The sequence below is a fragment of the Aquarana catesbeiana genome, linkage group LG02 (genome assembly GCF_042186555.1).
Source record: "Aquarana catesbeiana isolate 2022-GZ linkage group LG02, ASM4218655v1, whole genome shotgun sequence".
Taxonomy (NCBI): domain Eukaryota; kingdom Metazoa; phylum Chordata; class Amphibia; order Anura; family Ranidae; genus Aquarana; species Aquarana catesbeiana.
In genome coordinates this window covers 713,795,900-714,949,332 of record NC_133325.1, presented here as the reverse complement: position 1 = coordinate 714,949,332, position 1,153,433 = coordinate 713,795,900, and the positions used below count along the sequence as shown (strand labels likewise).

General features: G+C 41.3%; 1 protein-coding gene and 2 long non-coding RNA genes across 6 annotated transcripts; 2 read left to right on the top strand and 1 right to left on the bottom strand.

The window, feature by feature from the left end:
- The first annotated feature begins 193,303 nt into the window (after window positions 1-193,303).
- On the top strand, window positions 193,304-766,687 carry EPHA3 (EPH receptor A3). Of its 4 annotated transcripts, none has more exons than XM_073617000.1 (18): window positions 193,304-193,510; window positions 273,140-273,204; window positions 378,645-379,305; window positions 543,136-543,291; window positions 548,403-548,738; window positions 622,926-623,050; window positions 631,291-631,450; window positions 649,525-649,627; window positions 663,611-663,678; window positions 689,758-689,883; window positions 694,300-694,485; window positions 701,565-701,626; window positions 704,858-705,067; window positions 725,903-726,052; window positions 731,815-732,008; window positions 733,750-733,806; window positions 752,406-752,561; window positions 760,643-766,687. In XM_073617000.1, exons 1-18 carry the CDS (start codon window positions 193,423-193,425, stop codon window positions 760,746-760,748), a joined length of 3,009 nt encoding a protein of 1,002 aa, XP_073473101.1. In that variant the 5' UTR covers window positions 193,304-193,422; the 3' UTR covers window positions 760,749-766,687. The 4 variants fall into 4 exon arrangements, with proteins under 4 accessions (XP_073473101.1, XP_073473100.1, XP_073473102.1 ...); XM_073616999.1 differs by having other exon boundaries at window positions 631,288-631,450; XM_073617001.1 differs by lacking the exon at window positions 760,643-766,687 and adding an exon at window positions 758,320-758,431 and having other exon boundaries at window positions 631,288-631,450.
- LOC141129165 (uncharacterized) lies at window positions 713,375-715,422 on the bottom strand. The gene is made up of 3 exons (XR_012241777.1): window positions 714,274-715,422; window positions 713,997-714,141; window positions 713,375-713,729 (listed from the first exon to the last, which is right to left on the bottom strand). It is a non-coding gene; the product is annotated as an uncharacterized lncRNA (long non-coding RNA).
- LOC141129164 (uncharacterized) lies at window positions 716,442-718,722 on the top strand. The gene is made up of 3 exons (XR_012241776.1): window positions 716,442-717,590; window positions 717,723-717,867; window positions 718,135-718,722. It is a non-coding gene; the product is annotated as an uncharacterized lncRNA (long non-coding RNA).
- Window positions 766,688-1,153,433: the final 386,746 nt, after the last annotated feature.

The window sequence follows — 1,153,433 nt, the reverse complement described above, 5'->3', positions numbered from 1 at the left end:
AAGATGTCCATATCAGGACATTGTGAGCTGGTGGCAGGGCAAGGGACCAATGAAATTGACCAGAACAATAGCTGTAGTTTAAACAAGCTGCAGAGACCTTCTAAGACATAGACAAAGGCTCCGGGCTGAAAAAAACAGTCTGCTGAGGAATTCTCGGTTCCTATTATGCTTCCAAAACAATCCTCACTTACAGAATGGATTTGCATTTGTAATAGAGTTCAGGCTCTGTTTGTGAAAGGCTTTGGCTGGGCCTGACCTCTTCTCTCAAGATCACATTGATACTCAGTGCCTTGCCTCTACCCCGTCTTGAACTGCTCTGCGCAGTATCATGGGAAAATGCACCAACTTAAAAGGGAGCAAAGCAAGACAAGAGGACGGTGGAAAAAAAAAGTGGAGGCTGAAGGCAATTTTGGTAGGAATTAACAATGAATATTACTTTAGCAAATAATAGAACCTACTGCTGGTAATTACAGCTAACAAGCTTCTCCCAACCTAAATGTGACACCTCGATTGGTGTGAGAAAAGGAGCAATATAAGCCAAGCTTTTTTAACACCTTTAAAAGGCATGCCTTCAAAGGACAAAACTCCCTCCTAATCTATATAACTTTACAAGAGCTAAATGCCTTGTTGTGTATTTCTTAAGCATTTTTAAAAATTAAAGAACGTGAATATATTAGTCGTGGAAATGAATTGCCTTACTGTTAAAACAGATGATGAAAACATGGAAAAGATACACTTGACACATGGCACCAAAAAGTAAAAAAAAAAAGCCACACGGAGTGTTTGTTTTTTTTTTATGTCTGGGGGAACATGAAAACTATGCAATACACATATTGGTCATGTACATGAAAAGCTCTATATTTCTGATTTTGCAGCAACCATAACAATTCCATGTTCATCTATAGCTCCACCTGCTGGGGAAAAATTTTATAGAAGCGCATCCATAAAATACAGAGTGCAAGAACCATTTAAATCAGTGATTCCCATTTTTTTTATCACTTGAGTACCCCTTGGCAGCCAATTTCCATGAATTATACCCCTCGAAGGGGATAGGACAGAGAGTGGAATAGGGATGGGGCTAATAGCAGTGCACATAGTGTGCTGCACTGAATAATGAGTGTGAGCAAATTGCACTAACAATTTAAAGGGGCTTAAAGTGGAAGTAAGTAATGCCACTGTGTCCATGTCAGTAGAAGGAAGAAGTGGATTGAAGAAGGGAGCTGAAATGCTTGGGAACCTTTAAGGTGTACCATATTATAGTAGTGTATTCGGTGTTATCTTGGGGCCTGTTTGGGGTGCGTCCTATGACTGGATTCCCTAAATCCGGAGCTATTCTGGGGTTTTGGGGTTGCTATGGTTTGGAGAATTAGGCATCCCTCAATGATCAGTGTCTGAGCCATGGAGGATGTGGATAGAGCAAGGGTACTGTCTGGTGGTTCAGGTGTATGTTGAACTTCAGAAAGGGCCTCAGCAGCACTTTTAGTGCTCCATGGAGAGTGTAGTGAAGAAGATCGATGCTGCAGAGTGAAGCGGGTTTCATCTGATGAAGGCACCTTAGTGGACTGGTGGCCAGTGTGATCCTGAATAGTTACATAGTTTCATAGTTACACAGTAGGTAAGGTTGAAAAAAGACACAAGTCCATCAAGTCCAACCTATGTGGGTGATTATATGTCAGTATTACATTGTATATCTCTGTATGTTGCGGTCATTCAGGTGCTTATCTAATAGCTTTTTGAAACTATCAATGCTCCCCGCTGAGACCACCGCCTGTGGAATTCCACACCTTTGCCGCTTTAATAGTGAAGAACCCTCTACGTAGTTTAAGGTTAAACCTCTTTTCTTCTAATTTTAATGAGTGGCCACGTGTCTTGTTAAACTCCCTTCTGCGAAAAAGTTTTATTCCTATTGTGGGGTCACCATTACGGTATTTATAAATTGAAATCATATCCCCTCTCAAGCATCTCTTCTTAATCATAGCTGACAACCACAGAAATGAATTTCATATAAATACCTATGTCTTTTGACCATGTGACCAATTAAGTGATTGATTGGGTCCAATCAGCAGATTAGCAAATTCTGTGGACTCAATCAAAAACATGACTAACCTATGTGATTGAGTAAGGTGCTCATGAATGTATCTAAGTGTGAAAATAAATAAGTGAAAACAAAACCCAAAGAAGGGGTTTTTATAAGAAAAAAATTATATATACGATGACACTTATTAATTCCTGACAAATCCATGTATGTACGGAATAATATATAAATATATATATGTGTAAATACGTGAAAAATAAAAAAGCTAATGATAGTGATAATAGTTTTTAAGATTATTTGGTCACATGGTCTAACGACATAGGTATTTATATGAAATTCATTTCTGTGATTGTCAGCTATGATTAAGCACTGTTTGATAGTGTGAAACACGTCAGCTCTTCTGTCCGTTCTGCTGTGACATGTTTTTGTGATTACATTTTCTACGATTAAAGGCGAATTTTTGGAGTGCAGCTGTCCAGAATCTTTGTTCATCTTCATTGCTTTATGCATTGCCAGCACCTGTGGCTTCTAATTTAGAGAAGAGGTTAATTTCCATCTGACCCACCTGGAGCGGTGATATCCCTTCCCCTATACATCCTTTCTGAGGACTGGTGCCCAGAACTGGACAGCATACTCTAGGTGCGGCCATACCAAAGTTTTGTAGATCGGGTAAATTATCTTTTTTTCTCAGGAGTTGATCCCCTTTTTAATGCATGCCAATATTTTGTTTGGTGGGTGGGTTGGGCCAATTATGGTACCTTGAGTAATGGTGTTTGTATGGTTTTGCACACATCTCATTCTCAGGCTCCCATTGTGCGTTTACCATGTATGGCCACCCACTCCCTGCTGCTTTCTAGAACACAGTGCCCCTGTAGCCTGGCAACCACTCTACAGCCATGTTTGCAAACAGTTAGTTGGCCATGCCAATACCTAAAAGTCCTGGCACATACCCCCGTATCCCTGCAAGGATGTGTATCCCAGGCCAAACACTGAACCAATTGGTCTTATTTAAAGCCCAATTCTGGGCAAATATTTTTAAAAAAGATATGGGCTTCCAGCTAGTGTACAAAATAAAACAGCAGTTTGGGCTGCAATGCTCAGCCTAAATACAGAGTTGTCCCCCACGGCACTTCTTTTTCACCACAAGATGTCCTTATTTTTCTGAGTTGAATGGTGTCCAGTATCATTGAACCCCGACAAATAAAGGCATGCTATGAACGCAGAGTGTCAAGTCCCCATTACTTGAAGAGGGTGTTATTATGAAGCCATTCATTCATAATGTTTTAATGCAGACAGCTGCACTCACGTCATCATGTTAGTGCTGCTTTCTACATTTCTGAGGGCTTCCCACCACTGGAGAAGATCAGTAGAGGAAGAATACCCAGCATGCATGTCACATGCCCAGCCAGAAGACATCAGAAAAAGTTACAAAGTATAATAAAAGGAAAAGCATATTATATACACTGTAGAAGCCTGCATACGGTAAGAGGTTGTATCTATTACAGGGACCATGGAGCCCCCCCCCCCGGAGTTGGGCTTTAAAGTGGACCCGTACAAAGTATCAAGCTATGTTTAGTCTTGCTGGGATGGGTATATAATAAATTTGAATTTGATTATGTGATATCTGTTAAACAAGAAATCAAGGTTCAGCTTGGCTTATTCTTTCTTTCACTAGAGATTATGTGGTCAAAAGCCTAAGCTTTTGTTTGTGTGTACTGGTTAGCACAGGACGGATGATGGAACAGTTCTCTCTTCAGGAAAGAACATGCCAGCCCAACTACTTTTTTTAATTCACTGTTGAAAATACATTCACGTAGCACTATATTAACATTTCATTGTAGAACTGCTTTGGAAACCTGTGCTAAGAAAAATATGTAGAGTGGTAATGCTGGTTACCTGACTAGTATGCTAACCCAATGATTTAAGAAGCCAGGTCAGGAGGTGTGACTAAATTTGCTCTGTACATGTTCCAGGTCAGTAACAGAACAGAAACCACAGGCAGCCAAACAGCTAGCTAACAATTTTCTTCAGTAGAGCTTTTTAAACCTTTTTTTCCAGTACATGTATTTCCTTTTCTCCACAGAAAAAGGAACAACCCTCTAGCTACATGTGTAATGCTACAGAGTGTCAACTATTCTGGGGAAAAAGTCCATCCTAGTAATTTGTGTTTCAAACACCTGTTACCCATGCATCCTTTGTCTGGAGATATTTGCCACTAAAGCCACTTAAAAGCAGTCTTTCTCAACCTTTTCTACACAAAGTACTGTAACCCTTGAAATAATTTCCTGATTTCAGGAACCCCTGCTAAAAATTACTATGTCTTCAAGTCATGATGCATTTGTGTGATGGTGTCAATGGTGTCAGTGGGAACTTATCTGAGAGGCAGAAATCGCTCATTGCTCAAGAAACCCCTAGCAAGCTCTGAAGAAACCTTAAGGTTCAATGGAACCCTGGTTGAGAAACCCTGCTCTAAGGACTCACCAAAAGAGGACAGTTTTTTTTAGTTAGCTATTCAAGCTTTTATATTAAAGCTTCAATTGCATCAGTAAGTGGAAATGTCCTCCTAAAGCTCATTTAAATTAATGGCCAGTGGTCTGTTACATGCCCTAATAAAATAGCCCTGTTCACATTGGTGATCAATAGTTTATTCCACTCTGTAAAAAATGCTGTGTTTACATTGATGATCAGTAGTGGTTAGCCTCTTTTGGCAACTGATTAAAAGGTGAGTACCAGTGGGTAAAGGGGGTATAAAAAGAACAAGTTAATTTGCTATTTTTGGTGTCAGAAAGAAAAGGAAGTGAATGAAAATGTCCCCGATAAGAACATGAACAGCAAAATAAACTATTAATACAGAATCTCTGTCAGGCAATGATTTCTTTCTGTGTCTTCATTGGCGAGATATTCATCCCAACCAACTGCTAACTCATCTAGCTAACAAAATGATTGTGGTTAATCTAAATAAATTAGGAACCTTGATATCACATGGATGGATCCCTTTCATAATTGATTGTATGTTGCAATCCGTTAAGATCCTCACTACAAACTGATAGAAAGGCTTCTGTTCACCAGTTTATGAGATAATGAATGGCCAGTCTCTTAATCACATTAAGACTTATCTTGCACGTCTGGCATCCATTTTTTCTTTTGATGAAGACAATGATGATAGTTTTTGAAATTAAGCCATAAGTCTGTCTATAACGCTCCAGATACAAGTTATTTAGGCAGCCTTGTGAAACTTTAATTTGGGGTCATTAACAGTGCTGAGTTTATTCCTAGCTTTACAACCCAGCTGTTCCTCTCATCTACTGCCAGCAATGACTGAGGTAGCAATGTTTTCCATCATTTTCCCGCAGACTACCATGCTAGACATGATATGGTACATATGGAGGACAATAAACTGTTCTTTGTATCTTGTAGTGAGAACAGTCAACTTTGCTGCAGTACTCAATGATTACACAAACTTCATTGGCCTAAGGGCTTGCATGGAGACCACAGAAATTCAGACTAAGATGGCTAGAATAATTAGACATCGTAAAAAGCAAAGAACTTCCCATCTGTTATGAGATATATTTCTGAGGGTATGATTTACTGAAGGTGTGCCAGAGCAGAGGGCACGGGCCTGTTTGAAATATGAAGCCATAGAAAAAGGGTTTTTTTACTTATTTCTGCCCCGTTTGATGGAAGAGTCACCTCAACAGTCCCCACCAGTGTATAAATATGACTCTCAGGTTATTCTCCACTCAGATGATCTACTTGGTGTACTGTTTTCATTGTCCCCCAGCTCCCTTTGTCTGGGTGCCAGATTTTACCTGTAGACTTTTAGAGTATGTGTCCATAAATGTATTGTTTAAGCAAGGAGATCTGGACGCTGATGAGGATAAAAAATGCAGTATCTGTGGCCTTAGAGTGGTAGAACATAGACACTGAGGCTAATTTACTAAAGGAGTAGATACTATTCACTTTGCAAACTGAAGTTAATAAAGTGAAAGCTGTGCTTAGTGAAGCTGAAGCTAGAGCATCTTCTAGCAGAATTTCAGGTATTCAGCAATCCTTGAGGTCACACCAGGAAGGATGGGTGCATCATAATAGAAGCTAAGGCAAGACAAGTATATTTAGTAGCTTTCATTCATTTCATTTTTTTAAATTTTTTTTTAATTTGGGAAGGACCCTGAAAAAAGCCAGTTTTACTTTATAGTGCAAAGTCTGCTTTAAAGAGGAAGTAAACCCTGATGGGTTTTACTTCCTTTTTTGCTCCCTGCAAAGCCTGCAAATTAAAAGCATAATGGGCTAGTATGCATATTAGCCCATTATGTGATACTTACCTGCAAACAAATCCATCACTGTCCCCTGTGCAGGCTGCGTCCATCTTCACCCCTCTTCCTTCTGGAATAAATAAATAAACATAAATGGACCAGGCCATGTATTGTAAAATCTTGGATGAGAACCTTCTGCCCTCAGCCAGAACACTGAAAATGGGTCGTAGATGGGTCTTCCAGCATGACAATGACCAGACCCGGACTGGGACAAGAATTAGGCCCAGGCATTTTAAACTGGGCAGCCTAATCACTGCGGGTAGTAGTTCGGAGATGTGGGGCGGGCGTCCGCGGGGGTGGTTGGTGACCAGATATTCATCCCGAGAGACATCCCAATACAGCAAAGAGACATTCCCATATAGCAAAGAGGCATCCCCAAACCAGCAAAGAGACATCCCCAATCGGGCAAAGAGACATCCCCAGACCAGCAAAGAGACATCCCCAGACCAGTAAGGAGACATCCTCAGACCAGTAAAGAGATGGCCCCAGAACAGCGAAGAGATGGCCTCACACCAGCAAAGAGACGGCCCCAGACCAGCAAAGAGACATCCCCAGACCAGCAAAGAGACATCCCCAAACCAGTAAAGAGACAGCCCAAGGCCAGTAAAGAGACAGCCCCAGACCAGCAAAGAGACACCCCTGTCCAGCAAACAGACGGCCTCAGACCAGTAAAGAGACAGCCCCAGACCAGTAAAGAGACAGCCTCAGACCAGTAAATAGAGAGCCCCATACCAGTAAATAGAGTGCCCCATACCAGTAAATAGACAGCCCCATACCAGTAAATAGACAGCCCCAATCCACTCCCTTTCCCAGCCACTACAGAGCAGGACTTTGGATGTCACGCTGGACCATATTAGGGTTTTTTTCACTACACTCCCCCTCCTCCCTGTGCAGCCATCACAGTGTCCCAGCCGGTGTTAGGAGAGAGGTTGCTGTCTCCTTGAGTGTAGCTATACCTCCAGAGCAGCCAGCCCGCGAGGTGTCTGTCTCCTGCAGGCACTTCCTGCATGTCACAGGAGCCTTCTCTCCCACTTCCTTCTGCACCTGGTAAGTGTGCTGGCGCCGGCCCTGCTTTAGCGGGAGGTGAGCAGCGGCCGCAGTCTGTGTTAACCCTGTCCGGACCGCGGTTGCTGCTTACCTCTCGCTGTGCAGCCCAGTCATCAAGAGGCTGCTCTTCCTAAAACATGCAGCCTAGGGACCGCGGCCCACCGGGAAAACACCCAGGGTGCCCTATGGCCAGTCCGGGCCTGACAATGATCCAAAACATACCGCCAAGGCAACAAAGGAGTGGCCCAGGAAGAAGCAGATTAAGGCCATGGAGTGAACTAGCCAGTCTCCAGACCTTAATCCTATTGAAAATTTATGGAGCGAGCTGAAACTCCAAGTTGCCAAGCGACAAATAGAGAAACCTTAAGGATTTAGTGAAGATCTGCAAGGAAGAGTGGACCAAAATCCCACCTGAGATTCAAGGTTAATAGGCACAAAAAAAGGAGCACAATTAGCTGGGAACCACCATAGAGAACTTGTACCAATACAAAATAGAGTTTAGAAATTATCATTTAGTGGAGAGAGGGTCGTTTCATGCAGATTAAAGGGAAACAATAAAAATACACAAATCCTTTAAATAATACACTTGGGGATGCCCTAAAGCTGCTGTGTTACAGGACAGTATGATGTATTCCCTTTAAAAGTGACAGTACACATTCAAAAAAAATTAAGCTTAGTTTCTCCCTTAAAATTGTAACCCATATCCAGCCATGTAGCTTGAGTGGCCAGGCAAAGAAGGGCAGTGAGCATGTGTCTCCCCTCTTCCTTTACTAGACCAGGCCACATGCTCTGGAACGTTGGGAGGGTGCATACCAAAGAGGGATTGGAAAGCCTTGTAAATCACCTTGTCCCTATGTTGAGGGACATGGGCTTCTTCCCCACATTCAGGCCCCAAAAAGGTTGTGGGGGTTTTGGGGGGACTTATAATAAACTCTGTATGCATCTATATAATAATGAGGTCCCTAGATATTCATTCTCTCCCAGGGGAATGAGTACAGAGATATATTAGAACCCCTTTGCTCATTTCCACAGAGTTAAAAGTAAATAAACACAAACACCAATGCACCAGTGTATACCTGGGGCTAAATGACAGCTCTGGGGACCCAGGGTGACATAACTGACAAAATATGGTTATGATTATATTCAGTCAAAGCTGTCATCTGGAATCCCTTATCTAGGCCCCTCTCTCTGCACCATATCAGGCCACATGTCTTTCAACAAGGCACCTTGTTCCAAACTTGAGGGACCAGGACCACTTCCCAAAATCTGGTACCCCTAAAAATCTGTGGTGGTAATATAGGGGGTGCTTATATGGAACCCAGAAACCATTTTTATTTCTTTTATAATAGAGGGTCCCCCGATTGCCACTCTCTCCTAGAGGAATGAGTCCAGTGAGACATTAGTACCCCTTACCCATTTCCACAAAAGGTTAATAGTAAATAAATACACACACACATATACAAACCATAAAACCTTTAATAACATTGCAAGAAAAATACAGTAAGAAAAGTTACACAGGCCATATGCATATATGTGGAGGCAAGATGGTGGGCTTTATGCTGTGCCATCATATATATTCATATAGCTGACATCACTGTTTTCTGCTGTTCAATTGCACGCCACAAGAACTTTGACCAAGCTGTCACAGACAGTTCCTAGTTTCTGTTTACATCAAGAGCGGTATCGTGGGCATCCAATCATGTGGCCACTGTGACAGCCAATCACAGTGGTCACATGAGCTAGAAGCTCAGGAAACACTTGGGGTGGTCAGAAACCCTCAAAGGACTGGTGGGAGTCAGTCATTGGCTGGACGAGGATGATGTCACTCCTACGCATGCACGAGGGTCAGATTTGCCATTGCCAAATTTTTACAGCGAGCTGAGCATGAACGGATTACTGTACAAGAGCAAACAGGCAGGTAAGTATGTCTCTCCTTTAATAACATCCCTGTCTGTTCACCCATTTTTAATTTAGGCCTAAAGTTCCATTTGAAATCACCTTCACATGTATGCATTGTGGCAATTCTGCAGCGTAGTGAGTTGCAGTGCCATTCATTTTGAATGGCATCCCAATGCACTAAAGCATCATACCCACAATGTTGCATATTGCAATGCACTGTATTAGAAAAATGGGTGTGTTTTGAAGCATGTTAGGCTGTGCTGGCAGCCCATTCTTTTTAAATAGGCTGACTATATTGCAACACATAATAACACATGGTATAACACACTCAAATATATGTGAACTTTTACCTTGTAAAAAAACCCATTCAGTTTAAAGAAGTAATACAAAGCCAAATGTTTGTGTGTGTATATATATATATATATATATATATATATATATATATATATGTATATATTGGGGGCGGAAAGTATTCAGACCCCCTTACATTTTTCACTCTTTGTTATATTGCAGCCATTTGGTAAAATCATTTAAGTTCATTTTTTTTCCTCATTAATGTACACACAGCACCCCATATTGATAGAAAAACACAGAATTGTTGACATTTTTGCAGATTTATTAAAAAAGAAAAACTGAAATATCACATGGTCCTAAGTATTCAGACCCTTTGCTGTGATACTCATATATTTAACTCAGGTGCTGTCCATTTCTTCTGATCAACCTTGAGATGGTTCTACACCTTCATTTGAGTCCAGCTGTGTTTGATTATACTGATTGGACTTGATTAGGAAAGCCACACACCAGTCTATATAAGAGTCTTACACCTTACAGTGCATGTCAGAGCAAATGAGAATCATGAGGTCAAAGGAACTGCCTGAAAAGCTCAGAGACAGAATTGTGGCAAGGCACAGATCTGGCCAAGGTTACAAAAACATTTCTGCTGCACTTAAGGTTCATAAGAGCACAGTGGCCTCCATAATCCTTAAATGGAAGACATTTGGGATGACCAGAACCCTTCCTAGAGCTGGCCGTCCGGCCAAAATGTGCTATCGGGGGAGAAGGGCCTTGGTGAGAGAGGTAAAGAAGAACCCAAAGATCACTGTGGCTGAGCTCCAGAGATGCAGTCGGGAGATGGGAGAAAGTTGTAGAAAGTCAACCATCACTGCAGCCCTCCACCAGTCGGGGCTTTATGGCAGAGTGGCCTGACGGAAGCCTCTCCTCAGTGCAAGACACATGAAAGCCCGCATGGAGTTTGCTAAAAAACACCTGAAGGACTCCAAGATGGTGAGAAATAAGATACTTTGATCTGATGAGACCAAGATAGAACTTTTTGGCCTTAATTCTAAGCAGTATGTGTGGAGAAAACCAGGCACTGCTCATCACCTGTCCAATACAGTCCCAAAAGTGAAGCATGGTGGTGGCAACATCATGCTGTGGGGGTGTTTTTCAGCTGCAGGGACAGGACGACTGGTTGCAATCGAGGGAAAGATGAATGCGGCCAAGTACAGGGATATCCTGAACGAAAACCTTCTCCAGAGTGCTCAGGACCTCAGACTTGGCTGAAGGTTTACCTTCCAACAAGACAATGACGCTAAGCACACAGCTAAAATAACGAAGGAGTGGCTTCACAACAACTCTGTGACTGTTCTTGAATGGCCCAACCAGAACCCTGAATTAAACCCAATTGAGCATCTCTGGAGAGACCTAAAAATGGTTGTCCACCAATGTTTACCATCCAACCTGACAGAACTGGAGAGGATCTGCAAGGAGGAATGGCAGAGGATCCCCAAATCCAGGTGTGAAAAACTTGTTGCATCTTTCCCAAAAAGACTCATGGCTGTATTAGATCAAAAGGGTGCTTCTAATAAATACTGAGCAAAGGGTCTGAATACTTAGGACCATGTGATATTTCAGTTTTTCTTTTTTAATAAATCTGCAAAAATGTCAATAATTCTGTGTTTTTCTGTCAATATGGGGTGCTGTGTGTACATTAATGAGGAAAAAAATGAACTTAAATGATTTTAGCAAATGGCTGCAGTATAACAAAGCGTGAAAAATTTAAGGGGGTCTGAATACTTTCCGTCCGCACTGTGTATATATATATATATATATATATATATATATATATATATATATATATATATATATATAATATACAGTATCTCACAAGAGTGAGTACAACCCTCACATTTTTGTAAATATTTTATTATATCTTTTCATGTGACAACACTGAAGAAATTTTACATAACAATGTAAAAATGCTGTCCCCTCAAAATACCTCAACGCACAGCCATTAATGTCCAAACCGCTGGCAACAAAAGTGAGTACACTCCTAAGTGAAAATGTCCAAATTGGGCCCAATTAGCCATCATTATCCCTCCCCGGTGTCATGTGACTCATTAGTGTTACAAGGTCTCAGGTGTGAATGGGGAGCAGGTGTGTTAAATTTGGTGTTATCGCTCTCACTCTCTCATACTGGTCACCGGAAGTTCAACATGGCACCTCATGGCAAAGAACTCTCTAAGGATCTGAAAAAAAGAATTGCTGCTCTACATAAAAATGGCCTAGGCTATAAGAAGATTGCCAAGACCCTGAAACTGAGCTGCATCACGGTTGCCAAGACCATACAGCGGTTTAACAGGACAGGTTCCACCGAGAAAAGGCCTCGCCATGGTTGACCAAAGAAGTTGAGTGCACGTGCTCAGCGTCATATCCAGAGGTTGTCTTTGGGAAATAGACATATGAGTGCTGCCAGCATTGCTGCAGAGGTCGAAGTGGTGGGGGGTCAGCCTGTCAGTGCTCAGACCATATGCCGCACACTGCATCAAATTGGTCTGCATGGCTGTCATCCCAGAAGCAATCTTCTTCTAAAGATGATGCACAAAAAAGCCCGCAAACAGTTTGCTGAAGACAAGCAGACTAAGGACACGGATTACTGGAACCATGTCCTGTGGTCTGATGAGACCAAGATAAACTTTTTTGGTTCAGATGGTGTCAAGCGTGTGTGGCGGCAACCAGGTGAGGAGTACAAAGAGAAGTGTGTCTTGCCCACAGTCAAGCATGGTGGTGGGAGTGTCCTGGTCTGGGGCTGCATGAGTGCTGCCGGCACTGGGGAGCTACAGTTCATTGAGGGAACCATGAATGCCAACATGTACTGTGACATATGGAAGCAGAGCATGATCCCCTCCCTCTGGAGACTGGGCCGCAGGCCAGTATTCCAACATCACAACCCCAAACACACCTCCAAGATGACTACTGCCTTGCTAAAGAAGCTGAGGGTAAAGGCGATGGACTGGCCAAGCATGTCTCCAGACCTAAACCCTATTGAGCACCTGTGGGGCATCCTCAAATGGAAGGTTGAGGAGCGCAAGGTCTCTAACATCCACCAGCTCCGTGATGTTGTCATGGAGGAGTGGAAGAGGACTCCAATGGCAACCTGTGAAGCTCTGGTGAACTCCAGGCCCAAGAGGGTTAAGGCAGTGCTGGAAAATAATGGTGGCCACACAAAATATTGGCACTTTGGACCAAATTTGGACATTTTCACTTAGGGGTGTACTCACTTTAGTTGCCAGCGGTTTAGACATTGATAGCTCTGTTTGTTGAGTTATTCTGAGGGGACAGCATATTTACACTGTTATACAAGCTGTACACTCATTACTTTACATTGTAACAAAGTGTAATTTCTTCAGTGTTGTCACATGAAAAGATATAATAAAATATTCACAAAAATTTGAGATACTATATATATATATATATATATATATATATATATATACATTATATACACTGTGGGAAAAATTGTAATTTGATCCCCTGCAGATTTTGTAAGTTTGCCCACTTACAAAAAATATCAACCAAAAATCCAGAAAAAACACGATACAAATGTTAGAAATTGAGTTGCTGTTCCATGAGTAAAATAAGTATTTGATCCCCAAGCAAAACTTAGTACTTGGTGGAGAAACCCTTGTTGGCAAGCACAGCAGTAAGACGTTTCTTAGTAGTTGGTTACCAAGTTTGCACACATCTCAGGAGGAATTTTGGTCCACTCTTCTTTACAGATCTTCTCTAAATCCTTAGGGTTTTTTGGTTGTTGCTTGGCAACTTAAAGTTTCAGCTCTCTCCATAAATTTTCTATAGGATTAAGACCTAGAGACTGACTAGGCCACTCCATGACCTTAACCACTTGCCGCCCGCCCACTGTCAAATGACGGAGGGACGGTGCGGCTCTCGTTCTGGGTGAACGTCTAATGATGGCGCACTGGAACAGTGCGCAGCGCGGTGACCACAGTCGTGCCATAATGCTAGGACACAGCAAGAACCCAATCTCTGTAAAAAGTCACAGACGGGGCTCTTTAACCATGTGATTGGCTGTGTCCAATCACAGTCGGTCATATGTAAACGTGGAAGTGCTGGTAATCGGCTCTCATCGCCTCAGACTGAAAGAGTGTGTGGCAAAGAGAGCCAATCAGCGGCATCTCCTCGCAGGGGGGAACAGGGCAGGTAATCTGAGCACTGATCATCAGTGCCCTGATTACAGTAAAGCCCCAGCAGTGCCACCATTCAATGCCACCAATCAGTGCCCATGAGTGCCACCAATCAGTGCCCATGAGTGCCCATCAGTGACACAAATCTGTGTCCATCAGTGACACAAATCAGTGCCCATCAGTGACACAAATCAATGCCCATTACTGCTGCAGTCAGTGCTGCCTTTTAGTGCTCATCAGTGCTGCCCATCAATTACCATCAATGCTCATCAGTGCTGCCTATTCATGCTGCCTATCTGTGCCGCCAATCAGTGCCCACCAGTGCCACCTTTTATTGCTCATCAGTGCCTCATATCAGTGCCACCTATCAGTTCCCATCAGAGCGGCATAATAGTGCCTCTTCATCAGTGCCACCTAATCAGTGCCCATAAGTGCCACCTCATCAGTGCCCATCAGTGCAGCCTATCAGTGCCGCCTCATCAGCGCACATCAGTGAAGGAGAAAAATTACTTATTTACAAAATTTACCGACAGAAACTAAGAAAACCTTTTATTTTCAAAACTTTCCGTCTTTTTTTCTTTTCTTTTTTGTAAAAAAATAACAATCAGCAGTGAATTAATACCACCAAAAGAAAGCTCTATTTGTGTGAAGAAAATGATAAAAATTAAATTTGGGTGCAGTGTTGCATGACCGCGCAATTGTCATTCAAAGTGCAATTGTGCTGAAAGATGAAAAATGGCCTGGGCAGGAAGGGGGTGAAAGTTCCCTGTATTGAGGTGGTTAATGTGCTTCTTCTTGAGCCATTCTTTTGTTGCCTTCGTGGTATGTCATTGTCTTGCTGGAAGACCCATTCACGACCCATCTTCAGTGTTCTGGCTGAGGGAAGAGGGTTCTCATCCAGGATTTTACAATACATGGCACTGTCCATTGGCTCCTTAATGCAACAAAGTTGGCCAATACCTTTAGCAGAGAAACAGCCCCAAATCATAACGTTTCTTCCTCCATGCTTGATTGTAGGGATGGTGTTCTTAGGATCATAGTCAGCATTTTTCTTCCTCCAAACACGGCGAGTCGAGGTAATGCCAAAGAGCTAAATTTTGGTCTCATCTGACCACAGCACTTTCTCCCAATCCTTCTCTGAATCATTTAGATGTTCATTGGCAAACTTTAGATGGGCCTGTACATGTGTCTTCTTGAGGAGGGGGACCTTGCGGGCGCTGCAGGATTTCAGCGCATGGCGGCGTATTGTGTTACCAATGGTTTATTTGGTGACTGTGGTCCCAACTGCTTTGAGATCATTTACAAGCTCCTCCCGTGTAGTTCTGGGCTGATCCCTCACTTTCTCATGATCATCCTTACCCCATGAGGTGAAATCCTGTATGGTGCTCCAGACCGAGGGTGATTGATGGTTATATTGCATTTCTTCCATTTGTGAATAATTTTCTCCAACAGTTGTCTCCTTCTCACTAAGCTTCTTGCTAATGGTCTTGTAGCTCATTTCAGACTTGTGCAGGTCCACAATTTTGTCCCTGACATTCTTTGGCAGCTCTTTGGTCTTGCCCATGATGGTGAGGTTTGAATGGAAGAAAGAGATTCTGTGGACAAGTGTCTTTTATACACATAATGAGTTGATGATGGGAGCACCTTATTAAATTGACAGGGCTAATTTGTTTTGCCTTCAGAACTGCTTTAATTCTTTGTGGCATAAATTCAACAAGTCGTTGGAAACATTCCTCAGAGATTTTGGTCCATATTGATATTAAAGCATCACGCAGTTGCTGCAGATTTGTCAGCTGCTTATCCATGATGCAAATCCACCATTTCACCACATCCCAAAGGTGCTCTATTGGATTGAGATCTGGTGACTGTGAAGACCATTGGAGTACAGTGAACTCATTGTCATGTTCAAGAAACCAGTGGTGAGATGATTTGAGCTTTGTGACATGGTATATCATCCTGCTGGAAGTAGCCATCAGAAGATGGATACACTGTAGTCATAGAGGGATGGACATGGTCAGCAACAATACTCAGGTAGGCCGTGGCATTTAAACAATGCTTAGTTGGTACTTTCAATTCAGTTTTGCAGGAAATAAGTATTAGAGTAATGTTTGGCAATCTCTTCTCTTCCCAACACTGGTACAGTTGCTCTGCAGCAATGTCAACAGAACTGCAGCGGCCAGGGAAGTGCTGTACCAGCGGCATGGAGAAACATAGTTATATGGTTAGTTAGGTTAAAGAAAAACACAAGTCCATCTATTTAAACCAACACAGAAAACTTTATGAATCGATGTGATTACACATACAAATTCCCAGCAAGCTGCTGTACTGATGTAAATTGTAATGTAATAAGCCACCGATCACATTCATGTATGATTACAGATGACTTCCTAGGGCATTAGATAACTTTTTGGTACAGGTACAGCCTCTGAAATTGCTTGGGATTTAAAGGTTACTGAGCCAGCCAGATGCAAGTAGTTTTATTCTGATACATCCCTTACTACCGTGACAGTAAAAATGTTAAAACCCAATTAAACTTTTAGTTTAATCCAACTAAATACATTTCTGGTGCATCAAAACAAAAGATGTGCAAAGTCTTACAGCTCATATTCTTTGTAAATCAGCCACAGCCTGAATAGAAAAGTCTGTCCTAAATTAGCGTGCAATGAAAATGACCCATGTTCTTTGTGTAGAAGCAGTGGTCTCCTTGCAGAGGTCAAACACATCTCTATCTAAAATACTGGAATGCAGAAAATGGGACTTTTTAAGCATGTACAGATTAGTAAAACCATATTTTAATAGACTTATTGTCAATTTTATTGTACATAAGTTTACAGTAATTTAAAAGACAATGCCTATGCATAAAAAATCCTGGCTGATATCATTGTTATAATTTCAACCTATTCTCTCCACTACCCCATATTCCAACATACACACTGTCAGGGCTGGGCTCAGAACTTCCTTCTCAAAGCTGTCCGCTCAGCTGTCGGCTAATTGCCAACTCCTTTCTCTCCACAGTGACTCACCTGTTGATGATGTCCTGCTTGTCAGTCCTGCCTACTTAAGCCATCCAGTCCAGATGATCTCTGCCTTCTCCTTACTTGCTGTTCTACTACGCTCATCTCTGGCTCCCTGGCATTTTGGCTTGTCTGACTATCCATTCTGGTTCCTGAATTCTGAATAATGTCTAAGTTACGTGCCAATCGGTATGCAATTGCACTGCATGTTGGCCGATTGCATGCAGATTGTAAGCTAACAGATCTGCCAGACGGAGATCTGTGTGTGTGGTGGCTCAGCAGACCAGTCTGCGGACAAACTGTTGGGTGGTCTTTTATTGTGTGTCTGGTGTGTGAGTGTGGGGACAGTGGGAAGAGTGATTAATACCAGGGTTCAAGCTTGCAGGATAGCTGAAGGAACCCTAGAAGTGTGTAGTATTTGGTAGAGGCGCCCCAACCCTGAGAGTGCACCAGATTGTATGTAACACCTTTGTGTGGTCAGCCAGCTGGAGTAGACTGGAGTCTCCCTCTAGTGGTGGCCAAAGGTAGTGCAGGCTGTGAATCACAGCCAGTCTTTCTCATTATAAGTTCCCCCTTATTCCTCATATACCCCAGTCACGAAACCATGTCGCGGTTAGCTAGTCGCCGTGGGTGTGCGTATCTGTTACAGATGCATGCTGGTAAGGGGGTCACTGAAAGATTAAACCATATTACTACCATATAACAAGTGAATTCACTATTGATTATGCACAATATGTGATAAAAAGAGGCTGGAAAAAAATATATATTTATATAGTCCAGAGGTAGCTTAGCCCAAATAATGGGAGGTATTATATTCATCTACTGAGATGTATAGTTTTTAATTTCAAATGGGCCAAAAATCACAATAGGTGGGGCTCAATGTTATATAGAAATATGATTACAAAATTTTAGAACAACATGAGCAGATATGTCTTGATAGCAGGGCCTGAAGGTATTCAGGTAAAGAAAACATTTATTACTAATACCATACAGCTACATATTAAACCTAAAACCAGGAAATGCAATATAAGACAAATATAGTCATATAAAATTCATCCATTTGCTTATGTACAAGTCCCACATATATTCAAAAAGGGTGTTAAATGTTCAATAAAATAACAATCAACCTCATGAAGAGTTTACCTTTTGAGTATTCCAGAATCGAGTATCATAACAAGGATTGCCAAATATTTTATGAAAGGGATGGGAGTTTGTAGCCAGCCCAGTACCTCTTATATATTCATATGCTGATGAATCATATGCTTTGCTGAATGGAGTGCTCTAGCTCTGACTCGACAGGGCACCTCTGCTTATAGACCTCTCATTCTACACAGAGAGCAAGGGTCTGTTGGCAGGGGGCAGACTTTTCTAATGATACTTTAAACCCCATTTGTACCTGGAATGAAGTTGACTTAAAATGAAAGTTCAGCTTGGTTTTAAAGCAGATCCCCCCCCCCCTTTTCTCTTCAAAGTCTGCATACACTACTATGCACTCTGTCCAAATGTGCCTGTCTTCTCCTTCCCTCATCCCCTTGCTACCCGCTTCTATGCTGCCAATTCAAAAAATTGCATCATTGTAGGCTGACATCTTTTTCTGGGTTTGCTGGCCCACTGATGACTTACAAGCACAGGAAATGCCTCTTTTTGTTTTTACCAGAAATGACATGAATGGTATGAAGAAAAGGTATGAATGTTACATATGTAAAACAAAATTGATGGATGATTGTGGAACAGCATGCTTAATAGTATGTAATATAGGAATGTACACTATATTACCAAAAGTATTGTGACACCTGTCTTTACATGCACATGAACTTTAATGACATCCCATTCCTAGCCCATAGGGTTCAAAATTGAGTTGGCCCACCCTTTGCAGCTATAACAGCTTCAACTCTTCTTGGATGACTGTCCACAAGGTTTAGGAGTGTGTCTATGGGAATGTTTGACCATTATTCCAGAAGCTCATTTGTGAGGTCAGGCACTGATGTGGATGAGAAGGCCTGGCTCGCAGTCTCTGCTCGAATTCATTGGGTTGGGGTCAGGACTCTGTGGAGGCCAGTCAAGTTTCTCCACCCCAAACTCGCTCACCCATGTCTTTATGGACCTTGCTTTGTGCACTGATGAGCAGTCATGTTGGAACAAGAAGGGGCCATCCCCAAACCGTTCCCACAAAGTTGGGAGCATGAAATTATCCAAAATGTCTTAGTATGCTGACGCCTTAAGAGTTCCCCTAACTAGAACAAAGGGGCGAAGCTCAACCCCTGAAAAACAACCCCACACCATAATTCCCCTTCCACCAAATGATTTGGACCAGTGAAAAGCAAAGGTCCATAAAGAGATGGATGAGCGAGTTTGGGGTGAAGGAACTTGACTGGCCTGCACAGAGAATTAGAGCGGAGCCTGACCTCACAAATGTGCTTCTGGAAGAATTGTCAAATATTCCCATAGACACACTCCTAAACCTTGTGGACAGCCTTCCCAGAAGAGTTGAAGCTGTTATAGGGTGCAAAGGGTGGGCCAGCTCAATATTGAACCCTACAGACTAATGCCCCGTACACACGGTCGGATTTTCCGATGGAAAATGTCCGATCGGAGCGTGTTGTCGGAAATTCCGACCGTGTGTGGGCTCCATCGGACATTTTCCATCGGATTTTCCGACACACAAAGTTGGAGAGCAGGAGATAAAATTTTCCGACAACAAAATCCGCTGTCGGAAATTCCGATCGTGTGTACACAAATCCGACAGACAAAGTGCCACGCATGCTCAGAATAAATAAAGAGATGAAAGCTATTGGCCACTGCCCCGTTTATAGTCCCGACGTACATGTTTTACGTCACCGCGTTTAAAACGATTGGATTTTCCGACAACTTTGTGTGACCGTGTGTATGCAAGACAAGTTTGAGCCAACATCCGTTGGAAAAAATCCTAGGATTTTGTTGTCGGAATGTCCGAACAAAGTCCGACCGTGTGTACAGGGCATAAGACTGGGATGCCATTAAAGTTCATGTGCGTGTAAAGGCACGTGTCCCAATACTTTTGGTAATAGAGTGTATATTTGGTGGCAGGATATCCACTATAAGCATAGACTATATGCATCTTTCTCTGGAATATATATAAAACATACATAACAGAAGAGAGTTTTGGGGTCTGTTCTGTAAGTTTAACCTCGGTCATGAAAATCTGGACTTTTACTTTAAGCAACCAAGTTAGCTAATTTTACTAGAAATTCTATAAAATCTTTCGATAAGCCACCACTTTTCGGGCTTAATGAAAGTTTACATAATTTTAGAGTCTTTGTAAAATTACAGGATTTGAAAGGTTAGAATCTGCAAACGTGACCATTGTTTAACGCAAAATTAACTTTGTGTCACTCTCTGAAAGAAAGCATACACCGGAGTCAAACCTTGGTTTATTTCTTGCACTTAGGAATTTAATTATTTACAAATGTGTTTCTCTTTGGTCTTTTAAATGTTTGTGAGGTGTGCCAAATTTGCGCTAGATTTTCCAGGACTGAGTAAGTAATTATAAAGAAACAATTTCTACTTGAGAAGGCCTATTATTCTGATAGGCACATCTGCACAGAGCAACGAGCTTCGATAAAAGATTACTCACGTCTTGTCTGCACATTTTACGAAACGTAATAGAGATATGTCTGCGATATTCCTAATCTCTTTTAGGCCTAATAAAAATAGATTTTATATCAATTAGGTCAAGCTGGACATTTGTCTCAGCAGTTTAAAGTGTCAGCTTTGATACCCTATTAAATGCTACGCTTTCCTTCCTTTGCACCTGTCTTGCAGTTAAGTCTTTTAATTAAATATTCTAGACATTAACTCAGCCTGGTTAAAAGATGATGAATGGCATTCAATTTATCTTAATGCTATTATCAAAGCTCTTAACCTGACAAGTCCTACATTTACTGCAGAAGTGCTGTATAAAAGAATGATAAAGGGAACATGGCATAAAAGACAAGCTTTATGTGTGTGTGTGTTTTTCCCTTTGTTATTTACTTTTTCATCTATCCCTATCTTCATGTTCATTGCTGCATTACAGAATTTATTTAATAGTTACTTAGGTAGAAAATCAACTGAAATAACATTTTTAACATCTCCTACCGTGGAATCTATTAAACATAAAATTAGATCATTAATGTGCTAAAGGATAAGCTCTTTTGCTGTTTCTGCTTTATAATTTTGGATGTGATTGAGTAGAAGAGAACATATAACACGGTCTTCTAGGAGAAAACAGAGGCTATATCCATATACATTTTGCTCTTGAGTGTTGCCGACATTAATCAAGCCATTATGTACAATGCGATGTCAAAAAAAATATCTCATAGAGCTTTCATTTGATTTAAAAACACATAAAAGAGCTTGCTTTAAATAGAATTTCTCTATTATTTCAGTGCATTATGAAATCTGTCTTTAAGCATATCACACATTCTCAATCAATCAATATGTGGAGTTCATTTACATGAATCATCTCAACTTTAGTACAATGGAATCCCACATATTGGGATCAAATTTTGATCTCTATATTTGTTTAGATTTGCACTTACTGAAGCATGTTTTAGAACAATAAAACCACTTCTTCTGAGCAATCTGTAAATGAGTGGCAGAAAAGTGATCTCTAATACATACAGACATAAATTAGACATAGCATGGTTATGTATGTGATATGCACATTCTAATTACAAGAAACACCTTTGCTAATGCATCATTATATATTCATAATTGAATGTATAAATCCATACCATTAGGATGTGTTTGTGGAGGTCACCTCTGGAACAACATCAGAACAAATCATGGATAATGGCGTCGCTGGAAAAAGATAAGAGAAAACCTGATGAACCCTATTGAACTGATTTGCTATATCGAAATTCCGCTACTACACCTAACAGCATGCTTCATGAATCTAGTGCTCATTCTGCTTCTACCATATAGAGCAGAGTTGTCAAACTCAACTTCATCGTGGACTGCATTAGCATTTTAATTATCCTCAAACCATCTATCCCTGATCCCTGCTGGCGATGTTCGCGGGAGTCTGCCATATTTGGGGCACATTTCTGAAATATACCACATTTTATGATAAAATATTACACTTGTTTGATCGATTAGTGGGTGATAACATCCCAAATGAACCTCAGATCACAGTGCTATCCATGTTGCCAGGCTCCTATAAACAAATTAAAAGAAACTTAATTAGGCACTTTCTCACATTGGCACGTTCAGTGATAGCTAGGCGCTGGAGCCAGGCTGAGGCTCCATCAATGGCTGATTGGGCTTGTGAATTGGACAAGATCAAGCTAATGGAATGTATGGTCGCATGGGATGAGGATAAATCTGACACACAAAAACTTATGTGAACAGTATGGTCTCATTTTAGATATTCCTCGGACTTTGACTCCTTTATCTCTAACAACGTCTGAGGTTTAAATTTTACCTGGGACCTCCCCATGTTACCTCTACCGTCCCATCCCCCCCCTTCTTCCCCTCTTTCCCTCTTTCCCTTCTTGTTCTCTCCTTCTTTCTCCTGTCTTCTTCCTCTGTATCTTTTCCTCCTTTTCTTTACAATACAATATGCAACATTGCTTTTATATCAGTTCATTACAAACTAGCACCAGTGGGTTGCCTGCTAATCCAGATTTTGTGTCTCTGGCTAAGATGGATTCTACTATTAGGGTTCCCTAATAATTGCTGTTTTTTCACTATAGTCCAGTGGCTTATGTTAATCTGTAGGCACAAACCCTACTCTGGGCATCTGTTTCTTGTAACCAATGTTTAAAATTAAAAAAAAATTCTCTCATTTTATTATTCTGTTCTACATTGCTTGCAGCTTACCATAATATGGGTGTCCGAACCTGGACACATTTATTCAGTTACAACCTGTATTTGTATTGTAAACCTGTATTTTCTGCAAATATCTAATATAAGAGATTAAACATAATTGTCCTTGAAGGTCCAGTTGTATCTGTAAGACTTTATGCATTTATCTAGGGCTTTTTTCTCATGGAATAGGTGCAGGAACTCAACCATGCCACCGCAGAACTGCATCAAACAGTGGGTGTGGCCAAACTGCACCAACAGTGGGTGGATCTGAAAGGGACAATAAATACCAGGAGTGCGTTATGTGCAAAGTTCAGGAATGCACTATTTACAGAGCTCAGGGGTGCACTACGTACAGAGTGGAGGGTTGGGGAGTGCGCTATGTACAAAGTGCAAAGTTTAGGGGTGTGCTATGCACAGTGTTCAGCTCTCTTTAACAGGCAGTACACATCTTATTTCCACCCCTCCTTGGGTCTGACCTCTGCACCACTCTCCCCATCTACATCTGTCTTGTCCCTGCCATAAATGCAGGGCAGGCAGGGATATGTGAGAGCCACTGAGAGGAAATATGTCCTTATAAACACAGAAGACTTCTGTTTTTACAAGTAACACTGGTGAGCAGGGAGCCGAGGGTGAGAGCCGAAGGTGGCAGAACAGAGTTCCACTACATTACGACTAAAAGAAAGCCCTAGATTCGAGGGCCACATGAAATGGCCTGACAGGCCAGATTAGGCCAGCGAGCCTTTTGTTTGACACATGTGATATAGAGCATACATGTCAGTCAATACCCAAGAAACAGAAGAAATTGCTTGGATAAATACAAATTTGCACAAGAAAGGGGATGCAGCAAAAAAAAAATTAAAAATCCTTAAAATTACATTACAACAAAGTGAAAAAGAGGTAACAGTAATTATGTTCAAATAAGAGTGAGAGTAGAAATCTTTTCAGATCTTTTCACTAATACAATCAGGGTTATAACAATATGCACCTGACAATATCAACAAAAAAGAGATATATTAACAAAAAATTGGCCCATACTTAGGATGGATCCAGTTCATAAAAGTTTTGTAGATGTAACACCAAGGAGTATTTTTATAAACGTTTTCACACAAGAGTCACACAACTTTCACTCAAGATTCACACATTTTTCTAATTAGATTCTATTAGAAATGTGTAAATTCAGGCTAAAGATTTTGTGTGATTCTTGCATGAAAACATTTTTAAATAGACCGTCAAACACCACATTTATAAAAATGACATTCATTTAAAGCCACTCACCAGCAGCCAATATACAGAAGAAGAAGGAGGTACCTATGTAGCACTTTTAGTAGATATATCAATACAAATTTACATTCCAAAGTGTGAATTGTTCCACAATAGGGGATGTATATGTCATGTAATACCGCTGTGGCACAAAAAAACAAAAGGCCTGTAAGGGAGAGGGGAACTCCAATATAATGCCATTTTACCTTATACCACAATTACAATCCAGCATCAGGTGGACCACATCTTTAAGAGTAGTGGTGTGACATTGATAGATTGAATGAACAATGTTGATAGCTTATATTTACCTGAAATTCCGGTAAAAGTTAGAAGATTTAAGATAAATTTACTCATTTTGGAAAAATGCATTGGAATCAATGGGGAAGGCAAAAATAAGGTGATTTGGGTAATTGGGCAGTAGTAGCAATAGACTTTAAATGGGTTCTTAGAATTTCAGAAGCTGCTATCAACTACAGTATCCTGGACCTGTTCTTGTTCCCGAAAATGTATCCTTATTAACCTCAAAGAAAGTAAAAAAAAAAAAAAAAAAGCAAAAGAAAAAAGTGAAACACAAATACAAAGTACACTCATGGGACTATTTATAAGGTATTTACTGAGCAATGAGGGCAACACAGAATGTTTGCTGGACATTCATCCATCTGTACTTTACAACATTCAGCTATCATATAATTTTTTTAAAATATAGACCTCCATATGAAATAACAATAAGGGAGAAGAAAAGGGGGGAAGTGCCACCTAAGTGCAAAGATTAAAAAGCTTTATTAGCGCAGAAGCTGAATGACACTTACAGGATAAAAGGTAATTCTGGCTCATAAGTCTAAGGATGAAGGAGATGTCCAGCTGGTATAACGTCATTCTCAAGGCTCTGTGGATGGATGGAAGTTGTCCTCAGCATCCTGTGGCCACCAGGAAGCAGGAAACAGGAACCGACAACCAGTGTGGAACGTGGCCCAGGCAGCCGGAAGTGACTATGCAGTACTTGGTAAGTTTGGGAATCAGAAAGGAGTCTCAAAGCCTCTTTTACATAGATATCTTTGTTTTGGATTACTATACTCCTCCCTTGTCTGCAGGCTTAATGATAATATGTTCATTTTTAGTGAGGTTCTCCAAAGCTTTAAAATCATGTGGTGTAAGATTCAATTTCTTGGGATTATGTGAGGAGTTGGATTTACACATCTGCATCATGTCTGAATAAAAACCTGATAAAATTTTTGAAGATATGGGCCTTTTACTATATGTAGGATTAAAGCGTGATATTGGACTCAAGTTTGTGTGTATAATGGGGGGGAGGTAGGACAGTGCTGTGTAAGCCAATCTAAGTCATCATAAGAGTTATGCCCCGTACACACGGTCGGACTTTGTTCGGACATTCCGACAACGAAATCCTAGGATTTTTTCCGACGGATGTTGGCTCAAACTTGTCTTGCATACACACGGTCACACAAAGTTGTCGGAAAATCCGATCATTCTAAACGCGGTGACGTAAAACACGTACATCGGGACTATAAACGGGGCAGTGGCCAATAGCTTTCATCTCTTTATTTATTCTGAGCATGCTTGGCACTTTGTCCGTCGGATTTGTGTACACACGATCGGAATTTCCGACAACGGATTTTGTTGTCGGAAAATTTTATATCCTGCTCTCAAACTTTGTGTGTCGGAAAATCCGATGGAAAATGTGTGATGGAGCCTACACACGGTCGGAATTTCTGACAACAAGGTCCTATCACACATTTTCCGTCGGAAAATCCGACCGCGTGTACGGGGCATTAGGCTGTTATATTAAACTTAATTTTTTTGATTTACGTATGCATCATCATGTTTTTATTTTTATATACTTATTCAGATAACATGTATATTTCATATCTAAGTTCATGTATGTACTGTAATTTTCCATTTTTCTATTAATTTTATTTTATTTATTATTATTTTATTATTACAATTTTATTAATTTAATTTTTTATTATTATTTTTATTGTTATTACATTTTTATTTTATTGTATGTATTTATTATTTCTTTACTCATTTACATGTAATAATTCTGATAACTTTGCATAGTTATATTGTTACAGCCACCTCTGACCCTTTGAGTTGAAATCTGTTGTTGTCTTTTCTGATAATTGTCCCACTATGGTCAGGCTGGCACCCTTAGTTCTGCGGCTTCCGGTGACTTATAAATAGCCCTGGAGGTTCATTCCCCCCTTAGACCTGTAGAAGGAGCTGGTGCTCAGAGTGCGTAGCCTATTCTCTATCCCACTCTTTCCATCCAGCCCGACCGCATCTAGTTTTGGTGACGTCAATTTCGGCCGCTGGTTGTCGGTTCCTGTTTCCTGCTTCCTGGTGGCCACAGGATGCTGAGGACAACATCTATCCACCCACAGAGCCTGGAGAGTGACAGTATACCCCTATGGATGCCAAATAGGCTGGACATCTCCTTCATCCTTGGACTTATGAGACCGAATGACCTTTTATCCTTTAAGTGTCATTCAGCTTTTGCGCTCATAAAGCCTTTTATTTTCTCTTCACTTAGGTGGCGCTTCCCCCCTTTTCTTGTCCCTTCTTGTTCACACAGAGCAGGCTATACTCTGAGGATAGCTGCCACCTACCACTACCCCTGTTTAGATACACATCCATATGTGTCATCATGTCTGCCATACCCACAGATGTACTATGGACTTTTAAGTCAATGGATGTTAATGTGTGTTTTAACTTTTTTTTACTTTTTATTTATTGTGATTCTGGATTTTTTTGCGCCAGTATAAAGTGTATATTTTATGAAAAAACATTAACTACCCTAAATAAAACTCCTCTAAATAAACAAAACAAGATTTTTTAAAGAACCAAACTGTATCTGAGCACCACATCTGAAAATTACATCCATGTCTCCATGTTTTATTTTGTTGAGAAATCACTTTGAAAAACACCCCTTAGCATTTACAGCTGCAGCCATCTTGAGGGCAATAATTTTGAGGGAGCAGCCCCACCCTCTGCTCCCTCTTCACTGCCTGCACATCGCTGGATTAAGATCAGGCTCAGGGGGCATGCTCATTACATAGATGTTGTAGGAACTAAAGGAGACCAAAAAGTGCACGAGTGACAACACTCACTCACTTTACGGCATCTATGGAAGAGTAACATTGTCGCCCTGTAAAAGGAAGTGTGTTAGGACTTACAGAAGCTCCCTCTCGTCTCATCTCCATAAATATTTTCTTAATTCCCTGATGAAGTCACATGATCGTTACGCTATGCGTCGGAATAGACAGGCATCGGAAGTGATGTCAGGTTGCGAGCTCACTGTTCATGGTGTTTATCTTGTACCCTTGTTTTAATGCAAGTACCTTAATTAGATGTAATAAAATTACCTAGTTTTTACATACTACACGATTTGGGACCCCTTTTCTTTCTCCTTATTATATATGTATCTACTTGGGAGGATTTCCATCGTTGTCGATTTGCACAAAGGAGGTATATATATATATATATACCATTATAATGAAAACCACCTATCAGGATACAAGGTTCCCTAGATGATATCCATATCATGGCCATCTATAAGAAGCCCTTAGTGTGACTCACTACAGGACCCCGGATTCCTGGATTGCCATTAGCTACATTTATACGCTGTTACCTTACAGCGGTAAGGGGCCATTGTACACAGAGGTGTTATTGCACTGATGAGAGAAGTCACCTTTCACATTACTTCACTTGCACAGAGGGTTAGTTGGAGCACTTCACTATTCCACCTTGTTCATCATCATCTACTTATTTGTTTGAGAACATTTGTTTACTTGGACTTTGTATTATCCCTTTGTACTGTCACTTTTGGCACCAACACGTTATTTATACCCTTGTTTCATATTTACATGATTAAAGATATTTATCACCTGCATTATTTATTCTGGAGTTCATTTTTTGTTAGAATATTTATTTAAGCACCTAGCACTTCATATTGTTTACATATCAATTTATGTGCTATCATTTATAGCGCAGCACCATCTATTGATTTTATTTTATTTGGTAACCTGTAAAGGCTTTTAAAGGTTTTTAAAAATTTATGTAGTTTGTTGCCACTGCACGGTTGTGTGCAGTTTTAAAGCATGTTGTGTTTGGTATCTATGTACTCGGCATAAGATCATCTTTTATAATTTACCAAGCATTTGGGCAATATAGTGTGTTTTAATGCATTAAAATTCAAAAAGTATTTTTTTTTTTCCCAAAAAAATTGTATTTGAAAAATTGCTGTGTAAATACTGTGTATAAAAAAAAAATTGCCTTTGCTTTAAAAAAGATATATAATGTTTAGGGGTTCAAAGTAATTTTCTAGCAAAAAAAAAATGTATTTTCATGTAAACAAAAAGTGCCAGAAAGGGCTTTGTTTTGTTTTAAGTGGTTAGAATAGTGGGTGATGTGTGGCATACGCTACTAATGTTGTGCATAAAATGCCAGGACAGTTCAAAACCCCCCAAAATGACCCCTTTTTGGAAAGTAGACAACCCAAGTTATTTGCTAATAGGCATGTTGACTCCATGTCTGAGCCCCTAGCGTTTATGCGGGGCTCCATGGGACAGTACAGAGGGCGGTGGTATCTTCCAGGGTTCCCCCCCTCTCTGTTTTGTATTAGGTTGCCCCAGGAGATGGCAGAAAGTGGAGCGGGTAGCAACGGTCCCCGGATTGGCTGGATTGGGCGAATTGAGCCAGGCTGTGTCTATATATAGCTGGCGGCTTTCCCGCTCCGGTCACCGCCTGAGGGGACGTTGCTGAAGACAGAACCGCGCTGCTCCATGGCATACCTGAAGGATGGAAGAGCTGCTGCGCCGCCTTATCCAAAAGGCTGAGAGCCGTGGGGGGCGGAATGGTTAAGGCGGTGTCTAGATGAAGATGCAGTTCCGTCAGTGTCAGCCTCGGCTGATATGGAGCATGCCCAGTCAGTTCCTATGGAAGTCATTATGGATGACAGTCTCCCAGCTCCCCCTGCTGGTGTAAAGAGAGAGGTCGCAGAGGTAACAAGGGAAAGGGGTTGAGAAGTGACATTTCTCCCTCTCTCCCTGTGAGAGAACAATTAATACAAGAAAGGTCACGCTCCTCAGACAGAGCCAGAGTAGATTCACCTCAGGAGGCTTTTGCGGGCTTATCCTGTGAGGTGCCAGTTTCTGGGCAGCCTGTCAGCGTGGACCATTATTCTGGTGTGAAAAATGATTTACATTTAATAGAATTGGGTAAAGTAGTTGGTTCTTTAGCCAATGTACTTGCAAAGATGGGTGAACCTGTTAATATTGGTAATGTGTGGAGTGGCGGTGGCTCAGGAGGTTTAAATTTAGCTGATAATGCTGTACTTTCACAAGGTAACCCCGCCATTCCAATAAGTTTAATCACCTGAGTGAAAATAAATTACCTATAAAACATAATACCAATATAAATGTAAATCCTTCTGTGCCTGTTTCTGTTGCTAATTCTACATTTTCTTTACCTGTTAAAACTTTGGTTTCTGAATCTTGTTTTAAAGAAGCCCTCCCCTGTGAATTATCCCCTCTTGGTTATCACTTATCTAATACTGTTAAAGAAAAGATTTGGCGTGGAGAATTCATAGATATTTTATCATTACTCCCGTCATCTAAAGAATTTTTATTAAAATTCGATAAAAGAATAGATGATAGGTCTGAGGAGGATAGGAGGAGGGCAATTCCCCGCACTTTTCAAAATTGGCTTCAGGCATTTTGCATTTTTGCTTCTGTTGTAGGGGAACGTTTTCCAGATAAATGTTCAGGTTTATTTCAGCACCTGGATATAGTGGCGGAGGCATACCGCCATTTTGGCGCAATTGCATGGTTTAACTATGATGAGAGCTTTAGACAGAAGCTTTCTGTCCACCCATCTTTAAGATGGGGGGTTAAAGATGTAGGTTTATGGTTAAACCTGATGCTGCCACAAAGGCCGCAATACACACAGAGACCTCCAGTAACAAATGTACAATCGACTTTTCGTAAAGGAGTATGCTTTGCATATAACGATTCCCAATGCAGATTCCTTTCAAACTGCAGATATAAGCATGAATGCTCATTCTGCGCAGGTACGCACCCAGCAGCCCGGTGTTTCAAAAAATCAGCTAATACATCTCATTTAAGGGACTTTAATGCAAAGGGCATGGACGCCAGTGAGATTGTCAAAAATGCAGTTCTGGCTAGATCAGTATCCAGACCGCAGGATGGCGGACCTTCTTTATGAAGGTTTTAAATTTGGTTTCTCAATTCCGGGTTTTTCTGGACAAGGTTGTCTTTTAGTTAAAAATTTACGATCCGTTCTGGCATGTCCTGATATAGTTAGAGAGAAAATTTTTAAGGAATTAAAAGAAGGCAGAATCGCTGGACCTTTTTCCTCCCCTCCTTTTGAAAATTTCCGTTTATCTCCTTTAGGCCTGGTACCGAAAAAAGAGCCAGGCTCTTTTCGGTTGATCCATCATTTATCTTTTCCTTGTGGTAATTCATTAAATGATGAGATCACTGAATTTGAGTCAGCAGTATCATATGCTTCTTTTGAAGAAGCTCTTTGCTTATTAAAGCGTTTTGGGAAAGCATCTCTTATGGCAAAAGCAGATATAAAATCTGCATTTCGGCTTTTGCCAGTTAATCCCAGTGGCTTTAATTCCCTTGGTTTTTCCTTTGAAGAAAAATTTTATTTTGACAAATGCATGCCCATGGGTTTTTCCAAATCTTGCAGTTATTTTGAATCCTTTTTGACCTTTTTACAGTGGGTTTTGTCGCAAAATTCCCCTCAAGGTGGCGTTATACATTATCTAGATGATTTTTTATTTATTGGCCCAGCTGAATCGCATATTTGTTCGGAAATGTTAGGTTGTTTTTTCAGCATTTGCGATTCTTTTGGCATTCCCTTGGCCATTGAAAAAACTGTTGGTCCAACTTCGGTTATCGAATTTCTGGGCATAACAATCGATTCTGTAGCCATGGAATTCCGTTTGCCGATGGACAAGATTATAAAAATGAGGTTTTTGATAAAAAAATTTTTGTCTAAAAGAAGGGCTTTGTTGAGGGACGTTCAGTCCTTGTTGGGTCTTTTTGCTTTTGCATCCAGGGTCATCCCTGTGGCAAGAATTTTTTCTCGGAGATTTGCTTTAGCTATTGGGGGTTTTAAAAATACTTTTTCCCATATATCTATTACACGGCCCATTTAGGAGGATCTAAGAGCGTGGGATCAGTTTTTGATCAACTTTAATGGTCAAGCCGTATGGCAGAGCGAATTTGTTAAAGATTCTGAGATTCGCTTGTTTACAGATGCATCTGGTTCAGTAGGCTTTGGTGCCTTTTTGGATGGCCATTGGTGTGCTGAAAGATGGCCTGATTCTTGGAGGTCACCAGAGATTAGTCGTAATTTAGTTTTATTGGAATTATTTCCAGTGGTGGTGGCTATTACCATTTGGAGTAATTTCTTTGAGAATAAACGAGTTATGTTACATACAGATAATAAAGGAGTATTTTTTGCAGTAAACTTTTTGTCATCTAAGTCTGAGTTAGTGATAAAATTACTCCGTTTTTTGGTATTGCAATGCATGACCTTTAACATTTGTCTGAAAGCAAAGCATGTTCCGGGCATTACTAATGAGATTGCCGATTCCTTATCTCGTTTGCAGTTCTGGAGGTTTCGGGAACTTGTTCCGGAGGCGGACCAGGAAGGTTTCTCTTGCCCAGATTTTCTCTTGGGCCTGATATGGGAGTAATTGAAGAATATATAAGAAATTCCATTGCTCCTAAAACTTGGGAAGAATACTCACAAGCTTGGTTCAGATGGTGCAAATTTTGTGAAGAATATAATTTTGAGTATAATACAGTTACCGTGCAAATGTCGTTATGTTTTGTTTCTTTCTTAATCAAAGCTAAACTTGGCCCTGCTTCAATTAACAACATTTTAGTTGGGGTTTCATTCTTTTTGAAAATGGCTGGTCTTCCTGCCATTAATTCCTTTTTTCCAGTTAGACAAATGCTGAAGGGTTTTAGAAAATCCTCTCCGGTGTTAGATAACAGACGCCCTATTCCTCTAATTTATTGATTCAGCTTATGCTTACACTGGAGTTAGTTTTTGAAACGTTGCTGTTCAGAACGGCTTTTGTTCTGGCATTTTTTGGTGCTCTGAGATTAGGTGAATTTACTGCACCTAATAAATCCTCTCCTTCCATATTAGTTTTTTCAGACATCTCTGTTGTAGATGATTCAGTCAGAATCTTTATACGTAAATCCAAAATGGATAGGTTAGGCAAGGGATGTTGGTTGACACTTTATAGAGCCCCTTTTGACACCATATGCCCAGTTTTTAGAGTTTCTCAGTATCTGTCTGCTCGTCCCCCCTTTTTGGGTTCATTTTTTATTCATCTAAATTTATCCCCTTTAACCAGATATCAATTCTCATCTGTCCTGTCTTCTTGCTTAAAACAACTTAATCTTTCTGGTCTTCACTTCTCTTCTCATTCCTTTAGGATAGGGGCGGCTACGGAAGCCAGCTTGCTTGGGTTTTCCAATAATGGTTTAAAGCAGTTGGGTCGTTGGGATAGTGATAGATTTAAATTGTATATTCGTCCTGATTTGGTTATTGTTTAATTTCTCTTAGGTCCTTCCAAGAGCATCATTTGGATAGTTGGACATTCATTTATATTCTGGGCCAAAAGGAAAGCTTCCGTCAAGAATGGCACAATCAATATTGGCTTGGATGAAAGACGTTTTCAAGTATTATGGTGGGGCATAAGAGGGCTTAGATGGAGGAATGTAAAGGACCAATTAATTTACTTGTTAAGTCAGTGGCCTTCTCCCGAGGCTCTTATTGTTCTTGCCGGGGGCAATGACCTGGGCAGGATCAAAACTTGGGAGTTGATTTGTGAAATGAAAAGAGACCTATCTTCTTTTAAGTTGCTATTTCCTTCCACTGTAATAATTTTTTCAGAGATAGTGCCTAGACTCATTTGGTCAGAATTAAGTAATCTTCATTATATAGATAAGATTAGGAAGCGAGTTAATAGAACAATATGCAATTTGGTCATTTCCCAAGGTGGTTTTTCATATCGCCATGTCGAGCTGGAAGGTTTCCTGCCTGGTTTATATGGTTTGGATTTCGTCCACCTATCAGAAGTTGGTTTAGACATTTTTATTGTAGGATTGCAGAATATGATTGAGCAGGCCGTGGCATTTTGGGGGCTTCAGCCACTCAGTTCTTGAGTGGCTTTCAGCTGTTGGGGTTTGTCATCCAGTTCAGTTCTGGATGGACTACGTGATATCATTAATAAATTAAATATTTTATGGTATGGAATTTAAGTTAAAGATTTGGTTATAAATGATTATTGTTCATTGGGTAACCCCTTAATAAATGCTGTGGCCATTATTACCAACAAGAAGTTGTGTTGTGTCTATTTATTTATTTATATATATCTTTTAGTCCTTTGTGCTGTCCCATGTCTGAGCCCCTAGCATTTATGCGGGGCTCCATGGGACAGTACAGAGGGCGGTGGTATCTTCCAGGGTTCCCCCCCTCTCTCTGTTTTGTATTAGGTTGCCCCAGGAGATGGCAGAAAGTGGAGCGGGTAGCAACGGTCCCCGGATTGGCTGGATCGGACGGGATTGAGCCAGGCTGTGTCTATATATAGCTGGCGGCTTTCCCGCTCCGATCACCACCTGAGGGGACGTTGCTGAAGACAGAACCGCGCTGCTCCCACCCTCCCTCCCTAAATATAATAATATTTTGAATCCATCATGGCATTTTTTAGTGGGGTTTGTCATCCAGTTCAGTTCTGGATGGACTACGTGATATCATTAATAAATTAAATATTTTATGGTATGGAATTTAAGTTAAAGATTTGGTTATAAATGATTATTGTTCATTGGGTAACCCCTTAATAAATGCCGTGGCCATTATTACCAACAAGAAGTTGTGTTGTGTCTATTTATTTATTTATATATATCTTTTAGTCCTTTGTGCTGTCCCATGGAATATTTTATATTTTGCCACAAGTTTCGATAAAATGACATTTATTTTTTTAAATTTTTTTTACACAAAGTTGTCACTAAATTATATATTACTCACACATGGCATGAGTATATGTGGAATTACATCCCAAAATACATTTTTCTGCTTCTCCTGAGTACGGTAATACCACATGTGTGAGACTTTTTGGGAGCCTAGCCACGTACAGGATCCCAAAAACCAAGCACCGCCTTCAGGATTTCTAAAGGCGTAAAATGGTGATTTCACTTCCTCACTACCTATCATAGTTTTGGAGGCCCTGAAATGTCAAAATAGCACAAATGAGCCAATTTTGGAAAGCAGACGCCCCAAGGTATTTGCTAAGAGGCATGGTGAGTATTTTGCAGCTCTAATTTGTTTTTGAAAATGAAGAAAGAAAAGGAAATTTTTAAGTTTTTTATTTTTTTTTAATTTTCAAAAATTTGTGACAAAAAGCGAGATCTGCAAAATACTCAACATGCCTCTCAGCAAATAGCTTGGGGTGTCTATTTTCCAAATTGGGGTCATTTGGGGGGGGGGTTTGTGCTATCTTGCCACTTCATGGCCTCCAAAACTATGATAGGTAGTGAGGCGTGAAATCAAAAATTTACGCCCTTAGAAATCCTGAAGGCGGTGATTAGTTTTTGGGGCCCCGTACGCAGTTAGACTCCCCAAAAGTCTCACACATGAGGTATCCGCATACTCAGGAGAAGCAGTAGAATGTATTTTGGGGTATAATTCCACATATACCCATGGCATGTGTGAGCAATATATAATTTAGTGACAACTTTGTGTAAAAAAAAAAAAAAATATTCAATGTACTCAACATGCCTCTTAGCAATTTCTTTGGGGTATCTACTTTCCAAAATGGGGTCATTTGGGGGGGGGGGGGTTGTACTGCCCTCCCACTTTAGCACCTTAAGAAAAATGAGATAGGCAGTAATAAACTAAAAGCTACGTTTATAACAAAAAGTAGAAAATATCATTTGTTTTCAAATTTTTTTTTCGCTTATATCTCAAAAAATAAAAATCCCAGAGGTGATTAAATACCACCAAAACAAAGCTCTAGTTGTGGGGAAAAAAGGACGCAAATTTCGTTTGGGTACATCATTGCAATTACCAGTTAAAGCAGCGCAGTGCCAAATTGTAAAATGTGCTCTGGTCATTAGGGGCAAATCTATCCGGTCCTTAAGTGGTTAATGTATTCATGCCTCCAATAATCAGATACTGCAGATTCGGCCAGTTTCAGAAGCCAGTGGGAATCTGCTCTACAAATGCATTCCTTAGATCCACAGTGAGAGAATGCATGTATTTTAGCACATACATTTTCAATGTCTTCACAAGACTACAAGAAAATTCCTACAAACTGCTAACATAGTGGTATGCAACTCCAGTGAAGGTAAAAAAATGGTACCCGATGGCTTCTGATCTGTGCTGGAGATGTGGAGAGGCTAGAGGAGACATGCTGCATATTTGGTGGGATTCCCCTAAGATCCCTCCCTTTTGGAACAAGTCCGTGAACTGATTCTTTACATCACTCATACTAAAATTACCCAAATACTGGAAACTGTCAAAAATACTCTCAATCAGAGAATGGGCACGTACAGAAAGTTATATCTCTGAGATGGTAGAAACACTTGCTATAACTAATGAATCCTCCGACAAATTCCACAAAACATGGTCCGCCTGGTTTCAGTTCAAATATTCAGACGCATATGATAGTCTAACAACAGGGTGAGCGAGTTCATGAGCAATTGAGTGACTGATGTACTATTTAAGAACCCGATCGTTTTATCTCAATATTTCCTGCTTCACCGTCAGTAGACCTTGTATGTACTTGTGGCCCCTTCTTGGGGTAATATTGACCCTTTATATATTTTATATTATATTATATTTTATATTATTTTGTTTTATATGTTCTCTTTTGTTTGTTTCTCTGCTCATTTTCCTTCTTGACCTCATATTATTCCTTTAAAACCTTTCCCTTTATTGTCCTGGTTGATGTCCTTTACTCCCTTCGTATTTGTGGAAGTAGTGGATGTCATTCAATTTTACTAAAAATAGTACGTCCTTTACATTTGCAAAAGATTGTTTGTTTATGTTTGATAATCTTCAACTATACGTTTTACAGATACTGATCTTAAATTGTAACCAGCCTTACTAATGTAGATGTACTTTGCTAAGGATTTACTCACTTTATATGTTGTTTAACTATGCTTAATAAAACCTTTTATTGGTAAAAAAAAAAAATATATATATATATATATGCAAAACAACTTCACAGGTGTGCATTGTGGTAACACATGGTAGGATACATGTTACTACAATACACGGTAAAAAATCAGGGGTGTGGTGCAATGCAGTGCCATTAGTTCTGAATGGTACCCAAATGCACCTCAACTCATGTGTATTACAGTGCACCAAAATGCATGTTGTGTTGCAGTGCTTTTAAAAAAATGTTTGCTTGTCCAGCTTTACGTATGTCATAGTGCATTAGTTGATCATTCAAAGCAGGCTGCCTTAATGCAATGTGCATTAAGTAGTGGAAAGGGGTCAAAATGTATGTTACTGAAGGTTGATACACAGGATCCTAATTGCTACTGAGTGTTGGACCTGCACTTTCCTATTGGTGATTAAATGTGGAAAATACTGTACAATATTAAAATAGACTATACTATTAATGTGCTTTCAAAGTGATGCTGAGGTTGAAAGCCACCAGTTGTGCCCCTCCCTTCATAACAGAAAACAGCGTGAGGGCATTGAACAAGAAAGAGAAACAGCCTTTCAGAAAAGCTGATCTCTTCATTTAAATACACTTATTCCTGCCTCCTAGAATGGATGATGCACAGCTGACATTAATAAACATCACCCATACATTATACAATGATATCCACATGTTCATTCCTGCTATACAATTGAGCATGAAGAAAATACAACACAGAGCATGACTAACCTTATCTACTGCAGGCATTAATACAAGTATGAGCAGTCAATTTGTTACATGTACTGAACAGGTTCTGGCAGGAATGTCTAAGGAAGGAGAAATACATTGAGTTAAGACAGATATGCATGTATGACCCTGTTTTGCTAGCTTGTTTTACAGAACTATGGATTTTAATAATACTCAAAGGATCAGGATGTCTAACTGGAGTTTCTAAATGATTAAGACATAACTGTCTTCCTGTAAGCTGTTCCGGTACTTATCTGAGCTGGGCCAAGACTAAGGCAAGAAAATGCAGTGAACTCTGCAAAGTTTCCATAGCAATGAGTGGTTAAGTGATACGAAGAAATTAGAACATGTCTAAAACTGGCAAATTTCGATCATATTTTCAGTTGGTGAATTTTGTCCACAGCCTTTGACCATTGTCAACTGAGGAGAAAGCACAATCGCCAAACTAAGTGTAGCATATATGGATGTTTAATGAAGATAAGAAGACTTGTACTTACAAGAGTTAAAACATCATGGGCATTAAGTACTTAGTTACACTTATGACCCGTACACACGGTCGGACTTTGTTCGGACATTCCGACAACAAAATCCTAGGATTTTTTCTGACGGATGTTGGCTCAAACTTGTCTTGCATACACATGGTCACACAAAGTTGTCGGAAAATCTGACCGTTCTAAACGCGGTGACGTAAAACACGTACTTCGGGACTATAAACGGGGCAGTGGCCAATAGCTTTCATCTCTTTATTTATTCCGAGCATGCCTGGCACTTTGTCCGTCGGATTTGTGTATACACGATCGGAATTTCTGACAACGGATTTTGTTGTCGGAAAATTTTATATCCTGCTCTCAAACTTTGTGTGTCGGTAAATTCCGATGGAAAATGTGTGATGGAGCCTACACACGGTCGGAATTTCCGACAACAAGGTCCTATCACACATTTTCCGTCGGAAAATCCGACCGTGTGTACGGGGCATTAGTGTGGTGGAGCCCCTCACCCCTCCATTTTTAGGAATGTCTAAAAGTCATCCCTTAGCTGCATTTTTTTCTGGTTTTCAGGTTTTTTACTTTATTTTTGGCTTGCGGTGGGCAACAGTCACTTTTTACTTCTGACCTATCCATAGCAAAGCTGTTTTTCCTAGCAAAACTCTTATTTGAACCTTTTGTGACCAGAGTTTTTTATTTGAGAGCTTAAAAGCCCAAATGAAATGTAAAAGTCTTGGTATGCCTCAGTTTCGTAATTTTCTGCTACATGGTTATTTAGCATTCTCAAAGCAAGGAGGATTTTACAATTTGACTTATTAAGTCCCAATGCAGTCACAAAGAGGTTCTGAATAAAACAAACACAATGTATTGTGGATTTTTTGGCATTGGAATTTTAGTGGGTTTTATATTTTGGGGTATATTTGTTTTGAATTTTTGATGGGGCTTTTTTACGTTTGGAGTGATTGAAGTACAGCATTATCTATCCCACACCCACATAACAACTGTCCCCGAGCCACCCCCATCAAATCATTCTCTGCAGCTATTACCTTTTGTACCACCACCCCTCCCTTTAGAATGTAAGCTCTATGAGCAGGGCCCTCCTGTACCTTTTGTATTGAACTGTACTGTAATTGTGTTGTCTCCCTATACATTGTAAAGCGCTTACTTAAACTGTTGGCGCTATATAAATCGCGTATAATAATAATAATAATTATCTTCCTGCTGACCATTTGTTCTAAAAGCTACCTTTTGTTCTAAGCATGCAACTACATTGTGTCAAAAAGACAAAAATGTGCAAAAACAGTGTTCACCCAAAACACCTCACTCTATCATCCAAATGCCCTATCCCCATATTAAAATATGAATTAGGGATATACTTAAAAATAAACCCAAAATAGCAGGTAGGCCTAAAAATAATTAGTGGTGCTGGGTTTGGAAATAGTAGGGGGTGACTGGCTCCACAAACAGGTTTTGAACCAGATAACAGTGGTAGAGCTGGTCACAGCAAATGCAAGGCATATGTGCAATTTCCTTGGCCAGAGTGGCCATCTAATCTAGCCACAGTATGCAGAGAAGGTAATTTACTGGCTCATGAAGCGACATTGTCTCCCTTCTCTCAAGCACAGAACAGAAAGTATTGCACCAGCAATACTGATGTGCCCTCTTTCCCCTCTATTGCTAATCCCACTATATTCATGCAATTTTGTTAAGAAAAATCAGTGGAATTATTCAAACACTCAATTTCTGGCATGCTTTAGGAGGAGCTGCAAGCAAAGGAAGATTACAGCAATTTTTAAGTCTTCCCTTTGTCTCAGTTTGAGGACTGGCAGTGGCAAAAAAAGTAAGTGAGTTGATCAGAGAGGGAGAGAATGAGTCAATACTCCTGCCAGGGAACATCAGGCTTGCAGTAACAGCAACAGGCATTGAAATGCCAGCTCCAGTAAGGAAGCAGAGGTGGTATATTAGGTGGCCAACAGCACTTTGGTGCCATAGAGGGCAGAGGCAGAAGTAGTAGAGCAGCAATGTTCTAGATGAGAAAGAATGTTGTTGAAGAGCAGGGCTTTTTGTAGTGGACAGCAAGCAGCTGTCAAAAGCCAATGTGGACCGTTTTCAAAGTCTCTGCTGCTGACAATGCCCTAGTTATCTGCAGAATCTGTCTTGAGCAGATAAATCCCACTCAGAGCAGCAGTTAGTCACCACATGCAAATCACGTGAAGGTCCACCACAAAACTCAATGAGCAAAATACCTGGAAGAGAAAATACAGCTACAACAGTCCCTTTTCCTCTTCACATTCTTTTGGAAGATCTGCAAATACCTTTGCTACATCTGGTAAGAGGGAGGCAAAAATTGCTAAGGGAATGAGAGGTCAGGGGGACAGACAGAAGACTGTGAAGTAAAGGCTGCAAACTTATTCCACATCAACACCCTCCCAACTTTCTCCAGTAACAAATTTTACCTGCCAGTCTTATCTTCTGCAGTTGCCGAATCAAAAGAAAAAGGCTGGCCCGTAACCATCCCTAAACCCAGCATTTAGTGCTGCAACCCTTTCCATACTAGCTGGTGGAAACAACCCCCTTCTCTTGGACTATGTTGTGACTTGTATTACTTACTTTTGGCACATGATGGGAAAAATTTGATTTAATAAAAATGATAGTTGAAAAAACAGTCACATACAGGTGATACTTGAAAAATTAGCATATCGTGCAAAAGTTAATTTATTTCACTAATGCAACTTAAAAGGTGAAACTAATATATGATATAGACTCATTACATGCAAAGTAAGATAGTTCAAGCCGTGATTTGTCAGAATTGTGATGATTATGGCTTACAGCTCATGAAAACCCCAAATTCACAATCTCAAAAAATTTGAATATTGTGAAAAGGTGCAATATTCTAGACTCAAAGTGTCCCACTATAATCAGCTAATTAAGCCATAACATCTGCAAAGGGTTCCTGAGCCTTTAAATGGTCTCTCAGTCTGGTTCAGTAGGAATCACAATTATGGGAAAGACTGTTGACCTGACAGTTGTGCAGAAAACCATCATTGACACCCTCCACAAGGAAAAAGGTAATCTATTGACTATAGCGCTGCATTATTGCTTTACCAATGTGATATGATCACCTTAACCCCTTCCTGACCAGCCGCCGCAGTTGTACTGCGGCAGGTTGGCTCCCCTGGGTGAACCGATGTAACTGTACGTTGGTTCACCTTTAGACCACTAGGGGGGGCGCACGCACCGGCAAACGCTCCGCACAGAGACAGAACGGAGATCTGTCAATGTGAACAGACAGATCTCCGTGCTGTCAGGGGTGAGTAGAGCGATCTGTTGTTCATACTACGTATGAACAACGATCGGTCTCTTCACCCAGTCAGTCCCCTCCCCCCACCGTTAGAATCACTCCCTAGGACACACAGTTAACCCCTTGATCGCCCCCTAGTTTTAACCCCTTCCCTACCAGTGACATTTACACAGTAATCAGTGCATTTATATAGCCAATGGTCCCACAAATGTGTCAAAAGTGTCCAATCTGTCCACCATAATGTCGCAGTCCCGATAAAACATGCTAATTACCGCCATTACTAGTAACAAAAAAATAATAATAAAAATGCCATAAATCTTTCCCCTTTTTTGTAGATGCTATAACTTTTGCGCAAACCAATCAATATACGCTTATTGTGATTTTTATTACCAAAAATATGTAGAAGAATACATATCTGCCTAAACTGAGGAAAAAAATTTGCTTTTTTAAAAAAAACATTGGGGATATTTATTATAGCAAAAAGTACAAAATATTGAGTTTTTTTCAAAATTGTGGCTCTTCTTTTGTTTATTTTGTTAAAAATAAAAACAGCAGAGGTGATCAAATACCACTAAAAGAAAGCTCTATTTGTGGGAAAAAAAGGACGTCAATTATGTTTGGGTAAAACGTCGCATGACCGCGCAATTGTCAGTTAAAGCGACGCAGTACAGTATCACACAAAATGGCCTGGTCATTGAGCAGCCAAATCTTCCGGGGCTGAAGTGGTTAATAAACATTTGGATGTAATCTTGAAGATCTATGATGTGCTGGCAATATATGTTTTTTCTTAATTTCAACATCAGTAGGTGCATATTTTGTGTGTGATTAGATTTAATTTTAATTGTTACTGTAGGATGTTAATTCGTAGGGTTAGGTTAGCGGATTAAATGTAGAAGTGCTAAAAGTTAATTTTTAAACTCTAGTTTAGGGATTAAAGAATAATCATTAAGGCCATGCCATACAAGTAATGCTATCACTGGCAATAACTCACCAGTGACAAGATCTTCTTGTAATGTGTTACTACTGTGAACTCTTCAAAAGTGCAAAAATGTGACTCACGGCCCACTAAAAAGATATGTATAAAACCTTTTGTTTTACAAGGGGCTTACAGTTTTATTGATTTACTTTTTTGGGTAGAAACAGGGTCCCTTTTAGTAAAAAATGGAATGGAGTCTATTACACCTGGCTTCAATAAAGTTTGCTGAATTGAAAGGGAAATGGGAGTTCCATCCAATGGATCTTAGAACTGGAGCAGAAGTAAAGACTGTTAACTTAGAATAGTAAATGTTCACTTTGTAAAGTATATGTTCACTTAGCTTAGTAAATAAAGTGAACATGTTTTTACTTCAATCATGGGCCCATGAAAATCTTTCTTCTTTAATTTTACTTGCACAAGCATATTTAAAGTGAACTTAGGTTCCTTATTCACCAAACTTAGTGACGTTTACTTTGCAAAATGAACAGTCTCCACTTCTTTAATAAATCAACCCAAATGATTTTTTGCTGTTGAGCAAACTCAATCATTAAACAATTGGCAGCATCATAACACCCAATATTTATATAAGAAAATCTTTGTCTTCATATTGCTGCTTAAGGAAAAATAATTACTGCGAAATGAACCAAGAAAACATTAATTTCATCACCTTTAAAAGCTCAACAAAGTTTTAAATCTGTGAGCACATCCGTCTCTCTGCTCTGGGGAACACAATAGATAGTAAACACCAACTCAGTTTCTTGTGAATAATTAACTGCCAGAACAGGGATTCTAGAACCCACAGGAAACAAGTTTATTATTAGTTTTTTTTTTCAGAAGATTTTCTTTTGTTTATCCGTTATTTCTTTTATTGTTTTGTCTGTTTTATTGCTAAAGTTTTATAGTGTTCTGCCTTCTGTTTCTCAAAACCATGGCTAGTAAAATTATAGCACTGTCTATGCCAAAAACAATCCTTTGGGTCTCTTTTTCAATTTTTTTCATTACTTTATAAAACAAATCATTTGCTTCTTAGAGCCCATAGCAGTTCTCTGTTACGTATTAATTTTTTCAAAGGATACCTACACCAGATGTGTTCTGATATATTAAAGGAAAACTAGCTAGGTAGAAACTGTGTAGTAAATATAGATGTTTGTAACATTCAAATATACAAGCAAAAATGGTATCCACCTTGTCATAAGCTAGAGTTGCCACCTCATCCCTTTAAAACCGAACACATATTAATTACACAGGTTCTGAGGCTGATTGAATGCAGATAAGTTTAATTACTACCCTAATCTGCCTCAGAACCTGTGTAATTAATATCTGTTCGGTTTTAAAGGGATGAGGTGGCAACTCTATCATAAGCTGAATAAACTAAATTATATTCAAAGAAGGAAATACAAATGTGACACTTCCTGTTTATATGGATTTTTATGATGTATTTTGAGTTCAATGAAGGACACACTGTAATTAGAACACAAATTTTGTTTGTAAATAAGCTTAAATCAAACCACAGCAATTTAGCAACTGAAAGGATGAAAATATAGTAAATACACAAAATGTTTCCAAACCAACTAAATGAGAAAGGATCATTAAAGAACTCAAAATTCATTTTCTTGATGATTCACCAGATTCTACCCTTGAGGGGAAAAAATCCAGGACTTTTGATGTACTTTCTTATTTTGGGCATTTACAGGGTTATAATTTGTTTTTCTTGAATGGAAAATGCTTGCTATTTTGGTCCTACGTCTGCATAACCCTTCTCTGGCTTTCAAACACATCTATAATGTTGTCTTGGTGAAAGCATTATAAGAGAAAACATATTTTACTAAAATATTTTTTTGAACAGCAACAATGGTTAGACCTGCAAAATAGCAATTTTAAGTTCTAAGAAGAACTTTTCTTTTAGGGTCCATTCACGCGGGCATAGGAAGATCCTGCAGAAAATACCCATCTAAAGTACTTATGTTTAGATGCATTTAGACGCATTTTGCATTTGTGTGTAAAACCTGCAGATCTGTGTGGCACTGGATGCAGAGGTGTGCTACTTTTTCTGGGCTATGTGACAGAGCAAAACCCTGTCACTGTGAAAATGGAGGAGAATATGACACAGGATTTGCATTAGAGGTTAATGCTAGGTTCCTGACTATTGTTTCTGATTGGAGAAAGCTGTGGGCTGGGGCACCTCTGCCCCTTGGGTGAGACCTCCTGTCTCTTGGCTCCTAGCTGGGGCTCCTCTGATCCCTGAATGAGACGTCCTGCCTCTTGGCTCCTGCCTGGGGCTCCTCTGACCCCTGGGTAAGACTTTCTGTCTCCCATAGTGGGAGCTGTCTCCAAACCTGAGGATAGCTCAGGGCTCCCAGTTTGGAGAGCCCCAGTAAAAGCCATCTCAGTGAGGGCTACCACTGGCACTTATCACCACAAAGATAAAACAGCACACAGTCACCAGGATCTTGAGCTCAGATCGGTACTCACAATGCCACATGATAGCTAAACAATTCCAAGTTTCCACCAGACATCTCTATGTCACAGGACAACTGCACAGTTCATAGCTCCCTTCAGGCTCTCTTTGGCTGCAGGACAGCTACTCACTCCCAGCTTCCACTGGACACTCTTCAGTGAGGGAGAGGTTAACACTCACAATGCCACTGGACATCTATACACTTTTCAGCTTCCATTGGGCACTCTTCAGTGAGCTCTCAAGACCAGATCCTTAAGTGAAGTTCCCTAGCTGGCTCCAAAAACACTTTGGAATAGGCCCCCCAGCTATGCAAGAGCTGAGACCTTGATGAACATTAGCAAAACACCAGTAGAACTGCCTTGAAGGGGCCCTAGCCCCTGAGGTTGTGGAACTTCTCCAGCAACACAAGAACCCCAGCTGCTCCAGAAGCTCTTCTTCCCAGCCACCTACAAGGCTCACCTCCCCAGGGATTGGCTGAAGCACAATTAATATTCAAGCTGCCCATTTGACTTTTCCAGCCCTATATTCTAGAAACTTCCAGAAGGCAGGGGAAGCAGTCAAACTACCAACCTATGAGATCTAAAACAGCTCAAAGAAATCAATAGCTGTTCCAATGATTACAGAGGAGTCAAAAATAACAAATTTTACCTGACATCCTAGCAGCCTAACTGGGAGGGTGCTACATCTGTTGTTGACTAATACAGAGTAGAGAGATTTCGGTCCTGTTCATATCAGAACACGGTTTGGGAAACCTGTGTTCTGTGCACGTTTCCCGCACAGTGTTTAAAACGCACTGGGTGTATGATCTGCTGCGGGTGTTGATGTAAACCTAAAGACTCTCCAAATGCAGATAAAAAATGCAGGATGTTTACTTGCATCAGATCACATAGTACCACAGTACCATCTGATCCAGTTACAGTGCCTTTTTAAAAGTAGTGCACTACTTTTGGTGCAATCCAGTGCTATTTCAGCCCATTCAAAAGAATGGGCTTAAACATGCATTAAACCAAATCGCATAGGAATCGCACACAGAATGCATTCCACTGTGATCCGGTGTGAACCTGCACCTGAATCTTTGTTACCCAGCAATGATAACCTTTAAAAAATATTACTGGATAAAATATTATAGAAATAGAAAAATGGTATTAGCACCCTATCCAAAGTAGATACCTTAGTGCCTCACACAAAATGGGTAATACAGAACCAGATATAGTAGCCACTTTAAGGACTTCTGTAGGAAAACAGAGAGAACACTTTAGATGCATTATTGCACCTATGTTTTGGCAAGTGAACTTGACAAGGTGGGCTGTGACACACCAAAATGTTGGTGCAATAAAGCATTCAAACTGTTTTTGGATACCTACTTTGTCTGCTTCTAAATCAAGCACTGGCTATTCAATCGTTGAGTGAGTGAAATGTTTTAGGAATAATGTTTTTTTCACTAGTGCACATAATTCTCTATTTTTTGTTAAAATAAATTAGTGCAAATATATTACAGAATGAGGTAGAACGTATTTCCCAATGACAACAACAGTAATCATATATTTTTTTTATGACATTTTACTATACCAAGTGTATGGAGAGAGCTTGTGCATCTGACTGATTGTGAAACTGCAAGAAAAATATTTTTTCATTCTATAGCCTAATAAATGCAGGCTAGAATGTATTAGTGAAATCAAACTTAGGAAAAAGGTATTTTAACCACTTCAGCCCCGGAAGGATTTGCCCCCTTAATGACCAGGCCATTTTTTGCTATACGGCACTGCATCGATTTAACTGACAATTGCGCGGTCGTGCGACGTCCTTTTTTCCCCACAAATAGAGCTTTCTTTTGGTGTTTTTTGATCAACTCTGCGGTTTTTATTTTTTGCGGTATAAACAAAGAGTGACAATTTTGAAAAAAAAAAATTAAAAATGTTTTACTATTTGCTATAATACATATCCAAAAAAAAATATATGTATAAAAAAAATGTATTCATCAGTTTAGGCCGATATATATTTTTCTACTTATTTTTGGCGTATATTGATTGGTTTGCGCAAAAGTCATAGCGTCTACATAAGAGGAGATAGATTTATGGCATTTTTATTATTTATATATTTTTTTACTAGTAATGGCGGCGATCTGAGATTTTTAGCGGGACTGTGACATTGCCACGGACAGATTGGACACTTTTGACACTTTTTTGGGACCACTGACATTTATACAGCAATCAGAACTAAAAATAGCCACTAATTACTGTGTAAATGTCACTGACAGGGAATGGGTTAACACTAGGGGGTGATCAAGGGGTTAAATGTGTTCTCTAGGTGTGTTCTAACTGAAGGGGGGATGGGCTTACTGGAACATGACAGAGATCACTGGGAACAGTAGATCCCTGTCATGTCACCTGTCAGAACGGGGAATCGCCTTGTTTACAAAGGCAGTTACCCGTTCTGCCTCTGTAATAGGCGATCGCGGGTTGCCGGCAGACACTACATTTGCCCGACCCGCGGGCACCCTCCTGTTGTTGAGCCTGTGCGAGCTGCCGTACAGCCACAGCGATTCATGCAAGAGAGCTGACCTGCCGCCATTTAACAACGGTGGCTGGTCGGCAAGTGGTTAAATAGTTTATGTCCATGACAAATCAACAACATACATGTAAGTCAGATTTTGCAGAAAATGTTGGTAATTTGAGAAAAATGTTTTTCTGCAGCAAATCACTCATTTAGTGCTAAATCTGGTGAAATAGGACAAAATACTTCTTACCAATTGAAGCGGTAGTAAACCACTGAAAAAAAGAAAATACCTTTATACTAGCACATTATGAAATACTTACCTTAGAATGTGGCTCGTGGGAGTCCTTCGTTCCGGCAAGGTCTGGCACGAGCCGCCAGACATTTAGTGCTAATGCGCCGCTGACGTCAGCGGCTGCATGAAAGGTGAATTTCTCCTAAACCATTCAGGTTTAGGAGATATTTATTTTACATACAGGTAAGCTTTATTATAGGCTTACCTGTAGGTAAAAATGACCAAGCGGACAATACAATCACTTTAACATTCATGTTATAGACTGAGCAAGCAAAGCTTCCAAATAGGAAGCCCTTGCTTCACACCCCCCTGGCTTGACTTCAAGTCACTTGGAGAAATCCAGCAGAGGATTCCACTCTTAAAAAGACCCTGTTGCCAGACTTTTCATTTTAATAAAACATCTTTTCAAAAGACTATATTTAATGTATTTTATGCATGTTATTTACCTGTGAAAACCTCCCTTGTGTAGACATCCAAAAACTCTTTGACTGCTGCTGGAAAACGCCATATTAGATGTGATGGCAACAAGCCCACACAGCCGACAATCTTTAATATTTCCTTCACTCCTACACTGGCAGCTAAATAAAAGGTTATGTAAGAGAAATGCTGCATTAGCATGGAGATTAGATACTTCCAGTAGAGGAAAGGACTATGATGTGTAAAGAGAAAGTGACATAGTCTTTTTAAGAATATTATTGGTTGAAAATCCTCATCTGCCATAATATAATATGTCTAAAAGGTTGTATGGAAATACACTCTGCAATAGGTATTATTAAAACCCAGATATTTTCCTTATTAGTCAAATGATATCAAAAGGGGGTGTCACAATGTTGCCCACTTGCATGCTCTGCAGTTTAAATAGTAAGTTATTATTTGGGCCACTTTACGCCAGTTCACAATTTTGCCAGGATGATTTTATAGTAGGAATAGGCAATCGGCACAGTTGAATCTATTTGGGAGATCACCACTCTTTCCTTGGAGACAAGGCCAGCTTCATGTGTGTTTCCCCACTCTCCTCCATTACAATAATATACATTAAAATTTTTGAGAAATGAACATGTTTATAATACAATTGTTTTAAAATAACATTTGGCATTTGAATCAAACTAAAACACCTGGCTTTCATATGATGGCTATGGCTAGCTTTATTATCCTTGGTCCATCTATAGATCAGTTTTTAATAGGTTAATACTTTTTTATAAAATTATTTTTATTGAAATTTTTTCTTTTAAAGCAAACAGACATACAAGTTTACAAAAAGAGTGACCCTAGCACATTGCCAGATCACTCAATGACCAACCGGTCATACTTATAAACCTATCTAACATCAGCACCTAACTAAGTGCATGTCCCTCCCCTTTACCTCCTACTCCCTCCCCCCAACAACCTGTAACTCGGTTCACCCCCACCTTCGTACAGGACATTTCCCATTATATCTCAAAGGTACGACTCATGATACACACAGCGGATATAACCAATTGTTTTAAAGTATTATCCAGGTATTGCACAACTATTTACCCCTCAAATATTAATAATCCTAAAGGACATATTTACCAAAACATTGTCAACCCCCTTAACAGAAATGGAAGGTCATATATATTGTCAAGCAATACTACTCATTTTAGCGTTGGATTACATGGAACCCTACATTAAACAAATTTATCCAGCAGTAGTATCTGAATTAAACCACGCTTGCCACATTTTGTTAAACTTTTTCTCACACCCCCTGGAAAGGTATGTTGCTTTATAGTAAGGTAACATGGAATTGACTATTCCCTTCCAAAAGGGTATACCTGGAGGCGTAGAGGACCTCCATTTCAATAGTAATACGTTAATACTTAAGGTAATATTAACTGCTTGCCGACCAGCCGCAGCAGTTTTACTGTGGCAGAATGGCACGGCTGGCCGAAATTGCGTTACCTTACGTCACCCCGTCTTTTGGCCACTAGGGGTACACGCCTGCAGCGCGTGTCCAGAGTCGATGTGAGTGCCCGGTGGGTGTGATGACCGCCGGGCACCCACAATCGCTCGTGACAGAGCGAGAACCAGGATCTGTGTGTGTAAACACACAACTCCCGGTTCTTTCGGGGGAGTAGAGACAGATCGTGTGTTCATACTAAGTATGAACACCGATCTCTCTCTCCTCCTAGACAGTCCCATCCCCCTACAGTTAGAACACACCTAGGGAACACAGTTAACCCCTTGATCGCCCCCTAGTGTTAACCCCTTCCCTGCTAGTGACATTTATACAGTAATCAGTGCATTTTTAGAGCACTGCTTGCTGTATAATTGTCAATGGTCCCAACAATGTGTCAAAAGTGTCCGATCTGTTTGCCGCAATATCGCAGTCCCGATAAATAACTCAGATCGCCGCCATTACAAGTTAAAAAAATAAAAAAATAAAAATGCCATTAATCTATCCCCTATTTTGTAGACACTATAACTTTAGAGCAAACCAATCAACAGGGGCGTTGCTAGGTCTACAAAAGATCTGGGGCTAGAGCCCATAGCAGCGTAGTACAGAAAGTCATACACTTGGGTGGGCATACACATGTATATACAGTAATATGTGTGTATATATATATATATATCCCCAGAGAGCCCCCCTTACATCAGGGTCCCCAGAGAGCCTCCCTTACATCAGGGTCCCCAGAGAGCCCTCCCTTACATCATAGTCCCCAGAGAGCCTCCTCCTTACATCAGAGTCCCAAGAGAGCCTCCCCCTTGCATCAGAGTCCCCAGAGAGCCCCCACTTACATCAGGGTTCCCAGAGAGCCCCCGTTACATTAGGGTCCCCAGAGAGCCTCCCCCTTAAAATCAGGGTCCCCAGAAAGTCTCCCCCTTCAATCAGGGTCCCCAGAGAGCCCCCCACTTACATCAGGGTCCCCAGAGAGCCTTTCCTCCCCTCAGAGACCCCTGCAGAGACTCGAGGCTACGGGCCCCAGATTCAGGGCTATAGCCCAAAAAGCCACCCCCTAGCGATACCACTGCCAATCAATATATGGTTATTGCAATTTTTTTAACCAAAAATATGTAGAAGAATACATATTGGCCTAAACTGAGGAAAAAAATAGTTTTGTTGAAAAAAATGTGGGATATTTATTATAGCAAAAAGTAAAAGATATTGTGTTTTTTTTTAAATTGTCGCTCTCCTTTTGTTTATAGTGCAAAAAATAAAAATCTCAGATGTGATCAAATACCACCAAAAGAAAGCTCTTTTTGTGGAAAAAAAAGGACGCCAATTTTGTTTGAGTACAGCGTTGCACGACCGCGCAATTTTCAGTTAAAGCGAAGCAGTGTCGTATCGCAAAAAATAGCCCGGTCATTGAGCAGCCAAATCTTCCGGGGCTAAAGTGGTTACAACCTCATTTTTTTTTTTTTTGCATTAAAAAACAAACATGGTATACTTACCTGCTCTGTGCAATGGTATTGCACAGAGCAGCCCCAATCTCCTCTTCTTGGGTCCCCCGCCGGGACTCTTAGCTCCACATCTTCAGTAAGTGTCCCCATAGAAAGTCTATTCCTATGGGGGCACTCGTGCGGGCTCACTTCTGAGCAGCCCTGTCTGCGTCTATAGGCACTGATCCTTTTGCTGCCAACTTGTCTCATTGAGGTGCTGCTTCAACCAAACTCTAGGATGCAGAGTTATCTTTTTCCTCATACATGTGGTACCCGAGTGGCTTTTACTTTCACTATGGCTGATACGCTGCAGGTAGAGACTGAAGACCATAGCAGTGCTGTTAGCAGCAGATTCAATAATAAAGGAACACACTGCAGAGCCATGCCTATTAGCTGCCTATTCACGTGCTCGACTTGTGTCCAATTTATAACAAACACATACTTGAAGTCTAAATTTGAATATTTTGGGAATAATTAGAGATACAGGGATAGGAGGGGGCTTCGCGAAATAAAACATTGTGGTTATGAAGTATTTTTGTTCATCCTGTTTTTACAGTTGTTTAAACGTTTAACACAGAGAGGTGTAACACTGTGAAAAAAGAAGCTCACAAACTATACAATGGAACTGTTTTGCCAAGGTTGAGGGCTTTAGTTTTAGTTTTTTTTTTTTTTCAAGAGCAAACTTTCTTATAGATTTTAAGATGTTGTGGCTGCTTTTTCCACTGCTCAACTCCTATTACCACTGGAAAAATCAGGTGTTGCAGCCAAAGCTAAAGTACTACTTAAAGTAGTAGTTAGTCAGATTGGAGTGCTGCTGCTGCTGTACCTAAATCAAGCTAAATGTCAAAGTTTCTTAACACCATATGCAACTATAAGGCATCTCATAAGCAAGCAAAGATAGGTATTTTTCCCATGTCACCCTTTGAAACGTGGACCCTCTCCCTAATGTATGGCATTCTTTAATAAAAAAAAAAGTTGCATGGGTACCCTCATGCCAGTGTCCATCTCCTCATGTCCTTGGTTTGACAATTATTTGCCTATTAATCCTGAACTCAAGTTTCTCAATTGATTTTGATGGGGGTTTGGAATTTTTTGGACTTTACAATGGCTTTGACGAATGGCTCGCAGACTGAACACTGGCTGATCTTCTCATTCCTAAATTCTATGAGAGTGTTAGGTAAACAATTAAATAGAGCCATTTTTGAGCACCAAGTAAAAAATGAAAACAATAAAAGTGAGTTTCCTGCTCATAAAATATTATAAATTAGAGGGATAGGGAGGCAGAAACATAAGGTAAATGTACGAGTGTATATAAAGTGACAATGTGTGGTTTATCAGATTGTATAGGAAGACGTTGCCATGGATCAGAAACTGAGGAGAATATATCAGACCACATTACAGTTGCCTGATAATATGAGCTGTAGAGGTGAATTCAAGAGGCAACTGAATCAGATCAGGTGAACTTAGATCCAACCTAGATCAACCAGAGTTATGAATATAAGGTGGCTGTGCACCAGGCCATCTGCAAGCTAATCTGTCCTATCTAGTCTGCTCAGAAAATGCAATGCAGTACAATTTCTACCACCTATGCAAAAGTCTTCAATGTATTTTTATTGATGACTTCCTGTAAAAATAACACATGCACTGTTTAATTACACCCCTTTAGTTAACTGACATGGGTGAAATAAGGAATGGTTAAAGTGTATCTAAACCCAAGAACAAACATTTTATATATTCCTACCATTTCCTAGTTGTGATGGCTGCATTTGTTTTCATTTTATAGACATATTTTTATTTTTCTCTTACCTGCTGATCCATTTCCTGTACTCTTCTGTACGGAGCTTTTTTGTCACCCTAAAAAACAAGGAAAAGTGTTAGGACCAAGAAACACTTCTAAGGTATAATGTACAAGGCTGAAAAGTCTCCTTGAGATAATGCTACAGAGTCAACACATTACAAAATCTATGGATATCTGGCAGGATTAATGAATTTTTTTTTTTTTACTTATTGAACAGATATAACGTGGCACTTTCAATTCTATATGCAACAGACCAAAGGTTGTAAATAAGAGAAGATCATAATTATAGTTTACATACACTTTAAGAACCCTGTCAAGTTTTTACCTATCTGTAGTGGAGATTTCTGTTCACGTGTTCTCCCAGAAACACAAGAGATAAGAAGAAACCTTGGTGGGTTAATCCAATTTAAGACAGGTCTCCTCATTGGAAGATTTCCCCTCCCCTCCTGTTCCTGTAACAACTCCAAAATTTGTGATTTTTCATCTTCTTCTGTACCATAGACAGTAGTCACTAGAACAAATATATAGGGTGAATCTCCCCAGTGGGGACACAGAAAGCAGCAAAAATCTGAAATGCATAGAATGGGGCAATAAGTTGGAGGTCAAATATTCAGATATCATTTGTGATGCAGAGTTACATTCCACATCGTCAAATTTGACTTATTATTATTCAGGATTTATATAGAACCAACAGTTTGCGCACTGCTTTACAATATGAAGGTAGACAGTACAGTTACAATACAATAAAATACAAGATGGTTAAGAGGGCCCTGCTCATAAGAGCTTACAATCTAATGGGGTGGGGCAAGTGGTACAAAGGGTAATAACTGTGAGGGATTGGCTGATGGAAGAGTTAAAAGTTCAGTTGTTAGGTGGAGGTCCATCCCAGCTTAGTCTCTCTATAAATTTATGGCAGCTTATGGGGTGGCGCAGACAGGGGCAAGGCGCAGACATCATGGCTCTGTCCTGAGTGGCTCTGTCACGAGTGATGCGCAGTTTCACCGACGCAGTTTAACGAAAGCAGGATAACTAAAGCTGCATGAACAACAGGAACTCTGCTCCACTCTGCAAGACGACAAGCAAACCACCTTTGAAATTTATTTTATATTAGTTTAGTTTCCCACTCTCTATCCACTAACATGCTCCTTATTCTCTTCCTTCTCACATTGGTGTCTTCTATCCTCAAATTATCTTTACTCTACCCCTCCTCTCTTCCCTGCAGCATGCACATATCACCCTCACTCCTACCCTCTCCCTACTATGGCACCCATCATCTCCTGCAGTTGCTGCACCCACATGCTGACATAAACACCAGGGCCACTAGACATGTGCGCTCATGCACATCCCACTCCCACCTTGCCTTTCTCACCCTCCTCCTCCTCCTAGTCTCAGGTGACATTTCTCCTAATCCTGGTCCGCCATTTTCCAAATGCAAGCCACATATCCAATACCCCTCCCCCTCTGGCAACCACCGCAATCCACTCAGTTTAATTTCTATCCCCCTGCTTCCTCAAAGCAGCCCACCAATCTCATGTGCCCTTTGGAACGCCCGCTCCATCTGTAACAAGCTAACATCTGTACATGACCTCTTCATCTCTCATGGCTTGAACATACTCGCCATAACAGAAACCTGGCTTCAAAATTTTGACTCAGCTTCTCTTGCTGCCCTCTCCCATGGTGGTCTCCATTGGACTCACTCCCCCAGACCCAACAGACAGAAAGGAGGTGGAGTTGGCTTCCTTCTGTCCCCACAAAGCACCTTCCAAGTCCTACCTGTCCCTCCTTCTCTATCCCTCCCTTCTTTCGAGATGCACTGTATTCGTCTGTTTTCTCCCATTTCTCTGAGGATTGCAGCAATTTATAGGCCTCCAGGACCGGTATCGCGCTTTCTTGATGACTTTGCTGCCTGGCTACCCCACTTTCTCTCCTCTGAAATACCCACCATTATTCTTGGTGACTTTAACATTCCTGTCAATGTTAACAGCCCAACTACAGTTAAACTTCTCGATTTAACCTCATCTTTTGACCTAACCCAATGGACACATACTTCCACTCACTCCAGTGGTAATACCCTTGACCTTGTATTCTCCCATCTCTGCAACCCTGGCAACCTCACCAACACCCCCTTTCCTCTATCTGATCACAACCTCATTACTTTCACTGTATCCTTGCCTCCAACCACCCATCCCTCCAAGCAGCAAACAATTACTTGTAGAAACCTTCGCCACTTTAACCCTTCTCTTCTCTATTCTGCTACTGACCACCTATGTGACATAATCTCTCCCCTGTCCTGTCCTGACCTGGCCACTTCTGTCTACAACAGTTCACTCTCATCATCACTAGATGCACTTGCTCCTCTAACCACACGCAGGATTAGGCCCCGACCGTTACAACCCTGGCAAACTGACAACACTAGAAATCTCAAGAGACATTGCCGTGCTCTTGAACGACTGTGGCGTAAAACCAAATGCCTGCAAGACTTCACCCTATATAAATCTGCCCTTCTAAAATACAATTCATGCCTCCATGCTGCCAAACAAGCCTACTTTGTCTCTCTTATTAATTCCTTGTCATCCAGTCCCCGTCGGCTCTTCTCTACCTTTAACTCTCTGCTTCGTCCACCACCCCCTCTACCCACTAACTCACTCACTGCCCAAGAGATTGCCAATCACTTCAAAGACAAGATCGATGCAATTCGTGAGGACATCTCCACTGTGCGTACGTCTTCCCCACCCATCATACCTTGCCCAGCAGCACATTCAACACTCTCCTCTTTTGAATTGGCTACTACGGAAGAGGTTACAAAAATTTTCTCGGATGCCCACCTAACCAATTGTCCCTTGGATCCTGTTCCCTCACAACTACTACGGTCACCCTCTTCTTCTATCCTATGCTCCCTCACCCACATCTTCAATCTCTCCCTTTCTAGTGGCATTTTCCCCTCCCCTCTAAAACATGCACAGATCACTCCCATTCTTAAAAAGCCCTCACTGGACCCTACCGACCTGAACAACTTAAGACCCATTTCATTACTCCCATTCACCTCTAAACTTCTAGAACGCTTAGTCTACAACCGTCTTAGCTCCTACCTCAATGAAAATAACCTTCTTGACCCCTTACAGTCTGGCTTTCGCTCGCAGCACTCCACAGAAACTACCTTACTAAAACTCACTAACGATTTACTAACTGCTAAAACCAACAGCCAGTACTCTATACTCCTACTACTTGACCTCTCTGCGGCCTTTGATACTGTTGACCACCTGCTCCTTCTCAGAAAACTATATTCCCTTGGCCTCCGAGATTCTGCTCTATCCTGGTTCTCTGGCTATTTATCACAGCGCTCCTTCAGTGTCACCTACAACTCTGTCTCCTCCTCTCCATTGTCCCTTTCTGTGGGGGTCCCCCAAGGCTCGGTTCTTGGACCCCTTCTCCTCTCTATATACATCTCCTCCCTTGGTCACTTAATAACTGCCCACGGCTTCCAATACCACTTATACGCTGATGACACCCAAATCTATCTGTCTACTCCTCACCTCACTCCTTCAGTCTCCTCTCGCATTACTAACTTACTAACTGACATATCAGCATGGATGTCGCACCACTTCCTTAAATGAAATCTCTCTAAAACTGAGCTATTAATATTCCCCCCCGCCCGTGCCCCCCTCCATGACTTTTCCATCAAAATCAACAATGCAACCATCAGTTTCTCCCCTCACGCCAGGGTACTAGGTGTAATCCTAGACTCTGACTTGTCATTTCAGCCTCAAATCCAATCGCTGTCAAAAGTTTGTAGAATTCACCTCCGTAACATCTCTAAAATTCGCCCTTTTTTAACAAATGAAACCACCAAGCTCCTCATTCACTCCCTTGTTATCTCTCACCTTGACTATTGCAACTCCCTTCTCATTGGCCTACCTCTCCATAGGCTATCCCCTCTTCAGTCCATCATGAATGCTGCTGCCAGACTTATCCACCTTACCAATCGCTCAGTGTCTGCCAAACCTCTACTTCAGTCCCTACACTGGCTCCCAATCACCCAGCGAATTAAATTCAAAATTCTAACCACAACATACAAAGCCATTCACAACTCTGCCCCAAGCTACATCACTAATCTTGTCTCCAAATATCACCCAAATCGACCTCTCCGCTCTTCTCAAGACCTCCTGCTTTCAAGCTCTCTCATCTCCTCCTCCCATGCTCGTCTCCAGGATTTCTCCAGAGCCTCTCCCATCCTCTGGAACTCGCTACCTCCATCTATCCGGCTATCCCCTACTCTTGCTACCTTCAGGCAATCCCTGAAAACTCATCTCTTCAGGAAAGCCTATCACGTCTCCAACTAATCTCCTACCACTTCCACCAGCTCATTCCCCACAGTTACATCCTTTTGTACCACCTGCCCCACCCTATTAGATTGTAAGCTCTTCTGAGCAGGGCCCTCTTAAACCTATTGTATTGTATTATAACTGTATTGTCTCCCTTTTTATATTGTAAAGCGCTGCGTAAACTGTTGGCGCTATATAAATCCTGAATAATAATAATAATAATAATAATAATAGGCTTCCCTGAAGAGATGGGTTTTCAGGAATGGCCTAAAGGTGGCCAGAGTAAGAGATAGCCAGACAGATTGAGGTAGAGAGTTCCAGAGGATGTGAGAGGCTCCGGAGAAGTCCTGAAGATGAGCATGGGAGGAGCTGACAAGAGGTCTTGGGAGCAGATAAGAGGACAGTTTGGATGATAATTTGAGATAAGATTGGTGATATAGCTCAGGGCAGAGTTGTGAATGGCTCTGTATGTTGTTGTTAGTATTTTGAATTTATTTGGTAGGACAATTGGAAGCCAGTAGAGGAATTGGCAGAGAGGGATGGCAGACACTGAGAGGTTGTTAAGGTAGATGTGTCTGGTAGCAGCATTCATGATAGACTGAAGGGGGGATAGCCTGCGTATAGGTAGGACTAAGAGCAAGGAGTTGCAATAGTCACAGATAAGAAGCAAGTGAATGAGTAGCTTGGTGTTTTCATTAGTTAAAACAGAGCAAATTTTACAGATGTTACAGAGGTGAAGTGATTATATGGGGCTAAAAGGACAGGTCAGAGTCTAGGATTACACCTTGTACCCTGGGGTGAGGGGAGATACTGATTGTTGGATTATTGGTCTTTATGGAAAAGTCAGGGAGGAGGGCATGGGCAGAGGGAAATAGTACAAGCTTTGATTTTAGAAAGATATAGTTTGAAGAAGTGGTGTGACATCCATGTTAATATGTCAGTTAGTAAGTTAGTAATGCAATAGGAGACTTAAAGAGTGAGGTGAGGAGTAGAGGAATATATTTGGGTGTCATCAGCATAGAGATGGAAGAGGGATTGGAAGCTGCGGGGGGTTATCAAGTGACTAAGAGAGGAGGTGTAGAAGAGAAGAGAGGAGAAGAGAAGGGAAGAGAAAAAAGAAAAAGATCAGAGCCTTGGGGGACCCCTACAGAAAGAGGGTGTGGAGAGTAGGGGACAGACGTGTAAGTAACACTGATGGAGTGCTGTGATAGATAGGAGGAGGGCCAGAAAAGAGCAGAAAATTGGAGGCCAAGGGAGTGGAGTTTATTGAGAAGGAGTGAGTGGTAAACAGTTGAGTTTAGGAGCTTTTGGTGTTTTGGTGTTTTTTTGCCAAAGCTCCTAAACATAACTCCATAAAAGCCTATGTGTCAATTTACACATACTGTAGCTTTTAGCAGAGTTTAGGAGCTGATGGAGTTAGGTGAGGTTCAACCACCCTTTCCTGAATTTGGAAGAATCAATTTCAGGATCAGAACTTTTTGACCGCCAGTCACGGGAAAACGCTGCGATTTTGCCGCATTTTGCATTTTCCTGTGCTTGCGGCAAAAGATGGCCAGGTGTACAAAGACGGCCAAGTGTACGACCTAAGGGATCAAGAAAGTTGTTTTCAGTGAGATAGGAGCTTAGACAATTGTAGACTAAGCATTCTAAACGTTTAGAGGTAAATTGGAGTAAGGAGATACTGTAGGTCTTAAGTTGTTTAGGTTGGTGGGGCTTTTTGAATGTATTCACTTTGTTAACATTCTTTACTCATTTAATAAATCAGCCCATAGTCTAACCAAGTGACTTTGTTGTAAGTTTAGTTTCACTCTTGCACTCTATGCGCATAATAAAAAAATTCAATGGCCTCCAACAATAAATTATTCCATATTGTTTAAACTGATATTGATAGGTTTCTGTAAAACAAAGGAAACTGACCAAAATAGTTTGCCTACTGAAACAGCCAAAACATAAACAAGATTGAGTCTATCTGGGCTAAAAGAAGTTCTACTATTTTTTAATTGGCATTAGAATTTTTGTTCCACTGAATTGTATCTAACATGATGGAAAAAAGTCATTCTGTCACATTTAGCACAAGGCCATGGTGTTAAAAAGCGTAATGAAACATTGCTGAAATTGCTTTTAGCTTTTGAATTCATACTGTTATGGCCAAGTAGTTACAGCACTTCATCTGGGTTTTAAACTCCTGTTTAAATATTTGCTATATCAGACAGGTATAAAGGTTTGAAAACATTCAAGGGCACTGTGGATAGTTAGTTACTCACAATAGCTGCACTCAAAATTTTAACACTAAAGTTAATATAGAGTCTTTTAAAATATTTCTAGAAGTACACATAATATAGATCAGCTTGATATAAATCATTTTATAAATGAATAATCGTGTTAAAAAACCCTTTTTCCATGTGTAGCTTCCAAGTATCTGTAAACAAGGGCATGTGTAGCGCCGTTCTCTACTTAGACTGCTAGGTAAATTTAGATTTTTGGCTCTGCTGTAGTCAGTGGAGCAGTGATTGATTGTGATGGTATGTTTGGGTTTCCTAAGCTGAGAGTTTGATTACTCCCACCTGCCTCTGAAAAAAGCTTCCAGAGCATGGGGCAGGGAGATTCAAATAGTCAGTTACATATTTATCCTGCCCCAGCCAATCCCTGAAAAGGATTCAGTGGGCCGAACGAAAAAAAAAAAACTGAAGGGCTCAAGAGAACCCACTGTACTAACCATTCGATGCTAGTACAATGTTATCCCCCACTGAGCTATTGTGTTCTGACAGGGGGATGGCCAGAACACACCGGTCAGCAATCTCAGCCAATGGATGCCGACTGGCAGACCTTTTATTAATCATACCCCTTGGACAGAAGCGAGCCAAAAGGCCGACTTCTATTGGTCCAGCTGCCGTACACACAGTCTGAATGTTCTTCTGATGGTTAAAGACTCTCGGAGACACTCGGAAACACTCAGAGACACTCCGTTACCGAGTGTCTTCGAGCGTCTCTGAGTGGTCTCCAAGTGTCTCTGAGTGTTTCCGAGTGTCTCTGGTGCCCCCACACCTCTGGTCACATGCGGTACTGCATAGACAAACAGTGGCTGTGGAACGGATTATCTGAGTTTCCATTAATTCCTATTCGCTTTGATGTACGAGTGCTTTGGATTACATGCATTCTGCTGGAACAAATTATGCTCATAATCCAATGTATTACTGTACCTGTGCATGTTTTATGGGCTAAAATGTTCTGTAGATCTTGTTTTGATCTCCCTGCTCCTATGGAGCCCAACCACCTTCTCATATTGGGCTTCCTATTGCATGTACTGTATATGGAATAGGACTCATCCCCCATGGTCCGGGTAGGGATCATGCACCGAATACAGTAATATATGTGCTTTTGCTAACTGGGCAACTGTGAAAATCATGACCATTCCAAATGAAGTTGTAAGGAAACTTGCCTGCCTTCTTCATATCATTTTGTTTTACTCCAACACTCTATATGAGTCTTGACATGTATCTGGCTCAAAACAAATGTACCGTCTGTCTCAGTCTTTGGCCAGAAGTGTCTCAATCTTATTGCATTCCACAGTGCTTAATATAACTGTATGAAAATTTGTTCTGACTTAAAAATTAAATGAATATAAATTCATCTGGCAATGATTTTGTTGGAGGCTTGAGGAATTCAACAGGTGTAGACTGGAGACAAAGATACCGCAATGCAAATTACACATGCTCAATATTTCATCCTGACACATCCATTTATAATCCATCTCACCAGCAAAAGAAAGGGATCTGTGGCTAATCCGATCACAAAATGTAATCTTAAGGACATTTTTTGTACAAAAAAAGGATTGTCTTTCATGTTCAGCTCACACAATTGTATTGTATATGTGTGTCTGGCCTAATATAAAGGGCCTCATTTACTAAAAGGAATTATACAAAAGCAATCTTTAGGAAGATCACTGATACACACCCATAAACAACTTTTCTTAAAACTCATCTCCAGACATTTAAATTAAGCTAATCTCTGTTGCAACTCCATCTTCCTCTAGCTAATTGGCAGGAAAAAAACATCCCCAAGATATTGAGGTGTTGGATGAAGAAGCACTTTGGATATTAGTTGTCTGTTCATTTTGATCGATTTTAACTTTTGGTTCATTACTTTGACGCTATATACTGTGGTTATGGTAGCAGATAGCTGCCATAACCCCAGTATATTTTTATTCAGCAGTCGATCCTCTTTCAGAGGATCTTTCTTTCCCGGCAGCAGATTCGCCACAAGATCACTTTTATGGGCAGAAAGAGATGTGCCCCCCCCCCCCCAAATGATCCGATGTGCTGCAGGGATGGGCAGGAAGTCGAGTGAAGGCAAGATGTCTCCCACTCGACTCTAAGCTCCTGGAGGACCGGAGCGATGTCTGACATCACTTCCGCCTCTAAGCCTTAAAGTGTAAGTTCACGTTTACAGAAAAATCTGTAAGATGGACTTACACAGGACCCCCTCCTCACCCCCCCCGGTCCTGCTGACCTGGACTGCAGAAATCTCCCGTTCTGAGCCCCGATATATCCAAGTCAGGAATACAGGGCTTAGTAATCCCTCAGCTGAATGTCTAAAATGTACCTCGTCAGGAGGGACGTTACGGAGGATTCTAATTGGCCAGCGCCGTCACATGGGACATCAGAAGCTGCATAGCCCGTCCTGTCAGCTGGGAAGAAGAGGCGTGGATGCTGAGGGGATTTCTAAGCCCCGGACTCCTGACGCAGATATAACGGGCCTCAGAAAGGGAAATTGAGAAGGGGTCCTGTGTAAGTTCACCTTACAGATTTTTCTGTAAAGGTTAACTTACCCTTTAAAGGGCCTTTTTTTTGTTAATAAAAGTAAAATGACATTTTTTTTTTTTTTGCTTTTAAGTACATGATACTCCTGTTTGAGCATCTACTTTTCAGACATTTTTTGTATGTATTTGCGTGTATTTACTCGCATTTTCACACATATGTGTTCACGCAATTTTACGTACACTCTGGCGCAAAGTGCGTGTAAACTTATTCTTGTGTTCTCGTTCTGCACAATATGTAAATGGACATTTACACACATTTGTGCGCGTATTTGTGCGCATTTGCTCACATGAGGCGTAAATTACTGTCTGTTTTTTCTTTTTTTTATACTGAAGAATGCACGGCGCTTGTTTACGTGCCTTTGTGCATGGGCACATTACAATTAATGGGCTGTACTTTAGCTCAATAAAAAAAAAGCTGTACTGAGCTTTTTCAAGCTGCAGCGTGGTCTTTTTGAGCCCAGATCTCACAATAAAGAGGACCTGTCATGCTTATTCCTATTACAAGGGATGTTAACATTCCTTGTAATAGGAATAAAAGTGATCAAAACATTTTTTTTAAAGTTACAGTTTAAAGATAAATAATAAAAAGTAAAATAAATAAGAGAAAAGAAAAAAAAAAGTAAAGCGCCCCGTCCCTCCGAGCTCGCACACATGTTCAAATCACTCATGTGATCACCGTGATCGTTAGAGCGAGAGCAATAATTCTGCCAATAGACCTCCTCTGTAACTCTAATGCCCCATACACACGATCAGATTTTCCAACAACAAATATTGGATGTGAGCTTGTTGGCTGAAAGTCCGACCGTGTGTATGCTCCATCGAACATTTGTTGTCGGACAAATGTTGGCTAGCAGGTTCTCAAATTTTCCGCCCACAAAACTTTGTTGTTGGAATTTCCGATTGTGTATACACAAGTCCGACGCACAAAAGTTCATGCATGCTCAGAATCAAGCAGAAGGAGCCGCACTGGCTATTGAACTTCCTTTTTCTCGGCTCGTCGCACGTCTTGTACGTTCCCACTTTCTCACATTCGTAATTGTTGGCCAACATTTGTGTGACCGTGTGTATGCAAGACAAGTTGGAGCCAACATCCTTTGAACAAAAATCCACGGTTTTGTTGTCGGAAAGTCTGATCGTGTGTAAGGGGCATAAACAGGTAACCTGTTTAACTTGCATTGCCTATGAGGATTTTTAAGTACAGTAGTTTGTCGCCATTCCACAAGCATGCACAATTTTAAATCATGACATGTTAGGTATTTATTTTTCTCGGCCTAACATCATTTCACATTATACAAAAAAGTGGGGCTAACTTCACTGTTTTCTTATTTTTTTATTAAAAAAATTGTAATTTTTCCCAAAAAATTGCCTTTGTAAGACCGCTGCGCAAATACGGTGTTACATAAAGTATTGCAATGATCTCCATTTTATTCTCTAGGTTTATTCGATATATATATATATATATATATATATATATATATATATATATATATATATATATATATATATATATATATATATATATATATATATATATATTAATTAAAACATGACAGTCACAGAGCATGAATTTTACAAATTATGTTTTTTTTTTTTATGTTTTTGAAGCCATTGCAATGGCTTAAAGAAAATGTAGCTATCCAAGTTTTAGTGACCTGGCTTTGGGATGGGTGGGAGGTCTGGTATTTACAAGATTTCTCCTGTAATCATCTGCTTAGTGTTTGCAATTGCAAATAAAAATTGATTTGGGCCTGGAATATCACTCCTGTTTTGTAATCCTTGAAAGTGACAAACACCATAATTGCACACTAAGGTAAGGAAGACACACACACACCAAACAAAGGACATCTCCAAAAAACTGTACTCCATGTTTTTAGAGCAAATTAAAAAAAAGCAAGTAAGTATTTGTTACTACAGAACACATTCTCAGTGATGTACATGCCCTTACTATGGCCAAAACATGAAAATAGGCACACATGCACTATAATACCCCCTCAAATCATGTCCTTTATTTTCTTTCAGTAAGTTTTTTTTTCTTACGTTCACCTTTAGTGATATTCATAGGGCATTGTTCCTGATTATTATTGAAGCACTTTTTAATTAATCTTTTTCACTCTAAAGTCCAATAAAATGGAGTGAGAGGAGCTTGATAAATTAAAACAAAAAATCCACAGTAAATCTTCTGGTTTTATAGAAGGTCAAAAGTTCTAAAAGAAACAAAACTAATTGCAGGTCATTTTTTGTTGCTAGACCCTTGAGCTTGTCATTTGATATATGTTGTAGTCTTATTGAGGTTCCTGCAGCTGTTCTAAAGACCCATGGAAATGATGTTGACATTCCCAGGAATAGGACTTTTTAAATGAAGATATAATTTGAGAGAAATGTCTTTGGTGCTGCAGGTCACACAAAGAGAACCTTGGAACAAGAATGATATCTATACTGTTGTATAGAAACAGTAACTGGTCTAACATAAGATGGAGTTTAATCCATACACTGAACTCATAAATGTGAATATTGTAGTTGTCTACCAGGGTAAAAAATGATGTGTCAACCAGGTTGAACCCCTAACAACAGAAAAAGGCAAAACAAGCTCCAGTTGCAAATGTGGCCAGTTATGACTCACAAGGAAAAAATAATTCCTGACCGATAATTCCTGCTTGGATCAATTCTCCAGATATGAAACATTGTCATACTATGCATAAGTTGTCATAAAAGCAGATACCATTAGTTGTAAGAAAAAACATTCATTTCTTTTTCAAATTCCATTGTTGTTTTTGAATACTTTATGCACTGGAGCATAGCAAACCTAAGTCACTCTTATAACAAAGAGCCCCCTCATGTACTACTGATAAAGCATCTTAATTCTTCATGAGGTAGCTGCCTCACTTAGGGTTATAGCCTATTGACCAGGCTACATTGCTCTGCTGCACAGGAGTCTAAAGGACATCTTATTGGGTGTAGGGCCTGGATCAGAAGACTGGTTGAACCGATTTGCAAATCTGAATTGAAATAATATTGTTATAATAATGTATTTTTTAATCCTGATGTCTTACAGTGTGGTACCCAAACCTTTACTCTATATTTTTAATATGTGATTTCACAAGTATATATTTATAGATATACAGCATATGTATATATAGAGAGAGAGGCTGTGAATAGATTGTGAGTGGATGTGTTATTTGAATGGGCCAGCTTTAACATTAGGAAGCAAAATCATGATCCTCTACTAAGATGGCCACCTCCACACAGAGACACAGAGCAAGACATTTGAGAAAAAGATCAGTCTTTAGCCTTCTATATGCCTTTTATGAGCACTGATACCATTGCATGTGTGCTCATACTTCAGTGACCATGCTCCCTATTAGTTCACAACATCAGTGCTTCTGATGTATGCTCTTTAAAAAAAAAAATCAGATATGATGAAACACATCAAAACATGACTTGGTGGCAACCATAAGGGATGTGTGAGACTGGGCAGACTGGGTGAGAGAAAGCTGCTCTGAGTTCTAGGATTTTTTTTGGCTGAAACTGGTAATGATCACTTGTGGTTGGGAGCCTGGATATAGTATAATGTTACATGTTCACTATTTGTTTAACTTAGTGTAGTAACATAAAAAAACATATAAAGTGTTTTATATGTATATATATACAGTATCTCAAAAAAGTGAGTACACCCCTCACATTTTTGAAACAATGCAAAGTAGCGAGTGTACAGCTTGTATAACAGCGTAAATTTGCTGTCCCCTCAAAATAACTCAACACACAGCCATTAGGTCCCCCCCAAAGCACCTTGTCCCCATGTTGTCCCCTTGTACCCTCAGCTTATTTAGCAAGGCAGTGGTTATCTAGGAGGTGTTTTTGGGGTCGTTATCATGTTGGAATCATGCCCTGCGGCCCAGTCTCTGAAGGGAGGGGATCATGCTCTGCTTCAGTATGTCACAGTACATGTTGGCATTTATGGTTCCCTCAATGAACTGTAGCTCCCCAGTGCCAGCAGCACTCATGCAGCCCCAGACCATAACACTCCTACCACCATACTTGACTGTAGGCAAGACACACTTGTCTTTGTACTCCTCTCCTGGTTGCCACCACACATGTTTGACACTATCTGAACCAAATAAGTTTATCTTGGTCTCATCAGACCACAGGACATGGTTCCAGTAATCCATGTCCTTAGTCTGCTTGTCTTCAGCAAACTGTTTGCAGGCTTTCTTGTACATCATCTTTAGAAGAGGCTTCCTTCTGGGACGACAGCCATACAGACCAATTTGATGCAGTGTGCTGCTTATGGTTTGAGCACTGACAGGCTGAACCCCCACCCCTTCAACCTCTGCAGCAATGCTGGTAGCACTCATATGTCCATTTACCAAAGACAACCTCTGGATATGACTCGGAGCAAGTGCCCTCAACTTCTTTGGTTGACCATGGCGAGGCCTGTTCTGAGTGGAACCTGTCATGTTAAACCGCTGTATGGTCTTGGCCACCGTGCTGCAGCTCAGTTTCAGGATCTTGGCAATCTTCTTATAGCCTAGCCATCTTTATGAAGAGCAGCAACTCTTTTTTTCAGATCCTTAGAGAATTCTTTGCCATGAGGTGCCATGTTGAATATCCAGTGACCATTATGAGAGAGTGAGAGCGATAACACCAAATGTAACACACCTGCTCCCCATTCACACCTGAGACCTTGTAACACTAACGAGTCACATGACACTGGGAGGGAAAATGGCTAATTGGGCCCAATTTGCACATTTTCACTTAGGGGTGTACTCACTTTTGTTGCCAGCAGTTTAGACATTAATGGCTGTGTGTTGAGTTATTTTGAGAGGACAGCAAATTTACACTGTTATACAAGCTGTACACTCACTACTTTACATAAAAATGTGTAATTTCTTCAGTGTTGGAAAGATATCATAAAATATTTACAAAAATGTGAGGGGTTTACTCACTTTTGCGAGATATTGTGTGCCCTGGAGACACCTGTCTATGGATTTCATTGTGGAGTTACCCAACTCCCAGGGCAACACAGTTACCCTTATGGTGGTTGACCGGTTCTCGAAAATGTTATATTCCACTCAAGAAGTTGCCTACTTCTAAGGAACTGGCTTCTATTTTTGCTCGGGAGATCTTCCGCTTACATGGGCGACCCAAGGTGATTGTCTCAGACAGGGGTAGTCAGTTTGTGTCCCGGTTCTGGCGAGCCTTTTGTGCACAGTTGGATATTCAGCTTGCTTTTGCCTCTGCATATCACCCGCAGTCTAATGGGGCCACAGAACGAGCCAATCAGTCCTTGGAGCAATTCCTACGTTGCTATATTTCTGACCATCATAACAACTGGTCAGACCTCTTACTGTGGGCAGAGTTTGCTCACAATAGTGCCTTGAATTCAGCTTCCCGCTTGACCCCGTTTATGGCGAACTATGGTTACCAACCTTCCGTGTTGCCTGCCTCGTTTGTTCCGCAGAGTATTCCTGCGTTAGAGGAGCATTTCCATTGTCTTCGTTCCACTTGGGCACAAGTCCAGGAGGCTTTGCGACATGCTAACGATATATACAGACTCCATGCTGACCGCAAATGCCTGCCTGCGCCTTCCTACCATATTGGGGACAGAGTCTGGCTGTCATCTCACAACCTCCGACTTCGTGTTCCTTCTTTGAAGTTCGCACCTCGGTTTATTGGTCCTTTCCGTATCCTTCGTTGGACCTTCCTCCCAGTATGCGCATCTCTAATGTATTTCATGTCTCCTTATTGAAACCTTTGGTCTGCAATAGGGATGAGCTTCGTGTTCGAGTCGAACCCATGTTCGACTCGAACATCGGCTGTTCGGTCGTTCGCCGAATTGCGAACGATATGGGCCGTTCGCACCAAATTCGTGTGGCGCGTCACGGCCCATAATTCACTGCGGCATCGCAGTGCATTGCTTGCTGATGATTGGCCAAGCATGCACTATGACCCGCATGCTTGGCCAATCACAGCGCCGCCTTAACAGAGAGCCGTAATTGGCCAAAGCCAAGGAGGCTTTGGCCAATTATGGCTCAGGGGATTTAGTACACGCCCCACACTATATAAGGCCGCCTGCACGGCGGCCCTGTGCAGTGTGTTCCGGTGTGCTGAGAAATAGAGAGAGAGAGAGACAGTGTCATTTCATTTGAGTTAGCTAGATTAGGCAGGACAGTCAGTCAGTTAGCTGCACTTAAAGTGTATTGTGTATATATATGCATCCCAGGTGTTGCATATATATATATATATATATATATATATATATATATATATATATACACTGTATTCAGTTTAGCTAGATCCGTTCCTGTTATCTTCTAGACTATTTACATTTAGTGCAGTGCGTCCTGCTCACAGTGTTCAGCTAGATCCGTTCCTGTTATCTTCCTACTGACAGGCAGGCTTGTCTTGTTACAGTATTTTGAAGAAAATTACTGGTGTTCTTTTGATCCTATTAGTACCACAGTCAGGCAGCTAGACTATTTACATTTAGTGCAGTGCGTCCTGCTCACAGTGTTCAGCTAGATCCGTTCCTGTTATCTTCCTACTGACAGGCAGGCTTGTCTTGTTACAGTATATAAAGCTACCTGAAGAAAATTACTGGTGTTCTTTTGATCCTATTAGTACCACAGTCAGGCAGCTAGACTATTTACATTTAGTGCAGTGCGTCCTGCTCACAGTGTTCAGCTAGATCCGTTCCTGTTATCTTCCTACTGACAGGCAGGCTTGTCTTGTTACAGTATATAAAGCTACCTGAAGAAAATTACTGGTGTTCTTTTGATCCTATTAGTACCACAGTCAGGCAGCTAGACTATTTACATTTAGTGCAGTGCGTCCTGCTCACAGTGTTCAGCTAGATCCGTTCCTGTTATCTTCCTACTGACAGGCAGGCTTGTCTTGTTACAGTATATAAAGCTACCTGAAGAAAAATTACTGGTGTTCTTTTGATCCTATTAGTACCACAGTCAGGCAGCTAGACTATTTACATTTAGTGCAGTGTGTCCTGCTCACAGTGTTCAGCTAAACCTACAAGTTAGTGGGGTGCGTCCTGCTCACAGTGTTCAGCTAAACCTACAAGTTAGTGGGGTGTGTCCACCTCACAGTGTGCAGCTAAACCTACAAGCTAGTGGGGTGCGTCCTGCTCACAGTGTTCAGCTAGATCCGTTTCTGTTATCTTCTTACTGACAGGCAGGCTTGTCTTGTTACAGTAAATACAGCTACCTGAAGAAAATTGCTGGTGTTCTTTTGATCCTATTAGTACCACAGTCAGGCAGCTAGACTATTTACAGTTAGTGCAGTGCTTCCTGCTCACAGTGTTCTGCTAAACCTACAAGTTAGTGGGGTGCGTCCTGCTCACAGTGTTCAGCTAAACCTACAAGTTAGTGGAGTGCGTCCACCTCACAGTGTTCAGCTAAACCTACAAGCTAGTGGGGTGCGTCCTGCTCACAGTGTTCAGCTAGATCCGTTTCTGTTATCTTCTTACTGACAGGCAGGCTTGTCTTGTTACAGTAAATACAGCTACCTGAAGAAAATTGCTGGTGTTCTTTTGATCCTATTAGTACCACAGTCAGGCAGCTAGACTATTTACAGTTAGTGCAGTGCGTCCTGCTCACAGTGTTCAGCTAAACCTACAAGTTAGTGGGGTGCGTCCACCTCACAGTGTTCAGCTAAACCTACAAGCTAGTGGGGTGCGTCCTGCTCACAGTGTTCAGCTAGATCCGTTTCTGTTATCTTCTTACTGACAGGCAGGCTTGTCTTGTTACAGTAAATACAGCTACCTGAAGAAAATTGCTGGTGTTCTTTTGATCCTATTAGTACCACAGTCAGGCAGCTAGACTATTTACAGTTAGTGCAGTGCGTCCTGCTCACAGTGTTCTGCTAAACCTACAAGTTAGTGGGGTGCGTCCTGCTCACAGTGTTCAGCTAAACCTACAAGTTAGTGGGGTGCGTCCACCTCACAGTGTTCAGCTAAACCTACAAGCTAGTGGGGTGCGTCCTGCTCACAGTGTTCAGCTAGATCCGTTTCTGTTATCTTCTTACTGACAGGCAGGCTTGTCTTGTTACAGTAAATACAGCTACCTGAAGAAAATTGCTGGTGTTCTTTTGATCCTATTAGTACCACAGTCAGGCAGCTAGACTATTTACAGTTAGTGCAGTGCGTTCTGCTCACAGTGTTCAGCTAAACCTACAAGTTAGTGGGGTGCGTCCTGCTCACAGTGTTCAGCTAAACCTACAAGTTAGTGGGGTGCGTCCACCTCACAGTGTTCAGCTAAACCTACAAGCTAGTGGGGTGCGTCCTGCTCACAGTGTTCAGCTAGATCCGTTTCTGTTATCTTCTTACTGACAGGCAGGCTTGTCTTGTTACAGTAAATACAGCTACCTGAAGAAAATTGCTGGTGTTCTTTTGATCCTATTAGTACCACAGTCAGGCAGCTAGACTATTTACAGTTAGTACAGTGCGTCCTGCTCACAGTGTTCTGCTAAACCTACAAGTTAGTGGGGTGCGTCCTGCTCACAGTGTTCAGCTAAACCTACAAGTTAGTGGGGTGCGTCCACCTCACAGTGTTCAGCTAAACCTACAAGCTAGTGGGGTGCGTCTTGCTCACAGTGTTCAGCTAGATCCGTTTCTGTTATCTTCTTACTGACAGGCAGGCTTGTCTTGTTACAGTAAATACAGCTACCTGAAGAAAATTGCTGGTGTTCTTTTGATCCTATTAGTACCACAGTCAGGCAGCTAGACTATTTACAATTAGTGCAGTGCGTCCTGCTCACAGTGTTCAGCTAAACCTACAAGTTAGTGGGGTGCGTCCTGCTCACAGTGTTCAGCTAAACCTACAAGTTAGTGGGGTGCGTCCTGCTCACAGTGTTCAGCTAAACCTACAAGTTAGTGGGGTGCGTCCACCTCACAGTGTTCAGCTAAACCTACAAGCTAGTGGGGTGCGTCCTGCTCACAGTGTTCAGCTAGATCCGTTTCTGTTATCTTCTTACTGACAGGCAGGCTTGTCTTGTTACAGTAAATACAGCTACCTGAAGAAAATTGCTGGTGTTCTTTTGATCCTATTAGTACCACAGTCAGGCAGCTAGACTATTTACAGTTAGTGCAGTGCGTCCTGCTCACAGTGTTCAGCTAAACCTACAAGTTAGTGGGGTGCGTCCTGCTCACAGTGTTCAGCTAAAGCTACCTGTAGAAGGTTGGTGGTGTTCTCATACTACAGGCAGGCAGTTGATTTTGCTAGCTGCAGTATCAGTACATATATATATATATATATATATATATATATATCCCAGCTTAGTGCAGCTACAGGCCATTAGTATGTCTGGAAGGCCAAGAAGGAGAGGCAGACAGTCACAAGCCAATAGGAGAGGGCAAGCAGGCTCTGTGTCTAGTGCTGGTCGTGGAGACGGTGCATCCTCATCAGCACGTGGCCATGGGACACGCTTGGCCTTTTTTTCGGCAGCTGGCCATTTTGAGCCGCAACATGCGGAAGACTTGGTCGAGTGGATGACCAAGCCGTCCTCATCCTCCTCATCCTCTCTCACCCATGCCCAGGGTACTTTGTCTGGCAAAGCAGCGGCCTCTTCCCTCGGCTCAATGTCATCAGTGACTCCTTCCCTAGCCCCACCATGTCCTCCTGAGGAGTCCCTCGAACTGTTTGACCACAGTGTTGGGTACATGCTCCAGGAGGATGCCCAGCGTTTGGAAGGCTCTGATGATGATACTGAGCTCGATGAAGGCAGTAACATGAGCACGGACAGAGGGGGTGCCCAAGAAGGACAGCAATCTGGCAGTCATGCTGCAGCATACTGCCAGGTTTGCTCCAGTGATGAGGAGGGAGGGGATGAGGAGGTCACTGACTCAACGTGGGTGCCTGATAGGAGAGAGGAGGAGGAGGAGGAGGAGGTGGCACATCACCAACGAGGCAGGATGCCCTCCAGGGGCCAGCCTAAGGGCAGCACATTGACTGCATCACACCCCAAAGCTCCACATGTGCAGGGCGCTGCAGCCTCTGCGTGTTATTCAAAAAGTTCTTTGGTGTGGGCCTTTTTTGAGACGAGTGCATCAGATCGCACTGCTGCTATTTGCAACATATGTCTCAAGCGTATCTCACGTGGCCAAAACATCTCCCGCTTGGGTACCACATGCTTGACCAGACATATGTTGACCTGCCATGCAGTTCGTTGGCAAGCGTATCTAAAAGACCCGCACCAAAGAACAAAGAGGACCTCTCCTTGCTCCTCATCAGCTGAGATTTCCAACCCCACTAGACCTTCAGTCCTCTCTGAGACCTGCACTGAGAGGAATGAAGGTGTAGAATTAGGTGTGTCACAGCCAAGTACTTGTGGGCAATCTGCTTTTGGTACACCGACGTCAGATTGTACCAGGCAAATTTCCCTGCCCCAGCTGCTGCACCGCCGAAAGAAGTTTGCTCCCAGCCATCCACATGCCCAGCGGTTGAATGCTAGCTTGGCAAAATTGCTAGCACTTCAACTGCTGCCTTTTCAGTTGGTAGACTCTGCCCCTTCCGTGAGTTTGTGGAATGTGCGGTTCCTCAGTGGCAGGTAACCAAACGCCACTTTTTCTCACGGAAGGCGATTCCGGCTCTCTACCAGCATGTGGAAGGCAATGTCCATGCCTCGCTGGACAGGGCGGTCAGCGGTAAGGTGCATATTACCGCTGACTCATGGTCCAGCAGGCATGGACAGGGACGTTACCTAAGTTTCACGGCTCATTGGGTGACTCTGCTGGCAGCTGGGAAGGATGCAGGACAAGGTGCAGTAGTGTTGGAGGTTGTTCCGCCACCACGCCTCTATAATGCTAATGCTAATGATTGTGACACACCTCTCTCCTCCACCCCCTCCTCTTCTTCTTCCTCCATGGCCTCTTCCTCGGAACCAGTGGTGCTCCGTAGTCGTTCAAGGGGCTACGCAAGTACGCAGGCCAAAAGATGCCATGCGGTGCTTGAGCTGGTGTGCTTGGGGGACAGGAGCCACACTGGGGCAGAGGTTCTGTCAGCTCTGCAGGGGCAGGTTCAGAGGTGGTTGACGCCACGCCAACTTAAGGCAGGAATGGTGGTTTGCGACAATGGCACCAACCTCCTCTCTGCCCTCCGACAGGGACAAATGACCCATGTGCCCTGTTTGGCTCACGTCCTTAACTTGGTGGTGCAGCGGTTCTTGGGCAGGTACCCGGGCTTACAGGATGTCCTGAGGCAGGCCAGGAAAGTCTGTGTGCATTTCCGCCGCTCATATAATGCCAGTGCTCGGCTGACGGAGCTCCAAAAGGAGTTTAACCTGCCCAAGAACCGCCTAATCTGTGACATGCCCACCAGGTGGAACTCAACGTTGGCCATGCTGCAGCGCCTGCACATGCAGCAGAGGGCCATCAATGAGTACCTGTGCGACTATGGCACCAGGACAGGGTCAGGGGAGCTTGTTTTTTTTTCCCCACGCCAGTGGGCCATGATCAGGGATGCATGAACTGTCCTGTCACCATTTGAGGAGGCCACGAGGATGGTGAGCAGTGACAGTGCATGCATCAGTGACACTGTCCCCCTTGTCCACCTGTTGGAGCACACGCTGCGTGGAATAATGGACAGGGCACTTGAGGCAGAACAGAGGCAGGAAGAGGAGGACTTCCTTAGCTCTCAAGGCCCCCTTTATCCAGACAGTGTTCCTGCGTGCCCGCCGATCACACAGGAAGAGGACGAGGAGGAGGAGGAGGAGGAAGATTGTGTCAGTATGGAGGTGGAGCCTGGCACTCAGCATCAGCAGCAGTCTTTAAGGGATCAGTCCCAAGAAACACATGGACTTGTACGTGGCTGGGAGGAGGTGGCTGCGGACCATGTCGTCCTTAGTGACCCAGAGGACTCCGGACCGAATGCCTCAGCAAACCTACGCTGCATGGCTTCCCTGATCCTGCAAAGCCTGCGTAAGGATCCTCGTATTCGTGGTATCAAGGAGAAGGACCAATACTGGCTGGCAACCCTCCTTGATCCACGTTACAAGGGTAAGGTTGCGGACCTTATCTTGCCATCGCAGAGGGAGCAGAGGATGAAACATCTTTGGGAGGCCTTGCAGAAAGGTCTGTGCAACGCGTTCCCAGAGACTGGGAGGTTACAAACTCGTGTTTCTGGACAACGTGTTGCTGAGGCTTCAGTCAGTCAAAGAAGGAGCGGTGGAGAAGGTGGCCGTCTGACCGATGCGTTCAGACAATTTTTTGGTCCGCAGCCCCAAGGTATGATCGGTTCCAGCAACCATCGCCAGCGTCTGTTTTACATGGTGCAGGAATACCTAGGGGCAAGATCAGACTTGGACACCTTCCCCACCGAAAATCCTCTGGGTTACTGGGTCTTGAGGATGGATCACTGGCCAGAGCTTGCACAGTATGCAATTGAGCTACTGGCCTGTCCTGCATCCAGCGTTCTTTTGGAACGCACATTCAGTGCTGCTGGAGGCGTGGTAACCGATCACAGGGTGCGTTTGTCCACTGACTCGGTCGATCGACTGACCTTCATAAAAATGAATCAGTCTTGGATCACCACCAGCTACCAAGCACCTGATGCTGATGTAACGGAATAATTTTTTTTGAAATCTCAGATCCCTTCAAAGACTGCCTATGCTGATGCTGAGTGACTATCCCTGAGTAATTATCCTCTTCCTCCTCAATCATCACGCTGATAGCTTGTAAGAACATTTTTGGTTCTGGGCGCCACCACCAGTGCCTAAGGCACAATTTTTCAGCCCCTGTTTAACAGGGGCGTGTAATTACAATTTTTGATGTAATACTTTGCAGCAGGGCTCGTTCCTGCATTCCAACTAGAGTGTCTGTGAGGGGTTGCAGTGTTGTGGCACCAGCACCAGTGCCTAAGGCCCATTTTTTCTGCCCCTGTTTAACAGGGGCGTGTAATTACAATTTTTGATGCAATACTTTGCAGCAGGGCTCGTTCCTGCGTTCCAACTAGAGTGTCTGTGAGGGGTTGCAGTGTTGTGGCACCAGCACCAGTGCCTAAGGCCCATTTTTTCAGCCCCTGTTTAACAGGGGCGTGTAATTACAATTTTTGATGCAATACTTTGCAGCAGGGCTCGTTCCTGCGTTCCAACTAGAGTGTCTGTGAGGGGTTGCAGTGTTGTGGCACCAGCACCAGTGCCTAAGGCCCAATTTTTCAGCCCTTGTTTAACAGGGGCGTGTAATTACAATTTTTGATGCAATACTTTGCAGCAGGGCTCGTTCCTGCGTTCCAACTAGAGTGTCTGTGAGGGGTTGCAGTGTTGTGGCACCAGCACCAGTGCCTAAGGCCTAATTTTTCAGCTCCTGTTCAACAGGGGCATGTAATTACAATTCTTGATCTAATATTTCACAGCAGGGCCCTGTGAAGGCTTACAGTGTTGTGGCCACAGCAACACCTAAGGCCCAAATTTCTGCTGAGTATATAGGGCAGGACCCTACTTTCAAACAACTAACTTACAAACGACTCCTACTTGCAAACGGAAGGAGACAACAGGAAGTGAGATGAAATCTACCCCTAGGAAGGGAAATTCTCTCCTGTAAGAGTTAATATGGGAAAAACATTTCTCCTTTCCACTGATGCTTTCCAATCCTTGTTCCACAAAAAAACCCAAATTTTCAAAAAACATTTTTCATTGGGACAAAAAGTGAGGTGAAATCTTCTGAAGAGGAGGAAAGACAGCAAAACAAATGTCACAGGGGTGATAACCCTTCCCTATGTTTTCCAAAAAGCTTAAAAAAGATTTTTTGGCTGGAGCTAAACACGTTAAAAATGTACCCGTTCAAAATTACAAAGAGATTCTACTTAACAACAAACCTACAGTCCCTGTCTTGTTTGCACCGCCTGTATACTGCTGTTCAGAGTATATAGGGCCTGGTGGCCCCACACCTTTCCTTATTTTAATTTGGGTGTGGGGTTCCCCTTAATATCCATACAAGACCCAAAGGGTCACGCATCACTTTACAGGCATACTATAGACACCCCTCAGGTACGATATTTAAAGGAATATTTTACTTTTTTTTTTTTTTACTTTAAGCATCATTAAAATCACTGCTCCCGAAAAAACGTCCATTTTTAAAAGTTTTTTTTGCATTGATACATGTCCTCTGGGGTAGGACCCGGGTCCCCAAACCCTTTTTAGGACAATACCATGCAAATTAGCCTTTAAAATGAGCACTTTTGATTTCGAACGTTCGAGTCCCATAGACGTCAATGGGGTTCTAACGTTCGTGCGAACTTTCGGTCCATTCGCAGGTTCTGGTGCGAACCGAACCGGGGGGTGTTTGGCTCATCCCTAGTCTGCAACCGCTTTACCACCTCAGTGCCACATCCTCACCCTATAAAAGTTGAGAACCATGAGGAGTATGAAGTACAATCCATTGTTGACTCCCGTAGGTTCCCTGGCGCATACAGTACCTGGTGCATTGGAAGGGGTACGGTCTGGAGGAACACTCTTGGGTCTCATCCTCGGACGTACATGCCCCTGTCCTCCTCCGTGATTTCCATAGACGTTTACCCCTAAAGCCTGGTGGTCCTCTGAGGGGGAGGGGTCATTGAGAAGGGGGTCCCGTCAGGGCTGGCTCAGGCCTTCCTTCTCTGAGCTGGCCAATCAGCTGTCGGCTAATTGCCAGCTCTTTTCTCTCCACAGTGACTCAGCTGTTGATGATCTGCTCGTCAGTCCTGCCTACTTAAAGCCGTCCAGCACACTTCATCTCTGCCTTCGCCTTTGGTCACATCTCAGATCACATCTTTCTCCTGCGTTCCTGTTGAAGACTTGCTTGGCTGACGTCCCTTCTGGCTCCTGATCCTGCTTGCTGTACTACTACGTTGATCTCTGGCTCTCTGACATTGGCATTGGCTGACTACCCGATCTGGTTACTGAACTCTGGCTATGTATTGACTACGCTTACTCTGTTTACCTTTTTATTATTATTAAACAAGTGTGATTAACTGTACTTCTGTCTCTGTCTGATTCATGGTTTCTGACAGAGAGTCACTCTGAGATTGAATTGGGCACTTTTTAACATTTTTGTTTACATTTGTATATGATTATATGTGTTTCACTGACTGGGCACAGGGTGATTTTATTCATTTTTTGGACATTGTTAATTTGTTATATCAGAACGCTGCATATCAATTGCTAGTAAAAGGAAAAAAAGGCAAGCAGGTACCCCAGATGACATCACCTTTGACAAAACGAGTAGGGTGGAGCCAGAAAACACACTCCACTGCACATACGCCAACTAACTGTGGCCATCTTGCTTTTGAGAAGGACTTTAGCATCCATTGATCTACATGCATTGCATCAGGCAATTTGTAGGGCAATTCTTTTAATAAACTTCGATGTTTTTTAACATTTTACACTATGGAGATTGCCTCTCTCTTTTTATGAATATACTGGTATTTGGAGCTTACTTATTTGTGGGAGATCTATTGCTGTCTACATTGCCTTGCTACAAGTCACAGTGAAAGAACCTGATGTCCTATTGATCTAGCTTCTTCACATGCCTGTTTGACCTCCCTTCACTGAGGGTCATGATTTTTTGGTAAGCCTCCATTTTTTTTCACTGTGGTGATTCACTTGGAGTTTGAAGTTTGCTGTTCCTGGGACACACTTTAGGATTACACGATCACCAGTTACCTGGGTTTATTGTTTACAGGTAGGGATGAGCCGAACCCCCCCCCCGGGTTTGGTTTGCACCAGAACTTGTGAACAGGCAAACAATTAGTTCGAACACGCAAACACCATTAAAGTCTATGGGACACAAACGTGAAAAATCAAAAGTGCTCATTTTAAAGGCTTATATGCAAGTTATTGTCATAAAAAGTGTTTGGGGACCCGGGTCCTGCCCCAGGGGACATGTATCTATGCAAAAAACAGTTTTAAAAACGTCTGTTTTTTCGGTAGCAGTGATTTTAATAATGCTTAAAGTGAAACAATAAAAATTAAATATTCCTTTAAATATCGTGCCTGGGGGTGTCTATAGTATGCCTGTAAATTAGTGCAGTTTTCGTGTGTTCAGAACAATACCACAGCAAAATTACATTTCTAAAAGAAAAATCATTTAAAACTGCTTGCGGCTGTAATGTACTGTCGGGTACCGGCAATATAGATGAAAGTCATTGAAAAAAATGGCATGGGTTCCTGACCCAGTCCATTACCAGGCCCTTTGGGTCTGGTATGGATATTAAGGGGAACCCTGCACCCACATTTAAAAAAAAATGGCGTGGGGGTCCCCCAGGCCCCCCGGCATTATACACTCTAAACAGCAGTATATATACTATACGGCCTGCCCGATATACTCTGCAGAAAATTGGGCCTTAGGTGGTGGTGGTGCCACAACACTGTAAGCCCTCACAGTTACTCTTGGTGGGTGCGGGAACAGGCCCTGCTGTGAAATATTATATCAAGAATTGTAATTACATGCCCCTGTTAAACAAGGGCAGAAAAATTGTGCCTTTGGTCATGGTGCCACAACACTGTAACCACTAAAAGATACTATTGTTGGGCGCAGAAACGGGCCCTGCTGTGAAATATTATATCAAGAATTGTAATTACATGCCCCTGTTAAACAGGGGCAGAAAAATTGGGCCTTTGGTGGTGGTGGTGCCACAACACTGTAAACCCGCACAGACACTTGTTGAGTGCAGGACCGGCCCCTGCTGTGAAATATTAGATCAAAAATTGTAATTAGATACCCCTGTTAAACAGGGACAGAAAAATTGGGCCTTTGGTGGTGGTGGTGCCACAATACTGTAAACCCGCACAGACACTTGTTGAGTGCAGGATCGGCCCATGCTGTGAAATATTAGATCAAAAATTGTAATTACATGCCCCTGTTAAACAGGGACAGAAAAATTGGGCCTTAGGTGGCGGTGGTGGTGCCCTAAAGCAAAAATATTGTTGGAAGCCAGCATCATCAAGATTGAGGAGGAATAGGATAGTCACTCAGCATAGGCAGTCTTCAAGGAATCCCACATCCATAGAAAATTCAATCAGTTACATCATTATCAGGTGCTTGATAGCTGCTGATCCAAGACTGATTTATTTTTATGAATATAAGCTTATCAACGGAGTCTGTGGACAGGCGCACTTTATAATCCATTACAAACCCTCCAGCAACACTGAATGTGCTTTCAGAAAGAACGCTGGATGTAGGACAGGCCAGTAGCTCAATTGCATATTGAGCAAGTTCTGGCCAGTGGTCCATCTTCAAGACCCAGTAACCCAGTGGATGCTCTGTTTGAAAGGTCTCCAAGTTTGCTCTTGTCCCTAGATATTCCTGCACCATATAATGCAGACGCTGGTGATGGTTGCTTGAACCGATCAGACCTTGGTGCTGAGGACTGAAAAACTGTCTAAAGGCATCGGTCAGCTGACCACCTTCTTCAGGAAATTGTAACCTCCCAGGGTCTGGAAATGCATTGCACAAACCATTCTTCAAGGCCTCCTGAAGATGTTTCATCCTCTGCTCCCTCTGCGAAGGACAGATGAGTTCTGCAACCTTACCCTTGTAATGTGGATCAAGAAGGGTTGCCAGCCAGTAATGATCCCTCTCCTTGATACCACAAATCCTAGGGTCCTTTCGCAGGCTCAGCAGAATCAAGGAGGCCATGCAGCATAAGTTTGCAGAGGCATTCGATTCTGAGTCCCCTGGGTCACTAAGGATCACATGATCTGTAACAACCTCCTCCCAGCCACATACAACTCCTTGGGTTTCTGGGAACTGAAAACCATCCCTTGAAGACTGCTGCTGAGTGTTATCCTCCACGTCCATGCTGAAACAATCCTCCTCCTCTTCTTCCTGTGTATTTGGCGGGCCCGCAGGAATACTTTCTGGATAAAGGGGGCCTTGAGAGGTAAGGAAGTCCTACTCTTCCTCCCGCTGTTCTGCCTCAAGTGCCCTGTCCATTATTCCACGAAGCGTGTGCTCCAACAGGAAGACAAGAGGGACAGTGTCACTGATGCATGCATTGTCACTGCTCACCATCCTTGTGGCCTCCTCAAATGGTGACAGGACAGTGCATGCATCCTTGATCAGTATATAATTCAAGAAGTCGTGCTAAAAAAAAGAAAGTGACAACAACCTAGTGCCTATAGCATCACAAAGGTAAATTCAATACAAATGGTTAAAAAAGATTTATACTAGTGTCTATAAACACCACAGTGAAATGAGAATAAATGTTAGATATATAAAAAACAAATGATGTTTACTATGCAAGAAAAAATTAAATTAATGAATAAAAAATAAATTGAGTGGTTAAATGTGAACAGTAAAAATGTTTTCCAGAACACTAATGCCAAATGCAACAGTATATAGGAACTGTGCAAAGACAATAGACATATACCCTGTGAAAAACGTAAATTATGCAGTGTAAAATTGAGAACAAACTTGAGAACAAACCAAAAGTCCATATCCAAAGGAACAATGATTAATAAAGTTCATGCATGTTATAAGAGACGTATGGATGGATATCCCCCAGTGCTGAGTGAATGTGGAAACAAAACTTGCTGTAGTGACTAAAAGGTGCGTGGGCAGACCTCCACCGTTCAAAAATGCTGCCTCTTACCAGAAAAAGTTGGTCTCTGGAATAAAGAGACCTATAGGGCGGATGGCTGCAACCCCAGCCAGGGATCTGTACAGCAAACACTGGTTGTCATCCGAATCCCGGAACTCACTCCGTCAATCACATCAAAATGATTAGGTCCCCATAAAAAAGATAAAGGCTCCACATAGCATAAAATCCACGGCTTTTTATTGAATAAAAGAGTAAAGGTTACAAAGCACTTACAAAGTAGTTGTAAAAACAAGCATAACAGGAACGCCGGCCGGCTAGAGAACTCCCGTGTCTTCCGGGTGTACAGATCGCGGTGTCGTCGGGACGTAGCTCCTCCTGGGGGATATCCATCCATACGTCTCTTATAACATGCATGAACTTTATTAATCATTGTTCCTTTGGATATGGACTTTTGGTTGATTATACATGTTTGTTCTCAATTTTACACTGCATAATTTACGTTTTTCACAGGGTATATATCTATTGTCTTTGCACAGTTCCTATATACTGTTGCATTTGGCATTAGTGTTCTGGAAAACATTTTTACTGTTCACATTTAACCACTCAATTTATTTTTTATTCATTAATTTTATTTTTTCTTGCATAGTAAACATCATTTGTTTTTTATATATCTAACATTTATTCTCATTTCACTGTGGTGTTTATAGACACTAGTATAAATCTTTTTTAACCATTTGTATTGAATTTACCTTTGTGATGCTATAGGCACTAGGTTGTTGTCACTTTCATTTCTTTAGCGCGACTTCTTGAATTATATATGATTTACGGTTTACTACCTTTAGTCGCAGCTCATTTTATTGTGTTAGCGCAGTATTTATTTTTTTCACAATCCTTGATCAGTAGCCACTGGCATGGCGAAAAGAAGCCAAGCTCCCCTGACCCTATCCTAGTGCCATACTCACACAGGTGCTCATTGATGGCCCTCTGCTGCGTGTGCAGCCACAGCAGCATTGTCAACGTTGAGTTCCACCTGAGGGCATGTCACAAATGAGGCGGTGGGTGGGCAGGTTGCATTCCCTTTGAATGTCAGCCAGCCGAGCACTGGCATTGTATGACCAGTGGAAATTACCACTAACTTTTCTGGCCAGGTTCAGGAGATCCAGTAAGCCTGGGTACCTGCTCAAGAACTGCTGCACCACCAAATTCAGGACGTGTGCCAAACATGGAACATGGGTCAAGTGTCCCTGTCGGACGGTGGAGAGAAGGTTGGTGCCATTGTCACGTACAACCATTCCTGACTGAAGCTGGCATGGCATCAACCACCTCTGAGCCTGCCCCTGCAGAGCTGACAGAATCTCTGCCCCAGTGTGGCTCCTGTCCCCTAAGCAGACCAACTCAAGCATCGCATGGCATCTTTTTGCCTGACTGCTTGTGTAGCCCCTTGAATGCTTATGGAGCACCGCTGGTTCAGAGGACAAATCTGCAGAAGAGGCCATAGAGGAAGAAGAAGAGGAGGGAGTGGAGGAGAGAGCTGTGGCAGAATCACCACTAGCATTTTAGAGGCATGGTGGCGGAACAAGCTCCAACAATACTGAACCCTGTCCTGCATCCTTCCCAGCTGCCAGCAGACTTACCCAGTGTCCCGTGAAGGAAAGGTAACGTCCCTGCCCATGCCTGCTGGACCATGAGTCAACAGTAATATGCACCTTATTGCTGACCGCCCTGTCCAACAAGGCCAAAACATTGCCTTTCACATGCCGGTAGAGAGTCGGAATGGCCTTCTGTGAAAAGAAATGGTGTTTTGGAACCTGCCAGTGAGGTACAGCACATTCCAAAAATTCGCAAAAGGGGGCAGAGCCTACCAGCTGAAAAGGCAGCAGTTGCAGTGCTAGCAATTTGGCCAAGCTAGCATTCAGACGCTGAGCATGTGGATGGCTGGGACCAAATTTTTTTTTACGATTAAGCAACTGAGGTAGAGAAATTTGCCTGCTAAAATCAGACGGTGGTGTACTGCTAGAAGATTGGCTGCTAGTACTTGGGACACCTATTGCTATACCTTCATTCCTCTCAGTGCAGGTTTTTGAGAGGACTGGAGGTAATGTGGGGTTGGAGAGCCCAGATCAGGAGCAAGGAGAAGTCTGTCTTTTTCTTTGATGTCTTTCAAGTGCTGTTGCCAAGTGGCTGCTGTTCTGGCCATGCTTGATCCACTTCAGACATAGGTTGCAAACAGCAATGGTACGATCTGCTGCACACGTGTCGAAAAAGGCCCACACCAAGGAACTTTTCCAAGTCAGCGGAGAGTCAGCAGCGCCCTGCACCTGTGGAGCTCTGCGGTGTGATGCAATAGGGTGGCTGCCCTTAAGCTGTTTCCTAGAGAACATCCTGCCTCATTGGAGTCGTGCCTCCTCCTCCTCCTCTCTTCTATCAGGCACCCAAGTAGAGTCAGTGACCTCATCATCCCCTCCCTCCTCGTCACTAGAGCAAACTTAGCAGTATGCTGCAGCTGGGGGAACATGACTGCCAGTTTCTTGTCCTTCTTGGGCACCCCCTCTCTCTAGGCTCACAGTACTCCCTTCCTCAACCTGGGAACCAACATCACAGCCTTCAAATCGCTGCGCATCCTCCAGCAGCATGTACCCGACACTGTGGTCGAATAGTTCTGGGGACTCCTCCGTGCATGATGGTAGGGCTAAGGAAGGAGTGACTGTGGACAAGGAGTCGGTGGAATAGGCTGCTTTGGCAGCTGCATTGGAAGGCAAACTACTCTGAGCCTGGGTGACGGAGGATGAGGACGACTTTGTTATCCACTCCACCAACTCTTCTGCATGTTCTGGCTCAATAACACGGCCAGCAGCCACCTGTAGAGGATGCACCATGTCCACCACCAGCACTGTTGACTGTAGACACAGAGCCTGCTTGCCGTTTTTTAGTGGCCTGTGAGCATCTGCCTCTCCTTGGGGCCTTCCTGTACTGTGTACACCAGCAGAAAAAGTGGTAGCAACTATACTACGGCTGCACTGTATTGTGTACTGTGTACATCACCAGAAGTGTAGTAGCAACTGTACTACGGCTGCACTGTATTGTGTACTGTGTACACCACCAGAAAAGTAGTAGCAACTGTACTATGGTTGCACTGTATTGTGTACTGTGTACACCACCAGAAAAGTAGTAGCAACTATACTACGGCTGCACTGTATTGTGTACTGTGTACACCACCAGAAGTGTAGAAGCAACTGTACTACAGCTGCACTGTATTGTGTACTGTGTACACCACCAGAAAAGTAGTAGCAACTGTACTATGGTTGCACTGTATTGTGTACTGTGTACACCACCAGAAAAGTAGTAGCAACTATACTACGGCTGCACTGTATAGTGTACTGTGTACACCACCAGAAGTGTAGTAGCAACTGTACTACGGCTGCACTGTATTGTGTACTGTGTACACCACCAGAAGTGTAGTAGCAACTGTACTACGGCTACACTGTATTGTGTACTGTGTACACCACCAGAAGTGTAGTAGCAGCTGCACTACAGCTGCACTGTATTGTGTACTGTGTACATGACCAGAAAAGTAGTAGCAACTATACTACGGCTGCACTGTATTGTGTACTGTGTACACCAGCAGAAGTGTAGTAGCAACTGTATTACGGCTGCACTGTATTGTGTACTGTGTACACCACCAGAAAAGTAGTAGAAACAGTACACCACAGAATACACACACACAGAATAATACAATTACACATTTTTATACAATGTAAAGTAGTGAGTGTACAGCTTGTATAACAGTGTAAATTTGCTGTCCCCTCAAAATAACTCAACACATTAATGTCTAAAACCCTGGCAACAAACGTGAGTACACCCCTAAGTGATAATGTCCAAATTGGGCCCAAAGTGTCAATATTTTGTGTGACCAGCATTATTTTCCAGCACTGCCTTAACCCTCTTGGGCATGGAGTTCACCAGAGCTTCACAGGTTGCCACTGGAGTTCTCTTCCACTCCTCCACGAGGACATCACGGAGCTGGTGGATGTTAGAGACCTTGCGCTCCTCCACCTTCCATTTGAGGATGCCCCACAGATGCTCAATAGAGTTTAGGTCTGAAGACATGCTTGGCCAGTCCAATACTTTTAACCTCAGCTTCTTTAGCAAGGCAGTGGTCGTCTTGGAGTTGTGTTTGGGGTTGTTATCATGTTGGAATACTGCCCTGCGGCCCAGTCTCCGAAGGGAGGGGATCATGCTCTGCTTCAGTATGTCACAGGACATCTTGGCATTCATGGTTCCCTCAATGAACTGTAGCTCCCCAGTGTCAGCAGCACTCATGCAGCCTCATACCATGACACTCCCACCACCATGCTAGACTGTAGACAAGACACACTTGTCTTTGTACTCCTCACCTGGTTGCCGCCACACACGTTTGACACCATCTGAACCAAATAAATTTACAGGTATCTTGGTCTCATCAGACCACAGGACATGGTTCCAGTAATCCATGTCCTTAGTCTGCTTGTCTTTAGCAAACTGTTTGCGGGCTTTCTTGTGCATCATCTTTAGAAGAGGCTTCCTTTGAGACGACAGCCATGCAGACCAATTTGATGCAGTGTGCAGCATATGGTCTGAGCACTGACAGGCTAACCCCCCACCCCTTCAACCTCTGCAGCAATGCTGGCAGCACTCATATGTCTATTTACCAAAGACAACCTCTGGATATGACGCTGAGCATGTGCATTCAGCTTCTTTGGTTGACCATGGCGAGCCCTGTTCTGAGTGGAACCTGTTCTGTTAAACTGCTGCATGGTCTTGGCCACCATGCTGCAGCTCAGTTTCAGGGTCTTGGCAATCTTCTTATAGCCTAGGCCATCTTTATGTAGAGCAACATTTATTTTTTTCAGATCCTCAGAGAGTTCTTTGCCATGAGGTGCCATGTTGAACGTCCAGTGACCAGTATGAGAGAGTGAGAACGATGACACCAAATTTAACACACCTGCTCCCCATTCACACCTGAGACCTTGTAACACTAACGAGTCACATGACACCGGGGAGGGAAAATGGCTAATTGAGCTATGAGAGACTGAGCTATCTCTCAGTCTACACCAACAACACTACACAGGGCCGCTGTGTAGGCAGCCTTATATAGTGTGGGGCATGGACCCAGAGCCATGATTGGCCAAAGGCACCCTGCCTTTGGCCAATTATGGCTCTCTTAGCAGAGGACACTAGGATTAGCCAAAGCATACAGGTCAGGTGCAGTGCATCTAGCAGTGCATTATGGGGAGTTCCACGGCGCTCAAATTTCCTGTGAACGCCCCATAATGTTCGCTGTTCTGCGAATGGGCCAACACCTGATGTTCGAGCCGAACTTATGTTCGACCCGAACATCAAGCTCATCCCTATTTACAGGTATTAACACATTTATTTTGCAGCATTTTGTCATATTTTGTGTTGGGCACAGAGTATGGGCTAATTTATAGATTCCTAGCTTATAATAGTGCTCCATTTATCCTCTGATCAGAGAATGTCATGTTAGTAGAAAAATATCACCTTCAACATTTATAACTTTATTTTTCAATTTATCAATTCGGCTGTGTTTCTGTAACTTTTTCACTTATTTATATACATACATAACAGCTAATTTGACATTTTGGTTTACAGGTGTGGCTTATATTATTGTAAATCCCATTTGAAAGAATGCTATGGTATATAGTAAGTAAGCATGCTGGGCTGGTACAGTAGTATTTACCTGAAACTAATTTATGATGATGATTTTCACACTTTTTTGCTGTTGCATATTGTAATGTTTGCTTTGCATATGCAGATTTATAAATTCTTCACTCAGAGGTAATCTGCATATTAGAGAATATGATTAGAATCCCTGCTAAGTGAGGGAGAGTCAGCTGTTTTAAAATGGGTCAGACGTGACCCAGAGACTTGTATTTAAAGAGCAATAAAGCAGCCTTCCTTCAACCTCTGGTTGGTTGGACAGTAAAGAAGTAGCAGTAGCCTGATGAACTCTCCTCTCTGCTCTCTCCCCCCTCTGCTTTGTTTCTTGTCCCTCTCTCCTAATCTGGGTACTGCTGTATAGGAGAAAATTATTGGCCATAAAAAGTGTATGGGGTCCCGGGTACTGTCCTGAGGGACATGTATCAATGCAAAAAAAAGTTTTTAAAACAAGCGTTTTTAAAGGAGCAATGATTTTAGTGATGCTTAAAGTGAAACAATAAAAATGAAATATTCCTTTAAATATCATTATTATTTAACAAGGGGGCACCCAGATCCCGCCCCCCTATGTTAATGAGTATAGGGTACATCGTACCCTTACACATTCACCAAAAAAACAGTGTGGTGTGACAAAAGACAATAGCCAGTTTTTGACAAATCCTTTATTAAAAATGTCTTCTTCTTCCCCGGCTTCTTCTTCAGGTCTTCTCCTTCTTCCTTCGGTCTTCTCCTTTTTCCTCTGGTCTTCTCCTTTTTCCTCTGGTCTTCTCCTTCTTCCTCCGGTCTTCCTCTGGCTTCTTCTTCCCCCGCTTCGTCCTCCGGTATTCTTCACCTTCCTTCGACACCGCTCCCATCGAAATTTAAAAAAAGAACCTCCTCCCATGCTGCCATGGGGCAGATGGCGTCATTCAGATACCCCACCCCTTGTGACTTCACCACCGGGGCATGATGGGTCAGTGATGTCGAAAGAGGGCAGGGTCTAAGGATGAAGCCATCCGGTGGCCGTGCCTTATAGTTATATATAAAAAGCTCGCCATGGAAGCAGACAGCATCGGAGGAGGGTCGTTTTTTGTATCTTCAGTCTTCAGGGAGTCAGTGGAGGCAGCGACAGCGGAGGAAGACGAGGAAGAAGCTGGGGAAGAAGAAGCTGGAGGAAGACCAGAGAAAGAAGGAGAGGACAGAGGAAGAAGCGGGGGAAGAAGAAGCTGGAGGAAGACCGGAGAAGGAGAAAACTGAAGGAAGAAGTGGGGGGGGAAGAAGAAGATATTTTTAATAAAGTACTTGTCAAAAACTGTCTATTGTCTTTTGTCAAACTTTTTTTGGTGATTGGGTAGGAGTACAATGTACCCTATACTCATTCACATTGGTGGGGCGGGATCTGGGGGCACCCTTGTTAAAGGGGGCTTCCAGATTCTGATAAGCCCCCACCTGCAGACCCCGACAACCCCCCCATGTTGAGGGCATGTGGCCTGGTATGGTTCAGGAGGGGGGCCGCTCCCTCGTCCCCTCCCTTTTCTGACCTGCTGGGCTGCATGCTTGGATAAGGGTCTAGTCTGGATTTTGGGGGGACCCCACGCCATTTTTTTAATAATTTTGGCATGGGCTCCCCTAAAATCCAGACCAGACCTGAAGGGCCTGGTATGGACTGGGGGGGGGGTGCATGCCATTTTTGGATTCAGAGGGGAATCCCCCCATGCCAAAATCTATACCAGACCCTTATCTGAGCATACAGCCTGAAGGTCAGGAAAGGGAGGGGACCATACCAGGCCGCATGCCCTCAACATGGGGGGGTGGGTACTTTGGGGTGGGGGGGCTCTGTGCCTCCCCACCCCAAAGCACCTTGTCTTCATGTTAATGGGGACAAGGGCCTCTTCCCGACAACCCTGGGCTATGGTTGTCAGGGTCTGCAGGCACGGGACATATAAGAATCTGGAAGCCCCCTCTAACAAGGGCCCCTCAGATCCCACCCCCCACTTGAATGGGTATCGGGTACATTATACTCCTACCCATTCACCCCAAAAAGCAGTGAAACATAAAAAGAAAAAATGAGCCGGTTTTTGACAAGTCCTTTATTGCACAATAGCTCTGAGCTGTATTCTCCCCAAGCTGTCTTCTCCTTCCGCTGTCTCTCCTGATGCTATCTCTCCCACCGTCGTCTTCTCCCGCTGCCATGTTCTTCCTCGCCGCCAGTTACAGGCTATATACAAAAAAAGCCACTCTTCTTCTGTGGCTGTCTTCCTCCATTGTGTTGTCGCCCGCTGTCTGGAATCTCTTATCTAGCCATGGGGCGTGGCCATCCAATGATGTCACCCAGAGAGCCCGCCCCTTGTGGAGGTTTTTTAGCGCATAACTGGCAGCGAGGAAAAACACAGCAGCGGGAGAAGACGGTGGCAGAAGACGATGGCGGTTGGAGAGAAGGCATTGGGAAGACAGCGACAGGAGAAGATGGTGGCTGGAGAGATGGCTCAGGGAGAAGACAGCTCAGAGCTATAATACAATAAAGGACTTGTCAAAAAACGACTCTTTTTTTTTACATTTCGCTGCTTTTTGGGGCGAATGGGTAGGGGTACGATGTACCCGATACCCAGCCACATAGGGGGGCAGGATCTGTGGGCCCCCTTGTTAAAGGGGTCTTCCAGGCTCTGATAAGCCCCCCTCCCGCAGACCCCCGACAACCACTGGCCAGGGTTGTTGAGTAGAGCCCCTTGTCGCCATCAACATGGGAATAAGGTACCCAAAGCACCCCTCATTTTGAGAGCATGTAGCCTGGTACGTTTCAGGAGGGGGCACTCACTTGTCCCCCCGTCCTGTCCTCAAGGCTGCATGCTCGGATACGGGTCTGGTATGGATTTTGGGGGTGACCCCAAGCCAATTATTTTAAAATTTTGGCGTAAAGTTCCCCTTAAAATCCATACCAGACCCAAAGGGCCTGGAATTGATTTTGGGAGGACCCCACACCAAATTTTGTTTAAACTATTGTTTTTGTGGTATTTTTTTCTTAATTTGGTGCTTGCACATTTAGTTGACATATTTCATGGCACATTTAGTTGACATATTTCATGGCTTACCTAGTCCACAAAATAATTAGTAGAGCCCTGAAATTCAGCTTTGGAGCAGGGGTTTCTTTTTGGGGGGGTTTATTCCCCCTTCCCCATTACACTTTCGGATCAAGGGCAAGCATGTGTGCACAACCAAATACATTTGTATGCAACTAGATTTATTACAGATTTGAGAGCGGTATGAATAGTGTGCACTTATAAAATATGTATTTTGAGTCTGCAAAAGGCAAACATAAAGCAAAAAACAATCAACTTTTTAGTTCAACATTAGTATAAACATTTGTGTACTTGGGCCAAAAAATAAATAAAAGGCATGGAAATGATGCTCCAGCATTTAACAATATAGGTAGAAGGGCCCTGCTCAAAAGAGCTTACAATCTACAAGGGTAATGCCGCGTACACACGAGCGGACGTTCTGGCAGACTTGGTCCGGCGGACTGGACTCCGTCGGACAATTCGATTGTGTGTGGGCTCCAGCGGACTTTTTTCCCCCCAATAGTCAGACGGACCTAGAAAAAAAACATGTTTCAAATCTTTCCGACGGACTCGAGTCCAGTCGAAAAATCCGCTTGTCTGTATGCTAGTCAGACGGACTAAAACCCACGCTAGGGCAGCTATTGGCTACTGGCTATCAACTTCCTTATTTTAGTCCGGTCGTACGTCATCACGTACGAATCCGTCGGACTTTGTTGTGATCGCGTGTAGGCAAGTCCGTTGATTAGAAAGACCGTCGGAAAGTCCATTGGAAAGTCCGTCGGAAAGTCAGTCGGACCAGTCCGGTCGAAAAGTCCGCCCGTGTGTACGCGGCATAAGACACATTAAACAAATCACATTAAAAAAACAGAGATACAAATCAAGTTAATAACAACCATGACAAACCTTTGTGGTGATCAGAAGTCCTCGCCCCCAAACCCCTAAAAAGTTGAATGGCCGGATTATCATAAGCAAAAACAGACAAAATTAGTACAAAAGCCAAAAAGGCAGTGCACAAACTACATTGACACACACAGCAGGAATGAATTAACAAGAACCTTCCTTTTCATCTAAACCATTACAAAGCAATCATCAAACAACAGCCTTAGTGGGGTGTGGGTCAAGAATTATGCACACCCCCCCCCCAAAAAAAAAACACACAAAAAAATCTATTTGAAACCCAATATACACACTGCAAAGAAAGATTCAGGCCTGTTCCTAGGCCAAACACCCACCACAAATGCAAGCTTTTAAATAACTTAACTAGGATTGCTAGCACACCCACCTAGACCCACCCAGTAAAGGACACATCCAGCAGTGTAATTGATTCCGTCTTTTCATGTAGGCCTCAAGTGCTCCCACCTGTTAATCAGAAATACACACTCTTGACAAATGAAAAAATGCTTTAGCATAGATATCTATGCAGGGTAAACCACAAAATAACAAATGTCCATGGCTCTGGCCATGATCAGTGATCCCATAAATCTCCAAATCAAACTTGTACATTGTTGGGCATGTGGAGGGTCCAAAACAGGAAATGACAACTTTGTGAGGGCTGCTTCACACAAACTGGTGACAAAACGCATTTGTCATTCATCATAAGCATACAACATTAAAATATGTGTACAGGATCACACCAGACTTATACATCCATATCTGGGCCAAAACACCCCAGTTCTAGATTTGGTGCAATCCCACACTTGCTTGATTTATAATTTTGTTTCTTGAGGTTCCATTATGTGAAACCCATCAAAAATGTCATCACTGGTAAAAAAGAAACTTTACAGAACAACAGAGGAAGAACGTAGAAACCTCTAGCCAGGGAGCAGGATTGGGATTCAAACTAAGAACCTCAGTGCTGCTAGGCAGAAGCGCTAACTTGTTAGCCACTGTTCTGCCACATGTTTGTAGTCTGCATCTCTGTCGTGTCAAGGGGTCCTAAGTCCCGCGGTGGCAAGAATTTTATCAATGCAGATGTACTGTGGAAGGCCAAAGAGACACTGAACAACCTGTTTCTGGCATATGCAATCTGTTTTGAAGGCTGGTTATGGCTGATTACTGTCAGCAATGCTGAGAGATAAACAGCTGTCATTTTGTGGGTTTAGGCTTGGTAAGAGGCTGCAATTAGTGCTGGTGGGGAAATGTTAAGGCTGATTATAGTCCTTGCCCATGGAAAACATATAACATGATTTGCAATGATCGTGGAACCCTCCTACAGATACATAATACATTTAGACAAATTTATGTAAGGACCTGAGTCAGGAGTTATGTTTAACAGCATAGGGAGAACAGACAACTTCTCAACATGAAGTGGCATGTTTGGGATTCAAACCAAGAAGCTCAGTTCTGCTAGGCAGAAGTGTTAACCTGCTAGCTACTGTGCTGCCACATGTGAAACCCTCCTATACATAAATACACATAAATACTACATTTCTTTGGACATATGGGGGTGGATTTACATTAGTCAGGAGTTATTCTAGAGTTATTCTGTGATATTTGGTGGTTCTTGGTGTGTGAGTGTAGAATAGTGATGTTACCCTCTGATTTTTGGGAATGACATTTTGATTTCTGATGTTGGTACACAAATCACATTTTTTGGGCTCAAATTATGATAATTTGTAAATAATAAAAAACACACAAAATCGTGACTCATTTTAAATTTGCATCAGCAATGGTACAAGTGAGACAGACAGAGAAAAATATATTTTACCAAAACATGAAAACATTCCACATTCTAGCATTCTTAAAAACAAAATAGATGAAGAAGAAGCAACATTGTTGCAAGGACAATTTAGTGGAGAGAAAGATACATTTCATCTCAACATGAAAAGTATTTATTTGGGGAAGTTACAGTTGTACCATCAGAATCAATGGTTGAAACTTGCATTGGGCTACATAACTCTAATTTTCACTCTCAAAAAACGCTTTTTAACCCAGTGCTTATTTTGGTATTTATAACTCTCGGTAAAAAAAGGCATGGGAGTTAATATGAGAGTAGTTTGCATGTCTGAGCATGCTCAGTTGTGCTGGCACCTAGTTGTGAAGAGATGGGGAATTTATCTCTTCTCAGACTTTTAAAGATATTTCAGTGTATTTAACACTTTTTAACACAGTTCAAAATCAGATTATCTTTGCTGACCAGCCGCGGTCGTTATAAGGTGGTAGATTGGCACAGCTTTGCAAATCGCGGTAGGTGTATGTCAACCGCTTTAAGACCTGAGTGACGCCCGAGCCAATGCGTGTGGCCACCCGTGATCGCTCCACAGAGAGCCAGAATGGAGATCTGTCAATGTAAACAGACAGATCCTCATTCTGACAGGAAAGGAGAGAGAGATCTGCTGTTCCTAGTGATCAGGAACCGCGACCTCCCTCCTCCTCCAGTCAGTCCCATCCCCCCACAGTTAGAAACACCTCCCAGGGAACACATTTAATGCCCATAGTGTTAACCCTTTCCCTGCCAGTGACATTTACACAGTAATCTGTGCATTTTTATAGCTTGATCACTGTATAAATGTCAATGCTCCCAAAAAGTGTCAAAAGTGTCCGATCTGTCCGCAGCAATGTCGCAGTCCCGCTGAAAATCACTGATCACCGCCATTACTAGTATAAAAAAATGAATAAAAATGCCATAAATATATCTCCCATTTTGTAGATGCTATAACGTTTGCGTAAACCAATTAATATAAGCTTTTTGCAATTTTTTTACCAAAAAAATGTAGAAGAATACATACTGACCTAAACTGATGAAAACATTTTTTTTTTTTTCAAATTGCGATATTTATTATAGCAAAAAGTAATTAAAAAAGTAAAAGAAAGAAATTTTTTTTTTCAAAATTGTGTTTTTTTTTTGTTTATAGCGCAAAAAGTAAAAACCGCAGAGGTGAACAAATACCACCAAAAGAAAGCTCTATTTGTGGGGAAAAAAAGGACATATATTTTGTTTGTGTACAACATCGCATGACTGCACAATTGTCAGTTAAAGTGATGCAGTGCCGTATCGCAAAAACAATGGCCTGTCAGGAAGTGGGTAAACAATATACCACATATTTCAGTACCAGTTAGGCGATCATATCATGCTCTAAACATTATTTCCATGTGCAATTCTCCAGGTCCTAGCAAGAGTAAGGGTTTGGGCGCTATAGTAAATTCGGTTTTGGGTATTTTTGCCCCAGCGCTATTGTGAATTCCGTTTGGGCGTGAATTACCGCAATTGTGGTGATTTGAGTGCTAATTAGCACGCAGCGCTATAGTAAATGACCCCCTGTGTGTCTTAAAATAAGCAATGCCATCTCACAGCACAGCAGCAAAATGACTAAGCAAAAGTGTAAAGAACTGCCTCAGGTTCACCACCCACTAGCTGCAGGTGGTATATATTAAATATTCATATACATTATTTCAGATTATAGTCCCAAATATAAAAATATATACTACACATTATTCTATAGCTTTAAAGTTTCATCCCATGAAAGGAAAATAATACCTATATTATTTATGTACTTCTAAGATATGCTGAGAGTGACATTTTCTGAACAATGATTAATAGCCTCCAAGTCCTAGCACTGCTTTCATCTCTTATACTTATCTCTTATACTTATGTGCTTAGTTGTTTTTATGCAGATAAAAAAAAGCATTATTTAAAAAGAAATATGACTGGTGAAAAGTGTCACAGTAGTAACTAAACTTCTATATTTTCTTTCCCCTTACCTACATGAAAAGCAGAAGAAAGAATGCATTGTGGGTGTCACTGAGCATGGACACCCAGAATTTAATTACTGTAAGTAAATCGGCTTATCGCAGCAGGGAATAATCCTGGGATTCTGGAAATGTTATGTACACACAATTGTGCAAGGCTTTGAGCCTTAAAAGAAGCCATTTGCACTTCATTTGCTACAAAAGTAGCTCAAAGCATAATTCAAGGCCTGGATAATAACTTAGTGGTTGTTTGACAACTGAGGCTAATGTCCACTATTCATAGACTTCTCCAGTATTCTTACCATCCTTTTATATACTGTATTTAATGCAGGCCTTTAATTCCACATCAAAGACCATTCACTAAGCCATTTTTACAGGAGCACATTAGCCCCTCCATATGTGATTCCCTCTAACGCAACGCCTTTTAAGTAAAGTGACTAGTCAAAGGTCATATGGAGTTAAACCAGGATCAATAGAAAGTGTTGTTGTTGATTGTGTCAATACTACCCATTTATGTTTTTACTGACTTACAATGGCAACTTTCACTTTTTCCTAGTTTCATCCTTACTGCAGAGAACATTACATTGCACTGTAGTAAAACACTGGGGGGTTGATTTACTAAAGGGAAAAAGACTGTGCACTTTGCAAAGTGCAGTTGCCCTCTGCAAGAGCAGTTGCTCCAGAGCTTAGTAAATGAGCAGAAGCTCTGATGATTTCCATCATCAAATCATGTGCAAGCAAAAATGCAGTTTTTTTTAATTTTCCTTGCCCAGGATTGGGTACTCTTTGCAAAGTCAAGCCTTACTTCATTTACTAAGCTCTGGAGCAATTGCACTTGCAGAGGGCAAGTGCACTCTGCAAAGTGCACAGTCTATTTGGCTTTAGTAAATCAACCCCTGAGTCTCATGAGAGTAAGTGTGGTTAATTTACTAAAGGAAATTAGGCTGTTCATCTAGCAAAGTGAACGTTTAGTTTGGAAAGTCTATGTTCAATTTGTAAAGATAATGTTGGTACCCAATTATCTGCAAGGGAAATTAAAAATAAAAAGATGATTTTTTTAAAAATCTAACAGGTTATTGGGTATCTTCAGATGGTGGTACACTGGCATGGAGTTGTTTTACAGGTCAAACTTGTGGTACTGCACACTCCTTTGCTTTCCTCAAACATTTCAGAAAATCCTTGAACGCTTACCATCTGGTCGACTGCTGGAGGATACTCCACCCTGCTGATAAGGACTTAAGCTACTCATGCCATTTACACCCGAATAGACTTACTGCTGATGGATCAGTATTTCTTGGAGTGTCTCTCTGGTGCGTGAATCGGATCGCTAATCTTATCTGACCATGCCTTAGTCTCCATTTCCTTGCACCCATTGTCCTCTGACACAAAGTCGTGGACTTGGCAACTGAATGAGAACATCTTTGATGATGCAGTGACATTAAAATGGGTATTGGACTCGATATCTCTATATTTTGCAGAGAACTCCACAGATGATGTGGGGTTGGCTTCCATCTGGGAGGGTCATAAGGCAGTGATAAGTGGAGAGCTCATATTCCAGGGGTCTAGACTTAAAAAGGCACACGAAGGAGAACTGCAAACCCTAGTGACGAAAATTTGATCTGCGGAGCTTAGGCACAAATGCAACACAACCTCAGAATTGGCTGAAGAAGTCCGTTATTTACGCTCAGAATTGGCCAATTTATTAGATGCCCAGATCCGAGCTCGATTACACTATGTCTCCCACAGATTTTATGAGTATGGGAATAAATGGGGGAAGCTGCTTGCTAGGGCTCCTATATGCCAACGGGCTTCAGCGCACATTCATAAGATCCACGCAGCCTGGATCCCCAGTAGTCTATCCCTCTGAGATAGCTGCAGTCTTTCGGGACTATTATGCCCAGCTCTATCACCTCCCCAGCACATTCCCTGGCATTACAACAGACCAGAAGGCTGAACATATTCAGCAGTACCCAGAAGGGGCTCAATCCTTTCAACTCTCTACCCAAGTTAGCACCCAGTTAGATAGGCCAATTACTCTGACAGAACTGGCGGCAGTTATCAAGGACCTCCTAATAGGGAAAAGCCCCGGGACCTGACGGCTTTACAAATGCCTACTACCGCACATTCCACCCACTATTAACTAATCCAATGTGTGCCTACTTTGATGCTTCGGCATTGAGGACCGCAATACCTAGAGATGGACTACTTGCCCACATTTCAGTCATTCTCAAGGAAGGAAAAGATCACACTGTTCCCAGTGAGCTGAGTCAGTGTGCTAAAGATGAATGTGCTACCTCAGATTCTTTTCTACTTGCAAATGGTGTCCATCCCTTTACCCAGATCCTTCTTCTCAACCCTAAACAGTGAAGCCCACGTTTGGCTCTTTGCACCCTGCAATGCTCTAAGCGTATGGGTGTGCCTGTGATTCGCAAGTATTAAGAGGCGGTTGCCTTGCAGCAGATATTAGACTGGCATCATAATGTGTCAGCTAAGTTGTGGGCCCCTCTGGAAAAATTTCTGGCAGGTCTGAACTTAGCTTGTGCACCATGGTTGCCCAGAGAACAGCAAAGGGTTGCCCGAGCATGAGGTATACCCTGTCACTGCCCACACCCTGAAGGTGTGGGATGCTTTAAATTACTCGTGACGGCTTTCCCCCTCAGTCTCCCCCCTTGCCCCTTTGGGAGGCTTCCCTTGGTTTGCTCCAGGGGGAACACCTCTCCTTTTTTCACTCCTGGGCATTCGACAGGAAGACATGATGCGGCAGGTTCATTCAAGACCAGGGCTTATTATTCCTAGATGCTCTCAGGGACCAGTATGGACGATTGGCGTTATAGGCAGCCCCAACATTTTATTTTTAGTTGTTTGCCTCAGGCCATTTCGTTCGAGAAGCTATGTATGTCTACCTCTATGATTCCACATTCCATATCTGTATTATACAGGATGCTGCAGTCATTGGAACCTGGGGGAAAACCCCTATACATAAGGGAGTGGGAGAGAGGCCTGCAACACGAATTTACCTAACTACAACTTGACCATCTTTATCGTTTTACACATACCAGCTCTGTAGGTACGAAAATGCAAGAATGGGTTCAAATTACTTAATCGCTGGTATAGGGTCCCATTCAAACTTGTTAGAATTTATCCAACACTATCAGATGCTTGCTGGAGGGATTGCAGGTTACTAGGCACATTCCTACATGTTTGGTGGGAGTGCTTCAAGCTACGACCTTATTGGCAAGATATCAGGACCCAAATTAAAGCGATCTTCTATCTATCTGACTCCCCATTGGAGCTCCTGCTACATGTCCACCCCCCATCCCTGAATGAGCAAGAATGAGCGAGAACCGGGATCTGTGTGTGTAAACACACAAATCCCGGTTCTCTCAGGGGAGAGGAGACAGATCATGTGTTCCTACTAAGTAGGAACAACGATCTCTCTCCTCCTCTAGTCAGCCACATTCCCCCTACAGTTATAACACATCTAGGGAACACATTTAACCCCTTGATCGCCCCCTATTGTTAACCCCTTCCCCTTTGGGGTACTTACTGCAGTTTATACACTTGCTGAGGAGATTTGCCTTTAATTCTTGCTCTGTTCATACAAAATGAGGAAAATCTCTCCAATGGGGACATGGACAACAGTAAAAAATGAAAGAGGTTTTACAGTCTGCTAATTTTTGAAAATTCACATCCTGGTGACCCCAAAAGACATTTTGGAAAAAACTCCTATAATAGGGAGACAAACAACAATAAAAAATCTGGAAGAGGTTCTAACACCTCCTTGATCTACTATTCGCATTTTGATTTTTTAGATCAACAAACTTTACCGAGAGATGTATAGATTTTACATGACTGGTTACAGTTTGAATTGACAGCTTAGACCACACAGTTGTTGGCTATTGCATTAATCTAACACATCAAACGATGTTTGTTACAAAGTATCTAGATGCAAAACTAAAATATAAGGCCAATCTGTCGTGTCTTGAAACACGGCAGTAAAAACTGAAAGCAACTATGCGCACCCACATATATTCAACTGCCCCAGGAGCTCTAAAACCCAGAGTGCTCTACTATGGAAAGGTGGACTTCAGTGTAGGAAAACAAACTCTGGCCTATTGCTATCCACAGTTTATCGCTCACTTAGTGTGATGGGTGGCTTCACTAAGCAAGTGACTAGATTTTCCTAAGGCTGAACACTAGGCAGTTATAAAGGGCACCATTTAATGCAGCCCTGTATTCATTATTTCATCTTATAAAGTATTTCACATTGCAAGCAGTGCAAATCCCTTAATTTTACTTAGTATTCACCACTTGTAGCCCCTGTACAGCAAAACCAAGAGAGGGAAAATCAGCACAAGGTGCCAATCAAATACAGTGTTCATGTGCTAACAAAGAGCATGCTGATAAGTGAAGAGAGCAAAGTGAAAAAGGAATGACCTCATTGGTGTACTGCTTCTCCTTCCACTATCCAGTCACAAGTATAGAGGAAAAATACCCATGAGTGTTAGTGAACTGCAGAAGAAACTGACAAAGTCCTAGTCATTGAAAGGTAAAACAGCCCTCATACATGACTCTTATCTGTTTATTTAACTGTTCACCTTCAGTTCAGCTTTCATAGAGAATCCGAGTTTCAAGACTCTATTGACAGTCTAGCAATCTTTTCCCATAGGGCTGTAAGGTGTCACTCTTTCACAGTGACAGGCCTCACTTTGTAATCCTACTTTGTAACAATCTCAGAATGACAGAACTTGGAATTCTGATGGGAATATCTCACCACGGATAGCCCCAGGGAGGCAAAAAAAGGCATTGGCAGCAAGTGATTCAATTGACCAGCCACAGCTCCAGATTGAGTTATCAATTTTAGATGGAATTAAATTCTTGTGTGATCATTTTAAATAACTGTTATATATGGTATGGCTATATAAATACAGTTACATTAATGATGCAACTTTATGCTAAGCATAAGCATCATATTGATCAGCTGGGATGCAATGCAAGATTGCATGATCATGTGTGTTGCATCATGCTATCGACATATCACACCCTCTGCATTATATATGCAACTACATTACACTGCACATTTGTGATTGAGGGACATTGAACAGATCCAACATCCAGCTCCCACCTCATCTGGATACTGCTGCACAATGCACCATCAGGACTTCCTGCTGTTTTCCAGCCTTCTCCAGGACCACATCCTCCTTGCCTTAACTACAGCTCTGGTGTTGTCTTACCTCTACTCCCAACAATGTTTTTCCACATGTTAGCAGGAATATAACTTTGCGTATTGTGGTGCTATAACAAAACCATTAGGGGTCCCCTTCCTTTCTAATTTCCATCTCAAAGGCAGTTCTCCTAGTAATACAGAATACTGATCGCTTTCACAGCAGTCCTAAGGAGGTGCTCAAATTATATATGCACACATTTTATCCAAGATCATTTGCTGAGTGGCAATGCTACCTGCATTCAATACTATATGGACAAATAGCTGTTGGTCCTCTGTGCTTCTGGGTCCTAAGGCAGTTTAAGGGTATGCCTTGACATTAGTTATGCCCTAACATGTTAGCCCCTAACAATGTCAGCAGAAAATGCCTCTACTGTTTAAGGACTGTATACGCCAGCCTTTGTTCACATCAGAGCTGCTCTTCTCCCCATGAAATTTAGTATGCACGCAGAACCAGTTTGAAGAAACTTGACGCAGCTTAGAAGGTGATCAAGTGTAGGTCAGAAATAGGTATGAAGTAACTGTGAAGAAACAGCCCTACTCTGAACTAGACACAACCCGCAGGATTCATGTCTTGAAATATTCATGTCTTGAAATATGTGTACCGTTTATAATATTAATTGAACAGAACACATTGATTGAAAGGCTCAAACAGAGAAATCTCAGAATGACAACCAGTAACAGTAAGGCCTCTTGTATAGGGGGCCACCTAGGAGCAGTACTTCTCTCACAGTGTGCACCCGGAGGGAAAGAAACAGCATCCAGTCTGTCAAGCCTAATGGCAAGCTGCGGTTCTACACTGTACTATGTGGTACTCGTGTTATGGACCCTGTGCATTCTAAAATGCTAGGGAGATCCTAGATGCTCCTAGACAGCCCTGTGTAACAAGGGCCTTAGGGAGTCTGTTGCCAGCCAGCCATTCACCACCAGTCAGTGCCACTAATAGCCAGCTTATTAATATTGCAGTAGATGTTAGTCAGAGCACAGAGGCCATAGAGATACAACGACGCTGAGTTAGTATGGGGGCACACCACTATTCAGTAAAACTACTAGCTAACAGATTCTTGTTTTGCAGAGCTAAGACAGCACAGAGATGCCCCACAGACAATGAACTTCAGTCACTGTTCAGGAACACCTATTTCAATATCCACCAGTGTTATATATAAGAATTTGGGAAGTAAGCAGTATATTAGCATTGGCTATGTTATCTGAGCATAGACCAGAGATTAGACAGAGGCTGATGGTGAGGTGCACCCATTTTTATCCAGAAATGAATGCAGCTACCTTTACATTTAATTTCAGTGTGCTTTGTGTCCATCTCCATTGCGAGGTAGACATGGGCAAGGGATCCTTTGTTATTTTAGAGATGTTTAAATGACATTTTAGAATTACGGTCAAACTCTAAAATCACATACAGTATGAGATGTAGGCTTCCCACACCTTTAAGATCAGCCTCTATTTTTCTAAGTAACTTCTGTAAATATTTTATAATACCTGTTGTTTCTGTCAATAGAACCATGTTATAGGCACTTTCTTTGAAAATGTGGTATGTCACTTCCTTTTGTAGAGAAATCACTGCAGCATTGTCACTGTTGCTAGGTGCTTAGATTTTGGAACCCTTGATAGCCCTTTATATTCAAAGCACACTGTTCTTTCAGCATGAACTTATGTAAATTATGTAATACCGTTTTACCTTTGTTTTATTAGCAGTCACATACCTAAGACCTAAGGATTGGGAGCAGAGACACATTGTGACAACTGGGAGCTTGCCAATGTCAACATCAGATGTCTAAGGAGCAGCTGTTGAGTTCTCCTGCTGTAGGTGGGCATACATTGATGATTGACATCCCAGGACACTCCCTGCCTACACAATATGGCAAAGTGTGCCTCGCATCTGCTGTCCAGCAGCTCCCAAGTAAGTTGGGCAAAAGCAAACTGGCCACGACGGGATGGATCTGTTTCCATGCCAAGCATGGTCAAAAATCTATAGGGAGGGAGGCGAACTGGCAGGATCACTTGGTATTTCCTAGTAAAACAGGGTATAAAGATGTAAAAAGGAACCAGTCAGTTTATAGAAATACAATGCATTCCTTGATTACCAATTTTAAGGTTTAACCACACTTTGACTAAAACCTTTCACATAATCATATCAAAAAGTCTTTAAAAATTCCTGCCTTTAGAGGAAGGTTGAAAAGTAGAACAAATAATACAATTCCAAATATTTATTTTATGATGTTTGTCATATATCAGTAGGAGCTATTTAACTTTTAACTAAACCCTGACAGCCTATCAATGCGGGTGGAGCTGGCTTTATTGAAACATATTAAGAAGATTTCCTCAGCCCAGTCTTTGGTTTTATGTTCGTGTTCCCCACATTCCACTCTCTGTTCTCAACATTTGGCAAAATACACAGGCTCATTCTTAAAGAACACCTCATTAAATAATGGTGGACTTATTTCTTTTCACTATTGCCAGTGAACTTTATGTTGTCATAATTCACAGCAGAGAAATGCTAATGAGTAATTATTGAAGTTCCTGGGGGTTTCGCTAATTTCTTCGTTAGATTTATTCAGCTCTGCAGGGTGTTATACAGGCTCGCACTCTCTACTTTTGGATTTTTTTCCAGCACAAGCCTTGTCATTGTTGCTAGTACAAAGAGACTGAAATCCCCTTGATGCACCAAATTTTACTATACAGCTCCATTTTTCTACATTTTTTAAGTTGAACAAATTCCTTTCGGTGTCTTAGGTTAAATTTGTGTTGCGTAAGGACAAACATATTTTGCTGAGGCCTTAAGGATACAAAAGTGCATTTATTAACACATATATTTAAGCAAAACAGATCAGTGATTGCACATTATTTGAGATTTCATGTACAATTTTATTTTTATTAGTCAGGATTTTGGTGTATGTACTGTATTACAGCAGAAGAAAATTTTGCTAGCTGCGAGGTTGGGCTTTTGCCATAATGTGTATGTATACTCAGCATACTTGCACATTATGGTACATTTACTTTTGACAGTACCCTTGTACATCAATGACAACTCCAGGCCCCAGTCTTCTGTCTCTGTTATTTCCACCACTGCTTCCAGGCAACTCTGTTTTTCAGCCATTGCCCACCACTAAGAAAGTAGCTCAGCTGCTTTACAGGAATGATTTAGGGGCCTGTGTTGCGCATTGTACATAGAATTAAAAAAGAAACTTCTATCAGGCTGGCAAAAGAGTCTTTACATGTCTATTCTGCCAAGATTGATTTTACCTCCTAGCAATTATTTTTTCGTTTCATTGTTTTTTATTAAGATTTTCACATATACAACGATTCAGTACATCCATATACAAATACAGTTTTTAGTCCTTAACTTATTCTTTAAAGGCATCCAACAAGCAATGCTACATGTCACGGCGTACATTCTATAGATACATTTAAATGAGCTAATTATTTCAAACTATTTTCTTAGAATATCAAACTTAGGGTGGGTATTGGGGTTCCCCCCCCCCCCAGACACCCCATGCAATTATTTTTTAATTGAGGGACTTTAATTCTGTTTAAAAGACCTTCATTCTCAAAGGGTCCATAAACCTAAAACCTAATTTATGTTATGAAAAAACTACCACAGATATGAAAGCAAACTACCTACACAGAAACCTAAACACTTTTTTTTCTGTGTTTCCATGCACTTTAGGTAAAGGATGCCAACAAGAGAGTTGAAAGGTTTGGCAATTACAATGTATCTAAAGCCATATCATTGTAATGAGTTTTTTTTTTTTTGGGTGTGTTCCTGTTCTATAGGGGAGACTTTCCTTTACCTCCTGTGTTCTCTCCAAAGGAAAGGAAATCCCCTCTTAGACAGTCATCACTGGAACAACTGTGTCTGTTGGAATATTTCTCCTCTATTTCTGTTTTATCAAAATTCTGGATTTCAGGTTACTTTTCATCCACAAAACTACGCTCATTGGCTTCCAATAGTACTTTATTTACTGAAATTAGAAAATAAGTACAAACTGATCAGTTGGGGAGAGGAAATTCTTCCTTCTGTCTGCAGCAGAATAAAGACAGACTAAAGATTAAAGACAGACTAAGCTAACTCATTTGCATGGAGCTCAATGACTGTTCTTTCCATATAAAAGGTGCAGCTTTTTTAAAAAAAATTACACTGTTGCTGTGTATTGTGACATGTCAGGACTTAAATAGAGCTAGATTAGAGATTAGACTAGATTTTATCTGAACTGAGACATTAGCCATCATTGCTGGGCCAATGAGCTGCAAGCAGGATATTTCCCACAAAGCTGCAAAAGGGTGAGGATGCTCATGACATCATTGACCTAGTAAGGCCACATGACCATATTAGGTCAATGACAATTACTTAATATGGCCATGTGTCCATATTAGGTCAATGATGGGATGAGCATCACTGCTGCTTTGCCTACATCAGCTGCAGAGTGGAGGCTCTCCACCCGCAGATCATTGACCCAGCAATGACAGCTAATTTCCAGATTGAGATGAACTTGGGTTTGGACTGAAAATTCCACTTTAAAGTTGAACTTGGCAATGACAAATCTAGTTCCCACTGTCACTGTAAGAGTTAAATGCTCATTTAGTCTAGGAAGTAGGGAGTAAGCAGAAGTACCTACCATATTATTATTACTATTATACAGAATTTTTTATAACGTCAACAGTTTACGCAGTGCTTTACAATATAAAAGGGAGACAATACAGTTATAATACAATAAAATACAAGAGGATTAAAAGAGCCCTGCTCAGAAGAGCTTACAATCTAATAGGGTGGGGCAGGTGGTACAAAGGGTTGGAACTGTGGGGAATGAGCTGATGGAAGTGGCAAAAGATTAGTTGGATGTGTAATAGGCTTCCCTGAAGAGATGAGTTTTCAGGGATCGCCTGAAGGTAGCAAGAGTAGGGGATAGCCGGACAGGTTAAGGTAGCGAGTTCCAGTCCTTATTTTTTTCCCCAGCAACTAGGGCTTCCTTATGTTCTCCTTCAGCTGTTTGGCGGGGATGAAGTCTGCATACACAAAGGAATAAGGTAAGTTATATGCAAGTTATAACAATATATGCATATTGTTTACCCCCTAACTAAGGGAGCATTCAATTCTTGCTATGCACCAGGGGAATAACAATGTACTCATTTATTTTGCTAACTGGAGTTTGGCGATGCTCACAACCTCATTGACCTAATATGAGCACAAACTCATCTCTTTTTTGCTGACTGGAGTTCAGCTTTAAGGATGTTAAAAAGTCTCTAATTGTATGAATGTTTGCAGAAGAAGAATAGAAGCCATGACATTGTCTTCCAGCAAGTGTCTTCACCTGTAAAGGAGGAAGTAAAGCTAATTCATCAGCTTGTAGGCACAGGAGATCTGTTCATGATCTAGCTGCCTCCTTGGGGCCTGGTCACAGGTGCAACCTCTTCATTCTGTTGTTAACATGCTATCATAAACATAAAAAATGAGGAGATTTCAGATTTAAGTCAGCAGCCATGGTTCTTACACATTTTAATATATGCTTTTTAAATTTGGTGTTAAAATACATGTTTTATTTCTTAAGATTTGTATTTAGTTTTACTCACATTTTAAAATGATTTCATTACCTACAAAGCATCAGCCTGGGTTTTTAATATAGCCTTTAATGTTCCCTTTTGCATCAAATATTGAGTAAGGCTTGTTTGACTAGACCACACCAAAATTAAGTTGGTCATATGTTTACCCAGTTGTAATAAACTGTTCTCTCTAGACATGTTAATGGATTCATTAAATGACACATTTTTCATATGTATACACTGTATTTAGACTCCTGGAATTCTCCATAAAATACAATAAGGTTCAGTTATGAAATGAGTAGATACAATGCTTGTAAAATACAACATTTAATTAAAAGCTGTATCCGCCATAACATACTGGGCTGTGAGAAATCTACCGTGGAATTCAGAGTTACTTAAACTTTGAAAGTGAACCTATAACATTTTTTATGTGTCAGTTAAAATTACGTTGAATGCAATTGTTCTTATAAAATAATATATTTAAAGAGCAACTCCATATCAAGGTAATTAGTGGAGCAGGTGAATAAAAATTGTGAATAACCCTTCTTGCTGTCATTCTGCTTATCCTTTCATTTAAAGTCTATGTATAGTCAAAAATTTGTTTTGATAGTTTTGGAAACAGAAGGACCCTCTGTCAAGTTTTAGTTGCTTTCTGTGTCCCTGCTGAGTAGATTAACCCTCTCTGTTTTGTTCTGGAGCATATTGTCATTGAAACAAAAAGTGTGGGGAAAGCAGACAATTTATACTTGTCACCAGAATACAAGGAAGGGGGAAATCGTCCAATGGGGACACCTGTTTCTGTGTCTAATAGGAAAATTATCTACGTTTATACTAAAGCCGGGTACACATTACAGTCGAACACTGTCACCTCTGGTCGGAGCCACTGTACTAAAAATGCGAGGTTAGTCCAGCGATCTCCCCCCCTGAGCTGTTGTGTTCTGACAGGGGGCCCCCTGCCAGAACACTCCGATCAGTGCTCTCTGCCATTGGCTGAGAGCATCAAACGGGAGAACGGCCGGCTTCTTTTGGACAGACCGACATACAAATGGGTAGAATGTCGTCCCTTTTTTTTGAACCAGCAAATGTCTCTCAACATTCTACCTGTGTGTACGGGACTTACTTCTTGCTAAATCATTAGTATAGGAACTTTAGGGAAATCTCCCCAAGGAAACACAGACAGCAGCAAATACACAGGGGTCTAGCATGGATTTTAAGGGTGTACCACATAAAAAAAAAGCAAGAAAAAAAGTATGGGGTCTCCCCCAAAATTCATTTAGACCCCACTGCAGCTTGAAGCCTGGCTAGCCAGAAAGTGGAGGGACAAGGCTGTGCCCCCCTTTCCCCCGAACCATACCAGGCCACATGCCTGAATAATATGCTCTGGCAAAGCACCTTGTCCCCACGTTGATGACATAAAAAGAGCCTCTATGGGTGGGGACCTACGAGAATCTTTAAGCTTCCTTAGGAAAAAAAGGTGTAAATCCATTGTTAGTCAAGCTGTCTAGTGATGTAAATCCATGGCAATGATGATGAAGGATGCCCACCGACCGACCAAAACAAAAAAACAAGCTGACTACCACACACTGAAAGCTCTCTGAGCTGTCATTTTTAATGTAAAGGAGGGGTAAGGATAGTGGTTATGCCATTGCCCAAATATAGCCATGTGGTTATATTTGGCCTATGATAACAATTATCCCTGTCCTTTTGTTTATATGGCCAGGAATTCCCCAATAGCAAATTAATGGGGCCAGGTGACATCACTGGTTGCTAAGGATGGTTGTTCCTTAAAAACCATTTACAGGGGAAGAACGAAGCTGTCATATATAATCATGGTAGAAAAAAATACTACTGTATTTGATGTCTGTCTCCTGCCAAATGGGTTAATAGTTTGTTATTTGAACACAAACAAGTAAAGTTTGGCTCGCACCTGTATTCAGATTGAACTGGAAGCTTACCCCTATTTTGGCTATACCTTCACTTTAAGGTTCGGATTCTGGATTTCTCAAAAGCATGCCACAAGTGACTGCAGCTGTGTTATGCTGATGAAACATAACTTCACTTAAAGCCCAACTGCGAGAAACTTTTAAATTACTCCTTGCAGTGGGGCTGTGCTGGCACTGCAAGGATTAAAGTGGATGTAAATTTTTTTTTTTAATATCATACTGTAGAGTATAAGATTTCCTATCATTTGAGCCCAGTCTTGCCAAACAGAGTTAATCCATCTCTGAGCAATCCTCTTTTATTGTTCAGTGAGAAAAATCTTGACAAACTGAAAAAAACTTTGTCAAATCCTCTCCCTTGCTGTGAGTGACAGCCTAAGACACATGCATTATTTTTCAATTCCCTTCCCCACTCCTTTCTTCAGCAGCTCTGCAAGGATTGGCTGTTCCATACCTCAGCATAATTGGGCATGCTGAAGTCATGTGGTTACTTTCCTGTCTTTTCACTGGATGATAGAAATCATAGCAGAAGTTTAGTGTTAGAAATACACAGGAGAAAATGCATATTGACAAGGGGAGTGTAGAGGTGGGCGGGGAGTCTACTGACATCGTGACTCCACCCACCGAGCTCCAGACAACAGACCCACCCACAGAATATGCAGTTTTTTGGGTCTCATAACAGACAGAGGGGAGACATTTGACAGGTAAAGATACACGCAGGAGGCATGTATACCCTTATAAATAACCCCTATGGCAGTAGTTTAGAAAGGATGACATTGGGTTTACATCCACTTTAATTACTTATTTTTTCTAGGGGAGAAGAGAAACACTTTTACTTACCTAATCCTCTGCTCCCCCTGCAGATGGTGCTTCCCCATGCTCCGGTGGTGCACTGTCCCTCAGCAGCAACACATCCAATGCAGGACTATAGACCCTGCTTTGATCTTGATGACTTCAGGGTCTTAGACTGCTAGAACGTAGAGAAGAAGAGGATGCAGGGACTGGTCTAGCAGAGGGGAGGAGTGGAGGATTGGGTAAGTAACCCCCCTTTTTTTTGGCCACCTAGACCTAAATGAGCTATTTACATTTGCATTGGGGCTGCACCCACACTGCAAGGGATAATCTTTAGTTGCCCGGAGTTGGGTTTTAAAACTGATTCTATGGACAAATTTGGGTACCAGGGGTAACTTCAGGGGGGTGCATGAAATATTGAGACGTGACATATATGGTATCTGTTTACTTTTAAACAATCTCATCTTTTTTTATTTTGTAAAAAAAAAAAAAACTGAAAATTATATTGTGTTTGTGTGCACTACAATTATGTTGTGTATTTTTTTGATAAACAGTATTGCAAATATCATATGACATAAAAAATTGGAACTAGAACCATCTTATTGTGCTTTCAGAAAATATATAATTTCTTGGGGTTTAAAATGTTTTCATGTACAACACATGCATTTTAGTATGCTCGCAAAAAGTGAAAACATGGCCCTGATAGTGAAAGGGTTAAAAGACGATTTTCATTGATATCTTTGATATGATGTTATTAACATTCATTGTGTTTTCTATTTATACAGTTACCTTTTGAAAGTATTCATTCATTTTTGAACAGAAGTATTTATATTTAAAATGAAAGGGCCCCTATAACTAAACATATCATATTTTAGTAAATAAATGTAATTAATGCTTGCAATGATAATATTCACTATAACATTTTTTTCTTTTTATTTCCCCTGCCCGATTTATGTTTTCCCCACATGAACATGCAGATAAGGTTGCCCAGTAAATGTGTCAGTGGGAGGGATGGGACAAAATGTCAAACTGCCAGGTGTATTTAGCACAATCATGTTTTATTGAAACAGTACAAGTCTGAAAAAAATGCCGAAACTCCTCTGCACTCAACAGTGTACAGTAATAGTTTTTCCAAACACTTGCCACATTTTCTGCAAAACATAGCTTGCATATAAATGCAGCCATAAATACAAATAAACACATATTCTTGATACTGATCATTACAAGTATTACAAAGCAGTGAACATGATTTTCACCAAACATTCTCTAGTGAAAATCAGTCACTGTCATTTAAAACACATGTGCCCGGAAGATTCTCCTGCAAAAAAGTTTACTGAACGTCAGATTTGCTAATTTAAAAATATGCACATTAAAATAATACAGTTTTTGTTAATGGGCCTATATACAGTATATACCGATTGTGTATTGTGACAGTTTAACAGGGCAAGAGTTTATGTTTTTGTATGTATGTTTTATGTAGCTAATATCCAAAATTTCAGGATACTTAACAGAATACAGTTATGACTTTTAACGTTAATTGTAGTTTTTTCATATTTACAGTTTATGAAACTGGTATTTTATTCAAATTTTTAATCACATTTATAAAATAATTTTTTTACAATTGAATATTAAATACAGCATGCTTCCATAATACAGTACCTGCAGTATTTTAATAAAAAAAACAACTGCACTGCATGCTTGCTGACTTTTTTTCAAAACTAGGACTGCTGAGCTCTATAAACAAGAAAGTGTGTGTGACCCTCCTCTGAGTCATTCAACAGTGAATAAAGTGGAGAAAACCAGTGCTCTAACTTGGAATTTGCCATTTATTGGCTGCAGTTGCTATACAGGAACTCTTGTATGTTATATTTTATATTTACCTTCTATGAAGCTATTTTAACAATGTATATACTAAATGAATAATTAATGTATTTTAAAGATTCTTTTCACATTTTTTCTTGATCTTCTGCAGTGGAATTAGGCAGGGTATTGAGATTGTTTCTACACACTTTGGCCTCTTGCCAGTCATTTGGTGCATTGCAATCTTGCTCTTAGAACTGCACTTATCTAACCAGTTGCACAAAAGTTTATTTAGCATAAAATGTTTGAAATTGTTTACTTAACTGAGAAGAAAATACATTTTTACATCATATATTTTAGTTTTTTAGGAACTACACAACCCTTTAATCTCAAAATTGTAATACATATATATATATATATATATATATATATATATATATATATATATATATATGATTTACTAAAACTGTGGAATGCAAAATCTGGTGTAGCTCTTCATAGAAACCATAAAAAGTTTAGTAATGAATGACAAACAAAGGCAAAACAATTAACTATTTCAAGGCTCTCAAGGCAAAACAAAGAATGAACGTATATAAAGGTCATCTTTGGAGATACACTTTAGCAGTAAAATTCTGATTAGTTTTTCATCTACTGTCCTAAATTAATTTTTGTCAGTTCAATATTAATTTCAGTAAGTGATTGATTGCTGTATGAATGAAGTCCTAGTAAATAAATTATTGATATGCTACGAAGATGCATCTTCCAATTATTGTACATTATTTAAATGAAAGTAATAGAAACTGAATCAAAATATTAGGATCTTTAAAATTAGGTTTAAAATAATGTATTTGCAACATGATAATCTAGTAGTTTTACTGAATAGTTTTATAAAATTGATATTTATGTATGTCTGATTTCAGTGTTGACTCCTGACATATGAATAATAGAGCAGGAAAAAAAATCCCAACTCATAATGTTAACATTTTAAGTTTCTGATCTATTGCAATGCAAACAGTCAAACACTGGCAAATTTGGAGGGTTAAACTTTAGGTAAAGTAATTCCCACCTCCATCAGCCTCTGCAACACACAATAATGTTTTTATTTTAAAAATTTTGTAAAATTGCTATTCAGTTATTAATTGTAAGTAATTGTTTGACAAACAATTCTTTTTACAGTATATCAGATTGGCTCAATGTACAGTATATTTGCCAAAATAGCAACTGTAAGCTACTGCCGTATGGTGTTCATTGCTGTTATGTTTTTTTTTTTTTATGATAATCTATAATTAATAATTTGCATACTATGATTTATTCAAGTATTTGTGGGAAAAAATATAATTTAAAAAGTCAAGCTTTGGTTAAAGTATATTTACACAACCACAAAACACTGACTGGAAATTTAGCAGCATATAACATACAGAATTATAGCATTTGTTACTTTATAAATAAGACAAGATACATATATTGTTTTAAACTTTGATATTTAGACTTTTATATTCAAAGACAAACAAAGTGAAAAGATAACTGTAATAAAAATTATGAAAAAATGTAAATATGATTTTAAAAAGTTTGTAATTAATATTTAAATATTTTTTTTTCTTTGGTACTCACGTGGATATGTTCAGAATGATCACTGTAGACAGCAGTCAACTACTAACTGTTGAAAGGATTTTCATAACTTTACTTTTTATTGATACCTTTTGTTTATTTTCTTCTGGGTATAGACAAAAGATAGTTCCTTCACTCACTATCATACATGAATGGCCTTTATCAAGGTCACCAAAGGCATTTGTTTACTTCTTTAAGATTGTCACTAGTTACCAACATTGATAAGTGGCAATTATTCTCACACGCGATTGGCCTGATTAGTGTTTCATTCTGACCTTTCTAATGTCTAATCTTTTTTTGCTTTGTTTGGTAATGGCTGTTTATTACAGAAATGGAAGATAACCCATTGGAGCGCAATTGCATCCATGGCCAACTTAATGCTCCCTGCACATTTCATGATGTTGTGTCCCTTGTTGTTAATATAAAAATCTGTGTAATATCAATAACTTTCTATGATGCATGACAGCACCAAACTGCAGCAGAAGTTATATTACGCCAAGGACATCGCACTGTTGATATCTTGACAACAAGAAGGCCATATGCTAAGATTATTTGACATTGAAACAATTTATGAGAGTCACGGGTAATAATCACACATGTTGCCCATATTCAGTTACACAAAAGTCTCTTAAAGGGGTTAATCGTCTTGTGTGGATCGTGTTAATATCTATATAAAATAAAATCACTTTTTCCGCACAGAACTACCAAAATTCCCTCAAGAAATGTTTTTTTTTCCAGATGGACAATTGAATTAAAATGTGTTTCAGATTATAGGCCTCAAAAACAATACATCATACTTACATTTTTCCAGTTCTTTGTACTCTATTGTCAGATTAAGCTTGAAACATAAATTAAGAAATTCAGCCATAGTTTGATGTTACTTTACACAAAAAAGCATGAGGATTAACTTCAGAATACTGCAAAGTATTAAGATTTAAAAAGTAGCTTTAGATGATAGAAAAAAATTAGATTGAAATTCGGATGAAAATAATCCAAATGGCATTTTCTATTTGTTTGGCAAAATTATGGAATTCAGACATAATTTGATGTTATTTCACATCAAAATTTGAAGTTTATTCCAAAATCTGTTGATTGCAAATTAGACTTAGATGAGATAGAAAATATTTCATGAAACTTTTGAATAAAAAAAAAAAATCCAAATTTCCTTATCTAATTGTTGGCAACTGCTTAAAAATACTACCTAAACTTAGACATAGCTCAAAATAGTTATATATTCAGAAGTATTTAATTTCCCTTTATCTGTAGCTACATTTATCTGTCATTGCACAGATAGACAAGTGTATTTGTATTACTAAAATTCAATTTGGGGCATATAAAATTACTTGAAACATTACATTGAAAGCTGACCATAATTCTTTGCTCTTTGCAGTTTTCCTCCCTTTATTAAAGTGTGTGTATGTGTACAGTGAACTATACTCCACACTGGTTTGTCTATAGTATGTAATATTATATACATTCTTAAAATGCAAGGTTATTAGAGGTCATAGTTTCATAGAGTTGTTAAAGTCATTTAAAGGCATGAATGACTGTCACAGGTGATACTTGATATGATTTTTACTTTACAATGAGACATACATTTTTTTCTCTTTAATGATCAAGTTTCAGCCTCGGAACCACAAAGGTGTTTGTATGAGACAGGACCTCATTCCCACATGTTTTATAGTTATTCATTCTATCCTAAGATAGAATTGATATTTATGTGTTCTACATGCTGACATTACCACTGCATGCACAAATTATATACCAGTGCCGTGATAGCCATATGTCAGAACTTTTGGGACCCAGTGGGGCTGGGTAAAATACCAATGTTTTTGAGGGTAGGGTTCTATACAAGCCCGCAAAGTGGAAAAATGAACTAAAGTATTAAATGGGTAAATGTGGAAATATTACAGCAACACACTAGCAATTGCAACTAATATTGGTAAAACACTGGAAGTGATGAAAATATGTGGGCAGTAGAAATGTACAAAAATGTGGGCATCGAGCTGGCAACTGTGACTGTATTGGACAACAAGTTGGTACTTATTACAATATACTGTATGGACAACAAGCCTAACAATATATGTGCAACAAATAGACATTTCAGTTGTTATGTATGCATGTAACAGACAACAATTGTAATCCATGGCAACAAAAAATGTGAATTGTGACATATGGGTGAAAAACGAGCAACAGTGGGAATACTCAAGTAAAATAGGTATAGGCATGACAACATTTTGGCACAAACAGGAAATTGTGAAAATACGTGGGAAACAAATAGTAAATTCTAACAATGTGTGACAACAAATGGGCAGTTGTGTCAACATTGGTAACAAACAGGCAGTTGTGACAGTATGTGGGCAATAAACAGTCAAGCTTGACAATACATTTGCAACAAAAAAAGCAATTATGGGAGTTATAGAACAAAAAATGGACAATTCTGACAATATACAGTATGTGTATTCCTTTTCCCTTCTCTGTTCCATGCAGGCCCAAAGCTAGAGGGAGGGGCAGGGGGCATGTGCCCTAGGTGCCGTACTGAGAGGGGTGCCAATGACAGGAGTAGTAACAGCGCCAACGCCCCCCCCCAAAAAACGATCTGATGGCCCAGGGTACTGCACACATCTGTGTATGAAGGAGGGGGGCAGAAACTTCAGGGCAGTTTTGGGTTGCACACAGCAGCCCATGTTCACCCCGAACCTCGGCTGGCTGACGGAGATCCTGGCTACCGTTCATACGTCTCCACCTCTGGCTCGGGTGGACCCTTGATCGCTCCCTCCCTTGCAACTTTTGTTCTTTCCTTGAGAAACTGGCAAGCGCTTCATGCAGGATATGTGTAAATAGGATGAGGACTGACAGACTGTGACTTTGGCAGATCCAGTCTGAGGGCAGAGCTGAGAAAGGTTTCTGGTTGGCAGATGTGCCTTGCTGGAAAATGCCAACAGGGTGTAGATCGGCATGTAGCTGCAACAGATGTATGGATCTGCATGCACCAATTCTGTAATCTCTAGGAGTTATTGACTGCTAACTTGCTATGCTTCTGCTGTCTCTCTGCCATTCCAATCTCACTTAGCCTGCCATGCTAAACTGCCTAAGCTTATCCTCTACCCAAATAGCTACATACAGTCCATCGAGTTCATTATTGCCACTGGCTACCTGCATACTCACAGTGTTTAAAGTGTTACTAAACCCACAACAGTAAAATCAGTCTATATATGCAGTAAAGCATGCTTGGTATACTCACTGTGGAACCTAAGGGTTAATCCTCTGCATTGTGTAAACATGCTGTTGATCCTGTATGCACAGATCCTCCTCTTCTTGCTTTGTCCGCATTTCATGTCCGGATAAGACCGCGTTACTGGAGTCAGGCTGCACATGCTCAGTTTGGTGTGTGTTGCTAAAGAGTTTTTTTTTCTTCTTGCGAGAGTGCATGTGATCAGCACAGGGCCAATCAACACTGTCCAGACAGAGGGTCATGGGTCCTGCATCCTGATAGGACAGCCAGTGCAGTATGAAAACGCCTCTTACAAGCTTTAACCAGGCACTGATAGATATAGTGCTGATGAGAAAAGGTATTTAGCAGTTTATATTTACTAAAATAATTGCATTTCCATGTTCTGTGTACTGTGGGAGACCAGATATAGTGAACGCAGGGCCCTGGGTTTAGTGACACTTTAAATTGTCCTTTCAGGAAAAGTTGTATATAAAGTGGCTTAGCATTATCAGAAATTAAGGAAGAATGGACTTTAGTTACAAAACCACATGCTTTCTTCTAGCTAAGTAAACTTCTGCTGCCTGTTCACAGCTGAATTGTCATATTGTCCATCTACCCTTCATATTTCTTGCATTTGCTTTCAGTGTTGGCATGCTTCTTATTAAATCCAAAAACTAATTTTATGTGAAGCTTGTGAGCAACTAGTGAAATTCTGAAGAAATGTCATTATACCAAGTTAAAAAAATTTGGATTCAAAAAGTTATATGCTGTTGGAATTGTTACAGTGGTCACTCTTTGTGCTAATACCCAGATTATATTACAAGCTTCACGTTATCTACCATTTGTTTTAGCTCTATGTTTCTGACAGTGTGGAATTTCACTTTGAGACTTACTGAGACTTAGGCAGTTTATATTATACCAAAGACCCCCCAACAGGGCTGCTAAACAGATGTAAAAAAATAATACAAAATAATATTGACAAAAGATGAAAATAAAAATAAAAAACTACTGATGCCATTTCCTGACCTACTGACACCGTCCTCTTTGGGGGTGGGGCAAACTGAGTCTTTGCCCTGGGTGAAAGAATGTCTAGCTTCGCCACTGGCTCCAGGTACTGCAAAAATTATCTCCCTCTGGCCACTTATAGAGTAAAATCCGTTTTGCTGGTGTCCTTTTTGGTCATTGCTACCATTAGGTAGAATTCCTTTATATCTTATATCTGAAAGGAGGTCACCAAGACAGGGAAGTAGGGCAAATCTTCATAACATGGAACATGGATGGAACAAAAGTACTTTTCGCTAGGGCATGGATGGGTTATAGCCCTCTGTGATGCTTTTATCAATGTCTGTTAGTTTTCTAGAGTTTTTCCTGCTTCCTTTCTCAGAAACTTTACAGATATTCTATTTCTAGACAAGATTTAATGTTTTTAACTACTAACCACCTACAGGAACAGTGGATTCCAGGTGTGGGGGATATAGATCTTTCATGAGCAAAAAATCCGTAGACCTATTTTTCTTTCATTATGAACTGCTAGTAAAGCTGCTGCAGCTGGGCCAGCATATATCTGCACTCACTATCACATCATCAACAATTTTACCTCAGCCACACAGGATGTTATATTGTACGGGATTGTATAGCTCACTATACCACTCTGACATTTGTCATAGCAATTTACAGAGAAAAAAAGATCAGAAACCAGGAAAAGAACACTTGGATATGAGGCAGTTCACAAAGTAGACAAAGTAACATGATTTTATTAAGTCAGTTCAGAATACATTTACAATCATACATCAATTCCCATGCAGCAAGCAGCTTTTGCAGATTTCTGTTGTAGAGTAATGGATTTAAAGGTTAAATTGCCTTTTTTTTTCTAAATTCCAACTCCCCTATGTACAAATAAAGCATTAATGTACTTATTTTGCAAAAACAAAACAGCTTTCCATTTATTCTACACACGCCTACCTCACTGTCTTCATGCCTGTTTAAAAACACTGCTCCATTACTTCTGCCTTACTTCCTGGGCAGACTTTAGGTCATGACACAGGAAGGAGTTGACCAGCTGAGGGTAGATGATGTAGGGTGTGTGCTAATGAGGTCAGCTGGTTAACTCCTTCTTGTGTCATGAGCTAAAGTCTGTCCAAGAAGTAAGACAAAAGTAATGGAGCAGAGTTTTGCAATAACCATGAAGTCAGTGAGGTAAGTATGTGTAAAATAAATGGAAAGCTGTTTTATTTTTGCAAAATAAGTACATGCTATATTGGTACATAGAGGACCTGGAATTTAGAAAAAAAAAAGGCAATTTTAGCCTTTAAAGCCCAAATCAAATCACAGAAGTAGGTATTTGGTTGTGTAGACATTGTATTAAAAAAACTCTACTTTATTAGTTTTACCTCCACTTTACTGTTATAGCAGTTGCGTGGTGCATCTACAATTCAAGCACGATAGATTGACGATAATGCCCAATGCACTCTCTAGAGATACATCCTTCTCCTTTTTTGCACTACAAGTGTGCATGAGGAAGCTTGTGATGAGAGGTGTGGTACTCGTCTATGCCAGTATAGAACATTGCAGTGGTAGGAAGTGCAGGAAGTGAATTTTTATCAAGTGAAAATCAGTTAAAAATAATAGTAAAACTTTAATTTTGAGATACTCACATGAAGTGTTGTAGCCCTCATTCACATTGGATCGACTTGTCATGTGATTTGACAGGTCAAATTGCATGACAAATCACACCCTATTGCGGTAACCGCATTATTCAAATCGGTGTAACAGTGCCTTTGCGGTGCCACATCGATTTAAAAAAAATATTTCCTGCACTACATTTGGTGATTTCATGTGTGACCTGCATAGACATCTGTGTATAAAGATGTACAGATGTCTTTCAAGTCACACCCGAAGTCGCACTGATATGCAACTTTGAAATTGTGCGATTTCAGTTGAAGTGGCATGATTTCAAATCCGCAGTCAATGTGAATGAAGGCTTATGGTGCTCTGAAGCTCAAGATCCTTTTTTACATTTTGAACCTGACCTGAGAACACAATATTTCAAGAACAACTGAATGTTATGCTCTGGTCAGCCTACAAAAGCCTCAGGGCAGAAACTGTTGGATGTATTTACTAAAGACAAATAGACTGCGCACTTTGCAAGTGCAGTTGCTCCAGAGATTAGTAAATCATATGAAACATCATTTTGCAAACAATGCCCAATCACATGCAAGGAAAATAATACAAAAATAATTTGCTCCAGTCCTCAAGGCGCACCAACAGGTCATGTTTTCAGGATTTCCACTATTTTGCACAGGTGATTTGATCAGTTTCACCACCTTAGTAATGACCACAGTCGTTTCGTCTGAGGGAAATCCTGAAAACATGTTGGTGCGCCTTGAGGACTGGCGTTGAGAAACACTGTCATAGAGGACTGAAGGTATAGTGGGGTTGGAGATCCCAGCTGATGAGGAGCAAGGAGAGGTCCACTTTGTTTTTTGGTGTGGGTCTTTTAGGTACGCTTGCCAATGAACTGCATGGCATGTCGACATATGTCTGGTCAAGCATGTGGTGCCCAAGCGGGTGATGTTTTGGCCACAGGAGATACGCTTGAGACATATGTTGCAAATAGCAGCGGTGCGATCTTATGCACTCGCCTCAAAAAGGCCCACACCAAAGAACTTTTGGAATAACGTGCAGAGACAGCAGCGCCCTGCACATGTGGAGCTCTGCGGTGTGATGCAGTCGGTGTGCTGCTCTTAAGCTGGCCCCTGGAGGGCATCCTGCCTCGTTGAAGATGTGCCTCCTCCTCCTCCTATCTCCTATCAGGCACCCACGTGGAGTCAGTGACTTCCTCATCATCCCCTCCCTCCTCATTACTGGAGCAAACCTGGCAGTATGTTGCAGCTGGGGGAACATGACTGCCAGATTGCTGTCCTTCTTGGGCACCCCCTCTCTCTGGGCTCACATTACTGCCTTCCTCTATCTGGGTACCATCATCGGAGCCTTCAAAACTCTGGGCATCCTTTTTTTTAACAGAAAGTTTTTTTATTTTATAAAGCATGTGTAACAGAACAGAAATAATACAAAGGGAAGGGAAAAACAAACACCACAAAAAAAGAAAAAAGAGAGGGAGAAACTAAAATAATGTACATACAATACGCAGTGAAATCAAACACAGCAGATGTGGGTATTAATCATTAACCTTCTAGTAGTCAGATATTAATAACCAGAGTAGAAGCATCGAGTTGGGGATGGGGGAGGGGAGGGGAGGAAGAGGAGTTGGGAGCTCAATCCATAAAAACTCCTTCATCCTTTCCGAAAGGGGGGATAAGATGCCTATACCTGTGCAATATCAGTCTGTTCATTAATATGCAACAAACCGGTCTCCCTGATTTAGATGTCCTAAAGCTAAGATGTATAAGGGATCCCTTCATAAGGGCGTGACCTCACCTATTCAAACTGAACCGTCAAGAGCCTCAGAGGGTCCAGGGCGGGTGTCCTCGGGTCTCCATTCTTAGTCAAGGGTCAATTGTTCTTCACGCACCCAAGAACCCCATATTTTAGTAAATTTTTTTGGACAATTGCGGCCTAGGTATGTCAATTTGTATAGTGGAAGAGCATTGTTAATGAGCTTTTTCCACTGTTGTACCGTCGGTGGTTCAGTCCCCTTCCACCTAAGCAGGATTGCCTTTCTAGCATAAAAGACCATGTAAAACACAAATATCTTCTTGGATTGTGGGGCCGGTAGATTGTCCGCTATTCCCAGCAACAGTGGGATTGGATCACACGGTCACGATAACTTGCTGACAGAATTTATTATGACCACTACTCCTCTCCAAAAGGCCTGTATATATTGATATGACCAGAACAAATGAAAGAACGATCCTTCCTCTAAAGAGCATTTAGTACAAATCGGGCTGGTGTTCAGGTATATCCTAGCTAGACGTTGTGGTGAGAAGTATGCTCTATGCAAAAATTTAAGCTGAATAAATCGATCACGGGCGGATATCACCAGAGGGAGGTACTGCTGAATGCCCTCCAGTCATCATCCGCCAACGATGGTACATATCTCTACAACACCAGGAACAACTGTGAGACCTTGAATGTATCCAGTGGTCACCAGCACCGGCGGTGTGGAAAATTGGGAGCGATAGGCGTGTCGGAGCTGTAGGTATCTGAAAAACACACTGTTAGCTAAGCCCTTCTGGCGTTTCAACTCATCAAATGAAATCAAATCAGTTGGGGAAGTTATGTCGGCTAATACTGAAACGTCGTGACGGGCCCATAGTACCGAGTCAGGGATTGTCTGGAAGTGTGGTAACCGCGGGTTCCCCCATAACGGAGTCCTAGGGGACAAGCTGTTAGACCTCTGGGTCTTGGTTCCCATACTTTAAGTGTGGTTCTCATCGAAGGAGTAATGTTTGGGTTAGATTTGGGTCCCCGGTGAATTAGGTTTCTCAGCTCAGAGTAAGACCCCAACAGCGCCGCCTCCAAAGTTGAGGCAGGGTTGGCAGGGCTCTCTGACAGCCACCATCTCACTGTGACCAGAACTGCTGCCCAATAATACTTAAGAAAGCACAGCAGAGCCAGGCCTCCCAGAATTAGTGGCAACTGAAGGGTCAATGTAGCTATTCTAGGGACGCTGCCGTTCCACACAAATGATCATTTTGTCAAGCTTTTTGAAAAATGCCTGTGGGATATGTACCAGGGTTTGCCTAAAAATATATAAAAGTTTTGGGAGCATCGACATTTTAATAAGGTTGACCCTTCCAACCGGAGTAAGGGGCAGCGACTTCCAGACAGCGCATCTCTGAGTCAGGGCCGACATCGCTGGAGCCAGGTTAAGAGGGATGAACTGGGCCAGGTCTCTATGTATCTCAATTCCCAGGTATCTAAATTGCGAAACTTTCTGGAGGGGGGTGTTCGGTGGCACAGAAGCCTCCTCTGGGTGCAGTGGGAAGATCACAGATTTCCCCCAATTAATCTGGATACCAGAAAACCTCCCAAATGTGTCGATCAAGGCTAAAGCTGCCCCCAAGGAGTCCGTTTCATTCCGAAGATACAGCAGGGTATCATCAGCATATAAGGAGATTTTTTCCTGAACCGATCCCAGTGGTATATCCTTGACCAGGGGGGAGGAGCGCAGAAGAATAGCCATCGGCTCGATGGCAAGTGCAAAGAGGCCAGGGGATAATGGGCAGCCCTGCCTGGTACCCCGACACAGGCGGAAGGTTGGCGAAATAGTCAATCCCGTGCTCACCCTGACCCTGGGAGACTCGTACAGGGCCTGCACCCAGGAAATAAATTTAGTCCCAAAGCCAAATCGATGCAGGGCCTCCTATAGGTAACACCACTCTACCGAGTCAAATGCCTTTTCTGCATCCAGGGAGGCCACTGCGTCGAAACGGCCAAGGGCACCCCCGGCCCCCCAGGACAGTATACAGTCTACGGAGGTTAATATCCGTCCCCCTGCCCAGCATAAAGCCGGTCTGGTCCTCATGTATTAATGTAAGAATGACCTCTTTAAACGTCTAGCCATGACTTTGGTAAGAATCGTCGCATCTGCATTTAAGAGGGAAATGGGGCGATATGATGAACATAATTCGGGATCCTTGCCTTGTTTGGGAATAACAACTATAACCACCTCCGCCATAGAGTCGGGAAGGTCGGTTGTTTCTAAGGCCTTGGCCATCATCTCATGTAACCTGGGTAATAATTGCTCCCCATACTGCCTGTAAAATTCAGGCGGAAGGCCATCGACCCCGGGAGTCTTCCCCGCCTGGAGTTCACTCAATGCAAGTTTAACCTCCTAGAGTAATGGTACTATCTAGATGGGAACGGGCCTCGTCTGCAAGGGTTGGGAAGGTGATTTGATCCAGAAAGGAGTCTAGCTCTGGTCCGGAGTAGTCCGCTCTGGAGGAGTAAAGGGAGCTATAATAAGAGGCAAAGTGAGCATTGATAAGCACAGGATCTGTATTCACAGTACCATCCATTTGTCTCAAGCGGGCGATAGCGGTCATCGGCTGCTGTTCTTTAGCCAGCCAAGCCAGCAACCTGCCTGTCTTTTCCCCCTGCTCAAAGATGCACTGCATCTGTGTCAGTTGTTGTTTTTTGGCTCCAGCCACCCGGAGAAGCATTACCTCTCTGTAGGCAGCCTGCATATCTATGCGAGTAATCGGATTTTGAGTCATTATATAGTTAGATTCCAGTTCTAAAGCTTTAGCTTCTGCCTGCTCTAACGACAGCTTAGCCTTATTGCGGCCTGGTCGATAGTGGTTAAGTAACATCCCCGGACATAAGCTTTAAAGGCGTCCCACCTGAGAGGCATTGTAGTGGAATCAGCATTGGTCACCCAGTACTCAGAGATACAGCCCAAAATCTCCTCTTCTACCACCTCCTCAGAGATCCAGTAGCGCGAAAGGCGCCAGAGTCTCTCCGCTGGAGGGGTCTGAGTTTGCAGACACATGAGCATAGGGGCATGATCTGATATGCCCCTAGGGAGCATGGCCACCTCCTGTACCCTAGGAAGCATCCCCCCCACTGACATACATCAAATCTATCCTTGACAGCGAGCGGTGAGAGGCTGATTGGCAGGTGAAGGCCTTCTCATCAGGAAATCTCCATCGCCACACGTCTGTTAGACCGTAGAGGGAAGCCCATTTCTGTAAGGGAGAGTCAGTGCCCGTGCCTTGGGGAAGTCTGTCCATGGATGGATCGGGAGTCATATTAAAGTCCCCTGTTAAAATTAAATTGTCAGTGGAATAGAAGGCAAGGATAGGAGATTTAAGCAAGGCCACATTAGCTGGTGGAGGTAGATATAATCCCAGAATCAGCATTTCAGTATTATCAATTACAACATGCAACAGGACATATCTACCCTCTGGATCGGTCTTAATGTCGAGAAGGGTGTAGGATAGCATCTTATGTATCAAGACGCTTACCCCACGGGCATATCCCGAATAGGTGGAATGATAGTAGTGCCCCACCCAGGGTTTTTTAAGGGAGAGGATTCTACGGCCCACCAAATGCGTCTCTTGCACTATGCAAATATGTGGCGTGTATTTTTTCAAGTAGGTCATCACCAGGGAGCGTTTGATCTTATCTTTCAAACCCCGGACATTCCATGAAATGAGTCTTAGAGTGGTCATGTCAGCCCAGGGTGTAAATAATTGAAGGGAAACCAACCGTCTGACCGATCCAGAGGAAGCAGCACAATTACTAACAGGAAGGCATCCCATATTGAAATATTGGACAACCAGCCAGTATACCCAACAGGGTAAAACACTGCGTACAAACACAAATTTGAAAAAGGTCAACAGAAAAAAAGAAAAAAAAGGGGGGAAAAAACAATAAATCAAAAACGTGTAAAGGTTTTAACATATAAACCCAAGCCCCTCCCACCCCGCACAACCACTGTGGAACTCGGCGTGCATATACCCAAAACAAGACCCATTAAGGCCTAGGAAAGTCTCCTATGAGGCAGAGAAACAACCCCCGGACAACCACTAAACACAGAGGGGCGGTCAGAGTTCGGTGCAGTCCAAAGACATCCACCCGTATCCTGAGGATAAAAAAAACATAATAGGGATCCATGCAAGCTGTGAACTAAAAAAATAAAAATAAAAATAAAACACCTAGCTGCAGCTAGGGGCACATACTTTAGTCAGGCCAGTGATATACAACCCATTGACCTTTATATAAGGCCCAGGAGGGTATCGCCCTCCCCCATCGATCAACATTCCTCTTAATCAAAATGTATAGTGTGTCTGTTCTGTCATAGTGTCAAAGTACATGAAGAGGATAGAAGATAAAGCAGCCATGTAGATCCCAGCGGTGCTCCGGGGGATTAAAACAGGAGAGAACTGTCCACTGCCGCAGCTTCGCCATCTCCAACAGGCACATTCCAGTGAAACAGAGCAGAAAACAGGGGGGGGGGAGTGGCATTGAAGCTGTGGGAACATGGCGGCACATGAGAAAGAAAAAAAAAAAAGGGGGGGGGACATAAAATCTAAAAATAAAGAAAACGTACATCTCGGCAGGCGTTAATGATGACGGGCATCCATATTAGGAAGAATCATATCTAAGGCACTAGGGTGCATCACTGCTCAGTTGCACAAGCACTCCTGTAGATACTACTCCTGCCCACTCTGGGCCTGGGGCAAGGTATCCAGCCAGCGGGAGGCCTTCTCCGGCGAGGTGAAGTATCGAGAGGACTCTCCATCTATCACTCTAAGTTGAGCCGGAAACAAAATGTTGTACTTTAGGCCTTTCAGACAGAGCTGTGCCTTGACGTGGTTGAAGGTTCTCTGGAGCCGCTGGGTGTCGATGGAGTAGTCTGGAAACATCATAATCTTAGTATTTTCAAGATGAAGTTCCGGGATCTTCTGGGCCTCCCTGAGGGCCAAGTCTCTGTCACGGAAATTTAACAGCCGAAAGATGAAGGTACGCGGTGGGGCCCCAGGTGGGCCCCACACAGGCGGCATTCTGTGGGCTCGTTCCACTACAAAGTGCGGAGAGAATGGGGCTTGTGGAAGTAAGGTGCGAAGCAGGGTCTCCGTAAAAGCTGTAGGGTCCTGACCCTCAGAGCCCCCCGGCAGGCCCACCAGCTGTAAATTGTACCTACGGCTGCGATTCTCACTGTCCTCAGCCTGCGATCCGAGAATCTTTACCTTGGCTTGTAGGGTATGGATGGAGACCCGGTTGTCCCGAACGGCGTCCTCTGAGTCACCAACATGCCGATCCGCCTCGTTCATGCATCTTGTCCATATCCCTACGCATTAGCCCAAAGTCCATTTGCAGGGTGTCAATTTTGGCCGTTAAGGTGTTCTGACAGCCATAGATAGCCAGCATAATGGCTTGGAAGCGATCCTCTTCCAATCCCGGATCTGTGGTCTGAGATGCCATGTGCGTGCAGCTGGAAAGGCCTACTGGGGCTTGTGACCTCCGCTGTGAGGATGCTTTAGGGGTATGCCCACCTGTTTTCCCGGAACCGGACCTGCCTCTTCTCATGCCCAGATGCCCTCCACTGCTGGATGGGGTAAACTCAGCCGTTCAGACCTGCAGCCGGACACCACCCCCAAGGACAGGTACCTTAGTGTGGAGGTTGTGGCCAGTCCTGCAGGCCGCAAGATGGCTGCAGGCCGCGGGTGCGAGGAATCGGCCTCTGTGGTTCCTCCGATGCTCTTCCTTGCCCCCTCACAGTCTCACTTCTTCTCACGGACCGTGCGGCGGCTCTCCTCCCACGGATCGTGGCACCCGAGCTCGGGGATTGTGGATGCTCCGTAGGCCTCAAGATGGCGGCCGGCGTCCAAAGTGTAGAGCCAGCCGAGGGCCTCTGTGGTTCCTCCGGTGCTCCTTCATGTCCCCTCCGAGTCCCGCTTCCTCCCATGGACAGATAGCACTGACATGTAAAGTGCGGCGGCTCTCCTCCCGCGGATCGCGGCACCCGAGCTCGGGGATTGCAGAGGCTCTGTAGGCCTCAAGATGGTGGACCGCGTCTGGAGTGTGGAGCCAGCCGAGGGCCTGCAGAGGCTCTATCGGTCGGCCGGGCTCCACAATACCTACTGGGCCTGTTGCAGATGGTGCTTGGCAATAGTGAGGGAGCAGTTGGAGGCTCAATAGGTGTTTTTTATGGCAGGATGGCTACGGATTCATTCAGGATCGGCGGAGCTCCTCTGGAACACGTCCTGTTCCCACTACATCTGGATACGCCCCCCCTACAACTCTGGCCATCCTCCTGGAGCATGTACCCAACACTGTGGTCAAACAGTTCGGGGGACTCCTTAGGAGGACATGGTTTGGCTAGGGAAGGAGTGACTAATGCCATTGAGCTAAGGGAAGAGGCCGCGTTGGCAGCTGCTATGCCAGACAAAGTACCCTGAGCCTGGGTGATAGAGGATGAGGAGGATGAGGATGGCTTGGTCATCCACTCTACCAAGTCTTCGGCATGTTGTGGCTCAACACGGCCAGCTGCTGAAAAAAGGACAAGCGTGTCCCACGGCCACATGCTGATGGGGATGCACCGTGTCCACGACCAGCACTGTTGCCTCTAGACACAGAGCCTGCTTGCCCTCTTTTATTGGCTTGTGACTGTCTGCCTCTCCTTGTTGGCCTTCCAGACATACTAGTGGCCTGTTAGATGTAGCTGCACAAAGCTGGGATGTATATATATATACTGATTACACTGCAGCTAGCAGAATCAACTGCCTGCCTGTAGTATTATTAGTATGAGAACACCAGCAATTGTCTTCAGGTAGCTTTAGGTGCACACTGTGCAAAGGACACAGTACACTAACTGTAAATACTGCAGCTGCCTGCCTGTGGTATTAATAGGATCAGAACACCAGCAATTGTCTTCAGGTAGCTTTCGAAGAGCTGTCGAAGGACACCAGAAACAAAATTGTAGGCCGGCACCAGGCTGGGAAGACTGAATCAGCAATAGGCAAGCAGCTTGGTGTGAAGAAATGAACTGTGGGAGCAATAATTAGAAAATGGAAGACATACAAGACCACTGATAATCTCCCTCGATCTGGGGCTCCATGCAAGATCTCACCCAGTGGGATCAAAATGATCACAAGAACGTTGAAAATCCCAGAACCACATGGGGGGACCTAGTGAATGACCTGCTGGGACCATCGTAAAAAAGGCTACCATCAGTAACTACGCCGCCAGGGACTCAGATCCTGCAGTGCCAGACCTGTCCCCCTGCTTAAGCCAGTACATGTTCGGGCCCGTCTGAGGTTTGCTAGAGAGTATTTGAATGATCCAGAATAGGACTGGGAGAATGTCATATGGTCAGATGAAACCAAAGTAGAACTGTTTGGTAGAAACACAACTCGTCATGTTTGGAGGAGAGAGAATGCTGAGTTGCAACCAAAGAACACCATATCTACTGTGAAGCATTGGGGTGGCAACATCATGCTTTGGAGATGTTTCTCTGCAAAGGGAACAGGGCGACTGATCTGTGTGCATGAAAGAATGAATGGGGCCATGTATCGTGAGATTTTGAGTGCAAACCTCTTCCCATCAGCAAGGGCATTGAAGATGAAACGTGGCTGGGTCTTTCAGCAATGATCCCAAACACACCGCCCGGGCAACGAAGGAGTGGCTTTGTAAGAAGCATTTCGAGGTCCTGGAGTGGCCTTGCCAGTCTCCAGATCTCAACCCCATAGAAAACCTTTGGAGGGAGTTGAAAGTCCGTGTTGCCCAGCGACAGCCCCAAAACATCACTGCTCTAGAGGGGATCTGCATGGAGGAATGGGCCAACATACCAACAACAGTGTGTGACAACCTTGTGAAGACTTACAGAAAACGTTTGACCTCTGTCATTGCCAACAAAGGATATATAACAAAGTATTGAGATGAACTTTTGATATTGACCAAATACTTATTTTCCACCATAATTTGCAAATAAATTCTTTCAAAAATCAGACAATGTGATTGTCTGGATTTGTTTCCACATTTTGTCTCTCATAGTTGAGGTATACCTATGATGACAATTACAGGCCTCTCTCATCTTTTTAAGTGGGAGAACTTGCACAGTTGGTGGCTGACTAAATACTTTTTTGCCCCACTGTATATACAACACCTAGGATGCATATATATACACAATATACTGTAAGTGCAGCTAACTGGCTTGCCTGCCTACTCTATCTAACTTAAATCAAATGACACTGTCTCTCTGTCTATCTCTCTCCGCCGCCGCAACACACTACACAAGGCCGCCAAGCAGGTGGTCTTATATAGTGTGGGGCGTGTACTAAACCCCCTGAGCCATAATTGGCCAAAGCCACCCTGGCTTTGGCCAATTACGGCTCTCTGTACAGACGGCGCTGTGATTGACCAAGCATGCGGGTCATAGTGCATGCTTGGCCAATCATCAGCCAGCAATGCACTGCGATGCTGCAGTGAATTATGGGCTGTGATGCGCCACTTGAATTTGGCGTGAACGGCTCATAATGTTAGCAATTCGTCGAACAACCGAACAGGCGATGTTCGAGTCTAACATGGGTTCGACTCGAACTCGAAGCTCATCCCTACCAATCACCAATCACTAACCTGTTTGAACCAGGATATCTCTCATGTGTCATGTGTCATGTGCTTTCTGGATCTTTTGGGAGGCTAAGCTGTGGATAAAGTGCAGACAAGGTAAAAAGCAGATACCTTATACTGTAGTACCCTTTTGCATAGTTGAAACACCCACTCACACTGCAGAGCAGTAAAACATACATGCTTTGCTTTGAGGTGTGCTGCATAAGACCCATTTCACACCAGTGGACCGATCGGGTCCGCCTGTCCTTTTTTCAGGCAGACCCGATTGGACCACCTATTGTTCTCTATGGGGAGGCGGATGTAAAAGGACATGTGTCTGTTTACACCCGCCTGCATCCGTTCCGATCCAGGCCACCAAAAACAGATGGATGGGGATTCGTTCCCCATCCATCTAGCAGAGCGGATGACAGTCTAATGGTAACGGACAGGCTGTTTGTTTCCATCCAACCGCCCCACAGAGAACAGTGGGCTGTCATCCGCCTGCTCAGCGGAGATCACCAAACAGATCCCCCGCTGAGCAGGCGGATCTGCATGATGGTGTCCGCCCCATGTGAAAGAGGCCTAAGAAAAGGTGCAAGTCTAGCAACATGCGGAATACCACTTATAAAACCATGTCTGGTAATGCACAGCAAGAGATCATTATAGTGTTAAGGGGACCTAAAACCTTTACTGTTATTACTTACTCTCAGAGCTCTTTGGTGAAAGATCACAAAACCACCAGAACAAGCTAATTTATTACATATGTTAGTAAATATTGCAGTCCAATTAAACAAGAAAGTCATGCTGCACTAAGAGCCACCATATTCACGTGGTACAAGTCCTAATCAGAAATAAAGTTTTTTCATTTCATCATTAGTAAAATTGCAAACTTTGTTTAACAAAATTATTTACCATTCGTTACAAGTGCAAGGTGTAATTTTTATCTATGCAAGGCTGAAGCTGGACCTGTAGTTGCTTTGCAATTAGCCTGGGCATGCAGCCAAAGAAAAGTAATTATATCAGAGCATGCAGACATTCAAGCAGATACTGTATGAGACTAATGACTTTCACGTAATAAAAAGCTTCTATTCTTTAACATTATACTGTAAGTATTTACTAGAAGCTGATGTACACAACATCAGACTTCAAAATTACTTGGGACAATAAAATCACAAAATAAAATCATGGAATCATTTACTCAATTTACCTCAAAAACTTTCAATTTGTTTGGTAAAAATAGTAAATTACATTTTTACCGCAAAATTTTCAAGAAACAGTGCCAATATTAAACATGTGCCAATATTAAGAAGTAGGCACAAGGTTTGGGTTTGCTGTTTCAATGGGTTTATCCTATCCTGTGTGTTTGCTGTGCACCTGGCAAAATAATTCTGGAATTCTCCATAGCAAAAACCATAATGCACTGCCTGTTCATCTGGTTTAGCAGGATCAATACAATATATTGATATTGATATCATTTTTAATAAGCCAGCCCCTCACCAGAAGCCATTAGCTGTGATGTCCCTTCCATATCACAGCTAATGCTCGTTAGCTGGGATAGGGAAAACCTATGAAGTCCTGCTGATATAAGTGCATAGGAAGAGAATTGTGTAGGTTTGTAGACACTGGCAGGTCTCCTAAAGTAGATATAAATATCCAGTAGGTAGCAAAATGCTGTGTATCTTGGAGAATTTTGGGGAGCCAGGGGGATGGGTTTTTACTTTTTTATCATCCCTTGTTTCATCTTATTGCTGCTGTTATAGGGGAGGGGTTGCAGCACAAAGAGCTTTGACATACTGAGCCAATAGTGTAGTTTTCTTTTTGCATATCCATATGGCCCTTTTAGGCAGCACATTGGCAAGCCAGAAGCTCCATCACATACTGTGCAATCTCTGGCCAATGTTCTAGCCTGGACACCCAATAGTTTATAGAGTCCCCATTTCTGAGAGTGTTAACATGCAGCTCCGAACCCTATGTAGTCAGCAATCCTATGGTTCAAAACCTACCTGTAAGTGCTGCCTGTAGCCAAGCCTGGCCACTGACATTTTAAAAAGAAAATTCTTTTAGAGATACATTGGTAATCAGAGGAGATTTTGCCACCATCCAGAAATGCAGACCTTATGCAGTACCTCCTCATAGTGCCATATTTTGGTATTGTGGTAGTATATTGGTCATTTCTTCTATGTATCAGAGATCTAATAGGATGGGCACTAGTGATGAGCTAAACACCCAGGGTTTAAATTAAGAGTATGTTTGCAAACTTAACAATAGCTTGGGTGCCGAATGCAAACCCTGTTGATGTCAAGGGAAGCTGGATATAAAAGAAGAGTAATGGCCATTTTTAGGCTAATAGGCAAGGAATTGTCAAACAATCAGCATGGGTAGCTGGGCACTGCTGGGAACATGTATCAAAGCAAACGTTTAATAAAAAAAATCAGTTTTGTAGGGAGCAGAGATTTTAATAATGTTTAAAAGGGAACAATAAAAATGCAAAATTATTTTTAAGTAACATGCCCGGGGGATTCTTTAACCGGTCTGTAAAGTGGTACACCTGTTATATACAGCCTACTACAGCAAAATGAAAAAATGCTGTTTAAATTGTCTGTAAATGATAGCTCTCAGGGATTCATTTCATCCATACCAGACCCTTATCCCCATACTCCACAAAAAAAAAAAAAAAAAAGATAAAAGGGATGGAGTTCCAATTAAAAATACATACTATACCCTTATCCTTGATGAGGGCCAAAACTTGATGTCTAGGGGAACCTGTGAAGAAAAAACAATATGGGGTCTCCCCAAATTCCATACCAGACTCTTTGGGTCCTTTGGGTGTAGTATGGAATTTAAGGAGGAATGCCATGTAAAAAACATGAAAAAAAAGTTTGGGGGCTCCCTAAAATCCATACCAAACCCTTAACCTAGCATGTAGGCTGACTGGCCAGGCAAAGCAGAGCAAACATGAGCTATCCTGGATCTGTTTTTTTGGGGGCCTTACACATTTTTCTCCTTGATTTTTTTGCCAAACTGAAATCCATCCAGACTGAAAGGGTTTGATGAAGAATTTTGGGGGCTTTGCACTTTTTTTGTTTTTATTTTGCTGTGGGGGATCCCTTTTAAAATTCATACCAGACCTGAAGGGCCTGCTGTAGATTATGTTGACAACACATTTTTTTAAATCTACCCCTAGCTCCTATGCTTACATGGCTGGGGAATCACAATCATGTAAGTGAATGGGCCAGCAATGTTACTGGTTGTTAAGGACTCTGCAGTGTTTCCACTTCCCAGTGACCTTAACAACTATTGACAGTGGGAAGCTGTCATGTATTATAGCAGTGGTAATACCACTGCAGGTGAATTTTCGGGCGTTCATCTGAATGCACAAACAGCCGAGGTTCAGCCCGAAGTTGGGTTCAAACTGAACCTAAAGCTTACCCCTATTCATGACAGGTGTACATTATTTGCAGTCCAGAAAAAAAGGATACCATACCCATGAAGTGCAATTGCAGACAGAACTGAGGTTTTTTAGAGGCTAACATAGGTTGACCAGGCCAGGTGAGTGCTCCATATATTTTCTATGAATGGTCATATTTATCCAGGTCATGGTATAGCTAGTAGTAGTTTGTTACATTCAGTTGGACATTTTATACATTTTTTTTTGTAATAACATAGCATATAGAGTATTCAGCATCTAGATTCAGAAAAATACCCAACAGAAATTCACGTAACTCTAAAACTATAAACACCTGCCCCAGATGTTAGGACATTATGGTGGGTGAATGTATTATGTTAATTGGGAAAGGACTTTTCACACTTTTCATCTCCAATCATGTCCTTGGACAATTATCATCTGCCTTGAAACATTTCATGACACCATGGTGATTGGATTAAAATAACTGAGTTGCCCGTGTGGCTAATATCAGTGCTGGGGGATGTTGCTGACATTCATTAGAACTGAGAAAGCCACTTGGATGCATTATGAATGAATGCATATCTTCAATACTACAATACTGTTCAGTTGACAGTTGAATGTGACTAACCATTAATAGCTGCTTCATATATTAAGAAGAATGAAACATGATGCATCACCTGCCCTCTAGTGGATTGTGCTTTGTACTCTTGAGTAATAGCTGCAGATGTGAGAAGAAAACAGCAGTGCTTATGACATCACTTGATAGGGGCAGAACTTCAAGGTCCATCACCCCTTTCTTCCCATTCTACTGACCAATCCCACTGTCAGTCTGCAGAGGAGGGGCAGTGCTGTGACATTGGAGGCAGAGGTGCAGGCTTTCGGTGTTAGGTGTGGACATTGGTGTAATAAACTCAGCAGTGATCCTACAGTCGTGCTAGCGAGTGGAAAATAGGAAGCAGAGATAAGCAGTCATCAAGATTTAACCCTTTTCTCCCTGTCATGGCATCCCTTTTAAAAGTTCTGAATGCCGTGGGGGTGGGAGAGATTGGCCGATTACATGATCAGGAACCAGTCCTGCCAGCTACTGATCATTAGTGGGGACCAAAAGCTGTCTTTCCCAGCTTGGTCTCTGTGCTGGGAGTGCGCAATGAGTGCGCAATGAGTGCACTCTCAGCACAGAAACAACCACTGCCCAGCGACGCATTTGTGAAGTGTGTGGGTGTTAAACCCCACCCTTTTGCTGCTGCACATATGTGTTGCATGTGCAGCAGGAGGTTAAGAAAACATCTAATGATTTTTCTGAAGATTTATTTTAAATTATATTCTTTGGCCTACAGGTGTGAGCACATGGCCTGTTGCTGCCATATGTTTGTTGGAAGAAAAACCTCCAAGCGACGTGGAGTCTCCCCAGTTATCATCAAGGCTCTACATTGCTGTTTGTAAATGAACCGCTGAGAAATTAGAGTTGGACGCCAAGCAAGGTGGAAAGCTAGGATCTCTCAGAGCAAGATGGAAAGCCATGGACACTCCAAGCAAGATGGAAAGCCATGGACACTCCAAGCAAGATGACAAGCTATGCTCTCCAAGCAAGATGGGAAGCCATGAACACTCCAAACAAGATGGAATAATTTTTCTGTTCCTGCAGAATTAAAGGATGATGAATGAAATGAATAGACTTGATGTAAGAGTCCCTGAGAATAAAGAGTTGTTTCTTTCTTTTTTTTTCTTTTTAGATGTCTATGTAACAAATGTTTATAAATCAATTTTTCTAACAGTTATATCTCTATAATAATTTAATGAGCTATTAACGCTATGTATCGAAATGAACTGCTTTTATTTTTTAAATCTATGGTTAAATAGCTGATCGGCTCTTAATTGATTTCCTCATTTTTGACAACATCTAATGGACACACATGATAGGCTTTAATAAGTTGAGTGACTGATTGGTTGTTGTCAATGCCTTTTTTATTCATATGTATGTGTATATATACCTGCATATGTGTCCAATATTTTGAGCTATTATTAAGCACCAGTTTTAGGGGTGAAATGCGTCAGTTGATCTTTTTAGTTCACCACCATTGTTGTATGGTCTATGTTTTTATCTACCAATAAAATAGATTGCATTGGAGTGCGGCCATTCAGCCACTTTTTTCTTCCTATGTTCCTGTTTGCAGCAGGGCCTGCACCCATTTACGTGTAGAGGTCGCGGAGCACCAGGGCAGGTGATGTAGTCCTTTAGTGGTGTTTAAAGTTTGGCAAATTACTCATGTCTTAATTTCAATGAGTCTGCTCAACTGGATTAGTAGTGTTGGTGTGCCAGCAGTCTCATCAATTCACCTGATTTCTTTCACAATTCTGTTCTGTGATGTGCATCAAGCCAAATCTCCTTTCTGATCACTTGAAAGACTGTCCTCTACTATTGTTTATGATATGGAATCATTATACATAGCTAAAAAATAAATGTTGACCTGATTTTTTAACTTAAATTATGTTCAAAATATCAATGTATTAAAGCACGAGGACTTGAAAACATTTACGAATAACATTAATAATGGCACTGATGAATTAAAAAAAAAATAAGCAATATAAAAAGATAAAAAAATGAAGTAATAAAACAATACCAGATAGTAATAATGGACAAGCATTAGATTTCCAGCATTGAAAAATTTCTGAGACATTATGAAGATCCCCAAGAGGATGATATGATATCAACAAAATTTATATAGTGGAACATTTTGGCTAGGGTGAGAAGTATAATTTACTCAAATTTTCTTTTAGCAGATTTGCTTGTGACAGAGGCTCCACCCAGGAGATTAATGTTGATGGCATCAGGTTATAATCAGAAAAACTTAGATAAGCTTGTGTATTAGGAATGTTTAAAGACATTGCCAGATGTATATTATTGCCAAGGATCCAGATAGCTGTAAATTTGTCGCCTTTTCTTTGATGTATATAGAACATGAACACAGCATGATACTTTTTCTTAGGTTTAAATGTTGAGATTTTTATGTTACTGGAAGAGCAACTATCCATGATTCTATTTATGATGTGGTTGAAAATGCATTCATTCTGCCTGTAGCTTGCATAGAGGCTGCAGACACAACACAATGCAGTGTTAGTGAGAACATTCCATAGTCATCTGTAGACACATCCCTAGGGCAACCCACAAGATTTGAACATTCCAAGTTGACAATAATGAATAATATGTACAAAGTCTATCATTTTTCTTGCCCTTCCTTACCATATTACGCTTTTTTGAAGGGTCAATTGGTATCTTGAATTACGTTTTCTGGCATTTGCCACAAAATATCTAGAGACATTTTGAGACCCTTGTGAATGTAACTCCCTAAAACTGTACTAAAAACGCTGTGCTTTCCACAGCTACCAACAGGCGTCTAACATGTTGACATTTGCAGTCTGAAACTTGTGTTGATTTATTCAAGTTTTTTCACTTATCGAGGTGTATGTTCACATAGTGGAATTATTAAAGCGAACCTGTGTTAATTTTTAAACATCCAACCATGAGTAAACAAAATTTTTTTAACTGTAATCAGCCTCTACTCATTTAGAAATTCAGCCTCGTTGAATTTAAAAAGTAACTTTGGGCAACAATGACAATTTTTATTGAAGCAACTGCCACTGGCACCTTTCAGGGGGGAGCAGGTACATGTCAAAATTAGGTACCCGCTCCCACTTCTGCGTAAGATCACCACAATCGTTTGGCAGTCTACGCAATTTCTGGCCCCTCCTCCTTCCCCCCTCTGTCTTCTGGGAGACACACAGGTCCCAGAGGACAGCGGAACCATTCAGAAAGCGCAGCACAACTCATGCATACGCAGTAGGAAACAGGCTGTAAAGATGCCAGAACCTATACCTGGAGCCAATGGACACATCGGCTTGGGGTGCCGACATCGCGGGATTCCAGGACAGGTAAGTTTCCTTATATTAAAAGTCAGCAACTTTTAATTTTTCTTTCCCCCAGGCTGGAAATCCGCTTTAAACCCAAACACAGTGTGTTCAATTTGGTGAATAGTCAAACAAATTGCCCATGTTTGGCTAGTTTTCGCTGGCTGATGTCTGCAATTTAGATCATAGGCCAGCTGGTGTTTGCAAACAAATATTTGGTCAATTATGTCACCCAGGATCCCTAGTGTCGGGACATGCTGGCCATATTGCAGCCGAAGTACCTAAGTAAAGGCAGATACGCATGTGCATGCACAGCCCTGCAGGTGCCCGTCTTGTAGGGCATAGGCAAACAAGATATTTGGGGGCACACCCTAAAAGATGCATTACAGATGGTGCAGCCATAAGACCACACAGCAGAAGAAAATATTACGGCGCACACATGCAAACAAGACATTTACCTCCAGCAAGGCTAGTTTAAAACACCTAAACATTTTCAAAAAAACATGGGCTTAGTGGGCTTAGCACCATATAGCAATATGGTGTGGCCAAATCCCCATATTTTTTGATAATGTTTTTTTGAAAATGTTTAGGTGTTTTAAACTAGCCTTGCTGGAGGTAAATGTCTTTTTTGCATGTGTGCGCTGTAATATTTTCTTCTTTTGTAGGGCATAGGTTCACAAATATGCGCACCCGCTCAAATATCCGCACGCCTATGCACATGCGCGTGTGTCATAGCCATTAACACTGGCACCAAATGACCTATATAAGGGTAGCAGCTGCACTAGTCCATTGCCCTTGAGCTGGGGCTGTACGAGAGGTCTCCCAGTACAAGTCAGGCTCTGCCACAAGGCACGTGACACCTAGCCAGTTTGTGTACAACAATAGCCAGGACTCTGTCATTTTGCAGTGGGCACATGACAGCTGAACCTTTTGCAGTGGCTGGTCATCATGGCAGGAGGTCAACATCACCAGGCAGCAGGGCACCATAAATGACAAGGATCTATCTACATTACTGGAAGATGCGATTGATGTTGAATTTATTGTACATCAGGGACATTGTTTACCTCTTTTTATTGTGACTTTGTCATGGTGTAGATGTTTTTATTTGCTTTTAACTTTTTTGGGGGAATGAGTAATAAGGAGTACTATACTCATTCCTCTAGAGGGGCAGGATATCTGGGTCCATTATTATAAAGGGGGATGTCAGATTTCGATAAATCCCTTTCTGCAAACTACCACATCTTCTTGGAGACTGGATGTGGGGATACGCATTCGCTGCCCTCCCCTTCCAAGCCATCCAAGATTCATGCCTGGATAAGGAATGGATTGAATTTGAGGAGGAACCAGACACTGCTTTTGTCCCCTTTTTAAAAAACATTTACTGTTCCTTAAAAAAAGGCAGAGGGTGTACAATTAATTTCAGCATTTTATCCAGGTGTGCAGCTTGGGTGAGCAGGAAAGCAAGGGTATCTAGTGTGCAGCCCTTCTTTCTGTACTAGACCATGCCATATGCCTTCAGTTTGGGAGACTTCCTTGCACGGGGCTGATGGTTAAGCCTCCCTCCTTGCAAAGCACCTTGCCTCCATGTTGAGGGGGAAAGGCTATCATCCCTCATTCTGTTTCCCAAAAGGGATCGGGGGTTAATGGGGGGCTTATTGGAATCTGGATAATAATAAGGGAGCCTCCAGATAGCCTTTATCTCACAGAGAAATGTGTACAGAGTATGAGTACCCCTTTTTACTCATTCCCAAAAAGATAAATCAATAAAAACTTCAACACAGAGACAAAGTTCTTTATTAAAAAATAGACAATGCCCCAAATGTAAATCCAATGTTAATCATGTCATATCATCCTCATCAACCATTATGACCCTATTGTCAGACAACCAGTTGGCCAATGATATTCAGCTTGCAGATTCTGATAAGTCTCTCCTACACAAACCTCTACATCCTCTTGGGGACCAGGTGTAGGTATGAGGCCCCTGTCCCATCAACATGGAGACTAGGTGCCTTATATGGTAGCGATGATTTGCTGCCCCCTTGAAAGGTACTCTTGAATGCTTTTTGCACTAGAACGATGGTGGCTGTTTTATGTGATCACATTATGAATAATTAAAGTGATTTGGACACCATTTGGTTTGACACTCCCATTCTATGTTTCTATGCTTTGAGTCACTTTATGGGTGCCCAACAGAAAGGAGCCTTGATTCACATGTGCAGCTTTATCAGAAAAAGTCAGCCCCTTAAATAATTTTGGTGTGTCTGTTATCTTAAATGCATAGGATTAAAAGGCTCAGCAGCTCCTGGATAATGCATGTCTTTTTGGAATCTTCACATTCAACATCCTTCTGATTATCAAATAATTGAAATGCTCCACTGCAGATTCATAATTAAAATAACTAAAATACTTGAAAAAGACTACACTTTAAAAATAAAATCAACAATAAGGAAATACACAGCCCACATTATTATGCCTTGGTAAATAGGCATATATATCACCTCTATAGAACAAAAGGTAGTGCTGAATCCCCAAATGCAAAATAATAAATATTACAAATAATATGAATAGAAATTATATAAACTTATTCAAAATACACAAAAAGTTATATGAAGCAAGATATTACTGCACAATCCCCAAAACTGTCCAAAATATAGTCCATAAAAATCAGAAAACCCAGTGCCACATGTAAGGAAGATCTTTGAAGGACACAAAGAAGTGATAGGTGCCACCACTTCCTCAACTGTGAACCACATGCCCATATGAGAGAGCACTTACCAGATATCCATGACCCCCTGCAATCGGGGGGAATGTTTGTCCTTTTTGTTATTTTCTTTTTTTTTAGCAACTGAGTCATTTTAAGGACATGTTGATAAATTATGACAAAATCTCAATTTGTTTTTATGATGAGCAAACAAAAAGTTACTCCAAGTGAACATACTGTGCGTAAATAATAAGCATTGTGGAATTGTGAAATAGGTTAATAGTATCAAGTCAATGGACGTGATAGCTCTGCAAACCCCAGCAACATTAATGTCATATCAAGACACTTGATTGAAAGCATGTGTGAAAATAAGATGCTCACAAAATGCTGTAAATAATTACATTAGACTTAAATGGGCTAGTGTGATTTTAATCAAAACATGCTCATAAACATTCAATAAACTGGCAGGGAATTGTACACAGAAAAATAAGTACAGACATATGCTTTGCTAGAAGCATCTGCTTACAGATGAGTGCCATCCAGAAACTAATCACACCTCATTTTACTTTTTCCATTATTGGGTGGCATCTATTTTCTATAGCTTTCTGGAAGCCTTATTTATGGAATGCAAGGGTTGTTTATATTTTCCAATCTTTTAATACATTTCATACATTTTTTTTTTTTGCAGTGTCGAACAAACATCAGACTGTGTAGGACTTCTCTTGGGAACATAACTATCTATCTTCACCAATATCTCTACATATTAGTGTGCAGAAACACAAGAATAAAATATTAGGGTTTATTTACTTGAAGGAATAGAGACTGTTCAGTTAGCAAAGTGAATGTTCACTTAGATTAATACATAGGATGATGCTGAGCTCACTTCAATCAACCATTCACGTGAAAGAATAAATCCTGTGTTTTCCCATATACATGTTTGGACATTTAGGCCCGGTTCACAGTGGTGCGATGCGAGAACCCTGCGAATCCACTGTGGGTTCCCGCATCGCACCGACTCGCATGGCAGTTCACACTGCCATATGCGAACTGCTGGGGAGTGTCAATACATTGTTAACGACACCCCCAGTTCAGCTCACGTATCGCACTGCGAACTGACAGTTCGGACATGAATTGGATCGCATATGTGTGAACACACGTCCGATCCGATTCTGGTCCGAACAGAAAAAAGGGTCCTGTGCGTGTTTGGACCGAATGCGGTGCGATATCAGCCATACTATCTGTATGGCTGAAATCGCACCGCCCAGACATCGCATGTAATGTGAACAGCAGTGTGCTGCAAATTACTAGCGATGTCTGGCATCACACAAGTGTGAACCGCGCCTTAAAGTGAAAACACAAATTACTTTTTTTAGTATTAATATATTGAAAAGTACATTGACACCTTTTAAAGTGATCCTCCTTTTTAAGTAACCACCTTCCCCTCCACAGATCTATATGTATCTCAATCCAACAGCTGCAGCTCCACTATTTGTTTACTTCCAGCACTGGAAATCTTCACTGTCCTGGCCACACCTGCACATTACATATAGAGTTTTACGGGAGCGTATTCAAGAGCCTCTGGCCTCAATACACAGCCTTATGGAAATCCATTGAGTTGTAATGCACAGGTGCAGTTAATAAGACAGTGAAGATTTGCTTCAACAATCAGTGGCCACCAAGGCTGTTGGATTGAGGTATGCATGCATCTGTGGAGGGGGAGGGTGGGTTAGGATAGGCTAGGGGCAAAAAGGAAAGTGCGGTTTAGTTTATAAAGCACTTATCCTTCAATGTAAACGTAGCACCTCCCCAACTCCCCAGAGTCATGGTGTCACCTCCAGAGACAGGGGGCAGGCCAGCATTTAAACCCAGGGCTGAGTCCATGGTTAAAATGGGGTACTGAGAAAGAACATTGGGCACTAGGGATGAGCCGAACACCCCCCTGGTTCGGTTCACACCAGAACTTGCGAACAGGAAAAAAATTTGTGTGAACATGTGAACACCGTTAAAGCCTATGGGACACAAACATGAAAAATCAAAAGTGCTAATTTTAAAGGCTTAACTGCATGTTATTGCCATAAAAAGTGTATAGGGACCCGGGTCCTGCCCCAGGGGACATGTATCAATGCAATTTAAAAAAAAAAAAAACGGACGTTTTTTCAGGAGCAGTGATTTTAATAAAGCTGTGTGAAACAATACAAATGAAATATTCCTTTAAATATCATCTCTGGGGGGTCTTCTTAGTCTGCCTGTAAAGTAGCGCATCTTTCCCATGTTTAGAACAGTACCACAGCAAAATGACATTTCTAAAGGAAAAAATGTAATTCAAAACTGCTTGCGGCTGTAATATATTGTCAGATCCCAGTAATATAGATAAAAATCATTGAAAAAAAATGGCATGAGTTCCCCCCCAGTCCATTACCAGGCCCTTTGGATTTGGTATGAATTTAATATTCCCCGCACCAGAATGTAAAAAAAAATTGCATAGGGGTCCCCCCAAAAGCCATACCAGGCCCTTCAGGTCTGGTATGGATATTAAGGAGAACCCTAAGCCAAAGTGAAAAAATGGCACGGGGTCCCCCAAAATCCATACCAGGCCCTTCAGGTCTGGTAAGGATTTTAAGGGGAACCCCGCACCAATATTTGATAAAAAAATACCACATCCTTATCCGAGACCTACCAGACCATTATCCAAGCACACAACATGGCAGGCCGCAGAAAAAGGGGGGACAGCTCTTATATAGCTGAGGGTGGGGCCACCCTGTGATGTAAACGGGTGACCCTGCCCCTTCATGTGACGTCACGTAATGTCAGAGGGCGGGGTCACCCATTTACGTCACCGGGTGGCCCCACCCTCAGCTATATAACAGCTGTCATCGCAAAAAGGCTGCAGTCGGCGGGAAGCCTCCCATCAAGGCAGAGTTTTTCAGTTTTTTTTCTTGGGTCGGATGCTGTGATTGAAAAAGGATGGACATCGCGGGACATTTTTTATTTTTTAATAAAGGACTTGTCCCAAACTGTTTCCTGTCATTTTTTTACTTTTTTTGACACTTTTTTGGTTAATGTGTAGTGGTACAATGTACCTGATACCCATTCACATAGTGAGAGGACCCCAAAACACCCTTCCCATGTTGAGGGCATGTGGCCTGGTACGGTCCAGGAGGGGGGCGCTCTCTCGTTCCCCCCTTTTCCTGCGGCCTGCCAGGTTGCGTGCTCAGATAAGGTTTTGGTATGGATTTTGGGGGGCCCCCACGCCATTTTTTTTAAATTTTGGTGTGGGGTTCCCCTTAATATCCATGCCAGACCTGAAGGGCCTGGTATGAATTTTGGGGGTACCCCCATGAAATTTGTTTTTATTTTTTTATTTTATTTTGGCACAGGGTTCCTCTTAATATCCATACCAGACCCAAAGGGCCTAGTAACGGACTGGGGGGGGGAACTTATGCCATTTTTTTCATTGATTTTTATGTATATTGCCGGGATCCAATAATACATTACAGCCGCAAGCAATTTTAAATGACATTTTTTCCTTTAGAAATGTAATTTTGCTGCTCTCATTCAGAACACTATGTACGGCCGCTAATGTAAGCAGCCTTACATAGTGTGGGGCATGGACTCAGCCCCCTGAGCCATGATTGGCACTCTGCCTTTGGCCAATCATGGCTCTCACAGCAGAGTGTGCTATGATTGGCCAAAGCATGTAGGTCAGGTGCACGCTTTGGCCAATCAGCAGCCATCAATGCACTGCGATCTCGCAGTGCATTGACGGTCTCGCAGTGCATTATGGGGCGTTCCGTGGGCGCTCTAATTTTCTGCGAATGTCCCATAATGTTCTAAATTTGGTGAACGGGCGAACACCTGATGTTCGACTTACGTTCGACTCGAATATCGGGCTCATTCCTATTGGCCACCAGTCACTTTTGTATTTTTAAATATTTATTGCAGAACAGTCAAGGAGGTGATGGTTAGGGATCCAAGATACCATAGCTATACCACTTACAGACTCTCCAGATCCATGTCTAGCTTCACAGTGCCAGAACCTTTAAGTGACACTGTAGGCAGTAACTTAGCTGGTTCTCAGACTTTGCTCTCTCCATTTTTAGGCTCAGTTTTTACATATGATTATTGCTAGTGGCTTTTATAGCTGCTAACAGTAATCACTGTCTTCTCCTGGAGGGGATGGCTTCCCCTGCCCGTTTCGGGAGAAGACAATTGCTTGACAGGAGTCCCCTGTCAACACTGTCTGTGTTAATGGGGGAATCTAGTGAATTTATTTCTTGCAATCCCTGGTTGCAGGATAGAAATTTGCTCTGTCTATAGCCTGCCTAACTACCATCTAGCCAAAAATAAAATTTAGATAGTAGCCCAGTTTGGGACAAGGCAGTTGCAGAGTTTTGTGATTATAGCTGTATGTGGAGGCAGCCATATGCAGGATCTGCTTTTTTGGTGGTGCTTTGCGGAATTTTCAATCTCAATTAACTGCTGCCAACTAAAAAAATGACTATGGACTATGCATTGCAGTCTCTAATTATACCAAAACGCCAACAATGTTCCTGAGATTAAGAGAGTGTATGAGCTTAGTCTTTGTTATGGATAATACATCGAAGGTCAATGCAGCAATTTCTTTCATCAAAGTAAAGAAAAAGCTGCTCTTTGTAATAACAATGTGATTTATTATTGCCAGTATGTGCAGTACTAGTTTTTCTGAAGTTTACTTTTTTAGTGATAGGTCCACTTTAAGGTTAAAGATAATGGGGTTGATTTACTAAACCTGGAGAGTGCAAAATCTGGTGCAGCTCTGCATAGAAACCAATCAGCTTCCAGGTTTTATTGCCAAAGCTTAATTGAACATGCTGAAGTTGAAAGCTGATTGGCTACCATGCACAGCTGCACCATAATCTGAGTGCTCCAGTTTTAGTAAATCAACCCCAATGTTTCTTAAAACTGAACTCCAGACATATATACAACAAACTAGACATATGCAATTAGTTTAGTTCCGAATTAGTTTTTTTACAAATTTCGACAAATTAGTTAATTCTGAAATTTCCGAATTTTTGAATTTTCGGATTTCCGAAATTTTGAATTTCAGAATTTTCTAATTTAAAATTTTCGAATTTTAAAACTTTTTATTATTATTATTTATTCTTAATTTGTTACATTCCATTTGTTTAGATGCAGCATTCGTTATTTTTGTATTATTTGTAACTTCAGATAAATTTGTATTCGTTACGTTCACTAACAACCAAATTTTAAATAAAATTCCAATACCTATAATTTAATAGTTATTATTTGTTAGTTAGTTATTATTTAGAATTTTGGGATTTTCGTTCTTTTGAATTTTACAGATTTTCTTCCCAATTTCGAACTTTCGGATTTTCTAATTTTCAAATTTTGAATTTCCGAAAATTTCAAAAATTCATGGAATTCAGAATTCGAAAATTTGAAAATCCGAAGATTTGGAAATTCAAAAATGCGGAATTGGAAAAATTTGAAGATGCGAAAAAATTGGAAATTCAGAAATTAAAAAATTAAAAAATTGGGAAATTCAAAAATTTACGAATTTACAAATTCCAAATTTTCAAATTTATGAATTTTCGAATGTACAATTTTTTGAAATTTTCGAATTTTTGAATTTACGAAAAAAACAAAAATCTAATTAAATGAAAACGAACACATTTTTAGCAGTGCACATGTCTACAACACACACATTAATGCAGCACCGTATTCAGTGATACATAATCAATTTTTTTTTGTTTTTTTATTTCCTTTTAGCTAAATTTGCCCTGGCATCAGCATATTGCAGTCCCTGTACAGCAGAGTTCACAATGAGGGAAAGAGAAGCAGCACAGTAAGCCTAAAAGCTGTGCTGCAGTGCTCTTGTGATAATAAGGGACATGTCGATAAGAAGAATGACCAGAGTGACAGGGAGATGACCTCATCAGCCTACTGCTTCTTCTTTTACTGTCCAGTTAGGCTGTACTGTAACTGGAATGGATAGACTGAAATACAAATCCTTTTGTAGGTAAAACAGCTGTAATATAGGTATTCCATCTGTGCATGTAACTGTTTGCCTGGAGTTCAGCTTTTAAGTATGGGGCATGCCATTGCCAGTGTCCTTCTGAACATGCAACTTGCTTGGCTGTATCTGACTTCAATGCTTTTTGAATTACAGACTTGGAACAAGAATGATGTACGGTACATGAGTGTCAGAAAACTGTCAGGATTCCTTATCTTTATGATTGTTCCAGGTCATAGCTTTAATATGCCAACCAAGGTGCTAACATACAGTGTCTTGCAAAAGTATTCACCCCCCTTGGCATTTTTTTGTTGCCTCACAACCTGGAATTAACATGGATTGTTTGAGGATTTGCATCATTTAATTTACAGAACATGCTCACAACTTGTTTTTTTTTTTTTAAATTGTGAAGCAAACAACAAATAGGACAAAATAACAGAAAAAGTCAATGTGCATAACTATTCACCCCCCTAAAGTCAATACTTCGTAGAGCCACCTTTTGCGGCTATCACAGCTCCAAGTCACTTTGGATAAGTCTCTATGAGCTTGCCACATCTTACTACTGGGATTTTTGCCCATTCCTCCTTGCAAAACTGCTCCAGCTCCTTCAAGTTGGATGGTTTGCGCTTGTGAACAGCAATCTTTAAGTCTGACCACAGATTTTTTATTGGATTGAGGTCTTTGCTTTGATTAGGCCATTTCAACACATTTACATGTTTCCCTTTCAAACCACTCAAGTGTTGCTTTAGCAGTGTGTTTGGGGTCATTGTCCTGCTGGAAGATGAACCTCCGTCCTAGCCTCAAATCACGCACAGAGTACAGGCATACCCCACTTTTAAGTACACAATGGGGTTTATTTACTAAAGCTGGAAAGTGCAAAATCAGGCTCACTTCTGCATAGAAACCAATGAGCTTCCAGGTTTTATTACCAAAGCTTAATTGAACAAACTTGGGTTAGAAGCTCATTGGTTTCTATGCAGAAATGAGCCTCGTTTTACACTTTCCGGCTTTAGTAAATAAACCCCATTGTGTACTTAAAAGTGGGGTATGCCTGTATTACAGGTTTTGCTCAAGAATATCCCTGTATTTAGCACCATCCATCTTTCCCTCAACTCTGACCAGTTTCCCAGTCTCGACTGCTGAAAAACATCCCCACAGCATAATGCTGCCACCACCATGTTTCACTGTGGAGATGGTGTTCTTTGGGTGATATGATGTGTTGGGTTTGCAGCAGACATAGCATTTTCTTTGATGGCCAAAAAGTTTAATTTTAGTCTCATCAGACCAGAGCACCTTCCTCCATACATTTTGGGAGTCTCCCACATGGCTTTTCGCAAACTCAAAATGTGCCATTTTGTTTTTTGCTGAAAGTAATGGCTTTCTTCTGGCCACTCTGCCATAAAGCCCAACTCTATGGAGCGTACAGATTATTGTTGTCCTATGTACAGATACTCCAGTCTCTGCTGTGGAACTCTGCAGCTCCTCCAGGGTTACCTTAGGTCTCTGTGCTGCCTCTCTGAATAATGCCCTCCTTGCCTGGTCCATGAGTTTTGGTGTGCGGCTGTCTCTTGGCAGGTTTGCTGTTGTGCCATGTTCTTTCCATTTGTTTATGATAGATTTGATGGTGCTCCTAGGGATCATCAAAGATTTGGATATTTTTTAGAACCTAAACCCGACTTGTACTTCTCAGCAACATTGTCCCTTACTTGTATGGAGAGTTCCTTGGTCTTCATGGCAGTGTTTGGTTAGTGGTGCACACAGGTGGACATCATTTCACTAATTATGTGACTTCTGAAGGTAATTGGTTGCACCAGAGCTTTTTATGGGCTTCATAAGAAACAGGGTGAATACATACGCACATGCCAATTATCAGTTTTTTTATTTCTGAAAAATAGTTTTATGTATATATTTTTCTAATTTTACTTCACCAACTTAGACAATTGTGTTCTGATCCATCACATATAATTGAGATTAAAAAAAATTGAACTAAAGGCTGTAATGTAACAAAATTGGTAAAAAGCCAATGGGGGGTGAATACATTTGCAAGGCACTGTACAGGCCAACTATGGCATCTCCCATATTTCTATTCTGACATTAATTTTAATTGACTTATCTGACTTTGTAAAGTGAGAAGGTACAGCGGCTACTGCTGGATTGATTTTTGCTACTTATGCAGATGATTATCCCATAACATTGTGGCTCTATCAAGAAACCCTCTAAAAAAACCTGTAATCCAGCAGCAGCACACATTTATATATTTCTGCCAAGGCACACAAAAGGAACTAGGCTAGGATAGGCAGAGCAAACAGGATTACACTGTAGTTCCTGCTTGCTTTACTTGTCCTCATACCCAGCCGTACTTCCACCTAGTATCGTATCCTTTCCACAAACTTTCCTCCGCTGACAGATTCCCACTGAGGACAAGCAATTGTTTTGCTAGTGTGTAGATAAGAATTAATTAAACTAAACTATGCCCAATGATAAATGTGCACATTATAACTGATGCATTTAAAGCAATCAGACAAGTACACATTTAACTAAATATATCATCTCTGAATTCAGAACGCTGACGCCCACAGTTAATTCACATCATATAAATCATTCTTACAGTCCTATACTATGGTTTAGCAAAATGGAAATATGTTTTTTTTTTATGTATGTGCACCTGGCAAATTATCCCACATTTTCCTTTATTCCATTTTATTATCTATATTGAATATGAGAGGCAATTCATATATAGAAAATTACTTGTGATGTACACTTTGGTCTTTGTAATCATCTGCTTTATGAAGTGAAGGAAGAATCTGGTCATATTTAGACAGAATACATAGTCTTTGATGTACATATACCATGTGAATGCTGCAATCAGTTATAAATGAATAGGAGCCATTACAGATGAAGCACTGAATTCCAGGGATTTCATTGTAGCAATTTCATAGGTTTGGATAGAATGAAGGTCCGTTAATATACCTAAAGTAAATCTGATTGGTTGTTATGAAACAATGCTTCTCCCAAACCTTTAGGGCACGGTTTCTCAACCAGGGTTCTGTGGAACCCTAAGGTTTCTCCAGAGGCTGGTAGGGGTCCCTTAAGCAATGAGAAATGTCTCCCTCTCAGATAAGTTCCCACTTAAACCATTAATCCTTTTAGCTATCTGTAAGGGGGTAATTCTTCTCAATGACCACACATGTAAGGTGCATCCTTTCTACTGACCATCACACTAATGTATCATGAGTTGTAGATATATTCATTTTTAGCAGGATTTCCCTGAGACCGGAAAGTTATTTCAAGGGTTCCTCTGTGTAGAAAAGGTTGAGAAAGGCTGCTTTAGGGCTTGTGTACAGTAAGTGGAGATTTGTTTGTGTCAGAACTGCTTTTAGCACCATGCAAGTCAATGGGTCAGCAAACACCAATCAAACCAGCTGTAAGCAGCTCAGAAGGAGCTCAACGGAAGCTCAGAAGAACAAATGTCAGCTGAATTCTCAGAAAAGCATGCTGCACCAGCACTTATACATCAATACAGATAATGATATCTCATTTTTTGACTTTAGAGATGAGTGGTTTGATTTAAAAATCAGATGAATGAACAAATGTAACTTCTTTTGCTTTTCTTGAACATTTAAAGATGGATTTGCTTCACCTGCAGGGAATCACAAAATCATGAATGATTGCATTGTGTCATTACCAGCAGATCCACATCAGGGTTGACAACCATCCATAAATGTATAGGCAATTTGTAAATTTTGACTTATTTACAAGCTGTCGATAAAAATAGCTTTGGATTGACTTTGGAAATGTGCATGTGCCTTTCCGAAGCCAGACAAATACCAATCGGCGATCTTCGACGCACCTGCACAGTGGCATCGCATGACATCATGGAGAATGACAAGTTGGACGTGCATAAAAAGAAAGCCTGATGCAACATTTCCCTCCAACCACCATTTACATCGCAGGAGCCGGGAGGGAAAGACGCACCTCCTGGCCGGGCCGCTTCATCACGCACACTGCCCTGCCTCTATCACAGTCTCTGTTTTGCTGACTGACTCCTGGACCCTGACAGTGCCAGCACACCGTGCCCAAAAGGTGCCAAATTAATTTGGTATGTATGTATGTTACTATAAGGGGACCAGGGCAGGCCATCAATAATGAATTATGCAAATTCCAGAATGGTCAGACATGGATGGAGTAAGCACTACTGGGGGTAAAAAAATTGATATAACATGCATGACTGTATTCAGTAAATCAAATACTTGCAAATTGCTCACACTCTTGATTCAATTATCACTAGATATAAGAGCAGTGACTTGACTTTGCATCATAGAACTTTATTCCTCATTATTACAGGATCAGCAGACTTTATACTACGCAGAAGCCCACAGGAGAATGCCGTCGAGTATCAGTCTTGAATATTTGTTAACAAAATCTTTATTTGGGTAGATCCAATCCAGACCTAAATCAGTGTCTACAATAAACTTCTTTACCATATAGAAGATTGTAGAGGGGCAGCAGGCCATAAGTGGTATGAACCTTGGCTCATGCCACAACTAGTCCTGTGGAAAATATTTGACATAGCTTTCTTGGCAATATATTAACAAAATAGGTAAAATTTTAAAATGGAATAAAACAGTTTAAATGCAAACAATGTAAACAATTCATAGTTTTATGGGTGGCCTCACAACGAAATGTAAACCACGATTCTATGCACCTTGTGTCCAACACGTAGCCCATGGGCTCTATGCAGCTCACTGACTCTTTGTATGTGTCCTGCCATGTACAGAACTAGGGCAACAGACTGTTGGGAACCTGTGGACAATACTGCACCTGGCATTTAATGAAAACCTGTTGTACTGTCAGGTGGATAGATCCCTAGTCCTAGCAGGGGCAGATTTACACAACTGCTACTGACCAGCAATGGATGGTGGATGGGGGAGTTAACAGCACTGTCCCTTACTAGAAACGCAAGGTGTATGTGTGTGTGTGTGTGTGTGTGTGTGTGTGTGTGTGTGGGGGGGGGGTTAACAGAATTGCCCCTGACCAAAAGGGAAGGGAGAGTTTAATGTTAGCACCACTGATACCATTGCTGGGTTATAATTGCAGTCACTGACACCAAAGCTGAGGGGTTATTATTGTGAAATCTGACACTAGGATGCTGGGAGTTATTATTGCAATCACTGTCAAATGCTGAATGTTATTATTGTGGCACTGACATCAGTGCTGGGGGGTATTATTGCTGCCACTAACACTAATCCTGAGGGTTACTACTGTGGCCACTGACACCAATGTGGATTACTATTGCTGCCACTGACATCAATACAGGGGCTTCTACTGTGACCACTGACACCAATGCTGGGGGTAGTTATAGCTGCTACTGAGAACCATGATGGGGTTTATTATTGTGTTCACTATTGCTGCTACTAGCACCAAAGATAAGCCTTATTTTACTTCCACTTATTCTTCAGTGTGCATTGCAGTACATTGCAAAACATTTATGCATTTGAGGCCCTCTATTACTTTAAAATTAACCACCACTGTTCAATTCCTCACATCCTCATCACAACGTACCGTGGCCTAGTAGCTGCATGTTTGTAGATTGAGATAATTTCCCTTTATCAGTTCAGGCAATCCAGACAGAATGCTTTCCTTCATGGATGCCTTACAGTCCAACACTGAGCTAACATTTCTACTTTGGCAGGAAGAAAATACAAGTGAATAACAGCATGCACACTGCTATCCCAGTGAGGTGAGGCTGAAGCTTTATTATAATATAAATTTAGAAGTGAAGGTTCAGGTTCTTACAACTGTCCATTCCTTATTGGTCCTCTTAAAATTGTATCAAAACCGTCCAAAAAATGTGAAACCTTTTTCTTAAACATATTACTTTTTGCTGCTATCTTTTTTCATTGTGCAAGAATAGCAATTTATTCTTTTGATAAAATTCTTGCAGCTAAAGGGGTCAGGAATGGCTTGTTCTAAATCTCAATTAATACCTAAATACTTTAATATAAACATTGAACACAGCTGCGATCTGTGCAAGGAGGTCTGATGACATTCATCTGTAAGGATGCACCCTGACAAAGAGATGGAGATCCTCTATTTTATGTTTACCTTCAAATTGTAATGTTTAGATCCCTGCTCACTGCAGTTGCCCCATAGATATATTTTAGACATAGGTGTGCACAAAGGGTTTACTGGGTATGCCTGGGCACACCACAATCACCCTGTGCACCAGTGGTGTACCATAATGGATGCAAGTGTGTGTAAGGCACAATGTGCCCTGCCGCACACTGCACACATATACAATACATACTATTTTGACAGCAGCACTGGATAAATTCATTCTGCTATTTCCGGTCCCAGGAGCTGGGGGCTGTGAGCCGCAACATGCCACATTTGTGTTTACCACAGCAGCGGCTTGCACAGAACCCACCTTGCCCTGTACATATCTGTGGGAGCAGAGGAGGGGGCGGAGGATGTGCCCAGCCTCGGTAGTATGGTGTCAGCAGCCTGCACCCTCCACACAACATAAGTAGCTGCTCCTCTCTGTTGGTGGGAGTAAAAGGAGAGCTCTGTTAGGGGAAGTTTGAAGGAAAGCTCTGTCCTACTGATGTAGGTTGGGGGAGAGGAGAGAGATGCACTCTCCTGAACTCTACCGCCTGTACACAGGACACTCCTGAACTCTGCCCCTTTACACAGTGTACTCCTGAACTCCACCCCCTGTACAAAGCGCACTCATGAACTCTACCCCCTGTACACAGCCTACTCCTGAACTCTGCCCCCTGGACAGAGTGTACTCCTGAACTCTTTTTTTTACTGGAAAAAAACAACTTTATTTATATAAAATACATTTTACAAGCCATTTGGGTACACAAATGCAAAGAAGGTCAAGTACATATCATGACAGCAAAATTAAATAAGCAAAAGTTTTGTAGGATGTGTATTCTTATGTCCATAGGTGTAGTGAATCGATTAGTTCATTAATCCAACCTGTAAACAAAGTGTGCCCCGGATGCAGGGAAGCACCTCACCGGTTATGACCCAACTAAACACAAGTCTCCCCATCCTCCAACCATCTGTCCCATATCTTAGAATATTTTTGCGAAGATCCCCTGTGTGCATAGATCAGTTTCTTGAATGGTAGGGTATAATTTATTGCTTTTTCCCACATCTGCATCGTGGGGGGTACATTCTGCATCCATCTCTGAGCTATCACTTTACGCACCAAAAATAGAGTTTCAGAGATGAAGATTGTGTGATCCACCTCTACATCTGGCAGTAACCCCAATATACATAACTTAGGGTCTAGCACCACAGGGGACCCCATATTGTCATGGAGGAAACGGATAACCTGTGCCCAAAATGTCTGGACAGGAGGGCAGCTCCGTATGAGATGGTAAAATGAACCTGGGTCAGCTCTACACAAGCGACACGTCGGATCCGGCGTGTGCTGGAACTTCGCCAATCTTAATGGTGTCAGATAGGCTTTATGAACAATATATATTTGTGTCAGTCTATCTGACATCTTGGGAGATACTGTCTTGGTTCCTTCTAAGATCTCGTTCCAGTCAATGTCATCTATAGGTCCTATATCTTGTTCCCATAGCGTCTTAGCTTTGTGTGACACAACTGCTACTCCCCTTTGTCTAATTGTGTAGTACAGGAGTGATATCAGCTTTGAGGGGTCATCTCCTAGAATTATACCCAGCACAGGGAGAGGCTCCATTTCTAGATACAAACTCAGTAACTGGGTTTTAAGCGCGGGACTGAGCTGCAAGTATTTAAATGCTAGATGGTGTGGAAGGGAAATTGCTTAAGCCCGGATGTGGATATGACCTGATGGAGATATAGTATTCCGTACCTAGCCCAGACTATTGAATCTGGAATCGTTTCCAATTCCGGCATCATATTATTAAGCCACAATGGGGTGTGTGAATGAAATTTCCCCACATTTTGCTTTTTGAGAGAAATTTCCCATATTCTTTCTCCACGTAGGATAGCCTGAATTGGTGTAAACGTCGGGTGTTCCGGTTTGTCACAGACCAAAGATCTATATCGCTGCATTTCCGACATGTGAAAATGGTACATATGGGAAAGTTGTGAGGCTAGGTAATAATCCTGTAAATCCGGGAGGGCTACGCCCCCCATATCTGTGGGGTTCTGGTTTGCCAGGCTAGTTTGTGTCTACTTTGCCCCCAGACAAATGAGTTTAAAATAGCTTCCATCTGCTTGAAGATTTTTAAGGGGATGTATAGAGGGGCATGCCATACCAAATATAAAATCTTGGGCAGTATAATCATTTTAATTAAGTTTACACGGCCCATCACCCCCAAAGGCAATCTAGATCATGTCTGTGTTTTACTTTTCAGTAAATTAAACAAGGGAGCTACATTTAAAGGAGTGTAGTCCACCAGATCCCTAGTCACCTCCACCCGCAAGTATTTAATCTTGGATACCCTGGCAAGTGGTAATGGAGGGGATGTGAGGGGAGGAGGGAACACATCTATTGGAAGAATCTGGGACTTGTCCCAGTTTATACGCAGACCCGAGTATCCCCCCATTTGTTCAATAAGTTTTAACGCAGCTTGGAGTGATGGTCCCTGATCCGCAAGGTATAGTATGGTGTTGTCATCATACATTCCTATTTTATCGACTGTGGGGCCTCGGTGCAGACCCTGAATATCAGGGTGTGCTCTAATAGCAATGGCCAGCGGTTCAGCCGCCAGTGCATATAGTAAAGGTAAGAGGGGACATCCCTGTTGGGTACCCCTCTCTAGTGGAAACTGCTCCGAGAGCCAGCCATTCACAAAGATTCTTGCTTTGGGTGTCTGATATAGGAGCTGTACCCATTTAATGAAGCGTGACCCAAATCCGTAATTATGTAAACATTCCCACAAATATGCCCACTCAACAGAGTCAAAAGCCTTAGCTGTATCTAACGCCACCACCACCCTCGTTCCTGAGTTATTGTGGTGGGCTTGAATATTCATATAGAGTCGCCTGATATTCATGGCCATGTTTTTCCCTGGCATAAATCCCGTTTGGTCCATGTGAATTAATGTTAAGATAGCAGTGTTTAACCTAGAGGCCAGGATTTTAGCTAAGATTTTGATATCTACCTGCAGGAGTGATATCGGCCTGTAGGACTCAGGGAAGTGCGGGTCTTTTCCCGGTTTGGGGAGGACTATAATTTGGGCTTCCTGCATAGATTCGGGGAGTGAGTTCTGATCAAAAATGGACTGGTATAATTCTTTCAGCCTTGGGACCAAGATATCTATATATGTTACATAAAATTCCAGAGGTAGTCCGTCCATCCCCGGAGCTTTAGATTTGGCTACCTGCGCTATTGCTTCTGTAATGTCATGTTCAGTAATGGGTGAGTCCAGAAGCTCAACTTGCTCTTGGTGCAGCTGGGGGAACTGTATGGAAGATAAGTATGAATGGATCTCCCTTTGTGTGTATGTGCACTGAGACTTGTATAGATTGTCATAAAATTGTCTAAATCGGGCCGCCACCTGTCCCGGGTCTGTTATATTACATCCGTCTGGGTCAGCAAGCGACACCATGACTGGGGGCTTCTCGTCCATGTGGGCCAAGTACGCCAACAGTCTCCCAGCCCTCTCTCCCTGTTCGTAACCCTCTGTTTACAAAAAAAGACACGTTGTTTTGCCTTCTCTATGTGTAGTTGTGTGACTAGGCGTGTCTGCTGTTTCACTCTGTCCAAGTTTTCACAGGATGGGTTGGAACTGTAGGCCACCTCTAAGTCCTGTAGTTTGTCAGACGTGAGTTGGAGTATATTGTTAGACTCTCGTTTTAGCCTATTTATTCTGGAGGACAAAATCCTACGAGCATGATTTTTAAAATCGTCCCAGTGTGTGTTGAGGGCATAACGTCTCTGTGTCTTTTCGAAAAAGAAAAGCAGCTCCCTAGCAATAGAGTCATGGTCCGATAGAAGGGATAGCCAGTGAGGGTTTAGACGCCAAAGCCTATCAGGACGGGCTGACCTCAGAGATGCCGTGAGCCAACACGGAGAGTGGTCTGACAGGATCCTAGGAGCAAATCCTGAGCCTGTAACCTTGGGCAAAAGGGCCCTGGAAACAAGTATATAATCGATCCTGAACATAGTATTATGACTTACTGAGCGGCAGGTGTATACTCTGGTCATGGGATTTGCATGTCTCCGTACGTCAATAAGGGCAAAGTCCATCAGTGTACGGTATAGCCTAGTGTGCAGTGGTTAGCCCCAACTGGGTTCAGCCTGTGCTGGCCTGTCCAGGGATGGAGTCATTGTGTGATTGAAGTCCCCCAACCACACTGCTGGTATGGATGGGTATTGAGCTATAAATGCAAGACCTTCTGTAACCACATCCGACCTGTATGGAGGGGGGATATAACTAACCAATATCAGCAAGGGTTCTCCCTCCACAAGTGAATGCAGAAAGAGGTACCTACCCTGCCGATCCGACACCATGGAGACCAACTCAAAAGGTTTCGCTATCAGCACCGTTACCCCTCTAGACATATTTGTGTGGGTGCTGTGGTATGCCCACCCCACCCAAGGACGTTTTAGGGCCGCCTGTAAGTGACCTGTGACATGTGTTTCCACCAGTACAACAATATCTACTTTCTGACCTTTCAGACACCGCAGTACTGCTGTCCTTTTAATCTTGTCTTGCAAGCCCCGCACATTCCACAACATAAATTTAATGTCCGCCATGGTGTTTGTCTGCATATATATTACATTTGCATCAGCAGGGCAGCCCCCCTCTCAATACCCATGATATCACCATCATTTTGTGACCTATTAAACATACTGCATATGTATTAAGTTCTTGTTCAGAAACATTCCAAGTAAATAACAATTGCACAACGGTGCTAAGATTCCCAATGCGCAGATCAAGGTATGTGGCATTTTCCTTCCCTCCCAGCTTCTCACCTCCCCAACTTGGTGGAAGCATACATTCCCTTGCAACCTGTATATGATTCAGCTTCCAGCCATCAACATTAGCTGGAGGTACAGATCTTTGAATTTGCTGAGCTGTAAAAATCAGAACAAAAGGGAAAAAAAGGGGAAAAAAATAAAGGTTGCAAACATTTCGGGGGCGATTTTCCACTGTGTGAAGCATGGAAAGGACACGAGGCAAATCTGATGTGTCTCTTTTCCTGTCTGAGTGGTACTCACGCTGCAAGGATACATAGTCATCCTGGTAAAGTAATGTTGTGGGGCCTCAGCCCTATAAAAGTCTCTTGAACTGTGCCACGCTGTGGGGATATTATAGTATTCAGGGTAGTAAATTCTGTGGGCCTCATATCCAAAGTCTCGTATCCAGGGGTATCAACAAGCTGTACACCACCTCCCTCCCAAAGGGTTCAACCTAGGCAGTGGGTCTCCCGACTTCAAAATGGGGGAGAATTCAGAACTATCTCCCCACAGCGGAAGTTACAGATAAAGTAAAGATGGGGCCCACCATCCTCTGCCAATGTCAACAGTACTCACAGTACCTGGCCGAGTGCCCGATCATCCATCCGGACATCCACGTCGATCCAACCACCGTGCTGCCTCCCTGGGGTCTTCAAAAAATAGGACTTTACCATCATCCTCCACTCTCAGTCTGGCCGGAAACAGCATGGCATATTTAAGATGTACCACCCTAAGTCACCTCTTAACATCTTGGAAATGTGCACGCTTTCTTTGGACTTCATTAGAGAAGTCAGGAAACACTGCAACCTGATTGTTGCCCAGGGTGATATTGCCTTTCTCTCTGGTCAGCCGCAGGATTTTATCTCTGTCTTTAAAGTTAAGAAATTTGGCAATAAAGGTCCTGGGGGGCACCCACAGGTGGAGGTTTAGCTGGGATTCGGTGCGCCCTTTCCACTGCGTACATAACAGGAAAAGGCCTCTCTTCCAAAATGTTGAATCAGAAGTATTCTGCAGGATTGGTACCTTCCGCCTTTTCAGGTAAACCGATGAACCAGAGGTTACATCGCCGCAAACGATTCTGCATATCATCCTGGTGTGCGTGTAATTGATGAATATGGAGCTGTAGGTCCTCTGTAGTGTGGCTCAGGGGATGCAGGATGTCCTCTGCCGCTCCAATGCGCGTCTCAGCTTCGGTCACCCTATCCTTCACTTTGGATAAGTCTTGGCGCAGCAGGGAAATGTCAATCTTGACCTCAACTATTTTGGCATTGAGTGTTCCCTGCAGCGATGCAATGGCATCTAAGACCTTGGCTGTGTCCACGCTCTGTTGGACCACCACTAAGCACGTGCCGTCTCCATCTTTGGCCTGCAGATCTTGGTCCTGATGGCGGTATTTCACCAGCTTGTCCACCGCCTCAGTGGTCCTCTTCGGTGGTGACTGTTCCCCCACTGCTCCTGTATAACACTCACCAGGCCTACTGTAGACAAAGCAAGATGGCCGCTGTTCCGGATATTTGGGGTCGGAGCTGCGTTCCGTTCACAAGATGGCTACAGTCTATAGGTGTATCTTGTCAGCAAGGGCAGACTGCCAAAAGACCCATCTAAAATGGGTTCGGACTTGGGGTATACAGAAAAGCCAGGAAGACTCCCCAGGGAATCGCCGGGTGTAGCAAGATGACAGCCGGTCCGGATCACAGGCCAGCTCCGCGGTCCTTTCTGGGATAGATTTCGGCCTTGGGTGCACTATGAAAGCATCCTCATGCAGTCCGGAGGTGGTTCCAGGGCAGGGGCTAGTCTCTGGCCATCAGGGGTGCCCGAAAATCTCGTCCAGGCCGCCGCCGTGTGCAGAAAGATGGCCGCCGCTCCGGGGACTAGGCCGAAGCCGCGGCCTTTCCTAGGGCTAGTAGCAGTCCGGAATCCTCGGGCGGTGTTTTGGCTGGTCAGCAGGCTCCAAAAGTAGTACAGGAGGCAGGATTTATTCCCAGGGGTGATTCAGGGTGTTCGATGGTAAGAATGGCTACAGGATGCTAAAAATGGAGTTTGGGTCAGCGGAGCTCACACAGACTGTGACCTACTCCATTTCTCTCCAGGCCACGCCCCGTACTCCTGAACTCTACCCCCTGTACACAGCGCACTCCTGAACTCTACCCCCTGTACACAGTGTACTCCTGAACTCTGCCCCCTGTACACAGTGTACTCCTGAACTCTACCTGCTGTACACAGCGCACTCCTGGACTCTTCCCCCCATACACAGTGCACTTCTGAACTCTGCCCCCTGTACACATCATACTCCTGAACTCTGCCCCCTGTACACAGCGCACTCCTGGAATCCTCCCCCCGTACACAGTGCACTTCTGAACTCTGCCCCCTGTACACATCATACTCCTGAACTCTGCCCCCTGTACAAGGCACACTTCTGCACTCTGTCCCTTGTACGCAGTGTACTCCTGAACTCTTCCTCTTGTACACAGCGCACTCCTGAACTGCAAGCAAGTTAGGGTGTAGTATATTTGGATGCCCATAACGCTTCCCTCCCCTCCATTTCAGCACTGCAGCATCATTAAAGCCAACCCTGGGTATTTGAAAATCCTCATCCTTAACTGCTCATTTAGTCTAGGGGAGACTAAAAGCAATTTCATCTACCTGATCATCCTCTCCCCCAGCAGATGGAGCTTCCCTACTAGTGATGAGCTGCCCTTCTAAGTTTGGATGCCAAATCCAAAGCCCACAGAAATCAATAGATAGTGAATCTGTCAAATTAAATGCCAATTTTTGAGCTAATATGCAAGGGGGTGTCAAAAAATAGCAAGGGGGTGGCCACTGCCCTGGGGAACATGTACCAATAAAAAAACAAAAATATGAATTACAGCTACAAAAACTAAAAAAATGTTTTAGTAACTCTTAGTGATCCCTATTTAATTTTTTATTAACTCTTTAGTTTCCTTTTGTTAATCAAACGCATGTAATTTTTTAAATTTTGTGTTTGTTTGGCTTTGTACCAGAAACATGATTATAGCGTCTTTATTAACCACTTGCCGACCGCCTCACGCAGATATACTGCGGCAGAATGGCACGTGCAGGCAAAATCACGTACCTGGTACGTGATCTGCCTCCCGCGGGCGGGGGATCCGAGCGGGGGATCCGATCGGAACCCCCCGGTGCCAGAGGTGGCCAGCATTTGTTCCCGGGCGATCAGAGGTGAGGGGGAGGCCATCCATTCGTGGCCACCCCCTCGCGATCGCTCCCGGCGAATGAAATCCTTCCTCTGCCTCTGTTTTCGTTCCGGCACCGAGGAGAGAAGACATCAGTGTGAGTTTGCACAACACTACACCTACAGTAGAACACGCAGGCACACTTTTCACCCCCCAGTCACCCCCCAATCACCCCCGATCACCCCCCTGTACCCCCTGTCACAGTGACACCAATAGCAGTTTTTTTTTTTTTGCATTGGTGTCAGTTTGTGACAGTTATAAGTGTTAGGGCAGTTAGGGTTAGCCCCCTTTAGGTCTGGGGTACCCCCCTTTAGGTCTAGGGTACCCCCCTAACCCCCCCTAATAAAGGTTAACCCCTTGATCACCCCCCGTCGCCAGTGTCACTAAGCGATCGTTTTTCTGATCACTGTATTAGTGACACAGGTGACGCTAGTTAGGGAGGTAAGTATATAGGTTCGCCGTCAGCATTTTATAGCGACAGGGACCCCCATATACTAGCTACTAAAGGTTTTAACCCCCTGATTGCCCCCTTGTTAACTCTTTCGGCAGTGATCACCGTATAAGTGTTACGGGTGACGCTGGTTAGTTAGATTGTTTATTACAGTTTATTATAGTTCTAGGGCACCCGCCGTTTATTACCTTATAAGGGTTTAACCCCCTAATTGCCCGGCGGTGATATAAGTTACGTTTTTAGGGTCAGATAAGGTCTGCATCGCCCCAGCATACACCTCCCTTAGTGCTATAGTATCTGAACGGATCGATATCTGATCCGATCAGATCTATACTAGCGTCCCCAGCAGTTTAGGGTTCCCAAAAACGCAGTGTTAGCAGGATCAGCCCAGATACCTGCTAGCACCTGCGTTTTGCCCCTCGGCCCAGCCCTGCCCAGCCCACCCAAGTGCAGTATCGATCAATCACTGACACTTACAAAACACTAAGCACACATAACTGCAGCGTTCGCAGAGTCAGGCCTGATCCTTGCGATTGCTAACAGTTTTTTGGTAGCATTTTGAATCAGTCGCTAACAGTCAGGAGCTTTTTTGCCTGTGAGTCTCACTAAACCCCTAAATTTAGAGCCCAAAATGGCAAATCGAAGGTGCACTAGTGAAGAGGCCTACACATTTCTGAGCATGACAGATAGTGAAGAGGAAGTCACTCATCTGTCAGATTCAGGCTCAGAATATGATCCTGTAGACGACAGCGGCTCCATGACAGATAGGTCTGACGACGGAGTTGTGGTCCCTGCCAAGGTCAGGCATACCAGACCCCAATCTTCCTCTTCTGTCCTTGAAGTGCAAGAACCGCAGGGCTCTCGTATGGAGCAGAGCAGTACTAGCGCCGCTATTCCTTCTGGTGAACTGGCAAGCACCAGCGGCCTAGTACACCCTGGTCGTACATCCAGCACTGCAGTATCACGTGGTGACGTGGCGAGTCCCATAAGTGCAGTTCAAGCTGGCGTGGTGGCAAGCACAAGTAGTGTCCTGCTGCCACCAAGAAGACGAACACAGGCCCGTCGTGCCCATAGTGCCCTTCCTGCTGCATTCGCCAATCTGAATTGGGTACCCACCACTTCTGCAGCACCCGTACTTCCCCCATTCACTGGCCAACCCGGAATTCAGGTGCAAACAGTTGATTTTATGCCACTTGATTTTTATTCACTGTTTTTCACCGAAGATCTCTATAGATCTATTGTGGACCAAAGCAATTTATACGCTGGTCAACACATCGCCACTATTCCCCAGTCCTCCCTTGCCAGAGATTAGAGATCAATTACGGTCTCCGAATTTAAGATCTTTCTGGGCCTTTCCCTCAACATGGGCATAAATAAAAAGAGTGAGTTGAGGTCATATAAGTCCACTGACCCAATTTACCATATGCCCGTGTTCTCTGCCTCCATGACCAGGGCACGATACGAGCAGATTTTGCGGTTCATGCACTTCAACAACAATGAACTCCTCATGGAGACCCTGAATACGATTGGCTCTACAAAATTCGGCCCCTCGTAAACCACTTCAACCAACGTTTTGAAGACTTGTTTACTCCCCATCAAGTTGTCTGCGTTGATGAGTCCCTGATTAAATTTTCTGTCCGCTTGTCATTCAAACAGTACCTTCCCAGCAAGTGTGCCAGATACGGGGTCAAGATGTATAAGCTCTGTGACAGGGCCACAGGCTATACATGTAGATTTATGGTTTACGAGGGCAAAGATAGTCACGTAGAGCCGACAAACTGCCCTGACTACATAGGAAGTGCTGGCAAGATAGTGTGGGACTTGGTGTCACCCTTATTCGGAAAGGGGTACCACTTGTACGTAGACAATTATTACACGAGCGTGACACTTTTTAGTCACCTTTTTGATCATCAGATTGGAGCATGTGGCACCGTGCGACCTAATCACCGGGGGCTTTCCCCAGTGGTTTGTAGATTCCCGTCTTAGGCTGGGGGAGAGAGCCTGCTTGCAGTGTAATAATTTGCTCGCTATGAAGTGGAGGGACAATAAGAATGTTTCGTTCTTACCTCCCTTTATGCAGACACGACGGTCCAAATTACTACGGCGACTGGTGTTGTGGAGAAACCCCTCTGTGTCCACGAATATAACCAAAATATGGGAGGGGTGGACCTCAACGACCAGTTGTTGGCGCCGTACCTAGTTGCCCGTAAGGCCAGACGCTGGTACAAAAAAGTGTCTGTTTATTTATTTCAATTGGCTTTGCTGAACGCTTATGTGCTATACAGAGCTTCAGGACGGACTGGATCCTTCCTTAAATTCCAGGAAGAGATTGTCAGAGCCCTTCTGTTTCCAGACGGTGCTCCACCTCACCATCCCCAACCAAATGCAGTAAGCCGGCTGCATGAGAGGCATTTTCTTTATGTCCTCCTGAGTACCTCTACCCAACGAGCCCCCCAAAAAAGATGTTGTGTCTGCAGCAAGCGCGGATTTAGGCGTGACACCCAGTATTATTGTCCCTTCTGTCCTGACAATCCTGGTCTTTGCATTGGTGAATGTTTTGAACGCTACCATACACTAGTTGAGTATTAGCGTAGGGTACAGCACTGCACAGACTAGGATACACTTTCACAGGGTCTCCCAAGATGCCATTGCATTTTGAGAGACCCAAACCTGGTACCAGTTACGAAAGTTAAAGTTACAAAAAAAAGTAAACAAAAAACAAAAAAAGTAAAAAAAAAAAAACACAAAAAAAAAATAAAATAATAAAAACCAAAAATAGTTGTTGTTTTATTGTTCTCTCTCTCTCTATTCTCTCTCTATTGTTCTGCTCTTTTTTACTGTATTCTATTCTGCAATGTTTTACTGTTGTTATGTTTTTATCATGTTTGGTAACCATTTTTTTGTTTTCAGGTACGCCATTCAGCTGCAGAGCGGATTTATTTATCTTGAAAGCAACAGCGTTTGCTCCCACGATACATAAAGCCGTGACTCCAGCGCTGTCGGAGGTGATTTCACCACCACAGTTACATACTTCAGCATATATGCCGAAGCGTGGGGGCAGCAGTGGGTGGAGGAGCGATTTGCTCCTGCCTTTTGCGGGAGGATGCCCCCATGCTTCGGCATATATATATTTTAGGCACAGGTTGCGTTTAAATGTTTTATTTTTTGCTATTTTTTTGTATTTCCTTTGAAGGTATGGTAAGTCTTACTGTTATACTGTAATGTTACTTTGTTTTATTGTTAACCATCATTTGCTTAGCAGGTACGCCATTCAGCTGCAGAGCGGATTTATTCATCTTGACAGCAACAGCGTTTGCTCCCACGATACATAAAGCCGTGACTCCAGCGCTGTCGGAGGTGATTTTACCACCACAGTTACATACTTCAGCATATATGCCGAAGCGTGGGGGCAGCAGTGGGTGGAGGAGCAATTTGCTCCTACCTTTTGCGGGAAGATGCCCCCATGCTTCGACATATATAAACGGTGCATGTATGCCCATCATTAGAAGTGGGTGGATGAAGGGAGGTATTCTAATGGTGGGTATACCCACCGATCAATATCTTTTTTTCGTTCAGCCCACAGACTGCATGAAAAAAAGTTTACAATATATGCCCGACAAGGACCAGCAACGTACTGGTATGTTGCTGGACTTTGAGTGGTTATACCAGAATGATGCCTGCAGGTTTAGGTATCATCTTGGTATCATTCTTTTCAGCCAGCAGTTGGCTTTCATGTAAAAGCAATCCTAGCAGCTAATTAGCCTCTAGACTGCTTTTACAAGCAGTGGGAGGGAATGCCGCCCCCCACCGTCTTCCATGTTTTTCTCTGGCTCTCCTGTCCCAACAGGGAACCTGAGAATGCAGCCGGTGATTTGGCCAGCTGACCATAGAGCTGATCAGAGACCAGAATGGCTCCAATCATCTCTATGGCCTAAGAAACCAGAAGCTAAGAGCATTTCATGACTTAGATTTCGCCGGATGTAAACAGCGCCATTGGGAAATTGGGAAAGCATTTTATCACACCAATCATGGTGTGGTCAGATGCTTTGAGGGCAGAGGAGAGATCTAGGTTCTAATAGACCCCAATTTTTTAAAAAAAGAGTACCTGTCACTACCTATTGCTATCGTAGGGGATATTTACATTATAACAATAAAAATGATTAAAAAAATTAAAAAATGAACGGAACAGTTTAAAAATAAGATAAAAAAGCAAAAAAAAATAAAGAAAAAAAAAGCACCCCTGTCCCCCCCCTGCTTTCACGCAAAGGCGAACGCAAGCGTCGGTCTGGTGTCAAATGTAAACAGCAATTGCACCATGCATGTGAGGTATCACCGCGAAGGTCAGATCGAGGACAGTAATTTGTAAAGGCTTTTAAAGGCTTTTAAAAATGTATTTAGTTTGTCGCCACTGCACGTTTGTGCGCAATTTTAAAGCATGTCATGTTTGGTATCCATGTACTCGGCCTAAGATCATCTTTTTTATTCCATCAAACATTTGGGCAATATAGTGTGTTTTAGTGCATTAAAATTTTAAAAAGTGTGTTTTTTCCAAAAAAAATGTGTTTGAAAAATCGCTGCGCAAATACTGTGTGAAAAAAAAAAAATGAAACACCCACCATTTTAATCTTTAGGGCATTTGCTTTAAAAAATATATAATGTTTGGGGGTTCAAAGTAATTTTCTTGCAAGAAAAAATAATTTTTTCATGTAAACAAAAAGTGTCAGAAAGGGCTTTGTCTTCAAGTGGTTAGAAGAGTGGGTGATGTGTGACATAAGCTTCTAAATGTTGTGCATAAAATGCCAGGACAGTTCAACCCCCCCCAAATGACCCCATTTTGGAAAGTAGACACCCCAAGCTATTTGCTGAGAGGCATGTCGAGTCCATGGTATATTTTATATTGTGACACAAGTTGCGGGAAAAAGACAATTTTTTTTTTTTTTTGCACAAAGTTGTCACTAAATGATATATTGCTCAAACATGCCATGGGAATATGTGAAATTACACCCCAAAATACATTCTGTTGCTTCTCCTGAGTACGGGGATGCCACATGTGTGAGACTTTTGGGAGCCTAGCCATGTACGGGACCCCGAAAACCAAGCAGCGCCTTCAGGCTTTCTAAGGGTGTAAATTTTTGATTTCACTCTTCACTGCCTATCACAGTTTCGGTGGCCATGGAATGCCCAGGTGGCACAACCCCCCCCCCCCAAATGACCCTATTTTGGAAAGTAGACACCCCAAGCTATTTGCTGAGAGGTATAGTGAGTATTTTGCAGACCTCACTTTTTTTCACAAAGTTTTGAAAATTGAAAAAAGAAAAAAAAAAAACGTTCTTGTCTTTCTTCATTTTCAAAAACAAATGAGAGCTGCATAATACTCACCATGCCTCTCAGCAAATAGCTTGGGGTGTCCACTTTCCAAAATGGGGTCATTTGGTGGGGGGTTTGTGCTATCTTGGCATTTTATGGCCTTCGAAACTGTGATATGTAGTGAGGAGTGAATCAAAAATTTACGCCCTTAGAAATCCTGAAGGCAGTGATTGATTTTCGGGGCCCCGTACGCGGCTAGGCTCCCAAAAAGTCCCACACATGTGGTATCCCCGTACTCAGGAGAAGCAGCAGAATGTATTTTGGGGTGCAATTCCACATATGCCCATGGCCTGTGTGAGCAATATATCATTTAGTGACAACTTTTTATAATTTTTTTTTTTTTTTTGTCATTATTCAATCACTTGAGACAAAAAAAATGAATTTTCGATGGGCTCAACATGCATCTCAGCAATTTCCTTGGGGTGTCTACTTACCAAAATGTGGTCATTTGGGGGGGGGGGGGGGGGGTTGTACTGCCCTGCCATTTTAGCACCTCAAGAAATGAGATAGGCAGCCATAAACTAAAAGCTGTGTAAATTCCAGAAAATGTACCCTAGTTTGTAGACGCTATAACTTTTGCGCAAACCAATAAATATACATTTTTTTTACCAAAGACATGTGGCCGAATACATTGTGGCCTAAATGTATGACTAAAATTGAGTTTGTTGGATTTTTTTTTTATAACAAAAAGTAGAAAATATCATTTTTTTTCAAAATTTTCAGTCTTTCCGTTTATAGCGCAAAAAATAAAAACGGCAGAGGTGATCAAATACCATCAAAAGAAAGCTCTACTTGTGGGAAGAAAAGAACGCAAATTTTGTTTGGGTACAGCATTGTATGACTGTGCAATTAGCAGTTAAAGCGGCGCAGTGCCAAATTGTAAAAAGTGCTCTGGTCAGGAAGGGGGTATATCCTTCCGGGGCTGAAGTGGTTAAAAGGACAAATAGCTGAATAAACTTTGAGGTTAACCCTAATTAGTTTTTGTTAACCCTATTATTTTGAATTAAAATCTCATTTAACTATTCTTTTTATTTTTATTAACTCCTTCCTTCCCTCCCCTTAGCTTTTTTAAATTTGCTTTCACTCTATGTGTACCCCTGTCTTTTCAACAGAAGCCGGTCTTGCTAGAAAACCAGCATTCGATCAGTTCTTGTAATCAATGGCTGCAGAGAAAAAAAATAGCTAATTAAGAAAAAAATAATATAGAGTATACAATTGCTACACATATTGTCATATGTCATATTGTAATTGAATGTTATTAAAAATTACCCTACCTTTTCAATCTACATCCACTGTCATTTTCTGAGAATGCAATGCAATATGGCTACCTGGAGTTATTCTGTACACAGAATGTGTACTGACCACTCCCCAGAAACATCATTTCCTGCTTGGCTGTGATTGGCTCACCAATTTTCACGGAAGTCTGCCTAAGATACAAGTCAGATTTCAGGCATCCCCTGCAAAAAAAAGTCATTTTTGGTGAGATACCCCCTGTAGGAACATGTCTAAAGGGATGCAGGCCCACCATATTTCCTCATTAGTGCTGTGCAGGTGCACACCTGATAGATACTTATGAAACCACTCCAATAGAGCCACTCAGATCAGAGGCAGAGAGGAACATAGAGGGATTTCTTCAGAATAACAAAAGGTAGGAATCTGCCACAAAGGTTGTTATAATCCTTGCAATGTACAAAGATCACCCAGATGGTGTTTTTCTTCCCAACAAAAGTGGAGTTACACTTTAAGTGACATAGCAATGAAACTCACGTTAGAATATGATGTGATTACAAACATACAAACATATATTTTGTACAACATAAATGACAGAAAATGTACTTAACCGCTTGCCTACCAGCCACCGTCACTATACTGCGGCAGGTCGGCACGATCCTGCGAACCATCGTAGCTGTACATCGGTCCCCTTAAGCAGGATAGCAGGCGTGCGCACGCCACTGCACTGTGGGGGTGCAAATGCGCGATGACTGCTGGCCACGCGCGATCGCGGGCACGAGATTCAGAACAGGGACGTGTGTGTGTGTAAACACACAAATGCCTGTTCTGTGAGGAGAGGAGAGACAGATCGTGTGTTCCTACTAGCTAGGAACAATGATCTGTCATTTCCTCCAGTCACTCCCATCCCCCTACGGTTAGAACACACACATAGGGAACACATTTAACCCCTTCATCGCCCCCTAGTGTTAACCCCTTCCCTGCCAGTGACATTTACACAGTAATCAGTGCATTTTTATAGCACTGATAACTGTATAATTGTCAATGGTCCCAAAAATGTGTCAAAAATGTCCGATCTGTCCACCATAATGTTGCAGTTCTGATAAAAATCGCTGATCACCACTATTACTAGTAAAAAAAATAATAATAATAAAAATGCCATAAATCTTTCCCCTATTTTGTAGACACTATAACTTTTGCGCAAACCAATCAATATATGCTTATTGTGATTTTTATTACCAAAAATATGTAGAATAATACATATCGGCCTAAACTGAGGAAAAAATTTGCTTTTTTTTTAAATAAATTGGGGATATTTATTATAGCAAAAAGTACAAAATATTGTGTTTTTGTTCAAAATTGTCGCTCTTTTTTTGTTTATAGCACAAAAAATAAAAACCCCAGAGATGATCAAATACCAACAAAAGAAATCTCTATTTGTGGGAAAAAAAGGACGTCAATTTTGTTTGGGTACAGCGTCGCACGACTGCGCAATTGTCAGTTCAAGCGATGCAGTGCCGTATCGCAAAAAGTGGCCTATTCAATGAGCAGCCAAATCTTCCGGGGCTGAAGTAGTTAAACATATAAATGAAATTTTCCAAGTATATTTAGAATGGAATATGAGATTGCCATATTTACATTTATTAATAACGCATTTGAAGAACACATCTCTAATGCTGCACATTATTTAATAATTAGGAGAAAATATTATTATTATTTACATAGTGCCAACAGTTTGCACAGACTTTACAATATTCAATTTTATGATTCTAGGAAAACATTGCAAAGATTAATTTGTGTATGTATAGCCAATAATAATTTTTTTTTCCATTTCGGATAGAGTAGGGAAGGTTTAAATCCCTCTCCATTTATTATCTGCTCTCTGAGCCCTGTTGGGTCAGTTTCCCTTTACTTCCTCTTATGAAAGTGAAATAGGAAATAAGAAAATATCTCTCCAAAGAGAGGTAACTCTTAAACAGTTGTCACTGGAACAAGTGTTATAATTGGAAGATTTTCACTTGTATTCCTGTTATGGGAACAATGGTAACATTTTGGATTTCGCATTACTTTTCTCTTGGTCACAATGGTCACCAGAACAAATACAGTAGATGAATCTCCCCAGCGAGTACAAAAACAGAAGTGAAAACTTTGTTCTAATGTTCCTCTACTGTGTAGCCAAAACACACAAAAAATGTTGCTCCCAGTAACCAGAGGATTTGTCACCTAGAACATTAAACATGGGAAAACATGATCATTTTAACTGAGTTTGCATGTTCACAGTCCCAGGACAGACATATGTATGAACTTTGTGGGCACATAATGAATAGGCACACAATTGGGACCAATTTGAAGTGGATGTAAACCCAAATTTTTTATTTATTTTTTTTATGTCATAATGTAGAGTATAAGATTTCCTATCATTTGAGCCCAGTCTTGCCACAAAGAGTTAATCCAGCTCTGAGCAATTCTCTTTTATTGTTCAATGAGATAAAACTTGACAAACAGAGAAAAACTTTGTCAAATCCTCCCCCTTGCTGTGAGTGACAGGTGATTTACATCTTGTGCACTAGCCTAAGAGACAGGCATTCTTTTTTAATTCCCACCCCCACTCCTTTCTTCAGCAGCTCTGCAAGGATTGGCTGTTCCACACCTCAGCATGATTTGGCATGCTGAAGTCATGTGGTTACTTTCCTGTCTTTTCACTGGATGTTAGAGATCATAGCAGAAGTTTAGTGTTAGAAATACACAGGAGAAAATGCATATTGACAAGGAGAGTGTAGAGGTGGGCGGGGAGTCTACTGACATCACGACTCCACCCACCGAGCTCCAGACAACAGACCCGCCCACAGAATATGCAGTTTTTCAGGTCTCATAACAGACAGAGGGGAGACATTTGACAGGTAAAGATACATGCAGGAGGCATGTATATCCTTATAGATAACCCCTATGGCAGGAGTTTAGAAAGGATGACATTGGGTTTACATCCACTTTGATAAAAGGTAAAGGAAAAATAAAAGTAATAAAAGGGGTACTGTGCCTAATAACAACCAATCAGGGATTTCTTCAGAATAAAAAAAGGTAGGAATCTGAAACAAAGTTTGCTAAAATCCTTGTAATGTACATAGATCACCCCGGGGGGAATGTTTTTTTTATCAACAAAAGTGGAGTTACTCTTGAAGCTAAGCTTTAACTAAAAAAAAATATGATTTTCTAAAAGTTACATGCCCTTTATTTATTGTGTGAAGTTTACATTCCAATAATATGGCCATTGTAACACTATTACATGTTTATCTTGCTTGGGAGGGTGATTCATTTGCAGCCCATTTCCACTCCCCTAAAACATGTGATTTGATTTACTTAGACTGTAAAGACTAATGCAGCGGGGATTCTTAATTCAGATTTACCAAACATAAAAATGGAGGATGAAAAAAAATGGAGAAAAGAACATTTGTGATAGGGTACATTATCCTGTCCTGAGTGACCTATCAGAATTTATTTCTATTTTCTGTAAAATGAAAGGTAAAACCTGTGTGTTTGTCTGTGTCCATGTGGGAAAGTGAATTTAATGGGAGTGGTTTCATAATTATCAATTATCTGCCGCATCTGCAGGGCTCTAATGAGGAAAATTGCAGGGTCTGCTTCCCGTTAGAAGTGATTTCCTATTGAGTATCTTACCAAAAATTAACTTTGCGTTGCAGACATGCCTGAAACATGATTTTTATCTCCCAGACTTCTGGGAAAATCAGCGAGCCAATCACAGAAACAGGAAATTATGTTTCTGAGGGGCGTACAAATTCGGTGTCCAGAACACCTCCAGGTAGCCATATTGCATTGCATTTTTACAGAAAATTACAAAGCTGCAGATTGAAAGCAAAACATACCTTTTAAGAACATTCAATTACAATATGACTTAAGTTACAATTGTATATGCTATATATATATATATATATATTTTTATTTGCTTTTTTTTCTCACAAAAGTGGAGTTACGTTTTCAGTTAAAAAAAAAAGAAAGTTCCTTTTCCACTCCACCTGCCCTTTGCTAATTGCTAGTTTTTATTTACACAAAATTTACCTAAAGTCACCAGTTACCTATCCAAATATGTGGCTACGTTACAGGTTATGTCCCAATTCTCCTAGTCTATAGAATACTTCTTACAGTGTCGATGCATCAGTGTGCAGCCTATTGCATTAGGGGATACACCCCAAAGCTCAAACACACATGCCTTTCTCTGAAGCCTTAACTGCATGAGGCAGTGAATGAATGGGAAATGCTCTGTGCTGAGCGGCTTCCTGGTCATTCACAAACTGAAGCATAGCAAACACAGTTTACTATACTTCAGTTATGAATGAACACAGTGAGGGAGTGTTCACTGTGTTCATTTAGAAAAGGAAGGGGCTGGTAAATTAGATATTGAATTGCCCCCCCCTCTCCATCCTGAAACATCCTCTGTAGTAGCCAGGGGGAGAGGAGGGAAGCCAGCAGCACTGTAGGGCAACGATGGGGGGGGGGCTGGGAAGTAGGGGGAATCGGCAACGCACAAAGTGATTAGGGTGTGCCTAGGCACACCTGGCACACCTCCTGTGCACGCCTATGGTCTACTTCCTGCCTATGCAGATGCTCCCTATTGGGTACAAGAAGAGTCCATTACAGTGCCCTCACTGGGTCCTGAAGTTTTTCGGCAGTGACATCATGACTTCATAACACGAGGAACGGCAACAAAAATGATAAGCTGGCCTAGAGTGCAGCTTTGGGTCACATTTCTCAGTTACCAAAAGAGGAACAGTGAACCATTATTTGACAGTAGATTTATGTAAGTAAAAGAGGACATTGATTCTTAATAATGACTAGTAGTGCTAAGAGGACTCTTTACACATGGAGTTGGGCTTTAAGTGCTCACCGTGAATAAAAACATTGCTCTTTGGGAGATCCCTTTAATGACCTAAAGTTAGGGCAATCTGATACACATAGGAGTTGTTTTACTAAAGGCAAAGAGACTGTTCACTTTGCAAGGGAAGTTGCACTTTACAAGGGAATCTTCCCTGAGCTCAGTGAATGTAGTACAATTTCACTTTGGCAAAAATACCCAATCATGTGCAAGGATTTTTGTTTGCACATGATTGGATGATTGAAGTCTGAAAATCTTCACTTCGCTCACTAAGCTCTGGGGAAAATTCTCTTACAAACTGAACAGTCAACCCTACAGCCTCTGAATACCAGAAGTGTGAGTGTTTCAATAAATTGTGTGAATATTTACGTAAATTATCCAATCACGTGTCATGAAAAATTAGGCAGGAATTTTCTTTTCACATGATTGGATACCTAAAGCCAGGGGCGTACCTAGAGCATTTGGCACCCGGGGCGTATACTATATCTGGCACTCCTCCAACTTTAAAATGTAAAAACACCCAACTGTGCCCTCTACATACCTCTGCACCCCACAATATCTCTTTGTCACTACTGTGTACCCCCTCTCCACAAATGCACCTCTGGACCCCTTTACATTACACAGCCCCCCACAGCTCTGGACCCCTTTACACTGCACCCCCCCACCCAGGTCTGGACCCCTGCACATTACACATCCCCCCACCCCAGCTCTGAACCCCTGCACATTACAGAGCCCCCCAACCCCAGCTCTGAGCCGCTGCACATTACACAGCCCCCCCCCCCCCACAGCTTTGGACCCCTGCAAATTAAACAGCCTCCCCACCCCAGCTTTGGACCTCTGCACATTACACAGCTCCCCCACAGCTCTGTACCTCTGCACATTACACAGCCCCCCCACAGATCTGAACCCCTGCACATTACACAGCCCCCCACCCCAGCTTTGGACCCCTGCACATTACAAAGCCTCCCACAGCTCTGGACCCCTGCATATTACACAGTCCCCCACCCCAGCTTTAGACCCCTGCACATTACACAGCCCCCCCCCCACAGCTCTGGACCCCTGCACATTACACAGCCCACCCACCCCAGCTATGGACCCCTGCACATTACATGCCCCCCCACAGCTCTGGACTCCTGTACATTACACACCCTCCAGCTCTGGACCCCTGTACATTACACAGTCCCCCCCAGCTCTGGACCCCTGCACATTACACAGCCCCCCCACAGCTCTGGACCCCTGCACATTACACAGCCCACCCACCCCAGCTATGAACCCCTGCACATTACATGCCCCCCCACAGCTCTGGACTCCTGTACATTACACACCCCCCAGCTCTGGACCCCTGTACATTACACAGTCCCCCCAGATCTGGACCCCTGCATATTACACATCCCCGCAGCTTTGGACCCCTGCACATTACACAGCCCCCCCAGCTCTGGACCCCTGTACATTACACAGCCCCCCCAGCTCTGGACCCCTGCACATTACACATTGCCCCCACCAGCTCTGGACCCCTACACATTACACATTGCCCTCACCAGCTCTGGACCCCTGCACATTACACATTGCCCCCCAGCTCGGAACCCCTGCACATTACACATTGCCCCCCCAACTTGGGACCCCTGCACATTACACACAGGCGGGAACTGCTTAATTTTTCATATTAACAATGCTAATGATTGGTTGCTAGGACCACCTAGCAACCAATCACCTTCTGGTTACCTTGAAAAGTTAAGTCCAGCAGTTGCCGTCCTCTATTCAGCACTGCTCCCTGTCTCTCTCCCCTGCTGTGAGCGGCGCAGAGAGAGTCCGGTGGCCGGCCCTGGGTGTCAATCACCCAGGTAAGGTCTGCACACGGGCACCCCTGCATCCTGTCACATCTCACCTCTCCCTGCCCTGACTGTCACAGCGCTGCCACTGCTGCCTGTGCCCAGCGCTCCGCTGTCACTGCTTCACACGCAGAGGGCGGGGGGGTGCCGGGCTGACACCCTTCCAGTGTGTGGCACCTGGGACGGACTGCCCCCCTCGTTGGTATGCCACTGCCTAAAGTGAATCTTCACACAATTTATTGTGTGAACATTCTCAATCCCTTTAGCAAATCAGTCTTAATTTCGTTGTCAATGAGACTGACCCTGTCTGAAAGGAATCCTGTTGGATTACAAACCCAGAAGGGCACTACACTGTATAATACTTTTAACCACATGCCGACCAGCCACCGAAGTTGTACTGCGGCAGAATGGCACGGCTGGGCGAAACATCGTTATTCACCCTGTGACCACTAGGGGGCGCATGCCGAGCCGATGCAAGTGTCCGGCGGTCTCAATCACCGCTGGGCACCCGCGGTCACTCGGGGCACATGGAGAACCCGGAACAGTTTCTGGTTTTCTGAGTAGAGAACTGACAGATCATCTGTTCATACAGAGTATGAAAAGCGATATGTTAGTTTCCCTGCACAGTCCCCATCCCCCTTCAGTTAGAACACAAACTAGGACACACATTAACCCCTTCACTGCCCCCTAGTGTTAACCTCTTCACTGCCAGTGACATTTTTACAGTAATCAATGCATTTTTAATCGCACTGATCGATGTATTAATGCCAATGGTCCCAAAAATGTGTCAAAATTGTCCAACATGTCCGCCATAATGTCGCAGTCCTGATAAAAATCACTGATCACCGCCATTACTAGTAAAAAAATAATTATTAATAAAAATGCCATAAAACTATCCCCTATTTTGTAGACGCTATAACTTTTGCGCAAACCAACCAATATATGCTTATTGCGGCCTAAACTGAGGAAAAAAATGTTTTTTTTTTTATATATTTTTGGGGTATATTTATTACAGCAAAAAGTAAAAAATAATGCGTTTTTTTCAAAATTGTCGTTCTTTTTTTGTTTATGGCACAAAAAATAAAAACCACAGAGGTGATCAAATACCACCAAAAGAAAGCTCTATTTGTGGGAAAAAAAGGACGTCAATTTTGTTTGGGAGCCACGTCACATGACTGCGCAATTGTCAGTTAAAGCGACGCAGTGCCGAATCGCAAAAAGTGCTCTGGTCTTTGGCCAGCCAAATGGTTCGGGGCTGAAGCGGTTAAGCAGGAAGCAGTGCCTCATATGTAATGAGAAAAATACAGCTGTCCTTTATGTGCAGATAAGAAACACATTTTACACAGTAGCACAGAGTTCAGTACACCGTGATAAAATTAATATTAAAATTATTTCTTTCACATGTGTATAAAAAACTTAAAATGATTAGAACTTCCCCATACATGGATTATATTTAGGGGTTTTGATAAATTCAATACTTGCTTTTTAACCTGGAGCAGAGTTCTACTCTACAAAACGTAACCAATACTGAGTCCAAATTCTGCCTTTTTTTTTACGAATACACAGGGAAGGAGTAGCATTTTAGCATGTGCTTTTGCCTCCTGGAAGTGATAACTCTGTCCTGAACACTAAACAAGCAAAATAATGAAGATCTGCATATTTTCTGCAACCCTTAGTATGAGGCCAAATCACAAATTATATCCCTGGTTTCTGTACCTCACTAATTACTACCAGCATTATGCTGTGGTAACATACAGTTCTAGCCTAACAAGAAAATTTGTTTTTCATGACTAGCAAGGATTTTATTCCTTACTCTAATGCCGCGTACACACGATCGGAAATGCTGCCAGCAAAACTCCGATGAGAGGTTTTGGTCGGAAAATGCGATCGTGTGTATACTCCATCGGACTTTTGCTGGCGGAATTCCAGCCAGCAAAAGATTAAGAGCATGTTCTCTATTTTTGGTCGGAAAAAGTCCCTATCCGAAAACGCGTTCGTCTGTATGCAATTCGGACGCGAAAAAATTCACGCATGCTCGGAAACAATTCGACGCATGCTCAGAAGCATTGAACTTCATTTTCTCGGCTTGTCATAGTGTTGTACGTCACAGCGTTCTTGACGGTCGAAAGTTCAGAGAACTTTTGTGTGACCGTGTGTATGCAAGGCAAACTTGAGTGGAATCCCGTCGGAAATGCCGTCATATCTTTTTCCGACCAAAATTCCGGTATTGTGTATGCAGCATAAGAATTATGGGATCCTTCTCTCTCCTTAAAGAGAACCTCTGCAAGATAGGGTGTAGCATACTTGGATGCCCATAACACCTTTCTCCCATCCATTCCAGCACTGCAGCAACATTAAAGCTCAACTCTGATGCAACGTACACATGGGCGGACTTTTCGACCGGACTGGCCCGATGGACCGAGTCCGGCGGACAATCCGATCGTGTGTGGGCTTCATCGGACTTTCAGCGGACTTTTCCAGTCAAAAATCTGACGGACTTTAGACTTGGAACATGCTTCAAATCTTTACGTCGTAACTCCGCCGGACCCAGAAATCCACTCGTCTGTATGCTAGTCCAACGGACAAAATCCCATGCTAGGGCAGCTATTGGCTTCTGGCTATCAACTTCCTTATCTTAGTCTGGTGTACGTAATCATGTACGAATATGTCGGACTTTGGTGTGATCGTGTGTAGGCAAGTCCGTTTGTTAAAAAGTCTGTCGGAAGTCCGTCAAAAGTCCATTGAAAGTCCGTCAGAAAGTCCGTCGGAAAGTCCGTCGGACCAGTCTGGTCGAAAAGTCCGCCCGTGTGTGCGCGGCTTGAGTATTTGAAAATCCTCATCCTTAACTGCTCATTTAGTCTAGGGGAGAGTAAAAGCATTTCATTTTAACTTTGTATTTGACCAATGTCCAACTGTTTTTGAGAATAAAATTAATGATTTTTTAGGAACTTTTTTTGACTCATATTTGCTGCTAAAAAGTCCCATGGGAAATCTTCCACTTTTTTCAAGCAATTTCATTGACCTGATCACCCTCTTACCCAGCAGATGGAGCTTCCCTATTAGTGATGAGCTGAACTTCAAAGGAGTTTGGATGTCGGACCCAAAGGCTACTGAAATCAATGGATCCCTTAAAAAAAAAAATAGCACACAGAATCTCTATGCTCCTCAAGAGTCTTTTATGTATTTTGGGGGACCTTTGAAGGGCAACTTAAATGGTTTCATTATTTTCTTTATAAATGTCATTTTTTCTGTGGCACATACTACAACAAGAATGAAAAATAACTTTGCTGGTATGGATTTAAAAAAAATAATTGCAGCATGTCCCCCAGGAAATCAGGCCTAGTAAGGATTTTAAGAGGGACCCCATGCAAAAAAAATGCGGTCCCCTTAAAAATTCATACCAGTCTCTTAATCTGAGCATGCAGCTTGGCTGGCCAGGAAAGGGAAGACAAGCATGTGCCCCCCCCAAACCATACCAGACCACATTCCCTCAACATGGGGGGGGGTTGCACTGATGACCTTGGGCAGTGGTTGTGGGGTCTGTGGTGGTGGGCTTATCAGAATCTGGAAACCCCCTTTAATAATAAGGGGGCCCCCAGATACCAGCCCCCCCCCCATGTGGATGAGTATGGTTGTAGCCTAGAAATAAAAAATTGAAACATATATTTGACAAGTCTTTTTTTAAAACAATAAAAATACCAAAAAAGTCCTTCGTTGTAAATCCATATCGTCCAGTGACGTCCAGTGACGCAGATCCACATCAATCACGATGCCCAACTACTGACGACACACTGAAAGAAAATAACGCACCCCCTTCGAGACTTGGACTACCCTTGCGCTTATCGCCCGCTGAATGGATTACAGCTGGTTTGTACAAGGCGGCGGGATCTCCCAGTGAGTTTATTGACTGCATATGGTCAATAATATCACTGGGATCCCACCCCTTTGCTTGCATGGCCAGAGACTCCTGGCCATGTAAGTGAATGAGCCCAGTAACATTACTTGTTGTTAAGGACCCAGCAGTGCCTGCACCTGCCTACATCGTTAATAACCAATGACAGTGGGAAACTGTTGTGTATAATAATGGTAGTATTACCACTGTGCATGACATTCGGCTCCTGCCAAGCAGCCAAAGTTTGTTACGAATTTGTGTTCAGACAGAACCTATTTCCCACACCCTGGGGCGGTGGACTGTACCTCGGTGTCATCACATCCAATGCGGGGCTATGAACCCTAGGACGGGGGTATGCATGCACTGGAATAAGGCTTGTGTGAGCAGTCATGTAAACTCTACAGTGCATGTTAACAGGGTGACCCACCCCCCATGATACACACTTAAGTGGGATTTAACTATACAGAGGCTTAGCCCCTGCCTACAAGAGGAGTGGTGAAGCACCATCATTGTGCAGTTATTTTATGGAGAAAGCAGAGACTGAATATGCTATGAGCACATAACCTAAATAAAGTGCTACATCACAGAGTTCATATACAATCATTGCAAACATTCCAGCAAAACCTTAAAGTGCTTTGTGCTAAATTCTCAAATTACATACAGTATACAAATTCAGTGCAAATCCAGCAAAGATATTTTAAAAAGAGCTCAGTACAAAAAAGTGCAAAAAAATGCTCAGTGTCCAACAAACACAAATCATTATTTTCATATGGGGGTTTCCACCATTCCTCCAAAATAGTTCCACTTTGATCTTCTACTTTACTTTTGTGTGTGTTAGACACCTTCTTTCACCACGTGATGCCTCCACCTACACAATGCACTTACCAGATCTATAGACCCATTAATCATAAGAGTCTTAATGCACTTGTCATTTCCAGAGGGTTCCACCACTCCTCCACTTGGGGGGTTTCTATGCTCCTCTGCTCGGGGGGTGAAACAAGGCTGAAGCTGGGGATCTGGGATCAGCCCAGTCTACAATGCAGTTGTGTGTGGGTCCAGCCTCAGTTCCACTGGGCAAGATATGAGAGCTGGGAATGGTTCTAATTGGGAACGATAGATATGAGGAGATAACTAGAAAAACATTTTGCCTAATTTTAAAATTATATCCATACAGCTGTTGTGTCCTCGTAGATAGAGTAACATTGGCTGCCTGCCTGCAGCTAATGGCCCCATCCACATCGTAGGGGCCACAGCATCCATGTAAATACGTCTAAAATAGAGTGAAATAGAATGTTTGCAGTGTGTACACATTTGACTTTGTATCTGTTGGACATTGCCAAAACAAAGTCTTGCATGTTGTGCTTTGTGCTAAATGAGCCTAAACCCTGAGTACTGTGCATCATACACAATTCAAATTTTTGTGTAAAATACTTGCTTTTTTTCATCCTTTGTTCCATCTCAGTCTGCTGATCTCCTCTTTAACCTTTACAGCCACTTTCTGTCTAAATGTGTGGACTCCAGCAATGACTGAGCAGCATTTCTCAGGGAAGTTCTCCTAATGGAGACCACAGTAAAACATACTGTGTGTTGGCACATGTGCTTGTAGTCTACAGCAAGTGGTAGGGAAAAAAAATGGATGACAGAGATAGTGTTGTCACCCCAGGGCTTTTTTTCAGCGGGAACGCAGGGAAACGCAGTTCCGGCACTTCCAGCATAGAATGTATGTACAGGCAAAGGGGGCTGGGGTGTGTTGGAGGATTTATTGATGTTGAATGCTGGGGATCTATTGTAGATGGGGGGTGTATTGTTGTGGGGAGGTCTATCATTGCTGGATGGATCTACTGTTGTGGGGGGGATTTGCAGTTGTTGATAGGGGATCTTTTGCTCTGTGGTTCTTATGTTGTTGGGGGGGTCCACTGTTGAGGGGGGGAGGGTCCATTTATGTTGGCTGCTTAGGTGATCTGTTGTTGCCGACAGGGGTCTTTTGTTGCTGGGGCAGATCTATTGTTGCTGGCGGGGGATCAAATGTTGCTGGGGGTGTATTTTGTTCCTGTGGGAGGGTTTATTGATGCTGGGAAGGATCTATTGTTGCTGAGGGTCATTTATCATCACCAATTCTGTACAAATTACTTAACATCACAAAATGATACATGGCTCTGTATTCTCTAAAAGGAGTGGTACTAGGAAGTGGATAGGGGGAGGAGACAAGGGTGCTCAGCGATAGGTCAGGGTGGAGAGAGTACAGTACCTGTACCTATTCTTTGAGAAAAAAAAGCCCCTTGTCACCTTATACCTGCACAAAGACATTCATGGCAGCATTAGCAGGTATTGAAAACTGCAGATTTATAAATGTTGAAAATTGCTTCTGAATTGGTATTCAAATCTTAAAGCTTGCATGAGATTTCGGTCATTGAATTTAACAACTAAGGAAGGCAGCACAGTGAATTAGTGGTTGGCACTTCTACCTTACAGCACTGGGGTCCTTGGTTCAAATCATGGCCAGGACATTATCTGCATGGAGTTTGCATGTTCTTTCTGTGCTTATGTGGGTTTCCTCCCACATTCCAAAGACATGCTGGTAGGTATTGCCCTAGTATTTATGTACAGATTGGCTATGCACATATGTTCTCACACTCTGCATGCCAGTCCCAAGCCCAAGGGATTGGGGAGGGTTGATGAGAAAATCTGGTGACCTACCCTTGTCAATAAAATTCTATGGAAAGGTTCTCAAGTGTAGCACAAATAGTGTCTAGAGAACTGGTCCACTGAATTGATGAGAGTCGGATACAACTAAATGGATATATCCATATTACATATATATATATATATATATATCTATATATATATATATATATAGATATATATATATATATATATATATATATATATATCTATGTATATATATATATATATATATATATATATATATATATATATACACAGATATATATATATATATATATATATATATATATATATATATATATATATATCTATATAGATATATAGATATATATATATAGCTATATCAATAGCTATAGATAGATATAGCTATAGATATATCTATATAGATATATCTATATATATACAGTATCTCACAAAAGTGAGTATACCCCTCACATTTTTGTAAATATTTTATTATATCTTTTCATGTGAAAACACTGAAGAAATGACACTTTGCTACAATGTAAAGTAGTGAGTGTACAGCTTGTATAACAGTGTAAATTTGCTGTCCCCTCAAAATAACTCAACACACAGCCATTAAATTCTACACCGCTGGCAACAAAAATGAGTACACCCCTAAGTGAAAATTGGTAGATGTTAGAGACCTTCTGCTCCTCCACCTTCCATTTGAGCATGCCCCACAGATGCTCAATAGGGTTTAGGTCTGGAGACATGCTTCGCCAGTCCATTACCTTTAACCTCAGATTCTTTAGCAAGGCAGTGGTCATCTTGGAGGTGTGTTTGGGGTCGTTATCATGTTGGAATACTGCCCTGCGGCCCAGTGTCAGAAGGGAGGGGATCATGCTCTGCTTCAGTATGTCACAGTACATGTTGGCATTCATGGTTCCCTCAATGAACTGTAGCTCCCCAGTGCCGGCAGCACTCATGCAGCCCCAGACCATGACACTCCCACCACCACGCCTGACTGTAGGCAAGACACACTTGTCTTTATACTCCTCACCTGGTGGCCACCACACACACTTTACACCATCTGAACCAAATAAATGTATCTTGGTCTTATCAAACCACAGGACATGGTTCCAGTAATCCTGGAACCTTAGGCTGCTTGTTTGTAGCAAACTGTTTATGGGCTTTCTTGTGCATCATCTTTAGAAGAGGCTTCCTTCTGGGACAGCAGCCATGCAGACCAATTTGATGCAGTGTGCGGCGTATGGTCTGAGCACTGACAGGCTGATTACCCACCCCTTCAACCTCTGCAGCAATGCTGGCAGCACTCATACATCTATTTCCCAAAGACAACCTCTGGATATGACGCTGAGCACGTGCACTCAACTTCTTTGGTCGACCATGGCGAGGCCTGTTCTGAGTGGAGCATGTCCTGTTAAACCGCTGTATGGTCTTGGCCACCGTGCTGGTGGCTGCAGGGTCTTGGCAATCTTCTTATAGCCTAGGCCATCTTTATGAAGAGCAACAATTTTTTTTTTCAGATCCTCAGAGAGTTCTTTGCCATGAGGTGCCATGTTGAACTTCCAGTGACCAGTATGAGAGAGTGAGAGCAATAACCCCAAATTTAACACACCTGCTCCCCATTCACACCTTGTAACACTAACGAGTCACATGACACCGGGGAGGGAAAATGGATAATTGAGCCCAATTTGGACATTTAACTTAGGGGTGTACTCACATTTGTTGCCAGTGGTTTAGACATTAATGCCTGTGTGTTGAGTTATTTTGAGGGGACAGCAAATTTACACTGTTATACAAGCTGTACACTCACTACTTTACATTGTAGCAAAGTGTCATTTCTTCAGTGTTGTCACATGAAAAGATATTATTAAATATTTACAAAAATGTGAGGGGTGTACTCACTTTTGTGAGATACTGTCTATCTATCTATCTATCTATCTATCTATCTATCTATCTATCTATCTATCTATCTATCTATCTATCTATCTATCCATCCATCCATCCATCCATCCATCCATCCATCCATCCATCCATCCATCCATCCATCCATCCATCCATCCATCTATCTATCTATCTATCTATCTATCTATCTATCTATCTATCTATCTATCTATCTATCTATCTATCTATCTATCTATATATATATATAGAAAGGGGTTGATGACAACTTCAGGGTAGCTAATATTGCTGTGATCAGCCAACACTGAAAAGGCTAATGACAAGGTTAACTATCATACATAATGTATTACTATATAAAATAAGGTGTTTGCCCTATAGGGCAAATGTGAGATTCCTTTGGCTCAAAAGTTATTGCTTGCTGCTAAGTCGAACCGACTATCGTGTGTGTGTTGTGGATCAACTTTTGACCTCTGGGGGCACTGTTCCTTAACATTCCACAGCAGCTTTCAATGAAAAGCACACAGAGCAAACATACTCTCATACATAATATAGGCTACATAGAATGTAAATGTGCTGGACAAAAATGTATCAATTTCAATGGATATAAAATAAAAGAATAAATAAATTAGCATGTTAATTTTTGAATGACATGTGCAAATGTTGGCTTTAATATACTTTGGTCTTTGGCAGTATTACCTTTAAAGACTTTCACAGTCAGGATGACTATTAGGGAACGGATTTGGTGCATGATATAATTTATTGAGTTTTGTCTGTAGTTGTTTGTCTACTGTCTGTAGGTTAGAAACACTCTGACATGTTAATATTTTATCTCTATTCTCCCTTTTTATTACTGCTGAAATTGATAGATTCTTCAGTGATTTATTTATTAGGTTCATCTATAGCAATTATATTATTTATGAACATGACAGTCAAGGATTAACCAAACCTGAAGCAAGCTATAAAACTGCTTGACGGTCATCATGTCTTAAAACATATGGAGGACATTGCTATATTGCAGACTAGTTGTACTGGATATCTACCATAACTGACCCCCCAAAGAAACTCATTTAGAATCTTGTGTATGACATGCAACCTTAGTAATTTTTTTTGTGTACAGATGATCTTGAGATTTATTACATCGGTATACTCATGATGAGTTCAACATCTAACATATCAAATATGTAAGGAGATTATCAAAAACTTGGTTCCCATAAGAGTTTATGGCAGAAACAGGGGGTGCTTAGCAGTGAGGGCGAGTTATGAAGATTCTCTTCTGAGTTGGTTCATAATTTATAAATTAAAGGAAAGCTATGAAAAAAGAATCTATCCCCTGTTTGCTTGTAGTAGCATGGATGATATCTGAATTGCAATATAAAAAAAGTTTATTTTTAAAGGCATATTAGACCTTTTTTTTTGAAGCAAAGAAATACAACAATTCGGATAGGTAAAAGAAACATTAGTGCATCATCACAACAGGTCATGCACTATTCTTTACAAAAAGTGAAATGCATAACAATTAGAACATGGTTGGAAATACCAATGTTCTACAGATTTCACACATATAGTACTCTTTGTCTTTGAACATAGGTAAGCATACTAGAGAGACCGTATCTGATGATAGCCCAGAAAATTAGGTTATAGTTGTTGAGTATACAGTTGTGCTCATAAGTTTACATACCCTGGCAGAATTTATGATTTCTTGGCCATTTTTCAGAGAATATGTATGGTAACACAAAAACTTTTCTTTCACTCATGGTTATTGTTTGGCCGAAGCCATTTATTATCAATCAACTGTGTTTACTCTTTTTAAATCATAATGGCAACAGAAACTACCCAAATGACCCTGATCAAAAGTTTACATACCCTGGTGATTTTGGCCTGATAACATGCACATAAGTTGACACAAAGAGGTTTGCATGGCTATTAAAGTTAACCATCCTTACCTAGTGTGTGTGTATAAAAGGCCAATGCGTTTCTGGACTCCAGACAGACTCTTGCATCCTTCATCCAGTGCTGCACTGACGTTTCTGGATTCTGAGACATGGGGAAAGCAAAAGAAGGAGGCTGGACCTCCTCTTTAACTGGGAGTGAGGGTCACGCCACCAATCATATCTTTAAAACTAAATTCCCTCCCATGCTCTATACCCTAAAGGAAGATCTGCACAGGTTGCATAAGAACTCCTACTCCTGGATGGGGTGTAACATCATCCTAAAGATGAACTCTATGCCTAGACTTCTGGATCTTTTCCAGTCATTACCAGTCAATATCCCTCAGTTCTCTCTTAGATCCATCTGGTGTGCTTTCTCAGCTTTTTTGTGTGGGCCAAGACTCACGCCTGTCCCATACCTATTATTATTATTATAATACAGGATTTATATAGCGCTGACAGTTTACGCAACAATTTACAACATAAGGTCAGACAGTACAATTACAATACAGTTTAATACAGTTGGAATCAGAGAGTCCTGCTCATTAGAGCTTACAATCTAATTTGGCCATGCAAAAAATCCATGGGGACATGGCTTTCCCACACCCAACCCAGTATTTCTGGGCGGCCCACCTTGCCAGGGTGGTAGATTGGTGTTGCGATCATGATTCCAAGCTGTGGGTTCACATTAAACAATCCTGTATGAACATCCAGCTGCCATGCTTACCTTGGACTGAATTAAGCTTTTTGGGGCCTCTTAGAAGCCATCCCTTGATTGGAGCAGTGCCTAAAGTGCTCCACCAGCTGCTACCCTCATTCACGGCTGACTCAAATCTTTCTTGTCTACACCTGACCTTTCCCCCTGACCTTCTTGATACCAGGTTACAATCGCTCCTTAGAAGTGGTACCTTTAAATTTTGTGACTTTATATCAAGATTGTGCCTGCAAGACCTTTCTGATATTTCCATGATAAGTGAACTGGCCCTAGATACCTGGTGACTAAGACAACTGTCACATTTTCTTACTGGCCTGCTATGTTGGGGGATTTCTTCTAACCCTATTGCTCCACTTGAAAACTTATGTATGGAGTCACGGCCTTCAGCTCATTCTGTCTGTACAGCATACAAATTGTTACTTACCCCAGTCAAGTCCTTTGTTTCTCAGTTTCTACGGAAATGGGAGAGAAGCTTGGGTTCCTGTCCCCAGGACAGAGGGAACACATGCTGTATTTTACTCATTACTCCTCCGTGGCGTGTAAATACCAGGACATGCATCCCAATACCTTGAATATGTGCTGGCAATGTAAAGAGACCATCCTTCATATCTTCTGGACCTGTAAAAAACTAGATGGCTTCTATCCTCAGGTGCGGGACCACATTAAACAACTCACTGACTTTGATCTGGGTAGTAACCCAGCCAGGTACCTACTCCTTCTATCGAATCTTCCCAAAAAGCGCTTTAGACAATCTATGCTGATTCCGTTGCAGAATGCTGTTAGGGCATGTATCCTGTCTATCTGGAAGAAGGATTTCCCCCCTACACTCTCACAATGGTTCGCAAGATTTGCGGACATACATTCCATGGAAAGCCTCTCTACATTCTTACATGGTAAGAGGGAAAAATTCCACAGGAGGTGGTTCCACTGGACACTGTTCACATGCTCCTGGGAATTTGGCAGGGTTCTTGCTGGGGAGGACTGAGACTCCTTTCCCTCACCTACCCTCCCTCCAATCCCCACCCTCCCTTTTTTCTTTTCCCCCATTTATTCTTCCAGCCCTCTAACTTTTCTTTCTGGGTGGCCCTTATTAGTGAGGGCTGAATTCATGTTTTCCTTCTGTTTTTACAATAATAAAGGCAGGATGTGGGATGGTCACAGTTTTTTTGATGGTCCTAACATGTGAAACGAAATAGTGGATTCTTTCAATGCCATTGATGTTCAGGATCTTGCGTATTCTGATCTGATTGTGAATGCTGCTTAATTTACTGTACCTCCTTGCTTCTTTGTCTGTACCTCTTGAAAAATGTAAATACAGAAAGTAAAAATAAATAAATAAATATGTAATTCTGATCGGTTGTTATACATTTCTGCAAGGAAGACTTGGTATTTTACGTAGCTTGATCAACAATTACTTTGCTAAGGCACCGTGGGGTTGATTTACTAAAACTGGAGAGTGCAAAACCTGGTGCAGCTGTGAATGGTAGCCAATCAGCTTCTAATTTCAGCTTGTTCAATTAAGCTTTGACCAGAAAAAAAGTGGAAGATGACTGGTTTTTATGCAGAGCTGCACCACATGTCTCCAGTTGTAATAAATCAACCCCTGTATGTCATAAATCATTGCTCGTGGTTTTTTTTTCATAAAATATAATTTTCACCTTTTTTTATATTAATTTTGCATCTCAGTGTTGCTAATTTCCTGCAGCCTCTTTCAGGCACTGCATACACATGTGCATTTCCTTCAGCATTGGCTAAACATCATTGCTTTGGACTGGTTTTCTGATAGCAACAGCAGTGTACCATGCTTTGGTAGTTTGTGTCTGCTTGTAATCTCCACCAGAGGTGCATGTGACTGGATACTGATATGCCCTGCAGGGCACTGATAGCACTGTAGGTCAATGATGAGCACTGATAAGCACTCACTGATGGCACTGATGTGCACTGTAGAGCACTGATGGCACTGATAAGCACTCACTGATTCACACTGTAGGTCACTGATACATACTCACTGGTGTGCACTGTAGGGCACTGATGCCACTGATGTGCACTGATGAACACCTGTAGTGGCACTGATGGCACTAATGGGCACTGTAGTGGCACTGTTGGCACTGATAGTACTGTAGGGGCACTGATGGGCACTGCTGCCACTGATGCGGCACTAATGAGCACTGTTGGTACTCTAGGGGCACTGATCTGGCACTTATGAGCACTGTTGGCACTGGTGAGCACTGTTGGCACTGTAGGGGTATTGGTGTGGCACTGATGGCACTTAGGATTGTGCCAGATCGTGCTGCTGTGTTTCTCTCTCCTCTCCTCACACTGATACAGCATGTAAGGGGAGGAGAGAGAAACACCGCTGCAGCATGAGCTGAACTGGACATGATCCCAGTATGTTGATGAGTGATCGCTCCGTCATTGGACAAAACGATCACTCGGTAAAGGGCCGCTTTTTAACCTGATCTTTGATGCTCTGGGTCCCACGGACCCAGTCATCATGGACACTTCTGGATGCACGCCCCAGGGGGCGCACAAGAAGCACGAGCACTGGATGCCGTCATATAATGGCCTCCCAGAACTAGCCAGCCGTGCTGTAGCTGTCATGATCTCAATATAAATACAGCTGTTCTGTGAAGCCCTCAGAGGTTTGTTAGAGAACCTTAGTGAACAAACAGCATCAGGAATGCCAAGCAACACACCAGACAGGCCAGAGATAAAGTTGTGGAGAAGTTTAAAGCAGGGTTAGGTTATAAAAAAATATCGCAAGCTTTGAACATCTCACAGAGCACTGTTCAATCCATCATCCGAAAATGGAAAGAGTATGGCACAACTGCAAACCTACCAAGACATGGCCGTCCACCTAAACTGACAGGCTGGGCAAGGAGAGCATTAATCAGAGAAGCAGCAAAGAGGCCCATGGTAACTCTGAAGGAGCCGCAAAGATCCACACCTCAGGTGGGAGAATCTGTCCACAGGACAACTAATCGTCGTGCACTCCACAAATCTGGCCTTTATGGAAGAGTGGCAAACAGAAAGCCATTGTTGAAAGAAAGCCATAAGAAGTCCTGTTTGCAGTTTATGAGAAGTCATGTGGGGGACACAGCATCCATGTGGAAGAAGGTGCTCTGATCAAATGAGACCAAAATTGAACTTTTTGGCCTAAAAGCAAAATGCTATGTGTGGCGAAAAACTAACATTGCAGATCACCCTGAACACACCATGTCAGCAGGGACAGGGAAGCTGGTCAAAGTTGATGGGAAGATAGATGGAGCCAAATACAGGGCAATCTAAGAAGAAAACCTGTTAGAGTCTTCAAAAGACTTGAGACTGGGGTAGAGGTTCACCTTCCAGCAGGACAATGACCCTAAACATACAGCCAGAGCTACAATTAAATGGTTTAGATCTAACCATATTCATGTGTTAGAATGGCCCAGTCAAAGTCCAGACCTAAATCCAATTGAGAATCTGTGGCAAGACTTGAAAATTGCTGTTCACAGACACTCTCCATCCAATCTGACAAGGCTTGAGCTACTTTGCAAAGAAGAATGGGCAAAAATTTTACTCTCTAGATGTACAAAACTGGTAGAGACATACCCAAAAAGACTTGCAGCTGTAATTGCAGCAAAAGGTGGTTCTACAAATTACTGACTCCCGGGGGGGGGGGGGCTGAATACAAATGTACGCCACACTTTTCAGATATTTATTTGTAAAGAATTTTGAAAACATTTATAATTTTCCTTCCACTTCACAATCATGTGCCACTTTGTCTTGGTCTATCACATAAAATCCCAATTAAATACATTTACGTTTTTGGTTGTAACATGACAACATGTGGAAAATTTCAAGGGGTATGAATACTCGTTCAAGGCACTGTAAATCTCAAATACAAGTATAATATCCCAATGTTTCAACTGTAAGTGATGACTGTTCTAATACATATATACTGTATATATACAGTATATATATATATATATATATATATATATATATATATACACACACACACACACACACACGATCAGCCATAACATCATGACCATTGACAGGTAAAGCAAATAACTTTGATTATCTCATTACAATGGCACCTGAAAGGGGATGGGGTACGTTAGGGAGCAAGTGACCATGTTGTCCTGGAAGTTAAAGTGCTGAAAACAGAAAAAATTGGCAAGTATAAGGATTTGAGCAAGTTTGCCAAGGCCCAATTGTAATGGCTAGATGACTGGGTCAGAGCAACTTCAAAACTGCAACTCTTGTGGGATGTTCCCGGTTTGCAGTGGTCAGGATGTAGAAAAATAGTTCCAAGGAAGGAAAACTGGTGACAGGGTCATGGGCAGCCAAGGCTCACTGATACACGTGGGGAGTGAAGGCTGGCCCATGTAGTTTGATCCAAAAGAAAGGCTACTCTAGCTCAAATTGCTGAAAAGGTTAATGCTGTCTTCAATAGAAAGGTGTCAGAACACACAGTATATTGCAGTTTGTTGTGTTTGGAGCTGCAAAGATATAGACCGGCCAGGGCGATGAAGGTCAGGTCATAGAGGCTGACCTGTTTCCACAGCCAAAAGCACCAACAATGGGCATGTGAGCATTAGAACTAGACCATAGGAGCAATGAAAGAAGATGTGCTGGTCTGATGAGTTCAAGAATGGTTGGGATACAAAAAAATTAGTTTGAAGTGTTGCCCTGGCCTCCAAATTCTTTAGTTCTCAATCATTGGCACAGCTTTGCTTGGTAGCCAGTCAGCTTCTAACATCAGCTTATTCAGTTAAGCTTTGACAAAAAAAATAGAAGCTGATTGGTTACTATGCAGAGCTGCACCAGATTTTGCACACTCCAGTTTTAGTAAATCAACCCCACAGTGTGTATATATATATATATATATATATATATATATATATATATATATATATATATATATATATATTTACATATATATATGTAGCAATAACTCTCGGTGGAGCTGCTGGTTTAAAGCGGGCTGTTACCGTCACCTTCGTTACCTCTATTTCACCAGAACCGGGTCTAGGGTCCCGTTGAGTTTAATACCAGACAATGTAGGCACCGGACACTTGAGTATCTTTTCCAATGCTTTAATAAATGTAAATTGAAGGAAGTAGCAGGAAAGAGGTAGAAGGAGAGTTGCAGGGAAGTTCAAATACCTTTTCTTGGTGTAGTATTAGGAAATGAGAGCTTGTAGATGAATGTACTCTCTCTTTATAGTTGAATCTTTGCTTCTGGGCCCACCCACACGCTGCAGCGATGTGGGCCTCCCGGACAGAGGACCACAAGGTAGTACTCCTAGCACATACCTGTCGGTCAGGAGGGTCAGCAGGTGGAACGAAAACGAACCCTAAAACATGGCGTCTGTTCCATAAATACCCTCTCCCAGAATGCAACTCGGAGGACCACCTCCACCGAGTTATCCCCGGGACAGAGGAGCACTCATACGCTTCAACGTGTTGCCTTTCCAACACCGACCCATGGTGACAACGACACCCACAGGCACAGTGTGAAACTACATGCAACTCAGCCAAGCTGGAACATTCTTCCTATCAAATAAGAAAAAAGTGGGTAATAGTAGTTTACAGCAGGGGGCTTTCTATGAAAAACTATATAAAAAATGAATATGTTGAAAGCATTCATTAGAAAAATTAAATAACAATTGCAAAAAGTCCATTTTGTGAACAGATCCAAAATAAATATTTTCATTTTCTATATTAGACAGAGTATTGTTTTAGTAACTTGATATATTAACGGGACAAATTGGATTGCGCAAACAAATCAAATTAATTTATTATTAAATTCTTTTGGTACATAATTAATGTAAAGGTGCCCATTACGTTTATTTTAACAATGCAAATCCTTTTTAGCAGCACAAGTGACCCCATTTACTATTTTCACACAACTATAGTAAACTTTTCCACCAATTTGTCAAATAAATGCTTCCTAATGCTGACCAGTGTTGAAGCTTTTGGAGTTTACACATGCGCACTGCAGAGTATTACTGGGAACACTTGTAGTTTTGGACTTAAAATGTTAAGTTTACCGATTGCAAACAAATGTACTATACTATACTATGTCCATTAAATAGACAAAAATAATCTATACTATTTAAAAATGCAATATTTTTGTTCAATCGGCTGTCAAAATGTGAGTGGCATGGCTGTTGTTGGAGGGGTGGATGTGGCCGTTAGTACATGGATGGATGTAAAATGATGTGCATTCTGAAGATGGAGAATCCAATGGGCATTATTAGTCCATGACTGGGGGTTCCAGATAACCATCAATCCATGGGTATGGGGTAAGGTTTACAGTCAGCCCTGCAGTTTTGAATGACCATCAGTCCATTGGTATGAGGTAGAGATTATAATACTGTCAGCCCTGAAGTGGGGGGAGGGGTGTAAATAACCATCGAGGTATGGGTTTAGGGTGCGGTTCACGGTAAGTCCTGGTTGGGGGTTGCAGAAGGTTATATTATGCTACACAGTGTTATACTATGGCATGCAGTGCTGTTGGATACCCTTGTGTAATCCCCCGCCCCTTCCCACCATCCTCCAATTGCCTCAGTTCCAGAGACCTAACTGTCCTTTTCAAAACTCTTTTTGCTCTCTGTATCAGCAGCAAGCGTTTGCTTGCAGACTCTTTTTTGGATTTATTAATGTCTTCTCCAACTTTTTGGGTAGAAGATAGTGGGATAACTATGGAGGAAGAGGGTGGTTCAGTCACTCTAAAGGGAGGTGACCACAGCAGGGAGTATCAACTGACAGGAATATGCAGCAGCTGGAGCTCTGGCAAAGGCCTCTGTTACCACTAAGGCCAGTCCAGCCTCCTCTGTAGTGTAGTTCTTTTTGAATGTGTTCACTGTCAAAAACAGTGTTGTGACCTACAACCTCTCCAGGACGTGCATGTGTCACAGAAAGCCTAATATTACTGGTCCATGATGCACAAGTACATGAATTAGCAAAACAGAGGTTGGCGAGTGCACCTGACATAGACAAGGCAGACCCAGTATCTCAATATCAATTAAGCAGACCTTCTGGTGCCAGAACTGCTTTCATACAAACAAGTGGAAACAGCCCCCATCTGCCATCTCATGGACTGCTAGGGTGGCAGAAACCCAGCTGCCAATACTTTTCCCAGAAGGCCTGTCTTGCCCTCTACCTTAACTTGGAGGAAAATGTATATTTGTTATATTTGTTGCTGGATTTTTCTGTTGATGGCAGGGTACACATGAACACAGATACTTGGTCCAGTAAGCATGGGAAGCAGTGCTAAATATCGTCACATATATTACACTGAGATAACCTTATGGTGCCTGGGAATGAGATATATGCAGCAGGGGTCACAACACTGGACTTCCTGGTACAGCTCCATTGTTTTATGGGATCTTGTAGAAGCTCTATGAGCACTACCTCTTCCTCTTCAGTGGCCTTATTGTGCAAGTGCTCTTCAGCATCAGTGCCAGTGGGCCCTCCTCAATCTCCCCAGAGCCTATGCATTGTCCCAGGCAAAACTCTGCTATGCAACGCTGCAGGTTGTATACTGGACCTGGGGGAAGGAGACACACCAGGCAAGAGCTACTGTCATTTCCCCAGACCCAGAGTACGAAGTGACTTACCCCATGCCAGCTGAAAACTGACAAGGTCAAAGACTAATACAAATGCACCACTTTAAAGAAATGCTTCAACAGTGCTTATTTGCTGTATTTCCCGATAGAGTCAGGGATCCCTCTGCTGACCAATGTTCCACTGCTGCTAACATCCTTTTAGGGATTGGAAGTAGCAGCAGCCTCAGCATAGCTTTGTAAAGTTTTTTTCAAGTCACGGTGGCCAGACCCAACTACTGGTGCTAATCATAGGCTACAATTTTGAATGTAGGAAATCTCTTTCCACATGTCTCCAAAATTTGAGGCCAATTCAGGCTAATAGGGATGAGGATAAAGTTTACAGAGACAAAGGCAGGCCATACATGGTTCTAATTCTGAACAAATTTTCTTTCAAAAATCTTTTCAAAGAATTTTCGTTCGAATTTCGCACCATTAGTGGGACACAGCAATGGCTGATTTTCATGTGGCTATCGAATTTGAGTGATCGGACATGTTGGAAATTTTTTGAAAAACTAACGATTTTCTAATCAATGATGGGAGAATCGTGTGAGAAATATAATTGAAAAAGGAATGCACATGAGTGCAAGAAAAGAAAATTCTCGGAAAGAAAAGAAGATTCCCAGACACGAAAATTCTTTTCCGTAGCAACATGAGGTGAAATTGAAGGCTTGGTTCGTCGAGTTTCGAAAATCAATGGTGCCACCATCGGATCAGAAAAACGCACTAAATTTCTGATTTTGAAAAGAAAATTTGTTTGAAATTCGTCCATGTATGGGCTGCCAATGGGTTCACTGCAAGCTGTAACTTTTTCCCAATCACTGGACAGGTGAACTAAACAGTCTGTCTGCCCACCCACCCAAGTGAACCCCTAGTTGCTGCAGAAGTCATACATTTAGTAGCAATTTTTGGATTTTTTGTTCAAAGAATGTGTCCATGACTCAAACCCAAATAGATTCCCCCATCACTACAGGCTAAAAGTGTTTTGTCCTGCCCTTTTATTCTACTGTAACAGCGGCTATAGTAGAGTTTTTTTAATACTAATTAATGCATGTGTAAACATTCTCCTAAATGACTTAAAACCAGCAGCGCTCCTGAGCCATCTGAAGCATCCTGAGCTATCTCCTGTTAGCATGTTTTGAGTTTATCGGTTGATTGGAAGGGTACTGTTGGTAGCAAAGACATTAACAAAGGCCCATCTTTCCAAGCCATGTGGACTCAGAGGGGGTTATTTACTAAAGGCAAATCCACTTTGCACTACAAGTGCAAAGTGCACTTGAAATTGCACTGAAAGTGCACTTGGAAGTGCAGTCGCTGTAGATCCGAGGGGGGCATGCAAGGAAAATAAAAAACAGCATTTTAGCTTGCACATGATTTGATAATAAAATCAGCAGAGCTTCCCCTCGTTTCAGATCTACCCCTTAGAATTAAAGCGACTGCACTTCCAAGTGCACTAGAAGTGCAAACTGCAAAGTGCAAAGTGTATTTGCCTTTCATAAATAACCCCCAGTGTGTAGATTACATCATTAGTCCAGATATCGTATGACTGTGGGTATCTTGTTTATGGTAGGGGGGACACCCCAACCCCCAATTCTTGACCATGCACCAATGCCAGCTTTGCACATCTTCAGAAACCTACTCTGATTATCCTGTTTTTGTAACTAAGAAGTATTATTAGACTTCGCAGCTATATTCTTAAAGGTCAGATAATAGAGTCCAATATCATTTTAATTGTTGATAAAAAAATTCATATAAAAGCAGTAAATGCATTTTAGGGGCAACACCACTTTTGAAATGCATTGGATATTTTTATATGACTTTGCTATCAACAATCAAAATGATCTTGAACTCTGATCCGATTTGGTCTGGTGCTCCTTTCTGTATTTCTATGGTTTAAAGTGTTTGTTAACCCCCCCAAAAAACCACCGATCCTGTTCCTTTAAAGAATGTTACACAGCACAGTGCTTGTGCTGTGTAATTTGGCACCCTGTAACACCTGTAATACCTAGCTGATCCTGCCTGGCTATCCCCCCCTCTGTAGACCACGATAATCATGGCTGCTGGGCCCCTGACATCATGGTCCATTTGCGTGCTTCCGTCATCCGCAGCCTGCTCTTCGGAGTCAGTCTCCTCTGTCCCCCCTCCTCCCCCCTCCCCTCTCTACATGTCACTTAGTGACAGTGCCGCCCCATCCCCCTCCTGCTGCAGTAATAAAAAATATATCTGTATACTATCCGTTCTGTATGCTAATAGAGTGCCCCGCTGTCTCTGTGTTTCATTAAAATAATACCTCCTTTACCGTATCCCGGCGATCAAGTGACCAGCCGTGTCTCCTCTCTCCTCTCCTCTCGCTTCCCGCTGATGTCAGCGGGGAAACCTCGGCCCCACCTGCTGCTTCTGCAAGACGGGCAGAGAGGAGACACAGCTGGTTACATGAGCGCCAGGAGCCGCTGTGAGATAGGTGAAGGAGGTATTTTTTTAATGAAACACAGAGACAGGGGGCACTGTACTGTATTAGCATACAGAACGGATAGTATATATCACTGAAAGCGGGTTAACAACCACTTTAAGTCACTGTTGGGTGCCCATCGGTCAAAGCCCTGCTGTGTGGGAGCTGCCTTGCCAGTGCTATTGAGCTTGTTTGAAGCTTTCATTCATCTGACTACACTTGCAAATCTAAATGTTCCCAGTGCCTCCTTGAGTATGCTGCTCTGGAGTATATGGGATCATAGACAGAACATTCATACTAATGAAACATATTACTGCAGCCCCTGTGGTGTAATAGGCCATGGCCCTTTATTATAGGTATAATATATTTAAAATTATTATCAACATCTTTTACATCAATATTTACTTGACTTCAATATATTAAGTACAACTTAAAATATATTATATATATATATATTACTAAATATATAGCTCTGCTATATATAAACTCGAGCTATTATATAACTCAATAAAACAACATCCTTCAACACACCAGTTAACAAATTTCAAATGAACATCCCCTTTCAAAGAAAGGGACAAAACCACATAACTAGGGCCACGACAAAGGGGGGGGGACAAGTTATCTTCTGTCTTCTTCTCTCCTTCTGCCTGCTAGTGACGCATCTCTTTTCTTTATATAGATACTTGCTCGTGATAGCCAGTCTTTAATTGGTTAACTGTCAATCAACTGCCAATAAGGTAAGTTTTTTTTTTTAATTAAACTTTAATTTAATTTATTATTTGTCTTCCATGATCCCATAGGTGTTGGGATGAGGACATTCTGCCCCACCTTTCACCTTTATTCCTGAAGGTAACTTATAAAAGAGAAATACATACACTGCCATCCCAGACCTCCTTTTGGAAAGGCTCCAGTTTCCTGTCATGTTGATCCTCTGACTTCAATACCTTCAGAGTCACTGACTAAGAAGGAGTACATAGCAATTGAAGGCAAAACTCTTGCTTTGCATACTTGCTCTAGATCAGTGGCCCAAAGTACGGAAGCTAGAGGACTCCCATGACACCGGCAAGTAGCAATTTCAGGAGTCAATAACTGCAGTCTTTAAATGCCTTTTAAGCCAAATATCTTTACGTGACATATCAACTTTCCTATATGTCCAATATGTAAATTAATTCATGTATTTTATATTTTAAACATACAAAGTACTGAAAAAAAGGAATAAAGTTATTTATTTTAAATGTAGAATAATAACACAGGTTAATTATAAATAAATGCTGGACGCTGCTGTTTATTTTTGCTCTAGCTTATTTTAAAAACACATTCGTAAGTAATTCAATAATTTAAAATAATTAGGTGAAATTATCCCAGATTAAAATTACATTCAAACACTGTAAATATCATTTAATTCAGTTCCCTTCTACCCCTTGAAATAGGCTTTACAATGATCAGAATCTGAGTTTCACTCTAGAGAATTTGCGCACAAGTCCTATAGCCGTAATTTGTGGTGCGTGCGCAATTTACGCACCTGCAATTATTGCTTGCGCTTTTAGTAAACCAAGGTAAGGCTGGGCTGCCTCGCCTGAGGTCAACAGCCTGGCAAGCACGCTTACGACCTTAGTAAATCGGACCCATAATTTATATTGCACATACGCTGCCGTAAAGTTTCTTTGTGTTCATAAATGTTACAGCTGACTTATGAGAAAGTCCCCAGTATTGTTGTAGCTGTTGCTGCATTGTAGAAATGGGTCTGTGCCATTACAATTCAGCACAGTCATAAAAAGTTAATTTAATTTCCTCATTCCAGTGAACAGGTGAAGTAATCTCACTTCTTTTCATCACCCTGGCAATAGTTTTTACAAGCTGGCACCATGGAACAGGCTGTGTCTAGGACCCAGGGAAGATGAAGGCTGGAGCAGCAGGCTTAGCAGGCAGACTCCTCCTTATCTCCAGTGTCAAACTTGACATCAGCTTGCAAGGCGAGCATGGTAACTTGTCCAGCGATCAGAGCTGCAGTCAAATCAGTGGCACGCTTGCTGGAGATATGCGCCTTTCAGTACCCTGTATTCTCAAAGAATGGATTGTCACTTGTGCTGTGTGCTCTGCCTCCTGTCCTGTATCCTCCTCAGCTGCTCAGAAGTGATCCCTCATCCTTCTAACGAAGGTAAGAGACATTCTGTAGCATTTTCCAGGGTGCTGATACTCTGAGCCACTTTCTGCTTCTCTCCTCCAGGATGTCCAGCATCTGTCAGGTCTCATCACCCACCTATATCTATGATTGCTGAGTGTCCCTCATCAACTGGGATGTACTTTATTTTCTTTAAAAATCATTGCTCCATTTTTGCTCAACCATCATCTCCCAAATAATTAAAACCAGCCGCACCGGAGTCTGCAACAGAATCAGGCATGCTGATATTTTATATAGGTTTATTGTTTCTTTAATCAAGACCCATAGAACCCCACGACGGTCCATAAAGGCACTCCATCTTGGGGTACTAAACACTTCAGCCCCTCAGTAGTTAAATCCCTGCAATCTTTGATATCTGTTATACCATTTGTTCAGAATTTAAAAGCAAAGCAAAAAAGATCTATGAAGTTGGATATTGGCCTTTTTTTTTTCCTGCGAGGGATTTCAATAGCTATGCTATTGATAGAGAATTTCAACTAGTTCACTGCAGGCGGTCCTGTCACTTTGTTTCTTTCTTACTGTTGTCTTGGGTTTGTCATCTGTGCTATTACCAATGCAGAATTGAGCATCATAGAGTTCACGCAGCTACACAAATACTTGTGTCATCAAAGTTTGTGAACGTATCAATTCACAGAAAGGAAGTCCTTGGCTTATGCGTCATGGCTTCAGAGCAATCTTTTTTAAAACTGTTATAAGAAAGTCTGAGTAAGGAATTAGGTTGCAGCTATAATGCATCTACACTGCTATTATTGATTATTGATTATAATGTAGGAGTAGTAACTTGGTGATATCTGATATATATATATATATATATATATATATATATATATATATATATATATATATATATATATATATATATATATATATATATATATATATATATATATATATATATAATTTGAAGCATTTAATAAATGGCCATGTGAGTGTGTTACTATATGATTCAAGGTATTTGATATATGGCCATGTGAGCGTGTGTAGCATTACCAGGATAAATACTGATTATATATATATATATATATATATATAATATATAAAGCGAGAGTGAATTGGAGATCTATGTGGATAGATAGATAGATAGATAGATAGATAGATAGATAGATAGATAGATAGATGTACAATGGCACTCACAAGTTGTTGAGCATAAATAATCCAAGGCTTTATTTACCAACATTTTTGTTCACTTTTATCAAGGCACCTTGAATTATTTATGCTCTTTCGAATACTTGTGCGTGCCCTGAGCTTCATGTTTACTTGTTGGGTATCCCTTACAGTGTGTACCCAGGACTTTATTAAACTAAAGTGTACAAGAATCAACTATTGCTATATATAAATGTGTATGCCAAACTGTAACTTTTTTGTCCGATGGCCATTCAAATTAACTTTATGTATCCCACAAACCTCCGGTTTTTTAGATATATATAAAGGACAGACAGACAAGTGGAACTCTTAAAGAAGGCCCTTTTAACTTTTGTTTCATTGTTTGTTACTGTGTGTTATTTTTATATTTTGAATGCAGTGTTGCATATTATTTTGGTGCTATATAAATAAAAAGTAATAATGGTACTATAGATAGATAATAGATTGATAGATAGATAGATAGATAGATAGATAGATAGATAGATAGATAGATAGATAGATAGATAGATACTAGATGGATAGATAGATAGATGGATAGATAGATAGATAGATAGATAGATAGATAGATAGATAGATAGATAGATAGATAGACAAACTGATTTTTTACTTAATGCTGAAGTTGAGCTAGCATCCTATACTGAGGTCCGGTGTTGCCTATCCTCTGTTCCATTGAGTATCGTACTTATACACTCATAAACACCAGCACACTCTGCTGCAGTCATTCACCTGTGTAAACTACGCTAACAACTTTAAAAGCAATTTGGCCGGCACTGTAAGACGCCTCTGGAAAGCCAATTGCTTCAAAAATATGAAACCAACACGCGAGTAGAAAACAAATAGCACTGACAGCTCTCCATGTGTGAGCTTTTATCTGAAAGCAAGGGAATTTATGAGGCAAATACTGTGGCAGGAGTAAATCCTTTGTAATTAAGTTAAGCCATTATTCCTTTGTGAATTGTACTCTTCTGTGACACTATATGCAGCCCTGCTAACCAGTGATAAAAAAACTAAAGTCAAAATAAGTCAGAATGTCCAATGTTTGATTTTATTAGCTCCATGCTTTACGTTTTTCATATATGGTCCTGACGAATGGTCGGCGGAGAAATTATTCTACAGGAAATCCTAAACAGACTGTTCACCTTTCAACTTGCTTAGCTGCATGGTTCTTAGAAATGGGATCTTTTCTTTTTTTTTTTTTTCTATTTTCTGGAATGTTAATGGAAGTTTGCAGGTTTGGAGAGGATTCCCACTGTGTGCAGCAATATGCCAAAAAATTAGAGTAAAACGTGATAAATGTTTTGGTTTGTGTTGCTTTGCCTGGTACAAAGAATGTATGGCAAGGCCCTCCAGCAGTGGCAGAGTTAAAGTCATAATTTACCGCAATAAATCATCTCTCCTGTTTGTTCTACCATCATATAAATATGGTGCTGTGTGATTATATAAAGCTCCGTATTCCCTGTGAGTTTATAAACAACTATTATAGTGCATTATGGGATTACAGAGTGAACCCTTGTTACTGTGTATTATAAGGTGTGTTTATGTGTTCTTGGGTCTGCGTATCGCTTTACAATAAATATACATTAAAGGGTAAATTTTTGATGAATTCTGATTACCGTATTGACATGTCAGATATTACATATGTTGCCAATGCATCATATATTGCCACAAGGAGAGCCAGGAGCTTGTATAGTACTTATAACACACTTATTAAGAGTCCCTTTTAAATATATATGCGCAGTTTGTGTGTTTTATAAATATTATATTTATAATTATTATTATTATTTTTATAAAAATATATTTATATATGTGATATGTGTGTGTTTTTTTCTTTTTTTTTTACTGTTTTACTCACCATTCTAAAAATAATTCTCACTCATTAATCACCAAGGCTTGCCCAAACCATGAATTTCCCATCTCTGCCCTCCACACATCAGTCCTATCTTTCACAGCTGAACAAAGTAGGCAGAATTTAATCATGCCTGTTCCATTTACACTGAATTGGTAACTACAGGAGAATTGAAAGCAACACTCTAAGATGACTGCGGGCAAAGCATGCTCCCAATAAATTGCAATTGCTGTCAGAACAGATGGACCTCAGTGCTAGTTTCCAGGCTTAAAAAATACATGACACCCCTCCTATTCTCGAGGACTGTTTCCTGAATGACCACTTAATTAGGTATTAAACAGCCTTGTTATTCATTTTCCTCTGGCTGCTTAGTGTAATAAATCTGATTCTTATTAGATTTTTTGTTGTTGTTTAGGTGTAGTTTAGCTGGTGGGGCAGTTTATATTAGTCCTGTCTCTAGGCTCATATTAATGATGATACATATTAGTCATCAGACCTTTTTTTGCTGATGATGCGCATAGTGAAAGTTTTGTAAAAAGACATATTCAATAGGGCAGTACCGAGAGCACTGATGATATATAATGTGCAGTAACCCACAGCAACCAATTAAACATTAACTTATAACTGATCTGATCACAGTAATCCAAGATCTGATTGGCTGATCAGGTTTACGTGCTTTGCACATCTTCATTGCCCCTTGTACACCTTGATCAATAGGGTTAACAGACTTTAAACACGATTTTAAAGACCAAAAAAAAAAATCTGAATTTACACTTCAGTCAGGTGAAAATTATAGCCCTATTGATGTTTTTACCTTTCTATATTCTGTATCCTCAGGGCAGCTTAACTCTTTGAGTGTTAGTTGGGGCTTTAGCTGCTGCAGACCTACTTCTCTTAACTCTTTGTTCTTCTCTAAGAAGCATATGGCAGCCAAACCTCTGCAGCTGAAGCATTAAAAACCATGAGGCTTGGGTGATTTTAAGCTCTAAGATGTTTGTTAATTTGTGCCATTGTAGGAGATTTGGGGGCAATTGTGTGATTAATGTTAAGATTAATCTAAAAGAGGTAGTACAACACAAAGAACAGTTGCTGAACAATTTTATGAATGAGTTATTATGTTCATATCCCCTTCATGTTTATGGGGTTGATTAATGCTGAATGCTTTTGCACTGCCACTAAATCGCAAAACAGCATAGCTCTATGAGCTGGGAGATTAGAAATAGTCTATATTCTACGTGAATCAGCGTCAAGCATAGAAGAGTGTAATATTAACTATGGGCGCCTTTTCAGCCATTGCTCGTTAAGTTGTTTGTGCATTCATGCTTATTCAATGGGTAAGTGAAGTGCAAACTGCGCTAACCCAGAACAACCAATCAGCATTCATCTGTTACAAGTCTGCTTTTGGGAAAGTGAAAACTGGTTTCTATGGGTTATTGTCATCGATGTTTACACCGCCTTATTAATTAAGTTCATAAAAATGAATCCCGTTTGAAACCAAAGAAGTACAAAAAAATGAATTGTGAAAAAATGCTATTGATTTATATAGTTGCATAAACACCCTATGTCAAATCAAAGCTATAAACTAGAAGTAAAACACAAGTGTACTATAACAGATACATACAATACCTACATCAGCATAGCAGAATATTTTGCAAAATCAAGCTATAAAGGTGTTAGAAATGGTCAGGATACAATAATATATTTAATATCAATATTAATTATGATCTGTTCTAAACGACTTTACAGAAACTCAATTACCTAAAAGTGTATACACTGTACTCACAGCCCCTGCTGCCTAAAGGAGCTTGTAGCATAATGTCTACTTACACTTAGTTCAGCGTGTAGGGAAGATGATGAACCTATAGCAGATGCTTGCCTATGTATGGATAACAAAATATATCGCAAAGGCAAGCTGAAAAATGTGTACATTTCTGTATAAGATGACCACCTACAGGTTTAAGAGTTAGAAGAAGAGGTAAGGGACCATAATATGTATATAAAGCTAATATTAAATTATGATCTACTCTACTTTACTTTATGTTTTTTATATTGCCCCTTCAAAATTATTATGCAAAAGAGTATATAGACAACTCCCAGTCCCTGCTGCTACAGGAACCTTTAGTACAATGTCTGCTTACACTTAGGTCAGCTTGAGTAGAAGCTGATGAACCTAAGAAGTAAGAGCACCCAAAACAAAGCCATGCATACATAGGGAGAACACACCAACTCCGTGAACATAATGTCCCTGCTGGGAATTGAACCTACAGATGTCAAGCTATGATATTAACCACTTAGCCACTGAACTGACATACACAGGCAGGCTTCATAGGCTGTTTCTAACTGATCTGAAGCAAAAGTTAAACATCGGAGCAGTTATGTGAGAAATTCATTCGGACAAAAGCCCAGAAGGTAATTTTCTACACACAGATGTCGTTCTCATAGGATCCCTGTAAACGCCACTAAATATACATACATCTTGGTGTAGCTGCTTCATATAGAGTGCTTTAGGGCACAAAACTAAATTCCCTTGGTTTATAGTCTTTAACAGTTAACTTTTGACCCAGGTCATTAACAGGATTATTAGTGAATTTACTTAAGCTTTACTGACAGCTCTGATTGTTTGAATAATATTTTCATTTTCAGCCCAGAAAACAAAAAAATCACATCGACTCATTTTGCAAAAAGAATTACTAATTGTCATTAATAGTTTTTAACTATATGTTTTTACTTTAATTTTACTTTTGCAAACTGTTTGATTTCTACAATAATGGAAATTCCTATAGCAATAGATTTGTAAGATGAACGTTGTTGTCTTCTGGGCTAAAACTATCAACACAGAGTAGTGATATGTGGGTTGATTTACTAAGGGTGCAGAGCATGTTCACGTTGTAATGTGAATTTTCACTTTCAAAGAGGATTTTCACTTAGATGTGAATTTTCACTTTCAAAGAGGATTTTCTCTTAGCTCAGTGAATGTTGTAAAAATTTACTTAGCAAAGAGTACCCAATCATGTGCAAGGGAAATAGACAAACACTATTTTTTATAGCAAATGATTGGATGATGGAACTCACCAGAGTTTCACCTCATTCACTAAGCTAAAATTCCCTGTGGTAAGTGAACCCCACATTGCTTCCATAATTGCAGGGCCTCCGTCTAGTACACTTTGATATAAAAGAAAGTTAAGTACTTAAACTTTGATTGAAAGTGAAACTACAACGTGTATGATAGATACGTAGTGTATGAGAGCACAAGATAGATACTATTCTAAAGAGTTTCTGAAAGTATTTGTATGTGATTTTTACATTTTACTAGCTTTTTATGTTTTTTTTAAATATTTTTATACTCTCCCTCTAGGGATATTTATGCCACTGGGTAGATTAGGCTTAGACATTGAGCTAAGTCAATTGCAGGATAAGCAAAATATAGTTTTTTTGTTGTTGTTGCTCAGTAAGTATATTATTTATTTGAGTTGGTCCCTAAGCCTTGATTGAGATAAAATGAGCAGTAAACCTATTGCTTATTTGTTCAATTGATTTGGTAAAAATGTGAATTTTATATTACGTACATCATGTAGAAACTGGTTGTTGCTAGTACTACTGTCTGGTGTATACTTGATTTACATTCCCTGTGTAAATTATATTCTGGGGCTATCATATTTACCAGACTATATAAAAACCATTCTTGTTTTTATTTTTCCTTACTTCTTTTAGGCCGGGTTCACACTAGTTGCGGCCACGGCTCACAGCAAGGGGTCCAGTGCATCCCTGTTCTCTGTTTCAGGTGCGAATCAGGTCTGAATTTTTGCCTGATTTCAGACCTGAAACAGAGCCAAAGACGCACAGGACTCTTCTGCAATGCGCTCCGCGTCCGCCACAGAGGTGTGTGAACCGCCTCCATTGAGAGCCGGTCACACTCTCCTATCTTGCACATCCAATTTGCATCATTGTGAACCCAGCTTTAAAGAGGAGCTTCATTTATACAGACATCATTGGCGAATGGGGGAGCACAATGGCTGACATCTCATTGTGATCGGCTGCCCAGCAAGTCTGGGCTTCCTTATCAGTTTTGCCTGTCTCAAATCCATAGCAACCTGAAATGGAAGGGTTGGGCTCTTTACACTTAAATATAACAATGAATTAATTTTTTATACATTTTATTTGACAGTGTGCCAGGTCTGTTAAAAACAAGGAGGATGTGACTACCAAATTTGTGTAGTAATCAAATATAATTAAGAGTCCAGCCAAGTGTGGCACTTACTTAGATTGGAAGAGCATTGATCAACTCCTATTGATGCTACATATGAGGAGGTAAGCCAAAGTGTGGCATATCCCTCTATGGAGAGTTTATACAATATGTATAGTCTGGTAGGTATACACGCAGGAGAGAAGAACATAGAATTTTGCATCTCTTAATTCAAAGGATCCAAAACACTCATGTATAGGCACCATAAAACCATATAGCTGCTTGGCTATCCATGAAGTGACAAAGGAAGTAGCTGTTGTTAAGCAATACTTTTGCTTGGCAAAGAAACCATAAGGCTGTTCCAAGATATAATTATTCAAGGGCAAAAAATATATAAACTTTGGATTATAAATGATACTGAAAAAAAGAAAACTCAAGAAATATACTATTAATGGCATTCCCTTACGTTCTCATTTTAGTTTTGGAAGTCTGTTAGTTCTTATCACTTCCAAATGTTATAGAAAAGAGAATAATTATTGTACAAAGAGTACATTAAATAAATCCTGTCACCTTTTATTGATGCAATCAGCTGGATTTGCTTAGTGTGCTCTGGGATTTTACACTCCTCCAGACAGAGGGTTGCATGGAGAGACAGAACACTTAATTTCGAGTACACAGAACACTAGGTATGAGGTACACCATCGGTTGCTTAAAATCTGTCTGATTCTTTGTATTAGGGAGGGGGACTAGTCTGGAGACGTACAAATGTAAATGTCGGTTTAGTCGATTCTATAGACAGAAAGTAGGGGGAGTCATAGATAGTAATTTGTATGTTCAGGCCACAAAACAAATCCATACTAAAGATTAAGGACTTGAACTCTGACATGAATAAACACTTCTCAGGATGACTTTCTTCATTAACTCATCCCTTACAGTTAGATTGTAAGCTCCCAAGAGCAGAGCCCTTCTGATCCTCTTGTATTCAATTGTATTGTAACTCTACTGTCTCCCTGTATTTTTTAAACTGCTGCGCAAACTGTAGGAGCTATATAAATTCTGTATAATAATAATACAATTATTAACATAAAAAATAGACATAGTCCATTTATAACATTGAGGACATTCTTAATTGAGAGGGAATAAAGAACAATTCATGAATGGTTGAGTGGAAGCATATACATTTTACTGCTTCTTAAATCACATTTGAAAATGGTAATGTACAACATACAATTACTCTTTTTGTATAAATGACACGATAAAGACGTCTGTCTATTGGTATTTTATTTAGGCCAATGAAATGATTGGTTTTTAATCCTGTTGGGTTGTCAGAAATATTTGCTGTCCTGTACTAGAGATCAGTTTCAGGCAAATGCCATTCAATGCCTTTTTCAGTAAGATGCTGTATTTTATAACCTATATTTAGCGATGGTCTACAGGAGATAAGTGACAAGCATGCTTAAAAGACAGCATAGACTTAAATAAAAGTTGTAACCACCACACAGTCTAAAATAAGCCACCCAAATCATCAAGTATAACAGTTTTTTCTATTTCCTAAAACTATAAGTTGGTATTTACTAAATGTATCACTGCTAAAGTACTCATAAACATGATATTTTCATCCAAATCCAGTAATGGATATGCCTATGCAGACGCTGTCAGCTGACACTTCTCATGAGATTGAGTGATCAGACAGGTTAGATAACACCAAATGGCTAAATATACTATATAATTAATTGTGTTCAGTTAGCACTGCCAGACACCACAGCCAGGTCCTGCACAAAGATTTTTCTGCAGCTAATGCCCCATACACACGATCAGAAATTCCGCTAGCAAAAGTCGGATGTGAGCTTTTGGTTGGAAATTCCGACCGTGTGTATGCACCATCAGACTTTTGCTGGTGGAATTTCCACCAGCAAAAGATTGAGAGCAGGTTCTCTATTTTTCTGATGGAAAAAGTTCCTATCTGAAATTCCGATCGTCTGTAGCAATTAAGACGCGCAAAATTCCTACGCATGCTCAGAAACAATTCGACGCATGCTCGGAAGCATTGAACTTAATTTTCTCGGCTCATCGTAGTGTTGTACATCACCACGTTCTTGACGGTCGAAAGTTCAGAGAACTTTTATGTGACGGTGTGTATGTAAGGCAAGCTTAAACTGAATTCCGTCGGAAAAACCATCCAAGGTTTTTCCAGACAGAAATTCTGATCGTGTGTACGGGGCATTACACTACAGTCGAGCGATTCCAGCTTAGACAGTCTAGGACTCATCCCAGCTGGTTATTGTATAATAAAGGAGAAGCAGTGCTTTGATAGGATAGCCTAATTGCTGCTGTGCAGGAGATTACAGGAGGCTAAAATAAAGACAGATTACAGTTATTCCCATGCTTTTATTTTTATTTTTTAAATTAAATTATTAATTTATAACTGGATCAAAAGTGGTTTACTACTTTATAGAATAATCCTTACAAAAATTTCCATCTCCACCCAACTTCTGTGCGCTCTTCTAAATTGAGGGTCAAAACACACTTTACCACTGCGGTGTGTTAGCACGTTGCAGTGCCATTCATTTTGATTGGCATCTCAACACATTAAGGCAACACAGCTCCAACACACATACGTTGCAGCTCACCATAATGCACTATCATGCATTAAAGTGCACTGCATTGCAAAAACTGGTGCATATATGTTTTATGGACATTTTATTGCTTTGCCAGCCCTTTAATTTTAATGGGCTGCTTTAACACAGTGCTTATGGTGTATAAAAGTCATGTAAACACATGTTGGTTAACCCAGTGCACCAGGAAACCAAGGTCTGAATGGGCCCTATAGAATACACAAGAGATGACACATCTCCTGGGAGGGTTGGAGGAAACACTACTGGAAAATCTCACCATTGGAGTCTTTGGCATAAAAAGCTGATGGATAATTATACTCCCCAGGCCCACCCAAAACTGAAATAACAGTTTTGAATGGATCTTTCCTTGAAAATATGTTTACAGATCAATCTTTTCCTGGCATTTAAAAATGTTGTCCTATATTCAATTTGTTGACTTACAGCTGGTATATACAGTAGATTATTTTACAAACATTTTTTGCTTGGTCTGTTCTTACATAAGCTGTTAAGCAGAGTACTCTGAAATCTTACTTTAGTAATGAATTTTTTATTTTAAACACCACTGCACCGGCACTATTCTTAATTCTAAATGGAATACCTTAGTTAGAGGAGAATAAGAATGTTTGCTGTATGTAGACGAACAAAGCCTACCCATCTTAATCAGTTATTCCTTGTGTAAGTGTTTGATGAATTCTATAGATCTAAATGAGAAGAGTTTTCAGTAATTAGCAGATAGGGAGAACCTAAAAGATCAAGGTTATGCCAAGGTATAATTCTATAGTCTCTATACAAAAAATAATGAGATCGATTTTTTTCAGAATAGATCCTTTACATTATAACATGTAAGTAATAAGTAAAAAAAAAAATTACTGCTGCCTGCTTAGCGATTACTGGCCTACGTTTTAGTGCAAGTAAGGGGGGTTGATTTAGGATATAGAAGCTGTTCACTTAGCAGTAGTGAATGTTCAATTAGCTTAGTGAATAGAGTGAAAGTGGATTCCGCAGTGCGGCTACTGATGATATGTATGGTGGCAGCAGTGTGCCAAGTGCTGGAACACTCTCTACTTTCTAGCACCCAACACTGAAAGAAGCCGAAACTGTCAAGTGGAGTTATCACTGCCCAACAGTTGATCTATAGTCCTGGCTCAACTGGGGGAGAGAGTTTGGCACGGAGAACGTGTTTAGGCCACTTAACACCAAAGCTGGGAGGATGGGGGGGTTAATTTAACAGCCAATCACTGACCACCAATGTTAGGTGGGTTATACATACAGGCTCAAAACTGACCAGCACTGCTGAGGGGTTAACGTTACTACTACCCACCAACGAAGGGAGAAGGGTATCATTGCTCCCAATGATAGCAATGCTGGGGTTTACTACTACAGTGATTGAAGACATTGCTTGGGCTTATTTTACTGCCACATTACAAGCCATACACTATGAAGCAGCACCCCCTATATTGGCAATGCCTTTAGGTAGTTGGCAGGCAGAGCACTACATGCACTATATTTTTATTCCTGATACCTTCAAGCCACATAACTATTTTTAAATATTGGTAACAATGCAGAAAATAGCATCTCTGAACCCTTTTATGTCAGGCAAATTGAGATGCTATAGTCAGTATCTCTACATAAAGTTGCAACTGTACTTACAACTGCTACTTTCCATCCTCCAGCAGTGAATTTTACTCACGCCTTTGGCATGCATTGCATATATTTTTATGATTATTACAAAAAATTATTTTGATGTTGTTGCAGGGGTGTTAAAAAAATGATCTGACCAGGGTGCCAGATATGCTAGGTGCACCACTGTTATACAATCCCTTTAGTTGTACCTAATCAGACAGGCCCTTCTGCTTTATAGTTGTTGGTAGATCTAAAAGCAATTGTACAAGAAGATTGCAGCAGACCAGCTTTAGGAAGATGCCAGAGCTTAGCTTATGGCAAAAGATTATCTTCACATAATCAAATAAAAAAAATGGAATTCACACAGTAACGAACTATGAAAATAGCCTTCACAGAAATAAGAAGTTATACAAAAAAAGAGAATATTTATAAACATATAATGATTCATATTTATATATAAATACATTGAAATGTATAATAAAATCAATGGAAGAAAGAAATATTGGATTATATTACCATTAAAATTTACATTCACATGGAAAGTGGATGCAGAGGAGCATCTAATGCCTTCCTTCCAGCTTGCACTGCTGTCCCATGCTCCATTTGGGAGGCTCACTGGGAGAAGCAGTTGGAATTATTTGGACAGCATGGACTAAAAGCTGCATTTAACATACTGTATGGATAAGTGCAGCTTTATATCATTGCTCAGCCAGCATGAAGATGTGTACTGGGCCAGTCAGTTGACTACTGTTCAAACACATCAGTTAGCGAACATTGATAACATGCATGTTCAAACGAAGCCGGAGTGTTTTTCAAGGATCAAGGTACCCTTTAAAATTATTCACAATCTCAAGTTACCCAATTTAAAATTGTAAAAAACAAAACTAATAGTTTTACAAAACGCAGCAACATCCACACATTTGGGACACCCAACGTTAGAGGGGATTTATTCTTCAAAAACAAGTATACTTTTGCACACTGGTACTGATTAGTATTCCAGTGTTTCTCTTCTTCCTTAGTTTTTCTCCCTCATTCAGCTAATGTAATGTGATCCCAATGCTTATGGAGATGGGCAGGGGAGGGCAAAAACAAGGATGCTGTGCATGATCCCGCTGTCCTGCTTATCAACCAATGAGGTCATTGGATGTTAGGACATCGGCGGCTAGAATGTTGGAAAGGTGCACAATGAAAACCTGTGGCTTTGTGAAATTAAAAGGCAGGCTTGATCCACCCGCTGGCTTGTATACAATTTTTGGGCAATTTTTAGGCATTTTGTCAATGTTTAGCTGAAGAAACCTGAAGGCACCCTGATTGAAAAAGGCTGGCCTAAGGCTGGTCATACAAGGTTCGAATCTCAGCAGGTTCAGCAGGAACAGGCCGAGATTTGAATCGGTAATGGGCAGGCTGAATGTACCAAGTTGATTGATCGATCAACTTGGGTACAATCAGCCTGCCGGATCTCTTGCAATTATTGCTAGCGGCTGCTTTAGCCATTAGTGATAATGATTGTCTTCTCCCAGCGGGGACGGCTTCCCCCGCCCCCCGGACTAAGACATAAAATGCTTCCTGGTGGTAGATTTTGCTTGACAGTTTTCAGAGTAGCCAATCAGAGTAGCAATTCTTTAGGGAATTATTGTTGCTCTTTCTGAAAAATATCCCATTCTCACAGCCAAAGACCCAAGCTCAACCGTGTTAATGTAAGATTATATTTTTAAAATGTAGTTGATTTGTTTGTGGCATGGCTATATAATTTACAATTTGGTCTGCACATCTAACCTAAGCATAGGTGAATGAGGGCACTCTTTACAATAAATGAAAAGTTTATTTTCAGATGTGGCAACATTCTTTTAGATTGTATGACCAAAATACTCTTATGCCCTGTACACACGATTGGACATTCCGACAACAAAATCCTGGATTTATTTCCGACGCATGTTGGCTTAAACCTGTCTTGCATACACACGGTCACACAAATGTTGTCGGAAATTCCGAACATCAAGAACGCGGTGACATACAACACGTACGACGAACCGAGAAAAATGAAGTTCAATAGCCAGTGCAGCTCTTCTGCTTGATTCCGAGCATGCGTGGTATTTTGTGCATCGGAATAGTGTACACACGATCGGAATTTCCAACAACGGATTTTGTTGTCGGAAAATTTGAGATCCAGCTCTCAAATTTTTGTTGTCGGAAATTTCATGAGCAAATGTCTGATGGAGCCTACACAAGCTCACATCGAACATTTGTTGTCGGAAATTCCGACCGCGTATACGTGGCATTAGAGTGGGCAAATAAAATGTAGCAGTTCAATCTTTCTACAGTATTTATACTATAATAGTGCAGCATACAAAAAGCTAATAGAGCTAATGATCCTTGTTCAAGAAAACAGGACAAGTTGGCTTGCCATTACATTTGTTTTGATGGAGATGGGCAAGAGGAGAGATGACAAGCACTATTGCTTTAAGAACAATATCATTCGGAATAAGATGTCTAACTTGATCATCTCTTCCTAAAGATAGAGGCACTAGTCAGTAGGCTTTGCATTAGATATGAAATTGTTTCTCAGTCTAGCCTAAAATGGTCTTCTCCTGTCTATAGGTATAATTAGAGTTGCTTTTTATTTTAACATTTTACAAAGGCTGACAGGTTGACTTTAAGTTTAATTTAGTGACATCACTTCAGAGAAAAAAGTGTGCCTTTTGTATTTTAATATTGCCAACTGTGGCATCCTGCAGACATCCAGCTGTCCAGAAACTTAAAATCCCAGCAGGTTGTCCAAGTTGGCTTTAAACATACCACACTCCTTGAACCCCCAGCCAGTTCTCAGCAGTGACATGGCAAGGACAGTGATATTTAGTGTCAGATGACCCTAATAGAATTATTAGTTGCAGGAGTAGTAGGAGCTTTGGTAGCATTACTAGTAGAGAAAGTAGCATTGTTGTTATGATTTTATTTTTACCCGCCAAAGTTTATGTACAGCAGTGTACAAAAAGTAGTAAAGAAAGAGCTATGTAACAATTACAGTGCAATGTAAAGGGAATGTAAACCATAACAACAAACTATGCTTTTTTGGACCCTTTTGGTCTTCTAAATAAACAATTGAAAGTGTTTTTGTTATATATGTGTGCATTGACTACAGAGCCCTGCACCTCTATGGAAAAGAAGAGACAAGGACACTGATACAATAAGGGAAAGTGGGCTTTGTCACCATAGGACAGAAAGTATGTTTCTGGCAGTATTACCAGGTGAAAACGAAAGGAAAAAAAAGCCTGAAAAAAAAAAAACAAATACAGCCACCACATTTAAGAAATGTAAGCTGCAATATATTACATTTTTGTTTTTGAATTTAGATATGCTTTAATAGTAACAGCTAAGCTTAAAAAAGTGGCCCATACTTGTAGTAGTAACTCATTATCATTAGAACATAATTATAAAGTGCTTCAACAATTAATTTTTTGTTGGTATTTCAGAGATATATCATCAAACTAAAACATCTTCCTCTAAAACTGTATACAGTAAAGACATACAAGTCCCCTTTTCTTTCTTTTCTAAAATACAGATTAGTTATTGCACTGTTTCTGTTTGCCTTGTTAAAAGATCAAAAGAAACAGGATTTGGCTTCTTAATTTAATGAATAAATCCGTTAGAGATTAAATCACTTTCTTGCTGTCAAAGTTCCACAGATGCTGTAGTAGAGAACAAAACAAACGAGTTTACTGAAGCTGTGATGGGATCAGTTTTTGTGTAATTATGGAACATACTGGTGCTATTCTAAGATGAAAAGGCTCATTTGCTCAATTAAACTGCCAGTGAGGGTCACTGCAGAGCTGTAAGCAACACAAAGATCTGTCTACATCGAGCAAAGATGGATAAAAAGCAAGCAGATGAACATACAGAGCTGGAGTTCTGTAAAAGAATATCACATTTCTGGAAATTGGATCAAATAAGTTGACCGAAATGCTAACAAGGACGTCTTTTCTGATATGTTAATTCCTTTATGTAAGATGCTATTTTAATTCTCTTCTTCTTTAGTAGAAATGAAAGTGAATTTAAAATGCGTTATGCCTGTGGAGTTCTGCTATGGTTTTAAAAAGAAAACTAATGGAAAAAAGTAAAATCATTTTGGTATAATGCAAATGTTATATCATATTAAAGGCAGAAAATCCATACGATTAGCCTATAATTTAGGTTTTATATTATACATTGCAACCAGTGCCACTTTTTGGTTGTGAAATATTTTAGAAGACATATATAGTTTAAAAGACATGGCTTTTATTACTCACTCACTAGTGCCCTTATTGTACCTTGGAGAGGCAACAGAGGCTAGAAGATAACTTTTTGGCAAGAATCTTGCTTCCATTGCTGTGCAAGCATGGTTGTGTGGACAATCCCATAGAAAACAAAGGCCTCCAATTACATGTACAGTTTAATCACTTCAGCCCTGGATTTGCCCCCTTAATGGCCAGGCCATTTTTTGTGATATGGCACTGCGTTGTTTTAACTGACAATTGCGCGGTCGTGGGACGTTGTACCCAAACAAAACTGACATCCTTTTTTTCCCACATATAGCGCTTTTTTTTGGTGGTCACCTCTGCGGTTTTTATTTTTTGCACTATAAACAAACAAGGATTTTTATATTTTTTTTGCTATAATACATATCCACCCAAAAAATAGCAAAAAAAAAATGTATTCATCAGTTTAGGCCGATATATATTCTTCTATATATTTTTGGTAAAGCAATCGCAATAGGCGTATGTTGATTGGCTTGTGCAAGAGTTATCGCGTCTACAAACTACGGGATAGATTTAGGGACTATTATTGTTTTTTATTGTTTTTACTAGTAATGGCAGTGATCTGCAATTTTTAGCAGGACTGCCACATTGCGGCGGACAAATCTGACCCCAAATTATTTGGGGACCAGTGATATTATTACATTGACGAGTGCTATAAAAATGCACTGATCAATGTAAAAAAGACACTGTCAGGGAAGGGGTTATCACTAGGCTGCAAACAAGGGGTTAACTGTGTTCCCTCAGCATGTTCTAACTGTAGGGGGGGTGGGTTACCAAGGACATGACAGAGATCACTGTTCCTGATCATTGGGAACAGTAGATCTCTGACATGTCCAATGTCAGAACGGGGATCCGCCTTGTTTACAAAGGCAGTTCCCCGTTCTGCCTCTTTCATAGGCGATCGTGGGTCGCCAGCAGGCATCGAGTCTGCCTGACCCGCGGACTCAATGCAACTGCGTGAGCCACTGTACAGGTACGGCGATGTGCGCAGGAGCGCGACCTGCCACAATATATCTGCGTGAGCATGTCGGCCAGTGGTTAAACTGTAGAAAAGGCATCAAACCGAAAGGTTAGCACGTTACTTTTCTGCACTGGGGGCCCATTCATGTGTAGAGCTTTCAGTGCTTAAAACTCATAAAATATATTTATAAGTACTGAGGAACCCTACCTATCTCTAACACTTATTCTCACCCTAGCAGTTAATGCTATTGCCTCCAGACGTTAGCAAGTTTTTTACAGTGAGGAAGGGTTACATAGTTACATAGTTAGTCATGACATAGTGATGCTTAGATACAAGAAGCTGTACACAAGGGCAGAAAGTTGGTCGGTTCCTGCTCAACAGACCATTTTCGGACAATTTTTGGCCCATGTGTACCCAGCTTAAGAGCTGGCTTTGTTGTAAAAGTGGTTCACTTTTATGTTACAGAAGGTGCCCCCCCCCCTCCACAGCACCGCCACCATATGTCCTGGGCTAACCTTTCCCTTCTGGGATCCGGGAACCTCCATGATGAGTGTTAGGATGGAGATCATCTGGAGATCAGCAGATTTTCACTGGGTAGTATGAACCCAGAAGCACTCATCTCTGAGCACTTGGAAAGATGCCAGTCATGTACAGTCTGTGCTCAGGTAGCTACAGTAGAGTGGAATGGTGACATTAGGGGTCTAATAAACCCAAAATATCACCTTAAAGAAAACCTACCACCTGCACTATCCTATCACACAGGGGGCTTTTCTGCCCCCTTGCGATAGCAATAAATTTCATTAGAAAAAAAAAGTTTAAAAAATAAAGATTATTAAATAAATAAAAAAACACTATTTTAATTGCCCCCAACCCTAATTACACACACATAGGATCATAAATTTGAGCATTGCATACATGCAAAAACTACAATTGCTTCACACATTTTGGGTATCAATGTGCATGCTGGAGTGCGATAATGCCGTTGGAAACAAAAAAATATTATAGGAAAATGACATGCTAGTGGGAGAACCCCTGTGGACATCGAGGATGGAAAATGATCTGAGTGTTCTAGTTGTTGACAGACTCAGCAATAGCATGCAATGTCAAGATTATTAGCATGCATTAAAAAGGGGTAAACTCAAGAGATGATTCTATAATTCTACCCACTTTCCAAAACTCCGGTATGGCCAAATCTTGAGTATGCTGTCCAGTTCTGGTCATCAGCCCTTAAGAAGGATGTGCTGGAACTGGAGAAAGTCCAGCGAAGGGCAACAAAACTAATAAGGAGGCTGGAGAACCTCAGTTAATAGGACAAGCTACACACACTAAGCTTTTTTTTCCCTAGAGATGCTTAAGAGGGGATATGATAGCGATACACAAATATTTAATTGGTGATTCTAGCATATGGAGAAAACCGTTCAATCCCAGGTCGCTCAGTTGGACACGTTGCCACTTTATTAAATACTGCGTAAGGGGTTCTTTACTCTTAGAACAGTAAGGATGTGGAGCTCCCTTCCACAATCAGTGGTGACAGCAGAAACTGTTTAAAAAAAAAATCTTGGATAAGAATCTTAGCATAATCATTATAAAGGGATATGTGAAGTGCTAGAAACATAAATACATACACACACCCACACAGGTTCAACTGCATGGACTTATGTATTTATTCAACCTCACCAACTATGTAACCTACAGAAAATATTGGGCACCACAGTTTTTTTTGCCATTTCATGGGCTTTACATCTTTGGTATCTATTTACTAGACACAACCTCATAATTTATATTTAACCACAAACTGTGATACTATATAGTGTAAATGTGTATTAGAATAATTTATAATTTTAATAAACAGCAGCACAAATAGTGTGTAAAATTGAAACTGCCACTATATTATTCTACAGAGCCTCTGCTTTCAGATTATAAATAATGTTTTAGCGGTTTTACATATTCTTTATTATATAAAGTGGAACTTCAGCCAATAAAATGTTGTTATTGGACGATATTTCCCCAAATTTTTGAAAGTCTTTTTGACTGTCTTAGCGTTTCTTGCCTTTTTTTCTTGACTAGGTGAGAATGTAGTTGCTTCCCCTCTGCCTCCTGGGATGTCCACATCAGTGATCCCAGAAGCAGTTAGACCATTGGGCACAGGCACATCGTTGGATTCCATGAGTCCACAGATGTGCCACAGGTTTTCACATCTGCACATGTGTGGGTCCCCCCCCCCCAAACAACGCAGGTACTAAGACCATAGATACCAACAAACAATCCCAAATGTGTAGATGTGCTGCAGGTTTCTGCCAGGTCCCAAAGCACATCTGCACATGTGCCAGACACTCAAAGATGATGCCGTGGGGGAGATGGGGGCAATCATTTCAGGAGACTGAAGTTCCTCTTTAACATGTGTACTTTAACCACTCCCAGACCAGCCGCGGCAGTTATAGTGTGGTAGGTTGGCTCCCCTGCGTGAGCCGTCGCAGCTGTACATCGGCTCTTTAAGACGCCTCCGGCGGCGCGCGCCTGAAGCGTGTCCCCGCAGCGAGTGCCCGGCGGGCTCGATAACCGTCGGGTACCAGCGATTGTTCAGTACAGAACGAGAACGGGGATGTGTGTGTGTAAACACACACATCCCGTTTTCTCAGGGGAGAGGAGACAAATTGTGTGTTCATACTAAGTATGAACACTGATCTCTCTCTTCCCCTAATCAGTCCTATCCCCCCTACAGTTAGAACACACCTAGGGAACACAGTTAACCCCTTGATCGCCCCCAAGTGTTAACCCCTTCCCTGCCAGCGACATTTATACAGTAATCAGTGCATTTTTTTAACACTGATCGCTGTATAAGTGTCACTGGTCCCAAAAATGTGTCAAAAGTGTCCGATTTGTAGTCCCGATAAAAATCGCAGATCACCGGCATTAGTAGTAAAAAAAAAAAATAATAATAAAAATGCCATAAATCTATTCCCTATTTTGTAGACGCTATAAATTTTGCGCACACCAATCAATATACGCTTATTGCGATTTTTTTTTTTACCAAAAATATGTAGAAGACATATCGGCCTAAACTGAGAAAAAAATGTGTGTTTTTTTTTAAATTTGGATATTTAGAAAAGAAAAAGTTTCCACGCAAAGGAATGAAGTACTGACTCAAGGGTTGGAATTGGTTAATGGAACTGCTGTCTCTACCAATTACTACCACTAAGTGGAGTAAAATGAAAAGTGAAAGGAATTAAAAGTAGATATGGCGCTGTTCTATTGATAGCAGATATTTATTTGGAGGTTTAAAAAGAAATTATAGTAAACCCACTTCCCTTAGTGGAAAAAAAGATAGAATACAGCATTAGCTGTTGGTAAGTGCTGCTAGTAAACCTCAATTAGGTGTAAAACAAAAAATAAAAAAATATATATAATATGTTTGGGTAACTGACTCTCCCAATTTGGTCTTTTGCACTCAGTTGCAAAAAATGGTGTGTGGTTCTTTTGTGTAATATGAGAACTCAGTGTAAACAAAACCAAAAAATATAAATAAAATAAAAATAAACATAAATAAAATAAAAGCACAATTAAAAGTGAAATATAGTGTTTAAATATAGTTAAATACTATACAAAAATTACTGTACATGCTAAAACAATCTGAAGTGAATATTATATGGAAAATTATAGGCAGATTCCCTGCAGATACAATTTACAATATCATCTTGATAATACAAAAATATAAGATCAATAAAGTGCTAGTCGTGCCATTAGAAAAACTAATTAGAAAAACGAATTAATCTAAAAAAACAATGAAAATCAATAATGTGCTCTTGTGCCAGTGAAGGAATCCGTTTTCTAATCTAGTGGACTTTTCAGTGAGTGATCACACTGTGCGTGCCTTATTCGTGCTCCTATTACGGCTGCACTCACCAGATCCTTCTCCCCCTCCTGGGGTCTAAGACATCCACAGTATGTGCCACTGTGTAGCAATATAGGATCTGAAACCGTCCTTATTGTTGAATATGAGGAGATTCCATTATATATTGAACGTTTTGAAAGAGAGAGAGGGAGCCCTATAGCGTAATACTGTATCAAACTGTTTATTGTACAAACGCATAGAAAGGTACTCACATTCGGTAGGAATAACATAAGCATGTATTGCTGACACCAGCGCCTGTAGCCGGAAATGATGCAAGGACGTATGCTGACTCCGCGTTTCGTCACTCTGACGTCATCTGAAGCGTATTCTATCCTTCATTTTCCACTAAGGGAAGTGGGTTTACTATCATTTCTTTTTAAACCTCCAAATAAATATCTGCGATCAATAGAACAGCGCCATAACTACTTTTATTTCCTTTCAAATTTTTATATATTTTTTATATTTTTATTTTAATATTTTCTTATAGCAAAAAGTAAAAGATATTGTGTTTTTTTTTCAAAATTGTCGCTCTTCTTTTGTTTATGATGCAAAAAATAAAAACTGCAGAGATGATCAAATACCACCAAAAGAAAGCTATATTTGTGGGGAAAAAAAGGTTGTCAATTTTGTTTGGGTACAGCATCGTACGACCGCGCAATTGTCATTTAAAGCGACGCAGTGCCGTATTGCTAAAAGTGGCCTGGTTGTTGAGCAGCCAAATCTTCCGGGGCTGAAGTGGTTAACACATGTGCTAAAAATTTTAAAAATGTCTCCAGCGGTGGAAGGGCTAAGTAGCCACAAGCAAGAGAAATATATGGTATTTCTGAGTATGAGGAAGCAAGTGACTCCCTCCCATTCCTTCCACATGACAGTGCTGGTGCTTGGTTTAGAATTGTCTTGAGGATAAAGGAAGTGTCCTTAGCCTTGTATAAGCTCCATGTTGCAAATTGTATATGGGTATTTGCCTAACTTATACATATAAGCACAAGGGACACGTAAAGAATTTTAGTTGTTTCTTTTTGAAGTAGAATATGAAGTTTTACATTAAAGCTCCATTACTATAAATTAGTTTTTTGGCACCAGAGGTCTGCAGCCTATGGTCTAGAGTTTTATAGGTGAACTTGGAGGCTTGTTTTTTAATGCATGTATCTAATTAGAGCTATTGTTTTGCAGAACCAGCTCGGTCCGGGTTGTGCTGAAACATTTAGTGACTGAAAAATATACTGAGGCTCAATTCAGTCAATTAGTCTCCTTAGAGAAATATGTGCAGACAATTTGTGTGATATAACTTTACTGATGCAACAATATATTTCATTTTTATGCAATATTTTTTAATTAACTGAGTTACACGATGTGTGATTTTTATTACCTGACACACATTTAATCAGGACGCGAGTGATGTGCTAACCGAGTGCCAAGAGTGGAAGAGTGTGTCTGGCCAGATTATATTTAACATTTATGAAATTTTGCCCAATGTTTAACATTTATTATTTTCTGTTCTACGTGTTCAGCATTACTAATGTCTAAAAGGATAGCTAAAGACTTAGGCTAATATGACATCTAGTTAAAGCTGAACTCCAGGCAGATAAAAAGACACAAATTAATGAATACCTGCATTCACTCACAGATCAATAAAATAACTATTTAATGCAAGAAGTGTAAGTCCCTGAATCTGAATTGGTATCATCCTTTTGCAAACCCTGTACAGTAGAACTCAAACTGGGAGAGGAAGAAGCAGGACAAGTATCCAATCAGCTGTACTGCAGTGCTCATATGATAACAAGGGACATAATAAAGTGATACTAAAGGATCGTTTTTTTGTTTTTTTTTAAAAAACAAACATGTCATACTTAGCTCCGCTGTGCAGCTCGTTTTGCACAGAGTTGCCCTGAACTTCCATTTCTGGGGTCCCTTGGTGGCTCTTGTGACTCCTCCCCACATTAGATAACCTCCTTGTAGAAGCGTTCTCCCAAGGGGGTTACCTTGCGTGCGCACTCCCGAGTCCAGCATTCGGCGTCCATAGAGACTGAATGAAGGACTCGGTCCCGCCCCCCGCCGGTGCCCGCGTCGTTGGATTTGATTTACAGCAACGGGAGCCAATGGCTGCGCTGCTATCAATCTATCCAATCAATAGCCGGGAACCCGTGGAGAGATGGACGGCGGGGAGGTACCATCGTCGGCGTTGGATTGAATGTGCAGCCACTCAAGCTATCAGAGCCACTGACTGCAGGGGCTCCATTGGTGCATCCTTTGGTGCTATAGACCAGACACTACCGTTTGAGATACCCTCACTGTAGTCCGCAGAAGGGGTAATTCACCCTATATGCATTGACAGTGGATAATAATATTTTATAACAACCTACATCCTGAGTGTCACAATCTGGTGGATAGGACGCCCTTTGTGTCGTGTCCTGGCTTGTGGACGCATTCGGTCTTTTAGTGATAGCGATGGCTTACAGCTCTGACCCCCACTGGCAAACCATTCTGTCCCCTCTATTTTAAACTGGATGCCTTTTGATGCTGACCAAGGAACAACACGGTCTTTAGACAGACATTGTACCTCACAATCATTCCCTGAAGAAGAGGTCTCAACAATTGTAAAACCTCGAAACACGTCGGGCTTCACTGTACAGCTTTTTCTTGCTGAAACAGCTTTTGTGGGGTTAAGTGTATCTTTGATAATTGGTTATGTACAATTGTTGTATTGTCATCACTTGAAATTTTGGCATCTATTTTCTTGTTTTTTAATATTTGTCATGTCTTTTTAAACTTTTTGATGAATAAAAATTATTGTTTATACTTTCGATGTAATGTCTTGAGATTCCTGCTCTACAAAGTCCCACCAAGAGGAAAATTCCCCATTGTGTATCTATATAGGGATGTGGGGCAGGTTGTCTCTTTCCACAAAGTTTCCGTCACTATTATACATTGTGGTGACATAGTCCTTAGTCAGCCGAGTCAGTCCAAGGTTTTAAAGTAGAAGTTCAGTCAAATACTTACTATCCTTAAACCTGCTCTCTTCCCCATTCTAATGCCCCGTACACACGGTCGGACATTGATCAGACATTCCGACAACAAAATCCATGGATTTTTTCCGACGGATGTTGGGTCAAACTTGTCTTGCATACACACGGTCACACAAAGTTGTTGGAAAATCTGATCGTTGTGAACGCGGTGACGTAAAACACGTACGTCGGGACTATAAACGGGGCAGTGGCCAATAGCTTTCGTCTCTTAATTTATTCTGAGCATGCATGGCACTTTGTGCGTCGGATTTGTGTACACACGATCTGAATTTCCAGCAACGGATTTTGTTGTCGGAAAATTTTATAGCCTGCTCTCAAACTTTGTGTGTCGGAAATTCCTATGGAAAATGTGTGATGGAGCCTACACGCGGTCGGCATTTCCGACAACAAGGTCCTATCACACATTTTCCATCGGAAAATCCTATCGTGTGTACAGGGCATAAGACTATTATGATGTCTATACTTATCTATTCTGAGGGTGCTCTAGTCCGGTCACATGATCTCTCCTGCGCTGGTTTAAGTGAAGAGGAGAGACCACAGACAACGGCTACAGAGCCTAGATGTTGATGTCACCTATAGGCTTTCTATGGGGCATCCATTGTCGGCTGTCTCTCCTCTATGCTAAAGCCGGTGCTGGGAGCCGATCATATGACCAGATCGGAACACCCTCAGAGTAAAGAATAATGTCTAAACTTTTCTATTCTATTATTCTTTATAATGGGGGTGGGAGCAGTATTAAGTATTGTTATCATTTAACTGAACTTCCACTTTAATTGAGGTACTTTTGTTCATGAAAGAAGATTTCTGTGCTCATTGCTGTGCTCTTTAGCTACCCTCTGTCACGTAATGTATGATTTACTGCCATGTAATTTACATCAAATGTACTAATATATATACTGTATATATATATATATATATATATATATATATATATATATATATATATATATATATATATATATATATATAGTAAAACCTTGGTTTGAGAGCATTTTGCAAGACAAGCAACATTTTTAAATAAATTTTGACTTGATATACAAGCGATGTCTTGATGTACAAATAGCGTCATGTCACAACAAAGTATAAAAGAGAAGAGAGACGCCTCTAAGTGTAGCAATATGGTTACATTTAATGAAGGTACAACATTTAGCAACATATTGCTACACTTAGAGGCGCCTCTCTTTTCTTCTCTTTTATACTCTGTAGCTCCTGCTGGATTTTACTTCGAATCCCCTTGTGGAGGCTTTCATTTGTGGATGGACATTTTATGGTTACAAAACAGGGTAAATTTGCTTTGATATACAAGTGCTTTGGATTACAAGCATGTTTCTGGAACTAATTATGCTCTTAATCCAAGGTTTATATATATATATATATATATATATATATATATATACACATATACTGTATATTTACATATACAGTATATTTATATATTTATATATATATATATATATATATATATATATATATATATATATATATATTATCTACTCACTAACCCCACTGTTATATCTGCCAAAAATGTTGCACTAGGTAGTCAACAAGAAGCTGCAGTTGCACTCAGAGGTGCGATGGAAGACATAATTCATTTTATTATTAATTAAGGGCATTTATATACCATAATGAATTTATGCAGCATTTTTATTTATACACATCAGTCCCTGCCCTGGGGGAACTTACAGTCTAAGGTCCCTATCTCAAATGCACACACTTATTAGGGACAATTTTTTTTATTTTTTACAGGAGCCAATTAACCTCCCATCATGTCATGGGAGTGTAATGCCGCGTACACACGATCGGAATTTCGGCCTGCAAAAGACCGATGAGAGTTTTTCATCAGAAAATGTGACCGTGTGTAAGCTCCATCAGTCTTTTGCTGGCGGAATTCCAGACAGCAAAAGATTGAGAGCATGCTCTCAATTTTTCGGTTGGGAAAAGTTCCTATCCGAAAATGCGATCGTCTGTGGCAATTCCGACGCGCAAAATCCCTACGCATGCTCGGAAACAATTTGACGCATGCTCGGAAACAATTTGACGCATGCTCGGAGGCATTGAACTTCATTTTCTCGGCTCGTCGTAATGTTGTACGTCACCGCGTTCTTGGCGGTCATAATTTCAGCTAAATTTTGCGTGACCGTGTGTATGCAAGGCAAACTTGAGCGGAATCCCGTCAGAAAAGCCGTCATATCTTTTTCCGACGAGAAAAACAATTGTGTGTACGCGGCATAAGATGAATTCCACACAATGTATGAATGTAGGCACATTACAGCATGCTCTATTACAATTTGCATTGTAGTTTAACGCAGTCTGTCGGTTAACACTCTCATGACCAGGTTTGTATTTGTTTATTTATTTTTTTATGCTCAGACCAACCTTTGGTTAGCATTACTGTGGGCCAGTTAACTTGACAATGACTATGCCATGCATTTATTTTTTTGATTGACAACATGTCTAATAATTAAGAGCGCCCACAGTTGCACATATCTAGTTCTTTGTGGTTAACTCCATGCAGACAGTGTGCTGGTCAGGATTCAAACCGAGGCACCCACTGCTGCAAGGCAGGCATGCTAACCACTGAGAAATAACTCATAATGACTTTGGTCATATGAACAGTTTCCAACTTTATATGTAGCCACCCAAAAATACTTCCAGTAATGTACAATAGGTACATCATGATTCATTTTGCTGTGTCATTTAGTGCAAAGTTTCCGGTAACCCTTTTGTGACCAGAGTTTTTTTTAGAAGCTTAGATGCACAGACCACGTTTTTCATCATTGATATGTGTCAGTAAATTTGAGAATAACTCAATGACTAATTATTTTGATTGACAGCAAGTCTGAGAACTAGCGGTTGCACAGTCCTCATTCTCTGCTGCAAGGCTTATTAATGTTCTCACAGCAAGGGTCAGTGTACATTTGGACTTATAAAGTCATATTGCAGTCACAGTGGGGTTGATATTAGTCATTGTATCCTAAGCCTGAGGCCAAGAGGATACTAGCAAGGCAGATGGCAATGTGAAGGAATATATATACAAGACCAGTCACCTTGTACAAGGAGAGGGCAATGACTGTTATTTTTTATTACAGAAAGCTCCTACAGAAAGGAAGAGTTTTGCACTGGATTACTGTACAGATATGGAAAAAATGTACAAAGCATATCAAATATTCAAGTAAAATTGCTTGCTCCTCTTGAAATTAGACAATATTTCCTTCTCCCAGAGTTCAGCTTTAAGTTACATGGCTTCTACTAAGAGAATTAAACACTTGCTGCCAATCACTAATGTGCTTCCAAAGATTTTATTCCAATTAAGCGGTTAATCATTTAGTAGCAACATATTTGAATTGCTGAATAATTATGCAGGTTTCCAGTGCTGAGCTCTCCATCTGAAAAATACTATTTGTGTTTGTCATGCTGATCCAATGTTATCCAATAGCTTTGGTGATTTCTGAGTCACTGACCTGAAAGAGTATATAGATTAGCAGTTCTGACTTAATTTCTGATTTTCGTGCTTGTAGACACTACTTGTAGGCACTACTGTTTGCCTACTGTGTTTAGTCCAGCCAGTTTGTCTTCCCAAGCCAGGGCGGAGGAAGTTAGTGTTTTGTCACCTTTCCTGGGCAAGTTCGTGGGCGTTTTGGGGTGTGGCCTCCCTTCCCATGTATTATAAAAAGGTAGAGGCTTGGGTCCCAAAAGTGGGGCTATCAATGAAGGTTGCCAAGACCTGTGGTCCACCCCAGGAACAACGCCTCATCATGACCCCATAACTATGGACACCTCCATTCTGGATTCTTCAGTTATGGACTTCACCCACAAGGACTTTACCTATGCAGGTAGGCTGGGGCGGCCACAATCAGTGTTAGTTAGGAAAAGGACATTTCACCCTGTTGCATCTTACCTGAGAAGTCAACAGTAAAGTGGTTTCAACTGCTTTGAGCCTGATCTGAAGTTATTCAAGGGGTGCATGTTGGGTCTTGGCGTAGTCCTAAAGAACTTGAGTCTGTAATAACACTATGGGGTATGTGTAACACCACTACTTGTAAGGCAAAGAAGAGGTAGTTGCCATGGATAACCAAAAGGAAGAACAGCAAACAGTCATTTGGTACCTGGTTAGGTGACGGGTCCTCCGGTAGCAAGGGGGTCGGTGCTCTGACTAGCTGTCTGTCTCCTCCGGTCACCAGGCGCAGACTAATATTACGGAAATCTAAGGCCTGATTACCAGGTGTGGTCAGGAAAGCGTTAAAGAGGAGGTCCACCTAAAAAAAATAATTAAAAGCCAGCAGCTACAAATACTGCAGCTGCTGACTTTTAATAAATGTACACTTACCTGTCCCAGGGTCCAGCGATGTCGGCAGCCGAAGCTGATCGATCGCTCGGCTCTCGGCAGCTGCCACCACCATCCTCAGTGAGGGAATCAGGAAGTGAAGCATTGCGGCTTCATTTCCCAGTTCCCTACTGTGCATGTGCGAGTCGCGCTGCACGTCCTAACTGGTCCCCACTATCTCCTGGGACCCGTATGTGTGTCCCAGCAGACAGCGCATGGGGACGGGAAGAGACGTAGACTCCCCTGGGAGTCTATGCCTGGAAGTGGGTGCAGATACCTGTCTTAGACAGGTATCTGCACCCCCCTCCCCCCCTGAAAGGTGCCAAATGTGACACCGGAGGGGGGGAGGGTCCCGAAAAGCGGAGGTTCAATTTTTTTGTGAACCTCCGCTTTAATGAGCACTCATGGGGCCTGTTATGTGCTCGGCGGGACTCTATTCTGTTACTGGGAGTGAGGTAACTGAGGTACGCTGGGCTGGTGGAGTGGGTGAAGGCTTAGCACGTCCCTCCTAATGCAAAACATACATTACAAGTGTGTAGAGTGCCTCATCTCTGAGTCAGGGACTGTCTTAATGTTTCATTCTTCACATGGCCGCAGCCTCCGCCTGGTCCAGGGCATTGGTGAGCACGCCTTGAGCGAGGTGTTACCCCACGCGCACAGGCGCAGTAGATGCCACCCACATGCTTCTTTCAGGTCAGTGTATCATAAAGCTAGAGACAGACAGTCAACTAGCATTTTCATAAGTAGGTCAGCAATCACAATCTGAATATTTCTCTGTACGAGCTTTCTTAATAAATAAAACACATCTTGTCTGTGAACCTGATTGGATGTTTGGAAGAAGCACCAGTCTATTAATTTATGTCTAGCAAATGTTATTCATGTAAAGGATTGGTAAGAATAATTATAAAAATAAATATCCACTTGCTTACTGGACACTTAAACCCCCTTCCTGCCCAGGCCAATTTTCAGCTTTCAGCGCTTTCACTCTTTGAATGACAATTGCGCGAACATGCTACACTGTACCCAAATTCAATTTTTATCATTTTTTTCACACAAATAGAGCTTTCTTTTGGTGGTATTTAATCACTACTGGGGTTTTTATTTTTTCTAAACAAACAAAAAAAGACTGAAAAAAAAATTCTTCATAGTTTGTTATAAAATTTTCCAAACAGGTAATTTTTCTCCTTCACTGATGTGTGCAGATGAGGTTGCACAGATGGGCACTGATAAGGTGGCACTGATAGGCACTGATGGGCACCGATGAGGTAGCACTGGTGGGCACTGATCAGGAGGCACTGATGAGGCTGCACTGATAGGTGGCACTGATGGGCACTGACAGGTGGCACTGAAAGGCACTGATAGGTGGCACTGAAGGGCACTGATAGGCACTGGTAGGTGACACTGATAGGCAGCACTGATAGGTGGCACTGATGATGAGGCACTGATGGGCACTGATTGGCAGCACTGATAGGTGGCATTGGTGGGCATTGATAGGTGGCACCGGTGGGCAGTGGTAGGTGCACCAGTGGGCATTGATAGGTGGCACTGGTGGGCACTGGTAGGTGGCACTGGTGGGCACTGGTAGGCACTGCTTAGCAATAGTGGGTGTCGGGACCAATGTCCTGTTTAGACAAGTCAGTAATCAGATTTTTTTTTCACCTTACGCTCTTAGTGTGTTGGAAAGAAAAGCCAAATACCGGCTCCTGTTTACATCATGTGATCAGCTGTTATTAGCTGACAGCTGATCATGTAATAAAGGGCCGGGATAGGCCCCTTTCTCTGATCTGTGATCAGCCGAGTCTCATGGACACGCAGGGGTGCGCAAAGGCAGCACATGCACGAGAGGACATACATGAACCCCCTCCTGGCAATTTATGCCCACGCTGTAGCCGTCTTTTGGCTATAGCGTGGGTGTGAAGAGGTTATAACAGCTTAAAAAAGTGACATTGTACATTGCCCAAAGTGGTTAAATTATTTTTGTTTGATCTAAAGGATTATTTTTTGGGGCAACAACACAACTCTTATGCTTATGGAGAATGCAAGGAAACAGTTGGTTTGGATTTTGTGGCCAATCTATGTTTTTTCCCCAAGATTGCTGTCAAGGGTGTATGGCCACCCTCCTGCCTTCCTTGTCCATTGGCGATATGAATATGCGTGTTTAAGAGTTTACGTTCCCACTTCTTTCAGTGCTTCTGGTGATAAATCAAGATGTACTCTTGCTGACAAAGCACAAAAAAAGTCAGGAATCTAATTTCTGTTTACAACACATAAGATAGAAACCACCAATGTGGGGTACGAGAACTTTGCCCAGGACCTTTAGGTGTTGAGCAGCCCAGGAGCCTCATGAGATCCAACAGCCATCAGAGCCCAAAAAGTGTAGCTCTAATTTTTTTTCACATAAATCTGATCCTTTGCATAATCACAAAGATTGATCTAATGCATGGGTGCTCAAAATGTGGCCCTCCAGCTGTTGACTACAACTCCCATCATGCTTCTGCCTTTGGGAGTGATGCTTGTTTAATTGATAGCCTTGCAATGTCTCATTGGACATGTAGTTCCTCAATAGCTGGAGAGCCACAAATGGAGCACCCATGATCTAATGCCAGTGCTCAGTTCTAATCTCTAGGACTTTTCAGGATGGTTTGAAACTGAAAAAAGATCATGTGGAGCAATCACAGTTATTCAGATTACGAGGAGACATGGCAGAAATTGCTTGTACTTGAAATGCTGATAGTGTTGAGAAATTAGCAGTTTAAAGTCATTGGTTGCATGGCTTTTATTTAAATCTTTGGCCGTTTTCCAAAGAACAGTCTTTCAGTTTCAATGTGCAATTTGTGTGCCTGGACACTGCGGAAAATGAGTCCACTTGGTTGAACCTGGAGTTATCTTTTGTTACATTTATCCAGGTGATGATTTTTCTCACGGTGGCCATACATAAGCAGATATAGCAATGATAATGGTGTGAGGAGAGACATCTGTCAACCATTCAACTAGTCACGTGCAACAGGCACCTCTCAGTGTTAATGATAATCACATTGTACAATTTGATCCTTCTCCTCTACAAATCTGAATTCTCTTTGTTGATAACAAACATTTGCAACAATGGAAGAGTTGGAACATGGAAGAGTTTAACATATCTCTACATAACCTGTCTAGTGCAGCTGAGCTGAATTTGATCTCTCTTGAGAAGAGGTAAATAAGGGGCATGTAATCACCATGTATAAATATATAAGCGGTCCATAAAGTAAGCTTGCAGGATTATTGAAAAAGAACAAGGGGGCTCTCTTTACATATGAAGGACAAGAGACTTATGCTCCACATACGGAAAGGCTTTTTCACAGTAAGAGCTGTGAACATATGGAATAGACTCTATCAATAACTAGTTCTCACCAGCTCACTAGATTGTTGTTTTAAAATGGGATTCATGCATTCCTAAATGCACAAAATATAACTGAACATTAACATTTATAGATTATAATACCACCACATTTTCTCCAAGGAATATCCAATTGTATCCTGGGGGATCAGGAAGGGATTTTTTCCCCTGTTGGAGCAAATTGGACCATGTTTTTTTATAGGGGATTTTTCACCTTCCTCTGAATCAACTGTGGATATAGGGTTCTGTATGGGGGGTTTCTATTTACTTAATTTTTTTCAGTTGGTTGAACTAGTGTCTTTTTTCATCCTTACTAAATATGTATCTATGTATTAAACATATTAAGTAACCCTTAAAAAAAAATCATGTTATCGGGCTGTACAGGGCATCTCTAACTACTGCATGTTGAAGATGATGGCTTTTATTTAATTTAATTTTTGATTAATCGCTATGGCCAGATATTTGCAAAAGTTGCACAGCTGATATATCAGTTTGAAAACAGAAATTATCAGTAAAATGCATACGGATAAAATATATAATTTTGAAAATATTTAAAAGAAAAGTTTGACAGTTTAAAGGTTATTAATATCAAAAGTTATTACATTTTAAAATCTTGCTTGTCCCCTTGTAGTGTTTATCTTTAGAAGTGATTCTATATTATTGTATCCAATGCCACCCTTGGTTGTTCCTTTCTGGAATCATGTAAATGTTCTTTTGAAGATGAGACACCCAGCAGGGTATGCTCCAAATAGTAAATGCCAGTCTTGAATAAACAGTATTAAAGCCTATAATTAGGTTTAAGCTTGGAGACGGGGGAGAGATCATGTAGAAAAAAGTAATGGTAAAATGGTTACTAAATCATGTTTGTATTTTCTAGAGCGGAAGTTTTCAAGTGTACTAAATGAAACTTAAGTATTAACACTAACCTTGCAGAAAATTATTGTACAAATTTAAAAATGGCAGACCACTGTTGAGTATATTGGCAAGTTTCACCATAATAATACCATAAATTTAATTCAATTAAAAATTAGGAAAAATTCCCACATTAATGTCATTTGTATGCTTTGCAGTTAGCAGCTTTATTTAAAAGTACAAGAACATTACAACAGTATATATATATATATATATATATATATATATATATATATATATATATATATATATATATATATATATACAGAGAGAGAGAGAGAGGGAGAGAGAGAGAGAGAGAGAGAGAGAGAGAATTTATTTATTTTTAATTTACTATCAGAGTGTTTTGTTTGCTTCAGTATTGAAATCAAATATTATTTGGATGTTTAAAAGTATAATTACTGGACCAGCAATACTCTGCTTATAAACTAGAAAAATATTTTATGAAATACATTGCATTGTATAAACCCATTTATGTCTATATTTATTATCATCATTACTGCTCTAACAAGCAACAGGCAGTACAAAAGATCCAGGCTCTGTCACTGGAGGAAAGAATACAAGAGTTTGGCAATTGCTGTTTTCAAAGACGAAATCTAAACATTGCACTGAATGACATAAGCTAAAAGCTAAATATTTATGCTTGACTTTATCTTTTGGAAAAAAGTCTAGGTTTTAATCTGTATTCCATGTTTATTATGATAATTGGAAAGCAATAGAATCTGCTGTTTATACATTCACGAGTGTTTTATGTATAAGATTGAAATGTACACAATGTTTTTATAAAGCTTTATTAGAGGGGGAAAAATCATGCCTCGGGTCTTTGGATGAAAACACTTAATAATATGTTTAAATTTGGATGAATTTCCATCTAATAATTTTTTTTTTTTTTTTGCTAGTGAATTATAATATAGTGACTTAATGGGCCTAATTCATTTAATGATGTAAATGCCAACACTGTGGTGAAACAGATTGTTTGTAAGGAATTTAATATATAATAATTCAAAATGTTATTTGAACTTGATGCCGTTCCAGCAGAAATATGCTTTTACATAAGTTGCCTATTTGTGTCAAATGGATGTCTGTTCAGTTAGAACTTGTACAAATATCAGAATTGTAGTCGGGATTTATACGATTAACTAGAGAAGTTTTGATTATTATTAAAAAACAATATTGCAATCTAATGATATCTACATGTTGTGTTACATGGAGATTATTGGAGATTTGTTGTTATGATGTTACTTAATATTTTATTTGATCACCAGTTGAATCATATAGCGTTTACTGTGGAGGTTATTGTCCATATCTATTTAATTTTTAATTATTATGCCCAGTTTTTGTAACCTATGACTAGCTTTCTACTCTGGTGTTTCAAGTTTAAAGACACTTTTCCAATTAACTACAACTTTCTCTGCAAAAGCAGCATTATTGTGAAGATAAAATTGATCATTATGTTGCTTAATGAACACGGTGACCTAGCTCATAGCTTGAGCTCCAGTGTTGTAGCTCCAGCTCCGTATTGTCTGAGGATATCAGATCTAAGCACTGGATGTTTCTGCCACAAAGCTCCTGACACTAAAATACATAAATCCTGCAGGCCACTTATATGTTTGCATGTTTAAAAGTGCCCCTAACACTAAATCAGCCCTGAAAATTTAAAGTGATTGTAAACAATCACCTTGTAAAACAATACATTATAAATACATATTTTTCACTTTTTTTTTATATAAGTGATCACATTCCCTCTGTTCTCAGCTGCATAAAAGCTGGGTGAGGAGAAGCAGCAGCACACTGTCAGGACAAATCTGATCATTGGAGGAAAGCAGGCTGAGTTCCCAGCACAGCAAGAGAGCTGACCATGGTATGTTCTCCTACTTGGTGTGGACAGTTGTTTATAGGAAAGCAGAGGGACTAGTAGGAACACCAGGGATTTCATATAAAGGAAGCAATACAAAGAGAACAGGATGCTTTCTTATACAAGTATAGACAGTAATAAAGCTTGAAAGGTGTTGTAATCTCTCTCCTATCTAAAAGTTTTGCCTTCAGTTACACTGTTATTATATTGCATGTGCATTTACAGTTGTCTCCTGCAAAGTCCCACACATACCTCTTAAATGCCAATAAGTCCTCATACTGCAGCTTCCTGTGATGGTGTAGAAACAATGCTCCAATTCAGAGCAGAGTTGCCATTCTCATGTAGGTTGTGCCTGCTTGTACTTCAATGGGACACTCTAATGTAGATTGTGCCCCCTTGTACTTCAGTGAGACACTCTTATGTAGGCTGTGCCCCCTTGTACTTCAGTGGGAATCTTTCATGTAGGTTGTGCCTCCTTGCACTTAAGTGAGACACTCTCATGTAGGTTATGCCTCCTTGTACTTCAATGGGACACTCTTATGTAGGCTGTGCCTCCTTGTACTTCAGTGGGACACTCTCATGTAGGCTGTGCCTCCTTGCACTTAAGTGGGACACTCTCATGTAGGCTGTGCCTCCTTGTACTTCAGTGCAACACTCTTATGTAGGTTCTGCCTCCTTGTACTTCAGTGGGACACACTCATGTAGGTTGTGCCTCCTTGTACTTCAGTGCAACACTCTTATGTAGGTTCTGCCTCCTTGTACTTCAATGGGACACTCTCATGTAGGCTGTGCCTCCTTGTACTTCAGTGCAACACTCTTATGTAGGTTCTGCCTCCTTGTACTTCAGTGGGACACTATCATGTAGGTTGTGCCTGCTTGTACTTCAGTGGGACACTCTCATGTAGGTTGTGCCTCCTTGTAATTAAGTGAGACACTCGCATGTAGGTTGTGCCTCCTTGTACTTCAGTGGGACACTCTCATGTAGGTTGTGCCTCCTTGTAATTAAGTGGGACACTCTCATGTAGGTTGTGCCTCCTTGTACTTCAGTGGGACACTCTCATGTAGGCTGTGCCTCCTTGCACTTAAGTGGGACACTCTCATGTAGGCTGTGCCTCCTTGTACTTCAGTGGGAAACACTCATGTAGGTTGTGCCTCCTTGTACTTCAGTGGGACACTATCATGTAGGTTGTGCCTACTTGTACTTCAGTGGGACACTCTCATGTAGGTTGTGCCTCCTTGTATTTCAGTGGAACACTATCATGTAGGTTGTGCCTACTTGTACTTCAGTGGGACACTCTCATGTATGTTGTGCCTCCTTGTATTTCAGTGGGACACTCTCATGTAGGTTGTGCCTACTTGTACTTCACTGGGACTTTTTGATGTAAGTTGTGGTTGTTTATACTTCAGTGAGTGGAGAAGATGTTGTGGGGGACATGGCTATCAACATTGCTGATTCACAGCCTGTAGCTTTTCAATCACAATCTGGCCACACCTAGTCTTGCCCACTGCTTTCTGGACTGACAGCACTGCCTCTGTTGCTGTAACCTCCACATCTGCGATCCACATCTGAACCATTCATTTCAACCATCCCACCTAAAATGATTTCTTTTGAAAAAATGGTTCCTTCCTTTAAAAGTGTGCAGCGAAGTGCAAATTCTCCATAGGTTTCAATGAGTGTGCAGTGCTTTAGTGGCCTGGCCAGCAGGGATTTAGACTAGTGGTTGAGAGCTACACTGCATTTATTTTGCTGGATTGGGAACAGGGCAGGCGGCTGGGATGGCTGATCCAACACAAAATGTGTAACTGTAGGGGCAGTTACATTTTAAACCTTCCCCTCTTTCCGACACATTAAATGTAATAATTAGACTATGCTTTAAGAGTTGACCTTCAAACCTTAACCTGACTAACATGTAATGCTGACCCTAATCCTAACACTTTAACTTGTAAAGTGAGTATGTTACAGTTTACATGTATCACTTATCCTTTCTACCAAAACCCAACTATAACCTGAATTCTAAAACTTAACCAGAACCACCTGATCCCTGATTTTAAAAACAACACAACATAGTCCCTTAACATACCCCTAACATTAATCACTTGACCTTCGGAAGACTTACCGTCCTTCATGACCAGGCCGTTCTTTGGGATACGACACTGCGTTACTTTAACTGACAATTGAGTGGTCATGCAACGCTTTACCAAAATAAAATGTATGTAATTATTTTCCCACAAATAGAGCTTTCTTTTGGTGGTTTTTGATTACCACTGCTTTTTTATTTTTTGCACTATACAAAAGAATAACAATTGAAAAAGAAACCAAAACAATATTTTTTACTTTCTGCTTTTTTATACTAGCAATGGCGACTTATAGCGGGACTGCAATATTGCGTCAGACTATTGGATACTAACTGACACTTTTGCGGAAACCAGTGACACTAATGCAGTGATCAGTGTTAAAAATATGCACTGTCACTGTACTAATGACACTGACTGGGGTTAAACTTCAAGGGCGATCAAAGGGTTAACTGTTTGCCTAGCTAGTGTTTTTGTGTACACTGTGTGGTGCTTTCACTAGGGGAAGAGACCGAACCTAGTGTCTGGTTTGCAGAGACACAGGGTCATCCCCCCCCCCGTCAGAACTGGGATATGCCTTGTTTACATAGGCATATCTCAGTTGTACATGTTTTATGGCCCGCAGATCGGCTTGTGATGTAAATCATCACAGCAGAAGTGGCCCACTAGCAGCATGCGCGCCCCCTCCAAGCGGAAATGCAGATTCACGTATATATAAGTGATTCTGCCCACAGCTGCTGCCCTGTAGCAGTAAAAATAGGCGGTCAGCAAGTGGTTAAAATGAAATTAAAGGTACGCTTTTCCATTTTGGGAAGAGTATGGGAGCAATTATAACCCCTGTCAGTTTTATTTTTGTCATCTGTATCCCATTGGGGAGTTCTCCGTTCATTTCCTGTCCCACAGCCAAAACAGGAAGTGAGAAGAAATTCCTTCAAAGTGAGGGAATCCCTGATTGTCACCAGGGTCACCAGAACTAAGGTCTCCATTGGAAGATTTCCTCTTTATTCCTGTTCTGGTGAAACTCAAAATTTGGGATTTTCTTTCACTTTTACTTTCAGTAATAACAGTAAATAGTAGAAATAGAGAGGGCGAATCTCCCTAACAGGACCACAGACAGGAATAAATATCCTACAGTATTCTAATCCCTGTCCATTCCATCCAATTCTACCACATCTCAAACCACCATTAGTGGTAGGTAGGTTTAGAAAAGTATTTTAAGGTCAGAGATTGCCACGGCAGTGACAGCGGTTTCTAACATTAGAGTGTCAATAAACCCATATCATAAAAAAAAACTATCAAAAAATGCTGTATTAAATGCTGTTCATACTCGCTCAGTCACTATGGGATTTGTTTTCTGAATACCACAAAAATCCTGGTTGATCCTGCTGTTCTCTATCTCCACCTCCTGTTCATGTCCCCTATTCAGCTGGGGATTTTGCAGCTGTGGTGTCAACTCTACACATGCTCAGTTTTCAGTAAGTTTCTATGCTGAGAATTTCTTCCCTTTCACATCTGAGCAGCTCATGCAACTATAAAGTCACACATGTGGGTTTATACACAGCGGTAAATGACATCCCACTCCCTTCCTCCTCCTCCATGCCTACTAACCAGCTAAACACAATGGGGGCGAGATATTACATGTAGATTAATGGAGGCTTCACATCCCTGTTATTCTAAGACACAGGCTGAAGAGACATGACACAGCCTGTGACTGGCAGAAATCTGCCCAAACCACGTTATTTCCACAAAATAATAAAGATTTGATTTCAAATATAGATTTGTATGACCATTTAAAACAGTTTATTGATAATATTTATTTATTTTTACTCTGTATTCCAAAGGCTGTTTTTTTATTTTTTATTTTGAACATGTGACCAGCAATCCGAGGACTAGAAGCTCCTTCTGCTTATGTTTCCCTTAAGACAGGCTGGGAAAGATCTGAGTCGTGTGACAGCTGTATATTGATTAGGAAAAAGGTACTTAGATGGGGTTTTTTTTTTTGTTTTTTAATTAAGATAATTACAGTGCCATCATCCACATGCAGAAATAGAAGGAAGAATGTTCATTAAACAGTGTGTGTTTAGTATCAATTTAATTTCTTAAAGGAATATAGAGGGGGCTTTATTCATATTTTCTTTATTTATTATGGGCAGGACTACTAAAGGAACATATTTTAAATGATATATTTCTAAAGAATAAGTTCATTGCCCACCGCCTGTTAATGCAGCCTAAGTATGAGAAATACTTAGAAATACTTACCCTGCTTTCCATTCCAGTCTTGTTCACTGTACAGCCCTGCCTGGCACTGCACAGAGTTCTAGCAAAAATATTCCCCGTCAGCCAGTCTTCTCAATGTACATTTCAGCCAGCTTTATTCCTATGGGTAAGCTGTTTTCTAGCAGACAGCTGAATAGGGCTGGGGCCTACATGTGTAAGAATGGGCCATTTAGGGACATTTCCGTTAAATGACTGCAGCATCAGCACAATGAACATCGCTGGAATGGAGAACAAAGGTAAGTATGTAAGTATTTCTCACAACAAGCTGCACTAGGTGGGGTGGGCAATAACATTAAGCATGTGTCCAGTAAAAGTGGACTTGAACTCAAATGTTCTTGAAAAATAAAAGATTGCAGATATACAGTACAATCAATCAATCAATACAGACAGTACAATGTACAGTAAAAAAAAAAAAAACTATATATATATATATATATATATATATATATATATATAAAACCTTAAACATTAAATTACCTTTAGACATTTGGTACAGTGAAAATCACCAAATCAGTTATAATTTTTTTCGTCAAATCCTTGTTCAGCTGCCTAAAGGAGCTCATGGCTGCTGCATGGAATCAGAACATGTACAAAAAAATAACCAAAGAAATATAAAAAATAACAAAAAAATAAAGCTCACGGATCAGTTGGATATACAGTATGCTAACTTTTTGCCCAATTTTTTTGTTTTACAGTGTGCTAAATTCAGCAAATAAATAGCACTTGCATGTAAAAGTTACAGAAATGCCTCGTACACACGATCGGACTTTCCACCAACAAAACCGTGGAATTTTTCCGAAGGGTGTCTTGCATACACACAGTCACACAAATGTTGGCCAACAATTACAAACGTAGTGATGTACTAGACGTACCACGTGTTTTTTCAGCTCTTTAGCGCCACCCTTTTCCTGCTACTTTAGTGTTAGTAGAAGTTTGGTGAGTGTTGATTCGCCCTTTTCTTTTCGCGTTTTTCATTTAGCGCTTTTCAGTTTGCGCTTTTCATTTTGTGCTTTTCAGTTAGTTTCTGAACGGCCGTTCGTCAACCAGACATGTTGCGGAATCGGTGGAGATAACGTTATTTATTATTGGCCTTGGAGTTATTGCTTTGATATTTTTTTTTTGGTTGAATAATAATTTGATTTGGTATATTTTCTATATTTTTGGATGCATAGAATGCACTTTTTGGTTAAGTTCTATTGGCCGATAGCATGTCTAATTTTTTTTTTTTTTTTTAAATGCACAATAAAAAAATTGTGTAGAATAATGGACAAGGGACACCAAATAATTGTATCTTTGATCTTAAAAACTACTGGATAATAGTGTTGTGGTAACTTGCCCAAATAATAAAAAAAGCATAATAATATTATTCTTGATATCACTAGAAAAAAAAAGCCTTTGAAAATTAGTTTGCAATAACTCCATCAGTATCACCAGCAAAGCAGCTTCATTATTATCCCATTAAAGAAGAAGAGAATTGTGCGCTGCATTTGGAGATTTCATAATTTGCCACGTCTTGAATGTTAATTCTCCATTACAGATGCTAGTTTAAAAGACCAACCGCCTCTGCTTCCGAACATGCGTGTTTGTACTTTGGACTTTTGTCCGACGGACTTGTGTACACACGATCAGAAAATCTGACAACACACATTTGTTGGCGGAAAATTTGAAAATATGCTAGCCAACATTTGTTGGCGGAAAGTCCGACAACAATTGTGCGATGGAGCATACACACGGTCGGATTTTCCGCCAACAGCCTGTCATCGAACATCTCCCTTCGGAAAGTCTGATCACGTGTACGGGGCTAAAGACATCTTCTTTAAATCTGAACCTTAGGAAGTTGCAATAACTTTAATGAGAAGATCAACAAAATATGTCATTTGACCAGTGATGGCTAAACGTTTGAATATATTTATGTGCATATAGTTATTCGTAGCATAACCCAATAAACCATAATGTACAGTAAATTAATTGTTCTAATTGTCATTATTTAGTTTAACCTTGCAAACATTTATGTTACGGAGTACCTGTTTTTCTGAATGGAGTATTTAAAATTTGACATCACCCATAAATCGTTTCAAAAACAGCTTGTAAACCTGCAAGCAGTTATGTCCAGGGCTATCACCTAATCTCCTTTTGACTTTATAGACTTTTGGAGATGATTCTATGAAATTCTCTGCACACAAGACAGAAATAAGACCATGAGATGAGACTTTTTTTGTTTCTTTAGAAATAACAAACATATCTACAGAATGTAGCCGGACCCATTCCGCTTACTGGTGTTACATTTCTGGATATGCTGTGATGTGCTGTGTTATCAAAATTATTTAAACCACAGTACAGTAAAAAAAAGCAAGCCTTATAAAGGAGATGATTCTGATCCCTATAGTATGTTCTTCTTATCTTGTATAAAACACAGTAGACTGAAGTAAGCTTTTAAAGTCATAGGGGTTGATTTACTAAAGGAAAGACTGTTCACTTTTTAAAGCCGAAGTTAACGCTGTAAGGTGAAAATGTGATCACTTCGGATAGCCAATCACTTGCAAAAAACCCAAAAAAAACAACTTAGCCATATCCTCTGAGCTAATTAAAGGTTCACTTTGCAAAATGGGCATTTTCTACTATCGTCGCAAATCAGTCCCTGGGTTGCACTTATGTCTATGCCGACACACATTGTGCAGAAATGGTGCACCGTGCCACTACAGTATTGGGAAGTTGTTCTAGAGCAAAGGTGTACATCCAATGCTGTAGCATGTAAGCAGGAAGTGCTTGAAAAAAGGTTGGATCAGCAGCACTGAGATGTAAGTAAAAAAAGAATACAAAAAGTTGAAGACGTTATTTTATTTAAAAAAAAAAGCCAGAGCAAATGTTTAAATATTGTACAGTTAAAGTGATTGTAAAGTCTTTTTTTTTTACATAAAAAACATGTTATACTTACCTGCTCTGTGCAATGATATTGCACAGAATGGCCCGAAGCTCCTCTGCTTGGGTCCCCAGCCGGTGATCCTTCCTCTTCTGCGAGTGCCCCCATAGAAATCTCCATCACATGCCCCTGCGTCCAAAAACATATACAGGGCAGCTTAGGCCCGCCCCACTCCTTCATCACAGGATTTGATTGACAGCAGCAAGAGCCAATTGCTTCAAACCCTGTGAGACCAGGAGGTAAGAGGAGAGACCTGCTACAGATGAACTCAGCGCTGGATCGAGTGAGCAAGTAGAAGGAAAAGGAGGGGGGGTACGGGGGCAATACCGATACCAAAACTTTTTTTACCTTAACCACTTCCAGCCGGGATGGCATCATATGATGTTGCAGACTTTGAGTGGTGATATGTGAATGATGCCTGCAGTTACAGGCATCATTCAGATATCTTCTTTTACAGACAGCGATTCCCTGCACCGTAAAAACAATTATAGTACCTGTTTAGCCACTTAATCTTTCACATTATGCAAAACAATTGGGCTAAGTTTAGTGTTTTGTATTTTTTTAATGCATGAAAGGTTTTTTCCCCAAAAAATTATGCTGTGTGAGATAAAAAGTTGCAACAATCACCATTTTATTCCCTAGGGTCTCTGCTAAAAAAACATATATAATGTTTGGGGATCTGAGTAAGTTTCTAGGAAAAAAATATGATTTTTACATGTAGGAGAGAAATGTCAGAATTGGCCTAGATGGCAAGTGGTTAAAGCTCAACTCCATCTTTTGACATACTTTACATAGTTCCAAGTTGGCCCAAAGTAACTTTGTCCCTCACTAACATATAAGGTAGCTGGATGCATTGTAGCTACATACAGAATACTGCACTGTGTTCAGGGTTTGAGCCGAGACTTCCACTCTGGTTTCCTCCCACACTCCAAAGACATGCTGGTAGGTTAATTGGCTTCTGTCCAAAATTGGCCCTAGTATATGAATGTGAGTTGGGGACCTTGTATTGTGGGCTCTTTGAGCATAGGGTGCGAAGTATGTGTAAATTGATGGTGCTATATGGGTACCTTAAATAAATAATAATATAATAGATGAGAATCTTAATGAGACGCAAAGTACAGGGATAGGGACAATTGTAGACATGCACACTTACTCAGGATGGACTGGTGTCTTTATTCAACCTTAGTAACTATGTAACAGCAACCTCACATGTTACTGAGGGACATAGTATGTAAATATGTCAAAAGATGGAGTTCAGCTTTGATGCAGGGAATGCATTACTGTAAAAAATGTTTAAACTTAAGAACCACTGTATTCTTTTTTTTATACAGGTTTTATATAGCGCCAACAGTTTGCGCAGCGCTTTACAACATGAACTGTAAGGTACATTTAAACCTGGAACTAGGGCATTCCACCAAGGTACCATGGGAATTTTGTATGGGCTACAAACGTTAGGTGCAGTATGACACAAGAGACTCAGCAATGTTTGCTTGTGTGTAAACTATATCAGAGGCGAACCTACAGTACCCTGATATCTGTACTCTTGAATGAACTGATCATGTGCTTGTGCTTTCACTTTATTATCAGAACAACAATTTAGTCAATCATTGAAGACACTGGTTGTAGTGCCTGTTGGGTACATGAACCATATATATACCAGAAGAATATTAGGAGCTAACCAGTAAGGTCATCACAGCTAGGACTATGCGTACACTGGGTATATTGCTCATCGTGTACATAAATCCTATATTTACTAAAATACCATTTGGAGCTAACCAGTAAGGTCCTCTCAGCCACTTAGAGCCCTCTTCTTTTTTTTTTTTTTTGAAAAGCTAAATGATATCTTGTCTCGGTATATGTCCTAAATCAGGAGTGAACATTTTTGCACAGGTATGCTTTCAGTAAACACTAATGGGTTTCTGGTTCTGTTCTTGTTTGTACTGCACAGAAGCGTCTGATAACAAAGCATTGCTGAGTACACCAACCCATCTTTTGATTGTTTTTTTTTTTTGGCTATCCGTCATGCAGCATTTCTCAGCATAGATCTGGTCATACACTAGTAGAATTTTACTCAAAATAGTTCATTTTAAGAATGTTCATTCCATTTTCTAATAGATAGTGGGGTCAAATAGGTTAAGTTTAATTTGTTTTTTGAAGTAGCAGGATGGAAATTTTTCTTTGAATTAACAAATTTCTAATACCCTGTACACACGGTCAGATTTTCCCTCAAAAAATGCGTGATAAGACCTTGTTGTCAGAAATTCCGACCGTGTGTAGGCTCTATCACACATTTTCCATCGGAATTTCTGACACACAAAGTCTGAGAGCTTGTTATAAAATTTTCTGACAACAAAATCCGTTGTCGGAAATTCCGGTCGTGTGTACACAAATCCGACGCACAAAGTGCCACGTGTGCTCAGAATAAATTAAGAGATGAAAGCTATTGGCGTTTATAGTCCCAACGTACGTCTTTTACGTCACCGCGTTCAGAACGATCATATTTTCCGACAACTTTGTGTGACCGTGTGTATGCAAGACAAGTTTGAGCCAACATCCGTCAGAAAAAAATCCATGGATTTTGTTGTCGGAATGTCCGATCAATGTCCGACCGTGTGTACAGGGCATAACAGTGTATGTGGATTTCATTGAGGAACTGATATTCATTCCAAAATCAGATGTAAAAAACAAATAATAATTTGAAGCACTCTTGAGCGACATTCACCAAGTCAGCTAATGTACTGAGAATTTTCAAACAAATGTTCTCTTGAAAAACTGCTAGTGTTTGGCCGGCTTAAGGGAAAATACATTTTTACCTGTAAAGAGCAGGAATTAAGAGGATTAGGCAATCACTGATTGCCTCTTGGTCTTCATTTATCTGTGAAGGACTTGAGACAGTGCTGCCACAATTAATATTCAGTAGTTTTGTAGTGTTGGATGTAGGAACATGGGTCTGAGTAGCATCAAATAAAAGTGGAGATTGAAGGCATTTTAAAGAATTGGAGTGTTCCTTTCTCCTGCTGAAACCTCTGAATTCAAGAATGATGTTCAAAGATTCCTCATTTCCTGTGTGTATAAGCCTGGGTGCCATCCAGATTCATAGATCCTGTGGTAGGACACAATTATATCATCAGCTTGACATATTTAATGTGTCTAAAATGTGGTCTGTATTTCCCAAAGCAATCAGTCAGATCAAGTTTTTATTCCCTGTCATGGTTTAAATTCGATTGGTGACTAGGGCAGTATTAATGGCAGTTTTTGCTTGGAAATGATAGTAAGGCCATGTCTGGCTGGTACAGTTGAAAGCACTTCAAGTTTACTTGCACTAAAATAATACTAATCAACGTGATCAAACTTCTATGGCAGCCATTGAACCCTAGGTTTCCTCTATGAGTGGCTAGGGGTTCCTTGAGCTGTGGCTAACTGACATCCCATCAGATGGTTCCTGCATAGTTTCAGGTCCAACGCCACTTGGAAGAGTCAGCAGCATGACTGCAAGAGAGTCTTTCTGGCCGCCACTGTAAGGGGGCCGTTCTTTCCACCACCAATGTAGGAGGCATTTTCCCAAAGACTCCACAAGTCTAATCTCACCAAGGGTTCCCTGAGACCTGAAAAATTATTTCAAGGGTTCCTCTTGGGTAAAAAGTTTGGGAAAGGCTGCTCTATAGATTAGGCTGTCTTTTCGTACTCTGACATAGCTGCCTTCTACTCTAATATACACTGGAGCCTAGGTAACTAATTACAGACTTTAGGGTACAGGGAACATATTACACCCCACACACTCTACAATTGCCAATTTTCAGACCCCAGCACTGCCACATGGGAGGTGTGTGTATATAGCCCTGTGCAATATGCAATTTATATAGTTGGTATGTGCATATAATTTTGGGGGCTCCATTGAACAATAGCTGGCTCATGGTCCCTTCTATAGAGAATCTTTATGATTTTGACTTGCCTCATCTACAGGTTTACTAATTAATAGAAAAATGAAACAAAGAAAAATATAAAAAATATCACACAAGACAGAAATGGTTAAAATAGGCTTGGCTGAGATATAGCCTGGATTCCAAAACCAGGAGACACACTGTCAAGTTGGCTTGGCTCATCTTTTAATAATGGAGATCTCACTGCTTGTCATTTTCTCCTCTCCTTCCTGCTGCTCCCCCCACCCCCCGCCTTTTCTCCCAGCCCGTGTGCTGTTTCCATGCATCTACATTTCTGTGCTGATCTGTTGGTAATACTTGCTGATGTCTCACGCACATGCAATGCAGGCTTTATAACCGGGATTTGTTTAATGGTTACACTGACCATAACCCTGGAGCCTCCTATCTCCTAATAATTCCAGCTAAAAATCTTACAAGGCCCCAAACATCCATAAAAACCTTTATCTCAACCTCTAATCCTTTGCTGGATCCACAGTTGTATCAACTTCAGCTTTTATAGATCGCTGTTCCGTGGACTAGTATTAGGACAATGCTGCTTCTCAGTATTAATATTTAAAAGATCTCAAAATCAAAAACAAATGCTACAATATATAAATGAGCTAATGGTAACATTTACCACATTTGTGTGTGTATAAGTACTGACACCGGCCCAGAAAATAAGATATTTCCTATTTATACAACTCAGCCATGCAGTCCATTTCTCTGTGTCAGCTTTCATGCATGACGTAGCATCAAGAATAGTGTTAGTGGTTTTATTCTCTGGGAAAACTGATCAGAAAGTAAGCTGTCAGTGGAAAATATTGCCCCCTCCCAGCAATGTTGTTTAATTCTTAAATTTATTCAATGTGAATAATTACCCGAGTCCTTTATGTATTTTTAAATAAATCCTGTTAATGAAATGTGTAATTTATATTTACTGATCATATAAATAATATACTACATTCCTAATTAAATGTATTAACTATATTATACTGAGCCTGCCACAGAGCCCCCATACCATCCTTACCTTGGTGCAAGCCAATGGCGGCATTAAAGTAGATATTAAAGTGTATCTGAACTATAAAAAAAAAGTAGTTTTCTAGGCTAGGTTCACACTATTGCATTTTCCCTGCGTCTGAGTTTGCTCAGACACAGCAGTCAATGCATATGAATGGAATGCTGTACAGTGGCAGCCTGTCCATGCGCTGCCTGCACCCTAATCCATGCGCCCAACCCTTAATCTACATGCAGGGCGGCGGACGCATGGATTTCAATAAGGTTTTTTTTTTGGAAGCACATGTTTAGAGCCTGAGGCTCTAATTGGCTTCAAAAAAGGGTGGGCTCGGGGACACTACGCCCTGAGCCCACCCAGTTGTGTGACAATAGCAAACTTAAATTCGCTATTGTCTTTCCAATTCTCCTTCCGGCCAACCAGGAAGCGGGTCCTGAGACCCGATTGACCAGGGAGTCTCAACACCCACTCCCTGTTTGGCTGGGAGGAGAAGCCCCGGGTCTTCCCTCGGCTGGAGCGAGGAGCAGCAACCCTACCCCTCCTCATCTCCACTCGCGGTGGGTGGCGGCAGTGTCAGTGAAGGGGGGTGGCGGCGACGGGTGACTGCGGTGTGAGTGAGGGGGAGGTTAATTTGCCGACCCCCCCAAATATTGAGCATCAGTCACCCCTGCTGCTGTACCTATGGAAAACAAAGGGAAAAAGTTCCTTCTCCAAAACTGCAGTTGCAGAGAAACCTAGTGCTATGTGGTTTCCAGCGCGAGAAAATGCAGTTCCCAGTGCATGGGGATGCCATTAAGAATTATTGGCACCCCCTTGCGTCTGCTAACAGCAGCGCATTTTTGCTTTGGGTACGGGAAAACATATGATTTATATCCAGTCCTGCACCGACAGATTTGTGAACCTAGCCTTAGTCTTTTGATGTGGTGATTGCCTTAGTTTTCTTTTTTCATACAGGATTTTTCTCTTTTTATTTTCACCTGATGATCGTGCCAATTACATACTTCCTATCCTAGGGTGCACTGTATCTTTGGAGGAGCAACGCTATTACCCTAAAGCAGTGGTTCTCAACCTCGGTCCTCAAGTACCCCCAACGGGCAATGTTTTGTGAACTTCCCTTAGATATAATAGCTCTTATCAATACCATGTCATTGATATTGATTTAAAACAGCTGTGCAAAGGAAAACCTGAAAACATGGCCCATCGGGGGGTACTTGAGGTCCAAGGTTGAGAACCACTGCCCTAAAGGACCTGAATTGGACTACAAACACCTCTCATCTCTCTGTATAACTAAAGGGGGCATTTTGTAGTTCATAAAAAATAGCTAGGAAAGTTGATAACATTGTTTGAGAGATCTGTTCAGTGCTTGGAAAGTAAGCTAGAACACTGCTTTTTTGGCAAGATCAACAGGTATGTTTCTGTACTCATACACTAATATGCCCAAAAAAGAAAACAAATGCAGCTAAGTTTCAATACATTAACTTCTTGGCATCCGCGCTATGGCCGAATGACGGCCACAGCACGGACCTGAATTCCCGGGAGGCCGTCATATGACGGCCTCCCCTGTGCATGCGCTCTGCGCGTGCCCTGCACGGCACACGCTGAGCGCGCTGTGATCACCGAGTCACTGAGACTCGGGTGATCACCGATCTAAGGAAGGGACCGGTCCCGGCCCCTTACCATGTGATCAGCTGTCAGCCAATGACAGCTGATCACATGATGTAAACAAAAGATCGGTAATCGTTTTTTTTTTTCTACTCACGCTGACAGCGTGAGTAGAAAAAAAAGCCGATCACCGGCTCAGATGTGAGGGACATCTGTCCCAAAGTGGAAGAGGCACATCTGCCTCATCAGTGCCACCTAATAGTGCCACCTAACAGTGCCCACAGTGCCACCTAACAGTGCCCACAGTGCCACCTAACAGTGCCACCTAACAGTGCCCACAGTGCCACCTATCAATGCCCACAAGTGCCACCTATCAATGCCCACAAGTGCCACCTATCAATGCCCACCAGTAGTGCCAATCAGTGCCACCTAGCAGTGCTGCCTATCAGTGTAACTGATCAGTGCCCATCACTGCCACCTATCAGTGCCCATCACTGCCGCCTCATCAGCGTACATCAATGAAGGAGAAAAATTACCCGTTTTAAATTTTTTATAACAAAGTATAAAAAAAATTAAAATTAAAAAAAAAAAAAAAATTCATTTTTTTACTTTTTTTTAACAAAAAGTAAAAACTGCAGAGGTGATCAAATACCACCAAAAGAAAGCTCTATTTGTGGTGAAAAAATGATAAAAATTTCATTTGGGTACAGTGATGTATGACCGCGCAATTGTCATTCAAAGTGCGTCAGCGCTGAAAGCTGAAAATTGGTCTGGATAGGAGGGGGGTTTGAATGCCCTGTAAGCAATTGGTTAAAGTGATTGTAAAGGCTGACCCTTCTATGCTGCAGGATCCCCCCAGCCCCTGCCCCCATACTTACCTAAGCCTGATCTCCAGCTGCTCTCCCGGCTCTGTCCCTCCTAACTTCTCACTAGGCATTGGCCATTGGCTCCTGCTGCTGTCAATGAATCGCCGTCATGTGGAAGCAGGGGATGGGACCTAGCCACCCTGTCTGCCTCAATAGACACAGACAGGAAGTTTATTATCGCTTTAGAATTTTGTTCTTGGATTTAAATATCTTGCAAGCATAATCTACTGTAAATTGTGTATGTTTCAAAACAGGAAAACTTTTTTTAAATATTTATTGATCTATGTTTCCCAGTGATCATGTGACAGCTTCAGCGTCGGGGTTGTGCATGGGGAGAAGCCATTGATATCGCTGCACAGTCAGGAACTTTACTTCTCATGCTTATTTGCTGGGGTGTAAGGAATTCCTGTCCATCAAGCATTACACAGTGGTGTTGGAGGCCTAGGAGAGCCAATGGGCCGGCTCAATGCTGTGGTCTTGCTCGTGCACAGTAGGGTGACAAATGACAATGCTACTGCTGCATTGAAGGCAGTGGGTAGGAATCCAGCTCTAGGTAGGAATGAATTCATTATCCTTTAAGGGGTATAGATACCAGGCTAATACACACTGGGGGTTACTTATCCTTTAAGAGGTACAGATACCAGGGTTAATATACACTGCTGGCCCTGGGCTGACCTGGTGGTATGACAGAGTAGTCTACATCACCAAGGTACTGTTTTATATTTCATTTTTGGCTGTAGAATCCTGAAGTGGTTTAATATGTATATATATATATATATATATATATATATATATATATATATATATATATTTTTTTTTTTTTTTTAAGTATAGTTATTATCCCTATAGGGATATTACAAAGCTTCTTTACTCTCCAAAATATGATGCTATGTGTGCTTTTTGTTCCTTCCAGTTTCCTGTTTTATTTTATATCATTGTGCTTCCAAGAACTGTTTTTCAATTAATAATGTATTTCCTTTAAAAAAAAAACGTAATTTGTAACCACAGATGTATATGTACTGTATATGTGAGCGAGAGATCCAAGTAAACCTTAAGAGATTGCAGTAGAGTAGATTTTTATAGTTCTTCTCATGTTACAAGATGAAATGCACTAACAGTGTTTTTAGTGCAACAAATGAAACATGGCTTATATTATAGAATAGACTACACCACTATCATCGACACTGTTATTTTTTTTAACTTGCAGTGCATAGAAAATCTCTGGTAGGGCCCACCCAGCTGTCTGCATACATTGATATAGGATCTGGATTATGACTTTTAACACTACATGAAAAATGAAAGATCAAAGTATTTGCACAACCTCTGAAGTACAAACATGAGAAGATTGTAATACAACCCTCACTTTACGTACACTCGTGAGTACGGACTCATTGGCGTCTATGGGAAATCTTGGTCAGCTTGACATGGCACTGCTCCCGGTTTTTTTTTTTTTTTTTGAGTTTCAAAAAAACTTTATTAAAGAGCAGTACAGTACAGTTTAAATATACCATTATACATATAGACATTGCCTATACTAGCCAGGGTATAGCCAACTGATTACACAACAAAGTTATTCATAGCGACTTGTAAGTGAGACTCGAGCGACATGGAAAGAAGTAACTAAGAACCCTCAAACGAGTCGTCGATCCTGACACCCCTTATGGGATCACACTGAGTCAGGCACCAACCAGCTTGAGGGAGAGAGGATTTGCTCCCTGGGGACTGCTCCCGGTTTTTAACATTTAACGTTGGCGTCTATGGGAAAGCATGGTCAGCTTGACAGGGCACTGCTCCCGGTTTTTAACATTTAACGTTGGCGTCTATGGGAAAGCATGGTCAGCTTGACATGGCACTGCTCCCAGTTTTTAACATTTAACGTAGGCGTCTATGGGAATGCACGGTCAGCTTAACATGGCACTGCTCCCGGTTTTTAACATTTAACATTGGCGTCTATGGGAAAGCATATTCAGCTTGACATGGCACTGCTCCCAGTTTTTAACATTTAACGTTGGCGTCTATGGGAAAGCATGGTCAGCTTGACATGGCACTGCTCCCGGTTTTTAACATTTAATGTTGGTGTCTATGGGAAAGCATGGTCAGCTTGACATGGCACTGCTCCTGGTTTTTAACATTTAACATTGGCGTCTATGGGAAATCTTGGTCAGCTTGACATGGCACTGGTCCCGAACCATAAGTGACAGGGACACCAAACTTGGGGTGCATCGAGAGGGGACCCAGGACTACAACATATCCAATTTTGTGGTCAGCCAGCTTGCCTAGGTAATCAGTTATGCCTGTAAATGTCTATTGCAATGCAGTACATGCATTGAGAAGTGAAAAAAGGTATCAGGTAAGTGATTAACCCTTTAGAAATATCTCACCAAAAATTACATTTTTGCTGCAGAAGATGCCTAAAATCTGACTTGCATCTTAGCACAGCCACCCAAACATTTTGTGAAGGCATTCCATACACCAGCTGTCTACAGAACACCTCCAGGTTACAGTATTACAAAAATTTACAGCAACTGTAGATTGACAAGGGAAAGGTATTTTTTAATAACATTCAAGTACAATATGACTTGTGTAGTAATTTTCTATGCTATATATATATATTTTTTTTTTTAATTCCAATTTTTTCCCCACGGAAATATTTCCCCCGCGGGCCAGCGGCTCCTCTGCGCAAAATCACGTACAAGTACGTGATTTTGCACTTACGGGTCTGAGGCATGCACGCTTTCCGCCAGCAACCCGCTTTTGCTATGATAGGACACAGCAGGAGCCATTCAGCCAATGTCTGCCGGGACCTGCTGATCATTCCCGACAGAAGCAGAACGGCTGTCTGCCTATGTAAACAAGGCAGATTGTCATTTTATTTTGTTGTTTGTTAAAGAACCCCCCACACAGTTAGCAAGCACTCCCTAGGAACACATTTAACCCTTTGGTCGCCCCTGATGTTATCCCCTTTCCTGCCAGTGTCATTAGTACAGTGACAGTGCATATTTTTTAGCACTGATTACTGTATCGGTGTCACTGGTCCCCAAAAGTGATTTTTCCACTGCTATGTCTCAGTCTTGCTATTAGTTGCTGATCGCTGCCATTACTAGTAAAAAAATAAAAATTCCATAAAAATATCCTGTAGTTTGTAGACGCTATAACTTTTGTACAATATACACTTATTGGGATTTTTTAACCAAAAACATGTAGCAGAATACATATTGGCCTAAATTGATGAAGAAATTCGATTTTTTAAAAATTTTTTGCTTGATTTGTTTCATAACAGAAAGTAAAAGTAAAAAAATTTTTTTTTTTTTTTTTTTAAATTGTCGCTCTTTTTTTGTTTATAGCACAAAATAAAATCTGCGGAGGTGATCAAATACCACCAAAGGAAAGCTCTGTTTGTGGGGAAAAAAAGGACATACATTTTATTTGGGTACAGCGTCACATGACCGTGCAATTGTCAGTTAAAGCGACGCAGTGCCTTATCGCAAAAAATGGCCTGATCATGAAGGGGGGTAAACCTTCCGGTTTAATCAACTCCAATCGACTATCATATTATATTTTTTTAATTCTATATTTGTAGAGAATTGTACCATATTAGCTATTGATTAATGCAGAAAGTTTTGAGTTTAAAGGAAACCCTTTATTGGTCAACTTAACATATATCTAAAATGCTGATGGCAGTCAGGGATTCCCTCTCTTTGGAGGCATTTCTTCTTACTTTCTGTTTTGGCTATGCAACAGGAAGAGAAGGGAAATCTTCCCAATAATACAAAAATAGCAAAAAAAAAAAAAAAAAAAAAAAGGACAAGGGTTATATATTTCCTGTACTCTACTCTAAAACAAGTTTTGCCTTTTGTTCTACTTTAAATGCTTACAGATAGAAGCTTTTGGGATAAATGTCCCTGAAGAAGGGATATACGTTATCCCAGAGGTTTGCACTACTACATTTAGTTTGCCAATAAAGGGTATCACTTTGTGTATGATTTATAACATAAACGCCACATTCATGGGAAAAAATAGCAAATAAAAACATTTAAATATAGTGTATACAATTGCTATACAAGACATATTGTAACTGAATTTTATTCAAAATTACCTTTCCCTTTTTTAAATTTGCGGTGCTGTAATGTTCTGCAAAATGCAATACAATATGGCTACCTGGAGGTGTTCTTTACACAAATGGTGTACAGAATGCCCCCCCGTTATGTAGTTTCCTGTTTGTGTGATTGGCTTACTGATTTTCCCAGAATTCTGCACTAAGATACAAGTCAAACTTGGTAACTTGTAAAGGCCTTTAAAGTGTCGCCTATGGAGATTTCTAGTTATCTTGGTTTAACGCCGTTCCGTGTGCATACACAAATTTAAAGGATTGCATGGTTAGGTATCTATTTACGCGTCGTAACATGATCTTTATATTTTATGATCTCTATATTTTAACAAAAAAAGTAGGCATTATTTAGTGTTTGTGCGCAATACAATTCTTAAAGTGTGCAGCAATACTCTGCTGAGAATTGTAGTCCACCTGTCACCCCGCCCAGCCAGACACACAAATTCCCGTCACTCTTATGCCCTGTACACACGGTCGGACATTGATCGGACATTCCGACAACAAAATCCATGGATTTTTTCCAACGGATGTTGGCTCAAACTTGTCTTGCATACACACGGTCACACAAAGTTGTCGGGAAAACCGATCGTTCTAAACGCGGTGACGTAAAACACGTACGTCGGGACTATAAACAGGGCAGTAGCCAATAGCTTTCCTCTCTTAATTTATTCTGAGCATGTGTGGCACTTTGTGCGTCGGATTTGTGTACACACGATCGGAATTTCCGACAACGGATTTTGTTGTCGGAAAATTTTATAGCAAGCTCTCAAACTTTGTGTGTCGGAAATTCCGATGGAAAATGTGTAACGGAGCCTACACACGGTCGGAATGTCCGACAACAAGGTCCTATCACACATTTTCCGTCGGAAAATCTGACCGTGTGTACGGGGCATAAGACAGAAAAAAGTCCATGCACATTTTTTTGTATCTTTATTGAGGGGAATTAACTTGGATGGGGCAAGGGTATATGGGATGCCCACTTGATTGCAGAACATTTACATGGGACCAACTATATACACTCCCTGTATATACACTCCAGTCTTCACTCTAGCACAACACTTGCTTGCAGACTATTCCTCCTCGATACCTCCAGTACTTCACTTGCTTACACTTCAAGGACCAGCTAGCACTGATTTGTAGGCCGAAACAGACTCAATCAGGCCTAAGGTGAATGCCCATTGAAGGCAGGGACCGCGGGCCCCTTTAATGCAGTGACAAAAATATGGTAGTCCTTAGTGCTAGCTGTCCTCGTGGCTACTGAGCCCAGTACCACATCCTCAGTCCCTGCCAGCCCTCATGGCTGTAGCTGCCTCTCTCCACTGCCCATCTTTCCACAGTCCTCTCTTCTTGTTCTGCACCCATCTCAGACTGCAATCTTCCAGTCCTCTCAGGCATGCCTCTCCAGTCCTCTCAACTGTGCTTCACTCATCAGCCCTCCTGGGTGCGACCTGTTCCTCCCTAGAGACTTGCCTGGCAGTGCTCTCTCTCCCGCTGTCCCCTCCTTGCTCCTGTGCCGCCAGTCCAGGACACCTCTGTGTGTTGTAAAAGGGTCCCGTCCGCACCCAGGCCCAGGCCCAAGGTCACCCCCCCAGACTGGAGAGCACCGTCTGAGGCCACAACAGCCTAGTACTCCATCTCCAGCTTCCTCCTGAACATCTCCCTCCCTAGCTGGTCTGACCCCAGGTATTTAAGGAGGCCTGCCCTCTGCTAATCCAAGATGGGGATTGGTCAGGGCTCCCTAAAACACCCCAGACAGCTCCCTCTCTCTTCTCCTCCTTCCTTTCTAGAAGCCACTAGAATATTCTAGAAAGAAGTGGGAAGTCTCAGTGATGCTGCCTGTGAGTTACCAGCTCTACCCTGAGTCATTCCCAAACCAGATCAAAAGTAACAGGCCTAGCTACTAGCTAGGCCTGCCTAAATTTGCTACTCTGCCCAAAAACCTATTTACATCATCTGGCAATCAAGAGAGTGCTACAAGTGTATTTAAAAATAAAATGTGTTTCAAAAACCACTGCACAAATACTGTGTGACATAAAGAAATTGCAACACCCACCATTTTATTCTCTAGGGTCTCTACTAAGTAGATATATAATGTTTGGGGTGTTCTAAGTTATTTTCTAGCAAAAAAATACAGATTTTTTTACATGTAGGAAAGAAATGTCAGAATCGGCCTTGGTGGGAACTGGTTAAAGGAGGGAGAGAGTGAAAGAGAGAGAAAGCGAGTAGAGAAGTCTGAAAACACTGGACTGGTGTACTATCTAACTATTTTACTGTGTTTTAAAAAAATTTTTTTATAATAAAACATGGTTAACACACAAGGTATAAATGATGGCAAAACGTATTTTGCCCCAAATCACTCACTTTTGTGCTGAAGGCCTTTTAGGAATGCTTTATAAGTTTTTTATTTACTCAGAATATTTGTGTATTATTGTTTATTTTTCTCATATGACATCACATTTAGATACGCTTTTAAAGTGTTATTTTGGCATTTTTCCTCAGTAAAAAAATGCAGTGCGTTTCTTAACACTATCTGCCTCAAGGAAATTGTCGAGCTGTTGGAATGTTTTCATCGTACAAAATTATATTAACTTCTAATACAATCAGCAAGCGTAGAGAGCAGCGCACACTTCACGGCACTCTGTGCCTCAATTCAAACCATTTATCCCGGATTTATTTGTGAGCGCAGATTTATTCCTATGGCTTGGCACATACATGAACTGAAGCGACTAATTACATTTCTCTTTCACTGGCTGAAAAACCCCCACCAGTCCCGAGCATGAAGGAGTAACCCAAGAGGCAGAGAAGTTCATTTTAATAAACAGCACTGCCGGCACCGTGCCATGTGGCTCGTAGAGGAGCTGTACAAATCACTGCAAACAAGGCAGTTCTAGAATGGAAGGGGGATTGGTAGTGATTTGTTGCTCCATTTATACATAACTCCATTTACTGGCCTATTGTTCTTTTCTATTGCCAGGCAATAAAGCCACTCATTTTTAATGAACAACATCATATTCCGTAACTGTTCTTGAAATGTTACTATAAGAACACTTTCATTATTGTGTTTTAATGACTTTATGTTTGCATTATTAATTAGAATTGAATTAAAGAGATGCTTTGGTCAAATGGGGAAAAAAAAAAAAGTGTTTCAGGAAATTGTTGCTTTATTTGAAGGAGAACTCTAGACCAATATTTCTCAAGTATTTTTCACTTAAGGCACCTTTAAAACTCTGCACAATCTCAAGGCACCCCATTCTAAAATGTAAAAAAATAAACGAATAGTTTTACAAAGGGATACACAAAAATAGGACACCCAACGATAAAAAGGTGGTTGCAAACCTGAAAAATCAAAAATTAAATATGCAATTTACTTATTACAGTTAAGCAGCAGAAGCCATCTGTCCCCAGTCTTGCCAAGGAAGCATCATCCAGCACTCTAAAATCCTCTATGCGTTCCAGCAATGTTAAAAAGTGACACATTACTTAAATATGTGTCACCACACCCCCACTCCTGTGACTGACAGATCATGTAATCATCTCATGCACGAGCATGAGAAAAGGAGGGTTTGAGTACAGCATTTCCTCACATATTGCTCCCCCTACCTCCCCCGGCTCACCCAGGGTTGGCTGCTCCTTGACTGAGTATTATTGGACAAGAAGAAGTTAGGTGGTGCCTCCTTGGATCTCCGATTGGTCGATATTTGCAAAAGGGCGTGGTCAGCCACTGGGGGTTCGCGCTGTCCCGCTGGCAGCCTTGAGATTGCTGGGGGGAGTGTAGAGATGGGAGGAGAGTCCAGTGAGGTCACGGCTCTGCCTCCTGAGCTCCTGCATGCAGACACGCCCACTGATCTGCGATTTTCTGAGGGCTGAGACAAGCGCAGGGGATCAAAAACTTCAGATATAAGTCCTGTGATTTGCTTTTAAACTGTGGAAACATTAATATGCTGCATGTCTTTTATGTTGCTTGTACTTGAGTTTAGACATGTGCACACTGAAATATTTCGTTTCGGAATTTCGTTTTCGTCTCAAAAATAAATTTATTTAGTTACTCCCGAAATTCGTTTTTATTTATTTCGTTTTTCGTTAAAAATTGCATTCGTCCGAAAAATCCAAATTAAGGTCGAATCTGTCATTGAAGGCTTATGGTGTCTGTCGAATGTTCAAAGAAGATTCGACGGAGCAGCTAAACTGTACAATGCCGTATAGTTTACCTGCTCCGTCGAATCTTCTTAGAACTTTCAACAGACACCATAAGCCAAAGTACGTCTGTACTTAGTTCTAGCTATTTTACTGCTCCACCTCTTTGGTTACAATCAGCCAATAACATTCATCATCATCATTATTTTTATTTATCTTTTCTCCCCTACGTCGAATCTTTCCTCCCCTATGTCGAATCTTTCCTCCCCTACGTCGAATCTTTCCTCCCCTACGTCGAATCTTTCCTCCCCTACGTCGAATCTTTTCTCCCCTACGTCGAATCTTTCCTCCCCTACGTCGAATCTTTCCTCCCCTATGTCGAATCTTTCCTCCCCTATGTCGAATCTTTTCTCCCCTACGTCGAATCTTTCCTCCCCTACGTCGAATCTTTCCTCCCCTATGTCGAATCTTTCCTCCCCTATGTCGAATCTTTCCTCCCCTACGTCGAATCTTTTCTCCCCTACGTCGAATCTTTACTCCCCTACGTCGAATCTTTCCTCCCCTACGTTGAATCTTTTCTCTCTACGTCGAATCTTTTCTCTCTATGTAGAATAATCTTGGACTAATAGAGCTAAGGTTAGGCACATTGGACCACAGGTTTGATGGACACAGATTGTTATTGTCATCATCATGTCGAATCTCCTATCTATATCGAACTGTTGTAGCAACGAAAACGAAAATAAAGCATTTGTTTATGTCAGATCTTTCGTTTTTCGGACTCTGCACTTTCGTTATCGTTTGTTAAAACGATAACGAAAATACCTGAAATTCGGACGAAAATGCATTCGGACGAAAATGAATGCACATGTCTACTTGAGTTTTACAACCACTTTAATGATGATTTATTCTTAAAAAGCAAATACTCCTTTGCACACTGATACTGACTAGTATTCCAGCATTTCTCTTCTCCCTCAGTTTTTCTCCCTCACTCAGCTAATGTGACCCCAGCACTGAAGGATAAAGGCAGGAATGGGGCAAACAAGAATGCAGGTGAACAAACAAGCAAACAAACAAAAAACAGAGCAAAAAGTTGCGCTAAATAGTGAACTAATAAAATGACATATGCTATCTAATACTAGGTGCCAAGAAGCCACACTAGGTGAAACAAATAGAGGTTATAAGGAACCCAAAACAAAAGTGCAAAATAAAGTGCATCAAACTGTATATGAACAAAAAATGAGTAAATACGTGATAATCAAAAAAAGCAAATGAGTAAATAAAGGGATCTAATTAAAAAATTATCCAATGACTAAGTGAAAAATGAAAAAAAATGAAAAAACAAAAAATCAATCTATATTGAAAAAGAATAAATCCATATCATAAAAAGTCCAAAAATGGTGTTGATCCTAGAGTGATGTATCATGAGATTCCACACTGAAGTGACAAGTGAAAAGTATCCTCCACCACAGATAAAGCTGCCGCTTACCAGAAATCGGTGGTCCCTTATTACAGTGGACCACACTAGGCGAGTGGCTGTAACCCCAGCCCGGGATCTCACTGGCAAGTACAGGACTCCTCAGCATCAGCAGGAATGGTCAACAGATGGATCAGTAGGTGGGCAGTAAATTCACCAAAAAAGACAGAAAAGCTCCACATAGCGCAAATCCTTAACATTTATTAAGATATAAAAAGGACAAATGGACACTTACAAAATGAAGGATGTATATGGGCAAGATAGGCATAAAAAGGATGAGCCGGCCGGCTTCCAAACAGCCTGTAGCTTCCGGGACTGGACATGAAGCGGTGACGTCAGAACGTAGCTCCTCCTCCCTACTTCGTTTCGTCACTAGCGGACGTGGTCACGGGATAATGCAGGCGCCCAACGTCTGCTTCATCAATCACATCATCAGTTGTTAGGATTCCAGTGGCTGGCCTGCATGGTGCCCAAGGTTTTGATGCTGCACAACCTGTTGCTTTATTTATCAAAAAGTCAGGCTTAATCCACTTGCGGGCTTGTTGACAATTTTTGGCCAATTTGTGGCAAATTTTAGGCTTTTACCACGCCACCCTTGAGGAACCCAAAAGACACCCCAGGGTGCCATGGTGCCCTAGTTAAAAACTGCCACTCTACGCCACTTTTTTTTTTTTTTTTTAGTTTTTCTCAGTTCTTAGTTTTGGGTGAAACAAGGAAAGCTCTAATCTCTCACAGGGGGTAGATTTACTAAAACCTGGAGAGTGCAAAATCTACTGCAACTGTGCATGGTAGCCAATCAGCTTCTAACTTGAGCTTGTTCAGTTAAGCTTTGACCAAAAAAAGCTGGAAGCTGATTAGTTTCTATGCAGAGATGCACCAGATTTTGCACACTCCAGTTTTAGTAAACCAACCCCACGATCCTTAAATCTATTATTGACTCCAGCCAGGGAGTTATACTTCTACCAGACAGGGTGTGCTTCCTTGTTCCTCCACTGGCTCGTTAGTAGGCTCTAACAAAACTCTATGGGTTGATGTTCTGTACATGGGGGTTCAGCCCACAGCATGATCCTGGCTGTCAGGTTCATGCATGGGGAGAGGAGAGATCTCTGCGAAGCAGTTAACACCTAGCAGGGTACCAAACTTTCCAGCATTTTAAAACTGTATAAAAAAAAGACTTTTGGATGGAGTTCTTTTCAGGATGCTAGGATTTTGTGACATCTCTGCAGTTCTTTCAGTCTTGGCCCCTTCTGACAATATCTCAAATAGGTTTTACTCTCTTGCAGGTGAAATTCTGCAATTATTTGTTAGTTATACAATATAGAGAAACCTCAGGGATAGTGTGGCACCATCATATGAATTTTTAGTGCAGGTAATCTGTCAGGTCATATTTGGTGTATTCACCAAGTTAGGGCCATTTTACTATGGGCAATGTAGCGTGTTGCAATGCACAAGTTTTCGTGTGTTAAGGAGCATTGTGTTACTAAGGCCTTTCAAAATGAATGGGTTGACAGCACACATAAAAGTATGCAAAAAATAGGTCCTGAACACATTTTTTTCGGAGACGGAAAAGGCAAATCATAGATCTTATGAATTTGTTAATTGCAGTACACTTTAGATGTGCATTAGTTTGCAATTAACTTTACACTGCAATACATATCTACAGTTTGTTGCTGAACAATGCGGTATCTTGCATTATAACACGTTATGGTTTGAACAGTCGCTAAGGTTCCTTTTAATAACGACTTTCAGAGTTATGAGTAAACAACTTTGCTCAGGACAGGCATGCAAATTGGCTGAAATCACGTAATGCACATTAACGTACATCTGTCACTAAGCTGGGCCTTTCAAACTGAGCCAATGATAAAAAAATGCACAGGCATAGATTGCTTTAATTTACAACCATATGTTAAAGTGGACCTGCATTCCACTGGATGAAATGTAGTCAAGCATTGTGTGTTATAAATAATTCCCTTATTTTCATAAAATACTTATTTTCTTTTTCTTTTTTGTTTACTTCTTAGTGCTGCTGATCTACTCCAGCCTCTTTCAGCCACCTCCTTTTTACAGCCACTCACTCCAGCTTGGGCTGTACCAAATAATTTTGAATAAGCTTCCTGATAGTGACAATGCATGACCATGTCATCACAACAGGGTTGACACAATTAATGTAATCACCACCATGGGCCCGATCTGAAAGGGTGACAATGCAGTACTGCAATTGGGAGACAGTTTAGGCCATAAAAAGAAAGGCCTGAACAAAGACCTTCAAGCAGATGGTCAGTATATATATATATATATATATATATATATATATATATATATATATATAAAGGAGACTGGGAGCAAAATGCAGCAATAGAATATCCAAATATAACACAGTAAATTGAAACCATAAGAGTGACAGTTTTGGGCATCTCTGCAATTCCTCATTTTCAAATGTTCACATTTAAACTTGAGGAAGTGCAACTTCCCTTGCAAATTGAATGGTCTATTTGCCTTTAGTAAATCAACCCCTGTAGCTTACTCTCCCAAGAGTCCAAAATTTGGAGGAAAAAAATTAAGAATGCATACATGGAGTGATTGTTTGAGATCGATTGGAACAATCAGTATAGTTCTCAGTAACTTGGTTCAGTGGTGACTGTGAGATATTGAGTATAACGATAGTTACAAATGTATACTAATTTGGTCAGGTCTACTGTTGTGCACCGAGGGTTACGGCAATTGTGTGTGCCTCCATAATAGTATACACTGCAATAGAAAAGTGACAGTGAGCTGGTGTACGGTTAATATCCTAACGTTCGCAGAGTATAAATGAATGGTGCTGCGCTGTGTGGCCACGCCCTCTGACAAAGTGATGACGAAACGCGTCAGCGTGACCACGCAGTTACCTAGACTGTCTGTCAGCTGTCTTCTCAACCCGGGTACACCATGCACTGTGAAATTCTGAGGAGTGGTGAGTGAGAGACAAGCGACTTATAGACAGGATTGTGACTTTGATTACGCTTTTTTTAATCTATATATATTGAAAGTGTGCATTTGTAAAGGGGGTTGTTTACAATACATTTTTATGACGGAATTACGCTATGTGCATGCATCTGTTTTTATTGTGAGAAACATCCAGATTGACTGAAGCAATCCCAGATGTAAAGACACTGATCATTACAGACACAAGTTCTGGATTTATCTGGTGAGTTTGTGACCATAGGGGAGATCATGCACGTGGTGTGGTGACGGGATTCTAATTTGGAAAATACACCATGCATGAACGATCCCAATATATCTAAATTTGATTATGGACAATTGAACAAACACCTTCTCTGCTTATGGCGGAACTTTTCAAGCGCTGCTAATGTTATAGCTTGCCTGTAGCATATGTTTGAATGTTGGTTTTAGTTAAAGCGGCTGCTATTAATGTTTATATCAAAGCATTATTTGTAATAGTGGTCTATGAGTGCTGGGAGAGGGAGATTATTTGACTACGGTTAATTGATCACTTTCATTTGGACTTAAGTCCTCAGTGTAAGTTTCCACTATTGTGATTTAGAAGTTACACTGTGAATATATTCCTTGCTCCTAGCGGATGAATGGAATGGGAAGGAGTGACGGAAAGGTATGACCTACAGGGAAGGTATGTGCTTCCCCGCTCTCAGTATACACTGATCAGCACTGCAGACTATTGCCTGTGCTGTTGATCGAAAAGGGAAAAATCGGACAGGGCGGTTCTACAGAAGTGGATTGGTAGATCGACTTCTGTATAACCTCAGTGCCCATACATGGATCGGAAATTGGTCTGGTCCATGCTAAACTGGCCACATTTTGATCCATGTATGGCAAGCTTTAGTAGCTGGGCTTCTCCATTGTATGGTAATGAGAACTGTATTATGCCAGTCCCCAGCCCTTCTGTTGGGACAAATCCCAGGGAACTAGTCATGGACAGTGTGGTAGAGATTTTATATTCAAACTGAGCACCCAGGATTCACAAACTTTTCTCTGTGTCTGCTATTAGGTCCTTTATATTTTCCAGCATTAAGTTGATTTTGTGGACATCTTGTAGTTTTAAAATACTTGTGGTTAATATAATACAGTTTTCCAATTTGTTACTTGATTTAATATTTTACAAGACAATAAGGACAAAATAGTAATAAAATTTGGTTATGTGCACGTTTTTTTATTTTAATTTTTTCGAGCTGCATCAGATTCCAAAAAAATTCAACTGTAGATGGTTTGAAGTATGAAATCATCAGCTGAAAGTAAGATGAGAGCTGTTGCTTTTAACGGGAGTTCAAATCGTGATCTGTAACTCGGGTTTAACCCTTTGTTGAGAATGATTTAACTTGATGATCTTATTTTTGAAGAGTCTTAGATTTTGAGATGGATTTTAAAAATTAAATTAAATTTAATTGTTTTCTTAATCCTGACAGTGAATGTAATAACACTGAATGAATTCTGGTTGTGTAAAGCAATATATAAAGTTAAAACAAAAGTAGAAATGTAAAAAATACAAATCTGAACTATTATCCATTCATTTTCAATATTTGATATATTTAAATGTTTTGAGTGTTCACTGAACATCACTTTACAATGGAGAATTCAAATTATTATTTTTTTTCTTCTATAAAAAAGAAGTCTAATGTAATACAGTATCCCTATTTTTATTAATTGCTCTGCTTGCAGTGTGTAGTAGGAAAGGGATACCTAATAAAGCCCTGTAATAAAATGTTATATTATTGTAATTTCAGAAATAAAAAACTTAGAAATAAGTGGACACTCAGCCAAAAATATACTGCTTTGTGTTTCTGAGTTGACAGCTTGCCATTGGCTAAATATATCCTTATGGGAAAAATATCTTCTTGGTCATAACCAGCAATACCGGCTTAAGATTTGAAATGTGTTGCTATTATTGGCCATTATCACAAAGTCTAAACTGTGCTTACTGCATAACCATAAGTCCGTGAAAACTATTTTGTTTGGAGCTGTGCTTTTTTTTATTAGTCCTATTGAAGTCTTCATGTTAAAGGGATTTTTGGATCAATGACTTTTATTTAAAGTGAATTGCACACTTTATTTGGTCAGCAACTTTTGTGTTGTTAACATGATAGAGCCTCCTTAAAGGTTAAAGTGATTGTAAGGGTTTTTTTTTTAAATAACAAACATGTCATACTTACCTCCACCATGCAGCTGGTTTTGCACAGAGTGGCCCCGAACCTGCTCTTCTGGAGCTCTTGCGGCTCCTCCCCACATCAGATAATTCCCTAAGAGAATCGATCTCCTGGGTGGATTACCTTGCCATAGCCGTCCATAGTCGCCGAATGCAGGACTCGGCCCCGCCCCCTGGTGCTCGCATCATTGGATTTGATTGACAGCAGCGGGAGCCAATGGCTGCGCTGCTATCAATCTATCCAATCAAGTTCTGAGAACCCCAGCCAGAGAGACAGCGTGTCCCCGTGGGTCAAGTTCCAAGGCTCAGGTAAGTAAAATGGGGGAGGCTGGGCGGCCGGTCACTGCCAGGTGTTTTTTCACCTTAATGCATAGGATGCATTAAGGTGAAAAAAACATGTAGGTTTACAACCCCTTTAAAAAGTAAGATGAAGGAGAGTGAGGGTGAGCTACTTTAAAGTGGTGTTAAAGCTTCGTTTTTTGTTGTTTTTTTTTTAAATTACAAACATGTTATACTTACCTGCTCTGTGTAATGGTTTTACACAGAGAAGCTCCGATCCTCTTCTTTTCAGGTCCCCCAACGGCACTCCTGGCCCCTTCCCCTCGAGCAGTGCCCCAGATAAAGCCGCTGCATGCTCGCCCCTGAGCCGCGCCTCCGCCCTCACTGGCTCATTGGCTGTGATTGACAGTAGTGAGAGCCAATGAGCTCCCACTGCTGTCTCAGCCAATGAGGAGGGAAAGTCTATCATGAACATTTCTGGATCGGAGGAAGCTCAGGTAAGGATTGGGCTGCACACAAAAGGTTTTTAACCTGTAAAAAAAAACTTTCAGCCTTTAGAACCACTTTAAAGCTGAACAGTAGGTAGCTAAAGGGGCTTTATTGCATACTTACAGTGATCTAGTTTGGACATACACTATATTGCCAAAAGTTTTTGGACACCTGCCTTTACACGCACATGAAGTTTAATGGCATCCCAGACTAATGCCCCGTATACACGGTCGGATTTTCCGACGGAAAATGTGTGATAGGACCTTGTTGTCGGAAATTCGGACCGTGTGTGGGCTCCATCATACATTTTCCATCGGATTTTTCGACACACACAAAGTTTGAGAGCAGGCTATAAAATTTTCTGACAACAAAATCCGTTGTTGGAATTTCCGATCGTGTGTACACAAATCCGACGCACAAAGTGCACCGCATGCTCAGAATAAATAAAGAGATGAAAGCTATTGGTTACTGCCCCGTTTATAGTCCCGACGTACGTGTTTTACGGCACCGCGTTCAGAATGATCGGATTTTCCGACAACTTTGTGTGACCATTTGTATGCAAGACAAGTTTGAGCCAACATCCGTTGGAAAAAATCCTAGGATTTTGTTGTCGGAATGTCCGATCAATGTCCAATCAATGTCCGATCGTGTGTACGGGGCATTAGGCTGTAGGGTTCAATATTGAGTTGGCCCACCCTTTGCAGCAGTCTCTGCTCTAATTCATCTCAAAGGTGTTCTATAAGGTTGAGGTCAGGACTCTGTGCAGGCCAGTCAAGTTCCTCCACCCCAAACTCGCTCATCCACACTATATTGCCAAAACTATTGCACCACCCCTCCAAATCATTTGGTGGAGGGGGATTATGGTGTGGGGTTGTCTTTCAGGGGTTGGGCTTGGCCCCTAGTTCCAGTGAAGGGAACTCTTAAGGCGCTAGCATGCCAAGACATTTTGGACAATTTCACGCTCCCAACTTTGTGGGAACAATTTGGGGATGGCCCATTCCTGTTCCAACATGACTGCGCACCAGTGCACAAAGCAAGGTCCATAAAGACATAGATGAGGGAGTTTGGGGTGAAGGAACTTGACTGGCATGCACAGAGACCTCAACCCGATAGAATACCTTTGGGATGAATTAGAGCAGAGACCGCGAGCCAGGCCGTCTCGTCCAAGATCAGTGCCTGACCTCACAAATGCACTCCTGGAAGAATGGTCAAACATTCCCATTGAAACACTCCTAAACCTTGTGGACAGCCTTCCCAGAAGATTTGAAGCTGTTATAGCTGCAAAGGGTGGGCCAACTCAATATTGAACCCTATGGACTAAGACTGGGATGCCATTAATGTTCATGTGCGTGTAAAGGCAGGTGTCCCAATACTTTTGGAAATATAGTGTATATTGCATATCTCATACCTAAGGGCCCGTTCAGGAGGCTGAAAATGACTGTAGACAGTGCTACTACAATAATAGCCACTATCTTCCGAGTTCTGTGCGAAGCAGCTCCTCTTCTACACAGTGACCACAGGGGAACACTTGCTTTACACTGCCACCATTCACAGATTGCATTATATATTTTTAAATGAATACAAGGTGTTCATACAAGATTGGACAAGGTGAAGACGAGGAGCAGTGAGGTAATAATCTTCGCCTTGTCCTATCAGAGAATGCCTTGTATTGAACAGTACAGAGGACATCTTTTAGTAAAAGACTGCAGTACTGAACAACCCCCTCATGTGTCATGACTTGTAATATAGTGACTATCGCAGTAGTAGAACCAACTATTGAAGAAACTGTCAGCTTCCCAGGCAGATGCTCAGGTATGAGATAAGCATACTTGTTTTGTTTCAAGCTGGACCAGCTGTACTAGCTGTAAGTATTCATACATGGAGTTCAGCTTTGGGTGCCTTCATGAAAGTTACATCTAATGTTAAATGCATTGAGGCAGAAAGGCTAGTAGGTACAATGGCTTTAAGTCACTCACGTTGGTGGGATTTCCTCTCATTTCCTGTTTTGGCTATGGGACAGGAAGTTAAGGGAAATCTCCCCAATGGGACACAGATGAAAAAAAAATAAACATTGCAGGTGTTGTAACCCTTCCTTACTGTAGGCAGTCCCCCGAGTTACGAAAACAACAGGGACTTTACGTTTTTTCTTACGTGGACTTTGTGTGTAAGTCAGAACAGTGCATTTTTAGGTGTACCTTCAGCCCGTGGATGTGGGATGTTCCGGGCTCTTCTGGGGATGCAGTTATGTTATCTGGGGCTCTTCATGTAGTCCTGCAGTGTGGAATGTGTCTGAAGCTGCAAGTTGGCTTCTGGGAGGTATCCAGGACCAGCTTGGAGCACAAGCGTTGAGGTCCGTTCTTAAGTAGGAGTAGTTTGTAACTCGGGGTCTGCCTGTATAGCCAAAAAATGATTTTAATTCCACTTTAAAGAGGAGCTAAAGCCCAAAAAAATTATGATCCCAAAGGTGTATATACAACATTTTCCCTTCTCTGTCCAGGCAGAGGAACCTTATACATCTAAACTTGTGACCAGGAAACACTTGGGATATTTATCTTTCTAATGTAAATTCTTTTTGCACAATCTATTTAATTTTGGCTATGCTGTGTGCCCACCCAAAAGACAATGCATTGTATACTTTTCAGGTCTTAATATGCTTAACCTTTCTTTTAGGTATTAAACCTTATCTGCATGATAGAATTATGGGTCGTTGCTGTTATGAAATTCAAAATGTGAACACTATTTAGCTGCTAATGCCATAAATATTTTGTAAGCCGCAAAAGAACATGGGAAATTTGCTGATGTTTTTTGTCGCTGGGTCCCTTGTTGCTCATTTTAGCTATATTAATATACTATATTTGGCATCCAAAAAGATATTTTGTCCTGCCTTGTACAACCTGTGGGAAAGTTATAATTAGTCTGTTAATTTTATCTTTATACATTTTTATTAAATCGTGTGTATTACAGATTGCTACTAGCATCTATAGATTAGCAGTTGCCCAACTCTGCTTCTGATTCTGAAATACTGTAAGATAGTTTGATATACTGCAAGAACAATTACAGTCAAAACAGATTCATTTGTACCCGGGCACAGAATGACAAGGAACTCTTTTATATAAAATGGTATTTAGCTTTGTAGCCCTATTGTTATTATCTGCCAAGTTGTCATCAATTGCTTCACATTCCTGAAACGAGATGGGAAGATGCTTTTGGAATCAAAAGGACAGCTTCATAAAGCAGATAGAAGAATGACTGTGAAAGTTTAACCTTTGCCGAAGGATTATGGAAGAAATATGATTTTCAAGAAAAGTAGTTCACAAGCATAGCACATACCGTAGGTCTAATTTATAGTTGTGGTTGGAGGGCAGTAAAAACAAGCAGTTAAGCTTTTTACTGTTTCCCACTGCCCCCTCCCCAAGCTATCAAGGCAGCTGTAAAGGGGTACACACATAGAGTGCCCAGGGTGCTTTGCATCATGACACAGCAAAAATTACCCGCCCGATGTGAATGGGGCTCTGTCGTAACCGCCCCACTTCCACAATGTACTGTAATGTTGGCTTTTTGGGGTGAAAACATGTGGTGAGGAGGCGACATAACATCTTCCCACCGCCTGTCCAAAACGATTCACTGCAGATTGCTCTTCAGAGGGCTACCACAAGTGTAAATGAGCTCTTATACCATTATTCTTACCTCTCATAGCAATCAGAATAATACTATGACAATGCCTTCATGTGCTTTTTCTTCCCAAGGACAGCAATATCTTTTAGCACAAATATTCTAGGATAACACAATCAAGTAAATCCTGGTGCCTGTGCGGTTCTTGGCTGTGTTCACAAATGTCTGACCCACATGAGCCCCTTCTGCAGCCTTTCACCTTGTGATACAAAATTTACCATGCTGGATCCAGATAACTGTGGGAGAGGAGACCAAGAAAATGCTTCACTCTGCCTGCAGCAGACTGATGATGTCATCTCAGCTTCGGAAAAGTCACTGAAGAGCTCAAGTGCTGCTTTTTAATGATAAAAGATTGATCTTCTTTGAAAGAAGCTTCTTTGAAGCTGAAGCCTGAATAGGTTCTGCAAAAGAATGCACCGCGGCTCTGGGTCATACACAAGTCCAACCAGTACTTTATCTTGCAGCACCAGAACCAATAGGAGGACTCTGCTCCATCTGCTAAATGCCAACGTTGCTGAGAAATTGCTAGGACAGAATAGGAAGCTTGCAGGACAGAAGTAACGGTACCCAGTAAAGGAAGGGTTTGGCGCAAATAAAGACCTACTGGTTTGTATGTTTGTGCCTCCATGTTCTCAGTTTAAAGATGCTAAGGGGGTAGATATAGGACAGTGATGGCAAACCTTGGCACCTCAAATGCTTTGGAACTACATTTCCCAAGATGCTCAACTACACTGCAGAACGCAGTAGCATTATGGGAAATGTAGTTCCAAAACATCTGGGGAGCCAATGTTCGCCATCACTGATATAGGATATTCCCTATGAAGATGTTTACAATTTCCTTGATATGAATGACCGCATCTAGCTTCTTAGGGAAAGAAAGGTTACAAAAGAGTGTCGAAAATCCAACTGATTCAAGGAGCCGGAGTCATGTGGCCGACCATCTTAACATTATGCAGTACCTTTAATTAATCATTTATCCACACTCAATAACAAGGGCAGATGCACAAAAGGATGGGAAACCCTCTTGAGTTTATTTTAAGAAAATCTCTCTATTCACTCAGTTTGGTCCTTTATACTCCTTCTGTGGTTTACCATATACTGCCCTGGGTTCACGTTAAAGCACACATACATGGATTATCTCTTTAAAGCAGGGATCTTAAAACTACAGCCCTCCAGCTGTTGTGGAACTACACATCCCATGAGGCAATGTAAAACTCTGACATTCACAGACATGACTAGGCATGATGGGAATTGCAGTTCCTGAACAACTGGAGGGCCATAGTTTGAAGGCCCCTGCTTTAAACCATCTGTCTTTTTTGTATGGTGTTTTCTTGTAATGGGTTAAGAAGTACAGAACCTGGAAATGATATGGAAGTTGGTTGGTGTTTGCTTCTGGTAGTTCTTCCTGCTGAAGCCAATCATGGCGAAACATGTTGAGGACACTACTTGAAGCCACTAATAGAATAGAGTTAGACTAAACCAACCTTTATATCTTTTGGGGACTTGGTTATCCCTGTGGTTTTAATGTTTTTCTGTTTATTGTTTCAATAACATTTTTATAGTTTTAAAAAATATATAGTGTGTTTTCTGAATGGTCATCTTTAAAACCCCGCTTCTTTTTATATACATTTATGCTATTTTAGGATGGATTTCCTCCTACCCAATCTCTTTAACTAGGTTTGTAAATGATATCAATCTTACAAATTAAATCTGTAAAAAGAATTCTCTGTTTGTAGTCAGCGTAATAGTGTGTCATGTGTTGACGTTTCCATTCTTTACAGAACCATAGTTCTTTATTAATTCTTTTCTTTAATCACTGTGACAACAGAGACACTTTTCTTTTATAAGTTGCACTTGGCTAGACCAAGTAAAGTCCCAATAGCCAGAAATGTTATAGAGGTACAATGTTCCAGTCCAACGTATGACAAGGTAGGAATCACTTTAGCAGGGGAAGAGGTTAATGTGCATTCAAAATTCTAATCAATGACATAGAGCTTAAGTTGCCAAAATAATGTTTTGTTAGGATTTATTTTTCTTGAATTAATATTACTCTCCACATTTTATGTACCAAACAACACTTAGTTTTGGCACAGGCTTTTATGTGTAAAGCTGCCAAGTACAAACCATTTACATTTATATAGAAATCATATTTTGCTTTACTAGATACACTTTGCAAACAATGGCTACAGTGTGTGTAGTAGATCTCCGAAACGGATAGCTGTACAATTCTTTACTGTTTTATTTCTATATGTCATACTTTTTTTATACTAAGAGCACTGGATTTTCAAGATGACATTTGGGGACACCCTACTGATCTCTCCCACTTTAAACGCTCCTATTTGTAGCCACAGCCATAAAATCTTAAAAAATTAAAACATGGCTGAGCAGTGCCTAGGAAAGCCAGCCTGAAAGACTATTGGCGCACATGTGTGGCTGGCTCCAACAATGCCATATTAGGGTGCCATCTGCAGTTCTTACTAGTGCCATCCTTAACATGCCTACCTGGCAATAAAACATAGAAGAGGACTTAGGGGCACTTCTAGGATTTTGAAAGACCTGGGACACCCTCAGGCATTCTGAGGAGAGGAATGATGTGGCATGCATACTGCTCTATGGCCAATGGTTGATGTGTCCAAATTGTGCTAATGGTGGGAGGGACATTACGGGGTTTGGTTAATAAAGACCTGAGCCTATTCTGTTGTAGGTCAAGAGTTCGTGATGCACAGAGAACTAGGGTGAGGTGTGTACAATGCAAGTGCAGAAGTCAAGAGTAATAAACGCACAGGTTGCCTAAAAAGCAAAAATGACTCTCTTATCCTAATACAATCCCCTTACCTCTCTGACAAAACCACCTCCAGCATAATATATTTCCCCCTTCCTCAATTCCTGAATTGTACTTAACAGACTTTGGCATTGCAGTGCATCTGCTATTCTGCTAATGTGCACCCTGGGTTTTGGCACCACATCCCACATTTCTTTTCTTTAATATGTGAATAAAGGGACATCTTCCAAAACGACTCCTCGGCCCTATGCTACTAGTGTGAGAGGTGGCGGTTGGATAGGAGCACAGGGACAAAAGCCAGCAGCTACATAATTCACCTAGAAGAACAAATACTTGGACAGTTGCCATTTGAAATCAAGGAACCTCATACAACCTACCTGAAAAAGTGCCAAACGCACGTTTGTTAATGGTCTCACTTAAAAAGATTTTTGTATGAGATGCCAAGGAGGCCTGGTAGGATTTTTTCTTCATGGTGTCTTTGGAACCTACTTTGAACTTTCTCAGCAAAGAAGCAGAGGTATCATCCCCATACCCCCATACACACCAACCGATAATATTTCCCTTGCATTGCAAATACATATATGTCAGATATCTGTCTCTGCTTTTATTTTTCAATCCAGTACAGATATGTGAACTTATTTAGTGCATACAGAAGTGGTAGTTAGGAAGGCATGAAAGCAAGGTGGTTAATTGGGGCATTATTGGCAGCAATATGGCACTGTGAATGGCAGAGAGGCTTGCAATAGCTGAAGAGTGTACCTGCAGTTCTCCTCTGTTTTTGCTGTTTTCTTGTTGGCATGCTGCCAGTTTGTATGTCTTCTCTGTCTCTCTTCTTCTTGGCAGGGGGGCATAGAGACTTTCTGGGGCCCCTACAGACCATCTGTGCTCATCTACTTTTATGCACTCTCAGCAGACTTCAGCCACTTCCTGTCTACATGTACTCCTTCAAGCATGAGTTGCATATACAATAATTGCTATGGACTGGCTTCCTGATAGTGACATTGGTGAATCATGTCCACACAATGAGGTTGATTTACTAAAGGCAAATAGGCGGTTCCCTTTACAAGGGAAGTTGGACTTTGCTAGAGAATTTTCCAAAGAGTTTAGTGAATGTGGTGAAATTTAATTTGCAAAGAATACCCAATTTTCTGACCAAAAGAGAGTTTGTCGTAATTAGCCTCACTTTCGTAAGATACGAATTGTTGGTATTTTAGTTTGAATTTGGCACATTCATTGTGCCACATTGTAAAAGTGGCACATTTTACAACTACCTCAGTTTGACACACAAGTCACTCTCAGAAGTAAAAGTGTCACAGATTTTTTTTTTTTATGACTTTGGTGTAACACATTAACAAGATGGATTAACACCAGAAAAAAGGAACAGCAGCTTTGTAGTGTTCCTACCAGTGTTCTTAATTGCACACAAATGGATGATGAAATTCAGCAGAGATTCATCTTATTAACTAATGTAAAGCCTGGTACACACGGGCTTGCCTGAACGTCAAAAAACTGAGGAGCTCATGAGGAGGTCCTGTACTAATGATATGATTTTAGTACATCAATCTCCCTGCTGAGCTATTGTGTTCTGACCCCCCCCCCCCCCCCCCACCAGAACACAATAGTCAGTGCTTGCAGTCACTGGCTGAGAGCGCTGATCGGATGCCGATTGGCTGCTGGTTTTCCAGCAAGCTTGTATGACAGAAACCAGCCGTAAGATTGGCTTCTGTCAAACAAGGATCCGTACACACGGGCCAAATGTTGGCTGGTATCTACTGTACCTCCTGATTTCAGACAATATTCAGCTCTTGTGTTTGGGGCGTAAGGGAAAATTTTCTTGCAAAGTGAAAACTCTTTTGCAAAGTAAACAGCCTATTTACCCTTAGTAAATCAGCTCCTTTGTTTAAACATTTTCCTGATACCTGTGGGTTTCCAATCCTTTGCAGGTCTTTAACCATTTCAGTGCTGGAAGGATTTACCCACTTCCTGACCAGGCCATTTTTTGCGATACGGCACTGCATTATTTTCACTGACAATTGCGCAGTCGGGCGACGCTGTACCCAAACAAAATTGATGTCCTTTTTTTCCCACAAATAGAGCTTTCTTTTGGTGGTATTTGATCACCTTTGCGATTAATTTTTTTTACGCTATAGACAAAAAAACCCCACAATTTTGAAAAAAAAAACAATATTTTTTAATTTCTGCTATAATACATATCCAAAGAAAAAAAAATATAAAAAAACAAATTTATTCATCAGTTTAGGCCAATGTGTATTCTGCTACATATTTTTGGTAAAAAAATTTGCAATAAGCGTATATTGATTGGTTTGCGCAAAAGTTATGGCGTTTACAAAATAGGGGAAAGATTTAGAAACTTTTTATTTTTTATTATTGCTTTTACTTGTAATGGCGGTGATCTGTGATTTTTAGCGGAACTGCGACATTGCGGCAGACAAATCTGACCCTAAGTGACACTTTTTGGTGACCAGTGACACCAATACAGTGATCAGTGCTAAAAAAATGCACTGATTACTGTATAAATGGCACTGGCAGGGAAGGAGTTAACACTAGTGGTGATCAAAGGGTTAAGTGTTCCCTAGGGAGGTGCTTTCTAACTGTCAGGGGGATGGGCTCACTGCGAGTAGAGAGAAGAACAGATGATCTCTCTCTCTCTCCTCCCCTGTCAGAACGCGGATCCGCCTTGTTTACAAAGGCAGATATACGTTCTGCCTCTCTTTCCCATGATAGTGGGTGGCTGGCGGACATCGAGTCTGCCGGACCCACGGGCAAGCTCCCGTGATGCATGGCGGGTGTGCATGTGTACCTCCAGAGGTGGTGCCTGCCCGCAAAAGCCAGTGCACGGACTGACGTACCAGTAAGCCGATTCGTGCAGCTGAGCCACCTTGCCGCAGTATAACTGCGGCGGCTGGTCGGCAACTGGTTAAAGGAGAAGTACACCCAAAGCTCGTTTGGCTGTACTTCTCCTGGGGGTCACAGGAGTGCAGCACGTTCTGCACTCCTGTGACCCATTTTCAGTAGACAGCGGGATGAAGCCGCTGTCGGCTGACATCACAGAGCCAATCCAAGCTCGGGAAAGATCAGGACCATATGGTCAGGATCTGACCACATGCCTGGGCTGGCTCAGCCTCTCAGTGAACCGCTGAAAGCCTGCGCTGGCCCCTCCCGCCCCCTCCACAGCCCAGTGCTCCAGTGAGCGCGGGGGGGTAAGAGCAGAGAGCCGGTGACTGACAGTCACCAGCTCTCTGCTCAGGGAGCTCTAAGAACTGAGCGATTGGTGATGTTTGATCACTCGGTTCTCAGGGTTAATGCCGGCAGGGGACAGATTCAGAATTGGACCAATGCTACCTCCACCTAAGTAAGTAGGATTCCAATAAAAAAATGACCATACTTCCCTTTTTTAACTGAGTTGTCCCAAGGATTTGGGATATTTAAAAACATAAAAAAAGATGAAAGTAGAGAGTCAAGTAACTAAGAAGAGGTAGAGAGGAAACATTTTCCAAATATTATAAGCCTGTAAAGAAAATGATTTCACAGACTGTTTAAAAATTCCCTTCCTATATGAAATGTAATACTCAGCATTTTCAGACTAAGAAAATCAGAAAATTGATTTAAAAAAACTGAGTTTGCTTTACTCACCTACACGGACATAGATACAGTATGTCAACTCTATAGGTATCCAGTTCTGTTTTATCTGGAAATATTTATTTTGCCCATAAGAGGAAAGCCAAATTAATCCTTTTCAGAATAAGTAGATCAATGGAGAAATGTTGTGAGTGCAAAAAGAGAACACAAATAACATACAATAAATTCAATGTTAGGAGGTACAGCATGTCAGCACAGTGATAAGTAGTAAAGTCATCCTTCCTCCTTGTCATTTTGTCTCATGATGTATATTGATTGTATACAATATCTCCATGTCCCACTAATGAAAAAGAACAGAGCCATTGATTTTCTACAAAGGAAGCACTGGGTGTATTCCCTTCATTTGATTGCGGCGTTGTGTCCTGACTGCCTACTGCTACTGATACGACAACATTATCGATTTCTCCATTTGTTTCAGATATGCACTGTTAGTGGTTATGTTAGAGGTAAAATACTTCCATAAGCAATATCATTATTTTTATGGGTTGTATCTGTGAAAAGCTTTAAAGATTTGTCGGTATATTCAGGATATTACATTAAATGCACTTATAATCCTGATATCAGCAGGTAGAGGATATTAGTTCTATACTTCAAGGGCAGCAGTTTAACCCTTTACTCTATTAAAGAGGGAATGTATTATAACAGAGGGTGTTAAACACTTGCTGACCACTGCACGCCGATATATGTCAGCACAATGGCAGTGGTGGGCAAATGGGCGTACCTGTACGTCCCCTGTAATTGGCGGGGCTAGCAGGCACAGCGTGACCGTGCCTGCGGGACCGGCGGACATCGAAGCTCATCCCCCCCACAGTTAGAATCACTCACACACTTAACCCCTTGATCGCCCCGTAGTGGTCAACCCCTTCCCTGCCAGTGTCATTTCCACAGTGATCAGTGCATTTTATAGCACTGATCGCTGTATAAATGACAATGGTCCCAAAATAGTGTCTAAAGTGTCCGATGTGTCCGCCATAATGACGCAGTCGCGATAAAAATCCAGATCGCTGCCATTACTAATAAAAAAATTACCGGTCATAATAAAAATGCCATAAAACTATCCCCTATTTTGTAGACACTATAACTTTTGCGCAAACCAATCAATGTACGCTTATCGCTATTTTTTTTACCAAATATGTGTAGAAGAATACATATATATTTTTATATATATTTTTGGGGGATATTTATTTAGCAAAAAAGTAAAAAAGATTGCGTTTTTTTCAAAATTGTCACTCTTTTTTTGTTTATAGCGCAAAAAAAAAAAAAAAAAAGCAGAGGTGATCAAATACCACCAAAAGAAAGCTCTATTTGTGGAAAAAAAAGGACGTCAGTTTTGTTTGGGTGCCACGTCGCACGACCGAGCAATTGTCAGTTAAAGCGACGCAGTGCCAAATTGCAAAAAGTGCTCTGGTCAGGAAGGGGGTAAAATCTTCTGGAGCTGAAGCGGTTAAAGTTTGTAAGGCTTCTCATGTCAAAGCATTTGGACAAGTTCTACCGGGAAACTTTCAACATCTAGTCGTGTGTTTGGAATTCTCACTGTCACTTTTCTTATTCATTTTGATTCATCCCTAGAATATTATTTATTTATGTAGTTTTATTAATTTAATTTTTTTATTTTTCTTATTAATATTTAATATATGTGATGCTTACAATTTACGCTTTTCTGTTTTGATGCAGCAAAACTCTTGCATTTTTGCTGCACAAAAATGCATGTCAAGTAGAAATCCTATTCTTTCTTATGTGTCTGGATCACGTATATGCACCAAGGTTTTGTATGAAAGATAAAGGGAAACTCTATGGGAGGGATTTACTAAAACTGGAGTACACAGAATCTGGTGCAGCTGGGCATGGTAACCAATCAGCTTCTAACTTCAGCTTGTTAAATTAAGCTTTGACAATGAAACCAAAAAGCTGATTGGTTACTATGCACAGCTCTAGCAGATTTTGTGTGCACCAGCTTTAGTAAATCCCCCCCTATAGGTTTATTCAGGCCTACATGTGTTTGTTACCATGTACACCGCATGCACGCGGAAAATACATTTTTTGTACAATTGCAAGAGGCTGAAAGCTGAATTTAGATGTATTTGCCTTAATAACTACACATTATTTTTGTTTGTACTGTAGTGTACCATTTACATAAGTGTAGCCCTACCCCCTAGAGTGCCACTGGATTTTTGATCCCCCTATTCCTTCACAGCCAGGCAACATGCATTTTCCAACTCTCATTGTGAGACAGAAATCAGTCCATGGGCTTGTTTTTGTTGTCTTATTGGGGAAAACAACTTGGATAGGGAATAGGGATTATGGGAGGACAACTTTCCTTTCTATGCACACCACAAAAATAACAAACTCTCAACTGTATTCCCTCTGGAACAGTAACAGTCTTTCTGGAATTGGCAATAGAAATTCCCCTTCTAGGAGCTAGTGTCCCCTGGGTGGAATTCTAGCAAAGTACCAACTTGTAAGAGCTCTAAGGCTCCTCTCTTGAAAATACCAGTCCACCTGGCTGCTTGGTGAAATATCCCAAGCTTGATAGATATTGAATGCTTAATAGATATTGCATCGGCAGCTCTCTCCCTTCTAGGCCCTGGGGATGTAGAGGTTGTCACAATGTCTCCACAATATTTATGGGCTGATCCAGCCATCCTGCCAGGTCTCCTGCCTGGGGCTTAGTCAGACTCCTATAAATATGCAGATTTCAGCCTCTTGGCCTCCACCCATTAGCTTCTAGAAACTTCCAGCAGTTTCTAGAACACGGACCCCTTTCACACTGAACACTGCCCCGCGCTAGCGGTAAAGCGCTGCTCATTTTAGCGAAGGGTTTAACAAGGGGTTATAAGTGCCTGAAAAGCATCGCTGCCGAAGCACTTTGCAGGTGCATAGGTAGTGCTGCCAATTGATTTCAATGGCAGGGGTGGTTTAGGAGCGGTGTATACATCGCTCCCGCACCACCCAAAAGACGCTGCTTGCAGGACTTTTTTTCCCATCCTGCAAGCGCAACGCCCCAGTGTGCAAGCACTCGGGCTTCCACGCTGGGGAGGCATGATAGGAGATTTTCAGGCACTTTACAGGCGCTTTTTTTTAGCACTACAACATCTGAAAAGCGCTTCAGTGTAAAAGTAGCCTTAATAACCTTTAGCCCAGGTTCAGACATTGCATGTGATTTGCACCCGCACCACAGGTGCCGATCACATGAGATGTCTGTGCAGCGTATAGCTGAAATTGCATTGGATTCGCTGCCAAAAAGGTGCAGGGACTTTTTTTTCCCTACACTGGAATCGGATCGCATGGGTGTTCTCACCCATGCGATCCGATTCCTGTGGGAGTTCACAGTTTACACTGCGATCTGTGAAAAAATTGGGGGTGTCATTAACTTTGTATTGACACCAGCAGCGGTTCGCAGAGGCCAGTGTGAACTGCCTGCGGGAGAGATGCAATGCAGGGACTGGTGCTGGAATCTCTCCGGTTCCCACATCACATATGTGCGCATGCTGCATTTGCGAGAAGCATTTGGGGTCCCACTAACAATTAATGGTACCCACACGCTTCTCACAAGGGCAGTGCCTTTTGCGTGTGGTGTGAAAAGTGCATGGAAGGCACGTTTCCCGCACCCCATACTTGTGTGCGGCTGCAGCATATGTATACTCCTGTACAGCTACCTTTGTAGCTTAGGAGTCCTTGGGGGTGTTAAAAATGTGACTCAACCACATATTTTTACTGCTCCCCCAACTCCAAGTATAAACTAGGCAATAATGCTGAAATCTTTTGTTCCCCATGCAGTGGGGCTATGCCCCCCCCCACTGCCCGGGTCAACTGCTTGTTTTGTCTAGGGGTGAGCAGAAAGAATATACTCACCCGATTGTTCAATCTCCTGGACAACAGGGCTCCCCCACGTTCCAGAGGTGGACTGTTCCTGGGCTATGGAGCCTGCTCTGGATGTAATGACATCAGGAACAGTCCACTACTCAAAATTGTTGGAGCGCAGGGGTGCCAGACAGGTCTTGTACTGGGAGGATCAGAGGATTAGGTAAGTGTATAGCCACTCTCATCTCCCCTAGAAGATGCAGTACAGGCACAGTGCCACTGCATGGGAAAAGAAAAATTACTTCTGAAATTACATTAACATGTTAACGCTTGTATGAGATTTTAGTTATTGGATTTACATAATATTTATACCGCCTTACTAGCTACAGGGCAGAATTTTATGGGTTTTCACCTGCAAGCTGGATGGGGAACACAGTGCCCAGACAGTAACACCTTCAGCTCTCTCTGTAGACCTACAAACATTTTGTCATGCCAAAAATGTCAGTTGTGCCAAATGTACCAGCTAGATCTGTGGCAGCTTGTTCTGGTATCTTGGACTGAAAATATACCCTAAAAAAATAAACATAGTATATCCAGATAGCCTCGCAGTAATGTATTAATGTATTTACTCACTAGCAGTTTACAATATATTTCCAAAAGGTTGGCGCTATTAAAAGAAATAGAATCATTTGTCCTTAAGTTGTTTATAGATTCAGTATCAATAAAAACACCCAATAATAAGTAAGCTATGTTGGCATCATAATATTCAGGCTAAAGCCCTGGGAAGCCAAAGCCCTTAATAAAATACCTCTTGTGCCCATCCCTAAATTGTTCATAAACCAAGACTACTATCATAGGTCCTTGACCTTTTCATGATATAAATAACCGTATTATTTTACTGGGCAGAGCAATCAGAGCCTCCTTGGCGATAAACATTTCAGGTCAAAGAAGGAACGAGGCATCAAAACGTGTTTTCAGACCCCCTAGTTCATTGTACAAGGTGGGTTTGGCAAAAGAACTGCTAAACTTATCTAATTAATAACTTCACTGTTTTTTATCTGTTAATAATTTAGAGCAGAATTCCTCCCCGGAACACGCTGAGTGTTTGTTTTAAAAACATATGGGCCCTTTGCAGTACTGTTGTTTCAGAGTAAATGAGTCTGCCCATGTCACTTGTCTGTTTCTTTCTGGTCCTCAAGACCACCTGAAAAAATGGAATCCTTTGCGGGACGACAAATAAACATGTCTTTTGAAGGTTAACTGGACGCAGACAGATATCACATCCCATTCTGTTTATTTATTTCTTTTTTTCTCCCTTCTTCTTTTGTAGTTAATCTGCTGGATTCGAAAGCAATTCAAGGGGAGTTGGGCTGGATCTCCTACCCGTCACATGGGGTGAGTTTACCAGACTGTGAAATGGGAAAATGCTGTTTTAGAACAATATGCCATTTAACGACTGTTTCCTTTTCATGGTACGCTGCCGCTAAGCCTCTCCTGGATGGTTATGGAAACAAAAAAATGTTATTTTCAACAGAGAAAGGTGGTTTGTGTTTATTCCTAAAATACCTTGTAGATGTCATCTTATCTCACACATGCATGCACAGTGATACCTTGTGATGTTATATCAAATTATTCACCCTTCCTTTTACCATTTATAGGGCAACCTAGTTTTTATTTTTGTATTATTCCTTTTGCATTGTTAAGGATCCTGATAAGTGTTGTTTAACCATATAACCTGGAACCCTAACAAACCTCAGTGAAATCTCAGATAAACAAAAATCGTTTTCGTGAAAAATGCTTGTTATAGTCCTATCCCGAAATATTGATAGATCCTGTCTTTGGCCATTTCTCAGTGACCCCCTTCCTGACTAGAGCACTTTTTGCGGTTCGCACTGCATCGCTTTAACTGACAATTGCGCGGTCGTGCTATGTTGCACCCAAATGAAATTGACGTCCTTTTTTTCCCACAAATAGAGCTTTCTTTTGGTGGTATTTGATCACCTCTGTGGTTTTTATTTTTTGCACTATAAACAAAAAAAGAGCGACAATTTTGAAAAAAACTTTTTGCTTTTTGCTATAATAAATATCCCCCAAAAATATATAAAAAAACAATTTTTTTTTCCTCATTTTAGGCCAATAAGTATTCTTCTACATATTTTTGGCAAAAAAAAATCGCAATAAGCGTATATTGATTGGTTTGCGCAAAAGTTATAGCGTCTACAAAATAGGATATAGTTTTATGGCATTTTTATTTTTCATTTTTTTTATTAGTAATAGCGGCGATCTGTGATTTGTATCGGAGCTGCGACATTATGGCGGATACGTCGGACACTTTTGACACTATTTTGGGACGATTGTCCTTTATACAGCGATCAGTGCTATAAAAATGCATTGATTACTGTGTAAATGACACTGGCAGTGAAGGGGTTAACCACTAGGGGGCAATGAAGGGGTTAAGTGTGTCCTAGGGAGTGATTCTAACTGTGGGGGGATGGGTTTTAAGTCACATGACAGCGATCACCGCTCCCGATGACAGGGAGCAGTGATCTCTGTCATGACACTAGCCAGAACGGGGAAATGCAGAACAAAGGCACTTCTCTGTTCTAAGGCTCCGTGACACGATTGCCAGGAGGCCTGCTAACCCCGGCTCTTAAAGGGGACGTACAGTTACACCACTGCCATTGTGCCGATGTATATTGGCATGCAGCGGTCAGCAAGTGGTTAAGGGTGAGCAGGTATAAATGAGAAAAAAATGCTCTTTTGGTGTGATATTATTATTATTATTATTATTAATACTATACAGGACTTATATTATTATTATTATACAGGATTCATAAAGCACCCACAGTTTGTGCAGCGCTTTACAATTTGAAGGTAGACAGTACAGTTACAATACAATTCAACGCAGGAGGGATCAGAGCTTACAATATAAAATGGAGGGTCAAGTGATACAAAAGGTAATAACTGTGTGGGATGATCTGATAAACACATAGAAACATAAAAAAGTGATGGTAGAAAAAAGACCAAGCTGCCCGTTTTTGTTTTTTGTAAAAAAAATATTTTGTCCGAGTTTAGATCTAGAGTATGTTTGTCTCATGCATGTCTATTTTGAACTTTCTTCCAGTTAGTTTGACGTCATGTCCCTGTGTTCTTGATCTTGGTTTCATATTGAAAATACTTCCCCCTTGAACCTTATTCACCCCCTGCAAGTATTTAAAGGTTTCAATCATAGCCCCCCTTTTCTCAAGACTGTACATACAGTGCATCCAGAAAGGATTCACAGAGCTTCACCTTTTCCACATTTTGTTATGTTTACTGCTTTATTCCAAAATGGATTAAATTAATTATAGTCTTCAAAATTCTACATACCCCATAATGACAACATGAAATAAGCTTGTTTGAAATCTTTGCAAATTTATTAAAAATAAAGCACAAAAGAAAATTACATGTATATACAGTAAGTATTCACAGCCTTTGCTCAATACTTTGTTGAAGCACCTTTGGCACAAATTACAGCCTCAAGTCTTTTTGAGTATGATGCTACAAGCTTGGCACACCTATTTTTGGGCAGTTTCTCCCATTGTTTTTTGCAGGAACTCTCAAGCTACATCAAGTTGGATGGGGAGCGTCGGTACACAGCCATTTTCAGATCTCTCCAGAGATGTTCAATCAGGTTCAAGTCTGGGCTCTGGCTGGGCCACTCAAGGACATTCACAGAGTTGTCCTGTAGCCACTCCTTTGTTATCTTGGCTGTGTGCTTACGGTTGTTGTCCTGTTGGAAGATGAACCTTCTCCCCACTCTGAAGTCCAGAGCGCTCTGGAGTAGGTTTTTATCAAGGATGTCTTTGTACATTGCTGCATTCATCTTTCCCTCAATCCTGACTAGTCTCCCAGTTCCTGCCACTGAGAAACATCCCCACAGCTTGATGCTGCCACCACCATGCTTCACTATAGGGATGGTATTGGCCATTTGATGAGCGGTGCCTGGTTTCCTCCAGACAAGACGCTTGCCATTCAGGCCAAAGAGTTCAATCTTTGTTTCCTCAGACCAGAGAATTTTGTTTCTCATGGTCTGAGTCCTTCAGGTGCCTTTTGGGAAACCCCAGGTGGGCTGTCATGTCCCTTTTACTGAGGAGTGGCTTCCATCTGGCCACTCTACCATACAGGCCTGATTGGTGAAGTGCTGCAGAGATGGTTGTTCTTCTGGAAGGTTCTCCCTTCTCAACAGAGAAATGCTGGAGCTCTGTCAGAGTGACCATTGGGTTATTTGTCACCTCCCTGACTAAGGCCCTTCTCCCCTGATTGCTCATTTTGGCCGGGCAGCCCGTTTTAGGAAAAGTCCTGGTGGTTCCAAACTTCTTCCATGTATTGTTGATGGAGGCCACTGTGGTCATTGGGACCTTCAATGCTGCAGAATTTTTTCTGTACCCTTCCCCAGATCTGTGCCTACAATCCTGTCTCGGAGGTCTACAGACAATTCCTTGGACTTCATGGCTTGGTTTGTGCTCTGACATGCACTGTTAACTGTGGGATCATATATAGACAGGTGTATGCCTTTCCAAATCATGTCCAATCAACTGAATTTACCACAGGTGGACGCCTATAAAGTTGTAGAAACATCTCAAGGATGATCTGTGGAAACAGGATGCACCTGAACTCAATGTTGAGTGTCATGGCAAAGGCTGTGAATACGTTTTTTTTAAAAATACATTTGCAAAGATTTCAAACAAACTTCTTTGATCTTGCCATTATGGGGTATTGTTTGTAGAATTTTGAGGAAAATAATGAACAAAATGTGGAAAAAGTGAAGCGCCCTGAATACTTTCCGGATGCACTGTATTAAGTTCCTGAAGTTGTTCTCGATATGTTTTATCCTCAAAACCTTTCACCATATTTGTTACCCGTTTCTTCTATTTTATCAATAACTTTTTGTTTGTGAGGTCTCCAGGACTGGACACAGTATTTTAAATGAGGTCTAACCAAAGATCTTTATACTGTAGGGGAATCAGGACCTCCTTCCCCATACTGATGATCCTTCTAGTGATGTATCCTAAAATTCTATTCACTTTTCCCACTGCCTTGTCACACTGTTTGCTCATTTTGCATCCATCATGCAAACATGATGGAAAAAATAAAAGTTAATTTGTTAGTTAGGGGCAAGATGGACTTCTCTAAAGAAATGGGGTTTCAGGGATAACCTAAAATAGGATAAAGTAGGAGATAGTCGGACAGATTGAGGTAAGGAGCTCCAGAGAATGGAAGAGGCTTTGGAGAAATCCTGGAGGTGAGCAATCGGAGGTGTTGATAAGGAAGCCAGAGTGCAGGAGGTCTTAGGAAAAGCAAATAGAACAGTTGGTATTTTAAAGCAAGGTTAGTGATGTAGCTGGGGGCAGAGTTGTGGGTTGTTGTTAGTATTTTGAATTTTATTTGTTGGGTGAGCAGAAGCAACTCTAGGATGAATGTTTGTTCTTTGAAATCTGTAGTGAGTTTCCCTGCTTAACAGCTATAAACCCACAATTTGTAAATTACCATTTCTCAGCATGGTTGGAGAGCATGTTCATTTATGTTCTATTGTGGAATTAAAAGCGTTCAGCTGTGCACACTCCTGGTTCCTAGACTGCGCTATCATTGTATCTATTAAAGCAGTGTGCCAAACAAAAGCCTTATATGTCCATAAAAGTGATGTAAAAATATTTTAGTAGAGACAGAGTTTTTTTTTAAAGCGGTGCTAAAGGTAAAATCAAAAAATGACATGTATGATGCAATCTGTCACTCGCATTAACAAAGCCGTCTTTGTTTTCTGCGGTCCCCCCGTAGCTCAGTTGTTTTGCCTGCTGATTCTTCTGTTATTTTTCAGCTTACAATAAAAGACTATGCTGTTTCTAAAAGTAGGAGTTAGAGGGTTGAGACAAACCATTTATCACTGACAGGGGTGTGTACATTAGTCAGCTTTTATTCATTTCTATAAATCCTTTACCCAAAAGATACAATAAAAAATGTTTCTGTAATTGCTTAACAAGTGTTAGCTGAAGTTTGGTTTTCATTTATTAGCCACTTATGTACAGTAAATTTACTAGTCCATCTAACACTACCCTCTACAGATAGTGCTGCTGTCTAATGCCGACCATATACGGTTTGGATCCTGGCTGGTTTAGCAGGAACTGGCTGAGATTCGAACCATTAATCGGCTGAATGTACCAAGTTGATAGATCGATCAATTTGGGTACAAGCAGCCTGCCAGATTTGCTTGCGATTACTGATACAGCCACTAGGGATAATCACTGTCTTCTCTCTGGCTTCCCCCGCCCAACCCGCCCCCCTCCTAATAGAAGACAATTGCTGATTTCCCTGTGTTGATGGGGGAATTGTGGTTGCGGGAAAAAATTGCACCATGTATGGCCTGCCTAATAGTGTCTGCATTGCTTCTCCATAGATAGAGGAGCCACTCTAAGGTCAGCCATAGTTGGCTTGAATCTCAGCCGGTTCAGCAGGAATTTGTGCAAATTTCTTTCCTGCAATCCAGAAGTGTCTGAGCTTTGCCTGGCAATAAGGAGATTCTGAAAGCTGCTGCAAGTGCCAACTTATACATGTCAACAGCTTTTTATTATTATTTTTTTTTTTTTATGTGACAGAGTTCCTTTAAAAGAAAGGTAAACCAAGCTGACTGTTCTATCCCTTTTGCGATGTTTCCTGGATTGCATTACAACTGTACCGATTGATTTTTCTTGCTGCTTGACGGTTGTCCAGAAATGGGAAACCCACCTAATTCACGGGGCCACGTTTTCTTTGCTGGTTTAAGACCATTTGAGTGCTAAACACTTGGTGAGATGTCTGATTTTATCCCGTCTAATGACTAGTTGATACCCATTCACGCTTACGTGTTTTTCCTCTGAAATTTATGTGCTGATTCTAAAGGCAGAAAATATCCACATAACAACTGGAGAGATCCAGAGGAGAGCTGTCACATCTTTGTTCTCTCAGTAAAAAATATGCTGCAATTTCACACCACCATATCTAAATCCACTCATTACCAGAGGGCTTAATCCAGCTGTGACTGGCTTTCTGTAGTCTGACCTGCATACTTGGCAAGTGACCTAAAATTCTCAGATATGTGCCAGGCTCTTTAAGCCATGGCCACCGTCTTTTAAGTTGGACTTTTAACCCGTGTTATTTTTCCAAACTCTGCAAGTTGTCCCCGGAGCAGATTGTTGACACCACCACTTAAAGAGCTTTTAAGGAGAGTGTGACACCAACAAATGCGTACTCTTGTACATTTACATATTGTGAGCTGTGTCTGACAGATTTTTTTTTATAGATTCCTCCCACTCACACATCAGATGTCTGTCTGGGTATGCTGCCTTTAAAATAGCAGGTCTTTCAGGGGTCTTCAAACTTTCCAAACAGAGGGCCAGTTTACTGTCCTTCAGACTTTGAGGGGGCCAGACTTTGGCCAGTGTGAGTAGAAAATGTCCTGGGAGTAACCAATGCCCCATCATTGGTATCAGTGGGAGGACTAGTGACCCATTGTTGGTGTCAGCGGGAGGATTTGTGTCCCATTGTTGGTGTCAGTGGGAGGAATAGGGCCCAACTGGTGTCAGTGGGAGAAGAGCGCCTTGTGTCTGTGGCAGGAAAAGTGCCTCAAGGGTCAGAAAAGGCAAACAAAGGGCCACATCCAAGCCCCGGGCCACATTTTGGAGACCACTGGTTTAACTACTTGCCACTGCCCTATAGCAGCTATACTGCTACAGGGCGGCCGCTGTGTACAGGATCATGTATATATACGTGATCCTGCACTTCTGGGTAGTGGGCATGAATGTGCGCCTCCAGCAGCTTGCTACCCCTGTGATTATACACAGAGTGGGTACTGAGGACTCGATGTCCGCTGGCACCCGCCAATCATCCTGCAGAGAGACAGAACGGCGTTCTGCCTATGTAAACAAGCCAGATCGCCATTCTGTCAGTAGAGAATACATGGATCCTGTGTTCCTGCAAAGCATGGACAAGGATCCCTGTCTTCCCCTAGTAAAAGCACCTACCACACTGTACAAAAACACTGGCTAGGCACACAGTTAACGCTTTGATCGCCCCTGATGTTAACCCATTTCCAGCCAGTGTCATTAGTACAGTGGACAGTAGCAGTGCATATTTGTAGCAATGATCACTGTAGTAGTGTCACTGGTTCCCAAAAAAAGTGTCAAAAGTGTCAGTTAGTGTCCAATTTGTCTGCCGCAATATCACAGTCCCACTGTGTCCCAGGCGGGCAATAAAATTCATCACATCCTTTAGTAAAAACAACACACAAAGTACACTAAAACACTGGCTACACATTTAACACTTTGATCGTCCTAGATGTTTAACCTCTTCCCAGCCATTGTCATTAGTGCAGTGACAGTGCATATTTTTAGCACTGATCATTGTATTAGTGTCACTGGTTCCAACAATGTGTCAAAAGTGTCAGTTAGTGTCCGATTTGTCTGCCGCAATATCACAGTCCCACTATAAGTTGCTGATCGCCACCATTACTAGTAAAAAAAAATTTGAAAAAATAAAAAAATTAGATGCTTTACCTATTGAGCAAACCAAACTAGACACTTATGCCATGTACACACGAGCGGAATGTCCGACAGAAAAAGTCCGATGGGAGCTTTTCATCCTATATTCCAATCGTGTGTATGCCCCATCGGACTTTTTACGTCGTAAATTCTGACGGACCTAGTAAGAGAACATGTTCTAAATTATTCAGACGGAACCAATTCCTATCGTGAAAACCACTCGTCTGTATGCTGTTCTGACGTACCAAAAACGACGCATGCTCTGAAGCAAGTACGAGATGGAAGCTATTGGCTACTGGCTATTTGAACTTCCGTTTTCTAGTCTCGTCGTACGTGTTGTACGTCACCGCGTTCTGGACGATCAGAATTTGGTGTGACTGTGTGTATGCAAGACAGCTTTAGCCGAATTCCGTTGGAACTCCGTCGGAAAAACCTTCAGAGTTTATTCCGACAAGAAAACCAATTGTGTGTACAGGGCATTATTGGGATTTTTTTTACCAAAAATATGTATCAGAATTCATATTGGGCTAAATTGATGAAGAAACATTATTTTTTATATTTTTTTTATTGTATTTGTTTAATAGCAGAAATGATTTATTTCTTTATTTTTTCAAAATTGTCAATTTTTGTTTATAGTGCAAAAAAAAAAAAAAGTGTGGCGGTGATCAAATACCTTATTATTATTATAATATTATATTATTATTATATCCTTAATTTTTCTTCTTTCTATAGTCAGTTATCTATTATCTTTTATACAGTATCTTCTTCCTCTTTTCTCTTTCTTATTTCCTTAATTGACTATTTTCCTCTCCTCTCCTTATCTATCTATCTATCTATCTATCTATCTATCTATCTATCTATCTATCTATCTATCTATCTCTCCACTTTTCTGTCATATTATCTTTATCTATTATCTTTTATAGAGTATTTATACACTATTTTCTTCTCCATATTTTTTTTCTCTCGTCTTCTCACCTCTCTTATTCTTTTATATTCTATTCCTCATAGGTCAGTTAGACATAGAGGGTTAACTGTGTGTGTTTTTAAAGGATGACACTGTTTTGTGTTTTATTTTCACTCATTAAATGTATCCGAACACAGCCAGAGTAATTCTGTCCATCCTTCCACCGTGAGTGCTTTGTATCACAGGTACTTAATATATCTGTCATCGATGTGTCTGCTTCTCCTGGCACACCTCACTGCTGACAGCACGCCAAACTTTCTAAAATAGCATTGTCTAATCTATGCATCACTGTTTTCTCTGCAGAACATCCAGGGCTGACTTTGATTTCTAGACAGCAATAAAATGTCTTGGAAGCATTTAAAAATGATAAAAGGGAAAAGAAGCTTCCAGGTGCAGCTATCATGTTATATCCCTCAATAAAAATGTATACATTTAAACATTTGAAAAGTTAGTACATAGTCTATCATTTTAACAAGCTAATGTTCCCTTGCAATCTTGCACGCTAATAATATGATATTTCCGCTACATTTGTAAACATTAAAATACATTTTGGGTCTGTGTGAGCAAAACATAACAACTCTATTTAAAGGAGTTGTAAAGGCAGAAGGTTTTTTATCTTAATGCATTCTATGCATTAAGAAAAAAAACCTTCTGTGTGCAGCTGCCCCCCTCAGCCCCCCTAATACTTACCTGAGCCCATCTTGATCCAGCAATGTTACACAAGAGTCTTAAAAAAGGAAAAGAAAGGCGCCTCTAAGTGCAGTATGCAAAATTCAATAAAGTGCACAAAGGGTTAAAAGCACTTACAAGATTTTTAAAAGACATGATAAAATCAGGAGTCCTCATCTGTGGCATGTGTCCATCCTCAGCTGGGTGGTAGAGAGCAGTGTAGAGCCGTCCAGCAGCTGTAAAGCGTTCTCATGCGTGTTGGAAAGAGGAGGCAGCAGGGAAGCCTGTATTCACTGCGGGACACACAAGGCTGATGGTGTCAGTGTAGAGAAGGAGTTGGCAGTAACGCGTTTCAGAGCATGTGTGGCTCCTTCATCAGACCTACCTGCCAATGGCAAAGCGCCATTGGCTCCCGCTGCTGTCAATCAAAGTCAGCGAGCCAATGCGGAGAGAGAGGGGTGGGGTCGGGCCACTGCTCCGTATCTAAATGGACACACAGAGCTGTGGCTCGGCTCGGGTGCCCCCCTAGCAAGCTGCTTGTTGTGGGGGCACTCAACAGGAGGGAGGGGCCAGGAGAGTCGAAGAGGGATCTGAGAAGAGGAGGATCTGGGCTGCTCTGCGGAAAACCACTACACAGAGCAGGTAAGTATAACATGTTTGCTATTTTTAACAAAAAAAAAATGAGACTTTAATATCACTTTAATGATAATGCTATGTTTGGCTTTAATCAGATATCATTTGTGTTCCTTATGGAGGACACAAAGGTTAAGTAGAAGTTAAACAGAATCAGAATAACCTGAGCTAGGAGCTAATAAAGCTGATCACGTATTATTATATCATTATACAGAAGCACCAACAGTTTGCACAGCACTTTACTAAAGAGAGGGAGACAGTAGAGTTACAATAGAGTTCAATATAAGAGGGATCAGAAAGCCCTGCTTGTTAGAGCTTACAATTTAAAATATAGACAGATTGAACCATCTGATAGAAGCTGTAATTATACAAAGTCTCATTGAAGGGATGGTTACTAAGGTAGTCCCTGATCCCAATTATCCCATCAAGCTTCATATTTTTAGTGCAATGTGTTCAGCGTAAAATTTCATATACCCTACAGGAAATATATAACAGGAAAAATGCAGCAAGGTTTTTATTATCCCTCTAGAGTAGATGAGTGATATATGTAAAATGAATAATAAAGCATAAGTCTACGGTGGCTTAAGGCACAAATCTATGCAGTGGATCAGTAAATATATACCCTGAAGTCTAGTAAACGGTGGAAAATGTGGACACCACATGGATAGATATAAGAAAATAAATTCAAAGACCCAGACTGAACTACCAAAATATGAGCTGCATCACTTTGATGTTGAAACACATTTAAAGGGGATTTCCAATTTCAGGGAAAAAAAAGTGAAAAGCAGCTTCTGGGCTAGGAGATGTCCAGCACTGGGGTCTGTTTGCATTCATCACCCATTACATCGTCACTTTCTTTAACCACTTCAGCCCCAGAAGGATTTACCCCCTTAATGACCAGGCCATTTTTTGCGATACGGCACTGACAATTGCGCGGTTGTGCAGTGCTGTAGCCATACAAAATTTGACTTCCTATTTTTCCCACAAATAGAGCTTTATTTTGGTGGTATTTGATCACCTCTGCGGTTTTTATTTTTTGCGCTATAAACAAAAAAAGACTGACAATTTTTAAAAAAACAACAATGTTTTTTGCTTTCTGCTATAATACATATCCAAAAAAAAATATAAAAAAAACAAAAGTATTCATCAGTTTAGGCCGATATGTATTCTGCTACATATTTTTGGTAAAAAAAAATCACAATAAGCGTATATTGATTGGTTTGCGCAAAAGTTATAGCGTCTATAAAATAGGGGATAGATTTAGGGACTTTAAATTTGTTTTATTGTTTTTACTAGTAATGACGGTGATCTGCGATTTTTAGTGGGATTGCGCCAGACATATCTGACCCCAAGTGACACTTTTTGGGGACCAGTGACATTATTACAGTGATCAGTGCTAAAAAAATGCACTGATCAATGTATAAATGACACTGACAAGGAAGGGGTTAACACTAGGGGGTGATCAAGGGGTTTGTGATTCCTGGGTGTGTTCTAACTGTGTGGGGAATGGGCTTGCTGGGACAATACAGAGATCGCTGTTCCTGGTCACTAGGAACAGCAGATCTCTGAGTTGTCCCCTGTCAGAACTGGAATGCGTCTAGTTTACATAGGCAGATCCCCGTTCTGCCTCTCATTACCGCGATCGTGGGTCGCCGGCAGACTTCGAGTCCGCCAGACCCGAGCATGTGGCGTGCTCGTACCACATGCCACATGCATGGACCGACGTACAGGTACGTTGATTTCCGCAGCTGAGCCACCTTGCCACAGTACATATGCATAAGGCGGTTGGCAAGTGGTTAACTGAACCAAAATAATGCCATCCTGTTACAGGCTTGTGTCAACTTTATGCATAGCCAGAGCATCTATGTACCCTGAGGATTTAATATGGTAGATTGTTGATAGTGATAATTACTGTATTACTATGTATGCATGTGAGATAGGAACCTTAGGTTGTGAGCTCCTTTTGGGCAGGGACTGATGTGGATGTACAATATGTAAAGCTCTGTGAAATTTTTTGATGCCATATAGACAGATACCTGTAATAAAATAACCCAGATAGCAAGGATAACTTGCCACAAATTTATGGCAGTGTTGAATTGTAAGTCTTGTCAAATTTCTGCACATTTTCACTGGCAAGGTGTACACTTGCAGAGCACTTAAAGCACAAGTTTTAGTTCACACTTTTCCAATTTGTAGCAAATTTGCTCGGCAAGTCTCTAGCAAGAGCAAAGTTGCAGTGGTGAGCAGTGGAGGCTGGTGCTCCATTTTTGGGGGGGTGGCAAACAAACCACCCGCCACCCCCTGTTCAGTCAGTCCGTCATTCAGACCCAACACCCCCCTGTCACTCTGTAAACCAAACACCACCCACTGTCACTTGCCCGTCCGCCCACCAGTCCCGCACTTAGCCCATCTAGGTCACGGGCAGCTTCGGCTTCCCCCCGCATCTCCTCCTCCTCGATGGCTTCCTCCTCGGTGGCCAATATGGTCGCCTCTCCTATCGGCCAATCGTGTCTTAAGAACCGCTTACTGATTGGCCGGGAGGAGAAGCAGGAAGACAATAATGAATATTAATTTGCTGTTGTCATACAACTGGGAGGGCTCAAGGCGCAGTGCTCTGCTCCTCAAGCCCACCATTTTTTGAAGCCAATTAGATCCTCAGGCTCTAATCATGTGCTTAAAAAAAAAAAACACAAAAAAAACATTAAAATCCATGCGTTCGGCACCCTGCATGTAGATTAGGAGCCGGGCGCGTGGATTAGGGGGGTGGCGCCCCTGCGTTCCTAATGGAGCGCCCACCACTGGTGGTGAGTCTACACCAAGAGCTTTGCAAGTCTACAGGATGAAAATTCAGCCACAGTGACCCCTATGGTGGGATGACTATTGCACAACATAACTAACTTAACTTGCAGCAGACTTGCAAAATGTTTGCAAAGAAAGTTGATCTGGAGTCATGCAATGCGGACTTGCTGCAATTGTGCAACAAACTTGTGAATCCTGGCAAGTCTAGCAATAGCTTAGCAAGTCATTTTCAAATTTGCAGCACAATTGCTTGCTATCTGGGAAATTATATTAATTGAACGCATAAAGAATATGCTGAACAAAGAATGCTTCATGGTACAGCTTCCACCCCCCCTCCCCCCCAGTTTTCATCTATATGATCTATAGGCGACAATATTCTTCTTGTGGCAAAGCCCTCCTCAGAAGTAGGGATGGGCCGAACACCCCCCCCCCCCCCTTCGGTTCGCACCAGAACATGCGAACAGGCAAAAAATGTGTTCAAACGCGAACACCGTTAAAGTCTATGGGACTCGAACATGAATAATCAAAAGTGCTAATTTTAAAGGCTTATATGCAAGTTATTGTCATAAAAAGTGTTTGGGGACCTGGGTCCTGCCCTAAGGGACATGTATCAATGCAAAAAAAAGTTTTAAAAATCATTTTTTCAGGAGCAATTCAATTCATTATAGCCGCGAATAGTTTTAAACTTTTTTTCCTTTAGAAATGTCATTTTGCTGTCAGACTGTTCTAAACACGGGAAACATGCGCCCCTTTACAGGCATACTATAGACACCCCCCAGGTACGAAATTTAAAGGAATATTACACTTTTATTGTTTCACTTTAAGCATTATTAAAATCACTGCTCCCAAAAAAACGGCCGTTTTTAAAACCTTTTTTTGCATTGATCCATGTCCCCTGGGGCAGGACCCAGGTCCCCAAACACTTTTTATGACAATAACTTGCATATTAACCTTTAAAATTAGCACTTTTGATTTCTCCCATAGACTTTTAAAGGGTGTTCCACGGCTTTCGAATTTGCCGCAAACACCCCAAATTGTTCGCTATTCGGCGAACGGGCGAACAGCCAATGTTCGACCCGAACATAAAGCCCATCCCTAATCAGAAGATTAAAGAAGAATTTATCAATAATGTTATAATGAAATCTTTATTATATCATCATCATATATCTTTAATCATACTTGAAAAGTATTATAAAAATTACATTTTAAACATCATTTTAAGATTTGTGTATTTGTAAGCACCTTAAAAACCTTGCTTTGTAACATTTGTTTCCTCTGAGTAATATTGGGGTGTGGTGAAACTCATCCACCAACCCACTGACCCAGACGATGCAGACAGCCAGTAAAGTCAGAGTATGAAGTCATTCTGGACTGATGGCTCAGGAATTATTGAAGCCATTATATGAGCATGATAGCCAGGCAAGTAGCATTTTTAATATGAGAGGTCTGCAATGTCACCTTCCATATTTCTCTCAGCACAGGTTTTCTGGTCATGAACATTGCTGTCTTATTTAATCATTATTGGATTTACCAATGTGTAGTTTTGGACCTGAACAGTTAGGATGTGGGTCAATGAACAACCATTATTGCATAAATGCAATGAAAAGGAAAGGGAAAGCAAAATCAGAGGTCTGACTTTGCTGTCTGGCTGGGGTGCCTGGATCTCAACACTGGCTTACCACAATCATAAATACATGTTTGTTCCCGTATATGTTTTTTAACTGTGCATTTCACTGCTGAAGTTTAGCTTCAGTTTAATTTCTCTCTATATATTTTCCTATAACATTCCATGACTTGAATAAGTTAGAATGAGAAGAAGACCACTGGACATGTAGAAAAGTGACTCCTTCAGTAAATCATTCTTGCAGTTCATCAAGTCTGATCACTAAGTCAAAAATTCTCTTGCTCAGAACTGATCAGAATTTCTGGTCACGACAGAAACTTTATTTCATCTTAAATCCCAGCTTCCTGTAAAATTTCCCATCTTCATCTGAAATATGTTCTGTTGGCAAACGTTTGGTCTTGCAGTTGACTGTTCTCTGTGCCATTGCAACCACACTTATCAGAATCCAGCTAAGAAAGCCAGGAGACATTGGCAGTCATGCTGAAAATAATGTTTTCTGCTGTGCTTTTTAACTGTTCTCTTCCTGCAGCTGCGGCTCCAGAGTGCGAAATATTAAATAATACATAACAAAATCAAAAGGCATTGGGATTAGGGAACATGACAGCCAGAATATACACGCTGAACGCCAGGATGTAATTCAGAGCCAATCAGCAGGTAAACTGTGTCCATCCACTAAGTGTAAAGTACACTTTCTGTAGGAACATATTTTGATTTATTGATTTAACAAAGACTCATCTTCTCATTTCCCAGTTGTGTGATTGGCTAACTGTTTTACCCAGAAAAAAAAACTGTTTTACTTAAGCTTAAAGGGGAATTTAAATCCCCTTCCCTGTACATTTTATTTCTTGACCCACTTACCTTATCCGCTGGGTTGTCCTTAACAAACATGCACATCAAATCCAGCCTTGTCCTACTGTGATCCACTGAACCACCGCTGGCCGCTGGGTCCTGCGCCACCATCCTCCTTTCTGACTTCACTGGGAACTGGCTGTCTGTTTCTGGTTCAGGCAGATCAATCCCCCCCTGCAATGATGTACTACTAGATTTGTCCTGCTTGGGGCGCTGTGCTAAAATTGGTACCCTCTGGGATATGTCATGTGCATACAAAAATGTGTGTGAAAGGATAAATAGGGTAATAGATCCAGAATGCACTGTTGAAATGTGATTTCTGCACAGATTTGGAATTAAATTAATTATTGCAGAGTATGCGTTACATCTAAGCTAATTTTATGACATTCACATATGTATCTTAAAGCGGAACGTCACCCTAAACAGAAAGTTCTGCTTTAACACCTCCTTTCTCACCCTTCTCCACTTTTGAAGGCTTTTTTTTTTTTTTAGCTGGTACCTGGTTTTAGCAGGTACCTGCTCCCACTTCAGCTCCAACCACCTAGGTGATCTGAAGGGAAGTTCTCTTCCTTCCTCTCCCTGCCTGCAACCTTCTGGGACACGTCACAGGTCCCAGGTGGTTGCAGGACTGACCACAAAGCACAACATGGCTCGTGCATGAGCTGTGGGAAGCCAGCTGTGAAGTCACAAGGAGTCACAGCTTCCCTTAGTAAACATGCTGGTGCTGGGGACCTGGAGACCAGCAAAGAACCCACTGAGGTGTGAACGGCACTGGCTACTTGGACAGGTGAGTGTCCCTTTTCTAAAAGTCAGCAGCTACAGTATTTCTGGCTGCTGACTTTTCTTTTTTCTTTTTTTCTTTACTATAGCTCCTATTGTCAAAATCTTCATGTTTGACTGCACATAATGATCGGATGATCCATTGGTATTCAGCGCACTACACCTTCCATCCTTATTGTTGGACATGACACATTTAGGTTTGCATCCGTAAACAGTGAAATTACTTGTCTGCTCGCCTGTATTTGCTTCATCACTCTACATTGTTTTATGTATTTTCAAAGTGTGCGGAATACAAAAGTAAAGTTCAAAGCACAACTTATTTCCCTGTGCGGATGTCCCGCTTTCTTCTAATGTTTGATCTTATTATTGAAGTAAGAAGACATCAAAATAACTTTATGTGAACTGTTTATTTAGAGCGTGTTTTCATATTTTTCGTGTTGTTTGGTTTTTAGCTTACGCTTGACTGAGTTCAAACCAAACTCTTTAATTTATTTAATTAACCATGTTTGTGCAGCGCTAATGCTTATGGCTATCCTAATGAAACATGGATTGAAATGCTAAGGAGTGGATAAACACGTACAGTATATGAAAGTCCTGTGGATTTGCTGTGTCTTTGAAGCCTTCGCTACTATATTTTTTCAATTTAAAGCTGAAAAAGCAGCTGGATGGGATTGTATACTTGCCGCAGCCACTATGCTTTGATTGACAGGAAGGTAAGAATTATGTCCCCTGTTGCGTTCGGCAGATAGAACTGCCACCCAAACACAACCGATTCAATGTATGCGGGTGCGGGCTTTTTGAAAATAATACGGGAGGAAGGAAGTGGCATTTTGCCTTCTCACCACCTATCAGAGGGCAACTGTAAATGAGCCCAAAGATATCAAAATCTATGTTAAAACTTTCCTTGGATTACACACAAAAGTGTCATAGACACTCATTAGAAATCTGTCTCTCATCCTTGCAACAAATAATGCAGTTTGCAACATAATTACAAAGTTACATACTTAGTCTGGTTAAAAAAAGACACAAGTCCATCTACTTAAACCAATATTTGCAAGTGTAGCGCTTAGGAGCAACTGAAGATTTGCCCAGGTTCTTCCTCAGTTGATAGCCCTGCAGCCATGCACACAATCTCAGACACACTTTTCCTTCATAACCAGTCTAGAGGTGTTGTTTTTTTATTGTTTTTATTTTTGGAGAACTTGGATAGGGTTGAGATAATCGAGTGGGTTACTCCAAAAACAAAAACTATGTACGGGTTGAGGAGAGTAAACTCTTTTCTATTAAGCCGAAGCAGAAGTACTTGCATATAGCAAACTATGGACTTGGCTTTGTAGTAAAAACAGTTAAATGTAGAGCTGAAACAGAAATCCTTTTATATAACAAACAGTGGGCTTGGCTTGGAGTAGAAGCAGTTAACAGCACACAAGCTTCTTACTTTACAGCAATAGGATTATAGTCCTTTCACAAAGAATTCGATAGGCTAAGCTCTTCGGGACACCAGCCGATGTCCCCTTTAGCAAACACACGGCTGACTCTCTAGCACAAGTGGGGTGGCAGCAGCCAAAATGTCTCCAAGATCTCTCATCAGTCTGTCACAAAACATTGAAGAACAGCTGGTTGCCTCCTTCCAACTTCCAAGCGACACTTTCCTCCAGTGATACAAGACTGGATCTTCAACAGACAGACCCTCAGTCAGTTTTCTGTAGATTCAGCATCCAAGCCCTCAAGTCACCCACCCAAGGCCTCTCGTAAAGAAAGCATATATCAGTGTTGGACTGATTCTTTCCAGGAAAAGACCCAGAGCTCGGTGTCCCATAGAATGTATACAGACTACCAGCAGCCTTCAGAGCCTTGCTCCCTGGGATTGGCCAAGGTTGTATAAATATTCATTCAGAGAATTCTCACAGCTCTCTGTAAAGCAGAAGGAGCTACCAGACTGGCAGAAGCTGAGAACATTGAACTGACCTAATTAATCATCTGCTCTATGACACATTTTATTCCATCATTCAAGAGCTTTTATTTATCTTCTCTTTCCTTCTCATAAAAATGGCGGTCTTTCTTAATAAATTTGTCACAGCAATAGTGCAAGGATTTCATGAATTCAGCACAGGACTGTCGAAAGGGATCATAAAGCCATAAAAGTGTTGTGAATGCTTAATTGAATTGCCCCCTTTGTTACTATATTATGTTTAATCATGCATGTTAGTACACATTACAATGCATTAAATAGAGCTCATCATAGAGATTACAGTATCCAACATAATCAGTAGAGGTTCAAATGTAAAAACAGCTTGCCTTTATAAATCCTGGGGGGGTGGGAGTTAGAGAGTTATGCCCTGTACACACGATAGGATTTTCCGATGACAAAACCGTGGATTTTTTTGCGAAGGATGTTGGCTCAAACTTGTCTTGCATACACACGGTCACACAAATGTTGTTGGAAATTCCGAACGTCAAGTACGTGGTGACGTACAACGCGTACGACGAGCCGAGAAAAATGAAGTTCAATAGCCAGTGTGGCTCTTCTGCTTGATTCCAAGCATGCGTGGACTTTTGTGCGTCGGACTTATGTACACACGACCAAAATTTCCGACAACAAGTTTTGTTGTCGGAAAATTTGAGAACCTGCTCTCAAACATTTGTTGGCGGAAATTCCAACAACAAATGTTCTATGGAGCACACACACAGTCAGACTTTCCAACAACAAGCTCACATCCAACATTTGTTGTCGGAAAATGCTATCGTATGTACAGGGCATTAAACAGTTACAGAGACAGCAAGTATATTGCCTTTTAGAATGCAGAACACAGGCCAAGAGACCTTTAACCCTTTGCTAGGACTGAGTGTCCAAATCTAGTAAACACAAAAAGCACTTATGTGCTGCCACTGAATCCACCAAGTGGTAAATTAACCATTTCACAGCTGCTATAGTCACCTTAGTGTGTTCCCCACTTAGCTAAATAATCAAATGTAGTTACTGTGTTGTGCTGCTGACATGAATAATAAACAAATACCAAATAAAGTACATAAATATTGAAAACAATAAATGTGTGATACACGTCAAACAACTCTTTGTACCTATATGTGATTCACATAAAATAATCAAAGTAACCTATGTGCCAGTGCATATAACCAACATGCATAAATGTCCAAAGTGCCTTCAATCTGCTTCCAATTCACTCTTCACCAAACAAAAGATGATTAGAAGTAGGGTTGTCTAAAAAAACCCCACTTTTTTAGGACCGAGTACATGTACTCGCCGATACCGATAACCAATACTTTTTTTTTAATGTCACATGACAGTGTTTTGTTTTGTTTTTGTTTTTTTGTTTTTTTAACAATGCTTTCTTTTTTTTTTTTTATTTGGGGGGGGGGGGAGGGTGTGAACAGTGTCTGTGTGTTTTTTTTATTTACATTTTTATTATTTTTTACAATAATATTTTTTTTAATTATTTATTGCAATATGTTTTTTTTTTTAAATCAGCCCTGTTGGGGGGCTTTTGGGGTCTTGACCTCTGATATCTCCCCCTTGAGACAGAGAAAGAGACTGAGGATAGAGATTCCCCTGTCCCATTCTCTGCAGCCTCAGCTGCACTCAGAAAGAATGGAGAGAAGACAGCGACGCCCCTCCATTCATAAACTGAGACATTGTAATCACAGGAGGTTACAATGTTTCAGTTATGTGAATGGACAGAGTCAGCTGACTCTGTCCATTCACAAAGGAGGACATGGAGAGAGAGACAGCACAACGGAGGGGGACAGCAGAACGGAGGGGGACAGAGGAATAGAGAGGGACAGCAGAACGGAGGGGGACAGAGGAAGAGAGGGGGACAGCGGAACAGCGGGACAGAGGAACGGAGGGGGACAGCGGAACGGCGATACAGAGGAATGGAGGGGGACAGCGGAACAAAGAGGGAAAGCGGAGGGGGACAGCGGAACGGAGGGGGCATGGAGGGGGACTGGAGAAGGATGCGGTGACAGTCAGCGGTGATCGCGCGTGGGGGAGTTACAAGCACCGATCACCGTTGTATGTCACTAAGCAGCTGAAAGCCGCGGGGGGAGAAGCTTGTAACTCCCACACGCCCCGATCACTGCTGACTGTACAGGTATTGGCGGAAGCATCGGAGCATTTGCCCGAGTACAAGTACTTGGGCAAATGCTAGTATCGGTATCGGGACAACCCTAATTAGAAGTGCACGTGATCCCACAGCTCTGGCTCCCCAGTGTCAGTGAACAGCTGCCGCAGGGGAGAGGAGGGAGCACCAATGAGTGAGCAGGCCAGTCAAGTTCCTCCACCCTATACCCGCTCATCCATGTCTTAATGGACCTTACTTTGTGCACTGGTCCAAATCATTTGGTGGAGGGGGGAATATGGTGTGGGGTTGACTGTGCACCAGTGCACAAAGCAAGGCCCATAAAGACATGGATGAGGGAGTTTGAGGTGGAGGAACTTCACTGGCCTGCACAAAGTCCTGACCTCAACCCGATAGAACACCTTTGGGATGAATTAGAGCAGAGACTGTGAGCCAGGCTTCTCTTTTGCATCAGTGCCTGACTTCACAAATGCGCTTCTGGAAGAATAGTCAAACATTCCCATATAATACCCTTCAATGGAACTAAGGGGCCAAGACTGGCAACTGAGAAAGATTCCCACACCATAATCCCCCCTCCAGCAAATGATTTGGATCGGTGCACAAAGCAAAGTCCATTAAGACATGTATGAGCGAGTTTGGGGTGGAGGATCTTGACTGGCCTGCACAGGCTCCTAACCCAACCTGATAGAACACCTTGGGGATGAATTAGAGCGGAGACTACGAATCAGGCCTTCTCGTTCAACATCAGTGACTGACCTCATAAATGTGCTTCTGGAAGAATGGCGAAACATTCCCATAGACACACTCCTAAACCTTGTGGACAGCCTTCCCAGAAGAGTTGAAGCTGTCATAGCTGCAAGGGGGGGGGGGGCAACGCGCAATATTGACCCCTACAGACTAAGACTGGGATGCCATTAAAGTTCATGTGCATGTAAAGGCAGGCGTCCCAATATATTTGATAATATAGTGTATGTCAAGTAGACCTTTTTTTTACATATCTTAGATCCTGTTACCGTAGGTGATCAGGGAAAGGCGCAGCACCTATCTTGGGCTGGGAAGTGCTCCTATTCTTTTCTGCACTGGTAGGACAAAGGTTCTTTAAAAGCATAGCTATCCATTCATTTTAACTTATTAGTTAACCTATTTAAAAAAGAAACACATTGTAGCTACATTAACCTGATTATAAAAACACCTAAGTGGCATTATTACGGGAAGAATGGATTAGTACCATCCAGAGGATCCAGTTACAAATGACCCCAGTAGTAAATTTAGAAACAGCAGATAAAGAAAAAAGTTAGAAAATATTCCAAATTTATACACATTTCATTGCAGAAAAAAATGAATATTCTGGGGATTTTGCCAAAGGAATTTTGACAACTTTTATCTTGGTAATTCATTGTTCTGTATGATTCTGCCAGAAAGGGGAAAAAAACAAATACTGCAGTGCTTAATGCCAGTAATTTGTTAGTATACTACTTAGTTTTGTATTTAGCATGCTTCTACTTCTTTTATTTTGTTGTCACTCTTAGGAATCTTTAAAGTGAGCCTGTGATCCCTTGTGATAGCTTGGGCAGTGACAAGCACTCTTTGTTTAGAGAAGTGGTATCTATTAGACTCCTCATCACTCCACTGTCCTCCAAGGCAGTTGATCAAATACAGATCAGTTTAACCACTTAAGCCCTGGACCATTTAGCTGGCCAAAGACCAGAGCACTTTTCGCGATTCGGCACTGCGTCGCTTTAACTGACAATTGCGTGGTCGTAAGACGTGGCTCCCAAACAAAATTGACGTCCTTTTTTCCCCACAAATAGAGCTTTCCTTTGGTGGTATTTGATCACCTCTGCGTTTTTTATTTTTTGCGCTATAAACAAAAAAATAGCGACAATTTTGAAAAAAAAAACATTATTTTTTACTTTTTGCTATAATAAATATCCCCCAAAAATATATAAAAAAATATTTTTTCCTCAGTTTAGGCCGATACATATTCTTCTACATATTTTTGGTAAAAAAAATCTCAATAAGCGTATATCGATTGGTTTGCGCAAAAGTTATAGCGTCTAAAAAATAGGGGATGGTTTTATGGCATTTTAATTAATAATTTTTTTTTTACTAGTAATAGCGGCGATTAGCAATTTTTATTGTGACTGCGACATTATGGCGGACAGATCGGACACTTTTGGCGGTATTTTGGGACCATTCACATTTATACAGTGATCAGTGCGATTAAAAATGCATTAATTACTGTGTAAATGTGACTGGCAGTGAAGGGGTTAACCACTGAGTGGCGCTGTAGGGGTTAAGTGTGTCCTAGGGAGTGATTCTAACTGTGGGGGGATGGGCTATGTGTCACACGACACTGATCACAGCTCCTGATTACAGGAAGCTATGATCAGTGTCAGTGTCATTAGGCAGAATGGGGAAATGCTTGTTTACATTAGCATTCCCCCATTCTTCCTCACCGTGAGACGATCGCGGGTATCCCCGCGGACATCGAGTCCATGGGACCCACGATCACGCTCACGGAGCTCCCGGCTCTTAAAGGGCAATGTACAGGTACATTAATCTGCCTGTACGTGCCCTTCTGCCGCAGTATATCTGTGTGAGTCGGGAAGCGGTTAATCAGCTGCCTCGCCAGCTGGTACCGGCCAGGTAAACAAAGAAACAAAACCAGTGATGAAATCCTCTGGTTTCATTTGTCACAAAGGAGGGGGAGGAACGGATGTACCTCCTCCTCTGTGCTCAGCCGACCCGACTACTCACTGTAGTCCTGTAGTCCCTGATGGAAAGGCAAAGCCCGGGAACAGTGACAGGCAGCGGCAGGAGTGGGGCCCCTTTCTGAGCCCTGTTAAAATGATTGGGCCGCTGTAGAGCCTGAAAAGCCGGTCGCTGGCTGAAAATGTTGATACAGGGATGACTGCAGCCACGATCCTGGTATAATCACTTTTTGTCTAGGGTATATATACTGGATATATATATATATATATATATATATATATATATATATATATATCCAGTATCTCACAAAAGTGAGTACACCCCTCACATTTTTGTAAATATTTTATTATATCTTTTCATGTGACAACACTGAAGAAATGACACTTTGCTACAATGTAAAGTAGTGAGTGTACAGCTTGTATAACAGTGTAAATTTGCGGTCTCTTCAAAATAACTCAACACACAGCCATTAATGTCTAAACCACTGGCAACATAAGTGAGTACACCCCTAAGTGAAAATGTCCAAATTCGGCCCAAAGTGTCAATATTTTGTGTGGCCAACATTAATTTCCAGTACTGCCTTAACTCTCTTGGGCATGGAGTTCACCAGAGCTTCACAGGTTGCCACTGGAGTCCTCTTCCACTTCTCCATGACGACATCACAGAGCTGGTGGATGTTAGAGACCTTGAGCTCCTCCACCTTCCATTTGAGGATGCTCCACAGATGCTCAATAGAATTTAGGTCTGGAGACATGCTTGGCCAGTCCATCACCTTTACCCTCAGCTTCTTTAGCAAGGCAGGGGTCTTCTTGGAGGTGTGTTTGTGGTTTTTATCATGTTGGAATACTGCCCTGCGGCCCAGTCTCCAAAGGGAGGGGATCATCCTCTGCTTCAGTATGTCACAGTACATGTTGGCATTCATGGTTCCCTGTAGCTCCCCAGTGTCGACTGTACTCATGCAGTCCCAGGCCATGACACTCCCACCACCATGCTTGACTGTATGCAAGACACATTTGTCTTTGTACTCCTCACCTGGTTGCCGCCACACACTCTTGACACCATCTGAACCAAATAAATTTATCTTGGTCTCATCAGACCACAGGACATGGTTCCAGTAATCCATGTCCTTAGTCTGCTTGTCTTCAGAAAACTGTTTGCGGGCTTTCTTGTGCATCATCTTTAGAAGAGGCTTCCTTCTGGGATGACAGCCATGCAGACCAGTTTGATGCAGTGTGCGGCGTATGGTCTGAGCACTGACAGGCTGACCCCCCACCCCTTCAGTCTCTGCAGCAATGCTGGCATACGTCCAAAGACTAAATAAAAAAATAAAAAGACAACCATGAAAGACAACCTGCTCTGTATATGATGCTGGGCACGGGCACTCAACTTCTTTGGTCAACCATGGCGGGGCCTGTTCTGAGTGGAACCTGTCCTGTTAAACCGCTGTATGGTCTTGGCCACAGTGCTGCAGCTCAGTTTCAGGGTCTTGAAAATCTTCCTTTAGCCTAGGCCATCTTTATTTAGAGTAACAATTCTTTTTTTCAGATCCTCAGAGAGTTCTTTGCCATGATGTGCCATGTTGAACTTCCAGTGACCAGTATGAGAGAGTGAGAGCGATAACACCAAATTTAACACACCTGCTCCCCATTCACTCCTGAGAACTTGTAACACTAACAAGTCACATGACACCAGGGAGGGAAAATGGAAAATGGCTAATTGGGCCCAATTTAAACATTTTCACTTGGGGGTGTACTCAGTTTTGTTGCCAGCAGTTTAGACATTAATGGCTGTGTGTTGAGTTATTTTAAAGGAGAAAGCAAATTTACACTGTTATACAAGCTGTACACTCACTACTTTACTCTATCTATCTATCTATCTATCTATCTATCTATCTATCTATCTATCTATCTATCTATCTATCTATCTATCTATACTTAATGGGACGTGGTTTTAAAGTCCAATTCTGGGAACAAGAAAAAAAAACCTTACTCTAGGGCCCCACACAATGGTTTGAATGCTATTTTTTGCCTAGGGGTAGAGGAATAAGTTATAATACTTACCTTATTCCTTATTCTAGAAAGTTCTCTCAATCAGTGTAACCAATCCCCAGCAGGCTTCTCTCTAAGGCATTCTCAGCTTTGGTGGCATACTTACTTCCTTCAGGAAAATCCAGGACTAATAGCCCTGCATTGTATGTAATGATGCATCAGGGAGAAAAGGAGATTACCCAATTAAAGGGTAAGGTAAGTAATATAGCCTCTTCCTCTATGCCCTAGAGAGTTTATGAGCATTCAACTCCTGCGGTGCTAGGGGGCCCATTGCAAGGTTTATTTTTCCATCCCAGGGTTGGGCTTTAAAAATATTTAAAAAGCATGGCTTGCCTATTGACTTGCTTTTTACATGTCCTTGATTTCTATGTTGCTTTCTTCCTCTGTGTAATGTTAACGACAGGATAGTGAGTTATGTTTAATATTATTACCATGTTTGTAGTATGCTGGCATATCTCATTATACGTTGTATACTAGAGTTGAGCACTGTCTGTAAAAGGGCTAAAGCTCTCAAGAAATGGTGTATTGTAAGGCTACTGCACTTTATCACTGCCTGTCCCTGGTGTGTGTTCTCACTTTGGTATTCAGAATTGCTGCAGTCATGTATAAGACTGCTTCAAAAAAGGTAGGGAATATTTTTAAAACAAATATTTTTAGGTATGCGTGGTGAATGGGAACACATAACAAACATATAGGGTGGGGTTTCTAAAGAGTGACTCCACTTTTGCTGAGAAAAAACATTCCCCTCTGGGTGATCTATTTGCATTGCAAGGATTTTAACAAACTTTGTTGCACATTCCTACCTTTGTTATTTTTTAAGAAACAGCTGTTTGTCTGTGTCCATGTAGGTTTATAATTATCAGTCAGATGCTACACCTGCAGGGCTCTAATGAGGAAATTGGCAGGGCCTGCATCCCTTTAGACGTGATTTCCCTTTGGCAGTATCCCACTAAAAATGACTTTTTTGTTTGCAGGAGATTCCCACAATATGACTTGTATCTTAGTGCAGACTTTTGGGAAAATCAGTGAGCCAATCACACATGCAGGAAATAATGTTTCTGGGGGGCGTTCTGTACACATTCTGTATACAGAACATCTCCAAGTAGCCATATTGCATTTTACAGACAATTACAGAGCTGCAGATTGAAAAGGGAAGGTAATTTTTAATAACATTCAATTACAATATGACTTGTGTCGCAATTGTATACGCTATATTATTATTATTTTTATTTGCTTTTTTTTTTTTCCCACAAAACTGGAGTTACCCCTTAAGGTTTGCACAAAAAGCAACTCATTCAATGGGAAGTCTGAATGCTGAACATACACCTGATTGTTTGTACATGAGACAGCTGGGACTGATGTAAAAATTCCACATCCTGTGTTTCTAAATTAGAACCATCAAGGAAAAATCCACACAAATACTTTACAGGGAAATCAGCTTCTTTTCTTCTTGAGCCATTTCAGTTATTTAGGGAAAGAAGCCAAGCTGTCCAAGAGGACATTAAATGGACATGATTATTACTGTATATTTTCTCTTCATGGTACATTTAGTTCTTTCGAACAATTAGAATGAAATAAAACTGCTAAAAGTGTATTTGATGAATTACAGGTGCCAGTGCGGAGACGGTGTCACTCATCCAAAAATACCAAACTGTCACCCTTCACCCCACATGACTTTTTGTCTGTTGTTAGAAATTAAAACAATGTGAAGCAATTATCCTCACATATTGCTGGGTCAGCTCCTAGAAGTAGAGGACTATTCTGATAGATAGGAATAAAGAATCACACATATAGGTATCATTCTGTACAGAGGTTTCTGGTACATTCACAAACCAAAGCATAATGAACACAGTTTACTATGTTTCAGTTACTAATAGAAACACAGTGAGTTCATTCAGGAAATGAAGGGGCCGGCAATTTGACATATTTAAGCCCCCCCCCCCCTGCTCTCAATCATAAAACAATTTCCTGGAGAAAAAGTAGGGGAAGCCTGTAGCATTGTGGGGAAAAGGGGCACACGGGGGGGCCGGGCCACCAGGAAGAATCAGATTGTGGACAGAGGGGGGCAATTGGTGTGGCAGGAGTGCATTTGCTGGAACAGATCTGTTGTTCCCCCTGCAGCAGCTAAAAAATGGCTCTCCTCCTCTCACTCCTACTGCAAGGAGTGCCACTCAGGGGGACTGATTCCAGTAACTGCCCACATTCCTGCCCACCATACGATTCCCCCAGCTTGTCAGCTGCCCATGCCCCCCTGCTGGCTCGGTCCCATACAGGAGGGCAAGAAGTTCCCCCTTACCACCCCCTGTGTCCATATCTATCCTCTTTTGCAGGCATTAACAGATGCCATCGTAGATTTACATTACTCTACAGGGAAACATTTTCCATGAATATGGTAATATCTTGTTTAGGCCCCTTTCACACTTGTGCGACTTCAAAGTCGCACAATTTTACATCGATTTTGCTGCAATTTTGCAGCGATTTGGGAGCAGTACTACTTTGTATGACTTTGCCACAACTTTGGCATTAACCATTCTCAGCTTGTGCTTACAAAGTCGTACTGAAATCGTGTCTATATTATTCAGGTATGATTTGCATGCTACTTGAGGGTTTAACATTGAGGTCTATGGACATCAACTCGCATGGAAGTTGGACCAAAGTAGTGCAGGGACTAATTTGAAGTCGGCACAACTTAAAGTAGTGCCCATGTGAATGATAGTCATTGAAAATCATGGAGAATGACTTGTCATATGATTTTGCAGTACAAAATCGTGAGACAAGTCGTATAAGTGTGAAAGGGGCCTTAGGTGGATGCAAGAGATCATCCTGCCAATATACATATTTAAGGTGAAGAATTGGACCCTTTGGCCTGGGAGGCAAACACCACTAACTAGCCCTTTTATGGTGGAGACAGATATCCATGGGATATAGAAAGTGTACTGTGGAATTTGTGCCATTATGTACAGTATGTTCCTGACATGGTTTATTGTGACACACCTTCACATCTTCCTGCATCAGCTTACCTTGCAGCTCTTTCCAGTCATGCACATGACATTGCAAAGTTGCAAAGGAAGTTAGCGCTGGAAGAATAGCTTTTGTGAAACATTTTAAGCAATACTGAACAGGGAGCAGGTAGCTGTAACACCTAGCATGTGGCACTAATGCCCTGTACACACGACCGGTTTTGCCATCGGAATAAACTCTGAAGGTTTTTCTGACGGAGTTCCGACAGAATTCCGCTGAAACTGTCTTGCCTACATACGATCACACCAAAGTCCGACCGTCCAGAACGAGGTGACGTACAACACGTACTACGGGACTAGAAAAAGGAAGTTCAATAGCCAGTAGCCAATAGCTTCCGTCTCGTACTTGCTTCAGAGCATGCGTCGTTTTTGGTCCGTCAGAACAGCATACAGATGAGCGGTTTTCACGATAGGAATTGGTTCCATCGGAAATATTTAGAACATGTTCCATTTCTAGGTCCGTCAGAATTTTCGACGGAATAAGTCCGATGAGGCATACACATGATCGGAATATACGATGAAAAGCTTCCGTCTGACTTTTTCTGTCGGACATTCCGCTCGTGTGTATGCGGCATTAGTGTGGTTCCTTCTATTTTCTTTGAACTAGCTCAAACTGACTAAAGAGCTGACTCAGTATACTTTGAAATTAACTGTAATAGCCCAGAATAAAAAACACCAAAAATACTACAAATAACCTCTTTCAAGGTAAGCGTCAAGCAAGAACTATCTACATTCCGCACATCCACCAATGTGACTGAGACTGTATGGTAGTTGAAAACTGTTTGAAACAAATTAGGGCTATGAGCAATGCACAGTTCAGACCTTTTTCAGAATCGAACCATCAGAGGCCATTACTTTATAAGCCCAAAAGCCCCACTCTGTTTTTTTTTTTTTAAAAACATCATTGCAGTGGGGTCTATATGCACCTCATGGGTTAAATGCTCATTAAGTCTAGGGGTAGAGGAATAAAGTGTAATATATTTTTATTTATTCTGGCAGATTTCCACCAGGTCGCTGTGTGACCCTGGAAGCGTCTTCTCCTTGGCGCTTTAGCTGGTGGTGATGCTCTGACATCATCATGTACAATGCAGTGCCAGCCATCCTGCATTGTAAGTGAGGATGGCGATAGCACCACAACATAGAGCACTGGAGCTGAGCAGAGAGAAGCCTGTCTGAGCAAGAAATAAAGTAAATATTACAACTTATTCCTGTACTCCAGACTTAAAGTGGAATTCCAACTTAACCCTAACTACACTTAAAAATGCCCCCCCTGGTTAACAAAGATGTATATATTTACCTATTTTCACATTATCACATGATCTGGCTCACCTATGTCAGCCAGTGTGGCTTTAGGGGAGATGAGGGAGCACTGACACTATTGAAGTCTATAGGTGATGCCACCACTCTAGCCATTGTCAGGGCGCCCTCTCCTCTCCCTTACAGCCACCACTGACTGACAAAGGGGATCACGTGAGTGGCCCACTGCGGCCTGAAAATTGGTAAGTATATATACTGTACAGCATTCTTACACAGGTTAGTCACTTTAAAAAGCATTTAACCCTCACAGTGCAGCTGTGAGTAGATGAGATATAATTTAACACATTTTGCATTTTGTTAATTCCTTAATTTGCACTAAAAAGGACACTTATGCCCCGTACACACGGTCGGACTTTGTTCGGACATTCCGACAACAAAATCCTAGGATTTTTTCCGACGGATGTTGGCTCAAACTTGTCTTGCATACACACGGTCACACAAAGTTGTCGGAAAATCCGATCGTTCTGAACACGGTGACGTAAAACACGTACGTCAGGACTATAAACGGGGCAGTGGCCAATAGCTTTTGTCTCTTAATTTATTCTGAGCATGCGTGGCACTTTGTCCGTCGGATTTGTGTACACACCATCGGAATTTCCGACAACTGATTTTGTTGTCGGAAAATTTTATATCCTGCTCTCAAACTTTGTGTGTCGGAAAATCCGATGGAAAATGTGTGATGGAGCCCACACACAGTTGGAATTTCTGACAACAAGGTCCTATCACACATTTTCCGTCGGAAAATCCGACCGTGTGTACAGGGCAATAGAGTTTGGTTGGTTGCTTTGGACAGCAGTAACACTTTTTATGCATACGTATTACCATTTTTCTGGCTGTACTTTACCAAAGCAGAGAAATAGGAACTTTGTTTATTCCATTCAAGCTCTTGCTACATTAGAAGCACTAAATATGATCTGTAAATGACAGAAGACAATTGGTAAACCAGTTCTGTCTGTCTTCTTTTAAATTAAATTTGTGAACATTTCCAAACAAGATATTTTTCCTAAATGCTCTAAAGTGGTTCCATGTGCAGCGGTGGCAGTGACAGCCGTTTACAGATTTTTTTTTTTTGTCAAATGTGCAAAATTAGCCAACATCTTTAATCTAATGTGAATCAAATAAGGAATGCTCTGCTATAAAACCACAAAGCCATCATTCCTATACTGTAATTACACAGAGGGAAAGCTTAATCATAATTTATGTCAGTGCTGATCTTTTGGCATACAGTCTTCCTTTTACAAAAGCTTGGGACAAAAAGGCAAGAGAGTATGTATCATATGTATGTATCATCCAGTAATGATGTGTTCATCCTGTAGTAATGGATACTGTAATCTCTGCATTCTAATTTTTAAAGGAGCTACCGATTTTAGCATTCTTCATTGCTGCTTGCTGATCACTTGATTAATTTATACAGTATCGTTTAATGAACTGTAATTAAGTATTAAATATCAGTGTCTGCCATAGAATAGCATGCTTTCAGTTTCAAAATTTTTCATCCTGGCACCTATTCTTGCACTGGACCATTTTGCCCTGGTCTTCTGGGTCTCCAGAGATCCTACAGTTTAGGGCCTCCCAGGCTCTCAGCTTATTTGAAAATATAGGTGTGGTATATACAGTACACCGTATATATATATATATATATATATATACTGTATATATACTCCCACTTGATCCAACCTTCTGCAATGTTATGGAATCGTTATGTTCAGGGATCTGTAGTTAGAATAACCTGAGCCTGACTCTCTGGGCTAGCTTCATAGAACTTTGCTTAGGGTGGCTAGATTGACAGGGTGCAGCTGTTTGTTAGCACTGTAGGCCAAGGGGTACACACTTTACGTGCACAACAAAATTGGAAAATTGAAATTTCTATATTATAACAAACTCTTTTAGTTGTTATTTTTTGTCAGTTTTTGCATTAAGATTTCATTTTTTTAATGGAAACAAAGGATACTGGCCTCATGTAAAATTGGAAACTGGAGAATTACCAAATCAACCAGTCAGATGAGCCACTGGAGATATTACTCATAGCAACCAGCCAGGTAATTCAATTGAGGTGTTACCCACATTAACCAGTCAGATGATTCACTGGAAGTGTTACTCATAGCAACCAGCCAGGTAATTCACTGGATGGGTTACCCAAAGCAACCAGCCAGGTAAATTACTGGGGTTTTTATCCATAGCAACAAGCCAGATGATTCATTGGAGGTGTTGGCATTATAGCCAGGACAAGGGGTGACCGGGAGGGGCAGTTGCCCTTGGAGCAATGGTTTACTGTACAGATGGGAGCGCTTTCCTTCAGTAACAAGGCTGACAGGAGTAGTGACAATGGCATCACTACTCCTGTCAGCCTAGCGCTGGGAGAAGTGAGGAGAGGAGAAGAGAGCCAGGACATGGTGCGGGCTGTGTTGTCACTCCCCTTCCTCCTTCATGACAGTGCAGCTCTCCTGTATTAACAAGCTGGACTGCAGTGTTCAGACACACATAGACTAGCAGGAAGGAGGAGGGGGGGGGAGAGCACAACCTACACTTCCCAGTGGAGAAGTGTCCAGGAGAGAGCCTGGAGTGGAGGAGAGAGCCATTAACACAACTTTTTTCCAGTGTTAAAACTGAGCTGCACAGTAATTGCTGGGCATAGGATCCCCAAAGCTTGCACATTATGAATAGTGCAGTTTGGCATCTTTGCCCTGGTCACTGGATGACCTTGTCCCGGCACTGATTACAACCCATATTTTTAGGAAAACCTGTAGTAAAGAAATATGAAGGCTCTCAGTGCAGACCTCTTTTTTTGGAAATGCTACTTCCCCAGTTGATATTTTCATCCAATAACATCAGTCATTCCAAAATCCATGGCTCAGAACAAATATGCAGATTAGGATCTCCGACTGTACTCTGACTGTTCTGATCTTCACGCCTGTTTCAAGTCGTGTTCCTCTGCGTGCTACAGAAACAGCCAGACAACTAGCATCTTCAGGAGGATAACAGCAATGGCACCCTTCCGATTGCTTAGTATAGTTTATATTTAATAAGTTATGCCCATTATATCAGAGCATTTCATTTATGATGGAATAAAGCAGTAATATATTTAGTGCCACTATCAATATTGTGTTTCTAGAAGCAAAGACACATAATAATAATAATAGCAGTGCTTGTCAAATTCATCATGAATGCCATCCTAAAAATATAATATTTTTGTAACAGTCCAAAATTTATTGCAGGGTCCCAACATGTACCCAACTCTGGGAGAAATGAATGAGTGTGATAAATTGCAGCTGGTGCTGTACATTCTGTCTCCTGTCTGTTATGATGAAAGATATGAAAGACAGACACCGCCAAGTCTGTTTGTATTCATGTCTGGAGCTTCTATTGACGCTGTATGTGTGAGAAACAATATTTGAATATTTATACAGAAAAGTGATGCATAGAATGTCTGCAAGATCTGAAATGTGAAAAAAAAAATAGAAGCATGATCACTCCGCTGTAAAATTTCTAGACTCCTTGATAAATCGACTGGTTTCTCCAGCCATAACTCTGCCAGTGCGTTCCGGAGACGTAACCACGTTGTCCACGCTAGACACAGTGATGATGTATTAGGTCCTTAGGTTCCCTCTACTGCTGGGAATGTTTTCAGAAACCGGGCGCTAATAGAATTCAGCAAGGCTAACCATTTGTGAATACCACTGTATGCTCAACCTTCCATGACATGGCAATAAAAAAAGTCTGCAGGTGAACAGACTTGATCTTTTTTTCATTTTTTTAGATTGCATGGTTAAGGTGTTGTGCTGAATTTAACACTTTCATAATACTTTGGAATTTGCCCCCTTTGTTTTTTATGTTCTAGTGCCTATAAATATAAATGAAAACATCTTCTGCAACTAATTTGGATCAGGATATTCATTTAACTTTGATTTTCTGATCTTATTTTGATGCGTTGTCCTTTATTTGAAGTAGACTTTTCACTAAAATTGACCTAACGTCTATATATCATTCTCCACAAGATCTCTAACAAAAAGAAATGAGCAATAAATAGTAAAAGTTGGCAATTATTATTATTATTATTAATACAGGTATTTAAAAAAGCACCAACAATTTATGCAGAACTCTAAATATTTCACAGCATTCCCTGCCCTCAAGGAACTTACAATCTAATCTTACAATCTAAGATCTCTACTTCCCATACATACATACACATACTAGGGCCAATTTAGACAGGAGCCAACTATCCTGCCAGTATGCCTTTGGAGTGTGGTAGGAAATCAGAGTACCCGGAGAAAACCCACACAAGCACAGGGAGAAAATGCAAACTCCATGCAGGTAGTGCTTTGTTGGGGGTCTACTTACTGCAGACCCTATCTTCGGACATGTTTATCTAGTTGCTAATGACATAACACTGCCTTCCCACAGCCCGCTGGAAAACACCCTGGTTCTCTGATGCAGTATTTGTCTAATAGTCTGTCTATAACGGTGTTTGGTGTATAATGAGTTGTAAAGTCCATTTCTGAACAAATATAAAATTCACACAACAACCCCCATTCATTACTTTTTCTTTAAAGCACGTTTTTTGCCTGACTCCACCATAACATGACTCTCCACAGCACTTCTTCTGCTAGTGGAGACTGGTTATCCAACAATACGCTCCAAGACCACTGCCTTCAGGCCTTGCCACATTTCCTTGTCATGACATCACCACGCTACCGCTAGTGTCCTCAGGACCTATGAGGAGCCAGCTGATAGACAGCCAAGCAGTGTCATGTGCACCCAAAAAAGGAAGGTCAAGTGGCCACAAATTTAGCTATTTGGGTTTGGGTATTATTTTCTTTAGTTTTGCTTCAGCAATCATCTAGAGAGTGGGTTAGGGGTATTGTTTGTGGGGGGTGCCTGGCTGGACTGCAGCTTTAAAAGGAGATGGGGTAGAATCCAAGGTCTAGAACAATAAAGCTGGTTTGATATTTCCATACTAATGTACCTAGCATTTGAGGTATCAAGGGTACTGAACAGGGCAACAAACTAATTTGCAAGTGTCTCAAGGTGCCTGCTATGCAGTGCCTATGGGTGGCTTGGCTCATTTTTTACCTTCAAATATAGCTTTCAAAGCATGCAGAATGCACTGGGCATGGAAATGAAAGGCAATGACAGATTTAAACAGTATTTTAGTTTTGGGTAGGCATTGGTTGGTTGAAACACTTGCCAGTTTCTTATACAATACATCTCAGACACTCCAATGGAGAAATTTCCTTTTGTAACTTGTGTTGATGTTGTCTTGCACTACTTTTTAATGGCTTTATTGTCTGCTTCCTTTTTGCAGAAGCCACCAGGGGATCATGGATCCTTAATATGACTTTAAAGTAGCCTTAGCAGTTGAATAGAAAAGACATCTATGCTGGGATATCTTGTTGCTCGATTAGTCTATCAATATAAGAATCATGTGGAATAACTTGCCAGAAACCAAAACTTAAACATCAATTTTAAATGTAGCTGGCCTTTGAAAATCCCCTCAGTGTGCTTTATACACTCTCAGATCAGATCAAGAATTTAGGCCTCAAATTTTGTATTCACTGTAGACTTCATATTTTTTTCAGTCCTGTTTCAAGCCAGCCAGTTTTTCATCACCTTCCTATAAAAAAGACACCAAAGTTCTGCAGACACAACAAATCAAAGCCTACCTTTACATAACAGCGTAATTTAAGCTGAAATCCCTAGGATTTCTTGCGATTTCCTGGAGCATATTTGGCTAATGATGTGCCCAAACCTCACCAAATCGGACAAAGTCTGAATTGTTCCATGTCATCGGGTGTGTTATAACAAAACAAATGACGTGCAAGAAAAAGCCATCTGACAAATGGATTCCATGGGCTGGATGTTTGAGTTCCTCTGAGCCCAGCTAAATTATAGGTTTATCTAGAATGTATTTCCTCACTTGTGTGGCTGTGCTGTTCCTCATTAGTTGTGGTATCTTCCTAGTGAAAGGGGATTCCAGACGAGTAGCCTGTATACTGCAGGGTCCTGGTGAGAGTAAAACTGCTGAGCTGCTGTATTTTATTTTTTTGTCTGATCGATCATTTTTCCATTTGTGAAAGAGATTGGCGTAGGTTGAGTTTCACTTTCCAGCGGTTAAGAAAAATGTTTCAGCTGTTATTTCAGAAACATGACGGTGAGCAAGCGAGAAGAGATTTTATTTAGGACAAGTGCGGCATACTTCCCAGCCGTGGCTGTTTGCTTTGAAGTACCATCATTTCCCTGGTGGCTACCATTTGTGTTTTTCTCGGTCTGTCAGCATAAATGAAGACCACTTGTGGGAGGTTATCTTGGTGTTTTCATTGAATTGTTCTAGTTTTCTTTTTTATACGGTGTAGACTTTTAGCTTGGGTTTCTTTTTCTATTTTATTCTATGTCTGGGCCCTCAGGGTATAGGAAAAAGTAAAGTTATGTGGGTAATTGCATTGGTCTGTAATGATTGCAGGCATGCTGTGTGTTTATTCTGTTGAGTAACTGAGAAAGCTAAGCACCACTGTTGTTATAAAGTTATATAATACAGCTAGCACATATCAAATATTCCTTATTAAGCAATGCTAATATATATTTATACAGTATTTTACAAAAGTGAGTACAACCCTCACATTTTTGTAAATATTTTATTATATCTTTTCATGTGACAACACTGAAGAAATGACACTTTACTACAATGTAAAGTAGTGAGTGTACAGCTTGTATAACAGTGTAAATTTGATGTCCCCTCAAAATAACTCAACACACAGCCATTAATGTCTAAACCGCTGGCAACAAAAGTGAGTACACCCCTAAGTGAAAATGTCAAAATTGGGCCCAAAGTGTCAATATTTTGAGTGGCCACCATTATTTTGCAGCACTGCCTTAACCCTCTTGGGCATGGAGTTCACCAGAGCTTCACAGGTTGCCACTGGAGTCCTCTTCCACTCCTCCATGATGACATCACGGAGCTGGTGGATGTTAGAGACCTTGCGGTCCTCCACCTTCCGTTTGAGGATGCCCCACAGATGATCAATAGGGTTTAGGCCTGGAGACATGCTTGGCCAGTCCATCACCTTTACCTTCAGCTCGTTTAGCAAGGCAGTGGTTGTCTTGGAGGTGTGTTTGGGGTCGTTATCATGTTGGAATACTGCCCTGTGGCCCAGTCTCTGAAGGGAGGGGATCATGCTAGGCTTCGGTATGTCACAGAACAAGTTGGCCTTCATGGTTCCCTCTATGAACTGAAGCTCCCTAGTGCCAGCAGCACTCATGCAGCCCCAGACCATGACACTCCCACCACCATGCTTGACTGTAGGCAAGACACACTTGTCTTTGTGCTCCTCACCTGGTTGCCACCACACACGCTTGACACCATCTGAACCAAATAAGTTTATCTTGGGCTCATCAGACCACAGAACAGGGTTCCAGTAATCCATGTCCTTAGTCTGCTTGTCTTTAGCAAACTGCGGGCTTTCTTGTGCATTATCTTTAGAAGAGGCTTCCTTCTTGGATGACAGCCATGCAGACCAATTTGATGCAGTGTGTGTTGTATGGTCTGAGCACTGACAGGCTGACCCCTACCCCTTCAACCTCTGCAGCAATGCTGTCAGCACTAATACTTCTATTTCCCAAAGACAACCTCTGGATATGACGAGGCCTTTTATGAGTGGAACCTGACCTGTTAAATCACTGTATGGTCTTGGCCACCGTGCTACAGCTCAGTTTCAGGGTCTTGGCAATCTTCTTATAGCCTAGCCATCTTTATTTAAAGCAACAATTCTTTTTTTCAGATCCTCAGAGAGTTCTTTACCATGAGGTGCCATGTTGAACTTTCAGTGACCAGCATGAGAGAGTGAGAGCGATAACACCAAATTTACCACACCTGCTCCCAATTCACACCTGAGACCTTGTAACACTAACGAGTCACATGACATTGAGGAGGGAAAATGGCTAATTGGACCCAATTTGGACATTTTCACTTAGGGGTGTACTCACTTTTGTTGCCAGCAGCTTAGACATTAATGGTTGTGTGTTGAGTTATTTTGAGGGGACAGCAAATTTACACTGTTATACAAGCTGTACGCTCAGTTCTTTACATTGTAGCAAAGTGTAATTTCTTCAGTGTTGTCACATGAAAAGGTATAATAAAATATTTATAAAAATGTGAGGGGTGTACTCACTTTTGCAAGATACTGTGTATATATAAATATATATATATATATATATATATACATATATATATATATATATATATATATATATATATATATATATATATATATATATATATATTATATAATAAACTACCTGAATGCAATAAGAATTTTCTTTCTTGTACGGAACATCTAGAAATGATAAATGTGCCTAATTAGTACCCTAAAAGTGTGTCTTTTGACTTGAATATCGCCTTAAAAATAGCAGTGCATTTCCTGGCTATGCCTAAGCATTTCGGAACCTACAGAATCGTAGCTGTATATCTGCATTGTGAGATATAGGGCACAGTTACATCTGACTGATAGTTTCAGGGGATTTGGAGTGGAATTTTAAATCAGTACTTTGCTGCTCACTGTTTTCTCTGCTGGAGAGGAAGCTGTACCCAAGAACCTGCAGTGCAAAGATCTCCCTGCTTCAGCTTAATTTATTCTGGGGATCAATGCTTCAATGCTTCATGTTAATATAGATTATATTACCTCCTAACTGACTTTATTACCAAACCTAAATTACTGCAGCAGCATTACAGTACTGCACTGTAATAAGCAAGGTTTTGAATGCATGTTGGTCCTTTGGGGACAAAGAGTCAAACATTCATAAGCCAACCAGCTTACCACAGAAACCAACAAACAATCATTTGATAAAATAGAAGAATGCTCAAATTGCATCCTTTATATTTACTATGTGTGCAACTGGATTTCAGTGATGTGCTCACTCAGGGAAGGCAATGTATACGCAAAAAGGGGGAAATGATTTTCATGTTCTTCATTCACTCTACATTAAGTGCATTACTCAAATTTGTTTTATGGGTTTAATTTAAGCTTTTAATTTAAAATTTGCATACATATACCTGACTTATTTAGGTCTATGTCTAACCAAACCTTTCTTTATTTCCCTAGCTTTGGATAGTATGGGTAGGGGTTGGAATCCCTGTTGGTTTTAACTGATGTCTGGCGCTTCATCAGAGAGATTTCCCCTCATGTCCTGTCAGCTGACAATGTTTTACAAAACAGAAAGTGAAGGGAACCTTTCAATAGCAACATAGACTAAAATAAAAAATGCTACCTGTATCTCTGTTGCAAATTATCGCTCACTTTCTCTCAAGTAAAATTGCTGCCACCTGGACAGAAAGTAAGGATAAAAATTGGCCATAAATGGCATCTGGTTCCTGTAAAACCAGCTGAAATTTGCTTAGTTAGTTGGCCCTGTTGTCTTACTCTACCCCTTTCCCAACTGACATCCTTCAAATAAAAAAAATCAAATGAGCCAGGCAGAAAATTGTCATCTGGACAGTGGCTACATCCAATCAGGTGTAGCTGTTGTTCGGGTATTCTGACAACCACTTCTCCCCCCCCCCACCAACCAGCTGTCAGAATACAATAACCCAGCAGGGGCACTTGTTCATCCAAGTTGTATAACATGGATGGAGGAATCTGTTCATTTTTCCCACTTATGCCCTGTACAGACGATAGGATTTTCCGACAACAAATGTTCAATGGGAACTTGTTATCGGAAATTCCGACCGTGTGTATGCTCCATCGGACATTTTCCGTCGGAATTTCCATCAAAAAAAATTTGAGATCTGGATCTCAAATTTTCCGACATCAAAATCCATTGTCGGAAATTCCGATCGTGTGTACATAATTGCGACACACAAAGTTCCACGCGTGCTCAGAATCAAGCAGAAGAGCTGTTGTACGTCACCGCGTTCTTGACGTTCGGAATTGTGTGACCGTGTGCATGCAAGACGAGTTTGAGCCAACATCCATCGGAAAAAAATCCACGGTTTTGTTGTCAGAAAATCCTATCATGTGTACAGGGCATTATTCTGCAGTGTTTGGTCAGCTTTAAATGCTGTAACAGAACTTCTGGTAAATAACAGGAGTTCTAATCCTACCCCACTTTAAGACCCCGCTGGTGTCAGTGGTAAATCAGCGCTATTTTTAGCACTGCTTTACCGTTGTTTTAGCGGCGCTATTCGGCCACTAGTGGGGGCGGTTTTTAACCCCTAGCTAGCGGTTGAAAAGGGGTTAAATCCACCCGCAAAACGCCTCCAGAGCGACGTTTTTTCCAGTGGAATCGCAGCGCTGCCCCATTGATTTCAATAGGGAGCAGCGGTGGAGGAGCAGTGAGTTCACCGCTCCTTCACTGCTCCAAAGAAGGTGCTGGCAGGACTTTTTCTGATGCCCTGCCAGCGCACTGGAGTGAATGGAGCAGCTGTTTTAGGGTGGTTTGCAGGCTCTATTTTTAACGCTATAGCGCCTGCAAAACAATCCAGTGTGAAAGGGGTCTAACCAAAATTAGCAAATAACATTTTTTGCTTGGCAGACACTTTATACTGAATTTCAAGGTCGTATCAAAGCCATGTTTCTACAAGCTGTCTTCTACAGCAAATTGAAATATAGTCAAACCTGAGCCAAATACATGTTTGCTTAATAAATAATACAAAGAATGGCTATTGATAATTAAACTTACATTGTTTGCTATAGAAATAAATATATGTAGCCTTTTCTGCAAAGTATTTGACCACATTTATTCAACAAGAGTATTGTTAATATTAATCATGCCTTGTGAAAACATTTAACAAAAAGTTGTCTAGTGTCCAGTACTATTCCTTTGGGGTTGTGTACCTTAACTATCGCAAAACCTTTTCTTTAGTCATCCAGTATCAGATTATGCCCTTGGTGAAGCCAACAATTTCTTGGCATCAAAGGCATTGCCTAGACATATATTAAACAATCTAAAACAGGCTTTACCCAATTTACCCCCAAACCTCTTTGTTTTTCTTCTAGAACATGTCTCAACATCATTCTTTTCATGTACCCTGTTCTTGTAACAACAATAAGCTTTTATTACTCAATGTGTGATCACCATCATCCTAAACAGGAAGCTAGGAGCCCACTGGATTTCTGCTTGATCAACAGGCAGCATACAAAACGTGGAAAAAGTTCATATATTGCCGAGATGTACTAATGTTTGTTTTTTGCCTGACATACACTTTGTTGAATAAAATAAAAACTCCTACTTTCGTCATCTAAAGAGCATTTAGGTTTTTGATATGCAGAACTGGAGTTATAGGAGAACTTCCAGCCCAGGCCTATTCTGGCACTCCTCTCCTAGATGTAAAAATCATCATTTTTTTTGCTAGAAAATTACTCAGAACCCCCAAACATTATATATGTTTTTAAGCAGAGACCCTAGGGAATAAAATGGTGGTGGTTGCAATTCTATATGTTACACGGTATTTGTGGTAAAAAAAAAATGAATTAGAAAAAACAAAGTTAGCCCAATTTTTTTGTCCAATGTGAAAGATGATATTATGACAAGTAAATAGATACCAAACATGTCATGCTTTAAAATTGCACGCATTTGTGGAATGGCAAACTTCGGTACTTAATATTCTCCATAGGCTATGCTTTAAAAAAATTACAGTTACATAGGAGGTCTTGTGCTAGAATTATTGCTCTCGCTCTAACGTTCGGGGTGCTACCTCACATGTGTGGTTTGAACATAAGTGGGTGCAACCTACGTATGCGTTCGCTTCTGCGCGCAAACTGAATTTATTTTATTTATTTATTTTCACTTTCCCTTTAAAAAAATGTTATCACTTTTATTCCTATTACAAGGGATGAAAACATCCCTTATGGCATGACAAGTCCTCTTATACTCTATAGGTCTTTAGATCTCTCCTCTATGCTGGAAAGTCTGAGATAAGAAAAGAAGATCTCAGGCTTCCCAGCAAAAAACATCAGTGTTTACATCTGCCAGCGCCAGAAGTGACATCATGACGTCGCCTCCGAGGGTCATAGAGATAGCCGGAGACCATCTGGTCCGCGGTCAGCTCTATAGTAAACCGCCGCTGCCGGCGGATTCATTCTCCGGCTTGCCAATCGCATAAGTGAGCTAGGAGAAGCACTGGAGGGCGGTGGGAGGGGGGGCGTCCCTTCCCATCACCTGTAAAAGCAATCAAGAGGCTAAACAGCCACTATGATGGCTTTTACAATGCAAGGAAGCGCTTGTTGAAAAAAAAAAATATCTGAATGATCATTCAGATATTCCCACTTCAACCTAAAGACATAATATGACATCCACCTAAGGTTAAGTGATTAACATTTTTAGATAAACTTATAAAAGAACGGATTGATGTAAGCAATAGTACCAAGTTATGTCAACATATTAAAAAACTTTGTTTGTAATTGCAGTTTGTAATTGCTTATATAGATGTGAGGAAACTTTTTGATTGCCCTGTCTCACTGAGGACTGAAAACTATAAACTATCTGCAGAAGTGATTGCTAGCCAGACAAACAAACATGTTTTTGGTAATTTAACCCCTGAATGACTGCCCTATAGTAGATTTACTGCTACAGGGTGGCCGCTGTGTGCAGAATCACATATACAGTATATACATGGCGTGCCGCTTCTGCTCTGATTAGTCACAGCAGAAGCCGATCAGCAGTTGCCAGCCAATGGATAACCGCCGGCACCTGGCGATCGTTAGGAAGAGAGGTTGGACGGAGTTTTGGCTATGTGAACAAGGCCGAGCTCTGTTCTGACAGCGGGGATGTGATGGATTGTCTTTCCCTGAAAGGCAGGTAATAAAATGCATCACATCCTTTAGTAAAAACAACACACAGTACACTAAAACACTGGCTAGGCACACATTTAACACTTTGATCGCCCTAGATGTTTAACCTCTTCCCAGCCAGTGTCATTAGTACAGTGACAGTGCATATTTTTAGCACTGATCATTGTATTAGTGTCACTGGTTCCAACAATGTGTCAAAAGTGTCAGTTAGTGTCCGATTGTATGCCGCAATATCGCAGCCCCGCTATAAGTCGCTGATTTCCGCAATTACTAGTATAACAATTTAAATTCCAGCATATTTCCTATAGTTTGTAGACACTATAACTTTTGCACAAACCTAATCAATGTATACGCTTATTGAGTTTTTTTTGCCAAAAATATGTAGCAGAATACATATTGGCCTAAATTCATGAAGAAATTAGATTTTTACATTTTTTGTATAGGATATGTCTTTTTTGTTTATAGCGCAAAAAAACCCCAAAAACACAGGGGTGATCAAATACCATCAAAACAAAGCTCAATTTGTGGGAAAACATTATTATTTTAGTACAGCCTTGCATGGCCGCACAATTGTCAGTTAAAGTAATGCAGTGCTGTATTGCAAAAAATGGCCTGGTCATGAAGAGGGGTAAATATCCCAGAGATCAAGTGGATACTATATTGCCAAAAGTATAGGGATGCCTGCCTTTACACACACATGAACTTTAATGGCCTCCCAGTCTTAGTCTGTAGGGTTCAATATTGAGTTGGCCCACCCGTTGCAGCTATAACAGCTTCCACTCTTCTGGGAAGGCTGTCCATAAGGTTTAGGAGTGTGTCTATGGGAATGTTTGACCATTCTTCCAGAAGCACATTTGTGAAGTCAGGCACTAATGTGGATGAGAAGGCCTGGCTCGCAGTCTCCGCTCCGCTCCGAAGGTGTTCTATCGGATTGAGGTCAGGACTCTGTGCAGGCCAGTCAAGTTCCTCCACTCCAAACTCGCTCATCCATGTCTTTATGGACCTTGCTTTGTGCACTGGTGAGCAGTCATGTTGGAACAGGAAGGGGCCATCCCCAAACTGTTCCCACAAAGTTGGGAAATTAAATTGTCCAAAATGTCTTGGTATGCTGACGCCTTAAGAGTTCCCTTCACTGGAACTAAGGGTCCAAGCCCAACCCCTGAAAAATAACCCCACACCATAATCCCCCCTCCACCAAATGATTTGGACCAGTGCACAAAGTAAGGTCCATAAGGACATGGATGAGCGAGTTTGGGGTGGAGGAACTTGACTGGCCTGCACTGAGTCCTGACCTTAACCTGATAGAACACCTTTGGGATGAATTAGAGTGAGGACTGCGAACCAGGCCTTCTCATCCAACATCAGTGCTTGACCTCAGAAATGCGCTTTTGGAAGAATGGTCAAACATTCCCATAAACACACTCCTAAATCTTGTGGACAGCCTTCCCAGAAGAGTTGAAGCTGTTATAGCTGCAAAGGGTGGGCCAACTCAATATTGAACCCTACAGACTAGGACTGGGATGCCATTAAAGTTCATGTGTGTGTAAAGGCAGGCGTCCCAATACTTTTAACAATATAGTGTGTATATATATTTATATACAGCCAAATGAAAAAAAAAAGGATACGTTTTCAGGCCCATTACTGAACATATTACAATATATTGTCCTAAATATTTTCCTGATTGTGCCTCATTTTTAATGTAACAGTCATATGTTGGCTATGTGCTACTAATTGTGTGATTATTCAGACAAATTACATGTTAAATGACATGTTAATACAGAATTAACCTTAAAACAAATTATATATTATTGGTATCGCTCTCACATTTACTTCTCCTTGCAAATGTTTTTCTTTACTGCTTTTTAGCAAAGTTTAACATCACATTAATAGCATTTTTGGCAAATCTTTTTGGCCTGGAGTTAAATATGAACTCCGCTAGGCGATTAGCTATAATTCCAGACACTGTGGTGAATTGATCTTGTTGTGTGATGCAGGAAACCTAACTGGCAGAAAACTCATGGGGCGTAGTTAAGAGAGAATTTTTTTTTCTTTTTTTTTGTGTATGACTTTTTTTTATACTAACTAGAATAAAGTGGAATAGAGACTGTATAAAACTAGGGCAGCTGAGGCTATAAACCGAAAGGACAGAAGTTCATAGTCAGTAGCAATTTAAAATTAAACTCCAGGTTTATTAATAAAAAAATCTATCCAGGTTTGCATTGAAAGGATTTAAGCAATTCTAATGCTTCTGTTCTAGAGATACTGACATTTTTCCAGCATCTTTGAAAACTGCTATCTGTTTCTGTGTAATCAGAAAAGCTGCAGCCTCCCTCTATGTGTCCTAAAACATGTTTAACCAAGGATGAGTCTCTTATTATAGGTAATGTTTGTCATTTGATAATTTTGAAAAGACTTTTGGGAAACTTAGTTGAGCTATTGATACATAAAAGGAAGGTGGGAGTCCTGAAGAGTTCTATAAGCAGTAGTATAGAACGGTCCAAAGTCATGGTTTTAAACAATAGAAGAGCAGCCACAGATTTCAATGGAGGGTGGATTTAATAACATTACATTTAATTTAATAGTGATGTCTACCCAACACTATTATTTCAGCCTGTGTTGGTGTGTATATCATCCACCTTCTTCTCGTAGCTTCCACTGACAAGGTCTTTCAGTCATTGTTTCACGTCCTCCTTATTCATTTGCCATAAAGTTTTTTTTTTCTATACTTTCCATATACTAAAATAAGCAAGAGATGCTGTAGAATCCATTCAACACTGATATGTGATTTTGCGATGGACCAATGCTTACAAATACTTTACACAGGTGTCACGTACCTAGTCCTGGAGCCAAAATGCTGAGAGGTCTCTCCTTGCAGTTGAGTGCTCGGTGTCCAGGGTAGGTGTAGACAGGGATCACTAAGCTTAAAGAAGCAGGGACTGCCGGCTGCGCCACAGGTTGGAGATACTGGTGTGGAGAACTCCCTGCAGGTGGATACCAGAGAGGAGCAGCAGGAAGCATGTTGCAGCAGATAAGTGCAGTAAGCTGGTCACCTCAGTTAAGTACCGCACGATGGAACGCGGGTATGTACTGCAGGCAGGTACAGCAGGAGGGCACCACAGCAGAGGACAAGACAGGAGGTATACTCAGGGATTGTAGTAAAGGTCAGAGAGATGGTGGTAAGTAGACAGAAGATCAGAGATGTGGTCAGATGAGCTGGAGTCATACACAGGACAGGAGAAATGAGCAGAGCAGATCCGTGGACAAGCTGAGGTCAGAGCCAGGAGAGAGACAAGAAGTATCGAAGAGCAAGGTGGGTCGGTAACAGGCAGTTCAGAAGCAATAGCACATAGGGTAACCGGAAGCAGGAAGCTAAAGACCAGTCAGCGATGTATGCGAGCATCAGGCATTCTTTTAAAGGCCAGAGGGCACCAGAATCTAGTGCAGGTGATGTGCGCCATGGCGCAGGTTCATGCACATTTCTGCTTAAGCGGGTGCGGCCATGTTGGGTATTGGCCAACATGCCAGGTCTCTGGGCAAATATCCTCCGGCTTGTTCCCTGACAACAAGGCAGTATGGCACTTTGAAAATTTATTGATGTCTTCATGGTCACTCTGCCTATAGGCCAGTAGTCTGGGATATGACCCATTCTCAATAAATTCTGTTTCACAGAGTAAAGCAAATCCATAGAGATGAGGTGATTGTAACTTTTTAAATAGTACAAAGATCCATTGATATAAAAGGGCTGTTAGTTATCTGGTTGAAGGAATTAATACATTTTCCCAACTGATTACTGTTGTTGCCCCAAGATAGGGATTTGGGGGCCCACTCTGCTGAGACAAATCTTCTCATTCTGGAAGGAAGGTCATCCTATAAATTAGTGACCACAGAACAGAAAAAAAAAATAATGTTCAGGAAAAACTTGTTTGAAGGACTATCCAGCTTCTGTAGTCACCGTTGTCTCAGCACCCTGCAGTTGCTGCCCTTCAGACAAGTAATGAAGCCTTCTTGGTCGGGGGTTTGGTGAAACATTAATTGTACCTCCCTTATTGCTTCACTATGACACAATAAGCAATAAAAAAGTGTTTTTTTCTTCGTTTGGAATTCTAGTATGATGGCAAAGTGGTACGCTGAGAACAAATATTCACATTGGCACTGTTTACAAATTTTTATTATTTTTAAAGAAATAGAATTTTGAGGTGTAATGATATTTTATCCAACATTAAAATGTAAGATGTTCTTTCTTACTGCATCAAAAGTGAGAGAAAGCCACCTGGGGATTGTGCAGGAAAGCCAGAGTGGACATCTGAAGTCACCAAGGGGAACGGCTCTGTCTCAGTGAAGACATCAGGGAGAAGTTTACTTGTTTAATTTTTGACAATGCAGCAGCTCTTTTATTCTTGTCAACTTCAGTCATTGTTCTCCACATATCTGTTTTTCATTTGCAATTTATTTCTCAGTATTATTATTATTGTTATTATACCAGAAATGTTCTCATATTTTATAAGATATACTTAATCACGCTGAACTAATTGAACTATCCTTAAAATAAAATGGAATGTGTCACCGCTATCACTTTTAGATGGAAAGCATAATGAAAAACTGTCCCAGGTGACAGTGACATAAGACATTTATGAATGAAGATGCATATAATAAATGTACTGATTGTGTTACATTACAGATCATTGTTTAGGCGGTCATTGGATCTAATATTGCATATGAGAGATAGCTGGCTGTTAATCATACGGAGTAGCAGTGGAGATCCATCGTATGCTCTGTTTTTTATGTTAAAGTGGTCACATGAATTTTGCAAATGACGTACCCTGCTATGTTCTCACTGAGAAGTAGAGTGCAGTGATTGTGCCAGAAAAGTGGGATGTGGAAGGACTGGAAGAATAATTAAATGCATAGTAAGAAAGCATTGTGTATACAATTGTGGATGGCTGGGAACCCTGTTGCAAGAATAACTGGAAAAATGATAGTTAAATAGATTACCTGCCTAATTCTGCTAGCACACAGTGGAGTTAATTTACTAAAGGAGTTGAGTGTGTTCACCTTGCAAAGTGAACCTTCACTTACAGCAGCTTAGTGATTGAGGTAAAGCTAAGTGAAAATTTACTATGAAACACATTCCCAATCACTTGCAAGGAAAATAAAAAAAATTTGGCTTGCACGGTAAGGACTTACAACCACCTTAAGTGAAAAGCCAGTTTGCAAGGTGAACATGCTCTTCCCATTTAGTAAATCAAGTGCAAAATATTGCAGAAAAACCCACAAAGGGGTCTGGGAGGAAATTGGCACTATACGATACCCAGGAAATAATAAAGATAGATGAACATGATATAGAAGCAAAAAATTACAAAATTTATTAAAGCAATGTGAAAAAACTTCAAAAGAGGAAAGACGTTTTAAGAACACTATTGAAATAGAAAGTCACATAGTAATTCCACTATGACAAATACAAAAGGGGTAACTCAATACATGCAGAGTAAAGCTGAACTGAGCGGACCTAAAGACCCCAACGTGTTTCAACAAATTGTCTTCTTCAGGCAATGAAGATCAAGTGTAACATATATTTCACATAATAACCTGTTCTACCAAAAAAATATATATTATGGTGCTACAAATGCTGTAATACATGGAAAGAAAAATGTTTTTGAATCAAGGTTTGTATATATTGCAAAACCTTACTCAACCAAAATGCCAAATACTTAATTGCTCATGGCATACTTTAATAAACATACAGTAAAGCCATCATGGCATGCTTTGAGCAAGTAAGTAATTTGCATTTTGCAAAGTATATCAGGGACTGGTCAGAGAAGGATTACTTTGACACAATGGGGTGGAATTGATAAAGGCAAATAACCTGAGCACTTTGCAAGTGCAGTTGCACTCTGCAAGTACAGTTGTTCCAGGGCTTCCAGGGTTTAGGCAGGCCATAGACGGTCTGAATTTCTTTCCTGCAACCCAGTTCCTGCTGAACCAGCTAAGATTCGAACCGTTTATGGCCAGCCTTAGTAAATGAGATGAAGCTTCACTTTGCAAAGAACACCCAATAACATGCAAGGAAAATGAAAAAAGAAACTTACATTTTTGCTTAAACATGATTGGATTTTGAGGTTTCCCCTCCTTTATTAATGCACTGTGCTTGCAAAGTGCACAGTCTATTTACCTTTAGTAAATCCACCCCAATTGGCTATCTGTATCTTAATCACTATGCTAAGAGAAAATGTATTGAATGAGGTGAATCTGACTTCAATTGTCCAGTCACATGTGAGCAAAAATCCTGTTTATTAAATTTTCCCTGGACATGGGATATACCAAGTAAATCTTCACTTTTCTTCACTTTCATTATATATATATATATATATATATATATATATATATATATATATATATATATATATATATATATATTGGGGATAATATAGGGGTGGGGAGGGGGAGTGGTTATGATCCAATGCGCCGTGATTGGAAGGCACATTGGAATAGAAACTCAACTATATATTTTATATTTTACATTCATGCATTGTTTATATATTTTTAATATCATATATGCCACTACTTAATATATTTATTTTTTATGTTCCGCCCCTCCACCTATTAGTATCTAGTTGAGTTTCTATTCCAATGTGCCTTCCAATCACGGCGCACCGGATCATAACCACTCCCCCTCCCCGCCCCTATATATCCTGATTTGGCATTGCCACTGTCCTAATAGCTCGAGAAAGGAGCGTGGCTGTTTACGTCATCAACAGCCTGCGCGCTTGTGAAACGCGTCGCAGTATGGTGACGTCACCCCCCCGCCTGAACACTACCTTGCGTTCCAAGCCTCGTGTCAAGCATAGACTCCACAGCGATTGGCCGAGCACCATCCAGTGGTGCCTGGAGCAGGAAATGCTCACCCAGCTGAGAGACCTCTTCACAGCCAGCTGAACCAATTCCTATTCTACACCATGGGGCGCACACAGAGGGGCTAAAGGGATCGACCACACCAAGGACAGCCCCAAGTTTTTGGGATATCATTCCATGCTTTCTTTTAACCACAGAAATGTGAGTGCATTACAAAATCCTTATTGTATATTAAACCTGTTTAAAATTGGCACCCAGAGGCGCCTCCTCTCTCTTTTTTTTTCTTTCCATGTATTTTGAATCAACTACTTAGATTAAATTACTGAATGTGTAAATAAAGCTATCATGGAACTGAACTAATTTTTTAAAATCATAAATTAAGATTTAAGTCCTATTTATTTTTACTTTATACTTACTTTATACTGTATATATGATATTACCTTCATATTGTTTGTGTGACTTCGGGCAGTCCTTGTACGACAGATAAGAGTTAAAGTGACAGACCAGTCTAGTGTTTAATGCAAATGATGCACAATTATTCATAAGTGCTATTATTGGCATGCTTGAATTCGTCCTAGACCTCTGGCTGGGAAAACCATTTAAAAATAATTAGAATGTTCATGTACCGACAATGATGAATGGACTGAAGGTCCCTCGCACTAAACACAGATCTTGATAAGAAACAGATATATTTTTTTACATACAATGCCAATAATCTGAATACATGTCTGTCTCAGATACTTTGTTTATGGGGCATTCTCTTTTGAATTTTCCATTTGTCAGGTCACATTTTGTCTAATGCCACTTTTCAACAACAGTAAAAAACATACCGAGTTTGCATTGCCAATAGTATAATAAGATTGAAACATTAGAGGGGGCCACAGTTGTACTGTGATTTATTTGCCAAGTGACAAAGAAAAGTCATAATGGTTTGGAAGTGGTGTATATTCTTTCTAAGTTTAAATGTTTGTAGAGCGATGTTTCATATTTAATATTTGTTATGCTAATTTATATATATATATATATATATATATATATATATATATATATATATATATATATATATATATATATAAAATATATTATATACAATGCTGTGAAAAAGTATTTGCCCCTTCCTGATTTTTTTTTATTTTTGCATTGTTCTCACACCTAAATTATGCAGATCATCAAACAAATTTTAATATTACACAAAGTTAACCCGAGTAAATCCAAGATGCAGTTTTTAAATTAATATTTCATTTATTAATGGAAAAAAGATATTCAAACTTGCCTAGCCCTATGTGAAAAAGTAATTGCCCCCTCCCATGCTAAATCATGAATGAACTGTGATTAACCACATTTTTTTTTAAAGCTGAGTTAAATTTCACTTGCCACACCCAGGCCTGATTACTGCCAGACCTGTTAAATCAAGAAATCACATAAAGAAAAGCTGTCTGACAAAGTGAAGCACACTAACAGATCACAAAAAGCAACACATCGTGCCACAATCTTAAAAAATTCAAGAACAGATTAGAGACAAAGTAATGTACATATATAAATGATGTATTTAACACACATTTAAAAACAACATGTAATACAGAAAAAGGAAAACATATTAGATATCAACATATTGGTACATTTTGCATTCATATAATAGACCTTTCCATAAGACCTGGATATGTCATACAGATGACTGTCAGTAGACTGGAATGGCTGTGCTAGGTTTCGACGCGTTTCGCGAGAGGAGTCTCACTTCTTCGGGAGAAGCACAGATAGATGCGATTAATGGGAGACTCCTGGCCTACTAGCTGGTATAGATGACTCTTTATAAAATATACAAAATATCATTATATATAGGTGGATATGCTATCCTGAATTTTTAAAAGAAACTTCAAAATGGAATGTCCATAAAAGTAGATGGATAAATGCATAAAATGCCAACCATGCCACCAAGCTTCCCCCCTGGAGCTGTGTAAGGATGGGGAGATGGAAACCAGTGAGAAGCCGCAAGGACCCAGAACCGGAGCAGAGGATGTAAATCCCACACCGAAAGTACCCACACCCTGAGAGGGAAACAGACTTGGCTAATGGTGGACGGTAATCTCAAGCTCAAGTGCACTTGGGTTATGCAGCAGTACAATGATCCGAAACACAACAGCAAGTCCACCTCCAAATGGATCAAACAAAGCAAAATTTAGTTTTTGGAGTGGCCTAGTCAAAGCCTGGACTTAAATCCAATTGAGATGCTCTATCATGACCTTACACAGGCCGTTCATGCTGGAAAACCCTCCAAATTGGCTGAATTAAAACAATTCTGCAAAGAAGATTGGGCCAAAATTGCTCCACAGCAATGCGAAAGACTCATTGTCAGTTATCGCAAACGCAAACCTTATCACAAACGCTTGATTGCAGTTGTTGCCGTCAAGGGTGGCACAACCAGTTATTAGGTTTAGGGGGCAATTACTTTTTCACATAAAGCCAGGCAGGTTTAGACAGCTTTTTTGCCTTAATAAATGAAATCATCATTTAAAAACTGCATTTTGTATTTACTCTGGTTATCTTTCTGTAACAATAAAATTAGTTTGATGATCTGAGTTATTTAAGTGTGACAAATATGCAAAAAAAAAAAAATTAAAAAGGGGGCAAATAGTTTTTCACAGCATTGTATGTACCCAGGCTATTGTCCTAAATGTAGTATGCAGTGGCTACCTGGTCGCCAGAACATTACAAATATTCAGAATGTTAGAATTCAGTTCTTACTGATCTAACTACAATAAACTGAAATGTTATTGGTATGGGTTAGCTATTTTTTTGCGATACGGCACTGTGTTACTTTAACTGACAATTGCGCAGTTGTGCAACACTGTACCCAAATATAACTTTTGTCCTTTTTTTTCTCACAAATAGAGCTTTCTTTTGGTGGTATTTGATCACCTCTGCATTTTTTATTTTTTGCGCTATAAACAAAAAAATTACCTAAAATTTTGAAAAAAAAAAAAAACAATATTTTTTTACTTTCTGCTATGAAACATATCCAATAAAAAAATGAAAAAAATCTAATTTCTTCATCAATTTAGGCCAATATGTATTCTGCTACATATTTTTGGCAACAAAAAAAATACCAATAAGCATGTATTGATTGATTTGCACAAAAGTTATAGTGTCTACAAACAATGGGATATTTTTATGGATTTTTTTATTTTTTTAATTTTTTTTTTTTACTAGTAATGGGGGGTGATCAGTGACTTATAGCGGAACTGTGATATTGTAGTGGATAAATTGGACACTAATGACACTTTTGACACTTTTTTTTGGGAACCAGTGACACTAATACAGTAATCGGTGCTACAAAATATGCACTGTCACTGTACTAATGACACTGGCAGGGAAGGGGTTAACATCAGAGGTGATCAAAGGGTTAACTGTGTGCCTAGCTGGTGTTTTAGTGTACTGCGAGAGGTGCTTTTACTAGGGGAAGGCATCGATCCTTGTCCCTGAACGGCAATCTGCCTGGGTACCCTAAGATCAGCGGGTGCCAGCAGACATCGAGTCCGCAGGACCCGCTGATTGGCTCCCACTGTGTAGAATCACAGAGGGAGTGAGCCACCAGCAGAGCGCACTCGCGCCTGGTACCCGGAAGTAAAACTGTTATAGGGCGGTCGGCAAGTGGTTAACCACCCTGGCGGTATTCCCGATTCTGGCTCGGGGTGGATTTTCAGCACCAAAAGCAATAACCCCAAGCCACACTCGGGATCGCATCGCAGGATCCAGGTACAGATTACTTACCTTGTCCCCAGGATCCTGTGATGTCTCCCTGCTCTGTGTGTGAGCCGTCCTCCGCTCGATCTATCACAGAGCCGAGTTCCGTTCCCTGCGAGCGTTGCGACGCACAGGGACGGAGAGCGGCGTCAAAGTCAAAAAGTAAAAAACACAATACATATACAGTACACTGTATTCTTACATATTACATTACTGTATCAAATTATTTCACATCCCTTTTGTCCCTAATGTATTGTCCAATGCCCTGCATGCAGTTTTATATTATAAATACTGTTCTTTCTGCCTGGAAACTGGAGATTGTCCATAGCAACCAAAACCGTCCCTTTACATCAAAAGCGGTTTTAGACCAGCTAGAAAACAGCGATAATAAATTAGAATTACTTGCAGAATTGAGCGATAGTGATTTGTGGGAAAATCCGTCATCAAACACTGAAAAGTAATGACAGCGACAATTCTGCAACTGAGCAAATTTCAGTGTTTTTGATTTGATTACATTATTGAATAATTTTTATTATTATTATATTATTATTTGTTATAATTATTTATAGTTATTTATTATATTATAATTTATGATTTCGTTTTTCAAACTTTATCATACCCGGGATGTCTACTAGACTCTTGTTTGGACAGATTTAAGTGAGTTATTCCTAAGAATTACAGGCCTACAATATAAAACGCCAAATTTCCATGCAAAATAATTGTACCGCTTTCAGCATCAAAAATCTGACTTAATAATACCGCCAGGGAGGTTAATATATCAACCTTGTCATCAGTGCTACGTAAAAAAGGTATCACAGCTGCTCTAAAGCAAATATTATAAAGTGCCTGCCCTTACCTTGACAGCACTTCCTAAAAAATCCCCATGTGACAAAGTTCGGGTCAATTGATGGGACACTCAGGCACCAAATAATACATTGTTGGTGGGTGTTTGCAGGTTTTCCCCATGCGTGGAAATTTGGTTGGGCTCCAGCAGCAGATTAGGACAGCTTGTATCATTTCACTTCTCTGATCCTGATTACAGAGCCGCTTGAAATAATGTGATTGTATATTGTCTTTGATTCTTTTCTGTCTTCTCTCTTTTTCGTGTGGGGAAACAAGCTAAAATGATCATTTTGAAGGTTAACTGTCCACCTGGTAATAAACATGCAACAAATCTTTAGTACACACGGGCTACATGTTTTAAGATTAACCCGGAGAGGCCACCAAGAAATAAAAGTGACACTGAACATGGACAGTATAACTATCGGATAATTCCCTGTATTACATTAACTATTGACTTCCCAGCCTAATTGGATTTTGGTTAGAAAAGGGTCATATTTTCTGGTCCATCTCGAGTTAAGTAATGACTTACTGAATACTAGAGGGAGCCAATAAATCACATAAGAAATGCTTTTAGCAATATCAGGTGTCTTCAGTTCTAAGCAGGAGACTTACACCAGTTACCAGCAAAATAGGCTCAATTTCATGGTATTATTCCTGAATTCCACAGAGACACGGGCATCTGTCAAAAGCTATCATACATTATACAAATGGATTATTTACATTTTTGGGTTGTCAACATAAATTAGCTTTGTTTAGATGCCATATCAGCATACAACTTGCGACCGGCTTATGAATATTTTAAAGCTCACATGAGCAATACTTAGTATTGCTGCTTTGTGGGCATTGAAGACATTATACTAAGATCATTTAAAACCTACAAGCTAGATTTTGCAGCAAATAGTACACAGTGCTTTGCTATGCTAATGGAGGTATATTCACTTTTTTTTATCTTAAAGCAAAACCCTTGTCAAATATTTGTAAAATCAAGTTACATCCAGTTGTGCATTCATTCAGTTATCGTAAAATGCAATTTTAAATAATGTCAGTGGGATGATGTCTATATTACAGAGTATTTCAACCTAAGAACAAAATGTAATATATTGCAGCTAACCAGTCCTTAGATGTGGTAGCATTGGTGTGCGCAGCCTATTGCATTAAGGTGTGCACCCCAGAGCAAAAACACATGTGTGTATATCAGCAGAGCAGTGGGTGGTGTGAGCAGAGCAGAGATTGGTGTCAGTAGGGCAATTTACAATTTTTGTTAGGAGCCCCGTTGGAGGGGCTTTGGTGAAATATCAGCAGACCCCTGTGGTCCCACTTTTGAGAGAGAGAAAAGGGACCGAGGACAGAACTTCCCCAGTCCCTTTCTCTACAGCCTCAGCTACACTGGACAATGAACGAATGGGAAGGGCTCTGTGCTGAGCAGCAGAGTTTACTATGCTTCAGTTAAGAATGAACACAGGAGTGATCGGTGCAGATCACTCACTGTGTTCATTCAGAAAAGGAAGGGGCTGGTAAATTAAATATTTACTGGCCACTTCCCTCACTCTCAATCCTGAAACAACCCCCACAGCCGCTGAGGGGAGAGGAGGGAAGCTGGCAGCACTGCAGGGGGGAGACAGGAGGTGCCAAGAAGCAAGAGAAATCGGTACCACGTGGAGTGATTAGGGTGTCCCCAGTCACACCCGGCACATCCTGTGCACACACCTATATGTGGTAGCTGTATTTATTTTCTTTGTTTAAGCTTTTCCTCTATTTTCGACAAAGAGATCCTATCACAACCTAGAGTGACAACATTCACTCACCCTAAGCTGAAATCCCCCCCTCCCATCTCCTTATATTAGGGAAGGGGTGTTCTGTAGTTCACAGAAAACTGATAACAAAGTCTAAAGCTGCATACACAGGACGGATTTTCCGTCGGAAAAAACTTGGATGGTTTTTCCGACGGAATTCCGCTCAAGCTTGCCTTGCATACACACGGTCACACAAAAGTTCTCTGAACTTTCAACCGTCAAGAATGCGGCAAGCCGAGAAAATTAAGTTCACTGCTTCAGAGCATGCGTCGGATTGTTTCCGAGCATGCGTGGTAATTTTGTGCGTCGGAATTTGTACAGACAATCGCATTTTTTGGATAGGAACTTTTTCCGACCGAAAAATTGAGAACCTGCTCTCAATCTTTTGCTGACGGGAATTCTGGCAGCAAAAGTCTGATGGAGCATACATACGGTCGCATTTTCCAACCAAAAGCTCTCAGCTCTCGTCTTTTGCTGGCCGAATTTCCGATCGTGTGTACGGGGCATTACATGTAAGTTTAGTGCACCAGAATGTTTCAAGCACACTGGATTTCTGGCAGGATAACCCAGTTATTTTGTGTATTTACAGAAAAACAAATTCAGCCAAAACATCTAAGGACTGCTAAGCTGCATTATATAAATTGTTTGTTCTTGGGTTTAGATACAATTTACTTTCCCATAATCCCTTGCAGAAGAGAAATCAGTTTATCAATGGGAATGTCAGGACTAGGAGCAACTGGGGCTTTGTGTTTTATTGGGCAGTGCTCTAAACCGCTGGGTTGAATGAAAAAAAACAAACTGGTAGCTAACAGTCCAACGTTAGTACAGCGATTTCACCCGCTGAGCTGTTTTGTTCTGAAAGGGGGACGAGCCCCCGGCCAGAACACTCTGGTCAGCGCTCTCAGTCATTGGCTGAGAGCACTGATCGGGAGTCGGTCAGCTGCTGGTCAAACGGCTGGCTCCTATCGGACTGGCTGACATGCACACGGGCCGAATGTCGGCAGGTTTTTATTGAACCGGTCAATGACTCCGGGGGCTTCATGTTGACAGAGATATCTAGGTAGGTTTACTGGATGGGGGGGGGGCACTCTTGGGAACCTAAAAATGGGGGGTGTCTCTTTTATAGTGCAATGAAAAAGGTGGAAGCAAGTAGGTGACACAGAAATTTAAAGAGCTGAAATACTAGAATAGCAGAACCACCCTCATGGCAACATTATCAAGGTGATTTACTAAAATTGGAGAGTGCAAAATGTGGTGCAGTTGTACATGATAGCCAATCAGCTTCTAACTACAGTTTGTTCGATTAAGCGTTGCCAAAAAAAAAAAAAAACTGGAAGCTAATTGGTTTCTAAGTAGAGCTGCGCCAGATTTTGCGCTCTCCAGTTTTAGTAAATCCTCTGTTTTGACAGGCATGTGTGTTCACAAGCAAGGATGCACCAAAATAGAAATGTAGACGGTACATTTAGGAATTTGGCTAAATTTTCTCTTTAAGATAGACGCCCAATAGATTAGAGTTTTTAAAAACACTTGGTTTTAGTAATAATTATGAAAATATTCCTTAGCAACATTCCATACGTTTTCTTACCTACTGCTGAGTAGTAGTAGTTGTTGTTAGGGCAACATAACCGAAACTGTAACCTATAACATATGAAGGTGATCTTCCTATTATTCCTGTCCCATTGAGCGGGATTTACTAATACTGGAGCTGCCAGAATCTGGAGCAGCTATGCAAAGCACCCAATCATTCTAGCTTTCATTTTGAAAGCTTAGGGTCCTATGCACACTGGGCTTTTGGATGATGCTCTGACATTTTCCGCAGGGGGAAGGCACAGGTGTACCATCCAACCTGGCTGCTGGCAGCCTATCAAACTGACAGCTGCTGCAGCTGGATGGTGCACTGAGTGGTAATGACTTTTACAACTATATGCATACAGTGATAAATGCTCTAACTTAAGTCTTCTTGCATTCTTGGGATTGCTCCCTGGGCGCATACTGCCCTCAATGTTAATACTGCTAGGTACATATTGTCCAACAGCAACAACTGTCAGCCCCACCCAGTGAATGACAGGCTGATGACAATGGGGCTGGATGGTGCACCTGTGGACACCTAAACGTTGGAGCCCTGTGCACCGGGGCTAAACACTCAGTGTGCATGGGGCCTAACTAAACAAGCTGATGTTAAAAGATGATTGATTACTATGCACAGCTGCTCCAGATTCTGTCTACTACGGTTTTAGTCAATTCCACCATTTTGTTTATTGTTTCAGGGTGTGTTTTATGATTTGTTTCACTATGTTCTCTGAACACAGCTAACTTTGTTTCTAGTAACCTAACTTAAAAAAAAAAGACCAATATGGACATGTTACATTATTTACATAAAATTGACATGATACAATTGAATTACACTAAAGGCAGCCCGTTTTAAAGCCTTATTCCAGTGAGAACTTTTTGAGGGGGGTTTGGAAAGACTTGGGAAGAGTACATTTTTTTCCGATGTATTTTTTTACTTTCTTTGACCCTATTGGAGGAATTTTAAATTCACTTGCTGTCCCTCTGACATCATTTGATGGCAGGACAAGAAATGAGTAGTAAGACACACATGCCCTGATGAAGGGAGCCTTTTTGGACACCTAAATTGTGTTGGATATTTTATGGATTGTCTCATTGACTTTTATCTTAATAAAGTTGTATCTGGACCTCTTAGAAACCTGACAGGGGTTCTGCCCCTACCCCTCTCTGTCCAAAACTGACAGAAAGGCTGGACCCGGATTTTGCCCACATGCACTATATTACCAAAAGTATTGGAACACCTGCCTTTACACGCACATGAACTTTAATGGCATCCGATCTTAGTCTGTGGGGTTCAATATTGAGTTGGCCCACCCTTTGCAGCTATAACAGCTTCAAATCTTCTGGGAAGGCTGTCCACAAGGTTTAGGAGTGTGTCTATGGGAATGTTTGACCATTTTTCCAGAAGCGCATTTGTGAGGTCAAGCACTGATGTTTTACAGAAGGCCTGGCTTGCAGTCTGCACCCTAAGTCATCCCAAATGTGTTCTATTGGATTGAGGTCAGGACTCTGTGCAGGCCAGTCAAGTTCCTCCACCCCAAACTTGCTGATTCATGTCTTTATGGACCTTGCTTTGTGCACTGGTGTACAGTCATGTTGGGACAGGAAGGGGCCATCCCCAAACTTTTCCCACAAAGTTGGGAAATTAAATTGTCCAAAATGTCTTGGTATGCCGACGCCTAAGGAGTTCCCTTCAATGGAACTAAGGGGCCAAGCCCAACCCCTGAAAAACAACCCCACACCATAATCCCCCCTCCACCAAATTATTCAAACCAGTGCACAAAGCAAGGTCCATAAAGACATGGATGAGCAAGTTTGGGGTGGAGGAACTTGACTGGCCTGCACAAAGTCCTAAACTCAACCCAACAGAACACCTTTGGGAGGAATTAGAGCGGAGACTGTGAGCCAGACCTTCCTCTTTCAATATCAGTGCCTGACCTCACAAATGCGCTTCTGGAAAAATAGTCAAACATTCCCATAGACACACTCCTAAACCTTGTGGACAGCCTTCCCAGAAGAGTTGAAGCTGTTATAGCTGCAAATCAATATTGAACCCTATGGACTAAGACTGGGATGCCATTAAAGTGATTGTAAAGTCTTGTTTTTTTTTTGTTTGTTTTTTTTTAATAACAAACATGTTATACTTACCTCCTCTGTGTAGTGGTTTTGGACAGAGCAACCTGGATCCTCTTCTTCTCGGGTCCCTCTTCACTGCTCCTGGCTCCTCCCTCCTATTTAGTGCCCCCACAGCAAGCAGCTTGCTATGGGGGCACCTGATCTGAGCTTCAGCTCCGTGTATCTTTTCAGACACAGAGCTGCCGTTCGGCCCCATCCTCCCTCTCTTCTGATTAGCTAACTGACTTAGGATTGACAGCTGCAGGAGTCAATAGCGCCGCTACTGTGTCTCATCCAATCAGGAGGGAAACTAAGGGATGGCCGAAGGACTTGTGGACATCGCTGGACAGAGATGGGTCTCAGGCAAGTATTAGGGGGTGCAGCGGAGGAGGGGGGGAGGGGGGGACAGGATACCTGTCTTTGACAGGTATCCTGTTCCCACTTCCGGGAGTCCGGGCCGTGGCCCGTGACATCACCATGGGCCTCCCTCCTCCTTTCCCTGTCGCTGGGCCAGTAGGAGAGAGGAGCGGGGACTCACACATGCATAGTAGGGTTACCGGCGTGAAGCTGTAAGGCTACACTGCCGGGTACCCTCACCCACAATGGCAGCGGCAGCGCCATGGTGCTGACATCACTGGACTCCAGGACAGGTAAGTGTCCTATTGTTAAAAGCCAGCAGCTGCAGTATGTGTAGCTGCTGGGTTTTAATTTTTAATTTTTTGGGGCGGAACACCGATTTACTGCATAGAATGCATTACAATAAAAAAATCTTCTGCCTTTACAACTCCTTTAAAGTTCATGTGCGTCTAAAGGCAGGTGTCCCAATAATTTTGGTAATATAGTGTATGTTACAATTCTACACTGTGTGGACAAATTCGTCACAGATTTGGTCACAGTGGTCATATTTACTCTATAAGATTTAGATATTTAGAGGCTTGTGCATCTCTAGTTATGAGAATACATATGTACTGTGTTCTGAGATTTAGAGACTTCACTGCTCAAAGGGAAAAATGAAGATAAATAGCTCAATGTTTGGGTAACATAAATAAATATAAAAAACCCAAATCGACAAGTCAAATTTAAAGTTCACTAAGTTGATCAAAGCATAGTGAACTTTCTTTATAGGTTCTGTAATTGCTCTCATCTTAGGGACCCCTAGGAAACCATCTAAAAACTCCCTAAACACAGTCCTTTTTTTTTTTTTATCGCAGTCAACTTTCTTTAGGCAGGCTATGTGGAGAGTAAAGTGATCGCTTTCAAATGCACACGCTGCCTCGCCATGCTTAATTAACTCCTCAAGATTCAGGAATAATTCCCTGACATCATAATTAGCTCTCTCACTTTATCACTCAAAGCTAACCTTTGCATTAGTAACTCAACTTAAATTGCTAATAATTGCACTGCTCCTCGAGGTCTATTTATTTAAAGTGAACTTCAAGTCTTTTGGAGCTGGAAGCTTCATAACAAATTATGATATTTGGTAAGCTAACAGCACCTTGAAAGATGAAGGAAAGGAAAACAAATACAATTTCATCAAGGCGAAAAAATTTAGCTTTTTTTCCGCAAACGTTTCTCTAATATTTATTTAGTAAGTAAATATCATACTGCAGTTTTTTTTTATAAATTTTGGCCGATCCTGCATGTTTCTTAATTCCTTATTTATATTATTATGCTGATATTGGTAAATGAAGTTAATTTAATTGAAGAGAAATGACTTTGTGGCAAATACTACTAAAGTAGAATTAGGAAACCTGTACTAAAATAAATGTGTTGGCTGTCATCACTTTCTTCTGAAATGCTAATTTCCTGGCTGTCATGTTGGACCTCTGGCTTCAACACTGATTCTGGAACATACACTTAGAAAATGATATCAGAATTGCTACTTATTTCACCTCAGTGACTCAAACATTTTGAAACCAGTGGATCACCATGATAAATGGGCAACTAGCTTTTTTTAATAAGAGAGGTCAGCAATGATAACCTACAGTACAGGATACCTTTAACCACTTCAGCTCCAGAAGGTTTTACCCCTTTCCTGACCAGGCCATTTTTTGCGATACGGCACTGCGTTACTTTAACTGACAATTGCCCAGTCGTGCAAAGCTGTACCCAAATAAAATGTATGTATTTTTTTTCCCCACAAATAGAGCTTTCGTTTGGTGGTATTTGAACACCTCTGCTGGGTTTTATTTTTTGCGTTATAAACAAAAAAAACCCCAACAATTAAAAAAAAATATATATATATATATTTTTTTACTTTCTCTTATAAAACATCCAATAAAAAAATTGTAAAAAAAAATCAAATTTCTTCATCAGTTTAAGCCAATATGTATTCTGCTACGTGTTTTTGGTAAAAAAAAATCCCTAGCATATATTGATTGGTTTGCGCAAACGTGATAGTGTCTACAAACTATGGGATAGATTTAGGGACTTTTTTTTAAAATATTTTTTACTAGTAATGGCAGCGATTTTTATTGGGACTGCGACATTGCGGAGGACAAATCTGTGTCACTGTACTAATGACACTGACAGGGAAGGGGTTAACATCAAGGGCAATCAAAGATTTAAATGTGTCCCTAGGGGGTGATTTCTAACTGTGGGGGATGTGCTTTGACTAAAGGAAAACAGAGATCCGTGTTTCTGCTTAGCAGAAACACAAGATCTCCATGTTCCCCTTTAGCAGTTTTGCCTCTCTCAGAATGATCGCTGGGTTCCCTGTGGACATCGGGTCCCCGTGGACCCGCTGATTGGCTTCCGCTGTGTCCAATCATAGCGGGAACAGGTCTCTGGTGGCGTGCACGTTTGCCTAAGACAAGGAAGAAAAAATCACGTACAAGTATGTGATTTTGCGCCTAAGGGCCGCCCTGCCACAGTATATGTACGTGGGGCGGTCCTTAGGGGTTAAAGTGACCTGGGCCCATATATCTGTAGTGTATACTTATCTCTCTACAAAGCCCTAAGTCTAGTGTCTTTCTGCTGCTCCGTTCCTCTGTTATCAGTATGATAACTTCTGACAAGATCTCCAACACATGAGATAAAAGCAGCTGGACATTCGTGTCGGGGAGAGAATTTAGAGACAGATAAGCAGAGAGCTGGTCTATTCAAAGCACAGCTCTGTAAGGTTTTTTGTTATTCTGCCTATGCAGAAGGGGGTGTGTGTGCCTTTCCTCCAATCAGCTCAAACACAGTGCATGCCCAGACTCCCCTCCCACTGGTGAAACAGTAAGAAAGTAAAACTTATGTAGAGAGATTTGTTTCATCTCTGTGTATCATCAGTTATGCAGTTAAAGTTATATTAAAGGCAATTTTTTAAAAATAACAAACATGATATACTTACCTGCTCTGTGTATTGGTTTTGCACAGAGCAGCCTTAATCCTCCTCTTCTCGGGTCCTTCTCCGGGGATCCTGGACTCTCCCTCCTACCAAGTGCCCCCCAGAGCAAGCAGCTTGCAATAGAATGCATGAACGTAAAAAACCTTCAGCTTTTAGAGCCACTTTAATAAAAAAAGAAGAAAGCACAGTGTTGACCTTTCCAGTTTGCTACTGTTCTTTCACTGCCTTCACCTTCTTAACCACTTAAGCCCTGGACCATTTGGCTGGCCAAAGACCAGAGCACTTTTTGCGATTCGGCACTGCGTCGCTTTAACTGACAATTGCGTGGTCGTGCCACGTGAGTCCCAAACAAAATTGACATCCTTTTTTCCCTACAAATAGATCTTTCTTTTCGTGGTATTTGAACACCTCTGTTTTTTTTTTTTTTGCGCTATAAACAAAAAAAATAGTGACAATTTTGGAAAAAACACATTATTTTTTACTTTTTATAATAAATATCCCCAAAAAATATATAAAAAAGCTTTTTTTTCCTCAGTTTAGACTGATAAATCGCAATAAGCGTATATTGATTGGTTTGCACAAAAGTTATAGCGTCTACAAAATAGGGGATAGTTTTATGGCATTTTTATTAATATTTTTTTTTATTAGTAATGGTGGCGATCAGCGATTTTTATTGTGACTGCGACATTATGGCGAACACATTGGACACTTTTGGCGCAATTTTGGGACCATTCACATTTATACAACGATCAGTGCAATTCAAAATGCGTTGATTACTGTGTAAATGTGACTGGCAGTGAAGGGGTTAACCACTAGGTGGCGCTGTAGGGGTTAAGTGTGTCCTAGGGAGTGATTCTAACTGTAGGAGCTGTGTGTGACACGACACTGATCATCGCACCCGATTACAGGGAGATGTGATCAGTGAGAGTGTCATTAGGCAGAACGGGGAGATGGTTGTTTACATCAGCATTTCCCCGTTCCTCCTCTCCGCGAGACGATTGCAGGTATCCCCGCAGACATTGAGTCAGCGGGATCTGCAATCACACTGAAGGAGCTCCCGGCGTGCATGCGCGCGCCCGCAAGCCGCCTCTTAAAGGGCAACGTACAGGTACGTTAATCTGCCTGTACGTGCCCTTCCGCCGCAGTATATCTGCGCGAGTCGGTCGGGAATCGGTTAACCACAGTTTAGGGCAGGTCCTTGTTCAAGCTATATTTCATTAATTTCAGTGTTCAAAAGTGAGGTCACACACCTATATATATATATGCTGCCTGCTAAAGTAAGTGAATCTCAAAATTGGCTGAGTATACTAACAAAACCTTAGTAGTAGTAGTAAAGTTTAAACATAAGTCCTTTTAAATATGCATTTAGCTGGTTGCCTATAGTTCTGCTTAAAGGTGTATGAGGACAATTACCTTTGTCTTCTACTCATACATCATGTTTATATTTTAAATAAAAGCTTCATAGGATGAGTGGTATTACTGTTATGAAATGTTATAAATACATTAAGTTTTCATTATGATATTCAGTTCTGTGATACAGATCTTCAATAAGCCAAGAGAGATTCTTTTTTTATAAATCGTTATTAAAATAGATATAAAACAGAGAGAGACATGATCCCAGAGAGATAATTCTGTACTTCTATTTTTTTCAGGATATTGGTCTGTCTAAAGTTACAGGTCTTAAAGGTGTAAAGCTCCCCTGCTAGTTGGTTTGAATGTCAATTGCACTTCAGAAACCTTTACTAGGGCTATGATAGTACTGAAATGGGGGGTACAGGTACTAGGATGGACAACAGTCCTGCTGTGGATAGGGTGTGTGTGTTCAACACTAAGTGGAAGGATATGAAAATGCCAATAGTGTGACAAAGATTACTAAGATAAAATGAATTGTTGCAAACTGTAAAAGAAGAAACTCAGGGGTTGATTTACTAAAGGCAGTTGCTCCACAGCTTAGTAAATGAGGTAAAGCTTCTCTTTGCAAAGAATACCCAATCACAATCACGTAAAATTTAAAAAGAACAGCTTTATTGCTTGCACATGATTGGATGTTGAAAGTCAGCAGAGCTTCTGCTTAATTACTAATCTCTAGAGAAACTGCACTTACAAAGTGCACAGTCTATTTGCCTTTAGTAAATCATCTCAGTTACAATAAATTCATAGAAATGAAAAATAACCCAAAAGAATTTAGATAACAAAATCATAGAAGGTTTGTACTTTTATTTTGTCATATTTTCCATGCTTTTTTAGCTTTTTTTTAACATCAAACCTGATAAACTAAAAATGTCTTGCTCTACAGATATTGGATGTAATTTTTGTTAAGCTCAATGGGATTGGTTTCCTAAAGACAATTAGACTATGCACTTTGCAAGTGCAGTTGCACTGATTATCCCCAGAGCTTAGTGAATGCAGTGAAGCTCTGCTGATTTCCATCATCCATCTGTTTTTTTTTCTTGCACCTGATTGGGTATGTATTACAAAGTGAAGCTTTACCACATTCACTAAATACAACTGCACTTGCAAAGTGCCTAGTCTATTTGCCTTTAGTAAATCAACTCCAATGCGTACATGCACAAGCTCCAGCGCTTTTCTGTGGAGAGAGGAGGGCCTTCCAGAATCTCTACAGCACTCCACCAATCAGGCATGTATGGTAGAGTGGCCAGATGGAAGCCACTCCTTAGTAAAAGGCACATGACAGCCCGCCTGGAGTTTGCCAAAAGGTACTTAAAGGACTCTCAGACCATGAGAAACACAATTCTCTGGTCTGTTGAAACAAAGATTGAACTCTTTGGCCTGAATGGCAAGCGTCATGTCTGGAGGAAACCGGGCACCGCTCATCACCTGGCCAATACCATCCCTACAGTGAAGCATGGTGGTGGCATGCTTCTGCAGAAACTGGAAGACTAGTCAGGATCGAGGGAAAGATGAATGCAGCAATGTACAGAGACATCCTTGATGAAAACCTGCTCCAGAGCGCTCTGGACCTCAGACTTTGGCGAACGTTCATCTTCCAACAGGACAATGACCCTAAGCACACAGTCAAGATAACAAAGGAGTGACTACGGGACAACTTTGTGAATGTCCTTGAGTAGCCAGAGCCCAGACTTGAACCCGATTGAACATCTCTGGAGAGATCTGAAAATGGCTGTGCACCGACCCTCCCCATCCAACCTGATGGAGCTTGAGAGGCCCTGCAAAGAAGAATGGGAGAAACTGCACAAAAATAGGTGTGCCAAGCTTGTAGCATCATACTCAAAAAGACTTGAGGCTGTAATTGGTTCCAAAGGTGCTTAAACAAAGTATTGAGCAAAGGCTGTGTACATGGGATTTTTTTTGTTTTTTTTTTAAATAGATTTGCAAAGATTTCAAACAAACTTCTTTAACGTTGTCATTAAGGAGTATTGGTTGTAGAATTTTGAAGAAAATAATGAATTTAATAAATTTTGGAATAAGGCTGTAACATAACAAAATGTGGAAAAAGTGAGGTGCTGTGAATACTTTCTGGATGCACTGTAATGCCCTGTACACACGGTCGGACTTTCCGACGGAATATGTGAGATTGGAGCTTGTTGTCGGAAATTCCAATAGTGTGTGGGCTCCATCGGACTTTTTCCATCGGAATTTCCGACACGCAAAGTTTGAGAGCAGGCTATAAATTTTTCCGACAACAAATCGTGTGTATGCAAAACAAATTTGAGCCAACATCCGTCGGAAAAAATCCATGGATTTTGTTGTCGGAATGTCCGATCAATGTCCGATCGTGTGCACAGGGCATTAAGTGAAACATCCTGAAATATTTTTTTCAATACAAGTCTTTTTTGCACACAAAAATAAAAGTTTGAAAAATTCTTACCTTCCTAATTTTTTTTGCTGGCATCGTCCGCTGGCATTCAAAATAGTATACTTTCTATTTGATTGTGATCAACTTGATAGGTCATGCTGGATATCCACTTACCATGGCTCCTGGCAACTAGTCTAGCTGCATCAGTGAAAGGCCAGCAATAACCTCCAAGAACCCCCCCCCCCGTTTTTTTTGGTTAGCGCCACTTTTTGCAGCGGAGCACATGATGATGTATAAAGACCAGTTTACATTGAAACATGTATTGTATTGGCAAACTGTATTGGCGGAGGAACCTTGTACCTTTTTGGTGCACACACAAACCTTTGTAAATCAGATGCAAAAGTGTGCAATCAATTTCTTTTTTCACATGGAGAAGTTTGCATTTCTGCTTTCCTGAATCAGCTCCAATTAAACTCTGTATCAGAAAACTACGCTGGATAATTTGCCTTCTTTTTCAATGTCTACAGGGATCTCTCAGTCTGTGACATCCCACCTACCAGTGATTTTGGACTTGTTTTAAGTAATATCTGATTTACAGGCCTGCCATTGATGTATAAACATTCCATTGACTCTTTTTAAGTGTTCGGGAAGCAGTTACTCCATCATTCAAAGGCATTGTCATCACGCACATTTGAGCATGTCAGCACTGTGTTTAAATGACATTTAGGGAACGGCCCCAAAGCCTTTGTTCAAGATGGTCCTAATTTTGCAATAAAAAGGGCTACAGGAATAACATCCATATGAAGTACTTTCATTGAAGAATGTGAAAATATTTAAGTCTTTCTTAAGTTACAAGGTGAGCCAACTTTATTATTTTGTTTACCGGCGACATACACAGCTGAATACAATGTAAGGATACATTGTTAATTTAACATACAAATGTTTACATGTTTAACATACGGGTTGTACAGCCATTATATGGCCCACACACTAAGACGGAATGTATTTACACTGGAGAGTCCTGGTGTGTGACCTAACATAAAGTTTAACCTAACTACAGCGCTATACATAAACACAGAGAATTACATTTATCCACATTACATCACACAGAGACAGAAGGAAATACTGTGCTTTGATTTAGTGTTGTAAAGGTGTGTTGATTCACTGGATTGGTGGGATATGGGCTTCACCTGCCAAAATGGAGGCTGTTGTCTACGTTCTAAAGATATAAACAATATGAACATAACCATAATTCAGTTTCAGGTAAACAAACTTTGAGTGGTTGAGACTTAAAGCAGAACTAAAACCCCTCCAATCTTTTACAGCAGGAGGCTACCATTTTAGACTTTATTTGATCTTCAAGGGCCATGGTGCTGCACATGCGATCTGTTATGACAGCTTGGTTGAGTGCATAAGCAACTGTGACAATTTCATTCACGGCATGCCTTGAATGTAACTGTTTTTGGGAAATAGTTAAATCAATGGGTTCAGTCCAGCTTTAAGGTAGACAAAGTCCTTAGTGCTAGGACATTCCTTAACCGCTTGACCTCCGAAAGATTTACGTTGACCAGGCAATTTTTTGCGATACGGCACTGCATTACTTTAACTGACAATTGCACGGGCGTGTGACGCTGTACACAAATAAAATGTATGTCCTTTTTTTCCCACAAGTAGAGCTTTCTTTTGGTGGTATTTGATCACCTCTGTGTTTTTTATTTTTGTGCTATAAACAAAAAAAGAGCGACAATTTTGAAAAACAAAACATTTTTTTATAAAACACATCCAATAAAAAATTGTAAAAAATCTAATTTCTTTATCAATTTAGGCCAATATGTATTCTGCTACATATTTTTGGTAAAAAAAATTCCAATAAGCGTACATTGATTGGTTTGTGCAAAAGTTATAGTGTCTACAAGCCATGGGATATATTTATGGAATTTTTGTTTATTTATTTTTTTACTAGTAATGCGGCAGACAAATCGGACACTGACACTTTTGACACTTTTTTGGGGACCAGTGACACTAATACAGTGATCCGTGCTAAATATATGCACTGTTACTGTACTAATGTCACTGGCTGGGAAGGGTTTAACATCAGGGGTGATCAAAGGGTTAAATGTGTGCTTAGCTGGTGTTACTGTGGGAGGTGCTTTTACTAGGGGAAGGCATTGATCCATATCCCTGCTTTGCAGGAACACAGGATCAATGCCTTCCCTACTGACAGAATGGTGATCTGTCTTGTTTACATAGGCAGACCGCCGTTCCGCCTCTCTACGAATGATCGGCGAGTGCCAGCGGTCATAGAGTCCGCAGTACTCGCAGATCAGCTCCCGCTGTGTATGATCACAGTAGGCACACCCCAGATCCAAAAGTGCAGGAACACGTACTGCACAGGAGAACCCCCTAATACTTACCTGAGCCCTATCTCTGTCCAGCGATGTCCATGAGTATCTCGGCCATCTGAGACACTCCTTCCTGATTGGCTGAGACACAGCAGCGGCGCCATTAGTTCCCGCTGCTGTCAATCAAAGTCAGTCAACCAATCAGGAGAGAGAGGGGGTGGGCCGCAGCTCCATGTCTGAATGCACACAGGGAGCTGTGATTCAGCTCGGGTGCCCCCATAGCAAGCTGCTTGCTGTGGGGGCACTCCACAGGAGGGAGGGACCAGGAGCACAGAAGAGGAACCCGAGAAGAGGAGGATCTGGGCTGCTCTGTGCAGTGGATTTGGGTAATTATAAATTTTTTTTTGAAAAAAAAACGAGACGAGACGCATGCGCCGGGCCTGACCAAGCGGACATGCAGGCTTAGAGCTCCGCTTCAGGGACAACCACACCAGAGAACTACAAGCCGCAGCCTCTCCACAAACAATACCCGCGATCACCCCTAGCTTCACAGTGTCCTCCGCCCTTGCAGCCATGGTCTTGGGGGGCCCTAAAACCAACTATAAGGCTGGTAACATCAAGGATGCTCTGTCTAGGCTGTCTGCCAAGATGGCGCTGTCAGCTTCCTCACAGCCCAGCACACCACGCTCTACCAAGCCACAGACACACAGCCTGAAGACGCAGGATTTTGCCGGTGAGTCTGATTCTGATAATGGCAGCTCTCAGTCAGTAATTCAGTCTAGCATGTTCAAACAATTCAAACAAATGCTACAGAAAGCCCTAAAGCAGACATCAGACCACATAACTGACAAACTGACACACGAGATTAGAGAGCTGGGTCAGAGAACTGCAGAGCTGGAAGTGAGGGTGGATGAAATAGAAACCCGCACACAGCTTTACAGCGCTGAATTTGAAAATCTCAAGGAGGAGAATTTAGTGCTGCAGTCCCATTTAGAGGACCAAGAAAATAGAGACCGCCGCTCTAATCTACGGATTAGGGGGATTCCTGAGACCGTTCTCGATGTCCAGGCTACCATGATAGCCCTCACCAGGAACTGCAACCTGCCATCCCCGTTGACAGGCTAGAGATGGATAGGCTACACAGAGCTCTGGCCCCATGCAAACCTAATGGCCTGCCCATGGACATTATAGCTCAATTCCATTACTACCGCACTAAGGAACAGCTACTTGCCATAGCCAGGGGAAAGGACTCCCTCACCTTCCAGGGCCACATCTACGAGGTCTTTGCAGACCTTTCCCCACTCACAGTGGCAAAGAGGCATGCACTCAAACCCCATCTGCAAGTGCTAAAATGGAACCAAATTGCATACCACTGGGGAATTCCATTCTCAATCCAGTTCACCCACCTTGAAACCAAATATGTGTGTTGCTCATCGGAGGAGCTACAGTTACCCATGATGGACCTGGGCCTCGTGGACCACGTCCCACACAGGAACTCATCTCGCAGGCGCTCGGCCTCTCGTTCCCCTCAAAAACAAGCAGTGGCCAGCTCTAGTCATGCGGCTTCCACACGTCAAAATCTCTACAAGCGTGGTCGCTTCGATAATCCGGCACCATCCAACGAAGATTCGATGGGCTGACTTCGCCCCATGACTCATATTTGACTCTAACAAAATCCCCTGCAACTCATACTGGTTATTTTAACTCTCTGACGACAGTTTAGCAGAACCCGATCCACGGACGTGGGCTTCCCTCAATTGATTTCTTCTGGAACTTTTCCTACACCTATCCCCATTGGACTGCCACACCTATCAACACACAATTCTATGTTTGGGTTTTCCCAGATCAATAAGGATCACTGAGACATTCATACCAATACTCTGTTCCCTGATTGCTTATACAGAAACTCCCTGGGTCCCTGGGGATGACTGGACTACTGTCAGGAGCATAGTTACTGTTCTATCCATGTGGCTACCAACTGATTCCACCTCAGTAGCCCCTACTTTCCTACTTATCCCAAGGCCCATGTTTCTGCACTAAACTGTCTTATTCACCAGTTTCTTACTTACAGGTTTACAGTGAGATAGCTACCCATTCTGAGCAGACTCAGACAAGACTGTCATGTTGTTGTCACCTTGCTCACTGACCTCAGACTCCTGTTGCTGTTATGTGGGACTCTGACAGTGGTTATGGAGCCCTTTGGGGATCGCTTGACACTAACCTGAGACGCTCCCACACCCTACTGTTATGTTGTTGCTTACTGATGTTAATTACTCCTAAAAGGGTTATTCGATTCTGCTATGTTCTCTCTTACCCTGTCTCTTTCTGCTCTCTTCTCTCTCTCCACACGGTAGTTGCAGCTCTCGCCTTTGGTTATGCCTCCCCTGCTAAAATGACTGTCCTGGACATGTTATGGACCCCATAAACATCCTTTCCTTGAATGTTCAAGGCTTTAACACCCCCCAATGAACGCATCAAGGCACTGCGCTCTTTTGCAGCCACTAAGGCTCATATTATCTGCTTACAAGAAACCCATTTTATTGAAAAGGCTTCCCCAAAATTCCTCTGTGCCTCTTATCTGCAATTCCATACTGCTTCAGCCTCAACCAAGCAACAGGGGACCCTTATCGGTTTCCATGGCTCCATGCCATTTACCCTTACCACACAATTAAATGATCCCGAGGGCAGATACCTCATAACCATAGGCTATGTCTCGGACACTGCAATCACGATTGTGTCATATTATGCTCCCAATAAACGCCCGATGGCCTTTCTGTCTCATCTTCTCCAAGTGGTAGAAAAACACAAGTTTGGAACGGTCATACTCTGTGGGGATTCCAATTCGACTATTTATTCTTTCCTCGATAAATCTCCACCAACCCCACTCTCTAGCCCCAACAAAATAACTTTCCAACACCTGCGCTTCACTTACAGTCTAGTCGACACTTGGCGAGAATTTAACCTTACTAGTAGGCGCTATACTCACTACTCCCATCCGCACAATTCCTTCTCATGCATAGACCACATCTTTATCCCAACTAGTATGATCCCGGAGATAGTTTCCTCTAATATCACTCCCTTCTCGTGGACTGACCACTGTACTGTGTACACCGCCATAGCCTCCCCGATAGCCAGGTCACACGACACATCCTGGTGTATCAACAACACCATGCTAGCCCATCCCTCTCATCGTTTAGAGATTGAGGTAGCTCTCACAGAATATCTCTTGACTAATCTGACATTATGGGAGGCTCACAAAGCTGTCATTTGTGGCAGATTGATCATACAGACAGCAGCCCTTAAACGAGACTGAAAAATCATGTTTGAACAGCTAGAGGCCAACTTCAACGCGAGCCACGCAGCTTTTCAATCCACCCCAAATGCCACCACCAATGCGCGTTTAAATAATGCTCGTCTAGACTTATTCCTGACTGATTCGGCGGACAACCTTATCCGTAAACGCCAACATATATCCTACCTCAAGGCTAGCAAACCCGACACACCTATGGTGCTCAGTTTAAGGGCGATCCACCACCCGCAGTCATCTATAAGATTAAAAAATACTTGTGACACATACACTAGTAATTGAAGGTGACAAAATTTAAAAAATCAATTGGCAACCTTGGGTCAAACACTGCTTACCCCCAAATTTTTATAAGTCGTTATTATTGCCTTGTTAATTTACCTGCCTTACCATCTACTAGGTACATTTCCGAACCGCGGACCGCACTAGCGTCGTGGGAGACTTTCCCCTCTCCTTTTCTCCTTCCCTCCCTCTCATTTTCTTTTTCAAGTTGATCTACTAGGTGCGGGCATGACATAATGGCACTTGCCACTCTTGAGAAATTGTGGCCAACTTCATCCCCGCACATGGGCCTCCTACCTCTCTACTTTCCTTTCTCTATCCAAAATCACATGGCTCATATTCTGGGATACCCTTTCACCTCCTAATCTATAGCTTATAGCTAAGGATGAACTCATATCACTTCATCAAATGTTACAATCTTTAAAATTTTCTTTTAGGACTAATACATTACTTTAATGTGGGTAGTGGTGCGAATAGCACGCCACCTCCATATCTCCTATACACACCTCAAGTTATAGACGAGGACCATTTGTTGTCTAACAGACGTGCCCCAATACCTTCACAGCTTGATCCCATTAGGGGCGAACGGGTGCTTTGTAGGCACGTCCCACATTGTTCACAGAATGTTTGAGGGCCCTTGTTTTTATTGGTATTGGTTTTATATGGATTATACACTCAATGCTCACCTCTAGGCATATAAGTTTATACATACTATTGTTCGTAGTGAATGTATCCCAGGTAACTGTTTATAAACTTTTCTGTCTTTCTTATGTATACCTCAATAAAAATATTGAACAAGAAAAAAAAACAAAAAACTTTACAATCACTTTAAGAATCTAACCTACCAAATATAAACCCATTAACAGACAAAACAGCTTGTTCTATAGTGCAAGGGCTTCAGAGTAGAAAACCCCTTATTTGGGGCACTATCATAATGAATTTATACAATTAGGATATTTAAATAAAGGCAATCATTTGTTTCCTATCTGTGACAACACAATAAGTGATGTAGTAATTGCTTTTCATGAAAAAAATATACACATCTTTACCAAAAGCAGGAATAGAAAAAAATGCCACATATAGAGCCACATAGATATAGTGTCTAAAGAGTACAACTCGGGTGTCAAAAAAAATATAAATTTATTAAATGCTAGATAAAATATCCGATTAAGAACATGAATACATGAAAAAATCTCCACTGAGCAGCAAACAAACAAACAGATATCAGAATGTCTGCGCTACACATGGATCATGATAAGGATCTTTTAGAGCAGTGGTCATCAACCCTGTCCTCAGGGCCTACTAACAGGCCAGGTTTGTAAGATAACTGAAATACATCACAGGGGATATCATTTTCTGCTCAGTGATTGCAGTATTCTAGTCTGCATCTCCCCAAGGAAATACATAAAACCTGGCCTGTTAGTGGGCCCTGAGGACAGGGTTGATGACCACTGATTTAGATCACTGTGAAATCACTAGGTTGTGTAATAGCAAGCACCGTGGGGCTGGGCAATCCAGATGGAAGGGAGAGGCAGGTGACTACACTTGACAAAATCCAGCACATCAAAAATTTAAAAAAAAGTAAAAAAGATCTTAAGAAATTCCAACGGTCGAGGTAAACAGTCCAAAATGCTAGGGACAAATGGCATGAAGAAAATGAGGAGCTGGATACAAGCTGGTACCTCAAAAATTCTGATCAGAATGGATCCGGAGAACAGGAAAAAAAAACAGGCAACATATCAATCAGACATGGAGTCAACCCAAATTCCAACAGGGAGCACAATTGGCAATGCATGTACCTATAATGTGATCTACCTTATCCGGATATGAGGGTGAGTGCTCTGCAGACAGCAAACGTGACTGTGATCTGTCATATTTCATTTTCTGTTATCCATTAGACTGAAAAGATCAAACTGTGTATAAACTGTGTATAGGCAGATAAGCAAGAGATCACTCTATTATCCTGCTTTTACCTGTGGGATCCATCGCGGTATATACCGCATCAGACTTAGAGTCCCATTCCCCAGGGTGGATGGGGAGTGATTTAGCAACTGCATACAACTTGAATAGGCGTGTGGATAGCCGCTGGATACAATAGCCTGGAAATTGCTTTTCATGCCTGACGATGCACTTTTTTATGATCAGATGAGCTCCTGAGGCCTTGTTAGACTCATGACACCTTAGTCAAATAAAATAGCAAAAATCTGTACCTGGTCTCAAAAAACTTAGTTGGCAGCAGTACCAGTAAACAAATATCATTCAACTGTTTTCATTGTGTGATTTCAAATATATTTCGGGCTCATGTACACAGGGCAGCAAAACCTTTTCTGAAAGCTGGAAACTGACAGCTGCAAACCAACGGTGAAAAACGTCAGTATTACAGCTTTTATATATGCATTTATGCGAGTTTAGCAGCGGTTATGAGCATTTGAGGTTAGAAGCATTTTTTAAAGATAACCTCAGGAGACCCTCCCAAATGCCCACAATGCATGAAAAGCAAGTCAATTATTAACTATTTCAGCCATTCTGTGAGAGAAGAGAGCAGCAGCAGAGAGAGCAGTGTGGTTGTAGATAGCTGTCTTATTTTTTGTGTTTTCACTATGGATCCTATCATGAGCATGTGTGAGGAAATGCTCCTGATGTTTCTGTGCTCCGAAGACATAGAAAATTGCATGAGAAGACCATGGTAATGAGTTCATCGCTACTGGACTCATGCATTGATGCAGATAACAGCATGTGGTGAAATTTGTGTTTTTTCAACATTTTTATATGTTCAAAATGATCAGAATTTTTTTCTCCTTTAAAAACGCTTATAAACACAAACATACATAATTTCAGTTTACCATGGTTACAAGCATTTGACGTTTGAAATGTCCTGAATGCAATTTTTCTGCTTTCAAACAAATGCCTGCAACTCTAAACTACTATAAACGACTGAGTGTACACATAACATAGAGGAGAGTTCAGGGGCTGCTGAAAAAAACACCCAACTGCTCCTAAACATCATTTTAGCTGTAGTGTACTTTAGTACATGAGGCCTTAAAGCAGAGTTCCAATCACCTGTGGAAAAAATAAAAGCCAGCAGCTACAAAAACTGTAGCTGCTGACCTTTAAAAAACAGTCACTCACTTGTTCCATGATCCAGTGTTGTGCTCACCCCAGTCAGTTTCACCCACTGTCCCTGGCACCAGCATCTTTACTTTGGGCACCCGGCTGTGACAGCTTGGGGCTGCGCATCGTGAATGATGGATGCAATCTTCTGGGCCCTTTCAGTGTCCCAGAAGACTGCAGGTAGGAGAAATTCAGTTTCCGCAAGCTGCGGCGCTAGGAACGGAAGTGGGAAGTGGGTACCTGTCAAAATCGGGTACCTGCTCCCCCCCAGCTCCTCAAAAGTGCCAGTTGTTTGTTGTGTGTCCAGGCTATGGATATACAAACACTGCCCTTTTTTGGGAGTGCTCAAGCATGCATAGCTACCGTCCCCCCTTCTTCGTACTCCAGTGTGGTAGGAGATGGGTCTCTTGAAAAAATGATACTGTGGCTAGTTTTTAACCACTTCAGCCCTGGAAGGATTTACCCACTTCCTGACCAGGGCCTTTTTTGCAATACGGCACTGCGTTACTTTAACTGATAATTGCGCAGTTGTGCGACGCTGTAGCCAAACAAAATTGATGTCCTTTTTTTCCTACACACGGGGCTTTCTATTTGATCACCTCTGTGATTTTTTATTTTTTTGCACTATAAACAACCGACCGACAGTTTTGAAAAAAAAACTATATTTTTTACTTTCTGCTATAATACATATCCAAAAAAAAAACAAACAAATGTATTCATCAGTTTAGGCCAATATGTATTTTGCTACATATTTTTTTGAAAACAAAAATCGCAATAAGCGTATATTGATTGGTTTGTGCAAAAGTTGTAGCGTCTACAAAATAGGGGAGAGATTTAGGGACTTTTTTTTTTTTTTTTTTATTGCTTTTACTAGTAATGGTGGAGATCTGCGATTTTTAGCGGGATTGTGCCATTGCAGTGGACAAATCTGACCCTAAGTGACACTGTTTGGTGACCAGTGACACCAACATAGTGATCAGTGCTATAAAAATGCACTGATCACCATATAAATGGCACTGGCAGGGAAGGGGTTAACACTAGAGGTGATCAAAGGGTTAAGTGTTCCCTAGGCATGTGCTTTCTAACTGTCAGGATGATGGGCTCACTGGGAGTAGAGAGAGATCGCTGTTCCTGATCACAAGGAACAGCTGATCTCTCTCTCCTCCCCTGTCAGAACTGGGATCCACCTTGTTTACAAAGGCAGATCCCCGTTCTGCTTCGCAGGTGGCCGGCAGACATCGAGTCCACCGGACCCGCAAAGCAAAACCCAGTGCACAAACTGATGTACCAGTACGTCGATTCGCGCAGCCGAGCCAACTTGCCACAGTATAACTGCGGCGGCTGGTCGGCAACAGGTTAAAGGTATCTCACTAATGACATGTTTGAATTTGTCCCACAAATTTACTACGTTTTTGACCAATGTCTTGAATGTAAGTTAAAAAAAAGGTTTCAGAAAACAGCTTGATACTTCAGTATTGGTTCACTATTATCTTCATTTTCTTTAGCTGCAGCCAACATGCTTTATTATGTTGTGCTTGTTCTTTATCCCTTCAAACACTTTGTTATTAGATTGATGGGCCGTGTGTTTTTTCCTTTGCAAATTCAATGTTTTTCTTCCTAAGTGAAGCATTCAATTACTGCTTGTCTACCTGTGCTTGTATTTTATTATTCCCAATCCTTTCAGCCCCTGGATTTCCAAAGCTAAACATTTCACCCCGTAACAGACATGAAATGAAATTACAGCATATACAGTTTTATTGCAGCCTCTCTGCAGCTTGGAAGAGGCATTGTTGTCAGTGTTACTCTCTCGATTGTTTAGACAATCACTGAACCGTCTTCGAATATTTTAGCTGTCACTAAACAGTTGCTTGGCACTGTGTGGGTGGTACACTGCTGTGTTAAATGATGTTAATGTTGTTTGTAAGTGCGGTTTATAAATAGTGAAATTGCTTTTTTCCGTTTGAATTGGTTTGCATGGGTTTCTAGGGCAGATAGAAGGTAGAGCTTGTAGCTGCAAAGCAATAGGAACGTGTTTTATTTTCATCCATTAAAAGTTAAAGTATATTTTAAGGAAAAACTTTTATTTTTAGTTTTGGATAGAGTGATGAGGGTTTAGAACCTCTGACAGGTCTCTATTGTTGTCTCTGTCCCAGCTGGGGAGATCCACTCCCTTTTTTCTGGTGACCCTTTCCTCATACTTCCTGTTGTGTCTACAGGACTGTAATTCATCCCAAATATTTACAGCAGAGACACTTTTACTTTCAGCAGCTCATCCTGCTCCCCCTTCCTAACCATGATTTGTCAGCCTGCCAACATTTTATACACTAATATAAACACAGAGTAGGTACACAGGAAAAGATGCATCTCTTGTGAAGTTTAAGGATGAGGTGCTCCACAATGACTATAACTACCAAGGTAATGGCTATAACTACCAAGGTCAGCAAGAGGTTGTTTTAAACATCTAAGAGGAGCTTCACCCTTATTATAAACAATTAAAACAAATGCACCTTTAAAATGTTCAGTGATGGCAATCTACATACAGATACTTATAAATAACTGCAGGCTTTTTATTGTTCAAATAACTTATTTAGCGCTACCCCCATAGGAACAGCTGGAGGATGCTTCTCCTTTGATGCTGCCCATGACCCTGCAAACTCCTTAACCCCTCTGACACTCTAGGTTCAGACATGGTTAGATCAACAATGTTCACCAAACTAGTTACCAATAATACCCAGCACAGAGTAAAAAGGGCAAAGGACACAGTATTTCAGTAACCACAGTTATGCTGAATATCTCAAGGATGGTTCAAGTTAACACTTACGGAATTACAACTATTTACAGTAAGATACACAATTTGAAGGATTAAGCAAAGGTGAATATCATTGCTTAAATAGTGTCAGCAGACTATGCATAACCACTGTGCATAAATGGTGTCTGTTGAGAGTACAAAACTGGTTGTGGGAGAGAGGATTAAGAAAACCGCCAGCTGCCTTCTGACCGGTGGTGCAATGCAATGGGACCACGAGAATGACCTTTTTATGGATAATTGTATAGAGGAGGGGCACCACTTTAAATAAGCAATGGGTAGTTGTGCATATGGAATAAAGTATATCCAGAAGTTGAGGATAGTGTCTTCTGCTAGCAAGTTGGGGCCCTTTAAAGGTCAAGAGTAATGAACAATGACAGAATCAGATCTGCTGACAGAACTAGGGAAGTGTCAAAGCAAGAATTCCTTGATTGAGTTGGATAAACTGGTGTCTGCTAGCAGTATCTTTATACAGCTGGGTAAACAGAAAGGTGGGCAATTCAAAATTAATGTGGTTAAAGGTATAGTCAGGGAATAATTAGGCCATCATCCCAAATTATTATAAGACAAAAAGAAAAAACCCCTACGGGACTTTAAGGGCCCAGGTGCTCAAACTAATACTAATCAAAAGTTTTTTGCATAATATAAAATCTCAACTCAAACTTTATTAAAGTATTAAACGAATATTAAAAACAATTTGCGGCTGGTGTAATATTCTGGCAACCAAAAGAATAATGTATACGTGAACAATGTTCCACAATTTCTGTTGGCAGTCAAACAGACAACCGATTCGTTTCAGAAGTTTAATTCTTTCTTCGGGGATGAAAGATGTGTAGAACAAAATCACTTTTAAAAATAACAGATATATACAGTCAATGTAACATAATCATATCACATATACCATCTAGAGTTATTTTTTGTTGTTACACTAATATAATGCCTGATACATCAGCCAACAAGAAAAAAAAAGCAGAAAAAGGCATCCATCATAAAGCTGGTAATTTAGGATGAGATGAGCTGTTATTCAGCAGGCCACTAGTATGCTGACAGCTGTGATGGATGAGGCTGAGAAGGGCTATGAGGATCGCTGGATAGTGGAGAGTGGCTGTGAGATGATATGTGTTGCAGCTGCGCAGATGCGTGAGCTTTGTGCCACTACCTCCGGCTGGACTGTCGAGTCCCAATGCAGCTGGATGCAGAAAGAAAACATCAGCTCTCCCATAATCCTTTGCCAGATCAGCTTTCTTAAATCTGTAGTTCCAAAATTACAGTGGGTGTTGACTGCAGGACCACAGGTCCCATGATCCTCTGCTCTATCCAGGAAGAATAGCTCTCCTCCTCATTAGTCAGGAAGTGAGATAATGCACATCTGTACTTTAAATTCAGCTTTAGCTTTTGAGCTCTGTAATCAATAATCTTTGTTACACAGAAGCAGAGAAGATATTGGAAAGCACATGAAAGGGACCCAAGTGCAGGATAGAAAAGCACATGATATTCATTTGCTTCAACAGACCCACAAACAATACAAATTAGTTTACTATTGCATTGATACTTGGGGGTCTATTTTAAGTTCAGTGTCCTCTCTGCTGTGATAAGCGTAAAGAACTTCACCAGCACTGCAAGTTCCACACCATGGCCAACATTTTATGAAATGCCAATAAAATGTGGGTCACGGTGTACATAATTATTTGGTGTGTTAATACACATAAAGGCAGACCACTTACTTTGAACGGGCCCTAATGAGCCCTCATGCAAAAAAAATAAAATAAAAATAAGCTCCATTCACATGACTGAATTATGGTGCTTCGGGTACCATTCAGGATAAATGACAGCATAATACATTTTACATATACCGCATGTTGTTGTGTGTGTATGCATCCATTGATGTACAGTAGATAGAGCTTAAAGCCCCCAACTCAACTCCTTAACCAAACCTCATAGGTGAACCGTTAACACTTTTTTCCCACACTTAAAGCCTGTGTAAGGCAGAAGCGTGATGCAGAGTGCAGGGGGCAGAGAGCTGGAGCATTGTGTGTATAGGACAGCAGTGTGATCCAGGGGGAGGGGGGCAGAAAGCAAGAGCATTGTGTGTATTGGGCATGTAAGATTCATGTTAGTGGTCCATGGGATTCAAAATTGTGAGTTTAGTAGTCCGTAAGTGGATTTGCGTTTAGTAAATAACCCCCTGAGACTTGTAATAAGAAGAGTTCATTGATATAATTTAGTGCAAGAAAACATAATGCTAAGAATACTATCAGTTATCACATTACTTACTAATGCAGTTTTCACTGCATAAAGCATGACAAGTGATTGGACATTGTGATTGCTACTTTATTCTCTATAAGATGCCTGCATGTGCATAACATTCAGACAGGAATGAGTGTTATCTTCCTGCAGTATCTGCATAAAACACACTATAATAATAGTATTGGTCTCCTCTGAGCAGTTCAGGTGTTTATGTACTGTTCATTTCAAGAAATTTCAACTTTCTGTAGCTTTATTTTATTGTTACATGGGTCATTCCACTTAAAAACTACCATTTCAGTTTTGTGGAAGATGCTCGCCAGTTGTGTTATCCGCCATTCTTCCTACACTTCAAAGGTGTTTTGGTGCCCAGGCTTTAGCATAGAGTGGTTCCTCTCTGCCTATTTTTTATTTACTTGAAGTGGGATTGTGGGTAATTAAAACTTTCCAACCTTTGCAACAGAAACGAGGCCTTAGAGCAGGAGAAGTATAGCCTGGAACTAGAGCAGTGAGATCTTGTAACCTTAAAGTGGTTGTAAAGGCTCAAGGTTTACCTTCTGTGTGCAGCACCAACAGTAATAAGCACTATACCAAGGGATCATCTAGTGTGTCTATGTGAGCCTCTGTAGGCTAAGACATAAAAACAAAAACAAAATTTTGTATTTTGTATTATTATCTCAAAATTGTCAAAAAATTGTATTTTTTTTTTCAATTGTTTAATCTGATTTGTATTGTGTTATTTTTGATTGTATATCGGACCCTCAAAGGGTATCTTGGGTTATTTGTGGGCCCGGAATATCCTAATACAACATGGGTCTTTAACCTCCCTGGCGGTATGATTATTTCGGATTTTAGGTGCTGAAAGCGGTACAATTATTTTACATGGAAATTTGGCGTTTTATAGTGTAGGCCTGTAATTCTTAACAATAACACACTTAAATCTGTCCAAACAAGAGTCTAGTAGATATCTCGGGTATGATGAAGTTTGAAACACAAAAACATAAATTATAATATAATAAATAAATATAAATAATTTTTAAAAATAATAATATAATAATAATAAAATAAATTTCCCCACGATTCACTATCGCTCAATTCTGCAAGTGTTCTAATTTACTATAGCTGTTTTCTAGCTGATCTAAACCCACTTTTGACATAAAGGGACACTTACTTTTTGGTTGCTATGGACAAACTCCAGTTTCCAGGCAGAAAGAACAGTATATATCATATAAAACTGCATGCAGGGCATGGGCCAAAAGGGATGTGAAATGATTTCATACAGTACTGTAATCTGTAAGATTACAGTACTGTATGTGTTATAATTTTTACATTTTTTTAATTTGCCGCCAGGCTCTGCCCCCGCGCGTTGTGCCGCTCGCAGGGAACGGAGCCTGGCACGGAGAGGCTTCGGAGGAGACAGAGCCCACGGACACTGCGGGGGACATCGCAGGATCCTGGGGACAAGGTAAGTAACACCGCACCAGGATCCTGCAATGTAATCCTGAGTGTGGCTCGGGGTTACCGCTAATGGCACTGAAATTTAACCCCGAGCCACACTTGGGATTACCGTCAGGGAGGTTAAGGTAAAGACAAGCAAAAACTTCAATCTAGTTTTTAGGACTTGTTCGCACAAGGGGTATCAATGTGTACCCCGTGTTTACCCACACGCAGATGCACAGGTGTTCCCTGCATGTAGGCAGGCCCATTGATGTCTATTAGGATATCCATGTGTGTGCGAGTGTACGACCCTGAACGCAGACACAATGTGAAACTGCTGCTAGCGACTGTATCCATGCAGCTGCTGCAACTAATAGACATTTATAAGACTGCCTGCTCAGGGATGCATGGAACACCTGTGCATCCCTGTGCAAGTAAACACGGTCCTCACATGGAAAATGCATTCATAAGCCCTTTGTGAATGAGGCCTTAAGCTAAAAAGAAGCAGAACATATGACAGTGCAAGCTGGAGTTAGGTGGTTAAAAAAGACTGCTCATTTTCTCATGCGGATATTTCTCTTGTCTCTTGTGTATCTTGGGTTAATTAGTAGTAACAGGTCACAAGTGCAGCAGTCTGTAAGGAGGGGCAAAGTCTAATATCTAAAGAGGCAGAGACTTCAAAAAGCATCAGTCTTCATACAAGCTAGAATAATTTAATACATTATAACCTAATAAATTAATCTCTAACTTTTAATTATCCCACAGTTACCCATGGCAGTGATGTTCACATCACTAAATATGACAGTATTTATTTTGTTAAAGTTTCTGAAGCTCTGAAGACCAATCTGAATTTATATAGATATATATCTATATAGATATATATCGATATATATCGATATATATCTATATATAGATATATAGATATATAGATAGATAGATAGATAGATAGATAGATAGATAGATAGATAGATAGATAGATAGATAGATAGATAGATAGATAGACAGACAGACAGACAGACAGACAGACAGACAGACAGGCAGACAGACAGACAGACAGACAGGCAGACAGACAGACAGACAGACAGACAGACAGACAGACAGACAGATAGATAGATAGATAGATATAGATATATCTATATATATATATATATATCCTAGTTTGTGGGCGGAGGCTTAAGAACTGCACTCGCTAATGCCTAACCTAGGCAGGAAGCTGCAGTCAAATGAAAATCAACATTAAGGCAGATCTCCCAACTTTAGAAGTGAGCAGCAGCTTGTACTGTTAACTCTTTGTGATCTGTGGCTGAACGTCTTCACACTGTTGACACTAAGCACTCCGGACAGAGAATGCCTCTCCATCCAGGTGTGCAGCATTTTTGAGCCAGTACCGTGCAGTATGTACTGGTCTCCACTAACTCAGCAATACCGTCACTTTGCTCCTAGTGATTGGTCCCACTCTTGCTACTGGATGCAGGTAACATACTTTCTCTACAACACCATACCTGTTCTTCTTTCAGTGCCTCACTACTTCATCTCTCTCCCTCTCTTTTGTTCCTAGGCACTAGGCCGCTTAATCGGTCTCCACTAGTGAAGGTGCCTTCCCCGTTTCCCAGCTGGTTGGCTGATTTAGCAAATGACACATTTTAAGGCATATATAACACTAATATTTAATGAGAATCCCTGCATCTAGAGGTTAACCCCCACATCAATGATTCTAAACTTACACAAGCGACCGTCTCATGTTAAATCAGACACCAGAAAAGAAAAGACAGTTGGCATTACCAACAGTGAATGTACTGACCACTGTACTGTAAATGTTCTATGCATAACATATTTGTAATCAATGGGAATACCTGCTCAATCAGAACAAAAATTATAGTGTAATGGTTTGGACATTTATTGGCCATCAATTTAGGCTTTGAAGGGAGACTGATAAAGGGCAGCTGGTGCATCTGGGTACAGTGAAACATGGGGTTCTACCATGGGGTAGTGCCTGAGTCTAGCAGCCAAGCTGCAATGCTGTCACATGACGTCATTATTTTCTTTAGTGTCTGACACCAGCAGACATAGAGTTTGTGTCCGATTAATGGTGAAGCACCCAATAAGAATGGCACCACATCCCATGAGATAGTATATCAAAGGAAAAAATAAAATCCCTTTTTCCTTTTTTCCTTTGATATACCTACAGACATGATGGATTTCAGGGCTGGCTACAGCAGAAGCAAGAGCAATGAAGGAACACTGGTAAGGTAAATTAATTGGGATAAGATAAAGTAAAGTAAAGTAAACAGAGTGGGTGTGGGAGGGCTTTGCAAGGACAATGATACTTTCCCCTGACTCTTTAAAAGGAAAAGACTTTAGACTGTATTATATCTTTTATTACTTATGTGAAAGTCCCATAAGGCAACTGGAGGGCAAATAACTAGTCACCAGTATTGCCTGTAGGCTCCCTACAGTCCATCTTTTTCCCCATCACTGACCTACCATACCTTGTTTCTCACCTTCTGTTTAGAGGAAGCCATCTTGGTAGAGGAGTAAAGCTTTGGTCCCTCGGGTCAAAATTGTTCAACTGATGACAAATGATCTGATGACTAGTGATCAAGTATCAGCAGGAGAGGTAGAGAAAACACTGACCCCCAAAATAAATGTAGCAGAAGCAAGGGGTCCTGACACTGACATTGTATTTTGTGTACAACTTCCTTTTCAGCTAGAATAATGAGCTGTACATTATGGACATCACCAAATCTCACCCCAACCTTGTGAGACAAGCAGTGAAGATATACTTCTATGAGGCACAAAACACATGAGTACTTGGGCACAGTCACATGTTCACAAATGCACTGCTATTTTTCAGAATGAATTCAAGGGTAGTGCTTATACACAAAATAACATTAACAAATATTCCCTATAAGCCTGAAAATCTTCACTTTTTGAGTTCAGGTGCACTTTAATACAGGGTGTATCCATGCACCAGCATTCACCGAGTATTATGGGAGAGAGGAAGAGAGAGAGAGAGAGAAAAACAGATGCAGTTTGTCTTCATGCTCTCTATATCTATTTCAAACTTTGAACAGAGCTGTTTGATTACAGCGGCAAGAGAGGAAGGGATGAGTGGTGTGTATATTTCAGCTTGAGCAATCTTTAAACAGGCCTTATTTGACCATAATAAGGCCTGTTGTTTAAAGAGCTCAATAACTCATGCATCAACAGGCCTTTTTTCAGCAGTCAATAAGGGTAACCTAAAAATCACACAAAAAGGCGCTGAGAGCGCCACTTGCTAGCTGGAAATATGCTATATTTCATACTTAAGATCCTAAAAAAAGATACAACAGTTGTAAAAAATATTTTTTAGTCCTGGTCATGATAAATAAAGAACATATATAGTATGCAAAACTACTACGCATTCCCTTAACTCATTACCGATTCATTCAGAAATGAATGACAGAATAATTGGATTAGCTTTATTTGAGCATCCACGTTCATGCTTATCGTGTCTTCAAGATATACTATTTTATTGTCTTATAAAGTCCTGTGTGTCAGACGCATTGTATTATCTTTAAGCAACCAAGCAAAAATGTAATTCTAAAAAAAAAGTAGCACAGATTACAATGCATTGTTTTAGAGGGTGAGTTTCTAAGCAAATACATTGAAGGCAGCCCTCCTAAGTAATTAGAGCCATGGGAATGTTGCGAAAAACACATTCTAACTTCTTCCCCTAGTTTGCATTTTCTTGCATACTAAGTACTCTTCACATTATTCTTCACCTTCTCCCAAGCTGTGCGATCGGCAAGGTGTTAATTTATGGTTATCAAACGCATGTGGCAGCCTAATCTCATCACTAGCAAAGCTGTCTGCTCTCTGACTATTTGTAATTACAATTTCAAACACTTAATGCAAAGGATCAAATCAATGTCATATTGTGGTTCTAGCACTGGAGTTTCATCTTTTTACCTCAACAAAGCTTCATGGGTGACTTCCAAATCAAGGGTAATATTAGGAGAGCAGTAAACTTGATAAAACAATCTTTGTGTTAAACACAAAGCAAAATAAACATTTACCTGTGTGATAATATGTACACATGGGTACATTTCTACATACATCCAACTATATTAAATTACTTACAAATATGTTACATAACTAAATGTTTGAGGACATTTGCTCATCACACTCACTATTTGGCAAAGGTACACTATATTGTCAAAAGTACTGGGACGCCTGCCTTTACACACTCATGAACTTTAATGGCATCCCAGTCTTAGTCCATAGGGTTCAATATTGAGTTGGCCCACCCTTTGCACCCTATAACAGCTTCAACTCTTCTGGGAAGGCTGTCCACAAGGTTTAGGAGTGTGTCTATGGGAATGTCTGACCATTTCTCCAGAAGTCATTTGTGAGTTCAGGCACTGATGTTGGACAAACAATGGTCCAAATCATTTGGTGTAATGGGATTATGGTGTGGGGTTGTTTTTCGGGGGTTGGTGCCCTTTAGAGACAGGAGCGAAGGATACTGACCTCACCGATGACATCTCTTGGGACCTCTCTTACATGGATGTGCCTTTTTAATTCTGTACACATGTGAGTTGCCAATTGGATGACACAATAAATTTCTTTTAAATCCTATAATTAGAGGTGCCTCTCCCTTTGTTTACCTTTCAACTCAATATTGAACTCTATGGACTAAGACTGGGATGCCATTAAAGTTCATGTGCATGTAAAGGCAGGCGGCACAATACTTTTGACAATATAGTGTATGTGTGGGCCCCCCATCCAAATGATTGAGTTTAGGGATTTCCAGTGAAAGATACTATTGTTAATGCTACAGCATACAAATTCTTTTTAGCCAATTGTGCTTTTCCCAGTAATCACTACACCCATAAGATGACATTTACCTGGGTGCGCTGACGTCAAAAGCATCAATATATCAACAAGTTAAAGTTGAGGCACTCAAAGGTCTTGAAGCAGGAGAATGTTTTAAAAAACAAGTATTTCTTGTGTCAAACATTTCACTGGACCTTGATTATTAAGGGCTGAACCCCACTGAAATATCTAACACCATAAATAGTTATTTTATAACACATTTTCCTGCTTTAATACCTGTGAGTGCCTTAACTTTCACTTGTTGAGATACTGTATATACCCATTGATCAGTCATAACATTATGACACCCCACCCTAACCTGTCAAGGATGGACTCCACTAAACCTCTGAAAGTATGCTGGCACCAAGCTGTCAGTAGAAGATTCTTTAGGTCCTGTAGGTTGCAACAGGGGGCCTCCATGGATCAGACTTGTTGTCCCAGCACATACAACAGATGCTTTATTGGATTCAAATCTGGAATGTTGTGTTCCTCAAACCATTCTTTAATTCATCAGACCACCTTCTTCCACTGTGCTGCCATCCGGTTCTGATGCTCATGTGCCCATTGTAGGCGCTTTTGGCTGTGGACACAGGTTGGCATGGGCACCTTGACCAGTCTGCTGCTGTGCAGCTCAATACACAACAAACTGTGCTGCACTGTGGGTTCTGACACATTTCTATTGGTACCAGCAATTTGAGCTACAGTAGCGCTTCTATTGGATCAGACTACACAGGCCAGCCTGTAGACAGCAAGGGATCAAAGGTGCAGGCCAGCAAGGAAACTGTGGCTATAGGTGGTTGAATCATCTCCGCAATCTTTTTGTTGACAACACTGGAATTACTTGTGCAGTGCACTGTTAATTGTTAGAGTCCGCTTTTAAGTTTACCGGTAATCTAAAAACAGATCTTTAATCAGCTGAAATATTTTCTGCATGGTATTAAGGTTATGGTATTTAACAGATCGGCTTACATATGATTCTTATTTCGAGGTTGTAGCAATGCGAAGAGAATATTGTTTATGTTGCAGTGATGTGTTCCTGAGAGATTTCCCACTCAGAATAGAAATCGCCATTGAACACCTGGCAATGTGTTCCTTTTATTTCTATTACAGTTGTCTTTCTGGTGAGATACTGATATTCATGAGGTTTGTCTTATTGGAATAAATCAATGCTATTGAATTACAACTACATGTTTCTAGCATTGTCTTTGTTTTTATTCGATAATATTTTAATTTTGATATACTGGTGCAAAGAACAGGAAGGGTGAGGACATGTGATAAACTGATTTTTTACTATAGAGTGACAAACATTTTTGGTTTGTCACTCTCTTTGGTTTAATGTTCTTTCAGAGGCCCTTCTCAGAAACCCAGTTGTGTGTCACGTTGCTTCTCTTGTTGTATACTGCTGTCAATTAAATCAGTGTAAGAATCTAAATTTGGCTTAGTATCAGCCTCATGCAATCTACTGTACAGCAGAGCTCAGACTGTGAAAGGGAGAAGCAGCACGTCCGATGTCCTGCAGTGCAAGGATCATGCTGATAGGAGAAAAGGGCAAAGTGAAAAAGAGATGAGCTCATCAGTCTGTTGCTTCTCCTTTCACTATCCATTAACAGGCTGGGGTAGAGACAAAACCTGAAATTGTAAGTGAGATTGCAGCAGTGAGATATCAGATCCCCTCCCCTGCCAGATAAAGCTGTGTCATGTGGCAGAGCTGTGTGAATCTCAGGACTGGATAGACAAGAATACAAATCCTTTGGCAGGAAAAATGGCTCCCATATTTACCTGTGAATTTAGCTGTTTGCCTGCTGTTCAACTTTAAAGGATGTGTACCGTTCCCAAACAGGTTTTTGCTGCAATTGTTTGGTTCTGTACTGCCAGTAAAAGATTACCCTATTTTTGTATATGGGTCCCTGTGGACTGGTGGAAGCATGATACATGTTTAGGGGGCAATTTACTGAATATACTTCTGTATAATTTGTAGTCAACTGGATATCCTCAATAGAGAGGAGCTCAACCAAATATATGGATGGAGATACATTGACCTGAGAGTTCTACATGGGCACGAGGGGTTCCAACCCTTTCATCCTATTTTCTTGTCATTGTCACAACTTTATTGCCTGGGTATACATTGCCAGCAACCAAATTATAGAGCTTATGGCGCAGTTTAAAGTAGAGGTGAAAGTATATCCTTGTGTCACAGAGCATGGTGAGCAGGCTCATCCTGATACCAATCCAGAGGGCTAGTAAATATAAAAAAAGAAAGGATTACCACTACTCCCGACCAACCCAGGTGAACAAACCATAAGAAGCAGCCTCAGCCTACATGTCTCCACCACACCACACACCCTGGTGTATTTCATCCCACCCACCAGGGCTTAGTCATAGGGGGACTATGGCTAAGCCCGGGTGGGTGGTACGAAATGCATCCGGGTGTGTGGTGTGGTGGAGGCATGTAGGCTGAGGCTGCTTCTTATGGTTTGTTCACCTGGGTTGGTCGGGAGTAGTGGTAATCCTTTCTTCTTTATATTTGCCAGCAACCAAAGGGTATCTGATTAACGCCCTTATGGGCTGTTTCATTTGAATGGTGTGACCTGTGGATAGTTATGGTGAGGAAAGGCCTTTATACTACCTTTTGCTAAATGGGTGCTCACGGTTATTTGTTGTTTGCCATGTAGGCTATGTTCATGTAATAAAGTGTTGGCCTAGCCCTTCCAATCAAAACACATTCAGTGTTTTATTGAATGAAGAAGGGGCAAGCTACCTTTGATTTCATTTTAATATACAATATGTTATTATGCCTATGCTTCTCAACAGTTAAGTCATGATTTGAATTTCATAGCTTATAAATGGATGGTGTTGTTGGATCCTCTGTTGTTGTCATGGTGTCAATAGTGGAGAACAGCTGCATACTCTAAGATGTGAAGATGGAGTAGGCTTTAAAGCTGAATTGTAATGAATAATATCTAGCCTGACACATAACTTTGCACTTTTGAACCTGCTACAACCCTGGGGTGACACATAATAAAAAAAAAGTGCACAAGTAGAGCACCTTCATTGACATTGCCTATCCAAACAGTTCGTAGAACCAAACATATAGAAGTCTGAAGTTATGTGGAAGTCTTGACTTCTTAAAAAATCCAATCTTGGTCCCCAACCCCTCCAACCTCCATATTGGTTCTTTAAAGTAATAGATGACATCCCTGACCATTGGCGAAGATTGCAATGAGGGAGGGGCAAAGTTCAGACCAACCTTAACAGAGAAGGTTGTGGATATAACTTCAGCTGCCAGTATCTTGGGAAATACTGATTATTTTGACACGCAGTATCCACTAAAGATAACCTCTGCTTGTGCCTGTTTTTTCATGATATGTTTAGTCTGACTTGCTCGGGTTTTTGACAGGTTTACCTTAAAGTGAACTTTCAAATATTATTACATATCTATCATCATATGAAGAAATGGGTTGTCTGTATAAAATGTCAACTTGCACAAACAGTACAGGTAAGCATAGCGAGGGATTATTCATAAAAATGCTTTCGTGATCATCATGTACTGATTTAAATTCCAGTCACTAAAAATCGAGTGAATTGATGCCATAAATGAAATGTTAGTTATTGCTATGGATTAGTGCACTTCGAGCTGTTCTATTGAATACAGCAGTGACAACAAAAATGGACTTTGTTGGCTCATATCAAACTAACAGGATACATATTATATGATTGTGCTAAATCAATATATAAAGACACTTATTACAGGATGGCCCTATCCATTGTACACATGTTCCATATGCCCTATTTGACAAACCAAATACTGTTGAACAAGTATTGGAAAAAATGAATATGATAAATACCATTTACCATATACTCACTGGCCACTTTATTAGGTAAACCTTGCTACTGTAGTTTCGGTTTGGACCCCCTTTTTGCCTTAACTACCTTAATTCTTCATGGCATAAATTCAACAAGGTGTTGGATCTTAGAGCTTGATCTTGGACCTTAGAGATTTTGGTCCATATTAACATGATAGCATCAAGAAACCAGTGGTGAGGTGATTTGATCTTTGTGACATGGTGCATTATCCTGCTGGAAGTAGCCATCAGAAGATGGGTACACTGTAGTCATAAAGGGATGGACATGGTCAGCAACAATACTCAGGTAGGCCGTGGTATTCAAATGATGGTAAGTTGGTACTAAGGGGCCCAAAGTGTGCAAAGAAAATATCCCTTACACCATTACACCACCACCAGCAGCCTGAACCATTGATACAAGGCAGGATGGATCCATGCTTTCATGCTGTTTATGCCAAATTCTGACCCTACCATCTGAATGTCGCAGCGGAAATCAAGACTCATCGGACCAGGCAACATTTTTCCAATCTTCTATTGTCCAATTTTGGTGAGCCTGTGCGAACTGTAGCCTCAGTTTCCTGCTCTTAGCTGACTGGAGTGGTTCTGCTGCTGTAGCCCATCTGCTTCAAGATTTGATGTGTTGTGCATTCAGAGATGGTATTCTGCATACCTTAGTTGTAACAAGTGGTTATTTGGGTTACTCTTGCCTTTCTATCACCTCCAACCAGTCTGCCCATTCTCCTCGGACCTCTGACATCAACAAGACATTTTTGTCCACACAACTGCCGCTCACTGGATATTTTCTCTTTTTCGGACCATTCTCTGCAAACCCGAGAGATGTAAATCCCAGTAGATTAGCAGTTTTTGAAATACTCAGACCAGCCCGTCTGGCACCAACAACCATGCCACGTTCAAAATCACTTAAATTCCCTTTTCTTCCCGATTCTGATGATCAGTTTGAACTTCAGCAAGTAGTCTTCACCATGTCTAGATGCCTATATGCATTGAGTTGCTGCCATGTGATTGGCTGATTAGCAATTTGTGTTACCAAGCATTTGAACAGGTGTACCTAATAAAGTGGCTGCTGAGTGTATATCTGTATGCATCATAATTGTACAGTTAAAGATTAGAAATGTTTTACATTTTTTAATTTTGCTTATTGCCATGGTGTAACTGTACACTGTTGTCTACAGAATGTCCACATTCCTTATAGCAGAAAGTACAATTTGTACATTCTCTGTGAGTCTTTTATGGGCATTGTGGATTAAATTATATTCTCCAATAGCCACAACAGGTATAACTTCATTTTGTGTATCAAGTGCTGCTCCAAACCCAGATATTACCAGGTAAAGTTAGTGCCTATGTAGAGGGCAGAGAGGTAAAAGGGACATAGCAGGCTCTCCTAATACAGGATGCCTCCAGGAAAAGACAGGGGATGTTTACAAGACCCCCTTGTCTAAGGGAAAAGAGTAGCAGTGACCCGTCTTTAGTACAGATAAAGACAAAGCAAAGGAGTTTCATGCTGGATTCCTGCATAGATCTGGAAGAAAAACACAAGGAAATGAAGATTCAATCAAGAATACACATGCTTCTTGTATTTAGATGATATTTGTTTAGCCTAAATATTAGCATTCACCTACATTTTGGACTTTAAGTACAGATCATTATACAAACATATCTTTTAGTTTATTATCAATTACATACATTTTATTATTATTATTATTATACAGTATTTATATAGCGCCAACAGTTTAAGTAGCGCTTCAACTACTGTTGTAATTACTTACAAAAATACTGAAATCTTTTTAAAAAGAATATAATTCCTGAAATATAGACATGTGCACACTAAAATATTTTGTTTCGGAATTTAGTTTTCGTCCGAAAAATAAATTTATTTAGTTACTCCTGAAATTTGTTTTTATTTATTTTGTTTCGTTAAAAAATGCATTAGTCCGAAAATCCGAAATAATTAAGGTCGAATCTGTCATTGAAGGCTTATGGTGTCTGTCGAATGTTCTAAGAAGATTCGACGGAGCAGCTAAACTGTAAGACAACGTAATCGTACATTTCCGGTCGAATGTTCCGCCTACAAACTATAGTAGTATTCTAATGTTGTATGACACTAGTAATAATTATATTTATTAATTATTATTACTAGTCAACCAACATTAGAATTCTTCTATAGCCTATGGGAGGAGCATTTGACCATAAATGTCCGCTCGCGGCGACTGCTTCGTCGAATCTTCATGTCGAATCTTTTCTCTCTATGTTGAATAATCTTGGACTAATAGAGTTAGGTTAGGCACATTCGACCTTTTTTGCTATTGTCTCTATAATGTCCAATCTTTTCTCTCTATGTCGAATCGTTTCTCTCTATGTAGAATAATCTTGGACTAATAGAGCTAAGGTTAGGCACATTCGACCACAGGTTCGATGGACACAGATCGCTATTGTCAGCGCCATGTCGAATCTCCTATCTATATTGAACTGTTGTCACAACGAAAACGAAAATAAAGCATTTGTTTATGTCGGATCTTTCAGTTTTCAGATTCTGCACGTGCGTTATCATTTATTAAAACGATAACGAATATACCCAAAATTCAGACGAAAATGGATTCAGACGAAAACGAATGCACATGTCTAGAAATGAATGCTTATATTAAAGTGTTACTAAACCCAGGACCCTGCATTCACTACATCTGGTCTCCCACAGTACACAGAACTCGGAAATGCAATCATTTAAGTAAATATAAACTGCTAAATACCTTTTCAGTAGTATATAGCAGTCTTGTGACTTCTATCAGTGTCTGACCAAGCACGGGTTAAAGCGTGTAGGAGGAGTTTTCTGTCTCCTCCTGTCCTTTTGAGGTCGCACGACCCCTGACCCTCTGTCTGAACAGTGCTGATTCGCCCTGTGCCGATCACAAGTACCCTCCCAAGAAAAACAAAACTCTCTAGCAATACACACCAAACTGAGCATGTGCAGAGTCCCCCCAAGGCTCTCTACTATTGGGAGAGGGTTTGGGGACTGTGGAAGAAGGGGAGGATCAGAAAAGACAGGATCAAACAGCATTTTACACAGTGCAGAGGATTAACCCCTTATGTTCCACAGTGAGTATAGCAAGCATGCTTTACTGCATATATACAGACTGATTTTACTGTTGTGGGTTTAGTAACACTTATGCCCCGTACACACGGTCGGACATTGATCGGACATTCCGACAACAAAATCCATGGATTTTTTCCGACGGATGTTGGCTCAAACTTGTCTTGCATACACACGGTCACACAAAGTTGTCGGAAAATCCAATCGTTCTAAACGCGATGACGTAAAACACGTACGTCGGGACTATAAACGGGGCAGTAGCCAATAGCTTTCATCTCTTTATTTATTCTGAGCATGCGTAGCACTTTGTGTGTCGGATTTGTGTACACACGATCGTAATTTCCGACAACGGATTTTGTTGTCGGAAAATTTTATATCCTGCTCTCAAACTTTGTGTGTCGGAAAATCCGATGGAAAATGTGTGATGGAGCCTACACACGGTCGGAATTTCCGACAACAAGGTCCTATCACACATTTTCCGTCGGAAAATCTGACCGTGTGTACGGGGCATTAGAGGTGAAATCAGTCTTGTCCTGGCATGCCTGCTGTTCTGTAAGTTAATACCTAGGAGGGAGAGGATATGCTAGAAAACAACAGGCAGCTAAAACATATGAGTTGCTCTTTAAACAATAAATGCTTCTTATACTACAGTTACTTTCTGTATCTTTGTACTCTTCTTGGATCTTGTGGAAATTTTAAATAAAAAAAAAACAAAAAAACAAAAACAAAAACAAAAAAACCCCAAAGAAACCAAAACAATATAGTTCCATCAGGTCTGACACCAAGTAGTACAATGGTGTGCCTTATTTTGTTTATTCCATATTTGTACAATATAATCATCATTGGTTAAAAAAATGCATACAAAGCCAAAATGAACATTTGCAACAATCCATAAATAATACGCTCAGTTCCAAGTATTACGTAGTGAAAATGAATATGGCTTCTAATGAATCTGCTGTACAACTCATTCCTATAGTATAATGGTTCTGTAATAGTTTAATAATCCATAAATTGCACCAATCAGTGGGCTTAGGAATCATGTGTTCCAAATCTGATGTACCTACAGCAGTCTCTGTAAAGCAAACAGAAATATCAATTAACACTTTCATCACCAATTCTAACAGAGAAGGTAACAATGCTGAAAAAACATACTGTGCACCAACTGTTAAGCTTAGACAAGTACCATAATTACGTATATTTATAACCTGCACATTGTGCGGGCAGAAAGTCATATGGAACTATGACGAATGAAACAAACTCATTTATATACACCAGAAATGTGAGAATTATCTGGAGAGAAGTTTTCACACTTTTCTGTATATCTTGTGGATCTTGGCAGGTGCCCCTAGCTATGAAAAATTTTAAAGTTATGTCATTTTCTTACACGTTCCATATGCTGTAATTATCAGTGCATAGTATTGGGCAATGTTTGAATGAACTATACCCTTTAGCAATACGAAGAATATATTGTTGTCTGAGTCATTTACAAGTTAATCACAGTAAATGTATTTGGAGGGGAACTATAGTTACATAAGAAAACACTCCACCTACTCCCTAGTCAACCCCAGTGCATCATTCAATGTGCTACCCATCTGCACATCAGCATTCTCCAAAGAGACAGTGAAACAGTGAGAAAGCCTAAATGAAGGATAGGCTGTCTATTATTAGTTCTTACTCTGGTGTGGTGATACAGTATGGATGACATCACAGTGTGTTTGGACAGGAAATAAACTGCTGATACTGGAAAACACTCAATAGCTGTCATCCGGCAAGTGGGGATGAAAAGCCCGGTGCATGTTGGGAATAATATGGAAAGTGTGTTTGTTTATTCTATCCTTGCATTCCACTGTGTATGTCCATCTGGTCAGGTGCAGCTACAACTTGTATGTGTCAGTAGTCCAAAGTTGTGCTACCTCCAGCTCCGTTAGATTTATGGATCTGGACACAGCACCACAAAGGCCATTGTCAAGGAAGCTTTAGTTTTTCTTTTCTTAAAGAAGGAAGCTCAACTTGGACACAGGCCCACTGCATTGGAAAAATGACCCTGTCCCTCATATGGTCTTTGCTGAAAGAGAGGATCACCACGTTCTAACACTGACCCTACCCTTTAGCAGGGGTCATGTGATCAAAACCTAGGCAATTGGCACCATGTTAACTCAGTTCATTGGTTTCTACAGGCATGGTTAGTTTTGCATGCCTTTCATCCACAATGCAGAGTTTCTCAACCAGGGTTCTGCAGAATGCTAGGGTTCCAAGAGAGGTCCCCAGATCCCATGTAATCTGCCCTGAACCCATGTAAGATGCCCTGCTGTGTGCCCCATAATGTGCCCTGATCCCATGAACTGTGTCCTCTCATGTAATGTGATCTGCTCCCATTTTTAGGTGCCCTGCCACCATGGAAAGTGCCCTGCTCCCATCTATAGCACCCCGGTGTGTGCCTCATAATCTGCCCTGATCACATGTCCTGCACCCTAATCTCATGTAAGGTGTCCTGCTGTGTGCCCCATAATGTGCCCTGATCCCATATAAGGTGCCCTGCTCTCATGTAATGTGCCCTACTCCCATTTAATGCACCCTGCCTCCGTGTAATGTGCCCTGCCCCCATGTAATATGCCCTTTCCTATGTAATGTGCCATGCTCCAATGTAATGTGCCCTGTTTCCATGTAAAGAACTCTGCTCCCATGTAAACTACCCTGCTGTGTGCCCCAAAATGCGCCCCGATTCCATGTCCTGCACCCTGATCCCATGTAAGGTGCCCAGCTCCCATATAATGCACCCTGCTCCCATGTAATGTGCCTTGCTCTCATGTAAAGTGCCCTGCTGTCATGTAATATGCCCTGATCCCAGGTACTGTGCCCTGCTCTCATGTAATGTGCCCTGAAGTTTGCCCCATAATCTGCCCTGATCTCATATAAAGTGCCCAGAGATTTTTCTGATTTCACTTGGAGTTCATGGGACTTTTTTGGATCACTGTTTAATATGCAGTGTATGAACATTATTATATTCTATATGTATTGTTATATGTATCTAGTGTATGAAATTGTTTTATTTATTTATTTATGATGGTATTGTGAATTTGCACATTTAGAATTTGCATATTCACGTTTATTTAGCGCAACACACTTTTTGTTTAACTTGTACTGGGAGGGATATCTCCTTTTTGTGTTTGCAGCTTCTTTTTTTTATGTTTGGTATTTTATTCTTTTCTTAAATTCTTACATAATGTGCCCTACTCTTGTGTAATGTGCCAATCTCTCATGTACTATGCTCTGCTTCCATGTAATTTGCCCTGCTGTCCCCCCATGTAATTTGCCATGCTCTCATGTAATGTGCTCTGCTCCCATGTAATATGCCCTGCTCCCATGTAATGGGCAATGCTCTTATGTAATTTGCCCTGCTGCCACCCCATGTAGTGTGCCCTCTAGCCCCTGTGTCCTGTGCCCTCCTGACCCCATTTGATTTACACTGGTCATCTCAAGTTTGACCCAGAATTGAGCATCTATGCAGAACAACGCAAGCACAAGTGTCACAATACACAAGTACAATTCAATATTGACTCTATTATGTAATGCTATTTCCAAAAAAATAATTGTTGTTATATTTATTTATTTATATTAACATATTAACAGCTTACTGATCACACCAATGTTCCAGGAACTGAAGATGTGAACATTATTTCAGGGGTTCCCCAAAATCTCAATTTTTTTGTCAAGGGTTCTTCCAAGGCAAAAAGGTTGAGAAACCCTGCTCTAATGGAACAAGGTTGGCATTCCTCTTTTTTCCCCATTCTGATCCTTGTTTTGAACGAGGATCAGAACGTCTAGATGCCTAAATGCATTGAGTTGCTGCCGTGTGATTGGCTCATTAGCAATTTTTATTACCAAGCATTTGAACAGGTGTACCTAATAAAGTGGCAGGTGAGTGTGTATACAAAAGTGTATATAACAGGTAAGGAAGATTAATGTTCTACGTCAGTCTTTAGGATTTTTGCTTTTCTCATTTCTTCACCCACTAACATGCTGTAAACCATTAACTTAAAACAAGCCCTATAGTATTACATTTTGTATACATTAATATAAACAGATTATTGCTTTTTTCATGATTTTTTTCAAGAGCACATTTAACTGCTACAAATAAAAATCATATTTAGATGATCTGCTGTGAAGAGGTAAACTAATGTGCCTCTGTTTATTCTTCTGAATTATATTTATTAGGTATGAATATTAAACAGCTGGCAAGATACCATTGTATACAAATAAGACGTTTGGGACTTGGAAAATTGCCATACAGAACAAAGGCAGCTGCTGGTGTTTCCAGCTTTATTCAGCTCGGCATTGCGAAGTTTTCAATACTTTCCAGAACTGTAAATATAGCACAATTATCTGAAAGCCACAGACATTATTCAGCTTGTGTCTTTTCCCCACTGAGAAGGGTCTGCTAAAACAATGAAGGAGTGAATTTCTACAGGGCTTGTTTCTACCCTGCATGGTTAACCTGTGTTTGTTTCATAAACCTAAGCATGTTCAGGAAAATAGAAAAATAGAAAAGATTCCCTTAAGGCTGAACTGTGGGCCGATTAAAAAAAAGAAAACACCAGTACAGCGGAGCTAAGAGTGGGAAAAGGTTAGACTAGGTTTTATATATATATATATATATATATATATATATATATATATATATATATACATATATATATATATATATATATATATATATATATATATATATATATATAAACTGAAAAAGGGTAATTTTACTGCGCTATCCAAATAAATCCTAAGTAATGAAAAAACAAGCCGCAACTACAATGTGAGACACACACACTAAATACAATTTAAGAAAAAAAGCTGCGCTATATATTAATGATCAAAAAATGTGACCTAAAGAACACTCATGTAATATAATAGATATGGACAACTCCTTGTGTCACACTAATGCCCCATACACACGGTCGGACATTGATCGGACATTCCGACAACAAAATCCTAGGATTTTTTCCGACGGATGTTGGCTCCAACTTGTCTTGCATACACACGGTCACACAAAGTTGTCGGAAAATCCGATCATTCTGAACGCGGTGATGTAAAACACGTACGTCAGGACTATAAACGGGGCAGTAGCCAATAGCTTTCATCTCTTTATTTATTCTGAACATGCGTGGCACTTTGTGCGTCGGATTTGTGTACATACGATCGGAAATTCCGACAACGGATTTTGTTGTCGGAAAATGTTATAGCCTGCTCTCAAACTATGTGTGTCGGAAAATCCGATGGAAAATGTGTGATGGAGCCTACACACGGTCGGAATTTCCGACAACAAGGTCCTATCACACATTTTCCATCGGAAAATCCGACCGTGTGTACGGGGCATAATAGTTGAATGATTAAACATAATCACAAGTGAAATGTGCTAAATAAAACATAAAAATTAATATGATGAATATATATATATATATATATATATATATATATATATATATATATATTAGAGTCCCGTCCAATGGGCTATTGGATAGAAATCCCACTGAATGTGCAGTTGATTGTGACCTGGTGACAACACCATGGGAGATGTGATAAAGTGCGACAGGAAAGTTCCTCCACCAGTGATATTAATGCTGCTTACCAGCTTTTTAGATCTCTTGTTTAAGGAGATTGTGAGTGCCTGTGGCTCTTATCCCCAGCCATGGGTCTTTAAAACTTGGATGGTTAGATGTCACCAGAGTCTCTATGTGGGATATCCTCCAGAGAGATTCAACTGTCTCTTGGATCGGGGATTGTACGGACAGATTAGGTGTCAGGTGTCAGTGGGTCCACTCAATGAAGACAAGAGGACAGATAGTCCAGCCAAATAAACAGTTTGTTGTTTGTTATTTCCCATCTAGTGTAGATCCATATCCAACGGCTATAATATCAGCATGGGTGTCTGTATAAGCAGCTCTTTGTCCATGGTGATGATGTCACGCTGACATGTTTTGCCCACCACTGAGCACAAGCTTCTTCTAAGAAACATGTCCGTTGGGTATGGATCTACACTAAACTGTTTATTTGGCTGGACTATCTGCCTTAATACGGGACTGACAGACCAGTCAAAGCAAAGGTGCCATCGCACTGACAGTGAGTAAAGATCTTACCTTTCAAGGCTTGGCAGTGATGGTTTTCTTATACCTCCTCCTGTCTTCATTGAGTGGACCCACTGACACCTGACACCTAATCTGTCTGTACAATCCCCGATCCAAGAGACAGTTGAATCTGGAGGATATCCCGCATAGAGAGTCCAGTGACATCTAACCATATTTTTTTTGTATTCATTATATTCATTTTTATGTTTTATTTAGCACATTTCATTTGTGATTATATTTAATTATTCAACTATTAGTGTTAAACAAGGAGTTGTCCATATCTACCATATCTATTATATTAGATGAATATTCTTTAGGTCACATTTTTTGATCATTAATATATAGCGCAGCTTTTGTTCTTATATATATTGAAAAAAACAAACAATACTATTTACTTTTCGCTATAAAACACAATCAATAAGAAAATGTAAAGAAATCAAAGTTCTTCGTCAATTTAAGTTAATATATATTCTGCTACATATTTTTGGTAAAAAAAAAAAAAAAAATACCAATAACTGTATATTGATTGGCTTGCGCAAAAGTTATTTACAAACTATGGGACATTTGTATGGCATTTTTCTTTAGTAATGGCAGCGATTTTTAGCGGGACTGCAACATTACGGCGGACAAATCGAACACCTAACTGACACATTTGACACTTTTTTTGGGAACCAGTGACATTGTTACAATGATCAGTGCTAAAATTATGCCCCGTAACTGTACTAATGACACTGGCAGGGAAGGGGTTAACATCAGGGGCAATCAAAGGGTTAACTGTATTCCCTAGGGGTGCTTGCTAACTGTAGGGGGTTGCTCTGACTGGATGAAGACAGAGATCAATGTTCCTGCTTAGCAGGAACACACGATCTCTATCTTCTTCCCTGTCAGAACGGCGATCTGCCTTGTTTACATAGGCAGATCGCCATTCTGTCTCTCTGGGGAATGATAGTGGGTGGCCGGCAGACATTGGGTTTGCGCAGACCCGCTGATAGGCATCCCATGTGTCCAGTCAGCACACAATCTGGTGCCTCCGGCGGCACGCACATGCCCCTTTGTGGCTATTGAAGGATATCACACAATAGAGCATGATTTCTAATCAATGTCGCACAATAGAGCCAACCTGCCACAGTAAATATGCAGTAGGCGGTCAGCAAGTAGTTAAAGTTATCATTAAACACTTTTATTACATTGACACTAACTGATTAACACTGCCATAGGCGTGCACACAGGGTCTGCCAGGTGTGCCTGGGCACTCCCCAATCAACCCGTGTGGTTTAGATTCCCCCTGCTGTCTGGGGGGCCTGTCCCCCACAGAGCTGCTGGCTTCCATCCTCTACTGCTGGATGCAGCTGAAGGCACATAGGGGGATGTTTCAGGATAGAGAGCAGGGGAAGGGGTCAGTAAATATGTCATTTACAGGTCCCTTCCTTTTCTGAATGAACACAGTGAGTGATTGGTGCCAATCATGCATTGAGTTTGTTCAAACCTGAAGCATAGTAAACTGTGTGCTTCAGTTTGTGAATGAACAGGGAGCCGTTTAGCGCAGAGAACTTCCCAGCCGAGGCTAAATGTGTGTTTGAGCTTTGGGGTGCACACCCTAATGCAATAGGCTGTGCACACCTATGAACCGTACTGCTTTGCAGTCATTGTGTTCTGGATAGCTGTATTTTGATTCTTATAAAACATAGAAAAGACTTCCTGATAGGCCAGGCCTGCACTATATTTATCACAGGATTTAAGCTGACAATATTCATTTTTATTTTTCGCTCGGTCAGTGGGTTGAATGAAAAAAGCTGAACGGATTTCATTGTCTACACAAACAAGTTGGATAGAAGAATCCCCCCAGTTGAGACACTGTATTCTGGATCCAACAATTGACTTCTTTTAAACAGGAACACATGGATCAAAATGTGGCTGGTCCCTGCTTAACTGGATGAATTTTGATCCATCTAAGGCCAACTTTAGCTGCCATGCTTGCGGGCTCCATCTGCTGAGATCGTATAGGGCTGTGTCCAGAGACTGGAAACTCTATGTAAATTTAAAATTGATATTACACTTGAAATTCACTAGGCAGAACAGTGGCTAAGTGGTTAGCACTTCCACCTGGTGGCACTAGGGTTGTTGATTTGAATCCCAACCACGGCACTATCTGCCTGGAGTTTGCATGCTCTCCCTGTGCCTGTGTGGGTTTTCTCCAGGCACTCTGGTTTCCTCCAACACTCCAAAGACATGCTGGTAGGTTAAATTGGCTCCCACTTAAATTGGCCCTAGTATGTGTATGTATGAATGTGAGTTAGGGACCTTAGATTGTAAGCTCCTTGAGGCCAGGGGCTGATGCAAATGTCCAATATATGTAAAGTTCTGTGTAAACTGTCGGCACTATATAAATACCGGTAATAAAATAAATATCATCAAATAAGCTTAAAGTTACAAAGTTCAAAATGTTGTATTGTTGTATTTAAAGTGCCGGTATAGAACTAACCTGAGACTATGGGGAAAAAAAAACAAGTTTGAAGCAAGTTGTAGAGTTTCATTACCTGAAAAATGTTTTGTTGCAAAAGAATTCTACTGTAATAAAACACATGCTAGTTAGTGAAGGCACTCCCTTACTGTATATGGAGAATGACATAGTAATCCGATCATCTTTGCATTTAATTGTGGGAATTCCACAGTAAATCCATCTACTTTTGCCATGGAGTTATACTTAACATTGGTTGTGTATATGAAATTCTATAGCCTGCATGTGCTCCATGTAAAAATCACAATACAACTGTAGTTAATAAGGAGAAATAATGCATACTTACAGCTAAAATTACAAGAAAAACTTTAGCCATGCCACCAATTTTTTTTTTTGGCCGTGCCATGTATATCAGTTTCAGGGCTAAATAAAGTAAACTAGTTCACATGGGCTTTCAGGCTGAAAACCACATACACTTCCCATCAACATTAGTCCATGAGCTCACTGGGGCCTGGTGCCATGGTCTCAGAAGCCATATTGTATTCTTTTGACAAGGTCAAACGAAATGATTAATCATGGCAACCAAAAAGAATTGTTGGTCTCAGTGGGACGTTGTATTCTGATAATGTAAAATTGAACGCATTCCATCACGGGAAAAATATAGCTGAAAGTTATTTGAAATGATGTTTTGTCTGTTTTCTACTGCATTTCATACCAAAATTGCAGACCCTATAGGAGTTATTCGATAGGTACAGCCTCCCTATATGCTGATGGTATGTAATAAGAGCACAACATGACTTTGTTTTGTTGTTGAAACAATCTCTTCTGTCTGATTTGCATAGAGTGGCGGTGTCACACTTGATGGATGGGATAGATAACAAATCAGATATATGAGCTGCGGTTCATGGCAAAGCATATTTATCATGTATTTTGCTGCTGTTTCTGTTATCATAGATTACAATAAAATGACTGGAAGAAATAGATTACCTACTGCGCTTTCAAATATCATCCAGTGGGCCATAACGTGATTGTTCTCATGCTCCTATTGGCCATAGCCACTTAAGTCACTTATTGTTCATCCTAAATGTTCCTGGGATCTTTTGTTAAACTAATGGAGAAATTCAAAACGCTATGCAATCTACTAAAGCTGCACTATTGCTATTGACCCTTTAAATGATTCAAGTGGTGGGGCTTTAAATAATATTTTTTTTTTAAGCAGACTTAAAGTTTCACAACTGTAAAAAAGAATGCAAAAGACAAGACATACCTTCCCTGTGCTTACCTCTAAGGCCGGCCATACACGTTTCGAATCTTGCTGAACCGTCCAAGACTCAAACTGTTAATGGGCAGGCTAAATGTACCAAGTTGAACAATTGATGGGTACAACCAGCCTGCCGGATTCTCTTATGATTATTGCTAGTGGCTGCTATAGCTACTAGCGATAATCACTGTCTGCTCCCGGCGAGTACGGCTTCGCTCGCCCGCCCGCCCGCCCCTGCTTCCCCAGACAATTGCTTGGAAGGAGGGATTCCCCTGTCAGCACTGTCTGTGTTGATGGGGGAATCATGCAAATTTATTTCCTGCAACCTGTGACTGCAGGAAAGAAATTTGCACTGTGTATGGCCTGCCTAAGGGTAGTGTTTGCTGCCAAACTGCAGATGTTTATTAATGTCTCCTTATTAGCAGTGTCATCCATTCACTTTGTTGTATTGGACACAGGAGTAGAGCACTTATTAAAAACACATGTTTAGAGCCTAAGGCTCTAATTGGCTTCAAAAAAGGGTGGGCTTAAGGCGCAGAGCACTGCACTCTGAGCCCACCCAGTTGTGTGACAATAGCGAATTAAAATTCGCTATTGTTTTCCTGATTCTCCTCCCGGCCAATCAGGAAGCGGGTCCTGAGACCCAATTTGACAGGGAGTCTTAGATGGTGCGAGTGAGGGGGGCAGGTTTGTTTGCCCCCCCCCAGAAAAAAAATATTGAGCACCAGCCACCACTGCCAGTGTCTCTGCCCCACTCATCTTCAGCTGTTTGACTTCAGGGGATCCCAATTTAAAGAGTGGTCCTAAAGACTCAAGGTGTTTTACCTTAATGCATTCTATGCACTAAGGTTAAAAAACCTTCTGCAACTAGGTGCCCATCAGTGCCCATCAGTGCTGCATATTAGTGCCTCCTCATCGTTGCCACCTCATCAGTGCCCTTCAGTGCCATCTCATCAGTGACATCTTATCAGTGCCCATCAGTGCAGCCTATCAGTGCCCATCGGAGCAGCCTCATCAGCGCACATCATCGAAGGAGAAAAATTATTTACAAAATTTATAACAAAAACTAAGAGAAATATATATACATTTTTTTTTCAAAATGTTGACTTTTTTAGCAAAAAAAAAAAAAAACAGTGGTGATTAAATACCACCAAAAGAAAGCTCTATCTGTCTTTAAAAAAAAATGATAAAAATGTAATTTGGGTACAGTGTTGTATGGCCGCGCAATTGTCATTCAAAGTGTGACAGCTCTGAAAGTTGAAAATTGGCCTAGGCAGGAAGGGGGTAAAAGCGCCCAGTAGGCAAGTAGTTAAAAATACATTTTTTCTTTTAGGATCACTAAAGAAGAGGTATGTGTTTTGGGGGTTGAGCTTACATTTTTCATGTTAGGAGCAACAGGTCAACTTTTGACTTTAGGTCTGTTTAAGGCAAGGGTCTTCAAACTATGGCCCTCCAGTTGTTCAAGAACTACAATTCCCATCATGCCTAGTCATGTCTGTGAATGTCAAAGTTTTACAATGCCTCATGGGATGTGTAGTTCCGCAACAGCTGGAGGGCCATAGTTTGAGGATCCCTGGTTTAAGGGCTCCTTCACATCAGGTGCGCTAGAGACAAATGCAAGATGAGACAAAAAAAATAACTTGTTTTCTATAGGGCCATCTGACACCACTGTGCTGTGGTGTTGTAAGCTGAAAAAAAATACGGTATGCAGTACTTTTATTCGGTGCAGCGTTGTGCACATCACACCGTGCTGCCACCAATAGAATTCAATAAAATGTCACTTGTGGCATTTCAATAAAGTTCTATCAAAGAAAAAGGTAAACTACATGATGTGTAGGTATTAGCGAATCGGTACTGTATTCTTCCAGTGCACACCAGTGGCCATGCATTCAACACAGCTGCTGGTGTGAAAGAGCCCCTAAAGTCATCATAACAGGTGAGTGATTTGTGCAAAGGAGCTAAAAGCCCCCCATGTTTCAAATACAGGAAAAAGAGGAACTTGCAAACAATTCAGTTTACAGTATAACTAACAAGGGAGATTCTCTTTGTTGTATGGTTATTACATGAAATAATGATATGATGATGGTAAAGGAAAGAGCCAGAGTATATTATCAGAATATTTATTGTCATTTTAGGGAAATATAATGTTTTATTTTTTGTTTCTTATTTATATTATTATCATGAGATGACATTACTATTTATCATTCTAAGATATTAAGTGGATCATGATTTTAAAACTTATTTAAAGCCAATTTTTTCCCAATTTGAATAGAGTAGGGAACCCTGAAAAACGAGTTAGTTTTTTTTGTGTACTATTCAAGAGAGTTTCCCTAACTTCCTTTCCTGTAGATATAACAGGATGTCTCTCCAAAGTTAGGGAAATACCCTCTTAGACAGTTGTCACTAGAACAGTGTTCCCATTGGAAGATTTCTCCTCCATTCCAACTTAAAATTTTGAATTAACTCTTTCTTTGAGAAGGAGAGAGCAAATCTCTTTAGCCAGTAACCAGAAAGAAATAAAAACTTCTCCACTCTATCCAACACTAAAAGCACTTTGGCTTTAGACACTCTATATTCAAAACCCCTAATCAGTCTATATTTTGTAGCTTGGCCCCTGATATCCAAACATGTTAAAGTATGTCTGTATATAAAAAGTTATTTGATCCAGTTTGTTCACCTCAAATGCTTCAATCAATCATAGTCTATAAACCCCATGTATGCCAGTGTTTTGTAGGAACCATATAACTTACATTTTCATTTTCCATAGATTCATATGTTCTCTTTGTTTTTGCTTTCAGTGGGAAGAAATTAGTGGAGTGGATGAGCACTACACTCCCATAAGAACCTACCAAGTCTGCAATGTTATGGACCATAATCAAAATAACTGGCTTAGAACAAATTGGATTCCCCGCAACGCAGCTCAAAAAATCTATGTTGAGCTAAAATTCACCTTACGAGACTGCAACAGCATCCCACTTGTATTGGGAACATGTAAAGAAACATTTAACCTTTACTACTGGGAGTCAGATGAGGACCATGGGGTCAAGTTTAGGGAGCATCAGTTTACAAAGATTGACACAATCGCAGCTGATGAGAGCTTCACCCAGATGGACCTGGGAGATCGAATTCTGAAACTAAACACTGAGGTCCGAGAAGTGGGGCCGATCAGTAAAAAAGGACTGTATTTGGCTTTTCAGGATGTTGGTGCCTGTGTTGCCTTAGTATCCGTGCGGGTATATTACAAAAAGTGTCCTTTCACTGTGAAGAACTTAGCCATGTTCCCAGACACTGTACCTATGGACTCACATTCTCTGGTGGAGGTGAGAGGTTCCTGTGTCAACCATTCCAAAGAAGAGGATCCACCCAAAATGTACTGCAGCACCGAGGGTGAATGGTTGGTGCCCATTGGGAAGTGTCTGTGCAATCCTGGTTTTGAAGAGCGAGGGTTCACTTGTCAAGGTAATAATCAGTGATTTTGTAGTTATAAGGCAACAGATGAAAGTGGATCTTTTCTTCAGCTTAAATTATTTAATTAAAATGACTGTAAATAGTCTTTGCATGAACTTTTTATATTAATGATTGCATATTCGTAATAGAAAAATTATGTAACATGTATGTTTAGCCAGTGAAAAAGTTGACGTCAACCCAAGGTTTCTAATGCTGTTGCTAATCTCAGAGAGGCAGATGGTGTCCTTTAACATTTTACTGCACCAAATACACAGGAAGCAAGAATTAGACCCCTTTCACACTGAGACGCTTTACAGGTGTTATATCGCTAAAAATAGCACTTGTAAAGCGCCTCTCCTGTCACTCCAGTGTGAAAGCCCGAGTGCTTTCACACTGGAGCGGTGAGCTGGCAGGATGTCAAAAAAATCCTGCTAGCAGCTTCTTTGAGGCGCTTTAGGAGCGGTGTATGCCCACTGAAATCAATGGGCAGCACAGTCGAAGCGCTGGCAAAGCTCCGTTGCAGCGCTTTTAACCCTTTTCCGGCTGCTATCAGGGGTTAAAAGCACCCCGCTAGCGGCTGAAAAGCATGGCTAAAAATAGTGGCGCTTTACCGTCAACGCCCGGGCGCTGTGAGTGTGAAAGTGCCCTTAAAGCATATATTATTTTTACCACTACATAGCTGTTATGTGCTGAATTAAATGTTATTCCCTTTATGTGTTCTTAATGCATGTACAGCACTTGCACATTGATTTGAGGAGGACTGAACAAGGTTGTCAACCAGCAAGTTTGTCAGTGTCAAAGCAGACTAAATGTACAAATGTATAATAATGTCAAATGGTTTTAATGTTTTGCAGAACAATTTGACCAAAAATGTTCACTTTAGTTTTGTGTATAAGTATACATTGGGTGCATTAACAAGTTGCAGTGGACAGGCATAGTGCACTCTAGCATGAAGTTCCTGCATTCATTTTATCTCCTTATCGCTCACTCTGCAAAAGCAGCGACTGGAAGAGATTGACAGAGGAACTTTACAGGGCATATATTACGGAACATAACACTCTGGCTATCCCTTCTGACTCTTCACCCAAATCTAAATATCTAAGTCAGGGATAGGCAACCTCGGCCCTCCAGCTGTTTTGAAACTACAAGTCCCATGAGACATTGCAAGACCCTTCCAATCACAGGCATGACTCCTAGAGGCAGAGGCATGATGGGATTTGTAGTTTCACCACTGCTGGAGGGCTGAGGTTGACTACCCCTGATCTAAGTGATTCTAAGTATAAAAAAATAGCCTTTATCTACATTGCTTTAACACCTTATGTATCTCTGAAATACTGTATAGTGCAAAATGAAATGACTGAGGTTCAGTTTAAAAGTATGCTGTTGACACATGTGCAGTATATGTTAGTGTCCTTTTTTTTCAGAAAAAAAAGAAAATTGTTCTTGATGGTCTTTATAAATTCTGGATTCTTATACTTTTTCTTCTTCTCTTTTAGTATAATCTGTATCTTCACATCTCTTTACATCTTCATTGTATCTCTATGGTGTTGAATAATTATAATGTAACATCAGTTTATGTACTTTTGCAAGATTCTGGTAGACTGATCATCTTTTTTTTGTATTTCTTCAATCATATACTGCATACTTTTAAGTATTTATAATAATAATGTTTGTACTATGAAGAGCCTTCTAGATATATGTGAAATTAGTTGTGGATGAGATGTGGCATATTGGCAATGTGTGTTATAAATGCTTCATTTGAAGTGCATCTAAATCCAAAAAATATTTCAACTTACTAGTTCTTAAATATGGCGGTTGTTTCCAGGTTTTTGTTCCCTTATTTTTACCTGGTAAACTTGTCAAAAATATGTTCCTACGTAGAAAATACTGTATCTTTGGAGGAGCAGAACAAAGAGCTTGCAACAGTATTTGAAGACCACAGTGGAGCATATAAGAGTTCACTGTTAGGGTTTACATACACTTTAATGGGTGTATTTATAAAAAAAATACTGCCTAGCTATTCACCCAGGGAAAGTACATGTACATTCATTCTGTAGAAATGGCAAAAAATAATGTTATTGGGCAATTTCCTGTGCTGGCTAAATGTTTTTTATTCCCTATTATGGGAATTTCCTATAATTCTTTGTACCATTTAGGAGCTAAATGCAGTATTTTCCATTTTAACACAATGAAAATCATTTGTCCAGAGCACTTTTGCCACATTTGCACAGAAAAAATGTACACGCACTTTCACTGGGTGAATTGAAATGTATTTTTATTTAATAAATAACTGTCTAAGTGTTAGGGTTTTATATGAGAATGCGCATTTTCAGTGATCATTTTCGGGGCAAGATACATACCTACCAAGCTGCTCAGGAAAAGTCCTGTTTGTGGGCGGTTGTGTTTACTAGTGGGTCTGTCTTTAATTCACATTTAGTAACTTTAACTGGTGCTTTGTCAAGTTTTATATATGTTTGATTTGTACATTTTACAAACGTGGGTGCTATGACTGTTAAAACGCCATTTCATAAACCACTTTTGTATTCCTGCACAATTTAACTGCAAACAGGTAAATTCATAGTATGTTAGGGGTTTTACCCACCAAATTTTTGTCCAGCCAGTCTTGATTCATAGAATTTGTTCAAACTACCTACTCAAAAAAATTATTCATCTCCCCCCTGTGTCAATTTTACAAGCTTCTAATGCCACCTTCCTGCCTAGTGACCGAAAGAGACTATACAGATTCCTTACCCAGTGGACAGGTTGGAGATGTAGATGTGACACTGGAAGATGCAACTGGGGAAATGGGGCTGTTCCCTACCTGTAAAATGTGGCAAGAATCTGTGAATCACAAGATGGGCTTAACAGATTAAAATCCTTTATTAGACAAAACTGCTCACATATATGTATTTTAAACTTGTATTCACTATTTGCCTGGAATTATGCCTTAATATTCTGCTTCAATATGAACAAGACAGATTTATCATGCTGGCTTTGGCAATTCTCGTTACCAAAGAAGTGTTCAAACTTATAAACTAAGCTTAGAGGATGATTTTTATTTTACCCATGCTACCTTGCTTTATATTTCAGAAGATAATATTTAAAATTGTTATTTCAGAGCTAAAGTAATTCTTGTAGTTGTCCCATCGTAGCTCCATGCAAGGTTTAAGGCGCAGCACTCTCAGACGTTTTTCATTAGGATTCTGTCACAGGCTTGCTTGATTCTTTTACTAGTGTTATTATGACAGTCAGTATTATATCAGGGGGACCTGCATGTGAATGTAATATTCTTGTATAATATTGACCTGAAATATAAACTACAGGTGTTTCACCAGGCCTACAGAAACACCACTCAGCGCCAGGTCACTATGCTGATCCCAAATACAGATAAGTGTAAACAGATATTAATGAACATTCAAAAGTGCATAAATGTGAATAAACATCACTTTGCAGCTATGTAGATATTCATAAACATTCATAAATGCATATATATGATTAGAATCCACTTTGCGGCTATGCAGAGAGGAAACCAGGGAAAAGAAAGAGCAGCTGTCTCAAACAAAATACGTAAATATAAACACTGTGTTAAAAATAATCCAAAATTAGACTAAATCGTCACACTAGACAGCGCTAATGTTGAGCAATTAACAGCTAAAACATGCGGCCAACAACACATGCAAAGGAAAATCCTGTAACAGAAAGTCCCTTAGGAGAAAGTCCCTTATAAAGGGCAGTGATGTAAAGTTCAGGGTGTAGTTCAAAAATATTAATCAGGTGATCATGAAAACATTCCTCAGCATGCACCTTCCACCGATCACTAGGAAATCCACCCGGTGCGACCACTCTCCCCCTAGGGGGTTAAACTCACCAAAATTGGGGAGTAATAGAGCATTCAGAATATAAATCTTGTTGTTACCATCACTTCATGGAGGGTCATGGATTTTCAGGGCTCATAATAAGTCAAAAAACGGAAAAAAAAGTGCACATAGCGTGATCCTGTTTATTGACTGTATACCCTTCCACATATAAAAAACAGCAACCCCCCTTCAATAAATACACATACATCAATTAGCTTAAAAAAGAGCAATCAAGCAAGCAGGTAGTGAGACTGTGTAAACTTCACCATGAGACGTCAGCGCCGCTACACAGGAGACGATGGTCACTTCCTGGTTGTGCAGTTGGCTCAGGTGGAGCGCACACGTCACTTCCTACGTTGCGTAAGCCACGCACTGACGCGTTTCCTCATATCCTGACTTCGACAGCCTGAACTTTACATCACTGCCCTTTATAAGGGACTTTCTCCTAAGGGACGTTCTGTTACAGGATTTTCCTTTGCATGTGTTGTTGGCCGTATGTTTTAGCTGTTAATTGCTCAACATTAGCGCTGTCTAGTGTGACGATTTAGTCTAATTTTGGATTATTTTTAACACAGTGTTTATAATATTGACCTAATTCAAGTTTTTCCCTTTTTCACCATTAATGTGGTGGCACTGTTATGGTGGCTACAGACAATAGATTCCAATGGGATTGGGCAATGAGTAGGATATCTGCTGTAATTCAAGACTCAACCATTATCCTATGCCAAGAGATCTCATTAGAAAAGCATTCTAAAAGGCTGCTGAATCTTTGGAGAATCCACACACTTATATTTTATTGCAACAATAATCCCCTGCGTATAAGTGAGATAACCAAATAGGAACTGAGGAGATGGAATACCATTGCAAAGATGGATAATTCTCTTGAAGCCTTGCTGCCCTCTAGGACTAGGGTTGTCCTCAAATCACTGTAAAAATAGACGAAAAAAAGAGGGTTGTACTTATTTTATTTTACTCTTTTGAGGGATAATGCATTAGGCCCACTTTCTTTCATCTATCTCTACACTTATATTTATGCTTGTGGAGGTAAGGGCTGGACTTTGGGAATAACGACATTTACGTTACCCCCCCCCCCCCCCCCCGGTCATAAAAGAGTGGATAACACAAACAACAACATCACATCTCCACATCTCAATTCATCAATTTATCCCTCTATGGCTAGGAGATTGTCTCATGCTAATTGCCCTATAATCTCACATATATTAAGCACTTGGAGAGGATCTGATTGTCAGAGATGAAGGAAGAACTATAAGACTCAGCACAGTTTACCTACCAGAAGTTTTGGACAGCCTCCAAATAGAATTAGACTTACTTTAGATGATTGGATGTGATTGGTGGTAGAAAAAGCAGGGAGAGGGGCAGTTAAACAGGACCTTTCACCTCAGTGACAAGGTCAGTTTATGAAAGGTGCCCCACCTCCTTAAAACACTGCATGAAAGTACCTGTGTGAAGGGAAAAAGTTGGATAATATACTTACCTTTCCTTGATTTTGGTAGTGTAGGGGGTTATGTCATCCTCCTGGCAGCAAGATTGTAGTGAATGCCGAGTGGCCCAAATCTCTTGAGATGACATTGCAGAACAGTCCAGGATCATCTTCTCATTGGATTTGGACTACTCAGCATATTTTGAGATCTGTCCCAATGAAAGTGGCGCCACCCTCACCTAGTCACTGTCGGGGCACATCAGGGAAAAGTATTCATATTACCTAACTATTTTTCCCATCACAGGTAATTTGTGGAGCACCCACTTTTGGTAAAACAGGTTTTAGGTAGTATAAGCTTAGTATCTTTGTGAAAAAAAGCATTAGTGCTATTTGCAGGAAGGTAAAGAGAACTCACATTATGCGCACACAGTATTAGTATCTCACTGATCGGTTGTTTTCAGCAGGAATTGCTGATTAAGCGATGCCATTGTTGTGACACCATGAAGTTGGGCAAGCAAATGTGAAGAATGCTTGGGCTTTATCCAATATGCCCAGTAGGTAGTTCAGTTGGGACAACTGAGAGTGTTTTCTGCAGTCTAATACTACCCAAAGACATGAGGCAAAATCAAACAAAATGGGCAATAGCCTTTTATGTCTATGATAACTGTAACAGTTGGTCTGGATTATTTTGCAGGACACATTATTGTTCTTACGACATAAGAATTGAGAAACTTTTATCTAATGCTTGTAGTCAGCTTTATACAAAGGTGCATGTGGATAAATATTTGTGTGTGCACTTAAATAACACAGAACAGTGGAAGTCAACTTGAAATAGAGGGCCTTAAGTGTGGCCCCTGACATCACCAAATGGCACAAAATGCTGCAGAAAGATGTCAGAGACAGAGTGAGACAATGGGAGTTGGTCAGAGACCATGGGCATGCTACAGGAGATGGTTGAGAGATTTGAAGATGCTATTGGAGTTGTGGGCTAGGGACATGCTTCAAGAGACATGGACTGGAGACATGCTACATGAGACCGAGGAGATACTTTCTATTAAAGTCCCTCTACAAATTAATGCTTTTACACTTGTGTACCCTACAGCCCCATTAAAAATTATGTCTGCAACATTTGATATTTCCCACAGCAAGCTCCATTATATAAAGAGAAAAAATAAAAAGAGAAAAGGAATGGGGAGCACAGAAAAAACTATGATGGTGTGAAAGAAATAAACCAAACCAGCAAGTCTATAGAATATTTTGTAGGAAACAAAGCAACAAACTATAAGTGTCAAAGGGGCCACGGGTTGGGCACCAAAGGACTAGGGGGTTTATTTTAAATACAAAGAGTGCACAGTATAGAAACCAATATCAACCAATCAGAATCCATTTTTCGCTGATCTGAATGCAGTGCTGAAATCTGGTTCCTTTAGGTCATTATAGCCTATGCATTACCACAGCTCACAGCTTTATTAAATAAGTCTGAAGTCCTTTGAATTAGTTCCTGTTTTGCAGACAACAAGCAGCAAAAGGGAATAATATGGGCTTGTCACGAACATATAAGATGCCCTTGATAACAAAAAGGTTAAAGATCTACCACTCCTTTCATCCAGCCTTTGTTCCATTATCACTACATCTGATTAATCACAAGGAATGTAATCATTTTCCCATTTTTATAACATTTACTACATCACCAAATATGACTTCATTTTCTGGAACAAAAGTGTTCTTTATACTTAGCATATTTGCTCAATCCGGTGATGTTAATGCAGCGTGTAAAAATAATACAGTTGTGTGTTTTGCATTCATCAAGTCCACTACAAGAGCACGGCAGGGGTTTCATGTCTTTTTGAGGAGGCTGAGCTGACATTGTACTCCTGCTTATGCACAGAACAACATTGGGGCTTAGTGCGTGCTAGAACTTGCCTTGCATTTAATTTGAGGTGCTCTCAGTTTTCTCTCCTTGCAATCTGCTTTGCACATTGCACAGAACTGAATTAGTTTATTTGATTAGATTCATTTTTTTTCCTCTCATGTGTTTCTGGGACTGAATCTGGTCGAAATATTTAGCACCTTCAAAAATGTGCCATTGACTAGACTTGTTTGTAGCAGCCAAAATAATATATGTTTTAATATATGTTTTAAGTTGTTCTGCAGTTCTCTAATAAATAAAAATATCTTAAAGCTGAACGTTAGACAGAAATACTGTTTATAATGTATCTATTATTATAGGTACTTATATAGCACTGTCAACTTACACATATATTTTACATTCACATCAGTCCCTGCCTCCAAGGAGCTTACAATCTAAGGTCCCTAACTCACATTCATACACTAGAGCTAAATTAAAAAGGATCCAATTAACCTACCAGCATGTCTTTGGCGCATGGGAGGAAACCCACACAGCAACAAGGCGAACATGCAAACTCCAGGCAGGCAGTGTCATGGTTGTGATTTGAACCGATGACATTATTGATGCTAGGTGGAAGTGATAACCACTTCGCCCAAGCCAATATTCAGCTTTCAGCGCTGTCACGCTTTGAGTGACAAATGCAACACTGTACCCAAACTAAATTTTTTAAATTTTGTCTACACAAATAGAGCTTTCTTTTGGTGGTATTTAACCACTTGCCTACAGGGCACTTACATCCCTTCCTGCCCAAGCCATTATTCAGCTTTCAGCACTGTTGCACTTTGAGTGACAATTGCGCGGTCATGCTACACTACATATTTATAATTTTCTTTACACAAATAGAGCTTTCTTTTGGTGGTATTTAATCACTGCTGGGTTTTTTATTTTTTACAAAAAAAAAGACCAAAAAATGTGAAAAACAATTTTTTTACTTAGTTTCAGTCAGTAAATTTTGTAATTAAGTAATTTTATTCCTTCACTGATGTGCGCTGATAGGCTGAACTGGTGGGCATTGATGAGGTGGCACTTATGGGCACTGATGAGGCAGCACTTATGGGCACTGATTAGGTGGCACTGATGAGGAGGCACTAATATGCCGCACTTATGGGCACTGATAGGTGGCACTGATATGTGGCACTGATGGGCACTGTTAGGTAGAGTTGATCGGCACTAATAGGTGGCACTGATTGGCAGCACTGGTGGGCACTGACAGGTGGCACGGATAGGCGGTACTGATGGGCACTGATGGGCATTGATGAGTGGCACTGATGGGCGACACTGATGGGCATTGATGGGCAGCACTGATAGGCAGGACTAATAGCCAGCATGGACTGGCATCACTAATGGGCACTGATTGGTGACACTTATGGGCAGTGGTGGGCACTGATTGCTGGCAGTAGTGGGCACTGATTGCTGGCACTGGTGGGCATTAATCGCTGGCACTGATTTGTGGCACTGGTGTCACTATTGTAATCAGGGCACTGATTATCAGTGCCCTGATTACATGTATAGATGTCTCCTGTGAGGAGATGCCGCTGATCGGCTCTCCTAGCCACACACTCTGTCAGTGTGAGGCGAGGAGCGCTGATTACTGGCATCTCCATGTTTACATGTGACCGGCTGTGATTGGACACAGCCGATCACATGGTTAAAGAGCCGCGGACGCGGCTCTTTACAGACATTGGGGTTGTGCCGTGTCCTAGCAACACGGTGCGGTCGCGACCACGGGCGCACGTGAGCGGCCGTTCTGGGATGCCGTCATAATAAAAATATGTTTTTCTTTGTTTCTGTTGTAAAATTTGCAAATAAATATTTTTCTTAATGAATTTAGGCCAGAATGTATTCTGCTACTTTTCTTTTGTGAAAATAACCCAAATCAGTTTATATTATTTAGTCTGTAGGAACGTTATAGAGTCCACAAACTATAGTATACTGTATATCTGAAAATTGATCACACCTGATGTACTCATTTCTTGAGGCCCAAGAATGTCAGTAGAGTACAGATATTCCCCAAATTACCCCTTTTTGGAAAGTAGACAGTCCAAGGTATTTAGTAAGAGGCATGGCGAGTTTTTTTGAAGTTGTTTTTGTGTCATAAGCTTTTATTTTTTTATTTTTTACATACTGTCACCAGTGTAGTACAGCATCATCATATAACTGGTGTGGCAGTAATCAGGGACACTGACTGGTGACAGTACGAAAAAAAAAATATATATTATTTTATTTTTTCAATTATGTTTAATTTTTATTAATTTATTTATTTATTTATTTATTTACATTTTTTTTTTAACTCACTTTGACCAGAGCAATATAATGTTACCATAGTAACATTGTACTACTCTGGGGAAGCAATCAGTATTTTTTTTTTTACATATTGTGTTTGCATATACTGTAGCAATAAATGTAATTGCTATATGCAGGCATTTTACTGAATGAAATTGATTCTGTTGATTCTATTGTGATTAGCTGTGGTTGGCCAGTACTAATCACATGGTACAGATGGGCTGTGATTGGCCCAGTCTGTACAATGTAATCACACTGGCCAATCACAGCTAGCAACACAATTGTGTGCAATGGATGGCTTGAAAGGAAGCCATCCATTGTTTACAATTGTCATGTCACCTGCTGTAATTGGTTATAGTGGACACATGGTACGAGCAGTGGGCTGGTACAGTGATCAGTTATCAGCTGCCTCTGGCAGAAGCAGCCAGTGACAGATCGCGCTGCTGCCTGGCCCTGCGGCCACGCGAGGGACGTGATCCGGGGGGACGTCATATGATATCCACCCAGATTAACGAGAGGTTCCCGCCGGCATTGTCTTGTTATAGGCCAGGCGAGAACCGGTCAATAGACATGTACAGAACAGAAAAATTTGTTTCGTTTTATTTTGGATAGATTGGTTATGTTACTAATTTTTTTTCGTTATGGAATTTGTTTAGTTTGGTTTCGGAATTTGTTTAGTCTCGTTTCATTTTCATTAAATTTAGTTTCATTTATAAATTTTCTAATGAATTCCAACTTTTCAGAACAATTAGAATTCGGATCGGTCGAAACACGATCGACCGATTAGAATTCTGTGTGAAGAAATAGCTGGTTGTTAAGCAGCGGGCCTGGAAGTTGGCCGCCCGTGTCCTTAAAGCGGGATTCCGTCCCTGAAAAAAAAAAATTAAAAGTCAGCAGCTACAAACACTGTAGCTGCTGACTTTAAATAAGTACTTACCTGTCCTGGGTGCCTGCGATGTCAGCTGCCGGTGGCCGACCCGTCCCTCGGCTCTCGGGTTCCGGCACCGCCATCCTAAGTAAGGGAAACAGGCAGTGGAGCCTTGCCGCTTCACTGCCAGTTTCCTACTGCGCACGCGCGAGCGGCGCGGCACTCTGTGAATGGCCCCGTGGTGTTCTGGGAACACACACAGTTCCCAGAAGGCAACGGGGCCACTCACCAAGGAGCAGAACACGCCGTGGAATAGGAAGAGGCAGATTAGGAAGACTGCCTAGCAACAAGGGTTTAGGTAAGTTTTTTTTTTTTTTTTTTTTTCAAATGTTTTTTTTTTATTTTTTTAGGATTTTTCATGCAATTTCTTTTTAGGGTGGCCCTCCACTTTAACAACCATGAGTCATCATCTGTCAGCGGTTTTCCTACTGACAGTAGAATATAAAGATAAAGATGCCGGAAGTTGCCCGGCAATAGAAAAATATTTAGAAAAACGAGGTAGAGTCCCCCCCGGTCCATATCAGGCCCTTCGAGTCTGGTATGGATTTTATGGGGAACCCCATGCCAAAATGTTAAAAAAACAGCATGTTGTCTCCCCCAAATTCATACTAGACCCATATCCAAGCATGCAGCCTGGCAGCTCAGAAAAGGGGGGGTGAGCGAGCCCCCTCTCCTGAACCATACCAGGCCACATGCCCTCAACATGGGGGGGGTGGGTGCTTTGGGGCAGGGGGGCTCTGCACCACCACACCCCAAAGCACCTTGTCCCCATGTTGATGGGGACAAGGGCCTTTTCGCGACAACCCTGGCTTGTGGTTGTTGGGGGGAAGCCCACTGACAGATGATGTCTCATGGTTGTTAAGGACGTGGGTGGCATGGCTTACATAAAGAATATGTAAACCCAACATTTCATATTCCTAATATGTGCCTAATGTACCATGTACTTGTGTGAAAAGGTATCCTGTTCCCTTTGTATCGCTTCCTTTGTGTGAAATCCCTGATGTTTTGCCAATCGCTATGCTTTTCTTTTAAAGACTCATCACACTAAGCATGAGAACACAGTGTAGTCAGTTCCTAGCTGTGCTGGGAACTGATCCTGCTCTCCTCCAATGATCAGACTTCTGCTGACACACACCCCCTGCATGGCCATTCACTGGTAAGATCAGTGTACTGCTGTTTCTCCTCTTCCACCTCTCTATGCAGATGAGAGCAGAGGGTATGTGATTACTTATAAAAAAAAAAAAACGGTGTATATAATGTTTTTTACATCTATACACAAATGTTTTGCTTTTCATTTCTAGTTTAAACTGAATGGGTTGTTTTGCAAGGTGATCCTTTAAAATCACTTAAATACTCAACAGATGAACTGACTTGCATAGACAAAAAAAAACCTGTGCCAGCTGCAGATGAGCTCTGAGCATCCAAACATTGTTAAGCCACTTCTATAAAAATCCTCCCATCCCCTCTGTAACGTAATAATAAGTGTCCCTGTGCCTGTGTTATATAAAAAATATGCAGATCTGTACCTATTTTAGAGTGTCTCCCAGCGATCATGTGACTCCTCGGTTCTCTCCTCTGCCTGGCAGGGTCGAGCACTCCCGAAGACATCAGCTGGGTTGAAGGGGAAGAGAGGAGAGAGAGAACCGAGGAGTCATGTGATTGAGCTGCTCTGATATAGGTACAGATCAGCATATTTTTTACATAACACAGACACAGGGGCACTTATTGTTATATTACAACGGGGATGGGAGGATTTTATAGTAATTATGAGAGCAGCAGGAGCAGAGGGGGCGTGCGTTGACATGAGCAGACAGTCAGGGAGGGGGGAGAGGAGTACAGAGAAGGACAGAGCAGGACTGCGGATGACGGAGGCATGTAAACTGACTACGGTGTCAGGGCTCAGCAGCCATGATATTCAGTGGTCAGTTTACAGGGGGGATGATATAGCCAGGCAGGATCAGCCTTGTGTTTTAGGTGATACAGGGGGCCAAATTACACAGAACAAGCACTGTGCTGTATAACATGCTTTATGCAAACAGGATCTGTTTTTTGTTTTCTTTTTTAGGTTAACAAACGCTTTAAAGGTTTCATTAAACAGAAATTCAAGACAGACATCTATCCAACCAAAGCCTGCTGAGGGCATCAATCAGTCATTAATCAAATATACTATTTTTCACTAGCATGGTAGACCCCTGCTAATAAAGCTGTGACAATAACAAAATAGAGAGGGAGGGTGGAAGATCTTGAAAAGATGACATGGGTTGTAGCTTCAGGTGAGTGCAACTTCTTCATGAACCAGCAATTAGCTACCCACCTTCAGGCCCTCCCCTTGATGAAGGAGCTAATTGCTAACATTTCACTTGCTTGAATAATTTAAGAAACCTGTGCCAAGATAACTACCTACTTTCTGCCATGCTCCAAACAGTCAGACAACCTTTACATTATGGTTCAAGGGTTCATTTGTTTAATTTCCTACTGAGACTGGGAGAGAAAAGGTAAGACAATCAGGGCTCAATTGCTCTGCAAAGTGCCGTCCATTCTACACTATGCTTGTGTACTATTAATGAGCATCTTGATATAAATCCTATACATTATTATATTATTCTTTTGTTACTTTAGAACTATATGTTAATCCTTTCATATCTTAAAAAATAATTATATATATATATATATATATATATATATATATATATATATATATATATATATTGTAGGCCTGAAATTTGTGAAACCTCCTTTTTGGCCATGTCCATGACAGGGAAATGAAATCAAACCTGTTGGTTTGCCTTGAGTAGGCAAAGCACCGGTTTGTTTTAAGGCATGTCTGGACCAGTGAAGTAAAAAAATGTCCAGTCTAAAAGAGATAATTGTAATAGAAATCTGGCAATGACTAAAGCATTTGTTTCAGGGAGGAGAGTTTTTTATAGCTGATAAATAGTCATGATTATCATAAAAATAGTTCTGTGACCTGTACATATAAGAGGGAGCTGATTCCGTTGGTTTAACAAGAGGTCACGATAGCAATGTTGTGTAAGTATATTTTAAGGGTGTTTTAACTTTTGGACTAAACTAAGCCAATTTTAAGTTATTTTTTTCTCTCTTGGCATACCCTGATAATGACTTCACTCCTTGTTATGCTTAGTACTCTAAAAAGTAATTTCTTTATATCTTTAAGTTGGTATAAAAATTCCCCAGAAATATGGATTTTTCACACCAACTGCGTGAACCTGTGTCCCTTAATTTTTTACTTACTTCATACTATCTACTTTGACTTGGAAACAGTTTTCCATTAATAAGAGAAGGTATATTTAGCAGAGTGAATATGCCTGAGGGTAGAAAAAAGTAACTATCCTGCTTTTCCACACACTCAAAGTAGGTTTAACTTGTTCAAAGTGGACCGTTATTAAAATTCACACTTCACGTAATTCAACAGGGCACATGCCAGCATTCAAAAACTACTTTATAATTTTAAAAAACTGTTACTCCTCAGCTCACTAATGGGATATAGAGATTTGGCAAAGATCACAGATGGCCTTACTCAGTACAAAGAGTGCCATGTAAATGATAAATACTGTGATGTTAGGTGCCACTGGACAGTGGTGATGTATGGTGTTGATGTATGGTGTATGGTGATGTAAATTCCTAATAGTTGGGGGATTTAGAAGATCGTGGCATATAGGGGAACGTATAGGGGGGGGGATACTTCTTCATAAAAAAATCAGTGTGTGGTGGATGAGGAGCACCTTATATAAAGAAGTATATTAGTTGATAGTTTGGATCCAATTTTATTTGTTAGTCAAGTCAAAATACATTACACCTTTTTGGACTGAAAAACTTTTGGGACTGAAAAAACTTTATATTTACAGTAGTATATACACATAGTTTTTTGGGGTGGTAAACAATGCCTTCTTGTGTTAATGTATTTCAAAAATATTTTTTTTCCTATGTAATCTTAAAAAAAGGGTTTTACAACCAAGTTTTGTTTACAAATAAAACATTTGTTTGTTTTTTAGCTCATTTTTAATGCAACACTGAAAAAATAACAAACAAAATAAAAGAGAATGAAAATATTAATTATTAATTGTGAAAGGCATTAAAAAAAATCTGCATAAAAATAATAGCTTAGTGAAGAACAGGAGGAAGGAGTTAATTAGGGCTAATTAGATTGAACTAAGGGTTAATAAGGGTTAATTAGTAACGCTATTTATTTATTTTGATTGTAAGTTATTTTAAATTGATTTTCTATGCAGATCAGCAGTAGGGGCCATAGGGATGGCATATGCAGATCAACAGTAGAAGCTTTTGGTTTGGGCTGAGCATGAGTTGGACCCCAACAGTAGGGGTGAGCTTTGGGTTCAGGTTGAACATGAGTTTGATCTGAACCGAACTGGAATCCAACTGGTTGTTTACAGGATCTGTTGTTTAGCAGCAGTAGTGCAGACATAGGTAAATTAAAGATACCCTGCTGGTTTGTTTACAAGCAGCAGCCAGCCAGGGATCTGTCATTTAGTGCTGATGTTGACAGATGCCAAGCAACTTTGTAAACAAAACTTTTTGCAACTTTTTGTACTGTTTCCTAAATTTACATGCAACTTTAAAGTGGTTCTAAAGCCTTGTTTTTTTTTTCTTTAAAATAAAAAACACACCATAATTACCTGCTCTGTGCAATGGTCTTGAACAGAGCAGTCCTGACCCTCCTTTTCTCAGGTCCACCGCTGGTGCTTCTGGTCCCTCCCCCTTGTTGAGTGCCACCACAGCAAGCAGCACTGGGGCTGCCTCTGCTTCTTTATGGGATACAGAGCATGGCTCAGTCCTGCCCTCCGCTCCCTCCTCACAGGCTGTGATTGATCATTAACTCCTGCTTCTCTGTCTTAGCCAATCAGGAGTCCTTGGAGAGTCTCAGCTCTCTTGCACTTTGTTGGATCAGGCTCAGGTATTGGGGGGGGCTACGAGAGGAGATGCACCCTGAAGATTTTTTGGCTTCATGCATAGAATGCAGGAAGGTAAAAAACCTTCAGATTTCACAACCACTTTAAGGTATGTGAAATAGTAAATACAATGTTACATTGCAATAATAAATGACACTTGCAGACTATAAGTGTTGTTTTACAAATGAGCAGCTGCATTTTAACATCCTTTCCTCCTATGTTATCTATAGTGATTCCCCACTTTCACTTTGATGGCTGGGAATTGTGGAGGCAGGGAGACAGGACCTGAACATAAGAGATAAGTCATTGAAACTATGTTGAAGTTTAAAACAACAGAAAAAGTCAAACAACTCAGAAGAGTTATGCTGATTTAGCTTGTTTTAATCTTTTAACATGCAGAAATGTAAATCTGCTGGATCTGAAGTAGGTGGGGCTAAAATGAAAGGCTTCTTTGGGTGGCATGTAGAAACTTTGCTTGTATCACAAAAAGTGTGAGCAAAACAGATCTCTAATATAAGATGTCTGAAAAAATAATAAATATATAATGGGGAACCCGGATGACTGCCCTAGCTGAATAAACATTGGCATGGTGACATTAATTTCTGACACGTCTGTTGGTAATTGTTCTATAAAAACATCTAATGGCATGCATATTAAAAACTCTTGAGGGATCCTGCTGACATTTCTTTAACCTCGTACATTTTAATGTTTTTCCATCTTTCTGAGTCCTCGTTCCCCAAGGACTCCTGCTTTAAAAAAGTGTTTCATTCTTGGACACAGCCACAGCATTGTTAAGGGCAGTGCGCTGCACGATTTGTAATTCTGTCATTCTCTTGTTCCCACTTGCCGGAGTGTTTATAGTTATTGGAAAGTCTCTAGTTAGTCTCACCGGCAAACTTTTTCTTAGGCTAATAAGGGCTTGTATTTCAACGGTGACAGCTGGTACCAAACATTCATAGCGAGCAATTGTACAGGGAAGTGTAAGTTTTGATAACATTTGATGAAAAATACCCTTAAATCAAGAGCCATCTTGAAAGATGGTTTGAGTAAAAACAATTCACATATGTGCTCCTATTACTTGTCCTGAAGGATGTTATCAAAACAAGCTGATGGCAGACAGCTAAATAATGAGGAAACAGATATCAAATGTATTGAGCGACAGTGAGGTTGCTGGAACATTTGCAAAGTGTCCTATCATTTTACACTGCAGCTCAGTAATCCATCTTCCCGGACTTTCTTGTCCTAGTTCCTTCTCCGATCTTATTTTTCTAGTTGACCTATCACACGCAATATTTCAGACAAGAGGCAATATTGAGGAGCTCCTGTAGTGGGTCTGCTATGTAGCTACAAATGGATTGGAAGAAAAGAAAACTGGATATTTAAATGAGTTACAAATCCTTCTAAAGCACCACCATAAACAATGTTGCCATTTCCATCTTCTTTTAGCCACTTTTGCCCATATGCACTTGCTCCGCCATTGACAGCACATCATTGTTCTAGACTTCATAGTGACAGTAGTAGGTAGCATGTGACAGCGTGACAACAATTGGAGACAGTTGTCATACCTTATCAGAAAATCCCTAAAAAAGAACTTTCAAGGTTAGAATACCAGTTATTATACAGTATAAAGTGTTTGTCAACCACAAACTTTTTTTTTTTTGGATAAGGTGGATAAAGATTAGAACCTTGTTAGAGTTTTCCCTTACTTTTTGTTCCGTTGACCATATCTTCACCAGACAGAAGGTGAGGCAAAATCAAACTAATTAAGTTTTGAAAAAGCACAGAGTACACACATATAAGGAAGACATAGTTCTGAAAAAGGCACCATACAACATGGGTCGCATGTATAAAAATATAATAATTTATTTGTTTTTTTTTAATCTTTTTATTAAAAACTGTTTATTTGAAGTACTTAGGCATACAAGGCATACTTAGTAATACAGATAAATGTGAGTTAGTAAAGTGGACAATAAGTACAAACAACGTGCAAACAGTTTTTGTTAGAATTACTTTCATTTTGAAACTAACGCAGTTCTCTAATCTCAGATGCCAAGCAGTGCTTACAGGTAAATTAAAGGGTAACTCTACTTTCGTGGGGAAAAATAATATAGCGTATACAATTGCGACACAAGTCATATTGCAATTGAATGTTATTAATGTAGCGCTGGTAGATTTATGATCTATCATCTGATCATCTGTTCGTTAGGGGAGTTAGATTTGCCTCTGTTCCAGCTTGGCTGGTTCCACACTGAGCCGGTGGGTGTCGCTGTTAGCATTGGCTGGTGTTGGACGGGCAACGTTTCGAAGCGTATGGGTGCTCCTCTGTCCCGGAGACAACTCGGTGGAGGTGGTCCTCCGAGTTGCATTCTGGGAGAGGGTATTTATGGGACAGATGCCATGTTTTGGGTTTTTTTTACAGCCACCTGCTGGCCCTCCTGGCCGACAGGTATGCATTAGAATGCTACATCGTGGTCCTCCGTTCCAGAGGCCCGCGCCGCTGCGGCGCGTGGGTGGGCCCGGAGGCATGTCTGGGGCCTACCACAGCAGCCGAGGAATGGTCCTGAGCTGTCTATCCAGAGTGAAGAAGCTGGACAACCGAGAAGATCCCAGGGGAGGACCCGTCATGGAAGGATCATGCAGAGTGCTGGTCTGGAGAGGGGCCTGGTGACTCGGTTGGAGGACGTATCCTAAAGTAGTTCTACAGCATAGTACTGCCGGGTTGGCTTAGAGGTCCAAGTACTGTGTCTGACATTCATTTAATACATCCTGTGGCAGAGGATCGTACGGGTTTATTTCAATCAAGTCTGTGGCAGAGACTTTTGTTCGTGCTACGTACTGGCTGCTAGGCAAGTGAGAGAAACCTATCCAGGCTGGCAAAGATTGTGTCCCACAAGGGGACTGCATCCGATTACAATATTCAACTTTAAAGGACGTTCTCAAGAATCCTAAAGAAATGTATTTGAGCTTCACCACAGTTTCCCTCCTGCCTCTTTCCTGCTACTTCCTTCATTACTTGGTTCAATAAAGCCTTGAAAACGTACTCAAGTGTTGGTGCTTTTATCGTCCAGAGGTAAACTCAATGGAATTCTAGACCCGGTGCTGGTGAAACAGGGGTGTCGGGAGTGAAGGTAACAAGCCCGCTTAAACCAGCAGCTCCACCGAGAGTTAGTGCTACATTTAAAATTACCCTTCCTTTTCAATCTGCAACTCTGTAATTTTCTGTAAAATGCAATGCAATATGGCTACCTGGAGGTGTTCTGTACACAGAATGTGTACACAACGCCCCCAGAAACATAATTTCCTGCTTGTGTGATTGGCTCACTGATATTTCCCAGAAGTCTACACTAACATACAAGTCAGATTTCAGGCATCCCCTGCAACAAATATGTCATTTTTGGTGAGATACTCCCAATAGGAAATCATGTCTAAAGGGATGCAGGCCTAGCAGCTTTTCTCATTAGTGCCCTGCAGGTGCTGCAGATGATTGATAATTATGAAACCACTCCCATTAGATTCACTTTCCCACATGGACACAGACAAACACACGGGGATTTCTTCAGAATAACAAAAGTTAGGAATCTGCAACAAAGTTTGTTAAAACCTTGTAATGTACATAGGTCACCCAGAGGGGACTGTTTTTTTTCTCAACAAAAAAATTTAGTTATTTATTAAGGCCCATCTCCAGTCAAATCATCAAAATGAGGACAAAGAATAATGTTTTCAATATTTCAGGTTAGGAGGGAAAAAGTTAAGTTTTATCGCCATCTGTGTCCCCACTGCGGAAATTTTCTCTCCCTTCCATTTGGATGATGAGTCCCAAACAGAAACTTTAGAAAGATTTTCCTAAAGTGACCATGTCATGAGTATGGGTAGATAGGATAAGTCCAGTATAATATATCCAGTAGATAGGATAAGACACGAAAATGGAACCAGTGTGAGGTCAGCAGAGGCATCCATTCAATAAAAAGGTGCTTTCAAGTGGATTCTTCACGAAGGTTAGTATTTATTGATCGTGAAAATAGGTTAAAACACCATAATACCCTGGTCCATAAACTGGTTACAATTTGGAGCCTTACCCTATCTACTATTGTTAACTGGATCTAAATGCAACCAAGCATGGTACAAGAGTTTCTGGAAAATCCCAAAAAGTATCGAGTGCCCACACTCTGCATGGAGAGTCATATTTTCCACATGTGCTAAAATAGGTTGCTTGACCCTTGGACGGGTATCTAGCAACCTTATGAATGTGAGTGTACGCTTACTACGCTTACTACACTTTTTTGACATACTTTTCCCATACGATCAACTGAATAATACCCTTAGAAAGATCTCTTCCGTGAATTTTTATTTCTTTTTTTCCCTCCTTTTCTCTGCTCATCTGAATCACCACTGATTTATCTATTTGTAAAATGGTTGTTGCCTGGCCATGTCTGATGTCAATACTTTTTGAGTCACAGAAGCGGAACAAGCATGCTGTAATGAGTTTCAGAAAAGTGTCAGTTCTATACTGGTTCCAGATCAGTGTCAAGTATTGAAGTCAATGCATCAGCATGACACCCAGACAATTAGCTTTTTCAGAAGGAATGGTCAGCAATGGCAGCATATATGATTCTCTTATAACAGGTTTCCTTTAAAAGAGACAAATATAGGATTTTTTAATTGACAGATCTTTTAACCCTTTTCCATTCTATCCAATGAGAAAAAAAAAGCTAAAAAAATGTTTTGTCTGCAATCGGGTCCTAAATAGAGATCAAATAGGTCAAGCCTAAAAACTGTGAGTGCCTATGAAGGGTCAAAAGCCGTAATTATCAATAGGTTACACTCTAAATGACTTTTCAGCTCATCAGTTTACAGGCAACAAATAATGAAGGACCTGTAGAGAAGATTGGCCAACAGTAATTCCCCAATGTCCTCTTGTTCACCAACCTAACAGTGGTTATTGTGGACCTGAGCTCCCTGAAGGAGTGGGAGAGCCCAGGAACCACACAAGGGGCTCTGGGAGGGGGATGTCACCCGGCGAGAAGCATAAATGTGACCTAAACAGCTTCTTGGCTGTCCTTTTACATAAAAACTCTGAGCCTGCTACACAAAAAAGAAAAATGCTCACTGGTGCTACTGCAGCCACAAGCTTGTTTAACGTTTTCAAGCAAGGAAGTACTAGAAACAGCTAAAATAATCAAAGACGTTAAAGTAAACTGCAGTAAAATGCAGAGGGGCTGAATTACTTACCTTTCCTAGAGAAAAGTCTGCTTGAGACTCTATCTAATGCTGTTTACATGGCCAAGAGACCTTTATCTTGTCAATGAACTGTTTTATTTCCAAACACTCTTTTAATTCCTCTCCCATTAATAGTATAGATAAAGGCAAAACTTATTTTTGGTTTTGGATAGGGTCGAGATAGATTTGAATACCTGTCAGGTTCCTATTATTGCTGCCTGTGCCCCTGTCAGGGACATTCACCCTTCCTATGTGTACTGTTTACCAGTATTATCAAAAGTGAAAGTAAAAGAAAATCTCAAATTTTGGGCTGTCCCCAGAAAAGTAATAGAACCTAAATCTTCGAATGAGGACACTAGTTCTGATGACCTGGGTGGCCCCAAGGGATTCCCTTAATTTGCAGGGGTTTCCTGTTTTAGCTATGGGACAGGAAGTGAAGGTAAATTTCCCCAATGTGACACAGATGGATAAAAATCAGACAGGGGTTTTAACCCCCCCCCTTACTCTATCCAAAATATAATTGGCTATGTTAAAAAAATGATGAACAGAGAGGACTTAATGGAAAAAATCTAGCATCAAAAAAGTTTATATATATATATATATATATATATATATATATATATATATATATATATATATATATATATATATATATATATATATGTATGTATATATATATATGTATGTATATTTTTTGATGCTAGATTTTTTTCCATTAAGTCCTCTCTGTTCATCATTTTTTTAACATCCTCCTAAATTCTCACTCTGAGCTAGACAGACAAAGTATAAATAATTTTTACATTTGCAAACAAATTATCACTTTTCTGTAGTCAGGCTGCAGATAATAACAAGTTAAAATCAGCACTTCCCTGCATATATCAAGTTCCTGTGAAATCCCCTGTATAGGGTAAATCTGTCAGATGATTAATGTTTGGTGAAGAAGCAATGTGACTAGGTGTTCTGCATATCAACAGAAATGCATGACTAGAGCAGGTGGTTTATATAGAAAGATTGTCTTTATACAGTCTCGAATTTCCAGGTATATCTGTAAATATGCAGCTTTATATTTGAGTTGAAAAAGTGATAGTGTTGTTGGTCTGGAGAATTTATATGGTTTGTGGTATTGCAAAAATTCTTGGATTTGTTGGGATAAATTGGTAACTGTCTGCTTGAGGTTTTATCTTACCTTACCTCTGCATCAGTAGGGCAAAACAGGTTAGTAAAGCCTACAACTCCAACAATGTGACTACAGGCAGTCCCGGGTTACAAACAAGATCTATAGGTTTGTTCCTAAGTTAAATGTGTATGTAAGATAACATGTAACAAGTACATTTTTTAAGTATAACTCCATAAATATAAGAAAAATTTAAAGTGGTTGTAAACCTTCCTTCATTAAAAATAAAAATAACAGGCATGCCTATACTTACCTGCTCTGTGCAATGGTTTTGCACAGCGCAGCCTTGACCCCCCTCTTCTGGGGTCCCCTGCCAGTGTTCTAGGCCCCTTCTCTTCATCCGGTGCCCCCACGGAAAGTTGCTTTCCCTGGGGGGCACCCATGGGGCACCCATGTAGGCTCGCTCCCGAGTCACATTGCTGCGTTCATTGACACAGACATCAGGACTCGGCCCCGCCCCCTGCTCCTGTGTCACAGGATTTGATTGACAGCAGCGGGAGCCAATGGGTCCTGCTGCTATCAATCTACCCAATGAGGAGAGAGTCCGTGACTGGAGCTTGTGCACATCGCTTGATCATATCGGGCTCAGGTAAGAAAAAAGGGGGGGTCTGGGGGGTGCTGCTGTACAGAAGGTTTTTCACCTTAATGCATAGAATGCATCAAGGTGAAAAACCTTAACGTCTCATTTTTTCCCCCATAAAAATAACAAACATGTTATACTTACCTGCTCTGTTGCAGTGGATTTGCACAGAGCAGCCCAAATCCTCCTCTTCTCGGGTCCCTCTTTGGTTCTCCTGGCCCCTCCCTCCCTGTTCAGTTCCCCCACAGCAAGCAGCTTGCTATGGGGGCACCCGAGCCGAGTCACAGCTCTGTGTGTCCATTCAGACATTAAACTCCAACCCGGCCCATACCTCCCCTCTCCCCTGATTGGCTAGCTGACTTTGATTGACAGCAGCGACAGCCAATTTTGCCACTGCTGAGTCTCAGACAATCAGGATGGAGACTCTCGGATGGCTGAGACACTCGTGGACATCGCTGGACTGAGAGGGACCTCAGGTAAGTGTTAGTGGGGCTGCTGCACACAGAAGGCTTTTTATCTTAATGCGTAGAATGTATTAAAATTAAAAAACCTTCTGCCTTTACAACCATTTTAAGGCTTTAGAACCACTTTAAGTTTTTTGGGTAGGGAAGGGTTAACACCCATGTAACATTTGTTCTGCTGTCTGTACCCCTGTTCAGAAGATTTCATCTCACTTTCTGCCCCTGTGACAATTGGATTTTGAAAATTTTTGGGTTGTTGTGGAAACAAAGATTGGTGATAAAGCTTCAGAGGAGACACATTTTCCCATGATAACTCTTACAGTAGTGAATTTCCATTCCTAGGGGTAGATCTCCTCTCACTTCCTGTTGTCTCCCTCCGTTTGTAAGTAGGAGTCGTATGTAAGTCGGATGTATGTAACTCCGGGACTGCCTGTATTTGTTGAAAAATTGTTATTTTCACTTTCCATTAGTGCTATGTGTAGTCCTCCTTTATATGAAATCAACATCCCTACTACAGCAGTATGTGATATAGGGTGAAAACAGCTGTGCACTGGTATCTGCCTCCAAGGACCACAGCCAAGGTTACTGCTGGATGTCATCATTGGGAGAAGTGCATTTTCCAAATCCCAGAATTATTAGCAGGAACTAATGAAGGTAGCAGCTTACATAGAATGTCAATGCTTGTATTTTATATGGGAACCAATCAGGTGTAGGATGTATTTCTGGAAACCTTATTGCACAAAATGTGCATTTTTTAAAATTATTATATGATAGAAAATATTTTTTTAATTAGCTAAATTCATCCAAGAATCAGCTGAATTTACCAAACAGGTTATTTTATCAATTCTTAAGGTATTTTGACGGAAATGAAGCATTCACAGCTTTGCACTTCCATGTATGTTACCATACTTTAAAATGCATGTAAAACCTGTGATGATTAAGAAGAGTAATAATACTGTATAACATTCTCATCTTCAGGTTTTAGTGTGATACATTTTGGCAAAATGTTGCTTACAGCATTGGAAGTGAATCATTTATCAAACTGTGTTGCACTGAAATGAATGGTGATGCATGTAAATTTCCTGTAAAAAACTGTTATTAAAAAAATTGCAGGAAAAAACATTATAAAAGGTGTTATTAACTGTTATGAGGTTACTTCAATGATAACCATTTTTTGTTTGTTTTCGTAATAACATTTGTTAACCCCAAATAATAGGTGTTATTTCCTTTAACCACTTCAGCCATTTTTTGCGATTCGGCACTGCGTCATTTTAGCTGACAATTACGCGGTCCTGCGACTTTGAACTCAAACAAAATTGACGACCTTTTTTTCCCACAAATAGAGCTTTCTTTTGATGGTATTTGATCACCTCTGCGGTTTTTATTTCTTGTGCTTTGAAAAAAAGAGCGACAATTTTGAAAAAAAAAGCAATATTTTTTACTTATTGCTATAATAAATATCCCCCAAAAATATATAAAAAAACAATTTTTTCCCTCAGTTTAGGCCGTATATATTCCTCTACATATTTCTGGTTAAAAAAATTCGCAATAATCGTATATTGATTGGTTTGCGCAAAAGTTATAGCGTCTACAAAGTAGGGGATAGTTATATGGCATTTTTATTATTATTATTTTTTTAATAGTAATGGCGGCGATCTGCAATTTTAATCATGGCTGCGACATTATGGTGGACATATCGGACACTTTTGACACTATTTTGGGACCATTGTCATTTATACAGCGATCAGTGCTAGAGGTGTTCTAACTGTAGGGGGATGGGCTACCACTGACATGACAGCAATCACTGCTCCCGATGACAGGGAGCAGTAGATCCCTGTCATGTCACTAGGCAGAATGGGGAAATGCCTTATTTACATAGGCATCTCCCCGTTCTACCTCTCCACGCCGCAACCGTGGGCCGCCGGCGAACATCGAGTTCCCGGGACCTGCGGGCACGCACCCGATAGGCGGCAAATTTAAAGTAACGTACCTGTACACCCATTTGCCTGCCTGTGCCATTCTGCCAATGTATATCTGTGTGCGGCGGTTGGCAAGAGGTTAAAAGCACAAAGCATGTGACATACAATGCATTAAAATTGCACCAAAAAGATATTGTATTGCAGCATAATCAAAATGCATAAAATGCACACACAAATGTGTTGTGCGTTTAAAGAAGATGCCTATTGAGAAAAGCAGGCGCTCTTTTAGGTGCTAATAAAATAACGCTTTTGTAAAATAAAATGAATATTCATGAGAAAATTACACTTTCAACAGTTAAAGGTTTATTACATGAAAGAAATAACTCTACACCTGGAAGAAATTTTACATCTAAATGTATTTAATAGAAAATGATTATAAATTATTATGAAAATAACATATCCATTTTACAGAACTGATTTTATAAGAGATAGAAAGCAAACTACTTGCACTGAATATGCCTGCACTAGCAGGTAATAACATTTACAGTGCAATATTCCTGGAACACTGATGTCTGGAAGGTGCAATTAGACAAGGGTATCTATTCCTCCTTTATTGTCTTTTTCAGTTTCTGAAATATCTTGAATTCTCTGAAGTTTTGCCAGGAAATAAAATCCAGCAGTTGGAGATTTAACCGTAATCTGATCCTAATAATGAGATGACAGGTACCAGCAATTATTCTAGGGTGCTGTTTTTCAAACATGTCTTAAGAATTCTCAAGTTCTATTCCCCATAGAGTTTATTATAAAAGAAAAGCTCTTTTCCACTTATAGAATCGATAGATCACATTTGGTTATGAAAAGATAGTGTGAAAGGTGGATTCACCATTAAAGGGTATCGATGCTTCACAAACACTGGTGTTCATTTCTTAAAACTAGAGAGTGCAAAATCTGGTGCAACTTCCAAGTTTTGTTGCCAAAGCTTAATTGAACGAGCTGAAGTTAGAAGCTGATTGGCTACATCTCCATTAGATTTTGTACTCTCTACTATAGGTAAATCAACCCCCTGTGTTCTTTGCTTTATGTTTTGTAATTTATATATAAGGCATGTTTTCAGGAAACATACTACTACAATACATATATGTATTAAACATATATATTTTAGATAGATAGATAGATAGATAGATAGATAGATAGATAGATAGATAGATAGATAGATAGATAGATAGATAGATAGATAGATAGATAGATAGATAGATAGATAGATAGCTTTAAAAGTCATGTAATAATACTAAAATTGTGAAAGGGATGAGTGAGAAGCGTTAAAGGTTTAATTCTGGAAGTGGATCCAGGCTTGCAGTAGGGCATCTAGCACTTGGCAGAAATGCTGTTATTCCTGGCTATGTTGTGGGTTTAAAATGTTTTTTTCTGTGGTCTAGTTAGGCCCAGATATAGGAATTTCAGATGATGAATACTGATGTGATGCAATAGGTGGTATTCTATCATTACCAAATACTTTTTTCCTTTATTGTGTTATTCACATATTATATTTAGTTCATATGTTTATTTTATGAGTCAGTAATGTAGATGTTTTATCATCTTCCACTGGATACAACACATACGTTATAAAACAAAGATTTGGCAGCAAATGAGAATAGTGTCCTTTCAACACTGCAGTGCATGTGTTGTATATCTCACCTCTCTTTTCCTGTCCTCTTGATATATCATTCCAAGCAGTAAGAAGATAGAATTTTATATAAACCAGGGTTTTTTCATCATGGCTTGCTTTCTTGACCGAAAAAAACAAAGACATTTCTGTCAGATAATGCACCACTTTGCCCAGAAACTTGCTGCAATTTCATGTTTATTTCTTTTGTTTGTATTGGTATGTTACAGAAAAAGTCAGAAACGTAAAAGGCCAAATCTGACACATTCCTCACAAAACTCCAAAAATGGACTGTACAAAATTATTGGCACCTTCTCAAAATTGTAAGATATAATCGCATTCCAAGTTTGTAATGCTCCTGTAATTTGTAATTAAACTCACCTGTATCAATTAACAGGTGCTGACAATATAGAAATCACAACCGCAACCAGTTAAAATGGTGAAAAAGGTACTCAACCTTTCTGTTGTGTGTCTCTGAGAAAGAATAGAATTGTCTGAGGATTTGAGAACAAAAATTGTGGAAAAGCATGGATAATCTCAAGATTACAAGTCCATCTCCAGAGATCTTAATGTTCCTGTGTCCACTGTGCACAACATGCCCATGGCACTGTACAGTGAGGGAAAAAGTATTTGATCCCCTGCTGATTTTGTATGTTTGCCCACTGACAAAGAAATGATCAGTCCATAATTTTAATGGTAGGTTTATTTTAACAGTGAGAGACAGAATAACAACAAAACTATCCAGAAAAACGCATTTCAAAAGAGTTATAAATTGATTTGCATTTTAATGAGTGAAATACATATTTAATTCCCTATCAATCAGCAAAATTTCTGGCTCCCAGGTGTCCATTTGTTTTTTTATGTACTATAGCAAGAAGTAAAACAAAATGTTTTTTTTTTTTTTTTTTCAAAATTGTCGCTCTTTGTTTGTTTACAGCGCAAACAATAAAAAACGCAGAGGTGATCAAATGTCACCAAAAGAAAGCTCTATTTGTGGGAAAAAAAGGACATCAATTTTGTTTGGGTACAGCGTCGCAACACTGCGCAATTGTCAGTTAAAGAGATTCAGTACCGTATCGCAAAAAATGGCCTGGTCATTAAGGAGGCAAATCCTTCCGGGGCTGAAGTGGTTAAATTAAGGGTGCCAATAATTTTGTCCAGTCCATTTTTGGAGTTTTGCATGGAATGTGTCAGATTTTGTTTCTGCACTTTTTTGTGTCATACCAATACAAACAAAATAAATAAACGTGAGAATCCCTAAAAATTTGTAACTGCAACAATTTTCTGGGCAAAGTGGTGCATTATCTGAAAGAAATGCAGGGGTGCCAATATTTTTGGCCATGACTGTATTAAAGTCCAAATAATAATGTTAACTAATAACCTTAGCTCCAACAGTCTGATACCTGCAAGGTTCCTCGCCAGTGCCAGCCCCCCTTAATTGGCCAGCATGGTAACTCCCGCACATACTATACACAGGAGTTCAGTCATCCTGGCACAGTGCTGGAATGTATACTGAGCTGTGCATACGCAGCTCATTATTCATTCTAAGAAAGACTGAGAATAGGCAAACATGTTTATTTTATAGCATTGCACGTCTCTTCTGAAATAAACAGTCTGCCTGCTCACAATTACAAAAAAAAAAGACTTTAGTTCCATTTAAAAGGGTCACTGACAGCCAGATATAGAAACTTAGCTACAATTCCTTAATTATACAGAGCTGTAAATTTGTTCTTATATTTACATGTCATGTTTAAAAATAATTTATACTTTGCTTATAATGTGCCAGACCATTCCATTTCAGAAATACTGAGACTTTTCAAGTATTGCAGAACAGGTGACATTGTTCTTTTCTCCGAACAATGCAAAATCCTTGTCTAGTGCCTGGTTATCCAATATGATAGCTGACTTTGCAGCTCGAAGTACACCTGTGCCTAGACTATGATATTAAAGTATTTACATAGTCTTAACAAGCACTAAAAGCCATCCCTGACCTCTCTAGCTGCTTGTATTGTGGAGTAATTTGGTTTCAATCAGTTTCTAACATTTTAGATATATGAAGCTGAAAAATCAAAAACCTTTTCAACAAAAATCCCATGCTTCTGAATTGTGCCTGTTCACATATGAGTGCTCAGGTGCCCATAACTTGACACCTGAATCTCAAAAAGTTACCTGAGCTACTTTTGAAGCAGAGTGGCGTGTTTTTGGCTCCATAGGCTTCAATATGAGTACTTAAAATGCCTGAAAACACACAAAACTTAGCCTATACAACCCCTCTAGTAGCTTATTTTTTTTCTGGTTAAAACAAAAAACCCTAATTACACCTGAAAACATGCACAGAAAAAAAAATCCCAAATCTCCAGTAAATGCTTGCACTCAGGTATGAGTGAAGTATTACTTCATTCATTACTTATGGGGTTGATCTACTAAAACTGGAGAGTGCAAAATCTGGTGTAGCTCTGCATAGAAACCAATCAGCTTCCAGTTTTTTCTCAAAGCTTAATTGAACAAGCTGAAGTTAGAAGCTAATTGCATACCATGCACAACTGCACCAGATATTGCACTCTCCAGTTTTAGTAAATCCACCCCATGTGTCTTCTGAAACTATGGGGTGGATTTACTAAAGGCAAATAGACTGTGCACCTTGCTCCAGGGCTTAGTAAATGAGGTGAAGCTTAATTCTGCTAAGAGAACCCAATCACATGCAACAAAAATAAAAATAAACAGCATTTTTGCTTGTACGTGATTGGATGATGGAAGTAAGCAGAGCTTCTGCTCATTTACTAAGCTGTGGAAGACTGCACTTTGCAAAGTCTATTTCACAGTCTGGTAAATCAACCCCTATACCTGCTAACATTTTTTTTCAAAATATAGTTCTGCTTAAAAGTATATATAAAACCAATACAGTATATCAAGCTTTTAGAAAGGAATAGTTAGAATCACTTTTAAGTGTTTAATTGATTTGCCCTGGCGGGCGATATTGACTTTTTTTATTTGTCCTGAAGAGAATTTCTAACTTTTACAGCTGCCATTGCAACAGAAGGTGAGAGGAAAGTGTTGGAAGTTTCTACCTACTTCCTCTGTTGTGTCTAAAACAGGAAGTGAGCGGAAATCCCCCTAATGGGACACAGAAAAAAAAATCTGACTGCTTTTTACAATTCTTTACTTCAAGGCTATAAAAAAAAAAAAAAAAAAAAAAAAAAAGAATCTTGACAACCCTAAAATCTTGCCAAAATAAACATGGGCTTATGATGCATTTTCACATAATAAAGGTAGTTATAAAACTAAATTTTTTTTATCATATTGCATTCTGTGCATTCATGTTAAAAGTGTCCTTCTAACTGTCATACGCCCCTCTGTCTTTAACTAACAACCAGAAAGTTTATATGGCTGTTTCCATTAAGACAATATACTATAAAGAATCTGAAAGAATTTGAACTTTACCAGTACCAGCGAGGAATGACCACATTGAATTGATAAAAAACTTTTTTTATTACAAAATAAATATATAAAAAAAGCCACCATCATGTTAGAAGTACACTATAGATTAGTATGACTTCTTTGGTGTACTTCTAATTGTTGGTGGCTTAGTAATAGGTCAATTGCACAGGACATGGGAGCTTATGTTTATATCTGTCTTTTTTTTATGTATTTTGTAAAAAAAAATAATTTTCTGTCTTTAAATATTTACCTGGCTCCATGCCACTGCCCCAGCACTGTCTCTGGCTCTAGCACTGCACCCATAACTTGTTGTTTTCACAGGATTAACTGAGGGCAGTGGAGCCACGGGCTTCTGCTGCCCCCAAATCAAACTCTTGTGAGGAGGGAAGAGAGATTGCTTACTGGCACTGTGTGCATCCAAACCCAATGGGAGCACACACACATCCATGGGTGCCTCCTTAGCACCTGGCCTGCTTCAGGAGGAACCCAAGGGAGGGATGGGCTGGCAGCACTAGAAGGGACTACCAGAAGAGAAAATAAGCAACCTTTGCACAGAGCAGGTATCAAAAAGCTCTTCTTTTATAAAAAAAGAAATGCCTTTAGTGTCACTTAAAGGCATAAACAGAAGTGGCAGTGTTGGGAGCTTGGAGACATCATAAACCTAAAAACCAAAAAAATACAAATAAAGGTGGACCAAAAATAAGATTAAAAATAATAATATGTTTAAGTAAATATGTCTGACAATAACAGTTCATAGCTTAAAAAGATAAAGCAAGAACATATAAACAGTACTGTTTTTAACATAACAGCATTAAAAATATATATATATCTTAAGATGGATTATGACCTCAGTGACTCCTTCATGTTTTCTCTTTGTGTAAAATAACAGTACATTAATCTACTAGGACATAAGCTGCATGGTCATCAGATGAGGTAACACCAAAGCGGAACTGTACATGACGTATAAATAAATGATCATGTGACATTATAATCATTGTCGTGTTGACATCACTACTCTCTATAACTTTTGACAACCTCGATTGTTCTTGTCTCATGATCTTCTCATTTTTCCGGTTATCTTTTCAGAAATAATGACCAGTGACCACAAATGAGTCAACCACAAACAGATGTGAACAATCCTAAAACTTTGTTCAGTTTTACAGTCAGACCTTTAATCTCATAAGACATTTCTGAATTTTAATGAAAAGCATACCTCTATGTTTCACCGTCTCACATCTGACACTGTTTGCACTGAATGTCTGAATGTGACGACGGCACTTACACCGCACTCTCGCTTTATATGCGTTGACATTCAAATACAATCGCAGCTGAAGAGCACATATTTTGTTTAATGGTGCTTAGGGCTAATCCACGTAAAGTTTTTGTCTTTTTTTCTAAAAACAGCCATTACATCTTGGAAAGGGCACTTTCAATAACATGTCTAGGAACTTTATAGCACAGGGCAGATTTATTAGAATAAAATTTGGGCCAGTTCAGCTCTTGGCAAGTGGACAGAAGCTCTCAGAAAAACATCTGCTTAAATTTGTACATTTTGGCAAGTTAGGTTGAGCATGATATCCAGAAAGAAGGCGTATAGAGCAGTACAGGAGATGTGGAACAAAGATAATAGAAGCCGTCACAGATATGAACTTTTGCTTTTTTCTTCAACCCGCTAACTTTACACTACAAGATAACTAAATGTGCAAGATTACTTTGACAGTTCTGTAACATAATTTACATTTTATTAGGTTGAGCGTAGGTCAGAGAGTTAAGGGTTTTCAAGTACTGTCAAGCGAGATCATCAATGTAATCTCCCGTGTTGAATTACTCAGTTGATTCCCATGTTCAATTTCATTGTTACTCTTCCAAAATGACTTAAACTAAATCTGCACTTGGATTTCACCAAGTGCAACATCCGTGTAATGCTCTTACATCAGCTCTGAAGATTATGATGAAAAAGTCATGTATCTGTAAGATTATCGATTCCATCTGAGACTTGAGATTTTTTTTTTACTTTTTTATACGTTTCACCCAAGGCAAGAAGCACCTCTTGCTATTGTTTCCAGCCATCCACTTGTACAAAAGGTAACATAACGTACATCCCTCAATCCCCTACCACACACACTGTTGAATATCTTTCTTTGACCCTGTTGTGGTGAGGCTGTCTTGTTTTATAGGCTCTGGAAAGAATTGGTGAAGCTTAGATGAAAATCGTATGTGCTATTTTAGGTGTGATTCTCTTACACATAATGCTTAGGTTAGGTTGATGTCCTTTGGTATCCTTCTACTTTACTGCTATTGAATACTGAAGTTGGGGGGATGTAAAGTAGAAAAGTGTGAGTCCTGTGATATTTCATAATTTGACAGTACTGTTTCATCCAGTAAATGGTTGAAAACCCTAACAGAGTTCAAGGCGATGCAGGTGCTTATAAGGTGAAAAGTAATAATAAAAATATGTAAAGCACATGTCTAAATGATATGTTAACTGATAGTACTCCACTTTACTATTAGATCTTTAACTGGAAGCACAGAGGGTCAGGTGGTTGTTGCCTGCTGCTTTGTACACTGATGATCTGTTGGTTATATCCCTATGTGCAAATATTGTAAATCCTAAAAGAGGCACTATCCATGTACAGCTGACCAAGTATTAGTCCACACCAGGACACTAAGATCACTCATTGTAAAACTGTATAGGTTGCAGTCAAATCTGTTTGAATAGATCAAAGGATGAAATGGGGCAAACGATCAGCAGAGTACATTGTAAGCAGTATGTTGATCTCTGGCAGGGAGTGACACGGCCTCCACTTGGAAAAGAACTGCAACCAGTAAAATGGGTAGACAGTGATGTGAACCAGAGACGTCAAACTCTAAAGTGTGAATGATATCAACACTTATTACTGTTTTGTTACACAATTATGGAGGTTTGTATTAAAACAGGTGGGAAACCACAAGGGCATTTACTGACTCTACTAAAATAAACAACAACTTGAGTGTTCTTTTGTTGAAAATTTATTTTTTCATGCCATATCGAAGTTCAGGTTTTTAACTGGTTCTGGTTTTGGTTTAGCAGAGCTGTCCAGGTGTTCCATTTGTAAAAGCTGTATTTTGATATTTATGGGTAACATTGTATAATGAACACAGCCAATATTGCATTGTTAATAACCCAAAATTAGTCTTTTTATAGATAATTCCCTAAAATAATAAAAATTAAAAACTGTACTAGTTGAAGGGTAGTTTCATACTAGCTATTTAATAGATCTAAAATAGTGTTTTTTTGCAAAAATAATGCAATTTGTAATACTTTTTAAGGGTAACATGAGTGAGGGTACAAATCCCCTTCTTCTGTTTTTTGTCTTTCTAACATGTTATGATTTCATTAGCTGCTGTCCATTAAAATGTATCCACAGACATTTTGTTTAGTTTTGGATAGAGTAGAGAGGGGTTAAAACCTTTCAGTTTTTTTTGCCTGTGTCTTGTTTGGGGAGATTTTTGTTCACTTCCTGTAGGAACAAGAAGAAGTAAGAAAAATTCTCTCCAAGTGAGGGAAATTATCTCTTATGCTGGCCATACACTATACGAAAAATCGGCTGAAATTTGGTCATTTAGACAATTTGTTTGTTTTTCGGCCAGTTAATGGGCACAAAATTGATAAGCGTTGGGACGTTTTTGAGCCAAAAAAAGAAGGACAAGTTTGGAAATTTTCTGCTGAATGAACGATAAATTGAAAGGTTGATGTGTTTCCTGTCCGAACTGTTTAGGTATATGTAAAAAAAACTAACAAAAAATTGATTCACTTATGTGCACTGAACGATTTATCGGTCATTACATGATGGCACTATCGTTTGCTCTCACAGACGAATGTTCGTTTTTCAAAAATGGGTTTGGACGTTTTTTTGTATAGTGTATTGCCAGCATTAGGCTGGGTTCACACCTATGCAAATTGGATGTGGGTTTCTCCGCATCCAATTCGCATGACAGGAGATTGTGACCGGCTCTCTATGGAGCTGGTTCACATATCTCCATTGCGGCTGCGGAGCGGCTTGCACAGGAACGCTGTGAATCTTTGGATCTGTTTCAGGGCTGAATTCAGGCAAAAATTCAGCCCTGATTAATCCCTGAAATGGAAAACAGGCAAGCACCAGACCCCTGCTGCGAGCCGCATCCATCGGAGGTGTGAACCCAGCCTTAAAGAATTGGCATCAGAACTAGTGTTCCCATTGGAGGATCTCTCCTCTATTCCTGTTGTAGTAAAGTACAAAATGTTAGATTTCCCTTAGCATACAGTCCCAGTGATAATGGTCACTGAAATAAATAGAGGTTGACTCTTCAAAGCAGAGACACAGAAAGCAATTAAAATCCGAGAGAGGTTCTGAGTCCTCTCCACTCTAACCAAAACTAGTTTTTGGCTTTAGATATATCTGAAATCAAACCTGATATTAATGTCATCTTTCTGACATTGAACAAGTATGCAAAAAATAAAAGTTAGAGAAGAGTGAGGAGTCATAATTTCTATACTAGCTCAAGGCCGCTTAAGCAAAAGGATTGGCAAGGCAAGCAACTAACATTTTCAAAGGAAATATTTATAAATGGCGGCCTCCACGTTTCCTTTAAAGTAGATGAAAATCCTTACCTGTACCCAGTGAAGTGACTGGCCTCAGGTAATACACAGAGATTAAACAAATCCTCCTACATAAGTTGTACCTGTTTATCTGCATCAATTAGTCTTATAAAGCCTTCCAAAACACAACTGGTACACATCAAGTGTCAGCTCTGAAAAGCTGGGTTCAGGGATATGGGGTCTCATACTGTAGAGATCAGTGAAGATAGCTCTGAGCCCGGATTGGGGGGAAGAGACACACCCTCCCCTTCAAGTACACTGGGATTGTGCACAGCTGTGGTTGCCAATCACAGGCTGTGTGCTGGAGCTCTCCTTCCCCATGACCAATTATCTCTTGGAGTCAGGGAAATCTGGCAAAAGTGACTCATGCAGATAGCAGAGGAATGAGCCAGTAGAGAGAAATGACACTCAGTACTTTGGATAGAGACAAGTACACAATATAGAATGATGTGCTTTGTTCATATTTAATGTCTGAGGGTTAAATCAATTTAAAGGTGTTACCATTGGCTTCTATAGTAAAATTCTACTAGTAACACTTTGCTGATGATATTATGTATTATCCTAACTTGTGTAGATGCTGATATTTAAATAATGTGGCTTATCAAATAAAGACACATTGATATGTAATGACTATAGAAACAGGTAGGGGTTGATTTACTAAGACTGCAGAGTGCAAAATCTGGTGCAACTCTGCATAAAAACCAGTCAGCTTCCAGGGTTTATTGTCAAAGCCTAATTGAACAAGCTGAAATTAGAAGCTGATTGGCTAGCATGTACATCTGCACCAGATTATGTGTGCACCAGTTTTCGTAAATTAATCCCATAGACTTTAGTTGACAATCAGCTGATCTGGCTGCTTGCTGAGCATCTTTTGCCTGTCTGTAGTAACCAAAACCCTATATAGTCTTGCTCTTTTGTATAAGTCTGATTATCTTTGTTTTGGTTTTTGTATATATGCATTTTCTTCAGTGTATTTATTTGATTATTAAAACAGGGTATAAGTGCAGCGCAAACAAAAATTCCAAAAAGTTGATGAACAACAAGTCCCAGAATATTTTATCAATGTAGTGATAAGAAAAAGTCCAGAAAGCCTTCACCAGTGATGATAAATCAACATTGGGTGACAGTCCCTCCACCTCCGGTCTTATTATCTACTCTCACCTCAAATCATGGACTCCTGAGCTAACAGGTAGTCATGCAAGCAGATCCCAATATACCAAATGGGTTGAAGCGGATCGCACACTCATTTCCAGACTCCTCAGAAACAAATACGGACGCCAAACAGCATGACTTTTTGGTTCTTTCTGAGAGCTCTGAACCCGTAAGTGATCCGAGCTGAGCACTTCCGGGTTCATTCAGTGATCAGCTCGGATCACTTTCGGGTTCATGACTGTCACCCAATGTTGATCTATCATCACTGGTGAAGGCTTTCTGGGACTTGTTGTCCATCAACTTTCTGGACTTTTTCTTATCACTACATTGATAAAATATTCTGGGACTTATTGTTCATCACCTTTTTGGAATTTTTGTTTGCGCTGCACTTATACCCTGTTTTAATATTTACGATTTCTGATTTTTTGTGAAAAATCTATTCAGTGTTCAGCTTGCATACGAGGGGGTTTGTTTCATAATTCTTTATATATATATATTTTTGCGCTGATTGCACCTTCTGCTTTTTTATATTTATTTAATTAGCAGAAAATAAATAAACAGCATACATTTACATGACCATGCTGTACGAAATATTTTAGGGAAAACATTTTTTTTGCACTAGCCAAGATCTGTGATAGTCATTAGTATGCAAGTGAGCCCCCTCCAGCAAACCCCACAACCAAATAATTGTCTTTGTTTGCATATCTGGGGACCTAAAGGAGGAGTTATGAGAATTTTACCATCTCAACCTTTCCAGGATATATTTTTCTCTTATTGGTGCTGAAGGGGATATTTGTTTGGTTATCTAGGAAAGCAGGGGATGCCAGCTTCCAGCAGTTTTTTTTGGGATTTAGAACTGCCTGCGGTGACATGTGGTGGAGCAATGGAACCACACCATTTTGCTGAATATTTGAATGTTTCTTCACCTCAGGTATTGTTAAAACCACATGTTACATGAAAACGGTATATGTTTTATTTTTCTGTGGTAGAATTTTAGTTAAGGGGACGGTTTTGGTAATACAATGCGTCCTTGTTTTTTGGGTTGTTTCACTGGCACCCCACTTTTCCAGTAACACTGGAATGTAATATTAAGCAAAAAATAAGTCCATCGGAAAGCTGGAAAATAAGAGTATTAGATACAGACTGGTGATGCCAATACCTCTTGGCTAGGTTTCAAGTGTAAAATTGTATAACTATATTTGACCATCTAAATGTAATAATGTGGCCTTTGTTGCACAGTTGGCTGAAGACTGTGTCACTTACAAACAAAGGAAACTTGAATTTGTAAACCTTGTCATGGTCACTTATGAATGGGCCCTCCGTTGCTGTTATTAATTATGTGTGTCTCTGTCTTTGCATACTAACAAAACAGCTTTTACTGTAAAATGGTTATGGTTGTAAATACATTTCATATGGTTTGTACAATGTGTGTATGTAGGGATCTATGTTTAGTGTTTACAGCAAAAATTACACTCCACTAGTATGTTAAAGTGAGATTGACCTGGACCAGGGTAATAACAGTGCCAAAATACAAGCACTAAATACCCACGTTAGGCTTCAAATCCGCCAACGTGTCTTTAAGGAGCCTTTGGATCCTATTGCAGGCTTTTATGTCTTACCAGATTTTAAACCATTTAGACTAAAAGATCCACTTGGTAGGCAATGCTTTTTGCATTTGAACCAAAGGGACAACTGCATTTTAACTATGTGCACTCTAGGCCATGTTTGTAGTGCCATTCCTTCTGACCACAAATTGTTGTGTCTGCATAGATTCCAACACTATTACACAACTTTTGGGTACAGTCTATAAAAGAAATTATTTTATGACTTTGAAGAAACATATATTTTAAGATAGTAAGAAACGGGCCCATTAAAACCTTTCCATCTAAGGTCTGAGCCACTGTGGGCTTTCCACAAACCCAGCCATGTCCCTTGGTAGGCTACTTGGATTATTAATTACACCAGATAATTCAATAATATATTGTAAGGCCAGATTCACACACATAAAAAAAAAACTTATTTTGACCTTTGCCTCCTTAAACGGGTCCAAAGTGGTGAACTGAGCTATCCAGGCTGGTCGGGTGGGGATATAGTGATGTGGAGCAGACTGAATGCTTTGTGAGAAAAGTGTGGCTGCTTATGTATTGCATTATTCTACATCCCCCAATGGACAGCAGAATGTTGCGAAGACAATCGGGGCACCTGGTGTTTTTCTGCACCCAGTGTCCCTGTGAATCCAGCCTAAGGCACAGTTGTTTGTGGTAGCCCTTAGCAAATTATGAAAAAAACCAATACCCTTAAAGAATCTACCAGGCACTAAGCTACTGGAAGCTGATCTTTGGTATAGGTGCTTATTATTATATTTTTTTAATGCTGTTATAAAATTAATCTAATAGTTTACAGTTTTTAAATAAACATATTGAGCAATGTTTAACACAATGAATGTTTTTTCCTAAAGACAGCAAAGTCTGGGTTCAGATTCTTAGTACAAATGATAACTGTCATATACATTTTGTATATATTAGCAGTCCCTTTGCTGGCCTAAGAATGCCAGTCAGCATTGAAGTTTAACTTTGGGTCTTGCCTAAAAGAAATAGAACTGATTGACAGGTCCACTTCCCTCTAGATTTGGACTAACCGCTGACATTACTGTGGCAGGTTGACACGCAATCTGCAAGGGTGGCATTCCTTGTAACAATAACAGGCCAATCCAGTTTGTTTTTCAAAAGGTTTTTTTTTTGTAAGATAAACTTAATCCAGTCAGTTTAATGACTTGTTGGAACACCTTAAAGTGTAATTAAAAGTCCTGGTACAAAAAAAAAAAAAGCTGTTACTGACTGTAAATGTAATTTGCTGATTTATGGCATTTAATCTACCCAACAGGAAATGTAGATCATAAACAATTGACTGTTACTTCCTAACATATTGTTGATGGTCTCATTTTTATTAAAGTTTAAAAGCTTGAAATTTTGACTTAATTTCCTCTTGCACTTCCTTCCTTTCAAGTTTCTGGTTACACTTTTTTTTTTTTCACTCTGTGACAAAGCCTTAATTTACTCCATGTCCTTCTATAATGTGCAGCCTTTACTGCAATTCTAGAAGTGTAAAATATCCTTCATTTTTTTAAACGTCCATAAAGATAAAGTTTAAGTGAATAAGGACAATAACATACATTGAAAGAATTAATAAAAGAAATAGTTTTATTTTATTTACATGCAGAGTATAGATAAAGTAAGACAAGGACTGTGAGCATTTGCAGATTTATTTATATGACTGTATATATCAAACTATATATATATATATATATATATATATATATATCTATAGATATATCTATAGATATAGATATATCTATGGATATATATATAGATATACAAAATAATGTGGGTTACTTCCTTCTCTTTTCCTCTGTTTCTTTCTGGAGTATAGTGCCAGGGTGGACTCCCAGTTTTCCAATTTTCCACCAATAATCAATAGAATAAATGACGGGACACATTCTCCAATGCAAAATATTCTTTTATCACTGGTTGTTCTTCAAAACAAAACAAGACAGTGTGACACTATTGTACAGTTACGAGCATACCATGCTCTTCATCAGGCTTTGTACAAAGCCTGATGAAGAGCAACCAGAGATACAACCAGAGATAAAAGAATATTTTGCATTGAAGAACGTGTCCTGTTGTTTATTCTATACATATGGATATATATATTATATATTGATATATTAAAATTAATATATTAAATATACATAAATATACAAAATGATAAGATGATTGCTTTATTAACTTATTAAACATATGTGAAAAAAGAGCAAAATGACAAAAAAAGAAAAGAAAATGTATAGGGTTGGTGAGTTTACTAAAATAATATATATATATTTACACTTAATTCAGTATCTTCAATCATCAATGATTTTCTATTTCCCTACAGATGATTTGGTGTGCAGAGTAAACAAGAGGTCATAGAATACTTCTTTAATAAACTTCACCCAAACTAATAATAATAATAATAAAATAAAATCATTGTATATATTTATTTATTTTATATCCCTTTATGTATTTTTAAATAAGTTAACAAACATTCAAAAAACACCTTTATTTTGCACCAACCCCCATTTCAGACCTGTTCGTTTAAACGGATCTTTCAAAGGTTTCTGTACTTAATTGGAAAATAAAATAGATTAAGAAGAATGAGCAAAACGGAATGAAAAAAAAAATGGTTTTAAAGGAATTGGTCAGAACTGATCAAATACTAACTAAAATAAATCACGTTTTTAAGCAAACTTAGTGCAGCATTTACCTCTGTTCCATTAAATTAGTCATCTTTTTATGACCAGTAGACTAACAGTTTGTCTCCACTACTTATAGGCCACGAGTGTCAATATAAAGGTATAAACTTTTATTCAAATGAGGAAAACAAAGTCGTTATTATCCTTTGTCAATATAAAAACTATCAATTATGATTTTTTTTTTTCTTATGCTGGGATTTACTTGTATTCTTTGTTTACCAGCATTAACTGTTGGTTTGTGGGGTCCTTTGTTAGATCTCATCAGCGTATTTATGACATGGAAGTGTTTTGTTTGCTGGCTTCTGGTGCTGACATGATGTTTCACTTTACTGCTTCCTGCTGTGACAAGTTTAAGACTCGTATTGAGACAGGTCTTTTTTTTTTAACACATCCACTTCACTATGTGAGGGAAAAGGGAGACTTTGGAAGCAGTTTTTGGAATTGCAGCTTCAGTAATCTGCTTGAGCGAGGATTGATGCTGACTGCCAGCTCCCAGTATGAGACAGCCAAACACATGACTATGATGGATGACTTCACGTTGGAAATTGTCAGCTGGGAATGGCAGACTAAAAAGGAATGGCTCGCACATCCGCTGAGCATTCACTGAGATTCCCCAATGGGGAACGCACTTAAAAATAATACTGGCTAGTATGAAGATGGGAGCAAACAAATATGTTCCTTACAATAATGTTTTTATATTTGAAAAGTTGGACATGTAGAAATGTTCTCTTGCAACTAGAACATACCACAAGGAAGTATGTCTTCTTATTATTAAATAGAACAGATTGTGGTTTGTTTTTATGTTTTTTTTTTTTATAGCGCAGTAGTCAGCCAGTTGGCGTCCATCATTTTTGTATGGGCTTAACCTGCAAGAGCACAGACAAAAATCCTCCTCTGAGTGAAAATGTTTTTCATACAGCTAGAACTATATGTTTAAGCATAATATTTTTTTCCCAACCAATGCATAGTATATACAATGTGGTCTGAAATATGTTTTCTTTACGTATTGAATCCTTTGAGGTATATTCAGATGTTGTCAGGGTCTTCCCTTGCCATATTCTTAGCAATAAATGACAACATACAGTGTTTGGAGGAAAACTTTTTTTTTTTGGGGGGGGGGGGGGGGATCAGTTTTAGTGTAAAGCTCTTTTAAAGTCTCCCATTTTTTATCTCTTTATAGTCCCGGATTTTTGTTTGGCAATACATTAAAATACATTTATGTCTCTGTAAAATTGCAACCTTCTGCCACTCTCCTGCTCACTATTGGACTGTACAGCCATATTTAGACATACAATTGCTGTAACAGGAAAGCAGAAATAAAACTATGAAAATTAGACTTGTTAGTAAAATTTGCAAGTAAGTTTCAGTAACTTCAATTGGCTTTAAGGTTTCTATTCTTAATGTATTATATAAAGTTTTAATTATTTGTACATAATCTTTATTTTAATAATAAACAGTGAAGCAGTATTAATCTCAGTCAAGCCCTAAAAATGTAATATATTGCAGCTTAACGTGGAAGTCCATGCAAAATCTAAAATCCCTGCATCTATAGACACCAGGGATCTAACACTAACCTCTCTATCCCTGTAAAGAAAAGATGAGTATACATACCTTTTTGGAAGCCGATCTGACCCGCTCCGACCCGATCTCCAGTGCCGGAAGCTCTGCAGAGGACAGAGGACAACAGCTGTGAAATGACAGGGAAGTGACGTCACCCATAGACTTACTATGGGGCTTCCGTTGTCCTCCGTCTCCTCTGCACCCACCTCTACAGTGAAGCCGCGGCTGACAGCTCAGTGTGGGATCAGGTCGAAGCCGATCAGATCAGCTTCCAAAAAGGTATGTATACTTGTTTTTTCTTTACCGGGATAGAGAGGCTAGTGTTAGATCCTGGTGTCTATAGATGCAGGGATTTTAGATTTTGTATGGACTTCCACTTTAACAATCATTAGATGTGGTGGTTGCACTAGTTGTCATTTTTTTAGGCTTTTTTCCCCTCTGTTTTCACTTGGTGGTCTGGCCAGTAACACGTCTCCTGTATTAGGACATGTTCACACTGATCCGACATGAAAGTCGCTCGACTTCGGATCCAACTTTGCCTTGTCACGTCGGATCCAACTTCCATACGACTTTAATGAACAGGATCTGATTTTGATCTGACTTTGAGATAAGTGCGACTTGTCCTTTGACCAATCAAAACAATTCCTTTGGCTCTGGAATGGATGAAACCTCCTGCCAAATTTATAAAAAAAAAAACAGCATGGGGTCACCCAACCTAAGGGTCTGGAATGGATTTGGGGGACCCCGTGCCATATTTTTTTTCAATACATTTAGCATTGCTAACATTGCCTCTGAGCATAAGTTGCATGTCACAAGTTGGATCAGTTGAGATGCTGATCTGACTTGGATGCAACTTCCATTTAATTCTATGGGCTGAAATTGCACCCAGATCAGACCAAAGTAGTGCAGGAACATTTTCAAAAGTCGGACCAATTAAGACGGCTCTCATAGGGAACCATTGATTTTGACATGTCATGCAAACATTTGACAAAATGAGCGGCGCATTTGCGGCACTTTTGGGCCACTAGCGGGGCGCTTTTAGTCCCCACTGGCAGCCGAATAAGGGGTTAAAAGGGCCCATGTTGCAGCGCTTCTGAAGCACTTTTCAGGTGCTTTGGAAGTTCTGCATGTTCATTTCAATGGGCAGGGCGTTTTGGGAGCACTGTATATAGCGCTCCCAAACCTCCCCTAAGATGCTGCTTGTAGGACTTTTCAGAACGTACTGCAAGTGCACCGCTGCAGTGTGAAAAGTCACACTGAAATGAATGGGAGGTGGTTTTCAGGCGTTATTTAGAGGCTCTAAAATGCCTGAAAACCGCCTCAGTGTGAAGCCAGCCTAAATGAAAGAAATTGACTTCAGAGAATATAGACTTTGTACAGAACTCCTCCTGTTGGCGGGAGGCAGAAAATATGAAGTTACTGATAACAAAGTAATGACTGTTTTTGGTTTAGTGCTGAACATAATACAAATATATATAAGAATCTAACTCAATATAACCCACGGTAGTCAAAGTCTTTCCATACTAAGCTCTTTAAAACTGTTTTTGAGTTTCTTTGCACTCTGCTATTAAAGAGGTCTCCCCAAAATGGATGTTTCTTTGAAGCTTGAGGCCTTATCTGAAATAAACTGACTTGTTGGGTAGTTGATGCATTTCATATCTATTCTGTTTTATGAGTGTTTTGGTTGTGCTGTAACTCTACTAACAAACAGCATTGTAATGGTGTCAAGGGTCAGACAAGAGAAATTTGGTTAGATTCGACAGATGTCTTCCTCAGAAATGTAAAAAGCCCAAAAAATATTGAATCCAGTATCACCCATAAGTTTTGTAGGAACTCAACCTGCAAGAGCTCTGAATGAACAGCATGTACCGAGGAATGAAGCAAATTATTTAGCTTTACCTTTGGCACAGAGCAGTCATACGGCCTTATCTTATTATATCTCCCAACTGTGCTGGCACTCATGCTGTTATGAATAGTGTAGTATGTTGTAGTAGGAGTGTTGTGATGTGAAAACATACATCTGTGGAAGACATTCTGTAACCTGGTCACCGATATTTAATAGCATTGCAGATTTCTGCACAACGCTTTCATTATAGGGAGTACGGTAGCAGGAAATACCACTTGAGTAAGATATGATATAAACAAAAAAATGTCCAGGAAATGTAGGCTGATGTACTCTTATTTCACAGTGTTTGTAGAAAATTTGTAAAGCACCTGGAAGAGATATTTAGATTTGGATTTTGCTCAAATGCATAAATTGGGGAGAAAGCAAAAGAAAAGTATGAAAAAGGAATAAAGTCAAATTAGAAAAAGATTAAAAAAACAAGACATCTGTGTCACCACCAGATTTTGTATCCTTGCCCTATAGGCAGTAAGTAAAGGTCCACTATGTGCACCTGTAGCATTATACAATGTGCACATTGTGGGCAGCATATTTCGTGCAGCAATTTATTCACATATCTGTGACACGGATAATAATATATTTGTCTTCCCCAAAGTGTAGAGGCTGCTGGTCCACCCAAGCACCATTTCACTTGTCCCAGCTACAATAAACAGTTTGGAGTTGTCTTTTTGTTATTTATTGTTTAAAGTAACTTTAATAGGAAAGGGGTTAGGACAGGGGCTACTCCAAAATGCGCAGTATTCAGCACTGAGAGGACATTCCCTTGAGTAATTGTGGGTGCTGGACAGTCGAATGCCTCACAGCTGGGGACCAAAAGTCAAGTCTTTGGCATCTGTTTATCTTGCGTCTCTGCAGAACTGCTGCAGTGCAATCTCCAAAACACTATACAGTCACAGGGATCAATTTAGGGTCTTTACTCACAAGTCCCCAGAACAGCAGCCACATTTCAGCTTCCTCCGGACATGGTCCAATGAGTGAGACAGCACCTCTCTAGACCAGATCACCTGTGGTGAGGTTCTACAGTCACCTCCAAGCAAAGTCCATCCAGGTCCTCAGCCCTGACAACACTGAGGCCTTTAGTGCATCTTTACAGTCCATGGGTTGCCAATCAACTCCAAGCAAAGTCCATCCAGGCCCTCAGCCTTGACACCACCGAGGGCTTTATATTTCAATGTTTTTATTGAAAAAATAACAAAGTACAGAATAGCCAGTCTCATAGGCAGATTAATATCAAGTTATCAAAGCAATATATTCCAATACAGAAATAATTAAAGTAGATCCATAGTACTTATCCACCACCAATCGTGATAACAAGACATAAAAAGTGCGATAAGTATCCAAAAATCGATGGGATTTAACCATAACCTCTCAATCATGACCTGGGCAACCCCGGTGTGAGGGAATGGTATAGACCCAGAGTCCTGGGAGGTCCCGGGCATGGTCTCTGGGACAGTCCCAAGTCTCACGGTCATAGGAGGTTTCATATGAGATCATCTGTATTGTATCAACGTTTCTGGAGAAGGAAAAAAAGAGCAAAACAAATAGAAAGAGAGAAGAGGGGGGGCGTGGCCTGGACCGGTATGGCGTAGGAAGCAAAGAACGAGAGCTCCGCTTGCCTACCATCCGTAATACCAGATCCTGGAGTTAATCCTGTTTATTTTACAACCATGCTTGGGCTCGTTGTCCTGCCTGGCCCCTGTGGAACATGTCGCCGCCGAAACAAAAGACGGATCCAGCGGCAAAACTGGCAAAATACAGAAATACTGAAAGGACGCTGGAGGGGAAAATGGCGCCAGCTCCTCTCCCCATGCTGACTCGGCGACTGAAGACACGGCGAGAGTGCTCGAAGCAATCTCGGACTGCAAAAGCACCTTGACCAGCAAGATCGAGGAGGTCAAAGTGGACGTGTCGTTAATACGCCAGGATCTACAAAAGCTAAGAGAGCGTGTCACGGAAACCGAAACCCGCCTAAGCCGAGTGGAAGATGAGGTTCCGCCATTACAAGTCCACGCTGAACACCTACAACACCAACTTAATATAGTGTTAGCCAAACAAGACGACGTGGAAAACCGCTTAAGGAGGTGCAATCTGCGATTTGTCGGCCTGCCAGAGGGTTCAGAGGGCTCTGACCCCCCCTTGTTTCTGGAGAACTTACTGATAAACACATTTGGGAGAGCTGAGTTTTCCACCACGTTTGTGATCGAGCGAGCACATAGGCTGGCGGCTAAACCCCCCCTCAAGGGGCTCCTCCGAGAACATTCATTGCCAAACTACTCAATTTTCGTGACCGAGACGCAGTACTCCGGCTAACCAGGCTGAAGGGCAACATACCCTTTCAGAACACAGAAATCAAAGTATTCCCAGACTTCTCAGCGGAAGTCCAGAAGAAGAGGGCCACATTTACAGAAGCAAAGCTTCAGCTGCGGACTCGCCACTACTCCTATGCGATGCTCTTCCCGGCACGACTGCGGGTCGTTGGTGAAGATAGAACACACTTCTTCGACACGCCTGAAGCTGTTCTCCAATGGCTGGAACGGAAGGCATCTCCACATCGTGACCCGGCCTAAAACCACCACACGTCTTTCTTCAGAGATTAACTTTGGGTGATATGGATCTAGGTGTCCCGCTGTTCTGTTACCCTGCAGGTACTGTTATAAGAATCTGTTGTGAACCCTATACCCTCTCTTAATCACCCTGCTTGCGCATATATTTTTCCGAACGGGGGGACAGGGTGTTTGGCGGAACATTCGGATTATGCTGCTCAGGATGGATATATTATTTGCACGATGCACAAGTTTATACCAATATGCCTGCCTATAGGCTTACTGTGTGTTCCCCGGGGGCTGGATACGGACGAGAGCCCACCTGAAACATACTAACCATGACTCGCGCTTCTTAATGTCAAAGGCAAGCTGCTCAGTATAGGGACGCTCGAATTCTGGGGAGCATGGCTATGTCCCTGAATTTGGCACAACTGCTCCTAATGTTTATGCTTGTTTTACAGCGAATTATCGCTCCCCTAGTCACGGGTGTCCCCACAGACCCCGTCTGTCTTATTTTTCTTTCTTGTTGTCTCAGTAACAGTTGCCTTAGGGCACAAGAGTGGTTTCCCTGGCATGCCTGGCAACAGCAAAATGCATTGATGCATAGGTGGCTGCATTGCTCACCCAGGTATGCTAGCGTGTTGAAACAATCAAGTTTAGAATGTTCTGAATGGTTTCAAGTTCAGTTGACATATTATATGCTGAAAAGTGACAAAGTATGGTGTTTACTCATTGCTAAGATGTTCTTTCCTAATATTCAATATATTGGGGGTTTTGTATACGCAGATGATACTGGGGATCCCCGTCTGCTTGGCCTCACACATTTGGATGTGGAGCTGGGGAGAGGGGATGAGCAGTCCCTCATATATGGCGAGGTCAAGGTTGTAATGGACATTGCATATGCAAAATACACAGACGTAAATAAGCTTCCATGCAGGATGTCAAATGTTTGACTTGGAATGTGAGAGGTCTCAGGGCTAAGCCCAAGCGTAATGCAGCATTAGCATATCTTAAAACATTACATGCAGACATCATGGTCTTGGTCGAGACCCATCTCACAGGCCAACTCCAAATGGCGCTTAAAAAACCATGGGTGGGTTGGCTTTATCAAGCTCCCTACTCTGCTAATTCTAGGGGAGTGGCTATACTTGTGGCGAAGACAGTACAATTTGTGTTATTAACGCTTACATCTGACCCACAGGGTAGATTTATATTTCTACATGCTAAAGTGAATGGGCTAGAATTGTTAATTTTGGCTTTTTACGTCCCACCTCCCTTTCAACTTAACGTTATACACGAAGGGATAGCGTACATGTCTCAATTCCCTACTGTTCCTGCGATTTGGCTAGGAGATTTTAATAATATACTGAATAGGGAGCTAGACCGTCTATCACTGACGCCACAAGATATACCCAACCAACCCCACACAAGATTTGGCAAGATAATATCTGACCTGACCCTAATAGATACATGGAGGCACCGCCATCCATTAGAGAAGGCATATTCCTGTTTTTCCACCTCTCACAATGCTATGTCGCGCATCAACCTCATCCTCATCTCTAGCACCATAGCCCCCCTACTCCGACAGGTAGGATTTAACCCGCGCATTCTATCTGACCATGCCCCATACTGGATTACACTCAGGGTTGGCTCTCCCTCCGGGTCATACAGCTGGAGGCTTAATCCATTCTGGCTGACGGTTGTCCCAGACCTGGAGGAAGCAGCCAGTGAATGGGAATTTTTCTTTCAGACGAACAAGGGCACGGCACCTCCCGAGGTCATTTGGGACACTTTCAAATCTCATGCACGCATGATATTGTCGCAACGCATTTCCCGCTATCGCAAAACTTCCTCCCAGGTTCTCAGACAAGCTGAACAATCCCTTGTAGAGGCAGAACAGAAGTTCACAGCTGACCCATCTGCGGCAATGGCAGATCAATTAAAATTGCAAACCAGAATAGTAAACAATCTATACTTTGAAAAAGCGGATAGGAAAATTTACTATAATAAGCAGAGGCACTACAAATGCGGAGAACGGGCGGGCCGGCTTCTGGCCTACCTAGCACACCTAGATCATAGACCTCCCACGGTGGTCGCACTTCGGGATGCAGATGGTAGGCTGCTGACCGAGCCTGACGCAGTGGCGGGGGAATTCCGCTCCTTCTTCGCATCCATATACTCCTCTAATGCTAATGCTTCTGTAGAAGAGACAAAAACATTGCTATCCAACATAGAACTACCCAGTCTTACTCAAACCCAGATAGACCAGTTAGAGGCCCCCATAAATGAGAGTGAGATAACTAAAGCCATCTCCTTGCTTAACCCATCAAAAGCGCCGGGGTCCGACGGATTGCCCCTAGAATTTTACAAAACTTATAGTGAGACACTGATTCCCAAGCTACGTGATTTATTTTCCCACATCTTTAAATCTGAGTTCCTACCCCCATCCATGCGCGAAGCAAACATAGTCCTGATACCTAAACCCCGGAAAAATCTTGAATTACCAGAGTCATATCGCCCGATATCCCTCCTTCAACTGGATATTAAGATATTGGCCAAGGTCCTGGCGCTCCGTCTAAATGCGGTGATCCTTTCATTGATCCACTCGGATCAAACCGGATTCATGCCGACAAAAAACACGGCATACAACTTGCGTAGGCTCCATATGAATGTCCAGGCCGAACACAACACCATGGGCTCTAGAGTGGTGGTGTCCTTGGACGCCGCCAAGGCGTTCGACTCTGTAGAGTGGACATATCTGTGGGAGTGCCTCGCAAAATTCGGCTTTGGGCCCCGCTTTATTAAATGGATCCAATTACTGTATCAGGGTCCATGCGCCAGGATCTTGGTCAATGGGAGGGTTTCTGAACCGTTTCCTCTATCCAGGGGTACCCGGCAGGGATGCCCACTTTCCCCTCTATTGTATGCACTTGCGGTGGAACCCCTTGCTGCGTCCCTCAGAGCGCACCCAGGCATTATAGGACTATCCCACGAGAACCTGTCAGAAAAGATAAGCCTTTATGCTGACGATATGCTCCTATACCTAGCAGACGCAGGTTCGTCCTTGCAGATGGCCCTAGAGGTAATCCAAAATTTTGGTAGACACTCGGGACTGAAAATTAATTGGGATAAATCCCAAATCCTCCCGATCGACATTGGCGATCCAACCAAAGAACAATCCACATCCCCACTCCTTAGGGTCAGTGCTATGACATACTTAGGGATTGTGGTAACACGATCACCGGAAGACTATGTCCGCCTCAACCTAGAACCCTTGATAGCAACCCTGAAACACAAAACACAGACCTGGGCTAGGCTACCCCTTGGAGTGCTAGGGCGGATCAATTTAATTAAAATGGTTCTCCTCCCTAAATTTTTATATGTGCTGTGGCACTCCCCGATCTACCTGCCGTTAAGGATCTTTAAATCTATCTAAGCCATCCTCAACTCATTTGTCTGGGGATCTAGCCGTCATAAACTATCCTGGCGGACGTTGAAGAATCCTACAGACTTGGGAGGTGTGGCCCTACCTGATTTTAACTTGTACTACCTAGCGGCACAACTGTCCCATTTTTTCCACCTAGATAAGCACGACAAACTCCGTTGTATATCCCTGCTATGTGCCCCACGGGGACGCAGAGTTTCACACCCCTTCCAGGCCCTTTTTAAAGGTACCTACAAACTGGACAATAGAAAAGGACTACTTTACCACTACTGTAGAGTTTGGGAAGTAGTTAAAAACAAACTTAAAATACCACCCACGCATTCACATGCACCCCTATGGGAAAATCCAGACTTAGGAGAACTCCTAAAAGTGCCAAATCCCGAACTATGGCTTCACTATGGGGTAGGATTCCTCTCAGACGCCTACCAGGATAATGTCCTAAAATCATTTCAACAACTCAAAGCAGATTTTGACCTGCCCAATAAAATGCTCTTTTGTTATTTCCAGCTCCGCCACGCTCTTAATACTCAATTCAGAGAGACCCCCCCCAATTTAGAGCAAGCGGATGTCCTATATATTATGTTGGGGTCCGACCACCGCAAACTTATTTCTGGATTCTACAATTCACTGCTAAGACCCACGGCAGTGGCAATAGCATATAAACTGAAAGACAGATGGTCGGGGGACGTGGGGGAGCTGGAAGATGATGAATGGGAGGATGCCCTTGAGACCTGTAAAAAAGTTTCCACCAAATTGTCAGATCGCCTCACACACTTAAACATTCTACACAGATCCTATTTGACACCTCAGCGTATAACCAAATACAAGCCCAACCATAACCCAAATTGCCCCCGATGTAATAACCCCTCCAGCACTTTCTTTCATCTCCTCTGGCTATGTCCAGCAGTACAAGACTTTTGGTCCCAAATAGTAAAATTTATACATGACGAGATGGGATCCCCACTGACATTATGCCCTAAACAATGTTTGTTGGGGGTGTTTCCAGACCCTGACTCAGACAAATACCATAAGATATTTCTTCAAGAAACGTTATTCATAGCTAGATTGTTGATAGCTAGAAAATGGATGCAAACCGCTCCCCCAACGCTGGGCGAGTGGATAGCTAATATTAACGGTGTACTCCCGTACAAAAAAGAAATCTACGCTCACAGGGGATGCCCGAACAAATATGGCAAAGTATGGGATACCTGGTTGGAAAGTGCCTCTACTTGTAACACACCCGTTGAATAATCTATGCATGAAATTGGAAGCCCTTCTACAACACAAAAACCAGATGAATGTGGTCCATTTTGATGTACCTTTGATTACATGTTGGTCCTCTGATGGAGGGTGGGGGAGGGTGTGACGGGATACCCTAGGTTTGCTGAGAGCGTGTAAAGTGCTCTTGCTATATGATGGCTATGTATTTCTACCATGTATTCTATTGACTTCACTTTCTGCTGTATCCCAACTCCCTTTTTTAATGTACCATGAACGTCTATACTCTGTATGTAATTTACCATTTTCAATAAAAAACACCATGTCAACTGTAAAAAAAAAAAGAAAGAGAGAAGAGGAGGGAAGAAAGGAAGAAACAAGAGAGAAAGTGAAATGGGGAGGGAGAGGGTCGTCCTGGGATTCGCTATGGAGTTGAAATATGAGTGAGTTTATCGTTCATCATAATCCAATTAAGTTTATTCTTAACCTGGTCAAGAGGGATTATTGACTGTTTCCAATGTCTTGCAATCGTAATTCTTGCCGCCAGTAATATATATTTAATCAATTTTACTGATTTTTTGGGTGTTTCATCCACTGAGGCCTTTAGAGCAGCTGTACAGTATATGAGTTGCTTCAGGGCAGCAGCCTATCTGGCTATGGAAACCTCCAGGAGAGTAGGAACCCTGCAGTGCTTCAGACCTATTTATCACCTTTCCAGCCCCCTTCCAGAGACTCCTCTCTAAAGATTGGCTAGAGCATGATAAATATTCAGACTGCTTATTTGAATCTCCCGTCCTAAGCTCTGGAAACTTCTTCTAGAGGCAGAGGGAATCAATCAAACTCCCAGCCTGTAAAACCCTGAACAAACCAGGCTAAACAATCACTGCTCCCTTGTTTACAAAAGATCCAAAAACTAAATGTACCCAGCATTCTACACTAGGAGGATGCTGCACATCATTTTTCAGAAAAAGGCGGTGCGAAGGCAGGTAAGGATGTGCAAAGCACAATACTAGAGCAACCAATCAAAATGTAGTTCTTAAGTGATCTAACAACATTTAACTGACATATGGCTGGCTCCACTGCATTTTTTTAATAAGTCTACAACATGGCTTCTGTTTACTGATCTGGCTGACTTGAAAACTGAATTCATTTGTAAAGTATTTAATTGCATATTATGTGAGTGTAAAATTCACTGATTAGGCACAAAAATACTATATGTGAATATAAAGTTGTCCTTCTCCCAACAAAATTCTTGTCTTTTCCCTGCACCTCATTTGGCTCGAATACAGAACAAAAACACCTCAGGTTTTATTTAATTAAACACCACAAAGTACTTAAGCAGTGTTAATAGACCACTGAGTCTGTGATTGCCAAAGGTGAGTTTGTCTGCCCTTCGTGCCTCTTGTGGTTAGCAGGTAGTGAAACTTATTAGTGTTAATGCTGTGGCTAACAAAAGAATAATCTGCTGGTTAGCTTTTAGCGAATAAGTCTGTTCATTGTTCAGGTACCTTGCATTTAGCTGCGGCTTGTGGAATAATTACTAAACTGCTGAACTTTGCAAACCTTAATTTTCTGACTTAAAACTGTCTATACAAAATGAATGCATAAACTGCTTTAGATTTATCAAAACTAAGTAATGGGAGGGTCTTGCTAAACAAACTCTTAAATTTGTAGGCAATCATACAAGTCCTTGCAATGTTTAGTTGTTCGTAGATTGAAAGAAGATGGTAACATGCATGGGTAGAGGCAAAAACTAGATAAACTTTAGAAGGTGTAGACATCTTGGGACCTGGGAGACTCAAAAAAATATGTTGAATTATTCAGATTATCTGTGAAGATTACATAGTTTGCCAAATAAATTAAAAAAATAAATAGATAAAATAAAATATTAAAGTAAAATATATATTTAATGCCATACTTTGAGTAACACAAATTGCAACCCTTGCATTTGCGCCCCTCTCCCACTGCAAGTGTTAAATCGTTTTGACAGAGAAAGCAGTTATATTTATCTTATGCCTCCTTATTACTCCCCCTAGAAGCTGGGGCCCGTCTCAGTTCTTAGATGTTCGGGGATGTGGGAGGGCCCTCTGCATCCTCACTTACAATGCAGGATTACTGACCTTGCATTGTATGTAATAACGTCTGAGTGTCTGTGACCAATGGAGTGCCGAAGAGAAGCAGTTTTAGAGGAACAATTGCGCAACTGAAAGGAAGAATACAGGAGCGAAGGATAGAATAAGTATAGCTGCTTTTTAGGTTCCACCTAGGCAAAAATGAGCATGTAACCATTGCAGCACAGATTCCCATAACAAGGGTCTTTTGTTAGAGGAATTCAATAAAAAAAAAAATCAAAAAAGAAACTTACAAAGGCTCTTTCACACAGGCATTGAAAATAGGTGGTTGGGTTGTGTTTTTAAGGCTTCCTGAATGCCTATCATTGCCACACAGAATTGTTACAATATGGAGCAGATGGAGGTGTTCACACTGCAGCGATGGTAGCTTCGAGGTAAAAATAACATTGCCTGCAAAGTGTCAAAAGTGTCAAAAACACACGGGACGTTTGTGTTGCCTGGTACAAGTTGAACACCTGTAAAACACATCTTAAATGCTCGTTAACGCTATAGATGTGTTAATGTGCTTTTAGGCTGCTTTAAAATGTAGCCCTAAGCCCAACCTGCTAGAATCTGAAAAAAAAAATTAACATCTCTTCTTTTTCTGCCTCTATGGACTGTCAGTACTTAGCATAAAATTAGTACCAAGCCTTAATAATTGGGAAGCATGGGGCAAAGTATGCGCAGTTGAAGCAGTTGAAGTTTTGTGGTCTTAGCAAACACTTATAGGAATTACCAGTTTTCGATATCAGACATGCTTATTAGATAGAGTGATTTGTCCAGTTAGTAATACCATTTACAAATAGCTTCCATTGTGTGTAGCCCTAGTTCTCATAGCACTTAGATATATAAAGTTCTTTATACACTCTTAAGGCCTCTTTATGGTATATCAGATATTGGCCTACAAACATTATTTAAAATTACAAACTAGGTGTTCTGTTAGTGGACCATCAGTGCCAGGAGCCTTATTATTTGCCATTCGTAACACAGCCAGCGAGAGTTCCTCCAGTTTAAGTGGTGCATTCAGCATTTCAACCTCTTGTAATGTAGCTTTGGGCCTGTTCGCTGACTGTGTCTCCAAGTGGAGTCTGAATAGCCTCTATATGCGCAGTGTTCTGTTGTGCTTTTGCAATAACTGCCAAAAGGTGGCCTGTATTTTCCCCTTCATTGAAATAATTTTGTTTGTAATAAAAAATCTCTTATTCTCAGCTGCACTGTTGATACAGTGCTTGGGCCACCAACCATCTACGCACTGTATTATCCGTGGGATCTTGTATATATCATGCTTCTGCTTCACTAGCTGCCTGCATAACAGTGTTTTCCCAATCCTTGGTTTTAGCTTTAATTTTGTAGATCTGTCTAATGATTAGTCCCCGCATATGAGCCTTCAATGTATCCCATACCACTGTGGGCTTGGCAGTACCCCTGTTAATATGTAAGAACTCAGTGATCGCCTGAGGGATGGGATCAGGTGTCGGAAAATAGTGCAAACCAGAAAGGGTTAACCTTCCAGAGTTTGTTCTGCTTCTGCTGGAAAAAGTTATTCCCTACGATAAGGGGTGAATGATCCGATATATTTCTAGGGGCATAGGTTACAGAAACAACTCTGCCCTGAGCTGCAATGTTTCCCAGGCACATGTCAATAGGTGACAAACAGCGATATGAAGCTGAGTAACGCGAAAAGTTATGTACCCCTGGATTTCTTTCTCTCCATACATCTCGTAACACCAATTCATAAATCAATTTGGCAAAGGGAGTTGGTCCACCCTGACCCATTCCACCTTTAGAATGAGACGAGAATCTATCCAGTTTTGTGTCAAGCACATTGTTAAAGTCCCCCATTACCCATAGAGGAATGTTAGAGTGTGGGGCCATAAACTGAGCCAGTTTGGTCAGACTATCAGGAGCGAATGGTGGAGGGATATATAAATTAGCAATGATGCAGGGAATACCCGCCACCTTACAAAGTAAAAAAATATACCTTCCTTGGTCATCAATCAGGGATTGCAATAATGTAAAAGGCACCGTGTTGGCTATTAATATGCTAACTCCCCTAGAATAGGTAGTGTGAGTGGAGTGAAACTGAGTTTGGTAACTGCCGCGTTTAAGGGCGGTCAACGTATCAACTTGCAAATGGTTCAGGACACATTCTGGACCTCATCTTCAAACAAAATATGGACGTCAACATATTCGACAACCTACCGCTACCATGGACGGATCACCACGCTATCAAATTTGAAATCGCCACCAACACCACTCTCCAAAAACAGAAACAGGCAAATACAACACGCTGGACAAGATCTCAGAAGAAACTACACTCCGAATTCTTCAAAACCACATTATCAAACAAAATAGCAATGCTAAACTTAAACCACTCAACGGAACAAACACTCAACTCCTTAAACAAGGCATTACTACAAACAGCGGACTCAGTGGCTCCAAAACGTAGAACACACAACCGCAAAATAAACTCTGGATAGTTTAATGGCACTCTTACTTTACTAAAGCAGGAACGCAGAAGAGCTGAAAGAGCCTGGAGAAGAAACTCCACAAAGGAAAACCACACAAACTACAAAACACTCACGGATAAATATCACAAAGCAATCTTCAAAGCAAAAAAGGAACACTTCTCAAACACCATCTCAACAGCCTTAAACCGCCCTCGGGAACTCTTCAAAATAGTCACTAAGACTATGAACCCTACCTGCCTAGAGCCCCCAGGAAACGAAATCCTAGAATTCTGCAATGAGTTATCAGATTTTTTTATCGACAAAATCGACAACATCCGGAAAGCAATTCAACAGAAAAAAACAACCAACCTCATCCAACTAAAGCAAAAAGAAAAAATCGATACGATCATCACACAAGCACCAAATTTTTCGCTGATCCCAATCACCACTGACACCACCAAAAACATCATCAGAAGCCTCAGAGACAGCACATCACCAAACGACATCATTCCCACAAAACTCCTGAAAGAATGCTCCTACTATAACACACCTCATAAACCAGTCATTCAAAGAAAGGACTGTCCCAACTGCCCTCAAACATGGCATCATCAAACCCCTCCTAAAGAAACCCAACCTCGACCCTAAGGACCCTAACCATCGCAGACCGATAACAAGCCTCAACACCATCTCCAAGATTATGGAGAAAGCAGTAGTACAACAGCTACAACACCACCTGGACACACACAATCTCCTGGATCCTCTGCAATCAGGCTTCCGCCCAGGCCATGGAACAGAAACGGCACTCCTCAAAATAAGGGACGACGCCCTCGAAGCAGCTGATGATGGAGAATCATGTCCCCTGGTACTGTTGGACTTCAGTGCAGCGATCGATACAGTGGACCACAATACTCTACTCATCCGCCTCACAGAAGTAGCAGGAGTCACAGGTTCAGATCTACAATGGTTCGCATCCTTCTTAGGGAATCGCTCTCAGACAGTGAAACTAGGAGAATTTTACTCTGAAACCCGCGCAATCTCTTGTGGAGTCCCTCAAGGTTCATCCTTGTCACCAGTGCTCTTCAACATCTACATCCGCCCACTCCTCAAAATCATCAGAAAATTGAACCTCTGCTTCCACTCATACGCTGATGATACCCAACTCTACCTCCGCATCACCGGAGAAAAAGACCACCTTCAGCAACTAGAAAAATGCCTTACTCTGATAGACGACTGGATGACTACTAGCTCTCTCAAACTCAACGGATCAAAAACAGAGCTTCTTCTCCTACACGGAAACCAAAATTCCAAAACTAAGACCCCATGGACACCTCCCACCATCTTTGGACAGACCATCTCGCCAAGCACCAAAGCCAAGAGTCTCGGAGTCATTTTTGACTCAGAAATGTCAATGGATGCACAAATAGGATCAGTAGTCAGCGGATCTCACCATCTCCTCCGCCTGCTACGTAGACTCATCCCATTCGTGCCAGAAGAGGACAAAGCAGCAGTAGTTGGAACAATCATCAATTCCAGACTCGACCACGCAAACTCCCTCTACATAGGACTACCCCAATATCAGCTTGCACGCTTATAACTTATCCAAAACACGGCGGCAAGACTGTTAACAGGAAAAAAACCCCTAGGAATCCATCTCCCCTTCCCTGAGGAGCCTACATTGGCTAACCGTAAAGAATCAGATCACTTTCAAGACCCTCTGCCTCACCCACAAATGTATACACGGAAATGCTCCTCAATACCTATGCGAGAAAATAAAATGCTACACACCCAATCGCAGTCTTCGATCTTCTCACCATAACCTCCTCCTTATTCCAAAAACCCGCTACAAAACAAAGGGAGAACGAAGATTCGCAGTCCAAGGACCACGGCTATGGAACGCTCTACCTACTCTCATTCGCATGGAAGAAAACCATCAGGCCTTCAGAAAGAAACTCAAGACCTACCTCTTCTAAGAAGCTTGACAACACAGGACGGATCCAGCACCTTGAGGCGATTCAGTTCGCAACTGCAGCGCTATACAAATCATTCATTCATTCAACTTGCAAATGAGTTTTTTGCAGGCACACCACTGCCGCAGCATATTTTTTCAGAGTGGTAAATAAGGCCACCCGTTTCACTCCATCACCCAAACCCCTCACATTCCATGAAAGGACATTAAGTGCAGTAGCCATAGGACATGTATCAACCAACACGTTATAGTGTGTTATCAGCTGTTTTACCATGGCAATACACCAAGCTATATTAATCAGCACTGTAATCAGAAAATTGCTCCTAGGATCCCAATATCTAAGAACTATTATAGCAAGTGGTATTAACCCATCTAGTACACTTGTACAAACCACACATGGGCTTCCCTTAATGAGGCAATTGTCAGGTAGGCAGATATATGTCAGAACAGTTCGCTCCCTGCAACAGGCAGGGGTTAGTAAAAACTGAAAGTAAATAAAACAAGAAAAAAAAGGAAAAAAATATTTGAAAAAGGATTGATGGTCTTGTGTTACAGAAAAAGCCCAGCCTCCCAAAACCATCATAGAGGCGTAGGTTAACAGGAACGCGTCCTTGTAGAACAAAAGGGGAACAAGGGGGGCCCCAACTTCTTGATTCAGTCTACAAGTCGAAGGAACTTGCATTTTTTGTGCTCCTCATCAGGACGCTGCCTAGCAGTGTCTTCTAGAGTCTCATTTGGCCACCTTTACCAGGGTATCGTCAATCTGTAAGAATGTAGATAACTCGATCAAAGCCCCTGTCTGAGGATCAATGGTCAACCGAAGGAAGGACAGCATCATCTAGACCGTAGGGGAGGGTGCTCTCTGCAAATAATGTTCCACTCTGTCTAGCCAGGCAGAGGCAGTAGCAGGATTCTCAAAGAAACTGTTCTATGAAGGCCACGGGGTTCTTCCCTTCTGTTCTTTCTGGAATCCCCACTGCTCTCACGTTGTTACGCCTGAGTCTATTTTCCATATCTTCTAAACGATCAGTGTGGCCAGAGGAGTGAGACTGTAGGTGATGCACTTCCCTCAGCAATGGCTCCACTTCATCCTCCACATTGCTCAGCCTTCCCTCCAATGCAGTGGTGCAGCTTCTGCATATCATGTCTGCATATCAAGCATGGCCCCACCCCAGGCCCTATCAGGGTACCCTATATTAACCTGTGCACTGCAAGCCAGCAGTGTTGATCAACCATTGTGTGTTAGCTTTCGTGTGTACTTGCTGTGTTTCCTACGTCTGATTCCAGTTACCGACTTTGGCCTGTTCTTAACTATTCCTGTCTGCTCATGACCCTGACCTTTGGCGTGTCCCCGACCATCCCTGTTTGCCTGTGACCCTGAACCCTGGCGTGAACTCTGTTGTCCTTGTCTGCTTGTAGCCCCGATCTTGGCTTGTCCCTTACTTTCCTTGTTGTTCCAGCCTTCTGCCTCCTTCCTCTTCTCCTGTAGTCTACCGTGAGCGTGAGCTGTGAGACCCTGGGGGCCACGACCTGGAGCCAGACTGCAGCGCAGTCCATCCTTACCACTAAAGGCTCTGGTGAACACCTGCTGGCTCTTAGACTCCGCACCCTGGGGAATCTATGCTCTAGCTCCCAGTGGGATCTGTGTCAGTGATCCAGTAGACCTGCTTCCTGAACCTCCCAGGGTTCAATCTGCAGCAGTCAGTCCTAGGGTCCACTACCTAGCGGTGCACTTCTGACTTCTGCAGAGTGCATCTGTCACCTAGCCTCAAGGTGACCTGACAAGGGGTCTGTGTACTCACTGTGTCCCATACTGCAAGTGGACTTTTTTAAATGGCACACATTTTACTTTGTGTCATGTAGAAAGCTTGCTTTGAATTTTCCAAGACATCTGAGCAGTTTTTAATTAGCTACCTTTGACGGCACTGTTCGTATATGGAAATGACCCTCTTCAATAATAAGCACAGACAAACATTTATGGAATTTATTAAGTAATAAAGCCAGGTACAAAATGTAACAAGGGACTCAAATGGACATTCAAGCCCTGTCTAGGCCTTTTTTTGTCATTGTTTAAAGTATAACTATGGACAAAAAAAACAATATTAACTGTATATATAGATAGATATATATAGATATATATCTATATATCTATCTATATATATAGATAGATATATATAGATATATATCTATATATATCTATATATATCTAGATATAGTAGATATATATATAGATATATATATAAAACTATATCTATATATAGATATATATCTATATATATCTATATATAGATATAGATATATATAGATATATATCTCTATATATACAATACAGTCTGCCAATAGCAATAATAGCATTTTTTCTTTTTTTTTGTCTCTGCTGTAATATAGTTTTATTATTATTGTTAATCCTGCTAATAGATCATTTTTTTTTCTACTTCTTGTAACGGGCCAAACTATTCAGCAAAAGTGGCAGTTACAAGATAGGGACAAACTATATTACATTCATGGGGTTGCTAACAACTCCAAGCTTTTATTCATCTTGCTCAAATATCTTTTCCAGGGGAAAAAAAAACTTGTTGCTGTGACTGTTTAAAAAGTAGCTGGAGTTGGCCTTTCATTTAAATTAAACTTCAGGTCTATCTAACACTATCCAGTTCACAGGGTGATGTCACCGACTTGCAGCATGTTGAAACATTTCCAGCTTTTGACTTTTTTTATGAGTTTTTGCATAAAGTTTAATAACAATATTCATATATAAGCACTTTTATGCATGTTATTTTCCACAATGGCTTTTTTTGAATTAATGTCGATGTATTTATGTGTTTCTGTGACAATTCCTAGGCTGTCAAAAGATGAAATGTAAAATATAAAAAACTTCATACATCCTACTGGCATTGTCTCTGCCTCCCAAACGTTGGTGGACAACATAAATATAGGAGCTTTATGAACTTGTTCAATATTATTCATTTACAGGAAGGGAAGCTGGCATGCTTGTAGGCCAAGGCTACTTGTTTATACCACCTAGCACTGCCATTCCTTGTAGGTTACACCGAGGGAACCTACAACAAAGCAAACTACTTGTGTCAGAAACCTCAAAGGCAAAATGTCTGGGATGCTTACCAGCTTTCCACATATGACAGGTTCCCTTTAAAATGGCTCAATACATTCCATGATGTAGTTAGGATTGGTGCCCATATGAGAAATCTCATTTGTGTAAGCAGGTTTTCTTCCTCACAGTTGACCTCTTCAATAGCCAGTCTGCCACATGCAGTCAATTCTCCGTTAGTTGGCAGAGAAATCACTTTATAGTATCTTTCTATTTATTAAAGTTTCTCTTTTTGAATTGTCCTTGCCAATGAGTCCCTTTTCTTCTTCAGATTTCAATTAAAGAGGGCACAGATTTGGAACGCCTAGCTGGAAGATGAAGGGCTCCAACCTGAGTTTAATAATAGCTGTGCAGCCAGGATTTGATCAGACTCTGGAGCTGGATCACTACACAGGCATTTTGATCCTAAGCAGAAGTTCAGGGATGACACTTACAATAATGTTATTCTTTTGAAGGCCATAGAACATAGTATATCACTGTAGGAAGCCTTTCTTCAAGTGTCCTCAAATCTGCTTTTGATTAAAACACAAAGAGTCACAGCGTAGCAGTTCAAAACATTACATACTGAATTGGCAAATCCTGTATGAAAAGTTTGGGCTTGCCCCTTACTGATTTACTGTATCCCAGAGTGGCTTTCAGAATAAAAATGTCCCAGTTTTCTCCAGTACTGTAACCAACATGTAACAGCTAGGATAGGAACTCTGAATGCCCAGCACGTCTCCCTTTTATCTTAATTGCTTTAGATTATTACTTCTAACTGATTTCACCAAAAGCTGAAACTCTCAATTTCACTTACTTAGGTGACATTTGCTTGAAAAAATCTACTTTTTAATTTCTTAAGGGGTGTATTAAGGACAGTTTAGTTTATTTCATTAAGTTTCTATTTTTTTTTGTGCATTTCATCAATATTTGTACTTTGTCACTTTACATTTTTACATTTGAGTATTCATTTTTCCCCACTATATGTTTTTTAGCTAATGTGGAGCCATTTCTAGGACACCGGAACATGTATGGGGTAGCTGGAATCAGTTTCTTAAACACTAAGGAGTGACTCTAATATCACATTTTCCAAAAATGGTAACATTTGGCAGGAATCTCCTAAATTCACTAAGCTGTTCACTAAAGTTGGTCACTGGTGACCAGCTTTAATAAACAGCCTGGTAACTTTAAAGGAGTTGTAAAGGCAGAAGGTTGTTTATCTTAATGCATTCTATGCATTGAGATAAAAAATCTTCTGTGTGTAGCAGCCTCCCCAGTACCTCCTAATACTTACCTGAGCCTCATCTCTCTCCAGCGATGTCCACGAATGTCTAAGCCGTCCAGGACACTCCTCCTGATTGGCTGAGACACAGCAGCGGAGACATTGGCTCATGCGGCTGTCAATCAAAGTCAGTCAGCCAATCAGGGGAGAGAGGGGGCGGGGCTGGTGCGGGGCTCCGTGTCTGAATGGACACACAGATCTGTGATTCGGCTCCAGTGCCCCCATAGGAAGCTGCTGGCTATGGGGGCACTCGATAAGGGAGAGGGGCCAGGAGCAGCGAAGAGGGACCTGAGGAGAGGAGGATCTGGGCTGCTCTGTGCAAAACCACCTGCACAGAGAAGGTAAGTATAACATGTTTGTTAGTTTTTTTTTTTTTTTACTAGACTTTACAATCACTTTAAGGGATAGTTTATTGCAGAAATATGAAATACACATTCATAAACAGTAGCTCTTTTGCAACATCTTAGTAGGTAAAAGCACGTAAAATGAAACTTCACTCTCTCAATCGACTTTGACTATTTATAATCCTTATGCTACTAGTATTGGTAAACAGATAGGATGGTATATCATATGAATTTGTTTTAAACCTTTTTTTTTTACATATTTTCAGTTAATTCCTGGTTTCCAGTCCTAGGCAAATTATGTCATATGTCTTAGGAGTCTTCAGGAGGAGAGGAGGGGCTTTCTCAGCTAAGCACACCCTCCTGCCTGCATGCCTGAGTTAAGGGCAGATAAATTTCAATGGGTATCTGTCTTAAGGGTACCTGTCTTATCCCTCTAAACTAATTTGGGTGAATTCCATTGTAACTAACTACCCATTTGATCTTCTTTAAAAAGTTTGACCCGCGCCTCCAAAAGCCAAGTTGTGGCATTGATCTATAGCCATTTGTCATTAAGCTGTAATAAAACAAATGATATCCTCTAGCCAGCACTTGAGTGTCTATATATTTCTGCTTTTGGTGGCAGGTGATAACATTGTGTAGAATAATAATAATAATTAATGGAAAGTCATTTGAAACAAAAAATAAGGAATTGGTGTTTTTCAGCACCAATATCTTGGCACTGGTAAATCTTGCAACAGGAGAGGGAGTTTTACGGACCAAGAGCTTGGGTGCCAGACAAGGTCTAAGGGTAAGCTTAAGCTTATGAATTAGGGGTCTAGCTTAAAGTGTCACTAAAACCCACACACAAAACTATCAATAAATGCTGTAATACATGCTGTTCATAATCGCTCAGTAACTATGGGATTTGTTTTCTGTATTCTGCAAAAAACCTGGTTGATCTTGCTGTTCTCTATCTCCACCTTCTCTTCATGTACCCAATTCAGCTAGGCATTTTGCAGCTGTGGTGGGAACTCTGCACATGCTCAGTTTTCAGTGTATTTTCTACCCTGAACATTTCCTCCCTATCATCTATCATATTTTAGCAGCCCATATGACTATAGAGTCCTACTTGTACACAGTGGTAAATGACAGTCCACTCCTGCCCTCCTCCTCCACTAACCAGCTAAACGCAATGGGGGTGGGATATAAAATCTTGATTGACGGAGGCTTCACCTCCCTGTTATTCTAAGACACAGGCTGGATGGGCGTGACATAGCCCGTGACTGGCAGAAATTCACCCACGTCACATGTTATTGCCACAAAATAATAAAGATTAGATTTCAAATATTTACTTGCATGCTAATTTGTAACAGTTTACTGATATGAATTATTTATTCCAAAGGCTGTTTATTTTTATTTTTTTTTTTAACATGTGACCATCAGCAGAGGACTAGAAGCTCCTTCTGCTTATGTTTCCTGCAGACAGGCTGGGAAAGATATGGGTCATGTGACAGCTGTATATCGATTAGGAAAAAAGATTCTTATGCAGTGTACACACAAGCGGACTTTTCGACTGGACTGGTCCGACGGACCGAGTCCAGAGGACAATCCGATCGTGTGTGGGCTTCATCGGACCTTCAGCTGACTTTTTCTGTCGAAAGTCTGACGGACTTTAGATTTGGAACATGCTTAAAATCTTTACGACGTAAGTCCGCCGTACCCAGAAATCCGCACGTCTGTATGCTAGTCCGATGGAGAAAAACCGACACTAGGGCAGCTATTGGCTACTGGCTATCAACTTCCTTATTTTAGTCCGGTGTACGTCATCACGTACAAATCCGTTGGACTTTGGTGTGATCGTGTGTAGGCAAGTCTGTTCGTTAAAAAGGCTGTCGGAAGTCCGTCAAAAGTCCGTTTGAAAGTCCGTCGGAATGTCCGTCGGACCAGTCCGGTCGGAAAGTCCGCCTGTGTGTGTACGCGGCTTTAGATGTTTTTTAGTTTTTATTAAAATAATTACAATTCCATCACCCACATACATTAAGAGAAGAGATCATGTAAATTTAACAGCGTGCATTTAATATCACTTTAATTGATATTTTAGGCCTTAGTGTAAATGTTAAAAGGTAATTCTAAAAGGTGTCCTCATAGAAGACTTCTGCTTAACCCTTTTTTTTTTTTTGTGGAAACCTTTAACCTTTGGTTTCCCTATCGCTTTCTTTTCAGGTGACATCTGTCGCCAGGGCAGATAGGCAGAACCTTCCTAGTGGGGATACAGAAAGCTATAGAAAAAACCTGACAGAGCTTTCAGCCATTCTCTGCCCAGTCCAAAACTACACAAAAAAAGTTTTGCTTTAGAGAAACATATTTTAAGAGGGAGAATAAAAATCCTTCATAAATAAGTCTGTGCAATTATCATCATAATTAAAGACTGAATATTCAGATTCCTCCATTAGCCCGATTGTGACAGCTTCTCTTAAAGCTGTGGTTAATGACAGCTTTATTTGTCAGCACTTATTAAGTACACCTGCTCATCCTTTGCATATCCCCAAGTTTGCATAGAATTCAGCCATTTCAAGACTTTATGAATTTCTGTGTCTTTCTATAATATCTACCAGAGGCTTTGCATTGTAACATGAAAGAGAATGATAATACTATGTATAAAGCAAGCAACACCTTGGCTGACTACCAAGACGAATCATGGGACATGTCTTTGTATCTGGCTTCTGAGACCCAGCATGCACTTCTACATCTACAGACTTAATTGGTTCCTTGCATTGTTTCTGCAAGCAAAACACCAGTCGCAGACTGGATTGGAAAATCAATCTCAGATTGGTATCATACTGTAAAATAAACGACATATTTGTTAGTCCTTCCATGTTGAGCAGATGGATTTAAATACATTATTTTGGTTTGTTTTAGTAGAAGTCCCAGGAAATGACTTTTTGTTTTAAATATAGTAATCTAGATTTAGATAAGCAACAGAAGTTATACATGTTTTTTCTGTGGTTGAAAGGCAGGGGAATAATTTACTGCTAGTCCCCAAGCAGTCTCTCTATAAAATATTATTTAAATACATTCCAGTTCGATTAAAACAAAAGATCTTCAAAGCCTTGCGGTCTCTCTTCTTCAGAAAGCAGTCCAATTCTGAGTAGAAAAGCCTGTCACCTGCCAGCGTGCTGCAGAGAAGTATCCTAAAGCCCTATAAGAAAATCGGACGAACGATCGTCCTGCTTTCTTCGATATTTCACAGCAGGTCGAAACCGAGGATCGTACTAATCGTACTAAAATTCTCAAACAACATAGACTTTTTTTGGTTGTTTATTGTTTTTGATCATGTGCAGTTTTTGGCATCTGTTTTTCTCGTACGAAAAACATATGAAAACAGTACACATTAAACAAAATTCTTTCACTTTGTTCACGTAGGAGAAATATTTTGGAGGTTGTCCCTTTGGAAATTTTCATTTGGGAAGTCTAAATCTGATGTTGAAAGTTGTGTATACACTATACGAAAATCGAATGATCGTGCCTCGTACTAAATTTTTCCTCCAATTTTCTCATAGTGTGTACCTCACTTTACTCTTTGTGTGTAAACAGTGGTTTCTCTGCAGAGATCCAACTCCCCCTGAGTCAGAACTATAGCTCCCCAATCAGCAGCGAGAGTGATTTACCAATTGCAGAGCTATAGGCAGAATGCAGATGTGTTGGCTGGCTGTCAGTTACACATCCCCATTTATAATAAGGTTCCCCTGTCTGTCAGTACATAATAAGGTCATCCTGCCTGCCAATGCCATCTAGGGGTGCAGGAAGAAAAAAATTCGCCTTGTCTCACCCCACATATACTTTCTCTCAATCCGATCAGTTTTGGAAGTGGTTAAAAATACCTTCTATATAAGGAAAGAAGTTGTCACAATGCAAAAGGAATTTGTCTGTCATGTTACAAATGTTCTAGGATACACAAAACTAGAAGAGACTATTAAATATTAAAGCCCAGTTCTCCCTATTCTTTTTCCCCTTCTCACCCCATGCATCCTTCTAGCATTTTTTTTTTTACTTTTTTCAATTTCATGAGTGTCATCTGCCTCTGGGCAGATGTAAAGGGCAGACCCTAATACTGTAGGGGCTACGCTCATTTGTGCCCAGGGTGGCTTAATGATGCACCCAAATAGGGTATGACATTGACACCCTTGGTTCACAGAAAGTTGATTGAGTGATACTGGGTGTCATTCAGCTTAGAAGAGGACAAAGTACTATACTGACATAATGGTCAGCAGAAATCATTGACCACAGACCAGACAATAGACACAGTTACCCTGTTTCCCCGAACATAAGACCTAGCGTGATTGTCGGTGATGGCTGCAAAATAAGCCCTACCCCCCCAAATAAGCCCTACCCCCCCCCAAATAAGCCCTAGTTAAAGTCCTTGTAGATCTTATTTTCAGGGTAGGGCTTATTTTCGGGGGAACAGGGTAGGGCTTATTTGGGGGGTAGAGCTTATATTGCAGCCATCACTGACAATCACGCTAGGTCTTATTTTCGGGGAAAGAGGGTAGAAGTGTTAGTTTCTCAAGATGCAAATCTTGTCTTGAGCTGCACTCTCCTTACAATTCTAGACCAATATGACCAGTTGGGTGCTTGTAGTGAATGCAAAGTGGGGGGTGCAAGTAGGAAGTCACCAGCGCTCCACAAAAAATGGTTGCTAAAGAAACTTCAGGGGGCAATTTCTATGCTTTAGTGTGGCATTGGAACATCAGCAGCTGAAAACATAAATATTTACTTTTTTCTTTACTGGGAACGCTTTTATTTACACATTGGGGTTGATTTACTAAAACTGGAGAGTGTATAATCTGGTGCAGGTCTGCCTAGTGGCTACCATGCAGAGCTGCGCAAAATGTTGCACTCTTCAGTTTTACTAAAACAACCCCATTGGGTTTAACCACATGCTGACCAGCACACGACGATGTACATTGGCACAATGGCATGGCTGGATAAATGGGCGTACAGGTACGTCCCTTTAAATCGCGGGATTGTGAGCGCGCGCGGCACCGGAGGGGCAGACACGCACCCGCCGCGTACTCCGTGACCGTGCCCGTGGGTCCCGCGGACTCAATGTCCGCCGGGGGCCCACGATCGTGTCACGGAGCGGTAGAACGGGGAGATGCCTAGGTAAACATGGCATTTCCCTGTTCTGCCTTGTGACAGAACAGAGATCTACTGCTCCCTGTCATTGGGAGCAGTGATCACTGTCATGAACATGAATTAACTCCTTGATCGCTCCCTAGTGTTTAACCCCTTTCCTGCTAGTGTCATTTACACAGTAATCAGTGCATTTTTGTAGCACTGATCACTGTGTATATATGACAATGGTCCCAAAATAGTGTCAAAAGTGTCCGATGTGTCCGCCATAATGTCGCAGTCACGATAAAAATTGCAGATCGCCGTCATTACTAATAAAAAAAAAAAAAAATAATAAAAATGCCATAAATCTATCCCCTATTTTGTAGATGCGATAACTTTTGCGCAAACCAATCAATATATGCTTATTGCGATTTTTTTACCAAAAATATGTAGAAGAATACATATTGGCCTAACTGAGAAAGAAATTTGTTTTTTGTATATATTTTTGGGGGATATTTATTAAAGAAAAAAGTAAAACATTTTGATTTTTTTTTTCAAAATTGTTGCTCTTTTTTTGTTTATAGTGCAAAAAATAAAAACTGCAGAGGTGATCAAATACCACCAAAAGAAAGCTCTATTTGTGGGGAAAAAAGGATGTCAATTTTGTTTGGGTTTAACGTTGCACGACCGTGCAATTGTCAGTTAAAGCGACGCAGTGCAGTATCGCAAAAAGTGCTCTGGTCAGGAAGGGGGTAAATCCTTCTGGAGCTGAAGTGGTTAAAGACAGAGCACCTTTAATAATCTTTCCTCAATTTTGAATTGTATGAAAGTGTTACTGCTTGCACGGCAGCATAAAGCTACTTACAAAAGGAAAACAAAATCTGATTTATGACAGGTGATTTTTAAATTAAATAGCTATTCATTTTCTTTACCAGTGCTATCAAATGGTTTTATTTCCTTTCTCGTATGTGAGAGTCACTCCCATCTATCTAGCAATAAATTACAGACTAGATTCATATGTTAATTTAAGATGGTTCGAATGTTGAAGTGACATTGCTGGCTTTTGCAGAATTGTCATTATTTTATTTTTTGTGCAATGTCAAATCTAATGGGAGAGATCTTTTGGAAAAATGATAATGCAGAATAAATGTATAAATTCCCAGCACAGCAAATGCAGATAAAAGTGCTGCTTATTGTAAAAGTCAGCGATGTGACCTTGTGCTTTGTCACTGGCCCCCAAAGTAGAAATGCTTTGGAGTCGGAGAATGTCATTGAGTCACATTGTCTGCTAGTGTATTAAATACATGTTCAGAATCAGGCTGTACCTTACACAGTGGTTATTGTTTGTTGCGGGTTCACAAAAAAGAGATTCCCCTTCAAGGGAGCCTAGCTGAGCCAAAGCTTTTATGTATTTCAAGAGAAAAGTTTCAGAAACACACCTAGCAACTAAATAGACAGTTGTTATATTAGCTAAAACTTTATGACCACAAACCTGATATTGAGTAGGTTCCCCTTTTGCTACCAAAACAGCCTTGACCTGTCGAAACACGAACTCCACTAGATGTTTGAAGGTGTGCTGTTGTGTTTGGCACCAAGCCGTCAGTAGCAGATCCTTTAAGTTTTGTATGTGGGGCCTCCATGGATTGGACTTGTTTTTCCAGCACATCCCACAAATGCTCGATTGGATTGAGATCTGGAGAATTTGTAGGCCTTGTCAAAACATATAACTCATTGTTGTGTTCTCCAAACCATTCTTGGACTGTTTTTGCTTGTGGCAAACTTTAAAGTATAACTAAAGGCAACACTTTTTTTTAGTTTTGGATAGAGTGGAGAGGGACTAGAACACCTGTCAGGTTTTATTGCTATCTATGTGCCCTGTTAAGGAGATTCATCCTCTCTATATGTCCTGTTTACCATTATCATTGAAAGTGAAAGCAAATTAAAATCTCAAATTTTGGGTTGTCCCCAGTAAAGTAATAGAGGGGAAAACTTCCAATGGGGACACTAGAATGGGTGACCTGGGAGTCCCCAAGGGATTCCCTTAACTTGAAGAGATATCCTCTCATTTCCTGTTTGACTATGGGGCAGAAAGTGGAATCTCTGCAATGAGACACAGATGGTGAAAACAATTTGACAAGGGTTATAACCCTCCTTTACTCTATCAAAAAAAAAAGAAGTTTTTCCTTTAGCTATATATATATATATATATATATATATATATATATATATATATATATATGTATATTTTTAATATGCGCAGAAAGAAGAACAACACATCACATATGCTGAGTTTGTGAATAAACTGTTAATATCGGTCATATAAAGTTACATCCATTGAATATATTCCCCTAAATTAGGCTGGTGACACATGGGCAACTAGCAATCAAAGAGTAAAAAATCCAGCACCACAATGTTTTAAAGATAACATATATGATTGTATTAAACCCATCCAATAAAAGGAATCAATACCTGTAGTTATTGATGCGTTTCAGCCTCCTACATAGGCCTTAGTCATGCCCATGCCTATGTAAGAGGCTGAAACACATCAATAACTACAGGTGTTGATTGCTTTTATTGGACGGATTTAATAAAACCGTATATGTTTTATTCTTGAGACATCGTGGTGCCGGACCTTTTTCTCTTTGATCGGGCATTTGGATGCCTGCATACTGGGGCTATCCCACCCCTAGGTCTCTATATCATCCTGCCTATCATGAAGGGCTATTTTGGGGTAGCATCACTATTTTAAAAGATACATGGGCAACTATGCCACTAGCAATCCTAAAGCTGAGAATTTGTCAAAGTCTGCAGCAGCAGGATCACTATGAGATTGCCTGTTTGTTCCTATGGAATCTCTACCTTTGTAGTTGCTTGAGATTGAGATTCAGCTGTGTTCAGTGCAGCAACAGAGTGGCTTCTCATTTACATGTGGCTATAGTGGGAGCAATTCTATAGGGACAAGCAGACAGCTTTTATAATGATCCTGCTTCTTGCAATTTGTCACTAGCGGCAGAGTTGCCCCGTGTTTTCAGCCTTCAGCTATGTTTGCATGGGCATTAAGCCACAGTGGGAATTTCGGCAGTAATCTACTGATTCCTGTTGCTGGATTTGCCAACTGTGAGTAGATAGCTGCAGTTGTCAAGCCCGTACATGCCAATGACAGGCTGATGTTGACCACAGTTATTTGTGCCTACTCATAAAGCAAGCGAGCACGTGCATTGATAGCGGCTGGATACCCACAAAATGTTTCCAATAGAAAAAATGTGTCTGCGCTAGATAAAAATTATCGTTTCAATAATAAATACAAAAATAAATACGTAAAAAAATATTATAGCTAACCAATAAATCAAAAAATAACCATAAATACATAAATTTGTAAAGTGCTCAGTGCTATATCAAACATGCAATAAAAGTGCTCAATCAGAAAATAGAATATCAAAAAATTCGATATAAGTGCTCAATCAAGAAATTGAATACAATATAAAAGGGAATATCTTCTTGTGAATCTAATAAAGTCCAAGACAATGTGCATCCAAAAATGTAAAAGTGCCCAAAGACATTGTCCATATTCAGTGAAATCCACACATCTTTCCTTCTGAAGGTGTATCACCATAAAACGTGCTAAAGTGTCTTCCAGTGTTCCCCACAAGCATATATGCTCACCTTCTTGCGTGTGACACAGTGGTTACACTCTGTCAAACCAAGCTTTGGAGACACTCCTGTGCTCTAATGGAAACCGCTGTGTAGATCTCCAATGCTCTCAATCAAGGTTATATATGCAAAAAGAAAAGAGACTCCATAGTGCAACATTGCATGATGTAATAAAACGTTTTATTGAGAAAAGACTAACTCCCCTTGTGGGGGTACTCACATACTGTGGGTGCGTTAGTGCACCATCCTAAACAGATTAAAAACGGCCGATCTCGTGGTATGGCGTGCGGTGCGGTGTGTCATACGAACTCTCCCTCTCTCTCTCTCTCTGCTGACAGCTCCGTCCAGGCCCCTCCCCTCCCTGGGGGATTGAATAGAGAGTTCGATCTGAGATGTTTTTTAAGTAATTATTGATATTTGTTCCGCCGACATACTTTATTAAGATGTTGGTTCCCCTTTTTGATTGGAATTTTAAGATTAGTTGTTGGGCTAAGTTGAGCATTGATTTTTTAAGATTATGGCATTTCTACATCCGCTCATTCCTCTCGGTATTTAATATTATGGTCGCTTCCCTGCAGTGATTTTAGTGGTTACTGTCTTTGATTTTTTAAATTATTTTAATGGTACATTATATGTATATATTTTTTACTTATTTTTACTTATTTTTATTTCAATTTTATTCATTTATTTTTTCAATAACTATTTTTCCTACTTATTTATTGAGATTGCTTTATTAGATTATATTAAATTATAGTATTGTATGTGTATATTTTATTGGATTTGTTAGGTGGGATACTCTATTTGTGATTTGGTTGTGATGACTGGGGCTGTCTTTGCGTGTGAGGTGCATGGCGGTGCTCTCTGTGCTTGACTGCTCCGTCCTGGATTTAATTTACTTTCATAAAGATTTTACACCTTTTTGGTGGATTTTAAATTATAGCATTAGGCTTTTTAATGCCTGGACAATTCCCACTGTCGATTATATGATCCGGTTACCATTATTGTATATACTCCGCTGCTCAGCTGGTTTATAGTCCAAAGGAAAATGGCTGCCATAGTAGCCTAACAGTGATTATGTTCATGATCTAAGGGAAAATGGCCGCTGTGATGGTCTACAGTCTATGGGAAAATGGCCGCTATGGACACAGCTGTAGCCTATTGATAATGCTGTCTGTGGTCTTAGGCAAAATGGCCGCCAGAGCTATATATTTACCATAGAGCGTCCGTCCAATTAGATTCCCCCTGATGAAGGCACGTGATCCCGGTGCCGAACACGCGTAGGGGAGGGGCCTGGACGGAGCTGTCAGCAGAGAGAGAGAGAGAGGGAGAGTTCGTATGACACACCGCACCGCACGCCATACCACGAGATCGGCCGTTTTTAATCTGTTTAGGATGGTGCACTAATGCACCCACAGTATGTGAGTACCCCCACAAGGGGAGTTAGTCTTTTCTCAATAAAACGTTTTATTACATCATGCAATGTTGCACTATGGAGTCTCTTTTCTTTTTGCATATATAACCTTGATTGAGAGCATTGGAGATCTACACAGCGGTTTCCATTAGAGCACAGGAGTGTCTCCAAAGCTTGGTTTGACAGAGTGTAACCACTGTGTCACACGCAAGAAGGTGAGCATATATGCTTGTGGGGAACACTGGAAGGCACTTTAGCACGTTTTATGGTGATACACCTTCAGAAGGAAAGATGTGTGGATTTCACTGAATATGGACAATGTCTTTGGGCACTTTTACATTTTTGGATGCACATTGTCTTGGACTTTATTAGATTCACAAGAAGATATTCCCTTTTATATTGTATTCAATTTCTTGATTGAGCACTTATATCGAATTTTTTGATATTCTATTTTCTGATTGAGCACTTTTATTGCATGTTTGATATAGCACTGAGCACTTTACAAATTTATGTATTTATGGTTATTTTTTGATTTATTGGTTAGCTATAATATTTTTTTACGTATTTATTTTTGTATTTATTATTGAAACGATAATTTTTATCTAGCGCAGACACATTTTTTCTATTTGTCACTTACACGATTATGAAACGTGATTGAGTGTTTGCAGCTGATTGGTTACACAGGATTGGTTATACACTATTTTGATTTTTTTGGGCATTTATCCGTAAGTGGCTCGCAAGGTTCATCTATTATTACTTCACAAAATGTTTCCAGCCACGATCACTGCAGGTAATCATTGCCTGTCTGAACAGCCATGAATAGCCCCAGCTATCTACTCCCACCTGTCATACCCAACAACAGGAATCATTGGATTGCTTCCTCTGGGAAGTGCATTGTGGCTAAGCCCTCATTCACATTGAAATGATTTGTCATGCGATTTGACAGGTCAAATCGCATGACAAGTCTCAGCCTATAGCTGGCAATGGCATTGTTCCAGTCGGTGCGACGCCGACTTTGCAGCTCAGCACCAATTTGCAAAAGTAGTTCCTGCACTACTTTTGCCGATTTCGGGAGAGACTTCAATAGACACCTGTGCATGAAGCCGCACAGATGTCTTTCAAGTCGCACCTAAAGCAGCATGGACATGTGGCTTTGAAATCGTGCGGCTTCAGATGAAGTTGCACAATTTCATAACCTTGTTCAATGTGAATGTGGTGGAATTATTTGAAAAAGCCATTTTGCCTTAAAATACCAAGGTCCCCCAGATCCCATTGGGATGGGGTTCATTTCTGCCTTGGCTTTAGGTACAAATTCCCTATCTCTGCCACCTGCCTTATTAGTCATATTTTTAAAAAAGATGTACAGATCTGTCAACTGATGACCTTACTGAAGCAGCTAATAATTAATTACAATTTTATCTGGTAGTTTTTTTTTTTTTTCTTATTTTCTTTTTTTTTATCCTGACTGATTACTTAATTAGACCTGAAACCTCTGATCAGTTCCCTCTGTGTCACAACAGTAATATTTTAGCCAGCAATGCAGAAGCTGCGGTGACTTGATTTATAATATTTGAAGAAGCACAGAATTAAAGTGAATTAATTTAAATGAATGCATAATCAAAGTGACTGGAATGTGCTGTGAAAAGTCTAATGGGCCTATTCCTTGCTCATTTGTTAGCCAGCTGGTGCCAAAATTATTCAACACTGGTAACAAGCAATGAGGATAATGAATTTATGTCAAGGGCAAAGGTCATTGCTGTAACCTTTATCCCAGGGGCACAGAGGCTTGTTCATACTGATGTCTGGAATATATGGAATTATGTAAAATGTGGTCAACTTTTTTTTTTCATCTTACTTTTTAACGTGTAGTTATTCACAATAGGAAATATTTTGATTGTTGTCATAGAGGCACCCCAGGCATGTGGAATGATAACAGCTGTATAACTAAAGACTGCAATGTTGGAAGATGAGCAAACGATTTTTAAACTTTCTCCATTGGTACCTCTTGCCTGATTCAGAATACAGTTTGGCTGGAGCAGCTGGTAACAGTCCAAAAGCATCTTTGTGTTACATGGACTCTGTTTTCCCTTTGGTTAAAATTATATCACTGCAACAAACAGGCTGAAGAACACATGGGATTAGTCTACAAAACAGAAAACAATTAAAAGGAGAAGTTCAGCCAAAGCTCTGCACTCCTGTGACCCATTTTCAGCAGACAACGGGATGAAGCCCGCTGTCAGCTGACGTCGCAGAGCTGGTACAAGCTCAGGAAGGATCGTGACCATATGGTCGAGATTCGCCCACATGCCTTGACCGGCATCCGGATGATCGAGCCACTGCGAGCCTGAGCCGGCCGCTCCTGCCCCATCCACAGCCCAGAACGCCAGTGAGCGAGGAGGGGGCAGAGCAGAGAGCTGGTGACAGTCAGTCACCAGCTCTCTGCTCAAGGAGCTCTGAGAACCGAGCGATCAGCTATGTGTGATTGCTTGGTTCTTAGTGTTAGAGCCGGCGGAGGGACAGATGTAGCATCAGACCAATGCTGCATCCAGCTAGTTAAAGCGGAGTTCCACCCTAAAGTGGAACTTCCGCTCATCGGATTCATCCCCCCCTCCGGTGTCACAATTGGCACCTTTCAGGGGGGAGGGGGGTGCAGATACCTGTATAATACAGGTATCTGCACCCACTTCCAGGAATAGCTAGCCGCAGCTAGACGCAGACTCCCCGCCCACCCCCGTTGTGTTGTGGGAAATACACAGTTCCCACAACACAACGGGGACCAGTGTAGACGCGCAGCGCGACTCGCGCATGCGCAGTAGGGAACCGGGCAGTGAAGCCGCAACGCTTCACTTCCCGATTCCCTCAGTTAGGATGGCGGCGACAGCACCCGAGGATCAAGGGACGGTTCAGTCTCAGGTGCCGACATCGCTGGACCCCGGGACAGGTGAGTGTCCTTATTTTAAAAGTCAGCAGCTGCAGTATTTGCAGCTGCTGACATCTAAAATTTTTTTTTTTTAGCGAAACTCCGCTATAAGTATGATTCATCAAAAAAAAAAAATTCTCATACATCTCTTTTAATTACACAAAACCAAAAAGTGGGACCCCCCACCAAGAGTCCAGTGACCATAAAAGGAAGTGTAAGTGCAAACGGGAGTGCATAAAAGGAAACTGTTATGATTTTGAGTCAATTTGAATTTATTTAATTTTTTTCATTTTTGTAATATTTATGTAAAATATTTGTCTTATGAATACATATTTTATACAGGGAGTGCCATAGACACTGATGTCACTGAGTTTAATAGATTTTTCTAAAGATACATAGCAGAAACTGCTTAATTTCACTGTCTCAATGACTGAGATATTAGATGGAACCATTTCCATGGAGGGGGGTGGGGGATGGTTAGTCATTGCTCTGATTTTGCATACAATGTATTTAAATGCACTATTTTATATTCACTTGATTTATAAATATTTAGATTTTTTTAATATAAACTCCTAGTATAGTAAGTATGAATGCAGAAAAAGCTATTAAAACCCATTATTTGGGTTAAGGTCCCTTTAAGGGGGACAGAGACGCAGTTATTTTATTTATTATTTATTTCAGGTACTTATATAGCGCCGTCAATTTACACAGCGCTTTACATATACATTGTACATTCATATCAGTCCATACCCTCAAGGAGCTTACAACCTAAGGTCCCTAACACACATTCATATATACAGTGGGGATGGAAAGTATTCAGACCCAATTAAATTTTTCACTCTTTGTTATATTGCAGCCATTTGATAAAATCATTCAATCATTCATTCATTTTTTTTTCCTCATTAATGTACACACGACACCCCATATTGACAGAAAAACACAGAATTGTTGACATTTTTGCAGATTTATTAAAAAAGAAAAAATGAAATATCACATGGTCCTAAGTATTCAGACCCTTTGCTCAGTATTTAGTAGAAGCCCCCTTTTGATCTAATACAGCCATGAGTCTTTTTGGGAAAGATGCAACAAGTTTTTCACACCTGGATTTGGGGATCCTCTGCCATGCCTCCTTGCAGATCCTCTCCAGTTCTGTCAGGTTGGATGGTAAACATTGGTGGACAGCCATTTTTAGGTTTCTCCAGAGATGCTCAATTGGGTTTAAGTCAGGGCTCTGGCTGGGCCTTTCAAGAACAGTCACGGAGTTGTTGTGAAGCCACTCCTTCATTATTTTAGCTGTGTGCTTAGGGTCATTGTCTTGTTGGAAGGTAAACCTTTGGCCCAGTCTGAGGTTCTGAGCACTCTGGAGAAGGTTTTCGTCCAGGATATCCCTGTACTTGGCCGCATTCATCTTTCCCTTGATTGCAACCAGTCGTCCTGTCCCTGCAGCTGAAAAACACCCCACAGCATGATGCTGCCACCACCATGCTTCATTGTTGGGACTGTATTGGACAGGTGATGAGCAGTGCCTGGTTTTCTCCACACATACCTCTTAGAATTAAGGTCAAAAAGTTCTATCTTGGTCTCATCAGACCAAAGAATCTTATTTCTCACCATCTTGGAGTCCTTCAGGTGTTTTTTAGCAAACTCCATGCGGGCTTTCATGTGTCTTGCACTGAGGAGAGGCTTCCATCGAGCCACTCTGCCATAAAGCCCCGACTGGTGGAGGGCTGCAGTGATGGTTGACTTTCTACAACTTTCTCCCATCTCCCGACTGCATCTCTGGAGCTCAGCCACAGTGATCTTTGGGTTCTTCTTTACCTCTCTCACCAAGGCTCTTCTCCCCCGATAGCTCAGTTTGGCCGGATGGCCAACTCTAGGAAGTCTTCTGGTCATCCCAAATGTCTTCCATTTAAGGATTATGGAGGCAACTGTGCTCTTAGGACCTTAGGACCTTAAGTGCAGCAGAAATGTTTTTGTAACCTTGGCCAGATCTGTGCATTGCCACAATTCTGTCTCTGAGCTCTTCAGGCAGTTCCTTTGACCTCATGATTCTCATTTGCTCTGACATGCACTGTGAGCTGTAAGGTCTTATATAGACAGGTGTGTGGCTTTCCTAATCAAGTCCAATCAGTATAATCAAACACAGTTGGACTCAAATGAAGGTGTAGAACCATCTCAAGGATGATCAGAAGAAATGGACAGCACCTGAGTTAAATATATGATTGTCACTGCAAAGGGTCTGAATATTAAGGACCATGTGATATTTCAGTTTTTCTTTTTTAATAAATCTGCAAAAATGTCAACAATTCTGTGTTTTTCTGTCAATATGGGGTGCTGTGTGTACATTAATGAGGAAAAAAATGAACTTAAATGATTTTAGCAAATGGCTGCAATATAACAAAGAGTGAAAAATTTAAGGGGGTCTGAATACTTTCCATCCCCACTGTATAAATATATATATATATATATATATATATATATATATATATATATATATATATATATTACACCATTTGCCTAAGTTCATATTGGGGTTATGGAAAGCACCTAGGATTCTACATAAAAGTGTCATCTGTACATTATTATATTAATCTCTTGCAAGTCACAGGCAAGATCCATGACATCATGTAATGCAAGTTCATGCTTTATGGATAATGGATCAACATATTGGAAACATTCTGCTGTTCAATGAACAACTTGTATTTCAAATCAATGAAGGCTCTAAGTGGATTCTCTGGATATATTTACTATGCCTTCGCTCTGCAGCTGAGTCAGATTCATTCTTCTGTTCATATCTACTGAAAAAAGAGGAAAGAATTTGTGACAAATCATATGCATCAACACAAATTATTAGGAGAGGCTCTGCGCGTTCAGCACCATTTCACTTTGCTCATGATGTATGTAGCTTTTACCAGATAGTGTCAGACTTATGCTGAAGTGAGTCGGAATAACACAAGTTGGATGTTAGAAATTAAACTAATTTATCACAGCAGTCCAGAGCATGCTCACAAATTCAGAGTGAAGACTATTTAAAAAGCCTGTAAATTTTTGTAACCATTTTATATTGAGAGCCGGGCAACTAAATGTGAAAATGAAGCATATTTCAGCAGTCATATCTTTTTTTTGGATAGACTTGATCTGATAAAAGTGATACAACATGGGTCTTGGGTAGACTAGGTCTCTGTGTTAAAAAGGTTGAGAAAGGCTGGTTTCCCCCTCCGTGTATGCTGTATAGCTAAATACTTGCCTAGTGTCTTTGAAAATAGTCTCAGCTGGATGCTATGCATTAATGCCAGTTGCTCCATTCCCCAGTTTACTAATGTTAATAAGTTACAATAAACCTTTATAATGGACATACCCACCAGCAGATTACATAAAAGGTTTAATTTTAATATTTTATTATGTTAAATTTTTATATTTCAGAATCACTATCTGTATAGAATTTGCATGTTCTCCCTATGTTTGGGTAGATTTCCTCCAGGTACTCCAGTTACCTCCCATACTCCTAAAAACATGCTGGAACTTTAACTGGCTTCTTTCTCAATTGGCCCTAGTTTGTGTATATAAATTGACTATGTGTGTGTGTTATCACATTCTGCATGCCAATCTCAAGCCCAAGTTATTTGGGAAGGTTAAAGAGGGATTAAGACTTTGTTTTTTTTCCTTAAATAACAAACATGTTGTACTTACCTGCTCTGTGTAGAGGTTTTGCATAGAGCAGCTCAAATCCTCTTTTTTTCGAATCCTCCTCTTGAGCAGTGCCCCTAGAGAAAGCCGCTTGCCCTGGGGCACCACTGCATTCTTGCTCCCGAGCCACTGCTCTATGCGTTCATTAGACATTGGCTCTGCACACGGGTCCTCAAAAGGGCAAGGGGCACTGTGACCCACCCTGCACACATGGATGATTATCCCTTGACAGCCGGGGATGATCAATGCACCCGGGGGACAGTTGCAAGCACCAATCTCCCTGCATGGCTTTTCAGACAGCCGCTTCTCGTCTCCTTCCAGCGGCTGTTAGCTTAAATGCCATAGGTGGAGATCGGTGCTCAGAACTGTCCCCCTGCCGCAGTGCCGCACCGATCATCCCCCCAACATTTGCCATGTCCTCCTCCTCCAGTCCTCATGTTCTCTGACCCCCTGTTCTCCTCCTCCGGCCTGCTGTGTGCTCCTCCTCTGCCCCCCCAGTCCCCCGACAGCCGGCTCCCTCCTCTCCCGCCGGATGCTGTGGAGGATGTCAGGATGGAGAGCGGAGGAAGGGGCCAGTAAATATGTAAATATACTACCCACTGCCATACACTCCACAGCCCTTTCCTATACATACTACCACACCTCTCCTACACACACTACCCATCTCTATACACTACACACCCCTCCCCTGCACATACTACCCACTGCTATACACTCTGCACTATACATACCCTATTTAACATTACCACATTCTGCATATTGTAAGTCATCTCAGACTCAAATTAGTCACACTCTGTTAAACCACGCCCAATTTAAAACATGCCCACATTTTGCCACTTTTTTTTTTATCCATGCCTGGGGCCCACTTTTTATCTTGCAGGAGGGCCCACTCATTTCATAATACACCCCTGCTCCAAGCATAGAATTCATGAAGGTAAAAAAGCTTCAGCCTTTACAACCACTTTAAGGAGAGACCTAGTGATCTACCCCGTAAAAGATTTGCCGGGATAATTCTATGTAAAAAGTGTATCAGACATGTTGCCCAGATCCGCAAGAGTTGGATACGACTGTTTCATACATACATACATGTATTAGAGTACATTATATATTACAGGGATGCCTACATATCATATAGTTATATCTAAGGTGTGTGTGTATGTGTGTGTATCTATATCTATCTATATATATATATATATATATATATATATATATATATATATATATATATATATAGATATATATATATTTATATACTATATATATTGTATATAAATATATGAATTGGGCTGTAAAGGTGACCATTAAAGTTCCTGGGTTCATGTGGTTTGTGCATTGACTAATAAAGATAAACAGGGATCATACTTTGTATGGAGCCACATTTCTTTTAAGCTTATGCCCTGTCCACACGGTCGGATTTTCCGATGGAAAAAGTGCAATCGGATTGTATTGTCGGAAATTCTGATCGTGTGTGGGCTCCATCAGACTTTTTTCCATCAGAATTTCCAACACACAAAGTTTGAGAGCAGGATATAAAATTTTCCGACAACAAAATCCGATCGTTTAAATTTCGATCGTGTGTGCACAAATCCGACGTACAAAGTGCCACGCATGTTTAGAATAAATTAAGAGACGAAAGCTATTGGCTACTGCCCGGTTTATAGTCCCGACGTACGTGTTTTACGTCACCGCGTTCAGAACGATCTGATTTTCCTACAACTTTGTGCGACCGTGTGTATGCAAAACAAGTTTGGCTCAAAATCCGTCGGAAAAAATCTGATGGATTTTGTTGTCGGAATGTCCGATCAATGTCCGACCGTGTGTACAGGGCATTACATGATACGTGTGCTGCCAGAGCATTCTAGAACTTGTAGTTCAGCAGCACCAGGAAGGCCATGAACTGTTCATTTCTGGTGTAGATCATGTCAGCAAAACAATGTGGAATGTTCTAGCTCATTCCACCAGTGATTAAAACCGCTATCATTTGCATAGGCCTATAATTCTCACATTTCCATTAGCATCTATTTGCCAGTGTTAAAATGAATTATAATACTGATAAGAGCAGCCTATTAACACTCCTGACATCTGATATCTGGCGTATCCCTACAGGATAAGATTTATTGAATTTTAGGCACTTTTTAAAAGCTTTTCTCTGCCGATGTAATGGAACTTAATACGTGGCACACCTCCTTTAGAATGTAAAGATTTTCTGTTCCTGGAAATGTATGATCTTGGGCAAAGGGAGTTTTTGTAAGTGCATGTAAATTAAATTGTGCAAGAACAAAATTAAAGTTAGATTAATATACTCCGCAGCAAAGTCTTCATTTTACATTGAAAATTTGAATTAGTGTTATTCTCCCTCTGCACTATTTAAAGACGATTTATGGGTGCATACTGCATGGGGCTTATATATCCAGATATTGCTGGAGATGATGCAAATCTATGAGGTTTTACAAGGCATATATCACAAGGAGAACAATGTCATGTATATCATTTCTGATATTTCAGTACCGTGAGTGTCAGAAGCAATGAAATATTGAGTATGTCCATAAAAAGAGCACCTGAACTGTTAAAGTGTTACTAAAGCCAGGACCCTGCATTCACTATGTCTGGTCTCCCACAGTACACAGAACATGGAAATGCAATTCTTTTAGTAAATATAAATTGCTAAATACTTTTTCTCATCAGCAGTATACAGCAGTCTTCTGACTTCTATCAGTGCCTGGTTAAAGCTTGTAGGAGGCGTTTTCATACTGCACCGGCTGTCCTATCAGGATGCAGGACCCCTGACTCTCTGTCTGGACAGTGCTGATTGGCTCTGTGCTGATCACATGCACTCTCCCAGGAAAAAAAAAACTCTATCAATACACACCAAACTGAGCAAGTGCAGCCTGACTCCAGTAACTCTGTCTTATCCACACATGTTTTGGAGACAATGCAAGAAGGGGAAGATTTGTACATACAGGATCAAACAGCCTTTTTACACAATGCAGAGGATTAACCCCTTAGGTTCCACAGTGATTATACTAACCATGCTTTACTGTATATACAGACTGATTTTACTCTTGCAAGTTCAGTAACACTTTAAGGGTGCATCTACACCTGCAAATGCATTCTGCTCCTGATTAGATGACAGAAACCCAGCGAGTTTGGCCATGGCTGACAGCAATAGAAGCAACTTAAAACAGAACTACATGGCATCTGAGCAAAAAAAAAAAAAAGTGCTATTTTTTTTTTTTTTTTTTTTATGATTAAAGCAAAATCACCCCCTTAGCATTTCTGGCATCTTAAGTAAGGGTAGATGGGTAGCATTTATTTTCTAGAATCCATCTGCCCTTAGCACAGGTATGCAGGCAGGAGGGTGTGTCTAGCTGAGAAATCCCTCCTCCCCTTCTGAAGACTCCTGGCATGTATGACATAATTTGCCTAGGCATTGAAACCAGGAAATAACCTAAGAAATGTAAATACAAAGTTTAAAACAAGTAAATATAATATACTTTCCTATATATTTACTAATACTGGCAGCATGAGGTTTCAAGGTTTCAAAAAGGTCAATGTTGACTGAGAGAGTGAAGTTCCACTTAAAGTGTCACTTTAAGTGTCTTTTTAAATAGTCACAGCTGCCTTGTGTACTGATTGCAACGTTGCTTGCATTATAAGGGTTCTGGAACATGAATGAACCTCTTGGCGCCAGCATCACGCAAATATGCGGCCTCTCAGGGGGTGGGCTCTGGCACCGAGTGGCAGCATATTTGCATACATTAGTGCAAATACAATACAGCCATGCTGGGAGTGCATAGCTACCGGTGGCTAATGAAAAGCTTGCGATCGCTGCTTGTGATCAGGAGTTTTTTTGATCATATGACCGCCCAGACAGCCAATCACGGCGGTCACATGATCATAAACCCCGCCCCGCCTCCCAGCATCCTAAACTCCTTAAAGGGCCTGGAAGCTTCGGCTCCAAGGGGTTAAAAAAGGCAGCTAATTTTGATCCTTCTGTAGAGAAAAAAAGAGGGGATTGCTGGAGTGGTAGACCTCTCAGTATTGCTCTACAAATGAATTTGTGGTATTTAGGTTGGAAAACACATCTAATTGTGCATGATTATAGTAAAAAAGTTCAGGCCATTAGAAGGGAATGTACGCAATATTATGTGCAGCTGCATTTATTTACTTGTTTTAGTACACAGAGGTTGCCCATACCCTTCACAACCCCCCCCCAACATGAAAATAATCTCATGGAACGTGAAGGGTCTCAGATCCCCTCAAAAAAGAATGAAAATTCTCAGGCACCTTAGACGGCTCAAAACCGATATAGCCCTACTCCAGGAGACACACCTTTCAACCCCTGACTTCCACCGCATGAAGAAACTCTGGGTAGGCACTGTACTAGGCTCCGAGGCAGCAGGACGCAAAGCTGGCGTCCTCCTACTCATACATAAAAATCTCCCCTGCTCAATCCTGTCGACAAAAACCGACAATCAAGGCCGTCTGCTCACCACACATGTAAAAGTAGGCTCTAAAGAACTTATAATCACAAATGTTTATGCCCCCAACAGCCCAGGCAAGCAATTTTATTCAGACCTCTCCGGTTGGCTCCTAGAAAACATTCACCTCCCACACCTAATCGGAGGGGACTTCAATGACACCCTCCATCAGATAGATGACAGATCCTCTCCAAAAAACTCAAATCCACGCGCCAACCCTCCCGCCCCCTCTCTCTTCGCAAACACCATGGATTCTATTCATCTACAGGACCTATGGCGTCTATCCCACCCAACAGACAGGGAATTCACATTCTTCTCCAACCCACACAAAGTATTCACAAGAATAGATTATTTCTTTGGCTCTGACAACCTAATCCCTTTTCTCCAGAACATCGCAATACACGACATAACCATTTCCGACCACGCTCCCATAGAGGTAACTCTCGATAATCTAAACTTACCCCCACACCCAACATCTGGCGGTTCCCTTCCTTCCTTCACAATAACACTGATTTCCAACAATATATGTCCGAGGCATGGACGGAATATTCTCTAAACAATGCCCCTCACATACATGACCCCAACCTATTTTGGGACGCCGGTAAAGCCTTCCTAAGAGGCCGTATCATATCCTATACAACCTCCTTTAAACGTAACACCCTGTCCAAATACAAAGCAGCCAGCTCACGCCTACACCAGGCACAACGAACTTTATACACCGCGGACTCTCCAGCCAATCGTTTGGAATGGCAGGCAGCAAAAAGGGATTTCGATACATGGGCAAACACCCTTGAACACACCAAACAGGCTTACATTGAAGCCACCTTTCACAAATTCGGAAACAAAGCGGGCAAACTCCTATCCCGTCTATGTAAAGGCCCGTTCCGCCCTACCCACATTACATCACTTCGCGATAGCACAGGTGCCCTCCACTCCACTCCACAAACAATTAACAAAGTCATGCAACAATTTTACTCTACGCTCTACTCCCCAGACCCCATAGACACACAAAAAGCACGCGCTTTCCTAGAAAAAATAACCATGCCTAAGATTTCCACACTACAATTAGAATCCCTCAACGCTCCTATAACCCCCACCGAAATATCAACAACCATTCGCCACCTGACCCTCTCCAAGGCCCCAGGCCCAGACGGCTTCACCAGTGAATTTTACAGGACCCTACAACCCCTTCTGGAACCCACCCTCCTCCAAGTATACCAGAATATCTGCTCAGGGGGAGCTTACATACAGTCGGGAAACCAGGCTCTTATAAAATTACTATCCAAAAAGGGTAAAGACCCCCAAGAACCAGGCTCATACAGGCCCATATCACTTCTTAACCTAGATGTGAAAATCCTCTCAAAAATTATGGCCACCAGGCTGGCAGACATTATCCCTTCTTTAATTCACCCCGCCCAATCAGGCTTCGTAAAAGGTAGAACCGCCACCCTCAATATTCGAAAAGTCATGATGGCCCTAGAACATGCACTTCACCACCCAAACACCAACCACGCCATTATCACATTAGACGCAGAAAAGGCCTTCGACAACGTTAGCTTCGACTGGCTATCTATGACAATGTCTAAGATGGGATTTACTGGCCCATTTAATCATCTTATCTCTGCTATGTACAAAGCCCCAACAGCAAAATTAGTGGTAGCAGGCCTCATGTCAGAAGAATTTCGTCTCCACAAGGGCACTCGCCAAGGATGTCCCCTATCCCCGCTCCTTTTTAATATCGCCCTTGAACCCCTTTCCAGATATTTAACATCAGCAGCCCCCTTGCATGGCATAAAAATAGGCACACATGATATGCGCACATCCCTATTTGCTGACGACGTCCTCATATTCTCGGCCAACCCCCCCTCAGATATGTTAACTATTAAAAGGGTGTTCGATGAATTCCGCTTGTGCTCTGGCCTTCGCATCAATTACAGCAAAAGCGAAATTCTTCCCATTGGCACTCACTCTGTACCACAATGGACCCAACAATCTATTTTCCCGGTCGCAAAATCCCATATCACCTATTTAGGGATAAAAATAGGAAAAATTCCTTCATCATTGTACCATCTAAACTACCCTCCTTTACTATCAAAAATTTCTCAAGAATTAAATGCCTGGATGGACCTGCCCCTCTCGCTCTTGGGAAGATGCCACCTGGTAAAAATGGTCAGCTTCGCAAGACTACTATACCCATTGCAAACTATTCCGCTACTGCTACATCATAAAGATGTGACTTCGCTCAATGCCTCCTTAACAAAATTCCTTTGGCGAAACAAAAGACCACGCATTGCTCTAAAAAAACTACATCTTCCCAGGCGCGAAGGGGGCATCAGTTTACCACACATCAGAATGTACAATATAGCATGCCTGCTAAGAACCAGCATAGACTGGATAACGCAATCCTCCCGCTACTCAAATTTTTCCCTGGAATCCGACATGGCCCACCCTTACTCGTTAGTGGGCCTTCTACACTGCAGATGGAAGTCAGTCCCCCCCTCCCACCAACATAATCTACTATTAAGAGACACAGCGGTGGCTTGGAGAGAAGCAATGAAAATACTTAAGTCATCTCCTTTCATGTCATCACATCTCCCGATCCAAGGTAATCCGGCCTTCCCACAAGGACTAGATCACGAACCTTTCAGAATATGGGAACGAAAAGGCTTAACAAAATTCTCTTCCCTTTGCAACATCCAGACGGGCCAACCACTGCCATTTACCAACATTGCGGAAACCTTCGCTCTTCCTACCACTCATACCTTTCATTATAGGCAATGCATCAGCTTCCTAAAAGAGACATGCAAACAAGCAGATAAAAGATTCCAAACAAACATCATAGACCAAATGATATCAAACAACTCGTACAAGATCTCGGACATCTACGAACCCCTTCTACTTAAGTCATCCTCACCTCTTTCAGCATCATCGATAAAAAACTGGAATAAAGATTTCCCGGACTCCAACTTAGTGGAAAAAATCTTGCAAGGCCTCAACTCTGTACAAAAGCTAACACCCAATGAAATATGGAGAGAAACACAATTGAAAATAGCTCACAGAGCTTATATGCCCTTCTCATCGACAAAATCAGACTTGAGCAAAGCCTTCTGCCCACTGTGCCACACCCGGAAACCCTCCCTGGCCCATCGCTTCTGGGACTGCTCCTACATTTCAATTTTTTGGGACCAAGTTCTGGCATACATATTCGAAGTGACTCTATTAAAATTACCCAAGGACCCGCTACTCCTTATCTTTGGCTACTGGGACCCAATACTCCTACCCTGGTCAAAATACACCGTCAGCGAGTACACAGAGGTTTGCCAACAGGACATGTCTTAATATATTTCTACTGGTTCTTTGATGTGTAAATTAGCACAGAAACAATAGAATGATCATTGCTTGTCATTATCTCGCCTGTCATATCTAGTCATGCCAGGAGTAATCTCAGCATGTGGGAGGCAGGGATACCAAAAGTATGCACACCAAGACATAGATCATCTTTTTTAGGTGCTCTTGATTATTTAGTTATAAGAACAACATCAATGTCATGAACAATATGATAATTTTTTTGTGCCCTAGCATGATCCACAAATGTAATACGATGTACAATGGGAAAATTCACACCTGGGCTCTATTTTTGGTACAACTAGGGATTTCCTGCTTGCAGTGTACAATTTATCCTGGACCTTAGGTCTGTCTTACTAAAAGAGGGATGCAGTATGATGAATGATTGACACCAACAAACACATATTGCAGATACACAACCACAATCATACTGCACTTTGCACATTATCATTGATGTTTGCTCTACCTTATTAAATAACTGTGAATACTAACGTCTGAAGTGAGTGAGTTATCATATGAGTAGTTAATGTAAAAGGCCTAAAAAGGTTATACAAGTCTTTACATTAATCATAAGGGCTTCTTACAAAAGAATATAGTATATTGTTTTGGACAAAGGTTTCCCTTCATTGGGACAATAAAGTCTTATTTCACCGTAGGGTCATCTCCCTAGTTCATGCACACCTCTCCTATGGAGCACCTATACACATTTCTTTAAATTTTTATTTTTAATTGGTCATTAATCCAGCCACATGGCATTACATATCCTCTTTCTCCTCTTCTTTTTCTGGCAATGAGTAGGTCTTAAATGCTGCACAGATTAGGACCATGCAATGGCATGTTGCTGCTCTCACCAGCATTCTCCTGTGAGTTCACATGTGACAAATGTCCCCAAAAGTTGCGTCCTTGAAATACAACCTCAATTACATAACCTATTGTATTAGCATTAGGGGTCCATCACTATCATTTACATTTTTAAAGGTAAATATAGCAGTCCATCAAACAGCCATGACTTAGGCTGTTATGTTATTATTATGAGCATAGGGTTCAGCTCAAACTGAACCCATCCCACTTGCACTTCAGGAAAAAGGTGAACAAATGGGCCTTATTTGGCCACTTTGTCCAACCGAACCTATGGCTTCTGTTTGTAAACAAGATGGTGGGGATGCTGTGGGACATATTTGATTACATATGGTCTTGACTATAATTGGCCACCAATGTCACCCAAAATCTCACCATGTGAATATGTAGGGGTACACAGTACATCTCATTACTCTTTAGCAAAAAAGGTATAAAAGGAAATTAAAACCACATCAGGAAAAATGCCCTTTATTGAAAAAAAATAAAAATTATACTTCAATGTAAATCCAAAGTCAATTACAAATCCAACCAATGAAAATTTACACGTATTACAATGAGCTCTGCTTGACAATGCTGACAATTCTGACCCACTGCACCTGATGATGCTGGCTCTCTGCTACTTCCATTGCAAATTATAGATCTCACCAACTTCACTGTATTATAAACAATGTCACTTTTAAAGAATTAGATTCTACTACATCAGTAACTTACCATGCAGGTTTAAGGCATCCCCAAAGCATTTTATTAAGAGGATCTGAGTATTTTTAATGTTGCCCCTTTGGTCACATCTCCCCGCTGATCGATATATATATATATATGTATTTTATTTATTTTTTTTGCATTGGGACAAGTTCCTCTTCACAGTGCCCTGCCAACCATGCCCTTTTTCAAAAAAAGTATGCACGTTAGACTTCAGAAATACCAAAAAATAAATAATATTTGGCTCCCCTAGATAGCAATGGGGTTTGGCGCTACGTTTGGTATTTACGAACTTCCCAACAGGTTTGGTGAACATGCAGCAAAACAAGACCTTGCCCTGTTTGTTTATCACGGTGGATATTCACTCTTGATTGGTAACTTTTGTTTTTTGTTTTTTGCCTGATCTTTAGCTTTAACTTGTTCTTCTGGATGAACTGAATATACAGGTCTGTGGAGCTTTCCCCACTTGTTTTGCCTGAGGTTGGGCAGATGGTTCCTGTGCATCCAACTGACCTCTATAGCCCATAGGTGACTTTAGAGTAAGATCTCTTTTAAATAAATGATATTGCCCTTGTTCACAGACTTTATCAGCAAACCCCCCACACATTTTGTCTATGACAATTGTAAAACGAATCAAGTTTTTTTTTTGTTTTAATAAGTATCTGCAATGTTATATTGTTATGCTTCAAGATAACAAATCCAGCCATTGTTTCTGAATGGAATTGGTATTCCCAGCACAGAACACGTACATTAACCAGTTCACTCCCTCTAACGTTGCAGCCCATGCTGGGCTATTCTTCACTGAACACTAACCATAGAAAATATTAATGGAAACAGTTCACATGTGGCATCACGACAGGGGTCTGAGGACTTGGTAACACCATTCTTTAAAGTCAAAGCTCAGGCTGTCAGCATTCAAAAATGGAACATGATTAGTTTACTAAGTACATTAAATGAAAAGTTTACAGGGCTTTCCTTGCTCACTGTTTGCCCCAACTAAACAATCCAGGTCTTCATACTTAATAAGTAAGTTACCAGGTGTTGGCACAGCAGGAGAACATTCCACATTCTCCTTGGACTTCCTTCATTGTAGAAAGTCATCTTGTCCTTTGCTTTATTTATGGGCTTCCTTCTTTCGGTCTTGCTTCGGTGCAATACATGTTTTTAAAACTGTATGATGAAAAAGTGAATTTTGGTTTATTATTAATTGCTCCAGTTGTTTATCTTTAAAGGGTAAATCCACTTTAGTTAAAACAATGATATTACATATTAAATTGCACAATCTAGTTTGTACTTGCTGTAACTAAAGAAAAAGATCTCTTTTTCAATCTGCAGCCAGCCAGACATATTTTTCTAAAACTTAATCTGGAATATAAACCTAAATATGGCATTCTTTTAACCATAACAACCTACAGCAACAATCAGTGGGGTTGTTTAATAAGGGCAAATAGACTGTTCACCTTGCAAGGGAAGTTGCACTTCGCAAGATAATTTTCCCCTAACTTAATGAATGAGGGGAAGTTCTATTGATTTCTATCCACTTCCAAGTAAAAAGGCTGCTTTTATTTTTCTTGCATGTGTTTGGTTATTGTTTGCAACATGAAATTTCCCCTCATTAACTAAGATTACATGCAACTTCCCTTGCAAAGTGGACAGCCTATTTACCTTTAGGAAATCAACTCCAGTGAGTCCTAAACACTTTGTACAGAAAGAAATGTGATTTCCTGCCCACGTGATTTCATTTACCACTTTTCCTCTTAGGGCTCATTCACACTAGTGAAACTCTCTGAAGCGCAATCCACGTTCGGATCACTCTTTAGAGAGCATCTGACAGGTGGAGAGGAGATGTTGTATCGCCACCCCACCACCTGCGGTAACTCCTTGAAGCTTGCAATAGCATGCCACAACCGGGTGCTTGTAAAGCGGCCACATTCACTTGAATGGGTAGCGTTCATTGGGCGCTATACCCGCCTAAAGCATTGGGGGTATAATTCCTGCCTCCTGACCAGTAGTCGCCTGCCTGCATATCATAACCCTTGTTACAATACTGGAAGTAGTCATGTGAGCAGACAGACCCTCCCATTCAGGAAACAGCTAGTGACTGCAGGTAGTAAGAAGTGAGAAAAAGGAATATTTCAATAGAAACAGCAGCAAGTATTTAGATCATTGGATTTATTCAGTAAGACATCATAAGGGAAGAGCAAAGAGCAGCAACCCATAGTAACCAATTAAAGCTCTACTCTGTGCTGCTGTTAAATTTACCCATGTATAGGGGTCTACCAGCACTGCTTGAGTTAAAGGCTCGTTTGGCTAGGAGGGAAGGAAATAAGTGCATATTCCTTGCTCCCCGGCCAGCCAGTGCTCTCCTCCACTGTGTGCCACCACAGAATGGGTGTGGGCTTTGGCCATCCTTCCATGTAATGTAGAACTCATGGCCCTGCATCATATTTGATAACGTCAGTAACTGTGGGAGCTAGCAATAAGGTTTATATTTGTATCTATTCCTGGATCCCCTACTGGTGCTGTTTCTGGGTGCAGGGGACTGGTAATCGAATGCTGCAGATGTGCCCACTCTGGCCAGTCCCCAATAGTCCTCTCACACTGACGTCACTATTGAAATTCTTCTTCTGGGTCCTGATTGGACACTGCTGGTGGACATGACATGCAGGCAGTAACATGGTCACACGAAGAAGCACCCCAGATCCTCTAAACAAAAGAAGAATCGTGAGTGGAGCATCACGTGGTGGCAGATTTAGGGGATTTAAATGTTATTATTTTAATGCCAGTAAATGATTAAAGGGGTACATGTGTGTGTGTGTGTGGGGGGGGGGGGAGGCTGGGGGAGGGGGTAGTGGGAGCCTAGAGTTAAACTGGAATTATAAAACAAAAATTCTACTGCATATATATAAATATAACCTATTAACAATGTTAGTGTCTGAAGCATTAAATGACTGCTGATATGTAGGCAGGCAGAGTAATTTGCTGTCTGTGCTTGTCCATTGGGAGTCAGCAGAAAGCTGTCTATGGCGGCACCACTATATCCCATGCCTGACACATGAGACACAAGAATGATTGCTCTTACTGATGGAAGCGGAACATTTTCCCTTATTAAGACAAACTTAGCTGTTTGATGCTGAAGAAGAATATCTGCTATAAACAGGTACCAACGTATTAAACTGCACATGTGTATAACATAGAACTATAAAGATTCCATATACTACTGTGGAAGCTACGGACAATCAGCACTAAAGTTTCAACCAGTAAAGGTTTCCAGTGCCGCATACTTTCCCCCCTCGTAGTCCAGGATCCCGCCATACACACCTCATGTAATTCTTCTTTTGAGTGGCAGACACATGTTTTCTGTGCTAAAGTCATTTTTACATTGCAGGGCGGCACAACCCAAGTTTGGTCTAACCTCAATGTTTATATTATCCCGTGTTTAACTTACAAATTCACCCTCAGTTTACGTTACTAGGAATCTACCAGATTTATTTTCATGAAAGTTGATATATATCCTTTTCACTCATATTTCAATCATACTGCCATGGAAAATACAGTAATAACAGCCTTACAGATTAGAAGAGTAAATGGGTAGAAACTTCAAGTTAGTACACATGTACTGTAAATTGATGAATATACTTTAACCCTTGTCGTTACTTACTGGTTTGTAATAACCCTGACTCAGTCAAAAAATGCTTCTTATTACTAGCAGGTATATCAATTACAGGATTTTTTGTGTCTCTTGGGGACGTTAGTGGTTAGGGACATCTCCACCAGAACCCCCAATCAATTTAACTGATGTGGCCATTACGAAGCCAAATGATGGTGTTCCTTATTGGATTCTACATGATCTAAAATTGCAATTAATTAACTACACCAGCTGCAACACAATAACACCTTAGTTAAACAAGAGACAGTAGCCTTTCAAGTTTCTGAGGTCCACATCATCTAGAATTTAAATCCGGCTGGTGATGTTAGTGTCTGGACTGCACTTATACCTTTTAACAAAAAATAATAAATGCACATTTTTTTGCAGCTATAAAAATGAGCATTTACTATTTTTTGTTTTGGGAGCCTATAAAGCATTGTACTAGCGATCAGCTGATGCCATGCAGGTCTCCTGCAGACCTGTCTGTGTATCTGCTTGTACCTTGTACAAGCAAGCAGTTACTCACTGACAGGAAGAATGAATGAACTACCAGACCGCTCAATGGTGCAGTTGTAGTTCATTGAAAACTACAGGCCAACAGCTGCAAAGGCTGTGGGGACTTGTATTTTCCCATTCACAAAAGACTGTGAATGAGTGACGTGGCCAGGCGGGTGGAGACCAGCACCACCAGGTTTTTTTTTCAAAGAGTTATGCCCCGTACACACGGTCGGACATTGATCGGACATTCCGACAACAAAATCCTAGGATTTTTTCCAACGGATGTTGGCTCAAACTTGTCTTGCATACACACGGTCACACAAAGTTGTCGGAAAATCCGATCATTTTGAACGCGGTGACGTAAAACACGTATGTCGGGACTATAAACGGGGCAGTGGCAAATAGCTTTCATCTCTTTATTTATTCTGAGCATGTGTGGCACTTTGTGTGTCGGATTTGTGTACACACGATCGGAAATTCTGACAATGGATTTTGTTGTCGGAAAATTTTATAGCCTGCTCTCAAACTTTGTGTGTCGGAAAATCCGATGGAAAATGTGTGATGGAGCCTACACACGGTCGGAATTTCTGACAACAAGCTCCTATCACACATTTTCTGTCGGAAAATCCGACCGTGTGTACGGGGCATTACAGTGGGTGCCCGGAGAAGATGCCCGTTTGCTGTCACTGGGTAGGGGGGAGAGACAGAATGGCTGCAAATGCTGGAACATGGTACATATTCCATCCTTTCTACGGGTGGAACAAGTAACATGTTCCAAAAGGTGAACTTATCCTTTAAGTTGGAATTAAAATAATAGAGCTGGGGGGGGGGGGCTGATGCAGATGATACTTAGTGGTCAAAAGTGATATTTTCCATTTTAAATCAATGAATAACGTTGGACCAGCACAGGAAATAGCCTAATAACATTAGTTTATTGCCCCATTCACATAGAATGAATGTGCATGGACTTTCACTGGGTGAATTGTGCTGCAAAAATTTATATACAATTTTAAATATTTTTTATAAATAAATCACCTAGTGTCTGATATATCAAGAATGATAGTTGATTAGGGGTTAGGATTGTTGCGGATGAAAAAAAAGAACCCTTTGTTAAAAAAACACTTTACTAAACACTACTCACCCTCTCTAGGACCCAGTGAGCCCCACACATTCTCCTTCCACTTTCTATGAGCCCCTTGGGGGTGTCTTATCAAAACAAATGGAAACTTCTAAAAACTGTAAATCCTGGGAATGAAGGCAGCAAAAGGTGACTGTGGTCAAATTGCGCTGAAAGTGTGAGGGATCTAAAAGATAGGTCTGGAATCTACAAAGTCTACACACCATTCCAGTGACACCTGGATCCCATCTATATCTACCATTCCAGCTTCACTTACTGTGCACGTGGCTATCATCTACTCTCCAGTAAAACAAACAGTGTACCTGGCTGACTCCTACTCCTTACCATTTTAGTGACACTGCAAGTCTATCTGGTAAATTACATATTTCCCTGGGTCCATTGCTGTCCAGTCTAGACCCCCCACTTGTTCAAATACACCCAGTCCCTGGGTTATAGACACACACCACTATGGGCCTCCTTCACCTGCTGAGCTATCAAATTGCAGCTGATAGTGCTTCTCCTTTCTCAGTCAGAAAGGGCTCCAGAGCATTCAGATTCCCTGTTCACTTCTCTGACCATACAGCACCCCTTCCTTCCTTTCTTCTTCCTCTCTAGGTAGCCAACAAGTGCAGTGTGCTTGACTCATAAACATGATATGAAGCACACTGCATTTTGCTACATTGCAGGTCAGCCTTTACTAAAGAAATGCCCAATTCTGGTAGAGACCTGTTCAGTGGTTTGAAATGCCTTCATTGCCAGGTCAGTTCCAATAAACCTCCCAGGTATGATCATCAAGCTACACTGAGCTCACGCAGAATTCTGCAGAGAACAACCCCATATCCTTATGACCTCTGCAGCATTTAGAATCTACTACCACCAAAGGAAAAAAGAGAGTGAAAAGGAGTGAAGACTACAGGAAAAAAAAAAATTCCGTGGGGGGGGATTAAAGATACGGGGGGGGGGGGCTGCTAGGCATGGGGTGTGTTAAAACTGTAACTGGACTTTAAGTTTTGCATTTCACCGTTAATGTCTGTACACAAACATATCATAGACTTATATGTATTAAGACATCTTTAAAAAACACGTGCTTTGCACCATGATGTGCTGCTAGTGGAACCCCAAACAAAGCTCCTAATTGTTCCCTTCTGCCTCTAATAATTGGCTTTACAGAAAAAAAAAAAAACTGTACAAATAGGATGTTCTCCTGATAACCCCTAAATGAACTCCTTAGGAAGTTTCATGTAGAAATATCTTTTTCTGTATATATTCTTGACTAATGCTTGCACATGAGCTGTGTAGGAATATTCTCGTCAGGAGAAGTCTGCCATCATTTCATGTTTTAAATCAGAACGATAAGATCAGCATTTGTTCAGATATAATATTTACTTTAAAACCATTAAGCCAGAGGTAATTTATTTAAGAAACTCCTTTAGCCTCTTATGATTAATTATGGTGTGCCTCTTTTGAGCACTTGTCTATGGGTAATTGGCCAAGGGTTTCAGGATCTGTTTAATAAAGGAATGGAGTAAATGATGCTGAAAATGCACAGCAATGGCTCATTTTACCCAGTGCTCACTGATGGAAAGCGGTCTTTTGGGCAGTATCCATGTAGAATTGTGCTTAATTGATTTGCTGGTGACATCCCACTGCTTGTGAATGATACTCTACATCTTCCAAAGTTTAATATAAACATTTTCTGCTGAGAGTGCATGCTAGGACCACTCTGAGCTTTTATGTTAAAGTAAAAAAAAAATGTTGAACTGACATTATAATCTTTATTCCTTTGAGAGACTGTAAAAGAATGTCCAGAAACATGTGCAGAGATCTTTGAGGCTAAATTCACACAGCAAGTGGTAAAGGGAGGCCACTGGCAAGAATCAGTAGATTGCTTCCCTGCCCCCCAGTAGATGGCACCCCCTGACCCCCTGGACTCTTTCCTCGAGCCTGGGGCCCTTCCCTCCAGGCCTGGGGCTTTTCTCACTGGTCCTGGGGCCCTTTACACACATAAAATCAAGTGACAAGTCAAAACGCATTCATTTTAATGAGTGCTACATTGAGTTAGGAACAAAGTGAGGAAGTGCCAGTTAAGTACAGTATTAAACACAAGTTTAATTCCTAAATGGTTAAAAACACTTACAAGGTGTAGTCAACATCTCTTATCAGTAAGAAAGGCACCGCCACTTGCCCCCGTCTTGAAAGAATGAAGCCAGGATGCTGCTTACACAGAACAGGAAGACTCTGGGCCAGCTTGGAGTGGACATGTGGGCGAAAGTGACGTCAAAGGGGAAGGGTCAGTGTTGCAACGGGCTACATGCTGGCCGCTTCAATTCGCCTACAGGCCTGCATTGAAGCTCCAAGCGGGTAGCCTGCATCCTGACTTCATCTCTTCCATCCACAGCCACAAGAACAAGAGTGGATTTTGCAAGAGGGGCAGTGCCTTTGTTACTGATGAGAGATATTGTTGGTTACACCTTAGGAGTATTTTTTACCATTTGGTAATAAAAATTTTGTTTAATACTGCACTTGCTGGCGCTTCTCCACTTTGTTCTTATTTCCTGAAAACAGAGCTGGCCAACACCGGGATGGCTTCCACTATCGTTCTAGTACTATATGGACTTAGAATGGACTTTTCTTAATATCCCATGGACATGTGCAATTCGTCACGTTCCGAATTAGTTTTTTAACAAATTCCGACAAATTCATTCATTTGGAAACATCCAAATTAACGAAAACCTGTTTAACAAATTTTTCCGAATATTCGTAAATTTGAATATTCGAAAATTCGTAAATTCGTAAATTCAAAAGTTCGTAAAATTTCATAAATTTGAAAGTTCGTAAATTCATAAATTTGAAAATCCAAAAACCCAAAAATTCCAAAATCTGAAATCATAACTAACTATTAAATTATAGGTATTGGAATTACCTTTCAAATTTGGCTGTTCGTGAACGTAACAAATACAAATTTATCTGAAGTTATGAATTATCCGAAATAATGAATGCTGAATCTAAACGAATGGAACGTAACAAATTAATAAAAATAAATAACAATAATAATAATAAAAAACTTTGTATTATTATTATTTATTATTAATTTTATCCGCTCCATTTGTTTAGATGTGGCATTCGTTATTTTGGATAATTCGTATAAATTCGGATACATTTTTCACATTTACTAACAGCCAAATTTGAAAGGAAATTCCAATACCTATAAAATAATAGTTAGTTATTAATAGTTAGTCAGTTATTATTTAGATTTTTTTGTGATTTCCGTTCTTTCAAATTTTCGGATTTTCTTTCTTATTTTCGGATTTTCAAATTTTCAAATTTATGAATTTTCAGATTTTCCAATTTACGAATTTCCGACTTTTCGAATTACGAATGTATGAATTGCGATCATAACGAATGACCCGAAAAACAAAAAAAAAAATGAAGAAAACGAAAACGAACACATTTTGTCAGTGCACATGTCTAATGGACTTATACGTTTCTCATCCATATTAATGGTATGCTGTTTTTGTAGTGCAAAGACTATCATTAACCCCTTCTGTGTGCCCGTCTGTTTTTCTTCCTTCTTTAACCACATTGAGTTGTAGCCACACAAAAAATAGGTTCCTGTACTACTTTTCTGTGATTTTGGTGCGATTTGAGTGCCATAGACTGCAATGTTAAATCACAAAAGTCAACCTTTGCGACCCTGGTAGTTCTGCCACTGTAATAAATCCAATCTTGATAGAGAGAAAGAGATCATTATTAGCAGGGCTTTTTTTCTCAGAGAATGGGTGCAGGAACTCCTCTATTCTGAGTCACCCCTTGACTCCGCCCCCTACCCACTGCCGAGCACCATTCCTTTGTTCCACACCTTACCCACCTCCCAGTACCACCCCTTCTGGAGAATAGAGAACCAAGCATCGTTTTGTGGTGCTAAGTATTTTGTATGGAATGTGTTAATGATAACAAGAAAGGCAACAGTAGATCCCTCCTAGAAATGATTGACTCCCTCCAACATAATCCCCACCCTGAGCAACAACAGATCCCTCACGAGCAACAATAGACCCCTCACCAGCAACAATAGACCTCCCCAGGAACAATATCCCCCCCTGCAAAAATAGATTCCCTCCAGAAACTATAGATTCCCCAGCAGCAGGGGTGTTGCTAGGTGTACAAAAGATTTGGGGCTAGAGCCCATAGCAGCGTAGTAAAGAAAGTCATATGCTTGGGCGGGCATACACATGTATATACAGTAATATACGTGTGTGTGTGTGTATATATATTCCCAGAGAGCCCCCCCACATCAGAGTCCCCAGAGAGCCTCCCCCTTGCATCAGGATCCCCAGAGAGCCCCCCACTTACATCAGGATCCCCAGAGAGCCCCCCACTTACATCAGAGTTCCCAGAGAGCCCCCCTTACATTAGGGTCCCCAGAGAGCCTCCCCCTTAAATCAGGGACCTCAGAGAGCCTCCGCCTTCAAATCAGGGTCCCCAGAGAGACTCCCGTTTAAAATCAGGGTCCCCAGGGAGCCTCCCCCTTGCATCAGGGTCCCCAGAGAGCCCCCCACTTACATCAGGATCCCCAGAGAGCCTCCCCTCCCCTTGGGGACCCCTGCAGAGACTCGGGCTATGGGCCCCAGATTCGGGGCTATAGCCCCAAAAGCCACCCCTTAGTGACGCCTCTGCCCAGCAGCCAGCATCAATAGACCTTCCCTCAACAATAGATCCCTCCCAGCAACGACATACCTCCAACAACATAAGATCCACCCCAGCCACAATAGATCCCCCTTCCTCTGCAAAAACAGATCCTCTCAGCATCAATAGACCCTCCAGCACACCCCAGCACCCCTTGTCATTACATATATTCAGTTCTGGAGGTGCCGGAACTGCGTTCCCCCGCGTTCCTGCTGAAAAAAAGCCCTGATTATTAGTATACTCAACACTACTAACTTTACTATTTTGGCATTTTACAAGAGATGCTATCAATATCAACATAATTTTGACTATATATGTAGACCAGGATTTGTGGAACAGCAAAGTAAGCTATGGCCTAGGGCAGCACATTTTCAGAGGGGTCTTCAGGCTGCTTTTTCACCTATTATCCTGACAATTTGTAGTCAATTATTAGTGTAAGACATCTCCTTCTGATGGTATTCATTATTTTTGAATGTATTATTAATTATTTTGAAGGGGATTCTAAGAAGCTACAAAGATCTGTGATCTCAGAAATGGTACATTGGTCTGTCATTGATTTTCATGTAAAGCATGTCTTAAACCTCTACATGCAGTAGCTGGGAAGCAATTTGATGAGACACATCCTGTATATTCACAGACCAAAAATCAGTTCCGAAGAATGTTTTTTTTTTTTTTTTTTAACCCAGCATATTAGAAAGCACATAATGTATATTGTGGTATGACACAGCATAAGTTTGTTGGCACCTTCTGTGTTGAGGTGCTATTCTAAATTGATGCCACAAATGTTGTGCCTTATTATGAGTTTTGGTAAAGTGGGTGTAAAGGCACACGGTTTTTTACCTTCATGCATTCAAAGCATGAGGATAAAAAAAACTTCTGTGCAGCAGAATTTATAGCACTTACAGAACAAGAAAGTCTCTCAGGAGCACTGAATGCAGATCAGCACACATGGGAACTACATTTTAGGTTATATTTTAAACACTGCAATGGTTTTGGGTCCCGGCCCACATAGCAAACGCAAACAAGTCTTACAGTAATAGATGCTATAGAGGTTGTGGCCAGCACGGGGATGTTATTCATATATGGTGGTCGTGTCCATGCTTAGTGAGATTCTGGTCCAGAGTTTTAGGGCTTTTATAGACATTGTTTTATGTACCCATTCGCAAAGATGCAAAACTTGGCCTATTTCATTGCCCTATTCCTGGCCAATTTTCATACCAACAGAAACTGTCAACCTACCTGTTTTTGGCTGCTATACATGCCATAGCTAAGGCCTGGAAGAAACCACCAGTCTCATTTGCAGAGGTGAAGGACAATTTGACCACCTTAATGGTCAAAAAAAAGATGGCCAGTATTCTACATGACTCCCATTCCAAGTTCCTCAAAGTTTGGGAACCATGGTGCCCTCCCTGCTTTCCACCCACGTTTGGACAATCTATATTTAGTCCTTTTGATACCAGAGCCTGTAGGACCCTTGCCTAAACCCTCTCCTCCCCCCCCCCCTTTTTGTGTTCTTTTTGGCAACCTGATTGCCTGCACTGTACCTATATGCCCCTGCATTGGTAAAGAGTTGCTTGTTACTACCTAAAACCTTTAATAAGAATTTGTGTACCAGAAAAACCTTTAGTGCTTACACCTGCAACCAATTTTTAAAAATGCGTTTAAAAGAACTAAAGGCAAAACTTTTTTTCACTTTGTATAGAATAAGGGAGGTTTAAAACCCCTAAAAGTTTTTTTTGTTGCCATCTGTGTCCCATTGGGTAGATTTTCCTTTACTTCCTGCCCCATTGCCAAGATAGGAAGTGAGAGGAAATCCCCCAAATGTGAGGGAATCCCTGATTTTCTTCAGGGTCACCAGAACTAGTGTCACCACTGGGAGATGTTCCCTTTATTACTGTTGTAATAACAACCCAAAATTTTGGGTTTTCTTTTGCTCTCTGTGATAATGGTAAACATGACAATTAAAGAGGGTGAATCTCCCTAACGGGGACACAGACAGCAATAAAAACCCTGCCAGGTGTTCTAATCTCTCTTCACACAAAAAAAAAAAATACCCCCCAAAAATGTCTTTAATTATACTTGCCCAGATGCCAACCAGTGCCCAGACAGATGCCATTCAGTGCCCATCAGCAATGCCTTCCAGTGCCATCAGTGATGCATATCAGTGCCATCTATCAGTGTCCATCAGTGCCACCCATCAGTGTCCATCGGTGCCACCTATCAGTGCCCATTAGTGTCGCCTATCAGTGCCACCCATAAGTGCCCATCAGCGCAGCCTTTCAGTGCCCATCAGTGCCACCTATCAATGCCCATCAGTGCTGCATATCAGTGCCGTCTATCAGGCAGTACTGATGGGCGGCACTGATGGGCACTGATAGGCAGCACTGATATGCAGCACTGATGGGCATTGATAAGCGGCACTGATGAGGTGGCACCAATGAGGTGGCACTGATGGGCACTTATGATGGGCACTGATAGGCAGCACTGATGGGCACTATCAGTGCCCATCATAAGTGCCCATCAGTGCCACCTCCTTGGTGCCACCTCATTAATGCCGCCTTATCAGTGCTTGTCAGTGCAGCCTCATTAGCGCCCATCAGTGAAGGAGAAAACATACTTATTTACAAAAATTTTTAACAGAAACAAAGAAAAAGTTTATTTGTTTAGCAAGAAAAAATGCAGAGGTGATCAAATACCACCAAAAGAAAGCTCTGTTTGTGGGAACAAAATGATAAAAATTTTCTTTGGGTACAGTGTAGCATGACCGCACAATTGTTATTTAAAAAGTGACAGCACTGAAAACTGAAAATTGGCTTGGACAGGAAGGGGGGAAAGTGCCCAATATTGAAGTGGTTAAAGTGCGAGGAAAGAGAAGAAGACTGACGTCATCACAGGGGAACGTGGTGGTCTTGAGGTGCCATCAAAGCACTGGATTCGTGGTCCCTGCACTGGAACTGGTGGGGAGATAGAGCCCTTGTTTGGGGACTTAGGTGAGTGTTGCTGGCTTCACAAGGTAAGGGGGCAAAAATCACTGTCAGCATAGGTTAGAGGGGATGGAAAGAAGAGGTGATAAAAAATGTAGTTTTATCCTGGAGTGGGACTTTAAAGCCCAATGTTAGGTTCACTGGGGGTTTTGATCCTGACAGAGGTCCACAAAGCCGTTATATTGCTGTGATTAACCAAGTTACAGCTTTATATTGCAAATCTGTCACCTCACTTCACAGCTTTCTTTTTACGTATCAGAAAAAAATAATTTGATTTCCCTGGACAAAATTCAAAGCAGATGTTATTTAAACCCAATCGATGCTTATTCACTTAATTCTATGACCCCAAACAAGTGTCCTCCTAGTTTAACTTTGGAGTCATGGATCTGTTCTTAGCAAACAAAATCAATAAACTTTTGGATCCTCATGCATTCTGTTTAATGTGCCCAGTTATTAAAAGCACTAAAAAAAAAAAAGATAAATGAAATTGGATTGCTTGCATGCCTGTGTGAGAGTTTCAGATCTAGTCAAAAAAGTGGATAAGATATGTCAGAAAACAATTACAGCTCCTATATTTCACTACTCTTGTCTTCTGTGATGTTAAATACGTGGGGATTTAGTTATGAACTAGTCACATTCCATATGGATTTCTGAACGGCGGTTGACTTGGACGTTAAGGAATTGCAGGTCAGCTAAGGAGCTGGGATCTGCTTTCCTAGCCGGAGACAGAGTGCTGGAATAGACAGTCTGTCTAGTTTGCCGTGACAGTGCTGAAGCAATAACCTCTCAGGTTTAACTTTCGATCAATAGAAAGACTGTTGGGGATTGCCGAAGAAAACCCAGGGGCCACTGTCATCTTGTCCATAGTCTGTTCTACAGCTCGACATGAATCAAAATCCCACTGCGGTGACAACTGAGGCTTCTCTCCCCATCGATCAGCACAGAGAGATGTCCCACAGGACACCATTTTAGTACAAGTAGTCAGGATCACTGTAATCAAATTTCATGTTTATTCAGAGTCTTAATAAAAGTGATGGCACATTATGGCAGGAATGGGTATGCTAATTATTTGAGGGCTATTACTGCAGCACACAAGGGTTTCTGACATCATCCTAGAAATGAAAACAGAAGAAATGACTTTTAGGTAAGTGTCAAACTTACATAGCAGACCTGTATGTGAATGCTTCCCCAATAGGCTCTTAAAAGCATAAACTGATTTTTTACAACACCCTCTAATGGACAGTGGTTAGCCTTTGTCCTACTAGTCCTTATCTGCATGAACCTGCTAGTTGTTGTCAGTATTACACAAGTGACTTTGGGGTTTATTTACTAAAGGCAAATCCACTTTGCACTACAAGTGCACTTGAAAGTGCAGTCACTGTAGATCTGAGGGGGGACATGCAAGTAAAATAAAAAACAGCATTTTTGCTTGTACATGATTGGATGATAAAATCAGCAGAGCTTTCCCTCATTTCAGATCTTCCCTTCAGATCTAAAGCGACTGCACTGTCAAGTGAAAATCAACCCCTTTGTGACATTATGGGGTTGATTTACTAAAGACAAATATACTGTGCACTTTTGAAAGTGCGGTTGCGCTCTACAAGTGCAGTTGCTCCAGAGCTCAGTAAATGAGGTAAAGCTTCACTTTACAAAGAACAACCAATCAAATGCAAGGAATATAAAAAAAAAAAACAGCATTTTTACTTGCACATGATTGGATGATGAAAGTCAGCAGAACTCTCCCTCATTTACTAAGCTCTGGAGCAACTGCACTTGCACAGTGCAATTGCACTTTCAAAAGTGCACAGTCTATTTGCCTTTAGTAAATCAACACCTATGTCTACCTGTTGCGAGACTTAGGGGTTAACACTTTACAAAGAATACCCAATCACATGGAAGGAAAATTTAAAAAACAGCATTTTTGTTTGCACATGATTGGATGATGAAAGTCAGCAGAGCTTCTGCTCATTTACTTAAATCTGGAGCAACTGTATTTGCTTTTAGTAATTCAACTCCTTAAAGTGGTTGTAAACTCTGTTACACCACTTGTACCTACCTATAGTAACGCTTACCTATAGATACTGTAAATATCTCTTAAACTTGCACAGTTTAGGAAATATTCACGATATACGCTTTTGTTGACTTCATCAGCGCATGAGCACTGAAGAAAGGGCCCACTGGTGCCGTTGCTTCAGGGAACATGCCGTGACCGGTGGCTCCCGCACGCATGTGCAGGAGTGACATCATTGTGGCTTCAGCCAATCACTGCGCCGGATCCCACAAACCCGGAAGTAACTCTGGTGAAAGATGTCGGCTGTGTACTCTGTGTGCCAGCACCGATTCAGGGCATCGTTCTAAGGTAAGTATTTCATAATGAGCTAGTATGCGATGCAAATGGGCGGTCTGAGTTCCTGCAAACTACATGTAAATTACTGAGCTGTCACCAACAACAACTGTGATCAGAAACCAATGGGATGGGCTCCCGATCATGTGACCACTGTGAGAGCCAATCACAGCGATCATGTGATCGGGATGCCATCTCCACCTGTCGACATCAACAAACACACACTTAAAGAACCACCAGGAGTCAAGGGTTAACAGATAAGCTTTTATAGGAACATTAGCTAAAGTATTCCTGTTCATACTTACCATTCTATGGAACAGATGTATACTGTGCAAGAACACTTTTCTGTGTTATGTTTATGAAAGGTTTTATTGACAACAGAGGAATGGAATGTCAAGCAAACCCGTCCTCTGTTAATGCAGAGCAACAGGTTCACTTTGATGCCGCCCTCTCCAACAACACAGAAATTATACTGGAGTGCTTTTTTTTTTTTTTACCTACTGAGCTTAGAAAGTAATTTTTCGATACAGATTGCTTTTTAGAATGAACACAAATTATGTGATACAGCTGTTTAAAACAATAGCTGTAAAGTTCTTTGGGATGGATATTTATGTATGTATGATATACACACATATATATATATATATATATATATATATATATATAAAATGCACAAATCCAATGAATGCTGTCTACAAGTGTATCTTACAGAAAATACATGAATGTTTTAAAGAAGAATCCCAGGTACAAATATTTTTCCATAGTTACATTGGTTCAACTTGGACCTGTGTAAAAATGTATTATACATACCAGCTGGATTGCTCTAGAACAGTGATCTCCAAACTGCATTCCATGGGCCAAATGTGTCCCTTTGCTTGCCTTTATCTGACCCTCGGAGTATTATTCCTCCCACTGACACCAACAAACGGGCACCAATCCTTCTACTGACACCAACAGTGTGGAACCATTCCTCTCACTGACAGCAGCAATGGGGAATAATTCCTCCCTACTGAGATAAACAATTAGGCACTATTCCTCCCACTAATACCAATTATGGGGCACTATGTAATTTTTGTACACCCATTGACACCGGGGCATTTTCTACTTCCACTGACCACTCCAGCCCCCCTTAGCTTTGAAGGACAGTAAACCGTCCCTTGGTTTAGAAAGTTTGAAGACCCCTGCACAAGAAGCTGGAAAACACTGTAGTAGATAGTCCACTGATCTCCACTAGCTTCCAGTTTCTGTGCCGAGTGGCTGCCCTGCTGCTTACTGAACATAGGAGATCAGCCACTTCGTATGGGCACCATTCAGAGAATGCTTTTGTCACGGAACGTCCCTCACTCCACTTGAGTGCTTCCGTCATATACCACTTCCTTGTAGTCTGGATACAGATATCAGATATTCCAAATGCTTCCAAGCACAAAACAAGGCGACACTTGCTTAGATGCTAACATGAACTGTTTTTTTTAGAATCAAAATTACAAGACTTTATATGCCGTTGGAACCTCCTCTAACAATACAACTGTAACCTAATTAACATGAGCTAATTATCTAATCCTTTATACAGCCTAGGTGACTACGTCTCCTAGCTCATTGACTATTCAACATACATTACCATAAACATCAACACAGGGATAATTAGAACAAACAACAATGAGTTGAATACCCTTAGAACCTGTGGTAAGCCAGACTAAACTCATTTACATTAAACACATTATAGCTGACATCAGACAGGTGAGTGGAGTTGATGACATTAGCATCTTCTCACAGTATGAGTCCCAACAGTATGACTCAGTCACTATTGCTACTATGGCAAATACAGGGTCCCCAGAGTCTGTGTGTCCTGGGGGACAAGGACCTGAAGCCAAAGTAACAACACCTCAAGGGTACCCCAAATGCCAAGGCCCATAATCTGTAGGCAAGAGGCTCACATTCAGTCCCCTCCAAAAGCTTCTATCCCGGGTGAGTCTGTCACAGCTTTGCATTTTCTCAGTGAATGCAAGGAGTCCTCTGAACAGCGCCCATGCAGATGAAGTGACTTATTGTGTTCAGAATGCAGCAGGCCAGCTGCTCAACACAAAGCCCGGAGATCACTGGAGCAGCGGTGCCTACTTCCAGGGGCATTGATTTCCAGCTTCAAGAGGCATTAATTTCTAGCTTCCAGGGGCATTGGCCAGGTATAGTATATACACATAGCTCCCAACTGTCCCTGATTTTGAGGAACTGTCCCTGATTTGGAACAATGTCCCTCTGTTCCTCATTCCTTCTCATTTGTCCCTCATTTTGGTCTGATCTATATAGCTTTATAGAAAATGCACTTTTTTCTACCAAAAAGTGTTTTCTAGCGCTAAACCTTTCATCTGATTTCTAAATTGCTGCATCTGTAAATCCCAAAAGCCAATATAAAGGAATAGTAATGGTAAAAAAAAGCACTTGTGGGTTGAAACAATCTTTTTTTTTTGTACAATTCTCCTTAAAGGGGGCGTGGCAAAGGGTGTGTCCTATGCTTGCGTACTTTTGCTGATAGGTGTCCCACATTCCAATCTCAAAAAGTTGGGAGGTATGTATACATAGTTACATTAGTCCAAGCTGGACTAGTGTTATGAGTTAAAAATATCCATTCCTGGAATTCTTCTTTAACCACTTGCTGACCACCTCACGTAGGAGTACGGTGGCAGAGCAGCTATCCTGCACTGGATCACGTATCTAGTACATGATCCAGCACTTTGGGGATTAGTGTCAGATTGCCTGCCATACTATCGCAGTACACTATAAGTTGCTGATGGCTGCCATTGCTAGTATAAAAAAATAAATAATTCAAATTTCAAGTATACATATATAGTTTGTAGACATTATAACATTCGCACAAACCAATCAATATACGTTTATTGGGATTTGTTTTTACCAAAAACATGTAGCAGAATACATATTGGAGTAAAATTATGAGGAAATTACATTTTTTACATTTATTAGATATGTTTTCATTTATAGCACAAAAGATTTAAAAAAAACTCAGTGGTGATCAAATACCAACAAAAGAAAACTCTCTTTGTGTGAAAAAATTATATAAATGTAGTTTGTGTACAGTGTTGCGTGACTGCACAATTGTCAGTTAACCGCTTGCTGACCAGCCACCGTCATTATACGGCGGCAGGTCGGCACGAACACGCGAGCCGTCATAGCTGGCCGTCGGCTCCTTTGAGCGGGATAGCAGGTGCTTGTGCCCGCTGCACTCAGGAGGGTGCCGATGCTCATGGCCGACGGTTGCGATGACCGCCAGCCATGAGCGATCGCGGGCACGAGAGGCAGAACAGGGATGTGTGTGTGTGTAAACACACACACATCCCTGTTCTGTTCTGTGAGGAGAGACAGATCGTGAGTTCCTAATAGCTAGGAACCACAATCTGTCATCCCCTCTCGTCAGTCCCCTCCCCCTACAGTTAGAAACACACACAGGGAACACAGTTAACCCCTTGATCGTCCCTTAGTGTTATCCCCTTCCCTCTTAATGTGCAAACACTCACCAGCTGTCTTCACCCCTGCTGGGGTATCAGGCAGTCACAGTCTGTGCCACTGTGCGGCAGCTTCTGGCGATCTCAGGATCGTGGTAGTATTTCACATAAAAAGAGAAGGGATGCCCATAGCGTAAAACCGTTTAAAAGAATTTGATTTCAAAAGTGAACAGTGAACGCTCCCGTAGACGTCCAATGACGAAACGCATAGGGTGTGGCCTAACCTGCGTCTCCCAAACAACACAGGACTGCTGACAGATAACCTGGGTTTTTCTTTCTTGCATAATATGAACTATTAAAATGTGAGTACCGCTCTGTTCACTTTTGAAATAAAATTCTTTTAAACAGTTTTACGCTATGGGCATCCCTTCTCTTTTTATGTGAAATACTACCACGATCCTGAGATCGCCAGAAGCTGCCACACAGTGGCACAGACTGTGACTGCCTGATACCCCAGCAGGTGTGAAGACAGCTGGTGAGTGTTTGCACATTAAGAGCACAAGATCCAAATAGCACTGGCACTGATGAAATTAAGAATACTATCACCAGGGAAACAAGAATAACGAATACTGCACTGAATACAATTATGCGATGAGAGGACTTTTATGTTAATTATTTTTTGCACATGCGCACTTTAATTGGATGGTCCCAAAAATAATACTGTTTTATTTAAGCAACTGTAACGCTGTTCATCTTTCCCTTCCCCCATTTTTTTTCCCTCTTCTCCCCCCCCCCCCATTTCCTCTTTATTGATTTAATACGTTTATGAACTACACAAGCACTTTAACCATCTTCTTATTGATTTAATACGTTTGTGAATCATACAAGCACCTTAATAATCTCATATACGGTCGGATTAGTCATAAGTCGGCGTGACTTTGTTTGATTTCGCTTTTAATTTTTCACATTATATTCAAGATTTTCTTTTTTCTTTGAACCACCATTATCACTCACCTCATCCAAATAGAGGTGAATATAGCAAGATATCACAGATCACTTAGAATTTAAATAGGAACAGCACCACACCCATATCCTCATTTCTTCACTTAGCTTTTTCCACTTTATGTGGTGATTGCATCCTGGGGGGCAGCAGTTCCAGTTCATTTGAGGTTTATTGCAAATTACCTTTCTTCATTTCCACTGCGCGGGTCCATCACTATATATTTTATCCCCTTCCCTGCCAGTGACATTTGTACAGTAATCAGTGCATTTTTATAGCACTGATCGCTGTAGAAATGCCAATGGTCCTAAAAATGTGTCAAAAGTGTCCCATGTGTCCGCCATAATGTCGCAGTCCCGATAAAAATCGCAGATCGCCGTCATTACTAGTAAAAAATATGCTATAAATCTATCCCCTATTTTGTAGACGCTATAACTTTTGCGCAAACCAATCAATATACGCTTATTGTGATTATTTTTACCACAAATATGTAGAAGAATACATATCGGCCTAAACTGAGAAAAAATTTGCCTTTTAAAAAAAAAAAAAAACGGGGATATTTATTATAGCAAAAAGTACAAAATATTATGTTTTTTTCAAAATTGTTGCTCTTCTTTTGTTTATAGTGCAAAAAATAAAAACCGCAGAGATGATCAAATACCACCAAAAGAAAGCTCTATTTGTGGGAAAAAAAGGCCTGGTCTTTCAGCAGCCAAATCTTCCGGGCTGAAGTGGTTAAAGTAACGCACTGCCGTATCGCAAAAAATGGCCTGGTCAGGAAGGAGGGTAAATCAAGTGGTCAATATTGCAAAATCTCCACGTCTTTCAAAATTGTTAGACTTGGTGGCTTAATTGGTCCCTTTTTTCAGTTGTTATTGCTCTATGTGTCTAAAATAAAAAGCCATCCAAATGAAATTCTTTTATGCTGCTTTCCATACATTCAGATATTACTAGCCCAGAGAGCGGTTTGCCTGCTGGACACAAAGGATGAAGATGAGTGAAAATAGATGGCTTTCTAGGAATCGTAGAACCACAAGCCCAAACATGCCATGTCCAGTGTGCTAAATGCGATAACAAACAGAGTGGCATCAGACGCCTTGCAGCTTAACCGCAGTTGTGCAGGCTGTTCAGTCCCAAGTCTCTGCATGCCTTGTCAGACATGATACTAAAGGGAGGGGGCACATTAAGTAAGGACAGGCACTTGTGGCTATCCAATCAAGTATCTATTGCTTTTTCTGTAGATAATTAAAGTGCTCAGGTGCCTTAGATGAACTAATACATTTCTGTTGTATCCGTTCAGTTAGGAATCCTGACAACAAAAAGAGTTTGAACTCACATGATCAAATGTAATGATACATTTCAAAAGACCTTTTCTACGTTCTGTGATGAAATATTGTTAAATGTCTCTTTTTACTTTAGAAAGTACGAAGTAGTAATAAAAAAAAAAAAACAGTAATGAGGTGGCTGTGGTTATGATACATTGGTTTAAGTTAAAGAATCAATTCTGACTTTTTATCTAACTTTTATTAGCTGCGTTCTTGTCTAGGCCTGTGAGCCAGAAGTACTGAAACCAGATACAGCCAGATTAGTAATAAAGCCCAACTCCAGAAATGAAATAAAATCCACCCTTGCAGTGCCCCCACCGCTCCCCTTTCCCTTGATCTGCAAGGGTTAACTGCTTGTGCAATGCACAGGGTGCAGGAAGTATGTGTAATAAATACCTTATTCCTCACTCCAGCAGGGTCCCTTCAGCATTACGACTGGCATCTTCACTAAGACCCCTTTCACACTTAGCGTTTTAGCACCTGAAAACAGCCTCCCGTTCATTTTAGTGTGTCTTTTCACACTGGGGCGGTGCGCTTTTGGGACGTTAGGAAAAGTCCTGCAAGCAGCATCTTTGGGGTGGTTTGGGAGCTCTGTATACTGCTCTTCCACAATGCCCCTGACCATTGAAATAACTGGGCAGGGCTTCCAAAGAGCCTGAAAAGCGCATCGGAAGCGCCGCAACACGAGCATTTCTAACCGCTTGCCGACCGCCGCCTGTACATTTACGTTAACACAATGGCATGGACAGGCAAATGGGCGTACAGGTACGTCCCTTTAAACTTGCCGCCGCACCATCACGTGCGCGCCCACCCGCTGCGGGCTCCATGAGTGTGATCGTGAAAATGTGAGTGGTCCAAAAATCGCGCCAAAAGTGTCCGATCTGTCCACCATAATGTCGCGGTCACGATAAAAATCGCCGATCGCCGCCATTACTAGTAAAAAAAAAAAAATTACAAAAATGCCTTTAAACTATCCCAGTGCCGAATCGCAAAAAGTGCTCTGGTCTTTGGCCAGCCAAATGGTCCAGGGCTGAAGTGCTTAACCTCTTCTTTAGGGTTAAAAGCACCCGCTAGCGGGCAAAAAGCGCAGCTTAAACAGGGCTAGAGCACCGCTAAAACGAGCGGCGGTTTAGCGCTAATGCGGCCCGGCTTAGTGTGAAAGGGGTCTAAGGCACTATTGGTTGCAGCCGCACTCTTGCCTTCTCAATACATGGTTAATAGCCCTGCACTGTATGTGATGACAGCAAGGGACCCTTCACAGCTAGGAGCACCAGAAGGGAAAGAGGAGAGTGCTGGAGCTGGCCGAAGTACGGGTGAGGTAAGTATTACTGCCTCTTCAGCTCCTCCTAGACCCCCTGTGACCCTGAACATTTAATGTAGAATTCCAGGGGAAGAGGAGGGAGCGCCAAAAATGGGTGGACCATAGGAGCCTATAGGTGATGTCACTGCTCCCAGGCATTCCTAGCCATTGTCCAGCTCTCTCTCCTCTCCCCTACAGCCGCCACTGACTGACACAGGGGATCATCTGACTGAGCGGAGCAGCCCACACAGGTTGGTCAACATAGGTGTCAGAAAACAGGGAGGGATCATTTAAAAATGATCCCTCCTGCTCCTGACACCTATGCTGACCAACCTATGTGGGCTGCTCCGGTCAGTCAGACAGGTCGGTCAAACATATCTCTTTAGAGACTCTTCTCTAAAGCCTTGTACTGAGAATGTGCACTGCATTTCGACATTTTATCAATTGCCGCGTCACAAATGTTAATTCTAGATTAAGATTCTGTTCACACTGCCATGACTGGGGATCCGACTTGTGAGACATGTTCATGACATGTGAAATCCCATGTTCAGTCAATGAGAGTTGTCTTAATTAGCACTACTGAAGTCGCTCCGACTTTGGAAAAGGTTCCTGTACTACTTCAAGGTGAGATCTATTCGACTTGTGCTCATAGACTTTAATGGAAGTGACCTCCAAGTCGGATCCTCATCTATATTAATGTAATTGGATCTGACATTACAGGAAGATTACCCAGGCATTACCATAGCTCCTTCCTCGCTTCAAAGTCGCATCAAAGTAGCATCAAAGTAGTACTCAAGACTCATCAAGTTGCCAGGAAGTCGCCTGACAAAGTTGCACGGTAAGTCGTGCAACTTTCAGGCCACACTAGTGTGAACTGAGCCTTACTCAGGTAGCAGACAATGATCTCTATGTTCTTTCAAGCTCTTGATTGGTGGACTGTACTCTCCAGCTGAAGCTCTGCATGTAGTCCTCCACTATAACAGATTTGTGAGTTTTTGCTTTAAATATATTACTTAAACAAGGCTATTTAGTAATGCACTCCTACTAGTATAGATCATAACGTTCCAGGGGAAAATATTATATACATTTTATTGAGAAGAGACTTACGTTTCATAAGTAGAAACATGTCTCTAAGCACATTGAGGCCTGTTCCAGAAGATTTACACATTCACATAGGGGTGTCCAGGCTGGTTTTGAAGAATATCTCATATACATGAATAAAAAGTATAGTAAACTCTCGGCTCTCACATCTGTGCTAGTTTTAATGCACAGCGTGCACATAGGTCCACACCCAATCCCACTTATTCACGGTCCATTACAGCAGACTCTCACAGAGACATTTTGCAGAGTTTGTTACAAGAACTGTAAAAGAACACATGTTGAAGAATAAACAACTCAAACCCTGTACTGCCAATCTCACTTTATGATCAGAACTGTAGGGAAGAACTTCAGGCAATACAACCATTTTCTATAGGGTGTCTAATGGCAGAACTATATTGATCTCTACATTTAACATATTGACATATATGTATCTATATCCAGAGCTGAGAAGAATGGCAAATGTGCTAATTTCCTAATCCAAACAACCAGAACAGTTTGGTGTCTTTGCCTACCTTCAAATTGACCTCTGAGTAGGTTTATAAGTATAAATAAATTCTTAATATGTCACAATATACAGCAACTGTATAGTTTATAACTGTATTTCTATCATTAACCCCTTAGCGCGGGCACCTCCCAGCCCTTTAAGAGGTTTCAGATTCCGGGAGGTTAAGGCGGGCATTTCCGTCATGTGACCTCCGTGATTGGCTGTAATAACAGTCACATGATGGCTTTTTGTTACCACCAGTAAATGTGTCGGGAGCATTCAGGTGTCGCATTCTCGGCACAGCATTGTGTACATTTTGATATGCATATATGCAGCCTATCAGAGTTACGGCCCACCCGCCGAGAGGCTGCATATATGCGTAAGGCCGGCGTGAAGAGGTTAAGAAGCAGTCAAAGTGTTCCATTGACTTTGCCTAGGCTGAGATGATCCCCTTGGTCTGCTGCATGCAATAGGAAGCATTTTCCGACTGTTCTCCTTATCAGACTGCAACATTGTAACTTTGCAGCAATTCACAAGGGGAGACGTTTGTGTCAGATGCTTGTGAATACAGCTAAGAACTGCACAGGTATCAAGATTTACATGGCATCCCTGTGCTCTGATTTTGTGTATCTCTAAGCCAGAATCTCAGCTTAGGAAGTGGGCGCTGACCCTAGATGATGCCTGAACAAAGGTGGCTCTGTCCTTCTTGAGAAAAAAGCAAATTAAAACACTTTCAACGGGAGTGCTTTGATTTCTGTGAGAGCTGATTAACCTTTTCATTGCCAGAGCCGTTTTTGTGCTTTTTGCACATATGTTTAAGAAAATCATTTTAGCCCTAAAGATGATGTAAAACCCCTAAACATGATATAGTTTCTGAAAGCAAACATTCTAGAGACTATAATAGAAGTAGTTCCAATTTTTTATGTCATACAATAGTACCACAAAGGTTTAGGAAACGCAAAATTTCAGTAAAAAGCACACTAGGTGAATTTTTGGGCAAACAACCGCAGTAAATTACCCAAATGTTTGGTAAAATATAAAAGACAAGGTTTCACCAAGTAAATAGATACCCAACATGCCAAGCCTTAAATTTCTGTGCGCCTGTGAAATGGCGACAAACTTCAGTACCCTATATTTTCTATAGGCAACGCTTCAAAAGCCCCCTATAGGTATCAGTTTAGTGTTACAGAGGAGGTCTTGTGCTAGAATTATTGCTCTCACTCCTGCATGAGCAGCAATTTGTAACATGCATATTGCAATCAACATTTTCATGTGTAGGCGCCCCCGACGCATGCGTTTACATTCATATGTGTGTATTTGTGGAGGTGGGGGGCCTCAAAATTTCTTTAGGGGGACTTTATGTGCTTGGAAATTTTATGTGCTTGGGGACAAAAAGTCCCCTATGTGATGATTTTTAGGTCACAGGTTCTCTTTACTGAAATATGCTCGGTCCAAAAGACCCTGCATGTGTCCATTGGACTCTACTGAATGTTTTGCAATGCAGATCGCATTGCAAAGCAATGAGCTAGCCGGGACACCTAGATGCTGACCCAGAAGTGATGACACGGATGATGCTTTCCGGGTCACAGCAAGAAGGGGAGGAGAGCAGACGGCACCCGCCATATTGCTCCCGGGCCTGCAGATGGGCAAGCTGAACCCAGAAAGCATGGTGGGGGCGAGCGCACGGGGGGCGCAGGTACCAGGGGTGTGTGTGAGAGATTGGGTGGCAGCGCTGCTGGCCGAATGCTTTCACCTGACAGGCTGTCAGCCTGCCTGTCAGTTTCACACACAATCCTGGCTGCAGCCACCAGATTGTGTGTTAAACCCCCTGCTGTCAGGTCCGTATGACGTACGGACCTGGCAGCAAAAGGGTTAATACTTTAAGGTGTTATACTTATATAATTATAAAGAGACCCGAAGAGAAGACTTGACAATTATGTGGCCATTAGGGATGAGCTTCGTGTTCGAGTCGAACCCATGTTCGACTCGAACATCGGCTGTTCGATCGTTCGCCGAATTGCGAACGTTATGGGCCGTTCGCGCTAAATTCGTGTGGCGCGTCACGGCCCATAATTCACTGCGGCATCGCAGTGCATTGCTGGCTGATGATTGGCCAAGCATGCACTATGACCCGCATGCTTGGCCAATCACAGCGCTGTCAGTAGAGAGAGCTGTAATTGGCCAAAGCCAGGGTGGCTTTGGCCAATTACGGCTCAGGGCATTTAGTACACACCCCACACTATATAAGTCCGCCTGCACGGCGGCCCTGTGTAGTGTGTGTTCCGGTGTGCTGAGAGATAGAGAGAGAGAGAGACAGTGTCATTTGATTTGAGTTAGATAGATTAGGCAGAACAGTCAGTCAGTTAGCTGCACTTACAGTGTATTGTGTATATATATGCATCCCAGGTGTTGCATATATATATATACACTGTATTCAGTTTAGCTAGATCCGTTCCTGTTATCTTCTATCTAGACTATTTACATTTAATGCAGTGCGTCCTGCTCACAGTGTTCAGCTAGATCCGTTCCTGTTATCTTCTAGACTATTTACATTTAGTGCAGTGCGTCCTGCTCACAGTGTTCAGCTAGATCCGTTCCTGCTATTTACATTTAGTGCAGTGCGTCCTGCTCACAGTGTTCAGCTAGATCCGTTCCTGTTAAATTCCTACTGACCGGCAGGCTTGTCTGGTTACAGTATATAAAGCTACCTGAAGAAAATTACAGGTGTTCTATTTGATCCTATTAGTACCACGGTCAGGCAGCTAGACTATTTACATTTAGTACAGTGCGTCCTGCTCACAGTGTTCAGCTAGATCCGTTCCTGTTATCTTCCTACTGACAGGCAGGCTTGTCTGGTTACAGTATATAAAGCTACCTGAAGAAAATTACAGGTGTTCTATTTGATCCTATTAGTACCACGGTCAGGCAGCTAGACTATTTACATTTAGTACAGTGCGTCCTGCTCACAGTGTACAGCTAGATCCGTTCCTGTTATCTTCCTACTGACAGGCAGGCTTGTCTGGTTACAGTATATAAAGCTACCTGAAGAAAATTACAGGTGTTCTATTTGATCCTATTAGTACCACGGTCAGGCAGCTAGACTATTTACATTTAGTACAGTGCGTCCTGCTCACAGTGTTCAGCTAGATCCGTTCCTGTTATCTTCCTACTGACAGGCAGGCTTGTCTGGTTACAGTATATAAAGCTACTTGAAGAAAATTACAGGTGTTCTATCCCAGCTTAGTGCAGCTACAGGCCATTAGTATGTCTGGAAGGCCAAGAAGGAGAGGCAGACAGTCACAAGCCAATAAGAGAGGGCAAGCAGGCTCTGTGTCTAGTGCTGGTCGTGGAGACGGTGCATCCTCATCAGCACGTGGCCATGGGACACGCTTGGCCTTTTTTTCGGCAGCTGGCCATGTTGAGCCGCAACATGCGGAAGACTTGGTCGAGTGGATGACCAAGCCGTCCTCATCCTCCTCATCCTCTCTCACCCATGCCCAGGGTGCTTTGTCTGGCAAAGCAGCGGCCTCTTCCCTCAGCTCAATGTCATCAGTGACTCCTTCCCTAGCTCCACCATGTCCTCATGAGGATTCCCTCGAACTGTTTGACCACAGTGTTGGGTACATGCTCCAGGAGGATGCCCAGCGTTTGGAAGGCTCTGATGACGATACTGAGCTCGATGAAGGCAGTAACATGAGCGCGGACAGAGGGGGTGCCCAAGAAGGACAGCAATCTGGCAGTCATGCTCCCCCTGCTGCAGCATACTGCCAGGTTTGCTCCAGTGATGAGGAGGGAGGGGATGATGAGGTCACTGACTCAACGTGGGTGCCTGATAGGAGAGAGGAGGAGGAGGAGGAGGAGGAGGAGGAGGCGGCAGCACATCACCAACGAGGCAGGATGCCCTCCAGGGGCCAGCCTAAGGGCAGCACATTGACTGCATCACACCCCAAAGCTCCACATGTGCAGGGCGCTGCAGTCTCTGCGCGTTATTCAAAAAGTTCTTTGGTGTGGGCCTTTTTTGAGACGAGTGCATCAGATCGCACCGCTGCTATTTGCAACATATGTCTCAAGCGTATCTCGCGTGGCCAAAATATCTCCCGCTTGGGTACCACATGCTTGACCAGACATATGTTGACCTGCCATGCAGTTCGTTGGCAAGCGTATCTAAAAGACCCACACCAAAGAACAAAGAGGATCTCTCCTTGCTCCTCATCAGCTGAGATTTCCAACCCCACTAGACCTTCAGTCCTCTCTGAGACCTGCAGTGAGAGGAATGAAGGTGTAGAATTAGGTGTGTCACAGCCAAGTACTTGTGGGCAATCTGCTTTTGGTACACCGACGTCAGATTGTACCAGGCAAATTTCCCTGCCCCAGCTGCTGCACCGCCGAAAGAAGTTTGCTCCCAGCCATCCACATGCCCAGCGGTTGAATGCTAGCTTGGCAAAATTGCTAGCACTTCAACTGCTGCCTTTTCAGTTGGTAGACTCTGCCCCCTTCCGTGAGTTTGTGGAATGTGCGGTTCCTCAGTGGCAGGTACCCAAACGCCACTTTTTCTCACGGAAGGCGATTCCGGCTCTCTACCGGCATGTGGAAGGCAATGTCCATGCCTCGCTGGACAGGGCGGTCAGCGGTAAGGTGCATATTACCGCTGACTCATGGTCCAGCAGGCATGGACAGGGACGTTACCTAAGTTTCACGGCGCATTGGGTGACTCTGCTGGCAGCTGGGAAGGATGCAGGACAAGGTGCAGTAGTGTTGGAGGTTGTTCTGCCACCACGCCTCCAAAATGCTGATTGTGACACACCTCTCTCCTCCACCCCCTCCTCTTCTTCTTCCTCCATGGCCTCTTCCTCGGAACCAGCGGTGCTCCGTAGGCGTTCAAGGGGCTACGCAAGTACGCAGGCCAAAAGATGCCATGCGGTGCTTGAGCTGGTGTGCTTGGGGGACAGGAGCCACACTGGGGCAGAGGTTCTGTCAGCTCTGCAGGGGCAGGTTCAGAGGTGGTTGACGCCACGCCAACTTAAGGCAGGAATGGTGGTTTGCGACAATGGCACCAACCTCCTCTCTGCCCTCCGACAGGGACAAATGACCCATGTGCCCTGTTTGGCTCACGTCCTTAACTTGGTGGTGCAGCGGTTCTTGGGCAGGTACCCGGGCTTACAGGATGTCCTGAGGCAGGCCAGGAAAGTCTGTGTGCATTTCCGCCGGTCATATAATGCCAGTGCTCGGCTGACGGACCTCCAAAAGGAGTTTAACCTGCCCAAGAACCGCCTAATCTGTGACATGCCCACCAGGTGGAACTCAACGTTGGCCATGCTGCAGCGGCTGCACACGCAGCAGAGGGCCATCAATGAGTACCTGTGCGACTATGGCACCAGGACAGGGTCAGGGGAGCTTGGTTTTTTTTCCCCACGCCAGTGGGCCATGATCAGGGATGCATGCACTGTCCTGTCACCATTCGAGGAGGCCACGAGGATGGTGAGCAGTGACAGTGCATGCATCAGTGACACTGTCCCCCTTGTCCACCTGTTGGAGCACACGCTGCGTGGAATAATGGACAGGGCACTTGAGGCAGAACAGAGGCAGGAAGAGGAGGACTTCCTTAGCTCTCAAGGCCCCCTTTATCCAGACAGTGTTCCTGCGTGCCCGCCGATCACACAGGAAGAGGACGAGGAGGAAGAGGAGGAGGAGGAAGATTGTGTCAGTATGGAGGTGGAGCCTGGCACTCAGCATCAGCAGCAGTCTTTAAGGGATCAGTCCCAAGAAACACATGGACTTGTACGTGGCTGGGAGGAGGTGGCTGCGGACCATGTCGTTCTTAGTGACCCAGAGGACTCCGGACCGAATGCCTCCTCAAACCTACGCTGCATGGCCTCCCTGATCCTGCAAAGCCTGCGTAAGGATCCTCGTATTCGTGGTATCAAGGAGAAGGACCAATACTGGCTGGCAACCCTCCTTGATCCACGTTACAAGGGTAAGGTTGCGGACCTTATCTTGCCATCGCAGAGGGAGCAGAGGATGAAACATCTTCGGGAGGCCTTGCAGAAAGGTCTGTGCAACGCGTTCCCAGAGACTGGGAGGTTACAAACTCCTGTTTCTGGACAACGTGTTGCTGAGGCTTCGGTCAGTCAAAGAAGGAGCGGTGGAGAAGGTGGCCGTCTGACCGATGCGTTCAGACAATTTTTTGGTCCGCAGCCCCAAGGTATGATCGGTTCCAGCAACCATCGCCAGCGTCTGTTTTACATGGTGCAGGAATACCTAGGGGCAAGATCAGACTTGGACACCTTTCCCACCGAAAATCCTCTGGGTTACTGGGTCTTGAGGATAGATCACTGGCCAGAGCTTGCACAGTATGCAATTGAGCTACTGGCCTGTCCTGCATCCAGCGTTCTTTCGGAACGCACATTCAGTGCTGCTGGAGGCGTGGTAACCGATCACAGGGTGCGTCTGTCCACCGACTCGGTCGATCGGCTGACCTTCATAAAAATGAATGAGTCTTGGATCACCACCAGCTACCAAGCACCTGATGCTGATGTAACCGAATAATTTTTTTTGAAATCTCAGATCCCTTCAAAGACTGCCTATGCTGATGCTGAGTGACTATCCCTGAGTAATTATCCTCTTCCTCCTCAATCATCACGCTGATAGCTTGTAAGAACATTTTTGGTTCTGGGCGCCACCACCAGTGCCTAAGGCACAATTTTTCAGCCCCTGTTTAACAGGGGCGTGTAATTACAATTTTTGATGTAATACTTTGCAGCAGGGCTCGTTCCTGCATTCCAACTAGAGTGTCTGTGAGGGGTTGCAGTGTTGTGGCACCAGCACCAGTGCCTAGGGCCCAATTTTTCTGCCCCTGTCTAACAGGGGCGTGTAATTACAATTTTTGATGCAATACTTTGCAGCAGGGCTCGTTCCTGCGTTCCAACTAGAGTGTCTGTGAGGGGTTGCAGTGTTGTGGCACCAGCACCAGTGCCTAAGGCCCAATTTTTCTGCCCCTGTCTAACAGGGGCGTGTAATTACAATTTTTGATGCAATACTTTGCAGCAGGGCTCGTTCCTGCGTTCCAACTAGAGTGTCTGTGAGGGGTTGCAGTGTTGTGGCACCAGCACCAGTGCCTAAGGCCCAATTTTTCTGCCCCTGTCTAACAGGGGCGTGTAATTACAATTTTTGAAGCAATAATTTGCAGCAGGGCTCGTTCCTGCGTTCCAACTAGAGTGTCTGTGAGGGGTTGCAGTGTTGTGGCACCAGCACCAGTGCCTAAGGCCTAATTTTTCAGCTCCTGTTCAACAGGGGCATGTAATTACAATTCTTGATCTAATATTTCACAGCAGGGCCCTGTGAGGGCTTACAGTGTTGTGGCCACAGCAACACCTAAGGCCCAAATTTCTGCTGAGTATATAGGGCAGGACCCTACTTTCAAACATCTAACTTACAAACGACTCCTACTTGCAAACGGAAGGAGACAACAGGAAGTGAGATGAAATCTACCCCTAGGAAGGGAAATTCTCTCCTGTAAGAGTTAATATGGGAAAACAAGTTCTCCTTTCCACTGATGCTTTCCAATCCTTGTTCCACAAAAAAACCCAAATTTTCAAAAAACATTTTTCATTGGGACAAAAAAGTGAGGTGAAATCTTCTGAAGAGGAGGAAAGACAGCAAAACAAATGTCACAGGGGTGATAACCCTTCCCTATGTTTTCCAAAAAGCTTAGAAAAGATTTTTTGGCTGGAGCTAAACACGTTAAAAATGTTCAAAATTACAAACAGATTCTACTTAACAACAAACCTACAGTCCCTGTCTTGTTTGCACCGCCTGTATACTGCTGTTCAGAGTATATAGGGCCTGGTGGCCCCACACCTTTCCTTATTTTAATTTGGGTGCGGGGTTCCCCTTAATATCCATACAAGACCCAAAGGGACTGGTAATGGACTGGGGGGTACCCATGCCGTTTGTCTCACTGATTTTCATCCATATTGCCATGACCCGACATGACATTAAACCCGCAAGCAGTTTTAAATGAGATTTTTTCCTTTAAAAATGACATTTGGTGCAGGGACTGTTCTAAACATGGGAAACACGCGTCACTTTACAGGCATACTATAGACACCCCCCAGGTACGATATTTAAAGGAATATTTCACTTTTTTTTTTTTACTTTAAGCATCATTAAAATCACTGCTCCCGAAAAAACGGCCGTTTTTAAAAGTTTTTTTTGCATTGATACATGTCCCCTGGGGTAGGACCCGGGTCCCCAAACCCTTTTTAGGACAATACCATGCAAATTAGCCTTTAAAATGAGCACTTTTGATTTCGAACGTTCGAGTCCCATAGACGTCAATGGGGTTCTAACGTTCGTGCGAACTTTCGGTCCGTTCGCGGGTTCTGGTGCGAACCGAACCGGGGGGTGTTCGGCTCATCCCTAGTGGCCATGGATTTAGGTCAATAAAGGGGCATACTTTTTTTTATGCCAGCGATTATTTAGAGGGGGTGGAGTTGGGGGCGGAGAGATTTCTGTGGGAGTGGGATCACTAGTAGCCTAGAAGCTTTCATTCCTGCATTTGGTAATGTGAATAGACAAGGGACGGGTTCATTTTAAAGTGTAATAAAGAGACGATTCTACCAGTAAAGTGATGCTTCTACCAGTAACACGCTTCCTTTCTGAGTTTGACAATGCTCACTCACCCCTCTTTATCAGGACACACGATAGGACTATGGACCCTCTGCTATTCTCCACAACATGGAGGAGCATGCTTCTTTAGTACTCAGAAATAACTGGAAGAATGTAACTGATAACAGGAAGTTACCAACTCACAAGATTACTGGCAGGATCAACAGCCTATTTATTAAAGGTATTTATATAGGGCAGACAATTTATGCAGCACTTTACAGCTTTTACATTCACATCAGTCCCTACCCTCAAGGAGCTTACAAGCTAAGGCCCCTTTTCAAATGCATACCTACACATACAAAAATCAGTTTAGAGAGGAGCCAGTTAACCAGCATGTCATTGGAGTATCCAAAGGAGGCGGGAACCCAGACAAGTAGAGGGAGAAGATGCAAACTCCCTGCAGGTTGTTTCCTGTTTGGGATTTGAACTAAGGACCCCAATTCTGCAAGGCCAGAGTGCTATCCACTAAGCCACTATGCCTAATGAATAGTTATTTAAAACAGATATAACAAAACACTTCCAATAATAGAAAGAGGTAGCCTGGCCGCCACACACCTCACCTGGCCTGAGTGGTAATGAGGTAAAAACAGACTCAGCAGGGGCTGCTTTTACATGCTTAGCCGGTCTACCTTTTTTTATTTTTCCAGCATGCTTTGGGTCTGGGTGGAGCATCCTGCAACCTCACTGGTCCAACACACCGGACCTTGACAGCCTGAGTGGAGACCCTCAAGCATTTATCATAAAACACTTCCAAAGGTATATCTACCATAACAAAAAACACCCAATAAGAGAAGGTCATTGTTAGGGTCTACATACACTAAACATTCTGATTATACCTAAAAAAGAAGACGCATCATTGATGCTTGTGTTCCAAGAATTAAAGATGTCTCTCTGGACTAATGGCAGTTTAAATTTAGGATCATAGTTTCTTCAAGTTTATTTTAATGAGCTCTAACACTCTGTCAACAGAAAAAGATAGTTCTCAATTTTTGCTAATCTCCATTTACTTACTGGATTTATGCAGGTAGAATGATGAATGGAAATGACTGTTCTTATGATAAAATTCTTCTTCCAAATGGATTTACATGGTGCTTGTTGAGTCCAGCCAAGAGAGATTGATGGAAAGTGTCTTACAGCAAAATCTGTATAAATGTCCTGACACCCTAGATGACCTGAGAACATTTTGAGCTATTGATGCCATGATTCAACTGTAGCATCGTATTTGCGCTCCAGCTATTTGAAATATGTGCTTTTTAATGGAAAAAAAGAAACATTTTAATCCTGACCACCAATAATTTACATCTGTTCTGAGCAGTTGTTAATTATGTGTATGTTTACCGTGGCAAATAATTTAGCACAGTCTCGTAATGTACCATCCGCATCCACATGCTCGAACTTTGAAAGATTGTTCTAACCGCTTGGTTTATTTACTCTGTGTTACATATGGTGAGCTGGAATGGGGGTTTCAAATGTCATTGCCATATGTATGGCAAAAAAAGTGCAATCAAGACACAGAATAAATTATTTTATGCTGATTAACAAAAATAAAAAAAGTATTTTGTTAAATGAAATGCAAATATAAAAAAAAGGTACTTCTTCATTTAATGTAATCACAGAGCTAAATGCAAAATCTGTTCACCTTATTAACTAGGTTTTAGGAATAAGGTTTTTTTTATTTATTTTTTTTTTTTTGTGCAAAATTCTGTTTTTATTACAATTTACTTGATACATTGAAAAACATCCTAGGGATATTGGCATTTAAAATTGTCCTATGACAATTCATTATAGTTTAAAAAAATCTCTGTAGACCTTACTTGTAGGTACAGGTGTCTTCATGCCTCTGACTGCCGGGTGCATGTGCTGAAATGTGTGATCAAAAGGTTTATATAATAATATCTATTTTTTTAAAATCCTGACTCGGTTTGCAAACGTTTTCTCGCAAGACGAGCAGAATTCAAGCCAATGGGGTGTGCAGTACTGCATTTGGCCAGAAGCGCGGGGGCGCCGGTGACACTCGAAGCCGCTTGGAGACACTCAGAAACACATTTAGAAACACTCAGAAACACTTCATTCTCGAGTGTCTCTGAGCCTCTTCGAGTGCATCCAAGCAGCTCCGAGCGGTCCCAGAGTGTTTCTGAGTGTCTCTGGCGCACCCCACTTCTGACCACATGTGGTCCTGCATACAATAGAAGCCACTGTGGAATAAATTATCTGAGTTTCCATTGACTCCTATGGGGAAACTTGCTTTGATATACGAGTGCTTTGGATTACAAGTATTCTTCTGGAATGAATTATGCTTGTAATCCAAGGTTCCACTGTGCTATGATTAAGCCCTTTTTATTATGAAATGCATTAGAGATAGCTGTCTTTCTTAGGGTACTTGTTTCGGGGATTTAAACAAATAAAGGGGTATTTTTAAAGTTTACTGGAAGTGCAGTAATCTAAAATGTAACCCTATATCTCGGCAACAAGCTGGACTTGAACCTTGCGGTAGAACAGACATGGGTGGACCAACACTATTGCAACTGCATGTGCAGAAAATTTGAAAAATGATTTCTGTGTGTGCCCAGGATTCAATGAAAACTTGTGGTTAATTTACTAAAGGCAAATGAGGCAGTTTACTTTGCAAGTAAAGTTAAACTTTGCAAGGGAATTTCCACCAGAGCTTAGAAGCTGTGGTTTCCAAAGTGAGCAAAGTCCTTTCTTGTATTAAGAGATGCACGGACTGCAGAGAGAGAGATATAATTTTGCTCCTGTACAAATCATTAGTAAGACCTCATCTGGAATATGCAGGTCAGTTTTGGGCACCGGTTCACAAAAAGCATATTGGGGAACTGGATAAAGTGCAGAGAAGGGCAACCAAACTGATAAGAGCCATGGAGGAGCTCAGCTATGAGGAAAGATTATATGAACTGAATTTATTCCCTCTTGAGAAGAGGAGAATAAGGGGGGATATGATCAACATGTACAAATATATAAGGGGTCCATATAGTGAACTTGGTGTTGAGTTATTCACTTTACAGTCAACACTGAGGACACAGGGGCACTCTTTACGTCTAGAGGAAAAGAGATTTCATCTTCAAATACGGAAAAGTTTCTTCACAGTAAGATCTGTGAAAATGTGGAATAGACTCCCTGCAGAGGGGGTTCTGGCCAACTCAGTAGATTGCTTTAAGAACGGCCGGGATTCTTTCCTAAATGCACATAATATAATTGGGTACTAACATTTATAGGTAAAGTTGATCCAGGGAAAATTAGATTTTTCTCCCGGGGGATCAGGAAGGAATTTTTTCCCCTGCTGTAGCAAATTGGATCATGTTTTGCTGGGTTTTTTCTCCTTCCTGTGGATCAACTGTGGGTATAGGATTATTTTTATGGTTGAACTAGATTGACTTGTGTCTTTTTTCAACCTGACTAACTATGTAAGTAAATGAGGTAAAGCTCTGCTGATTTCCATCATCCAATCATGTGCAAGCAAACATGATGTTTATTTTTATTTTTCCTTTGCTACAGTCACTACGCTCTGGGCAGATTTTCCTGGCAAAGTTCAACTTCCCTTGCAAAGTGACCAGCTTATTTGCCTTTAGTAAATGAACCCCACTGTGTCTCATTCCCTCTGCCTAATCAGCCCTTTCAATCAGGATGAAGTGGTTGGAGGAGAGCACACACACCTATCTAGAGCCTAATTTACTATTATATATGCGTATAGGATTTTGCCTCAATGCCATGCAGATAAGCAAAATCCAAGCTAATAAAATGTATTCTTCAGCAGCAATGTGCACAGACATTTGCTCTCAGGCTACAGCAAAAGTGCAAAAAAAAAAACCCCAAAGTGAACAGACTAGTTACACATGGGCAGGTGTTGAGTTCAAGCCAACAGTTCAGTCTTCCCGATCCAACTGAGAGCCAGGAATAAAGTATAAGCTGGACACTTTGGAGATCCCCAGGTGTTGCAGCTTCTTAAGGCAGGGTCAGTACTGAAACAGAAAAAAAAATATGCAGACTTGGTCCAATTATAGAAAATAGGTTCCTTAGAAGGGATAATCCATAAAATGTATTCACATGTAATGTTGAACAGCGGACCTGTCAGTAGCCTACAGAGAATGGAGATGGTACATTAAGACAAGCAGAATTCAAGCCAATGGGGTGTGCAGTACCACATTTGGCCAGAGGTGCGTGGGGCGCCGGTGACAGCCCATTGTTACCAGTGGTAATAAGTAAACAGCTAGCGCACTCCTCCTGTGGCTGTACAAGGGATTCTTCTAGATGTACCAGGTTGTGACATCCTATTACCTGGGAGGCTCTACAGACCAGTAATGCAGACTTCTAAATCACATACAGTAACCTAGGCAATGCATTTTAAGAGTTTTAAGAAAGGGGGTTATGCCCTTGACCTAAGCTGACTTTTCTTTTTTTTTTTTTTGGATCTTTTTCTTTTCTTTAATTTTTATCTTAATGGTGCCCATGTTTTAGATGATGATTTGTTGGTTGTTGCTAAGGTTACTACAATCCTTGGCTTTATTATCACTTAAAAAAAAAATAAGACCACAAAATGTGAATATAAATGAGTCTGGCAAGCTTAGACCAGTTAGCTAACCCCATGTGTGGTTATTTGCGAGCACCAGAAAGGATTTGAAGATACATAATGGAGCCTCCTTAATTATCCATAATTATATATAATTATAAGAATGTAATAAAAAAAAAATACCCTGTGGATTGCACAGCATATGGAATTCCTGCTTGGTACAGAGGCAGGCTGCATGCAGGGTGTTAGAATCTGGAATGGACTATAGAGGTAGAAGTTGTTCACTCAGCATTAAAATGTTAGTTTAGTAAATAAGGAAAAGGGTGTGTACATTTGGGTTGATTTGCTAAAGGCAAATAGGCTGTTCACTTTGCGAGGGAAGTTGCACTTTGCAATAACACTCCCCCCAACCCCTAAATACTTACCTGAACCCGATCTCAGTCCAGTGCTGTGCATGAGGTGTCACTGCTCAAGTTCCCTCCTCATTGGACTTAGTCAGAGCAGCGGGGACCCTTGGCTCCTGCTGTTGTCAATAAAGTCCAGTGACAATGGAGCGGGGAGTAAGTAAATATGCTATATAATGTGGTGCTTGAATGTAAATTGATTTTAAATGGAAAATACCGCATTTGACCACTAGATTTGATTTCCTAGGATACTTAGTCCCATGCAGTGGCCAAATGTGATATTTTCCATTTTAAATTGATGATTTACATCTGATCAGCACAGGTTATAGCAGTTTCTCAACCTTTTATCAGTCAAGGCACCCTTTAAAATTATACACAATCTTGAGGCAACCTATTCAAAAATGTAAAAAACTAAACTAATAGTTTTATATAAGACACCAGCATCCACACACACAGGACACCCAACATTTGCACATTGGTACTAACTAGTATTTTAGCATTTCTCTTCTCCTTCAGTTTCTTTCCCTCATTCAGCTAACCTAACCCCAGCGCTGACAGAGAGTCAGCAGACGGCCCACACGTTGCCCAAGGTTGTAATGCTGCACAATAATGCTGCTTTGTGCAATAAAAAAAGGCAGGCTTGATCCACCCATTGGTTTGTTGATCATTTTTGGGCAATTTTGAGGCATTTTGCCAAGGCACCCTTAAGTATTCCAGGTGGCACTCTGGTTAAACAAAACTGGGTTATATCCTATTTACATTCATGGTTGCCCCATTCACACAGAACCAATGTTCCTACACATTTACTGAGTAAATGGCTATGCAAATTCCTTATAAATTAAACCCTTATGCCCCGCACACACGGTCGGACTTTGTTTGGACATTCCGACAACAAAATCCATGGATTTTTTCTGATGGAAGTTGGCTCAAACTTGTCTTGCATACACACGGTCACACAAAGTTGTCGGAAAATCCGATCGTTCTGAACGCGGTGACGTAAAACACGTACTACACGGACTATAAACGGGGCAGTGGCCAATAGCTTTCATCTCTTTATTTATTCTGAGCATGCGTGGCACTTTGTCCGTCGGATTTGTGTACACACCATCGGCATTTCCGACAACGGATTTTGTTGTCGGAAAGTTTTATATCCTGCTCTCAAACTTTGTGTGTCGGAAAATCCGATGGAAAATGTGAGATGGAGCCTACACATGGTCGGAATTTCCGACAACAAGGTCCTATCACACATTTACCGTCGGAAAATCCGACCGTGTGTACGGGGCATAAGTGTAAACTCTGGGCAATCTATGTACATTTCCGGGGTTTTAACAAGCTTTGTTGCAGATTCCTATCTTTTGTTATTCTGAAGAAATAGCTGTTTGTTTGTCTGTGCCCATGTGCAAAGAGATGTGAATGAGAGTAACTTTTTTATTATTGATGCACTTACAGAGTTCCAATGATGAAAGTGACAGGGTCTGAACCCATTCAGATATGATTAACCTTTTGGGAGCATCTCACCAAAACTGAAATGTTTGTTGCAGAGGATGCAAGGGTGCCCAAAATCTGATTTGTAATACAGGATCTTAGTGCAGACTTCTGGGAAAATCACATAAGCAGAAAAGTACATTTCTGGGGGGTGTTATGTACACCATCTGTGTACAGAACACCTCCAGGTCACCATATTGCATTGCATTTTATAAAAAGCACTGCAGATTGAAAAGGAAAGGTGATTTTTTCAATAAGATTATATTACAATATGGCATGTGTCACAATTCAATGCTATATATGTATATGCTATATAGATAGATAGATAGATAGATAGATAGATAGATAGATAGATAGATAGATAGATAGATAGATAGATAGATAGATAGATATTTCTTTTTATTTATTTATTTATTTTTTAAATAAATGTTTTACCCACAAAAGTGGGAAAAGTTATCCTTTAATGCCAGGCTTTCCTATTTTTTTCTGCAAAGTGATTTTCATGGCTGCACCCTGTATAAACTGTTTATAAAAATGTAGTTAATCATTAATAAATATTTAGTACAAATAATTTTAATGACATTAAAGATCAAAAAACAAATCACCCCCCAAAAATGTAAATGATTGGCCATAAGCATGCAGTTTTGCTCGAGGTGAGTTGTTCCATAATGGTATAACACATTTTACTGCTGTTCACGTTTGCTGTTGCATTATGTACTGAATATAATACATGTCTTGTATAATTGTCTGTACATCTTACCTTATTACGTAGTATGTATATTTTAAAGTAAACATATAAAAACATTCTTGTTCGCAGATTCGTTTTGGATCTCTGATCTTGAAAAATGTGTACTTTTTTTTCCTTTAACAATATGTGTAGATTTTACTTATTCGGTATCTCTGCCCGGTATTAGGATACTTAATACAGGTGTTAATGTCTAAAAATCAAAAAGTATTAGAAAGTTACTTGGCAATGGATGTGTGTGATAAGTTCTAGTATATTTTTTTTCTTAAAGTTGAATTTTTGGCAGATATTAAAAAGCACCAACAAATGCAGTTTTGCATGTATTTATTATTAATACATACATTATTACTTACATTTATAAATACATTTTTTATTACATACATTAATACACAGCTCCCAGCTACATCATCTAATTTCCATATATTGCCCAAATCGTCCACTCCACTCCTCCCAAGACCTCCTGCTTTCTAGTTCCTTAGTCACCTCCTCCCATGCTCACTCCGGTACTTCTCCAGAACCTCTCCCATCCTCTGGAACTCCTTACCCCAATCTGTCCAGTTGTCTAATACCCTATCTGTCTTTGGGCAATCCCTTAAAACTCATCTATTTAGGTAAGCCTACCCTGCCTCCACCTAAAAACTGTATTTCGACCATCTCCATTAACCCATCTCCTGCAACTATTGCCTTTAGTACCAGTCCCCCCTCCCTATTAGAATGTAAACTCTATGAGGAAGGCCCTCCTAATCCTTGTGTATTGAACTGTATTGCAACTGTACTGTCTCCGTCTTATATTGTAAAGTGCTGCACAAACTGTTGGTGCTATATAAATCCTGTATAATAATACTAACAATAATGATAATATGTATATGAAGAGCAACATGCATTAAAAAAAAAATAATTTCACTCCTGTCATCAGTGTATGGCAGACTGGGAGGAGCAAGAGCAGTACTTGGGGCAATTTAGGTGTGCTGAGGAGAGAGTAAAGAGATGACCTTGTTCACCTGTTGTTGCCCCTTAATTGTCCAATTAGAGGCTAAGGAAAGGAAGGAAATGTTTTGCTTAACTGCAGGACAGAAAAGGCAAGTCACCAGGCTGGCTGTGATGGTAGGGTTGTGTAAATCTGTGAAGGACAGCTATTGGTGATCACTACCTTTTCCATCAGACACTGAAAAGGATATCCAGCGGGAGATAGTTCCAAAATGTACTTCATATGTACAAATAATTCTTAACTCAGAGTTTTTTGGTTTTTTTTCACATATGAGCCATACAGAACACATAGATGTTGCTGCCTTTTTGCTCTTTTGTAAACAATATCTCCAACAGGATTTTATGATCACATGACTTTGAAACCGGAATATTTTCCCATACATGGGGATTAGTCCACTGGAAGTATCTCTCAGTAAAGAACAACAGCAATTACTCACATACAGTCAGACCCCTGGAGAGAGACATACATATAGAGAGGGAAAGGCATTCCGGGGCCATAGGAGGGATTCTATTAACATTCATGCAGCTGACGCTCTTTGGGAGGCAGGTGGACGTGATGCTGAAGAGCAGATTTGAAAGTGTGGATACATCAGAACATGACCTGGCCACACTTAATGGTAAGGAACAATGTTTATCAATTTACTGTCATAATCACCATTCATGCATCTTTTAGTTGTATCACATCATGATATCTCAATACAGTGTATGATTATCACTTTCAGCCACAAATCATAGTCAATGCTTAATTTGTGTTTATATCCCACAATAAAATACCAATATATAAATATAATATAGTCATTGTAGTTGGTGTAGTTATTTTTATTGTAACCCTTTCAGTTTTGCACTTTTTTTGCATATGCATTGTTTTTCATATATTTCATTTACAATTTTTCTTGTTATCATTAATGATCAAAAAATAATATTTTTCCTTTGTTTGCTTTATCTGCAGAAAAGAAAAAAGAATTAAACAAATCCACTAGGAATCTAAATGAATCAAGCTCTTCTGTCACTGAAACAGTAAAGATTCCTTTGACCTCTGAACAAGTTGATAAGTCCATGAGGCAACAGGATGAATCCAAGGCCCACCAAAATAAAAAAGGTCTGCAGGAGCCCATCTATAAAGTCCATGAGTTATTTCGGGCCCACGAAAGGGAAATCATGCAGAACCAAAAGCAACAGTGCCATGTTTTAAGGCAGGGACTACAAAGGATAGAGAAAAAGATGGACTCAGTAACTGGTGCACTGACCAAAGTCCACAAAAGCATCCTGACTCTCTCCCAAGGCATGCTTACCTTGGCCAGGCAAACTGCTGTTATGAACGCTGAATTGGTGAAAACAAATAATCAAATTGCTTCCACGTTCCAGCGTCTTATCCAACTCAAAGAACTTGAACTGTCCAAAAACACATCTTCTCAGTCCTCCACTCCAACACAGTCAAGCAATTCCAATAGTTCATCTCTGCCACGAAGGTCTCGAACTAGAGGAGGAAGACGTTTTATGACTTAGAACGATTGTCGAAAATGTAACTCACTATTCACCAGCCATGGGGGATGTCCACTACTATTATTATACTGTATACTGTATTCTAAAATCTCTTTTCACTTGTGAGTTTGACAATAACATATAAAAAAAAAACTTTTATCAACTATTTTACCAATAACTTATTATAGAGTCTATTAAAACTGTATTTTTTTTATATTACAGTATACAAATATTGTTAAAGAAAAACAAATATCTATAGAAAACATAAAATGTAAAAGTTTTAGCTAATGTTCCTAGGTAAAAATGTCTATGTAACATAGACCTGTATTATAAAGCCGTGTTCTCATTAGCTTGAAACTGGGCTACCAGTACATGAGCTTTTTTAGGCTGAGTGAATGTATCTAAAGTTCTTGACTAATTAAAGCTGTTTTAATTTTATTTTGTTACAATAACCATAATACACTGAGAAAATAGTAATGTAATAAATATCAATACACAAACTAGGGAATTCATTTGAGAAAAGATTATAAATCCAAGTAGAATTTGGGTTTGAAAAAGTCAGGCTTCTATAAAGACTTTGTAAGTCAATATTTCATCCAAAATACGCAGGTTAGAGCAGGTGTTGAATACAGATCCAGTATAAAAATTGCTAGCAAAATCTTCTCTCCATAACAGGTACAAAGTGGTGAAATGCCTCTTGTGTCAGAATGCTGGAAATGGCAAACTATTTTTGATCTGTTAGGACGTCCACTTACAAAAAGATTTGCACAATTTTTATACATTTTACCGAGAGTGTTTTAGACAGGTAGAACAGCACACCCCAAAGACAATAAAGTGCGATTTAATCAACCAAAAAACTTTTATGTGAAAACATAAATTCATGCTTATACACATGTATTTACATGGAACAGACAGGTGAAGAATACACTATCCAAAAGGAGCTCAGCTTCAGATCAACATCTTTTATTTCTTTTTAAACACATAGCGGTTGATTTACTAAAACTAGAGAGTGCAAAATCTGGTGCAGTTCTGCATAGAACCCAATCAGGCTCCATTTTTTTTGTCAACGCTTAATTGAACAAGCTGCAGTTAGAAGCTGATTGGCTACCATGATAACACCAGATTTTGCACTCTCAGTTTTAGTAAATCGACCCCATTGTCTATTGCAGTTAACAGTTTTACAGAGCATGTAAACTTATTTAAAGATAATTGCTATTTTATTGATACTGTTGCTTATGAACTTGAGATGATATATATGCTTAAACCTTTTTGTAGTTTTCATTGTACAGTTGGTTTTCATTTTATAACATATTTAAGAAGATGCAAAAATACACTAGCGAAAAGCTTTGTAACTGAAAACTAAACAAAATAAATATAATATCTATATTTCATACTGGACACAGATATTCTATTTTTTTTTCAAATGTTCTACATCTGAAATGTGTATTGTGGTTAATGTTTATGCATCTGTGTGACCTGATTAATTCAGGATGGTACTTTTATATTCTAGTATTTATAACTAATATTTCATATTACCATATCTCGATGTGTAATTAAAGGACTGCTTAATAGGACTTTAAAATGGTCAGACATTAATAAGCAACCACTGAATGACCTTTCTTTGTTTTTATATTAATTGAAAGTGTATGTCCACTCAAAACTGGATGCTAGGAAAAACTCCAACAACAAAACAACTGGGAATAAAGATTTTTCTTTTTTTTTTAGGAGGGGAAGGCTAGAATGATTTGTGAATCATTTATTTTGAAAATGCTGGTGATATAGTAATGTGGATTAAGGAAGTTTTTATGATTCAAAGAGAGTATAGGCTAGATGATTTAGTACCTACTGAGATTCCAGATTTGTTTTAAGAAGCGATGGCATTTCAAATAAAGCTTAATTTAGAAAACAGGAATGGAGAGTCCAGTTGGGTGTGGTAGAGATTCCGCTTGAGAGAGAGAGAAAAGTACAGCTCTAGAGAGGTAAAAAATAAAGGCCAAGTAGAGAGCATATAAAGAAAAGGGTGGCAAGGAAAATTTGGATACTTTTTTTATTTGTAATTGGATAAATGAAGAGCCCATATAATAGAAAACACTGATGTTATCTAATTAACTTTTTTTTTGCTATACAATACTGCAGATTTGAGCTCCTAATGCATGCATTGCTACTGAAAACGTATTTGTTGTCTCTTTTTAAATGACGATGTATGCCCCACTCTAAGAGAGCAGCATATATATGGAATTAACAGTAAATGGAGTACAACATGCAAAATTAGCATGCAGCCGAAAATAACAAACTGTTTGTGATTTTCTGCTTAATTGTTACATCGTATGCATTCAATAAAGTGTTTTACATAACTATAGATGTAGTTTTCATCTTTATTCACATATTTCTAAATTTATATATGTGATTATTGTGTTATTGTATTTAAAATTGGAGTAACTAAGTAAAAAAAAATCATACAGTATATTTAACCAATTCTCTCATTTGTTTGTGTTATAAAAACACCCTTACTTATTTGTATACACTTTTATATTTTTAAATTTCTGCACTTGAAAAAAAAGTTTTGACAGAGTATTATAATAATTTTTTATTCTTTTTATTTTATGTTTTTTTTATTTATTTTTGTTGTTGTTGCATTACAAGGTTTTACAGGGCTTTTTCCTGTTTTTACAATTCTGCAAACATGAGGACATTTTTGGTTTTCTTTTCTTTTTCCTTATTACTCTTATAATTCTTTATTTATTACTAAATGTATTATCCAATTCTTCTACTGTGCTTACATGTTTTTTTTTTTTTTACTATATATTTATAAAAGTGGCCCTATGAAATATCTATCATTTCTCTTACACCTATGCTCACATGTATTAAATTAAAATATGACAACTTTATGTCTGCCTATTCTAAACCTTGATTTTGCATATAGTTTTGAAGGTAGGGTGGAGGTTGTTTAAATAAACATTTGTCTAAAGCACAGTACAGTTCAAATACAGTTTTACTTAATAGTCTTTCAAGCATTTTCTAAGTACTTTGAATAAATTATATAATATATAAAGAACTCACCATATCTGCTGATCTGTCATTTATGTAAATAGTTCCTAAATGATAATGTATTAGGTGTTTTAGAATTTGATTTTGCCAGTCATATTTTTACCTTTGATGTTTATTTTTTACCATACTAGAATAATACAATTACTAGATAAAATAGGTAATATCTTATCTTAAGAATTCATAATAATTTAGGAAGCAAGATTTACGAAACAGTGATGATAAGTATTGTTTCATATTTTTTTATTGCACATGTTTTCAATGTTGATTTCAAATATTTCCTGTGCAGGAATACAACCATGAATAACTAGTTCATAGTTATATAGATACAAAAAAATAAATAAATAAAAAGAGTTATGTAGCAAATGCTTATAAATGAAATTAATGAAATGAAATTTAATTTTATAAATCTCTCTCTCACTATGTGTGTGTATATATATATATATATATATATATATATATATATATATATATATAATTATTATTATTATTATACAGGATTTATATAGTGCCAACAGTTTACGCAATATAAAAGGGAGACAATACAGTTATAATACAATAAAATACAAGAGGATTAAGAGGGCCCTGCTCAGAAGAGCTTACAATCTAATATATATATATATATATATATATATATATATATATATATATATATATACTGTATATGAATAATCTTTATGGACACATATCAGTCTATGATTGAGATTATGTAAAATTCATAGTTTATATAAAGCATAAACAAACATTGCTTTCATAAGGGGATACTGTACCTGCTAGACTAAACAAAGTTGCTAAGCACGTCTTACTATCCTTGTCCTCCCAGCTGCTTAGTCTAGTGTCCTCTTAGTATGGCTGGAATTTTAGCCCATGTGAAACCTCTTCCAAATCAGAAGCAACTGCTGAGTGCCAAACTCAGTTGGATGTGAGACAGCTGGAGAAATGGAATACGCTCTCGACATATATCTTACCTACAAGCCATGTCCTATTGTGATTAGGAAAACTTGTTTGTCCATTCTGTAGGGATAAAGAAACGTCCAAAATAAAAATAGTAGCATTAGCCATAAATCTGTAAGACTAGATGATGATCATATGCTTTTTAATGGATAGGAAAAGGAGATTGGCAATGGATTTGTTTACCATTAGTGAACAAGTATTTTTACTGCAGAAGGATTTTTTTTTTTACCTAAAAAATTAAAGCTACAGTATATGCTAAGACTATAGCTTTCATGTTATCCAATCAGCCTTATTATATTTGGTAAATAAATCCGCTGTTTCAAGTGGTGATGTCACACTTTGAAGTTTGTAGTCTTGGTTGAAGATTATCATTCGCACATGGGAAATATCAGTATCCTTCGTCTCTTGTGACAAAATACAGAATTTGGGCAACTCAGTGGAGTCAGGGATGACTTCCCCAAGTGTCAAGATACAACGTATTTGAAGGTAAAAGCACCAAGCAGTAAGACCCCTTTCACAGTGAGCCGCATCAGCGCTAAAGTGCCACTCTTTTTAGCAGTGCTTTAGAGCTGATTAAGCGGTGCTTTTCAGCCGCTAGCACGTGGGGGAGGGCTTTTAACCCCAAAGAAGGGGTTAAAAACTCCCCTGTTGTGGCGCTTTTCAGGTGCTCCTGAAGCACTGCCCATTCATTCCAATGGGCAGGGTGTTTTCAGAACGCTAGGTACATCGCTCCCAAACTGCCCCAAAGATGTTGCTTGCAGGACTTTTTGGAATGTCCCGCAAGCGCGCCGCCCCAGTGTGAAAAGTCACACTTCAACCACTTGCTTACTGGGCACTTAAACCCCCCTCCTGTCCAGACCAATTTTCAGCTTTTAGCGCTGTCGCACTTTGAATGACAATTGCGCGGTCATACAACACTGTACCCAAATGAAATGTTTTAAACCTTTTCCCCACAAATAGAGCTTTCTTTTGGTGGTATTCACCTCTGCGTTTTTTTATTTTTTGTTAAAAAAATTGAAAAAGACCGAATTTAAAAAAAAAAATGTATATATTTTTTATATTTTGTAAAATTTTGCAAACAGGTAATTTTTCTCCTTGATTGATGTACCCTGATGAGGCGGCACTGATGGGCACCAATAGGTAGCAGTGATGGGCACTGATGGGTGGCACTGATGGGCACTGATGGGTGGCAATAATGGGCACAGATTGTTTACACTGATGGCTGGCAGCACTGCTAGGTGGCACTGATTGGCACCACTGGTGGGCATTGATAGGTGGCACTTGTGGGCATTGATAGGTGGCACTTGTGGGCATTCATAGGTGGCACTTGTGGGCATTCATAGGTGGCACTGCTGAGCACTGGCAGGTGGCAATGACAGTTGGCACTGGTAGGCTCAGATGAGGCATATGTGCCTCCTTCCTCTTCGAGACCGATGTCCCTTTACCATAAGCCGGTGATCGGCTTTTTTTTCTCCCCACGCTGTCAGCGTGAGGAGAAAACAAAACCGATTACCCAGCTTTTGTTTACATCATGTGATCAGCTGTCATGGGCTGACAGCTGATCACATGGTAAGGTGCCGGGATCAGCCCCTTACTCGGATCTGTGATCATACGAGTCTCCGTGACTCGGTGATCACAGCGCCCGCACCACGTGCCCTGCAGGGTGTGCGTGGTGGACCCTGCAGGGCGCGCACGGTGCACCTTGCAGGGCGCGCACGGTGCACCCTGCAGGGCGCGCACCCTGCAGGGCACGCGGTGTGGGTGATGCGCGTGCACAGGGGAGGACATCCCATGACGGCCTCCCGGAAATTGAGGTCCGCGCTGTGGCAGTCATTCGACTATGGCCCGGACCTTAAGTGGTTAATGAATGGGAGGAGGTTTTCAGGCACTTAGCAGAGGCTATTTCCAGGGCTAAAGCACTTGAAAACAACCCCAGTGTGAAAGGGGTTTTATACGCCAATTTTGCATTCTCTATTAAAAGTTCAAAGAAATGCTCATAGAATCTTAGAGAGTCAAACCCAAATGACTAGATTTTCTTTTCACAGCTGGGAGAGGCAGACAAATATAGAATGTTTATTAGGGGCACAAAATGTTTTTTTGCCCAACTACTTAACCCCTTCCCATACACACACACACATACAGCAGCTCCCTAGTTTTGTGGTTTCTAGAACTAACGTATTTATCGGCGTATAACATGCACTTTTTCCCCCTGAAAATTGGGTGCATATAATGTGTGCGTGTTATACGCCAATATTTGCATTGGGCTGCCTCGGAGAGGAAGGGTGGGACGAGTGCCCCCAGATTACACAGAGTGGAGATCTCTTGTTTACTCGGCAGCCCCTTTAATACAAAGTCCCACCTTCTGGACTGGCTCCCATGATTGGACATCACATGTCCTGGCATTGGATCAGTGTTCTGTCTATCACAGGAGCCGGTCCAGGAGGTGGGACTTCGTATTACAGAGGCCGCAGAGTAAATGGGAGACTCCCGCTCTGTGTAATCTGACCTGAGGATCGCTCTACATGTTACGCACGTTGATGCACTTCTTCAGGAGCTTGAATATACAACTAAGAAGATTAAGCCCGGGTTCACACCTATGCGAATTAGATGTGGGTTTCCCCACATCTAATTCGCATAGTAGGAGAATGTGACTGGCTCCCTATGGAGCCGGTTCACATATCTCCGGAGCGCACTGCACAAAAACGCTGTGCGTCTTTGGCTCTGTTTCAGGGCCGAATTCAGGCATAGAATCGGCCCTGATTCGTCCCTGAAACGGGGAACAGGGACGCACAGCGCTCCTATGCGATCCACAGCCAGGTATAGTGTGAACCTGGGCTTAGAGTGAGATCACACTACGTTCTGGTGACCACACACTCTCTAACGATTGTACAATTATATACTTGATCAATTTTCTGTATCATAGGCGGTATGAGAGTTTATGAGGTCAATCATTTATATGCTTTTTAATATGTGTTTTTATACATTGTTTTTAACTTTATCTGATTAAAAATATACAAATCTTTTTATACAAATCTATGCATGTGCCTATAAAGTCCAAATCTTTATTCAACCAATTTTTTCCGCCAACACTAAAAGGCAAGATCCACTTATTACAAAGTGCTCTCGCCCCCATCCAAAATCTGTAGATTAATGCTGTACAAACAATAGACATTTTTTCTTTTTTTTTTTTTGTTTAAGTTAGAATAGAATATACTTGCCTTACCACACTGGAGAGGGTGACATCATGGTTCTTGCAACAAGATCCTGGTAACACTGATTATCTCAAATCTCTTGAGAAGACAATCCAGGACAGTGCAGGAGCATCTTCTTGTGAGATTTGGAATCCTTAGTATCCCACGGATCTCCGTGGAAGAATGATGACATCATACTGTATTTGACTAGGCACCATGGGCAGAAGCTGGGGTACAGTAAAGTAGTAAACTCTTTTTTGCACAAGTATTTTGTTTTTACAGCATTAATAATGTAATGGGGAAGAGGCATGATGTAATATGCTGTCCTTGTCTGTTAGTGCAAGGTCTGCTTTAAGGCAGTGGTATGGCGTTTCTTACAGTCCCAGGCAAATATCAATATCTGAGCATCTTTATGTCTCTTGGGTAGGAAAGCGTCCCTAGTGTTATTCTGAAATGTGCTACTGCCTCTCCCCTGCCAGTGTAACTTCCCCACTGTCTGTTCTTTGATCTCAAGCAATAAAATAGAAATATTTACATGTATTTATGTATAGGAAGCTGAGCCTAGGGCTACATTTCTTCACTGTTACTAGAGATAACAAAGTAGCTTGATTTTCATTACACCTTAGAAAGGAAACTTTGCAATAAAATGTTTTATTAAGAAATAAAAGCAACATCAAAAAAGGAATTTAATATATACCATAGTGGGCTGGGTAGATAGTTCCTGACATCAGGTAGAAAGCAGATCTCAATCTGGTGTTCTGGCACACAATGCAATCACAAGCGCCAAATGAACGCGGCTGATTACTCTGGATGTGTTTATGCCTTACTGTGTTATGTCACAACAGAGCAGAGTGCACTGACATGTATACCAACACTGTATCCATTCCTATTATGTGTGTATTAATACATGATATCCCTAATGGGATGTGACAGGGCATTTTCTACCTTTCTAATGACAAGACACAGTTTTAATAAGGACCAGGCACTTGTGAGAAGTGTGTAGTAATTATTTAATGAAGGCTGAAGATGTTTTTTTTATTTGTTGGCAGGATATATTATTTTAAAAATATTATTAGCCCTGATTATCTCTGACTATTGTATCCAAAGCTGGAGGCTGTATAAAGGCGCATGCACACTGGGCTTAAAAACACCACTTCTACAGGTATTCAGTGTTTTGTTTTTGATTATGCTTGTAAACACAACTCCATGTTAGCCTATGTGGCCATGCACACATAGGTGTCTATAGGCATATTTTAGGAGGAGTGTTTACAGGCAGAAGGAAAATTACAAAAAAGGTGCGCTCAGAGAGGAGTTTTTGAGCATAATTTATGTGCGTACATAAGCATGTATAAACATCTATTAATACATTTACGTTCAATGGCATTCACGCATAAACGCGCATTCATATGCAACCTTAGGGCCGTTTTTTTCTGCCAAGTTCTGGCTGACAAAAGCCAACCTATTTTGAGCATAAATTCAAACGTCTGGGTGCATAATATCTAAAGGAGTCAGACCTTCTCTTTACAAGGCTGCAAAACCAGGCTTTTGCTTGCTTTAATTACCCAGAGAAAAAAAAAATTATGAAGTATGTGGACTGATTAATTTGTAAAGTCACTAAATTTGCCCAGAAAAAAATGGAAGTACCCAATACAGTATTACTGTGAAAATTCTCATTCATCCAGGTTTTGGTACAGCAAGTACTGTAGTAGTTAGTCAGATTGGACTTGTTCTGAAATGTGATAGATGTCTTGGAGCTTCCCCAAGCCTTCATTTGTCAGGAAGATACCTCAGCATTTATATGTACAGTGCCTTAAAAAGTATTCATACCCCTTGACATTTTCACATTTTGTCATGCTACAACCAAAAATGTTGATGTTTTTTTTTTGGGGGGGGGGGGGGGTTTATGCAATAGACTAACACAAAGTGGCACATAATTGTTGAGTGGAAGGAAAATGATACATGGTTTTCATTTTTTTTTTTTACAACTAAGTATTTGAAAAGAGTGGCGTGCATTTGTATTCTGCCCCCTTTACTCTGATACCCTTAAAGTGTAAGTAAACCCTCCTGTCGTATTCAGCCAAGGAAGCTGCCATCTTTGCCTTTGTTTAATCTACAACTGCCATGATGCTGCACATGTGATCAGTTATGACACCAGCCATTGGATGGCTTGACAGTTTGGTTGAGAGCACAACCAATGGGAGTGTTACATTTCCGGCACGTGCCGGAAATGAAACAGTTTTATGGATGGGTTTATTTCCGCTTTAACTAAAATCTAGTAGAGCCCATTGCCTTCAGAAGTCACCTAATTAGTAAATAGAGTGCCTCTGTGTGTAATTTAATCTCAGTATAAATACAGCTGTTCTGTGAAGCCCTCGAAGGCTTGTTAGAGAACCTTAGTGAACAAACAGCATTATAAAGGCCAAAGAACACACCAGACAGGTCAGTGATAAAGTTGTTGAGAAGTTTAAAGCAGGGTTAGGTTATGAAAAAATAACCCAAGCTTTGAACATCTCATGGAGCACTGTTCAATCCATCATCCCAAAATGGAAAGAGTATGGCACAACTGTAAACCTACCAAGACATGGCCGTCCACCTAAACAGAACGTCTGGGCAAGGAGAGCATTAATCAGAGAAGCAGCCAAGAGGCCCATGGTAACCCTGGAGGAGCTTCAGAGATCCACAGCTCAGGTGGGAGACTCTGTCCACAAGACAACTATTAGTCGTGCACTCCACAAACCTTACCTTTATGGAAGAGTGGCAAGAAGAAAGCCGTTGTTGAAAGAAAGCCATAAGAAGTCTCGTTTGCAGTTTGCGAGAAGCCATGTGGGGGACACAGCAAACTTGTGGAAGAAGGTGCTCTTTTTAGATGAGACCAAAATTTTACATTTTGGCCTAAAGGCAAAACACTGTGGGGTTGATTTACTAAAGGCAAATAGACTATGCACTTTGCAGAGCGCAGTTGCCCTCTGCAAGTGCAATTGCTCCAGAGCTTAGTAAATGAGGTAAGGCTTGACTTTGCAAAGAGTACCCAATCCTGTGCAAGGAAAATAAAAAAAACAGCATTTTTGCTTGCACATGATTGGATGATGGAAGTCAGCAGAGCTTCTGCTCATTTACAAAGCTCTGGAGCAACTGCTCTTGCAGAGGGCAACTGCTCTTTGCAAAGTGCACAGTCTTTTTCCCTTTAGTAAATCAACCCCTATGTGTGGTGGAAAACGAACACTGCACATCACGCTGAATCCCCACCGTGAAACATGATGGTGGCAGAATCATGTTGTGGGAATGCTTTTCCTTAGCAGGGAAGCTGGTCTTAGAAGAAAACCTGTTAGAGTCTGCCAAAGATTTAAAGACTGGGGTGGGGTTCACCTTCTAGAAGGACAACGGCCCTAAACATACAGCCAGACCTGATGATTCAGATCAAAGCATATTCATGTGTTAGAATGTCCTAGTCAAAGTCCAGACCTAAATCCAATTAAAAATTTGTGGCAAGACTTGAAAACTGTTGTTCACAGATGCTCTCCATCCAATCTGACAGAGCTTGAGCTATTTTTGCAAAGAAGAATGGTCACAAATTTCACTCTCTAGATGTGCAAATCTGGTAGAGACATACCCAAAAACACTTGCAGCTGTAATTGCAGCAAAAGGTGCTTCCACAAAGTATTGACTCAGGAGGGCTGAATACAAATGCACGCCACACTTTTCACATATTTATTTGTGAAAATGTTTGAAAAACATTTATAATTTTCCTTCCACTTCAAAATTATGAGCCGCAAATGCACGCCACATTCCTTCAAGGACAGTGAGGTGCACTTGTGGATAGAGAGGACAACTGTTTTTCAAGAGGTGTGAAAGAGTTTATCTGCTTCACACTGGAACAACCATCCCTGACCAGGGGTGGGGGCCTTCAACACATCTGTCTTCCACATCTTTACCCCATCTATTTGAAAAACATTCACATCTTTAGCCATGTAAATCAATTAATTCATACCTATGTAGATTTTCTGACACCGAGGATGGGAATATTTAATTAGAACAGGGGTTACACAAATTTCACACCTCCCATCCTGTTGTTTGGCAATTACCATCTTCACATTCTATGGTTATTAAGGTGTCTGGGCTTCCTGTGTGGATAAAAATAGTGGAGTATCTTCCTGAAACTTATTGGAATGTGCCTTGGAGAAGCTTTGAAACAACTTCAGCATTACAGTACAAGTCCAGTAGAATCTGACTAACTACTACTAGCTATACCTAATACAGTACCTGAAACTACGGTCACTTCAGTCCTGATATTAAAGCAGAGCTCCACCCAAAAGTGGAAGCTCTGCTTATCTGCTTCCTCCCTATTTTTGACATATACTTGCTCCCACTTCCAGGTGATCTCGACGGAAGTTCGGCCCCCCTCCTCCTTCCCCCACCTCTGGGCCATTCAAAAAGCTCAGCACACTTTGCACATGTGCAGTAGGGAACCAGACAGCTAGTTCTTGGTGCCAAGTGCATCTTTACTTTGCAAGGGAATTTTCACTTATCTTAGTGAATGTGATGGAAAACTCACTTTGCAAAGAATTTCATTTAAGTTCAGTGTGATGGGTGGCTGGGGTACCACATACCTGAATTCATACATAGGGCACATTCCCTTCTTAGTAACATTCAGACTTTTGAGGTGCCATATGGAAAATATTCGTCAGTATATAAAAAAGCTACATAATCAATTTTATTTTATACAAATGGTACATATAATACGTACATGAACAATTTATGTGGATAAACATGTAATTCAAGGGTATACCCCTACACCTCTAATCCCCCACTACTACATGCCAATATTTTAGAACAAAATGTAGCGATGCGTTCAAGTACATTATGCCAGCTATATTACGTATATTGCATTGCTCAGCTCAGTCCACTCCACAACAGCAGACAAGAAGTGGTTGCATTCTCAATGAGTTTCACTGTCCACTTAGTCAGAAGAATTGAGGTAATCCAGATTATACAAATTCATGTAAGTATACTCATCATTATTTACATCCTTTGTACATAGCAGTGCTTATTCCGGGGGTGAAGAGAGAGATATAAAGCTGTTGCAATTGTAGTTAGAAGGTCTGTAAACTTCTGGACATGCACATGTGTGGAGATGCGTTAGGTAAACCCATATAAATTAATGCTAATCTAGCAGAGAAAGTCTCACATACCTTTATGAGAAACTTGAGGTGATGAGAGTGGTCTCTTGCATGATTCCAGTCCGAGCACTCCTGGAAGTTGGGGCAGTGGCTGCTAGGGCAATGGAAGGGCATAGATGCCCGAAAGCTGGAATTGAAGACTTGAACTGCACTGGGAGAACTGGTGTCCAGTGAGCAGAACCACAGAGATGAGGGCACCCAGAAAATCTCCAAGTCCAAAAGAGACCCACTGTCAGTCTTATTTAAAATTTTAGGTCATACAAAGGTAACACTAATGCCCTGTACACACAATAGGATTTTACGACAACAAATGTTGGATGTGAGCTTGTTGTCGGAAAGTCCGACCATGTGAACGCTCCATAGCACATTTTTTGTCGGAATTTCCGCCAACAAATGTTTGAGAGCAGGTTCTCAAATTTTCCGACAGCAAAACTTGTTGTCGGAAATTCCGATCGTGTGTACATAGGTCCGACGCACAAAAGTCCAGCGATGCTCGGAATCAAGCAGAAGAACTGCACCGGCTATTGAACTTCATTTTTCTCAGCTTGTTGTACGTGTTGTAAGTCATCCCACGTTCTTGACGTTCGGAATTCCCGACAACATTTGTATGATCGTGTGTATGCAAGACATGTTTGAGCCAACATCCTTCGGAAAAAAATCCACAGTTTTGTTGTCGGAAAATCCTATCGTGTGTACAGGGCATTAGTATCTAATTTGCAAAGGCTTACAGAACTAGTTTTGTGTACAGGGAAACCAATGGCTTTTTTGGCAAATTTTATTTTAGTTCACTGTTATAATTACAAGTGATATTTGATACATGACAAAGGGTTCCCAGAGCAGCACAGCAAATCCGCTTGCTTTTTAGATTCCTTTGTCTGATTGAAATTGCAGACTCAGTTGGCTTTTTTAGCACATACAAAAAGTAATCGTGCTTATTATGTGAAAAGGAGACTACAGCTCCACTTTCTGGCTAAGCAGACGACTACACCATATTTATATTAATATATTTTTGTCTTGAAAATAATAAATGGAAATAAATATAATGTACAAACCACTAAACATTCTGTTTAAAGTTTTTTATTTGTTTAAAAAGTCTGCATTAAAAGGTTAGACAAGTGAAAGCAGTGCTCCTGTTCTAAAGGATTAAAATTCTAATGACTTATAAGTCTGTTTTTTAAGGAAATGTTTGGTATTCAGATAAATAATGGTATTTTCCAGGCCTCTCTTCTCTCCGCAGACATGTTTGGCAGTCATGCAATCATGTCATCTTAAAGGAGAGACAAGATGTTACAGTGTGGACTTGTTAGAGGCCAATTTATCTCATCAGTGTTGGCGCAGAGATAGCTGCCAAGCCAATGGCTACATCGTTAGTCCGGATCAAGGGGGCTTTGTCCTGAAAACACAAACAGCTGGCAATATTTGCAGAATAGTTCAGCAGCTTTTTAACAGTTTAGAAATACCACATTTATGTCGGCATAGCGGCCTTTTGTAGGGTTAAACATATCAGTCTTTAGACAAAATTGTTCTGGAGTGCTGTTTTATTAACTACATCTGCATACACAATAAGCTCTTTATTTCTTCCTCTCCATCTGCAGTGGTGGTTGAGACATCCAAGTTGAGAAGGATGTTACTCTCCTCTTGTTTGTTCTCCATATAAAAGCTCTGGAATGTAATCTCAGGCTAAATGAGAACACTGCTGCAGCCACGGCCCACTGGTCCTCACCCATTCCGTTTTGGTTTGAGCGGAGAGGACCCTTTGCTTGATAAACTACTTATTTGGAAACTCTAGACTTTCTTACTCACTACATTCCTCCCTTCTTTGCTTACCAGTTCCTTATTTAACTTATTCAGTCTTATCCATTCAAAATACCTTATAGTATGTGGGCTTTTTAGTTTATAGTTTTCGTTTGTTTATGATGTTTTAGACCAAAAAAAAAAGAAAATGAAAAACGAATACATTAAAGCAAGGGTCTCCAAACTTTCTAAATGAACTGTGGCCATCGGGAGTAGAAATTGTCCTGGCTTCAGTGGGAGTAAACAATGCATATTTGTAAGATGGTGACAGAGGTAAGGTGCCCCATTGGTATCAATCGGAGGAACAGTGCCCCATTGTTTTTGTCAGTGGGAGGAATAGTGTCTTGTATCAGTGGGAGGAAAAGTGCCCCAAGGGATGGATAAAGGCAAGTAAAGAGCCACATTCAGTCCCCAGGCCGCAGTTTGGAAACCACTGCAATAAAGGAATAGAATTATAATGAAATTTTGGATTCCTTGTTTTTGGTATATTTATCTACATCAACTTGTAGACCTGTTGGCAACTTGCCTTAGTTATTATGGCTAAAGAATAACTTTGTCTTAGTTAATATGGCTAGCGACCACCAATGAGATCTCTCTGCCTGTGCGGCATTTGAACAGTAGAAATTTTATTTGATGTCTCTTTATTCACGCTGGCAAAAGTGGTAATTAACCCAAAAGAAAATGTTTATTTTATTATAGCTTAAATATTCTTAGATATGGTGTCCGTGTTAGTTTTCTTTTTTGGGCTTTCTTTCCTTTATTTTCACCTGGAGATCTGGCCAGTAAGTCAGTTGTTTTTTTTTTTAAAGATGAAGATAATACAGTTACAGGGATGAAACAAACTATTTACCACTGACAGGGGAGATTACCGGGGCTGGTGCAAGGATTTTTGACACCCTAGGCAAAACCTCTTCACCTAATTCTTCAGCCGTGGTTCGCAGGCCTGCACCTGCACCTCTGGACCCTTCCTCGTGCCAGCTGTGGTCCGCAGGTATATGGACAGGCTAGGGCAGTATATGGACAGGCTAGTGTAGTATATAGATAGGCTAGGGTGGTATATGGACAAGCTAGGGTAGTATATAGACAGGCTAGGGTAGTATATGGACAGGCTATGGTAGTATATAGACAGGCTAGGGTAGTATATGGACAGGATAGGGTAGTATATAGATAGGCTAGGGTAGTATATGGACAGACTAGAGTAGTATATGGACAAGCTAGGGTAGTATATAGACAGGCTAGGGTAGTATATGGACAGGCTAGGGTAGTATATGGACAGACCAGGGTAGTATATAGACAGGCTAGGGTAGTATATGAACGGGCTAGGATAGTATATAGACAGGCTAGGGTAGTATATGAACGGGCTAGGGTAGTATATGGACAGGCTAGGGTAGTATATGGACAGGCTAGGGTAGTATATGGACAGGCTAGGGTAGTATATGGACAGGCTAGGGTAGTATATGGACAGGCTAGGGTAGTATATGGACAGACCAGGGTAGTATATAGACAGGCTAGGGTAGTATATGAACGGGCTAGGATAGTATATAGACAGGCTAGGGTAGTATATGAACGGGCTAGGGTAGTATATAGACAGGCTAGGGTAGCATATGGACAGGCTAGGGTAGTATATGGACAGGCTAGGGTAGTATATGGACAGGCTAGGGTAGTATATAGACAGGCTAGGGTAGCAGATAGGCAGGCTATGGTAGTATATAGACAGGCTAGGGTAGTATATGGACAAGCTAGGGGGGGTCAGTAGCTTTACTGCGCTCCTAGGCAGAATGTGTGATCTCAGCATCTTGATGTCCCCTAATGCATCCCCACTGTTGTCTCCATTTAATCCTTCCCACCTCCTGATCTGCTCCTATGCGGCATGTGGTTATGGTGCTGTCCCCTGCCTGTCCCGTGTAGCTCTCTCTAGCTCCCAGGGGAAGCATCCAGTGTCCCATTCACAGGTGCTGCTAGCTGCCCTGTTTCCCTGTCTCATGCCACATGCCTGGCTGGCAGCAGTTTGTCCTGGCTCTCTCCCCTCCTGTTCTCACTGCTGCTGGGGCTGCACTGCCTGAAGACACATACTAAAGGCAGGCTGGCTGGGGATGAAGTAGCTTCCGAGCAGGGGGATGTTGGAAGTGTTGTCCCAGCGGGAGAGCACTCTGATGCCTGCACACCTGAGGCTAAAAGCACCAAGCCCTGGATATTGCTGAAAAGGCTGAGGGAGGGGAAGAGGCGGAGTTGCGGAGGGAGGAGTCAGGGCAAAACATTGGCGGATCGCACGCTTGCTTAACAGGCCAGCAACACGCCAGCGCTGTGCCTCCTGCTGTTGTACGCTCTAGGCTGGCACCTACCTTGCCTGCTGCAATCAGTTTTTATTTATGTAAAACCTTTATCACAAAAGGAAAAATAAATTGTTGCTGTAACTGATTATAAAGTGTGACCTGGAGTTTGGCTTTATTTTATTATTTTCTTAGTGTCTCTAAATATGTTAGTACATCTAACAACCCTCCTTCCTCTATACTGTCAAAAGTAATGTTGTCCAAAGGTGCCCCCCTGTGCTCTTTCACCCAGAGTGCCGGCACTCTAATACAGGAGGTGTGTCACTGGCCAGATCACCAGGTGAAAATAGAGGTAAAAAAGCCCCAAAAAAAGAAAACTAATACAGCCACCACATTTAATAATTGGTATGCTGCAATATATTACATTTTTAGTTTTGGGTTTACTGCTTTAAAATGTTCAATCTAAGGCCATTTATAGACACTCTACAGCAGTCTGGGTAAAATTTAAGTCAAAGGTTTGTACATTTAAACAAAAGAAAAATCAGTGTGCAAAGATGACATTTTTTAAATTAACAGATTTTCTACTAAAGGAATTAAAGCGGTACTAAAAGCAATATAAAAAAATATATAAAATAGTCTTTCACTAGCATTAAGTTTAAGCAGTCTTAGTTTTTCTGAGTCTCCCCATAACAAATTTTTACCTGTCGACCCTACTGTTTTTTTTTCAACTTTCTACAACAGACCAAGCTGTGCAGAAAAAGTGGCAGTTAGAGGATTGTGACAAACCATTTAACACTAATGCCCTGTACACACGGTCTGACTTTTCGACGGAATAGGTGCGATCGGAGCTTGTTGTCGGAAATTCTGACTGTGTGGGCTCCATCGGACTTTTTCCATCGGACTTTCCGACACACAAAGTTTGAGAGCAGGCTATAAAATTTTCCGACAACAAAATCCATTCCGACTGTGTGTGGACAATTCCGACGCACAAAGTGCCACGCATGCTCAGAATAAATAAAGAGATGAAAGCTATTGTCTACTGCCCCGTTTATAGTCCCGACGTACGTGTTTTACGTCACCGCGTTCAGAACGATCGGATTTTCCGACAACTTTGTGCCACCGTGTGTATGCAAAACTAGTTTGACCCAACATCCGTCGGAAAAATCCATGGATTTTGTTGTCAGAATGTCCGATCAATGTCCGATCGTGTGTACAGGGCATTACAATCAATGGACAGCTTTTATTAATTTTTGTAAAACCTTTATTCCAAAAGGAATCCAAAAAAATGTTTCTATAACTTCTGAAAAAGTGCTAGCTGAAGTTAGGCTTTAATTTGTTAGTCAGTAATTTAAACCTACTAGTTCGTCTAATGCCGCGTACACACGAGCGGACTTGCCAACGGGCAAAACTCCTTCGTCATTTCCGACGGAAAGATATAGAACATGTTCTATATCTGAGTCCATCAGAAAAAGTCCGATGGGGCATACACACTCGGAATGTCCGACCAAAACTCCCATCGGACATATTCTGTTGGGAAGTCCGGCCGTGTGTACGCGGCATAACACTACCCTCTCCAGTGTGACTGTCTAAGAGTGACTCCATTGCTCTTCCATAGATAGAAAAGCAACTCTAAGACAGTAATGCCCTGTACACACGATAGGATTTTCCGACAACAAAATCCATGTTTTTTTCTGACGGATATTGGCTCAAACTTGTCTTGCATACACACGGTCACACAAATCTTGACGGAAATTCCGAACGTCAAGAACGCGGTGACGTACAACACGTACGACGAGCCGAAAAAATGAAGTTCAACAGCCAATGCGGCTCTTCTGTTTGATTCTGAGCATGCGTGGGACTTTGTGCGTCAGAATTGTGTAAACACGATCGGAATTTATGAGAATGGATTTTGTTGTCGGAAAATTTGAGATCCAGATCTCAAATTTTGTGTGTTGGAAATTCCGATGTCCGATGGAGCCTACAAATGGTCAGAATTTCCGACAACAAGCTCCCATCGAACATTTTCCGGCGGAAAATCCTATCGTGTGTACGGGGCATAAGTGTGTTACTGACCAGCTCTCCAGTTGAAAATAAAGGAAAGCCTTAAAAAAAAGAAAACAAATGAAGCCACCAGATTGGAAAGCTGCATGTCTAACATTTTTGTTTTTGGGTTTAACACCTTTAAGACCAAGCTTTTTCTGGCATTTTTTGTTTACAAAAAAAAAAATCAGTATTTTTTGCTGGAAAATTACTTAGAACCCCCAACATTATATATTTTTAAAGCAGAAACCCTAGAGAATAAAATGGTGGGTGTTGCAATTTTTTATGTCACATTTGTGTTTGGGCAGCGGTTTTTTAAATGCAATATTTTGGGAAAAAATACACTTTTTTAATTTAATGCACAAAAACACAATATAATGCCCAATTGTTTGGTAAGATATAAAAGATGATAGATTACTTCTATGATCAGCCGATGGAAGCGCCCGCTGGTCACATCAGTCTCCAGGGGGATGGGAGAGCCAGAGAAAGCCACAGAAGGCCCCCAACTGCTTGTAAAAGCAATCCAGCGACTAATTAGCCACTAGGATTGCTTTTACAAGAAAGCCAACCGTCTGCTCTAAAAAACAATACTGGGATAATGCTGCAGCTGCAGGCATCATCCTGGTATAACCACTCAAACTCCAGCGATATACCAGTATGTCATTGGAGCTGAGTGGGTAATAGGGCTTTGACTTTCCACAAATGTGCTTTTGTTTTCAACCTAAGATAATTACACAATTTTACATAATATATGTTTGCATTTCTTGGATCAATCATAAATGAAAGGCCAAACAGCTTAGTATTTAACCAATTACTTGTGTTTTTTATACATTTTTATAATACAGTTAAAAACATACTCAAACCAGAACTCACCATCAAGACCATATCCACAATACATAAGCACATCTTGACATGTAGTACAGCAGTGAAATAACCAGTGTCAGGATGGTGAGATTCTGAATATCAACAAGTGAACATAAAGATATTGGTAGAAATATGCCAGAAATAATGAATGGAGGTAGAGTTGACCAACAATGTTTTGGGGACAAACTCTTTCTCAAGTCTGATCCACCTGGGACAGTCTTCTTCGTTTGTCAAGATTGTTACAAGTTATGAGATGACTATGACTAGCCTAAAAAAAAAGCTACTGAATCATGGTCTTTCTAGCTTCAGATCTGGGCATGAATGAAAGAGCTTGCAACAATTTTGAAACTATACCCTCAAACTCTACCATTCCCCACCAGCATTTAAATTAGTGAACAGGTTTAAACTCTCTGCATTTCTGGATGTTGATATTTTTACTCTTCGCTACAACAGTGACACCAGTATTTGAATTAACCAGACACAGAAGCAGGATTGCCTGTCCAGCAGTTTTATGTTTCTTCGACAGTTCCAAAACTACTGAGAAACAAATATTTTGAGCTTTTGATTTCAGGATCAGTGATGGATATGTGCATTTAATTTACACATTCTAGTAACTTTACTGCTGCTCTGTTATTCACAGCCAAAGTAGTCAAGACCTTTAAAATGACTTGATTTGCTTTTTTTATTGGTGTTAAACTGGCCATAGCAATGAGATGACAGTTGCCCAATCTGGTCAACTGGTGGGGCAAACATTTCAAACCTATATGCCCAGCAAACACTCATTATGGGCAGCCTGCGGGGAAATAATGAATTTTTCAAATAGCAACCCTGTTCCAATTTTTTCCCCCAACATTCATACATATACAGTATACACACACACACATATATATATATATATATCAACCACTGTCGATGTTTGCTGTTTATTTGATTAGATCCCAAACCATAAAGAAACAATAAGGAAAAGTCTGCACTATTGTACACATTTACTTATTTATTACAGCTTTTTTTATCACATCAACAATTTACATATATTGTACATTCACATCATTCCCACCTGCCCCCCAAGGTGCTTACAATCTAAGGTCCCTATCTCACATGCATATATACATACAGTATCTCACAAAAGTGAGCACACCTCTCACATTTTTGTAAATATTTTATTATATCTTTTCATGTGACAACACTGAAGAAATGAAACTTTGCTACAATGTAAAGTAGTGAGTGTACAGCTTGTATAACAGTGTAAATTTGCTGTCCCCTCAAAATAACTCAACACACAGCCATTAATGTCTAAATCGCTGGCAACAAAAGTGAGTACACCCCTAAGTGAAAATGTCCAAATTGGGCCCAATTAGCTATTTTCCCTCCCCGGTTTCATGTGATTTGTTAGTGTTACAAGGTCTCAGGTATGAATGAGGAGTAGGTGTGTTAAATTTGGTGTTTTCGCTCTCACTCTCTCATAATGGTCACTGGAAGTTCAAAATGGCAGCTCATGGCAAAGAACTCTTTGAGGATCTCAAAAAAAGAATTGCTGCTCTACATAAAGATGGTCTAGGTTGTAAGAAGATTGCCAAGACCCTGAAACTGAGCTGCAGCATGGTGGCCAAGACCATATAGCGGTTTAACAGGACAGGTTCCACTCAGAAAAGGCCTCACCATGGTTGACCAAAGAAGTTGAGTGCACATGCTCAGTGTCATATCCAGAGGTTGTCTTTGGGAAATAGATATATAAGTGCTGCCAGCATTGCTGCAGAGGTTGAAGGGGTGTGGGGTCAGCCTGTGAGTGCCCCGGCCTATACACAACACACTGCATCAAATTGGTCTGCATGGCTGTCATCCTGAAGACAAGCAGACTAAGGACATGGATTACTGGAACCATGTCCTGTGGTCTGATGAGACCAAGATAGTGTCAGATGGTGTCAAGCATGTGTGGCGGAAATCAGGTGAGGAGTACAAAGACAAGTGTGTCTTGCCTACAGTTAAGCATGTTGGTGGGAGTGTCATGGTCTGGGGCTGCATGAGTCCTGCGGCACTGGGGAGCCACAGTTCATTGAGGGAACCATGAATGCCAACATGTACTGTGACATACTATAGCAGAGCATGATCCCTTCTATTCGGAGACTGGGCCGCAGGGCAGTATTCCAACATGATAACGACCCCAAACACATCTCCAAGATGACTACTGCCTTGCTAAAGAAGCTGAGAGTAAAGGTGATGGACTGGCCAAGCATGTCTCTAGACCTAAACCCTATTGAGCATCTGTGGAACATCCTGAAACAGAAGGTGGAGGAGCGCAAGGTCTCTAACATCTACCAGCTCCTTGATGTCATCATGGAGGAGTGGAAGAGGACTCCAGTGGCAACCTGTGAAGCTCTGGTGAACTCCATGCCCAAGAGGGTTAAGGCAGTGTTGGAAAATAATGGTGGCCACACAAAATATTGACACTTTGGGCCCAATTTGGACATTATCACTTAGGGGTGTACCCACTTTTGTTGCCAGTGGTTTAGACATTATTAGCTGTGTGTTGAGTTATTTTGAGGGGACAGCAAATTTACACTGTTATACAATCACTACTTTACATTGTAGCAAAGTGTAATTTCTTCAGTGTTGTCACATGAAAAGATATAATGAAATATTTAAAGAAATGTGAGGGGTATACTCACTTTTGTGAGATACTGTATATTAGGGCTAATTTGGACAAGAGCCAATTAGCCTACCAGCATATCTTTGGGGTGAGGGACAAAATCAGGAGGAAACCAATGCAGGCACAAGGAGAACACGCAAACATCATGCAGGTAGTGTTGGTATACATAGGTACCATTACCTTTTATGAATATCTGTGTGCCCTGGTCCAGTGCAATACAGACTGCAGATTTTAGTCTTCTAGCACTTAGAAAATTCATACTTAATGTTTTCAACAGTCTAGCTTTTAAACCGATCGCCAAATGCATTTAAACCGCACACAAAGTGGAAGCAAAATGTGATTTCCAACCACCACAATAAAAAAGGGCCCTAATTCCTCCTCCTAGAGTAAGGAAAATATCCCTCTGGTCTCATTTCATTCCACATGCTGTCTTTGTCAGTTGCAGATAACGTCACATTTAGGCCACCATAGCTCTTTCTAAAGCAGGGGTGACCTTTTGAGGCTCAGATCACTGAAGTGTTAAGTTAGATTTTTTAATTCCAGCTGTGGTCAAAATAGAGTGGCGTAGAACAGGAAGGTGTTTCATTTTCAGACCAGAGTTGTTGAGCGAGAATAAAATTGCAGCAAGTGAACTGACGAACCCGAGAGGGTGGGGGGGGGGGGGGTGACACAGCACATCACATCTTTCAGGAGAATCGCAAACCCTCCTGCAGCCGCTCAGATAAATGATGACTACTGTGGTGGTGACATCTACATTTCAGCGCTTCTGGGAGTTTACGGTGACAGCAAGCAACTACTTAAAAGGTTGTTGTTGAATTCCACTCGCAAAGGAGAATAATTTATTTCAGCACCACTGATAAAGCTGAACTGATCTGACCTGAGTGCTGAACTATTAATATTGCCACACAGGAAAACAATAGGATGGAAACTTTACAGGATGGATAAGAAAAGACTTTATTGTACTCTAGATTTGTAGCATATTGGAATAGAATAATAAAAAATAAATAAACACACACACACATATATATATATTATAAGACAAAAGATGACTTCATTGAGTTTGCCCTTTTTTATTTACTATTCATCAAAATAATTCTCCTCCACGAATTTTCAGGCTTATATCAGGTGTAAAAACTGTCTCTAACACCACGCTTATTCTCTGCATTATAGACAACAAACTATACATTAAAAGCCCATTCACATTTTTACATGCATTTTTCTGATGTTTTCAGGCTTTTTTAGACTCAAGCATTTCTGTTTTAGCCAATGGAAAACAAATTATTAGAAGGAGGAGAGGAAAGAAATTGTGTCAAAAACAGTTATATAGGTTTTTTCAAGCGCTTTTCCTGAAGTCTATAGGGGTCAAAAATGTATAACTGTATTTGCTTTCGAAGAATAAATCACTTCTAATGTTGGGTCTAGTACGTATGGATGTTGCTGCATTATGTAAAACTATTAGGATATTTTTTTACATTTTAGGATGGGGTGCCTCAAGACTGTCCATAATTTTAAAGGGTGACTTGAGATTATTTATCATTTTAACTGCTTGCCGACTGCCGCACACAGATGTACGTCGGCAGAATGACACAGGCAGGCAAATGGGCATACAGGTACGTCCCTTTAAATTTGCCGCCTTTTGGGAGCATGCCTGCGGGTCCTGGGAACTCGATGTTCTCCGGCGGCCTGCAATTGCAGATGAGAGGCAGAATGGGGAGATGCCTATGTAAACAAGGCATTTCCCCGTTCTGCCTAGTGTCATGACAAAGATCCACTGCTCCCTGTCATTGGGAGCAGTGATCGCTGTCATGTTCTAGGTAGCCCCCCCCCCCCACAGTTAGAATCACTCCCTAGGACACATTTAACCCCTTCATCGTCCCCTAGTGTTTAACCCCTTCCCTGCCAGTATCATTTACACAGTAAACAGTGCATTTTTATAGCACTGATCACTGTATAAATGACAATGGTCCCAAAATAGTGTCAAAAGTGTCCGATGTGTCCGCCATAATGTCACAGTCATGATAAAAATCGCAGATCGCCACCATTACTAATAAAAAAAAAAAAGGAATTATAAAAATGCCATAAAACTACCCCCTATTTTGTAGACGCTATAACTTTTGCGCAAACCAATCAATATACGCTTATTGCGATTTTTTTTACCAAAAATATGTAGAAGAATACATATCGGCCTAAACTGAGGAATAAAATGTTTTTTTTATATATTTTTGGGGGATATATCTGTTATAGCAAAAAGTAAAAAATATTGCTTTTTTTTTCAAAATTGTCGCTTTTTTTTTTGTTTATAGCGCAAAAAATAAAAACTGCAGAGGTGATCAAATACCACCAAAAGAAAGCTCTATTTGTGGGAAAAAAAGGACACCAATTTTGTTTGGGTACAACGTCGCACGACTGCGCAATTGTCAGTTAAAGCGACGTAGTGCTGAATCACAAAAAGTGCTCTGGTCAGGAAGGGGGTAAAATCTTCCGGGGCTGAAATGGTTAAAGGGTGCCTTGACTGAAAAAAGGCTGAGAAACACTGCAAGTTGATTGGCTGCATCCTCTGCTGATTTCAGGAAGCTTAATGCTCAACAGCACGATCACCATCTCATGAACAGTCTATGTCTGAGCAAAGGAAACTACTAATAAAGAACAAACTGCTTCCTGCAATTCTTATTTGTTTTGCATCTCTTTTGTGTAAACCAAAATAGCTGTAATGTAGGAGCTTGGCTATTTAAATGTTCTAAAAACATTCAGCAGGGGTCTATGGTAAACAACCTCACCGACATAGCTTTTGAATGAAATGATTCAGAATTGGGGCTGAGTTGTAATATTTGTAGGTGGAGTCAGCTCCATAGACTGTAATAAATTAAATGAAATTTAATGCATCACTTAACTTAATGAAATGTGTATGCATATTTGATGGAAAATAATCTTGTATTCATTGATATGTTTAATTATTTATTTCCTATCTCCGGTCTTGCACTGCCTTTACTTCTTGCTTCTAAATAATCATAGCATGTCTAATACTCTTGTTTTTTGTTGTGTAACATGGGACATCTGGACTATGAAGCAATTCAGTTTTTTAAGGATCAAACAATCAAACACTGTATATCATTTTATAAAAAAAATTAGACATTCACTCGAGAGATGTTTTTTCTCTTTATGACATTTTTATTGAAACATATCTAAACAGACAGCAAAAACTGAAGCTATTACAGCTTACCAGACCTTGGTTATGGTGGCTGCATAAGTTTTCACTTTGAAGGAACATTTTCAGCAGGTACAGAAAATACCTGCTGATCCTGCCAGAAATGTAGTCTTCTTGTTAATTCTTAAGAGCCTAAAAGACAACACAAAGAACCTTATTTTTATTATAAAGTATTAGTCCAATCAGTCCACTGTGATATGGAAATGAACATGTTTGAACCCCATTCACAAAACTAGCCGGCAGAGATGAACCTCAAAACATTTTGGGGCCTTAATGGTCCCTTTTATCAGGGTGACGTTGGATGTTTTAAGTCCAGCTTGTATGGCAACCATGGCATAGATACAGTGGTGAAAAAAAACATAGACATGAAAGTGTGTTATTCACAGGATCACCAGGTGAAATAAGGAAAAAAAAAGCCTGCAAAAAAAAGAAAAATGAATGCAGCCACCATTACTGGACTGGTAAACTGGAATATGTTACAATTTATTTATTTATTTATTTATTTAGCAGTTTTCTTTGTTTGAGATTTCTTATTATTATTTTACTTAAAAGTAACATCATCCTAAATGGATTATTTCATTTTGGGGAGACACTAGCACTGGCAGTCCCATTAGCTGAAGGTGAATGCACAACCATGTGGTCCCAGATAAACCTTTTTACACCATACTTGTTTAACTCTCTCTAGCCTTATACCAAGTGGTGAGGTCATCCGCCCCAGGCTGGATTCTCTAGAAATATACCATTTGTCTTTCTCTGTCCACCCACTGCTCTTCTGTAGTGTTCATTGAATTTGCTGATTTGAAGTTCTGCATAAAGGTGTGTGTGAGTGTTTGTATCCATTATTAGGTGTCCTATACTGTCTGTCTCCATATTATGGAACTGAGTGCTGTGGACATCACCAATGCATTCTCTATATCCCTCCTTGCCCTTTGAAGTCATTGTCTGAATAACAGAAGAAAGAAGAAAGATGGCGGCAGCCCTAAACTTTCAGACATGAAGCCGTGGCATGGCCCAGCCCAGCCCCCTCTCTTTGCTCATTGGCTCGCTGACTTTGATTGACAGCAGTGGGAGCCAATGGCGCTTCGCTGCTGTCTCAGCCAATGAGGAGGAGGAGTCACGGACAGCTGAGTCTCTCGTGCAACAATGCTGGATAGAGATGGGGCTCAGGTAAGTATTACAGGGGCTGAGGGGGCTGCTGCACACAAAAGGCTTTTAATCGTCATGTATAGAATGCTTTAAGATAAAAAAACCTTCTGCCTTTACAACCATTTTAACAATGCACTATGGCTCTAGAAATATTTATCTCACTCCAACGTTCGTGAAAATACCTCACATGTGGCGCAATTGATGTTTACATACATGTGCTCGCACTACACTTCGCTTTTTATATGAGGCGGGGCAGTGAGGTCACACTCTCCATCTCATGCAATCAGAGAATGGTTTGCATTCATTGAGAAAATGCAAAGCATCCTTTTAGTGGCCCTGTGGAAAGCAGGTGACCTCCTGTGTTCAGGATGCAGGAGGTCAGCCTGGACCCAGACGCTAGTGGAGATCACCGGTGTAGTGGTGTTTACTACAGTGATTTCCAGCTTCTAGCGTCATCCCACGTGTATGATATATGCATAGTTACAATGGTCCAAGCTGGACCAATGTAATTATGTAAAAAAAATGCCATACCTGGAATTCTTCTTAGAAACTATTTAACAATGGTTGCTCCCATTTTTCTATCTCAAAAGCTTTCCTTTAAATATATGAAACTTCGCTTCTGTGAATGATGTAAGACTCATTCATTAAACACATAGTAAACATAGTCACCACTAATATACTGTATAGACAATAACCTGTAAATACTTTCCCAAAGTTGCTTTCGCACAGTCCTGTGTGATATGTGCAGGAAACAATTCCCAGAAGTCCAGCAAGGAATGTAGTATACACCGGACAGCTTGGCTCCAAACAGTTCATTTCCAACATAAGAGCTTGTTGTATACATGTGAATAGCAGCACGAGTGAGGCACATCTCTCCCCGGAGCAGACAATGGCGCACTTACAATGTACAATACACCCTGTCATGTCACTAGCTGTTGTGTCATATAGCTGTAAATACCGCGGGGAGGTTTTCTCAATGTGGTAATCCGAATGCCATTTCCCCTACAAGGGAGGTGTTTGCTGTACTTCAACACGAGTGGAAGATGTTAGACATGTTTTAAAAAGTGTGAAAGTTTGCAAGTGTTTTACTTTTCACAGATTATGGTACAGAACCCGCTACACTGTAACACGATCGTGTCAAATAGTTCTACATATTTTTTCTGCGTTACTGTAAAATATTAAGCCATGTTCCACTGTGAAAAAAAGAGACCTCGTATTCCAAATTTCTGTTACTGGACTGGATGTTCTCAGCTAATTCCTGAATTATTTGTGGCCTTCTGCTTTACTTGGTGGGATCTAAACTCAGGAAATGGTGCCAAAAGAAAGCAAACAGAGGACAGAGAACCAGTTGCCAGTACTGCCTGTATGCAAAAAAGTGATTAGAACACCTGTCAGGTTTTTATTGCTGTCTGTGTCCCTGTTAGGGAGAGTCACCCTCTATATTTGTCCTGTTTACCAAAAAAATCTCAGAACAAGAATAGGGAGGAAAATCTTCCAATGAAGACACAAATTCTTGTGAACCTAATGACAACCAGAGATTTTCTCACTAAGGAGGGATTTCTTATCAATTCTTGTTTGGGACAGGAAGTGAAGGGAAATCTCCCCAGTGGAACTTAGATGGCAAAAAAATGTTTTAAAAAAATGAAAGGGGTTATATGCCTCACTTACTTTATCCACAATCAAAAAAAAGATTGCCTGTAGTCATATCTTAACCCCTTACCACCAGATGTACGCATGAGGCCTCATGGTAATGGGTCTTTATCTGTGGGGCTGCATTTATGTGCCATTGTGTTTTTGCGTTGAGAGCAAACTGCACAGAAAGTAAAGTGTGTGCAAAAAAGAAAATAATAAAAAAAAAAAAAAAAGATAAAATAGCTAAATCAAGGTTTGATCTAGGATGGTGTCAAGGTTAGAGTCAGTAGCGGCCCGTGCACTGTGGGTGCAGGGGCGCCACCCCCCTATCAATGTGCCCGGCCCCTTTCAGGACGCCGGACACATGGGTTCCTATGGCGGGGGTGGGAGGGGGTGGTACTTTTTGAAGCACCTGATTAGAACCAAAGGCTGTGATAGGCTTCAAAATAGGGTGGGCTCGGGCGCAGAAAGGGTGCCCCGATCCAACCCAATTGTGTGACGATAGCGAATTAATTTTCACTATTTTCACACTTACCTTCCTCCCTGCCAATCAGGAGGCAGGGTGTCAGACTTGTTTCCTGATTGGCCAAAGTGCCAGGCCACCCTATTGGATAAAACAAAAAAGAAAAATACTGCACTATCCCTTAAAACAAATAATCTACGAACGTGTTTAGTGAAAAACGGAAAAAACAAAGAACTGAAAAAAAACTAAAATGCTGCTGCAGCCTTAAATGTGAGACAACCCCCACCTCAATATCTATACAAAACGGTAGGCTGCGCTGCTAATAAATGAACGTGATCATAATTAATACAACCAACGCTGTGACAATCCTGCGTGAACAATATACAAATGCATAAGAGATATAAATAACTAGGAAACTTAAATCACACAAATAGAATAATAAATGATGGTGAATAAGGATTCAGTAACCAGAAAAATTATATTGAGTCCATATAGTCAGAAAGAAAGTCCTTATGAGTACAGAAAATTTGCTGGTAAAGGGAGAAAAACACCTTTCTTCAAGTGGTGTGAGGCATGCAAAGATAGTTTCCCTAGGGAGCGTGATGTTGCAGGGAGTTCCTCCACCTCAAATAGATCAACCCCTTACCAGATCCATAGATCTCCTGTCACAGAGATCATGCACGCATGTGGCTGTGTCCCCCAGCCACTGGGTCTTTGCTAAGATGTAAATCACAGGTCACCACTCCCGGAAATCAACTTAATGAAGAAGTTGTCGCTCCCATTCCACAGATAAACAAGAAAAGAAAAAAAGAAAAAGAAAAAAAAAAGAAAAAATGCTCCATAGCGTAATACAGTAAAACACGTTTATTAAATAAAAATAAAGAAATGCACTTACAGTGTGTGCAGATATATGATTGCTTATAAAATCAATGTGCGCCGGCCGGCTCTCAGCTGCTGCCCTATTGGATGCCTGGCACTTAGGAAGAGGAGCAAAGGAGACATGCTGGAGCGGAGGTCACTGCCACTCTGGTGCATTGGAGAGAGGTTGCTGCGGTAGGTCCCTTCTGTCAGAGACGCACGCACAGGGTGGGATGGGATCATGGGGGTGCTGCCAGAGCCGCGAGCCCCACGAGTGGGGGGGTTGGTGGGCACAGTGGCTGCATATAATGGGCACAGTGAGGCTGCAATTGATGGGCGGGGGGGTTCAGTATTTTTCAGTTTGTTTGCACCCCCCAAAAATTTTGAGCACCAGTCGCCACTCGTTAGTGTAAAAGGTCATGGTCAGAGTCAAAGGTCAGGGTCAGGGAATTTTAGTTAGGATAAAAAAGGAACACAATGGGTAAAAACAACAAAAAAATACACATATGTGGTATCCCTGCAATAGTCAGGAGCAGGGGAATTTATTTTGGGTTGCTGTTTGGTGGTAGGTTATTGTAATAGCAAGAAATATATAAAATATATTTATATTCTGCCAGTTGTTCTTTGATAATCAAAATTAATTGTGCGATATCTATTATCAATTACCACCATTTGAAGGTCCAAATTGTCCTGAAAAAAAACAAGGTATAATTTGTCTGAGCACAGGTTTACTAAGGCTGGGTATGCACTATTATGCCCTGTACACATGATAGGATTTTCCGACAACAAATGTTGGATGTGAGCTTGTTGTCAGAAAATCCGACCGTGTATATGCTCCATAGAACATTTGTTGTCTGAATTTCCACCAACAAATGTTTGAGAGCAGGTTCTCAAATTTTCCGGCAACAAAACTTGTTGAAAATTCCGAGTGTGTGTACACAATTCCGACGCACAAAAGTCCACGCATACTTGGAATCAAGCAGAAGAGCCGCACTGGCTATTGAACTTAATTTTTCTCGGCTCATCGTACGTGTTGTACATCACCGCGTTCTTGACGTTCGGAATTTCCGACAACATTTGTGTGACCGTGTGTATGCAAGACAAGTTTGGGCCAGCATCCTTTGGAAAAAAATCCATGGTTTTGTTGTCGGAAAATCATGTTTACAGGGCATTAGAATTGTTCAAAAGATTGTTCAAAAATTCTTAGGCAAATTCTCAGCCCATTCAAATTTCACTCTAAAATAGTTCAAGATTTCATTTGATTTTAACATTTGATTTTGGTATGTATAGACTTTACTAGGCAAAAACCATATAACTGTTAGAAATTTTTATATTCAAGAAAAAATTTTCATCCTGCTCCTTCAAATTTTCTTGTAACTCAGAAGTTGAAAAATAATGATGATTTGACTCCACTAAGGATTAGAAAAAATAACAAATGTTCTTACAACAAAAAATGTTGAATACAATTCTACTAGTGTATACCCAACTCAAAGTGAATGTAAACCCTCTCCAATACCCAGTGAAGTGAACAGCCTCAGATGATACACAAAGATGAAACAAATCTAACTACATAGGTTTTACATGTTTATCTGCTGTCTTAAGCCTTCTGTATTTTTTAGAATGTGAACATCGTGTTAGAATTTTTACTTCCTCTTTCAGCAGTTGGAGGGGAGTCTTGGCATACACTGTGTGACAGCTGATTGGAGGAAATGCACACACCCCCACTCCACATAGGCAGAGGAAGAAAGATACTTGCAGAGCTGTGCTGTAAATAGACCAGTTCTCTGCGAAACTATTTATAGCAACCTCCCGACATAAATTTCCAGCTGGTTTTATCTCCTGTGTCGGAGAGCTTGTCAGAAGTTATCATGCTGATAACAGAGGAAAGGAGCAGCAGAAAAATACATGACTTAGGGCTCTAGAGAGAGATAAGTAAACACTACAAATATATGTGCCCAGGTCAAATATCATGAATCAGGTTTACATCCACTTTAACACATGTCAAAGTTGCAAAACTGTGTTCAGACATTAATATTTATATTGCTCTTTGTCATCGGTCATCTTCATAGGTCTTATTGCTCTCCAGCATACCACATAGGTATTTCATCTCAGAGGTATTAAAAAAAAGTGTGGTTTTACAAGAAAACAAACATACATACTCACCAAAATGGCTGCAGCATTGATCTGACAGCTGTCCCTCGCCAGCTGTACACCAAGAATTGAGTGATCAAAGCCTGCTGATCTCTCAGTTCTTGGTCTTCAGTGAGCAGAGAACAGTTGACTGTCAGTCACCGGCCCTCTGCTCTGCCAATCCAGAGATCACTAGAGCGCCAAGCTTTAGAGGGGGCTGGGACTGCTGGCTCAGGCTCTCGGTGGCATGTGGGAGGCTGAGCCAGTTGCTGGCCCATGCTTCTGGGTGGATTCCGACATTATTGTCAGAATCCCTGCAGAGCCTGGAGCAGCTCTGTGACATCAGAGGAGAGTGGGCTTTAGTCTGCTGTCAGCTCAATCTGGGAGACATAGTGCAGAACTAACTGAACTCCTGTAAACCCCAGGAGAAGTATGGCCAGAAAAATGTGGTCATACTTCTCCTATAAACACATATAGACGAGGCTTCTATTGTGTAAAATTGTTTGAACATTTATCAGAAGATAAAAAAAAAAACATTAACAATGTGCAACGCTATTCAGCACTATTTGGAATGCTTGCATATACTGCACATCACCCAGCATTTTTAGCAGCTGGTCTCTAGAGGATGTCTTCAGAAAACTCCTCCCACTGGACACATTTCATCTGAATCAACTTCCTCGGGAACAGGTGTGGAGTGTGCATAATCACCATCGCTGCCATCTACTCCATTCCTGAGGAAGTTGATTCCAAAGAAATGCACTAGTAGGAGGAGTCTGCTGACATCTGGAGCACACAGAATCTAGGGCAACTGTACATAGAACCCAATCAGCTTCTAGGGTTTTATTTATTTATTTATTTTTTTTAAGCTTAATTAAACAAGCTGAAGTTATCAGCGGAGTGGTTAGTATGCATACCTGGATCAGATTCTGTCTGCTCTAGTATTATTAAATTCCTCATCCCCTTCCTTATTGCCCATGATCTTTCACAGGATTCAGACATATTGGGGTTAATTTACTATAAACAAGCAGAGGTCGTTCCCTGTTCACTTTGCAAGGAAAATTGCATTTTGCAAGAAAATCTTTCCCAGAGCTTAGTGAGTTTTGTGAAGCTCTGTTGACTTTCATATAATCATGTGCAAGCAAATATACAGGTTTTTGTTTTTTTAATTTTACTTGCAAATGACTGGGTATTCTTTACAAAGTGGAGCTTCACCACATTCACTACATTCTGGGGAAAATTTCCTTGCAACGTGAACAGACTATTCGTCTTTAGTAAATCAACTCCATTGAGGTCTTCTAAAGACACATTTTTTCACAGTCTACATTTGGTTGGTCTTATGCCCTGTACACACGACCGGTTTTGCCGTCGGAATAAACTCTGAAGGTTTTTACGACAGAGTTCCGACGGAATTCTGCTCAAGCTGTCTTGCATACACACGGTCACACCAAATTCTGTCCGTCCAGAACGCGGTGACGTACAACACGTACGATGGGACTAGAAAACGGAAGTTCAATAGCCAGTAGCCAATTCGGTAGCTTCCGTCTCGTACTTGCTTCAGAGCAGGCGTCGTTTTTGGTGCGTTGGAACAGCATACAGACGAGCGGTTTTTCCGATAGTAATTTGTTCAGTCGGAAAAATATAGAACATGTTCTCTATCTAAGTCCGTCTGAATTTTAGACAAAAAAAAGTCCGATGGGACATACACACGGTTGGAATATAACGATGAAAGGCTCCCATTTAACTCTTTCTGTCGGAATTTCCGCTTGTGTGTATGCGGCATGAGTCTCTGCTCAGCTCTTCCACACCCAGAATTGATGGCTACCCAAAGACATAACGTCTGTTAATACAATTTGAAATATCCCTCCCCCTCTTTTTAATGTCCACCCATTCTAAAATATATAGGATAATAACTTTTTTTTATGTAGTGGTCATCTATCTGCAATCAAGCTAAATACCTGTTTGAGAAATATATGATGGAAGTTGGCCTTACCTAATTCTAGGATGTATACTGATTCTGGGATGGCAACTAATCTCTGAACAGGTGCTTCATTGACCCTGGTCATACGGTGAAGTCAGACAATGGCAGAATCCAGCTGAGACCCCACAGACATCTGTTTAGTTTCACAACAAATTGTTTTATGCCTTTTTTACATGTTTCTTGTATAAACAGTTGGTGTCATCAATGTTTATAAATCTACAAAGGTAATTAAATGTTTTTTTTTATTTTTTGTTAATATCATGAATTACTATAATTACATTTGTACTCTCCTTTTTCTTTTCAGCCTGTCGCCCAGGATTTTACAAGGCAGTTACTGGAAACCTTAAATGTGCCAAATGCCCCCCACACAGCTTCACTCAGGAAGAGGGCTCCACACATTGTTTTTGTGAGAAGAATTATTTCCGTGCTGATAAAGACCCTCCGTCTATGGCATGTACAAGTAAGCATACTTTACAGCATGACAGTAAACAGTATAACGAAAGTGTGTCAATGTATAGAAAAGTGTTTGCTTTTTTATTTTTTTTTGTCTAACCTTATATTTATTTAGGTCCCATACATACAAAACTTTCTCAGCTCTCCTAAATGCCTTTCCTCCTGGCAGCAGTGCTATGGCAGAAAAAACACTTGATACATGTAAGGCGTCTAAACACGCGTTGATGCTAGGTGTGTCAAGCGCTTGGGCATTAATTCATTTCATTGGCCAGAATAATAATTTATTCCGGCCATTGAAATGAATTGATGTATTTATTTAATGTACTTCTTTTTGTTTGTATTTATTATGGTATGACCTAATATGTTGTATTTTTTATATATATTTATTTTATTGCAAAAAAATCTAAATAATTAATAGAAAATCTGAAAATGAATCGCTTTCTTACCGCCACACGCCGATGTATGTTGGCAGAATGGCACCCGTACGTCCCTTGGTAATCCTTGGCTAGCAGCTGAGAGCACTCCACCTGCGCTGCGGGAGCATGCCCGCGGGACTCATGGACTCGATGTTCGCCGGTGACCCGCGATTGCGATGAGGAGAGGCAGAACGGGGAAATGCCTATGTAAACAAAGCATTTCCCTGTTCTGCCTAGCAACATGACAGGGATCTACTGCTCCCTGTCATCGGGCGCAGTGATCTCTGTCATGTCACTGGTAGCCCATCCCCCCTACAGTTAGAACACGCTGAGAGAACAGATTTAACCCCTTGATCGCCCCCTAGTGTTTAACCCCCTTCCCTGCCGGTGACATTTATACAGTAATCAGTGGCTATTTTTAGCTCTGATCGCTGTATAAATGTCACTGGTAACAAAATAGTGTCAAAAGTGTCCGATCTGTCCGCCACAATGTCCCAGTCCTGATAAAAATTGCAGATCATAATAAAAATGCCATAAATCTATCCCCTATTTTGTAGATGCTATAACTTTTGTGCAAACCAATCAATACACTTATTGCGATTTGTTTTACCAAAAATATGTAGATGAATACATATCGGCCTAAACTGAGAAAGAAATTAGTTTTTTTTATATATTTTTGCAGGGATATTTATTATAGCAAAAAGTAAAAAATATAGCTTTTTTTTTCAAAATTGTCAGTCTTTTTTTGTTTATAGCGCAAAAAATAAAAACTGCAGAGGTGATCAAATACCACCAAAAGAAAGCTCTATTTGTGGGAGAAAAAGGACATCAATTTTGTTTGGATACTAATACAGCACAGCACGACCGCACAATTGTCATTTAAAGCGACGCAGTACCGAATCACAAAAAATGCTCTGGTCATTAAGGGGGTAAAATCTTCCAGGGCTGAAGTGGTTAATAATAGTGCATCAAATCAACATCTCATTAGTTCATTCAACAAACTACAGTATTTAGTAAAAAAGAGAAAAAAAAATGATTGTGCAAAATCAGTCCAGTATATAATAAAATAATCATAAGGTCCACTAAAAGATCCAATGCACTGTGTGGTTTAAAGTGGCTTTAAAGTCAAAAGATTTTACAAAAGATTAATTAATTAAGATAAAAACCTTTACCTTGCTGTTTGTTCCCCAACAAATACTTTCCTGAGTCCTCTCTTGATCCAGCGCTTTGCTAGTCTGCAGCAGCACTGGTCTTTGCCCCCTGCTCTCAGAGGACATACTGAGAGAAACGGGAGCCATTGGCTCCTGCTGCTGTCAATCAAATCTAGTGAGAAGGGAGCTGTGCTGTGTATGTCTATGGATGCATATAGCCTGGGAGTGCACCCACATGTGTGCCCCTATAGCACACGTCTTGCTATTCAGCACACACATTAAAAGAGAAGCAGACAGCTCTGGCAGGGGAACTAAGAGGAGAACGTAAAGGGCTGCTCTGTGCAATATCCTAGCATAGAGTAGGTAAGTATAAATCTCTTTTTTTTTGTTTTAGGTTAAAAAATTCTTTTAAATTCCTTTAATAACTTGCCGTCCCACAGTAAAAATATATAATTACTTTGACGTTAAATACCGGGGTTATGGCAGCAGCTAGCTGGGATGGGTGCCCCCTTACCCCCCCCCCCGCCACTTCCCGGTCGTTCCCGGGCTTACTTGACCCATTGATGAAGCCCTGGAGCTATCTGATGCTGTTAGCTGGGTATGGAGAAGATGGCCATCGCTCGTCTCTATGCCCATAGAAGACCTGAGCAATATCTGATGTCACTTCTGGTTCCCGGGCCATAGTAAAAAAAAAAATGTACTAGCTAAAGCAACAGTTCAAAAAACATTTTTTTTGATCTTTTGGTTTTAAAGGTAAATGAGAGATTTGGGGTCTTTGTGATTGTAAATCTCTGAATAAAGAGGACCTGTCATTCTTACTTCTGATAGAAAAGACATTTACATTCCTTGTAATAGCAATAAAAGTGATACAAAATAATAATAATAAAATAAATAATAAAGGGACTGTGTATAAAGAAAGAAAAAGAAAAAAAAAATCTAAAGCACCCCATCCCTCCAAACTCACACGCAGAAGTGAACGCAAAGGTAAGTCGCACCCGCATATGTAAACAGTGATTAAACCACACATGTGAGGTATTGCCACGAATCCTAGAGCGAGAGCAATAATTCTAGCTCAAGACCCCCTCTGTAACTCTTAACAGGTAACCTGTAAAAAAATTTAAATTATCGCCTACAGAGATTTTTAAGTACTGTAGTTTGTTGCCATTCAATGGACATGTTATGTATATATTTACTTGGCATAACATGATCTTTCACATTATATAAAACAAATTGGGGTAAATATTGTGATTTGTTTTTTTTTTTTGTTTTTTTATCTCATTAAACTGTATTTTTTCCCAACAAATTGAGTTTGGAAGACCGCTGCGCAAATATAGTGTGACATAAAATATTGTAACAATCACCATTTTTTTCTCAAGGGTATCTACTAAAAAAAAAAAAAAAAATTAATATATAAATATATATATATATATATATATATATATATATATATATATATATATAATGTTTGGGGGTTCTAAGTAATTTTGTAGCGAAAAATACTAGTTTATACTTTAAGGCCCCTTTCACACTGGGGCAGTTTGCAGGCATTATTGCGCTAAAAATAGCACCTGCAAACCGACCTAAAACTGCCGCCACTGTTTCTCCAGTGTGAAAGCCCGAGGGCTTTCACACTGAAGCGGTGCTCTGGCAGGAGAGAAAAAAAACTCCTGCAAACAGCATCTTTGGAGCGGTGAAGGAGCGGTGTATTCACCGCTCCTTCACCGCTCCTGCCCATTGAAATCAATGGGGCAGCGCGGCTATACCGCCGCTGTAGCGGCGCTATGCGAGCGGTTTTAACCCTTTTTCGGCCACCAGTGGGGGTTAAAACCGCACCACTAGCGGCCGATTACCGCCGACGCCCCCACCGCACCAGTGTGAAAGGGGCCTTAAACAAAAAGTTCCAGAAAAGGCCTGGTCTTCAAGTGGTCCAATTCTGGTTACCAGTCCTCAGAAGGGATGTGCTGGAACTGGAGAGAGTCCAAAGAAGGGCAACAAACTAATAAGGGGACTGGAGGACCTCAATGACGAGGAAAGACTGCAAACACTAAATTGCTTCTCACTGGAGAAAAGACGCTTGAAAGGGGACATGATAGCAAATTAAAAATACCTCCATTGCGATCCCAGCATAGGACAAAAACTATTCTGTCACAAGACGTGTAAGAGGACACAGGGCCACACATTGAGTTTGGAAGAGAAGCAGTTTAACCTTAAACTGCGAAGGGAGTTTTTCACTGTCAGGACAATAGGGATGTGGAACTCTCTTCCACAATTGGTGGTGGCTTCAGGGAGTATTAATAGTTTTAAGAGACTCTTATGCCCCGTACACACGATCGGATTTTCCGACAACAAATGTTGGATGTGAACTTGTTGGCGGAAAGTCCGACCGTGTGTATGCTCTATCGCATATTTGTTGTCGGACTTTCCGTCAACAAATGTTGGCTAGCAGGTTCTCAACAAATTTTCCACTAACAACAGTTTGTTGTCGGACTTTCCGATCATGTGTACACAAGTCCGTCGGACAAAAGTCCACTAATGCTCGGAATCAAGTACGAGCAGGAGATATAACTAGCGTTCGTAATGGACATATCAGGTACGTCTTGTACATCACTAAGTTCATAATTGTTGTCCAACATTTGTGTGACCGTGTGTATGCAATACAAGTTGGAGCCAACATCGTTCGAACAAAAATCCATGGTTTTGTTGTCAGAGAGTCCGATCGTGTGTACGGGGCAAAAGATGTGCATCTTAAGGAACACGACATACATGGATATGGGAAATAAATATAGACACTGACACACGTGCACCTACACAGGTTGAACTGGATGGACTATTGTCTTTATTCGACCTTACCTACTATGATACCATGAATGCAGATGAAACAACATGAAACATTTTTAAATAGAGACTTTGTTTCCACTATAAAGGACATCTATAGTCACAGCATACACTAACATACATTAACATCAGCATGCATTAACATCAGAAATACAAACAATAGATATGACAAGCCAATATAAACCTATTTGAAAATTATCCTTTCATGTTATAAGTGCTTCCTGTCTGCTGGCCATCTCTTTCCACCACTTCCTATACTCCCGGAATGTTTTGCAGCTTCTCATCTGCTGTTTTCTCTCACTTTATATGGACTACATATCCCATGGTACCTTGCTGTCTGAAAGCAGTGATTCATGTACCGACTCCATCTCCTGAAACTCCTCCTCCCAGCAACTCAGTAGTTCAGAAGGCAGGCTCTGTAAAATGTCTGACACAGCAATGCATACTCACAGGACATAGTGAATATGTGTCACAGAATTCAAAGTAGTGTGAGAGTCCACAAAATTCAAGATTGTTCAGATTAATAGGAATAGGCTAGAAATAATTAAAAATGTATGAAACAAAAAAAAAGAAATAATTAAAATACAATGTGGAAATTAATATTTCATTTGGCATTTTGACCCCAGATACTCTTTAAACACTGCAATATAACTGAAAATGTGTGTTCAACGCAAATGTACTTTACTATTAGCTAATATCTTTGTTCTTCCTCCTAGGACCACCCTCTGCACCAAGAAACCTTATTTCTAACATTAATGAAACATCAGTTATACTGGACTGGAGCTGGCCGCTGGACACTGGGGGTCGGAAAGACATCACTTTCAATGTGATCTGTAAAAAATGTGGAGGAAACATAAAATTTTGTGAATCCTGCAAAGGGAATCTGCGATTTATTCCTCGACAGATAGGTCTTACCAACACCACTGTGACAATAACAGACTTACTTGCACACACCAACTACACTTTTGAGATTGAATCAGCAAACGGGGTCTCTGACCAGAGTGTATTGACAAGACACATTGCTGCCGTCAGCATCACCACCAACCAGGCTGGTAAGTCCATCTCTTCTCATCTCCACCTCTCCTCATCTCCTCTGCAAGTTAAAGTATATGTAACCTCAGTCACTAAAAGCTTTAACATAGTAATGACGTATTAGGGTAATTTTCAATGTGTTTTAATCTGCAGCTTTCATTAAAATGGTCCTTGTTCAGGCACTTCCTAATATAGGGTGACAACACCCTCTGTCTGTCAGTAGTTGTGCTCCTGCATTGTTATTCTGCCAAATGGGCTTCTGTTGGAGAATACAAGAAGTTGTTTCAAAACACATTACAAATACATGGACAATAATTGTCCCCATTGGGAATCCTGCAATGAGAAATGCCATGCAGCCATCACTGAAGTTCATGTAGATAGGAAGTGGTTATAAAGAGGCTGGAGGGGAACAGCAGTACTGAGACACAACAAAGGATCAAAAAAGCTGAAAACAGTATTGGATTCCAAAAAGAGAGCTGAAAAAGGGCATTTGTTTATGATACACAATGTTCTTATTGAAAATGTTTGATTGTCCCTTTTGTCAATAAGATTCCTCTATATCTGAGGATCAGTAAGTCTTTATGTTTTTATTAGGCATAGATGAATGAGGTTTTCTAAAATGCATGTTGATGTTTTTTGAAAAAAACATTTAAAAGTGGAGAATTAATAATGGTGATGAATCATTATGGTGGTGCATCCTGCACAAACCAATGATAGACTGTCAATGGCTGCAGCTGTATGCTAGTGTTCATATGTAATCGCACATGGAGCTAATACTTTCAGCTAGGGATAGAGCGCCCCTAAGTGTAAGCTGTTTTTGTCTCTAATCGCAAGTAATTGCTCCATGTATAATTACATCCAAACACCACTTCCGCCTGTCATTGCTTTGTTTAGGCCCAGCAACCGCAAATATCCACATCCACCTGTGCGTTCAACTGCAGAAGTCTGCTGGATTCTTGCCACAGCTGGCACTAAAATATTGTGTCAATGAGGCCTTAGTTGTGGTAGGAGAGGGGAGATATCATAGGCCAACCACTCCAGGCTATTTTTGTCCAAGTGCCTGCATGATCTGTACATGCCTACTTGGGTTCCAACTTGCAGTCCAGCATGGTAGTCCTCATCCTATGGTTATTGCTGTACAAGCCCTGATGAAGAGTGAGGGTTGAGCCCCGGAAATGCATTGGGATTTGTTACAGAATTAAATCTTGTATCGACTGTATAAACTAGTGTGGAACTTCCATCTTTTCCATTTTTTTGTAATTTGTTCTGAGGGTCTAGCAGGAAGACACAGTTGTTGGTGAGCAGCCTCCAGGTCAGCACACAACATATAACACTACAACAAATCAGAAGGTTCAGCCTTCTTACACAACAAAAAACAGGCTAGAAAAGAACGAAGAAATGAAGATGGAGCCTGATGCTTGATACTCTTCTGATAAGAAAAGTATGCAATTATATATGTGTGTTTTGGAAGGACAATGTTCACTGCAAAAGAGACTTTGTCAAACAATCAGTTATAGGTATACTGATTCAGAAATAGAGAGCAATACCATGACTGTCCCTAACCAGGATTGCCCGGAGTGGATGTATGCTGAGCTGTAAAGAACCATACATGGGATGTGGCCGCTAATTTGTACCTGTATGCCAGCCTATGCTATTTCTTAGGGTAGAATATGGCATGCTGAACTGTAAAGAACCATACATGGATTGTGACCTTTAATTTTTACCAGTATGCCAGCTTTTGCTGTTCTTAAAGGGGTTGTAAACCCTTGAGGTTTTTCACTTAATGCATTCTATGCCCCCAAGAGCCCCCCTTTTACTTACCTGAACCCAGTCTTTCCAGCGATGGGGATGAGCACACCAGCTCCAGCTGGTGTCCCGGGTCCTGATTGGATAGATTGATAGTAGCACAGCCATTGGCTCCCGCTGCTGTCAATCAAATCCAATGACACGGGAGCCAGTCCTGCTCTCTGTGTCAATAGACGCAGCAGCAAGACATGGGAGTGCACCCGCATGAGTGCCCTGAGGGAGAGTGACTCTCCAACGGGGCACTCAAGAAGAGGAGGAGCCAGGAGCACCGCTGAGGGACCCGAGAAGAGGAGAATCCGGGCCACTCTGTGCAAAACCAACTGCACAGAGGAGGTAAGTATAACATGTTTGTTTAAAAAAAAGGAACCTTTAGATATCCTTTAATGGTAAAATATGGTGGAAGTTGAGTTGTATAGAACCATACATGGGATGTAGTGTCTAATTTGCACCCATGTGCAAGCCTATGCTGTTCTTTTATGGTAGAATATGTAAGCTCACCATACACGTAACAATTTGGCTAAACAATCTCAGTATATCAACTTTAGATTTACCAAAACTACGTAATATGAGGGCCTACCCAAATTATCCAATTAATTTGTATCCAGTCACTACATAGTTGTTGTTAGATGTTTCTGCTTTCAGTTATTTTTTTCAACAAAGAGTTCAAAGCAACAATGCTTGTAAAGTGGTTCTAAAGCCTAAGCATATTTTTACCCTGATGCATTCCTTGCATTAAGGTAAACAAAATATTTAGGCAGCAGAATCCCTCCTCATCTCCTTATACTTAGTATGTGAGCCCTCACTCGATCTAGAGATGCACCTACCTGCAGCGGCTCTCTCCTCCCACTTACCGGTCTCACAGGCTTTGCTGACACACAGTGGCTGGAGGGTGAACTTGACACGTCGTCAAAGGATGACTGCAGAAACCTGGAAAAGACTGCTGGCTCTCAATGATATAAGAAAATGGTGATGTGGAACCCTGTTATCTTCTGCTTCATAAGAAGGGGTTCTAAGATTACATGATCACCAAAAAATTGAGTGAGGTGAATTGGTACATAACAATAATACCTAGGTAAAAAAAACAAAAAAAACTGAAGTACTAAACCCATAGGAATATTCCTATAGGAATTTCAGGGTTCATCTTTCAATTTTGACAGGAGAACACCTTGAATAAGTCAGTAAAAAGAACAAATATGATGCTGCAGAGTGTGGCAATTCAAAAGAAAAAAAATCAAATTTTAGTTTACTGCAACATCAGCAAAATAGCCTATCTGATTGGTTTCTATGGTTTACTTTGTTTTGTACCTTACCGAATAAGCATGCATTTTTTTACTGAAGCATTTTCCATACATAAGCATGCTGCAGCACGGAAATTAAGTCTTTTGCTCGAGAATTGATTCTCCTCTGAAATATTCAGTGGTCTGAGCCATCATTTAACTGTGATTGCTTCCTAATGTTTAGTTTTCTTGGCTACCACAAAACGTTTAATGAATCTGCAATTACTACCATTTGTTACATCGGCTCCCAGCTAGTCATTCAGAATCAATCGCAGGGTAATGCAGTTGAGGAAAATATTTAAGGCTGCACAGGTCAACTTTAAAAGTGCAGCCACCACTTAAAACACGCATTGAGGAAGCTACGAGAGGAAATTAGAGCAAGATATTACTTACAATTTAGGAAACCTGATTCTGCCGGACACATCCTGAATAGGCCTATTTATAAAAAAGCATACTTCAGAGGAAGTGGATACATTCTATGGATACAAAAGAGACTTAAAATGAATTGTAACAAGGACAGGAGAGTAATATTAATGAAAATTGGTGTTTAAGAAGCGATTTGCCATGATTACTGTGCAATAATAATTTGAAGTAGGCTGACAGGCTAAGAAACGGCATCAATAGCTAGTAACTGGTGTTTAAATTTATACTGATACATCATACCAATAACAAGTTCAAAATAATAAAAAACGTTCCTGTCACTTACAAACTTGCTACACCAATACTCTACCTTATTCACTATACAGTGCAAAAAAAGCTACATACTAAGTACAGTAAAAGCTTTGTGCACGACAGCTGATAACCAATCAGAAACCACTTCACTTCACTTGATGCAGGTCAGTTCTGATTGGTTATTATAGATACAGTTTCTTGCATTTAGCACTTTGCTTGTTCCAGTATTTCAAGCTCTTGATAGTAAGTGTAGTAAATATTTATAAGGTGCATGCTATCCAAAATGAATTCAGCCCTAAGAAATATCATGTGGCAATTTTGAAAATGCATAGAGCAAAGACCAACAATAATATACAAGTGCAGTAACCCAGCGCTACCAGATTTCAAGATATTGCGGTTGATTTACTAAAGCTGGAAAGTCTGGTGCAGCTGTGCATGATAGCCAATCAGCTTCCAACTTCAGCTTGTTCAATTAAAAACTGGAAGCTGATTGGTTTCTATGGAGAACTGCTCCAGATTTTGCACTCTCCAGCTTTAGTAAATCAACCCTACTGTAACAGTTTTTTGCTTCTGTAAGGTTGAGAGTGCACAGTTAATAATTAGAACACATAAAAAAAAAAGTCTCTTCATCTCCAACTGTACCTGGATAAAGATTTGTTAGCTGATTCCCAGGGATCTGACCCAGAACACCCAGACTGAAAGATTTGGGTATTTAGAGCCTAAAGATACAGTAAATGGACTGGAATTTATTAGGTTTGCTCTCCTTTAAGTACAGACTTTTTCCTTGCTGGTTAACTTCTAGGACATGAATGTGATCAGTGAACAATCCTAATTGCCTTGGCCAGTGTCAACAGACGCATGAAAGTTAGTGCTGGTCCACTGTATAGAAAAGCTGCTGACTCTTTTAAAGGCAGTGCTACCAATATAAACTTCCCACCATTAACATGGGACCTTGACTTACAATGAAAACTTGGATTTGACATTAGGCATAAAAGGCCAGTGCCTAAGAGGGTCACATAATAGCAGGCAGAGCATCTCTGTACTGTCCCATGTTATCTTGTTATCCGCTTTTTATTATTTGAAAGCTGAACTGTAACCTCCCCAAAACCTTTGTAATTGCCCATAGTACTAAGAAATGATAACCTTACCACTCCATTCAGTTTTTTTATTCTTTTTTTTTTCAAGATCATGGTGCACAAATGGAAAGCACAAAAAGTTAACCAAAAACGTGGATTTGAACTCACACACAAAAAATGCCCTTAAAGTGTGTCATATAGTTTGTTTCCCAAGAGGAAGAACCCTTCACTTAAAGTGGTTGTAAAGCCACTTTGTGTACTTAACAGATTCCCCTATGTTCCACAAAGTTATGTGCCCTAGTGTATGTTCTATATAAAAAATTTGTAGCTGTATACCTTATTTCATAGCGCATAGCTCACGTGACCGCCCGCCACTCTCCTCTCCTGTTTTGACAACTACAATGGGAGGGGTTGAGAATCCCCCGCTGATGTTAGGCGGGAGGAGGGGAGGAGAGGAGGAGAGCAGCAGGCGGTCACGTAAGCTCCAAGAGGTGCTCTGAAATAAGGTATACAGCTACATATTTTTAATATAGAACATACGCTGGGGCACATAACTTCATGGAACATAGGTGGATCAATTAGGCACACAGTTATTTTAGCAGCAGGAGGGGAGGGGCAGGAACTGACACTAGCTGACAGGCAGAGAGGAGAGGGGAAAAGGGGAGACAGCGGGATGACGGAGGCACGTAAACTGATCACGGTATCAGGGCTCAGCAGCCATGATAAACATGGTCAGTTAACAAATGGGAGGGCAGCACCAGGCAGAATCAGCCAGGTATTTTAGATGATAGAAAGGACCAAATTACACAGCACAAGCACTGTGCTGTTATTCATGCCTTAAAGGAACAGGATCAACTTTTTTGTAGGGTTACAATTACTTTAACCCCCAGGGAACAAAACTCCTGACAGTAGCAAGACACACTAGCCAAAAGGTCCAGGGGACCTAGAACTTCATGATCAGAAGCTGGCCAATGAGTATTAGGTGCGGGGCTCTCATGAAGAGAGACCCCTCCCCAAGGCTGCTGAAGGCAAAGAAAACACCCAGTACTTCCATGTGTAGAAACATATGGCTCATATGACTCATTTGATATGACAGAACTGGGCCAAGCACAAGTTACAAGGGGAGAGTACGCCTTTAGCAACTCATAGCTTACAAATAGCTGCTTTTCCTGTGGGAAAAGAGAATTAAGGTAAGGCAACTATGTGGTGCTGAGAGTTGAGTTATTGGTGGCCCACGTTTATGTCTGCTGGAGTGTTTATTATGGTCATTAGACTTACTGGGTCTAATTTACATAAAGTGATGTGATTTTAACCTATTCTTACTTTAAACATGCAATCATGTGCAGGAAAATTTGAAAAATGTTGCAATTGGGTGTTTGAAGTGACTTCCTCCTGCTTTAAAGACTAGCAAATCAAGCCTAGGTTCATTTAACCTCACTTCACCACATTAAATTTGACTTTTTAGAGTAATAAATCAGGGTCATTGAGTAGACCATTTTATAACAAATTAGTAACCCAAGACATTTGGGTGAACAGTTCTATGAGACAACCTGCAGAACTATATTAAGTTTGAAAGTGTTCTAATGTGGAACCAGAGATTGTCCATTCTGATCATTATAAATATAATCCTTAGAACAATGGAAGCCCTGTATTAAATCTAAGGTACATTACTGGAATCTCAGTTTAGTGGCTTTGGTAACAAAATATTAGGCCATTGTAGTCACCCAAATAAAAATAAAATTACTGTGGCAGAAGAAATTGCATGCACACTCAAGGTCCCGTAATTATATATCAGTGTTTTTATGTGTGTGATTCCCTTATAACCCTTTGGCTTCACGTTCTTGCCAAAATTGCACTTTAGTTAATCTAGCTCATAAAGGAAATCATCAAAATATATCTTTTAAATGGTGTGTGAAATGAAATATCATTGAATGCAGTAACTTATTTTATTAAAATGCTTGCAGAAATGTGTTTATTGGAAATTTCACTATTCTGCTGTCTCCTGAGAGTTTTGGCCTCAAAGGCCTAAAATAAAAAGATAACAACCTTTGTAAATAACAGTAGAAACAGTGGCAGAAGGCTGAGCACCACTGATGAATTTGAAGAAATATTTTATTTGCTCAATCTTGATTTCAACTGCATGATTATTTTTGGCCATGTTAAGTCCAGGTATGAGATAACAGTATTATATTTGCCCAAGGTCAAGGACAGTGAGGGCACATTAAACTTGCAATATTAGTGGAATTTTGGAGAAGTTCGTATTTCAGTCATGGTACTGGGTTGGCAAGACAACTCTTTTCTGAAAGCAAACCTAAACCCGTCAACTTTATGGTTTCCTAAAGCATTTACATTCAAGGCATGCCATGAATGATAACTGTCATGTTTGCTTGTAATCTCAACCAAACTACCAAATGGCTGGTAATATAGCTGGTCACATGTGCAGCACCATGGCAACTGCAGACCAAACAGAGGCTAAGATGGGTGCTTACTTGGCTGTAAAGGATAGCAGGGTTTAGTTCTGCTTTAAAACGGAAAATTGATAAATAATTTGATTCTGCAATTATTTTGGAAAGACAAGATATATGGTATAATAGCTTAAAGTGAGCTTCCATTTAACGTAGCCCTTCCTAACTGCATATACACTTACCTTCTTTTCACTTTTCACCCCTTTGCCACCCTGGATCCACTTGTAAATCTGCACCATAGGGCTCTTAAATGTGTATATAATTTCAATCCTCTATTGCAAAACCTCAGAATGCGCGCATCACCTGAAACCACTGTAATCTTGTAATGCTTTTTCTAGAGGGGGGACAGTTACCCATACTCAATACAAGTCCACAAGCAGGTAATTTGTTGGGACTGACAACATGGGAGTTTAAAGAAAAAAAACATATTCAGCAGTTATGGATGGCTGGTAGGTCTTTATAAACCAAGCTGATTTTAAACATGGCCGTGCTTGGGAATCAAACACACAAAGAAAGCAAGCTCAAGCTGGATAGTGTCCATATAGGAGTGTCAATGATAGCACACTTTTTATCATGAAATTGAGAAATTCAGAAAATGTTTATGTCAAAAAGACTCAAGCAAAAACTTACAACCATAGGTAGCCTTTCTGCTCTCACTGCTGAGAGGATCAAGTGCATTGCTGTAGATATGCTGTAGAAAAGAAGCAACCAGCTTTGACCTAGTCCATTAACTGATACTGCAAAAAAAGTTAAAGCACATGTAATAAGGTTTCAGCAAGTTTGACATTGTGCCTCATTTCATACAGTTTTATAGGCATTCGATTCTGTGAATCTGTTGCAAAGTTTCCAACCTGGAAATCCTACCAGCAACAGCATTTCCTGTTGTAGGCTGACAGCACTACACCATCGCCTAGCAATTAGCAGCAATGTTGTCAGTCTGACATGCTAGCTCTGTCTTTTGGGTGTTGAGTTGCCTAGACAAATTTTCTCATGAAAACGATACACGTGAAGTGAACATGCTGAAAAATAGATCTTAGGTTTACATACATGTTAGGTGCTGAACAGGTCCAATTTTTGAAACATGAAGGTGTGCAAAGTTTTAGCACTAGGTAGGATCTTCAGAATAGGATCCTTCCTTACCCTCTGCTTCCCACACAAGGATAATAGGGCAACAATGTCATAGTACTTAAACATTGCTCTTACCTTTTTTTTAATCCCCGTGTTCCAGAAGACCAGACCATGTTTTTTCACTCTGTATATGAGGATGTTTCTAGCCATAGATTGTAGTCAAAAGGTATATTTTTTTGCAGTCTCGCTTAATAGGTCCTCTGCTGAGGAACCATAAAGTATGATAACACCAATTGCAGCTTTCTGTTTACGGGAAATTAATAGACTAAAAATCTGTAACACTGAAATCTTTATAGCACTTTCTGCAAGGATATTACAGTGTTCAATTTCACACTGTTCACCTCTTGTATTGAAATAAAATGCAGAAATTAGTTTTATTGGAATAAGAAAGGAAATTAAGTACATGGTAACGTTGAAGTGACTCTCTAGAGAATTTCACATCCTGCTGTTAGACATAACATCCAATTCATATTTAATTTACGAGGGGCTTTATTTCTTAATATAATAGCTGCTTTTTTATAGACTTTTGAAAGTGCTGGCTATCTGTAGACATTGTTAGATGAATTATGTGATTCCTGTATAAGGAGTAGTACACAAAATACATCAAGCATGTCAAGTGTAATTTATCATTAGCTACAATGTTTTAGAAAACTCTCGTTGTGACAGTCAAATGATCTTCTGATTCTGTGTGAACTTCCAGTATTGGCTCCTGGTTTGTTACAATTACATTTGTGGGAAAAAATAAAGGAATGTACTATTTAATCTCTCATCATTTTCCACTTATTTATCGGTATATAATCTGTGTATAGATATTATACAGATAATAATACCAAGTTTAGGAATATGTAGGAAAATTGAAGGCAAGTCAACCTAATCTTGACATTTCACTTTCAAGGGGTTAGTGATGAGTTTTACTAAGTTCTTATAACTCACTAACAAAAAGATATCCAACCAGAATTCCTCTCTCCTGCCCACTTACTGCAGCCACTACAAAGCCAGGTGATGATGTTAAGATTTCCCAGATGTCTTCTGTATAAAGTAAACTAATAATTAGAGAGTCCAGATGAAAGAGAGTGAGTTCTTTACCATGATCTTATGAGAGTGCACACAAACTACATGAAAAATACTAGGATAAAATCTCAACTTCAAAAAACCTATAAATGTAATTAGGTTTCAGTGTCCAATTGAAGATAAAATAGAATTATTCTGTAGTTAGCTAAGGGGGAACTAAAAATATAAAAAAGATTTCTAAGTAAAACAAATGTCATAAATGTAAATATATTATTGTAGTATAGATCAAGTGTTATGCATTTTCAGCCCTACAATTTCTGATGAACTATGAGTCAAAGTCTATCAAATTTTCCAATTCGGTTCTTTATTTTTTCTGCCATTGTAATGTAGCTCTGCAGTCACTATTTGATAGAGTAAAAGTAAAAACGTAAGCGCAAACAGAACATTTTTCTGATTGATTTCAATAGATTTTTTTTTTTAGTTACAGCAAAACAAAAGTAATCAGACGGTTTGATGTGCTTTAATTTGTCCTAATGTTTTAGTTTAAACTTTTATAGTATTAAAAAGTAAACTGAAATTAATATTGAAAATAATCAGTTTTCTGTGGATTATTGATTTATGTTCCATATGGAATTATTGATTTAACAAAAACAGCAGTCAGTTATGGGTGTAGCTTCATCAAAAAATGCTTCAATCACTGATGGCTTTTCTGACAACAAGCTCCGATTGCACATATTCTGTCGGAAAGTCCGACCGTGTGTGCAGGGCATTAGTATTATCAATAAAGCCAAGTAGTATTGCTGAGTTTTAGTAGTCAGATAAAACAAATCATTAATGCGCAGATTCTGAGTGAGACATCCCTGTTGATTAGGAAGGGGGATTTAAAGGTTTTCCACTTTATCTCTGAACTTTATAGCTGAACCTCTACTTTTCCCTTCTTCCTGACTCTCCCATATAACTTGACATATACCTGATTCCATTGGCTTTCCTAGTGACTGAATTATTGTTAAATGGAATTTCTGAGTAGTTCACCCAAACAAAATTTAAAACTTAAAGACTAATATAGATGACATTTTCCTTTCTACAAGGGAAGCAGTGGTACAATTAACCTGTCCGATACTGAAAAGAACTATTTACAAATTTCTTAAGTTACTCCTTACTGCTGCATGCTCAGGGGAACAATCCCGAAAGCTATGCAATGACCACATATGCAATGTTCTTCCCAAGATGTAAAACATGTCAGAATTAACTAACGATGGCCAAGTAATTTAGTACTTAGAAGCATCCACTTTTAAAGATAATGTTAAATGCATTTTTGGTTTATGATCTAGCTATAGCATGCACATAAGCCGCCATATATATTTATATATCTTTAAGAGGTGTATAATGTCTCAGGCTCAGATGTTCACTACATGATGTATTTATTTTCCTCCCACTGGTCTTAATAAAAAGTTTCAGCAGATAGTAGGCTTATTAAAAGTCCACTGATGACATGATATAGCGTATGGATGGTTTAAGAACTGTTTTCACAGCTGCAATCTATTAAATGCTTGATAGCACCGTACCTGGGACATGTTCAGACTTTTTTTCTTGCGTTCTTTTGACTTCCAAGCAGTTGCTGTAAACAAAAACTGCGTGGAAATAACCAATAAAGTTCACAAACGGAATGTACAGGAATCACTTTGTTTCTCTATGGGATATAACTTGATAAGCCAGTCTCCTACTTGAACTCTGCACAGGCAGCTTGCCTTAATACCTGTATGACATTAACATGATAATACTTCTGCTTGAGCCTTCCCAGATCATGACAATTTTCTGGTTATATGGCTTATTGCTATGTAGCTTCACAATAAAATTTTGATTCAAAGTAAAACTTTAGATTTGTTTAGAAAAAAAATCTCTTTTGTTACATAGTTAGTCAAGTTGAAAAAAGACACAAGTCGATCTAGTTCAACCAAAAAAAAAAAAAAATGACAATCTCATATACACAATCATATATCCACAGTTAATGATGGATGAGGAGGGCGAAAAAACCCAGTAAAGCATGATCCCATTTGCTGCAGCAGGGGAAAAAGGTCCTCCTGATCCCCCGAGAGGCAACTGGACATTTCTTTTGTTAAAAAAAAAAAAAAAAAAAAAAAAAAAAGCCTTTTGCTTTAACGATGTTGCTTCTTTAACTGACGGCATGCCTTGATTTTGAATACCAGGTGTAATTTAAGTGTGTATAGCAATCTAAATTCCTTTAGACATTGATGACCTTAAGAAACTAACTCTTTAAAACCCTGGAGGTTTAAGGCTTTGAAAGTGTTATCTCTCGCCTCTCGGCCTGGAATAAAGCCGACTTGGTCTTTTTCTATCAAAGATGGCAGAAGGGGAAGCAAGCGATTGGCAAGGATTTTGGCAAAAAGTTTTATGTCAACGTTTAGTAGGGAAATCGGCCTGTAGTTAGTAACTAGTGTCATGTCTTTCCCCTCTTTTGGTATAACTGTAATGTGTGCTTCAAGGAGTGTGTGGAAGGGGAGCATGGAGGAAGAAAGGGAGTTAAAGGCCTTGAGGAAGGGACCAGTGAGTACCTCTGTGAATGTTTTAAAATAAGCGGCCGTAAATCTGTCTGGGCCGGGGCTTTTTCCTGTTTTTAGTTGTTTGATTGAATATTTTAGTTCATCTTCCGAAATGGGATTTTCTAATTGGCATGCATCCTCTCTGTCGATGGGTTTAGGGCAGTGTTCTTTGTCTAGTGTTGTTTGTAGTGGGGCTGTCTGATTGTGCATTGAGGTTGTACAGAGTGGAATAATATGCCTCAAATTGGGAAGCAATATCTGGGGCCGTGACTTTAGATCTTTCTTGGGAATCATTGATAGTGTGGATGTTGGTGCGAGCTTTGTTCGTTTGGATGGCTCTGTCAAGGTATTTACCCCTTTTGTTCCCAAATTCATAAAATAGTTTCTGTTGTAGTATAAATTTACGTTTTGTTTTGAGGGATAACTCAGCAAGTAGGAGTTCTCTGGTTTGTGTGAGGTCCTGGTATGTTTGTTGAGCTTGTGTTTGTTTGTGAGCTAGCTCTAGAGTTTTCATCTTGTGAATCAGGTTTGTGATTTTGGCTTGGTGAGCCTTTTTCCGCAAAGTCTTTAGGGCAATGAGTTTTCCCCTAAGGACGCATTTGTGGGCCTCCCATTGTGTCAGTGGGGCTGTTTCTCCATTATCGTTGTCAACAAAGAAATTTTGTATGGCTTGCCTAATGTCTTTGCAGTCCTCTTCCGATGTCAATAGAGTTGAGTCTCGCCAAATTTTTGAGACGGTGTGGTGGTCTGGGAAGGTTAACGTCATTGTGATTGGGTGATGGTCAGATAAGAGCATTGGTTTGATTGTCGCATGGGAAAGGAAATGCAGGTCTGTCTGGGAAAGGAAGAGGTAGTCTATCCTGGAATATTTGTTATGAGGGGTGGAAAAGAATGTATAGTCCTTTTCATTTGGATGGAGAGTGCGCCAGGTGTCATGTAAGAATAGCTCTTGAAGTTGCAGTTTAATTTGGCGTAAGGTTCTATAGGGCAGCGATGTGGTGCCTGATGAGGTGTCTAATAGTGGGTGTAAAGCAACAGTCCCCTCGTACAACGGTTAGCCCCTAGAAAACCCCGTTAGGAGTTGGGAGATCTGCCTAAAAAAGCTACATTGTGCAGAGTTGGGGCTGTAAATATTGGCCAGAATTACAGGTCGGCCTTGAATCCTGCCTTTTAAAAAGATGTATCTGCCTTCCTTGTCAATAAGCGAATCAGTGAGTTCCCATTTCAGGTTTTTGGAGATCAAAATTGAAACTCCTGTAGTTTTGGCCTGTGGATTCGTAGAATGGTAGGAATTTGGGAACCAGTAGTTTGAAAGTTTGGGAATCTTGTCCGTACGGAAATTAGTTTCCTGTAGGAAGACAATGTTGGTTTTTAGTTTGTGCATCTGAGAGAGAACTTGGCTGCTTTTCTCTGGGATATTGAGCCCTTTCACATTTAGGGATGTAATTTTCAGCGTGGTATGTTTAGTGATAAGATTTGTGTGTGACAGTTTTTTTTTTTTTTGGGGGGGGTGAGGCTTAGAATAAGTAAGAGAGTCTGAAGCTTTCGTCTATGTACACACCTATGCGTGGTAAATGGCTAGTTGTAAGGAAATTGGTATCCCGGGGGGAGGTGGTTGAGATGTTGATATTAGAGTGGCGGAGACCGAGGAGGAGGGGAAGAGGGGTAGGGAAGGGGATCAGGGGAGGAGGAGAAAAAGTAGGGAGAGTAAGGGTGGGTAAGAAAGAAGGAGAGAGTGGCAGTGGGGGGGGGGGGGGTACAGAGGGAGAGAGGGTGCGGAGGAGGAAAAGAAAAAAAAAAAAAAAAGGGAAAGGGGGGTGGAGTTTTCCGGAGGTAAGGAAGGGTTCAAAAACCTCCCTTATGAGATGTTACGTGGTCCAGTAGGAGTCAACGGGAAAAAATGGGTTCCCGTTGTGTGGAGAGGTGAGAGGCGCCGGTATGAAAGGAGTTGGATGGTGTGTAAGGTCCTCTGGTCTTCAGAGGAATGTGAATTGAAGAGGTAAGTGAGGGAGCCAGTGAAAAATAACAGTGAGTGTAAAGACTATGGTTCAACCGAGGGAGAGCCTAATTTCAACATGTTGTAGAGTTATAGAACCGAATACCCAGCGAAGTCATTTGGGGGAGTGGAATGCACCAGTTTATTTTATGGCGTGTCGGCATTGATGTTGTGAGGATGGATAACAGTTCACTGCAGTTACAACAGATCTAAGTTTGTCGTGGAAAAAGAGGTGTCTCAACTATAGAAATTACTTTTCTTTATTAGCTAAACAATTGGTAAATGATATAAGTACCTCGCAGTAACCTCTGAATTCGTCTAGATTGGACCTCTGGCGTGTGTGGCCAAACTTCAGGCAGGCCGTAAGTGGAAATCTGAGGTTCGATCATAAACATGGACCGGCCTTACTGACCTGAAAATATGCTCGTCTAAGAAGCAGTGAAATAGTAGACGAATAGCAGGTGGGGTGTAGGGTTCGGCCTCACACGCCAGAGGTCCAACGAGGTTCTTCTGTTTATCTGTTTAAAAAAAAACAACAATAATGAAAGTGAAATATGAAAAATGAAAAATAACAGGAAACATTATAGGTAACAAAGAAGACACTCAAATGAGACCGGTTAATCAGTCATTACCTATGTCTAACAAAAGGGTGATATGTGGTAATCTCCAACAGAAATCATTAACAATGAACATTATGAAGAAGTGTCCCCTTTCAGGCTTCTTTGCATACCTGGGGGATTCGTCTAAACTGGAGACCTTGGTTTAAATTTGTGTGTCCTCAGGGTTAGAGAATGGGCGAACTCACACAGAAAATGTATCTACAGGAGCAACTAGTATTTAAATGTTAGTCATGGAATGGCAGCTTAATGGTTGTCATGACCATAAGGCCTGCTCCCCTCTGTTGGCTGACTTTGGGAGAGGGTGTGGGGGAGTAGATGTGTATAGGGATGATCTCGTTGTGAGAATGATACGATGTCTGAGGTTGGGTAGTGAGGGAGGGGGTAATAAAAAGGGTTAATCTCAGGTTCTGTGAGTCATTTTACTGCTCTAATGATCAGTCCTTTAGTAGAGATCTATTGACTAGCAAAAGAGGGCCTTGTCCTACGTAAACCCAGTTCGTGTTCCATTGTGTGGAGTAGTATTCGTACAAGGGGATTAAGTGGAGATTAGAAGGGAGTCGGGTGGAAGGAAAAGGAAATGGAGAGGAGATGGGAAGGGGGGAAGCTGAATTAAGGACTATGTAATAGTCTTAGAAGTTGCTCGTCTCATTGCAGGTGTTTATTATACTTGCGTGACAATGTTCAGGTTGGCGGTAGTCAATCCTTATTGTAAAGGTATTCGATCATTGCCTCCAATTGAGGGGGAACAAGCATCTTGATGGATTCATATTTCTCGGGTAGGTTCTGTATAGTGAAAAGATGAAGGGCTTGGTATCTGGATGTTTGCAAGATTTGGTGTAAGGTGAATGGCAACTGCCAAATTCAGGGTGATGGGGAGACATTGGACTGGACACTTGCGAGAAGCAGTTCCTCTCCGGTGTTGAGGTTCTGTGTGCAGGTAACTTCTTTGTGGTAACCTTGAGTTTAGGCTGCTTGAAGGTTTATTTGCTGGGTCCCGGGTTTAAGGGCTGCAGGTGAGAAGTGAAAGTGGAGGAGATGTCTCATTATTCTGGACCTCCATGGCGGGGTCTTCTGTGAGCAGGAGAGGCCATGGGGCTATTGTTCACGGTGTTTCTGTGGCCTTTGGATGCGTTGGATCTGGGCGAGTTGGATCTGCGTCTTCCCATATGGAATTCATCGCGAACTGGAATGGCATCCATTGAATTAGATCTTCTGAGATTGGGGATTTTAAGAGAGCTGTATCAGTCAGGTAGTTCAATGCGGGGTATGTTCAGAGACTCACAGAATGTGGGGAGATCTTCTGGCACCCTCAGATTTACCGTACGCCCTTGTGCTGAAGCTGAGAGGCAAAAGAGAAATTTTCAGCTGTATTGAATTCCGTTTGTGCGCAGTAGGTCAAGGAGGGGGCGCAGGTCCCTTCTATTTTGGAGAGTAATGGGTGATAGATCTTGAAAGATTTTTATATCTGTGCCATGGTGCATCAGGTTGCGTTTATCTCTGGCCCTGCGCAGGATTTCTTCTTTTAGCTTAAAGCTGATCAGGCAGCACACTACATCCCTGGGCGGGTCAGTGTCTCTCTCCCTGGGCCTGAGGGCTCTATGTAGGCACTCATATTTATTTATCTATATTATGATGGCAAATGACCAAAACGTCTTTATGTGAAATGAATGTATCTTTAAACTGTAAATATATATTTTAAATACAAAATTAAGCAGAGACACACTGCCTCATTCAGTCTTTAACCACTTGACGACTGCCGCACGACGATGTACGTCGGCAGAGCGGCACGGGCAGGCAAAAGGACTTACAGGTACGTCCTTGCCTGCCCATGGGTGGGGGGTCCGATCGGACCCCCCCCGGTGCCTGCGGCGGTCGTCAAATCCTCCCCGGCGATCGGTGGTGAGGGGGAGGCCATCCATTCGTGGCCCCCCTTGCGATCGCTCCCAGCCAATGGGATCATTTCCCTGCCTCTGTATTGTACACAGAGGCAGAGGAAATTATGTCATCTCTCCTCGGCTCGGCATTTTCCGTTCCGGCGCCGAGGAGAGAAGACTGGAATGTGAGTGCACCAACACAACACATCACAGTAGAACATGCCAGGCACACAATACACCCCTGATCCCCCCCCCCCGTCACACTGACACCAAGCAGTTTTTTTATTTTTTTTCTGATTACTGCATGGTGTCAGTTTGTGACAGTTAGGTACCCCCCTAACCCCCCAATAAAGTTTTAACCCCTTGATCACCCCCCATCACCAGTGTCACTAAGCGATCATTTTTCTGATCGCTGTATTAGTGTCACTGGTGACGATAGTTAGGGACGTAAATATTTAGGTTCACCGTCAGCGTTTTATAGCGACAGCGTCGCCCCAGGCAGCGTCAGATTAGCGCCAGTACCGCTAACACCCACGCATGCACCGTACACCTCCCTTAGTGGTGTAGTATCTGATCGGATCAATATCTGATCCGATCAGATCTATACTAGCGTCCCCAGCAGTTTAGGGTTCCCAAAAACACAGTTTTAGCGGGATCAGCCCAGATACCTGCTAGCACCTGCGTTTTGCCCCTCCGCCCAGCCCAGCCCAGCCCAGCCAAGTGCAGTATCGATCGATCACTGTCACTTACAAAACACTAAACGCATGACTGCAACGTTCGCGGAGTCAGGCCTGATCCCTGCGATCGCTAACAGTTTTTCTGGTAGCATTTTGGTGAACTGACAAGCACCAGCCCCAGGTAGCATCAGGTTAGTGCCAGTACCGCTAACACCCACGCACGCACCGTACACCTCCCTTAGTGGTGTAGTATCTGAACGGATCGATATCTGATCCGATCAGATCTATACTAGCATCCCCAGCAGTTTAGGGTTCCCAAAAACGCAGTGTTAGCGGGATCAGCCCAGATACCTGCTAGCACCTGCATTTTGCCCCTCTGCCCAGGCCCAGCCCAGCCCACTCAAGTGCAGTATCGATCGATCACTGTCACTTACAAAACTCTAAACGCATAACTGCAGCATTTGCAGAGTCAGGCCTGATCCCTGTGATCGATAACAGTTTTTTTGGTAGCGTTTTGGTGAACTGGCAAGCACCAGCGGCCTAGTACACCCCGGTCGTAGTCAAACCAGCACTGCAGTAACACTTGGTGACGAGTCCCATAAGTGCAGTTCAAGCTGGTGAGGTGGCAAGCACAAGTAGTGTCCCGCTGCCACCAAGAAGAAGACAAACACAGGCCCGTCGTGCCCATAGTGCCCTTCCTGCTTCATTTGCCAATCCTAATTGGGAACCAGGCCTGTACTGGCCATCGGGACTACCGGGAGTTTCCCGGTGGGCCGATGGCTCAGTGGGCCTGTTTCAGTGACAGACAGCCTGTCAAAATAATGGATGTGCGGCCCGTGCAGCCATTATTTTGAGCACTGCTGTACTGCCGGCCCTACCATGGGACCGAGGTGGCAATTTAGGGGTGGACTTGGCCGGGATGGTGGGAGTTGGCTGGGTGCTTTAGTGTTTCACTGCCGGCACGCCCACCACCTGTAGCACAGAGCACTTCCTTTTGCCGCTGCTACTGTAAGGTCATGCACGCTGGTGGGCGGGGAAATCCTCCGACGCCCGCTGCCGCTCCATCCCTGATCATCCCTGATGTCAGCGTGTGGGCAGTGGGTGACAGCCGGCTCGGTGCAGCTGCCCTAGAGGAGAGGATTCGCACACTGCTCCTCAGCCAGCTTGTGACAAACGCTGCTTCTCCCGCCCCTCTCTCCTTGCCTATGCGTTGCATCTATGAAGAGCAAGAGGGAGCAGGAAAATTAAACAAGCAGCCGACAGCCACATTAAAGCCCCCCCCACCATGCAAGTGAGTTAGGTAAGCACTGACCAGACCCGGACCCGTCCCTCCCTCCTCTCTCTCTGCCTCTCTGCCCCTTCTCTCTCTCTCTTCCCCTCTCTGCCCCCTTCTCTCTCTCTTCCCCTCTCTGCCCCCTTCTCTCTCTCTCTTCCCCTCTCTCCCCCTCTCTCTCTCTTCCACTCTCTGCCCCCTTCTCTCTCTCTCTCTCTCTCTCTCTCTCTCTCTTCCCCTCTCTGCCCCCTTCTCTCTCTCTCTCTGCCCCCTTCTCTCTCTGCTTCTCTGCCCCATTCTCTCTCTCTCTCTCTGCCCCCTTCTCTCTCTGCTTCTCTGCCCCATTCTCTCTCTGCCCCCTTCTCTCTCTCTCTGCCTCTCTGCCCTCTTCTCTCTCTCTCTCTCTCTCTCTCTCTCTCTCTCTCCCTCTCTGCCCCCTTCTCTCTCTCTCTCTCTCTCTCTCTCTCTCTCTCTGCCTCTCTGCCCCTTCTCTCTCTCTGCCTCTGTGCCCCATTCTCTCTCTCTCTGCCTCTCCGCCCCCTTCTCTCTCTCTGCCTCTGTGCCCCATTCTCTCTCTCTCTGCCTCTCTGCCCCCTTCTCTCTCTCTGCCTCTGTGCCCCATTCTCTCTCTCTCTGCCTCTCTGCCCCCTTCTCTCTCTCTCTCTCTCTCTGCCCCCTTCTCTCTCTCTGCCCCCTTCTCTCTCTCTCTGCCCCCTTCTCTCTCTCTCTCTCTGCCCCCTTCTCTCTCTCTCTGCCCCCTTCTCTCTCTCTGCCCCCTTCTCTCTCTCTCTGCCTCTCTGCCCCCTTCTCTCTCTCTGCCTCTGTGCCCCATTCTCTCTCTCTCTCTCTCTCTCTCTTCCCCCCTTCTCTCTCTGCTTCTCTGCCCCATTCTCTCTCTCTCTCTCTCTCTCTCTCTCTCTCTCTCTCTCTCTCTGCCCCCTTCTCTCTCTGCTTCTCTGCCCCATTCTCTCTCTGCCTCTCTGCCCCTTCTCTCTCTCTCTGCCTCTCTGCCTCTCTGCCCTCTTCTCTCTCTCTCTCTCTCTCTCTCTCTCTCTCTGCCTCTCTGCCCCCTTCTCTCTCTCTGCCTCTGTGCCCCATTCTCTCTCTCTCTGCCCCCTTCTCTCTCTCTCTCTCTCTCTCTCTCTCTCTCTCTGCCCTTCTCTCTCTCTCTGCCCTTCTCTCTCTCTGCCCCTTCTCTCTCTCTGCCCCCTTCTCTCTCTCTCTCTCTCTCTCTCTCTCTCTGCCCCCTTATCTCTCTCTCTGCCTCTCTGCCCCCTTCTCTCTCTCTGCCCCTCTCTGCCCCCTTCTCTCTCTCTCTCTGCCCCTCTCTGCCCTCTTCTCTCTCTCTGCTTCTCTGCCCCCTTCTCTCTCTCTTGCTTTCTCTCTCTGCCCCTTCTCTCTCTCTGTCTCTCTGTCCCCTTCTATCTCTCTCTCTGCCTATCTGCCCCTTCTCTCTCTCTGCCCCCCTCTCTTTCTCTCTCTGCCTCTCTGCCCCCTTCTCTCTCTCTCTCTCTCTGCCTCTCTGCCCCCTTCTCTCTCTCTGCCTCTCTGCCCCCTTCTCTCTCTCTCTGCCTCTCTGCCCCCTTCTCTCTCTCTCTCTCTCTCTCTCTATCTCTATCTCTCTCTCCCTGCCCTTTCTCTGGCAGCAGGTGACGGTGACAAGTGACACACTGTATTTGGTGGCAGATGATGGTGGCATGTGACACATTGCATCTGGTGGCAGGCGACGGGGGCATGTGACATGCTGCATCTGGTGGCAAGCGACGGTGGCAAGTGACACGCTGCATCTGGTGGCAAGCGACGGTGGCAAGTGACACGCTGCATCTGGTGGCAGGCAATGGTGAGACGCTGCATCTGGTGGCAGGTGACAAGCTCAGGGTTCCCACTGATTCTGCATTCTGGTGAGTTGAACTATTTCATTATATATTACAATGTAGTAATAGAAATAATGTGATTTGATAATCCTGACACCATATTAAGCATGGTATCGGGATGTTTTCAGTGCTAGCACCAGCCATTCACTCGACAAATCACCCCCACCGCTGAATTCCCTGTCAACCCTGAGACTACATCCCCCCTGGTCCTTGGCAAAATTGTCCCTGAATGTCAGTCTGGAAATGTGGTCACCCTACCAGGGGGCAAGGTGGCAATTCCCCCCCCCCCGGCTGCTCTGATGCCCCATACAAAGGCCGCACCGCTTCCCTTTAGATCCATCCCAAACAGAATAAGTATCCATATTGCGCATTTGCGTATAGTTTTATATACTGTTTTGGTGCATGTTTGCAAAAATAAAGTGGGCCGGTCTGGGTGAAGTCCAGGGCCAAATTTTTGTCCCAGTCCAGCCCTGTCTGCAGCGCCCGTACTTCCCCCATTCACATCCCCAACCAAATGCAGTCGGCTGCATGAGAGGCATTTTCTTTATGTCCTCCCGAGTACCCCTATCCAACGAACCCTCCCAAAAAAGATGTTGTGTCTGCAGCAAGCGCGGATATAGGCGTGACACCCGCTATTATTGTCCCTCCTGTCCTGACAATCCTGGTCTTTGCATTGGTGAATGTTTTGAACGCTACCATACACTAGTTGAGTATTAGCGTAGCGTACAGCATTGCACAGACTAGGCACACTTTCACAGGGCCTCCTAAGATGCCATCGCATTTTGAGAGACCCGAACCTGGAACCGGTTACAGTTATAAAAGTTAGTTACAAAAAAAAGTGTAAAAAAAAAAATATATTAAAAAAAAAAAAAATAGTTGTCGTTTTATTGTTCTCTCTCTCTTCTCTCTCTACTGTTCTGCTCTTTTTTACTGTATTCTATTCTGCAATGTTTTATTGTTATTATGTTTTATCATGTTTGCTTTTCAGGTATGCAATTTTTTATACTTTACCGTTTACTGTGTTTTATTGTTAACCATTTTTATGTCTTCAGGTACGCCATTCACGACTTTGCGTGGTTATACCAGAATGATGCCTGCAGGTTTAGGTATCATCTTGGTATCATTCTTTTCAGCCAGCGGTCGGCTTTCATGTAAAAGCAATCCTAGCGGCTAATTAGCCTCTAGACTGCTTTTACAAGCAGTGGGAGGGAATGCCCCCCCCCCACCGTCTTCCGTGTTTTTCTCTGGCTCTCCTGTCTCAACAGGGAACCTGAGAATGCAGCCGGTGATTCAGCCAGCTGACCATAGAGCTGATCAGAGACCAGAGTGGCTCCAAACTTTTCTATGGCCTAAGAAACCGGAAGCTACGAGCATTTCATGAGATTTCGCCGGATGTAAACAGCGCCATTGGGAAATTGGGAAAGCATTTTATCACACCGATCTTGGTGTGGTCAGATGCTTTGAGGGCATAGGAGAGATCTAGGGTCTAATAGACCCCAATTTTTTCAAAAAAGGAGTACCTGTCACTACCTATTGCTATCATAGGGGATATTTACATTCCCTGAGATAACAATAAAAATGATAAAAAAAAAAAAAAAAAGAGCACCCCTGTCGCCCCCTGCTCTCGCGCTAAGGTGAACGCAAGCGGCGGTCTGTCGTCAAACGTAAACAGCAATTGCACCATGCATGTGAGGTATCACCGCGAAGGTCAGATCGAGGGCAGTAATTTTAGCAGTAGACCTCCTCTGTAAATCTAAAGTGGTAACCTGTAAAGGCTTTTAAAGGCTTTTAAAAATGTATTTATTTTGTTGCCACTGCATGTTTGTGCGCAATTGTAAAGCATGTCATGTTTGGTATCCATGTACTCGGCCTAAGATCATCTTTTTTATTTCATCAAACATTTGGGCAATTTAGTGTCTTTTAGTGCATTAAAATTTTAAAAAGTGTGTTTTTTCCCCAAAAAATGCGTTTGAAAAATCGCTGCGCAAATACTGTGTGAAAAAAAAAAATGAAACACCCACCATTTTAATCTGTAGGGCATTTGCTTTAAAAAAATATATAATGTTTGGGGGTTCAAAGTAATTTTCTTGCAAAAAAAAAATTTTTTTTCATGTAAACAAAAAGTGTCAGAAAGGGCTTTGTCTTCAAGTGGTTAGAAGAGTGGGTGATGTGTGACATAAGCTTCTAAATGTTGTGCATAAAATGCCAGGACAGTTCAAACCCCCCCAAATGACCCCATTTTGGAAAGTAGACACCCCAAGCTATTTACCCCAAGCTATATATTTTTTTTTTTGCACAAAGTTGTCACTAAATGATATATTGCTCAAACATGCCATGGGAATATGTGAAATTACACCCCAAAATACATTCTGCTGCTTCTCCTGAGTATGGGGATACCACATGTGTGAGACTTTTTGGGAGCCTAGCCGCGTACGGGACCCCGAAAACCAAGCACTGCCTTCAGGCTTTCTAAGGGCGTAAATTTTTGATTTCACTCTTCACTGCCTATCACAGTTTCGGAGGCCATGGAATGCCCAGGTGGCACAACCCCCCCCCCCCCAAATGACCCCATTTTAGAAAGTAGACACCCCAAGCTATTTGCTGAGAGGTATAGTGAGTATTTTGCAGACCTCACTTTTTGTCACAAAGTTTTGAAAATTGAAAAAAGAAAAAAAAATGTTTTTTCTGGTCTTTCTTCATTTTCAAAAACAAATGAGCTGAAAAATACTCACCATGCCTCTCAGCAAATAGCTTGGGGTGTCTACTTTCCAAAATGGGGTCATTTGGGGGGGTTTTGTGCCACCTGGGCATTCCATGGCCTCCGAAACTGTGATAGGAAGTGAACAGTGAAATCAAAAATTTACACCCTTAGAAATCCTGAAGGTGGTGATTGGTTTTCGGGGCCCCGTACGTGGCTAGGCTCCCAAAAACTCCCACACATGTGGTATCCCCATACTCAGGAGAAGCAGCTGAATGTATTTTAGGGTGCAATTCCACATAGGTCCATGGCCTGTGTGAGCAATATATCATTTAGTGACAACTTTTTGTACATTTTTTTTTTTTTTTGTCATTATTCAGTCACTTGAGACAAAAAAAATAAATATTCAATGGGTTCAACATGCCTCTCAGCAATTTCCTTGGGGTGTCTACTTTCCAAAATGGGGCCAATTGGGGGTTTTGTACCGCCCTGCCATTTTAGCACCTCAAGAAATGACATAGGCAGTCATAAACTAAAAGCTGTGTAAATTCCAGAAAATGTACCCTAGTTTGTAGACGCTATAACTTTTGCGCAAACCAATAAATATATGCTTATTGACATTTTTTTTACCAAAGACATGTGGCCGAATACATTTTGGCCTAATTGTATGACTAAAATTGAGTTTATTGGATTTTTTTTATAACAAAAAGTAGAAAATATCATTTTTTTTCAAAATTTTCGGTCTTTTTCCGTTTATAGCGCAAAAAATAAAAACCGCAGAGGTGATCAAATACCATCAAAAGAAAGCTCTATTTGTGGGACGAAAAGGACGCAAATTTCGTTTGGGTACAGCATTGCATGACCGCGCAATTAGCAGTTAAAGCGACGCAGTGCCAAATTGGAAAAAGTCCTCTGGTCCTTAGGCAGCATAATGGTCCGGGGCTAAAGTGGTTAATAAAATCTGCAGGTGAAGGTGCATTTGTGAATGAAGCCTGCATGTGATTACTATGTCATAGCTGACATGGTGATCCTATTGTTGGTTAACCACACTGATTATAAGTGGGGACCTGAGCTGTGAGTGACAACCTGGTCAAACAGGTTGCAGTCATGCATAGTGGCAGCTGCTATATGTAAAAGGGAAGACAAAGATGAATGTACCTTCAGCCAAGAGCATTGTGCAGGGGAACATTTATCTATGGGTTTTAGGCAGGCAAGGGTTAATTACTCATTCACTTGGAGGACTCCAAATAGAATATTATATGCCAATCTCCTTCTGGGGAAGTGACTGGTGTGAATGGCTAAAGGATTGTAAAAGGCTGCAAAATAGGTTAGAGCTATACATATCAGCAAAATAAAGATAAATACAGCATAACATTTAGCAACCCTAAAGAAAAGCTGCACAGATAATCAATAATAGGCAGTCTAATGGTCATTTGTCATGCTGTGAAGACTAAAAGACTTAGAATTAAATAAAGGATAATCACTTTATAGCATTACTAAACAGGAAGCATATATAAAGACTTTGAGTAAAAGCTATAAAAAAAAGACTTTTGCATGCTCATGTATTGGATGATTGAAGTTAGGACAACTTCACATGGTTCACTAAAAGTTCACTTGGCAAAGAGAAAATTAAATGTCATTAGTTAAAAAGGTGAAGCTGTGCTGGCTTTGATCATGCAATAATGAGCAAGAAAATATCCTGTTTTTTACATTTTCCTTGCACATGATTGGCTATTTTTGCACAGTGAATTTTCACTTTGTTTCACCTCATTCACTAGGATGAGTGAAAATTCACTTTTGAAATGAACATGCTCTACCCCTATAGAAAGGCTGGATTTGCTCCATGTGAGTTGAGTTTCATTGTTGTATTTTTTTTAATGCATTGCATTGCAATGCTGTGCATTTTCCTTTCTTTTTCACCGCACAAGCCTAATAACTTAATTTTTATTGTGTTGCAGCACATTGCAACACATCGCATAGCATTTAAATGCAGCATGTCGCCTCTTTGCACACTAGCACAGCACATTGGTGTGAACTGAGCCCATTGAAAGCAAGTTAGTTTAATTGATATTGTGCTGGGTCTATGTTGAGCAAAGCTGCCCAAATGCACATGGTGTAAATGAGCCCTAGAATATAACTAACTATTGCCAGTAGTGATCACTTTCTTAGAAGAAACCTATAGAGTTCTTTTCCAATGAGCACATTCATATAATGCATAGAAAAGATATTATTAGATTGCTAACAAGCTATTAACATCTCATATATACCCACTGTGGCAAGTATTCTTCTTCTCCTATCCAGACCTTTCTGAATAACATGCTTCCACAAAAGACACCACTTTCCCATGTGTTATTATCCTAAATTCTCAAGCCTACATGAAAAGCTAAGGTTAATACATCAGCCTGAATAAAAGCAGAATGTATGACTGTCACACATACCTTCTATTATATATATCAACTGTAAAATTCTCCCCTGCGTCTCCCTGTCATGACATGAACTATGACACTCAGCAGAATGTGATTACCCAGAGTCAATCAGGAGCCTGTAAAGCTTATTGGGAATATTTTGCCCAAACAAGGAAGAGAACATATACTAAAACCACAATCATCCCACAATCATTATTTAGTTTTCCTATGTACCAATATAGCATTAATGTAATCTTTTGCAAAAATAACATTTTTATTTCTTCTATAAAGACTTAACTCACTCTCTTCAAAGCTGTTTAAAAAAACACTGCTCGATTATTTCTGCCTTGGACAGACTTTAGGTTGTGACATAGGAAGGAGTTGACCAGCTGAGGGTAGATGATGCAGGGTGTGTGCTAATGAGAGCAGCTGGTCAACTCCTTCCTGTGTCATGACTAGGGGTGCAACGGATCAAAAAACTCATGGTTCAGAACTTTCCTCGGATCAGGAGTCACGGTTCGGATCATTTTCGGATCAACAAAAAAAAAAATCTCCCCCACTGTAATATTCACGTCATCTCCCCCACTGTAATATCCACAATCTTCCCCACTGTAATAATATCCACAATCTCCCCCACTGTAATAATATATTAGCAGGGTATTGGCAGGGTATTGCAGGGTATTGGCAGAGTATTGGCAGAGTATTTTTCAGGGTATTGGCAGAGTATTGGCAGGGTATGGCAGGGTATTGGCAGAGTATTGGCAGAGTATTGGCAGGGTATGGCAGAGTTTTGGCAGAGTATTGGCAGAGTATTTCAGGGTATTGGCAGAGTATTGGCAGAATATTGCAAAATATTGGCAGAATATTGCAAAATATTGGCAGGGTATTGCAGAGTATTAGCAGAGTATGGCAGAGTATAGCAGAGTATTGGCAGGGTTTTGGCAGGTATTGCAGAGTATTGGCAGGGTATTGCAGAGTAAGTGGACCGCCCATTGAAGAAGAGGATACTGGGGTTATGGCAGCTAGCTGCTGCCATAACAACGATATTCCTCTTCAAAGTGCCGACGTATAGAGACAGCGGGCGGTCCGTAAGTGGTTAACTGCTTGCCGACCAGCAGCCATCATTATACTGTGGCAGGTTAGCATGGCTGTGCAAATTACAGTAGCTGTGCATAGGCTACTTTAATAGCAGGCCCGCGGAGCATGGCCGGAGCCGTTGCACGTGGTAGGTGGCCTAGACGTCCACCGGCCACCCGCGATCACTCCACAGATATCCAGAACGGGGATCTATCAATGTAAACAAACAGATCCCCATTCTGACAGGGGAGTAGAGAGAGATCATCTGTTCCTAGTGATCAGGAACAGCGATCTCTCTCCTCCTCCAGTCAATCCACTCCCCCCACAGTTAAAAACACTCCCTAGGGAACACTAAACCCCTTGATCGCCCCCTAGTGTTAACCCCTTCCCTGCCAGTGCCATTTACACAGTAATCAGTGGCTATTTTTAGCTCTGATTGCTGTATAAATGTCACTGGTCCCCAAAAAGTGTCAAGTGTCCGATCTGTCTGCCGCAATGTCGCAATCCGCTAAAAATCGCTGATCACTGCCATTACTAGTAAAAAAATAAAAATAATAATAATAAAAATGCCATAAATATATCCCCTATTTTGTAGACGCTATAATGTTTGTGCAAACCAATCAATATACACTTGAGATTTTTTTTACCAAAAATATGTAGAAGAATACGTATTGGCCTAAACTGATGAAGAAATTTGTTTTTGTTTTCTTTAAAAATGGGGATATTATTATAGCAAAAAGTAAAAAATATTGTGTTTTTTTTCCCAAAACTGTCTTTCTTTTTTTTTTATATCTCAAAAAATAAAAAATGTAGAGGTATTCAAATACCACCAAAAGAAAGCTCTATTTGTGGAAAAAAAAGGACATCAATTTAGTTTGTGTACAATGCCGCATGACCGCTCGATTGTCAGTTAAAGTGACGAAGTGCCGTATCGCAAAAAATGGCCTGGTCAATAAGGGGGTAAATCCTTCCGGGGCTGAAGTGGTTAAAAAAATTGTAAAAAATGTTTGAAAAAATAAAATAATAAAAATATAAAAACAAGTGACACTGTCCACTGCCTTATTGGCACACATCTCTACCCCATTGACACTGTCCACTGCTCTACTGAAACCTTCCTCTGCCCTACTAACACCATCCTCTGCCCTACTAACACCATCCTCTGCCCTACTAACACCATCCTCTGCCCTACTGACACCTTCCTCTGCCCTACTGACACCGTCCACTGCTCTACTGACACCTTCCTCTGCCCTACTGACACCGTCCACTGCTCTACTGACACCTTCCTCTGCCCTACTGACACTGTCCATTGCTCTACTGACCAAAACCATCCACTGTCTCATTGATACCAACCTTTGCTTTACTGACTGACACCATCCACTGTCCTGCTGACACCAAACTATGTCCCTCCTGACATGTCCACTGCTCTATTGACAACATCCGCTACTCTACTGACACCACATATGTGTTTGAGCTTTAGGGTACAATAGGCTGTGCACACCAATGTATGTTGACATCTTTCCAGATGCAAGTTACATGGTGTCTGTGACGTCATTGCTTTGAATGCTTGCCCTGTAGCAAGCACGCGGCAAATAAAGTCAGAATAAAATCCAAAATCCTCATCTGCAACTTCATGCAGATCACTGCCCCTAGTACTGATGATGTTGGATCAAGATGACAGCTAAGTAATTAGCCTTTTGAGAAGGAGAGGTTAGAAATATTAGCCTCCATGTTACCTAAGAACAGGTTTTCTTTAAAACTTCATGAAAAGAAAATTCTCTCTTTTCTTCCAATTGTGTCTTCCGGAAGGTAACCTAAACATTTGCAATGTTCTTCCTTCTGTCAGCCCAAATCTAAGAGCTGCTTTTTAACATTCTGTTTTTCGTGGCTGACAGGTTGACTTTAATGATGTTCTAACTGTAACTTAAAACTGTTTATTACCCAGTTCTGCCAGCTCCACAAGAGTCTTTGGTCTCTTAATGGAAACCATCTTCCATTTTAGACATATACCAATGGAAACCTCAGCAGTACTTATTAAAAAGTACCATACTGTTCTTTTTAGAGAATTTCTACAAACCTGTCGAAAAGTTCTCCAGTCAATGAGAGCAAATCGCCACCACGTCAAGAACCTGCTTAGAACATTGAGAGCAAAGTGATCTCAAGCTGACCCCCCTGCGTCCCAACATTCCTGAGCGACTGCAAATGATCCTGCTCAGGTTTCCTCCTCCTGACTTTTAATATGAATTACAGATATGAATCATTATACCAGAGTCATCTCCTCCTATTATAAAGGAAATTCAACAGAACACTCTGTGCAGTAAAACGATAATAGAGTTTTCATAATTTCATTCTTCTCTGCAGCTATTTGATGCTAGCATCCACCGACGTTATAGAAATCACAGCTGTTACCCAATCATACTCTATAATGAACTTTGTTTGTAAGAATGATAGTGAACAGCTGTTATGCTCAATTGCCGTTTTTTCTTCAGGCTAGGCTTTGACATTAACAGTGTGACAGATTCCTCAGTCTTTGGAAGCAACAGGCTAACAAGGCTAATAACCTGTAGCCTGATCTGGGTGATTACATTATAAGTGTGGACACATTGGTCAGCAGTGCATACCCTTACTGGGTGTAAACAAAGGCATCCCGTGCCAAATTTTTTTGAATGTGGGCTCCACCCCAGGCAGATAAAAACACACAAATGAATGTATTCAGTAATACATCATAAAGTGTGTTTTCTTTTTAAGAAAAGCAATGTAATTACCTGAATTTGGTGTTCGCCTCTTACAGACCCTGTACAGCAGAGCTCAGACAGAGCCAATGGGGTTGATTTACTAAAGGCAAATAGATGATGCACTTTGCAAGGGCATTTGCTCCAGAGCTTAGTAAATGAAGTGAAACTTCACTTTGCAAAGACTACCCAATAACATGCTAGGGAAATAAAAAACAGTATTTTTCCATGCACATGATTGGATGATGGAAGTCAGCAGAGCTTCCCTCATTTACTAAGCTCTGGAGAAAATGCCCTTGCAGAGTGCAATTGCATTTTCAAAGTGCACAGACTATTTGCCTTTATTAAATCAACCCCAATGAGTTGTAGTGCAAGGAACGTGCTGATAGGAGAGGAGAGCAAAAGGAACAAAGAGATGTGTGCATCTGTCTTCTGCTTCTCCCATTACAGGAACATGATCTGTAGTATTACTTAAAGGGTTAGTTCACCTTTTCACAAAAAGTGAAAAGGTGAGCACAACACCCTTCCTACTCCTCTGGCCTCTGCTACTTATACCACCTTCTCCAGCCTATATAATAGTCCTGCACTTTATAACATCATGACATATCGTCCAAGGTGTGAAGATGAGTGTTCAATGGACAGTGCTTGCCACGTGACTGCTGTGACCAACGACAATCCTTTTCAGATACCTTTCTTCGTGTCCTAGAACAAATAAGAGATTCTCATTGGTCAGTGCGGACTTCTGGCTATCACTGACCAATGAGAGCTCACCTTAATGAGCAATATGCTGCTATCCATCCTTCAGTATAGTTTAGTGAAGATCTACAGTGCCTAACCAATATACCGGTTGGAGAGGGCGCTGGAAGATGGGGATCACATTGGGTAAATCACTGAGGACCAGAGGGGTGGGGAGGGGTGTTGTGAATTTTCATTTTTTGTAAAGAGGTGAATTAACTTCCTAAAGTATAACTAAAGGCAAAACTTTTTTTTTTAGTTCTGGATAGAGTGGAGAAGGATTCAAATGGTTCTCAGTTTTTATGCTGTCTGTGTCCTCATTAAGGAGATTCACCCTCTCCATTTGTCCTGTTAACATTATCATTGAAAGTGAAAGTAAGAGAAAATCACAAATTTAGGTTTGTCCCCCAAAAAGTAATAGAGGGGAAATCTTCCAATGGGGACACTAGTTTTGGTGACCCGGGGGTCCCCAAGGCATTCCCCTAATTTGCAAGGATTTCCCCTTTCTTCCTGTTTTGGCTATGGGACAGGAAGTGAAGGGAAATTTCTGCAGTAGTACACCGATGGCAAAAAAATCTGCCAGTCCAAAATGAAAAAAAAATAGTTTTGCCTATAGTTCTACCTTAACTGTATCATAGAAAACAGCGTTCTTGCAGCACTAGGCAAGAAGCACAGAATATATTACTTACAGTGAACCTGCCATAACAGTAAATGAGTTGCAAGGTGCTTATGGAAAACTTTCTTGCCAAAAATAAGTCTTTGCTTCCCGAGGTGACCAAAAATCAAAACTTAGATAAGCTGACAGTGGTAAAAGAGATAACACTGAACGGTGCACACTGTGCATTGTGAAATGTTGCATGTGTACCACCTGTGTCAAGATTTAGTATTGAACTGCATATCTAGCTTTTGGGTCCCTTGTTATCAGAGGACTTGGCATGTATGAACAGTACATGTAAATACCTTGAGGCTAAAAAATATAACCAGTTTTAAAGCGTATTTCTACTTTTGCATTCAAATTTGAGAAGAAAAATATATTTGTTATGTGTTCCCATTCCAACAACATACCTTAAAATAATACAAAAAAATAATTAAAAAATATTTATTAACTTTTGGATGTTTGTTTGGAGCAGGCCTCTGGCCAGGTTACAAGTTACTCTGAACAATTTCACAGTAACTCTGTCCCCGCTAACAAAGTGGAACACACAAAGCTTTCCCTCGTTAACATACAATGCAAGAAACCCAGCTCTTAGATCTTTAACCCTTTTTAAGGACAGACAGTGATCACATCTATGAATCAAGAAAAAAACTTGCGCTATGAAAAACATATACAATGAACCTAATTCTAGTACTCCTGTTGCCCCGGCTCAAAGTATATCAGTCTTAAAAATCATAGCGCAATCAACCGCAGCGCAAAAACGTGATTATCAAAATTCATCTATTGAAATTCATTACTTCCATGTGCAAATATATATATATATATATATTTCATATAAAATAAATCAAAAAAGTTCATGCAAGATTAAATAATCCCCCCAAAAAAATCAATCCATAATTGGCAATCTTCATCCAAAGTGCTCTGTGCATCAAATAATAACAATAAAGTTGCTGAAGTGCTCCAAAGAGTCATGTGCTGTGAAAAGTGTTTCACACACCCTCTTGTGCCCTTACTCACCAGAATGTGTGGACCCCCAGCTGATGTGCATGAGGGTCTTATGCAACTATTTCTGGTGAGCAGGGATGAGCCGAACACCCCCCTGTTCGGTTCGCACTAGAACATGCGAACACCGTTAAAGTCTATGGGACACGAACATGAATAATCAAAAGTGCTAATTTTAAAGGCTTATATGGAAGTTATTGTCATAAAAAGTGTTTGGGGACCTGGGTCCTGCCCGAGGGGACATGGATCAATGCAAAAAAAAGTTTTAAAAACGGCCGTTTTTTCAGGAGCAGTGATTTTAACCACTTAAGGACTAGCCTCGTTTTGGATTTTAGGTGTTTACATGTTTAAAACAGGTTTTTCTGCTAGAAAATTACTTAGAACCCCCAAACATTATATATGGTTTTTCTTCTAACACCCTAGAGAATACAATGGCGGTCATTGCAATACTTTTTTTTGCACCGTATTTGCGCAGCGGTCTTATAAGCGCACTTTTTTTGGAAAAAATTCACTTTTTTGAATAAAAAAATAAAACAACAGTAAAGTTATCCCAATTTTTTTTTATATTGTGAAATATAATGTTACGCCAAGTAAATTGATACCCAACATGTCATGCTTGAAAATTGCGCCCGCTCGTGGAATGGCGTCAAACTTTTACCCTCAAAAATCTCCATAGGCGACGTTTAAAAAATTCTACAGGTTGCATATTTTGCGCTACAGAGGAGGTCTAGGGCTAGAATTATTGCTCTCGCTCTACCGGTCGCGGTGATACCTCACATGTGTGGTTTGACCACCGTTTTCATATGCGGGCGCTACTCGCGTATGCGTTCGCTTCTGCGCGCGAGCTCGTCGGGACAGGGGGGTTTTAAAAAATTTTTTTTTTATTTTTATTATTTATTTTACAATATTTTATTTATTTTTACACTGTTTAAAAAAAAGACCTCAGATCTCATATTTACACTAAAATGCAATAAAAAAAAAAAAAAAAAAAGTCATTTAGAAAAATGACATTTGAAAAAATATGCCTTTAAGAGGCGTGGACGGAAGTGACGTTTTGACGTCGCTTCCGCCCAGCAGTGTCATGGAAACGAGTGAGCGCCATCTTGGCCTCACTCGTCTCCAGACACACCACGGCACAGGACGCGATCGCCTCCGCCGCTACCGACGGCTCCGGTAAGCGGCAGAGGGCACCGGATCGCGGCGGGAGGGGGGGGGCCCTCTCCCGCCACTGATAAAAGTGATCTCGCGGCGAATCCGCTGCAGGGACCACTTTTATCTGAAAGCCGGCCGCTGCACGAAAACGGGGATACCGGGGTTATGGCAGCTAGCTGCTGCCATAACAACGATATCCTCGTTCAAACTTAGGACGTACATAGTCGTGCGGCGGTCGGGAAGTGGTTAATAATGCTTAAAGTCAAACAATAAAAGTGTAATATCCCTTTAAATTTTGTACCTGGGGGGTGTCTATAGTATGCCTGTAAAGGGGCGCATGTTTCCCGTGTTTAGAACAGTCTGACAGCAAAATTACATTTCAAAGGAAAAAAGCCATTTAAAACTACTCGCGGCTATTGCATTGCCGGTCCGAAAATACACATAGAAGTTCATTGATAAAAACGGCATGGGAATTCCCCACAGGGGAACCCCGAACCAAAATTTAAAAAAAAAATGACGTGGGGGTCCCCCTAAATTCCATACCAGACCCTTCAGGTCTGGTATGGATTTTAAGGGGAACCCCGCGCCAAAAAAAACAAAAACGGCGTGGGGTCCCCCCAAAAATCCATACCAGACCCTTATCCGAGCACGCAACCTGGCAGGCCACAGGAAAAGAGGGGGGGACGAGAGAGTGTCCCCCTCCTGAACCGTACCAGGCCACATGCCCTCAACATTGGGAGGGTGCTTTGGGGTAGCCCCCCAAAACACCTTGTCCCCATGTTGATGAGGACAAGGGCCTCATCCCCACAACCCTGGCCGGTGGTTGTGGGGTCTGCGGCCGGGGGGCTTGTCGGAATCTGGAAGCCCCTTTAACAAGGGGACCCCCAGATCCCGCCGCCCCCTGTGTGAAATGGTAAGGGGGTACTTACCCCTACCATTTCACTAAAAAACTGTCAAAAATGTTAAAAAGGACAAGAGACAGTTTTTGACAATTCCTTTATTTAAATGCTTCTTCTTTCTTCTTTCTTCTATCTTCCTTCATCTTCTTCTTCTTCTTCTGGTTCTTCTGGCTCTTCTGGTTCTTCCTCCGGCGTTCTTGTCCAGCATCTCCTCCGCGGCATCTTCTATCTTCTTCTCCTCGGGCCGCTCCGCACCCATGGCATGGGGGGAGGCTCCCGCTCTTCTCTTCATCTTCTTCTCTTCTTCATCTTCTTCTTCATCTTCTTCTCTGCTTCATCTTCTTCTCTTCTTCTCTTCTTCATTTTCTTCTCCGGGCCGCTCCGCATCCATGCTGGCATGGAGGGAGGCTCCCGCTGTGTGACGGCGTCTCCTCGTCTGACAGTTCCTAAATAACGGGGGCGGGGCCACCCGGTGACCCCGCCCCCCTCTGACGCACGGTGACTTGACTGGACTTCCTTGTGATGTCACGGGGAATGCCACAGGGAAGTCCCGTCATGTCCCGTGCGTCAGGGGGGGCGGGGTCACTGGGTGGCCCCGCCCCATTATTTAAGAACCATCAGAAGAGGAGACGCCGTCACACAGCGGGAGCCTCCCTCCATGCCAGCATGGATGCGGAGTGGCCCGGAGAAGAAAATGAAGAAGAGAAGAAGAGAAGAAGATGAAGAAGATGAAGAAGAAGATGAAGAAGAGAAGAAGATGAAGAGAAGAGCGGGAGCCTCCCCCCATGCCATGGGTGCGGAGCGGCCCGAGGAGAAGCAGATAGAAGATGCTGCGGAGGAGATGCTGGACGAGAATGCCGGAGGAAGAACCAGAAGAGCCAGAAGAACCAGAAGAAGAAGAAGATGATGTTTTTTTGGTGCGGGGTTCCCCTTAAAATCCATACCAGACCTGAAGGGTCTGGTATGGAATTTAGGGGGACCCCCACGTCATTTTTTTTTTACATTTTGGCCGGGGTTCCCCTTAATATCCATACCAGACCTGAAGGGCCTGGTATGGAATTTAGGGGGACCCCCACGTAATTTTTTTTTAAATTTTGGTTCAGGGTTCCCCTGTGAGGAATTCCCATGCCGTTTTTATCAATGAACTTCTATGTGTATTGTCGGACTGGCAATGCAATAGCCGCGAGTAGTTTTAAATGGCTTTTTTCCTTTGAAATGTCATTTTGCTGTCAGACTGTTCTAAACACGGAAAACATGCGCCCCTTTACAGGCATACTATAGACACCCCCCAGCTACGAAATTTAAAGGGATATTTTTGAATTGATCCATGTCGCCTGGGGCAGGACCCAGGTCCCCAAACACTTTTTATGACAATAACTTGCATATAAGCCTTTAAAATTAGCACTTTTGATTTCTCCCATAGACTTTTAAAGGGTGTTCCGCGGCATTCGAATTTGCCGCGAACACCCCAAATTGTTTGCTATTCGTTCGACTCGAACTCGAAGCTCATCCCTACTGTTGAGGAGGGTAATATAGAGAATGACTCTTCCTATATGGGCGGTATGGTATGATGTCTAGTTGTCAGCATTCTCATTACTCATATTCCATCAAGATTAAATAGAGCTCATATACCATAGTATGTTCCATTTATTTCAATAAAAAATATACAATTATCTAAAAGGTAAACCACTTTGTAGTCATATACTGTAAAAGAACCGCCAACAAGGCTCGGATTTCTCCTGGCTCGCCACGATTCAGGATGCATTCCACCGCTGCCGGATGTGACGTCACTAAGAGACAGGAACTTCCGTCGATATGTTTTGCCCCTCCCACAGGGTGTTTTTAAAAACCAAAAAGCACATTGGATGAAGAATGGCAATTCAAGATTGATTAGGATTTTTTTTTGGGAATATTTCATCTTGATTGAACTTTTTGATTTATTTTGTATGAAATATATATATATATATATATATATATATATATATATATATATATATATATATATATATATATATATATATATATATATATATATATATATATATAATTGCACAGGGAAGTAATGAATTTCAGAGGATGAATTTTGATAATCACGGGTTTTGCGCTGTGGTTGATTGCACTATGAGTGTTTAAATCTAGTTTGCTAGCACAGTACAAACAGCCTGGAAATAGTCTTTGCTGAGCACCTGAAAACCACCTCCCAATCATTCCAGTGTGACTTTTCACACTCGGGTGGTGCGCTTGTGAGACATTCCTGAAAAGTCCTGCAAGTTACAATTTTGGGGCGGGTTGGGAGCGTTGTATTTAGCGCTTCCAAAATGCCATGCCCATTGAAATGAATGGGCAGCGCTTCCTAAGTGCCTGAAAAGCGCTTAGGAATTGCCGCAACCCAAGAGTTTTTAACCCCTTCTTTGGGGTTAAAAGCGCTCCCCCCCAGCAGCTGAAAAGCGCCACTTAAACAGCGGTAAAGTGCTGTTAAAATGAGCGGCGCTTTACCGCGAACACGTCCTGCGGCCCCAGTGTGAAAGGGGTCTAATTCACATCAGTGAAAGATTATGTTTTAAAACTCTTTTTAGCCAGTAACCAAATCATCAAGCTGAAGTGAAGCTCATGTAAGATCCGTTAAAATTACATTTGCCCTTCCTCCTTTCCCTTATTCCCAGTGCAGGATGATAATATAAACAACCTTATTAGGAATTCATGTAAAATAACCCATTCAATTGTGATCCATGTTTAAATTATGACTATTTAACTCAAATGTCAAAGTAAATTCCATTGTTTATGGAAGAATAATTGATGCGCCACCATATGGTATAATTGGTCAAACAATGAATTTTGATTACTTGGTATGGATTGCCACACTTTGCACAATACACATTTCCCATTTAAATACCTCTAATTATGTTTTAAATTGAAACTCAGCTCCTCCATGGACACCTGCACACCCCTGTTCTGGTTATAGCGGTGCTGGAGCATCTTGTAAAACACTTGCCTTCCTAAAAGACATCCAGGCATCTTGCACTTTGTAGATCAACATTTAAATAAAATCATCAAAGCTGTATTGTTCTATAATCAGCAATCACTGTGACAGTAGTGAACCTGAAAGCTGTGCCAGAAATATTAAATGTCAAACAAGTGCCTGACACCTTTACAAGCACTCAGTAACATCTCGGACTCCTCATCACTGGAGTTGTATGTACATCTTTACAAAACACATGGCTTTTTAGAGTAGGTGAGAGAGGTTCAGATTTTGCTTCACTTTTATGCAAACTTCCGTTGACTCCTCCGTTTGTGCTCAGTAAAAGTATTGGTTGAACTAAATTAATTTTATGGCTCCAGCTCAAATTTTTCTAGAGTCTGCTAGATTGCTTTTGCAGTTGATGATCCTACCTCATAACATCATCACTGAAATAGGAAAGAAAGAAATGAATATTGCAAACACAGCTCAGCCTTTGACTTAACATCATCTAAACTCATCCATCTACCCCCTGATTAGGGATTACAGTGAAATCATTTGTTTTCTATGGAGTCTTCAAAAGAGATCTGGTCTTCATGAAGTCCCTTCCCGTTTTACTTAAGGTCACTTTCAACAAAAGTATTTATCATTTCCATGCTTCAAATATACTTTTGTAATGTGGTTAACAGGTTTTACAGCAAAAAAAACTTCAAAAGTCAACCCTGAAAAGTCCCTCAAGGGCTAACATTGACTGATTGCTTACAAGCTATCAGTCTCTTCAAAACACTAAAAATGATAGTCAATGCGTTAGTTTAGAGATTCAAGATTTTGCTATTATTTTTGTAAGAAGCATAGCCCTTCCAAAAAAAAGAATTCAATACAATTAGAATTAATCTCAAAAGTAACAGAAAAACAATCTTGAATAAAGTACAAAAACATATAAGATTTTTTTTACGGGAAAAACAGTTAATTACTTTTTTATTTTACCAACAGTTAAGACTTTAAGGATAAACTCATTTAAACTTAAAAATCAGGGTCACCCCCTCTTACATCCTTTGAAAAATGTAAATATTTACCTTGATGTGTAAAATGTGGGTTTCTCTGCACAGACTGCCGCTGCACTCAGCAAAAATGACGATGCTGAACGTATGTCAAGGCAAGATGGAGAGCTGCAATACAGTGAAATACAGTGCATCCGGTAAGTATTCACAGCGCTTGACTTTTTCCACATTTTATTTTATTACAGCCTTATTCCAAAATGGATTACATTCACTATTTTCCTCAAAATTTTACAAACAATACTCCATAATGTCAGTGTGAAAGAAGTTTATTTGAAATCTTTGTGAATTTATTAAAAACAAAAAACAAAAAAAAATCATGAACATAAATACTCACAGCCTTTGCTCAGTACTTTGTTGAAGTATCTCTGGCACCAATTACAGCCTCCAGTCTTTTTGAGTATGATGCTACAAGCTTGGCGCACCTATTTTTGGGCAGTTTCCCCCATTTTTCTTTGCAGGACCTCTTAAGCTCCATCAGGTTGGATGGGGAGCGTCAGTGCACAGGCATTTTCAGATCTCTCCAGAGATGTTCAGTCTGGGCTCTGGTTAGGCTGGGACACTCAATGACATTCATTTCTGCTGGGGGATGAACCTTCGCTCCAGTCTGAGGTCCAGAGCGCTCTGGAACAGGTTTTTATCAAGGATGTCTCTGAACATTGCTGCATTTATCTTTCCCTCAATCCTGACCAGTCTGCCAGTTCCTGCTGCTGAAAAACATCCTCACAGCATGATGCTGCCACCACCATGCTTCACTGTAGGGATGGTATTGGCCAGGGGATGAGCGGTGCCTGGTTTCTTCTAGACATGATGCTTGCCGTTCAGGCCAAAGAGTTCAATCTTTGTTTCATCAGACCAGAGAATTTTGTTTCTCATGGTCTGAGAGTCCTTCAGGTACCTTTTGGCAAACTTCAGGTGGGTTGTCATGAGCCTTTTACCGAGAAGTGGCTTCCGTCTGGCCACTCTACCATACAGGCCTGATTGGTGAAGTGCTGCAGAGATGGTTGTTCTTCTGGAAGGTTCTCCTCTCTCCACAGAGAAACCCTGGAGCTCTGTCCGAGTTACCATTGGGTTCTTGGTCACCTCCCTGACTAAGGCCCTTCTCCCCTGATCACTCAGTTTGGCCGGCTGGCCCGCTCTAGGAATTGTCCTGGTGGTTCCAAATGTCTTCCATTTACGGATGATGGAGGCCACTGCAGAAATTTTTCTGTACCCTTCCCCAGATCTGTGCCTCAATCCTGCCTCAGAGGTCTACATACAATTCCTATCACTTCATGGCTTGGTTTGTGCTCTGGCGTGCACTGTTAACTGTGGGACCTTATATAGACAGGTGTGTGCCTTATCATGTCCAATCAACTGAATTTACCACAGGTGGACTCCAATCAAGTTGTAGAAACATCTCAAGGATGATCAGTGGAAACAGGATACACCTGAGCTCAATTTTCAGTGTCATGGGAAAGGCTGTGAATACTTATGTACATGGGATTGTTTCATTTTTTATTTTTAATACATTTGCAAAGATTTCAAACAAACTTCATTCATGTTGTCATTATAGGGTATTGTTTGCAGAATTTTGAGGGAAATAATAAATTTAATCCATTTTGGAATAAGGCTGTAACATAAGAAAATGTGAAGCGCTGTGAATACTTTCTGGATGCACTGTATAAGTGCAGCTAGCATTTGACTGGAGTCTTTGAAGCAGGCTTAAGGAAAGCTATATGGATAGTAATGCAAAATCAGAAATCAAGCCAAGACTGGCAACATGAACAGAAGCTGCAGTATAACGCAGACTAATGGTCAGAATGAAAGTTCAAAACTATGTAATTAAGAGTATGGGAGCCATATTTGAAATCAGGAATTGGAGTTGGGAGTATAATTTAAAAGCTTAAATAGGGAGCAGGATCAGTATCAGGTAATGAATTAAACACTAAGGGAACAGGAGGAAGCCAACGTGCAAATAATGTTGGGTCAAACACTTGTTCACCAGGGCAAAGAGCACGCATACATCTTGTATCAGGATAGCTGAAGACCACTAAGCAAGCTGAAGACCATTCAGGGCTCCTTATAAAGTCTTAAAGAGTGTATGGATACAAACATACACTCACATGCACTATAGCCCTAACCGTGTGCCAAAAGTTTTACATATATTCTGACAATTAATATTTAACTTTGTTTCACATGCTTCCTAAACTCATAATTACCAAAGAAATATAACCAATATCTAACTTGAAGTTATAAAGATGAACTACTGTTTGTCGTTATTAGAGACTTTCTTTAAAGCTAAGGTTTATTATTCTTATATTTTGCCTTCCCTGGTTCTTCTCTTCCCCCTTCATTAACATGCTCATTACATGTTTAAATGAAGCCTTTGCTTTATCATTACATACCTTATTTGATGGCATCACTATGTATCTTTGCTTTTTTTATGCAATGCACTCATGCAATCATGGGTGATGGGAGGGGTGAGTAGGATGCTGTACAAAGCTTGAAGAGCACTCTTCCTCTTCTGGCTCGTAGAGGAACTCATTTGAATATCTAAATGCCTTGATGGATGGATATCCATCTGTACAGTAAGAGTGGATTTTCCTGGGCAGGCTATATTTGCATATACGCCACCCTAGGTAAAGCTGCTAAGATGCTAAGCCTTTATAACTGAAAGAACTGAACTTCAGGCAGGCTCTGTCTAACGTGCTTAATGTTCTAATGCACACTGTGACAAGCTCACAGTGTGCAGTGGAATCAGAGTAAACAATGTCAGTACAGAAGAGGAATACAACTGTGCAAGACTGAAGGTAAGACTGGTGTTCAGCTTTAATATTGGGTGATTACCTTGCGTTTCAGTACTAAGAGAATGGACAGACAGTGCACAGGATACTTGTTAAAGCCAAAATATAGCCAGATATGTAAAGCTTGATAATTAAAAAAAAAAAAATAATGGCATTGAGAAAAGTCTATAAGAATATAGAGCTGACTGATATTAACCACTTAGCCACTGCCCACCCAATGAACTGTGGATGAGCAGCTGCTGTAGACAAAGCGACGTACCCGAACGTGTTTTGGGCACGAGCATGTGCGCCCCCTCGCTGGTACCCGCTATGATTGTACACACCCTGTCAGCAAGTCCCGGCTAATGATTCACTGCCAGGACATGCTGATTGACTGCATACATTTACAGCCCAGAGCTCTGTGTTGACATTCAGCACAGAGCTCTGTACACAGAGCAGTTAGTCAGTTCCCCCCAGCAACAGTTAGTGTCAGATCGGCCTCTGCACTATTGCAGTCCTGTTATAAGTTGTTGATTACTGACATAAGTAGTAAAAAAAAAAAGAATTCCTGTATATATACCATAGTTTATAGACACTATAACTTTCACGCAAGCCAATCAATACACACCTGTTGGGATTTTATTTTAATCAAAAACATGTTGCAGAATACTTTTTAGCCAAAATTTATAAATAAATTTGATATTTTTTTTACATTTTTTTAATTGGATTTCTTTTATAGCAAAAAGTAAAAAATATTATTTTTATTTTTCAAAATTTGAGGTCTTTTTTTATTTATATCGCAAAAATTTAATAAACCCAGTGGTGATTAAATACTACCAAAAGAAAGCTCTATTTGTGCGAAGAAAATTATAGAAATTTTGTTTGGGAACATCAATTGCATGTCCACTCAATTGCCAGTTAAAGTAGCGCAGTGCCGAATAACAAAAAATGACTTGGTCATGAAGTGGGTAAAATCTTCTAGAGCTGAAGTGATTAATGGGTTATTTTCCTTACAAACACGGAAGTCTGTCTATGTGAAGAACTAACACCTTTTACCCCATGTGTGAACTACAGACATTATTCAGAAGAATTCCGGTAACAAAATCACACAAGCCCATGACATCACCAGGTCTGAGACACTTAATAGGCATTGGCATGTGTATAGGCAATGTGTAATCTAGTAGTCATACTCAGTTTCCCCTTCCCAAAAGAAGAAGAAGCCGAGAACTTCTGCTAATGATAAGAGTAGACAACTGATGACATATTTCACGCTTGTCAAACGAAAATACCTGAGATATTTTTTCTTTTTTTAATCAGATTTTTTTTTTTTACCACTTCAGAATATGTTAGTGGTGGGAAGAAATGAATATATGATGAGAGACATGTGCAAATTGTGTTTCCTTCACTTGGAAATCAGACGTAATGCAGGCCTGAAGAAGTGCCATTTACACAGTAACCCTACCATCAATAAGAAGACTGTACTGACACATCAAGAGCATGTTTATTGAGTTGTGCTAATATGATCAATACATCAACACCTGATTCTTGTTCATAGAACTTGTATAGCCATTCATCTGTCATTCTTAGCTCATTTAAACAACCACTGGATAGTCTTTACTATGTTCTAATTACAACCATAATTATCCTATAGGGACCGTCATAGGTGGTTTGGGAAAAAGTGCTTGGTTTATTAAATAAACTTAGAGTGACCCACAGACATGGCAGAAATCTACCTAATCTGAGGACAAGTCTAGTCCAGCAAGAACAACATTGGGAGATTTCCCCCCACCTCCTGTTCTAGTGACAGCTATCACATTTTGAATTTACCTTCACTTTCTGTCATCAGGACAAAAGGTAAAGTGTGAATCTGGCCAATGGGGATACCGGCCACCATCAAAACTCTTCCCTGTTCTGTATCTAAAACTACAACAAAGATGTTTGGCTTTAGATACATTTAAATAATAAAAAAAAAAAAAAATTAGTATTAAAGCGGTTGTTTACCCACACAATTTTTTAATTTATTTTTTTAAACCTATAAGGCAAAGGCATAATGAGCTCGTATGCAACGCATACAAGCTCATTATGAAATACTCACCTTAGAACGAGGCGTTGGCTGCTGTTCCCGGTCCACGCTGAGAGAGCTGATATTCCCCCTCGGCGTGTCTTCCGGGTTCGTGGCTCCGGCGCTGTGAGTGGCCAGAGCCGCGATGTCGTCACTCCCACGCATGTACGCGGGAGACTTCTTTCTGGCAAGGTCTGGCAGCGTCTTCCGGACCTTCAGCCGGACCTTCACAGCGCATGCGCCGCTGACGTCAGCGGCTGCATGCAAAGTGAATATCTCCTAAATCGTACAGGTTTAGGAGATATGAATTTTACCTACAGGTAAGCCTTATTATAGGCTTAACTGTAGGTAAAAATACAAAAAAAGAGTATACAACCGCTTTAGTGCAGTATTAAACCCAAAACTAAAAATGTAATATATTGCAGCTTACCAATCATTAACTACTTGCCGACCAGGCACCACACTTATACTGCGGCAGGTCAGCTCTCCTGTGCAAACCGACGTACCCGTACATTGGTCCATGCATGTGAGATTGCGGGCGCGTTGAAGCATGCCCGCGGGTCCGGCGGACTCTATGTCCGCCCACGATCAATGTACACAGAGGCAGAACAGGGATCTGCCTTTGTAAACAAGGCGAATCCTCGTTCTGACAGGGGACATTTCAGAGATCTGCTGTTCTCCAGGATTGGGAACCGCGATCTCTGTCATGTCCCAGGCAGTCCATCCCCCCCTACAGTGTAATGTTGCAGTCCCACTAAAAATCGCAGATTGCCACCATTACCAGGAAAAACAATAAAAAAAAAAGAAAAGTCCCTAAATCTATCCCGTTGTTTGTAGACACGATAACTTTTGTGCAAACCAATCAAAATACGCCTATTGTGATTTTTTTTACCAAGAATATGTAGAAGAATATATATTGGCCTAAACTGATGAATAAATTTGTATTTTTATATATTTTTTGGGGGATATGTATTATAGCAGAAAGTAAAAAAAATGGTGATCAAATATCACCAAAAGAAAGCTCTATTTGTGGGGGAAAAAAAAGGACTTCAAATTTGTTTGGGTACAGCGTCACACAACTGCGCAATTGTCAGTTAAAGCGATGCAGTGTCGTATCACAAAAAATGGCCTGGTCATTAAGGGGGCAAATCCTTCTGGGGCTGAAGTAGTTAAATAAGGTTAAATAAGGTGGCTGCATTAGTTTTCTTCTTTTAGTCTTTTTCCCCACTGTTTTCACCTGGTGATCTTGCCAGTAACACACCTCCTGTATTAGAGTGCCTTTATTCTGGATAAAGGAGCACAGGGGACACCTTTGGACAGCTGCATTGTCCGTCTGAGTAGAGGAGAGTGTTAGATGTACTAGCAGATTTAGATACACTAACAAATTGAAGCTGAATTCCAGTTAACACTTTTCCTTTTTGGATAAAAATTTTTCATAAACAAACAAACAAAAAAAGGTAATGATTTTAAGCACCCCTATCAGTACTAAATAGTTTGTTTCATCCCTGTAACTTTTACATCTGCAGAATAGCTTGTTCTGTTGAAAAACAACAGACTTACTGCCTGGATCACCAAGTGAAAATAAACCAAAAAAAAGCCTAAAAAAGAAAATTAATGCTGCCATCACATCTAAGAATTGGTAAGCTGCAATATTATAAATGTTTGCTTTTGCTTTAAAAAGAGAGTATGCTAGAAAATGTTTGTTCAAGAGTATATGGCGAGTGAAAGTATGTAATTCAGTGTTTAGGCTACAATACCTTTACTAATCAATCTAGATCAGCAGTAACCAACAATGGTCTGTGGATCACTGATGGTTCTCGAGAAAATATTGGTAGTCCCCAGGGTTTCTCCCGCAAATCAACATTGTGACAGATGTATACTGCCTAATGTTGTTTCCAGTGCTGTTCTCAATGTGTGCTGACAGTCAATAAATGATTGATACCTGATGCCTCCTCTGTGGTTCTGACTCCTGTGAACTCAGAGGGAGGCATCGGGAGTAGTGTAGAGAGTGGGAGGTGAAGAAGGAGGGAACTTCCAATGGCTGCGCTGATCACAGACTGTGGGAGGGAGCACAGAGCTCAAGCACATGGCTAGATAAGGAGGTGAGATCCAATGATGAGTCTGGGAAGGGGTTGCAGAGATCCAGAGCACTGTGTGTGCATGTTGTTCCTCAGGATTCAAAATTGTGAGTTTAGTGGTCTGAGAGGTCCGAAAGGTTGGCAACCACTGATCTAGACTAATCCCAAGGAACAACTATTAAGATAGTTGTTTTTTTTATATAGTTTAAGATATATTTTCAGATTATTGATATAGTCCCATTGTTTGCAGAACAGCCAAAAAGTTTATGCAGGATAGACTTTTACCTTTGGGTGGTTGATCTTCCAGTAAAGCAGCTCATAGATGATTTGATTTCCTTTCCTTCCACCAGTCAGTGTTGATGGGGGAAGTGCTCCCGCAATGCTATAGTGTACTACTGGCAGGGGGTGCGGGGAGCCTTCCCAGCAGGACACAATGATTACTGCTAGCGGCTATAGCCGTCGGCAGTAATCACATGTAAAAAATCCGACAGGCTGGTTGTACCTAAGGTGGATCAACTTGGGTACAATTATCCTGCCCATAGATAAGGCATATGGCCAGCTTAAGTATTCTCATGCAGTGAGAATGAACCAACTTACGTAGTTCAAATTCTAACACATGATCTTAACCAATTATAAGCAGGATGTGGGCTATCCGTAGCCAAGCTGACCATCAGCATTATACAGGTACCTAGGAACAGTCATCTAACTGTAGAATAACCAGACATATATGGTCATTGTATGGTCAGATAGTCTATCCTTTCTGTTTTATGTAAACATACTAAGTAGAAAGAAAACCATCCATCTCCGCATAGCAGGATACTTCTTTTTTCATGGAGCCATAGCTAGACATCTTTTTTTACTTTAAAATGTAAATAGTGTTACTATTTACTTTTACTTTTATCTTTTTTTACTTTAAAATGTAAATAGTGTACAAATAGGTAATAGGATTTTAACTACTCCTCCAATGGACACAAATACTTTACATAATATTAAAATCAATACAAATCTTTATTTCATCTAATTAAAAAACTTTGCTAAAATCATATATCAAAAATACAAGAACATTCATACTACCAATCATCTCCCAATTAGGGGATTGAGATTGTTTAACAAGGTAGTAATTTTAGATTAGGTAAGAACGGTCAACGCGTTTCACGGGGACAACTGCTTCCTCAGGACCTCCTATCTGATATACAGGTACTGTGGAAAAAAGTTCTAAAAACAGAAATATATGTAAGTCACATAATATTTACATATACAATTATTATCATAATCAGTCAATATCCGAATGGTTAATAGCTATCCCTCTGGGAGGAGGGGAGGAAAGGAGGGGGAAGGAAAAGAGTTTGTATATATTCAAAATATTATCTTTGTATACGTTCAATATACCTTGCTGCAGCTGTGTAAAAAACAGTTAACTTGGTTGGATCACCAGTATGGACAATTTTGTTTTCTGTAAAATGTGTTGCAGATGAATTTGGTTCAGAAAAAAAGAAAGTGTTGCATTTTGTAAAGCTGGATTTAGGGCCAGTTCACACCATAGAAACACAGTCCGGATGTGCTCCAGATGCTTTTTTGCATGCACATTTTTGATGTGTTCCAGTGCGTTTTTGATGCATTTTTGGCGCGTTTTTGATGCAGTCCAGTGCATTTTTCCCCCATTTTTTTTTCCGTTAACCTTAAATAAGAAAATGGGTGTTCCAGTGCATTTTTGGTGCGTTGAAGTGCGTTCCCGTGAGTATTTGATGCTTTTTACAGCGTTCTAGTACAGTCCAGTGCAGGAAAAATGCAGCATGTTCTACTTTTTTTTCTGGAACTGGAACGCACTGGAACTGCAAGCACTGGTGTGAACCATGCCACTGAAAACCATATAACCTACTTTCTATGCCTTTTTGATGCAGAAAAAAGTCGCACTGGACTGCATGTGGTGTGAACTGGCCCTAAATAAGGACAAGTGTGTTGCAGTGCATTTTTGGTGCATTTAGGTGCATTCCAGTGCATTTTTGATGCGTTTTACAGCGTTCCAGTCCAGTCCAGTGCAGAAAAAATGCAGCATGTTCTACTTTTTTTTTCTGGAACTGGAACGCACTGGAACTGCAAGCACTGGTGTGAACTATGTCATTGAAAACCATATAACCTACTTTCCATGCGTTTTTGTTGCAGAAAAAAAAAACGCACTGGACTGCAAGTGGTGTGAACTGGACCTTAGGCATATAAAGTATAGATCTATGGGCAGGGTGCTTATTTGCACGACATACAAAGGCTGATTATTAGAAAATAATTATTAGGAAATAAAAAGGCCTTAAATGATAATTAGCTTGTATAACGACCGTTTAAAAAACGATTTGGGATGGAAATCCTCCTATGATATACTGGATCCAGTGTCTGCCTTACCCTGTTACGCCTCTTAGACCCTGGAATTAAAATCACTAATATATTATTGTCCCCCCATTTTTGTGGTCACTACATCATTTCATGTTGATAGAAATCACAACACACCCAGCATACACACTGGTTGCCTGCTTTACGTCCATGCCAAGCTAACTTATAAAGATTACAGCGTCCCATCCACAAAAATATGTTTTTTAAATTAACTGAGGATTGAAGAAAATCACTGAAAGATGCACATATTTTATCTCCACATCTCACTAATCTCAATGTCCCCAAAGGCCTGGTGTAAGCATATGAAAATGATAATCCCAGTCATCCGAACAAAGTGTATGAAAAAATATTACATGCAGCTGTTATGAAGATGGTGGGGGGGGGGGGGGGTGAGAGATCGTACAAAGTGAGAAAGCCGGGAGAAGTCAGACACAGTGCACGCTGCCCGCTCAAACAAGTCGTTACTTGTGATTTCCTCGCACCTTTCTCTGTCATGAGTCAAAAGATTTTCACACGGCTTCTAATCGAGTTTAGCTGCTGGATTCTATAGTAATAATCACAATTTCAGCACCTCTGTGTTGTGCTGACCTCTAAATCTATACGGTATTATAGGTCGCGGTCTGGGAGTGATCCATATAAATAGTCATACTCTAAGAATGGAAAGCTTACCTGGGAGTCATTAGCCCTGACACTCCGGTTTTTAGGCAAATTTTGGTGAATTTTAAACTGCATATATCCACTTTAATATATAACAAAAAAATGAAGCACTAACTTTCCTTAAAATATTTTGTTGTCACGTCTTACCAATGTGTTGTACAGCTGCTTGTCATATGCAGGATTTTCTTTTTATTGTTTTTTTTTTTTTTTTTTTTTTTTTTTTAAGTATCAAAATTTCTTTATTGAGAAAAAACTTAAAATAAATAAAGTGATGTACAAGAACTCGAAATACAGAAATAATTGACAATTGACATCAACATTAAAGTGGTTGTAAACCCTTATGCCGCGTACACACGAGCGTACTTTCCGGCAGTAAAGATCTGACGGAACGATTCCGGCGGACATTCCAATCATGTGTGGGCTTCATCGAACCTTTATCGGACCTTTTCTGTCGAAAATTCAGACGGACCTAGAAATAGAACATGTTTCAAATCTTTCCGATGGACTTGATTCCTATTGAAAAAAACGTTCGTCTTTATGCTAGTCCAACAGACCGAAAACAACGCAAGGGCAGCTATTGGCCACTGGTTATTGAACTTCCTTTTCTAGTCCGGTCATACGTCATCACGTTCGAAAGGATCGGGCTTTGGTGTGATGGTGTGTAGGCAAGTCCATTTCGTCGGAACTCCATCGAAAAGTCCTTCGGAGTTCAGTCCGACGAGAAGTCCACTCGTGTGTACGTGGCATTACAATCCACTTTTTACTACAGGTAAGCCTGTAATAAGGCTTACCTGTAGCTACCCCAGATATCTCCTAAACCTGCAAGGTTTAGGAGATATCCCCTGTATCTGCATGTTCCGACGTCATCGGCACATGCGCACTGAAGCAATGGCACGTACATGCCGTTTGCTTCAGTGAGTGTGCCGTCATGCGTGGGAGTGACATCATCGCAGCTCAGGCCAATCACAGCGCCGCGATACCCGGAAATAACTCCGGAGAGAAACGTCGCTGGCTGATGCTGTGTATGGGCACCTTAGCGAGGGCTTCGATCTCAGGTGAGTATTATGTAATGAGCTAGTATGCTATGCATACTAGCTCATTATGCCTTTGTCTTGCAAGTGTTAGTTTTCTTTTTTTTTTTCAAAGTGGGTTTACAACCATTTTAAAATAAAGGTGTGCAATATCAGGTAAAAAACCAACATATGTTGCACTGGTCCCTTCTATACCCCCAGGCAAGGGGGCATAAAAAGAGAGAGGGGTGGGGAGGGGTTGAGGGGAGGGGATAGATGATGAGGAGGCTATTGCTTAGTAGTTTAAGAAAACATTGGGGTTGATTTACTAAAATTAGAGAGAGAGAAAAATCTGGTGCAGCTGTGCATGGTAGCCAATCAACTTCTAACTTCAGCCTGCTCAGTTAAGCTTTGACAAAAAACCTGGAAACTGATTGGCTTCTGTGCACAGCTGCACCAGATTTTGCACTCTCCAGTTTTAGTAAATCAACCCCTATGTGTAGTAAACTTATCAGTAGTCAAACCCATAGGGCTCAGTTCATTCCAGGAGAATGACGGGCATATAGGGTCTCTTCAGAGTGGAGTCCCACTGTGAGAAATAGTGCTTGGGTGTTTAGTCATGGACAAGGCAAGGCTCTATGATCAGACAACCAAAATTACCAATGGTGATAGAACTTTTCAAGTGTCAGCTGAGCCTTTGCAAACAGGAATTCCATTGATAGGTGGTCATTAAGGATATCAATGGTGTTACTGAGAGAAGGTGCTCAGGCCTGTTTCTAGAGCCAGGCAATAGCTAGACGGGCGGCAATGAGTATGTGTGTGATGATAGGGTGGAATTTAGAGGGCCAATTTGAGAGGCCTAGCCAGAAGAGAGTCATTTGTGGGGTTAACTCAATGCTGGGTAGGTTAGTAACATCCTGAATGAGAGTGGAGATGCCTGTCCAGAAATTGGCCATAGACCGGCACTCCCACCAAATATGAAAACTATGTCCATCCATGCCGCAATTTCTCCAGCATTTTCTGGAATGGGACGGAGACCTTCAAGCTAGTTTCGCAGGAGTGTAGTACCACTTATACAGAGATTCCATTAAGGTTTCCCAGTGAGATATGTTTTTAGAGAACATGGTGGACGAACGGATTGTTCGTTATCAGAGGGGGGGATCCGGATTTGTAACTTGGATTCCCAGTAGGCTATAAATGGGGGGGTTTATGGTATTTTTTATTGTCTTTTAAGCTCTTGGTTTATAAATACTGTATTCATAAATGCCATTGCTAGATTAGTGCAGTTTTTTAAAAGGCGGCTTTAGCTTTTTTTTTTTTTTTTTCTCCTATAGATAAGACTCAGTTCACAAAAATAGATGAATTACGTATTTTAACTCTACTCTATAATTTTCTACCAAAAATGTTGGATTCACATACCGTACATAAATATCTCTTTGATGTGTCAGTGCTATTTTTCCACTTAAAATGAATGTTTCCTCGTAAATCATTATTTTATTTTACAAAGAGCCCAGCTCACAAAGCTGTTTTTCTCTTTTTTTGGTTGTTATTTGCTTTGTATTGCACCTTTTCAAACTCATATCACACAGAAATATACCATTCTTTATTTAGTCTCCTATGTAAGTAGTTGTACATTTACATGTATTTAGTGTTACTAGAACACTGTTAAAATTATATTATCTGCATTTACGATTAAATCAATGTGAGCTTCAATTCACTAATAATACTGGTACTAAACTCAAAACCAAAAATGCAATATATTGCAGCTTACCAATCAGTAGATATGGTGGCCGCATTCGTTTTCTTTATTTTAGGCTCTTTTCCCCTCTGTTTTCACCTGGTGATCTAGCCAGTAATACACCTCCTGTATTAGAGTGCTCCCACTTTGGATGAAGGAGCACAGAGGCGACTTTGGACAGCAGCATTGTCAGTTTTGGGGGAGGGTTGTGTTAGATGTACTAAACAAAACAAAAGAAATTCCAAGCTCAACTTACCGACCAGCCTGCAACCAACTGAATTATCAGTATGTGTTAAAAACAAGGGTTTGGTTTGCACACATTTGCAAATACATGCGTAAGAGCCCTGTCAAGGCACTCCAGTATTTTCTGTATCCCTAACTCAAACTCCAACTCTAACTCTTTGAAAAACAATGGACTTACTGATGAGATCACCAGGTCAAAAAAAAAAAGAATCAAAGCCTAAAAAAGAAAACGAATTCAGCCATCACATCTAAGACGTGGTACGCTTACAATATAATAAATGTTTGCTTTTGGTTTAATACTGCTTTAATGTGTCTCATAGCAGGTTGTGGCTGTGTTCCTGATGTACATAAGCAGCTGGGGTGGTGGTTGGGAAGACTGAGTTAGCACTTTTTTGTTGAAAGTACGCTTAGATCTTAAAGTGTTTGTTAACCCACATTTCATACTTCATATAATCCTCCTTGTCTCCTAAGTATATGCCCCCCTGTGTGTGTGTTTTATAAAAAAAATGCTGATTATACCTCATTACAGAACGCCGATCAGCACTCACGTGGCACGCCGCCTCTCTCTCCTCTTCCCGTCTGACAGCTGCAGCGGGCGGAGCCAAGATGACCCCAGATGCTGATCGCAGTCTGGAGGGGAGGAGGAGAGAGGCGGCGGGTCATGTGAGAGCTGATCGGTGTCCTGTAGAGAGGTATAATCATCATATTTTTTTTTTATAACACACACACACACAGGGGGACATATCCTTAGGAGACAAGGAGGATTATATGAAGTAAGAAATGTTATTTCAGCAGCAGCAGGGGGGGGGGGCTGACAAAGAAGCCAACAGGCAGGGAGGGAGGGGGTAGAGGAGGACAGGAGAGCTGCGGATGACGGAGGCATGTAAACTGACCACGGTGTCAGGGCTCATAATACACCGTGGTCAGTTTACAAAGAGGAGGGCACTTGCACTTTTCAGCTTTCATATGAGCTGCTCACCTAAAGCAGAAATAAAATTCAGAAAAAGAAGATCAGCTGCCTTACAGGTATAGAAAAAGTAATTGTGTAGCATCCTAAATAAAATTACCTTTTTGAATTCTTAAAAACAGCAGTGCGCTTTCTGTGCCTAGGCACACCTATATCTTGATCCTCATAGCTGTATATCTAAATTTGAGATCTAAGGGACTGTTGCCTCTGACTGCTAGTCTCATGAGATCTGGAGTGAATAATGATAATATCACTACTATGCTGCTCACTGTTCTTCAGATAGTCTACTGGAGAGCAAGCTGCACCTGAGGACTTGCAATGCAAGGCTGTCCCTGCTTCTTCTTTATCTATTCTGTGGATCTGTTCTTCCACCTCTCTTGCTGTTTCTTGATCATTCCTCTACCAGTCAATACCACATTAGGAATCAAAGGCATACCTCTACCAACATTGCCATCTCCATTCAAGGACACATTGTACAAGGCATGGTAAGTCAGTAATGGGGAAAAGATTAGCTGCAGGGAACATGTAGGCAATACTAGTAATTAGGCTTTTGTTCTCTGCTTGCTTTTTATTGGGATAGCATCCACATTTCAGTGTGCTCTTTATCACTTTTGAGATGTGATGGATTTGCCTAAATATACAGGCCCCTCCCTCCTGTTGAGTGCCCCCACAGCAAGCAGCTTGCTATGGGGGCACCTGAGCCGAGTCACAGCTCTGTGTATCCATTCAGACACGGAGCCCCAACCCGGCCCTGCCCCCTCTCTCTCCTGATTGGGCAGTTGACCTTGATTGACAGCAGCAGGAGCGAATTGCGCCACTGCTGTGTCTCAGCCAATCATGAGGGAGAATCTCAGAGGGCTGAGACACTCGTGGACATCGCTGGACAGAGAGGGACCTCAGGTAAGTGTTAGGGGGGCTGCTGCACACACAAGGCTTTTTATCTTGATGCATAGAATGCATTAAGATAGAAAAAACCCTTTGCCTTTACAATCACGTTAAAGTATTTTGCCAAATTCATAAAGCATTTGCGTCTTTTTTGGTTCTGACAGTGACCCGTGCACCAAATTCAGGTAGTTCTAAAATGCACCACTTTTGCATAGTGCTCCATTGAATTTGCCAAATGTAAAAGTGGAGCTAATTAAGACCAACTCTCTTTTGACATACAGAGAAAAACTGTTTCAAACAGGTTTTGCAAAAGTGTCTCTCATGCATTCTAAAAGTGGCGCAGCATGAGCCAAATTCAAGTACAAGTTCTAGACAAGTACATGAATTTGGCTCATTCTTCACCACTTTTAGAATGCATGAGAGACACTTTTGCTATATCTTCTTGTTCCAGTCTTTATGAATTCCAGGGACACTATTTTATTGTTTTCCCTTTTTTTCAGTTTACCAATTTTCTCAATTTAGCAGAAAATATATTGTAACAAGACTTCTTTTTTCTTGTGGATATGGCATTCCAGTGGGCAATGAAAGAAAAGTTGATAATAAAAAGAATGTAGGATGAAACATTCAAACACATTTATACGCTGGCATGTGGTTACAAAGATTTATACACTAAAGATCAAAGGAAGACAAATTCCATAGAAGGGAAGTAGCTAGATGCTTCAGGTTTCTAAAGCTGATCTATAGGGACTTTATCCATAGGAGGTATAGCAGTAAAAAAGTATTCACATCATAATGACTAAACCTCCTTGCATTTTTAAAGGCTTTTCCTGTGTATGCATTCTGCTTCTCAACAATGTGAATGATATATCAGTCAATATTTGTTGTTAAAGTGTATTCAAAGCCAAAGAGTTTATTTTTTCTAGCTTTGGACAGAGTGGGAAAGGTCAGCAGATCTGGCATGCCGATTATGTTTAAGTTGCTGTCTGTGTCTCCACTATTTGCACTTGTGACAATTATCACTAGAACTGAAAGTGAGGGGAAAATACAAAATGTTACCTTGTTATTGGAACACAAATAGAAAGGCAAGCTTCCAATGAGACACCTGCCTTACAGAGGAGAGAATTCATCTCACTTACTGTAGTGTCTTCAGGATAAGCAAAGAGAAATCGCCACAATGGGACACAAAAGGCAAAAAATATCTGATACATTTTAAACCATTCCCTACCAAAAACAGCAAAAATTGGCTTTAAATATACTTAAAGATGTATACCTCAACCCAGCAAACCTGGACGCAAGAATGCCTTACCCCAGGGGTAGGCAACCTCGGCCCTCCAGCTGTGGTGAAACCACAAGTCCCATGAGACATTGCAAGACCCCGGCAGTCACAGGCATGACTCCTAGAGGCAGAGGCATGATGGGATTTTTAGTTTTACCACAGCTGGAATGCAGAGGTTGCCTACCCCTGCCTTACCCCTTCTGCTCTGGTGATAAAATGATCGCCATGACTAAGCTCTGGGGGCAGCGTGAAACACATTGGGGGCGTGGCCTGGTTGGAGTGAGGTTGCCACTCTACTCATCACTTCAGGACACCTAGATGTGCGACTTTTAGGGGCCACCCTATAGTTCTCTGAAGCATAACATGGGTCCATTTTGGCAGGTGGAGGGGAGCATGGGGTTACCTCTCTCTCCTCCCACCTTCTTTCTGGAGGTTACTCTCCCCCCCCCCTTTTTTCCCTCTACCCCTTTTCCCAGGCATGTGATTTGTCAACTTTAAACCAAAACAATATTTATGCACTTGCTAAAAAGTATTTCAATCACCATTATTGAATAAACTAAGTGACAAAAAAATGATTAAAAAGGACTGCTGCATCTAAACCGCCAATCCGGTCAGGATGTGCAACAAACTACAATAAAACAATATTCCAAAGTGTGCTGTCCCTATACAAGTTAGTAGATATCATAAGATATACAGTAAAGTGTGTTGAGCTAATAAAAAATCTCATCTTATATTAACAGATCCATATAAATCAAGTCCATATAATGTGCAAATTTGTACAAAAATTATAGTGCAAATGTATTATAAAGCGCAAAAAGTTCTCAGTTCCAAAACATCAGCATTTCTTCTCTATTGCGGTGAAAAAAATGATAATAATATGCGCCACTATGAATAGTACTCCCAAAATGAATCACCACAAATGCTCTGATCCCATAAGGAGATCACTGAACGCCTTGCTGCATTGCAGCCATATACACCATGATCCGGAATACAAAAGCCCCCTGAACTCATAAGCCGAAATAGACTCCATGAAGGGGATTCAAGTACAGAGGGAGATCCACATACTGTAGTGTAGTATTTTACCAATTGATTTTAATAAAACAATAAAATTACACTTACAATCTGCAAGGAATAAAACAGCATGTACTGTATTACAAAAAGCCAGCAGGTCAGAGCGGTCAGCCTGACTTGCAGAACAACATCACGTGTGAGGCCCCTCCCAACGCGTTTCTCTTTGCCCCCCAGTTGAGAGTCCTGTTTTGGTGCCGGCATTAGAGAGCTGAGAGATTAAATCATCATAACTTATAGAGCTGGCAAATAGCTTCACATTATAAGGACTCTTCCTCTTGGGCCTGTGGTCCTTCAGTCCTATTAAGGCTGATCGTCTACTTTTTATTGTTTTTTTATCTCAGACACCACCTGAATTGTAACTTGTATTGGTGATATGCTTTAGTTGTATCTTTTCCCCATATATATTTGTATCAGTTCTATTAAATGTCGAACGTTTGCTCAGCCAATGGATTTGCACATAATAAAGAGAATAAATAAAGTTGATACAAACGTTATACAATGCAGTATATACAAATGCACGCATCAGAAAACCCAACGCGCGTTTTTCAAGATCATTGCTCGCTCATCAGGGGCAGATGTGGATGAGATGTATCTAAATAGACAAAAAGATGTGTCACAGTGGTAAATGTAAGAACAATGGCAGAATGGGCCAGAGCAAAAAGGACCAATACTTGCCAACGAACGAAACCAGAGTTTCCATCGCTGAACCCCCAAATGGACAGCAGCAGCCAGAGTATGGCACGGGATCTGAGGGGGAGAAGACGGACACGGGTACCCCCAGGAGGGATGCCAGGCGGCAGACATGGCATAAGTGAAGGTGGATGGTCCTAATTGTCTCAGTATGTAGCTTGATAGAGATCAGCTGTAAACATAGATGTATATGTCTCAATGATTTGCCAAATTTAGTAAGATGAACATCAAGTTATATAATGTAATAATATTTTTGTATGAGAGTATGTGTACTCTAGCATAAGTATATGTGTCAAGCCTTACTAAAAAAGCAGAGTAGACAAAAGTTGTACAATTATTTGTATAGAAACATAAGTGGACTAACCTGATCCAATAATGAAGCAGACATAGAGACCATGGGTAAGAAAGTAAATCCTGAAAAAATGTGTTTGTCTGGGAAAGAAAAGAGGAAAAGGTTGTGTGAAAAGGGGTGTTATAAATGAAACAAAAAGGTGCAGGGAATGCAGATGAAGCACCAGGTGAGTGCAGGGGGGTGGAGAAAGTGTATTTACCTTGATATACAAACAGCTGAACAGCAATGGAAATCTCTGTGGTGTGCATAGTATTGGTGAGTGAAGGAAGTGATCTCAGCCATGTCTCACCCCTGACTTATATCCCTGAAGGGGTCCGGTCTGCTCCGCCCCCAACGCCACGCGAGGATGGATTGGTGCGCCAACGTCGGGGCGTCAGCTGCCAATGGGAGTATGCATGCGCAGTGGACTCCCGTCCATTCAAGATGACAAACTGCACTGGCACTGGGTGACAGCGCAGTTTGACACTGTCTTTTTTTGACACTGTATAAATGACACTGGCAGGGAAGGGGTTAAAATCAGGGGCGATCAATGGGTTAACTGTGTTCCCTCAGAGTGCTTACTAACTGTGTGGGGGGTGGACTCACTGCAGGAACAGAGAGATCTGTGTCCCTGATTAGCAGGAAGCATAGATCTATTTGTTCCTGTCTGACAGGACAGTCTGCTTTGTTTACATCAGCAGACCGCTGTTCTGTCATTCCTTGGAGTGATCGTGGAAGGCCGGCAGCCATCGTGGCCGCCGAGCCCGCTGTTTGGCTTCCGCTTTGTCCAATCACAGCAGAAGAGGGTCGCCGACGACCAGGTCGCACAGACAAAGTACAGGTACGTTGTTTCGCACAGCCAGGCTGACCTGCCGCAGTATATATGTGGTGGGTGGTCTGGAATTGGTTAAATAACATGCATGGGGGATGCCCTGTACTTGCCTGTGTAATGTATACAACCTACGATAGCAACACTGACATTTACAAAAAAAAAAAATACAGTTTAAATTGCCGGTAAACGACAGTTTCATTTGCTTACTTCTGTTTGTAAACAAATCAGAATTCTCTTCCTAGATATTCTTGTTGAGAATCTAGTGTGGATGTCAAGGGGGACCATGACCAAGCCACATGCCCTCAACATGGGGGTTATCTTGCCAGGGGGGGCTCCCCTGGCAAAGGACCTTTTCTCAATGTTGATGAGGACAAAGGACCTCTTTCCCACAGGCCAGGTGGTTGTCAGGGGTCTGTGGGTGGGGGGAATAACAGAATTTGGAAACTCCCTTTCAAAATAAGTGGAGTGGGCCCCCAGATACTGTCCTCCAACATGAATGCATAAAGGGTATATAGTAAACCTACTTATTTACAAAAAAAAAGAACAACACTCACTGCTCTCCCTTTTTATGACCGCTCAGACAAGCTTTATAAATTGTGGACTTTGAATGGCTGTAGAGGATAGAAGACTGCAGATGAACAGGTACAAATTATGCAGGAGGATTTGTTTAATTTTTGTGTACCACCCAAGGCCAGTCACTTCACTGGGGATATACTGTATGAGGGTTTACACTTTAAGCAGATGAGAAATCAGAGTAAAGACCTCATTCCTACTGGTCAGAATTGTTTTGTGTAATGCCGCGTACACACGACTGTTTTTTCTGTCAGAATAAACTCTGACGTTTTTTTCGACGGAGTTCCGCCGGAGTTCCACTGAAACGGACTTGCCTACACACGATCACACCAAAGTCCGATCGTTTAGAACGCAATGACGTATGACGGGATTAGAAAAAGGAAGTTCAATAGCCAGTAGCCAATAGCTGCCCTTGCGTCGTTTTTGGTCTGTTTGAATAACATACAGACAAACGGTTTTCCCGATAGGAATTGATTCCATCAGAAAGATTTGAAACATGTTCTATTTCTAGGTCTGTCAGAATTTTCGAAAGAAAAAGTCCGATGAAGCCCACATATGAAAATGATTCAGTCGGATCTTTTCTGTTGGAAAGTCCGGTCGTGTTTATGCGGCATTAGGCTCTGTTCACACCCGAGCAATTTAAAGTGTGATTTGAATCTTCAACAGAAGCGCTTCAATACCTGACACCAGCATTTAATTTTATTCAATGTACCATTCATACCTGGGCATTAAGTCCCTAGAAGCCCAGCTCTTGAAAAAGTACATGATATTCTTTTGGGGCAGAGTTACGCATGTTGGCCTAAATAGACTTTAATGTGAGTGCAAAAATGCGAAAATGTATTTTCCTCAAATTTTTCTTCCATTATTGTGCCTAGTAACTTGCTTTTTCCATTGGCTGAATATAATAATAAAAAAAAGCTCAAGCCTGAAATGAACAAAAATGATTGTACAAACGTTACAAAAAAGCCTGAAAAACAACCAAAGACACTCAACTCAAGTGGGCTTGAGGACTGTTCCCAGTGATCAGGAACAGTGATCATGTCATGTCCCTGGCAGCCCATCCCCCTACAGTTAGAACACACTGAGGGGACACATCAGTAAAAAATAAAAAAAATAATAAAAATGCCATAAATCTATCCCCAATTTTGTAGACGCTATAACTTTTGCGCAAACCAATCAATATACACCTATTGTGATTTTTTTTTACCAAAAATATGTAGAAGAATACATATTGGCCTAAACTGATGAATACATTTGTTTTTTTATATATTTTTTTTTGGATATGTATTGTATTTTTTATTTTTCATAATTGTCGCTCTTTGTTTGTTGATAGCGCATAACAATTAAAACTGCATAGGTGATCAAATACCACGAAAAGAAAGCTCTATTTGTGGGAAAAAAAAGGACCCCAGTTTTGTTTGGGTACACCGTCACGCGACCACGCAATTGTCAGTTAAAGCGACGCAGTGCTTTAATGGCCTGGTCATTAAGCGGGCAAATCCTTCCAGGGCTGAAGTGGTTAAAGTTATTTAAATCAGAGGATCAGCATAACAGTCAAGTAACTAGCATGTTTAATATCAGTCTTTCAGTGTTATAGCCCTGTTAATAGAGCCTTTTATATGATAAAATATAATTGTATAATTGGAAGCCTTGCCCTGGTTTACTTAGCATAAAACCCAGAGAGATATTTGAAGTAGTTCAGATGACGCTTTCTACTGGGGTTTGTTTCGCAGTCTCCCTTGTTGTAGGTAATAGTGGATAATATTCTGAAAATAGACTCTTTAAAAGTCTTTTAGGCAGCAACTAATGAATAACTGGCAGGGGAGCATGTCTTCAAGAAAAGATTTCAATGAAATAAAACTGTAAGATAATTACTATGGCACAGATAAATTCACCAAACAATAGGGATGTGGGCTGGATCAGACATCTTGGGAATGGTTCATTAGGCTGCGATATTGCTAATCAGCAGTCAGATACATTGTAATTCACTGAGACTTCACAGGAAGCCCCAGAATCTATGTGTGCTGGATGTACAATGTAAAGAACAAAGATGATGCTTGGAGCATCATAAACCAGAGACTTACAAGTAGAAGTAGCAAGGAAGCTTTCTGTATACAATAGCCAGGTTACTTTCCCTCTTTAACCACTTCAGCCCCGGAAGAATTCACCCCCTTCCTGACCAGAGCGTTTTTTGAGATTCGGCATTGCGTCGCTTTAATTGACAATTGCGACGTTGTACGTAAACAAAATTGACGTCGTCCTTTTTTTCCCACAAATAGAGCTTTCTTTTGGTGGTATTTGATCGCCTCTGCGGTTTTTACTTTTTGCGCTATAAACAAAAAAAGAGCAACAATTTTGAAAAAAACACAATATTTTGTACTTTTTGCTATAATAAATATCCCCATTTTTTTTTTAATTTAAAAAGCTATTTTTTTCTCAGTTTTGGCCGATATGTATTCTTCTACATATTTTTGGTAAAAAAAATCGCAATAAGCATATATTGATTGGTTTGCGTAAAAGTTATAGGGTTTACAAAATAGGGGATAGATTTATAGCATTTTTTACTAGTAATTGGGGCGATTTGCGATTTTTAGTGTGACTGTGACATTATGGCGGACACATCGGACAATTTTGACACATTTTTGAAACCATTGGCATTAATACAGCGATCAGTGCGATTAATGCATTGATTACTGTAAAAATGTCACTGGCAGTGAAGGGGTTAACACTAGGGGGTGATCAAGGGGTTAACTGTGCGAGGTGATTCTAACTGAAGGGGGAGGGACTAACTACAGGAAGTGACAGATTGTGGTTCCTAGCTAATAGGAACACACGATCTGTCACTCCTGTCAGAACAGAACAGGGAAGTGTGTGTTTACATACACTCATCCCTGTTCTGTGTCTCCTGGTCATGATCGCTCGTGGCCGGTGGTCATCGCGACAGTCGGCCACGTGCATCGGCACCCCCACTGTGCAGAGGGCGTGTGCGCCTCTGCTATCTGGACCCCGCGAGCCAACCTACAGCTACGTGGTTTTGCGCAGAGGAACCAACCTGCCACAGTATAACTGCGACGGCTGGTCCGGAAGCAGTTAAAGTGTTACTAAACCCACAACAGTAAAATCAGTCTGCATATGCAGTAAAGCATGCTTGTTATACTCGCTGTGGAACCTAAGGGGTTATTCTTCTGCATTGTTTTATCCTGTATGCACAGATCCTCCTCTTCTTGCATTGGAGTCAGGCTGCATATGCTCAGTTTGGTTTGCATTGCTAGAGGGTTTTTTTTTTCCCCCATGTTGATGGGGACAAGGGCCTTTTCCCGACAACCCTGGGCTGTGATTGTCGGGATCTGCGAGCAGGGGGCTTATCAGAACCTGGAAGCCCGCTTTAACAGATCCCGCCCCCCTCCCTCCTATATGAAAGAGTATTGGGTACATAGTACCCTTACCCATTCCCCAAATGTGCCAAAACGTAATAAATACAAGAGACAGTTTTTGACAAATCCTTTATTAAAAAATAAAAATAAAAAAATAGTGTCCCGCTAAGTAAATCCATCGTCAATCACGCTGCCCGCTGGACCTGAAAAATGTTTTTTTCTACTTTATGTCCATCTAGATGTGTTAGAAGAGGATGTGAAGGAAAATGTCACACTTTTAATAATATAATAATGTATTATATTATGTATTATATTTATTACATTATAATAAAATAATGTAAATTTAATGTGTATCCAAAAGAAAAGGTTGTGCCTCCCCTCCAATGGAGACACAGGGAGCAATATAAACATATTTATAATATAGTGCATTTTTATATTTATAATATAGCAAAGAAGGCTTTGAAGGTTTAGAACAGGAATAAGCAATTAGCGGACCTCCAGCTGTTGCAAAACTAAAAGTCCCATCATGCCTCTGCCTCTGGGTGTCATGCTTGTGGTTGTCAGAGTCTTGCTATACCTCATGGGACTTGTAGTTCTGCAACAGCTGGAGGTCCACTAATTGCATATCCCTGGTTTAGAACCTCTGTCAGGTTTGTTTTGCTGTCTACCGCACTTCCTGTCTTCATCACTTTCTCATGAAACATACAGTACAGGAAGTGAAGGAAAATTCTTCTTGGGTTCACTGTATTAAAATCTAAAATAATGTTTTGGCTGGAGATGGATTTTAAATTATTGGAGAGGGGTGGAGTAGAGCAGTACAGGCAGATGCTACCAGAGCCCCTAATCTCAAGGGCCTATATAGGTTTTTAGTTTTTATTGTTCTGACAGCAGGCATTTTTGTGCCCTAATGCCCTGTACACACAACCGGTTTTGCCATCAGAATAAACTCTGAAGGTTTTTCCAACAGAATTCCAATGGAATTTCGCTCAAGCTGTCTTGCATACACACAGTCACACCAAATACCGACCGTCAAGAACGCGGTCACATACAACACATACGACGGGACAACACATACAACGTCTCGTATTTGCTTCAGAGCATGCGTCATTTTTGGTACGTTGTAACAGCATACAGACGAGCGGGTTTCCCGACAGGAATTTGTCCTGTCGGAAAAATATAGAACATGTTCTCTATCTAAGTCGTCTAAATTTTCGACGTAAAAAGTCCGGAAATTCCGACCGTGTGTTCGGGGCATAACAGGGGAATAGTCATCTCTTATCTATGGGCAATGTAAGACAGATATACTGACTGGCTTACCAAACACTGACATACCTTTTTGTCAGGGTTGATGACCATCAAAATATTAAAAAAAAATAATAAATAAATAATAATAATAGTTTATAAAATTACAGAGTTAAAACTAATATCTATTTTATACATTGCCTAATTAAATAGCATGTTATAACCAGAATAAAAGCACAAAATTACATTTCCAGCCAAATGACAAATAAAAAGGAATGGCTGCTGTGATTCAGCATGGAAAAAGTATAAACACAGAGTGGTTACAAAAAGAGTCATACCCTTTAAAATTCCAGTATTTTGCCAACAACAGCAAAACCTTTGGCGCTGGTGCCTTTGAAAACAGCAGGTACTCTCTCAGTAGAGATGATTGCTAATCTAAAGCTTAGCGCAGATTTTAACTTGCTTCAATTCCCTGTTTTGTAAGAATGTTTTAATACCTTCCTTACAAATTGTGTTGTGATGACAGGAGAGAAAATCAGATGTAATCCAATAAAAGGGATTGGAATGCTCTGCAGTATGACTGAGACTTCTTTCTCCAGCAAATCCCTCTTTTCTTCTTTCGAACAGTGACAGGAAATCAGCAATGCTTCTTTGGTTGCACAAGTAAGCCCCCACAGTTGGTCTTTTCATAACATTTCATAACATTCAACACTTTGTGTGTAGCAGGAGCAATGGACCTATGATTTCACAGAGATTCTGTACAGTAAAAGAAGTATGTAGGATATAAATTTAGTTGGCTTGCTTAAATGACAGCCTCCCATTAAAGGGGTGATTACACTGATCAGATCACTTAATAACTAATCTGCTGAAAATCTATCCATGTATGCAGTACTGGTAACAGCCCATCATATTAGTGCCCATTTAGATATCCACAGTGGAGGAAAATTGCATTTTACTACAGCTAGCAGTAGTTCACCACATTCAACTAGACCTGTTATGTTGAAAATTTTCATAGCTTCTCTTAGACAATTTTTCAGTTCCAATAAGTATCAATAAGATATCCTGGCATTTATATAACACCTTAAGAAACCTTAATCCAATCACAATGTATAGATATTGATTGTTCAAGAACAAGACGGGGGATGTGAAAGTTTGATTGGATTTGAAAACAGTCCTGATGAGTAGAGGGATTAGCAGTGGCAGCCCGTGCATTGAGGGCACATGGGTGCCGCCCCCCCTTTCCCTCTGCCGTCTCCCTATCCATGCGCCCGTCCCCTTTCTGGATGACAGACACAAGGATTCCTATGGTGGGGGTGTTTTTTTTAAGCACATGATTAGAGCCAGAGGCTCTAATCGGCTTCAAAAAAGGGTGGGTTAGGGGCACAGAGAGTGCTCCCTGATCCCACCCAATTGTGTGACCATAGCGAATGAATTTTCACTATCTTCACACTACAGTGCCCCCCCCCCCCGCGCCAATCAGGAGGCAGGTTGGTGAGACCTGTTTCTCGATTGGCCAAAGCGTCAGGCAACCCTATTGGATGCCTAGTGGCTCTTTGGCAAGCGGAGGAAGCATGAGAGGAGCGGACACCTCCGCCACTGCTGCTGCCCAAGTGTGGAGTAGAGGAGGAGATTGGAGACACAGAGGATGCTCATCAGCCCAGTAAGTGACAGACCTCCCGTGGGAGTGGGGGGTCTAGTGCCATCTGTGAGCCCCGAGCGGGGGTGTGTGCAAGTGCCAGTACCGTGACATTTGTCCCCTGAAGTCTGGTGGGGCCAACACTTCTGGGACTGTCGATCTTCTAGGTTTCTGCAGCTCTTACTCTTTCTTCCTGTAGTGATGTGGAGGGTAGCAGCATCCAATAAGAGCTACAGGGAACCCAGAAGAATGACACATTTTCGATATTCAGTCTATGGCTACATGTGCAGCAGCACCACCCCTCCATGGTTGATTTCTTTTCAGAGGGTTGTAGAGCAATAGTTTGCAGGCACTCAGGAGACTATAACACAATAAGTGTAGCGCTATTGAAATGAAAAAACGTCCAATATAAAAAATGTTTTAAATTAATAGTATCAAATGTAAATAATGGAGAAGAATCAACTATATGTATATAAATAGGGAGTCTTCAGGAACTAAACACTTGAAGCAGATATATATGGCATCTGAGATGAAGATAAGCACACCACCACCCAAAAATGAAGAGGCTTACCAGATGGGATGGACCCAAAAGGGCATACGCCGAGTTGGGTCGGATAAGGCTTAGGTGGTGAGTGACTTTGGATGGCTTGGAGAGGCGATGTTTATGGATTGACCCACATGATGTTATATCCCTCTTTGCTCCGCCTCCTGGAAACCATTTCACATTTCACATAAATAGCTCCTTCGGCAATTCCACAGCTTTCCCCCCCAAGTCCTCGAATAGGAGGTAAATACCTCTCTGCACACCACCCAAAGAGATTCTCTCTCTAGAATCTCTTTGGGTGGTGTGCAGAGAGGTATTTACCTCCTAGTCGAGGACTTGGGGGGGGGAAGCTGTGGAATTGCCGAAGGAGCTATTTATGTGGAATGTGAAATGGTTTCCAGGAGGCGGAGCCAAGAGGGATATAACATCATGTGGGTCAATCCATAAACATCGCCTCTCCAAGCCATCCAAAGTCACTCACCACCTAAGCCTTATCCGACCCAACTCGGCGTATGCCCTTTTGGGTCCATCCCATCTGGTAAGCCTCTTCATTTTTGAGTGGTGGTGTGCTTATCTTCATCTCAGATGCCATATATATCTGCTTCAAGTGTTTCGTTCCTGAAGACTCCTTATTTATATACATACGGTTGATTCTTCTCCATTATTTACATTTGATACTATTAATTTAAAACGTTTTTTATATTGGACGTTTTTTCATTTCAATAGCGCTACATTTATTGTGTTTTTCCCTTTGTAATACCTTGTTGGTTGTGTTAGCTGCTTGTTTCTTTTCTTTTTAGGGCAGCGCAGAATTGTTTTGTATATATTTACTCAGGAGACTATAAGACTCTACTGTTGCCTTCTAAATGCCAGATTTTTTTTTTAGCTGAATGGACATTTTGAATAGGATTACAACGTCACAACCATGAGCTGAGTGAAACTAAACTCAAAACGACAAAACTTATGAGCAGGCAGATTATTCTTTGCAGAAAAGACATGCAAAGTCTCGTCTGCAATAAAAAAAATCTACCTGGCCTGCTCGCAATCCTGTGGGGCATGTACATGAAGCTGCATATGTGCAGTTCAGTTTACATTGCCACCACGGTCTCTGTGTGCCAGGATGACTGATTCCTGCACATGCGCAGAAGTTACATCATCCCATACTGGACAATCAAGTCGTCCGAAGATCGGCACACGTTTGCAACAAAGTAAAAAAAAAATATGCTTAAAGCATATCTATAGCCAGAGGCGGCCATTAAGGGCGCCGTGGCCACCCCCTATTCAGGCATCTAGCCCCTTTTCGGGTGCCTGAATTACAGCGGCGGGGGTGTTATTTTTAAGCACCTGATTAGAGCCATAGGCTCTAATAGGCTTCAAAAAAGGTGGACTTGCACTGGACACATTCATTGACTGATCGCTGTACCGGCCTGCTGCCAGTACCATGTGACCGCTGTAACCAATCACAGCAGGTCACATGACAGTTGTTTTACAATAGATGGCTTCCTTTTAACCATCCATTGTATACAATTGTGTTGCTAGCTGCGATTGAAGAGGGTGATCACATGGTACAGGCTGGGCTAATCACAGCTCTGACAGCTAATCACAACAAAAGAAACTGAATGAATCTTTTCAGTAAAATGCTTGCATATACAGTCAGGCCCATAAATATTGGGACATTGACACAATTCTAATATTTTTGGCTCTATACACCACCACAATGGATTTGAAATGAAACGAATAAGATGTGCTTTAACTGCAGAGTTTCAGCTTAAATTTGAGGGTATTTACACCCAAATCAGATGAACGGTGTAGGAATTACAACAGTTTGTATATGTGCCTCCCACTTTTTAAGGGACCAAAAGTAATGGGACAATTGGCTGCTCAGCTGTTCCATGGCCAGGAGTGTGTTATTCCCACACTATCCCATTTACAAGGAGCAGATAAAAGGTCCAGAGTTAATTTCAAGTGTGCTATTTGCTTTTGGAATCTGTTGCTGTCAACTCTCAATATGAGATCCAAAGAGCTGTCACTATCAGTGAAGCAAGCCATCATTAGGCTGAAAAAAAACAAAACAAACCCATCAGAGAAATAGCAAAAACATTAGGTGTGGCCAAATCAACTGTTTGGAACATCCTTAAAAAGAAAGAACGCAGCGGTGAGCTCAGCAACACCGAAAGAGCCGGAAGACCACTGAAAACAACTGTGGAGGATGACCGAATAATTCTTTCCCTGTTGAAAAGAAAACACCCTTCACAACAGTTGGCCAGATCAAGAACACTCTCCAGGAGATAGGTGTATGTGTGTCAAAGTCAACAATCAAGAGAAGACTTCACCAGAGTGAATACAGAGGGTTCACCACAAGATGTAAACCATTGGTGAGCCTCAAAAACAGGAAGGCCAGATTAGAGTTTGCCAAACAACATCTAAAAAAGCCTTCACAGCTCTGGAACAACATCCTATGGACAGATGAGACCAAGATCAACTTGTACCAGAGTGATGGGAAGAGAAGAGTATGGAGAAGGAAAGGAACTGCTCATGATCCAAAGCATACCACCTCATCAGTGAAGCATAGTGGTGGTAGTATCATGGCGTGGGCATGTATGGCTGCCAATGGAACTGGTTCTCTTGCATTTATTGATGATGTGACTGCTGACAAAAGCAGCAGGATGAATTCTGAAGTGTTTCGGACAATATTATCTGCTCATATTCAGCAAAATGCTTCAGAACTCATTGGACAGGGCTTCACAGTGCAGATGGACAATGACCCAAAGTATACTGTGAAGGTAACCAAAGAGTTTTTAAGGGAAAGAAGTGGAATGTTATGCAATGGCCAAGTCAATCACCTGAACTGAATCCAATTGAGCATGCATTTAACTTGCTGAAGACAAAACTGAAGGGAAAATGCCCCAAGAACAAGCAGGAACTGAAGACAGTGGCAGTAGAGGCCTGGCAGAGCATCACCAGGTATGAAACCCAGCGTTTGGTGATGTCTATGCGTTTCAGACTTCAGGCTGTAATTGACTGCAAAGGATTTGCAACCAAGTATTTAATAAGTGAAAGTTTGATGGATGATTGTTAATCTGTCCCATTACTTTTGGTCCCTTAAAAAGTGGGAGGCACATATACAAACTGTTGTAATTCCTACACCGTTCACCTGATTTGGATGTAAATACTCTCAAATTAAAGCTGAAAGTCTGCAGTTAAAGCACATCTTGTTTGTTTCATTTCAAATCCATTGTGGTGATTAGGGATGAGTTTCGAGTTCAAGTCAAACTCATGCTCGACTCGAACATCGGCTGTTCGCCAGTTCGCTGCAAATTCAAAAGCCGCGGAACACCCTTTAAAAGTCTATGGGAGAAATCAAAAGTGCTAATTTTAAAGGCTTATATGCATGGTATTGTCATAAAAAGTGTTTGGGGACCTGGGTCCTGCCCCAGGGGTCATGTATCAATGCAAAAAATAGTTTTAAAAACGGATGTTTTTTGCGGGAGCAGTGATTTTAATAATGCTTAAAGTGAAACAATAAAAGTGTAATATTCCTTTAAATTTCATACCTGGGGGGTGTCTATAGTATGCCTGTAAAGGGGCGCATGTTTCCCGTGTTTAGAACAGTCTAACAGCAAAATGACATTTCAAAGGAAAAAGAGTCATTTAAAACTACTCAGGGCTATAATGAATTGTCGGTCTGACAGGGGAACTCCGAACCAAAATTAAAAAAAAAATGTCATGGGGGTTCCCCTAAATTCCATACTAGGCCCTTCAGGTGGGGTATGGATATTAAGGGGAACCCCGCGCCAAAATAAAAAAAAATGGTGTGGGGGTCCCCCTAAATTCCATACTAGGCTCTTTAGGTGGGGTATGGATTTTAAGGGGAACCCGTGCCAAAATTAAAAAAAAAATGGCGTGGGTTCCCCCAAAAATCCATACCAGACCCTTACCCGAGCACGCAACCTGGCAGGCCCCAGGAAAAGAGGGGGGATAAGAGAGCGCCCCCCCTGAACCGTATCAGGCCACATGCCCTCAACATTGGGAGGGTGCTTTGGGGTAGCGGCCCCCCAAAGCACCTTGTCCCCATGTTGATGAGGACAAGGGCCTCATCCCCACAACCCTTGGCTGGTGGTTGTGGGGGTCCGCGGGCGGGGGGCTTATCGGAATGTGGAAGCCCCCTTTAACAAGGGGACCCCCAGACCCCGCCCCCCTGTGTGAAATGGTAATGGGTTACAAAAGTACCCCTATCATTTCACAAAAAAGTGTCAAAAATGTTAAAAATGGCAAGAGACAGGTTTTCACAATTCCTTTATTTAAAGTCTTCTTCTTTCCATCTTCTTCAGGTCTTCTTCCTTCTTCCTTCCTTCTTCCTTCGGTTTCTTCCTCCATCTTCTTCTTCCTCTGGTTCTTCCTCCAATCCTCTGCTTCTTGCTCTGGTGTTCTCGTCAGGCACCTTCCTCTGCGGCGTCTTCTTCCCCGCTTCGTTCTTGGGCTGCATTGCATCCATGGGAGGCTCCCGCTGTGTGACGCTTCTCTTCTTCTGACACTTTTTAAATAATGGAGGGTGGGGCCACCTGGTGACCCTGCCCCCTCTGACGCAAGAGACTTGACGGGGACTTCCCTGTGGCTTTCCCCGTGATGTCAGAGGGGGTTACGCAACGGGTGACCCCGCCCCCCTCTGATGTCACGGGGAAAGCCACAGGGAAATCCCCATCAAGTCCTGTGCGTCAGAGGGGGGTGCCCTCCGTTATTTAAGAAGTGTCAGAAGAAGAGAATACATACAGCGGGAGCCTCCCATGGATGCGGAGCTGCCCAAGAATGAAGCGGGGAAGAAGATGCCGCGGAGGAAGATGCCGGACGAGAACACTGGCGCAAGAAGCAGAGGATCGGAGGAAGAACCAGAGGAAGAAGAAGATGGAGGAAGAAACCGAAGGAAGAAGGAAGATGGAAAGAAGAAGACTTTAAATAAAGGAATTGTCAAAAACTGTCTCTTGTCATTTTTAACATTTTTGAAACTTTTTTGTAAAATGCTAGGAGTACTTTTGTACCCCATTACCATTTCACACAGGGGGCTGGGATCTGGGGGTCCCCTTGTTAAAGGGGGCTTCCAGATTCCGATAAGCCCCCCGCCCACAGACCCCCACAACCACCGGCCAAGGGTTGTGGGGATGAGGCCCTTGTCCTCATCAACATGGGGACAAGGTGCTTTGGGGGGCCGCTACCCCAAAGCACCCTCCCAATGTTGAGGGCGTGTGGCCTGGTACGGTTCAGGAGGGGAGGCGCTCTCTCATCCCCCCCTCTTTTCCTGCGGCCTGCCAGGTTGCATGCTCGGATAAGGGTCTGGTATGGATTTTTGGGGGGACCCCACGCCATTTTCTTTAAAATTTTGGTTCGGGGATCCCCTCTGGGGAAATCCCATGCTGTTTTTATCAATGAACTTTTATGTGTATTGTCGGACCGACAATTCATTAATAGCCGCGAGTAGTTTTAAATGACATTTTTTCCTTTGAAATGTCATTTTGCTGTCAGACTGTTCTAAACACGGGAAACATGCGCCCCTTTACAGGCATACTATAGACACCCCCAGGTACGAAATTTAAAGGAATATTACACTTTTATTGTTTCACTTTAAGCATTATTAAAATCACTGCTCCCGAAAGAACGGCCGTTTTTAAAACTTTTTTTTGCATTGATACACGTTCCCTGGGGCAGGACCCAGGTCCCCAAACACTTTTTATGACAATAACTTGCATATAAGCCTTTAAAATTAGCACTTTTGATTATTCATGTTCAAGTCCCATAGACTTTGTTCGTGTGTTCGAACGAATTTTTTGCCTGTTCGCATGTTCTGGTGCGAACCGAACAGAGGGGTGTTCAGCTTATCCCTGGTGGTGGTGTATAGAGCCAAAAAGATTAGAATTGTGTCGATGTCCCACTATTTATGGACCTGACTGTATAGCAATGTAATGCACTGCTATATGCAAATATAATGTGTAAATAAAAAAAAAATGAGATAGGCCATCAGTACATCAGGATTGATCAATTTTCAGATATATAACATAGTTTGTGGACTCTATAACTTTCCTACAGACTAAATGATATACACTGTTTTGGGTTGTGTTCACCAAAGAAATGTGGAAGAATACATTGTGGCCTAAAATTATGCAGAACAATTATTTATTTGCACCATTTTTTAACAGAAGCAAAGAAGCGTTTTTTTTTCTCTAAATTTTTGTTCTTTTTTTGTTTATTTAGCAAAAAATAAAAAAAACCCAGTGGTGATTAAATACCATCAAAGGAAAGCTCTGTTTTTGTGAACAAAATTATAAAAATGTAGTTTGGGTACAGTGTTGCATGACCACACAATTATCATTCACAGCTGCAACAGCAACAGCGCTGAAAGCTGAAACTTGGCTTGGGCAGGAAGGGGGGGGTAAAAGTGTCCTATTGAAGTGGTAAAATAAAATACTGGTTTCACCTTTTTCCTCTTTTGTTGCACATCAGCATTGATAATCTCCTGTAGCCTCCTTGGAGCCAATCCCCATCTATATGCATGCACAACAGAGATTGGGTGGGTTTCCTTATGGTGAAAAAATAGTGAAACAAGCATGTGCTTTGGCACAACTATTTGGAGTCTCCAGCATGTGAAAGGATGATGATGCATGACAACAACTGGCACAGAGAGTTGTCACCCTGTCACAGTAAGTGCCTGAATAAGGACCTTAATGCCAGGATCACCAGTTATTACTTTAATGAAAGCTTTAGCTTTGAAAATTGTGAAAACAATGTTTGAAACTAAGGATTACATGCAGAGTTAAAGGTTGAGCTGACACTTAAAGTGACTCTGTTGCTTACATGAAACAGAGCATAGAAGATCTACATACAAGAAAGATTATAAATACTCTCCTCCCCCACTGGCCACACTTTTAAATGCTGCCCCGATGAAGAAAAATCACCATTCAAAGTCTCCTGAGAAACCCGCACATGCAGGAGTGTCCATGTCTTGGTCTCAAAATTTTCTCAGTGATCACTCTTGCCAACTCCCATATCACTACAGGATACAATACTGCTATAAGAGTCAATGGAGGAATTACTGAGCTTAGTGGGGAACCATGACCACCCCTGGAAGTGTCAGTTTCAGAGTGGACTTGGCGATTTGTTTCATTAAAGTAACACTTAGCGGTTTGCTGCAGATGTGAATATTTACAATTTTCTTTACAGGAATATCTTTTATTAACAATTTTATTATGTGTCAGAGTTGCTTTACAGGTTTTGCATAGGCGATCAGTTTAAGTGTTTGCTGTGCGTTTAGTTACACAAATTTCTAATATACAGTATTTCCCGTCAGACTTCAGAAATCAAACAACACATAGTAAGACTGTATCTTGCATATAAAGTGTATGTAAACCCCTAATTTTTTTTTTTTTTGGTCAGCATGTTTGGCATCATGCCTTACTGTATACAGTTTTCTTAAGCAAATCTTTTTTGTGAATTTGTTGTAAAGTTTTTTTTATCTGAAGATCCTTTTAGTAATGGTATTTCCTGAGGAAGGCTGACAACACTAAACCACTGACTCACAATAAGCAGAGTGTTGCCTACTATGTGCGCTTCTTCAGTTGGCCATTAGGCTGTCTATCAGATAGACCTGATACACAGCTCAATAGCCAATTGAAAGGGCTTGATGATGATAAATTAAGGCATTGGCTTAAGCCTGCCATACATGGATCGATCCATTTATGGGTGGGGGTTATACAGAAGTTGATCAACCACCTTGTTGGATTTTCCCCACTCAATCAGCGCTGCAAGCTATACCTGGAAGTGCTGATCAGAGTATTCTGATGGTGGAGAAGCCTCCACGCTATCAGAATACAAAGGCTCAGCGCGGAGGATTCCCTCATCCTCCCACTGGTTGAACACAAAAACTGATGCATCGATGGGCTGCCTTAACCCTGTCAGCCTGCGACATGCAGTGAAGTTACTGACAGGATGTCCAGCCAAGAATCTTTGCAACAGATTCACAAAAAATATTGGCTTATGAAAACAGCATAGAGTAAGACATGATGCCAAACATTCAGATAAAATAGTTTGGATCTTACTATGCTTTAATTACTTTTTTCTGTATTTTTTTTAAATAATCTAAGTACAAACAATTGTTTATAAAAAAAATGTTGGAAGTATTTCACAAGTACTTGCCCAGCCATCACAAATTCTGACTGTAATTAGCTTAAAGGGGTTGTAAACCCTCGTGTTTTTTCACCTTAATGCATCCTTTGAATTAAGATGAAAAAACACCTGGCAGTCACCGGCCCCCCAGCCCCCCCGTTTTACTTACCTGAACCCATTCATCTCTTCGGCGGGGACACGATGTCCCTCTCTCCACGGGGTCCCGGCTCATGATTGGATAGATTGATAGGAGTGAAGCCATTGGCGTTCCGCTGCTGTCAATCAAATCCAATGACGCGGGCGCTGGGGGTGGGGGCCGAGTCCGGCATTCGTGTCTGTGGACGAAAATGCTGGACTCGGGAGCGTGCCTGCAAGGAAACCCCCTCAGGAGAGCACTTCTTCTAGGGGTTATCCCTAGGAGAAGTGCCGCGAGAGCCACCGGGGGACCCCAAAAGAGGATGTTCGGGGCCACTCTGTGCAAAATGAGCTGCACAGTGGAGGTAAGTATGACATCTTTGTTTTTTCTTTTTTTAAATAATCCTTTAAAATCACTTTAATGTGCTGATTTTACGTTTGGTGGTCTTAATGTGGTATTTCCTGATTGAAGTATTTCAGTGAAAATTGAGTTAGTGATGGCTGCTTGTATACTTGTGAAATTTATCCCCAAAACATTTTTTCAGCCCCAGAGCCCTTTTTCTGTTATCAATGACCTAAATTCTAGAGCATTTGGTAGACCTGAGGCCAGTTACCCAAGTACTAGGAACAAAGGGATGCCATTGATGGTCATGTGTATTATAAAAAAGGACTATAAAAAAAGCAATATCAAAATTAAAGGAGAAGTATGGCCAAAACTTTTTTGGCTGTACTTCTCCTATGGATCACAGGACTGCAGTTTGTTTTGCAATCCTGTGACCCGTTTTCAGCAGACAGTGGGCTAAAGTTACAAAGCCTGTCCAGGCTGTGAAAAGGTCCTGACCATATGGTTCGGATCCACCCAGATGCCTGGACCAGCAGCTGGCTCAGGCTCTGAGAGCCTGAGCCAGCCAATTCCACCCCCTCGCACTCCAGTGAGCAGAATGGGCAGATCAGAGAGCCAATGACTGACAGTCCCCAGTTCTCTGCAGCCTGAAGCCCGAAAGCTAAGCAATCAGCTGTGTCTGGCAGGGGACAGATGCAGCACCAGATCGATGCTGCATTCACCTAGGTGAGTATAATTCATTTTTTATGAGTCCTGAAAGTCTCTTTTAAAGTTTATATTTAAGTCCAACGATGTGGTCTCCTTCTAATGATTTAGATGTGGCCATGTAGATCTATTAAACTATTTTACTTCTATGCCTTTCCACAGCACAAAGAAAAAGCATTAGTGTAATAAATTTAAGCAAGCTGAAATAAATAAATACATGGAAATTATTAGAAAGATAGAAAGAAACTGAGAAAACACAGACATATTCAGCAAAGAAAGTTAACTTTTCACCAGAAGAGTAATGAAAGTTACTTAGGAACACATTAGCAAAATTGTTTATAAAAACGCTTTTGAAAGTGCACAGTGCATGCATTTAAGGACACTAGTCATTTTTAAATAACTACATAATTATTAACATCCATTTGAAGAAGTTAACGGTTCATGTTAAAAAAATTTAAAATAAATTGTCATTCACTTAAAAAAAAACAAAGCCCACTGACAGTATTCTAAATGTACCTTCAGAATCCACAAATACAGAATTCTATTAATTTCCAACCCATTTTTAATAGCACAAGTGTTTTCTTTAGTTACGTTCTAGTAGCATATTAGAAACATCTGCTAGCTTGCCACCAGTTCACTGTTAATAGAAAATGTCAGTTCATTTGTCTCAAGGCCCAACATGCTTCGCGATAAGTGTACCAAGGCTATAACCCAGCTGCTATTTCTTGATACAAGTCCAGATGCACTCAACAATCATTTATATGCAAACCTTTTTCTTGCCAACGATAAATATCAATTTCGTTCTTTTTTTTTCTCTCTCTCTTTCTTCTTTCCTGTACAGCTCCATCTCCTGTCACCATAATTAGAAAGGACCGAACCTCAAGAAACAGCATTGCCCTGTCTTGGCAGGAGCCAGAACACCCAAATGGGATCATCTTGGACTATGAGGTCAAGTACTATGAAAAGGTGGGAAGAATGGCAACAACGGCAAGACGTTAATGAATTCTATTGTTCTGTCCAAGAATAAGTCTGCTAAACTTGCAAGGTGTTACTGATATGTATTTGTGTGAGGCACAGAGTACTAGACAGAAAATATCATTCACAGATCTATTATAGGTATATGGTTTCACTCTGGGTTGTGTTATGAGAGATGTGGTGGGCTCAAGCAAGTCTTTAGAGTTGATAATAAAGTAATGTCATTTGTCATATGTTAAAATGTTTACAGTAGGTATGTGTATTACTCGAAACGGACATTTATATGAGTGACTCCTTCCAATTGTATCATTAATATGGTGAAAGGTGATGTAATTGCTTATATTTAGGCTTTGGTTATGTAATTGTTGCAACATTTTTTAGGATCCTTTGGATAATATGCGGAACAGTGTTAGTGGCCTCGTTAGGATACAACTCGTGCTTATGTTTCTTTTTTATTCATATTTTTTGTCCTCCATTCTCTTTCCCTTCTTTTTTCCTTCCTCATTAATTTACCTTTTCTTCTTCCCTTCCTACATGTCCTCTTTTCCTCTGCCAGTAACTATTACTCTGTTCATTTTTCTATCATCTTCACTCACCTAACCTTTCCACTGCCTCTTTCTACTCTCTTGACCTTTACTATGTGCTCTACATTTCCCACATCTTTACTATGTCTAAATCGGCTCACATAAACCACTGATACATTCAGGTTCACCCTTCAGCTGTTGAACAACTAAAGTAATACTAAAATAATATCCTCTTACTGAACACTTTCACCAGTCACTTAATTCCCACCATAGTGGGAAGTGACAATGTCCATTCCCTGCTTATCTCTCCAGGCTACTACAGCAGGCAAGAATAGTTAAAGTGTATATCCACAACTTTTTTCAAGGTTTTGGATAGAGTAGGGAATTGTTAAATTCCTGTCAAGTTTTTTATTCTGTCTGAATGCTAGGAGATTTTAATTTCTGTCCAAAAAAATCTCTACAACATTAGATAAATTACACTCTAGACAGTTGCCACCAGAACAATCTTACCCACTAGAAGAGTTATCCTCAACTTTTGTTTTGGTGATCATTGTAAGATTTTTCTTCACTTTCTGTCTTGGTAACAATGGTCACATGTTGAAATATGGGAGTACACATGCACCTAGCAGGGACACATACAACAATAAAAAGTTGTCAAGGGTTAAACATTTTTCCTCACTATATAAAAAAATGTGGGCTATACATACACTTAAAGTGACTCCATATTTACCTCTAATATATATCACCAGAGCTAAAAGTTTCATCCTCATTCATGATAGGTGTCTGTTGAACGTATGTCTAGTACATGTCTAGTACATGGCAGTTATCCACGATTTATATATGTAGAACTACCCCCTTAGGAGTTGCAAATGACAGGGTTCCCCACTTCTGCACAGCCAGGCACATGACATCTTCAACTTTCATCCAGACACAGTGAACACTCTATGAGCTTTTTTTTTGCGTTTTCTTAGAGGGTAATAACTTGGATGGGGATAGGAATTATGGGAAGCCCACCGTGACAGTAACAAAACCATGGGCAACTTTCCCCCTATATATAGCTCCACTTAATCCTCCCACACAACTCTACTTGATTTATTCCTTTTATTAACTAACAGTCTCTGTTAGATTAGCAACAGCCCCATACAGGCTAGGAACTCTCAGTCCCTGCATCCTGGAGCAACACCAACACCCTGTCGACACTGGTCCCAGCTCTACCACTGCAGAAAAATGCCCACCTGGCTGCCTCTTTACCAGCCCACCTGGCTGCTTCTTCACCAGTCTACCAGACTGACCTTTTTCACCAGTCTATCCAACTGACTCACTGGAGATCTCCCAGGCAAGGCAGAAGTGTTAAGCACACCACACTGATCCATGGTGTGCTGGCGAAGATGTACTTCTGTTTGATGCTTCCAGAACCCAACTGGTAATCGTTACAGCACCCGTTAATGCTCTATGCCGTTTACCCGGGAACGTGTGCGACTGGAATATTGAATTAAGCACACCACTGTCTTCAAGAGAGACCTGCTCCATGTTCTCACATTGTCCTCTCCTTGCTCCCGCTGCCTCTCAGGAAAGCCCCCTTCCAACTTCTTCTGTGACAGCACCTGAGCCCCAGCCCGAGGCAGAGCACCCCCCCCAGAGTAGGGAGTTCACCTCAAGGGCCACTGACAGCCTCCTCAGTGCTGCATCTCCATCTTCCACCCGACTCTCTGCCCAGTAGGACTCATTCCTATTTAAGGGCTCACTTAGTCCACTGCCATGCCCACCTCCTGGGAATTGGCTAAGGGCCCCTAAATATACAAAACAACCCCTCCTAGCCTCCACCTTCTAGTTTCTAGAACATTCCTCAACTTTATAGAACCAGAGGGAAGCACCAGAGAGCTGTCTGTATGAGTCATGCTGCCCTGAATGTGAACAACCCTGACCCAATTACAGACTCACAGGACTAAACACGAGCCAGGATATAGTTTGCCTACTCTCACACTAGTAGTAAACTAGAACACTAGAGGGCGCTACATTAATTTTATATAAAATTGTAGACATTTTAATGAAAATCACATAGGCACAAAAATGATGTCAGTAGCAGCTAGAGAGTTGTAACAATACAACAAATTATATTTTTCTGATTCTGTAATTTTTTTATTTTACACAAACTTCATGGCTTGGTTACATTTTGCAGTTTTGTTATTTTATGAAAAAGATGGATATAATATGTTTTCTGGGCTACAGAAGAACATTGACAATTTTTTGTGCATCCATATTATAATTTTAAGCATTTTAGGGTTAAAATTGTATTATTAAATATCAAATACATAGCCTGAATGAATGCCTATTGTTACTAGATAAAACATTTCTGCAGACAGAGCATATTAGGTGAAATTAACAAGTAACATTCCAGCTTCATTGTATAATTCTTGAATTCCGGTTGAGTCCTTACATTTCATGTGTTCATAATTAGCAAATAATGATCCATGAGATACAGTTTCTAAAGGTGAAGGTTTTCTTTAAATTGGGAAAACAGATATACTGTATGCACATATGTAGTAAAGCCCAGTGTCTGTACATTTACAGTTAAATTACAGAGAGTCCTTTTAAGAGCAGCAAGTCTGGATCTTTACAGGCTCAGAAGTGTTACCCAGTGTACCCTGCTAGTAACTTGTTTAGTGGAGGGACTTTGGTTGCCCTCACAATAACTTAACTGGCTAAAAATGAAGGTATACTTGAAGCCAAAATATTTTTTTTTTTTTGTTCTGGATAAAATTGCAAATGGTTAAAATCTCAGTTTTTTGCTGTGTACCAGGGGACAGTGTCCTCCACTACCTGTCTGGATACACAACAGGAAGTTGAATAAAAGAAGGGAAACCCTTTGTTAAAAGGTCACAAGTGTTTCCATAAGCACAGATTTACTTAAGTCTTAGGGTACATAAGGAGTACTTAAAGAGAAGCTCCAGGGTCTCTAAAATAAATAAAAGTCAGCAGCTATAAATACTGTAGCTGCAAACTTTTACTATAAGGACACTTACCTGCCCAGGCATCCAGCGTACTCCTCACCCGAGCCGATTCTTCAATTGGTTTCAGGTGCAGGTGCTGGCATCGTAGGTAAGGGAAACAGTAAGTGGAGTCTTACATCCCAGAAGGCTGCAAGGGAAGGAGGGGGCCAACCTTTTGGCTTGGATTGCTGCAACACATCTGCAACAGTAGGAGTCAAAACCAGATACCCCCCTCCATAAAAATGAAGGTATACTTGAAGCCAAAAATTTTAATTTTTTTGTTCTGGATAAAATTGCAAATGGTTAAAACCTCTGTCAGTTTATCTTGCTGTGTACCAGGGGACAGTTTCCTTTACTTCCTGTCTGAATACACAGCACAAAAAGAAGGGAAACCCTCTGTTAGAAGGTCAGAAGTGTTTCCATTAGCACATGTTTACTTAAGTCTTAAAGAGGACGTAAACCCTGATGGGTTTTACTTCCTCTTTATTTCCCTGCAAAGGTAAAGCATAATGGGCTACTATGCATCGCATAGTAGCCCATTATGTGTCACTTACCTGAAACCGAAGCCTGCAATGTCACCGATGTCCCCACTAGCAGCGAGCATCCATCTTCACTCCTCTTCCTTCCGGGGCTCTGTGACTGGCCGGAGACGCAAAACGTCACTCCCGCGTATGTGTGCAGGAGCCGCCAGTCACGGGCATGACCCCTTTAGAAACGGCACAATCTGCCCTTTCTAAAGTGTGCATGTGCCATTGACATCGGCGCATGGCTTTATTGTAAATATCTCCTAAACCGTGGAGGTTTAGGAGATATTTCCAGCACCTACAGATAAGCCGTAATATAGGCTTACCTGTAGGTAAAAGTGGTTGTACAGGGTGAACAACCACTTTAAGGCTTTGGGTACAGGCACTGGCATCGTAAGTAAGGGAAACAGGCAGTGGAGCCTTGTGGCCTCATAGCCGGTCTTCTACTGTGAATGCGTGAGTCGCACTGACAGAAGGCTGCAGGGAAAAGAGGGGGGCCAAATTTCCGGCTCAGATCACCGCTACACATCTGACTCAACGTGGGACTGGGTGCCTGTCAAAACTAGGTACCCGCCCCCCCCCCCCCCCTAAAAAAGTGCCAAATGTGGCAGTGGAGAGGGGGAGTATGTAAAAAAGCGGAACTTCCCCTTTTGGGTGATATTCTGCTTTAAGTTTCAGGTTGACGACTACATGTGGCTTAAGTGTGACCCGCACCTTCCCCACCCCTTGTCCTGCTTCTCCACCTTCTTTCCTTTCTTTCTTTCTTTCTTACCTATCACACAAATCTTTCCTGATGTTAGATTATGCTTTACTGCTTGTCCTGTTGCATAGATAACTATTTGGTTAATTTGTCATCATCTAATGATGCAGCTAATGGTGTATCCTTGATTGTTCATGGTATGTTTGTTTTTGTTTGAAAGTTTAATAACAATCTTTTTTATATAATTTGGAAAATATATTATTCTAATGTGAAAAGTAGGATGACAGTTTAATGTCCCCTGTTTTTCATATACTTTGTAGATATCTAAAAATTCTGATTCATATTCTGTCTAAGATAGTGATGCTTTTAATTGGCTAAAAAGTAGCATTTTTCATTTTTGCAGTATGATGCATATATAGTAGGTTGTGTGTATACATGGTAAGAGTATTGAATTGGGTTTCTTGTTTTCTTCATTTTCGTAATTTGAGCTGACCACTGATGTGCTTTTAACCTTGTATGATGATTTTGATATAGTTCTGTCAAAATGAATGGAAATATTGATCGAATACAATGCGTTCTAAGTTGTATCTTCACAAACCTCCACCCTCTTGGCCACATCTGAAACAGTACCTGTAGGCAAAGGGATAATCACCTTCATAAATTCATAAATTCATAAATTATCAAAAGTTATAATTTTTATATTTAAAAGTTGTTCTGGTTTTCTTGTTGGGGGATTTTGACAAACATTAACAAATATATGTTGTGCAGCCATAAAAGTGTTCAGAAGGTTTCTATTTCTTTTTCTGCTAACCCGACATACTTCCTTGGGTAGGGTGACAACACTAGGCCACCTTTCCTTAAATCAGGGCAGCTATGTTACCTGATGCCTTGAGTATCTCAAGCCAGGGGCTGGATTTCTAGATTACCAACCCTCTGATGAAGGGGGCAATTTAGGCCCCCAAAACACATAGTCTGTTGCACACAATCAATAAACCTCTTCATAGGTGTGCAGAGCCTATTGCATTAGGGCGTGCCCCCCCAAAGCTCAAACACACATACATGTGTGTATATACAGGTATATATAGGCAGTAGGGACATTGTCATTGACATTGTAGAGCAGTGGATGATGTCAGTAGGGCAGAGGTTGGTGTCAGAAGCTTATTTTTCTTATTTTTTATATTATTTATATTATTACTGTTTTACAATTTTATTATTTTCTTTTTTTTACGATAGTTTCTTTTATAATTTTTTTAGGAGCCCCATTGGCTGGATGTCTCAATTTGGAGACAGAGAAAGAGACTGAGTACAGAGATTCCCTAGTCCCTTTCTCTGCAGCCAAGCAGCAAGGGGAATATGCCCAGCACAGGGTTATAAGGGTGTGCCCAGGCACACCTGGCACACCTTGCACACACGCCTATGAACCTCTCTTTGAATTTGCATTTACAGTGTGGTGCTTCAATCCCTGGTTAAGAGTTCTTCTGAAAACAGGGCAAGGACTACAGCACAATGTGATTGACAAGCTATTCATTTTTTCAAGTGTTCAAGTGTTTGGCCATGCTTGCCACCACAGAAATCATTTATCTGTTTTAGCAAGGCCTCTGGTAACATGCCCTATACTTCACATAGGGCTTAGATTATAGGAGCTGTAGCTTTTTCAGAGGCCTGCACATTACATAGTGATGATGTATGGGCCACTGAATAGCCCAGGCTACTGCCAGGTCCTTTCAGCAAAACGAAGAGAGCTGGGGACATAGAATAAGGATATGTTACAGGATTTGGAGAGGCAAGTAGATACTTTTTATAATGTCTTTGATAATATCTTTAACATTATATTGGAAATCTTCAAATTTTGTTTAACTACAGCTGTGCACAAATATGTACAGTTATTTTTGTAATGCTGGAGTGGCCATATTATCTGTGCATTTATAGATAAGCAATAACTAACGAGTAACAAAATGAACAGTATTATTTAACCTTGGAGAATAAAAATCCATGCAAAGGAGGAGTTTGGCTTTTAGTGACCAAGTTTCAGTTTGAAGTTCTTCATATATTATTCTGGTCACCTCCATTCTAATATCAACATAAGTTATAGGTAATAAAATGTAGGTATGTAATCTTATAATTTCCAGAGTTTCCACAAAGTGCAAAATTTATGGACTGAGCAAACTTCACAGTGGAATTTTAGTCAAACTTTCAAATAAAAACATCAAAAAGTTTATACTTTTTTCCTTTTAGAAGTCCCGCTTTAAAAGAGAATTATCTGATAGCTTAAACTAATTACCAGATATTTCAAACTTCAAACAATAGTATTAAAATTATGGTAATAGATTTCAGATGGTTAATATTACATTCTAACAAGCAGATGAAAACCATATCGGAACATACAGGAATGCAAGAGAAAACTGATGACAGTGTATTAAACTATATCTATTGACTAAGAGCACCGGGATGAGTAATTTTGCTGGTTGATCCAATATTAAACCTACTATTGAACCTATTTTAGTAGTATTTTATGAATCATTGAGTACAAGAATTGTTCATGAATTAAAGATGAAGTCCAGGCAGATATAAAGGACACAAATTAATCCAACTCTGTGTTCATAAATATATAATTCATCTTTACAGATTTTTCCCAAAATGGTTCCTATGTATTACAGTGTCCCCATATTTTAAAATGCATTGCTCTGTTACCCAAACAAATGGCCACCTCTTCAGCTGCTGACACCATTGTTCTCCCCAATCCATATTGCAGATGGCAGGAGGCACCCAGTTCCAGATTTGTGGCCCTTCCCCTACCTGCACATGCACAGTTCTCGCTTTCTCTTGCAGCTCATCTTTTTTGCATGTAAAGGAGAGCAGACTTCAATATCTTGGGGACACTCTGGTGCATGGGGACCTTTTGGGGAAATGTGTATAAAGGTGAACTTACCCTTGAAAATGTGGTTTCCTTTTTAATGAAAGCAGTGTAAGCACAGCCTTTCTCATGTGGAAAGGGTGAAAAAGAAGAGTGAAGGTGAGATGAGCGCATCAGTCTGCTGCTTCTCCTTTCACTGTCCAGTCAGAGGCTGGGGAAGGGACAAAGAGAGGAACATTTGGTCAGCACAAAGAATCGTATTCCTTTTTCCCCTAGCAGCTGACACTCTCTTCCTCCCTTTATGTGGGCGAGTTATTGACAACCTCACACACAATGCAGGACTGCTGCAATTTTTTTGTGTTGACTACAGTTTAGCTTTAACTGAAATAGAGAAAAATCAAGTCTCCTGCCCTGCCCTACATGGTTTGGTTTTGTGGGAGACTTTTGTAAATCTCATGACTGATGGGCAGATATACAAGTACTTTGGCCAGTAAAACAACTTCTTATATGTATTTCTTCTGTGTTTAGTTGTTTGTTAATTTAATGGTGTTTGGTTTTATAAATATTGATTCAGAAAGCAATATGGATTTATTTGTTTGTATAGATTTTAACAGCCATATGCCTTTTTCTCAAAAGCAGGAACAGGAAACAAGTTACACCATCCTGCGAGCAAGAGGCACTAATGTGACGATCACTGGTCTAAAGCCTGATACCACATATATCTTCCAAATTCGAGCTCGAACAGCAGCTGGATATGGATCAAACAGCCGCAAGTTTGAATTTGAAACAAGTCCTGATTGTACGTATCTGAATATTCTTTATATCAATCTGAAATGTAATATATACAGTAATTTAATGTTAGCATGTGTCAGTTATAACTGATTGTACTGTGATATTCTTATTTTTTGCAATTCCTGTAGTGCCGAACTATAGATTGTCCCACATATGTAGTCCAGGATATGGTAGAAGAAGAAAATATTTTTGGATTTCAAAAAAGAGGCTAAACCTTACCCCCATACAGTATATTGTTATTGATTCCATTTACATGCTTTTATATAGTACTACTCTCCTTCTTGTTGTGAAGGATTACTGTGCCTTTTTACCATTAAAGCAGTCCTTAATCTCCAGAAAAGTGATTGAAAACCCAGTGCTCAGCTTCCTGTGTCTGCACACTAATGTTTCTTAGCTTTCCAGGGGACTTTGCTCCAACAGTGCAGTATGTGTATGTCTCATCAGATCTTTAGGGGCCGAGATACAGACAACTTGGGAGATTGCCAACAGAGGAAGTACTTAAGCATTTGGAGAAGGGGGGTGGCTCAGCTGTGTATCTTTAGTGCTCCAAACTGATGACATGCTACCAGACTCCACCTTTGAGCAGTCACATGACTGGCAATTAAAGTGGTTGTAAACCCTCTCATATACCCAGTGAAGTGAACAGCCTCAGATGAGGAGATGAAACAAATCTTCCCACATATGTTTTACTTGTTCATTTGCAGTCTTCTCTTCCCTACACCCTTCAAAGGGCAGACTCATGTTAAAATCCTTCTTCATCTGTCAGGAGCACAGGGGAGGGGGCGGAGAGCTTTAGTTACAGTGTGTGAGAGATGATTGGAGGAAAGGCACACATCCCCCCTTCACACAGCACACAGGAGCAAAGGAAAGATACAGAGCTGTGTTCTGAGTAGATAAGCTGTGTACTGAGCTCCCTCATTATAAATGTATCTCATGTACTGGGAAAACTTCTCTGAAATGTCACATGCTGATAACAGAGGAATGAAGTACCAAAGAGAAATGATACTTAGAGCTTTGGGGAAAGATAAGCAAACACTACAGATATATGTGCTTTGTTCAGATTTCATGACTGCGGTTTAAAACCTCCTTTAAAAGGAGCTCCATTTTAGGCAAAAAAAAAATTAAATTAAAGTCAGCAGCTACAAATACTATAGCTGCTGTTGTTTAATATAAGGACACTTACCTGTCCAGGGATCCAGCAATTTCGGCTCCACGAGCCGATTCATCAATTGTCTTCGGGTGCAGGCGCAAGCATCTTCACCAAAGGAAACCGGCTATCATGTACCTGAGAGGAGACTGAAATGAGGAGGTCGACCTCTTTTCTATGCCCAGTCCAGGCCCCACTGGAAGTGAAACAGAGGGCGGCCGAGGGACAGGAGGAACAAAAGTGCTTGCAGATGTAGATCAGGGAACTTGCAGCTGGACATCAGATTCCAAGGCAACAAGAGATCCATCAGATCAGGAACAGTAGCCATGCACAATAGTTCAGCTGAGGATAAGGAATGACTCCACTTGTACTGTGGGCCCAGGACGTGTGGCTGGTGAGAGATCTCAGCAGACTTGCAGTAGGAACATTCAGCGGGGTGCAGAACTGCAGCAGAAGACAGCCAGTCAGATGCTCAAATGGGGCAGCAAGCCAGAATCAGAGACAGAAGCGTGGTCATAAGATTTGCCAGGGTCATCAACAGGCTGATAACAAGGTAACAAATCAGGAACAGAGCCAAAGTCAGGAACGAACCGGGTCAGGAACTAGCGACAAGACAGGAGCAGGATCCAAGATGAGGTCAGGAGTAAGCTGGGTCAGCATCCAAGGGGACACACTGGAGGTACACAGGACACAGGGAACAGCTGAAGAAAAGTCAGCATTAGAGCACAGGCAGAAGCATCCTTAACCACTCAAGGACTGGAAGATTTTCCCCCTTAATGACCAGGCCATTTTTTGAGATACGGCACTACATCACTTTAACTGACAATTGCAGTCATGCAACGCTGTACCCAAACACAGCTTTCTTTTGATGGTATTTGATCACCTCTGCGATTTTTATTTTTTGTGCTATAAACAAAAAAAGAACAGACAATTTTTTTAAAAAAACAATATTTTTTACTTTTTGCTATAATAAACATCCCCCAAAAATGTTTTCAACAAACAAATTTCTTCATCATTTTAGCCCAATATGTATTCTTCCACATATTTTTGGTATAAAAAAAAATTGCACTAAGCGTATACTGATTGGTTTGTGAAAAAGTTATAGCGTCTACAAAATAGGAGATAGATTTATGGCATTTCTATAATTTTTTTTTTACTAGTAATGGTGGTGATCAGTGATTTTTAGTGGGACTGTGACATTGCAGCGGGCAGATCGGACACTTTTGACACTTTTTTGGGACCAGTGACATCTATAAAGCGATCAGTACTATAAAAATGCACTGATTACTGTATAAATGATACTGGCAGGGAAGGGGTTAACACTAGTGGTGATCAAGAGGTTAAATGTGTTGTCTGGGAGGTGTTTCTAATGCCGCGTACACACGAGTGGACTTTATGGCAGACTTTGCTCGGCGGACTTCACGCCGGACTTTATCAGCTCCTTGCGCCGGACTTAAAAACGATCACTGCAAAAGTCCACTGGTTTTGAACGCGGTGACGTACAGCACGTACTACGGGACTATAAAAAGGAAGTTCAAGCCCCACTACGGCACCCTTTGGGCTCCTTCTGCTAATCTCGTGTTTATCTCGTGTTAGTAGAAGTTTGGTTAGAGACGATTTGCGCTTTTCACACTTCAGCTTATTTCGATCGTTTTCTGCGGTTCAGTTTGTGCTTGTGAGGTTTGTATCTGCTTTTCAGTGTGTGTTGGTCAGTTCGTAACCTGCCTAGCAGGCCATTCTGGTCTGCTCGTTCCTGATTTTCAGGTCGTTCTTCATAGGCCTTGCTGTTCTTCAGTGCGTTTGTTATAAGTTTGTTTGTTTGACCAGCCAACCGTTTTGAAGCCATGTCACGTGGACGTACTCGTTCTCAAGTTCGTGCTGCGTGGGGACTTGGTGTTGGGGTTAACACTTTGACCCGAGTCCAGTCCATGAACAGGGCGAGGAGGAGTGCATGGATGAAGAATTGGTTGCGCCAGCGTGACCAATTCTCGCATATGCCTTTGCTCTGTGAGCTCCATGAGAATAATCCTGAGGATTTCAGGAATTATCTCTGGATGACGGACCCCGTTTTTGAGCGTCTGCTGGCTATGCTGACCCCCTATATCAGCAGGCAGGATACCTGCATGAGGCAAGCCATCAGTGCGGAGCAGAGGCTAGTTGCCACTTTATGTTACTTGGCGACTGGGAGAAGTCTTCAGGACTTGAAGTTCTCGACAGGCATCTCCCCCCAGGTTCTGGGGATCATAATCCCAGAGACTTGTTCTGCCATCATTCAGGTCCTGCAGAAGGACTATATGAAGGTAAGTTTTATCCTTTAACATTACATGATATGTATTAAATGTTTGCTAATGTATAGTCTAAATGTCCTCCTTACCTAATTACCATGCTTGGAATATTCTGTGAATGTCCTCTTTATCTTCATGCATGCCTGTTTTTTCACATTAATCATTTATTGCCCTACATGCATATTTACATTCAATAACCTCCCCACCATGCAATCCTGGGTCCATTTATATCTCTAGCCTATAGTCCCTTGAACTATGTATATTGTCAGCTCCATTGTACTGTTTGACCCTCCCCCACCCCCTCAAATGTTTGAAACTGTCATGTGTGTTTCTTAACCTAATTAGAACCCCTCCCTCACCCCTCAAATGTTTGAAGCCGTCAGGTGTGTTTCTTAACCTAATTAGTACCCCTCCCCCACCCCCACAAATGTTTGAAACTGTCAGGTGTTTTTATTAACCTAATTAGTACCCCTCCCCCACCCCCACAGATGTTTGAAACTGTCAGGTGTGTTTTTGACCCTAATTAGTACCCCTCCCCCACAAATGTTTGAAACTGTCAGGTGTGTTTTTGACCCTAATTAGTACCCCACCCCCACCCCCACAAATGTTTGAAACTGTCAGGTGTGTTTTTGACCCTAATTAGTACCCCTCCCCCACCCCCACAAATGTTTGAAACTGTCAGGTGTGTTTTTGACCCTAATTAGTACCCCTCCCCCACCCCCACAAATGTTTGAAACTGTCAGGTGTTTTTATTAACCTAATTAGTACCCCTCCCCCACCCCCACAAATGTTTGAAACTGTCAGGTGTGTTTTTGACCCTAATTAGTACCCCTCCCCCACCCCCACAAATGTTTGAAACTGTCAGGTGTGTTTTTGACCCTAATTAGTACCCCTCCCCCACCCCACAGATGTTTGAAACTGTCAGGTGTGTTTTTGACCCTAATTAGTACCCCTCCCCCACCCCCACAAATGTTTGAAACTGTCAGGTGTTTTTATTAACCTAATTAGTACCCCTCCCCCACCCCACAAATGTTTGAAACTGTCAGGTGTTTTTATTAACCTAATTAGTACCCCTTCCGCCCACATTCAAATTGATCAATGGGCCATCAGAGGAGGTGATTAATCTTATAAGTGGGCCTTATGTTTTTTATAATTTAAATTACAAACACACATATTAATAATGTTTGACTGCTGTTGTTCACTAATGTTTTTGTGTAATCTGAGATCCAAGTTATGTTTAAAAGTACTTATCTTAATTTTTTAATTTTTTTCACTCCACGGTTTTCTTCAAGTACACAGGAATGGCAGACTGTGGCCTCCCAGTTCGCTGACCATTGGGACTTTCCCAACTGTGTTGGGGCGATTGACGGGAAGCATGTCCGCATTGTGCCACCACCGCATTCGGGTTCTTATTTCTATAACTACAAGGGGTTCCATAGTGTAGTTTTGATGGCGTTGGTCTCGGCACATTTGGAATTTCTGTTTGTGGACGTGGGGAAGAACGGCCGGATGTCTGACAGAGGAGTGTTTGCACAGACCGAGCTGTGCCAGCGTCTCCAGACTGGTGGCCCGGGATTGCCACCTGATGACCAGAATGTGGATGGACTCCCCTCAGTTTTTATAGCTGATGAAGCGTTTGCTCTCGGTGAGCACTTGATGAGGCCGTTCCCCCAAAGGACACTCACCCCTGAGAGCAGGGTATTTAATTACCGGCTGGCCAGAGCAAGAAGAGTTGTGGAGAATGCCTTTGGGATTCTGGCCAGCCGGTTCCGTTTGTTCCTTTCAGCCATAAATCTGGAGGACTATAAAATTAATCACGTCATACTTACTTGCTGCATACTACATAACTTTTTACGTAGACATTCGGCTACATATATTACCTCTGTTGAGCCTGAGGCCGGACTTGTACAAGATCAAACACTGACAGGCCTGGAAATTGGCCGTATTGGCTTGGCCCCCCGAACCGCACGTCAAGTTCGTGAGCGATATGTGAATTATTTTAATGGTCGGGGGGCCATTGCTATTCAACAAGAGCTTTAATTTAAAAATAAATAAATAATTTTGGATCAAATATCTTGTTTTTCTTCTTGTTTGCATTTAGTTTGGTCTGTCTCCTAGTGCACTTGTAGTAGTGGCAAGTGCATTTACCTTTAGTTAATAAGGCCCTTTGTCACTGTAACCACACAAAAATTTGCAAAACATATTATTGAGAAATAATCAGCCACACACATTGTAGTAGTAAAAACATTTTACTATGTGCACATTGAAAGGTGCATTTTTTGAAACATTTTTTGTTTTTTTGTTTTTTTTTGTTTTCTTTGTTTTTTTTTGTTTTTAAAACATTTTTTCTTTTTTTTAACGTTATTAAAGGCATATTTAACCAAAAATAGACCTTGTTTAAAATCTTCAAATTCACAACAGTGTTTTGAAAATCATACAAAAAAAATAAAAGAACTTACAAATTTCAACATTTTAAGAACGGTGCTGGTGAAGTCATCCTTGTAAATCGTTAATTTTTAAGATGCTCAAAATTGAGCATTACAAAAGGGTCAAGTCAACATGTGCTATCTCCCATCATGGGTGAGCAATGTACGTGTTTTGTGTGTGCAATCCCTTTGTTCCTCTCACCACTAAATAATTTTGAGGATGAAGGGGTTGCAAACACAAAACAAGTACATTGATATCCCATGATGGAAGATAGCACATGATGACACACCGTGTGCATCATAAAAAATTTGGTTTAACGAAAAAATTTTAACAAAATATTTCCAGAAGAAACAAACTTCACAAGGAAATGAAGAACATGATTGATGTTTTTAGGCCAAACGTTATTATATTCTGCCCAAAACATCAATCATGTTCTTCATTTCCTGTTGCATGGAGTCCAGGCGAAGTTGCATGCTGTGAATTTGAATTTGGAATTTGGGCATTTGATCAATTAGTCAAATTTGATCAATTTGGCCATTCCACAGCATTATCTAGCCAATCAGTTTTGGGCACTGTCTGTGGTGAATGGCTCTGCCGCTTGGCCTTCCACAACCAGAAGCTCACCTAAAATGTGTGAAAAAAAAGGGTTAAAATATGCACGCCTAAATACATTACCTTAAGCTGGGGTGTCAGTCACTCACTTGGTGGGGTTGAAATCTCGCACACTTCCTCCACCTCTCCTTCCTCCAGCTCATCGGGTGGGCGTGGTCTTGGGCTTGGGCTATCTTCAGCCTCAGGCTGGTGACTTGTGGGGGTCCTGGGATCCTTGGACTGTTGTCTTTTCTCCCCTATGATAATTCAACAAAAGGTATAGTTAAAACACAGTGATATTTTATATTTTTACAAATAATCTGAAACGTTGGTTATGAGTTGTGGACAATTGCATTTTTTTGGCCTTAAAAATTTAGAAGACAGGATGAACATTACCTATGAACAACAATTATAAACAATACACATTTTCATGCAAGTTTCACAGATGCAGACACCTCAATGATCTCCTATGTGTATTACCCCTCAAAAATTTCTTTATGGTCACATAGTACACTAGTGCTCGTGAGTCCAGATGTGGAACCAGCTGCTGTGTCCTGTCCTTACATTACACTGAATCATTTTTGAAGAAGCATTATATTTTCAAACACATCTACACCACATCAACAAATTTTTGGAATACGAAAAATTATCAAGACCTAAATGTATATGTCCAACCCTGTACCATCGTATTTGGCAAAAAAAAACCCGTCATTTTCTTTAGTATCATATGTCTTTTACAAACGATGGTCTTTATAGGTTTTTACAAACGATGCTATATAAACGAAAAAAATATGGATCAGCATGCAAGTTAAGTATCTCAATAGGAAAACACAACAAGTACTTACTTTTTTAAGCAGCTTCTTTATTCGCCAATATTGTTCTGGCTCCCGACTTTTGATGTCAGACCACCGCTTCCTCAATTGTTCTTTCGAATGTTTAGTGCCAAATTTAGCTTCTAGAGCGGTGACAACTGAGGACATTATTTTGTCTTTCCGCATATTCGGGCGTGTGTACGGTCCTTTTTTCCATCGTAGTCCTCCCTTCTCAATATGGACACCATCTCCACCATCTCTTCAAAATCCATGTCGGTGGCCTTATATCTCCTCCGGGATGTGGATGGTTGTGGCTCCGGGCTTTCCTCCGCGCTACTTCCACTGATTCTCTCTGCCATCTTTCTCTATCTACTCCCATTGCGCAATGAAGAGTGAAGGGGCGGGGACAAATCATACTAAAGAACGTCAGGGGCGGGCGACGCAGGCGGAGCATGACACATGCGCAGTGTATATAAAGCTATTACGATGGCCTACATATGTCCGTGCGGAAGTAGCGAGCGTCAGAAACGAAGGTAAGATTAAACGTGGGGGTGTGTGTGTATATTAGGGAGCCGAACACCCCCCTGTTCGGTTCGCACCAGAACATGCAAACAGGAAAAAAGTTTGTTCGAACACGCAAACACTGTTAAAATCTATGGGACACGAACATGAATAATCAAAAGTGCTAATTTTAAAGGCTTATATGCAAGTTATTGTCATAAAAAGTGTTTGGGGACCTGGGTCCTGCCCCAGGGGACATGGATCAATGCAAAAAAAGTTTTAAAAACGGCCGTTTTTTCAGGAGCAGTGATTTTAATAATGCTTAAAGTCAAACAATAAAAGTGAAATATCCCTTTAAATTTCGTAGCTGGGGGGTGTCTATAGTATGCCTCTAAAAGGGCGCATGTTTCCCGTGTTTAGAACAGTCTGACAGCAAAATGACATTTCGAAGGAAAAAACCCATTTAAAACTACTCGCGGCTATTGCATTGCCGACAATACACATAGAAGTTCATTGATAAAAACGGCATGGGAATTCCCCAAAGGGGAACCCCGAACCAAAATTAAAAAAAAAAAAAAATGACGTGGGAGTCCCCCTAAATTCCATACCAGGCCCTTCAGGTCTGGTATGGATATTAAGGGGAACCCCGGCCAAAATTTTTAAAAAAATGACGTGGGGTTCCCCCTAAATTCCATACCAGACCCGAAGGGTCTGGTATGCATTTTAAGGGGAACCCCACGCCAAAAAAAAAAAAAAAAAACGGCGTGGGGTCCCCCCAAAAATCCATACCAGACCCTTATCCGAGCACGCAACCTGGCAGGCCGCAGGAAAAAGAGGGGGGACGAGAGTGCGGCCTCCCCTCCTGAACCGTACCAGGCCACATGCCCTCAACATTGGGAGGGTGCTTTGGGGTAGCCTCCCAAAACACCTTGTCCCCATGTTGATGAGGACAAGGGCCTCATCCCCACAACCCTGGCCGGTGGTTGTGGGGGTCTGTGGGCGGGGGGCTTATCGGAATCTGGAAGCCCCCTTTAACAAGGGGTCCCCCAGATCCCGGCCCCCCCTCTGTGAAATGGTAAGGGGGTTCTTACCCCTACCATTTCACTAAAAAACTGTCAAAAATGTTAAAAATGACAAGAGACAGTTTTTGACAATTCCTTTATTTAAATGCTTCTTCTTTCTTCTATCTTACTTCATCTTCTTCTTCTGGTTCTTCTGGCTCTTCTGGTTCTTCCTCCGGCGTTCTCGTCCAGCATCTCCTCCGCGGCGTCTTCTATCTTCTTCTCCTCGGGCCGCTCCGCACCCATGGCATGGGGGGAGGCTCCCGCTTTTCTCTTCTTCTTTTCTTCTCTTCTTCTCTTGTTCATTTTATTCTCCGGGCCGGTCCGCACCCATGCTGGCATGGAGGGAGGCTCCCGCTGTGTGACGGCGTCTCCTCGTCTGAAGGTTCTTAAATAATGGGGGGCGGGGCCACCCGGTGACCCCGCCCCCCTCTGACGCACGGTGACTTGACAGGACTTCCCTGTGACGTCATGGGGAATGCCACAGGGAAGTCCCGTCATGTCCCGTGCGTCAGAGGACCGTCAGACGAGGAGACGCCGTCACACAGCGGGAGCCTCCCTCCATGCCAGCATGGATGTGGAGCGGCCCGGAGAAGAAAATGAAGAAGAGAAGAAGAGAACAAGAGAAGAAGGAAGAAGAGAAGAAGATGAAGAAGAAGATGAAGAGAAGAGCGGGAGCCTCCCCCCATGCCATGGGTGCGGAGCGGCCCGAGGAGAAGAAGATAGAAGACGCCGCGGAGGAGATGCTGGATGAGAACACCGGAGGAAGAACCAGAAGAACCAGAAGAAGAAGAAGATGAAGGAAGATAGAAGAAAGAAGAAGCATTTAAATAAAGGAATTGTCAAAAACTGTCTCTTGTCATTTTTAACATTTTTGACAGTTTTTTAGTGAAATGGTAGGGGTAAGTACCCCCTTACCATTTCACACAGGGGGGGCCGGGATCTGGGGGTCCCCTTGTTAAAGGGGGCTTCCAGATTCCGATAAGCCCCCCGCCCGCAGACCCCCACAACCACCGGCCAGGGTTGTGGGGATGAGGCCCTTGTCCTCATCAACATGGGGACAAGGTGTTTTGGGGGGCTACCTCAAAGCACCCTCCCAATGTTGAGGGCATGTGGCCTGGTACGGTTCAGGAGGGGGGGACCGCACTCTCGTCCCCCCTCTTTTCCTGCGGCCTGCCAGGTTGCGTGCTCGGATAAGGGTCTGGTATGGATTTTTGGGGGGACCCCACGCCGTTTTTTTTTTTTTTTGGTGCAGGGTTCCCCTTAAAATCCATACCAGACCTGAAGGGTTTGGTATGGAATTTAGGGGGAACCCCACGTCATTTTTTTAAAAAATTTTGGCCAGGGTTCCCCTTAATATCCATACCGACCTGAAGGGCCTGGTATGGAATTTAGGGGGACTCCCACATCATTTTTTTTTTAAATTTTGGTTTGGGGTTCCCCTGTGGGGAATTCCCATGCCGTTTTTATCAATGAACTTCTATGTGTATTGTCGGCAATGCAATAGCCGCGAGTAGGTTTAAATGGGTTTTTTCCTTCGAAGTGTCATTTTGCTGTCAGACTGTTCTAAACACGGGAAACATGCGCCCCTTTACAGGCATACTATAGACACCCCCCAGCTACAAAATTTAAAGAAATATTACACTTTTATTGTTTGACTTTAAGCATTATTAAAATCACTGCTCCTGAAAAAACTGACGTTTTTAAAATTTTTTTTTGCATTGATCCATGTCCCCTGGGGCAGGACCCAGGTCCCCAAACACTTTTTATGACAGTAACTTGCATATAAGCCTTTAAAATTAGCACTTTTGATTTCTCCCATAGACTTTTAAAGGGTGTTCCGCGGCATTCAAATTTGCCCAAAATTGTTCGCTGTTCGGCGAACTTGCGAACAGCCAATGTTCGAATCGAACATGAGTTCGACTCGAACTCGAAGCTCATCCCTAGTGTATATGTGTCCCCTAGATTCTTCACAAAATAATCCTGGGAGTTCTGACTGACATTACAGTTTTGATCTTGTGTCTTGTCTTTCAGCAACAATGAATCCCTTTTAAAGAGGTTTTACCAGACCGAGCGCTTCCGTCTTGTAATTGCTTCAGAGCATGCGTCAGTTTGAGTTCTTCTGACTAGCACACAGACGACCGGTTTGTCCGCTAGAAAGAAGAGTCCGTCGGATAGATTTAAAACATGTTGCAAATCTAAGTCCGTCCAACTTTTGAGCAAACAAAGTCCGCTGGAGCCCACACATGATCGAATTGTCCGACGAAATCCAGTACGCCGGACCAAGTCTGCCGTAAAGTCCATTCGTGTGTACGCGGCATAACTGTGGGGGGAGGAGACTGACTGGAGGACTGACCTGTCAGAACGGGGATCTGTTTGTTTACTTTGACAGATCCCCATTTTGGCTCTTTGTGGAGCAATCGCGGGTGGCCGACGGACATCGCGGCCACGCGCTTCGGCTCCCCCGCCGTCCAACTCTTAAAGGAGCCGATGTACACCTACAGTGATTTGCGGGAATGAGCCAACCTGCCGCGGTATAATGATGGTGGCTGGTCGGCAAGTGGTTAAATAGTCTGTCTGGTGCCCACATACATTGTGCGTGCACTCGTTCACATTTGTGCATTTCTGCATGCATGCGCATTCCTGCCATTCTGTGGAGATACATGCGCACATGCACATTTCTATTAGCCAAACGTCTTTGTGCATGCACATTTCTATTAGCCAAATGGCTGGTTGGTATTCTCTGACACTGGCAGTGAAGCCTTCAGGCTTCACAGCTGGTTAACTACTGCACATGCGCGTGTCATGCTGCACTTTCTGAATGGTCCCTCCGCCTTCTAGGATCTGTGTGTGTCCCAGAAGGCAGCAGGGGGAAGGAGGAGGGGCCAGAAATACTCGGAGATCGCCAAAGTGGTCTTACTCAGAAGTGGGAGCGGGTACCTGTGAAGACCAGGTACCCGCTCCCCCCCCAAAAAAGTGCAAAATGTGGCAGTGGAAAGGAGGAGGGTACGAACAAGTGAAGCTTCCCTTTTTGGGTGGAGCTCTGCTTTAAGGACTGCTTTTTAAATAAAATAGGATTAGAAACAACAAAATAAAATGTTGAGAGTATTCAAAAATGTATTTATGCACACTAAAATGACTGATAGGTTACTTTATATATCATTGGTGCAGTTGTGCTTCATTTTTACCTTAAAATGATACTAAAGCTTTGTGGTTTTTTTTGTTTTTTTTTTAAAACAAACATGTAATACTTACCTCCACTGTGCAGCTCATTTTGCACAGAGTTGCCCGAACATCCTCTTCTGGGGTCCCTCAGCGACTCTCGTGGCTCCTATGTATAACTCGGCCCCGCCCCCCGGCGCCAGGGTCATTGGATTTTATTGACAGCAGCGGGAGCCAATGGCTGCGCTACTATCAATCTATCCAATCAAAGCCGGGACTCAGTAGAGAGAAGGACGGCACGTCCCCGCTGAAGAAGAAGAAGGGGCTCAGGTAAGTAAAACAGGGGGGCTGGAGGACCGGTCACTGCCAGGTGTTTTTTCACCTTAATGCATAGGATGCATTTGGTGAAAAAACACAAACCTTTACAACCAAACCCTTTAAGCAAATTAAATACTCATCAACCATTAGTACTGTGGCTCACTCATGAGTTCTCATTGGAACCTTCACATCACTTAAAATATACTCTTGTCATTCTGGCTGATGTTATGTTATTGCTAGGGGCCATTCCAACATGTGACACTTGTGAGTTCCAGCACAGTTCTATCAGACAATATGGACTTCTAGGAGGCCCTGACCGGCTCCTGGCATCAGACTCTTCTCAGCTCTAAACATAAAAGGAGCTTTTTAACCATTTTACAGAAAATCCTTAAAATGTTAACATTGTTTAAGAAAAACTTTCAATTGCATTTTTTTAAAAAGATTTTTCATCCCCTAGGTGCAGTTTTTTTTTAATCTCATTTTATTGTCATACACATTTTAACAGTCCATTACTTCTAAGTACAGTAAGAAGCATAAGCACACACAGTAAGTGTTTTTCAACAACCATGTGTCAACATCTTACACTAAAAGGATCAGGATGGCTTCAAACTTTTACCATTAAATGAATATATTATGGTATTAGTTGATGTACACCGGTGAAAAAAAACCTTTTTCCAATTAATTATATCATTTAAAAAAAGATAGCTTTTCCTTATTTATTTATTGAATGAATCAGTAGTGTTGGCAACAATAGCAAATGGGCAGGTAAGATTCTTCTTCCAATTATAAAGAATTAGTTATTAACAGAGATAACATTCTTGTAGACAGTACAGGGGAGACCCTGTACCATTCAAAGGAGCAGCTTCCCATGTGTTATCTCTGGTGATTTACAATCTCCTAGCTGTTGTCTCCTTGTTTGAAGGTGACATAAGAATTAAAGCAGTATTAAACCCAAATGCAAATATTTATTAGATTGCAGCTTACCATTTCTTAGATGCAATGGCTGCATTCATTTTCTTTTTTAGGCTTTCTTTCTTCTATTTTTATCTGGTGATCTAGCCAGTACAACTGTTTCTTTTCAAAAGAACAAGCTCTCTAGTAGAATGCATCAGTTATAGGGATGAGACAAACCATTTAATACTGACAGGGGTTCTTACAATGGTTAGCTTTTTATTTATTTATGTAAAATTGTTATCCCAGTAGGTAAAAACTGTTGCTGTAACGGCTTATAAAGTATTAGCTGGAGTTTGGCTTGCTTCAATTTGTTAGTGTATCTAAATCTGTTAGTCCATCTAACACCCCCCCCCGACTGACAATGCTGCTGTCCAAAGGTGACTCCTGTGTTAATTCATCCAGAATGGGGGCACTCTAATACAGGAGGTGTGTCACTGGCCAGACCACTCGGTGAAAACAGAGGGAGAAAAGCCTACAAAAGGAAAACTAATGCAGCCACGACATCTCATGATTGAATAAATTACATTTTTGGTTTGGGGTTTAATGCTGCTTTAAATGTGAAGAGGGGACAAAAGATCAACTTGATGTTCGCTCTTACCCCTCCCAGCCCCTAGAAGATTAGGAATCCCTATATAGCCTTTTCACGAACACCATGCTTACATACCACTGAGAACTATTATATATGTTCAACAAGTTGTTTTTTATTTTGAGGATTGGTTCAGCCTTGCTGATATAGATTAACATTTTGCAAAGACAGTTGAAAGATGGCCTCCTCCCTTTTCCCGTCAACCAAAAGGGCATTGTAGAAGGTTAAATGGGACAGGCACGCCTTCAGACTTCATGGCAACTTGCCAATTGGGAATTTCCTATACCTATGTGGCCCTGGTTTGGCCTTCTTCAGCATTGTGTTAATGCGTGTTGCATTAAGGAAGCCCATTTATTTTGTAAAGGCTGACATTGCACAAGAATGGACAAAAAAAACACACATGCAACATTTTTTCCAACACATCGCATTACAATGCATGATAGTAGTGTGTTGACGTGCATTTGTCTCGGAGCTGGACTTCCTTAGTGCATTGGGGCGCAATTCAAAATAACAGTCACTTCAACATACTAATTCTATTGCAAAGTAATACAACGCAAAAAGCCCCTAGGGTTCCCACTCTGCAGCTAAGCTGCTACTTCACAATGCTTTATTGCCCATTGTTCAATCTTTTTAGTTATACTCTACTTCTCTAAGTGCATTTATAAATACAAAGATATGAATGGATCATGGCACTATACCCAAATGTCTATATCCAACATGAAAAGAACTGGATCTCTTCATTTTACTATATACTCAGCATACAGCTGCTTACAGAGCAGGAGGTTTTATTGTTAGACTGTTATAAATGTATCATGGTTAGGATCTTTCATAGAGTCACTAAAATTTCTGCTTTGAAATATACAATCTAGAAAATGTGATATTTTATCCTCTAAGATATACAACAACCTGTTATATTGTGCCAAAAGGACTGCTAGATTCATCATTAGTTAGTTATCAGAGTGCTTCACTCTCAGCACAAGTGTTGAAATGATCTGGCTGTAATTGGGTGTAGAAATGATGTCCTAACCCCAAATCATGTAAACACACGTTATTAGTGAAACACAATATGCCACCCACAGCTACATTGTTAGCATTGGTAAGCACTGGACCATTGCTATTATTTTCACATGTGTTTTATCAAGTGAATTAAACTAAATTACATGGTTGTTCTTTACATCACTAAATTGTTAGTTGCTGTAAAAAAAATTAACACACAAACTTTTTTTGTTCTTTTTAAGCCGTGATCACTGTTTTTAAGTTCACTTTGTGATTTGTTACAGAAAAACAGACTAAGGATTTGGCACTGCTGCCCTGCGTTAACATAGGATTTTAAAATTAATTGGGGTGCCAGTAAACTAAGTGTGGCTGTTTTGTTTAGATTTTACACTATTTTTTATTTCAAAGGACCTGCCAAGTAGCTGGTCTGGATTTGTATTTATTGAGAACAATGACCAGCATTTTAGGATTTAAAGCTTGTTAATCTGTCCAGTTTGTATGCTTTACTTGATTCTCATTAGCGCAATGTTCCTTTCACATAACATCCCAGATTGGCTGTTTATACACTATTGGCAGAAGTCTTTATAGTAAGTTTGAGAAGCTGAAAAGTATCCATTGTTAAAGGACGCTTTTCAGTACAGAATTGGTGCTCAATAACCTATATCAGTTATTCAGAATGTAATCTCAAGGATTTCAGAGATGTTTAGTTTGTACTGTGCAATGGGAAAAAGCAAGTTATTGTGTATTAGAGGTCCATATAGTTCTGCCCTTTGAAACTGTAGAAAACTTTTTGTTTAGTCTAGACTTGTCTTCTTGTTTGTTTGTCCACCTATTCACATTTTTTAAAAGTAAAGTTCATTCATCATAAAAAAAAAATGTTTAGCATCTCTTTGCCATAAAACAAATTCTACATTCAGCCACCTGGTTTCCTCTTGCAGAACCACTACCCTGGCCTTAGGCTTAGGCCCCATGTCTGTTCCTTCTCCAGACAGTTCCCCCTCAGCACTCTATAAACACATGGACCGTCTCACAGCTCCCAGCTGCATTGGGTCACCCTCTCCTTGGTAAAGCTTTCCTGTCTTGTGGGCAGATCCCTCCTCTGTCTCCCAATCCCGATCTCTGGAATCCTGAACTGTAGTCAGCACCCATACCATAAACCCTGTGCACACCTGAACACTCAGGGGCCTAGGGCTGGATACTTTCTCCCACCCAAGTCTCTACAAAGCCCTTGACTCCATGACCAATTCCAGGACCTTCCAATCCTAGAGAAAATTAAAAATCCAGTTTTGTCCTTTTCTCCTCTTTCACCTTGTGTGGGAGATAACTCTAGGTGGTGTTCAGTATATATAGCTTGTTATTGCATATACTTTTTCTTATTTATTAACTTTAGCTACAAGTTGGTGCATTCAAAGCAATACCTTGCCATATTGGTCAGTAGAGTCCTCTACTGCTATGTTGTAAGTTGTCTACACAGCTTGTGTAAATGTATCTCTTGCTGTTCAGGTCTACTGATAACACATATAGTTCAGATAGTAGAGAGACACCCTCAGCTGACCCTATTTTCCCATTGGGCTTGCCCAGCTATTTTTCTTATCGTAGATCTACAAGACAATGTCTGTTTGAAAACAAAAAGGCTATTTTCAATTTCTAACGATGTGAAACATTCACGGTCTTCCTAGAAGCCAGAGACAATGTTATATTTTGTAGATGATTGTACATGCTATGTAAAGGCATACTAAGAAATTTTGTGGATACAATCTCGTACTTTTGCCTTCTGATCCTTATGCTTTGAGAGCTGTCTTTACAGACCTCTGCCAATGTAAACACTGCTTTGTTTACATTGAGCTTGACCGCATTTTCACTGATTCGATCTATTCACCGTGAGGAGCCATAATGATGACATTTATGTTGCACTTAAGTAATCCGTGTAGAGACTGACCTAAAACAATTTGCAGGCAGCATCTGCATAGGTTTAGTAGATCCCCCCACCCCCATCTCATATGATTTCCAGTTGCAGAAAGCATAATCTACAGTACATCTACAGAGATCCCTTGCTCTTTCTCCATCCTGGTCTGTAGATGTGCTCCCTACTCTGTTGCTATATGTACAATGTTGTATGCATACTATGGACTAGGCATCATATAATTTGGCTTTAACCAACAGCCTTCCAATTTCCTCAGTTCTTTAGGACCCAAGGACACAGAAGGGGGCTCAAGTGCCCCCAAACTCTTTTCAGGAAACAGTTATGGAGTCAAATTTTCAAAACAGCTAAGGAAAGATGATACTTTGCTTTGTGCTGCAATAGGATCAAAGTAAATGACACAACCTGAAATTGCATGGTAACTAAAAACCATAGAACAACAATTTGTGGCTGTTAAAGAATCAATCACATTAGCACAGCTAGAAGTTGTTGGTCACATTTTAGTAGACTTATTCTGTAATGTGAAAGAAATCACACCACTCTTCCAAGAAGCTTTCTCAGGTCACAAACTTTAAAACTGATGAAGCCATTTAGACCTACCTAAGAAGTCTAGTTGAATGTGACGGACTACTACCAACTATGCTATAATATGGATAGAGTTAAAACATTGATAGAAACTCTGATTAGCATTCTTGTTCCTATGAAAAACAAAATGCAGTCAATCAAAGCTCTGCGTAACAGCAATTCCAGTGATTGGTAGTGACTGACTATTTGCAGCATTCAAAATTATCTAAAGAATCACCAACTTCATTAAGCAGTATTGCAGCTGCTGATGATCATACCACACCAGAGATCTGGAGCTCCATAAACAATCACAGTAACATACTACAGCAGCAACTCATTTTCGAGTTACAAATTGACAGAGAATATGATCAGAGCGATTTGTAGCTGCTAACCATCTCTGCTGTAAAGTTACTGGTACGACATGTCCTTAGTATTGCCCAGAGATGGTCTGAAGGTCCCAATGACAATGTATTTCCTTTAGCATTCAGCACCATGTGTCTAAGGGTGACCATTGGTTCCTTGTAATTTTCAGTAATGATTCTCCTGCAATTCACTATATCAATTCATTATACAATATGTATTTACTGGCAATTATTCATTTTTATAATATACCATATGTGGCATTCTTATCTAAGGTATAGTACAATTCAACTTTTGTTATTATTGACAGAATTTTGCAGATTTTTGTCATTATTTTCTAGAGTCACTTGTGTCACTCCTGAAAAACGAACACATTTTATTTTTTTATTCTTCCAGCTTTCTCCATTTCAAGTGAAAACAGTCAGGTTGTGATGATTGGCATCTCAGCAGCAATAGTAATTATCTTGCTCACAGTGGTGGTGTATGTGCTCATTGGAAGGTTAGTTGTTTAATTTTTCTGCTTTTATAATATACACTAGATGTAATTACATTTTTCCAGATTGTCCACACAAATACATGCATGTTTGTGTAATTAATTATTGTAATTATTGGAAATGTTAAAATGTATGTGTATCCAAACCCAAAACACTTTGCTTTTTTAGTTTGGGGTATAGTAGGAAAGGGTTGGCAACCCTATCAGGCTTTGTGCTGCTGTATGGGGGTCTTAGGAGCATAATACCCCTGCTGTCTGTGTCCATGCTGGGAAAATTTACACTCTATATTTGTCCTGATGACCACTGTCACCAGAGTTGAAAGTAAAAGAAAATCCAAAGTTTGGAGTTGTCCCCAGAACAGGAATTTTTTAATGTGGACAATGTGGATAGTGAAAACATCTGTCTAAAGTTCACTACACATGATACAATCTCAATGTACAAAGGTATTTTACACCTCCTCATTTTACACCTTTTTATATATGGGACAGGAGATAAAGGGAAAACTCTCCAGCAGGACACAGACTGCATAAATAAAAAAGAAAAAAAAAAAGAAAGAATAAAGAAAGAAAGAAATGCCTGGGGTTTTAAGCTTCCCCTATTCATCCGAAACTATAGAAATATGCTTTGGATACTCCACTTAAATATTTTTATATTCAATATATATTGCTAAAGTGCATGAAAAGTAAAAATGTTGGATATCAAAGTTGCATGACAAGTCGTTCCCCATGTTTTCCAATGATACCCATTCATATACAGTGCCTTGCAAAAGTATTCACCCCCCTTGACATTTTTCGTGTTTTGCTGCCTCACAACCTGGAATTAACATGGATTGTTTGAGGATTTACATCATTTAATTTACAGAACATGTCCACAACTTTGAAGATTTTTTTTTCTTGTATTGTGAAGCACACAACAAATAGGGCAAAATACCAGAAAAAGTAAATGTGCAGAACTATTCACCCCCCTAAAGTCAATACTTTGTAGAGCCATTTTTTGTGGCTATCACAGCTCCAAGTCACTTTGGATAAGTCTCTATGAGCTTGCCACATCTTACCACTGGGATTTTTGCCCATTCCTCCTTGCAAAACTGCTCCAGCTCCTTCAAGTTGGATGGTTTGCACTTGTGCACAGTAATCTTTAAGTCTGACCACAGATTTTCTATTGTATTGAGGTCTGGGCTTTGACTAGGCCATTCCAACACATTTACATGTTTCCCCTTAAACCACTCAAGTGTTGCTTTAGCAGTGTGTTTGAGGTCATTGTCCTGGAAGGTACAGTAAACCTCCGTCCTAGCCTCAAATCACACACAGAGTGGTACAGGTTTTGCTCAAGAATATCCCTGTATTTAGCACCATCCAGCTTTCCCTCAACTCTGACCAGTTTCCCAGTCCTGACTGCTGAAAAACATCCCCACAGCATGATTCTGCCACCACCATGTTTCACTGTGGTGTTCTTTGGGTGATGTGATGTGTTGGGTTTGTGCCAGACATAGCATTTTCTTTGATGGCCAAAAAGTTACATTTAGTCTCATTAGACCAGGGCACCTTCCTCCATACATTTTGGGAATCTCCAACGTGCCTTTTCGCAAACTCAAAACGTGCCATTTTGTTTTTAGCTGAAAGTAATGGCTTTCTTCTGGTCACTCTGCTATAAAGCCCAACTCTAAGGCTTGTTGTCGTCCTATGTACAGATATTCCAGTCTCTGCTGTGGAATTCTGCAGCTCCTCCAGGGTTACCTTAGGTCTCTGTGCTGCCTCTCTGATTAATGCCCTCCTTACCCAGTCTGTGAGTTTTGGTGTGCAGCTGTCTCTTGGCAGGTTTGCTGTTGTGCCATGTTCTTTCCACTTGGTTATGATAGATTTGATGGTGCTCCTAGGGTTTGTCAAAGATTTTGATATTTTTTTATAACCTAACCCTGACTTGTACTTCTCAATAACATTGTCCCTTGCTTGTATGGAGAGTTCCTTGGTCTTCATGGCAGTGTTTGGTTAGTGATGCCTCTTGCTTAGGTGTTGCAGCCTCTGGGGCCTTTCAAAAAGGTGTGTATATATAATGACAGATAATGTGACACTTAAGCCCCATACACACGATAGGACTTTGTACAAACTTTCCCTTGGATTTTTGTACAAAGGGCCTTGCCCAAAAGTTTGTCTTGCATACAGACGACAGGACTTTTCCAGTCAACTTTCATCATATCACGTGGTTTTTCAGCTCTTTACCACCACCCTTTAGTCAACTTGTGTATTGCTGTCTGATATTGTGTCAATCTCTGCACTTTTTTTTTGGTGAGATTGACACCTTGCGAGCCGGGTTGACACTGGTGCGGGGATCCGACTTGAATCCCCGCCAATGCCAGGCACTTGGTTTGGTATGAATCTTGAGGGGGAACTCCACGCCAAATTTTAAATAAAAAAACGGCATGGGTTCCCCTCCAGGTGCATACCAGGCCCTTAGGTCTGGTATGGATAGTAAGAGGAACCCCTACACTGAAAAAACAGCGTGGGGGTCCCCCCAAGAACCATACCAGACCCTTATCCCGCAGGGCGCCCCCTTCCCCCAAAGCACACACCCCCCATGTTGAGGGCATGCGGCCTGGTACGGCTCAGGAGGTGGGGGGCGCTTGCTCATCCCCACCCCCTTTCCTGACCGGCCAGGCTGCGTGCTCGGATAAGGATCTGGTATGGATTTTGGGGGGACCCCCACGCCGTTTTTTCGGCGTAGGGGGTTCACCTTAAAATCCATACCAGACCGAAGGGCTTGGTATTCCCCAGAGGGGAATTCCCTCTAGCGCCCGCCGCAGTAGGAAAATGTGTTTTTCCTATTGCAGCTAGCGCGAGATGTACAGTACCCTGCCGCCGGGCAACATTCTCGCGGCTGCGTACTGTAGTTTGTACAAAAGTCCGATGGCTTTGTGTACACACGATTGGACTTTGCTCCATCGGACTTTTGTTGCCGGAAAGTTTGTCCGTTCGCACAGCCAACAAAAGTCCGATGGAAACTGAAAAAGTTTGTGTACACACGGTCGGATGTTGCTCCAAAACAGCTAATTTGCATGTTTATTGTCAAAAAGTCCGATTGTGTGTACGGCCCTTTGGATTACACACAGGTGGACATCATTTCACTAATTATGTGACTTCTGAAGGTAATTGGTTGCACCAGAGCTTTTTATGGGCTTCATAACAAAGGGGGTGAATACATACGCACATGCCAATTATCAGTTTTCTATTTCTGAAAATAGTTTTATGTATATATTTTTCTAATTTTACTTCACCAACTATTGTGTTCTGATCCATCACATATAATTCAGATTAAAAAAACATTGGCTAAAGGCTGTAATGTAACAAAATAGGTAAAAAGCCAAGGGGGTGAATACTTTTGCAAGGCACTGTATGCGTGACTTAAAGTTGCAGAGACATCAAACTAGTTCATGTACTTTGGTCCGACTTTCATGCAACTTGAGGGCCATAGACTTCAATGTTAACTCTCAGAGGTTGCAGGAAAGTCGTACCTGAATGTAATACAATGTGACTTGTGTGCAACAGTTGTCCATTATTATGGGTCAAAGCCAAAGTTGTATCCAAGTTACATCAATTCAAAGTTGTGTCAGAGTTGCACCAAAGTTGCACTCCAAAGTCAGCGTAATTTTGGAGTCGTACAAGTGTAAATGGAGCCTAAAGTGAATACAAATTATGGCTTAGAGCAGCCTTTCTCAACCTTTTCAACACAGAGGAACCCTTGAAATAGTTCTCCGGTCTTGGGGAACCCCTGCTAAAAATTAGAAATCTACAACTTATGATACAATAGTGTGATGGTCAGTGGTCATTGGGAAGAATTACCTCCTTACAGATAGATAAAAAGATCAATGGTGTCAGTGGGAACGTAACTGAGAGGCAGAAATTGCCTAATACTGAAGGAACTCCTAGCAACCTTTGGCGGAACCCTAGTTGAGAATCACTGGCTTAGAGGGTTGTCATAGGAATAGGTGCCTTCTGTTGCAGGATTTACCCTTACCAGTTGCTCTCATGACAGCTCAAAATTTTGGGGATTTTATATCACTTTCTGTCTTGGTGGCAATGGTCTTCATGACAAATAGCGAAAGTGACTCTTCCAGTGGGGATACAGAAAGCAAAAACACCTACTCTATCTTCAATTAAAATAAATGCTTGAACATACACTTTAATAACCAACTAGATATTTCTGTTAGATAGATATTTTTTTAAATTACAGGTGGTGCTGACATCAAGGTTTGAAGGTAAAATATACATCTGTGGTTATTTTATATCTGTAGTTCTAAATTACTAAACATACATTACAAACTGGCTCATGTAGCAGAGACTGTAATTACATTTATGGATGGATATGTAAATGTTTAAAGAGATAATTATAACAACAGGTGTTTAAAATGAGAAAATAATAGGTTTCACATCTGACTTTTTATCTAGTTATGTTATAGATGGAAACGAGTAATTTACACTCCAGTTCCTTCATTTACCTAAAATGGAAACAAACAGAGAGAAATAGAATATCAGTAAAATAGAATTAACACAGCCCTGCCAATTGTTAAAAAAAAAAAATCAATCTGAAAGTCTCCAGCACTAGAAGCACTCTTCCTTCTGGTGGCCCCTTGTCTCTTACATCTCCTCTCTTCCAGCACTGCAGACTTCATAAGACTCCATGTGTTGTGGTTCCATTATCTGACTCCTGCATCACTGCTGAGGCATCTATCACTCTCTAGAGCAGCCTTTTTCAACCTTTTTACCCCATAAGAAACCTTGAAATTCTTTTCAGGTCTAAGAGAAGCCTTGAAAAAAACAATTCATTGGTGGTTAGTAGGAAGAATACCTCTTGCATTGGTGTCTAGTAGGAAGAATGCCTCACTTAGTGCTGGTCAGAATGCAACCCTTACAGACAGCCAGAAGAATAATTAGGTTCATGCATCTGCCTCTACTAAGTGGTGTTGACCCTGGAATTATGGAGGTACCTAATGACAGGTCAATCAACTAAAGCTCAAGGAACCCCTAGCAACTTCTGGAGGAACCCTAGTTGAGAATGGCTGCTCTAGAGTGTCGAATGCCGCATAGACTGACAGAGAGTGCAGTACAGGAATGGAGGAAAAGCAGGAGACCCAGTAGCACAATAGGCATCTTGCATCAAGATTGGAGGAGAAGGAAGGAACATTATTTATAGCATCTAAAAAGTCTGTAAAGGCTAAGGTAACATGCATAAAGTACAAGTATAGGCATTTGCATTACTTTTTTTATTTTGGTAAGAAAGCCTTTCCATACATGTGTTCCATCATGATAATTCAGTGGATGCAAAGAGGGAGAAAGAAGTAAACATTCCTCAAGGACTAGTAGTACCTGTTATGTCTGCTACACCTGTACTCATAACATTAACAAATGTAAAGTGTATCTAAAGCCAAACCCTTTTTCTAGTTTTGTAGAGAGTAGGGAATGCTCAGTTTTTTCCCTTTTTTTTGTCTTTTTTAATATGACGTGTACATTTTTGGATTTCTCATCACCTTCAGTCCTGGTGACAATGGCTTTGACAGAACTGAATAAAGCCAGGTACATACGTACGGAAATGTAGCTGATTCAGCAGGAACAGGCCAACTTTCTATCTGTATGTACTCCTTTCAGTTCAATGGAAGTTGGTCTAACAACTGATGTCTGTTGAATGGTCATGCTGGAAAACCAGCCAATAGCTTCAGTGCTGATCTGTGTATTCTGATGAGGGGGGTTCCCCGTTGTCACAATACAATAGTGAGGCAGGGGAGATCCCTGCATCCACATCTCTAGTGTAGATATGGAGATCTGTCTGTTTTTTTCCTTCAACCCACTTTTGAACAAAATAAAACTGTGCATGTTTACCCTGCTTAAGTGTAGAAGGGAAATGCCACATCTTGATGTTTAAAAGTCCAGATATATGTTTTAAGCAATGTAAAATCAGACCACTCCAACCAGTTGCTGATGAACTAAAGTCTTCTATTTCAAAGTACAGGTGCATCTCAAAAAATTAAAAAGTAATTAAAAAGTACATTTATTTCAGTAATTCAACTCAAAAAGTGAAACTCATTAAATTATATAGATTTATTACACACAAAGTGACATAATTCACACAGCAGAACATTGTGACCGGCTCTCTGTTGATATTTCTCCACAGCGGCTCCTGTGCGTATTTTGGTCCATTTCATGTCTCAATTCAGCCAAAAATTCGGGCTGAAATTGGACCTGAAATGGTGAATGAGGACGCACTGGACTCCTGCTGTGAGCCGCTGCTTGCTCATATGTGAACCCAGCCTTAATGTTGATGATTATGGCTTACAGCTATTGAAAACCCAAGATTCAGTATCTCAGAAAATTAGAATATTACATAAGACCAATATTAAAAGGATTTTTAATACAGAAAGGTTGGCTTACTGAAAAGTATGTCCATGTACAGTATAATATGCACTCAATACTTGGTCCGGGCTCTTTTTGCATGAATTACTGCATCAATGCAGCGTGGCATGAAGGAGATCATCCTGTGGCACTGCTGAGATGTTATGGAAGCTCAGGTTGCTTTGATAGTGGCCATCATCTCATCTGCCTTGTTGGGTCTGGTGTCTCTCATCTTCCTCTTGACAATACCCCACAGATTCTCTATGGGGTTTAGGTCAGGCGAGTTTGCTGACGAATCAAGCAAAGTGATACCATGATCATTAAATTAGGTATTGGTACTTTTGGCAGTGTCAGCACCTCCATAAAGCTGGTCAGCAGAGGGAAGCATGAAGTGCTCTAGAATTTCCTGGTAGAGGGCTGCACTGACTTTGGACTTGATAAAACACAGTGGACCAACAACAGCAGATAACATAGCTCCCCAAATCATCACTGCCTATAGAAACTTTGCACTAGACCTTATGCAACTTGGATTCTGTGCCTCTCCACTCTTCCCACAGACTCTTGGACCTTGACTTCCAAATGAAATGCAAAATGTACTTTTTTCCAAAAAGAGGACTTTGGACCACTGAGCAACAGTCCAGTCCCTTTTCTCCTTAGCCCAAGTAAGACGCTTCTGACGTCTCTGGTTCAGGAGTGGCTTGACACAAGGAATGCGACAGTTGTAGCCCATGTACTGGATACGTCTGTGTGTGGTGGCTTTTGAAGCACTGACACCAGCCTTAGTCCACTCCTTGTGAATCTCCCTCAAATTCTTGAATGTCTTTGCTTCACAATCCTCTCAAAGCTGTGGTTATCTCTGTTGCCTGTGCACCTTTTTCTACCACACTTTTTCCTTCCACTCAACCTTCCAATAATATGCTTGGATACAGCACTCTGTGAACAGCCAGCTTCTTTAGCAATGACCTTTTATGACTTACCCTCCTTGTGGAGGGTGTCATTGACTGTATTCTGGACAACTGTCAAGTCAGCAGTCTTCCCCATGATTGTGTAACCTACTGAACCAGACTGAGAGACCATTTAAAGGATATCTAAAGTCTTGTTTTTAAAAAAAAAACAAAAAAAAACAAACATGTCATACTTACCTTCTCTGTGCAGTTGGTTTTGCACAGAGTGGCCCCGATCCTCCTCTTTTGGGGTCCCTCAACAGCACTCCTAGCTCCTCTTCTCAAGTGCCCCGTCTGAGAAGCGCTCTCCCTCGGGGCCCCCCGATTCCATGCCCTGCTGCTGCGTCCATTGACACAGACAGTAGGACTCAGCTCCGCCCCCCGGCTCCTACATATTTGGATTTGATTGCCAGCAGCGATAGCCAATGGCTGCGCTGCTATCAATCTATCCAATCAGAACCTGAGACACCAGCTGGAGCGGGTGTGCTCGTCCCCGGAGCAGGAACGATCAGTCTCATGTAAGTAAAAGGGGGCTCTGGGGGGCTAGTGCACTACAAGAGGTTTTTATTTTTATTCTTTTTTTTATTTTTTATTCTTGGCATTGAGGTGAAAAACCCCTTTAACCTCCCTGGCGGTATTCCTGAGTATGGCTCGGGGTGAATTTTCAGTACCAAAAGCAGTAACCCCGAGACACACTCGGGATCGCATCGCAGGATCCAGGCAAAGTTATTTTCCTTGTCCCCAGGATCCTGGGATGTCTCCCCGCTGTGTGTGCAGACTGTGTGCTCCGCTCGATCCATCAATGTGCCGGGCTCCGCTTCCTGCAAGCATCGCGACGCACGGGGACAGAACACGGCGCCAAATTCAAAAAGTGAGAAACACACAATACATACAGTACACTGTATTCTTACAGATTACATTACTGTATCAAATTATTTCACATCCCTTTTATCCCTAATGCTTTGTCCAGTGCTCTGCCTGCAGTTTTATATTATAAATACTGTTCTTTTGCCTGGAAACTTGAGATTATCCATATCAACCAAAAAGTGCCCCTTTACGTCAAAAGCGGTTTTAGACCAGCTAGAAAACAGAGATAATAAATTAGAATCACTTGCAGAATTGAGCGATAGTGATTTGTGGGAAAATTCGTAATCAAACACTGAAAGTAACGACAGCAACAATTCTGCAACTGAGCAAATTTCAGTGTTTTTGATTTGATTACATTATTGAATACATTTTATTATTATTATAATATTATTATTTGTTATAATTATTTATAGTTATTTATTATATTATAATTTATGATTTTGTGTTTCAAACTTTATCATACCCGGGATATCTACTAGAATCTTGTTTAGACACTTTTAAGTGAGTTATTCCTAAGAATTACAGGCCTACAATATAAAACGCCAAATTTCCATGCAAAACATTGTACCACTTTGAACATCAAAAATCTGACATAATCATACCGCCAGGGAGGATAAAGGCTCAGAAAACCTTTAAAGGTGTTTTGAATTAATTAGCTGATTAGGGTGTGACAATGTTGAACTTTTTCACAATATTCTAATTTTCTGAGATACTGAATTGTAGGTTTTCACTAGCTCTAAGCCATCATCATCAAACTTAAAAGAAAGAAATGCTTGAAAGATATCAATGTGTGTAATTAATCTATATAATATATGAGTTTCACTTTTTTAATTGAGTTACTGAAATAAATTAACTTTTTGCTGATATTCTAATTTTTTGAGATGCACCTGTATTTCTTCATTATTAAGTCTGCGTAAATTGTTTCTTATCTCTCAAGCCCCAGTGGAACGGGCGAGAGGTCTAACCCCTGAAAAACGTTGACTTTGTTTACAATCTTACCTCAGATTTTACATTGGAATACATTTGCATCTCGACATTTTAAAATCACAGCGTGGCCTTTCAATTCCATATTTACTCAGCAATAAAAAAACTGACAGGGGTTGACATTCTTTTCTGCACTATCCAAAAAACAATCAAAAAACTTTTGGCTTTAGATATACTTTTATTATTAGTATATCCCACTTAACAGGCTAGCAGTTTAGGGACACTAAACACCTGCATCTACAAATAGAGAGGTAAAGCATAATTATATTTCTTGACTATTATGTAATTTTACTTTATAAACTGTATGTATGTACTGTATATATCCCATGTGCTAGGTGCACTGTACTTTCAACAAGAAAACAAAATGCAATGAAAAAAAAAGAGGCTTGTTGATTTGGTTTATTTCATAGGTTATTGCATGAATTTTCTAGCTGTTAACTTAAGCATTCATGTTTTCTTTTTGTACATTGTCAACTGTTTGCTGTTTTCTGTAGCTATATTTCACACCTTATTAAATCAGATTGCCTGAGATTTGACCTGTGTACGCCTGATTAAGTTTACTATCTCATGCACTGTGTTATTTCTATTAAAGCCAGGTGTGACATCTTAGGCACTTAGGAGAAGCCTGGGTTGTGCGCACTGATTATGTGTAAACTACGCTATGCAAGTGGCTTTTCAAGAACTGCAGGATTAGATTTCATAACCACATGGACCTCAGGCTTCCCTTGTGTTTCTATTAAATCGTCCAAAATCTCATTCTTCAAATTTGTCGAGCTCAATGCACACGTGTTTTCCTGCAGATTAATGCTACGTTTTAGATGTTAAGGTCCATTACTCTTTGATCCGTCGGTTTCAGCTATAGCGGCTTGACTTGTTATTTTGGGTTTTGTGTTGCTTGAGATAAATTTTCGGCTGTTGATTTTTTTTTCCATTTCCTTGAGAGGCAATCCCATAGGATTGGACGTTCCATGGACACATATAGCTGGGAAAGAGATGTGAGGTCATATCTTATTATGCCTGCAGCTTCCTGGATGGATAATAGCTGATTCGTTCACACAGTCACTTTTGAAAATCATATTCAGAACAAATAATAAACGGGTTTAATCAGGTTAGATCCTCAGAGAGTCAATAAATAAGCACATTTATAAGGGAATCAAGATTTACACAGCTGGAAGCGTTAAACAATGTAGCATCAGTAGAGCAAACCTTGCTCCACCAAATACCTGACCCAGTGCATGAACCCAACTTGCCTGATTATTGAGTAGTAACCTCATCAAACTGTCCAGGGATCAGTAAACCTCCGCTGAGACCTTTACAAAATCTGATTAATGATTCGGTGCACCTGTAGGTATAGAACTGTCCTACTAGCTGAACCTAGCTCTACCTTCTTGCCAATAGCAAGGGCCTTATTTTATCAACTCTCAGGTCATTATTAACCTCAGATAAAATATTACATAATGGCCCAGTCCACCTAGAAGTGATATTTCGTTTCAGTATTGAGTTTGCCTTGCATAAACACTCACCTGCATCTTATATCTCTCAAAAACTTTGGCAACAATATCTCTGCAGCTGCTTTTAGATCTGCTTACCTATTTTGACCATTCCAAAGGGGTTCGCGCAGGGTCAGCAGAAGACATGAAACTACTTTATTTGAAATTGTAATGGCAGGAGTGGATGGCAGAACCAAGAACTCAAATAAGGAGACTTCCCTATTGCAGTCACCTGAAGGGAGATTCAGTCTTCCAGTGTCCTCTCTATCGTTTAAGCTTGCCATACATTATACAATTTTCTTGTTCAATTTCCTTTAGGTATACCTTTAACTATGTAGTGCCAGGGCCTGCCTGATTTCATACAAATAGAAAGTGTTTAGGTTTGACCTCATATTTAATGGTTTTGGTAAATCTAAAGGAAAATTCTACAAGAAAATTGTGCAACGTATGGACAGCCTTAGTAAAGTACTATAGAATCCTTTGACCTTATGCAATAACCCAAGCATGCAATCAGATATAATGTTTTTCTAACTATAATAAACTCAGCCTAGGAGCTCTTAAGTTACCTGTTTTATATTAATGAAGGATATATACAGGTGGTAGAAACAAGGTATTAACATTCTGATATTGCTGTTACAAAGTTAATGGTAGGGGCTTAGACCAATGATCATGGCTCTGTGCTAGTAGCATATATCAAGCTGCGCTTTACATCTTTTAAACGACTTTCTTCTGCTTTGACCACTTGTGTCTGCCTTCCTAGGCAGATTAAAGAGGAACTTCAGTCTGCTCACATAAATTGTAATAAAAACATCTTTGCCATTCTGAAGCTTCCCTCCAACCACTTTGCATATTATTTTATATATACTGTGATTCTGTGCTTGCCAAATATGCTGCAGAAATCTCCCTACACTGAACCTGGCTGCATCCATTTTAACTGTGGGCAGTTGAAGCTTTACACAGACACACAGAGGCACACCTCCAGCTCTGCAGCTCTCATTGGACCTCTTATGACTCATCCCCTCTCCCTTCCTGGTAAGGGAAGCCTAGGCTAATGACCATACAAGAAACAGGAAGTGGGCTATATAAGGTATTTACTGGCAGAAAAAAAAAATGTTTACTATCCAAATTTAAAACAACAAGGGCAGAAGATTTAATAGATGGAAAGTTGAAAAAATTACTGAAGGTCGGCTTTATCTTTGTCTATTTTGGTGCTATAAGCATCTCTGAATAACATAAACCACATCTGCCATAGCAATCCTTCTCCACTTTAAAAGTTGTTTTCTTTTTCCAAAATTGCACCTAAACTGCATGGAAATATAAAGCCTTGGATATATCAACTACGTCACATAGTGAAAGCACAGGCTTCAGTTACAGTCAACACCTATCAGCCACGTCCTTCGGACCTGACCTTTTCACCTGGATTGGGTTTAATTGTTATGCTTGGAAAGTTATGTACAATTGTCTTCAGTGCCATAATTCTCTCCACTCTGTATACTTGCAGTAGTTTTTTTTTTTAAATCTGCTTCTTCTCTGTGATTTCCAACAAGCGCACCTTTTAAAGGGATGTGTGGTATTCCAATATGTTGACATTGTACACGTGTTAAAGTGACTCTGTTGATTTCAATGAAAAATCTTAATATTAGTTCCCTGCATAAGGAAACCGGACAATCCTCAGTCTTGCAGCTCTGCAGCCTCCAGCATAGTCCTCCTCTCACTTTGGCTAAATTGTGCATGACAGAAAGTGTTGTCTCTAATGGGGACACAGACTGCAATAAAAACCTGACATTTAGGACACCCCTGAAAAAAAAGTTTTTCCTGGAGTTAATCTGTACACTAAGTGCCGGTTCACACAGGGGCGGCACGACTTGCAGGTCGCCTCAGCAAGGCGACCTGCAAACGACTTCCGAGGCGACTTGCAAAACGACTTCTGCATAGAAGTCTATGCAAGTCGCCCCCAAAGTAGTACAGGAACCTTTTTCTAAGTCGGAGCGACTTGCGTCGCTCCTATTAGAACGGTTCCGTAGCACAGAACGGGAGGCGACTTGTCAGGCGACTAGGTTGCCTGACAAGTCGCCCCTGTGTGAACCGAGCCTAAGTGGAAAATGCTACTTTGTCTATTTTTTGAATGACTGCATTTGCAAGCTCGGTTTTCTTAACAGTGAATTCCCTTACAAGTCCGGGCCTTCCACTATCACACATACTGTAAAGCTGGCCATACACATATAGGCTTCTTTCATTCAGCCTGTGGGCTGAACAAAAGATATCTAACAACATGCATTGATGAATCCCCCTGCCCCTTATTGTATTCTGGCAGCTTATGCCTGATTTGATGCAGGCGCTATTTGGGTAACAATTTTCCAACAGGCTGCTTCAATAAAAGTCCATTGAACAATCAACATTTGTGGATTGGAGCAGTGCCGGTTGGGCCATACACAGCTCAATTTTTGGCAGAATCAAAAAGTCAGCAGAAATTAATTAAGCTGTATATGGCCAGCTTATGTCAAGTTAGACATCCAGATGATGCATTTCTGCCTAAGGCAGCCCATAAAGAATATTTTTTTTCATTCAAGCATAGATTGAACGAAAACAATGACTTGATTCCCCCATCCACACATTGGGGGTTATTTCCAAAAGGCAAATCCACTTTGCACTACAAGTGCACTTGAAATTGCATTGAAAGTGTACTTGGAAGTGCAGTCGCTGTAGATCTGAGGGGATCATGCAAGGAAAATAAAAAACAGCATTTTAGCTTGCACATGATTGGATGATAAAATCAGCAGAGCTTCACCTCATTTCAGATCTACCCCTCAGATTTACAGCGACTGAACTTCCAAGTGTACTTTCAGTGCAATTTCAAGTGCACTTTGCACTTGTAGTTTGCACTTGTAGTGCAAAGTGGATTTGCCTTCCCTGCCATCAGAATACACTGTTCAGTGCTGCAGGCTGTAGCTGGTGATGCTGATCAAGAGGGGAAAATCTGATAGGGCGGTTGTTCAGAAGTCAGTCTTTAGATCAACTTTTATACAACCTTCCTGCCCATACATGGATCAAAATTCAGCCAGTTCCTGCTGAACTGACCGAATTTGGATTTTTTGCTAACCGGCTTAACTTTATTTCAAACACTTTGGTAAATAAGGTCAAGTGACTAAAGTGTTTATAGAATTCTTATCAAGGCCCTAGTTGTCCTCTTTGGCCATTTGGTGAACTGTCCGCCTTTTACGTACACTGGTCAGGGCCATAACAAAGCACGTGCTGTCTTGTTATAACGTCAACATGTTTTTCTGTATCATTGAGGAAATGAATGCTTGTGTTTGCTCTTGCAGGTTCTGTGGATACAATAAATCTGTGCACAGCCCTGATGAAAAAAGACTCCACTTTGGAAATGGTCACTGTAAGTGTTGTGATTTATAAGGTCCATTTAACACCGATCATGTCTGAAGAGTGCATTCTTATCTGTATTCTGTTAACTGGAGCTCTTCACTGAATCGCAGAGATGGATGTGAAGAAAAGAAAAGGGTACATTTACACATATGTGACACCTATTGGTTATTTTACTTATTGCACTATTGTAGGGAGAATAATGAGGTGACATACTGCTATATCTCATAAGGCATGCTTCACCAACATTTAATCAGAAAGTGACCAGAACATTTTCTACTTTGTTGTCTGCTGGAAAAGAAAATTACATTTCTCTTAAAGGGAAACTATTGTGTACTTATAGTGTGTGTAATTTTTATTATTATTATTATTTTTACCTTAAAGTGTGTTTCCACTCTTGCACCCAAATTGGGATAACACCTACTTTAAATTTTTAACACGTTCCCATTCACATAACATGATGTAAAAAACATTAAAATTGACTGCATATAGTTTGCTTGCATTTTGCTTGCATATAAATCCCACCTAGCTTCCCCCTTCTATGTAATGTTAGCAACTGCTATTTTAGAGATTCTTAATACCAGGAGGCAGGGGTGGGCTTCTTGATCATGTGGCCACAGGCTGTCACAGTGGTCACATATTTAAAAGCCGTCAATTGTAAAAAATAACCAGAAGGTGTTTATGACAGCTGGCAAATCTCATTATCAGTTGTAAGATTTAAACACTGTCCTATTTCACCAGCCTCCTGTGGTTTTTTTTATCCCCTCTTGCCTTGTTGACTACGTTAGCCTCAAAATACAGTACATACACACATGTGCAGCAAATCCAGTGTTGTCCTGCTTCAATCTGCCAATGATCCGTGACACGGCAGGTCCCACAACCACCATCTTCTTAACTTACGTCATCGGGGGGCTTGCTGTCTGGTCTGGGTTCTTGTAGCCACCAGACCTCAGATAATTTGCATGCATTGTTTATTATGGACCAGCTGCAAGAACAAGGAATAGACGACCAGTTTCCTGATGATGCTCAGCAGTACATGCACTCTAAAGTATCCCAAGTAGGGATGAGCTCAAAGTTCGACCCAAACATCGGATGTTTGCCCGTTCACCGAACAGCGAATATTATGGGGTGTTTGCAGGAAATTCTAGTGCAGCGGAACACCCCATAATGCACTGCGAGATTGCAGTGCATTGCTGTATGATGATTGGCCAGAGCATGCACCTGACCTGAATGCTTTGGCCAATCACAGCGTGCTCTGCTGATAGAGCCATAAAGGCAGGGTGCCTTTGGCCAATCATGGCTCAGGGGGACTAAGTCCATGCCCCACACTATATAAGGCTGCTTACATAGCGGCCATGTATAGTGTGTGGACGGAGATAGATTGCGCTAGATTAGGCAGGCAGGTGAGTTAGTGGCAGTGTAATATATATATATATATATATATATATATATATATATATATATATATATATATATATATATATATATATATATATATAGTCTAATATATATGTGTATATATATACTTTGCATTTAGTGTAGACTAGATATTCAGTCAGTGCAGGCAGTGTGGTTTATATAACACAGTTTATTGAAGTGGTTAAGGGGGGAACTCTGCGCCAAAATGTATCCAGGTCTGGTATGGATTTTAAGGGGAACCCCGCACCAATTTTTTTTTAAAAAACAGTGTGGGGTCCCCCCAAAAGCTATACCAGACCCTTATCTAAGCATGAAACCTGGCAGGCCGCAGAAAACCGTACCAGGTCCCCCCAAAGCACCTTGTCCCCATGTTGATGGGGACAAGGGCCTCACCCCCATATCCCTTGCCCGGTGGTTGTGGGGGTCTGCGGGTGGGGGGCTTATCAGAATCTGAAGGCCCCCTTTAATAAGATCTCGGCCCGCCCTATGTGAATGGGTATCGGGTACATGTACCCCTACCCATTCACCAAAAAGTGTCAAAAAAGTAAAAATGACAGGAGACAGTTTTTGACAATTCCTTTATATAAAAAAAAGTGTCCCGCAATGTATATCCATCAATCACGGTGTCTGATGGTCCCGAAAAAAGATAAATTGAAAAACTCCGCCTCCATGGGAGGCTTCCCCACCAATACAGTCTTTTCGCTTTGACAGCTGTTATATAGGCAAGGGCGGGGCCACCCAGGGCCATAACCAAGTGACTCCGCCCCCTACTGACATCATGTGATGTCAGAGGGGGCTGGGTCACCCATTTACGTCACCGGGTGGTCCCGCCCTTGCCTATATAACAGCTGTCCCAGCCAAAAGACAGTCGGCGGGACGCCTCCTATCGAGGCAGAGCTTTTTTTTTTTTTCTATTTTTCGGGTCTGTCGGCACCGTGATTGGCGATGAATTTACATCGCAGGAAACTTTTTTTTTAAATAACAGAATTGTCAAAAACTGTCTCCTTTCCAGGGATCGAGCGCTGTCTTCAGCCAAACCAGTTTTCCACTGGTCTTCAGGTCCCTGACACTAGCATGTTTACTGTGGGCAGCCAGCTGTGATTCCTTGTGGCTGTGCTGCGCTTTGTGAATGGTCCTGCAGCCTTCTGTGACATGTCCCAGAAGGTTGCTGGCAGCGAGGGGGAGACAAGAGCTTCCAGTAGATGCGCCGCATTGATCCGACCAGAAGTGGGAGAGGGTACCTGTCAAAACCAGGTACCTGCTCCCCCCAAAAAAAGTGCCAAATATAGTAAAGGGAGAGGGAGGAGGGAATAAAGAGGAATTTCCCCTTTGGGGTGAAGTTCCACTTTAAAGACAATAAAGTTGCAGTCATTTTGTGTCTTTTAGAATGTTATACCTTCCTAGTGTTCGGCTTCAAGTAAAGAATTTTGTGGACGGACTGAAACAGTGATGATGTTGTTTCTTAGTAATTGCTCAGTGGTAGTTTTTTCTTCCCGTTTGGTAAATGTCTGGTTCTAGTTTAACAACAAAAATCACTTTCAAATTAACAAGCTGAAGATTTTGTGAATGCCATAAGCAGACATAAAATGTGGATAACGTGTCTCTTTGCACCAGGAGGCTGATACAGATGGATGTGTAAGCTGCCTGAATGATTATTACTGCAGTGTAGTTAGAACAGGCTTGATTACCGGACTGTATCATGTGGCTTTCAACCACGTGCCTTTCACATTGATTAGATCATTCAGATCAGTAACAATGGCTAATTAAATGGTCTTTTATTATCTGGAGAGATGTTTTTATAATAATTAGTACTTCCCTTCCCAGCTGATTCATACTGAGACTGGTCATCACTTGAAAATCCAGCAGACTTGGGAAAGCTGGTAAAAGCATCACAATGTAATTTCAAAGTCCAATAACCCATAGCAGCCAGCCAATTAGATGTTATATTGCTGTAGCCAGAATAGTGAATAATGATGACATTCATGTTCTGTTTGAGATGAGACAGGGATGGGGTTAGTCACTTGCTTTTAAGAGATTCTGTTCTCTGTAAGGTATGCCTTAAGGAGAATCTGTTTCTTTAGTCATTCAGGGCAAAATGACAGGTTCTCTTGAAAGCCCTTCCAGTGTGGCCAGGTTCACACCTCCGCAAGTTAAATAGTTACATAATTGATGAAGTGAAAAAATTACAAGTTCATCTACAAGTCCATCTAGTTCAACCATGTGTATGTGTGAATGTGCATTTTTATCCTAATTGGCTTTCAAATAAGAGTTCCACATTTTCACTGCTCTAACGTTAAAGAACCAATTGTGCAATTTAAGATTATACCTCCTTTTGTCCAATTTGATTAATGGTAAAGAGGTTATTATAGTTTATAAAATCACTTTTAATGTATTTTCACATTGCAATCATACATTATCTCACAAAAGTGAGTACACCCCTCACATCTTTTGTAAATGTTTTATTATATCTATTCATGTGACAACACTGAAGAAATGACACTTTGCTACAATGTAAAGTAGTGAGTGTACAGCTTGTATAACAGTGTCAATTTTCTGTCCCCTCAAAATAACTCAACAACACAGAGATATTAATGTCTAAACCACTGGCAACAAAAGTGAGTACACCCCCTAAGTGAAAATGTCCAAATTGGGCCCAATTAGCCATTTTTCCTCCCAGGTGTCATGTAACTCATTAGTATTACAAGGTCTCAGGTGTGAATGGGGAGCAGGTATGTTAAGTTTGGTGTTATTTCTCTGACTCTCTCATACTGGTCACTGGAAGTTCAACATGGCACCTCATGGTAAATAACTGTCTGAGGATCCGAAAAAAAGAATTGTTGCTCTACATAAAGTTATAAAGATGGCCTAGGCTATAAGAAGATTGCCAAGATCCTGAAACTGAGCTGCAGCATGGTGGCCAAGACCATACAACGGTTTAACAGGATTGGTTTAACTAAGAACAGGTGTCGCCATGGTCGACCAAAGAAGTTGATTGCACGTGCTCAGCGTCAGATCCAGAGGTTGTCTTTGGGAAATAGACGTATGAGTGCTGCCAGCATTGCTGCAGAGGTTGAATTGATGGGGTGGTCAGCCTGTCAGTGCTCAGACCATACACCGCATACTGCATCAAATTGGTCTGCATGGCTGTCATCCCAGAAGGAAGCCACTTCTAAAGATGATTCACAAGGAAGCCAGCAAACAGTTTGCTGAAGACAAGCCGACTAAGGACATGGATTACTGGAACCATGTCCTGTGGTCTGATGAGACCAAGATAAACGTATCTGGTTCAGATGGTGTCAAGGGTGTGTGGCGGCAACCAGGTGAGGAGTACAAAGACAAGTGTGTCCTTCCTACAGTCAAGCATGGTGGTGGGAGTGTCATGGTCTGGGGCTGCATGAGTGCTGCCGACACTGGGGAGCCACAGTTCATTGAGGAACCATGAATGCCAACATGTACTGTGACATACTGAAGCAGAGTATAATCCCTTCCCTTCGGAGAGTGGGCTACAAGGCAATATTCCAACATGATAACGACCCCAAACACACCTCCAAGACGACCACTGCCTTGCTAAAGAAGCTGAGGGTAAAGGTGATGGACTGGCCAAACATGTTTCCAGACCTAAACTGTATTAAGCATCTATTGGGGCATCCTCAAATGGAAGATGGAGGAGCCCAAGGTCTCTAACATCTACTAGCTTCGTGATGTCATCATGGAGGAGTGGAAGAGGACTCCAGTGGCAACCTGTAAAGCTTTGGTGAACTCCTTGCCCAAGAGGGTTAAGGAAGTGCTGGAAAATAATGGTGGCCACACAAAATATTGACACTTTGGGCCCAATTTGGACATTTTCACTTAGGGGTGTACTCACTTTTGTTGCCAGCAGTTTAGACGTTAATGGCTGTGTGTTGAGTTATTTTGAGGGGACAGCAAATTTACACTGTTATACAAGCTGTACACTCACTACTTTATATTGTAGCAAAGTGTCATTTCTTTGGTGTTGTCACATGAAAAGATATAATCAAATATTTATAAAAATGTGAGGGGTGTACTCACTTTTGTGAGATACTGTATGTGCATTGGTGCACAAGAGTGCTATTTATTTTAAATGACACCCTAATGCACTAAAGCATTGCACGTCCGCTGCAGCTGCCATGTGTTTCATTCCCCTAAAATTGAACCACGTATGATTTTAGTGTAACACACCTCACATAGGAGCTACAGATGAAAGGGATTCCCCATTCCTGCACAGCCAGGCACACTGAATCTTCACAGGCACAGAGTCAGAAAACAGTCCATCTATTGTTGTTGTTTATTAGGTGGTTAACAATTTGGATAGGGATGAGAAGTTATGAAATGCCCACTTGACTTCAGCAAACTTCAGAGACAACTTCCTATATTCCCCTCTTCACTTTTCTCCTGCACACTCTTGGCCTCTGCGGATACACTCCTGGGGGAACTTGACAGTCTCCCTGTCAGTTCAGTAGTGGCCCATTAAAGGCAGGAACTCATAGTCCCTTAACAGTAGCACACGTGGAGTGACACAGCATGGAACTCTCCCTTCTGCTTCCTTTGTGGTCACTGATCCCAGCACCACCCGCTCAGGCCCTGCCAGCCCACCTGGCTATAGCTACCTCTTTCCCAAGCCCTACTGGCTACCTCTTCACAACAGTCCACCTGACTGACTATTCACCAGCCCATCTGGCTGACTCTCAGGAGATCTCTCAAGGGAAGGACTAAAGACTCAAACCCACTGCTGTCTTCGAGGGAGACTGGCTACATGTGGCAGTCTCCCCCCTTTGTTGGTCTTCACCGATGTTGAACTACTCACTCTGTCCTCTCCTCGCTCCCATGCCTGCAGGAAATATGCCTCTCTTGTTTCTTTGGCAGGATCTCTCCAGCACCCAAGCCCAGGTCACCCCCCCCAGACTAGGGGAACACCCCTTAGGGCCACCAACAGACTCCTCAACACTGCATCTCCATCTTCCCCCTGATTGCCCTGCTGGCATGGCCCATATCTATTTATAAGGTGAACTCAGTCCCCTGCCAGCCCACTACTGGGGATTGGCTGATGACTCATAAATATGCATCCCTGCCCACTAATTCTAGAAGGTTCTCCAACTTTCCAGACACCAGGTAGAGGCACCAGAGGGCTGCCAGGATGAGTTACCCAGCCCTGAACTTTAATAACCCTGACACAATTACAGATTTACAAGTGTACAATATGAATCAGAATATGGTTTTGCCTATTCTACACACTACATCTAGCACACACTATAGGGTGCTACATTAGGTGCTACATTAGTCTTGCTGGGGTGCTTTGGCAGTTCGTTCAAAATAAATGAGCTGCCCAATACACAATGTGCGTTGATACACAATGTTAATGTGCCTGTATTACCACAGAGATGTGACTCTGGCCTTATACTCATTATTGCAGCACCCACTGCTCTGTACTTCCCTTGGGTTAAGTCAAATGAGGTATATGCGCCCTCATGGACCTATCTCTTTTATTTACAATTTATAATTTTTCTGACCACTGAGATTACAGCTATTGCTTTACATCCAGCATTTCAGCGCTGGACCTTCGGGTCTCTGATCCTGCAGATGCAGAGTCGTTTGCAGTTGCTCCGCCTATCCTCCTCTCCTCTTGTCTAATCATGGAAGACTTCATATTATGTAAAATCATTCACAAATTCGCCGGGACAGGTTGCAACATCCTGCCCACTGCAGGCTGCCTTTTAAAGCCTATGGCAGGCTGACGCTGGACAGAGCTGAACATTATCAGGAACGAAGGTCCAGAATACAAGTCTTCTGCATTTCAAAACTTCATCCATGCATGTATACGGACCTAAACATGGGTGCAACTTGGCACAGCTATGCCACAGCCTGCTACAGACTTTGATAGGCTGCCTAAACCAGAGCTGGGCACACTAAAACACCAGGGGGACGCACTGCTCCTAGACGGTGCCATGTGCAAGGGGCCTAAAAGGAACACCATTTTCTAACACTGTACCGCAGCTGGACAGCAGAGTATAAATAAGGCATTAGAAATCCATGTGAAGTAAACTGTAATGCAGTTCCCATGTTTTCCTAATTCATGGGAAACACATTTAAAGAGTATTGGTATGAACTGGCTCATAAATGTATCTAACCTGAAAAAAAAAGATGATGTCACTGGCGAAACCATATAATCTTCTCTGAGACAGCCGAGTATTATGACAACTGTATTTGACATTTGAAACGCTAAAATAAAAAATAAAAAAAAATCTTTAGATTTAAAAGCCCAAAATGTCCTCTGGCTGTAAAAAGACTTTGGCAGGAAAAATGCTTTCTAAGCATCACTTTATCAGATTTGAAAAGCTCATAAAAGAAGTGTTTCCACACTTGTGTAACTAGTGCTGTTTGATAAGGTGTTTCTGCTTCAAAGCCATGTAAAGCTCAGGAATTTTAACACCTGTAATTGGGGTCTAAATATAAGTAGCTCTCATATATTAATCAAGCTTTACGGAGTGTAACTTGTGAAGTCTTAGACTACTATAAACAATCTCCCATCCTCTCAGCTCATTTGTTATAGTAAACAGGTCTGTATTAGTTACTTGTAAATTACCGTCAAAATAAATACTTTGTTGCTAAATGAATGTGTAAAGCGAATATATTTTGGAGGGGGGTAACAGAAGCATAGACAGCCAGATTTCAAGAACAACTGGTGGCAAGAAATCCAAACTTCTTTTCCTGAATGTGGCATGGTTGGGATCCACTGTAAACTGTCTTTTCAACTTAGCCAAAGGTGCCGTTCCCCATGGAGAAAAGGTAATGATTGTAGAACATGTGCTGACAAAAGTCAGTCTGCAGTTATGATTGTGGAAAGTAGAATGGTAAAGACAAACACATTTTTTTGTAAACTACCCACATAATACCATCACAGTCATGAATGGCCCAAGACATTGTGCTGCCTGGGTCCATGAATAAAACGCAGCCCCCCCCCTCCCAAAATAAAAATAATTCCCATCCAGCAAGGAGACATTTCCATAAAGCAAAGAGACATTTCCATAAAGCATAGAGACATCCACAAATAGTAAAGAGACAGCCCAATCCAACATCCCCATATATTCAGCAGAGATACATTTCCATAAATTCAGCAAAGAGACATTTCCATAAATTCAGCAAGAGACATCACCATAAATTCAGCATAGATACATTTCCATAAATTCAGCAAAGAGACATTTCCATGAAGCAAAGAGATATTTCCTTAAAGCAAAGAGACATGCCCATATAGTAAATAGACAGCCCAATCCAGCAAAGAGACATCCCCGTATATTCAGCAAAGAGACATACCCTCTCCTGCAAAAAGACATGCTCAATCCAACAAAGAGACATGCCCAAAAACATCAGCTCAGCTCACAGGTATATGAATTGTGCAGCACCACGAAAGTACCTTCCTTCCTCTTCATAGCCACCGATCAACTGCACTTCGATCCCGGCTCAGTGATGCAACATGCAGCAACAGCAGCCCTGCAATGGTGGCGGATGCTCCTGCTATTGAAGCCTGTGCTGTTCCGGGACCGGGAGAGCTGCTACGCCCCGCCCCAGCTGGGAAGCAGAGCGGAGCATGATGCAAGGGGGACGCTGCACTAGAGGGAGGGAGCCACGAGTCTTCAGGCAGTGCACCCCTGTTGCTGCCCCTCTTAAAGTGATGCCTGGGTCCCATGGACCTGCCGGGACCCATGGTAGGGCCAGCCCTGATCACAGTTTATTTCAACTGATTTTTACTGTCTTTCAGAGCTAGAGGCACCCTTAGAATCTTCATAGTTGCAGAAATAAAGTGTCTGTTTTAAGAGTCGTACAGTTCAATAAAAACCGCCAGACATTCGTATGATATATGTGTGTATGCCAGCCAGTCCAACAGAAGCGTGCCGAACACCCAAGGCATGACCGAAAAAGGTCTGCGGATCGGCATCCGATATGCGCTCTCAGTCAATAGCTGAGAGTGCTGATCGGTGTGTTCTGGCGGGAGCGCCGTCCCCACTAAGAACACAATAGCTCAGCGGGGGATATTGATGTGCTAACAATGGATTGTTAGTACAAGATCTCCTCCTGAGCTCTTCAGTTTTTATTTGGTTCAGCCTGCTGGGTTGAATGAAAAATAGTGTGTACTAGGCTTAGAGTTCATCTCCAGACAAATGTAAACTGTAACCCATCCTACACATTCTCTCTTTCTTACTTTGTAAAGCAAGATATACCAAGTTTGCCATCCATGTACCTTGCCAGCACCCTTTCTGGATGCTGGAGACTGCTAATCCAGGGCTATAGATGTTCCCGCCAGCCAGACCCTGACAGCCCCCTTGCACTGATGTTACCCCTTCAAACTCCACTTCTGGATCCTAAGGGGAGTCTACCACTGCACAATCAATAAGAAGCATCCAAGTCACACAGGTGGTGATAAACAGAAGACTGATGCTTTAGGCGAGTAATAAGGGCATTTAGATTTGGAAAAGGATTTTTTTTGTAATGCCAGGAATAAGCTAGAGGGGGTAGGGTAAGAGTCATCGCAAGGGGGGATAGGGAGGTCTGGAGGTCAGCTTTAGATCCTTTACAGATGGAAGGCTGCTGGTAGGAATCTGTGGTTCTTGCTGACAGAGAAACTACTTCCATGCCCACTCTGTGTGCAAAAAAGAAGTGTTCAGCAGCAACATGGCCAGATTTGTATCCTGTACAAATCAATGACCAGAGCTTTTAAGAAAAAGTCCTTCTTTTGTAAGAGCACACTACTGCAGTGCAGTGGTGTGAACTGAACTCATAAGACTCAAGGCAAATTGACTTGTCTATGTCTTTGGACTATGTTGGGCAAGGCTACCCTGCACAGTTCAATGCATATAGTGTTAACAGGCCCTTAGATGTAAGAGAAAACTGAGCATCAGGCTAGAAAGTACTGTATATTGTAGGGAAAGGTTACAGAATTCGGAATAAGGAACAATTTATTTTTTTGGTTAAATATAAGTATCCTAGTGGAAACCCAAGGCCAAACTAGGGTGTCCTCTGGTGGTAACCCAGTGCCAGTGGGGCTACTTTGCCCATTACAGTAACCTTTTTTGGCTATCTGCTGGTATGGAAGAGCCCTGTACAAACAGGAACATAAATTACACTTTTAATATGATTCAACTGTAAAAGAACATAGCAAATGCCTCTCTTACCTCTTACCAATTCCTACATTATTACTCTTTCCTATAGTGTGCCCTTTACCTCAAAGGAGGGCTCACAGAGTTCAGCAGGGGTCAGACATTCAACCCTCCCAGAAGTGTTGCTTTCTAAAGAGTCTTATGCAATCCAGTTCCCTTCATTTAAGCAGAAGGGATGAGCTTCAACCCAGACCCAGCCTGTTCACAGTTGGGTGAAAAACTGACTATATTTGGCCAGTTCAAGCCATCGGACCCTCCGGCTGGTTGGTCAATTATGTCATCCAGGATCTCTGGTCTGTTTACGAACAAAACCAGTGGGGATCTGTCATTTAGCAGCCTTTAAATGACGGATTAGCAGCCTAAAAAAAAACTGTATATCCTTTACAACTTCACGTGTATTTAAGCGGCATCCCCAAAACTCATAATGTAAAGGATTTGTGTATTTTTAAGGCTGCCCTTTAAGCTACAATAAAGGACTCTTTCCCTGCTAAAATCTATGTTTTTATTTTTTTATTTGTTTTAATTTACATTAGAAAATGTCCTCCATGCCAGTGCCTACCTACCCATGTAGCCATGCCAGAAAAAAATAACAGGATTCTGCTCCTATAGACTTCAGTGGGATTCAGGTTTGTGATTTTTTTTTCCTGAGTTCATTAAACCTCCTGTGAACCAAACTTTGCCCAGTTCACTTATTCCTATGGAGCAGAATTCAGTGACATGGGCAGTGTGAGTGGTGTTTATCATGTTCCTTTTACTCACAATTGGAGTTTGGAGACAAAGATGTTTTAGTACCAGTTTTTATGAAAATATTTTCAATGTTAATTTTCCAAACCATGGAAAAATTTCAGAATGCATCTTCCCACAGAAACTTTTTAATTTTTTTTAGTTGAAGTTATACAGCATTATCTCTAAAGTCAAGGACGCAAAGTTTAACCTTTGATGGATGCTGGCAGATCTCCGCTGTAGTATAATATAGATTTGCAGCTAATTAATATTGTCACCAGTATCAAGGTTTCTCAAACAGTCATTCCCCAGACAAAAAAGAAAAGTTATTCAGGATCTTCTCACAGGCGAGCCTGCAGCATTAATTATCCTGGCACAGCCAGACTTGGTAATGATAGAACCACCTGGACACAAGTGAGATGATCTTAAAATGCAGAATTGGAAAGAACCTAGAGGACCAGAGGTGGGAATTCTCCTCATAAAACACCATGAATGTGACAGGTGGATTAGACTTTATTAGGTCTACTTATTACCTACAATATGATATATTTACATTCTAAGGTCAGTTCAAAGTTTAAAAATCTCAGATCTCATTCCTAAGTTATTATAACAGTGTAACACAATGCAAACACAGGATTTTGTTATTTATAATGTTTACTATTAGTAGTAGTAGGAATTATTTAAATGATGCTATCATCTTCTTTTGCGTTGTGCAGTGTGTAAGGGCTCATTCACATCTATACGAATGTTCCCGACATGCATTAGGTTAAGGCTAACCTTGCATAGACCCTTAATAAGCGTCTATGCACAAAAATGTTTTACCTATGCTCCTTTTGGCCAACGCAGCATGCCGTTAAGGGCACATGTTTCTCTTCATGTTGTATATGTGTGCAGGGGTTCCATTCGGAATGCAAAACACACACAGTGCATAAATGCTCATTGTGGTAAAATGTGTTTAACCACTTGACCTCCATGATCAGGCCATTTTTTTCAATTTTCAATTCAGCACTGTGCTTATTTAATTGACAATTGCTCTGTCATGCAACACTGTCTGTAAATTACATTTATACCATTTTTTCACAGAAATAGAGCTTTCTTTTGGTATTATTTGATCACTACTGGATTCTTATTTTTTTTGCTATATAAACAAAAAAAGAGACCTAAAGTTTAAAAAAAAAGTATATATTTTCTACTTTCTGTATAAACATATTCAATAAAATCAAATGTCTTCATACATTTAGTATTGCTGTGTTTGGTAAAAAACAAATTCCAATAAGTATATATTAATTGGTTTGTGTGAAATTTATAGCGGCTAAAATACTTTGGCATATATTTGAAAAATAATCAATCCTAATGTACTCATGGCCTATCTCATTTCTTGAGGCCCTTTAAATGTCAAGGCAGTACAAATACCCCACAAATGACCCCTTTTTGGAAAGTAGACAATTTGCATTATTTAGTAAATGGCATGGTGAGTGTTTTTAAAATATTTTTTTTCCACAATTTATTTTTAACATACTGTCACCAGTACAGCATCATCATATGACTGGTGTAGGGGTGATCAGGAATGCTGACTGGTAAGCTTATGTTAAAAACAAATGATTACATATTTTTTTGTAATTGCTTTTTTTTATATATTTTTTATATACTTTCATCAGAGTAGTTCAGTGTCACCATAGTGACACTGTACTACTCTGGGGGAAATGTGATCAAGGATTTTATTTTTTTATTTTTTGATGCTCACTGTAACAGCAATGTTTCAAACTGTCATGAATGGGTGTCATTCATAATAGCTGTGATTAATATTGTGATTTGTGATTTGCTCACAGCTATCACATGGTACATGGTGCTGTGATTGGCCCAGGTACCATGTGATAGCTGTGGGCCAATTTAAGCATCACAATACTAATCACAGCTGAAGTGTGCATGTACATTATCCTGGCCTGTAGCTCCATAGCGGACAATACACAAAGCAAATTTCAGCTGGTCCCTGATAAATCAGCTGAAATTGAAGCCATTAGTTGCCTTGTCAACACCATCCTACCTAACATACTTTGATCTGAAGATCAAAGGAGCCAGGAGGAAAATTGTTGGCTGAACAGTGGCTGCATCCAATCGGATTCACTGGCTTTCAGAATACAGTAGCCAGCAGTGAGAAATTCATACATCTATGAGGCTGAAGGGCTAAAACTATAAGTGTAAGGCCAGACTTAGAATAGGCACTTGGGTGTTGAATCAGCCTAAATGATAAAAATAACAGTAAGCAAAACAGATTAACAAAGAAATATGAATAATTTTTAATGAAAAATATCTTGACTGGATTCACATTGGTGTGTTGCGGTTACATTTATTGTGTGCATTTGTGTGTTGTGGTGTCATTCACTCTGAATAAATCCCCAAAGCACCTTACTGGCGTATATGCAATATGCATCATTTTTTTTAAATTTAAATGATGCACACCATAATGTTATATAGTGTATATATGGGCTCCTTTAGTTGCACAGTAAAACATATACGGTACATCAGTAAAGTCCAGATCACAACGAACTGTAGCATTAAGTAAAACGCACTTGGTACTGCAACGCATGGTGACGCAAGTAGATTGGTTTGCTGCAGTACCATTCATTTTGAACTTCACCTCAACATACCTCCATGATGCACCAGTACTGCAACACACAGTCATGCATCACAATGCAAAGTGCATTTTTTTTTGTCCACTGAGTTAAAGCAGTTCTTCATTCTGAAAAAAAAAAATGTCAGCATCTACAAATACTGTAGCTGCTGACTTTTAATGAAGGGATCTGTCAAAAGATTCCTCACCTGGACCGGTTCCTCACTGGTCTTCGGGTCCCTGGTACCGGCATCTTTAGTGCGGGAAGCTGGTTGGGACTTCACAGCTGGCTTCCCATTGCGCATTCGCAAGCCGCACTGCGCTTTATAAATGGTCGTTCATGTGACATGTCCCAAGAGGCTGCAGGCAGGGAGGGGGCAAACTTTCACTTGGATCGCTTAGTCAAAACCAGGTACCGCTCCCCATAACAAAATATAATGTGCCAAAGGTGGAAGAGGAGGGGGGAGGAGGCAGAAAAGTGGAACTTCTATTTATGGGTGAAGATCCACTCTTAATTTGCAGCCCAATACTTTTGAAGGAGTTGCCTAAAGCAGCAAGCCTCTCATTGGAGCTGACTATAAAAAATATATACGTTATATGGTGTCCATCATCACTGCAGCACATGTCAGCAGCCAAATGGATCCTCTTTGCAGATTTTGTCTATAGAGATGCATTTCATTACTGATCCAAGCTGTGTTTACCAGACTCTTAGCATGATCTTTCTTTAACATATACAGTAAAAGAAAGATGTGCCCATATTTGCTCATGATGCAGGACTGTTGAGATCCACTGTGATCCTCTATTTGTCTCAGCAGATTGGCAGATGTGTCTAGGGTTTACTACCTTGCCTCCATAGAGATAGGCGTAATCTACCATAGGTTTTTCAGAAATTTCCCAGCATGCTGAAATAAATCTGTATGGGATAAAAAATACCTCCCCGTCTCTTTGCTTATGATCCCTGCGTGGCCCAGTAGCTCCAAGTAGTTCCTAAAAGCTAGATATTAAACAACACAATATTATGCAATTATGAATTAAACAAAAATTAATACATAGATTTTAAAATGTTACTAGCATAAGTAGCTGAATTTGATTTGTTAGCAAAACTTAAATTGGCCAAAACACGTAAGTGTAGATATTTGTTTTAGAGCCCGCTATGGTAGAATAAATATTGATTGACTTGGATGGAGCGCTAGCCTTTTGAAACTCAAATAGCCTTGAATGGGGCCATACTCCTAGTGTCTACAGTCTCGGATTACGGCCTTAAACAAGTCTCCGAGGGCTTATTGCACAGGTGTAAAGAAATAATTGCAGAAAACCAACGTGGCACGTGGCTATAAATGGTGACACCCAAGGCTGTATTTTATTTGGGACATTGTCAGAACCAAGGATTGGCTGCACAGAAAATAATGCCAAATAATTTAAGTGGCTATTATGACTGCTTAAGTCTCTTGAATAGCATTTTTGAGAGATAATAATATTAGATTAATATTATATAATATTAGAGAATATGCTACTTTGCTGTATTATACTGTAAGAGAGACACATTTTCATTTGTTTGCTCCTGTCAAGGGTTCTCATTGCTGGATCTAATTTACTAATATTATTGTTGTCACAAGTTTAGACGTGCAGTTCTGCATTTATTTATTTTTAGTGAATTATGTCAGGCAGATCAGCACAAAGTCAATAAATGCAGTAAAGACAAGCCATCCTTTAAACCAAGCGGGCAGTTTCCCATAGTTTGTTTTGCACAGAGGAGCACATAGAGCTGCAGGCACTGCAGCAATACTTAAAATCCCATAATTTCCTTTGAAAGAACTGTGGAAGTGTCTCACCTCCTCAGCTGCCCCCGTCTGAATAGCACCTCCTGCTTTTTGTTAGCCTGGGGGTGAATCATGCTACTAGAACGAAGAGGAAAATGATTGTATTTGCACAGAATGAGCTGTAGAACAGAGGGGCTTAACACATGTGCATGTGTTTATTATCTGTTATTCATGACAGACCCCATTTACGACATGTGTTGCCTCTAATTATTGGTGCAAAGAGATTACGGCCATTGTATCTCCACTTCACCCAGCCTCTGGAGACATGGTAGGGCTAGCAGTATCGGAGTAAAGTGCATCATCTGTAAGCTTATTTTCTGCTGCGTGAACTCCAAAATGAAGGCCAGTGTCAGGAGGACAATATCTGACCAGCTGTTTTTTTATTTTTGTGACTCTTTGCATGGCACATTTAGCACAATCAAATTCTGTTGTAATTAGACACACACTTACCATGTCTTTATCTCTGCTTGTGAGCACACAATTACAAAATGGTCAAGGGATAGGGATAGTCATTAAAACATCATTGTTGTATTTCTAGAACATTGGGTTTAGTATACAAAACATAAAATAGATGATATGGCATTTTAAAAAGTATGTACAATTTTTCTGACCAAGTTTCCAGCTATTGGTGTGCGATATTCCCTTCACATTCTCATTGCATCAATGTAATCTTTAAGGTGCCCTCTAAGACTGAAAAGTAAACCTTCAGATCCTTACATGGATTACAGACTTTCTAATGAACAATGTTTTATTTTAAATGCCAATACATTCAACGACATATGTTCTTAAATCCAGTCTGTGCAGTATGACTCCTTGCTGACTTAGCAGAAGGCAGTCTAAATCAGTTTAGAAAAAAATTAAAAAGTCAGCAGCTACAAATACTGTAGCTGCTGACTTTTAAAAAAAAGGACACTTACCTTCCAGGGATCCAGCTCCGTGATCACCTGAATCGCTTCTTTGCTGTTCTTCGGCTACCTGACCGGTATGTTTACTGTGGGCAGCTGGCTGCAGGGCTGCTGTTAGCAATCACTGGGCCCCATACAGCCTACCTGACAGGGCCCCCCCACCTCCGAATATATCAATTATATTTTTGCTGAAATGCCATGGCTGCGATGCTATGCTTCGCAGCCATGGCAGAAATGATACCCTTATCGATAAATACCCATTCAATTTAATAGCACTGCTCTTCTGCAAGTGCCCTGCAACCATCTGCAAAGCATGCAATTGTGGTGTAGTAGTGTGTGGTTAAAGCAGGCGGTTTAATTTTTTTAGAATTTTTTTTTTTTTTTTTGGGAGGGGGGCTTTGGTGAACTATCAGAAGTCTAAACAGAGAAAGGGACTCAATTCCTTTCTCTGCAGCCTAAGTTGCACTGGATCCACAAGTGTCATCAAGCTCAGTAGGTGCCAAGCCTCGTACAGGAGTGCTGGCTGTACTGCCTTATCAGCGGCCCTGGCTGGCTGTGATTCCTTGCGGAACTGCACTTGCACGAGCACAAGGCTGCGCCTTGTGAATGGTCCCACAATGGTCCTTCTGGGACAGGTTGCAGAAGCGGGGGGGGGGGGTAAGGAGATCTTCTGGTGGATGGTGGATCGCTGCTTCTTTCCACCTAGAAATGGGAGTGGGTACCTGTCAAAATGAGGTACCCACTGCCCCTCCCCACAAATAGTGCCAAAAATAGAAGAGGAGGGGGAGAAGGGCTTTAACCCACCAAGAAATATATATACACGTAGTCAGGTTTAGTGTTTCTCCACCCTTCAGGAGAAGCCATGTATTTTTATCAATGAATACATGGCTTTCTCTGATTGGCCAAGATGAAGATCATAACCATGGCCAATCAGAAGAAGCTTTGTATTCACAGGTAAAGATACAAAGCTTCTCCTGAATGGGAAAAAAGTATGAAACCAAACGTTCTTTATATTCAGCAGCAGCCAGGAAGTCGCCCATACTGCTGCTGAAACACAACTCCAATTACTTTATGTAGCTAAGGCTACCACAGTCAATTACAACACATCTATTGGCCACATATTTTTGTAGTACAATTCGTTCTCTTTGGCCAGCTTATCCCAACAAATTATTTAAATGAAAATTAAGTATAGAATTCTACTTTAACCTGTTGCCGCCCAAGTAACACATATATGCGGCAGCAAAAGAGTGGGCATGTGATACATATGCATCACTAGTTGGTCAATGTTTCTATGCTGAGAGCACACTCACTGCTTTCTCCCAGCACAGAGTCTGATCGGTCGAAGACAGCTCTCAGTCCACTAACAATCAGTAGCCAATGGGATTGGTTCCTGATCATGTTGCCACTGTGACAGCCAATCACAATGGTCACATAATTGCTGACCCTTCCTTCCCTTGGGTTTATGAACCCACTTTAGCCGTTAACACCAACCCATGCTCGTTAAGCTCTGTACAACGCTTTGTTGTGTATTGTGTAGGGGTGGTGTGATGTTTTGTTACAACATATCACACTGTGTACTTTCTACATTTATTTAATGAATTAAACACTTCATCATCACACACCACAGTGCACTTCAACATGCTTCAGACTTGCTGCATGTTTACACACCACTTGTGTATGGTGTAATAAGGGCACATAGAGAACAATCGTTTTCAATGTGCTCTTGCGTTGAGCCTGTGCCACAGCTCAATGCACCTGGTGTGAACAAGCTCTTAGCACCTGAAACTAGCCGATGAATCAGATGCAAAATGTGCATATTGAACATCCAATTATTAGATACCAATTCACAAGAGCATCCATTTGTGCAGACGTTTTGCTCACATTAAACTTTTAGTATCCGTTTTGATTTTAAAATAAACCTGTAAAATAAGAGAATCAAACTCATGTCACCCTTTAGTGAATTGGGTGAAATGCATTTAAAAAGTTTGGCTTGTGGTTGGTTTTCTCACCAAAGTTGTTCAGCAGGGAGGTCTGTTGAATTACACTGTATGACCTACAAATAGCCAATGGCAAGAGAACCTACCTTGACTACATAACACATAAAGTAAAATGTGAAAGTCACATCAAAACAACTTTTGCAGTAATAACTTGAAATAAATGCTCCTTGACGCGCATAACAGTTTTCGTTTCAAGGCATGACACACTGTTTTTATTTTGCTATAAATCGGGTCATTTGAGAGCTTACAGAATGTTACCACCAAACTGTGAATAGGTTGACTGTAATAATATCCAAAAGCTATCACCATTTCAAGATTTGTACCGACTATAGCTTTCTCTGTTGTCAGCTTCTCATAGACCGAGAACACTTATAAACAAGCACCTCAATGACACCTTTGTTGTTTTAAAATCTTGTCCCAGAGGACCAGAACATGAACTGGTTTAGTGGAGGAAGCCTATTCCAGCTGTCGGCTTCTCTTGGGCTGAATGGTACAAATGTGACTGTGTCACATAACCCCTTTATGTATAGAGTAACCCAAACCTCTGAAACCAACCCAAATTTTAAAGTTTTGTTATATGTTAGTTTACTAAACAGTAATTCTGCTTTAAAAATGCAAATATTATATAATCCAAAAATAAGACAGCTGTAAATTAAACAACAAAAATTGTTAATTAACACCCACCCGATATACAGTTACCAGGAAGATGATAATTTACAATTGGCCTAAGGCTAACTATACTTAAAAAAGTCTAAAAGTGGCAATAACTTCTGCTTTTTATGGTAGTTTTATCAAGGTGTTGGTGTTACCTGGGGTAATGATGGGGTATTTTCTTGACACTTATCGAACTAAAGAAGTGGCTTGGCCAATATTATAGAACAAGTCCAGTTAAATGTGACTATCTACTTCCATATGCAGTAAGCCATGACCTTCATAAATAGGAACCTTCATAGTTTAAAATAGACAGTCAATATACTGCCAACATCCAGCAGAAAATTGATGTTACCTGCCTGGTCTGTGTGGGGCTGTTGCATTATTCACATTAGTCTAGTATATAAAGTAGAAGTATGTGAAATTCTAGAATTTGATATAATACGTAGTCCCCCAAAATAAAAAAGACTGCCCTCTCGGAATCCACAAAACCTCCTGCAAAGTTATGTAAATACCTGTTGATCCTGTCATCCTAACAGATGAGATATTTCTTCGGCCATACAATTTTCTTGTACCATTTTCCTTTAAATTTACCTTAAACTATGTAGTGCAAGGGCCTGCCTAATTGGATACAATCAAAAGTTGTTTAGTTTTTTTTGGTAAATCTAAAAGAAAATTGAACATGTATTGCCAGCCTAAGTTGTGCATAAATGGATAAAATCTTAGCTGGTTCAGCAGGGACTGGCTGAGGTTCGATCCATCTTTTTGGGAGTCTGGTTGTAGCCAAGTCAATCCATCAACCAAGCCTGTCGGATTTTTTACATGTGATCCCTGCTGGCAGCTATAGTCGCTAGCAGTAATCATTATGTTCTGCCAGCCATGAAGGTTCCCCATGCAACCCCCCCTCCCCCGCGGGCAGAACACAATAGCACTGCGGGAGGAATTCCCCCATCAACACTGATTGTGTTGATGGGGGGAATCGAGTGGTGAAAGTAGAAAAAATGAAATCATCTATGGCTTGCCATCTATACTATGTAATTGTGCCCGCTGTCCAGCAAACTGGAACATTTTAGGATCAGGCTCTCAGCAGGATACAGTTTGCTGTCTGTTTTAGGCTGTATTCACATCTGAACAGAGAGATTTTCAGACATTTTTATTTAAGCATTTTTGAGCAAGCATGTGTAAGCATTTTAGAAGCGTATTACATGTGTATTCATTTTTGTTTCAGCCAGTGGAAAGCATTAGGGGGAGGAGATCAGTTATTACAGACTCAAAAAGATGTGAAATGCGCCAGAAACAAAAATATAAAATTCTCAAATGCTCGATTCAAGCACTTTGAGGCATTCCCATTGAAGTCTATAATGCCAAATCTGCCTCAAAAGTAACTCATGTAGCTTTTGGACCTTTAGGTGTTGAACTACATGCATCAGAGTGCTCATATATGAACAGTCGCCATTTAAATACATGGAACTTTGGATGCTTTGGAGTTCTAAGCTTCAAATGGAGCCTTACAGAATACAGTTATTCTGAAAAGTGTTAGACATTAAAACGGAACTCGGGGAATTATGTTTTTCAAATTTAGTTTGAGATAGCTTAGCTCGATGTAAGTATCCATATCTGGTATCCAGAGGGCCGCTGAGGATGCTGAAAATTGCTGTAGTAGCCACCCTATATACAATGAAAACTATGATTATCCAGTGCTGCTCCAGTGGCTTACCCTCTGTATACTGAACACAGGGGGTTGCTCATCTGGTCCCTGACGTCATTGAGACAATGCCATACAATTGTTCTAATGAACATAGGGCGTTCTCTGATTAGGCGAAGTGGACATTATGGAGTCATCCATCCCCTCCTCCCCATCTCATCCAATCAGAGAATGCCTTACATTCATTGAAAAAAAAAGGTGGTCGATTCAACTTACTATCATGTATCAAAATCTGAGATATTTTCATTTTGAAACTTTTAAAAGGTTTATAGGTTCACTTGGTTGGATGACAGTGATTGGCTTGTTGGCCCTTATGTAAAAAAACAAGTAACAGGTAATCTGTGTTCGTTGAACCAATTAACCTAGCAGAAGGTCTTTTATACATGTATAAAATCTTTGGGGCTAAAGGCTGTCACAGGACATGTGAAGATTGCGCAACATGTCTATACAGGCTTCACCAGACGCATCCTTTATGCTTCTTGGTTTTCCCTCCATAGTTGTAAGGGCAAACAGCATTTATGTTTTTGTAGACAGAAAATATAGAAAGCTTTTTTTAATTAAATGGAACCACAAAAGTTGCCCAAAGGTGAGCAAGGAACATTCTCCACAACTGCCAAAACATGTTCCTTTGCTCTAGTATAAATGGATAAGATCGAATTGAAGATATGCTTCAAAAGCAATAATAAAAATAAGGATGCCGTTTCGTACATTTCTAGATATTAGAGCCTCCGCAGGAACTATGCTAGGATTTCAGTTATGTGACCTTTCGGGCCATTTTTTGTGCTTCTCCTAGGCCTACCAAAACTTTTTTGTATATATATATATATATATATATATATATTTTTTTTGTAAACAGCAAAATAATACAAATAATCTTATTCTGCATATGTGTGTAACATGTGTAAAATATTACATTTTATGATATCTTTTTTCTCTGGAGACCTAGAAAGGTGAAACATGTATAAGATGGAAAAAGACGCCCTAGACTGCCCCCCCCTAAGAGCTGTTTCACAATGCTGTGCTGCGATTTGGCATTAGTGCAGTGTACCAACAGCTTTCGTGCAGTTAACCCATAGTTTCCCAGTAGACTTTCTATTAGATTGTGCGTTTTTGGTTCAATTTCTGAAACTGCACAAAAAATCCTGCATGCTGCATGCTTGCCACGCTTTCAGAAAATGCACCAAAAACACATGATCTAATAGAATGTTTATGGGTAACCACGGGTGCCACACCCACACTGTGGCCAAACTGGAGCGCAGTGAAAAATGGCAGGTTGCCTTCATTAAGGGTTATGTTTTCACAAGCTAGTTAACCTGCCCAGGCTGGGAAAGAGTTTGGACATCTTTCTCAGGCTTTCTGTGCCCTGCCTTTTTTTCTTGTGCATATTTAAAGAGGGGGGAGGCCAGATCCGGGGACCGCTGTAAATGGGATACTGAGAAGGGGCTGCTGCGCTATGTAGTCCAACTAAGCAGCACAACATCGGTAGTCTCTGTCAAGCTTTTGGAGGACACCAATTATGGACTTACACCTTTTAAGGTATGCCTGGGCAGTCTCAGCTTGTCAGTTAGGGATGGAACTGTATTTTATTTCTTTGCATATTGCCTGGTCTGAAGTTATTCAACTAGGTGCATGGTAGTATATGGCATATTAGAAAGTACAGCGCCTGTAAAGCACACACATGGGGTAGGAAGCAAGGTCACTATAAATGTCTAAAATTGGAGTTGGAGAGCAGTTGCCACACATCACCAGGAACAGCCGGTCGTAAAGCGGGGTACCTGGCAAAGATGACAGATCCTCCGGTAGCGAGGAGGTCTGTGATCTGGCTCTTTCTCTAGCAGTTGGTTCCCTCAAAGTAATTGGGATGGAATCCACGATAAGGAGACCTCATGTACCTGGCCGTATGGAACGGAAAAGTGAAGGAGTGAGAGCATGCATGAGGTCCATGCTAGATCCTCGGTGGGACCCCATTCTGCCACTAGGAGTGAGGTTGCTGAGGTATGCTGGACCGATGGAGAGGGCACAGGCTCAAGGTGTTTAGTAACAGGGACAGCTTGTATATTCAACTACTACACACAGTGTACAGCTTATCTTTAATCCAGGGTACCACTATAATGTTTGTTTTCCATATGACAGTGGCCCTGCCTGCTCCCGGGTATTGAGGAGCATGGAGGAAGGTACCACCATGTGCAGTGCGAGTCCCACCCACAAACTCTAAACCTTTTTATCCTGTATGAATCAAATTGACTAAATTAGGAACATAGCAAAATAAGTAATTAGTGCTACTTGATATTAGTATCCATTGAAAAAATAGTTCAATTTATTACATATGTATCATATTATTAGTTGCAAGTGTTCTTTACAACTTCCAAATGGTTTTATAACGCTGTGTGTTCTATGTGAGCATAAGAAACAGAATCATAATTTGACAACACAATTGAAGGACAAATGTTTATATGGCTATTTTTCTCTGTCTGGGGAACAAATGCTGCAGGCTGGAGGCTCTGAATGATCATTACCAGGCAGTTTATGGATTCGCCAGGGGCAATGCTTGCATTGGCCTTGATTGTGTTTGTTAATTGTATTGTTTTTACAGGCAGCGAGTTCTAGCACCTTTCATACAATAGAACAATTCATCAGCATCCAACGGTGTTCCTACATAACACCCCAACCCTTAACAAACTGCTCTGTTTATATGGAGCGCCTAGCAAACAGAATGACCACGTCTCCATAGGAGAAAGCGCCCACTTCCTTCTCACTCGCTGGCCTGTCTGCCTGATTTTCCTAACGCTGAAAATCATTTGTCGTTTAACACTTTACAAATCCTGCACAGCAATCACCGACCCCTTCTGGTGAATTAAAGCTTATTTCCTTGAAACGGCAGGGACCATTTATTATAAGAAAATTAATTAAACTTGTTGAGCATTAGGAGACCCACCAGCTCCATTATTTATTATATTTTACGGGCTGCCTGGTTACAATTTTTTTTTTGCTTCCTCTTCAAAAATAGAAATGAAAAAAACAATGGCAGATAATATCACAATTAGGAAATGTAAGCAGGAAGGCATTGTTTGATGAAAATACATCACTTGGAGACAAGGTCATTAATAAATCTGCTGCTGATGGCTTGAGTATGACATGTATCAGTTCATCAAAACATAATGACATTGATTTAGTTTAGTTCTTATAGAGAATAATGGAAGATGAGAGATATTTCATATACACGGTGTACCAGCTTCCGGATGTCATTACTTGTTATTGACATCTGTGCTTTTTACATTAAACATTCTTTTGTCTTTAAAAAAAACTCTTATATGCATTAGTATTCAACCAGATTCATACTTTATAGTCCAATTACAGGGAGATTATTTGTAGATAGCATAGAATAGCAAATTGTGTTATGTAGGGCATAGAACTTTTATATTTTCGTTTTGGATAGAATAAAAAAACCTCCGTCTTTTTTTTTTTTTTTTTACTGCTACCCACGGCTCAGCATATTTTCAATCCAAAGCAGGCACAGCATGAGTAGAAAAGCATGTCCTTTGTAAGCAACTTCAGGGTGGGACCCTTGTTCTTTATGTGGAAGCAGTAGTCTCTCTGCAGATGCCTGACAATACCCCTGCTGAGCCAGCCTCAGCAGAATGTGCATTCAGACCTCTGCAGAGAGATGACAATGCTGACGGGGGACAGAATTTTCTAATAAGGCTGGGCTGTTTTTTAAGAAAACAAACTGTACGACTTTGTACACCCTTTACTGTACTTTGATGCACCTGGAATGTATTTAGGTAATTTAAACTGAAAGTTTAACTTAGCTTAAGACTCTTTTCACACTTGTGCGACTTAAGATCTGACGTGTGAGACCCCAAGTCGCAGGACATGTGAAATGCCATGTATCTCTATAAGAGAGTGTGAAAGTCTTATCAAAGTCACTTTAAAGTTGTATCAAAGTCAGACTCCAAAGTTGCACTAAAAATCGCTCAACTTTGGAATGGGCTAGTGTGAAAGGAGCCTTAACCAGATAGCAAAAACCCAAAACAGAGAGACAAATAGCAATACATAGCTGGCAGGGGTTCTAGCTTTCCCCTAACCTACAGGAAAAAATGTTTCTGTATGTGTTGGAAATGTTCCCCCCCTTCCTGTCACCAAAGCAGTAACCATAGGTGTGCACAGCCTATTGCATTAGGGTGTGCACCCCAAAGCTCAAACACACATTACCGATAACTCACAATGTTCATTCAGATAAGAAAGAGGCCAGTAAATTACATATTTACCGGCCCCTTCCCCCACTCATCCTCAAACATCTCCACAGTAACAGCTGTCGGGAAAGGAGAGGAGGAAAGCAGAGGAGGGAAGCTGGAAGCGCTGTGGGAGGAAAAGGGGAGGGCAGTAGGGGGAATCTGTGCTGCACAGGGTGATTAGGGTGTGCCTGGGCACACCTGGCACACCCTGTGCGCACACCTATGGCAGTAACCATTTTCACCACTGCCTATAAATGGCTCACATTTTGGCACATTTCTGTTGAATAGGCAGATTTTCAAACCATGGATGGTCCTGCAAGCTCCACTCAGCTCAATAAAAGTTGATTTAAAAACTGACTGAGCCAAGTAGAAAACTATCAGTCAAAAGAGTGGCTGCATCCTATCAGATTAAGTCCCTGTTTAGATAGTCAGGCAGCCGCTGATTCTTACATCCATGCTGTTAGCCCACACGGTTGAATCAATTGATTTTCAGGGACTGAATGAGGGAGGATCAGGCTGTGTATGGCTACCTTAAGGGCAAATGTCTCCAATAGAGCTACAAAAACATTACAGGGGTTCTAATCCTTCCCTTTTCTATTTAAAACAAAAAAATATATTTAGTTGGACATTTACTTTAATAGCTAGAAAGAAGATTGGATTGGATGGGAGGTTGCCATACAATATTTTCAATTTCACATTTGGTCTGAGAAGTGTTCACCACTGTCATAGTAAAATGAAAATGTTGACATTAGATAGGGAACTATCGGGCATCAATTTTTTTTTTTCACACTGGCTCTTCACTATAATTTATTTATTTTGGTAAAGATTCACTTTGTGTCTTTGATTTCTTCAACAGTAAAGTTTCCCGGACTCAGAACCTACGTAGACCCCCACACCTATGAAGATCCTAGTCAAGCTGTACATGAGTTTGCAAAAGAGCTGGACTCTGCATGTATATCCATAGACAAAGTTATCGGAGCAGGTATGTAGACCAATACAGATGTGTCAATATACAATCCTGAAAATTTCATTTCAGTCAGTAAATGTAATAGATGTGTTTATAATTGCCAATGGGCAACTCCATCTACACCTGATCCATGAGTATTGGCTGCTGGTGGCAAGTAATTACAAACTGCCTTTATATATTACAAGGGAACCTCAGTGATAAGAACTGCTCACCTCTGCCCTGCAGATGCTTTGGTACAATGCCAAGTAATGATGTCACACTACCCTGGTTTCCTATCCATAATTTAAATCAAATAAGGTGTCCAGATGCTAGAAATGGGCACCTCCAATGAAAGGTCAGAGAAATCTCTCCACTGCAGACAAAAACTAACAGGTGATTCACCTACGTAATGTTCAGAGGTTTTAGACTGCGTTAGAATGAACATTAACATGAAGAACAAACAATAAAATATGTACCAGTGTTTTTGTTAAAAAAAATTGTATATGGAGAAAAAAAGAAACAGTACAACATAGAAGCAGAAACATAAATGATAAAACACCAATGGCGGAATAAAGAAACAAGAAGCTGAGAAGTAGCGATACAATGGATAGTTTAGGATGGCGAAGGATAGGAATATTGATAACGAAGGATATTAGTTTTGTCAGTTATTGTGAAGGCACTAAAGACTTAAAGTGGATGTAAACCCAATGTCATCCTTTCTAAACTACTGCCATAGTGGTTATCTATAAGGATATACACGCCTCCTGCATGTATCTTTACCTGTCAAATGTCTCCCCTCTGTCTGTTATTAGACCCAAAAACTGCATATTCTGTGGGCGGGTCTGTTGTCTGGAGCTCGGTGGGTGGAGTCGTGATGTCAGTAGACTCCCCGCCTACCTCTACACTCCCCTTGTCAATATGCATTTTCTCCTGTGTATTTCTTACACTGAACTTCTGCTATGATCTCTAACATCCAGTGAAAAGACAGGAAAGTAACCACATGACTTCAGCATACCAAATCATGCTGAGGTGTGGAACAGCCAATCCTTGCAGAGCTGCTGAAGAAAAGGAGTGGGGGAGGGAATTAAAAAATAATGCATGTCTCTTAGGCTAGTGCACGAGATATGCAAATCACCTGTCACTCACAGCAAGAGGGAGGATTTGACAAAGTTTTTGTCAGTTTGTCAAGTTTTATCTCACTGAATAATAAAAGAGGATTGCTCAGAGCTGGATTAACTCTGTGTGGCAAGACTGGGCTCAAATGATAGCAAATCTGATACTCTACAGTATGATATAAAAAAAAAAAGAATTTTTTTTTCAGGTTTACATCCACTTTAAAGAGGAAGTCTCACTTCAATTTACAGTATATTAATGTGATCTGTTCTGATTGAGGGGTAGAAGATTTGTGCTAGGAGGGGGGGGGTTGGGAAGGGGAAGGATTTGAGCTAGAAGAGGGGACATTTTTTGGAGGGAGAATTTTGGCTTGCAAAAGGCTTTTATGGGGTAAGATTAGTGCTGAATTTTTTTAGGGGGGAGAGAGGGGATTCTTGCTGACACATAATGCATATACATTTTTTTTGGGGGGGAGCGCAGTTTGGCATCTTTGCCCTGGGAGCTAGATTACCTTGTCCCAACACTGGGATGGAGGCTTTTTTTAAACTGAAAAAGTCAAGATAGGCAAGTGCTTAGAGATAGAAAAAAAGTGCCATTTGTCTAAGCAGCTGTCTCCTTGATAGCTGCATTGTTGGACAGCCATGGATGAAAGAGAGGTGCCATGTCCAACCCCATAGCTAGCCTTAGACAGCAAAAAGAAAGATGGGACAATGTACTACATGTACTTTATATTCTGGGGAACCAGGGGCAGCCTGTCCATTAAGGGTGCATGGGCGCCACCTCCCCTATCCATGATGCTGCCCCTCCTATCCATGCAACCAGCCCCTTGCAGGACACCGGGTGCATACATTTACAGTGGCAGGGGTGTTTTTTTGAAGCACTGATTAGAGCCAAAGGCTCTAATTGGCTTCAAAATAGAGTGGACTCTGGGCACAGAGAATGCACAGCTATTCTAACACTGCTTCTCCTCCTGGCCAATCAGGAAGCAGGTATGAGACCCGTCACCCAATTGGCTGAAAGGACAGGTGATCCTATTGGATGCCTAGGAGGAGGGGAGGAGACGCACGGCAGAAGCGAGGAGGAGAGGTCACAGGAGCCAGTGCACACTCTCTGTATGCCCGCTGCCAGAATGCATGCTGCACGGATGCCTGCTGCCCAAATGCACACTGCACGGATGTCCACCACCTAGATGTGCCAGACCAGCAGACAGCGAGTGGGTGGGGGAGGGTTGAGGTGCCGCCGGGGGTGGGGTGGGGTGTGGTTGTTTGCCCCCCCCCAAAAAAAACACCAGCCACCTCTGTGGGGAACAGAACACATTAAAATGAAAGTGAGACTTCTCCTTTAAATTGGAATGTCATACTTACAGCTAAAATACATATAAGTTTGGATTTGTAATTTTGGCCAGACATTCTTTTGACACACATACTGTACCTCTGCTGGTCAGTATGATTACCCTGCTACCACCTGGCTTAAAGAAGTGATGCTTTGTTGAACCAGGGCTATGAATTACTTAATCAAGAACATGTGCAAAATCTGCAAAGTTATAATATAGTTAAGCGCCAGGTTTGCATACATGCATTGGATGTCCTATAGGGTTGGCATACCAGCTAGGCAGCTAACATTTTTAGAGCGAGAGACACTCAGAAAGGTCAGAAACGGTAGTCTTCATATTGTATGGGTGATACTCCCGCGCTGTCAGCTGGCGACTAGACTAATCAGCTCGCCACAGCAGGCACCTAGTTAACTGATCCATGACAGATAAATGGGTTAAATGAATAATGATAGTGCTGTGCTGTGAACTCAAGACAGTGCTAAAAATAAACTAAACTAAAGTACAAATGCAGAAAAATTACAGTGTAAATGGCAAACTTTTAAAAAACAAGGTCAAATATAAAATGCTAAAGTGCAAAGTGCAAATAATGTGCAACAGAAGAAAAAAGAAACAATTAGCACAAGGTGGTGATGAAAAACATTATTATGAATGTGAATCAAACAAATATCCAATGAGCCACCCCAGGGCTCAGGTGGTGAATGAACAACAGTCCCAAAAGGGTGAAATAAATGCTTTTACTTCAGTGACACAAAATCAAACAGTCCAGAAGCTGATAAATCTGTGATGTTCCCTTCACCGAAACCTTGAAATAAAGACGGTCGATGCCTGGCCAATCAACTGTAGTGGCACCTGAATGTGCACTAGCCCCTCACCTTACTGCTGTAAGGTTACAGCATAAACTGGATATAATGCCTCAGATCAGGTTCCTCAGAGGTTCCCTCTTTGGATGGATATACCAACAAATCTTTAGGGTACAGCCTCCTCTCCAGTTAGCTTGATGGGGGAGATACAGGTGGAAGAAAGATCCAGAATAGCATAATACAGCTAAAACTTCATTTTTATTCAAAGTACATAGCGTAGGTACACTCACTTGTATAAAAAAATGCTCGGGTAACAATCCACGAGCTGCCAGCTCATTCACTTGCGTCACATCCGGTTTGCCTATTGCTTAAATCCGACGCTTATCATCACATCACGTGATGCATTGTTGAACCAGGGTTTTGAATTACTTAAGAACATGTGCAAAATCGGCAAAGTTCTAATATAGTTAAGCGCCAGGTTTGCATACGTGCTCTGAATGTCCCATAGGGTTGGCATAACAGCTAGGCAGTTAACATTTTCAGAGAGAGAGACACACAGAAAGGTCAGCAATGGTAGTCTTCATATTACTTTGAGTTCAGGTTTCTTTAAGCGTTATGAAGACTATAAAAAAGAACAGGAACAATAAATAAAAACTGGATCTGTCTATACAGCATTTAATCAATTTCCATGTTTATGTCTTCCTGATGCAAGTGAAGCAGAAATAAATAAAATCTCTTTACAAGCTGTATGCAGCATCCCTGTTTTCTTTCTTTTTTTTATTTTAAATTCACCCCCCACCCCTCCACGGTTGAGCTAAAAAAGCATAAATTGGTTCTTTATTGTGGCCAGTAATATTCAAAGCTCTGGGATAGCTGACATCATGTTGATTTTGGAAAGAAACTGTAAATATCAATGTAATAGTAACATTTCAGCTGTCAGTATAAGAAATAACGAAATAAATCAAGCTGAAAATGAAATATTTTTATATCACATCACTGGCGACGTGGTGGGTTGAATGATGTTTTCAAAATGATTAGGTAAAAGGGACGTTGTAGAAATGTTTCTGCCATGTCAACAAATGTTAGTTTCCTGCTAATTCTGTAGAGGAGCTCCTGACATGAATGTACAGCAAGATTTCAGTAGCATCATTAATGTTTTCCATTGCAATTGACTTAAGCTAAGCTCTTTTTGTGCTTTCTATGCAGGAGAGTTTGGTGAGGTGTGTAGCGGACGACTAAAACTACCATCCAAAAAAGAAATCAGTGTGGCAATAAAAACTCTAAAAGTTGGTTACACTGAAAAACAGAGGAGGGATTTCTTGAGTGAAGCCAGCATCATGGGTCAATTTGAGCATCCCAACATTATACGGCTGGAAGGCGTTGTTACTAAAAGTAAGTACCATTATAAAACAACTGTTGGTGCTTGAATTTTACAGGTGAACACTTCATAATATAACCTGTATAAGTAGGGCTTGCCATAAACATTTTGGTTTCTCTCATTCAGCCCTCTGGGCTGAGCAAGAGGAATCCATAGATTCCCCTATCCACACTAAAGAGTGCGAATAGAGGAATACCCCCTGTTGGCTATAGTACTCTGACAGCCCCTACTCCTTCTTCTACCCGAAAAGTCACTGTTCAGATAAAAATCCCCCCCCCATCTCCTTCCATTTTCAGATTAAAGTCTGTAGAGCCTGGTGGTGCCAACAAGGCTACCTACAGAACTAAATCCATTGAAATTTGACCCAGGTGGCTCTATTAGCACCTTCCAGCTCAAGCCGTGTATGGCCAATATACTGTATGTGAATTTATCTGTATATGGTTTCCATGCAGGTAAATTTAAATATTATGATAAACATAGCCATGATTAAGGCCTGAATGGCTGAAACACGTTGGATTTTTACTGGCTGTATTACCCTGTCTAAAATAGATGAGCTGGCATTTCTTTGTGGATTCTGCATCAGTGAGGTTCCAGAGACTTCAAACCAAGGGCACCGGGTTTTGGAGCTGTCTTTAGATTGGAATGGAAGTTGTAGCACCGTTATACTTGTTTTCATTGGGATAAACATAGGTCTATATGCAGACAGAAAAAAGAAAAGAAAAAAAAGAAATGCAATGGACCTCCTTTTTTTTTTTTTTTTTTTAATCATCCCTTTTGTAATGTTTCTAGGGTTCTTCAAGCTATTTGTGTATGTCTTTACCCTAAAGATTCCACTTTATTATGGCTGGTAGAATAGACTCATCTACGAGGGGTCTTCAAAAGGTTTCTGCACTTTTTTATATATATATATATATATATATATATGTATATATATATATATATATATATATATATATATATATATATATATATATATATATATATATATATATATATATATATATGTATATATATAAAACCAAGGTAAATAAATTGTGCAGAAATGTTTTAAATAAACCTCATATTACTGATTACCAGGTAGACTCAGCACATCCCATTGGAAGGATTTTATGTCACTTCCTGTCTGACAGAAAGTTGGGGAGAACCTCTGCAACAGGGATAGACAGCAGTAATAAATGACAGAGGCTCTAACTTTCCTCTGCTCTATTCAAGGATAAAAAGGTTTGGTTGGAGTGGGGCTTTACCACTATTGGAAGAAGGCCTTATTTAAGGCTTTCTCAGACTAGTTTGCACAGTAAAGCTTAAAGTAAAGTAAAGGTTTGGTTTTTTTTTTTGTTTGTTTTTTTTTAATAACAAACATGTTATACTTACCTGCTCTGTGCAAGGGTTTTGCAAAGAACGCCCCAATCCTGATTTTCTAGGGTCCCCCAACAATGCTTCTGGCGCCTCCTCTTTATCGAGTGCTCCCACAGAGAGCCGCATTCCATGGGGGCACTCGTGCAGGTGCGCTTCTGAGTCCTGCTGCTGCATCCATTGACACAGACAGCAGGACTCTGCCCCACCCCTGCGTCATTGGATTTGATTGACAGCAGCAGGAGCCAATGGCTCCCGCTGCTATCAATCTATCCAATAAGGACCCGAGACAGCGGCTGGAGCTGCTGTGCTCATCCCCGTTACGGGAAAGATCGAGCTCAGGTAAGAAAAAGGTGGGCTCTGGGGGGCTGCTGCAGCACAGAAGGTTTTTCACCTTAAGGCATTAAGGTGAAAAACCATGAGGGTTTACAACTCCTTTAATGTTTGTGAGGTCCGGCAGTACATGTTTCAATGCATCCCACTGTTTACTTTTTTCTTTTATTTAAAGTAACACATGGTGACACTTCATTCAAGCCTCCACAAACCAGCATGGTGCATTATGCAGCAGTGTGGTTCCCTGCAGTGCCATCCAGTGCGCAACAGAAAAAGCATTATGGTGTCAACACGATGCATAAGAAAACAGTTTTTTTTAAATGTGCCATTACAGCAATTGCAGTTAATCCAGTGTGGAAAAATAGCAGTTCTGTCACCTTATGTGAACAGTTTTTCTCTATTATTGAACCTGCTTTCCTATTCTAAAAATAGTAAATTCCTGAAAATGCATTTGTTCAGGCCACAAAACGGGTGGTAAAGCAATGCTAACAAGTGAGATCACTTTTCCATCTCGAGAAACAACGCATTTGAGTAAACACAAAGGTTTAGCAAAATGTTCTGACAAATCTACAATTAAGATAACAATCTGTGAATGTCAGAAAAAATAACACAGTGTAATAAAAGATAAGAAGTAAAGAGGTGGGATACAGAATAGGAAAAGCGGAGAAGGAGAGTCACAGAGTTGAGATAATATAATAGTGTTTAGAAAGCTGAGATCCGCATTTAACTACAAGTATTACCCTATGTTTTTTGTGTTTTCTTCTAACTTTCACAGAATGTTATCCTAATTGCAGATTTGCCTAAAAGTGTGTTTAGAGGCATTTTTTTTTTTGCTTTTGGACAAGGTAGGGAAGGATTCGAATCTCTGGCAGGTAATAATTCACTATGCAATATCTGAGAATAAAAACCTGATTTTTCTCAACCACCTCTTAAATTAATTAACAAAAAATCTCAATACATTTAAAAAAATTACTTCAACTCACTGGACTGACTAGAAAAATAGTTTATTATATCAGACATGTACATAGAAAAATGATCAAAATCTAAAAAAAGGTACCAGACCACACTATCTCACCATCTCACTCATACTGATAAAATGCACAGACATCCATCAAACTCTTATTGTAATATATATATATACCGCCAGTGACCATAAACCTGTATATGGGTATATCTATATATAACTTGGTGTTTCTCAAAGGATCATGCATGGGAAGCCCTGATGTAGTCCTTTATATACTGTTGGCATTATTGGCTTGGTAGAGACCTCAGTTTAGATTGGATGTACAAGCAAATGACCATTGTCCAATGTGCAATGTTTGGTGAATATAGTCCAACAAAGTTGTACAGATTGTAATACAGTGGTCTAGAGAATGTTAGTTAATCAAAGTTTATAACAGAAGTCCAGTTTTCCCTTTGGGTCAGCAGAAAGTCCTGTCTGCATAACCATGCTTGAAAATATCAATCAATATACTTTGCAGTCCTCCCTTGCACTGTAGGTAAAGTACTACAACTGTATAGAAAAACGTATCCAAAAAACAATCTTCTGAGGACTCCACTCCACATCCCCAACAGTATAGCATAGGAAGTCCTTGTAAATTCTATAGTTAGGTCACTGTCCCAGCATCCACAAGAAGCATGTATACAGTAATACTTATCAGATCCTGTTGTCTATGGTGGTCTCAGAGCCAAAGGATGTAACATCTATCCTAGAGCAATCCCACCCATACAGATCACTGGTTGGTCATGCTGAGGAGGTGAGACTCTGGCATAATTCTGACCGGTTTTCACCAGTCTCAGCCGGCTGCTTCAGAGGATGTTGGGAATAAGGTTATTTACTTTCTCTTTTATTAATCACTAGAGATTTGTGGAGAGAGGTCAGCACCAAAAGAAAAACATAATATGCAAACGTACCAACATCCCTAAAATTTGTAAGCGAGAAATTTATTAAGAATGGAACTTTAGAGGTACTTCATATTCAAGACAAAGCAATTGAGTAATATAAAAATATAAATCATTTATTCAAAAAACACAGAAAATGATAAAAATATAACTACAGTTACATTCATGATCCTGGATATGCACACCTATCCCAACCCTGACCTAATGAGAGAACTGGAGCTACATATGTGTGGTTCCTATGTCCTAAAGTTTTGACATGTTTCGCCGGGACGGCTTCATCAGGAACAGGACAGAGGCATTCAATTAATAAAAGTTAAAAGGAGAAAATTGTGCGTAACCTTAGGTGTATAAAGAAAGAACAAAACAAAAATTAATTAATACATCACAATACAAAAAGAAAGTTTTTTAACACAGTATAACACTGTACATGCATGGTTCATATTAGTTCATCAAGAAAGAGAGTACCCCCACCCCACCCTCACACCCCCGAAAAAAATAAAATAAACACCCCTCCAAAACAGAGCCCAACCCCCATACCTTAGTAATAGGTCCTGGAGTGAGCACAGAATCAGGACAGCCCCACTGCCTAGACCCCAAACCTGTCCCTAAAGTGTCAGACTTCCCGTAGGGAGGGATGTGGTTTTCAATTTGGTCAAGCAGATAAAGATGCAGCAGTGTCTGCAATGAATTATACATCAGGGTAAAAATGAATCATTTTAGGGGTGAAGGGAGCACCAGTTCATAAACAAATTATAAATGAACTGTACTCACCACACTCCCATAGCTCTGTAAATATAGTGATGTTCATGCCCAGAACTCATACGGACAGGACAGCCAATAAAGGCGTTGGTGTGTTCACTGTATATGAATAACTTGGCGCCATCTACCAAATCTAACAAGACAAATAAACACCTATCAGACACTATATTGCAAGAAAGTCTACAAGCCCCACCCCACAATTTCAAAGTACATAAAGCAATAAACTTCTCACCTCAAAGTGACTAACTCTTGAGCTATTCCAGTCTTTCTCAGACAGCAATACTGGGAAGATACATGGGGATAGCAGGGGATCAAAAAGCCAGATTTCCAAAATTTTCTTTCCTATTCGGAAATCTGTCTTTTTGGCTGCCCTGATTCCTCCCAGCTGTGCTCACTCCAGGACCTATTACTTAGGTAGGGATGTTGGTCTCTGGTTTGGGGGGGGGGTGTTTTTTTTTTATTTTTTCGGGGGTGGGAGGGTGGGGTGGGGGTACTCTCTTTCTTGATGAACTAATATGAACCATGCATGTGCAGTGTTATACTGTGTTAAAAAACTTTCTTTTTGTATTGTGATGTATTAATTAATTTTTGTTTTGTTCTTTCTTTATACACCTAAGGTTATGCATAATTTGCTCCTTTTAACTTTTATTAATTGAATGCCTCCATCCTGTTCCTGATGAAGCCATTCCGGCGAAACATGTCGAAACTTTAGGACGTAGGAACCACACATATGTGACTCCAGTTCTTTCATTGGGTTAGGGTTGGGATAGGTGTGCATACCCTGGACCATGAATATAACTGTAGTCATATTTTTATCATTTTCTGTGTTATTTGAATAAATGATTTATATTTTTATATTGCTCAATTGCTTTGTCTTGAATATGAAGTACCTCTAAAGTCCCATTCTTAATAAATTTCTCGTTTTATTAATCACTCTCTCTTTGTCCTGGTGACCATTGTCACTGAGACTGAAAGGGATGGGAATTCCAAAATTTTGGAATTTCTAGTTTCTAAATGGAAGGCCTCCTCTCATGACAGCTAAGGGGTCCTTTACATTAGCTTTGTCCTCTGAAAAGCAATCCATAGTGGACTGCTTTTAAAAGAATGTTTGACAGACATTGAGGAGGCATTATGTCACCTCCTCACCGCCTGTTTTAACTCTAAAAACTTTGCACATGGTTGCAGGGTATTTATGGCATGGCCCCATACAATTGAATGGGTTGAAGTCAGCGGGCAGCACTGCCAGTCGAACTCGAAAGGGGAATCCATTTTTACCACAGCATGATGTGCCATTTGTAAATTTCCCATCTGCTGCTTTTGCTTGAAGTAATTCTAAAGGCAGAAGGCTTTTACCTTAATGTATTCTCTGAATTAAGGTAAACAACCTTCTGCATGCAGCTGTTCCTAGGCCACCCTTATACATATCTGAGCATGATCTCAATCCAGCTCTAAACCCAAGTGCAGATGCTCTCTCGGCTCTCTCTCTCCTCATTGCTCAGACAGCAGTGGGAGCCATTGCTTCTGCTGCTGTCAATCACAGCCAGTGAGGAGGGAGTGGAAGGTGGGGCCGAGCTGTGCTCTGTGTGTCAATAGACACACAGAGCGCAGGGTGGGAGTGAGCATATATGAGTGTCCCCATAGCAAGCGAATTGCTATGGGGCACTCAGTTGGGGGGAGCCAGGAGAGCCGACGGGGGGAACCAAGAAGAGGAGGATTGGGGCTGCTCTGTGCAAAACCACAGAGCAGGTAAGTATGGCATGATTGTTATTTTAATAATAAAAAAATTGAGCATTTACAATCACAATTACTATGAAGGAGCTGTTGGGTGGGCGGTCAATCATGGCTCAACTGCATATCTTTATACCCCTACCACCCCAACCCGCAAGTGTAAGACTATCCTAAAAGTAAATAAATGACACATGCTAAATTTAAACCCCAAAAAATGGGTTGCTTTTCATATAATTTAACATTTTGCTAAACCTCTGTGGATCAGTACTGCTTTGACCTAAAAGAAGGTGGTAGACCTCCATAAGTTTGTGATGAAAAATTAACTATTGGGTCCTTTTCATATGGGCACCATCTAGTCATTCAGCAGGAAATCCATGAACAGATCTGCTGATGAATCAGGGCAGAATGAGACCGTTGTCATTTTTATGGCATTTGTGTCTGTTCAGTGTTTATCTCCATTTAAAAAACTGAGCTTTCTGGACCATTATTAGATCTATGGGCAGCCGGATGTAAACAGACTTGCATCCAATCCATTATATTTGGGACAGAAAAAAAAAAAAAAGGTTACAGATCTTTTCCATTTTTTGGACTTGGAAGGACTTAGAGGTAATTGTGTGTGAACAGATGCACATCCATTTACTTTTGCTTGCCAATAGACTAACATGACTATCAGACTATCACTTCTGATCAGATCCCCCTGAAAAACTGACAGGCTGACCTGATTAGACCGCTCACGTGAGATGGGCTTTAGGGCAAATTTTAAAAAAGTATCACATGCGATGCTTAAAAAAAGTATTTGTTACATATGCTCTAATATATTTACATTCATTTCATTTCATTTCATTTTACCCATTCACAGGAACAAATAGGAAGAGCAAAATTGTGCCATCGCAGACAGCAGAACATCAACGACACATAGTGAAATGCAGATACAAATGTATTTATAGTTCTTACAACGGCAGCAAAAAATAAAATGCATTTGATGTGCAAATAATTTTCATTTTTAAAAATGTTTCAGGCAAACCGGTGATGATTGTGACAGAATACATGGAAAACGGCTCTCTGGACACTTTTTTGCGAGTAAGTTATGGCTACATCATATTATATGTGCTCCTAGCATGTATACATCAGACAGAATATCATTGCTTTGAACTGCCCAGCCTCTTATTCTTCTCTAGGACTGAATTCACACTGTGGAGTTGTGGTAACATGGGTGGCAATGCACATGATTCATGTTGGTGTCCTGTAGTGCTGTTTATTTTGAATGGTACCCCAACACACCTTTTTGACACCCCTGCATTGCACTGCGATGCATGGTAAATATCTACCATGTGTTTTGGGTTTCTTTTTTTTTTTTTTTTTTTTTTTTACTCAATCTGTTTTTATTGAGAGTTTCAATAAAGATTGGGGTATGGGATACAGAAGAAAAGAGGGTAAAATAAAATGATCCAGATTTACATGTTTAATACATGAATGGAGGGGGGGGGGGTAGTGTAACATTAAATATGCTTTTGTAAACAGAATTACAATGACAGATGATCAAGAACATATAACCTTTTTTGAGTCCTATGAAACTCCCATCCAATAAAAATACCTCAGAAAGATAATTGACCCAGTGTCTATATTATTATTATTATTAATATACCAGATTTATACAGTGCCAACAGTTTGTGCAGTGTTTTACATTCTAAAGGGAGACAGTACAATCAACTCAATAGTTAAAAGAAAGTACAGCAGGATCAAAAAGCTGGTTGAATAATAGCAATGGCCAGCAATGGCAAGTAGTACCGACTCACCAGTATATATGGTGGTGCCCCCCCCCCCCCCCCCACAACTCCTGAACACACAAACAATATCAAACAAAACAATTTGGAAGGAGCCCAGAATGAGTTCAAGAAGGGGAGAAGAGGATGGGGCAAACAGTGGTCTCTCCTTTAAATATACCGTAAACTTTATTGGGTATCAAAAATTGAAAAATATAGTAGGCTATACACAAGGTAATACAATTGACAACGTTGTCATTTTAAGAACACACCCAGGTTCACAGCCAAATCCACATGCATGCATACCAACACAATTCAATTCAAATGATCAAACAAATGGTAACGATCAGGTCAGAGTGAGTACTAGGAAACATCAGTGGTGTCGGCCCATAGTCGGCCAGTCAACACACTGTTGACATCTAGATTCACTATTCGCCCAATTAGCCACCAATAACAGAAATAGTAAACTCAACACTATAGATGTTTGTTACTCCACAGAAAGTCTAATGGATAAGAAAGCGTTGGGAGCAATTGACCTAAGCACTAGTGGTTATGCATAGCTATAAGTCTGGGCTGAGCAGTTACCAGTACAATTAAGCCTGGTACATACGGGGCACATATCGGCCTGTGTGCATACCAGGCTGTCCGACAGAATCCAAACAAATGGCCAGCTTTTGTCAAACAGGTATGATGGGAAATCAGCATCCAGTCGTCATTTGACCCATACTGGAAGCCAATGGCTGCAAGTGCTGACCGGTGTGTTCTGGCAGGGGGGCAATTCCCCTGTCAGAGCACAATAGCTCAGCGGGGAGATCGCTGAACTAACAACCAGCATCTGACTAAGGATCGGGTTCTATTCTGCTCTGATTCATCAGCAGATCAGTGCATGGATCCCCTGCTGAATTACCAGATGGGGCCCATGTGAAAAGAAGCTAATAGTTAATGTTTCATGACAAACTTATGGAGGTCTACCCCCTGGCCGGATCGGCATCTGACCAGCGCTGGCAGCCAATGGCTGCCAGCGCTGACTGGTGTGTTCTGGCGGAGGAGGCTCGGATTGTGTCAGAACACAATAGCTCAGCACCTACCGAGCTCCTCAGTTTTGTTTTTCCATCCCGCTGGGCTGAACAAAAAAAAAGACTCTTACCAGGCATTACAATACAATAAAATGCAAAAGGGTTAAGAGGTGCCCTGCTCATAAGAGCTTACAAACTAATAGGGTGGGGCAAGTGATACAAAAGGTAATAACTGTGGGGGATGAGCTGATGGAAGAGTTCAGTTGTTACTTGGGGGCGGGACAGGCTCCTCTGAAGAGACAAGTTATCAGGGATCGCCTAAAGGTGGCCAGAGTAGGAGATAGGCTATACAAATGTGTTTTGATTCATGCTAAATCAACCAAAATTTGGGCTGCGGATGCCCTATTTGTGCCAGATGAAAAGTTGTTGACCAATCAGCAGCTGCATTCAATCAGATTCAATCTGTTCAGGTATTCTGGTAGTCACCAGAGTCAGCTGCCAGAATGCAATGGCCAACAGGGGAAATGCATCCATTCATGCTGTTCAGCAAGGATACAGAAATTTTGTTAGGCCCGCAGGCTGAACGAAGAAAATCTCCGTATGTGTATGGCTGGCTTTAGGCAGTCCCTTTAAATGAATGGACTCCAGAACAACATACTCAAAGAGGTGCTGGAAACTTTTAGACTTGCTTGTGTAGTCTGATAAAGGAAAACCTCAAACAAGCTCAATGAACACCCAAACCGTAGAAATGCAAAAACGAGTGCCAGACCAGAGTCCAAGATCATTTTGGTTATTGTTAAAAAAAAGTCATATAAAAATAGCCAATGCGTTTCAGGGGCAATACCACTCCTTCTTCATTAGGGCTCAACACAGGATAAAACTTGGATGGACTCCAAAAGAAAACAGTGACTTCATAGATCTACATTAGAACCAGTATTGAACTCTCCTCATAGAGGAACATTGTAACAGCAGATGCTGAATAGCAATGGACTTCTTCATCTGATTTTGTCTGATGTTCCTTTCTGTATTTTTATCATTTAAATCAATAGGCTACCATAACACAATGCATGTTAACCCACAGCATAAACCATGTTTATTAAATGGAATGCACCAATGTAAGTCAGCTCTAATATCCAACCACAGCATCACACAAAAAAATTATGCCATTGTGCTAGGATAGAGGTTTTCAATGTATTTATTTCAACTTAACTACTGTAAGTAACTATGTTTGTGAGCAATCTCACTGTTACAGCTACACTGATGGAATATTGCAGTGTATATGTGCAGGGTATTGCTGATACTAATAATATTACAACAGCCGGTATTGTACATGCTGCCAATTTTTTTTCCCTAACAGATCCTAAAATAATATACTGCTCAGCATCTAGTAAATTAAGTATAATTATCCTAGTAAATCAACAAACATATGTGGTAATCATACCCAGGAATGTCATCGATAATTTCTATCCAGTACTCAACAATAATTTAATGGCCAATTAGTATCTGAGTCGTGTACTTGACATTCTTTGCAGAAACATGATGCTCAATTTACAGTCATCCAGCTGGTGGGTATGCTTCGCGGCATTGCATCTGGCATGAAATATCTCTCGGATATGGGTTACGTCCATCGTGACTTGGCAGCACGCAATATACTTATCAACAGTAACCTGGTCTGCAAAGTGTCCGACTTTGGATTGTCCCGTGTTCTGGAGGATGACCCGGAGGCAGCGTACACAACCAGGGTGAGAAAGACTTTATATAACAATGTATTATATTGGATGAGGACAACCCAAAGAATTCACTTGTCTTGACAAAATTGGCTCTAGTATATACAGTATATACTTCTGTTACTGTGGTAAGGGCATACGGCTGTAATTTGATTGGCTCCTTGTGTTCTGCACAGCCAGCTACACAGTCCTTGTACTTATTATCCGTGTCATAGTGAAAATTAAAGTACATTTATTTTGTTTTGTTATTTTGTTTAATTATGCTTTTAGGTTTAACTAAAGTTCTTTTTTAGATTTGAGTAATGAGGAGATAGAATCACTATCAGTTTTTTTTTTTTCTATCTTTGTTCCTGTTAGGGAGAATCACTCACTCTGCCATTACAACTGTGTAAGAGGGGATTTCCCTCACATTAAAAAGATTTCCCCTCACTTCCTGTTGAATCTGTAGGACAGGAAGTGAAGAAAAATTGCCCTAATGAGACAAAGATGGCAAAAAATAAATAACAAAGTTACAGAGATTTTTAACCCTCATCTGCTTTATACAAAAGTTTTGATATATGGGACGTTAAGACAAACGCTTATATAAGGCAGACAATTGGGGGTCTATTTATATATGTTTTCACACAACTTTCACTCAGAATTCCCACATTTTTCTAATTGGGTCAAAAGTGTGAATCCTGGGTAAAAGTAATAAGAATCGTGTGTGAACGCATTTATACATTAACCTCTTAAAGTGTAAAGCTGAGTATACACTGATAGAAATTCCCTGCAGAACCAGCCAAATTTCAAACAGTGTCTGGCAGTCCCCATTTGACAAAAGTTGATTGTTTGATCGACTTCAGTAGAAGGGATATACTGGAAATGTTTTCTTGATCAGCAGCTGCAACCAATTGGCCACAACCACTGATCAATTTATTCTGACAACAGTGGGTGTCGCTGTCAGAATACAATGTAGGGGGGATTCCTCCATCCATGCACTGGCTGAACAAAAAATAGTAATAGTGTATGTCTAGCTACATAGAGAGCAATACAATACTTTTTTTGGTAGGGTAGAGGAAGACTAGAATCCGTTTTCTTTTTTTTTTGCAGTTTGTGTCCCTTTTCCTCATTTTGTTTCCCTGTTGATCCAGCCCTGGGCATTCATGGCTAAATTCACTAAGGGCCCTTTCACACTGGGGCGGGGGCGGCGTCGGCGGTAAAGCGCCGCTACTGTAAGCGGCGCTTTACCGTCGTTATTCGGCCACTAGCGTGGCGGTTTTACCCCCGCTAACGGCCGAGAAAGGGTTAAAAACCACCGTAAAGCGCCTCTGCAGAGGCGCTTTGCCGACGGTATAGCCGCGCCGTCCCATTGATTTCAATGGGCAGGAGCGGTAAAGGAGCGGTATACACTCCGCTCCTTCACCACTCCGAAGATGCTTCTAGCAGGACTTTTTTTCCCGTCCTGCTAGCGCGAGGGCTTTCACACTGGAATCAAAGCAGCGGCACTTTCGGGTCGGTTTGCAGGCGCTATTATTAGCGCAATGGCTCCTGCAAACTGCCCCAGTGTGAAAGGACCCTAACGGAGGTGGAGAATAGTCAGAATAATCTTCAAGAAGTGTCTTTTTTCTGCCTTGTTTGGTGGTCTGTACAGTTGAAAAGCAGTCCTTCATATAAAGTATACTGTAAACCATCTCCAATAACTCCTTCTAAATGTAGTCTTTTTAAAATATTCACATGATGCAAGGGATGGCGCTTGTACAAAAACACATAATCATTTAGGTATGTGTAGATATGCATAGGGCAGCGTGATGTCTAAATGTCTATAGGGTTCAATGGCATGAGGGGCCCCAGAAGATGCAGGTGACATCAGACATTAGACACTCTCTTAAATGATCATTTACTCCATCCTCATGGAAGATATCTATTCTGCATAATAAAACAAAAAAGTAGTGCTCCAGTGCTAGACGTATCAGATCTTGGTTATCAAGCTACCAAGTAGTAATATATTTATGTTTCATCATGGCTTTTTGTGCGGCAGAACGTCCTGGCATACCTTTTTATGCAGTTCCATTTATGGCAACCCCAGAGTCCATATGGTTCTCACTGCCCCCTTTTTAAATCCAGAATACATGTAACTGAGACTCATGTAACTTAGACACAAAGTATAGCTATATAATGTGTGGAAGGTTCTCACAGTCTGTCTGTGTCCCTACTGGTGAGATTCACCCACTGTATTTATCCTGGTTACCATTGTCATTGGGACAGAAAATGATCATATGTATCAGATGTCGCCAATACAGAAAAAGAGGGAAAATCTTTCAATGGGGACACCATCTCCCAACGCTTAGTGGAGATTTCCTTTCACTTCCTGTTGAAAAAAATGAAGGGAAATCACCTCAATGGGGCATAAAAAAGCAAGAATGCTTTTTATGCTCTATCCAAAACTAAAAGTAAAACAGGTCTAGCCTCTTCAGCTCCAGAAGATTTACCCCCCCCCCCCTTCATGACCAGGCCAATTTTTTTACGATATGGCACTACGTTACTTTATCTAACAATTGCGCGGTCGCGCACGCTGTACCCAAATAGAATTGATTACCTTTTTTCCAACAAATAGAGCTGAGCTTTCTTTTGGTGGTATTTGATCACCTCTGTGGTTTTTACTTTTTGCGCTATAACCAAAAAAATTACAGACAATTTTGAAAAAAAAAAAACAATACTTTCTACTTTCTGCTATACAACACACCAAATAAAAAATGTAAAAAATCAAATTTCTTCATCAGTTTAGGCCAATATGTATTCTGCTACATATTTCTGGTAAAAAATCCTAATAAGCGTATATTAATTGGTTTGCGTAAAAGTTATAGCATCTACAAACCATGGGATTTTTTAATGGAATTTTTATTTATTTATTTTTACTTGTAATAGTGGCGATCAGCACCTTTTAGTGGGACTGCAACATTGCAATGGATAAATTGGACACTAAGTGACACTTTTGAAACTTTTTTGGGGACCAATGACACTAATACAGTGAATAGTGCTAAAAAATATGCACTGTCAATGTACTAATGACACTGGCAGGGAAGGGGTTAATATCAGGGGCAATCAAAATGTTAAATGTATCCCTAGGGAATGCTTGCTAACTGTGTGGGGGGTGCTTTAACTGTGGTAAACCAGAGATCCGTGTTCCTGCTTAACAGAAACACAGGATCTCTATCTTCCCTACTAACAGAATGTCGATCTGCCTTGTTTACATCATGAAGAATCGGCAGGTCTGCTAATTGGCTTCTGCTGTGTCCAATCACAGCAGGAGCGGGTCGCCGGTGTCGCGCATGCGTACTTCAGACCCGGAAGGGCAGAATCACTTACTTGTACGTGACTCTGCACACGGGAGCCGCCTCCCCGCAGTAAATGTACGTTGGGCAGTCGGCAAGGGGTTAATGTAATATTAAACTTATATTGAGCACAATATAATAATAATTCCACAGTAAACTATTTGTTAAAATTCTTACCCAAGCACTTGCAACTTTCCACCTTTACAGCTTTCAATGCTACTGTCTCCTTCTCTGAACTTCTGGTCTTCACAGGAAATAATTAACAATAAATAGTGCAGTCTGGAGTCAGTCTGTTAGCTCTGAGAAGGCATGGAGGAGGAGGGAGGGGCAGAGGAGTGCCTTGTCATTCTAGGCTCCTGGGCCGTATGTTTCTATTGATGCACACCAGCCTAAACTGGAACAACAAGGATTAAAAGATAAGGAAGCTGCATACCCAGTAAGTGACTAAATCAGCTCCTGAAAGTGCCTAAAATAAGCCATAAAACTACAATACTTGCTTCTAACTGTACCACCCTTCTAGTTAGGTTGCTAGAATGTTAGGCAAATAGTGCTTTTTGGCTCCTCTGTAATCAGTAGAGCAGCTGCTGATTGATTTGGGCTGTTCTGTGGTTCACAGGCTGCAGGTTTGATTATTCCCCCCCTGCATTCTAGACATTTCTAGACCATAGTAAGCTAAAAAGTCAAATAAGCAGTCTGAATATTTATGGGATTTCAGCCAATCCCTGGGGGGGGGTGCACCCAGTAGGTGGATGAAGATCACATAAATAGTCGGATGCTTTGAGCAGCCCAGTTCTTGTGCTGATGGAGGCTGCAGGTTTGATTATCCCCTTGCATTCTAGACATTTCTAGAACATAGTGAGCTAGAAAGTCAAACAGCGGTCCGAATATTAATAGGACTTCAGCCAATCCTTGGGGAGGTGCACCTAGTATTTGGCTGAAGATTACATAAATAGTCTGAGGCTTGGAGCAGCCAAGTTCTTGTTCTATTGGAGGAGTTCCTAGCCTGAGGGGCTCTGCCCCTCTGAGCAGACTGCTGGAGTTTGCTGCATGTTCATCAAGGTCCCAGCTGTGGCATAGCTAGGGGGTCTACTTATAAGAGCATTTTCTGGAGCTAATTGAAGCTAATTGAAGGATTTCACCTAAGGAGCTGGTCTGGGGAGCTCACTGAAGAGTGCCTGGTGGAGGTTAGAAAGGGTCTGGCTGTGCTGTGGCATTGTGAGCTTTAACCAGTGAAGAGTGTCCGGTGGATACTGGAAGGAGACATCTGGTGATCCTGTGACATTGTGAGTACTGACCTGAGCTCAGGGTTCTAGGGACTGTGTGACCCCATCCCAGTTATTCAAAATCCTAAAAGGTTACCCACCTATACTGATTGCTAAGCCAGAATGAGTGAACTGTTGCTTTGTGTCTGGCTGCCTCTGCACTATTCTTGGGAAAGAATTGGCAAACTTACAGTGGCTCCTTTGGGGGTAGTGCTACGTTTTATTTATTGCAAAATGCTTTCATAAATCCTATTAGATGTAACCTAGCCAAGGGACATAGTTGCCGGACAATTGCCCCCTAGCCAGCCCTCATCTAATGTATAGACAAGTAAGCTTTGTTCCTACCCTGTATGTCGTGTACGCTTTCTGTTCTGGACGCCTTGATTCCAGATCGTGGATTTTATTTCACAAAACACTCATAATCTGCTCTTTGTTACATCATGTTCAATATCTGTGAACAGGTCTGTCCTGTGCTGAATTTATAGCTGGAAGGCATCCACACCGACCAAACAGCCCAGGCCTTGTACTGGAAAAACACACAAACAAATTCCAGCTTTGCGATCCAACTCAAAAATCAATAAGTGAAGTATGGCAAGGGAATAATACACACACAAGACAGGTCCAGGTGTTACGTTCCAGATCTTAGATCTGGAAAATAAACACAAGGACCAGGTGTCCAAGTTTTGTTCCTGCTGTCGTTAAAGAAAAGTCCCAACAACAGAACGTCTATTTTAGTGGCATAGTTTCACTAAAAGAAAAAAAAAAAGGGGATTTAAAGGAACGATTTTCAATAAAGTGCATAATGCTTTTAAAGTGAAACTCCACTTTTCTATGTCAGTTACATAGTTAGTCAGGTTCAAAAAAGACACAAGTCCATCTAGTTAAACCATAAAAAAAATCAATAAATAAATAAAATAAAAAAAAATCAATAAAATAAAAAAATATCAGGAAATACAAATAAAAATTACAGATATTTCCGAAGTGCACATAGGTTTTATTGACCACTTCAGCCCCGGACCATTTGGCTGGCCAAAGACCAGAGCACTTTTTGCGATTCGGCACTGCATCGCTTTAACTGACAAACAAAATTGACGTCCTTTTTTCCCCACAAATAGAGATTTCTTTTGGTGGTTATTGATCACCTCTGCGGTTTTTATTTTTTGCAATATAAACAAAAAAATGCGATAAAATTGAAAAAAAATGCATTATTTTTTACTTTTTGCTATAATAAATAGCCACAAAAAATATATGAAAAAACATTTTTTTTCCTCAGTTTAGGCCGATACGTATTCTTCTACATGTTTTTGGTAAAAAAAATTGCAATAAGCATTTATTGATTGGTTTGCGCAAAAGTTATAGCGTCTACAAAATAAGGGATAGTTTTATGGCATTTTCATTAATATATTTTTTTTACTAGTATTGGCGGCGTTTAGTGATTTTTATCATGACTGCAATATTATGGCGAACAGATCGAACACTTTTGGCGCCATTCACATTTATACAACAATCAGTCAAATAAAAATGCATTGATTACTGTGTAAATGTGACTGGCAGTGAAGGGGTTAACCACTAGGGGGCGCTGTAGGGGTTAAGTGTGTCCTAGGGAGTGATTCTAACTGTGAGGGGGATGGGCTATGTGTGACATGACACTGATCACCGCTCCCGATTACAGAGAGCGGTGATCAGTGTCAGTGTCACTAGGCAGAACGGGGAAATGCTTGTTTACATCAGCATTTCCCCGTTCTTCCTCTTCGTGAGACGATTGTGGGTATCCCCGCCCGTGGACATAGAGTCCGTGGGACACGCGATCACACTCGCGTTGCTCGTGGCGGCGTGTGCGCTTCTTAAAGGGCAACGCTTCTTAAAGGGCAACGCACAGGTACGTTAATATGCCTGTATGTGCCCTTCTGCCGACGTATATCAGGGGTTAATATGACACTAAATGATATTGTTCTCTATATGACATTAGATAATCCTTATTCTCCAAAAATAAGCCATACACATCCACTATTTAATGGCCCTGTAATCTATATTTCAGTAATTCATTGCTTATTGTGTTTTTCTGCCTCCTTGTAATGTCCTCCGTGAGCTCCTGAACGTTTCCTTTTCTCTCTCACTTTTTGTTTGTTTGGCATGAGCCGTGCAGGTCATGTGTACTATTCTATGCACACTATAAATCCTTCCTCATCTTTGCCCCCATTTGGTCTCTGCAGTCAGCAGCAGAGAGGAGGACAGAACTCCTCCTACAGATCCTGCACCTCTCTGTGCAGCCGCAGAAACCCTTTATCTCCACCTCCCCTGCTCTCAGCATTCAGCAGACTCCAGCATCTGACTCCAGCCCTCCTCTGGCCCTCCTCCAGACCCCCGCACTCTGCTTTCATTGCTCAACCCCCAGCTTCTTCTTGGCAGCAGCACACGGTAAGGGGGGTGCACTGTGATGTAAGGGAGTTTGGGGGGCTCTTGACTTTTGATGGTGGGGGGCTACAGATAGAACTGGCCCTTTGAGGGTGCCCATAATGCTTATGTGGCCTGAGATGAAATTGGGTTGGATACGCCTGTCCTAGTCCATCTCAGAAGCGAGCAAGAGAGAATGAAGCATGGAGAATGAACGTAGCCACCCTCTAACAGGAAGTTGGATCACAACAGCAAAAAAAGAAGATTGGAGATATGGAGGTGGTTTGGGCAGAAGTGGGAGCGGGTATCTGTCAAAATCAGGTACCCACCCCCCCCCAAAAAAATATGCAAAAGTTGAAGAGGAGGAGGGGAGAAAGCAGAAAAGCAGAAGTTTCTCTTTAGGAGGATGTTACAGTTTAAATACCCTTTAAAGCTCCAGCCTTACCTTCAGTCAAGCACAGTTGTACAGGCTTCTCTTCTTATGCTTACTGCACTGCACACTGTGAACTTTTCACAGTATGCAACAGAATCTGTGAAAGAGAGAGAGAGACGTCTCATTTCTTGGCTGGAGGACGTCCAGGATCATCTAGCATCATCTAGCTCTTCTACCAGCTTGTCTTTGATCTTTCATTCTTTGGATTTCAAATCTTTTTTATTCATGGAAACTCATCATCATATGTGGGTTTTACCTAGGCTTCATTTGTATGTGGACTGCACTATCGAAGAATTCCCCCTCTCCTAGACTGACATCTAGACATGTGCAGTTCATTTAGTTCCGAATTGAAATTTGGACGAATTTTTGCATTTTCGTTTTTCAAAAATTCGGATGTATTCCTACAGAATTTCAACGAATCCAAAATAACAAGAAAAAAAATTTGGACGGAATTTTCATTCGAATCGATTGGAATAGTTTTTTAATTCGAATAGTTTTCAAATTTTCAAAGAGAATGAAATAGAATGAAAATAAAGGAATAGAAAAGAAAATATATTGAATTGAATTGAATAGAAAAGATTATAACAAAAAGTAAAAGAATAGAATATAATAGAGTAAAACAGAACAAAATAGAAAATAAAAGAACAATAGAAATGAATAGAATAAATAAAAAAAATAAAATAAAAAGAATATAACCATCATCTGAAATTCGAATTTCAATTTCAAATTCAAATATATAAGAAAAGAATAAAAAAAGAATAGAATAGACTAGAATAGAATAGAATAGAATTAGAAAAACAATAGAATAGAATCAAAAGAATGTAACCATTTCCCAAAACTCAAATAGAATCAATTCAAATTAGAATACAATAGAAAAGAATAGATTAGAATAGAATAGAAAGAATATAACCATCGTTTACATAAATGTATGACTCAGAGGGTTGGCCGTGTCATTGCCAACATCCCTTGTAATTTTTAGAACTAGATGTGTACCTCAAAATGGGATTTTAAGGGCAATGCAGAAATTGGCAGTGTTGAATTATAGTTAAAAAGAAGTTTATTGATACAAAAACGAATAGGATATACATGAACATACACATTGATCTAGTTAAGAATAATTATAAAAACATCAGATATATGGAAACATATGATGCATCCTACTGCTAGTTACAAGTACCACCCCCGATAGGTGTGATGGCGTCCTGATAGCAGATTTCCAACGCGTTTCAACTTATTGTAGGGATAAAGTCTTCCTCAGGGAGGGACTGCATCACATTCTAAAATTTTAAGTAACAGCATGATTATTGGTATATACTTAAATATTTGTTTGTTACCTATATCTACAGAAATCGCATTACAACAGAAAAGTATTATATGCGACTTACATTTGCGACTACAGAAATCGCATTACAACAGAAAAGTATTATATGCGACTTACATTTGCGACTACAGAAATCGCATTACAACAGAAAAGTATTATATGCGACTTACATTTGCGACTACAGAAATCGCATTACAACAGAAAAGTATTATATGCGACTTACATTTGCATTTAACTGTGAAAAATCGCTTTCCCAGTGCTGGCAGGGGTCCTAACACGTGATTGTCAATGCTGCTCAAATATCCTCTACGGGATGGCCTGGTATATTGTGAAGAAACCAGTATTTGGCAGTCGTGATAATTAAACAACTGAAAAACATGAAGGTATAAGGGAAATGCTAAGAAATTGAACATCAAAGAGGTCAAAGAATGGAAATAATGGTGATTCGTAGGGGAAATAAGGTTCCCCAGGGCCATCATAGAGTAAAAGAGATCAAATACCTTAAATTGATTGTGTCAGGTGTATTGTTCCAAGTGGCAGGGAGCTCCGGTCCTGGAGTACCTCTCTGTAACAAAGCCAGTTGTGGAATGCTGCCTGTGGCCATCCCTGGCGTCCTAATATATGGGGTGTGGGCGTGGCTAAGTGATGGGCGTAGCCCTATTCTAGGTAGAGTCTCACATTCATTGGTGGTGCAGTGGAGGGGGTGCGACTTCAATTGGCTGCTGTCACTGTTTAGAGGAAGCACCTTTGTACAATGTATTGAGGGGAAGCGTCCACAAGCTTCCCTGTTATCTAGGTAGCAGACGCTTGGACCTCCTCCTTCCTTTTCTCCTCCCCGTGACGTGAAGCCTATTGCTTACACGTAGCCCATGTAATATGGGCACGGGGTGAGGCGGGGAGAGAGGTGCGTCTGGTTGCCGGGGCAATGTGCATATGACGTTGGGGTCACATGGCCCCGACGTCAGTTCCTAAAAGAGGGAGGGGCGCCGTGTGACTCCACAGCGCTATTGAGCAGTCTTATTCATGTTAAACCGGGCATCGGGGCATAGTAGCCCCGCTGTCTGACAAAAAAGTATCAGACTATGCACAGCGGTGTATGGGGTACTGTTCTATGCTGATGTCATAGATGTCACCAAGATATACAGTGACAAGTATGACAAAAAGTAGCAGGTCTATACTCCCTCATTTAGAGATGGAAAAAGGAAGGAAGAAAAATTGTATAAAAGAATTGCAAAGAATTGATTGAAATGGGGATAGTACTGATGAAATATGAAATATATATAATAAGAGAATGTGAAGGGGGATTTTTATTCTTAAATATGCCCAAACCTCTTTATGATGATTGTACTGTCATTGAGCGAATGGCAGAACATCAAAATTAGGGCTTATAACCACCGACACAGTAGGAAATCCCGGGGCATCAAAATAAGATCTGACGCCTTCGGGGTATTCGGGCCATGATGTTGCGTCATGGCCCCCCCCTGTGCCGGGTAGGGATAGTGGGCAGAATGGCAACGGTATCATTGGCCCTTTGTTTCAGCACTGAGAGGCGGATTCATATGGCACAGTCGCATGAAAAATGCATCTGCAGAAATAACAGCAATTAACATAATACTGTATACAAAATAGTTACACAAAAGAGATTACAGTAATTACAGTAAATAAGTTTAATTAGAAAAACTCTCCTATATAGTTTCTGACTGGGTAGGGTGTAGAGTCTTAGCAGTTTAAGACATATGATCATCAATGGGGAGATAATGGGCCTATGGTGTTGTGGAGGAAGCCCTCTGTTTCTCCGCAAGGGGTACTGGAATAGAACTCCAGTTCTAGAAAAGCAGAGGTGCAAGGGAACAAAGAAGGTGAGAAAAAAATTATGTTAATCCGTTTTCCCCGAGCTGAAGCCCTCCAAGAAGGGTCTGAAACTTTCGGTTTCATTTAGGCCTGGGGGGGTAGTGGCCCTAAGGTACCTTATCCAGCGCATTTCACGCTGGAGGAGGACCTTGTTCCAGTCTCCCCCTCTGAGTGGCAAATGAATCCTATCAAGGACTGTGAAGTTCACCGAGGGTAGTCGGTAATTGTGATATCTGGCAACATGCCTTCCCAAAGGCAGATACAAGTTGCCGATTTGCATACTTTGCATATGTTTGTCGACACGTTTTCTAAATTCCTGTCTTGTTTTGCCCACGTAGAAGGCACCACACTGGCACTGCATGAGGTATACCACACCCTGCGTCTTGCACAATTACCGACTACCCTCGGTGAACTTCACAGTCCTTGATAGGATTCATTTGCCACTCAGAGGGGGAGACTGGAACAAGGTCCTCCTCCAGCGTGAAATGCGCTGGATAAGGTACCTTAGGGCCACTACCCCCCCAGGCCTAAATGAAACCGAAAGTTTCAGACCCTTCTTGGAGGGCTTCAGCTCGGGGAAAACGGATTAACATAATTTTTTTCTCACCTTCTTTGTTCCCTTGCACCTCTGCTTTTCTAGAACTGGAGTTCTATTCCAGTACCCCTTGCGGAGAAACAGAGGGCTTCCTCCACAACACCATAGGCCCATTATCTCCCCATTGATGATCATATGTCTTAAACTGCTAAGACTCTACACCCTACCCAGTCAGAAACTATATAGGAGAGTTTTTCTAATTAAACTTATTTACTGTAATTACTGTAATCTCTTTTGTGTAACTATTTTGTATACAGTATTATGTTAATTGCTGTTATTTCTGCAGATGCATTTTTCATGCGACTGTGCCATATGAATCCGCCTCTCAGTGCTGAAACAAAGGGCCAATGATACCGTTGCCATTCTGCCCACTATCCCTACCCGGCACAGGGGGGGGCCATGACGCAACATCATGGCCCGAATACCCCGAAGGCGTCAGATCTTATTTTGATGCCCCGGGATTTCCTACTGTGTCGGTGGTTATAAGCCCTAATTTTGATGTTCTGCCATTCGCTCAATGACAGTACAATCATCATAAAGAGGTTTGGGCATATTTAAGAATAAAAATCCCCCTTCACATTCTCTTATTATATATATTTCATATTTCATCAGTACTATCCCCATTTCAATCAATTCTTTGCAATTCTTTTATACAATTTTTCTTCCTTCCTTTTTCCATCTCTAAATGAGGGAGTATAGACCTGCTACTTTTTGTCATACTTGTCACTGTATATCTTGGTGACATCTATGACATCAGCATAGAACAGTACCCCATACACCGCTGTGCATAGTCTGATACTTTTTTGTCAGACAGCGGGGCTACTATGCCCCGATGCCCGGTTTAACATGAATAAGACTGCTCAATAGCGCTGTGGAGTCACACGGCGCCCCTCCCTCTTTTAGGAACTGACGTCGGGGCCATGTGACCCCAACGTCATATGCACATTGCCCCGGCAACCAGACGCACCTCTCTCCCCGCCTCACCCCGTGCCCATATTACATGGGCTACGTGTAAGCAATAGGCTTCACGTCACGGGGAGGAGAAAAGGAAGGAGGAGGTCCAAGCGTCTGCTACCTAGATAACAGGGAAGCTTGTGGACGCTTCCCCTCAATACATTGTACAAAGGTGCTTCCTCTAAACAGTGACAGCAGCCAATTGAAGTCGCACCCCCTCCACTGCACCACCAATGAATGTGAGACTCTACCTAGAATAGGGCTACGCCCATCACTTAGCCACGCCCACACCCCATATATTAGGACGCCAGGGATGGCCACAGGCAGCATTCCACAACTGGCTTTGTTACAGAGAGGTACTCCAGGACCGGAGCTCCCTGCCACTTGGAACAATACACCTGACACAATCAATTTAAGGTATTTGATCTCTTTTACTCTATGATGGCCCTGGGGAACCTTATTTCCCCTACGAATCACCATTATTTCCATTCTTTGACCTCTTTGATGTTCAATTTCTTAGCATTTCCCTTATACCTTCATGTTTTTCAGTTGTTTAATTATCACGACTGCCAAATACTGGTTTCTTCACAATATACCAGGCCATCCCGTAGAGGATATTTGAGCAGCATTGACAATCACGTGTTAGGACCCCTGCCAGCACTGGGAAAGCGATTTTTCACAGTTAAATGCAAATGTAAGTCGCATATAATACTTTTCTGTTGTAATGCGATTTCTGTAGTCGCAAATGTAAGTCGCATATAATACTTTTCTGTTGTAATGCGATTTCTGTAGTCGCAAATGTAAGTCGCATATAATACTTTTCTGTTGTAATGCGATTTCTGTAGTCGCAAATGTAAGTCGCATATAATACTTTTCTGTTGTAATGCGATTTCTGTAGATATAGGTAACAAACAAATATTTAAGTATATACCAATAATCATGCTGTTACTTAAAATTTTAGAATGTGATGCAGTCCCTCCCTGAGGAAGACTTTATCCCTACAATAAGTTGAAACGCGTTGGAAATCTGCTATCAGGACGCCATCACACCTATCGGGGGTGGTACTTGTAACTAGCAGTAGGATGCATCATATGTTTCCATATATCTGATGTTTTTATAATTATTCTTAACTAGATCAATGTGTATGTTCATGTATATCCTATTCGTTTTTGTATCAATAAACTTCTTTTTAACTATAATTCAACACTGCCAATTTCTGCATTGCCCTTAAAATCCCATTTTGAGGTACACATCTAGTTCTAGAATATAACCATCTTCCGAAATTCAAATTTTGAATAGAATAAATTTGAATTTGAATAGAAAGGAATAGAAAATAAGAGAATAGAAAACAATAAAATGGGTTAGAATAGGATAGAATAGAATAGAAAATAAAATAAGAGAATAGAAAAGAATAGAATAAACAAATAGAAAAAAGAATAGATTAAAAAACAAGAGAATAGTATAGAAAGAACATAACCATTTCTCAGAATTCAAATAGAATCAATTCGTTTTGAATAGAATAGAAAAGAAAAGATTAGAATAGAATAGGAAGATGGTTATATTCTTTCTATTCTATTCTGTTGTTTTTTTTTATACTATTCTGTTTTTTTCTATTCTAATCTATTCTTTTCTATTCTATTTAAATTAAAATTTCTATTATATTCTATTTTTTATTATATTAATTTCTATTCTATTCTTTTCTATTTGACTTTTAGAAGATGGTTATGTTCTTTCTATTTTATTATTTTTATTCTTTTCTTTATTCTATTCTTTTATTTTCTGTTATTTTACTCTCTATTCCATTCCATTTTTTTCTATTCTATTTTATTCTCTTTGGAAATTGGAAAACTATTTGAAAACTTTTGGAATTTGAAAACTTCGAAAAGTTTTCAAATAATTTTCAAATAGTTTTCAAATAGTTTTCCAATTTCCAAAGTGAATAAAATAGAATAGAAAATAAGGGAATGGCATGGAGAGTAATATAACAACTATTCGAAAATAGTTTTCGAATTCGAATACTATTCAAAATTAATTTGAAAACGACTTATAAAACAAAACAAAAAAAAAATTTGTAAACGAAATTAAACGGGTTAAACGAATTTAACTAAACAAATTTATGTAAATAACGAAACTAAACATGTCTACTGACATCCACCCATCAAAACATTTTCATATTTGCATAACTCCTCCCAAGAGCCAGCCTACTGCATTCATCAGGACTGAGAGATCTTGGGAGGAGCTCTGAGGCAGTGCTGTTTTCAGGAAGTTATGTAAAACACCCTGCCTGCCCCTCCCATCATCCATGAGCTGCTTGCTTTGCATAGATGAGAACAGAGACTCAGTGTCAGTGATGATGTCACTGGGCCTTAAATAGGGTATGTAATGGAAACTGAAGGTTTTGTTTAAAAATGATTATAGCTGTTGCTGGGGGGGAAAGGAAGAACCAGGGAAGGCAAAATATAAGCATATTAAACTTTAATTTTAAACTGTCTCCACTAATGTTATTTCTAGGTAAACATTTAGCATTTATAAGTACAGAAAACAATTAAGAGCTTAAGCTAACAGAGCAGTAATATGCTCATTATGACATCAGATGAACTGGAGCCAATGATCTTTGGGTAAAAATAGCATGATTGTCATACATAGGCTGGTGAAGGTTCTTTATGCATTCGCTCTTTTCTCTCATGAAAAGTATACTGCACATGGTTCCTATTTACACATTAAATGTAATTTTTATTACAGTGTATCTATTAGAAAAATATTATCCCTGTAAATCTTCCGTTTGCTGTAGGAAATCGATACTTTCCGGTTTTAGCTCAGGTTCCTGATAACAGAAATTCACTATTAATTGACTGAAAGTTTCCTGTGCTGTATGTCATCTATGACACTGGGCAATTAAATGAAAAGTTAATGTATCCTGTTTATGATTGCCATCATTTGCATTAACATCTATGCCAAAAATAAAACCGGGGAAAGAAAACCATAAAAATAAGTGTGTTTACATAAAAGTAAAAATCGGCTTGATATACGGGTTTGTAGTGTCCAGCAAAAGTCACGGTCTTCGTCCAGACATACATCAATAGAGTTAGTGGTAGACCCACGCTAAGTACTATGTGCATTTTAAGTAAAATTCCAGTAAAAGAGCATTAGGCGCATAATGAAAATGGAAGATGCACTTTACCTAACGTTCTCAAATACAAATTGGCAAAAAGGGTTGGCAATACTAAAGATTTAACAATAAATAAATACATTACTTACTTCAGTACCAGCTTCTGCCTACTTACTGGAGGCACCAGGGACATCACCATGCTGGAGAACAGTGTTGCAGGCACCAAATGTTGCAGAGAGCTCCTGGACCTCCCTGCACACTAAAATAGAGCTTGAGACCCACCCTGAATTCTGATTGAACAGTTATTAGCAGCCTATTAGTGATGTCATCCTGGTGTTCCCCATTCTAGCAAGCATGCTCTTACAACTTGTCTAACAGGACTCTACAAACAACTAGAACCTGGCTGGCTGAAAATACTGCCCTTCCTGCCCCCAAGGTGATTGCTGATGAGTAATTTATATCTCCTGAAAATTCAAATTTGAAGCAACCACATTAAATTCCCAAACTCCAAACATTTCTTTTTTTTTTAAATGAGCACCTTCTGGCCATACATGATAATAAAAATTGGATGGGGATTTTAAAATTTCCCTATTATATCTAGGCCAAAAAAAAAGTTCTGGTAAGAGTTCCAACATTTACATAAAACTTAAATTTTCGGGTGGACCAACCCTTTATAGCCTCTTTCACATGAACCGGATCATTTTTTTCTCAGCAGGGGATCCAACCGCTGATCCCCTGCTGAGCTGAGTGGATCATTTTTTTCTCAGCAGGGGATCCAACCGCTGATCCCCTGCTGAGCTGAGTGGAGCGGCCAGATGACAGGTCCTTATCTGCTCCTCTTATACAGAGTGAATACAGACACAGCCAGCTCTTCTCTATGGGCACCCGGATGTAAACGGATCAGCTGTCTGTTTACACTCAACTGCCCTTTGATCCAATCCAGCTAGTTGGAGGGGAATGGACCAACTTCCTTTTTTTTGTAGGATCGTATTGGACCCAGAAGTAGCCGGATGTAAACGACACAAGTCTGCCCATAGAGGAGAATGGAGGGTCCGATTGGGTCCACCTGAAAAACAAACAGGCAGATCCAATCGGACCTCTCGTGTGAAAGGGGCCTAAAGCTGAACTCAAAAATCTACCCTTGCAGTGGGCACCTCACCACACACTGCAAGTCTGAAATGTTTGTTGAACCTAGTGATATAGGGATAAAGTGTTATATTCCTGGTTCCAGCAGGCTCCCTTAATCCATGTGACCATCCAACATTGCCCCGATTTGAAGTGTCACTAAGGGCAATTTTTTTTTTTGGATAAGGGAAGGTTTTAACCCCTATCAGATTTTTTTTATTTGCCATCTGTGCTTCATTGGAGAGATTTCCCTTCACTTCCTGTCCCATAGTAAAAACCAGAAGTGAGAGGAAACCCCTCTAAAGTGAGGGACGTGTCACCAGAACTAGTGTCCTCAATGGAAGATTTCCTCTACATTCTTGTTCCAAAGTCAACCCAAACTTTGGGTTGCTGTCCATTTTCGTCCGATCTCTCCAGAGGCAGCAGCGGCTCTTGACAAGCCCCTCCCCGCTCAGTGAGCAGAGAGGGACCTGTCATCCGCCGGCTCAGCGGAGATCAACGGAGAGATCTCCCGCTGAGCCGGCGGACCGAGGCGGGTTCCGTGAAAGCAGAGTCCGCCTTGTGTGAAAGGGGCCTTACATCAGGACAGACAGCAATAAAACCTAAGAGGACTCCTAATCCACTCTATGCAAAACAGAAAAAAAAAAAAAACACTTTAACTTTATAAATATTAAGACACTTATGCCATGGTCAAATGCTCTCCTCCTCAATGTACAATGCAGGGTTAATAACCCTGCATTGTACGTGATGAGGCCAAGGTACCACCCATTGATAGGTAGAAAAGAACAGCGCTGGGGCCTGCTTCACCAAGGAAGGGGGTAAATAGTATACCTTACCCCAACACCTCTGGACTAAACAAGCATTGAAGCCTTCCAGTGCAGGGAACCGCTGCAAGGTAATATGTTCTCAAATTCCCGGAGTCCAGCTATAAGGGAAACCTTGATTTAAAAAAAAACGTAGGTTGCTACAAGTCAGAATCCCCATTGTGCATACTTGTGGACAAGAATTAAAACCAGCTGAGCATTATAACAACCAGGATACTAGCATGTGCAGGAGGAGAAGTCAGCAGTCACAGCCCCCTATTTCTATCAGTATTGGTTTCCTTTAAAATAGAATGTGCACTTGTACTATAGTCTCAGTCTTTATTTATTTAGCAAACAGATATTTGATTTAAAATCAATTCTATTTCAATGTCTTCTTACTTTATGTAATTGAGAATAAGTATCTCATCACTCCGAAATGTAAATGCAGCCATCTAGTGTATAATATAATTAACCTGTTTAATACATATAGATTTCCCTGCTAAAGAGCATTTCAGAAAATTGATGTATCACAGCTAATCCCTCTATTTAAGGTCACCTTACACAGGAACACACAGATCTAGATGAGGAAAGTTATATCCTGTGCAATTAGTATAGAGGTTAACACAGCTGTCATCTATGTTAATCCTTTTAGTGAATGAAGTACATGGCTGTGCATGGTAATAGGGCGTTAAATATTCCCAAACATGGTGCGGCTGTTAGCTATCAGTCACATGGGGGCACTTTTTTATGAAGTGCTGTATAACTATGTGTGCTTTAAATCTTACATAAGGACATATAAAAAAGGAATTAACATGTATGTTGTTCAGTACAATATTGTATGCTTTTTATGTTAATAAATCAACTGCAATTAATAAAATAAAGATAACATAGGAGTGTGTTCAGGTATAATTAGAAGTCGGATACTCCACAATACTAGAAGCAGTTGTTTTACTTGCTTATTTTTTTTAAAGTTGTTGCTTAGGTGAATCTTTTTCAACTACGGTGCTGTGGCCACAGGTTTTTAATGTGCAGCATTACAAACTCGGGAGTGAAGGACCAGTTATGGATTGATCAGGTGCCTGCATAGTATCCTTGTTTGTCTCTCAAATTAGCAGAGAGGAGAGAAACTGAGGGAGAACAGAAATGCTAGAATACTAGTCAGTACCAATTTGCAAAGATGGAGCAAAAAAAACGAATGCTTGGTGGCCCAGGTGTGTGGATGCTGCTGCGATATGCAAAAATATTAGTTTAGTTTTTTACATTTTAGAATAGGGTGCCTCAGAACCGTGCATAATTTTAATGGGTGCCTTGACTTAAAAAAAGGATGAAAAATACTGGCTTATGCTCACATTACAGATTTTTAGTCGGTTAAAGTGTAAGTTCACCTTTACAGAAAAAGGTGTACTTACACTGGACCCCCTCCTCATTCCCCTCGGTCCCGCTAGACCGGAGTCCCGCGATCCCCCACTGTGAGACACCGGGTTACCGCTTCACTGGTCCGGGGATTTCAAATCCCCTTGGCTTAATCGCCTATTCATACCTCTCAGTGTGTACAGATAGGAGGCATTCTAATTGGTTGGCACCATCACATGGACGGCGTTGGCCAATCAGAACCCTCCTTTGCGCTAGAGGAGAGGAGAGAAAGCCAGGAGAACCTTCTTTTATCTGAGAGTATCACAACATTTTAAACAGAAAGAAATAAATCTCAACCATAACTAGCACCCATAATTTTCCTGTTTAGGAACCGATCACCACTTTGTCTGTACTCATAACACTAAGGCAAGTGTTGAGCAACATTGTATTTTGTGTAATTTTTTGAGATGTTACCCAGAGATTAAAGCTCACGTTTAGCTAAAAATATAACTGTAGCCATAATAGCAGCCACCCATCATTGTCCAACTGTTGTTTCTATTTCTTTCCAGGGTTTATGAATTTGTGCAAGGTCTACTACCTCTGTAGAGGTCTTCACATCATGCTTCCAGGCACCTTATAAACAATAGAAGGTTGTAGAAGACTCCCAATAATGCACTTTAGTATTAGTCCTTCACTACCCACCTCTGATTACTTGTTGCCATGGTATTGTGATATTGGTGTCTCATGCCGAGAAGCTGTCACAAGACTTGAGAAAAGAATTGCTAGATGCTGACACACCATCCATGGAGACAAGATGGTGTCTGTGACTGACACTGATTTATGAACCTCTGTAGGTAAACCTTAAGCAACATCTATGGGAGTTACCATCCAGGTGTGTTTTTCCCCAAGGTACATCCAAAAGTGCTATTTAAATGAAAGAACCGCATACTAAATATGCATATACGGTCTCTTGGGTTTCCCTCAAAAGGTTACAGGGCCCATACGAGTACTTGAGTAGATCTGTGAGCAAGAAAGCCAGAGAGATCTTTTCACACTTTAAATGGCAAAGTGTTACCTGGCCCTGCACCCAAATAGTGCATGCAAAGTGAATGAACCATTCCTTATGCAGAAAAGAGAGCATTTGCTCATTGCCCACAGAGTTTTTAAAGTGGTAAAGTGGTTAAACTTAAAAGGTTAAACCCTTACATATACCCATTGAATGGACTGGTCTCAGGTGATACACAAAGATTAAATAAATCCTCCTACTACGGTGTACCTGTTTATCTGCAGTCTTTTTCTTCTCTACAGCCTTTCAAAGTTCAGAATTTATCATTTATAGAGCTTCCTAAACTGTCAGAAAAAAGGGGATGGAGAGCTGAAATGACACTCTGCAGAGCTCAGTGAGGAGAGCTATGAGAGCTGATTGTAGGGAAGGGACCCCCCCCCCCTTTTCACACAACACACAGGAACACAGCTGAGGCTGTCAATCAGCTAGAGGTCCCTCCTCTGTCATCTTTTTTCTTTTGGTGTCAGGAAAAATTATCAGAAATGATTCATGCTAATAGCAGAGGAATGAAGCAGCAGGCAGAAATGACACTTAGTGCTCTTAATTGGGACAAGTAGACACTGTAGAGGGATGTGCTTTGTTCATATTTTATGTCTGAGGTTTACCACCACTTTAAGGTATGCTGGAAAATCTGTGCCTAAAGTGTTAACTATTTCCAATATTCTGTTTTTGATGTCATTACTCAGGAAACTAACTATAGTCACCCCTAATGCTGAAACCAATGTTTGAATCAGACATATCACATGAAGACACTGCTCCATTTATAATTAGCTTCAAGCTTTCTTACAGGGATTTGTTCTTTTAGGACAAAAGTGAAGTGGGAGTGGGCTGCTGCAAACTATTTACCTTACCTCTATCTATGGCCATTCTGTGTTTCTCTGGATCTCTCTGTACTCCCTCATGAAGTCCATTAAAAGCCTTCTTGTTTCTTAGGGTCTTAGTGCAGTACCATTGAATGTAAACAGGTCAGACTGACTCTGCCCAGAAATATCCTAGATGCATTTAAACATGCCTATTCTGTGATCAATTGAACAAGTAGCTCCACAGCCAAGGTCATTTGGTATGTATGGAAAGAGCAGGGAACAAGCTCTTGGTAGGTTGATGCAACATTTATGATTCTCCATTATATCAGTACTTTGACAGTGGTTAGCAATGATCTGCTTCATGTTTTTTGTTTCTCTTTCTTGATGTAACTGGTGCCAGAGACACACTGACATATTTAATGTGGGACTAAATACATATTCAGCGAGTGATTGTACCTTTGTCCTTTCAGGGTGGAAAAATACCTATTAGATGGACAGCACCAGAAGCCATTTCCTATCGTAAATTTACATCAGCAAGTGATGCCTGGAGTTATGGCATTGTACTGTGGGAAGTCATGTCATATGGGGAGAGACCGTACTGGGAAATGTCCAATCAAGATGTAAGAACATACTCAAAAACGTGACTTATTATGTATGGTGTATTTATAATTACCAACTGAATATCTTTGCACCAGACGGCTGTAAAAACCTAAACGAGGCTTTTTTGCTCCACATTTTATCCAAAACCATCCATTTTATCAAGAAACTAAAACAAAAAAGTTTGGTCTCTACATACAGTTGTACCACTTTAGCAAACCTGAGTAGACTGAACCAAAGCCATTGACCATTGTATACAAGACGGTGTGTACAGAACAGTGAGGACCACCCTCGCTGTGTGGCAGAGATTTTTATTCAGAGCTATCTTCAACCTTTGCAGGGCCGGCACACCGTCTTAGGGCACCTGGATGGGTGGTGGTGGTGGTGGGGGGTGTGGATAAAATAAAAATCCCAAGTCACTTTCTGGGGACTCAGATTAAATACCTGTCTTCCTGTGCTTACACCCAGCTTAGACCTCTTTATGCAGTGTACAGGACGATGGACAGGTAAATGTAGTCCTCTCACCCCCCCCCCCCCCAGCCTTGTCCTGACAGCTCTACCTTATAGCATGTGGCAGATAGTCAGGGTTGTCACCAGCACTGTCAGAGTGCAGAGGCCAGTAGAGGACTGATAAAAAGGATAGCCAAACCTCCCCTGATCCCCCCCTCCTCCTCCCAGATTCTGTCCTGGAAAACTCCACACATCTAACAGATCTCTTCATGTGTGAAATTCTATGTCTGATGCATGAATGAAACTAGTGTGAACCACTGTCTGTACACATTGGGTGATTGGCTTGTACTGGGATAGTCTGATGAGAGTGATGGCTTGGGACACCAATGGGAGGAGCACAGGAGCCCTTGGCAGGTAATGTGTGCAGATCGGGGTGCAGGGATCCTCCATGTGTAGATTGGTGCTGTATGTGTCGGGCCACATGGCAGAGTTGTCATTGGGTGACCCCAGGCTCCAGGCAGCAGACACGTTCGTTCACAGTCCTAGGATCACAACCAGTAGATGCAGCAACATGTTAGAGCATTTCACCTTCCATCCTATACCCTGGCTTTATAGGCATTAGTCAGGGATTAGTGTTTTGTCAGAAGTCTCCTTGTACGTTGCAATATTTTTGGCTTTCTCCTATAGATTTCTCTCTGCTCTGTACATGCAGGAAAACAGCATGCCCTGCCTTTGTGTCTGTCCTCAGTAATAAACCTACAACTGGCCATCATGGACCTGTGAAATCGTTATAGTGTTAATGAATATGTGCAATAAATCCCCCCCCCCCTTTATTTATTGGCCAGCTGCTACTTTACTGGCAATTTTAAATGACATTTCCATTTTGGGACATTTTTGTGCCCAGTGCTGTGTGTAGTTCTGTTTCCGAATAATTTCCAGGAAAATACCAGCCTTACAATCACGAACATTGGTAGCGAGCGCAGGGCTGGCAGCAGCATAAGGCTGCTTAGACAGCCACCTTAGGGCACCAGGATAGAGGGGCAGTAGAATCCATTTGCTGGGAATTTGGATTTTTAAAATACCTATCTGCTGTTCCCTAATGCTGCGCTGTCTCTCCTACCCAGCGTAGCATGGAATTTTAGTTTGCCTCACTTGCCAACTAGTAACCAGTAAGGGGAAGCAGGAAATGCATAATCCTGCCCCCTCACTACACACTGCCATTTGCACAATGCAGCTCAGCACAGCTCAAATTTTCAGTGCTGTGTGGCATCCTGCACACTGTGCCCCATCACATTAGAGGTGCAACATAAAGGAGGTATCCGCATGGTTGTAGACAGTGAGGGGATGTGGGTGATAAAATAAATTGTATGCCATATGGGGGTGGGGGGGTTGCAATTTGGAGGGGAGGAAGGTAGCGGCAGGACAGGGGGGCAGCAAAAGCCACCCGTGTAGACAAAAATCTTCACACTGGCCTTGAACCTATTGTGAACTGGAGCAAGAGGAACCAAAAGCACTGAAGAACTGCAACATAGAGCATCACCTTTCTGGAAGATATTTACATGTCATCAGTTCCAAAACAAATGGCATGTGGGCAGAACCATGCAATTGCAAAAATGATTTCCATTTCTCTTCCCAAAATTAGAATATTTTCTTTTGCATTTGTGTTTGAAGTGAAAATACATAGATACCTTCTGTATTATGAAGCAATTTCTGTACTTTAAAGATGTCTATCTCTCATCTGGTAATTAGGAAGGTAAATAAACACAAGCCAGTATCTTTCCCCAGTCTAAATACTTGTTCTAATAATATAATTCAGAGCACAAGGCCAATAATGTATAAGTAAAATAAACAAAATATAACCCACAGAGATGCAGAAATGAAAGCATATCAAACATATGTAATCCATTTCTCCTACAATATGTATGTAAAAGTAAAAAAGATATACAATGAATGTTTTCTGTAAAGAAGAAATAAAACTGTGGCACAATAGGTACTCCTTGCTTGTAACAATTGAGTCTGCTAACTTTATGTTGATGATATCTTGGCTGATTTACTAAAGAAGTAAAGCATTTTCACTTTGCAAAATTAATCTTTACTTTAGAAAGGAAATTTCACTTAGCGAATAAGGTGACATTTTGTTGACTTCTATCATCTAATATCATGCAGGAAAAAAACATTTTTAAATTTTCCTTGCACATAGTTGGGTAACTTCTGCTAAGTAGATTTTTAATTACATGCATGAAGATAAATGAAAACTCCCTTGTAAAGTGAATATGCGTTACTCCTTTAGTAGATTAGGGTTGAGTTGTCAATGGCAAATTTCCTGTTCACCTTGCAAGGAAATTTTAACTTTGCACAGGAATTTTCCCTTAGCTTTGTGAACGAGGTGAAGATCTACTGACTTCCAACACCCAATCATGTGCAAGCAAAAATATATATTTTTTTTATCATCCTTGCACATAATTGGGTATTGCAAAGTGAATTGTCATCACATTCATCAAGTTAAGGGAAAATCCACCTGCAAAATGAAAACTCCCTTGCAAAGTGATCAGCCTGTTTGTCTAGAATTTATTGGAAAAAAAAGCATTCATATTTTTTAGTACAGTAAGCACTATGGAAGAATTTTCACTGTGAAAAGTTGATTACACAACAAGTAGTCTATGGCCAGTGCCCAAGCGGTATGTCACCAATTATGAATTCTGTGGTCAGCTGTTCACAAATTCTTGGACGTGTCCTGAAGTGAACAGTTAGTGTTGCAGTAATCTACCCTGAGCCAAAAAATGATCTAATACTTTTGATTTCCAAATTTGATTTGCTGCGATATTTCTGTTCAGTCTGAAATTGGAACTCCAGGCAAAAATTATAACCTCAGCTTCTGAATGATATGCCTCATATAAAAACCTTACTGTTATAGTATTCTATTGCACACAGTTCTGTAACATTTTTGCATTTACATTTCGGTAAAGAGAATCAGCAATTTGATGAATGACCATAGGAAAAAATGGCTGCTGAATTTCAGCTTCCTTGAAATGGCCACAGATGGATCGAAATCCAGGGACCAGTTGAATTTTGATCTATGGCCATTCAGAGCATTCAGGAAAATTTTGCTTTGACACAGAAAGCACTTGCTATCAGTATACAGTAATGCAGCAGGGAAGATTCCCTCATCCACCTCAAATGTGTGGATGAGGAAATTGGTTTGCTTGGCTGATTAAAAAAAAATACAATCTGTCTATGGCCAGCTTAAAGCGGTTCTAAATGTAAATTTTTTTTTTTTTTTTTACATTAGTGTGTTTTCTGCGCCCAATCCTGATCCACTGCTGTGCCTGAGAACAGTGGCTCTCTTGGTCCTTTCTCTCACCGTTGGACAGAGAGGCAACAGCAGGAGCCAATGGCTAATAACAGCCAGTGAAGACAGACTAGGGGTGTGGGTCCAAGCTGTGTTGTGTGTGTGTCAATGGACACACAGAGCGCGGTTCAGAATTGAGCCAGCACAAGTGCTTCCATAGCAAGCTGTTTGCTATAAGGGACACTCAGAAGGGGAGGAGCCAGGAGCACCATGGGGGATCCCAGTAGAGGAGGATAGAATTACTAAGTCACCTAATCACGTCTCCACCCCTGGCCTCTGGTTGGACACTAAAGGGGCAGCAAGAGGTCATCATTATTTGTATATATATATATATATATACCGTATTTTTCGCTTCATAAGACACACCTGGCCATAAGATGCACCTAGATTTTAGAGGAGGAAAACAAGAAAAAAAATATTCTGAACCAAATGGTGTACTAAAATATTTACCAGTGCCCATGAAATGCACCCTGACCTGTGCTAATGAAATGCAGCCTTACCAGTCCCATAAATGCAGCCTCACCAGTCCCATAGATGCATCCTGACCTGACGTCATCACATCTGCCTGACAGAAGACAGAGCGGCTCAAGCGGCCGCCACGGCCGTACTCCATTCGGCCGCTTGGGTTGCTCTGTCATCTGTCCAAGTGACAGGCCCAGCGGGCGATCGTCTGGTGCTAGCGGGGGCTTGGGATGTCTGTCCTCCGATATCCTGCTTCTCTTCTGCCGGTACCAACGCGAGGGGTGGGGGGGGTGGCCTGTGCCTGCAGAGAGAGAGAGAGAGAGAGAGAGATCTATATATGTGTTTTTTTTTCTAATAACTAAAGGTAATATTTACCTTGCCCCCTTGCCCTAAAACCTATTAAAAATGTGCACCCCAGTCGAGCATAAACATTTCTCTTTAAAATAATTACACTCCTTGTACTTCTGATAGTAAAATCCTTTTAAATTCTAGTTATTTTATTTCAAGTAGCCCTAAATCTAAACCTGCAAATATTTCTAATGCTTCACTGTAGCACTGCCAACACTGAACACACTGCAGCCTTCCCCTTACACTGAAGTTCTACAGCAGAGTCATGTGATAAGATGCTGCAGTGTAGCCAAGAAACATACTAAGAAGTTAGCTGACTGGGACATTATTTAATTCAGACTGAAGAGTTGCAGTGTTTTCTGGATACTAATAGCTGGATATGATTAGCAGGTCCTTGACTGAATGACCACCCTGTACAATAACACATAATCCGATACTTGAAAATAAGTCAAGGTGGACATACCCTCAAAGTGCTTTCTTCTCTTGTCATTAACTCATTTAACAACATCTGTAAGTTTAACATCAAGTCACATTTTTCTTTTCATACATCACCAGCAACAATTAGAAAAATGAGGCATTTATAATCTTTAAGACCATTTTCCAGCCTTTGATTATTTGTTCATAGAAGGAACTTAATTTTTCTGTGCACTGCCAAGCCTCTCCTACATTATTGTAGGCTTACATAAACACCAGTTGACTAATTAAGTGATCAAATGTGACATCAAAGTAAAAATATATATAAGGAATGTAGTCATGTGATGCAATGATTTCATTTTATTTTCTTCTTCCTCTTAAGTGAAACATTTATGCATGAAGGGCACTTTAAGTAGTCCGTAGCTGGGGTGCTATTATTGCAAACTGTTTACCTTGCATGTAATGAAATCCATATTTTACCCAAACGTACCTTTTTAAATTGATTTTTTTATTTTTTTTGTCCTTTGTGTAGGGCACGTGGAAGATTTAACTTGTTCATTCGAGCAAATATTTCAACTACGAGCTAATTATTGTGGTTTAGAGATAGTGTTTACAGTAATTTGCTGGCAGTTTTCTTAAAGGGGTAATGACTTGTGAACATAAACAAATCACAACCATAAATAAGGCAGAAAGATGTTTTTATGTTACGTTTGCAGCAAAATAGCATTGTAATTCTAAAAAGAGTATTTTCCCTATTAACAGGTTATTAAAGCGGTAGATGAAGGTTACCGGCTGCCACCACCCATGGAATGTCCAGCTGCCTTGTATCAGCTGATGCTAGACTGCTGGCAGAAGGATCGAAACAACAGACCAAAGTTTGAGCAGATTGTCAACATCTTGGACAAGTTAATTCGTAATCCTAGCAGCCTGAAAGTCATCGCCAATACGGCCACAAGGTGATGCTTCGAAAATGCTGTTTTTAATCAAATATTTCATACTTATTTCTGGTGGTTGGACATAAAGGGCTTTTCACATCTCACACAGCTTTGGTAAAACATGGTTTCATTTTGATTTTGGTGACAAAAAAACAACAAGACTAGAATAGATCTTCATCCTCAGAGCTTTGGTTTTTGTCGGTTCCATGGGTAGAGAGCTGAGATAGTGACCTGTCACACAAAATACTCAAAGACACCCAAAGAGCACACTGTGGGGTTTATTTACTAAAACTGGAGCGTTCAAAATCTGGTGCAGCTGTGCATGATAGCCAATCAGCTTCTAACTCCAGCTTGTTCAATTAAGCTTTGACAAAAAAAACTGGAAGCTGATTGGTTTCTATGCAGAGCTGCACCAGATTTTACACTCTCCAGTTTTAATAAATCAACTCCTGTGTGTAAGCCAATAGTATTAAAATGAGTAATATGTGAATATATTTATGAAAGAAAGCAGAAAGAAAGCAGAAAATGGAACTAAAGCACAGAATAAGAGAGGTATCAGTGCTCTGATTCCTATCAAAAATACTAAAGTATTTGGCCTATATGGATTGATTTTACTGCCTTTAAAGAGAATACCAATTGACAAATAAAACGCGACTTTCTCATTTACAAACTCGGTTAACTACACTTTCTTATTAATAGCAGGCTTGTCCAAGGGTGGGTTAAGTGGCACAACTTCTGCTGATTTTGTTTTTGTTATGTATTTACAGCCAACTTTGGCCTGAGAGGGGCAGGTCTATGGGCATGCCTCTTCTCGGCAATCCCCTTGCTTTTACACCAATCTACACTAGTATCCTGTTACTCCTTACCCATTTTTTTCGTTTTATACTGTAAGTACTAGATTAAGTAGGTATAGCCTTCTTGGGTTCTTGGGGGCAACTAAGTACCCTCCATGTACTCTGATGTGGCCTTTGTACAATCGTATTGTTGTACCAGGAGAGCTCTCTATAATGTGCAGTTTTTTTCGTATTGTCTGTAATTTTTGTACCTTGCATGCAATGCTATTGTTGTGGTGGGTGCCTGTATTTCATTGTGCACCCCTTTTGGAGATATATGGGTGTTTTTTTTTTCTTACTTGCTTTTGTATTCCTGTGAAATCTGAAACTGAAATAAATATTTTGCAAAAAAAAATAAATGAAGCAAAGAACAGGAAATAACCTTGCTGTGGCAATGGTAGTGGGGAGGCTAGCACGATTGTTTTTATTTTTCTAAATTTGGCAAGTATACAAAATAATGTGCACTATTCTCATGTCTCCTTTACTTTTCTAAGAACTTTTAAGGTTTTAGTAGGCATTTTACAGTAAAATGTCAGTCAAAACATTTTGGGTATTTTTTGTTTTTATTTTTCATATATATATATATATATATATATATATATATATATATATATATATATATATATATATATATATATATATATATATATATATATATATATATATATATATATATATATATATATATAATTTTTTTTTTTTTTTTTTTTTTTTTTTAGATCAGGCTAAAGCATAGAATAGGCAATAACTATGTTTCCATAGCATGGGTAAAATTATTTGCTTTGTCCTTTTCTTTTTCTTTATTCATTTTTTTTTTTTTAGATTGGACTAAAGTGCAGAAAAAACAATAACCATGCTTCTATAGCATGAGTAAAAATTACTTGCTTTGTCTGGCTTTTTTTTTTATTCTTTTTATTTTTTTTATTTAGGACTAAAGCACAGAATAAAAGCCTTGGAATGGCTAACATTTTCCCTGGATTTACCAGGTATACAAAATAATGTAGATTTTTTTTCAGATCTCCTTTACCATTCTATGACCTTCTGAACTTTTAGTGAGGAATAGTTACAAACTTTGCCAGTTTTCTTTTTGTCAATTTTGTTTGTATCTTTGTTGGGGGATAATATTTTTCACTTCCTGTCATTAGGATAAGAAGTAAAGGTTAATCTCTTTTTGATTTTTTTTTTATTTATATACTGTATGCCAGACAAATCACATTCGTATCTCAATACAGTTTGCTTACATAGTGGTCAAAACATGAAAATGCAATAGCTCAATGATCAAAGAGCATAGTTAAAGAAACAGAAAATCAGGGATGCTGTTCTGCACACAATTGGGAGAACCAGCAGTGAACAGTGCAAGAGGTAAATAATCACATAAAGTGGGGAAAATAATTATTTGATCCCCTGCAGATTTTGTAGGTTTGCCCACAAAGATATGAAGGGTCCTAAATTTTTATCATAGGCGTATTTTAAATGATAGACAGGATATCAACCAACAATCCAGAAAAAACACCTGATACAAATGTTATAAATTGAGTTGCAGTTCATTGAGTAAAATAAGTATTTGATCCCCTACCAACCAACAATAATTCTGGTTTCCACAGACTGGCTACATTAGGTGCTCATGTGGTACACAGATTAGTCCTGTCAATTTAAGAAGGTACTCCTACTGACAACTCGTTATGTGTATAGACACCTGTCCACAGAATCTCTTTCTTCCATTCAAATCTCACCATCATGGGCCATACCAAATAGCTGTCAAAGGATGTCAGGGACAAGCTTGTAAAAAGCAAAAAGCTTTGTGAGAAGGAGACAATTGTTGAAGCGATTATTCACAAATGGAAGAAATACAAAATAACCATCAATCGCCCTAGCTCTGGAGCTCCATGCAAGATTTTGCCTCATGGATGATCATAAGAAAAGTGAGGGATCAGCCCAACACAGGAGGAGCTTGTTCTCAAGGCAGTTGGGACCACAGTCACCAAACAAACCATTGGCAACAAAATAAGCCTCCCTGGATTGAAATCCTACAGCGCCCAGAAGGTCCCACTCCTCAAGAAGGCACATGTACAGGCCTGTCCGAAGTTTGCCAATGAACATCTTAATGATTCAGAGAAAGATTGGGAGAAAGTGCTGAGGTCAGATGAGACCAGAATTTGGCTCATTTGCATTAACTGGACTGGGTGTGTTTGAAGGAAGAAAGATGCTGACTATGACCCTAAGAACACTATCCCTACAGTCAAGCATGGAGGTGGAAACATTAAGCTTTGGGGCTGTTTCTCTGCTAAAGGTACAAGCCGACTTTGCCGCATTGAGGGGCCAATGGACTGGGCCATGTATTGTAAAATCTTGGATGAGAACCTTCTTCCCTCAGCCAGAACACTGAAGATGGGTCATGGATGGATCTTCCAGCATAACAATGACCTAAAAATGACCTCCAAGGCAACAATGGAGTGACTCAAGAAGAAGCACATTAAGGTCACGGAGTGGCCTAGCCAGTCTCCAGACCTTAATCCTATACATCATTTATGGGGGGAGCTGAAACTTCGAGTTGCCAAGTGACAGCCAAGAAACCTTAAGGATGTAGAGAAGATCTGTAAAGAAGAGTGGACCAAAATCCCTCCTGAGATGTGTGCAAACCTGGTAACCAACTACAAGAAAAGTCTTACCTCTGTGCTTGCCAACAAGGGTTTCTCCACCAGGTACTAAGTCATATTTTACTTGGGGATCAAATACTGATTTTACTCACTGAACTGCAACTCAATTTATAACATTTGTATCATGTGTTTATTCTGGAATTTTGGTTGATATTCTATCTCTATCAATTAAAATACACCTATAATCAAAATTATAGACCCTTCATTTTTTTGTAAGTGGGCAAACTTACAAAATCTGCAGGGGATCAAATTATTATTTTCCACACTGTACATGAGGTGTCCGAACAATAAAAGTTACCAACATAATATAGTATCAAAAACAAATAAAGTGTAGCGCAATTTAAAATGAAATATTTACAGTCAACAATACATAAACATATGTCTTTTTTAAAAATACATGTCCCAAAAAAAGATAATAGATAACAAAAGTCCAACGTTGCAATGTGACTTCAGACACCAATGCAAGAAATGGGATCTCTTCTATATCTTCCATGCATCATTGATCCCACAGTGACACCAGTGTTCTCCACCACGTGGTAAAGCAATCTGCTCACCTCCACATATAACCTTTACCCTGAAGTGAGGTCAAATAGCACTTTTTCTCCCTTGCTCGGGGCTGATACATGGATATGGAGTTGATCCCTTATTCAATAGCATATGCAGCTCAAACGTGCATTACATATGTTAAAAAAGACAGAACCTAAAGTACTTACTGTATTTATTAATAATAAAAGTAAAGGGTATAAAAACATTCACAAGGATAAAAGCACAATATTGTGTATAGTGCAGTGCTTCATAATGGGCACTAGCAGCTAACAAGTACCTGTCTCTCGTCGCTCAGTAATCCCAAAATGGCAGCATGATGACGTCTTTGCATTGGCTTGTTGCTCTGCCCTCTAAGCGGGGACATCATCACACTGCAATTTTGGGATTGCTGAGTGGTTGAGAGACCAGTACATGTTAGACTCTAATGCCTATTGTGAAGCATTGCACTATAAACAATCTTGTGCTTTTATCCTTGTGAGTACCCATTGCTTTTATTATTATTAAATACAGTGAGCACTATAAGTTCCCTCTTTTTTTACATATGTAATGCACATTTGAGTTGCATATGATATTGAATAAAGTATTGGCTCCACATCCATGTATCAGGTCCAGTTGTGAGTATGGGATGGAGAACAAGTGATTTGAGTGATCACAGACAACATTATAGTGAATCCAAAATCAAGAGGTTGGGGAAAAGAAAAAAAAAAGATTTAAAAAAAAGTGGAAATAAAGGTGGGACAGAAAGAGAGAGCAAAGAAAATAGGTCTCTTGCTCCAGAGGTGGGTCACCCAACCCTAGGGAAGGAGAATGTGCAGGATGGGTAGTGTACAGAGAGAACATTATATGAGCCTGGAATGAGGCTATTGAAGACAGCTCGGGTAAACCTCTTTAACAAAGATATCATAAAGTAAACCTCAATGCAATTCAATTAGTTGCTATAAGTATTTTGTAAGTTACTATCATTATAAATTTAATCTACCAATTAAAAAAAACGCTCTATTTAAAGTGTAACTGCAAGTAATATTTTAAAACAACCCTTACAACATATGCATTTGTTAGTAAATCATTAACATTATTTTATTTATTTATTACATAATATTAATGTAGCTAAATTACTTGCATACACTATATTATCCTCCCATAATCCCCTGCACAGCTAGTTTCAAACTCAGAATTTGTAGTTCTACATCAGCCTGATATGTTCTCCTCTTTCAGGAGTCAGAGGCAGTAGTGTATTTAGGTTTTGTGCTGCCCTAGGCCTGACTAAACACGTGCACCCCCTAATTTAAATATGACCCACCCCTTCCTGTCAAGGCCACATCCCTTGCTGTTTAAGACCTGCCCTGAAATTTTCGAGTAGGAACACTAGTTCTAAGGGCCGGGGGAGGGCAATGGATTCCCTTCATTTGCATAGATTTCCTCTCATTTCCTGTTTGGCTATGGGGCAGGAAGTGAAGGGAAATCTCTGCAATGGGACAGGGATGGTAAAAAATAAAATGTCTGGGGTCATAACCCTCCCTTACTCTATCCAAAATGAAAAAAAGTGTTGCCTATAGTTCTACTTTAAGCACAAATTTCTAATAATTTTATGGAGAGGACAAAGAAGCTATAACCATGCCAATAGTGCAGCAGAAAACATATAGCACAGTGAGGGCAATAGATTCCCTTCATTTGCATAGATTTCCTCTCATTTCCTGTTTGGCTATGGGGCAGGAAGTGAAGGGAAATCTCTGCAATGGGACAGGGATGGTAAAAAATAAAATGTCTGAGGTCATAACCCTCCCTTACTCTATCCAAAATGAAAAAAAGTGTTGCCTATAGTTCTACTTTAAGCACAAATTTCTAATAATTTTATGGAGAGGACAAAGAAGCTATAACCATGCCAATAGTGCAGCAGAAAACATATAGCACAGTGAGGAAGGTTTGTGGTCCAGGGTGATAGGATAGTCAAGATTAGAAGTGGCGGCGCCCCCCCCACAGTTGCGGAATGCCAGCCGCCCGCATACTGTAAGGAGTGTGGCTGCTTTATGGGGCGCTAGACTAATTTGCCTCTCAGCCCAGTCCGCCCCATAAGACTGGTGCTACACTAACAGTGATATATAGACGTGCAAAGTCATTTGGTGCACACAAGGTGAATTTCCATCCTTCTTCCCTAATGAAGAATATGTAAGCAAAAAGTTGAAAGCCCTCCCTAAATCTAAGCGCTTATGAGTAAAGTTAGATTGATGACAGGTAGGTGCACTATAATACACCTCCCTCCCAAACAAAACCTGTCAAACTAACAAGTAAAGATACAAAAAACAAAATAAGGTACATGAAATACCATAACATCAATGCGTGTGTCAGTGCAAGAATGAAAGTGGTATTATAGTAGCGTTGGTGATAAATTTCTCAGTTCGTATGTAGTGAAAAAAAGTCCAGTCTGAAAAAAGTCCTATTCACTTATGTTCAGGATTGATCTACCACCATCACTTCCACTTGTGAGAAAAAGCCGGGGGACGAATCACCCCTATAGGAGAAAAACTTACCAGACTAAAATGGAAAATAGGCATCAATGGTCACAGGTGTCAGTTAATGAGTGAGTATAACCATCCCGTGCTGCAGCTCAGAAAATAGATCTTTGCAATAGTACTCCAGTGCGGAGCAGAAGGGTACATCCGATTCGGCAGGGGTTGGACATCTAGGTGACCTTCGAAAGAGAGTGGAAGAAGAAGCGGAGAATGAAGAAGGGAGAGGTGGACCTTCTTTTGCTCTCCTAGACAGAAGTTGTCTGAGGTTCCCAGGCCAAGAAGAATTTGAAGAATATGAAGAATATACAGTATTTAAATGCGAGTTTTTGTGGCCAGAGTTCAGCTTTAAGTGCAAAAAAAGGTTTTCACATAAGTTAAAAGTTTTTACTTAATATAATACAGTATGTATTATATTTAAGGAAAGCAAAGCTTTACTCAAAAAGTGAAGTACCACTCATCCTCTCTTTTCCCTGTAACTGAGTTGCAGGTTAAGTACCATTTTTGATTGGTACCCGTCCCCACTTCTGCAATGCTTGCCTAGGCAAGAATGATGTTGTTCATTCTTACACTCCCCAAGACCACCCCCGCAGCCTCCTAAGACATGTCAGTCTCCCTGCGCCACGCAATCTTATCCATGTGAAATGGGGAGACAGTTGTGATTTATCAGGAAGTCACGGCTGCCTCTCAAATCCAAGATGGTGGCACCAGGAAGCTGCAGCAATGAGGAGAATTGGCTGTGAAGACATCACTGGACTCAATGGACTGGTAGGTAACAGTATTTGTAGCTGCTGACTTTTAATTTTTAGAACTTGTGAAGTTCCCCTTTAACCCCTTGGCGCTGGCCCTATGCAAATATGTGGCCTCTCTGACCTGGTCCTTAGCGCCAAGGGTGCAGAGAGGCTGCATATGCGTGAACTGCCCCCAATAGACCTGTGCCGAGAGTGCGCGTGCTGCATGCTCCCAACACAGTTACCATCGTCTAACCAAAAGCTCCTGAGCGCTCCTTGTGATCGAGTGTTTTTGGACCACGTGACCGCCATGATCTTAAGCCATGCCCCACCTCCCAGCATCATAAACCTCTTAAAGAGCCAGGAGGCACCAACGCCAAGAGGTTAAAGTCATTAAAAAGAAAATATAAGTGACAATGATAAGAATATATTTAAAATGTAAAGATTATTAAAGGAGCTTTCCACTTTCATCAAGAAAATAAAAGAAGTAGTGTTACAGGGCTAACACATATTTTGTAGCTATTCTGTTACTATGCAGGTTTCTTGCTATGCTTTTTACAACTGCTTTTTTTTTTTTTTTTTATAAAAATCTCTTTTATGTAAAAGTGTCACTAAAGGTAAAACTTTTTTTTTTTCATTTTGCATAGCGTAAGGTTTTTTTCTTCCCATCTGTGTCCCTTTGGGGAGATTTCCCTTCACTTCCTGTCCCATAGCCAAAACAGAAAATGAGTGGAAATCCCCCCCAAAGTGAGGGAATCCCAGTGTGTCACCAGGGTCACCAGAACTAATGTCCCCATTGGAAGATTTCCACTCTATTAGTGTTTTAATGCCAACTCCAAGTTTGGGATTTTCTTTTACTTTCGATGATAAGGGTAAACAGGACAAATAGAGAGGGCGAATCTCCCTAACAGGGGCACAGCTAGCAATAAAAGCTGATAGACATTCTAATTCCTCTCCACTCTATCCCAGAATTAAAAAAAAAAAAACACATTTTGCCTTTAGTGACATTTTAAATAAAATTTTAGAAGTGAAAAACAAGATTAAAATTAATTGTCCATTGAAAAATAAAATAATAAAAATAGTTTTTGCTGCAATAATCACCTTCAAGCCAGAGATTTCCTCCACAGCAATTTGGCCTGAGAGGTCAAAATAATATCCTTACATTGCTTGCATTTAAAAAAAATGCATTTATTGATGTATCAATGATTACAGAGCTGCATTCATTTTTATATCTGAATAGAGTTCAGCTTTGTTATTTTTACACTACGTCATTTTGCAAAGTAAATAAATGAAAAAAATAGCAGTCCTTTTTTTTTAACTAGAAGAGATGAATTTTCTCCCTGAATTGTTTATGCTAAGAATCTGTCCATGCTTCCATGACAACTGTCTTAAATCCCTACTCATAATTTATGTTCCAAGCTCATCAGGGTACCGTCCAAAGTTTGGAAACTGATGGATAATGTTTAATGTTTCAGGCAGGCCTTTGCATATCATTGCCAGTCTAAAAGTTTCTACTTTAATGGTCACTGTTTAGTCAACAGATGTATGGAAGCTTGTAGGATAGCTGCAAATTACCACCTGCTAAGAAGGGACACGAGAACTGCTCTTGATCGATGTTGTTTGGCATTTGAGAAGCCATTCTGTAAATCATCTTGTATGTATTCCTAATAGGGGTATTGTAGATTATAGAGTCACGGTATTTCCCTGCTAGGCAAATGTATTATTAATTCACGTCACCCCCAACTCTATTCCCCGTGCTTTTATAGCAGTTAATTTGCTATGTAGGGTAGACAGAGTATTTACATTTCATTTTTTTAAACTAGAATCTTGGATTGCACCCTTGTTCTGCATTTGTCTATCCATGTTAATAAGCATTACACAATACCATCTGAATCCCAGCTCACTCAACGCCTTTAACCATCTTTGTCAGAAAGCATTCCTGAAACTTCGATCATATTGCTTTAAATTGCTTCATGCTTCCCCAGCACTGAGCAAAATAAACACACAAGCCCAATGAGTGGAAAAAAATGGTACTTTTGAAACAAAATGATATTTTGGGAGCGGTGACGAGTGAGGAGAAAGGCTTAAAAACTGCCCAGTTATGCACAGAGCATTTCCCAGAAAACAGTACTAAACATGCCAAATCTGATTTAACTATCTTTACAGACAGAAAAGAAATTATTTTTGTGGGAAGTCATTAAACACCCATAAGTCTATTACCATTAGTAGGCCAATTACAGGAGTTGATTGCCAGTGCTGGCAGTATTGAAGCCACAGAAGAGCAGTTATAAGCTTATTGCTGCTGAAGGTCCATCAGCTTTCCAGTCTGGAACAGAGTTAGCTTCTATATACAGTCATTTGCTGACAATGTATAATCACAAATACCGTTCAAGTGTTACCTTGCTGCAGTGTTTATACAAATTAGTTCAATTCTGTACCCCGTCAACATCATTGTAGTGTCCCAATGCTACTTTACCTATAATTACCATGTATTCCATGCACCTACAAAAGTTTTGCTCCTGAGGAAAATAAAGTAAATTTTCCTCATGGGGGAAAAAAGTTCATTCTGATCCTACAAAGGGATTTATTCTCTGGATGAAAAAAATAACCAAAACTATCCAAAATAATTGTTAGACAATCCCAACCCTTTTCACTGCTCATAAGGCAGCTTGTATCATCTTCAATTCCTTGCAACCAGCCGAGTGCCAAGGCCATGGAGTCTGGTCTTGGTCCACTGAAGTCCACAAGCCAAATGATGGGTCACGCACTGAAGACATTCAACTACAGTCAGGCTGGGTTCACACTAGTCCGAATTGGATGCGGGTTTCCCCACAACCAATTTGCACAGCAGGAGGTTGTGACCGGCTCTCTATGGATCCAGTGGCTCTGGGGTGCTTTGCACAGGAGCTCTGTGCGTCTTTTGGTCCATTTCAGGTCTGAATACAGCCAAAGATTTGGGCTGAAATCGGACCTGAAATGGTGAATGACTCCTGCTGTGAGCCGCTGCGTGCTCATATGTGAACCCAGTCTAAAGGTTTAGACAGCTTTCCGCTCACTCCCACCCAAAGCCATTCCCAAATGTCAAAAAACAAACAAAATTTCCCAACTCACCTACCTGCCAGCCTGCAACAGACCGAATTGACCTTCTCTAACAGTTCACAGTCAAAACAAAGGGTTAAGTTTGCACACATTTTCAAATATATAGTATGGATATGCTGCAGCATTGTTTTGGCACCCTAATGTACTGCAGTCCTAACTCTATAGTTTTGAGAGTTTCCCAAGTTGGAGCACATATATAATAATGGATAGATTAAGAACAGGTGTGCCCGGAAGGAGTCCACACCTTCTTAAAGGTACAGGGACACATTGGACACCCAGCAAAAGTGCAATGGCAGCTGAAGGTATCCAGTGTGCCCCCTCACCAATTCACCAACTGTACCAATGGCAACCACCTCAAAAACCATGCCCAACATGTTTCACCCACAGCAGGACTCAATCCCCATGGCTTTAAGTGGGAGTGAGTGGTGTGCTGTCATTGCAGTAAATCTTGGCTGGAGTTGAATGTCTTCAGTGTGCAGCCCATAATTTGGATGGTATCCAGAATAATTACAGTATATGGTATATGGGATATCATAAGTTGTAAGAATACATCCAACCCTTTTTTAAATTCTGATTCATTCCATTACTATTTGCAGGTATCAGGGGTATTAATAATAAATAAATAATAATACATTTTTCAAACAAACCCTTATTTCTGAAACAAAAAATCCACTTGGAATAAGGCCAATGCCACACGGATGATTGTGTCATGGCAGCAGTATTACTGTAAAGGGCTGAAAAGGATAGAGAAATAAGTTTCCATGTCTTGCTTCCTTACAGGTTGGATGAGCAAAATGTTGCTCCCCCATTAGTGACTAGAGTTGGGCGAATAGTTTGGGCCGAGCAAGAGTTTGGCCCGAACATCACCTGTTCGCCCATTTGGCAAACATCCAAACTTTGGATGCTGCACAGTGCATTCTAAGCCCTGATTGGGCAAAGGTCTGCCCAGTCAGGGCGCAGTGAATAGCTGGTGGTTAAGGAGTGGGGCCGGCAAGCTGGCTGCGGCATCCTTAACTACCAATGAGTCATCAGCTGTCAATGGGCTTCCCCACTGACAGCTGAAAAAAAAACCCATTGCCAGCAATAAAAAAGTGTTAAAAATAAAACGGCATGGGGGTCCCCCCAATCCATACCAGGCCCTTCTCAGAGTATGCAGCCCGGCAGGCCAGGAAAGGGGGGAAGACAAGCGAGCGCCTCCTCCTGAACCATACCAGGCCACATGGCCTTAACATGAGGGGTTCTTTAGGGCCTATTCACCAAAAAACTGTCAAAAAGTAAAAAAAAACGGAGACAGTTTTTGACAATTGTCCCCCATGTAGATCTATCGTCAATCACAATGACACAGCCACTGCCGACCCGAAAAAAAGAACAAAAAAAATGCTCCCCATTAACTAAGGCAAACCATTGAATGCCTGGCTTATCGTTTAACAGTTCCTATATAGGTAAGGGCAGGACCACCTGGTGAAGTCACCTGGTGGCGCCACCCCTTGTGATGTCACTGACTCAGCATGCACCGGTTGGTGACATCACAAGGGGTGGTGCCACAAGGTGACGTCGCCAGGTGGCCCCGCCCTTACCTATATAAGAACTGTTAAACGGCAAGCCAGGCATTTGGCTATTTGTCTTAGTTGATGGTGGAAAAAAATGTTTTATTCTTTTTCGGGTCCGGCGGTGGCGGCTGCATCGTGATTGATGATGGATCTACAACGGGGAACACTGTTTTTTTTATTTTTAATAAAGGAATTGTCAAAAACTGCCTCCTGTTTTTATTTATTTTTATAGGGCCCCACCCAGGGTTGTTGGGAAGGGGTCCTTGTCCCCATCAACATGAGGACCTTATTATTACTAGTCTGCCTTTAGCATTATACATTCACATCAGTCCCTACACCCTCAAGGAGCTTACAATCTAAGGTCCCTAACTCACATTCATACATACTAGGGCCAATTTAGACAGGATCCAATTAACCTACCAGCATGTCTTTGGAGTGTGGGAGGAAACCGGAGTACCTGGAGGAAACCCACGCAGACACAGGGAGAACATGCAAACTCCAGGCAGGTAGTGTCGTGGTCGGGATTCGAACCAGCGACCCTTCTTACTGCTAGGCGAGAGTGCTACCCACTACACCACTGTGCCGCCCATATATATAAATAAAACTGTATGAAGAATATATATAAAATATATACATTATACATTCACATCAGTCCCTACACCCTCAAGGAGCTTACAATCTAAGGTCCCTAACTCACATTCATACATACTAGGGCCAATTTAGACAGGATCCAATTAACCTACCAGCATGTCTTTGGAGTGTGGGAGGAAACCGGAGTACCTGGAGGAAACCCACGCAGACACAGGGAGAACATGCAAACTCCAGGCAGGTAGTGTCGTGGTCGGGATTCGAACCAGCGACCCTTCTTACTGCTAGGCGAGAGTGCTACCCACTACACCACTGTGCCGCCCAATATATATTATTTATTTATTTTTTGCTTACACATATGAAAGTTCGGTTGTCCGTTTATGAACTATAGAGCACCTGGCACTTTTTAGTATCTATGCGATTTCACAACACACCCATCACTTAAAGGGACCTACACATTTTGTTTATAACATACCCTGTAGAGCAGCGCCATACACACTCTTTGCAATTCACTAATATAAGACGCTACCCTGGTAGTTTTCTCAGTGGAGGCAGCAGCTCTTTTAGAAACTATAAAACCATTGCGCTGAACCATTTTTAGTTTTTTTAGACCCATACCTTTATTTAAAATACCATGTTATTGCTTGTTCTATACCATAAATTAGCACCTGTAACTGAGGCTGTTGTACACTCTATACTGCACCCTATCTATGTCACATGCCTCTAGAAGCTATATATGCTCAATGTCAAACTCCATGCACTTTAGCTTTCTTCATCCCTCCTTTCCCCATTGGATGGAACTATTTTTTTTTTCTATTGGCTGATCTCAGCTAATAAAAAAAACAAAAAAAATCGTTTCAGCCAATCAAAAAAGGAGGCATGATGTTTTTGTATGCAGAAAGACTGTATAAAATTCAACCTTACTTTAAAAAAAATTCATTTTGAGTTTCACAGCAATCTAGAGATTGCTAGAGAGCTGTGGCATGACACACAGAGAGATTAAAAGATTATACCACCTAAATAAACAGGTAGTGTTCGATGGGGTTGCAAGAGTAATGGCATTGTCCATTTAGGTATAAAAGGTATACAAAACATTGACTTTAAATATATGTCACTATCATCTCCTAAATGCTTTAGCATGTTTTTTGCAGCTTCAACTATTTCAATAATTTTTCATTTTAAATCTGCAGCTTTCATTAAATCAAACTGGTAATCTTACAATGAAGGATCTTGTTCATATCCTTCCTTTTATAGGGTGATAATGCTTTGTACCATCGCCCAGTTGAGCTCCTGTGTTGCTGCCCTGTCAAATGGGCGTCTGATGGAGACCACAAGGGGCTGCTTTAACACAAATTATGGTCAGGACAGTCATGGTTCACTGTTATCACCACTAGAAAATCATCCCAGAGAAATACCTAGAGCCGTTATTGGAATGCATGTATGTATATGGTGAGTGTGCAGGAGATCAGCAGCCCTGGGATGTAAAAAAGCATCAAAAGAGTTAAAACAGTATTTTATTTAAAAATGGCAAGTAATTTAATAAACTAATTGTCATTCAGCTAGGGATCACATATATTTTAATCGGACACTCTAGTTACACTCCAAAGGCTCTAAATCATCTCTACATGTATCTCCGCCTTCCTCTCACCTCCTGCTCATAAGGTAAATGGCTCCTATTACATATGTCTTGACTTCTGTGTGTTGTTTCTTTTAACCACACTTTTTCTATTTACCACACACAAACTGCAGAATGGCAAAAAAGGAAGAGTGGGGAAGTTTTGTGTTCTCTTCCTCTGTAGATATGTCATCTTCATGATGTCTTTTTAATGACTGCAGTCTGTGGCCTAGTGGGTACTGATTTATGAAAAGCTGTAAAAGATCAGGTGGAGCTCGGCAGGGTTTCTTTACAGCTGCCTGGATGGAGACCCATCTAATTTGTTTAGTTAAGTGTGAGCTCATGGTGAACATCACCCGGACCATAAATTTCAGTCTTAGACCTCTGACTGGGAGCTAGGTCCAAGAAAATGCTGATGACTTCAGATGATCTTAAAGGCCCACATTCCCTTAGTGCATATTTGGAAACATCACAGGCGCTTCCTACTTTCAGACACATTCCTTTTCTTTGATAAACTGTCCAGATGTCCTCTCCAAGGAGGAAAGTAACCAATTTTGAGTTTGATTCCTTTGAGGAACATTGGAAAGAGTAAAACAATACTTCACATTGCTGGTTACTTGGAGGTTAGGGACCTTTAAATTAAGACCCCTTTCTTTTTCCTTGCTTCTTTGATACGAATCATGGATATGAAGGCTTAACATTGACTATTTGAATCCCTAATCTGTGGAATCTGTTCTTTCTCAGTGAAGAAGTCCAACTTTTTTTTTATTTCAAAGATGTGTGCCTCAGATAAAGCTAATCAAAGACCAGTAACACCAGTTAAAAAAAAAAAATATATATATATATATATATATATATATATATATATATTTACTGTATATAGAGAACTGTGGTAAAACCTCACATTCTTTCCTACTGCAACACTTCATAAATACTTCAGAAATGTCTTGGGAATCATAGACCTATTGCCAACAAAATATATGAGTCCAAAGGTGATACACTTTTTTTTAGCTAACAGCAGTAGCTATTTGGTGTTATATTACCAGCACATAAAACGCATTCAGGAAGAAAAAATCTTTAAAGAGGTTAGCCCTTTTCCTGATAAATAATAATATTTGGAGTTTATAAAATGAGTGTAATTCTCCAGATATCATTAGAATCTAAAAAACACATTTATTAGAATTACAATTACCTTCTTTCGGGTAACTTTTATTTAGTTACTGTTTAACTGTGCAAATATAATTTTGTTTTTAACAAGTTTTAGGTTTGGTCAAATATTTTTTTACCTCTGATTTTTTTAGACAATTTTCAGAAAACAAATTAAGTAACTTTGCATGGATCACTTTTTTTTTTTTACAATGTCTTACGAATTAATGCAAATGTATACATATGCTTAAATAAAAAAGGTCTGGGCATTCATATTTTATTCCTGAGTACAAATTTATAAATACCTTACTATAACTAGTATCTTATTCAACAGGTATAAAATAGATCACAGCAACAAAAACATATAAAACATCACTTTGAATTTATCACTGAATATCTATACACATAAAAAAATACTAAAACAGATATACTGGAACACAAGTAAATATTAGTCGAAGTCTACAAAATGGTTTAAAACTTCATAAATATAGTGGAGAATAATGATACCATAGTAACCTAGCCTGGCACCTGTATCAAATGACTACTGTTCAGAAATGGTTAACCGCCTGCAAAAAGGCATTCCAGAAAGAAGCATATAGTATGAAAAACAGCTGCATGCATTAGATTGTCCAGTAGGTTTTGCCAATGCATGCATATGATGTTTGTAACTGTTTGTATATTATAGATGTTTTTAAAATTTCACTAATATTTGCTAGGACCCCCATATGTCTATTTTAGTATTTTAATGCATGCTTATGGTAGTTTTTAAAAGATAAATAAAAGAGTTGTTTTATATGAATTGCTGCTATTGTGCCATATAAAATTATAAAGCAACAGAGAAAATCTACTTTTTGATATTGGGTATTAGGGGTTAGGAGTTCGCATTTTCTCTCTGTGTTTATATGGGTTTTCTCCAGTTACTCCTGTTTCCTCCCACATTTAAAGATATGCTGGTAGTTTATTTAGCTCAACTGAGTGCACCCAAGATGGCTGTCTCAGCTCCCATATGCTTTAAAGCGATTGTAAATAATCTTCTTGTAAAACAACCCATTCAGTTTAAAATAGAAATGAAAGGCAAAATATTTTTGTATAAATATAAAAAAAACATTATAAATACTCTTTTTTCCCTTTTTATAAGTGATCACATTCCCTCTGTTCTCAGCTGCATAAGAGCTGGGGGAGGAGAAGCAGCAGCACACTGAGCTTGCCAGTGAATGGCTGTGCAGCCATGGCATGTCAAGTCTGATCATTGGAGGAGAGTACACTGAGTTCCCAACATAGCTAGAGAACTGACCACGCTGTGCTCTCCTGCTTAGTGTGGTCAGCATTAATGGGAAAGCAAGGAGACTAGCAGTAATGCCGGGGATTTCACATAAAGGAAGCAATACAAAGATAACACGATACTTTCTCATACAAATATATGGTACAGCAGGCACAGATCAGGAATATGAAGTGTTGGAGTGACAAACGCTTTAAGTCCCAATTTCAATTTCAGTTGAAATCTACCAGAACACCTAGATCCATCTCCATCATTGACTCATTTAAATGTTGTTGTGCACAGAAGTAAGATTCTTAAGCAATCTCGAATTGCCAATTTTACTTTTTTTCAGTGTTTAAAAGCCCATATAATAACATTGTCATCATTCCATCACACCTTGTCTTCAGAATAAATAGATAGAATCCGTTAAGAATAGTATTGTCTTCATGAAATTGGGGTAGCGATGCAAGAACTGCCTGGTACTTTTAAAGTGCTGTAAATAGGGTATAAATGTAAGATCCTTAATGGCAAAGGGTAAGTCCATCTAAAATTATACATACAAATGTATGTGGTATTAAAGTAAACCTGTAGCAAACTTAGGCAGTTCAACTGAGCATATATTAGAAAGCGGCATATGAAAATTGGACTAATGAAAAATGGTTGTCATAAAGAATAGTAAGACCATTTGATCTAGGCAGTTGAAGCTATGTGCATATGTTGACCTTCAGTCATCCAGGTTTGTTGGACCTTAAATATGATGGGTGGCCTGACCAAAAGGAAGGTTTGGGGGAAGGTGGAGCAAAGGTTGATTGTGAGAGAGGGGCATGCATGATGGTTTCTCCAGAGAAGGTGGAAAGAACAGCCCTGCTGCCAAAACACCTGGCTTCATCAGAAATGGCCCAATTGTCATAAGTAATTTGAAATTGGGAGTACTTCTTGCATTTTTTAAGTAATGTATGGCAACAGTTTTCATGCAGTGCTTTTACTCCTTCCACTCCGCTCTTGAAGCTAACTGTGCAGATGGACTGGATTGATGGATTTATTTATGGATGGGATAAATTACACTTTGGGGTTGATTTATTAAAGGTAAATAGACAGTGCACTTTGCAAAGTGCAGTTGCGCTCTGCAAGAGCAGTTGCTCCAATGCTTAGTAAAAACAGCAGAAGCTCTGCTGACATTCCGCGTCCAATCATGTGCAAGCAATAATGCTGTTTTTTTTTTTTCCTTGCATGTGATTGAGTATTCTTTGCAAAGTGAAGGTTTATTTTATTTATTAAGCTCTGGAGCAACTGCACTTGCAGAGTGCAACTGTACTTTGTAAAGTGCACAGTCTACAGTGCCTTGAAAAAGTATTCATACCCCTTGAAATTTTCCACATTTTGTCATGTAAATGTATTTATTTGGGATTTTATGTGATAGACCAACACAAAGTGGCACATAATTGTGAAGTGGAAGGAAAATGATAAATGCTTTTCAATTTTTTTTACAAATAAATATCGAAAAGTGTTGCGTACATTTGTATTCAGCCCCCCTGAGTCAATACTTTGTAGAACCACCTTTCGCTGCAATTACAGCTGCAAGTCTTTTTGGGGATGTCTCTACTAGCTTTGCACATCTAGAGAGTGAAATTTTTGCCTATTCTTCTTTGCACAATAGCTCAATCTCTGTCAGATTGAATGGAGAGCATCTGTAAACAGCAATTTTCAAGTCTTCCCACAGATTCTCAATTGGATTTAAGGCTGGACTTTGATTTTGCCTTTCTAACACATGAATATGCTTTGATCCAAACCATTCTATTGTAGCTCTGTCTCTGTGTTTAATTTCGTTGTCCTGGCAGGTGAACCTCCGCCCCAGTCTCAAGTCTTTTGCAGACTAATCGGACATTCCGACAACAAAATCCTAGGATTTTTTCCGACGGATGTTGGCTCAAACTTGTCTTGCATACACACGGTCACACAAAGTTGTCGGAAAATCCGATCATTCTGAACGCGGTGACGTAAAATACGTACGTCGGGACTATAAACGGGGCAGTAGCCAATAGCTTTCATCTCTTTATTTATTCTGAGCATGCATGGCACTTTGTGCGTCGGATTTGTGTACACACGATCGGAAATTTCCGACAACGGATTTTGTTGTCGGAAAATTTTATAGCCTGCTCTCAAACTTTGTGTGTCAGAAAATCCGATGGAAAAAGTCCGATGGAGCCCACACACAGTCGGAATTTCCAACAACACGCTCCGATCGCACATTTTCCATCGGAAAATCTGACCGTGTGTACGGGGCATAACAGGTTTTCTTCTAAGATGCCCTATATTTGGCTCCATACATCTTCTCATCAATTCTGACCATCTTCCCTGTCCCTGCTGAAGAAAAGCATCCCCACAACTTGATGCTGCCACCACCATGTTTCACGGTGGGGATGGTGTGTTCAGGCTGATGTGCAGTGTTAGTTTTCCGCCACACATACCGTTTTGCTGTTAGGTCAAAAAGTTCAATTTTGGTCTCATCTGACCAGAGCCCCTTCTTCCACATGTTTGCTGTTTCCCCTACATGATGGCTTCTCGCAAACTGCAAATGGGACTTTTTATGACCTTCTTTCAACAATGGCTTTCTTCTTGCCACTCTTCCATAAAGGCCAGATTTGTGGAGTGAATAACTAATAGTTGTCCTGTGGACAGATTCTTCTACCTGAGCTGTGGATCTCTGCAGCTTCTCCAGAGTTACCGTGTCTTTCCTGCTTCTCTTATTAATGCACTCCTTGCCTGGCCTGTCAGTTTAGGTGGACGGCCATGTCTTGGTAGGTTTGCAGTTGTGCCATACTCTTTCCATTTTCAGATTATGGCATGAACAGTGCTCCGTGAGATGTTCAAAACTTGGGATATTTTTTTATAACCTAACCCTGCTTTAAATTTCTCCACAACGTTATCCCTGACCTGTCTGGTGTGTTCCTTTGCTAACATGATGCTGTTTGTTCACTAAGGTTCTCTAACATAGCTCTGAAGGCTTCACAGAACAGCTGTATTTATACTGGGATTAAATTACACACAGGTGGACTCTATTTACTAACTAGGCGACTTCTGAAGGCAATTGGTTCCCCTAGATTTTAGTTAGGCGTATCAGAGTAAAGGGGGATGAATACAAATGCATGCCACACTTTTCAGATATTTATTTATAAAAAAAAAATTAAAAACATTTGTCATTTTCCTTCTACTTCACAATTATGTGCCACTTTGTGTTGGTCTATCACATAAAATCCCAATAAAATAAATTTACATTTTTGGTTATAACGTGACAAAATGTGGAAAATTTTGTGGGGTATGAATACTTTTTCAAGGCACTGGATATGCCTTTAGTAAATCAACCCCTTTGTATTTTATAAGGTAGGACCTATATAAAATAAAAGCCTATTGACTGTGTTGGAATTTCATAATTGGTAGCCCATTGTATCCTGAAATACAGTACTGTATGAGAGAGGCCTTGGTGCAGTTCACTTGCAAACATCCGAAGGACATCTAATGCCTATGTTTAGCCCTGGCAACATTTCCAAAAAGATAAAATAGGCACACATCCTATAATAAAGAATGTAAAGGTGCTAAGATCCTGATTTCAGGTTTACAGGCCTTTAAAGTGTAACTTCACTATATCTGATCAGCCAGTGTTGTAGTAAGAGGAGAAGCTTGAAATGCAGAAAAAATAAAAAAATTGTGTTTTTTTTTTTTCAATAATAACTTAAAAATGGTCTATACAGCAACTGAAAATGTGACGTTGCCCTTTAATTTGTGGCACCATTATTTAGGCCATTGTAAGTTTTTCCTGCTAGTAAAACCACTGTTTTCATTTTCAGTTTCAATATTGTTAATGTAATATAACATGCTTTCTTTTTTCAGGCCATCAAATCTACTATTAGATCAAAACAATGTTGACTTTCCCACTTACCGACCCGCAGGAGACTGGCTCGATGGTATCCAGACCGGACAGTGCAAGGACATTTTATCAGGTGTTTGTTACAGCTCCTGCGAAACAATTGCAAAAATTTCCTTAGAGTAAGTCAATATTGTTTATTTTGTTTTGAATCATCAATGCTTGCAATCATACATAGTGGAAGCCATCTTACAATAGAACTGTATAATTGCAGCTTAAAGTGATTGTAAAGGTAATTATTTTTTTTTAATAACAAACATGTCATACTTACCTGCTCTGTGCTATAGAATTGCACAGAGAGGCCCCGAGAATCCTCTTTCCGGATCCCTTGTTAGTGCTCCTGGTTCCTCCTCTATGTCCAGTGCCCCCATAGGAAGCTGCTTTCCCTGGGGGAGCTTGTGCTTGCTCACTCCCAAGCCCCATTGCTGCGTCCATTGACACAGTCTGCTCCCTCATCACTGGCTTTCATTGACAGCAGCAGAAGCCAATGGCTCCTGGTGCCCAGCAAAGCCAGTGAGACCCGGAAGTGAAGAGAGATAAAAGCTGCAGATGTGCACAGTGCTGGATCAAATGAAGGGCTCAGGTAAGTAAAAGAGGGGGGTGGAGGGGATATTGATGCCTAAACAATTTTTACCTTCATGCAAGGAATTCATTAAGGACATGCAACACTTTAGCCTTGTTGAAGGTAACCCTCAGCAACTAGTGGGAAAGGCACAGGTAGCTATTGGATCTTCAATAACTGGGAAGAGGAAAACGGCAGGGAGGCAATAGTAATCAAAAAGTGGAAAAAGATGGAGAATGGGGCTTGGTGCATCCCAACTGTCTGGGCATGGTTAAATCTCATGGTGTAATTATTGGAACTGTGGGATACCCTAGAGAACAGTCCAATCAGTCTATGTAGCAATATAACCGTAATACTTTTCATGATGTTGAACCATGAGTTCTTCTATGCCCTGGAGATTGGTCAGTTAGACAGCCCACTCCTTCATTGTAGGGTGAGAGGTCGATTCCCAGTGTTACAAGATCGCATACATTGCAGCTAGAAGGAAAAAATGGAGCAAACCCCTCTTGTCATGAATAATTTATTGTAAATAAACCTATCGTTAAGGGAAATATTGGGGCTACCATTTTTTTCTTATACAAATGTTAAAGTGTCTACATAGTCAAAATGTTTTCTTTCACTTTAGGATAGAATAGTGAAGAGTTAAAAGCCATTTCAGTTTATGATCTCTGTGTCTCATTAGGGAGATTTAATTTCATGACCTGTCCCCAAAACAAAAAGTAAGAGAAAATATCTACAAAATGAGTTGTCATTGAAATAGATGCTCCCAATGGAAAGGTCATCCTTCCATCTGGTGACAAATATAACATTTTTGGTGTCTTATCACTTCTGTCTCAGTGCTATTGATCCCCAGGACAATTAGAGAGGGTGAATCTACTTAATGGGGGGAATAGACAATAATAAAAACATTAAAGTGCTTGTAAAGGCAGAAGGTTTTTTATCTTAATGCATCTATGCATTAAGATAAAAAGCCTTCTGTGTGCAGCAGCCTCCCTAATGCTTACCTGAGGTCCAGCTAGATCCAGAGATGTTGCAGGACTGTCTCGGCTGCCTAGGACTCCCCTCCTCATTGTCTGAGACAGCAATGTGGCACCATTGGCTCCCGCTGCTATCAATTAAAGTCAGTCAGCCAATGAGGAGAGAATAGGGGTGGGGCCGGGCCGCAACTCCATGTCTGAATGGACACAGGAAGCTGTGGCTTGGCTCAGGTGCCACCATAGCAAGCTGCTTGCTGTGGGGGCACTCAACAGGAGGGATGGGCCAGAAGCACCGAAAAGGGACCCAAAAGGAGGAGGATCTGTGCTGCTCTATGCAAAACCACTGCACAGAGCAGGTAAGTATAACATGTTTGTTATTTTTAACAAAATAAAACCACAAGACTTTAGTATCACTGTAGCCTCCCTGGCGGTTTTCCCGAGTGTGGCTCGGGGTTAAAATTCAGGACCATTAGCGGTAACCCCGAGCCACACTCGGGATTACATCGCAGGATCCTGGTGTGGCTTTACTTACCTTGTCCCTGGGATCCTGCGATGTCCCCCGCAGTGTCTGCGGGCTCCGTCCTCCTCCGAAGCCTCTCCGTGCCAGGCTCCGTTCCCTGCGAGCGGCGCGACACATGGGGGCGGAGCCTGGCGGCAAATTCAAAAAATTGTAAAAACCATAACACATACAGTACTGTAATCTTACAGATTACAGTACTGTATGTAATTATTTCACATCCCTTTTGTCCCCAGTGCTTTGTCCTATGCCCTGCATGCAGTTTTATGTTATATATACTGTTCTTTCTGCCTGGAAACTGGAGATTGTCCATAGCAACCAAAAAGTGTCCCTTTACATCAAAAGTGGCTTTAGACCAGCTAGAAAACAGCGATAGTAAATTAGAACACTTGCAGAATTGAGCGATAGTGAATCGTGGGGAAATTTATTTTATTATTATTATTATTTTTTTTTTAATTATTTTTTTTTATTTATTATATTATAATTTCTGTTTTTGTGTTTCAAACTTTATCATACCCGGGATGTCTACTAGACTCTTGTTTGGACAGATTTAAGTGTGTTATTGTTAATAATTACAGACCTACAATATAGAAAGCCAAATTTCCATGCAAAATAATTGTACTGCTTTCAGCACCTAAAATCCGAAATAATCATACCGCCAGGGAGGTTAACAGGGGTTCTTATTCATCCTTAACAGTTTTGTCTATATATGCAATTTAATTGCCTGGCTTTCATGCCCATTCACTTGCTTCAGTAATTTCAGAAGTCAGGTCCTCTGCATACGTGTTCCGGATAAGGAACGCAAACATTTGAATCCAGGTGGCCAATATGACAGCCAAACAACTACAATTTTTCAGGGAAGAACTCAGCAATCGCAGGCTTCATGTTTTTGACAGGTTTTCTTTAAAGCAATGCCATTTACAAATATATATGGAAAAGCTCTACTATCTGTACAATAAGAGAGATACTAGGCTCTGTATTTACATTTGCTGTAAAGATGTGGAATTAGGCCTACTGCATGCTATCAGCCATTTTAGGCTAAAGGGAGCTTATCAAAGTCTGCCTAAAGTGTTCTTCAAATGGAATACTAAGCAGTATGCCAGATGTGTGGAAATAAATGCTTTTGCCAGGATCAAACTTGAGCTCAAATATTTTAATTTATAAAAGAAAACTCTAGCTATATTTTTATATATAGAAATGTAATAATAATAATTAAAAAAAAACAGATAGATAGATAGATAGATAGATAGATAGATAGATAGATAGATAGATAGATAGATAGATAGATAGATAGATAGATAGATATTTTAGTTTAATGGCCCTTTGGAATACAATTACCCCAGGCATTGCTTAATAAACATTGTGGACACTTCAGAAAACCCTGAAAATTACCCATCATGCTCCATTCTCGTAACTAGCTTTCCATTCACTTAAACTATGTGAATGTGCTGTGCGTGATGAGTAATCAGGGTTACAAAGGGATATTATCAATATATAATGAGCAAAATCTCTGTCCAGGATTATGCAGCAGTCTTCCAGGAAGCCTTAGGGAAGGGTTTTTTAGAAGTCTGAAAGCTGACAGAGGGAGTGTTAGCAGAAATATGAAGCAAAATACTTACTTCAATGTCAGATGCAAAGAAAGGATAATTAGAGTAAGGATCAAGTGACAAGTTTAAACTATAATACTCAGAAATATTGGAATAAATGTCAGCGGTTCTGAACGTGTGGTTTGAAAGCGTGCGCCATAGAATAGCTGGAGCTGGAAATGTTTACTCAGTATTGCAGTAGAGTCAAGCTCTTTTCTGAGACTTTGAAGGTTTAAATCTGGTCAAAGTAATGTTTAAATCTTACAGAATGTATTGTGTATTCAGAGTTGAGTGGGAATGGCATATTGCCCATGGTTCCACTATATATTCTGGCAGGCGTTGGGAAATCTTTTGTCAAGAGGACAAACTAGCATACCGGTAACACAGCATGTTGATGGATGCCTCTTTTGTCTGATCTTGTGCTGCTGATGAAGATTCTACGTTGTAGACCTATTAGATGGCTGATTACATTTTAAAGTCCAAGAGATGAAGGGGTTGATTTACTAAAACTGGAGAGTGCAGAATCTGGTGCAGCTGTGCATGGTAGCCAATCAGCTTCTAACTTCAGATTGAGCAATTAAGTTTTGACAAAAAAAAAAAAATGGAAGCTGATTGGTTTCTATGGCGAGCTGCACCAGATTTTGCACTCTTCAGTGTTAGTAAATCAACCCCAAAGTATATGTAAACCCAAAAATCTCACATAAGCTTTAACATGTTAATTTATTATCAAAAGCCATTTTTAACATTTCTAAACCTGCACTTTTTAATAAAATAATGTCTAATACTCTGCGATAAAGGGTGGCACCTGATAAAGGGTGGTAATGCTCTGTTACCTTCTAATAATGAAAAAAAGTGACACTTCACTTCATTTTTCAAGCCATGTGAATAGAAAAGGCCTGTTAATATATTTCATTGGCACACGGTTAGAAAAATTGAAGTTAATCTTCGCTCTCGAGTGAACATTCTCAATGTCTTTAGGAAATCAGACCCAATGGGGGAGATTTACTAAAACTGGTGCAAGTAGAATCTGGTGCAGCTGTGCATAGTAAGCAATCAGCTTCTAGGGTTTAACCTAGGTTCACACTGCTGTGGGTTCAGCTGAAGTCACACGTTTTCAAACCGGCAATGCAGTCCAACTTTGAGGGTGATTTGACAGACATCTGTGCGAACTCATGCACAGATGTTTTTTCAAATCGCCCCCAAAGTCACCAAAAGTAGTACAGGAACTACATTTGGGAATCGGTGCGGCGCCGCAAAGTTTGGACAGTGCCATTGCCGGCAATAACCGCCGATTTGGCATATGATTTGACATGTCAAATTGGCCCAATGTGAACAAGGTGAATATAGCAGCTAGTTACTGTGCACAGCTGCACCAGATTGGGTGTGGACCAGTTTTAGTAAATCCCCTGAAAGGGTCTGAAATGAGGCTGCAGGAGATCAATAGCACCGAGATGGGGCAAAGGATGAAAAAAAAAATATTATACTTTATTTTTTTATGGAATAATGGGGAAATCTCATTTGGTCAGATGCAGTGAGGGTGTATAGCAGTTCTTACATTGATAAAATGTGTCTCTGTCTGCAGCAACCCTGTGCAGTGAAAGTCTGAGTCACCTGACACTTTTCATACATGAGGCTGATTGTCTGTAGAGGTGAAGCATTATTGACTGGAATAGTATGTATTGCCCTAAGGCCCTTGTTCAAGCACTACATACGAAGTGTGGAGTAGTGTTCACACAATACATGCAGGAAAAAAAAGAAAACCCACACAGGTCACTTAGAGTTTTCTGTGCACAAATGACCCCCAAGGAATGTGTTACAGAAAATAGTTCTATCAGCAGCTTAGTAAATTCCATCATGAAAGCATTGAACTGTACCACAGAGATCTCCAGAGCTAATGAAAAAATTACATTCTGTTGGACTACTAATGAGCATAATTACCTGATGAGTTTTTAAGTAAATTACTATGTAAAACTCTTCCTGTCTAAATGAGCATCCCATTAAACATCCATCTCTCTGAACATGCCCGGCATTGATGAGGGATTGCGAGGCTTTCCTGAGATGACATTTTATTTTCTATCAGTTAGAATAGATGTATTGTTCCTTGGACTTGCTTAATGTTTAGGAAAGCTGTGCTGATGTATTGTACTTTGTGGGAATTACACATGTCTCTTGTAATTAGTATGCTTTCTTTAAACACAAAATGGCTTTATTACACTTTGTATATGGCTCTCCCTTTAGAATCTGTACAACAGAGGAAAGAAACCTGGATCCACTGCACACTGCATATCGAAGGGAACCACTCCAACAGTTACTTGTATTCATTTTCTTCATTTAAGCTTACTTTAGGTTTATAAACATATTCTTTTAAGTTGGAGTCTGTCCTAATTTCACCAATTTAACAGTTCCTTCAATTTTGCTCAAAGTCTAGAGAGTAGAATTTATAAAGCAAAGTTGTAGTGTATTTTCAATAAGTACATATTTTGCATAATTATTGCAATATGAATGTTTAATAAAAACAATACAATACTACCAGCAATTTATACTTGCCTTATTTTCGCTCTCCTAGTACTAGGAACAAATAAAAATATCTGGGATTTCCAGGTGTGGCGGAACATCTGACCTACCTCCCCCTCCCTGTCCTCCAATATGATAGCACTAATGCTTGGTGATTGGCCTTTTAGGTACAAAGCTGTCTCACATAGTGATTGTTAGTTTTTTTTTGTTTTTTTTTTATTGATATTTTTGTGAGCAGACCAAGGAGAAGGCACTAAGCTTCTTTTACGGGTTAAGGTTCACATCAAGTGGTTCTGCATGCTGTGTTTGCATGGGCACAGCAGCATTTTCTGCAGGAAAAAGGTCCCAGCACCTTTTTTAAAATGTGGTCTGATGGAAACCACACTGCATTTTTCAGTGAGTTGGGGTGCCGATAGAAATTAATGGCACTCTGCATGTTATCTTAACCTCCCTAGCAGTAATCCCAAGTGTGGCTCGGGGTGAATTTTCATTACCAAAAGCGGTAACTCCAAGCCACATTCGGGATTGCATTGCAGGATCCAGGCAAAGTTACTTACCTTGTCCCCAGGATCCTGCGATGTCGCCCCGCTGTGTGTGCGAGCTGTGTACTCTGCTCAATCTATCACAGTTCCGGGCTCCGTTCCCTGTGAACGCCGTGACGCACAAGGATGGAGCCCGGTGCCGAATTCAAAAAGTGAAAAAAACATAACACATACAGTACACTGTAATCTTACAGATTACATTACTGTATCAAATTAGTTCACCCCCCTTTTGTCCCTAATGCTTTGTCCAGTGCAATGCCCGCAGTTTTATATTATATATACTGTTCTTTCTGCATGGAAACTTGAGAAACCAAAAAGTGTCCCTTTACGTCAAAATCGGTTTTAGACCAGCTAGAAAACAGAGATAATAAATTAGAATCACTTGCAGAATTGAGCGATAATTATTCGTAGGGAAATTTGTCATCAAACACTGAAAGTAATGACAGCTACAATTCTGCAACTGAGAAAATTTCAGCGTTTTTTATTTGATTACATTATTGAATACATTTTATTAATGTTACATTATTATTTGTTATGGTTATTTATCGTTATTTATTATATTATGATTTATGATTTCGTGTTTCAAACTTTATCATACCCGGGATATCTACTAGACTCTTGTTTGGTCAGATTTAAGTGAGTTATTCCTAAGAATTACAGGCCTACAATATAAAGCACCAAATTTCCATACAAAACAAAAATGTACTGCTTTCAGCATCAAAAATCTGACATAATTATACCGTCAGGGAGGTTAAAAGCAGCGCATTTTGCATGCGGCTGCATGCAGGTGCAGGAATGCCTGAGATATGCATGTATTCCCACACCCGGACAGATGTGAACCTAGCCTTAGGTCCACTTTCAAGTGTATCTAAAGTTTGTGGATAGAGTGGTAAGGAGTTAGAACTCTTTTGAAATTGCAGAAAGTCATCAGCCCTCAAGAATGTTTTTCTTTTAAATACTTTATTGTGAAAGATATCATTACATTATGCAACATCATTAGAAGATATTATGAGATATCATGAGAAAATACAGCCAATGTTTCGGATCTTATAGGGTTCTTTCCTCAAGGCAGCATTGTGACATATTGCATATTGCTATTGTGATATATTGCATGTATGGTGTAGGTGATAGGTGATAATGGTTTAGAGGGGACTATGCTACAGATAGACACTGAATAACGACAACCAGAAACACATTCAAGGCTAATTTTAAGATGCAGTACCACCAACAGAAGATGTATATTGAGAAATATTATTTTGCCCTTAAATTCCTCTTATGGTTTTACATGGATAAAAAGTGAGAAAATCTCCCATTTGGTCATAGACAGCAAAAACTCTGAGACTCTGAACCTCCCCCACTGTATCCAAAACTAAAGCATTTCTAGCTGTAGTAGTCTCAGATTTTTGCAGACCTCTCTTTGCAAGTTCATGGAAGACAATTAGTGGACATGATTAAATGCTGAAAATATATTAATTAACCAAGTTTATTTTTTTTTCCTAATTTAGTGATATGAAGACAGTCGGAGTCACAATCATTGGCCCTCGAAAACAAATGATGGGCGCAGTCAAACCTCAAGAACTGCATATAAGGAATGGACCTGTTAATGTGTAAAACATAATAAACTACAGGAAACTACACTTCAAACTTATGGTGCAATTTAATCTAAAAACTGAGAGCGCGCTGTGGGGAGCTTGAACTTAATGTAAACCTCACACGCTCTTACTTTGGAGTAAACATGCCTTAAAATCGGAGTGAAAACTCTTCTATTTCTCTGTCAGGAAGGCTGCATTTCCGGTCAATAAAGAAAAATGTACCACTATTAGGCTGTCAAAATAGCAGACATCAATGAAACAAGAAGAAGATCACAGGGTCGACCAGGAGCTAAAGTCAAGACAAGATTTGCAATACACTATAAAGATAAAAGTAGTTTTATGGAGTTTGGTTTGCAATGAGTTTTAGCAACCCTAAAGTTAACCTGTCATCAAGAGAATAGAATAATTAATATAAAATGAATTAGGAGATCCACTTAAAATGGATTTTTACATTTGGGGTAGAGTTAAGCATGGTTAGTTGTTGCAGGGTTCTGGGACTCTCTTGGAGGGATTTTCATCATTAACAGAGCTATGACAGTGTCTTATGCTGAATTTTCTGTATGTTGTTATGGATAATCCAGCCCAAGTTTAGAACCTAAGCTTTGCTCATTACAGGGGCACTGGGGATTGTGGGAGTTCTCCCTAGTGGGAATATAGAGAGAATTAAATTACACTCAGGGAGATTCAGATCCTACCCAACTTCACAAACAACAGGAATTACATTGTAGGCAGATTCCATCCTAAATGACAGAGAATATGTGGTTTAAGTAGCATGATACTGTAGGGCTCTAGAATGAGCTAGAAAATGGTGTGATTCACCCAGATAAAAAGTTTGGGGTCAATACGGAATTCTGAGCTTTAGACCTGGAGAACTTACTTATTTCTGTAAGGCAAGTTCTTTCTTTTTTGGTCTAAGTTGGTTACGTAGATGCTTCAAGTAGATTCTCTAGACTGAGTTAATATTTTATGAGAACTTAACTTAATTGGAATAAACTGATGAAGGTTGTAGTGTTATAAACGCCTTATAATATCTAATCCTCTTCTTACAACTTTCAGTGCGTCAAAACATCAAAAAATGCAAATGATAAATTACCCAAAATTGCTAAAGGTAATAAATAGAAATAAAACAGATGCTTCACCCAATATATCTTTGTAAATCTACTCTAAAATTATTATATTACTATTACCTATTAAAATCAAAAGAATATATTTCAATAAAAGGCACTTTTGCAGTAAATGCTTGAATTACAACACAGAAGTGCAATGGCTGACTTTGCTTAGCTTCTGGTACCTGGCTGCTCTGTTAACCCTCTGCCTTTGGTTCTGGTACAAGCTTGTGGGTAAGTTAAAGTCAGAAGGCCTTCCCTACTTTTTTCTGGATCAGCAAAGCAGAAACAGGGTCAACATGACAGCAAGGCAGTTGGCATTTTCAGGATAAGAGGTCAGCAATCGCAGCCTCTATTTTTTTTTTTCAGGACATATTTCCTTTTAAGGACTAGTGCATTATAAAACAAAGTGCCCATTTCCCATTTCCCCCCTTTTTCCCTCTTTCATAACCCAAACTACCCCTCGCTTCCCCTCTCAAGACAGTAGCTGTGGTCTCCACCACTTGTTTCCAGCACATCTCATTGATGTTGATGACCTCAGTTCCAGGACAGGTTCTCATAGAAGTCTAATGAGAGCTGATGTGCAGATGCAGCTTGGGTATGGAAGATTTTCAGTTTCAGGATGAAAACAAAACAGGGGGCCACACCTGTGATTTTGAGAAAAGTATGCATTTGAGGAGAAAATTAGTTGGGGTAAGCTCAGGTTAGGTATCATATTTTATAATACACTCCTCTACACAAAACATAAAAAATGTATGTCAGAGTTTCACTTATTATGTTTATTGGTATAGGTTCTGCTAAAGAAGAACTTTAAGAATGTAAGCTGGGCATTGCACTTTCCTAGATGTCTCTGATACGTACAACTGCAAAATCCAGGTACACAGGACAAGTCCACAACCCCAGAAACATCTTTAAAGCTAAAAAACAAATTCTGACCAGCTGAAAATGGTAGAAATGCAGTTACAGAATTTTACTTTAAGAGCCGCCCATTCACACTAGTGAGCCGCACTGATTGCACAGCAGCTATGTTCACTGTGTTATGCAGTTCTGATTGACCAAACCCAGTTCCTCACACTGTTTCCTTTTTTTATAGAACTGTCATGATTGACATTTTAATACAGTTCTATGCACTGCAGTGGCTTTGCGATGCAGTGGTTCATGTCACAACTTGCTGCAGTGAAAAAGTACTGAATCAATACAAGGCTGGCAAAATGATTGAAAACAAGGCATTTAGCCTTGAATATGCATTGGTGCTGCCAGTGCAGCCCCACAGCATCTGGTGTGAATGGGCTCTTATGCCGCTCTTACGCACGCTCGGACATTCCGACAACAAAATCCTGGATTTTTTTTAGACGGATGTTGGCTCAAACTTGTCTTACATACACACGGTCGCACAAATGTTGTCGGAAATTCCGAACGTCAAGAACACGGTGACGTACAACACATATGACGAGCCGAGAAAAATTCAATAGCCAGTGCTGCTCTTCTGCTTGATTCCGAGCATGCTTGGAATTTTGTGTGTCGGAATTGTCTACACACACTCAGAATTTCCGACAACGGATTTTGTTGTCGGAAAATTTGAGATCCAGCTCTCAAATTTTTGTTGTCGGAAATTCTGACAACAAATGTCCAATGAAGCCTACACGCGGTCGGAATTTCCGACAACAAGTTCCCATCAACATTTGTTGTCGGAAATTCCGACCGTGTGTACGCGGCATAAGCGTACACATAATCAAAAGAGAGAAGAAGAGGCTCTCGATGTTTTTAAATTCTAAAAATACATTTTAAAAAGATACATTTTAGAGGAAATAAAATTTGCTCAGAATAATTCAGAATATTGTTACCTACTTCTAAGATACAACACATAGGGCAGGAATTATAGACACTGCAAATGGTTCTTCTAGTAAGGAATGTCATAGTGTATTTTTTATATTATAAACTCCTAAAGTAAGGTTTAAAATGTGCTTTAGACCTAACAGTGTATATATATATAAAGTAAACATACATATCCTTTAAAATTAACCTATTCTTTTATAAATGACAGGTTGACTTTAAACTTGCTTTCACAGTTTCTCACATTGTGTGTTTAAAGTGAACCACAATCCAAAATGTATTTTTAGTTTTAGATAAAGTGTGGAATCTCTAGAACCTGTGTCAGATTTTTACTATTGTCTTCAAACCCATGAACAGAATTCTCAGAACTCCTTGTCTCAGTGGTTTTGATTTACTAAAACTGGAGTGTGCAAAATCTGGTGCAGCTCTGCATAGAAACAAATCAGCTTCCAGGTTTTATTGTCAAAGCTTAACTGAACAAGCTGACGTTAGAAGCTGATTGGCTACCATGCACAGCTGCACCACATTCTGAGTGCTCCAGTTTTAGTAAATCTCCCCCAGTGATTAAACACAAAGTAAGCAAATCTACTTAATGGGGACACACACAGGAACAGAAACCTGACAGAGGTTCAATCCCTTCCCACTTTCTCTAATGGTAGTGCGCATACTGATGACTATTGTCCCCACTGGAGAAGTCATTTTCCCTTCCTGTCCTGGTGACACAGGAGAAAGTGAGGAGACCTGGCAAAGATTCTAACCCTTCCTCACTCTTTCCAAATATCAGAAAAAAAAAGATTTAGTACATATTTTTTAAAATGGTGATAAACACTTTGCAGGAAATGTGATATTTTTCAGCAGTTATTGATCATTTGTAAATGTATATTTATTTTGTGTTTTTTTTTTAAACATGTTTGTTACCGCATTTTAGTTTTACTACATAGTTTAATTTCATTATAATGCTTCCAGTATAGTCTGTGGCCAAATTATGAATTTTCTGAAAACCTAATCACCTTCATAAAAAATGAACACCTTGACAACTGCCTTCCCATCTCTCTATGACATTATTCTATGACATTTTCAATGCAATCAGAATTCCACTTTAAAGCAGTTAATAGAATGATACAAGGTAATATATGTTTGTAAAACAATACAGGTAGAGTGAACCTGTGCCCGAACTATGGACATTAAACCATTTATGCATTTGTAACAAGAAGCACAAGAGTTTTAAACCAAGCCATCCCTGGCTTCTCTAACTGCTATTAATGTTAAATAATTCTTTCTCAAAGCTCTTCAAAGGTCACAACAAAGAATTCAGATTTGGTTTCATTCTGGCTCTAAGACCCCTTTCATACGAACGATGTATGGTTTGTTCAGCAGGGGGTCCATGAACAGTTCCCTCCTAAATCAGAGCAGGACAGGATGGGAACTTTGAAACTTTAAAAAATAATTTCTCCACAATGCTTAACCACGTCACATAAATCGCCGTACCCGTATGTCGGTACTTTGATGCTAAATACCGGGGTTATGGCGTGAGTTTCTCTTTAAGATAAAAGTGGTGTCTGCTGTGGATTCGCCACAAGATCACTTTTATCGGTGGTGGGAGAGGTGACCACCCCCCTCCCGTCACACTCTGGTCATCTCCACCGCTTACCGGACCCCCTGGTAGTGGCGGAGACGATTGCGTCCTCTCCCGTGGATGCCTGCCTGCTGACTGAGGGGAAGATGGCCCCTGCTCAGCTCCATGACATGGGAGTGTGGAAGCGATGTCAAATGTCACTTTCGCCCATAGCTCTTAAAGGAGAAACTTTTTTTTTCAATTATTTTTTTTTTTATTGCATTTTTCTGTAAATATGAGATCTGAGGTCTTTTTGACCCCAGATCTCATATGTAAGTGGTCCTGCCATGCTTTTTTTCTATTACAAGAGATGTTTATATTACTTGTAATAGGAATAAAAGTGACCCAATTTTATTTTTTTTTAACTGTGTCAAAATAAAATATTAAAAGTAACATAAATAAGAAAAAAAATTTTTTTTAAAGCACCCCGTCCTGACGAGCTTGTGCGCAGAAGTGAACGCATACGTAAGTAGCGTTCGCATGTGAAAACGGTGGTCAAAGCATACATGTGCGGTATCGCCACAATCGTTAGAGCGAGGGCAATAATTCTCGCCCTAGACCTCCTCTGTGACTCAAAACTGGCAACCTGTAGAAATTTTAATACATTGCCTATGGAGATTTTTAAGGGTAAAAGTTTGTCGCCATTCCACGAGCGGGCGCAATTTTGAAGCGTGACATGTTGGGTATCAATTTACTCAGCATAACCATATCTTTTACAATATAAAAAAAATTAGGCTAACTTTACTGCTGTCTTATTTCTTATTTTAAAAAAGTGTATTTTTTCCAAAAAAAGTGCGCTTGTAAGACCGTTGCGCAAATATGGTGTGACAGAAAGTATTGAAACGACCGCCATTTTATTTTCTAGGGTGTTAGAAAAAAATATATAAAATGTTTGGGGGTTCTAAGTAATTTTCTAGCAAAAAAAATAATTTTAACTTGTAAACAAGTGTAAAAAAGAGGCTCAGTCCTTAAGTGGTAAAATATAAAGAGATAAATGTAGGCTTGTTTTAAAGTGCTTTCGCTGCTGTAAATACTTTAGTGTGCATAGTCTGGGCACAAGTTAATTTTAAACACCTGAGACAAGTTATTGTTTAAATTTGTTGCATATTTTTCTAATTACAAAAGAAAAAAGGTTTATTAAGACGATTTTCAAATATTAATAATAACAATATTATTATGACTGTCCAGCCAATGAGTTTACATATGTATTAAGCAATATATGTGATGTTACTGTGGACATTTATCAAGCTGCCTCAGTTGTATAAGTAAATCATAGCTTGCTTTTGTACCAGCTGTTATTGTGCATTTTTCAAAATTCTTTAGAAATACCAGGGAATGATAAATTCCTAAAGAGCCCCCATCTTTTATAGTTTTTTTTCTATAAAGATACTGAATTATAATACACCTTGGATCTCTGCATATTTATTTCTTTGTTTCAGTTTTAAATATTTATTGATGATTTGACTTTGATCCATTTTTTTCTTTTAAAGCCTTGTGATGGCTGTGAAGCGCATAGTGATGCCTGGGTCGGATCCAGCTAAATCAGAACTCAAAATGTGTCATATTGAATTTAAAAAATCTCAAAAACTAAGATCCCATCAATTCTGGAATAAACATAGGTAAAAAAAAAAAAAAATTAATATCTGACAAAGTAACCTGTTAGGATACAAATATGGCAGTTGCAATCACCAGAAATGGATTAAAATATGCCAAATGCAACTTGTTTTTGATAGACCATGGAAAGGTTGTTTTTTGGGGGTTTTTTCTGCCATTTATGGACCTAAAAAAAGATTTTTCCACATGGACACAATTCCCTCTTAAACACTTGGGACCAGAGCAAGCATCCTCATTGGAAGATGTCCACTCTATTCCTGTTCTGGTGGCAAGTCAAAATATTTGATTTTCCCTAACTTTTAGTCCTGGTGACAGTGATCATCAGGACAAAAGGGGAGGGTGAATCCCACCAGCAGGGGCACATACAACAATAAAAACCCAGCAGGGTTCTCACCCCTCATCACCCTATTCAAAACTAAAGAAAAAAAGTTTGATATACCTAAAGGCAGAATGGGGCCCTAAGCCAGGTAAGTTTTGGTCACCCCATCCTTTTGATTGACATTAATAAAGATTGCAGTGACAGAGAGAAGTCACACTATTTGCTTTTTCTGTACTGGCACGGCCTGCCCCATTATACACCAACTGTCTACAAATGTATCCTTCCTTGTAAGGTTAAAGACAGGTGAAAAGTTTAGACCAATTACACTCTACCCCTGGGTTACTGTAGAAGCATTAAAGTAATGGCTGCCCCCTGGATATTCAAAGAGCTCTAGGGTCCTGCCTAAGTTGTCTTGTGGATGATCTGACTCTGGCCATCGTTAACCTATTTAAAAACTGTTTTAAAAAAAAAGATTTTTAAGGAATAACAAAGAAGCCTTTCATAAGTGAGTCCCTTGCCTTCAACATGTATCAGTGAGCCCCAAAGTAGTGAAGGGATCAGAATGGCAACCCAAGGTTCGGTATCTTTAAAAATAAGTCTTCCTGACTGAACAGTTTCCCTCCAAGGAAAGTCTTCCTAACAGTTTCCCTTTAGGTTAAAAAAATAGCATTTCCTTAAAATATATCTAAAGCCCAACATTTTTATTAGAAAAGTGAATAGTTAAAATCCTGTAAGGTGTTTTTCCATTGAAGAGAATTGTATTTATTTCCTGTCCTGTAGACCAAACAGGTTAGATAAAATCTCTTGCTCTTACCCAGTTATCACCAGAATAGAAGTCCCCATGGGTGGATTTCTCCTCCATCATGTTCTGGTGACAACTCAGAATGCTGTTTTTTTCCCTCCTTCTCTCTCGTAGAGAGGACAAATAGATAGAATCTCCCCAGCAATAAAATAGACTGCAATAAAAGCTATCCAAAATGAAAATCAAAATTGTTGCCTTTAGATATAATTTAGTACAAAAACTAAAATAAGTATTGTAAAAGTCAAGGGCCCATAGCAACTGAAATTATATAAACCTGCGATTACAATAACTGGTACAATCCCTCAGCCAATACAATCCAGAGTAATAGGAATAACTATCATGATAATTGACTGCTATATGGACTCATTAGGAATTCCCACCTTCCACTTCCTACTGCTTCATTTTTAATATAGCCTTGTCAGATGACTTCTCAAGTATATACAGTATCTCAAGGATATTGCTATAGGGACAACAAGCATATATAGTAAAATGTTGGTTGGTCTGGGGTAGTCATGTCACAATAAGGCTAAACAGGGTAAGTAGCATTTCCCAGGATATCCTGGACGCTGAAAAGTAGACATAAAATGACTGAAGCTATTTCTCCAAGAGGTAATAATAATAGCATATGGTACATAGAGATACTGCATGCAGATTGGTGGTTATATATATGGCTCAGAATGAGGTACACATATATGTAGGTGTGGTATAGCTATTTTTACCTAGTTTGAAAATCCACAATTCTTAAAAGGGCATAATTATAAAGCATTGAATCTGACATTCAACAAACATTTACTGTAGGGGACTTTTCCACAATGGAATCTTCCAGATTCATGTGTTTTTAGTGATTGATTCACCACCAGATAATGTAATAATAATCGCATTCACTTCATTATAACTAGACCCTTTAGCAATGTGTGACCAAGTATTGCCAACTGGGATATAAGCATGACAAAAGGGCAATTACAGAAGTCTTCCTGTTCGAGATAAGTTTGAAACAAATTAAACTGCTGTTCCAATAACATGTAATTGTGATGATCTACTAAAGGAGTAGAGAATTTTCACTTCGAAAAGTAATGTTCACATAGTTGTTTTCATTTCACCCCTTTAATTATGTGCAAGCAAAAATCTTGTTTTAAAGACCTAATATGAGCTTTTCTGTAAAAAGCACTCTAAAACTCAGCAACAGAAGCGCCTTACTGGACGTGTTTCAAAGAGGGTTTGTCAGCCTGGATAATCAACTTTAGGTTGCAGTTTTCCCAAAACATGCCCCAGAATAATACCAGGAGTAGACAGGGATATGTTGTACAAAAACCTTGCCATGGAAAGAAAATCATTTTTGTCCTGTATTTTCTATGCATCATTATAGTTCAATTTGCTGAAGTGAACTGGAAGGAATACTGAATGAGAAGGCTGCATATAATCAACCACATGGAGTTTACTCTAGCTCAAACCTTATTGGCTATTCCACAGGCTTCAGTGTCCTTACTCTCCCCAGTGAGGTAGTTACATTTAATTACGTGAATGTAAGTAATATAGTAATAATAAAGTAATAGGTAATGAAGCCATTTACTGCTGTGGAGAGATATAATAACAATTAAAAAGGCATTTAAAAGTGAAAAACACAAGCAAATGCTCATCTCCCTATTACGTTATTAATATTTTGCCTACATAACCCCATTAAATTTGTGTATTGAACATACTATGCTACGTTCACTTCACTGCACTTCACCTGGATGGCTATTAACATTTATAGTTTTGTTTCGTTATATATACATATATTTTTTTCTTGGGGGGGTGCTAGTAACTTTTATGAAGAGCCTTCTTTACATCAGTGTAAATCACTAGTGAAGTCAACTTCAGACATTTAGATGCCTATTAAATCTGCATTTTCAATTTATTTTTTTTTAACATTGGCAGCCTGAATATTTTGTAAGCAATTCATAACATGATTCCTTTTTCTAGACCTATATGTCACCCATTATACATTATGAAAGACAGCATGTTACTGTAGTGAATACAAATCAATGCATAATGGGCTGGATTTGCAATAACATGGATCCTGCATCCAACTGGCCATTTATACCAATGTAAAATGATATGGACTTTTTCCTTATTTTTTAATTCGATGTTTTGGGAATGATAATGAAAGTTTCTCAACCTTGCGGTTATGATGTATTCAGTAAGCAGCGTTCAATATATAATATAGTATACACTGCGTAGCTTGCTTTTTCAAGGTCTGCAACTCTTCATAACAAGGCTTGGCCTTTTCTGTACATAATGTATGTAGAACATAGCATTCAACAATTTCTACCTTTGGATTACTAGAGTTTTTTCTTTCTTCACGGCCATCAATATAAAAACAACTTGAATGGGAAAAAATAAATAAAACAAGAGTATTCGTATTATTGTATTTTCAATATTATTTTGTCGGTATTTGGCAATTGGCCTATTATTTATTTCTGTTGATATACTTAGTTTGCTGCCTGTATTTAGCATTCATTATAAGTTGCATTGATTGATCTAATCAGCATTTATTTGATTTGTTTATCTTTTTATGGATTTTATGACTTAGTTTAAGTTAGTTTTCAGAATGTGCAATTTTAGATGGCCTCTGACTAATGTAAAATGATTTGTAGTGCAAACATTTATATTTTTATAATAAACCTGCTGAAAGTATTTTTGACAGAACTGGTCAGTGTGTTAATTACTTTGCTGAGTTGTAGTTATTTTAAGTAACACATATGGACACGTATGGTAATAACAGCGTAAAAATCGAGTGCCATATCCCTTTAAAAAACTGTAAGGAATACATTTTAACAGTTTATTGAAGTTAGTCTGCAGATAGTGATTGAAAGCTGTGGTAAGTGGCTCATTTAACTGTATTGCACAGTATTGTTATGTATTTCTTATGTATTCATTTTAATGTCTAATGGAGCAGTGCCCTGTGCTGGAATGTTAAGCAATCCAGCACAGGGCATTGCTCCATTAGGCATTACAAGGAGGCATTTAATCAATGCCTTACTTAATGCAGAGCAGTAGAAGACCTGCCATCAGTATGGGAATCCACTGGGAAGTGGGCATCTGCCAGGGAGTGAAGTCTTTTACCTCTTCTCAAGTGTTGTGTGATTCATTGCATGATCAGGGAGAAGAAGTTTCTCTTCTCAGTGGTGCCTATACTGATAGCAGGTCTGAGGTAAGAAGGAGCTTAATTCAGATAACAAGTCTGAAAAAAGTGTGTGCCCCCCATCCCTCTGAGATCCTGAAGTCATCTTCAGATCCCCAACAGTGCCTCTCAACCTTCCACATTCCCTCAGACCCTCTGAGAGCCCTCGGTCCTCACAGTACCCCCAAACCTCCCACAATGACCCTCTATCTCCCATAGTGCTGCCAAGCTTTTCACAGTGCCCCCAACTTTCACAGTGCCCCCAACTTCCCACACTGCCTCCCCAGCCCACACAGTGCCCTACAGTCATCTATAGTGCTCTGGAAATCCCCCTTTCAAATTCAGATGTCCCCAGACACTCTACAGACCATGCCCCCACACTTGGTACAACCTCCTTGAGAATCCTTATTCCCCTCAAGGCCACCATGCCTGCTGCAGAGTCTTCTAAACACCTCCAGAGCCAGGAGTATATGGGGTCTGATCAATTAGAGCAAAAAGAGATATTGGAACTGTTTGAAAATAATAATTTATTGATGACCAGAATCAAAAAACTATACAACATCATTGCAGTGTTATATCATGCAACCTAGTACTGTCTAGTGGAAGAATAGTGAATAATATAGCTCCTTTTTTATAATAAAATGTTACAAGGCAGTACTATTCCATACCTTTATAATTGACTTATAATCAAGTAAAAGCATTGTTCTGAAATGTTTAAATAACCTGCCTAAATTACATTGCTCTAAACCAGCTAGTTTTTGAGCTGAGATGGCTGACTCAAGAACTGGAATTTCACAGAACTCTTTCTGGGAGATTTATCTTGATTCACACACAAATGTTCTGGTGTATGCACCTCTCTCCTGTGTATGAAAGTATTGTGTGACCATAGTTTTGGTGTAATATCTGCAACTCCAACTAATTGCCTTCTATTTCCTTTGTTTGTGCTCTTGTTCTTGTTTTAATATATTTATTTATATAAAAATGGCAAATCACAAAAATACAAAGCAATTATAACTAGTCAGAATTTTGCTATTGTTGTGCAATCCAAACTTGGATTCAAGATACAATGCCATCTTCCACATCCAGTTGACTAATGCATAAAATGCATTAAAGCGGAGTTCCAGCCTCCCCCCCTCCACTGCCTGTCCTATCATCCAGCTCACCTATCCACACCCGAGCTGATTCTTGAATTGGCTCTCGGATGCTGGTGTCGCCACCTCGGCAAAGGGAAACCTGCAGTGAAGCCTTGCTACTTCACAGTCGGTTTCCTACTGTGTATATGAATAAGCCGGCTGCGGGGGGAACTGAGCCGGAAGTGGGAGTGGGTACCTGTCAAAACCAGGTGCCAAATGTGGCAGCGGAGGGGGGGACGCAGACAAGTGGAGCTTCCACTTTTAGGTGGAGCTCCGCTTTAGGGTAAAAAAAAAGTTTGCCTTTAGAGCCACTTTAACCACTTACCGACCGCCGCACGCCGATGTACGTCGAAAGTTTGGCGGTGGATATCGTTGATATGGCAGCAACTAGCTGCCATAACCCAAGTATCCCCATTTTCGTGCGGTGGTCGGCTTTCAGATAAAAGTGGTCTCTGCAGCTCACTTTTATAGGTGCAGGGAGAGGCCCCCCTCCTGCCGCGATCCGGTGCCCTCCGCCGCTTACCAGAGCCGTCGGTACGTCTTAAAGGCACTTTTTTTCAATGTCATTTTTTTAAATGACTTTTTTTTTTAATTGCATTTTAGTGTAAATATGAGATCTGAGGTCTTTTTGACCCCAGATCTCATATGTAAGAGGTCCTGTCATGCTTTTTTCTATTACAAGGGATGTTTACATTCCTTGTAATAGGAATAAAAGTGACACAATTTTTTTTTTAAAGTGTAAAAATAATAAAAATGATGTAAAATAAATATAAAAATGTTTTTTTAAAAACCCCCCGTCCCGACGAGCTCGCGCAGAAGTGAAAGCATACGTGAGTAGCGCCCGCATATGAAAACAGTGGTCAAACCACACATGTGAGGTATCGCCGCAATTGTTAGAGCGAGAGCAATAATTCTAGCCCTAGACCTCTTCTGTAACACAAAACATGCAACCTGTAGAATTTTTTAAACGTCGCCTATGGAGATTTTTGAGGTTAAAAGTTTGACGCCGTTCCACGAGCGGGCTCAATTTTGAATCGTGACAGGTTGGATATCAATTTACTTGGCGTAACATTATCTTTCACAATATAAAAAAAATTGGGCTAACTTTACTGTTGTCTTATTTTGTTATTCAAAAAAGTGATTTTTTTCCAAAAAAAGCATACTTGTAAGACCGCTGCGCAAATATGGTGTGAAAAAAAAGTATTGCAATGACCGCCATTTTATTCTCTAAGGTGTTAGAAAAAAAACAATATATAATGTTTGGGGGTTCTAAGTAATTTTCTAGCAAAAAAAAAAAAACTGTTTTAAACATGTAAACACCTACATTCCAAAACGAGGCTGGTCCTTAAGTGGTTAAAGCACCCCCCCATGTTAAAAAGCATGTGAACTGATATTAGTATAGCAGGGAGATTAACTCTTGTTGCCCCCTTGCCATGGGGATACCAGGTGGCATGCCTGGTGAGCAGGACTGGTTATTTCTGGAGAGGGAGGACACTTATTTAAATATAATTTGTGTAAAAAAAAATAAATAAAAGTAAATAAATAAAATAAATAACCTAGATGTACAGAACCTGTGTAAAAGTGTAACGAAAGGCAAAACCTAACTCCAAACCTACTCGCACCCCCATTCTAAGCCTAATCTATCTAACCTTGTAAAGAAAAGATTGCTATACCTACTTATTCTGAAGCCACTCCGGTTCTGTCCCAGGCTGAGCTTTCAGCAGTGGCTTCAGTGTGTAGCAGAGGCAGCTGACAACGGAAGCCCCATAGTAAGTCTATAGGTCACATCACTTCCCAGGCATTTCCCATCTCCTGCACTCAGAAGGCACCGCTGGACACCAGACCGAAGTAGCTTCAGAACAGGTAAGTATAGCAATCTTTTCTTAACAGGGTTAGATAGATTAGGCTTAAATGTGGATGGGGGTAGGTTTAAAGTTAGTTTTTGCCTTTTCTTTTTGCCTTTACTTCCATTTTAAGAGAACAGGTTGCGCACTCTCCATAGTCAGTGAACAAAACAAAAAATAGAGATTTAACAACTCCACCCTGGTGCAGGTTAATTTCAAATGTGTACACTAAATACCAGGTGAATATGCAAGAAACTCCCAACTCTGGGAAATCTAAAAAATTCTCCTTTGTAGTGGGGCTGCACCTACACTGCAAGGGTTATCTGCTGTTTTTTTCTAGGGGAGAATAAAAGTACTTTTACTTACCCAATCTTCTGCTTCCCTGACAGACAGCGATCCACCGCGCTCTGGCGGAGGACTGTCCCTCGGCGTCATTATGTCCAATGCAGGGCTATAGACCCTGCAAGGTTGTTGATGACGTAGGGAGGTAAATCTTCCTTTCTATGTGCCCTAGACCTAAACAAACAGTTAACCCCTGTAGCCCCACTGCAAGGGAAAATTGTCAAGTTTCCTGGAGTTGGGCTTTTAATACTGCCCAGTGAATGTTGAGTGAGTTTATGTCAAATAGTAGAACTATTTTTTAACTGCCTTTTCAACTGCCTTGCTAGAATGTAACTGCCTCCAAGTAACATAGGGCAATATCACTGATTGCTGAACTATTTTTCTTCCACAAGATGGCAGTAACATGTGTGTCTTGTTTAGATTGTGACTGACTTTAACCAGTGACGCTCTGGGAGATGTAGTCTGGAGGAGGATCTGAGCCATGGTTATCACTGGTCTGTGAGAGCAGGTGGGTCTGCGAGTGCACGTGGGTCTGCGAGTGCACGTGGGTCTGCGAGTGCACATAGTTATGCAAGTACACGTAGGTCTGCAAGTGCCCATAGGTCTGCAGGTGCACGTGTATTGTCTTGTTGAGTACCTGTGTATTGTCTTGTTGAGTAGCTGTGTATTGTCTTGTTGAGTATTAGTGTCAGGAAGCTAGTTGTTAGGTAATTTGGACAGGGTATAATCCCCAATCCTCATTAAATTTAATAGGTATGATGCCCGGCGGGTGCGGAGAGGCGACGTGTTGTACATTTTTGCGGCATGTATGCGTTACTTGATCATCTGATCGAGGGTGAATATTGCTGTGCAAAATGTAAGCGCATTGTTTCCCTGGAAGCCTATGTTCTGAATCTGGGGAAGCAACTGTCAGCACTGAGAAGACACTCCATACTAAAGGAGAGCCAGGAACGTACACGGCAGGTGCAGGCAGGGTCCCGCGCAGAGGTGGGTGGAGACAAAGAGTTGCAAGCACTAGGAAAGAGTAGATGGGTGACAGTCAGGAAGGGTAGAGGGGAAAGAGCCAGGGAGGCCGATCCAGGGCTGGAGCATCCCAATAAGTACGCTCCATTGAGTGACATTGGTGAAACCAGTCAGGGACCAGCACTGCTGGAGTGGAGGGACTCTCCTAGCTGCCGGAGGAAGAACTTTTCCAGTGAGAGTGGGGGGGAAGCGAAGGGAAAGGAAAGACAGATTCTGGTGGTAGGGGACTCAATTCTTAGAAGGACAGAGAGGCCAATCTGTAACAAAGGCCTGAAGCGCCGAACAGTATGTTGTCTCCCGAGTGCTCGGGTTTGGTACATCACGGATCTGGTGGACAGATTACTGGGAGGGGCTGGGGAAGACCCGGCTGTCATGGTGCACATTGGCACCAATGAAAAAGTCAAAGGCAGATGGAGTGTCCTAACGAACAATTTTAGGGACTTGGGAGGTAAATTGAGGCAAAGGACCTCCAAGGTAGTATTCTCAGGAATACTACCGGTACATCAAGCCACACCAGAAAAGCAGAGGGAGATTAGGGAAGTAAACAAGTGGCTGAAGAGCTGGTGTAGTAAGGAGGGGTTTGGGTTCCTGGAGGACTGGGCCGACTTCTCAGTCAATAACCAGTACTAAAGAAGGGATGGACTGCACCTAAATGAGGAGGGTGCAGACCAGGTGGGAATGAAAATGGCCAAAAAGTTAGACGGGTTTTTAAACTAGGCAATGAGGGGAGGGTCCAGAGGTAGAGATAGTCAGCGGAGAAAATATTCCAGAGGGTAGTATTGGGGGCATTAGTGGTAGGTTGACCAAAGTATATAAACCCAAGGTGAGTATAGTAGCAAGTCCTAGTTGCAATCTCAGAATACCCAATACAATAAGAGGATAATATGCGACCGGTCTAAACTATGTGGCATGTTCACCAAAAAAAGGGGGAGGGGTATGCCTATATATCAAGAATAATGTACAAGTGAATGTGAGAGATGACATCACTAAGGGAGCTAGGGAGGAAGTGGAATCCTTATGGGTAGAACTCCAAAGGGATAAAGCTAAGGGGAAAATAATACTGGGAGTAGGCTATAGGCCCCCTAACCTGAGGGAGGAAGGGGAGACATATCTCCTATCACAATTTGGATTAGCAGCAAGGATGGGGAGTGTTATCATAATGGGGGGTTTTAACTATCCAGACATAAACTGGACAGAGGGAACCGCGCGTTAATCTAAGGCTCGCAAGTTCCTAAATGTCTTGCAGGACAATTTTATGGGTCAGATGGTAGACGCACCAACTAGAAATAAAGCGTTACTGGATCTACTGATTACCAACAATACAGACCTGTTCACGGATGTGGAAATATGGGGAAATTTAGCTAACTGCGATCACAGGTCAATTGGCTTCAGTATAAATCACACAAATAGGAAACATAAGGGGAATACAAAGACACTGAATTTCAAAAGAGCCAACTTCCCTAAACTACAAACTTTGCTAGAAGGCCTAAATTGGGATAAAATCTTAGGAACAAAGAGCACAGAGGAGAGATGGGTTTGCTTTAAGAGTATATTAAATAAGGGCATTAGCCAATGCATCCCATTGGGTAATAAATTTAAAAGAGCAAACAAAAGTCCTGGATGGCTTAACTCCAATATAAAATGCATATAAAAGCAAAGGAGAAGGCCTTAAAAAAATACAAGGCTGAGGGATCATCATCAGCATTCAGACTTTATAAAGAATGCAACAAGAAATATAAGGGTGCAATAAGGACGGCTACGATAGAACATGAAAGACACATAGCGAAGGAGAGCAAAAAAAATCCCAAGAAATTCTTTAAGTATGTAAACAGTAAAAAAGGGAGGACAGACCATATTGGCCCCATAAAGAATGAGGAAGGACATCTGGTTACAAAGGATGGGGAGATGGCGAAGGTATTGAATTTATCCTTCTCTGGCCTTCACGAGGGAATCAGGGGGCTTCAGTAACCAAAACGGCAGTGTTTATCCTTATGACACATCATAGGAAGCACCTCCATGGTTAACAGAGGACAGAATTAAAATTAGACTTGGGAAACTTAACATTAATAAATCACCAGGACCAGATGGCTTGCACCCAAGGGTACTTAGGGAACTCAGTCAAGTAATTGCCAGACCATTGTTCCTAATTTTTACTGACAGTCTACTGACTGGAATGGTACCAGCTGATTGGAGAAAAGCCAATGTAACACCAATATTTAAAAAGGGCCCAAAATACATCCCTGGGAATTACAGAGCCTAACATCAATAGTATGTAAATTCTTGGAAGGGATGACAAGGGACTATATACAAGATTTTAGTAATGAGAACGGTATCATTAGCAGTAATCAGCATGGATTCATGAAAAATCGTTCCTGCCAAACCAAACTATTAACCTTCTATGAGGCGGTGAGTTGCCATCTAGATAAAGGAAGGCCCGTAGACGTGGTGTATCTGGATTTTGCAAAAGCATTTGACACAATTCCCCATAAACGTTTACTGTACAAAATAAGGTACATTGGCATGGACCATAGGGTGACTACATGGATTGAAAACTGGCTACAAGGCCGAGTTCAGATGGTGGTGATAAATGCGGAGTACTCGGAATGGTCAGGGGTGGGTAGTGGGGTCCCCCAGGGTTCTGTGTTGCGACCAATCCTGTTTAATTTGTTCATAAACAACCTGGAGGATGGGGTTAACAGTTCAATACCTGTATTTGCGGACAATACTAAGGTAAGCAGGGCAATAACTTCTCTGCAGGATGTGGAAACCTTGCAAAAAGATCTGAACAAATTAATGGGGTGGGCACCTACATGGCAAATGAGGTTTCATGTAGAAAAATGTAAAATAATGCATTTGGGTGGCAAAAATATTAATGCAATCTATACACTGGGGGGTGAACCTCTAGGGGAATCTAGGATGGAAAAGGACCTGGGGGTCCTAGTAGATAATAGGCTCAGCAATGGCATGCAATGTCAAGCTGCTGCTAACAAAGCAAACAGAATATTGGCATGCATTAAAAAGGGGATTAATTCCAGAGATAAAACGATAGTTCTCCCACTCTACAAGAATCTGGTCTTTGTAGGGGTGGTGCCGAGTTGGCCTAGAGGGTAGGGTTAACCCCCCTCCCCGATAATCTAAGCAAATGGAAATTTGTTCCTCTTGCGGAACTTTAAAGGGAGAACCTAATCTGGAGTAATAAGGAGTATAAAGAGTATACATTTTTTGTAATGAAAAAGAGTTTTTATTGGGTGTAGATCTAACAAGTCTACGATGCACAAAGGTGGATGTACAGGGGAATACAGGATGCGTAATACAGACAAAATATGCAATACAATATATGAAATACACAATCATTGAACTCCGATACATATGGAATACACATACGGGGAGTAGCCAACGCGTTTCGAGATATACTCTTCTTCAGGGGTGTCTGATTGGAAACAGCACAAACAGAGGTATGTCTATAATTAAAAAGACAATTATGAGCCAAGGGTGAGACAATGAACAATCATAGTTAACGTGAATATACAAAGGAGATGAGACCATAGTGGTGTCAACCCTGAAGATGACACAGTGATGCGGTGCCCACAGAAGCACGGGTTGCCTGGTAGGTGAAGCTGATTGCCAGGAACTTGGTAAACAAGCAAAGTCACTGGAAGCAAGCGTGCTTGGAGGTCCAGCCGATGGAACCAGTGGAATGTCCAGGTAGCAGAGTCAGAAGCCAGGCCAGGGTCAAACACAGCAAGACAGTCCAAGATCAGAGGGCAGCTAAGACTTTAGCACAAGAGACAGGAACAAACAGAGTCTGTTAGCCACGCCGGGGTCAGGTGCAGGAAGCAGGCAGGAGGAAGTCAGGTACAGGCCGGAAAGTCAAGCCAGGGAGTCAGCAGAAGCAGGTCAAACAAGCCAGGTTTGGTACACAGGAGATCAGGTAAGCAGGAAACACAAGACACATGAACGCAGGGAAAGCTGACGATAATACAGCGATGCTCCCCTGTCAGCAGAGAGTTTAAATAGGCAGTGGCGCCCACATCACGTCGTGCGCGCGCTGCCACATACGCGTGTTCGCCTAATTGTGGCGCCGTTGCGAATTCGCCTGATTGCGGCGCTGGGCGTCTGTCTAGTTGAGATGTTGCGCATTCGTTGTACGCTGATGTGCGTCAGAGCGTTTTTGCCTATGCTGGTTCGCCAACCTTGCGGTATTGCGCATAGGGATGCGCCTATTTTCCTGACAGGTGGTGGTCTCAGCGGGGGGCATTAATGTTTCAAGAAACTATTAGATAAGCACCTGAACGACTGCAACATACAGGGATATACAATGTAATACTGACATATAATCACACACATAGGTTGGACTTGATGGACTTGTGTCTTTTTTCAACCTCACCTACTATGTAACTATATAACTGTGATCCAGGCCACAGCCACCTCGACCTGCTGGGGAACCACTAAGGTGTTGCCATCTCACCTGCTACCAGTGACAGTCAACAACTAGAAAGGGGACCCCCACCATTCATCCAACCAACTGCCATAGGAGAAGTACAGAAAAGGGAAGTGGTGAGCAGGTCACAGACCCACTGTTAAGCTGAACCCTTTTTGGATGTTGTCAGTGTTCATGTGCAAATAACCTGCAGACATAGACCCCGCATCTGTTGTTATGTGAACTTCTCATACCATTTTAGACCAAGCCCAACACAGCCAAGTTATCTGTTCTGCTTTACAGAGCATTGCAGCCGTGCACACCCTTACATCCAAGTACTGCAACTGTGTTTTTTGAATGACAATGACCTTAATCTGTGTTTCACCGGTCATATGGATTCCACTTCTATTGACTTTCTTGATGTCACATTGCTGGGTATTGATGTGGAGTTGAGACAAAGCTCTATAGAAAACCTCTTGCAGGCAACACACTGTTGAGGGACGACTCCAGCCACCCTAAGCACACCATTAAGGGAATACTTGTAGGGCAGTTTCTAAGACTAAGATGAATATGCAGCAAGGATCGAAATTTTCAAGTAGAATCTTGAAACAAGAAGGAACGCTTCAGAAAAAGGGGATACTGGGAATCTGTTTTAAATAGAGCCATTAACATAGCTAATAATACTAAAAAAGATGCTTTATTAAGCGATGGAACAACCACTTTAGACAAGAAAAATAAATCAACTGCAAGTGGTGTCCCGGTGTTTTCAACACCGTATAGCATTGAGTTCAAGAAATTTGAATTTACCGTTAAGAATTATTCATCCATACTTTTCAACGATACCATTTATGTGTAAATTTTATAAATTGGCTTCAAAACTGTTTCTCGTAGGGCCCCTACTTTGGGTCGAACCCTGTCTCCAAGTTTAAATACAAGTACACGCCAACCTCCACATTGGTTGCAATTTAAGGGCTCATTCTGATGTGGAGCAAATATCTGTCCATGCTGTTTGCATATAAAGAGGGGTGATTGGATTCTTTCGATGACTACTCACAAAAATACCAGGATAAAATCATTCATTAACTGTAACACCAGATATTTAGTGTACATCATTACATGTAAATTATGCTCGCTCCAGTATGTTGGTCGCACAACTTGCAGGTTAAGAGATTGGTTACATGATCATTTATACAATATACAAAAGAACCATGCAACAAATGTGGCCAAACACTGGAACAAACATCACAATAGAGATGTAGCAAGTTTGTCCTTACAAGGAGTAGAAAAAACTACAGTACCAAAAAGAGGCGGGGACAAATTTAGAATCTTATGTAAAAAAGAAGTATTCTGGATCTTCAACCTTAATGCTAGAAAACCCCTTGGCCTTAACCATGAGTGGGATGTAACACACTTCTATGAATAATAAAGCTTTATGTGAGATAAGTAGGAAAGTTTTGATTGGGTGAAACTATTTGCTTTAGATTTTTTTCCCTCCCCATATCCCCTCCATGTTAAACTAGATTGCAGTACAATCCATGTCCATGATACAACTAGATGTAGACATGGATTGTTTTTCTGTTTTGTATTTTGCTTTGTTTTGTTTCGTTCTATTCCATTCATAGGTCATGACCATTCCACCGCACTATACTATATAATAACAACAAGAAAAACGTTAGCAATAAATGAAAATGAAAATAAGAGTGCAAGTTATGGTGGGGGTGGATTGGTAAAGGTTTAATAATGAGATAATAATGAGATGATATGGAGTAGAACAAGGTGGAATGGAGTAGAATGAAATATAAACAAGATGGAATACCATCTAATACTAGGTTGAATGATTTTTTGACCCTGTTTTCCATTTGCCAGTGTCTACATACAGGGAATGGTTGAACAGTTCACCATCCTGTATGAGTGGCACCATGTTAAGACTTTAAGACTAGATCCAGTCACTAGTATATGTAGATTTAATAATAATAATACACACTGATTGATAGAGTGGGACAAAATAGACTCAATTAAATAAATGTAATAAAATAAAATAAAATAAAATAATTCATCTTAATTAGCCATCCCAAGATAACGGTCATTTCTTTATGTATGTTATTAACCATTTTACATATCTTTATATTTTAGAAATGTAAAATAACTCTTTGGAGTTAGGAAATATGTTTTATGGAACAGTACAACAATGTAAGAGTCCAATAGAGTGGGTGCTTTTCTTTTGAAAAGGGACTGTTCTTTCATTCATGCATTTGTTCAGGTGAGAGGACAATATATCCTTTTTCCTGATGCTTTATGTCTCTGTATGTACGGTATTGTCATCATACAGCAGTCACCTAAATTTTGTAAGACCCACTTTATAATCCAAAAAAAGTTTTATAAGTTGTAAAAATCACAGTATAAAAAGACTATATCTTAGAGAAAATTGTGAGGTTTTAACAAAATGCGATTTAAATGATAAAATTCTTTTAAATTATAAAATTCCTTTGATAATCAAACTCTATTTTATCAATATCAATAATATTAAATAATTGTGCTAAATACACTTATACTTTTAGATGAATTTTCTGCTTTTCTGTCTAGCACATATTCACATTTGTTTATGTTCGACTATTATTGTTTTTACAACATTTATTATGGATGTTCACAACAGGACACAGCAAATACACACATTTGAGGTTTATTCATTCATTCATATGGAAGTGGTGAGAAGTTTCAGTCTGACACGTTTTTCTGAGACTTGTTTAATTAATTAATTGATTGCTAATTAGGGTGTCAATTGATAACCTTCACTTCATGTAATTATCCATGTACTTGTGTGTATATATAAAACTGTCTGTAGACACCAGTTTTCTGAGCTTTGAGTAAGCACCTGACCTTGGTGTGAAACATGTAAGCAGATACCTGTAGTTTACCTTTGTATCTGGCACTTGAATAAAGAATTTGCACAGGAGTGTGGCCGTCCAGCCTTCTTTTCTTCTAAGTATCTGTTTGCACACAGGGCTTGCACCCTCCATGTGGGATAGAGGCTTTTTTGGAGCAGCAGGGTAAGAGAAAATACCTTAGAGTGATGTACATGTACATACTGCAACTGTGTATCCTTACATCTTCAGTAACCACTGCAACCTTGCACACTTTAGCACCTGGCTGCTGCAGCTGGGTCTGCCTATTTCTAAGAATTCATCTGCACCCAGGTAGTCCCCTCCACTTCTAAGATCAACTTCTTACATAAACTACTGCAACACCCAGTTTATAGACACACTCAATATCTTCAAAGGGCCCCAATGTAGCCAGCAGAAGATTCACCACAGAGACTTACTCAGACCACCTTATACTAAGGGTAGATCTGTGTTTAACTTTAAATCTTTATCTTGCAGGCCTAAAATTAGCCCCTTTTTTGGAGAGCTCTCAAGTGGCAAAGTCATGTTATTTTTTTACTCTTGTTTTGATCACTTGGGGATTTTCATCTCATATGGAGAGCTACTGTTTATGTCCTTAGGGTTAGGGATGAGCTTCGAGTTCGAGTCGAACTCATGTTCAACTCGAACATCGGCTCTTCGCAAGTTCACCGAACAGCGAACAATTTGGGGAGTTCGCGGCAAATTCGAATGCCGCGGAACACCCTTTAAAAGTCTATAGGAGAAATCAAAAGTGCTAATTTTAAAGGCTTATATTCATGGTATTGTCATAAAAAGTGTTTGGGGACCTGGGTCCTGCCCCAGGGGACATGGATCAATGCAAAAAAAGTTTTAAAAACTGATGTTTTTTCGGGAGCAGTGATTTTAATAATGCTTAAAGTGAAACAATAAAAGTGTAATATCCCTTAAATTTCATACCTGGGGGGTGTCTATAGTATGCCTGTAAAGGGGCGCATGTTTCCCGTGTTTAGAACAGTCGGACAGCAAAATGACATTTCAAAGGAAAAAAAGTAATTTAAACTAATCGCGGCTATTAATGAATTGCCGGTCCAACAATACACATATAAATTCATTGATAAAAATGGCATGGGAATTCCCCACAGGGGAACCCCGAACCAAAATTTAAAAAAAAATGACGTGGGGGTCCCCCTAAATTCCATACCAGGCCCTTCAGGTCTGGTATGGATATTAAGGGGAACCCCGGCCAAAAAAAAAAAATGGCGTGGGGTCCCCCTCAAAATCTATACCAGACCCTTCAGGTCTGGTATGGATTTTAAGGGGAACCCCGTGCCAAAATTTAAAAAAAAAATGGCGTGGGGTCCCCCCAAAAATCCATGCCAGACCCTTATCCAAGCACGCAACCTGGCAGGCCGCAGAAAAAGAGGGGGGTGAGAGAGCGCCCCCCCTGAACCATACCAGGTCACATGCCCTCAACATTGGGAGGGTGCTTTGGGGTAGCCCCCCAAAACACCTTGTCCCCATGTTGATGAGGACAAGGGCCTCATCCCCACAACCCTGGCTGGTGGTTGTGGGGGTTTGCGGGCGGGGGGCTTATTGGAATCTGGAAGCCTCCTTTAACAAGGGGACCCCCAGATCCCGGCCCTCCCCCCCAGTGTGAAATGGTAAGGGGGTACAAAAATACCCCTACCATTTCACTAATAAACTGTTAAAAATGTTAAAAATGACAAGAGACAGTTTTTGACAATTCCTTTATTTAAATGCTTCTTCTTTCTTCTATCTTCTATCTTCCTTCGGTTTCTTCCTCTATCTTCTTCTTCTTCTGGTTCTTCTGGTTCCTCTGGTTCTTCCTCTGGTGTTCTCGTCCGGCATCTTCCTCCATGGCGTCGGCGTCTTCTTCCCTTCTTCTCCTCGGGCCGCTCCACATCCATGATGGCATGGTCAAATGCCTAATGCCACGTACACACAAGCGGACTTTACGGCAGACTTTGCCCGGCGGGCGGGATTTCGACGGACAATTCGACCGTGTGTGGGCTCCAGCGGACTTTGTTTTCTCAAAAGTTGGACGGACTTAGATTTGAAACATGTTTTAAATCAATCCGTCGAACTCGAGTCTGGTCTAAAAGTCCGCTCGTCTGTATGCTAGTTCGACAGACAAATAGCCACGCTAGGGCAGCTATTGGCTACTGGCTATGAACTTCCTTGTTTTAGTCCGGTCGTACATCATCACATACAAATTCGACGGACTTTGGTGGATTGTGTGTAGGCAAGTCCGTTCATTCAGAAAGTCCGTCATAAAGTCCGTTGAAAAGTCCTCCGGGCAAAGTCTGCCGTAAAGTCTGCTCGTGTGTACGCGGCATAAGTTTTGCAGACATGTAGCCAGCACTGAAAGGGCAGAGTTTTTTGTACTCTCCTGTCCATCTCATAAGCATCCCCCAACACTACCCTTCCTTCCAAGCACTGTCCCTCATGACATTTTTTAAAGTAACCAAAGTATTATGCAGCCATTTATACAGCATTTCAAAAGCACTACAAAGTAAATGTAATGGTTTATAATAAAATATATGGATTTGACAATAAAAAAAGAGCTATATTATAGGAAAAAAAGACCTTGCTCACAAGCTACTTATAAAAAATCCCTTTCACAAAACAGCAGTCTACAATACAAAATACAGATTAGCCACTGTGAAAGTACACCAGAGCTCACATTCTAATATAAGAGAACATAATTGGGCAATGCTATGCGCTTCTCACAATGTAGCATAATGTAATGTAAAACATGGGCAGAATTTAATATTACACAGTGTCCAAATAAAATATAATGCCCCCATATGGCATAACAAAAGAATACTGTAACTGCCCCATTATGAAACATTTCCAATAATAATGCCTGGTGATTTAGTAGGTGCCCTCCTCCCCCATAGTAATAATCCCAGGAGGTCTAGAGAAGGAAAAATACATATATAAATAAATAAAGATCACTTACCTGTTCCTGAGCTTCCTTTTCACCATTGTGACTGTGTGCATTAGGCAACACAGTGGCAATGCAGGTGTAATGTCTCTAATGACAGCTACAGTACATAAAGAATTGCAAAGTCCAGATCAAATATAATAAACAAATCTGGTGCTGCTACCAAAATAAAGTAATAGAATTGCTGGAAAAATAATTAGCGGTGCCCGATTGACGGCTGCACAATCTGTAGCATAGCATAGAAGACATACGAATGTCCGGCAACACACTATAAAATCCAATCTTCTTTATTTATATTCCATCACAACATAGAGGGGGTTCAATACACAAGCAGGTTTATGTGTTTTAGTTCCCACAGAGGCCTTGGTCGTAACCAACTAAGGCCCCTGTGAGCGATGAAATGTGTCAACCTGTTTGAATACTGAACTCCTTCTATGTCCTAATGGAACATAAATAAAGTAGATTGTATTTCATATGTTGCCGGACATTTGTATGTCTTCTATACAGCTATGCTCCTCTTCTGCTAGTTATACAGAGACATCTCAATTGTTGGTTGCTCCCACTTCTCTGAACCAGCAATTAGTAAATGAAAGCATATCTTCTTCTGATCTGGGTTTTCCAGGGATGCCAGAGTGACAAGCAAGTGTAATCTTTATAGGGTTGTGATTAAACAATCCCTTACAGCCACTCTCAGTGCCAGGAGGTATTGGTATTGGGTACCTACACTTTGTGGTGTAAACACTCTATGAAAGGGTAATTGGAATAGCATAGGTTGGAAATTATTACAGTTTTTCTAATACTCTTTTTATTCATCCTAGGAGGACAGTTAACAGCCTAAGCTTAGTCAAAAAATATTTTTAAAAATCAGCACACAGGATGTTACTTAGTCAATTTGATGTGCCCCTTGTGCTGCTGGCTGCAATTTAATTGCAATTTTCCATCCTCTGAAACCCCCCCCCCCAACCTTACCTCCACCACCATAATCTTCCAGTGTGGCGGGGTTAATAGACACTAGAGAAACACAGTATGCACTGCTGAAGAATGCTATGCCCACTCTTTCAGCCCTTCTCCTCCATTCGTAGATGTGGTACTATAGTTTCTATGAATGAAAAAAGATCTATGAATGGAGGAGACAGACCTTTCATTCATCCACCTGTCCTCCATTCATTGATCATGTTTAATTATTAGAAGCTATTGTATGGCTTCTATGAATGTAGGAGGTAAGCAGAAAGGGTGGGCATAGTCAGTACTCTTGATGAGTGCAGTGACAGTTCCCTCAGTTCTATTAACCCCTGCCGGACTGGAAGATTGTGGTGATAGGAGTGTGGGGGGGGGGGGGGGGGCAACAGAAGATTGCAGATTTCAAATAACTCTGCAGCCAACAGCACAAGATACTATTCTCATTTACTGTAAGTAATGCCCTATTGTGCTGATTTTTTTTAAAAACTTTTTTAACTAAACTTTAATATTTGAGTATAGGTCCAGCCCAAGATTTCTCCCAGGAACATATAATTGTCGTGTTTGAAATAGAGCCTGAAGTTGTGTGACAGTACAATATAGAACACCCAGCTGCTGGATACCTCTTATTCTATTTCGCCCACTCAATTCAGTGTAATAAAGTAATTCAAACTGTGCAGATGAACTAGTGCCCTATATCTTAAATTTCGCTAAAAAGCCATTCTGAGAGGTTAACAAATGATTAAGCTGTCGTTGCCTTTTGGGTGGTCAGGATGATATTTGTAGGTTATGGGAATGAAACTGACACCTTTAACCCAGACCAATAGATTTTGTCAGTGACTGGTAATTAGAGGTTCTCAGCGTAGGTGTAAAATCTGTGGTCTACTTTTTCCCTGTATTTACAGATTTTATATAATAATTACAGATTGTAGGCAGCCTATGTCCCAGCATTCTCTGTCACAGATGTATGGAATGTAAGGAATATAAAAAGATGAAATAAAGATATATATTTTTTAACCAGGGACACTGCTGGGATTCTAAACCACCTAGAGTACTGTTGGGCACACAGAAGGGATTTCCTTTTCTGTACACATAATATAGACATACAGCTAACATTTTGTTTGAGCCTACATTCTTAGAAAATGAAAATAATTGAGCTCTATTTGACAACCTGCAACAATTGAGACAACAAATAGTATAAGGAATATGTAATGAACAGCAAAGCAAGCAGAACTATTTAACATACAACAAAGTGTATAGTATGAAGTGGTCTGGAGTGAACTTTGCAACCAGAATGCAAGATTCACTTTTTAAGGCCCCCCTTCTGGCTGAAAGCATAAACATGAAAAAAAAACATAGCGTGGGGAAGTTAAAAATGTATGCTTGTCATCATGCCTAGGTAAGGGTGATGACATCATCTTTCAGACGGGATCTGGGGAATTAGACCCCTTTCACACTGGAGAAGTTTTTCAGGTGCCACAGCGCTAAAAATAGCATCTGCATAGCGCCTGAAAAAAAGCCAGTGTGAAAGCCTGAGTGCTTTCACACTGGGGCGCTGCGCTGCGCTGGCAGGGTGTCACAAAAAGTCCTGCCAGCAGCTTCTTTGCAGCGGTAGAGGAGTGGTGAATACACAGCCCCTCCACCACTACTTCCCATTTAAAACAATGGGGCAGTGCTGCCATACCGCCGACAAAGCGCCGCTAAAACGGTGTTTTGCGGGCGGATGTAACCTTTTTTCGCCCGCTAGCGAAAAACCACCCCGCTAGTGGCCGAATAGCGCCACCAAAACGACGGTAAATCGGCGCTGAAAATAGCCCCGCTTTACCGCCGACGCCTGGGGCGGCTCAGTGTGAAAGATTTGGAATGCTTGATATTCCCTGGGAACTCATCGGCAAGAGGATGATATCAATCCCTGCACCATGGAAGTTGGAGGAAAGGTAAGTACAAGCTGTATATTCATCTTTTGTTCCCCAAATAGAGATTTTTTTTATATGTATGCTTCTTTTTAGCAGATGGGGCCCACTTAAAGTGTATGTTACACCAACATTTCATATTTCTGATATACTTTTGTGTTACCATGTGCTTCCATCAAAACGTTTCAAGTTATCTTTGCATTGCTTCCTTTGTGTCTTCCATCATACTTGATTTGATTGTAGCTGTATTAGTGCAGACTTTGTGTGAAATGCTGCCAGTCCCCCTGCTTTTCAATTTTAAACTGAGCACACCAGGGCATCGAAGAATATCCATCCTAGTGCTGTCAGTTTTCTTCTTGGAAGCACAGCCTGCCTGTACTCCAGTTGTCAGGCTGCTGACACGCACCCCTCACAGCTCTTTACTGGAAAGTAGTGTGGATAATCTGCCTCCTGCTGACACCCCCCCTGCAGTCTCGACCCCTACCCTTCTAGGTCCATATATATATATATATATCATACACAATATATACTGTATACTGTAAATATATATATATAAACTGTATACTGCTTTGTGGTCTCATTGGTTAGGAAGGAGCAGGGTTTGATTGTGATTGGATATGGGGCTGAAATGAGAGTTCAGAGTCCAGAATAACACCTAGCACCCTGGCATGCAAGGAGCAAGGATGGGTTGATGGTTGTGCCATTGATCTTGACAGTGAAAGGGGCACGTGGGGGAGAAAATATTCTCTGTACAAGGGCCACCTAAAGTATGTGTGAACCCTTACCTTGTAAAACAGCACATTCTGTTTAATATATATATATATATATATATATATATTAAACAGAATGTGCTGTTTTACAAGGTAAGGGTTCACATATACTTTAGGTGGCCTTTGTACAGAGTCCATGGTCCATACATCCTCCTCTCCTCTTCCTTTTTTCTGTCGGGTCCCCCAAGGTTCGGTTCTTGGACCTCTCCTATTCTCAAGCTACACCTCCTCCCTGGGTCAGGTGACAGCCTCCCATGGCTTTCAATATCATTTTTATGCTGACGACACCTAAATCTATCTCTCTACCCCTCAACTCACTCTTTCAGTCTCCTCGTGCATAACTAATTTACTAACAGACATATCAGTTTGGATGTTACGCCACTTCCTCAAACTTGTCCAAATCTGAGCGCACAATATTTTCTCCCCCACGTACCCCTTTCACTGTCAAGATCAATGGCACAACCATCAACCCATCCTTGCATGCCAGGGTGCTAGGTGTTATTCTGGACTCTGAACTCTCCTTTCAGCCCTATATCCAATCACTTTCCAAAGCCTGCTCCTTCCTAACCAATGAGACCACAAAGCTTCTAATTCACTCCATGGTTATCTCTCGCGGCAACTACTGCAACTTCCTCCTTATTGGCTTACCTTTAATTAGGCTATCCCCTATTCAGTCCATCATAAATGGTGCTGCCAGACTCATCCACTTTATAAACTGCTCAGTGTCTGCCACCCCTCCCTGCCAATCCCTTCATTGGCTACCACTTATTCAACAAATTAAATTCAAAACACTAACAACAACTTGAAAAGTCATCCACAACTCGGTTACATCACTAATCTAGACTCAGAATATCAACCAAATCATTCTCTTCATTCCATCCAAGACCTCCTGCTTTCTAGCTCCCTTGCCACCTCCTCCATGCTCGCCTCCAGGACTTCTCTTGAGCCTCTTCCATCCTTTGGAATTCCCTATACCAATCTGTCTAACTATCTCCTACTCTATCCACTTTTAGGCAATCCCTGAAAACTTTTCTCTTCAGAGAAGCCTATCCTGCCTCCACCTAACAACCGTACTTCCATCAGCTCATCCCTCAAATTATTACCTTTTGTATCACTTGACCCTCCTTTTTTAGATTGTAAGCTCTAACGAGCAGGGCCCTCTGACTCCTCCTGTATTGAATTGTTTTGTAACTGTACTGTCTGCCCTAACGTTGTAAAGCGCTGTGCAAACTGTTGGCGCTATATAAATCCTGTATAATAATAATAATAATAAAGTGTATAGGCTTTAGTTGTAAAAGGTACGGTGGTATGTAGAGTACAATAGAGTGTATATGTGCTTCTGAAACATAACCTCTTTACCACTGAAACATCCAAAATACCCTACCGCGTACCATGTTCTGCAAAGGTGCCCTTTAAATAAAAGCCATATAAACCAAAATGTTGTTAAAAAAGGTAAAATGAAAAATGTAACACTGCAAATATAATGCCAAAAGCAAAACGCAGTTTGGGGTATCACAGACAGTACCACACACTCAACTTCCTTTATATTGAAGAGCTCAGCTCTCCTATTAATGATGCCTCTGGGCTATGACTTATCCCTTCCTCTAGTGCATATTATCTTTCTTTGTGTTTGAAAGAAAGAATTTTGGCAGCAAAAAGAAAATCAGGCAAAGACCTCCAGATAATAATAGAGTTGTTATAACCTGTCAGGCATGTTGTGTAACCCATGTGGGGATTCCAGTACAAGAAAGCCTGAACTTTTGAAATGGCTGGCAATAAATCTAATTATATTTAAATCTATTTAACAAATTAAATTGAAGCACACTTTTAATGTGCTAATTATTTTCCCATCACTACAGGGACCAGACTAGGACCAGGATTTTGTTTTCCTTTTCAACAGTTACATTTATTTGTGAATTATATTGATGAATAATGTCCACATCTTAAAGATGAAATCCAAGCAAATGCAAACAAATATATAATCAGGTATGCATAAAAAATAATTTTACTTATTTTTACATAACAAATTACACATTTCACATAATAGAATCAATGTCAAAATCTGTCTTGATAGTAGCTGCCTGTAATTGCCTGCAACACACCAATCACAGATATATTGCTGTTAATCAGTTTAAACAGGTTTACAGAAGGTGTGATGACCTCATCAGTGTTATGCTTCTTCCTTATTCTCCAATCACAGGCTGAGGGAAGGTTTGTGATTAGCCTTACATGCATTAAAGCCACATGTGTGTACAGTCAGTGGCAATGTTTTGCCACTTTTTGTGCTGAGACTAAGCTCACTAAGCACCCCTTGTTCTGAGACCTTGCTGTCACTGACAGCTCCCTGTACTTGTCAGAGGTACTGTAGCATTAAAAACAGGTGTTCTAACCTCTCTCCATTCTAAAACTAACTTTAGACTTTAATTACCACCCGCCGTATAGTAAAATGATGGCAGGCGGGATCCCCTTTTGTTTTGGGGCAATGTCATATGACGTTGCCCCAGTTTCACCGCTCTCATGCGCTCACCCGACCCCGATCTCGGTAAAGAGCCCATGACCAATCACAGCCAATCACATGTAAACAAGAAAGTGCCATTTATCGGCTCTCCTTGCCTCACACTGACAGAGTGTGAAGTGAGGAGAGCTGATCAGCAGCATCTCCTCGCAGGGGACACTGTACAGATAATCAGGGCAGCCCCAGCAGTGCCCATCAGTGACACCAAACAGTGCACATAAATGATCCAGGAAGAAACTCAAACAACATATATATGCAAAAAAGGCACTAAATATACGTGTATGATAGACCAAAAAATTATTGTGCTATGTGACAATCAAAATATGAGTGAATGATGTCGCATAATGTGAAAGAAAATAAATTATAGTCCTTAGTGTTTGGACGGGTGAACCAAACAATAGATTGTAGATATCCAAAACATGGTTCAAAATAACTGACACTTGAACTGGATAACAATGTGACAAAGGAAAGTGTGCCCAAACTTGATGACAAGTGATCCACCACCAGAGAATCAAAAGGCTTACCAGAGCAATTGAACCCAAATGAGTGTACACCCAATGGGTCAATCAGGCTTGTAGGGCCACACACCCAGGGGAAACAGTCACAGAGGACACAACTTCCAACCAGAAGACCAACTCCAACAATGGACCTAAATGGGATAGGCAAAAAGACGGAGAGTCACATGGATAGTTGCTCCAATAGGACAAATTTATGAAAAGGAAGAAGAAGTAGGCACATAGTGTAATCCCATTTAAATCAGAAGTAATGTATTCAATAAAAAAGGAGGAAATACACTCACATTTTAGTAGATAAAAAAACGCTTTGGAATAAAACAGTGACTTCAGCAGAGCGTCCCAACGCGTTTCATCTTAAAAGACATCATCTGGGGATCATCTGGGCTCTTTGTCTATTACCTATCCCATTGAGGTCCATTGTTGGAGTCTTCTGGTTGGAAGTTGTGTCCTCTGCTGAAGTTTGAAAGATTATTTTTTTAATTTTATTAGAAATATAGTTTTGATTGCTTCCTTTTTAGTAATGCTTGTATATATTATAGCAGCTGCTTTTCTACCATAATAGTACATTTCCCTAAGCACCAGATAAGTGATCTTTTGAGAACTTCTTGTCATTAAAGTTGTGAGACCGATCATGAAAATATTACCACAGTGCAAGAGTTTTATGAAAAATTCCTGAGCATTTAGATGTCTGAGTCTTCACTGTCTCTCGTAGTGCTATCTAAAGGAACTGGTAGGGTTAAAATTTGGAGAGAACTGTGGCTGAGGGGTAAGAAGGGCATCATTTAGATCTCAGTGAGGTGTAAAACAATTGGAAATCATGGCCAAGTCAAAGGAGGGTGGCACATCTATTTGTCCCTAAGCCCTGTGGAGGAGTCTAAATAGATTTTGGCTGGAGGGAATGTAAGACCAATAAACCTAAAGAGCAAAAGCCAGGCAATTCCTACAGAGAAAGACATGTCAGAGGGGTACAGATCAGGATGCCCCCACACAGTAAACCCCTGAGTACTTCAGGATGAGCTTTGGCACATTGGCTGGTCCTGAAGATGAGATGTTTACACCACCACTTCAGGTTTACCTCCTTATGAGAAACACAGGGTATCTGGATCTTTACCTGCTAAGCTTGACCGTGGCTCTAGATTAAATGTCTTCAGCTAGTACACAAACTGGACTTACAATAATAATTTGAACAAGGACCAGCAGCTTGTGGATATGTTATTTGATGGACTTTTTACTATATTTGTATACATTATTTGCTTGTCAGTGTGATTTAACATTTGTTAAAGATGTGTTTATATAGGTCTTCTTTTGTGGTTGTTTTCAGTCATTCAGTACCTGCAGACACACAAACCTTCATTTTTAGAACTTGAGTGAGTATATTGTACTTTCAGTAGTATATTTATGTTCCTGAAGCCAGTGTGCTTTTGTGTATATTACAGTGGATTGTCCAAATCTGACACTTTGAGCAGCAGGCTACAGTGAATTTTTTTATGTAAACACAGTGACATGATTTTTGTAACACATTGGAAGGTTTATTGAAGAAAGTAAATTGAGAAGGCACAGCACAAGGTTGATATTCTTTCACTTTGAGGTACAGAGCACAGGGCATTTTTGGACATTAATAATTTGTTGAATACCAGGGCTGCAAAAATCCCATGGGCCATTTTTTTTCCAATGCTGCTCTTTCATCCTCTAAATATTACTCTATCCTACAAAATGTCAAGTTGTATCAAAGTGCTTTATTCATAGGGATGCTACTAGTTCCTAGTGAATTAAAGAGCTGCATTCCATGAAACAACTTTCCAGCCTGATAGAGTTACTGATCATGTTATCTGTTGATATATCTCTTTTAGTGAACTAACAAGCCTTTGAAATACATTTTCAGTCTACAAAATGGCAGCATATCTCCCCTTTATATGTTGGCCAAAAAATTGTAACGATTCTTGAAATTCATCACTTTGTAAAATAAATACCATGTCTGCTACAGAGATGTTTCAGACAGTATTACCGTGGTGTGGAAATACAGGAGGAATTCAGGAAAGTGATTCCACCTGTACAGGATTAACACAATTAAGTCATTTGCTGCTAGTTTTAGATTTCTAGTGTAGGGAAAGGGCTGCTGCCTGTTATAATAGATGATCAGTGGGGAGAGCTGAAGGTATCATTAGAGAGTTTTATGAAAGAGTTTGACTTTTTAAATTAAACACAAGTATTGAGATGTTGACACAGGGGTACATCAGTCTCTTTCTTTCTACTTACAAAGAAATCTGAAGAAATTCAAGATGGAGCACCTGCTGTATGCTGTATAATTCATGTTTAAAGGGAAACGCTAGTACAGCCAAATAAATAGTTGGAGCATATAGAGTATATTGAAATTTTACAAAGACGTAAGGTTTCTGAAGCAATGCACACGCTGCATTATATGACTGTATTTTTTTTATTGAACTAGTAGGATGTGACTTTTTTAACTTGACCTTCTATGTAGCTGTGCAACACAATCAGGGTGACAAGACCTTTCAAAACTTGCTTTATGCAAGATCTGTGTAACTACTTTACCTTTAGCTTGGGCTATGGATAATGTGTGTCACCACATGATGTCCACACCGTACTCTCTCTCCTCTAGTTCTTTTTCTCCCATCTGAACATTTACAGTGTAAAGGCAAGTGCTGACATGAGGAATGCAGAGAGAAGTAAGGGGTATTAACCTTCCTCCCCTCTGCATTCCTCTTGCTGGTGCTTGCCTTGGACAAAAAGGTGGGAGCTGTAGATAGGAGTTCGTCTTCTTGCTAGCTGCGGTGTTGGGTGGCCATGCACCGAGGGATGGTACATTGCAGCTAGTGTTTCAGGGCAACTATAAAAATGGGGCAAAGTAAGACATGTTCTTTGTCCCATTAGGACCTGTAAAATGTAAAAAAAAATAGGTGATTATTCTTTGACCTATTTATGTCGGCTGAACGGACATATGTGGCCTCTTGGCATGTGGGACTTCATGTCGAGTGGCCACATATATGCAGCTCTGTGTAAAACACTTACCGTGCTGAGAACGAGCTCCCTGGCGGTTACTGGAAATCTCTCGATGCATACTAGCGATCAGGAGCTTTCTGATCATGTGACCGCTGTAACAGCCAATCACAGCGGTCACATGACCTGAATGCCCACCTCCGCCTCCTGGCAGAACCCTTAAGGTGACTGGCTGGAGGGGGTTAAGTAATACAGGTCTTGTCCCTGCCACAATCAGTGACTGAACAGTTACAGGAGAAGCAGCAGACTGATGTGTTCGTCTTTCTGTGCTCTCCTCCTATAGACATATTCCTCGTTAACCTTTAGGTACTTCAGCACAACTGATTAACTCTCTGTGCTGCTTCCTCCTTTCCCAAGCTGAGCTTTGCTATACAGGGGATTGCAAGGGACTGAAACAATTAAAATTTGGATAATTCCATCTCTTGCATTAAAGCCTAAATTAAAAACAGGAAAAACAGAAAAATCAGCACCAGGGACATAAAGTACAGTTACTAAGATGTGTCCCATGTGCTGATTCCTTTTCTTTTAGTAGAAATCTTCCTCCGTCCTGCCCCCCCACCCCACCCCAACTAAGAGGCTGTCAAAGGCTCTCATCAAGGATGCCCAACTATGCCTGCCCCCTCCACCAAGCTCCACCATTCACTGAAGCTGTTCTATAACTTCCATGAATGAAACACAATCTATGAATGGAGGATCTCAATAATTGGCCCATCCTCCATTTCTTAATCATGTTCCATTCATAGAAACTGTAGTACCGCCTTCTATGACTGGCTAAGCTAGATGGAAAGGGCAGGTATAGTTGGACAATGTTGATGAGTGCAAATAACAGCTCCCTCAGTTCTATTAACCCCACCAAAGATTATGGCAGAGGAGGCAGGCAGGTTTACTAACAGAAGAGGAATCAGCACAAAGGGCGCATCCTACTCACTGTAAGTTATGTCCCTTGTGCTTATTTTTTCAGTTTTTTAATTTTTTTGACATAGGGAATAGTGGCGGCTGGTGCTCAATATTTGAGGGAGAGGAGGGCGGCAAACAAACTGCCCCCTCACTCGCACTGCCGCCGCAGCCTGACAACACCCCCCACGGGAAGGAGGCGCCGGCCAGAGGCCTTACCCTAGGAGCTTGGTTCACCCGGTTCCCCTGACTGCCGGTCACTATGCTGGTCACTATGCCGAGAGAAGAGCCAGGGCTTCTCCTCCCAGTCAGGAAGTGGGTCCTGAGACTCCCTGGCCAATCGGGTCTCAGGATCCACTTACTGATTGGCCGGGAGGAGAATCAGGAAGACAATAGCGAATATTAATTTGCTACTGTCACACAACTGGGTGGGCTCAGGGCGCAGTGCCCTGCGCCCTGAGCCAACCTTTTTGTGAAGCCAATTAGAGCCTCAGGCTCTAATCATGTGCTTAAAAAAAAAAAAAAACATTAAAACCCATGTGTCTGGAAATGTTACCAGCACATGAAGATCTCCAAAAATGGGTCCAAAAATGTTTTTTTTTTTTTTCACGGTTTAAATCTCATTTTATTGATAGAGAAACAGCATGGTACAAACCAAACAAGGGAAAAGAAATCAGACATATAATATGAAGCATCTTACACGTTACACATACAAGATGTAATAGTGAAAAAACACCGAAAACTTCAAACTACAATCAAATCATGACATTAAATCAATGCAACTCCGCGATAGTACACGCTTATTGATAGATTAGGAGGGGATCCCCAGTACGTTGCTTCACAAATCAAAAAAAAAAAATTGAAATGACCAAGGTGGATGGAGGGGGGGGGAAGGGGAGGAAAGGGGAGGGAGGCGGGGGGGGGAGGCAGAAGGAGGCAATGGGAGGGGGGGGGGAGGGAAGGGAAGCCCAAGCAGTCCAGACCACCAGCGAGCACTAGCACCATTATCTTATCAATGAACAAACATTATTAACCTTACGCTGTCCAAGGTGACCAGATACCCTCAAACTTCTTGGGGCACTTCCTATTTAGGTATGTTATTTTATACAGTGGTAGAGCTTTGTTAATGGTTTCCTCCCATAACGTCAAGGTGGGGGGGGACGCAGATGTCCATCTAAGCAGAATAGTCTTTTTAGCATAATACAGTAAAAAAACGATTAGAAGTTTAGTATACCTTGGCATCTGTTCTTCTCCCAGCACTCCCAATAATGCCAACTCCGGTGTCTGTATCAATGACAACCCAAAGCGCTCATTAATGGCCTCAAACACCGCAGCCCAGAACCCAGTCACCACCGGGCAAGTCCAGAACATATGAAGATATGTCCCTACATCTCTCCTACATTTACCACAAACAGGGTCCCTCGAGGGGTACAGTCTGTGCAATCGCCGCGGAGTATAGTACACTCTGTGAAGAAACTTGGCCTGGATTACCTTATCTCTGGAAGAAATGACCTCCTCAAAGCAGTCATTCCACTCCTTTCTCTCTAAAGTGGGAATGTCGGCTTTCCAGGATTCCCACAGCTTCTCCAAACCAGGAGATTCCAGACTAAGCAATGCCAGATAAAGGGAAGAGAGAGGTTTAGAAAGAGATTCCTGGGCCAGTAGTTCCTCTATTGGGTCCATGGACAGGACAACAGGGCCCGAAAACTGCACGTGCACAGCATGGCGCAGCTGTTGGTACCTGAAGTACATCCACCCAGGTAATTTAAACTTGGTAGAGAGATCTTTGTATGTCAGTAAATGCCCTGCGGGCATAATATCCTGAAGGGTCTTTATTCCAAATTTTGCCCAAACCTGCTGATCAGGAATCGTACTGAAATGCGGGAAATTAGTGTTACCCCACAGAGGTTGGAATGGTGACCAATGACCTATTTTAAGAAACCTCTTCCTGGCTACTGCCCACACCTTAAGTGTCGTTCTAGTTGGGAGCGGGAGATCAGCATAGGCCCCAGGTCCCCGATATACCAGATTTGCGAGATCTCCTAGGGAACCCAGAAGAGTCGCTCCAGGCACACCGCCGCATTAGCTCTAGATCGGAGAAACCACCAACGGACCGAGACCAATATGGCCGCCCAGTAATAGACCCGAAAATTAGGCAACGCCAAGCCCCCGCACCGAGGAGGAAGAGATAGGGTAAACCGCGCTAGCCGAGGGGTAGACCCCCTCCAAATAAAGGATCCAATACAACTGTCCAGCTCTTTAAAAAATATATTCAGTAACCACACCGGGGAGTTCCTAAACAGATAATTGAATTTTGGGAGAAAAACCATCTTTATCAGATTAATACGCCCTAGCAGGTTAAGCGGAAGGTTACCCCAAGCGGCACAACGAGCTCTAAGTTGTGACAAAACCGGGCGGATATTGAGTTCATGAAACTCCAAGGGATCACGACTTATTCTAATACCAAGATATTTAAAGCCCGAGACCCATTGCAATTGAGTGGGAGCCGCCGTCACCCGCGCCAAGGGGTCAAGAGGGAACAGTACTGATTTGGACCAATTTATCCGGACCCCCGAGAACCGGCCAAATTCGTCGAATAACTCCAGGGCAGCCCACAGGGAGGAGCCCGCATTCCGTAAATATAAAAGTGAGTCGTCGGCGTACAACGACACCTTCTCCTCCAAAGGACCGATCCGCAGCCCCTCCACCTCCCGGGACGCCCTGAGAAGGATGGCCAGAGGCTCCAACGCCAAGGCGAACAGGGAAGGGGAAAGGGGGCAACCCTGCCTCGTACCCCGTTGCAACAAAAAACCTTCAGAGATCCCACCACTGGTCCTAACACAGGCCGAGGGCTTGGCATAGAGCAACTGTAGCCAGCGCAAAAAGTGAGGGCCAAACCCAAACCTACCCAAGACCTCCCAAAGATAGCCCCACTCGACCGAGTCGAACGCCTTCTCGGCGTCGAGTGAGGCAATGACTCTGGAACCAGCATTGTCATGAGAGGCAGACAGGTTAAGCTGCAGTCTCCGCAAATTGATGTCGGTGCCCTTGCCGGGCATGAACCCCGTCTGATCCTCGTGAATAAGTTCATCCAGGACCTGCATCAGGCGATTGGCCAATATCTTTGCCAACAACTTTGCATCGACATTTATTAAGGAAATCGGTCGATACGACGCACATTCTTCGGGGTCCTTATCCGCCTTAGGCACCAACACAATCACAGCCTCGGACATGGACTCCGGTAGGGAGCCAAGTTCGGCAAACTGGGCAAACAATTTTGTAAGCTTAGGGGCCAGGAATTCCTGATAGGTGGAGTAGAACTCGATCGGAATGCCGTCTGCACCGGGAGTTTTCCCAGGCTGCATTTGGGTCATAGCGATCTGGACCTCCTCCAGGGTAATATCCTTTTCTAGCATGTCTCTGGCTTTCCTAGACAGGGCAGGAAAGTCCACTCTATCCAGATAAGTCTCAAGTTCGGACCAAACATAATTCACTCTGGTCGAGTAAAGTAATTTGTAATATCTCATAAATCTAGCAAGGATTTCATCAGGGTTCTTGAGAGGAACTCCACCCTCATCTCTAATACTCCCAATATGAGTACTGGGATTTTGGCCCCGGGACAACCACGACAACATTTTGCCGTTCTTGTCACCGTATTCAAAAACCCTTTGAGCAGTATTAAGCATTGACTTCTTTGTCATCTCTAACCTGAAAAGTTCAACCGCCCGCAGCGCAAACTGCCATTGCCCGTGGTTAAGGGGTGTAGGATCGGCCACATAACAAGCCTCTTTGTCCCTCAGTTCCTCCTCCAGATCCCTCAGCGATCGCACAGACTGTCTCTGGGTATGGGCAATGCAGGAAATATATTCACCCCTCAACCAGCTCTTAAATGCATCCCAGCCCACCAAAGCTCCCACTGAATCATTGTTTTCTATCCAATAATGACATAGGGCCTCTGACATATCTTCTTGGATTTTAGGGTCTGCGATCCAGTATCCCGATAATCTCCACAGTCTCCTACCAGCAGCGGGCCCCATCCGTAACAACAGCATAAGGGGGGGCGTGGTCTGAGACTCCTCTAGGGAGGATCTGCACCTCCGCAACCCTCTGCAGCATTGCCCGCGTAACAAACCCCAGGTCAATGCGGGAAAGGGTACAGAAGGTGGATGAATGACACGTAAACATTCTTTCAGATGGATTGAAATGTCGCCAAACATCAATCAGTTCAAATGTGTCAGCCCACTGCATGAGACCAGGAGACCTCCTAGTAGACTGGTGGAGCCTGTCGACCTGCGGACATGGAACCAAATTATAATCCCCCAGCAACATGACATTCAGAGTATTGAACTGTATGACCATTCGCATAATATCATACAGCAGGGACACATCTGCAGGAGGGGGGAGGTAAAGTCCCACAATCACATATGTCATATTGGTGATTGTCGCATAAATAATTACATATCTTCCGCCTGGGTCAGTTCTAATCTCTTGAAGCTGAAACGGAAGGGACCGGTGGACCAAAATGCTTACTCCCCGGGAATAGCTGGAATAAGTGGCATGATATTGAGAGCCCACCCAAGCCCTTTTTAGGCTAAGAATCCTCGAGCCCACCAGGTGGGTCTCTTGTAGTATACAAATGTGAGGGGCATAGGTTTTTAGATATTTGAAAACCAGCGAGCGCTTAATCGCCGAGTTCATTCCCCGGACATTCCAGGAGAGAATGGAGAGACTAGCCATAAATTGTGTGATAAAAATTAATGGGCCATCGGAGTCGGCGTCCACAATCAGTCCCCGGGAACAGGATCGACCACCCAGGCGGAAAGACAGGCATCAGCGACCCCCGCCACATGAACCACCAAGTTAACTTATCATTAATTTTTGCACCATACCTAAGGTATAAGGGTATAATTGTCAGAGTCTTGTGAGATAAAAGTACAGTGAAAAACAAAAAAACCCAGCAAACTAAAATAAACTAGGGTCAGCAACGGCTGCCCTCCCCACCCCGCAGACCCCTGAAACTGGGATCATGCATATTTCCCCAAAAACCCTCCGAGTCCTGCAGAGTTACTTCTGAGAGGGCGCGCCCCAGTCAAACATACAGAGAGTTAATCACCCCTCCGCCTTAACTACACAGAGGGGTAACCACACTCCGAACCAACCAGGGGGGCCTTCTCACTTCCCAACAAGAGATGCTAGAGAGTCATAGAGTTCAAGACTGATACGATCACTCATAGTTCACCTGGAGTATCCAGGGGCACAACACTTAAGATAAGGAAATCTGAGGCTTCCATATTTGTAAGGATGTCAGATAAGCGGAGTCTCTCCTTCGGGATTGGGATAAACACAGGCCCAGGTCCCAGGTGCAAACCCCAAATCCCCCATCCAGCAGATTTAACAGGGCTGATCTCTTAGGGCCTTAGCCAAGTGAGACAAGAAAGGGCGGCAACTGACCCCGGATCACCAAGAGCCCATCAACTGTAAGATCCAACATCTGGAAAGCTGCTCCTTATCTCAAAAACGATTAAGATCAGTGCAGTCAACAAAAAAGGGGGTAGAAATATCTATACAGTTACCGAACCATTCACTTCAGAGCAGGCAGCGATTCCAGCCACGAGGAAGCATCCCTGGGGTTGGTAAAGAAACGGATCGTCTCTCCGTCTACCACTCTCAGTTTCGCAGGAAAGAGAATACTATATTTAATTCCCTTTGCCCTCATGGGAGCCTTGACCGCATCGAAAGACCTACGCTGCTTCTGGGTCTCTATGGTATAATCCGGGAAGAGTAGCAGCTTATTATTCTGGTAAGAAATGTCCTTCGTCGTTCCTGCAGCCCGCAGAAGTTCATCTCTGTCCCTGAAGTTTAACAGGCGCAGGATCAGCGTACGAGGAGGGGAGCCAGGCGGGCCTCGCTGCGGTGGAACCCTATGCGCTCTCTCCACAGTAAAGTAGGGGGACAGCTGGGCCCCAGGGAACAAGGATCTCAGGAGGTCTTCCACAAAGGTGGTCGGGTTCTGTCCCTCTGCTCCCTCTGCGAGGCCTACTATTCGCAGATTATTTCACCTGCTGCGATTTTCGGCGTCCTCGGCGCGGTATTCCAGGACCTTCACCTTATTTTGCAAGGTCCGAATCGCCACCGAGTGTTCCTCTGCTACATCCTCCACCTGTCCCACTCTCTGCTCCACCACCCCGAGGCGGCTCCGGAACTTCTCCAGGTCTTGTCTAATCAGTCCCACATCGGTCTGAACAGCTTCCATTTTCCCTGCTAAAGTGGCCTGACATGCCGAGATCGCCGCCATCACCTCAGGTATTCCGGGAAGGTAGGCCGAGGGGCTCTTCTCCACCGCTGTCTGAGTGGCCATATTGGAATGGCTGCGCGGGCTTTTCTCCCCAGGCACTGCGGGCACAGTAGCCTCCGGTATATTCGGGGGAAAACGGAGCCTCTTACCATTCTTCGGACCGGCAGATGATCTGGACGGCATACGGGAATCCAGATGCCCAAAACAGGGGTAATCACTCCAGGCAGGATGATGTATAAGGATTCCTCTCTAGCAGAGCTCCGGGAAGCACGTCTGCTCAGGCCGACATCTTGGACACGCCCCCGGGTCCAAAAACTTTTATCACATAGTAGCAAAAGGCAACGTTCGGAGCCACGCAGGACCCCTTCATCAGACATGTGACAAATTGTGATACAGACTACACACTATTTAAAGAACCATTCACCAATCAGTGCAAAGAGGAAATTACCCCAGACCCGCCCCCTGACATCCATTGACGTCATATTCCCATCATAGTCTGTGGCAGAACCCATGCAAACATTCCTGTTTGCTTGTCATTTAAGTAGAACAGCCATCAAGCTATCATAGCTACTTTAGCCAGAGCGGATCGGTGTGCTACTATAATGTTAGTCTAAAACTAATCCTGTTCTTCACAGAAGACTAATCCTGCAATTGCAGTCTCATCTGACATTTCTGTACCCTCTCTTTAGTATACTTCTGCCTGGTCTTTTTTTTGGTGTTGCTGGGTGACTGTAAGAGGCTTGTCTTTCTGTTCCAATCCGGCAACACGCTGTGCGCATGCGGCCTAGGGGATCGATACGTTAATGCAGCCGCCCGCTGTTGCCATGCCATTACATGATGCTGGCAGTGGTCTGCAAGGCAGACAGGGAGCTCACTGGGACTAAGAAAGAAAAACAAGTAGAAACTGAGTGTACAGGTGAATCATGGCAACTGCACTTCAAAGATATGGGGAAATGAAAAGATGAAAAAAAAAATTAAAAAAAGGATAAATTGCAGAAAACAAATGGAAACAAAATCAAACCAAATCTGAAATAGGAAACAGAGGCGTGGGCTTCATCGGACCTTAAGCGGACTTTTCCAGTCGAAAATCTGACGGACTTTAGATTTGAAACATGCTTCAAATCCTTTCAAGTCCGGTCGAAAAATCCGCTCGTCTGTATGCTAGTCCGACGGACAAAAACCCACGCTAGGGCAGCTATTGGCTACTGGCTATCAACTTCCTTATTTTAGTCCGGTCGTATGTCATCACGTATAAATCCGTCGGACTTTGGTGTGATCGTGTGTAGGCCAGTCCGTTTGTTCAAAAGTCCGTTGGAAATCCGTCAAAAGTCCGTCGGAAAGTCCGTCGGACCAGTCCGGTCGAAAAGTCCGCCCATGTGTACGCGGCATCAGAATAAAAGTAAATAGAGAAAAAAAAATGTTAAACTAAAATCAAAATCAAAATAAAAATGAAAAAAATAATAATAAAGATGAAAATAAAAAAATGAAAAAATGAAAATAAATATAAAATATGAAAATATAAAAAAGACAAAAGAAAAAAGAAAAAAAGAAAGAAAAACCAAACTACAAGAAAAAGAATTGCCTGTAACAGCTGTCATCATAGACTATGAAGAGACAGGATAGCTACAAAGTTAGTATGCAGATAAAGTGCAGAATAAAAGATTACAATTATTGATACATTACAACTATAAACAACATCCCAATCTAAATTATCTGTCTTTGAGGAAACACAGATAGGATAGAGTGGTGTTGAGACCACCTGGCTGAACTGTACCCAAGGTATATGTACAGTATGCCTCACGACGACGGAGGAGATAGTCATGGTCTGCCCCCCTCACCGGTCGTGATACCTGTTCAATGACCATGCACCTTAATTCATGTACTTGGTGCTTTGAGCAACAAAATGTATTGCTACAGGTTTATTTAAATCAGGGGCTTCGCCTTTCAGAGTCCTCTCCAGCGCTACTCTTATATCACTCCTATGTTTCTGAAACTGTCGTTTAAAAGGGCCAACAGTTTTCCCTACATACACTCAAAAGGGGCTGGGCGCATGGTTTAGGGGGGCCGCCACTGATAGGGAATTAATGAATATGTCTTTTATATGTGATGGAGTTAAAGCTTTAGCACACAATAATGTATTGAATTAATGCATGTACCTTAACAAAACACATAGTTTGAAGGGGTTCAAAAATATTATTATATATTACTGGTACTTCCAGAGATACAAAGTTATAAATACTGTTTTTAGAGGCATTTTGAAAATGCTGGACAGCTGCTTGTATTATGTTAGAAGCAAGCGCTGCAAATAACCGTGGAATTAGTTTTACGTGGTGAATTGTTCTTTTTGTTACACCTTTACTAATTATAAATTAGTGAGCTACTTGCTATGTTTTTCTCTTTATTGTTACTAATATACACTTTCTGCATGAAGATTGTGTTATTGTTTCCATCTAATGCTTCCATCTACATGATTCCATCTAAATTCTCCTGTGCTTTGTTTAATTTTTCCTTGTCCATTGTCACATACAAAGGTATTAAGTCAGATGGGAAATTTTGACTCATCACAAATGCACATGCATAACTCTCTAATTGCAATAAAACTGAAGCTCACTTGTTACTAATTGCTAATTGAACTTTAAATGAACACAGGGCGATTAACAAGGTCCAGTGAAACCAGAGCCACGTTATGCTTTGACCCTGATTGCCATTTTTTGGTTGCGTTCTGTTTGAAATCACGAAGAGTGAACAAAAGCTTTGAAGAATTCCAATCGGGAGAAATAATAACAGTTGAAAAATTCGAAGCACATCTGGGCGATCTCTGGAGCTGTAAGCAATTAGCGATGTAACCAAAGATTTCCGGGATCGTATGCCCCGTACGTTGCCATTATGCATAAATGATTCATGCAAATAGCACTAATTTTTATGCATTTTGAGAATCCAGCCCTGGAATAAGGTTTTATTGTTATTTGTCCTGCAGTGTGTTTCCTATTCAGGTCTGAACTGTTTCATGTACAGATTAATGGAAGCAGCATAAACTTAAAACAGAGACTAGTACATGTTGTGGCTTTGACTTTTCCTAAATATATCCATCATTTCATGAGCTACCTAAGTGAATACCGTTGTGTGTGGTGGGTTACCTGACTTAACCTTCGTGATCAAGCCAAGACAATGGTATACATGATTTTTTGCTGGAAAGAATAAAAGCAATCCTAGGAAAACACAAGCATGTTGGCAGGGAGTGCTTTTGTTTATCACCTTGTTTGTAGCACAATCATGAATGATATTTGACATGCTTCACCTTTTCACAAATATCTGGGTACTGCGATCTATAACAATACAGTCATCAAAGGCATTATGGATAAACATAATTTATTCAAAAGGAATCTAAGGTATATTGTATTTTGAAGCAATGCAAAGTGCCAAATCTACCATATTATATTTTATATACTGTTAGAAAATTATAAATATTGCATTATGACAGCAATGAGCCTGACTGACTACCTAAATCGAGTTTACAACAATGATCTGCCAGAATTAAATACAGCTGGCTTTCTATTTTTTTTCCTGATAGTGCTCGTAAAAAAAATATATATATATATACAGTCCCAACACTCTTCCACAATTAATGTCCCAGCATTCCAAGCCATGGGTGCCTACTCATTCACCTCCTCTGACCTTCTCCTTGCCCCAACAAGACGGGTTATGAAGCAATAAATATCACTTTCGGGTCTGAATTGGGATACTGCATTATTTACATCTCTATTAGTAGCTATAGCTTTGCAATTTCTTGGAAAACAGGAAGATTGGTCTTTGAACAGCCATTCAAACAAAACCAAAGAAAATTCCCAGCTCAACTTACCAACCAGTCTGCAAACAACCAAATTTAAAGTTAGGATTGCAGATAAAACTGGGGTGCCGTGAAGTGGCTCTGTAGCTTTCACATGTATTTGCAAATGTGTGTAAACGAAACCCCTGTTTTTAACGCATACTGTTAGACAGGATAATTCGGTTGGTTGCAGACTAGTCGGTAAGTTGAGCTGGGAATTATCGGTAGGGGCAGTGGCCATTTATTTGTACTGTTGGAATACAGGTGAGGGGATGCACTGGACATCTTTGCTGCCATTGTGCTATGTGATGGGTGTTCAGTGTGCCCCTGTGCCTTTAGGAGGGGTGGGCTCCCTCCAGGCTCTCCTGCTGTCTCCCATTATCATGCATGTGCTTCCACTGTGGAGGCTCTCAAAATTTCGAGTTAGGACTGCAGATAATTCTGGGGTGCCGTGAAGTGGCTCTGCAGCTTTTGCATGTATTTGCAAATGTGTGTAAACAAAACCCCTGTTTTTAATGCATACTGTTAAACAGGATAGTTCAGTACAGCTAGGCCCTGAGATTACCAAGGGGGGAATATTAGTCTTTTTGGAATTAGAGAAAGTTTTTGATTCTGTGGACTGGAGCTACATGCAGGAAGTATTATGGCGATTTGGATTTGGCCCTTTGTTCTGTCAATGGATTGAGCTGCTATACCACTCCCCAGTTGTGGCAGTCAGACTCAATGGGATGGTATCAGAGTTCTTCCCGGTAGCTAGGGGGATGCGCCAGGGCTGCCCGCTATCTCCTGGCCTATTTGCCTTGCTTGTAGAGCCCTTGGCTACAGCCCTGTGTGCGTCTTCTGGGGTGAAGGGAATACAGGTGGGTTTATTGGAGGAAAAAACGGCGCTATATACTGATGACGCTTTTCCTGGGGGATCATGACTATTCGTTGACCTCAGCTCTGTCCATCCTTGACACTTTTTCCCAGTTTTCCAGTCTTAAGGTAAATTGGGGTAAGTCATAAATTTTGCCATTAAACGTTCCATCCCCAACCCTCAGGGCCCCGATAGGCTGCCCACTTCAGTGGGTAGATAAGATGAAATATTTGGGACTGAATATTACCTAGTCGGTATCTGACTTTATTCCTCTAAATGTTGCTCTGAATCTGCAGACACTTAAGCAATGCACACAGGCCTGGCGTAACCTACCGCTATACTTGATTGGGAAAATAAATCTGCTGAAAATGAAATTTCTCCCCCTATTCCTATACGTCTTTAGGAACTCCCCAGTCTGGATACCTCAGACTATTTTCCAGTCCATTGATAGAGTGATTTCAAACTTTCTCTGGGGTGGGGGAACTCCACGTATTAGATTGCAAGTGTTGCAGCAGCCCTAGAAAGAAGGGGGGTTGGCGGTACCCAATTTTGCTAGATATTTCTTAGCGAGGCAGTTGGTTTTTGCACATAGGTGGCTGACCCAGTCAGATGATGATGCTGCGGTAACTTTAGAAGCTGCAGTAGTTGGTTCCTATGAGGCACTGTCTGGCCTGTTGTACAGGGGGGGGAGGGGCTTCTTATCCTTTTACGGGGTCCATGTGCTCAGTCATCAGAGCATGGGATTTGACTAGAAGGGCTGAATTTCAGGGTGGAGTGGTGTCACCTTATACTCCTCTATGGCACAATCCAAGCTTATCTCACTTTTTTGCAAATCCAGATCCAATCATTTGGACCAGATATGGGATAAAAACAGTAGGTGCAGTAGTTGGAAATTGGGCGTTGTTGACATTTGATGTGCTCAGAAGTAAGTACCAGCTCCCTAGCTCGCACCTGTTTCGTTTTCTGTAGTTCAAGCATGCTTTTCTGCCCAATTTGGATCCTTCACCCTGAACATGCGGGCTGGCGACTTGGAATCACTGCTTAGGGACAATGACCTACCTAAAGCCTTGTCTACAATCTACAAGGAATTATTCATAGATAATACAAAGGTTCTAGTATCCTGTCGTGCTGCATGGATGTCAATGATGACTGGGATGATGTATGGAGCACCACGTTTGCCAAACTGGTGTCAGCGCGTGCACACTTGATACAGTTCAAGTTTCTTCATAGAATCTATTACACCCCCGCCAAACTAACAAGGATTTTCCCTGCTCACCCATCGAACTGTTGGAGGTGTGATGCATCTGGTGCAGATTTTCTGCACATCTTCTGGCTTTGCCCATACATCCGGCAGTTCTGGGTGGGGGTGCTGGACTGTGTTAGATCGGTCATTATGATTGCCATTGCACCCTCTATAGAAATCTGTCTGTTGGGCTTGGTAGACACATTAGCACCCAAAAATGTGATCTGTACCTTGCTCACATTGCTCCTGTACTTTAAGTGATTATCCTATCGTGGAAGAAACCGTTGGCCCCTACCACTATGACCTGGAAGGCATTGATTAACAAGGCTCTACCATTGTATGAAGCCACGTATCTCAATAGAGGGGTACCTGATAAGTTTAAAAAGGTGTGGGGCAGTTGGACAAAATACAGCTCAATAGCATCAGATTAACTGGCTCCTGGTGGATGGTTTCATATGTGGAAAGCAGTGAGGCTTGTGTAAGCCTGGATGGGCATCTATAATTTCCTCTAGTACAGCAGGGAGGCGCTATTGTACTGCATATAATGAATATGGATTGTGTGTACCCCCTTTCTTTCCTTGCTATGGTTTTTCTCTGGAAGGATCTCTGACGTTTTCTTTTATTTGGTTCGGGAGCTGCATTGTACACTGGTGCTGGTAAACTATAGTGCTGAATGTTTACTATGTTCCAAGTTTGTATTCTTCTTTCTCTATGTGAAAAACCTTTAATAAAAAGAATAAAAAAAAAAAAAAAAGACTGGTTGTTAAGTTGAGCTTGTTTGATTTTGTTTAACACGCTTTTCCCTTCCATGCTACAAAGGTCAGGTATAGGTGGGGGCAGTGGCCATTCGTTTGTACTGGTTGAACAGCCATTATCCACAACATGCCAGGCTCAAACTGCCCTGCCATTAAAATAGCAAAAGGTGGAGGAAGGTCTATTTTATTCTTCTTTAACTTGCATGGGCTTCTTTGGGTACCTTAGTTCCTTTCATAGTCCTCAAAAATATATAGTTGCATTGAATGTTTTATGTTTATCTAACACATACGTTTAAAAATAAACCTTTTATCAGAAAAAAAAATAGGATCACTACAGCACTGACTACAGAGTCTAATGCCCCGTACACACGATCGGACATTCGGAAACAAAACCGTGGATTTTTTCCAACGGATGTTGGCTCAAACTTGTCTTGCATACACACGGTCACACAAATGTTGTCGGAAATTCTGATCTGCAAGAACGCGGTGTCGTACAACACGTACGACAAGCTGAGAAAAATGAAGTTCAATAGCCAGTGCGGCTCTTCTGCTTTTTTTTTTTACAGCAAAAGGTTTTTATTTTCAAAAACAAATCAGCATTACAAAACCGTCAGTGTACGACATTGAATATCTGAATCCTTACAGTGTTATAAAACATCTGTTCAATAATGCAGTATCTTTCAAGTACATCTTTGCAAGTTCCCTGTATACCCATTAGGATATAAGAGGGGTAATGAGTTAGCTACTCAGCAGTGGTATGCGGTTCAAATACTACATATAGTCTCATGTTTACATCTACAACAGAGTATTTAGCCTTGTTCATAGTCTCCCTCTGATCCATTACCGCCCGCTCCCTTCTTCCTAAGGTCTGAGGATGCTCCTGTCTGCGTTTACCCCTAAAAAGCAGCAGATCGCATAATCCCTACCGCCCATGGGTCCAGCAAGTGTATAAATTCGTCAGATCGGAATCAATCATCCATCAGTAAGACCCGACAGAGCCTCGTGTCCGAGGGGGGGCATCTCCCCTGACCGCAAGGGGGGAATCCATCAGTAGGTCCCCCACTCCCGGTCCCTCAGCCACTCGCCGCCACCCAGGTCGACCAGACCTTGTCAAATTTAGCCGGACACTGCCTGCTTTCATACGTGAGTTTGTACAATGGCAACACCGAGTTTACCACTTTCTTCCAGGAACTGATAGTGGGTGGCTCAGCTGACTTCCAATGTAGCATTATCTCCCTCCTAGCATAGAATAGCAGGAATGTAACAGAAAGTTTGGTGTATCTGTCCCCCTCCACATCTCCCATATAACTCAGCAAAAGCAGCATAGGGTCAAGCGATAGTTTGAGGTCCCATATGTCATTAAGCACCCCCGTTACCCCCCTCCAATACGACCCGAGCTTCGGGCATGCCCAGACCATGTGCCAGAATGTCCCCTCTCCGGTCCTGCACCGGGGGCATAGGGGGTCAATATGGGGATAAATTCTGGCCATCCTGTGTGGAGTGAAGTATGCCCTATGGAGAAATTTCAGTTGTATAAATCTGTCCTTAGCTGCTATTACCGTTGGGATGTAGGTTGAGACAATGTCCTCCCATTCGTCATCTCCCAATGCCTGAATGTCCACCCTCCATTTATCAAATGCCCGAGTGAGCTTGACGTCATGTGCTACCGTCAAATACATGTACAGTGTGGATAGGGGCTTCCCCATCACGCTTGAAGTCAGAAGTCGCTCAACCGAGTCCGGTTCCAGAATGAGTCTATCCGGGAATTGTGCCCTCATTGCGTGTCTCAATTGCCAATATCTGAACTCAAAAGATCGGGGTAGGGAGTACTGCCGTTTAATGTCCTGAAAGGACAGGAGTTTCCCATTAGCTATGATATGTTTTAGGGTGGTTATTCCCCGTGCAGCCCACTGGGAGGGATCTGGCATGTCATAAAGATGTGGGAGGGCGGGATTGCACCAAAGCGGTGTGTGTGGGGATACTTGATTCGGCTCGGCATAAATAGCCCTAGCCTCCCTCCATGCTCTAATGGTGGTTTTCATCAGTGTTGTCAGAGGATAAGGTGCTTTAGGACCCCTATAAACTAGGTTTGACAAAGCTGCATAGGAGCCAACGATAGCAGCCTCTAGCCTGACTGCAGGGTTTTGTCTGGGCTGGGAGAACCACCAGCGCACCGTGACAAGCACGGCAGCCCAGTAGTATATCAAAAAATTTGGAAGGGCAAGTCCCCCCCCGAAAGAGGAAGATATAGTACCCTCTTTGCCACTCTGGGTGTCCTCCCAGCCCAGATGAAAGAGGTCAGAATCCCATCCAGACGTCTAAAAAAGGACTTAGGTATATGGGAGGGTGTGTTGCAGAAGAAGTAGAGAAATTTTGGAAGAAACACCATTTTAAGCAGATTTATTCTACCCACAGGGGTAAGCGGTAGGACATACATTTCTCTGTAAGCTGAGGGAGGAGAGGCTGCATGTTTTTTTCCATGAATTCATGGGTGGTGTTGCTAATTTTGATGCCCAGATAGGTAAACTCACCCACCCACTGATGTGGGGTGGCCGTATCCACCCTGGGAAGCGAGGGGTGGAGTGGGAACAGGACAGACTTATCCCAGTTTATGCGAACCCCTGAAAACCGAGCGAAGTCCTCGAATAAGCCCAGAGCCTTCTGCAGTGACTGGTAAGGGTCAGCGAGGTAAAGCAGTGTGTCGTCCGCATATAGGGACACTTTTTCTTCAATTGTGCCCACTGGAATCCCCCTCACCCCGGCCTCCGCCCTCAGGGCAATGGCCAGAGGTTCTATCGCCAGGGCGAAGAGTCCCGGTGACAGGGGGCACCCCTGACGAGTTCCCCTCTCCAGGGGAAAGGTTTCAGAAAGGGCTCCATTTGTACGGACCCTTTGGGATTGGCATAGAGCATCCGTATCCATGTCAGAAATTTTGGACCAAATCCGAATTTTGATAGAACCCCCCATAAAAACTCCCATTCTACAGAATCGAAGGCCTTTTCGGCGTCCAGGGATACCACCACTCCTGCCGAGTCTGCCTGAGCCCTATCCATATGGGTGAAAAGCCTTCTAATGTTGATATCTGTCCCCCTCCCCGGCATGAACCCTGTTTGGTCTGGGTGTACCAGGGCCGCTATTACTGTGTTAAGCCTCCTGGCCAGCACTTTGGCCAGGAGCTTTGCGTCCACATTAATGAGAGAAATAGGGCGGTAGGAGGAGCACTGAGTCAAGTCTTTACCTGGCTTGGGTATTACAACCACCACCGCCTCGCTTAATGAGCTCGGAAGCGTCTCCAGGCGATGTGCCTCTATAAACATAGTATGTATTTTCCCCGTCAGCTCCTCTGCGTATTGCTTATAAAACTCAATGGGTATTCCGTCCGGGCCTGGAGATTTGCCTGCCTGGAGAGTTTTAAGAGCCTTCAGTAGTTCATCTGTGGTGATAGGGGCGTCAAGACTGTCACGGTATTTTGCAGTGAGAACCAGGAAGTCAAAAGGCTCTAGATAAGTGGTCAACTCCTCCTTGGTGTAAGTGGCCCTGGAGCTATAAAGATTTTTATAAAAGGAGGCGAAACAGTCGTTTATCTCGTCTGGGTCATATCTGAGACATCCGTCAGGTCCCTTTATGTGTGGTATACACAACCCCCCCTGTTGTTCCCTGGACAGCCATGCCAATAGCTTCCCGGACCTCTCCCCCTGCTCAAATATGCGGTGTGTCTGGGCGAGAAGACGTTTCTGGGTGAGAGTAGTGCGGATACGGACAACCTCTCCAGTCAGTCGCTGAAGCTCGTCGTAGTCACCTGAGTTTTTGGTCCTAAGAAAAAGTGCTTCCTGAAGGTCTGCCTTCCTCTCCACTGCCTCCAGTTCTACTCTCCTCTCCCTGCGTACCCTTGCTATAATGGTCTGGTATCTTCCTCTGGTGTATGCCTTGAAAGTGTCCCAGACTGTAGCTGCACTGGCTGTACCTGGATTAATATCCCAGTATTCCCCCATTGCCTCTCTAAAATGACCATCAACCGTCTCGTCCGACACCCAGAATCTGGATAGTCTCCACAGGGAAACTCCCGATGTGGATGAGACCTCTAGTGTCAGGAGGAGCGGTGCATGATCCGAGATTCCCCGAGGGAGAATCCTGATGTCCCTCACCCTAGATAAGGCCGTGTGATCCACGTAGGCCAAATCGATCCTGGAGAAAGATCTATGAGAGGCCGAGTGGCAGGTGTAAGCCCTGAGGTGAGGATTTCTCCACCGCCACACATCCGTCAAGCCGTATAGTTCAGCCCAATCCGCCAAGCCGGGGTGGGAGTGCCCAACGCTGGACATCCTGTCGACCTCCGGATTGGGGGCTAAATTAAAGTCACCTAAAATGGTTATGTTATCACTTTGGAAGTCAGCTATTTTGGAGGCCACTTGATGCAGGAGAGGTATTGAGGCCGGGGGAGGTAAATACAGTCCCACTATCACCCATCTCATAGAGTGTATCTGAGCGTGAACCATTACGTATCTACCCTCCGAGTCCAACACCAGGTCCAGCAGCCTAAAGGGGAGAGATTTATGGACTAGAATGCTAACACCCCGTGCAAAATTGGAATACGTGGAATGATAATGATATCCAATCCAGGGTTTCTTTAGGGCCATAGTTTTACTACCCAGTAAATGGGTTTCCTGCAAGATGCAGATGTGTGGGCTATGAGCTTTGATGTATTGGAACACCAGTGATCTTTTGACCGAAGAGTTCAGACCCCTGGTGTTCCAGGACAAAATGTTAAGGGATGCCATAATGATGTATTAGAATGGATATTCTTAAATTTAGAGGGCTCTCCCCCCCGAGGCTGCCCCCCCGGTCCGGAGGAAACAACATTTCAAATCGTACCATACTGACATTTGCAATGCATTCAGAAAACATGTTATCAAAATCAAACTTTTAGAAACCAAAAAGTTAACCCAAAACAATAGACTTGCCCTTATGGGGCAACTACCCCTCCCCCCCTCCCCACCCAACCCCTTAAAACTGAGGCAGGTATCCATCCCAACCGAAATCAGCACGCCGGCTGCAAAAGGGGGGTCCTGTGCAAGAGGCGTTCGGCCCCTCGAAAGTTCCTGAGGGGCTCCAGTGAGCCTAGTCACTCTCCGCTGGCCTGGGGCTCCGCTGGAGCATCACTAAATCTGTCGGGGGGCCCCGCCATAAGAAGGGTAAAATATTCAGATAGTACAACTTTGTGCAGAGCCCTTCCCTTGCTTGCATACGGATAAAAGTAAATGGTGAAATAAGGGGTAGAAAAAAATGTTCGTGAAGAGGAAAAAACAGAAACAAAAAAAGGGGAAAAATCCGCCATCAGTGGTGCATGTGGCATTTCAGTTCCCTGTGGTCCCTACTTAAGAGGGGACAGTACTCTTTACAATGCAACTGTAACTCTAACGGTCTCCTGGTGCAACTGACCAGGGGCTCTGACTTGGTGTTTACGGGATCCTTATATAGGCAGGATAAACAGGTAAACTGGTGCATCCGAACAACCTTGGTTTAAGTACCAAGTTAATGGAAGCGATGTTGATCATTGCAGGGGCTTGGTATTCAGGGCCCCAACTAATTGCAAACACTCAGGTGTTATATTCACTAGTCAAGCTCTCTGCTGTCGGTCATGGGGCAGTGTATCCAGCCAAGTCGATGCCTCCCTAGGAGAGGTGAAGAAGCGGACCGATTCTCCATCCTGGACCCTCAGGCGCGCCGGGAATAAGACACTGTAGCGGATATCACGGGCCCTCAATGTTGCTTTCACATGGTCGAATGACTTCCTGAGTTTTTGTGTTTCTATAGAATAATCAGGAAAGATCATCAGTTTATTGTTTTGGTGCCTTAAATCACCCACAGACCTAGAGGCGCGTAAAATCTCGTCCCTATCCCGGAAATTGAGAAGTCTCAAAATAAAAGTCAGAGGGGGAGCCCCTGGAGGACCGGGTCTGGGAGGAATTCTGTGTGCCCTTTCCACTGTGTAGTGAGAAGATAGACGGGCGTCCGGCAGAAGGTTGCGCAGCATGTCCTCCCCAAAACCTGTTGGGTTGTTTCCCTCGGCTCCCTCCGCCAACCCCACTATGCGTAGGTTATTGTGCCTATTCCTATCTTCTGCCCTGTATTCCAGGGCCTTCACCTTGGTTTGGAGTGTATGAAGAGCTGCGCTGTGTTCTGCGACTGTGTCCTCTGTGCTGCTAACCCTCTGCTCTGTTTCTGTCACCCTGGAACGGAGCTTGTCCATGTCCTGCCTCAATAGTCCCACATCCATTTGCACTGCGTCTATTTTTGCGGTTAGCATGGACTGACATGTGGCTATGGCCGCCATTACTTCCGCTATCCATGGGGGTCTTGCTTCCTCAGCCTCCATTATTGCAGTCTGTGATGCTCTACAGACACTGTGGGTAGGCCTGGGTGTTTGGGAAGGAGCTGGCTGTGAGGGGGTTATCTCAGGGGAAGGAGGGAATTGATACTTTTTCCCCTTACCTGCCGTTGCGCCCGACTGGTGTCGCCTCATTCAGAGCCTCCACAGGGTTGCTGGGGTCTTCTGCACCTCTGGGACCAGGCAGTCCGCCCCTGGTGATGTTGGAGCAGGGTAGGATAGGGCTCCTTGGGTTCATAGCTTCCGCCGGCGGCTCCGGCCGTCTGCTCAGGCGAGGCCGCAGTCTCGCCCGAGGCCTAGCGGAGACAGCAGGCCACCGCGTCTGCAGCAGGGGGAAATCTGGATGGAATCCTGCAGTCAGCGGCCTTAGTAGGAGGGAGGAGGAAGCCGGGTGTGGACCGGGGAGGCTCCGGATGTGGTCCCGTATTGGCCGGCAGACCCGCCGATTGATCCCCCAGCAGGAAAGGTCTCCGGTCCGACGCTCCCCACGTGAGGCCCAGGCCTCAAGTAATCACAGGCCCACGCGTCCCGTTCGAGCTCTCCGGGACTCGGGAGGCAGGTCTCCTGTCGGGCAACGTCCCAGACCACTTCAGGCCACTGGTTAGGATGGATTAGATCCGATGGCTGCGGATTAAAACTTAGGCCCCGGCGGAGCTCTGTAACATGCGACTGCTCACGCCGCTATCTTGGACACTCCCCAGCGGCTCTTCTGCTTGATTCTGGAAAATTTGAGAACCTGCTCTCAAACATTTCTTGTCGGAAATTCTGACAGCAAATGTCCGATGGAGCATACACACGGTCGGAATTTCCGACAAAAAGCTCACATTGAATATTTCCCGTGGAAAATCCGACCGTGTGTACGAGGCATAAGGCTTCATGTATACGGGACATTGTTCAATCTCTCCTGAATGATTTAACTTGACAGCTAGAAACCGGCATCTAAAAACAGCCGTTTATCCGCGTTTACATGCCGCGTTTAGTTGCGTTTAGCCGCATTTAGCCACGTTTGCATCTTTGAAAAAAAATATACAGTGGGGACAGAAAGTATTCAGACCCCCTTATATTTTTCACTCTTTGTTATATTGCAGCCATTTGCTAAAATCATTTAAGTTCATTTTTTTCCTCATTAGTGTACACACAGCACCCCATATTGGCAGAAAAACACAGAATTGTTGACATTTTTGCAGATTTATTAAAAAAGAAAAAAAATGAAATATCACATGGTCCTAAGTATTCAGACCCTTTGCTGTGACACTCATATATTTAACTCAGGTGCTGTCCATTTCTTCTGATCATCCTTGAGATGGTTCTACACCTTCATCTGAGTCCAGCTGTGTTTCATTATACTGATTGCACTTGATTAGGAAAGCCACACACTTGTCTATATAAGACCTTACAGCTCACAGTGCATGTCAGAGCAAATGAGAATCATGAGGTCAAAGGAACTGCCTGAAGAGATCAGAGACAGAATTGTGGCAAAGCACAGATCTGGCCAAGGTTACAAAAAAATTCTGCTGCACTTAAGGTGCCCTTCCTAGAGATGGCCGTCCGGCCAAACTGAGCTATCGGGGAAGAAAAGCCTTGGTGAGAGAGGTAAAGAAGAACCCAAAGATCACTGTGGCTGAGCTCCTGAGATGCAGTCGGGAGATGGGAGAAAGTTGTAGAAAGTCAACCATCACTGCAGCCCTCCACCAGTCGGGGCGTTATGGCAGAGTGGCCTGACGGAAGCCTCTCCTCAGTGCAAGACACATGAAAGCCCGCATGGAGTTTGCTAAAAAACACCTGAAGGACTCCAAGATGGTGAGAAATAAGATTCTCTGGTCTGATGAGACCAAGATAGAACTTTTTGGCCTTAATTCTAAGCGGTATGTGTGGAGAAAACCAGGCACTGCTCATCACCTGTCCAATACAGTTCCAACAGTGAAGCATGGTCGTGGCAGCATCATCCTGGGTGGGTGTTTTTCAGCTGCAGGGACAGGACGACTGGTTGCAATTGAGGGAAAGATGAATGCGGCCAAGTACAGGGATATCCTGGACGAAAACCTTCTCTAGAGTGCTCAGGACCTCAGACTGGGCTGAAGGTTTACCTTCCAACAAGACAATGACCCTAAGCACACAAAATAATGAAGGAGTGGCTTCGCAACAACTCAGTGACTGTTCTTGAATGGCCCAGCCAGAGCCCTGACTTACACCCAATTGAGCATCTCTGGAGAGACCTAAAAATGGCTGTCTACCAACCTTTACCCTCCAACCTGACAGAACTGGAGAGGATCTGCAAGGAGGAATGGCAGAGGATCCCCAAATCCAGGTGTGAAAAACTTGTTGCATCTTTCCCAAAAAGACTCATGGCTGTATTAGAGCAAAAGGGTGCTTCTACTAAATGGGCAAAGGGTCTGAATACTTAGGACCATGTGATACTTCAGTTTTTCTTTTTTAATAAATCTGCAAAAATTTCAACAATTCTGTGTTTTTCTGTCAATATGGGGTGCTGTGTGTACATTAATGAGAAAAAAAATGAACTTAAATGATTATAGCAAATGGCTGCAATATAACAAAGAGTGAAAAATTTAAGAGGGTCTGAATACTTTCCGTCCCCATTGTATATATATATTTTTTCAAAATAGCCAAAAATGAAAAATGCCTTTAAACGAAATGCGGCTAAACATGAGTTACTGCGTTTAGTCGCGTTTAGTCGCGTTTGCGTCCAGAAGCGTTTGAAAAAATATATATTTTTTTTTTTCGAAATAGCCAAAAATGAAAAACGGCTGTAAACGAAACGTGGCTAAACGCGAGTTACCGCGTTTAGCCGCGTTTGTCATTTGAAATGCCTCTAACCACAGCTTCTGAACGCATTTTTTTGGGTTCCAAAAAAGCCTCTAAACACAACTGCCTAGAAATGATTATAAACAAACCTGTGTACATGTACTGATAAGATAACATAGAGGAGGGTTCAGGAGCAGTTGATAAAAATGCCCAACTGCCCCTAAACGTCCGTTTACCAGCAACAGTGTACACTCTGGTCACCTGGGAGTGAATGTCAAGTGGTTTAAAGAAGAATTGAGTGGTTAATTAAAAAACATATATATATATGCAAACCTCCATGCTGCAGCATCTGTGTAACACTGCAGCTCTCAACTCTAATGCCTTGTACACACGATCGGATATTGATCGGAAATACCGACAACAAAATCCATGGATTTTTTTCGACGGATGTTGGCTCAAACTTGTCTTGCATACACACGGTCGCACAAAGTTGTAGGAAAATCCGATCTTTCTGAACGTGGTGACGTAAAACACATATGTCGGGACTATAAACGGGGCAGTAGCCAATAGCTTTCGTCTCTTAATTAATTCTGAGCATGCGTGGCATTTTGTGCGTCGGATTTGTGTACACACGATCGGAATTTAACCGATCGGATTTTGTTGTCGGAAAATTTTATAGCCTGCTCTCAAACTTTGTGTGTCGGAAATTCTGATGGAAAAAGTCCGATGGAGCCCACACACAATTGGAATTTCCGACAACACAATCCGATCGCACTTTTTCAGTCGGAATATCCGACCATGTGTACAGGGTATAACACTGAGAGCTGAGCGATCACAGAACCACTGATCAGTCTGTTTGTTGGGACCAGAGAACCATGACTGTCAATTACTGCACCCTGCTCTTCCAGTGCTCACAGGAGCAATAGGTTGGGGAGGGGAGCGGGTGCAGATGGCTCCAACTCTCACCTGCATGCTGAAAGGTGGAGCTAACTGTCAATCAGTCAGCCAGGTGGATCCCAACAATAATGTTGTGATCCTTCCTAAATGTGTTGCGGTTCTGTCTCATCAGCTGATACACGCAACAGCCCACTATCAGCTGACTCTGGGTCAGAGGAGTACATTAATAAATGTACTTAAGTAACCCATAGGAGAAGTATAGCCAAAACAAAAGAAAAAGTTTGACCATGCATATCTTTTAAATGACTGATCAAACCAGATCAGACTAAGCAAAACTGTCCACATGAATCATTCTGAAGCCAACTTGCCCCTTATTCTGACCCATAGGGGTTGATTTACTAAAACTGGAGAGTACAAAATCTGGTGCAGCTCTGCACAGAAACCAAAATCAGCTCCCAGGGTTTTTTTTTCCGTCAAAGCTTAACTGAACAAGCTATAAATAGAAGCTTATTGGTTTCTATGCAGAGCTGCACCAGATTTTGCACTCTCCAGTTTTACTAAATCAACCCCATACAGTCTAGTTCTCGCTCCAGAAAGAGACTGATCTGAGTGGGTCAATGTAATAGGCGAAACATAAAATAGAATAAATTAAATTAAAAAAATCTGCAACTATACCATATAACTGAAATATAAAATGAGAAATAAAAGTCATAAATGGGATTAATAACAAGGAACAGTGCTAAATCTTCCAAAAATATCCAGCTTTGCACATTATTTCACACAAATGCTTCAAAATGGTTTTATGCAACAATTTACCATTATGGGAATTTTGTTTTTCTTTACTATTTCTTTCCAAGGTTGTGCTACATGTGTTTTTCTACTTAAGCACAAAGCTGGCCTATTTTGTTATTTAAATTTTCCAAAGCTGTAAAGAACAAAACTAACAAGCTATCAGAATGTGTTCTATGGAAGCACATGGAGCAGTTTATGTGAACTATGTTCCTTCATAAACAACAGTACATGATGCTGGACAAGACTAGCTGCGAAGTCAAAATTCTTGTGTTTCATGGTTACTATTTAGGCATAGACAAATAAAACAACGCTATAAGCTGATTTTCCAGCACTAGAAGAAAATAGAACTCTCTTTAATGTTTAATTGTGATCTACTGGTTTTGATCTGAATCATGTGTATGCCTTTCTTGGTACTTTTAGGGATTATGTTTGTATGTTTGTTTATTACATTTTGTATCCTCTCCTTGCACTGTTCATGTGCTGGATACATAGCTGTCTGTTACAAACATTGCATACTGTGATATTTCCATGAGTTACTAGCTTTATTTACTGCACTGTTCTGTTTCAAATGCCACTTTATGCATTGACACACCTCCTTGGACCCAGTCTATGTGGATAGCATGATCACCTGATGACTCAACACCATTCACAGGCAGTTTAGCTCTTCAATAATGCTCTGTAGACACGAACAGTTTTGCCGTCGGAATAAACTCTGAAGCTTTTTACGACGGAGTTCCGAAGGAATTCCGCTCAAGCTGTCTTGCATACACACGGTTACACCAAATTTCGACCGTCCAGAATGCGGAGACGTACAACACGTATGACGGGACTAGAAAACGGAAGTTCAATAACCAATAGCTTCCGTCTCGTACTTGCTTCAGAGCATGCATTGTTTTTGGTGCGTTGGAACAGCATACAGATGAGCGGTTTTTCCAATAGTAATTTGTTCCGTCTGAAAAATATAGAGCATGTTCTCTATCTACGTCCGTCTGAATTTTCGACAGAAAAAGTCCAATGGGGCATACACACAGTCGGAATATACAATGAAAAGCTCCCATTGGACTCTTTCTGTTGGAAATTCCACTCATGTGTACACGGCATAAGACACAGAACCTGAATCCAACACAATTTTACAATGGGCCCAGATAGAATCCCAGATGTCCCCACTTGCTTCTAGTCTTTGCCATAGATACTCCTAAAAAACATCCGAAAACAACTCACTTACCCTTCTTATTATTACCACTTCTTAAAATCTGGGATCATTTAATTAAAACTATAACTATTTTGACCTACGAAGGTCCAATGACCCCAATCTTGGGCAACCCAGATTTTCCATCAGGACAGCTTACACAGGTATTGTTTAGGTGGACCTCTTTCTCAAATTCACCTATATTTAATGCCCTCTCGAAAAGCAATTTAAAGTCCCTAAGGGAAATGCTGGAGGGTAGCAAACAACTGCAAGCAGATTGGCTGGAGTATTTCCAAATTAGGAATTTCTATAAGAATTTATTAAAAAGGGACCAATGCACAGACCTCTTACACCTTTTGAAAAGTTGTGCTTAGGGTTGCAGGCTCCTTCTCGCCCAATTTCAACCATTTATGCTTTACTGCTGTCTTACTCAACCCCAAGAGTATAATACTATATAGCTGAGTAGAAAGGGGAATTGGGGAGTACAATCTCACAGGAAGACACCACAAATTCATTAATGTGGGACACATAAAATGTCCTTAGTTAGTAAATTACAAGAGAAAAACGCTAAACTAATATCAAAATGGTATCAATATCCGGTTAGGCTGCACAGGATATTTACTCAAAAGTTAAATATCTGCTGGAGGTACACAAAACACATCTAGACATATTGCTCGATTTGTGATGGACATGCCCAAGAATTGCACTCTATTGGGCAACTATATTTGATGTTTATAAATTTATAACGAATAGAAAAGTTGCTTGTATGCCACAGATAGCATTGCTGTTGATCCTGCTGGGCTTTGCTAGGGAGATCAAGGAGGGACTCCTACGCTTTTGTCTGTCGGCCACAAGGGCTGTATGAACCAAGATTCTGAGATCTCCTGACCCCTCAGGAATGGTAGAGTCTGTAGAGGAAATGCAATATTTGCAGAGAATGGAAAGAACTGACTGCAATAAAAAATTACAATTGCGAGAAATTTCTCGCAGCATGGTCCCTCATGGAAATCTGTCTGTGCATCCTCGTAGATGAGTACAATGTTTGAAGTGGGTTATATTGTAAATTAGTTAAAGGGTAACTCCACTTTAGTGGGGAAAAAAATAGCAAATAAACAAAAAATTATTTAGAGTATACAAATGTGACACAAGTCATATTGTAATTGAATGTTATTAAAAATTACCTTTCCTTTTCAATCTGCAGCCGCTGTAATGTTCTGTAAATTTAATGCAATATGGCTACCTGGAGGTGTTCTGTACACACCCCAGAAACATAATTCCCTGCTTGTGTGATTGCTCACCAATTTTCCAAGAAGTCTGCCTAAGATACAAGTCAGATTTCAGGCATCCCCTGCAACAAAAATGTCATTTTTGGTGAGATACTCCCAGTAGGAACACATCTAAAGGGATACAGGCCCAGCAGATTTTCTCATTAGTGCTGTGCAGGTGCACACCCAATAGATAATTATGAAACCACTCCCATTAGACCCACTCAGTACAGAGGCACAGAGGAACATAGATGGATTTCTTCAGAATAACAAAAGGTAGCAACAAAGGTTGTTATAATCCTTGCAATGTACATAGATCACACAGAGGGGAATGCAGCCACTAAACCCTCCTCTTCCTCCCGCAGACATTCATCAGCTGCAGAAGGGAAATGGAGGGCATAGGCAACTCTACATGCCACTTCCGCCACCTCCTTATCCCAGTCCTGCTGTCCCAGGGCCCCTGTGTCCGTCTCTGCCACTCCCCCTCTCACCTCCTGACAGCTGCTGCTGCGGACTTGTCAGGATGGAGAGCGGGGAAGGATCCAGTAAATGACACATTTACTGGCCTCTTCCTTGTTTTAATGAAAAGAGTCAGTGATCTGTACCGATCACTGACTCTGTTTTTTTTTTATTTCATTAATAGCTGGGGAATAGTAAATGGTGTTTACTATGCCTCAGTTTATGAATGAACGGGAGCTCTGTACAGAGAAAGGGACTGATGAATCTGCCTCAAAAGTGAGACATCAGGGGTCTGTTTAGACCCCTGATATTTCACCAAAGCCCCCCCAATGAGGGTCCTAAAAAATATGTTAAAAAAATAATAAAAAATGTAATAAAAATAAAGAAAAAAAAACATAAGTGGTAAAAAATTATAAAACTATAAAACAAAACAAAAAACTACTGACACCAGTGGTGGAACTACCAGGGTCGCACTTGCAACTGGACTCTGGCGTTGGCCAGTTCATCAAGGATTGGCTGAATGTCGATCCATGTGTGGCCGCTCCTGCTCAACAGAAGGCAATCTAGTGATCAAATTCTGTTAATCAAGCTTGTTGGAAAATGTTTCTTAATCAGCAGGAATCTATTCTTTTTTTTTTCCTTCAGGCCCATAGCTGAACGAAAAAAAAAAAAAAAACATTCATCTATGGCCAGCCTTAGATCTCACACTGCAAACATACAGTTGTGAGGCTCAAGGAACAGGCCTGCTTAGGCTCAGAAGGAATACAGTAGAAAAGGTAAATTTTTCATGCTACTGATTATGCATAATTAACATTGTTAGATGCTCTTTAAACAATAGTTTGCCTCTCTCTTGGTTTTATGCCCAGAAGAATTGTATTTTGAATACATCTCCCCTTCTTTGAGATTGTTTTGCTACAAAATGCTGACCTACTTATAGATAAAAAGGATTAACAATAGGTGGTAAGTTTCTGGCTGTATGAGAGTTGAACACAGGAACATTCCCAGTTGTCCTGCCTTAGGAAACTTCTACTAAGATTCCATTTGAACCTTGACCATAAGTGTGCATTTGGTGTATCCTGATTGTTCCTCACCATCCTTTCCATCTATGACTGTTGTACAGTACAATCAATTTGTTTAAATTTATTTTACAAGGAGTCTGGTGCTCAAATTCTGCTCACTAACACCCTAGAAAAAGAACCAGCCCAGAGGTGGATGTGCCTGAAAAACTACAACCTAGTAAGTGGACATCTCAATGTGGCCTATTATGCCATCAAGAGGTAATTCACTGTGACTTCAAAGGTAAATAGTGTTACAGGGGCATTTGTGTGACTATAGTACAAGCATCAAATTAATTTAAATGTGTGGCCACCGGCGCAATAAATTAATAAAATTACTAAAATACTATATAATGTAGTGTGACCCCACTACTGTGACAAAAAATATTGTTCGCTGCGGTCAAATGTATATTCCACTATGGGGTGGAAAACAATATGAAGCAATAAAGTGTTGACTGCACTAACCCTTATATTATATCCTTGATAATACACCACTTATGTTATCCAGAAAAAACATTTCCAAAGAATATTATAGTGCAATAAGAATTCATTACATGCAATATACCAGTGCCTATATTACATAGGTGAATAATTATTTAGTGCCCCAAAATTTTAACAACAAAGCTCCCAATTGTTTAAAAAGATATAACAATTTAGAAATTTACAAAAAACTCAAACAATTTAAATTAAAATTAATTAAAAATAATGCATTTTTTCAAAATTGTAGCTTTTTTTTGTTTATAGCGCAAAAAATAAAAACCGTGATCAAATACCACCAAAAGAAAGCTCTATTTGTGGGGGAAAAAGGACGTCAATTTTGTTTGGGAGCCACGTCGTACGACCGCACAATTGTCAGTTAAAGCGACGCAGTGCCGAATCGCAAAAAGTGCTCTGGTCTTTGGGCAGCCAAATGGTCCAGGGCTTAAGTGGTTAACAAAACACATAAAACATAAAAATTTGCTACAGATTTAATTGGTCAACAAAACAGGAATTGGAAAAGAGCAAGGAAAGCAAAAAACACATGTATGTTAATTTGAGACACTAACAGAATATAGTTTGGAGGTCTGACCATTTTGCAGAGAAAATTAACAGGAGTTAAAAGGACTGTGCCCACAAACGGACAGTCTCTTAAGGATTTAAACTTTTAGTAGTCACAACAGCTTGAGGAAGATTTTGCAAAATAATGCAGCACAGACAATTAAATCAAAGTGAAATTTTAACCACTTCAGCCCCGGAAGGATTTACCCCCTTCCTGACCAGAGCACTTTTTCCAATTTGGCACTGCGTCGCTTTAACTGTTAATTGCGCGGTCATGCAATGCTATACCCAAACTAAATTTGCGTCCTTTTCTTCCCACAAATTGAGCTTTCTTTTGATGGTATTTGATCACCTCTGCCATTTTTATTTTTTGCGCTATACATGGAAAAAGACCGAAAATTTTGAAAAAAAATGATATTTTCTACTTTTTGTTCTAAAAAAAATCCAATAAACTCAATTTTAGTCATACATTTAGGCCAAAATGTATTCGGCCACATGTCTTTGGTAAAAAAAATGTCAATAAGTGTATATTTATTGGTTTGCGCAAAAGTTATAGCGCCTACAAACTAGGGTACATTTTCTGGAATTTACACAGCCTTTAATTTATGACTGCCTATGTCGTTTCTTGAGGTGCTAAAATGGCAGGGCAGTACAAAACCCCCACAAATGACCCCATTTTGGAAAGTAGACACCCCAAGGAAATTGCTGAGAGGCATGTTGAGCCCATTGAATATTCATTTTTTTTGTCCCAAGTGATTGAATAAGGACAAAAAAAAAAAAATTACAAAAAGTTGTCACTAAATGATATATTGCTCACACAGGCCATGGGCATATGTGGAATTGCACCCCAAAATACATTTAGCTGCTTCTCCTGAGTATGGGGATACCACATGTGTGGGACTTTTTGGGAGCCTAGCCGCATACGGGGCCCCGAAAACCAATCACTGCCTTCAGGATTTCTAAGGGCGTACATTTTTGATTTTACTCCTCACTACCTATCACAGTTTTGAAGGCCATAAAATGCCCAGATGGCACAAACCCCCCCCCCCAAATGACCCCATTTTGGAAAGTAGACACCCCAAGCTATTTGCTGAGAGGCATGTTGAGTCCATGGAATATTTTATATTTTGACACAAGTTGCGGGAAAGTGACAATTTATTTATTTATTTATTTATTTATTTTTTGCACAAAGTTGTCACTAAATGATATATTGCTCACACAGGTCATGGGCATATGTGGAATTGCACCCCAAAATACATTCTGCTGCTTCTCTTGAGTACGGGGATACCACATGTGTGGGACTTTTTAGGAGCCTAGCCGTGTACGGGGCCCCGAAAACCAATCACCGCCTTCAGGATTTCTAAGGGTGTACATTTTTTATTTCACTCTTCACTGCTTATCACAGTTTTGGAGGTCATGGAATGCCCAGGTGGCACAAACCCCCCCCAAATGACCCCATTTTGGAAAGTAGACACCCCAAGCTATTTGCTGAGAGGCATGGTGAGTATTTTGCAGCTCTCATTTGTTTTTGAAAATTAAGAAAGACAAAAAAAAAATTTTTTTTTTCTTTTTTTAATTTTCAAAACTTTGTGACAAAAAGTGAGGTCTGCAAAATACTCACTATACCGCTCAGCAAATAGCTTTGGGTGTCTACTTTCCAAAAATGGGGTCATTTGGGGGGGTTTTGTGCCACCTGGGCATTCCATGGCCTCCGAGACTGTGATAGGCAGTGAAGAGTGAAATCAAAAATTTACGCCCTTAGAAAGCCTGAAGGCGGTGCTTGGTTTTCGGGGTCCCATACGCGGCTAGGCTCCCAAAAAGTCTCACACATGTGGTATCCCCGTACTCAGGAGAAGCAACAGAATGTATTTTGGGGTGTAATTTCACATATTCCCATGGCATGTTTGAGCAATATATCATTTAGTGACAACTTTGTGCAAAAAAAAAAAAAAAATTTGTCTCTTTCCCGCAACTTGTATCACAATATAAAATATTCCATGGACTCGACATGCCTCTCAGCAAATAGCTTGGGGTGTCTACTTTCCAAAATGGGGTCATTTGGGGGGGTTTGAACTGTCCTGGCATTTTATGCACAACATTTAGAAGCTTATGTCACACATCACCCACTCTTCTAACCACTTGAAGACAAAGCCCTTTCTGACACTTTTTGATTACATGAAAAAATTATTTTTTTTTGCAAGAAAATTACTTTGAACCCCCACACATTATATATTTTTTTAAAGCAAATGCCCTACAGATTAAAATGGTGGGTGTTTAATTTTTTTTTTTCACACAGTATTTGCGCAGCGATTTTTCAAACGCATTTTTTGGGGAAAAAACACACTTTTTTACATTCTAATGCACTAAAACACACTATATTGCCCAAATGTTTGATGAAATAAAAAAGATGATCTTAGGCCGAGTACATGGATACCAAACATGACATGCTTTACAATTGCGCACAAACGTGCATTTTTATTGTTATCTCAGGGAATGTAAATATCCCCTATGATAGCAATAGGTAGTGACAGGTACTCTTTTTTGAAAAAATTGGGGTCTATTAGACCCTAGATTTCTCCTCTGCCCTCAAAGCATCTGACCACACCAAGATCGGTGTGATAAAATGCTTCCCCAATTTCCCAATTGGCGCTATTTACATCCGGCGAAATCTAAGTCATAAAATGCTCGTAGCTTCCGGTTTCTTAGGCCATAGAGATGTTTGGAGCCACTCTGGTCTCTGATCAGCTCTATGGTCAGCTGGCTGAATCACCGGCTGCATTCTCAGGTTCCCTGTTGAGACAGGAGAGCCAGAGAAAAACACGGAAGACGGTGGGGGGGGGGGCATTCTCTCCCACTGCTTGTAAAAGCAGTCTAGAGGCTAATTAGCCGCTAGGATTGCTTTTACATGAAAGCCGACCGCTGGCTGAAAAGAATGATACCAAGATGATACCTAAACCTGCAAGCATCATTCTGGTATAACCACTCAAAGTTGTGAATGGTGTACCTGAAGACAAAAAAATGGTTAACAATAAAGCACAGTAAACGGTAAAGTATAAAAAATTGCATACCTGAAAAGCAAACATGATAAAACATAATAACAATAAAACATTGCAGAATAGAATACAGTAAAAAAGAGCAGAACAATAGAGAGAGAGAATAGAGAGAGAACAATAAAACGACAACTATTATTTTTTATTTTATATTTTTGTTTGTGGTTTTTTTTTTTTTTTTTTTACACTTTTTTTGTAACTGTAACTTTTATAACTGTAACCGGTTCCAGGTTCGGGTCTCTCAAAATGCGATGGCATCTTGGGAGACCCTGTGAAAGTGTGTCCTAGTCTGTGAAATGCTGTACCCTACGCTAATACTCAACTAGTGAATGGTAGCGTTCAAAACATTCACCAATGCAAAGACCAGGATTGTCAGGACAGGAGGGACAATAATAGCTGGTGTCACGCCTATATCCGCGCTTGCTGCAGACACAACATCTTTTTTGGGGGGGTTCGTTGGGTAGGGGTACTCGGGAGGACATAAAAATGCCTCTCATGCAGCCGACTGCATTTGGTTGGGGATGTGAATGGGGGAAGTACGGGCGCTGCAGAAGTGGTGGGTTCCCAATTAGGATTGGCGAATGCAGCAGGAAGGGCATTATGGGCACGACGGGCCTGTGTTTGTCTTCCTTTTTGGTGGCAGCGGGACACTATTTGTGCTTGCCACCTCACCAGCGTGAACTGCACTTATGGGACTCGCCACGTCACCAAGTGTTACTGCAGTGCTGGTTTGACTACGACCGGGGTGTACTAGGCCGCTGGCGCTTGCCAGTTCACCAAAACGCTACCAAAAAAACTGTTAACGATCGCAGGGATCAGGCCTGACTCTGCGAACGCTGCAGTTATGCGTTTAGTGTTTTGTAAGTGACAGTGATCGATCGATACTGCACTTGGGTGGGCTGGGCTGGGCCGGGTGGAGGGGCAAAATGCAGGTGCTAGCAGGTATCTGGGCTGATCCCGCTAACACTGCGTTTTTGGGAACCCTAAACTGCTGGGGACGCCAGTATAGATCTGACCGGATCAGATCAGATATTGATCAGTTCAGATACTATACCACTAAGGGAGGTGTACGGTGCGTGCGTGGGTGTTAGCGCTACTGGCACTAACCTGACGCTGCCTGGGGCTGGTGCTTGCCAGTTCACCAAAACGCTACCAAAAAAACTGTTAGCGATCGCAGGGATCAGGCCTGACTCTGCGAACGCTGCAGTTATGTGTTTAGTGTTTTGTAAGTGACAGTGATCGATCGATACTGCACTTGGGTGGGCTGGGCTGGGCCGGGCGGAGGGGCAAAACGCAGGTGCTAGCAGGTATCTGGGCTGATCCCGCTAACACTGCGTTTTTGGGAACCCTAAACTGCTGGAGACGCTAGTATAGATCTGATCGGATCAGATATTGATCCGTACAGATACTATACCACTAAGGGAGGCGTATGCTGCGTGCGTGGGTGTTAGTGGTACTGGCGCTAATCTGACGTTGCCTGGGGCGACGCATATCACCGCTGGGCGATCAGGGGGCTAAACCTTTATTCGGTAATAAACGGCGGGTGCCCTGACACTATGAAAAATAAACGAACTAACCAGCGTCAACCGTAACAGTTATACGGTGATCAGTGGTGAAAGGGTTAACTAGGGGGCAATCAAGGGGTTAAAACATTTATTAGGTAGTATATGGGGGTCCCTGTCGCTATAAAACGCTGACGGCGAACCTAAATATTTACGTCCCTAACTAGCGTCACCAGCGACACTAATACAGCGATCAGAAAAATGATCGCTTAGCGACACTGGTGACGGGGGTGATCAAGGGGTTAAAACTTTATTAGGGGGGGTTAGGGGGGTATCCTAGACCTAAAGGGGGCCTAACACTCACTGCCCTAACACTGTAACTGTCACAAACTGACACCAATACAGTAATCAGAAAAAAAAAAAAAAACCTGCTTGGTGTCAGTTTGTGACAGGGGGGGGGTGATTGGGGGGGGATCGGGGGGCGATCGGGGGGGGGATCGGGGTGTTTTGTGTGCCTGGCATGTTCTACTGTGTGTGTGTGTTTGGTGCACTCACATTACAGTCTTCTCTCCTCCTACAATACAGAGGCAGGGAAATGATTCCATTGGCTGAGAGCGATCGTGAGGGGGGGGCCACGAATGGATGGCCTCCCCCTCACCACCGATCGCCGGGGGAGATTTGCCGACCGCCGCAGGCACCGGGGGGGTCCGATTGGACCCCCCACCCGCGGGCAGGCAAGGACGTACATGTAAGTCCTTTTGCCTGCCCGTGCCGCTCTGTCGACGTACATCGTCGTGCGGCGGTCGGCAACTGGTTAAGTGAAACTAACAACCTACAAACAACACAGATTGACAACATCAAAAATATTTCAGTGAAAAATACCCCACCCCAAAAAAAATAAAAAAATACTTGCTCTAAAACACATCTGTTTTGCAAAGACATAACAAAATACAAAGAGAAAATACATGTGTTTACACACGCACACACGCACACGCACACACATACAGCCACACAAATGCATTTCACACACCAAAAGCCACAACAAAAAACCAAAGTCCCTGAGCATGCCCAGAACAACCCAAATGCAGCTAGCACAAAATAAGCCACCCCCTGTCCAAAATTAAGCACATCATCCAACATGCTACAAAATTACAGATGGGACAAACACCCCTCGGTCCAGGGGGCAAACAAAGAGCCTAACATGGGCAAAAGTTATGAAACAAATACCATTGCAGTCTATGGGAACGGACTTGTTAATTTTGCGAGTCCCCACTTGGCTGGCTTATATTCTAGTTATTGGCCTTAAAATGGGTATGGGGGCCCAGGTCCCACCCTGAGGGACATATATCAATGTCATCAATTTGGACAACCCCAAAAACAAAACAAGGAGAAATGACTTTAAAAATGCTAAATTGCTTAAAATCTATTAACTTGGGGGGGGGGGGGGGGGAGGCTTACGCTGCCTGTAAAGTGGCACACCTGTAGCATGTATCCAAAATGCTGCTTCAAAGATGTACAGCTTTAGAGAAAACGTACAAATCTACATTACAGCTGCAAGATTTTAACCCAAAACAAAAAAATAGCCTGCCCCTCAATACATACAAGGCCATTAGGGTCTGTTAAGGCTTAAAATGAGAACCCCCATGTGAAAAACACCACCCTAAACTAAAAAAATATTGGGCCCCTCCCACACACTAACAAACCCCTAGCCAAACACACAGCAAGCCAGCCCATGAAAGGGGGCGGATACTTGGGGGGCAGGAGGGGCTCGGGCACCCCAAAGGTCAACCACCTTGTTCCCATATTCAGGGGAACAAGGGCCTCTTCCACACAACCCTAGGCTGGGGTTGTGGGGGGCTGCAGACAGGGGGCTTTTTACGGAATGTGGAAAACCCCTTTAAACTAGTGGGTACAAGGTGCTTTGTGGTTGGTACTGGGCTGAGCCCAACATGCCCCAAAGGCAGTCAGCTATGTTGTGTGCATTCGGCCTTGTATGGTTCAGGAGGAGGTTGGGTGATTGCCCTTCTTGCTCCTTTCCTAACTGGCCCTGTTGTATGCTCTGAAAAAGGATGTGGTTTGGATTGGTGAAGGCAGCTCACAGCCTTTCGAGAATAGAGTGGAGTGTGGAGTTCCCCTTTAAAAGCAAAAGTTAGCCCATGGAAATCCAAGGGGTTAGAGGGGGGAGACAAGAGCATTGGAGAATGGAGTGTGGAGTTCCCCTTTAAAAGCAAAAGCTAGCCCAAGGAAATCATATGCATTAGAGGGGGAAGGTTAAATGCCCTTTTAGGAGGAGCTAGAGGAGCGAGAGTCTTTTTGCATAATTTTAACAAGGTGCATGTCACATGTTGGCAACGTAACATGCTAACATGACCTGTGTGCAAATCTCCTTAAAAAAATACATAAAGGTGAACCAGCGTAAAAAAAATTGTCAAGTTTAGAGGTGCGCCCGTTCAACCTGTGCAATTGCATGTACGTTGCTTAACATTTACTAAGATTTTGGCCGCGCAGTGAACAAACGCATGTGAACGAGCGCAACAGCTGCTTGCGCATGCGCACTGCTTATATTGATCTCACGCAGTTCTAAACATACTTGCGGGCACAGCAGGCTTTCTCTGAAAAAGTTACTTTCTCATTCTATTTTTGGCATATTTGTTACTTGGGCAGTTGTTACTAAACTTCCTCACATCACCCCATAATATTGGCACCTCCATCTTCTGTCAATATTAATATGGAGATGCCATGCTCCATATACATACTGGCACACAGATTGCATTCTCCCGTGCGCAGAGATCGCTATTGTTACTAAACTTCCCCACAACACCCCATAATATTGGCACCTCCATCTTCTGTCAATATTAATATGGAGATGCCATGCTCCATATTCATACTGGCGCACAGATTGCATTCTCCCGTGCGCAGAGATCGCTATAGTAAATGGGGGATTCGTGCTCTGTTACCGGCCCACCATTTTGTAAATATGAAAATGTGCATTGCGCCTCGCCGTGCGCCTCTACTGGCACATGGCTTTCGTAAATCACCCCCTGTGTGTACCTGAGTATTGTGAGCACCTGAGTATTGTGAGTACCTGAGTATTGTGTGTACCTGAGTATTGTGAGTACCTGAGTATTGGGAGTACCTGAGTATTGTGAGTACCTGTGTATTGTGAGTACCTGAGTATTGGGTGTACCTGAGTATTGTGTGGACCTGTGTATTGTGTGCACCTGAGTATTGTGTGTACCTGAGTATTGGGAGTACCTGAGTATTGGGTGTACCTGAGTATTGTGTGTACCTGAGTATTGTGTGTATCTGTGTATTGGGAGTACCTGTGTATTGGGTATCTGAGTAGTGTGTGTGGATCATTAGTACCTGAGTATTGCTAGTACCTGAGTATTGTGTGTACCTGTGTATTGTGAGGCACGTGCGCTGCGAGTGCACGTGGACTGCGAGTACATGTGGGCTGCGAGTGCACATGGACTGCGAGTACACATGGGCTGCGTGTGCACGTGGACTGTGAGTACACGTAGACTTTGAGTGCATGAGGACTGTATGTACACGTTGGCTGCAAGTGCATGTGGACAGTGAGTACATGTGGGCTGCGAGTGCACGTTGACTGTGAGTACTCGTGGGCTGCAGGTGCACGTGGACTGCGAGTACATGTGGGTTGTGAGTGCACGTGGACTGCGAGTGCACGTGGGCTGCGAGTGCACGTGGACCGTGAGTGGGCTGTGAGTGCATGTGGCCTGTGAGTACCTGTGTATGGTATTTTTGAGTACCTGTGTGTTGTATTGTTGAGTACCTGTGTATTGTTGAGTATTAGTGTCAGAAAGCTAGTTGTTAAAGTTGGACAGGGTATAATCCCCAATCCTCATTAAATTAGTAGGTACATTGCCCGGCAGGTGTGGAGAAGAGACTCAGTGTACATCTTGTGGCGTGTATGCGTTCCTTGATCATCTGAGCGAGGGCGAATACTGCTGTGCAAAATGTAAGCATATTGTTTCCCTGGAAGCCCAGGTTCTGAATCTAGGGAAGCAATTGTCAGCACTGAGAAGTCCCTTCAAACTAAAGGAGAGCCGGGAACGTACACGGCAGGTGCCAGCACAGAGGTGGGTGGAGAAAAAGAGGTGCAGGCACTAGAAAAGAGTAGATGGGTGACAGTTAGGAAGGTTAGAGGGTAAAGTGCCAGGGAGGCCGATCCTGGGCTGGAACATCCCAATAAGTACGCTCCATTGAGTGCCATTGTTGAAACCAGTCAGGGACCAGCACTGTTGGAGCTGAGGGACTCCCCTAGCTGCAGGGGAAGAACTCTTCCAGTGAGAGTGGGGGGGAGCGAAGGGAAAGGAAACACAGATTCTGGTGGTAGGTGCCTCAATTCTTAGAAGGACAGAGAGGGCAATCTGTGACAAAGACCTGAAGCGCCGAACTGTATGCTGTATACCGGGCGCTCAGGTTCGGCACATCATGGATCTGGTGGACAGATTACTGGAAGGGGCTAGGGAAGACCCGGCTGTCATGGTGCACGTTTGCACAAAAGTCATAGGCAGATGGAGTGTTCTAAAGAACGATTTTAGGGACTTTTAGGGACTTAGGAGCTAAATTAAGGAAAAGGACCTCCAAGGTAGTATTCTCATAAATACTACCGGTACCTCGAGCCACATCAGAAAGGCAGAGGGAGATTAGGGAAGTAAACAAGTGAGTTAGGAGCTGGCGTAGTAAGGAGGGGTTTGGGTTCCTGGAAAACTGGGCCGACTTCTCAGTCAGTCACCAGTTCTACAGAAGGGAACAGACTGCACCTAAATGAGGTGGGTGCAGATCTGCTGGGAGTGAAGATGGCCAAAAAGTTAGAGAGGCTTTTAAACTAGGTGACGAGGGGGGGGTCCAGAGGTAGAGATCATATTCCAGAGAATAGTATTGGGGGCATTAGTGGTAGGTTGACTAAAGCACATAAACCCAAGGTAAGTATAGTAACAAATCCTATTTGCAATCTCGGAACACCCAATAAGAGGACAGTATGTGACCGGTCTAAACTGCGTGGCATGTTCACCAATGCCAGGAGCCTGGCGGCTAACATGGGAGAACTAGAGATACTGTTGTACGAGGAGGATTTAGATTTTGTGGGAATTTCAGAGACTTGGTCCAACAGCTCTCATGATTGGCTGGCAACCATTCAAGGGTATTCCCTTTATCACAGGGATAGAGAGGGTAAAAAGGGGGAGGGGTATGCCTGTGTATCAAGAATAAGGTACAAGTGAATGTGAGGGGCAATTTAGGAAACAGCAATCACAGGTCAATTAGCTTCAGTATAAATCACACAAATAGGAAACATAAGGGGAATACAAAGACATTGAATTTCAAAAGAGCAAACTTCCCCAAACTACGAACCTTGCTAGAAGATATAAATTGGGATAAAATCTTAGGAACAAAGAACACGAAGGAAAAATGGGTTTGCTTCATAGAACATATTAAATAAGGGCATTAGCCAGAGCATCCCATTGGGAAATAAGTTTAAAAGAGAGAACAAAAGTCCTGGATGGCTTAACTTCAATGTAAAAATGCATATAAAAGCAAAGGAGAAGGCCTTCAAAAAATACAAGACTGAGGAATCATCATCAGCATTCAGACTTTACAAAGAATGCAACAAGGAATGTAAGGGTGCAATTAGGGTGGCTAAGACAGAACACGAAAGACACATAGAGAAGGAGAGCAAAAAAAAAAAATCCCAAGAAATTATTTAAGTGAACCAGGGGTCTTCAGTAATCAAAACTGCTGTGTTTTTCCTCATGATACATTACAGGAAGCACCCTCATGGCTAACAGAGGACAGAATTAGAAATAGACTTGGAAAACTTAATGTTAATAAGCCACCAGGACCAGATGGCTTGCACCCGAGGGCCTGGGGGAACTACCTGGGGGAACTCAGTCAAGTAATTGCCAGACCATTGTTCCTCATTTTTTATTGACAGTCCACTGATTGGAATGGTACCAGCTATTTGGAGAAAAGCAAATGTAGCTCCAATATTTAAAAAAGGGCCAAAATACATCCCTGGAAATTACAGACCAGTTAGCCTAACATCAATAGTATGCAAGCTCTTGGAGGGGATGATAAGGGACTATATACAAGATTTTAGTATTGAGAATGGTATCATTAGCAGTAATTAGCATGGATTCATGAAGAATCATTCTTGCCAAACCAATCTATTAATATTCTATGAGGAGGTGAGCTGCCATCTAGATAAAGGAAGGCCCGTAGGTGTGGTGTATCTGGATTTTGCAAAAGCATTTGACACAGTTCCCCATAAACATGGGGGGGAGTTCAGAGGGTGGTGATGAATGGGGGGTACTCAGAATGGTCAGGGGTGGAAAGTGGGGTCCCCCAGGGTTCTGTGCTGGAAACAATCCTATTTAATTTGTTCATAAACTACCTGGAGGATGGAGTAAACAGTTCAATCTCTGTATTTGCGGATGATACTAAGCTAAGCAGGGCAATAACTTCTCTGCAAGATGTGGAAAGCTTGCAAGACGATCTCAACAAATTAATGGGGTGGGCAACTACATGGCAAATGAGGTTTAATGTGTAAAAATGTAAAATTATGCATTTGGGTGGCAAAAATATGAATGCAATCTACTCACTGGGGGGAGAACCTCTGGGGCAATCAAGGATGGAAAAGGACCTGGGATCCTAGTAGATGATAGGCTCAGCAATGGTGTGCAATGCCAAGCTGCTGCTAACAAAGCAAACAGAATATTGGAATGCATTAAAAAGGGGATTAACTCAAGAGATAAAGCGATAATTCTCCCACTCTATAAAACTCTGGTCCGGCCTCATCTGGAGTATGCTTTCCAGTTCTGGACACCAGTCCTCAGGAAGGATGTACTGGAAATGGAGCGAGTACAAAGAAGGGCAACAAAGCTAATAAAGGGACTGGAGGATATTAGTTATGAAGAAAGGTTACGAGAACTGAACTTATTCTCTCTGGAGAAGAGATGCTTGAGAGGGGATATGATTTTAATTTGCAAATATCATACTGGTGACCCCACAATAGGAATAAAAGTTTTCCGTGGAAGGGAGTTTAATAAGACACATGGCCACTCATTAAGATTAGGAGAAAAGAGGTTTAACCTTAAACTGCATAGAGGGTTCTTTACTGTAAGAGCGGCAAGGATGTGGAATTCACTTCAAAAGGCAGTGGTTTCAGCATCGGGGAGCATTGATAGTTTCAAAAAACTATTAGATAAGCACCTGAACAACCACAATATACAAGGACATACAATATAATACTGACATATAATCACACACACATAGGTTGGACTTGATGGACTTTTTTCAAACTCACCTACTATGTAACTATGTAAGGGAGGGGCCTTCATAAAAGGGCACTACACTGACTACTCTGCCCAATGCATACCCTCTGTGAGCTGTGTTGTATAATAAATACTCATATCCACTGCACTCTGTAAACTGTTCTGTACATTACATTATTTTTCATTGTCACAATAGTTTCCGGTTGCTAAGTTGTCCCCAAGTATTTATTTTAAGTTGTTCTTTAAACAGACTCTTTCATTTAGGTGATGGGGTGGATCAAACTGCTACAACCATAACATTTAGACACCTACAGATACCTGAATCAGGGCCACTTGCATCAGCCTCTCAAACTATGCTTTCACTACCAAATTACAGGTGTTAATGCTTGCCACTAAATCCAGTCCCCACACAGTCTGGTGGTCCTGTTATTATGATAGTCAATATCACTGGCCAATAGGAATGTATAGGAGGTAGGAAAGAGCTGTTGGAACTACCAAGAAGTGCAGAAATTTTGCCTTTCACTAATTTTGTTTCATAGATTTTTAGGATTGTCCCAGGGCTCTTCCATAATATAACGATGGAAGTTGAATGCAAAAGTGATAGATAATTACAATGATGATTTGTTTGGTCCTTTTGACAGCTTGTATTTCTGCAGTGTTAAGCTGTGGTAACCAGTTGAAGCCCATGCCAAAAGAAAGAAGCACAATGATTGGAAGTTGCCGGAGAATTTTATTCTGCTTATATTTTACGCTGCCTGGTCCCTCCAGCCCCACCTCATCAACATACCTTATTTCAGACCCAGTGATATTATCACTGGGTATCTGTGCATTTCTATGCAATGCATACAGATTTTAGCTGGTGGGTGGGGCTTTATATCGTTTCCTGGAAACATCAAAACACCATGCCTCAATACTCCCATCAAAAGCTGTCTTGATGCAAGCAGTTGGCTCCATCTTAGTGGGAGTTATATAAATATCCAAATGCTTAGGTGAGTGGATGCCAATCTGGAATAATGAACATTCTTAGGCAGACAGAATCTGAATGCAGAAGGTAACACCCACATGCAATGCTAAGCCTCCATGAATGAATTAACTGAAATCCAATGAATGAAATGGGTGAACAAATGGACAGTAAGACGGTAGTAAAGGGATAGAAGATACTGGATGACCTCCAGCCAGGAAGACCCCTTTCACACCAAGGCGTTTTTCAGGCATTTTAACGCTAGAAATAGTGCCTGTAAAGCGCCTGAAAACCGCCTCCCATGCCTCCCCAGTGTGAAAGTCTGAAAAAAAAAATATTTTTTACTTTTTGCTATAATAAATATCCCCAATTTAAAAGAAAAACAATAATTTCTTCACCAGTTTAGGCCAATATGTATTCTTCTACATATGTTTGGTGAAAAAAATAGCAATAAGCGTATATTGATTGGTTTGCACAAAACTTATAGTGTATACACAATAGGGAATATATTTATGGCATTTTTTTTTTCACTAGTGATGGCAGTGATCAGCTATAAAAATGCACTGATTACTGTGTAAATGTCACTGGCAAGGAAGGGGTTAACACTAGGGGGTTATCAAGGTGTTAAATGTGTTCCCTGTGATGTGTTTCTAACTGTGGGGGGAGTGTACTAACTGGAGGAGGAGAGAGATTGCTGTTCCTGATCACTAGGAAAAGCGGATCTCTCTCTACTCCCCTGTCAGAATGGGGATATGTCTGCTTACAGTGACAGATCCCCGTTCTGGCTCTCTGTGGAGCGATTGCGGGTGACCAGCTGACATCGCGGCTGCTGGCCAGGTTGCGGCGTTGCGCCTCCGACAGCTCTTACAGCGGCCAACGGACACCTACGGCGGTTTGCGCAGCCATGCCAACCTACCACTGTATAACGACGGCAGCTGGTCGGCAACAGGTTAACAAATAAAGTGCAACAATTATTGTAAAGTGCCAGTTTACGAGGACACCTCCAAAATTCAAATTCACCTTTCACACTGAGGTGTTTTTCAGGCGTTTAAAGGGCTAAAAATAGCACCTGTAAAGTGCCTGAAAAATGCCTCCCCTGCAGCCCCAGTGTGAAAGCCCGAGTGCTTTCACACTGGAGAGGTGTGCTTACAGGGCGTTAGAAAAAGTCCTGCAAGCAGCATCTTTGGAGCGGTTTAGGAGCGGTGTATACCGCCCCTGCACATTGAAATTAATGGGCAGCACTGCCAAAGCGCCTGCAAAGCGCTTCGGCAGAGGCACTTTTCGGGCACATTTAACCCTTTCTTCAGCCGCTAGCAGGGGGTTAAAAGCAGGGTTAAAACGACAGTAAAGCGTCGCTAAAACTAGCGGTGCTTTACCGCTAATGTGGCCCGCTGGCAGAGTGAAAGGGGTCTTAAACAAATAAATATAGCACAGATGTAACAACTACATACGTTAATTTCACCTATATGCTATAACAGGGCTTGACTAATTTGCTTAGAATCTAGGAGTCAGCTGAAAAAGTTAGGAGCCAGTTTTTTAAATCAGCTGCCCAGCGCCCAGAACTGCATGTCCAGGGCGTCAGGCAATAAGAAATTATTCAATTATTATTATTCAATAAGAATTGCTCACGCCTGATGCCAAGCAAAAAAAGACAGAATAAAAAAAAAAAAGACCAAACTTTTTTTTGTTTGGTATAAGATTTTGCAAATAAGTTATTTTTCTCCTTCACTGATGTGCGCTGATAGGCAGCACTAATGGGCACTGATGAGGTGGCACTGACAGGTGGCACTGATGGGCACTGAAAGGTGGCACTGAGGTGGCAATTATGGGCACTGACAGGTGGCACTGAGGTGGCAATGATGGGTTGTGACAGGTGGCACTGATAGGCAGCACTGACAGGTGGCACTGATGGGCACTGACAAGTGGCACTTATAAGCAGCACTGATGGGTACTGTAAATAGAAAAGGGGAGAGATGCGCTAACCAATAGGGCAAACTAATACATACATAGACAATTATATATATATATATATTGATTGTTACTAATAAATGAATATATAAATGAAATATTAATGGTAAATAAATCAGTTCATCAACCACAAGTGAATGTTTGAATGGTTCAAAAAAGCTTGCAACAACTTCCAAACACCACAAATTGATACAACACACAAAAGTGCAAATAATGTGCATATATGTTTAAATTACTCCCAACACCACAAAATATTAAATATTAAAAATGAGTCCATAATCATAATCACACATGTAAAATCTTGATACGACTTGTGACAACACCACAAATTTGTGTTCCTCCACCACATAGATTGCGTGCTTACCATAGACAAGCTAAAATGGACTTGCAGCTGTTAACCCCGCCAGGGCCTTGTTCCAAAGAAATGGCGATGACAGCTCTCGAGTTTCGTCACATTCTGGGGCACGTCCTGGGGCACGACGACATCAGAGTGTGATGAAACATGCATCGGGAGGAATGGCGTGCTGACGTCATCGCGCTGTGTACCCTAGTGGACGGGTGTTCGATTGCAGTCCGGCTTATTTGAATCTTTGCAAGTTTACCTCTTACTATGTGTAAGTGCAATCTTTTATCTGAATAAATGTTCTTAATACGATTTACACTATGGTGAGTTCCTCTTTATTCTGGGTTACCCTCTGGTTCTCAACCGAGACCACTGAATGATCAAGTCCCCTTGGCTGTTTGTTGTGTGTTCCTGCTTCATTACATCAAGCACTTGAAAGCTGTCATCGCCATTTCTTTGGAACAAGGCCCTGGAGGGGTTAACAGCCGCAAGCCCATTTTAGCTTGCTTCTGGTAAGCACGCAATCTATGTGGTGGAGGAGCACGAGTTTGTGGTGTTGTCACAAGTCGTATCAAGATTTCACATGTGTGATTATGATTATGGACTCATTTTTAATATTCAATATTTTGTGGTGTTGGGAGTAATTTAAACATATATGCATATTATTTGCACTTTTGTGTGTTGTATCAATTTGTGGTTAATATTTTTATTTTAACGCAGCTCCTTTTCTATCTTTATTTGTTCATATGTGTATCACATATTGAGCTGCTGCTGCCTTTTTTCTTATTTGTATTGCTCACTTAGCGCAGTAATTTTTTCTATCTTAACTTCCAAACACCGCAACAGACTCTTGAACCTACACCACATCAAGTTTAAAAATCCGGCCGGCTAGCGAACACCCGTCCTCTCAGGATCACAACGCAATGACGTCCACACGCCACTCCTCCCGATGCGCATTTCATCACAAGCTGACTTCGACCTGGGGCCGCAGGATGACGCCAGCTTGTGACGAAATGCGTGTTGGGAGGAGTGGCGTGCTGACGTCATCGCGTTGGATCCACCAGGACGCAGTTGCTAATTGGAATGGCGTTCCAGCTATGTAATAAGTACACGAACGTCATTCCCACGTGTTCCCGCAGGACTCAAGCTCTGCTTTTACCCTGCTTCCTGCCCAGACCAATTTTCAGCTTCCTGCGTTGTCACACTTTGAATGACAATTGCGCGGTCATACTGTACCCATAATAAATTTTTTCACATAAATAGAGCTTTTCAGTGGTATTTAATCACCACCATTTTTTTTTTGCAAAATAAACAAAAAAATATGGAAAATTTCGAAAATAAACACATTTTTCTTTGTTTCTGTTATAAAATTTAGCAAATCAGTAATCTTTCTTTATAAGATTAGGCCAAAATGTATTCTGCTACATTTCCTTGATTGAAAAAAACAAAATCAGTGTATATTATTTAGTCTGTAGAAAAGTTAGAGTCCACAAATTATAGTATATACTGTATATCTGAAAATCTAATTATTCTCAATGTACCGATGGCCTCATTTCATTCTCATTTCTTGAGGCCTGAAAATGCCAGGACAGTACAAATTTCCCCCAAATTACCCCTTTTTGGAAAGTAGACAGTCCAAGGTATTTAGTAGGAGGTTGTATTTTTTTGTCACTATATTTTGGAAAATTAAGACATTTTAAAAAATTATTTTTTAAAAATGTTTACAGAGTCATCATATTAACTGGTTTGGCGGTGATCAGGAACACTGACTGGTGATAGCATGTTAAAAAAAAACAATTATCATAGTAACACTGTACTACTCTGCGAGGTGATCAGGATTTCTTTTTTTTTACACACTGTTGTTGCTTATAACTGTCAATTTTACAGTTATAAGCAACCATTTTTTTCTGAATGAAAACTACTCATCCAGTATTTACTACTGTGATTAGCTGTGATTGACCACAGTTAATCACATGGTAAAGATGGGCTGTGATTGGCCCTGTCTGTACCATGTGATGACTGTAAACCCATCATAGAAATCATCACAAAAGTACACAATGAAAAGCATGAATCAAAGCCTTCCATTGTGTACAACTGTCATGTGATCTGCTGTGATTGGCCACAGCGGTCACATGGTACTGGCAGCAGGCAGGCGGGGGACAGATCGCGCCAGAGCATAGCCCATGGGGCTCGTGGAGGCACAATCCTGGGAGGATGTCATATGATGTCCTCCCAGAACAGTGCTCCTGCCCGGCTGTCATTTTACAATAGGCCTGCAGGAAGGTGTTAAAATGTTGGTGTTCTTGGTGACTCCCCTAATAAATGTTGGTGGTCAGTGATGTGCATGCCTAGTATCTGCTGGTGGTCAGTGATGTGTATGCAACTTGTAACTGTTCTTGGTCAGTGTTATTGTTTTTGCCCCATAATCCTAGCTTCCATAACATTGGTGGTCATTGGTGTTCTTGCCCCAATTTTATTTGACGGTCAGGGGTTTTTACCCCCATAGCATTGGTGGATAGTGTGTCCCTATTGGTAGTCATTACCCTTCCTTTTTATTGGTGGTGAGTAGTGTTTTTTCCTCATAATAGTGTTGGTCAGTGGTGAGGTGTTCCTATTGGTGGCCATGGACTCCCCATTTTATTGGTGGTCAGTGGATCAATGAATATTTACCTGTAAAATGCATTCCTATACCTGGAAATTCCTGCATATAATAGGGATAATCATTCTGACGGTTTGGGTGACTTGCTGGGTTGGGTCTTGCTGTACCCAGGTCTCGTTCCCCCCCAGTACCCAAATCTAAAAATGCCTATGTCTATGACAAAGAATGAATATGTTATACTGCTGGTATCTATGCAACTATCTATCTATCAAGCTATTCCTATGCATTCACTATAACACATGGATAAAGAAATATATCTAGCATGCCCAACCATAGGAAGAACTGATCACATTTTGTGCATCACTCTTAGAATATAGAAGTGGTGCACAAGCCACTTGTTCTAATTGGTTTCTAGCCTTTACCTGATATTTCAGTCTCAATGGCACAGAATAATGTATTGTAGTTTCATACTGTACATCTGTTGTAGGTTTAAACATCAAATGGGCACAGTTTTTGTTTGTCTTTCACTGCCTTTTGCATTGTGCAGAGTTGGAGAAGATGTCTGCGGTGATTGAGCCTCTGCACACTAGACTTGCTTTTAATAACTGAGTGATCCCATATGTGGAATCTCTGTATGTTTACAAAGCATTCTGGGTGGGTTAATCACATGTCTTGTACCTTCCTTGAAGGCTTAATTCCTTGTTTACATACTGAAAAACAAATGCTAAGCTTGTATAGAACTGGCTTCCTAATGCAAACCGCTGATTTTAATATCAACCTTTATATAAAATAAAATTAACAGAGATTTTTTTTCCAGCTTCAATTGCAGTTCGTTTTCAGTTTTATATCACGGCTATACTTTTATTGGATATTGCCATAAGCAATTTAAATGTCAAGATTATCCAAACATAGTACTCTAAGCAATTGATAAATCTCTATTGGCTTGGAATGAATACAAAAATTATAAATATTAGGACTGACATCATTTCAAAAATACGGGAAAATTGCCTCTATGGGAACAGAAGCCAAACATATCACAGTCCCGAGGAACATAAAATACATTGGGATTTTCCGACAATCCTGGTACTGTTTATATTGGAATTGTTCTCAGGATTTCTTTCTTTCTTTTTTTTAAAGATTCAATTTTTTTTTTTTTTTATTGATGTCAAATTTTTATCTTTTGCATTTATGATTTTGCTTTTTCTTCTTGTGGTTTTCGGTGTGCTTTTTGTAGTAGATGAAAAGAAAACGTAACTTAGTAAGTACTGTACCAGATAACATTTTTAAATCCCAAATCAGAAACCCAATCTACTTAATACTCAACAAGCTTAAAGTGTATGTACAGCCAAAACTTTTTTTGTTTTTTTGGTGAAATAGGGAAGGGTAGACCGCTATCAGGTAATTTGTTGCTGCCTATGTCTTTTTTCCCTTTACATTCTGCTTTGGAGATGCAACAGGAAATGGGAGGAAATCTCTCCAAAGTGAACAAAATTCCCATTTTTTAAAGTTATCACAGGAACAAGTGTCCCAATTGTAGGATTTTGCTGTTTCGACAGCTTAAATTTTTTTGATTTCTGCTCACTTGCCGTCTCAGTGACAGTATCCACTAGGACTAATAGAGGAGTACATCTCTAAAGTTGGGGAACAGTCAGCAATTAAAACTTGAAAAAAGGACTAACATTTCCCTGCTGTTATTCTAAACAAAAAATACTAAATAAAAAATAGTACCTTGAATACACTTTGTATTTTATTGGGATTTTATGTGATAGACCAACACAAAGTGGCACATAATTGTACAGTAGAGGGAAAATGATAAATGTTTTTCAAAATTTGTATTCAGCCCCCCTGAGTCAATACTTTGTAGAACCACTTTTTGCTGCAATTACAGCTGCAAGTCTTTTTGGGTATGTCTCCACTGCACATCTAGCTCCTTCCCGACCGGTGCACGCCGATGTACGTCGGCGGAATGGCACGGCTGGGCAAATAGACTTACAGGTACGTCCATTTAAATTCCCCGCCGTGCCATCGCGTGCGCGCTGCTGGCGGTGCGCGCACGCGCCGGCCAGAGCTCCATGAGTCGGGTCGCGGGTCCTGCGGACTCGATCGCTGCGGGAATACCCGCGATCACCTCACGGAGAGGATGAACGGGGAGATGCTGATGTAAACAGCATCTCCCCATTCTGCCTAGTGACAAGTGTCACTGATCACAGCTCCCTGTCATCGGGAGCAGTGATCAGAGTAATGACACTGCTAGTCCATCCCCCTACAGTTAGTAATCACTCCCCTAGGACATACTTAACCCCTCCCCACCCCCTAGTGGTTAACCCCTTCACTGCCAGTGTCATTTACACAGTAATCAGTGCATTTTTAATCACACTGATCGCTGTATAAATGACAATGGTCCCAAAAATGTGTCAAAAATGGCCGACATGTCCGCCATAATGTTGCAGTCACAATAAAAATCGCTGATCGCCACCATTACTAGTAAAAAAAAAAATATTAATAAAAATGCCATTAAACTATCCCCTATTTTGTAAACGCTATAACTTTTGTGCAAACCAATCAATAAACGCTTATTGCGATTTTTTTTTACCAAAAATATGTAGAAGAATACGATCGGCCTAAACTGAGGAAAAAAAATGTTTTTTTATATATTTTAGGGGGATATTTATTATAGCAAAATGTAAAATGAATGCGTTTTTTTTCAAAATTGTCGCTCTTATTTTGTTTATAGCGCAAAAAATAAAAATCGCAGAGGCGATCAAATACCACCAAAAAAAGCTCTATTTGTGGGGAAAAAAGGACATCAATTTTGTTTGGGAGACACGTCGCACGACCGCGCAATTGTCAGTTAAAGCGACGCAGTGCTGAATCGCAAAACACACTCTGGTTAGGAAGGGGGTAAAATCTTCCGGGGCTGAAGCAGCTAGAGAGTGACATTTTTGCCCATTGTTCTTTGCAAAATAGCTCAAGCTCTGTCAGATTGGATGGAGAGCCACAGATTCTCTACGGATTTAGGTCTGGACTTTGACTGGGCCATTTTAATACATGAATATGCTTGATCTAAACCATTCCATATTAGCTCTGGCTGTATGTTTAGGGTCATTGTCCTGCTGGAAGGTAAATCTCCGCCCCAGTCTCAAATCCTTTGCAGACTCTAATACCCCGTACACACGGTCGGACTTTGTTCGGACATTCCGACAACAAAATCCTAGGATTTTTTCCGACAGTTGTTGGCTCAAACTTGTCTTGCATACAAACGGTCACACAAAGTTGTCGGAAAATCCGATCGTTCTAAACATGGTGACGTAAAACACGTACATCGGGACTATAAACGGGGCAGTGGCCAATAGCTTTCATCTCTTTATTTATTCTGAGCATGCGTGGCACTTTGTCCGTCGGATTTGTGTACACACGATCGGAATTTCCGACAACGGATTTTGTTGTCGGAAAATTTTATATCCTGCTCTCAAACTTTGTGTGTCGGAAAATCCGATGGAAAATGTGTGATGGAGCCTACACACAGTCGGAATTACCGACAACAAGGTCCTATCACACATTTTCCGTCAGAAAATCAGACCCTGTGTACGGGGTATAACAGGTTTTCTTCTAAGCTTGCCCTGTATTTGGCTCCATCCATCTTTCCATCAACTCTGACCAGCTTCCCTGTCCTTGCTGATGAAAAGCATCCCCACAACATGATGCTGACACCACCATGTTTCACGGTGGGGATGGTGTGTTCAGGGTGCTGTGCAGTGTTAGTTTTCTGCCACACTTAGCGTTTTGCTTTTAGACCAGAAAGTTCAATTTTGTGCTCATCTGACAAGAGCACCTTCTTCCACATGTTTGCTGTGTCCCCCACATGGCTTATTGCAAACTACAAACAGGACTTCATATGGCTTTCTTTCAACAATGGCTTTCTTCTTGCCACTCTTCCCTAGAGCCAGATTTGTGAAGTGCACAACTAATAGTTGTCCTGTGGACAGATTCTCCCACCTGAGCTGTGGATCTCTGCAGCTCCTCCAGAGTTACCATGGGCCTCTTGGCTACTTCTCTGATTAATGCTCTTCTTGCCCAGCCTGTCAGTTTAGGTGGACGGCCATGTCTTGGTAGGTTTGCAGTTGTGCTATACTCTTTACATTTTCGGATGATGGATTGAACAGTGCTCTGTGAGATGTTTAAAGCTTGGGATATTTTTTTAAACCCTAACCCTGCTTTAAACTTCTCCACAACTAAATCCCTGACCTGTCTGGTGTGTTCCTTGGCCTTCATAATGCTGTTTGTTCACTAAGGTTCTCTAGCAAACCTCTGAGGGCTTCACAAACCAGCTGAATTTATACTGAAATTAAATTACACACAGGTGGTAATTACTAATTAAGTGACTTCTGAAGGCAATTGGTTCCATTAGATTTTAGTTAGGGGTATCAGAGTAAAGGGGGCTGAATACAAATGCACACCACACTTTTCACATATTTCACATATTTATTTGTAATAAAAATTGAAAACTATTTATCATTTTCCTTCTAATTCACAATTATGTGCCACTTTGTGTTGGTTTATCACATAAAATCCCAATAAAATACATTTATGTTTTTGGTTGTAACGTGACAAAATGTTAATTATTTCAAGGGGTACAAATACTTTTTCAAGGCACAGTAAGTCACATGCATTTTGGTGTGAAGGTGTGAAGATCAGCTGCATCACAATACGTTCAGTTGTACCGGGAGGCTACGAGGAATTGTCTCTGACTATAAGAATTTCTTTTCCTTGTCCCTGAAAAATCTTGACCTACAATTTCAATGTGACTTCTTCCTCTCCTTGCAGTGGTAATTTGTTTTTAAATGTGCATTCTTTGCACATTTTTATGATAAATTACACTTTTAGTGTGGCTCAAAAATACCTTTTCGTTCTTTGAACTTATCACTTTACTAAGTTATCTGTTTGGCAATTTGATTCAGTCAGAATCTGGTGATGTGATACCTGCACATGAAAATAAAAATGCTTGTAACTCAATTAATGCAAGTGGAGCCATATATTTGAATGCTGAGTGCGGACTTTATAGTGGACGTAGCAACAGAGCTACAACATGCACTTATCAAATTTCCAGATTTTCAAACTTGTCAGAATTTCTTTACCTCATTGATCAATAGTAATGCGGAAATAAAATTGAAAACTAGGTGGATTGTCAAACTGCATTTTTTTTTCTTCTAAATATATGCATGTAGATTTAGCTAGCCTTATATGAACTATACAATTAAAGGATCATGTTTGCCTGGATTTCTTAGCTGGATAAGAGCCACCTGAAGATCAGACATATACAAATGGAATTATTTAGCCCAATTATAAATGGGTAAATCAGTAATTTTCTTACTTTAACTATCACTATGGATCAATGATCATCCTCTTTTCACTGAGGAAGAGGGAATGAGCACATGGGCATCCGTAGAACTTTTTTTAGGGGGGGGGGGTAATTTTAAGGTCACCCATGCCCTGCCCTTTTTTGACAATGTCATGAAGGGGAGGGGCTTAGCCATTATCACATAAAGAGCAGGCATGCAAAGGTTTGAGAAACCTGATGAAAAAGCTTAATAGAAGGATCAAGCTGCCATTGTCTGATTATCAATTTCTAATCTGTTTTTATGTTTACAGAGGTTTCCACTACTGACTTTTCTTTCTGAAAATGCCAGCACCATGGCTCTGTTCCTATATTTATATTCATTAACCCGGAGGTATGCAGATAAGAACTTTTTTACTTTCCTTAAACTTTTCTGATGTGCATACAGGTTCTGACTTAGAAAGCATTCAGACCCATGGGTCAGCATTACAGCCAAGTAAAAAGCATTTTCAGAAGATTACCAATGATATCTCCTGCATGTCTATCATGAAATAGTTAATTTGAGACCTTGACAGCAATTATACAAGCAATGCTGTTAGATGAGCTCCAGAACATGGACACAGGCTACCTCACCTCAGGCAGGCGCTGGTGCAGGTAGACAGCTCACACTCAGCTCTACAGGTGTGCTCCCTTCCTTCCCTCAGGCTCTGGAGGAGATGGGGGAGGTGGGTGGAGCCAAAATTGACCAGGTGCGAAGAGGGAAGAAGTTCATCCTCCGCTCTGAATGCTGGGGCCTCGCTCGGCCTCATGACACTACATCACTGGTTGCTAGACGCCAAGCGGCAGGCAAGTCTAGCAATCAGTGCAGAGGGCAGCAGTGAGGCCAGAGGACAATGCAATAAGAGTATCTAGGGAGTCTGGGCGGCACTGCTGCCGAATGTAAATGCCCAGGATCGGCCCTGAGTGTTCGTGTGCCCCCCTTGCCCCCCCATGCGGGCGCCCATGAATGAGCCTTTTTATCATTTTAATAGGCCCTAATTAATATGTGGGTTATAGAAAAAGAAATGGCCCATCAGGAACTGTAGCTATGTTTAAATCCTGAGTTTTGAGATTTCATCCCCACTACCTACATGTGCTCAGTTATCTCCCACAGGAAATGATGAGGCTGTCTCCCGGTATGCTCTAGAGTCTAGAGACATACCTATTATATCTTGTGAGAGACAAACAATCATGCACACAGAGTGTCGTGAATGTCAGTTCTAAATAAGTGTCTATTTTGGGTCTGTTACAGGGTCTTATTATTTGTTTTAAAGCTGAACTGCACAACATTGCTCATTTATATTCCTCACTAGCACAAAGACCCACACTGTGTGCACTAAATGTCTTTGCAAACTCATTACTTTGTAAAAAATAGTGATGACAGCATCACTGTACTGTTCATAGCCTGTACAGAAAGCTGAACTTTGGGAGGAACCCAGCAAACCCATCTACTACAGGCTGCCTGCAGAAAACGACAGGGGGCAGATACAAGACCACTGACCCGGCACAAGAAGAGAGAGGAGCAGTGACTGGTCTGTATTACAGGAAGCTCCTGCACAGAGGCAAAGATTCACACTAAATTACTGTTCAGATATGGAAGAAATGCACAAAACATACCACAATTTAGGTAAGAAATTAACATACCACCTATATTTATATAATATTTGCTTATCCTGGAGTTCAACTTTAGGAGGGTAAAGATGGAATGGCTAAATCATTTAATTTAATTTATACCACACTTATTTTTACTTTTTTAGGCAATGTGCAAAAACTTAATAAGCAGAAGTGTCACTGCCATCCCCCTCCCATAATTCTTCTGAGCAACCATGTGGCCTCCATAGGATTTACCATCCTCCATCTGAAGTCCCTCTTAAGTGCTGATCACACCTGTATAGTAGGTGCCCTATAAGCCTAATGTGGACATACTCCAACACTAAAGACACTACGGGTATGGCCCCAGGTACAGCCATGAGCAGGCAATTTAATTTGGTGGGGGAATTCCAAGATAGAGTAGGTTAGGATCCTGAGGAATATTGGGTGCTAAGGGTTTTTTTTAATTTGCCCTTTAACCTTTTTTTGTAAAAATAATGGATTTTGCATGAAATACTATTTTTTTTTTTAAGTGTATGAATAAATACCCTACCCTGATGAAGCCACGTAACGCGTAGGGTGGAGCCAAGTGACATCACTTCCGATCTGGAGCTGCAAACCGGATGTCATTTTTTTTAATGCTGGTGATTCACTAAATGAATGTGAGTGCATATTTTACTGCTGTTTTGAGCATGTTAAGCAATTAAAATGCATTACACGATTGGAGGCTTCCTCTACTTTCACTTCTGTAACTCTACAGAGAAAATAGGTGGGGAGGTCTGATGCCATGCATTTAAAGGGGACCTGCCACTACTAAACAGTCTGGTTAATGCCTCTGGGGTTGATTTACTAAAGATAAATATGACTGTGCACTTTGCAAAGTGCACTTACACTGGAGCAACTGCACTTGCAGAGGGCAACTGCACTTTGCAAAGTGCACAGTCGACTTGCCTTTAGTAAATCAATCCCATTGTCCTGGGGAGTCCGGTGGATGGATGAAGTAACCTATGCCAAGTAAAAGCTCTTTTGAGACCTGTATATCCATTTATATGAGTCCAATATTTCAGGTGAGTGGGTATTTCTACTGGTGGTGGAGCACTCTGATTTAGGGTCAAACACGAAATTAAAGATAAGGTCTTCACGTGATGGATGAATATTTTAACACAGAGAACTCCTTTTCATTTATTACACTGGAAGACATATATAGGGGTTGATTTACTAAAACCAGAGGGTGCAAAAGTTTCTTTGCAGAGCTGCACCAGATTTTCACTCTCCAGTTTTAGTAAATCAACCCCATAGCGTGGGATTTATAATTGTGATTGATATTGATTTGTTTGTTTCACTTGACATGTCTTGCATTCCACAATCTGATATTGGGACCCACCTATGTTGTAACATCACAAGTGTGATGTTACACAATATCATGGCCACTGGGTTCTGCTTTGGGGGACCCCATGCAGCTGCATTAACCTCAGCCTGACTGCTTATTGTACAGACAAAGGAGAAAACTGTCACTCATTTTGTCAAGATGTTGGTTTCACAGTTAATTGTCTTCAGTTACCCATGAATATGTGTAGATAGTGTTGCTGGGAAATCTACAAGATGATAACTTGACAGAGGTCCTTTTTTACAAACATGGACACATTCCAATGTTAGTTCTCACTTTTGTCAAGTGGACATTAACACAATAAAAAGGCCAAGCTTGCTGTTCTGTGTATGGAACAAAGCCTGGGCTACAGTAAACTGAATAACCCCCCTTCCCCAAACTCTTTTGGTGGATTAATAGAGACAGACATCGAACTGCAGTGAACTCAAACATAGACAAAACTTTCACGGAAAGCCTTCATGTAAATGTGTTCTGACTCTATTTGAAGACAGTTATTAGGTGATGGAAAAGACACATACGTTAAAAAAATGGAGAAAACAGCGTTTTGAAATTTATTATGACTTTCTATAAAATTCATTTGCCTCTTAAAAGGTTGGTTTGGGTTACTCATGTTACTGCCAAAAAAAACCTTAGACCAAAGTGATTTGAATAGAAAAATATATGCATGCCTAAAAAAGTTAATTTGTGCATGATTAACTGGGTTTGCTCAAACAAGAGATGAAAATAGAAAAGTTAAAGGGAATTAAATGTATATAAAGTAGCAATATACATGGAGATGTACAGTGTGCATATAAAAAATACAAATAGCCTATCGGAAAAGGTAAGAAAAATAAAAAAAGGGGAAATAGCACGCTTCAAAAAAATAGTAAAAAAAAATAGACAGTATTGAATGCTAGGGGTATAATTTTATCTAAATTATTGCATGCTGATTACTACACATCTTTGAACTTTCGCTGATACTAACATACAGATGCTTATGAGAATTTGTCTGTTGTAGCAATAACCAGAAGTGCACTAACATTCCTGCTACTTTGATCTGATGGAACACAAACCAGTCCTCTTGTATTTACCAAGGATCTATGATCAATTATACCACAATAGCCCTAAAATAAGTAAAATACCAATAATAATGTATTTCTATTCCCTAAGGATCCACTCAATAGATGGTTCCTTCTGCTGTCCCCCAGCGGTGACTCGCCCTGAGCTGACCAATCACTCATCAACACACCAATAACATAAAGTGGACTTTAAAAAATCATGGAGAAAAACACTGCAGCCCTGTTCTCTAATCCTTTTCTGATGACTGCAGCACTCACAGCTCAGCCTGCTTCCTTTCTGGTAGGTGGGGGTTAAAGTCCAGGCACAGCTGTGGCCAATCAGCACTCCACTCTTTTCTCTTTCTGCTTTTCCCTGCCGCACCATCCAGTCACAGTGTGGAAAAGAGGCAAAAAGCTTGGGCGGCCCTGGTACCATGTGATCTCTGTGACCAATCACATTGATCACATGTCAGTTGTACATAATGGCTTTCATTCATAGCCATGCATTTTGTACTATTGTGATATCTGTGATCGGCTACAGTGATCACATGGTATAGAGCTATGCACAGAAAACCTGTACCATGTGATAGCTGTGACTAATCACTGCTATCACAATAGTACACAATGGCACATGAATGGATGCCGTTCAAAAAGTAAAAATGATTGCTTATATAGTGATCATCACTGTAACAAGCAATCATAGTGTAAAAAAAAAACATACTATGGTGACCGTACTGCTCTGGTGACAGTATATAAAAAAAAATGTGTCTATCTATTTATCTTTCTATCTAAAGATCTATCTATCTATCTATCTATCTATCTATCTATCTATCTATCTATCTATCTATCTATCTATCTATCTATCTATCTATCTATCTATCTATGGGTATGTCTCCACCAGCTTTGCATATCTAGAGAGTGACATTTTTGCCCATTCTTCTCTGTAAAATAGCTCAAGCTCTGTCAGATTGGATGGAGAGCGTCTGTGAACAGCAATTTTCAATTCTTGCCACAGATTCTCAATTGGATTTAGGTCAGGACTTTGACTGGGTCATTCTAGCACATTAATAGGGATGGGCTGAATACCTCCTCGGTTCAGTTGGCACCAGAACATATTGAACAGGCAACAGGCAAAAAGTTCTAGCGAACATGCAAACTCTATTAAAGTCTATGGGACATGAACATGAAAAATCAAAAGTCCTCATTTTAAAGGCTTGTATGCAAGTTATTGCCATAAAATGTGCATGAGGACACAGAGACTGCCTTTGGTGACATGTATCAATGCAAAAAAAAGTTTTTAAAACAATCTCAAAAAATGTAATTTAAATTTGCTCACGGCTGTAATGTATTGCTGGCTCCCGGCAATATATATGAAAAAAAAAGTGCGAAAATTTTTTAAAAAATTGTAGTGGGGTCCCCCCAAAATCCATACCAGACCCTTATCTGAGCATGCAGCCTGGCAGGTCAGGAAAAGGGGGGATGAGTGAGCACCCCCACCCACCTCCTGGACCATACCAGGCCACATGCCCTCAACATGGGGGGGTAGCTACTTGTTAATGGGGACAAGGGCCTCTTCCCGACAACCCTTGCCGGTGGTTGTCAGGGTCTGTGGGGGCCCCCAGATCCCTGCCCCCCTATGTTTAAATTTGCTCACGGCTGTAATGTATTGCTGGCTCCCGGCAATATATATGAAAAAAAAAAGTACGAAAATTTTTTAAAAAATTGTAGTGGGGTCCCCCCAAAATCCATACCAGACCCTTACCTGAGCATGCAGCCTGGCAGGTCAGGAAAAGGGGGGATGAGTGAGCACCCCCACCCACCTCCTGGACCATACCAGGCCACATGCCCTCAACATGGGGGGGTAGCTACTTGTTAATGGGGACAAGGGCCTCTTCCCGACAACCCTGGCTCCGCGGAGCCAGACGACGCGCTGACGTCACCCCCAAACAAGTCGTATTCCAGCAGGACGGGTTTGTCCGAGCTCCGGTGGCCACGGAGCCGGACTTAAGGCTGTTTTATTTATCACGCTTTGTAAGTGTGCATTTTGTATTTTATATTCAAATAAATCTTGTCGGTTTTACACTATGTGAGCTCCCTTTATATATTTTTTGGTACCTTTGCCATGGGTTCGTTGGTGTGGCTGATGATGAGATGACCTCTGGTGGACACCGCTGGCAGTTCCCATTTTCTGGCTTATAAAGATTTCTGCTTGCTGTGATCCTCTGTGGTGGGGGGTCATGGCCATCTGGTAAGGAGCAACCCCTTCCATTTCTGGTGGTGGACCCTCCCTTGCTGTCACGGATTAATATTAATCATCACTTGGACTTTTTTGTTTTTTCTGCTGGTGATTTGGAGTCACTAGGACATCTTATTGATGTTTCACTTGATGGGACTTTTTTTCACTATCAAATGTTTTGCACATTTATTTTTATATTTATATTTATATTTATTATGTAAATCTTCTTTCACTGTAGATTTATGTTATGTTACACAGGTATTAGCACAATTCCTTATTTTTTCTTATGTTTATCCACAATTGATGTTTTTTGTGGGGATTGCAGCTTTTCACATTAACTGAACATTCACTTGGTTTTTAGCGCAGTTTTTTTCCCAATTTTCTAAATCAGATCTTCGGCCTTACCAGACAGGTCTGTGATGGGTAGAGGCACTGAAAATCATTTTGTGAACTCTTGCTACAGTACTTCGGGTAAATGATCAGTGAATTCAAAATTGTAAGCATTATTTTATTTCTCGTATTTTGAGTCCTTCAGATAAGCAAGTGAGGTAAAATACAATAGATAGATCATTTGTTACAGGTACTGACAATTTATGCAGCGTTTTATACACACACACATATATGTATTATATATATATATATATATAAATAAATATATATATATATATATATATATATATATATATATATATATATATATATATATATATATATATATATATATATATATATATATATATATAAATAAATAAATATATATATATATATATATATATATATATATATATATATATATATATATATTACATTCACATCAATCCCTACCTGAAGGAGCCTTTAATCTGAAGTCCCTAACCCACATTAATTCATACACATACTAGGGCCAATTTAGACAGGAACCAATTAACCTCTAATGCCGTGTACACACGAGTGGATCTTCCATCGAAAAAAACTTGGATGGTTTTTCCGACGGAATTCCGCTCAAGCTTGCCTTGCATACACACGGTCACAAAAAAGTTCTCTGAACTTTCAACCGTCAGGAACACGGTGATATACAACACTACGAAGGGCCAAGAAAATGAAGTTCAATGCTTCCGAGCATACGTGGAATTATTTCCGAGCATGCGTAGGAATTTTTGCGCGTAGGAATTTGTACAGACGATTGCATTTTCGGATAGGAGCTTTTTCCGACCGAAAAATTGAGAACCTGCTCTCAATACACATGGTCGCATTTTCTGACCAAAAGCTCTCGTCGGTCTTTTGCTGTCCGAATTTCTGATCATGTGTACGTGGCATAAGAATGTCTTTGGAGTGTGGGAGGAAGCTACCTGGAAGAAACCCACACAGGCACAAGGAGAACATGCAAACTCATGCATGGCAGGCAGAGGTGCTAACCTCCTAGCCACTGTGCTGGCCCACGTTTTTGAGGGCATTTTAATTTTAGCTTAACCACTCCAGCCCTGTAGAATTTTACCCCGTTCCTGACCAGAGCACTTTTTGCGATTCGGCACTGCGTCGCTTTAACTGACAATTGAGCGGTCCTGCAACGTTGTACCCAAACAAAATTGATGTCCTTTTTTCCCCACAAATAGAGCTTTCTTTTGGTGGTATTTGAGTGCCTCTGCGGTTTTTATTTTTTGCGCTATAAACAAAAAAAGAGCGACAATTTTGAAAAAAAAGCAAAATTTTTTGCTATAATACATATCCCCCAAAAATATATAAAAAACAATTTTTTTACTCAGTTTAGGCCGATATGTATTCTTCTACATATTTTTGGTAAAAAAAATTGCAATAAGTGTATATTGATTGGTTTGCGCAAAAATTTATAGCGTCTACAAAATAGGGGATAGTTTTATGGCATTTTTCTTTTTCTTTTTTTTATTAGTAATGGCGGCGAGCTGCAATTTTTATCGGGATTGCGACATTATGGCAGACATTTTTTACACTATTTTGGGACCATTGTCATTTATACAGCGATCGATGCTATAAAAATGCATTGTTTAAATGACACTGGCAGTGAAGGGGTTAACCACTAGGGGGGAGTGAAGAGGTTAAGTGTGTCCTAGGGAGTGATTCTAACTGTTAGGGGGTTGGACTTCAACACACAGGACAGTGATCACAGCTCTCGATTAGAGAGAGCTGTGATCACTGTCCTGTCACTAGGCAGAACAGGGAAATGCTTTGTTTACAAAAGCATCTCCCCGTTCTTCCTCTCCGTGACACGATCGCGGGCACCCGGCGGAAATTGAGTCCGCGGGACCCGCGGTCACGGAGACCACGGTGAGCACACAACCGCGACACCGCTTCTTAAATGGGACGTGCCTGTACGCCCTTTTGCCCACCAGCGTCATTCTGCCGAAGTACATCGGCGTGTGCTGGTCAGCAAGCGAAAAAACACATATCATATTTTTTCTTTTTTAAAGCGGAGTTCCACCCCCCCTCCAAGAAAAAAAATTAAAGTCAGCAGCTACACATACTGTAGCTGCTGAATTTTAATATTAGGACACTTACCTGTCCTGGAAGCCAGCGATGTCGGCACTCCAGCCAATGTTTCCATCGGCTCTTGGGTGCTGCCGCTGGCATTCATGGTGAGGGAAAAGCGCGCTGTGCTTTCTGAATGGCACAGTGGCGGGGAAGGAGGAGGGGGGCCGAACTTCCAAGTGCTCTCGCTGCCGTCAAAAACAGGTAAACGCCCACCCTCCCTCCCCCCTGAAAGGTGGCACAGGAGGGGGGAGGAGGCAGATAAGCGGAGCTTACACTTTTGGGTGGAACTCCGCTTTAAATATAGGAATCGTCTTAGTGCATGAAAACTGCAGTTAGGCAGAAAAAAAATCCAAAATTGAAATCTAAAATATAAATCATATTGTTCACACAAAAGTACAAATCATATGTTCTACAAAGGAAAATATTGAAAAAGACAAAGAAGTTTATTTTAAACAAAATTTCAGAAAGATTTCACTGTTTCAAATATAATTTCCTCTTCCCCTTGAAGATCTTTTCCATGATTAATTCTCTTGGACTTGCTTTCATCTAAAGCCATGCGTAGAGAATAAAGACAGATTCTGTTTATTTTAGTTTGATCTCTTCTGCTTGCTCAGAAACAACTGCCTTCATGAACAGAAAGTGTTTTAAGCTTTCTTAATTAAACACTTATATTGTTCATCTGCTTTCAATCGCTCAGACACAAGCAGCAAATTTGTTGAATACTACTCTTTTGTTTGTCCACATTTTTATGTTTAATCATGAGAATATTTACACTGACAACAACAGTGTACAGTTCATATTTAACATATGTTACACACCTGAATTTCTTTATTTTTTTTCTTTCTTTCTATTATTTAGGAAAGTTGTATTCCATCCATTAAAAATTAACTTGGAAATTTCTCATGACAAAATAAAATAACATAAAATAAAATAACAGTTCTATTTAATTTCAAAGTGAGGAGTAGCTTCTAAAATGAAGCAATGCATTGCAACCATTCATAATGTATCTAAAATATAACTGTAACCATTAAAGAAGGTTTTTGCTGATTTTTGCAAAGTACACATCATTGTTATTATTAAGCACCAGCAGTTTGTGCAGCGCTTTACAAAATAAACAGATCGTACAATTACAATATAATTCAGTAGACAAGGAATCAGATAGCCCTGCTGATGAGAGCTCACAATATAAAGGGAGGATCAAGTGACACAAAAGGTACACGAGGTGGCATGATTTAGAGAGGGATTGGATGTGAGCAGTTCAGGATTACAACTAGCACCCTGGCATGAGTAGGGGGAAGGGGGGCTGATAATTGTACCATTAATCTTAATGGAGAAGTCAGGGGAGGGGGCATGGGGGAGGTAATATGAGCTCAGTTTTGGGAAGACTGAGTTTGAAGAAGTGGTGGAACATACATATATATGTACTTATATATCAGTTAGTATATTAGATGGATGAGGGGATGGACCGGATAAGCAGAAGAGTAAAGAGATTTTGGTGTTGTTGGCATAGAAATGATATTAAGAGCCATGAGGTCTGAGGACAGCACCTTGGGGACCTCTGTGGAAAGAGGAATATTTTACAGTTGTAAGAGAAACTGAAAGTATACTAGAACATTGTGATTCCTATTTGTACATAGGCCAGTTAGCTGAAGGAATCCTTACTACTCCTGAATTTGAATAACCAGGATTTGTGCAAACATTGGGTGTTCCCAGTTCCATGAAGTGAATGTTCACCCGCCCCCAAATGCGAACCTCCGACTGCAAACCAAAGTCATTTGGTGAGTGGCGGTATTAATACTACCAACAAGTCTCAACTTTCAACTGTGTGGGCCTCAATCGTTATTGGTTGATGGGATTGAAGGAGCTGACTATCTACTAGCAATTGAGGATGCTGTGTGGGTCAGCCGCCTGTATCTTGGCAAGCAATGATGTGGGGTTCCCCCCAAAATTTATACTAGACTCTTATTCTACATAGAAGGTCTTGTATGAATTTTAAGGGAGAATCCTACACATGAAGCTACTCCTCCAGAACCATAGCAGGACCCATAAACCCACGTGCCAAGATGGCCCCTATAACAAAGCACCTTGACAACATGTTGGTGAGTATAATTGCCTCCTCCCTACATACCTGGCCCGGTCGATGTGGAGGTCTGTGCAGGGGGGCCTCTGAATAAAGACATCCCCTTTAAGTAAGGGTTCTCCAGATACTGCACCTCCACCTCCCACCCCCAAAAAAATGAATGAGTAAGGGGTACAAAGTATTCCAGGTTACTCCAGCACAGAAAAAAGTTACAATGTAAATAAACACACCACATGTTTGAGTAAGTCCTTTATTTAAAAAATACCCACAATTTAAATTCTTTGTCAACCACATCACCCAGCATTAACCACTTGCCGACCAGCCGCCGCAGATATACTGCGGCAGGGAGGTTCTATTGCGCAAATCACTGTACCGGTACGGTGCTCTGTGCAACAGCTATAGCAGGCACGCACGCATTGCTGAAACTGATGCGTGTGGCCGTGATGTCCGCCGGCCACCCTCGATCGCTCCACAGGGAGCCAGAATGGGGATCTGCCAGTGTAAACAAAGCAGATCCCTGTTCTGACAGGGGAGTAGAGAGAGATTGTTTGTTCCTAGTGATTAGGAACAGCAATCTCTCTCTACTCCCAGTCAGTCCACTCCCCCCCACAGTTAGAAACACCTCCCTAGGGAACACTTAACCCCTTGATCGCCCTCTAGTGTTAACCCCTTCCCTGCCAGTGTCATTGAGCTCTGATTACTGTAATAATGTCACTGGTCCCAAAAAAGTGTCAAAAGTGTCCGATCTGTCCACCACAATGTCGCAGTCACACTAAAAATCACTAAGAATCTCTTTTTTTAAGATACGTATTATAGCAAAAGTAAAAAATATTGTTTTTTTTCAAAATTGTCGGTCTTTTTATGTTTATATTGCAAAAAATAAAAACGACAAAGGTGATCAAATACCACCAAAAGAAAGCTCTATTTGTGGGGAAAAAAGGACATCAATTTTGTAAAACTTCACATGCCTGCGCAATTGTCAGTTAAAACGACGCAATGCCATATCGCAAAAAATGGCCTGGTCATTAGGGGGTACATACTTCCGGGGCTGAAGTGGTTAAAGTTATTGTAAAGGTAATTAATCACTTTAGCCCTGGAAGATTTTACCCCCTTCCTGACCAGAGCACTTTTTACAATTTGGCACTGCGTTGCTTTAATTGACAATTGCACGGTCATGCGACGCTGTACCCAAACAAAATTTTTTTCCTTTTTTTCCCACAATTAGAGCTTTCTTTTGGTGGCATTTGTTCACCTCTGCCATTTAAGTTTTTTGCACTATAAACATGCTGCTAGCTATCAAATTTGCTCTAGAAGAGTGGAGATACTTGCTGGAGGGAGCTACCCATCCCATCATGATCTTTACGGATCATAAAAACTCGGAGTATCTCAGGACAGCAAAACGTCTAAGACCCCGGGAAGCTCAATTTTTCTCCAGGTTCCATATGTCACACCTACCAGGCTCCAAGAATGGAAAAGCAGATACACTTAGACCCCCCAGACAAGGAGACTCAGGCCCCCCAGACAACTGAACCCAGTACCATCCTGTCTGCACAAAACTTTTTTCTTATTCAACCTGACCTAAAGACTGTCATCAGACAGGTGTTCGGCCGGTGTACAGAACCAGAGGTGTCTTCCTTGAAGAAACAGCATGGTCTACTGTGGTTTCAGAATAAAATATTTATTCCTCAGCAAGTAAGACTTCAAGTCTTAAAAACTTTTCACGATCACAAACTTGCAGGACATTTTGGAGTACAAAAAACCTCTGAACTAATAAAACGCTCTTTTTTGGTGGCCAGGTTGGAGACAAGACTGTAAGAGCTATGTCAATTTATGTATTACTTGCCAACACAACAAGGGGTCCAACACCAAATCCTGGGGTCTATTAATACCTTTACCCATTCCAGAACAGCCCTGGAAGAAAATCTCTATGGAACTCATCGTTGACTTGCCCCCTTCTGAGGCTTTCACTACCATTTTGGTGGTAGTAGACCGCCTTTCAAAGATGGCACATTTTCTGCCCATGGTTGGCACTCTTTCTGCTGTTGATGCATCAAATATATTCATCAAAGAGGTGGTTAGGCTCCACGGGGTACCAGATAATATCAAATCAGATAGGGGAGTGTAATTTACTTCCAGGTTCTGGAGAGATCTCTGCAAGTCCTTAGAAATTGAAGTCTGCCTTTCCTCAGCTTACCATCCTCAAAGCAATGGCCAAACGGAGAGGACAAATCAAACTTTGAAACAATACCTTCGCTGTTTTGCACTTGCTCTCAAGACAACTGGGCTTCTCTTACGGCCACCAACCAATCTCCTTTTTAGGCCAATTACAGTTTTCACCCCTCCTTTCTTCCTGATTCTATTCCTGAAGCTTCAGTCCCTGCGGTACAGAATCAAATAAATTTCATTCAAACCAATTTTTAACAAATCCAGGAAGCCATGCAGAATGCCCAAGATAGCTACAAAAAATAACATGACAGGGGAAGGAGGAGCAATTCGGCTTTCAAAGTAGGGTACAAGTTTTGGCTATCTGCCATCAATCTTAAATTGCCATGCCCATCACGGAAATTAGGCCCAAAATTCATCGGCCCTTTCGAGGTCAAGAGAATGGTGAACCCAGTGGATTTTGAATTAGCACTACCTAGCTCCTACAAAGTACATCCTGATTTTCATGTGTCATTACTAAAACCAGCGGTCCCCAGCCCCTTTTCAGGAAGAGAGGAGTTGCCACCTCCCCCAGTCATGATTGAGGGTGAAGCTGAGTTTGAGGTGGAGGTTATAATGGACTGTAGAAAAAGAGGAAGACAAGTTCAGTACCTCATAAAATGGAAGGGGTACCCTCCAGAAGATAACTCTTGGAAACCCTCAAGTAATGTACACACCCCACGACTGATACAAGCCTTTCACAAGAGATACCCAAGAGTACTGGTCAGGTTGGGCATCTGCAGGCTGCCCCTGGAGGGGGCACTGTCAGAGAAATATCAGAAGCCTGAATTGCCGTTATCAGCATTTTCCTGCATGGTAGAATGGCTCTTTGGTGCATGCGGGACGGCGCGGGTGCATGTGCAATGATGCCCGCATAACGTGAATCCCTTTGCTGGCCTATAAAAGGCTGCTCAGTCCAATGCTAAATTGCTGGATTGTCTCTCAGCTTTCTGTGTTCCTGTGATTATCTGTTGTGACCCGGATTGACCCTGACCTGCTCTGATCTCTCTCTCCAGCAATTTGACCTCGGCTTGCTTTAAGGACTCTGCTTACCCTGCCTGCTCCCTGTGTTTGACCCCAGCTTGTAATAAGGACTTCCTACTGTCTCATTGGCCTGACCACCAGTGTATGACCCCGGCTAGTAATACGGACTTGCTTCTGCTTCTATTACCTGATTACCTGTGTTTGACCCCGGCTCTCTCCACTGACTCCTCTACAACTATCTCTTGCCTGATCTCCCAGGTTAGAGACTCAGCCGGGCTTCTTATTTAAACTGGTGTCAAGCCTAACCACCACACAGAGTTACAGCTCTCCCAGGACTCATCTCTTTCAAGTGGTTTCCCAGTGATCATCACTCAAGTCCTGCTTAAGCCTGCTGGTGCCTCTTTGTGCCCTATACCCTCTGTACCACTTCCAGGGGTATAGTGCGCTCAGCTGCAAGGGAAGCCGCTCTCAGCATCTTGGCCTCAGTAAAGAACATGACACTGCTGAGTCCATTGGCACAGACAGCGGGACTCAGCCCCTCCGCCCCTACCCCCCTGTCACTGGCTTTATTTGACAGCACTGGGAGCCAATGGTGCCCCGGCAAAGTCATCAAGACCCGGAAGTGAGGAGAGAGAATAGCTGCAGACGTGCACTGTGCTAGATAGCATGAGGGCTCAAGTAAGTAAAAAGGGGGGGATGCTGACACCTAAACAGTTTTTAACTTAAAGTGGATGTAAACCCACTCTTATCCTTTCTAAACTACTGCTATAGTGGTTATCTATAAGGATATACATGCTTCCTGCATGTATCCTTACCTGTCAAAGGTCTCCCCTCTGTCTGTTATGAGTCCCGAAAAACTGCAGATTCTGTGGGTGGGTCTGTTGTCAGTATACTCCCCGCCCACCTCTACACTCCCCTTGTCAACATGCATTTTCTCCTGTGTATTTCTTACACTGAACTTCTGCTATGATCACTAACATCCAGTCAAAAGAAAAGTCACCACATAACTTCAGCATGCCCAATCATGCTGAGATGTGGAGCAGCCAATCCTGGGAGAGCTGGAGAAGAAAGGAGGAGGGGATCTGAAGTACACAGATTCCTCTCTCAGGCTCGTGCATGAGATATGTAAATCACCTGTCACTCACAGCAAAGGGGAGAAACGGACTCCTTTTTCTCTGTCTGTCCGTTTTTATCTCACTGACAAAAGATAAGAGGATTGCTCAGAGCTGGATTAACTCTTTGTGGCAAGACTGGGCACAGATGACATGAAATCATATGAAATCCTATATTGTACAAGGTGCAAGCCTTAATTTAAAAAAAAAACTATTTTGGGTTTACATCCACTTTAATGCAAGGAATGCATTAAGGTAAAAAATGTTTAGGCTTTACAACCACTAATTGTTATCCAAAATGTACATGCTTTATATATATAATACACAGGTGAAAGTGACCATTGACTCACCTGCTAAGTTTTACATTATTAGATGTTTTGGTGTGGAATAAACTAAAATATATTAGACTTTATCCTTGAAATGCTGGTAGACTGGAAAAGCAGTGTTTCCTGACTGGATGGGATACTAACTGGAATTAGAATTGGTTAAGCTCATAAATAGGGATGGGGGTGCATGACCAACTATTTTTCTGGAAAATCTGGAAAAGGCCCATATATGTAAAGCCAAGTAATATACTGTATATATATAGCATGCATCATGCAGAATGGTTGATGTTAGAAACTTATGTATTCACTAGGTATTCATTTTTATCTAAAATACTTCTATAGCTTACAAAATAAACACAACATGGAAGGAAAACATTGTTCTTGGGTCCCAGAATTTCTGGCAGCTGCTGCATAACAGTAATAAACATCTCTGATTAATCAAGAAAAAGGGATATGGTTGAACTGATTTGGTGATAGATTAAAATGTCAGTGTATATAAAACCTCTGGCTTTGGAGACATCCACAACAATATTTGGGTATAGGACTTTGTAATACGGTATATGTCCATGGGGCACAGGAACAGGATTCAGCTATTTAGGATTACATTTTTTAACACTGACAGGCTGGACAGTTATACTTTGAATCTGTGTCCATTGGTTTAATAATATTGTTCATATAATTAAAAAAAAATTATTTAACCACTTGCCGACCAATTACATACCTGGTACGTCACTGGTCTTCAAGTGGTTGTATCGGGATGATGCCTGCAGCTGCAGACATCACCCTGGTACCGTTTTTTATAGGTGGCAGTTGACTCTCTTGTAATAGCACTCAGAGCGGCTAACTAGCCACTTGATTGCTATTACAAGCAGCAGGAGGGGATGCCCCCCCCTTCCTGATGCCCTCCACAGCTTGCTCTGGCTCTCCTATCCCACTGGGCATCCCCAGCAACCAGCTGTCATGTCAACCGGCTGGTTGGACAGCCTAACAAAGCCAGGACTGGCTTTGATCGGCTTTCCGCTATGGTAACCCAGAAGCTGACATCACTTCCAGGTTACCCAGATGTAAATAGCGCCATCCTTAAAAACTCAAAAACATTCAAAAACACTGATCTTTGTGTTTGAAATGCCTTTAAGGGCAGAGGAGAGATTTGGGTTCTTATAGACCCCAGATCTCTCTATAAAGAGTACCTGTCACATGCCTATTGCTGTCACAAGGATATTTACATTCCTTGTAACAGCAATACAAGTGATCAAAAAGAAAAAAATGTATAATTAATAAAAAGTAAAGTGCCCCCATCCTCCATGCTTGCGCGCAAAGGTGAATGCATGCATTGATCCTTCACGTATGCAAACAACGGTCGTCCCACACATGTGCGGTATCCCTATGAGTGTCAGATTGCAGACAAGATCTCTGGCACTAGACCACCTCTGTAAATCTAACGTGGTAACCTGTATAGGCTTTTAAAGTGTCACCTATGAATAGTAAAATTGATATCATTTGTAACCACTGCACAGGACTGCACAATTTAAAGTGTGACATGCTTGGTATCTATTTACTCGGTCCAACATCATCTTCTAAAAAAAATGGGTTATGTCTTGTGTTTTTTTTTGCATTATTAGTCAATAATTTTGGTTCAATACATATTTTTTTCCCCAAAAATTGTGTTTGAAAATACTGTGTGACATAAAAAAAGTAAAAAATACACCATTTTATTCTTTAGGGCCTCTGCTTTAAAAAAAATATATATAATATAATTCGAATTTAAAATAATGCAAAAATTCCACAACTGTTACGCTAAAATTTACATTTGATTGAGTAAGTGGGACCATAACAATATGAATTACACATAAAAGATGAATTTCGTTTTATTATCTGCAGCCTAAAATAACCAAAGCATTGTACAATCTGCAAGTGTGCCAGTGAATGTAACAGGAGAAAAGGTAAATTGCGTTTGCGAGTTTACATACAGTGCCTTGCAAAAGTATTAACCCCTTTGGCGTTTTACCTATTTTGTTACATTACAGCCTTTGGTTCAATGTTTTTTTTAATCTGAATTATATGTGCTGGATCAGAACACAATAGTCTAAGTTGGCGAAGTAAAATTAGAAAAATATATACATAAAACTATTTTTCAGAAATAAAAAACTGATAATTGGCATGTGCGTATGTATTCATCCCTTTGTTATGAAGCCCATAAATAGCTCTGGTGCAACCAATTACCTTCAGAAGTCACATAATTAGTGAAATGATGTCCACCTGTGTGCAATCTAAGTGTCTCATGATCTGTCATTACACATACACACCTTTTTGAAAGGCCCCAGTGGCTGCAACACCTAAGCAAGAGGCACCACTAACCAAACACTGCCATAAAGACCAAGGAACTCTCCAAACAAGTAAGGGACAATGTTGTTGAGAAGTACAAGTCTGAGTTAGGTTATAAAAAATATCCAAATCTTTGATGATCCCTAGGAGCACCATCAAATCTATCATAACCAAATGGAAAGAACATGGTACAACAGCAAACCTGCCAAGAGACAGCCGCACACGAAAACTCATAGACCGGGCAAGGAGGGCATTAATCAGAGAGGCAGCACAGAGACCTAAGGTAACCCTGGAGGAGCTGCAGAGTTCCACAGCAGAGACTGGAGTATCTGTACATAGGACGACAATAAGCCCTATGTTCCATAGATTTGGGCTTAATGTCAGAGTGGCCAGAAGAAAGCCATTACTTTCAGCAAAAAACAAAATGGCACATTTTAAGTTTGCAAAGAGGCATATGGGAGACTCCCAAAATGTATGGAGGAAAGTGCTCTGGTCTGATGGGACTAAAATTAACTTTTTTGGCCATCAAAGAAAACACTATGTCTGGTGCAAACCCAACACATCGCATCACCCAAAGAACACCATCCCCACAGTGAAACATGGGGTGGCAGCATCATGCTGTGGGGATGTTTTTCAGCAGCCAGGACTGGAAAACTGGTCAGAGTTGAGGGAAAGATGGATTGTGCTAAATATAGGGATATTCTTGAGTAAAACCTGTACCACTCTGTGTGTGATTTGAGGCTAGGACGGAGGTTCACCTTCCTGCAGGACAATGACCCCAAACACACTGCTAAACCAACACTTGAGTGGTTTAAGCGGAAACATGTAAATGTGCTGGAATGGCCTAGTCAAAGCCTAGACCTCAATCCAATAGAAAATCTGTGGTCAGACTTAAAGATTGCTGTTCAGAAGTGCAAACCATTCAACTTGAAGGAGCTGGAGCAATTTTGCAAGGAGGAATGGGCAAAAATCCCAGTGGTAAGATGTGGCAAGCTCATAGAGAATTATCCAAAGAGACTTGGAGCTGTGATAGCTGCAAAAGTATTGACTTTAGGGGGGTGAATAGTTATGCACATTGACTTTTTCTGTTATTGTTTCCTATTTGTTGTTTGCTTCAGAATAAAAAAAAACATCTTCAAAGTTGTGGGCATGTTCTGTAAATTAAATTATGCAAATCCTCAAATAATCCATGTTAATTCCAGGCTGTGAGGCAACAAAACATGAAAAATGCCAAGGGGGTGAATACTTTTGCAAGGCACTGTAAGTATTCTTTGTATCAATTCATCTGATTCATGGTGGACTCTACAAATCATAATACACAGATTGGGTCTACTGTTATAAGCCCATTTGCTCTTACATTTTCTGAAAACTTGGGAAAGGTAATGCCTATTGCAGTTGCAGAATTCCAGTGAGATTTGGGTGGCCATTGTGGCATGGACGTAATATAAATATTTCAAGGGGCCCTCTTGCATGGAAAGAGAGAGATAAGGTAGAGAAAGATACATGGCCAATCCTTCTGAGAAGCAGGGCTGTCCCTTGATAGAGTAGGGGTGAGTTGCCTCATCTTTTTGAGACTATACCAGCCTGTGAATACTCATGCTGGCAGCTGCATTTTTTTCGAGATAGACAGGAAAGTAATGTTCTTTCTCAAGAAGCCTATTGAACACCTGTGCACTACAAGTTATGGAAAATGTTTATTCCATTTTTATTCCATTGAGGCCTGCATTAGGCCTGCATTAGGCTAACCATGAAAAAAAAGATTACTTACTGACAAGTTATGTTGAAATAAAGCTGTTAAAAGAAATCCAAACTCGTCTGTGATGTACTGGGATGAAGAGAAAGTGTGAATGGAAAATAGACAAGGTGCTCGGTCTGCTTATGCACCTAGACTTGTCATATCCATCATCTTTCCCATGTCCACTATAAGGTAATTTGACTGCTGAACATAGGACTCATAGCCTGGTCTACTGGCTGTACTGTGGGACTGTACTATGGAAGCCCCATAGCGAAGCATGAGCAGCAGTAAGTCTACATGTTTTTTACAGGGGAACCAAGGAAACCTACCTGTGCTGAAAATAAGGATGAGCTTATGGTTTGGTCGGACACAAATTCTGACCACACCTTGGCTGTTTGAGCAATCGGGCAAACTCCCAAACTACCTGTTCAGCAGGAGCCAAACTTTATGTATAATAGCTGTATTACTACTACTGCTATTATACTTGACAGCTTCCTGCAAACAATAGTTATTTGGGATGCTGACAAGTGCAGGCACCGCCGAGTCCTTATTAACCAATGACATCACTGTCCCGATTAATTTACATGGCGGATATCCCCAGCCATGTAAGCATGAGTTTGGATTGTTAAAAAACAATGGCATGGAGAATCCTCCATAATTTATAACAGACCTAACAAGTCTGGCTTGGATTTTAAGGGGGGCCCCATGCAAAAAACAAAACAAAAAAAAAAGTGTAAGGTTCCCCCGAAAATCTTTTCTGGATTTTAAGTGAGAAATCCTTGCAACCCTCAGTATAAACCTTTGTTCATTCCAGGTAACAAATTACCTGGGATAAACAAAGGTTAATACTGAGGGTTGCAAGGAGTTCTCACTTAAAATCAACACCATTGCTGGTTTTTGGGTTGATTGTGTGTCCCTTCCTTACAATCAGCTCTCAGAGATCTTCTCACTGAGCTCTGCGGAGTGTAATTTTCAGCTCTCCATACCTTTTTTTCAGACAGCTCAGGCAAGCTTTATAAATTCCCGACTTTGAATTGCTGTAGAAAAGAGAAGACTGCACCTTAACAGGTATAACTTATTTAGGGGGATTTGTTTAATCTCTGCATATCATCTGAAGCCAGTTACCCAGATAGAAAGTAATTGTGCTGCAAGTTTGAAAATGACTTGCTAAGCTATTGCTAGACTTGCCTGGCTTCACAAGTGTGTTGCACAATTGCAGCAAGTCCGCATTGCATGACTTCATATCAACATTCTTTGCAAACATTATGCAAGTCTGCTGCAAGTTCTGGTTCAGTTATGTTGTGCAACAGTCATCCCACACAGGTGACACTGTGACTTGCAGAGCTCTTTCTGTAGACTCACCAGGGCAACTTTGCAGTTTCTAGAGACTTGTCATGCAAATTGGAAAACTAGAATTTGTGCTTCAAGTGCTCTGCAAGTGCACAACTTGCCAGTGAAAATGTGCAGCAATTTAACAAGACTTACAAAAGTGCTCACAGGCACTTTAAAATAGAAACATGGCATCACCAACATATGTGGCTTAAGATATATTGGTATTCCATGCAATAATTTGAGGGGGGGGGTGTATGTTAGAAAGTTGGTCTGTCCCAAAGTGCCAAATTAAGCTTGACCTTTCTTTTAAACAGTAACTCCACATACTTAGACACATATTTAAAACCACTGGACCATTGGATTTTTATTGTTATTCTCACACATACTGTATACATATATACATACATAAATAGGCTAATTCAGTATCTCTTAACTGAATATGCATGTTTTAAAGCAAACCATTGCCTTTCCCATGCAGAGAAAAAAAAAGGGTTTTCTTTAAAGCTTGCCCCACCCCCACCAACAATAAATACTGCTTTGCTGTGCTTATGTTGCTATGGACTATAACTTATAAGGTATGATTGCACCACGAGGCAGGGTACCTGTGGAGGATGGACTTATGTTACCAGAAGGTATATAACACCTTGAGAAGTATGTTGGAGTAAAGTTCTTATTTAACAATAAGTCAGTTGCCTGGACTGAAGTTACTGAAAGGGAAGCAAAATATACAAATGGTGTATTCATAGTGTATCATGCAGAACTGTGAGTGACGGCATATCTAACCTTCTGGGTTGAAAGAGAGAAATCTTGTTCTAGGAGAAACGTGTTTAAGATAATCTGCAAGGTTATGTGTGTGTGCTGTAGACTTTCTCTGCAACCTTTATGATTGAGGGATGTGAAATAATATACAAATGGATAGCAGCGAGTCTGGAAAATGAGTGCCACATAGTGAAGATGTGACATAAGACTGGTGGAGGTAAGTGTATATTTCATTTTATTTTCTCAAAATGCTTGGAATTTGTCGGCTGGGTGAAAGGAAGCAGATTGGGATATTTGTTGTAGTGCCATCAGACTTGCACCTTCTGTCAGTGTCTAAAATAGGAAATATGTCAGCAGGCTTCTGGCCTCAATAAATTATATGCCCAAGATGTGTACAGAACAAGAGAAGCGCTTTTGAGCATTGGGCACCAGCGTGCGGGGTATACAGGGATATTTGGCCTCCGGCCATACAAAAGTTAACACCAGCACTGAATCAAAATTGCTCACGTGTGCTGTGTAATGAGTAAGAAAACTACTTTAAACATTTGTACTTCCATGAACATCTCACATCCCTATCTGGCCCCCACCTAACAACTGTACATTTATGTTCTCAATCAGCACATCGCCCACAGTTATTACCTCTTGTATCTCTTGACCTTCCCTCTTAGATTGTAAGCTCTAAGGAGCAGGGCCCTCTGATTCCTACTGTATTAAAGTGTATTGTATTTGTACTGTCTACCCTCAAGTTGTAAAGCACTACGTAAACTTTTGGCGCTATAAAAATCCTGTATAATAATAATAATGAACAAATAGCTAGTAAAATTAATGAAAGGGTACGACAGTTCGAAGAGACATGGGACCCATGGGCTAAGTTTATACATAAGTCAGCTTCACTTTCAGAGTGTTCAGTATCCTCCCAATGAACCCCCATTCCTTTTATTAAAATTGTTTCCACTTTTCCTCAACTTTTTCTTGTTTTGATTTGGGAGTTTTCTCCATACGGAGGTTTGGCTCTCTCCAGTGCTTTACTGGATTTGGAAGTTACAAAATATAAAGTCTGTAATGCTTCAATATACACATTGGGGTGGTGTCCTCATATTATAACATGTTTTTGGAAGATCCTTTATCATTATTATATACATCCCTAACATGTTTTGTTTTGGTTTACCTACTTCTCAAGGTTGTATTGAAGCTGTCCAGCTTGTACGCTGGAACATGGAATGTGCTGTGTCTTGTTGTCTGTCTTTATTTTTCTCAATAAACATATTGAACGAGAAAACATTTGTACTACTATCAGGTGCCCCTATGCGGCAATGTACGAGGTGTGCTCCAACAATCAAATGAAGCTATGCTTTTGTGGGCTGTGCATTTCAGTTATACAAACTGTAATTCTATTAACCTTCAAAGAATTATCTTCTGCTAAACAGAAGCTTGCTCTCAATTATTACGACTGAACTATAAATAGATAATTAATATAGTAAAGTGCTTCACTCAAACAACAGTTTTATGCCAAATATCTAAATAGATGTGCCAAAGTGTATTAGTGCAATCACCAATTAAAATGTGCATAAAAGTCCCATACACAATCCAGTAAATGTTTGATAAATGTCTGTGTGCAAAAGAAGATGAATACCTTCCACAATTTCTTCCGTAACATGTTTCAACTATAGTGTAACCCTTGTGCCCAACAGGGTGTCTCCTCACCTGGTGAGATGGACCTCACAGTCGATAAAAGGAGGTCATCCAGCACTTAATAAAACAAATCAGATCAACACCACCCAGGTCTCCTCTCCAGCCCTCCAAAGATCCACATACGTCACTCATAAAGGGCATAAAGAGGATCTCATAGTGCAACAACGTTTAAACATTTATAAAAAAAAAAAAAAGAAATAATAGATGTACTCACAGAATAAAAGGACACAAAAAGCATGTCACAGAGAAGCTTAAGCTCTCATGGTATTGGCTTCTATACTGACCAGATGGCGTCTGGTCTTCACCAAGTGTAATGACGTCACAGAGCCCTGCCTACCTGATGCGTTGCACCCCTCGGGCTTTCTCGAGGTATGACTAGGTTTTCATGGCAAAGCTGTATTGTCTTTTATTAATGTATGAAATGCATTGCCAACAAAGCTTTCTGACTGAATAGTGGCAGTGGACCACGGGAGGGATTCAAGCAAAGATTTAAGGCATAGTCAAAGACACAAAAAAGTGATTATAAGTGTGGAGTAAAGCACAGCGTAACTATAAAAACTAGAATTTAATTGAGTGAATTTAACTGGTGGGACATTTATTACACAAAATACAGCATAGGGCCAGAAAATAATAGTGGCCACACAAACTATTGACATTTTGGGCCCAATTTGGACATTTTCACTTAGGGGGTGTACTCACTTGCGGTTTAGACATTAATGGCTGTGTGTTGAGTTATTTTGAGGGGACAACAAATCTACACTGTTGTACAAGCTGTACACTCACTACTTTATATTGTAGCAAACTGTAATTTCTTCAGTGTTGTCACATGAAAAGATATAATAAATTAACAAAAATGTGAGGGGTGTACTCACTTTTGTGAGATACTGTATGTGAACCCGGCCTAAGACTGAGAACCAAGCGTTCAAACGCCACTGATCGCTAGATTCTGAGAGCTCCGTGAACGGGGAGTCTAAACATAGCTGTCTGCTCAGCCCCCCCATCCTTCCTGCCGCACTCACTGGAGCGCTAGGCTGCAGAGGGAGCCGGAGCGGCTGGCCCAGGCTCTCAGTGAGCTCACTGAGAGGCTGAGCGAGGTGCCAGTCCAGGGTTCTGCGCGGATCTTGACTATATGCAATCTTTCCCTAGCCTGGACTGGCTCTGTGATGTGAACATCTGTCTGCTGAAAACGGGTCACAGGAGTGCAAAATGAACTGCACTCCTGTGATCCACAGCAGAAGTACGGCCAAATGAGATTTGGCTGTACTTTTCCTTTAATTAGGGAAGAAACAGCAAGAGCATAAAAAACATAGAATATTAGGTATTATAGAAATGTATTACTAGTGATCTAGTGATATTAGTGTTAGCTGCAGTTCTGTAATTGTTTTTTTTTTTTCTAAGTATTTTTTTTTTTTTTAAATCACATCACTAGTTTAAGATAATTTAAACTGTGTGAAACCAAGAAAAACATTTGATGATTTCATTCACAAACATTAGTGGCACAGATTTTAAATGGCCTGCTCTAAAGAGAATATGTTGGGTGGGAAGAGAACAGTTAATCTTGGTTTTCTAATAATCTGATCAAAGGTGCGCTGTCAGTGTCTGATTAAGAGCCGTGTAAGAGAGATGAAGACATTTCCTTATGGTTAACTGTGATGATTATGGGGGATCCCGTTGTGCATTTTCCTGTAAGCTGTACAGCGTGACTCCAGGCTCCAGCTGAAAGTAAGGGCTTTAATAGCAAAGCTTCCTGTTGTTGAAGGCTACTATTCATTCACAGCTTGTAAATCAATGCCTAGTAAATCTGCAGATAGAACAGCTACTGTTAAAGCAGCCATTCTTCAGCAAGCTTGCCACTGTTTGGCTTCCCAGACTATATACAGTTGCCATAGAGAACTGTTACACCTCTAAAACATTATACAGGCTTTACATTATTTAGCTCATCATCTGGATGCCACATAGGGCAACCTCCGGCAAGTGTGAGACATTTTAGAAACTCACATATAACTACATAAAAAGCAGCAAAAGTGTAAAGGGCGTGTGCATGTCTGTTCAGCATAACCTAAGGATCTTGAATAAAGCTATGCATACACAGCTGGATTTATCTTGTTTAGCCCACAAACTCAACAAGAGAAAATCAATAGCTTCCTCCACCCGCACTAAACAGCACTGATGGAGGAATCTACACTTTTGGCTATTTTAACACCTGAACAGTGACTGTGTCTAATTGTATGCAGTCACTGTTCAGCTGACAATTAACAGAACCATTTACAGCTTGAAATGCATTCCATCCAGCGGGAATCTGGTGAAATGCAAGCCTTATATGGCCATCCTAAGTGCACGTATAGCCTAATGCTGTGTACACATGGTCGGATTTTCCGACGGGAAATTTTGGATGTGAGCTTGTTGTCGGAAAGTCTGACCGTCTGTATGCTCCATCCAACATTTGCTGTCGGACTTCCCGCCAACAAATGTTTGCTAGCAGGTTCTTAAGTTTTCCTCCAACAAAACTTTGTTGTCAGAAAGTCCGATCATGTGTACACAAGTCTGTCACACAAAAGTTCACGCATGCTCAGAATCAAGCAGAAGGAGCCGCACTGGCTATTCAACTTCCTTTTTCTCAGCTCGTCGTACGTCTTTTATGTCACCGCGTTCCCACGTTTGTAATTGTTGGCCAAAATTTGTGTGACCATGTGTATGCATTTAAGCCAATAACCTTCGAACAAAAATCCACAGTTTTGTTGGCGGAAAGTCAGATCGTGTGTACCGGGCATTATAGTTAACGTCTCTTTTGTGTTCCTTTCTTTAACTGTATTATCTGATTCTATTCTGTTTTATCAGATATGTTTGATCCTGACAGAAATCTTGTGAACTGATAATTTCCTATGTTCTCTGCCTCTCCTGCACTCTTATCAGTTACAAGATCAATAATTAAATATATTAGTGCAGCACTAATTCCACATACTAACATACACTATATTTCCAAAAGTATTGGGACGCCTGCCTTCACACACACATGAACTTTAATGGCATCCCAGACTTAAGCCTCGTACACACACGTTCAGATTTTCCGATGGGAAATGTGTGATGACAGGCTGTTGGCGGAAAATACGACCGTTTGTATGCTCCATCGGACAATTGTTGTCGGATTTTCCGTGGACAAATGTTGGATGGCAGGCTTTAAAATTTTTCGCGGACAAATGTCTGTTGTCAAATTTTCCTAGCGTGTGTACACAAGTCTGTCGGACAAAAGTCCAAATTACAAACACGCATGCTCGGAAGCAAGGATGAGCTGGGAGCGGTCGGTCTTGTAAACTAGCATTCGTAATGGAGAATTAACATTCGTGACGTGCAAATTATAAAATCTCCAAATGCAGCGCACATTCTCTTCTTCTTTAATGGGATAATAATGAAGCTGCTTTGCTGGTGATACTGATGGAGTTAAGGCAAACGTATTTTAAAAGGCTTTTATTTTCTAGTGATTTTTTTTTTACTTTGGGCAAGTTACCACAACACCATTATCCCGTCGTTTTTTAGATCAACGATACAACTATGTTGGTGTCCCTTGTTAATTTTACATTGTATTTTTTTTAATGTAACTGCCTACTCCCAAACTGTCATTTGAAGTAAAACACATAGCCAAGTATTATTCTCCATAATTTTTTTTATTATGCATTAAAAAAAGAAAACAAATAAAATTAGACATGCTTTCTGCTAATAGTACTTAACCAAAAGTGCATTCTATGCATCCAAAAATATAGAAAATATACCAAATCAAATCATTATACAACCAAAAAATAAAATAAAAGCCTCATGCATGTGACCTGCTTCTTAATATAGGGGGTCACCAATGCCAAGAGTTGGTGACAGCAGTGGTCCGTCATCCAGAGATAATTCCGAAAATCATCCGGATTATTTTCCTGGAGCTCCCGCAGTAAAGGCATATGACATAATTGGTCACGATTAATAAAGCAACCAATTTTTGGTCCAAGAACTCCTCCTCCTCCTGTTCCTGGACTGGACTTGGGTCAAAGCAATAACTTCAAGGCCAATAATAAATAACGGGTTATCTCCTCAGATTCTGCAACATGTCTTGTTGGCGAACGGGCGTTCAGAAATGAACTGAAAAGCGCAAAATGAAAAGCGCGAATCGATACTCACCAAACTTCTATGAACACGAAATTAGCTGAAGGAGCCCAAAGGGTGGCGCTAAAGAGCTGAAAAACCACGTAGTACGTCATTAATTCGTGTTTGTTGGCCGACAGTCCTTGCCGTTTGTATGCAAGACAAAATCCAAACACACGCCTTCGGACAAAAGTCTGAGGTTTTGTCTGCAGAAAATCCGATTGTGTGTACGAGGCTTTAGTCTGTAGGGTTCAATACTGAGTTGGCCCACCCTTTGCAGCTATAACAGCTTCAACTCTTCTGGGAAGGCTGTCCACAAGGTTTAGGAGTGTGTCTGTGGGAATGTTTGACCATTCTTCCAGAAGTGCATTTCTGAGGTAAGGCAGTGATGCTGTCAATGCAGAAAGGCTACAGTCAACGGGAGCCTCCCATGGAGGCGGAGTTTTTTCAGTTTTTTTTTTTTCTCGGTCAGAGAAAAACATAAAGGACTTGTCCCAAATTGTCAACTGTTATTTTTACCATTTTGACACTTTTTTTGGTGAATGTGTAGGGGTACAATGTACCCGATACCCATTCACATAGGGGTGGCCAGGATCTGGGGGTCCCCTTGTCAAAGGGGACTTCCAGATTCCAATAAGCCCCCCCACCCACAGACCCCCAAAACCACCAGGCAAGGGTTGTATGAACGAGGCCCTTGTCCCCCATTAACATGGGGACAAGGTGTTTTGGAGGGACCCTTAAAGCATCCTCCCCATGTTGAGAGCATGTGGCCTGCTACGGTTCAGGAGGGGGGGTGTTCTCTCATCCCCCCTTTTCCAGTGGCCTGCCAGGTTGCGTGCTTGGATTAGGGTCTGGTATGAATTTTGGGGGGGAACCCTTTGCCATTTTTTTTTGGCTCAGGGTTTCCCTTAAAATTCCATACCAGACCTGAAGGGCCTGGTATGGATTTTGGGGGAGACCCCTATGCCATTTTTTTTATTTTGGTGCAGGGTGCCCCTAATATCCATACCAGACCTGAAGGACCTGCTATGGATTTTGCGGATTATGGATACATTACAGCCGCCAGCAGTTTTAAATGACATGTTTTCCTTTACAAATGTCATTTTGCTGCTCTCATTCATAAAACTATGTACGGCTGCTGTGTAAGCAGCTTTACATAGTGTGGGGCATGGACAAAGCCCCCTGAGTCATGGTTGGCCAAAGGCACCCTGTGATTGGCCAAAGCATGCAGGTCAGGTGCATGCTTTGGCCAATCAGCAGCCGTCAATGCACTGCAATCTTGCAGTGCATTGGCGGTCTTGCCGTCTATTATGGCGGGTGCTTGAATTTCCCGTGAATGCCCCATAATGTTTGGTATTCGGCGAACGGGCGAACACCCGATGTTCGCGTTGAACTTATGTTAGACTCGAACCGTGGGCTCATCCCTAGTGGTTACCATGCAGTATATATAAAGTTTAGAGCTAAACTCTGGGAGAGCTGAGAGGGGAATAAGCCCTGGCCAGATATGGACTTTAAAATAAACTGTCCCCTTTCTAGCAAAGGTAACACAACCACATATTAGGGTTGCAACAAAAAAAAAAATAGGGGGGCAGCGGAATGTGCAAAGTTTAGGCTGGCCACACATGACTTGATTTCTCTCTTTCTATCTGCAAGCTGAATTAGGTAAGTACTTGTAGGTCCACCCACGGCTTAAATTTTAGCTATTTTCGCAGGAGTCACCAAAATTGGAGATGTTTATTACTGGCTGTCTTTTACTATGCTAAAATCTGATTTTTAACAGCATTATGTGAACAGGACCAGTTTCTGTTCTCCAGGACTGGCTAGTACTATCACTATTCTAGACATTTTATTACTATCATTCTACAGAGTTCTAAAGTTCATTTATGACTGTGCTAATCTATTTTACCAGAAATGCAGCAGTACAATGGACAAACTCTAGATATGGGAACAGAGACCATATTTGGGAAACTGTCAGACTGTCCATTTCTGGAAACCTTATTTTGCACATTTCTTTGTCTTTCAAATGAATCCATTCATTGTCATGATGTAAATAAATCATTTGTAAGTTAATGTAAAATTAGCTCTGCCAAAATCTATATTTTCATTCCTTATAATTGAGACTAAATATTTTTCTGAGAAATTTTCATTGGCAAGGCGCACATTTGGCTGAACTTTCTGATTTGAACAGTTTTTCTTAAATCAGTGACTCGCCAAGAAAGTAGTTATTGTCATTTTTATTGTCAATTTGATTGAATCTAACGATTTGATGGAACAATTTTAAGAATTAAAACACTGATGGATGTCGTATTTCATATATACTTCCATCAGCCTAATGTGGAAAAATGCATTGCCTAAGTATAGAGTCAAGGTTAGCACTGATTTGCTTTGATAATAAGATAATTAAATGTTACAAAATGTAAAGTCCAATTTTAAATAGTTTTAGACAAAGTGGGATAGAACCCTAGACCGGTTTTTACTGCTGTCTGTGGTTCCAGTGGAGAGGTTTTCATTTGGTTCCTCTTAGGACAAGAAGTATGGAAAATCTCTATGTGGGGAAATACTGCAACTGAAAACATACTTTCAGTAAAATGGGTAAAGGTTAAAACATTAGTCAGGATATAAATGTCTTTGGCTCCCTGCCCCAATCACGGGGAAATAAAGTGACGTGGAGAATCCTTAACATGGCCAATAGGCTCAAGGAAAACAATAGAAAACAGATAGAGGTTCTAACCTTCCCCTACTTAATCCAAAAACAGCTTTGGGTGGAGTTCTAGGCCTTCAGGGACCATATGCAACAAGGGGCCCTATCTGCCATGAGGCATGGGGAAAATTTTGTTTGAGGAGGCACTCCCTAGAGGCAAGCAAGAAAGAGCAAGCAATGATGAAAAACGACAGTTTTCAGTGCGAATCCCCTTCCCAACTAGAGTGGATCCTTAAAGAGAGACTACACCTAGTGCTCTTTATAGTAAGCAGGTTTAATCATACAGTACTGTACATCATGAGAATTGGTATACAAAAAACTCCAAAACAATTGGCTAAGGTTTTTATAAAGAATAGTTATCAAAAAATGTATAGGGGTTGATTTACTAAAGGTAAATGAACTGGTCACTTTGCAAAGGCATTTTCCTTCAGCTTAGTGAATGAGGTGAAGCTCAGCTTACTTGCAGTACATCATCCAGTCATATTCCAGAAAAAATAAAAAAATGTATTATTTTCCTTACACATAAGTAGGTATTCTTTGCAAAGTGGATTTTCACCACATTCACTAAGTTAAGGGAAAATTCTCCTGCAAAGGGAAAACTCTCTTGCAAAGTAAACACCCTATTTGCCTTTAACAAATCAACCCCATAGTATCTAAACTCTGAGATGGGCTGAAGAGGAATATAATATTAGGGAGCCACCTTAGTGAATGATTACAAATTATATTTAGGAGGGCACAGTCCCTCTGAGATTCACTGGTATACAGTCATTATGGTATACAGTCATCACGATCTGGATGGAAAACATTATGCATCCTTAATTAACCACTTGCTGACCAGGCCATAGCCGAAAGACGGCTACAGCGCGGTCGGCTTATTCTGGGTGGACGTCCGTGGGACGTCATTCCAGAATGTTGCTCCCGCACGCCCCCTGGGGCGCCCACCCGGGAACATCCGTGACCGCATCACGGTAAATAGCCGCTGACTGCGGCCATTTACAACGTGATTGTTCCATCAAATGACGGAGCGATCACTTGTAAACAAACCGGCATCACATCATGACGCCGGTTCCTCCCTCCCCTCTGTGTACCGATCGGTACAGTGCGAGGGGAGAGGGGGAGAGATGGCAGCAGCGCTGTGGGCTGGATGTTTAGTGCCCACAGCGCTGCTCAATGTCAATTCTCTGCAACACTGCAATACTCTGCCACATTGCATTACGCTGCAAAACTGCAACACTGTGCAATACTCTGCAACATTGTGCAATACTCTGCAACACTGTGCAATACTCTGCCAATACTCTGCAACACTGCAAAACTCTGCCAATACTCACCAATACTCTGCCAATACTCGCCAATACTCTACCAATATTCGCCAATACTCTGCCAATACTCTCCAATAAATTTTAACAGAAACAAAGTATTTTTTTTTTTTTTAATCGAATTTTCAGTATTTTTTGATTTAAAACACAAAAAATAAAAAACCCAGTGGTGATTAAATACCACCAAAAGAAAGCTCTATTTGTGTGAAAAAAAGGACAAAAATTTCATATGGGTACAGTGTTGCATGACTGAGTAATTGTCATTCAAAGTGTGAGAGCACCGAAAGCTGAAAATTGGTCTGGTTAGGAAGGGGGTTTAAGTGCCCAGTTGTCAAGTGGTTAAGGATACATTCAATTGTGGCAGCTGTACTCAATGCTGTTATATTTTTACCTCTAGAAAATTAGGTTACCAAATAGTAAAACTTTTTTTTCCATAGCGTTTTGTAAACTGCTTAACGGTAATGGTTATTAAATAATGGTGTTATTTACTTTATGTTATGTTCATGCAATGCATTCTATGTAGGAAAAACAAAAAGAAAACTACAAAGAAGGATATATGATCATGTGAGGGATGATAGATTTTTTCACAATCATGGATATGACACATACCTTGGAACGCAACCAAAAGTGCCCAACCAGACTTCTGAGTTACGCCCATGAGGTCATCATTCATCATCAGGTGGAACAGGTGGAGGAACCTGAGAGAGATAGAAGATTGAGGAATGCCATTGCATCCTCCTCTCTCTACCCAGGCTACCAGTGGTGACAGCAGGATGTTGCCTTATTGTAAGTTTTTTTGGGCCTCTGGTGCAATAGTCAGAGTAATATGTTCACCATCTGGTGGGTCCAAAAACTGAGGTCTTTCCTGATTTGAAATTGATCATCATATTCTATTTCCTTTCTGCAGATGCTTTACAGTGTAGCTGCATTTGAGACATGGTAGGATATTCCATTGCATTTGCTTTTCTGGATATCTAAGACAGTGCAAAGTAGATCGATGAAACTGGCTTGTGGTAAGAGGTATGTATATGCTGCTAATGGTCACCAAATCATCGACTGCATATATTTTTATGAACTTATTTGAGGCTTCTTTTATTTCTTTATTAGGATTTTATTTTTCAAATCCGTTTATGCATTCTTGAGAAGGTGGACTTACATAGTTACATAGTAGGTGAGGTCGAAAAAATACACCATCAAGTCCATCAAGTCCAACCTATGTGTGTGATTATATGTCAGAATTACATTGTATATCCCTGTGTGTTGCGGTCATTTAGGCACTTATCTAATAGTTTCTTGAAACTATCAATGCCCCCCGCTGAGACCACCGCCTGTGGAAGGGAATTCCACATCCTTGCCGCTCTTACAGTAAAGAACCCTCTACGTAGTTTAAGGTTAAACCTCTTTTCTTCCAATTTTAATGAGTGGCCACGAGTCTTGTTAAACTCCCTTCCACGAAAAAGTTTTATCCCTATTGTGGGGTCACCAATAGGGATGAGCTTCGAGTTCGAGTCGAACCCATGTTCGACTCGAACATTGCATGTTCGACTCGAACATTGCATGTTCGACCGTTCGTCGAATTCCAAATGACATGGGCTGTTCGCGCCAAATTCGAGTGGCGCGTCATGGCCCATAATTCACTGCAGCATCGCAGTGCATTGCTGGCTGCTGATTGGCCAAGCATGCATTATGACCCGCATGCTTGGCCAATCACAGCGCCGTCTGTACAGAGAGCCGTAATTGGCCAAAGCCATGGTGGCTTTGGCCAATTATGGCTCAGGGGGTTTATTACACGCCCCACACTATATAAGGCCGCCTGCACGTCGGCCCCGTGTAGTGTGTTCAGGAGTTGAGAGAGAGATAGAGAGAGACAGTGTCATTTGATTTAAGTTAGATAGAGTAGGCAGGCGAGTCAGTTAGCTGCACTTACAGTGTATTGTGTATATACATGCATCCTAGGTGTTGTGTGTATATATATATATATATATATATATATATATATATATATATATACACACACTGTATTCAGTTTAGCTAAATCCATTCCTGTTATTCCCTTCCTACTGACAGGCAGTCAGGTGTTTTTACAGTATTTACAGCTACCTGAAGAAAATTGACGGTGTTCTTCTGATCCTATTAGTACCGCAGGCAGCTGCAGTATTTACAGGTTAGTGTAGTGCATCCTCTGCACAGTGTGCACCTAAAGCTACCTAAAGAAAATTTGTGGTGTTCTTCTGATCCTATTAGTACCGCAGGCAGCTACAGTATTTACAAGTTAGTGTAGTGCGTCTTTTGCACAGTGTGCACCTAAAGCTACCTGAAGACAATTGGTGGTGTTCTTCTGATCCTACTAGTACTGCAGGCAGCTGCAGTATTTACAAGTTAGTGTAGTACATCCTCTGCACAGTGTGCACCTACAGCTACCTGAAGAAAATTTGTGGTGTTCTTTTGATCCTATTAGTACCGCAGGCAGCTACAGTATTTACAAGTTAGTGTAGTGCGTCTTCTGCACAGTGTGCACCTAAAGCTACCTGAAGACAATTGGTGGCGTTCTTCTGATCCTACTAGTACTGCAGGCAGCTGCAGTATTTACAAGTTAGTGTAGTACATCCTCTGCACAGTGTGCACCTAAAGCTACCTGAAGAAAATTGGTGGTGTTCTGCTGATCCTATTAGTACCGCAGGTAGCTGCAGTATTTACAAGTTAGTGTAGTGCGTCTTCTGCACAGTGTGCACCTAAAGCTACCAGAAGAAAATTGGTGGTGTTCTTCTGATCCTATTAGTATCGCAGGCAGCTACAGTATTTACAAGTTAGTGTAGTGCGTCCTCTGCACAGTGTGCACCTAAAGCTACCTGAAGAAAATTGGTGGTGTTCTTCTGATCCTATTAGTACCGCAGGCAGCTGCAGTATTTACAAGTTAGTGTAGTGCGTCCTCTGCACAGTGTGCACCTAAAGCTACCTGAAGAAAATTGGTGGTGTTCTTCTGATCCTATTAGTACCGCAGGCAGCTGCAGTATTTACAAGTTAGTGTAGTGCGTCCTCTGCACAGTGTGCACCTAAAGCTACCTGAAGAAAATTGGTGGTGTTCTTCTGATCCTATTAGTACCGCAGACAGCTGCAGTATTTACAGTTAGTATAGTGCGTCCTCTGTACAGTGTGCACCTAAAGCTACCTGAAGAAAATTGATGGTGTTCTTCTGATCCTATTAGTACCGCAGGCAGCTGCAGTATTTACAGTTAGTGTAGTGCGTCCTCTGCACAGTGGGCACTTAAAGCTACCTGAAGACAATTGCTGTTGTTCTGATCCTATTAATACCACAGGAAGGCAGCTACAGTATTTACAGTTAGTGTACTGTGTCCTCTGCACAGTGTGCACCTAAAGCTACCTGAAGACAATTGCTGTTGTTCTGATCCTATTAATACCACAGGCAGGCAGCTGCAGTATTTACAGTTAGTGTACTGTGTCCTCTGCACAGTGTGCACCTAAAGCTACCTGAAGACAATTGCTGTTGTTCTGATCCTATTATTACCACAGGCAGGCAGCTGCAGTATTTACAGTTAGTGTACTATGTCCTCTGCACAGTGTGCACCTAAAGCTACCTGAAGACAATTGCTGGTGTTCTCATACTAATAATACTACAGGCAGGCAGTTGATTCTGCTAGCTACAGTATTAGTATATATATACATCCCAGCTTTGTGCAGATACATCTCACTGAAGGCCATTGGTATGTCTGGAAGGCCAACAAGGAGAGGCAGACAGTCACAAAAAGGGCAAGCAGGCTCTGTGTCTAGAGGCAATAGTGCTGGTCGTGGAGACGGTGCATCCTCATCAGCACGTGGCCGTGGGATGCGCTTGTCCTTTTTTTCGGCAGCTGGCCGTGTTGAGCTGCAACATGCGGAAGACTTGGTAGAGTGGATGACCAAGCCTTGCTCATCCTCCTCATCCTCTCTCACCCAGGCTCAGGGTACTTTGTCTGGCAAAGCAGCTGCCAACACGGCCTCTTCCCTCGTCTCAAAGGTATCAGTCATTCCTTCCCTAGCCCCACCATGTCCTCCTGAGAAGTCCCCCGAACTGTTTAACCATAGTATTGGATACATGCTCCAGGAGGGTACCCAGCTAGAGGAAGGCAGTAACGTGAGCCCAGAGAGAGGGGGTGCCCAAGAAGGACAGCAATCTGGCAGTCATGTTCCCCCAGCTGCAGCATACTGCCAGCTTTGCTCCAGTGATGAGGAGGGAGGGGATGATGAGGTCACTGACTCCACGTGGGTGCCTGATAGGAGAGAGGAGGAGGAGGAGGAGGCACATCTCCAATGAGGCAGGATGCCCTCCATGGGCCAGCTTAAGGGCAGCACACCGACTGCATCACACTGCAGAGCTCCGCATGTGCAGGGCGCTGCTGTCTCTGTGCGTTATTCCAAAAATTCTTTGGTGTGGACCTTTTTTAGGATGAGTGCATCAGATCCCACCACTGCTATTTGCAACATATGTCTCAAGCGTATCTCGCGTGGCCAAAACATCACCCGCTTGGGCACCACATGCTTGACCAGACATATGTCGACCTGCCATGCAGTTCATTGGCAAGCGACCTAAAAGACCCACACCAAAGAACAAAGCGAACCTCTCCTTGCTCCTCATTAGATGGGATCTCTAACCCCACTATACCTTCAGTCCTCTCTGAAACCTGCACTGAGAGGAATAAAGGTGTAGAATTAGGTGTGTCACAGCCAAGTACTTGCGGGCAATCTGCTATCGGTACACCGACGTCAGATTGTACAGGCAAATTTCCCTGCCCTAGCTGCTGCACCGCCAAGAGAAGTTCGCTCCCAGCCATCCAAATGCCCAGCGATTGAATGCTAGCTTGGCTAAATTGCTAGCACTTCAACTGCTGCCTTTTCAGTTGGTAGACTCTGCCCCCTTCCGTGAGTTTGTGGAATGTGCGGTTCCTCAGTGGCAGGTTCCCAAACACCATTTTTTCTCATGGAAGGCAATTCCGGCTCTCTACTGGCATGTGGAAGGCAATGTACGAATAAATGTAAAAAATGCTGCGCCAACTCAAAAAGAAAAAAAGCAGCCAACACAACAATCAGACTAATTGTAAATGTGTTTCCAGGCTATTTATTATTTATCATTTATTTTTATTTTATTTTTTATGTTTCGAGGTCACATTTACCTTGATAGATATACTTGAGTGTAAATTCATCACTAGAGGTTACACGCAGTCCAGTTTTCATTATTCTTTCACCAGTATAACATTATTTGTGACTCATCATTCCTTTTTGGGGGTCACACCCTTTTTTCTCCTATCTTTTAGTCTATTTTGTGTGTTATTGTCACCCACAGTGACTCTATAATTATTAGTGTGGAAGGCAATGTCTTGGCCTCGCTGCACAGGGCGGTCAGCGGTAAGGTGCATATTACCACTGACTCATGGTCCAGCAGGCATGGACAGGGACGTTAGCTATCTTTCACCGTGCACTGGGTGACTCTTCTGGCAGCTGGGAAGGATGCAGGACAGGGTGCGGTAGTGTTGGAGGTTGTTCCGCCACCACGCCTCCAAACTTCTACTAGTGGTGATTCTGCCACACCTCTCTCCTCCACCCCCTTCTCTTCTTCTTCCTCCATGGCCTCTTCCTGTGCTAATTTGTCCTTGGAACCAGCGGTGTTCCGTAGGCGTTCAAGGGGCTTTGCAAGCACGCAGGCAAAAAGATGCCATGCGGTGCTTGAGCTGGTTTGCTTGGGGGACAGGAGCCACACTGGGGCAGAGATTCTGTCTGCACTGCAGGGGCAAGTTCAGAGGTGGTTGACGCCATGCCAGCTTAGGGCAGGTATGGTGGTTTGCGACAATGGCACCAACCTCCTCTCCACCCTCCGACAGGGACAACTGACCCATGTGCCCTGTTTGGCTCACGTCCTTAACTTAGTGGTGCAGCGGTTCTTGGGCAGCTACCTGGCTTACAGGATGTCCTGAGGCAGGCCAGGAAAGTCTGTGTGCATTTCCACAGGTCATATAATGCCAGTGCTCGGCTGGCTGACCTCCAAAAGGAATTTAACCTGCCCAAGAACCGCCTAATCTGTGACATGCCCACCAGGTGAAACTCAATGTTGGCCATGCTGCAGCAGCTGCACACGCAGCAGAGGGCCATCAATGAGTACCTATGCGACTATGGCAACAGGACAGGGTCAGGGGAGCTTGTTTTTTTTCCCCACGGCAGTGGGCTATGATCAGGGATGCACTGTCCTGTCACCATTTGAGGAGGCCACGAAGATGGTGAGCAGTGACAGTGCATGCATCAGTGACACTGTCCCTTTTGTCCACCTGTTGGAGCACACGCTGCATGGAATAATTCCAGAGCCTGGGAGGTTACAATTTCCTGGTCCTCCTGGAAAATGCGTTGCTGGAGGCTTTGGTCAGTCACAGAAGGAGTGGTGGAGAAGGTGGCTGTCTGACCGATGCGTTCAGACAATTTTTTAGTCCGCAGCCCCAAGGTCTGATCGGTTCCAGCAACCATCGCCAGCGTCTGATTCACATGGTGCAGGATTACCTAGGGGCAAGATCAGACTTGGACACCTTACCCACTGAAAATCCTCTGGGTTACTGGTTCTTGAGGATGGATCACTGGCCAGAACTTGCACAGTATGCAATTGAGCTACTGGCCTGTTCTGCATCCAGCGTTCTTTCGTAACGCACATTCGGTGCTGTTGGAGGCTTTCTAACCAATCACAGGGTGCGCCTGTCCACCAAATCGGTTGATTGGCTGACCTTCATAAAAATAAATCAGTCTTGGATCACCAGCTACCAAGCACCTGATGCTGATGTAACCGATTGATTTTTTTTTTAATGTGAGATCCCTTCAACACTGCCTATGCTGATGCTGAGTGACTATCCTGTTATGCTGAGTCACAATCCTCTTCCTCCTTAATTTTCACGCTGATATCTTGTAAGAACATTTTTGGTTCTGGGCACCAGCACCAGTGCCCAAGGCCCAATTTTTCAGCCCCTGTTTAACAGGGGCGTATAATTAAAATTTTTGATGCAATACTTTGCAGCAGGGCTCATTCCTGCGCTCCAACTATAGTATCTGTGAGGTGTTGCAGTGTTGTGGCACCAGCACCAGTGCCCAAGGCCCAAATTTTCAGTCCCTGTTTAACAGGGGCATATAATTACAATTTCTTGATGCAATACTTTGCAGCAGGGCTCATTCCTGCGCTCCAACTATAGCATCTGTGAGGGGTTGCAGTGTTTTGTCACCAGTGCCTAAGGCCCAATTTTTCTGCCCCTGTTCAACAGGGACATGTAATTACAATTCTTGATCTAATATTTCACAGCAGGGCTTATTCCTGCACCCACCAAGAGTAACTGTGAGGGCTTACAGTGTTGTGGCAATACCACCACCACCACCAAAGGCCCAATTTTTCTGCCCCTGTTCAACAGGTGCATGTAATTACAATTCTTGATGTAATATTTCACAGCACGGCCCGTTCCTGCGCCCACCAAGAATAACTGTGAGGGCTTACAGTGTTGTGGCAACACCAACACCTAAGGCCCCAATTTCTGCAGAGTATATAGGGCAGGCCCCTACTTTCAAACATCCAACTTACAAACGACTCCTACTTGCAGACGGAAGGAGACAACAGGAAGTGAGATGAAAGCTACCCCTAGGAATGGAAATTCTCTCCTGTAAGAGTTAATATGGGAAAAACGTGTCTCCTCTTCACTGATGCTTTATCACCAATCTTTGTTTCACTAAAAACCCCAAATTTTCAAAAAACATTTGTCATTGGGACAGAAAGTGAGGTGAAATCTTCTGAAGAGGTGCACAGACAGCAAAACAAATGTTACAGGGGTGATAACCCTTCCCTATGTTTTCCAAAAAGCTTAAAAATAGATTTTTTGGCTGGAGCTACACTTTAAAAATGTACCAGTTCAAAATTACAAACAGATTCTACTTAACAACAAGCCTACAGTCCCTGTCTTGTTTGCACCGCCTGTATACTGCTGTTCAGAGTATATAGGGCCTGGGGGCCCCACGCCTTTCCTTTTTTCAATTTGGGTGCTGGGTTCCCCTTAATATCCATACAAGACCCAAAGGGTCTGGTAATTTACTGGGGGGGGGTACCCATGCCATCTGTCTCACTGATTTTCATCCATATTGCTGGGATCCGACATTACATTAAAGCCGCAAGCAGTTATAAATGACTTTTACTCCTTTAAAAATGTCATTTTGTGCAGGGACTGTTCTAAGCACGGGAAACACGTGCCACTTTACAGGCATACTATAGACACCCCCCAGGTACGATATTTAAATGAATATTTAATTTTTTTTTCACTTTAACCACTTCAATACAGGGCACTTAGACACTTTCCTGCCCAGACCAATTTTCAGCTTTCAACACTGTACCCAAACTAAATTTTTATCATTTTGTTCCCACAAATAGAGCTTTCTTTTGGTGGCATTTGATCACCTCTGCGATAACAGATAAAAAAAGACCGAAAATTCTAAAAAAAATAAAAGTTTTGCTTTTGTTTTTGTTTAAAAATGTTGTAAATAAGTAAGTTTTCTCCTTCACTGATGGGCACTGATAAGGCGGCACTGACGGGCACTGATAAGGCGGTAGCGATGAGGTGGCACCAATGAGCGGGCACTGATGGGCACTGACGATGGGCACTGATATGCGGCACTGATGGGCACTGGTAGGCGGCACTGATGGGTGGCACTGATATGCAGCACTGATGGGCATTGATAGGCGGCACTGATGGGCACTTATGGGTGGCACTGGGTGGCACTGGTGGGCACTGATGGGCACTGTTAGGCAACACCTATGGGCACTGAAAGGCTGCACAGATGGGTTCTTATGGGTGGCACTGATGGGCACTGATAGGCAGCACTGCTGGGCACTGATAGGCGGCACTGATGGGCACTGATACGTGGCACTGATGGGCACTGATGGGCACTGATACGTGGCACTGATGGGCACTGATACGTGGCACTGATGGGCATCCCTGGTGGCACTGGCAGTGGTTGGCATGGGAGTGGGCACTGATTGGCAGCTGCCTGGGCATTGATTGGCAGCTGCCTTTGCACAGATCAGTATTTCCCTGGGGGTCTAGGGGGCATACCTGGTGGTCCAGTGTGGCTGGTTTCCCTTGTGGTCCTGGGCGGCTTCCCTGGTGGTCCTGGGCGGCTTCCCTGGTGGTCCTGGGTAGGATCCGAGGGGGGGCTGTGCTGATAAACAATCAGCACCGACCCCTCCTGTTAGGAGAGCAGCCGATCGGCTCTCGTCTACTCTTCCTATTTACATCGTGATCGGCCATGATTGGACACGGCTGATCACGTGGTAAAGAGTCTCCGTCAGAGACTCTTTACCTAGATCGGTGTTGCGGGGTGTCAGACTGACACCCCGCAACAACGATCGTCTCGATGCGGGCCCCGGGGGCTCGCAGCGGCTCAATATCCTGAGGACGTCATATGACGTCCAGTCAGGATATTGAAACCACTTTGCCAACGTCATTCTGCTATATGGCGGGTGGCAAGTGGTTAAGCATCATTAAAATCACTGCTCCCGAAAAAAAATGTTAAAACTTTTTTTTGCATTGATACATGTCCCCTGGGGCAGGACCCGGGTCCCCAAACCCTTTTTAGGACAATAACTTACATATTAGCCTTTAAAATTAGCACTTTTGATTTCGAACGTTCAAGTCCCATAGACTTTAATGGGGTTCTAAAGTTCGTGCAAACTTTCGGTCCGATCGCAGGTTCTGGTGAGAACCGAACCGGGGGGTGTTTGGCTCATCCCTAGTCACCAGTATGGTATTTGTATATTGAAATCATATCCCCTCTCAAGCGTCTCTTCTCCAGAGAGAATAAGTTCAGTGCTTGCAACCTTTCCTCATAACCAATATCCTCCAGACCCTTTATTAGCTATGTTGCCCTTCTTTGTACTTGCTCCATTTCCAGTACATCCTTCCTGAGGACTGGTGCCCAGAACTAAACAGCATACTCTAGGTGCGGCTGGACCAGAGTTTTGTAGAGCAGGAGAATTATTGTTTTATCTCTGGAGTTAATCCCCTTTTTAATGCATGCCAATATTCTGTTTGCTTTGTTAGCAGCAGCTTGGCATTGCATGCCATTGCTGAGCCTATCATCTACTAGGACCCCCAGGTCCTTTTCCATCCTAGATTCCCCCAGAGGTTCTCATTCCAGTGTATAGATTGCATTCATATTTTTGCTACCCAAATGCATTATTTTACATTTTGCTACATTGAACCTCATTTGCATGTAGTTGCCCACCCCATTAATTTGTTCAGATCTTTTTTCAAGGTTTCCACATCCTGCAGAGAAGTTATTGCCCTGCTTAGCTTAGTATCGTCCGCAAATACAGAGATTGAACTGTTTACCCCATCCTCCAGGTTGTTTATGAACAAATTTAACAGGATTGGTCCCAGCACAGAACCCTGGGGGACCCCACTACCCACCCCTGACCATTCCGAGTACTCCCCATTTATCACCACCCTCTGAACTCGCCCTTGTAGCCAGTTTTCAATCCATGTACTCACCTTATGGTCCATGCCAACGGACCTTATTTTGTACGGTAAACGTTTATGGGGAACTCTGTCAAATGCTTTTGCAAAATCCAGATACACCACATCTACAGGCCTTCCTTTATCCAGATGGCAACTCACCTCCTCATAGAAGGTTAATAGATTGGTTTGGCAAGAATGATTCTTCATGAATCCATGCTAATTACTGCTAATGATACCATTCTCAATACTAAAATCTTGTATATAGTCCCTTATCATCCCCTCCAAGAGTTTACATGCTATTGATGTTAGGCTAACTGGTCTGTAATTCCCAGGGATATATTGTGGGCCCTTTTTAAATATTGGTGCTACATTGACTTTTCTCCAATCAGCTGGTACCATTACAGTCAGTAGACTGTCAGTAAAAATTAGGAACAATGGTCTGGCAATTACTTAACTAAGTTCCCTACCCTCGGGTACACGCCATCTGGTCCCGGTGATTTATTAATGTTAAGTTTCCCAAGTCTAATATTAATTCTGTCCTCTGTTAACCATGGAGGTGCTTCCTGTGATGTGTCATGAGGATAAACACTGCAGTTTTGGTTACTGAAGCCCCTCGATTCCCTTGTGAAGACTGAGGAGAAGAATAAATTCAATACCTTCGCCATCTCCCCATCCTTTGTAACCAGATGTCCTTCCTCATTCTTTATGGGGACAATATGGTCTGTCCTCCTTTTTTTTTACTGTTTACATACTTAAAGAATTTCTTGGGATTTTTTTGCTCTCCTCCGCTATGTGTCTTTCATGTTCTATCTTAGCCGTCCTTATTGCACCCTTACATTTCTTGTTGCATTCTTTATAAAGTCTGAATGCTGATGATGATCCCTCAATCTTGTATTTTTTGAAGGCCTTCTCCTTTGCTTTTATGTGCATTTTTACATTGGAGTTAAGCCATCCAGGACTTTTGTTTGTTCTTTTAAATTTATTACCCAATGGGATGCATTGGCTAATGCCCTTATTTAATATGCTCTTAAAGCAAACCCATCTCTCCTCCGTGTTCTTTGTTCCTAAGATTTTATCCCAATTTATGCCTTCTAGCAAGGTTTGTAGTTTAGGGAAGTTGGCTCTTTTGAAATTTAGTGTCTTTGTATTCCCCTTATGTTTCCTATTTGTGTGATTTATACTGAAGCCAATTGACCTGTGATTTCTGTTACCTAAATTGCCCCATATTTCCACATCCGTGATGAGGTCTGTATTGTTGGTAATCAGTAGATCCAGTAACGCTTTATTTCTAGTTGGTGTGTCTACTATCTGACCCATAAAATTGTCCTGCAAGACATTTAGGAACTGGCGAGCCTTAGATGAATGCGTGGTTCCCTCCGCCCAGTCTATGTCTGGATAATTAAAATCCCCCATTATGATAACACTTCCCATCCTTGCTGCTAATCCAAATTGTGATAGGAAATCTGTCTCCCCTTCCTCCCTCAGGTTAGGGGTCCTTTAGCATACGCCCAGTATTATTTTTCCCTTAGCTTCATCCTTTTGGAGCTCTAACCATAAGGATTTCACCTCCTCCCTAGCTCCCTTAGTGATGTCATCTCTCACATTCACTTGTACATTATTCTTGATATATAGGCATACCCCTCCCCCTTTTTTACCCTCTCTATCCTTGTGATAAAGGGTATACCCTTGAATGGTTGCCAGCCAATCGTGAGAGCGGTTGAACCAGGTCTCTTAAATTCCCACAAAATCCAAATCCTCCTCGTAAACAGTATCTCTAGTTCACCCATCTTGTCCGACAGGCTCCTGGCATTGGTGAACATGCCACGTAGTTTAGACCGGTCACATATTATCCTCTTATTGGGTGTTCCGAGATTGCAACTAGGACTTGCTACTATACTTACCTTGGGTTTATGTGCTTTGGTCAACCTACCACTATTGCCCCCAATACTACCCTCTAGAATATGTTCCGCGCTGACTATCTCTACCTCTGGACCCTCCCCCCATAGCCTAGTTTAAAAATCCCTCTAACTTTTTGCCCATCTTCATTCCCAGCTGATCTGCACCCTCCTCATTTAGGTGCAGTCCATCCCTTCTATAGTACTGGTTATCGACTGAGAAGTTGGCCCAGTCCTCCAGGAACCCAAACCCCTCCTTACTATACCAGTTCTTCAGCCACTTTGTTTCAAAAAACATGTTGCATGCACAAATCATCTACATATGCAGTATTTTTATCTCCATATATTAATAATATACTGGGCAGTATACTTTGCAGACTTTTGAAAACCCTTTTATTTTTTTAAACTGAGATGTTTAAATCTCGCATAGTATGTGCTTTAAGCAACTCACTTCATTAGGCTATCAAACTCATGCCATGAGTAGCGAAATATCACATACTGTAACACTCGAGAGCTTGGAGGACCTGAAACAAAGCTTGTCCTACTCTTTCTACCATTGTGGGTATTGTTCTTCCTAAAATACCTGATACAGTTAAAAAAAGAAAGTTACCTTACTTTAAGGGCTCACGTACACAGGTTATCTATTTAGATCTGTACTTTACTGTAGAATCAGACGCTCCGCTGTAACATTGTTATGGGCTAGACATAATAAATGACAGGAAAAAATGTGCTGATACAGATAATGTTATGGATACAGTTTCCGCTTCCAGAGTTTGTGAAATGGACCCAGCCAAGAAAAATTCTCAGGAAAGTCTATTCATAAAATATATCTGCATTGCCATTAAACAAAATCACTTTGGGTTATAGCAACAAGTATTCCGAGATATATAAATGTATCATAAATCCTATCCTGTGCAGCAGAATATAACAGAATATAACATGCCAGAGTCTTTTATAATAAAACCTGTGCTTTCATTTATACTACGTTTATCAATGGAGTAGCACAGACAATGTTCTTGGAACACGTAAATACTCTGCATTCAAAGATCAAGGCATGCATTTCCCATGCATATTGATAAGAGAAAAGTTTTACATGGTGGTAAAATGTTTGTCTTTTCAAAGTTGATCTCCAGTCTAAATAACAAAATTCTTTATTTAAACAAATATATTTTAAAAAAAAACAAGAACTTACGTGAAATCACTGTCATGTGGGAGCGTGGGTCCAAGGTCTACTACGTTGGGGGGTTTCTGATTGGCTGTGTGTTGCTGCCAACTGCTTAAAGTGGTTGTATACCTTTTTAACTTTTACCTACAGGTAAGCCTATAATAAGGCTTACCTGTAGGTAAAAAAAATATCTCCTAAACCTGTACGGTTTAGGAGATATTCCCCTCGCAATGAGCCGCTGCACATGCGCACAGGGGATTCTCGGCTGACAGCCCGGTAAACCCTGGAGCTTGCCAGACAGAAGTCTCCCACGCGCATGCGCGGGAGTGATGACATCGCGTCTCCGGCCACTCACAGCGCCGGAGCCACGATACCCGGAAGACACGCCGAGGGGAAATGTCAGCTCCCTTGGTGTGGACAGGATGAGATTCCGGCGCCTCGTTCTAAGGTAAGTATCTCATAATGAGCTAGTATGCGGTGCATACTAGCTCATTATGCCTTTTCCCTTGCAGGCGTAGGAAAAAAAAAAAAAAAACAGCGGGTATACAACCGCTTTAAGTCCCCAACACAAATTGTTCATGGAAAGGACTACAACTTGCTGCTGGTAGTGTGCTAGTCTTTATCATATTGTGCCCAACTCATAGCCATGCGCCTTCCTACGACATTCCTGGCCATGACTTTTATATTAAAAAAAAGGAATGTCCACACAAGTTATAGTTCCTGAACTCTACTGTAGCACTTGAAAGATTACAGTGAAACATTATATCAAATGGACATACTGTCTGGTGTCACTGAGTATACTTCACCAAACATACATAGATAATGGTCTACAGCAGTCACTAATAAAATACACACATTGCACATCACTATTAAGCCATCTTATAGTCCTCTACTCTCCTTAAGAACACTACTGTGTTGGAATCCAGCTCCCTGTTGTTACTCTCTCTCTCCCCAGGGTCATCAGTACTCACGCATTAGGCTTTGTGCATCCTGCTCACAACTCCCTGTATGTCATTCCAGAGACAGGACTGCTGCAGCTGCTCCTCTAGTTCCGTACACTTCACCCAGGTGTCACTGGAAGTTCCAGGGGCATTGGTATGCTCCCTTAGAGAACATTGACCTGTCCTAAAAGACCTTTTGGATTCTCGCTCCCAGTCCACTTAGACCATGTTTGGTGAGACAAAATGACTACAACAGGGACTTCTGTTTTATGCAGAGCCTTGGTTGTGCTGACTACATCTGCATAAGTGTGGGGTGTTTAGCTCCCATGCCCCAAATGCACTAGACTGCTCCCATCCTGACCACTATGAAACACCAGGGTCACCTTTCTACAGATAAATGGTCCTTATTCAGCAGAATCATTGTCATTTTTCCATTGTTCTGTGGATGATAATAGAAGGCTTCTACCAAGGAGTATAATAGAGAACATCATTCAGAGGACATTAAACAAGGTGTTGTTTACAAACTACAGTACAAACACAGAACAGTCAAATGTTTCTTGTAATATTAGACCACCCAATGTTCTGTCTAAACACTTTGGGGTTCATTTACTTAAGGCAAATAGTCTGTGCACTGCAAGTGCAGTTGTTCTAGATCTGAGGACAACATGCAAGCAAAATAAAAAAACAGCATTTTGCTTGCATATGATTGGATGATAGAAATCAGCAGAGATTTCCCTCATTATAGATCTTCCCCTCAGACTTCTCCCATCCTGGCATGTATATGGGCAATAACTACACTCATGACATTACTACAGGAAAGCTTAGTCTAAAAGGAAACCTAACACTTACTTAAATAATTCCCTATTAACATACTTTTCTGGGACAGAGCGACCCAGGGGCAGACTAGCTAAATGTACCTTCTTACAAAGGGGTGGGGGTTGTTTTGCCCAGAGATTTCTTTTAAATGGCTTTATGCATCTTTAAAAATGTCAGTTTAGTCCATACAGAGCATATATTTTAAACATATCAAATCTCCAAATCAGGAGAGCAGCTAAGGGTGACCCTGCTCAACCATGCACTGTAATAAGGGAAAATTGTCACCCTGGAAAAGAAAATGTGTTACTACCACCACCAGGTGAAAATAAAGGAAATAAAAAGCCACCATATTAAAGTACTTGTGCAATGAAATACTTGGTCTTGAATTTAAATACACTTTTAAGCTAATCAGTACTTCTCTCATCCCACCCCATTTAGGTAATCACAAGATTTTATAAAAAAAAAACAAAACTAAAAGCCCTGTTTCAAAATGTGGCCAAGTGATAGGCCAGGTCCTGGATCTTTGTTCTACTAGTGTGAAAAGCGGGAGGAACCCACACTGCTCCTTTGTGAAATGGGAGCTGCCATTGGTTGCCAGAAGAGTCAATCAGAGGGGTTCTCTCTGGGTCATAAGGACTTCAATCATATAATACAATGCCTGAAGCTTCTGTAGCGCCCTGCCCCTGTTGACCAGGCGCTCGTATGTAAATTTAATGGGTATCTGTTCTGTATATAGTTCAGATTCAATGATATGGCTAAATTAGCCTCTTTTCCAGCATTGGTTGTGTTGCGTGCAGTTCCACACTGTCGTCTGTAGGCGTCGTTGTCACCACAGGCCAGTGATGGAAGGGCAACAGGCTAAGGTGTATTGAGTGTCCTCTTTCTCCAGAAACAGCCCAGTGGGAGTGGTTCACCGCTGTGCATTCTGGGAAAGGATACTTAAGGGCCAGACGCCATTTTGTTCTCTCTCTCACCTCCTGGCCCTCCTGTCCTAAGGTATGTGACAACTCCTTTTCTGTCTCGGGGTCCTGCTGGCCAGAGGCTATGTGACTGCAAGTAGGCCCAGAAGTTATCAGGGGCCTACTGGTTCAGAGGTGATTCTGTGCTCTCTGTCCTGTGGGAAGAACCTGAGCAATTGAAAGATCCGGGGGAGGACTCATCTTGGAGAGGCCTGAGCAAAAGGCTGGTATCTCAAGAGGAGCCTGGTGACTCAATTGGAGGATGCATCTTAACCAACCTACCTCACAGTACTGCCAGATGGCTTAAAGGAATCATTGGTACTGTGTTGCATCGTTCAACTAATACTAAATCCTGTGGCAGAGGATCGTTCAACTATTACTAAATCCTGTGGCAGAGGATTGTTCAACCATTATTATTCTTATCAAGTCTGTGGCAGAGGCTTTTTGTCCGTGCATCATTCCAGCTGCTAGGTCAGTGAGAGAGGCCTATCCGGGTGAGCAAGATCCGTTGACTGAAGGAATACTTGTCTATGGGATCTAAATGTTCCTCAGTGATCTGCACAAGGTATCTAAACTTCCCCTTAAACCCTCCATCCCTCTACTGCTCAAAGTGTTAATAAAAAGCAATGGAAAAAGAACCAAGTGACTGGTGCATATATCAGTGGGTGCAAGGCACAGTACAGACTCTAAGTTTTTGGTATGGTGAAGGGGTAACGGCAAAGACCCAATTTAAACCAGCAGCTCCTTCAGGAGTAAGTGCTACACTTCAATCACTAGTTGTTTATAAAGCTTATTATTTCAAAAGGAAGAACATATTTTATGGTGCAGGTTGGGGTGGACTTATTTATTTGTATTTTTTTGCCTGGAGTTTGACCTTAAGGGTCGAATAGCCATACTACATTGAGGGCAATGGCAGAGCCCAGGGCTGGCTGCACAGATTGCCATAAATATGGAAGCTGTCACTGTGGGTACAGGAAAAAATATGTAAGATCAGATTCTGTGTTAAGGACCTTAGATTGTAAGCTCCTTGAGGGCAGATACTGATGTGAATGTATATGTAAAGTGCTGCGCAAATTGACGGCACTATATAAGTACCTGAAATAAATCAAATTAAATCACTGTGCTGCTTCTTCTTTGCAAACCAGTCCCAGGCCTGGGGGGTGGTCCATAACAGCCTAGGTTCAGAGGAAGTGGGTTAAAGGTTGCTCAACATTGAGGACATTTTATGGCAGAAAAGAAAAACTGAAGGCAGTTCCAGATTGATAGTAAGTAATGTCACAAACTTTGCTTTTTTAGCTTGTCTATTTAATGGGAATTTTTTGGGAATTGGAGTTCGGCTTCAACAAATTTTGACTTATCTTCTACTACAATTTTGTTGATTCTGCCTAAACAATTATCCATCTTAGAAGAGTCTTGTTTCAGTGCAAAAATCTGTTCAAAACTAAAAATGTTACTACAATTATTCATTAGACCCTTAACATTGGATATTTAGGTGGAAACATAGTCACCTTCACTCCAGCAATGCGACAACTGCGGGCTTCCTGGCTGGCGCTGACATCTTCTCACCAGTTTCTTCATGGTTTTAAATCCTTGGTCACCTTGATTGACCTGGACAGGATGATGTAACTACTACCATGCATGCCGTGATGCCGGGATTGTACATGGAGTTGTGCATGTGCAGCACAGTGTACAGTTTTGGAAGTTTGTGAGGAGGAAGGTAAGAAGAAATGGGTATATCTCTTCTGCAATATATAAAAAAAAAGGCTGCTCATACATTTCTAAATCTACAATAACGTTTCACTTAAATACACCACAGGATAACAAGAGTAAAAAAAAAAAAAAAAAAAATTAAACATTGCTTCAAAGGTTAATTTACTGGAAGAAACCATAGGTTCAAACCAATTAACATTCTATACTAGGAATCCACTATGAAACACCAGGGTCACCTTTCTACTGATAAATGGTCCTTATTCAGCAGAATCATTGTCATTTTTCCATTGTTCTGTGGATGATAATAGAGGGCATCTACCAAGGAGTATAATAGAGAACATCATTCAGAGGACTTGAAGCAACATTCTATTTCTTTTATGTGTTAAAATTCTTCTAAAGCATCAATCAAGGTGTTGTTCACAAACTATAGTACAAACACAGAACAATCAAGTGTTCCTTGTAACATTAGACCACCCAATATTCTGTCTAAACACTTTGGGGTTGATTTACTAAAGCCAAATAGTCCGTGCACTGCAAGTGCAGTTGTTTTATATCTGACGGGAACATGCAAGGAAAATTTTAAAAAAACTGAATTTTTGCTTGCATATGATTTGATGATAGAAATCAGCAGAGCTTTCCCTCATTTCAGATCTTCCCCTCAGATCTAGTGCAACTGCACTTGAAGTGCTCTTGGGGGTGCACTTACAGTGCACAGTATATTTGCCTTTAGTAAATCAACCACCCTGTATTACATAATTATTACATAATTAGATTACCTAGACTAAAAAAGAAACTCGACGTGTTCAGCCTTCACCAACCATAGAAGGGTTAATCAATACCACTCCCACTCCCCTATAGGCAACTGATGCAAAATCTTCTAATCCTTCCTATAGTTTATCTATTTATTATCCTTCCTAGCTTTAACCAAGAATATTTCATTTTACAAAAAGGTGTCAAGTTCAGTTCTACATTTCTATCACATATTTTGTCATTACTACCTCAAGTGGTGGGCCATTGCCTTGTTTATCTACACATACTCCTTCAATCCCTGTGCAGTTTTTGATGCACCTACATGTAAGGCTGTGTACAGACAACATGCTGTCCTAATGACTTCTAAGTAGGGATGCACTGTACAATATATGCTCCTTGTATCGTACAATTTTAGTCAATTGAACTTTTTTGTTCGTGTGGTTGGCTTTCTGATTTTCTCAAACATCTGTATTAAAATATTAGTAGGCATCCATTGCAATGGAAATGTAATTTTTAGTGATATCCCTAAGGGTAAAACACCAACTGCAACTTTCTTCATTAGAACAATGAAAGCGCACAATTGAACCAATGCCTCGCATTCAGAAATCAGACTTGCAAGGCCATAATGGAAAAAAAATGCTTTTTTTCAGAGCAGAAAAGGGAAGGAAAATGCTACAAAGTTTCCCAAAATTCTTGTAATGTACATATATCACTCAGAGGGTATTTTTTTTCTCAACAAAAGTAGAGTTACACTTGAAAGTATCTAAAGTCAAAACTTTTTTTTTTTCATTTTGGAGAGAATAGGGGAGGGTAAAACCGCTGTCATTTTTTTTCTTGTTTTTTGTGTCTCATTAGGAAAAATAACCCTCACTTGTTCTTTAGACTCAACAGGAAGTAAAATGTTATCTTTACAATATGAGGGAGATCCCTCCTTAGACAGCTGATGAAAGGAGACACTGACTGCAATAAATATCCGAGAATGGTCTTAACCCCTCCCCACTTTATCCAAACCCCTCCAAAAAAAATTAGACTTTAGTTATACTTTAAGTAATCCTAGCATTTCATATTAGAGGCAGCATGCTGTCTGATTTATATTCACAGCTACTTTATACAGACCAACAAACAAGGGATAGGAGAGATAGTTTGTGTACTTTGAACTATTGTGACTCCGTTCAACATCTCTGGAACTCCTTAAATGTTTTCTTGCTGGATTTGGATCCGGGAGGGGAAAACACACACTTAGTGGTGACCCCTCTCATGGGGAAATGTGAAAGCCGGGTGTTTCCATTTCCCTTACTTGACAGCTGTTCTTGGTGTTCAGTCATGTGACCTTCTAGAATTTTCTAGGCTCTGCTCCCTGTTCTAAAATGGGAGTGAAAAACCACTGCAGGCACCAGTCATTTGAAATTACCTCAGCACCCTCATATCCCTTCCCTTGTCATGGCCTATTTAGTGTGGTTTTGTCACGTTATTAGAAGAGAACAGTTAAGTGAGACTACATTTTGATGATTTTATTGCAGCTTGAGTTGTAGTGACTGTCCTTTGTGCTATTACAAGCAAAATCATTTGGCTTTATTGTGATATGTTGTTACATTGATAAAACCAATAAAAAGGACACTGGCCATTTCTAGACAACATGTTGTAGTGTTAATTATTTTATTTTTTAAGTTCACCAGAAGAGAAAAATGAAAAATGATCACAGTAATAATGATGCTTAGACATGCCCCTTTTAAATTCACTTGCCTAGGTGCTTAATTAGCTATCATAAAAACAAGGGTAAAGATGCTAAAAAGGTTCAAGCAAAAATTGTATTTTTTTAACAATTAACCTCTGAAGAGACTGGTAAACCCAATAAGTTGCAGCTTCTTTGTAATCAGTGCCATGATCTTGAAGACATACCATCATTTACTTATTGTTGAAATACTGGTCTACACAAAACATCTTTCATTGTGGTTTGACCTTCCTCACTATTGCAGAAGTAATTTAGTAATACGATATTCCAAGACACCACACAGGTTTTCTTGTACAGTCTTCTAGGTAATCTTCCCAGGATCCTCTACTCCTGCATTGGTTGGAAGAGCTATACTTCTGCCAAAAAATATGTGGCTGATTCCTCGCATGATGCTGAATTATTACTGCTACAATAGAAGAGTCTAGTAGGCATAAATTTCCATCACCCTATGCATAACATGAGCAGGTTTACCATGTAAACAAATCAGATGCAGTTTAGCACTACTTTAAATTAGATGTAAACCCTAAATGAATTATATTTAGTTTGCTAAGTCATTGTGTATTATAAAATAAATACTTTTCTTTATCATAAAATATTTATTTTAACCTTGTTAAAATGCAATTTGTTTAGAGAATGTTAATTAATCTTGCAGCAGAGAATTAGTTCTCAAAACTACTTTTATTGGAATCTGGGAAGAATAAGTCCCACATCCATAAGAAGTACCAATGAAAAAATATTTTTTGATGGGCTTTACAGGTACCAATGGAGACAAATTAAAAACGGCGTAAAGTGTATTGATATCAATATAAAAGCTATTAGACATATAGTCCTAAAATGTCACTGTCAGGAACATGGTGCCAATCATCGAGCTAAGGCACGCTAACTGGCAGTGTGCACATTTCTATGAGCATAAAAGATGAACTGCAAGTACATCATTGCTCACACATACAGGCACACGTATGTGTATGTGCTGATTTGTGTGCATGTCCATTGCCACCAAGCGGCCTATTTAAACCTGAACTTTGCACTAGCCCTTTGCTAAATGGTCTTCAGTCTTGTTCCTGTTATCCAGTTCCTGATACACATCTTGATCCTGTTACTGACTGGCTTCCTCTCTGATCATGCTCTCTGATTACCTGTGTCTTCTTATGTTCATTGTCTGCCTCCACAACTAACCCTGGCTTGAACTTCTGGCCATGCTTTTGCCTAGTAAATCTGTACCTCACTGCCCAATTGTTTCTGACTTCTGCCTGTTCCTGAATCTGATTCTGCTTACATCCCGGTGTCCTTCCATTCTATCACTTGACCAGGTTTGGGACCTAACTCGCCCTCAACTGGACTTGGCATCCCCATGGTGCATTGTCATATCTATCTCTGATTATCAGATACCAACGTTCCCAAGTTCCCAAGTTACTGCTCACAGTGTCTACACCTTCACACCTGTGCCTTTTCTTCGCCCCTTCAGACCCTGTCCCAGTGTTCAGGGATGCTTAAAAGGTAGACCATGTAGGAGGTCGCCCTTGTCCTCTCAGGCTCTGCATACAGGTACTTGATGGTCCATTATTAATACAGCATACGTAAACACGTGAATCTATACATCTTCATTCCAGAAAGAACACTTAACACCACTGACAAATTACCAGATTAACAATTCCTTTAATTACAAGTGAAGTCTCAGAACAAATAAATCAAAACCAATGGTGAGATGGCCTTCCAACACAAGGTGTTTCACAGTCATATTCTGCTTTCTCAGGATGGAACATCGATTCATTGTATTGTATATGTGAGTGTGGCAAGCAATGCAGGTTAAAAGCCACTTCCTGGGTGGACACAGGGGTAAGGGGACATAGATAACCCTCTACCTCTCCTACAACTTATCCTTCACTGGACATAGAGCGCTGGTACCCAGCAAAGATGGTAAGACCACAAAACAAATTAAAACTTCCACATAAATGGTATAGGTAAATGCCACAATTAGGAGCAGACACACCCTTGCTCTAAGTTATATTTTCAGCAAGGCACAATGATCAATATTGCATGGTAAGTATAACAGAAGTGCTCCAAATCAAGGGCAAGCTTGCGCCAATACCTGCCAGAGAACATATTCCTCCTGGAACTAGGATGTATAGGTTCACATGTCCAATATATTTTATACTGATATCAATGAACTTTTTTTTATTGTTGTCCCCACTGGCACCTGTAAAGACTATCAAATTTTTATTTATTATTTTGGTACTTCTAAAAACTGTTGTCAACCAGAAAAAATAGTCATAGTGTTATTGTCAAGTTACCTGACACATGCCTACGCTGCTAAACTTGGTCTGGGTGTCACAGCTTCATAAAACTCTCATCACAAAAGGCAGTCAAAGCTACAGATTTTAAAATATTGAGAATTATTTTTGAAATCACATCGATATGTAAAGTTTATATGAGATTTTAATAATTCAGCTCACATATGTATTGAAACTGTGGTTACCTGTAGAAACCAAACATAATTTACTTTGTTGACATCAGACCACTGTAAGGTGGATTTTGATTGGTTGCTGTGAGTACTGCCCTTCCTACTTTGTCCTTTGCACTACTTTGTTTAAGAAGGCAGATTGTGTTTAATCGCTTTTTGCACTCTGCGAGTTAACTTTGTTTTACACTGAGTGTGTTTTACTTACATTTGATTATTTTATAATTGCATCAAATTGTTCCAGCATGTTGCTTGGCTGATCTAATGATTACAACCTGTTCCTTGATATGTTCAGTGCAAATGAGACTTATAAGAAACTATTAAACCTTTTCACCCATGCCGCTCAAACTTATGACAAGAGCTTCACTTGATCTGTGAGGAAAAGCTTTGGGATTTGTTCTATTCTGATGTTTTCCACACAATTTGATAGAGTTGAAAGAAAGCCACCTACAGCAGCATTCCTGAGGATTCATGTACAATGTCATACATTACACACAACAGGATGTATCAAAATTTAAACATCACATCTTATCTTGACTTTTCATACACTCTGTATTAAATCAAACTTATTTATACTTCATCAGACTTGTGGAACAATGTTATCAATGTTTTGATATATTACATGTTTCTTTTATTATTGTATTACGTTATCACATTACAAGTTTTTCATTTGTATAAAAGAATATCAAATATTTCATTTAATCATAAGAAAACCCTTCATTTTCTTTGCAACTAATTTTTTACATTTACTGAGCCTCAGTCATAGGCGTGATCTTAAATGGACCATATACTAGACATCAGAAAATTTAAAAATGACTAGAGGGTACGCTGTGGTCTTTTCGCTGCGTTATCATGAATGGATAATGTGTTTTTGGCTATTATTTTGAGGTAGGTATTTCCTGACACTGTTAAGATTGGGTGAGCAATATCAGTTCAATAGGTTGGTTGATAGTTAAGTGTTTAAAGTTAGATTTGTCATAAGCAGTAGGTTAAAGATTACGGTATAATTAGGCCTAGGATCAATGAACTTGTGCTATACCTATGCATGACAAAGAAACAGGTTGACCTAAATTTCCCTTCTCCAGCAACAAAGACCTTTCTCTCACCAACTATTCTATTCAGCTTCAAAATGGAATACTCTGTACCCGACAGTATGAAGAGCATGTGTCTCACTTTCCTGAAATTGAGGACTGGTCTAATATTGTCACATAGGGATGGGAAGTCCTCAGTCTTGTGTATGTTCTAAGAGTGTTTCCCTTCATTTCCAGTAGCTGACTGATGCTAAGGGGAGCAAAAGGAAAATGAATATGCTGGTTATGGAGAATTTGTCCTGCATTTGAAAAACACAGGTTTACTTTAGGTTAAGGATAAAAGGAAGAAACAATTCTAGGATTCCGTTTATGATAAGAGTTACTTTTTAGTCTTAGGATAAGGATTAGGAAGTTTAATCCTTGAGTTATGTTAAGGTTAGGTGTCAGATTTACATTCGCCGATAAGTATTACTTCTCAGGGCTAGTTTCACCATTTCCGGACCGGCTGCACGAAAAAAACATACCTGTATGTTGTCCGTGTGACCTGGTCTGGGGCGCGCACCGCTGGCGACTCGATCTCACTGTGATTGGAGCCAGTCAGTGGGCCCAGCGACTGTGATGGCCGCCGGCCTCCCGCGATTGCTTCGGGGAATGACAGAACGGTGGTCTGCTGATATAAACGAAACAAACCGTCCTTCTGTCAGACAGGAACAGAGAGATCTGTGCTTCCTGCTAATTGGGAACAAAGATCTCTCTGTTCCTGCAGTGAGTCCATCCCCCACACAGTTAGAAAGCACTCTGAGGGAACACAGTTAACCCCTTGATCGCCCCTTCCCCACCAGTGTCATTTATACAGTGTCAGTGCATCTTTTTTAGCACTGGTCACTGTATTGGTGTCACTGGTCCCCAAAAAGTGTCACTTAGTGTCTAATTTGTCCTCCGCAATGTCGCAGTTCCACTAAAAATCGCTGATCGCCACCATTACTAGTAGAAAAAAAAAAGTCCCTAAATATATCCCATAGTTTTACACGCTATAACTTTTGTGCAAAGCAATCAATATATGCTAATTCGGATTTTTTTTTACAAAAATTATGTAGCAGAATACATATTGGCCTAAATTGATGAAGAAATTTGATTTTTTTTTTTTTTATTTATTGGGTATGTTTTAAAGCATAAATTAAAAAATATTGTTTTTTTTTTTTTTTTTTTAATTATTGTTCTTTTTTTGTTTATAACGCAAAAAATAAAAACCGCAAAGGTGATCAAATACCACCAAAAAAAAGCTCTATTTGTGGGAAAAAAAGGACATCGAATTTGTTTAGGTACAGTGTTGCACGCCCACGCAATTGTCAGTTAAAGTAACGCAGTGTTGTATCGCACAAAATGGCCTGGTTACTAAGGGGGTAAGTTCCTTCCGGGGCTGAAGTGGTTAAAGTTTCATTTTCAGTGGTAAAGGGTAGATTTGTGGTTTATTTTAGGGGAATAGGTTAAGTTTTAGGATAGTCATAATTGGTAAAGATATGTGTTTTCTATATAACAGAGATGATGCAAAGAAAAAAAACAGTAAAAGAAAAAAAATACAAATATAAAAAAGTTTAATTTCTGCAAATTAATATACAGTACAATAGTTCAGATCGTAAGTATGTAAACTTAGGAGTCAACACAATAATGAAAAGGATGTATTGGAATAATTGCTTTCATTTTGTGAACAGCAAACGTGTCTGTATGATATTATTCATTTCAATAAGTTCCTAAAAGGAAGATCCAGGTTAAGCTGACTTTTGACACAGCTTAATGGCAGAGGAGGACTCAAAGCTAGCACATTACAATGAGTTTTCATAGTTAGAGTCACCAAAAGGAAGAATGAGCACGTGAGCAAAAATAGCAAAATCATCAAAAAGATTGTGTAAAACATTGTATAACTGTAATCTCTTAAGGTTAAATTTTGACTTAATAGCAGAAAATTGGTTAAAACTAGCACGCAGTTAATTACAATTACTTTTCTTAGCACCCTGTTAGAGTGATCCTCCAAACTACACAAGGTTGTCATTAGTGGTTATGACTTCCACTCAACACACCCATAGTACAACAAAACCTTAATGGCTATCACCCAGCAAACTCTTCCTAAAACAACATGCTCACTTCATCTTCCAGGAATTAACTGCCCACCAGAGTATAAATTTTCAGTTTACAGTATGTAAGCAATATTTGTTCATTTTTATAAAAAGAAAAATCGACTTTTTCCTAGCATGTTTCTTACCACCATAGAGATAATAGTATCCAAATAACCAAACTACATCTTTTTTACAAAGGTAACTAACTACAAATAGCAAGTTTGGATTTGAAGGGAACCTGTATAAACAGACTTACAGCAACTGTCATTGATGACTTGTGTTTGAAGGGGTCAGGTTTGAGCCATCATTTTGATCTTTGTTTCATTACTTAATATGTTACTGACCTGGAAAAAGCATGTGCACATCAGGTGCACCGGCAAATTTTAAGCAAATGCTCATCCCAGGTCATGGATTTACCATACAGTGAAAGCATGGTAAGGATTACAACCACAGAGAAGACACCTAATAGGTACAGAGATACTATGGATGTTGCCATTGTTAACCTCTACTCGAAAAGTTACTTGCCTGGCTGCATTGCTGATCCAGTGGCCTTAATACACCGACAAAATGACCACATTTTGGAAAGCAAACACCCCAATGTATTTTCTGAAAGGCATAGTGAGTCTTTTGAAAACTGCATTTTTTCAGCACAAGTTTTTGGAAAATTTGGATAGAAAATTAAAAGAAAATTACATATATTTTAAGATGTTTTAAGCACACAGCATATGCAAACTTAAAAATAAAAAATTGTAGTGCTTTTCAGTGACTAAACTGCTAATGCTATATAAATCCTCAAGTGATAATGAAATGATAACCAAATATAAAAACAAATAAAACAATTCATCAATAGCTAGAATAATAAAGTGCTAAGTGCAAAGAATCTTCAATACAGAAATAATTCCATAAATAAATGTTGTCAATCACAGTGCAAAGTAATGATATATTTTCAAAATATGATAGTGCAATAATATTCAATGAGTTCATAAATATAATTAAAGTGCAATAAAACAGTGCAATAGTAACTTCCATAAAGTGCTTGGTGCAGTAAATCTTCAGTGCACAGAGTAGTTCATAAACAGTGTCATCGATCACAGTGCAAACCAATATATCCAAAAAAGTGCTTTTACCATCCGTGTGTAAAGTGTGCCCCAGCCTCTCACCTCAAAGGAAGACCCCTACGGGTCTAACCGCATTTGTGATGAATCTCTCATATGTATCCCTCACAGCAGTAGGCTCTTTCCTTGTAATCCTTTGCTAGATCAGCCCAGCGGTGTTCTCAGATACAGGCAGGAAATTCCACTAAAACATAACTATCTCCTCCACTTTTCTCCAATAAGGCAGATCCAAAGACCTATCAAGGTCTATACTCGCATCTGTGAGCTTTATTACCCCTTTTATTGAACTTTAGTTTTATTACAATTACCTATTGCACTGTTTTATTGCACTTTAATTATATTTATGAACTCATTGAATATTATTAATATTATAATAAAAGCGCCACATTTATTTATTTTTAATTATCACTGTGTGGGAACATCTTTCGTGTTGGCAGCTACTCACTAGTTTTAGTTATTGGTTTGCGCATTAGTACATTCATATTATCATATGCAAACTTGTGTGAGACTTCTGAGAAACTATGTGTGAGACTATATTTTGTGAGACTATGAGCCTAACCACATACAGAGGCCCGAAATCCATGTAGCACCTTAAAGTGATTGTAAACCCTCATTTTTTTAAATTTAAAATAACAAACTTATCATACTTACCTCCACTGTGCAGTTCGTTTTGCACAGTGTGGCCCACCATCTTCTGGGGTCCCCCGGCGGGGCTCGCGGCTCCTCCTTGCATTGGTAAACCCACTGGGAGAAGCTCTCAATGGCGCCAATAGCTGCGCTGCTATCAATCTATCCAATCAAGAGCCGAGAACCCCGGGCAGAGAGGATGAGCGCATCTCCGCCGAGGGAACGAACGGGCTTAGGTGAGTAAAACGGGGGGGGGGGTCACTGTCAGATTTCAAGTTTTTAAAGATTTCAAGGGCATGAATTACACATCCAATTTACTGACTACCTATCACACTTTTGAAGGCCCTGGAGTACCAGGACAGAGGAAAAACCCACAAAAGACCACATTTTAGAAAGCAAACACACCAACGTATTTTGCTTAGTGAGTCTTTAGAAATGTCATTTTTTTTTACAAGTTTCTGGAAAATGTGGAAAGAAAATTAAAATGCATTTTGTAACGCAAATTTTTCAATCAATAAGATATTTCTAATGCACAGCTTACCAATACCCCAAAACACATTCTGCTACTCCCCCCCAAGTCTGGTAATACAACATGTGTAAGACCTTTTTAATATTTGGACTGATTATGTACCTAACATTGCATTTTGTGTATCACAAAAATCAAACATCACTGCATAGAAAACAATGTACTGTAATATCACCCCCCCCCTCTGTTATCAGAGATATAGCTTAGTGTAACTTCACCTTTAACAGTCCTCATTCCAAAAAGCCAGGAAGGCCTTACCTACTGGTATTTGGTTGCCTTCATAGCACAATGGTATGTTCACTGGCCAGGAAATTGAGAAGGCTGAACAAAGCATGAACAAAACAGTACCTGTGGCTCCAGCCATGCAGTTTACTGCAGAGGATGGGTGGGACTGGCGTCTCACATGAATGTAGTCAGTAGGACATGGAGATGAGTCAGTACTGCTGGCAGGCAGAGATGTGGTCAGCAAACAGGCAAATGATTGGTCCAGACAGCAGGCAGAAGCATAGTCAATAAACAGACCAAGGTTAATTCAGGCAGAAGACAGAGATGTGGTCAGTATGCAGGAAAAGGATCAGTATAGGCAGCAGGCAGAAACATGGTCAGTTAATAGTCCAGGTTCAGTTCAGGTGGCAGGCAGAGACATGGTCAGTTTGCGGTGTAATATTCTAGGGGTATTGCTCAAGTGTTATAGCCTGGTGGTCTCTAATAAGACATGGACACATGGGTAGAGACCCACCCAAAGCTTTTCAATGTCTCTGGACTCCAGACCCTGATCTGGGAATTACAAAACCTGAAGAAAATCAAAAGCTTAGTCTTCTCCACTTTAAATTACTACTTTGGAGCCCCTCACTCTGCAAAATGTGGTCAAATTCCAGGTCTAGGTCAGTTCGGGCAGCAGGCAGAGACATGGTCAATAAAAAGGGCAGAGTCACTTCAGGAAGCAGAAGAGGTATGGTCATAGTATGCAGATAGATGGTTGGTCTAGGCAGCTGGCTGAAAAGTGGTTGAGAAAACAGTCAAGGGACGGCGCATGCGCGGCGCTCTGTGAAATGGACGCTTGATCACAGAGCTCCGTCCCTCTCCGAGCACTCGGCACTCCCCGCTGCGGATACACTCTCCCCCCACACTCGTAATCGGGAGCGGAACACGGCGGCCACCCTCAGGACCAAGATTGGGCAGTTTGACCCCACTAAACGGACCCCAGTTTCTTTGCCCTGCTGGACACAACACAGACGTCTAAGATGGCGGCGGAGCGGCACACAGGCGATGCTGCATATCCAGGCACTGCAGATTCCTCTCCCTGGTGCACTGCTCTCCTTAAAGAGGTATGTGGAGAGACTCCTCTGCCCCATCTTATAATAGATCCAGCATCTCCTGCCTCCACGGTGTCCCTGCTAGATCAGACCCTGGATGGGCTACACACACCACACGCTGCCTCATCCTCACAGAGGCCTGGATTTCAGCAACAGGATGTGAATCAGTTCTCCTCATACCCCCCTGATATCTCTATGCTTTTTACCAAATTTGCAGAAATGCTTGATAAAGGACTTGCACAAACTGCTGCCAAAATAACTTCAGATATCACCTCTGATATTAAATCAGACCTCCATCTCCTGGGATCCCGCTTTGAACATATTGAAAGTAAAATGGATGCCACGATCGATCGGGTCAATCAAAATACGGATCGTTTTCAGGAACTCAATGATCAGCTGGAGGGGGCAATCGCCAAAATCGATGACCTTGAAAATAGGTCCAGACGGCTGAACTTCAGGATACGGGGTCTTCCTGAAACTTTCACGGACATTCCGGAAGCAGTACATTCTCTCATCAAACACCTGATACCTGATATCAGAGCCCACAGATTGGAGCTCGATAGGGCCCACAGAGCCCTAGGTCCCCCTTGTTCGGATGGTCTGCCCAGGGACATTGTGGTGAAACCTCACTACTACAATGTTAAGGAGGAGGTCATGAGGAAGGCTCGCACCATGCCCCAAATTCAGCTTCTAGGTCACACAGTTCAGGTATACGCTGATATTTCTCCTTATACTATTCAACGACGGTGAGCACTTAAACCACTTCTAAATGTCCTAATACAGAAAAACGTGAAATACTGGTGGCTTTTCCCGCTGAGCCTAAAATTTGAATTTAACGGCAAGCCCTTCAGATTTTCTACACTAGCGGAAGGAGAACTTTTGCTGAAAAAACTGGGACTTTTGAACACTGATCCAACATCACCGATGCAGTCTTTTCCATCACTCCTACCCAAACGGCCACCTCCACCCAGTCCACTGACATCTACGTGGCAAAAACCCAAATACAAGAAAGCCAAGGAGGGTCCTGCTACCTGAACCACCAGACTCTTTTGTTTTTTTTTTCTTTTTCCTCCCTTTTCATCCCTTTTTCATCACCTCTTCACCATAAAGGTCCTCCTTTTTTTTTTTTTTAAAAAAGAGAAAGAAAAAGGAAAAAAAGGACCTGTCTGGTCCTGGGGGGCGTTGATCGTTTTTGCTCTCTTTTTATTGGGGTTATACCCTTTACATGATGTTTTTATTAAGAGGAGAAGGGGAAAGAGGGAAAAAAAGGGGAGAGGGGGATCCCCCCCCCTTTTTTTTTTTTTGCTTTGTCATATGGGACAATTTTTACGTTAAGATCCTCTCTGTTCCCACTTTTCACAGGTTTAATTCTCAGTTATCATTGGGAAAGGGAATGTGTCCTAATATGTTATACATTGTTTTTGCCATAGTTTTTGGGGGTGCCGTGCACGGGGCGGTATCTTTGCACCTCATCCTTCCCTCGGAGTCGGATTGCATTTATTCCTACTTCGGGTTGGGATTCCCTCCACTAGTTTGGAGGCAACATATTATATCTCGGGATATGGTGAACGCATTTTTCACATATCCCTGGATCCTCTTCTATTTTCCTACTATTCTTCTGCTTTCTCTCTCTCTGAATACATTTTTATTCTTTTCAGTGACGTGTGCGGTCTCGTTTGCTTACAGGACCCGGGATCGTGATTTGGGGATCTTACAGCTGGAACATGACCACATACCACCTGTCAATTGGAAGGTAGGTGATTGGGGTTTACTGGTGTCTCGACCTATCCTGCTCCATGGCTGACCACACCACCTCCACACAGGCCCTACGTTTGGCTTCGCACAACGTACAGGGGCTTAACTCCCCACTTAAGCGTAGGAAAGTCCTTCAATACTATCATGACCAAAAAATAGACATACTATTCCTTCAGGAAACACACTTTCCAAGATTTTACACTCCGTCTTTCATACAAGCCAAATTCCCCACGTTCTTTCTTGCCAATTCTAATAGAAAAACCAAAGGGGTGGGAATTTTCTTTTCCCGCAAAACACAATTCTCACTAACTTCTGAATTTAGGGACCCTGATGGCAGGTTCATTTTAGTGAAGGGACTCATTGATGACCAACTTTACTCACTAATCTCTTATTATGCACCTAACCGAGGACAATCCAAATTTTTTCAATCCCTCTTTCTCACCCTAGCTCCAATGCTGGAAGGCATGGTCATATACGGCGGAGACTCAAACATAGCATTTGACGCAGGAAGGGATAAGTCTAGACCCCCGGGAAGAGGTGATGTGCGCCCCACCAGACAGAGTCTCAATGTAGCCAGACAGATCTTTCAACAGGGCCTGGTGGATGCCTGGAGGGAACTAAATCCTGGAACTCGGGATTATACGCATTATTCCAGCCCCCACAATACTTTTGCCAGAATTGATCACTTTTTCATTATGCAAAAACATATTCCGCTGGTGCGTAAGGCAATCATTAAGGACTCTGTCTGGTTGGACCACTCCTTCCTTCTCACCGCCACGGGTTCCATTGGAAATTAAATGCCTCCTTACTTAGCAATCCCTCACATGTCACTGAAATTAGCAAAGATATCCAGGAATATTTCTTACATAATGATGTTAAAAATATCTCTCCCATCACATTGTGGGCAGCTCACAAAGCCTATGTAAGGGGCAAGCTAATCCAAATGTCTGCTAAAATAAACAAAGCCCGCAAACTGGAAATAGCTAGACTTGAGAGTGAATTTTCTCACTTCAGCAAACAACATAAACGCAATCCCACTCCTACATCGGCAGCTAGTCTTGAATCCGCGTGCATGGCTCTTAAATTATCCCTCACGGCTGTTGCGGAGAAAAGTTTGCGATGGGATGGAGGGAGGTTCTATTATCAAAAGGACAAATTGGGTGCCATGTTGGCACGCAGGCTTACTCCAAGGTTACGGGTGCGCACTTTACCTAAGATACGTTTAAGTAATGGTTCTCTATCCCAGAATCCTCTGAAAATCATGGAATCCTTTCATGAGTTTTACCGATCTTTATACAGTACTCATGGGTCTGAACCCTCGTCCAACACAATTGATTCTTATCTGGGCTCATTGATGATCCCTAAGCTCCGAGAGCATCATAAGGACAGCCTTGAAAATCCTATTTCTGCGGAGGAAGTATCTCAGGTCATTCATGACCTCAAAAATGACTCTGCTCCTGGTCCAGATGGTTTTTCAGTCCCGTATTACAAACATTTCTCCCAGCAACTCTCTCCATATCTAGCTCACTTTTATAATCAGCTACGAGCAGGGGGACAACTAGACAAGACGCTTAATTCAGCTTTCATCACAGTACTACCAAAAGCAGGTAAGGACACTAGCTGCACAGCTAATTATAGGCCCATATCTTTGATCAACAATGATCTTAAAATTTTAACTAAAATCTTAGCTAATAGAATATCCTCATTTATAAGCCTGTATATTCATAGGGATCAGGTGGGCTCCATTCCTGGGAGACAGGGTCCGGACCAGATCAGGAGAGCGATAGACATAGTTTCGTTACTAAACTCTGGCTGGGACAAGGGACTCCCTCAGCAGGGTTTCGTGCTGTCTCTAGATCTAATGAAAGCTTTTGACTCTGCCTCCTGGGCCTTTCTGAAGAAACCCCAGAAGTGGGGTTTTGGTCCAACCTTTATGAATATAATAGGAGCTCTATACGATACTCCGGTTGCACAAGTCAAAATGCAGGGTTATTATTCAGACTCTTTTCCGATTCGAAAGGGTACTAGACAAGGCTGCCCTTTGTCCCCATTGATTTTTGCCGTAGTCATCGAGACACTAGCTATCGCCATCCGGGATAATCCGGATATACGTGGAGTGCGTTGTGGCCCACAAACCCACAAGTGCGCTCTCTTTGCAGATGATGTTTTACTTTTCATCACCTCACCACTTACTTCTTTACCTAACTTATACAAGGTGCTCGATGACTTCGGCAAAGTATCTGGTCTTAGGGTTAACTACTCTAAATCTATGGCTCTAAACATTAATCTACCGACCTCCATGATGGCCTTGCTCAAAAACGAATTCCGCTTCAGTTGGGGGGGAAAAATGATCCCCTATCTGGGTATCAACCTTACTTCATCAATTGACAATCTTTACAATGCTAATTTTCCCCCACTTTTTCGTAAATTGGGAGAGGACCTCTCAAGATGGGACAAAATGGGGCTATCTTGGTTGGGTAGAATTAATTCTGTGAAACTGACTTTACTACCACGTGTTCTTTATCTCTTTAGGTCCTTACCAATACCTATCCCCAAAGATCACCTCAGGAAGTTTCAATCTAAAATTATTAAATTTACATGGGGTGGAAAGGGACATAGGATCTCCATGGAGACTCTGTTCAGGAGCAGGGATCAAGGAGGAGTGGGTTTACCCAATCTTCTCTGGTATCATCAGGCAGCACAACTTTCCCAACTGTCCACTGTATATTCTAAGATTGCCCACCCAGATTGGGTACATATGAAACGACAGGCTATCCCTCAATTCACTTTAGATTACATTCTCTGGTCCCATCCTAGATCTAGACCTGCCATCATGGTCCCTACACTTTCCCACTCCCTGACACTGTGGGACTCTCTCAAACACAACCCTCGAATAGTATCTAATTGGCAACCATTATCCCACATTTTCCAAAATCCTCTTTTTTCTCCAGGTATGGACATACAAGCATTCCAATGGTGGCTAGATAAGAGGATGTACAGAATAGGACACTTTGCTAATCCTACGGGACCACTCACCTTGACCCACTGCATCAACAAACTCGACATGCCCAACACAGAAAGATTTCGTTTCAGACAGATATTCCACTTCCTGCAGTCTCTTAGGTCCCCCAGTCATACACAACTTTCGATCACGGAATATGAATGGTGGTGTGGTCAAGCCATGGAGCAGAGGGGCGGGATCTCAGTAATTTACCGATCACTCTCTAGGGCTGAGACTAAGTCACTCTTCATGCGAGAATGGTAGAGTGATCTCCACCACACATGGAGTATTGAGGAATGGCATAGAGCTTCTATGGCTGCATCTAAGGGCATTTTGAATATAGCATTAATTGAATCAAATATGAAAGTCCTTATGCGGTGGTATATGGTCCCTCTCAAAATCTCCAAAATCTACCCCAGTGCTTCCCCTATGTGCTTTCGAAATTGTGGGCATATTGGGTCCATGTTACACATTTGGTGGGACTGCCCTAAGATCCGGGGCTTATGGAATAGGATCTTTCATACTATTAGGAAAATAACGGGCTTTCCAATCCAAAAGTCTCCTCAGCTAGCTCTCCTGAATTTTCCCTGCCCTAACATTCCTAAAGTAGTTCAACGACTTATTATGTTCATTTTCCTAGGGACCAAACTCACGATTGCACGGGCCTGGAGAGATCAACTGTTTCCTTTCTCTTGGTTAAGAGAAAGATTTCATGGATCATGGCCCAGGAGAAGACGGTTAGTTTCTCCTGGACACTACCTCTAAACACAATGCTATCTGGGATCCTTGGGTTAAATACATATCCCCACCATCTTTGTCTGCAACTTGACTTGGACCTCTGTGGTTGAGCGAGTACCGCACCGTCATAGGATGTATCATTTCATGTACTCTATCCTCTTTTTTCTTTTCTCTCTCCTTTCCTATCTTCTTCTTCTTTTTGCACTATAGATTATTGGCATACAGGTTAGAATACTTTGCTAACATATACAGCAGATATCATAACCTACGCCTTTTTTATGGATGTTAGGCTTCTTCAGATACTTAAATAAGTCTCTTTAATGCAGACTGGACCTATGGTTCGATTTTCCTCACTTATTGGATAGCCACATGCAAATCTTACCATAAGCTCTACTAGTTATTCTGTCCTTCTGGGTATAACACTCCAGTCAGACACCTTATATTTGGATTCACTTCTCCTATTACAGACTTGACTTCATTATTATTTCATTATATATTATTGGATTAAAGGTTTGACTTCTCCTGAGTGGTGGACCTCCCCTCCTGGCACAGCGAGTTCCCATGTGGGGTGCTGGCGTAGGGGAGTGACCCCTCTTTTCGGAGTCGGTCTTATGGAATTCAATCTATTGCGAACAGCACATATTTCTTAGTTCTAAATGCAATTTATGTTCTGTCTGCTACTTTATGGGTATATGTTATACTTGTGGTTGTACCTGTAATCTTGATCATCCTTTTTTGTTTTATTAACTTCTCAATAAAAACTATTGAAATAGAGAAAACAGTCAAATGGTTGGTACACAGGCACATGAATAGTTACATATAGTTACATAGTATGTGAGGTTGAAAAAAGACAAAAGTCCAACCTATGTGTGTGATTAGTAGTCAGACATAAGAGAAACAACTTCACCATACCTTTACTTACAGAGGCCAGGCTGCAAGGGACAATTGGGATAATAAGGTGTGTCATGCCGTATTCCATCTCTGGAACATACACATGATTTTTTGGGGGGTTTCGACTTGTTTCAGTAGGATGGAGCAAATCTGGGAAGTGTCTTTCATGCAGCCTGCTGACTGCATCAGAACAAATGTATCCAGGTGCAGGGCCTTGCTGGTAAATAAGAGCTGTTACAACCTTGTTTTTGATATTTTAGGAAGGGGCCATGTCTTCCTGTGGGTCTGTAGATGATGTAGGAGTTGTAAATGGTCAACTGGAACAGATAGATGGTCATTTTTTTGTACCAGTGAAAGGATCTTCTGGTTGCTAGGTAGGGTGTCATCATTTGGTCGTTTAAATCTACACTTTGTACACTCCTGCTGTAAAACTTAATAATTAAATATCTTTGTAAAGTAAATCTACACTTCCCATTAATTGACTGTAGTCATGTATGCATGTCTTTTTGCACCATTAAAGACCCAAAATTTCTTCATTGCACAAACTCAATGACGCCACTTTTTAGCTTTGTGGAAAGCCCCTGTTATTTGTACCACAGATTACAGTTTGCTGCAGATAAAGATTGGAAAATGGCAGGCTAGTATATAAGTTTTTACATAGAGGTGGTATCCCTGATAGAAAAGGAGTTGCATAAGGTCCCACAAAATTTGTCTGCTGCTACCCATATAGGTTGGGCATCCAGGGGGCTGTAGGTGGCTGTCTTTCACTTCATAAATGTGAAAGTACATATAGTTACATAGTTACATAGTAGGTGAGGTTGAAAAAAGACACAAGTCCATCAAGTCCAACCTATGTGTGTGATTATGTGTCAGTATTACATTATATATCCCTGTATGTTGCGGCCATTCAGGTGCTTATCTAATAGTTTCTTGAAGCTATCAATGCTCCCCGCTGAGACCACCGCCTGTGGAAGGAAATTCCTCATCCTTGCCGCTCTTACAGTAAAGAACCCTCTACGTAGTTTAAGGTTAAACCTCTTTTCTTCTAATTTTAATGAGTGGCCACTAGTCTAGTTAAACTCTCTTCTGCGAAAAAGTTTTATCCCTATTGTGGGGTCACCAGTACGGTATTTGTATATTGAAATCATATCCCCTCTCAAGCGTCTCTTCTCCAGAGAGAATAAGTTCAGTGCTCGCAACCTTTCCTCATAACTAAGATCCTCCAGACCCTTTATTAGCTTTGTACTCGCTCCATTTCCAGTACATCCTTCCTGAGGACTGGTGCCCAGAACTGGACAGCATACTCCAGGTGCGGCCGGACCAGAGTCTTGTAGAGTGGGAGAGTTATCGTTTTATCTCTGGAGTTGATCCCCTTTTTAATGCATGCCAATATTCTGTTTGCTTTGTTAGCAGCAGCTTGGCATTGCATGCCATTGCTGAGCCTATCATCTACTAGAACCCCCAGGTCCTTTTCCATCCTAGATTCCCCCAGAGGTTCTCCCCCCAGTGTATAGATTGCATTCATATTTTTGCCACCCAAATGCATTATTTTACATTTTTCTACATTGAACCTCATTTGCCATGTAGTTGCCCACCCCATTAATTTGTTCAAATCTTTTTGCAAGGTTTCCACATCCTGCGGAGAAGTTATTGCCCTGCTTACCTTAGTATCGTCTGCAAATACAGAGATTGAACTGTTTATCCCATCCTCCAGGTCGTTTATGAACAAATTAAATAGGATTGGTCCCAGCACAGAACCCTGAGGAACCCCACTACCCACCCCTGACCATTCTGAGTTCTCCCCATTTATCACCACCCTCTGAACTCGCCCTTGTAGCCAGTTTTCAATCCATGTACTCACCCTATGGTCCATGCCAACGGACCTTATTTTGTACAGTAAACGTTTATGGGGAACTGTGTCAAATGCTTTTGCAAAATCCAGATACACCACATCTACGGGCCTTCCTTTATCTAGCTGGTAACTCACCTCCTCATAGAAGGTTAATAGATTGGTTTGGCAAGAACGATTCTTCATGAATCCATGCTGATTACTGCTAATGATACCGTTCTTATTACTAAAATCTTGTATATAGTCCCTTATCATCCCCTCCAAGAGTTTACATACTATTGATGTTAGGCTAACTGGTCTGTAATTCCCAGGGATGTATTTTGGGCTCTTTTTACCCTGTGGCCCTCTCAGAATGTTTGTTATAACTTCACCCAGTATCTGGCATGTTTACGAGGAACATTGTTTGATGACCAGCCAGCCTGTAAAATGGATGGGAAACCCATCAAAATAGCACAGTGACTAAGTGGCTAGCATTTCCGCCTAGCAGCGATACGGTCGTTGGTCAGATCCCAACCAGACACTACCTGGAGTCTGCATGTTCTCCCTGTGCCTGTGTGGGTTTCCTCCCACACTCCAAAGACATGCTGGTAGGTTAATTGGCTCCTTTCTAAATTGGCCCTAGTATGTGTATGTATGAATGTGAGTTAGTAAGCTCCCTGAAGGCAGGGACTGATGTAAATGTACTTAATATATGTAAAGCACTGTGTAAATTGACAGCACTATATACAGTAAGTACCTGTAAAAATAATAAGATGTTTGCCAGGAGTATGATTTTTCGGAAAATTTTTAGGAAAAATAATTGATATGTAGTCTAAAGCTGGTCATATTCGGGGATGACTTCATAGAGAGCACAGGGAAATGTTGCTAAAATGCATCAATGTCATGATTATTTATAGCATGTCCTGGTTATAATGAAGGAATACAATGGCATACGGTGAATGGGGTTTGTGGACCAATAGGACTGCGGTTTTTGTTTTTGTCAGTCCCATATTTGGGGTAAGGTCAAAAAAAATGTTAAATTCTTCAACTGTGACAGGCTTTCATTCAAATGGATGGCCATAAACGGATCTGAGATTATTGGTGATGTAATGCTGGGCATACAGATTACATTGGTCCACAACTGAATTGAAAAAATCTATGAACAACAAATAATAAAAAATACTGAATTGGTATAAAATTTTCAGTTTCTGCCTGAATGCCTGGCTGCGTTGCAAATGGGGAATGATGGGTGCAGTTGAATAAGAAGTGCTTCTGGGACACTAGTATGGACTCTAATCCTATGCAGCTGATGTGACACCCCAATATTTGTACTTGACCTTTCATCTGGGTGTACTGTACTGCTGGTGTTCGCCACTTCAAAGTGATGTGCTAGGCTTCTGCTGTTCAGTACGCCTGATTCTTTTTGTAGGGACCCTTTCCTCCTCTGAATCAGAGGGGGTTACTGAACCAGTGCTCTCCATGGATTCATATCCAGAATCTGACTCTGACAGTGAGAGCTCCCCACTACTCTTATCTCACGCTCAGAATCTGAAAGGCCTCCTACCTTTTATCCCTTTTTTGGACATAGCGTTCAAATTCTGATGACAATGTACTGGTGTGTTGGTGATCAGGGGCGTATCTACCCTGAAGCAAACAAGGCGTTTGCCTTGGGCAGCATTTTTCAGGGGGGCGGTGCCTGTACTAGGATGATGCCTGCAGCTGGTATCACCCCGGTATCGTTTTTTAGAGCAGGTGGTCAGCTCTCTTGTAATAGCAATCGGAGTGGCTTACTAGCCACTATTACTATTGCTATTACAAGCAACGGAAGGGGACGTCCCCCCTCCCTCCGCCTTCTGTGGCTCTCATGCTCTCCCGTCCCATCGGGTTTTTAAAAATCAAAAAGCATTCAAAAACATGGATCTTAGTGTTTTGGATGCTTTTGCCTAATACTGTCACAAGCATGTTTACATTCCTTGTCACAGCAATAAAGGTGATCAAAAATAAAAATAAAACAACAATGTAAATAAAAAATAATAATGAAAAAACAAATTAAAGTGCCCCCGTCCTCCTGTGCTCGCACGCAAAAGCACATGTCGACCCACCTGTCCATTTTCATCCGATCCACCGGATATCAGCAGATGTCAGCGGACATTTCACCGCTGACATCCACCGCTCCATAGAGGTGAATGGAGGGTCCGACCAGGTCCGCCTGAAAAACTGACAGGCGGACCTGATCAGAAAGCCTGTGTGAAAGGAGCCTTCATCTTTCTAACCAAAGCTAAGCATTTTACTGCCAGACATGCTTCGCTCTGTGCTAAAATAAGGAATTCTTAGGTACATATTTTCCATTAAAAAGAAAAGCTCCTCTGATGGCTCCTATGTTGACCTGTTCACCAAAACAGGAATACAGAGAAAATCTTCCAAAGAGGACAATTGTTCCTGGGATAACTGACCAATTGGGCATTTCTCTTACTTTGTAGAGATACCTTTCATCAAGCTTCCCATTGTGTTTACAGGGCAGAAAATCAAGGAAAATCACCCCAATGGGACACAATTGATAAAGTAAAGAGCTGATGGGATTTTAACCATTCCCTACTCTATCCAAAGGGTCATTGTTTTGAATATACATGCACCGTAAATAGATAGATAGATAGATAGATAGATAGATAGATAGATAGATAGATAGATAGATAGATAGATAGATAGATAGATAGATAGATAGATAGATAGATAGATTTAATATTCCTATTGTCTTGTTGGCAGCAATGAAATGTTCCAATGAGTTTGTCCATTTCATAATGGAAATCATGAAGAGCCTGCCAGTGATTGTCCAGAACCATTTTCTCTCATAAAGAAAAGGTATGCTATTTCTCTTGAATTTAGCTGTAGAGACATCTGACTCAGTGCTTGGAGCTAATTCAATGTCTGGTTTTCTAGACAAAAAGATTGTTTTCTTCCGATTCTTCCATCTGCATTCACTAATTTCTGCTAGTAAAAGCAGGAGGTCCCGTCAAATTCAGATTACATAGAGACGTTTCGAAGTGGTTTGTCACCCTGGGCAGTGCCTCTATGTAGTGAAAACTACTGGAACACATCAGTTCATTCTCTTTCTATTAAGTTCTGTGCAGTGTCTGAAAGGTTAACAAGAAAAACAAATAAATGTAACCATGTGATCTCCACTGGGTTGCTTTTATTTAAGGAACTGTTCAGTTGTAATATCATAATGAGAGCAGTCATACTGGAACTGGATCTTGAAAATTCTCAGTTGTTACAAACCACATTATTTCTGAATCCAGACAGTGAGGAACACTGGGATCTGTACAAGCAACTTCAGCTAATGGAAACATAGTTGTTTAATTACCAGAGGTAATTGTTAACTCTTCATGCTAAAGGCTTGTACACACGTATAACAAAAACGGGCAAACATTTTAGTCCGGGGAACTTTCGTACGATTTTTGTATAGTGTTTACACAACTTTCTACAGCCGATTCCGAGCTTCTGAACGAAAATTTCCGAAGGGACGGATTTTTCTTTATCGGTTCCAATTTGCTGTGAAACAACGAGGGAAATGGGACGATCGTTCGCCCGATTTTCTTATAGTGGGTATCCAAATCTAGTATTGAATGCTGGTAGGGAAAATGATAAAGTCAGACAGAGTCAAAAGCAAATGTTAGAAATACTCGACACTGAAGACTGGATATAAAGTAAGGATTGGCTGTGACTTTATTCATGTGAAAATCAATACAGAACCCTAAACTAAGTTTTAACCAGCTCTCCCTACTTTGCCATATAGTTAGCGTCTCAAAAATCTTTTGTTCACTGTTGTGAGTCCTAATACACTTCCAGAGAATTTTTCTTTAAAACATAGATTCTTGGTTTGTATCTATTGCAATATATGTTCAAACTTGCCAGCTATATAATACCAGTATATCTCTGGCCAGTCCCTATTTTACCAGAAAAATGCCAACCACCTACAGTACATGGGCACATTAGGTTCGGTTCACAAAGCTTTTACACAAGGATAAAGATCTTATCTACCACGTGACTGTAATTTTTACATTTTATTGGACTCAGCTGAAAATGACTAACATTTTTTTAAATAAAAAACTTACCCAGGTGTGTTAGCTGTGGAAACTGAATGTATTGTACTTAAAATGTTTGGCCCCCTGTATAACCTAAAAAACCTGTCTGATTCTGCCTGGTTCTGCCCTCCCCCCTGTAAACTGACCAAGGTTTATCATGGCTGATGAGCCCTGACACCGTGGTCAGTTTACGTGCCTCCGTCATCCGCAGCTCTGCACTCTGGTCTCCTCTGTCCTCCCCCCCCTCCCCTCCCTCCCCTCCCTGCCTGTCAGCTCCATCCACTCCCCAGCCCTCCCCTCCTGCTGCTATCATAACTATAGTATAAGCATGTATCCCCTCTGTTTAATAACATTTTCTGTGCTGTATAAAAAAAGCCGATTTCTACCTTATATCAAAGCATCTCCTGGCACTCACGCACTCACATGAACACTCGGCTGACGTCAGCGGGAGTTCTCGGCCCTTCCCGCTATAGCTGTCAGCTTGGGAGAGGAGAGAGCCGAGGAGTCACGTGAGCACCGAGAAACGCTCTGATATAAGGTAGAAATCGGCATATTTTTCATATAGCTCAGACACTTGGACACATAGGGGTTGATTTACTAAAGGGAAAAAGACTGTGCACTTTGCAAAGTGCAGTTGCCCTCTGCAAGAGCAGTTGCTCCAGAGCTTAGTAAATGAGCAGAAGCTCTGCTGACTTCCATCATCCAATCACGTGCAAGCAAAACTGCTTTTTTTTTAATTTTCCTTGCACAGGATTGGGTACTCTTTGCAAAGTCAAGCCTTACCTCATTTACTAAGCTCTGGGGCAATTGCACTCACAGAGGGCAACTGCACTCTGCAAAGTGCACAGTCTATTTGCCTTTAGTAAATCAACCCCTTAATGTTGTTTAACAAAGGGGATGACATGCTTATACTATAGTGGCTTAACAACCAATTTAAAGTGAGCTTAATTTGGCCTACACTATTACAAATTTAACATCTGTGCTGAAGTGCAATCACTTTGTGTTGCCTGAAAATACCCATGTTAGCTTAAATCCCTGTATTTCTATAGAGCCACTTTTAAACTTAGTCGTAGGTTGTATATATAGTAAGACCTTGAATTTTGCCAAAGGCAGTGGTTTCTGTTCTGACAAGATCTCTACCAATCTCTAAAACCAAAATAAAATATCATATGGGTCTGGTTTTAGGACATGAACCTCCAAGGATAAGATTCCCAATACACAGATTGGCCCAGCTTATGTTGTTGGCTAAGATGTATCATATAACATATAAATGCAGAACAACCATAACAATTGTTGTAGTACACAATGAAATGAAAGCCCTTCCTGAAGTGAATACTTGGGCACCCTGATTGGACAATTATGGAGCTCTGGAGCCATACAATGTTATTCTTGATAAAAAAGCAAGATGACTCAACATCTACCCACACCTGAACCCCATCTTTGGAACCACTTCATGTCAGTGCCCTCTGATCTGCATAGTGCACAGCTATTGAGATTGATTGACTGTTGATTAAGAATCCATTTGTTTTATTTTTTCCAAATGCAGACCTTGTGCTTCTTATATATAGCATTTATACGGACATTGGTATCTCATAGTGTGATTGATGCATACAGTGCATCCGGAAAGTATTCACAGCGCTTCACTTTTTACACATTTTGTTATGTTATAGCCTTATTCCAAAATGGATTAAATTCATTGTTTTCCTAAAAATTCTACAAGCAAGCAATACCCCATAATGACACTGTGAAAGAAGTTTGTTTGAATTGTATTGTTTGCTCAATACTTTGTTGAAGCACCTTTGGCACCAGTTACAGCCTCAAGTCTTATATGATGCTACAAGCTTGGCACACCTATTTTTGGGCGGTTTCTCACATTCTTCTTTGCAGGACCTCTCAAGTTACATCGGGTTGGATGGGAAGCGTCAGGGCACAGCCATTTTCAGATCTCTCCAGAGATGTTCAATCGGTTCAAGTCTGGGCTCTGGCTGGACCACTCAAGGACATTCACAGAGTTGTCCCCTAGCCACTTCTTTGTTATCTGTTTTTCATGTTCTGAGAGTCCTTTGGGTGCTTTTTGGCAAACTCCAGGTGGGCTGTCATGTGCCTTTTACTGAGGAGTGGCTTCTGTCTGGCCACTCTACCATACAGGCTTGATTGGTGGAGTGCTGCAGAGATGGTTGTTCTTCTGGGAGGTTCTCCTCTCTCCACAGAAAAATGCTGGAGCTCTGTCAGAGTAACCATTGGGTTCTTGGTCACCTCCCTGACTAAGGCCCTTCTTCCCCGAACACTCAGTTAGGCTGGGCGGGCCACTCTAGGAAGAGTCCTGGTGGTTTTAAACTTCTTCCATTTACAAGCGATAGAGGCCACTGTGCTCATTGGAACCTTCAATGCTGCAGATATTTTTCTGTACCCTTCCCCAGATCTGTGCCTCAATGCAATCTTGTCTCAGAGGTCTACAGACATTTCCTTGGACTTCATGGCTTGGTTTGTGCTCTGACATGCACTGTTAACTGTGGGACCTTATATAGATAGATAGATGAGCTCAACTTTGAATGTCATGGCAAAGGCTGTGATTAATTATGTAAATAAGATTTTTTCATTTTTTTTTAAAATAGATTTGAAAAGATTTCAAACAAACTTCTTTCACGTTGTCATTATCGGGTATTGTTTGTAGAATTTTGAGGAAAATAATGAATTTAATCAATTTTGGATAAAAGCTGTAACATAACAAAATATGAAAAAAGTGAAGCACTTTGAATACTTTCTGGGTGCACTGTATATGGCAGTGTGTCTTTTGGTTGGGAGAAAATGTTGTCACCATTTAAAACATCTAGGTGGGATATTTTTGTACAGGGGTTTGCAAGTTAATGTTTCTACTGGAACAATAAAGTATAGAATATGTGTATAAGCCACCTAGGTGACCCCTCCTGTTTGTTTTTTTCCCAATAAATTCTTGATACACAAAGATTGGAGCCATTTATTCCTTTTTACTGATTTCTCATTCACTGCATAGGAAATATGGCAAATTTAAGTTTTACATTTTATGAACTTCTTCTCTCAAATAATACCTTTGAAATTAAAGGCTGCACTCATAAAATGCAGAACAGTTTCCTTTTTTAAATCTCTGGCAGAAAGTTAGAAACCAAAAATGCATTTGTTTCAATGGAAAAGAAGATCATGGAACTATTAATGACTGAAACCAAAATATGCTGCCATGCTTGACATAAACTAGCCTATGGCAGATGTACACAAACCTAAACTGGCACTGTCATGAAAGCTATTTTACTCATTGTGGATTGCGTGGAAAAGTTAAAATTTCTTTCAGGCTTTTATTCATGTCCATGACCACATTGGAAAGATGTTCAATCAACTTTCTTTCTCAGTGACACCCATTGAAAAAATGCCAGGGTTTGCTTGTTGTAAAGGTTTAGATTGATAGATGGCAATATAAACTGTTCTATCTTTTCTCCATGCTAAAAAAAAAATCTATCCCATCGTTTCCAGTCCTGTCAAGATAAACATTAGGAATCTGCCCAATAGGGACACAGACAGCAATATAAATCATAAGTATTCTCTATCCAGTTCTATTATCGCCAATTTGCATTTTTTTGTGATGAATTTACAACTAATTTACTTAATTTCCTGATATAAATTTCACTGGGAGCTTTGCTTACATAGTCCATTAAAGCTTTTAGAAATTGTTTAAGGTATTTTTTAAGCGCACACTCTATATGACTGGCAGCAATGAAATGTAAAATTCCCCAAAGAGGTCCCTCTTTTTATGGACAAGTTTTTGTAAAGCAGCTATCTAAGTGAGCAATCTTTAGCCCTAGTTCTTCAGCCGGCTAGCGTTGAGGCCCAGTCTTTATGATGGTGCACATGAGTACTGTCCTAGTAGAGTCTGTATGCAGTAAATAATGCTGCTAGTTATATGGCCAGCACCTATGTGCTCAGTCTCTGCTAGGTTAATGGCAGCATTATCCTCTCACTAGTCCCATAGATAGCAACAGGGGTCTCACTGTTCAGATGTCAGCTCACTTCTAGATCTGGAGCAACTCTGCTCACCAACACAAGGCCACAGGCATGTGGCAGGTTGATGTGCACACAGGAGCAGCTATGTGCATACTTCAGTCTCCTTGAAGCAAAGAGAAAGCTCCTTGGTATTCAGCCTGAGAAAATAAGCTCCTATGGGGAAATGTAGTCTAATGGTCCATAGACTATAGTAAAGTTTATTTACCAAACTTCATCTCCCATGATTCTATGCTGTCAGCCATCAAGTCTCTTGAGCCCCTTCTGCTTGTCAAACCCCCCACCTGGTGGATGGAGGCGAGCTAGTGATAACCCATTCAGCTGAAGTCCATTGGGAACAAAGAGAACACTTTTCTCATTTATTTCTAGGCCTGATGAAGGAAGTGTTTGTTAGCTCCCAAAACACAGTGGTTGTCCTTAATGATCAATGTATGAATAATTAAAGTTATTTTGCACTCCTCCGCCTTACATTTGGATTTGTATCCTGAGTACCCACCAAGGGGAGCCAGTAAGTTTGGAAAATTATGGTGCTTCCTGGACTCTTTGGTTGTAGATTTTTTTAGTCAACCCCAAATGAGCTGAAACTAAAGTTCTCTAAAATATCTTTTTTAGCTAGAATACCTTTATAAGTAGATCTATTGTAACAGAATTGTGTAGGCAGCTATTCATGAAATGTCCTTTTGAGAATGGTAATTCCCTGTCTGTCATATTAGTGCTTTGGCTTCAATGCTTTCTCAGTCACTGACCTGGAACAAGCATAGAGATAAGGAGTTCTGACACTTAAATGACACTCGTACAGATCATGGCCATTGTAATGTGTAATTTAAGACAGACACAACCAGGCAAAATAGCATTTTTTAGAATAAAGCCCACATCATATCATAACAGGCATAATTTTGTCAAAACATCAAAAAGTCTTACTCTTTTTTCCTTGACAAAAATTAGGGGCATCATTGAAATAAATGTAATATTTCTGAAACAATGCCATCTGCAGGAGATTCACAGACAAGATTCTGTAACTGTCCCACAGGAGCATTTGTGCTCGACGGCATTAATATTCATTAAAGGTAACACCATATGTTTCACAGCAGGAGCCATGGCCAGAAGACACTCTGTCAAAAAGCCAGATTTAATAAAGCATTATAAAACCAATGTTACGATGATAAACACAAAATGACAAGCTAATTAAAAGAATCTTAATTGCAATTTTTTTTTAGTCCCTGCAATAACATTTGTTTTGCATTTGTGCCTTACCTGCTCACTACTCACCTTATATTACCTTTCACTAGGGATTTAAACCTTGTCTCATTTAAAAGACTCAGTAGCCTTTTTTTCAAACTGATTAAATGCCATTTAATGAATTATTCTCAAATATGTTAAGGTAGCCAGTCGCAAGAAAAAAAATTGACAAAATGAGAGCTATGATTAGTTGTAATACACACTTTTCTCTGTATTAACAAATACGACTGATGCAAATGAATAGTTCAAAATATATCTGGCTATTAAATCAAAATAATTGAAAATGTAAATGTACAAGGTACATATTAATCATGCTCAGGATTTTGTTTAAAATGGAAGTTCACCCTAAAACTAAAATCTCTAAATCTACTTGCATCCAGAATCTAAGAATAACCTATATAACCCTGCAAAAATCGATACACATAACTTTTCTGAAGCTGATCTGGTCCAGTCTCCAGCGGCGAAAGCTCTGTGCAGGAGACAGTCGACAACGGCTGGGAAATGCCTGGGAAGTGACGTTACCCATAGACTTACTATGAGGCATCTGTTGTTGGCTGCCTCTTCTGCACACTCCCACACAGAGAAGCTGTTTCTGACAGCTGGGACTAGACCGGAGCAGCTTCAGGAAAGGTATGTATAACAATTTCTTCTTTACGGGGCTAGATAGGTTAGTCTTCGATTGTGAATGCCAGTAGGTTTAGAGATTTTAGTTTCAGCCTGAACTTCTACTTTAATATATTGTTATTACTTGTGTACATGTAATCACCCTTCACCTTGTGGAAAATTCCTGGTAAGCTATACTCACGGAAAAGCTGATCCTGAACCTGCAATTCCCCAAATCTGCTCATTGGGTTTTTTGGTATTTTAAGACTTCCCCAACATTATTATTAAAAACTGGAGTCATTGAACAACATTATTCACAACAAGGAAGTTCTGCTGCTGCAGTCACCCAGAATCAATACATATTATACAGAATGCCAGTGAACTAGAAAACCCATTATGGGGATAAAAATTCCTGTCCACAATTTTTTTTTGGAATATGAAGTTTCAATAATAGTACTCAGCAGAATTACACACAAACACTTTGGGATAATTAATAATCATGATCTGATAGCCAATATCATTACATTCCTTATTCCATTCTATGTATTGGACAAGTCCTTTGATCTACTACATTTGCAAGACAAACTTAGCAGGTAATATATTCCATAAGGACAGACATAAAAAGTGTGGACAAATTTGGTATATGCGGTACTGTCTAAGGAAATATACATTGTCTGGACTGGGGAGGAAGCTGGATGAGGGCCTTTTTTAATTAATAGTGTGAAATAAGGGGCGTAATAATATTTGGTATTATTGTGATTGTGATTGTGATTATTAATTATCCCAAAGTACCATCATCAAAGTTGATATTCAAAAAAAAATGGACAGGAATCTTTCTCCCCATAATGAGTTCTTTGGTTTAATTTAAAAGCACTGGCATTCTCTATATTATTTATCTGATCTGTTCATTTGAGGTGAGGTGGACAAGCCAGAAGCTCTTAAGTAAATTAGGCATCCTGTGTCGTTAGTGTATTTGTAGTCTCCCAGAACCATTATTGCTCAAGAGTAAAATGGCGCAGTTTGACATTTTGGGAATCCGCCAGTTTTTGGTTGGGGTTTCCAATTAATCTGCCAGATTATGGAAACTCTGGCTTTACTGGCCCTTATTTGTAACCCTGCGCTGCTAACTGAGATTAGTGACATCAATAGCAGAATGGTAATCAGGATATTAGTAATTGCTGGAAGAGGTTACAAGTGGGTAAATAGAGATTTATGCTCTCTTTCTTCCTCAAGTCAGTTCAATTTGGGCCCTGCTCATGTATTAATTTTACTTTGCCCCTTGACGAAAGAATACTAGAGCAGATAGCATTGCATGACAAGGTGATATCGATTCCTTAAGCCAGCTATACATGGATTGATATATGGATATTCAGCAGGGACCAGCCAAATTTAGATCCATGTATGGGCAGGCAGATTGTACAGAAGTCAAGCTACCGATCAACTTCTGTACAACCGCCCTGTTGAATTTTCCCCACTCGATCAGTGCTGCCGGCAATGCTGATCAGTGTATTCTGATGGAGGGGAAGTCTCCCTGCTGTCAGAATACAATAGCTCAGCGGGGAGGATTCCCTCAATCACATTGGGAGTGTGGAATGGGAAATTAGTTGTTTTTTTGTTTTTTAAACTAACTCAAATTGAACTGAATGAACTGAGAATTTTTAGTGCAACCTGTGTGTTGAACTGACTAATCTGTGGGCTGACTTAGTCCGTTAGGGGAAAAAAGCCCCATTTCTAGAATGCCAATAGTTGCAATAATGAGAGATAGTGAAAAGTGATGACATCTATAAACCTGATTCATCAAGCTGCAGTCTCACTCAAAATGTGCTAAATAGCACTCAAGGCATGCTAGAATCACACACAATAATATTTTTAGAGGCCAACTTAGCATGCAATGGCATGCTTTAGGCACGCTTTGGAATGCTTTATACGCTATTGCAGCTTGATAAATCAAGGTCAATAAAGGAAAGAATGAAAGATCAGGAGCTTGGAGTAGAGATAGGGGGTGCAGGGTTAGGTGGGCTTTGTGGGTCAGAACCAGGACTTTGAATAGAGCCATTGTTTTCAGTAATCAATGCAGTAACTTATTTTGCCGTGTCTTTAACTAAAACAAGATTGTATTGAACTTGCTGTGCTTTATGTACAACATGGTGGGAAACTGTGTAGGTGTATAAAAAGTCATTAGTCTTCTGCTCTGGGGAGAGAAGTTATAAAATTGTACAAAAACACAGTTCACACCACAGGAGCCCAAGATCTTTCCCACCATGCCGGCCAGTATAATACATCTATGGACAGTAAAACATGCTGCCATAAATTCATACGTGTTCTGTTGATACATATGTAAGTTGTGAAACGCCAGCATAGCAGGGGATGAAGCAGTTTTTATGGCTCTGTGGATTGCTCAGCTGGTTCTATAAATTGTTCACACCGGTTACTACAGCACCACCTATTGAGAGGGAAAACACTACTGTCTTAATAGAAAACCTTTAAATTCCTTTTTTCAGTTGTCACCAATATGTTCCTTTATCCGGTGAGGGCTGTAGAATATATATGGTGTGTTTGACTTCTTACCCCACGTAGACAGCCTCCAGATTTAGTGAGCCGATTCAGCCCTTACCGGTAATCCATTTTAGTTTATGCATTCCCTAATAATATTAATATAATGAAATTAATAAGTTGGATGAAATATTGTCTGCCATATTTGTATAGTTGTACTATGTTACTTTTTATGCCGTACAGAGGACCAGTAATACCAGTGATACTCTGATAGAGCTTGCAGAATAATGACACTGCCAGCCACACACTTTTTTGGGGAGTTATCTGTTTATTTTTTTAACAGACGCCAGTTAAGCTAACTGTGTTTTGGCCTATACAGTAACCAGAATTCTGGAGGAAGTTTACCATACATAAGCAGATTTTTACAAACAATGCTACCATGTAAGCATCTCTTTAAATTAGGTGTAATTATTGGATGTCCTTCGGAAGGTTAATAAGTATGCACTATGATGCTTTGTTACCATTTATAGAGGCTTTCTAATTGTTGAAGGACTGGTTTCTCCTCCATGTAAAAGAATCCTTTTTCTGGGACATGGCATGGTTTATCATTTCAAAAGCCGAGGAGTAACATAACAGCAGGTTTAGAATAATGTAGACTCCCGTGCTTATGGTGAAGAGAGTGCAAAAAATAAAGAACTGTAGCCTCTATCAATAAATCCACCCTAGGATGAAAATAGAATGATATGGGAAGCAAAGGATAGAAATGGCGCTGTTCTTACTTTAAAATGATCCAGAACCTCAAAATGCGTGAGGAGTGCTTAAAAAAGTGCAAATGTGCAAAAAGCTAGCAGTAAAAGTGTCTAAATATATCAAAAAGTGTAAAAAATGCAAAAAAGCAAAAAACCACAAAAAACACTGTCCAACATCCACACTGTTATATACTGCTGCATAATAATATAGTGTGAGCCTCCTATTCAGAGGACCACCATCTGATGATAATGCTAGTATACAAACTCATCAAAAAAATATGTGCATATAAAAATATATGTATATTTTCCTGTGCAAAATTCACAAAATTACCAATATATGAGAATAATAGTACTACAGTGCTGAAACCAGCATGCATGTAAAGTCCTAAAATGCTGGTGTATTACAAAGTCCAAAATAAATTATTATCAGTGCTTCTTAAAAAGTTCTTCTTCAAAGGTGACCCATAGGAAATGCACTCACCGCTATTATTCACCCCACAAGGAGCTATCCCACTTTCACAGTATGAGCCACTGTGTAGCATACGGAATAGGAAAGCCTGTTGTCCTGTATCTGCAAATTGCTTCCGTGTCTGTGGTGTGGTGCACTAGATACAGGTCATACACGGGGGGGTGGTGGTGGTGAAGGGATTAACGTACAGGTCACATACATGAGGAAGATGAAAAAGAGGGGGTTAATATGCATGATAACTAAGTTAAGGAGTTAAAAATATTAATATATAAATTAATATATAAGTAACTACAGAGAAGGGATGAAGATGAGATGTACACGAGAGGTGGGGGTGAAAAAAAAAAAAAATCCACAATCAAATTGATGACCCCCTTCCCCATCCCAATCATGAATCTTCTGCTGCCTACACTTTACTCAATAAATCCTTCACTTATTAAATACTTCTTACTCCTCTTCCTCTGTTGTAGGAGGAAAGGGAGGACTGTCAAATGTGCACAATATGCATAAGGTGATTACAAGGCACAAGGCACACAGCCACTCTGAAAGGCTCTATGTATTTTGTGTGTGATCTACGCTGTCTACTGTCTACATATTCATGTACTCATCTTTTTATCCATACAGAAGTAGTAAATTGGTAAAAAAAAGTGGCAAAATAATATTGAATTGATTTTGCAAATAGTATATTAAAGGTTGCATTGTTTTCACCTGAATATGATGCATATTGGATATAAATATTTAAAATTCACTTTTCAAGTCAGCATGTGTAGCGCTAAGCTTTATTTATTTATTTTTTAATTCCTTATTTAGGACACAAGAGTGGGTTTACAAGCAATTGTGTACATCTCCAAACCAGATGAAAAAATGTACCGTATGACATTTTTCAAGGACAATTATCAGGAAAGACATGTTATACTGTATATTGAATACATTTAGGCCAATGTCTGGCCTGTAAATAAGGTGCTGGATGTGTGTTTTGGCAGAGGTCCTCAAATGGGCAGGTATGTTTGGAAAGCTGATTTTGACCTGGAATAGACCATAGAAAATGTTGGACTTGATATGCCTCCCATAGATCTAATAGCTGTGAGAGTAAATGTTGAGAATATTTCTAACTCAGCCAACATTAGGAGCCATATAGTGCAGAGGTCGAAACTTGCCTGGATCATTAAAGAAAGTGGGAAATCAGGATCCCTTTAAGATCTTAGTCATGCGGGAGGGATGGGGGGAAATCAGCGGTAAGTGAAACACCTGGTTGATAGTTGAATTAAACTTTTAACATTTTCAGGAACATGCAGGAGAGTCAATGGAGACAAATAAGAAGGACTTATATGTAGTCCTGGTCCACCTGGACCCAATTTTTTTTATATTAGAGCATTAACCACCACTCTTGGTAGATGAAGTTCTCTGTAGTCACTAGGAGCAAGTAACACATATGGGTGAATTGTGGTATATAAGTGTTGAGTGTTTAAAGCAGACATAAGATGTGAAATAAGATGGTCATTTTGAAGTTGTTGCTTCTTCCCAACTAAGTTAGAGTAATTGAATGCCAGCAATGACGATCTGTAGAGATTTTAGTTAATAATGGGCTACAACTGGCTTTGTATAGTTTTGTGGGGTCTGGTGTGATTTTGGTTCCCAAGTGTTTGAGACTGGAATGGCCCTAATGGAAAGGAATCTCTCCTTTCACTCTTTGCTTCTATTTATATTTACCAAGCTATTCTTGACTGTCTTAGTGTAAAACTGTTATGTACAGAGCTCAATAGCTAAAGCTAAAATGTACACATACAATTACACTAAATGAGTATCCAGAATGTCAGTCAAAGAACGTCTGAAAGCAAACAGTTTCTGCTGTGATATGAAAACCCATTATGCTCTCTGTACCCTGTGTAATGGCTATATCCCGTGATAAATGCTTGTGTGTACAATAAAAAAATATATATAAAAATACTAAAAAGGTATAAAACATCATTTAAAAAAAAAAACAAATACAAACATGTAAAATAAAACTGACCTAAACCATAAAATTTTCCCCTTTAAACATAGGCAGTAAGGAGTAGTACTGTGATATGTTCTTCACTAAGTCCGCTGTTCCATTTCCATGACTAAATTTTACATTTGTCTCTGGCAGTTTGATTGTTTTTGTAGCTGTTATTTTCAGTGCATACACAATAGCTGTCCAAGGAATGATAAATCTCTTACTCAGCTAAGCGATTGAATTAGTCAGGTATCATGTGCAATTATATTTTAGATTTATTTTAATTAAACCAGCAGATAAAGTACATATTGGAACACACATCTCCTCCATCAGGTGCAGCGTACAAAAGGGATGTGTGCAATTAAATGTCAGAACTAGCATAGGGATTTCTTTTCTTCCTCACTGAAATCTGTTTTGTTCACAGTACATATTGCATCAAGTGCTACAATTAGAGCTTGTAATGAAGCATTCAGTTTTCTGTCTCAAATTGAGCAAGAGGGAACAGAGGTACTAAGAATTGTGTCTTTAATTACAAAACCACTGAACTCTGTAGTTATCAATTGGTGTAGATTCACTTTACAGCCATTTCCTAAAACACAGGAAAATGCAGTTTCAATAACTTGTCCCGGCCCTCTGGGGCTTCTGGCCAGGGCAAGTTGCTGCTATCAAAACAGAATGTTTTAAGTATTATCAGAATCATGTTTATTATTCATCCTACTTGGTAGCATATTTATTTTATCAAATATGGAGATTTAGGTCCTAACAGTTTACATTCTGATAGATTTTTTTTTTTCACAGAAGAGGAAAGTGAAAAATATTGTGTTCAAGGGGCGTGACCAAGCTGGGCACGTGAGATTCCTCACAGAGCTCCGGGCAACATCTCCCAGACACAGTGCTCCTGTTGTGGTTCTAATTTGCCTGCATTATGACCTGTAAAAGACAAGAGGAAATGTTGGCTGTGACAGAAAGGCAGGAAGGCGGCACCTCTTCAGGCACATGGCCACAGTAGGCCAGACAAATATTTCAGGCTAAAGAAGTAGAATCTTGGCTTCAGAAGTTTACACATATGCCTGCAAGAGACATACCCAGCTACTCTGTCTTAACTGTCTCCTGGGAGGCCAGCTCAAGAAGCTACATGGGAATGCAGTGAGTATCCTTCACCCAAGGCCTCAGCAACAGTGCTATGCTGCACAGATCCTCACACAGGCTGATACTGATCCTACCAGCTCTGATGCAGGGCCCGCATTGAAAGAAGTACTCTCTGCCATTATCTAATGCAACACAGAAGATATTTAAAACGCATTAGGCACAATAATGATCATATAGTTGGTGGAGAGCAACAACTCCATTTGTAAAGTACTAGCTCTTAACCCTGTTCGAGAAGAATGCCTTCACAATCCTTTTCTCAATGGAAAGAGTGCGCAGAACCCCAAAGTATTCTTGCTAAGATGTAAAATTACAAAGATAAGAGTCTGATCCCACATTATGTTTGGGGATTGCAAAAATGTTGAGTATGATGGTGCAAAAAATGTTTCTCCAAATGTGCAGTGGAGCCAAGCAAAATTTACAGATGTTAAGAAATGGTTACAGTGTCTCAGATTGCAAAGCACAATGTCATATCTTGCTAAACTGAGCGCCACGGCTGAAGGGGTGACATCTTATTTTGAAATGGCAGCAGTGGCAGCCTACCCTGATGGATAGTTTTAGTATGAAAAAGCTACCTTTGGCAGCGAGTGTGTTGGTACACAGTTGCACCTCTCCAGCATGAAAAAGGTTGTGCTCTGGTAACTATATAGGGTTAATACCTGTAATGATAGTATTTAGAATATGAATACCATTTTTTTTAACATGTTTCTTTTTGTATTCTGCTTCACATTTCCATGTGGACCAAGCTGTCCAGCAAATATGCAGTTTTATTGAAAACTAAGCAATTTTTCAAAGGTCCTGTGTTCTAAAAACAATGTAAATTACTGCACATCCAACTCGATTAAACGAAATGTAATTACAGGATAAAATAATGACATGATTAAAGAGGATGACACATTAGGACATCATCCCCAGTCTAAACAAATATGACAGACAACAAGAATTAACAGTGAATATCCTCAAATCCTAGAATCCCCAAAAATGCTTCAGATGTTTCATGTGTGGTATGTTTTATATGTTATTATGATGCTGAACAAGCAAACATCAAAGGATGACTAGTAAAGTCCACATCCTGCTTACTCTGCTTTGAATTTGGTCCACTTGAGTCTCCCAGCAGTGCCAAGAGTGAGGGAGATGGAACGTGTGTAGGGCCTGGGCTTTCATCCAAATCATCTGTTGACTAAACAAAGAAGCTTGAATTCTCAGCAGGTCAACACAATAGCAACTTAGCTTATGTAGGTTCAGAAACTGTTCAGGAAACACTTCCGAATTTCATTCAATACATAGAACACCTGTAACACACCCACACTGTAATCACTTGCTCTCCGGGAAACATTAATGACATTGTATTGTGCATTGTGGTATGACTGCTTAATGGCTCCACAGCAGAAGGCTGACAACAAGCCAACTTCCAACCTACAACATCTCCAATCCGCACATAAAATCAGGTAGGTCAGGCCCATAGTGTTTATTAATTCCAATAAAAACAGATTGCTCCAGCACTCCTTTTAACAAATTTGGCTATGAAATTTATTTTCATGTCTTCATCCTTCCTGTAGAGGCTGTTTCTGTGTAAATTTGATAACCAGCAGAACAATTGTAAACAAGATCTGGCTTATGTACTGCTATTGCTTATGTATGTTGTTGGACTGCAGTACAACCAGTAAAATACACAAGTCCACACTCTGCCAGATTTAAACAGCAGGTAATACTACAACTGAATAATTCAATTTTAGTTAAATGTCCTGAGAAAATCTGGGAGATATGGAAGGTGGGATACTGAATATTTAGTAATCCTCAAAATACATACACATTCTACAAAGTTTTATCCCTTAAAGGACCCTAAAAATTACAGACATCTAAAAAACAGGAAAAAACACTGTTGATCTGCTGCAAATGTGTTCAGATCCCAAGTCATGTTCTAGGCTGTCAAGAGAAGTTCATTGTTATGGTTTACATACAAAATTAAAATGTATGGTGATATCTGGATACTTTTAGGCTGGGTTCACATATATGCGGCTGCGGTTTGCAGTCCGGAGTCTGGTGCGTTTCCGTTCACTGGTTCAGGTGCGATTTAGGTGCAAATTTTTCCCTGAATTCGCACCCAAACTGGACCCAAAAACGCACAGGACCCTTTTTAAAACTGCACTGCAGCCGCCCCGCACATGTGTGAAAGCTGGTCACATCCACATGTTATGCGAATTGGATGTGGTTAAAAACTCATCCAATTTGAATAGATGTGTAAACAGCCTGAAGGTAAGTAAACAATGTTGCACTTCAAAGTACTTTCCCAGTTGGGCCATTTTTCCCCTTTAACCACTTCAGCTCTCACACCTGTACACTGCTTACACCAGAACAATTTCTACATTTCAGCTATGGGTCTATCGATTCATCAACAAAGTAATACATAAATACTGTATATATTTTAGGACATGCAGGGCTTTATTTTCGTGTTATTGTCTTGCAAATTTTTTGCAATCCACAAAACGAATAACATAATAAAACTAAAAAAAAAAAACACTCTTTTTTCTACTTTAATCAGTTTTATTTTAAGAAAATTTTGTGGTACTATAGGTTAAAACTATACATTTTATTCTATCACTTTTCCCATTTTAAATGATATAAAATTATGATTCAAAGCATTGGAAAGTTACTGTATTAAAAATGTAATATAGACATTTTGTAATGTTTGTCCGTTTTAATGCCACACTAAAAAAAAAAAGAAAAAAAAAAACAAAAAAAAGTTAAAGATTTCTTGGTTAAAAAAAAAAATCAGTAAGGAAATAATAATTAAAGGTTAATTCTACTTTCGTGGGAAAAAAGTATAGTTAATTAAAAAAATAATAATATAGCATACACAATCGCTACACAAGCTATGTTTTAATTGAATGTACTTCTTGTAATTGATTTTACAAGAAGGCTGCACTAAGATACAAGTCAGATTTTCGGATCCTCTTGTAATAGAAATTAAAGTTTTGGTGAGATACCAAGGGTTAATCACTTCTAATGTGATGCAGACACTGCAGCTTTCCTCATTAGAACACAGAAAAGGCATCAGAAGATTATAATGAATCAATTGATCCCATTCAGAATTAATATGTAATTAGTCTGGTCAAACAAAGAGCTGTTTCTTCACATCAACAAAAATAGGTGTCTGCCAAACCTTTGTTAAAATGCACAATGATCACACAGGGTTTTTTTGTTTTTTTTTATGCACCAAAATTAAAGTTACCCTTCATAGGAAGAAGGGGAAGAAGTAGAAAATTAGGGTTAGTTAAGGGAAACTGAGAGTAAAAAAGGGTTACAAAAGGGTAAGGGTAAAAAAAGGGTGGGGCCGAGCCGCGCTGTGTGTGTCTATGAACACACACAGTCTGGCCTTGGAAGCAAGCCTTTATATCTATCTCCATAGCAAGTGGCTTGCGATGGGGACAGACAAAGAAGAGGAGGATCCGAGAGTGCCGGTGGGGGGGCTCCAGAATAGGAGGTTCAGGGCTGCTCTGTGCAAGACTATTGCACAGAACAGGTAATAATAACATGTTCCTTATTTTAAAGCTGAATTCCAGGAATTCAGTCACTTTGTAAAAAAGTGAAGGCACACTATGCGTTAAGTCTAATGCCCCGTACACATGGTCGGATTTTCCGATGGAAAATGTCCGATCGGAGCGTGTTGTCGGAAATTCCGACCGTGTGTGGGCTCCATCGGACATTTTCCATCGGATTTTCCGACACACAAAGTTTGAGAGCAGGAGATAAAATTTTCCGACAACAAAATCCGATAGCGTCAATTCCAATCGTGTGTGGCCTGTTCCGACGCACAAAGTGCCACGCATGCTCAGAAGAAATTCTGACACGGAACAGCTCGGTCTGGTAAACTTAGCGTTCGCAATGGATACAGCACTTTCGTCACGCTGCAATGTTAAAAAAGGTTTAATACAGCGCACTCTCTTCTTCTTTATAATGTGACAAGAATTAAGTCGTTTTGCTGCTCATATTCACACACACACTTCTCACAAACTTATTTCGTTACTATTTATCGTGATTCACTCAATATATTTTGATTTCTCACATCTGACAACATTATTTTGGTGTAATTTTTTTTTTTTTTTTTTTTGGCTTTAATATAGTTTTTTTTGTGTTTGTATTTTTTGGAAGGGTGTTTTTTTTTTTTTTTTGATTTTTATTTGTACTCCCGAAAATTTTTGTGTGTGTTTTTTGTGTCAAGTTACCACAACACCATTGATATGTTGTTCTATTTAATCTGTAGGAGCTTGTTTGGTGTTGTTGTCCCCTGTTAATTTCACATTTTATGTTAGAAATGTACCTGAATCCTCACCAACAAACTGTCCTTTTTGGATGAAAACACACACAGGAGAGTAGAATTTCCCAAAATAAAACTTTTATTAAGGGCTCACAACTAAACAAAGAGGGAGGCAACGCTGGAGAAACTGCAGAAATGGGTGAAGCCTTGGACCCCCAGGGCAGACATCAAAAATTTTCAAGCAAAATTGGTGGCCTGAGGAGTCCATATCTAAGGGAGGGCAGTGTGGTCCAGAAGTCCCAGAGATCCAGAAAGCAGCAGATGACATCTGTGTCCCCAGGCTGTGGTCATACGAGAGACTGCAGCTTCTGTCAGACCAGACTGAACCCAGGGTCATCACTCTCAGGTCTTCTTTCCATGCTTCCTTCCACGCGGTGGCTGTGGTGGTGGAGTTGTGGCAGCAGGAGGAGGAGGAGGAGGATGGTCCAACTCAATCACATCGGTCTTGGGTGTTAGTTCCCCACTCACCCCCTTAGTTAGGACTTCATAAATCAGTTGCTCACACAGGAGGCGTTGACCCTCCTGCATGCCCTGCAGTTTGGTGGCAGCCATTCAGGCAAAGGCCTCTTCAGGAGTGGGTAAGGCTCTGAGGGACGCAGAAGCCTCCTGAATGAGCCTGAGCGCTGAATCCTGCATGGGAGTCGTCTTCCTCGCTCTTTTATATGGAAGGCGGAGGGGAGGAACCTGCGATTCTGTCAGGCTGCGACTTGTCCCAGGCTTCTCTTGGCTGACACTTAGCCCCGCCTCCTCCTGGCTGCCACTAATCCCCGCCTCCTCCTGACTGCCACATCCCACAACCTCCTCCTGGCTGAGGTCTTCCTGTGTATGAAAAAGGGACATAGTTTTAGTATTTTTTTCATCAATCACACACAATTTTAACCTCCTGACTGTTGCAAATTGAATGTTAACAAATATAACAGACTATCATTCTGAGCCCAGCATTTTTGTTTCTTTTAAGAATTTTGGGTGCCCACTACTGTCTATTAATATTTAAAACACTTTTTTTCAATCACCAATTAGTGATCAATCATAACATCTAGTAAACATAATTTCTTTATTGACCAGAAATCAGTAGAAGAATGCTATACCTGGCTCCAGCTGGGCTCCTCCACTTCTTCCTGGCTGAAAGGCCCAGGTTGGACATTGGAAGCCTTAGCTGGGGTGGAAGGAAGAGTGGAAGGAAGGGTTGAGAGGGATTCCCTGACTTCAGTGTGGTCTGACAGAAATCGCAGTCTCTCATAGTACCACAGTCTGGGGACATAAATGTCATCTGCTGCAGCTCACTACCTCTGGGAATCCGTGACCTTCTTGCACTCCCTAAGATAAGTGCTCCTCAGGCCACCAATTTTGGTTTTTAAATAGGGCATGGTTGCTGTGGGGACCACTGGCTGCACCAACTCCAGCAGTTTCTCCAGCGCTGCTTGCCTCTTTTGTTTATTGTTATAATGGGGGTGTCTCACCTGCCACAGATAGGGCAGCTCCCTGTATTTGTCTATGAACAGGGGGAGGAAATTGTGGTCGTTGAACCCATCCATTTTCTCTGCAAGACACAACACAAGACAAACCCTAAGGTCAGGCCAAACTCCCCTAATCTTTTTAAAATATAGGCTTCCATTTCGAAGCAGTATAGGCACAAGTTTAGATCTTACCTTCGTTATCACGATCGGCGCCTCCGATGCTCCTTCCTCCGCTCACAGATCGTACGTAAGACGCACGCGTGTTACGCTTTATACACATTGTGCATGCATGTAACTCCGCCCGCCCCTGACATTTTTTCTAGTCTATTCCCCGCCCCTTTTCGATCTGCGCAGTGGGGGAAGAGCACATGGCGGATACACAGCAGGATTGTGCTAATTGTAGCAATGAGGAGGAGGAGGAGGAAAGGCCGGATCCGGAAATGTCCCAATCCAGAAGGAGATTTCAGGCCTCAAATATGTCCTTTGGGGAGATGTTGGAGATGGTGGACATCCTGAAGAGGGCCGACTATGATGGAAAGTATGGACCTTACCCCAACCCCAATATCAGAAAGGCCAAGATAATGGCGAAAGTGGTCAAAAGTCTGCACCGGAAATTCGGGGTATGACGATCGAAAGATCAGCTCAGGAAGCGGTGGTCAGACCTCAAATTACGAGAACATGAGCAGTACAGAAAGATCCGGAAAGTGCTGCAAAAAAGTAAGTAGTTGTGCTGTGTTCCTATTCTTTATGTTTATTACGTTCGTGCTGCTCCATGTGCTTTTAGGAACTGTTGTACAGTTTAAAATGGCAACTTTCATGTTCATGGGCACATTATTCGTTCGTATCAAACATTTTTCTTTCGACCTATAAAACACCATTGTTTAGGCCATATGCATTTGGCCACCATTTTTACGCCCTATACTTGTCTGAAACTAATTTGGTTGTGTAGATGGCTTTGTTACTAGAATGAAATGCAAACTAGATTCTGTGTAAGGAGAGGACACTCAGCAGCTGTTTTCACATCTGGACACTGGAGCACTAGTGTGGGACACAAGAACACCATTTTTATTAGGGGGCCCACACAGGTGCTCCAGTGTATACTATAGGGGGGGGGGGGGGCTACATCTGTGAAGCTTGTACCAAACAGGTAAAGTATTGAAGCTTGACAAAAGAAAATGAAAATACTACATTTTGGAACTCTGCTAAAATTGACAATTGTACCCCACTTCCAAGCAATGTTTACTATTTCTAGTTCTGCCATCAAATATCTGTGTGCTAATTATACCATTTTGTTTTACATAGGGGATAACAGACTCGGAGGACACCCCTCATCCGAGGAGACCAGAGTCCATCCCTCTCTGGAAGAAGGGGAAATCCCCCCAACACAAGCTGAGCAGGAGGAAGAAAACGTGGTGGAACTAGTCACCACAACAGGAGAGTGTCTGCGACCACAGGCTCAGGTAAGAGATGGATGGCGGCAGATTTTTGATACCTAATTTTTTTGGGGGTTCCTCTCTTTTTAGGTGATCGTGATGTTGTGGATCCAGATCCTTTCACATCCGAAAGTGCCCAGATCCTGATCGGGGAGATCATGGGGTGTAATTTACAATTGGAAAACCTCAAGAAAAACATCAATGATGTTATTCAAAAAAATATAAACATCATTGATGTTTTGGGGCGAGTTTAAAGCCTCTCCAAATCCCTTTGTTTTTTGGTGTGCTACAATGTGAAAAATGTTTTTGTGATTTTTCCCAAAGCCAAATTTGGATGATGCACACAGTGTGTCAACATGTGCTATCTGCCATCACGGGAGATCAATGGACGCGTTTTGGGGGTGCAACCCCTTCCTCAATAATAAAGTAGCTGAGAGGAAGGGGTTTCTCACCCCAAACACGTCCCTTGATCCCCCGTGATGGCAGGTTGCACATGTTGACATTCGTAAATTGGTGTGCATCTTCCAAATTTGGATTTTCCTGGGGTGACTTCACCCCATCTGAACGCAATATCAAACACAGTTCCTAAATACTCATGTCTGATATTGCCTTCAAATTCTAGCAAATGTGAACTTTGTAAGTTCAAGATTTGTGTCTTTCTTGTTGTTTTTACACATGCCTGTTTTATCTTAAATGGACATTTCTATTTTTGATAATGCTACCCCAAAAATTGTTAGACAACAAACATGTTGGTTTGTTTGAAAAACCTTTGCTAAATGCACATGTGATTGTGCAGGTATTAAAAAGTGTGTTAATCAAGAATGTGTGGATTATTGTGTCAACGCTAAAACACTTTGGTGGTGATGTAATTGGTGTTTTCAGTGAAAATGGGGGCTATTTCCTAAGGGCAAATCCTCTTGGCACTACAAGTGCAGTTTCAGTGCAGTTGCAAGTGCACTTGTAGTGAAAAGTGTCTTTGCATTTTGTCAATAACACCCAACAGTGCTTTGTATAAGGTTACACAATCACGCCATTTTCTGGACTCAACACATGTCTGTCAGGGTCAGCTAAAACAAACACAAGCAGTAAATGTCCACAAAGAATTTCTTTTTTTTGCTTTTTTATTTGAAAAAGGCTTCACATATTTGCTGGCATATTGATGGCCCCCCTACCCGCAAAGAACTCCAGGTATCGTAACCGGACATCACGGGCACTCAGGGAGGGCAAGCCAGGACGGCCGCTTTCAAGCGCTGTCAGTGTCGTTTCAGGTATCACTCCGGCCTCAGGCCCAACAGAGCCAGCATAGTTGGCCGAATGTTTCCTTAAAAAGTTATGGAGAATACAGCACGCCATGATGATATGATTAAGTCTATACTCCGCCATATGGATAGGTGTCAGAAATAGGCGGAACCGGCTGGCCAGGATTCCAAATGTGTTCTCCACCACTCTTCGGGCTCTGGCCAGCCGGTAATTAAAAACCCTCTGTTCCAGGGTGAGGGTCCTCATAGGGAATGACCGCATAAGATGGTCCCCCAGTGCAAACGCTTCATCAGCAACGAACACAAATGGGAGTCCTTCCACATTGTCCTCTGGAGCTGGCAAGTCCAAGCTGCCATTCTGGAGACGCCTGTAGAACTCCATCTGGGTCGATGACTCCACCATCTGACATCCGGCCATTCTTCCCCACGTCCACATACAAGAAGTCGTAATTAGCTCACACCACCGCCAACATCACTATACTATTGAACCACTTATAGTTGAAATAGTACGACCCCGAGTTGGGTGGTGGGACGATGTGGACGTGTTTCCCATCAATTGCCCCTCCGCAGTTAGGAAAGTCCCAACCCTGGGCAAAGTGGGAGGCCACAGTCTGCCATTCCTGTGGCGTGGAAGGAAACTGTTGAGGAAAACAAAAATAAATGAGTATTTTTGCACATAAACAGGCAAGCAGATTAGACACAAACATTCTTCTCCAACCTCCAGATAGCATTTAGTAAGGGGAATTTAACAACGCCAAAGTATAAGGTACACCTATCATATTCCCCCCCCCCCCCCCTCTCATGGGCCATTTCTAACATTATGGGGGGTGTGGAAATCTTGGACAGGTAACCCTCTTCACTTCATTGAGAGACGAATGCCTAAATACAGGGTATTACTTGGAACAGCCCCTCCTAAGTTACACTATTGGCAGCCCACTGGACAGGTAAGAAGTGTCATAATACAAAGATATAAATACACACTGTACACATTTGAGGACATTTGGACATTCTGCTATTACCTATCAAGATAATAATAGGATACAAAAACTTGAAACAATACCATTTGAAAGTATACAGGCAGGCTCTTGCACTACATGCTTTGGGTAATTCATCCATAAATCTGAGCACAAAAGAGATGGGTATAATGTGTATGGGTTTGGCAAAGTCAGCAGATAGATGATTGAGGATAGATAGAGAATTGGGATCAGCTGACTTAGCAGTTGGGGGAGGGAGGGTTAAAAATGATTTGGGGACACCACAAAAAAAAGCCTCTGCCACTCTGCCTGAATTTAAAGCTAAAATAACATTTCAAAACATTTTAGGGGGTGTTTGGGGTAAAGCACTACTATGGAGCTGATAAAATACATTGTTTTAAGTGACTACATGAGGTGAATATAGGGCCCGTAGAGCATGCTGGGGAGGTTAGTGAAGGACAATCTGTATGAAGGACCTAAAAAATTAATTACATAAAAATCCAGCATGAATGAGGACAAAGGGGACATTCACAGCATATTCCAAACATGGTAATTAGGGAATGAGGAAAGAAATACAATATATTAGCAAACATTAAATACAATGAAATGTGATATTAAAGGATAAAAATCTTACCTTCATATACTCCTTCTGTAGGACCTGGATGATGGCAGAACAGGTCTCTGGGATGATGATACCCAGAGCCTGGGGGGAGATGCCTGTCGAGAACTTCAAGTCCTGCAGACTTCTCCCTGTCGCCAAATACCGCAGGGCAGCGACGAGCCTCTGCTCCGGAGTGATGGCTTGCCTCATGCAGGTATCCTGCCTGTTGATATAGGGGGTCAGCGAAGCCAACAAACGGTGAAACACGGGGTCCGTCATCCTGAGAAAGTTCCTGAAATCATCAGGATTATTCTCACGGATCTCACGGAGCAAAGGCATATGAGAGAACTGGTCACGCTGAAGCAACCAATTCTTGGTCCATGAACTCCTCCCCACCCTGTTCATGGACTAGACTTGTGTCAAGGTCAGGACCCGAACACCAAGCCCCCGCACAGCACGAACTCTACGAGAAGTACGCATACGCAACATGGCTAGAAAACGGTCGGCTGCTCAGAACGAAGTAACAGAACGCACTGAAGAACAGCAAGGCCTGTGAAGAGCGACCTGAAAAACAGTAACTAACGCACAAGAACACAATGACTAAGTCACGCGGAACTTGCTTGCACGCACTGAAGAGCAGATACAAACCCACAAGCACAAACTGAACGGCAGAAAACGATCTGAAAACCACGAGTCTGAAAAAGCGCGAATCGTCTCTCACCAAACTTTTACTAACACGAGATTAGCAAAAGGAGCCCAAAGGGTGCCGCGCTTGGTTCTGAACTGGCCTTTTCTAGTCTCGTCGTACGTGCTTGACGTCACCGCGTTGTTGGCGATCGGAAATTCCGACAACTTTGTGCGCCCGTGTGTACACAAAACAAGTTTGAGCCAACATCCGTCGGAAAAAATCCTAGGATTTTGTTGTCGGAATGTCCGATCAATGTCTGACCATGTATACGGGGCATAAGGAGCTGCATGACATCTCCCAGACTTCTCTCTACTATATACATTTTGACAGGTTTATTGCTCTGGCAGAGAAACACTTTGGGATCAGAGAGGAGAGAAGCACACAGGGCAACTATGCCCGCCCCTCCTTTCTACTGATATCTGCTGCCCATTTACAAAAGCCTTTGTATTTGATATATAATATACATGATTTAATTTACTCTTCAAGCTTTCTTGATATTTGTTAGCCAAATCATATGCAAATCAAGGCGATAAAGTCTTCTGATATGACCTAGCAGGTTCTTTCTGAGATTATGATCTATTCTAGCTTAGAGTTAATTTTCAAACACCAATGAATTAGCCACAGAGTTTAGTAGCAAGAACTCAAAACAATGCTAAATTACAAGGTAGCAGCAGGAGACTATCTTACTGTATATTATACTGTGTCTTGCCCCTGCTGGCTGCTTATGTTCACACTCCCAAAGCAATGAGGAGGTGAGCTGCCATCCAGATAAAGGAAGTCTTGAAGTCTTCCTCGATGCCTGAGGAAGGACCACGCATGCTCCGAACGTGAGAGCACTACGGCCATGCCCCCTGCTCTCCTCCACCTGACGTCATCTTCCTAAGAACCTGCTGACGCGCTGTCTGAAGGAACCCCAAGCCATCGGAAGCTACGGACTCCACCGCAAGCGGCTGAGGCCGGCCTCGCCACAGCCCAGCTGTTTCGTGATGTGACTCTGCGTTGCCCTTGAGAACCTACCTATGCCTATTTCTTATCACACAAATGTGAGTGTACAATTTGTAATAAAATAGTGTTTTAACTACTTACTACCCTTAGAGCAGCGCTGCTTTTCTTTTTGCTTTTTCATACCACAGAGTCCCTTCTACTCTGACAAGCCGGCTGCCGCTCATCATAGAAGCCTTAACCATCTTTAACAGTTTTTAACTGTTTATTACCCCCTGGACATATCCTACCCCCCACACTACTGCCCCTTATCTACCCACTAGCAGCACCTGTCAGCGCTCCATTTCCCCTCTGTTACTATAAAGGAAGTCCCGTATTCATAGTGTATCTGGATTTTGCAAAGGCATTTGATACAGTTCCGCATAAATGTTCACTGTACAAACTAAAGTCTGTCAGCATGGACCAAAGGGTAAGTACATGGATTAATTCCCTGGGGTGGACTACAAGTCCCAGCAGCCCCCTTCTTTTCACTTCATCTGTGACTCCAACAACATCCCCAATTTCTGCTCTCTGGGGACCCAGACTCTTCTCCCTTTTAAAACACATAGGATGGGAGGCCGGACCCAAAAAAGCCCAGGGGAGGCAGTAAAAACATTAACACCCTTTCCCCTGGCTAGGGCACAAAAACTAAGCTAACTTGCAGTAGGCAACCTGCCTTCACATTTAACACTTTAGAACTCAATTGACATGAACCCAAAGTGCACATGAGCGCATAAGGCCATATAACATAAATTATGGGTATATTTCTGCATCCAGGATACATAGCTGCCATGTACAGCCAACCACAGAAATGAATGGCTGTATGTGGCTTTACATAAACCTGCAAATGCGTAAAGATGTATGCCCTGGACACAGACTGTTTTACGCATGTGCATGCATAAGTCTTAAAGGGGACAAAGACAGTAACCCAAATCCTCCCCATGCAAAACAGTTGATTGAATTTTTGGCTAGGGATTCTAAGAACTTGTTCACACTAGGCCCATGAGCTACAGCTGTTGGGCTGTTGTCCATTATTTAGCATGGCCTTGCTTTCTTACAACACAAGGCACTGTTTTTATTGAAATGTCATGAAATTACATTTCCTTAAAGGTTTACCATAAAACTGCCTATGCAGAAAAGGGGCGTCTGTAGATATAAATCAGGTGTGCAGCTCTAACTAAAGTTGAATAATGCCCTTGCTATATTTGTAGGCCTTTTATTTACCTCAGAAAGTCTGACTGAAATACTCCCAGCACAATGTTATAACGTTGCTAAGTGAGGCCTAGTCATTGTTTCTCACCGCCACCATCACAGGAGTGAGCTCTCAAACGCTGAGCTTAGAACTACTGAATAAGGGAAGGGAAAGAGCATGTGAGATGGTTTGAATCAGAGAAGAAGCTCAACCCTGTGATGGTGGAGGTGAGCAGTAACGACTAGGCCTCACTTAAAAAGGTCCTGGGAGTATTCCACTAAGGCTTAAGGAGGTATCTAAATGGCCTACACTAATAGCAAGGGCATTATTCAACTTTAGTCAGAGCTGCACAGCTTGATTTTAATCTACAGGCACCCCTTACCTGCTTAGGCAGTTTTTTGTAAAGGTGAACTAAGCCTTTAATTTCTTTGCACCCCAGTTGAGCTGCAGTGCACTGACTGGTAGTGACACAAGGCCAGATGCAGAGCGTTGAGTAAAAAATGTAGCATGTCTGTTTTTTTATGCAAAGCAGTGCAACTCACTTCAAGGCAGCATTGTGGTGTGAACAAGGCACATAGAACACAATTGTTTTCTACACCAGGCAGCCATAACATTATGGCCGCTGACAGGTAAAGTGATTAACATTGAGTATCTTGTTACAATGGCATCTGAAAGTGGGTGGGACATATTTGGTGAACATGTTGTCCCTGAAGTTGAAAAGCAGAAAAAGTGGGCAAGTGTAAAGACCTGAGCGACTCGAACATGGGTCAAACTGTAATGGCTAGATGACTGGGTGAAAACATCTCCAAAACTGCAGTTCTTATGGAGAGGTCAGAATCTACCAAAAGTGGTCCACAGCTGGCCCATATAGTCTGATCCAAGTAGCTCAAATTGCTAAAAAAAGTTAAGAGTAAGGTAAGAGTTCCCACCAGCAATAGAAGCTATGACCTTCCTAAAATGGCAGAGAGATGAGGGTATAATATTGGTACAGACAATGGTAAGGAATAGACTCCTCCCACTGGATTCCCTGGGTATGGAATATAAAATGAATTGGATGCAATATCAGCAGCTTCAGCTGGAAAAACTACTTTTGCAAGAGCAGAGACCAACCCATACTCTATCTAATATATATAAATATTTGATCTAAAAAAATAAGGAAGAGGAATTAACCCATATAATAGATGGGAAGAGGAGTTGGGGTTTGCTATCCCCAGAGCAAAATGGGAAAAAGCAATTATATTAACACACAAATTATCAATCTATAATAGGCAACAAGAAAGAAATTACAAAATACTAGCTAGATGGTATAGATGCCCAGTGGATATGCATAAAATAAATAAATCCCGATAATGAAGAGCTGGAGATGTCAGGGGGCAAAAGGTACAATGTCGCATATTTGGTATTTTTTTCCCCGGAGTCCAGTTATTTTGGATAAAAATATATTAAATATATCTAGCCATAACAGGAATAAATTTACAACCAAATAGATTAATATCAGTTCTGTCAATGATCCCTGGATCGGTGAAAAATATAAAAAAAGGTATCTTAAAATATTTCCTAACTGCAGCATGAACTATTATAGCTAGAAATTGGAAGAAGAGGACAGAGCCTTCTATAGAGGAATGGGTGTGTGAGAGGAGCGAGATGCAGTCCCTGGAGCAAAGGATGATGTTCTAAAAAGGACTAAAAGAGCAGATAGCATAGCAACAACATGGCAAATTTGGGAAGTTTAGAGCTTCAACATCTTTATTAAATCTAATATGAGGTAGAGGAGATGGGACCAAATAGAGATGAAGGAGAGAAGAAAGAGCGGGGGGGGGGAGTTTCTTCCTTTTTTTTTTTTGTTTGTTTAGTTGTTTGATTGGTGTGGAGGGGTGTATGTGTAGGAGGTGATGGTTTGAGGTTTAAGTATGATTGGGGAAGTAAATTGTAATCCAAATACATTAGAGGACAAATTATGGATTTTGTAAATGTTGTTTAAAATTGTAAAACATTTTGTGTAAAATAAAGATTATAAAAAAAAAAAGTTAATGCTGGTTCTGATAGACAGGTGTCAGAATACACAGTGCATCACAATTTGTTGCGTATGAGACTGTGTAGCTGGAGACTAGTGTGGGTGCCCATGCTGACCTTTGTCCAAAACCAAGAGAGCCTACAATGGGTATGTGAGCAACAGAACTGTACTACAGAGCAATGGTGACCTGGTCTGATGAATTCAAGAATGGTTTGAGGAACACAACAGTTTGGGGTGATGACTCGACCTTCAAATTCTCCAGTTTCTCCAGATCTCAGTCCAATCAAGCATCTGTGGGATGTGTTGGAAAAACAAGTCTGATCCATGGGGGCCCCCTCCTCACAACTTACAGGATTAAAGGATTTGCTACTGACAGCTTGGTGCCAAATTCCACAGCATACCTTCAGAGGTCTAGTGGGGTCCATTCCTCAAGGGGTATAGTAAGTGGTCATAATGTTATGCATGATCGGTGCATATGCCCTGGTGTTGAATCTATGCAGATCAATGCCGCTCAGCTAGTGGTGTCAAGGGCCCCTAATGTATTTGCTATTTGATTTCATATATTATATTAAAAAAAAAAAAAGGTGAAAGTGAAATGTAAAATTTTAAATTCTCATGTGTTTGCATTTTAAATATGCAACATTTTTCTCTGAAGATTTGGAACTGCCATATAATAATTATTGTCAAAGTAAATTTGATAAAAGTAAAAACTGAACATTTACCATTATACAACAGATTACATATGGCAAAGTGCATAATTTATCACCCACAATTCACTGCTACCAATGTTTAGATCTGTCCATGTGAAAGACATTACTCTCCCACATAAAGGCACTATAATTAAACATCTTGCCATAAAGTCACCATTCACTACACCAACATATATTTCGGTGTAACAGCAGCACTATGAAAATACTCCTTTATTTCACACATTTGGTAACAGCTATAACACTTCATAATTTAAAAGAACATATTAGTTTTACAAATGTAATCTTAAAATCCCAATGCTAATATCAAAATAGGGAAAGGGCTACAAACACAGAACCACAGACTCTGTTAAAACAAGACAAGTGCATAACGTTCCACATATTTGGAAAATAAAGTAGGTATTAAAACATATTAGTGTCGTGAAAAAGTAGGTGTGAACATTTACATAAGTATTCATGTATAGCCGGTAAAGTAGAGGGCAGTTTATGTTTTTTTCTTTATATTAACAAGCTATAGGAAAACTAATAGATTACACTTTCCTTTGATGGACCAAGATACCTTTCTTTTTTATTTTTTTTTTTATTCTTTCTTTTTATTATTTTTCATATTGCAAAAATTAAAAGCATACAGCATCATGAGTTAACATATAATATCGCATAATGCAAGAACACAATTATTATTCTATATTCCCTCTCCCTCCCTCCTACCCAACCTAATCCCACCCCCCTACCACACATCACTCAATCATTATCTATACATGCCTTCATAGTTATTGTCTGTCTATATAGCCGAAGAGAAAGAGGAAATCCTCTCCATGGACAGACCAAAGGTATAGGAAAGAGACCACAGAAAGAAGAAAAAAGGCAGAGACAGGGGCATGGTGGTGAGCGGGAGAAAATTCTCCTCAGCTCACCCCCATCCCCTCATACGGGAAACCCCATCTCCTCCAGCCAAGGTCTCCACATTTTCTCAAACTTTCTGAGGTTGTCTTGTCTAACACACTCTCTCGCTCCAAACCATTGAATTGATAGTTTCAATCCAATTCTCCACAGTCGGGGGGGTCTGGGCCTGCTATTTCTGTGAAATTAGTTTTCTCGCTTGGAACAGACATCTCAACACTGCCACGATGGTACTAGGCAGGACTCTATCTTCCTCCAAGCTCCCTAATAGCCATGTCTTGGCCTCAGGTTCTAATGAGCTCCTAAAGATTTTATTTATTCTAGCAATTATCTCCACCCAATATCTAAAAAGCGTTGGACACTTCCACACCATATGGATAAGGTCTCCTGTCGCCTTACACCTGGGGCACTGATCGTTTTGTTTCCAACCAAGTTTAAACATTTTTTGGGGGGTATAGTAGACTCTGTGAATTAGAAACAGGTGAGAGAGTTTCTGCAAAGGGGAAATCGAGACCAGGACTTCTTGTTCTAAAATCTTATCCCATTGTACCATAGTTATTGTTCCTACGTCTTTCTCCCACCCCTCTCTACTCTTAAGAGGTCCCACCCCACTTATAATTCTATCCCCCAGGCTAGCATACAACTTGAAGATTAAAAGATTAGTTGAGGTTGGAGTAATAATTTTCAGGAGTACGGGGATCTGGGTCCACTCCATAGTTTGAGACCTGAACTGTACTTGACTTTTTTATTTATTTCAGGTACTTATATAGCTCTGTCAATTTACACAGCGCTTTTACATATAGATTGTACATTCACATCAGTCCCTACCCTAAAGGAGCTTACAATCTAAGGTCCCTAACTCACATTCATACATACTAAGGACAATTTAGACAGGATCCAATTAACCTACCAGCATGTCTTTGGAGTGTGGGAGGAAACCAGAGTGCCCAGAGGAAACCCACGCAGGCACAGGGAGAACATGCAAACTCCAGGCAGGTAGTGTCATGGTTGGGATTCAAACCAGCGACCCTTTTTACTGCTAGGTGAAAGTGCTATCCACTACACCACTGTGCTGCCCTGAATGGTGTGACTAATCTGCAGGTATTTGTAAAACACCTTATTTGATATGTTAAATTCCCCTCTTAGATCTAAAAAAAGACTTCATGAGGTTACCCTCATATAACTGGATTAAACAGCTAATACCCTGCCTTTACCATTCTCTGGGTCTCTGGGTAGGAGTTGGAGGATTAAGTGACTGAGCAGCAAAGAGGTGGGGGAGTGCACTGAAGATGAGTATAAGTGAGCTGGGGAGGAGTTTAAAGTGGTTGTTCACTCTGGAAATGAAAAAAAATACAAATCCTGTTGCTGCTGACTTTTAATAAAAGAACACTTACCTGTCCATTGATCCAGTTCGATCCTCCCCTGAGCTAATTCTTCACTAGCCTTCGGGTTCCCGGTGCTGACATCCTAACTGTGGGCAGCCAGCTATGCTGCTTTTAGCTTCACAGCCGGCTGCCCCCTGCACATGTGCTTTGTGAATGGTCCCGCAGTCTTCTGGGACCTGTGAGGTGTCACAGAAGACTATGGGGAGGGAGCAGGTACTTGTCAAAACTATGCCCCCCCCAAATGATAAGCCAAATATGGCAGGGGGAGGGGAGGGGAGGACTTAAAGAGGAACTTCCTCTATTGGGTGAAGTTCTGCTTTAAATAGATGATGTCACTTTGTCTTGAATGGGCAGTCACTTCAAGAAGGTTCCTTTTTTTTTTATATAGATTTTTGGATATAGTGAGGAACAGTAAGAACATCACATTTTCTATTGAGAAGAAAAAAATGCAGAATATAAATGGAAATTTCCCTAAGTGGGACAGACACTGCAATCAAGTGGTTGTAATAGCAGGACTTTTTTTTTTTACTTTTATGCATTCCCTAAATTAAAGTAAAAATGTCTCAGCAGTTGTTTTGCCCCCTCACCCCTCTCTTACACTTACCTAAATCCTATTTCAAACCATTGCTGTGCATGTCTGCAGCGGCGCTTTCCTCTCTCCCCACAGGACATGGAGGCAGCAATGGAACCTATTGGCTCCAGCTGCTGTCAATCAAATCCTGTGAGGAGGGAGCAGGGGCAGGGTTGTATCTCACTCTGTGTGTCTATGGATGGACACAGCCCAGCCTGAGAGCAAGCCCGTAGGTGCACCACCATGGGAAGTGGTTTCCTATGAGGGCGCACAGCGAAGAGGAGGAGCCAAGAGCACTGGCAGAGGATCCCATAAGGGGAGGTTTGGGGCTGTTCTGTGCAATAGCATTGCACAGAGCAGGTAAATATTAAATGCTTATTAATATATATATATATATATATATATATATATATATATATATATATATATATATATATATATATATATCTTTTACAACTGATTTAAAAACCTGACGTGAAATTTGGATAATTGCTACACCTGTATGTTGAAATACAATAATGACTTTTAGGTATAAGCAAAAATAATAACCTAGTGTGTGTGTACAGAATCTAAATATGTAGCAATATTTTCTCTTTACACAGACTTGGTTTGCTAATTTAAGTAGCATTACAGTCCATGTTACTTCAGTATATTACTGTTCTTTTCTTAGACCCCTTATAAACGACCGTTCTGATCAGGTGCACCTGTCAGTTTTTCAGGTGGACCAGAATGGGCGGTCCATTCATTCCTATAGACCAGAGGGTGTAAAGGGACTTGTGTTTGTTTACAGGAGCCTACCTCCGATCTGCTCTGGTCCACTAGAAATAAACAGAAAATGATCTGTTCTCCATGTAGGCGGATCGAATTGGAGGTATGCGGGTGCAAACAGACAGTGGAGTCCATTTACACCCAGCCTTAGAGCAGAGCGGGCTCTGTCATCCACCCGCTTTGCTTTGATCAGCAGGGGATCTGTGAGCAGACTTACAGTGCAAGCCTAAGGTTTACTGGTTTGTGCCATGCTTTGCAAGTATAGCCAGGCTATGCGCAGTTTCACCTATAGCAGTCGTCTGTGTCTTAAAACTAGTATGCCTACTGGTACTTGAATGCTCCCAAGACTTAAAGTGTGGAGCTATATTTGCAGAACTGAGATGCTCCCCAGCAACTCAGAGAGAGGCAGCAAAATGGCTAAGTGGTTAGCACTTCCACCTAGCAGCGCTAAAGTTGTTGGTTTGAATCCCAACCACAGAACTACCTGTCTGCAGTCTGCATGTTCTCCCTGTTCTGCATGGGTTTCCTTCAGGCGCTCTGGTTTCCTCCCACACTCCTCCTGTCTAAATTGACCCTAGTATGTGTATGTATGAACGTGGGTTAGGTACCTTAGACTGTAAGCTTCTTGAGGGCAGGGACTGATGTGAATGTGCAATATATATGTAAAGCTCTGAATAAATTGACAGTGCTATAAAAGTACCAGTAATAAATAATTGATGTGTCAGATGGCTTTAAGATGCAGAAAAGGTTCACGTCAGGTACAGTATGCCAAGCATGCAGTTATCTGACTTGCAGAGACTACACTCAAGCAAAGGGTCAGGGCAGGCAGCAATAAGTACTTTATCTGTAACCAGATGAGGGTTAGGGCTGGCTGACATTATTATTGTATTTGTAATGCAGGCAGGAGGTCAGGGCAGGTTGTGGTCAAAAAGGAAGTCCAGACAAGAAGGCAGTACATACATTCGACTCATACTTAAAAACTAGGGTTGCCACCTCATCTCTTTAAAACCAAACACATATTAATTACACAGGTTTTGTGGCTGATTAAGGCGGTAATTAAACTCACTTGGTGTCTTATCTGCATTAAATTAGCCTCAGAACCTGTGTAATTCATATGTGTTTGGGTTTAAAGGGATGAGGTGGCAATTCTATTAAAAACTGAGGGAGACAACAGGAAGAGGAAATGTACTCCTTGTAAGGGAAATTCCCTCCTGTAAGAGTCACCATTGGAAAAAAGTGTCTCCACTGAAGTTTTATCACCAATCCTTATTTCCTTGAGAACCCAAAATTTTCAAAATCCAAGTGTCACAGGGACAGAAATTGAGGTGAAATCTTCTGAACAGGGACACAGATAGCAAAACAAATGTTAGAGGGGTGTTAACCCTTTCCTATGCAATCTATCCAAAACTTAAAATGTTTTGGCTGAAGTTACACAAAAATGTAACTGTTCCAACTTGCATACAAATTCCATAGCTCCCAACTGCCCCTGCTTTTGAGAGACTGTCCCTGATTTGGAACAATGTCCATCTGTCCCTCTTTCCTCCTCATGTGTCCCTCATTTTGGTCTGATCTATATGGTTGTATATAAAATGCTCTATTTATCTTTCAAAAAGTGTTTCACATTGCTAAACCTTTCATACAATTTCTAAATTGTTGCATTGGAAAATTTCAAAAGCCTGTATAAAGAAATAAGAAAAAGGAGAACAGTTGGGACTTTATATGAGGCGGTGACCTGGTAAGGTCAATTGCCTCCATTCCTATCTATACGACAAAAAAGAGGGGAAAGGGGTTTGGGACTTTGAATGAAGCATGTAGGTATAAAGAATTCAGTTTATTGTATAAATTGGCATACAAACGCATAATCATGAGTAAGTGTATATCCAATACAATTATAATAACTTGTAAAATTCATAAAAATGTATATCTATACATATAATGTAGATGGGTTGCCACATGATTATAAATGATTAATATCAAAAACTATACATACTGACAGATATCAATTGAATCATAGGGACACAGCATATAATAGCTCTATGCACTTCATGGATTGATCCACTCTTCAGGAGCATGCACATGAGTTCAATAAAATATAATAGAAGGAGTTGCTGTATGGTCTGATCCTACCCAAGGAAAAAAGAAAAATCATAAAGAATACAATAAAATAAAACCAAGTATAAAAACTCACTCTCTACCATACTTACAAGGTTGACTGAGGTGGTGTGAGAGAAAATCATCCAGGGGAGACAGATTTCAAGAAGCTGAAGTAGTCGTCAGATTGACCATAAGTGCTTAGACCATCAATGAAGGACTTCTGAAAAAAAAAAAAAAAAAAAATATATATATATATATATATATATATATATATATATATATATATATAGTTATAGTGTGACACTTGCAAGGTGTCCTGTCCTCGGTAAAGAACAGGGGGATTGAAGTACTAAAAAGTATTGGTGGTAGCCAAGGTGTAAGAAGTGAAAAGTGATGAGCATATAAACGCATCACCAATCCTCCTGTTCTTTACTGAGGACAGGACACCTTGCACACGTCATACTATAACTATATAAAAAATATATACATATATATTTTTTCAGAAGTCCTTCATTGATGGTCTCAGCACTTATGGTCACTCTGACTACTTCAACTTCTTGAAATCTGTCTCCCCTGGATGATTTTCTCGCTGGACTGCAGGCCACTCACACCACCTCAGCTCCCATTGGAGATGCCCCCCTTTGTGGGTCCCTGATCTACAGTGTCACACTTTTATTATATAGTCAACCTTGTAAGTATGGTAGAGAGTGGGTTTTTATACTTGGTTTTATTTTATTGTATTCTTTATGATTTTTCTTTTTTCCTTGGGTAGGATTAGACCATACAGCAAATCCTTCTATTATATATTATTGAACTCAAGTGCATGCTCCTGAAGAGTGGATCAATCCACGAAATGCTTAGAGCTATTTTATGCCGTGTCACTATGATTCAATTGATATCTGTCAGTATGTATAGTTTTTGATATTAATCATTTATAATCATGTGGCAACCAGTCTACATTGTATGTATAGATATACATTTTTATAAATTGTACCAGTTATTATAATTGTATTGGATATACACTTACTCATGGATATGCATTTGTATGTCAATTCATACAATAAACTGAATTCTTTATACCTATGTGCTACATTCAAAATCCCAAACCCCTTTCCCCTCTTTTTTTGGAGTATAAAGAAATAGTAGTGGTAAAAAGAAAGCCCTTGTGGGTTTAATTAATATTTTTATACTAATACTTTTGCTAATAGGTGTCCCTCGTTCCCATCTCAAAAAGTTGGGAGGTATGAAATTCCAATTAAGAACAAACCTTTAGAACCTATGTTGTTTGTAACCCGGGGACCTCCTGTGCATGAGAATTTATGGTCTAGGCAAGGTACATAGAATGTGAGCTAGGTAGCTAAAAGCCTGGTCTTGTGATGCTCTAATAGATGACCAGAGTGAACCAGAAGGAAGAGAAGGAGCATGCGGGAGGACACTGGAGTGGTGTTACTGCCAATGCTCAGGCTGGGGAAGGAAGTGTGGCTGAGTGATGGCTGCAGCAGGAATGTGTCCCATTCTTCTAACAATAAGTCTACCAGTCAAGTCTCACTGATTAAAAGCAATGCATTTTCTATGTGGCTAAAATTTTATTTCAGCAAGGGTAAAAATAAGTTGAAATCTGTGTTTATTGAAAATGCATTGAAAATCCCTATAAATACTGATTTGTTATACTTTTGGAATTTTATTTCATAATATTTTAGCATGCATTTAAAAAAAATCACTAAGCCCAAAGCAGTTTTCTTGGTTACTACATTAGGTGTTAGATTAAGTCCAAATTCCATATACAGTAATTTAATGGCTGAATACAAAGAACCCACAAATTACCCACACATTCGTTGTCAGACAAACCACAGCTTATGGGGAGAAAGTTAAATACGTGTAAATCTTTTCTTGTAACAAACAAGAAGAAAAAGATCACTGGATATTTTCTTACAGCCATAAAAAACCACCAAGATAAGTTTAAAAGGGTGTTTGTGTTATTTATGAACAACAAACTTTAAATACCATAACCCAATTTGAGTCATTGCGGCTGTCCTAGCATACGCCGATCGTATTTCAAGGACAACTGCGTATTCCTGCAGACATTGGACTAAGCTGTACGCAGCAATTTAGTCGCCATCCACTTGCAAACATATTCCGCAAAACTTCTTATCAGGGTTTGCACAGTAGGGTGAAGGTGCTTAAAATGGAAATGATGGCTGTTATTGTACTCCATTTAAACTGTGGTTTTCCCAAAGGTGTCGTTATTTGTAATGTCAACAAACTCGCAGCTTTCCGGAAAGGCAAGTCAAAGCACAAAGGAAAAATCTTCACTGACAAAGACCACACAGCAACTTTATCAAGAACCAGCTATGTTTAACTTTTTTTCTACATACAGTATATGGCATATTTTATATAAAATATTTGTTTTATACATATGCACATGTAGACGCACTCACAGTATGAATGTTCCTGCACAGAAGTGTATCGCCATTCATTTGGAATGCTTTTAAAAGTGAACTTTGTGTTCTACATAACAGTAGCGTTGTATTTTATTATTTATGTTAGAATAATGCTTAGAATAAAATGTCTTTAAGTGATCCTGTACTCAATGTCATCTAGTATTATAATGTTTGTTTTCAAATAAAAGCCTAAAGTAAATGTAAACCTTGAGTACATTTAGTTTGCCAAAGAATTGTTTATCATAAACAACTGTCTTTTTTTTATAAAATACTTGTCGTAAAGCTGAAGTTTAGTTAAAGAGGTTCTCCAGGTTTCCCCCAAAAAATTAAAAGCCAGCAGCTACAAATACTGTAGCTGCTGACTTTTATCATAAGGACACTTACCTGTCCAGGGATCCAACAATGTTCTCACCCGAGCCAATTCTTCAATCAGCTTCAGGTGCAGGCGCCGGCATCTCAAGTAAGGGAATGAGGATGTGAAGCTGTCAGGAAATGTTCCATCTGTTGGTAATATCTGTCATTTGGCATGCAGTACTGAGGTCCACCAGCAGGTGTCTCCTGGCAGTTTGGAACTGTCAGAAGAGCTTTTCCCTGCTGATGTCATCTTTGGGCCGCAGTACTGGCGTCCACCAGCGGATGGATCCTGGCAGTGTGGAGCAGACAGCACCTCCTACAATCAGGTGTCACTCAAGGCCAATCACAGGCCTACAAATACCCGGCAAGCACTCATATGTTTGCCTTGGTTTCGTCTTTGCGCCCTGACCTGCTAGCTGGTGATCTGATCCTGATTCTGAACCTGTTCCTGTGCCCTGAACCTGTGACCCATGTATCTGATCCTGTTTCCCATTCCTGATCCCTATCCTGTCCTACCTGTTACCTTGCATCCCTGCCCTGCAGTCTGTCCCATCCATCCTGTCCCTGTTCTGTGTTCCTTACCCCATCTGCTGATCTCCCTGTGTATGACCTTGGCCTGGCATACGTTTATGTTTCGGAACATCCCTTGTCCATCTGCTGATCTGCTGTGTATGACCCTGGCCTGGCTATTGTTTATGATCCTGGTATTTCCCATTTATTGTACTTATCTATCCATTGTTATTTGTGGGTCTCTGTCTGTTGGTTGGTTATTGCACTGTGTCATATTGGAGGTGGTTGTACTTATATTATTCACTTACTTTAATAAATCATTTTTATTTCACTTATACACGTCTGGGTTTCCTCTGTTGCAGTCCACACAGTTCTAGTCTTATCTGGTACATGACAGAAGCCTTAAGGCTTCACAGCTGGTTTCCTACTGCACATAAGCAAGCCGGCTTGCGCCTTGTGAATGGTCCCATAGTCTTCTGGGACCTGTGATGTGTCCCAGAAGACTGCAGGAAAAAGAAGGGTGGGGGCTGAACCTCCAGCTCAGATTGCCGATCTGAGCTGAAAGTGGGAGCGGATACCTGTCAAAACCAGGTACCTGCTCCCCCTCCATCGCAAAAAGTGCCAAATGTAGCTCAGGGGGGTGCAACCAAGTGAAACTTCTTCTTTTCAGTGGAGCTCCACTTTAAAAAAACATACCTACAGTTTTGTCTCATTAAATACCTGTAATGAAGTATGCCCATGTTGTGCAGGCAACTGGAATCTGGAGAAGTTCTCTTCACGCCTCTGAATTTCCAGTGCTGCAAAGGTTAACAGTTTCATGTTTTCAGGCAGAGGAGGATTGAAAGAGAGCATGTCCCATTGGGCCATCTGTACTGCTGTTCTGCCTGAAAACGTAAAGTAAGTAAGTTCTTTAATTGATTACACTGTTTGTAACATAATCTACAAATGGGGAAGAGAATCCTGTGACTAATCAGTTAAAGAACTTTTCTCAATGGAAGAGGAAGAAGAAGAAGGGGGCATGCCCATCTATACTGCTGCTCGGCCAGAAGACCCAAAGTTGTTATCCATTGTAGTGCCAGAAACTTAGAGATAGGAAGAAGACAGGGCATTTCAGCAGCTAAAGTTTCTCTAAGATCTAGCTGTATGCACAACGTTGGGGATGCTTTATAAGTGATGTGGCTAAAGCTGTAGGGAATTTCTTTTTTCTTTTATTTTGCAACTTCTTTCTATTAAAGTATATAAAATGTAGTTACAATACAGGGCCTATTGAACATACCCAGAAGATACAACCTGCAATAGAAACCAAACAAAAACAAAATCAAAGGTATAATTACCAAGTACCTAAGACTGGTATAATTATACCAACCAATGCTCACTCATAGGCATTGCATATCATAAGAGAGAGAAAACCAAGGGGCTACACCTAATGACACATAAGACCCTGAAGAGGTCTAATAAGAGCCAGGTAAAGCATGTGTAGCCACCAGTGAAGTAGCTAACATCAGCCAGCTTAGCACATATTGCAGGTGGATAGGTTACCTAAACAGTACATACAGGAGTTGGTTAACCAGATAATAAATCAGATAATAAATTAGGACATATCATAGGAATCAGTGGTATCAACCGAGTTGATCCAGAGGTCCCACACTTTGTTAATTTGACTGGGAAACCCCGGGAAAGATATGTAGCTTTATATAATGGAGTTCACCACAGATCTCGAGAAGTCTAGAAATGGTGCTGCCCATGGTTTCCATTTCAGAATGATAGCCTACTCTTGTGTTGAACAGAAGAAAGCTCAATAGGAATCAGGTTGCTGGGAAGATTTTTTTTTTAAAGGTTTAAACCTTTATTTTCATTCTGTGTTGCTGATCTCCTACAACTTCTTTTCAACCACTTCCTGTATACACTCACTGACATTTCACATGGCGAGTGCCCTGATGATGACAACAGTAGTCCAGGTTTATATATTGTATATATTTTATGCCGAAGGGGTCACTTGTAATCTCCATCAAAAGCTACAGAGTGTTGTCAAACTATAGCAGGAAGTGCCTGAATATTTTCATGGCAAGATCATTAGGTATATTATGAATGAAAGCTGTAGATGTATAAATATTGAAATCTATTTTTTTGACTATATTAACATTTGTAAGCTCTATGAGATTTTAGTGATTGGGTTTGCATATACTTTAAGCTTGGAAACCAACATTAAATCCATCCCTACTGTTTGGGTCAATGATTCTCCTTATTTCTGTGACTCTCTGTTGGTCATTGAGCCAACCCATTGAGCAGGACCCTCTTGTATTGAATTTTATAGTAACTGTACTGTCTCTCTCCATTTTGAAGTGCTGCACAAACTATTGGCGCTTTATAAAGCCTGTATGATAATAATACTCACAATAATAATAATAATAATCATTGTGATGGACCAATGGAGATCTCTGGGAGGCAGATCAAATGTCAACTTCCTAGTTCATGAAGGTATCTACATAAGAATAAAGGCTCCCACAAATATCTAGAAGGTAACAGAGGATAGACACGGCACCTCTGAATGCCTACATTAACATCTGATGTTAGTTTACATATGCTAAATACAGGTACACACAAAACAAGTAGTGCTAGTAGTAACATTACTTTATATGTAGGATTTGCATCGGTTTCCATTGTAGTAGCTCTTTCTGCTCACTGAAACTCTGTTGTCTGTTCTATTACCAAGAGACATCTGACACTACTTGCAGGACCAGTAAAAGCTTCATATTCTGAAAGTTGTGATATCAGGCCATCATAATAGTAGAAGAATAGAAAAATTGCGCATAAATCTGGTAAGCTGCCAACATTTAGACATAAAGTGTAAATATAGATAAAAAATAAAAATAATGTGGTGCTCAAAATCGTGACAAATATTGTTAGTGACAAAAAATATAAACATGAAAAAAGGTAAATATATCAGAAGCAACAATATCATATAAATGAATATAACAATATATGTTGTATATGAACAAAATTAACTCAAGTTGAATGTTCCAAAAGTGAATGAATCAAAAGCATACAAAAGTTCTTGAATAAACAAGATAATGCAGCTCAAAAGGTAAATCTTATTTAGGGAAAAGTCTCTCACACTCCTCCCAAAGGATAAGGTGGCACGCTTACCAGACTTGGTGGACTCGTATACTATACAGCATAGGAGTCAAAGAGGCATTCATGAGGAATAACCTCAATAGGATTCAGCATGCAAAGTTGATGATCTGCGAATGGGCCACTTCCAATATCGACAGAGAGGATCCACCAACAGAAAATGAGCTTGATGAGGTGCAGTGATCCACATCAATGGTAAACTTGGTGATCCATGAAGATGGATAAAAAAACATAAAAACCACACATAGTGTAACACTGTATAGTGGGTTTATTGCAAAAACATCAAGTTGACAATCCAAAAAAGTTCCATACAAGGCTGGTAACATACGGTTGTTAAAAAGCAATGTGCAGTAGTTTCAGGCGCGTCACCCGATGGGTTTCCTCTGATTGGACATCATCTAGGGTGAGATGACATGGATGATGTCCAATCAGACGAAAAGTTCCATATAAGACTGGTAACATATGGTTGTAAAAAAGCAATGTGCCTGAAACTACTGCACATTGCTTTTTTACAACTGTATGTTACCAGCCTTGTATGGAACTTTTTTGGATTGTCGAATTGATGTTTTTACAATAAACCCACTTTACAGTGTTACACTATGTGTGCTTTTTATGTTTTTATGCCCATCTTCATGGATCACCAAGTTCACCTTTGATGTGGATCACTGCACCTTATGGAGCAAATTTTCTTACGGTGGATCTCCTCTGTCGATATCAGAAGTGGCCTATTCACAGATCATCAACTTTGCATGCTGAATCCTGTTTAGATTATTCCTCATGAATGCCTGTTTGACTCCTATGCTGTATAATATATGAGTCCACCAAGTCTGGTAAGCGTACCACCTTATCCTTTGTTTATACACAAGATTCTGTTTGACTTCCCTGGGAGGAGTGTGAGAGACTTTTCCCTACACAAGATTCACCTTTGAGCTGCATTATCTTGTTTATTCAAGAACTTTTGTATGTTTTTGATTCATTCACTTTTGGAACATTTACCTTGAGTTCATTTTGTTCATACACAACATATATTGTTATATTAATTTATATGATATTGCTGCTTCTGGTATATTTACCTTTTTTCCCGTTAATATTTTTTGTCACTAACAATATTTGTCACTATTTTGAGCACCACATTATTTTTATTTTCACCATAGTAGTAGGCCTATTTGTGGTACACAAAGGAGATACAATATCTTAAAAAGTAATGTTTTGCAAATGGCAGAAAAGATTTTCAAAATACAATAGTCCATAACAACCAGATTTACAGTACTGTAGTTGGGTTAGTTAACATATCATTTCAAAGTGGTTTCTATGAATTAACCTGGTGTTACGTACCTTGTGGTGGAGTCTGACTTATAGGAAGAGACCTCTCTTACAGCCCTGGCCCAGGAGCCACTGGAGTGGGAACAGTGGCCTCGAGAGCACAGCAAGGTAGGAGTGCCTGTGGGATCTGTTAAGTTGGCACAGATGGGTGGATGATGAGCCACCAGGTAGGTCTGGGATGCCGATGTCAGCAGAGGCAGATGCAGGTCAGCGACCCGGTGAGCTGGAAGGTATATAAGTGGCAGGAGGCTGGAGCAAGGTGAGACAAGCTGGGTCAAACACAGGTAGTCAGGCAGAGTAGGGTTGTAAGCTGGAGCAGGGTCAGATAAACAGGCAGAGGCTGGCAACAGGATATCAAGCAAGGAAGTCTCTTAGCAGGGTCAAGGCAAGCCGAGGTCGGGATTGGAGATATCAGGTAGGTCAGCAAAGCTGGGTCAATACAAATGATTAGATGGCAGGCACAGGTACACACAGAGTTTATTGTAACAGAATCTCCTGAAGAAGTCGTGAACTGCGAAACATGTAGAGAGACTATTTACTTCTGTTGATATTTATTACTGATGTACTGTGGTTTTACCCCTTTTTTCACATATGGGGTGTGTTGAATTAAAATAAGCAGCAGGTCTTGGAGCTACAGATGGTGAACCTCACCAGTATGTTTTAGGTTCAAATGTGATATATTAGAAGTGAATACAAACTCACCTTTCCAGATTGGATCTGATTATTTAATATGGAAAAGGAAACATGCAATTTTTAGGAGTATGATGGACAAATAACAGAAAAAAATTTAACTAGATAACTAGATTGCCGACTATGAAGCTATAACAAGACACATATTTCTTTATCTTTCAGGGATTATTGTTGTGACTGCTTTCATAGTATGTTGAGCCAACACAAGATTTTGACCAAATGGAGATATACAGTATTTTCCATGCATTCTTAGTAGTTATGATGCCATCAAGCTTGCACATGCTGCTTCTATCCTTTTGTGGTAGGACCAGAATTGATGCAGCAGGTTGCCGTGATCTTACTATGTCTCTCCTAATAAATCGAGTTTTGAAGCTCTGATGGATCACACCTAATCAGCAATCCTAAACACACCTGGAAGAAGCTGTGGGATCTCTGGAAATTAAAATCTGCAGAGGTTGCCCTCAAGATAATCATCAAGATAAAGGGCCAATCACAGCAGCCCTTTACCACGTAATCAGCTGTGTCCAGTCACAGCTGACCACATGTAAACAAACTTGTCAGTTATCGGCATTCCTTTTCCTCACGTGCAGTCACAGAGCTGGGAACGGGCAAGTGTGAAAGGGGTAATTTACACATTATGAGTGCAGCTTCAACAGTGCCAATCAGTGCCCATTAGTGTAGCCTATCAGTGTCCATCAGTGCAGCTTGTTAACGCCCATAAGTGAAGAAGAAAAATTACTTATTTGCAAAATTGCAAAACAGAAACTAGGAAATTTTTTTTTTTTCAGAATTTTCTGTCTTTTTTCATTTGTTTAGCAAAGAATAAAAAAAAAACAGTGATGATTAAATACCACCAAAAGAAAGCTCTATTTGTGTGAAAAAAAAAAAAAATTCATATGGGTACAGTGTTGCATGACCACGCAATAGTCATTCAAACTGCGAAAAGCACTGAAAGCAGAAAATTGGCCTGGGCAGTAAGTGGGTAAAAGTGCCCAGTACTGAAGTGGTTAAACCTTTTTAAACATTTAATGAAACATGTACCAGGCTCTAAGACATATGTATATTACAAGGCATGATGAAAACTTGTGCAAACTGATTTGGGAAGCTTTAGGCAGCACTACAGGACAAGATATTGAGGACAAAAGCAGCCTGACTCCTTTTATTTACACATTTTACAAGCGGTACTGAGAGAAGTGTGGGACCTGGTAACACTGGCAGTCAAGCTAAGGGTGCTTAGGCAAAAGTAGAAACAAATATAACTGGGTGGACTAGTGTCATTATTCAACCTTATCAATTATAAAAGGGAAAACAGTCTTTGAAGCAGTCTTTAGTATCCTTTTACTACAAGTCTTTTGGGAAATTGACCTGCCAAAAACAACGCTGAAATTAGGATTCAGCTTGGGATATCCATATTCATGAAATGTGGTCCCAATCTAACATCATCTGGATTTCAGGGTCAACCCTAGCTATGACTTATTTTTACTGTCATACTAAAGGTTGATTGGAGTAAAAGCCTGGTGGCAAAAGACAGGAAATATAAATCACACTTCAATTCTGATGCCAAGTTTATGGGGTGATTTGATAAGAACTGTGGGTTGTTTTCTATGGGTAACACACAGTTCTTCAAGTTGCTTTTATGTACCATATCATACTTCTCTTATAAACACAGCTTTCAGCATTCCGCAGCATTTTTTTTTTTTTGATCACATAGAGTTATTAATGAGCCTCTTGTGTGATAAAAGTCTTTTGGACAGTTATGGATACTTCAGATTTGAAAGGAGAAAATCAAAGGCCATTCTTATATCACAGATCAGCGCTATTGATTAGAGGGAAGAAATTATTGACTGTTGTTCTCAAAAGTGATTGGAGAAGCACAGGGAAGAACTCGTATGTAGAGAGAACTTCATTTATGGTAATTTCCAGAGATTATAAATGAGGGTTACATACAGTTCATGAGATAAACAGCAAAGAGGGAGGACGTGGAATGAAGTGAGCACAGACAGATCATAGGAAGGAGGAGATGCATCATATCATGGCTTGGCTTTACTAATAAAACACTTCATGGTTTACATACCAAAAACTGACTGGTCACCTAGTCAGCATTGCAGATAAACTTACTAGTAATCCTTAAATATACAATCAAACTGCACTCCTGACACTTGAAAAAATGTGTCAGTGACTCTGTGTCTTCTGTAAGTCCTTGTCTATGATAAAATATATTTGGATACCTCTCAGGTGCAAAAAGGCACCCTGGGCCCTCTGTAGTATCCAGAGCCTAATGCTTTGGAGCGATGTTTTCAACTATAAACTTTTATATTAAATAATTTTACTTTTGTATGATGGCAGTGTTAAAGTGTATGTTCAGCCAAATACTTTTTTCCTCGTTTTGGATAGAGTGGGGAAGGCTTAGAACCCATATTGTGTTCTATTTGCAATTTGGAGCTCGATTAGAGAGTTCTCCACTCACTTCTACTCTGCTGACAACAGTTTCATGAAACAGCAAGTAAGAGTTAATCTGCAACAAGTATAAAGACAGCAACAAAAATCAGGAACATGGGTTAAAGCCATCCTGTACTCTACAAAAGAAAAGCATTTTATTTGTCTGAGTTGTTGCTGAAGAATTTTCCTGCCTAAAACATTCATTTGGAACCTGACTGTATAATCTCCACTACACCTTCTAGAACTGTGGGTTGTTTTGGGTAACACACAGTTCTTCAAGTTGCTTTTATGTACCATATCATACTTCTCTTATAAACACAGCTTTCAGCATTCCGCAGCAATTTTTTTTTTGATCACATAGAGTTATTAATGAGCCTCTTGTGTGATAAAAGTCTTTTGGACAGTTATGGATATCAAAGGAGGCATCTTATGGCTTCATACAGAAAGTAAATTCCAAGGTAGATATATAATACAGGTCATTTGGGGCCCTTTATAGAAATGCCCACAAGTAAACCTACCTATTTAAATGATAGGTTGCTGCACAATCACCAACTTATCTGGGGATATACAGTCTCATTTTTAGAGTTTAGGAAAACCAATTTGGATACCTGGTAATCATTTATATATTTATATGCAATAGTACTTAGATATTTTGGTATACTCGTGCCTGTTTATGCTCTGGCATGATGTGGTCTTAATTGGTATCATAAGGGATAATTGTTCCTCTTTTCATTATTGCGATAACCTTGATACACGTTGAGGAGCTGATCCCCTGTGTTCACCCACCAGACGTAATTGGCATTTGTGACGTTCCACCATGTTGTATGTGAGTGCTATCTAATACTATGATTACGAATTCTGAATTATGTGTATATATAACAAGTATCACGTGTTTTATCGTATTTAGCAGAATATGATACTCAATAAGTTGGTCCTGAGGAAGCTACATAATTAGTGAAATGTGTAGACCAGCAGATGAGAATATACACACCTCTACCTATAAGTTACAGTATATATCCCACAAGAAAGAGGTGTTTGTATTGTGGTCCCAACCAGGACGTATGTACCATATGAGAAAGTGTGACACTATTGATTTTAAAATAGTTTTTATACGCAATGGCTTTATTTTAACAAAGTTGTAAATACTGTAAAGACTATTATTTTATTTTAATTTGTGGTTGTCACTTGTGGGTTCTTTTTAGAGTCAACACACCAGCAAGAGTTGCTCCTGCAAATTTTGTAGTATCCAAGATATTATTTGGATGTGGTAAGAGAAGAGGTCTTCTGTTTCTGTTTAAAACATTGTTAGCATGACATCTCTCTAACAGAGTCTTGGATAGAAATAAGAGCCTGTTCACACTTAAGTTTTCTATTCTAGTGTGGTAATGCACTGCATTAAGGCAGTCCATTCATTCTGAATTATAAATGGTGCACTGAAGTCCTTTGTGCTCTTTTGTGCAATGTGTTTGGGCACTGCAAAGGTGCTTCGTAAAACAGACCCTTAAATGGACCCTGAAAACCCTTTCCCACTCTTTCTCAGACTAATGCCCTGTACACACAGTCGGACATTGATTGGACATTCCGACAACAAAATCCATGGATTTTTTCCATCGGATGTTGGCTCAAACTTGTCTTGCATACACACGGTCACATAAAGTTTTCAGAAAATCTGATCGTTCTGAACGTGGTGACGTATAACACGTACGTCGGGACTATAAACGGGGCAGTAGCCAATAGCTTTCGTCTCTTAATTTATTCTGAGCATGCGTGGCACTTTGTGCTTTGGATTTGTGTACACACGATCGGAATTTCCGACAACGGATTTTGTTGTCGGAAAATTTTATAGCAAGCTCTCAAACTTTGTGTGTCGGAAATTCCTATAGAAAATGTGTGATGGGGCCTACACACGGTCGGAATTTCCAACAACAATGTCCTATCACACATTTTCCATCGGAAAATCCTATCGTGTGTAGAGGGCATAAGAGGACATGTATAAAACCTGAATTTTAACTACTGGTCAGTGGGCGATAGTGACACACAGTCAAAATGGCAGCGCTAAGTGTTAAAAAAAGGTGTTGAATAACCTAAAAGTGACATGTGACTTATAAAAAAATTCTAAATAGGAAATATGAGTATACATAATATATACTAAAAAATGAAATAGTGAAACAATAAATCAGTGATAACAACTAGCACCCTTTGATAAGTGGAACTGATAAATCAGCAAAAATAAAAAAATATTGTGAAAAAAAAGTCCATAAAATGTTGAGGGGAATCCACAATCGCTGAAAAGTTTTCATATTCCATCCACCACACCAGTGTGTCTGTGATTCCACTCCCCAAAAGAAACGCACTCACAGAATTCCAATGCCTACACTCTCATGTAAGGCTAAAGCGCATTCAAACCACATGGACAGGGGTTTAAAGCAAGTTTCCAAACATCAGCGGTGTGTCTCATATATTCTGGTATAATGTAGTATAGGCTACTGGCTGTTCTCTTGACCAGCAGTTCTTGTCTGGAATCACAGACACACTGGTGTGGTGGATGGAATATGAAAACTTTGCATCGATTGTGGATTCCCCTCAACATTTTATGGACTTTTTTTCACAATATTTTTTTATTTTTGCTGATTTATCAGTTCCACTTGTCACAGGGTGCTAATTGTTATCACTGATTTATTGTTTCACTATTTCATTTTTTAGTATATATTATGTATACTCATATTTCCTATTTAGAATTTTTTTGTAAGTCACATGTCACTTTTAGGTTATTCAACACCTTTTTTTAACACTTAGCGCCGCTATTTTGACTGTGTGTCACTATCGCCTACTGACCAGTAGTTAAAATTCAGCTTTTATATTTGTTTTTTGTTAAGTGGAAGCTTTTAGTTATAATTGAATATCCAGAAGCACAGTGGTGGTATTTTTGAGTGGTGGCACATTTTTCTCAGCTATACCAACAGGAATACATACGAAGACATGATTTGGCTGGACACACTTTAATACTCTGATAAGGTCAGGGATTTAATTTAGAGTTCTCACTTAATATATTGCCTACGTGTAAATCTGTTATGAATGTAACTTTTTGGCTGTTGAACTCAATTGAAGCTGCTTTTGTTTTCTTGTAACTGTATTGCCATGGTGTTGAAGCTTGTGTTCGTAGCCCAGGTGACTCCTGTTGTTGTTTACCCTTGCCCTTTGTGGGGGGGCTGTGCTGATGCTATTGTTTGTATAATTGCCTATAAAAGGCCTTTGAAAGAAGTAAAGAGTAGCAGTCCATTATGCTCAGAACTTTGATACAGACATACCTGACTCTGTGTCTTAATTCCTATATGAAGCAATAATTAGACAAAGCAATATAAACTATAAGCAACTTATTTAAAAGTTGAACCTAACATTTTGGCGCCCGAACGAGGGACTCACCGATGATACTACAAGAGGTGGACGAACGCGGCTGACGGAACAAAAAGGAATAGGCATTCCGGGAACCACAGATCAAAAAACCTGGCCAGGTAAGAAAAAGCTTTATTTTTCTTATATTCTGTGCTCCCCTGATTTGTGCCTATCCGTTCTGTCAGTTACGGTTCTCCTGGTTTTAAAACACCAGCCTCTGTAGTGGTGAGTCTAGAATTACTGCATATTTTAGTTTATATTGCTGGAATTATTTGTTTGTTTTTGTTATCTGTGTTTGTCTTGTCTGTCTTGTTGAGAAAGTGAATGAGCCTTGTCAAGGATGGTATGAGTTAGAAGGGGATTGCCGAACTAAGCAACGGAATGCGCCTTACCTCACATGATTGGGAACCTGAGGGCTTGTGAGCTTGGGGGTCTGACGCTTATGCTTAACCTCACATCTAACTCATAAACCATAGACGGGTTGAGAGTATAAGCCCTGTCTGCTCCATAAAGCAGGGATAAGAGTGTATGAGAGGGATTCCCAGATACGGGGAGGGTAATGAGGTCTCCATAAAGCCTGGAGATCTAGTCGGATACCTGGCCACTTAAAGGAATGCTTGTATATGTTGTAGCCGCATTTTTGTATATGTTGTAGCCGCATTCTGGTTTGTTATTGGGCTAGCATATAAAGTAATTATTTGTTATTGGGCTAGCATATAAAGTAATTCGGTTTCAGAAATCTCATTCCGGAAGAGGTTTCTAGTATTCTAGCACCCTAGGAGGAAGGCAACGAGGAACTAGTGTAACTTAGCTGGTTTGTTATTGGGCTAGCATATAAAGTAATTATTGATTCTTGTATATGTTGTAGCCGCATTATATTGTACACTAAGTGTCCCACACGCTACCTAGGCAGGACTGTTAGAATGGGCCAGAGGAACACAAAACCCGTCAGGGAATTGTAGCACATTACACGGTGCCACAGATAATTAAAAACATCTGTGGGGAAGATGAAGCGCGGGACTTAAAGGATGTCCTTCGTAAATTTAAGGTGAAAGGAGCAGCGGGTTTAGACCCGGATGTATGGAGTGAAATAGTGAAAAAAAAAAAAGTGAAATAAAAAGGGACAGACAAGGAGAGGTGTTAGAGAAGCAATGGATGAGTCAGGTTCAATGCTTAATTAAGGTTTCAAATAGAGAAAAAAGAAAGGGGGTGGAAATATAATCCAGATTGTGATGGTTGGGATATGAAAGACAGAAGAACAAAAAATGTTGAAATTTTAAATAATCTTAGTTCAACCATCCCACCCCCATATGCTGACATAGAACGTAAACCACACAAGATATATCCTGTACTTAAGGGTAGAGAATGTTTTTTTTTTTTTTCAGGTTTGTGGAGTACAAGAACTTCATTCAGAAACTGTAGCCCCCGTACGCACTGATACATGCATTATAGTAAAGCCAGCTGTTTTCTGTAGATTTGTGACACAGTTAATGAATACACATGAAGCAACCTGGCAGGATGGGGAGGATTTATGCAGACATAAAATGACTCTGACCCTGTTTAACCAGTTTATGACTGACCTGCAGACCGAGCTGAGGGGGATGGCAATACTGGAGACAGGACATGTCAGACATATAGACTCAAGGGCTCCTTTTATTGCTAGATTAGAAGCTTTCTGTCAGGCAAAACAACAAGAGGGCTGTCAATATCACCCATGAAACAAATGCCAGGACAGACTGTATCAGAATTTTACTTATCTATAGAAAGTATGATGGCAGATGAGGGAATGGATTTAGAGCTGCCAGTCACGATCCGAGCCTTCAATAGACAGTTTATGTAAGGATTAATTCCACAGATAAGTGAAAGACTGAAAGCTTGCACACCACCCTTAATTTGTTGCGATTTTTGGCAGAAAAAGGTTGCAAGGTTAATAAGAAAAAGTTGCAAGTGTGTCAGGAAAAAGTTATCTTTTTGGGACATTGTATATCACAGGGGACGAGACATCTCACTGAGGAGAGGGTTCAAGTGATAAAGGGAATGTTACCCCCACGGAATTTCAAACAATTGCGTATGTTTTTAGGTATCGTGTCATATTGTAGACAGTGGATACCACATGCTAGTGCTTTGATGCAGCCATTATACGATTGTTTGAAAATTGTACCGTATGTGCTTACAGAAGTAGCATATGAGTCGTTTATCACTTTGAAAAAGTTGTTGATTTCTGCCCCAGCTATTGGTATACCAGATTACACCAAGATATTTAATCTGTACATTGCTGAGATCACTGGACATGCCACAGGTGTTCTGACACAGGCACATGTAAAACAAAGACCAGTCGCTTACTTTTCAGCAGCATTAGATCCAGTATCTAGAGGTTCACCGTCCTGTGTACGGGCGGTAGCTGCAGTGTCAATTATCATAGATAAGTCATCAGAGATTGTTCTGGACAATCCAGTCGTAGTGCATACCACACATGACATACATGCAATCTTGTCTCAGGTACAGCCCAAACACATTTCAATGGCTAGGCAATTAAGATTACAGTGTACTTTACTCTTACCTCCAAATGTTACTTTTCAGCGCTGTACAACCTTAAATTTGGCCACCTTTTTGCCTCTTCAGTCACCAGATTTGGCAAGGGGGAATGATAGTACTAATAGTACTAGTGAGAAAGGAAATGAGGTACCTGACACTCTTTTGTTTAAAGAAGTAGATCAGCACGATTGTTTTCAGCTCATGGAACAGGAGACAATGGGATTCCCACATGTTACAGATACACCGATTTTAAATGCTGAGCACACTTTGTACATAGATGGCAGCAGGTTTGCTGATGACAAGGGTAAATATCACACAGGTTATGCCGTAGTGACTGATACACAGGTGATTGACGCACAGCCCTTACCAGCCCACATGTCAGCACAAGAAGCAGAATTAAAAGCTTTAGAACAAGCCCTAGAATACTTAAAAGGACGAGAAGGGAATATTTACACTGACTCCGCTTACGCTTATGGCGTAGCGCATGATTATGGCCATATATGGAAGGCTAGAGGTTATCTGACAGCAGCAGGTACACCTGTAAAACATGGTGAAGGGATTAAGAGAGTCCTGAACAATCTTCAAAAGGTTAAACGAGTGGCCATCATGAAGATAGCGGCACACACGAGCGCAAAAACAATTGAGGCAAAAGGAAATGCATTTGCAGATTTGACTGCAAAACAGGCAGCTCTAGGGGAAGGAAGCCCTGAGACCTTAGCAGCGGTAGAGGTGAGTATCCCAGAACCAACATGGCAGCAGCTGAGTAAATTACAGGAGCAAGCAGGGGAGAGCGAGAAAGATAAGTGGGTCAGGATGGGAGCAGCACCAGACCTTGACAATGTATGGAGGGAAGGGGGCAAAATATGCCTACCTGCCTCTCTGTACCCAGCAATGGCAGCGGCAGTTCACCTACCCACACATGTCAGTTCCAATTCCATGTATAGGATTGTGAACCAAGGATGGCTCGCCCCTGGATTCAGTAGCACTGCAAGAAACTACTGTGCAGCCTGCCAAATCTGTCTCCTGAATAACCCAGGACAGAGAGTAAAAACCCCACGAAAACACCAGGTCCGGGCCCAATACCCCTTCCAGAGACTGCAAATTGACTACATACAAATGCCCAAGAGCGGCCCCTTTGAATTTGTCCTCGTGTGTATCGATTTATTTTCAGGTTGACCCGAAAGTTATCCAGTAAAATCAGCTACAGCTAAAGCCACAGCTAAGAAACTGATCACTGAGTTAATACCTAGGTTTGGTCTTCCTGAAACCATAGAATCAGATAGGGGGACACACTTTACAGGAGAAATCATGCAGAATGTGATGACCATGTTAGGGGTTCAACAAAGTTTTCACACCCCTTACCACCCACAGAGTTCAGGATCAGTGGAGAGAGTAAATGGGACAATAAAGTTAAAAATACAAAAGGCAATGCAAGGGTTAAACAAGCCATGGCCTGAATGTCTGCTTTTGGTTTTATTCTCTATAAGGTACACTCCAACAGGAAAAACAGGATTGTCCCCATATGAGATACTTTTTGGTAATGCGCCTAGATTAGGTCTATACTTTCCACAGAGAATGCAATTGCAATGTGACAGTTTGACTGCATATGTAATACAATTACAACGTCTAACTAAGATCCACAAAAGTGGGTATTCTTCTCTTCATGACCCTAATCAATAGCAGGTACACATACTCTGCTACCAGGGGATTATGTATATGTAAAGAAACACACCAGAAAGTCATTGGAGCCAAGGTTTGAAGGTCCTTACCAAGTACTCTTGACCACAGCCACTTCAGTAAAGCTGGAAGGAAAACCTACCTGGATACACGCATCACACTGCAAGAAACAACCCGAGAAAACAACATGATGAAATATCTACTTACATATTTTCTGTTGAAAATTGTTGTTTTACAAATACATGCATGGACTCCTGGTATTAATGTAATTGAAGTAGAGGAAACAGCAAACTTTCAATGGGTTATAGATGATCCTAAAGTAGCAAATGATTCAGGATATGAGATGAATAAGTATTATGATGTAGGTAATTACACTGTTAAAGGACACAGGCGACCATTTCATATAGATGTAGGTATTGCATGGATACAGGCAGACCCACTCTCAGAAGTAACTATAACTTTCCAGTGGAACGATAATATGGGTTTCCCCTTTAACAATAGTAAGAACCATAGGTGTCATAAAATATCCCTTTCACAGACATGGAAACAAGCCCGGGAACGGGTAGTGGGACAAATGTACCAAATATTAACAGTCATGGCAGAGGGAATATAACTGAAGGGATGTTTAATCTGACAGATATTACCGTTAATCAATCCAGTACTTTCCTCTGTGCATCTTGGTGGAGGGAAGAGAGAGTTGATGGGTGGTATTGGAATGCAGAGGCCTATGGATTTCACATACAAATGGAGGAAGAAGTAACGCCAATAATTGAATCTTCCATATTAACACCCGTACCAAACACTTGCATAAATGTATCAACATCACAACAGAAAACAAAAATAAAATTCAATATCACCTTTCCCTCTATACCGGAGTGTAGGTATAAACGAGAATGGTACGACACACTATTGGGACTGACAGGTACAGGGATGGGAATTTTAAACTCGGTCGAGATAGAAGAAATGAACAACAGATGGAAGCATGCAGGGGGACACATAGCTGACAGCTTGACTATCACAAGCAAATGGTTACCCACCACTTTTGAAACCCAATTGCAAGAAATACCCCTATTACAATTTTTGGGAGGGTTAATAAATCACACGATAGGAGCAGAGCTCCAGCTGTGGAATCAAAGTCAACAGTTTGTAAATTTCACACAGTGCTCTTTTAACCTCTTATCCTATCATATACAAATAAATAGGGCCAGGACTGAACTACAGTTAGGAAACTATCATACCTGGATGAAATATTTTAAGGGTTTAACTGACGATGGTGTATGGTTCCAAGTAAAAGGGGATAAGATAGAATGTGAGGAGAAATGGTGTGTAGGAAGGTTTGAAGCATATCGGGTAGCAGATGTAATGGAAATGTGTAAAATAGTGGTTATGCCACTAGTAATTAAAGACGAGTTTTGGTATCCAGAAATATATGGGAAATATGTAGATAAAGGAAACAGAACCCATGATTTAACTCTATGTGAAGGAACTAATAAGGGAATGGTATGTGGCAGAAGCTCCCCAGTATATGAACCTTGCTTGTTAAAATACCAAACTAGCATATGCAAAATGCAAAGAACACCGATAAATGTGAACAATAGATTCATAGAAATAGGACCCCAGCATATTTGTATCATTACTAATGACAACCGCACCATGTCAGCATTAAATAGATCGGCGCCGTTTGCGGGATGTTTAAAAAAAATTAAAATATTACAATGGGGTAACGACACCTATCTTTTTGAACCAGACGCCGATAAGGTATTCTCTTCAGTTTATGAGATAAATAATCTCACTGACACTACACCCTTTATAATTTCTTTAGACCCACTAAAACAGGTTTTGGAACAATCAGAGTTGTTAAGACAACACATAGAAACACTAGAACATACCCTACAGAATAACCTCGTATCCGCAATTATTGACAAAGGTAGACTAGTACATCTTTCCTCACAGATACAACAGGATACTGCACCACATTGGTGGGATATATTTAGTGGAATGTCCTCTACAGCAACCAATACCTTTCACTGGTTGTTAAGTCCAATGGTAATTATTATTCTAATATTAATATCACTTACAATCACGAATATATGTGTATACAGGAAAATAAATAGGAAAATTAGGAGAATAGACAGGGCATACCGATAAATGTGTATTGACATCACCCTACTCCTATAAAACTCCTCTTCTTGAATTTTAAGATGTTGGTAATACCTAGGGGGATGGGTTCTACCCCTCTGACAACTCACGGTCAGGGAAAGGACTCTGGGGAAAAACTGACTAGAACTTATTCATGAGGACCCAGGGGGAAGGAGAGGATGATGTCAAAGGGGGAAATTGATAAGGTCAGGGATTTAATTTAGAGTTCTCACTTAATATATTGCCTACGTGTAAATCTGTTATGAATGTAACTTTTTGGCTGTTGAACTCAATTGAAGCTGCTTTTGTTTTCTTGTAACTGTATTGCCATGGTGTTGAAGCTTGTGTTCGTAGCCCAGGTGACTCCTGTTGTTGTTTACCCTTGCCCTTTGTGGGGGGGCTGTGCTGATGCTATTGTTTGTATAATTGCCTATAAAAGGCCTTTGAAAGAAGTAAAGAGCAGCAGTCCATTATGCTCAGAACTTTAATACAGACATACCTGACTCTGTGTCTTAATTCCTATATGAAGCAATAATTAGACAAAGCAATATAAACTATAAGCAACTTATTTAAAAGTTGAACCTAACAACTCTATCTGTGCAGCATTGAGGTCCCAGACTCATTTTCCAGTAGAAACGTTGCATTTGATTTATTAAAGATCAATAAGCTGTTTACTTTACAAGGGGATTTTCACTTTACAAGGACATTTTCCTTTAGCTTAGTGAATGAGATGAAACTCTGCTGACTTCCATCATCCAATCATATGTCAGCAAAAATACTGTGTTTTTTTAATTCATTGCACATGAATAATTTTTCACCGTATTTACTAAGCTAAGGGAAAATCCCCTGGCAAAGTAAACAGTCTACTTCGCTTTCAATAAATCAACCCCATTGTCTACAATAAATGGGTAGATTGTCATTTGTTTGTGTGGATATCTTCAAGGTATTCTGATTGCTGACCTGAGCCATTCTGGTAGGCAGTATAGGTAAGTATATGTACAGTAGCCGAAGAATGTGAGACTGGCAGCTACTGTGAGGTAGTGATTAATTTAAATAGCTCTATAAACACTACAATGTGAAATGTTGTATAAAATTTTTAACGTTATATAAATGAACAAAATAAATATATACTTTCAACATTAATTTAATCACAGGCATGCTGTTTTATCTAGCTTAATATATTCAGCCATCTTCTTTCGTTGATAAAGTTTTTTTTAAATATACTGTATATTTTACCATTGTTTTACCATGTACGGTACATCCGGAAAGTATTCACAGTGCTTCACTTTTTCCATTTTGTTATATTACAGCCTTATTCCAAAATTGATTAAATTCATTATTTTCCTCAAAATTCTACAAACAATACCCTTTTTGAGTATGATGCTACAACTTGGCACACCTATTTTTGTCAGTTTCTCCCATTCTTCTTTGCAGGACCTCTCAAGCTCCATCAGGTTGGATGGCGAGCGTCGGTGCACAGCCAGGCACCATTAACTGTAATGCCGCGTACACACGAGCGAACTTTCCGTCAGACTTGGTCCGGCGGACCGGACCCCGTCGGACAATTCGATCATGTGTGGGCTCCAGCGGGCTTTTTTTTCCCAAAAGTCTGACGGACCTAGAAATAAAACAGGTTTCAAATCTTTCCGACGGACTCAAGTCCGGCCGAAAAATCCGCTCGTCTGTATGCTAGTCTGACGGACTAAAACCGACGCAAGGGCAGCTATTGGCTACTGGCTATCAACTTCCTTATTTTAGTCCAGTCGTACATCATCATGTACGAATCCATCGGACTTTGGTGTGATCGTGTGTAGGCAAGTCCGTTCGTTAGGAAAGTCCGTCGGAAGTCGGCCGAAAGTCCGTCGGATAGACCGTCAGACCAGTCCGGTCGAAAAGTCCGCTCCTGTGTACGTGGCATAAGAACTCACAAATATCAGCAAACAAACTGGGCTTTTAGTTTTTACACACCTGTACAAATTAGATTATTAATTTTTCTTTTAGATTTTAAAATATACGAAATTACATTAAATGTATAGTTTGGCACAAAAAAAAATTATAAACATTAAAAAAAAAAAACAAAACAGAGTAGCATTCCCTGCACTCACTAGGCATTTATACTCCAAGACTACAGGCTTTCATGAGTTTAACTGGGATGTCTGATTTGACCACATCCAGTAAGTTTGTTACCGTCAATAATTAACTTTCAAAATAAACATCATATTTCCAATTTTTTAATGGTTATGCCCATTTTTATTATACTCTGGCAGTGTTTCTTTAAAAATGTCAGGCAATATACAGATAAAATTTGAGCTTTTTTTGCATATTCACTTTTATGACTACTTCAATAATGTAAAGTATTGGATAGCAAATTAGCTCTGCTGTCAAAATGTAATGTAAATGTTATGAAAAATAAATGTAACAAAAAGTAAATTATTATATTTAGCAATTTCTGATATTACTTATTTTAAAATGTAGTCTTACATTTGAATGAAATGGGAGCCCCTCTTTCATTTTCATGTAGAAAATTAGTAATAGTTAAGCAGTCTCGACTGGTACATCATGGATTATGGCTGTTCAAAATCTCTTGTGAAAATGGTTGCTCACCTGCAAAAAACACACAGCTATGCTTCTGCTAGTTACTGATCTCATTTACATACTAGTAAGTAATCATTGGAAGTAATTGTTTTAGCATTAGAACATTTCACGTTACCCAGAGTTAGAAGGTGCAGTGAGCATTCAGATAAATAAACATAACTGTGGTTGATGGTAACAAAAGAGCCCCTGATATATAATTAACTCCCTATTTCCTTTTAAGTTACTTTCATTTTATTTTTTTGACAGGCGCACTTTTGGTTACTGTGAAAATATGTTTAGTTACACCGGGAGTGCCAGTTTTGGCAGTAAAAGAATGCCTGATAGATAAGAACAGGTAGTTCATTGGGGAAACCTCAATAAAAACAGATGGGTTTGGTTGAGATAGGGAAGAATCTAGTGTGGGGAAATGCACCTGTGTGGAACATATGCAGCTGGAGCAGTGATTGCAATGAACCCCTGTTAGTGGGTGTCCAGGCCAGGGTTGTTCTTCCAAGGCCAGGGTGCTGTGTCAACTCATAATCTTAGGACTGCATCGCAAGTAGAAATATAGGTGTCCAATAGTAGGACACACAGGGGTCCAGGCATGCTTGGGCTTAAAACAGAGAGGGAAATTGAAACTGCAGCAGCAGAGAAACTGTCACCAGAACCAGGAGGTTGAGCATTGTTTTTTTCGGTATTAAGTTGAAATAAATCCTTGCAATGGTCAACCGTGTATGCCCTCTGAATCAGTGATGAAATAACATGGGTAGGAAGCCCTAAAACAAACTTGTGATTTTTATGCTTAATCCTGATCTGTGCCTCAGAAAATAATAAAAATATTGGATCAGCATGACAGCTAGGAAACTAGCACTTTCAGAAGTAGAGGTCAGCCTCCATATTTGTTCAGTGTATATTTCCTTTAGCAATAACATGTACAGTGCCTTGCAAAAGTATTCCCCCCCTTGGCTTTTTACCTATTTTGTTACATTACAGCCTTTAGTTCAATGTTTTTTTAATCTGAATTATATGTGATGGATCAGAACACAATAGTCGAAGTTAGTGAAGTAAAATTAGAAAAATATATACATAAAACTATTTTTCAGAAATAAAAAAATGATAATTGGCATGTGCGTATGTATTCACCCCCTTTGTTATGAAGCCCATAAAAAGCTTTGATGCAACCAATTACCTTCAGAAGTCACATAATTAGTGAAATGATGTCCACCTTTGTGCAATCTGAGTGTCACATGATCTGTCATTACATATACACACCTTTTTGAAAGGCCCCAGAGGCTACAACACCTAAGCAAGAGGTACCACTAATCAAACACTGCCATGAAGACCAAGGAACTCTCCAAATAAGTAAGGGACAATGTTGTTGAGAAGTACAAGTTAGGGTTAGGTTATAAAAAATATCCAAATATTTGATGATCCCTAGGAGCACCATCAAATCTATCATAACCAAATGGAAAGAACATGGCACAACAGCAAACCTGCCAAGAGACGGCCGCACATCAAAACTCCCAGACCGGGCAAGGAGGGTATTAATCAGAGAGGCAGCACAGAGACCTAAGGTAACCCTGGAGGAGCTGCAGAGTTCCACAGCAGAGACTGGAGTATCTGTACATAGAACAATAAGCCTTACGTGCCATAGAGTTGGGCTTTATGGCAGAGTGGCCAGAAGAAAGCCATTACTTTCAGCAAAAAACAAAATGGCACGTTTTGAGTTTTTGCGAAAAGGCATGTGAGAGACTCCCAAAATGTATGGGGGAAGGTGCTCTGGTCTGATGAGACTAAAATTGAACTTTTTGGCCATCAAAAAAACGCTATGTCTGGTGCAAACCCAACACATCACATCACCCAAAGAACACCATCCCCACAGTGAAACATGGTGGTGGCAGCATCATGCTGTGGGGATCTTTTTCAGCAGTCGGGACTGGGAAACTGGTCAGAGTTGAGGGAAAGATGGGTGATGCTAAATACAGGGATATTCGTGAGCAAAATCTGTACCACTCTGTGTGTGATTTGAGGCTTGGACGGAGGTTCACCTTCCAGCAGGACAATAACACCAAACACACTGCTAAATCAACACTTGAGTGATTTTAGGGGAAACATGTAAATGTGTTGGAATGGCCCAGTCAAAGCCTCAGACCTCAATCCAATAAAAAAATCTGTGGTCAGACTTAAAGATTGCTGTTCACAAGCGCAAACCATCCAACTTGAAAGAGCTGGAGCAGTTTTGCAAGCAGGAATGGGCAAAAATCCCAGTGGTAAGATGTGGCAAGCTCATAGAGACTTATCCAAAGGGACTTGGAGCTGTGATAGCCGCAAAAGGTGGCTCTACAAAGTATTGACTTTTTCTGTTATTTTGTCCTATTTGTTGTTTGCTTCACAATAATAAAAAAAAAACATCTTCAAAGTTGTGGGCATGTTCTGTAAATTAAACGATGCAAATCCTCAAACAATCCATGTTAATTCTAGGTTGTGAGGCAGCAAAACACGAAAAATGCCAAGGGGGTGAATACTTTTGGAAGGCACTGTATTCTATCACGTTAATCTTCAAGTTGTGACAGTTGACTAAGCTAGCTCTGTTTCATTTCTGTGATTGTACATCAATCCACAAAATATTCTAAATACAGTACTGTCTTCTTGTACATATTCTTAAAACTCTTGTTACATTTTGTTATACCGTAAACACCAGCGCTGTTCTCAACACATTTTACACATGTTGCTGAGCTTAAAACCGTGTTTGCCATTCTGAACTATTCTTGCAATAATCAATCTTATCTTCAAATTTGAAAGCCGAAAAAAAAGAATGTTGTTTATTTCATAAAAAGTTTACAGTGGTCCAAAGAAGCAGAAACATCTGTTGCAGACAAAGAAAGTTTATTGGCTCAATTTAGAAATTGTTAGATGGTTAGGTCTGACCATCAACAATGTAATTCTTTAAAAATAAACAGTGATTTATTTTCTGCTTGTAAAATAAAGATACCCATTTTTCACAAAAAGCAGAGAAAAATACATTCATATTTTGTTCTTTTAGCTTTTAGCCTACAGCATTGTCTATTGTTACCACTTGAAACACCAAGAGACCAACTTGCTTATAAGTACTCTCCCGTCGAACATGAAGATTTTTTTATTCAAAGAGGATGCCTGTGCAAAAGTTGAATTCCTTCCATTTACTTATGGAGTCAAACTATTCCATGATTTACAGCCTTATGCTGCATACACACGGTCGGAATTTCCGTAAAAAAAAGTGTGATGGGAGCTTTTGGTCTGATATTCCGACCGTGTGTGTGCTCCATCCAACTTTTTCTGTCTGAATTTCCGCCAGCAAAAGATTGAGAGCTGGTTCTCTATTTTTCCGACGGAAAAAGATCCTATCGGAAATTCCATTCGTCTGTATGCAATTCCGACGTGCAAAAAAACATGCATGCTTGGAAACAATTCGACGCATGCTCGGAAGCATTGAACTTCTTTTTATTGGCTAGTCGTAGTGTTGTACGTCACCATGTTCTTGACAGTCAAAAGTTCAGAGAACTTTTGTGTGACCGTGTGTATGCAAGCCAAGCTTGAGCGGAATTCCGTCGGAAAAACCATCCAAGATTTTTCCGACGGAAATTCCGCTCGTGTGTACGAGGCATTAGGCTCACAAACTTACCCAGGAGAGCCAAGGGGTTTTTATAGGTGTGTGTGCTCTTACCTGATTAATAGGAGAGAGGTGGAGTACCTATTCAGTGCTAAGAGCATAGTCACATCATTAGTAATATCCACTCAATCTCATTGATGGCTGATTTTAGATAAAAGTTGAGACTTCAAGCAGCTCTTAACTGTGGCGTTATTGTGCTGAGGGATGTAACTTACTGAACTGCCTCCATCTGCAAGAGAAACAAGTTTACACTCTTGTATAGCATCTTAAAGCCATCATAGATCCTTATACAAATCTTGAATGGTGTATATTAATTCATGTGAATGTTTTTATGAAAACTTTTCCTGTGTGCTTTTTTTTTAACCACTTGACCACTGGGCACTTAAACCCCCTTAATAACCAGACCAATTTTCAGCTTTCGGTGCTCTCACATTTTGAATGGCAATTACTAGGTCATGCAACACTGTACCTATATGAAATGTTTGTCCTTTTTTCACACAAATAGAGCTTTCTTTTGGTGGTATTTAATCATTGCTGGGTTCTTTATTTTTTGCGCCATAAAAGAAAAAAGACCGAAAATTCTGTAAAAAAATGCATTTTCTTTGTTTCTGTTATAAAATTTAGCAAATTAGTAATTTTTCTTCATATATTTTGGCCAAAATTAATACCACTACATATCTTTGGTAAAAATAACCCAAATCGGTGTATATTATTTTGTCTTTGTGAAAGTTATAGAGTCCAAAAGCTATGGTGCCAATATCTGAAAAATGATCATACCTGAAGTACTGACGGCCTATCTAATTTCTTGAGACCCTAACATGCCAGAAAAGTACAAATACCCCCCAAATTACCCCTTTTTGGAAAGAAGACATTCCAGGGTATTTAGAAAGATGCATGATGAGTTTTTTGAAGTTGACATTTTTTTCCCACAATTCTTTGCAACATCAAGATTTTTTTTTTCACAAAATTGTCATATTAGCAGGTTATTTCTCACACACAGCATATGCATACCCCAAATTACACCCCAAAACACATTCTTCTATTACTCCTGGGTACGGTGATACCACATGTGTGAGACTTTTACACAGTGTGGCCACATACAGAGGCCCAACATGCACGGAGCACCTTCAAGCGTTCTGGAGCACCCAGGCCAATTCTGACATTTCTCTCCTACATGTAAAAATCATCATTTATTTGCTAGAAAATTACACAGAACCCCAAAACATTATATATGTTTTTTTAGCAAAGACCCTAGTGAAAACAATGGCGGTCATTGCAACTTTTTACCTTGCACGGTATTTGTGCAGCAATTTTTCCAACGTGTTTTTTTTGGAAAAAAACGGTTTTGTGCTTTAACAAAAACAAAACAGTAAAGTTAGCCCAATGTTTTTACATAATGTGAAAGATGAAGTTATGCTGAGTAAAAAGATATCTAACATGTCACCCTTCAAAATTGCACACGCTCATGGAATGGCGCCAAACTTCGCTACTTCAAAATCCCCATAGGCGACGCTTTAACATTTTTTACTGGTTACATGTTTTGAGTTACAGGTCTAGGGCCAATATTATTGCTCTCGCTCTACCGATCGCAGCGATACCTCACATGTGTGGTTGGAACACCATTTTCATATGTGGGCGGGACTTACATATGCATTCGCTTCTGCATGTGAGCACACGGGGACACGGGGAAAAAAAAAACATTTTTTTTTATTGTTCATTTTACTTTATTTATTTTAGTTTGACACTTTTGTCCAAAAAATACATTTTTTGATCACTTTTTTCCTATTACAAGGAATGTAAACATCTTTGTAATAGGAATATGGCATGACAGGTCTTCTTTACAGTGAGATATGGGGTCAATAAGACCCCACATCTCACCTCTAGGCTGGGAAGCCTGAAATAAAAAAAAAAAACAATCCTGGCTTCAATCGTAGCGGTGAGTCGGTAGAAGCACCTGAGGGCGGCGGGAGGGGGGGACGATCAAGCAGTGGAACAGCTGCTATGATCATCCCTATGGTGTAGGGAATCGTCAGCTGAAAAAGCTGATATCTGAATGATGCCTGTAGCTGCAGGTATCATTCAGATATCCCCGCACAAAGTCAAGGACGTCGTATGACGGCCGGCAGGCGGGAAGTGGTTAAAACGCATTTTTTTTTTAACACAGAGTTGTCCATATGACACCCCAAAATAGATTCTCCTACTCCTCCTGAGTACGGCGATACCACATGTGTGAGACTTCCACAGCCTGGCCACATACAGAGGCCGAGTACAGCCGAGTATGGCTGAGCATGGCAGAGTATGGCTGAGCATGGCTGGGTATGGCTGGGTATGGCAAAGTATGGCTGGGTATCACTGAGTATTGCAGAGTATGGCTGGGTATGGCAGAGTATGGCTGCGTATTGCAGAGTATGGCTGGGTATGGCAGAGTATGGCTGGGTATGGCAGAGTATGGCTGGGCATGGCAGAGTATGGCTGGGTTTTGCAGAGTATGGCTGGGTTTTGCAGAGTATGGCTGGGTATGGCAGAGTATGGCTGGGTATTGCAGAGTATGGCAGGGTATGGCACATTATTGCAGGGTATTGCAGGGTATTGGAGAGTATTGCAGGGTATTGCAGAGTATTGTGGGGTATTGCAGAGTATTGCGGGGTTTTGCATGGTATTGCAGAGTATTGCGGGGTATTGCAGAGTATTGCAGAGTATTGCAGGGTATTGCAGAGTATTGCGGGGTATTGTAGAGTATTGCAGGGTATTGCAGAGTATTGCAGGGCATTGCAGAGTAGTGCAGGGTATTGCTGAGCATGGAGGGATGGCTCAGCATGGATGGATGGATCCATGGATGTGACTGCACATGTCACAGAGCAGAGCTGTGGGCACTACACATTCAGTCCACAGCGCTGCTGCCACTCGATCCCTCCCCCTCTCCTCTCACACTGTACTGATCGGTACAGAGAGGGGAGAGACAAACCGGCGTCATGACACCGGTTTGTTTACATGTGATCGCTCCGTCATTTGACGGAGCGATCACATGGTAAACGGCCACGATCAGTGGCCGTTTACCGTGATGCGCTGGGTCCTCTGGACCCGGCGGTCACTGATGTTCCCGTGTGCACACCCCAGGGGGCGCGCAGGAGCGTTTTTCGGGGATCACGTCGTAGTACGTGCTCCCAGAGTTATCCAACCGCCCTGCAGCCGTCATTTGGTTATGGGCCGGTTGGTAACTGGTTAAAATATATTTTTATTGAAATTTACCAATGCAAAAAAAAATTACAAAAAACATTACATTCCTGGTTCAACAGAGGCAGTAGTAAGAGGACTACCTAGCTAGTGATGCCACACTTTCATAAAGCTTTGGGGTTTCTTCCAAAGCTTGATGGTCAGCTTATACAGTGGGAGATAACCAAACCTCTATGTATGAACTTGGAGAACCAGGACATAAGGATATCCTTTTTGGCATAAAAAGATAAGATACGTAATAGGTTCTTGTCATGTTTAGAAAGGTGTATGTCACCAAAAATTCCCAGAAAATAATTCTTGTATAATATTGTATAATCTTGGGTAGACCAAGGGCAGTAGAAAGGAAGGCATTCACATCCGACCAGAAGGCAGAAACCAGTGGGCAATTCCACACACAATGAAGAAAATCAGTGTCTGCTCCACAACCTCTAAACCAATTGTCAGAGGCCCAGACTGTGCAATCTGCCCATGGTGTAATAGCTATGATGAAATGAGCAAATTTCAGTATTTAGGCTACAAACAAGTACACTAGGCAAATAGAAATGTGATTCAAGGTAGATATTAAGGTAAAAAAACATATTTCTACTATTTTCGATATAATAAGGGTTGATTATTTAGATATTAAGGTAAAAAAACATATTTCTACTATTTTCGATATAATAAGGGTTGATTATTTAGTCCATCAGTTTCTCTCAACTATGTCCAACTGGAGAGATAATAAAAATAATATGCACCCTCTGTGCCCATGATATGCAGCCTGTGCCCATCATATGCAGCTTCTGTGCTCCATCATATGCATCCACTGTGCCCATCGAATGCAGCCTCTGTGCCCATCATATGCAGCTTCTGTGCTCCATCATATGCATCCACTGTGCCCATCGAATGCAGCCTCTGTGCCCATCATATGAAGCTTCTGTGTTCATTATATGCAGCCTCTGTGCCCATTTTATGCAGCTTCTGTGTCCATCATATGCAGCCTCTGTGTCCATCTTATGCAGCCTGTGCGCATCATATGCAGCCTGTGCCCATCTTATGCAGCTTATGTGCCCATCTTATGCAGCTTATGTGCCCATCTTATGCAGCTTCTGTGCCCATCATATGCAGCTTCTGTGCCCATCATATGCAGCCTGTGCCCATCATATGCAGCCTGTGCTCATAATATGCAGCTTCTGTGCTCATCATATGCAGCCTGTGCCCATCATATGCAGCTTCTGTGCCCATCATATGCAGCTTCGGTGAACATCATATACAGCCTGTGCCCATCATATGCAGCTTCTGTGCCCATCTTATGCAGCGTCTGTGCCCTTCTTTTGCAGCTTCTGTGCCCATCATATGCAGCTTCTGTGCTCATCTTATGCAGTCTGTGCCCATCATATGCCGTTTCTGTGCCCATCATATGCAGCTTCTGTGAACATCATATACAGCTTCTGTGCCCATCATATGCAGCTTCTGTGAACATCATTTACTACCTGTGCCCATAATATGCAGCCTGTGCCCATCATATGCAGCTTCTGTGCCCATCTTATGCAGCATCTGTGCCCATCATATACAGCTTCTGTACCCATCATATGCAGCTTATGTGAACATCATATACAGGCTGTGCCCATAATATGCAGCCTGTGCCCATCATATGCAGCTTCTGTAAACATCATATACAGCCCCTGTGACACCCACCCCTGCTCGCCGGTTGACTGGTGGCAGATCAGGCGACGGCTCCTGCATCCTCCATCGTTCTCTGTCCTCCCGTGCGTCTCTTCTTCCTTCTGCTAGGCATCCAATCGGAGCGCCTCTGCCTTCAGCCAATCAGCTGACGGGTATTAGGCTCGCACCTCCTGATTAGCTGAGAGGCGGATCAGTGTAAGAAAAGCAAATATTAATTCGCTTTGCTAACACACCTAGGTGGACTGCAAGCGCAATGCTTTGCACTTGCAGTTCACCTTTTTTTGAAGCCTATTAGAGCCTATGGCTCTAATCAGGCGATTCAAAAACACCCCCCGCTGCAGTAATTCAGGCGTCCGAATCTATCCATACTACACAGAGGGGGTGGCTGGAGAGAGGGGGCCCATGCGCCCCTTAATGGACGCATTACGACTGCCTGTCACCATCACCTCCTGCCTCCATCACCTATCACCAACACCTTCAGCCACCATCACTTGTCACCATCACCCCCTGCCACCATCGCCTTCTGCCTCCATCACCCCCTGCCACCATCACTTGTCAACAACAACTCCTGCCACCATCACCCCCTGCCACCATCACACCCTGCCACCATCACCTCCTGCCACCATCACCCCCTGTCACCAATACCTCCTGTCACCATCACCACCATTATACCCTGCCACCATCACCTCCATCACCCCCTGCCACCACCACCCCCTGACACCACCACCCCCTGCCACCATCACCCCCTGCCTCCATCACCTCCATCACCCCCTGCCACCATTACCTCTTGCCACCATCACCCCCTATCACTAACACCTCCTGCCACCATCATTCCCTGCCACCATCACTTCCATCACCTCCATCACCCCCTGTCACCATCACACCCTGCCTCCATCACCTCCATCACCCCCTGCCACCATTACCTCCTGCCACCATCACACCCTGTCACCAACACCTCCTGTCACCAACACCCCCTGCCTCCATCACCACCATCACCCCCTGCCTCCATCATTCCCTGCCTCCATCACCTGTCACCAACTCCTGCCACCATCACCTCCATCACCTCCTGTCACCCCCTGCCTCCATCACCTCCATCACCCCCTGCCTCCATCACCTGTCACCAACAACTCCTGCCACCATCACCCCCTGCCACCATCACCTCCTGACACCATCACCCCCTGCCACCATCACCTGTCACCAGCACCTCCTGTCTTCATCACCTCCTGTCACCATCACCCATCACCATTGACTTCTGTCACAATCACCCCCTGCCACCATCACCTCCTGCCACCATCACCCCCTGCCACCATTACCTCTTGCCTCCATCACCTGTCACCAACAACCCCTGCCACCATCACCCCCTGCCACCAACACCTCCTGCCTCCATCACCTGTCACCAACTCCTGCCACCATCACCCCCTGCCACCATCACCTCCATTCACCATCACCCCCTGCCACCATCACCTGTCACCATTACCTCCTGTCACCATCACCCTCTGCCACCATCACCTCCTGCCACCATCACCTCCTGTCACTGTTGGCTGGGCTGTGACTCCTTCCCTGTGGACACTGGAATCTGGATTGCCGGAACAGACCACCACCACGAGGGCTCCTCCGTTCCGCCTGCTTAGCCTCCTGGTTACTGTTTTTAAAAGCTGGAGCGCCTGGGGGGAAACGCCATGACATCACTCGCCTCGCCAGTAGCACGCCACACAGCCTCTGTGAAATCAACCCCCGGGCTGGCTAAACACAGGATTGGCTCGGCAAGCTCAGGAACTGTGCATGAGCAGTTCCAAGCTGACCCAGTCACATCTATTTTTTACAAGCACTTTTGACTTATTATGGGCATTTATGGGCAGGGAGAAAAGTGCCTTATTTTTACGAGCTGCCCATAAAAATACGGGCGGTTGGCAACACTGGTCACATATCCTACTTCATATATGCAGAAATGCCCCTTATAATTATTTGGAGTTAAAGTGGTTAAGCATGAAAGTAAAAAGCCTTCTAGTATCAGCTCCCCTTAGCACTCCATAAATACTTACTTGGGTCCGCTTTCGATCCAGCACTGTGCCCAAGAGCAGCATCACATCTCTCTCTCTCTCTCTCTCTCTCTCTCTCTCTCTCTCTCCTCACAGGACACAGAGGCAGCAGCGGGAGACATTTGAGCCTGCTACTGTCAATCAAATTCTGTGAGAAGATAGTGGGGTAAGGGGGCCGAGCCACACTGTGTGTGTCTATAGGCACATGGAAACTTGCTTGGGAATGAGCCCCCATGTCTGCCCCCATAGCTATGGGGCAGGTAAAGAAAATGAGGATGCACACGGTCACACAAAGTTGGTCGGAAATTGCGAACGGCACTATAAAAGGGAAATTTCAATCAAGTGCGCCACCCTTTGGGCTCCTTCTGCTAATCTCATGTTAGTAGAAGTTTGGTGAGAGACGATTCGCGCTTTTCAGCCTCATGCTTTTCAGATCGTTACTGCTCTTCAGTTTGTGCTTGTGGGTTCGTATCTGTTCTTCAGTGCGTGCAGTCAGTTTGCATTTGTTTGTCAGTGCGTATTATTATTATTATCGCATGTATTTGATCTTCGGTGCATTCTTGTCCGCTCGTTTCTGATTTTCAGCTCGCTCTTCTCAGTCCTTTCTGTTTTTCAGTGCTTTCTGTTAGTTCGTTCTGACCAGCCGACTGTTTTGAAGCCATGTTGCAGTTACGTACTCGTTGTAGAGTTCGTGCTGTGCGGGGGCTTGGTGTTGGGGTTCTTGCTTTGACCCAAGCCCAGTCCATGAACAGGGTGGGGAGGAGTTCATGGACAAAGAATTGGTTGCTCCAGCGTGACCAATTCTCTCACATGCCTTTGTTGCGGGAGATCCGTGAGAATAATCCTGATGATTTGAGGAATTATCTCTGGATGATGGACCCCGTTTTTCACCGTTTTTTGGCTTTGCTGTCCCCTTATATTAGCAGGCAGGACACCTGCATGCGGCAAGCCATCACTCCCAAACAGAGGCTAGTTGCCATGTTGCGGTGCTTGGCGATGGGGAGAAGTCTGCAGGACACCAAGTTCTCGACAGGCATCTCCCCCCAGGCTCTGGGGATCATTATTCCAGAGACCTGTTCTGCCATCATTCAGGTCCTGCAGAAGGACTATATTAAGGTAAGATTTCTCCTTTAATGTCACATTCTATGTATTTAATGTTTGCTTATTGTATTTATTTTATCATTCCCTAATTACCATGATTGTAATATGCTGTGACTGTCCCCTTTGTTCTCATGCATGCTGAAAGCTTTAAAACCTCCTTTTTTGTCCTTCATGCAAGTTTGCTTTCATTACCCTCCCCAGTATGCTATCCTGGGCCCATACACACCTAGCTTAGTCACTTAACAATGTATTTTGTCAGCTCCATAGTAGTGCTTTACCCTAAACACCTCCTAAAATGTATACAAATGTTATTTGTGTCCCTAAATTCATGCAGAGTGCCAGAGGCTTTTTTTTGGGTCCCAAAATCAGTTTGAACTCCCCCTCCCCCCAACCGCTAAGGCAACCGATACCAATCCTCTATCTGCTGACTTTGCCAAACTCATACACACTATACCTACCTCTTTTATGGTCAGATTTATGTATGAATTCACCAAAGCATGTAGTGAAAGGGTCTGCCTGAATACTTTCAAATGGTACTGTTTAAAGTTTTGTTCTCCTATTATCTTGATAGGTAATTGAATGTAAAAAAGTGCTTCAATTTGTACCGTGTGTATTCATATTTTTGTATTATGACACTTCTTATCTGTCCAGTGGGCTGCCAATAGTGTAAGTAAGGAGGGCCTGGCCAAAGTAACATACATTATGTATGTATTCAGCTCTCAATGAAGTGGAGAGGGTTACCTGTCCAAAACATCTCCTACCCCCCCCTAAAATTTGTACAATGGGCCATCAGAGGGGTGAGGAATCTGATAAGTGGACCTTCTATTTTTGTCTTTAAATACTCCTTCAAACAAATGTTAATACTGATTTGCTTGCAATGTTTGTGCAAAATGACAATTTTTTTTTCTTGTTTGACTCCACAGTTTCCTTAAACGCCACAGGAATGGTAGACTGTGGCATCCCAGTTTGCCCAGTGGGGGGACTTTCTCAACTGCTGAGGGGCAATAGATGGGAAGCATGTCCACATCATCCCACCCCCCAACTCGGGGTCATACTTTTATAACTATAAGGGGTTTAATAGTATTGTGATGTTGGCGATGGTGTTGGCGACATATGAGTTTCTGTATGTAAACATGGGGAAGAATGGTCAGATGTCGGATGGTGGAATCATCGCCCAGACCGAATTTTACAGACGGCTCCAGAATGGTGGCTTGGGATTGCCACCTGCTGAAGAGAACGTAGAAGGACTCCCATTCGTCTTTGTTGCTGATGAAGCATTTGGTCTGGGTGAACACCTGATGCGGCCGTTCCCGATGAGGACCCTCACCCCAGAGCAGAGGGTTTTTAACTACCAGCTGGCCAGAGCCAGAAGAGTGGTGGAAAATGCCTTTGGAATAATGGCCAGTCGGTTTCTGCCTATTCCTCACTGCAATAAACATGGCGGAATATAAAATCAATCATATCGTTATGGCATGCTGCATATTGCATAACTTTTTAAGAAAAAATGCATTGAACTATGTGGCCTCAGTTGGGACTAAGGCTGGCTTATTACCGGATACAACAACCCTGACGGCTCTTGAAGCTGGCTGTCCTGGCTTGCCCTTCCAAAGCGCCCGTGAAGTTAGTGAAAAGTATCTAGAGTACTTTGCAGGTTAGGGGGGCCATTGATATGCCACAAAATGGTTAACATGTGAAACATACATTTTTTATTTAAACGGAAATAATATTTACTTTGATTTACTACTTGTGTTTCTTTTAGCTGGCTCTGTTAGAGAAATTATACTTTAAATGTCAGTTATGAAAGACGCCATTTTGTTTATCATGGCCTAGAAATTAGCTATGAATCTATGATTAAGCTAAAGACTAGTAATAAAATGGAGTCAGCAATATAAGAAGCTTAGATATGCAGTTTTTTGAATATATCCTGTATTTTTGTATTGGCTTGGGGAGTTTTCAAGTCAGTATCCTGTAACCATTGTTAGATGAAGTCTGTAACAGACACTTCCACCTTTCCTGTTGTGTCCAGAATAAAGTTGAAAATACATGAGACTGGGCATGTTTTAAGACAGGAAAGGGGGGTGTCCAGGGCTTATAAAAAAGACATGTACCACAGTATTTTCCTTAGAAATGACGATGACAGCATGAACATGTAATGCAATTCATTTCTCTTGCATATGCAATAAATATTACCTTGATGCCTGAGGACGGTCTGAGACAGTGAATTATTTCCATAACAATTTGGTCCTCCGAGCCGGGAGTCCAATTTCCCCGAGACGCACTGGACCAACTCAGTGACCGATGACCGTACGGCAAAACTGTAAGTCCTCCGTCTCAAATTAGACGTTAAAAAGAGGCCGGTCCGCTGAACTAGTGCCTCCCGGGCAGCGACTTACCGGATCAGCACAAGAGACCACTCTCGGGACAAGGTAAGATTTTTATTTTTATTTTATTATTAACCTTTTGTGTTAGACTTGATTAGGAATTTTATGAATAAGGGATTTGAATATATACATACAATATAGAGATTGATCGAATGTTTATCTGTTTCTGTCCTATCTGCTTTACTCTTGTTGAGGGGAAATAAGTGGTCACGTATTCCCCATATAGATCCGTCTGTGGCCATCCTGGATGGGCAGACCTAGTGACTAGCCCGCGTTTTGGGAAGACGCGCTCAGGGCGAGCTGGCGGCAGTCGAGCACTGCGGGTGTTCTCTCTTGTGTGTTCTTGTTTGTTTCTTCTGATTAATTGTCATTTGTTATAGGGGTATGGTCCCATACTAATATCTGGGTGCAGATAAAGGAAATTTGTCAATTGGATTTTAGATCCAGACAGCCTTGTAAACTGCAGAAAATCCCTTGGGGACACATAAATACTCCTAGATCAAAACCTAAAGAACCCCCTGTTGATACAAGGGTGTGGCCTGATAGATTTCTAGGCATATAAATACACTTGGATCAAAAATACTTCCAGATAAAGAACCCCCGTTGATACAAGGGTGTGGCCTGATAGCTTTCCAGGCATATAATTACCCTTGGATCAAAAATACTTCCAGATAAAGAACCCCCCCCCCCTCCATTGATACAAGGGTGTGGCCTGATAGATTTCCAGGTAACAAACAGAGGACATTTGGCGGGCCGCAGTGTTCATGCCAGCCTCATATGTTGTATTAATCCTGAGCAGGCACATAAATACCCTTGGATCAAGGACTGAAATATTAAATGTTTTGATAGAATGAAAGAACAGTCGGGAGAACTCAGTCTCCTTGTAATTCTGTAAATGCTCTCTACAAATTAGTGAAATGTTAAGTAACAATGAAAGAACAGTCAGGAGAACTCAGTCTCCTTGTAATTCTGTAAATGCTCTCTACAAGTTAGTGAAGTTACGATGAAAGAACAGTCAGGAGAACTCAGTCTCCTTGTAATTCTGTAATTCTCTAAGACACCAGTGTTTTAGCAATACACAAGATCAGTAATCTAGAAGTGATATATCATGACTAGAAAGTCTGTGAGTGATTGCAAGTGATAAGATACTGTGTGCGTGTGTTGTGTCATTGTGAGAAGACATTAACAAAAAAAGAGCTCCGTGTGCACGATAAACAAAGTAGGTATGATCCATGGAAAATCTGTTAGTATGAATGAAGATGTTAAGTGCATATGTAGTCTAGACAAAGAGAATGTAAGATTTCCTAACATGTTTGAAAACAAAGTATGATTTTGATGCGTTTTTAAATAAGGATTGTTGTGTAATACTGTGTAGAAAGCTTAAAAATTATGCCGGCACAAAAATAAGAAAACAGAAGAAATTAGGCCTTCCCCAGGCAAAGAAATGGCTTGAGGAGGCTAACCATAGGTTAACATATTAACTGAAAATACCATAATTATGAATAAACACAAGTAAATTGTTTCATAACCAAAAATATGCACATAAATCGCATGCAAAAAAAAATTGCATGTAAAAAATTGTTAGTGAAACATTCAGTAAACAAAAACGATTAAATTGAGTCCATTTAGTCATAGATTGAAATGAACTGTAGGTCTTGTGGGTGTAGAAAATAGTTGGATAGAGGGAGAAAGACACCCTTCCTTCAAGTGATATAAAAATTATCCCCGTAAGGAGCGTGATGTTAAAATAGAGAGAAGATCCTCCACCTCAAGTAAGGTAAGCCCCTTACCAGATCCAAAGATCTCCTGTCACAGAGATCATGCACACATGTGGCTGTGTCCCCCAGCCACTGGGTCTCTGTCAGTGCGCAGATCGGAAGCCACCTCTCCAGGAAATCAATCCAAACGTGATTTATCCGCTCACAGACCATGGATAAATAGGAAAGAAATACTCCATAGCGTAATACAGTTAAAATCCACTTTAATTAATAAAAGAAAAGCACTTACAATTTGTGCAGTAAAGATCGCTTATAAAAACATGTAGCGCCGGCCGGCTTCAGCTGCTGCCCGTTCCTTCTGGGTTCAGCGTGGTATGGTGGTGACGTCAGCACGCCGCTCCTCCCTACGCCGTTTCGACAAATCTACTTTAGTAGTAGTAGATAGGAGACATTGCTGGAAGAAGTAGCAGAGGAGGATACACTGAAGGAGACCTCACAGCTGGAGCGGTGGACCCTGATGACCCATACACATCTTACTGGTGCCTACTATTACATGGAGCTGGTGAGTGGGGATCTTTGAGGGGGAGCACCGCAAGTCACTGGATTTGATCAGCTGTTTTCACGAAAGTCACCGATTACAGACGTTTTCATTTCCTGCTATTGGACTTTATTATACTTTTTACACTATATATATATATTCTTTTCATCAAAAAATTTTTTTCCACTAAGTTGTTCATCAATTTTCATTATTTTTCCATCAGTTTTATATTATTTAATGTGCAACCCTGCACTATATGTCTAATGTTGGGACTATTCAAATTCACCTTTTTGCTTATAAGCACATTTGGACACATTTGGGGATTAATATAAGTTTGTACTGTGGTGTTTTATTTAACTTTATTTTGTCTGGTTGTCACTATTGATTTTTTTATCAATTGTCACTTATTTTTTTATCAATTGTCACCTATTTAATTCGTGTTGATTAATCACATTCACATGGTGTACACCTGCATGTAGGTATGAGACTGACCTGCTATTACAGTCCACTCAGGTAACAGTGGACATTTAGATCCACTACCTAATGAGGGATAAAGGTGTGTATTTATTATTATATAGTTTCTGGTTCCTTTTGAGGTTCATTAAATTATAAATCAAGGTACCCTGATAAGGTAGCGCCATCCACCCCTAATCAATTCCTTTCATTATTTAACTCACCCCTTCGGGGGTAAGTGCAAGGGGAGGCTGCAAGCCTCTAGGTCCGTGAGCGCGGAAACCCTTCCCTTATTTTTATTGATAAAACATGGTTATCAGAAATGCAGAAAACATCACAGGCAGGTGAAAAACAAAAGTGGTTATCTAAAGGGACAACGCTGGTCAATGGTATATATACAAGTACAGAAGGTAAACCCATCTTACCTACATCACTGTTTAGATATGCTGCGTTATTGAGCCATGGGCAAGCCCATATCTCAAAAGGAGGTATGGTGCAGGTGATCAACAAGGTGTTCACAACATATGGGTTTACGAATGACTCTAGAAATTTTTGCCTCACATGTCCGCTTTGTACCAGACACCATGCTCAAGGTGCTCTAAGACCCTTAAGAGGTCATTTCCTACAACCCTCTTATCCCTTTCACACGATATGCATGGATTTTATGATTATTGTTGTTTATAAAGTGGGCGGAAGCTTTTCCTGACACACCCAAATGGGCAGTCAGTAGCCAAAGTACTTATTAAAGAGGTGATTCCATTTCATGGGATCCCCTCTGTGATTTACAGTGACAACGGCTCCCATTTTGTAAACCGAACAATACAACAAATTGGTAAATGGTACAATATTGACCTAAAAAGACCACTGTGTCTACCACCCACAATCTGTGGGCACAGTGGAGAGACGCAATGGTACCTTAAAGAGTAAACTAAGAAAATTGTTGGAGGAAACAGGGAAAAATAAATGGGTTTAGTGTTTGCCAATGGCATTGTTGAGTATAAGAATTACCCCTACTGCTAAAGGACTAACACTGTATGAAATGCTGTATGGTAAACCTTATTATATTCCACAACTAGCCACCGTTCCTCTCCCTGAAGAGGAAATAGACTTGACTTGTATAATAAGAATGTTTTCATAAAATATAACTGGGTCAGAATGTGTAAATGAGAAAAAGCTACTCTAATGCCCCGTACACACGGTCGGATTTTCCGATGGAAAATGTCCGATCGGAGCGTGTTGTCGGAAATTCCGACCATGTGTGGGCTCCATCGGACATTTTCCATCGGATTTTCCGACACACAAAGTTGGAGAGCAGGAGATAAAATTTTCCGACAACAAAATCCGATCGCGTCAATTCCGACCGTGTGTGGCCTGTTCCGACGCACAAAGTGCCACGCATGCTCAGAAGAAATTCCGAGACGGGACAGCTCGTTCTGGTAAACTTAGCGTTCGCAATGGATACAGCACTTTCGTCACGCTGCAATGTTCAAAATGGTTCAATACAGCGCACTCTCTTCTTCTTTATAATGTGACAAGAATTAAGTAGTTTTGCTGCTCATATTCACACACACTTCTCACAAAGTTTTATTTGTGTTTTTTTAGTGGGATTCCCTGAATATATTGTTATTAGTTGTCACATCTGACAGTTTTATATTTTTTTTTTTTTTTGGATTTTCAGCCTTTTTTTTTCTTTAATGTTTGGATTTTTTCCAAGGCTGATCTTTGTTCAATGTTATTTTTATTTTTACTCCAGAATATTTTTGTGTGTGTTTTGTGTGTCAAGTTACCCCAACACCATTGATATCTTTTATTATTTAATCTCAAGGAGATTGTTTGGTGTTGGTGTCCCTTGTTCATTTCACATTGTATATTTGAAATGTACCTGAATCCTCACAAAAAAACTGTCCTTTTTGAAGTAAAACACATAGGAGAGTATAATTCAAAACAAAAATCCTTTATTAAGGGATCAGAACCAAACAAAGAGGAAGGCAACACTGGATCAACATGAGAAATTAGCGAAGCCTGGGACCCCCACGGCAGACATCAATTCTTCAACATCAAAATTGGTGGCCTGAGGAGTCCATATGTAAGGGAGGGCAGTCTGGTCCAGAATTCGCAGAGATCCGGATAGCAGCAAATGACATGTATGTCCCCAGGCTGTGGTACCACAAGAGGCTGCATTTTTTGGCCGACCAGACTGAACCCAGGCCAATCACTGTCTGGTCTTCCTTTCACGCTTCCTTCCCGGCTGTGGCTGTGCAGTTGGAGACGTGGCAGGAGGAGGAGTAGGACCTGGAGGAGGAGGAGGAGGAGGAGGAGGACCTGCAGGAGGAGGAGAACTGGGAGGACCTGGAGGAGGACTGGGAGGACCTGGAGGAGAGGGAGGAGGAGGAGGAGGACCTGCAGGAGGAGGAGAAGGACCATCGCGAAGGTGTGTCTCAGGTGTAATTTGGCCCCTCATACCTTTCTCCAGAGCCTCCGATATGAGGGCCTCACACATTACTTTTTGGCCCTTCTCCATCCTCTGCATTTTATATGCAATGAAGGCAGTAATGTTCTCCTCCATGGTGTGGGGTGCTCCCAGGACCTCTGTAGCCCTCCAAAAGAATCCTATAGCAGCCTCCTCTAGGGCACTCCTCCTACTGCCACTTTCTGTTTTCAGTGGGGGTGGAGGGACCTGCAGATTAGCCAGCCGGCTCGGCCCGGCCACCTCCTGGCTGAAACTTCCCTGTGTATGAAAAAAGGACATGGTTTTAGTTGTTGCTTCATCAATCACAATCCTAAATTAGTACTCCCAACTAACATCTAGTTAACATCATTGATTGGACAAGCAGAAATATTTAGAGGAATGCTATACCTGGCTCAATCTGGGCTCCTCCACATGTGGCCTGGAAGGCCCAGGTTGGGCGTCAGAAGCCTCAGCCGGGGGGGAAGGAAGCGTGGAAGGAAGACTTGAGAGGGATGGCCTGGGTTCAGTCTGGCCTGCCAGAAAGTGCAGCCTGTCATAGTACAACATCCTGGGGACATAGATGTCATCTGCTGCTCCGGATCTCTGTGAATCCAGGACTTTCTTGCGCTCCCTCAGATATGTGCTCCTCAGGCAACCAATTAATATCTTTAAATAAGTGATGTCTGCCGTGGGGATCACCTGCTTCACAATTTCACACAATTGCTCCAGTGCTGCCTTCCTCTTTGCTTGCTTCTTGAAATGGGGGTGTTTAATCTCCCACAGACAAGGCAGCTCCCTTAGCATCTCTATGAATACTGACATGAAGTCATTATCTTTGAGTACCATATCCATGTTCACTGCAAGACACAACACAAGACAAAGCCTAATGTCAGACAAAACTCTCCTAATCTTGTTACAATATAGGCCTCAATCTAGAAGCACAAGTTTGTCTCTTACCTTCGTTCTTACGATCGGCGCGTCCAATGCTCCTTCCTCCGCTCACAGATCGTACGTAATACGCACGCGTGTTACGCTTTATACACACTGCGCATGCGTGTAACTCCGCCCGCCCCTGACGTTCTTTCTAGTCTATTCCCCGCCCCTTTTCGTTCGGCGCAGTGGGTGAAGAGCATGATGGCGGAGTTCGAGCAGGTGTGTGCTAATTATAGCAACGAGGAGGAGGAGGAGGAAAGCCCGGATCCAGGCACGTCCCGATCCAGAAGGAGACGTTTTAAGGCCACAAATATGTCCTTTGGGGAGATGTTGGAGATGGTCGACATCATGAGGAAGTCCGACTATGACGGAAAATATGGGCCTTACCCCCACCCCAACATCCGAAAGGCCAAAATCATTGCTAAAGTGGTCAAAAGCCTTCACAGGAATTTCAGGGTACGAAGATCTAAAGATCAGCTCAGGAAGCGGTGGTCGGACCTGAAGTTGAGAGAGCCAGAGCAGTACCGAAAGATCCGGAGAGTGCTGCAAAAAAGTAAGTAGTTGTGCTGTGTTCCTATTCTTTTTGTCTTTATTCCGTTCGTTCTGCTCCATATGCTTTTATTAATTGTAACGTTTAAAAGGGCAACTTTAATGTTCATGGGCCCATTATTCGTTCGTATCAAACATTTTTCTTTCGGCCTCTAGAACACCATTGTTTAGGCCATATGCATTTTCACACATTTTTTTGGGGCCTTCTTGGATGCCAAATATTTGTTTGTGTAGATGGGTTTGTTACTAGAATGAAATGCCAACTAGACTATGTGTAAGGAGAGGACACTGAGCAGCTGTTTTCACATCTGGACACTGGAGCACTAGTGTGGGACCCAAGAACACCATTTTTCTTAGGGGGCCACACAGGTGCTCCAGTGTATACTATAGGGAGGTCTCCATCTGTGAAGCTTGTACTAAACAGGTAAAGTATTGCAGCTTGACAAAGGCCAATAAAAAATATACATCTTGGAACTCTGCTAAAATAGACAATTTTACCCCACTTCCAAGCAATGTTTCCTATTTCTAGTTCTGCCATCAAATATCTGTGTGCTAATTATACCATTTTTGTTTTACATAGGGGAGAAAAGACTCGGAGGACACCCCTCATCCGAGGAGACCACAGACTCCCCACCTATGGAAGAAGGTGAAATACCCCCAAACGAAGCTGAGCAGGAGGAAGAAGAAGATGTGGTGGAGCTTGGCACCACAACAGGTGAGTGTCTGCGACCACAGACTCAGGTAAAAGAGACGGATGGTGGCAGATTTTTGAGACCTATTTTTTTTTTATTTATCTCTTTTTAGGTGATCGTGAGGTTGTGGATCCCCAACGCTTTACTTCTGAAAGTGCCCAGATCCTGATCGGGGAGATCATGGGGTGTAATGCCGAACTGTAAAACATCCAGCAAAAAATCCATGATGTTATTAAAAAAAATAACAACATCATTGATGTTTTGGGGCGAATTTAAACCCCACAAAATCACTTTTTGTATTGTGGTTCAACCTTTTAAATTTTTTTGCAGTGTTTAGAAAAGCCAAATTTGGAGGATGCACACAGTGTGCCAACATGTGCTATCTGCCATCACGGGAGATCAATGGACGCGTTTTGCGGGTGCAACCCCTTCCTCAATTTTAAAGTAGCATTGAGGAAGGGCTTGCTCCCCCAAAACACGTCCCTTGATCCCCCCTGATGGCAGATAGCACATGTTGACATTCGTAAATTGGTGTGTATCTTCCAAATTTGGCTTTTCCAGGGGTGATTTCCCCCCATCTGAATGCTATATCAAACCCAGTTCCTAAATACTGATGTCTGATATAGCCTTCAGGTTTTACCATATGTGAACTTAGTAAGTTCTAGTTTTTTGGCTTTCTTGTTGGTTTTACACAGGCCTGTTTTATCTGAAATGGATATTTCGATTTTTGATAATGCTACTGCAAAAATTGTTATACAACAAACATGTTGGTTTGTTTTAAAAACCTTTGGTAAATGCACATGTGATTGTGCAGGTATAAAAAAGTGGCTTACTCAAGAATGTGTGGATTATTGTCTCAACACTACAACACTTTTGGGGTGATGTAATTGCTGTTTTATGCAAAAGTGGGGGTTATTTCCTAAGGGCAAATCCACTTTGCACTACAAGTGCAGGTTCAGTGCAGTTGCAAGTGCACTTGTAGTGAAATGTGTTTTTGCATTTAGGAAATACCAGCCAACAGTGCTTTGTATAAGGTTACCCAATCACGACATTTTCTGCACTCAAAACATTTCTGTCAGGGTCAGCTAAAACAAACACAAGCAGTAAATGTCCACAAAGAATTTCTTTTTTTTTTTATTTGAAAAAGGCTTCACATATTGTCTGGCATATTGATAGCCCCCCTACCTGCAAAGAACTCCAGGTATCGTAACCGGACATCACGGGCACTCAGGGAGGGCAAGCCAGGACGGCCGCTTTCAAGCGCCGTCAGTGTTGTTGGATGTAGGATTCCGGCCTCAGGCCCAACTGAGCCAGCATAGTTGGCAGAATGTTTTCTTAAAAAATTATGGAGAACACAGCACGCCAGTATTATATGGTTCAGTTTATACTCCGCCATATGGATGGGTGTCAGAAATAGTCGGAACCGGCTGGCCAGGATTCCAAATGTGTTCTCCACCACTCTTCGGGCTCTGGCCAGCCGGTAATTAAAAACCCTCTGTTCCGGGGTGAGGGTCCTCATCGGGAATGGCCGCATCAGGTGGTCCCCCAGCGCAAACGCTTCATCAGCAACGAACACAAATGGGAGACCTTCCACATTGTCCTCTGGAGCTGGCAAGTCCAAGCTGCCATTCTGAAGACGCCTGTAGAACGTCTGGGCGATCACTCCACCATCGGACATCCGGCCATTCTTCCCCACGTCCACATACAAGAAGTCGTAATTAGCCGATACCACCGCCAACATCACTATACTATTAAACCCCTTGTAATTATAATAGTACAACCCCGAGTTAGGTGGTGGGACGATGTGGACTTGTTTCCCATCAATTGCCCCTCCGCAGTTAGGAAAGTCCCACCGCTGGGCAAAGTGGGAGGCCACAGTCTGCCATTCCTGTGGCGTGGAAGGAAACTGTTGAGGAAAAAACAATAAACATTACTATTTTTACTCTGAAACATGGCAAGCAGATTAGACACAAACATTATGGGGCAACCTCCAGATAGCATTTATTAAGGGGAATTTAACAACACCAAAGTATAAGGTACACCTATCATATCCCCCCCCCTCTCATGGGCCATTTCTAACATTATAGGGGGGGGGACTCTTGGACAGGTAACCCTCTTCACTTCATTGAGAGATGAATGCCTAAATAATGGGTATTACTTGGAACAGCCCCTCCTTAGTTACACTATTGGCAGACCACTGGACAGGTAAGAAGTGTCATAATACAAAGATATAAATACACATTGTACACATTTGAGGACATTTGGACATTCTGCTATTACCTATCAAGATAATAATAGGATACAAAAACTTTAAACAGTACAATTGTAAAGTATACAGGCAGACCCTACTACATGCTTTGGTTAATTCATCCATAAATCTGACCAGTAAAGAGATGGGTATAGTGTGTATGGGTTTGGCAAAGTCAGCAGATAGATGATTGAGGATAGAGAATTGGGATCAGCTGACTTAGCAGTTGGGGGAGGGAGGGTTACTAAAAATTATTTGGAGACACCACAAAAAAAAGCCTCTGCCACTCTGCCTGAATTTAAATCAAAAATAACATTTCCAAACATTTTAGGGGGTGTTTGGGGTAAAGCACTACTATGGAGCTGATAAAATACATTGTTAAGTGACTACATGAGGTGAATATAGGGCAGGAGACACCATGCTGGGGAGGTTATTGAAGGGCAAATATGTATGAAGGACCTAAAATAATAATTACATAAAAATCCAGCATGCATGAGGACAAAGGGGACATTCACAGCATATTACAATCATGGTAATTAGGGAATGAGGAAAGAAATACAATATATTAGCAAACATTCAATACAATAAAATGTGATATTATAGGATAAAAATCTTACCTTCATATACTCCTTCTGCAGGACCTGTATGATGGCAGAACAGGTCTCTGGGATAATGATCCCCAGAGCCTGGGGGGAGATGCCTGTCGAGAACTTCAAGTCCTGCAGACTTCTCCCTGTGGCCAAATACCGCAAGGTAGCGACCAACCTCTGCTCCGGAGTGATGGCTTGCCTCATGCAGGTATCCTGCCTGCTGATATAGGGGGTCAGCGAAGCCAACAAACGGTGAAACACGGGGTCCGTCATCCTGAGAAAGTTCCTGAAATCATCAGGATTATTCTCACGGATCTCACGGAGCAAAGGCATATGACAGAACTGGTCACGCTGAAGCAACCAATTCTTGGTCCATGAACTCCTCCTCACCCTGTTCATGGACTGGACTTGTGTCAAGGTCAGGACCCCAACACCAAGCCCCCGTACAGCACGAACCCTACGAGGAGTACGCATACGAAACATGGCTAGAAAACGGTCGGCTGCTCAGAACGAAGTAACAGAACGCACTGAAGAACAGCAAGGTCTGTGAAGAGCGACCTGAAAAACAGCAACGAGCAGGCAAGATCACACAGAAAACTCTGATACGAACTGACTGCACGCACTGAAGAGCAGATACAAACCCACAAGAACAAACTGAACGGTAGAAAACGATCTGAAAGCCACGAGTCTGAAAGAGCGCGAATCGTCTCTCACCAAACTTTTACTAACACGAGATTAGCAAAAGGAGCCCAAAGGGTGCCGCGCTTGGTTCTGAACCGGCCTTTTCTAGTCTCGTCGTACGTGGTGTACGTGACCGCGTGGTTGGCGATCAGAAATTCCAACAACTTTGTGCGACCGTGTGTAGGCAAAACAAGTTTGAGCCAACATCCGTCGGAAAAAATCCTAGGATTTTGTTGTCGGAATATCCGAACAAAGTTCGACCGTGTGTACGCCCTATAAGACTAAAATGCAAAGTATACCCCCTTCAGTACAAGCATTACCAGGAAATTTTACTTGTTTTTCTAACAATGACAGTAATGGTACAAATGTTGGCACCCTATCCCCTGAATACTGTGCAACTACAACCCTTACTACAGACATTAAGTACCAACTAAAATGGTTTCAGGAACAAAAACAGCAATTGGCTGATGTTTGGTGTCTGTGTGGAGATAAGAGACTAAGGCCCAGACTGCCACCTAGATTGGAGGGTAGTTGTGCCCTTACCTGAATGCTGCTTCCCTTTTATATAGTTCCTATCAGTGGTAAATCAATGAAACTACCAGGTAAATACTTTTTAAATGAATTAAGCGAGAAACACCACAAGGATCATTTGACAATCGAGTGTATATAGACGAAATAGGTGTTCCACGAGGAGTTCCAGATGACATTAAAGCGCAGAATCAAATAACAGCAGGACTCAACTCACTTTTCATATGAGTCCAGCCCAACAAGAACGTCGACTGGATAAACTACATCTACTACAACCAGCAGAGGTTTGTGAATTACACCAGAGATGCTATCAATGCATATCAGCACAATTGGACGCCACCTCTTTGACAGCGTGGCAGAACCGTATAGCGTTGGATATGTTGCTGGCAGAAAGGGGCGGGGTATGCAAAATGTTCGGCACCTTCTGCTGCACTTTTATTCCAAACAATACGGCACCTGATGGAAGTATCACCAAGGCCTTACAAGGCCTACAAATGCTATTAGCTGAGAACTCTGGTGTAGAGAACCCCCTGACGAGACTCTCTGAAAAATGGTTTGGTAAATGGGGTGATCTTGCAAAAAGTTTGCTTATCTCTATTGTCATGGCAGCCGCAGTTCTTACATTGTGTGGATGTTGCTGCATTCCCTGTATTAGGGGAATTCTTCAAAGACTGATTGACACATCTTTAACAAAAACTATGCAACTCCAGAGTGACACGGAACTATACTCAGAACCTGAAGATGAATTTACAACTCTCGCTAAGGACTCATCTGTCTAAATGATAATACCTGGTAAAAAAAGAAAAGAACCTGGATATTTGAAGTATTGACATTATTAGTATAAAAGGGGGGAGATGTTAGAGAAATTATACTTTAAATGTCAGTTATGAAAGACGCAATTTTGTTTATCATGGCCTAGAAATTAGCTATGAATCTATGATTAAGCTAAAGACTAGTAATAAAATGGAGTCAGCAATATAAGAAGCTTAGATATGCAGTTTTTTGAATATATCCTGTATTTTTGTGTTGGCTTGGGGAGTTTTCAAGTCAGTATCCTGTAACCATTGTTAGATGAAGATAAAGTCTGTAACAGACACTTCCACCTTTCCTGTTGTGTCCAGAATAAAGTTGAAAATACATGAGACTGGGCATGTTTTAAGACAGGAAAGGGGGGTGTCCAGGGCTTATAAAAAAGACATGTACCACAGTATTTTCCTTAGAAATGAGGATGACAGCATGAACATGTAATGCAATTCATTTCTCTTGCATATGCAATAAATATTACCTTGATGCCCGAGGACGGTCTGAGACGGTGAATTATTTCCCTAACAGGCTCCTAGGTTATCCAATGGGCTTTTCTTTTTTCCCTTTTGTTCAATATTGCAAACGTATTTTTTTGGATACATGAGGTGACAATCTCTTCTTCAGCGAACTATTATGTTGTGGGTCTGCTACACACACACACCTTGTTCTTGTTGTTAATGCATGTAATGCATTACTGATAAAAATATTCATCATTTTCAGCACCATGACTGAACTTTGTGGAGTCATGAAAATGGCCTGATTGTGGCAAATTATAAAGCAGTGTGGGTGTTATTTACTAAAGGAAATTCCACTTTGCACTCCAAGTGCACTGCAAAAGTGCACTTGAAACGGCACTGAAACTGCACTTGTAGTGCAAAGTGGATTTGCCTTTAGTAAATAATCCCCATTGTCACTGTAAGCACCAACTTACTACAAAAATTGCTATTGAGCATTGAAAGAAGAAGCCACACATTGTTGAGTAGAAAACATTTTACTCAAAGCACATTCACATGAGCGTTAGAAAAGGGTTTTTGAACAAGCCAACATCTTTGGTGTATAACATTTTTTTTCCACATTAGAAATATCCTTTTTTTTGGCGTGTTTCAAACCATAAAACAATACACAACTCAGCAACTTACAAAGTTCAACTTTGAAAAAGTGAAGGCAATATCAGACATTAGTATGTCCAAACTGTGTTGATCTTGCCTTCATCAGATGGGGTGATGTCACCCCTGTAAAAGCCAAATTTTGAAGATGCACACAAATTGTGATTCAAACTGGGGATTTCCCTCCTGATCCCATGCCTAATGTCAACATGTGCTAGCTCCCATCATGGGGGATCAATGGACGTGTTTTGGGGATGCAACCCCTTCCTCTCACCTACTTGCGTTGCGAGGAAGGGGTTGCACCCACAAAACGTGTACAATGATATCCCGTGATGGCAGATAGCACATGTTGACACACTGTGTGCATCTTAAAAATTTGGCTTTTAAAATACTTTAAAACTTGTTTTTAAAAGCAAAAATACACGATAAAACGGTACAATTTTTGTGTGTTTTATATTCTGCCTACAACATCAATGATGTTCTTCATTTTTTGTTGAACATCATTGATGTTTTCCTTTATATTTTCTAAATCACAATTGCACCCCATTATCTCCCCGATGAGGATATGGGCACTTTCACTTGTGAAATGAGATTCTTCTTCCACAACATCCACATCACCTAAAATAAAAAAAACACACCATGTATTATAAATATGCAGGCATACAGCTATTACCTGAAGCTGTGGTCTCAGACACTCACCTGTTGTGGTGACTATTTCGCCCACTTCATAAACCTCTCCTTCCTCCACATCCTCTGCTTGTTTTAGGATTTCCCCTTCTTTAGCAGGTGGGGGGGTCCCTGGTGTCCTCAGATGTCCTGAGTCTTTTCTCCCCTATGTGAATAAAAAATAGGTATACTTAGCACACAAATATTTGATGGCAGAAATAGGAAAATGAAACATTGCTTGGAAGTATCGTACAATTGTCTGATTTGGCAGAGTTCCAAGCTGAAGACATTTTTATTTCCTTTCTAAAGCTGGAATACTTACCTTTTTTGTTAAAATTTCACACATAGAGACACCCCTAGTATCCACTGGAGCACCTGTGTAGGACACCCTAAAAAGTTTGTTCTGGTGTCCCACACTAGTGCTCCTGCGTCCAGATGTGTAAACAGCTGCTGAGTGTCCTCTCCTTACAATGAATCAAGTTTCCATTTCATTCTAGTTACAAACCCATCTAGACAACAAACGTATTTTAATACAAATAGGCCTGAACAAATGTTAACCTGTATCTGCCAAAAACATCTTATAAGTGGGCGAACGAACAATGTTTCCTACGACCGATTACTGTGCCCATCAGCATGAAAGTTGCCATTTTAAACTGTACAACAGTAAAGAAAAGCACATGGAGCAGCATGCAAGTAATAATATAATAGGAACACACAACAAATACTTTTTAGAAGCAGTTTCCTGATCTTTCTGTACTGATTGTGCTCCCTAAATTTCAGGTCTGACCAGCGTTTCCTCAATTGATCCTTGGATCGTCGTACCCCAAAAATCCTGTGCAGACTTTTCACAACTTTAGTCATGATCTTGGCCTTTCTCACATTTGGGTTTGGGTACGGTCCATGCTTCCCATCATAGTCGTCCCTCTTCAAGATGTCCATCTCTACAAAGGACATATTCGAGGCCTCGGGGATCAGGACGTTCGTGGCTCTGAGCTTTCGTCGTTGCTGCTGCTGTCTGCATGTACCTGCTGTGTCTCCGCCATGTGCTCTCCCCACTGCATCGAAAGACAAGGGGCGGGGAATACACTAGAAAGAACGTCAGGGGTGGACGGAGTTTCACACATGCGCATTGTATATAAAGTGTAACATGCATGCGCCATATGAACGGTCTGCGAGCAGAGGAAGGAGTCACGGAAACCACGATTGTGATAACGAAAGTACAATTTTAAGTTGGTGCATTAGGGTTTGTCTTGTGTTGTGTCTTGCAGAGAAAATGGATCCCTTCAATGATAGGGAATTTCTAGCAATATTCATTGATATGTTCAGGGAGCTCCCCTGTCTGTGGCAGGTGAACCACCTGTTTTTTATTAAGCAAACAAAAAGGCAGGCAGCGCTGGAGAAACTGCTTGAATTTGTGAAGCTGATGATCCCCACGGCAGACATCAAGTATTTAAAGTCCAAAATTGGAGGAGTACTTATAATAGGGAGCACAAGAAGGTCCAGGATTCCCTGAGATCAGGAGCAGCAGATGACGTTTATGTACCCAGGCTGTGGTACTATGACAGACTGCATTTTCTGTCAGACCAGAGTGAACCCAGGCCAGCACTCTCCACTCTTCCTTCAAGGATTCCTTCCCCCCCAGCTGAGGCTTCCAACGACCAACCTGGGCCTTCCAGGCAGCAACATGTGTAGGAGCCTAGCTTGAGTCAGGTATAGCATTCTTCAAAATATTTCTGGTTGTCAAATTAATGATGTTAAATAGATGTTATTTTTGATCAGTAATTTATAATTTCACAAAGTGTTTTACATATCAATAGACAGTAGTAGACAAAAATGATTGTGACAAGAATGAAAAATGCTGGGGTCAGAATGATAGTCGTTTCTATTTATTAACATTCAATTTGCAACAGTCATGAGCTGAAAATTGTGTGTGATTGATGAACCAAAAACTAAAACTATGTCCCTTTTTCATACACAGGAAAGCCTCAGCCAGGCAGTGGAAAGTGGCAGCCAGGAGGCGGCCGGGCCCAGTAGCCTGTCCAAATCCCAGGTCCCTCCCCTCCGCATTCCAACAAAAAGTCCCAGGAAGAGGAGTAACCTGGAGGAGGCTGCAATTGGCCTATTTCGGAAGGCTACTGCGGCCCTCAGAACCCCCCCAATAATCAAGAGGAGTATGCCTACATGGCAGCCTGCAAAATGCAGGAAATCGAGGAGGGCCAACGCCTCTTATGTGAGTATCTGATCTTACAAGCCCTAAATAAGGTGCTGAGGGGTGAACTCACAAACTAAAGCCACGTTTGTGAGTTCAACCATGGTCCTCCTCCTCTTCCTCCTCCTCCTCCACCCCCACCTCCTCCTCCTCCATCTCCTGCCACAACTACAACACCACAGCCACAGCTTGAAAGGAAGCCTGGAAGGAAGTGTGTAAGGAAGACCAGAGAGTGATGGCCTGGGTTCAGTCTGGTCTGACAAAAGATGCAGGCTGTGGTCTGACCACAGCCTGGGGACATATATGTCATCTGCTGCTGTTCCTGATCTCTTGTAGTCCTGGACCAGATTGTGCTCACTGTTATAAGGACTCCTCAGGCCATCAATTTTGACTGTAAAATAATTGATGTCTACCCTGGGGTACAAAGGCTTCGCAAATTTCTGCAGTTTCTCCAGCGTTGCCTTCCTCTTTATTTTGTTATGACCTATAATAAATGGATATTTTTTTCAGAAATACTTACCTATGTGTTTTACTTAAAAAAGGACAGTTTGTTTGTGAGGAGGCAGGTACATTTCAAAAATACAATGTCAAATTAACAAGGGACACCAACACCAACCTCCTTGAGATTAAAAAATACAAGATCATAATGGTGTAGTGGTAACTTGACACACAAAAGGAGAAAAAATATCATGGAGATCACTATAAAAAAAAGGAGATCTTGATAAAAAAAATATATAAACAAAAATTAGAAACATTATTATGGAGATCTGATGAAAAAAATAAATAATAGGATTCAGGAGATCACGGGAAATAATAAAGAAATCAGTTTGTCAGAACTCTGTGTGAATATGAGCAGCAAAACAACTTCATTATTATAGCATTATAAAGAAAAAGAGGATGCACTGCATTAAAATATTTTAAAAATTGCAGCGTGACGAATGTGCTATCTCCATTATGAGCGCTAGTTTTACCAGAGCAAGCGCTTCCGTCTCGTAATTTATTCTGAGCGTGCGTGGCACTTTGTGCGTCGGAATTGTCTACACACAATCGGAATTTACAAGAATGGATTTTGTTGTCGGAAAATTTGAGATCCAGTTTTTAAATTTTGTGTCGGAAATTCCAATGGAAAAAGTCTGATGGAGCCTACACACGGTCGGAATTTCCGACAACAAGCTCCGATCGCACATTTGCCGTCAGAAAGTCCGACCATGTGTACGGGGCATAAATGTTTTCCTGAATCAGGTTTTGTTGCATATTCGAAAACAGGACTAAAGGTAAATAGATTTGCATTATCGTGAATATCGTTATCACTCCCTTGATTGATTTATTACCTCTGAACAGATCTTTGAACAAAGCATACAGGATATATTAAATCAAAATTATAAATACTATGTAACTGAAGTAAATATGCCACTTAATAAAAAAGGTATTTTTTTTTTCTTTTTAGGCAATAGCAGGAAAAGGCCAATATGCACAGCTGTGTAATTATTTACAATTAATTTATGAACGTGTCAGGACTTTTACTTATATTCCAGGAAAGCACTGCAGTCATTTAGAATTACACGTGGGAGAGAAATATCTTTTTTAAATAATAAAAAAAAGTTTAATACATTGCCAAAAACATAAAAACAATTCTAATCACAGAGTCTAAATGAAGCATATATATATTTATGATGCAGTTAAGCAATATAACATTAACTTATATATACAGTGTATATGTGTGGGGCTAAAGCGGTGTTCCACCTGCAAATTTATTATTTTTTTAAAGTCAGCAGCTACAAACACTGTAGCTGCTGACTTTTAATAAGGACACTTACCTGTCCAGGGAGCCCGCGATGTCAGCCCCCCGAGGCCGATCCGTCCACCGCCATTCTAATTAAGGGAAACCGGCAATGGAGCCTTGTGGCTTCAGTGCCCGTTTCCTACTGAGCATGCGTGAGTCACACAGCGCTTTGTGAATGGTCCTGCTGTCTTCTGGGACACACACAGGTCCCAGAAGACAGCGGGGGGGACTTGCCAAAGAAGAGGATATGATGTCCTGCGCCGCGGACCGGATGGATCGGAAGTACAGGCTGTACATCATAAAAAGGTAACTTAGAAGAAAAAAACATTTTTTAATTAGCCAAAAACGAGGGGTGGAGATGTGGTCTTTCGTTTAAGACCACCTCTCAAGAGTGGGTGATACTCCATTTTAAGTATCTCAGTTTAGACAAGGAAGCAAGAACTGGAGAGCCTATAGAATGCTCAAGGGTCTAAAGGGATGGATAAAATATATATTCAGTGAGATTGTACTTTGAGTCATTACTTCATTACGTATCTTATAGTCATTTTGATATGATTTTCAGACTTTTACAGGTTTGCTGTTCTATTTTTTGGTATTGTACCCTGTATGGCTAAATGTTTGTGGCAACTATGTACTATACTACCTTGCACTCTTTTGGGAAGGCTTTCCAGATCTTAGAGTGTATTGAATTTGTACTTTTCCAAAGTTAGGTACTGCTGTTGGAAGAGAAGACTTGACAGGAAAATGGTATTCTAATTAAGCCCAATGATGTGATAATGTTGGAAGTACATAATTGTCCAAAATGTCTTTGTACTGTTATGCTGCGGCATTAACTCATTGATTTTGGATGTGTTTGTGTCCTTTAGGTCATATAGTGTATGAAAGAAAATTTCCAGGCATGGTGTATTTTTAAAAAATTACATTGGTCCAACTTGGACCAATTTAACTATGTATACTGTATACCAGACCTGACCGATGCCCCTGGAAGCTGGAAATCACTGAAGTAGAGACTGATGAGCAGCCGGCATGATGTTCAGCACGGGTGCCATTCAGAGAATGCTTTGCATTTTCTGAATGAATGCAAAGCATAGGTGTGCACAGCCTATTGCATTAGGGTGTGCACCCCAAAGCTCAAAACACATGCCTTTTTCTGAAGCCTAGGCTGCACGGGTCAGTTAATGAATGGGAAGTGCGCTGTGCTTAGTGGCTTCCTGTTCATTCACAAACTGAAGCATAGTAAACACAGCTTACTATGCTTTAGTTATGATTTAACACAGTGAGTGAGTGTGTTTACTGTGTTCATTTAGAAAAGGACATATTGATTAGCCCCTTTCCCTGCCCTAAATCCTGAAACATCCCCCGCAGCAGATGGGGGGGGGAGCACAGAGTTGGTGGGGGGCTCAACACAGGGGAAGTTGGGGGAATCAGCACCACACAGAGTGATTAGGATGTGCCCAGGCACCCCTGGCACACCCCCTGTGTGCGCCTATGATGCAAAGTTTTTTCTTATTAGATAATTCTTATCTGCCCTCCCTCATTGGGGCCTTCTCTGGACTAAATCTTTCAGACCCAGTGGATGAAAGGGAGGTGGAGTACTGGGTCCAATGGTAGCCTCATTGGAGGCAGTACCTTATGCCCAATTCCACTCCGGGTTCAGCATCCTATCAACGTTAGAGTCGGGAAAGTTGTTTTACCTAATGATTTGGGAGATTCTCATGACAGATGCCAGTCTGTCAGGATAGGGTGGAGTCCCTGGAATATTGATGGTTCAAGGAACTTGGTTAGTGGAGGAATCCAATCTTCCAATAAACATTTTGGAGCTCAAAACTAGCTCTTCCACCAACACTGATAATTTCAGCTTCAGGGATTTCAAAGGCGGGTTCGGTCAGACAATGCCATGACCATTGCCAACGTCAACCATCAAGGAAGCACAAGAAGTCAAGCCACTGAAAAGGATTTGTTTGCGCCCCGGTTCAACAACAAACTGAAGAGATTCATAACCAGCTTTAGAGATCCTCAAACTTTCACAGTGGGATAAATTTCTACTATGCTTTTCATCCACTGAATCTCTTTCCACGATCTCTGCAGGGTCAAGTCAGAGGGCATTCCTGTGACTCCTGTGGCACTAAACTGACCTAGGAGGGTTTGGTACTTGGACATACTCCGGTTTCTGACAGACTCCCGTTGACCTCTTATTGAGTTGCATAGATCTTCTGTCTCATGGCCTGATCTGCCATCCTGCTTCTCAGTTGCTTGCTTTGATGGTCTGGCTGTTGAAGCCCAGGTCCTAAGGGACATAAGCTTATCAAATTCAGTTGTCCTGGAAGACTTACTTTGCATGGTGCAAGCAGACAAAGTTTCATCCTAGACAATACTACGTGGGATGTATCCTGGTTTTTCTCCACTCAGGTTCAGTCTTTTCTCCAGCATCAGCATCTGGCCTTGAGTACCCTCAAGGGACAAAATTTGGCCTTGGTTATCCAAAGTTTCATTCTAGATAATATTCTAGAATGTATGGGACATGTACTGTCTTTTCTTCAGTCAGGTCTGGATCAGTATTTGACCATGAGTACCCTCAAGGGACACATTTTGGCCTATGGCCTAGGCCTTCGGCCTATTCTCTTCTAGCATCCTTTAGCTTCGGACTGCATGGTGAAGGCCTTTGTGTGGTGAGTTGTTGAATTAGCTCCTCCTAGACGCTCTCCAGGTGTTGGGCAGAAACCTTAACCAGGATGTTAGCCTGCCATCTTTCTGTTCAGCTACTAAGTCCTCTAGAGTTGTCTCTCCTCACTGCTTGGATGTGGATTGTGCTGTATGAAAGCTGTAATGTCAGCTACAGCCTACCTTAGACTTTTAGAGCCTCATTTTATTATCATTGCAGGCTCTTACAGTGAATATCCTGCTTCTTGTTCCACCATCACTAGGTGAACTCAGTTCAAGCCTATTCCTTACAGAATAAAGATCCCCCCTTTCCTGTTAAGGCCCACTCTACTAGTTCTGTGGGAGTTTCGGCATCAAGCAACTGCTTTGCTGATTTGAAAGGCTGCTATGTGGTCATCTGTTCACAGAGTGGTGCTTTGTATTGCCTTTGGATGCCCAAGTCATATAAGAATAAACCTGTGTCCTGTACTGTATGATCAAGAAAAAGGATTTTTGACCTACCTGTAAAATCTGAAAATTCTCAGAATTAATCATTGAGCAACATAAGCAATGTACTTTTTTCTCCTTATTTAGACAGTCTGAGCTTTTTGTGGGGTATTTTTAGGTAGTTAAGCTCAGTCAATATGGTTCCTCTAGTGTTCTTTGTATTTGTTTTGTTTTTCCTTTATGTTAAAAGATTGTAAAATAACAAGGGTAATTTGAAGGACATAGACACACTTACAAATTTTTTAACTATCAAAAATCTTTGTGATCAACCACTCATTTCCTTCACAAAATGAAACAGTCCCCTCTTAACGATGGCTGGATCTTGTGAATCTTATGAGTAGTGTCAGTTTCCAAAGTCATGGTGATCAGAGCTAACATGGACAGATCCTGCTCATCAGTAGGGATGGTCCCAATATTCGGTGTCAAACGTAAGTTCGACTTGAACATCGGTGTTTATTTGTTCGCAGAAGATTCAAACATATGGGGAGTTCGCCCCAAATTGGAGAGCCGCGGAGCGCCCCATAATGCACTGTGAGATCGCAGTGCATTGACGGATGCTGATTGGTCAAAGCATGCATCTGACCTGCATGCTTTGGCCAATCACAGCGCAATCTGCTGTGAGAGCCATGATTGGCCAAAGGCAGGATGCCCCTTGTTAAAGGGGGCTTCCAGATTCCGATAAGCCCCCTGCCCGCAGACCCCGACAACCAATGGCCAGGGTTTTCGGGAAGAGGCTCTTGTTCCCAAGTTGAGGGCATGTTGAGGGCATGTGGCCTGGTATGGTTCAGGAGGGGGGGGGGGGTTACCCCCCCCCCCCATCCTGACCTCCAGGCTACATGCTCAGATAAGGGTCTGATATGGATTTTGGGGGGGACCCCACTCCAATTTTTTTTTACATTTTGGCGTGGAGTTCCCCTTAAAATCCATACCAGACCCGAAGGGCCCGGTATAGAAATGTAATTTTGCTGCGGCACTGTTCTACACATCGCACAGATGCACCAGTTACAGGCAGACTAAGGGGACCCACAGGCACGATATTTAAATTAATCTTTCATTTTTATTGTTTCACTTTAAGCGTTATTAAAATCACTGCTCCTGAAAAAAAGTTGTTTTAACAACTTTTTTTTGCATTGATACATGTCCCCTAGGGCAGTATCCAGGTCCCCATACTTTTTTTTATGGCAATAACTTGCATATAAGCCTTTAAAATGAGCACTTTTGATTTTTCATGTTCGTGTCCTATAGACTTTAATAGGGTTTGCATGTTTGCTAGAACTTTTTGCCTGTTCGCATGTTCTTGTGTCTCGGAGAGACATACATGCATACATCCTTGTATGACCAGCCCATTTTTTTATTTTCCATCCTTGTTCGGTTTCTCCTGTTTTTGTGATGTTTCCTTTGAGTCTACTGTTTGTTTTTTTAGACAGATAAAGAAAGATAAATCTAAATTGCATAAATGGAAAATAGCTGCTTACAATGACTGTGTACATCCACTGGAGCTCCAATGTCCTTCACTGGAAGTGCTTCATTTTCCCTCAGACAATAGAATGTGTGACAGCAGCATATGATAAATTCCTATGGATCCTGGAGACCAGAAAGTCCTTGTATCTGTCCCCAAAGTGCATCCAAGGCAGCCAACTACACTATATGTCATCACTTGTCATTTCCATGTTGCTTTACTACTAATAAAGGACATACAGGAGATCTTTTATTTGAAAAATGTGAGTCAGGTTTCAACCATGTATTTTTTTAGAGAGAATATATTTTTTTAACACACAATCAAAGCATTTCAAGTACAGGTCATGTACACACTACGGTGGTTTCTGTGCATTTTATTAAATTGTAACACTTATAAATAGGAATGAGCCGAATACCTTCCGGTTCGGTTCACAGCAGAACATGCGAACAGGCAAAAAATTTGGCAGAACACACGAACACCGTTAAAGTCTATGGGACACGAACATGAATAATCAAAAGTGCTAATTTCAAAGGCTTATATGCAAGTTATTGTCATAAAAAGTGTTTGGGGACCTGGGTCCTGCCCCAAGGGACATGTATCAATGCAAAATAATTTTTTTTTAAATGGCCGCAGTGAAAATAAAAATGTAATATTCCTTTAAATATCATGCCTGGGGGGTTTCTATAGTATGCCTGCAAAATGGCTCATTTTTCCCGTGTTTAGAACAGTACCACAGCAAAATTACATTTCTAAAGGAAAAAAGTCCTTTAAAACTGATGCGGCTGTAATGAATTGTTGGGTTTCGGCAATATAGATAAAACTCATAAAAAGAAACGGCATGGGGTCCCCCCCAGTCCATTACCAGGCCCTTTGGGTGACCCCGCCCCCCTCTGACACCACAGGGAAGCCGCCCTCAGTTATATAAGAACTGTCACAGCGAAGAAGCCTCAGTCGGCGGGAGCCTCCCATGGAGGTGGATCAGTTTTTTCTTGGCTTGTCGGCGGCGTGATATGGACATTGCTGGATATTTTTATTATTTTATGTTTTAATAAAGAACTCATCCCAAGCTGTCTCTTGTCTTTTTTTACCATTTTTGACACTTTTTTTTTAAATGGTAGGGATATGATGTACCCTATTACCAATGCACACAGGGGGGGAGGCCAGGATCTGGGGGTCCCCTTGTTAAAGGGGGCTTCCAGATTCCGATAAGCTCCCCACCCACATACCCCCACAACCACTGGGCAAGGGTTGTGAGGATGAGGCCCTTGTCCCCATCAACATGGGGACAAGGTGCTTTGGGGTCAGACCCCAAAGCACCCTCCCCATGTTGAGGGCATGTGGCCTGGTATGGTTCAGAAGGGGTGGTTCTCTCTCGTCTCCCCTCTTTTCCTGCGGCCTGCCAGATTGTGTGCTCGGATAAGGGTCTGGTATGGATTTTGGGGGGACCCCTACGCCATTCTTTTTTAAATTTTGGCGCAGGGTTCCCCTTAAAATCCATACCAGCCTTTTCAGGTCTGGTATGGATTTTGGGGGGGACTCCTACACCATTTTTTTTTAATTTAGTGCAGGGTTCCCTTTAATTTCCATATCAGACCTGAAGAGCCTGGTATGGATTTTAGGGGGACCCCCACGCAATTTTTAAAAAAAAATTTGGTTCAGGGTTTCCCTTAATATTCATACCAGACCCAAAGGGCCTGGTAATGGAGTGGGGGGGAATCCATGCCGTTTTTTTCAATGAGTTTTATCTGTATTGCTGAGACCCAACAATTCATTACAGCCGCAATCAGTTTTTAATGACAATTTTTCCTTAGAAATGTCATTTTGCTGTGGTACTGTTCTAAACACAGGAAAAATGTGCCACTTTGCAGGCATACTATAGACACCTCCCAGGCATGATATTTAAGGGAATATTTAATTTTTATTGTTTCACTTTAACCACTTCAGCCCCGGACCGTTATGCTGCCTAAGGACCAGAGGTCTTTTTCCAATTTGGCACTGCGTTGCTTTAACTGCTAATTGCGCGGTCATGCAATGCTGTACCCAAACGAAATTTGCGTTCTTTTCTTCCCACAAATAAGCTTTCTTTTGATGGTATTTGATCACCTCTGCGGTTTTTATTTTTTGCGCTATAAACGGAAAAAGACCGAAAATTTTGAAAAAAAATGATATTTTCTACTTTTTGTTATAAAAAAAATCCAATAAACTCAATTTTAGTCATACATTTAGGCCAAAATGTATTCGGCCACATGTCTTTGGTAAAAAAAATGTCAATAAGCGTATATTTATTGGTTTGCGCAAAAGTTATAGCGTCTACAAACTAGGGTACATTTTCTGGAATTTACACAGCTTTTAGTTTATGACTGCCTATGTCATTTCTTGAGGTGCTAAAATGGCAGGGCAGTACAAGACCCCCCCAAATGACCCCATTTTGGAAAGTAGACACCCCAAGGAAATTGCTGAGAGGCATGCTGAACCCATTGAATATTTATTTTTTTGTCCCAAGTGATTGAATAATGACAAAAAAAAAACAATATTTACAAAAAGTTGTCACTAAATGATATATTGCTCACACAGGCCATGGGCCTATGTGGAATTGCGCCCCAAAATACATTCAGCTGCTTCTCCTGAGTACAGGGATACCACATGTGTGGGACTTTTTGGGAGCCTAGCCGCGTACGGGGCCCCGAAAACCAATCACCGCCTTCAGGATTTCTAAGGGCGTAAATTTTTGATTTCACTCCTCACTACCTATCACAGTTTTGAAGGCCATAAAATGTCCAGATGGCACAAACCCCCCCCCCCCAAATGACCCCATTTTGGAAGGTAGACACCCCAAGCTATTTGCTGAGAGGCATGTTGAGTCCATGGAATATTTTATATTTTGACACAAGTTGCGGGAAAGTGACACTTTTTTTTTTGCACAAAGTTGTCACTAAATGATATATTGCTCACACAGGCCATGGTCATATGTGGAATTGCACCCCAAAATACATTTAGCTGCTTCTCCTGAGTATAGGGATACCACATGTGTGGGACTTTTTGGGAGCCTAGCCGCGTACGGGGCCCTGAAAACCAATCACCGCCTTCAGGATTTCTAAGGGCGTAAATTTTTGATTTCACTCTTCACCGCCTATCACAGTTTCAGAGGCCATGGAATGCCCAGGTGGCACAAACCCCCCCCAAATGACCCCATTTTGGAAAGTAGACACCCCAAGCTATTTGCTGAGAGGCATGTTGAGTATTTTGCAGCTCTCATTTGTTTTTGAAAATGAAGAAAGGCAAGAAAAAACTTTTTTTTTTTCTTTTTTCAATTTTCAAAACTTTGTGACAAAAAGTGAGGTCTGCAAAATACTCACTATACCTCTCAGCAAATAGCTTGGCATTTTATGCACAACATTTGGAAGCTTATGTCACACATCACCCACTCTTCTAACCACTTGAAGACAAAGCCCTTTCTGACACTTTTTGTTTACATGAAAAAATTATTTTTTTTTGCAAGAAAATTACTTTGAACCCCAAAACATTATATATTTTTTGAAAGCAAATGCCTTACAGATTAAAATGGTGGGTGTTTCATTTTTTTTTTTTTCACACAGTATTTGCGCAGCGATTTTTCAAAGCATTTTTTTGGGAAAAAACACACATTTATGAATTTTAATGCACTAAAACACACTATATTGCCCAAATGTTTGATGAAATAAAAAAGATGATCTTAGGCCGAGTACATGGATACCAAACATGACATGCTTTACAATTGCGCACAAACGTGCAGTGGCAACAAAATAAATACATTTTTAAAAGCCTTTAAAAGCATTTACAGGTTACCACTTTAGATTTACAGAGGAGGTCTACTGCTAAAATTACTGCCCTCGATCTGACCTTCGCGGCGATACCTCACATGCATGGTGCAATTGCTGTTTACGTTTGACGACAGACCGCCGCTTGCGTTCGCCTTTGTGCGAGAGCAGGGGGGACAGGGGTGTTTTTTTTTTTTTTCTTTATTATTTTTTTGCTTTTTTATCTTATTTTTAAACTGTTCCTTTCATTTTTTTTTTTTAATCATTTTTATTGTTATCTCAGGGAATGTAAATATCCCCTATGATAGCAATAGGTAGTGACAGGTACTCTTTCTTGAAAAAATTGGGGTCTATTAGACCCTAGATCTCTCCTCTGCCCTCAAAGCATCTGACCACACCAAGATCGGTGTGATAAAATGCTTTCCCAATTTCCCAATGGCGCTGTTTACATCTGGCGAAATCTAAGTCATGAAATGCTCGTAGCTTCCAGTTTCTTAGGCCATAGAGATGTTTGGAGCCACTCTGGTCTCTGATCAGCTCTATGGTCAGCTGGCTGAATCACCGGCTGCATTCTCAGGTTCCCTGTTGAGACAGGAGAGCCAGAGAAAAACACGGAAGACAGTGGGGGGGGTCATTCCCCTCCCACGGCTTGTAAAAGCAGTCTAGAGGCTAATTAGCCGCTAGGATTGCTTTTACATGAAAGCCGACCGCTGGCTGAAAAGAATGATACCAAGATGATACCTAAACCTGCAGGCATCATTCTGGTATAACCACTCAAAGTTGTGACTGGCGTACCTGAAGACAAAAAAATGGTTAACAATAAAACACAGTAAACAGTAAAGTATAAAATATTGCATAACTGAAAAACAAACATGATAAAACATAATAACAATAAAACATTGCAGAATAGAATACAGTAAAAAAGAGCAGAACAATAGAGAGAGAATAGAGAGAGAGAGAACAATAAAACGACAACTATTTTTTTTTATTTTATATATATTTTTTTTTTTTTACACTTTTTTTGTAACTAACTTTTATAACTGTAACCAGTTCCAGGTTCGGGTCTCTCAAAATGTGATAGCGTCTTGGGAGACCCTGTGAAAGTGTGCCTAGTCTGTGCAATGCTGTACCCTACGCTAGTACTCAACTAGTGAATGGTAGCGTTCAAAACATTCACCAATGCAAAGACCAGGATTGTCAGGACCGGAGGGACAATAATAGCGGGTGTCATGCCTATATCCGCGCTTGCTGCAGACATGACATCTTTTTTGGGGGGGTTCGTTGGGTAGGGGTACTCGGGAGGACATAAAGAAAATGCCTCTCATGCAGCCGACTGCATTTGGTTGGGGATGTGAATGGGGAAGTACGGGCACTGCAGAAGTGGTGGGTTCCCAATTAGGATTGGCGAATGCAGCAGGAAGGGCACTATGGGCAAGACGGGCCTGTTTGTCTTCTTCTTGGTGGCAGTGGGACACTACTTGTGCTTGCCACCTCACCAGCTTGAACTGCACTTATGGGACTCGCCACGTCACCAAGTGTTACTGCAGTGCTGGTTTGACTACGACCGGGGTGTACTAGACCGCTGGTGCTTGCCAGTTCACCAAAACGCTACAAAAAAAACTGTTAGCGATCGCAGGGATCAGGCCTGACTCTGCGAAGGCTGCAGTTATGCCTGGGCGGAGGGGCAAAATGCAGGTGCTAGCAGGTATCTGGGCTGATTCCGCTAACTCTGCGTTTTTGGGAACCCTAAACTGCTGGGGACGCTAGTATAGATCTGATCGGATCAGATATTGATCTGATCAGATACTATACCACTAAGGGAGGTGTATGGTGCGTGCGTGGATGTTAGCGGTACTGGCACTAATCTGACGCTGCCTGGGGCTGGTGCTTGCCAGTTCACCAAAATGCTACCAAAAAAACTGTTAGCGATCGCAGGGTTCAGGCCTGACTCTGCGAACGCTGCAGTTATGCGTTTAGTGTTTTGTAAGTGACAGTGATCGATCGATACTGCACTTGGCTGGGCTGGGCCGGGTGGAGGGGGCAAAACGCAGGTGCTAGCAGGTATCTGGCCTGATCCCGCTAACACTGCATTTTTGGGAACCCTAAACTGCTGGGGACACTAGGATAGATCTGATCGGATCAGATATTGATCGGATCAGATACTATACCACTAAGGGAGGTGTACGGTGCGTGCGTGGGTGTTAGCGGTACTGGCGCTAACCTGATGCTGCCTGGGGTTGGTGCTTGCCAGTTCACCAAAACGCTGCCAAAAAAACTGTTAGCGATCGCAGGGATCAGGCCTGACTCTGCGAACGCTGCAGTTATGTGTTTAGTGTTTTGTAAGTGACAGTGATGGATTGATACTGCACTTGGGTGGGCTGGGCTGGGCGGAGGGGCAAAACGCAGGTGCTAGCAGGTATCTGGGCTGATTCCGCTAACTCTGCGTTTTTGGGAACCCTAAACTGCTGGGGACGCTAGTATAGATCTGATCGGATTAGATATTGATCTGATCAGATACTATACCACTAAGGGAGGTGTATGGTGCGTGCGTGGATGTTAGCGGTACTGGCACTAATCTGACGCTGCCTGGGGCTGGTGCTTGCCAGTTCACCAAAATGCTACCAAAAAAACTGTTAGCGATCGCAGGGATCAGGCCTGACTCTGCGAACGCTGCAGTTATGCGTTTAGTGTTTTGTAAGTGACAGTGATCGATCGATACTGCACTTGGCTGGGCTGGGCCGGGTGGAGGGGGCAAAACGCAGGTGCTAGCAGGTATCTGGGCTGATCCCGCTAACACTGTGTTTTTGGGAACCCTAAACTGCTGGGGACGCTAGTATAGATCTGATCGGATCAGATATTGATCCGATCAGATACTATACCACTAAGGGAGGTGTATGGTGCGTGCATGGATGTTAGCGGTACTGGCACTAATCTGACGCTGCCTGGGGCTGGTGCTTGCCAGTTCACCAAAATGCTACCAAAAAAACTGTTAGCGATCGCAGGGATCAGGCCTGACTCTGCGAACGCTGCAGTTATGCGTTTAGTGTTTTGTAAGTGACAGTGATCGATCGATACTGCACTTGGCTGGGCTGGGCCGGGCGGAGGGGGCAAAACGCAGGTACTAGCAGGTATCTGGGCTGATCCCGCTAACACTGCGTTTTTGGGAACCCTAAACTGCTGGGGACGCTAGTATAGATCTGATCGGATCAGATATTGATCCGATCAGATACTATACCACTAAGGGAGGTGTATGGTGCGTGCGTGGATGTTAGCGGTACTGGCACTAATCTGACGCTGCCTGGGGCTGGTGCTTGCCAGTTCACCAAAATGCTACCAAAAAAACTGTTAGCGATCGCAGGGATCAGGCCTGACTCTGCGAACGCTGCAGTTATGCGTTTAGTGTTTTGTAAGTGACAGTGATCGATCGATACTGCAATTGGCTGGGCTGGGCCGGGCGGAGGGGGCAAAACGCAGGTGCTAGCAGGTATCTGGGCTGATCCCGCTAACACTGCGTTTTTGGGAACCCTAAACTGCTGGGGACGCTAGTATAGATCTGATCGGATCTTGATGCGTTCAGATACTATACCACTAAGGGAGGCGTATGCTGCGTGCGTGGGTGTTAGCGCTACTGGTGCTAATCTGACGCTGCCTGGGGCGACGCATATCACCGCCGGGCGATCAGGGGGCTAAACCTTTATTCGGTAATAAACGGCGGGTGCCCTGACACTATAAAAAATAAACGAACTAACCAGCGTCACCCGTAACACTTATACGGTGATCAGTGGTGAAAGGGTTAACTAGGGGGCAATCAAGGGGTTAAAACATTTAGTAGGTAGTATATGGGGGTCCCTGTTTCTATAAAACGCTGACGGCGAACCTAAATATTTACGTCCCTAACTAGCGTCACCAGCGACTCAGAAAAATGATCGCTTAGCGACACTGGTGACGGGGGGTGATCAAGAGGTTAAAACTTTATTAGGGGGGTTAGGGGAGTACCCTAGACCTAAAGGGGGCTAACACTAACTGCCCTAACACAGTAACTGTCACAAACTGACACCATGCAGTAATCAGAAAAAAAAAAAAAAAACCTGCTTGGTGTCAGTGTGACAGGGAGGGGTGATTGGGGGGTGATCGGGGGACGATCGGGGGGGATGTTTTGTGTGCCTGGCATGTTCTACTGAGTGTGTGTGTTTTCACTCACTCGGATGTCTTCTCTCCTCAGCGCCGGAACGGAAAATACCGAGCCGAGGAGAGATGACATCATTTCCTTTGCTGCTGTTTAGCATACAGCAGCAAAGGAATGTTCTGATTGGCCGGCGGCGATCGCGTGGGGGGGGCCACGAATGGATGGCCTCCCCCTCACCTCCGATCGCCGGGGACAAAAGAGGACCGCCTCGGGCCCCGGGGGGGTCCGATCGGACCGCCCACCCGCGGGAGGCAGATCACGTACATTAAAGTGATTTTGCCTGCCCGTGCCGCCTTGCCGACGTATATCGGCGTGAGGCGGTCCTTAAGTGGTTAAGCATTAAAAAAATCACTGCTCCCAAAAAAATAGCTGTTTTTAAAAAAAATTTACATGTCCCCTGGGGTAGGACCCAGGTCCCCAAACACTTTTTATGACAATAACTTGCATATAAGCCTTTAAAATTAGCAAATTGATTTTTTATGTTAGTGTCCCATAGACTTTAACAGTGTTCCTGCGGCTTTCGATTTTGCCACGAACACCACATATTGTTTGCTGTTCGCCGAATAGGCGAACACCCAATGTTCGAGTCGAAGTTATTTTTGACTCAAACATTGGGCTCATCCCTACTTATAAATATGCTTTAATTTTTTTTTCCTTATGCCTCGTACACACGGTTGGATTTTCCAACGGAAAATGTTCGATGGAGCTTTTTGTCTGAAATTCCGACCGTGTGTAGGCTCACAAATTTTGTGTGACAATTTCTGTCACAGAAAATTTGAGCCATGGATCTCAAATTTTCCGACAACAAAACCCGTTGTCAGAAATTCCGATCGTGTGTACAATTCTGATGCACAAAGTTCCACGCATGCTCGGAATCAAGCAGAAGAGCCGCACTGGCTATTGAACTTCATTTTTCTCGGCTCGTCGTACGTGTTGTACGTCACTGCGTTCTTGACGTTCGCAATTTCCGACCAACTATGTGTGACCGCGTGTATGCAAGACAAGTTTGAGCCAACATCCATCGGAAAAAATCCATGGATTTTGTTGTCGGAATGTCCGATCAATGTCCGATCGTGTGTATGGGGCATTAGAAGAAACAAATTATTCTCCATCAATGAATTGCTTCATAATTAAAGGAGATGTAAGCCCAATCAGTACACTCTCACATATACTCTTGAACATGGCAATTTAAATTAAAAAAAAAACATTAACCTCTTTAAAGCCTCTTCCACATGGGTTAGCTGGCATGCCAAGTTGACAGGTGGCATAGCTTTTCAAACTTGGCCTATCAAGTCAACTGGGCAAATGCTTGGCTCCTGTTAGAGGTGCATTAGATCTGCTTGTTTTTCAGCAAAAAAAAAATCAGGAGGCGATAGTATTGCTGCCTCATGGTCCACTGTCACCATTTCATGGTGAAATGCTTTTCAGGGGCTGCAGATATGTAATAACCTGTGCACCTTATCTTCTGTGGAAACCGCTAGCGATAGGGATGTCATGTTCAGCAGCATAACCAAATCAACCTCTGCTAAATTATGTGAACTGATCTCACATGTTTGTGTAGATTGATGAGAGATGTATCTGTACTTCTCAAAGTGATGTGGCCAGTCCAAAGAAGAAACAGGTGATTGTGGCGAGTGACAGTGGCCCTGTTTAGTGGGAAGACAGGTGCGCTTAGTGTCTCTCACCCAGCAGTGTGGTACTTCTCTGGGACCTGCTGTTGAACAGGGTTAACCTAGGAACCCGGCCTGGGTAGTCACAGGAGCAAGGCCTTGCATCAGTCCTAAGTGGTAGCTTCAGTGGAACTGAATTCTGAATAAACATAACGATGGTAACCAGGTGTTAGGTGTTCTGGGGAGACAGAAGAGACTGGTAAGGCATGAGACATGTTCCGTATGCCCTTGATGTGACAGTGATTCATTTAAGAAAGAGAGTGAGAGGAAAATACAGTGTCTGTTGGTTCCAGGTGCGAAAGGGTCCTTCACAGTGGAAGAGAATTGTGAAGATTTACCAAAGGCTTTCTAACATGCCATCTAGGGGGTGAACACCACTCCCCACCAATAACCCATTTGTAAACCAATGAGAACCTAGCCTAAATGTTTATCAGATATTAAAGGAGATCTGCAGCTCTCCTCCTTCAGCTCTAAGCCTGAGAACTGAATGATCACATGACCACTGATCACTCAGCTTGTTGTCTTCTCAGAGTGGAGAGCAGTCAGATTTTTTGTTGGGAGAATGAACAGACGGGCCCCCGATACACTTATGATGGCCCTTTGTAAGATTTGTCCCAAATGTAATAATGGTTTTGAGGCCATATAATGACCTTCTCTTGGCAACTTATCCTAAGACCCCATTCGCACCTTAGGATTCCGGGAACATCTGGAAAATGTATGAAAGAAGCACCAAAAAGCACATTGTGCTTGTGGTGCCATTAATTTGTAATGACACCCTAAACATGGGTAGCAATTGCATGTTTTGTAACACGGCACTAAAAATGTGCATTGCAAAAATGCGAGAGGCTTACTGCGAAAAAGAGCTAATTTGGTGTGTTTGTCACTCGTAGGGCAGCCCATTCACGTGAAAAAAAAATGCAACACATCACGCAGGTGTGCATGCAGCCTACCACTAAACATTTCTGTGCAGCCTCTGGCCTCTAGGGTTGGCGCTTTCAAACTTGTTTCAATATTTCCTGGCAGGACAGCTCATTCACGCATATAATTGACTTGTGCCAAATGATGATTATGCATCCGTCGTGAGGAAGGCAGCAGTTCTGGGTTCTTACGAGAAACTCCCATTACTCCTCTATGGGGTACTCCTGAGCCTTATAGCCAATACTAACCATTGATCCTCACACTCCTCACTGGAACAATCTGAATGTCCAGCATCTCCTCCAAATTCCAGAGCCAGTCATCTAGGCGTTAAGGGCAATTGGGTTCTGAGAGACTTGTTTTTAGACAGTAAATTTCCACCTTTTGATATCTTGAAAATGAAGTACTCCCTGGCAAATAGATATTTATTCCACTACAATCAATTGTGCCTGATAATGCATCTGTGGTGCCTGTGACGGAAGCAGCAGTCTTGGGCTATTATGAGGCATGCCAGTACTCCTCTATAGAGACTTCTGAGCCCCATAACCCCTCATTTAAACTATACATTCCACTATCAGAGCGTGGTGCAAACAGGTGTGCATGTAGCCTAACACTAAACATTTCTGTGCAACCTCTGACCTCTGAGGTTGGCACTTTCAAATTTGTTTCAATACTCCCTGGCAGGACAGCTCATTCATGCACATAACTGACTTGTGCTAAATAAATGATAATGCGTCTTTGGTGACAGAGGCAGCAGTCCTGGGATCTTACAAGGCAATCCAGTTACTCCTCTATAGTGATTCCTGAGCCCAATACCCCCTCACTTAAATTATGCATTCAACCATCAGAGCGTGGTGCAGACTCAGGGTGCTTCCCCTAGCTAATATTAATTATAGGTCCCCACAAACTCCTCTCTGGAACAATTTGAATCTCCAACATCTCCTCCAAATTCCAGAGCCAGTCATCTGAGAGACTTGTTTTTAGACGGTACATTTCCGGTTCTTGATGTATCTTGAAAATGAATTAATCCCTGACAAATACATATTTATTCCACTACATTTAATTGTGCCATGCTTGCACTTGTCAGGTCCCTTCCAGTCCAAGGGACCAGGAACACCCTGTGGAGGTTGTGGACCCAACGTCTGACTGCTGAGGGTTAAGGGTTCTGGGACACAGCCACACAGGTTCGCAGCCACGGTCCTGGAGAGGGAGTTAGAGCGTAAAATTCCCCAGGGTGTGGGGTCTAAGAGCCAACAGGTTTTCACCATAGCCTCTGATGGTGAGGATGGACTATGCTGCAGCTGACTCCAGGTCCAGGGCCCCTAGGGTCTCCCAGCTTACACTCACGGCTGGCTCTGGAGAATGGAGAGGAAACAGCAGCACAGGGCAACGAGGAATGGTCAGTAGGTAGGCCAAGATCGGGGCGACAGGCAGACAGAGATGGTCAAGACAAGCCAAAGGTTGGGATAACAGGCAGGTAGGGATGGTCAGGTGAAAGCCAAGTTGGTACATGTAACAAACAAAGAGCACATGGCAGGAATGACACAGGAACGCCTAACACAAATGTTGATCGGCATGGCTTGGCTTACAGTGCACAGGTTAATATAGTGTTTCCTGTTAGAGGCTGGGGTGGAGCCATGCTTGAGGGAAGATTACTTAACCACACAGGTGAACAGCAATCGGTCTCTAAGCTGAACACAACAGAGAGGTAAGCAAACAGACAGACATGAACATTACTGCAGATTCATGACAGCACTGCTCAGCTGCGTCTAGCCTCTTTTAGTTTGGTGATAACAAGAATAGAATCTCTCTTGAGGAATGAGTCCTTGCCCAAGGCTCACTTGATTCTATACAAACCATTACAACAGCCTACGTTGCAGGGCCTAAATAAATGCAGGCAAAAATTAGTTCTGGTCCTTACCACTCTGGATAACATTGACTAGGAGGATGCATGGGACCAATCGTTCCACCATTTGATCTCAGTCAGAGATAGACTTGTGATACTTAAAATTGTTCACTGCTATTATCTTACGGGAGCCAGGGTACTAAGGTTCTGGGCTACCCAGTCTAGTGAATGTTAGAAGTGTTCCAAGTTAAATGCAGATTTTCTTCATGTCTTCTGGATGTGTTTAGTAATTCATGACCATTGGGCGCAGGTTCTACAATCCATCCATGCAATAATGGGTGTGCAGGTGCCCCAGGAGATTGGCTCCTGTTTGCTGGGCCTTTTTGACTCCTTGGCCTTTAGGAAAGCAACCAGAACATTGCTTGGTAAATTGCTCTGTTACGCTAGGAAGGCAATTGTCCTTCATTGGAAATCCCCTACACCTAAACCTCTGACCCTAAATAGGTGGAGGTCAATTGTAAATGCTGATATCCCCTTACACAGGGTCACATATAACAGCAGATGATGTCAGTCTAATTTTGAGAAAATGTGGTCCCCATGGCTGGGGCGCTCTGATATTGTGGTTCTGAATTGAAACGTTTGTCTATAATAATTGCGAGGTTGGGCAGTGCCCTACGCAATTTTGTCCCTCTTAAACACATAGGCTCTCATCACTTTGTCCTGTTGCCTTTGATGGGATGTTGTCCTCTTCTATTGTGTGGCTAGATGCCTGTTCCTTTAGTCCTTATTACCTTATTTGAGAAGTACCTATGAGCTGAATTTACAAAATTTCCTGCTTTAAGAGACAACTGAATGTTTCATATATTACAATGTACCTTTAACCCTTGTTTGATGATTCTGAAGGTGGTACAGGAAGGGGTGGAGCGCAGCTTGTTTTTTAGGTTCATTATTGTTGATAATTTGTCTTGCAAACAATATTGCTTCCATGTTTCTCTTTATTTTGTAAAACCTAATATAATAGAATTTATTTTTAAAAAAATCTGTGATATGGTAATTTTATATTCACCAAACTTTAGCTACATTTGTTGAATTATGATTTCCACCAAACCCAAGCAACTGAATTAAAATTGTGTGTTTTTATAAACTTCTACTTTCTTTATATTCTCGACAATATAGAAATTGCTTATAGGTAAACAGATGTAAATATGTTTTCCTGTCTATTTTCCTCACAGTGTTGACAGTTTTCAGCTTAATGGTGAAAGAAGCATTATTCATTTTCCATAATTAATTGACTGTGAAGGAACTTACCAAGTCACACACCTTACCCAATTTCCTACTGATTGGTATTTACTCCCTTCTGTGAATAAAGTAGTATTTAGCCAGGAAATGGATAAATGGGGAGCACAGGGTAGAAACTACATGTAGAAATTTGAATTAGCATGCATGAATAATAACGTGCCTAATGGCCTCAGGGGTACATTAATGTTATTGTAAACTTGTCCTGCAGTTACATGCTTTATGCTTTTTGGAGATACACGGTGCATTATGGATATAACACATTGAGAATAAGAAACTGCCAGCTAAGAATATGGCTTCCAGAGTAATAACCATAATTATTATACAATTTATGTCTATTAACTTGAGGAAGTACATATCGCTGCAGCAACATCCTAATAGCTTTAATATAATAGTTTTCAAATCAACAACACATATATTTTTTTACACACTTTTTTAATATGTATTATCACCCCAGCAAACCAATACAAAACAGAAATGAGGAATTTCAAACACACTCCAGTTAAATAAATGCATTTTATAATGATTTAGAGGACATTTCCTACTTGTTGAATGGCTCTAATTTCCATTCTGGCATTTTATTTTCTGCCCTTTCCCTGTTTTTCCCTACTCACTACATCAGCATTTTTTAGCCTTTTCACACAGGCTTACCTTGATAAAAACAGTGTATACAGCAATCTTTTGCACTTATAGCAAACTTGGAACAACTTTGTTAAAGCTATTAAAGCTTCATTCTGCTCCAGTTTGAAGAGGTTAACACAAAGCATAATCAGAGTGCTAATATAATGTTTGTTAGGTCCCGCGCTTTGGTGTAGGCCTGCTGCCTCCCCCAAGGACCTCCAAACGGAGTACCAATAGTAGAAGTTATATGAGTATAGGGGTGGGTGGCGCTGCCCGTCACCTGAAGAGTGCTCCTCCACAATGGATCACTATTTCCAGGTGAATTAAAAATAGATGAAAAAACACTGCTGTCACCTGAAGTGTAATCCTCCACAATGAATCACTCTTTAAAGAATAAGTAGTAAGGGCTAAACTCAAAATAAAATAGATCTCCTGACGGGTGTTCTCACCCTGTGTTTAAGGCGAGTTTATACAGATGAAGCCCTAATAATAGTGCGGATTGCAAACTGGTGTCATAGCTTGCAATGTGAAAGTGAATGTGCTTAGTGCAATAATGAGTGTTCTCACCCAGTCAGCAATTATAACCAAATTTCATCCTAAACAGTTGATCTCAACAGCTATATCATAAACGTACAGCATGAGTTAATTGTATCCAAATCATTAGTAAACATAAATAAGTGCATTAACATATTCTGTTGAAAATAAGTTTTTGGTGAAAAAAAAATATATATAAAAAATTGATTATAAGTTCAGTCTTTTAGTAGTGCAAAAAATAGCAATGTTTCTCCAGGAGCAAGTAACCAGGAGCTGGTATGGAGCTTCCTGGTTTCTTGCTCCTAGAGAAACACTGTGATCCATTCCAGCCAGCTGCTCAATCATTTCCAGCTATCCTGAACCGCAGTGGGACCCGCAGAGCCATGTGGAATGCCAGGACTGACTACTTTGATGAGCATGCATCTACTATCATCTTGGTAACTGCTAAAATTTAATGTATTGGGAACGGCTTACCCCCAGAGAGGCTTAAGGATCTGGATACCCCGTTATATGCTGAACAAAGGAGGAGGTGATTGCCATGAGGACTGCTACCACACTTGCTGCATGCGATTTACCCCTGCAGGGGTGCAGGGATCTGGTGAGTGGGGAACTGAAGGGGAACACGGAAGTCACCTAAATTGCTACATAGGCACGAGTCACTTTTGGACAAGCACAAAGTCACTTGAAACCTAGATATTTTTTGCACTATTAAAAGACTTACAAAGATTAAAAGATACATTTTTGACTATTTAAAAAAAAAAAAAGCTTCTAAACACAAACACGGCTAAAATGTGGCAAAACAGACATTTTTAAACATCGGTTACTATCTGTCAAGTTTTTAATGGAGATATATTTTTGACTATTCAAAAAAAAAAAAAAGCTTCTAAATGCAAACGCGGCTAAACGCTTCAAAGCGGACGTTTTTAAACATTGGATACTATTTGTCAAGTTAAATCGTTCAGGAGAGGTTTTAAAACGTCCCATGTACAGTAAGCCATAGGACTTTTAACTTTAGCTCAGCTTTAATAATATTATGTGATGACACCCTGATAGTATGAACATTGATGTAAGTGCAAAATGTGTGCAGCACCCTCTAATGTGTGCTACTAGACGTGGTAGTGTAGGAAAATTTACCTGACTCATGTTACAGCCTGTAAGTCTTCATTTGGTCAGGGTTCACTAGAGTTCAGGGCTGGGTGACTCATCCTGGCAGCTCTCTGGTGCCTCCCCCTGGTGTCTGGAAGGTTGGAGAACCTTCTAGAATTAGAGGGTGGGGGTTAGAAGGAGCTGTCATGAATATTTATGGGGCCTAAGCCAATCCCCAGAGTTGGGCTGGCAGGGGGCAAAGACAAACCCATAAATAGACAAGCACCATTCCAGCAAGGGGAGTTGGGTGGAAGATGGAGATGGAGTGCTGAGGAGAGGCTGTCGGTGGCCCTTGTGGGAATCCCCTGCCAGGGAGGGGTGATACCTCTGGCTGGAAGCTTGGGATAGCTAGCCTAGAAGAATCCAATCACAGGAGGCAGTTGGAGGAGAACCTTCAGGAGAGGCAGCGGGACAGAGCAAAAGACAAACAGTGAGTAGAGATCATCATTGAGCAGGGACAACACAAAGGTCAAGGAGGAAGACAGCAGTGGGCTCAATCTTCATCCTTGCCCTGGGGAATCTCCATAGAAGCATGCCATTTGTGCAGGGCTGGGGCAGAAAGTCAGTCAGGAGGACTGTGAAGAAGAACAGCCAGGAGTGGCTGGTGGTAAGCAAGTGGAGCTAGGATCAGTGGCCACAGGGAAGCAGAAGGGGGAATGTCATGCTGTTTGCTCTCTGCACTACTTTGTTAAGGGACTGAGAGTTCCTGCCTGTAATGGGCCTTTGCTGAGCTAACAACAAAACTGTTAGTTCCCTTGAGAGAGCAGCAAGTGCTGAGAAAACCAAGTTTGTGCAGGAGGAAGGAAGAAGAGGACTTTTTGTAAATAGGGAGGAATTGTCCATTTGTTTGTAGTTCTGGACATTTTTCAAGTTGATCATCCCATAATTTCCTACCCCATCCAAGTTATCAACCCCTAATAAAACATCAAAAACAAGCCAATGACTGCTGGAGTGCATGAAGGAAATGCTGTGTGACTGGCTGTGCAGCAGTGGGGAACCGGGACACTACTGGGGTAGTGTAATAATCATCTACCCGATGTCCGGTCCAGGTTTTTGACGTTTGATTCTGCTCACCTGCAGCTATTGTCTATGCCTAATATTTCATGTTCGTTTGTGAGTATCCATTTGCTGTTTTATCTTTTTAATAAATGTTACCAGTGGTAATGCACTAGGTCGGTGCACCCTCCTTTCTTTCCTTTTTTTATAGTCTATGAATACCCATTATTCTGAGGAGAGCTGCAAGACGGCAATTACCACTGAGGCATTCGGTCATACCACACATTGAGGAACTCAATACCCGAGCGCAGGAGAGATTTCTGGTTTTGGGGTAGTGTAATGCCACGTACACACGAGCAGAATATCCGACAGAGAAAGTCAGATGGAAGCTTTTCATCGTCTATTCCTATCGTGTGTTTGCCTCATCAGACTTTCTTTTCGAAAATTCTGACGGACCTAGAAATAGAACATGCTCTAAATATTTAAAATCACTAAAATCACTCGTCTGTATGCTGTTCCGACGGACCAAAAACTACGCTTGCTCTGAAGCAAGGAGGAGACGGAAGCTATTGGCTACTGGCTATTGAACTTCCTTTTTCTAGTCCTGTCGTACGTGCTGTACGTCACCGCGTTCTTGACTGTCGGACTTTGTTCGGACTTTGGATTGACCGTGTGTAGGCAAGACCACTTGAATGGAATTCTGGCGGAGTTCTGTCTGAGAAACCTTCGGAGTTTATTCCGACGGCTAAACCGGTCGTGTGTATGCGGCATTAGATATGTTACATGTGTACAATCTATATTGGAAATAAATGATGTTCCTGTTACGTGTTCTGGCTTTTTACTTTTGAAGCTCAGTTTTGTTCACACATTTTTGTGCTGTGTTAAAAATGCTTCAAATCTCAAGTACCATGTGATTTTTCTCATTAGTTCAACACTGATTGCAATTTACAGAAACACTCATTTTTAACTAAAACTAAGTGTCTGTAATCATTGCATTAACTTTAATAAGAAAGTTTTATTTCTTAAAGGGGGACGCCAACCAAACCTTTTTTTCATAGAGTAGGAAAGGGTTTGAATCTCTTTTAGGTAATTATTGGTGTCGGTGTTCCCATTGGGAAGAGTTACCTTATTTTTTGTCATGTCACCAGAACAGGAAGTAAGGGAGAATGAAAACCGAAAGAAGTTCTAAACTTTCCCAATTTTGCCAGAAATAACAAAAAAAGCTTTAAACTCAAGTTTCACATTAGCTGATTTTTTTAAACCCAGATTTTATAATATGACTTGACAGGAAAGGTTTCTGTACACATAGCACAGAGTGCTTTTCCAAAACAAGAGATCTATATGAAAGGCAGATGAAGTAGTACAGACTGTGCTGCTGGCTACACACTTTGCGAATTCCTGCAATGTCTTTTTTAGTAAAAGCAAGGGTAACTGAAGCGCAGTACACGTACTGGGAGTTGAATGGAATGCATAATCTTTTCTACATGTTTTAGTTATAAATGTAAAACAGGTCAATGCGATATAACTATCATAAGAAATGTGCATTAATGGTAAAAAGATCTGATTTCTGTGAATGCCTTGTTATTATATGTTATTCTATATTATAGATTGGCAACAAAAAGAGTTCAGTATGAAGCACTCACCAATATATTATATATATATAATGCAAGTACAGTGCCCATTTTTCATGTTTCGTTGCCTCACAACCTGGAATTAACACGGATTGTTTGAGGATTTGCATCATTTAATTTACAGAACATGCCCACAACTTTGAAGATTTTTTTTTTATCATTGTGTAGCAGAATAAATAACAGAAAAAGTAAATGTGCATAACTATTCACCCCCCTAAAGTCAATACTTTCTAGAGCCACCTTTTGCGGCTATCACAGCTCCAAGTCGCTTTGGATAAGTCTCTATGAGCTTGACACGTCTTACCATTGGGATTTTTGCCCATTTCTCCTTGCAAAACTGCTCCAGCTCCTTCAAGTTGGATGGTTTGCGCTTGTGAACAGCAATCTTTAAGTGTGACCACAGATTTTCTATTGGATTGAGGTCTGGGCTTTGACTAGGCCATTCCAACACATTTACATGTTTCCCCTTAAACCACTCAAGTGTTGCTTTAGCAATGTGTTTGGGGTCCTGCTGAAAGGTAAACCTCCATCCTAGCCTCAAATCACACACAGAGCGGTACAGGTTTTGCTCAAGAATATCCCTGTATTTAGCACATCCATCTTTCCCTCAACTCTGACCAGTTTCCCAGTCCCAACTGCTGAAAAACATCCCCGCAGCATGATGCTGCCACCACCATGTTCCACTGTGGGGGATGGTGTTCTTTGGGTGATGTGTTGGGTTTGCACCAGACATAGCATTTTCTTTGATGGCCAAAAAGTTCAATGTTAGTCTCATCAGACCAGAGCACCTTCCTCCATACATTTTGGGAGTCTCCCACATGCCTTTGCGCAAACTCAAAACGTGCCATTTTGTTTTTTGCTGAAAGTAATGGCTTTCTTCTGGCCACTCTGCCGTAAAGCCCAACTCTATGGAGTGTATGGCTTAATGTCATCCTATGTGCAGATACTCCAGTCTCTGCTGCGGAACTCTGCAGCTCCTCCAGGGTTACCTTAGGTCTCTGTGCTGCCTCTCTGAATAATGTCCTCCTTGCCCAGTCTGTGAGTTTTGGTGTGCGGCCATCTCTTGGCAGGTTTGCTGTTGTGTCATGTTCTTTCCATTCGGTTATGATAGATTTGATGGTGCTACTAGGGATCATCAAAGATTTGGATATTTTTTTATAACCTAACCCTGACTTGTACTTCTCAACAACATTGTTCCTTACTTATACAGTAAATGGACGTGACCTGACACACACTATATGAAACACATGGCGGCCTCCATCCCTGATTTAATAGATAAAAAGAAGGAATTTTGTGGAACTTTAGATGAGGGTACGCCATGTTGAGAGAAAGTAACAACATAAAAATGAAAGTACAGTACATGATTTATTTATTACAATCTAGAATATATATCAGATATTTTGTATCAAATAGATAGGTAGTCACCAGACTTACACTAAATATGCTGCTCATAGCATGCAATACAAATGAAAAATAGACATGGCAAATATACATAGTATAATAAATCGATTGAAAGACAAATGTAATAAAAACAAGTAACTGTTGGCATAAAAAATAACAAACGGGTTTATACTTACCTGCTCTGTGGCCCCAAACCTTCCCTTCTCCAGTCCCCAGCCGGCGCTGCTCCTGGCTCCTCCTCCTTGCCGAGTGCTCCCATAGAAAGCCTTTTTGTATGGAGGCACTCACGTAGGCTCGCTCCCAAGCCTCACTGCCTGTGTCTATTGACACAGACAGTGGGACTCTGCCCCGCACTCCGTCACTGGCTTTGATTGACAGCAGCAGGAGCTAATGGCTCCCACTGCCTCAGCAAAGCCAGTGAGACCAGGAAGTAAGGGGAGAGAAGAGCTTACTAAAAGGGAAGGTGATGGGGGATACTGATGCCTAAACATTTTTTACCTTAATGCAAGGAATGCACTAGGGTAAAAAATGTTTAGGCTTTATACAGTGGGGACGGAAAGTATTCACTCTTTGTTATATTGCAGCCATTTGCTAAAATCATTTAAGTTCCTTTTTTTCTCATTAATGTACACACAGCACCCCATATTGACAGAAAAACACAGAATTGTTGACATATATATATATATATATCACATGGTCCTAAGCATTCAGACCCTATGCTGTGACACTCATATTTTAACTCAGGTGCTGTCCATTTCTTCTGATCATCCTTGAGATGGTTCTACACCTTCATTTGAGTCCAGCTGTGTTTGATTATACTGATTGGACTTGATTAGGAAAGCCACGCACCTGTCTATATAAGACCTTACAGCTCACAGTGCATGTCAGAGCAAATGAGAATCATGAGGTCAAAGGAACTGCCTAAAGAGCTCAGAGACAGAATTGTGGCAAGGCACAGATCTGGCCAAGGTTACAAAAAAAATTCTGCTGCACTTAAGTTTCCTAAAAGCACAGTGGCCTCCATTATCCTTAAATGGAAGATGTTTGGGATGACCAGAACCCTTCCTAGAGATGGCCGTCCGGCCAAACTGAGCTATTGGGGGAGAAGAGCCTTGGTGAGAGTGGTAAATAATGAAAAAATATATAAAAAGTGTAGCGCTACAAACTGAGTGGTAAAGAAGAACCCAAAGATCACTGTGGCTGAGCTCCAGAGATGCAGTCGGGAGATGGGAGAAGGTTGTAGAAAGTCAACCATCACTGCAGCCCTCCACCAGTCGGGGCTTTATGGCAGAGTGACCTAACGGAAGCCTCTCTCCAGTGCAAGACACATGAAAGCCTGCATGGAGTTTGCTAAAAAAACACCTGAAGGACTCCAAGATGGTGAGAAATAAGATTCTCTGGTCTGATGAGACAAAAATAGAACTTTTTGGCCTTAATTCTAAGCGGTATGTGTGGAGAAAACCAGGCACTGCTCATCACCTGTCCAATACAGTCCCAACAGTGAAGCATGGTGGTGGCAGCATCATGCTGTGGGGGTGTTTTTCAGCTGCAGGGACAGGACGACTGGTTGCAATCGAGGGAATGATGAATGCAGCCAAGTACAGGAATATCCTGGACGAAAACCTTCTCCAGAGTTCTCAGGACCTCAGACTGGGCCGAAGGTTTACCTTCCAACAAGACAATGACCCTAAGCACACAGCTAAAATAACGAAGGAGTGGCTTCACAACAACTCAGTGACTGTTCTTGAATGGCCCAGCCAGAGCCCTGACTTAAACCCAATTGAGCATCTCTGGAGAGACCTAAAAATGGCTGTCCACCAACGTTTACCATCCAACCTGACAGAACTGGAGAGGATCTGGAAGGAGGAATGGCAGAGGATCCCCAAATCCAGGTGTGAAAAACTTGTTGCATCTTTCCCAAAAAGACTCATGGCTGTATTAGATCAAAAGGGTGCTTCTACTAAATACTGAGCAAATTGTCTGAATACTTAGGACCATGTGATATTTCAGTTTTTCTTTTTTAATAAATCTGCAAAAATGTTAATTCTGTGTTTTTCTGTCAATATGGTGTGCTGTGTGTACATTAACCACTTCAGCCCCGGAAGGATTTACCCCCTTCCTGACCAGAGCACTTTTTACAAATTGGCACTGCGTCGCTTTAACTGCTAATTGCGCGGTTATGCAATGCTGTAACCAAACGAAATTTGCGTCCTTTTCTTCCCACAAATAGAGCTTTCTTTTGATGGTATTTGATCACCTCTGCCGTTTTTATTTTTTGCGCTATACACGGAAAAAGACCGAAAATTTTGAAAAAAAATGATATTTTCTACTTTTTGTTCTAAAAAAAATCCAATAAACTCAATTTTAGTCATACATTTAGGCCAAAATGTATTTGGCCACATGTCTTTGGTAAAAAAAATGTCAATAAGTGTATATTTATTGGTTTGCGCAAAAGTTATAGCGCCTACAATCTAGGGTACATTTTCTGGAATTTACACAGCCTTTAATTTATGACTGCCTATGTCGTTTCTTGAGGTGCTAAAATGGCAGGGCAGTACAAAACCCCCACAAATGACCCCATTTTGGAAAGTAGACACCCCAAGGAAATTGCTGATAGGCATGTTGAGCCCATTGAATATTCATTTTTTTTGTCCCAAGTGATTGAATAATGACAAAAAAAAAAATTACAAAAAGTTGTCACTAAATGATATATTGCTCACACAGGCCATGGGCATATGTGGAATTGTACCCCAAAATACATTTAGCTGCTTCTCCTGAGTATGGGGATACCACATGTGTGGGACTTTTTGGGAGCCTAGCCGCATACGGGGCCCCGAAAACCAATCACCGCCTTCAGGATTTCTAAGGGCGTACATTTTTGATTTTACTCCTCACTACCTATCACAGTTTTGAAGGCCATAAAATGCCCAGATGGCACAAACCCCCCCCAAATGACCCCATTTTGGAAAGTAGACACCCCAAGCTATTTGCTGAGAGGCATGTTGAGTCCATGGAATATTTTATATTTTGACACAAGTTGCGGGAAAGTGACAATTTATTTATTTATTTTTTTTTTTTTGCACAAAGTTGTCACTAAATGATATATTGCTCACACAGGTCATGGGCATATGTGGAATTGCACCCCAAAATACATTCTGCTGCTTCTCCTGAGTATGGGGATACCACATGTGTGGGACTTTTTAGGAGCCTAGCCGCGTACGGGACCCCGAAAACCAATCACCGCCTTCAGGATTTCTAAGGGTGTACATTTTTGATTTCACTCTTCACTGCCTATCACAGTTTCGGAGGTCATGGAATGCCCAGGTGGCACAAACCCCCCCCAAATGACCCCATTTTGGAAAGTAGACACCCCAAGCTATTTGCTGAGAGGCATGGTGAGTATTTTGCAGCTCTCATTTGTTTTTGAAAATGAAGAAAGACAAAAAAAAAAATTTTTTTTTTCTTTTTTTAATTTTCAAAACTTTGTGACAAAAAGTGAGGTCTGCAAAATACTCACTATACCGCTCAGCAAATAGCTTTGGGTGTCTACTTTCCAAAATGGGGTCATTTGGGGGGGGTTTGTGCCACCTGGGCATTCCATGGCCTCCGAGACTGTGATAGGCAGTGAAGAGTGAAATCAAAAATTTACGCCCTTAGAAAGCCTGAAGGCGGTGCTTGGTTTTCGGGGTCCCATACGCGGCTAGGCTCCCAAAAAGTCTCACACATGTGGTATCCCCGTACTCAGGAGAAGCAGCAGAATGTATTTTGGGGTGTAATTTCACATATTCCCATGGCATGTTTGAGCAATATATAATTTAGTGACAACTTTGTGCAAAAAAAAAAAAAAAAAAAAAAAATTTGTCTCTTTCCCGCAACTTGTGTCACAATATAAAATATTCCATGGACTCGACATGCCTCTCAGCAAATAGCTTGGGGTGTCTACTTTCCAAAATGGGGTCATTTGGGGGGGGTTTGAACTGTCCTGGCATTTTATGCACAACATTTAGAAGCTTATGTCACACATCACCCACTCTTCTAACCACTTGAAGACAATGCCCTTTCTGACACTTTTTGATTACATGAAAAAATTATTTTTTTTTGCAAGAAAATTACTTTGAACCCCCACACATTATATATTTTTTTAAAGCAAATGCCCTACAGATTAAAATGGTGGGTGTTTAATTTTTTTTTTTCACACAGTATTTGCGCAGCGATTTTTCAAACGCATTTTTTGGGGAAAAAACACACTTTTTTACATTTTAATGCACTAAAACACACTATATTGCCCAAATGTTTGATGAAATAAAAAAGATGATCTTAGGCCGAGTACATGGATACCAAACATGACATGCTTTACAATTGCGCACAAACGTGCAGTGGCAACAAAATAAATACATTTTTAAAAGCCTTTAAAAGCCTTTACAGGTTACCACTTTAGATTTACAGAGGAGGTCTACTGCTAAAATTACTGCCCTCGATCTAACCGTCGCGGTGATACCTCACATGCATGGTGCAATTGCTGTTTACATTTGACGCCAGACCGACGCTTGCGTTCGCCTTAGCGCGAGAGCAGGGGGGACAGGGGTGCTTTTTTTTTTTTTTTTTTTTTTTTTTTCTTTATTATTTTTTTGCTTTTTTATCTTATTTTAAAACTGTTCCTTTCATTTTTTTTTTTTTTTAATCATTTTTACTGTTATCTCAGGGAATGTAAATATCCCCTATGATAGCAATAGGTAGTGACAGGTACTCTTTTTTGAAAAAATTGGGGTCTATTAGACCCTAGATTTCTCCTCTGCCCTCAAAGCATCTGACCACACCAAGATCGGTGTGATAAAATGCTTCCCCAATTTCCCAATGGCGCTATTTACATCCGGCGAAATCTAAGTCATTAAATGCTTGTAGCTTCCGGTTTCTTAGGCCATAGAGATGTTTGGAGCCACTCTGGTCTCTGATCAGCTCTATGGTCAGCTGGCTGAATCACCGGCTGCATTCTCAGGTTCCCTGTTGAGACAGGAGAGCCAGAGAAAAACACGGAAGACGATGGGGGGGGGGGCATTCTCTCCCACTGCTTGTAAAAGCAGTCTAGAGGCTAATTAGCCGCTAGGATTGCTTTTACATGAAAGCCGACCGCTGGCTGAAAAGAATGATACCAAGATGATACCTAAACCTGCAAGCATCATTTTGGTATAACCACTCAAAGTCGTGAATGCTGTACCTGAAGACAAAAATATGGCTAACAATAAAGCACAGTAAATGGTAAAGTATAAAAAATTGCATACCTGAAAAGCAAACATGATAAAACATAATAACAATAAAACATTGCAGAATAGAATACAGTAAAAAAGAGCAGAACAATAGAGAGAATAGAGAGAGAGAGAATAGAGAGAGAACAATAAAACGACAACTATTACTTTTTATTTTATATTTTTGTTTGTGTTTTTTTTTTTTTTTCTTACACTTTTTTTGTAACTGTAACTTTTATAACTGTAACCGGTTCCAGGTTCGGGTCTCTCAAAATGCGATGGCATCTTGGGAGACCCTGTGAAAGTGTGTCCTAGTCTGTGCAATGCTGTACCCTACGCTAATACTCAGCTAGTGAATGGTAGCATTCAAAACATTCACCAATGCAAAGACCAGGATTGTCAGGACAGGAGGGACAATAATAGCGGGTGTCACGCCTATATCCGCGCTTACTGCAGACACGACATCTTTTTTGGGGGAGTTCGTTGGGTAGGGGTACTAGGGGGAGGACATAAAGAAAATGCCTCTCATGCAGCCGACTGCATTTGGTTGGGGATGTGAATGGGGGAAGTACGGGCGCTGCAGAAGCGGTGGGTTCCCAATTAGGATTGGCGAATGCAGCAGGAAGGGCATTATGGGCACGACGGGCCTGTGTTTGTCTTCTTTGTGGCAGCGGGACACTACTTGTGCTTGCCACCTCACCAGCTTGAACTGCACTTATGGGACTCGCCACGTCACCAAGTGTTACTGCAGTGCTGGTTTGACTACGACCGGGGTGTACTAGGCCGCTGGCGCTTGCCAGTTCACCAAAACGCTACCAAAAAAACTGTTAACGATCGCAGGGATCAGGCCTGACTCTGCGAACGCTGCAGTTATGCGTTTAGTGTTTTGTAAGTGTCAGTGATCGATCGATACTGCACTTGGGTGGGCTGGGCTGGGCCGGGCGGAGGGGCAAAACGCAGGTGCTAGCAGGTATCTGGGCTGATCCCACTAACACTGCGTTTTTGGGAACCCTAAACTGCTGGGGATGCCAGTATAGATCTGATCGGATCAGATCAGATATTGATCAGTTCAGATACTATACCACTAAGGGAGGTGTACGGTGCGTGCGTGGGTGTTAGCGCTACTGGCACTAACCTGACGCTGCCTGGGGCTGGTGCTTGCCAGTTCACCAAAACGCTACCAAAAAAACTGTTAGCGATCGCAGGGATCAGGCCTGACTCTGCGAACGCTGCAGTTATGCGTTTAGTGTTTTGTAAGTGACAGTGATCGATCGATACTGCACTTGGGTGGGCTGGGCTGGGCCGGGCGGAGGGGCAAAACGCAGGTGCTAGCAGGTATCTGGGCTGATCCCGCTAACACTGCGTTTTTGGGAATCCTAAACTGTTGGGGACGCTAGTATAGATCTGATCGGATCAGATATTGATGCGTTCAGATACTATACCACTAAGGGAGGTGTACGGTGCGTGCGTGGGTGTTAGCGCTACTGGCACTAACCTGACGCTGCCTGGGGCTGGTGCTTGCCATTTCACCAAAACGCTACCAAAAAAACTGTTAGCGATCACAGGGATCAGGCCTGACTCTGCGAACGCTGCAGTTATGCGTTTAGTGTTTTGTAAGTGACCGTGATCGATCGATACTGCACTTGGGTGGGCTGGGCCGAGCCGGGCGGAGGGGCAAAACGCAGGTGCTAGCAGGTATCTGGGCTGATCCCGCTAACACTGTGTTTTTGGGAACCCTAAACTGCTGGGGACGCTAGTATAGATCTGATCGGATCAGATATTGATCCGTACAGATACTATACCACTAAGGGAGGCGTATGCTGCGTGCGTGGGTGTTAGCGTTACTGGCGCTAATCTGACGCTGCCTGGGGCGACGCATATCACCGCCGGGCGATCAGGGGGCTAAATCTTTATTCGGCGGGTGCCCTGACACTATAAAAAATAAACAAACTAACCAGCGTCACCCGTAACGGTTATACAGTGATCAGTGGTGAAAGGGTTAACTAGGGGGCAATCAAGGGGTTAAAACATTTATTAGGTAGTATATGGGGGTCCCTGTCGCTATAAAACGCTGACGGCGAACCTAAATATTTACCTCACTAACTAGCGTCACCAGCGACACTAATACAGCGATCAGAAAAATGATCGCTTAGCGACACTGGTGACGGGGGTGATCAAGGGGTTAAAACTTTATTAGGGGGGGTTAGGGGGGTACCCTAGACCTACAGGGGGGTAATACTAACTGTCCTAACACTGTAAATGTCACAAACTGACACCAATGCAGTAATCAGAAAAAAAAAAAAAAAAAAAAAAAAAACCTGCTGGTGTCAGTTTGTGACAGGGGGGGGGGTGATTGGGGGGGGATCGGGGGGCGATCGGGGGGGGGATCGGGGTGTTTTGTGTGCCTGGCATGTTCTACTGTGTGTGTGTGTGTTGTGCACTCACATTGCAGTCTTCTCTCCTCGGCCCGGAACGGAAAATACCGAGCCGAGGAGAGATGACATCATTTCCTCTGCCTCTGTGTACAATACAGAGGCAGGGAAATGATCCCATTGGCTGAGAGCGATCGCGAGGGGGGGGCCACGAATGGATGGCCTCCCCCTCACCTCCGATCGCCGGGGGAGATTTGCCGACCGCCGCTGGCACCGGGGGGGGGTCCGATCGGACCCCCCACCCGCGGGCAGGCAAGGACGTACATGTAAGTCCTTTTGCCTGCCCGTGCCATTCTGCCGACGTATATAGTCGTGCGGCGGTCGGCAAGTGGTTAATGAGGAAAAAAATGAACTTAAATGATTTTAGCAAATGGCTGCAATATAACAAAGAGTGAAAGGGGGTCTGAATACTTTCCGTCCCCACTGTAACAACTCTAAATGAAGAAAGAAGTCGAAAATTTTCATCTTTCAAAGAATTCTGAGCAACTTTTTGCATTGCATCTAAACGCAACTTCACTTAATTGACTAAATCACCTTTTCTCCACCAGGTTTCCATGAAAAGCTAGGATCCCTCCAGAAGCTGCTAGAGGTCCCATAAGTAATGGACAATGTCTATCTTTTAGATAAGCAACCAATGAATATTTTTAGCCATTTGTAGGAGAATTCCTCCAACTGAGGGACATTCCTTCCACTGACCATAAGAAGAAGGTACTGTGAGTTGTAGATATAGTAAATATTAGCAGGGGTTCTCTCAGACCGAAAAGTTATTTCAAGGGTTCCTCCATGTTAAAAGTGTTGAGAAAGGCTGGACAAGATGAAAAATCAGCAGTCTAAATTACCCTATTGCTCAACTGACCCAAAGGAAACAATGTACTCCACGTGTGGTGATATCACAACAGCCATTAAGTAGTGAAAAAGTATCTATGTTGCGGTTCATCTTTTTTCCCTCAGGTGGTTAATCTACCTCTAAAAACCTCTAAATGTAAGAAAATAAAACAAATATGAAAACACAAGCACATCAACAACTACCGGTACTTTTAAGAGACTCTGCTAAGGGATACAAAGAGTACTGCAGCAAGCTTTTGCCCTATGAATAGGAAAAGGTCCAAAGCTTCCAGATAGTGTCAAAATGTGTCTGCTCCCTTTCACATTATACAAGCTTACAGGCCCATTTGTACTGATATCTCTGTCTTAAAGCATCAGAGCTTAGCCACCAATACTTTGCAACAATATTTACAGCAAATGCCGACCATGCTATCTTTGAAGTTTATGTCTAACCTCACTATTTCTGCACTTTGTTGCGTAGCACTACCGTACCGTAGCACTACCATAGCCAATAAGAAACATATTGTTTCTTATTAGCTACCTGGGATGATTCGAACAAAGCTGTGTTCGGTTCGAAGCAGGTTTGGTCAACATTACTAAAGTCTGGGTGCAGAATCCAAACCCCATTGAATTTAACGGGATCTGAATATTAAAAGAACGCTAATGACAATTTTCTAGGCTAATAGGCAAGATTGTCACACAAATGCATGAGGGGCTAGAAAAGCACAAAGCAAAAAAAAAAAAAAACTTTTACAAAATTCCTATGGTGGGGAGCAGAGATTTTCTTTTTTTTTTAACAGATAAAGGTTTATGAAATACTGTACTCAGCAAATACAAGATCACATACAAGTTTGCACAGATCCATCACATAAAAGTCAGAAGTAAAAGTACACAATGAGTCATAGTAGCATTCCCAGAAAGCATTGACAAGGAATAATGGAGGTACAAAATCATACAGTTCCTTTTCCAAAGACTACCCATCCACCCTGGGAAGAAGCATAAAACGCATAGAGGGGGGAAAGAGGGGAAGAGGGGGGAGCGGGGAGGAGATAAGGGGAGGAGAAGAAAGAAGGATGAAGTAGGAGAGAAGAGAAAGTGGGAGAAAGAGGGAGCAGAGATTTTAATATTTATTTAAGGTCAACATTAAAAATGCAAAATTCCATTAAATAAGGAATGCCCTTAACCTGCCTGTGAAGTGGTTCATCTGTATGATCTACTACAACAAAACTGGCATTTACAAAGAAAATAAATGCAATTTAAATTGCTGGCAAATGACATTGAGAACTTTGTGAACAAGTGACCAGAGATTCCCTTTATCTAAACTAGACCCTTATCTTACATGGAGCTCTGACATAAACATTAATGGGGGCTCCTTTTGGTCTGGTATGAATTTTAAGGGGGAAGTCCAGGTAAAAAATACCAAAAGTAATACCTAAGGAAAGGGGGGACAAACATGCCCTCTCCTTCCGCAGACCATACCAGGCCACATGGGGGGGGGGGGGGTACCTTACCAGAGTGGACCCTTGCCAATGTTGATGAGGACAAGGTCCTCTTCCCCCTACCCCAAGAATGTTATATATTTTCTGAAAGTAGAGGCCCTATGGAATAAAAAGATGGTAGTTGAATTGTTTTTATGTTGCATGATATTTATGTCACTTATCAATTCTATATTTTCAGGGGGAAAAAAAGCAGTAAAATTAAATTTAGTGCACACAAACACAAAATTATATTAATATAATTAAAGTTTTTAAAACTTTATTGCTATCACAGGGGGCAACCTGCCTCCTATGTGACAGCACTGGCAGGTGACAGGTCCTCTTTATTGAGACATTAGGGGACTATTATACCTCTAATGTCTCCCCTGTCCTCCACTCCAGCCGCTTGAGCATAGGACCAAGCTCAATCCACTGTGCACCCAGTTTTGTAGCCTAGATCAGTGGTTCTTAACCCTGTCCTCAAGTACCCCCAACAGGCCATGTTATGGGAATTTCTCTTAGATAAAATAGCTGACCTAAATACCAAGTCATTGACTCTGATTTAAAGCACCTGTGCAAGATAAGGAAAACCTGCAAACATGGCCTGTTGGGGGTACTTGAGGACAGGTTTGAGAACCACTGGCCTAGATCATAGCTGATAGCTTTCACACTATTACAGAGATGTTCTGCAAGCTCCACCCTTTTGCTGTGTTCACTGTATTAGTGGTCTCAGCCTGAACCACTGAGAACCACGGAACCACTGTGTAAGAGTACCACTTACCACTGGGAGAATATTGTCAGCCTTCATTTACATAAAAGTCATCGGGAGATTCCACAGTCACCCAGTTCTCTTTTAGAGCCCTTTCACACTGGGGCGGTTTGCAGGCGTTATTGCGCTAAAAATACCACCTGCAAACCGACCCAAAACAGCCGCTGCTGTTTGTTCAGTGTGAAAGCCCTGAGGGCTTTTACACTGAAGCGGTGCGCTGGCAGGAGAAGAAAAAAACTCCTGCAAGCCGCATCTTTGGAGCGGTGAAGGATCGGTGTATTCACCGCTCCTTCACCGCTCCTACCCATTGAAATCAATGGGGCAGCGCGGCTATAGCGCGGCAATACCGCGGCTATAGCCGCGCTATACGAGCGGTTTCAGCCCTTTTTCAGCCGCCAGCGGGGGTTAAAACCGCACCGCTAGCGGCCGAATACAGCGGTAAAGCAGCGCTAAAAACAGCGCTGTTTTACCGCCGACGCCCCCTACAGCCCCAGTGTGAAAGCAGCCTTACAATAATGCCTTGAGCTGGCTGATTACACACAGAAACAAACTGATGACTGCTACAGCAGCCATGGGCTTGTTCCACCTCTTCAAACACTTCCAAAAAGGGGGACTAATTTGAAAACAAATACAAAAATGTCCATTACTAATCACATTATCCAGCACTATAGATCCACATCAATCATGATGAACTACACCCAACACCTGAAAAAAGAAAAAGATCACTCCAAAAGAAAAAGGTCACAATAACCAATGGACACATAATTCCATCACTGACACTGAATGACATCTCCAGGGGCCCCTCTGCTAAAAGTAAATAAAGGGGCAAGATCTCTGGGTTGACAGTATTAACTACCTACGGCCTTGGTCAGTGATGCCATACTATCCTTGCTACTTTGTTTACATGGCTTGAGATTTCTGCCCAGTAAATGAATGAGGTGTCATATATAGTCATGGTAGAATACCCCAACAGCCAAAGAAAAATTTGAATGAATGCCTGGGCTGAACCTTGAGCTCAATTCTATTCATCTCCCTAATATTTCCAGTAGATTTGTAAACAAATGCTGATATATTTATAGGTATTTACAGGTAAGTATACTAAATTAAAAAAAAAAGAAAAAAAACATGCCAGAAATAAACACTTAATGAATTAACAATTTGCTAAAAGGTTTGGGAATAAGCTCCATACTGAGCTTATTTGAATGAAAAAAATGCTTTGTTTTTTTGGAAAATTAATTGCATTTTAAGTGCATGGTATTTTTTGTGATCATAATAATATGTTGTTTATTCTTGAACTATGAAAAGATTGACATGGCAAATGAAGCCTAGTGCCAGCAAAAGCCACTTTTAGTGTGTCCTTTTGTTTTTGGCTTACCTAAAACATTAAACAGAGTTTGATTGACTTTTGCTTGCCATAGATGGATTAAAATTTGACTGGTTTAGCAGGGACTGGCTGGATTTTGATCAGTGTGTGACCGTCCCTGCTCGACAGAAGTCAATTGTTTGGAAAACTTTTCTTGTTTGTGACTGCAGTTAATCCGTTGCAGCTCCTGATCACTGTATTCTTACAGCAGCAGTTTAGAAAGGACTAAACTAATAGATGATGATGTTGTTACGATTTTGGAATTTTAACAATCGTTGTCGTAGAGACCTACCTGCTTCTGCTCTGAAGAAAAAGCTGTTTGATTGCGTCAATGTGCAAGGTGAATCTGCATGGGAGTGACTTTTTCATTGTTAATCAGCACATGCACTTGCAGTTTTCCAATGAGTCTGCACTCCTTTAAAAGTGATTAACCCTTTGGGAGTATCTCATCAAAAATGAAATTTTTGTTACAGAGAATGCATAAAATCGAATGCCCCGTACACACAATCAGACTTTCCGACTACAAAACCATGGATTTTTGTTCGAAGGATGTTGGCTCCAACTTGTCTTGCATACACACGGTCACACAAATGTTTCCCAACAATTACAAGCGTAGTGACACACAAGACGTATGTGATATCTCCATTACAAACGCTAGTTTTACAAGACCAAGCACTTCCGGCTCGTACTTGATTCCGAGCATGTGGGACTTTTGTCCGACAGACTTGTGTTCACAGGATCGAAAAGTCCGACAACAAACATTTGTTGGTGGAAAATTTGAGAACCTGCTAGACAACATTTGTTGGCGGAAAGTCCGACAACAAATGTTCAATGGAGCATACACACGGTCGGACTTTCCGCTAACAAGCTCACATCCAACATTTGTTGTCGGAAAATCCGACCGTGTGTACGGGGCATAACTTGTATGTAGACTTCTGCAAAAATCAGGGAGGCAATCACACAAGCAGGAAATGGCATTTCCGGTGGTGCTCTGTACACCAATGTTGTACGGAATACCTCAAGGTCGCCATTTTGCATTGAATTTTACAGAAAATTACAGCATTGTAGATTACAAAGGAAAGGTAATTTTTAACAACATTCAATTACAACATGGCTTGTGTAATGATTGTATATGCTATATTATTATTTTTCTTTATTATTTGTTTTTTCCCCATTAAAATGGAGTTCCCTTTTAATATATTGAATGAAAATGTATCTATACCCCAAAGTTTTTTGTTTGTTTTTTGATAGAGTGGGAAAATGTTAGAGCCCCAGTCTGGTTCTACTGCTATACATGGTTCAGTTAAAAAGGTTTCTCTTTACTTTTTGTTTTGAGGACAACTTTTATCAGACAGGAAGTAAGGGAAAATCTGCAACGGGAAAAAAAAGTGTTGCTATTAGAGAGGTTCCCTCTCACTTTCTGTGTTGGGGACAACCTTTTTATTAGACAGAAAGTGAACGAATATCTCCAATGGGGCCTCAGATGACAGTAAAACCTTAAAGAAGATATTATCTTACCCCACTCTATACAATAGTAAAAACATACTTTTTGGCTATAGATAAACTTTAAACAATTGCCTATTGGGGCAATTTTGACATTTTTCTCATACATGTTAAAATCTCTTTGCTATAAAATTACTTTAAACTCCCAAACATAATATATATTTTCTGAAAGAAGAGGCCCTGCAGAATAAAGTGGTAGCTGTTGCAATTTTTTATGCCATTTACCATACACACACTTTTCCGGCAGCTGTTCAAGCAGAGATTTGTTTGATCAGCTGTTTCCCTGGCTATATTGACCAGGGAAAGACAATTCTGAAACCAGAAGTGATGAAATTCTCATCATCTCTGGCTTTATTCATCACAGAGGAGATGAAGGACTGCAGATGACCCAACTGCTTACAGTGGTCCCCGACTCCCCAGTCAAATGGGAGAGCGCGAGAATGGCGGTGGGTAGCGGTGGGTGGTGGTGGGTGGCGGCAGGAGGGGGGACTCTGTTGCAAGTGCTGTAGAAGTGATCATGTAGCTGTAAGCCCACTTGGATCACATTTACTGGAAAGTCAATTGCCAGCTTTAAAAAAACAGTACCAGGCTCATAACTGCAGCTGCAACCATAATCCTGATATAACCATTTGCTGCCATTGACGTACTGTATATATACATATGCTGTCTCTGAAATAAATACAGTAGATGAAACCTGTTATTGGATTGCATTAGAATGCTAACACACACCATAAATAGGGATGAACTTGGGTTTGGTCCGAACCCAAAAAGAAGCTGTCAGAGAAAGGCCAATCAGCTGGGACCAAAAGATTCTTCGCCTTGCAGTTGTTCTCACACAAAGAGGCGGGGATGTTCATGACTTCATTCACCTAATTTGGCCACATGGCCATATTAAGGCCAAGGCATCAATTGCACATCATTGCTCGGGACCAACTTCTTGAAAGTGACCATGGTGGACCGTGCCTGTGTAATGTGTGTTGGCATGGCCATTAGTAAACTTCCAACAGAAGTTCATGTGATGAGGTGACAACACAAATGAACAACTGGGTGACCGAGCCTGAACAAGGACTTTCATCAGAGAATAACCAAGTATTCTTTTAATGAAAACTGCACATCTTTTAAAATTACATTAGCATGTTAAAGATTATGTGAAATTGTAGCAATTGGATCTAGATCTATTCTAACATCTTTTGAAGTACAATGTATAGTACAAGTATACTGTCAACATTAAACTGTAATATGGTATACACCCACACGCTATCTAAAAACTATCAGGCACAATGGGAAAATGTAATGATGATGACCAAATGCAGGAACAAATGTAGGATACAGAAGCTAATGCGTGATGAGCGTTATTTGGAAATGCAGCTGGCGATAGGCCTTGTATGACAGAATTGACACTGTCAGTAAAATAAATGAGCTTTATTTTCACAACCTATAAACTTATCACACTCCAGATGTATGGCATTTATGAAGATGACATAATATGACCAAATGAACATGACTTAATATGACTTAACCTTTTCATGACACAAAGTCATTGAAGCCTAGATACCAGGACCATTGACAAAAAACGGTTTCGCTAAAGAGCCTACCTGCATTATTTTAGCGTTGCTTTTAGGAAAAATTGAAGGGTTTTATTTGGCACCCTTCTTTAATAAATACCACATATATGGTTTTAAAATGATATAAGCTGACAAATGCACAAACTGTTAAAAACATTGATTTTTCATTATTTTACACAATACATTTTTTTATACATTTTTAGTTAAAAGTTTTTTTTCCTTTTAATCAGAGGTTTGTACTTTGAAAGCTTCAACAGTCACCATGACAGCTGACGTCAGCAGGTTTGTTTGTAAACAAACTTCTTGTGCTCATCATGATTGGCCGTTGTGACGATCACATAATCATAAATGCACACCAGCTGCTATCAATTATATTTCTGTCCTCAAACTAGGAAGGTACACAGTTGCATGTTTCTTTTCTACAATCATGTTCTCTCAGCATGGGGCCATGTGATATAGGAAATTAGTCTACCGATTTCTACCTTGTATTAGTTAACCATTTTAAACTTCTAAAAGTAAATATCTGGGCCAAGGCACAGCAACTCTAGGTATCAGAACCAGTTGAATAGGTTCTTACCTCCCATTATAACTTGTGTCTCTCACAGTGGGATCCTCTTGATAAAACTGTACTTATTTTACAGCTGTCCAGCTGAGTTATTGCATAGTGAAACTCAGTAAGTACAGAATGCACAAAGACAGGGAAACTCACCTTCTACATGTACTTGTCTATTGACATGGCTTCAACCCAATTTGGTACTAAATATGGTGGATTAGTGCCATGTTTCCTAACTGTTACACTAAATGTTAGGAGTTACATTTAAATAGTTTAGAGTAATATCAGTAATAAAAACAACCATATCACAACATGTTGCAGCTATATTCTTAATAGAGGCAATCACTTAATATGAGTTAATTGACCATTTTAGATTTTATAGGAAAGAAAAAACATTAACCTGCTTAGTATAGCTTGGCTCATTAAATAAAATCTGCATGATCAATTAATTAATTCATTTAATACAGTGCTTTGAAGGGTTACGGTACAGCCTTCTGTTTCTAAAAGGCGCTGCGTAAACTGTTGGCGCTATATAAATCCTGAATAATAATAATAATAAGGCATGATGAACATAAAGCCCAAGACCTAATAAAAGTCATCTTCACAACCAAAACTCAACAGTGCTTGGCGATGGATTCATGATAAGCCACAGACAACTTAGTTCTATGGTGCAAGATACATAATGAAGATGCGCATTTGTTCAATAATGCCCCTATGCACAGGTATTTGTGTACCGGACAGTGTTTTGTGTTTTAGAATTCAGTGACTAACTACAGGATTCTATACTCAAAAGTAGATAAAGAGATCACAATAAAAAGTTAGGCCTTCTGTAAAACTCAGTTGGCATCCTTCTAAGGTCAGCATAGATCCTCTCTCATTGGCCTTAGAAACCTACACTTTCCCAAATGTGATGTTTGTCAAGTAATTATTTGTTGTGAATGATTTAGATGCAAGCTTTCAATAATCTAACTAATAAGAAAAATTCTAGATAGTCTTTAGTCTATAGGCAACAGAAATAAAATAATGGAAAACTTGCTCTCTATTATCGCATTATTCATACTTTTATTTGAATACTCATTTTGCCTGGTGTAATAGTGAACTTATTAAAAGTGATCCAAAATACCACTTACCAATTCACTATAAAGAAAAGTAGCAACAAAATTGCTTGTGTAGGAATTCATTTTTTTTTAAACTAGAGTACAGTTTTGTTTTTACCCTATTTTGCACCACTGTACATTTTTGAACCGCAGATTGGAGGCCCTTTATTTACCAAGTGCCGTTTAGGAATACCACTGGATAAATAGCCACTGGGTGTCCAGTCAGCCAGCTGGGTACACAGAGACATTGTACCTAGCCAATTCAAGGGGCTGGTTATCATGTGATCATTGTGATTGGTCATCACAGTGATCACATGGTACTGTTCACTGTACTGATCCCTCCCCTTCCCCTTACAACAGGGGAAGGAGAGAAATTGTGTAATTATCAATGGGGACAAAATAAATGGATTGGCAGCTACAAATTCATCTGATTATTAACCCCTTCATCTCCATGATGCCACTGTATGTGACCAGTACATTAACCCCCTCACTTCCTCTGTGCCCTTAACAAGCTCCATGTTTAAACCCCTCAATACCTCTCCATATTTCTTCATTTCCAAAATATTGCAGCAAAAAATGAGAACACCTTGGTGTGTCTACTTTCAGAAAAGGGGTAATTTTGGTTTTCTTTGTACTATTCACGCATTTTTATTTTAACAGAAAGAGAAATCTTTCTCAAAATTCTGGGTCTTTTTTCCTTTTTATAGTAAAAAATAGAAATCCCAGTGGTTTTTAAATAATGCCAAAACACAGCACTATTTGTCCCCAAAAACGTATATAAAACTAATTTGGTTTCAGTGTTACATGATGGAGTAATTGTCAGACTATCACAGCACTGAAAAATGGCCTGGCAATGAAGGGGTATTACAGGCTAGTACTTAAGTGGTTAAAGCAAGGTAGACACAGACAAAAAACATTCTGCTTGCTTTAGAAATCCAGCTCAGCTGTATATTAGCAGCCCTACCTGCTTAAAAATCCAGGACAAAATTGTGACTAAGTTATACTGTATATTGAAAGCTTAACAGCACTGCCATGAAAACCTATAGAAATGTTCTGTTTAGGTGGAATATTTTAAACACCCAGCATTGCACTGAGTAGTGAAAGTTCATATTGGGTGAAAATAGAATCCTTCGAGTTTCTAATCAGTTCCAATCGAGAACTCAGAGGGCAAAATTGTATATGCTGCTTCAGATATGCGCGATGTAATGCAGGCTAAAATTAAAATATTTTCCTTTTTCTTAAGAAAAGGTTTTAAATGTGAGTTAGGAAATGGAGAAAGAATGGACATATAACATGTCATACTATTAAATTACACTAACCTAATAAAATTAAAAAACCCACTCCTTAGTGCGTGTTCTGCCATAAATCAGGTATACATTGCTTACTGAACTTTAGCATCTGGTTTTCTTGGATTAAGAAAAAAAAACACAGAAAATTGGCTGGAGTTCTAACTAGGGTGCACCACCTAGAGGGCTATTGGTAAAATTCCACTGGAACATAACCTTGTTAAAAACCATAATAAATATAAAGGGACCTGATTTCTTGAAAGGTTATTCTTTCAGACATATTCAATTATAAATTGCAAAGTGATTATAAGGTCTTAACTAGTAATGGGCAAATTTGTCAATGGTTTGGCGAATCTTGTTCCAAATGCAGTGAATCCCTGAACCCAGAGGCAAATCCCACTGAAGTCTATGGGGGCGAACCTTGGTGTTAGAGCTAAACTCCAAGCGGCACATTCATGCAACTCTGTAATCAATAATACATAAATAATATTATTTTTAAATAACAGCGTAAGCACCTGTATGTGACTTAGTACCAGTCTTTTGCTACGCTATAAAGCAGGGCTGTAGTGTATGAGGAAGAAGCAGCAAAAGGAAACAATCGATTCATGTGCTGCCAAAAAGCACGATAAGAGAAGAAAGTACCTGGATTTGACCTGGCATTAGCCTTTTGCAGTCTTCTCTACAACAGGGCTCAGAGTGACAGAGAAAGGAATCCATCACCGTGTTTCTTTTACTGCCCAGTCATAGGCTAGGGCAGGTCGAGGATGACATGAGCTCAGGGGAAGTGGGTTGGATGATGCTGGCCATCAGACTGAGGATATTTAGCAGGTTATTTTATCTTTTACTTGACTAATCCTTTGAATTTTGTTATTCTTGGCTGGAGTTCTGCTTTAAATTCTGCCCATTTTTAGGGCTAATTGTCAAAAAAGGCACGGAAAGCTGGGCACTGCCATGGGGGGACATGTACAAATGCAAACTGAAATGCCATGCAGCAGAATGAAAGATCTTTTCATGTTGCTTTGAGGACAAAATTGAAAATACACAAATCTTTGACCCCTTCCCGAGACGGATGCAGGCATTCTGATCATGTGACCGCTGTGATTGGTTGTGACAGTGTTTACTTGATCGGAATGCTCCGATCGCAAACATGCATCGAGAGCTTTCCAGTATCCGTTGGTCTCTGTGCTTGGAGCGCATAGGGCACATGCTGTCAGCACACAAAGATGTTTACATAGGGTCACATAAATGCAGCCTATAGGTGTTAAAGCCCACCTGCATTTATGCATAGGGCCAATGGGAAGAGCTTAGTATGCATGCATGCCACCTAATGGACTTATCTCTTTAATATATATCTGGTAGTTTTACTAAGCAACAGGAGTACAGCTATCACTACACTCCCAGTGCTCTGACAGGAGAGACACTGTATTCTCATACAGCAGTAGTTCTGCACGCTTCTCCCCCCTGTTGAAGAGGAGGAGGGCAGAGAGGCTGCATATTACTCTGCAATAGGGATGAGCCGAACCCCCCCCCGGTTCGCACCAGAACATGCAAAGAGCCCAAAAATTTGTGCGAACATGCGAACACCGTTAAAGTCTATGGGACCCGAACATGAAAAATCTACAGTGCTAATTTGAAAGGCTTATATGCAAGTTATTGCCACAAAAAGTGTATGGGGACCCGGGTACTGCCCCAGGGAACATGTATCAATGCAAAAAGAAGTTTTAAAAACAGCCCTTTTTTCAGGAGCAGTGATTTTAAGAATGTCACAGATCGGCTGCGGTGCTGATCTGTGTCTTACCTGTTACTGCTGTAGGTCAGTTGGTTCCTGTTGTTCCACAGCTTGTGGTCAGCTCTTGCTGCACTCAGCAGTTATGGGTGTCGCTGGCTTCACCTGTTGTCTTTTATATACTTCCTTCCTGTTACTTCCTGTCCAGCCTCCCATGTGCTTCTCTTTTTAAATTCCACTCAGACCACTTTCTGTTTGCTTGAGCAACACTTGTGTCTGAGCTCCCTTCTTGTTACCTGCTTTAACCTGACCTCTCGTGAACTGATCTCTTGTGTACCGACTCGGCTAGTTCTCCTGATTACGTTGTCTGCTGCCCGCCCTGACCTTGGCTTGCTATCCAGCTCTCCTTTGCTTCATCCATCCATCCATGTCTGACAGTGTCTTCTGGTACTCCCCTAGCAAGCATGGTGAACCTGGGGGTCGTGACCTTGGGTCAGCACGCAGCTAAGCCCAAACCCTTGTGAGGGAGTCCCTGGCAGAATACTGACTGGCCCTTAGACTCCAGGCCCTGGGAGATCCCATGTCACCTGCTCGCTGTAGTAGTACCGTGACAAAGAATGCTTAAAGTGAATCAATAAAAATGAAACATTCCTTTAAATACTGTGCCTGGGGGTCCCCTTAGTCTGCCTGTAAAGTGGCACATCTTTCCCACGTTTATAACAGTACCACAGCAAAATTAAATTTCTAAAGGAGAAAATGGGAAATTGGGTCTGGTATGGATATTAAGGGGAACTTCATGCCACAATTAAAAAAAAAAAAAAACATTGTGGGGTCCCCCCAAAATCCATACCAGGCCCTTAGGGCCTTTTTAAGTGGTCACTCGGTTACGTCACCGGGTGGCCCACCCCTTCCTAAATAACAGCTGTCACTGCGAAAAAACAGCAGTTGGCAGGACGTCTCCCATTGAGGCGGAGATTTTTTTTTCAGGTCTGTCAGCGTCATGATTGAAGAAGAATGGACATCGCGGAACACTTTTTTTACTTGTTGACACTTTTTTTTTGGTGAATGGGTAGGGGTACAATGTAACCCTACCCATTCACATGGGGGGGCAGGATCTTGGGGCCCCCTTGTTAAAGGGACTTCCAGATTCTGATAAGCCCCCTATCCGCAGATGCCCGCAAGCACTGGGCAAGGGTTGTGGGGATGAGGCCCTTGTCCCCATCAACATGGGGACAAGATGCTTTGGGGTGGACCCCAAAGCACCCTCCCCATGTTGAGGGCAAGCGGCCTTGTATGATTCAGGAGTGGGGGCGCTCGCTCGTCCCCCCCATCCTGACCTGCCAGGTTGCTTGCTCAGATAAGGGTCTGGTATGGATTTTGGAGGGACCCCACGCCATTGTTTTTTAAATTTTGGCATGGGGTTCCCCTTAGAATCCATACCAGACCTGAAGGGCCACGCTATTTTTTTACATTGAATATCTAGTCTACACTAAATGCAGAATATATATATATATATATATATATATATATATATATATATATATATATATATATTAGACTGTATATATGTAGAAATATATATAAATATATATATATATATATATATTAAATACACTGCCTGCACGCCACTGACTAACCTGCCTCCCTAATCTTGCTCAATCTATCTCCATCCACACACTATACACGGCTGTTATGTAAGCAACCTTATATAGTGTGGGGCGTGGACTTTGGCCAGTTATGGCTCTCGTAGCAGAGCGCGCTGTGATTGGCCAAAGCATGCAGGTCGGGTGCATGCTTTGGACAATCAGCATATGTCAATGCACTGCGACATCGCAGTGCATTAAGGGGCGTTCCGGGGTGCTCGAATTTCCCACGAATGCCCCATATGTTCGGTTAGTTTGCGAGCAAATGAACACCCGATGTTCAAGTTGAATTTATGTTCGACTCGATCCACGAGTCATCCCTACTCTGATGCTAGACCTTCTGGCCTCAGCTCTTGCAATTGCAGAGCGCCATAGGTATAGAGATAGGTATGCTGCCATGATGATAAAAATAAAAATTGTTCATTAAAGAGAAAAGTCTATGAGGTGGTATGGACCATGCTGGACTTACCCCTTGTAAGCAGAACATTTCAGAAGACTGAATTCCTGGAGTTCATTCTTAAAATGTTACTAAACCTATAACAGTAAAATCAGTCTGTATATGTAGTAAAGCGTGCTATTTATACTCACTGTGGAACCGAAGGGTTAATCCTGTCTGTTTGATCCTGTCTTCTCTGATCCTCCCATTCTTCCACAGTCCCAAATCCATCTCCTGATAAGACAGCCATTGGAGTCACTCTGCACATGCTTTGCATGAAGCAAACTGATGAAAACTGATGAAAAATGTTTGCCTATGCAAAGACTTTGCATAGGCAAACATTTTTCATCAGTTTGCTTCAGGCAGGAGGAATCATTTTCTCAGGCTGCTGACACATTGATCAGATTGCAACATTGGAGGGCAGTACTGGAATTTTTCACCAGGAGCACAGGTAAGTTTTACGGCTCCAGACACTCACACAGCCAGAGTCTGCGAACCTGGAAGGCAGACCAGGTGAAGATGGAAGCACTGTCAATGGTGACAGCTTGCTGCTGGAGGGCTTTGTTATAAGGATACTCATTATCACTGTGAGTGAACTCTTTCCGTTGATGACCGTCTGCTGTTACTTACACACCGCTTCCGGACGAGACCCACTCATTGAAGGGACAACATCCAAAATGGAGGTCTTTCATGCCTTTTATTAAGGGCTGTCTGGTAAGCCTTTAATCTTCCTATTGTGACGGGTCTATTACGGTGGAAGTCACGGATTTACCCAAACAGGGACTCACTTATATGTATTTATGGACACTATATGAATATTAAGCACGATATATTTTAGTGTGATAAAGTTTTGCGGTGGGAACAGCCGCGCATTTAATCTAACACCCCATTTTGTTACTACATTGGAATATGTGTGGACAATATGTACTATTTTGATTTATATTGTCACTAGTGAATCATTGTGCACTGTGGTTTTTTCTTTTTCTTTTTTAATGTTTGTTTATATCCAGCGCAGCATTTTTCTTTATATATATATATATGCACAGAGGTGCATTTTTTGTAGCGCTAGGCAGGTGTGCTGTTATATAAACTCCAAAAGTGTAGCACTAAATTAATTAAAATGAATGTTAATAATAGAAATCAACATCCAATGCATGTGAAAAGATATTTTTAGTGTATAAATGCAATGCATAAACAATGGGGTTGATTTACAAAAACTGGAGAGTGCAAAATCTGCATAGAGGTTCCAGTTTTTTGGGGGTTTTTTGTGAAGGCGTAAGTTAGAAGCTGATTGTCTACCATGCACAGCTAGACCAGACTTTGCACTCTCCAGCTTTAGTAAATCCACCCCAATGTGTATATAGCCGAATATATATGTGGTTATAAATCTTATGAAATGAAAGATTTATTGTATGTCAATCCAGCAAATAAGCTGATGATCCTCTATTATTGAGAAGTTAAACAGCGCTCAAATGAAACATTCTCCCAGCAGCACTTCACATAGTGGGGCTTTTTACTAAATAATAACAAACATAGTGCAGTATGTCCAGTAATTTATTATATATGTGAATTGTAAAAAGTACCCACTCAAAAGTTTGAGGAAAGTGCAAACGTGGTCACACCATGCATAATTTTTTACACCACAGCAATAAATGTCCAAATCCAATATATTCAATGTGAATGTCAATGCCAACAAAGTCTTCAAGGTTGGAAGATCAACCAACAATAGGGAGACAAGCGGCTTACCAGAGAACAAATAACCATCAAATTATAAATGGTCTGGGAACAAGCTTGAGAAAGCAACGCTACAGCTCCACCTTCAGGGTCCATAGAAAAGCTCCACTCAGCTCAGCATGAGACGCTATAAGGAAAAGATGACAAACAAAGGGAAGCCAACTCTATAGTGTAGTAATTAAAATGAATCATTTTATAAAAAAGAAACTGTTTCTTCCCAGGAAAAGGATCGATACCACCACAATGTTAAAATCAACCACTAAAGTGGTTCCATGTATTGGCTGGTTTGCACAATGACATCACAAGTCCTGACTCCACCCTACGCATTTCATCATTTCATTCAATGAGGTGTGCTGTCATGCATCAACATGTGCTTTCATTGTGAGTTGACATGCTTTTTTGGTGTGCATTGTTTAACCACTTCAGCCCCGGAAGGATTTCCCCCCTAATGACTAGACCATTTGTGCGATACAGCACTGTGTTACTTAAGCTGACAATAACGTGGTCGTGCAACTTTGTACCCAAACAAAATTAATGTCCTTTTTTCCCACAAATAGAGCTTTCTTTAGGTGGTATTTGATCAGCTCTGCGGTTTTTATTATTTGTGCTAAAAACAAAAAAAGAAGCAACAATTAAAAAAAAAAAAAATTTACCTTCTGCTATAAAACATATCCAATAAAAAATATGTAAAAAATCGAATTTCTTCATCAGTTTAGGCCAATATGTATTCTGCTACATGTTTTTAGTAAAATAAAATCCCAAAAAGTTATTGCGTCTACAAACTATGGTATAGATTTAGGGACTTTTTTTTTTTTTACTAGTAATCAGCGATTTTTAGGAGGACATCGACATTGCGGCGGACAAATTAAACAATAAATGACACTTTTTTTGGACCAGTGACACCAATACAGTGATCAGTGCTAAAAAAATGCATGGTCACAGTATAAATGACACTGGCAGAAAAGGGGTTAACATCAGGGGCAGTCAAAGGGTTAAATGGGAGTGCTTTCTAACTGTGTGGGGGACGATGACACTAGACAGAGAGAGAGATCTGTGTTCCTTATTACTAGGAATCACAGATCTCTCTCTTTGTCTGTGACAGAACAACGGTCTGCCTTGTTTAAATAGGCAGACTGCCGTTCTGTCATTCCAAGGATGATTGCGGGTGGCCGGCAGCCATCGTGGGCCGCTGGGCCTACTGATTGGCTCCCACTGTGTCCAATCACAGCAGGAGCGGGCTGCCGGCGGCGCGCCTGCTCTAGACCAGGGAGCGTGGACAACGAACGGGTATGTTGTTTTGTGCAGCCGGGCCACCCTGCCGCAGTATTTGTTTGGTGGGTGGTGAACTAGTTAAATGTAGCGCGGATTGGGGTAACAGCCATTGATTCGTTTTCAAACCTGTTGCAAAAAAAGCATGTTATATGCCTTTTGGAATGCACAGCTATTGAGTTTTATGACTCTCCCAAAGCACTAAAACTCAGGAAAAAATGTTGTATTGAAAATGTGCAGCACTGTAATGGGAACACACACTATCTTTATTATGAGAACAAAAACACGTGTTTTGGCGCATTGGAACGCGTGTGTTAAAACGCAACAGGGTAGCTATATTAATAAAAGAAAGGCTACACTTGTGGGATGTCCCCCCCCCACTTTTCTATACTTTACAATGTGTAATTTGTGCTGCCACTCAACATGATGTAGTGCAGGGGAGGGTACAGACACAGAGTCGAGGCGTCAGAGGTAAGAAGAGAATTGTCATGCAGCCTTGGGAAAAGATTCTCACCTTGAGTTTTTATTGGGTATTTCCCTAGATTTTTTTTCTTTTTCTTAACCCTTTTGTGTACCCTTGTATTGAAAACAGATGTCCCTTTATTTATTGCTCGATTATTTTCCATTTAGTTTAGATAAATTATTTTAAATTTTGCAAAAAAAACCCTGAAATGTCAAACAATTCACAGAGCAACGTCTTATTAAGGCATGAGTTATGTTAAAACAGGATACAACGCTTTCCTTTTTTTTTTTTTTGTAACAAATAAACTAATTTTATTTCCTGCTGTTGTCTTGAAAATATATTTGAAAACTCTCCCACCAATATCAGCTTTCTTTCTTATTGCATCCATACAAACGTTAGGTAGGCTCCGCATGCACCTGCATCATGTGCTTCCATCCATTTCTGGAAAGTGTGCCAAATCTCCGTTCCTCTGTACAGCCGTTCCATGGAAATTAGCTAAGCTCCTCTCTTTTTTTTGCCTAGAAAACATCTGCTTTTAGTGATAGCAGCTGTGACAGTCGAAACAGTCAACTAAGCTCTTCAGCATTCACTTGTACAAAAGAGCTTTTCACGAGGATGATAAATGACCAGAATTACACCATAGCATTTAAGTACCTAATTCTAACCTAACTGGTAATGAGCAACATACTTTTGCACCTGTCACATTCAGAAAAAACTGCTATTATTTATCTTTCAAGCAGTCTTTTTTTTTTTTTCGGTTTCATTTGCTGCCATTAGGCCCTAAGCCTCATCGAGAAGACAGAAACAATGTCTTAATTGGCTGTCAAACGAGCATTATATGCAAACGTGATCTGTTGTATTGATCTCGAGAATTCACGCCACACAATGGCAGGGATGGGATAACGGCTTATATTGTGCGGCCTAAAATTATCATTAATAGTTTGGCTCATCATTTGTGTTTTTGGGAGACACAGAGCAACTCGGGAGCGCGGGAGTCAATATAAACCGGGGCATTCTGGATAAGAAAAGGATTCTAAAGTTGCTAGCGATTTGGGAAATGCCATTTATATTCAAATTTGGAAGATGGACAAAAATGGATGGGTTATTTAGGTTAGTTGATGCCAATTGACTAGTTTAATGAATTAAACATGAACGTTAAAAGGACAATGAGTTGCAAATTGCTAAGATCAGATCCTGAATTTGAGTTTTAACCTTTGACCTGTGAAAATTTCATATCATTGTATCTTCGAAAAAGAAAATACTGCATGATTAAAATGTAACTATTGCCTGCCACATTTATCCCAAAATTGATCCTTGAGAAGTCATGGTGAATGTAGTATGCAATTAGAAGAAATCATTTAATTGTCCTATTTTCTTAGTATAAATCATAGAATCCATGAGTCTGTCTACATTTTAGATTTAGGTCTAGAACATGTTCTGTTTATGGCACTTGGAGCAGTAATGTTTTAAATGTTATCATTTTGTGTCGCTAAAGTATGTTAAGAAAATTTGTAAAGTGCAATTATTTAATAAGAAAAAAACATGTGCAAATTGAATTTATACATAGCAACCTAGCAAGAATAACTCCCCTTTATGACTGTGCTAGCTAGAAAAAAAAGCTTGGTGTAGTGCTCACATAGCTTTGTGTTATGCCGCGTACACACGGTCGGACTTTTCGTCTACAAAAGTCCAACGGACGCTGACGGACTAAAGCTGGCTGGTAATCCGATCGTGTGTGGGCTTCTCCGGACTTTCAACGGACTTTTTTAGCCTAAAATCCGACGGACTTTAGATTTGAAGCATGCTTCAAATCTTTACGTCGTAAGTACGACGGACCCCGAAGTCCGCTCGTCTGTATGCTAGTCCGACGGACAAAAACCCATGCTAGGGCAGCTATTGGCTACCGGCTATGAACTTCCTTATTTTAGTCCGGTGTACGTCATCACGTACGAATCCGTCGGACTTTTGTGTGGTCGTGTGTAGGCAAGTCCGTTCGTTAGAAAGTCTGCTGCAAGTCCGCTGAAAGTCCGCCGGAAGTCTGTCGGACAGGCTGTCGGACTTTTGTAGACGAAAAGTCCGACCGTGTGTACGCGGCATTAGGGTCATTTACCTGAATAATAAAAATAGTAAAAATAGTAAAATCGTGTTTGTTTCCATATCATTGGTGCAATGCGTTGTGTTTTAAAAAAAAAATCATGTCCTTTTCTTCTGCATTTTAGTGCATTGGGAGACATAGAAGTCAGTGGCACATATCAAAAGCATATAACATATGTTTTCATGCATTGGGAACAGGGATTAACAAGCCTTGGTAAATGGCTGTTAACCCTATCCAATCCAAAGTTTACATTTATAAATGCACATCAAACATGTCAATACACAAAAGAAATACATCTTAACGCATGATATTGGGGTTGATTTACTAAAGGCAAATCAACTTTGCACTACAAGTGCACTTGGAAGTGCAGTCGCTGTAGATCTGAGGGGGACATGCAAGGAAAATAAAAAACAGCATTTTTGCTTGTACATGATTGGATGATAAAATCAGCAGAGCTTCCCCTCATTTCAGATCTAAAGCGACTGTACTTCCAAGTGCACTTGTAGTGCAAAAGTGGATTTGCCTTTAGTAAATGAACCCCATTGTGTCACCTGCCTAACACTACCAAAAAAATGGACCTCTATGTATAGCTTTAGTTGTGTCATTACTTATTTTTAATAACACATGTGATAGCTCCACAACTCTAAAAAAAATAGGTATATTTGAAATATTTTGTCTAAATATCTTATTAACATAAAAGACTGCTGATGTAATTCAACAGCACCAGAACACTACCCTCATGGAATTCCTGTAGACATCTTCAATGTACATTAAAGACTGCACAAGCTGTTTTATGTGCAACGACATTTGTATCTCAGTCCTGAGATTTACACAACTTTTCAACAAAGCTGTGTCTTGCCTAGCAGGACAGGACAGGGTGTCTTATTATGTGCTGCAATTTAATTTACAGGTCCCCCCCACACACACACACACACACTGATTGGAATAGCGAAAAGAGAAGCAACACATTGTTGAGCTCATATCTCTGTCACTCTGCTCTCTCCTCCAATCTGCAGTCTCCTTGTGCTCCAACACACTTGATTGACTTTGTATGATGCCCCTCTCTCTGAGCCTTGTTGAACAATAGACTGCAAGAGGCTGATACCAGGTCAAATTCAGGTACTCACACTTCCTGCATAAAAATAAATAAAAATAAATGTAATCCTTATTATTGATTACAAAGCTGTATTAATTTAGGCTGCTCATATCTGCCAGGTGTTCAGCTTTCAAGTGGTTGTAAAGCCTTGTATTTTTTTTCTTTAAAATAATAAACACATCATACTATCACATAGCTGGTGACGACTGGAATGTTGTAGATGCCTCTCTTGCACCTCTTGCCCAACATTACTGAAGGTGCAGACAGAGAGTGTGAGGGAGTGGAGTAGCTGGTAAAGTCCGCTCTTAGGTGGATGAAGCCAGGGGTAGCAGTCCTAAGAACAGGATACTGAAGCAGCTTGGCACCAGAGGAGGAGATGGTAGCAGAGCTGGTATGCAGGGAGCGACCAGCGGCAGCCGGGTAACAAGGGACCGAGTCAGCAGGGAGAGCAAGTCCAGGAAGCAGGCCAAGGTCGGTAATAGCCGGGCAGTGCAGCACAGAATCAGCAGGCAAAAGTGAGTCCAGTAAACAGGTCGAGATCAGAGAGATCAGGTGAACAAGGTCAATGCATAGTAAAGGCAAAGTCCAGAGAAGGCCGGGTCATACACAGGTAAGCAGGTTCAATGGATCGGGTCACAGGAATACAGATACAAGCTGAAGACCATTCAACTGCTCATGGTGACAGGCCAATTTAAATAGGCAACTGGGCACCAAGTACGCATGCTAATTTGTATGTGCACATGCGCATGCACGAATGTGAGCACGATGAACTGGAATAGTACATCTATTATCTCTGCCTAGAAGTATTAGCATGGGAACAATGCACACGTGCATGAATATGAGCATGAGCCCGCACTGGTTTTCTGGTGCTGGGAATCTGGTTTTCTGGTGCTGGCTGACTGCCCCCAGAGCAAACTTCTCACTCTGGGGGCATTTGTGCGCGCTCACTCCCAAGCTGCCTCTGTCTGTGTCTATGTGTAAACAGAGTGTGGCTCAGTCCCACCCCCTGCTCCCTCCTCACTGGCTGTGATTGACAGCAACGGGAGCCAATGGCTCCCGTTGCTGTGTCTCGTCCAACCAGGAGAGAGAGTCCCTGGAGAGCCTCAGCTCTTGTGCACATTGCTGGTTCGGGCTCAGGTAAGTATTGGGGGGGGGGGGCAGGGCTGCGGGGAGAGCTGCACCTTGAAGGTTTTTTGCCTTCTTGCATAGAATGCATGAAGGTAAAAAAAAACCCTAAGCCTTTAGAGCCACTTTAAATCTCAAATAAGCTGTAATATGCTCATTTAAAATGGTGTGTTTAGTCTTTCTAAACCTGCACCTTTTGAAAGAATACCTGTGATCTTGCCATGAAGAGTTTAGTTCTGGGAATTACTTTTATGGTATGACAGCTGCCTCCAAAATGTGCTCCTGTATTGTCACCTAGCAGCATGCTCCCTGTTGGAGATTGCAAGTGGCTGTACTGAAATCCATTATGCAGGCATAGTCCACCATTGTCACAGCTGGAGTGAGCGCATGAAGACGTGGCTTAAAGAGATCAGCAGCACTGAAGTGTAAAATTGATGAAAAGTGTTATATTTGTCCTGGTGACCACTAAAACGGAAAGTTACCAGAACAGAAATAGTGGGGAAATCCTGAAATCTTCCAATGGGGAAACTTGTTCCAGTGGCACCATAACAATCCTTCAGTCTATTTTTTCACTCCTGTAGTCCCGGCCATCACCAGCAGGAAGAAAGAGATTAAAGTGGAACGTTACCCATAACAGCTTGATTAAAAAATAATGTTGTTTAGCAAGGAACATATATTCCTCATTAATAATTATGTTACCAAAATGAGTGTGTACTGTAAATTGTCCAGCATTGTTCCTGTTTTTTAATTGCCCAGAGCCCCTGAACAGCAGTAAATCATAAAGCAGAACTAAACCAATTAATTTTGCGGTTTCAAAAAACTGTTACATTCCTGTAATGCCAGGTTTGCCAACTGTCATAGTTATATAGTTACATAGTTGAAGATGTTGAAAAAAGACACAAATCTATCAAGTCCAACCTGTGTGTGTGTTTTTATGTCAATATTATATTTTAAATCCCTGTATGTTATGGTTGCTCAGGTGCTTATCTAATAGTTTTTTCAATTATCAATGCTACCTGCTGAAACCACTGCCTGTGGGAGAGAATTACACATCCTTACTGCTCTTACAGTAAAGAACCCTCTACGCAGTTTACGGTTAAACCACTTCTCTTCTAATTTTAGTGAATGCCCGCGTGTCTTTTTAAATTCCCTTTCTGTCACATTTGCATTTGTTCTCAACCAAACTGTCAAACCATAAAATGGCTGGTGTCATAACTAATCACATGTGCAGCACCATGACAGTTGCAGATCAAATCGAAGCAGTTTCCTTGGCTGTAACTGATAGGAGGATTTAATTCCACTTTAAGGCTGTCAGCAGATCGGCCTCTATTCATCAGTGCCTAAAAAATGGCTAAAATGGAGAGCAACTGAGCATGTGCAGAACAGGGTGAGACAGTGGGGGTTATTTACTAAAGGCAAATCCACTTTGCACTACAAGTGCACTGCAAATGCACTTGAAAGTGCACTTGGAAGTGCAGTCGCTGTAGATCTGAGGGGGACATGAAAGATAAATAAAAAACAGCATTTTAGCTTGCACTTGATTGGATGATAAAATCAGCAGAGCCTCCCCTCATTTCAGATCTTCCCCTAAGATCTACAGTGACTGCACTGCAAGTGCACTTTGAAGTGCACTTGCAGTGCACTCGTACTGCAAAGTGGATTTGCCTTTAGTAAATCAACCCCAGTGTGTTACTGGATTTTTCACAAAAAAAAAACACTTATGTTATACATAGCTTTACCTGCAAAAGGGGCCAGCCTGAAGTGATCTAGCAAGACTTAATTTTCTGATGAAAGTTCCACTTTAATTCTGATTTGGCTGTAACGACTGGGCTGTATGCTTTTCAGGCCTCATGCACACAAGGCTTTTAAATTTCTCCTCTGAACACCTTTTACTCTCGGCAGGAAAAGGCAGCATAAAAAGCATGCCTAATGCGAGGTGTTGCACGTGCAGCTAGGCATACCTCCCAACTTTTGAACTTGAGAATTAGACCCCATACACACTATTAGATTTTCAGCTGATTTTTGTCTTCAGATTTACCAAAACCATATAATATGAGGTCAAACCTTAAAGCAGAGTTCCAGCCAAAAGTGGAACTTCCGCTTTAAGCACTCCCCCCCCTTACATGCCACATTTGGCATGTCATTTTTTTTGGGCGGGAGCAGGTGACTACTTTAGAGAGGGACTTCCTGTCCTACTTCCTCCTTCCACCCACAGGCCACCTAGGCGACTCCTCCTATCCCTTAGGTGGTCCCTCCCTCTCTGCAATCTTCTGGGACACGTGACAGGTCCAAGAAGATTGCCTGTCCACTGGGAGAACGCAGAGCGACTCGTACATGCGCAATGCACGCCCGGCCGTGAAGCCGCAAGCTGTCACGGCCGGGTGCCCACAGTTCCAATGGATGCGCAGAGGAGAGGAGAGGGAGAGGAGCGGGGCTCCGTGTGGCCGCATGGCTGGACCGTGGAACAGGTAAGTGTCTGTTTATTAAAAGTCAGCAGCTAAACTTTTTGTAGCTGCTGACTTTTAATAAAAAAAAAAAAAGCTTGGAACTCTGCTTTAAGAGTTTCAATTTGTATGCAATCAGGCAGGCCCTTGCACTACATGTTTTGGTAAATCTGAAGACAAAAATCTGCAAAAAATCTAATAGTGTGTATGGGGCTTAAGGGACATTTCAGGGAGACAGTGACCTGCGGCTTGTGTAAGCCAAAAGTGGGTGTTACCAAACATGGCAGCGGGAGGGGCTTAATGGCCATGGTTAAACAAAACCTGGTGTCTCAGGGATACATATAAATCTCAAAAGGATCACTAAGGCACATGGAAGGCAGGAAGGAAGGATCACTATGGCACACATAGGGCAGGAAGGAAGGATCACTATGGCACACATAGGGCAGGAAGGAAGGATCACTATGGCACACATAGGGCAGGAAGGAAGGATCACTGTGGCACATGGACAGCAGGAAAGATCACTATGACACATATAACACAGGAAGGAAGGATCACTATGGCACATAGAAGGCAGGAAGGATCACTATGGCACATAGAAGGCAAGAAGGATCACTATGGTACATGGAGGACAAGAAGGATCACTATGGTACATGGAGAACAGGAGGGATCACTATGGTACATGGAGGACAAGAGGGATCACTATGGTACATGGAGAACAGGAGGGATCACTATGGTACATGGAATGCAGGAACTATCACTATGGTACATGGAGGACAGGAAGGATCACTATGGCACATGGAAGGCAGGAAGAATCACTATGACACATGGAAGGCAGAAAGGGTCACTATGAGGCATGGAAGGAAGGATCACCATGGCACATGGAAGGTAGGAAGGAAGGATTACTGTGGTACATGGAAGGCAGAAAGGTTCACTATGGCACATTGATGGTGCTGAATTAGGTAAAATAATTAGTTTAGTTTTTCATATTTTAAAATGGGGTGCCTTGAGATCGTGCATAAATTTAAAGGTGTGCCTTGACTGGAAAAAGGTTGGGAAACACTGATTTAGAGATCTGGCTATTCATAGCAAGGTGCTCTTCATAAGTTCCTCACCAAATACCCCCAGTGCCTGAAATGTGTTATAATAAGAGTGGTTTGCAAGGTGGTAGGGCCTGTTTGGCTGTAGTTTTGTCTAGGAAGACTTTTATTTAACTTTCTGAAAGTCAACAATGTTTCAATTAAAAGAAATATCTGTAATAAAAATTCATAAAACCACACGTTTACCCAATTGCTGCATGATACCATCAGATCTGCACCCTTTCTGACATTTAAATGAATACAAATAAACCACAAATGGACATCTGGCAAGCAACGGCTATAAGGAATGAACATATAACCCAAACAAGATTGCATATTAAAAGGTGCTCTGTGCCAATGTTCTTGTAATTGTATTGAAATGTTCCTCAATTACCTTATGCTATTGTGTCATCAAAATAAATACAAACACAGAAATGTTAATACTTTAAACGAAGGCATTAGTTCTAAAAAAAAATAAAGTTTTATTTTTAATGTTCTGTTTGACTGAAAGATTTCTGTTCATTGTTTTTGACAAATGCACATATGCAGCACTGGAAATTCCCATTGCAACTTTGGAACATTAAAATGTCCTACTGGTGCAAAATAAATGTATTTCACCTTGTGAACCCTCGTGTATGCACACTTGTTTTGTGATGAATGGGAGAGGAAATTTTTAATTTCCTTCTACATTTGTAAGTGCAATAAATTTAATTCTTACTAATAGGCCTGTCTAATTTTGTTACCACACCTTCTAAGATCAGGTCAAGGAGATATAAAGCTATACCTATTTATGATAAAGGACTGAAATAGCCCTACAGTATCTCACAAAAGTGAGTACACCCCTCACATTTTTGTAAATATTTTATTATATCTTTTCATGTGACAACACTGAAGAAATGACACTTTGCTACAATGTAAAGTAGTGAGTGTACAGCTTGTATAACAGTATAAATTTGCTGTCCCCTCAAAATAACTCAACACACAGCCATTAATGTCTAAACCGCTGGCAACAAAAGTGAGAACACCCCTAAGTGAAAATGTCCAAATTGGGCCCAAAGTGTCAATATTTTTTGTGGCCACCATTATTTTCCAGCACTGCTTTAATCCTCTTGGGCATGGAGTTCACTAGAGCTTAACAGGTTGCCATTGGAGTCCTCTTCCACTCCTCCATGACGACATCACAGAGCTGGTGGATGTTGGAGACCTTGTGCTCCTCCACCTTCCGTTTGAGGATGCCCCACAGATGCTCAATAGGGTTTAGGTCTGGAGACATGCTTGGCCAGTCCATCACCTTTACCCTCAGCTTTTTTAGCAAAGTAGTGTACATCTTGGAGGTGTGTTTGGGGTCACTATTATGTTGGAATACTGCCCTGCGGCCTAGTCTCCGAAGGGCGGAGATCATGCTCTGCTTCAGTATGTCACAGTACATGTTGGCATTCATGTTTCCCTCAATGAACTGTAGCTCCCCAGTGCCTGCAGCACTCATGCAGCGCCAGACCATGACAATCCCACCACCATGCTTGAATGTAGGCAAGACACATTTGTCTTTGTACTCCTCACCTGGTTGCCACCATACACGCGTGACACCATCTGAACCAAATAAGTTTATCTTGGTCTCATCAAACCACAGTACCTGGTTCCAGTAATCTATGTCCTTAGTCTGCTTGTCTTCAACAAACTGTTTGCAGGCTTTCTTGTGTATCATCTTTAGAGGAGGATTCCTTCTGGGACAACAGCCATGCAGACCAATTTGATGTAGTATGCGGCATATGGTCTGAGCACTGACAGGCTGACCCCCCACCCCTTCAACCTCTGCAGCAATGCTGGCAGCACTCATACGTCTATTTCCCAAAGACAACCTCTGGATATGACGCTGAGCTCATGCACTCAACTTCTTTCGCCGACCATGGCGAGGCCTGTTCTGAGTGGAACCTGTCCTGTTAAACCGCTGTATGGTCTCGGTCACCATGCTGCACCTCAGTTTCAGGGTCTTGGCAATCTTCTTATAACCTAGGCCATCTTTATATAGAGCAAGAATTCTTTTTTTTTAGATCCTCAGAGAGTTCTTAGCCATGAGGTGCCATGTTGAACTTCCAGTGACCGGTAGGAGAGAGTGAGAGCAATAACACCAAATCAAAAGGGAGTGGAAAGGTAAGTGCATTATGCATTAAGGTGAAAAAACACCTGTCAGTGACCGGCCGCCAGCCCCCCGTTTTACTTACCTGAACCCTCAAACTTGTCCCACGGGGATGCGCCATCTCTCTGCCTGGGGTTCTCGGCTGTTGATTGGATAGATTGATAACAGCCATTGGCTCCCGCTGTTGTCAATCAAATCCAATGACGTGGTTGCTGGGGGACGGGGCTGAGTCCTGCATTCGGCGTCTATGGACGCTGAATGCTGGACTCGGGAGCGTGCCCGCAAGGTAACCCCCCGGGAGGAGCCGAGAGAGCCGCCGAGGGACCCCAGAAGTCACGTGATGACGTAACGCGCAGGGAGTGGCCGGAGGTTGAATAATACCGGAAGTGACGTGAGAACGGCGTCCAAACGCCATACGATTTGTTATTATGCCTGCTTTTTAATATGTGGTTTATATAAACACATTTTGAAGAAACTTCCTTTTTTGGACATTTATTGAAAAATGCTTGATTAAGAGACAATCACCACATTGAATCTAATGCCCCTGGATTGTTACACCAGCTCATGGATTAATCACCTTTACACTATATTATTATCCCAACTTACTGGGCACCACTGACACACTGTTTATTTACCCTATTTACTGGGCACTTTTTGCACTTTATGTATTGCTGTAGCGCGGAATCATTATATGATTTTATGTATTTATGAGTGGAATGTGAACACTGCTAGATCCTGCTGCAGACGGCTTTTTCACTGTATTTGATTGCACTTTATTGCTCGATACGCACTTTGTTCATTTTTTAGTTTCTGAGGGTTGCCCTCTTTATATTAATTAGTGGATTATTCTGAACACATCTTAGTAGCGCGAGGGCTTTTTATCTTCACTGTATATCAAGCGATTACAAATGATGACTCTGATTTGGTGTATCTGATTGGTTAGTGTGTGTTACATTGCACATTTCATGTACAAAATCAACCCAATAATGGGAAGACAAATTCTATTATTTACTCAGAATTCAAATATATACACTTTATATACTGCATGTACATTCTTTGTTTTACTGACAAATATTTACAGACCTGTAAATGACCCATGACTCAAAAAAAACACGAAGGATGAGGGTTCATATTAATTAGAAGGAGATCAGCAATGGCAGCCTCCATGTTTCTCTAAGGAAAATAATTATTTACACAGTTGTTTTTTTTAGTTGTTTTTTCTTCTTTTTTTCTTTAAAGCTCTTTCACATTGGCGGACCTTGTCAGAGGATCCCGCTGAGCAGATGGATGACAGGTCTGTGTCCTCTCCGCTTATGCAGAATGGACACAAACACGGCCCGCTTTCCTCTATTGGCGGCCAAATGTAAATGGACCGGTTGTCTGTTTACATCCGATTGTCATCCAATATGATCCACCAGACAGATGGGAAATGGATCCCCATCTGTTTTTGGCGAATAGATTTGGATCAGATGTTGTGGGGTGTAAATGGGCACATGTCCATTTGCATCCACTGCTGCATAGAGGACAATGAATGGTCCGATCAGGTCTGCCTAAAAAACTGACAAGCTGACCCGATCGGTCCGCCCATCTGAAAAGGGCCTTAATGTGATTTATACATTTTTTTTTACATTTTTTAAATAACAAACATGTTATACTTACCTGCTCTGTGCAAGGGTTTTGCATGGAGCAGCCCCGATCCTCTTCATCAGGTGCCCCCACAGAGAGCAACTTTCCATGGGGGCAGCCATGCGGGCGCATTCATGAGTCCCACTCCTGAGTCCATTGACACAGACAGCAGGACTCGGCACCCATGTCACTGGATTTGATTGACAGAAGCGGGAGCCAATGGCTTGCCTACACCAGAGATGGGAGATTAATCCTTGATGGTATTTGAGATGAGAGATTACGTTTTGTGGGACCTGACTTCAGAGGACTGCAGACTGCCAAGTGATCTGGATCAGATCCCTGTGTTCTAGGAAGAGTGAGTTGAACATCTATGCTTATCTTAACATTGACACAGGTAATGCAGGAGAGACTCTCCCTTGCTTAGCAGCCCACTAGCCACCCACTGCACATTCTTAAAGGGACAGCTAAATGTGCACCACCTTTAGAAGAGCCCCAACGAAAGCCGGCCAACACAGACAATTAGGCACCAAGTACTTTCGCAGTTACTTCCAGGGGTACCCCTTAGTCACATACATAACACATACACCCACCCACCATTGGGGCTGTATGCACAGTGTGCACACAAGAACCTTTATTTTTTTGGATTAGGTAATGCCAATACTTTGACCCTGTTTGCATCAGTTATAATTGGTTTAACATTGCTACAGTAACATTTTTTGCCAACTTATAGGCTAGTGCTCACTTTACCTAGTGCAGCATCTTTTGAATATGTTAATTTGCCTGTTTAATGCTTTACGCATTGCTTAACTGCATTGCCTTTAATACATTCATTTAATCTACCACCAGTTGCTTGTGGCCTATTTTCTGTGTACTGTTATAGTGTACTAACGCTTCAGTTAACCTCCCTGGCGGTATTCCCGAGTGTGGCTCGGGGTTAAAATTCAGTACCATTAGCGGTAACCCCGAGCCACACTCGGGATCGCATTGCAGGATCCTGGGGCGGCGTTACTTACCTTGTCCCCGGAATCCTGCGATGTCCCCCGCAGTGTCCGAGGGCTCCGTCCTCCTCTGAAGCCTCTCCGTGCCAGGCTCCGTTCCCTGCGAGCGGCGCGACGCACGGGGGCGGAGCCTGGCGGCAAATTAAAAAAAAAGTAAAACTCATAACACATACAGTACTGTAATCTTACAGAATACAGTACTGTATGAAATTATTTCACATCCCTTTTGTCCCCAGTGCTTTGGCCCATGCCCTGCATGCAGTTTTACATGATATACACTGTTCTTTCTGCCTGGAAACTGGAGATTGTCCATAGCAACCAAAAAGTGTCCCTTTACGTCAAAAGTGGCTTTAGACCAGCTAGAAAACAGCGATAGTAAATTAGAACACTTGCAGAATTGAGCGATAGTGAATTGTGGGGAAATTTATTTTATTACTATTTTTTATTTATTTTTTTAATTATTTATTTTTATTTATTATATTATAATTTATGTTTTTGTGTTTCAAACTTTATCATACCCGGGATATCTACTAGACTCTGGTTTGGACGGATTTAAGTGTGTTATTGTTAAGATTTACAGACCTACAATATAAAACGCCAAATTTCCATGCAAAATAATTGTACCGCTTTCAGCACCTAAAATCCGAAATAATCATACCGCCAGGGAGGTTAACATACCTGTGTATATATATATATATATCTATATATATATATATCTATATATATATAGATATATCTATATATATCTATATATATATAGATATATATATATAGATATATATAGATCGATCGATCTATCTATCTATCTATCTATCTATCTATCTATCTATCTATCTATCTATCTATCTATCTATCTATCTATCTATCTATCTATCTATCTATCTATCTAAATATCTATATATATATATTTAGATATGTATATCTATCTATATATAGATAGATATCTATCTATATATAGATAGATATATATATCATAAAATTGCCAGGAAATTGTGGGTTAACTAAAAAAACAGCATAGTGAAAGTATGCTGCTTTTCAGTCGTCTTCATTGACATGTGCAGTAGTGCAGTCATCTCGGCACAGGTATGAGTGCTGCTCAGAGTATTTTCACATAACTTTCTGTGCTCCCTTTCTGTTTTCATTGTTTTCAGTTATATTGTTCCCAGTTGTTTCTGAGGACTACAGAACCCCTCTCCCTATGTTCTGGAGAAGGGGGTGTTCTAAAATGTTCTTAAGCCATGTCCCAGGATGATAATGATGCAGCCCCATGGATACAATGTTGTGCGTAAGTGTTGTCCCCCTAGCATAGGAAGTGTGCTACTGGCAGGATCACCAGGAGAATAAAAAATGAATTAAAGCCTCCACATATAAGGACTAGTATACACTTTAATATCAGTCTGGTGAGTCTGCTCTCTGCAGAGCTATGGTGTCCATTGGTATCTGACACTACCATAGGAGGCTGTAGCTCTGGAGGAGAGGGAAGACAGCATTCACCATTTTCCAGACTGGTAGGAATTATTCATGGTTTATTTTTCAGGCTGCTTCTTACTATTTTATTTTTTATGTAACAATGGGATCGCTGTAGACTATTGATTTCTGTAGGCAACAGGCTATTTACAACGTCTTTTTAAGGCATTACTAAAAAAGCACATAAAGAGGCACATAGAGCTCCACCTACCAGTTGAAGAAAATACTGCATAATACACATTTCGAAAAAGTTCATATTTAACAAACTAAGATAAAAATAACATAAATATTTTGAATTTTTCTTTTTTTAATACCTCATTGAGACAATGACAGAACCAAGGCCCGGCTGCACAGAAGGAAAATGCATGTATGGGGGAGGGGGGCATTATAGCTCCTTGAAAGAAGGATTTCCCGTTCTGACTAGAATGTCCATTTAAGTTTACATGTCATTATTTAAAACCCATTTCTTCTATTTTCTAAAGGTGTAAAAGATATTTCTCGTTAACTGGTTTATTTGGTGATCTCTTGAATAGATAATGTGATTGCTCATGTTTCGGTCAATCATTTGATTATTTGTTAACACGTGTCTGGCAAGATTTAGCGGAGTGTTGTAGAACATTGTTATCTGATCTGACAGCACCACATCTTCTAGCTTTCCCTTCACAATACTTAAACACTTGATGTTATGGACAGTGGCAATTCCATTTAATCGAGGTCTTTTACCATTTGTGCTCTGTATAGGAACCAAGACTGTAGATAAGAGAGAGAGAAGGCCAATGCTAAAGAAAAAGAGAAATTGAGCTTAAAGTGTATGTTTCCCTTTGAAGCCAAATTTGAAAAAAACTCTGTTATATATTTTGTATATGTTACCATTCACACAGCATACCTAAAAATTATTTAAAAAATGTTTTATACCTTTTTAGTTGTTTCTTTGAATCAGGATTATACACATAACTCCATAGGCAGCTTGTATTGTTCTGAATAATTTGCAATGCGCTTATTTAGGGACACTTTAGGGACAGACTGGACTAAAAGCACATCAATATGAAATGCAAAATCCAAGCTTGATATCCTCAGCTCTTTTGTAGGACAGACAGTATACAAATTTAGTTTACAACTGATAATGAGATCTGTCAGGACAGTACAGACAGAATTGATTATGCTAAATATAACTCAATAGCCCCCTTACATAGAAGAGGAAAGCTAGGTAAGATTTTTTTTCCGTTTTTACATATTTATATAAGAAGCAAGTAAAAAAGTAAGCAGCATCTTTTAAATCTTTTTACCCCATTCACGATCAAGCCATTTTTTGTTATTAAGCACTGCGTTATTTTAACTGGTAATTGTGCGGTCATTAAATTCTGTACCCGAACAAAGTTTACATATTTTTTTTTACACAAATAGAGCTTTCTTTTGGTGGTATTTGAGCACCATTACGTTTTTTATTTTTTGCACTATAAACGAAAAAAGACGTTATAAAAATGATATGTTTTACTTTCCACAATAAAACATATCTAATAAAAAAAAAAAAAGAAAAATTCTTCATAATACAATTTTGTAATTATATTCTGCTTGTAAAATGTATTCTGCTACATATTTTTGGTAAAAAAAATCCCAATAAACGTATATTAATTGGTTTACGTGAAAGTTATAGCATCTACAAATTATGGGGTATATACTGGAATTTTTATTTATTTTTATATACTAGTAATGGCAGTGATCAGCAACGTATAGCGGGTCTGTGATAGTATGGCAGTAATCTGACACTAAATGACACTTTGTGGGAACTGGCTAACTGCCACTGACATTTCCAGTGACACTAATACAGTGATCAGTGTTGCCAACTGCCCATATGTTTATGGGCAGCCCGTAAAAAAACAGGGCACTTTTCTCCTGCCTGTAAATACCTGTAACAGAAGAAAAGTGCCTATGAAAAATAGCAATGATGGCTCAGCTCAGAACTGCGCATGCGCAGTTCTGTAGTTGCCGGACACCATACCGATCCAAATTTATTCGGCGGGCGCAGGCGGGGCCAGGGAGTGGGTTTGGCAGAGGCTGTGCGGAGCTACTCACAAGGCGATAGGCGAGTGGGATAATGACATTGTGGCGGCTGCCAGCCGCTATAACCCAGGAGCTGAGTGGCCGGAGGAGATCCAGTGTTCTGGCCACAAGCAGCAGGCAAGGCATGCCAAGACAAGAAGCCTGCAGACTCTGAGCTCTCAAGTGGAAGATCCCCCCCCAGCCCCAGACAGAGCCCCACACCTGTGACTGTCACTGCTCCCTTCAAGAGCCCAGAGCCCCAAGTTTTACATTGGAGTGACAACTATTTAAACATCTAAACCAAGCAAAAGTAATATGAATGAACACTCAAAATAGGGATAGCATAGCAGCTAGCACAAAAGAAGGTGATCAGTAGCAATGAGCCAAACACCCCCCGGTTCGGTTCGCACCAGAACACGCGAACAGACAAAAAATTTGTGCAAATAAGCGAACACCATTAAAGTCAATGGGACACAAATGTGAAAAATAAAAAGTGCTCATTTTAAAGGCTTATATGCAAGTTATTGCCATAAAAAGTGTTTGGGGACCAGGGAACATGCATCAATGCAAAAATAAGTTTTAAAAACAGCCGTTTTTTTTCAGGAGCAGTGATTTTAATAATTCTTAAAGTGAAACAATAAATATTAAATATTCCTTTAAATATGGTGCCTGGGGGGGTCTCCTTAGTCTGCCTGTAAAGTAGCGCATGTTCATAGTCCCGCAGCAAAACTACATTTCTAAAGGAAAAAATGTAATTTAAAATTGCTCACAGCTGGAATGTATTGCCGGATCCAGGCAATATACATAAAAAATAATTGAAAAATACGGCGTGGGTTCAACCCTGTCCATTACCAGGTCCTTTGGTTCTGGTATGGATATTAGGGGAACCCTGCGTCAAAATTGATAAAAAAATAACGTGGGGGTCCCCTCCAAAATCCATACCAGACCCTTATCCGAGCACACAACCTGGCAGGGCGCAGGAAAAGGGGGGGGACCAGAGAGCGCCCCCCTCCTGGACCGTACCAGGCCACATGCCCTCAATCCTTGCCCAGAGGTTGTGGGGGTTTGTGGGCAGGGGGCTTATTGGAATCTGAAAGCCCCCTCTAACAAGGGGGCCCCCAGATCCCGCCCCCCCATGTGAATGGGTAGGGGTACATTGTACCCCTCCACATTTACCAAAAAAAGTGTCAAAAATGTAAAAATGACAGGAGACAGTTTTGGACAATTCCTTTATTAGATAAAAAGAACAAAAGTGTCCCGCAATGCCAATCCATCTTCAATCACAGTGTCTGACGGTCCCGAGAAAAAATAATGGCAGTCGGCGGGACACCTCCCATGGAGGCTGAGTTTTTTAGGGTTTTTTCCCGGGAACGTTGGCACCGTGATTGAAGATGGATGGACATCACGGGACACTTTTTTTTTAACAATAAAGGAATCATCCAAAACTGTCTCCTGTCATTTTTACTTTTTTGACACTTTTTTTGGTGAACGGTTAGGGGTACAATGTACCCCTACCCATTCACATAGGGGGAGCAGGATCTGGGGGCCCCCTTGTTAAAGGGGGGCTTCCAAATTCCGATTCCGATTGTGTGTAGGCAAGTTCGTTCGTTAAAAAGTCAGTCGGAAGTCCGTCAAAAGTCTGTGGAAAGTCCACTGGAAAGTCTGTCGGACAAGTCCGGACGAAAAGTCCGCAAATAACTGGAATGTGTAGTTGCACAACAGTAACATCTTAGTTATGGGAGGCACTGGAGACATAATCTACTGCTTGGAATATACTGTATATATTCAGTATCTCACAAAAGTGAGTCTGTAGGCAAGACGCACTTGTCTTTGTACTCCCCACCTGGTTGCTACCACACACGCTTGACACCATCTGAACCAAATAAGTTTATTTTGGTCTCATCAGACCACAGGACATGGTTCCAGTAATCCATGTCCTTAGTCTGCTCGTCTTCAGCAAACTGTTTGCAGGCTTTCTTGTGCATGATCTTTAGAAGAGGCTTCCTTCTGGGACGACAGCCATGCAGACCAATTTGATGCAGTGTGCGGCGTATGGTCTGAGCACTGACAGGCTGACCCCCCACCCCTTCAACTTCTGCAGCAATGCTGGCAGCAGTCATATGTCTATTTCCCAAAGACAACCTCTGGATATGACGCTGAGCACGTGCACCCAACTTCTTTGGTCGACCATGGCGAGGCCTGTTCTGAGTGGAACCTGTCCTGTTAAACCGCTGTATGGTCTTGGCCACCGTGCTGCACCTCAGTTTCAGGGTCTTGGCAATCTTCTTATAGCCTAGGCCATCTTTATGTAAAGCAACAATTCTTTTTTTTCAGATCCTCAGAGAGTTCTTTGCCATGAGGTGCCATGTTGAAATTCCAGTGACCAGTATGGGAGAGTGAGAGCAATAACACCAAATTTAACACACCTGCTCCCCATTCACCGGGGAGGGAAAATGGCTAATTGGGCCCAATTTGGACATTTTCACTTAGGGGTGTACTCACTTTTGTTGCCAGCAGTTTAGACGTTAATGGCTGTGTGTTGAGTTATTTTGAGGGGACAGCAAATTTACACTGTTATACAAGCTGTACACTCATTACTTTACATTGTAGCAAAGTGTCATTTCTTCAGTGTTGTCACATGAAAAGATATAATAAAATATTTACAAAAATGTGAGGGGTGTACTCACTTTTGTGAGATTATATATATATATATATATATATATATATATATATATATATATATATATATATTTTTTTTTTTTTTTTTTTGGTATGAATGGGATTTGCCAAAGACCATTGTTGTTAATAGATTATTTTTGCTCTACTTGTTGGTATCTGAAATAGAGAATTAACTTGACTTCCAAGCATTTCCATTTCTCAGTATGCCAGATTTTTGATAGAAAAGTACATTCACACCGGCCACTTAATTCCATGCTGAACAGTCGGCTGTGACACTGCTTAGATTCCTGTTGACAAAGGGAAGAAAAGGAAAGGCTTTTCATTCTCCTTAAAATTACAGGAGTACTGTCTTCATTTTCCTTCCAGATCCTCTCACTATGATGAAATTATTCCTAAATAAAAAAACAAGATAAGGCATTCTGCTGTAATATCTATCTACTCTCTGAAACAAAATGACATTGGCTTCTTTTGCATAATAATACTTACATACTTAGATAATCCCCATACCTTTGTAATTGGATATTTCTTGTTATGAAAAGGATCTTATCGAATAAACCTGTATGTATAAAGTGTATAAAGCAGATTAACCTAAAAACAACCAATTGGTTTTCAATATGGTAAAGAGTACCTGGCTTATCTTTTAATATATAGAACCCGAAGGGCTTGTTCACACCACAACACACAGTATAATGCACCTTATAGCAATGCACAGCAAAAGACTTTATATGTGTTTTGCAATGCATTGCTTTTCTTGTCAATTGCACCACAGCACACCTATTTATGATGCACTGAGGTGTGCTAACAGTCAATTCATAAATAATGGGTTTCCAAATAATCAACACAATGGACAAATGCATTAGAGCCAATACAAATAATAAAATATAAAGAATTCTGGAAATTAACTAAGACTTCCAATTAAAAAAATGTGCTACAGCACTTAAAAGACAAGTTTGGGGTATGTAAAAAAATAAGCACACATACTCACCTCCATGCCACAGCACTGATTTGATGCTGCAGCTGTCCCCTGCCAGTCCTAAACCCGAGAACTGAGTGATCACATGACCAATGATTGCTCAGTTCTTGGTCATCTCTGAGCAGAGAGCATCATGGCTCTCTGCTCTGCCCCTCCAGAGCTCACTGGAGTACCGGGCTGTGGAGGGTGCAGGAGCAACTGGCTCAGGCTTTTGGCAGCATGCTGAGAGGCTGACTCAGCTGCCAATCAGGCATCTGAGTGGATCCCGACAATATGGTCAGAATCCTTCCATTGCCTGGAGCGGCTCTGTGACATCAGCTGCGAGCGCACAAGTAAGGGCACGCCTTTGACCCATAGGAGAAATATGGCCAAAAAAGCTTTGGCTATACTTCTCTTTTAATAGTAGGTGCATCTGCACTTCAAAGTTTCACAAAAACCCGTTGATCCTGCCTGTGAAGTCCATCTAATGTGGCTTGCTGTGATGGTGTAGCAATTGTGCTGCACTGCTCCTGAATTCAGAGCAGAGTTGCCTCTCTCATGTAGGCTGTGCCTGCTTGCACTACTGTGAGATTACAAGATGTTGCAGGGGTCATGGTTGTTAGTATTGTCACTATTGATTCAGAAGCCTGTATGTAGGCAGGTTGCAGCCATACACGTGACCAGCACATGCAGTTGTGCGTTCTCATAGCTTCCAATTGTCCCTAATTTTGGGAAATGTGTCTGATTTGATTTGGAACAAAGTCCCTCTGTCCCTCTTTCCTCCTCATTTGTCCCTCATTTTGGTCTGATCTATATAGTTGTATATAAAATGCACTATTTAGCTATCATAAAAAGTTTCCTTCATTTGTAAATTCCAAAAGCCAATATAAAGGAATAGTAATGGTAAAAAAGCACTTGTGGGTTTAATCAATCATTTGTACAATTCTCCTTTAACCACTTGCCTACTTTCACCCCCCTTTCTGCCCAGGCCATTTTTCAGACTTCAGCGCTGTTGCACTTTGAATGACAATTGCGCGGTCGTGCAACACTGTACCCAAACGCAATTTTTATCATTTTTTCAGACAAATAGAGCTTTCTTTTGGTGGTATTAACCCCCCTGGCGGTATTCCCGAGTCTGGCTCGGGTTGGATTTTTCATACCAAAAGCGGTATCCCCGAGCCAGACTCGGGCTTGCATCGCAGGATCCAGGAAGAGCATACTTACCTTGTCCCCTGGTTCCTGCGATGTCTCCCCGCTGTGATCGGCGAGCCGCTGTGTCTCGCTCGATTCACAGTGCCGAGCTCCGTTCCCTGCGAGCGTTGCGACGCACGGGGACGAAGTTCGGCGGTAAATTCAAAAGTGAAACACACAGTATAGATACAGCATACTGTAATCTTACAGATTACAGTACTGTATCAAATAACTACACATCCCCTTTGTCCCTAGTGGTCTGTCCAGTGTCCTGCATGCAGTTTTATATATATAAAACTGTTCTTTCTGCCAGGAAACTGGAGATTGTCCATAGCAACCAAAACTGTCTCTTTACATCAAAAGTGGTTTTAGAGCAGCTAGAAAAAAGCGATAATAAATTATAATCACTCGCAGAATTGAGCGATAGTGATTTGTGAGGAGATCCGTCATCAAACACTAAAAGTAACAAAAGCTAAAATTCTGCAACTGAGCAAATTTCAGTGTTTTTGATTTGATTACATTATTGAATATTTTTTATTATTATTATATTATTATTTGTTATAATTATTTATAGTTATTTATTATATTATAATTTTTTATTTCGTTTTTCAAACTTTATCATACCCGGGATGTCTACTAGACTCTTGTTTGGACAGATTCAAGTGAACTATTCCTAAGAATTACAGGCCTACAATATAAAACGCCAAATTTCTGTGCAAAATAATTGTACCGCTTTCAGCACCTAAAATCAGAAATAATCATACCGCCAGGGAGGTTAAATCACTGCTGGGTTATTTATTTTTTGCTAAACAATGAATAAAGACAGAAAATTTTGAAAAAAAAAACTTTTTCATAGTTTGTTATAAAATTATGCAGTTAATTTTTCTCCTTTACTTATGTGCACTGATGAGACTGCACTGATGGTCACTGATAGGCAGTACCGATGGGCACTGATGAGGCGGCACTGGTGGGCACAGATGAGACAGCACTGGTGGGCACTGATGAGGCAACATTGGTGGACACTGATGAGGCACCACTGATAGGTGGCACTGATAGACACTACTGGTGGGCACTGTTGGGACTGCACTGATAATCAGGACACTGATAGTTAGTGCCCTGATTATCAGTTTACATGTCCCTTTTAGTAAAGCTGGATATTGGCTCTCTTCTCCCTTCCTCATGCTGTCAGCTTGAGCAAAGGAATGCTGATAATCGGCTTCTATTTACATCTGTGATTAGCTGTGATTGGACACAGCTAATCACGTGATAAAGAGACACTTATTGGCTCTTTACCTCAATCTATGATCAGCAGTGTCTTCCAGACCCTGTTATCACAGAGGTGTGCCTCATTCCCATCTCCAAGTTGGGTGGTATGCATTCTTCCTAGCAGACAGAGCTTTGGTTATTTCATTGGTTGATACGCCAAACTCACCCTTTGTCTGCATGCACGGACACAGGTCATAGACTATATTCTCTCTTATCCTCTTGAACACAATCCTTTAACCCCCCCCTATCACCCAGAGCACCTTCTCACACAGGCCTATGTTTTACTTGTGATCTGGGTTAGGCCTCCCAACACCCAGTGCCCATGTTACATGCTGACCTGGGCCACCGGATGCATGGGCCATGAAGGGGGGTCTTCTCTTACCGCCAGGAGTGTGAGTCCAGTCCCTTAACCACCACCAGCCCTTGAGCTGACCAGGTTTGCCCAGACACTCCACAGTTAACTCTACTTTACCCTCACCCTAATTTAACTCTAATGCAGTCCTTTTCTCCAATGAGACAGTAATGAGGCCAGGAATTGGTTTGCTTTACTGAACTTTTGGGAAAGAACAAATTACACTAATCCACAATTCATGCAGACTGTCCCATTGTGGTGTGTTTACGCAAATCCATTAACATGCCATGTGTTAAGACAAACCTATTAAATTTGAATGGTTTGCCAACATTGTACAATGCATATTTTACCGACATGCAATATTTTTTACAATGCAAAATCAGTTCACATCTTTTTTTTTTTTTCTTCTTCATTTATTTTAATTGTGTTCCTCTTGCTTTGAAGTCTCAAAGTAAGTGGATTGCAATGGACATTTAAAAAGCACATTGCTTTAGGCCATACTGCTGCTTTTTAAAAGGACCCTTCCCCTATGATTTTGTTCCAGAGAACATTCCATTAGGTAATGCTGCACTGGATCTGAGCGATTCTGCCAATGACAAGGGTTTTACCATCACCAGTGTCTTCCACAGGATCACTTTAAATTGGCTCATAAGCCAATGTATTTTGTTTGTGTTGCTATCATTATTATCGCTACATTAGAACTATTCATTCATAAACCAGCAGATCTTATGTCAATTTTCCAGTTGCTAAAAATTAGCAGTTGATCAGGTGCCAGGTGTCAATACCAAACCATTTTTTAAAGACATTTTTATAGCTAGTTCAAAGCAATCTATACAATATTATATTGAAATACTGTTGTTTTTTTTAAAAAAAAGCCCTGATGCTTAGACTCGCCTGGCTGTGTGCATTGCCTAGGCTAATTGAGGTTTACTCTAATAAGGAAAAATATGTCCTGTGTTATCTTCATAGTAATTCATTTGAAGCATTCTGCACTCCAGTGATAACCACATTAGTAAGGCTGATACAGAAGTCAGTGTGATAAGAAAAGCAAGCACAGAGATATCAGAAGGCAGCAGGCAATCTGTGCCAGCCTCACACAAAGCCAGACCTCGGCACCGTACATGTCTGCAGCAACACTGTCTGGAATTTGCGGTTCAAATAAAGTTAAACTTTTCTTTATGAACTTAAATAACTGCTAAATTCTTAAACAAAACTTACACTATGTACTTTATACTATGTATTATTAATATGAATAACATTAATTGAAAAAGTCTCAAAACTTTTGCCACAGTCCTTAGTTGCCTATATCTTCAAATAATTTAATGGGTAAAAATTAAATATGTAATTTGTCCAATAATCTGACAAAGGTATACATTTTCTGGATGGTGTGTATCCTCTGCTACTGATACCTTAATTTCTTGTGTTGCCTCATGTGTCTGCAGGAGTCCCATAAAACAATCAGTATTTCCAAGTGTGGGGTCAGGTGATTACATGGGCCTAAGCACATTCACATGGGGACAGAGAGTTCTTATAGAATCCCTATAGAGGTAAAGTGGTTGTAAACCTCTGAAATGAAAAATGAACAAAGCATAACCCTCTATACTGTAGTGTGTACTATTCTTAATCCAAGGAGTGTGGTTCCTATCTGTTCTCTTTTTTCTCTGCTATCTGCATAATTCACTTCTGACAGGTTATGCCGACACCACATAACCCTGGGAGACAACCCCCCCAACACACAGTAAGTGATTGTCAGCCTCAACTGTGCATGCTTCCCTATGAGACTGTGTAGAGAGGAGTGTGGACATTCTGTCCACTCAGGTCTCAGATTACACTCATCACTATGCTATGTGCTGTGCAGGGTGTGACAGCAAATCTCCACCCCTACTTTCTTGAGCTTAGAAATGCTGTGTAAAATGTATGCTTTAAGAGACTGAAGAGAACGGAGGGCTGCAGATAAACAGGTTCAAAATATATAATATATAAATATATAAGAGGATTTGTTTCATCTCTGTGTAATATCTGAGGCTAGTCACTTCACTGGGTTTTACAACCACTTTAACATTTTGCAAATACTAGCCTTGCTATGAGGAGTCTTTATATTCTTTGTTAGTAATAGCACTGTAGTTTTCTTTAATCTTCAATACTTCCAGGAGTGTTGAAGGTTTACTGTGGCCCACATTGTGCACAATTCTGTCTGAGCCCTGACATCACTAAAGTGTCTGTTTGCCACTGGCACTCTGTGAGAGGCAGCGTGTTAGGGTAGGGTACACATCTTGTGATGGACAGGTGACATCTCCTCCCTGTGTTCCCCATTAACTTGTTGGGTGCCAAGTGCAAGGGCCACACAGAAGGCCTACCCCAGGGTGGGTTCTTCTGGGCTACACTAGGCCAGAAGGATCATATGTTGTTACATCAGCTTTACACCTTGCCCAAGGGCGTGCTTTTCATTACTGGACCCGACAAGGGCTCCGGTCATGTGAAGAAACAAACATTAAGGCAGTCCTCAACTCAAAGATGAGACACTTGTATAAAGTGTTATGTAGAGTCTCTTTCAAGGACATGGTCCCGTATACTACACACTTGTACTTGTAATGCAACACTTGTATGTGTTGCATTAGGAGGGACATGCAAAACTTATACCCACTCCACCAGTTAGCATACTCTGCTAACGGGATCCCGCCAAGCGCAAAGCAAGGACCTCATGCATGCTCACCTAACCCTTCATGATCCACACAAAGTGACCAGATTGTGACTTTCCATCACACTAATCCACTCCTGGGAACTTACAGAGAAAGACAGCTAGGGAGGGAATCTTAACACCGGACCCCCTCACTACCAGAGAACCTGGCACCCTATCAGGTACCACACCAATGACTGGTTGCCATTAACCTTTTTTTGCTGAAATGTTACTAGAACCTTTTGTGTGCTGTTACAGGCTGTTGCAGACTCAGACCCTTGTGTATGTGCTCCAGGACCCCATGTGCACCCCTTGAATGACTTTAGAGAAGGCTTGTTGCGGTTAACAACTTTTACTAATAGTGCAGCATGATAAAAATAACATGGCAGAACATCCTTTCCCTAGCTAACGCTAGTGGTGGCCCACGAGATCCAAACCTCTGCCTTTCATATATCACAGGATAGGAGGCTGGACCCCAAAAATGAGAGCAGTAGAACATAACAGTTAACCCTTCCTCTCACCAACCTGGGCAACCACATCAATCTAGCAAGCATTAATACAGCAGGAAACCTGCCTACAAGCGATGCACAGGTAGAATTTTCTTCATTTTTTTATAATGCAGTGCTGTGTGCCTGACCATCCGATAAGCACGCTCAAACCCTATCAATTAGGGTTGCAAAGGAGGTTGCTAAGCCCTTCATAGAGTACAACTTTCAAAAAGTCAAAACTTGTACAGGAATTTTAGGATGTTTTGCTGGTGGATCAGTGGAGCATAGATAGATAAATATTGTCTGCCTATGGTGCTTCTTGAAAAGGACACCTGTTACTGTTAAGTATCCAAAAATACAAGTTCTTTTTGAAGCCCATATCCAGGAAAAACCCATCCTGCATGTTTTTTTCCTACCTTTTAAACCAAGATTTTGTCATCTAAGCCTGCTGTCCAGGTCCAGCGCGGATCGCCCACGTTATACAATGCGGTTTACAGGCAAGGGGACAGCTAATCTAGCACTACAGATTTGCCTGCACTGGGCAGTCTCCTTGTGCTAATGTCACTCCTCTTCCAGATCATGTGTTCATGTACTGCAGGCAGTTGCTTGCTACCTGAAGAAGGACCCAGGCTCATGTAAACAGAAGATAAAACTCAAGACTGGAGTGGCATGTGACTGTGGCTTTAGGCAGGTATAAAGGGGATTTTTTTTCATGTCAAGGATCAGTTAGAGGGGGAGGGAAGGGTGTTAGTGTTTGACCTGGAGATGGGCTTTAAGGATAAAAATGGCACAGCAAAATTATTTCACAATATTAATGACTTTATTCAGCAGGGTGAAGGGCACTAACATAAAAAAAAGAAAAAAAATTCATAATAGCCAAGATTGTGGTAATTCTGCTGTCATGTGATTTGATTTGCATCGATTGTATTGCTGTAATTTTATTGTCATTTATAGCAATGAAATACTTAATACGCTTTGAATATAGCTTGCCTATTTCAGTACCAGCACATGCTGCCTAATATATTTTGTAGAGTCATTCTGAGTATGAAATACAAAACCAAAGCACTTAATTCAATAATATTATCCAAACACAAACCGCCTAATTAAAGTATAGACATTTGAAAGTTAATATGGAAATCGTAGTTGTGTGACTTCATTCCTGAAATCAATATGAATTCATTTTTAGCCAGACATCAGTAAGGCTTGCATAAAATATATTTCACTCATTCTTTTGGAATTGCTCTTCTGTTTCATTTGGGCATGTATTCTGCAAGTTTTTGGAAAATTATGTTAAGTATGGGAAAGAAAAAGAGATCAGGTACTAACTCATTCTGTACCCTCAAGTGGTGAAAATGTAAGACAGGAAGGCATATGAGAACAACATGTTTACCCCCATTTTAAAATGAATTTATTATGCTTATTTTTTAAATCAGTATTTTATGCTTTATTATACTTGCTTGGCTTATAAGCGGAAATTGACATAATTCAAATAAATGCATAAAAATATTTTTCTCCGTCTTTCAAAAATAAATATTTCTTTCAACATGAATTTGCATACAAATCAGCATACAGTTTAAAATGAATGGGAGTTGCAAAAGTGTTCTTTCTCATAAGGACTAAAGGTCAATTCACACCTATGTGAAAATGTTGTAACGTGTAGGTTTTCATGCATTGGCATGCATTGCATTAACCCTAACACTTTTAGGGATCTTCAAAACCTTTTTAAGCATGCCAAATTATTAAGTTCTGGTATGTATCACTTTAAAGCAGTAGTAAACTGCATGTGGTTAGAAAAAAAGAATCCCTACAAGGCAGTATGCATCAGTATGCATTGCATGCTAGCACATTATAAGAGACTTACCTTAGAACCAAACCCTCCAGCGCCACAATGTCACCGCTGAGAGTGCTGACATCTTCCTCTAGTCTTCCTTCTGGGTTTGCAGGCTCCGGCTACACGAGTGACTGGGGGCACGATGATGTTACTCCTGCGCATGGTTGAGGGAGCCATCCTTTATGGCACGGCTCTGAAGGTCTGCACTGAAAGCCAGGCCTTCAAAGCGCATGTGCCGGTGATGTCATAGGCTGCATGCACTCTGAATATCTCCTCAACTCTGCAAGTTGAGGAGATATTCACAGTACAGTGCCTTGAAAAGGTATTCATACCCCTTAAAATTTTCCACACTTTGTCATGTTACAACCAAAAAGGTAAATGTATTTTATTGGGATTTTATGTGATAGACCAACACAAAGTGGCACATAATTGTTAAGTGAAAGGAAAATGATAAATGGTTTTCAAATTTTTTTACAAATAAATATGTGAAAAGTGTGGCGTGCATTTGTATTCAGCTCCCTTTACTCTGACACCCCTAACTAAAATCTAGTGGAACCAATTGCAGTCAGAAGTCATCTAATTAGTAAACAGAGTCCACCTGTGTGTAATTTAATCTCAGTATAAATACAGCTGTTCTATTGAAGCCTTCCGAGGTTTGTTAGAGAATCTTAGTTAACCACTAGGCGTCCGCTCTATAGCCGAAAGACAGCTACAGCGCAGACTCCAATTGCCGGGAGGGCGTCCCTGGACATCCTCCTGTTCACTTCCGCGTTGCGCGCTCCCGCGGGCGCGCATCGGGGAAGTTTTGTGCTGGCCGTGTCACTCGGACACAGCCAGTCACAGATCGCCGTAAACGGCCAATGACAGCGGCCGTTTACAGTGCGATCGCTCTGCCAATGAGAGAGGATCTCATATGTAAACATATGAGATCCTCTCTCATCGTCGGCTCTCCCTCCTCACACAGAGACAGCGTGTGAGGAGGGAGAGCGAACCGCTGCGGCGGTAAATAAACAGGAAAAAAAAAAAACGAAAAAAAAGTGTCAGCACTGTTATCTGTCCTGCCATCTGTCCTGCCATCTGCCCCTGCCATCTGCCCTGCCATCTGTCCTGCCATCTGCCCTGCCATCTGTCCTGCCATCTGCCCTGCTATCTGCCCTTGCCATCTGCCCTGCCATCTGCGCTGCCATCTGTCCTGCCATCTGCCCCTGCCATCTGTCCCCAGTGCCATCTGTCCCCACTGCCATCTGTCCCCAGTGCCACGTATAAGTGCCATCTGTCATCAGTGCCACATAGTGCCATCTGTCATCAGTGTCACGTGTCATCAGTGCCACGTATCAGTGCCATCTGTCATCAGTGTCATCAGTGCCACGTATTAGTGCCATCTGTCATCAGTGCCACGTATTAGTGCCATCTTTCATCAGTGCCACGTGTCATCAGTGCCACATATTAGTGCCATCTGTCATCAGTGCCATTTGTCATCAGCGCCACGTGTCATCAGTGCCACCTATTAGTGCCATCTGTCATCAGTGTCACGTGTCATCAGTGCCACGTATTAGTGCCATCTGTCAGTGCCATGTATTAGTGCCATCTGTCATCATTGCCACGTATTAGTGCCATCTGTCATCAGTGCCATGTATTAGTGCCATCTGTCATCAGTGCCATGTATTAGTGCCATCTGTCATCAGTGCCACATCAGTGTCAGTGCTACGTATCAGTGCCATCTGTCATCAGTGCCACATCAGTGCCACGTATCAGTGCCATTTGTCCTCAGTGTCACATGTCATTGTCCTGGTTCTCTAGGGCCTTCAAAAGTGTAATAGGTAGTCAACAAATTAGATGTGTAATTTATGCTCCTAGAACACGTGATGGTGCTCCCTGCATGTTGGGCCTCTGTATGTGGCCAGGCTGTGAAAAAGTCCCACACATGTGGTATCGTAATACTCAGGAGGAATAGCAGAATGTATTTTGGGGCGTTATTTGTGGTATATGCATGCCATGTGAGAGAAATAACCTATTACAATGACAATTTTGTGGGGAAAAAAAAAAATCTTCATTTTGCAAAGAATTGTGGGAAAAAATGACAACATCAAAAACCTCCCCATGCATCTAACTAAATACCTTGGAATGTCTACTTTCAAAAAAGGGGTCATTTGGGGAGTATTTGTACTTTCCTGACATGTTAGGGTCGCAAGAAATGAGATAGGCCACCAGTACGTCAGGTGTGATCAATTTTTTATGATTTGCACCACATCTTGTAGACTCTATAACTTTCACAAAGACCAAATAATATCCACTAATTTGGGTTATTTTTACCAAAGATATGTAGCAGTATAAATTGTGGCCAAAATTTATGAAGAAAAATTACTAATTTGCAAAATTTTATCACAGAAACAAAGAAAAATTAGTTTTTTTTCAAAATTTTCGGTCTTTTTTCATTTATAGCACAAAAAATAAAAAACCCAGAGGTGATCAAATACCACCAAAATAAAGCTCTATTTGTATGAAAAAAAGGACAAAAAATTCATTTGGGTACAGTATTGTATGACTGAGTAATTGTCATTCAAAGTGTGAGAGCACCGAAAGCTGTAAATTGGTCTGGTCACGAGGGGGGTTTAAGTGCCCAGTTGTCAAGTGGTTAACAAACAGCATCATGAAGGCCAAAGAAAACACCAGACAGGTCATGGATAAAGTTGAGGAGAAGTTTAAAGCAGGATTAGGTTATAAAAAAATATCCCAAACTTTGAACATCTCACAGAGCACTGTTCAATCCATCATCCGAAAATGGAAAGAGTATGGCACAACTGCAAACCTACCAAGACATGACCGTCCACCTAAACTGATAGGCTGGGCAAGGAGAGCATGAATCAGAGAAGCAGCCAAGAGGCCCATGGTAACTCTGAAGAAGCTGCAGAGATCCACAGCTCATGTGGGGGAATCTGTCCACAGGACAACTATTAGTCGTGCACTCCACAAATCTGGCCTTTATGGAATAGTGGCAAGAAGAAAGCCATTGTTGAAAGAAAGCCATAAGAAGTCTCATTTGCAGTTTGCGAGTTGCCATTTGGGGGTCACAACAAACATGTGGAAGTAGATGCTCTGATCAGATGGGACCTAAATTGAACTTTTTGGCCTAAAAGCAAAACACTATGTAATGGCGGAAAACTAACATTGCACATCACGCTAAACACACCATCCCCACCGTGAAACATGGTGGTGGCAGCATCAAGTTTTGGGGATGCTTTTCTTCAGCAGGGACAGGGAAGCTGGTCAGAGTTGATGAGAAGATGTATGGAGCCAAATACGGGGCAATTTTAGAAGAAAACCTGTTAGAGTCTGCAAAAGACTTGAGACTGGGGCGGAGGTTAAACTTTCAGCAAGTCAAGGACCCTAAATATACAGCCAGAGCTACAATGGAATGGTTTAGATCAAAGCATGTTCATGTGCTAGAATGGCCCAGTCAAAGTCCAGACCTAAATCCAATTGAGAATCTGTGGGAAGACTTGAAAATTGCTGTCCACAGACGCTCTCCATCCAATCTGACAGAGCTTGAGCTATTTTGCAAAGAAGAATGGGCAAAAATTTCACTCTCTAGATGTGCAAAGCTGGTAGAGACATCCCCAAAAAGACTTGCAGCTGTAATTGCAGTGAAAGGTGGTTCTACAAAGTTTATGCATGCCACACTTTTCATATATTTGTTGAACCATTTATCATTTTCCTTCCACTTCACAATTATGTGCCACTTTGGGGGTTATTTACCAAAGGCAAATCCTGCGCTTGCAGTGCAAAGTGGATTTGCCTTTCGTAAATAACCCCCTTTGTGTTGGTCTATCACATAAAATCCCAATAAAATACATTTACATTTTTGGTTGTAGCATGACAAAAAATATGGAAAATTTCAATGGGTATGAATACTTTCTCAAGGCGCTGGGGTTGATTTACGAAAGGCAAAAAGACTGTGCACTTTGCAAAGTGCAGTTGCACCATTGCTTAGTAAATGAGCAGAAACTATGCTGACTGCCATTTACGAAAAGCAAATCCACTTTGCACTGCAAGTGCACTTGAAAGTGCAGTCGCTCTAAATCTGAGGGGTAGATCTGAAATGAGTGGAAGCTCTGCTGATTTTATCATCTAATCATGTGCAAGTTAAAATGCTGTTTTTTATTTTCCTTGCATGCCCCCCTCGCATCTACAGCGACTTTACTTCCAAGTGCACTTGCAGTGCAAAGTGGATTTTCCTTTAGTAAATAACCCCCTTTGTCTCTTGCAGTACCTTTGGAACTTGGTTTCTGTTTCTATATATTAGCAGCCTTGAGTGGCACCTCTCTCCATGTCTCTTGGCTGCCATCATCCAATCATGTGCAAGCAAAAATGCTGTTTTTTTTTAAATTTTCCTTGCACAGAATTGGGTATTCTTTGTAAAGTGAAGCTTTACCTCATTTACTAAGCTCTGGGGCAACTGCACTTGCAGAGTGCACAGTCTACTTGCCTTTAGTAAATCAACCCCTTTGTACCTACAGGTAAACCTTAATATAGGCTTACTTGTAGGTACAAGTGGTGTAACAGAGTTTACTACCACTTTAATCTACAACATTAACTCAATTGGACAACGATGTGACAAATTGTAGTTATAGCTGGTTTAACACATAGGGGTTGATTTACTAAAGGCAACTAGACTTTGCAAAGTGCAGTTGTCCTATGCAAGTGCAGTTTTTCCAGAGCTTAGTAAATGAGAAATTGCTTCAGCTTGCAAACAGTACCCGATCACGTACAAGGAAAATAAAAGAAACAGCATTTTTGCTTGCACATGATTGGATGATGGAAGTCAGCAGAGCTTCTGCTCATTTACTAAGCTCTGGAGCAACTGCACTTGCAGAGTGCAGCTGCACAGTCTTTTTGCCCTTAGTAATTCAACCCCATAGTGTATTTTGTAATATTAATGCTATCACTCCAATTATAACATTGATTACATTTTTACATTTTTACTTCTATCTTTTTAATACTTTACACTCTGGTTGCCTGTCACATAGCTCCTCACAGCTGTAGGTCTTGTAAGAGAAGACACAATGGGGTGGATTTGCATGCAAGCACTGTTCGCTCAACAATTTTCCACCCAGCTTTTCAATTTTTTAATTAAAAGATGTCAGGCACGATATGTCTGACCAGTTGAGTGAATTTCAGTAAGTTCATAAGGAACTGATAGAAATCCCTCTATGTATGGCCAGCTTAACCCTTTACAACAGCCCTTATCACTTTAAGTGGTTGTGAACCTCAGACATGAAATATGAACTAAGCATATCCTTCAATACTGTAATGTACACACTGTAATGTGTACTTGTCTCAATTAAGAGCACTAAGTATCATTTTGTCTGCTGCTTCATGCCTTTGCTATCAGCAGGAATCCTTTCTGACACGTTTTCCTGACACAAAGTAAAAAATGGTGACAGGGGAGGGATCTCCAGTTGATTGACAGCCTCCGCTCTGTTCCTGTGTACTGTGTTACCGGTGGGTGTGTCCCTTCCCTCCAATCAGTTCTCAGAGATCTTCTCACTGAGCTCTGCAGAGTGTAATTTCAGTTCTCCTCCCCTTTTTTATGAACTCTCAGACAATCTTTATAATTTAGCATTTTGAATAGATGTAGAGAAGAGAAGACTGCAGATAAACAGGTACAACTTATATAGTAGGATTTGCTTCATCTCTGTGTATAACCTGAGGCCAGTCACTTCACTGGGTAAATGAGTTGTATATATTTTCTAACTTTTTTTATATAGCAATGTTCCACCTTATAACTCTAATGCCGCGTGCACACAATCGGAAATTCGTCCAGCAAAAGACCGATGAGAGCTTTTGGTCGGAAAATGCGACCGTGTGTATGCTCCATTGGACTTTTGCTGGCCGAATTCCAGCCAACAAAAGATTGAGAGCATGTTGTCAATTTTTCGGTCGGAAAAAGTTCCTATCCGAAAATGCGATCGTCTGTAGCAATTCCGACGGGCAAAATTCCTACGCATGCTCAGAAACAATTCCACACATGCTCGGAAGCATTGAGCTTCATTTTCTTGGCTCGTCGTAGTGTTGTATGTCACCGCGTTTTTGACGGTCGAAAGTTCAGCAAACTTTCGTGTGACCGTGTGTATGCAAGGTAAGCTTGAGTGGAATCCCGTTGGAAAAGCCATCATATCTTTTTCCGACCAAAATCCCGATCGTGTGTATGCGGCATTACTCTGTCTATAAATTTGTGGATTTCAGAACCAGTTTCAAAATGGTATAAAGTCTGAAGAAGGGATTTAAGGCACATGATGGAGAACTTCTATTGTGATGGAGAACCTCTAATGTGATGGAGGAACCTCTGATGTCATGGGGAGCTTCTGATGTGAAGTTTATTTCATCAAGGTAGTTGTGTGCATTGTCCCAGGCTTAGGTTTCCGATTGATAAGCAACATTTAAAGTGATATTAAGGTCAAGGTTTTTTTTTTTAATTAACAAACATGTTATACTTTTTTTGCTTTGTGCAGTGGTTTTGCACAGAGCAGTCCAGATCCTCTTCTTCTCGGGTTCCCTGCTGGAGCTCCTAGCCCCTCCCTCCTGCCAAGTGCCCGCAGAGCAAATATCTTGCTGTGGGGGCACACGAGCAGGCTCGCTCCCAAACCGCTGCTCTGTGTGTCCATTCAGACACGGAGCTGTGGCTCGGCCCCACCTCTCTCTTCTTATAGGCTCACTGGCTGTGATTGACAGCAGCGTCATAGCCAATGAGGAGGGAGAGTTCCCGGAGAGCCGAGACGTTTATGCACATCGCTAGATCGCAATGCACCTCAGGTAAGTATTTGGGGGGCTGGAGAGGCTACTGCACACAGAAAGGTTTTTACCTTCATGCATAGAATGCATGAAGGTAAAAAACTTTGAGTCTTTAGAACCACTTTAAGTTTTTTTTAGACTGGGGTGCCTCAAGATTTTGCACACTTTTAAAGGGTGTCAGGCAGTGGCAGCCCGTGCATTGAGGGTGCACGGGCACCGCCCCACATTCCTGCCGCTGCGCTCCTATCCATGCGCCCAGGCAGGGGTGTTTTTTTTTTAAGCACTTGATTAAAGCCAGACTCTTTAATAGACTTCAAAATAGGGTGGGCTCGGGGCGCAGAGAGTGTGCCCCGATCCCAACCAATTGTGCGACGATAGCGAATTAATTTTCGCTATTTTTCACACTAATGTTCCTCCCCACTAATCAGGAGGCAGGTCATCAGACCGTTTCCTGATTGGCCAAAGCGCCAGGTGATCCTATTGGATGCCAGGCACTTAGGCAGAGGAGGCACGAGCAGAGGAGACACGCGCTGGACTTCAGGAAGGACACCTTCACCGCCGCTGCTGCTCTGGAGGAGACACAGTCAGGAGGACTCAGAGAGGACACCACAGCCCGGCAGTGAGTGCCGGACCTCCCGCATGGGGGGGAGTGCTGTCAGTGCCATGAGCCCTGCGTGGGGGAATGCTGTCTGTGCCAATTTGTGTGGCTGAGCTACCCTGATCTGTGATGCTATATACCCTGATCTATGATGCTATATACCCTGATCTGTGAGGCTATATACCCTGATAGGTGAGTCTATATTCCCTGATCTGTGAGGCTATATACCATTATCTGTGAGGCTGAGCTGTATACCATGATCTGTAATGCTATATACCCCGATCTGTAATGCTGTATACCCTGATCTCTGTTGCTATATACCCTGATCTGTGAGGCTGAGCTGTATACTCTGATCTGTAATGCTATATACCCTGATCTGTGAGGCTGAGCTGTATACCCTGATCTGTAATGCTATATACCCTGATCTGTGAGGCTGAGCTGTATACCCTGATCTGTAATGCTATATACCCTGGTCTGTGAGGCTGAGCGGTATTCCCTGATCTGTAATGTTATATACCCTGATCTGTGAGGCTGAGCTGTATACCCTGATCTATAATGCTATATACCCTGATCTGTGTCATGCTGAGCTATATACCCTGATCTGTGAGGCAGAGCTATATACCCTGATCTGTGAGGCTAAGCTATATACCCTGATCTGTGAGGCTGAGCTATATACTCTGTCCTGTGGTGCTGAGCTGTATACTCTGTCCTGTGATTCTGGGGCTGTATACTCTGTCCTGTGATTCTGGGGCTGTATACTCTGTCCTGTGATGCTGAGCTATATACTCGTGACACTATGTGTGGAAGCAAGTGGAATACAGGGGGTGGAGTGGGTGGATTATATAAAGGGTGGGGCTTATGAGAAGTGGGAGAGGTCAACAATGAAGGGCAGGGTCTGGCGCCCCCATCCTAAAGCTTCGCCAGCCGCCACTGGTGTCGTGACTCAGAAAAGGTTGAGAAACCCTCCACTAGACGAAGACACTAAGTTAAATCATGGTAACTGTCATTCAGCCTGGAAGACTGAGGACAACTAGTGATGGAATAGTACTGTTGGGGGCAGCACCAGATTGAGGGTGAGTATTGTAACAGCAAAAGCTATAATTTATATTCTGCCTCAGGAACATAGTCAGTGTTAGTTTTACTAAACTTTCTGACCCAACATTCTTCATCATCTCCATGCGATTGTTGGCAGTGTACTGAACGTGCTGGTGCTTGTTCTCCTACAGCCAGCCCAGACACATAAATAGCACCACCGTAGCACTGCCTCTTTAGGCCTGTAAAAGGAGCTGATGCTCCGAGCACATAGCCTGACCATTCTGCCTATCTAGCATGGTCTCTCTCCCTGATGCCTCTTCATTTCCCATGACATCACTCCCTGCATTCCATGCTGGTTCTAGCTGACTTCCTGGTGGCCACAGGACTTACAACACATCCCCTGCCATCCTCATAACGTGTGGACACTCATTTTCCAGACGCAAGTTTTGCGGACGCCCGGAGAGATACCAGCTACATATACAGATGAGCCTGTTTTTAATCTCGATCTTGTGAGTGTTATTGCTTACCTTGCCAATAAATTGTGCTTTAATACTACACTCAGGTGGCGCTTCCTGTGTTCCCCCTTTCTCTCATTCTATTTATATTACCTTTTCATTACATTTTTTTTAATTACTATTTTTGGCTGGAGTTTGAAAAACAATGACCTGGAACAATTTCCGAGCCTATTCCAAGCAAAGTGATAATAAATCCAGAAGGAAACCTTTTTTATATTGCAGCTTACTACTTCTTAGATGTGGTGGTCACATTAGTTTTTCACCTAGTGCAAGAACAAGCTCTCCTGTAGATGTAGAAGTTAGGGAGATGAGACAAACCATTTACCACTTACAATGATCAGCTCTTATTCATTTGTTTTACCTTTATCCCGAAAAGAAAACAAAAACTGATGTAACTGCTTATAAAGTGTTAGCTGGAGTTCAACTTCAATTAGTTATTGTATCTAAATCTGCGAGTTCATCTAACACTCCCCTCCCCCCAGACTGACAATGCTGCTGTCCATAGGTGCTCCCTGTACTCCTTCATCCAGGGTGGGGCCGCTGTATTACAGGAGGTGTGTTATTGGCCAGATCACCAATTGAAAACAGAGGGAAAATTTGGTCTTGTATTTAATAAAGCTTCAATGACTCAAAATATATTGAAACCAGAGGGCGCCTAGCAAGGTCAATAATGGCAGCCCCAATATGTCCCTTATTGTACTGTAGGTACTCTTTATATTGGTTGTAAACTCTTTTTTCTAAATTGTACTTACCTGTAGGTACAGTGAATATCTCCTAAACTTGCAGTGTTTAGGAGACATTCACACTAGACGCAGCCGGTGACACCACTGGCAGATGTGCTCTGAAGGTCCAGCATACCGTGCCGGATCTTCAGACCTCCGTGCCTGAGCCGAGGGCTCTCGCGCTCATGCGCAGGAGTGACGTCATCGTTTTTCTGGTCACACACTTAGCCAGAGCTCACAAACCCAGAAGAAAGACTGGGGAAGATGGAAGCCCTGTCAGTGGTGGCAGCATGCCGATGGAGGGCTTCATTCTATGGTACGTCTTTTATAATGTGCTAGTATGCGATGCATACTAGCACATTATGCCATTGCCTTGCAGGGGATTTGTTTTCTTTATTAAATGCATTGGTTTACTACCGCTTTAAAAAGCAGAGGTATCTCTTAAACTTTTAAGAAATTCAGAACCTTCATCCATGTGTCATGAAAATGCATACTGCTAGGAATCTTGCACAAATACAGATGTATGAACATCAGATATTCCTGGAAGAAAAAAAACTTGAGGATGGGCTATATAGCACTTGTTTATATTTGTGTGTATTCATGTGTTCGTATACAAACGTATACAAATTCTTTAAGCTTTTTTCAATCAAGAAAGGTGGTGTACACATGTATTTGCACATACGCACGTAAAAATACTGACCAGCACTGGAGGCTGGTGGTATTTTTGGGGAGGGGTGGCAAACAGTGCACAACCAGCCACTTCCCCCGGTCGGGTCACCCGCACCTCCCCCGCCCCAGTCGGTCGGTCACCCGGCCACAACACTTACCCTGGTGTTTCCTCTCCTCGCATCTCCTCTCTCTCCTCCTCCTGGTGGCCAGTGTAGCTTCTCTTTGGTCTTCCAAGGTCAATGGACAGGCGGCCCGCTAGCTTCCCGTGTGTCTCCTCTCCTCTATTCCCTCCTCCTCCTGGCGGCCAGCATAACTTCTTCTTTCGGCCAATCGGGAAACGGGTCTCAGATCTGGGATTGTCCAGGAGGAGAATTAGTGTGACACTAGCGAATATTCATTCGCTAGTGTCGAACAACTGGGTGGGCTCGGAGCGCAGTACTCTGCACCCGAGCCCACCCTATTTTGAAGCCTATTAGAGCGTCTGGCTCTAATCACATGCTTCAACCCCCCCCCCTCCATTGGAATCCATGCATCCGGCACCCTGCATGTAGATTTGGGGGCCGAACGCATGGATATGGGGGCGGCACATGTGCGCCCCTTAAGGACAGGCTGCCACTGCTGACCAGCAATGCAGACTGTATATTTTATGCACCTGTGTATACGGGTCCATTAAACACAATGGGCTGTATTTAGTAAAAGAAAAAAAGCCTGAATGTCTAAGCATGGTGTTTTTAGGCATCCTGTGCGCAAGAGTCCTTAAAAGAGTATACATTTTGCTTATTTTGATTATGAATCATAAGCAAGAAATGTTAGCAAATTCTTTTTATCTATATAGATTTGATCTCTTTCTTATAGTCAAGCTATGTACAGTACAGACCTGTGCGCTGAACTTCATTACTTTCATATATCAATGTATGTCCAACTTCTGCCACCTAGTGGACATCTTTGACATGAACAGCTTCATTTTTTCTTCCTATGGCTTGATATACTTTCATTATTAATTTCCCACCGACTGCTTGTTTGTTAGACATACAAATGGTTTCATTATTGAGCTACGCTTAATTCCAGACCAAACACACATCGTTTTCACAACAGGCTTCTTATGTGGATGCTGTTCAAATTCATTTTCAGCCTGAAGCCCCATTAGTCCAGTTATACATTTTTATTTGAATATTTCTAAGATTACAGAAATATAGGCAAAGAGTAAATGGCTTCATGTAGAAATAATGGTGTTTGCGGATAGGTCTTTTAAATATAATAATTATTTTTTCTACATTCACCTCACTTCACACTTCAGGTCCTGTAGTTCAGGTCCTGTATGTGGAAAATGACACCATAGCTATGACTGTGCTCCTTGTCAACGGGTTGATGACTCTTTAAAAAGCCCATCCTCAGAAGTGGGTGGATGAAGGAAGGATGTGGGAAGTGAGGACGTGAGAACGTAGCGTCCGTCACAGAGGGAGGGATTCCAGTGTACCAGCAAGACGCTGCCTCGTGGAATGCTCTGTAAAGCCGTCAGCGTTCACAACACAACAGGAGGAGAGCTTCAGCCCCCAGCTTGCCAATGAGGAAAAATGACAGCTCCTTGAATACCTCCACAGAAGCGACCAGAGCAGTAAGATAAAAACGAGAACCGTGAGTGATCTGTGAAACAGCAATAAGTTTCAATCCCCCGTCCCCCCTCCCTTCCCCCTCCCTCTCCCTCCCTCAGTCTCCCTTGCCTGCCGGGCGGCTGGTAAGATTTATTGTTTGCAGTGATTTAGCAGCTATAACACTGGAGGAAGCAAAAACGAAACTGCCAGAGACACGGAGCTGCAAAGAGTGGAGAGGGTAAGACGTGGATGGTTGAGAGGGATATGGATAAATGACATGTAAATCTATAGAAGCCAAGTGTACTATTAAATGAAGAAAGTTTTAAATATGAGTGGAAACAACTGAGAAATACACTACAGAAAAAGCTGATAAGGTGACTGAAGGTCAAGGGACTGTGTCTGAAAGTAATGTGTTAAATAGTTGCAAACCTTGGCTTCCCGCCCCCCCTCTGCCTCCTCTTTTTGTCTTCCCCCCCCCTCCCCCCCCCTTCTCCTGTTCCCTCTGCACCCAGAGCGGCTGATCAGAGGATTCATTATCCGTAAGGACTTAAAGCTGGACTGTGTGTAAAAGGAAATATATATGAACCCCAGCAGTTCCTTGTATTGTCAGCATAAAGTATTTGGGAGGCAGATCTGAAAGAACAACATCTATTTAAAGGTGAAAACGGTCAAAGTTTTAAGAAACCAGCAGAAGTATAACACGCAAAAAAAACACATTTAGCTGGGGACCACCTGATTATTACACCTGATTACTACAAAACACAAACAGGATTGATATACGGAGACCCCCGGATAGGGGTAACCTGGAGCAACGCTAGCAACCACCACCCTTACTGTCCACCCTCATAAATTGCCCGCGGCCCCTCCACACATTCAGATATATTTCTCCCCACTAAAAAAGGGGGAGCAAGGAAATAAGACTGGGTAAACGAATAAGAGTAATAAAGAAGGCAAAAATGAGTAAAAGTACAAATAAAGCGACAAGAGGAGGTGCCCTTAAATCCCCAAAAGATAAACTAGGGACTAGTACACTGAAGCAGTATATGACACAAGGAGCTAGCCCAAGAAATTTAGAAGCGGAGAAGCAGGGGAAAGCGAAGGTGGAAAATAAAAAAGGGATGGACAAAAAGGGAGGGGAGACCCCAGAACACTCCAGGGAAGAGTTTACATCAGAAGGGGAGTTGGAGAGTAGTAGGATAGAGGGGAGACCACCCGAGTCTCTCCCCCCCACAAAGGGCGAAATGAACGAGATGCTATTGAGGCTAGAAAAGTCGATCAAAGCAGACATCAGTATGATGAGAGGAGATCTGGGAAGCCTCCTGGACAGGGTAGAAGAAACAGAAAAAATGGTAGAGAATCAAAAGAAAGAACTGGAAACCCTTAAACAGCAAATGAAAACAGTAAAACAAATACAGAAGGAAATCCTTTATAAAATAGAAGATCAGGAAAATAGAAACAGAAGACAGAATATAAGGCTACGATCAGTCCCAGAAAAAGAGGGAGAAGATCTAAGGAAAATGTGCTCAATAGTATTTGGCCCTCTTATAGATAAAAAGGACGGAGAACCCCTAAGGATAGAAAGAATACATAGAGTCGGACACCGGAGAAACTCAGAAGAAAGACCACGGGACATTATTATTAGATTTAGATTTTATGAAGATAAGTCGGAGATCTGGGGAAAGTTAAGGAGAAAATCACCCCTGGTATATGAGGGTACGGAGTTACAGGTGTACGCCGATTTATCTCAAGAAACTTTAACAAGAAGAAGACACCTTAAACCCCTCTTAGAAAAGATGAGGCAACAAAACATCAGATATAGCTGGGGGTTCCCAGCCTGCCTGATAGGATACAAAGAGGGGAGATCAGCGAAACTGCGCTTTCCTGAAGATCTGGAAGGGTTCTGTGGAAAACTAGACTTGCAAATACCAGATATACCGGGCTGGACGGGGGGGGATTAGGGGGAAAGAGCACACAGATCACGTAAAACAGAAGATAGCAGGTCAACACCCCTTCAAATTTTTCAATCTAAGGAAGGGGTGAGAGGGTACACTGGGTCCCATACCTTGGGATAAATAGGTTTGTTGGTCGCCCTGATGTTTGGGGCGCCGAACAGACGAGGGGCCCACAAGGGGCCAGGGGGGGGGGGGGGGAGGGGGGGAGATGGATGGGGGAGGGAGGTGGGAGGGGGGGGGGATGGGGAGGAGGGGGGGCACATGATGCATATGCCGGGTTAGAAGGAGGGGTGGCTCAGGGTGGGGGGAGGATGGATGGGGGGAGGGGGGGGGGAGGAAGGGGAATGGGCAGTAGGGGGAGTACAGTGTGCACTTGCCCCGATACAAAAAGGGGTAGCTCAAGACAGGTTAAAGGCACAAAAGATAGCAAATTCAGAAAAATGACAACACTGAAATTTCTTTCCTATAACGTAAAAGGGTTAAACTCAAATTTAAAAAGGCATAAAATCTTGAGGGAACTACAAACCTATGGAGCAGGGGTGGTGTCCCTGCAGGAGACCCACTTAACGTATGAATCAAATATTAGATTAAGATCAAAAGAATTCCCGAACTGGTTCTATGGAGATGCAATATCGAATAGAGCAAGGGGAGTGGCAATAGGATTGGCTAAAGGGGTACAGTTTAAATTAGGAGGTATGATGCAGGACCCAGGAGGGAGATTTTTATTCCTCAGAGGAATACTCGGAGGAATGGAATGTACCCTTGCCAACATATATGCCCCCAACAAAAACCCAGTAAGGTTTCTCAAGGGCACATTAGAGAAATTAATGGATTTTAAGAAGGGAGAACTCATAGTAATGGGAGACCTTAACATGTGTTTAGAACCAGAGATCGACAGTACGTCCGGGGCACAGGGGACGAATAACGGACAGATGAGGAAGATAAAACAGGAACTACATAAAAATCAACTGGTAGACATCTGGAGGATTATGAATGGTAAAATACGAGACTATACGTTCTATTCCCCTGTGCACCGGACGTACTCTAGGATCGACTACATATTAGTAGACCATAGACTTTTAGACAGGATAGTAGGTTCAAAAATAGGAATAATCACAATATCAGACCATGCCCCTATTGAGATGGAGATGCAGATTAATAGGGCACAAGGGAGGCAATCATTATGGAGAATAAACGAAGATCTATTACAAAATGAAGAAATCTCCAAAAAAATAGAGAGAGAGTTAAAATCCTATTTCGAAACAAATGAAACAGGAGATACATCGGGATCGGTGACTTGGGAAGCACATAAAGCCTACATAAGGGGAATAATAATAAAAGAGGGAGTAAGGAGAAAGAGGGAAAGGAAAAACAAGATGGGTAATGTTATAAAAGAAATTTCCAACTTAGAACAAGAACACAAAAAACACAGAGGACACCACCAAACAACATACCTCGCACTGATAAATAAACGGGATGAATTAAAAAAGCTGATGGAACAAGAAACAAAGGAAAAATTTAACCAAATAGCTAAAGAAAGATATCTGTATGGAAATAAGGCGGGAAAGCATTTAGCCAGAATGCTCAGGAAAAAAAAAGCCCTTAACTTTATAGGAAAGATACAGGATAAACATGGGAAGATGGTGTATGAAACCAAAGAGATTGGGGAGGTATTTAAAAATTATTATAGTGAACTATATACGGAGGAGATTAATGGAGACCAGATAATGGAGGAAAGCAAAAACAGGAAGATAGAGGATTTCTTAAAAAACGCCAAATTAACCAAAATCACAAAAAATGCGAGAGAGGCTCTGGAGAAACCAATCACAGAGGAAGAGATATATAGAGCAATAGCAGATAGTACACAGGGGAAAAGTCCGGGTCCGGATGGGTTCACCACATATTACTATAAGAAATTTAAAGACATACTAGTTCCGAAAATGTGTAAGTACATGAACGGGGTGGGAAATGAATATGAATTAAGTAATGAGGCGCTTTTCGCTACAATCACCGTAATCCCCAAAGAGGCCAAAGATGCAACTTTATGCGCGAGTTACAGACCGATATCACTGATTAATGTAGATACAAAAATATACTCAAAAGTATTGGCCACAAGGATAAAAGAACTGATGAATGGGGTGATTCATCCGGACCAAGTAGGCTTTATAGCGGGAAGGGAAGGAAGAGACAATGGGGTGAGAACCCTACTGTTGCTCCAGAAGAGAAGGGAGGAGGGACTCCCAGGTCTGCTCTTGTCAAGTGATGCCGAAAAGGCGTTTGACAGGGTGGCCTGGGAGTTCCTGTTTAGAACCCTAGAAATAATTGGAATCGGCCCCAAGATGATAGGATGGATTAAAGCACTCTATAGGAAACCTAAGGCGGCCATTAAGATCAATGGAACCCTGTCGTCACCTTTCGAGATGAAGAGAGGGACAAGACAGGGATGCCCCCTGTCCCCCCTTCTCTTCGTGCTGGCCCTAGAACCCCTCCTGTCAACAATTAGAAATAACCCTGATATTGAAGGATTCAAGGTGGGAAAAGAGGAGCACAAACTGGCTGCTTATGCGGACGACGTGCTCTTCTATATAAGTAACCCCGGAAATACACTACCAAGATTGGTCAAAATATTAAAACAGTATGGAGAAATAACAAACTTTAAGGTCAATATGGGGAAATCAGAAATTTTGAAGATAAAAGTGAGTAAAATAGAGGAGGAAAAACTAAAGAGAGATTTCCAATTTTGTTGGAAAAAAGAGATTAAATATTTGGGAATAATGCTTTCGAACTCCCCGGAAAAGTTATATAGGAAAAACTATATCCATCTCTTAGAGGAAATAAGGAGGGAAGGGAAAAAACTTCAGATAAAACCTCTTTCATGGATAGGGCGTATTAACGCCATAAAAATGGTCCTCTTACCTAAGATCACGTATAAATTCCAAATGCTGCCCATTAGACTCCCACAGGAATATATTAGAAAGTTGAAATCAATAATCTCTAACATAATATGGAAGAACAAAAGATCAAGAATATCTCTCAAGACACTAAAACAAGATAGAGCCAAAGGAGGCCTCGCGGTCCCAGATATCCTAAAATATTACAAAGCAATAATTATGTCAAGAGCAATAGAATGGGCTAGGGATAACCAAGAAAAAAGATGGGTGAATATAGAGAATCACTATAGTAAATCACGTTTAGGATCTATAATTTGGAACCCTCCGAGTCACAGAACGGTAGATGAGGAAACACACGGTTTAACAAAAATAGTTTTAAAAACATGGGAGGTAGAATATAAACAGTTAGATAACACTTTTAATTCTCCTCTGATAGAATTAAAGGAGAATGAATATTTTGCACCAGGGAAAAGAGATATAGGGGGGAACTGGATAAAAAAAGATAAAGTACAGCTCAGAGAAATACTTAAAAAAGGGAAAATAGTCACAATAGCTGAATTGAAAGAAAACACAGACACATGGGTGATAGATGAATGGAGGTACATGCAACTAGATCGCTTCGTGAAAAACTTACCTCAACCAATAAGATCTGGAGAAAACTTGACAGAATTAGAAAAATTATGTTGCGCGGAAAAGACAAAAAATACAATATCTAAGCTATATAAACTATTATTAAAAGTAGAAGAAGCAGAGGTACCCACATTCATCAGAAATTGGGAAAAGGAGTTGGGAACACAAAAAGACACGAACACGATCAATAAAATGCTCCGTCTAGCCCATAGCTCAGCGACAGATACAAAAACGGCCGAGATGAACTATAAATGCATGGCAAGGTGGTACGCAACGCCAGATAGGATGAGTAAATTCCAACAGGGGAAATCGGCAGAGTGCTGGCGGGGATGTGGAGAGATGGGCACTATGGCTCACTTATGGTGGAATTGCCCGGTAATTAGGGAATATTGGAAAAAAATCTTGAGTTTGATAAAGGAGATTACAAAAATAGAGGTGAAGGAGGACCCATGGGTGGTTCTCTTCCACGGCATAGAAGGAAGTGTGAAACAATATAAAACATCTCTGGTTCCACATCTATTGAATGCAGCAAAAAGATTAATCCCCAAAAATTGGTGGAGAAAAGAAAGTCCAGAGGTGTGGGACTGGATAAATGCCGTGGAAGAGACCCACACCATGGAGCAGTTTTCTTTGGATAAGGAGGAAAAGAGAGAAGCAGACAATTGGAAATGTTGGAAGGAGTTTAAAAAAACATGGAGTTATGCGGAAAAAATTAAGATGTAACTACCCACTAAATAAGATCATGGGCAGTGCACAGGGGTGGGAGGGGGGAGGGAGGGGAGGGGTTATATATATATATATATAAATATATATATATATATATACGTGTACGGTTTTCTTGCCTTTTCTTTTTCTCGGCTTTTAGATAGGTGAAACAGAGAGTTTCATAAATAAAGATAAAATTTTAGAGAAGGAAAATTAGGGGTTACGCCTTAATAGGTGAGGCTAAGTTTTATATAATTATTCTGTGTAAACCCCTGTCTTGAACCCCCGTGGAAATAAAAATAAATACGCCACAGTGATGAAGAGATAAGAAGAGATACTTATGAGCGAGAAAGCTGAATTAGTCTCTCTAAGAATTTTCTGAAGTGGCAAGAAAAAAAAAAAAAAAAAAAAAAAAAATAAAAAGCCCATCCTAGAGGCGGTAATATATGGAAATTGGGCTAAGGAGAGGATAAAGGAGCTAAGCTGTCCACTTCTTTTCATTATTGTATGCATAATATATTATTATTTGTGGAAGCGGTAGTTCTCTCTAATACACACCTGGCATGGAGAATTGGTATGACAATTGTCCAGAAATTTACAGACAGTTTGTATTAAAAGACTGAGCCCCTGTTCACATCGGCGCGATTTCACAAGGGATTTGACAGGGCAATTCGCCTGTTAAATCGCAGCCTATTGCCGGCAATGGCACCGTCCCAATTGGTGCGACGCCCACTGTGCGGCGCTGCACCAATTTTCAAAAGTAGTTCCTGCACTACTTTTGACGACTTTGGGGGCAAATTCAATAGGCATCTGTGCATGAACCCGCACAGATGTCTTTCAAGTCTCCCCCGAAGTTGGACTAAAATGCGGCTTTGAAATCGTGTGAGTTCAGATGAAGTCACATGATTTCAAAGCCGCGCTCAGCATGAACGAGGTATAAGGGCTAGTTCACACCACAAAAATTTACGCCAGATCTGTTCCAGATGCGTTTCTGCATGCGTAATTTTAACGTGTTCTTGGCACATTATGGTGAATTTTTGATGCGTTTTACAGCGTTCCAGTACAGTGCAGTGCAGGAAAAATGCAGCATGTTCCACTTTTCTTCATGAAACTGGAAAGCCCTGGAACTGACCGCACTGGTGTGAACTATGCCATTGGAAAGTGTGTATAGGAAATAATACTGCGCTAACTCAAATAGAAGAAAAGTGAAAAGCTGCAACATAAACAATGTGACAAAGATAATAAACAGTGAATGATAAATAATGTAGCGCTGAAAAATAAACATATGTATCTATATGCACATGAATGATACGTGAATCAGTCATACAAAAGGTAACAAGCAAAATGGAAATGTGAAAAAGTCCAATCAGCGTGAAGGTCCTAAAAAAGACTAGTGTGAATCTACCACCAAATAGTGGCTAATCAGGGATGGAATACACTGGTACAGTACAGCATAGAGAGCATCAGAGATGGTACATCTTCAACCAAAAACGGGAAGTACTCTTACCGGAACAGGTGGACTCGAATGTCAGCGACAACGAGGCATGGGTGGCATGGGTGCCAGGATCAGCAAGTTTACAGGTCTCCAGTGAACCCAGGACCTCTAGACGCGACTCCAAGGGGTATACAGGTAGCCACCAAACTTGACCTCAGATGTAGGAAACACCAGGGCTATAATTCAGGCGTGGAAGACTGGACTGGACTGCAAAGGAACCCGGCAAATGAGCAATACCTCCTATTTGCTAAAGAGGGACCTCACCATGTTCACCTAGATGGAGATCCATTGGAAAGCATATAACTAACTTTCCGTGCATTTTTGAAAAAAATGCACTGGACTGCATGTGGTGTGAACAGGCCCTAATACCGCATACACACAAGCGGACTTTTCAGTATCAAAGGTCCGATGGTCTTTCCAACTGACTTTTGACGGAGTTACGATGGACTTTCGGGCGACCGGACTTGCCCACACACGAACGGACTAAAGTTTGTTCGAAAGTCCGTTGGTTTGAACGTGATGACGCACAAAGGGACTAGAAAAAGGAGGTTCATAGCCAATAGCTGCCCTTGCGTCTATTTTGTTCGTCGGACTAGCATACAGACAAACTGATTTTTTGACCAGACTCGAGTCCGTCGGAAAGATTTGAAACCAGTTCCAAATCTAAAGTCCATCTAAATTTTCGACAGAAAAAGTCCACCGAAGGTCCGATGAAGCCCACACACGGTCGGATTGTCCGACGGATTCGTTCCGTCTGACCAGTCCGGTCGAAAAGTCCGGTCATGTGTACACGGCAGTCATGTGGTGGAAAGTAGGTCATATGGGTTCCAATGGCATAGTTCACACCAGTGCAATCAGTTCCAGGGATTTCCATTTCCAGAAAAAAAAGTGCAACATGCTTTTTTCCTGCACAGAACCATACAGGAATGCGGTAAACCACATCAAAAAAGCAGAAGTGCATGCTTTTTTGATGCAGGGGAAAAATGCACTGTATGTGGTGTGAACTGGCCTTAAGTTTGTCCAAAAATTAATAAAATAATAAAAAGGTGTGTTTGTCCCCTTAAACGTAAAGTAGAATAATGCCCCCCCCCCCCCCTTTAAAAACATGTGCACCATTCTGGTCTACTATTTTTGATATGTATATAATGGATGTGACTGTCCTTCGCTCTCCCCAAGTAGTACTCTTATCCATCATTCCTGGCCCCTTAGCTTCTGCCAAAAGGGCCTTCTGTGACTTTTCCTGATGGCTGCCAGGTCAGTCATCCCCAGGCTTTGGAAATCTCCCTCCTCACCTTCTCTTACCATTAGTTCACACCATTCCAGATGCATTTCTGCATGTGCATTTTTGATGCGTCCCGGAGTGTTTTTTAAGCCTTCCTGTGCATTGCATTAACTAGGGACATCAGCATCCATGTTAAACACTGTCCATGCATTTTTGATGCAGAATAAAAAATCATTGGACTGCATCTGGTGTGAACGGGCCCTTAGTGATCGGGTAAATGAAATGCAGTCCCTGTTGAGACTAGAAGAACTGATTCGTGAGCCTCTTTATATGATCACTACCCAAAATTCTTAGAAACACGGTATCTCTGAATTCACTTCTGCATGACATCCAGATTTAGGGATCTAATTACCACAGATGATACGTGATCAAATGGGTCCACTCTGATATAACCAAGACACTGAGAGGTCAGATGACTCTCTCCCCTCCCCTCATCCTTCTATCCCTTTTCCTTCTCCCAACTTTTTCTCCCCCCTTCTACTTACTCTCTCCTCTCAACTACTCCTTTCTTCCCCTTCTTGCTTCACATACTGCTCTTGATTTCTACGTGGGGCAGACCACAGTCCCACAAGCCCCTCGTGCAAACCATATGTTCACTTGCATAACGTAACTTACCTCTACTTGTTAAAATCCCTATCGCTACAAGCACATGTACAATCATAAATACTTCATTGTGTGTTGGGTTTTTTCAAACCCACTTGTAACTAACACCTGTAAGACAAAGGTATAAAGAGCTAGTATGCATAGAATACTAGTTCATTATGTAATACTCACCTAAGATCGAAGCCCTCGCTGTGGTGCCCGTACACAGCACCGGCCCGCGTCATCACTCCTGGGGGTTACTTCCAGGTATCGCGGCTCCGGTGCTGGGATTGTCCAGGAACACGATGACGTCACTCCCACGCATGCGCGCGGGAGTCTTCGGTAATGGCACACTCACTGAAGCAACAGCACATACGTGCCATTGCTTCAGTTTGCTTCAGTGCGCATGTGTCGATGACGTCGGCACATGCAAATACAGGGGATATCTCCTAAACTGTGCAGGTTTAGGAGATATCCTGGGTAGCTGCAGGTAAGCCTTATTATAGGCTTACCTGTAGCAAAAAGTGGCCTGTAAGGATTTACAACCACGTTAATATGCAGTTGTAAAATATCTTGTGGTCTGTACACTTTGACACAATGTTACACAACTGTATAGTCAACCTATTTACTTGCTTTGGGGCCTGTTCACAAGCTCAGATGTGTACTGCAGCACTTCATTATAAGCACATACCATTGTCCCTCAGTTCCTGAGAAAATCCCCACAAATATCTGTTAAAGTGATTGTAAAGGATCGTTTGTTTTTTTTAAATAACAAACATGTTATACGTACCTGCTCTGTGCAAGGGTTTTGCACAGAGCGGCCCCGATCCTCCTTTTCTGGGGTCCCTCAGTGGCGCTCCTGGCCCCTCCTCTTCATGGGTGCCCCCACGGAGAGCCGCTTTCCATGGGGGCACCCGTGAAGGTGCGCTCCCGAGTCCTGCTGCTGCATCCATTGACACAGACAGCAGGACTTGGCCCCGCCCCCGGCTCCTGTGTAACTGGTTTTGATTGACAGCAGTGGGAGCCAATGGCTCTTGCTGCTATCAATCTATCCAACGAGAACCCGAGACAGTGTTCAGGTAAGAAAAAGGGGGGCTCTGGAGAGCAGCTACAGCACAGAAGGTTTTTCACCTTAAGACATAGAATGCATTAAGGTGAAAAAACATGAGACTTTACAACTCCTTTAACCAGTTCCGGAGCGCCCACCGCACATATACTGTACCTGTACATTAACCATGCCACCTGGTCTGGGGGATGCGTGCGGCGCTGGCAACCGCTGTGATTAAACATAGCGGGAGCCAATCAGTGGGCCTGGTGGCTACGATGGCCCCCAGCCTCCCATGAATGCTCCGGGGAATGACAGAACGGCGGTCTGCTGATGTAAACAAAGCAGACCGTCCTTCTGTCAGACAGGAACAGAGAGATCTGTGGTTTCTGCTAATCGGGAACACAGATCTCCCTTTTCCTGCAGTGAGTCCACCCCCACACAGTTAGTAAGCACATTGAGGGAACACATTTAACCCCTTGATTGCCCCTGATGTTAACCCCTTCCCTGCCAGTGTCATTTATACAGTGTCAGTGCTTTTTTTTTTAGCACTGATCACTGTATTGGTGTCACTAGTCCCCAAAAAGTGTCACTTAGTGTCCAATTTGTCCACCGCAGTGTCACAGTCCTGCTAAAAATCGCTGATTGCCGCCATTACTATTTAAAAAAAAAATCTATCCCATATTTTGTAGACACTATAGCATTTGGAAAAAATCAATATACACTAATTTTACCAAAAATATGTAGCAGAATACATATTGGCCTAAATTGATAAAGAAATTTGATTTGTTTTACATTTTTGTATTGGATATTTATTATAGCAGAAAGAAAAAAATATTGTATTTTTTTCAAAATTGTTGCTCTCATTTTGTTTATAGCGCAAAAAATAAAAACCGCAGTGGCGATCAAATACCACCAAAAGAAAGCTCTATTTGTGGGGAAAAAAAAGGCATACATTTTTTTTTTGGTACAGCGTCACACGACCATGCAATTGTCAGTTAAATTAACGCAATGCCGTATCGCAAAAAATGGCCTGGTCATTAAGGGGGTAAATCCTTCCGGGGCTGAAAAGATTAATCTTGCTTTATAATGCAGCTTCCTTTGATGGTGTGGCAACAATGCTGCATTGCTCCTGAATTGATCAAAGTTGTCATGTAGGTGGTGTCTGCTTGCACTACAGTAGGGTGAGGAAATGTTGCAGGGGGTATGGTTATCAACATTGTCACTGCTAATTCACAAGCCTGTAGCTTGATAATCAGCACTTGGACACACCTAGTCCTGCCCACTGCTTTCTAGATTGACAACACAGCTTCTGTTGCTGAAATAGTTGTACTGTGAGCTGCAGTGTCTGGGAGATGGGCATGTGAGACACAAATGGAAGATTTGGCTCAGTCAATAAATGTAAGGCAAGTTTATTTTACTTTTGCATCACATAGTAACTAGATGTTGTACTTGTTAGGCTGTTATACAGGAATCTTTAATTATACTTGAATCTTGACCAACCACAATGTTTTTGGCCTGCTAAAATATGATGAATAACCGGACATGTATTAGATAGCATTCAACCAAACAGTAATGCCAATTAGTTCAAGTATTACTCCTGATACATACTATGGAGTTGATTTGGATAATTGAAGTGAACACAGCTTCACCGTATTCACTAAACTAGGTCAGCATTCATTTTCCCTAGATTAATCTCCACTCTTTAACCACTTCCCTACCTGCCTATAGACATATGACGTCCACAGATGGGATCTCCCATCCTGGGTGGACGTCATATGATGGCCTCGGGTTCCCGGCCGCCTATGGGGCGTGTGCGCGCCGCCGGGGGCGCGCACGCGCGACCGCCGCGTTGCTCGGGACCCGGTGCGTGTGCCTGGCAGCCGCGATGTCCGCCGGGCACCCGCGATTGCCCGTTAACCGGGCCGGACCGTGGATCTCTGTGTGTAAACACAGAGATCCATGTCCTGTCAGCTCAGAGGAGAGCGATCTGTGTTCCCAGAACGGAGGAACACTGATCGGTCTCCTCCCCTTGTGCGTCCCCTCCCCCTACAGTTAGAAGCATTCCCTAGGAAACACATTTAACCCCTCCCCGCCCCCTAGTGGTTAACCCCTTCACTGCCTGTCACATTTACACAGTAATCAATGCAATTTTATAGCATTGATCGCTGTATAAATGTGAATGGTCCCAAAAATGTGTCAAAAGTGTCCGATGTGTCCGCCATAATGTCGCAGTCACGAAAAAAAATTGCGATCGCCGCTATTACTAGTAAAAAAAAAAAAAAAATTTTTTTTTTTTAAAAATGCCATAAATCTATCCCGTATTTTATAGACGCTATAACTTTTGCGCAAACCAATCAATATACGCTTATTGCGATTTTTTTTACCAAAAATATGTAGAAGAATACGTATCGGCCGAAAATGAGGAAAAAATTTGTTTTTTTTTTTTTAAATTGGGATATTTATTATAGCAAAAAGTAAAAAATATTGTGTTTTTTTTCAAAATTGTCGCTCTTCTTTTGTTTATAGCGCAAAAAATAAAAACCGCAGAGGTGATCAAATACCACAAAAAGAAAGCTCTATTTGTGGGGGAAAAAAGGACGTCAATATTGTTTGGGTACAACGTCACACGACCGCGCAATTGTCGTTTAAAGTGCGACAGCACTGAAAACTAAAAATTTGTTGCAGGGAATGCCGGAAATCTGACTTAGTGCAGATTTCTGGGAAAATCAGTGAGCCAATCACAAAAGCAGAAAATTATGTTTCTGGGGAGTGGTCAGTACGCATTCTGTATACAGAACACCTACAGGTAGCCATATTGCATTGCATTTTCAGAAAATTAGAGAGCTGCAGATTGAAAAGGAAAGATAATTATTAATAACATTCAAATACAATATGACTTGTGTCGCAATTGTATACGCTAGATTATTTTTTCTTTTTTTTATTTTTTTTTTCTCATGAAACTGGAGTTATCTTTTAAGTAAATAAAGACTACTGCATGGACGTCTGGTATCATTTCAAATATCAACCCCAAAATACATTATAATTCTCTCTATATGTCAAATATTACCAAATTTTCTTATGGCAATGTGGCTGTAAAAAGATGTACTGTGCATAATATCTATATTTAGCTATCTAAACGGATACATTTTCATCTATTAATGTTGCATAAATGTAAGTACCATATTCTATAAAGGTGGCATTGAGTGGGATTGTTTCATTTTCATTTCATTTCATTTTCATTTTCATTGCTTCATTATTAACTTTTATAGAATATGTATGTCCAATATCTATAGACCTATAAATCTGTGTTCTTTAATCTTACTGTTCACCAAAAGTATTGTATATGAAAATGACACACACAGTATATATTAATCAAAGTGTATTTATTTTTGTGTTTATTTATTAGTAAGCAGCTCATGATGAGAGTATTATAGATGATGAGTTCATACACTGTGTTGGAGAAATATAACAATATTTTAAGCCATACAAGTACTTGATAAACTTTTCTTGGATAAAAAAAAAAAAAATAACGAGTGCATGGTTGTCCACAACTTCCATATTTAGGAAATAAATTGAAAGAAAAAAAATTAAGACTGAACCTGGAATATTCAAAAAAAATTGGGGCTCTGCCCTTATACATTAGTGTGACACTATTAAAGTGGCATTAAAACCATAAGCAAAAGTTGTTATATTACAGCTTATCAATTTCTATATGTGATGACTGCATTCATTTTCTTTTCCAGGGTTTCTTTCTTCTATTTTCAGCTGGTGATCCAGCCAGTAAGTCTGTTGTATTTCAAAAGAACAAGCTCTCCATCAGAATATATCAGTTACAGAAATTGGGCAAACTATTTATCACTGACAGGAGAGCTTACAATGATCAGCTTTCACTTATTTATGTTAAACCTTTCTCCCAAAAGGAAAAAAAAGAAACTGTTTGCTGTAAAGTCTTATAAAGTATTTGCAGGGGTTTGGCTTCAAGCTGTTAGTGTATTTACATCTGCTAGTACATCCAAAAGACTTACAAAGCTGCTGTCCAAAGGTGCCCGCTGTGCATTTATCCAGATTGGAGGCACCTTAACCCCCCTGGCGGTATTCCCGAGTCTGGCTCGGGTTGGATTTTTTATACCAAAAGCGGTATCCCCGAGCCAGACTCGGGCTTGCATCGCAGGATCCAGGAAGAGTTTACTTACCTTGTCCCCTGGATCCTGCGATGTCTCCCCGCTGTGATCGGCGAGCCGCTGTGTCTCGCTCGATTCACAGTGCCGAGCTCCGTTCCCTGCGAGCGTTGCGACGCACGGGGACGGAGTTCGGCGGTAAATTCAAAAGTGAAACACACAGTATAGATACAGCATACTGTAATCTTACAGATTACAGTACTGTATCAAATAATTACACATCCCCTTTGTCCCTAGTGGTCTGCCCAGTGTCCTGCATGCAGTTTTATATATATAAAACTGTTCTTTCTGCCAGGAAACTGGAGATTGTCCATAGCAACCAAAACTGTCTCTTTACATCAAAAGTGGTTTTAGAGCAGCTAGAAAACAGCGATAATAAATTAGAATCACTTGCAGAATTGAGCAATAGTGATTTGTGGGGAGATCCGTCATCAAACACTAAAAGTAACGAAAGCTAAAATTCTGCAACTGTGCAAATTTCAGTGTTTTTGATTTGATTACATTATTATATATTTTTTATTATTATTATATTATTATTTGTTATAATTATTTATAGTTATTTATTATATTATAATTTTTTATTTCGTTTTTCAAACTTTATCATACCCGGGATGTCTACTAGACTCTTGTTTGGACAGATTTAAGTGAACTATTCCTAAGAATTACAGGCCTACAATATAAAACGCCAAATCTCTGTGCAAAATAATTGTACCGCTTTCAGCACCTAAAATCAGAAATAATCATACCGCCAGGGAGGTTAATAGTAGTGTGTTACTGGCCAGATCACCAGGTGCAAACATCGGGAAAAAAACCTAAAGATGAAAACTAATGCAGCCACCACACCTAATGATTGGTAAGATGAAATATAATACATTTTTTGTTTTTGGGTTTAATTCCACTTTAAAATTATTGAATAATGATTCTAATTGTTTCATTGGTACTTAAATACAAACAACATAAACCTCATAAAACTTAAGGTCTCCGCTCAAGCTCCTGTCTGGTGTTTCCCACAATAGGTGCTGGCTGGGCAGGAGCCTGTCTAACTCCTCACATGTAGATATGCATAGAGAAAGGTCCCAAACACCAAACCTTTTCGCAAACCATTAGTAATCAGCTGAAAGCAGCCTCTGCCAGCTTCATCCAAAGCCACACCTCCAACATGTTTCACCCCGCTCACGGGCTTAATCATGGAGGTCATGATTAAGCCCTGTGGGCAGGGTGAAATGCGTTTACTAATGGCTTTGCTAGGTGTGCGGTGTTTGGGACCTTTCGCTACACATACAAACCTCATAAAGCTGAAGCAATGGGGTGGATTTACTATAACTGGAGCACACAAAATTTGGTACAGCTGTGAATAGTAACAAATCAGCTTCTAACTTCAGTTTGTTCAATTAAACTTTGACAAAAAACTTAAAAGCTGATTGGTAATTTGGTACTGTGAACAGCTGCCCCAGATTCTGTGTGTACCACAGCTTTAGTAAATCCAACCCAATGGCTGTTGTACAGTTCAAGCTAAATTTAAATTTTCCCTGAAGTAAACTGTATCAACCATTAGCAATATCTCCTATTTCTAACTCTTATTTTAGGTTCAATAAATGATATGTTTCTTTATGGTATCCGTTGCTTACCATAAAACCTCTCTCATGTTGTCTTAGGGGTCTAGTTTAAAAAAAAATATGTGTATACCTATGCATCCAACTGACTTGCCCATACTTTCATTCTGTATGAAATAAATCAGCATTTGCAAATTTGTTTTAGGGATTTTTCACACAATGTATAAAGGTTGGCTGTTGCTCAAATAGGGCAAAATCAAATTATTTTTGGTCTCTTGAAAACATTGCTGTTGGGTGAATGGTACAAATGTTTGTTATAATGTGAATGTTGGCTCATCCGTGAATGAAAAATGTGTTTTTAAGTAAAATCTCTACAGCGTTTAGTGCTACATCGAATGTTGTTGGTCAAATGTTTGGTGGTGAAATGTTCATGGAATTTGGCCAGATTCGAACTGCAAATTCTAAGAGGCCATTATTATTCATCAGTTGTTCTTTGATTATCGATAGTTCAAAAAAACATATATACTAAGAAATATACCTGGCCAATGGTTGTTGTTGCATGTTTCTGCTAATTCTCCTAGAGTAGTTTCTCTTGAAATGGAATATGTCACATCCAGTGCTGCTTATATTCACTGGAGAAATCCATATGGAAATCGTTAACACATTCTAATTAAATTCAGTTTGACAACATTGGAACAAACAGGAATTGCCAAATGAATGTTACATTCGCCCTGCAAAAGGCAACTTAAATATCATAAAATAACATTTCACACATATCAAAAATATTTTCATGGATATTATTCATGACTTTTGTGCAAAAGCTGACACATTCGCACAGAAAAATCTGTTTATTAATTATTAGCTAATTACTGGAGTCTTCTAACACTTGTACATTTATTCCCAAATCTTTCTAAATGTGTGTGCATGAATGTGTACAGTATATGCAATGCACATGACACATGTATATATATAACACCGCTATTGTGCAGAACAAAGATATTAGAAGCAATGCAAACAGCAATGACGATGTGCAAGGTGCAGTAAATATATAATAATAATATATATATATATATATATATATATATATATATATATATATATATATATATATATATATATATATATATATATATAATTATTATTATTATATATTTACTGCACCTTGCACATCGTCATTGCTGTTTGCTTCTAATATCTTTGTTCTGCACAATAGCGGTGTTATATTCACAAGTCTGAAGTGATTACTTCTCAGTGTGCTTCACCAAATCGCTATTCTAGTTTTTGCTTCTGCTGTAGATTGAATTGCATCAGTAAAATGAATTATAATATTTTGCCGACTTCCCTGGGCTGAAAACATTGTCTGATTTGTCCCCGCTAAAAATCTATTTTCAGAAGTAGAAAAAGACATCTGGAGTGTATTTACAGTAAAGACGGAGGTTTCAAGAATATTAGAAACAAATTAGTGCTGCATTTCTTCACTATATTCAAACCACATTCTATCAGACTAAATCCAATTTCTTTTTTATATCCAGATGGCTCTACGTATACGATTTAGGTGTTTGGCAAAATCAATATGCATTGGGTAGCTTGAATGGGAGTAGTACCAAATTTAAAAATAATAATAATAAAAATAATAATTTGCCAGCTGCTATGGATTAATCCCGAGAAACCTGAACATCCAAGAATTAAAGGAAAACATTCTCAGGAATAGTTTTTATTGCAATAGTTTCTTTTAAGGTCATTGCTTTTTGTTAGCTATCATGTTTTTATGAATGTCTGGTTTGCACAGCACTGGAGGTGCTGAAAGCAAAGGGATTTCTGTCATTGGTTCTGTTTGTTATTTTATTAGAATCATGAGTCAGTTATTGCACACAAGCACATAGAAGTGGCCATGCAGACGGCTTTGTGTGCAGATGTACAGGCTATGTTGTTGAACATTTGGCAAACTATCTTGGTGTATGACAGCTGCATTGCATATCACTGGCAAGTATGTCATTACTGGCAAGTCCTGTGCAGTCATATGTTCGGTATCTGGACGTGTATACATATAAATACAATAAGTACAAAGAAACATTTCCCACATAAGACATCCTTAGATTTGGATACAAATGGTGTCTTTCCTAATATTTGGAGAGTAGCGGTGTCACGTACATTTTAGATAGAGGCGGCCATTGTGTGACTTAAAAGCTGCTTGTTAATGTTTGGTGCTCCTCAGATCTCACCATTGGTAATGACTAATAAGTGTATGGTCTTAGCGTGCTTTGACCTAAATGATTGATTATATTCAATACGAGTACCTTAACAAGTCACCTTCTTGCATAATCTGTTCATGTGCTGAACAAGACCGTAAATGTTTGTCTTTATTTGTTTTCCATGTATTGATCTGTTCTCCTATTTTATAAGATTGTACACATTCTGGTTTGTAACTGGGTTACACAGAATTCCTTACTTCTGTATTTTGTTTACTTTTGAAATAAAAAGTATTTAAAAAAAAAAAAAAGCTGCTTGTTAATTCTAGGGCACTAAATCACCTATTCAGCAACAGCAGCCGTATGCCTGGTACACACAATGAGATTTTTGGAAGAATTATATTTTATTTGCATGCTGATCTCAAAAATGAAGAGTTTAGTAAAGCTCTGGAAATTCTAGTACGACAGAAGAAAAATTCAGAAGTGATGTAATGTGTTGTTGTGTATTTGTATTGTATTTTCGAACAACAAATGTACTGATTAAACGAAAATCGGACCATCTGGTATCGTACAACGTTCGTTCATGCCAGTCCTATCAGATAATATCGGATGAACTGTCATTATCATCTCTCGAAAGCTGTGCACTAACAATCAAATTATTGTACGATTGCTTAGAAAGAGGTATTTTTCATCTGATTTCTGATCCCGTGTATGGACCATAAGAGGGAAGACATTGAGCATGGATAAAGTAATGGAGAATATGGTGGCGATGGAGGGGTGACTGGGATCCTGGAGCTGTCAATGCTGGAGGAGGGTTTCTTCCTAATGATAGCAAACTTACATGTCTTGTGATATTACTTCATTTTTTTAAAAAGCCTGATATTCAGGGATAGGATGCTGTATTCCTTTCAAAGGTATAATAATACATTTGTACATTCACAATGTGCTTAAATGTAAACAGTTGAAAGGATCCACTTAAAGCTGGAAATAGGTGGATAGAATTTTGAATGAAAATTCCTAAGAAAAGTCTTAAGAAAATTTGTACGAAAATACTCAGAACATTCGAATGTCGTTTTGATTTTAACATTTGATTTTGGAATCAATGGACTTTACCAAACAAACATTGTTGAAAATGACCTAATTTAAGAAAAGTTGTCCATCCTGCTTCTTTTAATTTTCTCATCACTGTGGTCGAAAACAAATGTCAATTTGACCTCACTAATGATTCAAAAATGACAAACTTTCTAAGAACTTTCTTTTCCTAAGAATTTCCTAAGAAATTCTACATACCTATGGCCAGTTTAAATAACAATTGTATCCAGATAATGGGATGAATCCTTTGCATGGTCCCAGTTGAGATGGAACGGATTTACTAGTGACGCTGTGCCTTCAAGACCTAAGTGATGTGACCAAGAGCAATACTTCAGTCTTTAGTATGCAGTCCCTGTTGTGAATACAGCACTTATTTAGGACTCTACTGTCACCAGCTGGGGAACTTAATTCCACATTGTTCATCTTGATACATTTGATAGGAAGAATTAATTATGTTATATAGATGCAATTGTTACTTAGTAGATTATCTCCAATGTTTATATTCAAGCACATGGTGGATGTATTACTTTGTTGATATATCTATATATTGAATACAGCATCCTATTCCTGGATATATGGCTTTTACTAACACAAGTGATTGTCAATAGACAGGTACGTTTTCTATCATCACGTTGCTTTTTTCTATCTCAAGTTACGGATTGACAGTGTTTTTTGTAATTTAGTTTGAATTGTTGCGTGTTGTTGATGCTTCACATATACTATAAATTGTAGAACGCCATGGGGACTTCTGTTATCAACAAACATACTTTAGAAGGATTGGAGTATGCTTTTGGAGTGCGCTGAAATATATCTTTCAAACTCATAAGAAAGAGAACAAGAAGTTTGCCATATTGTACAATTAGGCTGCTCCTAGAAACACAGCTACGGTTCCACTTCAACCCAAACTTTTCTGACCCATGACCCTAACTGTAACCAACCATCACCCCTAATATAAACCATAACCTAATCTATAAAAGTGGATTAAATCCCACAGAAGTACACTTACTTTATGAGGCATCAAAGGCATAAGCTGCGTCTAGACCTAACATTGCCAGGATCTTTGCACTGAAAGCCAATGATCCGACTGGCAACTGTAGGGATATCACTAGTGGCCAGCCAGGTGCAGGTTGCCAAGATAAAATTCAAACATTCAGCAAGTAGGCCATGTCGTCTGAAAGAAGATCAAATGCTAAAGTGTATGTTTAATTCCCATCCAATTAACAATATTAGAGTTCTTCTTTAACTACTGCAATCTGAGCAGTAATCTCTAGCAGACTGCTGAAAGAGTTGGTTTTCTCAATGTAATTTCTATTAAGACTTGATAGAAGGCATTCGGCAGCAGCCTTGCAGTCTTTCATATTCTAAAATTCAGACTTTACGTGACTGTGCCTCATTTTGGAGCGAATAATTTATAGCTGCATCAATAAATAATAGCTACGAGTTATAACTGTCCAAACACGGTACATAATACCCACTGAAACATGCTTAGAAAAAGTAGCTTATAATGTTTGCCAGCTTTTCCTCCTTGCTTTGAATGAATGCAGCACACTTATATAGAAGTTTCTCATGTGAATATTCATTTTATTTATCTATCTGCAGTTTCTTGGTTTAATATCTGCAACTTTTCAAATGCTACAACAGTAAACAAAACATTTTTAAACATGTAGTCAGAGTGAAGGACATGGACAGATGGGGCAACCTATGGCCAGTATGGTACATGCATTAGTTAAGCCTTGTATGCTTTTAACCTAAATAAAGAAGAGTACCATGTGACCGCCAAGCAGGGATGAAATAAACATAGTAAGAAAAGTGCAACGGTTTGTAATAATCAGAGAACAAAAAGACAGCATGAAGAGATTAAGATATTTTAATTGAATTCATTTTGATCACCATAAATCCTAAAATGGAATTTGGGCCAATGCCAAAGTAAATAAAAGAATTAAAAAACATCAGTTGTCTTTGCTGATTTCCAGGTTCTCATTTGAAAGGCTTAGTTCAGGTCTTTAAAAAATGATCAACAGCTGGGGAAACCATAAAAAGCAGAGGAAAATATTATATTGTATAGCTTTGTCTTCTACAGTTATTTACCTTGATGATCATAGCAATGAACAATGTGTTATACATTATACTGTATTATGATTCATAAAGTATTATTATTGGAGAATCTATTGTATTATCTATTATTAAATATTTACACAATACATTATATATTTTATATATAGAGAGAGAGAGAGAGAAAGAGGGAGAGAGAGAGAGAGAGAGAGAGAGAGAGAGAGAGAGAGAGAAAGAAAAAGATACAAAGAGATAGGGAAAGGGAGCGAGAGAAAGAGAGAGAAAGGGAGCGAGAGAAAAAGAGAGAAAGGGAGCGAGAGAAAGAAAAAGAGAGAGAGAGTTTCATCTTCTTTAGTGCATTTTTAAAAGATTGATTTTTACAAAATAAAGTGCATGGATTATATAAATTGTTTATTAAAGGGATATTTTGGGTATATGAAAAAAGTGATGAGCTTTGTGTAAATAATCACACATGGGGATAACCTAAAACAGGAGTTTTCCTTGTCAAAAGAAGTTTATTGAGTATACAATATTATAAAGATACATAAAGTAAGTTTACAAGGATCTATAAAGTAAGCTCATTGTTTTACAGTAGGGTTTATATAGGTAAATATCATGAAATTTCAAATATTAAACATTGGGTTCACGTAAACCTAAATTAAAGATATATATCATTTCCTTAGTTACTTTTGTAGGTATTTAAATGATTTATACCTACTATACATATTGTTTACAAGTAGAGTGTATATAGGTCAAATAAATTCTGATAATGAGCTTTAATCGTAACGTGGAGAAAAGGAAAGAGAAAGAAGAAAAAGGGTTGAAAGGTAGAGGTATGGTCCACAAGGTTGTCCCGCTCGTCAGTTTATTATTCTATTTAGTTCTCTTTGAAGCCTTAGAATGGGTGTCTCTGTAAGTCATTTAATCTGTTACCATGGCAACAGGACAGAGTCATTGAAGTTTGACTAAAACAGGAGTTTTTACTTCCTGAAATCTAGTTTGAAATCAAGACATTTTGGCAAAAGTGAAATGCATTGGGAAAGAGTAACTAAGATGGATTTTGATAGTTAAGGGTGAAATAGGATTTATACGGTGCTTCTGGTTTAGAGAGGTTCCTAGGAATTATCTGGGACCTATTCTTGTGATGCAAACCACAAATGCTAATGCTAACAGTAACCCTAGCACTAACTTCAAAATTAACTGTCAGGGGACCAATACCCATGCAGCTAATCCTAATGCTAATGCTTTTATTCATGCGTGTATGCATGTGCATGTGCCAGCACACAGATGGACTTTGGCCATTAACCAGTGTGCACTAACATCTGGGCGGAATAGTGCCAAGCTGCCTATTTTTTTTTTTTTTTTTTAATTGTTTATTTAAGTGAAGAACACGGCCCACATGGGCCCACAAGTACATAGATATATATTCGTCTGATAACACACATGGTACAATATCGTTATATAAATTCTTACTAAACTCTTATTTGAAAGATCTACATCCAGCCTGTTATTCCAAGACCAAACATTAATGCTTATGAGGCTGTAGTATGTTAAACTGTGGGGTCGTAGTGCCCATGTGTCAACTTTCAGTACTGGTTCCCATTGTGCCGGTCCTCTATTTTCTATATTTATTAAGAATAGAAGAAGTTAGAGGTTGTTGAGGGCGGAATGACAGGAGAGAAAGGAAGGAAAGAAGTGCAGTAGAGTGTAGGGGAATGAAAAGGAAGAACTGGGGGGTTAAGGGGCGGGGGTGGAGAGGGATAAGGGGAGGGGATGAGTCCCGCGAACATGTAGGTCTAGGCATACCCAGTCCTCAAATCACTATGTCCCTGTTCATAGGATATTGATGTCTCAGCATGCAAACCCGTATAATCACCGGGTCGCATCTGCTCCTCTCAAAGATTGACCTGCTGCCGAGTATATAAACATCGACCATAATTGCCATGTCTTAGAGAATGCTTCTTCCCTATGTTGTGCCGTGTGAATCAGGTCTTCCATTTTCCTTATGTCTTCTACCTTACCAAGCCACATGTCAATGGTCGGTGGTGTGGTGGATTTCCAGCATAGAGGTATGCAAGCTCTGGCTGCATCTAACAGATGTCGTATGACTGATCGTTTGTACACTTTGTCTGGTATGTCAGTGGCATGTAGTAAAAAGAATGCCGGGTCTTTAGTAATTATCCTATCTGTGAACAGTTGTACCGTCTCGTGAACTACCTTCCAAAACCGTGAGAGCTTAGGGCATGACCAAAATATGTGTAACAAGGTTCCCTTGTCTCTTTGACATCTCCAGCACTCTTCAGATGTAGTAGGAAATATTTTATGTAATTGTGCTGGGGTTCTGTACCACCTAGAGAGAATTTTATAGTTTGTTTCCTGGGTTTTAGCACAAATGGACGACTTGTGTGTGAAACGGAGTATGCGTTGTCTTTGTGTGAGATTGAAACTGCGGCCCAGCTCCTCTTCCCATTTGGGCAAACCCGGGGGTATGTAGTCCGAGGGAGGTGTATTCAAGAGACTGTACATCAATGAGATTGTATGTGGTAAAATACCTGTGTTAGTACAGATTTCTTCTAGGGTCGTGAGTCCTTGGTCTACATCTGCGGGGGGTGAAATGGTATGAAGGAAGTGTCCTAGTTGAAGTGTCCGCATGAAGTCTAGTCGGAACATCCCTTGCGGGTTAGAGAGCTCCGCATACGTTTTCCAGCGTCCTCCCGAGCTAAAATGGGAGGCCAAGTGTATTCCCGTTTCCCCTAACGTCTGAAAGATTCTATCCTGTAATCCAGGAGTGAATAGAGGGTGTCCTATAATTGGATAGAGGGGCAAGTTTCGAGATGAAATGTGTGGTTTAGAGATTAGTTTAGCACAGATTCTGGCTGTGTTGCCTATCAGAGGATGTTGTTTGAGTTCCCTTGGTAGGCTACGGTAACACCACGGGGTACCTCCCAGCGGGATTCTGGTGTGGGATTGCTCTAATTGGGACCATAATTTGGTCTCTCTATGTCTACGCCAATCAATGAGTCTTCCCAAGTGCACTGCTTGGTGGTAGGCGCGTATGTCGGGTATAGCTAACCCCCCGTGAGACTTGGGGAGGACAAGTAATTTGTTTGGCAGACGGGGTCTTTTCTTAGCCCATACAAATTCAGTAAATATTGTTTGTATTTGTTTGAAAAAACCGGGAGGGATACGTATTGGAATGGCCTGCATTAGGTATAGTATTTTTGGTAATATAGACATTTTCAGGATGTTACCACGCCCCAACCAGGAATAAAGGCCCGATTGCCATGTATTTAGCAGTGTTTTTATTTTTGTAAGTAGTGGTGAGAAATTAATTTCATACAGTTTTGCCATTGTTTGGGGGATGTATGTGCCCAGATATTTTAGGGCTTTGTCTGTCCATTTCAGTTTAAAACTGGATTTAAGGGATGTGAGTATCGAAGCAGGGATTCCTACACTCATAGCTTCTGATTTGGCCCAATTAATTTTCAGAAAGGCTAGGGATCCGTATACGGAAAATTCTTTTAGCAAATTTGGGAGGGATATCACTGGGTTTGTTAATGAAAATATCAAGTCATCAGCATATGCTGATATTTTATATTGAGTATTGTCTATGGTAAGTCCGGTAATGTCTGGATTCAGTCTGATGTGGCAAAGGAATGGTTCCAGTGATAATGCAAAAAGGAGGGGGGAAAGCGGACAGCCCTGCCGTGTGCCATTTGAAATTTGGAAAGCGTCTGACATTACACCGTTCACCCTTACTCTAGCCGTCGGTGCTGTGTATATTGCTGAGATCCAATTTAGCATGGATTTTCCTAGGCCAATGTGCCTTAGCGTTGTAAGCATAAATGACCAATTTACCCGGTCAAATGCTTTTTCAGCATCTGTACTGAGCAAGACCATCAGCGTAGCTGTCTTTGTGGCGTGATAGAGTAGGTTCAGGACCTTAGTAGTATTGTCCCTCGCCTCCCTGGTAGGGACAAAGCCTACCTGGTCTAGGTGGATCAAGCTGGTTATGTGTTGTTGTAGTCTAGTGGCCAGGATTTTTGTGAATAGCTTCAGGTCTGTGTTCAGTAGGGATATAGGACGGTAGCTACCACATTGGGTCGGGTCTTTATCTTCTTTATGGATTACTGTTATTTGGGCTTGTAATGTGTTATTGTGTAGCAGTTCCCCTTTGCCTAAATCATTGATTAGTTTGGCCAGGTGCTGTCCTAGTGATGGGAGTAGTGTCTTGTAATATTGGAGTGTGAGTCCGTCAGGTCCGGGAGCTTTCCCTTGCTTGGTATTTTTTATCGCCATTTGTATATCTGTCAAAGTAATGGGTTCGTCTAGTAGGTCTCTCGTCTCAGTCGATATGGATGGCATTTTGGAGTCTGCTAAATATTCTGCCATTTTCCTTGGGGAAGGTTGTGTCATGTTTAAATTGTATAGATTTTCGTAATATGATCTAAATTCTTGTGTGATTTGTAGGGGTAAGGCAGCTCTTTGTCCCGTTGAAGAGTTAATGTGTGGGATATATGATGCCATGTTCTGTGATTTTAGAGATTGGGCCAGAAGTCTGCCACACTTGTTGCCAGATTCGTAGATCTTTTTCAGGGAGATCTGGAGAGCTGCCTTAGCCTTGAAGTGGAGCAGGTCTGTTATTTGCATACGTATCGTATCTAATTCGCTACCCAGGGGTCTAGACGGCGTTGTTTTGTGGGCAGATTCCAGTTTATGGAGTTTGTCAAATAGTGATGCTAATTGTGCTGACTTTTGTTTTTTAAGTCTTGCCCCATGTTTGATAAGCACTCCGCGGATCACCGCTTTGTGTGCCTCCCATATTAGACCACAGTCTCCGTCTTCTGAGGTGTTTGTGTGAAAGTAGTGCGAAATTTCTTTTGTGATGTCTGCAACTATGACTGGGTCTTGTAAAAGACTTTCATTTAGTCTCCAGGGTTTCCTTTGACCTTTGAAAAAGTCCGTGAGGTCGTACTGCATGGTAACCAGGGCGTGGTCGGACCATGTAATAGAACCGATGGCCGTGTTTTTGACCGCCCGGAGTTGGTTGTGTGGTACTAAGAAGAAGTCAATACGAGAATACACTTGATGTGGGCGAGAGAAGAAAGTGTAGTCTCATTCCCCAGGGTGAAACAGGCGCCAGGTATCTATCAGCTGTGCCGCATGGAGGGCTGAAGACATCTCCCTGCGTATGCCACGTGTGATGGAGGATGTGCCTGTCGAGGTATCTTCTGCCGGGATTAAGGGGATGTTAAGATCCCCTCCTATGATCAATTGGCCCTCAGAAAAATTCTGTAGTGTTTTAAGGTGTCGTTTCATGAATGTGTTTTGGTGTTCATTTGGGACGTAGAAATTTGCGATGGTTACTTTGGCGCCACCTATCAGGCCTTTTAGAAAAAGGAACCTGCCCGCCGGGTCTGTCTTTTTATCTACTAGCGTCCACGGTACTGATGCGGATATCTGAATAGATACTCCTCTGGATTTAGCGGCTATGTGGGTGGAGTGATATACTGTCGGGTAGTACCTATTTTTTAATATTGGGAACTTGTCTTCTCTGAAATGTGTCTCTTGTATTAGTACTATGTCAGCTTTCATATGTCTCATGTCATTTAGTAGCATTCTCCTCTTTTCCGGGACGTTCAGTCCCTTTGCATTAAGGGTGACAACATTAAGTACCCCCATGTTCGCGAGAAACAATTACAGGTATGAGGAGAGAGAAAGGGGAGGGGAAAAGTGTAGGGGAGGGAGAGATAGTTGACCAGGAGTGAGGGAAGAGTTTAGGAAAAGGTAGAAGCCCACTCTATATTTGCAAGAGGTGTCGTGTAGGGTAATCTCCCAGTTCACCTAATACAACGAGTGGTTGATTTCTATCTAACTGAAGTTGTTCTTCAACGCACACCAGTATTGCCTGGGTGTAGTCATTTTCCTAAGTGGGGGTGTGTCAAGCCAGGACCTCGGAAGGAGGGCTATGTCCTCCCCATGCCCTCGGATCTACCATGTAAGTGGTACTCTGAGCAAAATATACTTTATCTCTAGGAGTGTATCTAGATCTGAAAATGTGATGATATGTATGAGCATACGTGCTGAGAAACATGAGCAACACTGTAATCATAAAAAAACAACAAAAAAACAAGCATTCTAAGATTGACCATACGTTACTCCAAGAACAACACTACTGGTTGGCTGACATAAATACTTAACCAGCAAACATGCCCTTCTTATGTGTAACGTTGATGGTAGAGCCCCTCTAATGGGCTTCGTCATAACTCTTTTAGGTGTTGTTTTTACTGGTGGTGGCTGCAGGTAATAATCCAGCGATGCAAAGACTGTACGTGGGGTCATCGGACACAGGAACATTAAACTAGGTATCTTCTGCCCCACCACTACAGTCAGTGTACCGCACAGCCTTCGTCTCTCCATCTTACTCCCACCATGTCTGGATTCGAGTTATCATCTACCCTCAGATTATATGTGCCATAACGCTTAATAACACTGCTGTCTATCCCCTCCAGCCCCTTCGGCTCAAGTCCCCCCCCCTTCCTCCCACCCCCGAGGACCCAGCAAGGAGCCCTCGCGCCGTCTCAGAACTGCCTCAGTTCACTATAAGGGGGCCAATATTGACATGGCTGCAACCCAGGATCTTGCAGCAGAACATCGTTCCCAGTGTAGCACTTCGCTAACTCACAATCTAGTAGGGAATATCAGGTATGTCATTTCTTCTCTGCTGCGTTCGTTTCCTCACGAGGGCGAGGAAGAGATAGGGGGGGGAGAGGTAAGCACACTCCCCGGGCATTCCAGCCGTACAGATAACCATTCAGGGCATGGGGGGAAGGGCTGCAAAGTAGGTACTAGACCATTCCCCATCCCCCTGCAACCCGAGATGTCTCCTAGCTTCGCTTTGTCCCTTGCTGTGTCCATCAGGGTCAGCCAAGGTATCTCAAGAGTGTCTCTGGCAGTCACATGATCGGGTCATTCTATGCCATGGGGGGTTGGGAAGCAGGCAAAGTCCGACAACATGAAAAAGTGTATGGGTTGGCTGGCGGCGTACAAACCGCCTGGATAGGGCAATAGCACTAACTGTTTAAAAGTCAACCAAGTGGGTAGGGGATACCCAACAGTAACTGATAAAAGGAGTAGGTGTATGGTAGTCACTGTGTACACAGTCTCTTACAGTAGCTTCATGACTCATGTGCTCCGTTATCTGGTCTGGCGCGGGATCTTCCTCGGGATCTCTGTGGACGGGTGGTCGGTTGATTCTGCTCGTGTTTAGGCCTGGTCGACCGGTCGGTCGCGGGATCCTCAGTAGCCAATTCGGGACCTGGATCGGTTCCGCCCCCATGAAGTCGAAGAGGGCCGGTAGATCTGCTGGAGTGCGTAACGTGTAGTAGGCCCGGTCGGTGCGGAAGGTCACTGCCAGCGGGTATCCCCATCTGTACGTGCAGCCATGCCTTCTTGCTAGTTCTAAGATGGGCTTCAGCATGGCTCGGCGCTGTAGCGTAGCCCTCGACAGATTAGGCAAAATTTGGATGTGGGCCCCGTCGAATTCGATCTCACCCTGGTCCCATGCTTTTCTAAGAAGGGTCTCCTTCAGCGCAAAGCGGTGTATGCGGCATAAAACATCTCGCGGCCTGGCTGGGTCTGAGGATTTAGGGCCCAGGGTGCGGTGTATTCTGTCGATTTCCAGATGCGGCGGCGGGTCGTCCAGTAGGCCCTGAAAGATCGCCGTTGCCGTCGCCGCCAAATCTTCCGGACCCGTGGCCTCTGGTATCCCCCGTAGCCGCAGGTTGTTACGGCGGCTACAGTCCTCCAATTCCTCCAGGTGGAGCTGCATATCTTGTGCTTCCAGAAGATGAGCCTGCTGTGAGTGTTCCATTGCCTGCATCCTCTCTTCCAGGGTGGAAATCTTAGTTTCGCCAGAGATGACCCGGTTTTCCACAGATTGTAAGTCATCCCTTACTTCTTGAATGTCTTTCCTGTGTGCCTCCTCAATCCTAAGGATCATGGTCTCAAAGTCCGCTCTCGTGGGGAGGACCTCCAAGTCTGCTCTTGTGGGGAGAGCCCTGAGCATGCTGCGGAGGTCATCATCCAGGATGTGCTGACTGACCGGGTGTCTCTCCATCTCCGTGCAGAGTAGAGCTGGCGTGCCCGTGAGAAGTAAGGGTGTCGGGGTTTGTGTAGGGGAAGCCATCTGGGGTTCCGTGCAGAGCGGAGGATTATTGGAATCACGTGGTGCGGCAGCTATGGCGCCGGGGGATAGGTCCGCCTGTCCTCTGAAAAAGTGTGAAATGCCCGGTTGTGTGGTCCGATGGTGGGTTCCCCGGGAAGTTGATCTCGTTCTGTATCTTTTGGGGTTGCTCATGCCGTGCTCACTGGAGTAAAAAGCCGTCGTTTGATCCGTGCAGGCCGAGTTGGACAGGGAGCTCCTCCAAAACACGTCTTCACTCGGCCATAGCTAAGCCACGCTCCCCCCCCCAAGCTGCCTATTTAACCACTTGCCTACTGGGCACTTTCACCCTTTTCCTGCCCAGGCAAATTTTCAGCTTTTAGCGCTGTCACACTTTGAAAGACGATTGCGCTGTCATGCAGCACTGTATTCATATGACATTTTTTATTATTTTTTTCACACAAATAGAGCTTTCTTTTGGTGGTATTTAATCACCACTGGGTTTTTTATTTTTTGCTAAGCAAACGAAAAAATACCACACATTTAAAAAAAAAAAAAAGTTTTCTTTGTTTCAGTTATAACATTTTGAAAACAGGTAATTTTTCTCCTTTACTGATGTGCGCTGATGAGGCTGCACTGATGGGTTCTAGTAGGCAGCACTGATGGGCACTGATAGGTTGCAGCTTGCAGGTTGAGCAGCTGTGACTGGACACAGCCAATCACATGGTAAACAGCCATCATTGTGATCCTGCGGACACAGCTAACCACCGATAGCTATAGCTGAGTCTCGTGCCCCTGAGGGCATGAATGAGTGGCAAGACTGGGATGATGCCATATGACATCCTCCCAAACCTAGAGCAGTCCCTTCCGGCCGTCATTTGACTACACGGTGGGCGGGAACCGGTTAAAGGAGGCCCAGGTGTGTGCTCATTGCTGGATGTTCTTCAGCTACCCATGACCTGTGCTCCTGTGTTCCTGCTCTTGCTGTCTGATCTCCCACTGCTGACTTGGCCTGCTCCTGACTTTGATTTGTTTATTCTGGACTCTGACCTCAGCTTGCCTCTGACCACCGTCTGATGTCTTCATGGTAATGACCTTGGCCTGCTGCCTGACTGCTCTTCTCCTACTCTTCATGCATGACTTCGGCTTAGCTTCTGACTACGTCCTTACTGTCCATCCATGCTGACCCTGGCTTGCCATATGACCACATTCTTTTTTAATTTCATCTTTATTTATTTTCAAAGATTATAATACAAAACAGAGCCTATGTCAGGAAAAGCCCTCTTGCAAATATCCCAGCAAACTAAAGTTTAAAGGAATGCCTGTGCACAGAAGCGCCATCCGGCGCGCGTGATAGCGCCAATAGCGCCAATAGCGCCAATAGCGCGAACGTGCGTACGCGCATGCGCAATAGCGCCAATAGAGCGAACGTGCATACGCGCATGCGCAATAGCGCCAATAGCGGGGCCCTGTGACAGCGCTTGGCGCCAAAGAGGCTATTTAAAGAGGACTGTTCCACTGCTGCCTTGCTGTCCGGTCTACAGCGTTCCTGAAGACCCCTTGTGCCCTGTTACTTGCATTTGCTACCTGATACCTGTTGGACTGTTCCTGACTACTCTGTTTGCTGCCTGCCCTGATCCCGGCTTTTGGACTTTGACTACTCTGTTTCTGCCTGCCCTGATCTCAGCTTTTGGACTTTGACTATTCTCCCGGATTTACCTTCTGTACCTGATCTGCCTGTCTGTGTTTGACCCGGCTTGCCTGCACCCTGCTGTCTACATCCTGCTGCTGGACTACAAGACACCTCCCAGCTGTCTACATCCTGCTGCTGGACTACAAGACACCTCCCTGCTGTCTGCATCCTGCTGCTGGACTACAAGACACCTCCCTGCTGTCTACATCCTGCTGCTGGACTACAAGACACCTCCCAGCTGTCTACATCCTGCTGCTGGACTACAAGACACCTCCCTGCTGTCTGCATCCTGCTGCTGGACTACAAGACACCTCCCTGCTGTCTACATCCTGCTGCCGGACTACAGGACACCTCCCAGCTGACTACCTGATTCAGCTCTCTGCTCCAGCCTTCCAGTCAGGCACTTGTGCCCCTTCGCACTCCCGAGCCCCTGTCATCGCTACCAGGGGTTCCCGAGTTGGAGGTATACGAGAGGCCGTTCCCTGCATTCTGGGCTCCACCTACCAGGTACGTGACAGCCTATTAGGCATACCCAGACTCACCAATATATAAAAAACAAGAGCAACCCTGGTACCTTGTCTAATGGCATTGCGACAGTAACCTACTCTGCCTGATCGACCAATTTTAATAGTTGTTGTTTGTTGTTCTCTGTGTCTCTATGTTATCTTTACATAAGAAATCCATATGTGTATACAGGCCAGCTGCGGGGGCTATCCCCCAATCTGTGGGGTCACGCAAATTTTGCAGCACATCCGCACACCCATTGACCCCTTGGGGCCTGCTGTGGAGCATTTTTTTTTATCTAATTTCCCTTCCCCCTCTCTTCGATATGACAGGGCCAAAGGTACGTAGGTTTACTTCTTCCCTTTGCTTTCCCCTTCTCCTCCCCCTCCCCCCCATACCCCACCAATCTTCTAAATATAGTGTATTTCTTTGCAGTCATTCCTTACCTATAGAGGAAAGAGGGGATAGAAGAGGGGCCACACGTGTATTTTGTGGGTCTGCTCAGCTCAAGACTACGGAAATAAGATAAAAGCCATGTCTCGGTACATTAATATCACTTATGGGGATGCTCTGCATATCCCCATTAGTTTAACACATTTCTTTCCCCTATATTCACCCATCCCTCCCCCAACTAAAACTTCCACCTCCACAAAACAAGAGAAAGAAGAAAGAAAAAAAAACAAAACAACTCTCTTATTAAAATATCCTATTCTACAGTATTTCTGCCTCCACATACCTAGCTCAACTAACTATGAGTGGCTGATATTTTGTTGATAAAGTAAAACAAATCTAGCCGCATTTAAGAGGTGTCTCACCACAGATTTTTTATATTTACTTTTAGAGAGAGAGTTGAGATGTAGTAGACACGCTGCTGGGTTGTGATCTATAGCAAGACCAGTAATGTCCCTAATAAGAGTACATATACTTTGCCAATATGGGCATATTCGAGGGCATGTCCAAAATATATCAAAAAGGGTTCCTCTGTCTTCTCCACCAGGCCAACAAGTAGGATCTGCTCGGGAATATGCAATGTAATTTCTCTGATGATCTATACCACCTAGTCAATATCTTATATCGAGATTCCTGCAATCTGGAAGATATAGATGATTTATGTACAAAATAAATAATAAAATCTCTCTGTTCCGCAGAGATTGTTATATTTAGATCTCTTTCCCATGCGGCTATATCTGATGGTATGTAAGATTCCTAGGGCGTAATTGTGACAGACTCACCCGGGACAGAGGCTTTTGGAGGGGACTGAATGCTGGCCTCTTGCCTACCAATTATGGGCCCTGGCATTTAGGGGACCGGTGCTCTTTGTGAGTTATATGCCTGGGGACCCTTGAGGTGGTGTTACTTTAGATTCAGGTCCATGTCCCCCAAGACACACAGACTCTGGGAACCCTGTATATGCCATATTAGAAATAGTGACTGATTAATACTGTTGGGACACATACTGTTAAATGCTAATGTCATCAACTCCAGCCACCTGTCTGTTGTCTTCTATAATGTAAATGAGTCTAGTCTGGCTTGCCACAGCTTCTAAGAGTATTTCACCCATTGTTGTTTGTGCTAATTAACCCTGCTATTGTATGAAGGAGTTCTGTGTTGATGTTTATGATAATGTATAATCTACTGTGTGAAGCTCGTTGACAACAAGTCTGACCTGTAGTGAAATCCTGATTAATCATAACAATGCTCAGGAGGGCACAGAGTCACATCGGCTGCTTTAAGGCATTAGTTAATTAGCTCATGTTAATTCTGTTTCTGGTTACAGTTGTATTGTTAGAGTAATATGAGCAGAAGGGAGGAACCTCCTCTTTAACTGTATATAAGACTTGTATTTTGGTTCTTATAAAACAGTCCATGTTCAGCAGCTAAACAAGTATCATCTTGTGCTTGTGAGTGGTTGGAATATCTGATATCTATATTCAGACAGACTAGGAGGAAGCGGTATATGATGAAAGCATTCAAGCGGAGTGTGGGATGTTTTGTTACAGTAATCAATTCTGCATAGGTTCTAGACAGGCCTCGCCTAATAGTTTGGCTTGATGTACATAGTTGCTCAAAAGCAGTAGGCATGTTTGCTGTCATTGAATCAAATGGTAGTGACAAAAGATAGTGTCGTATTTGAATTGCTTGCCATAACAGAAGAGGTGGCAAGCGCATTAGTTGGATATCCATTTTAGCTTTCCATCCACCCGAATCCCTAAAACATTGGATTCTAAAGTTTAGGGTCATATAGCCCTGATGAAAATTCAGGATTTCCAATTACTGGTGACATATTTGACATGTTTATCATCCTTGATTTAATCGAGCAGACAATTTTATAGGTGGTAACTACGATAGGATGTACTTTTACTTGATTCAGGCATTTATTCCTTAACCAAGGTAGGGCCATAAGGGAGATAGATGTAATAGATTGTTCAATGGGTATCCAACTCTTTACTGTATGATTACACCAGTCTAAAATTCTAGATAGATGTGCCGCTTGGTAGTATCGAATTGGATCTGGAAATCCTATACCTCCATATCTTTTAGGCATAGTAAATGTGTCTGTCTCGATCCTAGGTGGGCAGTCTGCCCAAAGAAATTTCATAAACTCGCTCTTAATTTGTTTTAGAAGATTAGTTGGACCTGTCACTGGTAAAGTTTGAAAAAGGTACAGCAGCCGGGGGAAGTACATTCATTTTTTAAGATACAATTTTTCCCAAACCATGTATGTGTCAAGCTCTGCCTACGCCTAAGGTCACTTTTAATATTATTAAACAGTTGTGGAAAGTTATACTGAAACGTATTTGTTACAGAGCATGTGAGAAATATTCCTAAGTACTTTAACCACTTCAGCCCTGGAAAATTTTCCCCCTTAATATCAAGGCCATTTTTTGCGATACACCACTGCGCCGCTTTAACTGACAATTGCGCGGCCGTGCGACACTGTACCTAAACAAAATTGACATCCTTTTTTTACCACAAATAGAGCTTTCTTTTGGTGGTACTGGATCACCTCTGCGGTTTTTATTTTTTTTTGTGCTATAAACAAAAAAAGAGTGTAAATTATTGAAAAAAAACCCAACATTTTTTACTTTTTGCTATAATAAATATCTAAAAAATAAATAAAAAAACAAATTTCTTCATCAGTTTAGGCCAATATGTAATCTTCTACATATTTTTGGTAAGAAAATCGCAATAAGCATATATTTATTGATTTGCGCAAAAGTTATAGCGTCTACAATATAGGGGATAGATTTATGGCATTTTATCTTTTTTTTTTTTTTTTTTTACTAGTAATGGCAGCGATCTGTGATTTTTAGCTCAGATTGGACACTTTTGACATTTTTTTGGGACCATTGACATTTATACAGCGATCAGTGCTGTAAAATGCACTGATTACTGTGTAAATGTCACTGGCAGGGTAGGAGTTAAACACTAGGGGGCGATCAAGAAGTTAAATGTGTTCCCTCGTGGGGGGGATGTAACTGACTGGAAGAGGAGACAGATCGCTGTTCCTAATTACTAGGAACAACAAATTTGTCTCTCCTCCCTTGTCAGAGCAGGGATTTTTTTTTCACACACGCAAATCCCTGTTCTGGCTCTCGTGCCCGTGATCACGAGTAGCTGGAAGACATCGCGGCTGCCGGCCATGTGCATCGGGTCCCCCGTTGGGCACGCGTGCCTGCTATGGCTCTTAAAGGAGCCAAAGTGCCAGTACAGCGATTCGCGGGAACGAGCAGACCTGCCACCATATAATGACGGCGGCTGGTCGGCAAGTGGTTAATCTCTCCTTTACCCATTTAAACAAAAAACTATATTCCAATACAACAAGTCTCACTTCTGGAATTGTAATGTTCATTGCCTCCGGGTTGCCTCCATTTCCCGGATGCTATCTTTGGTCCTCTTCTAGTGTACCAGCACTGCTGCTGACTGCTGTTCAAAGTCCTGTACTGCCAGCTACCTGGTCACCAGTACCCATGCTTCTTTGTGTCCTGTTTAACCCTCAAGGGTTCTTAGACTAGAGCTGCAAGGGGAGCCCTCTTGTCTCTTTGGCCTCCAACCAAGGTACGTGACATTAACCCTAACCCTGGGGCTAACACTAACTGTAACCCAAACCCTATAGCTAACCCTATCAGTAACCCTAACCCTTTTTATGAGCAAATCCAAGTGGTTAGCCTTGAGGTTATCATTAGTAACAAGAAGTGCCTGAATAAGGACTGTAATAGCCAGATCACTGAGTACTATTAATATAAATATTGAAACATTTACATGTTAAAACCTTTGGTGCTTGGATTTATATATACTCAAACTATGCTATACATATCCTGAAGGCTTATTTTCAGACAGAACCTGGTGGTAATCCTTTCTACCACTTCTCCCACTGCCCTGTCCTCACTGACTTGTCAGTTAACAGTAAGCCAGTACAGGAAGTTTTCTGCACTACTCACATCCTCTGCTGGCTTCTGTGTTTACCAGTGATAGTGTGCCTCTTCAAACTGAGCCACTCTAGCCTCACTGTTCCTCCTGCATCTCTTGCTGGGGACTTCTACCTGGCATGCTCAGGTGAGTGGTGTGAGAGCTCTGTACTGTGTGTGATGGAGGGGCTCTGTACTGTGTGGAATGGAGGTGCCCTGTACTGTGGGATGGAGGGGCTCTGTACCGTGGGAGGGAGGGGGGGCTCTGTACAGTGAGGGGGGGGGGGGCTCTGTACTGTGGAACTTTGTACTGTGGGGGAGCTCTGAACTGTGTTGGGAGCTCTGAACTGTGGGGAAGGGGGCTCTGTATAGTGGGTGAATCTGTTATGTGGGGGGCTAGGTACTGTGGAGATCTGTACTATGGGGGGGATCTGTACTGTGGAGGGGCTCTGTACTGATGGGGGTAGGCGGGTGGGGGAGAGCTCTGTATTGCAAGGGGTTAGGAGAAAATCTTTGTACTGGAAGAGGTTAGGAGGAAAGCTCTGTAGTGGGTTGAGGGGAGGGTAATTGGTGTCAAGTTAGCCATGAGTGTGCGAGTACCTGCACCTATTCTCTGAGAAAAAAAGCCCTGCAAATACTCATACTATACTCTGTATACTCATACGATAACATACATATAGGATATATTCACTAGTGCTGGGGTGCATTTTGGTGTGCTGGCAAGTATCTATATTGGGGTGCATTTGTGAGCGCATTCCTAACACATGGCAACCAAAAAAATAATGGTTCTGTATGAATGCAGTTCACACCAGTGTGTTGCATGGCATTTGCCCAGCGCTAGAAAAAAAAAGTATGGCATGCACTACTTTTTTTCAGCGCACCACAACACAGCACAATGTGTTCAAATTCATGCAAATGTGCATAAGCACAAAACACGGCAAATCAAGGCAAAAAAAAAAAACGCAACACATGTAAAATGCACACCAACACATTACAACATATTACAAAAAAATGCAACGCACCACAATGCAGCACGCAAGTGTTAACGGATGTGTTGTGGTGGTGTGAATGAGCCCATACTGATACTCTGTATCCCAATCTTCCCAGCAAGCATCTCTGAGTTACAAAACCTGAAAGTTTTCTTTCAGGAAGCCATGACATGTTTTTGTTCTGTATCTTGTTTTGTTACATATTTCTGTGCACTCGTACATTTATTCAGAAACAAATAAACGCTAATTAAAACCTAATTAGAGCAATTGACATTAATCCTGATTGGACTGCCCGGGAATTTCAGCATTCACACCCTCCACTTGGGATCCTCTGCATGCTAGTGCAGTCAATCAGAAAAATAAGATTGTTTTGATTTGCAGAGATGATTGTATAGATAGCAAGAGCCCTCCACAGGAAACAGTGAAAACATGAGACCATGATTGGCTTGACGCACTTCACCACATATGCCAGTCAGCAGAGATTTGAGTAATTACCTGATTTATTCATTTATGTTGACACAGACATCTACAGAGAGATTGCCTTTCAGAGGAAGCATGTACCATCTCACGTGCATTTAGACAGCTAAGCAACATTTCACCTATAGAGGAAAATCTTCTTACCTTGTTTACACAACTTCATCCTTCCTGACGGACTTAAAAATTCACATTGAATGATTGAAATAGTTATTTTATGCCCATGACCTACAAAAGCATGTTGTTTATTTATTTAAACTTATACATCACTTATTTATGGGGTTTAAATGAAGCTGTCATTAAAATCCACACTTTATCTGAATTACGTCAGCTTCACCAAAAACCAAAATGAATTTAAGGAAGAAAGTTTCTTGTGCTTGCGATAAATAACAAACTGCTGCGTCTGAGCACCTGCATGCGACACAAGCCCTGGTACCCAACATCCAACATGTGGTCCACCAGCACTCAGTGTTCGATCTTCTGTGCTCTACATTTACAGTACATATACCAGAGTCTCAGGTCCTGGACGGACCACCCCATCCAGACCTCAGTCAGAACAAGACTCCTAAATGTGACAGCAGCTCACTCACTTCCTGCTATCATCTGTGATCACATGGCTGGTAGTCCTATTGTTTGTGAGACTACACTTTTTGGCATTCCTACCAGAAATTTCACACAGAATCATGTGCTTAATCATGGCAATGATTAAGCACATAAATCTGTGTGAAACGCATCTGCCTTGATTGCTGTTGTTACTGTGGTGTGTCATTTTGTTTTATGGACCAAGAATAAAGGACTCATATTTGTTATCTTGGTGTGAAGCCGTTCCTTCATTTTGCAGTCTGTAGGGCAGGCGAGCTGTGGCTTGCACCCTTCGGAGGAGTCCTTTGAATTCATTCATCATTCACCTGGATCTACTCACCTGAGCGGTGTTCTCTGCTCCTCTCTAATGTTTTCCTCCAAAAGAGAAGTATAGCCAAAGCTATTTTGGCTATACTTCGCTTCTGGGTCACAGGAGTGCACTAAGTTCAACACTCCTGTGACCCAGATTCAGGCAATAACCAGCTAAAGCCCACTGTGGGCTGATGTCACAGAGCCAGTCTAGGCTCTGCAAGGTATCCTAAAATAATGTCGGGATCCACCCAGGTGTCTGACTGCCAGCTGGCTCAGCCTCTTAGTGCGGGCTGAAAGCCTGAGCCAGTCGCCAATGCCCCCCCTCCTGCCGGGCACTCTAGTGAGGGGCAGAGCACAGACCCGGTGACTGACAGTCATTGCTGTATGCTCAGTGCTCCATCTTATGCCCCGTACACACGGTCGGACATTGATCGGACATTACGACAACAAAATCCTAGGATTTTTTCCAACGGATGTTGGCTCAAACTTGTCTTGCATACACACGGTCGCACAAAGTTGTCGGAAAATCCGATCATTCTGAACGCGGTGACGTAAAACACGTACGTCGGGACTATAAACGGGGCAGTAGCCAATAGCTTTCATCTCTTTATTTATTCTGAGCATGCGTGGCACTTTGTGCGTCGGATTTGTGTACACACGATCGAAATTTCCGACAACGGATTTTGTTGTCGGAAAATTTTATAGCAAGCTCTCAAACTTTGTGTGTCGGAAAATCCGATGGAAAATGTATGATGGAGCCTACACATGGTGGGAATTTCCGACAACAAGGTCCTATCACACATTTTCCGTCAGAAAATCCGACCGTGTGTACAGGGCATTAGAGCCAGCGTGGGACAGCGATGTTGTATCCACAAAGGTGAGTATGTATGTTTAACTTTTGTAACCCCACACTTCTCCTTTAAAGTCTCTACAATCCGGAAATATACCTGTTTGTTTGAGAAATACACTCAGCTCTTAAAGCGGAAATTCAGTAATTTTTTTTAATCTTTCCAAATCTTTCCAAATCTTCTGCCCTTGTTGTTTTAACTTTGGATAGTAATTTTTTTTTTTCGCCAGTAAATACCTTATACAGCCCATTTCCTGTTTCTTGTCTGGTAAAAAGCTTAGGCTTATGACATCATGCACAGAGTCATACGAGGGCCAATGAGAGCTTCAGAGCTGGAGGTGTGCCTCTGTGTGTCTGTGTAAATTCAGGAAGTGAACAGGCAGCAGCTTCAGCTGCCCACAGTTAAAATGGTTGCAGCCAAACTTAGTGGAGGGTGATTTCTGTAGCATATTTGGCAAGTACAGAATCACAGTACATATAAAATAATATGCAAAGTGGTTGGAGGAAAGCTTCAGAATGGGAAAGATGTTTTTATTACAAATTATGTGAGCAGACTGCAGTTTCGCTTTAATTTCCTGTTGTGGATTGGCAAAATACAGCATTTATGTGGTCTGAGTGGTGTCCCCCCTGCTCAGTTTTCTTTGGCTAAACTACCCAATCCATACCACTGTCTTCATCTCCAAAGAATAGGTAGTAATTGGCTTGTATTCCCATATTAAAAACTGGGAGGGCTAAATAGAGTTTATGAGATAACTTAGCAGGTATGCAGATGATACGGGAAAACATTTTTTTCTTACACTAAAACAAATAAAAAAAAATGTTTTCAATGGTATATTTATCATACCAAAAAAAAAAGAAAATAGGAATTGTTGTTGGTATATAGATATTGTTTGGGTTTACAGTATTTCACAAAAGTGAGTACACCCCTTACATTTTTGTAAACATTTTATTACATCTTTTCATTTGACAACACTGAAGAAAAGACACTTTGCTACAATGTAAAGTAGTGAGTGTACAGCTTGTATAACAGTGTAAATTTACTGTCCCCTCAAAATAACTCAACACACAGCCATTAATGTCTAAACCACTGGCAACAAAAGTCAGTATACCCCTAAGTGAAAATGTGCAAATTAGGCCCAAAGTGTCAATATTTTGTGTGGCCAACATTATTTTCCAGCACTGCCTTAACCCTCATGGAGTTCACCAGAGCTTCACAGGTTGCTACTGGAGTCCTCTTCCACTCCTCAATGACGACATCACTGAGCTGGTGGATGTTAGAGACCTTGCGCTTATCCACCATCCGTTTGAGGTTACCCAACAAATGCTCAATAGGGTTTAGGTCTGGAGACATGCTTGGCCAGTCCATCACCTTTACCCTTTTCTTTAGCAAGGCAGTGGTCATCTTGGAGGTGTGTTTGGGGTTGTTATCATGTTGGAATACTGCCCTGCCCCCAGTCTCTGAGGGGAGGGGATCATGCTCTGCTTCAGTATGTCACAGTACATGTTGGCATTCATGTTCCCTCAATGAACTGTAGCTCCCAAGTGTCGGCAGCACTCATGTAGCCCCAGACCAATACACTCCCACCACCATGCTTGACTGTAGGCAATACACACTTGTCTTTGCACAACATCATCTGGTTGCCGCCACACTCGCTTGACACCATCTGAATCAAATAAGTTTATCTTGGTCTCATCAGACCACAGGACATGGTTCCAGTAATCCATGTCCTTAGTCTGCTTGTCTTCAGCAAACTGTTTGCGCGCTTTCTTGTGCATCAACTTTAGAAGAGGCTTCCTTCTGAGATGACAGCTATGCAAACCAATTTGATGCAGTGTGCGGCATATGGTCTGAACACTGACAGGCTGACCTCCCACCCCTTCAACCTCTGCAGCAATGCTGGCGGCACTCATACGTCTATTTTAAAAATACACAAATGCAGCGCTATGTGATATATCACTCAGGCTGAGGAAGTCACGCGATCGCCGTGTGTCGTCACGTGTAGGGGAGGGGCCAGGACGGTGGAGGAGACAGTCACTTGCTCTTTGAGCTAGCTGCTGATTCACACAAGCCTGCAAACCATTTGGAGAGGATTTTAACATTGTATGTTTTCTATAGCCTGGTGCGCTGCAAGCACCCATAAGTGTTAATACCCTGATGTTTACCTACAATAAATTTCTATATTTGAACAATAATGCACTATCTGGCCTCTTTTGTTTTTTAACCACTTCAATATCAGGCACTTATACACCTTCCTGCCCAAGCCAATTTTCAGCTTTCAGCACTGTCGCAATTTGAATGACAATTGCGCGGTCATGCTACACTGTACCCAAACACATTTTTATCATTTTGTTCCCACAAATAGAGCTTTCTTTTGGTGGTACTTGATCACCTCTGCGATTTTATTTTTTGCGCAACAAATAAAAGAACCGGAAATTTTGAAAAAAAAAAAGTTTTTCTTTGTTTCTGTTAAAATTTTTTGTAAATAAGTACGTTTTCTTCTTCAATGACAGGCACTGATATGGCTGCACTGACAGGCACTGATAAAGCAGCACTGATGGGCACCAATGAGGTGGCACCAATGAAGTGGCACTGATGAGGTGGCACTGATGGGCACTGATGATGGGCACTGATAGGCAGCACTGATGGGCACTGATAGGTGGCACTGATGGGCACTGATAGGTGGCACTGGTATGCGGCACTGATGGGCACTCATAGGTGGCACTGATGAGCACTCATAGACGGCAATGATGGGCACTCGTAGGCGACACTGATGGGTACTTATGGGTAGCACTGATGGGTACTTATGGGTGGCACTGATAGGTGGCATGGATGGGCACTGATGGTCACTGATGGGCACTGATAGGTGGGCACTAATGGGCATGAATGGGCACTGATAGGTGGCACTGATGGACACTGATGGGTGGCACTGATGACACTGATGGGTGGCATTGCTGGGCATCACTGAATTAATTTATTCCATAATGGTGCCAGTCAGTGCCCATTTGCACATGTGGATGGCCATGGGGGATGTATAGGCCGGGCGGGAAGTGGTTAAAATGAGGATACCATCTTTGGATTACACCTGGGGGAGCCTGTAAATCCTGCTACTTAGAGCCCAGAGGTGGTTCAGCTGCTTTTGTGGACCAAAATTAATTGTGCGGTCAAACTATTGGAGGTGAGCTCAGTCACACGGGGGGAGCACATTTGTGAAGTCACGGTTGTATTATTTGGATCATCATCACAGAGTCATCATGATTTGGGGTCCTTCACGGCACCATATATCCCAAATGTATGTGTCTGTGGCACCAAATAGCTGATTTGCGACCCCAGCCGCAAACCTCTGACACCCAGGGTTCTTAGTACTACCTGGTCACTCTAAGTGACCATGCCAGACTGCTTGATGGAATTCCGGAAGTACAGATTGACTAGCACACAAGGTGAGATCAAAATATACTTGTTTAATATGGCCTATTGGCCGTTGTTTTATAAAAAAATGAAAAAGGGGTGGGTTACAATATATTCAAAGTTTGACTACAAAAGGGTAAAATACCAATCTCTATCAATACATGTTTTTCTCCACACAATATGCAATTTCATTGTATTTTCAGTGAGACAGGCATATGTCTGCATATGTGTAAATGCCATGTAAGAGTGTTTCCAAGTATTCCAAAACAATAGCTGCTTACCGCCATTCTTATCTCATTAGTCTAAACATATTTTAGCAAGAACACACATTCTAAAGTCAGTCTCAGATAATAGAAATATTACAGAAGTGACATGGAAACTTACAGAACAGACATTAGAAACACCATTAACACTTCAATCCCCTCTTTTATTTTCTCCACATTACTTCGGCAATAAGCTTGCCCAGGCCTTATCATCAGCCTCATTGATCATTCTGTTAATTTTCCTCCTTATAGTACAAACCAAATAGCAACTGTACATGACAAGCATAACTAAAATAATGGCACAGACGACAAGCGAGTAGAAGAAAGCCTTCACTACCTCATTCCCCATCGGTGATCACCCTGTAAATGCACTGAACCACGAGTGGTGGTTGTCCTGTGACAACTGAGTAGTGGCTGATTCAAGTTTACCTCTCATAATTGTAGTCTTTACGACTGCCTGATGTACTGTCAAATTATATGTCTTAAGATGTTGCAAACATTTCTTCTGTTGTTTGAGTATTTCTATAATTGAGCCTATGGGCAATGAGAAATCACCCACTGGGAGTGCATTTGGTCTCCAATAAATACCATGGAAACATTCTGTGACTCCTTCTAACTCATCATTTTTTCCAATACAAAAATGAAACATTCTGTATGCAGCCTGAAAAGAGTAAATGAGTATCCACAATGATGTTTACTCCTACTTTCATGACCTTTTCAGGGCCTACTTCTATAAACGCATTATAACCCCCGTGAATACAAAGTCCAAGTACACATGTTAACATCTGGCCTAGACAATAAATATGATTCAAACACAGGAGACCTATGTGTACAAATTTGACCCTTATCAGCTTTCTGACAGTCATCCAAACTATAAGTGTTGTTTAAACCTACAGCTATATAAGATCCATCATACTTTGGTTCCCACCATGCGACAGTATCAGTGATTACATTACACATAGTGATCCCAGAATCTTTAGGGAAGAATACCTTATAATGTCCCATACAATAAAAACTAGACATACTACTAAATATCTTGGTGTGACACACTGTGTCCTGAGGAATGGATATCACCCAATGATCTGCAGGAATCTTGAAAAGAAACCTCAGCTGTCTGGAACCTGGAGATGGATGTCTGTTTTCCAACATATCCCTCTGTTGACTTATCCAAAGGAACCTTACAGCACGCCTGGTCCAATTTGCAAGACCCTTAGTCAAATTCCCTGTTAGCACAGTCAAACCACCAACTGAGTCACCATTGATTTATCTAGACTCAATTGTGCCACCTGAGGTCCCAAAAGCCTGGGGCTCCAGTCACCTAATGTGTGGAGGGCATCCTTTACAGCAGCTGAAAGTATACTTCTGACAGTCTCTAAATCAATACCATTCAGAATTCCTAAGGTGGTTCCGGTCCCCCCTAGGAGTGTGTCATATACACTCTTTTCTTTCTCTTATGTGAACTAAAATTACAGATAAATACATTGGGTGTAGTAATGTTAAAAGTTACTTGCATTTCTTGATTAGACAAAGATGTATTAATACAGGTACTAGCCATAGGTACATGGGTGTTATTATATACTTTAGGAGTTAAATACCAAGCACATACATATGCAATACCAAGGTGTGAGCTATGAGTAATTTCTGAATTATTGGTTATCAGTATACTGGAACCTATGGGCCATACCATGGAGGACCCAGTCCATCTCGCTTTCCTTCCTATATGGGTTTTCACCTGCTCCATATAGAAAAGGGAAGAAAAAGGGTGAGTATGATTCCACTTTTTCCAGTGATACGACATGAAATTTCTGGTATCAATTATCACACACGTAGAAGCATTAGTTAGTATAACTACTCCCCACTTTACAACTACTTCCAACACTATCCGGTCATGGGGTACCATAGTACAAAAAAAAATGACACATTAGGAAAACAAGTAAGCCAGGAGACAGTAGCCAGGACATCTTCTTTGTCTTCTTTCGGCTTGTCTGTAGTCTCACTTCCGAGGTCTTGTATCAGCTGCTTTGCCCCTCTTTGTTACTCTTTTTACTCTGGTCGCTTGGGTCCACTGGGGACACTGTTCCATCAGGATTGCTGTTCTGGTCACTGCGGTCACCTTTGTGCGTGGTTCAAAGAGGAATCCAGATCGCTTGACTTTATTCAGTTGCTTTTATCACGACTACTCCTGACTGGAAAGGGTGTGTTGATTCCTGTGAAGAAGGGTATTGGAAATGATCTCCCCATAATCACTTCAAATGGCGATAGCTTAAATATTTCATTCAGCAGATGTTATTTTTAAACCTGCTAGCATTGCTGGCAGCACAATTTCCCACCTGGCAAATATGCTCCCAGTTGCTTCTCTAATCTTGTCCTTAGAAATGAAAGCTGGCCCATTGTCTGATCCACAATGGACAGCCCATCTCTCTATATACAAAAATATCTACATTTATACAGTAGCTGCTTATCTCTCCTCCGTCCCATTCCATAATGCACCGAGGTGTACCCCCCCCCCCTCTTTTGGGGAATGACCCCTTCTGGAGTAATTTCCAAACCTTGTGAAGATCAATATAAAAAATCTATAGATCTTCCCTGTGCCCTTATGTAATATTGGCCAGCTGTGAGGGGAACTGTGTGGCTTTTAAGAGATCTTTTATAAGAGCAGAATGGGCAATTGATTTGCCATCTGCTGCTACAAAGTCTCTCTGCCTCTAGATCCATCCGTGATCACGGACAGCTCTATCAGCATATTTAATCTACATAATGAATGTTGCCAAAGAGCTTGCAACATAAACCACCCATAAAAACATTACATTAGATCAGACCTCGGTGAGGTCACAGAATGTATAACTGCTATACAGTCATGTTGTTCCACCACCTCACCCTTCAAACCAAACATAGTACTCGGAACAGGAGCCGGTCTCTAGGTGGGTGAAACAAAACTGATGGTCAGAGCTGCAGTGGAGAGGAAAATAACCTCATATCCAGTGAGTAGGGATGGGCTTCGTGTTCGAGTCGAACCCATGTTCGACTCGAACATCGGCTGTTCGATCGTTCGTCGAATTGCGAACGATATGGGCCGTTCGCGCCAAATTCGTGTGGCGCGTCACGGCCCATAATTTACTGCGGCATCGCAGTGCATTGCTTGCTGATGATTGGCCAAGCATGCACTATGACCCGCATGCTTGGCCAATCACAGCGCCGCCTTAACAGAGAGCCGTAATTGGCCAAAGCCAAGGAGGCTTTGGCCAATTATGGCTCAGGGGATTTAGTACACGCCCCACACTATATAAGGCCGCCTGCACGGCGGCCCTGTGCAGTGTGTTCCGGTGTGCTGAGAAATAGAGAGAGAGAGAGACAGTGTCATTTCATTTGAGTTAGCTAGATTAGGCAGGACAGTCAGTCAGTTAGCTGCACTTAAAGTGTATTGTCTATATACATGCATCCCAGGTATTGCATATATATATATATATACACTGTATTCAGTTTAGCTAGATCCGTTCCTGTTATCTTCTAGACTATTTACATTTAGTGCAGTGCGTCCTGCTCACAGTGTTCAGCTAGATCCGTTCCTGTTATCTTCTTACTGACAGGCAGGCTTGTCTTGTTACAGTATTTTGAAGAAAATTACCGGTGTTCTTTTGATCCTATTAGTACCACAGTCAGGCAGCTAGACTATTTACATTTAGTGCAGTGCGTCCTGCTCACAGTGTTCAGCTAGATCCGTTCCTGTTATCTTCTTACTGACAGGCAGGCTTGTCTTGTTACAGTATTTTGAAGAAAATTACTGGTGTTCTTTTGATCCTATTAGTACCACAGTCAGGCAGCTAGACTATTTACATTTAGTGCAGTGCGTCCTGCTCACAGTGTTCAGCTAGATCCGTTCCTGTTCTCTTCTTACTGACAGGCAGGCTTGTCTTGTTACAGTATATAAAGCTACCTGAAGAAAATTACTGGTGTTCTTTTGATCCTATTAGTACCACAGTCAGGCAGCTAGACTATTTACAGTTAGTGCAGTGCGTCCTGCTCACAGTGTTCTGCTAAACCTACAAGTTAGTGGGGTGCGTCCTGCTCACAGTGTTCAGCTAGATCCGTTTCTGTTATCTTCTTACTGACAGGCAGGCTTGTCTTGTTACAGTAAATACAGCTACCTGAAGAAAATTGCTTGTGTTCTTTTGATCCTATTAGTACCACAGTCAGGCAGCTAGACTATTTACAGTTAGTGCAGTGCGTCCTGCTCACAGTGTTCTGCTAAACCTACAAGTTAGTGGGGTGCGTCCTGCTCACAGTGTTCAGCTAAACCTACAAGTTAGTGGGGTGCGTCCACCTCACAGTGTTCAGCTAAACCTACAAGCTAGTGGAGTGCGTCCTGCTCACAGTGTTCAGCTAGATCCGTTTCTGTTATCTTCTTACTGACAGGCAGGCTTGTCTTGTTACAGTAAATACAGCTACCTGAAGAAAATTGCTGGTGTTCTTTTGATCCTATTAGTACCACAGTCAGGCAGCTAGACTATTTACAGTTAGTGCAGTGCGTCCTGCTCACAGTGTTCTGCTAAACCTACAAGTTAGTGGGGTGTGTCCTGCTCACAGTGTTCAGCTAAACCTACAAGTTAGTGGGGTGCGTCCACCTCACAGTGTTCAGCTAAACCTACAAGCTAGTGGGGTGCGTCCTGCTCACAGTGTTCAGCTAGATCCGTTTCTGTTATCTTCTTACTGACAGGCAGGCTTGTCTTGTTACAGTAAATACAGCTACCTGAAGAAAATTGCTGGTGTTCTTTTGATCCTATTAGTACCACAGTCAGGCAGCTAGACTATTTACAGTTAGCGCAGTGCATCCTGCTCACAGTGTTCTGCTAAACCTACAAGTTAGTGGGGTGCGTCCTGCTCACAGTGTTCAGCTAAACCTACAAGTTAGTGGGGTGCGTCCACCTCACAGTGTTCAGCTAAACCTACAAGCTAGTGGGGTGCGTCCTGCTCACAGTGTTCAGCTAGATCCGTTTCTGTTATCTTCTTACTGACAGGCAGGCTTGTCTTGTTACAGTAAATACAGCTACCTGAAGAAAATTGCTGGTGTTCTTTTGATCCTATTAGTACCACAGTCAGGCAGCTAGACTATTTACAGTTAGTGCAGTGCGTCCTGCTCACAGTGTTCTGCTAAATCTACAAGTTAGTGGGGTGCGTCCTGCTCACAGTGTTCAGCTAAACCTACAAGTTAGTGGGGTGCGTCCACCTCACAGTGTTCAGCTAAACCTACAAGCTAGTGGGGTGCATCCTGCTCACAGTGTTCAGCTAGATCCGTTTCTGTTATCTTCTTACTGACAGGCAGGCTTGTCTTGTTACAGTAAATACAGCTACCTGAAGAAAATTGCTGGTGTTCTTTTGATCCTATTAGTACCACAGTCAGGCACTAGACTATTTACAGTTAGTGCAGTGCGTCCTGCTCACAGTGTTCTGCTAAACCTACAAGTTAGTGGGGTGCGTCCTGCTCACAGTGTTCAGCTAAACCTACAAGTTAGTGGGGTGCGTCCACCTCACAGTGTTCAGCTAAACCTACAAGCTAGTGGGGTGCGTCCTGCTCACAGTGTTCAGCTAGATCCGTTTCTGTTATCTTCTTACTGACAGGCAGGCTTGTCTTGTTACAGTAAATACAGCTACCTGAAGAAAATTACTGGTGTTCTTTTGATCCTATTAGTACCACAGTCAGGCAGCTAGACTATTTACAGTTAGTGCAGTGCGTCCTGCTCACAGTGTTCAGCTAAACCTACAAGTTAGTGGGGTGCGTCCACCTCACAGTGTTCAGCTAAAGCTACCTGTAGAAGGTTGGTGGTGTTCTCATACTACAGGCAGGCAGTTGATTTTGCTAGCTGCAGTATCAGTACATATATATATATATATATATATATATATATATATATATATATATATATATATATATATCCCAGCTTAGTGCAGCTACAGGCCATTAGTATGTCTGGAAGGCCAAGAAGGAGAGGCAGACAGTCACAGTGTGTCTAGTGCTGGTCGTGGAGACGGTGCATCCTCATCAGCACGTGGCCATGGGACACGCTTGGCCTTTTTTTCGGCAGCTGGCCATGTTGAGCCGCAACATGCGGAAGACTTGGTCGAGTGGATGACCAAGCCGTCCTCATCCTCCTCATCCTCTCTCATCCATGCCCAGGGTACTTTGTCTGGCAAAGCAGCGGCCTCTTCCCTCGGCTCAATGTCATCAGTGACTCCTTCCCTAGCCCCACCATGTCCTCCTGAGGAGTCCCTCGAACTGTTTGACCACAGTGTTGGGTACATGCTCCAGGAGGATGCCCAGCGTTTGGAAGGCTCTGATGATGATACTGAGCTCGATGAAGGCAGTAACATGAGCACGGACAGAGGGGGTGCCCAAGAAGGACAGCAATCTGGCAGTCATGCTCCCCCTGCTGCAGCATACTGCCAGGTTTGCTCCAGTGATGAGGAGGGAGGGGATGATGAGGTCACTGACTCATCGTGGGTGCCTGATAGGAGAGAGGAGGAGGAGGAGGAGGAGGAGGCGGCACATCACCAACGAGGCAGGATGCCCTCCAGGGGCCAGCCTAAGGGCAGCACATTGACTGCATCACACCCCAAAGCTCCACATGTGCAGGGTGCTGCAGTCTCTGCGCGTTATTCAAAAAGTTCTTTGGTGTGGGCCTTTTTTGAGACGAGTGCATCAGATCGCACCACTGCTATTTGCAACATATGTCTCAAGCGTATCTCGCGTAGCCAAAACATCTCCCGCTTGGGTACCACATGCTTGACCAGACATATGTTGACCTGCCATGCAGTTCGTTGGCAAGCGTATCTAAAAGACCCACACCAAAGAACAAAGAGGACCTCTCCTTGCTCCTCATCAGCTGAGATTTCCAACCCCACTAGACCTTCAGTCCTCTCTGAGACCTGCACTGAGAGGAATGAAGGTGTAGAATTAGGTGTGTCACAGCCAAGTACTTGTGGGCAATCTGATTTTGGTACACCGACGTCAGATTGTACCAGGCAAATTTCCCTGCCCCAGCTGCTGCACCGCCGAAAGAAGTTTGCTCCCAGCCATCCACATGCCCAGCGGTTGAATGCTAGCTTGGCAAAATTGCTAGCACTTCAACTGCTGCCTTTTCAGTTGATAGACTCTGCCCCCTTCCGTGAGTTTGTGGAATGTGCGGTTCCTCAGTGGCAGGTACCCAAACGCCACTTTTTCTCACGGAAGGCGATTCCGGCTCTCTACCAGCATGTGGAAGGCAATGTCCATGCCTCGCTGGACAGGGCGGTCAGCGGTAAGGTGCATATTACCGCTGACTCATGGTCCAGCAGGCATGGACAGGGACGTTACCTAAGTTTCACGGCGCATTGGGTGACTCTGCTGGCAGCTGGGAAGGATGCAGGACAAGGTGCAGTAGTGTTGGAGGTTGTTCCGCCACCACGCCTCCAAAATGCTAATGATTGTGACACACCTCTCTCCTCCACCCCCTCCTCTTCTTCTTCCTCCATGGCCTCTTCCTCGGAACCAGCGGTGCTCCGTAGTCGTTCAATGGGCTACGCAAGTACGCAGGCCAAAAGATGCCATGCGGTGCTTGAGCTGGTGTGCTTGGGGGACAGGAGCCACACTGGGGCAGAGGTTCTGTCAGCTCTGCAGGGGCAGGTTCAGAGGTGGTTGACGCCACGCCAACTTAAGGCAGGAATGGTGGTTTGCGACAATGGCACCAACCTCCTCTCTGCCCTCCGACAGGGACAAATGACCCATGTGCCCTGTTTGGCTCACGTCCTTAACTTGGTGGTGCAGCGGTTCTTGGGCAGGTACCCGGGCTTACAGGATGTCCTGAGGCAGGCCAGGAAAGTCTGTGTGCATTTCCGCCAGTCATATAATGCCAGTGCTCGGCTGACGGACCTCCAAAAAGAGTTTAACCTGCCCAAGAACCGCCTAATCTGTGACATGCCCACCAGGTGGAACTCAACGTTGGCCATGCTGCAGCGGCTGCACATGCAGCAGAGGGCCATCAATGAGTACCTGTGCGACTATGGCACCAGGACAGGGTCAGGGGAGCTTGGTTTTTTTTCCCCACGCCAGTGGGCCATGATCAGGGATGCATGCACTGTCCTGTCACCATTTGAGGAGGCCACGAGGATGGTGAGCAGTGACAGTGCATGCATCAGTGACACTGTCCCCCTTGTCCACCTGTTGGAGCACACGCTGCGTGGAATAATGGACAGGGCACTTGAGGCAGAACAGAGGCAGGAAGAGGAGGACTTCCTTAGCTCTCAAGGCCCCCTTTATCCAGACAGTGTTCCTGCGTGCCCGCCGATCACACAGGAAGAGGACGAGGAGGAGGAGGAGGAAGATTGTGTCAGTATGGAGGTGGAGCCTGGCACTCAGCATCAGCAGCAGTCTTTAAGGGATCAGTCCCAAGAAACACATGGACTTGTACGTGGCTGGGAGGAGGTGGCTGCGGACCATGTCGTCCTTAGTGACCCAGAGGACTCCGGACCGAATGCCTCAGCAAACCTACGCTGCATGGCCTCCCTGATCCTGCAAAGCCTGCGTAAGGATCCTCGTATTCGTGGTATCAAGGAGAAGGACCAATACTGGCTGGCAACCCTCCTTGATCCACGTTACAAGGGTAAGGTTGCGGACCTTATCTTGCCATCGCAGAGGGAGCAGAGGATGAAACATCTTCGGGAGGCCTTGCAGAAAGGTCTGTGCAACGCGTTCCCAGAGACTGGGAGGTTACAAACTCCTGTTTCTGGACAACGTGTTGCTGAGGCTTCGGTCAGTCAAAGAAGGAGCGGTGGAGAAGGTGGCCGTCTGACCGATGCGTTCAGACAATTTTTTGGTCCGCAGCCCCAAGGTATGATCGGTTCCAGCAACCATCGCCAGCGTCTGTTTTACATGGTGCAGGAATACCTAGGGGCAAGATCAGACTTGGACACCTTTCCCACCGAAAATCCTCTGGGTTACTGGGTCTTGAGGATGGATCACTGGCCAGAGCTTGCACAGTATGCAATTGAGCTACTGGCCTGTCCTGCATCCAGCGTTCTTTCGGAACGCACATTCAGTGCTGCTGGAGGCGTGGTAACCGATCACAGGGTGCGTCTGTCCACTGACTCGGTCGATCGACTGACCTTCATAAAAATGAATCAGTCTTGGATCACCACCAGCTACCAAGCACCTGATGCTGATGTAACCGAATAATTTTTTTTGAAATCTCAGATCCCTTCAAAGACTGCCTATGCTGATGCTGAGTGACTATCCCTGAGTAATTATCCTCTTCCTCCTCAATCATCACGCTGATAGCTTGTAAGAACATTTTTGGTTCTGGGCGCCACCACCAGTGCCTAAGGCACAATTTTTCAGCCCCTGTTTAACAGGGGCGTGTAATTACAATTTTTGATGTAATACTTTGCAGCAGGGCTCGTTCCTGCATTCCAACTAGAGTGTCTGTGAGGGGTTGCAGTGTTGTGGCACCAGCACCAGTGCCTAAGGCCCATTTTTTCTGCCCCTGTTTAACAGGGGCGTGTAATTACAATTTTTGATGCAATACTTTGCAGCAGGGCTCGTTCCTGCGTTCCAACTAGAGTGTCTGTGAGGGGTTGCAGTGTTGTGGCACCAGCACCAGTGCCTAAGGCCCATTTTTTCTGCCCCTCTTTAACAGGGGCGTGTAATTACAATTTTTGATGCAATACTTTGCAGCAGGGCTC

Excerpts from the sequence above, each read along its gene's own strand:
- EPHA3 (XM_073616999.1), top strand. The coding sequence starts at position 193,423 with ATGGATTGTCACTTGTGCTGTGTGCTCTGCCTCCTGTCCTGTATCCTC. Across the intron at positions 689,884-694,299 it reads AGACAAAGTTATCGGAGCAG|GAGAGTTTGGTGAGGTGTGT; the intron begins GTATGTAGACCA and ends CTTTCTATGCAG. Across the intron at positions 726,053-731,814 it reads GGGAAATGTCCAATCAAGAT|GTTATTAAAGCGGTAGATGA; the intron begins GTAAGAACATAC and ends CCCTATTAACAG.